Source organism: Phalacrocorax carbo, chromosome 20 (assembly GCF_963921805.1).
Source record: "Phalacrocorax carbo chromosome 20, bPhaCar2.1, whole genome shotgun sequence".
NCBI classification, from domain to species: Eukaryota; Metazoa; Chordata; class Aves; order Suliformes; family Phalacrocoracidae; genus Phalacrocorax; species Phalacrocorax carbo.
In genome coordinates, this window is record NC_087532.1 from 6,294,669 (window position 1) to 7,389,229 (window position 1,094,561).

At 46.4% G+C, this 1,094,561-nt stretch overlaps 44 protein-coding genes and 3 long non-coding RNA genes across 90 annotated transcripts; 29 read left to right on the forward strand and 18 right to left on the reverse strand.

Annotated features, from left to right (window-relative positions):
• Nucleotides 1-12,875: 12,875 nt before the first annotated feature.
• FBXO2 (F-box protein 2) lies at nucleotides 12,876-18,787 on the reverse strand. Of its 2 annotated transcripts, XM_064470548.1 has the most exons (7): nucleotides 18,653-18,787; nucleotides 17,860-17,986; nucleotides 16,840-17,115; nucleotides 15,595-15,721; nucleotides 15,402-15,497; nucleotides 14,893-15,028; nucleotides 12,876-14,492 (listed from the first exon to the last, which is right to left on the reverse strand). In XM_064470548.1, the coding sequence occupies exons 3-7, from the start codon at nucleotides 17,087-17,089 to the stop codon at nucleotides 14,358-14,360; spliced, it is 744 nt and encodes a 247-aa protein (XP_064326618.1). In that variant the 5' UTR covers nucleotides 17,090-17,115; nucleotides 17,860-17,986; nucleotides 18,653-18,787; the 3' UTR covers nucleotides 12,876-14,357. The 2 variants fall into 2 exon arrangements, with proteins under 2 accessions (XP_064326618.1, XP_064326617.1); XM_064470547.1 differs by lacking the exon at nucleotides 17,860-17,986.
• Nucleotides 16,911-23,192, forward strand: LOC104039680 (F-box only protein 6). Of its 3 annotated transcripts, none has more exons than XM_064470544.1 (6): nucleotides 16,911-17,040; nucleotides 19,449-19,778; nucleotides 20,403-20,529; nucleotides 21,246-21,341; nucleotides 21,679-21,814; nucleotides 22,492-23,192. In XM_064470544.1, exons 2-6 carry the CDS (start codon nucleotides 19,520-19,522, stop codon nucleotides 22,636-22,638), a joined length of 765 nt encoding a protein of 254 aa, XP_064326614.1. In that variant the 5' UTR covers nucleotides 16,911-17,040; nucleotides 19,449-19,519; the 3' UTR covers nucleotides 22,639-23,192. The 3 variants fall into 3 exon arrangements, with proteins under 3 accessions (XP_064326614.1, XP_064326615.1, XP_064326616.1); XM_064470545.1 differs by lacking the exon at nucleotides 16,911-17,040 and adding an exon at nucleotides 18,769-18,847; XM_064470546.1 differs by lacking the exon at nucleotides 16,911-17,040 and adding an exon at nucleotides 18,856-18,919.
• Nucleotides 22,126-30,630, reverse strand: MAD2L2 (mitotic arrest deficient 2 like 2). Its single transcript, XM_064470550.1, has 9 exons — nucleotides 30,523-30,630; nucleotides 28,179-28,230; nucleotides 27,825-27,943; nucleotides 27,205-27,276; nucleotides 26,172-26,272; nucleotides 25,957-26,051; nucleotides 25,768-25,841; nucleotides 24,608-24,700; nucleotides 22,126-24,317 (listed from the first exon to the last, which is right to left on the reverse strand). Exons 2-9 carry the CDS (start codon nucleotides 28,216-28,218, stop codon nucleotides 24,276-24,278), a joined length of 636 nt encoding a protein of 211 aa, XP_064326620.1. The 5' UTR covers nucleotides 28,219-28,230; nucleotides 30,523-30,630; the 3' UTR covers nucleotides 22,126-24,275.
• A 31-nt stretch (nucleotides 30,631-30,661) lies between these two features.
• On the forward strand, nucleotides 30,662-44,617 carry DRAXIN (dorsal inhibitory axon guidance protein). 2 transcript variants are annotated; one of them, XM_064470542.1, is made up of 7 exons: nucleotides 31,265-31,376; nucleotides 38,115-38,596; nucleotides 39,920-40,107; nucleotides 40,675-40,786; nucleotides 41,145-41,234; nucleotides 41,476-41,565; nucleotides 43,596-44,617. In XM_064470542.1, exons 2-7 carry the CDS (start codon nucleotides 38,137-38,139, stop codon nucleotides 43,706-43,708), a joined length of 1,053 nt encoding a protein of 350 aa, XP_064326612.1. In that variant the 5' UTR covers nucleotides 31,265-31,376; nucleotides 38,115-38,136; the 3' UTR covers nucleotides 43,709-44,617. The 2 variants fall into 2 exon arrangements, with proteins under 2 accessions (XP_064326613.1, XP_064326612.1); XM_064470543.1 differs by lacking the exon at nucleotides 38,115-38,596 and having other exon boundaries at nucleotides 30,662-31,376.
• A 5,512-nt stretch (nucleotides 44,618-50,129) lies between these two features.
• Nucleotides 50,130-60,097, forward strand: AGTRAP (angiotensin II receptor associated protein). 5 transcript variants are annotated; one of them, XM_064470129.1, is made up of 6 exons: nucleotides 50,130-50,274; nucleotides 55,865-55,956; nucleotides 56,125-56,236; nucleotides 56,824-57,022; nucleotides 57,250-57,288; nucleotides 59,202-60,097. In XM_064470129.1, exons 3-6 carry the CDS (start codon nucleotides 56,132-56,134, stop codon nucleotides 59,306-59,308), a joined length of 450 nt encoding a protein of 149 aa, XP_064326199.1. In that variant the 5' UTR covers nucleotides 50,130-50,274; nucleotides 55,865-55,956; nucleotides 56,125-56,131; the 3' UTR covers nucleotides 59,309-60,097. The 5 variants fall into 5 exon arrangements, with proteins under 5 accessions (XP_064326199.1, XP_064326200.1, XP_064326198.1 ...); XM_064470130.1 differs by having other exon boundaries at nucleotides 55,865-55,928; XM_064470128.1 differs by having other exon boundaries at nucleotides 50,131-50,274; nucleotides 55,865-55,899.
• A 5,764-nt stretch (nucleotides 60,098-65,861) lies between these two features.
• On the forward strand, nucleotides 65,862-70,404 carry LOC135316547 (uncharacterized). Its single transcript, XM_064470125.1, has 7 exons — nucleotides 65,862-66,660; nucleotides 67,220-67,263; nucleotides 67,836-68,055; nucleotides 68,238-68,413; nucleotides 68,896-68,993; nucleotides 69,353-69,539; nucleotides 69,980-70,404. The coding sequence occupies exons 1-7, from the start codon at nucleotides 65,881-65,883 to the stop codon at nucleotides 70,257-70,259; spliced, it is 1,785 nt and encodes a 594-aa protein (XP_064326195.1). The 5' UTR covers nucleotides 65,862-65,880; the 3' UTR covers nucleotides 70,260-70,404.
• Nucleotides 70,405-70,447: 43 nt separating this feature from the next.
• LOC135316615 (uncharacterized) lies at nucleotides 70,448-79,817 on the forward strand. Its single transcript, XM_064470526.1, has 13 exons — nucleotides 70,448-70,687; nucleotides 70,851-71,073; nucleotides 71,644-71,825; nucleotides 71,991-72,087; nucleotides 72,495-72,637; nucleotides 73,136-73,344; nucleotides 74,108-74,252; nucleotides 76,174-76,438; nucleotides 77,013-77,121; nucleotides 77,371-77,602; nucleotides 77,711-77,846; nucleotides 78,611-78,721; nucleotides 79,435-79,817. The coding sequence occupies exons 2-13, from the start codon at nucleotides 70,921-70,923 to the stop codon at nucleotides 79,492-79,494; spliced, it is 1,842 nt and encodes a 613-aa protein (XP_064326596.1). The 5' UTR covers nucleotides 70,448-70,687; nucleotides 70,851-70,920; the 3' UTR covers nucleotides 79,495-79,817.
• Nucleotides 79,818-80,835: 1,018 nt separating this feature from the next.
• MTHFR (methylenetetrahydrofolate reductase) lies at nucleotides 80,836-92,004 on the reverse strand. Of its 3 annotated transcripts, none has more exons than XM_064470523.1 (12): nucleotides 91,851-92,004; nucleotides 88,985-89,236; nucleotides 87,617-87,855; nucleotides 87,194-87,304; nucleotides 86,819-87,012; nucleotides 86,082-86,332; nucleotides 85,197-85,331; nucleotides 84,705-84,885; nucleotides 84,138-84,320; nucleotides 82,616-82,717; nucleotides 82,249-82,368; nucleotides 80,836-81,693 (listed from the first exon to the last, which is right to left on the reverse strand). In XM_064470523.1, the coding sequence occupies exons 2-12, from the start codon at nucleotides 89,224-89,226 to the stop codon at nucleotides 81,496-81,498; spliced, it is 1,956 nt and encodes a 651-aa protein (XP_064326593.1). In that variant the 5' UTR covers nucleotides 89,227-89,236; nucleotides 91,851-92,004; the 3' UTR covers nucleotides 80,836-81,495. The 3 variants fall into 3 exon arrangements, with proteins under 3 accessions (XP_064326593.1, XP_064326594.1, XP_064326595.1); XM_064470524.1 differs by lacking the exon at nucleotides 91,851-92,004 and adding an exon at nucleotides 88,824-88,880 and having other exon boundaries at nucleotides 88,985-89,114; XM_064470525.1 differs by lacking the exon at nucleotides 88,985-89,236 and having other exon boundaries at nucleotides 91,851-91,994.
• Nucleotides 92,005-92,055: 51 nt separating this feature from the next.
• CLCN6 (chloride voltage-gated channel 6) lies at nucleotides 92,056-113,101 on the forward strand. 2 transcript variants are annotated; one of them, XM_064470520.1, is made up of 23 exons: nucleotides 92,056-92,161; nucleotides 93,126-93,185; nucleotides 94,230-94,295; nucleotides 94,793-94,858; nucleotides 95,539-95,605; nucleotides 96,017-96,123; nucleotides 96,319-96,445; nucleotides 97,033-97,100; nucleotides 97,205-97,263; nucleotides 97,919-98,051; nucleotides 98,948-99,061; nucleotides 99,328-99,494; nucleotides 100,388-100,514; nucleotides 100,889-101,015; nucleotides 101,359-101,512; nucleotides 101,609-101,768; nucleotides 101,911-102,017; nucleotides 102,616-102,802; nucleotides 103,452-103,609; nucleotides 104,446-104,602; nucleotides 105,315-105,422; nucleotides 106,077-106,202; nucleotides 107,584-113,101. In XM_064470520.1, the coding sequence occupies exons 1-23, from the start codon at nucleotides 92,078-92,080 to the stop codon at nucleotides 107,662-107,664; spliced, it is 2,610 nt and encodes an 869-aa protein (XP_064326590.1). In that variant the 5' UTR covers nucleotides 92,056-92,077; the 3' UTR covers nucleotides 107,665-113,101. The 2 variants fall into 2 exon arrangements, with proteins under 2 accessions (XP_064326590.1, XP_064326591.1); XM_064470521.1 differs by lacking the exons at nucleotides 95,539-95,605; nucleotides 96,017-96,123.
• A 6,246-nt stretch (nucleotides 113,102-119,347) lies between these two features.
• On the reverse strand, nucleotides 119,348-121,937 carry LOC104048195 (natriuretic peptides A). Its single transcript, XM_009508625.2, has 3 exons — nucleotides 121,722-121,937; nucleotides 119,839-120,124; nucleotides 119,348-119,573 (listed from the first exon to the last, which is right to left on the reverse strand). The coding sequence occupies exons 1-3, from the start codon at nucleotides 121,839-121,841 to the stop codon at nucleotides 119,557-119,559; spliced, it is 423 nt and encodes a 140-aa protein (XP_009506920.1). The 5' UTR covers nucleotides 121,842-121,937; the 3' UTR covers nucleotides 119,348-119,556.
• A 4,027-nt stretch (nucleotides 121,938-125,964) lies between these two features.
• LOC135316559 (natriuretic peptides A-like) lies at nucleotides 125,965-126,841 on the reverse strand. The gene is made up of 3 exons (XM_064470160.1): nucleotides 126,629-126,841; nucleotides 126,245-126,539; nucleotides 125,965-126,115 (listed from the first exon to the last, which is right to left on the reverse strand). Exons 1-3 carry the CDS (start codon nucleotides 126,737-126,739, stop codon nucleotides 126,090-126,092), a joined length of 432 nt encoding a protein of 143 aa, XP_064326230.1. The 5' UTR covers nucleotides 126,740-126,841; the 3' UTR covers nucleotides 125,965-126,089.
• Nucleotides 126,842-132,344: 5,503 nt separating this feature from the next.
• On the reverse strand, nucleotides 132,345-134,289 carry LOC104048778 (C-type natriuretic peptide 1). Its single transcript, XM_009509338.2, has 2 exons — nucleotides 134,005-134,289; nucleotides 132,345-132,890 (listed from the first exon to the last, which is right to left on the reverse strand). Exons 1-2 carry the CDS (start codon nucleotides 134,101-134,103, stop codon nucleotides 132,585-132,587), a joined length of 405 nt encoding a protein of 134 aa, XP_009507633.2. The 5' UTR covers nucleotides 134,104-134,289; the 3' UTR covers nucleotides 132,345-132,584.
• Nucleotides 134,290-137,273: 2,984 nt separating this feature from the next.
• LOC104048780 (atrial natriuretic peptide receptor 2) lies at nucleotides 137,274-155,553 on the reverse strand. The gene is made up of 8 exons (XM_064470575.1): nucleotides 155,128-155,553; nucleotides 153,482-153,616; nucleotides 153,063-153,237; nucleotides 152,522-152,620; nucleotides 151,638-151,729; nucleotides 150,970-151,107; nucleotides 137,467-137,560; nucleotides 137,274-137,377 (listed from the first exon to the last, which is right to left on the reverse strand). Exons 1-8 carry the CDS (start codon nucleotides 155,551-155,553, stop codon nucleotides 137,274-137,276), a joined length of 1,263 nt encoding a protein of 420 aa, XP_064326645.1.
• Nucleotides 155,554-158,178: 2,625 nt separating this feature from the next.
• LOC104048777 (chymotrypsin-like elastase family member 2A) lies at nucleotides 158,179-165,702 on the reverse strand. Its single transcript, XM_009509337.2, has 8 exons — nucleotides 163,462-165,702; nucleotides 162,803-162,891; nucleotides 162,131-162,228; nucleotides 161,048-161,176; nucleotides 160,276-160,412; nucleotides 159,416-159,561; nucleotides 159,110-159,262; nucleotides 158,179-158,486 (listed from the first exon to the last, which is right to left on the reverse strand). Exons 1-8 carry the CDS (start codon nucleotides 163,502-163,504, stop codon nucleotides 158,469-158,471), a joined length of 813 nt encoding a protein of 270 aa, XP_009507632.1. The 5' UTR covers nucleotides 163,505-165,702; the 3' UTR covers nucleotides 158,179-158,468.
• Nucleotides 165,703-166,558: 856 nt separating this feature from the next.
• KIAA2013 (KIAA2013 ortholog) lies at nucleotides 166,559-171,819 on the reverse strand. Its single transcript, XM_009509339.2, has 2 exons — nucleotides 170,687-171,819; nucleotides 166,559-169,916 (listed from the first exon to the last, which is right to left on the reverse strand). The coding sequence occupies exons 1-2, from the start codon at nucleotides 171,666-171,668 to the stop codon at nucleotides 169,057-169,059; spliced, it is 1,842 nt and encodes a 613-aa protein (XP_009507634.2). The 5' UTR covers nucleotides 171,669-171,819; the 3' UTR covers nucleotides 166,559-169,056.
• A 2,706-nt stretch (nucleotides 171,820-174,525) lies between these two features.
• On the forward strand, nucleotides 174,526-193,015 carry PLOD1 (procollagen-lysine,2-oxoglutarate 5-dioxygenase 1). 2 transcript variants are annotated; one of them, XM_064470051.1, is made up of 19 exons: nucleotides 174,526-174,623; nucleotides 179,475-179,566; nucleotides 180,080-180,216; nucleotides 181,446-181,609; nucleotides 182,095-182,207; nucleotides 183,926-183,989; nucleotides 184,987-185,084; nucleotides 185,417-185,518; nucleotides 185,629-185,760; nucleotides 186,012-186,133; nucleotides 186,830-186,934; nucleotides 187,376-187,501; nucleotides 188,344-188,485; nucleotides 189,020-189,133; nucleotides 189,410-189,475; nucleotides 189,811-189,915; nucleotides 190,324-190,470; nucleotides 190,769-190,894; nucleotides 191,171-193,015. In XM_064470051.1, the coding sequence occupies exons 1-19, from the start codon at nucleotides 174,545-174,547 to the stop codon at nucleotides 191,324-191,326; spliced, it is 2,190 nt and encodes a 729-aa protein (XP_064326121.1). In that variant the 5' UTR covers nucleotides 174,526-174,544; the 3' UTR covers nucleotides 191,327-193,015. The 2 variants fall into 2 exon arrangements, with proteins under 2 accessions (XP_064326121.1, XP_064326120.1); XM_064470050.1 differs by lacking the exon at nucleotides 174,526-174,623 and adding an exon at nucleotides 174,798-175,044.
• A 126-nt stretch (nucleotides 193,016-193,141) lies between these two features.
• MFN2 (mitofusin 2) lies at nucleotides 193,142-206,109 on the forward strand. The gene is made up of 19 exons (XM_064470403.1): nucleotides 193,142-193,232; nucleotides 193,584-193,723; nucleotides 193,967-194,145; nucleotides 194,847-194,982; nucleotides 195,333-195,495; nucleotides 196,037-196,161; nucleotides 196,492-196,600; nucleotides 196,693-196,800; nucleotides 197,197-197,350; nucleotides 197,590-197,657; nucleotides 197,828-197,949; nucleotides 198,266-198,392; nucleotides 199,078-199,182; nucleotides 199,624-199,726; nucleotides 200,421-200,641; nucleotides 200,791-200,940; nucleotides 201,844-202,040; nucleotides 202,424-202,558; nucleotides 203,216-206,109. The coding sequence occupies exons 3-19, from the start codon at nucleotides 193,971-193,973 to the stop codon at nucleotides 203,283-203,285; spliced, it is 2,268 nt and encodes a 755-aa protein (XP_064326473.1). The 5' UTR covers nucleotides 193,142-193,232; nucleotides 193,584-193,723; nucleotides 193,967-193,970; the 3' UTR covers nucleotides 203,286-206,109.
• Nucleotides 206,110-206,590: 481 nt separating this feature from the next.
• Nucleotides 206,591-214,466, forward strand: MIIP (migration and invasion inhibitory protein). Of its 3 annotated transcripts, none has more exons than XM_064470404.1 (10): nucleotides 206,591-206,774; nucleotides 208,433-208,620; nucleotides 209,162-209,653; nucleotides 210,278-210,380; nucleotides 210,847-210,958; nucleotides 211,177-211,241; nucleotides 211,680-211,809; nucleotides 212,191-212,287; nucleotides 213,156-213,263; nucleotides 213,562-214,466. In XM_064470404.1, exons 1-10 carry the CDS (start codon nucleotides 206,606-206,608, stop codon nucleotides 213,724-213,726), a joined length of 1,629 nt encoding a protein of 542 aa, XP_064326474.1. In that variant the 5' UTR covers nucleotides 206,591-206,605; the 3' UTR covers nucleotides 213,727-214,466. The 3 variants fall into 3 exon arrangements, with proteins under 3 accessions (XP_064326474.1, XP_064326475.1, XP_064326476.1); XM_064470405.1 differs by having other exon boundaries at nucleotides 213,921-214,466; XM_064470406.1 differs by having other exon boundaries at nucleotides 206,662-206,774; nucleotides 208,449-208,620.
• A 1,803-nt stretch (nucleotides 214,467-216,269) lies between these two features.
• Nucleotides 216,270-256,996, forward strand: TNFRSF8 (TNF receptor superfamily member 8). The gene is made up of 15 exons (XM_064470407.1): nucleotides 216,270-216,719; nucleotides 219,670-219,848; nucleotides 224,740-224,809; nucleotides 226,129-226,356; nucleotides 230,237-230,446; nucleotides 240,134-240,224; nucleotides 245,549-245,674; nucleotides 246,092-246,247; nucleotides 246,350-246,443; nucleotides 246,886-247,142; nucleotides 247,338-247,448; nucleotides 248,011-248,058; nucleotides 249,974-249,999; nucleotides 251,848-252,055; nucleotides 253,429-256,996. Exons 5-15 carry the CDS (start codon nucleotides 230,375-230,377, stop codon nucleotides 253,671-253,673), a joined length of 1,434 nt encoding a protein of 477 aa, XP_064326477.1. The 5' UTR covers nucleotides 216,270-216,719; nucleotides 219,670-219,848; nucleotides 224,740-224,809; nucleotides 226,129-226,356; nucleotides 230,237-230,374; the 3' UTR covers nucleotides 253,674-256,996.
• Nucleotides 256,997-257,434: 438 nt separating this feature from the next.
• Nucleotides 257,435-275,714, forward strand: TNFRSF1B (TNF receptor superfamily member 1B). The gene is made up of 10 exons (XM_064470069.1): nucleotides 257,435-257,572; nucleotides 264,930-265,032; nucleotides 267,159-267,287; nucleotides 268,601-268,750; nucleotides 269,625-269,718; nucleotides 269,803-269,996; nucleotides 271,072-271,146; nucleotides 272,110-272,153; nucleotides 272,626-272,896; nucleotides 273,469-275,714. The coding sequence occupies exons 1-10, from the start codon at nucleotides 257,519-257,521 to the stop codon at nucleotides 273,786-273,788; spliced, it is 1,434 nt and encodes a 477-aa protein (XP_064326139.1). The 5' UTR covers nucleotides 257,435-257,518; the 3' UTR covers nucleotides 273,789-275,714.
• LOC135316533 (uncharacterized) lies at nucleotides 266,078-276,879 on the reverse strand. Its single transcript, XR_010375798.1, has 3 exons — nucleotides 276,627-276,879; nucleotides 267,080-267,276; nucleotides 266,078-266,799 (listed from the first exon to the last, which is right to left on the reverse strand). It is a non-coding gene; the product is annotated as an uncharacterized LOC135316533 (long non-coding RNA).
• Nucleotides 276,137-386,094, forward strand: VPS13D (vacuolar protein sorting 13 homolog D). 8 transcript variants are annotated; one of them, XM_064470061.1, is made up of 70 exons: nucleotides 276,141-276,222; nucleotides 278,801-278,971; nucleotides 279,863-279,940; nucleotides 280,179-280,369; nucleotides 280,655-280,735; nucleotides 282,050-282,166; nucleotides 282,391-282,495; nucleotides 282,827-282,997; nucleotides 283,951-284,051; nucleotides 284,671-284,839; nucleotides 286,624-286,716; nucleotides 287,442-287,652; nucleotides 288,251-288,430; nucleotides 288,867-288,997; nucleotides 289,769-289,841; nucleotides 290,361-290,531; nucleotides 291,736-291,866; nucleotides 292,774-292,906; nucleotides 294,461-296,683; nucleotides 297,029-297,180; nucleotides 297,963-298,997; nucleotides 299,918-300,008; nucleotides 300,556-300,682; nucleotides 301,580-301,760; nucleotides 302,756-302,938; nucleotides 305,419-305,638; nucleotides 305,981-306,191; nucleotides 306,328-306,499; nucleotides 308,329-308,441; nucleotides 308,985-309,194; nucleotides 311,048-311,313; nucleotides 311,497-311,630; nucleotides 312,567-312,722; nucleotides 313,304-313,523; nucleotides 314,371-314,445; nucleotides 315,185-315,391; nucleotides 315,862-315,951; nucleotides 316,964-317,104; nucleotides 318,328-318,450; nucleotides 319,081-319,155; nucleotides 321,586-321,691; nucleotides 322,038-322,190; nucleotides 322,829-322,964; nucleotides 323,971-324,018; nucleotides 324,771-324,921; nucleotides 325,566-325,776; nucleotides 327,826-328,073; nucleotides 328,748-328,939; nucleotides 329,541-329,667; nucleotides 330,568-330,710; nucleotides 331,564-331,694; nucleotides 331,944-332,119; nucleotides 332,247-332,370; nucleotides 333,461-333,696; nucleotides 334,461-334,569; nucleotides 335,214-335,374; nucleotides 335,737-335,845; nucleotides 337,799-337,978; nucleotides 338,244-338,360; nucleotides 338,685-338,834; nucleotides 339,774-339,923; nucleotides 340,763-340,859; nucleotides 342,564-342,712; nucleotides 345,265-345,399; nucleotides 345,737-345,904; nucleotides 360,421-360,553; nucleotides 362,409-362,604; nucleotides 380,248-380,379; nucleotides 384,549-384,789; nucleotides 385,612-386,094. In XM_064470061.1, the coding sequence occupies exons 2-70, from the start codon at nucleotides 278,875-278,877 to the stop codon at nucleotides 385,741-385,743; spliced, it is 13,179 nt and encodes a 4,392-aa protein (XP_064326131.1). In that variant the 5' UTR covers nucleotides 276,141-276,222; nucleotides 278,801-278,874; the 3' UTR covers nucleotides 385,744-386,094. The 8 variants fall into 8 exon arrangements, 6 of the variants coding, with proteins under 6 accessions (XP_064326131.1, XP_064326132.1, XP_064326135.1 ...); XM_064470062.1 differs by having other exon boundaries at nucleotides 305,422-305,638; XM_064470065.1 differs by having other exon boundaries at nucleotides 294,464-296,683.
• LOC135316532 (uncharacterized) lies at nucleotides 354,591-401,695 on the reverse strand. 7 transcript variants are annotated; one of them, XR_010375795.1, is made up of 13 exons: nucleotides 393,169-393,428; nucleotides 390,504-390,681; nucleotides 389,821-389,886; nucleotides 386,837-388,367; nucleotides 382,442-382,666; nucleotides 381,324-381,616; nucleotides 380,396-380,688; nucleotides 378,864-379,884; nucleotides 371,947-374,857; nucleotides 371,349-371,517; nucleotides 370,636-370,754; nucleotides 359,856-360,287; nucleotides 354,591-359,326 (listed from the first exon to the last, which is right to left on the reverse strand). It is a non-coding gene; the product is annotated as an uncharacterized LOC135316532 (long non-coding RNA). The 7 variants fall into 7 exon arrangements; XR_010375793.1 differs by lacking the exons at nucleotides 354,591-359,326; nucleotides 359,856-360,287 and having other exon boundaries at nucleotides 362,599-370,754; nucleotides 378,864-379,091; nucleotides 379,792-379,884; nucleotides 393,169-393,427; XR_010375796.1 differs by lacking the exons at nucleotides 354,591-359,326; nucleotides 359,856-360,287 and adding an exon at nucleotides 362,599-370,428 and having other exon boundaries at nucleotides 393,169-393,427.
• A 7,708-nt stretch (nucleotides 401,696-409,403) lies between these two features.
• DHRS3 (dehydrogenase/reductase 3) lies at nucleotides 409,404-441,978 on the reverse strand. Of its 3 annotated transcripts, none has more exons than XM_064470568.1 (6): nucleotides 440,973-441,978; nucleotides 417,400-417,543; nucleotides 416,985-417,104; nucleotides 416,008-416,246; nucleotides 414,850-414,975; nucleotides 409,404-413,626 (listed from the first exon to the last, which is right to left on the reverse strand). In XM_064470568.1, exons 1-6 carry the CDS (start codon nucleotides 441,165-441,167, stop codon nucleotides 413,542-413,544), a joined length of 909 nt encoding a protein of 302 aa, XP_064326638.1. In that variant the 5' UTR covers nucleotides 441,168-441,978; the 3' UTR covers nucleotides 409,404-413,541. The 3 variants fall into 3 exon arrangements, with proteins under 3 accessions (XP_064326638.1, XP_064326640.1, XP_064326639.1); XM_064470570.1 differs by lacking the exon at nucleotides 440,973-441,978 and adding an exon at nucleotides 440,391-440,480; XM_064470569.1 differs by lacking the exon at nucleotides 440,973-441,978 and adding an exon at nucleotides 439,386-439,459.
• Nucleotides 440,601-456,290, forward strand: LOC135316621 (uncharacterized). Its single transcript, XR_010375882.1, has 3 exons — nucleotides 440,601-440,779; nucleotides 450,513-450,601; nucleotides 455,429-456,290. It is a non-coding gene; the product is annotated as an uncharacterized LOC135316621 (long non-coding RNA).
• LRRC38 (leucine rich repeat containing 38) lies at nucleotides 442,459-597,555 on the reverse strand. Of its 7 annotated transcripts, XR_010375876.1 has the most exons (8): nucleotides 597,321-597,555; nucleotides 595,504-595,623; nucleotides 594,999-595,059; nucleotides 590,514-590,608; nucleotides 463,138-463,255; nucleotides 462,563-462,622; nucleotides 452,698-452,768; nucleotides 442,459-444,827 (listed from the first exon to the last, which is right to left on the reverse strand). XR_010375876.1 is itself a non-coding variant. In XM_064470567.1 (3 exons), the coding sequence occupies exons 1-3, from the start codon at nucleotides 544,958-544,960 to the stop codon at nucleotides 526,817-526,819; spliced, it is 897 nt and encodes a 298-aa protein (XP_064326637.1). In that variant the 5' UTR covers nucleotides 544,961-545,003; the 3' UTR covers nucleotides 526,466-526,816. The 7 variants fall into 7 exon arrangements, 2 of the variants coding, with proteins under 2 accessions (XP_064326637.1, XP_009501237.2); XR_010375880.1 differs by lacking the exons at nucleotides 590,514-590,608; nucleotides 594,999-595,059; nucleotides 595,504-595,623; nucleotides 597,321-597,555 and adding an exon at nucleotides 492,470-493,142; XR_010375877.1 differs by lacking the exons at nucleotides 442,459-444,827; nucleotides 452,698-452,768; nucleotides 462,563-462,622; nucleotides 463,138-463,255 and adding an exon at nucleotides 529,536-529,622.
• On the forward strand, nucleotides 461,255-468,520 carry LOC104040725 (arylacetamide deacetylase-like 4). The gene is made up of 4 exons (XM_064470566.1): nucleotides 461,255-461,410; nucleotides 465,943-466,159; nucleotides 466,941-467,004; nucleotides 467,743-468,520. Exons 1-4 carry the CDS (start codon nucleotides 461,255-461,257, stop codon nucleotides 468,518-468,520), a joined length of 1,215 nt encoding a protein of 404 aa, XP_064326636.1.
• On the forward strand, nucleotides 476,743-483,386 carry LOC104040595 (arylacetamide deacetylase-like 4). The gene is made up of 4 exons (XM_009504308.2): nucleotides 476,743-476,925; nucleotides 478,702-478,918; nucleotides 482,210-482,273; nucleotides 482,612-483,386. Exons 1-4 carry the CDS (start codon nucleotides 476,743-476,745, stop codon nucleotides 483,384-483,386), a joined length of 1,239 nt encoding a protein of 412 aa, XP_009502603.1.
• On the forward strand, nucleotides 485,667-490,325 carry LOC104040596 (arylacetamide deacetylase-like 4). The gene is made up of 4 exons (XM_009504309.2): nucleotides 485,667-485,843; nucleotides 487,990-488,206; nucleotides 488,625-488,688; nucleotides 489,326-490,325. The coding sequence occupies exons 1-4, from the start codon at nucleotides 485,667-485,669 to the stop codon at nucleotides 490,098-490,100; spliced, it is 1,233 nt and encodes a 410-aa protein (XP_009502604.2). The 3' UTR covers nucleotides 490,101-490,325.
• Nucleotides 495,769-500,423, forward strand: LOC104043341 (arylacetamide deacetylase-like 4). The gene is made up of 4 exons (XM_064470265.1): nucleotides 495,769-496,158; nucleotides 498,201-498,417; nucleotides 498,622-498,685; nucleotides 499,341-500,423. The coding sequence occupies exons 1-4, from the start codon at nucleotides 495,844-495,846 to the stop codon at nucleotides 500,113-500,115; spliced, it is 1,371 nt and encodes a 456-aa protein (XP_064326335.1). The 5' UTR covers nucleotides 495,769-495,843; the 3' UTR covers nucleotides 500,116-500,423.
• On the forward strand, nucleotides 500,330-504,083 carry CFAP107 (cilia and flagella associated protein 107). Its single transcript, XM_009502944.2, is given in 5 exon segments — nucleotides 500,330-500,369; nucleotides 500,779-500,924; nucleotides 501,940-502,053; nucleotides 502,935-503,112; nucleotides 503,719-504,083. Coding segments are annotated over 5 exon segments (765 nt in total). The 3' UTR covers nucleotides 504,006-504,083.
• Nucleotides 566,340-583,313, forward strand: PDPN (podoplanin). Of its 5 annotated transcripts, none has more exons than XM_064470056.1 (6): nucleotides 566,340-566,632; nucleotides 579,199-579,284; nucleotides 579,878-580,010; nucleotides 580,983-581,018; nucleotides 581,370-581,481; nucleotides 582,110-583,313. In XM_064470056.1, the coding sequence occupies exons 1-6, from the start codon at nucleotides 566,563-566,565 to the stop codon at nucleotides 582,114-582,116; spliced, it is 444 nt and encodes a 147-aa protein (XP_064326126.1). In that variant the 5' UTR covers nucleotides 566,340-566,562; the 3' UTR covers nucleotides 582,117-583,313. The 5 variants fall into 5 exon arrangements, with proteins under 5 accessions (XP_064326126.1, XP_064326129.1, XP_064326128.1 ...); XM_064470059.1 differs by having other exon boundaries at nucleotides 579,917-580,010; XM_064470058.1 differs by having other exon boundaries at nucleotides 581,370-581,475; nucleotides 582,110-583,312.
• Nucleotides 597,542-673,272, forward strand: PRDM2 (PR/SET domain 2). Of its 3 annotated transcripts, XM_064470563.1 has the most exons (10): nucleotides 597,542-597,632; nucleotides 605,434-605,507; nucleotides 614,218-614,335; nucleotides 615,626-615,729; nucleotides 619,279-619,431; nucleotides 625,663-625,789; nucleotides 649,303-649,413; nucleotides 650,802-655,170; nucleotides 668,563-668,698; nucleotides 669,873-673,272. In XM_064470563.1, exons 2-9 carry the CDS (start codon nucleotides 605,499-605,501, stop codon nucleotides 668,669-668,671), a joined length of 5,100 nt encoding a protein of 1,699 aa, XP_064326633.1. In that variant the 5' UTR covers nucleotides 597,542-597,632; nucleotides 605,434-605,498; the 3' UTR covers nucleotides 668,672-668,698; nucleotides 669,873-673,272. The 3 variants fall into 3 exon arrangements, with proteins under 3 accessions (XP_064326633.1, XP_064326635.1, XP_064326634.1); XM_064470565.1 differs by lacking the exon at nucleotides 649,303-649,413; XM_064470564.1 differs by lacking the exons at nucleotides 668,563-668,698; nucleotides 669,873-673,272 and adding an exon at nucleotides 657,098-658,477.
• A 7,366-nt stretch (nucleotides 673,273-680,638) lies between these two features.
• KAZN (kazrin, periplakin interacting protein) lies at nucleotides 680,639-920,386 on the forward strand. 2 transcript variants are annotated; one of them, XM_064470052.1, is made up of 10 exons: nucleotides 680,639-681,320; nucleotides 740,448-740,605; nucleotides 823,167-823,344; nucleotides 903,114-903,305; nucleotides 915,948-916,084; nucleotides 916,516-916,686; nucleotides 917,068-917,257; nucleotides 917,453-917,583; nucleotides 917,852-917,902; nucleotides 918,387-920,386. In XM_064470052.1, exons 1-10 carry the CDS (start codon nucleotides 681,200-681,202, stop codon nucleotides 918,552-918,554), a joined length of 1,497 nt encoding a protein of 498 aa, XP_064326122.1. In that variant the 5' UTR covers nucleotides 680,639-681,199; the 3' UTR covers nucleotides 918,555-920,386. The 2 variants fall into 2 exon arrangements, with proteins under 2 accessions (XP_064326122.1, XP_064326123.1); XM_064470053.1 differs by lacking the exons at nucleotides 680,639-681,320; nucleotides 740,448-740,605; nucleotides 823,167-823,344 and adding an exon at nucleotides 896,384-896,668.
• An 8,899-nt stretch (nucleotides 920,387-929,285) lies between these two features.
• TMEM51 (transmembrane protein 51) lies at nucleotides 929,286-942,002 on the forward strand. 2 transcript variants are annotated; one of them, XM_064470554.1, is made up of 4 exons: nucleotides 936,322-936,933; nucleotides 937,422-937,554; nucleotides 938,963-939,416; nucleotides 940,773-942,002. In XM_064470554.1, the coding sequence occupies exons 3-4, from the start codon at nucleotides 939,076-939,078 to the stop codon at nucleotides 941,182-941,184; spliced, it is 753 nt and encodes a 250-aa protein (XP_064326624.1). In that variant the 5' UTR covers nucleotides 936,322-936,933; nucleotides 937,422-937,554; nucleotides 938,963-939,075; the 3' UTR covers nucleotides 941,185-942,002. The 2 variants fall into 2 exon arrangements, with proteins under 2 accessions (XP_064326623.1, XP_064326624.1); XM_064470553.1 differs by lacking the exons at nucleotides 936,322-936,933; nucleotides 937,422-937,554 and adding an exon at nucleotides 929,286-929,379.
• Nucleotides 942,003-945,208: 3,206 nt separating this feature from the next.
• Nucleotides 945,209-970,820, forward strand: FHAD1 (forkhead associated phosphopeptide binding domain 1). The gene is made up of 29 exons (XM_064470556.1): nucleotides 945,209-945,304; nucleotides 945,516-945,722; nucleotides 946,324-946,422; nucleotides 947,713-947,983; nucleotides 949,113-949,204; nucleotides 949,491-949,721; nucleotides 951,165-951,288; nucleotides 952,106-952,236; nucleotides 953,613-953,678; nucleotides 954,075-954,179; nucleotides 954,617-954,724; nucleotides 955,984-956,067; nucleotides 956,439-956,591; nucleotides 957,039-957,234; nucleotides 958,639-958,709; nucleotides 959,037-959,174; nucleotides 960,218-960,325; nucleotides 960,541-960,630; nucleotides 960,854-961,079; nucleotides 961,598-961,679; nucleotides 962,093-962,208; nucleotides 963,051-963,210; nucleotides 963,547-963,655; nucleotides 965,564-965,699; nucleotides 966,574-966,701; nucleotides 967,044-967,139; nucleotides 967,962-968,182; nucleotides 969,148-969,331; nucleotides 970,428-970,820. The coding sequence occupies exons 1-29, from the start codon at nucleotides 945,209-945,211 to the stop codon at nucleotides 970,509-970,511; spliced, it is 3,912 nt and encodes a 1,303-aa protein (XP_064326626.1). The 3' UTR covers nucleotides 970,512-970,820.
• Nucleotides 970,821-972,198: 1,378 nt separating this feature from the next.
• Nucleotides 972,199-977,285, forward strand: EFHD2 (EF-hand domain family member D2). Its single transcript, XM_064470555.1, has 4 exons — nucleotides 972,199-972,401; nucleotides 975,618-975,765; nucleotides 975,898-976,032; nucleotides 976,181-977,285. Exons 1-4 carry the CDS (start codon nucleotides 972,202-972,204, stop codon nucleotides 976,313-976,315), a joined length of 618 nt encoding a protein of 205 aa, XP_064326625.1. The 5' UTR covers nucleotides 972,199-972,201; the 3' UTR covers nucleotides 976,316-977,285.
• A 792-nt stretch (nucleotides 977,286-978,077) lies between these two features.
• On the forward strand, nucleotides 978,078-979,623 carry LOC135316548 (chymotrypsin-C-like). The gene is made up of 8 exons (XM_064470143.1): nucleotides 978,078-978,133; nucleotides 978,255-978,346; nucleotides 978,429-978,526; nucleotides 978,617-978,742; nucleotides 978,829-978,965; nucleotides 979,038-979,183; nucleotides 979,291-979,440; nucleotides 979,547-979,623. The coding sequence occupies exons 1-8, from the start codon at nucleotides 978,094-978,096 to the stop codon at nucleotides 979,562-979,564; spliced, it is 807 nt and encodes a 268-aa protein (XP_064326213.1). The 5' UTR covers nucleotides 978,078-978,093; the 3' UTR covers nucleotides 979,565-979,623.
• Nucleotides 979,624-993,447: 13,824 nt separating this feature from the next.
• On the reverse strand, nucleotides 993,448-1,001,245 carry CASP9 (caspase 9). Its single transcript, XM_064470480.1, has 10 exons — nucleotides 1,001,069-1,001,245; nucleotides 999,843-1,000,062; nucleotides 999,240-999,320; nucleotides 999,001-999,032; nucleotides 997,937-998,113; nucleotides 997,102-997,191; nucleotides 996,228-996,375; nucleotides 995,505-995,684; nucleotides 995,221-995,330; nucleotides 993,448-994,021 (listed from the first exon to the last, which is right to left on the reverse strand). Exons 1-10 carry the CDS (start codon nucleotides 1,001,198-1,001,200, stop codon nucleotides 993,929-993,931), a joined length of 1,263 nt encoding a protein of 420 aa, XP_064326550.1. The 5' UTR covers nucleotides 1,001,201-1,001,245; the 3' UTR covers nucleotides 993,448-993,928.
• Nucleotides 1,001,246-1,001,270: 25 nt separating this feature from the next.
• DNAJC16 (DnaJ heat shock protein family (Hsp40) member C16) lies at nucleotides 1,001,271-1,014,091 on the forward strand. The gene is made up of 14 exons (XM_064470478.1): nucleotides 1,001,271-1,001,542; nucleotides 1,002,699-1,002,765; nucleotides 1,003,733-1,004,063; nucleotides 1,004,932-1,005,116; nucleotides 1,006,179-1,006,283; nucleotides 1,006,833-1,006,991; nucleotides 1,007,373-1,007,503; nucleotides 1,007,745-1,007,928; nucleotides 1,008,116-1,008,298; nucleotides 1,008,549-1,008,625; nucleotides 1,009,111-1,009,191; nucleotides 1,009,295-1,009,393; nucleotides 1,009,846-1,010,016; nucleotides 1,010,431-1,014,091. Exons 1-14 carry the CDS (start codon nucleotides 1,001,376-1,001,378, stop codon nucleotides 1,010,825-1,010,827), a joined length of 2,337 nt encoding a protein of 778 aa, XP_064326548.1. The 5' UTR covers nucleotides 1,001,271-1,001,375; the 3' UTR covers nucleotides 1,010,828-1,014,091.
• Nucleotides 1,014,092-1,014,447: 356 nt separating this feature from the next.
• Nucleotides 1,014,448-1,018,209, reverse strand: AGMAT (agmatinase (putative)). Its single transcript, XM_064470481.1, has 7 exons — nucleotides 1,017,703-1,018,209; nucleotides 1,017,351-1,017,553; nucleotides 1,016,566-1,016,614; nucleotides 1,016,253-1,016,448; nucleotides 1,015,734-1,015,913; nucleotides 1,015,390-1,015,474; nucleotides 1,014,448-1,014,689 (listed from the first exon to the last, which is right to left on the reverse strand). The coding sequence occupies exons 1-7, from the start codon at nucleotides 1,018,071-1,018,073 to the stop codon at nucleotides 1,014,616-1,014,618; spliced, it is 1,158 nt and encodes a 385-aa protein (XP_064326551.1). The 5' UTR covers nucleotides 1,018,074-1,018,209; the 3' UTR covers nucleotides 1,014,448-1,014,615.
• Nucleotides 1,018,210-1,019,733: 1,524 nt separating this feature from the next.
• PINK1 (PTEN induced kinase 1) lies at nucleotides 1,019,734-1,030,517 on the reverse strand. Its single transcript, XM_064470048.1, has 8 exons — nucleotides 1,030,174-1,030,517; nucleotides 1,028,408-1,028,722; nucleotides 1,027,338-1,027,441; nucleotides 1,025,160-1,025,342; nucleotides 1,024,105-1,024,268; nucleotides 1,022,732-1,022,859; nucleotides 1,021,376-1,021,612; nucleotides 1,019,734-1,020,965 (listed from the first exon to the last, which is right to left on the reverse strand). The coding sequence occupies exons 1-8, from the start codon at nucleotides 1,030,480-1,030,482 to the stop codon at nucleotides 1,020,705-1,020,707; spliced, it is 1,701 nt and encodes a 566-aa protein (XP_064326118.1). The 5' UTR covers nucleotides 1,030,483-1,030,517; the 3' UTR covers nucleotides 1,019,734-1,020,704.
• Nucleotides 1,030,518-1,032,385: 1,868 nt separating this feature from the next.
• Nucleotides 1,032,386-1,034,896, reverse strand: CDA (cytidine deaminase). The gene is made up of 4 exons (XM_064470185.1): nucleotides 1,034,679-1,034,896; nucleotides 1,034,225-1,034,336; nucleotides 1,033,906-1,033,963; nucleotides 1,032,386-1,033,226 (listed from the first exon to the last, which is right to left on the reverse strand). The coding sequence occupies exons 1-4, from the start codon at nucleotides 1,034,851-1,034,853 to the stop codon at nucleotides 1,033,113-1,033,115; spliced, it is 459 nt and encodes a 152-aa protein (XP_064326255.1). The 5' UTR covers nucleotides 1,034,854-1,034,896; the 3' UTR covers nucleotides 1,032,386-1,033,112.
• Nucleotides 1,034,897-1,037,290: 2,394 nt separating this feature from the next.
• FAM43B (family with sequence similarity 43 member B) lies at nucleotides 1,037,291-1,038,818 on the forward strand. Its single transcript, XM_064470184.1, has one exon. It carries the CDS (start codon nucleotides 1,037,691-1,037,693, stop codon nucleotides 1,038,579-1,038,581), a length of 891 nt encoding a protein of 296 aa, XP_064326254.1. The 5' UTR covers nucleotides 1,037,291-1,037,690; the 3' UTR covers nucleotides 1,038,582-1,038,818.
• A 1,208-nt stretch (nucleotides 1,038,819-1,040,026) lies between these two features.
• MUL1 (mitochondrial E3 ubiquitin protein ligase 1) lies at nucleotides 1,040,027-1,044,440 on the forward strand. The gene is made up of 4 exons (XM_064470187.1): nucleotides 1,040,027-1,040,198; nucleotides 1,040,296-1,040,383; nucleotides 1,042,158-1,042,278; nucleotides 1,043,100-1,044,440. The coding sequence occupies exons 1-4, from the start codon at nucleotides 1,040,079-1,040,081 to the stop codon at nucleotides 1,043,827-1,043,829; spliced, it is 1,059 nt and encodes a 352-aa protein (XP_064326257.1). The 5' UTR covers nucleotides 1,040,027-1,040,078; the 3' UTR covers nucleotides 1,043,830-1,044,440.
• Nucleotides 1,044,441-1,047,618: 3,178 nt separating this feature from the next.
• CAMK2N1 (calcium/calmodulin dependent protein kinase II inhibitor 1) lies at nucleotides 1,047,619-1,048,984 on the forward strand. Its single transcript, XM_064470178.1, has 2 exons — nucleotides 1,047,619-1,047,960; nucleotides 1,048,818-1,048,984. Exons 1-2 carry the CDS (start codon nucleotides 1,047,801-1,047,803, stop codon nucleotides 1,048,886-1,048,888), a joined length of 231 nt encoding a protein of 76 aa, XP_064326248.1. The 5' UTR covers nucleotides 1,047,619-1,047,800; the 3' UTR covers nucleotides 1,048,889-1,048,984.
• A 13,638-nt stretch (nucleotides 1,048,985-1,062,622) lies between these two features.
• VWA5B1 (von Willebrand factor A domain containing 5B1) lies at nucleotides 1,062,623-1,085,829 on the reverse strand. The gene is made up of 20 exons (XM_064470141.1): nucleotides 1,085,752-1,085,829; nucleotides 1,085,143-1,085,365; nucleotides 1,084,813-1,084,955; nucleotides 1,084,401-1,084,532; nucleotides 1,084,010-1,084,134; nucleotides 1,080,760-1,080,936; nucleotides 1,077,156-1,077,266; nucleotides 1,076,870-1,077,072; nucleotides 1,075,272-1,075,386; nucleotides 1,073,569-1,073,754; nucleotides 1,073,102-1,073,297; nucleotides 1,071,915-1,072,102; nucleotides 1,069,615-1,069,837; nucleotides 1,069,114-1,069,431; nucleotides 1,068,400-1,068,537; nucleotides 1,067,960-1,068,085; nucleotides 1,067,379-1,067,453; nucleotides 1,066,919-1,066,988; nucleotides 1,066,572-1,066,695; nucleotides 1,062,623-1,066,349 (listed from the first exon to the last, which is right to left on the reverse strand). The coding sequence occupies exons 2-20, from the start codon at nucleotides 1,085,355-1,085,357 to the stop codon at nucleotides 1,065,585-1,065,587; spliced, it is 3,630 nt and encodes a 1,209-aa protein (XP_064326211.1). The 5' UTR covers nucleotides 1,085,358-1,085,365; nucleotides 1,085,752-1,085,829; the 3' UTR covers nucleotides 1,062,623-1,065,584.
• Nucleotides 1,085,830-1,094,561: the final 8,732 nt, after the last annotated feature.

Genomic DNA, 1,094,561 nt, shown 5'->3' on the forward strand with positions numbered 1-1,094,561 from the left:
TTATGCTTGCTGGGAAGCTTAAAGTGTTCTGAGTTGTGGGAATGAAAGGGGCTATAGAGGATAGTGTGGTGTTATTTGTTAGGAATAAACCACAGAGTGATGTAGCTCAGCTAAACGGAGCTTTCAGACTTATCTGTCAGGGTGGGAGCTCTTGCTCCTAGGACCTTGCTGGCTGAGCTGGAGAGGGGAGATGCCTGCCACGTGGTGGGAGAAAGGTGTCAGCAGCCAGCCATCTGCCCTCGTCCCCTCACTGTACTCTGACCATCCCTTCGGATCGGGCAGTAGAGTTGTCTCAGGGTCTGTAAGTGGGCATCTGAGACCTTGCGAATGAAGTGACATGTTCAACAGCCATGCAGGGAGACTGTGCAGAGCAGCATATTGAACCCAGCCGCACAGAGGTGTTCAGGAATGCGCTGGAGTCTGCCTTTACTTGTAGGAGAGAAATCTCCAACCTTGGCTGTTAGTCCTGGAGAGAGGGCCCAGGAGGCAGGAAAGCATTTCTATTCATTTTTCCCCTTAGTAGCTGTGAATTATTCATGGAACTCCACTGACTTAGTGCTGGGGAAAGGATTTACTGTTCTCTTCAGACGCATTACACTTTTTTCTTTTTTTCTTTTTCTTTTAGGAGCAGGAGAAGTTTGTCCCCCTGGACTTTGAAGGAGTCCTTTGCCATGTGCCTCTGTTATTTATTCTTTATAATGAAGCTGCTAGAATTAATTCCTAAGAAAGACAGTGTAAAGGAACATCCCTGTCATTAAACAGTCTTCAGAACTGTGGTTAAAAGATTTCCAAGTGGCAAATGAATGCCTCTGTGGACTCTGTGTCAATTGACTCCTGATGTGATTGACTGGTGGTGTCTAGTCTCATACTGAGGCTGTCCTTGGTGTCTATCACCTGTTTCCTTCCCTGGCTGTAAGCATGGGTTGAAAGACTGCAGTGGGATGCACAAAAGCCCTGGTGACCATGCTGGGAAGGCGTCCAGCAGTTTGGCCGGCGACTAGGTCTCTCTTGAGGTTACTGATCCCCAAAGCAGTGAGGGTATTGGGGTAATACCTTTAGATTTTTTTTTTTGGTCAAGGCTGTGGTATGTGGGATCCATGCCCTGTAGCAGGGTCGCTCTTTGTTCATCAGACAAAATCTGGGTCACGTTCCTATGGGGTCTCTGAGAATCGGGGGCTGGTCTGTGCCAACATGTCCTGTCTGTTCTGGGGTTGGGTGCCTGGTTGAGGCAGTGACGTGTCTCCTACCTCAGTCCCACACACGGCATTCACACGCATTCCTGCACATCCCAGGAGGCACACTGAGTTTGCTTCTCACTGGAGTTTTGCTCTTTTTTCTCTCTTTTTTTTTTCTTCCCCTCCAGCCCTAGCACTTTGTACAAATGCAGGTGTTGCAAACTTTACCTATTGTTGGGTTTGTGTTTTATGGGGCATTTGCTGTTTTCTAAAGGTGCTTTTCATCCTTCTCTTGTGATTTGCAGATAGGGTAATTTCTCCAGGTCTGTTTCCAGGTGGGACTGTGATAGTGTCAAGTAGTTAATTGGGCTATGTGGCCTCTGAGTCCAGCTTCAGATGCCTGATTACCTGTGTGGATGAGCTGGGGAATTACTGCTGTGCGTATTGATGAAGACAAACTTTCTGTGGGAGCCTGCCAGGCTGGGGTGGGTGGATGATGAGCAAAGCTGAAGGTAAGACCCAGAGAGGGGAGTGGGAATAATCACTGCTGTCAGGGGGAGAATGGCTCAGAGGGTCTGAATTGCCCAGCAGGCATCGGTGCAGGCATGGCTGCGAAACAGACCCTGCAGCGTTGCTCTTGCAAGCAGAGCAGTCCCTCTGGGACACTACGGACAGAGAGGGGACACTGTGGCCCTTCATATGGGTCTCTGTTGGCATGCTCGGACTGTTGTATGCTACATCTCCCGTATTGTGCTCCGTCTGCTTTTGTTTGTGCTTGCTGTGCAAGGTCTGCCTGCCTCTCTGTAGGGTGTACAGCTCAGCAGAGCTCTGGTTCCCAGGGAAGCCTCCTCAAGACTCTTGAAACACCACGGGAGCAAAGTGAGTTGAGGCCTGAAACTTAGTCGCAGTCCAAAAGAAGGTAGTGGTTCATCTAGACAGGTATCGCTCCCGCCTGGGCTATTCCCACTTTCTCCTCTCCGATATCATTAGACTTATGAAGGAGCAAATGCAAAGGAAGGGTTTGAATGCAGCCTGGGAAAGCTTGGCTGGCATTTCTGGGTCGCAGAATACTAAGTCATTAGGAAAACAGCAGCACCTCTGCCTCTCAGGTAGCTCTAACATTCTCTGGAGACACAGGTTAGCTGTCCGGCCAGGCTGCAGTCTGGGGAGATAGGGAAATGGGCATGATTAAATTATTCAGGCAGTTCAAAGGTCTGTGCAGGCAGCTGCCTGTTGTGTATGTGTAGGGGAAGGTTGTAGCAATGCTAGTGAGCGTAACCTGTATGGGAGGAGATCCGGAGCTTTGGGTGCAGCCTGGCAGTTCTTGGCTCGGGGTGTTTACTGGTTGGCACTGACGCCCAGGGGCTCGGCAGGACAGGCTTCCAGTGTCTCGCTAGACAGATGTCACTATCCAGCACTGCGCCACGCTCTGACAAGAGGCAGCGTGGTCCCTCCTGTCTCCTCGGGGTAGACGTTCTCCAGGCACCCCGGGGCCTTGGGACCTTTCCAGGCTGTTTCGCTACCTGCTGGATGTACCAACCCTTTCAGCTACTTTCTACCACACAGATGTGCTCAGGGAGGGAGAGCTTGTGTGGATTCCCCTCTGACACCAACTGGGTACTGTTGTTGAGGGAGGTGGGCCTGGACACTGATGGGGCTTGGAAATGAGGTGAAATGTCATCCATTTTGCATGCAGGCAGAAAGCACAGTAAATGAGAGGATTAGATGGAGTATGTATGAAGGGGAGAGCTCTTGCCCTGACCAATAACTTAAAAATTCCCAGGCAAGTCAGGGTTAGGGCTGCAAGTACAAACCAGTTATTTGAGGCTTAAAAAAAAAAAAAAAAAACAAACCAGAAAGCAAAGCAAACAAAACAAAGCAAAAAAACCCTTCTAAGCAGCTATTAAAAAGACTAGTTTGGATTTACTGGTTGTACTTGAGCTGAAGGTTGCAGTTAAATGTAACTGGAACTTACGCATGTATAGGAATTCATAGTTATTTGCATTCAAACTGCCTTAAACCCTGACCCCTATGATGATAGCATAAGGGAGAATAAAAATCCAAGGTAGCCCCGTCCACTTAGAGGATTGGTTTTGTCTTACTGAAATCATAACAATTCAAATGTTTTTTATCAGTGTGTACTGAGCGTGTCCAAACCCTTATTCTGCATGGCCAAGTGCTGTGTGGGAGGCTGTACAAAGCGGTGAACAAGGCTTGGCTGGGGAGGCGATGGGGCTCGGAAAACAGGGATGTGGCCTTGGAATTCTTGGCTGTACTCACAGGCTTCCTGTGTGACTCACAGGCTAAGGCAGGCTTATGCCTCTGCCATCCCTGTGCTAAAATAGGGATAATAGCTCATCGAAAGAAATAAAATCTGCTGATAGTTCAGGTGTATCATGGCTCTCATTCCTGGAGCAAGCACTGTCTTAGATACATTAATTCCTGACCTGTATCCCATGCTTTTTTTTTTTAAAGACCTTGCCTTTTAGGCTTGCTGGCCTGTATCAAAGCCCCTTCCCCCCCTCTTCCATCCATACAGAATCCCAAACTCTCTGCTAAGAATGGAAGCACTGACCTGCATAATTGTCCATCAGCAGCATCTCAGGAGTGCGTCAAACCATAAGTACAGCAGCTCCTCATTTCTTTGAGCCAAAACATCCAAAAGCAACGGATCAGTATAACTTTCTTTGTTTTATCTGGTTTTCCTCATAATCTCTGCTACTACTGAAATTTTTTTGGGGGGGGGAGGTCCTCTGCTTCTTCAGATACACGATGATACCTTTTCAGCACCCCACATGCCCTGAGTGTAGCCCACCCTGTGAGAAATAGTGGCATCAGCAAGTGTTAGTGTTCCTTGCTCTCTGTGAAAGCTGATTTGAGGGGTCTCAGCCCAGCTATTCCAGTGAAGAGTCCCCAGTGTTGTTGTGTTGCCTCTGGGGATTCCCAGAGCCAGGTGCGCCAGTTCATCGCCCCAAGTGAAGTGTCAGAGCCTTGCAGGTGAGAAGGGTCAGTCTGTGTGTGCTGGTCCGAACCCCTTCCAGACAGGGCGGCAAGCTGCGCCTGGCATAACTGCGGGCTTGCCCAAGCCTGGGTACGAGGAGGAGTGTGTTCATGTTTGTTGTGGTGGTTTTGGATCGGTGAGTTATCCCCCCGCCTCTGTCCACTTGTACCTAGCCCGCTCTCACTTGAGTGCTGCGTTTCTCAGCTTCGTGCCCGTGGCTTTGCTTGCTTACAACAAGAGCTGCCTTGTACGGGTTATTAGGCATCCTGTCGCTGCGGGGTGCACTTGAACCTGACGCGCACCCCGAGGGTGCAGGGGGAAGCGCGGGCTGGAGCTGCGTGCTCTTCTCTCCCGAGCCCTGGTTTCCACTGACGGGGGTGGCTGCGAGTTTGCGCTGTGCAGGACGGGGGACGCCAGCATCTGAAAAGGGCGACTGGGGCTGCTGCCAGATGTTTTTGAATGTTGCTTAGAAACCAAACTCAATATTACCTAACTCCACCAGATCTGCAGTGCAGAACTCATGGCACAAGGGGAAAGGAGGTTTTTTATTTTTATTATTATTTTCTACTTTTTTCCTTTTACAAGAAATAACTCACTTTTCAGCTGTTGGAGAAGGTAGTAATTGATCTAGAGCTTTGCAGCTTGCCTTCCGGAATGGTTTTATTCTTAATGTAGGAATAAAACTCTGTTAGGTCAAATACACAGCAATAAATACAAGAAGCACATTAGCTTTAATATATTGGATTATTCCACTTGATGGTGACGGGGGAAAAAAACAAGATTTAATTCCCCTGGCAATGCAGGCAAAGAAAATCACTTTTCCTGCCTCTTTTTTTAAATGTTAAGTCACTTTTGTCTTTCAATGTCAGTGCTGCAGGCTTTGACAGGGTTTAATTTTAATAATTTTTTTTAACCTGGTGTGAAAGTAAGAAGTATTTTCTGCAAGTAAATTGTCCACAAATTCACTCAGTGCCTTTTATTTCTAGCTGTTACTGCAGATTCCTTCCCCGGTGGGATGTGGGGAGCTCTCAGTACTGTCAGAAACGTGGGGTGGTTGTGAACTGGCAGGGCAGGGGGTAGCTTTTAGCTTCACTGCTGTTGGAGTGGGGCAGCGAGTTCAACACAGCTGCTCCCCTTTTTCCAGGCATGCTGCTGTTGGCTCCTCTTCCTACCATGAAGCTTCCCAGCTAAAACTAGGATTTGCTTCTCCATGCCAACTGTTTTTGTGGTGTACCACCACTCTTCAGTGCCATAACATCTGTGGCATCTTTCCGTGTGCCCCACAGGCTAGTGGTGGCTTAGGGCTCCCATATGGGGGTGAATGTACCCAGCAGTGCACGAATGTCTCCCAAGTGATATGCCTCGCACTGCTGAAGTCCATCGGCTCCCATAGTCAGTCCTTGTGCCAAACCTTCTCTCATTTTCCTGGAAGAGCAACAACATTGGATCCTTTTCCTACAATCCCTGCTTTTTCCCAAATTTCAGTTGTATGTCAGGAATAGGATGGATGAGAAGAGGCAGGAACGATCAGGGCCTATCGATTTGTGCAGGAGCTTGACCCGTACAAATCAATGGGCTCTGACACCGTCCACCCAAGGCTGTTGAGGAAGCTGGCTGACATCATTGCGAGGCCGCTCTCCATAATCTTTGAGAAGTTGTGGAGAACGGGGGATGTCCCGGAGGACTGGAGGAAGGCAAATGTTACCCCTATCTACAAGAAGGGCTCAAGAGAGGATCCGGGTAACTATAGGCCCATCAGCCTTACTTCAGTTCCTGGGAAAGTTATGGAACGAATCCTCCTGGGGGCCATCACAAGTCAATTGCAGCACGTGATTGGGAAAAGCCAACATGGCCTTGCTAAGGGCAGATTGTACTTGACAAACCTGGTGGCCTTCTATGACAAAGTGACTTGCCTGGTTGACACAGGGCAAGCGGTGGACACTGTCTACCTGGACTTCTCCAAGGCTTTTGATACAGTTCCCCACAGCCTCCTGCTGGAGAAATTGATGCATCATGGCCTAGCCAAGTGGTCTGTGCAGTGGGTGGGGAACTGGCTGACAGGCCTCACCCAAAGGGTGGTGGTAAATAGCTCCTTTTCCAAGTGGCAACCTGTCACAAGTGGAGTCCTCCAGGGATCTATACTGGGCCCAATGTTGTTCAACATCTTTATAAATGATCTGGATAATGGGATCAAGTGTAGCCTGATGAAGTTTGCTGATGACACCAAACTGAGTGGGGAAGTAGACACTCCAGAAGGGAGAGCTGCTCTGCAGGAAGGTCTGCATAGGCTGGGGGAGTGGGCCAGCAGGAACCTTATGAAGTTCAACAAGGACAAGTGTAAGGTCCTGCACCTGGGAAAACATAATCCAAGCACAGCACAGACTGGGATCCACCTGGCTGGAGAGCAGCTCTGTGGGACCTGGGGGTCCTGGTGGGGGAAGCTCAACATGAGCAAACAGTGGCTGCTGCGGCCAAGAAGGCCAACAGGATGCTGGGCTGCATCAAAAAGGGCATCACCAGCAGTTATTAAGAAGTCATTATCCCGCTCTACTCAGCGCTTGCCAGGCCACACCTGGAGCTCTGTGTGCAGTTCTGGTCCCCACTATACAAAAAGGATGTGGATGGGCTGGAAGGGGTCCAGAGAAGGGTGACCAAGATGATCACAGGAATGGGAAGCTGCTGTATGAGGATGGGCTGGGGAGAGCTGGGTTTGTTCAGCCTTGAGAAAAGGAGGCTCAGAGGGGATCTCATCCCCACGTACCAGTACTTAAGGGGCAGCTACAAAGAAGACAGACTTCCTTTTTACAAGGAGTCCCACGGAGAGGACAAGGGGGATGGACACAAGTTGCTCTTGGGGAGATTCTGATTGGACACGAGGGAAATTTTTCACAGTGAGGACAGTCACCATTGGAATAATCTCCCCAGGGAAGGGGTTGGCTCGGCCACGTTGGACACTTTCAAGAGTCATCTGGACAGGGTGCTGGGCCATCTTGTCTAGGCTGGGCTCTTCCTAGAAAGGTTGGACTAGATGATCCCTGAGGTCCCTGCCCACCTGGGATTCTGTGTGATGTTGCTTGTCATCATAGCAGACAGATAGGTAGAAGGTGGTTCTGCTGTGGACCAGGCAAGTAGCAGAGAGGCTACAGCAGAGATTTAGCTTGGGTAACAGAGGAAACATCTCAGCATGGTGAAGGACTCTAAGAAAGGATTTGCAGGGGGTGAAGCCTTCGTAGCCAGAAAGGTTTGAAAAGAAACCCTAGATGAATCTGTGTCAGGAATGGTGTACAGGTGGAGAGGTGCCTGCCATAGGCAGGAGAAGGGGACTTAGAGTAGGCAAGCCTGGGTTGTGTGGTTAGGGGGTGTGTGTGTTGGCTTTCAAAAAAAAAATATATCTCTGTGCAAATTGGCAGGAGAAACTGGGTAAAATAGCAAGGCAGGAGTCTCCATGTGGTTAACTGAGTCTTTGCACTGAATTCATCTGTCCAGGCAGAGTTATCGCTCCAATAAGCAAGGCTCCTCCACCAGCACCTAGGCTGTATCTGATTTTATTTGTCTAAGATGAGAAAGACTTCACAATAACCCTGCTGGCAATTAATTGGCTTTTGTTCAGCACAAGTGAACAAGATCTCATCTTAATCTGTTTCATTATTTCTCCTTGTATAGCACAGCCAACACAAGATTAGGTTTAATTTATAAAAAAAAGCAAAGTCATTACTTATATCTCGATCAGGATTTTATCTGCTTTTGTTTTGCAGTGCTTCACATGTCAATATTAACAAGAGGAGCTGCATGGCATGTGGTGAGGTAGAAATGGCACTGCTTGATTTCAAGACCTTTGGTAGGATTGCAAGTAGAAGAGCTCTAATCCGTCCTCTACCCCATCTCCTGCCCTTCCCCAGAGAAGCAGCTTTGTGCTCAGGAAAACTAGTCTCTTCCTGCAGGGCAGTGGGCCGTGGTGCTCTTGGCTCTCATCCCCTAGCTCCTTATGCAACAGCAGCCCTGGGCGTACGTGTGGGAAGGAGCTAAGGGAAGCCAAAAGGAAATGTTCTGGGGTCTATGGCAGTACCAGCCAGAGGTGGGCTCGTTTGACCCCAGGTGAAAGGCTGTACCAGTTCCCTACAGTGGTTGGTGTCTGAGGACATCCTGGCCCTGGCAGAGCAGAACGGCCAAATTGGTGGCTTCTGAAATGCTCTGTATGGCTGTGGATATGCAGATACGCCTTTGGGCTTACCTACCCCTGTGCATTTCAATGCACTTACCTGTGAGTGCTCATCCCACTAACCAGGCTCCCCTTCTACCGTGGCCCCACCAGGCAGCTGGCTCACAGAGCAGTTCACAGCGTGTTCCCTTTCCCCTGGTTCTTCTGAATGTGGTACCTACATCTGCCACATGCTCAGTGGGAGGCATCTCACTGCCGAAGCTTGCTCCCCTCCCTGGTTAGTGCTGAGCTCCTGTTCCTGCAGCAGTTCGATGTGTCCCCCCATGATCCATCGGTCCTGCGAGCACTCATGACTTTATTGTGGCCTTTCTGGGAACACCGATTGCGCTGTGGTTAATGAGTCTGCACAGATAGCCGCTCCAGATGAGTTGCTTTAAGTGCCTGCAGGGGAGGTTAGCCAAGGGCATGTGTAACGTAGCTGGGACTCTTGCCTTGCTGGGGAGGGCTGTTGAACTTTGCATGCGAGGAAGGTAGGGGGGTGGCTGCGTGCCCTTGGGCACAGCATAGATGGGGATGCAGACAGCCCTTCTGCTCTGGGTGTGCTGCTTCTGATTCTCGTGCGCTGGATTAAGGTAAGAAGATACTCTGCAAGGAAAGAAATGGTACCGATCGGAGTGATGCTGCTAATAAATCAATGCCCTAGGATAGTGTTGGGCGAGTTGTGCCGATTCCAGTCAAATCCGAAGAACAGAGATCAATGTCTGCCTAAGAAAGCTTTTACTGCTCTCTGGTTAGTGTGTAACAATTTAAAAGGCTGCCTGCATCCAAGACAAGTGTGCTGTGAGTGTCTGTTGCCCAAGAGGCAACTGGGCTTCAACAATGCGCGGGGTGTCCCAGATGGCGGGGGTAAGCATTAGGGCCTGTATAGCAAAAGCTGCTCTGCAAACCACGACAGCGGGCATTTAAACAGGACAAAAGAGAAAACAAGCTTGAGCCGAAGCCGCAGCTGGAAGAAACAAGGTGCAGCGATCGGAAGTAGGCCCACAGGTGCAATACTCGGGTACCTTTGCCTGCCCTCTGCCTGGGAGCACCCGCGGGCCGCGGCTCTCCGGGCTCGCTGCCTGCAGCCCGAGTGCCCTCTGCTGTCCCGGCGGCTCCGCGGAGAGCGCCGGGGGTCCCGGCAGCGCAGGGGGCGAGGGCGCCCTTCCCTGGAGGCGGCTGGGGGCTGATGGTCGCGGGAGGCTTTTGACATTGCTCCTGCACGGGTGCAAACGGGGCTGCATGCACGGCGCTGCCGTCGGACGCCGCGGGCTAGCGGGAGCCCAGAGCTGCTGGGAGGATAGGCAGTCGGCACCTCTGCTGCAGTCTTTTTTTGCATGGGGCAAAACTCTCGCCCTCAAAAAATGAGGGAGGCTGACACTCTGCCCAGGGTATGCTTGTGTGCTTGCCTGGCTGTATCTGCCTTTTCGGTTCCTGTGGCATCTCTCCGTCCCATGCCAACCTTGACCATGTACCTTGTCTATCCGTTTCTCGTTTGTCTGGGTACCTTTGCTTTACGTGCAGGCTGCCGTGTAAGGAGCTCAGCTCTCTTGTGCAGCTGTCTTAACAGCAGTTATGCTTTCCAGCTTCCATGAGACTGCCCTGCTGAACTCATGATAGCTTTTCCCTCTAACTTCAAAGTACCTCCCCAGTAGGAAGGCATCTTTAGGCCATTTTTTAACTAATAGGTAAGGAGACTGCGAAGGACAGGGCAGTCGCTGCCCCAGGGACATCAGGAGGAGCTAGCTCGGTGGAAGGAGAAGCAGGAATCGGGTTAGCTCAGTGCCAACACGGCTCACGTGCGGACTTTGTTTCTCCCTGAGGTGTCTGTGGTGTGGGACGGCAACGAAGGGTATGGGAATGGCTGTGTCTGAGCCGCAAAAGGCACAGTGTGTGCCTGGGGGATGTATCTTCACTAGCCCACTATTTTCCAGTTCTTTGGAAGTTTTCTGCTCCTGACAGGCTTGTGGGCCCAAATGCAAGGGTAAGTCACTGGTGTTCTGTCCCATGTGTGACCATACTCATCTTGGCTGCAGCTTGAGGCTGGAAGCCTCTGCCGCAAGTGTGGCTGATGCCCTGCTATCCTGGCTTTCAGGAGGTGCCATTCCCAGCCTCTACCACCTGTTTGGTTTAGGGGCAATCAACCTCCTACACTATCCTCCCTCTTACAGCTGGCTGGAACAGCTGGGCTGCAATCAACAGGGAACTGTCAGATAGAAATTTTTTTCCCCCTCCCTCTTATCCACAGTCTTGAACACCTGGTGAGGGAGCAAACTCCTCCATCTGTCCACAGACCCCCCCAGGTAGTTAATAATAGATGCTTCATATAGAAAAATTCAATTGGACTTGACACAGAGATGTATGCTACTGCTTCCTTGCCAGGTCCCCATCTTGCTCTGTTCTGTTCCTGTACAAGAGATTTGCTGTAGAAGCTATTATGAAAAGAAAAATCCTTTTAAGTTTAACGTCACTTATAGCCAGGACTGGCTGTGGTGGGCTTTGTAGAAAAGAAAATTACAGTGGGATCTTGTACAACTGCGGCCACTGAGATGCAATTGGCTACTCAGGACATCAGATGCCAGCTGCTCAGAGCTGGGCTGTGCTGTATCTAGGGCTTCTCTTAGTGCCTCTGAGTATTAAAGCTGCTAGGGTAAGAGGTGAGTTCATGCCGGTGTCTTGGCCAAAAGTGAGTAGTTCACGTCTTTAAACTCTCTCTCCCCAGTTCTCATCATCCAGCTGTCTTGTTCCAATGTGGGGTGTTTCAGAGGACGTGTTCGGTGTAGCTCACTACTAAGCTCACCAGTGGTCTGCCCCAGACGTGGCTCTGGTGCACTGCGGGTTTGATGTGCAAAGGAAATAGGAGCCCTTTCTACAGCTCCAGTTGCCCTGTTCAGGACTGGGAGCAGACCCTTTTGTGTGGTTTTCAGTTTTGTGTTTTGCTCCAGCAACACTCAGTTTTTGTCTTTTAATGCTTGGGTTTCTAAAGACTCTGAGTCTGGGTGATGAGAGTATCTGTTATAATGTACTCAAGGACAGATGTGTCTCTGTACAGCACACTTGTCTGCATTGGTCATCAGTGTTCCCAACAGCTACTGTGTAGTATCACACAGCTGCTTGCTGCTGTTGGCACAACAGAAAGCAGGAGGAACCCCCATTTGAAGCTGTGTGTTAGAGCCCTTCAGCAGCTGGGAGCTTTAATACATCCAAATCCTTTTGTCGCAGTTGCACTGACTTTCTGTAATCCTGTAAAATTGCATTGTCTCAATATCTGTGAAATAACACGTGAGAACCCATTAACCTCATGCGCTCTGCTCATCTCTGACAGATGACTTGACATAGTCTTGGAATTGGATGTATTATATGTATTGTGCAGGTTTCGGTGTGTTCAGACTTCTGGTATTTGATCACAATTCAAAAGGCATTTGGAACAGAATAGTTATGCAAGCAAGATTTCCTCCCCCCAGCGCCCAGGCACTCGCTTGCGCTGGGGCTCTAGCACTGACACGGCTGAACACAAGGAGTAGTCGCTCCCCTGAGGTCAGCAGCAGCTTTTGCAAGAAGCTCTGTGGAGCACAAGTAGCTCTTCCTCTGCGGTGGAGCTCCAAGGCATTGAGGTTTTGGAAAGCACCTCTCGGAGGCGAGGGGGAAGGTCAGGACGGCTTTGCAGGGTGCCCTGACAGCCAATGTGAACGTCAGGCCTGCTGGCGTGGGGGGAAGTGTGGAGCAGGAAAGCCCCCAGGCAGCTGCATTCATTGCAGCAGAGCTGCTGGGGAGGCTGTGTGCATTTAGTAGTTCAGCCTAGATAAGCCTAAAGTGGGGACTACGGCCCTACCCTGTATTTACAAGGGACACAATATCTGAAGGCTTAACACTGGGGTTTATCCTGACTGAGACAGGGGTTTAGGAAAGGTTCAGTTTAACAATTGCATCATGATGTGGAATGTTGATCTCCTTGCTGTACTGATTCCTTAGGGACAGATGGAGGCCTTATTTCTTCTGAGGGGTAGAGAGTTGAATATTAACTAACAATTTTTACATCTGCCTTAGATAGAGGCTGTGGTGAATAAAGCTGCATTGTGTGACGGTGTGTCCAGAGGTAATGGAGGGGAAAGAGTCACATTCTGAACTGGTTCTGGTCTCTCCTGGGTCAGAACCAAGGCTCAGCTCACAGTAGAGCTACAGTTAGAGATGACCTGGGGGGCATCTGTTGGGGCTGGGCTGTGTAGGAGCCTTCCTGGACCTCCTCTGTGCCTTGCATGAATTCCCACTGTGTTTTAAGTGCACCTCTGCCTGCTGCTGCTCTGCAAACCTGTTGCCCATCAAGTGCTTCCAACAGGTTCAGGCTGCTGCATTAGGGGACAGAGCATGTACCTCTTTCTGGGAGACCCATATACTACACAAGATACTATGACTCCTGTGCCTTGGATAGGACTGTTTGCCGCTGCTCCATATAACTAACAGAAAAAGCACAGGACACAAATACCCAGCACACGAGGGTAGATCCACACACGATTGTGTCACTTTATTAAGCTTGCCTGGACTCTGGCTTGGCACGGCTGTGGTTTGGAAGGCCAGTGTGCCCTCGGCGTCCAGGCGCAGCAGTGCAGAAAGCCCAATGAAGCAGAGCGTGCACGAAGCGACCAGCTCGGAAGCTCTCCCCTTCGGTGACACGTAATAGTACACTGCCTTTCTAATGGTGCACTTTGATGCAAAGTGACATTCAAGTACGTATGCGCCAGCAGCCCCAGAAGGGAAGACAGACAAATGGACACAAAAATGTAAGTGCCTATCTCTCTAGGCAGCCCCAGCTCTGTTAAGCAGGTGCACTTCCGAGAGGACTGCCTAGCAGGGACAGGCTTGGCTCAGGGAAGCTTGCGTGTCTCTCTGTTCAGGGTGGTGGCTTACAGCCCTGAGTGATATCAAGAGGCACTAGTGGGAGTACGTACGAAGTGCTGTCTCACCAGTGAGCGTATTGAGTGGAGGCAGACCTGTACTTTTTGCAGACACCATTAATAGCAGGAAGAACTGAGGTCAAGTGGGGCTAACAGCAACTTTCTGTGAAGAATAGCTCCTGCCTGCACAGTCATACTGTGTGACCAGGGTGCTTGTTGCATGAAGCACGCAGAGGCCAGGAAGGGGTAAATGAGTTTGTAGTTTGTTCCTGAACCCCCTCCCTAATTTGCTTCAAACCCATTTCCCAAAGTCCTTGTCTCTCTCGCAGCTATTATTCTCAGCTGCTGAGGGAGCCCAGTGAAGCCCCAGAGTTCGTCACCAGAGAGGTTTCAGCTCCCAGCACTTCCCTTGATAAATGAATGCTGGGAACAGTGTAAGAGAAAAGGATCCAATCCCTATTGCTTTGCATTATCATCACCAAAAATTAAGCACTTGGCAGCCAAGCTAGAGCTCCCGTGAGGCAAGCAATGACATCTATTGTTTATAAATGGGAGAAGCCAAGGTTCTTACTGCAGGTCATGAGAGCAGTTGATGACGGAGATGTGACAGGGCTCTGCGTTTCCCTGGTATGCTCTCAGACACAAGGCCTATGCTTTTCTTTCCTCCCTTTTTTTTTTTCCTGTTCTTTAACCTCCAGAAAATAATGCCTGCAGTACTGCTTAAAGGTAAGAGGTGCCCACGTCTGGGAAGCAGGTGGGAGGGGTGCCTAGCTTGGGCTGGGTGCTAGGGATTAGTGACTTAGGAGAGAAGTAAAGTCTGCAGAATTTCTAGGTGGTCTCATGTCCAACGGAGAACATCAGTGAAAGCGGCGAGGCCGAGTCTAATGTGGTGCATTTGCAAATCTATTCACATTCTTTGCGTAGTCCCCTTGAGGAAAGACGGGTGGTGGCTCCTGGCATCTCGCCCCATTCATACACAGAAAGGTTGTATGCTCTACAGCCCAGAAGCAGCACCATGCAGAAACCATCCAAAGGCCATGGGATGCCCTGAGGGAAGTCAGCTCCAGCATGCAGGCCCCAGTTCAGCACGGCTATGGCTCCACTGTCACGCTGCTGTTGGTAACACGTACGCCATACCATCCCTTCCAGAATAGTGTGTCCTGGCCACCGTGTTCGAAGCGGACAAAGCGGACCCCAGGCCCATAGTTGGAAAAGGTGTGGGAGATCTTTGGGATGAGACAAAATGGTTGTTGGTAAGCGACAAACCACCTGTGAACCTTACCCTTCTTTAGTGCCCAGAGCCTTCAAACGCCCCTGCCTGAGTCATACCTACCAGCCTGGGTAATAATGAGGACACTTCCACTGGGAGTTACTGGGAAGAGCTTTGATCCCATTATTGTTCAGAGGCCATTGAACCTCTCCCAGCTGGGCATCTCCATCTTACGCATGCAGTGGTGGCTCAGCAAGTTTTATGTAAGGCAGCCTTCCAGCATCATGGTGCCACAGAACACGACAGAGTCGCTGCCGCCACCTCCTCCAGGGGAATCTTCTGCTTCCCTCTACTTGAAAATATTCCCCATTCATGCAAGTTGGGTGTCACTTGCTGAGCCTGCAGCTGTAACTCACCTCAGTCCAGTTGGCATCGTTGCCCTCTGGGATGTCAATAGTCTCACTTTTGTACTCAGCCAGAACATCCTCATTCTCTGAGAGCAGCTTCACACAGAGCTCATAGAGGCAGCCGGCGTCACTGCGTCCTGCATACCTGCAAGGAGATCCGAGCTGCTAGCCTTACCTGTGTGAACTCGGCAAAGAGCCGGAGCAGCAGCTGCATCTGGCTGAATGCAGGCTCTACCAGTCTCACCAAGCTACTGGGGCCTTGGTTTGAGGTGGAAATCTGTAATGGCTCTTACCCCTACCCACCACCTCCCCTCATTCACAGCAGGAACCTAGTCTTTAGAGGCAATACACACCAACAGTTTGAAGCTTGTGGGAGCTGCTGATGGCTCTGTAAGCCAAGACCCAGCCCTGTGTCACACCTAGGTGATCGGGCTGCTGGGGTTTTAAGGTCCACTGCAGGTATAAGCCCTCCCTTTCTTGACTCTCTACCTGCCTTCTGAGGCATCCTTGCTACTTACCAGTCTTTTACCACAACTTTAGGCTGGGTTGTATCCATCAGCTCTTCCCAGTAGCCCTCAGCCCTAAGGTCAATGACCTGAGCCTTTTGACACCACCTGAAATGTAAGATGTTAATTGGCATCACAGTCTCTCCTGGGAGCGGGGGAATCAAAAATGTCCCCTTCCCTGAATAAGAGAGGAAAGCAGCCTTACTCATAAGATGTAACAAAGTATTTATGGACCTCTTCACTAGGGAATTCTTTTCCAAAGTCTCCAGGGAGCTCTTCAATTTTCCAGCCATCACCTCCATTCTCTACCTCTCCCCAGTGCTGCAAGTCCTCTGCAAATGGCAGAAAAGAGGTTCGGATGAGTCTTAGTTTCTGTGGGCCTGGGTGAGCTGATCTTCTTCCACTGGAACCTTTCTCTGGCTTGTAAAAAGTTTGCTGTTGGTGCAGCACTAATTTTGTATGTAACCTACGGAGATGTTTAAGTAGAAGTCAGGCAAATACCTTCAGTCTGGTTGAACTCTAATATTAACAAACTTTAGCATTCCCCACCAAAACAGCTATGTATGTGTGGGTTTACTTAAAGTACTCCAGTGAAATTATTTGGGTATTCTGAACTGTGTGTCAGCACTTTCAGCTTTGTAACATAGGAATAGCCTGGGGAGAGATGCTGACTGCTTTATTTCTAAATTTTCTGAGTTGCTAAGTGTATTTTTAGAAGCAGTATGGCCCTAAACATTGGGATTTTCTGGTCTTAGCCAGAGGGAACATGCATGTTGGAAAAGCTTGCAGAAAAATAATCTGTAAACAAAATGGAGAAGCTGTGTTGATATTGCTTTGGTCTATGATGTGTGAAATATATTTGTTGCTGCTTGGGTTATGAGGCTTGGTTACTGCTGCTTATTGCTAAGCATCTTGTAGACCTGGCAAGCGAAGCTCATGGATTATCAGAATAATGGCAAATGGGGTATGTGCACAGCTCTAACATGGGCAGTAGTAAGGAGGGCACAAACAAGACTTGCCTGAGCTGCTTCAAGGAAGGAGGCCTGAACTGCCTGCTGAGCTAAGGGCAGACTAGCCCCTGAGTGGGGAAAGGCTTGATCTTCCCTGTCGTGGTTTGGCAAGAAGCAGTCTGGAAACCCAGATGCCACTACCATGGCTGCACTGGACAGGGGTTCTGCAAAGGATGTTTTTGTGTCTCAGATGTGATTCTGATCCCTGCAGGGGCTTATATATAAAATTGATGTCAAACACAGCCTTTTGCAAAGGCTGATTATCAAAGGCCTTCATGCCTATTAAATGATTTAACTGCATGCATTAAGTGATTTGACTCGGGCAAGAATAAAATGCTGCAACCTGATAGCAACAAATTTTTTTTTTTTTCAGAGACTGGAGATGCCCAGTGACTGGTCATCTCTATGAAACCTTGGGGCTTGTTACGCTTGTCTCTCACCTTCGCCACAGGGGTTCTTGATGAGATTCTTCTTTTTTTTACTCAGGAAGTAGAAGTTCTGCCAGTTCTCTGCATTCTCCTGTGACTCTGCTCCAGTGAGGCCTTCCTGCTGACACTTCAGGATCCAAAGCGCAGCTCCATCGACCAGGTTCTTCCACTGGCAGCAGACCAGGCGGCACGCCAGCACCAAATCCGCTGCAGGTATGGAGGCCAGGATTCTGATCAGGACCGCCTCAGGGAGGGACTCCATCCTCAGGCCAGGCTGGATGGAGCTTTCTGAGGGAAGAAGGGGGAAAGGAGTGGTGACACAGTAGTCCTTCAGATATGGGGTTCCCCACCCTCAGTGATGTCAAATCTGATAATTTAGAAAAAAGGGGAAAACAAGCATGTTATCTGAAAGCATGATTTTGGGGGTATAGATTGCTTCCTAACCTCAAGGCTTCCTGGCCTCTATTAAGTTAATACCCTGAAGCATGTGAGCAGATTAATATTTTATGTTCTAAGAGAAGCCCTCAGTAAAATCCGTCCACAAAATGCAAGTACTTGACATCTGCAATTGGGAACAGTGTCAGTTTCCCAGACTGGAGTTAGTCCTTCCAGAAATCTCTACTGCTGCAAAAATCAGCTGCTTAGTAATGACTTCTTCCGCAGAGGGAGGCATCTGGGTGTTTGTTATGCCTTTAAGAACATCACTGATACCAAACGCTGCAGAGCAGTGCCTAAATACCAGTGGTGAGCATCTTGCCAACCACATCTGCAGTGGTTCGTTCTATATCTGAAAGCCCTTCAAGGGGCTGGCACTTAATCTCCTTAGCCATGAGCCCCTATAAAGTACAGGCCCGAGGACAACTGAAAATAACTCAGTTGATATTCTCTAATATTCCTTTTTCTATGGCCTTAAAACCTGAGCAATTTAAAGTCAGAAGCGTGTGCTTTAACTCCCAATGGCACTCTGCTGCCCTGAGCTGAAGGGCCAGGTGCTGCAGGAATAAGGGAGGAGGTGCGGATTCAGAGCCCCACGTCATCAGTGTGGGGTGCGCTGTGACACCGCTTTTATCTCAGCTGAGTTCTGGTGCTGGAGGAGCTGCTGCGACTGCGGGGAGCTGCACAGATGCAGCCAGACTCCTGAGGAGTTGAGTCATTAAGCCTAGGAGAGGGATAGAAACAAAGCAGGTGAAATATCCTGACAGGCTGCTTGACGAAATATGGCAGTGCCAAATCTGGCGAGGGAGGGAAGAGATAGGGAGTCGCTACTGTAACAGCATCCTAAATCTACTTGTTCCAGATGCAGAGCTATCGTGTGTCCTCTGCCTGCACTGCAGACAGCAAGAGGAAACTGTCACTTAAAATTCCCTGGCTTTTATGGGGGTAGCATTGGCGATTTCCCTTTTTTTTTTTTCCAACCTTCAACCAGACTCCTGAAGAGTAAAATGTGATTTTAAGAAAAAAGAGGGGTCGTGGAGGTTCCGTGTGCCGCAGGATGCTGCGTCCTCCGCCGGCGCTCTGCCCGCTGACGGCTCTCCCCGCGCAGCGAGCTTCCCCACGCCCTCGGGGAAGGGGTGAAGGTCCCCGGCTGGCCTTCCCCTCCCGCTCCCACCCGCAGCATCCCAAAGCCGGTCCCACCGGCAGAGACCTCCCGCCCCAAGCCCTGCTGGGGCGCACACCGGCTCCCTGTCTGCGCCCCCCACCCCGCGGTGCTGCCCCGCCGAGACAGGCTGGGAGGAACCCGCAGGGTAACGGGGGGGGGGCTCGGGGTGACCCCGCACCCCCACCCCCCCCCCCCCACGGCACGGCTGGCGCCGAGCGCTCCTACCTCAGGCGCTGCTCGGCGGGCGGGCGCGGGGCCGGGGCGGGCGGGCCGGGGCCGGGCCTGGGCCGGGCCGCCCTGATAAAGGCCTCCCCCGCCGGGCGCCGCCTCCATCCCTGCCCGCCCGCCCCGCGCCCCGCCCGCTGCGGAAGGGCCGCCGCCGCCTCACATCCGTGTCCGGAGGGCGCAGGCGGAGCCCAGGTGGGGCCGGGGCCGGGGCCGGGCGTGGGGGGCCGGGCGGGGCGCGACGGCCCGGCCCACTCGAGCCCCCGGGTGCGGGCGCTTTGTCGTGTCGTGAATTGAGGGGCTGGAGCGCGTCCAGAGAAGGGCAGCGGGGCTGGGGCAGGGTCTGGAGCACAAGTGTGCTGGGGGGCGGCTGGGGGAGCTGGGGGGGTTTAGCCTGGAGAAGGGGGGGCTGAGGGGAGCCCTTCTCGCTCTCTGCAGCTGCCTGAGAGGGGCTGGAGTGAGGGGGGGTCGGTCTCTGCTCCCAAGTCACCAGTGACAGGACGAGAGGGAACGGCCTCAGGCTGCGCCAGGGGAGGTTTAGGTTGGATATTGGGAAAATGCCTTCCCTGCCAGAGCGGTCAGGCCCTGGCACAGGCTGCCCAGAGAGGGGGGGGAGTCACCATCCCTGGGGGCGCTCAGAAATGTGCAGACATGTCACTTGGGGACATGGTTTAGGAGGCCTGGGGGTGCTGGGTTGGGGGTTGGACTTGGTCCTAGAGGTCTTTTCCAACCTTCATGATTCTATGATTCTGTAGTTCTGTTAGTAACTAGTCAAAACTCTGCTTGCTTCCTAAAGTGCTGTAGCTGTTGGTGCCCTAGGGATTTTTCCATCGCCCTACTACCCGTCACAGAAGCTGGCAGTCTGTGATGACAACCATTTGCCACCTCCCGGAAGATGTCCTGGTGGAGCTGCTTTCCCTGCTCCCAGCCCAGGATCTGATCTGCACCTGCAGGCTGGTCTGCAGGCAATGGCGCTACGTGGTGGATCTGACCACCCTATGGAAGCGCAAGTGCCAGCGCGAGGGGTTTTATATCCAGAATTTGGACAGAAGTATCTCTGACTGGAAGACCTTCTATATGCTCTGTAGCTTGAAGAGAAACCTCATCAAAAACCCCTGTGCTGAAGGTTTGTTTAATTACTTATAGTAGGGAGCTAAGGGAGTTTCGTCGTAGTCAGGATGAGTCAGTGTCCTGTGTTGCTCAAGTACTGCTGGCATTGTGGGACTGTCCAGCTACTGATGGATTGCTGCTGGGTCAGATCCACAAGTAAACATCTGCAATAAAACCACTGTGGGTAGATAAAGTATTGGTAAATATGTATCTGTGGTTGCTGCCACAAAAAATTTCTGGAGTTACTAAGGCCCCAGCACTGCAGACAGCAATGGTTAATTTGCACAGCACGTACAATAAGGTCATGAAACTATCGGGTTTCAGGATTAAACATTCAGGTAGCTGGGGAGTTTTTGTTGTCAAAGACTTGACTAGTACAACTACAGGAGTTCTGCTTTATGACTGATTGAGTTTCTGATGTGGTCAGAAGGTTGCTACCTGTTGTCCTAGCTGCTGACAGCCACGTGAAAAGTAATGGCAACATAAAGGCAGGAGTCACTTTCAGCTGTAGGAAGAATACAGCCTATCTGAAAACTCATCAGAGTAGGTTCCTAGTACTCTTCTGTAGCCGATTCTTTAACAAAGCAGAGATACTGCTGGAAACTGAAGTTCCACTCGTCTTCGATATCTATGTTTTTAGAGAATTTTCGGCACTGGAAACTGGATAATAATGAGGGAGATAAATGGAAGATTGAGGATCTGCCTGGAGCTCATGGAACAAACATACCAGACCCCAAAGTACAAAAATACTTTGTCACTTCATATGGGTAAGAACTGGATTCCAGTAATCTGGAGCTGGGAGACCTGCTTCCTCCTGTCTGCCTGCAAGGCACTATGGTTAGGTGGCTTCAGGCAGGTCACTGAGCCTTAGCCCATGTGTGGCAAAAAGGAGGACTTTAATTAGTTAACCTTTTATACAAGTTAGTCTAAAGAGACAGGTGTACGGCTGAATTAATTGCAGCAAGTGCTAAATTTCTGTCCCTACTAGGAAATTCCTGTAACTTCTTTATAGTCATGATAATCCACAAGATATCAGCTTCTCCTGTATCAAAAGTGGTGAGCAAACGTTAATTTTGGCAAGCTAATCAGAGGCACCTACCTGACCAGGCCAAAGCTCTGTAACCTCTAGGAGTGGTAGGTGTGTTTGTCATGGTAACAGCTTGCAAGAAAAGCTGTCAACAGGAGGATTAGCTGCTTTTTTACATCCCTTAAGCAGTAGTTTCCTGTTACCAATATATACTCTACAAGCATAGGGACTCCTCTTAATCTAGCTTGTAGGTAACTATTCTTTTTATCTGGGGGTGAAGCTAATTCACTTCCTTATCTAGTTCTGGCTACAGAAAAAGGCATGGCTTAGCCATGTCAGCCTTGTGGGCCTTCAAGGTCTGTGTGGGCTTTTGGTGAGAGTAAAGCTGTTGGGGAAAGTGTGGACACTGAGAAGGAAGAGATGTGTTTTGTGAAGTTCTGAATATTTCTATTGCAGACCATGCCTCAAGTCTCAACTCATTACTCTGCGTAAAGAAGGATACTGGAATCAGCTGATGGATGAGAAACGGCCCGAAATTGTAGTCAAGGACTGGTAGGTGTATGCACTGAACACTAGAATTTCTGGCATTGGCTTAGAGATAAGTTGGGCCTCTGAAGCTTTTTGTGCTATAAAATTACTTCTTTTTCCTTTTGGACTGGTAGTTCTTCAGTAAAGCATAAGCTAAATCTAAGTTTATTCAGTGGGCTGTAAGGAGGTGACAATCCTGTGAAGAACAGGATAGCTACAAGTTTTAGAACTTCTTCATAGCTATGGGGATGACGTTCCTTTTTCTCTACAGACAGGGATCCCCTTGGAGACTGTTCTTGAATGCTAAAAACTGGACTCTGTATAGACAACCCTGCTCCTTGATTCCTCCCTGCCTCTCTAGGTATGCTGCCAGGTTTGACTGTGGATGTCGCTATGAACTTACAGTGAGGCTGCTTTCTGAAGACTACATTGTCCTTGAGGAGTTCCACCCCGAGCCAGTGGTTATAGAGCAGTGGAGTGATGCAATGTGGAGAGAGGTAAGCAGCAGCCCTGGGGGCAGTAGCTTTACATCAGTATTGTGACACTTGAATCCTGCAAGTCTTTACCTGGCCAAAAGTTCCAAGTGGACCTGCTTTCTGTGCTCTTCAGCCTCCTCTACTCAATACAAAAGGTTATGTCTTTGCTGTTGACAACGCTGAAGAAGCAATAGTGCCATGAGGAGCTAGGTGCGGTTTGTATGTGCCCAGGGTTTTCTAGAGTATCCCCCAGGCTTCTGTGTTGTTTTAGCTCAGTCTCTTTAACTGTTTCTGTTTTTCACTTAAGGTTTGGTCTAAATAAGTTACAAGAGCACAGTTCTTGTTTTTATTGATCAAAAAAACTTTGTTTAAAACTACTGCATGGATGTAATTTAAAGGATTGCAGACATTACTTAAACTCGTTTAACTGGTTTGACTGTAGATTACCTGTTACACTGTTGCCTACATGACTCTAAGCTTAACCTTAAGTTTGACTGGGAGAGGATTTCAGGGCAGAAGGCTGAATGACAGGGTTTTTTCCCATCCCTCAAAAAGGGGCATGATGCACTTTTATTAAAAAGGCATCTTAGAATGAGATTTTCCTGAGTCCAAGACTTGCATACTCTAGTTCTCCTAGCTTCTAGGTCAGTGCTGATTTATTTAAGCAAATTAAGACACACTTTCTTCTTTCTCTCCAGATTTCTCACACCTTCCAGAATTACCCAGCTGGAGTTCGTTACATCTGGTTTCAGCACGGAGGCCAAGACACCCAGTTCTGGGCAGGATGGTATGGGATCCGAGTGACAAACAGCAGCATCACCATTGGGCCCCTGACACAGTTATGAAGGCACAATATATATAGTTGCTTTTTTACCTCAGGACTGTAACCAGGTGGTCTCAGGTGCATTTATTTGTCTGTACTCTCTGGGCGAGTGTCCTGGCTTTGTACTTGCACAGTTGATCTCTGATACAAGCAGCTAGTTCTCCTTGTTCACAGCAGAACTTGTGCAGGCCCAGCCCTTTGGAAGGACTTCTGTCTTCATCCTTCATCCTCCTGTGCTATCGACGTCACTGCAATTACTAGTGACCTTGCGCAGGAGGACTAGGACAATGAAATGTCGTCTCCTCTAGTTTACGTCCTTGTGCTACAGCCAAACGCTAGGTCTTAAATAGAAACTATTTCTTGTGTTTATGGAACTTATGAAAAATAAGGTTAAAATTTTTCATTTCAGATTAGCAATGCTGTCCTCAAGGGCTCTGCTATGGAGAGACATGTTTTGTATGGTATTTCTGTGGTTTAGTTTAATTATGTATCTTTCATGTATCTTTCACATCAGACCTTTCATAGCATAAGGAAACTATTAACCAACCCTTTTTCATAAATGCTGTGTCACTGGTACTTAACTGCTTACTGTTTTCTGTAAGTGTATATGATCGAAGTGGCAAATACCCTCACTGACTGAATACGGCCCATGGTTGTTAGAATAAACAGCCAGAGAGGCAGGAGATCAGGAGTCCCGTAAGGTGGCTAGCTTACAAGAAGTGCCTTTTGATTGTGCTGGGCTTTTTCCATATTATCTTTGTACTACCAAAGTGCTTGGTTTGTACTGAATGGTCTAACCCTATATAAAATGTTAAAGCAATGCACAACCTGGATCTGTAGTATTCTTGCACTTTTTACTTGGAGGAAGCAGGGAGGCACTATACTGGCTGTCTTATCAAATTGTCTGACCTACAAGCTCAGCTCAATACCGCAAACCATGTCTTCTACCCCTGTATGCAAAGAGCCAATACTGAGGCCTTCCATCTCCTTTGTCAGGTGTAGGATTAACCTTGCTCATGGGTGAAAGCTCTCCTGTGGAAAGGGCGGGACACCAAGGCTGTATAGGAATTGATAGATCCCACATATGTACCAGAAAAGGTGTGGAAAGGTGGTGGAAGCTCCACACAAATACTTCCTCACTTGGTGGGGGGAGGCTGGTTTGGACAGAACTCAGCCTAGTTCAACTGGGGTAAAACTTAGTATTTATTGAAGACTACTTGGGACAGTCACAGTGGACAGACACTACATAAGGCCTCACTCACCCTTATTACGAGTCCATTGCTCTCGTGGAGCCTATAGCGTATCACTGCGTATCACTACCACTGTGCAATGGCGATGCCCTGTTAAGGCGAGAACTGGATTTGTACAAAGCGCTGACTGCACTCTGCAGCTGGCTATATCCTGCCCCTGCCCCCAGGGATTCACTGTAACAAAGCCCATACTCACTCTCACACGTGAGCGTACATGGGAACAGGCTCTGGCTCCACATTCCAAGTCAGTTCTATATACAGTGGTAAGAGCACTTGAAATAAAGAGGCAGCAGCTGCTCTACATTCACCCAGAAGGCCAGCTGAAGAGACGGTTATCAAGGTACAGCTTGTGAGATATCTTATTCCACTGGAAGATCAGATGAGGCTTGAAGGCAAGGAAGATTTGAAATCAGGTGCCTTTGTGGGCTCGCTCTTCTACATATAGCTGCATCTGGAAGAGAGAAACGAGCATCAGTTCTGTTAATACGCAGGTAGGTGAATGGAAGTCGCCTGCAACAAGCTAAATAGGAAGAGTTTGTACCTTCCCCCATAGCCAGGTTTCGTATTTTGAGTCTTGCCCTGTTTTGATTACTGGCACAGGCATCTGCAAGACTAGGCAATGCTGCTTGGCAATATTACAACCGTTAGCCTACGGAAAATGGCAGAGCTGGCGTCAGAGGAGACAAAGCTTAGAACCCCATGCAGTTTCAGCCACCTCTTGGGCCAGAACGCTCTGCTCACCTTTAAGATATCTGATGTCATAGTTTTCAGGGGAATAAGCCGGGGGTCATGCATGTGCACATCTTGCTCATCGGCGAGGATCCACGGGAAATCCTAGGGGCAGGAACACAAGGCGCTTTATTTGCAGCGAGGCTGGCAGACTCTGGAGGTCAGCTCTCTTTCTCAGCACTAGGTCAGCATTAAGTGAATGACAGATCTAGTAGCTGAGGGAAGAACCGGGTACTCAAACCTTTCATAACAGCAAAACTTAACACTTGCAGACTGGCCCTGAGACTCGGCATAATTATCTTCAATTACATTGAACCATAGTGTTAACCCACTTTCCTTATTCCAAAGGTGATACCTCTCTTCCTTAAAAGATAAACTCTTAGCTGTTCTGAGCTAGTATTTTATATTCATTATACCAGGTCTTAACTGCAACTCCAAAATGCTCAGGGCATGGATTTCTGTCCTCCCTTGCAAGTGTAAAGGTTGGCCCTCTATACTACCAGTTACCATTGCTAAGCAGTACAGAGCAGACTTCCACTTTGAAACAATTTTATACTTTACTAGCTTTATTTATTATGCCTTAGGACACCCAAAATAACTTGGCTCAGGTAAGAAGGTTTCCCTGTACCTAAGCAAGGATTCTGGGGAAAAAAAAAAATACTGCTTTAAGAAGTGATCTGCACACACTTTTCCTGCAAGATGAAGTGTAGCCGTGCACCCAAAACCCACTAGTTTCTTTATAAATAGCAGAGATGACTAAGATTCAAGTATCAGTCATCCACACATAGTGGATGGGGATGAGAGGGGTTTGGTGGGTTGTTTTGGTTTCAGGGGTTTGTTTTTTTCACTTAAATTCAAGTACCTATTCTCTATGTCAGAGTACTTTTCAGTGACTGGGCAGGCATCGTGGAGTAAGTATTGTCACAGCCTCATTCAGGCTTTGAAGCATCTCTTGCCTGCAGTTGTGGCTGGTGTGTGGCGAATGTGCTCAGTCACCTCACCAGTGTAAACCATTTTAACACATTCAAAGGAAAAGTGTGAAGTGCATCATGTAAAGCTAACACGTGTTCAAAACATCTAGCAGCCTCAACCTTAGAGATGCCAAAACTCTTCTAATTTCTAGTCTTTGCAGGTTGCTCACCTGCAATCAGATAGCCAAAGATATCACTCACCTTTATCACCTGGATCTTTTCCATGTTCCGTGTGGCAGCCTCCCGTGTGTGAACCAGAACTGTGAAGGTGCAACCTGCAAGAGAAACGGTAGCTGCAGATCGGGGGCCAGTGAACAGGGGATCGGACGCTACCTAGTGTTGTCTCATGTCAAGCACTGCCATGCTGTTAGCCTGTATGGACTTGTTTACCTGGGGGATTGTTGTCAAGCACAGCATCGCACACACTGATCTTCAGGATGAAGGCACGCAGTAACTGCTCCACGTGGGACAGCAGGGACTCCGAACTGTTGAGAGATACCAGTTGTTATGGCCACGCAGCAGAGTACTGGGGCCTGGAGCTGCTTCCGAAACACCTGCAGAGGCAGGTGTGGGATGCCACGGGCAAGCAGGAATGGAAACTTTACCTAATGGAGAGAAGAGGTGGCTGGGTGATCTCAAAGACAAATCGCTCCACAGGGTGGTGCTCTTTATCCAGGATTACAACTACAACTTTCTCCACATCATTCTGCAAGAACAAAGATAGAAAAAATAAAATCGCTTCCTTAAAACAAGCTTTCTTCTGCCTGTGGTGTGCTTTACATACTTCTGATAAGCACACTCCCACTTTATTTGTTGTGGCTCTCAGCACTAGCAGTTATCCAACACTTGAGCACTATCAGATTATTCTTACTGATAAGAAAAAAATGCTTTTGCAAAGCCATTTCTTGCTAGATGTTAAACTGATAGCTTATTGCTAAGGCCTAGGGAGATGAAGTGCACTAAATAGTACATTTCTCTAGATACCATTTTGGAACAAAGGAGGAAATGTACGGCCATCTCATTGCATCACTCGGGAACGGACAATGCTGGGGAAGTTAAGACGTGCTTAGATCATTGGCCAAATATAGCAGCTTTGTACTACTGTGATGAAAACTGACATTTTCATTCTCTAAATGTGCATTAAGGTTAGCAGATTTTGCAGTCTCTGCTCTTTACAGACAGCATCCTACATCCTGAAATGTTTCTTATGGTCATGCCTTTCTCACAAAACCTAGCGTTCAAACCTACCTGTGCTTGCTGGCTTACAGCAAAGCAGCCCCACTATTCTGGCAAGTAGGTGCTTAAACTTAAATGTATTCCAAAGCAGAATGTTAACTGAATATGTATGATGATGTTCACACAGATGAACACCATATGCGATTAAAACATATAGATGTATATCCTCATGTGTATGTATTAGATGCAACTAAACGCCAGTAACCAGCAGCAAGGCAGGGCCTTACCTGCAAGGAAAGGTTAGGGGTGTTATTTTTATTGTTGCTAGTAACGCTGTCAGCTAGTATATTCTGTATGGCAAATCTGTAAATAAATTTTGCAATGAAGACAGCACTTATGTTCTCTTAATTACTATCAAAACCACTTGCAGTACTTTTGCTAAGGCTCCTAATATGATTTTACCTTCTCGAGCAGCGGCTTTACGCAGTGTAGCGTGTCCTGGATGTACTGATTCAGCTCCGGGTGGCAGGACATCTGTAGCAAATACAGGGAACAGTCAGCTGTGTTCTGACGTCAACCAGGACAACAGTAAAGGGGAAGATTTAAACAGCAGCACCAATGTGTTACAGGGCACTTGAGTCATGCTTCAATTAGAATTTTTCAACACTAAGTTGCCAGTTCAGACCAGTAATTCTTTCATGGAAGGGTTAATGGGCGGAGGCAGATCACTGTACCCACGCTGTTGTAGTTTATGGGGACTATATATCCAATAATAGCAGATTGGGAATAGTATAGTCCAACCATCTCTACTTCCTAGGAAGCATGCTTTCATGTTACCTTACTGCACATAGCTGGGGAAGCCTTGTACTACTGTTGTCCGTGATCTGCTTGTTCCATGAGTACTGCTGTATCCTCAGCTACAGGCCTGTTTTCCCTTCTGACAGGAACTAAGTTCTCTTCAAAAATGAGTTTGCACATTAAAACAAACTCTGGAAGCGATTTAGTTTGTTCTGGTGAGCGTTGACTGATCCCTGCTATTTTGCTTGTCCATGTGGCTGTCAGCTTCCAGGAAAATCTCCTACCTGGACAGGTACATTGTATTTTTTCCTCTTCTGAAAGATCCCAATAGGGTAAACTTCTCTGACATATAATATAAGGTGAACAGCCACTTCCAGAAATTCTGAAAGAACATCTGCAACAACTGAAAAACAAAAGTAAAGGATGCTGAAGTAGGGAGTGGGGGAAGCATGCAGGGCAATACCATATACTCAGAGGAATTTTTTCAAGGTATTTTCCCCTGCATAAATTTCATCTGCTTCCCCTTAGCTGCAGGAAGTTTAGGGATAGAGCAACTCTCCAACAACAGTTCCACAAGCTCACATGCCAACACGATGCCTTGCAAGCATACCAGTTTGCAGCGTAGCACAACACATTACCTTGCCCAAAGTTAAGGTCCTGCCGTGTGAGCGTGGTCATCTTTCACAGAACCTGGAAGTAATCACAAACAATGTATATCCTCTAGCTCCTATATTAATGTAGTCAGCTCACAGAGCCGCCCACCTCCCTAGTGCCGCTGAGCTCAGACCCAAACTGTCCTGTGCGCTCAGTCACAAGCAAACGAGCACTGCCACGACACATCGGCAGGGCCCACCATGAACAGCTGAAGCACCTTCCATAACCAACAACACCCGTCAGAAGTCACCAGGAGTGCAAAAACAAAAGTCAGCATCATTGCTGTGTTCTGGCTCATGCTCAGATTGATAGATTGCTCATAATGTAAGTCCTGCTTTTTTTAATTGGGTTTTATTTAAGAAAACGGTGAAAAATCTGTCCAGTTCATAGTTCTTCACTGCCTCCCTTTTTGATGCACTTTGCTAGGACTGGAGAATTCATGATTCCTAAGACACAGGACAGTTTAGACAATCACCTTTTAGTAGCACAAGGAACACTTTTTTTCTCAGTGTTACGGGTTTATTCTCACCATGCCACCATGAAAGGCTAGGCTGTGCACTACACAACACAGGTACTCATCTCTGCCCACTACCAACAGCTTGAGTGTCTCTCTCTAGTCCCAAGGAAGCCAAACCCTGCACAGCTGCATAAGTTATAGAGTTTGTCACACAGGATCATAGAATCATGGAGTATTTCAAGCTGGAAGGGACCCATAAGGATCATGGTGCCCAACTCCCTGCTCCTCGCAGGACTACCTAAAACTAAACCGGACACTCCTTGAACTCTGACAGCCTTGGGGCTGTGACCACTTCCCTGGGGAGCCTGAAATTTGTGACAGTTATAAAGGGCAGCACATTAGATAGCCGCACTGCCTACCGCGTGCCAACAATCAAAACAGCAGACACCGGGGCTCAACTTCCCAACAGCTTTCCTTATATAGTGCAGAACATGCCTTACACATTTTAACCTACAGTGTACATACTTTTCTATTACATTTTAATTTGTTTCATTATTTTGCCCTCGCTCTTGCATGCATGCAAACTCTAGCCACTAACAGCAGCACCATTTTTCATAAACTGTAGCTGTCTTTAAATGCCTCCAGGAGCACTGTGGCTCCATCACTAACACAGGTGTCTTACACAGACCTCTGACAAGCCACAGGCATGCCAATCAGTTGCTTAGCCACTGATTTTCAAGCTGCTTCAGCTGCAACAAACCATGGTTTTCAGCCCTACAAAGACCTTCATAAAATAGGAAGCCGCCCTCCCCGCCCTTTTTAAAGCAGAATCTTACCATCGTATACAAAGGCTCCCTGGAATATTAGAGATCTGCTACAATAAACACAATTAAGATACTTCAGCATCTCTCTAGCACCCCAGCTGCCGTGACCCTCAAATTTGTACAAAAGATCTGTATCAGAATAGCATAAAGTAGCTGTGTTTTTAGAGGTTTAGGTTCACATCCTCACCTAAACATCCCCCTTGATTAAACTGAGGCCCCAGTGAGGCAACAGCATCCCAAGAGACCCGCCCTTAGACACGGTCACAAGGTTAGACCTAAAACCCAGACGTTTAATACTCCCTCAGCTTAAGGTTTTGGAGTAATTGATTAGAGCAACGCTGCAGCTAATAGCCTTTCATCTCTTCAGCTGAATTTGCTGTCCTCTGCGTGTGAGGTCAGTTTCCCGCAAATATCGTCCCACCTTCCCAGCATGCAGACAGCACTGGGGGTCGGCTGGGGGGAGGGAGGAAAAAGAAAGCCTGCACTTCCTTCGAGGTGCTTTCAAGAAGCTAGCAACCCCTCACTGAAGAAGAGGAGGCAGGGATTAGCGTGTCGTTTGCAGTCCATCACCTTCCAAGCGCCCGTGCCTGCTACCCGGGCTCCCGCGCTAGCCCAGGGTATCGAGCGCGGGCCTCCCGCACCGGCGGCGCTGCGCCCTGCCCGCTTCCTGGCTTCAGAGAGGCAGCAGAGCCACCCAGCGCTCCCGCACCGCTTCACACCCGGGTTTCTCTAACGGCTGGGCACACGGCAGGGCAGGGGCGGGCACCCCAGGGCGCCCCGGTCCCGCCGCTCCCCAGCACACGAGCGCTGCCCGTGCCGCGGTACCCCTGCCTGCGCTCAGAGCCCCTGCTGCCGGGCGTTCAGCGCCGCTCCCCGCCGAAGCAGGGCTCCCGCCCTCGCGGAGCCCCCTCAGCACAGCCCTCCGTCCCACCGAGGCTCCCGCCCGTCCACGGGACCCTCGGTGCCCGGCACCGCCTCGCCCCGGCCCGCGGGGACCCCCCGGTGCCCCTTGCCGCCCCGCGCCGAGGCCCGCCCGGTGCCCCTTACCGCCAGCCCGGTGCGGTACCGCCCCGCACCGACCCCCCGGTGACCGACACCGCCGCACCCGCGCAGCGCGGGTGGCCGGGCGGCGGCGCGGGCGTGTGACGTCAGGGCGGCGGGCGGCCCGAGCGCCCCCTGGCGGCGGGAGGAGCGGGTGCGGGGCGCGGGGGGGTGCGCGGTCCCCGCCGCCCGGTCCCAGCCGCCCCCCGGCCCGCACCCCCCGCGCCGCAGCTCCCGCCCTTGCAGCGGGGCCGGGTGCTCGGTGCGGGCAGCGGGGGACGCTGGTCACCCGGCCCGGCTCCCCACCCCGTTACCGTTAGGCGGGGGCGCCCCTGCGGGGAGCCCGCCCCGCCGAGCCGTACCGGTGAGCGGGGGTCCCGCCGTGACCCCACCCTACCCGGGCCGGGCCGCCCTGCCTTTGTCTCCGTCCTTTGTCTGCCCCCGTCCCCGGCCGGGGCAGGGACTGCTCCTGCCACCAGCCCTGCGGGAGCGCGGGGTGTGCGCTCCCGCACACCCCCCCCTCCGCACCGGGCACCCCCGCATCATGACGCCCTACAGCACCCCCCTACAGCACCCTCCGCACCCCCGCGGCCAGCACACCCTGAGCCCCTCCCAGCCCCACCTCCCCCCGCACCATGCGCCCCAGTCCCCCGGGATTCCCGGCGTCCCCAGTTCCTCCCCACATTCCCCCACTGCCTTCCCCCTGTCTCCTCCTCCTCCTTCTCCTCCTCCTCCTCCTCTCGGGTTTGAACACCCCCCTGCCCCCCCGGCAGACCTGCCTCCCCTCCCGCTGCACGCACAGCCGCTGCCCTGCCCTGCCTGCCGGGCTCAGCCCTGCCAGACCGAGGAGCTGCGGACAGGTAGGCAGCGCCGGCGGCACCGCGCTCCCCCTGCCCCCAGCCCGGGGGTGCATGTTCCGCCGAGCCCATTTCCCTTTGCTTTCCCAGAGGTTGGGGGGGCGGGGGGAACGACACTTTCCCACTTTCCGTGCGCCCCGGAGGAGACAAAGGCCGGGGGTGGCGGGGACCCCCCCAGTGCCGCCGCCTCCAGGCTGCCGCCGCCGGGGCGCCCCCGGTGCGCGGTGCCTCGGGTCGCGGCGGCATCGCTCGGTGGTGGGAGCCGAGCTCCGAGCCTGGACAGCGCCCGGTGCCGGTGCGCGGTGCCTTCAGCCAGCCCTATTGTCACCCGTGCCGGGGAGCAGGCTCCTGGCTCCCCCGCTCCCGCCGCGGCTCTGCCCCCCGGCTCGGCCTCAGCGCTGTGTGCAGCGCCGTGCACCTTGCAGGGATGAGCAGCGTGGGCTTTGGGGCTTGTGCCCCACCACCCGGCTGCAAGTCCCCGCTACTTGAGGGGCTACTGCAACTGCAAGCTCCCTCCCGAGATGGCTCTCCCCTCGCGTGGAAGGAAAGTCTCTTCGGACAGAGGCATCGGCCCTCTCGCAGGTAGCTGCTGAGCCCCTCGCGCACCCCAGGGGTACGTCCCGGCTCTGAGCCAGAGCTGCTGCGGGAAAGTGGCCGAGGGGTGAAAGAAGCTTTTCCCACAGAGTCATTGTGTTTGCCGAGCAGTGCGCTGCCACACATGCACACGCCCCGAGCCCCTGAGTACCCGCGGGTTATTCTCTGCTCTTCCTCTGTTGATAAAAGTGAGACCTTGTTTCTGAATTAAATCAATTTGGCATCAGTTAATGGCTTATTACAGCCAGTAATTCATCATGTAGGATTTAAGTGACATTTATCCAATTCACACCTGAAGTCTTCCGTCAACCAGATGTTTTAATGGAAATGGTTTTGTGTTCCCATCTCCTCTCCCTTGCAGAAGGAGGCATTAATCCTACACATTTAGGTTCAAAGTTAGAATGACATGCAAGGAAAAATGTTGAAAGCACAGCCTAACTGCTCTGCCAGTCGGGACACATCCAGTGAAGATTGGGCCAAATCTGCCCCCCTTCCTCCCTGTCACACTGGCGGGTGCTTTCCAGCTGGGTGAGCAATGACCTTTGCTATTGATTGTGTCTCATTTGTCACTAGGCATTGTGCATTAAACTGGAGAGTCTTCTCTGCTGTGGTGACAGCAAGCGACTATATCTTGGATGCTAATCTCGGACTCATTGCTATTTTAATCTCATTATTGGGTAGCGTAGACTCTGTTTGATAGCAGGTTGCCTATGATGGCTGTGTCAGCCACTCGTGAAGTCCCGGGGGAAGCAGAGCAGAGGGTACTGCATATTCATTCACGTGCCCCTCTTCCACTTCAATACAGTGACTTGCTGGGCTGCTCTGTCCCTGGAGGGTGTTGGTGCTGCACCCTCCCTGCTCGCACACTGACACTGAGCAGTGAAGCCCTCTGTGCGGGTCAGGCTTGGCACAGGAGAAAGGATGCCATGGCTGTGGCTGAAGGAGAGAGGCACGTAGTGACTTGAAGGATTTGCAAGGTGTCCAGTGTTCGTCAAAGCCAGGGTGCTGGAGCTTAGCAGTGACTCAGTGATGAGTACAAAACTGCTGGCTTGCTCACAAGCTGGGCTGCAGGAGAGGGTATCTCCTGGGTCGTGCTGTGTGAACAAGCCGCTCCTGTCCTCAGTGGTTAGGCAGGCAGAGCGCAGTCTGTCAGCCAGAGCTACCGGCAAAGGGAGGAGATTGCCTCGGGCCAGTGGGTCAGCAAAAGGGAGTCCCAGTTCCAGCCCTTCAACTAATGTTGAGTGTGTCTATGAATGTGTATTCTGTGATTCTATGTGAATTCTATGATTCTGAGAGTCACATTTCAAGTGGCCGCTGGGTGTGAGTTGCCCCCAGTAAGATGCTTTGTGGAGGCACAGGGGCAACTACAGCTACTAGTCAAACCCCTGCAAACCTGAATCTCTATGTCCTGTCTCTTGTGCCACTGTGCAATTAGTGTATTAGTGAATTTGGCCCTTTCTACAGTGGAGCGCTGTTTAGTGGTGGCTGAAAGTGAGAGAAAACAACACAAGCGAAAGGCAGGTAGATGTTTCAAAGGGTGGTGGCGGGATTCAAGTAACCTAGCCTAAATAGCTAAATAGGGAGGGAAAATCTCTCACACCAAACAGTCATGAGGGACAAGGAAACTGTGGAGTCAGATAAATATGAAAGGCAAGGTACGGAGGAAAGGTGATGGATAAAGGAAACTTAAGGAAGGAGGAGGGTAGCTTTGAAGGGGGACTCAAAAGGGCTGGAGATCTGTGAGCAGGGCACTCTGCTGCTCTGTCGTCCCAAGGTTGTCTGGGCCAGCAGCAAAAAATAAAATATTCTTTACAAAGTGAGTGTGCAAGAAATGTTGGAGAGAAGAACAGTGTTATTACTTTTGCCCCAGGGAGGAAAAGAGAAGGGTGCATATAAGATTACCTGTCTGCTTTTGGGGACTCTAGAAAGCTTGGAGAGATCCCTTTGAAATGGGAAGGTCTCTTGGCAGGTTGTATATGAAGCTTCCCAGCATTTGCCTCCAGAAACAGAAAAACAGATGGAAAGAGACCCAGCAGGGAAGTGAAATCTCATTTATCTGCACAATGCCATCCTCCTGGCTCCAGCCAGCTCTCTGCATGTCAGCTACCATAGAGCCTACCCTGTCCATTCTGCTCCAGGCCTTCCCAAGCCCATCCATCACCCTGTGGCTTCTTATTTACAGGGAGCCTGGCACGCGAAGCTGGGTTTATTGTCTATCATCCCTGCCACACATGCACACGCACACATCACCCATGTAGATGCATATACACTTTGTCTATTGCTGCAGCTTGGGATTGTCTGGAGTCCAGGAATTCTTTACGCACTCCTGCCAAAGTCTGAGCTTATCAGAGCCAAAGAGAAATCTGGCCCAGAGTATGTACTTGGGCCTAGCTTAGTTCAGCCCTTAAGCATACAAACTGCATCACTGTGGTCTGGGATGATAAAGGATCTTGATATTCTCTATTTCTTGGTTCAAGTGTGTTGCTTCTCTTGGCTGTGACATGAAGTCAAAAGTTAAGGCTAGGACTGTCATGTATCATGTTTTAAGGCAGATACATGAATGAACGTAGATGATCTGATGGTCCTGCTTTGTCAAATACAAAACAAATACAGCAGTGGCAGTTTCAGAGCCTAATTCCCCACCAAGGTGACATAACTGTATTTATAGGGGAAAAAACAGGCCTGAGTTTCTGTGTACCTGCTCGGTCCATGGCTGCCTGGCAGGATTGCAAGCAGAGAGCAGAGTAATAGCAATTGTATCAGTGAGTACAGAGAAAGAGACTGCCCACAGGGAAAGTTACTCAAGATGCAAAACAACCCCTGATTTCCCTTACAGGGTTGTGACCATGCACTAGCAACCCAAAATGGATCAGAAATAGTGGCTGAGAGAGAGCACCGCAACTTATTCATCAGCCCTGAGCCTGCACCCTGGGTAGTGCTAAGGCCTTATCTTTGCTTTACACATTTTCTTGTTACTAGGCAAATTTGCTACCTCAAGAGGCAGGTGGTTCGTAATCCTGAGGAGATATATATTTTTATATATATACAAAACTGAAGTGCAAGGCACTGGGTGGAGTAAGGAGGATGTGGGTCTCGTGTTGTGAAGAACTACAGGGGCAGCTTAACTTGGCAAGTTCTTTAGATATTTCCTTTATTACTATATGAACCCTAAGAAAAGGATGAATTCTGGACTTCTGACGTGTATTTGTTTTAGAGCAGTTTAGGAAAATCATCTCCTTACAAAACCAGACTTCTTTCTGCCTGGCCTATGTGTCTGGGCAGAACGTCACCCTTTGCAGAAAAGGTGCATCAGCAGTGTGAGACCATTGCTGTCACCTACATCAACAAGCCCGGGGCTAGCACGGGCTTCTTTTGTGGACTGTGGTTGTAACAGAGGAGAGAGTGGAGTTTGGTGCTCAGATATTGATGAACTTGAGCACTGAGGAGAACCAGGGATGCCATTGTGTCTTCTAGCTGTCTTTTGGAAGTGTGAATTTTACAGCTTCTATAGGGTAAGAAAAATGCAGAATGTAGGAAGAGGTTTCTGACGTTAAAGATAGATCACGACATGCAAATAATTGGTTAAGAGAGAAGGCTGGGACTTCTGTGCCTCTGGCAGAGCAGTGTTGCGTTAAGCCAAGGCACCAAAACTTGTGCATGCACTGTTTTCGTTTGGCGAACGGCTCAGACCTCCCCTGACAACAGTGCAGGGCAGGTATTTATCTGCATTATTGATGCAAGATTGCCATTGACACAGTAACACAGCATGTTAGCCTGCCCTCTCAGCCAGTGCAGGGATGAGGCAACCCACGTGCTCTAGCTGCACTTTCATCCTGTGTCATGCCAACAAGACAGCTGGGCAGCTTAAAAAAATGCCCCCTACACGTTGAAGCAGACCTTCTGTATAACTGCCCTGCAGCATTTAGCTGCTTTCTAGCTCCTGCTGAAAACCAGAATCCACAGCTAATGTGTCTGTCGGGTTCACCATCAAAGAGCCCATGTCTGTGTGAGTGAGATAGGAGACACCTGCCTTGCATTCTCTTTGCACTTGTTCTCTCCTCTTGGCATTTTGCCTACAGATGAAAAGGTAAGATGCTGTTTCCAGCTCTTTGAGTTGTTCTGAATGCCGCCTTGATGCAGCTGGTTTGCTCTGGCTCTTAAAGAGAAAATCCTAGGAAAAAACAAAGACTGTAGATGCAGAGCTTGGGTTTTGCTTGGTTGCTATTTGTTCCATTGAGTTTGAAGCAGGATTTCAAGCACTTTGTTAATAGATTTAGCTGTTGGCCTGGTTTTCCTTTGTTCCAGGTAGCTGCCAATAAAGTACTATTTCAGTGTTATGCCTTTGGCAAATGAACCACCCAGCACCTCCTAATTCAGTACTCAGGTAGCGGTTTGTTGTCCTCTGTGGCCAGTAGAAAGACCTGCTTTTCGGACATTGCATTAAAGAGAAGCCCCTGTGCTGCCTACCTCTTTCCAGGGGAGGTCTGAGCTGAAAATCTGCACCCAGGCTCTAAGCAACAAGAGAGATGAATCTTGGAAAGGCAGAATCTGCTGGTAAATGAGTAAGCAGGCTTTTCAATTAAGAGGATGAAGACATCTCCCTGCAAACTTCCCAGGTGCTCCATGAGGCTGGGGCTACTGTGATGGCAGAGGTTTCACTGACTCAAAACATTTCACACCTGTCTCACAGGTTAAGAGAAAAGAGGAGAGGAAGAACCAAGGCCATTCTTAGGGTGTCTCCTGTCAGCTTCACAAAAAGGCACTGAGATTGGCCTAAAGGGATGTTACCTGCTGCCCTTCACAGGTGACAATGGCTGGTCAGGCAGAAAAACACCTGGAGGAGGGAGTACAAGCCATTGTAATTATGCAGCAAAGTGGTTTGCCTGGTGAACAGACAGATGGAAATCAGGTGCAGCTGGGGGCTGGGGTGCAAGAAAGATGGGGAGGAGGTCGAGTGAAGAGCTGTGGCTGTAACTTTGTGAACAGTATTTCTCAAATGTAAGCATAGGCCTGGTTTTGTGACAGTGTCACCAGGAACTCTGGCTTTAAGAATGCCTTCATCCGACCAGCTTGAGAGGGACAGTCTGAGAAAGCTACCCCAAAGTGAAAAGCTGCACTGGAAATGCTGAAAATCCCTTTCCCCCTTTTGTGGGAAAGGACAGGGGAGAATGACCTAACTGGAGAAGCGTCTGACTTCTGCAATGTCCCAAAGCCATGTCTCATAACACAAACCCAGGGATGAAGGAAGACCCTCAAAAATATTACCGTGAAGCAGAATGAATGAGAATACTGTGCAGCCACTGTGCTGAGGGACCTGGTCTCGGTGTTCTTTGGACTTAAATTACCCTCCCAGTGACAGCCTCACCTGGTGGGGTAAGGTGAAGTGACCTGTGTAGGGTCAAGGAGGGAAAGTGGGACAAGCTAGGGAAAACTCAGTCTGCCTCCCTGCCCTTGCCCCTTGGTCTTTAGACCAACATCCCCTGCTCTGCTGACAGCAGAAAGTTTGTTTCTCTGCTATATTGTGAGGTATTAGCACAAAATTTCCAGTGTTTTTTCTTCCCTTGACCAGTTTCAGCCACCCTGAAGCAGTATGTGTGTGCATGTGCGTGTCTCTCCGTCTTGAGCTGCTCAGAGCTGTTGCTGGTCCTGCAAGGCCACCATCTGCCTCCAGTTCTGTTCATCCTAACGTCTTCATTGCAAGGAAACCAGCAGTGAGGAGAGGCCAGTGCCAGCCAGGCCCAGGATGCCAACCTGGCAGCAAACAGCCCTAGCCAGACAGCTGGTGCTGTGCAGGCGGCTCTGGAGCTGTGGCCTGCAGGAGCCAGCCTCCCCAGCCCCTCAGATGGTAGGCTGTGAATGGGAGGGTAGGGGGGCTAGTCAGGAATCAAAGGGAAGTGTCCTACTGATTGATGGCCCTCATTTGCACATGAAACTGGGACCTCTCAGCCCTGCAGGCCCTGCACGTGTGTCTCAGCTGCTGTAACCAGGGCTGGGACAGGAGGAGGTAACCAAGGAGGGGGAAAAAAAGAATCACTTCCAGCTCTGGACACCATAATTGGTTTCATCCAAGTGTCCTAGGTCTGAATCGTGCTTGCCTTTACAGTTCCTAGAATTTGGTTGCTTTTTTTTTTTTAATTTTAATTGCAGGTGAGGCAAAGCACCCAGGATTATGGCAACTTCTTCCACCTTCTCCTCTCCTTTCCTTTTCCTGTGTGTGCTGGTTCTTTCTGACATCAGTCTTGCAGTCTCCCTGGACCCTGGCACAAAGCTCAAAAATGTCCCAGAGAACAACAACCATCTTCAAAATCAAGAGATGTGGCTGCAGCAGCCCAGAAGTGGGCACCACCACAAGCATGGCTTGGCCAAGAAGGAGAGGGTCCATGCCATGCCTTCTAGAGGGCAGTCAGCAGGGGAAGAGGCCCTCAGAATGGGTAGCGGAGCTCCAGCTGCGGAAGAGCTGGCAGCAGAGGGACAGCCAGCAGCCCTGAAACAGAATAAGGATGTGTTCCTGGGTTTTGAGCTCCCATATCCTGAGAGGGAGAACCAGTCCCCTGGGTCTGAGAGAGGAAAGAAGCAGAACCGAGAACATCGGCGACACAGCCGCAAAGACAGGCTGAAGCACCACAGAGGTATTTGAGCTCCAAGGGAAGCTGAGGCTGTTGGGTCAGTGGAAATGAGTGTCACTTGTGTGAGGGCAAGAAGATGCAGCTGTGGTTGAGCCACATGGGTATGTGGAGGGTGTGGGATGCGTGCTTGCTCTGGGGAGAAATCTGCCAAACAAAAGAGGCACAAGAAAAAAAGGGAACTCCAGAACCAGAGGTTTTTAACTGCTGGCTGCAATTTGGGGAAAAATGACCTGGTTTGCCTTACAGGGGGAGCTCTGAAAGTTTCTAGGACCTGAGGCATTGTTTTGGGGTGGCCTCCTCTTTTTTTGCTTTTTTAGTAAATGGTTCAATATATGAACAAACATGAGCCAAGCCAAGCTCAGTCTCTCCTTTGACTTTGAAAGATTACTAGAACTAGAAATAATACAAAACTTCTACTTAGCTTGAAAATCAATTTCTTCTCGTCAGAGCTTGTATTCTTCTATATTTATGCTGAACCACAAAGAAATATAAATTTTGCATGTGTGAAATTGCACTAATTTAAAACGTTGCTTGTTTTTGACTGGGACTGCTTTCCTTTGCAGGTCAAGTTGTGGGTGTGTGTCTCTGTGGTATGGTGTGCTCAGTGTGGTAAATCTTTAGTTCTGTTAAAGCCAGGCAATTTGTGGCAATCTACACTATTTGACAAGCTGGGTGTCGCTATCCCCAAGTTCCAGCTGTCACTCCTCCCTGCATCAGTAAGAACTCTATTGTCTTCTTAGGGAACTGACTAAACAACTCATGTTAAGCAATATAGAAGAGTATGCAACAAAACTGGTTTGAAGCAATGTTTGCAGACTACAAAACAGGCCTTGTTTCTTTGGTTTAACTTAAGGTCTATTTTTAAATTAATACTTAGGAAAAGCAGGGCCTGGGCTGAGAAGCTATTCTTATTTCAAGTTAGGTAGGTCCTGACTTAAGCTAAATTGAAATAACCCACTACTAAAATCAGATAAGAATGTGTTCACAGGTATTTGCAAGCAGCTTAATCCATCAGTTTTAAAATGTATGCTTGAGACCAGAAGAAATCCTTTGCTTCTTAAGCAAGACATAGACATATCTTCAAGAAGATGTGATTATGTATGACTTAAACGTGTAAAAATCAAGATGCATATACTCTGGACCTGATCTATCACTTTAATTTAATAGCACATGACTCTGTTTTGCGCTGGTCTAAACAGCAGATCAGGGTGGTAGAACACTGCCCAGTGGCTGGATGAAATCTGAATTCATCTGAGTCAAATCTATGGCACATGGAGAGAAAAGGGGTGAGAAAGCTAATGCTATTGTACCTGTTGCCCTCTGCAGGGAAGACTCCTGATAATGGGCCAAGTTCCCTGTATAAGAAGCCTGAAAGCTTTGCAGAACAGTTTCAAAACCTCCAGGCAGAGGAAGCTACAGGTCTGACTCCCACCATGCTTCTCATCACTGCACTGGAACTAGCTGTTTCCACAGAAGAGCCTCCTGTTCTTCCAGCCACATCACCACGGTCACAGGTAAAGAGGAAGCTGGTAACTGCACCGTACCTCTGATGCAGACAGAAATCTCCTGCAGCTAAGGTCCAGTTTTTGGTTGGTTTATTTCTTTTCAGTTAGAGGTAAGTGCTTGCTTAACACCAAAGCCAGCAAAAGCAAAAAAAAAAAAGCAGCTCTCTGTCTTGGAGACATCTAAACTCCTTTTCTTCATAAGCAGTTCCTTTAGTCGCTTCTCTTCCCTGCCCTACCTCTCCCTTAGCTAGCCATCTTCATTCAGCTTGGAAGATCAGAGAGGCAGTATGAGCACATGGCTGGAGAGGCAGCATGTCCTAATGCTCCTTGCTCACCTTTTGTCCACACATAGAAGCAGTGGAAACTTCCCTCTTGGCTTCCGCTGCAACAAGGGAAAGCTCTTTCCTTCTGAAAATGAGATGCCAAGAAACCCCAGTGGACAAGACGGGGTGTGGGGAGGGGACAGAAATCATAAAGCCTTTTTAAGGTCTAAAAGCACCAGGAAAATTTGCAAAAGACTTCAGTGTCACTACAGAGGTGTAATCCATTGTCTCTTTGGTTTCTTGTGATTTGCAGGCCCGCCTCAGGCAAGATGGGGATGTGATGCCCACCCTAGATATGGCACTCTTTGACTGGACAGATTATGAGGATCTCAAACCAGAAATGTGGCCATCTGCTAAAAAGAAAGGTGCTAAACTTCCCTGTCCTCTTTCCCAGAAGTCATTCTGAAAGGCTTGTCCCGTGGTTAGTGTTCACAGATGTGCTGAATCATGTGAGATCACAGTGGTGGGGAAAGAAAGGAAAAGCATAATGCTGATTGTGTTTTGTGCTCAGTTTCAGAATGTTTCTCATTTGGATGCATAGTTTGAGGGCAGAGGAAAAAATGACAGACGGAGGGTTGAGAAATAGGGAGGAGATTAGACCATGAAGGTTTACAGTTCAAACTCTTGAAGTTTGAGGCTGTTTTTACCCTGGAACAATATAGGCTCCAAAATAAAAACACTAGCATGAAATTTTCTATCAGCATCTTTTTTTTTTTTCCATAGAGAAACGCCGCAGTAAGAGCCCCAACAGCGGAAATGAAACAGTGACAGCTGAAGGAGAGCCATGTGATCACCACCTTGACTGCCTCCCAGGTCAGGATCAGCTCGGTAGAGTCTTCAGATATAAGATTATTTGAAATCTAGCCCAGGTTCTAAGACAAGTATCCTGATTTTTAATACTGATGGAAAGTGGCATGCAGAGGGGAGGGCAGAGGCTCTCTAGGTGTGTTGTGGGAACCGATGATATCTGTACCATGCAGCTGTCATGGGTGTCAATAGCCCCACAAGGGAAGAGGATAAATAAGCTGTGCTGACCCTTGTTCCTGTGTTGCAGGCTCTTGTTGCGACTTGCGTGAGCACCTCTGCAAACCACACAATCGAGGCCTTAACAACAAATGTTATGATGACTGTATGTGCACTGAAGGTGAGTTCAGCTCTTTGCTCTCCCCCTTCCAGCTGGCTTCATAGTTGGCTGCGTTGACTCGGAATAGTGGTTTGCATGTGAAAACAGGAGCCATACTCTGCTGCTCTTAGCCTTTCCCTGCAACTGACTCAGTGTGACCATTGAGTTGTCTAGGATATCTTGTTCTCCATCTTGAAAACAAAAATCCTGATATCTACAAACCTAACAGAAGCAGCCACAATATATTAACACTTCAATGGTGCTTTCAAGTATCACAAGTTATAAAAACAGACTACTGTCCTTGTTTTACATGACCATATGCCTAATATGACTTTCCTGAGTTAATTTCAACCGAAACTGTTGCAATTTAGTACGTGCGGAAAGGACATAGACCTTTGTTTCTTAAAACTATTTCTGAAGAATCCACAGCAGCCCTTAATGGACAGTTGTGTTATGAAGATGTTGAAAGGCACTCTTCTAGTCTGAACATGTTCAAGATCAGCTCCAGGCACTGCATCTTGTCTGCCAGAACAAAACTCTGGTGGCCAAATTTTGTGACCTGTGTTGGGTACCTAGAGACCTGAACCAGGTCATTCACCCAATTAAACAGACTGCTTTCTGGAGTTGCAATGTTACGTGATAGTCTTCACCTTGGGTGTGTCGTGTAACACTTGAAGTTCCTCCTCAAAGTTGATATTCTGATAGATTAGCCTAGAAAAGTGTTTCTGCAAGCCTAATGAGGGCTGCTCCCCACCCCCCCACCCCCTGGCCCTGCTTTATACTTAAGCTAGTTATAAACTGATGCCAAATGTTCATCCTCTGTAGCATTAAAAAGATCCCCAGAGATGTAGGGTTCAGATAAGATAGACAAGATGCCTAGATAAGAGCAGAGCTCTGATCTTGTGTGCTCTCCTGGGAGACCAGACTGCCCTGGGGGGATTGGTAATGAGAGGCAAAACCCCAGCTTCAAGGTAGCTGGTCTCAACATAGCCCAGGGACATGCACTCCAAAAGGCTGCTCAGTGACCTTTGGCATCGGCTGGATCTCCCGTGTATAAGTACTCAAGGACAGTTTATGGGCTGTCTCATCATAAAAGCTATAAATCCTCAGCCTCCCCCACTCTGGGGATGCTGGCACTGTTGCTATCTGCTGCCTGCTCTGGAAGTAAAAAGAGTTGCAGTTTCTAGGATGATCAAATCAGCTTCTGCCAAACCCAATGACCAGATCCTGGGCTACTGAGAATCAGGGCTTTCATGAGAATTATTTAAACATAGGCTGTACTCTGTCTGGCCCAACTAGCTATGCCTTCTGGTGTAACAAAGTCAGACAATAGACACCAAAAGATAAAACTATCAGTGCCAGAAACTGATGAGTTACCTTCACCAGAGGTTCCCATTGCCTTCCACTGCCATGGGTGAATAGGTACTGATGTTTTTTACACATAAAATGCCTTCTTTCCCTTTAGTATTCATCAACACTTTATCAGATAGCTTCCTTCAGACCCTGCACTTCCAGCATCCAAAACAGAGAAACTGAAGATCAGCAGTGAGCTTTGGATCAGACCTCCCAGTAATATACTTCAAAGTCTCTTCCTTCCTATCCTGAAGCTTCAGGGAAATAAATAGCAAGGGGAGCTCCCTAGCCATTGCTGCTGTACATTAAGTCTATAGTAATTTCCCAATGGAGAGATCACTTAGACAGTAATGGGAAGTAATAGGGGGAAACCAAGCAGGGCTTCCATAAAATCACTGGAAACCATCTGGATAATTCATCGGTATTTCAAGAAGCCAGTGAAACCTTCTGCCTGAGCCAGTGAATCCCAAACCAGAACAGTGAGCCAAACAGAATAGCGGGACCCAGAAAGCAACATGCCTTGCCCATGTGAGGCATTTCTCTGCCACCTCATTTGACACAGCTCAGGTCTCCCAGCTCTGGGACTGTCCCACTGCAGCAGGTGCTGTCAGGAACTGAGGCCGAGAACTAATTGTTTGGCATTATTGTTGTAGTGAGCCCTGGTCCCTCCTGCTCACTTATGTGTGTCTTTTCCATAGGGCTACGTTGTTATGCCAAATTCCACCGGAACCGAAGAGTGACCCGGAGGAAAGGGCGCTGTGTGGAGCCCGAATCAGCCAACGGAGAGCAGGGATCATTCATTAATGTTTAGGAGGGAGGGACTCCTGCCTGGATGGTCATGAGGTGGTGTCAAACTATTTATACCTAGCAATGGGAATTAGAGGAAAAAGACAAGAAAATGGCTGAAGCTGCAGGCTCTGAACATGCCAGGTTCCAACCAAACTGAAGCTCGTGTTAATTACAAATAGGGTGGCCTCAGCCTTTTCCATACCAGGGCTGCATTCACCCTCCCTTCCCCCGGCACATTCCTGCCATCAGGATGAGGCCCCTCTGCCAGGTAGTAAGAGATGATCATGACTACCGTTCTGATGGTCCTGGCAGGAAAAGGCTCTGTAGTTTCTTCTCCTCTCAACAGAGGCAAGATATGAAAGTTCCTTCAAGTCAAAGGGGATTTGAGCTTAAACTTTACCCCTTAACTATTGCTTGAGAAGAAAGGTAGATCCTCCTTAAGGACCAGAGGTTCCTAGGAGACAGGAAGCTTGTAGCCTCTAGGTGGAATCAAACATGGGAAATGGATCAGCAGGAAGCTGGCTGCTCAGGTGAGAGGGGACCCTCTGACAGACCTCTTGCTCTCTCCCTTGTTCACTGCTACAGACAGATATTCCCTAGCTGTTACACACTACCGCTTCCTACCTGTCTTCTTTGGGACCATCCAGTCCCACTCCTTCCTTCCTTTCTTGCTTCCAGAGAACTACCTGGTTTCTGCAAGGATGTGGCAAGACATCCCAGCCTGCAGCTCTCACTCATGTAGTTATCCTGCCAAGTCTGTTATTTTTAATGCTTATTTTTAGGAGCTTTCTGGGGAAGTGATAGTTTTCCTAGTGAGCCAAAAATAAAATTTTTGGTAACAGGAGATAGGGACAGGCTGTTCCGTTGTAGTAAATCCTGTGACATGTTGCATGTGTGTTTCCATGATATGTAAATAAAGATACGATAGATATCCTTTGTGCAATTCTTCTGTTTCTTTGACAGCACCTAAGGATGTGTCAAGAGCCAGAGAGGCCTATATGGTAGCACTGATGATTTCAGGTAATCACACAGAGCAATTGTGCCACTTGATAGAAAAATTTCTCTACCCAAATTGGGGATCCAAGCTTCCCTGTATCCTCACTCAAATTACAGCTAATAGTCAGTTTCTGCCTGGCGTAGCCATCCAGATATTTAAAACTTCTTTATATTACTACTTAGTTACTGGCATCAGTGATACATCGGAGGAACACAGGCTACCTGTGTTAAACAAGAGTAGTGTTAGTTGGTAAATATGTTCTTTTCTACTGCTAACACCCCAGTACCCTGGCCTCTGGTGGGAGAGAGAGCTCTGAAGCCTTTTAAACGTTCAGTTCAAGAATCTGGAGATGTAGAGACTTTTTGTAGGAACAGAAATATTAATCCTGGGGCTGTGGTCAGAATCCTCTTCACTAAACTGCTTCCCTAAACCCTGCTGTGTTCCACTCAGCTAGGCAAATCTCCATTCTGCACTCCTGTTTCTGTTGAAGTGTCACTCTGCATTGTGTATTCACTCAAATGCTGCTAGCATAATAGTTTATGCCCCCAATATGATGAGTGGCCAGTCATGACTACAAAGATATGCTGTGAATACAGTATTAGTTCTGACCCACATACACCTGCACTGCGAGGAGGTATGCTAAAGGAGGAATTTGTAAAGGAGCATTTAGGCAAAAACCTACCACTCTGTTGAATGTAGCTATTTAGATTTCTGCTTACAGCATTGCAGTCCTAGCCCAAAAGGCAGGAGTAAAGAAAGGTGTTTTGCCTCCAGCTGTATGCCATGGCAGCAAGGATGCAATTTGTTAACCCAGACGGAGAAATGCAGCCCCTCCCTCAGCCTAGATGCAGAATAGTGGGTGGTGCTGCCAGGGCTATTGTCAGTGGAAGCATAAAGGGAAAAAGGCCTTAATTGATGTCAGCCAATTGCAGAGCTCTCAAACCCTGGGTTGTGTGACACCGATGAGAACCACATGCATAGCTATTATCAAAGCCAGGTTTTGCTGCGTTCCAATATAGGAGCAGAGGTCAGTGTTGGAACAGTACAACTGAAAGCAAGCAGGGAGTTCTGCAGGGGTCTTTATCCTTGGTGATGCAGGTATTCATTGCCCCATACACTAATTACATACGGAATCTGTGTAGGATCCTGGGCAGTGTTTTGGACAAGACTGTTTTGCAAGTGATGTGAAATACTAGTAGGATTAAACGGCAAGTCTGAATTTGAAGCCAGAGCTTTTAGACTCCAAAGGGAGACTTGCTTCTTCAGCTTGTTTTTTCAGCTTTCAGTCTGCTACTAACTCTGAATATAAAGAACAGATTATTCTTAATTGTTGGGATTAGTTAAATGTCTAAGGTCAGTGAAAATTGATTAATTATTATAAATCAAGTCACAGGATTACTGGATTGATTGCTCACACTGGAATTTCAGAAAGAGAGCTCATGACCAAGACCTTTCTGAATTGAACGGTGATGATGCAGAGGTGAAGCAGAAAGGGTGAGCAGTGGCACAGGCACATGCTGCACAGCCACAGCAGTGTGAAATGCATCAGACGACCTGATTTATGTATCAGCCAGATCAACTACTGACTTTGCAATTGCAGTGCAAAGGAAAGCTGTTGAGTAAATAACATGCTAAGGTGTGGAATGCAAGACCAGCCTGTGATATAAAACCCCAGGGGAACATTTGAACAACAAGTCCAGCCCCCTTCTGAGTGTAGCAAAGCTTTTTAGTGCTGCTCTATGCTGTCTCTAGGGCTTGGCAGCAGCTGCAGAACAACAGTATCACTGGGTTACATTTAGCAACTTTCCCCTTCCTTCCCAGTATCTCCCAGTCGCAGCGCAGTGACAGTTCTGCCTTTGGGGGCATTAGTTCTGACTGAGAGAGAGGGAGGCAAATGTCAAGCAAGCCTTGATTTATATGTTCTTCTCAACCGATTGTTTGAGAAACTCAAATTAAGAATTCACACAAGCTCAGCTTTTCTGCTGCCCCCAGAGAGCTTAAGCCAGAGCATTTGCAAGATTTTCTATTGTCTTGAAAGGACTTTGGATCAGGCCCAAACCAGCCATAGCAGGGCTCTGTGGAATAATTTTTAAAGTTAATTGCAGGGCATGCATTTAAGAAAGGTGAGTGACAGTCCCACCCAAACTCCTGCTCTACAGCTACTGCTGTTAGCAGCCTCACAGTCCAAGGGGTATGCATCATTTTAAACCACTTCTCTGAGGGTGAGAATCATTAGACATGGAAAAGAGAGGAAAGCGTGCTGATTTGACATAATCATCTCAGCAGCTGCCTGCTCGGCAAATGCTGTTGAATCTCGGGGATGTTGCTGGCAGTTGCCAAAATGATGACTGCAAGGGAGACAAGGAGTAGAAGCACAAATTAAAACACTTGGGAATCATTCTGTCTCAGGTCTGTAATAGTATGCATTCATTTTAGCTTGGGGGTGTTTTACTGAAACCCTCTCTGCTCTCTCCTCCCACCCCCAACCCCCCCACTAATTGCCCTGTTGTCAATCCACAGTGTGTGAAAGTGCTTCAATTTCAAACCCATGCTATACTACGTTGTTCAAGTCCATGCCAGTCACTCTCTGGTACATAAAGCCTGGAAAAAGCATCCCTTTCATATTTTTTTTAATCAGTAAAAATGAGGGCTGTTGTTTTCTTGGAATGTTCTGAGTGATCATATGTACCCCATAATGCCATTTTTGGTATGTCTCTTCATTTTCTAGAGCGCCAGTGAACCTTGAAGAGTAGTCCCTCAATTATATCTCAAAGCTCTAGTTAGATTTTAGAAAAACAGAGGAGCAGCTCTTCCTTGCCAAGATTGGAAAGGACTTTCAAGTGCACTTGTCAAGATACCACATTAGTGTAACCCTCTGAACTCCCCAAATCATCTTGCCATAGACTGTTTTGCAGTAAAGTTGCAGGAGGAGGCTCCCCCACCCCCGTTACAAAATGCCTTCAGTTTCCCCTGCAACCCAAATAATGTTTTTGCTTGCTGATTTCCCATTGGGATTTAAAAGGGAATTTGTAAAGCCAGGACAACTTCTATATGCCCTTCCTCACTGCTTATTCAGAAAGGCTCTGCGCATTTCTGCTGAGCTGATACTTTCATTGCCCTCAGCTCCCCACCCAGGGGCACAACGCAAAGACACCGGTGTCAGCTGCAGCCTTTAGTTACCCTCAGGCTAGACCCCAAGTGAGGGACAAGAAGGACAGAACTATGAAGGGTGAGCTTGTCTCCATCCCCACAGGCCGGATAAGGACAGGAGGAACAATTGTAATAGCTCCTCTACTTCCCCACAGTGTTTCTATCACCTTACCCACCAAGGGTACAGTGTCCTGAAAACTCAAAGGAAAGCATTTCTGCCTTACTAATATGACTTTCATGCTGTCAAGAAGGGAGCCAGATGCATATTAGGTGTTCACTCAATCTGCACAAAACATACCATCAATATATTTGACATAAACCAGCTAATTGCTGGATATTAGTTGCAGTGAGCTGAACTCACCTGGACTGGTCGGTCTTCTAGTCAGGAAAATCTCCATATCCTGTTTCTAGTTGCCTGGGTCATCTTTTTCTCCCTGCAGGTCTTCTTTAACTTGCTGCTTATCTTTCACACCATGTTTATGTTACTTTGAGTTATCAAGCCTAGGGAAGGGAAAAGAGACAGCAGGTTACACAGAGAGGCAATTTACAAGGTACGAGCAAAGCAAAGCAGAGATAAAAAACAACCAAACCCCCCAGATCAGATAGGTGTGAGAGGCGTGCAAACGCATAATGTCTATCGTAGCTCTCATTGTTTTCATATCCATGAGACCATTAAGACATTTCTAAGTCCCTTGAGTCCATGACATGTAAGCCCAGGATATAATAAAGAGGTCTGAATTAATTGCACAATACGTTGATGAACAAAATGAAGTAAAGCACTTTTATTGTACAAGGGGAAACGAATGCTCTGCATTAAACAGCAGTCACATCAATCCAAATTATGGCTCATGCTGCATAAATGATAATGAGAATCTGTCTCACTCAGACTGAGTGAGAATGCTGAAAGGAGCAAAGACGCCCACGGACAGCTGCATCTAAACAGCGCTTATACTTAAACTGGGACACTGGGATTTGTCTTTATAACAAACAGTTCTCCTTCTATAGATACCTATCCTGGCAGAAGGGTATCCCTATCGCTCTTTGCACCCAAACACTGAGCCAGCAACATGGCTATTTACAGTCTCTCTTTGTTTTCCCCCCCCACTCCAGGTGTCACATCTTTTTGTCATTTAGGGTAAAACCAGTCCTTGCCATTACTGGGACCACTAGCATTGATTCCATTTGATGCCACTACTTCTGTGAACAGAGACAGGGCTTCCCTGCAAGGCACACCAATGGAAATGAAGTCACATGTGGCAATAGATGAGTTATATTTCAATCTTTCACTTGGTAAAGTAGCACATTCAGAGAACCAGGGGCGGGGGGGGGGAGCTTTCACAGCCTCTTTTTTTTTACTGCTGTTCGGAGCTATGCAGCCAGTCCGTTTCGTTCTGCTGCTTTCTCTGGATAGCATTTTCTAGGTTGTTTCATTTTGACATTTAATACTTTGCCTTGGGACATAGTCAAGTGTGCTGCATATTAGCATTGAATAGCACTCGGGGTGCAGTGAAGAACAGGCTACATAGGGCTACATTTGTGGCTTGTTTGAAAATGTCAGGGTGTAGGTTCAGTACTGCATGATTCTCATGCATAACCTTGCACTGCACTGCTTGAACTGGAAATGAGATTGAAGGATGACTCGTACATTTCCACATTCAGCTTCTGCAATGAACTTCTGACTCCTTGCTCATTCCTTAGAGGCCCCGTCTTTTCTGTAAGCATACATGATGACAAGAAAGCAACTGACCCAGTAAAACATTGTAGTCTTACACTGCAGACGGGTAAAGCATACATTGGGCAAGGGTTTGAGAGGGGTTGTACTGACTTCTTGGCTCTGTTAGTTCATTTACCATATGTGGGGAGAAGACTGCTATTATGAACTGGACAGGAAATGATAAGTTATAACTGTACTGTGTGGGGTTGGGTTGGTCCCTTATCAACTTCCCTAGCTCTAAAATGGGAGAAGTTTCTTTCAGAATGAGAGATTAAGAACGTGTGATATGTACCAGGCTTTTAGGCAAAGAGTTCAGTCACCTAGTTCTAGGGAAAAATCTAGAGCCGAAGGAGACAACTAAGTATCTGCCAGCCATTCTAGCAACATGGCTAGAGACTCAGTGCTCAACCGCAAGGATTGACCTGAACTTGACTTGCTCGTCGTGTGATACAGCTGAGCACAGCTAGCGCCTCGCAGTTGCTTTTTCATTGGTGTTTATCAAGAGTCCCTTTGTCACCCCTCACCTTTTTGCCACAGTACGGATGTGTGCACAAAAGCTTCCTCTTCCTCCAGAAAGCTGCTAAGTCCTATACACGCTTTAGCCGTCCCGGACTCTGACTGCAGCCCGCGTATGCTGGCAAAGCTTCCCTCAGCTGCATTGTAGCAGCAGTGTAGGCAGCAGCACGACCCGCCTGGCCGGGTGTTTGGAGTCAACAAGCCCATCCAGGTACACTTGTAACCCGGTGGTGGCTTTCTGTTTCGGAAGCAGGTGCTGGGCAATGCGCACCAGGTAGCCACAGCACCCGGGCTGTTTCCTCGGCTGGAGTTCGGCCGTCTGGCAAGAAACCACCACTCGCCACCCAGGCCACGAAGGCACGCTCCGGAGCCACAGCGCATCGGCCGCGGCGGCCGGGGCCACGGCTGAGGGCAGGGGCCGCCCCATCGCCCCGCACCGAGGGCCCGCCGTGGGGCCGGGACCCGCCGTAGGGCCGGGACCCGCCGTAGGGCCGGGCGGGGCGGCTCCGTGGGGCGCGGCGGGGCGGTGTCCCGCCTCCTCCCGCCCCGCCGCCCTCCCCTGGGCCAGGCCGTGGCGGCGGGGCCGGGCCCGGCCCCGCGTGAGGCGGCCCCGCCGCCGGGAGCCGCTGCCATGGAGCTGCCCGCCGTTAACCTCAAGGTAGGGGCCGCGGGGCCGAGCCGCTCCCGGTCTTCCCTGGCGGGGAGGGCCCTTTCCGGCGGCCCGCTCGGTCTCCGCGGGCTCGGAGAGAGCCGGCGGCGGGGCCGCCGTGAGGAGCGGGAGCGATGCGAGGGGGAGTGTGTCGGGGCGGCGGCAGCGCTCTTCTTCTTCTTCTTCTTCTTCTTCTTCTTCCTTTCCTCGGCCGCGGCTCCGGGAGCGGGTGGGCGCGGGGCGGCGGGGCGGCGGCCCCGGGAGCGGGCGCTGGGCCCGGCCTCCCCTCTCCCCTCTCCCGCCTGGTCCAGGACCTGCCTGAGGGCCTGGGCAGGGCATGCGGAGGCCCCCGAGGAGGAAGGACTGGTGTTCCTAAACTTTTTCATCACGTCGGCAAACTTTGCAAAAAGCTCTTGGCCCTGTAGGACGGCCGGCAGTGATTCCAGGGTTCTCTCTTACTTCAGGGCAGTTGCTGAAGTGGCCAAGGACTGGCTTGGGACAGCAGCTGATTATTAACTTGTGTCCGTGGAGGCTTCCAGCTCAGCTGACCAGAGCTAATCCAGGATCAGCACTGCACAGGATCCTGAGGAGGCAAAGTTTTTGCTTGTCAGGCGAAATATCTTAGAAAGACCTTCCCACTTTGGGGTTATCATCTGGTAGATAACTGAAGTTGCTTCTCTGTTGGGGGGGGTGGGGCTTCAACTGGGGCAGTCTGAAGATTTCAGTGAATATCTGGTAACTAGAGAAATGGGAAATAAGGGACTTATCACAGTTACGTTACACTTTTCACTTTGGGAAGAAGCACATCCTTGCGGAGAACCTGGAGGATGCTAAAATCTCTTTTTTGCGCCTTCCCTCATACCAGACAGGTGACTCTTTTTTTGTCTTTCATATTTTCAGAGCCCTGAGATTTCTAGGTGTATATGCCTTTTTCCAGCTTAACAACTTTGTGTATCTTGTTTGGTACAGCGAGTTTCAGATGCTTTCTTTAAAACTTTGCCCAGAGAATGAAAGCATCACTGATCACATCAGGATTTTTCCTGCTATTGATTCGTAAATCTGTGAGCAGTGGCCTGGGAGCAGCTTGCCTACAGGCTGGGTGGGAGGATAGTGTTACCTCAGCTACCGTTATGAATTAAGCTTTGTACAGGCAGGCTTTCATGTGGCTGTGCTAAATCAAAGCTCCCCCTCTTACTGGTTCACCAAGAAAAGCAGCTTCCCTTCTTCGAGGCAAGTAAGCAAATGGACTTCTCAGCTTCCAGACTGTAACAGCAGTCCCTATCTGATACTTTGCTCTGACAGTTTTGGACTATTGTGTGATTCCCAGGACACTAGGAAGATTAAAAGATCTTGCCTTCTGCTTTGTTTTTTAATTTAGTTTTATTTTTTTACCCCCAATGCTAAAACAACAATGGAAAATAAGGACATTTAATTAAAAAGTTTGCCAACCTGAAATACATGTTTTACCATGGGAGGTGGAGCTAGGGGAGCTGAAAAACAGACTTTCTGAATGAATGAGTCACCATGACAACACAACTAAAACGTTGCCTTTCTTCTCTGGTTTCAGACAACCATTCCCAAATCTCTTCCTAGGTAAGAGTGAGCTCGTCCTGGGCAAACTGTTTTTAGCATTAAGAAATTCCTTGTTGTCAAGTCTGCTGGTACTGAGGCTGAAAAGCTGCGGAATATCAAATTTATAAGTGCACCTGTATTTTTGTAGCATTCCTGAGTTAGGGCCTGCTTCCCCAAAACATATTGCAAAGGTGGGAAAGATCCTTATTCAGAAAGGGACTGGAAATAACACACCCTGCTGCTCTTCACTGGCATGATCTACTTACAGTTTCTGTGAGATTACAAAAGATGAGCCTCGTGATAGAAATAGCTCCAAGAAAACTGCATGACTGAGCTGTGTTTGTGCCAGAACGTAGCCAGGTCTTAGCCTTGAGGGCTCTCTTTAAGTTACTTCCAGAGCTATGAAATTAATGTAGCAGGCTTTGCCCTAGAGTGGATGAGGATCATGCTCATGAAACAGCATCTGCTGGCTCAGCTCTGATAGTAATGCTCAGCAAAGCATGTGAGAAGCAGCATAGCCGTATTTTGCAGTGAATGCTTGACACCTAGGATTATTGCAATAACTATGCCCAGCCTTGAAATACAGAGTTTGAGTTTGATCAAGCCTGGACTGTGCCCTACAATCCATGTGCCTAGAAACATGTTTTATACTTTGGTATTTTTAAATGGTAGGTCACAGAATAAGTTAGATTAAAAGAGGCTCTCTATGCCATCTAGTCTAATCTCCTGCTCAAAGCAAAGCTAACTTCAAAGTTAGACCAAATAGCTCAACTCAAAATTCAGCTGACTTATAAGAATTTCTAAGGATAGAGCCATGACAACCCTGCTGGATAGCCTGTTCCACTGCCTAACCGCTCTCATTATCACTCTTCTATAATAATGAGGAGCATCCTCACAGGTGGCTCACTCACAGGTGGCCTCTCGGGTCTAGATTTTTGGTTAGTATATCCTCAGGTGAATATCTCACAGGGTAGATGAGCTCACCCCACCCCACACCCCCTGCCCCAAGTAAGTTAAATTTTAAAAGTTAGATATTACAAGAAAATAACTGTAATTTGGAGCCATGTAATTTTCAACTTAGTCAAAATTCAGCCTTGTGCTAGGTTCTGTGCTGAAACGTGTTTAAAGGAGTGAGTTTCTGTTCCGAAGAGTTTCCCATGTAATGAGACCCAGGCTTTTTTTGTGCTTGGCAATTAGTTCCATCACATGCTGGGATTTGCAGAGGAGCTAGGAATTCCCCTTAGCTGTCCCCAGTTTCCAGTAGGATGCTTTTAATCACGTGGTCATCCTTCTGCCCAGAAGGGATGGGGGCAAAGGTCCCACCTTTCTTATTTTCTGCTCTCAGCACTAGTTCCAGTCTTAGGAGTTATCTTCTCAAAAGAACAAATTTATCCCTTTCTTAGGTACAGACTTAAGTCCTTGAACAGATGGAAAAAATTTGAATTCTGCTGCTGTCTCATCAGGAGACTGCCTGCAAATTATCTGATCTCACATAGTGACTGTAGCTTTAAGGAATGTTTGTCATTAACACTAGGTTTTGTATGTTCAAGAGTACCAAGACCACCAGCTAATTCCATAGTGCCCTGAAGAACTGCCGGGTAAATTGAACTAATAACCAGGAGGTGAATGTCTTGGTTTTATTTCAGCAGCCTTTCATACTATCAGCCCTAGTTTACCTGACTTTATGCTGATGAATTAAGCTTGCTTCATAATTTAATAACTGCAATATTGATCTAGACAGCTTTAAAAAAAAAAAAGCCACCCTGCCTAATTATGTTAACTGGTGAGCCTTGAGGGGTCTTGCGGGTATGTAACATGCAATTAAATACTACCTAATTAAGAATTTCCCTGATGTTATGATAGTCTCCTGAGTAAATGCTATTTGCATGTCTACATTCTTATCCAAGAATGTCTTGTATTTTCCTGATTAGCAGTTTCTGCCTGGTCTCCATGGCACAACTGGGGAGAAGGGAAAGGGGGTTGGGGGGGGCGAAGGATTTTGTAGGCCTTCACGAACAATTAAAAAATAATAAAAAAATCTGTTTAAGCAGTGTTTGAAGTTACGGCAAAACCTAGACTGCCCAGGGTGGATGCTCAGTAGATGTGCTAGGGAACTGCAGTGAAGCAAGAGCTCTGTCTTGTCGCAAGGCATCTAAATTGTGGTATCTTGGCAGAGCAGGGTGAGCCACAGCAGATGCGTCACTCCTGTTGGTTTCCTGGCTGCCCTTAACTCATGTCACCTGTTCATTGGTTACTAACTCTCTTCTCGAGCAACTAGTTTTGGATTAAGTTAGAGCACAGGTAGGTGTTTTAAGTCTGTGAACATAGATCTTAATATTTTTTTTTTAGTCTCTTAATGCTCCTGTCCACATACAGCTTTCCTGTGTTCACTGAGGAATTTAGCCTTTTGCTACTTACTCATTTCCAGATTATTTTTTTTTTTTTTTTTGTGGAGGAGTGTGCTTCAGAGGGATTTTAGTGGTGGGTTGTTTTTTTTTAATACCGAGGTCAGTATAAATGCCAGTTGGAGCCTTTCTCACACCTAGAAAAAATGGAAGAGTGCCTGTTTCCTGTGGATCCTCTGATAAGTCCAGGCTTCAACCTTTCTTTTGAGAGGCTGCTAATAGACCCTGTCGTCTTGTTTTCACAAACGTTTAGAGCGTGAATATGACTGATCTCCCTTTGTTGCAATTGGCCAGCAGGCTCAGAAGCAAGTGAGCACATGGATATATGTATAGAAAAAGACTGAAAATGGTATATTCTTGTTCCTATCTGCTGTCTTAATAAACATGTAGAGTATGTCTCCTTGGTTACAGAAATGTCAAGTGCTGGTGAAGAGAATCCTTGTGTCACTTGTTACAGTAAGATGAGTTCTGCTTGGATTTGTCCCTTTGGGCACAAGGATCAGGATCATTAGGGACACTTGCAAAGTACAGAATCTGTGCCAGCATTGTCTTATTGCTACTTAGGGCACTGCTGGCATTTGGGTTCTGGTGGCTTCACTGGGAAAGAAAAGAGCTGTGTACTATGTCAGGATCAGGTTCTCGGGTTCCGAGAAGATGCATTTGGGTCTGTTAATACTGCAGTGACATTGAGCCACTCTGAACAGACTGGAAGGAGGTAAAAGGAGGATTTACAGGGACTGGAGTGAAATTGCTGGGAGCTGCAGGCATGACTTTGCATGGACTTCTTGGTGGTGGAGTGCCAGATTGGTCGTGTATAAACTGTGCTAACATAGAGTGAATCGGATTGCTGGGCTTTCTGTACAAACTCTTCTGGAACTCCAAAATCAATAACCCATTTACAAAAGCCTAAGTGGGCCCTGAATCAACTGTTGACGGAGATGACAACAATAATGAATGACTACAGTGTAGCACCACAGGAAATACTCAGCAACAGAAGCAGAGAAAAATGTTTTTGTCTTCACTGTCCCAGTTGCTACGCCAGCTTTCTGCACTGGTTCATGGGTCCAGGGCACTCTTCCACCCGTCCCTCAGAAACAAGATGGTGTCATTTCATGTCAGTCCTCCTACAGTTCTCCCAATTTGCTGAACTGTCTTACTCTCTTTTTTTTTCATAGGCCATCATCGTGGTACACTGGCTGCTCACAGTGTGGTGAGTGATTGGTAACTGGCCTGGCCTGGGTAAGAAGAGGGTATTCCTTCAAAATAGGTATGGGACATGCTTGGGCAGTCAGCGCTCCCTGCTTGTGCCTGTCTGTGTGCAAGGAGAACCTAAATCTAAGGGTGAGGTGTTTGTATGGGAACAGGGCTGGATGCAAACAAACTGTTGGAGGCTTATTGTGAATGTGGGCTGGGTTTTTTTTGTCTTGTTTGGTAGGGGATGCATGAATGACATGTTTCAAGCCTCCTATGCCTGGGGAAATTTCAGTGTCCTTGCAGTGGGGATCTGGGCCATTGTGCAGCGAGATTCCCTCGATGCCATCATTATGGTGAGTGTGAGGGTATTTGCTTCCATGAGGCTGCTCAGGGAGAGGGTGGAGGGCAGAGACAGCTTCTCTGAGTCAGTGATGGCTGTCAGCTGTTCCCAGTACAGCAGTGAACAAGTCAAATTCCATGTTTGGGTTGTTTTGGTTTTTCTTAAGAGAGCCTATAAATCTATGAGCACTGTAAAACATGGTGAAAAGCATTCACTGTCACTTATTTTGCTTCTCAGAGGTGAAGCATACTTGATTCTTACTTTTTTTGCCTGCTTGTAACTGTGACTTGTAATGCCAGGTGAGAACTCAAAGCATTTAATATGCTTGAGTTGGAGGGGCTTTATAAAACCCTTCTCTGAACATTAAAGAGATATCGTGAGAAGGTGCCTGACAGATGTGAAGCAAATGCACGAAATACAAGATCATTCCTTTAGGAACCTCTGTCTACCTGGGGCAGTGTCAAGGGTTAGCAATGTTTGATACTGGGGCAAAGGCATGATTGTGTGAACACAGATCTCACAAGAAATAGATGCTGTAACTGTTACTCCTAGTGGTTAATCCCCTATTCAGTTCATGTCCCATTCTCTCTTTTTTTCCAGTTCCTGACTGGCCTGCTGCTCACAGTCCTCACAGACATCATTCACATCTCTGTTGTCTATCCTCCAAACAACTATCTCACTGATGTGAATCGTTTCAGTATGGGCATGGCCATCTTCAGCCTCCTCCTCAAACCTGTGTCCTGCTATTTGGTATACCGAATGTATCAGGAGCGTGGAGGAGAGTACACTTTTAACATAGGTAGGACGCTTCCTCTGCCTCCACATCAGTGTGGGCCACCTCCTCTGGTGTTAGGGAGACCACCCTGCACTTTGGACCCTTCAGCCTGAGCTCTGTGCAGCTGGATTCTGCCCCCCTTTCCAGGGAGAGGGGGTGCTTGCCCTCTCTTGCTCATGTCTGTTCTCCCCTTTTGTGGTTCTGGTGTGTCTTAGGCCTTAAACTTACATTCTTCCTCTCTTCCCTTGCAGACCCGGAGTCCTCGTCTGACAGCCATTTTGCCCACAATGGTATTGATACCACTGCTGTCTCTCTTTTTCAATATAACTGAGAGGCTTTTCCTCTCTTCCTCCTCCTGCATTTGTGTGTGCTTGTTGGAAGCCTTTGGGTGTCCTTCTCTCTTTGTCAATCCTTTCTTTTCCTTCTGGGGAAAAGTAGAGGCAGCATCCCCTCTAGCTGGATTATGCATGAAAGGGAAAGAAGCTGGATTTCTAACCCCATGTTTTCTCTGGGCATCACATGCCCTAGCTACCTTGATTGCTTTGGACTTCCATTTCGTCACCTGAAAAATGGGATTGATGTTTACTTCGAGGGACTTTGCCTGGAGGCACTCATTTTTCTCCTGGTTGTACTTGCTAATGATAATGTGGCAGCCTTTCCAGAGAGAAGGGGCTGTGGCTGGATGTCCTGGGTCTCAGTCAGCTTTGCCAAGCATGCCTGGTGCTAGTTGAGCCGCCAAGGATTGTTTGCTGTGTGGGAGTTCACACTGGCAAAACCAGTGGCCTGGCACAGTTATCTTTTTGCCTTCCTAAGAAGGCTGTGCAGGACAGAGGATGGTATAACTGCATTACAGTGTTTGAAAGCTGTCACTTGTGCTGCTTTGGTGCTAGCAAAGCAGCTGCCAGTGAAGAGGTGGATACCTGCAGAGGAGGAGAGGCCGTGGAAGGAAACCGTGGCTTGGGGTGCTACGTGCTGTTTGCATCTCTCTACTGGTGGAATGTGGATGTCTTCTCCATCAGCTGCTTTTGCAAGTGCCAGACAGATCTGTCTTACCTGGGTCAGAAGGACTGTGAGTCAACTGCAGTGCCTTGCTGTGGGCCATGTTTGTGCCAACTTTTTTTAGCTGCTCACTGTGCTTGTAACTGGGACTTGACATTTGAATCCCATGGAAAGCGTAGGTATCATTGGAGTTTGGGAGTACTCCTTTTCAAGCACACTATCCCAACACAGGCGTGATACTGTCTGAGAGCCTCCTCTCAGGCATGGTTTGGAATTCAGACACTTTGTGGTTTCATATCCTCTTCTGAACTCTTTTCCTCACAAGATTTTCAGTACAAACTGTGCTGTTGTTTTGTCAAATGCAGTTGACAAATTTCCTCTCTCATCTTTCTGCTGTCTGGCATTTTCATTTTGAACCTAACAGCATTGCGTTTTTCCTGGCCTTCTCTGTCTCGTTTTCTTTCCACACAAAATCCCTTTTTGTTGCTTGGCAGCATCCTTGCTGCATAGAACAAGCCTCTGTTATGGTTTGGTGCCCACCTGTGATTCAGATTGCTTTCTTGCAATTGCAGATGCCTGGCCTCTAGATAAAGAGCTTTCCATGCACATTCTCTGTCTCTCTTCTTTCCCTGCTTATCCCCTGGACAGTAAACGTGATTTTGTACCATTCTTGTACCACAGTCAAATTGTTCATAGTGCAGTTGGGAGCACTGGTGGGTTCAAATTGAGCGCCATGGTGTGGCAGACTTGGGGTATAGCTGTGTTGTTGGGAAGAGTGGTTCATGGGTGAATCATGCTCTTAAATCTGTGCTACCAGCTACCCATGGTTCCTGCTGCTTCTGTTTTTGTCTGCTCATTTTCCCACTAGATCTCATAAACTTGATCTTGCTGAAATATGCTTTTACAGGAGCCTGTTATGCTGCTATGTAGTATTGCAGGTCTTGCTTTCCACACAGCCATGTGGCTACTAAAAGGGCAATTCCTAGGGAATGAAGAGGCATGTTCAAATGTATCTCAGTCATTTTGCAGTTGTTGGAAGGATGAGTTTTCTTACGTCCTGCCTGTGTAGATCAGAGAATCCATCACTTGGGAGCTGATAGAGCAGCTAATGTGGTGTGCTCCTGAGCTGTTGGTTTCTTCTAGGGGATTCAGTTCTTGTGCTTTTGGTTTTTTCCCAAGCTTGTTCTCTTTCTTCTCTGTCCAGGTGTGACCTGTGCAGGCCGGGACCGCAACACCTATGAGCCAATTGATCAGCAGGATGCCTCTCCACAGTGGCCTGACTCAAGCAAGGCAGCCCAGCAGCCGTACTGAGGCCCTCTCTGCAACCAAGGACGGATGCTTCCCTCACCCAGTCTAGCCTTCCGCTTTTCCCATGTCTGTTCTGATGGAGCAAGACCTGCTACTAAGCAAACAGGAGAGGATCTGATTTTTCATTTCTTTTGCCTCCCTGAAGGTTAGGCAGATGGGTTCCTGCAGTAAGGCCAGAAGATCTCAGAGATGTCATGTTAAGCACTGTGACTCTTTGTAATCCCAGTGCTTTCCTTTCCTCCTTCCCTCTCAATCCCTCCTCTGTATGTGTGAGTGGATGCACCTTCTGCAGCCTTACAAGTCCTATATTGTGCATCCTCTCTATTGTAAGTAAGGGTACCACTCAAAATATTCCTGGACAAGCTGTCTTTAAAAGGCTTCTGGACTGCCCTTAAACAATACAGTTTGTCTGTTTTTATGCAGATACATTTCCAGGAAATATCTGGAAGTTCCTGAAGGCTGTTATTGGTGGTGTTACTTAACTAAAGCTTATAATCGTGACTCCCTATGCTAGCTGTGGTGGTTTGCACAAAGCTGGGGTTGGTATAAAATGCCCTTACTGGGCCACGGAGCTGCTTGTGCTCCCAGTCTTGGGTATTAATCACTGATGTTTTTATGCAAGTTGAAAGTCCTTCAGGATCCTTAAAATGGCTGTTGAATGTAGGTTATAGATACTCTGTGCCTTGAAATGTACTTTTACCTTCAGCTGCCTATCTTAATGGAACTTGAAATGTTACATTTTTCTAAGAAAACTATAAAATGAGCACAGTTTTTCTGTGTTAGAAAAAGTTACACTGGTCACCTGTGTCTCATTTGAAAATGTCGGTATTCCTGAGGGGTTGGGACCGCAGCCATGCAGTTAGGGAGAGTCATTATGGGGGAAAGGGCTTTGGTGGCTTTTAGTCTAAACTCTACTCAGACAAGTACAGGGTACTGCTTGTAAATGTATGGGTGGGAAGGTGGGCTGGTAAAATGAGGACTGGGGAAGAGAAAAGATAGGGTTTTTACACTGCAGTGGTGAGCTCTGTGCAGTGTGACAAACTAAACTATAATCTTATGCACAATAAATCTGCGCTGCTGTGGCTTTCAGGTAAGATACTGAAAAAAAAAGTTCAGCGGGGTTCTTTTTTTCAGAAGAAAAAGAGTATGTCAGCTTTGGCAGAAAGAAAATACTAGTAAGATCTGTGTTTTTCTGAAGTAGTTTCATTTTCAAAGTTTACATCTGTTACTCTACAAATACATTTCTCTTGACAAGACCTGCTGCTGCATTGATTCTTCAGGACCAAGAGCCCTGTTACCTTTGCTCTAACCTCTAGAACCATGTCATTTATATTTTTAAAACCAAGCAATATTCTCCCAAGTTTGATCACTTTATACATACCCAGATGCTTCCTCCACTACACTGCACAAGCACTGCAGTGACCTGCTGCTGTACCTGGACCATCACCATTTATGCTTGGACCAAGCACATGGTAAATGCCATAGAAGTGCAATAGTCTGGTTTACTCTCCCAATGTGAGTGTTGTGCGTTCGTTTTGCAGGCATAGGAATAGGAATCAGTCTGCTCTTGTGATCAGATGGGGAGGAAAGAGGAATAGGTAGGCAGAAATTCCTGGGGCTTGTGGAATTGCAGAGTGGGCCTTCATTCAGTTAATGTATTTTTTCAGCTCTTCAGAACTGTACAGTGACCCACGGATCCCTGAATAATGCATTTAAATACTCAGGCTTTTTTTTTCCTTAGACCTGTGAAGCACAGACTGAAAACAACTGTTTTGAATGTAATGCTTTTTGTATATTTGAACAAAGAGTTACATCTAGCAAGGCCTTCCCAGCCATTCTCCACAAAATCTATTAATACCCATCTAGCTAACCCGCTGGGCACTTTTCTGTGGAGAATTCAGCACGTCTGGGAGCTCAGGGGAGCAGAGTAAGGCAGGAGGCTTACTGTGCCTCAAGGATAGCTATTTTAGGCAGTGATTCAGAGAGGTGATGATAAAAACAAGGCCCCTCTCCTGGCTTCTGAGGAGGAGGGTGTTTGTTTCGGCAGTGCTTACGGTAAGCACCAACATGCTCTTGGATCGATACCTGGTTTATTAGGGCGTGTGGGGATTCATCGAGCCTGTTGTGCTTCAGCACAGCCTTGCTGATCCCGGCAGCCTGGCCTCACCGCGGGGCTCCTTGTGGCTTGTCAGCGGGGTCCCCTCAGCCTCGACATGCAGTGGGTGTGATGCTGCTCAGGTTTTGGTTTTCTTTTTTTTTTTATTTTAAATCCTCGGGTCCTTGATGTGCCAGGTTGTGGTTTTGGTTGGGGTTTTTTGGGTTTGGTTTTGTTTTGTTTTTCTTTTGGTGATGAGCTAGCAGCTCTCTAGGATTAACCACCACCCGCCCGCTGCAGGTGTCTCCCTCAGCAGCAGCACCCCTCAGGCAGGAGGCCGCAGCATGGCTGCCAGCCCAGGCTGGGCTCGCCCGCCATCTCTCAGGGGTGGCCACGGGGCCCCGCCACGCTGCCCAGAGCCGCTGATGGGAGTGGGGAGATGGCGGCTTTGGGGTGCCTCGCAGGGCGAGGAGGAGAGCGCACCCCCTCTCCTGAGGCGCTGCCTTCAGGCCGCAGCTTTAATTACCCGTGGGTGAGAGCGGCTTTCCCGTGGCCATCTGCAGCCCTGGTGACAGGCGGCGTTGCTAATCGCGGGGGATAAGCTGCTTACAGTGACCCAGCTGGAGCACCATCGCTGCTGAGGTTTGGCCGTTAAGCGGGGGACAAAGCGGCGGGTTTGCCCCTGCGCTCGGAGGCGCGGGCATGCAGAGGCGTGCGTCCCGTCCCTGAGGTTCTGGCGAGGCCCAGCGGTGTGTCCGCCGGCGGCTGTCGCAGTGAGTAAGTGGCTACGAGGAGAGGTGACGGGGAGCTGTCGGGGATGCTGAGCGGGGGCCTGAGGTGTGTGCCACGGCTGTGCCAGCTAGAGCAGGCCTGAAATGGCTCCCCTGGGCTGGGGCCATGGGTGACAGCCCTCCCGCTCCCACCACCCCGTCCCGGGACACCGGCTGGGTCTGGGATGGCAGCATGCCACGGGTGCTGCTGTGCGGCCGTTCCTCAGCTGCTGGAGCAGTAACTGACCTCTGTCTGGTTAAGGGAAGAGCACTTGGCACGTGCCTGTTGCTCCCAAAGTGGCAACGAGAGGCTCGCGCGGTGGCAGCGATGGTTTGGTCTGTAAGGCTGAGCAGTGGGGGAAAAGCCTTGTTTCAGAGGCAGGTGAAGTGTGATCTTGGACTGATCGCCAGTCCCAACTTGCAATGTGAAATGGATCAGCCTTGGTCTGCAAGGATCGGAAAATTATCATTGTGCGGTGCTTATGTTTATTATGGGTCTGTCATTGTCATCATAGTGCTGAAATGGCATTCACTTGAAAGGGCTTGATTTACTTCTCATGAACTGTTCTATTCCTTTTGCTTCTAACAACAGAAGTACATTGATCAGCTTCATTTTTGTTTGCTTAATTGGATTTGTTTCAGGTTTTAATGTGTTAGTGTGTTGCTTGCAATGTGTATAGAGTAAGCGTGCGTTAAATGTTTTAGTTGGAAACATCAAAGCTAATATGAAACCCATTGTTCTTGGATTTTTGCAGTTTGCAAAATCTGTCGCTTGCCTTGAGTACCTCTTTTAGCCTTTAAAAGCACTTCATAAAATCTTGTTGCCTTTTGAGTAAGAGTAACCACTGCCTAGAAGTGGTTACATTGAAGGTGTGAATGGCAATTTTGGGAAGGCAGACAAACATGATTTTTAAAGGACTCTATCCCTTCCTGATGTCAATGAGACTGAAATTAGGAATGAGTGAGGTGAAGAACACTGCCATGATCTTTTTTAGGTAATGTGTTGAGAACCTGGTGTACCTGGCAGAAAGAACTGAAATGGAGAACTAAAAAAACCCTCATGAGTCATCAAGAAAATAGATTATGTCTACATTTTTGAGCATAAAAGTAGTCCAGTGCCGGGTTCCAGGTGTTCATGGAGCAGAACAGCAGAAATAAACATGATGGTTTCATGTCCTTTCACAATTCAATTCCTTTATATCACCCTTTTGTGATACATTACCAGTTGGCTGGATATTCCTGGGATGCAAGGAGTGCTTCTTCAGAACACCAGTCACTGTGTTTTGTGGTTACACTTCATGCAGTGATAGGCACCCTAAAGAAGGCAGCCATGCTTTGTTCACTCTTAGTTGCCAACTTCTACTTGTCCAGAAAAAATAATGGGATCTTTCTGTTCACGGTACACTTGGTGAAGTGTGAAAGGCAGTTCCCAAGGATAATTGCAACACTGCATTACTATCTCCTGTGGCTTTAGTAACTGAGTTTACTCCCCAGTTTGTGGTGATCACTGAAGCAGTTGGCATGTGAGAAGGACGAGCGGGCTGTTTGCAAACAGGGATGACTGAGGCTCAGATGCTTTCATAGAAGAGAATGAGATAAGCATAGTTTGGAAACAGAGTGCAGTTTGACAGGAGGCTTTCTGGCATTCAAATATGTTTTAAAAAAACAGTGGGCATTGATTTCACAGGCCTGCTGTCACTTTCTTTTCAGATTACATAGCTATGTGTGTCTTTTCACGATACCCTTTTCATTCTTTAAAAGGGGGGTGGGAAAGAATAGTGGTTAGAATGACAGAGTGATTGAGAACTTCCTTTTCAAATTTGAGGGAATGAAAGCATAGTCCCATCGAATTGCACTTACCTGTTAGCGGCAACTTACAAATCTGCTCTGCACGAGAGATATATATAACCATCTGACTCAGCGGCTAGAGTGCATATTAGGTCTCCCACCTATGCTGTAACTCTTCAAGGTTAGGAGACAATGTAGGGTCTCTGGATGTGTAAGCATGGTTTTATCCTTTAGTGTGGACAAGAAGAAATGGGCCTGCATAACCTTGAACCTTTGCAGGGCCGTAGCATGGTATGTGAACAGATTTTCACTTGTTAAGCAGTACCTTAAGTTGAGACACTGCCTTTCCTACCAGCCCTGGAGAAAATACAAGTGTGGAGGAGAGCTGAGCTGGATTTCCAATCAATGACGAGGGGTAAGCATTGTACTCCAGCTGGAACCATGTTGCTCTGACTTCTGTAAAACCATTTTCCTTTAGACCTGTTCTTGTTTGGTGTCACGTAGATCTGGTTAGATGTAAAGCATTCTGGAAAAGCATGTCATGGCAGGAGGATAATTCATCCTTGCTAGCAACAAGTTCTTTTTGAGGCCGCAGGTGCATGCATAATGCTGGAAGTCTTTGTTTTCCAGGTTTTCTGTTGAGAACTGAGTCTGTTCCCTTCAGTCATTCCTGCTCTGCCAGACATGATTGTCTGCTGAGAAACAGGAAGACAGCACTGTCTGTAATACTTTCAGGACTGAAGCTGGTGGATCGGAGGCAAGAAATTTGTAACAAAAGTACCCAAAGCCTTTGGCAAACTAGGGAAGATGTGGTGAGAAATATGCATGCTCCTTTGTTTATATTTCTTCTTATTTTCTTCCAGAGCAAAGAAACATTCAGAACATGAATGTTGATCTGTGTTTGGGCACTAGAAGTCGAGTAGACATTTCTCATCACTGGCTTGGGGCTGCGGCATTCAGTATAACTCCCAGCGAGAGAGCAGAACGAGGCCGGCTGTGTACCACACCTCTGTCAGCTGGGAAGAGATCCCAGTCTGAGACAGACTAATCTCTCCTGCCCTTCTCAGCCATTCCGGGACACCACCAGGCAGTTCTCCAGTTCCTGCGTCCCACAGCAGAATAATCTCTGCTCTAGGCTGCAGCAGCACAGCTCTAAGTGTGGCTCACAGGATTCCCCATCTTGCTTCGTCAGCGGTCCCTGCTGTGAAACTCCCTCAGAGATGCTCACTCCTTGAGGCTTATAGTTTAGAAGGGAGAAGGAGTGAGAATATTGACTTTCCTCAACACCACCATCAGAAAGCTGCTCTATACACACTGCTCGCCATAGCCTTTTAGAAAGTAGGAACAAGAATAGTGCCTATCCAGTGGAAAAGCAACAGCATCAGCCTACTGCTGCTTCTTGTATGGATCCTGTGAACCCTTCACGGGTCAATGAACGTTTGTCATCTCATAGTGTAGATTCCTCTCTTAGGCATGAATTAGTGGTGTGTCCCTCTTCAAGGAGCTCAAGTGAAAGAGTGAATGCTTGTCGTAGTTCAGCCCTGACCTTGGGGGATCTTGATCCATCTAGTTTGGAGTCCCTTCAGTCTCTTTTGCAATCCTCACAGATTTCTGCTCGCTTATACTGTTCAATCCAGAGGCTTAAGCAAGAAACTGCTTTGATGGGGATATGGGGCTCCCTCCCTCTGGAGCCCAAGTCTTCTCCAGTCAGTGGCAGTTTGTGCTTTGCTCCTGATGATTCAGCTCCTGGTATCCTGAGCGCAGGAGAACAGCTAGCTGGAGTAAAGACCAGTGCTGCTCAGGCAAGATTGAAATGGGGTGTCCCATTTGCTAAAGACTGGAGCCTTAGTGCAGTGGCAAGGGACTTCAGTTGTGCAGAACCTCTCTCTGTCTCTCACAGATATGGATACATTGGCTCGACCATGTGGAGAACCAAAATTTCAGGTGACATCCAGCCAGAAACCCTTGCTTCTGGGGGGAGCTCTGGTGGGTTAGTGGAAACAGAAGCAGATCCCTCCTACAATTTCTCCCCTTATTTCAGATGCCAGTCCCAGACAAAGCCAACTCTGGAAACTGGTAGTCTTTATGTTCACACAAAAAGAAATTCCCCTGAAAAGGTCCTTAAAGGAGAGGAGATGTCTACTGGGGGATCCCCATGTGCTGCATCTTGGAGGAAAGACCTTCCAGCCAGTCTGTATTCAGAGGGTCTGCAGGTGTCACTGGAGACAGATTTGGGGGGGGCTCAGATGAACGTTGGTGTAGCTGTGTATGGGACTCCAAGAGAGGTGTGCATTAGAGTCACTTCTACTCCTGGAGATTACGAGTTTAGATCAGTCCAGCAGCTTAGTACTAAATCTGTAGAAGTCAACAACTCTGAACCTCGTGTTAAGTCCAGCAAAGAGTCAGAAGGGGTGCGTGACTCTAGATCACGAGCAGCCAGAAGAATGCCAGTGGTGCGCAGCAGCAAGTCCAGCCCTTTCGGTATTCAGGTTGAAGAAGGCTTTGGTAAATATTCTGGCATAGATCGTATGAACGTGAGCAGAGAAGGAAGAAGGAACAAATACTCCCACCAAAGCAGCTGGAGAAATTGGGAAGCCGATGCCAATCTCGGCCAGTCTGAAGAACCATCGGTGGAGAGGAGTGCTAAAGAGCCATGGTGCTGTGAAGAAGGGAGCCAGACACAGGAAACTGTCTCCAGAGAGGTGAGGGTGTGCTCACTGTGTAGCATCCCTGTTCACAGCTATTACTTGTGCTTGCTTCTGCTTCTTGCTAGAGGTGCAGAGTTGAGGCCCAACAGTGATGGGCATGCTTGTCCTATAGCTTTTTCTGGCACTGAATGGTCAGAATCGCCTCTCTTCAATCTCCTGCTCCATCCCAATGTACGCATCTTTCTGTCTCACATGCTTCTTCCTGAAGACCAGTTTGTTAACTTGGTTGTTCTTGGCAATGTAAACACCTGTTTATATATTCTCTAGCTCTACATGCAGAGGGAAAGCATTAAACTGGGTTTTACTCCGTGCATAGTTGCAGGGCCCTGAGATACCAGTTTTGCTGTGCTTTTCCACGTCTGAAGTATGTAAGAGTATTCACAGGGCAATGGTGGGGCAGTGTCAAAGGCATCTGACATAATACACTACCCAGAGGCAGCACTGTCCTGGTCTCCATCCAAAATGACTTGCCATGCTGGACGCAGACAAATTCTTCAACAGAGTAGAGTAGTGTGAATAATCATGTGAGTTACTGTCTTATGTCTGTTCGCAGGGGTCAGAGAAGAGCTTCTGGTCGTGTAAAGTGAATGAGCAAAGGTAAAAAGACTGTGTTTACGTATGAGTGTGCTGGTAGTTAATGGGAGGAAAACTGCTGGAAAGTAGCTAAGGAGCCACGTTCCTGGGAGCATTTGGTTTTAGGATTTAACCTACGTTATTCTGCCATGGTTGGCTCAGGCCTGCATCCACTTCTTTTCAAATGGTTGCCATCTAGAATGGATCATGCTCTAAAAAATGTCTGTATCTTCTAAATTCTAGCTCCTAAATTTCACCTTGGTTGTTGCAATGAAAAGCACTGGTACCATGTACTCTATTTTTCAGTGCAGCAAATTCTGGCATGCTCACTGCATAGTTAGTGAAGATCAAGAACTGGGCTTATCCATGAGATGGGATTCAAATTTGTGACCTGCGGATAAGGTCTGTGTGAGATTGCTGCCAATATAGCAACGGTGATACCTTAATTTGGTGTGAGGCGTCAGGATTTTCACTCTTTAGAGAGAACGATTTGAAATACCTCTTCACCTTGATGGCTGAACTCTGATTGCCACCTCCTGGCTATGTTTAACTTTCCTTTCTGTTAACTGGAGCTCACTTTTGTTTTTTTCTCTAAGTTTCCAGGACTTGTGTAACAGACAAATGCTAACTAGGTGTTTCCAAGCATGGAGGGGACACATCCTCTGGAAAAGGGCTGCAGCCAGGCAGCTTTACAGGCAGCAACTGCTTCGGAAGGGCCTTGGGGCTTTGCAGTGGGCTGTGCACCAGAGGAAGATGCAGCTGGAGGAAGCCCAGCAGAGACATGCCTCGGCTCTGCTAGCTGTCAGCTTCTGCAGGGTGAGAATGGGCTAGGGACAGTGGAAGGGGTGCCATGAGTTTTCTGTTGTGCAGTCAGAGAAGGCAGAAATCCTGTTTGGATAGGGAGGAGGAAGGGGTACCCTATGTGAAATTCAGTGATGTGGACCCTGATACTGATACTCTGCCTGCAGTTTGTTCTAATCATGTGGTTTCTCTTTCAGTGGAAGCAAGCTGTGGCAAAACGGAACAAGAAGCAATCTCTGCAGCCTGAGCCATATTCTTATACCCAAAGTTCATCAGTGGGGCTTTTGGGAGTAGGAAGATTAGCAACTATGACAACCTCAGCTCAGCACCAGCTTACAGTAGGATACTCAAAGGAAGCTGAGCAGGCCTGTAGGTAAGCTGAGAGCATTCTCTTATCATGGAAAAGTGGAGTTTTACAAGCACAGGGAGAAATTTTTCTCACATGGTGGGAAACTTGTTTCCAGGTCCTTGGATGTATTGGTGCAGATAAGCACTGCAAGAATTAGTAACTTAGTTTTAAGAACTAAACAATCCTATTCCAGAGCTTCCATGCACTAGTGATTTCAGCCTGATTTGAGTGTCTGACAGAAATACTCCTGTATTATTTCTTGAGTTCAGATATCACCTGCATATATGATACAGGTGTAAATGAGGCTGGAGTGAGGCAATACTACAGCCTCCAGCAGGACACCAGAGGTGTCAAAAGAAAAACCTTTTGTTGTGACTTCTGATTCTGTGAAGGTGGAAGAACAAGTCCAGACAAAAAGAGAGAACTACCTAGGGAGAAGGAAGACTCTGTTCTCTGAGTGCCTCTTGGGACTGATGGGTGTTAAAGCATGCTTGTGACTCTTTCAGGGTGGAGGGAGGACTGTGGACACAGCTTCATCGTAGGCAGAGAGGAGATGAGTTCTGCTGGAGAGCTGAAGCAATCAGAGATATGAGACGGCTAGCTGGTAAGCACGCATTCCGTAGCCTTGGAACAGCTTGGAGGTAATTACAGTTTTACCACATTTCTTAGTTTGTGTCGCTTTTACTGGACTTTTTCAGAACCTGATGCTGCAAATAGCTGGGCCAGTATCTGTGATGGTGGAGGGTGGCCCACTCACCGTGTCATGCACCTTTTGCCTTGTTCCTTGTACTAATTCAGGTGCAGCAGATGCTGTTGCTCCAGCAATGTGAGCGCTCTCCCCTAAGTGCCCTTTCTCAGACAACTGGAGTTCAGCCAGGGGGTGTTTGCTGTGTTTGCTAAGTTGTTTGAAGTTGTTCTAAGTTATTTTTCTTCCTGTCACTCTCTTCCTGCCCTGCAACACAGCAGCTTTCAGACTGTGGCGCCTGCAGAAGGAGCTGCTGAGCAAAGAGGAAGCCAGGCTTTTGGAAGCCCGTGCTTTGCTGGAAAAGAAGCAGCTACGAAACGCCTTCTGGGTTTGGCGTTCCCGATGCTTGGAAAGGGAACAGATTTTAGCACTGACAAATCGGATACAAAGAAACTTGGTCTCTCGGTAAGTTGATGAGGTCTATTTTTCATGTGAAAAGTCTGTTCACTGTGAAAGTCCAAGGAATGACAGAGCCAACCCAGTGATATGTTGTTCCATCTTAAAGGCATCTATTCTTTTGGTTTAGGACTTAATAAAGTAGAGATAGAAACACGAAAAGGAGCAACTGTGGCCAGAGGTGTTATGACTTGCCTCCTTTGCACTGCCAAAGCTTTTTGGTCCTGACCTTTGATGTCCTGAAAGACCAAACCCTGAGAGCATCCACCGTGCTGCTGTGCTCCAAGCAGGACAGTGGCTTTTAAATGAAATAAATTAATAGAAGCTCAGAAGACAATAGCTTCTATCTGTCTGTCTTTCCTGAACTAAACTGAGTCTTAGGACGAGACACAAGCTTGTACGTCTTCACATGGTTTTCTATGTTGTTTTATTTTCCTTTGGTTTCTCAGGTGCTTCAGTGCATGGAAGGAGATTGTAGAGCAGAAAGCGCTTTACAGGTGCAACCTGTCCTGTCTCAGAGCAGTATCACGGAGGAAATACTTCCAGAAATGGGTTCAGATGCTACAGGTCAGAGACAGTGATAAGCAGGCAATGGTGAACTTCCTCCTCCTACGATGGAGGCAGCATTATGGTGAGCAGCTTGGGGCCTGTGCAGAATGTAAGATTTGGAGGTGCTTAGGCTCCTTCCTCCTCTTCTTGTATGATGAAAACCAGCTGAAAACAGCCTGATAACAGAGGCTCAGATGATACGTGGTATTAACAAACTGGAGTGGGTAGAAGACTAGTTGTTCTGAACATGTCAGTGAAGCTACAGGGAGATTTGTTGCTCTGCTTCATAAACCTAGCAGAAAGTCTTAGACCTTGCTGAAAAGAAGCAGTGTCAGGGCTGGGCTGGGCTGGGCTGGACTGAGCTTCTTAAGAAAGCCTTCTGACAAATGTTATCTGTTGTCATTCTCCATAACTGGTTAAGGACCAGTTATAAACTGCGTAGCTGACAAGCCTGCGACAAAGAGGCATGAAGATCAGCCATTGTGGAGTGTAGAGAGATGGTTTCCTGAGAAAACAGGCTACTCTTTTGATGACTTCTGCCAAAAGGTGAAGCTCCAGAGAGTATATCTGCTGTGGAAAGCAAGGCTGTGCGAGCATCACAGAGCTGAGTGAGTGAAGAAGGGCCAGTTCCTGGAGCCCTGCCCTCAGTAGTAGTGTCCACTTGACTTCCTGGTCTTTCTGGAAGAACCCTTTTTACCATCTGTCATCCATCGTGTCTGTACTAGTGTCCCCTTTTCAGTCACCTCACTGTCTCAATATATTCTGTCTCAGTTCTTTCTCTCAGGCTTTGGAGCAGCGTAGACTCAGAAAAGCTGTGCAATTATGGCGCCAAAAGTGTCTCATGATGAAGACAACTGAACAAAGTCCTAAGCACTCGCACAGGACTGTCTATGAAGAACCTCTTGCCGTGCTGTTTTCTGAGGACCTGTCAACATCATCTGGCTTTGGCAGCAGTGCTCCAGCTACTCTGGCCTCTCAAAGCTCTTTGGAAAAGGTGAGGAATTCTTGGTTCACCCAGACTGCCCAGAGGTATTAAATTGCTGGAATTTTTCGGGGGAAAATTTCTGCTTCAATAGGATACTGTCATCAGCGAACTGTGCTTAGTACTTAGGCCTGAAGAGCACAGAGCCCGTAGGGTCCTGGAGTTTAAATGTAATCAGAAATCATAAAGTCACTTCTCTCTGTGCCCTTCCTGGTTCATCATTTAGTGAGGGAGGTGCTGAGCTAGTGACGTCTCTTGTGCCCTTGCTCCTGTTTGTGGCTGCAAAGTGGAAGGGATGAGGTACAAAGAGCCTCATCACTGAGAAAGTACATATGCCCATTTCCCCTTTTCTTGGTCGAGAAATAGCTGTATAACTATTCAGTATAGAAATAACTTTCCCATCACTTATATGTTTGTACTCCAGAGCTGTACTTGCTAGCCTGCAGTTCCTTTGGATGCATCCTGGATTTCCCCAAATCCTTGCCAAAAAGAGGAGAAAATGGCATGGTCAGAACTGTTTGCTCAGTGACGCCATTGCGAGGACACTTACCTCACAGCATGTCCTTCCCTCCATACCTGCAGGAATACAGTTTTAGTGACAGCAGCCAGCAGAGCTTCTCCTCCATTCTCACTGCTGAGGAAGTCACACGCATGCCGTGTTACAGTTCCTTCCTGCAACTACACCAATGCGCAGAGCTGCCAGCTGAGCGGGGTGGGGAGCTCTACTTGCAGGCCTCCTTTCCTCCACGGAGCGTTGGATCTGGGTGAGTTGCAGGCTGCTTCCTTGGGGTGCTGGTAGCAGTGGCCCCTAGTTTGGTCTGGCTGAATTCCTTCCGTCTGGCTAGTTCCTCGTGTCACCTCACAGTATCTTTCCAGATACTTTATCCTCTTCTTTCTTTCCCTATTCCCCTGACACTTTTGTCTTGCAGAAGTAATTGGTTTGTGGGAGGTCAGTTCCAGTCTTTGGCAGTGCAGGGTCCAGACAATAATGTCCAGCCTTTCACCAGTTACTCTACATGGGAAGAGGTAAGCCTGAAAAGCAGTGCAATGCCTGTAAATGTACAAGTGTGTTCTGCACAGCCCAGTGTAGCAGACAGCCTTTGGGTTTCAGTATCAGCATATGGAAGGCCTCACTGCTGTTCTCTCTTTGTTCTTTCTCCTCTCTTAGACAGAAGGTTTAGGGGATTGAGGCATTTCTCAGGGTAACTCTTCCCTACCATTTGCCAGCTGAGCTGGAAATTGGCTATGTGTCAAGGATTTAAAAGGGATGTGTTAGACCCTCATGCCTGGGTGTTCACGTGGTGTGTGTGGGTTAGCAACAGGGAGGTAGGCAATCATAGAATTCACAGCGGCAAGGAGAAAGGGCTGAGCTGCATGGAGTGGCTGTGTTACAGCAGCAGTTCAAGGCCCTTTTTTGCTTTTCTGGATTATAGGACTGCAGTTCTGACAAGGAGGTGAAGAGTTGCTGGCACCAAGCAGAGAAGTGCTGCCTGCGGAGGTACTTCATTGTCTGGTCAGCTCAGACTCAGCAACTTGTAAAGGCCCAGCAGTACTGCAGGCTCGTTCAGCTGTCTCGGTAGGTATTGCGCTTTCCAGAAGTTTCCTAAAGCTGTCTGTTTTGAAGACTGTTTTGACGCTTGCTTTAAAAAAAAATTATTCTTTAGCTACCTTTTTCTGTCTTCAGCGAGATTTTTGCAGCCCATTATTCTGGTTTTCTCCTGCTTCAAAATTATTATATCTGAACACAAACATTTCTGGTTTGATGGGATGCCTCAATAATTAGGACAAGAACTGCTGATAACAAGCCCTATCCACTGAGCTGGTCTTGCTCGCTACTTATTCGGAAGCTGAAGAGAGGAACAGGCTTGGCACAGCCAGGACAGAACACCTTACTCCCTACAACTTGCCCTGTCCATCATTTCCCCTGACATCTGTTGGGGAGTGGATGTTAACAGATCAGATATATTTCCTAAACTCCCTCACGTGTATGTTTGTTGTTAAAGTTTCCGTTACAAGGGTGTGAGTCTCTGTGAGTTGTTCCTACAGTTGGTCCAACGACCTTTGTCTTTCTCAGAGCCTTTCTCAGCTGGCACCACTGGGTTGTGGAAAATAAGAACCAAAAAGCAGCAGCAGCCCTAAAATATCGAATTCATTGCTGCCAGATGGCTTTCAGCCTGTGGAAGAAGAGGCTGGCCCAGAAAGTGGAAGCTGACCAGAGATTCAGGCGTCACATTCACCAGATGACTGCTGATGCTCTGTGGCATTGGCATTCCTCCTGGCAAAGTGAGTTATCCCACAGCAGCACTAGCGGCTGTAGGAGAGGGATGCTGTGGGAACGGCTGGGTTGGAAAAAGTCCCGCTTCTGGTTGTAACTCTGTGCATTGCTCCTCTGGAACATCGCATACTAGACCAGGGGACAGTAAGTGTCTCTGTCACTGCCTTCTTGTGGTTGCAAGCAGGACGCATGCCCTGCTGTTTTGTAGTGCTTTATGCTAGGGGAGATGCTCCTTTGGAAAATGGGTGGATTTCACTTTACCTGCACTACCAAAGGAGTGATCAAGGAGTGCATTTTAGCAGCTGGGGAGTTAAATGGAGTTCAGATGCAGCATTCCGAGCTTGAAGATATCTCCTCAGACCCAAGTCAGGCTTTGCTTCAGTGGGAGCACGGTGTATCTTTTGGGGCTGCTTAACAGTCCTGATCCAGTCCTCCAAGAGATTCCAAGTGCTTTAAGTGCTAAGTACTTACACTGTGCCAGGGAAGGAACACTCCCAATTTTCGATGGAAAACTGCCTTGCAGATGAGAGTTGAAGTGATCTGTGATCCCTTGCTTGGGGAAGGGTCGGGGGGGGGAAAGGTCTGACTGCCTTGCAAACAAAAAACTAGAAGGTGAATTGAACAATCTCTTCAGCTGCTAAAGAGAGGAAGGAAATCTTGGGAAGTCTGGTCCCATTTGGTATTTGCAGCAGATATATTCTCTGCTTTTGTCTGGACTCTGCTATGGAAAAAAAATCATTGGGCTCAGCAAGCTCGTGTGTTCTCTCACAGGGAATCGTGCTGAGAGAGAGCTGCAGCAGCAATGGGCTCAGCACAGCTGCCAGGAGAAGAAGAGGCTGGTCCTGCAGACATGGTATTGCCAAACAAGGAAGCAGAAATATGCTGCTTTATTCTGGGAACATCTTCTCCTGCGCAGGTTTGTTTCCTTCCCTCAAAGCATTTCCAAGGGAAGCTTTGAGTGGAGAGCAATATATGTAGCAGAGAATCCAGTGTATTCAGACCAGAGCTTGGGTTTGAAAGTACAGCTGACTCATGTGTAAATGGAGCTTCTGTAGGAGAGTGGGGAGAACAATGATATTCAATTCATCTGGGTGTTGGTTACAACATCGGTGAAGCTGTAGTATGTTTTGAAGTCTTACATTATGGTGCAGGTCCTGAAAACACAAGAATCTGAAGAGCAAGGTGTCTGCTGCCAATTATTAACAACATCTTTTCTCTCTTAGCTGTTGTTCAGTAGCTTTCCCATTGAAATCTGTTTTGTTGGTTGTGCGAGGCTACCGTCTGCCTGAAATGCATGGAAGTGTCCAGCTGCAATGAACCAGGAATTGTTCAGGTCGTTCTCTTTGAGATAATTCAGGAGGATAAGAATTAATAGATGATTTATGCCAAGGATTCATGTATGGCATGAGAAGTGCAGGTTTGGCCCTAGCAAATTTCCCTTTAAATTGCAGGTTCAGGCTGAGAGGAGGCAAAGGTCTGCAGAGGAAAGATCAACTAAAAACCCAGTGGCTGTGATGCCTAGGCTCTGCACTCACCCCACCCAATTGAATTTTCTTCTGCAAATCAATCTGTGTGGTGGCACCCTAGAGGGAAGTGTGTTTGAGAGAAGTCCTTAATGTTCCTTCTTCCTGTGGAGTGTGTCTCCACCATTAATCTTCCTTCTGAGTCCTCCTTTGATGAGAGCGCGCTTCTAATTTCTCACCTGGATATGGTACAGGCTGAGCCCTGTCTCTTCTGAGGGGGGCATTTTTCATGCTAGGGTAACCTACAATAGATTCTCTTGATCTTCAGAGAAGCCTGCCAGGCAGAGGATATTTACACCTCTGCCCTATGGTGCAGTGGGGTGATTTGCGTAATGAAAGTCCAAGTGGAACAAGGAACCAAAAGGACAAGGCAGGAGTTAAAAGTAGATTGGCTTCTGGTGTAGCAGAGGAAGACTGGCTTCCTGTGCATCAGCCTGCAAGATATAAAGAGATTATTGTGGGTCCAGATTTACAGTGCTGTTAATAGTAACTTCTGTAAACACTGAATTTTTTTTTTAATAAAATTGCCTCCATAAAGATGCTGTGTTATTCTAGTTGTACATCCCATGTGCACAAGCCCTAAATTTGTGACAGCTAACAAAAAATGAAAAACTGAGCCTTGACAACAAGGTGCTGTCTTAAGTCCAGCCTGGTTCTGCAGCAAGCAGACTTAAGGAGTCTGCTGGGTTCCATGCTGAAGGAGATTTTAGCAGGTTTATTCTCATCCCATAAGGAAAAAGCCTTGCTCAAGCATCATCCTAAAGGTCAGGTGCTGGCACAGAGAAAAGACTGAAGATTAATTTAATGGCTTTCTTTTTTTGGGGGGATCCACTATGTGTACTGGCAGGGCAGCCTAGGAAAAGCATTTGTTTTGTAGGCAAAGGAAAACCATAGTGTAATGTTACATTCAATTTGCAGAGGTCTTTGAAGAAGGAGAAATGCTAAAATGGCCAGAAGGAAGCAGACATACTCCTGGGCTCTGAGGAGTAGAGAGGTAACAGTGCTGGGAATCTGAAGCAAAATCAGGGCAAGATTTTAGCAGAAGGAAACTGTAGGGAGGAGTCTGAACTTACAACTCCCAAGGACAAGGCACTGGAAAAATAAGTAACACGGAGAAAGATATAAGTTAATTGCAGAAGGAATAACAGGAACAGCTTTTTTCTTGCTGAATGCTCTTGTGCTTGTTTTGACCACTTAGGAGTGACACTGCAGGGTGAGGTGAGAAGGTGGAACTTGTTCTTAGCCTGTTCAGTGCTGACATGGAAATATGACTTTAGGCATCCGCTGCTTTTCTGTGCTTGTATTGTTTTCCAGGTGCCTGGTTACCTGGGCCCAGGTCACTGCCTATAGACTGAGGCAGCATGAAGCCCTCTCTTGTTTTAAAAGGGTCAGAGAGCACCGTCTCCTAGTTGTGAGCTTTTCTGAGTGGAGGGTGAAATTCTTGAGAGCTGAACAGCAGGTGCTGGGAGAGAGAAACAAGTGGCAGGGACCCTCTCGGGGTAAAGCCTGTCACCGCTGGCGATTGGCTTCAAGAGGACAGCAAGCCTTGCGCCTAGGATCTGTGGCTACTGTAAAACAGGTAAGAAAAGGCAAAGATCCCTATAAGACAGTTATTTTTTAACTGCCTTCTCTCATTAAGACCTCACTTGGGTCACTAGGCACAGACATACAGGGTCAAGGCTTGTATAAAAACCTGGTTTGACCTGTGGTGACTGCTTAGGCCCTGCCTTGAAATTCTTTACAGATTGTGCACGCAACTTCATCACCGTAATCTGGCACTGATTGCAGCAACCATCTGGAGCACAGCAATAAGGAATGGGGACATTTTGACCAGAATGATGAGAGCGCTCCTTCCTCTCTGCTCAAAGATGATATGGGATAATCACTGTCCCTGCAGAGCAGAGTGAGCTGTCAGAGTTGCAGCTTTTTTCAAAAGACTCACAGCTAGCAAACCACAAAAAGGTCGATTGATTTGGAAGGACTGAGTCAGTCCTGCTGGGATCTCATCTGTGCAGTTTCCAGCCTGGGGTCTAGTACATTAAACTACCTGCAGGGATATGAACATAAATGTATCTCTAAGGCTAGTCGGTGTGTCTGTTGCCTGTGCACATTGTGTTTAGTCTTGGCTGCGGCTGTGTTATCTCTCTTTGCAGGCCTGCAACTACTGGACAAAAGCAGCTGCCTTTTCCCAGTGCTCACGGCAGCGCAGTACCCTGATAGGTGCTAGGAAGAGCAGGAAGATGTCTCTGTCTTGGTCCATGAGTAAGAAGATGCCCCTTCCTCTCTTCCTTTCATGGGGCTGTGTCGGAAGTGTGAGTGGGGTGGAAAGGGGAGTAGTGTTTGCCGGCCACGTGACTGGGATTCCTCTGTGGAGTAGGTGCTCATGGCAGTCGAACTCCATGGGTTGTTTCTGTGTTCAGGAACCAAAGAACTAAAGACTCATGGCAGCTCTGATCTCCCCCTCTCTAGCTCCGAGGTTAACTCCTGTGTGATTACTCTTTTCTTTCCTAGAAAGCAGAAAAGGCAGAGGAAAGGGTTCGGCACCAGCTGCCCCTCTTGGGCTTCTTCCCAGTGCCATTCACCGCTGGCTGGTCATCTACAGAAACCAAAACAGGGCTGAAAGGCTGCTACTCCCTCACCTGGTAGAGAGATCTGGTGTGGTAGGACTGTCTCCTGCACACACAAGGATTCAGGAGAATGAAGCAGAGGTGGACTCAGAGGAGCGAGATGAAAAGTGGCTTGGGTAACTGGAGTGGAGGGCTTTGGGCTTCCGCTTGTTGCTGCCATCAGGAAAGGACTCCCTTGTAGGGCTGTTGGGCTGATAAAGTTTATTTTCCCCCCTTGCCTATAGGAGGAAGTATCTGAGGTGGTGGCATCACACGGTGATACTTTGCCGGTGCCAGCGTGACAGGAGACTGCGCTGTCTGGCAAGGGGGTGGCATCAGTGGAAAGAAGCCAGCAGGGTGATGATACTGGCTCAGGTGTTGGTGAGTGTCTGGTACTGCCACCAGGGTGGCCATGATGGGTGTTACTGGGCAAGCCTGCTCTGCTTTCAGCCTCTCTTACGTCCTGGGAGATGAGATCTGGGGACTTAACAAGTACCAGAGTGCACCACAAATCCTGGTTTCCTGCTGTGGCTACTTTTTCCATCTTTCTCTTTGAAATGCCAGCACGGCAGGCTGGCATATCCACATATTTAGTTGTGCTTTGCCCCATCTTACAGATGAGAATCTGAGGCAGGGTGATTTGTATAGATTGTCTGTAGCCTGTGCAAAAAGTTCACAGCAAGTATTACCATATGTGTCCTTGTATGGGTTCCTGATACATCTCTCTGGTGTCTACAGCCTCTCTCTTGGCCCCCTTTTCTGCTCAGGCCCTAGCCACCTATGGAACAGACCTGTGTTCTCTCTGGCTTCCTGGGCATTAGCTGCGTGAGATGTGCTCTGACCTGCCTGTGGGACAAGAGGATGCGTGTGTAGCGAGTGCCTCCATGGTTGCTGAGGAGCTGTGCTGCCGCACTGACGGGGCACTGTCCTTTCCCCAGGGTACTGTGACTTAATTAGCCACAATACTTGCAGGAGACGGTGGTTAAACAAGAGTTTTGTTAGTAGTCAGCTTTTTCTGTTACCAATGCAAAGCCATTCAAGAGGGATCCAAGAAAACAACTGGAAGCAAGGTGGGACTAGAGGGAAGTGAGATAGTTTGCCTGCCAGAGCCCAACTAATCCGTGCACTGCCTCTTTTCCTGGCAGGACCAGCAGCAGCTGATAGAAAAGGCCTGGAGGGCGTGGAGACGACGACATTTGCAAAGCTGTGTGGTGCAGAATTTTTTGGAGGAGGAAGCCAGGAGCCTACTATCTCAGGTAAGCATTTATGACTGCTTTAATTCCTTGGACCTCAGTGGACCAAAGAGCACCCCAAAGGGACAACTGGTGTTCCCTACATCTCTCTCCCTGCACAATGCACTTGCTTCAGGGAAAGGGAATGGGACTTGCCCATAACAAAGGGAAACAGTGTCCGGCTTTATATGGGTTCATCTTTGGGTGTTTTTCAAAGCTTTGTGTCAGCAGTCAACCTCCCTGACTCGTGCCCCCTTCCCCACTGTTACCAGACATGTTAATCCACTAAGCCCCTGCCTCTCAAGAGCCCACTCAGAGAAGAAACAGGCTCCACATTGGTGCAGGGGGACTGTGCTGACTTGCACCCAGGGGCAGGCAAATTGCTATAAATTTGAGTGAGCAGGCAAAGCATTGGAGCTCAAATAGCCAGCTCGCTCTTCTGCCTGCCTCCCAAAGATCCATGCAGGACTAGGTCCTCCTTTAACAAGATGTGAGCAAGTACTGAAATTAGAGGGCAGAGGGGATGTTGGTCTTCCTTGTCTCACATTGATTTGCACTCTGCATTTCACTTATTGGCCACAGGAACGTAGGGGAGACAAGGAAGGGCTCTGAGTGAATGGTGAGCCAGTTGGCATAGCCATTGCTAGAGGAAAAGCTTTGTTTACCAGTACTGGGAGGGTGGCTGCAACTCCTCCAGGGTAATCGGAATGTTTGATTTGTCCACTTTACTATTTAAGGCCTTTGGAAGGTGGCGCCAGCTAACAGCATTCCAGCTCAAGGACAAAGGATGCTGCTGAATGGTGGGGGCCTGCCTGCAGCTGCTCATTTCAGGACACGTGGAGGATACAGCTGGCTGTCACAACAAAGAGCTGGTCCTGCTGCAATCAAGAAAGGGAATGCTCTGCTCACATGAGAAAAGCAGTGCTGCAGGCCAGAAGCATGATCGCCACAGAACAACCAGGAAGAGGTGGTACCTAGTGAAAGGTCCTCTTTAAAGGATTGATATCCTGTCTCCCTAGAGGCACAAACTGAGAAGTTATTCCCTTTTGTTGTGAGGTTGCGTTCCCTTCTCCTCTGGACCCTGATTTTGCTGGAGTTCTGATTAAAGGTCAAAAAACCACCCAATAGGCTCTCCCTTTACTCAGCGTTTTTTCCTGGACAGGAGTTTAGTGTCATGCAGGGGAGTAGCAACTACATCAGTCTTAAAGAGATGAGCAAGAGTCTGCCTGTGCAAATGCTACATCCTGTTGATTCCAAAGTCTGGATTGTCCTTGGTAGGTGCTAACACAGGTCTTTATTTTCAGATTTGGCTTTTCCCCTGTGGGGCGGACTCCCACATGGCTCCTACCTCCTCCCCGTCCAGGTCCATCAGCTCTTCATTAAGCCTTTCAGTGGGTGGCCAACCTCTTGACTGCTTCCTGCTGGTTCCTTTCTGTGCTGAATGAGCTAGGGATGAAGAAACCTGCTGGGAACAGCTGAGCACCAAAAGCTTTGCTGAGGCAAGACAGGCGTGTCTGACCCCCAACCTTCCCATTACTCGCTTCTGTGATTGATGCCCTGTAATTACCCTGGATATATGAGCCCAGTCTCAGACAGCTGTAATGAGAGGGTCTGAAGAATCTGGAAAAGGCTTTTCTTCCTTGCTTGTTTGAAAGAGATGCTCACAGCATGGCAGGGATCTCAAAATCCCACTGGGAACTGCCCCAAGGTCTTGTTTTCCTAGCCTGTGGTAGCCCTGCAGGATTGTTAAGTACACAAAGCAGCCTCCATGGCTCCCCCAACCCCTTATTTCAATGCTTTGCGGCCTAAGGCTGTTAAAAGTCATTAGGTCAGGAAAGAGAGCCTATCTTTTCCTACAGGCACTGGAAAAGGACCACCACAGCTCCTGTGACCTTGCAGAACTGAGCCAAAGATTGTAGCTGGTTGGTTTTGTTAAATTCTAGGATTTAAGTTTTTTTTTGCTCTGCCACGGAGCTTTGTCTATACTTTACTTAGGGCATGTGTTGAAAGTGAAGGCAGAGCTGGCCCATAAACAATTGGTTTTTTTAAAGCTTTTCCTTGTGCCAGGCTGATCAGTTTACCAACATGAGTCTTTGCTACTTACAAAAATACAGCCTAGTACAAGAGACAAATACAAGTGTCTATTTTATTGTATTTAATCTAAGTAGTGTGATTCCTACTCAGCTTCATCCAGAAGTAAAATTCACATATTCCTATTAAAAAGAACACAGGAAATATAATAAAAGAAGTGTTAGGGAGAAAATTTGAACCTTCTGGAGTGAGTGCAAAAGTGAACCTGATATGATCAGTTATGAAGAAATACATCTCAGGAGTGCAATGTAAAAGCAACTTGAGCTTCTTTTCAGGGTTGGTAACTGCTGAAAGAGTCTCATTGCATAGGCACTGCTGACAGGAGTGTTTCTGCTCCCAAGGCAGCGTTTCTCGCATGAGAAAGCTATCAGAATCCCACTGAGCTTTATCACATTGGTGCCCAAGAGTTTCTCCTGTTACTGTAATCAACATAGCTGTGATCAGCATCTCCTGATCCTTTAGAGCCGGCCTTTCAAGCTCAGCCTAGAGCCTCAGCTCAGAGGTTCAGGTAGTTCTGGCTGTTTGTCACTGAGAAGAGATCAGGGAGCCTTTGTGTTGGGGAGAGAATAACAGGTAGTGTAGGTAGATTGAAGAGCTAGCCTGATCAGTGGGTTGAGGAGTGTGTGATCCACCATCAGCACAGGAGCTGCTTTTTCTCTCCCCGCAGTCAGTGGATGGAAGGAAGAGCTAAGGGATTAGAAGAGGTTTCACTGCTGAGTTGGAGAGTTCAACAGCTCAAAAGTATCATCCACAACCTGCCAGAGGCAGTTTTCAAGTGGGAAGTCATTGTCCACCAGGTTGACCAAGTAGTAGTTGTCATGGATGTACTGGATGATCATGCGAGAGGGTGACTCCTCTTCATAGAGCTTGGCCCATTGCTCGATCCACAGTGCAAAGGCTTCATCCTGCCAAGGGGGTGTGTGGAAAAAAGCTTTTAGTGGTGTAATGCAGTGTTAGCTGCAATTTTATACTACCTCATTTTGGACAACCAGTGTCACTTGTGCCTAGGGCCTGTGGCCTGTTTCGTCTCAGTAAAAATTGCAAGAGCTGAGCAAGGAGCTCCGGGCTGAGCAAGTGTTCAGGGTGCTTCCCACGGACTGGGAAGCACAACCGTTTGGAGCTGCAAGGAGACATGTTTGCAGTAAAACGGCTCAATACTGCCCCTGTGTGTGTACCAGGGGAGGGACAGCTACTGCCCAGAGCTCTGGGGACCAGTAGAGTGACAGCAGTAGCTCCCAAGCCTCTTGTTACTGGGCTCTTGGCATCTGTGAAGAGCTCTTGCTGGAGCAAAGTTCTCCTTTGCTGAGAACACTGAGGGAGCGGAGGAGCAATACCTGGACCGTTGCAAGCTAATATCACAACAGTACTCAAATACAAGAAGTGTCACAACTAAAACCAAACCAGACACTCTGAACTTCCAGGGCATCACAGCAATGTATCCAGCAGGAGCGAGGACTCACCTTCCAGGAGAGGAAGCTTACAGGATCCACTACAGTGGGCTGGATGATCTCCCTGCCGGGGAAGATGCCCCAGGTGACAGCATTGGGTTGCAGATCTGGAGCATTAGTGATATTCTGGCCCTGCCAAAGGAAGGAAAACCTTTCTGAATCCCTCCTCCAGCAGTTGATTAAGTGAGTTGGAACAAGTGCGTTTACCGTCTCCTTGTTAAGAGATGAGACAGCTGCGGCACATCACAGCTCCTGCTTCACTTTCCCTTCCCTTCATCAGCCTTCATGTCCCACTTTGTTCATTGTGATATCTGAATCTTTGGTATTTGCCTCTCTCCCAGGGTGGTGAAACAAAAATGTCCTGTAAACAACAGCTTACCTTGACATTGACAATGTGGTAGTTCACTCGCAAGTCATACTTCTTCAGCACTTTGAGCAGTGCCGTGACGATCTCACTGGAGGTGAAGAACTCTAGGTAAGCCTACAGAGAGGGATTGGGGAAGGGGAAAGAAAGTAAGAGACTTAGCTCATGGCAGGGCTGGGACAAATACAGGCAACCAAGAGGACAGTTATAGAGTCTGGGCTGCCTGGAACCCAGGCAGCCTAAGAGTTATGTCTATTCCCAGAAACGTGTATTACAGAGGAGGCTTGAGCAAATTAGCAAGAGAGCTGGGGGAGGCAATAAAATTGGTGAGAGCAGAAGTAACAGCCTGGGAGCAGCCAGCTCAGGAAAGCTACAAGCTTCTTGTTTTGCACCCACATAAGCAGACAGGCTCGAATAAGCTCCACTCAGCGTAACCACAACTGCTGTGCCTGGGAAGCAGTCTGTGCCAGACCGAGTAGAGTGCTTGGAAGGGGCCTGAGCTTGACCTCTGTTCTACACGGTACCTTATGAACAGCAGTGTCCTGCCAAGGCTGCCCGGTCTGGGGGAAGCAGAAGTCAGGGGCCTCAGCTGGGCTCTCCCAAGCACCCTACCATTCCCTGTCCTCATCTTTTGTTCACAGTTCTCCCTATGTGCTTATATAACCTAATTCTATACTTCCTCTATCTACTGCTGCTCTGTGCTTGGCTGCTCCCAACAACCGCTTCCCCTCTTCCCATTTCCTGGCTATTGTGCGAGATGATAGATTTCCCCTCACCTCTGGGGAATTTTTTCCTTTGAACACGTAACTGCATTTGCCATCTGCTGGTCTCATGGCTTTAGCGGTTTGGATCCCTTTTGAACAAGGCTGCTTTGTCTCCTAGTATGAGCCACTTGCTTGGCATTTACCTTGATGGGAGATTCCTATCACAGCCATTAGTGGCGAGGCTCTAGGGCCTGAAAATGCATGACAGTAGGAGGCAGGCATGGCAGACAAGCCTGCTTGCAGGCAGAGAAGGAACCTGGCAGCTGTCTGAACAGCACACCAGTAATGCTGTGGGGTGGGGGCAATTGGTGGAAAGCTCTGCCTTAGGGAAGGACAAATAAAGGAATTTTTAAATGCCCAGTTATTAACACAAGACACTGGGTAGTAGAGATACTACATCATTGATTCCCATTTTATGATAAACTTAAGTGTTTCCTGCACCACTGAATGGGATCAGATGTAGCAGGCAGGCACGTTTGTGTCTAAAACTTCATAGCCCTGTCCTAGAAAGAAGTTACCAATAATTACTTGCTGAGGGTAAAACCAAGAAACTCTAGACATGTTCAATAGATGTTTTGATGTGGGGGAAAACAGCTACAAAGTACAGAGATGACATAGTCTGTCTCTTAAGACACCAAAGGAACTTCGCCTCATCTCAGCAAGAAAGCATTAAGATAAGGAGCTGGCAGAAGGATTATCTGGGTGGAAGCCTAGGACCTCCCTACCTAACAGAGACATAACTCTTTGCTGCCTAGCCCAGAGTAGTGCAGTACCTTTTGGAAAACATAACCCCCGCTGGGCCCCCAGCCTACAATGGGGTCTGTGGAGGGTTTGCCATTGATGTTTGGCTGGGAGTTGATGGTCAGGATTCCTCGTCTGTTGACCTTCTCCAGCTGCTCCTTCAGAAGGTTGGTTTCAGTAGCAAGAGGGTCATCGTTCCAAGGCATACACGTAACCTACCATGAGGAGAAAGGATGGCTCACAATAATGTAACAACCCTTTGGTTACCGTCTGGATGCTGAAGGAACTCAGAAGTGCCCTAATGGTTTCAAACACACCTGGTTCCAGACAGTATTCCCAGGTTTGGGTCAAGGGGCAGGATATCCTCAACTCTAAGGATTACTGCTGAAGTGTATCAGTACTGGTCCTGTCATAGTGTAGCAGCTTTCCTTTTATGTTGAGCCCTGGATTCTGACTGCTGGATTCCCTTCAGCCACTATCTCAGCAAGTCTTTTTGGATAAGGAAGTGCCAATTCTTGTTTAGAACACCAATGCGGTAGCAGGAGCAAGAGGAGATATGTGCTGTTGTCTGTGCCATCCCTTCCTAGGTCGTCACTCACCTTGTGCCCATTTTTGTTGGGTTCTCCGGTGATGTAACATGTGAACACCTCAAAGACGCTTTCCTCACCAGTCAGCTCTTCCCCCCACATCTTCAGGAGCTCCTCCCGGGGAGACTTGCTCTTCAGGTAGAAGAGGTAATAGTCCTTCAGTTCCCCAAAGGCTGGAGAGGAAGAGTTACCCCTGTAAGGGGAGCAGACTCAGGATTAACAGCCCACTGAGGAAGATGAGCTGATTTGGAGATGCAGGAAGACAGCCACCCAGGAGGAGGAGTATCCAACACAACCCACCTAGAGACGAGAAGCCTCAACATCTTGGTGCCATTCTCCTCACCTCATTTAAATCCAAGCAACTGGGGACCACATTGTTAAGAAGCCACCTGTTCTGTCAAGCCCAAAGTGTGCCCAGGATACCCACTAACGACAGAGACCTACTGCGGAGCAGGCTTTCATACCGCACCTCTACCTCACTGCCATTGCAGGCTGACAGCTTACCATCGGCCATTGGGGAAATCGTCCCATTCTTGAGTTCGATAGATGTAACTCTTTGGCCTAGAGGCCCAGAAGATTGGCCGAACATCTTCAACTCTTCTCTTGGGGTGAGCACTGACTGCCCAGGGCAGGGGCCGCCTGCATGGGAGGAGCAGACATTAACACAGTTCATCTGCGGACTTTCCACTAGAGGCTGGAAGCCCTTCCCCTGGACAACTTTGTCTCTGGTGAGAGCAAGTGACAGGGGCTGAGAAGAGTTCTATTTGTCAAGAAGTAGGACAGAACACTCTTCTTCCTTTATGAAAAATCTTTTCTCACTCAGTTCCCTCACAGGATGTGCAGTAGGTGTCTATTAAATGGTTAAGTACAGGACTGACACCTGAAATTGGATGAGGTAGGGGAAAAGCACTGTGTGAAGCTATTTTTAACAAGAAAAAACAGCCCAGCTGTCCCTTTTCCTTTGCTTCCTCTTGTCTATGCTGAAGCCATGGCCTCAGAGAGAAGCCTACATTCCCTTTATCAGCTGCAGAGAACCCCAGAAATACCCAGCGGGAGCTTACAGAGCACCTAGCCTGTAAGAGGGGTTGTGACAGACCTCAAACATGTTTCTTCCAAGTGGCAGCTCTAAGAGTTTAGGTTTTTAAAGTTGCAGAACAGGCTACCTTAAAGCCACTTGACTAAAACAAATTCCTCCTTCAGCTGTCCCCTCTATTCCTCCCAGCTTTTGTCAGAGACCTGCAGGAGGGGTGAACTTCTAAATGCAGAAAGATGCTAACAGAAAAAAAGCAGGAGAGGAGAGGTGCCAACCCATCCATTGCTTGAGCCTTGAGTAGATGGAATAGGTGTATGTGAAAGAGGAACTAACAGAAGCCAGCATATTCGGCTCACCTGGGGTCCTCATTCCATATGCCCAGGCGCTTTAGGACTTCGGTAGTAGCCACTTCCCGATTGAGGGTGTAAAAGTGGAGCCCATGCACCATGCCACTATCCAACAGCTCCCGGCACATGGACACTGCCAGCTCCACCCCATAGTTCCGGATAGCTGCATCGTTGTCCTTGATGGGTTCAATCACATCTTTGATTTCTTGAGGCACTTCCAGCTTGGAGAGCTTCACCAGCTGGCGCAGGGAGTGGTAACCCTGGATGAGGATGCAGGGGATTTTCGTTTTTCCAAGACCCTTTTCTGACATCCCAGTAACACAGGCACTTGATCTCCATTTTGTGGCAGGAGATTTAGAATTGGGCCTCCTGGATTCCACTCCTAGGCCCCATCTCTAGGATGGTAACACAGTCCTGGTCGTGTCACTTTAGATGATTTCTTCCCATTTCTTTACTTGTTGCCCGAGCCCAGCATTCTTACAGTGATGATTAACATCTTAGGACTGGTAGGTCATTGTCCTTTATATCCCTTTTTGCCATATGGGCACAGAAAACCTTTTAAGCTTATTATTACATGCCCAGAGTTTAATTTGGCAAACCACCTACAGACTTATTGCATGTTTAACACCCTCACTTCCCAGAAATTTTGTGGAGGATATTTAGAGACCTCCATCAGGCCCTGACCCACAAACACCTAATATCCTGGATCCTTATTCCCTCCCTGAACCAGAATTACTGGATTTCACCTGTATGGGGAAGATGCCAGGAATAATGGGGCAGGTGATGCCAATGGCTTGACAGTCCTTCATGAACTTGAGAAAGGTTTCTGATCGGAAGAAAAGCTGTGTAATGACGAAGTCTGCCCCAGCAAAGACTTTCTCCTTCAGGTGCCTCAGGTCTGCCTCATAGCTCTCTGCTTCAGGATGACCTTTGGGGTAGCCTTTGGGGAAGAGGGGAAAAAAAAAAAAAAAGTGAAATCCTGGTGGTCAGGACAACACCCTAGAAATTAGAAAGCAGCCAATCTGATTGTACTGTCACTCACAGCCCAGGTCCAGAGAGGGACTGCTGAGCTGATTTCCCTATCTCAGACCCTACCCCACACTCTACAGTAAGACATTTACCTGCCACACAGATGTCAAAATATTCATCAAATTCATTGCGAATGTGCTTAACCAGGTCAACAGCATAGTTGAAACCATCTACTTCTTCCTCCCATTCCTCACCAACAGGATCTGAAAAGAGAACACATCCACAAGCTCTCTGCAGCTGCTTGCTGGACTTGGATCTGCTAGTTCCATAAAACTCTCCTGCTGTCAAAAGGAAAAGATGAAACCCCCAAGTTTACAGTTTTACCCATGGACTGCTTTTGTCTACCCTTGAGCTGGAGGGACTGCTAACAAAGGGGTCAGGTGAAATGCAGTCTCAACATTTAATTCCCACAGCGGAAGGAGCCTCTAAATCTTATTTCTCCATTTTTACCCTGGAATTGAATGCAATAGCAATACAGCCTCAGCCCTATGCAATCATAGAACCAAAGGATTCACCTCCACGCAGTGCCATAATGTTCTTCAACCCGAGCCTCTTGGCCTTCTGCAGATGCCCTGTGATGTCATCCTTGGTCTGATTGCAGCATGTCATGTGCAGGATGGTCTCCAGGCCACAGTAGTTGACCGCAGTGTTGGCAATAATCATGGAAGAGGTTTCCTTGTCAGATCCTGGGTCACCTGCAGGGTGCCATGTCACATCAATGAAGAGTGGACCACCTGCTCCCATGCGGTCAAACCTGTGGATTTGAGAGCTCTGTTAGCCTACCAGGTAGCCAACTCCCCTCTCTGTGCCTGGGATATTTTGCTCACTGCTGGAATGCCAGCAACAGGCAGAGAGAGCTTGGACGACAGCAGCAGGAGAAACCAAGAAAAGTGCTGAATTAAGAGTTTAGCAAGTGGCCAATGTAAACAAGAAAAGTCATCCTTTAAGGCTGTATGAAGAAGAGCTTACAATCTCTTTGAATAGGCAACTTAAGTGTTCTCTGTAGAATAAACTCCCTCCCAGCATGCTCTATTAGACTGATGTGTCTTCTAATAGAAAAGTCCTGTTCCTTTTGAGATGAGAAACTATGCTGCAACCCCCTGTTCCCAGCTTTACCTGTAGAGGCCACAAATATGAAAAGATGGACCAGATCTCTATTGTGTTCCGAAGCGTACCTAACAGAAGATGCAAAGGCTCGCCTAACTTGTTTGTCTCTTGCTCTGGGTTGGAACAGGCCCCTCTGTTTAAAGTAAACCTGGCACTGGCATACAGCAGTTACAAAAAGAGTTATGAAACTCCCTCTTCTCCTTCAGGTAAGTACACGGTGGCTCCTGGGGCTCCCCACTGGGCTCCAAGATACCCTTTAGCTCTGCTGAGAATTGTCACCTTTCATTTAGCAGGTAGATGGGGACACCCATCTCAGAGGCTAAAACTGTAGTCCTCAGTAATACGGTGGCACAAGCCAGAGTGGCCGGATGATTCTGAAAGCAAGTGGTGGTCTCTGTTCCAGAGGCTTTGCCATGATGCCCATCATGTAATATTTTCTGCTTTTAATAGGTACTTTTCTGCTCTATTGTCCCCCAGTACTCTGCTTCAGCCCCAGAGCATGACAGTGGGGTTGCTCCATCTTCACAGAGCATGGGAGAGAGGAAACAGTCTGGCCCCCTCAGTAACCCCACCATGACACTTAACTCTTCAGGACCTCCAAGGAAGACAAGTTACCTGGTGTCCATTACCCTCCTCAGCAGGAAAGCACATCCCCATTACCTGCTTCGTCACCTGGAAGGGGAGACAGAGCATGGGGCAGAGCCTGCCTCATTAGCTATTTCCCAGCCCTCCACCAGACGCTTCGTCTCTCCCCTCTCCTACCCTGCAGCCCTCACCTGGAGATGAGATTGACAGCAGCATTGGCTGTGCGGGGAGGGAAGAACTCCAAGGAGAACCACTTGTCTCCAGAGTCCTGCCGTCGGCGCATCTTGTCCCGCAGTCGCTCATGACGGTCAGTATCGAGGACAGGGGTGGAGCAGCGTGAGCTGTCCTTGGAGCTCTCGCTCCCGCTACTGCTGCCACCATCAGACTTAGAGCTGGAACTGGCACTGCAGGTCTGCTGGGTCTCATTGACCATGGTGAGCTCTCTGGAGGGGAACAGAAGGAGCACAGTGGGTACAAGAGAGGACACAGATCTCAGCAAGAAGCAGTTATGGCTGGGGGGGCAGCAGATGATGAAATAGAAGCCTGTGCCAAGACCCAACGTTAATCATCATCAAGCAGTCCCTTTTGCCAGCCCTTGCTATAAGCTGTACTGGGGATCTGATGAAAACACAATAAAAAGCATGTGTTTAGATAGTACTGGAGAAATAACACAGCAGATGGCTTCATGCCACTTTCATGCAGCTGTTCTGTGCCTACAAACAGAGAGTCCACAAACATTTGGGAGTCAAATTTGGCTCTGAGAAGAGTCAGGGCAAAAGTGATGTTGACCTAACTACAGCATAGCAAGCCACGATACCCACGTGCATGAGGTAAGGGCCTCTTTGATCTTGTGGCCTTGGGCTGGACATGCCAGCATTTTTTTTTTTCCTACAGCAGCTGCTTCTTGGACTGTATCCACCTTCAGAGTTCCCGTTCTGTTCATTCCCAAAAGGCAGTGCTTCTTTACAGTGTAGGTAGGAGAGAAAGTGCTAATAGGGCAGGTACATAAGAATGCACAACCTATTCCTATGTCAGAAAAAAAGTGAAGAATCCCCTCTGATCAGGCCATCCCCACAAATCCCATCCTTTGTTTTTTCTTTGCTGGCATCAGAGAACTGCATTTCTAACCATTAGCCTTCTTCCACAAGACACACCACCTCCACAGACAACTGCCCCCCGCACCAATACCACTGCATACACTCAGCTATTTCCTTTACCAGGCACGCTGTTCATGTTCCTTTTCTCACCAATTGTGGCTGCTTGGAAACAAGGTCAGAGACCGTCCCCTTCTCCCTGCCTTGCAGCACAATCAGCTGTGCTTGCTTGGCTTCACAGAAAGGAGAACAGCACTGCAAGTCAGTGGTACAAGTGGGTCTAGGATGGCCAACTCCTCTTAGCTCCCAAATGTCTCTCACCCTATGCCTTTAAAATTAGGTAGTGGTTATGGATAATTACAGAAGAGCTACTACAAAATTTGGATCTACATTATTTGCTTAGGTACCTGCCAAAACTTAAAATTGTCCCTGGGAAGCAGCATGTGTCTGAGCGTTACATAACACTGGAGCCTTTTGGAGGAAGCGGTTGCGTGAGCTAGCGCATACTTTGTCTTTATCGTAAGCTCTGTGGGTTTAGGTCATCCAAGGAGACTTTGAACTCATCTTCTAATGTTTACACCGAGTTGCCAATCAAGCAAAACCCTTTGGGAGAAAGTCTTTTACCACCTAGGGATCTCTCCAGCTGGCAGGAGATATGAGAAAGGAGCGCAAGCCTTCTGCTGCCAAGAGGAACTGGGAGTCTTAAATCTTTTGTGTACCAACACAGCAGGCCACGGTGAAAATCAGCAGCAACGACCTATTGACAAGTGAAGCAAAAGCAACCGGGTGCACAGTGACAGCCCTGACCACGCGCTCTCAGAGGACTTTGCCTGGCATCCATGTGGCACTAATCTGGGAGAATTATCCCAAAGCGTGTGTTGGTGATCAAGCCAGTGGCGCAAAGTCACGTGCAGTCAACTCCCAATATCTCGCTTCTAGCAAGCATGCTACAGCACTGTAGGCAAATCAAAGGGCCTCTGTTTTCCCCTTTGAGATTTAACACCCATCACAAGGGAAGGGTTTGCATATTAATGTTTCTATAGGATGAGACTTGCTGTTGGGGAAGTAAGGTAAGGACTTACCTTACTATCAGTCTAGAGCCACAAAGACAGGAGAAAGGCCCCACTTAAATTTTGCCTACAAGCAGCATTTGGAACAATTTCCTTACCATCAGATGCATCACAGGTCTGCTGGCAGTTATTGCAAAGCAAAAAAAGATTCTCTAAACAACAAAACCACTTGCAAAATACGACAGTCTTAAACACTCATCAGCTCCATGGGGTCAGCACTCCTGCTCCTCTGTCTCTACCACACCACAGAGCTCAGAGCAAAGATCTCTGGCCCAGCACAGCGATGCTGATCGGCGTGGATGTGCCTGGTGGGTTTATGTGATGCTAGCAGTGCCTATTTCCTTCACTGTAGGGTATTTTGATTGCTTCCAGGCCCGAGCTGGCACTGAGCGTGGAGGTCTGCATCCTCCCAAGCTTAGTTCTACCACTCAAGCTACACTGGGCTGCGCAGACACAGGGCACACATGCCTGCAAGGGACTTGTCCAGGGCCTTGCTGCCCTCGGGCACGACACCGGGCTGACAGCGCTGCGGGGCTGACACGGGGCCCGCGGCTGGATCTGCTGCCTGGCCACGGAGAGGCCGGGGGGAAAGGGGAGCCCGGCACCCCGCGGGCTGCCGGGGGAGAAGGGGTGCCAGCAGCCCCGGGCGGGGGGACCCTGCGCCGCAGCCGGGCTCGGGGCTCAGCAGGGATCAGGTCGCAGCCCCATCGCTCCTTCACCTCAGCTGAACCCCTGGGTGCGCGGCTCGGCCCCAGGCAGCCGGCGGGCAGAGCGGGCCGCTGAGCAGCGGCAGCCCGGCCCGGCACTGCGGCTCGGCTCGCCCTGGGGTGGGGGGGAGCTCCCCAGGCGGATGGGTCCCGTCCCGTCCCCCCCCTTCCCGGGGCCCCGCTCACCTGCCAGCGGTGCTAGGCGCGGCGCGGCGCGGGCGGCCCCATCCCGCCGCGCTTTAAGGCCGGGCGGGGCGGGGCGGCTCAGCCGGTGCCCTGCCCGTTCCCTTCTCCGACATGGCGCCGCGGCCTCAGCTACGCCGCGCCGCGCCGGCGGGGGCGGGGCCAGGGCCAGGCGGCGGGGTCACGCGCGCGCGGCGGGTGGGGCCGGGAAGGGGCGGCGGCGGCGGAAGATGGCGGGGTGCGGGTCCGGGCTGTGCTGCTGCTGCTGCCCGCGCTGCTGCGGCGAGCGGGAGAGCCGCACCCCCGAGGAGCTGGTACGGCCGCGGCCCCGCGTCTGCTGGCGGTGTCCCGACACCGCGCCTCGGCCCGGGCCCGCTGCCGCGCCGGCCCCGGGGAGCGCCTGAGGGCGGGCGGCCCTTGGGGGCGTTGGGTGTTGCTATGGCGCTGGGCCCGGTGCCTCCGCCCCGGGTGCCGGAGCCTCAGCCCGCCCTCGGCCCGGCGCCGCGGGGCCCGGTACCTCGGGTGACTCTGGGCCCGGTACCTCAGCTGGTGCTGGGCCCGGCACTTCGGGGCCCGGTACCTCAGCTCGTTCCCGCTCTTTTTTACCTGGTGTTGGGCCCGGCACCTCAGCCGACGCTCAGCCTGGTGCCTCAGGGCCCAGTACCTCAGCCAATGCTCGGCCCAGTGCCTCAGCCTGTTCCTGCTCTTTTTTGCCCAGAGTTGGGCCCCGGTACTTCAGCCACTATTGCCAGTGTCTCGGCCCGCGCTGTCCCGGTACCTTAGACAATGTTTGCTTTGACTGGGCCTGGTATCCCAGCCCCTGTGGCTGGTGCCTCAGCCTGCACGGCCGCTCGTCTCTGGGTACAGCACCCCTTGCAGCCGTGAGAGGGGAGCAGCTCTGGCAGGGGTTCTCTCCAGCTGCCCAGCATAGGGGAATGCTGCCTGTGCAATTTCTTGTCATGTGCTTCCCTGTAACCTGTTGCTGCAAAGGAAGCTGGGATGTAGGTTTAGTACTTTGCTTTACTCTTTAGTCTTTAGTCCTCTGAGGCGAGCTCCCATATAGAAGTAACATAGCGTGTTCTTGCTGAGGGCAAGCTTTAAGGTAAGACCCTATACAGTTACCCCAAAGTAAGTGGTGGTCTGGTAATCCATACTCTGACTTTATAAGCAGTAGTGGCGTAGGCCTTCCCTAAGTTTGGCTTTGCTACCAATGTTCACGAACACCTGTACATGCATTCACTCCCCTGATAACTTTCGTTTCCCACGTTTGTTTTGCAGACAATCCTAGGAGAAACCCATGAAGAGGAAGATGAGATCCTTCCACGCAAAGACTATGAGGTGGGACGTTCACTGATGGCAGCTTGTGAATTAATGTGAAAAGACCTGAAGACAGGTTTCAATCTGTTTGAGTTTGTAATGGGGCAGGTACTCAAAGCGCATCACTAGTTAGATTGCTTTGGCACCAGCAGAAATACCAAGAGTTGCTGCACTTGCAAAGAGCTGCTTCTCATCATTATACGCTTATTTCTAAGTTAAAGCCACGTGAGTAGAGCTTGGACATCCACTGCTTAACTTGGACTCTGGTTGAGAAAATTAATTTTCAGAGTCTGCTGCATTGTTCCACTTTTGTAATGGGAAATTTATGGGCTGTAATGGTCTTGTTGCCTCATGACTGTAGAAAGCACCTGTAGCTACTTGGTCACTGTTGCCTTACTGCAGTTTCTGTTGTCATGCTGGCTCATAGCCGATCTTCCCATCTTATCTCCTGCTTCTTACGGGAGATTTTTGCTTTTTGCATGTCTGTATGGTAGCCCTGAGCTATTTAGAGCAGTTGGCATCAGCATGGGAGTCACCAGCTCAGCCTGTTACTGCTTGGCTTGGAGAGGTGAAGCTGATGTAGGTAGAAGCTAGTAGTACTTTGTGAGTACCATTGGCCAACCCTATATTGCTTTTAACTCCCTGCTGTCATAAGCTTAAGAATCGATGCTGCTCGTCTGGAGAGGAATTCCTATCTAGTGTTCCTTGTAGTGAGAGGTTAAATACGAAGATCTAATGTTATCCCCTGTACTGTCAAATTGGAGGCACTTAAAGAAGTAAAGTCTAAATCTGTACAATGCAACTTCTTTAATTTAAAGTTGTATTAATATCCTTATCTCTCTCAGCTCGGGCAGTGAAATTGGTCTGTCTGTCACTTCCTTGTCAGGGTCTGGTGGTTCTTATTTAAATGAAGTTGTTTCCAGGAGCTTTTTCTCCTACTGTTGTTTGCAGAACCTACTGTGGGGGTAGTAATGACTTCCATAATCTTTAACAAGGTCTTCTATTTTTTTATGCACAATCTGTTGCAGTTGATTCTCTTAAACTGACCTTTTGGCATTTTTTCAGAGCTTGGATTACGATCGTTGCATCAATGACCCATACTTGGAAGTTTTGGAGAGCATGGACAACAAGGTAGGACCTTGTTCTTTCTTATTCATTGGCTTGAGAGCTAGAACTGTGGAAATTGCCCAGAGAAATTTGCCCAGAGAAGTCATGGATGTCCCATCATTAGAAGTGTTCAAGATCAGGTTGAATGGGGCTTTGAACAACCTGATCTAGTAGAAGATGTTGCTGCCCATGGCAGGGGGTTGGACTAGACGATCTTTAAAGGTCCCTTCCAACGCAAACCATTCTAAATGCGCTCCACTGCGGGAAGTTTTGTGGATTTTTATTTATGAAAGAAATTCTGTGTGCTCTCTTGGTTTCTCTACAGCACCAGAACAGCATCTGTTCTGATTCTCAGGCTTAAACTGACTGAGAAGTTCAGCACTTTCAGTTCCCTATTTCCAGTTTGCTGTTGTAAGCAATCTTGTAATTGAGACATAGAGCCCAAAACTGCCTTTTTCTGATCCCCATTTCTATGTTGCTTTGACTTGGCTTTTTTTTTTTTTAATACTCTTCCTAAACAGAAAGCCCAGAGATATGAAGCAGTGAAGTGGGTGATGGTTTTTGCTATTGGAGTCTGCACAGGACTGGTAAGGGTCATGCTGTTTGGGGAATGAAGAAAATTCAGTAGACTAAGCAGGAATAATTTAGAAGTCAGTGGCCAAGGAGTAAAAAGGAGGAAACATGAAGTGGAGAGCTTAGTAGCTGGAGTTGTCTTCTGGGAATTGTAGCATGTTGTTCCTAGATTATTTTCCAAGAAGCCTTTTTTTCTTTCAGATCTTGCTGGGCTTTCTTTGCAAAGTATTCTGGTAAATTCTTTAATTCTGCATACAGGAAAATTTGTCCAAAGCGAGCACTTAAAAAAAGATGGCACTTTACAGTTGAACTGTATGTTTTTAATGTTTGGCAGTACTAGCTTCACTGCATGTACTTTCTAGAGTGTCTGAAAATTAGCTTTGCTGACTGTGTGCCTCAGTTAAACACCAGCTTTCTTCTGTACCCTGATGTTGTGGGTGTTAAAAATGCTACCAGATTAGTACCCTGAAGTGCATCTCTTCGGGAATAATTCTAGGATAGATCTGTCCCAGTGAGGATGAGGGGGGCAGCAGATCTGAGCTTCTGAGGTTACTTTACTCTGAACAGCGCTGCTTTTGCCTTCTCTGCCTCTGTGCTCCCTTGTGTGCATACTTCTGGTAGGACTTACTAGAGAGTGATCTTTGTTACTTGTATGTAGTGATTTCTCATGGCAGATCTGTCTTCTTTTTCATAGGTTGGCCTTTTTGTGGATTTCTTTGTACGGCTCTTTACCCAGCTCAAGTTCCGGGTGGTACAAAGCTGTATCTTTTACCTGGTTTATGGGCTCCTGTTAGACTCAAGTGACCTTTTCCTTTCTGTTCCCATGTTTTGCTCAAAACAGCTGACTCTCAGACTTCTGCCACCGGTCATGTTATTGATGATCAATTAAGTTTTCAACTTCCCTATGTAATTCAGCCCTTGAAAGCAAGAAATGGTTGCGGTATTGTGTATGTGGGCAAAGGTTAATCTCTGAAAGAATGAGCGGTTTCCCTTCCTTGTGGCTCAGTCTTGAGTTCTGAAAAGGAAGCCTGGCTTCCTGATGGGTTGTGTTGGCTGCCCTGGCTGGATTAGGAAGCGCAGGCTTGGCTCCTGTTGCCAGTGGGACCCCCAGACAGTACCAAATGTTTGTGTGTTGGTGGGGGGAATGTTGTTTTCCTTGACCGTCCCTGCAGCGGTGGAAGAATGCACTGAGAAAGGATGTCTTGCCTTGTCCTTGCTGGAGCTGCTGGGGTTCAACCTGACCTTTGTTTTTCTTGCCAGTCTTCTGGTCCTGATCCAAGTAAGACTTAGGTCCACTGCTGCTCCTTACACAGCCTCCCTTTGCACTTTCTGCCCCAAGACATCAAACTAGCTTCACAGTGCTAATCAGTTTAGCTAAACAGGATCTCTTGTTCCCTTGCTGTGCTCTCTAATAAGATATTGTTGGTCAGCTATGAAATCGGTGCAGCACAGCATCACTGTTTCTTCTTTGCAGCCTGTAGCAGCTGGATCGGGAATTCCTGAAATTAAGTGCTACCTCAATGGGGTAAAGGTTCCGGGGGTTGTGCGTCTGCGGACTGTGGTGTGCAAAGCTATGGGAGTGCTCTTCAGTGTGGCAGGAGGTAAGAAGGGCTGTGGTGTCTTGATCTTGTTGGGGTAAGGAATCACTGAAGGGGGAAGAACGCTGTCCGTGCAGCACATAGGGCACTTCTGTGCAGGCTTCTCCTGCCTTTCCAGTAAAATTATTTTGATGAGCCCTGAATGCAGATGTAGAGTAGAAAAGAGACGGAAGGATCAGGACTATTGGGGGAACAGGTACTTTTCTGGGTGGGCTAGTCAGAAGTGGCTCTGTGGCTCAGTCCAAGAAGGAGACCTGAAGATTCTCCAGAACACATTGCCTAGAGCAGCCTGAGGGAGGCTGTGTTCTAGGCAGCAGGGCAGAGTAACTTGGAGAGTTCAGAGTCCTTGTAGCAGCTGTCTTTGAATGGTTCCACCCACTTGGAGCGCCAAGTCTGTGCAAGTCTTTGCAAACATCTGGGGGGTTCAGGGGGCGGGGTCAGCACCTTCCTTCACCTTGAGGGGAGAGGGAGGAGCTGCAGGTTTGGCACATGTGCCATGGCATGGGAGTGGTGGGCTGATCTCTCCTGGCATTGTCAGCAAGCGAGAGGGGTGGGAGAAGTGTGTTGCCTCATTACTCCTGTTTTTACAGGTCTTTTTGTCGGGAAGGAGGGTCCAATGATTCACAGTGGTGCTGTCGTGGGTGCTGGTTTGCCACAGGTTAGTGCTGGCCTGGGTTGCTGGTCCGGTCGCAACACTGCTTTGTACAAGTACTGTGAGGAGTAAGTTTCCACCTCCTGTATTTCTAAATCTTTACTTTGTAGTTCCAGAGCATCTCTTTGAGGAAGATCCAATTTAACTTTCCCTATTTCCGCAGCGACAGGTACTGTACCTGGGATATGGAGGAGGGGAGAGGGGGATGAGTGAGCAGACTTCCTTGGGAGAAGGGTGGTGGGCTGGGATGGAGCAGTCAGTTGGTTTTTCCGTTTCTCTGGTGTCCTGCAGTTTCATTCTGCAGCAAGACAATGGCTCTTGGCTCTTCCATGTTGCTCTGCTCTGGTCTCCATGATCACTGATGTTCCTTTTTACTACTCAGCAAATCTCTACCCATTTAAAACCTTTAATCTGAATTGTTAAATGACATCATTTTGGGAACAAGCTCAGTTACTCATGCCTTAATGACCAAGATATAGTCCAGAGACAGCTGGTCTACCTGAATGTGAACAAAATCTGGCCCTTCCATCTCTGTAGTTCTTTCAAGAGAGGCTGGAGCCGCACAGTTTGGGATGGTTCCTGATATACTGGGCAGTTGTATAATGCCAGAGTTTTGCTCTGTACTGGTGCTCTAGAGAAAGTATGATGCTGCAACGCCTTGCTGAGTAAATGGTGTTGCCTGCCATGGCCAGCACTTTTCCCAGCTTTCACTCCTGTATCCCTGGGATATATCCATAAATGGGAATGGTCTCTTGATTTGCAGAACCTAAACACCTCCAGAGCTCTACTTTGTTAAACTGAGATTGTTTTCCCCTTCGTTTCAGGGATAAAAGGGATTTTGTGTCTGCTGGAGCTGCTGCAGGGGTTGCTGCTGCCTTTGGAGCCCCAATAGGGGGCACTCTTTTCAGCTTGGAAGAAGGTTCCTCTTTCTGGAACCAGGGACTTACATGGAAAGTGGTGAGTAATGACTCTGGCTCTATGTGTCTCTTCTTTGAGCTGGACCTTTGGGAGGGCTTGTCTGTGAGGGCATTCAGATTATCCTGTGTCTCCTCCTGAGCTCTCCTGGCAGGAGAGAGATTGCCTGCTCTGAGTGAGTTACTACAGATCGAGAGCAGCGATGAGTCTGGTACTATCTGGAACTATGGGGCAACTCTGTAGGCAGCAGATTAGTGTACCTGGGAGAAAAGGCTTTTGTGCCTGAGCTCTTTGCAGTCTGATCCTTTGGGCGCAGACAGAGCAGGCAGGTGCTGGATTTCTTTCTGCTTTTTTTTTCTGCCATGGGGAGCTGTATTGCAGCAATGCCGTGTGCCTTCAGGTTGCTGATTTCTCTGCCTCTAGTGCCTACTTTCATGAAGTTGACAGTATTTTAAAAATGTATTGGATTTCATGATTTTTTTTGCATTTGCCAAATGTCCTGTTGATGGGATTCAGTTAGTCTGCTCTTTCTCAGTGGGGATAAAAGGAGCCAGGGGATTTGCCAAGATAGCAACTCTCTCAGAGCAAATGAAGACCTCAATTCCAACTTAAACAAGCTGTGTTAGTGCCTTGTAATTGATTTGCAACTGCAAATTAGTATCTTTGAAGGGAAAAAAAAGCTTTTGATGCAAAATTTACTAGGTGAAATTTTGAACTTCTTGTGTGGGAAACCAAATCCGATGATTACAGTAGTCCATTCTAGCCTTGCTCTCTTTTGCAGTCGGGAATGGGTGGTAAACCTCAGTAGGACTATTTTCTTAAAGCTTGAGAAGGCTCTGAGATTCCCTTCCCCAGGCATAAGTCTCAAGGAAGAGCTGGCTGTACCAATCTTAATTATGGGAGTGTTTAGTTCTTCCTTTTTTTTTTTACCTCCTCAGCTTTTCTGTTCCATGGCTGCCACCTTCACCCTGAATTTTTTCCGCTCTGGGATTCAGTTTGGAAGTTGGGGGTCTTTCCAGCTCCCTGGGCTGCTGAACTTTGGGGAGTTTAAGGTAAGATGTAGTTCTGTTATTTCACACTCCCCCCCCACTCCAGTCTCTTGTCAATTCAGTGTTTCTTTCTGTTTTTTCAATACCTGTTTGTATTTCAATGAAGGGTGATTGATAATTTAGCTGCAGTACATTGATAGCCTAAGACAGAATTGTTTCCCTTTGGTCATAGCTGCTGAAAGTCTCCTTCTGTGGAGGCACAAGCATTGGTAGGAAGCTGCAGCAACTGTTCTAGTGCCTTTTCCTTTTTAATACTTCTCTGCACGTAGTGCTCAGAGTCTGATAAGAAATGCCACCTCTGGACGGCTGTGGATTTGGGCTTCTTCATTCTGATGGGAATCGTAGGAGGCCTTCTCGGAGCCACCTTCAACTGCCTGAACAAGAGACTAGCAAAGTACCGCATGCGGAATGTGCATCCCAAGCCAAAACTGGTCAGGTATTTGTGATCTCTTGAGTTTAGGCGGGGATCTCTGATCTGTGTTCTGTGTCCCAAAGCAAAAACATCAATCTAGAAGACCCAGTGAGAGGGATTGGAGGAAATACCAAATGTATTATTTTTGAAATCACAAAATGAAGCCTCCATAAAACTTAAAAGTGAACACCAGAAACCAGACGTTACAGTCCCTCTGAATTTTTGTAATTACTCTGGTGGTACAGAGAGAGCTGCAAACCTTCTTACAAGGGCTATCAAGGGAGCTCTTTATAATAAATGCTATAGCTGAACAAACCAGAGCTTTGTATCTATGCAGTATTTTTTGTCTTGTCCAAACAGATGTGGAAGGAATAGCTGATTCCAATCTCTTTTTTTTTAATTATCTTGGATAATTAAATCCACAACTGAGCTAATATCTGTGCTATTTAGAGAGGGAATTGCCATGTAATTCTGGAAAATAGCTGTTTGTTTGCTCTAGACAATTCCTAAGTAAGAAGCCCAAATTTAAAAAAAAAAGTGTACTTCAGCAGTTAGAAAAGATATTATGAGAGACTGTGCATCAAACCTATCCAGTCCTGTCTAGAATTTTACCTTGTAAGGGCCTACAGAACACCGTTCCCATGTGAACAACCTCATCACTGAACCCTTCCCTGTGGCTTTTGATATGTGACTGCTATGTGTTCTCTGGGGAGAAATAGCTCCTTTTTGGGGCAGGCAATTAATGCAATCCCTGCAACCAAGTCAGAATTCAGCTTGACTTGCAGAGTCCCTGCTTCTGACGTTAATCTGTGGTGACTGCGTCTTCTTGCAACCTTATCAAAGTTGTGTGCAGAGCTGGGACTGGATTACAGGGCTGAGTGTGGCTTCAGCACATGGTTTCTATTGTGTACTTGCAGGGTCTTGGAGAGCCTGCTGGTGTCGTTGACTACCACAGTCGTGGTCTTTGTAGCCTCCATGGTGCTGGGGGAGTGCCGGCAGATGTCTTCCACTGGTCGTAGTGGCAATGATACTCTGAGCCTGCAGGTGAGGGATCTTCTGTGAAGATTCTATGTCCCCATCATACTGTTCACCCTCCAGAGATGCACAAGCACATAATGAGCTTTTGACAGCATGCAGTACATAACAGAACTTCAGTGAAGGCCAACGGACAGTTGCAGGAGCTTAGGGTAATAACGAAAGCTGCCCTTCATGCTTTCGTACTTTGGCGAAGCAGCTCAAGCTGTGAATCAGGGAGCCCATTGATGTTGCAGACCCCACATCTGCTATTGATGTTTGGTCTGAGCTTCCCAAAGTGTGGGCTGGCAGCCCAGTACAGAAGGGTTATTCCCATTCTGCACAAAGGCTAATGTAGGAGGGAGTGGATTTTAACTGTTCATGTCTTTTGTGTCCTGCATTAGGGTATGTCAGAAGATGTGAATTCAAGCATCAAAACTTTTTTCTGCCCAAATGAAACCTACAATGACATGGCCACACTCTTCTTCAACCCTCAGGAGTCAGCTATCTTGCAGCTCTTCCACCAGGACGGTGAGTAGCTAAGAGACAGTGCCCCATCCCATGCTTAGGCTTCAGAGCTTCATCTTGCTTGAAACAGCCTTGTCATAAGAACCACAAGGCTAAGAGCATCTTCAGGCCATCATGGCTGTGGAGGACTGCTAGTACAACAGGTGAAAGCCTCCTCCATGGAAAGAAAGGCCTGCTTTTCCTCTCTTTTTTCACTTATTCATTGTCTTCGTGTGTGTTTGGACTGGGAGACTAAATAGCTATTGTGCGATGAGCCTGCTGTGAGCTGAGGGGTGGATGGTACAAGACTACTGTCTTTGTCTGACAGACCTGTGCCCCTTTAGTCATGATTCTTCTTGTGTTGCAGGTACTTTCAGCCCAGTCACACTGTCCTTGTTCTTCCTTCTCTATTTCTTACTCTCCTGCTGGACATACGGGATCTCTGTGCCCAGTGGTCTTTTTGTGCCATCACTGCTTTGTGGGGCTGCCTTCGGACGCCTGGTCGCCAACCTCCTCAAAAGGTGCACTGAGTGTGCGTATGTGTGCGAGATGTGCTGCAGGCGCACGCTGAGCTCTCAGTCAGGTTATTCTAACCTCCGGGCTCTGTTTTGCCCTAGCTACATTGGCCTGGATCACATCTACTCAGGAACCTTTGCACTGATTGGGGCAGCAGCATTCCTGGGAGGAGTGGTCCGCATGACAATTAGCCTGACCGTCATCCTGATTGAATCCACCAACGAGATCACCTATGGGCTCCCAATAATGATCACCCTCATGGTGAGTGCAGGGTCTTAGCTCTGGCTTCTTGCAGGCTGCTTGAACATGTGCTGGCCCTGAATCTTACTTCCAGGGCTTTATCATAGCCAAGGAGCCTTGTACTTGGAGCAGCAACTCAGTAGACCTTCTATTTGCTCTGCAGGTAGCCAAATGGACAGGAGACTTTTTCAACAAAGGCATCTATGACATCCATGTGAACTTGCGAGGAGTGCCTCTTCTGGAGTGGGAAACAGAGGTGGAAATGGATAAGTAAGGCTGCTCCTCTTGGCAGGGCTGTGGGTTAGAGTTTGTGGTAGGGTTCTTGCTCAGAAAGGAATGCTGTAATGTGGGGTGATGGTGCTTCATCTCTGGCAAATCTGGCTGCTGTAAGAGGAGTGGCGGTGAGAGGATTTGGGAGTTGTGCATCAGGCCTGCAGCAGGAAAGAGGTGCTGGAGCCCTTTCTGAGGAGGGGTGGGCAGGTGGAGATCTGATGAGCAGATTTGTGAGGTTCAGCAGGAACTCTGTGAATATGTTCCACTGGACTTTGCTTCCTGTAGAATTTCGTCATCTTCCCACCTGTTGTCTTTTCCCAGTAGTGTTTAAACACTAAGTGATAAGTCGGAACCTTTTTCCTTGCCTATAGTGCATCGTTGATGCCATGTTATGTTAAAAAAAAAAAAAAAATTCAGTTGTGCCGGCAAGGCTAATAATGCAGCGAAGGTGAGCACAGAGGAGCTGGCAGAACTAAACTGCAGCAGAGTCCTCCAGGATCTCATTCTGGGACTGGTTTGTTTCCTTGTTTGTCCATCACCAGCCTTTTGCTGCTGATGTGATGCATACAGCAATCGTGGATTTCTGTCTCCTCAGGCTACGAGCCAGCGACATCATGGAACCCAACTTGACATACGTCTACCCCCACACACGGATCCAGTCTCTTGTTAGCATCCTGCGCACAACTGTCCATCATGCCTTCCCGGTAGTGACTGAGAACCGGGGCAATGAGAGGGAGTTCATGAAGGGAAATCAACTCATAAGTAACAACATCAAATTCAAGGTAAGAAGTTGCTTGTTTGGTAAGTTGAAGGGTAAAAGGCTTTGTTTTGCAGGTGGAAGGCCCTTTCTTTTGTTATCTAAGCTTTTGTCAGTGCAGAATTCGGGTCAGTGATAAGCACCTGCTGCAATATAAAATTTTCAAGGACTCAACTTCATTCTGTTCTCCGGGTCACGGTAAAGGCAGAAGAGTGGGCTGCATTCCTAGAGCCAAAAGCTAAGAGGACTAAGTAACCTGTTTAGGATAGATGTGGAAGAAGTTTGGATTTGGCACTGAAGTACTGAACCCACCATTGAGATCGGTAGTAGGTGCCTAAATGCTTATTTCCTTCCCTAAATGTTCCCTAAGAGCGGTAGTGGGCCAGATGCTTTAGTCTCTTGGAGAACATAAAATATGAGGTCAGAATGAATAATGAATATGCCTGTGGGGTACGCATGCTCCAGCAAAAAAGGGTGCCCGAGTTCGTAAACTCCAGGTTCTCTGTCCAAGAAGAGTACAGTCCTGTTGGCTATTCTTACAAGTACTGCAGCAGCACTTGACTAAGGAACACCTTATCTGTGGTCATGAGGCTGCGATCAAATAGTTCATAGTCACTCTTGGATAACTGTTGAGCAGCTTAGGGGGGTATCTGAAAATTGTTTGTTGTATCCAGAAATCTAGCATCCTCACCCGAGCTGGAGAGCAGCGCAAGCGTAGTCAGTCCATGAAATCCTACCCTTCAAGTGAATTACGTAATATGTGTGATGAGCACATAGCAACGGAGGAGCCACCAGAAAAGGAGGATCTGCTGCAACAGATGCTAGAGAGAAGGTGAGATCCTGGTAGGCACAAACATATGGAAACAGGCTGTTTCCATATGTTGAGAAGTGTTGTGATGCTTCATACAGTCCCTGTCATTCCACGTGTCAGAGGGAACAGTGCTATCATCCACGTTTTAGAAGTGACTTGTCAGGTCTCATCAGCCAGTGCTGGGGCTCACACCTGTGACTGAGTCCCAGGCTAATGGCTTGATGGTGTCCAACCTGTTAACTTAAATTTCATTCAAACACCTATCCAGAAATATTTCCTGGAGAGGATGGAATACCTCGGGAAATATCTTGTCTGTAGAAGTTGATGCCCTCTTGTCTGCAAAAACCTGAGGGCTCTGCAAAGCTCACTTCTCCCAAGAGAGGAGCTATGACTTGGTGCCATAATACTGATACCACCTTTCTCGTAACTGGGCTGAGTCACTGGGCGTGTACTGCAGTTGCTTCCAAGCAGAAGCCTAGTCTAGTGAATCAGCTTTTAAGCTAGTGATTGTGCCTCTTATCAGTGGAGTTCTGACCCTGACATTTTGCCAGATGCTTCAGCTTTTATTAGAATCTGAATAATTTGGCACTGGAAATTGTTTTAGAGGCAAGTGATTTGAAATGGAGGATTAGGAGACTGTCTCCATTCTGCTGTTGTCGTTATACTCTGCCCATGGTAACGGCTCTTGGCCATGCTCTGCTATATTGTTTGGTAGAGGAAAGGCTTGCTTGTCTCTAGTGAGAGTCCCTGAAATGTTCAGGAGAAGGTTGTCAAAGAGCTGAAATAGCTGCTGTTTTTTTGGAGGTGGAAGTATGTGTCTCCTTATGTTCATGCAACTTATGTTATATCTGTCACAGATATACTCCCTACCCCAACCTGTACCCTGACCAGTCTCCCAGTGAAGAGTGGACCATGGAGGAACGCTTCAGACCTTTGACCTTCCATGGCTTGATCCTGCGCTCACAGCTCGTCACCCTCCTTGTCAGGGGTGTTTGTTACTCCGAGAGCCAGTCGGTGAGTCTTCCTAATCAGGAACTGTAGCAGAGACGTCCCTGTCCTCTTGGCTGAGGAGTCGGGAACAGTATTTATGGACTGCCAAAAAGATTTACCTATTTTTGCACTTTAAGGAATGCATCTGTGTTTTAAAAGCTGCAGACGGATAATGTGAATTCTCCTTTACAGTTCTAGAAGAAAGATCATTTAATTTCTATTTAAGCATCCCCAGGGAAAGAGGAGAGCTACTGTTTAAAAATAAACCAACAGACCCATTTGTTGCCTAAAGGCGCAATCCCGTCAGAACTGGGGAATGGAGGGCAGACAGTAAATACGGATAGAGCAACCGGCAGTGTATACTGTGTGTTTTTACCGCTGCGTGCCGGGTTCTTACCAGGAGAGCTGTCACCGCTGAGATCAGTATGAGCATTGGTGCTTGAGGCCCGTATTCTGCAAGGCTAATTTGTTGCTGCCCTCCAGTGTTGAGCGTAGATGTGCCAGAGGTGGGAGAGCGGATCACCCTCAGCTAAATGCCTCTATAGATTTAGGCTTGCACTGCTGTGTTCTGAGAGGAGCTGCAAGGAGCTCCTCAGCAGAGGTTGTATGTGTGGGCATGGGAGGAGAAGGAGATCTGGGTGAGCAACTGGGAGGCGTTGTTCACTGTGCTGCTTGCAGCCCGTGTACTATCTGTGGTGGTGACACTTCCGTTCAGTGGGATTTGTTCTAATTGCAGAGTGCGAGTCAGCCTCGTCTGTCCCATGCAGAGATGTCAGAGGATTACCCCCGCTATCCAGATATCCATGACCTGGACCTCACATTGCTGAACCCTCGCATGATAGTGGTGAGAGATGCATTGCAGTGTGACGGTGTTTCCTGATGCATATATATTAGGACTGTCCCAAGCCTTTTAAAAAAGCTGAAAGCATATTTTAAGTCCGCTTTTGGGTGCAGTGACCAACAATCTGTACTTCTTATGTGTTCAGTCAGCCTTGTTTGCACATGGAAATCAATCCTGATACATGCCAGGAGGTAACATTGCACACAGGTCCTTTACTTTCAGAATAAGATGTTGCCTGTCTAGTTTTAACTTCCTTCTAAATTAGACTCCTGCCTGAGTGAGACTGGGCGGGCAAATTGCTGATGTCTGTCTGGGACTCTGTGCTTCTAGCTCAGTCAGTGGCAGGCCTGTCATTGTCTTTGTGACAGGAAGGTTGCTGTGTAGGCCAAAGTGCTTTTTCAATATAAATTCTTATTGTCATGGACATACATTTATCCTGCTTAGAGGCTTTCTGCAGCATTGGGTTCTTAAGATCATGGGTTACAGTGCTCAAACAAACTGTGACAAATTCAGGTTCCTGAAATAATTTCATATTTGCGGAGAAATAGAAGATGCCCACTGTCCAGAGATAAGTGCGTTGTAGGAGTTGTTTGTCAGTGATTCCTAGAGATAGTGAAAATGCCCCTTGCAAATTATATACTTGTTTTTCTTTCTTAGGATGTCACCCCATACATGAACCCATCACCCTTTGCTGTCTCTCCAAACACTCATGTGTCACAAGTCTTCAACCTGTTTAGGACAATGGGACTCAGACATTTACCGGTTGTGAACGCAGTTGGAGAGGTGAGTCCTTATCTGCATTTTTTTCTTGGCTGAGCAAGGGAGTCACTGGGGTTTTTCGCAATGCTTTCCACCTTTGGGAGAATGAAGATGTCTTTTAACATCAAACAGAAATGCTTTAAAGAGATTGGAATGCGGTCTTCTTTAAGGCCCTGAAGCATTGTTGATTACTGTGAGTTTGCCACCATCTTTTGTGTCCTGTGTCCAAGCCTGCTTCCCGCTTTCCCTGCAAAGGGCAGGACATGCAGTCTCTCCCCTGCCTCAGGCTGGCAGCATGTAGAAGCTGTTACTGTCTTGTATCTGTTGAGAGACCTTGAACTCATCAGAGGCCACTAATTTGGCTTCCTCTTTGACAGCTTTGTTTAAGGCTGAGAGCAGATTTTCCTGTGTGTTGGGGCAGGAGGTTTTTCTGCTGGAAGGGAACTTGCATTCTGTTCCTACTCAAAGGAGCGGCAAAATAAATGAGTCTTTGAATGGCTTGTGCTTGATTCATTGTACTTGTCTCTCTGCCATCTACAATGCTCAGGAATAGTCAGTAGGTGTCAGTAACTTCCTATAAACATAATGAGAAACTGTTTCCCTTAAGCCTGAACTGGTCTGTCCCTATGAGGCAGCAGTGCTTTTTCTGCCTCATGGGATTCCTAATAGCTACTGCACAGAGCCTGTTGGTTGAAAACGAGAGAGGCCGATTCATTCCATGTTTAGTACAAGATGCTTTTGCAGAACTAGAGAGCAGCCTAGTTCTAAACTCTTTCAATGTGTAAAATTATTGAGGTGTTTGTTTCATCAGCTGAAATGTGTGGTTTGACTGTTCCCCCAGCAGGCTGGGAGAGGGTCCCTTTTGTAACCTGCCAGCTAGCGATGGCCAGTGTGCAGTCACCACTTAGCTAGTCTTTACCATTTCTCTGTTTTGGTCTTCAGAGCTTCCTAGAACATATCTGACATGAGCTACCTGCAGTCATGTTGTGGCATACCAGAAATGTCTCTAATGAAGCTATAAGGGACAGCTTTGTTATTTCCAATTACAGTTTTCACTTTCCAAAGGATTTAGTTACATCCATGTGCTGTCTCACATGGGCAGGATTTCCCCCCCCTAGGGAGGGGTAACTCCTGCTGTGTCCAGACGTGATAATAGCAGTTAAGCTGTCTGTTTGGGTGCAGTTAAAGCAGTGTCTTGTCTGTAGTTAAGTGCTGGGAGAGGAAGGGGCGTTGTTTTGGCAAGATTTGGACTTGAATCCACTCTAATTCAGCATTGGTCAAGAACTGCTTGCAGGTTCCCTCTTTTTGGGGGTTGGAAAGAACAACAGCTCTACAATGCACATCTCTTAATGGCACATCTGTGATACTGACTTATATCTTTTTTCCTCTTTTCTTCCTCTTTAAGATTGTTGGGATAATCACTCGGCACAACCTGACCCACGAATTTCTGCAGGCAAGACTGAGACAACACTATCAGACCATTTGATGCCCCTGCCCACCCTGCCCCACTGTCGGTGTGGCTACCTCCCTCTTCCAAGCCTGCACATGCGCTCGCATTCTGCTTGGACCCCACAAGGCCCAAGACTTGCCGTTTGGCTTCTCACATGCATATCAAGCCTGGGGAGCTGGAAAACATCTTGCTGGCCAGAGAATTAGAGGAGCTGCCTGAGCCCAGAGCTGTTGATTGGTCTCAGGCACTTGGTTTGACCACTCTTGATCCAGGTTTTTTCTTTTCCTGTGCCCCAGTTTATCTCCTTTCATCAGATGTTGTCCTGACACTGTATGTTCTGCTATTTTGGTTTGGTATGGGTTTTATTAAGGGTTGGAAAAAAGAATCATCTAGCCCCACTGTGTCCTGTGCAGAGAACTGCAGCATCTTTTCCCTGTCCTGTATGTCTCCCTTTTCCTCTTGTTCCTGCAACTGTTGCCTTATTTGTGCGAGAAGGGGGTCGCTGTCAAGGCTGAGAGGAGATACTGAAGCTTGCAGTTATCAGATAGCTGCTCTGGAAGATGGCATTTCTCAAAAGCCAGCTCTTTGGAAATACACCTCTCTTTGTGGGTGCTCCCAGTTGCCCATGTTTTTCCACTCTGCCTTCATTTTTCCCTAATTTATCCCCTTTCACGGGGAAGCATCAGTGCTGTGATGTTTTTGAGAGCAGCTCAGTAAATCAGGAGTTCAGAACAGTTGAATTCCAGTTACTATTTGGGATTATAAATATTTAATACATTTGCAGAGCAACTCGGAGAAGGGAGGTTTCTTCTCCCTGTTAGCTGTTGCTGTTATCTCCCTGTAAGAGACTCTTCTAAGGCACTTTGTGGCACTCCATCACTACCCTGACGCTCCTGCATTTCTTGGCATTTGTAGGCACTTTGTCCTTGTGCTGATCCAACAGTGAGTGCCTGGGCCACCTTTCCAGCTATGGTTAGAGACCAGCTGTTCCCTCTGGGGTCCTCAGAGCATGGTGAAGTGTTGCTTTCTGGAGGCAAATAGAGCTGATGCCCTGTCCCTCGGCTTGCTTGAATTATCTGTGTATCATGAGAGGAGCTGGTGTAACTTCAGGCTGCCATATAGGAGGGGTACTTGGTGCTGGTGGCTAACAGACAGGATGTGCTGCAGGGTGATAAGTGGGGCTGTCCGTGCTCTAAAAATGCTTGGCATAATGTTCGCAACTGCAACAGCTGAATATATCTGTAAGGGTAAAACCAGCACTTAGGAGCCGGCTGCAGCCAGTTCAGTGCTTTAGCAGGTACCATCCTGGCCAGCACCTGTATTGTTCCAGCAGGCACCTGCCCTCCTGAGTTCTGCATCCAGATAACCCTCAGTGGGAAGCCAGCGTTGTGCCTCCAGGGGCTGCAGGGCTGATTGGCTTGATAAAGCACAGAGCATTCTCTCAGCCAAGAGACTGGGCCAAGTAACATGGAGAATGTATCACAGAAAAGCTTCTACACAGCCTCTGAGCACTCCGATTAACCTGTTGTCTGCCATAAGGAGCTAGCTAGATGAGAGTTGTGGCAGAAGGAAATCAAAACATTGTATTTTCTGAATTCAGGAACTCATCTATGATGAAGATTTTTCCTGACAAAGCCTGAAGAAGTTGTGCTCTTTCCTTACATGTGTCAAAACACTAAATCAAAACACTAAACAGCCTCTTTGACTTTGTGGAAGCTGATTGTTCCAGGGTGCTGCTCTGCAAACTGCTGGCTGCTGAACCCTACTACACTTAGGGTTAGGAGGAGGTTTTGTACCCAGGTCACCAGCCACAGCCTTGATGTAGAGCTCTTTAAGTCACTGGAATTCTTAGATATTTGTGGAGTCTTTTCAGTCCGGATAGTTGGTAGGCAGATGTATTCTCTGGCTGTGTTTGCAATAGAGGCAGCTGAGTCATGGGAAGCTCTTGAAAATTGTCCAGCAGATGAGAGAAAACTTGGTCTTACAGGTGGTTCCTGTGGCCAAGTTTTAGGGTAGAATTTGTCCTTGTCATGCAGCGCATGGCACGGCTCAGCCAGAAAGTTTGGTTTTAGCAAAGCTGTTTGTAAGCACTTAGATTTTAATTTTTATTCCTCTCCATTGACATCTGGAGGCCTTTTTTTCACTTAGTGTTCCTTCCCACCTGCTGCCTTATTAAAAGACAAAGGGCAGATCTTTCTTTGTTTTCAGGAATGGACTTATACCATTTCCACAAAGGAGAGAGTGGGCTGTGGTACGTGCGGTGGCGGCTGTTACAGAGGAAGCGTGTGTCCCAGGACCCTTTAACTCTGGCCACTCTCCCAGGCTGCCTGGGAAGTGACTTATCTGAAGAACAGGGAATACGTTCATTCTTTTCCCTTTCTTACTGTGGAACTTGCAGCAACAGCTCTCCGTCACTAAAATAGTTTTGCTGCCTTCTTTCTAGCTGCATTTCAAATAAGGCATGCAAGCTCTTAAGCTTCCAAGAGTAAAGGAAAGGTGTTTTCCTACAGCCGGTATCCATCTTGTGCCTTCAGCCTGGACTCCTTGGCTGGGACAGATGTGGCATGTTCCTCAGAGCATGTGAGTTGGCATCAGCTACTGCTCTTGACTTGCAAGTTCTCTCCCTGTAAGTAGAGTAAGGATGTTTGTTCTGTCTGGATAGTCTCTGCAGATGATTTCTAAAATGCCTGTGTTCCCTGAGCTCTGGTCTTGTACTGAGCTATCCCAAGAAACTTCCAGCACCCTTTTGCACTCCCTAAAGCTGGACTGTAGGTTTGAAATATGCTTCTGTTAACCTACCTTTCATTCAAAGGATTTGTGCTCATGGGCAGTTACAAATCACAGGAATCCTGTTTTGATGGAATTTTGGATCCCTCTAATGTGGAATTAGCAATCCCATACTGTCAGAGCCCCTGTCAAGAATGCCCTATGTCCCTCCATGACAAATCTTTTTCCTCTTGCTCATGTTTAGTGAGTGTGTGTGGAAGGTTCCTTCTCTTCCTGCACATGAATAGGGCTCCTTAGATTGTTTGCCTTGAGCTGGTCATGTCCTGTTTTATTTCTGTACACAGACTGCAGCAGTATATTTTGCTGCAGGATGTCTTGTCATTGCTACTGAGGCCTGGAGTTAGGCAATCCAGACAAGACAAGCTGAAAAAATCTTGTCAAGGTTTGTCTGAGCACCAGCTGCGCTTCCCCATGAGAAGGCCACTTGCCTTCAGCCTGCTGTCAGCACTGTCAGCGCTGCCTATGCATCTATCTTACTCAAAGGTTTCAGCTGGAAAACACACCCTTCTCATTCCCTCAGTAAAAAAGTTTTACATGAGGATGGTGGGTGACCCGGTCAACTGCGTTAAAGGGAAATCTCAGTGCAATCACTGTTATGTAGCCTGCAGAAAGGGAATTGCAAGTTTGACATTTGGAGATGCAGCATTTCCCTTCTGCGAAGGACTGATGCAAAGGGGCCTTGCTGAATCAGTCTTGTTCTCACACGTCGGTCACTCAGCTCCTTTCTTACAACACACTAACTGCTTCTACTCTGGCTCTGGTTGCTTAGTGATTTACCAAGGAACTTACTTATAACATAGGTGCCTGTAACCTTTTACTCAGAGCAACACTAAAGGAATAGTAACCAAGAACTGGATTAGTATTTGTGGCAAAAGCTAGGGGGTAGTATGGGGCATTCTCCCCTGCCTCATGGTTTCCTGTGCAGTGTTAATTATGCCGTTTTGAATTGTTAACTTACTGTGAGCCATTCCAATGGTAGCAACTTACCTTTCCATTTGGTTTTTTTTGCACTGTTTTTTGTTATGAAATGATGTAAGCTAATTCCACAGTGTATATAAATTGTATTTTTTTTAAATTTATATGAGTATATTTTTATTTGAACTATGGCACTTGGGAAGTACTCATGTAACCGTACCATGTCTGAGAGTAAAATGTTTGTGTGTCTCCTTCAGCACTTTCAAGGCCTTTTGATGTTTCTAGTGTTGTCTCATTTTTGCCCTTTATTATAATAAAACTAGTAGAACATGGCAATATCCAAGAACATGACTTGAGGTAGATGAGTAGCTGCTATTTATGAGCTGTCTGGATCTAACCATTTGTGAAGAAGGTGCTCTGAGGCTGGGCAAACATAGGAATTAGTGTCTTCCTTTAGGCTGTGACCACTCTAGTCCTGTGTTCTCTCACAACAGCTCTTTAAAAGGAGGGAATTACCAAATGTTTGATAAGGAGCTGAGTTGTGCACATTGTGCTAGAGGCGACAGCTGCTTTTCTTACCTTAGAAGTCTTGCTTTCTGCCTTCCTCCCAGTAAGTTACTGAAAGTCATTCAGAGTGCAGTGTTGCATCTCTTGTTTTATGGTGGCTTCTCCAGTATGTGAAAAATCTTAATTCTATCTTTAGGTTTTATTTAGCTTTGTGGTTATCTTTCCTCCTTTATATCTTGCTGTCTACTTTACAGAAAAGAACAATTTTTGATCTTTCATCACATGCTTACAGAGCAAAAATGTGAGTAAGTACAGTCTCTGAGCACTGTAGAAATATCTGACCCAAAAGCTCACTGCCTTTCCGTGTTTGTGCTGTTTTTCTGTACCCGGTAGCGGTGTTGTACAGGATGCACGTAGTAGCTCTCTGATGCACTCTAATACAACGTTGGCCAGGAGCTTGTGTGGCTCCTGCTCTGTCTCTCGCTTGGCGTGGACAGGCTATTCAGGCTGAATAGCCTAAAAAAGATAAAAGCATCTGTTAGGAAGGGATGGCAGAAAATCTCTGTTTGGGAGCTAAATACGAAGTGACATGGTGGTCTTAATTAAGCTGTGCTCCTGGGAAGAAATCAGGGTAGAAGAGAGTCATCGGGAGAAAAGAGCAGAGGGAATCAGCTCTGCTGCTGCCTTCAGTTGTAAATGCAGTAATGTAGGTGGGAATGAGAGAAGCATTTCCTTCCTAAAATCGAGGTACATCAACGACCACTTTAGTATAACAATAAAGGAGGAAATAGACTATCTGTCTTTTGTCTACTTTCTCACCTCCTGCCTGCAAAAAGAAGGGGTGGGAGAGGTGTGTCTGTCCGTGCTTACAGGTGCAGCTTGACAGTTTGGTGTAATGACAAGTTTCTTGCAGCCAGACCTACTAAAGCAGCCGGCTGGAGTGACGCAGATACGAGACACTTGGTTAGAGCCTTTGTCAGCTTTAGGGCTGCTTTGGGTGTCAAGATTATATGCACGGTGATTCCTACTGCAGAGCAGGAGTGGTCAGGCACTGGCACAGGCTGCCTAGAGAGGTGGGGGAGTCACCATCTCTGGGGGTGTTCAAACAATGTGCAGATGTGGCACTTGGGGACATGGTTTAGGAGGCCTGGGGGTGTTGGGTTGGCGGTTGGACTTGATGATCCCTGACGTCTTTTCCAACCTTTATGATTCTATGAATAAAAGCAGCAAAATTTCTTGCCTGAAGAAGGGGGCATGAAAAACAGTTGTAAGTGGTGGTTTGTCGTGCATTTTATCATGGGTGGTAGAGGTGATTACTAGAAAAGCTGTAGAGTACATTTATGCTTAAAGCAACCATGTTTAGATGAAAATCCCTTTCTACTGTCGTTTATAGGCTCATTAAATCCAACCCTGTGTCATGATCCCCGTACCTGTAAACCGTGCATCTAACAGAAGAATATTTTGTTGTTCAGTAAGATTTTTTTTTTTGCTTTGCTGGCAGGGTCCAAGCTGCCTACTTTAGCATGTGTGCATACACATACAGGTGTGTATCATGCAGCATACACACGAAGAAACAGAGGATGGCCGCCCCCAGCTTTGGCTGCCCTTGTGTGTAAGATGAGAGGATGAAGCTGCTCTTCTTGTCCAGGGTGCTGAAGCGCTTTCCAGCGGCAGTGGGATACACGTGGCCTCTCCAGCGTGAACTGGAGCTTTCCAAATGCAGCGTGTGAAAAAGTCTTGTTCATAGCTGGAATGAGATGGCAGTGAGTTCCACCACCGTCTGGGAAGTGAGGGGTAGCAGCTTGTGAGGTTTAGACATTGAGATCACTGTTTAAAAGTAAACAGGATGTCCCTTTCTCCAGGCTGTTTTGAAACTCCAGAAATAAAAGCACAAACCACTGTATGGGCGATGTATGGTTTAACACACATTTTAGTGAGTCTTAAGCATTTAGGAGCAGGAGACTGGAACCTGTATATGCCAGTTTGAATAGATTAACATAGAAAACAATACTGTGTTGAAGAACTCATGACTCTAACAGAAAAGACAAGACAACCCTGAGACCCTTGCTGGCTCCCCCAGCAGCTCCGTGATGCTTATGCTTGAGAATATTTCTGTGGGATGGCCGGCTTTACACATTGATTTTATCTTTCTTTTGCTTCATCCCAATTCCCAGCATAGCAGGCCTGACCCTAGCTGGCTTCTCACTACCTTCTGTTTTCTTAAAACTTCCCCACCTCCCGTCTCTGCTTCTTTTTCAGTACAGGAATCTGCTGGTTTTCCAAGAGAGCATTCAGGAGATGGGAAGGTCTTCCTTCCTTCCCACATAAAACACCCCAAAACATGCTTACAACTGTAAGCCTTATTTCTGTCTTTTTTTTTTTTTTTTTTTTTTGGTGGAAGACTCAGGGATAGAATCTGCTGCTAGGAAAACAAAATATATGGTATAACCTTCTATTTACAAAGGACAAGTTGTACTGTTGAGAGGGGAACTGATGTGCTCAGGATTCTTTGAACGAGGAGCCCCGGTCATACTAATTCCTTTCGTTTTGTTCGGATGGGATGATGGGAAGGCTGGCCTCAGAAACGATTACAAGCGATCAATGAAAAGGACCAAAGGCAGCAGCTGCTTCTGGTTGCCAGCAGTGAGGTACAAGAGCCCATCCTGTGGTCTTAGAGTTTCTTCCTTTTTTGTTTCACTCTGGTGTTTTCCTTCTCACTATTTGCAATGATGGCAGAAATAAGACTCAAAGAACAAAGCCCAGTGCATTCTGTCACTTGCTCTGGTAAAGGATTGGGGATTGGAGCCAGCAGAACATTCTCTTTCAAAGTTACTTGTCCATAGCAGCTGTCACTGGAGTGGCAATGGTTCAGCTCCAGCAGGGAGTGACAGTGACATCTGCTGCAAGAAACGTTCTTGATTTGTTTCAAGATGTTTCACACCTCAAAGGTGTAAGAAAAGCACCAGGAAAGATCCCTCTTCCTTTATCTCTCAGCAATGAATCCCGACTCTTCTTTCTTTGGTGTGAAAATTGAGACAAGTGTTGGACAACTGGGTGCCAACCATCTGACGGGAGCCGCACCTCTGGGTAAGCATGCAAGAGGCTCGGGGAAAGGCTGTTCTCAACACAACAGAGTTGTCAACAGGTTTTCTGCTAAATTCTGAACTGTATGACCGTACTGCTGGAGGCCTCCGTCTTTAGGCACAGTGCCAGTGTACTATCGTCTGTAAAGAGTTGCTGCCCAGGATGACTGGGACACACTTATCAAGCAGATGTCAATCAGCAAAGGCCTTTGGGGGCCAAGCTTCAGTGAAAGTAAATCAAGCAAGCTGGATATGGCCAGATCGTTATGCAAATTGGCACAGCTCCACACTTCCCTGCAGCAGCGGAGGATGTGTGCCCTATACTTCACATCTGATTTCTTAGAGAAACAAAGCAGTGGTGGCAGCTCCTCTTGGCATTCTTGCCCGCAGACTGGGATTTCAGTGAAACATTTCATCTAGTGGGAAGCTGGAAGGGGATTGTGCAGTGTCTGAGGGGGAAAGAAACCCTCAAATCTAATTTGCAAAAAAAAAAAAACCCACGCCAACCAGTCCACTTTTCAAATGAGGCTCATGCCTTACAGTGTGCATGAGACATGCTGGTGTAATTACTGTATTTCAAAGTTCAAAGGAAAGCAAGCTGCTGAATTATGCACTGCCAGTCAGGGTTACTGCCAGAAGCTATTAGGAAGTGAGCATGAAGCCTGGCAGAGCGGGAGGTGGCAAATGTCATTGGAGCTGGGTGGAGGCTCTTAGCCTGGTCCTTCTCTGATCCCGCTGGGATGTTTCTTCCTTTGCACAAGGAGCATGATAGCACTTGGATGTGTCCTAGGTGCTGTCTCATGGTGGGGTTGATTAAAGTTTGTAAAGCACTCTGGTGCCTGGCAGGGTGGAAGAGGGCAGGATTTCAGGACCCTGCCCCATGCTCAGTGCTGTGCAGTTACTTGGAACCTAACCTGCATTAGCTGCTTTTGACATCAGCTCTTGCTTTGCAGCGATAGCTTTGTCCCAGAGGCATCCTGTGGTTAGACTGTTTCTGAATTGTTTACAGTTACAAGCTGCACTGATTCCCTGTCTTGGGGCTGACTCACAGCACAGCTCCTGAAGCAAAACTCTCAAGTACTTGTTTGGTTGCACGGGCTCTAGCCTTTATTGACATGTCACCACCCTTACCTTCCCCTAGGGGAAGTTCCTCTAGAAGACTTGAGATGTATCTTGGATAGGTGTGAAGACTTAGTAGGAATTAACATAGAACTGAGGATTAATGTATCTTGAGTTCATGCCCTCACAAGAGCCTGGTACTGCTTGTTTCTCCTCCAGTCCAATCCCATATTTTCCTCCAAAAAGTTCTACCAGGATTAGTGTCCAAAGTTCACAGGTACTAAAGGCAGATCCACTACAAACCTGAAGGAAGCCACCTCACGTTTAGACGTGTGTCTGTGCAGAACTGGCTACTGCTGGAAGAGAGCAGGCCCTAGTTAAAAGGAATACCTGCATCCTATCATGGATACCACGTGCAGCTGTGCACATCCACTGCTGTGACAGCAGCAGCAGAAGAAATAAAAGGCTGTCAGGTTAGTGCCTGATGTGGATATGGGACGACAGGACTGTCCTTTGAATCTCTGAGCCATGAACACCAGTCCAAGCTGCTGCAAAGTAAGTTGGAGCATGAACGTGTAGTGCACCCAGTGCTGTGGTAAATGCTTGTGCCTCTTTTCTTGCCCTGCTGTAAAGGACTTTGGTGAAGAACAGAGCTGTGACACTTGCCATTGATGCTGCTGGGTCACAGCGTATGTGGCTGTTCTGTGAAACAGATGATAAATTAATTCCCTTGCTAGCTCACTCCAGGATCCTTCATTTCTGCACCCACAGGCTGAAATCCCTGGCCTCGCTGAAAGCAAGTTCCTAGTGGAGCCTTTTACATTTTCTAGATGCACCTTCTTGGCCACGGTCTTTCTGTACCTCTTTAGAAAGCAATCAATACAGCTCTAGAAGAGACCTTTAGCTTGCAGATGTCCCTCCTTTCTCCATAAGCAGTGAGCTGCTTTTGTCTGCGTGTTTGTTTGGGACTGGCTGTTCCCAAGACTGTCCCCTGCTCTCTCTGATCCAGTTCCACAGCAACAGTGGTAGCTTTGCTTGTCCTTGGGGGTGATGCTCTTTGCCTGTAGGGCCGATCAGTGCTAAGTTTCTCTCATTCAGCTTTTCCCAGTGCTTGTTTCTGTGTGCAGTCCCATTCTGACCTGACTGTGAGATTTCCCTGGGGGAGCTTTACAGCTCAGTGTGTTTATGGGAGTAGCAGTAAAAATCCAGCCACAGAGATGCTTTTTTCCTAGATTGCCAACTCTCAATTAGGTTCTGCCAGACCGCAGGGTCTATTAACATACTGTCTGCAAGCCAATACAGACTTGTTCCACCAGGAACTGGCTTGCTGTTAATACTGGACCCACCTGGCTTTGGGTCAGGCAGCGCCAACTCTTCTTGCCATTTTTAGCACATTCCACTGAACTCATTAGTGCTTTGTGCCTTGAGGGGCTGACAGGGAGGGACAATTTACAGTGTCTATGCAAGTTTTGCTTGGCTGGGTAAAATACAGCTCCAGCAAGAGCTGTTATTGTTAGAGTACGAGGATTGTTTTTACTTTCCTTTATAGCAGCACATGGGAATTCAGGCTGTTGCCCGATGCTAGTGTGGAGGAATTGACCTGCGCATTCCCATCTTGCTGCAGTGGGAAACAAGGGCCTGCGGGGATGCGTTTGGAAAGCCTGTTTGAGAAGACAAAGCCCCATTGGCCTCACAAAGGCTCCCCAAAAGGTGACTTCACACCACCTTGGTTTGTGAATCCACCTCTGAGTAAATGCAAAGTCACTGTAGCTTTTCGCTGCAGAGCTGTCGCATGGTAGCTGCGGGGAGTCTTGACCTGGGAATCTGTTCTCCTGCCAGGGAAACCTAATTGCGCACTATTGCACAGAGTATTTTATCTTTGGCTGGCACTACTGGAAGGAGAGGCTCTGACATGTGATTTGTATCACACTAGGTGTTGCTTCCCATTGGAGTGGAGCAAAATGGTTCCCTCGGAGTGGGCTTCTGCTCTTCTTCCCTAGGGAAGAGTCACAAGGCCCAGCACGGAAGGGAGCACGCAGGTGCCTCTCAGAGGTCGTGTCAGCAGTACAAGGAGCGACTGGGAGGGTGGCCTGTCAGAAACATGGTGCATGACATAAGCTGTATTTAAGTGGTGCAGCAGCCCTAGCTGTAAACTGGCATGTGCAGGAGTGGTGTGCCGCTCAGCACTCAGACTTACGGTGTCGCTCTAGCCGTGGCTCCTGAGAGCTGTTGTCAGCAACTGTCACGGATCTGGCACATGTGCCTCCCCGTAGCCTGTCTTGACCAAGTAGGTTCCTCTCCCTATGCACGTACGTGTAAGCGAAGTCAGAATTAGACTTCTGCAGTTGGGTCTACCCTGGTACTGCTGTGTTCTTAGGCCCTGAACGAGCTTTCTAGGGTGCCTGAGTAATGGATGCTGGGAACGAGACCCAAAATCTGATGCTAAAAATAATGTGGTTTCTAGCAGTATGTACAATCAGAGGACAGTTGCGCTGAGCATGGGCTCAGTGGTATTGCTGTGGCTGACTTGGGAATCCATGCTATTTGGTCCTTGGGGTGCTAACTGAACGTGATCTTGGCAATATAACCCTGGGGGCGGTTGGGGAGACTCTGATTTGGGCCAAAATCAGATCCTAAGTGTGAAATCTAGCTACAAAAGCTTAAATGAAACCTTTATCAGACGTTATCCCATTAGCCATGTTCAGAACAACCTTATGAGGGCCCATTTCCAGACAGTGATAGATGTTATGTACAAACTGCTCTGTAATTGGAGTGATCCCACCTGCCCTCACATGAGAAATACCATGATAGAATTCAAGCCCAGTGAGGATCTGTCAAGAAACACTGGGGATCATCACCTCAGCCACATGCAGAGTGAGACAAGACACAGTTAATGATGTATCTTTCTGTTGATGCTCGTGACCTTTATTTGGTTGGTGCTAGAAAGCATACACAATGAATTCCCTTTCCTCCCTCTGGTTATCTTGAAACTTGTGGAGTGTTATGATTTTTCTTATTTCTTTTAATGTAAATTTTGCTTACATGAGGGTTTTGTGGCAGTTCCCTTGACTGAATAATCTATACCAGCAAAAAGACTCTCTTGTTACTGAAACCCTGTCTGTAGGAGGACTCATGTTGGTTTTTCGATGTTGAGCAGGCTTTTTTTCTTCTGCTAATGTGTTATAATTTCTTAGTGCAGAGGGAAAAACTCTAGTGAATAACTCATTTTTGTTTCTACCAAGTTCATACTTTCTCCATCTTGTGTAAGAGCCAGCCGTGTGGGTACCAGAGTTCCAATAAAACATAGGCTTTTGACTTCAGGAAAATACAAGAAATTTCAATGCAACAGACAGGAGAGAGGTCCAGCATAGATGTCTAATGTGTTAGTTTTATTTAAAGATGGTCTCTTGGTGCTAGAGTAAGAAATGGTCTTTAAAAAACATCAAATAAATAAATAAATAAATAAATAAAAATAGGAATCACTTTCTGTTGAAGAGCTTTGAAAGCATCTGGCTTTCATCTTGGGAGGAACGGGTACTGTAAAGCATTCTTCAGAGTAGGGTATAGGGAAGTTGTCCTAATTCTTCCTGGAACCTGCAAGCCAAACATGGAATAAACATTACTAGAATCTGTTTCTCTCTCAGTATATGCCACCATTGTTAGCAGTGCTTTTACCTACCAAATCAATAGACACAGGGTATCTTTTGAAAAACCAATACTAGCTTAAATATTAGGCTAAAATGAATTCCCTTCTCAAATTTTGTCTTCTTAAAGACTTAAATGAGAACCCGCTACCCCCTTGTCGCGTGGCACAGATGCAGCCTGTTCTATTCAGCGAAATGGCTTAGGTGGGACTCACCGTTGCAACCCATTCCACTCAGGGAGCCGATTCTATCAATTCTCCTCCCAAAGCAGCCAGAATCTCTCATCATCCTGGGCATCTGCAGCCCCCTCAGTCTCTTGAGGAAGGGGTCCTTGTAAGACAGAGGGGTGCTGGGTGCTAGCCTGGGCTCAGCCTTCTGGTCATCACTGTCATCTATGAGTTCTGGTGGGATCTCCTCCTGGGTTTTGGGTTCTTGCAGGTCAGGATTGGACTCCAGGGCTTCAATCATTGCAAACTTATCTTCCAGTTTCTCCAGCAGTGCCTAAAACAGAAGGATTAATTTAATGAAACTCCTAGTTTTGTGGTCATTTGCTAGCTCTTTCAGCCATCCAATTCTGTATTCATCAATGGTCCCACAGCCAGCCCTAGGGAGACTGTCAGGCTGGATCACAAGGTTGCTGGTGGTACCTGAGCTCTGACCTCTGCAGTAAATAGCTGCTCACATTAATTCCGCCTATGGGTGGCTCTAGCTGAGAGCCGATTGAAGCTGCTTGCCACAAAACTGTATCTCACTGGCAAGGTTAGAAGTTCTTGGCAAAGAAAAAAAGCAAGGTCTGAGTTGCACAGGGAGATACTACTCAACCCACAAATGGCACACAATCTCGAAGTACCTCTGCGCCTGTAGTGCCCCCTCCATGTTCTCAGAAGCTGCCTGCAATGCTGCTTGCCAGCTGTTGGCTTTCTCTTTCTTTCCTTTTTCGTTGGCTAAGACCATCTGCTTGCTTGTCACCCCAGCTATTTCAGTGGATGTCACTTGGAGAAGCTCTTGGTGTTTTCACTAATATCTGTCCCAGGAGTTACAGGGTTGCTGCTCCTTGAAGTAACTCGCACCTCCCAGAAAATACCTGTATGCTAAATTTACGTCTGCTATGTGACTTCTTCCTGGGTGGGTACCATTCTCTATAATTTTTAAAGCTTAGTGTAACATGGATCAGATAACCTCCTCAAGGGCAGCTCAACCAATTAGAGGAATCTAATTGTCCATCTCCAGAAGCAGAGTGGAGAAGAATGAGCCTTATGGCTTGCTTGACAGTGAATGCATTTGGAAGCCACTCTTCTCGGCTAGCTGCTGGAAACAGCCTAGAGGCATGGGACAGTTTTAGCTTTGGCTGACGCTGTCCTAGTCATCCTAGGGAGTTTGTTCTCAGGGTCTGATGCTGTGAGAAGCTGGTCACTGGTACCAGTCCAAGGAAAGGTTTGAGCTTTCAGACTTGATCTTGCAAGACTGAGTCTTAAGCTTGTATCATGCTGCAACAACGGATGTTCTCTGTCATTCGTTAAAATACGCACCCGGTCATTTCATAGCTCTAGAAGCTTTTCTGTGGAGTCGCACTAAATGATCGTACTGTTCCTCTAGCAACTTTTCTAAAAGTTTGACTTTGGGTGCTCCAATTTACCTCCTCATCTCCCATCCACAGCCACAGTTCTAAATCCACAACGCTAGAGCCATATGGCTGTCCTGCCTCACTGTTCCTGACATTTAGTGGGATAAAGAGGAGCCCACCTGAAAGTTTTCTATTTGTTCTTATAGAGCTACTGTGATGATTTTTTCCTTCTCTGGGACTTCGCTCCCAGGAAGGTGGGTCTTTAAGAGAAAAAGTAGCACAAACTCAAAGCAGACGTCCCACAATATCAGAATTTTGTTTCCCGCTGCAACCCAGGAGCTCATGTAAACCCAGCACTGGAGGATATTGCTCTATACAGCTTCATTTGAACCCCTGTGAAGAACTGAGACTTTGTCCCCCAGCACGTGATCGCTGATGTGGCTATCCGATCATGCAAAAGAAAGGCAAAACCACCACCTCACACTCTACTAAGCACCCCAAAAGTTTAACCTTGCAAAATGAGAGAGTCCTCACCTCCATGCTGGCCAGTTCTTTGGCAGGGCTGAGGCTGTAGATTGGGTTGGCTCTGCTGGACTGGAGTTGGATGAGCAGCAGCAAGAGGAAGCCACAGGAAAATGAGCCTTTAGTGTCCATGGCGCTGGGTTCGTTGGGAATAGGGAAGGTCAAGCTCTTTCTTCTGAGATGTCTCTTCAGGTCTCTCTCTTCCTTGTCCTATCCTCTCTCTTCCAAAGCTTGTCTTTTATACTCTTTGGGTGTGATCTCTGCTTCCTAGGTTATCGGTGGATTTATCTGGGGCACATTCCAGTCCCACTGCAGGCATGCAGCTCTGTCAAGGGAAGATTCCCTTTATTAGCTGTCATTAGGCAGCAGCTGCTGTTGCTGAGGAATGTATGTCACAAGTCAGTGATTTCATGTCACTCCCCCTCCTCTTGATACCAGGCGCTGTGATTACATAGTCCAGTTGGAAATTCTTAGCAATTTTCTTTCAAGAGACCCCTATGGTCAGATTTACGGAGATCGGAAACAACCCTGAAACTGCTCTAAACTCCGCTCAGACGCTTTCCACAGGGAAATTACCTTTTACAGGGAAAACAATAGGCTTTTGAGATGAGTGTTTGGTGGAGAGTAAAGGCTGAAGATAAATCTACTTTTAGGACACCTAAAGTATCGGGCACGCTTTCCTTCTATATATGGAATACGCACAGCCACCGCATACCGTGGAGCGTGCTGAAAATCCCAGGTTTGGGCCACTTCTCTTTTCCCATTGCTGTTGAGGTGATATCACCGTTGAGACTTTGTATTTGTGTGTTGCCAACAACAGAGACACCCCGATCTGCACCTCAAAACAGATGGTAACTTCTAGGCTGACTCTGCAGGGACACCGAGTACCTCCAGCCCCCCACGACAACTGACTTCGGCACCACTGAAAAACACTAGTCTTTATTAACAGCCAAATGTTTAAATCAATGGGATTTCTTTAAACATCGATGGTATGGCTTGACCCTACCTCAAGGGTCAAGAAGGGATGGTCAGATTCAGGAATAATCTTCCTGTACCGTCATACAAGAAAGCAACTTGCTGGACAAGAACTTTAGATAAATGGCTGTCGGTGTAATTCAGCAAAGGTATCAGAATCTGGCCCCAAGGAAGAACTGAATGAATTTGTGTATATGTGTGTTTTGGGAGGGGTTGAAGTGGAATGTTTAGTTTAATATATTAAAAACAAAAAGTATTTATTTGTTTCTTTGAGAGCTGAAGTTTTTGAGATTAGCTAAAAACTGCCTGTGCTTAAATGAGAAATTACAAAAATGCAGATTTGTGGCAAATTCCTCTTCCAGCGTTGCCTCTGTGTGTAGAGTGCAGCTAAAACTTAATCTTTTTTACAGAGCTGCAGGAGAGTTCTAAATTGTGAAGTGTACTGCTTATCCTGCGTTTTCCTAACGTTTCTTACTATTCTAAGTTAAACCAGGAATGACTATATGAGCAAGGTGAATATGTCAGTCTAGTAATAATTTGTTGACTTTTAATATGAATATAGGTCTTGAAAGAATCTCCCAAGTACAGTTTCTAAATAATAATAGAACGATAAAATATTTCTCATGTCTTAAATGGCTTAACATGGTGTTTGTGTACAAACATGTGCACACACTGTTCACATGATCAGCTACCAAAATTATACTAGAAAGGACATTCTCAAGGTTGTGAAGTCAAGCTCAAATGCTACTTTTTCCTAATATAGCCCGAAGTCAGCCCAACTCGGCGTGTGTTCTGGTGAAGCCCTTTATTGCAAGTACACTCCCTATTTTTCCCCAATGCTTTCTTTTTTCAGTACACGGAGGCAGTACTCGGGTTTTGTATTATTGTATGTCCAATCACATTCTTATTTTGTGCTGTTAAGAAAGAATTAAGGTCCTGATAGCTTTTTTTTTTTTTTTTTTAACACTCCATACTGCAGTGTCCGTATAATTCACTGCTTAGTTACAAGGATTCTCTTACTGCTGCTCTTGGGGGTGTGTGTGTGTGTTTTTGTACCAGGACGTAACTTTGTTTTGTAAACTGAGAAGTATGAGAAGGTAAACCAGAATTATTCTTAATATCGAGTGTCCTATTTAAGATAACTAGGATCTGTTATTGTTTTATTTTTAATTTCTTTCGTTTCACACACCCCCCACCCGCTAAGTATTCTCTAGTGCCATCGCTTTGCAAAAACGTTGTCACTCGTTCGGAGTTTTGCCCAAGAGCTCAGCACATCGGTAAAGCAACCTCTGGGGCACAAACCTGGCAGCAAGAAACTGAGGAACACAGTATCAGTCATAGGTGTGAAATATTTAGCTTTGTGACCTGTCCCTGTGAAACAATCTAATATTCCAGGATCGTATTCAATAGCCTGGACCCAGAGATACTCCTTCCTTTTACTGGTTTATTCTTTTTCCATCTTCTGTATTCTACAGCAGATAAATGAGATGTAGGGGCCTGACTTCAGGCTTGACAATGCTTTTCTAAGACAGGGAGACTTCTCTGCAATATTTCATGTACTCTGTATGGAAGTACATCGATGGGATAAAACAGCTGGCCGTCGCAGTAGCTATTGTATTTTCAAAGCCAAATTCTGTCCTCTATTATCCATCTTGCGGTCCTGCCAAAGTAAATGGAGTGTAAAATGTCAGGACTCAGCTCATCGTCGGTGATGCTGTAAAGCTCACTTGTTTATCTGCTGGTGGATCTGTCCTAACTGGTGCCCCTACCTGCTGCACGTCCTTCCGTGATGGCCGTTCTCTTACCGCCGTTTTGCTGAAGAGTGCTGGAGCATGAGCTGGTTGTAAAGAGCCTTCGTAGTCCTCTTCTGAGGAAGAGGCTGGATTTGGATTCCTTTCATCTCCCAGTGACTAAACGCTTTGGCAAGACCACGCCGTACCCACCCAAGCTCTCCTTCCCGCCTTGCAATTCGTTTAGATGAAGAAAGAAAAAACGACAAGACTGTCAGTGGGGGGAAACAAAAGGGAAATGTAATAATGTCCAGTGCAAGCCATGCTGCACGGGGATAGAAACTTACTTTCATTCCAACTGTGGATTGCTTCTCTGCTGATCGGGAGATATTATCTCTGCCCCTACGTGGCTGCCCCTTCCTTTGCTGGACCCCCAAGCTCAGTGCAGGCAGCATGGGCCCTGCCTCTCTCAGTTCCTTTAGAGCAGGGTGTTTGGCAATGCCAGGAGCCTTTTTGTCTGTTTGGGGCTCCCTTGGCTCGAGAGGCCAGAGAGGGCTCTGCACAAAACCTGGGCGGGAGAGCAAGGGGGCTTTGCTGAAGCCAAGTGGCATGAGCTTGGGGCGAAGCAACCATGCAAGCTGGCTGGGCCAGGTGAGCCGGGCCTGGGCAGGTGGGGAGAGCCCCAGGCAGGGGGAACAGTCCGGGGCAGGAGGGGGCAGGGGGAGCAGCCCCGGGAACAGTCCGGGGCAGGGGGAGCCGTCCATGGCAGGGGGAGCAGCCCCGGGCAGGCGGGGAGAGCCCCGGGCAGGGGTGAACAGTCTGGGGCAGGGTAAACAGTCTGGGGCAGGGGGAGCAGCCCCGGGCAGGCGGGGAGAGCCCCGGGCAGGGGTGAACAGTCCGGGGCAGGAGGGGGCAGGGGGAGCAGCCCCGGGCAGCGGCGGGAACAGTCCGGGGTGGGGGGGAGCAGCCCCGGGCAGGCGGGGAGAGCCCCGGACAAGGGTGAACAGTCCGGGGTAGGGGGGAGCAGCCCCGGGCAGGGGGAACAGTCCGGGGCAGGAGGGGCAGGGGGAGCAGCCCCGGGCCGGCGGGGCCCGCGCTCGGCGTGCGGGGCGACTGGCGTCTGTCCCGGGTCCTGAAGGCCCCGCAGCCGCTGCCAAGTGTTATTTCCCAGCGCTGCGGCGCTCCTCGTCCGTACCGGCCCCCCGCGCCGGCGGCTTAGCGCGGGACAGGACCTGGAGTTAACCCCGAGCCCAGCGCCCACCTCCTGGCAGGACTCACAGCCAGCCGTGGGGAAGGGCACCCGCCTCACCGCCACGGTCCCAGAGCTGGCACGGGTGCCTGCCAGGGCCTCTCCGGTGCAGCGTGAGCGTTGGCCCCGGGAGGAGGCGACCGCCGTCCTGCCGCTGCTCCGGCGAAGGCTTGGCCGGGCGGGATGCTCGAGGGAACCGAGCCCTCGGGGCAGAGGGAGAGGAGCGCTCGGGAGCGCATTTCTGCATCTTCTGACCGTGTGCTACACCGTGACCGATAAAACACTCACAGAAGGCAACGCAGGCTTTGTACAAAAGTTTATTGCTCCATACCCGACCCCCGCGGAGGCTCCGGGGGGGAGCCTGGCCGTCCGGCTGCAGGACACCGGCCTGGAGGCTCAGGAAGCGCTTGGGAGCCGGCCCCGGCTTCAGCTTCTCCCTCTCCTCCAGAAACCTGGGAGAGAAGGGCAGAGAGCTGCCGGGGGAGCCGCTCCGGGCTTTCAGCCGGGGACAGCGGCCGCTCCCAGCGGCTGCCCCGGCCGCCCCCGCTTCCCGCAGCCGCGGGCTCCGACCCGGCACCTACGGGCTTTGTACTGGTTGCATCCCAGCCCCGTCTGCGCGCCGATCCTCTCCATCCTCGTCCCAAAGCAGCCGGAGAAGTGCCTCCGTCTGTAGGAGGAGAGGAGGCTCCTCCACTGGCTCTGCCCCTCCGCCGGCTGCGGAGGGCTGGGCGCCGGGAGCGGGGCAGCCCCCGGGCCGCTCGCCGCCCCCGGGAGCTCCCACTCGGGGCCGCCGGCCTCAGCCCCGGCCACCGGCTCCTCTTCCAGGCCCGCTTCCTCTTCCTCCTCCCGGAGCCGCCCCAGAGCTTCCAGGAGGTCCTGCAGAGGGACGGAGAGGGAAGGAGCGGCGGCCGCGGCGGGGGGCACGGGGAGTCCCGCTCCTGCCCGCTTCGCCCCGGCCCCGGTACCTGCAGGGACCGCAGCTCCGCACCGTGCTCGCCGCCGGCCGGCTGCGCTCCTGCCCATGGCAGGACGAGCAGCAGCAGCGAGGCCCCGCAGCACAGAGCCGAGAGCTGCATCCTGTCCTGTCCTGTCCTGTCCTGTCCTTATCCTATCCTTATCCTATCCTATCCCATCCCAGCTCGACACCCTGTTGGTGCTTTGCCCACGGATACCTCTCCTTATATCCCCACTCTCTGCCCGGAGGGAGCTCAGCTGCCTCCTTCCAGATCCCCGCAGGAGCCGGAGTGCCACACTCTGCCCCCCGGTTTCGATAAGGGAACTGGTTACAACTGGCCCCACAGGTGACCCTCCAGGAGAGGGGGGTCCCCTGAGTGCAGCAAATCCTCCAGAGGGAGAGAACTGCCCTGAGTCATCTCCTCCCCTCCTGGCAGCACGCATTTCCCAGTGATTTCCCCTCCCTCTGCTCTCCATCATTGTTAGGTAGGAGTTGATGCAGTGAAAGGACCTTGTGCTTCCTGCCCGTTTGCTCTGCCTCACATCTGCAGGCACGCAGGAGCTGTGAGCTGGCCCAAGCAGGGGGTTCATTTCCCCTCCAAGGGCATGAGGGACGGATCATTTCTTCTCCATGGGGGAGAGAAGTGGGAAGAATCAGAAATTTTCCATTGTCTGCAGCAGGTCCCAACAGCTTTTCCTTCTCTGTGTACATATTTTTGCGCTGTGTGAATAGACCACATCCTGAAATTCGGGTTTAGGAGATTTCCCTTCCTTGCAAATTCGTTTGATGACGGTTCTTGCCTTCCTCTGGCACTGTCAGCAAACCCTTCACTCTATAGCTAAGAGGCACTAACCTTTTAGTGGCCTAAGTCTGCCCTGAGTGACGGTACAGCCAACCACTTTGCAATAAACATTACTTGCTCTCCATCCATGCCTGGCTACAGCAGTGAATCAGTCACCACCTTCTCCACATATCCCACCATCTTTCCCATAAATGATGGTGTGTTCTGTCCCCCACAGCTTGGGTTGGAGGGAGGAATTGCTGTGGAACAAATGTTCTTTCCAGAAAGCCCAAAGAAAGATATTTTGTAGATCTTTGGATTTAGGCTCCCCAGATAAAAGCGCCTGAATTACCAATGTGGCAGCTGTAACAGGCAGCCTGTTTGTGTGAAAGTTTCTCTTATTTTACCTCAGAGCTTTAGAGCAGTTTCTTACTAACTTTCAGTAAAACTTTTGACATCTCTCCGGTGTGAGTGGCAAATTTCAGCTATAGATGAGTACAATTTCCACTGGTCCTGGGGTGCAAATCAAGATGACCCTGTTAGATCCTTGCAGAATGAAAGGCAGAACCCATGATATCCAGTGGGTAGAACAGTAGACAGGGTCCTTTCAATCACTGTCTGGGTAATATTAAAGCAATTGCATTAAGTCTCTGCATTCTGCCCTCCTCATTTGCTTAGCCAGTACACTCATAAATCTCCCTGATTTCCCTTGATATGCAGTGATTCCTGCTGGAGCCTTTATTTCAGAGGCTGTCCTAAAGCTCAGCAAAGCCAAAGAAATTATGTTTTACATCCCCTCCCCTCATTTTCTTGCCCTTCTGTTCCACAAGCCTACCTACAGCTGACATAATTTATCTTAGATTGGAAGCTAATTAGCAGTGTCAGCTGGTGTGGGACAATGATCTCTGCATCCGGCAGTCTTAACAGTTGGCAAGTGGTTTTGTTTAAAGCATCACAGCAATGAGGAATCTGGCAGGGAAAGGAGGTGTGTGTTTTGAAAGTATGGCACATGAAGAAGCAAGCAAGCAAGCAAGCTCACATCAGGTGGGAGTGCTCTGCTGATACAGAATAAAGGCTAAGGTGAGGATGCTGGATTTTGTGTGTAGTACAGACAGGCAGGGGTGGGAAGGGGTAAAGCAGTGAGAGCATATAGGATCTGTGTGCTGACCAAGGGAAACAAATACAATTTAGCCTGCTAATAATAAACCAGGTGGACTTGAGTCTTAGATTAGACCAAATCTTGATTGCTGCCTAGTGTCACTTATAAACAGGTATCCCAAAAGCAGACACATTTGAGAAAGATATCTGTATGTTTCTTTCTGTGTAGGAGTAATTTTGTTGCAGGCTTTTCTCCTCAGCAACTTCTGTAATCCTAGTCTGTAAATTCATGTGCTGCTGCTGCTGCTTAGTGGGGATGGAAATGACGCAGCTAGAGATGAGCATCTCCCGGCTGAGTGGCATGCTAACTTCAAAGGTTAGCTTTGATTATTTAAATGCTAATAGAACTCAGCAAATTACCTAAAGTGCAAACACACCTGGCCTCAGTCCTAGGGATCTAATTATGGAGCCTTTTATGTGAAATAAATTGTTCTTGCTTTCTGAAAAGTGGCTTTTTAAAATATTCACACAAAATGCCAGGTGATGGGATGACACATTACCAGCTCAACCTCTGTGGAATTGGAGCTGTTATCTGTTTCTTATTCATCTTCTGTAGGGTTCTGTTCACAAGTGCTCACAGCTCAGTCTTCAACCTCCTCTGACCTCTGTTACTTTATCTGCAAATAATTTCAATGATCTGCAGTTTATATTAGTGTAGCTGAGTTTGGAAACAGGCTGAGGAAATTCAAGGAAACAAACTCCAGTACCACTTATCCTTCATTGGATGAAACAGTGTGTTCAGTGTCAAAATTTCAACATAAGGAAGCTTTTATGCCTGTGAGAATACACCTGCTCCTTGGGTTACTGAGAGCTAGGAGCAAGCTATCAGACCCAGGATTATTAGGAAGGAAGGTGTAACCTTCCTGTTAGCACCAACCATCAGGAGATACTAGCTCTTCATTGTTTGACACCATAATGTCCATGGGCTGTGTGGATTAACCTTTCCACCATATAGGTTGTACCTGGGCCTGGCCCGGGGCTAGCAAAACCAAAGAGGGATGCTATTTAAGAAAGCTGGATGCTTCCTGTCAGGTTGCCATACATAAGTGTGTCTGCTGCTTCTTAGAGTATGTTGTTGTGTATTTGGGGAAAAGAAGTGAAAAATCTCTTCCTGACTGTATGAAGGTGTGTTAAGTTAGAATAATGAATCAGAAATCTTTTTGTTCATGTTTGTGCAGGGCAGAGCTCTTTGTATGATGGAAGCTAATGCAAAGGAGAGTTTTGTCTGTGTGGCCCAACAAGGGTCTGGACCTCCAGGAGAATTTGTCCATGAATTACTATGCCGTCTATGGGGCTCCATCTAGAAAAGCTGTTCACACTCATCAAACCGCAGCGTTAGTTTTAAGACATGTGTAGCCTGTCTGTTGATATGTGAATTATGCTAAAAGATTATTTATTTTTTCATTTTCCATTCCCCACTTTAATTCTTAATCTGACTGGTGAAATACTTCATTTTCCTGTTGTTTTACTTAGGAAAGGCAATGCAGAGTATAATAAATTAATTATATGGACTATTCTATTGTTCAAGAGCTTGTGCTCAGGGGTGCCTATGGTGAGGCCATTCCTTGCTAACAGGTGTCTGTTTAGGGCATTTTCACTGTTGCTTTGTTATCAAAGTTAACTTAAGCAGAGTAAGTAGCAAACAGCGTAAGACTTAAAAAAACCAGTTAACTAGAGAAGCCTTCAGGATATGTTGTTGAATTTTCTGCTTGGGATTTGTGTCGATAGTCTCGTAACTACTGGTCTGAGGAGAGGAGGATTCTGGAGGATGGAATAGCCACAGGCTGGTAGAATTAATGGTAGCTTCTATATGTCCAAGAGATATTGAAAGGGTAAAAGATTGCAAAAAGTTAGTGAGAGAAGCTGTTGGTAGCTAGTGCAAGGGGACAGTACCTCCATTAACAAATCATTCTGTGCTTTCTGGTAGTCAGCTCTTAAGTGTTGAAACATACAATTATAAGCTTGTTGTACTGATATCCTTCCTAGAGCAAGTCTGTGGTTTCAGGATGGGAGCTATATATTGAAAACAGCACAAGAGAGAAGAGCTTTGGCTCTGAATAGCTCTCCAACAGGTTCTGGATTGCCTTAATTCTGTGGGAATTGTGGTTAGAAGGAGCAGAACCTAATCACAAAATTTAAGTGATAAAGGCAGGCCTAGATACTAGACCTCTAGCTCCTCTGTGCAAACAGGCTTTCTTAAGAGAGCCGAACTGCCAGAGATTCAGAGCACACACAGCTAGAGGGTTGCTGACGAACTTGTTTTGCATAAGTGTTTGTGCTCCATGTTGCAGTTTATATCCAGGGGTCCTGTTAGGATCAGGCTTATTACCAGAATACTTTCTTTTAGGAGCATTTGTCTTGTGGGCAAGACAATGGGAGGAGTACAATTGTGTGGCCCATCTGTCCACTCCAAGCAAAAGGCTGGAAGTGAACAGCCGTGCCATCATTTGTGACCATCAGTGTAGACGTTTGTGTGAGCAGCCTTACTGATTTTCATGGGACTGCTTGCAGAGTTCGGCTCTCATCAGCATCGGGATGGCACAGTCATGATCTTGGCAAACCAGCCTTCACACAGAATTCCTTTGGCTCAGGGTGTTTGCCAAGTAGCTGTTCTCCAATTTGTTCATAGTTAGATTCAGTGAATAGTTGGTTTGCTTGAAAAATAGAACTGGTCAGATATGTTTTTTGTATATCCTTGACTTTTTTTTGTTAGAAAAATGCTTTGCAATATCTGGATCTGCCTATGGAGGAGTAGGGTGCCTTTGAACTTTCCTCGAAGAAGGGTAGCTTTTTTTTTTTATTGGATGAGATATACTAGTAAGAAATAATTGGGTTTTGTTTTTTTTTTTTTGTAAAATGTAGCTCTCATTCCTCTGTTGGTGGCAGATCCAAATGTAGAGTAACAGCTGTTTACTGATGTCAGCTAAGGCAGCTACCCTTTTAGTTCAAATTGTGGTGGTCAAAGACCTGGGGGTTTGTGTCCTGGCTTCTGATGACTCTCTTGTGAAGATGGCTGTGTTGGTCTTGTTCCCATAATGTTTAGATAGTAATATTTTAACTTCAGAAAGGTTCTTTTGGTAAAAAGAAGGGCTTGTTTGATTGTGTGTCGTCTTTTTTTTTTTTTTTTTTTTGAGTAGCTGAAAAGTCCTTTTTACCAGAAAACAATCCTCTGAGCTTCTGAATTCTAGTGGATTGTGTCTAACTGCAAACTGGGGCACTGCTTCAGTTTCAAGAATGATACATGAAAGAATCACAGCAAAGGCTTGAAGAAAATTCACCAAATTATGGAAAACAATTTATTTTCTGTGACATAATGAGACTTGTTTATTTATACATTTAGAACACAAACAGTACAAATACTTTTTTCAGTTAAATTCCAGATAGATGTTCACAAATTGTTACTCTGATACAAACAGGCAGTACAGCAACAGTGAATTCTATTGGCCAAGTAATTCAGGGGAGAAGTGGGGTGCAGTGTGCTCAGTACATCATGTAGTAGGTGGATTGGTGGAGCCAATGTGAATAAGGGCTGAATATCTCACTGAAAGGCAACAGGTCCTTTGAAACCTCAAAGTCAGTCCTGTCAAGAAAGCAGAGGAATAAGTAAAAGGAAGAGAAGTGGACAGGATTCTGCACATGGAAATTAACTGATTCCTTACTGTTCTAGGGCCAGGTTCACGTCCACTGTTCTGCTCAGAGTTTCTTTGGATTCACACAAGCATCCCTGGGGAGCTGGTGAAAACCTCTCTGATCTGGCTTCTGCGACAAGATGAAATGCATACAGCTGACTTGGAGAAAGGAGTGAAGCAGGTAAGGCAGAGATGTGGCATTCACAGGTTTTAAGTATACATCTGATAACTGAATTCTGAGGAGGGTAAAATTAGTAAACTATGTTTGCGATAGGAGGGTAAAAGTTACTTTAAAGGACCATTTCCATGAATTAAATCTGCTCACCTGCATATTTATGCAAGTTATACATGAACACACAGACCACCTGCCTCTGGCTTTCTCTTACCATAGGAAGCCGTTAGCATCCCAGTCCACTCAGTGACCCAATTCTGTCCAGCTTGACACCAAAGCAGCTCCTGGAGAGGCCCTTCTTGCTTCTGCCTTGGTATCTACGGGGTAAACTTAAGAGGTTGCTGAGGAACCTCTGGACACCACTGTCACCCATGGACATGCTCTCAGGCTGGTCCCTGGTGCTTTGGGTCCACTGGAATTCAGCATCTTGCTGATTGAAGGCACCTGTTGGGATCCTGTCGTCTTGCTCACGGTCTCTCTCTTCTGAGACCAGGGCATGCTCCAGGTCCTCATCTAACAGTTTGGACAGACTCTGAAAGAAGGGAAAGGTAGAGGTGGTGGAGAGGGAGAAGAGGAGAAAAAGGAGGGGTTCTGGGAACTCTGTCATTATTTTTATATAAGCCATGCTCAATGCTAAGTTTGGAGAAATTTATTTTGAACATTTATCAAAAGATGAAAGTACTGAACTGATTTCTGAAGTTGATGATGGTTATCTTTAGTTTCTTCTGGCTCATCAAGCTGCTCTGAGCTAACACTGTACACTCTCTCAAAATGCTCTAAGGCTCTCTGCTGTTACTGTATTCTATAGTTCTGAGCCGACAAACTGCCAGTTAAGTCTTTCCTGGAGCTAGGGGTCTGGGGTATGGGATAAATTGTTAAAGGTGATGAAAGAGGCTTGGCCAAGAGTGAATAAGGAACAAGGAAAAAAAATGGTTGGTGCCTTAGAATAGTAAGAGAAGCAACGCAGTGACAGGAGACATGCTGAAACTGGTGCTAGAAGGATTATATTTCTTTACAGATAGGGAGGTTACTTCATATTTGGCAATACCAGATCCCTGGTCAGGTAGCTGAAATGTGTTTTCCTAATGACTTGGAATTCCTGCACATAGACACACACACAGACACACACACACACTTTCTCTTTCTCATGTTCTACATCTGGGACTTGCAAGCAGGGACTGCATTACTGCACTACTGAGCTGAGGAGGAGATCATGCAGGTACAACCCATTAATTCCTTTTTCAGTTTAAACCAGGGGCTTCAGGGAGCAGCATGCAGGTGACTGCTCTGGGGCTCTGGATCGGAGTCCTTCCAGAAAAATTTCTTTTACTCCAAAAATGCATTGCTTCAGTCAGTCGCAGGATGACCCCAAATCTGCAATCCCTAAATTGACCCCCCAGGAAAAAAGACATTTCCCTTTCAATTGCCTCATGTGATCAGAAATTTAAATCCAGTAATCCATTACTTTAGTTTCCCTCCATTTAGTAACTCCATGTCTGCCCACCTCAGGGTTCCTGCGGTCGTGATCTCTTTGAGTGACTCCTACTGCTTTAGCTGGGGTTGGAAGAAACGGAGTTCATCTGAAGTGTCTAAGGCTTAGAGAAGCATCAGCTCCCCTCAGTTCTGTTGAGCAGCCGGTCACTTACCTGTAAGCTGGAAATGGGCCTGGCCCTTGCCTGGTTTTGACTGACAATAAGCAGCAGAAGGAATCCAGGGCAAAAAAGAAGTTTCAGGTTCATCTTCATGTTTTGGTGTCTCTAATTCCTCCTCCCCTTGAGTGTCTCCAGTGTTGCTCTGTGTCTCCAGCTACCAGCCTTTATATCTTCCTCCAACCCCTCCCAAGTCTACCTTTTGAGTTCCTGCCAGTGCAAGGATTGGTTTGAGGTTCTGATCTGTTTTCATTCTCCCAGGAGGAGGAGGGAGGAAACGGTTCTCTTTTCTGATGGAGAATAAAAGGAGCACTACACTTAGGCAATGCAGCATCGCTCTGCTGCTGTGAATCTGCAGGTCTCTGCAGCCCGCTGTCTTGGTGCCGCCTGTCAGTTCGCTTAGCTCAGTGTTCCTTGGGTTGACTGCTAAACCTTTTATTTCCATCCAGAGAAAAATAATTGTGAGAGAAGTATAAAGTGAGACAGGAACCAAATTGTAGCCACTATGTGTTCACCGGGCTACTTTGTCACCGTGAAGTACCAAATCAGAGGGACGAGGGTCTCATAGAACACACTGTGTAAGAACTAAGTGTTATTACCTGACATCATAACGTGGCACTAATAACCTATGAGACAAAAGAGTGTGAGTTGGAGAAGGGAAATCCAAGTCCTAAGGAAAATGACAAGTAAATTGAAATAGTATTGGCCTGAGTGACAGAAGTGTGGCTGAAACCAGGCTGACATGCACAGAAAGCTTCTACATGGCTTAAGTTGAGGAAGAAATTGCTCTTTTTCCCTGGATCCAGCCTAAAACATTCCTCTGTGGTTTTTTTTCCTCAGTTTATCATACATAATCTTTATTAAATCTGAAATTAGTTTGAAAGGAAGGACAGCTCCAACATCTTTCTTACCACAGGTACAGTTACAAGGACATTAAAAAGCTGCAGGATCAGAATGTGTCTTCGGTGGCTTTTTAGGTTGTGAGATTTTTTTGTGTTTTGGGTGTTCTTTTGTTTGTGGTTTTTTTTTGTTGTTTGGGTTTTTTTGTTTTAGTTTGAGGTTTTTGGGTTTGGGGGTTTGTTTGTTTTTGTTTCTTTTTTTTTTTATGAAGCACTAGCTTCAAACAAAATTAATTCTGTGAAATGTTAGGGGGGAGCAGAAGAAACTGAATCTGTTCTTAGCCAGGGTCTTGAGGGTATTTAAATCACTGCTCTTGGCCAGACCTCCCTCTACCGTGAAAGCACCTGGGAGATGTGTGGGTGCCCTGATGAAGATGGCTCTAGATAACTGATTCTCCAAACCACCCATCTGTTCTAATGAGGTTTTTACTAGGTTCCATATCAAGAAATGACCCTTCTTCTGTTTTGGGGGCAGTAGGGAAAAACAACAATAAAATCTGTTGGGTGTTTTGTAGGGGCTTAAAATTTGGCCCCACTGAGAAATGGAAATGTTCATGAGTATGCAATAGTACAACTTGATCTTTCACTGCATTTTTGCACATGTGATGGAGAAATTTAAAGGCTGTTAAGCTGGAACTGTATGGAGGAAATGGAAATGAAGGACCATCTAGCACATTTCATCTGATCTTCAAGGCTGAGAGACTTGTTGGTGCTGAAAGCTTGGAAAAAATAATTCTGTGATGTGCCCGTGCATTGCAGATCAGTTTAAGACATAATTGTTGTGTGTCTCTAGAAATGGGTGTTCTGAGGAGTCAGCTTATAAACACCCCTCTGTGACAGAAAGGGAGGTCTGATGTTATTACATTTTGGGGATTTTTTTGTTGTAGATGGCACATTTGATCTGAATCTTATTAGAAAATGAAATCATCATTTTGGAGGTTTGAGGTGTGTACTTTGCAGCGTAACAAGACAGTAGGAGAAAGTCAGGGCAGTTTCAGGCTTGTTACTTCTCTGAAAAAGCCTAGGGTTGTTTTGTTGGTTTGATTGGCTTGTCACAAGTCTGTGTATATGTGGATAATAAATTTTCTTGACCTCAAGATCTCTGAACTTGACTTGTGAATTGTCTCTCTGGTGACTGTTGGAAATATATACACTAGCGCAGTCCTCATCTATGACTATGTTGGTAAAATCAGAAAAATTAAGGTTGGAAAGGACTTCTGGAGGTCTGTAGTACAATCTCATGCTAAAAGCAGAGCCAGATTAGATCAAATTGCTCAGTGCCTTGTCAAACTGAGTCTTGAAAATCTTCAAGAAACAATGATTTCCTAATGTCTAGTTGGAATTTTCCTTGTTGCAACTCATGTCATTGCCTCTCATCCTTATGCTTTGCAGCTGGATGCTGTCCATAAGCAGAGCAAAAGGATGTTCCGTCTCCCAAAACAGTGGCCCTCAATGTGAGTACGTTTCACAGAGTGCTGCATAACCTGGGCAATGAGGACAGCTTCAGTCCATCTCGACAGCAGCTGGGTTCAAATCAGATTCAGTACAGTGGAAAGTAGTTAGAAACGGAAGGCTACCCAGCAAAAGTCTCTGCTTTACATTCTGGATCTTCTCAGGGCTCAGAGCAGCATCAGAACTCAGTGTCTGAATATTCACAGCAATTTCAAAAATAGCCATTGGGGTGGTACAGTTAAGATAGAGGCTTCAACAACAAACTTCAGCCTATAAGAAGGGAGGAACCCCTGGGGACAGTAGAAAGTATTTGGGAGAGAGGAAATGGCTTCGTGCCCATTTCTGCAGTGATTTGAATGTTCCTTTGTATGGCAAATCCTCCATATAGGGCAGAAGGAAGTATCAAGAAGGCGGCAGGTTGGTGTGTGTTGCTCATCTCCAACATAAAATTGTTTCCTAGCTTACTGAGATATTTCTCATGTTCCAGCAGAGATCTTGTCTCTTATTAAAAGAATAGGGTTAGGGCATACTCTTCCTCTGGGGATATATCTGCCTCATCCCTACAGGCTGCTGTGAGGAGGCCAAGCTCTGAAGTTGATAGCATGTGGCATGCTGCAGTAACTCATTATCCTCCTTCCTCCTAACTCAGTGACCCCTTTCAGCCTCCTTCTCCTTCCCAATTGCTCAGGCCAGCATTTGCTGGCTCACTGCAGCTGGCTGAAAGGGCAGTGACGTGTTTGTAGTGCTTTCGTCAGAGTAGGATCGCCAAGTTCTTGACGGAAGCTGGCACCAGGGCCCCTCATTATGAGACATTAACATTTAGCTGTGGTATCCTTTGCCTGGTTGTCTGCCTCCATTGCCCTCTGCTGAGTGGTCTAGCGGCTGAGCTGAGGCAGGGTTCAGTGCACAGCATCGTCATGAGCCCAGGCTTGGCTGGTAATTACTGAGCTGCAGGTGCTCTGCTTGCTCTTCTGGCACTTTATTGCCTTCACCTTGAGTTATGAGCTGACAGCAAGGCCCTGTTGCAGGAGGGGGCACAGAGGGATCTGCAGCAGCGGTTCCCTCTGCAGAAAAGGGACTTGGCACAGAGACTGTTGAGCTCACTTACCGGGTGTGGAGCTGGCGTCCAGTATCCACTGGATCTGCACCAGCACAATCGCGATGACAATTTGGTCCTTACCCCAGTGTCTGTGATAGTCCGTCTGTAGGGAATAAACCAAACCTTTGCTATCAGGCGACTCGGAGCATCCCTCGTGGGCTGCTCATCCCACAGTGGCCCATCGCACACATTTCCTCCCTCTTCTTCCCGTCCAACAGCAACTTCTGTGGGACTGTAAAGCCCAGGAAGAGGATAGATTCAGGGCTGTCACCTTTCTTGTCTGGGGTCCCAGGAATGCACCTTACCTTTCCCTGACCTGTTCTGCTCTCACTAATGCTCACTGATCTCTTCAACAGGGGTGAAGAGGGCATATTTTCCTCTGTAGCCTTTCAGGACAAGAAGGGGCCTAGGCCACCTGAGGACAATGCAGGCTGGCGTTTAGTAGCAGGTCGTAGGTGGTTCTGGAGTGTTGGGTTTTGATGGCAAAATTTTAATATTAGGTTTGTCAGGCACATTTATCACATTCTGCTGATGTTAATGAAGCCCAGCAGGGAAGCTGCAGTGAGGGAGGGGATGAAATAGCTACAGCTTGTGCTCAGTGCTAGTCAAATGGCTGTCTCGGTGTGTTCGGTGCTCACTGTGCGTTGCTGGGAGAGGAGTTGAGCCCAGTTCTGATCTCTGCTGCAGGAGGGCTGGAAACAAAGAAGTCCCATGAGACTTCTGTATCTGGGCTGTAGCAGCCAAGATGAGTCTGACTTTTCTCATTATCCCCCAGTGCTGGTACTTGGATGGCATTAGAGAGAGAAGTGCAACATCCACTGATTCATTGGCGGATGTTCCTGGCCCCCTTTCAATGATTCGTTTCCCAAAGGAGCTTTTTCCTCATGCATGAGGGCACTTTTAGGTTCAGCCACGCTGTGTGGTTTGATGCTAAACATCCCTGACTTTGCTCTGTGCTAGTCTTGCTGATGTTTATAACGCTTTTGCTGTAAATTCTTTTGACATCTAGAGGCAAGCTGCTTTTCCAAAGGTACTTTAAGCACACCGAATCCCACTGCCTGTGGTTCAGCACTCTTCAGCAAATGATATCCTCAGCTCTCAAAGGAAAAAATGGAGAGGGAATGGATCAAGTTATAGATATATATATAATAGCTGGAGAGCTGGTATGAAAAACACAGATGGCTCTTACAGGCTGTAGTACTGGAGGAGATTCTCAAATTAATCATGGCAGGATGATGGGAAGAAAGGAGGGGTTTTGTATTAGGTAAATGTGAGAAGCAAGCGGGGAGTGAAGGCTAGGCAAATGCTGTAGGGTCAGCTGAAAGAAGACTGAGGATTTTTGGAGACCCTAGTAAAATGGATCCTGAAACAAATAGGAAACAAGCTGAGGTGTTCAGAGCAGTGGCGCAAGACTTCTGGTCAGTGGCTGGTGAGAGGTAGAGGCTTAAGGAAGTACTCATGTTCCACAAATCCTCACCTGAAACTATATTTTTGGCTAAGCTTCATTTCTAGCAAGATGAAGAGCATCTTGCTCCTCAGTTGTTTTGGAAAGGTGGGAAAGTCTGCACAGGCAAGTTGCAGGTATTCATGCTGCAACTGAAAACATGGATTAGCTGTGCATGGTTTTAAACCATGTAGGTCTTTAGTCCTGTGGCAGCCAGTCTTGCTTCCTCCCGATCTTTAAGTTGGGTCTCAGAAATTCTTAGGCTGATCTTGTACTAAACTGTTCAGAATCTGAGGTTTTCATTCTCTGTGTTGTATGAGATACCTTTGGTATTCGAACTGAGGTCTAATTGGTCTAACTATTATTGTCTTACTATAGAAAGACTGGGCTTTCAGTGGGAGCTATGTCAGGGCTCAGTCCGTAAAATTGTTTGTACGGTGAAGCATACAGCTAAGTAGCATCTGACAGCAGAAAGGCTGCTACGTTAGCCTGCAGTTCCTAACCTCTAACAGGAGGAGGAAAAAGAACGGTTCCTGGGCAGCGTGGAGATTACATATTCCCGGTTATTTAGAGCTGAGAGAGATTTCCCCAGCAAAACTAGAAGATCCTTCCTGTGAGACCCCACCTGGCCTCTTTACTTCTAGTTGGCTGCCTTTGTCGTTAATGAGGTGTGTGGTGACCTCTTCTGGCGAACAGAGAATATGCCTCCAAGTTCGGTTAGAGCAAGTTCTGGTTTTAAAAAAAGAAAACCGATCAGACACTGTGAGAGGTTTCGGTAAAATGAGCACTTCAGCCTTTGATTCAAGAACACGGTACGTACCTTTCGAGAAGGGGCTGAGTGTCTTTTGCAGGTGTTAGACTCCAGTGGCCGTGTACGAGCGTGTCGGTGGTTATGTCCCGGGAAGGCACACGGTATGTGTGCGATATATGAATGCGTGTGCGTGATATTTAAAAGTTTGTGTGTACAGCAGAGTGTCAGATGTTCTGGTGGGTGGCTAAGTTTAGATCCACCACTAGGTGTGTTGATGTGGAGTCCTATAATGGATCTTGCAGAATGTAAGTTTCTGTAAGAAGAGACGGGAGTGGTGAGGACATTTCTTAAGCGTTTTGTCTGGGGTAACATTTGCCAGGTTTTTCTTTGCAACCTAGTGCCTCCTGGAATAGGTGGGAGCGGTGTCAGCAGTGCCCATTGATCTAGAAGGTTTGCTAGCCAAGAAGCCAAATAAAGGAGCAAGAGGTCACGCGGTTCCATTGTCCTATTTATTGCTGCATGCCATTTGTCAACAGAGAGGGCAAAAGGAGAAGCCATTTCTAGAAATGGCCAAGCAGCTACAGGAATGAAATGGCACCCGTCCTAGAAGTTGCTGTGGTTGTTTACTTCCCCTCTCCCTCCCCTAATGGACTGGTGATGAACCTAAGAATAACTTGACTAACTAAAAATGTAGCCATTACATAAAGCCTGTCCTCCACTAAACACTGTAGATTTTTTTTCAGCCTGTGAGAGAGTGGCGCTGTGCATAACCTCAGTTTTGTATTCCCAGAGCAGGTTCCCAATTAGTTTTGACACGTCTCAGACCCGTGGACTTTCCTGACTAGAGAGTTGTGTAGGCAGGGCACTGCTTTTTGAGAACAGGGAGGTAAACTGCCTCGATTTTTGTTTGGCAGAGAATTCATGTGTGTACCATTCTTCTTCCTGCTTACGTTTACAGTCCTCTTCATCGATGCTTCTCATCACTTCAGGTACAATTGGGTACTTGCATGTGCCCACGTTTGCTCGTTAGGATTAGAAGGCAAATCCTTCATGTCACAGTGTGGCAAGCAGTTGGTTGCGCCAGGAAGGCCATCCTGGAAGTCTGCAGTGGATGCACGTTAGGCTACGTGTGAACAGGAAGAGAGCTCCTTCCTACCTTGGCTGGGTGAGCTGCAGTGGGAGGAATGCAGCCTCGTCCAGAGCTTAGCTAGGCTGCTCTTTCTTAGTAACTCAGTGTAGCTATGGTGACTCTTATCACCCACTGTTCTTGATTTGACAACCCTTGTTTGTTTTCCCAGAAAATACTCTCAGTATTCGCCAAACTTCTGGAAATAGCTACATCCTTTTGTGGTGGAGGACAGCATGGCCATGGGCCAGCGGGGCAGGATATTTTAGCTGTTGCTTGTCAGCACAGCGAGATGGGCAAGTAGCTTTTCAAAAACTAACACTTCTAAAGCTACGATAAGGTGCTCAGGCTACAGGGCTGGAGCCTGTGTTCATGCTTGAGATAAACTCCACTGTCAGCACCACATTCACACCTCCCCTGTCACATTAGGCACCCCATGGTCCTGCCTTTCCCACTAGTCACTTGCTACAAAGCCTCAGCACAGGGGTATCAGACTGTATGCCTTGGTCTACAGAGTCCCCAGGGGCTGCGTTGCTCCATGTGCCCTTGTGGTGACATTGTGGTGGCTAGAGGAAATATTGGTGGTTGGAACAGATTTGTCACTGAGGATTGGCACCCTGAGTTTGGATGCAGCCGCTTCCCCTTGGGATGCACTGTCTGGCCGTTGCTGTCTGGACAAAAGAGAAATGGGTGATCTAGCTGTATGTCAGGGCTTGCGGTGTGAGTTAGGGGATGTACTGTAGCAGGGTTGCTTCCTCGTGTGAATGCAAACACCAAATGCACTGTCTGAAATGACAGAGGTTGGGGAAGGCAGTTAAATCTGCATGTGGGTTCTGAGGAAAGCAATGATTTCACTCCAAGTTACTTAGAGTCCCTCCCCCTGTAAAAGTTAATTTTGAGTCAAATGTTTAGTGGCTATGGGCTGGACAGAGTTATTCTGGAATTACAAGATTTCATTTAATTAATTTATAGGAACAAAAGACAGCTGTGTTAAGCAACTCAATGCTGATGGAAAGCTGCAACCCCTGGGGCTATGCCAAGGGGTAAAAGAATCATTCCTCTAACCAAAATAGTTTAATCACTGCAAAACCAGACTTTAAACCTAGCTTCAGGATGAGGACAATATGGAGTTCAAAGGTTTCCTCCTACATTTATGGTGTCAGCTTCAGCTTACAGAAGAGTGCTCCTTATAAAGGCAAGTTGTATCATACCCACACTTCCAATGGGCTTATATGGACAGGGGAATGAACGTGATTTTTCACCAAGCTGGAGGTCCTCTCTTCACTAAGTGATTGGAGAGGTAAGGTTACTACTTCGGTTAATATAACTGTTAACCAGATTGAGAATCCATGAGACGGGTCACTGTTGATCAGCTGAACACACAGAGCTTCAGTTCTCTCTCCCTCTAGGTGTTTCAGTCCAGATCTTGAAGGATTTTCAACCTATATAGGGCTAGATTCTTTACTGTCATAAAATGCTACAGCTCTATTGATGTAGGGAAGGTTTTGGCCATTTGCACGAATAAAAAAAGAATTTGGCGTACAGCTCTGTGTGCACAGACAGCTTCACGTGGGCGAGTCAGCAAATAGCATTTTTACACACAGTTTGCTTGCACTCAGCGGAGCAGTCAGGCTTGAGTAGCAGCTGCACATGGAGGGGTTGTGCAGTATGTCTCTGCATGCCCAGTAGTCTACAGGGAATGTTGGACTTGCTTTCCTGTTAGTGATTTAGCTTCATGGCCTGTTAAAAGGGGACCCTAGATGCCACCTTTAAGCCTGAATTTTAACACCCTGCTTACAGTGCTGTGCCCTACTGTGGTGAGTAGGATGTCCAAGAGTAAGTTTGATCTGTGTCTATCTCAACTTCCTGATCTGGGAGCAATTTCTTCTCTGTATCCACATACTTTCTCCCCCAAGTCTGGTCTCCTCCTGATCTGCTTTGAAAGCTGGATGGGAAAGCTATGCAATAGTAAGCAGTAATGGACAGGTAGGGTAAGAACACAGCCGCATGATCCATCTGAGTTGGACATATTACTAGTCCTTTTTACAGGAAATAGGTTTTTCTGAAACATGGGAGAACCCTCCAAAGGGTCTTCGTCTGAGCACTCAGAACCCATCATTTTAAAAAAACCTATCTTGTGCCCAGGTGACTATGCTGTAAACGCTTAACTGTTTAATTAAAACCGACACGCTAGTATGGTTCCTCTTTGCACAGCTGATAGATGCCACACAACCTTGGAGGCAGAGAATGCTCTTAGCGTCCCTTGCCCACTGGAGATTCTTCACATAACTTCTGCATTGTTTGACCAAGAGGATTTGTTTTACCATGTCACCTCCCTGAGGATAACAGCACATTTTTTGCCTAGTGTTGAAGTGTGAAGACCATTGTGAGCCATGACATCATATCTCGGGCCAGAGCAGATCAGGAAATGACCGAGAAGGCCTAAAATATTGGCCATGGGAAGAATGGATGGAAGAGAGGAGGGATATGATACAGCAACATTCTTTAGCCCAGATAGGTCAGATGCACCTGACAACTGTAATAGGACGAGGAGATCTTTGACACTTTAGCACATGATGATATTTTAGTGCAGAGAGATGGCTTGTGAGAGGCAGAGGTGAACTAGGGTGCAAATCCACTAGATGACATGCTAATAAGTTAGAGCTGCCCTTAGACAATAAGGACTAAAGGGGATATGGGCCTGAACAACTAGGCTGCTCTGAATCTGACCTTTCTTTAACTCTAGGAGGCTTAAAATTAATTCTGGGTCCCAATCTCTAACCACAGCTAGAACAATAATTCCCTCTAGACACATCAAAACTACCAGTGAGGAAAGACACATGTGTGTATAAATGGCTACAGCTGTTTGGGGGTGGAAGGGAAGGAAGGTGGTAATAGGAGAAAACCAGAAATCTACATTTTCTAGAAAATTTAATGGGTTTTTTTGCAAAAAGAAATCATTGTAAGTATTGGTTCATAGACCAAATAATTTCTATTTTTGAACTGATGTAAACTAGAAGGGGATTAGTCAGTTAAAAAAAAAAAAGGTGTGGGGGTTTGTAAGATAAATTATCTCTGAGGTCTTGCTTAGTGGATTACAACGCTGAGGGCTTGTTTTGGTCCAAGGTTCCAACAGCCATGGGGCTTATCACCAAAGTCAGAGCCAAGACAAACCTTCGGGCTGGGTCATGTCAGTCTCATCTTGCCCACAGGCTTTCATTAAAGTTCAAACAGACCTGACTCGCAGACAGATCTCATGCTGCTTTCCTGCCGGTTTTGTAAATAATCTGCTCTCCAAACTGCTAGAGCACATTTCTCTCTCTCCGTAGTTCTCTCCTTGTTTCTGTGTGTCGAGCATTGAGAGCAGGATGATTTGGACTATGACTTAGCTGCTTTTGGATCTTTTCTCCTGTAATTTTATGGGACACAGGATTGGCCAGTGATTAAAGTGTTGCTCTGAGAAGTGGAAATGCACATCACTTTCATGGTCTTGCCTGCAGTCTAAGCAACTGTTGTCTCTGTATTTCCCCCCTGCACAAAGTGGGTATGATGCTCCCCTCTTTCACATGGGTGTTATTAAACTAGGTTGTTGTCTGTACAGCTTTGCAATCGCAGAGGCAAGAATGAACGAGAGCTTTTGCAGATACTTAGTATTTGCCTGATGACCAGAGAGGCTGCATTTAAAACTTCTATACCTCCTAACTGTAACACGGCATGGCTCTACAGAGCTATTTTTTGCACATCTCTAATCGTTCTACTACTGTACTTTAAACCTCAAAACAGATCCCTACTTACACAGGTCTGAGAGCTTGATTTGGTACCCCTTAACTTAGCTTCAAAGCAAGTACCTTCATTGAGACAACAAAATGTCCTGTGCCTCCAGGCTGAGCTTCTAGGACCAGTGCCCACTGATTTGTTCCCTAATGATCCTGACAGCTTGAGGCTGCGAAGCACAAGTGTTGGTGAGCCATGTGTGGAAGGCAGAAAGCCCAGAAGGCAGGAATTCCTGGAGCAGCAAGAGGAGTGGGGCATGACAGGAAGAGGGGACTGATACTTCGCTGAAGAGCCCATCACAAATAGTGCAAGAATAACAGTTCTCTGTCATGGCTACAGATTCCCTTATCGGGGAGCGTTAAGCGGTGGAGCCTGTCGACACTTCTGCCTGGCACCCTGCTCTGCACTCAGCCGCCTGCAGATACAGAGTGGCTTGAACAAGTTCCAGTGCTTGCTCTCGGAGCTTCCCAGGACCCCACAGCACGGCGCAGCGCTGCGCCGTTGGGCAGCCAGGTGACATCACTGCCAACAGCCGTGTAGGCGCTTCCTGTGTCACATTCCCAACTGAAGAGCCTCTTGCCAAATCTTTGTCGTCCTGCACGGTCTTTTTAGGAACAAATGGTCTAATTTTAGCCTGACTGCCACAAACACCTTCCTGAAATAGACTCTGACTCTCTCCTGCCTTGTGCATGTTCTCGAGAGTTTAAAAACAAAATCCCTCGTCCGTAAGGTCCACAGCTAAGGCCTCTGTCAGCCTAAATTTGGGCAGTAAGAAATCCTGAGCAATGCAGTGGGAAACTGCTGTCTCTGCTAGACCCACACTGAGCTGAGCCAGGAATGTTCCAGAGAGGCAGAAACTCAGGTGATGGCACATCACAAAGTTGTATGGATCTGGTCCAATCTGGATGAGCTGTTCTGTATTTCAAGGACTCCGCAATGGAAAGAACTTGTTGTTTTCTGGACTGGCTGCAGCCAGATGTGACATTTAAAAGTATAGTGAATGGACTTACTCGGTGTCCTCTGTGGTTTGCCTAGGACAATTGCTCTAATCGCCATCCTTTCTTTTTGGGGCCTAACTAGATGAGCGCTGGCCTAGGAGTCAATAAACTGGTTCTGATCCCGCAGCAAAGTCAGTTTGTATCTCTATGCTGCCCTTGAAAGGCATGTGCAGCAGTGACCTGCTCTCAGAACAAGTAAAAAGCACTTATAGAAGAATTAGGAATTATTGTGAGATAAGGACAAAGAGCACAAACTTCACAAAATCACTGGGCTTTTATGCTCCTGCCTTTTGCTGTTTCCGTGAGCTTGAATATACGAGCTCTTGTACTGAAAGATCAATGCAAGCCTGAACTGCTGTTTTTAATTAGCAGAGAGTAAAAAGCCACGTCTTTAAAGAACTCTCTAAATAGGAAAGGAAAAAGTGTTTTCAGGCAGCTGTTGTCTTTATGTTGCTCTCTTGGGAGTGACACACACGCGCCTTACATGCCTTAGACCTGCTAATTAAGCAGCTCCTTGTATCTGCAGGTCAGTTGATCAGCTAATGGACTCCCTGCAGTCTCCAGTGCAGCATGTCTGAAGGATAAATAGGAAAAGGCAAAAAGGCCTTGGGGATACAACTGGATCCCAGGCTGACTTGTCCATGGGGCCTTTTCTGAGCAGTACTGAAAGCAGGAACATGAGACAAAGAACAACAGCCCCTGAGTTGTCACCCTGGGGTTTGCCAGGGTCATGGGGTATGTGGCCTAGCCTCTGCGGGTGAGAGACTATTAGCCAGGGGAGCTTCCCAGCTTGCCATCATTCAGCTGAGGCCTAAAAATACTGTTGGCTCACATAAGGTGAGTGCAAAGCGGCTGATGTTACTGACTACTCTAAAGGCCAAACACCTGGCACCTGGCTCCAGCTGGGCTTTAATGGATGAGAACAAAAGTGGCAGCAGGGCTTCATGTGCTGAGGCTCCCAGCAGGAGCTGGGAGTACGCCAGCACATTGGTGGAAGCACAGAAGGGACCTGGGGGACAGGACTTCTCTATTCTGGGTGAGCACCTGAATCACCCCAACTACTGCGCGGTATGGGATAGCTTTTGCTCTCTTTCTCTAGCAGTATCACCAAGGATCTTTGAAGTGTCACTGGCAAGAACTTTGTCAACCTGATTAATTTCAATGAACTATTCTTGTTTCCAGCTTCCCACCACCCTCTCATTTTGACACGTCTTTAATAACAAATTTCTTAACAATCTGAAAAACAGTGCAGAGTAACAGTATAACTTACTGGAGGTCATCGAGCAAGTTGTTAGCAGAGTCAAGTGCTCAGCCTTTGGTTTTGGCTTTTTTTTAGATGTTTCCATTTCTGCATCTGGGCCATGGAGATCATCCCAACTGTCCTGGAATATGTGACAGTAGGGAACAGCCATTGCCAGGGTGGGTTTGGGAATTGGGACCAGCTAGAAGCCGACAAATACTCCAGGATATGTGCTCTTTTCTATTTAATCTTATTAATCTGCCTCCCTTTTTATGTGCTCTCTGGTTTCATGGGCATGTTGCCATTTAATGCCTCGTCTTAAAAGCCTTGTTTTGCCCTTCTAGCTTCTCTGTCCTTCTCCATGTCAAGAGGAAAATGCTGTGGCAACTCAATGACATTCTCCTCTTCTCCTTTCACTGCTTGTGACAAAGTGTGTGTGGAATGAGACGCCAGTCTTCTCTTGGCAGCCCAAAAGGATGCTTAAAGGACTGTGAATGCACCATTTGTCAGGCAGGCCTGTAATGACACCTGGCGTTCGGTCTAGGAAAATGCTGATTATTGTACTGCCCTGCTCTGGCCTGGTGAGAATTCAAATGTGATCAGGCTGGCTGAAGGGGGAGGCAGGGATTCTTGTTTCTAGGTCTGCTGAGGGGACCGGGACAGCTTATTTTCCAGACTGCATCCCATGTAACTCAGCCGTATGACTGGTGCAAGGTGGCTAAAATAATCCATATGAACTTTATGGAAATGAAGTGTTACCTTTGAGTGATACTCAGGGAAGGCTGTGGAGGAACTGGCTTTGTATATCAAACTCAAAAATAGCAACTGTTTTTATCCCTACAGGATTTGCCTGTGCCTTTGACTATGTTGAAATCCATTACCCCATCATAGAGTAAACTTGAGACTTTGTGTTACTCTGATCCAGATCCAAGTTTTCAGTCTGGAAAATGTTTCATCTTACCAAAAGTCCATCTTAGTTAGGCCAGCCAACCTAGTACAGCCTTAGCCTTCACCCACTCCAAGCCTTGTGGCATGCTAGACACAAACAACCCAAAAATCTTTGGAAACCAAGCCACCATATCAAAGCATCAGCCATATGCATAGAAAGCAGCTCATCCCTTCCTCCTTCCTCTCTGGAGAGGGATTGTTCAGAGTTGAACCAAAGCACGTTTCGTTAATAAACACTAATTGCCTTCTATCATCAAGCACACAGGGCCATTTTCTACTATTTTCTAAATTAAAAATCCACACTGAAGCCTCTGAAGAGATGAAGATCAGAACAGGCTCAATTTTCCATGCAAATAATTTGCCTCTGATCTTGACCCAGGATTTTCATAACAATTAGAGACAGCGTGGGGCTCCCGTGGCTCTGAACTGCCCTGCGGTACCCAGCTGTCCCTCTCCCTCTCCCCGGTGGTGTTCCTTTCATGCCTGCTTGTGAAGGGATATGTGCACCTGAGACATTTTTCCTTCACTGACTTGAAAGTCTTGGCGCTTCAACACAGTTTATCTCTGTCCTTCTTTCCTGGTTTTGTTTGTTTGTTTTTCCACATTTGATCCCATTTGCTGAGTACTGGCAGGAACCAGATGAAACTATTCCAGCCTTTCAGTATCTGTACTGGGCATCAGCCTTGATTTATATATGTGGTTTTGAGTACACGTGATTGTGTGTTTAACACTGTATGAGCATGCCTGTGCAGCTCCCACACATCTCCAGTAATACCATCAAAAAACCCAACACACCACCATCCCCTTGGATTCAAGAGGCTGACTTTAAAAAGAATCATATTTTTGAAGTGTTTGATTTGTATTCCTCGTGGCTTTGTGATGCAGCTTGCTGTTATATGATTTACATTGTTTTCTTTGGTGTGAAAGTATCAGAGCAACTTACCAGCTACCTTAATGGTAAAATCTTAACCACATGCTTGCAGATATCTTTTAACAGAAATGAAATTGTATTTGCACCCATGTAAATATTCTATGTAGAAAAGTTCTGAGATCTGGGAAAGTCGGAAGGGAAGTTGTGTCTGAGATGGGCAAAATACCTTGTTAGGTTTTTATAAGTTGTGAGACTGGAGTGACCGTTGTGATGATTGAAGCAAAACCCTGCATGAGTTGAACTGGTGAATATATTTTTAGAATAACACCTGATCTTGAGTCATAAGACACCAGTGATAGATTTAGTTCTGTGGTTCATTCTTTTTCCTGTAGAACCATGCGTATTTTCTTTATCATCAATATTTCAGCTTCCAATTTTGGCTTACTTGTCTGCAAGACTGAGTAGTTCTTTAGCTGACCTTCAGAGATCCCCAGCCCTCGAGAGCAAGTTGACCTCATCACCTCAGGCTAAGCTTGCTTTACAAACAGCCACACAGACACTCCTACTGTGGCTTTCTCTGAGCTGACTGAAAGGACCAGCTCTTGGCTTTCATTCTGCAAGGAGACAACTTATATGAGGTTTTTCAGTTGTTCTTATTAGCCAGGTGAATGACAGAGATACCCTGACCAGCATCCTTTGACGTTCATAAAGCTACTTTTATTTTAGGAAAAAAAAAAACCCCAAACCCAAAGATCATTGCAGCTTTCCAAGCTTGACTTCCGCTTAAATACATACCTTTATTTTTGTTGCCTTTTTAACCATTAAGCACTGCCTTGCCTCCCTTAAGAAGAACTTTGATCTGCTGAGATCTCTCTCTTATGCAGTAGTAATGCTCTACATGAACTTGTTGACTGGGAGAGGAGGCAGGCCAAACCCCTCTCCCCAACGCTAGTGCTTCTGTTCCCATCAGGATGGTTCCTTCACTCTGGAGTTGCTCAAAGAAGGCGGCTAGCAGGATAGGGTTGATGTGTGCAGCCCACTGACAAATGAATTGAACTCTGTGTGGAGTTACTTATTGCCAACATCAGGAAGTAATTCAGTTTGCTTTGATTTCTCTGAGTCATACATAGAAGAGGAATTTACTATGCTCTGCTCATCGCTGCAGAGGCGTCTTTTCCTTCAACAAGGAAAGAAAAGCAAATTACAATTTGATGGGAGAAATAGCTTGTCCTTCTAATGCCTTCTGTACAGCTGGACTGCATCTTTGTCTCACCATTTACTCCCTTAGCAATTGGATAAGGGGAAAAATACACGCATGGAGAGGAGATTCCTCTGTAGGAGAAGAGCAGGAAAGACAAAGTGCTGCAGAGACTTAATAGAAGTAATTTCATATTGTTCCTGCTTCGTTTGTATCTCTGAAACAATGATCAAAAAAAGTTATTTCCCTGTCCTCTTCTCCATCAGGGTCTCACTGCTCCCTCTCCTACTATCTACAGTTATACATGCCTTGCAAGCAATAGTTTACTGGAGAGATGTACAGGTTAGCTTGAAATTAGCTGGCTCAGGTTCTGAAAGTGTCCTCGCTATGTCTGGGCTTTGATGGTTAGATTCTGCGTGACCTACAAATTTAAATCTAGAATAGCTTTACGGGAGTGAAAGGACTCTCATTGTTGTACATCTTTTAACCTACCATTCCTGCTCCTGATGGAACCTCACCTGTACTTTTGTAGCTTCTCCTTGTTTAGAGATACCTTTCTAAGCTTCTGTTGGTTTGTTAGGTTCCAAAGTAAGCATACTAGTGAAAAATGTGAATTATGACTAAGAACAAAAAGAGAATGTTATTTAAAAGAAATGTGTGTGCCTGGAGCTGTGCAGTCGTTTCTCATCCTGTCATATCTCATAGACAAAACCTGGGAGAAACTCAGTTTTCTGCACTGCTTTAATAACATGGTCTCCAAGCTGTGCCCTGTGTTCTAAACTGGCACCTTTGTCACCTTCCCCCAAAGCAGGCGAGCCCAGTGAAGTGAGGTTCTCCTGGAGGCTCTGGTGGGAGCTTTGATGAAAGCTGTTCCTCGGCTTCTGGCTTGTGCCGTGGGTGGCACTCTCGGGGGTCCAGGCTGGTCTGGAACTCCCTGGAGCATGACTGTCAGGGCTCAGCTCATCCCAGGGCATTGCAGGGCTCTGCTCAGCCAGTGCTGCTCCCGCAGCGCCTGCACTATGCTATTGACAGAGAGGAACACACATCAGAGCTTGAATTTGTACACAGCAGAGCCCAAAGATGCAAGTTCTGCATGTCCTGGCCCTTAGTGAGCGGCTCATTATCTAGCAAGTCTCACCCTGCTGAATATTCACTTCCTTACTTGTCGGACAGATCCCTGGCTACTTTCCATCTTCTTTTTCTTGGAGATTGCTGGATTCCAGTGACACACCAGGCTGTCATTTTGGACACTGTAGTTCTTGTTACCAAGAAGCCAGTAGGTTTTCATTTTCCCTTTGCCCTGGGACAAGAAAAAGGAGAGAGCAGAAAGCAGCTATTTCCATGGGATATGAAGCAGAGCAGAGAGTCACTATGGCCAGGGCTCCTGCCTGTACTGCACCTGTTATCTCCCCTTCTCTCGTAAGGGGCTGCCGTTTTGGGAAAGAATTGTATTCTATATGCAGTTTGGGTGCCAATAGTTCTTTCAGTTCAGAAAAAGGCCTTGCTGGTCACTGGTGCTATTGCCAAGGGTTTGAAATCAGCCTCACACCTGTGTGTCCGTGTCACTGAGTCCTAACACTTCCACCCATATTCATGTGGTTCCATGCCGGTGCAGACTTAGCAGCTGTATTTCAAAGCACAGAGTAACACTTCTGCGTCAGTTAGGAGGAGTAATGTATAGCCACTTCGAACTGAATTAACAAAAGAACCTTGGGGCTGCAGTTACAAATTTACTTGCATTTTACAGAAGAGCAATGGCCAAATCTATCATATCTCCTTCCCATCTCATTAAACTCCTTTACTGTTGCAAAGTTACAGAAAAGCTGTTACCTTGACTTCAATGTCTCCTCTCAGTTCAATTTCATATGCATCATCTGTGAGAAGGGCATCATATGTAGCAGAACTGATATGGATCTTCTGCGCTAGGATTCAGAACAGAGCATTAGAAATTAATGATTCTCTTATTCCCAGAGACCGCATACCAGCCCTCCTGCATTTATTAGCCCAGTGTTTCCACACCCTTTTTGGAAAATATCAGGCTGAGGAAGAAGCACAAAGAAGGGGAAGCTGCCTTAAACATCAGGTGAAGGCTCTGGCACTGTACACAGCTGTCGGCTAAAACGTAGCAGCGGTTCAGCAGGGTAACTGACCCACCGACGTGACTGGTGCTGCACTGGGTGTCTGCACAGCAGCCCCGTACAGCCGTAAAAATAGGTGGTATTGGTAGCAAAGGCAGTGTAAAAGGCTGGACCAAGAAAACATGCTCTGTCCTCTAAGTATTCATGGTGTTTCTACCTAATGCCTTTGTGCTGAAGTCCTTAAAATCAAACTCAGCTTACCTTGGGCTATTTGGCTTTTGTCACCCTCTCTCTCCTCTTATTTCCTATTGCTTTCCAGAAATGACATAAGGGATGTGTCTGTACTTGCCCACGTGAACACACGAGAGTTTCTCGTGCTTATTTGCTAACAAGTGTAAGTACAGGGGTAGTTGGGGGCTGCAGGTCATGCGCGTGCTGGTTCTTTAGATCTATGGGAATTAGTTCTCTAGCCTGAGATACGGATATGCTGCAGAGAATGCTCCTTCTCCTGTGCCATGCGCAATGTGAGGGGCTGTTAGGGGTTTTCCTTTCACTGCGGTACCTAAAAGACACAGAGTGCAGGCGTGAGCCTGACTGGCACATAAGGAACGCACAGATTGTACCCGGCTCACTTACGCAAGCTGGTAGACTCCATGCGAGAGGCTGTGTTTACCGTGTCCCCAAAAAGGCAATACCGAGGCATTTTGTACCCCACAACTCCAGCTACACAGGGTCCTGAGGAAATACAAGGTAGTGAGACGCCCCAGTAAGAAACAAGTGGAAAAAGTGCAGGGACATGCCAAATGCAGACACTTTTGCTAGTTGCTCTGGATCTTCAGAGAGCAATGGGAATTGGGAATATTCAGTGCATCTAGGGCCTGGCTGCACGGTATTTGCTGAAGGAGAGAAGTCACAGTTTGATTAGTTGTAGTTTATTGGTGCTGATATCAGGGGAAGCTGCACTTTGCTGATACTAAATTGTTTCACAGCCCTTTCCACACTGATACAAGCAGAAGTCATTTCACCCCACTGTTACTGGTGGAACCAGCAGAAATATTCATCCTGGGGTCCTGCAGAGAGTCAATGGATTGTACAGAAATGCCAAATGCTTTTCTCCTCACGCAGCTAGACTGTGTCCTATTCTCTTTTTCTCGTGCTTCCACCTCAGCCCACATACCTGTGTGTATCCCAGCCCGCAGCTGCAGTTTGCCCATTGGCATATGAGGGATTACAACCTGACGAACTGCTGCCACCAGATCCAGAGACATTTTGGCAATCTCGTCAGCGTGTTTGGTGCCATTCCTCTCTGGCAGGCCGCTCACTACCATGTAGGCATCACCAATGGTTTCCACCTGATGGGAAGGGGTATGTGTCACTAACTGGCAGGCACCAAGCTTTTCTTTCAAAAGCAGACCAGAATAAAATATATCTCAGCTGTCCACCACTTGCCAAGCTGCGGTGTAGTCCCTGTGTGACGGCAGGTCTTGGATTTCATGGCTTTTGCCCAGCTGGCCTGGTTATTTGGTATTCACTAGGGAACACAGTAAGTAAGATTCCAGCAACTTCCAGGTTCCTTGCCTGCAGGATTGTACTCACCTTGTAAACGTCGTAAGACTCAATCCTGGTGTCAAAGCAGACATACAGATTGTTGAGCATCTCAACAACTTGCAAGGGAGTACAGGAGGCAGCAATGCTTGTGAACCCCACGATGTCTGAGAAGAAGATAGTCACCTGTCACAGGGAGAAGGAGAGAGTGAAGCCAAGGTCTCCAGGCAACAGTGGCTTTGAAGAGTTTGGGGATTTGTGAAATTCTGAGCAGAAGAGCCTGAGGCACAGGCTGCACGCAGAACCCGTGTTGGAGAACGGAATAGACACGATCCTGAATTAAAAAGCTCTGGCTCTGAATTGCTCTTATTACTTTGACGGACAAAATTACATTTATCTCCAAAGTTTATCATCTGTGCTTCTCTTGAATACCTCGTGCTAGATGGGAGACTGGAATTCAAATGCTTGGAATCTTGCAAGCAGTGATCACAGGCTTCTTATAGAAATAGGGCCTGATTTTTCTTTTAAAGCGATTTAACCTGTGGTAGAGATCAAAACTAGGTTATCTGAACAAAGTGTGAAATAAAAACCCAACTGCTCTCTCTGCTTCTGTTGAATTAGGAAATATTAATTGGATTTTGTTTCTCTTCAAATTATGTTCATCTTTGTTATGATCAAGTAATTTACAGAGAAATTAATTTTTTTAAAAATCAAATTTATAAAAGAAAGACCACAGAAACCGTAATAACTGAATTGAGGAAGGGAAAAGTGTAATATAGCTGTTAGCAAAGAATTAAGTGTTTCTTCTCTGTGCTGCCTGAACTTTGTCAGTGTTTAAACTGAAATTGTTCTTTTATTCATCCTTGGTAATACCAATTAATCCAGAAGAGCCACCTTTTCACTCCCTGCCTTGGTTCAGCTACTTTTGATGTCATGACTATAGTTAATTATAATTAATTGTGCAATTACAGGTTGCTGTTCTGATAATGACACCTAAGAATTAAATGCAAAGATTTATTATTGTGTTTCACAGCTGAAAGTAACGGAGCGTCCAGGGGGAAAAAAAAGTGAATAGGATTGCAATTACTTTAGCATGGGGATTTGGGCTGTGGGCTGTGCAGCACAGCTGCTAAATTCAGCATTGACAGCAGCATGCACGCTGCGAGGCAGAGCTGCACATAAATGGGTGCTTGGCCAAACTCTGCCCTTGTTTTTACGTCGACAGCCTTCATTACAGTTACACACTTCAGGCTACGAGATCATCCGTCCTTCTCTAAGTCCCATGCCATCCTTTGAGTTTTCTTTAAGGAATCATACTGGCAAGTACAGACAGGATTTGTCCTACATTGTTTTTTTGTGATTCTTCCCATTTTACAAGGAGGAAACTCTGTTCTTGCTCTTATGTGCTTGTGATGCTGGCTGGCTCTTAAAGCCAAAGACGACAATTTGCCCATATAGGATCTCTGACATCTAAAGCTACCCTTCTGGCAATTTCAGCTCTTCTTCCTTCCCCATCAGCCTAAGTGCTTTGTGGCACATCGCACAGCTCTTTGCAAAACCCATCGTGAATATTTGGATTTCCATCCGCGCTCATCTACAGGCGCAAAGCCAGGTTCCCCAAAATGGTGGCAAGGTAGGTGCTTTTTTAGGTAAATACTTGTCTATCCCTGGTGACAGCATCCTCTCTGTTTGCTAACCTGATCATAGTTTTCTGCCTCGACTTTTTGGCATTTCCTTAGCTGCTTGGCCACAGATTTTGGCAACATCTGGTGTAAGAGGTCCTCAGCTAGCTGCCTCTCCCTTTTCAAGTCCTCTGTCTTTTCCTTGAGGTTCCTGGCATAATTGTGTATCCAATCTGTCATTTGCTTGAAGGACATCAGGACTATGGGGTAAAGGAGGCAGGCTATCACTAACAGACCAATCTTAAGGCTCATTGTGGACAGAATTTCTTTAGACTTCTTGATGAGCTTTTCCCGTCCCGTCTGCAGCAGGCAGCTCTGTACGTAATGCAGTCTCTTTGCCAAGGCGTCGGTGGACACAAATTCATCCGAGCCCAGGAACGGGATGAAAAAAGAGACTCCTTCGTAGTGGGTGAAATGAAGCGATAGATTGCCGTTATCCATCCAGCACTTACGTACACTCTCTGATGAGAAGATAGCATAGTTCAGAATGGCAAAAAAATGATGCAATGTTGTTTGAAAGCTTGTAGATGCTGGCATTAAATGAGCTTTAAGCATGGCTTCCCTTATTTGAAGGATGAGTTTAAAAGCTACTACGTCTGCCCAGTCAGGGTTGTATCTCATAGCTTTGAGGTCTTCACGGGGACTACTGAAATGCTCCAGCAGTTCAGAAATCACTCTGGATAGCACCTGGCTGGCTTCAGCATCCCCTGTGCTGTTTAATTTTTGTCTCATGTCGGTGATGTAAAATCTACAAATGGAGGTTTTCTCCTTCTTGCACTGGCAATTCTCACAATACAGTTCTGCTTCACTTGCCTTACAGAGGGAGTTTAAATTCCCCAATAGATGAGCACAAAATGATCTCTTCTTGTCTGCTGCTGGGAGCAGCCAGCTGTGCCTTTCTTCTTGCAGGAGATAGATGAAGCGAACAGCCCAAAGGTTTTCACAGGAGACAAGTTCCTGAAGGGCTTTCCCTGTGTTTCTCCATATTTCCAAGCTGTTGCTCAAATCAAAAGAAATGGCTCCAAGGAGGCTGCAGAGGGACACCATGCATGCTGTCAAAATTCTGCGAACTGTTGTTCTACCACCAGCATTGGAGGAGGGAAAACACCTAAAAAAAAAAAGAAAGGAAAAAAAAAAAGTGGCGGTGTCCGATCCCTGGGGTGTTTCTTGCAGCTCCTGAAAATATAACTGGAGCTAGAAGTGACATTAAACAATTGGCACGCTTCCTGAAGCAAAGTACAGGGATCATGCATTAGCTGAATGTTACTGAAAGATGTATTTTATTATGTTTTGTTCCACCTGACGTTTTATTTTAAAAGAAAAGGTGTAGTAAAGACACTGTTTCCATGACACACTCAGAGCTGCAAAACCATGAATTAAATCATACATTTTTTCTGTAGGTATTAAGACTAATAAAATAATTTGCTGTAGGTTTTATTCTCCATGGTGCTTCTATCCAAATCTTAAGCCCGTGAAAAGATGGGTTACTTATTAGAGTGGTCGCAAACTGGAACTGTAGAATTTTTCTTAATCAAACTTTCAGAATTTGTTCTTAATAAGAATTTCCAGATGATTCATAATTTGTGTTGATATGTTCAAATGAACTCATATATTTCCACAATATTGTCTGAATATTTCAAAAGGAAAATGAATGACATTTCAGTTTTGTTTCTGTTTTTGCAGAAGCATATACATACCCATTTTTTACTGGATGAACTTTGATTACCGTTTCTGTCCTCTCTCATGCTGCCCATAATTGGCATCCATGCCCTGTACAGCAAAGTAACCTCTAACAGTTTTCATTTTCAGAACTATTAATCACAATTTTATGGTAATGATACTCAGACCGTTATGCTGAAGCTGGTGACTCCTGAATAACTGGGCAACTCTTATTTCCCCTGAGAGAGCAAACCAGGGGACTGGGTTGCTGACCAGTACATTCAGCTCAGCCCTTCTTTTTTTTAATTTTTTTTTTTTTTTCCCCCCTTTTCCTGAACATAGTGGAGGTGATTGAAAAAAGCCCTCCTCAGATCCCCTCAGGTTTCAGAGAGGTGAAATTACATTTTTAATAAGATAAATAAAAACCCACTAAAGCCTCAGCAGAGGCTGATATTAGGCAAAACAAGTCCCTGTTGGGATCTTCGCTGCAGAATGGTGGTCAATGGTAGGAAAGTAGGAGAAAAGTAATAAAAATGCAATCCCCAAAGATTATAAACAGCCATGTTTTCTTTTATTTAATACAAATTATGTTTAATAATATATTTATTTATTAATTTTCAATCCAAAGGTAGCAACTGCAAAATGTCTGACTGAAAGGAACCACAAACCTAGAAAAACTTATCCCTGAACCCAGATACGTTTCTGTTCTCACAACAAACTTCCAGTCTTCTCCTTACTCTATCTACTGCTTACCTTTGAGTCACTTGTCCTCATTTTTTAATCAATCATTTTACTTTTGGATCTACCAAAATATGTGCCAGGAAGGAGAGGAAAAACACAACAAAAATCCACCTTGATTTTTGTACTGCTTACCTTTTATTACCATGAAAGAGAAATAAATAGGGGCTTTAATGTAGTACCAGGCTAAAAAGTGGTGATTCTGCTTGCGCTTTGCAAAAAACCCCCGCTTTGTGTCCGTGTGTCAGCCAGCAGTGACAGTTCAGAGGTCTTCACCTGCCATCTGAATGGCTTAAAAACGAGCAACAGGAACGTGAAGGAGACAGGTCTGCAGGGACGCTGCCGGCACTCGCTGCAGGATTTTACCCTTCCCCTTGCTAAGTCCCAAGATCGCAGGGTGTTAAAAACCTCTCTGTCAAAGCGTTTTGCAGCTCTCCAACACTCACCTGCGTGGACCTGCTTGCACCTCTGCCGCTGCCTTCCCGCTGGGCATCGCCGCTGCTCGCTCTGGTGAGCGCCGCGCGTGGGCTCAGGGGTCCCGACAGCTGCCTGCCTGTTGCCTTCAGCCCTGCCAGCGCCCCGCTTCCTCACCCCCTGCCCCCGGGAGTTGCTCCTGTGGCTCTCTAACTCTTCCTGCTGCCCAGCCCCTTCACAGCAGCCTCGCGTCTTCCCCAAGGTGAGGGTAGCAAGCTCCAGCCCAAAGCAGGGGGAAGGCTTTAAAAGGTCTCCAGCATTATCACTAAATACAGGCTCTGGTCCTGACAGTATGCAGGAAGAAGTGACAGGGACACGTTTTAATTTCATCTTGCGAAAAACAGTGTTTATTGCAGTATGGTTAGGTATAATACTTCTGTTGATAAAAGCATAATTTCCCAGGTCTTGGTGATCAAAAGTGTCACGATTATGACTTTATTCAAACTGTTTTCCTTCTTGGCATCTATCATCCAGCTCTCTTTGGATTAGTTGGTTGCCATAACCTAAAAAAAAAAGTAAAACAAGTGAAAAATCAGATTGTGAGACCCAGGAATTTGTGAATAGTATATTCTGCATCCAAGATGCAGGATTTAAATAACTGAAATGGGTTGACGGTTGGACTTGATGATCCTGCAGGTCTTTTCCAACCTTAATGATTCTATGAAATAATGTTTTTGCTGCACAGTCGCTTCTTAAAGTTTATATTAAATTAAAAAATAATTGATGTTCCAGACCTGAGCAGCATGTGCTGCTTCCTAGGGTACAATTGCAACAATTGGTGTTATTGATGAATGCAAATTTGAGTAACCACTTTTGAAGTCATACCAGTAAAATCTTTATAAATATAGCTGTGATATAAAGGGAGAAAGCATTCCTAAACATTGGGACTTATTTAGAAGTGAAAAAATAATTTGGATAACTATTTAAGAAGAGGATACTTTATTTTTGCTGCGGAGACTGCTGTTGCACTGGTAAAGGCTTGTCTACAGAGGTTACTTGTATGTAAAGTAGGACTTGAATCGAAAGTGATACAGCTTCCTGAGTAGGTGGCAGAAATGTCTATCAGAGAGACTCCCAGAAACAGCTCAGCGTCTGTATTCTCCAGCAGCAATACCTAGACCCTTACCTGGTGGATCCAGCTATTGTAAGCAGAGACCCGAGTGAAGACAGAAGGCTTGTGATAATAGTTGCAGCCAAGAGAAGAGCCAAAGCTGACGATACCATGCACTTCCCACCTGCCATCAGCACCTTGGCAGTTCAGTGGGCCACCAGAGTCCCCCTGGGACGAAGGAAGAACATAGTTAATGGCAGTCATAGTGTGAATAGCTCCTCCTTGGGTTTGGTTTGGGTTTGGTTTTTTTTAAGCTTTCCTTCCCATTAGGCCTGTTTGTGTCTGAAACCAAGCCCTATGAGCGGTGTTCTCTGGACTCACATTACAACTGGAGGTGATTCCATCCCCACCAGCGCAAACCATGGTGGTTTTCACTGTGCGTCCCCACCAGCTAGGCTTGGAACAAGTTGCATAATCCACCACCAGCAAAAGGCCTTGCTGCAGGTCATCTGGAAGGGCTCCGTTTGCTGGGAGGGAATAGAAACAAAGGAGTCATGGTACCAGCTGGCACTGAAGAAAGGACAAAACTGCATTGTTAAGTTTCTCCCAGGATGTGTGTACTATCCCTCCAGGTAAGAAACTCCACAGGGTCTGTATTAAAGGAGAAGCTGTATAATCCATTTCTTAGCTCCATTCTTGTATATATATTTTATATATATATAAAAAGGCCTTTACTAATAATTTGCGTTCCATTGAAAAATGTCTCTTTGTTAGAGAAATAAAGGGCTGCTCTTTGTTCAGGAGTTCGCAATTTACTTATCACTCTAGGAATTGGCTCTTCAGCCGAGCTGACACTTCTGCTGAAGTCTCTGAGATTTTCTTCACTTTACATCTACTCCCTTATATGTCTTTTCAGTTATTCAGCAGGGTATGTCAGGATTAGCAAATTCACCGGTCTGCACCACTAACACCGGTTCTAAATAGCTAATAAATAGCTAATAGCTTCTAAACTCTTAGTACAGGGCCCTCTAGTGCATCACTACCCCCATTACAAGCAAAAGAAAGAAAAGGCAGGGAAAAATCATGCAGCGTGAGCAAAGTGGGGCCTGATAAACTACCCCGCTACGTTGAGGTTGAGGGGATCCTGAGCACCACCAACAGCCTCTTTCCAATCAATCTCAAAGGAGAAGGCAGCACTGAAAGATATTGTTCCCCAATTTTGCAAATGCCCCAGTACTTACTCTGCAGTCTTCCCCATCCTGTCACGTAGCAGGCAGTGTTGGATGACAGGATGCTTTGTGCAGGGGGGAGGCAGGCCAGCTGAATCTGGTCACTTAAGGTGACGTGTTTCGTGAGTTTGATCAAAGCAATGTCGTACCTGTGGTCATATGGACGCGTTTGAGAGCGGGGAAGAGAAAGGGAAGGGGTGAAGAGGTTACAAACAGATCAAGACGCAGTAGCGTGAATACTTAGCAGTTATACAGCACTTGGCCTATTCAAAAGGGATGCAAGGGAGCAAAGAGGCCAGTACATGAGCAGTAAAGATTCCTCCACCCTCAAAGCAATGGGGAAATCCATGGACCAGAAGACTATTGCGTGCAGAACTGTCCACTTTCCTGCTGGCAGCTTTCTGGAAATTGCCTTTTACAGGATCTTTTCACTAAAACCAAGCATGTGTTAGGACTAACTCCAAGGACCTAGAAACTGAGGGGATTTCTTTGCTAATGCTCTTAGCCTGCAGCAGGACATAAGAATCCTTCAGTGACAAAGATATTGACCATTGATCAATAGTACTCTGTGTTTATGCCATTCGTAGGAGGGCTTCAAAGTGTGTTGTATAAATTAATTCGTTCCCCTCCACCATACGAAAGAAATCATTGCGTAGAGCAGCTTCCCACCCAAGCGTGAACATACAAAGCAGCATTTAGCCACTACAACTCAGCATGGGTCAGATTCAGGCGGTTTGATTTTTGCTGTGCATCTAATAACTGAAAAAATACTTGCCCAACTTACCCATTTGCAACGTTCTGTGGGTCCCAGTTCTCATTGACAATGATTTTTTCTGGAGGAAGTGCAATTGATCCTTCTTCCTCAGCTGCTAGGTTGTATTTTCCAAGAAATACTCGATATTTCCTAGAAGAACTGGGCAAGAAAAGGACTAACACTCAGTTATGCAGCTGCTTAGGCACCTGCGTCTTTGCCACCTGAGATATTCAGTAAGAATATCCTGAAGACCGTAGTCTCACATCACATGCATGATCTGTCTGGAGATGAACCAACATCTGACTGATTTGCTGATGACAAAGCAGTGTGTGCTAGGCATAATAATCATTTCATCCCCCAGCCATCCTGTCAGCTCCTGCTTAGGCCTCTGTAAACTCAAGATGCCTCCAATCTTTGCAGGATTCAGCTCCTATTCTTCAGTGAAGTAAACAATTTGGGCTGCTTTTTTGACAGTGATAAACAGCTTCACTGATAAACAGCTGTGTGATAGATATAATATGTAGGATTTAGAATAATAACATGCAGCCAATCCTTCTTATTTCATATGATGACATTTTTTACAACTTACTGTTACAGTAACCAAGGACATATAGCTACCAAACCGAAATAGGGTCGTCTCTGTGGAAGCGGTTTTGATGATGAAAGGGCTTAGCTGCACCTGAACATGTGTTTGTTATATTGCCCCATTATAAGAAGAGCTTACTGAAAATGACTGGTATATTCAAAGTGTTTGTGATTGTTTCTTCAGGGAGTGGACTGATTAGTTAATCTGTGGATCTCACTGCCACATATATTATAGAAACAGGCAACACAGCTGAATTTTAATAGCAACCTGAAAATATAATGAAGTTGGTAGTTATTTACCGAAAATGAAGAGTGTATAATTCAGGTTATTGTATGGGGTTTTTTCCTCCTCTACTTTTATTTCAAGAAAATGAAAAGGTGTCATTCTTCTTCTGACCTATTAGTTATAATCCAAAGATATGATGTGAAACTTGGAGCTTTTAACTGGGGAAGGGGAGAACTGTTTTGCTTCATCTATCTCTGGTCACTCACTGCTTCCTGGGTACAGACTTTAACTCCGTTCTTTACCTGATGCAGTGTGCAGCTGTCATCACCCAGTTGGTTGCAATGAGGGTTCCTCCGCAGGTGTGATGCCATTTATCTTTTGAATGGTATTGAAGGGAGGCCTGGAATCAAAGTATCAAGTAAGGCTCAGATTTTTGCATATTGATTTTTCACTTCCTTCCTGCACCCAGAACACAGCTTGTTGCTGGAAGATGGTGGGAGCCTTTTAAGCAACAAGTTTCCAACTCCTGGCCACAGAAAACATTTCCCTCCTTCCCTATCATCTAAAAGCTTGATTTTTTCTTTTAAATGTTGTTTCTTCCAAAGCTTTTGTAAGCCTGGGCCACATAGAGCATTTTATTCACTTTAGAAATGTATTTTTTTAACTCCATGTACAACTATGCTCCAGTAGGCATTGTATGCTCCACTGAATTCACAGTCGTCTTGCTTAAATATGGGATGGTGCCCAAGACCACCAACAGAACACGCAAGCCGGCATAACCAGCAAGAGGTGGCACGTTCAGAGCTTTCTTATAAAGATTGGAAACTTCGGGATTGATCAGAATGTAATATTCAAAACCAAAGACATGACAGGCAAGGTGCATCAAATGAAATGTAAGACCTGGTTTTGTTCAGCCATGTTGGGTGAGGGTAGCACAAGCCCAGTTGTTCCAGGGAAAGCACAAAATGACCAACCTGCCAGGGCCAGCTGTAAGGTCTCGCATTTTCCCCTCCAACGACTCTAGACACAGCGGGCGGGTAGGCAGGAACCCCGCAGCCAAAGGCTAGAAGACATACAAAATAGGATTTGTGTTTTAAAAGTAGGAGGTTTAAGAAAATGTCTGTAAGAGAGGGGTTTTTCTAAATATAGGCTGTGTTTGTACAGAACATTGCAAGGTGCAAATTCAGGCTGTGATTTAATGTGATACAAGTGAAGATACAGCCATCGGTCTAAGCTGACCAAAGTTATATAAAGCCTGTTTGAATGGTTTCATTTTTCTGACAGATAATCAAATCACGTTGGCTTAACCCAATTCTCATGCGTCAGCTGAGATGCAGCTCTTAGCCAATGCAACAATTTGACATGGATTAACTGTATTTCAGTGTATTCAAGCTAAGTAAAATAACTTTGAATTTGCTAAAGGCTCACAGCAGTAATGCTAATCCAGCCCCTGTAATAAGAACAGAATAGCACAGCACCTAGTTCCTGTTTGGAGAGTGCTTTTTCATTATCTGCCTATGCTGTATCTCTTTCTGCTTCACTGCAGAATGTCTAATTTCCCTAAAAAAGGAAAGTTGCTGTTAGATTTTAATTCATTTTTCCTTTAAAACTAATGCAGAAATTGGGTACGTACCTGCAGCTGCCAGGGTCAACACAGCAAAGAGGACTCCAAGCATGATGCCGGCCAGCTGTATGCTGCAGGCTCTGCTTTGCAAGCCATTTTATATATTAGCGTTTATCTCGGGGACACGTGACTCAAAACGCAGTTCTATGCTGATACCAATGGAAAACTTGTGTAATTATGGGATAATTTTTTATATGTACAAGTGCCTAAAAAACCAATTTAGATGGACCTTGGATCCAGGCTATATAAACAACTTGGTTAAAAAAAGTTCTGCAAGTTGCATATTATCTGTATCAGCTGTTTGCTTTCTCATTGCCTTGAAAGTTCATCACAAAGGTGTTTTCAAAGGCAAATGTTAAATGAATTATTCTAACACGTAATGGTATGTCAGCAGTAAGTGTCTGATATATCCAGCCAGTAACAGATTCAGGCATGTCAGCGGGGTTGGATTAGACGATCTCTGGAGGCCCTCTTCCAACCTTAATTATTGTATGAGTCTATGACTGCTTGAAATCTCATTTTGTTCTAGTTTTTGTGACTGATGGCAACTACCACTTTGTACTGACTGAAAACCTGCATCTTCTTTTCTAGATCAAGTTGCATGTGTTTTAGCAGGCCGTACTTCTTCAGTAAAACGAACTGTAATCCCTTTGGAGTGGAAGATGTTTCAAGCAATACAAAGAACGAGCTGTCCATGATGACGGAGAAACACTGGTGTAGCATGGTGAGCCAGGCTTCGCTCCTTTCCTGTTTAACTTGGTTAGAGCAGTAGCACGTCCCGGGAAGAGATTAGGATTCCTGCAGCATTGCAAACGAGCATTTTTACACCCCAAATCAGCACAGCATGAGCTTGTTAATGAAAAGGGTAAAACATTTTCACCAGTCCCAGAGCAGGCATTTAGACTGCTACAGAGCTGTAGTCTAAAGACACAGTCCACAAAAGGAAGTGTTGTAATTCATTACTGGCCATTTGAGATCAATGGCTTGATATCAACGCTTGCCCTTGTGTCTCTTTCTTCCTTTTTTTCTTCTACTACAGGAATTTTCCATCCTCTCTCACGTTTCTATCTGCCTACCCTTCACCTGAAAAACTGTCACGGGTTATTTAAAGAAAACATCCATCTCAAGCTGCACCAGGGGAGGTTTAGATTGGGTATAAGGGAAAATTTCCTTACTGCCAGAGCGGTCAGGCCCTGGCACAGGCTGCCCAGGGGTGGGGTGTCACCATCCCTGGGGCTGTTCAAAACGTGCAGACGTGGCACTTGGGGACGTGGTTTAGGAGTCCTGGGGGTGCTGGGTTGGGGGTTGGACTTGATGATCCCAGAGGTCTTTTCCAGACTTAATGATTCTGTGATTCTACCCCATAGGCCAGCTCACCCATAGGGAGCAAACGTATTAGAATGGAAACAAATATCATAACGCCAGTTTTGTAACTAGCGTTGCAATGTGCATACAGACCAAACCAGAGGTTTCACAAAAGCTGAAATAAATCTATTGTTTAACGTCAGTATTAACAAGCAGCAAAATCCCTGATTTTCATAGCTTCCATTCAGCAGCAGGTACTGATTTGTGTGAAAGCAGCCTGGAGCACACATGTGGAAGGCAGAAATATATAATGCTTTGCTGTTTTGTCTGCTTCTCAAGAATGTATTATCCTACCCGAACAATAACACTTGAGAAAGCTGCATTCTGCATTTCAAATGGAATCAACCAAACTCTGTTCTGGCATCTTGCATTTATTATCTGACAAAAGCAGAAATCAGGATTAACTGAGTGCAGAATTGAGATTCTAAATATTTTTTTCATTAGTTATTTGGCTTTCTTCCTAGTGTCTGAATTTACAAGCTAAACAACATACTATGCTTTTCAGTTGAACTTCCATGCCACTATTATTTTCATTGAATACCAACAAAAAATTAAGTAGAAATTTTGGATGTTCATGTACTGTTTCAACTCTCCTGTTTTATGGGTGCACTTGTAAACATGGAATTTTGTTGTGGGGTTTTTTTAAGCATTTCTGCAATCATTTCACAAATAACCTTCTGCTATCTTGCACACTGTAAATAGAAAAACCCTATTATTTCTTTTTCCCTCTCTTCTTTAGAATTCCATTACAAAACAGTTCTTTTATTATATGGGGGAAGGCTCATAAAAATCATGTTTTTAATGTAAAACACTCTCAAAGCGCTTTTGGTTTTTTCCCACCCCTGCTTTATGTAACGACAGCTATACATCTTTTCCAGGTCTAGTGTAAATAAGCTGAAGTATCTTTCTTGGATTCAGTGGGCATCATTCTGTTGGCAGTTCTGCAAGTGAACATCAAAAAGCTCAGCCTCCAGCTGATACCGTGGTGGCTTGGAAACAGCTCCCTAGAAGCTAAACTCTTCATGCCAGATGTTCCACAGAAACTAAGCAGCTCATCGAACTTCAGTAAGAAAGAGCAGGAACTCAGGTATGTCCTGTTAAAGCGTAATAGCTAATCTGTCTTTCAATGCACAATGTACTTAGTGTACAATTTATAATGTACTCCCTTGCTTCACTATCTTCAGTCTATGCCCTTATAGAGTAGTAACTATGCTAGACCAATTAGTAAGTGGAATGATCTGCAGGTACGTAACAGACACTGAAATCTACTTTTCTGAGGGAGGTTCTTCATCTGAAACTAGACAGTAACCTGTTTAAAAATTCAAAGTTAAATCTTGCCCTAGCTTTTCATTGGGAGCACAGCTGTGCCAAATTCATTACTTGCTGGATGGCCATTAAGTCTGCTACTTCATTGTTCCCTGGGATCCTTTCTGTGCATTCTTAAAACTAAAGCTTGGCCTGCATGCCTCAAGATAGAACAAGGTTACACAGAGCCAGGGCAAGGGAGATTAGCACCACCCTGGGTGTTTGTCTCTTATTGCAACTTCCAAATTATTCCCAGTTTAGACCCATTTATGTGTTATTTTCCACACTGTGTTTCCTTTTAATCGAAGCACTTTTGTAGTCAGTACTGACCACAGATGTAACATAAGGCTCTGCTTGTTTTAACTGGATGGGGAGCAAGGGAAAGAGAAAACACAGACCAAAAAAACCCAAACAAAAACCAACCATGCTTTGGTGATCAGATTAGACTGAAAGGTATTTATTTAGAAACAACAGCTTTGGTATTTTAAAACCAAACCACCTTTAAATCATTAGAAAGTGGGATGTCTCCCCCCCATAGCCAAAACAGATCAATGCACAAAATCTCAGTATGTTTAGAATAGGAAACCTGCAGATCAGCATTTCCAAGTGTAAATCCAGGAAAAAAACAATCATTAAATTGTTTTTGCACTCTACAATCATAAAGGCTGAAAAACCTGTTACCAGCACTTACATATCTACAGTTCAACTGACTGACTTGTTACTGAAGCGGAGGCAAAACTATTATCATCCTCCCCCTCCCCCCAAGCAATAAATTAGGAAATGTATACCAGAAAAGAGGTTACACTAAAGCTTTCTAGTTAAGTTAACTCTCTGAAGGGAACCATGATTCTTTTTTTTTTCCTGAAAAATTAAAAAACAAATCAATGTCAAAGGACTTCATATATCTTCAAGTATTTTCACCAAATGGATTACTCTCAGGGAACTGAAGAGCTTACAAGGAAAAAGAAACACCTGTTACAGAAGCTTCTGGGATAAACTCTTGAATAACCACACCTTCCAAGTCTCAGATTCCTCTCTTCACAAGGCACAAAAGGATTGTTGCTTTCAAAAGGTCCTTGTTGTCAGCTGCAAAATTGTCAGATGTCTTGTGCAAACGGAGGCTGAAAGCAGGACTAAGTTCACTTGGACGCTGGGATGTTCCCATCCGATTAATGAAACAGGGTGCTATTTCAACACAATCAATCTTGCCTACTGCTACAGAGATTTCGAGCTTCAGGTGGCTTCCACTTCATCCCTGTTTCTGGAATCAAGTTCTGCATCATCTTCAGTTTAAGTAGGTCCAATTAAGACGAGGCAACAGACTTGTTTGCTGTACACTGCAAAGCTCTTTGCAGTGTCAAAAAGGAAGAGGTGTTACATCAGCCTTGGTGTGTAGCTGTGAAGCTTCTCGGCATTTCAGAGAACAGTGTCAGGGACAGTTACCTGTAGTAATGGTTAACAAGTCATTCTGTGAAAGGCAGAAGGTGAGTCTTGTAGATGACAAAGGCAACCAGATAGACAGCAGAGAAAAAAGGACATAATTTCATCATTTCAAGGACACAGTTCAGGACGCATGTCAGGGTGCAGCTGTATACACAGTAATTGAAATTACTTCCTGACTGCTTCCTCCTTTTGCACTAAGGTTCTGATCACGATCACAGGCTTATAACCGCAATTGTCTCTGATGTACATATCTATCCTACCTCTTCCTAGGTTAATTTGTCTAGCCACAAGTACCTTCCACTCATTCTTTCAATGGATGACAGGTATTTAGGCCTGCTTGGGATCAGGCTTGATCTCCAGTGCTCAACATTACAAAGCCGGTGAGCTGAGAGGGGAATTGCCAACTGGCTTTACACCCCTTAGGTACTGACTGGCAAGTTTAGTCCAGCACCTTCTGTCCAGCCTCAGCTATCCGAAACTGAATTTGCTTTCAGAATTTGGAAAAACAGGGCAATCTAAAGCTAGAACGTTTCCTCTGACAGCTCTATTTAACTGTGTCCTTTTTTATTATTTTTTTTTTTAAACACAAGCTACATTTAACTCTGTTCAGCCCTAAGGAGGGATGCCTCTGAACCACATGGCTAGCTCACACAGCAAATCCAGTCTCATCTTACATTTCCACTCCGTATCAACACACAACCAGAAAGTACCAGTACTAAGGACAGAAATCACTGTCTGTCGTCTATTCTGTGCTGGATTTACTAGCAACTAAGTTTTCTAAGGCAACTCAAAACGAGAATTTCAAATCCTTTGCACCAAGGTGAGATGCAGTAGAGCTTGAAGTCAGAACCTCCAATTCACAGCAAAAAGCACTCAGTACTTTTCTTAACATAGCTATGTAAGACTAGCTCAGTACTTTCCCAAAATGATGGTGGTAAACGTGGTTTGATGGAGGACTGCACAGTGTCTATAAAACTATGAACATTCCTCAGTAGTCCCAACAAGTCAGCACCTTGACCCAAGAACACTAGCTTGCATTTGTGTGGTTTTATATGACACATCACACATTCAAACCAGGCAGACAAGCGTGCACGTCTCCCACAGAGCAGTAAAGTACAGCTGTGCTCTCACAAGCATTCCGGTACTGCATAACAGGAAACATCATCTTGTGACACAGCTGCAACTGTTGGCTTAAAAATACGCCATGTCCTACACCAATGTGTGGAAAAAGGACAGAAAAGCTGTGTCTGCCTTGATCTGCAGCCTTACAAATGTTTAAGAAGGACAGACGATGATTTATCTTTCTAACATTTGTGAGCCCTACCGCTCCCATCCCTGCCCTAATCCTACTTCTTGCAAGAACAGGTCACGGATCACTTGTTGCAAGAGAGACTGAAAATCCTCACAGTCCAAGACAGAGCCTCCCTAGGCACAGCTGACACAAAAATCAGGTTGACGACACTCAGCAGACAGCAGCCAAAAGCACCAGCCTTATACCTTACTCCTGAAGAGCGGCTTGGCTCCTGGCCCGCAATATTCGTTGTAGATGAGTTTGAACAGAAACAAGTGAAACAATGTGATTAAGGAGGCCACGCTGAACCAGAACAAGAAGGGTAAGCCTGGGTATTGCTTGGCCATGTGTTCCTCATGAGCCAGAATAGCTTTTAGATGGAGTGTGTGTCTCAGGTCCTGCAAGTGGACCAAATCTGTGGATATATAAAGCAGTGGCGTGATGGGTTGAGTCACCATGACGGGGAACGTATGGCCTCGTGCCTCTGAGGTCAGCTCCACAGGCTCATTCATACAGCCTGCCTCACACGCATATAGTCTAACTGGCTTGTCCTGGAATTTCACAGACACATGCAAGAAGGGCTTTCCTTCAGCATCCAGCAGAACAGCTAGATTAATCAAGTCCTTATTGTAATGGATCCCACGTAAGGAATAGCTGTTATGAAGTACATCAGGATCTGCCTGAAACTGAAGATGGTTTTCCGTGAACTGCAGACCCCCAAAACTAAGCACCATTCCCTGCATAAGTCCATGGACTCCAGCTGCCACAAGGCCCTTGCATCCCCGTTTCTGGAGAGTTAACTTCCACAGGTCTGAGAGTTGCAAGATCTGGGCGACACTGGTCAGCTTTGCTGGCCACAGGTTCTCTGCATGCATGGTCGCGTGGCCACTGAAGCAGTGGTCGGCATAGTTCAAGCTGGCTTCCATTTTTTCTCTGTCCTCACTGCTGATGAGTGGATCTAGCAGAGGAGCTGGCATGCTTGACAGCATATAGTAGAGGGTCATGTTAACAGTCTCACTGGATGGTGTATGTGAATCTGTGATCTTTCTCATTTCAACCCCTGTAATAAAAGAAAACAGCCAAGAGTCAGAGGATCACACACGGATATGACATTAGCTAGGACAAAAGATCAAACGTGCGTGTCGTCGTTCAATACACAGGCGTTCTTTACAACATCTGAGAAACCTTTGTCTATGAAGCACTGAAGTGAAATGCTTCCTTGTATTTTCTTAGGTGCTCTCCCTGCTACTTGGAGGTTGAATGCCAAGGTCCCACTAAAGGTGAAGCTAGTTTGATATACAGATGCCTTATGGAGCTGTCACCATGACTCCGCAAGAACAATCTGTCAAAGGAAATTCATCTTTTTACTGGCTATAAAATAGCAAGTTCTACAGTACTTGGGCAGCTACTCTTCTATGCAAGGCCGTTAAAATCTTAAGAAAAAGCATCCTTGTAGCACAGTCCTTAACTTCCATGAAGAAATCTGTCCTTTATGTTGTCACTAGAGGTCAACTCTATTTCCAGCTTACAGCTGACATACTGGGTGAATCTGTAAAGTTCCTGAAGACAGGAAAGCCAGCACCCCCAGAGTTTTTGTTAGACATGTTCTTCTATCACTTCCTTTATGCAGTAAGGAATACACCACTTTTGTAAAGTATGCTGGGTTCCAAACCAGGAACACTGTTTTATTGCCCCACAGCCACGCCTTCTGGCCCCTGAGCGAACCCATCAGGAAGAGCAGAGCCCTGGAGACCTTACAGCAACCAGGTCACCGAGCTTTCAGCTGCCCTCTAAAGCAACCCTTCGGAAGTTGAGCATCGCTTTCCTTACCTGAAATGAAGAGGTCTGACCAGGTCTGTTGGTGCTCCTGGAAAAGATCTTCCACCCCCATCTGCATCACCTCCAGCATCTCTTTCTTGGCCGACTCCCTCAGCTTGCTGAAGGTCTCCTCCAGCCGGGAGACCTCGATGGGCTCCGAGGTGTACACGACGGAGAGCACGGTTTCATCAAAGTGGGATTTGGGCGCGACCTGCACCCGGCTCACGAGTTTCTTGGCAGCCACTACCATAAGCACCACCTTGGGGCTCCCGGCCAGCAGCAGGCGGCCAGAGGAGAGCAGAAACTGCCGTTCCTCCACCTTCTCCAGGCTGGTGGCGAAGCGGCCGCCCAGCGAGGCGGCGGAAGCTGAGGCCGATGCCTCGAAGGCGGCCACCCGCTCAGTGGGGTTGGCGATGCGGATGCGCTGCAGGTAGAGATGCGGCCGGCTCCGGTGGGCCACCACCTCCTCCCGCACCGTCACGCAGTCCCCGGCTCCCGCCCCGGGCCCCGTCTGGACGCACCGCACCCTCCTCACGGCTCCGTCCCGCAACGCCGCCACGGTCGCCCGCGCCTCGCCGCGCCCCCCCAGCGCCCTCAGCCGCACCAGCGCCGGGTACTCGGTGGCGAGCGCCGGGCCTCCCCCGGATCCCGCCGCCGCCACCCAGAGCCGCCCGGCGGCCACGTCCAGCAGCAGGAACCCGTTACCGGCCAGTGCCAGGCCCGGCCCCGGCCCGCCGCCGCCCCCGCCCGCCTCCTCCGGCAGCGGCAGCGCATCGCCGCGCTCGGCCTGCGTCCGCCAGGCGCCCGTGGCCGCCTGCAAGCAGAGGGCGGCGGCGCCGCGGGGCTCGGCCCCCCGCCCCGGGCCCCGCCGCGCCCGCACCGCCCCCAGGTACCAGTAAGCGACGAGCAGGAGCGCCAGCGGCAGCAGCAGCCGCCGCGCCCAGCTGCTGGAGAGCAGCCCCGGCAGCCCCTTCAGCCGCTGCTGCAGCCACATGGGCGGCGCGGGGGTCCCGTCCCGTCCCGTCCCGCGGCCGCTCCCCCGGCCCCGATCGCGCCCGCGACCCAGCGACCCCTCACGCCGCCATCGCCGCCGTCCGGAACCGCCGCGCCGTGCGGCAGCTCCGCCGCGCTTTGCGGCGTTTTGCGACGGCCCCCGTTGCACCGCCCTGGGAGGAGGCGCTTGGCGGGGAGCCCGGCCCGCCCCGCCGCCGCGGAGCCGTAGCCCCCACGCAAACCCCGCCGCTGCCGGCAGAGCGAGGGGGAGTCGCGGCACGCCCCGCCGCCGCCCCCTACCCAGACCCCTCTGCTGCCGGCAGAGCGAGGCGGCACCGGCGGGACCCCCCGCCGCGGGAGTCAGCCCCGGCTCCAGCCCTATTTCACCGGCCGGGTGAGGTTTTGCCGCTCCCGCCCGGGTGGCTGCACCCATGGAAAAAAGTTTGGAGCGGGCCTAGAGGAGTTTTCCATGATTCCGGTGGCGATTCGCTCCCGTTATCACAGCAGAGCCTGTTGGAGAAAGCACGTTAGGTTCGATCAAACTTTAGCCCACCGTGTAGTACATAGTGGAACAAACTCTACGATGTGATTAGATGTGCACATCAAGCCACGGAAAGCTTTGCACTCTGGTGCAGCTCTCAAAAGACGCTGGGAAGCCGTGCAGAAGCACTGCGAGTTAGAATGAAGTGTGAAATTCCTGACCAGAGAGAGCCAGTGAAGCAGCTTCGGGAAGGGGAACAGGCCAGGCACGTCCTTAACTTCTTCTTGCACATGAGCTCTTTCATTTGGGGATGGAGGGAGGCACTGGAATCTGCAAAAACGGTGGGTGAGGCCCTGTCCCTTGCACATTCCAGCGGTGATAGTGTTTTCTCAGAAGGTCTGGTGCGTTTTGAGGCTGCTTTAAAAATGCAGCTCTGACCCTTGCAGTTTTTAGGAAGTGGCTGCCGCTTTGCTCGGAGCACGTGTTGCACGTACTCATTGGAACATCTGCATTGGCAGCTGCCTCTGTTTAAAAAGACAGGCAGCCGACTCCAGCCAGAGCGCACAAAGCCGTACAAACATAGAAACAGGAAAAAAAAATATGCTTGCTGGGTTGGCATAGCTGCAGAATGCAAACAGAGCTGTCAAACAGGGACAGTCTGAGTACAGCAGTATAAACAATGATGCATTCATGACTTCTAGTGTGCAAACCCCCTTCATTTTAGAATGGAGAGAACTGACTTCATTAAAATGAGAAACTTGCAGTATTGAAAATTCTAGATTGAATCACGGATCTCAGTCTGAGGTCTGAAGGTGACCTCTGCTGTGGCTCCTGGCTTAAAGTGGTGATGCTGCTAAAGAGTTATCAGGAGCTTTGTCTGGGCTGCAACATTCTGAAGAAATCTAAAGTGGAAGTCTTTTTTGGTTGGGTTTTTATTATTATTATTTAGTGAAACTGGCAGCTTTGCAAAAGGAAGTTTCCTGAAATCACCATCTTAGGGAGAACTCGTATTTCCTTGGATTGTAGCCTGTAGTACATTGTCTGAGCATGAGGAATATTCTGTTTGCCTGGTAATTATTAGGGAATTCCTGCTTCGGGGAGAGGGAATGGAAACAAAATTGCTCTGAACACATTCAAGGATATTCTCAGTGAACAAACAAGCAGTAACAGTAGGTCTTTGGGAGGATGCTGTTATGAAGCATGGAGGATATTAGTTAGCTACGGTGTGGCCCTTCTAATGTGCTTAATTTTTTCTCCTCTAAGATCATACCTTCTTGTTTTTATTTTGAAAATCTGAATCCTATGACATTGTGCTTTCTGTTCATTTAAAGAGGTGTGTACTGACAGAAAACAGCAGACTTGGCCCTTAGAATTTTTTTTGTTAAAACAGGACTCTGCGACCGGGGAGGCTTCTGTATTATCCCGATGCTTTCATGATGCCCTGTACATTTCCAGCTGTGTACTCCACAGCCCCAGCCCAGCTACGCAATACATATTGCACTGAGGCGTTGTGTTTGTTATCTCAGTGCCATGCTATTGCTCAGCACACATCCTTTGCTTTTTATGCCTCCGCTAAACTACCCAGTGCCGCTCCTTTCTCCCTAACACCGTACCTTCCTACGGCAACATGTGCCTCATCCACTTCATGCCTTCCCAAACAGCAACTAACTTTATACAGCCTCTGTCGTTCTGGGAATTCTTTGCAGACAAGTAAATATTATCGTTCACACCTTACGAGAGAGAAAATAAGTAATCTTTTAACGTTGCTTTCAGTAACGGAAGCAAAGTTGGGTTTAATGGTACACAGCGCCTCAGAAAATGGCCCTGTCGCTTCTAGGTATTTGCTTCAGTAGAAATAAGGCGTTGCTCAAGGCCTCGCCTAAGGTATGTGTCAGTGGTAGCTCCTCGTCTGGTGTTCTGCAGGCTCAACAGTGTTCCCCTGCATCTAAGTCTTACATTCACTGTGGTATAAAAATGATCCTAAACCCAATTTTTTTTTTAAGTGCAATTTTGTAAGAGAGGTTTATTTTGCCTGTTCTCAAAGTTAGGCAGAATAAACTAGAAAAAGATGCGTGGATAAGTCGGCAGGGCTAGAGCAAGAAAACCCAGCACGAGGACAAAGAGATAAAGACTTAAAGATGTATGTACGGCCAGAGAAAAACAGTTAGTGTAGGAAACAGGACCGCAGCAGATTTTGTGTTCGCCGAGGAAATACATGAGGTGACAGGTGGAAAGAAGGTATTTGATACGGGCTTCCCACTTCCAGAGCTGTGCATAACCCACTTCTGTTTTGCTTTTTTCACGCTTAGGAACCGTGTCAGGCAGATGCAGCCCAGCAGTAACTGCAGCTGGCCGGGAAGCGACCCCCTCCTCCCGCACAGCCTCGCGTTTCCTCGATGCTCGCTTCTTCCCCCGCACCGCGCTGCCCAGCGCCGCACGGAGCCCCGCCAAGGACGGCCGGACCCCGCACGCCAGGTACCGCTACCGCAGCTCCGGGATCCGACCGCCGAGCTTCGCCCCCCTGCCCGAGGCAGCCGTGCCCCCGCTTCCCTCGAGCCTCGGCCCCAGGGCTTCCTGCTCCCTCTCCCGGCCCGGCCCCAGCTGCCTCCCCGCCTCTTGCGGGGGCCGGGGCGGCCCGGGAGGAGGAGCCGCCGCCGCCCCGCTTCCTCCGCCCGTCCCCGCCGGGCGGGTCTGGTGCGTGGCACAGGCTCCGGCAGCCCCGGAGCTTTCTAGAGCCGCCGGGTCCGTCCCGCAGGCAGCGCCCCCGGTCGGTGCCGGCTCCCGTGGCGGGATCGCGGCGGGGAAGCCGCCTCCATGGTGCCTCCGGCGGTGCTGCTGCCCTGGGCGCTGCTGGCGCTGCTCGGGGCGGGGGGCGGCGGTGCCTCCGAGCAGGAAGGTAAGGGGGGTCCGCCCGGGGCGGAGGCGGGGAGCGGCGGCCGGGCGGAGGGACGGGCACATCGGCTGTTCTCAGCGCCCTGGGCCGCCTCGGAGGCATTGCCCGAGCCGGGACTGGTGCCCGCGGCGGTGTGAGCCCCCGGGCGGCGTCCGGAGCCTGCTGCCGAGCTCGGAGGCAGCCTAGGGGCTGGCGTGGGTGTCCTCCGCACATGCTTCTTGAGCGCCTCGGTTGCCAAACAGGCGCTCGCAGCTCTGTGAGCCGAGCCTTGGACACCATTTCGCCCCAGTAGAGTACTCACAGTCCCTTGGGTCGCTCCCCACCGGGGTCAGCCCTTCCAGCTTTTGAACTTACACGGTTCAAGAATTAGGTGGCAGAGAGCATTTCACCCCAGACTGGCCACGCTGTGACCCGGGGTCCGGGATGCTCCAAAAATAACACCATCTATCCCCACATAAACAGTTGGTACACGCTCTGAGGAGTAGTTGGTAGGACAGTAGAGGATGAGGGCAGCTACAGAATGTCAGCCAGGCTGACAAAGAGGTTCACACACTGTCCCTCTGCCAAGAAGTTTGGATAATTATCTCTGTCCTCATTAGAGAAGTGGCAATTAAGAGGAGATTTCATCTTGTTACCTAGAATATTTCCCTTCACAATATGTGATTCTGGTATAATTAACCTTTACTATATATATTACTTAATACAGTTAGTGTGTATCCGTGGGAGTGTTGGGAGTTCTTTAGCTGTAGTGGCATAACTAAAGCAAAATCATTTCAGCATTTAGAACAGTGGTTAGACAAATGTAACTATGAAGTTAATCTCTCTGTGCTATCCTGCCTTCCTTACACACCCCAAATCTTCCATGTTTTCAGTAAGGTTTGAGAACAATCTGGAGATACAAAATTGGGTGCTGGGGAAAGAGAACGAGGTATGTTGGTTAGGAAGAGGGATTTGGAATTAACTGCTTTCTGAACCCGTCACTTCTGGCATGGCTCAAAGAAAAAATGCCTTACCTTTTCTGTGCCTCTGCTTCCCCAGAGTAATGTGAGAATAATGACACCTATCTTCTTTCTTGCACATTCTTTTAGATCTCTGCAAAAGCGCTAAGCATAGTCACTTGTAGTTAATTCAATCTTTAAAAATAAACTTTCATAAATGTAAATTTAATAGAGAGATTATATTATCCACTACTAAATTGTGCACCAAATTTTTTCTATTTGATCCCTGTATTAATGGTATTTTCTTGAACACTATCTTAACAGGAAGTGGCACAGTAAGATTTCCCAAAGCACAGCCTAGGGATAAATTCATTCCTTGTTCTAAAAAGCAGCTGCAGCTGTGCTTTCCCTGTAGAGTCAAGGCAGAAGTAAATAACTCTAAAATTTTTTGTTACTCAACTCGTCACTGATTTTTACGGTTTGTAAAAACTCAGAAACATACCCAAACATTTCACTGTGATGTTGATGCCAGAGTCCCTGTTCCAGTGCTTGGTTCCTACAGGATCCTTTTCATCTAGTGCTCAGAAACCCTCACAAAAGCGGGAAATGTCCTCTATTATCATTCTGCAGATGGAGAACCTGCGGGATGGCAAGGTGGCTCCCTGTTGCATGGCAGAGCTAGCAGGACAGTCCAGCTCCCCTGGTTCCTAGTCCAGTGCTTGCTTCGTTAACCAAACTGTGCTCGTACTTTGCAGCCATACCATTATTAAATGTATTTACACGATTGGTAATTGTCAGCATGGCCCATGGAGTCTCTGGGCCCGGGAGGCCCAGCTTAAAGGAATAGGCTACCATTTCTACATATGAAAAGTAACTGTGACATGGAAAATAGGGAAGCATAAATCTGCTTTTTGGGGTTTTAAAATGCCCACATGTGATACTGAAATTAAAAGGATTTACTGCTCTGTCTCTGGAAATACCTGTCAGCTGCACCAGTGTTCAGCAAAATCTTTGAGGAAGAGAAAAAAGGGTTAAAGGAGAAGGAGTGGAGGCAGCGTAGCTCAGCACGAGCTTCTAGTACTGGACTGAAGGAATGTCTCTTGGGGTGGAAAGCTCTCACTTCTGCAGAGATTTCTCGGAACAGAAACTGAGCTTGATGTCTCTCGGAGTCCTACCCCCACAGACCAATGAGAAGGGAATCTGTAACTTGGAATTCTGCTGGGGAGGATAATTGTCTCTGTGCTGGCTTTTCCAAGCTCCAGAGAGTTCACACGCTGCGCGGTGAAACCTTTTCTGTCTTAGAAGTGGCACACTGCTTCCTCTTCATCCCTGTGAGCCTTCAGCTCCCGCATCTTATCCAGCAAACTTCTGGCAGTCATATCGTAAACAGTTTGTTGGTTTCTTGAGGTGGTGGCATGAAAATGAATTAGTGATTTACTTAACGTGAGGTGCCTGAGAATTCAGGCTTAAATAATTGCATAGCAGTTCGGCTCTTTACTTTCTTTCCTTCTTTTATCATATCGTATGCTTTCTCCTCTCCTTTCAGGTACTAGAATTTGATGTTTGTCTTTGCACTCCTCTCTGGTAAGCCTGCATTTGCCCGCCTCTTCGCTGGCAGTATGATCTTCACCTTCTCAGAAACCATGAGCTCAGAGCTATCTAACAAAGCTGCCGTGGTTTTCTGCATGCCATTGTATGCCTAGAAACTCTAACGGCTTTAACATATTCCCTGAGGAGATATATATTTTACTCATTTGTTTGCACCCTCTGACTGGACAGGACACAAGGAACTGAGTGTGCCGGAGGAGCTGGATTAGGAATGCCCTTCAGACGTCTAAAAGTCTGCCTTTAAAAACTGCACATCTGCAGGATTCATATTCTTTTATTTATCCTTCCCTTTGTCTGTGTGTGAGCGTCTGACACAGTACAATTAGAGCTGACCTTCTATTGACTGTTTTCAGTCTCTCCTCTTTTTTCATTCTGATGCAGGTAAAGCATTTTAGGAATTTCCTTGGGAAACATCTTCTTTATCCCTCCACTTGGACACTTGTTTTTTTTACTTTTGCTGCCTTTGTCAGGTCTGTCTAGGACTCCAGCTCCTAGATTCTTCTTCTCTAAGATCAGACAGAGTATCAGTTTGGGTACACTAGGACGATGCATCTGGTACATTCATTGAAAAAATCATTGTTCCAAAAGAAGCCTGCTCAAGCCAAGAAAATGTGCTTTCAGTTTTTCCTGGTATTTTCTGATGTTAAAATCGGATGGCCAGGATTCACATTTTAGCACTGTTGCCAGAGCCTATACAAATTCCTACTTAAGCAAAAATGTTAAGATAAAGTATAGCATTTACTCATTACAATGAGGAAACCAGAGCTTCCACATAAAAATCATATTCCAGTGCTACTATAGAGAAAGTTCTGAAAGACAACTTCAGGATTTAGCTTTGTCATTTTTAAGGGACTGGAAATGAAAAGCAAGTTTGGGAGGAAAATGTAAATGAAAGTTATGACAGAATTAAATTCACATTGTGTATGTTTGAAAAAGTCTGGAAAACACCTCAGGAATGCAGCAGAAAATTGGAGCAGCCGTGGAAAGGGGATAATAACATTCAGCCTAATTTTGGCCTTCCCTACACCCAGTCAATGCTGAGTGACAAAAAAGCAACTCTTTGGGGAACAGGAAGCCAATTGCACTAAATGGATGGCTTCCAAATGGGCATTTTGTAGTCGTTCGTTTTTATCTTCAAGTTTAATTTCCTTCATACTGTATGTGAGAGAAGAGAATTTTAGCTTTCATTAGCTGGGCAAAAAACCCCATGTAATACATTGTTTTTTCTTTTCTAGCTCATAACTCAGGCAATTAAATCGTGTCTTTACATATTCTCTCATTTTATACCCAGGACCAAGTTCTAATCTCCGCCACAAAGGAGCAGTCTTGCTTGTGCTGCAGCTAGGTTGGGGTTCTTCAATCAAACGCTGAAGTTTGCGGGCACCTTTGCCGTGTTCTGCCCCCTGTGATAGGTAGTTCCTCCAGTAAAACACTGGCTACGTCCACACCTTTTTCCCCTCTATGAATCGTTGATGAGTTGATGCCAAGAAAATCCAGGCAGCAAATAAGTAGGGTTTGAAGCTGGTTTTCTTCCTGAGGATGAAGCTTTGTGGGCAGTGAGAACACCTGTAGTACATAACGTTGTACAGTGTAGAGCTAATTGAGGGAGGTGTAAACAAGCTGTTTTCTTCTCAGCAGGATATGGTAGCTCGGCAGCTAGACTGTCTCCCTTGACTGATTTAAAATGAGCCTGGACATCTGTCAGTGTCACATAGAACAGACAACCTGCGTCCATGAGCAGCAGCGACTGTGCAGAAGTGCCTTTAAGACTATTGATCCCTGCCTTGGCGTGGTATCTGATAATAAAGCCTCTTTGTTAGGTATGGAACAGCTGGTTGTGAAAACCACGCAAGTTAATGTGTCTCTTGTGCTTTGTCCTGTATGCAGAAAACCTTCTGGTACTTACTGTTGCCACCAAGCAGACAGAGGGATTCCAACGCTTCAGAAGATCAGCCCGATTCTTCAACTACAAAGTCCAGGTGATGGCTAGCAGCCTCAGTGGTGGCTGGTCAAAGGGAACTCTGAAGTGTGGAATGGATAAGGCTTGGCCCCAAAGTGATTAAATAAAAGCTCAAGAGAAGACACAGCTACTCAGCTGGTTGAAAAATACTGTGCCTGGGGCATGTCTGTAGCAGTCTCTTATTCCATCCTGAGTGTTGGCTTGAGTTGAGATCTGTAGCTCCTGCTCAAGGGAGCCCCACGGCACTTTTCCATTGCTATGCCAAAACACAAAATACCGAGTGCGCACCTGTCGCTATTGCTGAGAGCGCTTTGCTGCTGTGCTGTGTGTTACTCGGACTCTCCATGCCAGAGAATGGTTCAAAGGCTGGTGTATGTACCTTGTCCATCTGTCCTGATACTGGCTTTTTTTGTTGTTGTGATTTACACTGGGAGTTATCAAGACTAGTAAGGTTGTGGGTTCTCGTCCTCTCCTGTGAGTCTTGCTGGGGAAGGTGCCCTGTTCAGTGGACCCTGTTCCTGTCATTCTTTAGGTGCTGGGGCTGGATGAGGAATGGCAGGGTGGAGATGACAAGAAGCCAGCAGGAGGTGGGCAGAAGGTCCGTCTCTTGAAATCAGCTTTGAAGCAGTATGCAGATAAGGAAGACTTGATCATCCTTTTCATAGAAAGGTAATGGGTTGGAAAGTATTTGCTGTCAACTGAATCATAAGGCTGTTTGGACAGGTTCTTACTAAGAAGAAATTAACGGTGAAGTAGATTGCTTTTGGAAGGTGTGTTCAGACCTCCTCCCCCCCTGAATTCCCTGCAGTTGCCTGCAAGCTGCTCAGAGCTGCATCCGTGGCAGCTGGGAAGGTCTGATCAGAAGGGGCTGATTCCAACTCTTGCATAAAGTTGATAGCATTATACCTGTTTCTGCCAGGGTGGAATTTGGCTGCCTGATCTGCAAAGAATGAGCAGACAATTTCTGTGAATCTAGGCAGGCCTTTCTTACCAGAATTATTTGTTTTATAAGGTGAGGCAGGCTGAACACAATCCTGAGAGCCAAGAATTAATCTGCCAGAGAAATGTGAAGAGGGAGAAGGATGGTTTGGAATCTCAGTGTCTTTGCATATGCCCAGTAACGGGGTGGGCTGGGATCCCTGTATCTGTCTCTAGCTCCTGTGGCAGGGAGATCATCTTTTGCTGCTCTGAGTGTCTACGTGTGTTTAGAGAAGTTGGGAATGATTAATCTCTGGAATGAGCAACTTCTTCACTCACCAAAATGAGTTTGAAGTATGCAAATCCTCTTGCAGAAAATGCAAGTCTCATTCTGGGAGTGTCGCCTGGGAATGAGTCAGTTCTACCCAGTACTGAAGAGACAGCGGCTGGAGTGCAGCATGCAGTGACTACTGTCCTGTATAGGTTCCTCCTGATGATTTGCAGGGAGCTCAGTGAAGAATGGCAGGATGCCGAAGGATGTAAAAAGCATGACCTATGTATTTGTTTAATTTAGAAAGGAATGGCAGAGTAACGCTTCCTCCAATAAGTAAAAAGTTGTTACAAACAATGAAGGCACAAGGGTTTCACAGTTCCAAATGGGGAAAAAGCAAGAAGAGATCAGCGTGTTTTGCAGCTTGGAAGATATGTTTTGATCATCAGTGAAAACTTTGTAAAAATAAGGATGGTCATAGGTTGCCCCAAGCCAGTGTGGAAACTTCTGCAGTGGGAAGTAACATCTTCCACTCTGGATAAGATTGCGCTTTAATTAGCTATAATTATGACAAACAATGTAATACTGCGAAGCAGAACTAAAAGAAAGGGATTCCTAAAGAATTAGCTGTTTCGAGAAACTTTCCACGCTGACATGTTTTTCTGACTCTGTTCCTTTCTGTCCCTCTCTTGGCTGTCTTCTACTCCAGCTATGATGTACTTTTTGCTTCGGGCCCCGCAGAACTGCTGAAGAAGTTCAGACAAGCCAAGAGCAAGGTGGTCTTCTCAGCAGAGAATTACATCTATCCTGACAGAAAGTTGGAAGCCAAGTACCCTCAGGTGCGAGACGGAAAGCGCTTCCTGGGTTCTGGAGGTAAGATGCAGAACCTTCTTTCAGCTGAGAAACTCTCTCAGCTTTTTCCTCCCATTAGAAGGCCTTTGGGAGAAGTAGCAAGGGACCAGGTGTGGAAAGCATCTTTACAGAAGGTGGTGCAAACTGAAGCCCTGTGTGTAACTGGCCCTAATGGAAAGACTGACAATGCTCCTGTCTTTAAGCTGCAGGAGAGGACATAGCCATGAATTGCTTGTAGAGCATAGGAACCTACTCCCTGTCCCTTCTCCCTTTCCAGTGAGACTTGTCGTTCAGGGTGTGGGTATCTGAGCTTTTCCGATGCTGAAGATGACAGGTTTGATCCTGGGAAGTGCGGTCTGTACATGCCTTTGAAAGCTGGTGTATCTCTGCAGCAACACAGGGTGGAATGGGTCTGTGTGTGAAAGAAGTGAGGGTATGTGTATACAGGAGTACTTCCCTTTTTTGGTTGTATGGGTTGAAACATCTCTTCATACTTATTCCCACAGGCTTCATAGGTTATGCTCCAAACCTGAAGAAGCTTGTGGAGGAGTGGAAAGGACAGGATGATGACAGTGACCAGCTCTTCTATACGAATGTCTTCTTGGATCCAGAAAAAAGAGTAGGTGTAGCTAGATTTTGGGATTAGGAGGAGTTGTCTGAGAAGCATTGCTGTCAATCCTCTGTGCAGTATCCCTGTTGTCAGTAAAGGAAGTTATCATGTAAATATTAACTCTTAATGACTGCTCTGGCATCCTTATGTGAAAAAGGCCAGCAGTATGTCTAGTTACCCATTTTCCTTCTGGAAAATTTTAATTCTAGCCACTACCCACCTTGTTCTGCTATTGGCAGTTTTTTTTCTTTAAGCTTAAAATGTGAATGGGAAGATAGATGTCTTAAAACAAGTCTTACTGGAAACTCATACCAGTATCTGAATGTGCTGATGTTTAAAGCTATTGAGTGTGGCAGAACCAGCCAGCCTCCTCCCAGGGGATGTGAAACCCAGACTTTAGGCGTGTATCCTCCCTGCAGAGTGTATTGCTGACTTGGAGATATTTAGCATAGCCCTAAAGTACCTTGTGGGTAAAGGGGCAGACGAGGCCCCTTTGGAGGCGATAAAAGGACAGAGGTTCACAGCCCTGTAGCCACTGTTGTGCCACAGGACGGGGACTGTAGGCATCGCAGTGGGTAGCCCTGCTGGAACAAAGAGGCTGCTGCTGCCTTCAGCAAACACTTCCAGATCCAGGCTGACAAAATCTGTGTCAGCCTATGTAGTGTGCCACGTAACATCATAGAGAAGCCTGGAATGGATCCTGGAAGCATCATTGCCATTCTAGGACCATGTGGTGCACTGGCCTAATCATCCAGCCCACAGGGTGATTCTGCTGCTGTTGTCCCTGCCCCGTTCTGTGTTACGCAGTGCAGTCTGTCCCTGAGGGACACCACAACTGCATGGGAACTAAGAAGTCATGCTGCAACAGTAAAGTCAAGAGGACGCATTAGCAATAGGAAACTGCTTTCAGACTGATTAGAGGAGGAGTTGCGCTTTTCTACCAGCACGGCTGGTAAAAAATGCAGAACAGCTACACTTTTTTCCTTCCCCAAATCTGAATATGGCCCGTGATATTTTAATACGAACAGTTCCTTTAATGTTCTCATCTGCAGTTCTGGCTCTATGCCACGCAAAGGCTGAGTAATTCCACTGACTTGGCATTCAGACAGCGGATGTTAGCACCCTGCTGTCCTTCCCAGTAATCAATCTTAATAGATGCCTGGAGGGACACTGAACTCCATTAAGTCAGAGCTGGATTTTAGTCTGACAAAAATCCAGCCAGAGCGTGACTTGCAGCAGGGTATGAAAGCAAATACTGTATGAGCTGGCCTTGCACTCTTACTCAGTTCTGGTTTGACTCCGGTACCTGGGGCAGCGCTTGGGGTAATGCTCCCCCTGTGGACAGATGGCAAGAAACTGTCTTCACAGCAGATGTTTTGCTGTCTTGGCATTCCTGCATATTATACGTGGGTTTTATATGACTGTGCTGCAAGTGTACTTCATTAATATGCTCTATATTATTGACACAACCACAGCAGCTTTAAAATGGTTATTTGCATGGTTTTGCCTAATATAATATGTTTAAATTGTTTCAGAAAATGGCAAATTGTCTCAGATTCAAGTAAAAATGAGGATTAGCTGGGAGTGTTTTAGGCTTCACACTGTGGGGAGTATGGAAATGATTATAGGAATGTGATATATCTTCGCTCACCATAGGGTCTCTCACATGTAAAGAATGGATGCCCACTTGTGTTCTAATTAAGGTTAATTATCTCATTCTTTTAAAGGAAAGTATCAACATCAGTCTAGACCAAAGAAGCCGGATCTTCCAAAACCTAAATGGAGCATTAGGTGAGATGGAAGAAGGAAGCTCATTTCTCCTTGGAATGCAACTGCATGATGACACCAGAAATAAACTTGTGTTGTGGCTGAAGGGCTTAAATTTCAGAAATTCCTGTCCCTGCAGAATAAGCCTCAGTAAAAAGCCTCTGCCAGAGTTCTGGGATGTATTTGCAATTCCACTGCGACCAGCTAGGTTTTCACTGCAATTCCCTCTTCACTTGGGGTAATGCAGGTCAGGTTTTCCGTCTTACACCTCCTTGCCACTTTGATCTTCAAGCATGTCGGATTGCATTAGCCTTGGGGATTGAAACTGGGAGGGACTTCAGTGCAAGTAATAACACACAACACTGCCTAGGGCTTGCCTTTCTTTCCACTTCAGAACTGTGTGTGGAATGCTGCAGAAGGTGAGATGCCGCCAGACACTGCCTGCGAGCACTCACTGACTGTACCAGGCTTCTGACATGACCTGCTGATTGATTGATTTTGCTAGTCCTGGCAAAAGTGATTCACTTACTCTCCTGACACTACTGCCTGATGTTTTCGGTTTATAGTCTTGCACTACTCCATCTTTATTCCAGTCAGGTAAAAAATTATAACGCCAGTGTGGTTTTTGGCTCCTGTGCTCATTATAACAATGATAGACTGGAGCTTGGATCTGTACTAGTCTGTTTTCTAAAGGATTTTGTGTGATTGTGTTGAGGAGACATCTCGGATGACCTCTGCCAGGAGGGTGGACTTCTGTCTGGGGTGAAAAGAGAGAGAGCAGGTGCACAGAATGCTTAGGTGAGAAGGGCCTGAGTCCTCCCTGGCCACCAATAGCATGTGTCAACACCAGCGTTGGAAGACTGTTTCAGTGTGGTTTCTGCCAATTCCCAGTAGAAGGTGTATTTGTCAGACCAGAAGCTGCATACTCTGTCCAGCAGTTGTTCAGTAGAAAAGAGGCATTGTGCTGCTAATTATTAATAAAAGCCTTCCTCTGATAACATGATGGCAATGTCATTTCCAGATGAGGTAGTTCTGAAGTTTGAAAACTCACGAGTGAGAGCAAGAAACTTGTTATATGACACTCTGCCTGTGGTGATTCATGGAAATGGACCCACCAAGGTAAGTGGGCATCCTGAGGGAGAGATTTGATGTGTGTTGCAAAGTGACCCTTTAGGCTTGAGTGTGTCAGGTTATTGTCTTCCCATATACTGTGACTTTCCCTGTATACATTGACATTTGAGAAACAATAAGTGGTCCAGGTCCAGAGCAGCAAGATGTGTCTGCTTCAAAGATCAGTGTGTATTTAGCCCCTCAGGCTGTCATGCTTTTAGATTCTTTAGTCCAAGAAGAAGGTAAACGAGGTTCTGATGAAGTGTGATCTTACACTGGGGGTGGATGCAAAGAAACTCCCCTGCCCTGTAATGTGTAACATGGCAAATTGCCTTTTGCAGCTGCAGCTGAACTACCTGGGAAACTACATTCCTCAGATATGGACGTTTGAGACTGGCTGCACTGTGTGTGATGAAGGTCTGCGAAGCCTCACAGGGTTTAAGGTAATGCTGATGTCTATTCAAAGCTCTCAAGACAAGTCTTACAATTACAATGGGATCTTACGTGTGTGATGTGGTACCTGAGCCACCACTTCTCTCCTCACTGAATGTAGGACGAGGCATTGCCAATGATCCTGATTGGCATTTTCATCGAGCAGCCCACCCCGTTCCTCTCCCAGTTCTTCTTGCGGCTTCGTAACCTTCATTACCCAAAGCAACGAATCCAGCTCTTCATTCACAACCATGTAAGTAAAGTTGGCCTATGAAGGTCTTAGTGAATGTGGGGAAAATGCTTACCTCCTCCTGTACTGTAGGCACCTTTGCAGCCTTTGACTAGGCTTCCAGGCTCTGTAATCCCAGTACTTATCTGCAATAGCATCTATAAGACAGCTCCATCCAGCTGTAAAGATGTGGAAGTGGGAAGAACTGTTGCTCATCTGGTTTGGCATTTTCAAGAACATCTAATCTGTTTTTCCTTATTTTTCCTTTGGCATAGGAGCAACATCACGTGATGGAGGTGGAGTCTTTTGTTAAAGGGCATGGCAAAGAGTATCTCGCCATCAAAGTGTTTGGGCCAGATGATGAGGTGGAGAATGCAGAGGCACGTAACTTGGGCATGTAAGTGCCAAAGCCATACACGATGGCTAGCTGAGTCAGCCTCGGTCCAAACTAAGGCAGTCCAGTTTTTCTGAGTATCATTACTATCAAGTGGATGCTTCTTTTCTTTCAGCCACCCTCTTCTTTCAATTTTCCTAGCATTAACTCCCCATGCCCATTATATATTGACAAAACATCAGCCCTGATACCAGCTCCCTTTCTCCAGTTTCAGAAATCAAGTTCTCACTGGTCCTTTGCCCTACTTGAAGGATAGCCCTGTACCTCCCACCCTCATCAAGCAGTCTATATGTCCAGTCATAGATCACAAAGAATATGCACCTATATCTCTGAAGAGGAGGAGTGTAGCAGTAGAAATAAGAGCTAGTGGCAGAGTATCTTCCTGTCTGTGATCAGGTGTGAGTTTGAGCTCAGGCCTGGTTTTGGGCCAACCGTAAATGGGAACCTCTTCAGTTTGTGCTGGGGAAACAGTTTGCAAAGTGTTGGTTTTGGCTGTGTCTCAGTGTGTGCTGTTGGATACTGAATCTGACGTGCTTGTCCTATGCTCGCCTTCTGGGTTGTTACTTTAAACTGAACTTTACTGAGAGCCCAGAAGATGACCTTTAGTCTACAGGGTGAGGGAATTCCTGGTGTTATGCCCCTTGTCTTGGTCTGTCCTAGGAGGATTTTGATGTGACTTTTCCTGTTCTCTTTCTATAGGGATCTGTGCAGAAAGGATCCTGACTGTGACTATTACTTTAGCCTGGATGCTGAGATAGTTCTGAAGAACCCAGAGACTCTAAGGATCCTGATCGAACAGAACAAGTGAGTTCTTTGGACTGAGCGGTCCTTCCTGGTCATCTTTCACACGAGGAATAGTGAGCTCTTTTATCACTGAGATGCGAAAGGCACTAGAACTGTGTCAGAGGTGGAATGTTAGACAAACATGTTATTTGGTCTGGTTTTACTGTAGTTGTAATGCCTGAATTTTAGGCAGAGATGTAAATCATCCCTAATTTTGTCTTTATGTAGTTGCTAGAACAAATCGGATTCTAAGCGACCTGCTGCAGGGTGCAGTTAGATCAGAGATTGTGACCACATTTGCCCTTTCTTATGAGGAATTTTATTCCAATGAAGTTAACAGAAGCAGCAACTCCCTAAGTGAGGAAGAATCTAACTCTTATGCTCCTGTGGTTTGTAAATCTTCCCCTTTCCTTCCTGTGGGAACATCCTGTCCTGCAATTCCTTTTTCTTTTGTGCTGACAGGCTGGTGATCGCCCCACTGGTAAGCCGCCATGAGAAGCTGTGGTCAAATTTCTGGGGAGCGCTGAGCCCTGATGGATACTATGCCCGCTCAGAAGATTACGTGGATATTGTTCAAAGGCGGAGGGTGTGAGTATGCAAAGAGAGTTTCTTACTGATGTAATCCCTCAAATGTAAAGCTTGCTGCAGCACGTTATCATCAAACCAGCTAATGCCAAAGAACCAAAGAGCACAATTGTCTTTGTGCATAGGAAAGGAAAAGAAGTCTGTACTGCTGTTTGGAAGCTGCTCTAAGTTCTCCCCTGAGCAGAGACCATAACATACTTCGGGCAGATTTTCTTATGATCAGAGTATGGGTTTGAGAGTCCTGACTCTGCTGAAATCACTTCATCTAACTCACGTCATGGTTTCGCACCTGTGGATTATAGTTAGTGTGATACTTAAAATCCTGTAAAGTACTGTTTAATCTTTATCAGATAGTCTTCATAAAGTAACAGGTGATTTTTGAATGGAAGATTCACAAAATAGAATTGTCAGTTTGTTCATATTCTTGAGGGGCCCTCTTTTTTGGGGGGTTTGGGTTTTTTTTTTAGGCCATTATATGTGCAATAAATGCTGGAAATCAGCTTATGCACTTTTGGCTAGCTCAGTTTTTTGAGATCACTGAAAAAAATTGTTGATCCCTCTGGGAAGAGATTCAAGCCATGAATTATGTCCCCAGCAAAAACACACAGTAGCCATTAATTGCTTTCACAGTGGACTTGCATTTGTGCAGCTTAAAAGCTCTGGGCAGTATAAGTGATTTTTCCTGGAATGACAATTCCTGTGGGTATGGTTTCTCCCTGCTGTTCTGAGTCGGCTCTTTTAGGCAAACCTGGCTGATACTGCAGTGCTGTGTGCCATCCCGTCAAGTCCAGCGGTTGCTGTCTTAGTGCTATTTCAAGTCTTACTCTCCTTCCCCTGTGTTTCAGCGGGCTTTGGAACGTTCCCTACATCAGCAGTGTTTACATGGTTAAAGCCAAGGCTCTGCGGTCAGAGCTTGACCAGGAAGATCTCTTCCACAGTGGCAAGCTGGACGCTGACATGGCTTTCTGCCACAACGTTCGGAGTCAGGTCAGTGAAGGAAGGAGAAGCTGGCAGGGGAGAGCTGCATGCCAGAGTGGAGGTGACAAGATTAAGTAGTTTCAAGGCATTCAGCTTTGCCACAGCATGGGACAGGATGAACTGGCATTACTCAACACTGGTAGGCATGGAACAGCATGGGATTTCTATCTTGCTGTGAAACCACACAGAGCCAGGGACTGCTGAATGTGGATAACATTTTTGTTCTTGGGCCTATTCAGGGCTGTTCTAAATGGGGTTGGCAGGGTAAGAAGGAAGAACCTAATCTCACAGGGGCTGCTCTGCTCTGCTTCTGACCCTGGCTGACAAGAGGCAGAGCATTACTGGCACTGGCTGTAACCTTTCAGAGTTCCTCGTAGCCAAGGTGGAAATTAAACTGAAGGCCCACAGGAAAAAGAATGAATAAATTTACAGCTTGGGCAGAGCCATCGTCACCGGGAAACTGTTCAGTGCTTATATTTCACAGTGGCTCACAGACATGTGGGGCCTGTAAACAAAGCCTGATTATTTCCCTTTGTCCTGCAGGGAGTCTTTATGTACCTGACAAATCGGCATCAGTTTGGACACATACTGTCGCTGGAGAATTATCAGACAACTCACCTCCACAACGACCTCTGGCAAATATTCAGCAATCCTGAGGTGAGATAACCTGCATGCTCAGCAGGCTTAGCGATGTGGCCTGTGAAGATCTATGACTAGCTTTACCAGTAAGGAAGGTCCAGGCTTTGTAATAACAATGTGTCTCAGGTGGGATGAGAAGTGTAGTCACAGAATTTAGAGAGAGGGTGTTTATGTGATTCATAACATCTGGATCTTCAAAGCCTGTGAAATGCTGCTGCGAGAGTGCCTGGCCTTTCACTGCCTCTTTAACAAGGCTTCACAGAAATGACTGATTTGCTTATCTCTTAACTGCAGGACTGGAGAGAAAAGTACATCCATGAAAACTACACAGCAGCTCTGAAAGGGAAATTGGTAGAAATGGTAAGAAGACATCACTCTTATCCATCAGAATGGGAGATTAGCATCAGGCCAATGCTTGTATCATCACTATTCTCATTCTTGGGAATAAGCAGTTCAGCCTGACCTTGTAGTCTTTCAAATCCAGAGGAAACATGACCTTGAAAGTATTTTTAGAGCCCAATCATTATTCTTGAACTACATCTCCAGCTCTCTTAGAGTGGAAGTGGGGCACATAAATTGGAAGACAAATTTCTATCCCCAATATTTTAGTTACTTTCCCCTTAAACTGACTCAATCTACAGTCAGTTTAGTCTTACTCCTTGTTTCTGCTATTCTCACCTGTCTACTTTCTGCAGCCCTGCCCAGATGTTTACTGGTTCCCCATATTCACTGACACTGCCTGTGACGAGCTGGTGGAAGAAATGGAACATTATGGGCAGTGGTCCACAGGTGACAACAAGGTAAGAAAAAACAGGAGCTTTTTGGTTTCTGGGTCACACCATTATCCATGCATATTTGGTGGCAGCAGTGCCTCCTGTAGGAAGGCATTAGATCCCACAGTTAAACCAGGAAACTGGAGGCAATACTATAATTTTGTTCCTGATTAACACTCAATTTTTGCCCCTGTTCTTAAATGTGAATTAATATTTCTGAGTCCTCTTTAGTATCCTCTGAAGCTACAGTGTTCAGCCCTTGCGATGGCGATATTGTCTACCTTAGGTTTTAACTACTGTTTGAAATGAGTTTTCCATCCTGGAAATTCTGATAAATAAACGTTGTATTTATTTGTAGTTACCAGAAACAAGTGCTTTTCATTCCTGAAGTCCAAGGTTCCCATCCTGATGGGTATTTTCATGATTCTGTTTCAGGACAGCAGAATACAAGGAGGATATGAGAACGTCCCAACTATTGACATACACATGAACCAAATTGGCTTTGAAAGAGAATGGTATAAGTTTCTTCTGGAGTATATTGCACCCATCACAGAGAAACTGTACCCAGGATACTATACCAAGGTACGTATACCTTAGCATCAAAACTCATGGTCAGCTCAGCACCTCCTCCGGTTGCAACTTTGTGAAAGACTGCTAGATTCCTCTAGCAATACACATACTGTTTCCCAGAATGGAGGACCTGACCCTGGAGTATGACAGAAGTATGTGTGTCAGGAAATACGCGATTTCCCAATGACATTCTCCTGCCTTACTGCTGCTTTTCTCTCGGAGCAGTGGGATGCACCCTGCTCTGCAGCTCAGTAGCCGTGGAATACTATAGCCCTGTAACAGGTGTGCACTTTGTTCTTCTCTCCTGCAGACTCAGTTTGAGCTTGCCTTTGTAGTTCGCTACAAACCTGACGAGCAGCCCTCTTTAATGCCCCATCATGACGCTTCCACCTTTACCATTAACATTGCTTTGAACCGAGTTGGAATAGACTATGAGGTAAGTGTTTGCCAGTGTGTCAAGAATTGCAGTACAGCCTCTTGAGCTGTCCAGGCAGCTGAAAACCCTTTCCTTATCCATATCTGACTTCTCCACACCAAGGATGGCAGTTAATGACTGGGCTAGGGTAGAAAGATGATTTTTGAACGCATCAGAACAGAGGTGATTCCCCAAGCACCTTCTCACATTTTCAGAAGGGCTGCCAGGAGAAGGCAGGGACCCTTTCCCTGAGGTGCTTTGACCAAGCCGATGCGTCTCTTGTCTTGTTTCCGTCAGGGAGGAGGCTGCCGGTTCCTGCGCTACAATTGCTCCATTCGAGCTCCGCGGAAAGGGTGGACCCTTATGCATCCAGGACGCCTGACCCACTATCATGAAGGCCTTCCAACTACCAAAGGAACCCGCTATATCGCAGTGTCCTTTCTTGACCCCTAGAGCCATGCTTCACAGGAAGGACCTTTCCCTGGCCCTGCTCACTGCTGACTTTGAGTGGAAAAAGGGAATGCTGCTGAGAGTTCCTAAGTCATTGATCAAAGCTATTTGGATATTGATTTTGAATGATATTTTAAGACTCCACTACTGGAAGATCTCCCTGTCTGATACTGCAGGTAATATCTAGGAATATTGCTGTAGAATTTGGAAGGAGATTTTGTGCCTTCATATCTGATTCTGCACCTCATCCACTGTTTCTTGGAAATGCGATTTACTTGAACCTTCACTGATTGGTTGACTTTACAAAAATCCTTTCTTGGACTGGAAATCCAGCTTTTTGGAGGCAAGTCACAAGCTCTATCTCCAAGTAGCTGGAAGCCCATTTTCATCCACAGCATGTATGGGACTGGACATTAGATGATAATTCCTGGATACTATTCCAAATACGAACCAATCAGGGAGCTGACTCCAGGAGTCGTTACAGTTAAATGTCATACCAGATGAAACTCAGCAATAACAGCCTGAAGATCATCTGATTCCTTACCTCTTTGCAGTCCTTGGAAGCATGTCACAAAGTGCAAAGCAGCAGCAGCGGCAATATAGGTGCTTCTGGTTAGCTAAAGGAAGGTCCGCTAATGATACTTCACCTCTGGGATTGGACTGAAGAGATAAAACATAGCCTCCCTATCTGTTATTACTGCAGCTAAGAGGGACATGCATACCCAGACAAATTCAGGCCATGTTGGTATGTGTAGGTAAAGTCTAATAAAGGGAAGGCTAGATCAGGCAGGAGGGCTTCACTGCTGAATTGTCTCTGTTCTAGCCCATGTTAAGACTGCCAAAAGCTCTAATCAATCTTTGGATAACAACCCAGAGGTCCCAGTGGTCTTTGGTGGCCTCACTCCCTTTCTCAGAGATGGTTTTGATAATTTTCCTTGCATCTAATTTGAATGGCCCATCAAAGAGGTATTCTCTGGTACTTAGAGGAAATCATTATTTAGTGTTTCTGTTATTTGAGATGCCAAACCAAAACATGCCACTGTTAAGAGAGGTTAGAAAGGGAAAGGGGAGAAACCTTTTCTGCCCTTGCTTATCAGACACCGTTATGCTCTGGGTCTGCCAGACCAGTATGTTTCACAAGCAATAAATTCACATCATGATTGTCCTTTGGGGAAAAAAAGGTCTTCCTTAGTTCTTTGTGGCTCCAGCTTCTACTTCTGATTGTCAGGTGTAGAGCCCCCACGTCTAGGACAGGTCGCATTAATGGAGGCAGAATAGCTTTAGATGTGTGAAGCCTAGCAGGGAATTTTATACAATTGGAATGGACCTGGAGAAGGTGACATAGACCATTTTCTGCCGCTTTCCACATGCTTTTTAGGTCTCTTTCAAGGCTACGCACCCACATGTGCCCAGGGGAGAAAAATCCAGGCAGGGACAATCGGTTTGAAAATAAATTTGAATAATAAATCTTGTTAGGTGGAATCTAGAGCTGTCTATTACCAACTGAAGGGACTTGATGGGCCAATCGTTAAGAAGATGTCGAAAAGGTGTATGTATTTATTCAGCAGCGGGTTTTTTTTTTTCACTTATTTTGTTGCGTCTTTCCTCTGCCCAGTGCGGTGGTTGGAATTAACTCGGAGTCGGTCACACGAGATGTACGGTTTCTCGCATTAAACCCGTTCCCCCCCCTTCCCGAGGCGCCGTGAGTGGGTTTGATTCCCGCGGTGGGAGCCGGGGGCTGCGGGGCCGTGCGGGGCGGCGCGGGGCCGTGCCCGCAGACTACCGCTCCCATGCTGCCGCGGGAGCGGGCCCGCCCGTCGCTCGGCGATGACAGCCGCCGCCGCCCGGCGCCTGCCGCCTGACGGCGCCGCGGGGGTAACATGGCGGCCTTACGGGAGCGGTGGTGAAGGTGAGAGGTGGGGCGGTGCCTGACGGTAGGGGAGGCGGGAGCCGCTCTGGGGGTCGCCTGCCGGGCGGCGGGGGCCGGGGGCCGGGGCGGACGCGCCGGGGGAGGACCCGGAGGACCCGCCGGGGCAGGGTCCTGCCGCCCCTCCGAGGTGCGCGCCGCCCTGCGGGGGCGGGAGAGGGGCGCTTCCCGCCCTTTGCCTCTCCCCCCGAGGTCTGAGGAGAAGGCGATGGCGGCCGGCCGGAGCGTCTGCCGGGCGCATTCCCGCGGCCCGGGGCTGGCGGGGGAGCCGAGCCTGGCCGGTCAGGGAGCTCGGCAACCTGTGCCCCTCATCCCCTGGTCCCTTTGCCGCAGGGACGGGGGCAGGCTGGATTCGGCGTCGCTGAAAGCGCTGGCCAGGGCGGGGGAGAAGGCAGGAGGACTGCAGTCGTTCATGTTCCAGAGGGACGCGAGCTGACCATGCCTGACTTGTGAAATCGTAACTCATCCTGAAAGTAAGCGGAGGAAGAGGAGGAGTGATCGCTGGGGGCCTGTGTGTGGGAAGGGAGAAGGAAAGATTAATTTATTTATTCCTGATCTATGAGTAATTTCGAATTGTAGGAAGTGGAACAATTTCTTTGTGAAAGAAAAAGGGTTGTTTTTAAAACGTGTATTTGTCTAGTTCTTGGTAGGATGCTTAGCTGGATAGCTGTTGGCACTTGGTGAGCCACCTTTATGTATTGGATTTTTCCCTGTAGCGCGATGTCCCTGTTGTTTACTCGTTCCAAGTCAATAGTTGCAGTGAAGAAGGATAAAAGACACATGGCTGAAGTAAATGCTTCTCCGCTTAAACATTTTGTCACTGCAAAGAAGAAAATCAATGGTATCTTTGAACAGTTGGCTGCATACATCAATGAGAGCTCCTCGTTCCTGGAAGGTGAGCTAAATTCTTGAACTACAAGTGCGTTACAGTGCTTCACACACACACAATTCCCCCAAACGCACACCAAAGCCCCCTCATTCAGTTAAATGGTGCTGCTAGACCTGTGCTTATCTATACATGCATGCCTGCATATATCAGTATTTATAAGAAGAACAGAAAGTTGTTTTATTGAATTTGGGTGGAGTTCAGGGTTCGTATTTTAAAGCTGACAAGTTCACACATGTTAGGAAACTGAGGTGGTGAGCTGTGCTTGGTTTTTATGTTGTTTGGGAGTTTTCTAATAAACTATACAAAGCTCTTTAGGTTTTTTGCCTGTAATTCTTTAAACATTCTTGCCTAGACACGTCATTCCTAGTGGCATGTAGCATATGCCAATAATTGGCTTTAACAGCTTAAGACACAGACAAACGTGTTCGTTTTTTTTAAAAAAAATTGGAGTGTTGGGAGTGTTTTAAGTGTTGGCTGTGTTCTGTTTGAGACAGTCCTAAGGTTACTGGGTACACAGAAGAGACCAGCTGATAAATGCTGGTGCAAAATTGCCTCAGGGTGCAATTGCATGCGCCAAGATTACCCACATGGTCTTTGGGCCACAGATAAATATTGAGTTATGTGTATTATATCATGAAGAGGTGTTTCACCCAGTACTAAGGCAGATGACCGCTGGAATTCAGAGGCATCATATATTTTGATTTTAGAAACACACAAGAATATAGAGCTTGATCCGGTCACCACAGAAGAGCAGGTACTGGAAGTCAAAGGCTACCTGTCAAAAGTCAGCGGCATTAGTGAAGTGTTGGCAAGGCGACACATGAAAGTTGCTTTCTTTGGAAGGTGAGTCACGTGCTTATGTTGCCCACGCTCCCCAGTCAGTAAAGCAGTTGGCATCTTTAGGACTGCAGCCAGTAAAATTATTTATAGAAACACTGGTGCTCCAGCTTTTGCCTCTAATGTGCATGTCCCTGGTACTAGTCCTCTTATATATTAAAAACAAATATTGTAGCATGTAATTCGTCAATATGGAAGAATTCTTAAAATAAAAAAATCCAAAAGTCTTTTCGTAAGTTGCCTGTGGCACCTAAATCGTTAATGCTTGCGTTTAGAGAACTTGCTTTCAGTAATATGAGAATGAGTGTGCCTGAACCTCAGAAGTCTTGCTGTATTGTTCTGTAATCTGACTTCAGGACAAGCAATGGGAAAAGCACTGTGATAAATGCCATGCTGTGGGACAAAGTCCTTCCTTCAGGAATTGGACACACCACTAATTGCTTCCTGCGTGTAGAAGGGACAGATGGACATGAAGCTTTCCTGCTTACTGAAGGCTCAGAGGAAAAGAAGAGTGTTAAGGTACAATTACCTTAAGCAGAAGATAAAGAAGAGCTCTTCAGAAGTGCCAGAGAAGGGAAGGGACAAGAAAATTAAAGCATTATGAATAAATTTCACAGTTAAGGATTTTAATCATTAAATGAGTAGAGAGGAAGAATAGGTTTTTGTTACATGTAGGATGGGAGGAACGGAGCAAGTCACAGGATAGAACTTGTTCAATTTATGAAAAAGTTGGTATGTTGTATTTGTTAGTGATAGCAAGGAACCAAAATGGTGACTCGGGAAGTTCTGAGCTCTGTATGACTGACAGAAGGCACGGGCTTCCTGATAATTCCTCAGTAGCCTTTTCCTTGACAGGAAAATTTCTCATAAACTCTCACTAGGCGGTTGCCTTTTGACTAGGAGATTTAAGCAAGTTTTATGTGGAAGACCCCTCAGGGAGAAAGTGATTTGGAGTTGGATTTAATCTGAAATTGTCTGTGAAAGGTCCTGAAGGGGAGATAATAGTGTTAACAGATCTTAGCATACAGGAAATATTCTAAATTATCCATCTTTTTGATAGACAGTAAACCAGCTGGCTCATGCCCTTCATCAGGATGAACTTCTGAATGCTGGCAGCCTAGTCAGCGTAATGTGGCCCAATTCCAAATGTCCTCTCTTAAAGGATGACCTGGTGCTGATGGACAGGTGAGAAATATCTTTCCTTTCCTACATATCACAGATTAATTACAGAAATGTCTTCAAACACAAATTTAACAAACATCAAGGAAATTGACCCTGTTGTAATCTATGACAGTGACTAAAGTCCTTTGCTGTAGTTAGCAGAGTGTCTCTTGATCGGTACCTCCTTTTAGCCTGTATTCTGAGTCACCTCAGGGCAGCATAGCTCAGACATGGGAATTTAATGCCCTGAGAAGCTGAAACACACTTCTTAATAACTTTTAAAATTATACTTTTTCTGTTTCCACAGCATAGTAATATTTCTTCTTTTCTTTTTTTTTTTTTTTCCATTGCTAGCCCTGGCATTGATGTAACCACAGAGCTGGACAGCTGGATTGACAAATTCTGTCTAGATGCTGACGTATTTGTCCTGGTGGCAAATTCGGAATCAACATTGATGCAAACTGTATGTTCAAGTCCACTTGTTCAGTGAATTTGGCTAAAAGTTAAAAAATTGTTATTTATTAATCTTAAGAGGTTTTGTTCTGTTTTGCTTAGGAGAAACAGTTCTTTCACAAGGTGAACGAACGTCTGTCTCGACCCAATATATTTATTTTAAATAACCGCTGGGATGCATCTGCCTCTGAACCAGAATACATGGAAGAGGTTTGTGATCTGTTAAAATTCCTTTTCTTTGAATGGATATTATAGAGCCATTTTGACTCTGGTCCTTGCAGGTAGAATCATAAAGTGTCATATGTGATGGTTTTGCAGTTGGGTTTTTGTTACCATAGTGTGGAGACTAGAGGGAGTATAGTCTGGTGATCAGGACATGATTCTTGAAATTTCTGAGCTGGAAATGAAGAGTTTAACTGGGGCCTTTTGAAGTTAGATCCCTTAGATAACTGCTGGAAGATTCCATAAAACAGCAGTTATTTTCTAACTCTTTTGCATTGGTAGCTTAGACCAGCAGAGGGCATGTGGGTGCCTGGTCTGACCTTTTACGGATGGAGCATAGAGTGGATTTAACCACATGTGGGGTTTATCCTGTTTATCCCTCAGGTGCGTCGACAGCACATGGAGCGCTGTACCAGTTTCCTGGTAGATGAGCTGGGTGTGGTGGATCGAGCCCAGGCAGGGGATCGAATTTTCTTTGTGTCGGCAAAAGAAGTGCTGAATGCCAGGATTCAGAGAGCTCAAGGGATGCCAGAAGGAGGTGAGGAAAGCTAACAGAAACATTCCATTTTCTGATAGAGAAGAAAATAGAGAATATCTGGTTCCAAAAACTGAATAAAATTGGGGTGGGTCAGGTTATTAATAGAGCAGTCAAAAGCAAAGAGGTGACTTAGCAGCACTTTTACATTGGCTTCAAGGTAAAGCAGGAGCATTTCCTGATGTCCGACATCTGATTGCTGTCTCAAAACTGAAGTGGTTTTTGTACTTTCCTTCCCTCAGGTGGAGCGTTGGCAGATGGATTTCAAGTAAGAATGTTTGAGTTTCAGAACTTCGAGAGAAGGTTTGAGGTGAGCGTTATGTTTGGTAATCTTCCGTTTAGATTCTGCTCCTGAAAAGCTGGGGACTAGAGTTTATAAACATGGAGTGGGACCACATTTTGGAAATAAATCCAACAGGAAGGAGAGGTTGGGTACTATGCTTCTGCCTGCTGCTAACCTTGGCTGCCTTTTGTATACAGGAATGTATCTCGCAGTCAGCAGTAAAAACAAAATTTGAGCAGCATACGGTGAGAGCAAAGCAGATTGCAGAAGATGTTCGTCTCATCATGGATTCTGTGCATATAGCTGCCCAGGAACAGCGGTGAGGAGAGCTGGTGCTTGGTGCCTGCTTAACTGAAGCTTGTATTCTGGGAGAAATTTGAGGGAATATGAGCACTTAAAATGCAAAGCAGAATACAGCATGTTTGGGTGCGGAAAGGACACGTACTGGTAGTGCTTCTAGTGAATTGTGAAAATACTGGGAGAAGAACCTCTATTTTGTTCTGTGCCATGTGTACATAAGGTATTGTAGATGTTCTTGGGCAGGAGAATCTCTGGTTTCTGGAATTCAAATGATACTTGTAGATCAAAAATCCATTTACCTGGCTTTTTGATGAGCACTGGTTTTTTTCCACCAGAGTTTACTGTCTGGAAATGCGAGAGGAACGTCAGGAACGTTTAGGTTTTATTGACAAACAGCTGGAGCTCCTTACGCAAGACTACAAGCGGAAAATAAAACAGATCACAGAAGAAGTGGAAAGGCAGGTAAGGAGGAGCAGCTGCAGAAAAAGAGATTGTCTGAAACAGCTGCCAGCATGGTGGGAAGAATGCAAAGTGCTGACAAAGTTTTGAAGTACTAGAATGTGGGAGTTACAGATGGGAAGAGAAGAAATGCTTTAAAAGGTTGTGTTTGTTTTGGGTTTTTTGTTCTCCTTGAGGTAATAAAATGAAAAGCAGAATATTTGGAGGAAACACTCAGGGAGCCTCATATAAGATGCTTCAAATAAACAATGAGACTTTGATTAATGTGTGAATTATTCTTGCTACTATATTTCAGTCTTAAATGCATCCTAAAATACTAAAATGTTTCAGATAAGTTTCCTTATTATTTCAATCTACAATAATGTCAGTGTCAATAATAACATGCCATTTTAACTATTATGAATATACAGAAAAGGCCTATTAATTTTTCACAGGTCTTCTATTGCCTCAGTCTTTTTCTCTCTGCAATGTTATACAGAGCATAGACCCACATACTTCTCAGCCATCTTTTTTTGCAAGTCACCAATATTGCATTTTGCAGTTGGCACACAGTGGCCGCGTGGTGCTGCACAGTCACAGTGCCTAGTGTTCCGTAGTGCTTACGAAGAAATGCATGTCCTCAGGGGTGGTTTTCCGTCTCTGCCTAGGACAGAATATATACAAACTCTGTCCTGTGCTGTTCCTCTAGGTGTCAAATGCAATGGCAGAAGAAATCAGACGGCTTTCAGTGTTGGTAGATGAATACCAAGCAGACTTCCATCCGTCTCAAGTAGTTCTTAAAGTTTACAAGAGTGTAAGTGATTGTTTATTACAGATTGCTTAAGCAATTTAAAGAGGCCTTTTTTTGCTCTCCATCAGTAATTATGCTAGCTTTTTGACATGCTTAACATTATTCAAAAGAGGATATGAGCTAAGCTTTTCATATTATGAAAAACCTGTTGTTAGAATGTCTCTTGCATTCAGATAGCTTCTGTAAAAACAATCTCAGTCCTAAATTGATACACATATGATCAAACAGAACTGTTCCTAGACTACAGAGTACACATGAGATTTCTTGATTTGCTTTTTCCTCTCCTTTACTGAAGAATGGGGGGGAAAAAATGAAACTAATGTTGGAACAGTGGGCAGACAGAATGTGTGCTCCTGTTCTGGAAGGGTTTTTTTAACTGGCACCTGCAGCCTGCACCTTACCTACATTTATTTTAAGCTTAATAACCCTTTCTTTGTTTGTCAGGAGCTGCATAAACACATTGAGGAAGGTCTGGGCCGTAACATGTCAGATCGTTGCTCCAATGCAATCACAGCTTCCCTGCAGACAATGCAGCAAGAAATGATAGGTCAGTTCAGCAGCCGATGTTTCCTTTTTTTTTTTTTTTTTCCCTTTTAACTGTAATGCAAAATAACTGGGTCGGTGTTCTGGGTTTTTCCTTAATCTGATGGCTGATGTGCAGCTGGCGTCATCTTAGTTTCTATCTTGATTAGCGATACCATTGTGCAGAGGACTAGTTACTCCTGCTTTTTCCACTCTGTGTCTGAACTTGTGCAGTGATTTGCTAATGAATATGTACAATCAGCTTAATCCTTCATGACAGAGAGGAGCTGTGGCTTTGGAAACGTGAGAGGTTATCAGACCAAGATCCTAATGAAATCTGAATGACTTTTAACTAGGTGCCTGTCTGAATATAGGTGTTAATAGGAGTATGGTGCCTAAATGCTTTTAGAACTGGCCTTGGGTTGTTTTCCAAGCTATAAAAAAAGTTTCCAAACTTTAAACTTCACCAGCTACCTCTAAGGATTTGAGAAGGTTCATGGAAAGATTTCCTTCTGAGTTGATCTGAAGAGTCGAACAGTGACTCATGATGTATCTTGCGCTTTGCAACACGCTTGGCTTTAGGAAATTTAAGGCACTAAGAAAAGTGATGGTGGAGGATGGAACAACCCATAGCCACCCTGATTACAGAATACAAGTCTGGTTAATTCTTGTGAACTCAATAGCCAATTTTTGAATGTTTCTGTTTCCTGTCTGTGCAGATGGTTTAAAACCCCTTCTTCCAGTCTCTTTGCGGGGCCAGATAGACATGTTAATTCCCCGACAGTGCTTCACGCTCAGCTATGATCTGAACTGTGACAAGCTTTGTGCCGACTTCCAAGAAGACATAGAATTCCATTTTTCTCTTGGATGGACGATGCTGGTGAACAGGTTTTTGGGACCAAAGAATGGTCGTCGAGCCTTGATGGGCTATAATGACCAGGTAGGATACCTCGTTGAGTGGTCAGGCGTAGATGTGATATTCATTATTTCAGTGTCTGCTGAAGTTTTTCAGTGGGAAGGGCAGTGGTTTGCCTTTTCTTATTCTGTACTTTGTTTTTGTTTTTGTTGTGTCACTGCTCTTCTAATTAGGTTCAACGCCCTTTAACACCAGCGAATCCCAGCCTGCCTCCTTTGCCTCAAGGCTCTATGACCCAGGAAGAGCTCATGGTGTCGATGGTGACTGGACTGGCCTCATTAACTTCCCGAACTTCCATGGGGATCATCGTGGTTGGTGGCGTGGTGCGTTGGCAACCTGAGCAGCATTTATATATATAATGTTGGAGCACTGACTTGAGAAGTGCTTGCACTGCTGAGTCCTGTAGATATTTGCTATTCACAGATAGTGAAATGCTTTCTCCTTTGATCTGCTATTTGAGTATAATTATTGAGCCTATTTTGCTTAATAGTTAGGCTTGGAGCCAGGGTTGTTGTGAAGATAACCCTTCAAAGTGTGTTATAAAAGCACTAAATAGTCTCTGATTCTTTTGTGATAATAAAAGAAAATTCAGTGTTTTCAGAGGAATCGGGACAGAAATACCTACCGAGACCCTCTGATAATGTGTATCTTCCTTCCTGGAAAGGGAAGAGCATGCTTAATTTTAGATCCTATGCCTAATTTATTTCAGAAAGTCAACACTTCCTGCTTTTCTGTCTTTTTTGAAAATAATGAATGTTTTGAATCCTAAATCTCCCCAAACTGCAGAGGTGTAAGAGATCTGACTCCAGTTGCATGGTAACTCTAGTTCCTGTTGCAGGAAGAATCCTAAGTTTCTGTAGGGACAGTTCCATACCTAAATGCTATTCTAGTGTCACAGTGTCTAGGGGTGGATGGTTTCTCAAAGGGAGATGGTTGCTTAAAAACATCTTTTACTTCAGAAACAGGGATTCCGTGAACCAGACAAAGTTCGTTTGCACTTGCAGATGTAATTTAAATGTGCTGGAATGGTTAACCGGCACAGAACCCCAATAGTTTAGGTATTTTTATTTTGTAGACTGGACATCAGTATCAAGTTGTCTGAGCAATGAAACCACTTGCAAGTTAGGATTATCTGTCTGGCTCGTTTTCATGTGTCTGGAATGTGAGTGCAATGCTCTCTGCACCTTTGTCAGGAGCTAGCATCGTGTCATTTGTGCTTTTTTTAGGTCTGGAAGGCTGTGGGTTGGAGACTGATTGCTCTCTCTTTTGGCCTTTATGGGCTCCTTTATGTATATGAGCGCCTCACCTGGACCACAAAAGCAAAAGAGAGAGCTTTCAAACGGCAGTTTGTGGAGTATGCTGGAGAGAAATTGCAGCTCATCGTCAGCTATACGGGTTCTAACTGCAGCCACCAAGTCCAACAGTGAGTTGCCTATATTCAGCTGAAACCTTATCCAAATTCTGTTGTTTGGGTTTTTTTTTTTAATTATATTCCTTGTTAAAACAAAATAACTCCACATATTGAATTCCAGGTTTAAAAATGTGTAATGATAGATGGGTTTTAAAAGAATATTGTGGTTTTTTGAATCACCGATGTAGTATTTGGGTGCTGTTAAGAGTTAGTCTTAATGTACTTCTGCCTGTCAAATCAAGTTGCTCTGATGCTCTAAGATACTCTTGTGGGGAAGTGGGAAGATGAACATCTGAGGCAGTAGCATCATCACCATACATCAAAGGGATTATGGCCTTGAATTTGCTGCTTGGTCTTACTTTTCATCATAACCAGCTGCTCTCCTTGTCTCACAGAGAGCTTGCTGGAACGTTTGCTCATTTGTGTCAGCAAGTGGATGTCACACGGGAGAATCTTGAGCAGGAAATCTCGGCCATGAATAAAAAAATCGAAGTTCTGGATTCACTGCAGAGCAAAGCAAAGCTGCTCAGGTGAGATTTTATTATGCCACATGCACAGACATCTTGTATACGATTGTTTTTCATGTGATTGCCCCAAGATGTTCAGATTAGGGTGTATCTTGGGGTGCAGTCCGTCATAGGTTTCATGTGCAGACATCAGCATCTTTTCCTACCAAGTCGTGTTCCCTTTTGCTCTGTACTTTCCCATGTACTGTCGACAGTCATATAAATCTGTCTCACAAAACCCCTTTTTTTTCCTGTTTTTGGTTGGTTTGGAATTACAGTTCCTTTCCATTTATCAAAGCATACAGTCGTCTACTCCTACAAACTCCTTCAGGCTGTTATAATATTACGCAAAGTCTCACCCTCACCTTTGTACGCAGTTGTCTGACGTTTTTCCTCACCCTGCAAAGGCTGTCGGGAATAATTTTTTAGACATTCCTTATCTATACAATAAGATCAATGTGACATTGTGACCGAGATCTCGGTTTGAACCTTAAAGCCTAGGGACTGTTGGCAGGCGTGTTCCTGACCCAGGGAGGGGCAAGGAATGGTAGCAGCGTTTTGGAATGGGCCTCTGGCACTCCTCTCCATGCCTTGCCGTTTACTCGTTTTAGCCATGCTGCTTTCAGATTGGCTTGAGAGGAGCTGGTTTACTCACCTAACGGAGACTTTCTGTCCTTGCAGGAATAAAGCGGGATGGCTTGACAGTGAACTCAACATGTTCACGCATCAGTACCTGCAGCAAAGCAGGTAGTGTGGGAAGAAGAGAAAAACAACACTATTCCCCTTCAGTGCTCTCCTAAATACTACAGAGAATGTGGTGGGTCTTGGAATTCCCTAAAGGGAACGAGCGAAAGCCTATTGCTAGGTTTCCAGTTGCTGTGTGAACAATAGGATCCTGCTTCCCTGTTTTGTGTCCCACCTCTAAACACTAGCAACACAAGTTTGTAACTCCTCTGTTTCCTTCTTGTGAGACCAAGCTACTTCAGAAGGAATGTGTTTCATACATTTACAGGGGGCTTTTTAAAGTCAAATCAAGTACAGTAACAAATAACAAACAAATGTTTATCAGGTTAAAAGTTACTCTGACATGTCTTTATGTAGTCTTTAGTTTTACTACGTGAAGATGGAACTTTGGACTTCCAAGCCCCAGGTTTATGTATGTGTGACACGCAGCTGTTGGTTGAAACGCAGGTCCCGCGCACGCAGGATGGTTCACAATGCATTTGTAGCACGGGCAGGTCTGTCTCCGAGGTTGATACTCCTTTCTTACAGAACGTGACAGAGGATCACCGTGCCCCTTCACAGAAAGGTTTATTACTGTCAGTAGGTTTAAACCTATGAACAAAACCCAGTTCTCTTCCAGAGCAAGAGGGACTAAGATTTTCCTTTGGTAAGCTTATTGGCTTTGGAGAGTCAGTTTTTTTCCTCTTAAGAGCAGTTTAATAATGTGGTCTGGCCCGTTTCACAACACGGACAAATAATTTGCAGAGATGTATGTAGCTCCTGTGGAAGGAGGTAGTGCTGGTAATTTGGCAGCTTGTTGAGAAAGAAAAATAGGAAGGAAAAGCCAGTTGATAGAATGTAACAAACTGCCTTATGAGGTAAGTTGGTGAATGTAGGATTTCTTTTGTTTTGGAAATGCACAGCTGTGTTTCTGGAAGCAGGCCTTTGGAATTCCATTACCTATTTGGCCACAAGAACAGCACATGGATTATGAGCTGTAAGAGATTTCGCTTCATGCAGAGCTCCCATGCAGTAACGTGATGTAATGTCGTTTCTCCCATGAGAAGTATGAGAATGAGCTGGCAAGTGCAGCTTCTCCAGTGCCGGTGGGAGACGTCTCCCTTGTGTTTCATGTCAGGGCAAGACTGGGTTAAGGCGACTTTTTTTTTTTAGAAAAAATGTTCTTTATTTGCAAATAGATCAAGTAATCTTTTGGGGTTTTTTTGCCCTGAAGCAATTTTGAATTTGGAGTATAAGATTTGGGAATCTTAGGGGCTGGAGTCTGGTCCGGTTGGAATTGATAGCGGGGAGATTCTCACTGATTTCTGTAGTACCAGGGTTAGGTTCCTGTGTTTCAAAGTTTCTTTTCCCCTTGGTGGGTCAGTATTTTGCCATGTGTTGGGTATAACCTTTCGATTCCCCACAAAATGTCTGAGGAATCCAGAATCAGATCCTGTAGTTCTGAGGTTAGTGACAACCTACATCTGTTCGGCATCAAACTTTAGAGAATATGGGCTCTCTTTGAGCAGGTCCAGCTGAATTCAGAACTACTAAGAGTGTTTCTTTTTTTCTTACTGACAATGAGACTTTTCCCTTGAAAAGGGCATCAGCTTAGGATTGCTTGTTCATGCCCGTGCCCGTGACAAGTCCTGTCTCGTCTGTCACGGAAGTTCCAGGAAGAAGCTGCCTAATACTTGAGGGAGTAAAAATAGTGAAATGTCACTAAATATTTTATGCTGTTCTAAGATTGGCAGTACGACTTGTAAGTAAGAAGTATCTTGATCATGTAGGAGCTGGCAGTGAGACTCCTGTTACAACCCTGGAATGCAGGAAGCAAACCAACCTTTTACTTCCAGTAGGCAGCCTTGAATCCAGCCCAAACCGGAAAGCGATTTTCATCAAGGGGCTTCGCTGGCCTGGGTCAGTTTCCTCAGGCAACCAGCAGGACATAAATATGGCTTGGGTCAGATCTGAGAATGAGTAAGAAAGAAATTTGAGGCTGCCTCTGGAGATGTGGCCCCTGGGCTTGTGGTGAAGTATACCTGAGTAAGTGGAATCGTCCGCTGTATTCCAGGAGCGGGAGATGATGATGCCGTACCGCTCAGCAACTCTAGGCTACCCGAAGTGCTGACCTTGCTGCTGAAGATGCGTGCTGTTAGCATCTCTTCAGCAGGCCTTTAGGGGAAATCTGATAAATGATCTGATCTTTAAGCCAGTGTCTAATCTGTAAAGGGAAAAGAGGCTGATGGGTTCTTAGAATCTGGTGTCTTGCCAACGTGTGTTTCTGCCACTGCTCAGATTTTGGTGATGTAGGCATTCTCGCTGTAGTGCTGAAACCTAACCTACAGAACGGGGGAAAGAACCACCTGAGTTTTTTAAAGAAGCAAAACTGCTAACATGGGAGAGAAGAATTTTTAAGTATGCTTGTAACCCTTGTCTCTTGAAGCCCGAGTGACCGAGAATCAAGCTTTTAACGGAAGGGCCTACGAGCTGGATTCCTCTTAATCAAAACACAGCTGCGCTTCTTTAATTTTGAGTGGTGGAGGAATGAACACTAGCAGCAAGGAGGCTGTTCTCTCATGCTCTTCGTAAAGAATGATAAACTAATCCTTAGAACAGGCAACTCCAAAACCAATCTTCCCCAAACTCTTATTAAAGAAGGTCAGCTAAATGCACTTTATCTTATTGCTGCTACTTGTTTTTCTCATGGTGTGTTGTTGATGGAGCTCTTCGAAATACTCTTACCAGTGAGTTTTCTCTCTGCTGTATTTAAGGTGATAAATTTGCATGAATTATTCCTGTATCAATGCTGTAAACAATGGAAACCAAAATAAAAATGAATTGGAAAAGTATTTCTCCCGATGCGTTCTGCGTGGCGCGATACGAAGCCTTCAAGTGGAAGTACGGTACGTCCAGGCGATGGCACGCTGCCGCCGCGCGGTGAATTGCACGTTTGCGAATCGCGACCCTTTATCCGCGCTCTCACTATGAAAATTAACTTAATGAAAATTAACAATACCGAACTGTCTGATAGAATGGTTGAGAGATTCCTCCTGCAGTTGCACGAAGAACATTGGTATGGAATCAATGATTTATTGAGAATATTGTAGGAAGTAACGGTAAGCAAACGCCGCGCGCAGCCTGCCGGTGCGGTGCAGCAGTGTTCTCGTTCGGTAGCTGACACGGGGCGTGATAGAAGAGAAAGAGGTGGATTTCTAGTGACAAATTTTTTACGCGGGCTTCTTTTCAGCCTCGGAGGGGGAGCGGGGCTGCGCCCAGCTGCGGCCGTTCCGCGCCCCCGATGGGAGGGCGCTTGGGCCCGGCCCCGCGGCCCCCCGGGCGGGCGGCATGCCGGGAGCGGCGGGGCGGGCCCGGCCGGGGCTGGCGGCCGCTGGCCTGCGGGAACGGCCGGGCCGGGGCCGGCCTGGGGAGTCCCGGCGGCCCCCGGAGCGGAGGCGGGGATTCCCCCGGCCGCGGGCGGGACGGCCGGGCGAGCCGGCGGCTCGGAGCGGCGCAGGTGGGCCTCAAGCCGCGGGGTGGGGGGGAGCCGCTTGGCCTGGCCAGGCTCGCCGTGCTCGGGAGGGAGGCCTCACCGGGGCTCCGCCGGCTGCCAGGCTCCCCGCTTGGAAAGGGAAGGGGCGGCTTGCGGCGCCCGGCGCCGGCCCCCCTTTCCTCGTGGGCTCGGCAGCGGCGGAACGCGGCGGCTGCGCGGAAGCAGCCCGGGGAGCTGCGTGGGTGGGGGGCAGCTCTCTTGCTGGGATGAGCGCTCTTAATCCCCGAGGTAGTCGTTATTTTATGTTATTTTATTTTTTTACTGCGGGAAGCTAAGCTCTTTTTTGCAAGGAATTCGGCTAAATCAGTTTCATAAGCTTGAGCCCATGGTCTCGAGCACGAAGGATTAACGGCTTTACGTAGGTTATGCTGAGAGTGGCTCTCATCTGGTAAAACCCTTCCAGAAAGTCCCTTGACTAATGTTGTTTTCAGAGTATTTGATTTCCGATGAGCAATGATGAGAGGATGCTGTTAGCTTTGTCCTGTGAATGCTGTAAGAACTTCTGTATTGTTCAAATGATCTCCAGTTTATTGCCTCCGGGCTGGTATTTCCATTTTATGTCCAGTAGCGCACCTCTCGCTTATTTCTTGTAACAAGAAGATACGTTCTAGTTTTTGGTGGCTAGCACTGGGTTGCCTGTCCCCCGGTGCTGTTGTACAGCATACGCATTCGATTCCTCGCGCCCAGTTGCCGAGTAGCGGACACAAAAACGAATCAGAAGAGCTTTGGAGAAGGGTCAAGGACCCTTGAGAACAAAAGGTCCTGACGAAGCATATAGTTTTACTTGAGAGCATAACTGATGACTCTAGCTGTAAGTGAGGTGGGAGTTTGGGTTTGGGCTTTTGAGTTTTGTTTTATTTAAAAAAAAAAAAAACCACTTTCTGCAAATTTAGAGGAGCTCGTGATGTTGTAAACAGTTGAACAGCATGACGGCCTTCCAGTCAAGCTACGCTTTATTTATTTATGTTTATTTATTTAGTAACTCCTTTTTTTTTTTTCTTTCTCCCCTTTTCTAATAAAAGGGCGGTAACCCTTAGTGGTTAACGTGTGGGATCGGAATTTCTGGGTCCCAGTCCTGAGTCATAATTGAGCCTGATGGAGTCTTGCTGCCCAGGGAATGTGGAGGACAGTTTTGACTCAGTATTTCCTTTGGATATAGTAAATACATTCAGATTCATTAGTCATATTTTGAACTTGTGAGAATCCTGGTATTATCACAATATAAATTTTGATGTTTAAAAAGAACGTTAAAGCAGAATTACATGAGGTTGTCCTAAATATCAGCCCCTGGATCAAATGTCTCTTATTTGGCTTTTTGACATGACTTTTTTCAGGTTTACGGTTTCCTCTGTGAGAGTGACTTTATTCAGTCAGCCAGCAGTTTCTGGGTGCAAAATGTTTGACAGTACATCTGAGGGGAGCGAGATGGGCAGTGGTGCTAGTTCTTAGGGTAAGAGAGTTTTGAGACTGGCTGATTTCTCAGGAGCAATAATCAACACTCCCAATGTTCCAACAGATGTAAGTGATTTTTATTAAAAGTCCCCTGAAAGTGGCTTCTCCTGAGTCTGCTTCTTTGCTTAATGCTTCAATTTATGTAGTTCACCCTTCCTCTGGCTTTACAGGAAAATGTTTTCATAGGATGGAGTTAGAGCACCTGAAGAGGCTGCGGCAGGCCAACCAGGACCTTCTGCAAAGGCTCAGAATGCAGCAGGAGGAGATCCGAAAAAGGCTTCCCAGCAAGCCACTCTTTCCAGAATCTCTTCCTAATAGAACAGCTACTGGAAGACCTGTCCCCTTGCCCAAGAGAGGGGTATGTGTTGTGTCTGTGCTAGAAGGGCTGAGGAGCAAACGGGCCTTGGATGGTAGGCAGCAGCTCCGCGTATGGAGTGGTAAAGGAGACACATGGACATGGAGGAGCTGGTAGAAAGTGGAATATGGAGTCTGTTAGAAAAGTAGCTAGACTTCTGCTTATTGTGTATCCTGTGACCTCAAATATGTTCTCCTTGCAAAGGGTTCAGAGATCAGTTCTTGCCTAAGAAATGTAGGTTTCTTAATCTAAGACAGGAATGAACATTGTGGAACATAATCCTTTTATTTCTTCGAAGCAGAAAGGTTGAAAGTTTAGCAGTTCCTCAAATTGGGAAAAGCTGCACTCAGCTTTTCCCAGTCTTCTCCAAATACTTAATAAATGTCTCGTAATATAAGGATTTAGCTTTTTTCCCTACAGGAATTTAAAGGGGTGAGCAGACTAGAACGAGAGGTTGATTTTCTCTTAATGAGTGAAATATCCTAAAGAAAGCTATTTGTAATCTGAATGATGCTGTGTGGTCTGAGAGTCTCTGTCCTTACAGAAGGAAAACCAGGTCAATGCTGCGAAGTCTACAGCTGACCCTGCGACGTTGGTGTCTGTGGAACCCGGAGCTTACGCAGCCAGAGCAGCCTTTTCTTCGTCTCTTAAACACAACAACAATGACAGAGGGGTACAGCAACCACAGGCGAAGATTCAGGAAGCAGTAGGTTTGGATTCCAGCTTTCCTGGGAAAGAGAAGAATGTTATGCCAGTGTCTGCAATCATTACGTGTGGCAGAGAAGCTTCCGGAGTGGATAGAGATGGCTGCGCTCGAGGAAGTCCAGAGGAAGAATCCTTCCTTCTGGGCCATGGAGACTACAGAAAACAGTCTGCTCTGCTACATGGTTTCCATGAGAAAAAGCAGCTTAAGGGTCATCTGGACCCATCACTGAGCAGCGTACCAAGTGAAGAGACCGGCAAGGGGCGTGTGATCATTAGAGAGCCCATAATCCCTGAATCACTCTTGCTGACATCTCAGTCCAAAGAGTTGAAAGTAAATGGTGAAACCAATGCTTTGCTTATTTTCATAAGTCAATAGACGGATGGGGAGAAAGGGCCAGGAAAACATTATTTGACCCATTCCCACTGTGTAAATTGGAAGTTGGGATCAGAACCTGTTCCCAGCCTTAGCGGCCAGGGGCTGTTGGCAGTTTGTTCAGCCCCTGCTTTCCTTAGCCTGTGAACCAAAGGCCAGAAATCTGTAGCCCTTCACTGTAAGACTCCTTGTCATTTGCATATGTGGTGCATGTGCTCAGGGAGAACAGCCCGGTGCAGTGCTGCTGTCACGTAGCTTGTTTCTGTCAGCGTGAAGGGCAGACTGTTGCCCTGATCATCCTCCAAGGCAGCACAGGTGGCCTGATGTTGAGGATGTGTGATGCAGGGAAGTCAGCATTTTGTTTAAAGCCCTGAAGAACACTGCCGTAGCCTGGGCAAGTCCCCTGCCGCCTCCTTCTGTTTTATCAGTTGAGAAGACAGAGGGCTGGTGAGCAAATTCCTGGTAGAGGCATAGATAGAATCCAGCCTCAAACCAAGCCACAGCCGCCAGTTATCTCCTAAGCTGTACCTTTGAATGTCCTGCTAGAGTATAGGAGGTCTTTATGAATTGTTTTCTTCCCAGAAGGAAGCTGGGCATGTGGCTTTTCAGTCTGACCCCGAAGAATATACCATACCTGTGAGCAGCTGGTCCGTACGTCCTTTCCTGGGCTATGACTGGATTGCAGGTGAATCCTAAAGCTGAAGCAAAGCTCTCAGCATGATGTGGTAATATGAAGAGTTAAAACACAGTTTATGACCCCTTTGGCTGAGGTGTGACAGAACTGCAGACCGAGAGCCCATGTGGCAGGTCTCAGCAGGGGAGCTGCAGTTTTGTCAGAAGCCATTCCTTGTCCAGACCAGAGGTGACCTGTGCTTCCCTGGCACGGTGAGGTGGCAGTGGTACGGGAATGCAGGCAGCAAACGGCTAAGCTGAGTGGGCTCAGAGGGGGTACCGAGTAACCGAAATGAGTGAATACAAGTGACCCAAACCATGCAGTAAAGCTCTGGCTTGACACGATGGCATGCTCTTTTCATCATCCATTTTGGTGCTTCAGAACTTTGGTTGCTTTGACATTTTTGCATGAGGCTTGCTTTGGTGCTTTCCCAGATTTGGTAAATCCTTGAACTTCTCTCTTTCCTTGGCGTTCTTAGGGCTCCTGGATACAAACTCTTCAGTAGCAGAAAAATCTGACCAATACTTTGCTGAGCTGCACGAGTTCCGACAGGCCAACAAAGCAGCGTGTATTCCTGAGCAGCACCTGGAGTAAGTGGGTATGGGGGAAGGGCTGAAGCAGCAATGTATCCCTTTAGAGTAATGAAAAGTATAGTTTCATACTTCATATAGAAGTGTAGATCGGAGTGCAAAATTGTAAGGGCTGCTTTTTAGCCCTTTACCTCCCAGTCAGAAATGTATGCTTGGAAAAAGTGGGGCTGTTCAGAGGGCCTGCCCCCCGTGACTGATTTGTTTGCGTGTTTCTTTAGGTGGAAGGCCCTGGATTACATGGTTCCTGAGCAAGATCCAGATTTGATAAGCAGTTCCCATAAGTGTAAGATCAGATTTCTTCCTAATCCAATTTCTGTGAACGAACAACTGAGCCGTCTTTCCCCTTTGTTCTGAGAGAGCCCCACGTCATGCCAGACAAGGAAGAATGTGGGGTTTTTTAGCTGCAGCTTCTAAACCAGATTCAGCTTCCTACTCCCAAGACACTTGAGTCTTCTAGGGATCCTCTCTCAATCAGTGTCATCTTATTTTGTCAGAGTTTCTTGTAATTGGCTAAAGTTCTCTTTCTAAGTTGAGGAGGTTGAAGTTTTGGTTTTGCTTTTTAGGAACCTATTTGTGGACAGGAAATGTAAAAGATATTTCAGGAAAAGCACCTCTTTCTATAGAATGCGTGTGTGGCACTGTGGTAGAACACAGCTTTGACTGGGTTGAGAAACTGTCTGCCAAACGAGAAATGCCATGATGTTTCGTTACTCTGTGGCAGGTGTTTACTGTTACCGATTAAACCGGCGCCTCTTCACTGTCCCTGTGGATTCAGAATCTGCCTGCCCTGTGTGCAAAATCCCACGTACTCGCCAGCCCCTAGAGGTACTGGAAGAGCCAGCCTATGTCAGGTAGATAAGAATTATTGCTTTGTAATATGCAGAACTCAAGGAAACAATGGGGAAGAAAAAGCTGTTCATGTGATGGAGAAGACAGCATCAAAATAGCTCTGTAGAAGGTTGTTGTTCTCAAGGCAGACGTATCTCTTGCTTAAAAACTCCTACTGATCTTTTCCATAAGCAGAAACAGTTTTGAAGTCAGTGAGAAATCCATGTTTTATCTGAATTTGGTCCAGAATGTCAATGTGCACATTAAGTGTCTAATGCCCTAATCCAAAACTGTTTCGCTTGGTTCACTTTGGGATCAGACCCTCGGAATCTGAGTGGGGAAGGCGTGCAGGTTTCTCTGCCTTGTGGAGGGTCTAGGCAATTACTTGCCTTGTGTGGTTGCAGGGTCAGCATTCCCCGGTCTACCCTTATGCCTGCCTACAAATACAAAGCCCATCGCAGGAAGAGCCTTGAACCAACAGACAATCTAGCACTGCCTTCGGTAAGTTGCTGTCGTCTTGTTGATATTGATGGCACAGCCCAGGCTGGGCATTGTTATGGCACAAGAAAGAAAAAGAATCTGGGACTCATCCCCCTGGCAGGGTTTCCACTAAAATTTCTGATCTGTGTCACTGAGATAGCACAAAAAGCCATTGGTGTGTGCTTCTGAGTTCATGCCTTTGTGTAACTGGCGTAAAACGTAGGACTTCATATATGCTTTTTACATATGACTTTGCAGATGCTTTATGCTGAGAAAAAGAAAGTGCCATACGAAGCTGTTTACTTCTGGGGCATGTTTAAGCTGACTTATTTGAGGCATTGACCTTTCAACATGATGAACCATAACCAAGACTGCCCGTGTTTCTTTCCAGAGATGTTAGAGAGTCTAAAAGACAAGCTTCTGTGGAGTATTCACAGTGTATAGGGGCCAGGCAAAATCCATAGTGGCAAAGTTGGATTCAAAACTAGTTTTGTAGAGTCACTAGGCAATGCTGGGGGCAGTATTACTACCCAGACCTAGCTCTGGCCTAGAGATGTCAAGCGCAGAGATAAAAAGAAGCCTGGTTTGAGGTTTAGGGAACTGGGTGAGTCAGCTGAGACAGGTTCAGAGCGTTCAGGTGCTTGAGTTCACAAAGCAGGAGATGGTTTTAGCAATAATTAGCCAGTGAAAGGTGGAAGAGGAGACAGCTGTGCAGTTTTGCTTCATTAGAGATTTCTTCTCTTTTGTGTTAGTCATCTGAAATGCCCCCCAAAATTAATTAATTATGTGCTAAAACCTCCCTGTGCAGAAGTTATTTGGAACTAACAGGCCACAATAGATGAAAAAAGGGCAAAGCACTCTAATGCAGCATTCCCGTCTCTTTTCACAGCACTGCCTGGCTGGCTGGGAAAATATCATCCCTTCCTGCAACCCCACGCTCAGCAGTTTGGATCTGCGAGCTTCACTGGAAGATAAGCCTTCTCACCATCCTCACCTGGTAAGAATAGCCCGTTAAGATGCTGTGAATTGCACAGATGGTAATTGCAATCCCGTCTCTCTAAAGGGTATGATAATCACCAAAGGCTGAGCAAACGAAAATGCCTGGAAGATTATCTCCTTATCTCCACATGGAGACATTTTCCTTCTGCTGCTGCGTAAACTAGTGACATGAGACCCAAAAAAGCAAATGGAGCGGGGTAACAGGCAAAGAGCCTGTTCAGCTCACCAGTCTTCATCAAAATGGGAAAAGTCACTTTGGCATTCTTTGATTAATGTCCTCTTCATTTGGATTCTAGAACTCCGTGTCCAGAGTGTCAGGAGGAACCAGAACTGACCAGCTTCTGAACCTGACCCACTCAACACACTTTGGATTTAGCAGTGCTTCTCAGCAGAGCGAGCAAGGCAAACCTGGATGCTACAGAGCAGCTCCAAATTTAAATCCGACTGCCTCAACTCTGTGAACCACTGACCTGATTGTCCCAGGGAAGGGATGGGCACGGGGCGTAGAAACTACTCTATTTGGATAAAAATAAATCTTTGAACACATTTTTCCTAGTTTTCATAGTCATGCACATACATGAGCAACCAATACACACAGCTGAGTGTATGAACTCTCATCTATGCTTTTTAACTTTTCTTTTTTGCTTTTTTGCAGCTACTTGTAAGCAGATGCATGGGCTTTCCCACCTGGGGCTGGATAAAGTGATGTGTACAGGATGAGTAACTAGTACTGTTGCCACGAGGACAGCTGTAGCAACAGGGTTCATCTGCCACCTCACTTAAGTAAAGCAGAAGTGTAATGTTAACTCTGAATGCCAGGGTGAGGAACTGGCTATGAATGGCCTGATTCAGTGGAAAGCATACAAATACGTTCATTTCCAGATGTTTGAAACATGATGCATAATTTGCTAATGCCTTAAACTTGAGTTACTCGATAATTTAGTTTAAAAAAATCCAGCTTATTTTCAGTGCAATGCCTGTAGCTACAGGGTGCGTTATATCGGAGTAATTATGAATGTGAAAAAGCGTGTTAAAGTCAAATGAGGTTTTATTAATAAAAAAATCTAGGTAATGCCTTAAAATGTTTGCAAATTATGCTTGCCTCTGTTTTTCCAAGTTTTTTGGAGATAAACCAAAAAACATTTTGGGGTTTTTAAGTTGTACCAAAACAAAAGATATTACATAGTGTGATTTGCTTGAATTTTATAGACTGGTCTTACTTTCCTTGTCTAAAAAACAACACCACTGATGTTTTATTTTGCCTTGAATAAGCCTGAGGCAGAAATTCCTGCTTTAAGAATTCTGTAAGTTATTGTGAAACCTTTAGTAGCAATTGCATTCAGAAACTTTGAATCAAATTTCTTTCTGGGAGCTAACTTGACAGAAGGAATCGGGTTTACACCAATGATATTTTCAGCTTCTTGGCATTCACTGTTGTTTGTATATAAAATGCGTTATTTATAAATCAAATGTATGAATAGACTTTTTTAAGCAGGGAAAGAAGTATTGCAAGTTTATGAAATCTTAATGTGAGTCTTAGAATGGAAAATGAAAAGCGTGACTGATCAGTTTAGCTTTGGGTTTATTTCCATTATTGAAAATACTAATTTTAAAAGAAATTAATCCAGTGAATATAAAGTGCTAGCTGCCAAATGTTATACTAAATAGGGCGAGTTCAAGATTTTTACTACCTTGCCTTCACCCCAAAACATTAGAAGTCATAAACCTGTTCTTAATTTATCCCGAAACAAATTACAGCAGGCCTGCTCCGCTTTATAAACAGAGAGGATGAAGCACTCTGAGATTAAGTAATTTATGTGAGATCTGTCTGGTGAGTGCAGGACAGAACCAACGGTGAACTGAAAATATTTCGTGATAGCTAGGTATACATTCAGTGTTTACACTTGTGAAAGCATTGAAAGTGTGATTATGACTCTCTTCCTCCTCTAGAAACAGGTGAAAGAAATCAGTGACACTGCACCTGCTTACCCAAGTTAACCTCAATTTGTCTCTTTGTATGTTGGTTCTGGCCTGTTTGATCCTGCCCTCATTTGCAAGCTGAAAGACTGAAGATGCTACCTGTTCATGGAACCTCTGGGCGTTTTTGTTTATTACTCTTTCAGAGCAGAAAATAGCTTGTCTCCCGTTCCTGGAGGCAGTCATGCTGCTGCATGGCCTGTGGCCAAGATGTAGGGAGGTATGTCCCCCTAACGCCAGCGATGCTTGGTAATCCCCAGGGAGAAAGAATTCTCTGCTGCAGTTGGTGAGGAAGGATCTGCTTAAGCCTGGCTTCATTTGTGTTGCCATTACATTAGGGGCTAGGTGTTTGTTGTAATCGTTTTAAGATGAAATTGTTTTATCTTGATCAGTTAGGGGTGGGAAGAAAAATCTCAGATGTGCCTGTAGAGAGGTGGCAGTCTACTCCCACTGTCGTCAGCAGTAGGGCTGGGTGGCGCAGGCCCCCAGGGCACTCTGACCTCTCAGGAAAAGCCATGCATGTTTTGGGAAGAAAAATCCTGTTGTGCTGTTATCTCAGTTACAAGTGCAGTGACCGGAGTGTCAGGTGCTCCCTGGCTGCACCTGGGCCATCTGCTGCCTGAATCATATCTCAGAATCATGGAATCGTAGGGGTTGGAAGGGACCTCTGGAGCTCATCCCATCCCAGAGCAGGGGCACAGGGCCGCGTCCAGGCGGGGGGTGAATGTCTCCAGGGAAGGGACCCCACAGCCTCTCTGGGCAGCCTGTGCTCCTGCTCTGGCACCCGCACAGGGAAGGGGTTTGTCCTCATGTTCAGGTGGAACTTCCCGTGTTCCAGCTTGTGCCCGTGGCCCCTTGGCCTGGCGTTGGGCACCACTGAAAAGAGTCCAGTCCCATCTTCTTGACACCGACCCTTCAGATATTTATAAGCATTGATGAAATCCCCCCTCAGCCTTCTCTTCTCCAGCCTGAACAAACCCAGGTGTCTCAGCCTTTCCTCATAAGGGAGATGCTCCAGCCCCCTGGTCATCTCTGTAGCTCTTGCTGGACTTGCTCGTAGCTCCCTGTCTTTCTTGTACTGGGGAGCCCAGACCTGGACGCAGCACTCCAAATGTGGCCTCACTGGGGCAGAGCAGAGGGGAGGGTGGCCTCCCTCGCCCTGCTGGCCACGCTCCTTTGAATGCACCCCAGGATACCATGGTGAACAGTGACACAGTACCAGTTGTGGCTGGAATGGGAAATACTGGATAAAGCCACTCATCTTGATCCTATGAACAGCGATCCAAAAGTGAGACCTTTTGAGCTCTGTGGGACTGCCGCAGGCTGTGTGACCCAGTAGCTCCCCCTGAGCCGGGACACCTCGCAGGGGAGAGTTTGCAAGGATTGAAGAATCGTCCATCAGCGATTTCGCAAGGACTCGGAGGCCTGACTTTGCGAGGTTCACTGACCGTCCATTGATGAATGCTGGCACATAATAGTGAGTAATTCATGAAACTCACAAAAAGGGAAATTTTAATCACAGGTTAACCTCTGTGTGTGTGTGCACACGCAGTTTGAGCTTCCTGTCTGAGTGTGTGTGCAATTTGATTTAGAGCTGTCTGTGAATTGATTTAAAAGCCCTCTGTGTGTATAACCCTGCTGTAAGTTTTGAGTGACCTTTGCCATTCTTGAATCTTTAACTAAGTCGCTATTTCGATTGTAACAAATTTCATTGAATCGCTCTGTTAAATTGGCTGATGCTTAAGAATTATACAACCTAATTTTATGATCTATCTCAAAGCTATTACAACTCCTAAATTGCTGCTAGGCCAAAATCGTGTAAAAAATCTTATTCCGCGAAAATTTGGTGTAGTCTGCAGGATGGCAAGTAGTGTTGCCGATTATTTACGAAAGCACAGTATTAATCTGAACCCTGGCTTCTCAAGAGAATGGGCCTGTGATAGTTGGTGTAACTGGGAAGCAGCAGGGAAGCAGTTAAGTGCTGTGAGGGGTTCGACTGAAGATGGGAAAGATGAAGATATAATCCGTAAAATGTTGGGAACATGCTTAGGTGCTGCATGTAGAGAAAGAGGGGAAACAACCTGTAAAATGCAAGATCTGCAGGATGAAATAGAGCAACATAAAACTAACAAACTGCCACTATCAGTAAAAATAGAACAACTACCTGAAAGGAGGTTGTAGCGAGGCAGGGGTCGGACTCTTCTCCCTAGTAACAAGCGATAGCATGAGAGAAACGGCCTCAAGCTGCGCCAGGGAAGTTTAGGTTGGACATTAGGAAACACTTCTGCACCGAAAGGGCTGTCAAACATTGGCACAGGCTGCCCAGGGAGGTGGTGGAGTCTCCATCCCTGGAGGTATTTAAAAGAAGGGTAGACGTGGTGCTTGAGGATATGGTTTAGTGGTGGGCTTGGCAGTGATAGGTTAGTGGTTGGACTCGATGATCTTAAGGGTCTTTTCCAACCTTTATGATTCTATAACATGAGAAAAAACTTCTCTATTGTGCGGGTACCAGAGCAGGGGCACAGGCTGCCCAGAGAGGCTGTGGGGTCCCTTCCCTGGAGACATTCACCCCCCGCCTGGACGCGGCCCTGTGCCCCTGCTCTGGGGGTGCCTGCTCAGGCAGGGGTGGGACGGGATGATCTCCAGAGGTCCCTTCCAACCCACATCAGTCTGGGATTCTGTGTGTGATTCTGTGAATTGAAAGAACAAAAATTAGGAGAATATGTTGAAATAATGTTAATGCAAGGCCCGGAAACCCCCTGAGTTTATTGGAAAAATCCTAATAACAGCTCAGACAAGGATGACCCCCTATATCCTCCTGAACCTCCTCGGTTTATGGCCAGATGCATTATAAAAGCTGAACTGCAAACAGGTCTGCAGGGAGGGCGAGGTCCAAGTACTTGCAAAACAATCCCATTTGACCCGATTTAGATGGCTAATTTGCAAGAATGTTATGGCAGTAAGCCAGGAGAAACTGCAGCTGAATACCTATAGAGAGTGTGTCTTACTGCAGGAGATAGAATTTTACTGAACGCCGATGAGGCTCATGGCTACCGGGGCCCTGGTGTCTTTCTGAATGCTGGCCCTGATGCCCTGAACGATCCCCTCTGAAGAACAAGTAGGGTGGCATACTGGGCTGGGGGAATAGGTACGTTGGAGAGAGGAGAGCCTTTGTTAATACCTGTTAGATCTTGGGATGAGCTCTCCACAGCTATTACAAAAGCTGCCTGTATTCAGGCCATGCATGAGCGTAGTTCCCTTGATGTTCCCATGGTGGCAACTGTAGACTGTGTTAAAGCCATTAATAAAGGGAGCCCCTGCCATTCTCAAACCTTATCCTGTTGCAAAAAGAGACAAGATCAAGAGAGACAGATTTTAGTACTCAGCCACAAGGGATGTTGTCAGTGATGAAAATGACCAAGAAGCTACTTTACTTCAAAGAAACCTCCCCACTTGGGCAGGATTAATGTATGGCCTCATAAATCATGGACAAGAAATGGCGTGGGATGATGTGTCCAGTGGAACAAAAAATATAGGTCAAAATGTTAGGTTAAGTAAACACTGCGGAGTGACTCTAGAGAACTGGGATCCATTAATCAACGATCGAGGGCCCAGGAAGAGAGAAATAAATTGTGGAAACAAGCCCTGGCAATGGGTATTCCCAGAGCTGCTATTCATAGACAGCCAGTTGGAGTTATTCTAAGCTTGATAGAAGCTTTTTGAAGGCGAGATGCAGCACTGTCAGCTGCTACTGCCCCTGCCCAAACAGCTTCTGTGGGACCTCCTAATCCTTTCTCCCCTCTGGGAAGGGAGTTGAAGGAATCGCAATAACCGGAACCAAAAAAGGGGTAAACTCTGGACAGTTATTGGGCCTGCCGGTCTGGAAAATCAGTGTTCGTCAATGGATAAGCCATGATGGCCCTTACATTATGCTTCCTGTAGGTCCTCACCAAATCCTAACTAAATTCCTAATAGATAGAGGAGCACACATATCTATTCTTACCCAAACTGATGCAGGCGCCTTAGGATTACAACCAGGCCAACCTAAAGTTAAATTAGCTGGTTAAATGGATGGTGGCAGCAAACTACGCCTCACTGTTAAAGTAAAAATTTGGCTTCCCAGTGAAAAATGAATAACCTCAGTTTGCTTTGCAGTAAAAGATTACTATGGAAACATATTGGGGTTCGGTGTTTTAATGGGAGGAACCTTGCAGCTGACAAATGGCCGTATGTGGTCATTTGGATGTGGAAGTCTCGGGGTGGAATCTGCTGACATCCGCCTTTTGCACGCAGCGCCTGCACTCCCCAACTGCAGTCTCACTAATGTTCCCTAGTATTCGGTTAGTTTTTAGGGTGGATTTATCCTGTATCATAAAAAGGGTAACCCATTCGGCCTTCCCCACTGAGACTCTTCCTTTCTTTTACAGGAAAGAATGAATCCCACCAATGACACCGTGGGAGCAGCTATTATACTCGACATCAGCATCTTCGTGTATACTCCTTTGCCCCCTCTTTGCATTAATCTGCTGGGATCAATATCGAGGGCAATGACAGCCACGGTTATATGCCCCTACCCCAACTTCTCTTTTCTGGTTCATCGGAGTAGGTATAATCACCACCATTCAGAAACAAAGCCCGTGGGATCATGCATTAGTAAAATATACGGGAAATATGGGAACATCAAGGGAAAGGGCAGGCTTAGACCTTTCTACTTTGGTTATGCACAGAAATGAGATATACTTAAGAAATCAATGGAGGTGGGACAGGGAAAATTTTGTTCCCCTACTCCAAGGCACACCAGGAGAAGAAATTAAAGTAGGATGCTGAGTAATCAATGAATGTACCCATTGGGAACCGACAGGAATGACTGCTTATAATTCTGCTTGGGCTGGGAAAGACACAGAATTTTGCAGTTACGGCAACCTAGACTGTTGGTATAAATTCACCTGTTTTTGTGATTTGCAGATGGACCCACCATAGAGTGAGACTAATGACTGAGACTGACATGTGCAAAATATGGAGTTTGTGTACGATGGGGTGGCCACGGGCAAATGCTTTTACAGGTTCTAGTGAGTTTGCATCTGACACCCCACTAAGTCTCTAAATTTATTTGCAGTAGTACTACATAACAACATTAACTTTCATCGATGAGAGTGGATTATAAAAAAAATGGAGATGAGGATCAACAGATCCCATCTCTAAAGGGAACAGTAGGAGGCAACAGTTCAATAGGATGCCAAATTGAAAACCACACTGAGTGTACAACAGTTTTACGCATTATCGTGGACTGTGCTGGAGGCAAACATGGACATGGTCTTGATAACACATATCTGTCCCTTTGGACATGAATGTTGGTATCATTTTACTATATTCTGCTCAAAGCTCATAATGTGTCTTTGGGCAGACTCTAAATTTCACTCCAGCTTAGGCCTCCAATTCAATATTAACATCAAGAAACTATCCTCACCAACTCGGCCTCCAAGTTATCTCCTGACATTTATAACACTGGCCCTTATATAATGAAGAACATAGGACAACAGCGAGTTTTCTTTAACCCTAGCTGGTCCCTAAAAGGGTGGAACTTACACTGCACGTTAATGTATCAGCAATTAGATCAGACTGTCTGCCTTTTTGGAAAAGCTGACACTGGCTGGCTAGTGTGGTACACGGATGAACCCTCATATCTCTCCAAAACGGTCAAAAAGAGATATGATTGCTATCTTAGGGGCAGGACTGGGAGTATTCAATAGCGTAGACGCTGGAGTCCTAATGAACAAATTAACTGCGGCTACCGACGACCACAACAGGGACATAAAATGCCTCAGGGAGAAGGCAGGGACCCGTCACTCTGATGTGCGACTGATGTGTGTGATTACGGTGGAAGAATTTACTGGGAGAATATTTAGCAAAATTGGAAACTACTACATAGCTCATACCTCAATGCCACTAGAAGTTGGAATAGCCAAAGCGAAGCCCAGTGTTCTTGATTTAACCTGGATTTTTTTCCCCGCTGTTCGTAGCACTTGGAGCATGGGCTTAGTCTGTGCAGCTGTGTCTTCTGCTGACAGCTGGCTCCAGTCCGTGTGCCCGTTGGTGTTAGTTCTCTTTTGTCATGAGTGATGACTGCCTGATGCTTTGTGGTAAAGCTAGTGGTTTATTTCCTCTTTCTGACCGTACTGCATGTATGTAGCACTGATTCATAAGCTGGGAAATCCAGCTTTGCTTAATTGAACAAATTAAACACAGTAAATAATGCGTTTGTGATTGGTTTTAACAGAGAAGTGTAGTTCAGCCTTTAAAATGCAGCTGCATTTGCTTCTCAGTAGCAGCGTTAGGCTGCCATCAGTGTTTTGTCTGTTTGTTCCCATTAGGATTATTATAAGACAGTTTTGGTGGTGTCTCAGGATCAGCTGTTCTTGCTGTCAGTACATTGTAAGAATTAATATCAAGAGTCTTGAACGAATGTAGGGCTGATGGATTCATTCTGTTTAGTTATCAGCATGTCAAGGAATGACTGTCTCCAGAACCCCCAGGTGAAACATCTGCACGTGCTTTTTGAATGATTTGCAAACTTTGATTTTTGGGGCTTTCATCTCTTTGGAACTTGTGTTTTCAAAGCCCAGAAGAATTTGTTTTCAGAGTGTGTCAAATCTGAAAACACAAGAGAAATTCTCCTCCTTCTCTTTGGAGTTAAAAGCCTTAATTTCACCAGTTTGGCAGACCAAACATAAGGACCTAATTTTCTGCTTCAGCTGGTGTATGCCACTGGTTTCTGCAGAGCAAAAACCTGCTGCTAGACAGAGGAGAATAAGACCCTAAGCTGTCAGAGTTGAGACGCTCAGTATAGTCAGAGAAACCAGTTTTGCACTCTCTGAGAAAAACCTATGCATCCTGAAAATCTTCCCATTCATTTCTTTCACAAAAATAATTTAATATTTCCCATATTTCCTCTGTTTGTGTCAGCAAAGGAAAGCTCATCTTGTTTCTGTTAATAGATGAGCTTTATAGCTCTGAGCTTTTAGGTGAGGAGAACCAGAGTACCAGGAAAGGGTACAAGTTACCCAGAAAGTCTGTGACAGTACTGGGAACTAATGACTCCCACTCCTGTGTTTTAACCACATGCCCAGTCTTCCCCAAACATTTTTTTTTTTCAATTTTGGATTAAAATGTATAGAATTGGAACTCTTGGTGCTTTCTCAGTTTCCTTGTTTTACTTCCCACACGTATACGCTGAGCACATTTCAGTTGCAACAATACAATGTTGTTAATGTTAATGTTAATGTTAATGCAAACATTAACAATTGCGTATCAGTGAAAAAATGTAAAATATTTGCACAAAGGGTAGTTAACAAGGAAAACTCAGGTATATCTCTTTATTATTTTGAACTTGGTCAGATTCTCTGCCTTTCCAGTAATAGACATCCAGGGTTATTCGGTTGAATTCACTAGAGTTTGTTTGGATTTATATTTGTGTAAATATGAGCAGAATTTCTTGTTATTAGAAGGAAGTGAAATGCTTATAATTCCAGTAATCTTCTAAAAGGGTGTATTTATTCCCAAAGTAAAAAAAAAAAACCAAAACCCAAAAAACCAAAAACCCACCAAAAAACAAGTTGATATAGGGAGTGCAGTAAGATCATAAATAATTTCCAGTAAATGACGGAGTAGTGTTTCATCCTGAAACAGCTGGCTTATTTGGGAACTGTTTATTAACTTACAGATGAACTTCACAGGTTAGATGCTTTGCTGAAGTAGCTGAGTCTGGCTACAAAAAAGCTGTCTGTCAGTTCATGCATACAAAGTGTCTGAAAGTAGATCTTTCCTGTAATGACAAGGCTCTGCAAAAGCTTCTTTTACCTCTCACTTTGGTTCTGTCCTACGCTTGAGTCTCTTGTGCATAGTACATTTCACTGAAGTTTTCTTTAGCATCTTCTGCCAAGAGTTTAGAGACTGGAATTCTTGAGTACCTGAGTATACCTTCTGGTTTGATTCTGTTCACAGTTGAACAGCATCTTCCAAAAACTGTAGGTGAAAACTGGATCCGACGGGTTGGGTTATAGTTTTAACCAATCTCAAGTAATTAACACCTAGACGGGAGTACAAGAACACCATTAAAAATGCTAAGCCTGATACTCAAAATTTAAGAAATGACAGCATTACAATGTGTTTGCACATGCCCACTCCCTCTAACACTGTTTTTATTTACAGTATCCAATCAGTCCAGGCTTCCATCGCCTAGTCGCCTTCCTCCCTAGGGAGCTGGTCTCCTTCCTCTCCAGTCCTAGTCGTGAATTTCTTCTAGCCTAAGCTTTTTCATCCCTTCAGTTGATTCTGTCTTTGGCCTCTATATGAATTATAGGGCGCTTTCTTTCCAGAACTTCACTTTGAAGGTCTCCTTGAAACCAATGGAGATAGTCTTTCTCTTCTCAGTTCCATTCTGGTCGTATGCTGATGAGGAGAAATTGCTAGAGAGAAAGTCTGATTTTGCTTCTGAAACTCCATGTGGGAATTCAATGATGTGAAGGTATTGCACAACAGGCAACCTTGGGAGCTGTGAGCGGTTTGTGAATGCTGAGGGAGAATGAATTTATTAGAGAGCTCCCCACTGAAAATCAAATGCATTCTCCATCAAGTTTGTGCAAGTTTTGGGTTTTTATGAGGCTTTACGTTGGTCAGTTTTTGGCAGACTTCCATGGCTTCTCAAAAGGCGCATTCCTGATACAAGAGTTCTCTTGTAGTTGGGGAATTCAGGAGTTCAGACCGAGGCAAATGTCTGCCTTGGCAATATTCTGCTCTGTCACTCCAGAGTTTGACTGGCTTGTATGTGGCTGAAAACCAAGATTTTTAAGTGCCAGACAAAGCTCAACACCAGACTCATGAAGAGTAACAATGCAGTCAAAATCAAATAACGTAAACCTTGAACATGCTTCTTTGACTGTAACTTAACTATTTCAAGTAGAGTTTCTACATGGGGGGAATAACTATAAAATAGTAGTAGAAATAAGAAAGGTGTGAATTTACTGCAAACTGGCTGCTGCTGCTTATTAGCTCTCTGCGTGCATATACTGTACATTTAGAAACTTGCTAGCTAAAGGCAGGTATGTACTTAGTTTCTTGCCTTTTACCAGTCCTTTCATGTAACTGATGGCTTTATAGAAGCCTTCATGCACTTTCTGGTCGGGTAGGGGATGAGTTTTATAGAACTTCAGCCAAAGACTTTGGCATGAGGTAAGACCAAGCTAAAGTCAAAGCTGGTGCTCGTGGATTAATTTGTATCGGTGCAAAGGCTGGGGTTGGGGAGCGCGGCCCAAAACAAATAATGCTGTCGTGGGTCATTTAGATTTGCAGTATGATTATTCCAGCAGTGGAGCAGCTGAGAAGGCTTTTGCTTTAAATTCACACCAGGAGGTAAGAAAGGGCATGGAGGATCTTATAAAGGCATCAGCCTTCACGTGATATTACTTGTCCAACCTTTATTACCCACCACCTTCTTACAGCCGGAACGGTCGAGCGGCTCTTGTCTGGACCATGGAATATTCACCCTTGAGCCTCTCCATTTCTAGCAAGGTATGGGAGAAAGGGCATAATGCAAATGACATTCAAATAACAACATCTTTGTCGAGAGCTTTCTCTATGGAGAACGGTGACGTGTAAATTTACCACTCTTCCAGAAGCTTTAGTCAGAATTACTGAAAGTACAGACATGATGTGATCTTTCTTCTAAGGTCGTGTCTCTCTCTCAGCCAGCCTATGGGCATAGTAATTCTGCGATATGGTTTTGGTTTCTTTCATGGAAGCCAAATCTTTCCTGAGAGCACTGAGTTCTCTGTCAGCTCTTCTCATTTTTCAGTCTGACTCAAAATGTGCTTTAGTTTTGAAGCTGCTATGCACCAGAAAAAAAAGACATTTTATACAGATTCTTTTTTTTTGTTACATGAGTTATTTTATTACTGTATATAAGGTAATAGTATTAGTTGAGATAACAAAAACAGTTATAAGATTTTGTTATCCACATCAACTTCATATAAATGACATCTGTAAAAGAAATCTAATTGAAAATTAAGCCATGTTATTGTTATTATCACAATCAGTCTGACACACTTTTAGCTGCTTAAATTTTTGTTTCAATCAAAGTTCTGAATGAATTAACCCAATCAAAAAGTGCGTAAACTGTCAGATATATCATCATATCTCATTTTGCATATAAACACTGAATCCAAATCCCTGGTAGCAGAAATGCATCGTTACGCTTCCAGAAAATTTTACTTTTTAAGCATAACAATACCAAGAGTGTCCTGGCTGCTTCTGGAAAGGCAGAGTGTAGCACTGCCATATATGGTACTATTTAAATTGAGGATATCTTTGGGTTTAAGTAATTGGAATGAAAACTAGGAGGTTGAATGGAGTCAGTGGGGATTTAAAGACCTTGGCTGAAGCAAGACTTCTTGCAGTAAGACTATTATCAGCCGAGAAGATTCTTTCTTCCCAGTACATCTAGGTTCTCTGCTGTCCGGAGGACTCCTCCAATAGCTCAGAGTCAGCAGGAACTATTACTGTTCACTGCATTTCCGAGTTTCCCATAGTCGGGAATTGGCTGTTGTTTCACATAAGTACTTTTTGACATTATATTCTGTAATTTTTTGGAGAAAACAATGATCTTATCGTTGCTTGGGAACAGACCAGGATGCATCGTCTTCCGTTGGTTGTTCATTAATTGCCAAGAAATCAGCTGTGCTCGGCAGGAGCACAGCTGATTGAGGCAAAAGTCCCGAGTTGCCAACAAACAATAACTAGTCTGTTCTTTTATTTTAGGTTGCTGGTTTGCATGTGTATGAAACTTTATATAAAGCAAGGAAGCCAATTTCTTTTTCTATTATTTTTGCTAGAGAACAGAAACACCCTGTGAGAACGTCCATCTACTGAAACTACAGTTACTGAAATGACTTGGGATTTCCCCTCTGTATTGGGACTTTATTATGACCCCAGCTCATTATAACCAGGGTTTTTTTTCCTGCTGGGAACTCTTGCGTTAAGCCATTGCTATGTTTCAACAAGTATGCCACAAGAGTTTCATACCATCTTCCTTGTTGATCACAGTGGACAAATAGACCGAGGTAAATTGCTAAATAGCTCTGCAGCTCATCTTACCAAGAGCACCTGCAGTTTATTAACATATTGCAGAGTGGTTTGACTGACAGGACATAACTAAATGGATTGTCTAATACAGGGTAGGAGAAGCGTACGTGCCAGAAAATAAGTATCAGTACCAGAGTGGCAGAGAGGGGCAGAATTTTGCCATTGTGTGGCATACTTGGCATAAATGAGATGTTATTCCTTTTTGCGTGTTCAGACAAGTCCAAATACTTTGTCAGCTGCAGCTATTTCAGGCTCCGATTGCTTGCTTGCTAAGCGATGTTTCTGAATGAGATCTCATTGCACCACCGCCACGCTCCCTCCCATCTGTCCTCCCTGGGCCACTGAAAGATTTCCAGGGTGTAGTGTGTTGGCTCCACTTACAGTGCCTAAAATCATTGGAGTCCTGAATGCTCTCCCTGTGTGTTGTTACCACAGTGTCACTCTCCAAGCTGCCCAGGAAGAGAGGTCTCCATGCATAAATGTATAAAATGCATGAATAGATCAAGAGAGGTGTCAAGAACGTCCTTCTCAGTGACTCCTTGCTGTCCTTCCTTTAACCAGGAGGTTCTTTAGTTTTTTATTACAGTAAATGCTTTCATTTTTCTTAATTTGTGAAGAATTCCTTTTATTTGTACCCCCTGCAGTATGTAGCATGTATCCCAGTGAGCACTGCTTTGGTACTACTGAGACTCCTCGTGAAGTTTTAGGGTCTGGTGGTGTTTCATCTAGTTAAGTAGCAAGAGTTTAGTAATTCTTCATCAGCGTACTGCAGTGCTCTAAATAGCAACACTGACAGACACTGAAATACAGATTTTAGACAAATTTATTTTAATATGTATCTTTTTAAAGTCAGTGGTCTCATTTATCTGTTTGACAGCTGTTTAGAGATGACACTTCTCTCAGTGTTTTTTTTTTCCACCGATACAGCTAGATATATAGTAACTCAACATACATATTAAAAAACACAAGGAACCATGCTAAAAGTACAATATGAGACTAAAATCAGCCACTTCAAAACTGGAAAATGTCATGAGTACATTTCTGAGCGTGTGTGTAACAATGCTACCTCTACAGTATTCTGTCACTACTTTTTTTACTAGGCTGCCACTGGTGGCAGCGCAATGAATAGACAATGCTGAAGGAATGTCTTGGGCACGTGTTAGAGAGACTTTCCCTCATGGCTTAGCTGTGTCTCTGCGTTCTTTTGCTCCAGGTATGAAGCGACATTTGAATAGCCGCTGACTTACAGGACCTTCTCTGTTCCCCTCCACCTGAAATCTGTGCAACGCATACAGATGATCAGCACGGATCAGATACCTGGTGTAAAAATTACCTAAGCGTTAGCTAAGCTCGGCATTAACTAAGTTAAAATAGAAAATGCCAAGCAACCTTGTCTTTGGGCATTGCTACCTTTAACACCTAGACCAAAAGGAGATTCAGATGTTAGGCACAGATGCGTGTATCAAATAAACATTCTAAATAACAATGGCCTGCTCATAGGGGCTTTCCCCTCTTTTTCTGATAGACATTGTCCTCTGATGGAAGAACAGAGAAATAGGCGTTGTTTGTTTGCTTCTATTTGTTCTCCTTTTTTTTTTTTTTTAAATATAAATTAACATAGAAGATTATTTTCTAGGAAATATGGGCAAGATTTAGAGAACAGTAGCGTGGGTTTGTTATAAAACGGAGGCGCTTCTTCCAGTTACTGATAGGGCTTCTTTTGGAAAGCCCCTTTCATTGTATTTGAAATCAAAACACACAAAGTCTGAAATTAATACATTCAGTTAAATATGCAGGTTGGAACATTCCTATTGAACACAACCTCCTCTCCCTTTTCATTGCTGTTGCTTTTATTACAGACTTGTGATAGCATTGTGCAATCTAACAGCCTTTCCCAAAAGCCGGCAGCAACAACAAGCACTTTCCACTTCCCATCCTTCTAAATATCTAGTTCAATCACGAATGGATTTAAGGATAAGAAGTTCAAAGAAGGATGGCACCTGGGAAGCCCGGTTTTGCTTTGGATGTGTGAGAGAGAGTCTCTCTTCTGAGGGGCACTGGTCTCCCCCCACAGCCTTTCCCTCAGTGAAAATGTTACTCGTGTCTTTCCTCTTTATCCAAGTCGGCTCCTTCCATGAAACTGTGTAAAAGCTAACGGCATTGCATCCTCAGCCAAATTTGGTTGAAGGTATCCAAGGGGTTAAGAATTATTGGCACTACCGATTAAAAAGGAACTGACATACGTATGTATACAAAATGCTTCAGTCTTGTTTCCTCTGGAAAACAGGTCAGAAACGTCTCCCTGTGCCAGTCCTGGGAAAGACTTCCACACGCGACTTTTTGTACTTGGATACTTAGTTTTTGTATCAGAAACATTGACCTCAGCAGTATAACTTACAGAGGCTAGAACTTTCCAGGCTGTGTCTTAGTTGGTTCCTGTCCTTTTCCTAGAAAAGCTTAGATGGGAGCTGATCAGAGGAAAAAAAGGGGGGGGGGGGGGGGGAGAGGAAGAGGCAGAGCTCACCAATTGCCCTGACTACTATGTCGTTTGAAACCACACTCATAAATTGGAAGAATTGCCTAATGGCATATTATTACACAAGATTAAGATATTTTCTAGCCCATTATTTAATTAGGAAAAACAAGAATGTAAAATTTGGACATTCAAATACTTAGTTGCCTCTACACCTTAAACACATACCTACAACAGTCAGCTTTTATAGCTAAGAGAGCTCAGAAACTGAGAAGTAACCTGACAGAGTGAAGAAAGGAGGTTAGATTTGAGTGTCAGATGCGCAGTATGCAATATCCTGAAAATGCCTGGGTTTTAATAGATGGTGTTCTGGAGAAAGGAATAGAGGCAGTTAGTTGAAAAGAGTTACAGCTGTGAGTTGAAGAAGATATTTGCATCACCCCAGGCTCGCTGTGGAATGCTCTCAGCTTTGGTGCTGTGTCGTGATGGCAGAGAGGTAGCTGTGGGTCTTTAATAAAATTATCAATTATCTGACTTTCAATCTTTTCTCATTTGTTTTGTTTTTATTTTTCTTTTTGCTGATAAGGGTGAGAAGCAAAAAACCATGGGTGTGAGAATTCAAATTCTCATTATTCTCCTGAGCACCTTGGAGAGGTTTTCAAGGCAGTCTGCCCTTTTTTGAAGTGGCTAACTTTTACTTTTGACAAAACTTTTTGGGCAGATAAGGAAGCTTCATGACACCTTAAACCAACCGAAATCTCTTCAGCAGAGCCAAAAAATGTTATCTGAGTAACAAATGAGAGTGAAATGATGAGTAGCAGGTCCAAGGGATGATTGTCAGCAACAGCGCTTGATTTCAGGTGGGACTGGGGGAGAGAGAAGGATTCTCAAAGGTCTGCGGTATGTTGGTGTTTAGATGGTAACGTGTAAAGGCTAAACCTTTTTGGAGACACCCTGGTTGGTTGTGAGTTTTCACACACTCATCCAAACAGGAGTAAAATGACTGTACTGAAAAAAATGAGTGTTTCTTACTGGGAACTCTCTTGAGGCTTGGTTGCAGCTCTTGAGATTGTGGCAGATGGATGAGGCAGGGCTTGGACTCATGCCTGGCCAAGGCTTTGGGGTGGTGAAGTGTGCTCTCAGGGCAGTCTAGATGACTCAGGAGCCTGCATTTCTGCACAGCCAGCCTTGTACCTCGGGTGACAACCTTGATGCATGCAACCGACTCGCAGAAACCCGACAGCTCTGGGACTAATGATTGACGCGGTTTTGTTTTGTTCTTTTTGTACTTTTCTTTTTTGGGCAGCCCCCCCTCCCCCTTCCTTCTAAATTGTTTTCTCAGCTTGCTTGAGTCTCAAAGCCTGTCTCCTGCTTGTCTTGAACAGCTGGAATGGCTCTGGGCTGAATGAACAGACACGGAGCAAGACTGGGCTGGAACCTGGGAGGATCTCTCCCTCCAGGAGGAGCAACCTGGCTGTCTAACCTGCGATGCTGGGACCTAGGGAGATTTAACACCACTGCAGATGGCTGTCTGCAGCCTGACACTAGGATTGTGGCTCCTGCTGCTTCTCCAGGATATCCAGACAGCCCCACAGGTAAGGCAAGGTGGCACCAGGATCCTGCAGCTCCTCAGGACGAAGAGCCTGGAGAGGTCTGGGGGTACCTGAGGCTGCAGGGCTATCCTGCCCATAGGCAGGGTGCTGGCTAGTGGGTGTCCACAGAAAGGCTTTGTGCAACACAGGGTGATAAAGGTATAAAGCAGTGCAGCCAGGAGAGTTTGCCCTTTCTGGGAACTTTGCAGGCAGGATCAGGGGATACAAGCTGTGATCTGCATCTTTTTGGTGGCATTGCTAGTGTTACGGCCCCTCCAGGCACATCACAGCTAGGGAAGGAGGAAAGATTTGATGGGGGTGGGGGACTGTTCTTGTTTGTTGTGGTGAGTGGCTTTTATTTTTGCCAGGATGCCAGGTGCTCTGTGACACACATTCCTCGCAGAGCTTGGTTCAGAGGGCTTCTGCTCGCTCTGCTGATGTGAGTCAGGGCTGGCAAATTGAAAGGCGTAAAATCAAAAAAAAAAAACCCAATAAACTACCTTTTTACAACCGCCCATCCCTCTGACACTGACTTCCTCATGAATGAGCTATTATTTCTGCATAAAATTGACTTAAAGTAGACATGCCCTACTAGTTGCACTCAGCTGATGCTGTAGATGCAAGCTAGCTCCCTGCTCAGGTCGTATCATCTCCTGTGGGTTTGATCCCCTCCCCACTCCACCCCCCCCAGCTGCTTTCCACCTCCTCCCTAGTGGATCACATGGCAATGAGCCCTCAGCTCCTGGCATAAATCCAGGTAATTTCCCTGGCTGACACACACACACACACACAAAGGTCAGTCGCACAGTCGCAGAGGCACTTTGCACAGGTAAAGTCAAGTAGGTGAGCAATTGCACACTGTTGGATCCTGAAATTGGCCCTTTTCCCTTGCAGTGAAATATGAGCATATATTAGGCTAAGACACCTGTCTGTGCATTGTAACTGGATGATACGGCACATCGCTGGGGCTGTCAGATTTTGTACAAGAAACTGATTCTGATTAGATCTTTGAAAATAACCAAGTCCTGCATCCTTTTGATAGACATTTGAAAAAGATCCTCCTGGCTCTTTTGGTAAGAGTAGGAGTTTGTCCTTGTGTCTTTAGTTGTAAATTCCCCTCCCACATTGCAAGTTTGCTCTACTTCGCCCTGCTTATCTGTCCTGCCACTGTCTGCTTCCTGAAATGTAGAAGGATCGCTATTCTTCTATCGGACTGAAGTCTGTAGCCCTTATTCACTTGAAGATACTTAGGAGGTCATTCAGATAAGCTTGTCTGGTCTGCTGAATGCAAACTGCTTTAGGAGATGAAGAAAGATATGGTATTTTTGCTATTTGACATCGCTTTTGGTGTTTCGTTCACAAAATGAAAGGGACAGAGAGAAAATTTGTTTTTTGATACTCATTGTCAACATTCAGACTCTCTGCAAAATCATCAGCTACCTGGAATAAATGTGTAGATCTTGCTGGGATAAGCAACTGGCTTTTCACCATCTTTCTGTATTGCGTCTATCACAGCACCACTTGCTTTTACTGCTACTGCAGTACAAGTGATACTGTTCCATGTGAGCAAGTCAGAGCTTATTGGTCACATTTTAAACTATATTCCACCTCACTTGAGCCCACAGTTTGGGTTTTGTTTGCTTTAATAGTCAGTTAACTCTCAGTTGTTAATAATGTCATTACTGTCAAGCAGATGAAGCGTGACTACTTGAAGTCTTAGGTTATCAGCCTCTTTTGAACAGTCAGAATTTGGATAGAAACTTGAAAGGGAGTCAACTGTTTTGCTACACTATTAGTCAGTTCTAGAATAGCGCATGCTGGTAGAAGATTTTTTTTTTACTGTAATATGCTTTCTTCCTGACTTACAGCTCATTTGTAGCAAGCCCATTTCTTACTCTGCCTCACCATCACTTTTTCTTTATGACCTCAAAAGACCATAAATAGATGAGTCAAACCTCGGCCTGACTGAATTGCAGAGTATCCCACTGAATTCAGCACCAGCTTTACAATTGCCATTATTTAAATTGGAATAGCAAACGTCCCTGTAGATACAAGGAAAGTGAGAAGAGTTGCAAAAAGCCTGTTTTCTAGAACTAATTCGCAAAAGCAAGCAGTGAAAAACCCAAATGCTTTGTAACAAATGTTTATTTAATTGGGCCTTGATCTGCAGCACTTTAAAACAGAAAAAAATAGTTGGCCCGGTAGGTCAATGGAAGCAGTAAGCCGAGGGATCCCTGGCCATCCTGTCACAGAGCAGTCTGAACAGGATATAAACTGCGGTCGTTACTTTCACAAGATGTATTCCAGCTCCTGCTAAATCAAAAACCTTCATTTGAAGTGCATGCAGGAAAAGGTTAATGCAATTCAGTCCGTGTCTCTCTCCAGCTGAACAGTACGCTGAATCCGATTTAAGAACTCCTTGTATCAGAGAGAAAACAGATAAAGATTACTAGTCTGATAGAGGTTTAGGGCTCGTTCAAATTTGTTCAAAAAATGTGGACAGATCAACTTTGTAGTGGCAGGCTTTCTGCTACGCTGGCGGTCGCTTACTACACCGGCTTACCTTTTGTTAGTTTAAATAGTTATCTGTTCCTCTACAGCTGGCATAAAGCAGCATTTACTCTGCATTGTGTCCTCAGGTCCAATCCAGCTGAAATCAATTCTGACATAGTATACAGATGAGAACCAGTGTCTGTGAGCTTTCCTGTCACAGCTGTGCGCGTCAGCAGAGACCTGCTGCGCAGAGGGGAGGCCCTGCTCCTGGCTACACAGTGCCACCAGCTTTCCCACGCTGAATCCGCTGCAGGGGACTGTGCAGCCACGGGTGAATTGTTTCAGCGCAGTAACCCTCTGAAAACCAGCTTCACAAATTCAGAAAGCAGAGCTTTCAGTCAGATGAACTCCTAGAACTGATTCGCCCTCTGGAAACAAAATTGGTCTGTCTTGAACAGTCAAGGAGTTGGAGGGGAAGGAAAATGTGACTACAGGCAAGAGAGGGGAAGTGGGATTGCACCCTTGGGTGGCAAAGTGCCACAGGATTAGCACAGCTGTAATAGACACATATTCCCACCCTGCTACTCCACTCTTAGTACAGTCCCATCCATTCAGAGTTTCCTCACATGGGAAGGGCAAAGACCTACTGTCTACCACGGCTGGATTCCTGCTCCTACCCAGCAATAGTTCTGTGATCTTCCTTGAATTTTAATATTTGTTTAATAATACGTATAAACGAACAGAACTGCAAGTACTAATGGCCAATACTCATTGGGACAAAATTGGTATTTCTTCACTGAGACTGGATTATCTTTTGGAGAGGGGACAGGGAAAAGTACAACGTCTCCTTTCTTTTCTTCAGGAAACACTAGAAAATGGTGCCTTAAAAAGTGAAATTGTGCTGGGATTTTGAATTTTCCTGGCATAACCTGCCTTCTGTTTCTGTCTGTCCTGAGATTCAGAGAAGAGTGGATAAGAAGGAGGGACAGTCAAAAGATGAAAGAGAAAAATACTTTGAATGTTAATTAAACAGGATTTTGAGGTTACTGCATTTCATTCTGTTCCTTGCAGAGATGAGGAGAGTTTGTTCCATAAACCTTATTGGAGATTTCCTTGGCAATGCAAAGCCACGTGCTAGTTGCTGCTGAGTATGGATTATGCCACACTCTTCAGTGTTTCTAGGCATACCAGGAAGATGAGGAGGGAATGGGGCAGAAGTGAAAGTTCTTACACGCAAATCCTTCCATACAAAATAAGTAGTAAGGGGCAAAAATGGTGAAGAGAATCTTCTCTCACTGGCTAATTGACAGTTTCTGTAAGCTTACTGGAGCCAGGAGAAATGGCCAGGACTGTACATGGAGAATTTCTTAGTGCTTTCTTTTTTGTGGGCCTCTACACACATGCACCATGGAATCAAGGTGAACCTCTCACCCCACCCAACACTCACAGCTGATGCTTTTTGGTAAGAAGGTGACAGCATTGAGGTTTTGTAATGCAAAGCTGAAACTTTGTTCTGTCTTCTTTGCTTTGTCCCTTCCTTTCATTTCAAGAGTTATTTATGAGCAACTAGGACTTGCTAAGTCAAACCTTAACCTTCAGCCTCTGCCTAACAGAGACTTAATTTAAATAAACGAGCTTTGCTCTGGAAAAATGAGTTTTGTTAGTGATATTCACACAATCCTGAGTCAAAGTAATTAAGTTCATATTTTTTTCTGAGATGGGTTAAGTTTCCACTGTCATCCTAGAACGTATTAAAAAAGGATTCTTTGACTTAAGTTCATACTAGCGAATGGGGTAATGGTCCGAGGCAAACACTTTCAGTACTTTGTAGTTAAACCTTATGTGCCTCATCAATATTTTATAATGCTTGGTTTTGCCCAAACACTCACAACCAGAAATATATTAGAAATGTCTTAATGCTGAGATTTTTGTTGGCAATGAGAGCAGTAAGAGCACATATTCCTCTTATTCCTGCTGTGTTCTTCTTGAGCGCTCACATGCTGAAGTACCACTTTTTACACGAATTTTCCCTTTTCTCCTCACTGCCTTTGTCATTCTCTCCCTTCTCTTAGGTGATCTCTGTTCTGATTAAGGCTTGACGAGCGGGATATTTTCTTTAAAACCTTCCACTGTTGGCTACCGTCATCTCAGTCACAGTACCAGAAACCCAGTACATAGCAGGCTCCCACAGTTGCAGCCATTGGCAATACAGCTCAAAACAGGTTCGCAGCTCAGAACAGTATGTATCTGTGCTGGGGAGATAAATGCAGCTACTGTTGGTGGGAATTTTTCTCAGAATTTCCCTCATCTAAAAAGGATCATTCTGTGCTGTCACCAGATTCCTTTGTAGCCACAGTTTTAGAAGATAACTAGCTTTTCCCCTGCCTGTTTTGATTGTAAACGGCATGTGATGGCCTCCCGAGCAAACTGCTTGCCCAAGTTCTTGAGTGGAAAGATGCTTTCGTGTTTCACTGGAAAAGCCAGAGAGAATGTAAACTGTAAGTTCTGGTGTAGCACTGACCTAAGCTGATAGCAGTTGTCCTCCCCTTCGCAAGTGAGCTGCGAGTGTTGGCAGGAGGAGTAGTGTTTACAGCACCATTGGTGACAGTTTGGACAAGATTTGGTAAAAGCAAGCAAATGGAAAGTTGAGGACCCAGTGGGACTGGAGGGACACTGTGACCTGCGTGCCCTCACAGAGCCTATTAGGGGTTCCCTGGTGCTACCACCACAAAAATACCCATCATTGTAAGTGGACCCAATACAGCAAGGACTTTAAAGTAACACATCTAGGGCTAAGCAACGACAGAGCCGGGAATGGAACCACCAACCTTGAACATTAAGCTACAGGCCCTTTTCCTGCCCTCAGCCTTGTGGTGGCCTCATTGTCACGTTGCTTTGGGTTTAGACAGAGTTGAGCCTGGAGGTACAAGCTCAGTACTGGACTACTCAGCCAACAGTTCACCCAAGTCATTTTGATATTTACCAGGTGAGGATTAGAAATCCACTTTGTGTTCCAGCTGCAGTCTGTGGTAGGCTTACCACTATATAGGAATTATAAGCTGCTATTGAAAATAACCATCTTGGTTTAATAACCTTAATTTCTGAGAAGTTATGCACATATGTTGCTTCCATAATTCTGTGGAAATCTAATGGTTTTTTTGGCCAAGCCACTGAAATATTTGTAGTTTTTTAACAGTAGTGGTTAATCAGCATTAAAATATTTCGTAACTCCAGCACTCAGTTGTCATTCTGTCCAGGAACAGCAAGAAAAATATGCATTACGTGTTTTGCAGCCCCTCCAAATTTGGATGTATTTGATGGTTAATGTCTAGATTTCTGCTGTTAAAAAGGAGTAGCCAACAGCTGAGGAACAAAAAAAAACAACCAAACACATCAATCATATAACTTGGAGTCTTCTTGCACACAAAGATCTAAGATGATAGTAAAATCAAGAAAATGCATAAGGTGTCTTTCCAGAGGCACTGAGTCATGAAAGGAGTGCGACTGGAAAACTGAAATCTAGAGTTCCCTGTGTTTCTTGGTGAATTGTTTACAGCAATCTCTTCCTAATTAGAAATACTGAGTTCATCAAAATGAAAGCTCAAACAAGCTAATATTTTATTATAAACTTGTACCCTAATTTCTCTAATTGTAAATGAGATGTCAGAGGTGGTGTTTTACGCGTTGGAAGAGTAGTTACAGGGGGTGAAACTGAGGTAATTTACACGTTCGGTCGCTGAGTGGATAAATTACCTCAGTTCAGGCCTATTGCTGCCCACTAATAATGCACATTTTTGTTCCCTTTGCACTTCGTATCTTTGGCTTGTTATCTTTTGGTTTAGTTAACTCATTACCCTGATATTCATTACACACAGATAGAAAAAATGAAAATTATGTTATCCTTGTATGGCTGTCTTTCCTTCACCCTTTCCCTGAAAGTAGTGTAATCAAACCTCTGCAGAAAATGAGTTGACACCATCATTTCATGGAAGACTTAAAACATTTTGAGACCTTGGCCCGTCACCTCTGGCATTTCTTCAAGGCATGTCTTTGCTTTTAGGCACCAATTTGCTTCATTTCCCCAAAAACTCACGGAACTTTTGGTGCGCTCTTAGTGCAAGACTTTTTGATTCCAGATGCATGAAAACTTGAAATCTAGCTTACAAAACGCCTTGCATAAGTTAAGAAGCAGAGCCCATATAATTTTTAGTGACACCTGCCTTTCCACACTGCCAGTTTTGCTTATGTAATTTCTTTTGAGCTTTTAAGCCTGAAGCGCTAGAGGAATGGGGGCTTCGTTTATACTCAGGTCTTCACCTTGAAGTATGCTGTCTACAAAGGGCCAGCCTTGCTGCTTAGTGTACGGGCAGAACGTTGCATCATTGCATTGCTGTTAACGGTCACACTGGGGATCAAATGGCTTTAGGATTTGGAGGCAAAAAAATGACAGGAATGGGGAGATGATGACTGATGCTGAGCATTGATATGAACGCTATTTATCACTGAAAGGACCTATAGTAAGTCTCATACTCATGAAACGCCTCTACTGAACAGACGGCAAGTCTTAAAGACATTTTGCAGGTAGGTATGGATTAGAAGTGGTGGGCTCTTCAGAAGGTGGTTTCTCAGCCATAGGAATCATCTCATGATTTGATAAAATGACGTCTTTTTACAGCAGAGCACCTTGGGCTTGGCTCAGTAAACAGTAAAGGTGGCTTGTAAGTGGTTACCTGAAAGCAGCATTTGTTGTGAAGCTGCGGATGTCATGCATTATGTAGCTGGCTGTAGTATATAGCTGCCCTCTTGTGGAAAGGAAAAAAAAAAGGTTGAGTATTTTGTATGTATATTTTCATAATTTGTGTAGTATGTATGTATAGTGCATGCAGTAATTTCTCACAGCGCGAGCATCAGGTCAAATTCATAATCAGAATTTGGAGTGCTGTAATTAAGAGCAGAATCTAATCCTAAACTCCTGTTTTCAATATTTTAGACAAGGTAACTTTTTAAAAAGCAGCCCTTTCCTCACACTTCTACACAGACGCTATTCCTTTGTTCGAACCCCAAAAGAGATAATTAAATAAGCTCTAAGCTTATGTGCTGCATAAATCATTCAAGAGTTTTGTTCCCATCCCAGTTTAGAATGTAACATCATTTGCAGCCAGCGTCGGCTGCGTAGGAGAACCTGGAGGAGAAGGTCAGGTTTTTGTGGTGACTTCCCGTAGCTCTTACAGAGAGCTCTTACACTAATCCAGGATGGCTTAGCTACAGCCAGGATGCTCTCGTGTCTTAAACTTTCCTTATAAAACGAGTCAATTCACTTCACCTCACTGCAGCGGCTCCTGAATGACCCTTTAGTGACAGGTCTCATGCCGCTTCCTGTTGCTCGGTTTAGTCCCCAGCGGCTGGCTAACCGGGGTGCTTCTCCACGCAGACGCAAGGAGATTCCACTTCCTTTTCCTACAGCCTAGGGCTTCCTCTTCAGAAAAGAAAAATACAGGGTGCATATTTGTAAACCTGATTTGAGTCAGGCTGAGCAAGCAGACCTCTGCTATTTCCTCCGTAGCATAAGCTAGCAAAATGCTTTGTAGGGAGGCTGTGTGGCCCAGTGGTTAGTGCAGAAATGTGTCAGGCGGGATTTCTCAGTTCTATTACTGGAGCTCGATGAAATTTAATGGTTTCAGTATGTTTCTTTTTCTTGCCCTTTTGTTAATTTCCTCCTTGACTGAAAGTTTCTGTTTTCCAATGTAACCTGGGGCAAGTTAAATAACTTCTGTGTTTTATGGTCCTGCCGTGAGAAGAACAGCGTATTAAACAGGAGAATACAGCTGTGAAATTGGTTAGGTGGTAAGATTCTGTGCTGCATACAAAGGCAGTAGGAGACTGTAGGTATTATTTCAAAGGCCAATGGGAAATTCATCTGCAGAGAGATGTTGTTTTTCTGAAATATTTAACTCCTCTACCAGTATCATGTGGGAAAATCTCTGGGGAAGCTGCTGAATGAGTCTTTAATAAGAAATGCCACTTATATCTTCTAGCAAATACTGAAAATGAAATTCAGATAACAACATTTTTAGGGGATTATTAAGGGAGATGCCAAATTCAAAAATCAGATTTGCTCATCAGAAAACTTGTAGCGCTGTAATTTCCCAGAACATATAGTGGCCCTGCCATACAAAAATGAAGTCTTATTATATGCTTCTTGATACAATTCATAGCTAAGTCTCATTTTCTAAGCTAATACTAGAACTATTGTGTGGGGTTTTTTTAATCAAACAAGTATCAGTTATGTAGTCAAACCAAATGTCGACCTGAAAACCTTCACTCGCAATAGAAACGGGATTCGTTATTTGAATAAGGGCTTCATCGCTTGGGTATTTGCAGCATTCTTTTCAAGGCAAAAACCTCTTGTTCTCAATTAGGATTTGTCCCTAAATGATAAGTAAAACAATTTATTCGTTCATAACAAACACATCTTTACCTCACTAAATTCAAGCATTATGGCTGCATAAGCAACTGAACAGAAACACTTGTTTGCTGCAAACGAGAATTATCTGTGTGGATTACAGCCAGTCTTGCTAGATTTAGAGATTGCTGAAAATAGCTGGAAATCATTATGGATGTTAGGGATTCTTTTTTTATTATTATTTTCTAAAAAATCCTTATCTCAAATTAATATGGGATCATTTCAGGACAGCAATTTTTAGCCTTTTTTTAATTATTATTTGCTAACTGTTAAAAAATTTGTAAAGGAGGTGCAGACCAATAGATAAGCTTTTCTTCGTGGTCCTGCAGCTAAGTCTCAAAGGGCGTTTGGAGCATTGGCTGAAAAACATTTTTGTAGGGCAAGGCCGCTACCATTTTTATTGTATGAAACAAGGAGTTAGTTTCTGAGCACTGAACTGCTTGATACACAGGTTGAGCTACAGTATTCCATCCCTGTGTTTAAATGACTTTCAGATAAAAGAGCCTGATGGGTGAAGATACATGTTGAATTATTGCTAAATACACCGAATGTTGCAATCTTTGCTTAAGCGTATGGGCAGCAGTAATTTAGTTGCTTTGGGGATACTTGAACTTTCAAAAAGCTGTAGGATTTTCCTTACTGTCTGCAGCTACCATCACTTTAGACAGATACTGGGTTCTGCTCTAATACCGAGCTGTTTTCTAATTCTGCCTTTTGTCTGTTTCAATTTCTAGACACCATTAGCCCCATCTCATTCCTGTGATTCTCATGAGAATTGGTTCTATGATGAAACTTCACGAAGGTGCTGTTACCAGTGTCCCTCAGGTCAGTATGTTTATAGTTCAGTCAAATTAACATAGAGCCTTTCTCAAAGAGATAGTAAGGAACCGTGTACCTCTGCAGGATTGCATTTTGTCCCTGAAGAAAAGTGCAATTTCATGAATCGCTATCTAGTGATAGCTTGGGGCAGAGGGGCTGGGAAGTGCCCGGCGGAGAAGGCCCTGGGGGTGCTGGCTGACAGCCGGCTGGGCATGAGCCAGCAGTGCCCGGGTGGCCAAGGAGGCCACCAGCCCCCGGGCTTGTGTCAGCACTGCTGTGGCCAGCAGGAGCCGGGCAGGGATGGGGCCCCTGTGCTCGGCACTGGGGAGGCCCCACCTCGAGTGCTGGGCTCAGGTTTGGGCCCCTCGGGACAAGAAGGGCCTTGAGGGGCTGGAGCGTGTCCAGAGAAGGGCAGCGGGGCTGGGGCAGGGTCTGGAGCACAAGTGTGCTGGGGGGCGGCTGAGGGGGCTGGGGGGGTTTAGCCTGGAGAAGGGGAGGCTGAGGGGAGCCCTTCTCGCTCTCTGCAGCTGCCTGAGAGGGGCTGGAGTGAGGGGGGGTCGGTCTCTGCTCCCAAGTCACCAGTGACAGGACGAGAGGAAACAGCCCCAAGCTGCGCCAGGGGAGGTTTAGGTTGGATATTGGAAAAATGCCTTCCCTGCCAGAGCGGTCAGGCCCTGGCACAGGCTGCCCAGAGAGGTGGGGGAGTCACCGTCCCTGGGGGTGCTCAGAAACTGTGCAGACGTGGCACTTGGGGCCATGGTTTAGGAGGCCTGGGGGTGTTGGGCTGGGGGTCGGACTTGATCCTAGAGGTCTTTTCCAACCTTCATGATTCCATGATTCTATGATTCTAGTGTGGATTGAGAAGTGAACTTGTTCTCCACTGCCCTGCTCCTGTTCAGTCTGCATTTAAATTGCAAACAAGATAACCTGCTAAAATTTTAATGTGTTCTTTATCAATTGACTTGACACTCTGAAGTAGCTAGAAGTAGGCAGGTCTAAGAATTCATTTCAGCTTGCCTCAGGGTGTGAAATAGCACTGTGAAATTAGGCTAAATAAGTTTCTCATCAGAGACTAAAAATATAAAATGAAGGTGTGGAAAATCTGTCATTAGCCTCATGGTCAAAACAGTTTAGAAAGTGCCTCACACGAGACAGGGAACAGCCCCTTGTCAGGGGACACAGTGAGCTTTGCCGGAAGCTAGCTGTGACTCAGAGGCACATGAGGTCAGAAGCAGGAAACACCAGGGTGAGACAAGAGTTCTGGAAATGTCTGAAACTCCCCCTATTGGCCAAAAAACCCCTCGGTGGGTGGGACATTTTATGGTACTTCACCACCATCAATCTCTTGTTACTGAAATGTTTTCTTTTTTCTCCATTCTTTTTTTTTTTTTTTTTGAAAGGAAATTTTTGACATTTATTTGTGCTCTAATAATAACGAGGGGTTGAGCGCCTGGTTGCTAGCATTTGCATGCAGTTACATCAGGGTTCCCACTGAGACATCTTGTGGTGCTGGCCACACCACTAGAATCATTGAGAAGCTGTATAAGTAAACAAGACCAAGAGATGGAGAAACTGGTCCCATAAAAGAAGAAAAGGGGTGGGGATCTGACCTGAGCCGGTCCCAAGAAAAGCTGTTTTCTCCTTCAAAACCTCACTTTGCAAAAGCTCCCATAATGACAGGTCTTATGAAAAGCAGAGATCTGATTTACACCTGTAATGAGCCACTAGTCTCAGTCATTTCACCTCTCCTTATTCTGGAAACTCATTTTGTTGTCACATCCTCATGTCAGTCTTGGGCACCTCTTCACATCCCCCAGGGCCGCCTTCACAACAGAAACTCTTAAGAATCCTTTTTCATTTTAATCTTCCACTACTCCTTCAAGCAATAACCTGTTCAAATCCGCTGCCTAACTTAACTGCTCACTGCAAAGAAAGAGAAGCTTTTCTAAAATTCTGTTTAATCAAAGTGGGGCATCTCGAGCTCTTGATACAGCCTGGCTTTGCTTTCCTTGGTGCTCCAGCCCACAGACGTAGAGCTTTCAGTCTTAGCACACTGGCCCACATGCAAGCCGTCTTCTGTTTCAAAGTTAATTTCAAGTTCAATTTCAAGATCAACTTCAAACCAAACCTCAAAAGATCATTCTCATCAATTGCGCCAGTTGCCACATCTCTTCTCCCGTACTTAATTCTTGTGCAGGTAAAATGAGGCTTGATACCTGGAATACCAGAATAATATTTTCTTTCTGTCATCACAGAACAAAATAGTTCCCTCCCGTCAAGGGGAGGAACAGAGACTTTCATGGGAAATAATGGTATATGCTAGAAGAGCTCACGTTATGCAGAAGTTGGTATTCCACTTCACTTCTGTTTATTCTGTTTATGGTTTTTTACCTTTGTTGTTCGGTTGTTTTGTTGCTTTTTTGGTTTGTTTTGGGTTTTTGTTTGTTTGTTTTAGTCTCTAAATCAGATATCCAGCTCTACAAGATAGCGCTGCAGTCAACACTCAAGATAATTTCCCACCCACAGTTAACAACAAATCCACAGGAGTGAATGAATGCACATACTCACAAAAGAAAAACACTTAAACCGCTTATTTAATCCACTTACTTTCAGTACATTTTTTTGTACAGGTGATTGCAGCTGGTGTTCCTACTGCTCAGTCTTTTATCTGGTTGTTGAGCTATGAGCACAGTCAGTGGAGAACAGCACCAGAAGACGCTGTTAGGCAAGCTTCAAAGCTGCTGTACCTGGGGCACACATCCCCCAAGGGAGGGACCCACGTGTACAGGAAATCTCAAATAACTGAAGTTAAATCTTTTGGGTCGTTGTGGGAGGAAGGGGAAAATGACACACGTGTGCAGGTACACGTGTGCAGCCTGAGTTCTGAGATTCAGCCATCAGCTCCCACCTTGAAAAGAACAATCTCAGACAAGTAGTTTTGAGGAGGTGGGAGTGATGCGGTTCAGGCTCGTCTGGTGGCATTTAGTGGGCCAAATATAGCACAGCTGTTTTTACCTGCACTCCTGCATCATCCTTGCCAAAATGTATAGTAGTGGGTTGTTTCCCTGCCAGCTTCCCCTTCCCTGTGGTTAACTCTTTCTAATTGGGTGATGCAGGCTGGATGCTGCAACTGGGATTCATTTCTCTCCTTCTGTTTTCCATCTGTGAAACACTCATCTCTTCCTATATTTATGCTGCTTCTTTAGCTTTTCCTTTTGCATCTGCAACTGCCGCTGTTGCTTACCCTCTGGTAGTTATTTTCACCTCCTGGTAAGGTCACAAGGTCACAGCTGACCACTGCACCTTCTAATTTCTTTGGCACTATGGCCAGTGGTAGCATACCTCATCTTTTGCTCCAGAAGCTGAAACATTAGGAATGCTTCACAGAATCCCAGAATCCCAGCCTGGTGGGGGCTGGAAGGGCCCTCTGGAGCTCACCCCGTCCCACCCCTGCTGGAGCAGGCACCCCCAGAGCAGGGGCACAGGGCCGCGTCCAGGCGGGGGGTGAATGTCTCCAGGGAAGGGACCCCACAGCCTCTCTGGGCAGCCTGTGCCCCTGCTCTGGCACCCGCACAGGGAAGGGGTTTGTCCTCATGTTCAGGGGGAACTTCCCGTGTTCCAGCTTGTGCCCGTGGCCCCTTGGCCTGGCGTTGGGCACCACTGAAAAGAGCCCGGCTCCATCCTCCTGACACCCACCCTTCAGATATTTATAAGCATTGATGAGATCCCCTCTCAGTTTTCTCTTGTCCAGCCTGAACAACCCCAGGTCTCTCAGCCTTTCCTCACAAGGGAGATGCTCCTGTCCCCTGGTCATCTCTGTAGCTCTTGCTGGACTTGCTCGTGCAGTTCCCTCTCCTTAAACTGGGGAGCCCAGAACTGGACGCAGCCCCCCCAGATGTGGCCTCACTGGGGCAGAGCAGAGGGGGAGGAGAAGCTCCCTCGCCCTGCTGGCCACACTCCTTTTCATGCACCCCAGGGCACCGCTGGCCCCCTCGGCCCCAAGGGCCCGGTGCTGGCTCAGGGTCACCTCGCTGCCCCCCAGCACCCCCAGGGCCTCTCAGCAGAGCCGCTCTCCAGCAGGTCCCCCCCAGCCTGTGCTGGTGCGGGGGGTTGTTCCTCCCCAGGGGCAGGACCCTGCACTGGCTCTTGCTGAATCCCATGAGGCTCCCCCGGGCCCAGCTCTCCAGCCTGGCCAGCTCTCGCTGGATGCCAGCACGGCCTCTGGTGCGTCAGCCGCTCCTCCCAGCTCGGTATCGTCAGCGAACTTGCTGAGGGGACGCTCTGTCCCTTCGTCCAGGTCACTGATGAATATGTTGAACAGGACTGGACCCAGCACAGACCCCTGGGGAACAACACCGCTAGTGACAGGTGTCCCAGCCTTTCCCATACTCCTGGCCAGTTATTGTCCTTAGCTTGACAGGTGGATTATTTAAAAGCTATTAACTGGAAGATGGTTGCCAGACATAAACATTGAGTCATAGAATAGCTTAAGTTTGGCAAAGACCTCCAGAGGTCATCAAATTCAGCCAGCTGCTCAACTTCATGGCTGCTGCATATACACAGATGTCTGTGAGATCCAGGGCAGTGTGCCTGCAAACCGTGAGCAATGAGTGCAGGTGAGTTGGAAGTGTTGAGCAGAGAAAGTGTGTAGCATATACATCTAGCATCAGAAAGACATACATATGTGATTTGGTTTGTTTAAAGGAAAACCACTGGAAAATCAAACCTCCTCACAACTGTCAAGGCAACTGTAAAACTAGCAGGACTGCTGAGAAAGCAAGCTACTGCCAGCCTGCTGGGGCGTGTAGGGCACAGCTCAGGAAGTCCCATCTCATAACATCCCATTCTGAACGTGGGAGATGGGGTTGTTCCTGCTTGAATCCATGTGCGCCTTGGTGATTCTGGCAGCTTTTGAAAGGAAAAGCCATGCCTTAGGTAGCAAAATATCAGAGCTCGGTTGCTACAGTCAAGAAGAAAACGTTAAAAACAATTGCCTGGGAACTTAGTGATGGCAGGACAATATTGCCCTCACTGCAGACATGGTGGTCTTTTCTAACTGTCAGCAGATGACTTGCCGAGTGCCCGTTCGGCAGCAGTCCATGCTGACAGTGGTAATACCATGCCTAGTGTTGCTGTAGCAGGACAGCTGCGATCCCTTCACACTTGAATGGGAAAGGCAAAAATGTGCTAGAGACCCCAAGCGACAGCTACAAAGGGAAGACTGTTGGTAGCGTGTCTAATGGGTAAATGAGCATACAAGAACACTTCAGGATGGTTGTCTCCTGTGATTCTGAACAGGTATTCTGCATGTTTTGCTCCTCTTTCTCCAGGCTATGTTAAAAAGAAAGCATGTCCTAGGGACCCAGATGAAGACTGCATGAGATGTGGACCTGAACAGTATGTGAATGAAGAATTCCAAAAGCCACGATGTGACGCTTGCGTGTCATGCGCCAAAGGTTTGCTTTCCCCCACGCATACCTCAGTTACATTCTTGCTATGTATTTTATTTACACTTTATTTATATTTTATTCATTTAGAATTTCCAGTAGCAAAATTATCCATCGTTGGTTACTGATTTGAGAGCAGAATGCTACCTTGCCCATAATCAGTATCACTTCCCGTGTGATCTGGGACTAACTAAAAATTCTTGCATCCAAAGCTATCCAAGTCTGATTTCTCCTTTCTGTCTTATATTACAAGCCATTGTCTATAGGCTTCTCCAGTTATTCATGACTTAAGTTGCCATCGCGAAGAGCGGCGGCAGCCCGTTCTGCTTCCTGAGCCTTTGAACTGATGTTGCTCATCTTTGGCCCCTGCTTTGTGTTTTCCCTCCAGGGTGACCCTTTGTTACCACATCTGTTTCTTCCCCACAGAATCTGACCTCGTGGAGAAAAAGCCCTGCTCCTTCAATTCTAGCCGCGTGTGCGAGTGCCGGCCAGGCCTGTTCTGTCAAACCCCTGTTCTGAACACCTGCATACGATGCCAGCAGCACACCGTCTGCAAGCCTGGCTTTGGAGTCAAAGTCAGAGGTAGGATTTCTTACCTGTCTAGCTTGCCTTTCCTGATCTTGGCTATAGGCCTGGACCCGATGCATTTTGGTTGGTCGGTCCTCAGTCATTATTTTTATTCAGGCACTTCAACAAATGATGTTACTTGCGAAAAGTGCCCTTCTGGGACCTTCTCTGATCAAAACTCCAGCACCGACATCTGCAAGCCCCACACAAAGTAAGTCCATCGTTCTTTAAAGTGACTAACTAATTAAAGTTAATAAAAGACAAAAAGGGACACCTGTCAATTCTGGTGCAAAGTATGCAAATTTATTTTAGAGGCAGTGGCCTGGCTTTGGGCCTACGTGCAGAGCTAGGCAGGGCTCTCTTTGTAGCTGTTGCACAGCTCTGTACTGGAGGAAGGACGGAATCCCTCTTGCCTCATTTCCAGTTTACTAAGTACAGTGGGATTACACACGTGTGTGAGTATCAGGTTTGCATCCAGGTCAAGAATTAATGTCACAGGGGTGAGAAGAAGGTTAATGACTTTTTGACTGAAAGGAATAAATGCAGGGGGTACAAATACGGCGAAAGGGATGTTTGTCACCGGGAACATTCTCCGATCTTACACCTGGGCAGTTTCCCCTAGCGCTGACACACTGTTCTCTTCCACTCCCTAGCTGTGCCAAGTTAAACAAAGTAGCGCAAAGCGAAGGAAATGCCACACACGATCGGGTTTGCCTGGACCAATTGCCCACCTACCTCACCCCAAGCACTTTGTCCATGAGATTCAGCAATGAATCAAATAACTCTGACCTAAGGAGGTTTGAGGAGAAACCGGTGACCACTCCTAGTACCGTTTTACGTTCCACTCCTGAGAAGGAAGCTCCGGTTGGCACTTCTCCCACCTCAGCCAAGGGAGAGACGACAGCAGGAGGTAACAAAGATAAAGCATTTACTCCGTCTAGCATGTTTGATTTGGTAAATGCAATTTTTTATGTGGGAGTTTCCTGCAAATCCCCTACAACTTGTGAAATATTGTTCCTGGATCCATGTCCAAACATATAGGTCTGCTGATAGTTCCTCCTCTGCCTTTTCTTAGCCTTTCCTGTACTCCCCTTCTCTGCTGTAGGTCTAGTTCTTTGGGGAGTGGTTCTCTCTGTGACAGTACTACTTGTGGGCACGCTGTTGTTTTGGAAATGGAAGGTTTGCAAGAAGCGGATCCTCATCCTCAAGGGAAAGCGTGAGTTTTTAAAGCTGTAAGGCGTAGCATGCTCTTTGATCTCCAAGTATACGCCAACTGGGAACTCAAATATCCCAAAATTTTGTGGAGGTCACTGAGGAAGGGAATGCTTACTACTGCCTGGTGGAGGCGGGCCAGATAAGAGTTCTAGGCAAAGTGTTCCTGCTGTGTGTTGGAGAACATGAGAGAAAGATGGAAGCAGCTGTGAATTCATGGAGGAAGATGCTACAAGCTGGGTGGGGAAAGGGTGACCAGTGGTTTCTTCTCTCAATCCAGACACTAATATTAAGTAAGACCTGAAGTATTTTGTGAGTATTTGTTGCTTCCAGGGATAGGGTTGGACTTTGAGCATGAGAGGAAGAGTGATTTTTAACGGATGCTGACTCTCGGGAGCTTTGTCTAGGGTTACGTGTGGGGTGTGCCTGCAGAACCACATTCCCTCGTTTATAGACAGCAGGATGTGCACCTTGTAGGTTAGTTGCGGACTTGTGGGTGTGGTGAGGCTGTTGGAGCCCATGTGCTCCGCGATGAGTTGTGCTAAATGAATGGTTTCTTTTATCAGCACATCTGCATTCCGTCACTGCTCACAAACCCGGGCTCAGATCTCAAGGTGAGTGGCTGATGGACCAGGAATTGTAAGCCATGTGTCTGAGGAATAAGTGGATAGCCTGAGCATGAAATTTTTATTTTATGGAATGTTAATTTAAAACGTGGAACTTTTCCATGGCAAATGTACGGTACCTGCTGGCAAGCAAAAGGCCCGTCCTGTTGTCTGTCCGGCGCGGGCAGGTCGCGCTCCGGGTGGGAGAAGCCACTAGGCGGCACTTTTTTCCCGCGGCACCGGAGCGGGCGGGCGGTGTGTCCGCGGGGGGGGGGGCGTTAGTGCCCGCGCGGGGCGGGGGGCGTTAGTGCCCGCGCGGGGGGGGGGCGTTAGTGCCCGCGCGGGGGGGGCGGGGGGCGTTAGTGCCCGCGCGGGGGGTGGGGGGGCGTTAGTGCCCGCGCGGGGGGGGGGGCGTTAGTGCCCGCGCAGGGGAGGGGGCGTTAGTGCCCGCGCAGGGGGGGGGGGCGTTAGTGCCCGCGCGGGGGGGGCGGGGGGCGTTAGTGCCCGCGCGGGGGGTGGGGGGGCGTTAGTGCCCGCGCGGGGGGTGGGGGGGCGTTAGTGCCCGCGCAGGGCGGGGGGGGGGCGTTAGTGCCCGCGCGGGGGGGGCGGGGGGCGTTAGTGCCCGCGCGGGGGGGGGGGCGTTAGTGCCCGCGCGGGGGGGGGGGGGGCGTTAGTGCCCGCGCGGGGAGGGGGCGTTAGTGCCCGCGCGGGGGGGGGGGGGGCGTTAGTGCCCGCGCGGGGAGGGGGCGTTAGTGCCCGCGCAGGGGGGGGGGCGTTAGTGCCCGCGCAGGGGGGGGGGGCGTTAGTGCCCGCGCAGGGGGCGGGGGGGCGTTAGTGCCCGCGCGGGGGGGGGGGGGCGTTAGTGCCCGCGCGGGGGGGGGGGCGTTAGTGCCCGCGCGGGGGGGGGCGGGGGGCGTTAGTGCCCGCGCGGGGGGTGGGGGGGCGTTAGTGCCCGCGCGGGGGGGGGGGGGCGTTAGTGCCCGCGCGGGGAGGGGGCGTTAGTGCCCGCGCGGGGGCGGGGGGTCGTTAGTGCCCCCTTCGTCTCGGGGCGCTCAGCCCGGGGGGCACGTTCCGGCGAAAGCCCGCGTCAGCCGTCGCGGCCCGCACGGAGCCCCTCGGGGACGCGCGTTTTGCCCGATAACTAATCCCCTCTCAACGCCTCCACGGACCGATCTATTCTCTTCTCTTCTGTTAGAGTCTCCTAACTGGCACACAGCAGAGGTTTTTCTACTCGTTTACTCAGGAATATGATTTAACACCTCTTGTGCGCAGCTTAATTTTCTCAAAATGGAATTTTTGCTCCCTCACTTGCCTTACACTAGAGAAACTGTTACTGTGCAGCATTGTAGAGCTGATGCATTGAAAATATAGGTGGCTGCGTGTCAGGGTGAGATTAGGCGGCCTGAGCCTGTCTAGCCTCGCGGTGCTGCGGGAGGATGCCGTACACCCCCTCCTTCCCACGTCTCTTCTTTCCCCAGCGTTCCGTTCCTCCATCCTTGCATAAAATGCCATCCCCTAAACAGTCATCCGACCACACAATGAACTGATCCCATTTGTTAATCCAGTAGAAAGTTATTAACATTTTTTTACTTTTTTAAAAAATAAGCCTGTCTTCTATTTATCCAGAAAGTTTAATCAGTTCATCATTTCATTTGATAAATACCAGTTGTGGTGTGGGGAGGGCGACAAGGTTGGCCACAGAGGGCTTTGGGGAGAGCAGGACTTCACAGTCCTGGCAGCCACATGTTGCGAATTCACCTCAGCCATGTCATGCAAGCGTGCCCTCGGTGGTAAGGAAAGTGTAGCGCAGGTGGGTTGGGCAGTAAGTAGTTTAGGACATGGCTAGGTGATATTTCAGAGAAAACTGACATTCTTGTGATTGCTGTGAATTTTCTTCTGATAAATTTTCCTCTCTCTCTTGCAGGTTGTGATCTAGTGAACAAATACGCAGTAAGTGTGAACAATATTCCAAAACAGATCACTTTCCCTTCTAATGTAAAGAATTATATTTTTAAACATCCTGTGAAAGAGTGCAGCCTTTTTGTTTGGACTTTCTTCTACAACACATGATCCTCTGGGTGCAGCGATGAGATGCACTGGGACTTGCAACTTTCGTGTCTTGTTTTAGGTTTAATGTGGTGTTAAATAACGTGGTGCTGCCAATCTTGCTTGTGAAGGGAGTATTTGGTTTGGTCTTATGCCGTTCATGTTATATTCTGTGGGACAAGATCCAAAGCAGAGGATGAACATACCTTTTCTACCTTCTGGAAGAGCCTTGTCTGGCAGTCCCATTTTATCTTACTGCTCCAGTCACTCAAGTGGGGTTTATACTCTTCTGCCTCCACTGCTTTGGCATGACTGTAATATGGGTGCACAGTGGGTTTTGTTTGTCTGGAACACTTTCCATCAGGACCAGCTTCTGGTTTAACAGTAGAGTTTGCAGATGAACAGGACAAATATCAGTCAGTCTGGTAACAACAGAGAGGAGTTCCTCAGCTGCTGAAATCATCACAGCTCTGTTCGATCCCCCCACTTCCAGAGAAATTATAGCAACTTTCATCCTCTTGAGTCTTCTCAGTTTTGTCATCTCAGGCTTGTTATCTTTAAATGTCTGTATCTGCTAAAACACTCTTTAGGCTGTTACTTTTTTTTTTCCTTTTAATCAGTTTGCTATTAAATGTTGTATATCTGTGCACATACAAGATACTACTTATTCCAATAAATCTGGTTGCAATCAGCTGTCATAACTTCAGTCTGTCATTGCTAATTTCTGAGTTGTGGGGAGCTTCCACTCTTGCTTTTATAGTGAGTCAGACACGAGCAAGGGTTTTAAACTGCACATTCCAAAATCTTACTATGTGGGTTTTTTTTTCCCCATTCCAACCTTGTGCGAACAGAAACAGAGCTCGGAACCATCAAAAATTAATGATGCAGGACCTTTAGCCTCGCTCAGATTCTGGTTCTTCTTTGAAAAGACTCTTTGTAATTAATTCTTCACATAATAGCTAGCCTGAGCTTATTTCTCCTACCTGAGGTTTTGCTGAGGCAATTCCATTTTGAAGTTCAACCAGTTCAACCTCTGGCTTGTTTTGTTCTTCCATAGGAGCGTGGTAGGTCTTTGCAAAATCTAAGAGGAAGTTAAACCATATATTTTCAGTTTTGACTGTTTGACTCTCTCACCATATGACTACACATCTGTACAGGTTTGTCCTCTGATACTTATCTCACAACTAAATATGAAAAATATCTTGCTAAAGTTCTTTCTGACCAAATCCCTTAAAGTTTTTACCTCCAGCATCTCTCTTTCTTACTGATGTTACACTCTTTGCTGAAAAGTGCTGCTGAGCCTCAGCCCCCCGGACCGCAGCTGCTGCTGTGTTACGGGACAGCAGGCTTTGCAACAGAGCATGCAATACCAGGCTTGTGGCAAAAAGTCAAAATGACAGATAGGTGGATTCACAAATGTTCATCGGCATCTAAATTGCAGACAAGGCAGTGTAACTTGACAAAGCATCAAGCAAGTCCAGGAAACTGGATTTCAGTGGAAGTGAGGTTCACTCTTGCGAACGTCATTGAAAAATTGCTGAATTCAGCTTAGAAATGCTATTTTAAAACATGACCTTAAGTGACGCAGGAACCTAGCTCAAAGCAGCACTTTGGAATTTTTTACTCCCTGTGACTGGTGCTATGAAGTACATTGTGTTATTCTGGCTATTGTTATTTCTGCAGACCTATCGCAATCTTCACGGTGTCATTTTTACATTCACCCCACTTCTACTCTCCTCTTTGTGTTGGCAGAAGATCATACTGACTACTGAGAGTGGGCCAGAAGAGAAGGAGTTAATTGAGAGAACCCTCCCTTTGGAAACCAACAATAACTTGGTCTCCAGCACAGAAAAAGCATATAGTCCTGATCTCAGTCTGACTGATGTGACCCAGAGCAATGGAAATGCCCCAGACTGCTCTATCGATTCCCGAGTGAGAGACCACACAAATAATCGAATTGGTGAGTCATCTTTTTTTTTTTTCCCCCATCTTGCCTTTTCATTTTTTTTTCAACCATGGGCACATAATGTCATTCTAAGATAATTAGTAAGCTGCAAAGTGTCCAAAGCTTCTAACAAAGACTGGGGCTGAATCTCCAGAACCTTTGACACACGAATTCTGGTATACCTTTTCATTCGAGTGTAATGCTTTCTTATCTTCACATTTGCCTTAGTCACTTACGAACCTGACAAAAACATGCTTTGCTCTTCTTCCTCTTTTTCATTCCAGAAAATGTAAATTTGCAGAAAAAATTTGAAATCCAAAATACATCAGCTGGAAAAAGATACTGTAATATATATGAGAGTTGCACTTCATGTGTCTCAAGCTATCATTTTCTTCTCTCGTTTTCACAGTAGCGGCTTGAAATGTGTCTCCCATATGTTCCCAAAAAGTCTTTGACCATGGCACAGTGTAGGAGATAAGGTCAGGCAAGGAAGCTTATGCACAGGGGGAGAATTGTTACCTGAGACAATCTGGCAACGTTTCCAACCCCAATTTTGGGGTCACTTGAAGGGATTTCTTTTTTTTTTGGTATTACTAGAGCTGACCGTCCCTTACTAGATGACCTTTCTGTTTTTTCTGTGGGTGATGGTCTTGGGATGAATGTGAATTTGGCTTATTTGGGATTTGGATTGGATTTACTGTACCCAAATATCTCCAAGCAATTGTGAACGATAGCCTACAGTGTCTGATCTGCAGCAGCCTTCTGAATGAAATGTAGGGGTCCAAGCCATAGCAAAGGCCTTACTTACCTTTTGTAAAGAGGTAGGGTCAACGAGTTGGACACAATGTTCAAGTCTATCACAGAAAATTTGGTAGTTGACTCACCGCTGGAAAGAAACTAATACCCAGATCCCAGTTAATTTCTTCTTCTAACAGACTCTTGTGAACCTCTTGCTGCCTTTTCTACTTTGTCTCTCTCCTGTAGTCCTAGCTATAGCGCAGTGGCTTCGTCGCGTGGGAGCTAGATCTGCTTGAACTAAAATGCTCTTGACAGAGGTCTGAAACCAGACAGTGTAGTATAAAATGTGCAGGCCTTCTTTGTCACTTAATATGTTCAGTGCTTTGATTTCAAAATTAAAAGGACCTTATAAATAAAAAATGAGATAGACAACTCATACTGTGTGAATTCCAAAAGCTTTAGTGGGTTAGTGAATTCTGTGGTTTCACAGTGATGGGTTTGATCTGCACGCCTCTGATTAAAAAAAAGAAGCGGGGGCCCGCAGGAAAGAAAAACTGAGTACCAAATAAAAATTTTGCATGAAAAGGAGCCATCTCTAGGGTCAGCAGTGGTTGTTAACTATGCTCAGCACTACTTTTTTCCTTCCTCAGAAAAAATATACATCATGAAGGCCGACACTGTTATTGTGGGGTCCATTTCAGAAGTGCCTAGCGGCAAGAACTGTGCTGCTAGAGGATGTGAAGGTAATGTTGATGCCCAGGAAAACATGGAGGAGGAACTCGCAATGCACTATCCAGAGCAGGAAACAGAGTCTTTTCCAGGGAATGAAGTAATGGTTCCTGTGGAAGAGGAGGGAAAGGAATTTCATCACCCCACTACTGCCACTGAAAAGTGATAACCCACTGAGAAGGTGTGTGAAGCTGCAGGAACATCCAGTGTGACACTAATCCTGACAACTATGACAAGGGAGGTAAACACATAGTGCTGTAGATTATCTGAAAACTCTTGAAAAACACTGAAACACGTTCAAACACGGAGTGCTAGAACCTATTCATCTAACAGACGAGAGGATCGTCCAAACCGTTGGCCTTTGTAGCTGACATCAACTATTTCCCTTTCCCTCGCTCTCCCAGTATCGTGCTGGAAACAAGTTTGAGTCGAAGCTACAAAATTCAGAGGACATCTGGCTGCCCACTCAAGTTTCACAGCTTGCTTTGTCTGCATGAATGGATGGATTGAAAACTATGTCTGATTACTTCTATTAGCTATGAAAATTCTGGCCAGAATTCAGAGTCAAGCTTGAGACCCAGCCACGTTTCACTTGTTTCTATCCCATTATTACCAGTACTTCCAATTATGTCATATCTTTTTTCAACATTTGGTATTTTTCTTAAGGCCGCAACTCTTGAATAAAAAGTAATGACAATTTCGGTTTTCCCTAACACAAACAGAACTCTTCAGTTTGGGGACTTCATGTTTCTTGAGGAAATAGGATCAAAAGGAACCACACAGGCTCAGAAAACAGAAGGCAAAAGAACTAATTGAAGCCCACTGTACTTTAGGCCATTCTTTCTCATTTTTGAAGTACGATTCGTGTTTTTTGACTACTTCAAATCATCAGTAAGTGTATGAAATGGCCTCTTCTGATGGAAGCCAAACTGGCTGAACATTTGAATGTTGCATGAACTTTGGGATTAGCCCAGTGTGGAGTCTGTAAAAAGGGAAAAGAAGAAAATAAAGTTGATTTCTACAAGAAGGATAGACTGAAAAAACAGGCACGGCAGTTATTTCGTATAACATTGTTAATATCTGCTTGTTTTAGAATTGCTCATAATCATCAGGGTGACACTGATTTGCATCTCTATTCTTTAAAAAAAACCCTGTTTTGTGGTCAACTGGCTTGTCTTACGCTATTTCTCAGTCTTTCATGCCGCATGTTTGATAACTGTAAATAATAGTGCTGACTATGTTTTTGCACAGGACAATGGAAAATGAGCAAGATGACAAAGTGTGCCTTAATAGTCAAAAAAAGGAACCACAAAAACAATTACTTGCTTTGCAGTTTTACCCTGGCCAGAGTACTGTAATAACAGCTGTGCGAAAGGAACATAAGGGCATAAAAACCACCTTCTTGGGTCAGGCAGTCGTTCGAGCCCAGCATTTTATCTCTGACAGTCACAGTAAAGAGCTGTTGTTTCGGAAGAGCGCATAAGCTTGGTTGCTATCTGCTGTTTGCATTCCTCGTACTTCTGCAGTTGGATTAAGGATGTTAAAGAGTTTGTCCCAGCCTTTAGTATTCATTCACGTTGCCATTAATTTTTCTTCTCTCTTTTGAATTTCCTGGTACAGTCGGGCTCCATAAGCACCTGTGGCAACAGAGTGCAGAGTTTTACCATTCCCTGTATAAAGAAGTACTTTTACCGCTTTTAAACTGACCTCTCGTTTTAGTGGGTGCCACTGGTTCTTGTATTACAGAATTTAGTGCAATACTGAGTTGCTTTTACGAGTCTTGGCTGTATCCTCCTCACCCTCCAAGCTGAGTTCCCGTATTTTTATATTTCTCATGTAAGTTAGATACTCCACTGCCTTCGTCATTTTAGTTGACCTCTTCTGCAACTTTTGTAACTTCACTACATTCTTCTGGACATCTGGAAGCCAGAACCATGCACTGCACTGAAGAAGAGGCGTGGGCCAAGGGTTTAAGTAGTGGCAAAACGATGCTGGTTTGTTCTCAGTACCGCTCCGGCTGATGCCCACCATTTTGTTTGCTTTTTTTGGCTGCCCCTGCGCACTAAGCAGATGATTTCAGAGAACCATTGAGGATGACTCCAAGATAGCTGCTAGATGCCAATTCAGCACCACGTTCGCCTAGTTAAGACTATTTTTCTCTAGACGTACCATCTTGTGTTTATCTGTAGAAGCTCATTTGCTACCCTTTTATGAGCTCCTTCTGGCTTTATTTGCCTTCTGTACGTCATGTAACTACCTGGAGCAGTTTAGTGTTACCTTCATTGCACGGGCGCCCTTTTCTCCAGCTCGTTGATGAAGATACTGACTAGAACTGGCCCCACCAAGCCCCACTGCTGACTGTTCTCTCTCCTGAAAAATTACCATTATGGTGTGCTTTCCTTCCTGCCTTTTAAACAGCCATAACTTTTGTATCTTGTAACCTTTTAGCAAATCCATAAAATAACCTCTTCCCCAGTCCTGTGACAACTTTGTTTTTCCACCACTGTAGGCGTGGAACCTCATCAAAGGCTTTTTTAAAATCTCCATGTAGTAGGTCTACTGGGTCTTGTTTATCCATTCAGCCTCACAGTATAAGGGAAGGTATGTTATCAAGATCTTGTGACTGAAGAAACAAATCCAGCGAAATTCATACTTTTCTGGAACCACAGCCCCAGAGATGGCATGGGAGAATCTCAGCATTACGCTAGTGACAGACTTGCAGCAGCGGATAGTGTGCCTGTGGTACATTTGAAAACTGGTTGCAATTTCAAGTGCTATTAGTTCCAGTATTTACTTCTGAATGCCACTCTTCTCAGCAAGTCCAGAACATAAAATGGTTTCTAAAGACAACTGCTGCCACTATATGTTTTAGTTCACATGCTGAGCCTTGCAAGAGAGGCGATTAGTGAATCCTTTCTGTGTACTTGTGTTTGCACTTGTTTCGTTTCATTCGGAAGATAAGCTGCTCCTAATGCCCAGACCAGAATTTCTTTGGCTCTCAGCGTTGCCATGTCAGCGGCAGCGACGTGAGGTGAAGAAGGAAACAAAATTAACATTTTTTGGTTTAAGTGCTTGTTGTGCAACAGAGGGTCAAGTCACCAAGTACTGACATAAAACAGCAATGCAAAGAAGAAGGAAAAGCTGCGTAGGACAAATACTGGTCAGCCTTTCCTCATTTCCAGTGCGGGTAGTTCATCGCTTTCCAGTGCGGATATTTCATTCTGGAGAGACAGAGGAATTTCTATTTCATTTTAGAGAACAACCATTTGTGTGTCCCCAGACTGTGGATAACCGTGTTCACCTGGCTGTGATTGTTAAAGGATGTTCTGTAGTGACAGCTAACTGTATATTTCAGCTCTGTATATAAATCAATCTTTTTTTTACTGGAACAGCTTTTTAGATGAATCATACGGATCGCAGCCTGCTACATGTGTTAGCCTTGGTTAGCTTGATAACGCCGGTAATCTTTGAATTAAAAACTACATGGATTTTAAGTCATAGCCACACTTTCTCTTGTCTGACATGTAAATGTTTGGTTGTTGATGATTTCGGTACATGCATCAGTTGCAGAAAAAAATGCTTTTGCAAGAGGGCTGCTCAGCTGAGGAGGCTGTGGGTCGGCCGGAGGGGTTCTCAAGAGCAGAGCAGGTCGGAATTTACAGCCCGGTCTCTCTGTGCCAGCGCGTGCGGGACGGGAGCGAGCGCGGCGCGGGGCTGCGGGAGCGCTGCGGGGGGTAAGCTCGCGGCCTGGGGCCGCAGGAGGGTGCAGGGGACGGACGGGACCCCCTACACGTGCCGAGCGTCTCCTCAAAGCCACCCGAGGCAAGCAGCCTGCCCGCGGGGGCGGGGGCGGGACGGGACGGGGGGCGGGCAGCCTCGCACCTCCCGCAGCTCGGCGCTGCCCTCCCCGGGCGGGGCCGCCCCCCGCGGGGCCGGGGCCGGGGCCGGGGCCGGGGCCGGGCGGTACCGGGCAGCCGCCCGCTCCGCCCCGCGCCCTCACTCGGCGGCGGGATGGGGCCGCGCTGGGCGCTGCTGGCCGCGCTCCTGCACGCCGCGGGCGGCCGGGTGAGTCGCGGGGGGGCCGGGGGTGAGGGGGGGGTGATGGGGGGCTGCCCGCGGCACCCCGAGGAGCCCCGAGGGCTCTGCCTCTGCTCGGGCCGAGCTCGGCCCGAGCTCCCCGGAGCCGCGAGCCCCGCTCCCGGCTGCCCCGGGGCTCATCCTGCTGCTTTTGGCCGTGTCGTTGTTTCCTGGCTTCCCGGAGCGATAACTGGTGGTTTTTCCTCTGGATTTTCCGTGGAAACGGGTTGGTTTTTCAGGCTTCTTTGAATATTTGCAAAAACCGTGAGTGTCCTGGCAAGCGCAGAGCGTAAATCAGCGCGTGCTTTACACCGTTGTTTAAACAGGAAGAGCTTGTTGTGCTCTGCTGGATCCCTAGAGCTATTCCCTATTTACATAGAAAAGCCCTTTGATTTACATCTAAGACCTGATGCGGTGCAGCTGCGCCCGTTCTCTGCCGCAGCCCGCTGTACCCCGACCGGCAGCCGGCCCTCGGGGTCTGCCCGGCTCCGTGCGCGCCGCGCCGCGCCGCTGCAGGGCGGCGTTCTTCTGGCCGCTTTTGAAGTGTCCTGGATGGTGAAGATAAATATGGAAATGCTGCTGAGCTGCCCGGGTCCTTGCTTTTTCGAGGGGTGTGCGTGTTATTTACATGCTTATTTAATCATATTAATTTAGGCTTGGTAAGACAAAGGTTCAGTGAAGCCAGGTGAGGATGTCGTAATGTATATGGAACCTGGAATTACACAGTGGTCTTTTAAGGAGTGCTCGGGTGCTACAGTGGCTTGATAATATAGTAAATGGATTTTTTTTAAAAAAAAAAACCTGCTTCCCACTGATTTTGACTTCATCCCAGGTTTGTAAGGTGATAGCGTTTTGAACCTGGTTCACTGAACACCTTGGAGTGGATAGGGCATAGCAGGTAACGGAGGGAGAGTCTCAGAACTGTGGGAGACCTCAGTGTCGGAATTCACGTTTAAAGTTTTATCAAGCTGCTTGCTGAACAAAGGGCTTTGGTTCAAAAGGGATGAACTCTCCTGTCAGCCTAAACATAATAATCGAAATAATGAAGGAAATTTTCAGCATCGCTTTTTGCATTGTGACAACCGAAAGAAAAGTCCATATATAAATTAGAAAAGCAAAACTAGTAGTTTCAGAAATACCGCATCATCTGCCACAGAGGTGGAAAAAACCTGCCTGTTTTATCAATTCTAAAAAGTGATCAGTCAAAGACGACTTATTTTGGTTCTGAGGGAGAGAAACTGGCAAAGCAATAGTTCTTGAGTGACACTTTCTTGTTTTCTCTCCTTTAGCTGAAATTATCTGAACAATTTTAGCCCAGAGTCCCCGTGTTACTCACAGGAACTTAACATCATTTTTGCCATTCTGAACGACCCAGTCACCAGGTATTTTTAACAGAAACTCTCTCAATAGCCTCACGCTGAAGTAAGCAGCGTGGCTGCTGATGTGTGCAGGGAAGGTCATCCTCTGGATGCTGTGACTGGTTGTAGGGGAATGCTGCTGGTTCATGGAAGGTGTGGTGATAACCACGCCCACGCTCTGAACTGCAAAGGGATGAGCATGAAGGAGATCTTGCGGAAAAATCCTGAAATAAAATTGAGCAGGCTGCTCGGATGTCCCTGCTTTGTTATGGTCAGAGCTAGGAGGGCTGTGGGTGACCTGCAGCTCTGCTGTTGTCCGTATCCACACCCGTGGTTGTTGCATCAAAGTTCAAGATGACTGAAAGTCTTAACAGAGCATTGCAAAAGCCATCTGTGATACAGGCAACACCATCCCAAGAAAATTATTTGTTTCAAAATAATAGAAAAATGCCAGTTGGCCTAGATAGAAAGCAGTTATCCCCTCCGGCAGTGTTTTGGGCTGGTACACCTGCGGCATCTCGGGAAGGTTCTTCATTGCCGTCTTCACACTTAGGGCTCACATAGCTTCTCCTTTCCCGCTCTGCTCTCAGGGTTGGGTATGACCCTGTCTCCCTTTGGTGCATCTTCCAGGATTAAGATCAGGTCAAACCTAGTGTGGCCAATCCGGACTTGCCGATCCTTTCTTGGGAACTTGCTCATCACCTGCCCTTCTCTGACAAGTGATGAGGATGCAACCTCTCTTCCTGCCTCTCAGGCCTGCAATCTGCTGTTCCTCTTGCTTTCACTCCTTATTTGCCTGAGTATCTCGGCTTTCCACAGGGCAACTGCAGATTTCAAGGCCCATCAGCTTTGACAGTGCCTGGTACTCTAAGTGTCAGATCTTGATTTAATGGATAATATCTTTTATTAGGGCAACCTTAGGGAAAACAAACCAACTTTCAGATACATAAGCCTGAAGTTTTGAAACTGAAGAGCTGGTATTCCTGAAAATGTGTATGTTTTCCCAAATAATTGTGTAATAGAATATACTGTGTCTTCCTACAAACTATGACTTGCTTCCATAGTTTCTGCGTGTTGTGAACAGCGTCCGTACTCTGTGCAGCCTCTTGCCATCTCATTCTGGGAAAACGTTTGCATGTTATGGTGGCGAGTGGCAATGAAGTAGAATCCCTAACAGTGAGCAAAAAGATACTGTTTTCTCAGTGGGGGGGAATGTGGGGTTGTAAATCTGTTTGTGGCTATGCAAGGACTCCCGCTTTACAGAAGTAAAGTACAATATAGGATGGGAGAAAAGTTCACATACTGGACCCGTAATCTTAGAGAGGTGTTTGCAGGAAAGCAGGTTTAAAAGAAGCTTTATGGTTTGCACATAGATGGTACAGCCTGATACAACTCCAGCTGATTTTGGTGAGACTTGCTGTTAGCTGACAACTAATCTGCAACAGCATTTTTGTAAATGGCCAGTTTAAATATTTTAAACAGAATTCTGTTTTTTCCTGTCTTCAGCAGGTTTGGTAGCTCAGCAAACATTATCTCTTTACCTCAAGTCCTTTCCATAGCAACAGATTTTTACATCAGAGTCCTTGGTGACTTCACTGTGGTTTCATGTGCGTAAAGAACACTATACGCCAGAGGTAGTTCCTGTTCAGGCTCCTCTGTTTGACAGCTTGAGATTGAGGAAGGCAGCTGTATGAAAAGGAGACCAATGAAAACGTAGATGTGTGAGTTAGGATTAAAATATATGGTTAAATCTCTTTGTTTAACTGGATTCCTTGAGTGAAAATGAGTATTATGTGAATGGATTAATATATATATATTAATCCATTTAGCATGTTTTATTTCTGTTACTTAAACTTAATTGCGCATAAAGTCCAAGAACACAGGAACAAGCTGTAAGGCAAGAATTAAAGGAAATTATGTTCATTATAATTAACATTCAGCACACAGGACATGTGTTACATTGTGACGTGCTGTGCGTAGTTGAGACCTGGACTTCCTCACCGACAGGTAGAGCCAGGCTGGTGGATGGGATCAAGCCCTTCTAATTGTGAAGAAGTCTGAATCCAAATCTTGTTTTGTAGTTCACGACTCGGGCTCAGCTCTGGTACAGACATTAGGGTCTCAGTTGTGGTTGGCCTCTGTACGACTCTCGGAGGGGACAGCCCGCAGGCCCTTTCCCTTCACTAGTGCTGCTCCATCCAGCACAGATACAGCTGCAGGCCTGGGAAACCATGAGATAAAGGCATGTTCTCCACTAGTTTTTTCTTCCAGTGGGTAGGATGTAGGGAATCTTGGGAACAATTGTGCTTGTGCATACGTATTTAGAAGAGTCTGTTGGTGTGGAGGCTGCTGTTAGCCCACTCCTCTCCAGTGACAAATTAGGTCACCTATCTACTGGATGTCTGTGGTGCAGATGGGAAAATGATTCAAATCATGCAGGGACTCTGGAGGGAGAGTCTTGAGCCATTGCCTTTTTGTACGTAACTTCTTAGTCATTGCTTAATACAAAGGCATTGCAAAAATCTCCCTAGTGAGTTGTATAGTCAAAGGCAAGCATAGTTTATCCCTTTCTATGCCAAAATCTATTGCTTAATTTGACTGATGTGTACAGAGCTAGACGAAATTTCATATTTGTGCCTCCGCTGCTAGATAGATGAGGTATTTGACTTCTACTTGTACCTGTCAAATTAAATCAAGTCTTCCAAAGTCTTCGTATTGTCTGTATAAATATGTTAAAAGTCTGCTGCCATTAGACACTACTACCTAACGTGAGAAGTTCTAAGGCTATAACGCGAAAGATGCAGCATAGGTTAGTTTTCCTTCACACCACCTGCTTGCAGAACATTGAATCACAGTAAAAGCAGGAGACAAGGACTTATGAGAGACACAAACAGTAACAAAATGTAAAGATTGTGGAACAGAATCTGGCCCCTACTCATCAGCCTTTCACCCCAAAGCAGCCAATGGATCTGGATGCCAGAGGGTTTTGTTTCAGGCAGCAAATATTGTACTGCCCATCTCAGACCTTAAAGTGGGGTCACCTTGTAGCCAAGAAATCCAGGATAGTTTTATACCTATCAAGAGGCCTACACTGGCCTTGACAGCTTTGGTTAAACAAGTTTACACTGGGAGTAGCTACTTAAATTGATGCCATCCTCCCAGTGCAGACAAAGCTGAGCTCACGTGTGTGTACAAATTGTATCTAAGTGAGTTACAAGTCCCTTTTAGTTTCCCATAGTGTTCTTTGAGGACAATTGGCAAAAAATTGTCAATTGTCTATCATTGAGAGCCACAGCTCATCAGATAAAATTTCAAGGAGATTGTATCAGACAATAGTATCCTTTCAAGCACAACTTAAGAGAAACAGATGTGAACACATCAACCAACAGGTTTTCCTGTGTCTTTAACTTGCAGGGCAGTATTTACAACAGACGATGCACAGGATGAGATAAGAACATTTTTTGCCGGGAAGCCTCACCAGCAGGATAATTTGTGATGCGGTTTATTGTACTTCTCCCCCTCCCCCCTTCCCCCCCCCCCACTTCTGTGTCTGCTCTTGCAGTGAAGATTTACTTTTTTAAAAAGGCTCTCAAGTGCTTGTTTTAATGATGTTGATCATAGTGAGTACAAAGATGTGACGACAACACTTGAGCTTTCTTCTTTTAATAAACAAGAAAGTAATTTAAACAAAAAATACTTTGTAGAGTATCTTTTGAGATTCTTCATCGGATCTTAGTGTCAGCTCACATCTGCAAATAGTATGGTTTAGTGTTGACCGTCCTATGAGGGTATAATACCGAGTCCAGCATTAACAGTTATTACTGAACCTAGAAGGTATTGAAAAGCCTTGGGTTTCTTTTTGAATTATGATGGTTATTCTCATTAATGATGAAATGGATAATGCTGAAGCCAGCCTTCTAGTTCTGCTTCAAAGTCTTCAATCCTTGTGCAAGCCCCCTTTAAATAAGCCTTCTTAACTGGAAAGCAAAACTGGAGGCCAAAGTAGATTTTGGAGATATTTGAGGCTGCAGTGTGGTTCCTGCAAAACTGGCTTTCTTCTCAAAAGACAACGAGCAGAATTTGAAAAATGCAGCTTGTGCTCAGCAGCTGTGTCTTTCTTCACCTGCTCTAGTGTTTAAGGAGAATGATTTTTTTTTTTGTCATCCTTCCCCACCCTATCACAGTTTCTAGCACGTTAGAAGCGTCTTTACAAGTTTGTTCTTCACTTTGCAACTTGACTCTTTCTCACTGATCTGGCTGTGAGCGAATGGGGTGAAACCCGTCGCCAGTCTCTCTGGGTCTGAGTCCTGAACTCAACTGACTGATCAGAAGAGATCAGACTTGTCCTGATGTCTGGTCAGTGTTACCCACTTTCACAGGATTTTAACAGGAGCAGTGAAACTTCTGCTTAAATAGTTTGCTTTCCTTTTTTCTTTTCTGGAATGAATATTGAAACACAGGAAGGCCTTTGTCTGCCTTCACATTCTCAGGAAAGCTTCTTTTTGACACTGCTCATTGAGCAGATGAGGAAAATCCTGTTTCTGAGGTACAGCTAGATAAGAGGTAAAAATATTTCAACATGCTGCATAAGAAAGTGTTGGGTTCCCTTTAAGTAATTGTTGAGAGCGGGAAGTGTTAGCCTACTTTGTCAGTAATGTGAAGGCACAATAGATAATCAACATGCTTTTTCAGTAAGGAGGAAGGATATTTTCATTACTGGTCTCCAGAGAGATTGTTCCTGTTTTGATTTCTCTTTTTAATAATACTTTTAAAGTACTTCTCTAAATGTGTGTAGATTACACATGGAGCAATCTCTTCAGCCTGCAGAAAGTTGAGCAGTGTCAAATAGTTTTTGAACAGCATCTTTCTGATGTAGCAGGAAACTCCTACGCTTGCACTACCTAACGTTAGCCTTTTTCTTCTGAGTGAGTATATTTTTCCCTTTGAAAACAGATGGAAGGTCCTCAAATATTTTGACACTTGCTCATTGAAGTCACTGAGCTGTGTTGATTGGTATGAGCTGAAAATCAGGTACACCGTATTTCATTACTTTGTTATGCGTTTGACATGCTATATGATATAGGGTTTTTATTTAAGTCTTGTAGCCAGTTGCTCCTTTTCAGAAGCAGCAGTGCAGTTTTTGCAGTTTCCAAAACATTGAGGCCTTTCTCATTCAGAAAGGAGTCACGAAGTATCTGGAATGATAAAAGCCCCTTTTCCTTTCCTTCGGTGAAACAGTTCTAACAGTACAGGTTCTTTGACTGAAGGGAAGGGTTATCTTGCCTGCATATTGCATGGCCGTAAGTGAGGGCATAATGAACATGAGCACGATAGAGAATTGAACTCGATGCCCTGTGTCCTTTGCACCCACTGATGAAAACAGAAAGAATCCTTCAAGCATTGCGCTAGACCCACAGCTCCCGCTTCCACTGGCTCAGGAGGCCTGAGGGAATTAACAAGTAGCAGAGTCTAGTTTTCAGATAGGGCTCTACATGTGTATCGGGAGTAGACCTACTGAGTAAGTAGGTATCAGTTTTAACACAGCCACCTTGCAGAAAATGCTTCTCCCCACAAGCCCACAGGTAAGAATTTGTTTCACTGGCGTTTTGTCAAAGCTTGTTTGAATCGCGGCAACTGCGAATAGGTACTTAGCCCTTTGGTTTGGGGGATGCAGTAGTGACCAGGTGTGATGCTAATCCCATAGTTCCGTTGCATTCTTTTGAACATAAAACCCGGAGAAATCACTTTGTTCATTGTAACAGATCTTTGAAAACAGAGGATCCTCTAAATGGTCTCAGCTAGCTCATAAGCTGTGCGTTCTCCTCCAACTTTTTGGCATCTGCTGCTGTTTCATCAGGCCTACATCAGTGTCTTGGAAAGGAAGGTGAAGATAATTGCATCAATATTTAAGTGTTTGCCTCTTTTGAATCTCTACCCTAGGGTCAGAATGGACTTGTGACTCATGATTTTGCTTAAATTTCTCCTAGGAATATTCATTGCCTTACACACCACAGTTTGCACAATGCAAAGATCCCAGCACTGAATTCTATGAAGAAGGACTTAATAAATGTTGCAGCCAGTGCCCCCCAGGTAGGTTATAATTCAAACTATTACTATACACAGCCAAATTCGGTCAGTTTTCAGATGAGCATTGTACGTTTTGACTATTTACACATCTTAAGAGCATCAAGTTTTTGCTGTTGTCTGGCTGGAAGACAATAAAATGCCGTGCCTGTAAAAATATCTGCAAGAGAGACTCACTGTTCACCAGAATGGGAATTCTGTTACAAGTTCAACCGGCTGGGGCTTATCAGGATGTAGGCTGCTGAGCTCTTGTAAGCACAGCTTTGCATGGTGTTTTGATGAAAGTAACTTTAAGTCAACATTTGGAGAGCGAGCAACAGCTCACTAAGGGAATTACAAAAATTAGACAACACATGTCAGATGCAAGCCCACTAATAACAAACATATTGTAAAAGAGGGCATGAGGTAGACCTTAGTTTCTGTGCTTTGATAATATCACTTATGTAAGGGGCTTTCCATTGGACAGGTTAATCCATAATTGCTCATTAAGGGAGTTTGTTGTCTTTTACTGTAAATCAGACACTGCAGACCACCCTCAGAGACCGGGTACAAGACTGTGGAAACTGTCTGCTTTGAGGTGTGATGTCTTACACTCCAGTGATAATTATTAGTGATCTGTTGTTAGCAAAAGCTGATGACTGCAGAAAGGTGGGTGTGTGGGTTTGGGATTTTTTTGGGGGGTATTAATGCCATTTGGGTATTTTAATAGGAGAGTTTTTGCAATAAGTTGTCATTATATTATTACATTAGACACAGCAAAAAAACTGCCTATTTGTCTCATTACATGCTGAGCCAACAAAATTTGTCTCTATAAATGCTGAGTTCCTGTCAGAGAGATCCGGAAGTTGAAGCAGGAAACCAGTATATGCTAAAGCAGCCACACTTGCTTGACCTAACAAAAAATGTCTAGATAGATCTGTCAAGTTTCCTTTGTTAAAAACACAACGGATGAAAGACAATAATTCATAGGTAAAGCATTTTTCTGTTGTGGTATGTACGGTTCAGTCTATTTCTCCTTAATTTTTCAGAAAAACAAACTCTGGGTAACAAGTTGTAGGAAGTCTAAAATCTTTATTTTTGTTATTTATGAGCTTCACTTTCTTTTACCATTATTTATCAAAAAATGAAGCCTAAATCATTAGCAGGATGTGGGAGGCAGAATTTTAAGGTTCAAATAAGTACATGGAAAAACAAAGTCTGGAAATTATTTCTATGGCTCACTTCCAGGGCCCTTTCTTTTGGAGAGCAGAGATTCTCCAAGCAGCTCCAAGGCTTTCTCAGTGTTACTCCTGCTTTCCAAGTACATTTTCCAGGATATTTCTGTACCAGATATGAGACATTGACTTTATATTCTTCCTCCTTTCAAGCAAGGGGGAAATGCAACTGAGCTGTTTTCCTTTCTCCAAAATGGATATGTTGGAGCTCAGATTTACTTATTCCCACCACTGCGCTGAACTCTGCTGTTGGTGAGAAGCATTGGATAAACTACCTTTGATAGCTTTTGATTTTGTCTGGAATGCCAGTAGCTTCAGAAACTCATTGCTTTGATCTGTTAGGGCTGGCTGAAGAGTGAAGGCAAAAGCATGAGCTGATATCCCTTCAGTAGTGACGAGTGAAGTTCTGATTCAGGTCTGTTTGCAGTAATACTTTACTATGCGTTCTTCACTTGCCGCTTGTAAAGGTAGCAAGGGCCCCACCCAGACACTTCTTTCCAGCACGTGCCTGACTTTCAGCATGAAGCACCATCCTGTGTTTCACCATAACACACAGTTTCTATGAGGATGAAAAGTTCATTTTATGTACTGTGGTAGCGGCATCTCATTACATGCTGAGGGGTTTTGTTTAGGATTGAGGCCGTCTTGTTTTGAACATGGCTGGCATTCACTCATGTGGATGTAGGAAAACGGGTCAAACACAAATGACATAAAAGAAATCAGAGCTTCCCTGTATATACATGCAGTCCTCCTTTAAATCAATACTTGCTTGGTATATGTTACCAATCTGGTAGTGGCAGTGATGGGAAAGGGTTTCTACAGCTAAGAATGAAACTTACCTTGAACAATTCCTAGTGATCTTTTCCAATGAGATGTTTCTTCTCTTTTGGTTTGTTTGGTGTTTTTTTTTTTTAATAGGTCAATATAAGACAGAGAGCTGCAGTCACAATGTGGACACGAAGTGCAGTCCCTGTAGACCTAACACGTATACAGCAATCTGGAATCGGTCTCCTCAGTGCTTTGCCTGCTCACCACCCTGCAGAAGAGGTAGGCTTGGATTATTAAAGAGGCATTTGTGACTTTAACAGCCTGCTCAAAGAGTGGGCTTGGTTTAGTTAGCCTTTTCTCCTAAGAAAACTAGGAGGTTTTGTCTATCACTTGTATAGTCCCATCCCCAGTGGCACTGGAACAGGCTGCCCGGAGAGGTGGGGGAGTCACCATCCCTGGGGAGGTTCAAACCTCGTGTAGACGTGGCACTTGGGGCCATGGTTTAGGAGGCCTGGGGGTGTTGGACTGGGGGTTGGACTTTATGATCCCAGAGGTCTTTTCCAACCTTCATGATTCTGTGATTCTGTGCTTTTGGTGCTGTTATGATTTGGGGGGAAGAATCAGGGAAAAGTCTTGCAGGGGCCCCTGCCCCTTTTCCTTTCTAAGTCCTGAAAATGGGACACCAGTCTTACATTCTTGAAAGCATCACTAAAATAGGTACAAATGTCATCAGTAGAATAACTTCCTGTTTATACTCTCCAGCCAAGGGAGCTTAAGACATGACTTACACTGGCGTAAATGGATAATTACATTTCCAGCATCTAGTCATCCCTCAGTTTGTCTGTTGGACTGACAGCAGCAAAAAACGGCTGTGATATTGCTGTGTTGTTTTCACTTCTTTTGCAAAGCAGCTTGGTCGGTGAGCGCACGTAGGTTCGGTTCGTTAAAGCAGCCTAACAGTGTATAAAGTAGTACACTAGCAGCATCCAGACACAGGTCTAATAGGTCACGTGCGTTAACAAATTCAGTCGTGCTGTTGCCCGTCATTTCTAATGGAAACTGGTGTAGAAAATTATCTGCTTGACTCACTGACAATTAAGTTTTAAAGATACAGTCTAAGTTGTTCAAAGGACCTTTGGTCTCATCTAAATAGATAATCCTACAAAGCTGGTTAATTACAGTACGGAAATGTCTCTAGTAAGGTCTCCAATCGCTTTAAATACAGTTGCATGATCTGCAGAGACTGCAGATCTTCGTATGGCCCCCGATACTGCAGTGGCGAGCACAGGTAACGTAAATGTGCATATTTCTGGTGATGATACAATGCAATGCAACTGCGGGTACAGAGTTTCAAGTGTGAATTCTACAGACACAGATTTCTCCTTTCCTGGAGAGAGAGAGGAAACTCCTCTAAAAATGTAGATGTTGGGGCGTATAACATGTTTGTTTTATGACAGCTTGCTAGCCAGGAGCTGCAAAATTGTCTTCAGTTTGTGGTATGTGAACATCACCTCATATTCACTTGAAACATTGCAGGCTATGATTTTAAATGTTGCTAATGACATCTTGCTTTATTCTTGTTTTAAAAACAGGATTTGTGCAGAATCAAACATGCACTGAGTCACAGGACAGAATCTGTGTCTGCCCACCCAATGAGTACTGCATTTCGAAAATATATGAGTCCTGCAAAATATGTAAAGTGCATAAAAAATGTGGAAAAGGTTACCGAGTTTCCAGAAGAGGTAATTTTATTCTGAACACTCTACACACAAAATAGTTTTACTGTATGAAGAGGGTTATTTTTTTGCATTAATAATCCATAAATATTTCTGAATCTGCCTCCAACTCAGTAAATTAGAGGAATATTGTCTTTTAATTCCGTACAGCTATGCATTCTTTTTAGTGCAAGCAGGCAGTAACTAGGGCACCAGTATTCTCAACAGGCATATCCAAAGGGACAACATGTGCCAGTCTGTTACTACTATATACCATAAAGCTCCCCAACCCAGCTTAATCTTCCTTTGTTTTGCTCTACCTTGTGGTTTCTTCCATACAAGTGACTCAGATTCAAGACCACTTAACTCCTGCTTAAATCCTTGAAACAGGGCTTCTGGCTGAATTTTGGTTAGGGTAAGTAATGACGACTCTATCCTGTCCTGCAGAACTAATCTGTCTTTATTAGATTATGAAAGTCACCGTTCTGGTAATGTAGCTTCTCAAGATGAGAAATAATATTCAAAGAGGTTGGAACACTGGATATTTTTAAGAAATTAAGACTAATTTGAAAAGATACAGAACTCCAGCAGAATAGACTAGGTGGTCAGCCTGTCAGGGATGAGTGAAAAAGCTCAGCTCTGTCTGCAGTACCACATTTCAACCCTTTGGTGGGTTTTTACAGTCTTTGAAAAAGACTAACAAGGGCACCAAACTAACAGCCGATTAATCTTCTGATCCGTGTTTGGCTTGGGTGTTTCAAATTCATCTCTTCTGTGACAGTTAAAGACTCTATTTTGTGTACTGCCTCTGTATCACTTCCAGGATCTGTACCGCAGACCTTGATTATTCATTCTTCTTTCTCACTAGATGACTAACTGGAGTTTTTCTATTTGTTTAAAGGGACAGATAGCACAGATACAGAATGTAAACCTTGTCCTCCTGGCACTTTTTCACGTGAGGAATCTTACGACACCAGCTGTATACCACATACAGTGTAAGCCAGTGTTTCTGTCTAATAGCAACCTCAACTGTGCAGAGGGTTGCTTTCTTTCCTAACTTCTCTTTTTGTTTCTTGCAGTTGCAAATCAGTGGCTGTTCCTGGAAACAGCATGAATGACACTGTTTGCAGTGACTCAGGAACAGCAGCTGTCACAGTCCCACCTCGCACTACTTTGAAACTGCTCCTGACCCAAAGCTCGGCTTCCAACGAACCTGAAATACTAACTCGGCCTGTCATTTTAAACTCTGTACCTGACATGTCTCACATCATCGGTGAGCTATTAACTCATTTGAAGTCATTTTTGTCTGGCTAGGAAGCAAGTTTATATTTAGTTCTCAGTTTCTTTCCAAGTCCAATCACCTGTACCCAAGCAGAACCTCAGAACAGCTGAATTAATTCAAAATGACACTGCTTGTAGTGAGTTGCATAATATTTCCCTATGCATCTGTGCTACCCCAGTGCATCCTACAGTCCTTGTAATTCTGGAAGTATTTCTAAAAATCCCCAAGCTAGATTAGAGAAGGTTGTAGTGAGGTGGGTGTCAGTCTCTTCTCCCAAGTAGCAAGCAATAGGATGAGAGGAAACAGCCTCAGGTTGCACCAGGGGAGGTTTATGTTGGATACTGGGAAAAAATTCTTCACCGAAAGGGTTGTCAGGCACTGGCACAGGCTGCCCAAGGAAGTGGTTGAGTCACCGTCCCTGGAGGTATTTAAAAGACGTGCAGATGTGGTGCCTGGGGACATGGTATAGTGGTGGACTTGTCAGTGCCGGGTTAACAGTTGGATTTGATCTTAATGGTCTTTCCCAACCTAAATAATTCTATGACTATATGATTTCCTGAGAATTGCTCCTATGAAGGAGCTGGTAGAAAAGGTTGTGTCTTAGATTCTGGACTGAGGCAAGCTTGACTTTATAAACCTCCTGGTCAGAGGTCTTTGGAGACTTCTGGCAGCCTTTCCCAAGACAGGAAGCCCTTAAGCATTCCCAAGCGTGGATGCGTTCTCTCCTGTTCACAACCTATCCAGAAGGCATATATGTTTAGCAGCATTCTGGACTGCCTGGCCTTGTATTTAACAAACTGTTGCTAGCCTGGAGAGGTGTCTTTTGTGGCTGAGGCCAAAAGTCTCACTTTCCTGAGAGGAAAATGCAATTTTATGAAGTGGTGGAGGCTGAAATGAGACCTTCCTATCTGACAGTGGAGGCATCAAATGTGGGTGTCAGACACACCTGCTACTTGTAAATTTAGCTTTTGTAGCCACGGACAGAAACTACAAAACTATTTCTTTCTAATTAGATCCTTTGTCAGATCAACCTGCCAAATAATTTATCTTTTTAATTTATTTTCAGGATCTGTAGCAGGACCATTGTTATTGGTCGTGATAATCGCTATTTTGGGGTATTGCTTAGTCGCCAAAAAAAAAGGTAAGATTCACGCGGTGAAAACAAGCAGATCTGTAAATATTGGAAAGAACGTCACCTTATGTTCCTACTAATTTGAGCCTAGTGGTTGACTGACGTTAGTGCCTTAGAAGATCCTAGCTCTCTCTGAAGCTTTGCTCATGGCTGGATATGGATGAAATATCACTAACGTGTAGATTCTTTGGTGTCTAATAATGTATGAGCTCGTTTTTTTTTCAAAGGGATGAGGCAGTGATTTACAGGTTTGTGCCTCACTAGCTGGCAGCCCATAGCTTCACAGAACCCTGAGGAGCTTTTGACGCCATTCCTCTGTTCCCTTGGGGTGAAAGTGGCCAAAGACAACAGATTGGACAAGAGAAGACAGACTAAGATAAAACTCATGCAAATCAGCTTGATCACATAAGCTTTGTGGCTACAGAAGAATAGAATTTAAAAAAAGCCTCCAGGAATTCCATATGTATTTACAGTAATAATCACATGGGGTGAAATTACTCTCAGTACAGGGATACAGTGAGGCAAAGTCCCATTCAAATCTCTCTTGTTCCTCAGGTTTTACATAATTGTCTAAACACACAACATCCCAGTGGAGTTGGACAACTGTGTAACAGTTGTGCTCCTGCTGGAGCTTGTGAAATATTTAGTACTTCATCATTTAAATATTAGACCTTATCAAATGTTCTCATTAAACTGTCACAACTGTAGTTTATTGTCATCAGTACCTTTTCTCGCTGACACTATAGAAAAACTATTAATTCATGCAGAGGGTCCTCTTTGCTTGCTGGCTAAATTTAAGTCACTTTACAAAATGAATACAATATAGCTTTTGACATTTTTGAACAGTGTGCAATAAATGTACGTTTGGAGTTTATTCCAGGAGCAGAGGATATCATTCAGACTAGTTAAGAGAGCAGCTTTTGCAGCTGAAACCAATTTAGGTGCTAATGAACTGTCTTTGTTCATTTGCAGCCCTCCGACTCACTTGCACTCCACCGACTACAGAAGCAGATTCGGTCAGTGTCACGCCTTCCTTTTCTATCTTTACCATTTCTCTAAAAGCTATGTAGAAATCATGCAGTGTTACCTAGTTACAAGTAAAAGAAAACTGCACAGCAGAAAGACAACTGGAGTGAGAATGGGGTGGTTTGGTCCCCAAGCTAGAGGGTAAGACGTACCTTACATAGCCTTACACAATGTACCATCCTCGCTTTATGTTAGGCTGTATTAGCAATAAAACACGGCGCGGTTCAGAAGACCAGGTTTTAGAGCCTCGTTCCCTAGGTAATCAGTGAAGGACTGTAGGTGCCTTCAGGAGACAGGTTCACTTTGTGGAACGATTAATGAGCTGGTATGAATTTTACTTACAGTCAGCCCTATGCAAGTCGCAATTATCAGTGGTTTCTTTAGCTGCGTAAGTACTGACCAGTTCTTTGTTAGTGTTTTTTCAGAAGATTAATGTTTTGCATTTCTCTGCAAATGTTCCAGCCTCTTTCCCCTAATGAAAAGCAATGTGAGAAAAAAGTAAAAAATACAGGATCGCAAAACTCCAGCAGTTCTGAACAGGAGGAACAGCGTCTCTTGGAAACTTCTGGGTCCAGCAGTAGCTCCCTGAATAATCTAACTGGGTCTGCAAGGATCAGTGTTACTAGTAACAAGAACAACGAAAAGAAAGAAACGGAAGGATTTCAGCAGCAACATTCAGCTGCAGAAGGTTGTAAGCTTCACAGTGGAGACAGGCACAACTCTGCAAGTTCAGGTAAGAATGTATCAGAATGATCCAGAACCTCTTGAAATCTGATTATCAGTTATGTGTCTTTTTAGCAGAAGTTTAAATGGCAGGATAAAACATTAGAGCCACGTTCAGCAGGGAGAGTAATCTTTGAAAACAAAAAGCGATTGTTTTAAGTTGTCAGCCTGAGACGGTAAAGAGAGTGCGCTCAATGGAGGAAAAGTTATTTGCAGGCTAGGGGATCGGTGTGATGGGAGGCTCTTGCCTGTGAGTGGGAGTAAGAGCCGAAGGGAGTGGTAAGAAAGGAACATTGTCAAAAGCATCTGGAATGGCAACAGATGGGTAGGGAGTTGGCTGTGATCCAGGGCTCTGTATTAATTTTTATGGCTTTTTTAATGTCTGGGATGACATGTGAATTTATGGTACCGCAAAACCCCTTAAACCGTTACCACACCAACTCCACCAGCTTACCCAAATTAAGTGAAACAAGAAGGTATTTAGTGTCTATTTTAACTTTAAGGCAAAGAACTGGATAAAGAATGCAACCGCCCTGTTCTGGGTTTCGTTTTTCCATGTTTAATATATTTTCTGTTTGACAGACCATTCTGGTAATGGAGGAACGCAGGTGAATGTGACTTGTATTGTTAAAGTGTGTAGTCCAGACTGCAGTTCCCAGTTCCCAGAACAGACTAGTTCGACGAGCACGGATTATGGAAACGCTCCCTATTATTCCCCAACAGGGGAAGAAATTCCCCTTTCAAAAGAAGAAAACCCCTTGAAAAAAGAAACTGAAATTCAGATCTCGGTGGAAAATGAGGACAATTTACTTCAAGACTTACTTCCAGAAGAAAAGAAGTTTCCTCTGGGTATTCAAGAAAACCAGCTGAAGGAAGTTACAGATCGTATACTGCTGGACTGATAAAATTAATCAAACAATCCCTTGACTTCTACAGTAAACATTATGTTAAATGTACCATTCCTACAGGGACTTGACATTTCAGACAAATATGGATGCTGATGCTTTTGAGGTTTTTAATCTTTTTTGTCAGCTTTGAGAGTTGAAGGATGATCTTTGCAGTTTAAAAAAATATGAATGCTTTTCCTTTTAAACTGAATGGCCAGCTCCTCCCTTTCTTCTCTGATACTTTAGAGAGACCTTTACCAGAATTGAAAAAAGAACACTTTTCTAACTTAATGCCATTGATTTTTCTGCCGAGACTTCCTGTGATGATACTTCAGGTTCAGGTGTGCCACCCGTCAAGAACATGGGCATGACCAGCACTTCTAAGAGACCAGAGTTAAACTGCCATTCATTCAATGCTAAGGAATTATCCATTTGATCTGAGTTTTAAAACTATTGCATTCGATTTCTTATCCCATAACTTTAGGGACATACTTTCCCTCATCCTCCTGGGTATTTCTTTTATTATTACAGTTTGCTTTTGCTCATTATTGGACCAAACTTTTCAACTCAACGTTAAGTATATCAAGGAGTGAAATCTTTTACAGGAGCTTTTTTTACTAGATTACAACTATTATGTCTAAACAATAGCATTTCATTAGCTGTACATAGTTCATTTTATATTGGAAAAGAAAATATAGGCTAAATCGTTTTTATCTTGGAGTAGGAAGTTCCTTTTATTGACAGCTCTAAAGTCTGTCATCTTTGTGTCCTGGCTGATTTAATATGGTTCCCTGATTGATCCTGACCTCATTTTTGAGGTTAACCATAAACCCACAATATTTTTCCCTACGTTTCAGTAACTACTTGAGAAGATCCATGTGAATATGTATGCCAGATAGCTCACGCCCACTGACCTCAGGAGAAGGCCTGTCTCTTGATGATTGCATAGCATAAGCTGTAAAAAGTGGAATTGACTGAAACCTCAGAACTGGAAAATCCCGTTCTCCTCCAATTCTTGCTTGACCCTAAAGGTCCAACCACCTCTTACAGAAAGTTAGTAGAGGTTCTCCTTCAATCAAGTGGGAGTCTCTTGGTTTTGGAAGTAGGTTTTTAGGATCCCATTTCCCATAATTATATTTTATGTATGTGACTTAACCGGCAATTGCGGCGTCTGTATTCAACCAGAATTTGCAATGCGGTGTCTGAATTACATTTGAGTGAAGTCATACACAGGTATAACTTTTTTCTTTTATGCCATAAAAACATACTGTTGGACTAGGTGGTCATTGTGCTTCCCTTCCAACTGAACTATTCTACCTCAAGTGGAACTAAATGCAGGAGCTATTTCTGAGGCCTTAGACTGAAATAGGGTATTTTGCAAGTTTTATTCTACAGCTACTGAAGAGATACAGGTTTTTTAAATATAAATTTTAAACTTCCAGAAAAGCTCATTATTTCTGGAACTGAGAACTGCCAAATACGTCTTTACTTTCTACTATGAAGAAACCTTTTACAAATGTCTATTATTTTCAGAAAAGACTTTGAAAATGGGTGCACTGAAACTGCTACAAAACTGAAGGATTTAGGCAAGAAAAGAACTTAGTTTTATACAGTGCTTTGCACCTTTTGCACCGTACGGAGCCTTTTCCTGCCTCGTCCCTCAGCTCCCGCTATTGGGACGGCGTTGAAGAAGCAGTGGAAGATCTTTTTGAAGACGTTTTTAAAATGTTAAAAAGGAGGATCCTGTTATTGCGGTTGATTTTCCGGGTTTTCAAGTTACAGAGCTATGTGACAGAGGAAAATCCAAGTTTATGTTGACGTAGGAAAAATGTGCTTATGTTTGCATGTAAAAAGTAGAAAAAAAACCCCAACTGTATTTTTATAATTACGTGTATCTTCAAGTTTCTTGAACTCTCCATTAAACAACATCCTGCTTTTTTAGAGCGGGTTCTTTCATTCCATAGGTTAGGCCGCCGCTCTCCCCTTCCCCTCCCCGCAGCCGCCGGCGGTGGCGAGGCCTGCTCGGCTCCGGCCACGCTCCGGCGCGGGGCGCGGGGGAAGGGCCGTAACGCCGGCCTCCAGCCGGGGCGCGCGCCCCTGAGAGCCAACGGACGCCGCTGACCGCGATGCACGGGGCGCGGCAGCGGCCCCGAGGGGCCCCTCCTCAGGCCCCCGGCGTGAGGGGCCGAGGCCTGAGCCCCCTCCTCGGGGGCTGCCGGGGCGGGCTGCGGGCCCCCGAGAGGCGGCGCGGCGCCGGCAGCCCCGGCCTTAGTCCCGGCGTCAGACCCGCCGCCGGCTCCGCCTCAAAGGGGCGGGGGGAGGCGCCCATCGATAGCTCGGCGCTCACCTACCCAGGCGTCCCGCCGCCGATTGGCTCGGGCTCGATTGGCCTGCGGCCCGCCGGCCCCGCGCACCACCGAGGAGGCGGCCGCCGCCGCCGGGAGCCCAGGTGGGTACCGGCGGGTGCCACAGACGCCCCGAGGGGCGGCCCCGCGTCCCGACTGTCGTTTGCTTTCCTCCCGCCTCACCCTCCGCTCCCATCGCGCCGGCGGCTGCCCGGCGCGGGCCTGGCCCTGAGGAGACCCTCCCTGCCTCACGCCCCTCGCAGGGCTCCGCCCCGCCGTCCCGGCCCCGGGGCGCGGGGGGGGGGGCGAGGGGCAGCCGCCGAGTCGCGACGCTTCGGGGCCGAGGAGCCGAGCGGGGTCTCCCGCCGGGCGTCGCCGCCCTCAGCCCCGCGACCGGGCCCCGAGGGGGCCCCTGAGGCGCCCCACTCCCCGCCTGGCGCCGTTTGCTCGCCCCCGGCCCCGCCGTGCCTCCCTCAGGGCTCTCCCCGCCGCCCCTGGGCAAGGTGACCTTTCGCTTCGCCTCCGACAGGCGTTTGTGCCAACAGGTCTCTCTTGCGTATGTCCTCCTCCCGCGGTGTGTTCGCTTGCGTGGAGGGGGACGGAAGGGAGAGTGGCCCGAAGGTTCCTCCCCGCCCTTCTTCGGTGTAACCGGGCGCGGGGTAGAGTGTCCCCCGCCTGCCGTGCCCCGCTCGCTTCCCTCCTGCCCGCAGCCCCTCCGCTGCCCCGGCCAGCGACCCCCGGCCCCGCTGCTTCAGGGCCTGGCTCCGCCTCCCTCTTGGGAAAATCACACCTTTTTCCTGAAACAGTGAGCCAGCTTTGAGTAAGGTCCTGGTTTGGACTTCGCTTCTCATCCTGATAAGCTCTTACAGTCCCTTTTCTACTACGTATGTTAAGAAAATAAAACCACTGAGCTAGAAAACCAGCGTTTCGTTTTCTTCCCCATGGCACAGCAGTGGACTACAAAGTTAAAAATGAATGTAAAAGCCTTAAAACATCTGGAAGTTTCCTGAATACTTATTTGTGTTCCACAAGTTTAGCTGAAGGAGGTGATTTACTTTATTTACAGTTTTTATGATGACTTCAGGCATGGATTTTTCACACACCGGAGGTTTTCAGTCACTGGGATTCTAACCTGTTCTGTGCTTCTGAATGTTTCTTCAGCATCTTTCCCCTGATTCGGCTCCTAACACCTGTAGATTTATTTTTTTTATTTGCCTTTTTCTAAGGGTGACATGACAAGTATTACTGTATTTGCTTTTATTCAAACTTCAGCTGTCTTGTAAATTTTATTAGAACAAAATCCTGTAATATAAGTGGTGGCCCTGTGTGTACAAATGCTTGGTCTTTATTATGTGGGTTAATGCCATTGTGCTTTAAAACTGTTGAGAAATTTTACAAAGGTAAAAATGTTAAACATGATCAGCGTAAAGATACGCCTTATTCGAATGTAACTCCCCTGGGTTATTTATCATGTTTGTTTTTCATGCTGCATGACAGCGTAGTTTCGCTTTTCAGCCTTTAGAAAAAGCCTTTCATTATTTGCTTAATTCTGGTTATTTTCTTAAACTGTATTAGTTAAATATTTTTCACAGGCTTTTTTTTTAAGAAATAAAGCTTACAAGGTGGTGCCTGAAATCAAGCAAACCTCATTATAGGAAAACCCTGAATCTTAATATCAAATTCCAAATGTAACTCTTGAAGTTGTCATTTTCTTCTCTTGTGAAATGTAAATAAATCTGACATATCTTGCTTTTCTGCTCCGTAGCACTCAATCTTGCATATGCTGGTTTAGAGAGGTACGTGGGCTTGGGAGGCTTTTCTAAACACAGAACTGATACATTGACTGCATTCTAACCACAAGATATGGCCTGCATGCTTTTTTTCCTTACTGTGTACCATGCTTAAATCTGCCCTTGCAAAAGCGAATAGCTTTGCAATTCACTGGTTAAAAACTTGAACGGGGACTTAGGGGTATTAATGGTCTGATTACTGCCTAAGGTGGAACAGAAATGGTTGGAGAAGAGTATGAAGGGAAATGTATGCGTGCATGACCAGCGTTGCTTTTCTAATGTAGCTTTTTTTCCCTCCTTGATGCAGTATTACTTTGAAAACCTGTTAGAGTAACTGTTGATGAGCTATTTATGGGACTTGTATCTGATTACTTCACCCATATACACTCTTCCAAAAACAGGGTTTGGGTAGGGTGGGTTGTTTCACAGATGTCACACAGGAATTCTACAAAAATACAGTTGAGGGCTCTGGGCTGTTACTTTAGACCAGGCTTCCAAAACCAGAATGCTGGCAGTTAGAAGAAAATGCTGGCAGCAGAAGTCAAGGAAGCCAGTGCAAAACTGCTTCAGATCAATGTGGAATTTTAGTCTTCTCTTTTCTGGAAGGGGATTGTAGGTTGGCCTTCTTGATTATTGCAACAAAATGTGGTGTTTTGTTTAGGAAAAGGATGGAGAGATGAACTTAATTTGCAAATGGGAGTGATCTCAAAGCTCAATATGAAACTCTGAATTGAGGCTTAAAGGGGATAGCATAAAGCATTTTTAAAGGTAGAAATCAAGCTTAGTGTTTTTACTGCTTTTTAGATTGAGTACCTAAGAATTACAGTATGTCACCTCTGTTGAGAGTGTATATTTCAGACTATAATGTTCTTCATGTTTTTTTTTTTTGCAGAGGAAGACTGTAATTATGGAACAGAAATCCAGAAAATGACAGAAAAACATTAGGTGCCCTCTTCTAGGACAGTCATGTTGGAAGGATTAGTAGCCTGGGTCCTCAACACCTATCTGGGCAAATATGTCAATAACCTGAACACAGACCAACTCTCAGTCGCTCTTCTGAAGGGTGAGGCTTTGTGGCATTTTCTGTAGTGTTTTCATACTGTGATCTAAAAAAAAAAAGTGTTATGTTTTTGTAATAACTGGAAGGTGGAACAGGAACAATTGCTTAATACTGTGTTTAACATTTATATAAACCCTCTTAATACAGAATTTCGTGCTAGCACTTTACAATGAATAGTAAATTCTCTGGTGTTCCTGTCTTCTTTGCTTTTTATCAACACTGTTAAGCCAATTTATATGAAACTTTCAAAAGTATGCATAGCGTATCTTCTCAGCGTATTTAGTTATGTAATACTTGAGTGTAATTTTTCTTAATACTGTTCAGGAACTTTTGTGTTGAGGGACTGTATTCTTTCTTCTGTTGTTTTGATGCCAGTAGTTGCTCCCCTGTAATTAAAACTTCTGGTTTATGTCATGTCACATTCATGAGTCTTGTACTTTTACAGAGTCCTCAAATCAGTGCTTTCTATTTTACCTTTTGCTGCTATTTTTGGAGAGAATATTTTATAACACTTCAAAGCTTTTCTGCGCATGCTTTTTGTAATAATGAGAAAATATTTGAAGTATCTCTTTTGAAAAGACAAAGAGTAGAAGCTTTATCTGTGGTTACAATACAGTTCAGATGTAAAACCTTGCAAAAGATTGCTTCTAGATGACCTCATCAAATAGTTTGAGCTCATAGTATTGGAAAATTAACAAGTATATTAAATAACCATTGCAACTGTTACACAACTTAAAATGGTAGGTTGGCTGTTCTCATTAGAACCCATTTCTTTTTCTTTTTTTTTTTTTTCTTTAAAACATGATGCTAGTTATTTTAGGCTTATACTGTTCAAGCTGGCATTCTTCAACATAATTTTCTTTAACAGACTTGTCTTTTTTCTGCTTTGTATAGGTGCTGTTGAATTGGAAAACTTGCCACTAAAGAAAGATGCCTTGAAGGAACTGGAATTACCATTTGAAGTAAAGGCAGGTTTGTATTTTGCTTGTGTGTGCAGGACAGATATTTATAAACAGGTAGTACTGCATATTTTAGAAGAACCTTTACCTGTGAGTCAGAAGCCTGAACAAACGAGGTAACCTGATTTTCAGGAAATCCAGTTCTATTTTACCTTGTTTGTGTCTTACACCACTTTTTCTTTCAGGTTTTCCGAGGACAATAAAATGTGTTGACACAGGGATCTGATAGCATCTCTGTTTTGTATATCTAGGTTTTATTGGCAAAATAACACTACAGATACCTTTTTATCGCCCACATGTGGATCCGTGGGTGATATCTGTCTCAAAACTGCACTTAATTGGTGCACCGGAAAAAAAAGAAGATTTTGATGAGGAAAGGGAGAAGTTGCAAGAAAGAGAACACAAGAAAGCCCTTCTTCTGGCACTTGAAGAAAAATGGAAAGTGAGTCACGCTTGTCTTTCATGGTGAAGAAACCGCTATGGTAGATGGATTGCATTTGAGTCTGCTAACAAGTAGGAGAACAAATGAGTAGGATACTAAGTTAGAATGAGTCATACATGCTAATGTAGTGCAATTGCGGCCCCACCCCATGCCCTGTTTCCCACATGTGTTGGAGGTGCTGAAATCATTGGAGTTTTTGTCTTTCCGCCTATTCATGGTCATTTCAGTATAACAAGGTGTGTTGTTTCCTGACCAGTTAATATTTATCCCTATTTTCTCTTTTAGAAAGAACGACAACAAAAAGGGGAGTCTTACTGGTACTCAGTTACTGCATCTGTAGTCACAAGAATTGTAGAAAACATTGAAGTAAGTGTTTGCATTGTAGAACTTTTCCCACTTGTTAAGAGTTACCTGTGCCTGCTGTGCATTGTGTAGTCCTCAGAAAAGAAATATGTAAATCAAAGGTAGACGCTTGGCAGAGGACAGTCCCTTTTCAGACTGAACCTTCATAATTTCACTCTTAAACTAGTCCTGATGGGGACTTCTGGGGCGCAAAAACCCTCCATCCTGCTTTTACCAAGGGGAAAACATCAACTTTTTTGGTTTGTAAGGTGGATAATGAACTTGCATGAAATCTGATGGGTTTTGCTCACATTTTAATTCTTTTAGTTATAAACCCACTGAAATATTGAATTGTTTGTGAAGCAGAAGAGCATGATTTGTTTTGGTAAAAAGATAATTTGTAAAGAAGCAAACCTCAGAGTTTCTGCTCATCTACAGTTTTGATTATTTGACTGCATGTTGCCTCTCAAGTTCTTCAACTATTATTTTCCTACTACTAATAAAAATCTGCCATATGTCTCCTTAGTATCAGAATTACTCAAAAGTATGGCTGTTACACTCTGTTGCTTTTTCTCTTTGGAAGTCCTAAGGCAGTTAATGACATTTGAGCAACATTTACGTCATTACTCATTTGCATTTAAGAACCAGAAGCTTTCTACATACTACTTGCTACAGTTTGTCTTTCACCTCCATGAAAGGACTGTCCTTTATGTGCAGATAGACTGACTATATTATTTGGTTGCATTTCAACTCACTAGAGGCAAGGTAGATGCAAATACCTTAGACTGCTTGCTTTTCCTGATATGTTTGAGAAGAATGTATTTGGTGCAGGAGCTCAAGGCGAGATATCTATGCTTTTCTCAGTCCTGGACTCTACATTCTCTGAGAAACCACAGCAACTGGGTGCTCTCAAAGGTTTTACCAATATTAAGTTAGTTGGATCACCTTGTATTGTTACTAGTTTGTAATTTTGGCCTGTGCTGATGATTCTCATACATAAAACAAATTTAAGTCTTTGGTTGACAATTACACATTTGCCTTAAAAGTAGAGAATAATAGCAGGATAGCAAAATAAGGTACACTATCTTGTGAAAGTGGCTGGTTGTTCTGGGGGAGAAGGGCAGGGACTAGTGGTATCTGAGGAGAAGACAGAACCAGAAAGTACAAAACCGGAAGTGAGGAATAAGATTTTTATGAGGTCTAAATAACTACCGGAAATTTGTTGGAGAACTGCAAAAATTAAATATTAAATTGCTTCATTATTAACGAATAGTACTGCTGTCCACTCTAATTATGTAAGTAGTTGCCTCTAGCAATGTTTTTTTTTTTTCTGTCTAGTTAAAAATTCAGGATGTCCATTTGAGGTTTGAAGATGGTGTCACAAATCCTTTGCGGCCTTTTGCGTTTGGTGTCTGCATCAAAAATGTATCAATGCAAAATGCAGTATTTGAACCAGTAAGTATATCTTATTGCACAAGAACTTATGGCAGCAGAGATGTGATGCTATAATTTATGGGTGCTAGTAAATATTTAGTAGTGTGTGTGGCATTTTGGTAATCTTCTGGTTATCATAATGAATAGATTCTGGGCATTTCATATTGGTTGTTGAGTACGTACAACTAAAAAATGTATGGCATGTGGTGGGTGATCTTGACTTTATTCCACTTTTTCTACTGCAGGTAGAGAAGCTGATGCGGAAAAAACAGTTGGATGTTGCCGACTTCAGTGTTTATTGGGATACCAACTGCACTTTATTGGGTGACCTGCCTCCTGGTCAGCTACAGGTACGAGAGACACTGCATATGAAAGAGCGGTTGTTGTTGTCAGTCTCCTTTCTGTGTTGCAGACATAATTGACTTAGAATTTATTGGATCTGGTGCTTTTAAAAGCAACGGAAGTTTATGGTTTCATGCTGTAAAGATAGGATACATGTGCAACCCGCAAAGGCTGTGCTGTGTGAAATACCTTGTTTTACCTTTGAAAAGAGAACAAGTTTAAGAATGTTTTTAATGGACTGGCATGCTAATGAAGTCTGTTCTAGTATATGAAACCAGTGCATCCCAGTAAGTATTGTACACTCATTTCTTATAGAATAAATTTGCTTGTAACCCACAGGAGGCGATGGATAAAAGTATGGAAAGTCGTGATCATAATTACATTATGGAACCTGTATGCACTTCTGCTCTTCTTAAGCGAAATTGTTCTAAGGAGCCCTTAAGATCACGCCAGACTCCGCGGCTTGAGTGTGACATTCAGCTTGAGACTATACCCTTGAAGCTTTCACAGGTAGATACCAACCATCTTCATTTAACTCTCAATATCTGAAACAGAGGCTGTTGAGAAGCAGGGTGAATGAGGCCATCGTGAACTCTGTGCTGTTAACTATTTTAGCCTCTGTTGGGTGTCCAGGCTAGTTAGTCCTCAAAATTGCTTGGGTATCTCTATGCTGTATTGCACACTAATTTCTGGTCGGTTCCTGTATGTTTTGGTTATTACAATGGCTACAAATTCAAATTGGTAGTTTGACATAGAATGTATTTTTTCCTTCCCACGTGCTGCAACTGTTTTTCGTATGTCAGTGCTTCTGAAGGTTCTGCTGGTAAAATGCCATCCTGAGTTATCTGTCTCTAAGAAAACAGTTGGTGATTCAAACAGCAGAATACCTGTAAGGGTCATAAAACGGCAGTAGTGTTTGTAACAGCTCAAATACCAATTATTGTAGCAAAGGAGGAGTACTTTCTTAAATATTTAGTTTTAGAGGCAACTGAAAGGGATATACTAAAGTAGTTGTTTATTTTAAAACAAAGCATTCAAAATTATTTAATTCATTTACTGCAACTGATTGTCCCCCCAAAAAATACGTTCTTGTTTGTTTGTTGTGGTATAGGAGGGATGCATGCAGGGTTTTTTAGTCCAGAGAATGTGCAGTAGTGGCTGATGTTAGGTTGATGATCTGACATGGAAGGAGATTTCATTCTCTGTGTTTGTAAATAAGGAAGCCTGTATAAACTGAACATCACACCTTAACTGCCAGCTACTGGGAGAAGATATGTGACACTAGAGGACCAAATTATGAATTATGGTTAACATTAATCTTAATTCTGAAGCCATATGCAAGCCATGGATGCAGATAAACTAAGCCTGTGGTTGGTTTTTTGTTTGTTTTGTTTTTCCCTCCCCTTTGCTTTGGAAAGCACTCTAATATTGCCTGATTGATCCGTGTGTTGTTTTACTAAAAGGTGCAGTATCAACAGATCATGGGATTTTTAAAGGAACTGGCTAGAAAGGAACGACAGCTTAAATTCAGGAAGTGGAGACCAAAGGTTACAGTAACAGAGAAGTAAGTATATCTACATATGCGGTGCTGTTAATGTGATATTAGAAAATATACCAGGGAGAATAGAATGAAGGCAAATATAAAAAGGTAGATAATCATATATTGGAGTTTCAGTTTTCATGTTTTGTTCCCCTACCTCATAAATCAGTTTTAAATATTCAGATGTAATTCAAACTTAAAATTATTATTACCTGGGGCTTTAAATCCTTCTTTCACAGCTTTCACAGAATGGAAATGAAGTTGGAGGATCTACCCCCGTGTGCACACCCTGTGGTGTTCTGAAGTTTGCTTTGTGGAGAGAGCTCCTATTGAGTTTCTTTTATTGATAAATAAGAAAGATGGTATCAGTTCAGACCAGAGGTCAATATAACTCAGCATTTTGTCGTCTCTGCCTGATATATAAGAGCTATACTAAATCCCACTTAAATGGTGGGGACTTTGCAGAGCACTGTTTTACACAATTTGTGGAACTAGCCCATGTGTGCTGTCTCTAATGCTGATGCTTTTTCTGACCAGTTGCCCTCTGTTTTTTCACTGAACCTCTCCTGGACCTTTCACCAGTTTGACATGCCTTTGGGTTTTTTTGAAATTTTGGTAATACAGTAATTTTAAAATGTTTCAGCTGCCGAGAATGGTGGATCTTTGCTTTGAATGCTAATCTTTCGGAGATCAGGGAGCAGAGACAACGTTCTACTTGGGAGTTTGCATTACATCGGGCCCAGGATGCAATATCTTACACTGACATGTATTATAGCAAGTTGAAGGGGGAACCACTATCTACTGCAGAGCAGGTATTTAGATTTGAGTTTTCTACAGTGTTGATTAATCACCTTATATTTGATTTGTTTCCTCTTCTCAAATTTAAAATCTGTTCTAGTTTAGAAACATCTTCAGTTTTACTGCAGGCCGTTTTCACTGAACAGACTGTCTTTTGACCACAACTGAGTTTTTAATGCTTGAAACCTGGGTTTGTGGGAGGTGTGTGTGCAGCAGGGTTCTTGTGTTTTTGTTGTGCTGTGCAAAAAGCTGTCTTTGTTTTTGAGCTGTGTAACTGGTTTTCACCGAAAATAGCATTAACTCTCATAGAACGCTCGTGGCAGTCTGTGACATCCTTTCTTAACTCATGTTCTCTATAGACTCAAAAAGTATTTAAACATCAAAAGTGTGTCAGGTCACCTACATGGTTGGGTAATGTGGGACAAATTGTGGGTAGCTGGCAGTGTGTTTGGAGGTGCTTTGTTGTTTTTCCACAGTTGGCTTTAGGATGAAGAATTTAGAGGGAAAGTGTCCCTAAGAACCTGTGTCCTGTTTCAGAAAAAAACAAAACACCTGTGAACTAGAATTAGCTGCTTTTTATTTTTGGGTGTATTGGAACTTTTCCATCAAATTAGTTCAGGGCACCATGTACTCCACCTGTCTTAATTACAGCTGCGATTCTATTGATACTTTAAGTTGTATGATGAAAAGCTGAGAGAGTTGGTGGTGTTCAGCCTGGAGAAGAGAAGGCTTGGGGGAGACCTAATTGCAGCCTTTCAGTACTTAAAGGGGACTTACAAGAAAGATGAGGACAAACTTTTTAGTGGGGCCTGTTGCAATAGGACAAGGGATGATGGTTTTAAACTAAAGGAGGGTAGATTCAGACTAACTGTAAGGAAGAAATTTTTTATAATGAAGGTGTTGAAACCCTGGCCCTGGTTGCCCAGAGAGGTGGTTGATGCCCCATCCCTGGAAACACTCAAGGTCAGGTTGGGCAGGTCTCTGAGCAACCTGGTCTAGCTGAAGATGTCCCTGGTCACTGCAGGGGGGTTGGACTCTATGGCCTCTAAAGGTCCCTCCCAACCCAAAGCATTCTATGATTCTATGTAATCCTTACTTGTATTATTTAGGTATGAACTGTAGGAGTAGGTCAATGTACTAGAAATTTTACAGTACCTGGCAAACTGGGTGACTTCTACTTTTCATAGAGCTTGTATTGTCTTCAGCAGAGCTGTGAAATGTAACAAGGGCAATGCTGTTGGACTAGAAACATATCTTTTGCTTTCTTGTTCCATGATAAATTCACTTGGGTGAATTATTAACTTCCACAAACAACTTCTTGATCAGAACAAAGAAGACAACATGTCTAAGTAACTGAATATGAATATTAAATTGGCCTAATTTATGGAGTTCATTTCCTCTACCTTCTTTTCTCAAGGCAGAAGCTATTTTTGCTCCTGGCTAAGCCAGACATTCTGTTAAATCAGGGTCTTTTCCGTGGCTTAAATTTTGTGCTGCAAACCTTGCTTCTGGTGCGTGATAGGATACAGCTGGGCAAGGAATTTTTACCATGAAAAGTGTTAAAATAATGTATTTACAATGCAAATAAATTTTATTTGTAGTATGGGAGAATGTCAGTATTACACTTGCCCGCGTGATTTCTCCTTATTTTCATGTGCTTAGGCACTTGGATGCTGTCGTTAATGCCGCGTTAGTTTTTTCTAAGAATCACTAACTTAGCGCAGAGATGTTTGACATGTTTGTGAACAAGACGCCGTAGTCTCTTAGTGCAGTTACTCTACCTTTTTTTGTCTTTCAGGCAGAAATGCATCGTATTGAGGATGAACAAACTTATGAAGAGTTGAAGATCCTGTGTGAGATAGTTCATGATAAATTTCACGACCTAGCTGAGGTGAGGCTGCATACAGGGTAATACTTGGAATCTTTAAGTGAACTGTTCTGAGGTCCTGTGTCCTGTTCTGCTGGAGAGTGTTAGCATGCATTTGCTTTGATTTAGAAGTGTGGTGCTAATGCTAAAGTTGCCCACAGTGCTTGGTTCCTGCAGTTTTTACTGTTGTGTCACTTGTATGGTGAAATCTTTTGTCTAGTCATGTGGTGATCTTCCTCAATAGTATCCTTGCCAGAATTCATAGGGCAGGTACCCTTGATCTTAAAAACAGAGAGTGGAAATAGGGGCCTACAATGAGTATTTTCCCAGATGAAATATATGCAGAAGTGAGCCTTGTGTAAATGGCTTTTTGAGCACACTTCATAAAATATGGACTACTCTCTGTGTGAGTACAACGTCATCTCTCTTTCAAATACAGTTGCTAAATTTAGAGCTGTGTTTTACGGTGTCAAATGACTTCTTTTTTGGCTTAGTGTCTCTAGGCTAAGATTTAAATAATGCCATATGGCTTCATATATGAATATGTAGCAGTTAACTGATGATACGTGTTACTTCTTTGCTGCAGCTCTCCTAATAGGCTAAGTACTGATTGAAAATATCACTGCTGGTACACTGAGGAGTGCTGAGTAAACAGTAGATGGAATTGTATTCTCATTGCGATGTTTCTGTACGCTTGTGGTATTCTTTCACTTATCAGCAATGTGTATGCCTTCAATGTTCAACCATAGAGTGTTAAAGAGCCGTTGCCTGATTCCCCTGGAGGTTCCCCCACAGCAGAATCTGCACATGGTGGTAGCACTGGAATGCTGCAGTATCTTCAGTCTTGGTTTCCTGGTTGGGGAGGTTGGTATGGATATGCTCAGCAGACATACGAAGGTGAACCTTTCGAAGGGCTGCTGCCAGACCCAAAGGAACAGTGGAATCCAGAAGACATCCTAGGTATGGAAATAGAGGGGTTTCTGTTCCTTTTTAAGGCTGTTAATGCCACTGTATTTAGATACCTGGGAAGGGTGAACAGAAACAGCTCTTTGGTTCTGTAGTGTTAAAAGATTATGTGTGTCAACTGATGCACCTAGGCAGCAGAGCCTGTCTAAAGCTTAATAGCCTGTTAGAAAATCTCAGTACCTGGTGTACTTGATTATTTCTAAAGTGATATGTGGAATACATTTGCTTCCACTTTGTAGATATTTATGGCAAAGAGCTTCGGGACTTTTTCAGTTCAGGTGGGTGGGGGTCATGTAGCGTGCTGTGACTGGGTTACATCATCAACAGCGCTGGGGTGTTGGGGTCTTCATTAGTTTAGGTTTACATTTCCTTAATTGAAATGGAAGAGGTGAATCAGTTTTGTTGAGGAAGAAGGAACATCTGCTTTATTTTTTGTTTCTATTTTTCTTCCCTAGAGCTGGGGAAATCTTTACTTTCAAATTCAGAAAAACTTTTTTGTTGTTCAGTAGCCTGCCAGAAACTTGACTTATTTAATGCATTGCTTTGTTTTGGCTTTGTGTTTGTTTTTGTTGTTTTTTTTTTTTCAAATTAGGTGCAGATGAATTTTTTGATCCTGCTGCAGATGCTTCTAGCATGAATACCTTTACAAAGAGAGATCATGTTTTTGCTAAATTAAATCTACAGTTGCAGGGTGGCTCTTTCACTCTGTTGCATAAGGAGAAGAAGGCGGTGCACGCTGGGGAGACTGCTTTTATGCAGCTGGAGTTTTCAGGTATAAGCCAATTTCTGTTCTTTCTCAAAAAAGGCCAGAGCTTTGTCTGCCATCCGACCTTCCTTTGGGCTTTGTTTTTAATTCTTTAAATTATGATACCGAAACAAAGTTCAAAATGAAAATATGAAAACAGCTTGCAGAAATTGATGTCAAGTGAAAATAAGTTTCTCTCTTTAAATGTGTGAGTGATTTCAACACAGAAATCTGATTTGAGACATTGTTATGTGTGAAAGGAAGACAACTATAGAAATACATGCTTCATAATCATTGTAATGGATTCCAAATTTTTGTGTTTAATTTTTTTAGTAGAAATAAATTTATATATTAAGCACTTCCAAAAGACTTGTTTGGACGATACTTGTTATCTGTAAAATTTAAATAAAACCTATGCTGTGTACTAAAAGAACTAAAAGCGTTTTATATATTTATATTCCAGGTGTAAAGATCTTAGCAGAATCCCTTCCTCGCAGAAATTCCTCCCTTCTCAAAGTTCAGCTTGGTGGTCTTTTTCTGAGGGATTTGGCAACAGAGGGGACCATATTTCCTGTTCTTGTTTTCCCAAATCCTGTAGGTGAAAAAACCTCTTTAAGTCACTCTGTAGGGTGCATAAGTGTGTATGAAAATAGTTATATTCCAAAACTCAACACGTGTCTGTCTTGGTCAGTGTCTCAAGCCAGAAAGAGAATACAAAATTCTGGAAGAAAGATTTCCATGTCGAACTAACTTTTCCCTTCCCTTTCAAAGATCATTTGTAGAACTCTGCATGGTTTACTCTGTGTGCTTGTAACTTTAATGCTAAGGTTACACGTGTTGGGAGGAAGATAATTTGTTGAACAAGATTTGGTTTTTGAACAATCAGCAATGCTGCTTAAGCGGCAATTGTTCTTTTTCACAAAGCTCTTTGGTCCAAGTAAGGTTTTATTCCACCTGTATACCTGTCTACTGTTACACTAAAAGCAGAAATACAGAACTTTTTTTGTTTTTCTTCTGAATGAATTGCTGAAAAGATTCCAAATCTCTCTTCTGAGCAAACAAAATCTGAATCTAATTCCATTAGAATTTCCCATGTGTTTTGTACTTTTTAGAGAACTGACTGAAACTTGTACTTCAGACTTCAGTCTCTCTGCTACGTGAGTAGATAGTGTTAGCTTCTTAATCATACTTCCTTCTCTTGTTTGACTGCATCGGGGGAAAAAATGCATATAATAATCTCAGACTATACATATAATTCACTTACAAAATGTCCATATGACAAATACAGAAAAAGACTTTTATGCTTATATCAGGTGGCTTGGTTGATTTTATCTAAACAATCTTTTTCTTTTAAATTCTTATCAGCAAAAAGAGGTTGGCTGCATGTCTTCCTTTGGACTCCAAAGTTTGTCCTCAGAAATGACTAATCAGAACACTGGTAAAGATTTCATTTTATGTTTGATGATAACAAGCATATGAGATAATTCCTACAAACCAGAAATTTCAAACCTGAGTGCCTAGAGTTTTAATTCATGCAAATGCTTTTTGCAAGTAGTAAAGATAATATCATAGAAGCTTTGTTCAGACCTAAGGGTGTGTGCAAGTTAACTTTAAAGAGAGCGAGTGAGAAGAATTTGTATTTCAAGGCAATGGGAGTTGCACTTGCTCTTTGTCTTGGTTTAAAAAAAAAGAAAAAAAATTGTTGGGGGTTCAACGTTAGGATCCCAGTTCTGAGAATGTTTTTGTGCATACAGACATATTGAATTCTGTTGATTGTAGAAGTTGATCAAATATTTGCTTTTCTGTTACTGGAGAATTTTCAGACAGACACTGCTTTCCTAGTAGCACCGATTACAAATCAGTTATTAAATTCTTTGGGGTTTGTTTTTTGCTTTTGTCCATTTGTTTGTTTTAGTTTTTTTAACAGCTGCTTTTTGTAACTCATTTTTTAATTCAGTTGCAGATCCTGATGCCCCAGTGTTTGAGATGCTTTATGAAAGAAATCCAATCCACAGCAATTTTGAGAGGCGCCTGGAAGTCAGTACCAGACCTCTAAATATTATTTACAATCCACAAGCCATTAAGAAAGTAGCTGACTTCTTCTACAAGGGAAGGGTTCATACCTCAGGTTAACCTTTAATGTGTTTTTTTTGGTGGGCTTGGGGTTTTTTGTGTGGTATTAAGATCTTTTCTTATCTTTGATTTTTATTTATTTTCATTCTTAGAAATATAAAGCTCTAATCAAAGTATCTCCACTTTAAATTCAAATTAAGCAATACTCTGAGTCTTCTCTGGATGATTTTTTTTTTCTTTCTTTTTTTAACTGAATTGGGGGTTTTGCTTAGGCAGACTCCTGAAACTTCGACTTCAAAATTGCTGGTTGCTGCTATACCGCACATTGGACGTTCATGCTGCCTAATTTAAAATGCACAAATAAGGAGGCCTGTTTCTATCATGTCTCCTGGAAATTGATGGACAGCAACAGTTCTTTTGAGAGAACAGTTAAAAGCAGAATATTTTCTATAGTAACGATACAGGGGGAATTGTGTTCTAATTCCTGTTGTGTCTCTTTCGTTAGTTAACTTGTCTGACGTTTGTTACAGCTGCTTTGAGGTACCTTGTTTTTTAGATGTTGAACATACTGCTTCCCTAAGCTTCTAAGGACAGCAAGATTTAGGGCTCTAGTACCTGAGCCTGTAACATTATAAAGTGACTGCCTTTGCATTTTGCGTTGTTGAAGTTCAGTTTCTGCGGAAATGAGAGGTGATAATAAGGAAAAAGAAAATGTTCTTAAAGTATCAGTTCTTTTTCTGTTGATTCTGGTAAATATCAAAAAATGTAAGTTATCTAGCATAAAGGTGTGAATGATACTTACCTTTCACACAAGATGAGAATATTCCGCAAATGTTAGAGGTTAAGTTTAAAACAAACAAGCAAAAGAAGCAAACAAGACTTGCCTTACACATTCTACAAAGTTCTTAATGTTTAGACAGAATTTCCTCTGTTGCCTTACTTATCACCCTTTCTGTCTCCCCCAAATACAATAACTCAGGTTGAAGATCTGTCAAATAAAGATCAGAAAAAGGTTTGGGAAGTGGTTTGTTTGGGGTTTTTTTGGTGGCATTTTTGTGCTTGGATGCTTCCTGGTTTCTGTGAAGCAGCCTGATGTGTCGGTACAGCCAACGGCCTGCAACTGCAATGTTCTCCTGCCCTGTATTTTACTGCTAAAATTTAAAATAGTTCTTTTCCTTTTATCTTTTTTTTTTTTTGTCTCCTGATTCAATAACAGATGAACGAAATTATACCTAGTCAGTTTTGTATCTGTCTTGTAGGTTTTGGATATCAATCTGAGTTAGAGGCAAGAGTGGCTGAAGCTGCTAGAAGACAGTACAACAAGCTGAAAATGCAGACAAAAGCTGAGATCCGGCAAACTATTGATCGTTTACTAGTAGGAGACTTCATTGTAAGTTTTCGCCCCCAAAATATTCATGTGGGCTTTATGCCATATGCTTTAGGACTCGAAGCTCTAAAGAGTGGGTTTTTTGTTGTTCATTTGTGTGGTGTTCTTTTTAAGAAGGCGGGAAGCTTTACGTGGGGTGTTGTAGTATTGCTTTTGGTGTGAAGCAACCCATTTTTGTGGTGCAGACCTGTTGTAACTAATGGCAGAGTAGTATTTTTCTGTTCTTGGCCCTGTTACTGAGGTGACTTCATGCCAACTTGTTGGCTCCAGTGTGCGTTGGAGCTTTGTTACGTCAAACTTCTTAAATTTGTGTGTAACTGATTTAAAGGTACTTCTCAAAATTAAAAGGTTGTTCCACCTTTATTCGTTTTTTGCTCATTCTTCAGTTTTCAAGTAATATTAGTGTATGTATCAGTATCATCAATCCGTAGCTTTGCAGCTAGCTGTATTGATGCAAAATAGTTGTTTTCAGTGAACTGAAAAAATATTTCTTCTGAAAAAGTGGTAGTTTGATGTTTGATACAGCAGTCTAGCGTGTGTTGCATTTATGGATAGCCTTGACAAGGATTTCTCTGATCCGGTGTCATGTAAAAGGTAGATGCCTTCTCTTAGCTATGCAGGTAGGTTCACTCTCCTCAGCGTAGAGATAGGGAGTCCCTCTGGAGAGGGTTTCGTTGCATCTGTCTTAGCATGGGCTGTTTCTCCTACTGAAAATGTCTCTTCATTGAGTGTAATGGGAGTCTGTGGTTTAACAAGCTACCAAACTGTAGTATAGCTGAAGCTTGCCAAGGTTAGCACTGCAGGTGAAGAAGTGCCTAACTGGGTTGATTTGTTTGACATGGGTTGTTTTTTCATATGTGAGGGGAAGCTATTTCATGTGGGCTATTATTTCTTTCTTCTTAACTTTCAGGAAAACAGCAAAAGCTGGACTGTGTGCCTTGATATTTCTGCCCCTCAGGTGATCTTTCCTGATGATTTCAAATTTGTGGATCCAGTGTTAGTTGTTGTAGATCTGGGAAGAATATTACTTACCAATTCTCAAGGTATGATCTAGAATTATTGTAGCTTTCCTTTTCTTTCTGCCTTCTCCCAGAAACTCTTTTGTCTGTGTAGAAAGCAGAGATGTCTTAAGATTATCTCCCCTATCTATGCATAGGGTTTTATATAACAATTCCGCTATTATCAATACATTTTTAATTAAGATTGATACAAAGTTTTAAAAATAATGGGAGGGTCTGTGTGCAGGGTTTTGGGTTTTTGTGTGTGTGTGTTTCATTGCAGGTTTGGGGTTGTTTTGGGATTAACTTTTAAATTAAAGGCTCCCCTGTGATATCTTGCACCTCTGGAAGGCTGTGAACAGGTGTGAAGGTGGTGCGCTGGGCACTTCACATCAATATGATTTTGGTTTAGACTGGTATAAGATGTAGCTGTCAAATCCTGTTCTGGGACAGTGCTCCCAGTGAAAGCATGCTTTGAATGAGCCCTCCAGTTTTGGAGTTGCATGGTTCTCTGTTCTCAGCACGTGTGTCTATAGCTAGCTGAATAAAAGCGAAAGGAAAATGGATGTCCTTGTTTGTATCAAACGTTAAGATCATTGCTTCTTTCTTGTTCCACTAAGAAAACAGTGCAGGAACATTGAAGTGCATGGAGCTTGTGAATAAAATTAGACCTACTTAAAATCTAGCTGTACTGTATAGTGTATGAGGATATGCTTAAAAAAATTAGAAGAGATATCTATGTGGTATTAATTTCCTTTTCGAAAAAGTACAGCTGTAGGATGAGCTGTTTTGTAGTGCAGTGAAAAGTTGGTGTCGAGCCCAAAATTGTCTGCAGTGGAATGATTTTACTCTGGATGTCTTGAAATTGTTCAGTCTTTTCTAGCACCAACTAATCTGTGCTGTGCAAGGTTTTAGTAGATTTTTTAGTAAATTCTGTCTTCAGGCACACTAGAAAAAGAACACAAATCACAAATTTTTAATGCAAGATTTATTTGTATTTCCCTGTGAAATTAAGGCATTGGGCTGTTTAGAGTAACTTGAGCTTAAAAAAAAAAAGAAGAAAAGGTAGAAAGGTACAGGAAAGTTTTGGAGGGTGTTCCTGCTTTGCAGAGTAGAAAAAATCCTTTTCTTATGGTAATGAAATTAATATTGCTAATAATAATAAGTTAATATTGGGCAATCAAGTTAATTGGACAAAAACTTCCGATCATAAATGTATTGTAGTTCAGTAGCTCGTACCTTTCACTTGGTTTTGAGGCTCAAAAGAATTGCATAGGCATTTTTTTTTAACAACTTGTTTAAAAGTAAATCTTGTAATAATAGTAAGTGGGTTGAGAAAGGAGACCATAGTGTCTTTTAATAGATTCTGTAATACATTGTGACTGACATCTGCATGCATGTGAAAGAAGTGTAGTAGATTTCCTGCTGAGGAAAACAAGAAGTGAAAGTGGAAGGAGGGAAGGACAGTACCAGATATGGTTTGGTTTAAAAAAAATACAGCTTCAGACAGGATGATCAGGCAATGATGGGGAATATCCAAGGAGAGGGCAGAATACTTTTGGGTTTTTTTTTGTTTACTATTATTTTTTTGATCTACAGAAGACTCTAAAAGGAGTGCAGATACTTTTTCTTCAGAAGCCAATGAATTGAGTGATGAGGAATATAAAACACCTCTTGCAACTCCTCCCAACACTCCACCACCAGAATCTAACACTAATAGTGGCATCAAAATGTCTGGATTTACTGGAGTAGAAATAAGTGAAGAGCAGCTACAAGCACACTTAATGAGTAAAAAAATGTATGAGAGATACACACTTTCATTTATGGACCTTCAGATCATGGTGGGCCGAGTGAAAGACAACTGGAAACACGTTCAAGATAGTGACGTTGGTCCAACTCACGTGGTAGAAAAATTCAATGTTCATCTGCAGTTGGAGCGCAGGCTGATATACACGTCTGACCCAAAATACCCGGGAGCTGTCTTGTCTGGCACTCTGCCAGACTTGAAAATTCATATCAATGAAGACAAAATATCAGCTCTGAAGAACTGTTGTACGCAGCTGAGTACGTCTGAAACGAAGCCTTCTGATGCCCTACATTTAGGGAAAGACAAGATTTTTGCAGAGGTAGAGCAGCTTGGCAGCTTGCATGATTCTGTAATGAATCTAACACAGAGTGTTGTAATGCTAGAGCAACATACCAGGGAAGTTCTTGTTGAATCTCAGCTGCTTTTGGCTGAATTCAAAGTAAACTGTATGCAGCTGGGTGTTGAAAGTAATGGACGATATATCTCTGTACTCAAGGTTTTTGGCACCAATGCCCATTTCGTGAAAAGGCCATATGATGCAGAAGTGTCCCTGACTGTTCATGGCCTGTTACTGGTTGATACTATGCAAACATATGGAACAGATTTTGATCTTTTGATGGCTTCTCATAAGAATCTGAGTTTTGATGTGCCAACAGGAAGTCTTCGAGACAGCCGGGCTCAGTCCCCAGTTTATGGACCATATGATGCACGTCCCATTGATGTAGCTAGTTTGGCAGAGAGATGCACTACAGCCTCAAAAACTTCACCTGGTAACAATGGAAAAGATCAAGAGTCCCTGATAAAATTCGAGTATCAGTTTGTGAGTGCAGAATGCCCATCGATGAATTTGGACAGCAGTCTGCAGGTGATCTCTGTACAGGTGAACAACCTGGATATCATCCTTAATCCAGAGACTATTGTTGAACTGATTGGGTTTCTCCAGAAATCTTTCCCAAAGGAGAAAGAAGATTCTAGTCCTCAGCCTTTAACAACTGACTTGGAAAGAGATTGGAGGGAACTGGAAACCTTCCAGTCTACTTATGTGCAGAATACAGAGGTAGCAGTTGATATTCACTGGTTAAATATACTCCTCCTCAGGACAGTTGGCATGACAAATGGAGAAAAATACGGCAGAAAAATTGCAACAGCCAGTATTGGTGGCACCAAAGTCAATGTCTCCATGTGTAGTAAATTTGATGTAAATGGCTCTCTTGGATGCCTTCACCTTATGGACCTAACACAAGATAGTGTTAAGAACCAGTATGTTGTCAGCATAGGGAACACAGTAAGGTATGAAAATCTCATTGGTGATGTAGATTATTTTGAGTCTTTATTCTTTAGGCTTGATGATGGAAATAGCCTTCCAGATGCTTTAAGTTTCACTTTCACAGAAAAGTCAAAAGAGGAATGTTCTCTCAACCTCAAAATGGCCTCCTTGCACTACAACCACTCGGCGAAATTTTTGAAAGAACTAACTTTGTCAATGGATGAATTGGAGGAGAATTTCCGCAGCATGCTGAAAAGTGCAGCTTCAAAAGTTACTACAGTTTTGGCAACTAAAACTGCTGAGTACAGTGAAATGGTTTCTTTGTTTGATACGACACCACGATCGAGAGATGTTGCCAACTTAGAAGATAATGAAGGCTACGCATTTGGATCACAACCTCCCAAAACTGACACTATTAAGCTTATATTAAATATAAACATTGAATCACCAATTGTCTCAATACCTCGAAAGCCTGGTAGCTCGGAACTGCTTGTAGGTCACCTGGGACAAATATCTATTCAGAATTTTGTACCGGGAGAAGACGAATCTACAAGTGATCGACTGCAAGTTGAAATTAAAGATATTAAAATGTATTCTTTAAATAGCAGTCAATTTACAAGCAAGAAGGAGCCTGCAAGTGAAATTCCTCATGGGCTGCATTCTTCTTCAGGTCCTGCCAGTATTAATAGCCAGGAAGAATCCCACTTTACTCGTCATGACTTCTTTGAGTCATTACATAAAGGCCATGGTATGTTAATCAGAGGACTCTTAATTATTTTAATACGAATAGTAGATGGTACTAAATACATGTATTGACTGTAGATCTGATTGTATATTCTGTCTCACCCATCCTCCTGAAATATACTGCTCAATTTTAATTACAATGGACAGGTTGTTTGATTTCTATCCATTTTTAGTCTCCTAAGCAAAAATGCAGAAATTTAACAGAACATAGCCATATATACTTGTTTTAGCATTGCTAAGAGATTCTGAGCAAGTTAAATAGCTACTATCTTATCTCTGCTGTACAGTCTGTATAGGATAATTAGTTCACTTACCATAATGCTGTTTTAATCTCACTTTTCCTTAACAGCTTTCCACATTCTGAATAACACCACCATCCAGTTTAAATTAGAAAAGATACCACTAGAGAAAGATTTGGATTTAACTTTTCCTCTGAGTAATGAAGACGTTGGAATATCAAGCATTATGAAGATTGAAGGGAAATTTGTGAACCCTCTTCAGGTAGAGTAATGTAGTATTTCCACTATCAATATAAAAGTAACTCCGTGTATAGAAGAATAGTGTTTTTCAGGCAAATATCTGCAGGTTTAACATGTTGGTAGTTTAGAAATCAGGTCCTTATTCATGTGGTTAGAAGAGACAGTCTTAAGTCATAACAGTGCTAAAAATTTAATCCTGTTTTGGGCCATTTTAAACATCTTTATGAATTAGCTGAACTTTTACTTACCTGGAAGCCTGTCATAGAAGGAGAAATGAAAGTGTCACTGTCCAAATAGGTTTATTTGCCGTTCTAGTAAGAAACTAAGAATTAGAACACTATTATCTTGAAAAAAACCTCTTCGGTAGCAGAGATTTTAAATACAGGAAAGTGAAACTTGTAAAGCTAAGGAGCCAAGCAATGATGGCTAAGTAGAATGTTTTTTCCATGTGTTACTGTATAATCTCAGCATGGTACGTTAAGGCTAGTTTGTGTGGTGAATTATTTTTAACTAACTCCGTGTGGATGCTTTTTGCCTAGGAATACCAGGCATCCTATACTAGGATCCCATCCTATTATGTTTCCAGATTGTGCCTTCTCACAGAGCTAATACAGAAGAATCGTTTTGCTTCAACTTTGCATTGTACCATGTTCTGGATTATTTTTTACTTGTGGGCAAACCTAAAATTTGTCTGGTTTGAAATTCCACAGTCTTTCCACTTGTGAGTTTTAAAATACATGTGTCTTGATTTTATTAATAGGGAGAGCTCTAACATGTTGACTGTTTGTTTTTTCTACATTGTAGGTGGTGTTAGCAAAACATGTGTATGAACAAGTCCTTCAGACTCTGGATAATTTAATTTACAGTGAAGACTTGAACAAATTTCCAGCCACTTCTGTATCTTCAACTTGCCAAAGTTCTCCTTCAGCATCACTTCATAGTACAGGCACAGAATTCTCAAGTGAACGAAAGGAAAATGGCTTATTTAGCCATTCTACTTTTAATTCTGTTCCAAACAAGTCGTTAGCTATCAGGGAAACAAAATCTTTTACTCAGATTCAAGCAAACTTTCATATTTCAGAGCTCCAGGTTCAGTTAAGTGGTGATCTTACACTGGGTGCCCAAGGCCTTGTCAGCCTTAAGTTTCAGGATTTTGATGTTGAGTTTGCTAAAGATCATCCTCAGACTTTGTCTATTCAGATTGCCTTGCGTTCTCTGCTAATGGAAGATCTTTTGGAAAAAAACCCAGACTCCATGTATAAGAATCTCATGGTGTCCCGTGGAGCACCCAAGCCATCCAGTTTAGCACATAAGGAGTATCTTTCACAGTCTTGTCCCTCGGTATCCAATGTAGAATACCCAGATATGCCACGTTCATTACCTTCCCATATGGAAGAAGCACCTAATGTCTTTCAGCTATACCAAAGACCAGTTTGTGCCTCCCGTAAGAAGCAAAAAGAAGATGCTGATTCTGAGTATCCTCTGACTCCACCTCCTTCTCCCACAGCAGGCAGATCCAAGTTGCCCTGTGGAAAAAGTAACTTCGATGATTCATTAGTTCATATCAATATATTTCTAGTGGATAGGAAACATCCTGAATTTTCTTCTCACTATAACAAAATCAACCGCAGTGTAGATGTTGATTTTAATTGCCTAGATGTCTTAATAACTCTGCAAACTTGGGTGGTGATACTGGATTTCTTTGGGATTGGATCCACTGCTGATAACCATGCTATGAAGCTGCAACCTGAAGATACTCAGCAGACAATCAAATCAGAAATAAGTACCTTGTCAGCTTCTCAAGCCCAAGAGCCTGTGAACACTAAGATGGATCTGAAGGTATACTTGAGATGCAAAATAGTAATTGGATTGTCTGTCATGAAACATATGGTTTATAGAAACTTAAGGTGACTTGAAATCAAATGTTTTATATACTAGTGGAGAATGTACATAAATTCAGAAACAGTAGATTTAAAGCGTGTGTAGATGTAGCTAAAAAAAAAAAGTGCAGAAGTTACAGAAAAGCAAAACATTTGCAAAACGATGGGCTGCCTTGCTCTGTGACCCTCCTTAGACATGTGTATGCTTGACTTGAGGGGCCTCGGAGGGAGGCTGAACTAGAATGCTCCGTGTTCATCCAGCAGGGCTCCCATGGGTAGAGTGTGACAGCCTCCCCCCAGCCCCATCCAGTCTGCTGTATGCCTGAGAATCTAAGCACAGTGTAAGCGTAAGGAAGGCAGTGACTCTTACCTCCCTGGGATAACACAGGGCACAGGCTAACTGTGATCTCCTAAATGGGTTGCGTCAATATTAAAGACCTGACATACTGAAATAGGCACCGTGCTGTTCTAGGTACCATGGAGTTTATTTAACAAGTATATACTTTATAAATCTGTATACATATATATCTATACAGATCTATGTATAAACATGTATTAAAAAAAAACCCTATGTATGTATATATATGTAGTCTTTGTCCAGAGGTTCTGCAGTCTAACTTAAAAATTACAAATCTTGAAAGAGAAAAGGACAAAGATAACAGTGCTGGGATTTGTTGATGACCTGATCATTCTGTTTTCCTTGGGAGACCCGTTAATGTGCAAACGAAGTAAAAAATTTGCTTTCCTCCACTGTCTCCCAATCAGATAATTCTTGTTTGCCATTTATGAGTTACAGTGCAGTTGTATTGAAAAAAACTAACATGACCAGCTATGAAGTCATATTGTTTAATACCAACCTGTTCCTTTGTGTTTGACCAGGTCCATTCTTTATCATTAGTACTGAATAAGACAACTAGTGAGCTTGCTAAAGCCAGCGTGTCAAAACTTGCAGCTCACTTGGAAGTGATTGGTGAGTAGTTTGGAGGGGTAAGGTTGTACGCAGTTTGAAATAAAAGGGGATGGATGCTGGATTTGTAATCTGAAATGCTTTTATTTTGGTGCTCATTGGGGTTTGTGTGTGTGTGTTTCCTGTGGAGATGCACATTCTCTTCCCACTCCTCCTTCCTCTGCTTTTCCAGGCTTCATTTTAAATCCTTACATCCCTCCCAGTTGTCAAACCCTTGATCATTTTTGCTGAGCCTGGCTAGGATTTTAATATTTTGCTTTCACAGAGCGGAACAATAGTGTATATTACTGTTTTAGAGAAAAAAAAAAAAGTTCTAAGTTTTCACAAATCGAAGTGGTGTGATTACATTATGTGTGTAAAGCATAGAGTTATGTTTGGGTTAAGATAGTCCATGTAGCAGAAAGATGTGATTTTCTTTGAACATGAGGTTTAATGTTTAATTGATTGTGTTTTAATTACTTCAATGAGTTTATCTTGCTCATAGAAACTTTCAGGTTTAAGTAATTTATCTGTGTTTGAGGATCCTAATTGTCTGTTTTGTGTTTTGCAGAGGGAGATTTAGCCCTGCAAGGAAGTATTGGAAGCCTGTCCTTAAGTGATCTTACAGCACATGGAGAATTTTACAGAGAACGTTTCACCACAAGTGGTGAAGAAGCACTCATTTTCCAAGTCTATAAGTATGAATGTAAACTTCTTGTTACTCAATATTAACACTATTAACACCCCACCCCTAAAAAACGCACAAACCAAACCCCAAAAAACCAAACCCGTGTCTGTCAGGTCTGTGTGATTCTGTTTTGCACGTGCCTGACTTAAATGAGGTGTGGAACATTTTCGGTCATAAACTTAGGATTTTTAGCTCTTCTTTGCCCTGCAATGTATATGGCTTATCAGGAATAATATTTTTGTTTCCCCCTAAAGCTGTTCTTGAAACTATTTAGGTGATAGTTTGTTCTTAGATAAAGTAGTCATTGTTTTTCAGAAGTTGGAAGAGGTTTTCAGCTGATTAAATTGATTTTCCATTGCTGCTTAATTTTGGAATTACGAGTTTGCTTTTGCCACGGTGTAGTCTTGAAGTTCTGCTTTGTGGAAAGCAATAGATCTTATCTGGTGATGTTTCATGGTTTTCCACCCTTCCTCTGCCCACTGGAATTAATCAGATTAGAAATTATCCACGTAATGTTATAGAATTAATTTCAAATGTAACAGCACACTGATTCAGAGTTGAATCTGCATATTATCATGCAGTAGAGTACGTGCCTTACAAGCCGCTGTTCAGATGTATAAAATCACCAAAGTTCTATCTGTCAGATGTTGAGATGAGAGGTACAGTCCACATGTAGGATTTTCCTGTTTGCTTAATTAAAACTCAGTAGCACTTAAATAGACATAATTTAGAAATACTTAATATAAAACCAGTTTTTCTTATCTATAATTGCAATAGTTTTCATCTATAGCCTGTGTACATCAGTTAAATCCTCTATATTATTATTTTAAAGGCAAAAAAAAAAGAACAGCACTATTTATAAAACGTAGCTAAGAGAGCTAAATTTTACTTTCAACCTTTCTCATAGATATGGGAGGCCAGATCTGTTGCTACAGAGGGAGTGTGATATTCGTGTCACTCTGCGAATGGCATCTGTTCAGTATGTGCATACCCAGCGCTTCCAGGCAGAGGTTGTGTCTTTCATCCAACATTTTACCCAGCTTCAGGATGTCTTGGGGCGACAAAGAGCAGCAATTGAAGGACAAACAGTATGTCGGGTTTTTTCCGTTCTTTCCTAGCCTACTTTTGGAAGTTGAACAGCAGTATAAAATTTATGTTAATGCATCAGCTCGGTGAGTTGAAATCATGAGAGGTTTTAGAGTTCTGGTGTTAGTGGAGATTGCTTATACTCATCTTGTAATTAAAAGACCTTATTTAGGACCATCCCGCTGCTATTTGAGAGTGTAGGATATCAAATTTGCACATGACTTAAAACTTTGGCACCTGGACCCTGTGCTCTTGCACTGCTATAGGTGTTTTCCTATCTTCGTGGTGCTGGACAAAAAAGGCTCAAGATTTTATCTTGCCTTTTTCTCCACTGTTCACCAGCTAGTTGTAATACCTGAGTAAGGAGAACCAAGTGAGGAGTCCTTCTGTTGTACTCAGTGTATGTCTTTGGTTAAGGATGGTGGCTGGTAGACCGGGAAAATCAGATGCTGAACTTCTGCACAGCAGAGTGTATAAATAATCATGATGGTCGTAGCCTGTTTTGTACAAAACCTAATGTGGGAGTGATTAATATAGCTAACAGTAATAGACTTGTTTAAAATGTTGCTTCTCAAAATTGAAAGACAGACGGTTAATACTTGCATCTATTAAAATGCTTCATTGTGCATCAGTTTGGAAGTTTGAATCTGATTTTGAAACATCTGCTCTAAATAATTTTTTTCCTTTTGTAAATAATTTTTCTTAAGTAATGTTTAAGTAGTGAGCTGAGTAGTGTCTGTTGTGCCTCCTTTAGCTCAGTGGTGACACAGGTGTGTGCTGTTGGTTTCAAGGTGCTTTTTGTAACTAGCATTTATTTTCTGCCTAAAATAAGAGTTCTTATTCTTTTTTCTTTTTTTTTTGCATAAAAATTTATCACACCTTAATTTATAAATCAAGGAACAGTGTTCCTGAATTCAGTACTAATCAGTGTGAAAGAAGCACCTGCTTCCTGTATTTTTTAACATATTTTTTTTAAATTATTTTTTCCTCTTCCCAGGTAAGAGATAAGGCACAGCGAGCTTCCCGAGTTCTTCTTGATATTGAGGCTGGTGCTCCTGTTCTGCTCATACCAGAAAGCTCAAAGTCCAATAGTCTTATTGTAGCTAATCTTGGAAAACTGAAAGTCAAGAACAGGTTTCTGTTTGCGGGTATGCCGGGTACTTTCTCACTAAAGAACAAGGTAAGAACATTACTTCTTAATTTAGCAGCTTGTGGTTTTACTAGTTCTTGTGCATTTTATTTCTATATCAAAATGGTAAATGATTCTTACATTTTACTTTTTATATATATCTACACACTTTGTACATATAGTAGCGAAACAGTCCATGGCAGCGTGCTGGGTAATCTGGATCTGGCCTGCTGCTGATTGTACCCAGCTGCTCCCTTCTGCGCCTGCACCTGGGCTCGCTTCCTGAGACCTTCAGGGCAGGGGGGAAACTGTTCTGCAGAATTCACTAGAACCGGCCTTGCTAGGAAGCAGGACGCAGCTGGGTGCACACCTGAATGTGGGAGCATAACAGGCTTTCAGCTAACCCTCTTCCGTAGCTTCTGCAGCTCCTCACCAAACAAAATTCCTACAGCTTGAGTAGCAGAAAGCAGAGGTCTGTATTGGCTGAGACTTGCTGGAACACACTGGAGAACAGAGTTTGTTTTAACTTTTTTTTTCTGCTCATAATGAAACAATTTGTATAGTTGCTTTGATTAGGTGAAACCTGACGAAAGGTTTCCAGCGAATGCTTGAACCTAAGGCCAGGCGCAGGACAGGGAGTAGTTGGTGTTGCTGTTGAGAGATGCAGCCACAAAATGTGGGGTGAGGAAGATCCATCTTGGGTGGCTTTGTATATCTAACCTATGCAACAAAACGGGTAGTTGTTGTGGGAGCCCCCTAATCCCATTTAAAGGGGGCCAGAAATTAGCTGGACTAAATTGCTGCAGCAGTTGTGTGGTGTGTCTGTTACCTCCATCTGATTTCTATCTACCAGTGTCTTTACTGTAAGGAAGTATGGACTCTAATATCGAGTTGTCTTGTGTACTGTAGTGTGCTGATGTATTTAAAGGTTTGTAAGGGGTAGATTCCTATATTAATGTTAGATGTTAAGAGACAGGATGTGTGCATAGTAATTATATTTCAACTTAAAAATACTGTGTTACGTAACACTGTAGAAATGTGAGGCTTGAAATGGGATAAGGTGGGGTTTTGGTTATTTTTTTTGGTTGGTTGGTCTTTTTTCATTTTTTTCTCTGTCCTATGTTTATTTTTGAGGATCTGATTTTACAAGGCAATGCATACAAGGATCCAGTTTTATTTGAGGTATTTCACATCTTTACAGGTTCAGGTGCTCCTCATTAATTTAAAACAAGGAAATTTTCTTCTGGAATTTAGCACTTTTAGAAGTTCCTTTATACCTTAAAAATGATGGTTTTGTTTTAAAAACCTTGCTGAATTGTGTCCGCATTGGATTTAAATTTGTTGTGTGGTGTTTTTTATGCATGCCTGAGGTGCTATTAATTTGGTTTTATTGCATAAATTCATAGATTTACAGATGATGTGATGATTTTTCTTTGCATGTACACCTCAGTCTTGTCTTTACAATATAAAGTTAATGTCTCCAAATTTTTAATCTTAAAATCCTTGATCATGGCTGCAATGAATTTTTCCAATAAATAATATTTTAAAATCACATAAGGCATGTAAGATTAATAATTAAAGCCAGAAAGGGAAGGTTATGGGTAAGGATTGTACGGTGACATCAGAAGCTGATACAGGAAGACGGTGGAAATGATAGTAACAATACGGCAGTTGCAAGTGTAGTGAGCAATCCCAGAGTAAGGCAAGTGGATCCCTAAAGAGTGATGGTGGTTATCTGCCAGGGCATGAGAAGCTGAATAAAACTGAAACATGAGGTTAATAAATTTAAATCAGGCCAGATGAAATGAACCCTGAAATTGGCTTCGGAGTATAAAGGTAGTGTGTAAACCTGTTCCACCAGACATGTTTTTGGGAGAACTAAATTCATAATGTTGATGTGACTATTTTAATAGCCAACTATACCCTTTGCAGGGTTTTGATGCTAGGCAGCATCAGGAAGGTGGAAAGGCTTGTAAGATCTCTACTGGATACGTGGTGGTGGGCAAATGTCTAAAATGTCATACAATAATGTATGTCATTGTATGTCTAAATGTATGTCTAAAATGTCAATACAAACGAGCTTTTATTTTTTCACTTGTTGGGAATTTAACAGTAAGGGTAGGGATTTATTCTGTGTTAAACTTAGCTGCCGCAGAAAAATTTTGGGACACATTTCGTTATAATGATGGAAGTATTTAGTGCATAAAATAACTTCATGTATGGAGGTGTTTGTTCACTTATTCTAATCAAATATTAAGTTGCTGACATGATCTTGCAGAAATTGTGTCATATGTTGTTTTCACCATCTGAAGATGTGCTGAAAAACAGCTTTAAATATTTAACAATCTTTATTGTGCAGAAATGCTTGATACCTTGACAGTCTTACCCCCTCTATTGTGTATTAATTTTATTGACATGGGGGTTTTTTTGGTTTTGTGCAAAATCCACTGGTTTTGCTTGAACCTTGGTGTATTGGTTCCTTAGAATTTCAATTAAAAATCTATCATTAATTACAAAATCACTTTCATTAGCAGGATTCCGCTCAATTTTCATCTCCTTTGGGAACCCCAAAACATAGCGTGAAGAAAACAAGTGCTGATGAATCAAAAGTAGTGATGGAAGGATTGTTCATGAAAAAATCATCAGGAACAAACATTTCGAGGCTGAAGAGTGAGCCTATCCTGAACACATTGAGCAAGCAACAAGGGCAACAGTCAAAGCTACCTATTGTGCCAAACCCTGACAGCCCAGGTACGTGATAAATAGTAGAAACCCCACGTAGCTCTTCTTCCTTGTAAAATAATGCAGTGCAATTTCGGTTGTATCTTATGTGACACCAAAAAAGTAAGGTTCTGGGTCTAAAGACTGTAGATTTAAAAAGAAATGACGACTTAGTTTCAGAGTTGGTTTTTGCAGCTTAAAGGATTAGGGAACTGTAGTTCAGTTTCCAGGAGAACAGTCCAGCAATTTGGGGCATGTTTCTAGATGCATATTGCAGATGTATAAGGAGTGTAGTTGGACTCTTTAGGTTGCATTATTTTTGTACAGATTCTTTTTTTCTTTCTTAATATGTCGTCTCCTGTGCACTTCCAGAGGATCACATCTGCCTCTTAGACTGCATTGTGGTTGATCTGCAGGACATGGACATATTTGCTGCGGAAAGATATCAGAGAGAGTACTCACAGGCTGGGGAAGATACAAGTGCGGACTTGAGCTTTCCATCCTACTTCGTGAGGCAGACGGGAGGAAGCCTATTAACAGAACCTTTCAGACTGAAGTTACAAGTAGAGAGAAACTTAGACAAGTGAGTTTATCTGAACAGGATCACTGTATGCTCTCAGCCTAAAGCTAGTGTTTTAAATGCCTTTTATTGTATCTTAAAAGTATTGCCTGCCGTGTTACAGCACCTTGAAATACTGAGATCTTTTCCTTTCTTACAGAGAGCTAAGTCACGCAGTCGCAGACATATCAATACATGGCAATCTGTCATCAGTCCATTGCTCTCTGGATTTGAATAAGTATAAACTGATACGTGGACTGCTGGAGAACAACCTTGGGGAGCCTATAGAAGAGTTCATGCGGCCTTATGATTTGCAAGATCCAAGAATTCATGTAAGAGGAAGTACAGGCAGTTGAAATTCTGTCTTGAAATGTCTGGGGTCTTTGCTGATGAGGCGAAGTATCTGTTGTTTTCTTGTAGTTTACCAGGTGGAGTGGTAGATTTTAAAAAAAAAAAAAAAAAAAAAGAAAAAGAAAAAAGAAAAAGTAGACAAACAGTGAAGGGACGTTTTTGTCTCTAGATACTCCTGTGAATTCAGATTTTTCTCAGCAACACCACTGTGCTTTCAGGTGTGACTTGTTCTTATGATTGCTTCACGTTTCTGAGATACTAATCTTCACAAGAGGCGAGTGAGAAACAGCCATCATTGCCTGTATTTATGTTGTGGTTTATCCCCAGCTGGCAGCGCAGCCCCACACAGGTGTGCGCTTGCTCCCCCCACAGTGGGATGGGGGAGAGGATCAGAAGGGTAAAAGTGAGAAAACTCCTGGGTTGAGATAAAGCCAGTTGAACAGGGAAAGCAAAGGCCACGTGCACCAGCACAGCAAGCCAAGGAGTCCCTTCACCCCTCCCCGTGGGCAGGCGGGTGCTCAGCCACCCCCAGCACAGCAGGGCTCCATGGCGTGTAGCGGCGACTGGGGAAGGCAAACGCCATCGCTGGCAACGTCCCCCCTTCCCCGTCCTTCCCCCAGCTCCGCGTGCTGGGCATGGCGCCGTGCGGTGTGGGACAGCCCTGGGGTCGGTTGGGGTCACTGTCCCGGCCGTGTCCCCTCCCAGCCCCTTGTGCCCCCCAGCCCCTCGCTGCTGGGGTGGGGTGAGGGGCAGGAAAGGCCTTGGCTCTGCGCAAGCCCTGCTCAGCGGGAACAGAACCATCCCTGGGCTGTCGCCGCTGTTGCCAGCACAAATCCAAACCACAGCCCCATACCAGCTTCTGTGGAGGAAATGAGCTCTGGCCCAGCCAAAACCAGCACAATTTGTTAGTTCACTTTAGGTTTGCTGAAATATCAGTGGGGAAAAAAAGTAAACAAATCTACGAAAACTGTAGCTTTTTTTTTCCTCCTGAAGTATTTAAGCTCTGCTGCTATTGCAGTATATTATTAGTACACTAACAAGCTTAAGATTTTTCCATTTGAATGGAGCTTTTTGGAGGGACTTGATGGTTCAGCTGAGCTTTTTTTTTTTTTTTTTGAGCAGGTTCTCAAGTATTGCCTATTTGGCTGTTGTGAAATACTGTCCTTTCAGGAAGAGTGTGGGCAGCACCTGGAACTAATCAATATTCATCTTTATGAGTGGGAAGGGAATTGTTTGAATACCATGTTTTATCTCGATCTTTTGGGGCGTCGAAGCATTATCTGTGTTGCACAACCATAATCTTTGCTTAAGAAGCAAATACGTGACCCCAGCAGGGGGGAAAATTACTAGGAAGCATCTAGGACTCTTTTTATGATCTGAGAAAAAGGATAGATAAAGTTATCCTAATACAAGAATGCTCTACATGCCAGGCTTTTAACCTAAAACTCGGGAGGGTGGGGGGTGGGGGGAAGTTTCAGAACCTACAAATCTGATTTAACGATAGAAGGTACCTGGAACAGTTTGAAAGAATTGTTGGCTGTTTGGTTTTTTTGGGGGTGACAATGGCAACACTTTGTTTAAGAGCAAAGAAGCTATAGAACAATAGTGTGAAAATGGTTAATAGACATCTTTCATGTTGAAGGCTACACTGTTGTGAAATGTCACTTTTTTCCCAGCAGCGGTTAATGAAACTCTTGAAGAAGAAAGACGCTACAGCTGTTTGCATTTGTCTGAAATAACAAAATTTAAATCAGGAATGAAAGTTTAAACAGGTGCTCTTAAAAAGAATGTTGGTGTTTTCCACTTTCAGACAGTTTTGAGTGGAGAAGTGTATACTTCCATGTCGTTCCTCGTTGACATGGTTAATGTGAGTCTGGAGCTGATGGATCCAAAAGGAAAAGATGGATGCAGCTCTTTAGCCAGGTATGAATTTTCTTTTCTTACTGAATACCTTATTCAAATCCTGGGCACATCTGAGAGACTATAGGGCAGGAATTAACATAATACATGAAATTACAGCTTAATAATGCAGTGAAATGGAATTTCTTAATTAGAGTTCAAACTGCAAGTTTCAGCTGATCTGAAAGATGAAAGGGAATGACACTGTTCAAAAGATACCATCTGTGTCTTTCAAGTTGTCCTTGAAATCACAGTTCAGTAATCGGTTGACTTGCCCGAGACAAATGGTATTCTAATTCAGAAAAAACAGATTTCTGCTATGTTGCTTTGTTTTTTGTTTTGTTTTTTGTTTTTATCCAGAAGGTTCTGTATCAGCAGAAAATACTATTGCATAGAGTATAGATCTTCTTTCTATCTCTGTGACGAGATGTGATTATAGTTGTTTTAGAAAATATGTAAATGAAAGATATCAACAGTATACCATGCATACTTTTAAAAGAAGTGGCTTCTAGAAATAAATGAGCTACAAGACTCTTAAATGTATTGCTTTGCTTTTTATTCTCCTAGGTTTGATTTTAAGAAATCCAAGTTGCTTTTTGAAAGCTCTTCAAATGGAACAAAGTCTGTAAATCTGGTTTCTCATTCCATGATGGCGTTTGACACACGTTATGCTGGACAGAAGTCTACTGCAGGCACACCAAATGTATTCAATTGCATCTTTCAGTCATCGAAGAATACTAGTAGTCCAGGAGCAATCCAGATTGAATTGCACTTCAGGTTAGCGATGCTGGGATTTGGTTGGTTGGTTGTAATAACGACGTACTTGATCAGGATTGCCTTGGTTTCAGTACAGCTGTTATTAATGTAGATAAACTTGCTGCCATTGTATTTAATCTGAAGACATTTTTGGGGTGGTCAGTGGTACTTGGTAGATTGAAACCTACAGTTATTGATTAACCGAAGGTTGTTGGATTCCCCCCCTCCCACATCAGTGCAGGAAAATATTTAGATTTGGATGTGTAATGCATCGGATGAGATTCTGGCCTATTAAACTCAGTAGCGCTTAAAGCTTGATAAGTCTGGCCTATCACTTGTACGTTTGCATAAAATCGTATCATAGAATTTTTAGTACATGTTGCACAAAAGCTGTTTTCCAGTAGGTGTCACACTTGCCTTTCTGAGAGAATTAAATACAGAAATGGCACCTCTTTCAAAAAACAATCTCTACATTCTCTTCTGTATTCTATTCTACCCTGTTTGTCCGTATCCAAATCCGTCAGAAGGCATCACAGTGGATATCTGGTTTGTTCCAATTTAATATTGAAAACGGTAGTACAATGTCAGCACGGTGTTTTGTTGAGGGATGCTAACTAACAAAAAAGAGGGTGAAGTGAGATGACTAGAGATGTTACTTTCACTTTTGATCAGGCTCACTGACCAAACTCAGCTTTCAACTTTTGTATGATACCTTCTGAAGCAGTTGCAGGAGTAGCGTAGGAAAAAACCTGTGGACTATTTTAGTTCAATAGAAAATCCAGAAGGTATTTCTTCATAAACAAACTCCAGGCAACTGAGAGAAATAATGTTTTATAGATTAGGATACTGCATGATGGTTTTAAGTACTTAATACATTTGTGTTCAGACAGACAGCAAGATTTTTATTTGAATAAAACTAAAATGCCATTTACACATATAGCCTAGTCTGGTTTATGAGTGATAGTTTCAGGAATTTTCTTCCCAACTGTTGTGCTTTTAAATTTTAGCCACATAAGCATGTGTTGCGTTTTTACTGGTGAGAGCATCCTTGGCACTAGATATAAGCTTTTGCAGAGCTCAGTGATAGTGTTATACTGGCTCGTGCCTTTTGGAAATATCCTGGAGAGCCAGGGAGGGTTAAAGGCTTTTACTGTTGGAAGCATGCAGGCAGGCTGCTTCTCACAAAGGAATTACAGTTCTTTAGAGATTTTATAGTTCAGAATGTGCTGGATATAGAATTGTTTCATGGTATTTAAGCACTTAGATTATTTTCCAGTTAGCATGACCAAATATAATTGGTATTCCAGATCATGAAGCCAAACACTTTTATCCCTCCTAGCCAGATACTCAAAATGTGATGCTAAAAGTTCAGTAAGGCTAGCATTTTTTCTGAATGACAAAGAAGCTTCCTGTGCTGCAAAATGCTGTCAGAGTGTGAGAGGAAACACATTGTATATCTAATCTGAGGGGTATGGAGTCAGGTCTAAACTTCACATGCAGTACATTAGGTTTGGTACCGAACAGACGTAAAATAATAATAAAAATATCAGTTTTAAAATTTGAGACTTTGCAAATTACTATTGATAATGTAAATGAGTTAATTTCTTGTTACGCAGAATTTTTCACTTAACCTTTTCTATCACTACAGCTTAGAATTCATGCAGTTAAGATCTGTTGGGTTTCTGTGGGTACAGCAACTTCATGAATTTCGATCTGTTTAAGTATATTATGTATGTATTTTAAAGGCCAGACACTCTATAAACTAAGTGTATCCCCATAAAGTTCCATACTTGCTAGACACTGGTAGTTTTCTGCATCATTTTAAATACATGCAAGATGTAAAGTTCGTACGTATGCTTCTCTCTTCTTAAAAGGTCTACTAAGGATTCCTCCAGTTTCACAGTTGTTCTGAACAATCTTCGTGTATTTCTAATATTTGACTGGTTGTTACTTGTTCATGACTTTTTATATACTCCTGGAGATACCAAAAAGCGGGAAAATCACCCTCCTTCCCGGCAGCGTACCTCTAGCAGTGAAACAACTGTAGTTCCAAAGACAGTGAAAAGTGGAGTAGTTACAAAACGTTCATCGCTACACGTGACTGCAGAAAAACAACTGGAAGTTAAGGTTAATGTGACAGGTAAATGTGGTGTTCTTTGGTGTTTTTTTTTAGGAGCTTTTCTGTTAAAAGCCATGTTGTGCTAGTGGAAAAAAAAAGGTCCTTTAAAGGATGGAAAGTCAAGAAACTGGCTACAAATGCTTAAAATATCTTAATGTTATTTCCAATTGCCTTGTTTATTCTTTGTCATTTTGTTTTGTTAAGGAACTGAATTTGTGGTTGTTGAAGACATGTCTTGTTTCGATACCAATGCAATTATTTTGAAGGGGACTACTGTTCTCACTTACAAGCCCAAGCTGTTAGATCGTCCTTTCTCTGGAAGTTTGTTTGGCATTGAGGTAAGAAGAAATAAATATGCTTTTGGTAAAACATCTAAAATTGGAGGAGCTTGTGAAGATACTTTGCTCTGAATATATATAGAACAGGAGCAGTCAGCAGATGAGTTTTGAAGTTTGTTAGTTCCTCATCAAATGCTTTTATTCTACAGCATTTTTAAGAATGGGTTTCTATTGTTCTATTAAAACATTGACATGCTTGACTGTCATCTCACAATATTGCTAGTTACTAATCCAGCTTCCAGCCGTAAACCGGCAAATTCATTGAACGCTGAGGAGTGATGGGGTAGACGGAAGCCCGTGTGGTCAGCAAAGGCCTGCAAGCTGTAATCACAACTAACTTGGGGTGAACAAGCAGTGTCGTGCCTTTGGAATACACAAGCAGGGATCTTTTGCAAGTAGGAATTTTGAGTATGCAAAGTGATCCTTGCATGCTGTTCAGCAGAGAAGGACTGCAGCTGGAGCGCTGTGGCCAGTGTTGGGGAAACAGAGCTGAGGAAGCTCTGCACAGCTGAGAAGAGAGCAACAAGAACACTCAGAATTGAGGGGTACATAACCTATTGGGAAGGCTTCAAAGAACTTGCTCAGAAGAGGAGGCTGGGGAGAGATGTGGCAGATCCTAAATGGTTATTGTAGACCAAAGAACAAAGCATTTCCCATATCTGTGAGGGGAGGAGTAGTGGAGTTCAGCTTAGCAGTAAAGGGAATATTTGATGGCATATCAGAATCTCTTTTCTTGAACTGACAGCGTAGCTGGGCACTGGAATAAATTGTCTGGAAGGATTTTGGAATCTCTTCTGTGTTGAAGTTTACAAAGGAATTTTCTGGACAGAACAGTTTGGCTATAGTTAATGTTTTGTGATAGACTTTGATTTTGAGGTTCTTGCCAGGCCGGTTCTCTCAGTTCCTAATTTTTTAAAAACCATTCTGAATCTATAGGTTTTTTCATGCCGGTTAGGAAATGAGCAAGAGACCGCACTGTCAATTATTGATCCAGTACAAATTCAGATGGAACTTATTGGGAATGCTTCCTACCCAAGCGGTTCAGGACTGTTGGATGCTTTCAATAGTGAGGATTTTCCTCCCATTCTAGAGGTAATGTTAAAGGCTGGTATAAAACTATATGCGATAGAGAATACTAGGTCATGATCTTGCGTGGATTTTTTTTATGCCCAAGGATTCAATGGAATACTTTCAAATGTATAAGAAAAGAATAAGGTAGAAATTTCCTGAAGTGGAAAAGGCAAAGGAACAAGCATGCAGAAGGTGCTCCTAGTGGTAACAAAGGGGTGATTTCTGGGGTGTATTATAAAGATTAATAGTGGGGAAAAAAGTGGGCTGATAATGTAGACATGTTAGATAGTTCCTAAGAACTGAAAAAAGGATAATTTTCTGTAATTCATTGATAATGCTTATTAGAGGGGGAATCTGTTTAGAGACTTGTTTTTACCATTATACCAAGGGAAAACTTTTTTCCTCCTGATACATGCTTTTAATGCTTTTGGTTGTTAGTAAATAATAAGAAATTTGGTAATTTTATTACTGGAGCTTTAAAACAGTTAATTTTAATATTAAATTTTGTATTCCTTTGGGAAAAGCTTTGTTCATATTCAAAGTATACAAGAAAAATATGTAGAAAAAGTGTACCTGAATCTAATATTTTCTTTTTCATTTAGATTCAGTTGCAAGCACTGGATATCAGACTGTCATACAATGATGTTCAACTGTTCTTGGCAATTGCAAAGTCAATTCCTCAGCAGACTAGTGCAGCTATGCCTGACTCAGCTGCATCGATCGCTGGAAATACTGCTAATCCTTCTAGTGCAGCACTGGTGAACGAGACCTTGACACATGAAAACAGGGAGGTATCCAAACGTGTGTTGGATCCTGTTCTTGGTACGTTTTTAACTGTTGGAGTGAAGCCATTTTTTATATCTAAAGGAGGTTTCTGCGGTGCGAAGCTAGACTTTATGCTGAACACGATGATATTTTCATCGTGTAAAACCCTTCACTGATTTGAATTATCTGATGATAACATTATACAGATGATACTATTAAAAATAGATTGTTTTTTCTGCTTGTAGTAATGGGTTGTTTTGTAGTAAGTTTTATTTAACATTGCTTGTCACTGCGTATCATCATGATGGAGTACTTCTTAGGTAGCAAACTTTTGAAGGGGGAGAGGGGCCACCTCTTCAAACTCATTAAAGTGATAGTGAAATGGAAAGCATCCTAATTACTAGTCACCTCTTCATGGCTAGCAATCTTCTGTTGTGGTGACATTGCTTTTTCACAAACGAAAAATTGTGTGTGGCTGGAACCGCTGCCTGGCAATAATGAGGAAATACACACTAGTGAAAAAGGCTTTCTTCTCTGCTGCTGCACTTGAGTCATGTGGGGAGTTCAAAGTAAATAAGTAATTGTGTTCTGAATGAAGGGTTGGCTTACAAAAAAAACCTTAGTCACAACTGAAATCCATGGAATATGTTGGCTTCCCATAGGAGAATAAACATAGCCCATATATTCCAGAAGGTAAACATTATGGGTTGGGGTTTCTTTTTCAGTTTGTTTTTTTTTTTGGTTTCTTTTTTTGTAAAAGCAGTGTGGAATCCTATGCTTTTTCTACAGTTGCAGCGTTAAATAGACAAAACCCCATTTTCCATACAGATGCATCTTCATTTTAGAAATTAAAACACATGGCTAACTGTCAAGGATTTATGATTGATTAATTGTTCAATTACAGAGGTACAGCTGGCTCGCCTACAGGAGTTGGGATTTGGTATGGAAGATTGTCGTAGAGGTCTTCTCATCTGCCAGGGTAACCTCAACTATTCTTAGCTGGCCTTGCAGATTGTTCATATTACCTCACTTGCAATTAAGTAAAAACTTTCAGACTGTACGGTAGCTGCTGGACAGGCAGCACCTGCTTGTCTTCTCTACTTTGGCTGTGTTGGCATATAATCTTAAGCATTCTTATTTTTCTGTTCTACTAATGTGTAGAACCCACCCACCAAAGGTTCTTCTTGCCTTTTAGGATGTTGTGCGGGGGGCGTTTGAATGTGGTTTTGTTTTGGGGGTTAGAGTTGGTTTGGTGGTGGGTTTTTTTTTTTGTTTAATGGTATACCTATTTCTTGCTGTTATCCATCTCTTGCTCTTTAGAGCACGTGTTTTCATCTCTCCATGTTTGAATAATATATTTTACCTACTTCTACGTGTAATACATGAAAAGAAAAGGAAGCTTTAATACAAGTGATTCTTTTTCTTTAGCACTGTCATGTTTCCCACCTTATTTATAGGCATTCATAATATTAATACAGACTTACATTATGTTACCACGTGGTTTGCAAACTTCAGAACATATTTGTTATTCTTAGAAAATGCCAATATACTTATAATCTTCTCATATTTATGTTATTAAATGGAACACATTCAAAGTACTGTTGGTGTCTTGCTATACTTCTTGGGAGAGGGAATTAGTTTGCTTCCATATGTTTTAAATAAGTACATTTCATTGAGAAAGTAGATGTCAATTGATTGGCTGTTTGGTTCTATCTAAGGTGACTTGAAAAAAGCAGCGAGTTGGTTATTTAAGAATGCTGAACCTTTGAAATCAGTTTCCCTGACCTCTTCTGGTCGAGATAGCCAGGGGATTGTGCCTTTTCAGTTCATCTCTGGAGTGGAAGTAAAAGCTGAAAGTATATGCATTTGCTTTATCGATGACTGCATGGACTGTGACGTTCCCCTTGCTGAGTTAACCTTTTCACGTGAGTATCTCGTTTTCTGAGTGTATTGCATAAAATTAGTGTCAGTTACTGTGTGTGTTCAGCACCGTGCTCCAGTTTCTTAGGACTTGGGAAATTTCAGCTGACAGTGTTTTGGTGGTGGTGGTGGTTGTGTGAGGTCTTGGGGTTTCAGGGGTTCTTTTTCTTGTGTTTTGGTTTTTGTTTGTTTTAAGTTTTGTTTGTAAGAAGATTACAGCCTTTTTAGGGTTAAGATTCTGGTTTCCCCTTTACACATCACATAACAAATGGAATCCATCCTGAGCAGAACCTTACAGAAGCTCTGCATTGTAAAGCACGACTGTCTATAGACATTATTCGAAGAGTATTACGATACGCTTTTTGTACTATTTCAATTTAAAAGACAAGACAAACCCTTCCATTACTACTTAACAGTTCACAAAATCAGGAAATGGGATTGTTTTGCATTAGTATAATGCATACTTTTTTTGCAGGTTTGAATTTTCTCCAGCATTTGAGAGCCAACCCTGAAGGCTACGCTCATTTTACTCTCTCTGGAGATTATTACAATCGTGAGCTTTCAGGTGAAATACTGGGGGGTGGGGGCGTTGTTTTCTTTATTTAAGTTCAGGAAAACAGCCTTGCCTACTACAGTAGCCTGAAATTCACCCAACAGGAAATGCATAGAAGGGAATGTGAAAGGTTGACTTGTGATCGTGTGTGTGTGAGAATATGTGATGCTAGACAAGATATCCTAACTTGATATCGGATGGAGGGATGTGGAAAGTAGAGAGATTGCTGATACAAAAGGTGCACTGAAGTTTTCAAATGTAATTGCATAAAAAGGTTATCCAAGAACATGACAGTTACGTAACTTGCTGTCTCTGTATTAGCTTCCCTTTTTTAGTATTTACTTGTTTTGATACATTCAGTGTGACATTTCAGGGAGGAAAAGCACATGAGGGTAGGCAGTTAGGCTGAAACAATGGATTAACATAAGACGACCATTATAATTTATATTTTAGATATAAAAAAGGCAAGTTATACCCCAATCCAGGTCAGCCACTGACAAAAGAAATAGTCTAGTTATATGTTTCTCTGAATTGGGAAATTAAGTTTTCTGTTATAAAATTGGTGGCCATAGCGTCAGGAATTATCCATGAATAACAAAGTAATTTTTTGGTTTTTAAAAACATATAGGGTGTTTTTTTTAAAGTAGTGTTTAGACCTTTGTCTTTTGTGATACTGAATAGTAGGCCAACTTACAGTGTGAAAACAATTTTCAAAACTATTTCAGAGGACTTAGTTCCATCTAATTTCAATATGAAGCTGTAATTGCCTTCTAATGCTTTCTTTGGAATTAAGATATATCTGCGAGACCCTACATATACTACACTGGTTCACATGGACGAGCTGGAGCAACTTGGTATTAGCTAGTAAATTAAATCCGTAGGCTTACAAGTTTATCTTGAATGCAGATTGAAAGTAAAGGATCTTGCTATTAAAGTTGCATTATTAAACACCTAGGTGTGTAAACAGCTTTTTAATGTGACCTTCAAACGTGTAATACGAGTGACGTTTTCTGTTCGTTCTCAGGCTGGGAGCCATTTATTGAGCCATGGCCATGTTCAGTTTCTTGGCAACAGCAAGCTTCGAGCCGCCTCCACCCTTCCCGACTGAAGCTGGAAGTAAAGGCCAAACACCGTTTGGATATAAACATTACCTCCGTCTTCATAGGTATGGAGGAGCACTCCCTGAGAGCATCGCTATACAGTCTAATTTTCACTGTGCTGACAATGACAGACATTTCTAATTGAGTCCTGCTGGTGCCCCATAGATGGAGAGAGAGGGAGGTTTGGCACAAGGCCCTAAATGCTTCACATGATATTGTACACAGGTGTGCATTTAGGCAGCCTGTATTTTATCAGATACTGTGAAAGTGTAAAGACATGAGCTACATACTTTAGAGGTTAGTAGGAATTCTTTCTCTGGTCATATGAATTCTATCAAATTCATATGTTACTTGAAATTTATTTTTAATCAGAAACAGGCTTTCATCAAAAGCTTTCCATACTTTACAGTACTTAAAAATATTTTGATAAGCTCATCATTTTTAAGTACATTGACAGGCGTAGCAGGGAGCTACTCCTTTCAGTCTTGCGGTTTCTGAAAACCTGAGCTGTGAATTCTCACCTCAGGAGATCAAAATATTTTCTTCATCATTAACTCAAACTTCATGTAAGCTTCTGTATTGTGAGACTATAACGTGGGCATTTCCCAGAAATATTGTTGCTTATTCTATACACAAATCTGAATAATTTGGTGGTCATAATAAAAAAAAGTAAACGGCTGAGCTTGCAGGTGTAACAGCAGAGCCTTCCTTGTTCCTTGAATATTCATTCCTTTCTCCTGCAAGGCCTCTGGGGTTGGCAGAAAGGAGCCAAGGTGGGAGGCAAAGACACAAATCAATAATTCCTAAGAGTTCCCATGATGTTTTTTAATACTAGTGATAACAAGTAGTAAGTCTAGTTTATGATTAATACTGTGCCAGAGGGCTCTGTTAGTGTCTTGATATTTATGCAGGAATGTGCACGTACCTCTTAAAAGAAAAAAAGAGTCAGAAACTGCGTCTAACGTGAAAATATTTAAGGTTAATTGCCTCCTCAGGGAGAGCTCTTACATTGCCACAGGAGTATCTTAAGCACATGGAATTCCGCTAGAAGTTTTAAAAAAAAAAATCTTGAGAGTACAGAAGAAATAATTTTTGAAAACACTGCTGTGATTTCATGAGCTGTTTTCTGTCTTTAACTTATGTAAGAGGCTCATAGAAAAAGCAGTGGAGTAAACCTTTGCCTGTTAAAGTGGAGCACCTTTAGTGTGGTGAATTCCACATAGTTTTCAATTACTTTGCTTGCCTGCCACCTTGGAGACGTTTACTGTCTATGCTTATATTCCTCTAGAACAATACACATGTACCAAACAGTCATGGATGGAAGATTACTGTAAACAGGACCAAGAAGTGAACGTAATCAGTTCAGAAGATTGGATGGGTTCTTCGGTGGATCCACCATGTTTTGGGCAGAGTATGATACTCATTAATCACACTTTATTTGAAACAGCCTGACATACAGAGTCATCTGTCTAATGTATTGCAAATACAAGTATTTGGTCTTTGTAGCATACAACGACTTGTTAGAGATATTTGGCAGAAAAGGGAAAAATGCTATTTTCAGTTCAGTTTTTTCAAAGCAAAAACCTTTCAGGCTATTTAGCCTTGAGTGAGAGCTTTGTAGTGCTAGTTGTTTTTTTTTGTCACGCTTTCTCATTAACAAGAGACTGTCCTGTCAAAGGTTAAGTAATGGTGTTGAGTTTAGGGTCTGTGCAGTTCAGAGGTGATCTTTCTCTTTCTGTACCCCCAAAGACCTAAATGACTGAGTTTCAGGAAAATATGCTGTTATATTTGTGAAACAATCCTCTTAAGTAATAGCTCTTGGTACGTGGCAGGTCTTTTCAGCTTCTTTCCTCCCAGTATTACTTCTAGAAGAAATTTTAGCAAGTCAAATGCCAAGTAGTGTAAGCAAATGGGTGGAGACTCAGGACGCTGATTGCATGATGCCGACTGCCTGTACCTTTCCTGCTGCATGATGGGAAAGAGTCTACCTGTATTTGTGTGTGTTTTCTTACCTGCTAACTTTGTCTTTCCTGTCTGCCAGGCCTTCCTCTTGTCTACCTTAGAACTAGGAGTACAGCCAGTTTGACTAACCTAGAGCATCAAATCTATGCTAGAGGTACTGTATAGCAGAGAGAGACAACATTTTCTTCTTTGGAAGGCTCTTATACAATAAATACTGTGCGGTATGTGTGACTTGCTGATAGATTGGCCTCTGTATTTAAAACAAACAAACAAAAAACCCAAAACCAAACAACATAAGAGCTCCTTTACTTTTAAGGTGCTTAACGTAGTATTTCATCTTGTCTTTCTCTTACGTTCCTCCCTGGGCCCCTTGGGAAAGAAGGGAGAAGTATAACTAAATCTATGCAGGAAGACTGTCTTTTTGAGGATGGTTGTATGGATTGTTGGCTATTCAGTGTCTCTTACCTAGAGAGACAGTATACTGTGATTAAAAATAACATAAAATGACAAGATTTTTTTGTTCTAAAAATATCCAACAGTGTGTTCAATATACATGTCTATGCTTGATTCAGCATGTAAGTTTAGCTGCTTGATGGTGCTTCAGATGGCACAATCTGTTCTCAACAAGCCTGAAGTAGTAAGGCATTCCTAATAAATACCTTGTTAATTTGTTTGGTTTATATTTGACAGTCCAGTCCAGTCTTTGGGCAAAACCACCCAGTTTAAACTAAGATTTTTAAAATTTTTATTTTTTAAGATTTGTGACATTATGGAAAAGGAAATGGCACGCTTGATAAAGAAGTTGCCCCTCTAGAAAAGCTGCTGAACAGGAGGAGAGAAAGCTTTCTCTAAATCTACACCTGTGGCCTGGTCAGACTGCCCTTAGACATATTTTCTCTGAGCAGTTGCAGACAGTTCATAGATGTCTTTAAAAAAACTGCCCAGAAAACAGAAAATGATAGAACGATTTAGTTTTCTGAAGTATTGTTCAGGAAGGTTTTTTGGGGGAGAAAAAAACAAACCAAAACAAAAAACAAAACCTCTTAATATTTATTGCTTGGCTTTTAGTGGTTGTTGCAACTAAATGAATGAAAAAACCTCCTCGTAATGGTAGTCTTTATTTTTAGGCAGTAGTCTCAAAATGCAACTTTCACATTATGTTTTATTTCAAAAATCAGGCCATAGTCCCAAAAATGCTTTTTTAAAAGTCTCAAAAAATAAATTGGCAATCGATTAAGTGCCAGAGTAGAAGTTCTTTTGGCTTCTGGTCTGTAATTTTGTAGAACCCGAGCTAGCCAAAAAATTGTATAAAGTCAAGCTCACCACTAAAAGGATTGCTTTATTTGCAGTTGGCAAAAATCAGAGTTTTCATTTTCAAGAATTTAATCTTCTTGCCATGTATTTGGAAAGAACTTTCTCTGTAAGCTTTAGACAGATCAGATTTAAGTCTCCAGTGACAATGTAAGGCATACAGGAATTTGTTGTCATGGATTTTGAAGAAAGTTGTATGCAATCTTCAATAACTCCTTCGAAAACTTACCTACCCACCCTGCGTTATCCCTTCTTGCCTCTGTAAACCTGGGCTTAAGTTATTCTTAGTTAGACCCATGTTGTAGTGGGGTGAATAGGTCTCAGAACATGAAGTACTTCAGCTTATGTCAGTCAGCTTTTGGAGTGACTGCAGATAAATTCTGTGGAATAGATTCCATTTCTGTCGTGCTTTTTCTTTAAGCAGCTGATTTATTGTGTGTGCCTTCTTTCTACTTCCCTCGTACAAAAAGATGTATGTGTTTAGGGAGCAGCCATTTATCTTCCTTTTTAAGTACTTACCGGAACTTGACAGGTTTTTTTTCTGCCCAGACATGGTAAGTATTTTCACAGATACGATGTACTGCAGCATGGAAGACGAGAGTAACGCTTGTGTGCTTGTTAGTAACGCATACTTGAAAAAAGTCAAATGTGGTAGGTGAAATTTCTTGTTCGGGGCTTTTGCTGTCCCAGCATTTTAACAAAACCAGCTTACCTTTGGTTGCTTTCAAAGTAGTTTTCATACTTTTATTTTTTTTTGCTAGGCCTTATTCCGTATAGGAAAAGATTTCTACTTGTTCAGTCTTTGAGGATAAAAGTCCCATTTAAAGAGGGTACCGGATAATCCTGTATTTGTCATGTTAGAGCATTAATCTTATAAGTGAATATGTGGTTAATACTTCATGAGCATTTGGATGTACATGAAAAGTTACTGATTATGATTAGGTTTTTAGTTAGGTTTTCTATACGTTAGTTATAACTGGAGGCATGGTATTTTATAAGATTTGATATGAAGAAACAAAAAAACATGTAGATCAAGCTCACTTCCTGGGGGTTTGATGTAGGGAAAGACTTCGTTTGCTTTGTCCTGTTTCTATAACAGTTGCTAAATTTTTAAATGCTTTTAGTACATTATCCTGTTATCCTGTCTCTTTGATCTATTTTTCTTTAGTTAGTGCAAGTTGTGGTTCTTCAGCCATTGTGTCTCATCCTACATTGGCATCAGGTGAATGCTTCTCTCATAAGCATTTAGACAAATCTTTATTCTGTTTTATAGCTGAAATGAAGACTCCAAAACGTAGGCAGCCGTTTGTCCCATTTGCTCTAAGAAATCATACTGGATGCACTCTGTGGTTTGCTACCCTAACGACAACACCTACCCGGTAAGAAGCTGTTGTGGGATCGCTTTGACGCTATTTGTCTGGCTTCTCTAGCACGTCGGCCAAACCCTATTGTTTTCAATGCTTTCCTTTTCTTGCAGAGGAATATAGGCAACTCCCAGTCTTTCTTAGTTAAGAGCCTTTTCTTTGGCAGTAAGATAGTTTTACTACTTAAAAAAAAGATTATTTTTTTTTTCCCCCCCCTAAGAGAATTTGAAAATTGGTCAGATACATTCATGATGTGTATGTGTTTGCTGCAGGACTTCTGTAGGCTGAACCAGACTAAAAAGCACTTGTTACTGGAAGTACTCATTTTGCCATTTGTAAAAAGATGTGATTCTCTTCACAGGGCTGCGCTGTCTCACAGTGGGAGTCCAGGTGTTGTTCCTGAGGAAAACGGCACATTGCTGGATGATGCCCATAATGTCAGTGAATGGCAAGAAGTTATCACTGGGGAAGAGGTTCCGTTTGAGTTTGAAGCCAGGGGGAAACTCAGACACAGGTGAAGGGACCAGGGTCTGAGATGTGTTTTGACACACTCATATATGGAACACATAGGATCATAGTTGTGAGATCACTAGCAGATATTAGATAAAAAGTGGATATATTTTTTTAATCTGCTGTTAATATTTGGTTTTTAAATATTTAAAACTCGTGTAAAGAGTGGAATTATCAGTTGCCTTCTAAGGAGCACATATTGCTATTGGTGGGAGCCATTCCTAGGTGTGAGCTGGATCATTGTGAGCTTTTAGAAGGACTTAGGGGGGCCTCAATTACAAGTCATGTCCTTTATTCTAAAGGATTGGGGCAGCGCTGGTTGTTGAGCATAAGCATTATCAGTGTTAAGAACTAGAGGAATTTGTTAATAAATATATTTCATGCTTTTATTTTTGCTTATATGACATAGTTGTACTGCTGTACATTCATTAGGGAAGGCGGAACAACTGAACAGATGTAAAATCACGTGTCTTTATCCATGAAATGGAAAAACTGTTGAGACTACTGTTTTGTTTGTTTGTTTTTTAAATGCTTCAGTGAGATTCCTTATTCTGAATCCAGAGGATGTTCTTGGTTTGAACTGTTTGGCATTTACACTGTATAATAATGCTTAACAGTAATTTACTTGATCTAACCTGGTAGGCATACACATGATCTAAGAATTCATCAGCTGCAAGTGAGAGTCAATGGCTGGGAAGAAGTCAGCCCAGTGTCTGTAGACAAAGTTGGAACGTTTTTCCGATACGCTGCACCAGATAAGAACTCGTCCTCTTCTACTGTAAGTTTGGATTTGGAGTGTTAGTTTTAATAGAATATGTAATTTGAGGCTAATGATGTGTCCAGGGTTTTGATCTTAAAGCAGCTGCTGTTGTCTGATTGTCTTCTGTCCAGTTAGCTTGGGTTGGGAGAGTTTGGAGATGCTGGGTTCCTAACTGGCAGCTTTATGCGTAATGAAAACCCAGAGTAGTCAGCAGCTAGCGTGTGCTTAGCAGTCAGAGGTTCTAATGGCAGAACTAACGTGTCACAGACTCATGGAGATGGAGCTTTAAACTGGCACAGCATTTCAGCAGCTACTTTTATTTCTTCTATTGCAGGAATGCTTTTCATGTGTTTAATTTACTTAAAATAAACAACACTGGCAATTTCCTGTAAGCCTAGAGATTGTTGGAATATGTGGCTGCTTAGACAAAATATACTTGTCATGAAGGAAGAATGCAGTTCTAATAATCAGCAGGCTGGCAGTTGGTGGTTGAGGGCTCAGTGATGAAAATGAACTTGTGGATTTCAAAATGAGTTAAGTTTTGAGACTAGGTACTGAAAATTGTTGGGCACTGGAGAAATTGGAAGTTGAAATGGTTTTGGTTTAAAACTGGATTAGAATTTGATTTCATGGTACCACTGACAATAGACAGTAGCCTCTTATTTGAATCGTTTCTGATGTTTTCATATTGAAACATAAAAAGCATCATCTGTCTCCCTGTAACTTGATTCTTGAAGGAAGAGGGTGCAAATTAATGAGAATTGCTGTTCAGGAACATCTCCTGTAGTTTTTTTCCTTTTTTTCAACAACCCTTCTTCCTTCAGCTTCGTCTCTTTTTAAAGCAGTATTACAAACAGGGTTTGCTAGTACAGTTCGACACGTTTTCCAAGCTGTATTGAAGATCAGAAACACAAAGTGATGAAAGTATTTAGTTTATTTTTCTGTAGTAATGTCCTGTTCTGCAACTGAGGGTAATATCTTAAAAGTTGAACAATTTTAACTTTCTTGTTTACTTTTCTCCCAGCTTGGAAGCCCAATAAGTAGAACAAATATAATACATCCACAAGTCTACGTGAGTATATATTTTCATTTTTTTGAGAGCTACTTAAATAAGACTAGCATAAGTCTACAAGTGAACTGGCTTTTCCATCTTTCTAGAACCTTTTCAATAGACAGGAAACAAAAGTCAAGCAAACAAACTTTCAGATCAGAACAAGTATTTAACGTGACTTACCATTCCTCACCCATGTAAATGGTTGTTTGAAGAATGGGTCTGAAACTCCAGTATGTGAATTCCAGCCCATATGAAATGTGGTTTTCAGGATCGAAGTGGCAATGACTTCGTGCAATGCAGGAGGTAAAACATCACAGTAGAAGGGCGGCTAAGAGTGAAGAAAGTATGAATATTTTAAGAAAGCTCCACCTTAATTTTTGGTTTTGACAGATAGGAATGATGAGCGACTCTTAATTATATGAGGCTTGGAATTCAAACTCAATGAATTTATAAAATAATGTAATGGTGAGATAGTGTATAAAGTGTTGGTTTAGGATCTGTGTTGCTCTTACTTGAACTTGCGTCATTTTAAAAAAGGTAATGGAATTAGTATTTAGAGTTGCTTTTTCATAGTTAATATTATTGTGTTTTGAGGAGGAGGTACAGGATTATAAATCATTATTATAAAACTATATATACTTCAGGTGTTGCATGTGGTTGGACTCGGTTGGCAAGTTTTTACTCCAGCAGTTACTGCTTCATAATTGAGGCGTCCCTCTTCTAGGTATAATCATTACCTGAGCTTTTTAATGCTTTTAAATATCTTCCAGTTTTCTTCATTGCCTCCAGTTCGTGTGGTATTTGAAGTTACCATGGAAGGTAGCGCTCGGAAAGTGATAACAGTGCGCTCAGCCTTGATTGTGAAGAACAAGCTGGAAACGCCAATGGAACTAAGACTAGATAGTCCTTCTGCTCCTGACAGTAAGCGTTGTATATTCTTTCCATACTATGGGGAATCTTTACCTTCCTCCCCAAGAAGATTCACCACTGCCTCTAGTGGTTAACAACAAAGTAGACCTCCCTGGAGGGGAAAAGGCTAATCTTAAGCAAAAAGTGGTCAGCAGGGTAAGCTGGAGAACCCAGTAGGATTTTTCCTTACTGTTCAGGTAAACGAGGAAGGCTGAGACTCTGTGAAGACTGAATCTTATTTCTGTATGTAGCATGTTATATCTTTTAGCAGCAGTCTAGAAGGTTTCAGGTGTTTAGCATGCAAAGGTGCGATCTAGAAATGTAGTGATATGCTGATAATGTACTCAAAATGTAATGAATGAGGTCTTTTTGAAAGAAGCATTTTCACTAAAGCATCCAAGGAAATAGAATTTGAATTCCAGGAAGTTTTTAGTCTGTTTCCAGTTTCAGATTTACACACCTAAATTTACCAGCTGCCAGGCTGTTAATGGGGCTTAAAACAATGGGTTGATTTTTGAAACATACACAAAGTAGCTAGTGTGTTCTGTTAAAATGAAATGTATTGCTTCAAAAATTTGAGGCTTCCTATTTGAAAACTTTATGACTTTCAGTAAAAAGGCCTGATTTGATACGTGCAATTTGTTCTCTGATTGCAGAACCTGTAGTTCTTCCAGCAGTTATGCCAGGAGATTCCTTTGCTATTCCATTACATCTTACATCTTGGCGTTTGCAAGCCAGGCCAAAAGGAATGGGAGTCTTTTTCTGTAAGGCTCCAATTCATTGGACTAATGTCCAGAAGACAGCAGAAGTATGCAGCAGCAAGCGAGAGTGTCATTCAATGGAGTCTGAAAATAGCCGCTTTTTCAGGTAATTAAGACTTAATTATTATTCTGTAAGCTGTGTTATCTTTTTCTGATAAATGAAATACTGTGAAAGTGAATAACGAATGTTGTGGTTTATCCCCAGCTGGCAGTGCAGCCCCACACAGGTGTGCGCTCGCTCCCCCCACAGTGGGATGGGGGAGAGAATCAGAAGGGTAAAAGTGAGAAAACTCCTGGGTTGAGATAAAGCCAGTTGAACAGGGAAAGCAAAGGCCACGTGCACCAGCACAGCAAGCCAAGGAGTCCCTTCACCCCTCCCCGTGGGCAGGCGGGTGCTCAGCCACCCCCAGCACAGCAGGGCTCTATGGCGTGTAGCGGCGACTGGGGAAGGCAAACGCCATCGCTGGCAACGTCCCCCCTTCCCCGTCCTTCCCCCAGCTCCGCGTGCTGGGCATGGCGCCGTGCGGTGTGGGACAGCCCTGGGGTCGGTTGGGGTCACTGTCCCGGCTGTGTCCCCTCCCAGCCCCTTGTGCCCCCCAGCCCCTCGCTGGAGGGGTGGGGTGAGGGGCAGGAAAGGCCTTGGCTCTGCACAAGCCCTGCTCAGCGGGAACGGAACCATCCCTGGGCTGTCGGCGCTGTTGCCAGCACAAATCCAAACCACAGCCCCATACCAGCTTCTGTGGAGGAAACGAGCTCTGGCCCAGCCAAAACCAGCACAACAGGAAAGAAAATACTTGAACTGCAGAAGCTTTCAGCTCTAATGGGATGTGTTGTTTGGTCTGTTGAATAATGAGAAAGCATTGAAGCGTAACTGCTATATTTCTGCAGGGCTCCTTGAAGCCCCTTGACAGGACAATGACAGCACATTTAACAGCCTGTTAGCAAATGTCTGAGAATACAAAGCAAGCACACTATTAATATTTGTTGTAAAAAAGAATAGGTGAGAAAATAGAATGTGGACTTATTTTAAATTATCTGGTCTGTCTCACTGAGAGAAATGAGTCATTTGCCATAGTGCGTTCGCAAGTACTCATTCTTTGTCCTGTCTCTTCTAAGCCCAAAAATGTCACTGCATAGTGAGGAGTTAGTGGAATTTTGTAGTTATATGATATGATGGATTTAGGGGTGCTGTCAATTTAGGAGTAGACGTTATGGAAGTTGCTTCAGGAAATTACCTTTGTATACTATATATTTACTGCTGTGTGTCAGTTCCATAGTTCATTTCCTGTTATGCTGTTTTTGAAGGTGTCACAAGGAGGAATATTAACAAATTATTTAAAATGAAGGTTTACTTACTTGATTTTTACCTTAACTAATGAAAAACTGAAGTGTCAGGTGGCCAAAGCAACAATATATCTACTGGGAAGGACATTTTTCAGTTGTACCAGTACTTAAGGGGTAGTTACAAGGAAGACGGAGACTCCCTTTTTACACGGAGTCCCATGGAGAGGACATGGGGGGATGGACACAAGTTGCTCTTGGGGAGATTCCGAATGGACATGAGAGGGAAGTTTTTCACAGTGAGGACAGTCACCATTGGAATAATCTCCCCAGGGAAGGGGTTGACTCGGCCACGTTGGACACTTTCAAGAGTCGTCTGGACAGGGTGCTGGGCCGTCTTGTCTAGACTGGGCTCTTCCTAGAAAGGTTGGACTAGATGATCTCTGAGGTCCCTCCCAACCTGGCATTCTGTGATTTATGTTTAAGTACATGATTATAGTTTGCTTTAATAGTTAAAATCGTTTAGGAATAGTTGATAACATGTTTCCGTGAGCTTATGAAAGTTGGTTTTCAAGGTGGTAATCTGTAAAAGCAATTTTCTGTTAGGTCTTTGAACAGATGAAGGTTTTGGAGTGAGTAAATTACTTCTCTGCTTAAAATAAGGAAACTCCTATTGCCTTTATGTTAGGCATAAATATACAATATCTTATAATCAAACTCTAAAGTGCTTACGTGGAGAACAACTCTAAACACTGTTTTTGCTCTCAGTCCTGAAGTTACAGCACATTGTGGGATTTAGTGCAATACACAAAGATATGGTTCAATTACTCCATCAAGCTCATTGATGGCTTCTCATATACATCTCCTTTCACAGGTTTTGTGTGGCTATAAAGAAAGAAAATTACCCGGATTACGTGCCTTCCAACATATTTTCTGACAGTGCTAAACAGATTTTCAGACAGCCTGGGCATACTATTTATCTTTTGCCAACGGTGGTGATCTGTAACTTGCTACCCTGTGAACTTGAGTTCTATGTTAAAGGCATGCCAATCAATGGGACGTTAAAACCTGGCAAAGAGGCAGCATTGCACACAGCAGATACGTCTCAGAACATTGAGCTTGGTAAGGTTCTTTTTCAGATACTGCTTTCTGATCCTCCAAGAGGAGTACCTCAGTATAACTGTTTCTTGTACAAGGAACTATGGTGCAAGAATGGAAAAATTAAAAAATTGAAACCATTTATATGATTATTTCGTTGGGTTGCAGGGTTTCTTGTAGTTAACAACCAAGTGGACACATCCAAAATAGCGCTAATATTGCCTTCATTCCCCTCAGTCTGTCAGCTGTCTTGGTCTGTTCCTTGTTCGGCTCTTTTCTCATATTTCTGGGAGTGGAAACAGTGGAAAGTGGGGAGGATAGTGATAAAGAAGGGAATAAATCAAATAAGTTCCCAGTGTTTTGGATGGTTTTGCTGTTTTCTTTCTGAACAGAAAAAGTTGGTGTAGAGGGTATGTGTGGAATTATTCAGCACTGGCTGGACTTCTGATGCCTAAGGCAGTAATTGGCCCTAAGCAGGGTTCTTTACAGGACTTTTTTTTGCTGCTTGTGACTTAAGTTGAGGCATTTCTTCTTGAGATCAGAGGTTATTAGACTGGGCAGATTTAAATGTTAATCTGGGTAAGCCTTACGAAAAACTCAGAACGATCAAGCCATATGAAACACCAACCTGTATGCTTATCAGAAATGGATGTTTCTGTGTGGGTGATGTTTGGGTTTGGTTCCGTTTGGTTTTGTAGGGGTATTGCTAGAAAACTTCCCGACCTGCAAGGAGCTCTTGATTCCTCCTGGGACACAAAATTATATGGTGCGGATGCGCTTGTATGATGTCAACAAACGACTGCTGAATTTGACCATAAGGATCGTGTGTCGTGCTGAAGGGTCTCTAAAAATACTAATTTCAGCACCATATTGGCTGATCAACAAAACAGGTATGTTTACAGTATTTTCTAGCTGTAATCATGAACTGGGAAGTAAAGATTTCATGCAGTGTTTTGATTTGCTCTCTAGCCAAATAGTGCTTTTAAACACTGCTTAAAAGAAGTTAAAGCTGCAGGATTTTTTTTTTACGGTGCCAGCAGCTATTGTTTCATGAATGTTACAGCAACGACTTACACATTTTAGTTGCTATATTGCAGATTTTCAAACATGAGCTATTGTACCTCTAAATAAATGAACATAAATTAGGTTACTCTTAAAATTGTGATTTTCAAAGACTGAAATGCCTCGAGAAAGCAGCAGGTCTAAATTGCAGTTATTCTATGTTAACATCCATTGGCACTTCCAGAGCTGCAGGAGCTCCTTTTCTGCGTGGACCAGACTGCGTGGCTCGCAGCGGTTAGTAGGCCTAGCTGTTAAACAGGTTAGAGGGAAAATGACGGGGAGAATGCATGCAGGTTAATGGCTGATATTGCAGCTGACATGCTGTGGGTTGTTCCTTAATCTGACATAGTTTTTACTGTTCTCGTTTTAATTTGTGCAAAGGTGAAGGGTACTTTGACATGGTTGGTTTTTTTTGGTGTTTGCTTAAAGGATTACCACTTATCTTCAGGCAAGATAATGCAAAAACGGATGCTGCAGGTCAGTTTGAAGAGCACGAGCTTGCTAGAAGCCTCAGCCCGCTTCTGTTCTGTTACGCTGATAAAGAACAGCCAAACTTGTAAGTAATACCAAAAGAACAGCAGACTAGGAGGAACCTTACAAAGTATGAAAGTAATTAGCAGAGGATCGGGTGCTGATATATTAGTGCGATTATCACATAGGAAAAGTCTTTCCCAGTTAAGATGACCTGTTAAGTTATTAAGTTTCTAAATACTAAAATAAGCATATTGGATCTTTAGACATTTCCTGCTGAAAACTCCTCGGTTGGCTAATTCTGTTGTGTCTGCAGGCTGCTCTGGTTTTGTTTCGCGTGTTTTGAGCTCACGCTGCTTTTGTAAGAAAATCAAAAACCTTTTTGAAGAGACTTACTGAGTTGTATAAATTACTTTGTTACCACTACAAAAACCCACTCCAAACCGGGAATCCTAAACTCTGAATGTTAATAGCGGAGCAGTAGCGGTCACTTAGGAAGCCCACATGCAGCACAGCTATTGTGATTCTGATGTAAAAGGAAAGGAAACTTTTCAGCTACTTTAACTGCATCAGAGAGGGAACTTGCTTTTTCATGAAAATAAGAAAGAGCACAATTTAAAGTAAATTTATCTGAAACATTCTGGGATTTTTGCTCAAATGAACAACAGTTAAATTTATCACAAAAAATTATTCCAATTTTTTTCTTTTTTCTTTCAAAATAAAGACACACAAATGTCGTGGTTAATCAGTCTGAAAAATACCTAGCCTTTTACAAGAAATGCTCACTTGACCAATATGTTAAGAGCTTATGGCAGAAATGCAGTGTGAATTGCACAAGAAAAGATTTATCGTGGCTTCTAACGCTTTTTTATGAAAACACAGTTGTTCTTTTTGTATCTGGGTATGTGTTTGATCATCAGTATTGTGTTGATATCCGATTCTTCATTTAAATGAGTAAATCTTTGTGTTTTCTTTTTACCCACAGTTGTACAATGCGGGTTGGGAAAGGAATCCATCCTGAAGGCATGCCTGGCTGGTGCCAGGGTTTCTCCCTGGACGGTGGTAGTGGTGTCAGAGCCCTTAAAGTCATCCAACATGGAAACCGGCCAGGCCTCATTTATAACATCGGTATGTGTTGATAGGAACATTGGAGAGATATCGTAGAGCCTCATAAGGTGTTATGTCACTGACACCAAAACCAGAACAATTACAGCACAGAAGCATGTTGTTAAAGGCTTTTGAGGGTCCAGATAAAATTATTAAACAGAAAATAGTGTTCTAAGTATTTCTATGTCTTCCTTTTGAGTTTCATTCGCTTAAAAATCAGTTTTCAGTTATTTTTACATGTCATCATTGAGTGTTAATAACTGCATTTACAAACTGTTCTTTCTGTTTCTGTGTCTTTATTCCCCCTCTGTGTTACTTCTAAGTACCTTTGAAATCCCACCGCATTCCTGTCTCTGATTATTTTGAGTCTCTCTACTGCAACCATTCAGCCACGTGCTACTTCTGTCGTTTTTGCTTTGTGGTGCCTCTCTCGGTTGGTGTGCAGGAGTGCAGCTTCTGTCTTCCTTGTGCTCCCGCTGTACCTAAAGTACAATTTCCTCAGAAACTTTTAGTTTTTAATTAAATGACGGTTTGGAAGTTACTCCACAGTGATTTCTGAGGAATTTTTTATATGTTTAAAAGTGGAATAACTACTTGCATTGATTTTCTTGTGATTGGAAATAGGTTGTTTAATTCTTTTTATCTTCAGTGCTTATGATCTCTAAATTGTACTTGAGAAACAGAGGGTAACTTGGCATAAAATTACTTTTACTGTTTAAAATAACGTTTCAAAATATGGCAGTGGTTTGGCAGAAACAGCGCGTCTCGGGAACCCAAGAAAAAGAACTCTTGTTCTATGAAATATGTTGCGCCAGATGTGGGGTTTTTTCTCTTGTAAATAATAGCTGTATCTTTTACTTGTTTTTATAACTAGGTATCAATGTTAAAAAAGGCAGAGGCCGTTATATCGATACATGCATGGTAACGTTTGCCCCCCGTTACCTGTTGGATAATAAGTCCAGCTACAAGCTTGCCTTTGTTCAGCGGGAATTTGCCAGAGGCCGGGTAAGGTGCTTCCTTTTTGTTACTTGTTTTTGCAATGCCTGTAGTTCGTCACAGCATCTTCTAACCAAAAAGAACAGAAACGTTATACTTGAAAGTATTGTTGGCTGGTTATGAGGATCTTTCTCATTTTTCTAATACCAGCATCCACCTAACAGAATAATTGCTGTGTTCGTATTTGAGAGGTGTATAGACTAATACTGTATTTTTCCTAATACCCGTAGGATGTGTATTTACCAGTTTCTATTACAGGGAACATCCAACCCTGATGGCTACATCTCCACGCTTCCTGGTTCCAGCGTCGTGTTCCACTGGCCACGTAACGATTATGACCAACTCTTATGTGTGAGGCTAATGGATGTCCCAAACTGCATTTGGTCTGGGGGCTTTGAGGTCAACAAAAATAACTCGTTCCATATTAATATGAGGTAGTTGTTATATGTAATCTTCTGTAGCATACCTCCATTTTTTTAGTAGAAGCAACTGTTTATCACCTAAGACTGTAGGTAACGCAGATCAGAAGACTACCTCTCTTCCACTTTTTGTCTTGTTCAGGGACACCCTGGGAAAATGTTACTTCTTAAGAGTAGAAATTACTCTTCAAGGAGCCACGTACCGCATTGCGTTCAGTGACACAGATCAGTTACCACCGCCTTTCCGTGTAGACAATTTTTCCAAGGTAAAAGAGCAAAAAGATAATTTTTTTCTTTTATTTTTCAGTAAAAGAAGTAGGAGTTCTTTTATATTTGTTAGAAGCAGAGGGAGATGACTAGCTTGTGTAGTCAAATACAATGGCAGTGCTTGTGGCAAGAGGTATTTGTATATAATAATTGTAATTTTCTGAAGCTGTAGTAAAAATTGGTAGTACTCAACGACTTGATCTTGTTGAAGTAATAGTGCTAACGTTGTGGCTTTCATGAGCGCGTTAAAAGTCTTACAAGGAAGAGCATTATTACTCATGAGAAAATTGTGTGAGGGTGATAGTTTGTGATCTGTTCTGTGTTATTTTCAGCATTTGAATAACCTGTAAAAAGCCTTTACTGCTTTACTGCTGCCACTTCCTTTCTCTCTGTCTTTGGGCTTCCAAGCCTGTAGCTGTACGCTTCTACGGGAGAACTTATCTTGGGCCGCATACCTCCGGGACACAGGGCTCTACCCACCCTGGGGACAGTGATGCACAGACATCAATATGATGGATGCAAAATGTCCGTCTATTTGGCTGCGTCACACGCTTATATAGCTCTTGCGGTTCCTGTTCCTGCCACTCCTATGGGGAGGAGTCTATCTTTCCGTCACATCCCGTGATCTTCCGGTCGCCGATCCCTGTCTATTCCCCTACACAAGCCAGTGGTTATAAAAATCAGAGAATTTACTGTGTGTATTTTACAGTAACTTACTGACTGTCATGTGATGAGAGCAGGAGACAGAGCTCTTACTATTTATTGGTTCTTATTCTGGATTTTGGTACTGAACTGTTAAATAAGATGGAGCAAGTCTCCTAATTTTGATTAGGAAGGTGTGAGATGCTACCAGGGCACTAAAGACATTTTGAACCGCAGGTGACAGCTAAAAGCAAAGATGACATTTCTCGTCCCTTTGAGACTATCTTTTATTGAGACTCGAATGGAAGAAAATGCCTATGAAACTACTGGGGGGTGGGGAAGTGACCTGAACACGTCTCCGTGATCAATTCCTGAAAAATGATAGCAAAAATCTGTCTGATTAACAATTTCTGTGTGAAACTGAATCCTCTTTCATAACTGTTACAGGTCCCAATTGTTTTTAATCAGCACGGTGTTGTCGAGCCAAGACTATACACTGAAGTGAAGCCCATGACCTCTCTGGATTATGCGTGGGATGAACCTATTCTACCACCTTTTGTAATGCTGACAGTTAAAGGGGCAGGCTCCTCGGAAATCGTCTGTAGCATGAATGACTTCCAAGATAGCAAGCAGCTTTACTATGAAAACTTCATTTATATTGCTGCTACGTACACTTTCTCAGGGTAATTCTTTATATATTAGATGAGAATATTTTGAACATTCATGGTGTTCTTTAGGCTTTATGTTAATATTCTCTTAATGGCTGCCATTTGGAAGTTTTTCAAGTGGAGCTAAACTTTTGTCAGCCTTGTAGCTAGCCGAAGAAGTGCCAAACTTCAGCTGAGTCTGGCAGTCGATAAGCTGGGATTCCTACCTTGTGTGGTCGTGGTAACTTAGCTTTATAGGTGCAGCTTGCCATTGCTTATTTTGTGACATAGTGAGAGAGATTTAGCATACGGCACCTGCTGTGACCCCCCTGTCTGACCTTAGAAGAGCAGGGATGTTCAAGTCGTGTCTGGGGGCTTAATTTCATTTGGTGCGTTAAGGATGACACCTGACTACAGGACATACCTATTTATGACGTGCCTGTGAGTTTTAAATTTGCACTAGTTTATATGCTGTTGAAAACAGCTATGGGAGATTGATATATGCTTCGTTGCTTTCCTCAATATAAGGTAGGAGATTTTCTTTGGAATTCATCATATTTGCCTGTGCAGTTCCCAGTCACAGTGAGAAATCAAAGCCCCTTTTAAAAACGTACTCAAATTGACAGCTTACGCTGCTAATTCCAAAAATAACGAGGGGAGAAACCTAATATAAATGTTTGTCTGATTGGCTATATTGGAAGCGCAAGCTTCCTCGCCTGGATTTTGGTACGGATCTAATTCAATCTACAGAGGAAGCAGCTACTCTGAATAAACGTACTGATGTTTTGTTGGTGTTCTAGTTTACAGGAGCCAGGTGTAAGACCAGTTGCATCGAATAAGGATGCTGCATATGCAGAGCTTGTCCTCGATGTTTCTCCAAAGACTCAACGAGTTGTGCTGAAAAAGAAGGTACCAAGACACGTCTGATTTTATTAAAATGCTGTTGCTATGTGCTGAAGTACAATCACGTGCTGCAAGAAGGGAAAAATAGAACGTTTTCATGGCAACTTTTAAAGGGTGGAGACTGGCTTTGCTGAAAGTGACATGTTCTTGCAGTTCAGGTTGCTTGAATTACAGTGGTGCTTCCATGTAAGAGTTTTACATGGGTAAGGGGAACAGAAAAGGGAATTAGAATAAAAGTAGTAAGGAACATTGTAAATGCCTCTAAGACAACCAGACGTGGTAATTGTGTGTTGGAGTTTCTGATGAAGTTACAAGGTGGGGCATGCTCCCTTTCTGGTTGCATTGTAAGCTAACTCTTCTGTTTGTGGAGCTCTTAAGAAATAGAAACTGTACTTAAACATTGCGGAGATTAAAAATAGCTTGTAAATACAGCTCTGCATCTAAGGATGCTAGCTAACGCAGGATGCATGTTCATTGAATTATCAGAGTTGACTTAGAAGTTTTTATACAAAGTAGTTTCTAATTCAGGGCTCTGAAGTTATACAAGCCATTCCAAGAATTATAATTCAAAACATCTGATAGCAAAACAGAACAGAGATACTTGCTCTGTACTGCTGTGTTCATTTAAATGTTGAATTTTTATGCAACAGGAGCCAGGAAAACGATCCCAGCTTTGGAGAATGACGGGCACAGGAATGCTTTGCCATGAAGGTTCTTCAGTTCCTCATAACCCCCAAAAACCTTCTCCTCGGTCTGTGGACTCTTGCATGATTTTAGATATTGCAGGTCTGGCAGCTGTCACAGATAACAGGTATTGCAAACACATTTCTCGGGAAACTGATGTAGGTTCTAACCACGTCTTTGAAAGCGTGCTTAAGCGGGTTTCTCTGGGTAAGGAAAGAAATTATTCTGAAGGCATGTGGAACGGCTAGATTTTATCTGTTTTCATGAACGGACCTCATGATCACTTTTGTGACTTGGAAATATTTTTAAAAGCACGACTAATGTATTTTTAGCAGCAGCTTGTTAAAAGAGCACTTCAGAAGTGAGATTGGGAAAATGAGCTTGAACAAAATTAGAATAAATGTTCACCATTAACACATCTGAAGAGTAAAACTGAGGAGTTGGAGTCCTCTAAGTACCGAGTGGCACGCTCTCGTTCTTCCGTTGCAGGTATGAGCCCCTGATGTTGAGAAAGCCTGATCGACGGCGCAGTACTACCCAGACGTGGAGTTTTCGTGATGGAAAGTTGACCTGTGGTATTCATGGACTTGTTGTCCAGGTCAGTACTGATTAATGTTGGGCTTGTTTTGACTGTTGATGACACAGGTGACAGAGCCGTTTGGGCTTAGTAGTGAAGTGAACTAAAAACTCTGAGGCCAAAGTTGAGAATGCAGAGGAAACCAGACTTGTGCAAACAGCTTGTGTGGTTTTAAATTCATGTTTGAATGTTCATATCAATTTCAAATAATTAAACTCTTAATTTGAAAGTAAATAATTAGAAAACTAATAGTACATCATTGTTGAAAATGAACAATATTGTTCATTTTGTGATAAACAGGGCCTTGGTATTTTCAGACATATCAAATGTGAAAATGCTGCAGATTGTGTTAATTAGTATCACTGACAAAACTCGAGATCTGTGTATAACCAACGCTTCCCAGAATCATGGGTCTAACATTTTAGTAATAAGAACTTTAAAAGCAGTTTGAACTGCTTGCTCTTTCCTTGTGTTCCAGGAAACTCTGACTTGCAGACAGCTAACACTTGCAAAATATTTGATAATTCTGCCTGCTGATGTTAGAATCTGCAGGCACAGAAACCTGGATTGCTTTTGCAAATCCTAGAACTAAATGTCAAAAGAATTTTGATGCTCTTTAAGTGTTTCAACCATATTTATCCACGGCTTATAATCAAATTTGAATAAGTCGTCCTGCATATTGTTGAAATAGCAAAGTATGTTGTAATACATAATAATATTGTTTCTAATGTTTTATTTTGAAAAATAAATTGTTCCAGCTATGACAGTAGAAATCAACATCAATTCAGTGGAAAAAGTACCTCCGTAGTTAGTATGTGAGCTCTGTGATGAAAGTGAGTCTTTTATGTGCACAATGAATCTGGAATGGATCTGTAAGGTACAGAATGATAATATCACTTTGAAAATCCTGCAGATAGGACACCATCATGTTCTCTTACAGATTCTGCCCGTGCACCCCCTCGCTCCTTTCTTATCTTGTTTCTAAATTCCTTTTAAGTTATTGGGGTTTGTCCCAAAGCATGTGCTTTGGATATTTCTTCATTTTAAAACAGAACAGCGCTGACAGAAGACCAGCATCTTGGCCGTTTTGCTCACTCTGTAATGGCAGGACAGAGCGTGTCCTCTGTGAAACTAGAAATATCCTGCAGAAACCCATTTTGGGGTTTCAGATACTTGTTCTGATGTAAGCAAAGTAAAGTATGGAAATACTCTAAGGTATCACAATAACCTTTTAAGACTGAATTTGTAGTTCTGTTCTGATAAATTTTAAAGGAATGTAGTAGCTATAAAAGAAGGTTTTGGCCTCCAGAATAGATATAATAAGGGTAGCAGCAACGCAGTGTTCCTTTGCCACATTTAAAGCTATGTTTCAGTTCTAAATTCAAAAAAACAGATCTAGAGAAAAATATTTTACTTAGTCTCATGATGTTGCAGTGATCATTTTGTGATCAAATTACTGTAGCTCACTAAGTTACTACTTGTCAGTTTGAAGCAGGCAAAACGCGCTGCGTTGCTGATTTAAGATGTTGACTTAGTAAGGATCGACCTTCTCTGCTGCAGATCCAGAGGTCGTCTTTTTAAAACCTTTCCATCATTTTGGAAATATTTTCAGGAAGGACTTCCCATGTTCGATCATGATGTGATAGTTTCAGTTTCTGAACACGCAGTGGGAGGACTTCATTATTCATCTTAGCTGTTTCTTCTAGCTGCCAGGCTGACCAAACATGAGTTACCAGCAGCTTTAGTAATATCAAGTAAAATGCTGCTGGACTGCTTTTCTTTTAGTTCTGAAGAGTAAGAAATGTGTTAAATTTCCCTCACACACAGACTACTCAGTCTGGGATGGGGTTTCAGACTTTCTTCTTCAGCTTTATGGAGAGGAAAATAAAATTCACTTTTAAATTAATGTATGGAAATAAGTTATCTGAAGCCTTTACCTATCAGGTTTTTTTCCTTACTAATTTTTTTCTCCAGGCAAAGGGAGGAATACGAGGTCTTCATGATGGGGCCGAAGTTGTTCTTGGTCCCGATACTTCACTTGAACTTCTGGGGCCAGTTCCACCTGAACAGCAGTTCATAAACCAGAAGATGAGGCCTGGGTCAGGAGTACTAGCTGTTAGAGTCATCCCAGATGGGCCAACCAGAGTTCTACAGGTGAAGGTCCTTCATTAACTAGAATCTAGTTTCATTATTTGCTTGTACTTGAAATACCTTTTTCTGTATTGCATTTCTGAAGTCTTACAAACAGTTAACTTTCTAATGATATGAAGGCGGAGGGGAATATCATAAACCAGAAATAATTACAACAAAAGTTTTCACTCTGCTTCTTTTTTAGAAAAATAATTTTATAAGGTAGGGCAATATAGCTGTGATTTGTAAATAGGAAATTGATCATGGTGGTAATTTATTTGTTTATCAGATAACGGATTTTAACCAACGTAGAAATGATCGTTTATCCAGTGAAGGAGATGAACTTCCAGTTACGGAACAAGATCTACGCAAGTTAAAAAATCCAGATACAGAGCAGGAATTAGAAGTAAGATACTACAACTAGCGTCTGTCTCTTCTACGTATCACTTTCCTTTCTAGATTTTAGAGGGGGGTTGGAGGGGTTGTTCGTTAGCTTTTCCCCATGATGATATCTTGTTTAAACTTGCAGATTTTCCTGCTGAAACTCCTCATTCCTAGAAGTTGAGTTTATGTCTCAATGGCTCTTTATTTCATGGCTAAATTTTCAACCTCTCTAGAGATGAGCGTAAAAAATAACCTCTTTGCAGAAGCATGTATTCAGTGTCACAGGTTTTTTCAGTGTTGGTTTGTTTTGTGGGGTTTCTTGTTCCTCTTCAAATATTCTTCTCAGGTGCTTGTGAAACTGGAAGGTGGAATAGGATTGTCTTTGGTCAACAAAGTTCCTGAAGAGCTAGTATTTGCAAGTCTCACAAGAATTAACGTCCACTACACGCAACTGTCGACAAGTCAGGTGCTGGAGCTCAGTGTGCAAGACATACAGGTATTTGCATTTTGGAACAAATTTATTTGTTTATGGGTCTTTTACGGTTTCTGGTTCAAACTATAATAGGTTTGAAAACATTTAGAGCTGTTACTGAGATTTCAATTTCTAAATAGAGAAGTTTCGATTAGCATCGATGTTTCCTTTTTTCATTGTTCTCTACTTAGCTGAGACAATAATATATTGTATTTCGTGCCATTGATTTCTATAAGGCAAGTTAGAATCTTTTTTTATGTTGTTTCTCCCTTCCTGGTTTTTTGGTTCTTTGTCATTAGATAATGAAAAAGCAGCTGTTGAAAGCAGGAGTCCAGATGCTGGTAGTACGCAGTATTAATCATAGAATCCTAGACAAATAAGATAAATAAACCTCTTTTCTTTTCTCAACTAGTTTTTTTTTCTGACTTTGCAGAGTTTTGCCTTTGTTTTCATTTCAGTCTTTGAAAGTCAGAATTCACAAGTTAAAAAGAAGACTGTAAAGACTGGTTTTATTCTACTAAAAAACTCCTCTAAATTATTAGAATTCTGTTCCCAATATGTAAGATTTCCTTGGAAGGGGAATTGTGCGTACTGATGTAGATTACAAGAGATAAATGGTTACTTACATGCATCAGTCAAACTTAAATGCAGGGAGTAGCTTAACTCTGCTGTTGTTTAGTATTTTTGGCTGTGTTTTTTTGGAAAAGAAAAAAATCAAAGAGAACATAGCAATTTTGTTACAGGTTTTATTTGTTGGTAGCCATAACCATTTTTTTAATGGAGGACATTCTGACTATTTTCTTGGTATGGTCTCAGTGGTGATCAATAACCAAGTATATTCAGTATCTCCCTGGCTCAGGGACTGTGTATTTCTGAAAGCTTCTAAGTCCTCAGTTAGAGGATAAATCTTGCTGTTTATTGTCACCTATTCAGGTTTTGTTGTCTGTCTTGTCCACTCTGCAGGTGGACAACCAGCTCATTGGCACCACACAGCCTTTTATGCTCTTTCTGACGCCTAAGATGAGTGAAAATGAACCTGTGGAGACTGGTCCTGCAGTGCAAGTCAATGCCATGAAATTTCCCAGTAAAAATGCACTGACTGATATATACAAGGTAAACCACAATCTTTTGATTGTGCCATGCAGGTGTTATTCTGTTTAAATGACCTTTCCTCTTCCTAATTTTTACTAATAATGTGAATGAAATAATTTGTGAAATATACTTTGTTGAATTAATATTGAGTCTTAAAGTATACCATATCCACCTTCTCATGTTCATAGCGTTTAAAGCTATGGTACAGTGATGAACAGGATAATAAATATGTTTAAAGGTATAACAAGTTAGGCCAGATCCCTGTTTGTTCATGTCTGAGGCCTTACTTTTCAAGCCAATTATTCCCACCTCAGAATTGATAGGTACTGTTGTGACATAGTGAACCAGAATGTCTATGTTGTGCTTTTCGTGAGCTGGTGCGAGGTTATTACATCCCTCTGATAAGCTGTTACCTTCCAGCATAAACCCTGTTCTGTGTATTGCAGCGACTGGTGGTGTTTGGAGCTGTATCCACCAATTGTGGTATGCATTGTGAGGGCAAAACTGAGACTGTTATCAAGACTTGTTTTCTCACTTGGAATCTTCATCCATGTGTTTTGATGCTAATTTGAAAAAGAGCTGGTTTCAGCGTTGGAAAACAGCTAAGCATGAGATTCTGAAGCATTATGGTTAGATAATGAAGCACAATGCCTTCCAAAAAATGGAAACAATCATCACTAGTTGTAGGTAACTTTAAGTGAAGAAAACTACCAAAGACATTTTGGAGGTTGGAATGTTGCTACAAATGCATTCCAGTGAAAATATTCCATGGAAGTAGAACACATTGTCCTATTTAATGGCTTATACAGATCATATTTCTAGCGTTAATACTGTAAACTGAGAAATGTTTATCTTCGTAGCATCTGATGATCACGGCTCGAAAGTTCACTGTTCAAATTGAGGAGAAACTACTTCTGAAGTTACTGAGTTTCTTTGGCTATGATCAGTCTGAATCAGGTACAGTATAAAATTATAAAGACCAGTTTTACAGTATACAGAGGTATGATGATCTTTGCATATAAAGTCAGTTCAAAACACCTAGCAAACTCTTAGCTGCTTGGAAACTTCCACTGTTGAACAGAAAACTGGAAAGCTAATGTCTCAATGGCCCCCATAAGGTTGGTCGTGTATACTGTGCTTGTTACAGTATTCAGGTAGTGACCGGTGTAACATGCTGTTGTCCCATGCACGGTGGCTGAGCTGAGCCTCTATGGGAAGGAGTTTAGTATTCATCTTAAGATCCTGCATCTGGATTCATCTAAATTGGGATAAAAGAAATTGTGTTATTAATTTAGCAAACCACTTTGTTTAGTAATGTTTGTTTATTTAAAGCCAAGGCTAGAAATGGGATCTCTGTTCATTTGTTCTTTGGGCAGTTCCTCTTGCTTAACTGAAGGAAAATTTTGGCTGTCTGACCTTTTAGTTGTGGCATCCATACCCCTGGCTTTAATTGTAATACAAGTTTTCTTCCATTCAGTGAGGAAAGACAGAGCTCTTGAATCTTCTAATCTCATAGATGTAGTTCTAATCCTTCTATCGTGGGGTTTGTCTGTAATTTGGAGACTTTTTGAGATGTCTGCTTTGGAGTGGCAGTTGGAAAAGTTACTTCCATTATGCAGTGGGGTGTGTAGGGTTTTATAATAAGGTAACTGTGGCAGGGAAAAACTATTTTTGGTGTGACTCCAAGTGTGGCAAGCCTACAAATGATGCTGAAGAGTGCTGTGTCTTTCTAATCCAAAGCATCTTCTGAGCTGTCTCTAAAAAATATGAGTATTGCATTTCCCAGTTTCTCAGAGGACTTAATGACTTAGATTTGTAGCAGTGAAGAAGAAATAAAGATGTTGAGTTTTGCTCTTATGCTGTTTACTAATCTGTACTTTGTTTTGGTTTACCCTCATGTTTTAGTTGTTTCTTTTGTTTCCTTACTCACTGTATTCTCTTTGTAGTTTATCCACTGATGCTGATGATGTCATCCAAGGTTCAGACAAAATTTATTTTGTCATTTACATGCAACATGTTCACCCTGAGTTCATAAGACTTTGTCATCTTTCATCTTTCCCTTGCCTTCTCACACCACCAAGATGCTCTTACAAATAACTTACGAACCTGTTAGTGTCAGTGAAATTTGGCTCACTCTGTACATGAATTGATTTATTGAATGTCGTCCATACAGGCATTTTGTCCATTCTGCAGTGGTAATTGAAATGTTTGTCAGCTTTGCTTGCCTTACGTGTTATACTGATAGCTCAGTGTGTGAGGAAGTGTAGGGAAAGTAGAGAGAGGAAAACATACTGTAAGACCGTGACTACACAGTAGGAAATATTGTGTAGTTGTGTTTCTATCGGCTTGCTTCTGTATGCTGACAAAGATAAATTAGAAGCGAGATTAAAAGCTCAAATAACTTAAACTCGGATGACTTCTTTTATCCAGCTACGAGTACATTCAGGTTTCAGAGATGCAGGCAGATCTGAAAAAAAACTCAAAGGTCAACTTCGTGTCACAAGGCATGAGTAATTTTGCTGGCTACACGAGCAGTCACACATACTTTTTATTTGTACAGAGAAACTATTAACTCTTTACAGAGTATGCATTCATAACCCGGTATTTATTTATTTATGTATTTATAATCTATTCTGATTCCTGTGTTTTGTCTGGATGCAGAGGTTGAAAAGTATGATGAAAACCTTCATGAAAAGGTTGTTGAACAAGGTGGAGGACAAAAGCGATACTACTTTGAAAATCTGAAAATTAGTGTGCCTCAGATAAAGTTGAGTGTCTTCACTTCCAACAAGCTGCCTTTGGATCTCAAGGTATGCCAATGCATTCACAGAGTGTGCTTCCAAGTAAAGAGGTTCTGTCGTAGGAGGGGAAGGGAACAGAAGCTTTAACTTACCACTATTCATTTCCATTTACTTTTCCATTATTTAAGTTACAAATAATAGAAGTTCCAGTAACTTTTATTATTTAAACTGCACAATTTCCAGTCTCTTCTGTAATATTCTTTCACTTTTGTAATTTCAGTTGAAGCACAGCCAACTTCACCTACTAACTCACTACTTTGCAAAGGATCTTAGTTACATTAACAGTAGTGTACAGAGGCTTAAAGGGAATGACTATCATATGGGAGAACTGAGGTGAGGTGAAGAAAAATAAGTTACTCAACTTAGGAAGCAGAAATACAGGGCAACTCTGAGTGTTTCCAACCAAAAAACATGTCTCATTGGAATTGGAAAGTTTGCATGAGCACTGTGCAATTTGGTTCAATGTTAAAGTGCGTTCAGATTGAGTACGGACTTAGGTAGAAAATCTGGTCCTTTTCATGTGGTAATAAATGTTCTGGCACAGTCTTTCAAGTGAACCAGAGATTCCAAATTACAGCAAGAAGATAATCTTGTCCAGTGTTCCCAGCTTGTGTGTTGGGACCTTCCTGCACATAGTGAGGTGGCAACAGTCAGCAATATTTCTGTTCCCTGAGCTAATACGACTAATTTCCTCCAAGGTGGGGGAGTTGAAACAAAGCCAACCAAACAAACCATGAAAAACCCTCCCCACTGTGGAGGAACTGAGCTGCTGCCTATTTAACTCGTATGTTCAAAAACCAAAACTGAGACACTGACCAGGCTTTTAGTGCCCTTGATATTGTGGACATCAAGATGTGCAAGCTTTTAAAGAATGTAGAATAAATGTACATCATGGAGTCCTGCCAGGATAACCCAGCATATCATCCATCCTGCATTTGTGTGTTGCTTTTAACAAATCCTGTGCAAAGGAGGACAATTCAGCAGGTAGCTGTAATATACCTTACTATTCAACAACATCAGCAGTGTCTTGAAGGTGTTTGCACTTCAGCTTCAACGTGAAGTGCTTGACGGTTGGATCCTAGGTGTCTTTTCCAACCTTAACGATTCTGTGATTCTATGAAAAGGCTTATCGTCCGATTATCTCAAATTCAGAGAGAGAGAGAACAGTGTTAGAGGCGAGTACCTTTAAGAAACTAGCAATGTGCACTGTTCTGTTTGGATTTCCTACCACCTTTGGTGTATGATTGCATATGGATATGCCTTGGCAGCTGCCAGCATTGTTCCCAAGAGAAAACTTGCCGTATACATTTTTTTCCCCACCTAATGATAACAGTCACTGACTGTATTCTGTATATTAGCTTTCATAGAAAGAGATCCATTCAGTTTTGTAGCACAGGAGAGTTCAGGGTAGGAGGGAGAGAATAATCACAGTAGAGCCTTTGTAGAAATTTTTCTACCTACCTCTAATGTTTCTGGCTTGGACACTGCTGTCTGGTAATTTGGTGTAGACAGATTATTTTTATTAGGTACCAGTATTAACAAAGTTGCCTTATATAATATCTTATCGTTAAACAGGAAATTACTTCCTACCCAAGTGAGTAATGAGGACTACTCTAGTTAGTCATCCATTTACCGAAAAAATAAATAGGTCCTTTCTTACTTGCAAACTTAAATCAAACCTGTAATTTACCTTAATTGCCTGCAGATGGCAGAAAAACTCATATTACCTAATACCAAGCATGCTTCAGTGATCAAGGTAGAAAGAAATGACACAAGTATCAGGCTTTTTGCCTTCTTCAGATTTTCTGATGCTGATGACTGTGCAGATGCTGTTATCAAGACCTGGAATAGAAGAAATCTCTTTCTTTCTTAGAAGATTAGTTTTCTTCTTAATTTTTCCAAAATTATTTTATGTGGGCATATATATATGGCTGTATCGCTTGTCCACCTTAAATATTGTTTTTTGTGTATAGATTATAGAGGTTACGGATGACCCACGGGCTAATTACTGTCTTAGTTTTCTTCCTTGAAAATAATAGAAAAAGCTGGTTTGAAGAATTTCAGTACACCACATAATGTTAAGAAATGAGCCTCAGGCTTGCAGGAAATTATGTATGTTATTCCAGCTCATCCTGACACTTAATCCATTCACAGAACTTCACCAGGGAGGAAAATACCCGGTTTTGTCTTCACAACGTACCAAGGAAGTTCATTTAGGGTTTGGTTTAACTGAACGTTAGGGCAGTTACGGCAAAGTGCAAAGCATGAAATCTTAATCACATTGTGTTTTGAAATGTTGCTATCAAATGTAGGAGACATTGCATCAGAAAGGGTGTTTAATGACTATCCAGTTATTGAAGAAATGCAGTTCTAGCAACTGATCATTGCTTACATGTGAAAGGTTTATGGAGTGGCTGTCCTCTGTCTGCATGGCAGTGGTAGGCTACTCCAGCAGCTTCAGATAATTCTGGTTTGTTACCCTTTAAAGATTAATTCATTTGGGTGCTGTGAATGAGAAGTAGAGAGAAAAATGGAAGTAGCAATATCTTTTCTTTAATTAGGCTTTGAAAAGCACGCTGGGATTTCCTCTAATCCGATTCGAAGATGCTGTGATTAATCTGGATCCTTTCACTAGGGTCCATCCATATGAAACTCGGGAGTTTATCATTAATGACATTCTGAAACACTTTCAAGAGGTAAGTGTCATACAGATTTTACTGTGCCAAGGGTGAGCCTCTCTTGATGAGTTCTCTCCTGAGGACGGGGGACCTTTCTTGACTGTTGACTTAAGCGTTAGCGCTGTATTGCTGCTTTGGTATCCAGAGAAAGAGCGTCACGTGCTTCTAAGAATACACTGTGTTTTAAGGTGAAACTATTGTTGATATTACTGGTATTCGTGCGTTCATTTCTTCAGTAAAACTATCTGGTTTTGTGTGTGCTTTTGTTGCGGGTGGGACTTTTTTCTTTTAATCAGCCTTGCCAGTGTTAACATGATCCGTTCATGATATTCCATTCTTCCTCTTGATTTCACAGGAGCTGCTTAGTCAGGCAGCAAGGATTCTGGGTTCTGTGGATTTCCTTGGCAACCCTATGGGTCTATTGAATGATGTTTCAGAAGGTGTTACTGGACTTATAAAATACGGCAATGTTGGTGGTCTCATAAGAAATGTCACACACGGAGTATCAAACTCTGCTGCGAAGGTAATTATTATGATATTAAAGTTTGCTAAAACAATAAGCAAAAAACAGTCGGGAAACAAGTCAAATAGAATTATTGACCATCTTTAAATTGCTTTGTGTCCTGTTTGCTTTGTAAAAATTTTGTTTGAAGTATAGTTGTTTGGTTGGTTTTTTAAACAGTTTATATATACGCTTCAGGGATGCCAGAAATCCTGCAAGGGTCAGTGAAACAACTCAAGGCCTTATTATTGATATATATAGCATTTGCAGCTTGAATGCAGTAGTTAACCAGAGTGAGAATTAAATCACTGCACAAGTGTGGTGTCATAGCCTATGTGCAAGTGAACAATGTTATATTACATATATAATATATATAGGAGAGAGCATTATAGAAACTTGGAGTATTTAAGGGGTTATTTAGTATGATGGGAGTTGTTAACTTTTATTTTTGGAAAGTGATTAAGCTTAATGATTCTATGCTGCGACTATCAATTATTATGTTAACACTTGAGTTATTTTTTTTCTATGCCACATAGTAACAAACTAGGGAATTCCTAGATTGCTACACATTTATCTTTAGTTTAATTCCAAAGTGTCTGCATGGTGAGCATTCTTTAGTCCTTCCTGACAATGACTGAGAGAATTCAATTGTATCATTGTTATCAGTCAAAATAACTATCTTCAGTGCCTGAGAGTGGTATGATCTGAGACAGCGGCCAAAAATAGGATGTGGTTTTGATTGTGGTAGATACCGTGCTTGATACCGAACAAACATATGTTCTTGAAATATTTTTCATTGCATGCACGGTGTGTCAACATGTACTGTAAATGAACTTTGTGATCATGGGTAGAACCAGAATAATGCTTTCTTCACATAAGGACCTGTTGTTAAAATTCGGGGTTTTTGTGAAAATTCTTTACTTTGTAATATTTTAATTTTCCAAACTGGTAGGTTTGTACATTTATATTATCGTGGTTCATCCTTTCCCAACCTATTCCACTTATTTTTTCACAAGTACGACTTTTTCCCCACATTGGTGGGAAAAGGTGATTCAGAAGATGAGAAAGGTAAAATTGCAGAGTTTGAGTAATTATAGATAGCTCAAGACTAACTTTATCAAACCTAATTAAACTGCTGTAGAGGTCCCTAGTCCATCAACAAGTGCATAGCTGTGAGGAGATCTGACCCAGAGAGTTGAACCGTGAGGAAGGATGACGTATACCTTCTCTATCATAATTACCTTGTTGCCAGCATTAGCCCATTTTGGACAGTTTCAAGAAATTCAAACAAAACGCCACGATGTTGACATTCCTGCCTTAATCCCGTACTAGGTTATTCTGTGATTACCAGCACTGCAAATACAAGCCTATCCAGGCAGTCTGGTGGAAGACTTACTGAGGCTCTGCAAGGCGGTATCCATCTGTGCGAATGAGTATTTTTGTCCATACTTTCTACTCGTGGTTCCAGTCTCTTGTGACCCATCCACTCCACCCAATAGAGTATGTTTCTTCAGAGTTTCCTTTCTATAAAGTGTTGTTTCCTCATTGCAGTCACATCTGCAGCAACAGCCTCATAAATCTTTCTTTAAAAGGCACGAGCCTTCCTACGTTTCCCACAAGGGCAAGGTCATTCTTTGAACTTTGGAGTCATTTGTAACCAAGGGTTTTGTGAAGGAAGATTTTCAAAGGCAGAAGGGCAGTTGGATCCTGAACTCCTTTCAAAATTCAGTAGGAGCTGAGTGCCTGCTTCCCGTTTGTACCTTTGAACATCACCCCATGTACTATTTATCTGTCTTCCCAGGTATTTTTTTTTCTTTCTCCTTGATATATCCAAAATGCCCGTGATGCAAGTCTCGCACAGTTCCCTTTTAAAAACTTTTTCTATGGATTATATATTTGTCCTTTCAGAACAAGGAGAGAATTATATCCTTCAGAAAGGCTTAATAGTACATTATGGAACTCCTTGGCTGATCCTCCTTTCAAAGGATGGATCTTAATTCTGCTACATAGAAGATAATGGTAAAAAAGGCTCAGATAATGAGGATGAGTTCTTCCCTATACGTTGCGCTGCCTTTAGGCATCCAAGTCTGCTAGAAAACGAAGCCAGGAAAGTCCATATGATAAAAAATTGACATTTCAGGTACAACTTGTGATGTGTTATGTACCACGGTACAGTGTAGATCTTTGTCTTTTACTCCTTTCTACCCTCTCATGTATGTGCCTTATGATTATGTCTAGGATATGTGAAATTTTGGTAAAGAAAAAAATGTGGGGGGAAAAAAAATTCCAATTACTCAAGAAAAACATGATTGTGGTTCAGCCTCAGCTGGCAACTGAACACCACGCAGCCGCTCGCTCACCCCCCTCCACCCCTGTTGGTGCTCTCTGTAGGGGAAGTATTTTAAAGTATATTTTCACCTGATTCAGGTGTGCCACAGAGGTCCTCATCTTTGCAGCTTCTTCTGTGGAGCTGGTAACAAATGCAGCCCAAACTAGATGATGTTCTGCATAGAAACTGGTGGCTGGGAAAAATACCCCTCTTGGTTGCTCTGGATACCTGACTGTTAGTGTCTTAAATAAAAACCTATCCTAGATTTTAAGATGAGTTAGCTTTTAAGTGTGAGTAGACAGATAAACGGACTTTAATGCTACAGTCATCACTTGAAAAGTAACACTGCTTGACTGAATTGAAAAGCAAGCTATTTGAGTTGTATCTGGTTTTGTCATTTTATTGCTTTTCTATTTTATAGTTCTGTTGATTATCCCTGTAATGGCTTTTCCATGCATTTCAGAACACGCAGTGGGTAATGCCTTCTTTCAAGTGGAGAGCTGCAGTGTATTTAAGTTGGCACAAAACCTTAGGTTAAATAAAGTTCACTACAGACAGTTTTGTAGTTTTTATCCCTTGGAGACTCCAAGTTCTGTATTTTAAAAAGTTCTTTGATCCTAAATATAGACACCTGAGGGAATTTCATTCCCTCTGAATGGAGACTTCTATAGTTGCCATATGCGTAGAAACGTCTTGCATTCTTGGCATCCGCCTTTTGGTGTTGTTTTTTTTTATTTCCCCCATTAGGCATGATAGTCCTAAATCCTAAATTATTCCTGTTTCAGAGGTGTTTCAATTAGAAATGAGTATTGAGCATTGAACACTGAAATTAGTGTCTGAACAGAAACGTTCTGTAGCTTGCGTTCTCCAAGTGCAGAATTAAGCATGGTTGTATCTATTACTGGCAAATAGATGCTGTGCTGCCGTAATGACATTCCTGGTGGTAAAGGATTGAAAAGTTTAGTCAGCTGGTCAATACTGTATGTAATTTGTCTGGGTCTTTCAACCCCCACAAGGAATTCTGTTATCTTTTATGAATTACGAGCAGACAGTAATGTAGTTGTGACTCTGCAGCTAGGCGTAGGTTCTGGGGATATATATCTATATATATATATATATATAGATATATATATAGGATGGAAATAATTGCTGTGTCCCTCCCTTCCTCCCGAAAAAAAAAATATAATGAACTTCTTGAAAGAGCTTAATTTTCATATTGAACTTTGAAGTTTCCAGTGAGAAATGTAATTGGGCACAGCTGCATTTCCTTGTTAGGTTTTTGTGGAAGTTTGCAGAGTTCTGAGAGGCAGAACCTCTGCCTCAGGCCTGGGAGCAGGCACCTGAGATGCCAGAGCTTACCGGCAGAGGAGTCGCAACAAGTTGCATGGTGGGTGCTTGGTTTCTTTGATGGCTGAGGAAGAGGCACAAATGAACTTCTGCCCTGGACTTTCATTCCGCATCTATATTTTAATTCAGTTCAGAGTGATGGCAGAGGTGTTTGAGTGCTTAACAGAGATAGGAAAAGAGGTCGGGTGTTGGAGCCAGGTAAGAAAATTGTAAGACTAGTAAGGATACGAATATTGCTCCAGGTGAGTGTTTGACATGGAGGAGTTTGTAGGAGCATGAAAACAACACAAAGGGAAATGGGAGTTTTAACCCTCGTTGTAAGATAAATCAAAGCAGAATCTCAAGTGGTTGGCAGTGACAGAAAAATAAAGATAACTGAATGGAAAATGAAGAGGAAGTAATAAAGGGATTATTTAAAAACAAATCATGACCAAGTGTTTGACTTATATGAATGTTAACTTTAACAAAACCGGCAATAAATAAGATGAGAAGTGGATATAGCAGAGCACAGAAGGTAGGTACAGTTTAAGCAGGTTCTACCCAGGAACAGACAGAAATGTTTCTGAAGCAAAGCTGATGGTTCCCTTTTGTTTAAAGTTTCTTAGTTTACGCAACCGACCTCTCTTATTTGATACAATTCAGAAGCAAGAACAACTGGCATTCTCGCGTCTTCAGAGGCACTGTGATTCAGCAGTTCTAGGAATATTAGCTCAAAACGCAACTCAAGTTGCTGAAAAAAAAAAAAATCTTAGTGACAAGGGGCTTCTGACAGAAGCCTTTGTATATGAAGCCTGAGAAAGAAATACATGGTGGTGTTTTCCTCAGGAGAGCATTAAACAAAATAGTTAACTGGTAATGAAGAAAGGTCATGGTGGCATTCAGGTTCTGAGTTTCCTACCCTTCTATATTTTCACAATTTTCTTTTGACTCCCTACTCTTCTGTTTAACTGTTATCAGCAGAATGCGCAGGATTGCTGGCAGTCTCATACTGGACTGAAATGAGGAAGCCTGGAACACGTGTCATCTTTGTGGGTGACTTGACAGTGTTAAATTTGGGTTTTACTTTGGGAAAGCTGACAGTCGTCCTTTACACGAGTAGTCTAGTATTGAAGTTGTGGGATTTAGCAGCAATTGCCATAAATAGTTTTTTCTATTCCTAGAAGTGATTTATACAGTTCAGGCCAAATGTAGCTTTCCCCTCTGTTTTCTTCAGTGTAATCTTAAGATTTTTCTCCTCGTGCCTTCCCCCGCATTGTGTAGATGCTCCTGCAGCTTGTTCAGGTGATGCATCCAGGTGGCACTGCAGATCATTTCAGTTTAACTTGCATTTCATCCAGAGATGTGCAGGTTCAAGTGCTGAGCAGTGACAATCTGTATGAAAATCTGCAGATCATGCGATGGAAAGTAACTGAAATTACCAGGCAGAAATTTTCAGTGCTGGGAGGAGCGTTATGAATGAGGCCATTTGCCCATTTCCTAGCAGTTCCAAAAGACAGCAAGCTTTATGGTCAATTAGTGACAATCAAAAACTATGGAAAGTGTTGCTTTTTATGTGCAGAACATCTGGTATCTCTGGTCAGTATCTTTGATGGAGATTTTGGGATAAAGAATCATCTTTGAGAAGTTTGAAGTATTGTTTTGTTCTTCCAGCGTTTCATTTGTACCATGGGATAAAACGTGTGTGGCCAGCATCCTGGCTGAAAGTTTTCTCTGCAATTCAGGTTAAATTCAGCCTTTCTTTTACAAAGCTTCTTACACAAAGTGTTCGTGAACCTGCTTTGACGGCAGCATATTTTTTACGTGGAGAAATTGGCCTGGGTAAGGTCAAACAAAAATGGTGATATATTCTATGGGAAGAACTGTTTTGATCTGGACTCGGTGTCTTAAATGTGCGCAATCAGAATCAAACTGACACCTTGGTGGTAGCTTTGAATGAGCCTTTTCCAGGAGAAATCATTCAGTTGCCAATGAGAATCCTGCAACTGCAAACAGTGAGATGCTTTGCTGTATATAGGAATCTACATGTGGCTTTCTTGTCAATTAAAAAAAAGGGGGGGGAATAGAAAGCTTTAAGTTTTATACCTGCACTAGAGCTTTATTCTGAAGGGTTTTACCAGCTGCTTTTCTTGCAAAATAAAATACCATGTTCCTGTTTTGCAGACTCATTGGGGAATTAAGTGAAAAAAGGCAAATTTAAAATGTGGTATGCAAAATGTTGCCAAAAGCACAAACTGTGAAATTAGGAATAAACACAGAGATTAAATGAAATTTGATCTTAACCTGCAGTTTTTGAATGGTTAGCATGTCATGATAACAGGCATATGTGTCCCATATACGACAGTGAGCATTTGAAGGAGGAAAAAATGGGGTGTGGGTTTGAAATTAATGACTTCAGTGTTGACAAAAGGCTAACTACACCTCCCTACTGTATATTTAAAGCTGTATAGTTGTGTAGAGTATAGATTTAAACTTGAAATTCCTTGGCTATGTATCCCTGAGAAGAGCAGTGGTTTTATGTCCACAGTAGATGGCCGAGGTATCCTCTGAAGCGGTAACGATAGATGATTGGCATCAGTTCAACGGATCCAAACGCCTCGTCCCTCAAAGGCTTGTTCGCTGTTGGCACCGCACACATGGTGGCTGGCCGGATTACCGTGTTTGCATTAGGTTTCCTTCAAAAATCTAATGGGACGTGGAAAACCTGTAGGTTCTAAATAGGAGGTTCTTTTGGATCCCGAGCGTGGTCACAGGTGACCGTGGCAGAAAATGAAAGTGGCTGGAAAGAGAGTGGCTGCTGGGGTGAGTTGCAGGAAGGAAATGCCCTAGGAAAATAAAAATCAACAGAAATGGTAAAGATGGTGTTAAAAAGCAAGCGTGAGCTGCCACCCTCTGGATAGTGTTGTGAGGTATTAACTCAAGGAATGGGCCTAGGTCTCTTCAGGCTTTTCCTCAGGCTGTCGGTATACAGAGGGTTTTTCAGGAGGGGGGGTGTAAGAGGGCAAACGATCCCATTCCCCCAAAATAAACAAACAGGAAGACCTGGAGGCTTTGTAAGAGTTAAAGTTGGGGGGAGGGGAATTATCTGTTAAGAGTATTAGTTGTTTAATAAAGCGCAGTTGTCCTCCGGATGAACCCGCCAGTGACTCTGCAATTGGGGTCATTCCAAGTTCATGCTGTGGACTTTTGACTGCCTTCTGTGTCTGTGAAAACAGCCGGCAGTTCCTGCAGGGATCACTCATTCAGCCCTGTAACACAAAACTATTGCCAGCGGGCACCTGCTGGTGCAGCTTCCCAGGAGGTCCTTGAGGGAAGCTACCCAACTCATCAGGCATCTGTGGAGATGAAAACAGGGGGGGCTCCCCTGGGAGACCCGGCTAATCAGGCATCCATGCAGGCAGCGCGTCAGGGGGCTTCGCAGATCACCCCGCCAACAGGCCCTTGTCAGGATGCATTAGGAAGCTTAGTTAACGATGGGATGTGAGCTAATTAAAGCTCCTTTCCTTTGGTTATATGACATCAATAGGGGTGGAGAGCGCTGCAGAAAATCTCAACATACATATGTTTGTTCAGTGGGAAAAGCTGTTGCCTCCTCTTGGTTGTCAGTAATTTAGAGAGGGTCAAAGTTTATGTGTCTCTTAAAATGAGAAGCTGATTATAGCGTTTTGCTGATTTTGTATTTTCTGTGTCAGTTCTATTCATAGTTCCATTACACATTTCTCTCTCTGCAATTTGACTCGGTTACAAATGCGTTTTGGGCTCGGCCTGAACCGCCCTTTCCGTTCAGGGCTGTGTTTAACGGTTGACCTGAGTATGTATTAGTGCGTAAAGGAAAGTGGAAAAGTATATAGCATATAAATTTAACTGAATTCACAAACCTTCTTGCTTAAATACCTGAGTAATTCTTAACAGGCTGTGAGGAGCCATGCAAAAGTGTTTTGTGGAACAGCTTCAGAGAGCTGGGACTTTTGAATCTGACAAACACACACCTGCTATTTTTTTTCAAATACCAAAAGCATTTCGTTTCTCAGTCCCAGCGTAACGCACAGGTGACCACAGTGATGTGGAAGGAGGAAGCTGTGTTGGCTGCCCCCTTACTGATGTCCCATTTGTAAAATTAAATGTGTAGTGCTTCCATTCCATTATATTCCATGTGTGGATTTGTAAAGAAGCTGCTCTTAAAGTTGTTCTTATGCTAAATTGCAGAAATATATTAAATGTCAATCTTGAGACATTGCAATAAAAGCAAGGAAACTTAGGCTGAAGAATTTACTAGGCATCTTTATCTGTCCCATTGCACCTAGTCATTATGTATATGCACGAATGCTGCGTGTCTCTTATTTTTACACTTTCAGAAGAATAACCCCAAGATGTGAGGATGGCTGATGGCACTAAAACTTTTTTTAACCGTAACAAATCCCAGCAGCACTTATGTATGTCTGCTTAGCCTATGACATGGACGCTGTGAAGGTTTTTGCCTCCGTATAGCAAAATACATGCTTAATTTTGAACTGTTGTATTTTACTGTCAGCAGTTGGTGTCGAAATTGTCTTCCTCTAAAATACCTGTAACAGGTTGGAGAGATGTAGGAAATAAAGGTGATTTTTAATGATACTGCTAGAAGGCAAGTAACCACGAGGGATTAAGCTCACAGGTGTGTATTAAATGTTTAATCATAGTCCATAGTATCTGATCACTTGGCCGAACAGTGCTTCCCAAAGTTCTGTTGAGCAGGGAGGGGGGTTGGTGTGGGTTTTTTCAAAAAACAAAACCACAGTTCAAAAGAAAGTAGCCTCTAGCTTCTAACGCTTTCCATCTACTTGAGTTTATTATATAATTTATAGCTATGTTTTAAGATAACTGTTTTAGATATCTACAAAATATGTGTTGACATTTTATTTTAAATATGTTTAGATAATACCTAAAGAAGCAGATAATTGTTTCATGCTACAAAGACAGCTTATTTTTTTAAAAAAACTTGTTAAAATAATGTTCTGTGTAAAACTGCATATGAACGCATATTTCGGGGCGGGGGGTGTCAGTATTTTCCAGCTAATATTTGCTCTGTGTGCATATATGTATGTAGTAGGGGTTTACTGGTGTGTTCACCGAATGCAATGATTTGCAATGTTTACTCCTTCCAAGCCGTCTGTGCTGTGATGCCTCCTGCTCCTGCTGCCAGTACCTCAGAAAGGAGGAGAAAGTTGAGGTAGCAGAGGGGAGGAAAGTGAAGTTCCAAACCCAGTGTTCCTGCTTAGGGCTGTAAGGAAGGATGTATTTAAGAGAACTCACATTCAGAAATCTGGTATTCACTGTTCTTTCTTTACCTGTACAGCCTTTGTTTCCGGTGATAAGCAGCTCTTCTCGTTCACATGGACAGTTAATGATATTTAGGGCAGTTACTGTTGAAACTGTGGAATGACTTTTAATCATCATGAGTAAGGATTTTCCTCTTTTGGAAGATGCAAGTGTGTGTGAGAGAACTGATGATGACATAATTCACAGTTTACATTAGACTTTCTAACTTAAATAAATTTTAAATACTCTTTTCCACCTTGCTGAAATAACACACTTAAATTTGTGCTTTGGTCTCTGAGAACTAGCTTTTATTACTGGAGATAAAAATACGAACATCATTAATGGGTGGTGTTCAAGGGGGTTTTTTTTTGAAAGGTTAGGTTAGGGCTAGAGTTGAGTGGAGTTCAACAAAGAGCTCTTTTTAAATGAGTTCTGCAAAGCAAAGATGAGAACTGAGTAAACCCTGCCATTTCTAATTTGAATGCCATTCACTGTGAGGTTTGCACAGGAGTTAGAACTGACCTATATTTAATTTCATCACTTTCTCCCTTAAAATTCCATCTTGCAATGTTCTACTTCGCTCAGTCAATAATACTTGTAAATGTCCCGTTCTCTGATGCTAGAATTACCACAGAATGTTTGTGCTAAAGTCATAATTGTGTATTTATCCTTTTGGGGTGTCCTTAGAGAACTGGGCAGTGCCAAGAGCTTAAAAAGCCTTTAAAAGATCACTTAAAACTTATTTCCATGCTGTGTGCTTCATGCATCTGGCTTAGAGGGAACATGCAGTACAAAGTCTAGAATTAGTTCTCATTTGCTTTGAATTCTTCTTGTGCCCCGTAAGCCTTATTATTTGGCACCAGCTTTGATTCACAAACACTGTGTATGGCTGTTCTTCGTTTTCTTCTATTGCTTGAAACGGCAAAGGATCCATAGTCTGTGGTAAACGTTTTTGTGGCAAAACTTCCTGAATTATTGGGCCTTTAAAAAGAAGGAGAAAAACAAACACACACACCAAAAAGACGCAAAACATGAATAGATCAGTTTCTTGTACAGATACTATTTCAACTGTTGTTGCAGATAGATCCCGGTAGATCGCTAATATTGATTGGTCACACTGTAAACATAAAACAAGAAGTGATGAATCATCTGTTTACTGGTATCTGCAGAGGCGGCGGCTGAGGCCAGTGTGCCCCGGGCTTATGGAAGTGTAACAACATTCTCAGTAATCGTGAAGCGCTGAGTGGTTCACGTGTTGGTCCAAAGGCAGTGTTCACGGTAGCATAATGCGCTGGAATTTGGAGGGAAATGTGAAAATCGTCGTATTTCACCCTCCTCGGGAGGATCGGTTTATGTTAGACCACAGAGGCTTAAGTCAATGTAGTGTAGTGCGTCATATTTTCTGCTTGTAGCATATTACCAGTTGGGAGCATCGCATCATATATGAATGGGCGTGGGATGAAAAGCAGGGATCAAGTGTCTTTTAGAATGTAGACCTGGAAGGAAAGTGTCCCTCCACAGGGGGAACCGCAGGAAGTACCAGCCCCTTCGGTGACAAGAAGAGTCAGAGAAAGAGGGTGTCGGTGAGCGAAGGGGGATGAACACCGAGATGACTGGAGCTTGTTGGAGAGCTGCTCCTTTTTCTGCCCAGGCAGAATGGATGAGGCAGAGGATTAAACAATCCATATTAATGATAGGTTGAAATATTTTTGGTACCTGAAATGACAGAACTTTTAAATAGTAGTGTGAAGATCCATATTTGGCTTCGTTTGGACAAGTAAAATACCCGACATGTGCCTAACGTGTAGGCTGGCTTCATTCAGTGACATTCTGGTGCCTTTTGGTTAGGAAGCGGGTAACGGAGCTGATCCTGACGCGTTGAGTTGCAGTTCTGTTTCAAGGAAAAGGATGTCTGCAATGGGGGAAAATGCAGAGGGAAAACCCCAAGTTATTAATTTCTTTTTCTCATCGGCAAGTAGACAAAGGACTCAGGATGACAATTAGGATAGAGAAGCGGGGGGGGGGGCTGGTTTTTAGAAGTCCCTTGATTGGTTTCATGTTTGTTCCACAGACTGTTGTGTTTAGTTATGTTGGCATTTACATGGTCTTAAGCAGGCTTTGAAGTTATCAGGTCACACCTTATTAACAGAAGCCAAGGAAGACAAGGGGGGATCGGGCTTTTGTTGTCACCTTTGTTTATCTGGAGACTGTTTTCTGCATGACCGGGGTAACAGCTCAATAAGCTGCCATCGCTGCTCTTCCACAAGTCTTACTATCCAAATCTCAATATCTAATATTGCACTTCTCAAAGGAGGCATCTAAAAGCAAGACTTTTTGAGGGAAGAAAGGCAAGTCTGCTTTTCTGCTTTAACTTGTCCAAATCTCCCTTCCAAGTTTAAGCTGGACTTAAACTGCTTAAATTTGCGATCCTTACTCAAGTTTCTGATTCTGAAATAACTTGCTACTGCTGAGTAACTTCTTAACACAAGGGTTATAATCTGCACAGCCTGGGCATAAGGTGGTATGCGGGTTTGTGTCTGGTTGGGGTTTTTTACGTTCAAAATCTTTATTTTTCCTTTTTATACAGGTAGGTGCAATCCTGTGTGCTGAAATAGGCTTCATAAAACATTTCAGGGAAAGTTATTTCTGAGGTGCTCAGAAAAGTATGGCCCATTTCTGATACCGAGCAGTTACTTCACTCACGTGGTATTACCTGTGTTGGGTAATACGAGAGATGACGTGTAGGTCTTGTTCAGATCACGAATGAGGACGGTGCTGACACTACAGTCCAAACCTTTGTTGCAAGTAAGAGTCTAAATTTTGCAGCAGAAAATGGTGAGTGGCTCACTTGCCTAGCAGCCCTAAACGCGACTTGCTGTGAAACGGCTCAGTTGTTTTATCTTCACTGGCGTTTTACCTCGAACGGGCACACTTGATCACGTTACGTTCGGTACCTCAGAGCAGGACGAGTGCTGCGGTGCGTCCCAGCTGGAGGCTGTTCGGAGGGGACCTGCGCACAGTGTGCTCACTGGGGTAACCCCTTGGTTTAGGTACAGACGGTACAGGTGACTACAGGCGTTTGGCCTCAGTCGTCGTTACATGAGGCCAGAAAACAAGCAGTACCTGGGGAGGGGGGGAGGAGGCCTGTCAGAAAGTAATTCAACGCAAAGTTCGTGTTCTGTAATTAATGTGTGTTGAGTTTAGATTTTGTCACCTGAGTGAGGGCAAAATGGAAACATTTTGTGGTACATTAGAGTCCTTAAATTGTTCTATTTACAGGTGTAATTCAGTGTTATTTTCTAAATAACACAAAAATGTCCCCATTTAACCTTGGTTTTACAGTTAACGGAGACTTTGACCTTTAAACTGTGTGCATGTGTTCTTTTTCTTTTTTCTCCTTACTAAGAGAATAATTTACTATTACATTTAGATTCTTTCTATACACTAGAACAGATTTGTTATTGACTATTAGGTGTCAGATCCTGCTTCACAGAGGAAGGAAGATCTGAGGAAAGACTGGATTGTATTTACCAGGAAAGCTGGTGTAGTGGAGCTGGGCGGGGGGAAGCCAAAGCTGTAAGGAGAGCTTTACCAGTTTTGATCACCATTAGTAAGCTGGTTTGTTCCTGCTGGCTGGTTGTCCGATCATGTGCTAAGGTAACTTTCAAAATCTGTTCTTGAAAAATCATTTTCAGGCCTTGACAGATTGCTTAATGAGATTTGAATTTTGAAGGCCTATTGAGTCTTTTAATTTTTATAGCAACTGCTCTAATCCCCTTAAAGCAAAGTATTTGTCCAGAAAAAGTCCCAACCTTAAACACAGATAATAGATAGCTTCAGGTTGATTTGTATTTCTAGGCTAATTTTAAGAAAAAATCTACATTAAGTTCACAGAGAGGTCAGGAGTAATTCAGTCACTGCTCACTATGCTCTGTTTAGTGTCCATGTGATCAAGTCACAAGAAGGGTCATGGGATTTGATTTTCATTCATGTTGTTAAAGTCTCCTTGTTTAGATAATTGGAGCCGCTGAACTAGTTTGTCTTTGAGCTGGAAAGAAGTATCTAAAACTGGGAAATCACGCCACTAGTAAGAAAGAAAAGTAGCCTTGGAAGGAATGGCAGAAGAAGGAAGGGGACTTTGTCATTGCGTTAAGCACATAAATTAACCGTTTGTCTTTTTCAACCTTTAGTGTATTCGAATCAGAATTTCACACCAGGTTTTAGTTGTCTTCAGGTGCACACCTTAATCACGTAGCGGTTTTTGGCATACCTAACACGGATGCGGAGGAGATGCACGCAACAAAGCTACGCTGAGCAATGGGCAGGGCAGCGTCCACAAACAGTTCTGAAACGACGAAGTTCTTGTCGCAGAGGAGCTATGATCGTGCGGGACAGCAATGACTTCACCATTGCTGCAGCCATGGAGTATCTTCGATGTTTCTGGGGCACCTGGTGCATTCCCCAGCCCTAGTCTAAGACACAACAAAGCATTGAATTATCTTTCCTTTCAGCGGTGAAGTTCATTTATCGAAAGGATATTGTAAGAATGCTGATTCTAGTTGAGGGAGTTACAGAAGATGAACAACTGCACATAACCAAAAACCAGCTAGTTTTTGGAGGTTATTCCAGGAAAACGCCTGCTAGGAGTACTTTTCTCTAATAATTCTGTAGTATTTATCCTGACTATGAGATAAGGTTTCAGGTTTTTGGTCTCCTTTTCTTGCCTCCCTCCCTCCGCCAAGCCTGCTTTGTATCTGATTTTGTCAAACTAAAGGCCAACAGATCACAATAGATCATTTTTATTTGGTGCGTTTTCATAGGCTGGTACTCAGTAACGGTCAGAGTTCTCAGAACAAATCCTGTTTGGACTTAGACGTCCTCTTTTATCAGTAAATATGGCTCAAGTCTTCCCCCATACTGATAAAGGTAAGCATAAGGAGTAAAAACGCTCCACACACGTTCAGGGCTCCCCTCAGGCTCTTGTTTTGCGGTGTAGAGTACCTGCGGACGCTTACCAACGTAGCCATCTTTCAGCAGACCGCCCCGTGTGCTGCGGCGAGGGTGGCGCGGCTCCCCCGCCAGCTGATCTCACACGGAGCCACTTCGACAGTGTGTTACTAAAAAAGAATTTAATTAACTCTTGCAAATGTTTTGGTTTCATGACAGGCATATTTGCCTTGAAGCTTTTCACATATCTTTGCAGGAGAAAAGCTTTGTGTCTGAATAACATTCTTGTGATACCCGAAAGGTTGCGGTTGGGTCACTGGCGCTTCTCTTGGTACGTCTTGCACAGACGTCGTTCGGCTTGGCTCGGCCGCTGCAGCTGGGCACCTACTTGCCTCTTGACTGTCACCTCAGGATTTAAGCCGCACCAATGGAAAGCGCAGGTTAATGTCCTTCAGAGCTTTCTTCGTGGCAAAAAAGCTGGGCCGACTGCAGACGTGGAAGAAAATGAGTTGTATAAATCTGTATTTCACAACTAGAATCTAGGAATTTTCTTCAGTAAATCTACGTAAGAGAAACACTGTGCGCTCTTTTATTAACAGAAAAGGTTGCTCTCTTACAGTTCGCTGGGACCTTGTCAGATGGTTTGGGAAAGACAATGGATAACAGACATCAAACCGAACGAGAATACATTCGGTATCATGCCGCAACTAGCGGGGAACATCTTGTAGCTGGAATCCATGGACTTGCACATGGTAACCCTCAGCTGTAATTTTAACTCATTTCTCTCTCAGGAGTAATGATCAGATGGGAAGGAACAGTTTGAATTCCTCTTGGGTGATTATTTGAGGCCAGGGAAGTGGGGCTATCATAGGCTTTATGTTTGAATTTGACTGCTTGCGGGTCGGGCTGGGGGATCGTTTGGTGACAGAAACTGCATTTAAGAATAAGCTCTTTTTACGTGTAACTGTAAGTAAAAGCTGTTTTGCAAAGTAAAACGAAATTTCAAAGCAAGTTCATCCAAAACATCAGTTTCCTTATAGAGTCATAGAATACCCAGGCAACCAGGCCTTTTGAAGGCCAGACATTAAAATAAATATTAGTATGGTTGGATTGTAGCTTTCTTACGTTTGCTTTCAGCTCCAGAAACCCGAGTTTCCTCAGAATCAGTGCATCAGTTTAAAGAACATTTCACCAGTTCAGTTATTTTGTGGGTTTGTGTTGTTTTTTTTAAGTCTGCTAAGAACTAGAGAAATAAATCCGTGTGAAAGGCGGTGGACTAGTCTTAATTTGGCCAGAATCTCACTCAATTTAGTTCATGATTTATCTGTTGAAGAAAGTTAAATCAATATAAGCCAAGTTTAAATCAAATATTTATATTTTGCATGATCTTGACTCAGTTTGTTTAAATGTCAGACTTCTAGCACAACTGTTGCAGCCTGCGTAAGATGATCTGGCTCTCACTAAAACAGCGTTCTCGCCTATGCTGAGCAAAAGCCTTTACGCTAGACTTTAGTCATAAAGAGACGCTGTAGGTGTTCGAATGGATCACGAGAGGTTTCTCTCACACCAGTGTGCTGGAAAGTCTGATACAAATTATATTGGCGGAAACTCAGGAAATCTGAAACCTGTCAGTCTTTGCTGAAAAGTCAATTCTAAAAGCACTTCATTTGTGTTGTGTTACCCAGCAATTAGTGGGCCTGTTTTAGTTTAATTCTGTGGAGTTTTTAAAAGCTTCCCAATTTCTTTCAAAAAAGCAAATAACTGTTAAATCCTATCTGTTGCAATGTAGGAATAAACTATAACCGATAATTACTCAGGAGAAGTGATTTAAATACTCTCTGCTTCTCGAGTTTGGAAGTTAAGATGCTGCCTGGTCTGTACTTCACTTACAGACCTTAAAAGAGTGTCTGGCTGCCGAAAGCTGAAGAGCCGAAAGGTGTAAGCATTTTTAAATGAGTGCTTAAGCCAGTTCACTAAAAGCTGTGCTATTCTAGTGGAGGAGGTGTGAAATCTGTAAAAGTGAAAAATCTGTTCCCAGATAATATGAACCGTTCCAAGTCCCCTGAAGCCTCAGTAGGCTCTTGATTTCTTCAGAGCATTTGGAGTCGCAGCAACAGAAATGTGCCCAGAAACATCTGCGGGCAGCACCACAGTTAGAATTGTGCAGTGCCAGTTTAAAATAATTAACTACTTCTGGTGGAGAAACGCACTTTTCTATTTTCTGTCTCAAATTGCGTAAGTTTTTGTGGTAGTAGAATTTTGTCACGTGGTAAGTAAGAGCTTCACCTTAGGAACAGACGAGGGCTGTTTGTGTAAATACAGCTGGGAAATAAAATAGTAGAGAAGTATTTAAAAATATACATATTTAATAATTAAATCTTTTTCTGTGGGATATTATTGTCGGTGCGTACGCATGCGTATACTGCATATACAAAGTATTATTAGCTAATGTAATTGGGTGCGAAACAGGTTTTGGATTACATGAAATGCACATTTCTATTAAGCTTGACAGTAAGTCATGTAGGCAGGCGGCGTCAGCTGTGGCAAGGCTCTGTCGTTTTGAGAGGCGATACCCCTGGCCTACTTTGCTGTTCTTGTCTCTGCTAGGTATCATTGGAGGACTGACAAGTGTAATAACTTCAACAGTCGAAGGTGTGAAAACTGAAGGAGGTGTCAGTGGTTTCATATCGGGCCTCGGGAAGGGGCTGGTTGGCACAGTAACCAAGCCTGTGGCTGGGGCTCTGGATTTCGCCTCGGAAACCGCGCAGGCGGTGAGGGACACCGCAACTCTCAGTGGCCCCAGGTCAGTACGCGGTTTATGTTTCCAATCAATAAAACTGTAAAAGTGCGTGTAAATACCTGCTGCAGTTTCTGATCTGATTATCTTTCCTTACCCAAAGCAGCAATCATTTAATCAACAATTACTGTGAGCTGTTATTAGTGATGTAGCCCATTTCACTCAATTTGCTTTTTCTTTAATAGACGGCATTTGTTGACACTGTAACAGGAGTGCAGTTTGCATGGGAACGCTGCAGCATCAAATAGGGATTACTAAGCTTCGGCATTAGATTAAAGCAGAATTTTTAAAAGGCTGTATGTGATGAGATGGAATCCTTATGCAGAGCTTAAATGGAAGAGTTCTCCCTGCTCGACCTCCAGCTTCCATTTAGTTGTGTAGAAAAACAATTCTGCAAAGGTTTGAAGAGTTGTGGCATCAGTAGAGTGGCATTATCTTCCAGCTGTCGTTTGGTACAACAGTTCTCGCTTACACGAAGCGGGGATATGTGCCCTTATGGCCACATGCTTACCCGTTTACCCGCACATACGTGGGCGATAAGTGTCGGCACGTCAGGACAGATGCTCTGGCTTGCTTCCCGTGTCCGGGTGCTAGTGCGATGTGGTCTCTACAAAATAACAATAATTATATTTAAAGTAAATGAATGTTCGTTAGCACTGACTATGAACGTGGAAGAGGGAGAGGGCTAAGTTCTAAAAAGGCCACTCTGAGAGAAGATTCTTTTTACTCTCTGTGGCCAAGAGCTCACTGTATATGATGGCGCTGTGCCAAGAAGCCCTGTTCTACGTATGTGAGATCCTGCGTGCTGAAGAAGTGAAAGAAAATCCTAAGTAAATTTATTGGCAGAAAACTTAGAGGAAAATGCTTGCCAAAAGTTGGGTTTTCTGGTTGTTTTGTCTTCCCATTTGGCTTTTCCATTTCCTGTGTTTTATTGTACCATGCCTGGGGTCCTGAAGCGTCTACCATCAGCGTTCCAGTAAAGAACAACGAGCTCGATGGAGTGTGGGTGAGGTGCAGGAAACTTTGAAGGGTGAACCTAGGTGTGCAGTGCTGCGAAAATGGAGGTGTTCACGTGTGTCTTATGTATTTGGTGCGTAGCTTGATTTGTAAACCCAAGAGGTCAAGGGTTACTCTTTGATAAGTATGTGCACACATAAAATTACACGGGAGCTCTGAGCGCATCCCTGAGAAAACACGACTGCTCTTTTGCTTGTATGTGTCTTAATTTTGTGATGGTACAGATTGGTTGATTTATTTAAAGGTGGGGAGAAACACACCTGGCTGTACTGTTAGTTGTCTTACCAGTTCAGCTGTGTTTGTGTTAGTTTGTTTCAAGACACATATATACTTTAAATTCCTGTTTTGACATACCTCTGTGAGATACAGCCTGTGCACAGGAGCCGTGATGTTACCAACAGTTGACAAACCAGACAGCGACTGGGAGAGTTGCCTTCAGCCAACCTTATCTCTAGCTTGTGTTTGCCTACGGGACGTATTTCCTTTCAACGTGTTAACTGTCAGTTAAGGGATGAGGTTAAGACAGATGAGCTGAACCACGTTTTTGCTTCCGCTAGATTCTGGCACACTAACGTCCTAGACGAGCACACTGTGAAATTACTTTAGTGTTTACACACACTCTGCAAAAAGTTTCTGATACAGCAACCTTATACAAGGAGAAAAAAACCAAACAACAAACCAAACCTTTCCCACTTGCTACACCTCTCCAGTCTAAAAAAATCTGATCAAAACTTATTTTAGATAAACAAATATACTTGAGAACATGTAGATAATGTAGGAGGGGAAAAAACCCCAAATAACATCATCACCACATAAAAGCAACGTTGCACTCATCTTTTGTTTGGTAAGGGGTTTTTTTTGATGTGCTTATATAACGAAGCAACCAGATTGTTCTTTCGGGTGTATTTAAAAAAAAAAAAAAAAAGTCCAACAAAGGATTTGTACATTTTTTAGACTGCTGTGTACCAATATCCCCCTGCTGCATTTGTTAACTGTTCAAATATGTGTGGTTTGGAATCAAAATAGGACAGTGTTCCAAACCCGAGCTGCTGGCTCCAGTTGAATATTCTGTTTAAGCATGCTGGGCCATGTGGACTCTTCCAAGCAAAGTGCACAAAAACAGCTAACCCTGCCGAATCGCAGTTTATGGCAGTAACTGACCTCGAGTGTAGTTTTGAGCAGTTGAAGAATGGGAGTTAATCAGCTTGGTAAGAGCCATCTTGACCTTTTCTTGAGACCGACAGCGTGTGTGCGAGTTTCTGGTATTGGTGCAAAGTTGAGTCAACCAGTTAATTACAGTTGCATTTAAATAGCATGATACATGAGCGTGAAGTATAGGCCCCTCACAATTCTCTAATTACATGGTTGAATTTTTAAAAAGCCCTGAATTTAAGCTGCTTGACTTTAACCATTGGATCAGTTCTGAGTGAGGTGAATTTTAACTGAGGTTGTAGGCTTTCCTAAAAGGCATGTCCTAATGCCAGCAGAGTCACTGGGCGGGCAGAACGCTGAGGGAGACTCTGTGGCTTGTGTTACTGTGGTCACGCTGCGCGGGCGTAGGTCTCGTGGCTTCAGAATGTATTGATTTGTATCGGGACGCCGGCAGCCAGCGTAACCCTGTGTTTGGAACATGGAGCCAGACTAATGCGGCTGAGAGGCAGACGATGGCTTTGTAGCTTCAGTGGTCGTTTAAAAGGTGATGTGTTTAAAGGATGAGAAAATATTTTTAAAATCTGACTTTAGGCAGGATTTTTTCAAGCCTAATCTTATAACTTATTATGTAATCATATAATTTATTATGCTTGTTTTTTATTAATAAAGCTGCCTTAATACTTTTAAATTTTAATGCAGGGGAGAGCATAAAATAGTTGTTGACAATGCAGCATACATCTAATTTATAAGCAGTTAATGCCTGTGACTTGATACCTTTTTTGAGTGGGTTTTATGTGTTCCAAGTACTCTAGTGTCACATACAAGAGTTCTGATTATTTCCATATTTGTCATATACTGCCAAAAGTCTTAAAGACCAGTTCAAAACAGGAAAGCTGTTATGCCTCTAGATCTGCTTGGAAAGCTCTCTCCTAGAAACGTGTTTTAAGTCCTGGTGCAGCACAAGTAAAGAACATTTATATTTAGATGTGTGTCTAACTTCACAAGCAGCGGAGGAAACTGCCCTTGTGGCTTTCTCTCAGGCTTCTGCCAGGTCAGTGCAAGTTTAAGATTATTCTTGAACTGTTGTTGCAAGGGTTTGTATTCTTTTCTGACAGTCACAATGTGAAACTTAGAAGTAAGGAGAGAAGTCTGTGACCTACCCAATTCTAATGAATTCGTTCAGGGAACTAGACCGCGTTAGTTAGGAATAGTTTGAGATTGGCAAGCCAGTATGGTCACAGAAACTTCTTATGTAAATATTTGATTCTTTTAAATGTGCTTTGCCTGCAAAGGAGCAGCCTGTACTAGTTGTTCTTTTCCTCACCGCTTCCATGCTTTCACCCAGAAAAGTGCAGTGAGGTTGCAAAGTTTGAGACAACATCAACAGCAGGTGATTTTAATTCTGTTTTTCCTTCGTGTGTCCATCTCTCTGATAGCTGTGGTTTGGATTGTAAGGTCTAAAGCAGAAAACCTGGGAGCGTGGGTGTCAATGACACTGAGAAGTAGTAGAAAATAGGTACCCGACTGTATGGAACACCAACTCAGCTAATGTACTGCAAACAGTATATTCCCAAGGTTCTCAAGTTTTAAGGTTAAATATTACTTGAACCTTAACACCTCTGTATGTGTTCCAAATTCCATCCCGACCTTGGACTTGATCTGGACCTTACTTCAAGGGTCTTTACAGTAATGTCAGTCATGTATGGGCCGTGACTCTGGTGAGCGAGACATTATTCTTCTGGTAAGCCCCCCCTAAGATTTTCCTAGAAACAAGAATTTGTCGGCGAGTGTTCATTGTGTTGTGTAAATCTGGCAATGTTGCGTACAGGACAGTTCAGCTGATTTATTAATCTAATCTGTAAATGACTTGGGCAGCATGATTTCCTTCATATCCTCTTTCCTCTTTTTTCCCAGCGGGATAACGGGTCTTTATAACGAACTGTTTTCTCAAACGGTCGGTTTTATTTTGAGCGAGTTTGTCCATTTTACTCCGGTGGCACCCTGTTAAATGGCTGTAGACACTGGCTTTGCCTCAGTGTTAGCCCCACCTCCCATCTTCAGTCACTGCTGAACTCGATTTTACGGGTTTACATTCCTCTGTCATTAGCCTATCCAGATTCCTCCATTGCTGCTGCTGAGTTACTTTGAAATCCCCCCGGCCTGTAAGTTCCCATCAGTATTGTGTGAAAAGGGACCGTCATATCCCGGGTCTGTGACAAGCTGTGCTCTGCAAGTCATCCAGAACTGTGCTGGCTGGTTTTACTGCCATATCACGTTGCAAATTGATATCCAGTTTTCTGCTCGCTATTTTCCCCCAAGAGGTGGGGTGGTTTTTTAAAGTTTTGTTTTATTTTACTGCTTTGCAAATATCTCCTTGTCATTTAATATTTGTGTTCTGGATTATTTTTCCCCAGATGAACCAGGTTGCAATTTTGTAGGTTGAATCCCATTTCATTTCCTGCCATATTTCTGACCTCTTCAGGTCCTTTAGTACTTCATTGTCCTCAATGGAGTTTTAAACGCCTCTTACTTTGTCCTCTCCAAATGTAATTTTACATGCTGCTTTTACTAGATCCTTGAAGTTAAGCAAGCCTGGTTTTGTGCCCACACATTTTGCAGTGCCTCAGTAGACACTTCTCCCTGCTTTAATCCTTTCCCCTTACCAGTCTCACCTGCTCGGTGTTCTTCGGTTAGGTTTTCATTTACCGCTGGTAACTTTGGGTAGTTCTGGCGGAGACCCCGCGCTGTTCTTCAGCTGTCTGCTCGTGCTTGCTGCGTCAGTGAATGGAGATTCGCCGGGGGGGGCGGCTCTTCAGACTGCAGCCCTGTTACCTTTCCACTATGGATACCTTCATCTTGAAACCTTAATTTTCTGATAATGCACCTCAGCTAGTTTAGTTTCTTAACTAGAAAGAGACAATAATCCACTGCCTAAGACCAAAAATGATTTCTAAGTAAATGAAGCTACCCTCAAGAATGAACAGAAAACAGGTTTCTCTTCCTTTTCCCTGTTCAGAGAATGGCGCTGACTGCCATGAGACACTTCGGGCATGTAGTTGTGACTATGCTTTTCTTTTCTGCAGCTTTCTGTAAGATTGATTTATTTTTTCCTTGCCCTAACTCAGAATTATTTTCCGAAGAAATTACTCAGATTATAAGGAAGTGCAGTCTTCCCTAGACTACACAGAAATAAGTCTCACATGCGGTACTTGAAGAAACTAATAGGGCTTTTTGTCACAAAAGTGTCAAGTAATGATTGTGTTTGACTGTGAGGGGAACCCTGCCAGGATTGCTTTGCATGTTCACTCCACCAGTCTAGTTCCCCTTAAATCTCTGTGGAAGGAATTCAAGCAGTTGGGGCATGTGGTTACTCTTGTGGAGTGCCTAAAATCGTGAGAATTGAGGATGGAGTGCGGTGCCATCCCCCATTCCACTGCACTTCTGAATCTCTGCCTATTCATACACTGACTAATCCTAAAGAAGTCAGTCTTTAGATAATACAACTTATTATTTCACAAAACAAAAATATCATTTTCACAGTGATCTTACTTTAGAAATACAGGATAGTGGAGTTAAGCCCAAGAACAACTCTGTGAGAGAAAGAAATATGGGGGGGGCAGCTTTTTCTTCGTGCCCTCCTCCGGGACTGACAGGCTGGGCATCTCACAGGTTTTTGCCTTTGCCTTCCCCCTCTAGGGCAAAGAGCTGTGGGAGCGCAGCCTCCGTCCTTCACAATAAAGCAGAACTTGCATTGCATGGTTGAAGAAAATATCTCTGCTGCCTGTAGTTTTAATTATTTTTTTAATCCACAGGATATAGTAAAAGAAAGATGAACCTTTAAAACATTCAGTTTGCTTAATCATATTTTATTGCAGAGTCTCTAATTCTAGAGCCGCACGTATGAAAATGCCTCAGCTCCCTGTGTTCCTATGTTGTTCGTTGCAGGAAAGCACTGTTAGCTGCTCAGCTCCCAGCAGAAGTCAGGGTGATTTGGAAAACCCAGACTCTGCGCTAACATATCCCTCTTCCTTTCCTTTTTAGACGGTTGAATGGACATAAAGTGGTAAAACCTGCTATAAAACCAAACTATAACACCCTTTTATGTGTTACTGCAAATACCTTGCTTTACGTCTGAATAGTGTTTCCAGGTGGTTATGGCTAGGTGTCTGCATTACTGGACACCATTTATATTTGGAATATTTGTGAAATCAGTTGTCTCTACAGTTGGCTGTGTCTGTCCCCTTTTTTGAACTTGACTCAATTTAACTATATGGAAAGAATGGAAGAAAAAAGCAGTGTTTGAACCTACAGCAGCAATGTAATACTTCATTAATATTATATAGATGTGGTTACTTTCACATCTGCTGTATATAACAGTTTTGAGTAATAGGAGGTTTTAGAAAAAAAAAGAGGCAATTACTGGCTTGCATTAGGCCATATTGAATCATAGAACCATAGAATCGTTAAGGCTGGAAGAGACCTCTAAGACCATCAAGTCCAACCCCCAACCCAACACCCCCAGGCCTCCTAAACCATGGCCCCAAGTGACATGTCTGCACATTTCTGAGCGCCCCCAGGGATGGTGACTCCCCCCCCTCTCTGGGCAGCCTGTGCCAGGGCCTGACCGCTCTGGCAGGGAAGGCATTTTCCCTAATACCCAACCTAAACCTCCCCTGACGCAGCTTGAGGCTGTTTCCTCTCGTCCTAACATGTCTGTTAACATTAGAAAGGGAGAATTTATGAGGGACTGAACTGTCATTCTAAATACCAGCACCTATTTTGTGAATAAGAAGGATTTTCCACTAAAACATCAGTGTTTAACTTTGAGGGCAGAAAGATACCCTGGATGCATTCAGACTGCTGGTTTAAGGGACAGAAAGCGAAAGGGCTTGGGAGGGAGTGTTGCGAGGGGAGGACAGATGAGTAAAAATGGAAGGCATTGAAGTGAATAATGCTGAGTAGTTAGCCGAGCACAAAATGTGAAATCACATTTTTCTTTGCAAGTCCGTTCATTATTAGCAACAAATAATTTCAAAAGATGAATGAATACAGAGTTCTTACTGTGAAAGCCTCTGCCAAACGAGAATAGCGCCTTGGTAAGTTACGGCTAGAGGCAAGAACGCTTCCATCGCTGGGTGCGGGGCGCTGCATCCATGACGCTTGGTAGCGTTCGCATTGAACAGAAGGCTGCTGCTGTGGCTGGGTTCAGAACAGGAACCAGACTAAGCTTGACTTCATTGTGCACAGTAACTGGTTTGGGAAAGGCACGAGTTTGTGAGGAAAGGCATGACGTTGTTTTAGGACAGACCGGTGCGGAAGGAGGGGAGGCTGAAAAGGGACGTCATGGGTACAACACTTGCTTCCAAATGCGGCGCTTCTGAAGGCGTGGGGTTGCTGCTTCTTTTGGGACAGGCAGACGTTTGCAAGAGGTAACTAATGTTTTCCAGTTGGGTTAAATCCGAGGCACTGTCATGTAGGCCTGGCGTAGTCCATCAAAAATTTAAGCAATTATGTGCTTCCTTCTGAAAAGTGCTGATAAATCCTTTGTTGGATTTACCACAGGTTCATTCTACTACTTACACTTGCAGTGACAATTAAGAGGGCTGCATTTGCTCCACAAACTGGAATTCTTACGCTGTGCATGCACTTCACAGTATTTGGCTATTAACAAAAAGAAAAGCATCTAGACAGGGAGGAGTTGGTATTTCCTTAGGAGATACTTGTATTTCTAGAGCCTGTGTAGTTTGTCTAATTATCTTATACTTCAGCAAGAGCTTTTGGACACCAAGGCCAGAAAGTAAAAGGAGCACCGTTCACTGTGTGATGTGTTTCCTGTTGTCTGGCATTCTTGCGTGTTCTAGATCCCACCTTATTCAGAAAGCGCTCTGCTGCGCGGTGCTGCCGGTGCAGTGTGCTCTGGAACAATTACAGAGGGCTGCAGCTTTAACCAGTCTGCGATGGTACCTCCCAGAACGGAATCAGAGAGACTTGGGAAAAGAAGAAATTACATTCATGCGTTAGCATCAGCAGGACAAACTAAAAAGCCATCAAAGAGCAGGCAATAAAGTATCCACAGTTTCCATTCACAAATCTACTTGCTTAGAATTAGGTGGGATAAGCTGAAAGCGTGTGCGCACCAGAAACGAACAAAAGCTTTATTCAAAACAGACGTGTCTGTTGGAATGTACCAGGACAGATCATCAGACTGCATTAAACCAGTCGGACTCAATCCCCAGAACTGAAAAAAATTTAATACACATTCTGTGGGTTTTTACAGTATCTTTTGGCCCTCTTACTAGTATTTTCAGTTCATAAAAATAGTAGGAAAGATGAAACTGGTGTAATGCGATGGGAATACAGCATTTGTTTATTTACTTGCTTCTAAAGCACAAATGGCACAAACTGCTCGCCGGCGCAGGGGCTGTACGACCTCACGTGCTGAAATACCTGCTTGCTGTGCCACGGGGTGAGGTCTGGTACAGCAGGGCTAGGGCAGCTTTCCGGGAATAAGTTTTACTAGCCTGAAGAGCAATGGAGGTAGCGTAGATATTTTCTGTACTGAAGAATAATTACACAGGTACCTTATGTTACGTGCATAATCAGTAAGAGTCCCTGTGGTTTCCCGTGTCTGTATGTCTCTTGCATGTATTTGGAATACTGTCTTTCAAGTAGTCGTTCCATTTGCTTTCACTCCAGATGATTTTGCCTTGACATCACATTAAAGGTTTCTTACATCCATAATTTTGTGACCTGTGTCAAGAAGTGACCTTTAATTACTGCAGTAATAAAGCTGGGAGTAGAGAGTATCTGAGCATACCCAACGGTGGACCTTTTCCATTCTGAGACCAAATACAAAGACGTAGGAAATGCCCGTTATATACGAAATGAAGTCTTCTCTGCATACTGCGTTTCCAGTGGTTTTGTGTCTTACTAGAGTTACTTCCTGTATCTTCCTCCCAAGCATAAATATCACAGTATTGGGCGCTCTGAGGTTACTCCACGTGTTTAAAGTGGTAGAAATATTAAGCCATGGGGCTGGACAAGTAGCACTGTTTGTGACCACAGGTTTTCTTTTCAAACTAAAAGATACAGCATTGCTTTAAAACTACCACCACTTCTAAACAGTGTTTTAAGCCGGATTAGTTGAGGTGCATATTTATGTAGTAATTACAGGCTTACCTGAAAGCAAGGGACCTTGGGGCAAGGTGTGTGCTAACGCTGCTGGGCTGTTTACCTGTTACTAGAGAGATTTTTTTTCCTTTGTCGTTAACGGAGAGGTTTTCTGTTCGGTCCTAGTCCAGAGTCTGTCGATGGGAGCCCAGGGCCTGCTGGGATGGGGTTTTACACTTGTGCTGTCCTTTTGCCCTTCCACTGAACTCTTTTCATTTCAGTCATGAGCAAACAGTCAGTGCCTGAACTAACAACCCTGCAATCCTCCAAAGCACGCCTCGCTTACAGTACCAAACAAAGGGAGGCCCGCGTGGGCCGGCCCAAGCCAAGGAATGCAGCTTCGGGGTTCTGCTCCATAAATTTAACCAGCACGACAAAAAGGAGATAATATGAGCCTTCGTGATGATCTGAAAGGGGGAGGTTTGTGTCCCATTGATTGCGGTCTGGCCTATTGCCAGGCCCCGAGCCTGACCGACAGTTGAACCATATCGTGAAGGCGTGTAATACAGCTCAAGTCTTGTACAGCAGCCAATGAGTACATATCCAGAGGGCAAAAGTTTATAAAGAGTTGAGGCTGTCCTGTTTAACCCTCTCACACTGCATGTAATATATACTGCTGCCATTCAGAAATAGTCACATTGCTATTAAAAATGTAAACCTTCAACTTGCTTTGCTTCGAAAAAATACATGTGTGTCTGATTTCTAATGTGCAGCAGATTTATAAAGTGATCTGAGAAAAATATGTAAAACTGATCTTTTTTCTCTTTTTTTTTTTAACCAAAAACAATCCAACCCACTTTTTTTCAGTACTACTTTATCCATAGCTAGTTAGTTTTTTGTTCAGAGATGTCTTCTGGGTTGTTCTACAAACTCTTTCATACAGATGGAGCTATTTATTGCCTTGATGTCACCTCATTTAGCATGTGGCTGGTATTTTTATAGATAATTTTTTCACCTAATGTTGCTGTTAACATGTGGACCGCTTTTTATCAGTTTTGTAAGTACAGCCAGTAGATTTGAGTTGTTCTTGCAACTGCTGACTTTAAAAATCAAAACAAACTTTGCGAGTAGCTTTTTTTTTAGGTGAAGTTTGTGCTGGAAAACTTTGCTGTGCCTGCTGCAGCCCTAGTTGTGCTAATGGAAAAGTATATAAAGGAGGGTCTGAAGAGGAAACTCGCAGCCATCATAGTTCACTTTGCAGAGCTCTTCATGCACACCTAGCAGTTAATGTCCTGGCGCTGGGCAGGGCCCCTGGTTCGCTTTCCTCCCCAAAGAGGAATTGCTTTCCCAGAAAGATAGGAGTACAACATGGAAACGTTGCTGTTATGCTCAAAGTAAGGTGACCGTGTTTGCATTTACAACAACTGGGCATTGCTCGGCCAGCATCGATGGTTTTTGATGGGACCGTTGTAGACCTGAGCACAGAAATAAGGCTCCATCTGCCTCACTGCCCTGCCTGTCGGCAGGCTGTGTGCAGAAGTTTTTAGACCTCGCACTATGCCCTGAGGCGTAGTAATTTACGGCCATGGGTGCTTTAGTCTTCGCTAAGGCACGTTCAGCTCATGTTTTTCAGATAGGTGTTTGCAAGAAATCCCTGCTAAGAACCATATCCTTTACGTTGAATCAGAAGGCGAATGGGAGTATTTTTCAACACATTTGTGAGACAGGAAACTTTAAGCTGACAACTCTAGTCATCACTCTGTGATCAGCAGAGTCTGGGAGAAATCAGAAACTGAGATGGCAGTGTTACATTTTGTTAACTTCTTAAGCTGGATGATACCAAAGTGCTTGAAAAAGTGTTTGTTGGCTGCAGAGCTGTTGCAGTCAGAGGTGGAGCGAGTGCCAGTGGTTGAACGCAGGTTAATGCACGGAGTAGGACTGGTCTAAGTGCCATGTAGGTATCTAGTATATGCAACCCCATACAGCTTACCCGATCTTGGATTTCTCGTATGGACGTCTAAGAACGTGCCATTTGGGCGAGTACATCTGCCGCTCTGCTGTTTTTAAAAAAATGACTCTTGGTGTCTTCATTAAGGTTTTCTCACTTCCTTTTGAACTTGGAGCCTGAAGAAGCTGTATACAATCATAAAACCAATGGGTAGTGTCCAGTTTTGGTTTGGTCTTTTACACAAAAGAAAGGGGATGGGGGGAGAAGGGCTACATCTCTAAGAAGTAGGCGGGAACGGCCTACATGATAAACAGTTGCTTCTTCAGCATGCTGTAGTTCTCCTAAAAGTATATTGGGTCAGATAAAGGTCTGCAGCATCTGAGCTGGTAGATCCTTCAAAAGAGGAGGGATTTGACTGTAAGTGGGAGGTTTTAACCCTAGGCACCATTTATTTGCATGTTTCTGCCTGAAACTAGCATTTTGGGAACACATTTAACAAGCACTATATATTCCATGCATTTGCTGGAATAAACGGTGCATATAAGCTTCCTCAGATATGCAGTCAGCAGGGAGCTGTCTGGCTCGTGATTTTACACATTCTTGCATCTAACTGAGACATTCTGATGCCAAATCCAACACTCAGACTGACTGCACTGCGTGTGCATTTTTAACACACCTTAAAAGCATCTGTGTCTGAATCGGTGAATGAATTCCATCGCAGAGTTGTGCCAAATCTCTGGGTTCAGGCATCAAGTCTTGAAGAAATTATCTGCCTACTGGGAACTGCACCCCCACAGCTTATTTCATAAGGGTAAGTACTGGGAAAGAGGCAACTGTACTTACCCTTTGAAATACAGCATTACCATCTGCCAGTAGGGTCACAACGCAACACGAAACCCAGCTTGCCATAGGTTTTTCTGAAATTGGGCCCAAGCCTTAATGTTCTCAGACGCAGCAAACTAGCACGTAAAAAATAATGCTGTCTGTCCCTTCATGCTCAGGAGAGCCCTGCTTCTCGCAAGGGTTCAACGTCTGAAACAAAGTACAAAGTGAGTACAGCAACGAGGAAAGAATCGTGGAAATCGTGGATTTTCAGCATTTGGCAAAGGTGTGATGTGAAATACAGACCGTGTCAGAAATGGCACACGTTTGTTTTCGTTTTTTATCCTTGTGATGCTGTGGTATGGCTGCATCACGTGTAGTTTGTTGCTGTGATGGGTGGGCTTTTAGGATCATTTTTAAGGTATACAATGTTTAGCATTTAATTGATTATGGCACTTGTGAGCGTGCTCTACACTGCGCCCTCCCGTTACACGTCTATGGGACAAGCGCTGTCTTCGTTTTGTGGCAGTGACGTGCCTGGGACGGTAACACTCAGAGAAGGCTGCGGGTGCAGTTCAGTCTGGAACTCAAGCAACTGTAGCGGGTATTTTTGTTATTGCACATTCTGTGATAGAAGAGGTAAGGGTACTCCTCCTCTAACTTATCAGATTAAGTCACTTCTTAACGTCTGAAATGCACTAAAGCCTCCTCAGACAAAGCGCTCCCTGTATTTATGAAGCAGACTTTTCCCGGAGCCAAGTAACAGGTTTGATATTATTTCTTCAAAATACTAGCAGCAATTGAATTGTTTCATAGGCTTATATTACCTGCCAATTTTCCTTTGTTTGAACTAAGGTTGTTTTATAATTATTTCAAGGGGATAAAAATTGTTCCCAGGCTGAAAGTCGGTACGCCAAGTTACAGCCCAGAGCAGGCTTTTATCAATAAATTTTATGCAAGCCTGAAAAAACAAGTTTACAATGGAAACACTGACAGAATTTGAGCTGTACCAGAACCAGTAAGTTACTGCTTTGAACGGGTTGGAATGATGACGTTGTTCAAGTGGAACACCTTCATGAATGCAACACATTGATGACAGTTGCTGGAAGTTTTGGTGGCAGGAACTGGGCCTGGCTGAAGGAAATTATTGCTAGAGGGTGTGGGGGAGAGCCCTGTGGCCAGAGAGGTCTCAGCTAGGTGGGCTCGCGGCTTTGGTGACAGGCAGGCACTACAGCAGGCGAAGGCTCTGTGAAGAGCCTCTCCCGCGAAGTACTGGTTTCAGGTGCCAGAATTGCATCCCCTTGCACTTGGAGCTGTTGTTTGTGCAGGATTTGGGGTGTCCTTGCACTCTTCCAATTATGGTTCAAAACCTGCATGCTTGCTCAAGCTGGGCTTTCTGAGCAGGTCTGCAGTTGTCAGTGCTGCTCTTCCCAAGAGGGCAGATGAGCAATTCCAGAGTCAGCCGTTTTACGTGAAGAGTTGTAGTGATTGCTGTGTCCGTCGTGGGGTTTTTCCTTGTTGCTTTCTTCCTCTCAGGAGAAGTTGCTACATTTCCTGAAGTTGTTCTGTTCTGAATAAGAATTCTGGGTGCGATACTGAGGAAACCGGAAGATGCAACAGCAAAACCAGACACACTTTTATTTGCATATAGTTTTGGAAGTGCAATGTTTTGGTTTTCAGAGGTTATCATCTGTTGATACACAAAGTTTGATACCCTCTGAGTTTTGTTGTTTTAATGCTTTTGTCAAAGCAATCTAGGTGCACTTCAAGGACATTTCTTAGGTCCAAAGGCACTTAAAGATGAGTAACAGCTACTGTTCTCAAAACCGCTCTGTATTTATGCACCTCAGCAAGAATGATGTCTACATACCTGATAGTGTAAACGTGGTAGGGTGCCTGCTAGGGGTGATCATGTAGCGAAGGAACACAGATAAAAGCCATTCTGTAAAACATGTGATGTCTCTTGTAGAGTTTTTTTTCAATCTAAGTGGTAAACAATTATCACCAGCACTGCCTGCACAACTTCCTTACGTCGGCATGTCGGCGATCCATTTGATTACAAGACTTCTGGCTTAAAACTGGTCAACTGAATCACAAGAATGCTGTGAGCTGTCAGGCAAAAGCCAACCAGCTGACACTGTTAGCTGGCTTTAGCGTGCATAAAGTCATCCCAAACGAGATTCGCCAGAGCTCAGCTCTGGCTGACCAGTGAAGAACTGGAGTGTGTGCCCCCACCTTCTGACACCATTTCCAATCTCTTTGTGCCTTCATTCAGCAGCACTCTTCCCTGCTGTGACTAGTAGACGTGAGGGCATTTCTGTCTTGTATTGCCTTTGTGTGCTTATTAAAAAAGAATAGGCAAATCTGTTGAGTGCCTGTTTAATGTAACACAGATGTGGGCACACCACCGTTCGTTCTGCTTTACAAATCTTCAGCTTTTTGTATTTCATCAGCATTGCTTATTATTTACAGAACGTAACTTGAGACAGTGGAACAAATTTTTAGATTAAAAAAATCCAGTCGTGTGGAATGTTTTTAGCTGTCCAGACCAAACAGGCCAGTTTGCCAAGGGGTTGATGGACTAAATCAATGCGATTTATGCTAGCTCTAGTGGCACTTAGTTGAAAAGCAGCTGACCTTCTTATCACCAAGACGAGAATTGTCTTTTATCACCAGGATGAACATCTGAGCATGGAGGGAGGAGCAGTGGGGACAGTAAGCGCTGTACTCTTACGTACTTCTCCCGTTTAAAAACAAAACTGAAACCTACCCACAACCAAACCCGCAGCTAAGAAATTGCCACGCCTACCAGAGGTTCACTGTGGTGCCCAGTACTTCCGTGGTACTAGTATTTTCTCTCTGACCTGCTTCTAAGCCAGGCATTAGAAACCAGTGTTTGCAGGTGTTCTGGTTTCTACAGAACCGGCCTGATTAAAAGGCCCTGTTCTCTCCACGTTTTCACAGCTGTCTTGCTTGCGATGCTTCAGGTACCTCTTCTCACGGTACTGCAGAATTTTGGGGAAAATAGCACAGTTGAATGTTCATCCGAAAGGTGGTTAATGTAAAAACCATTATGCAGTGCTGTTGCTGGCGCCGGAACGGATGGTTATCCGACTTCCCTGAATGCGTAACAGCAAAGTGTCTAAGTAAAAGTTCTTGGTCAGCCAGTAGCTAAAAACTACACATTATGCTTTAGACTCTTTAAACTTGGCAATAGACGCTACAGGTGCTGTAGGGAGGTTTAACAGCCAATGGGGCTTCTTGGGTAAGCAAAATTTTGCCGTTTCACTGCTTTTGGAAGTTAGGAAGTAGGATAAACAGCAAGATGTGAATTATACTGCTTGGAACCCTTTGATTTCTTCAGAACTTTGCCCCAACATTTTGCATTTCATGAAGGCAAATGCATACTTCTGATTACTATTTTCTAAGAATCTAATAGGTAAAACCAGACACTTATTTCTTCACCTTCAGAAGGATAACAACACTGTCGGGTAACCGTACCTGGGATAAATGAATCCGGCTTACATCTGAAACATCTAAGGGCAGGAGAGGTGACTTGCTCTGGAGTCGTAGTACTTAATAGTGAAGTTCTAACCCCTGCATACAGCTGTTATTCAGTGGAATAATTTTAAGTCGTACATAGGTTGTGGAAGTCATCTATTTACCTAGTGTTTAGGTTATTCTGATTCAGCGAAATGCTACTAATGGCAGAATACAGTTTTAAGACATTGCACTTTTTGCAAATGAGGAAAACTAAGCACCTTTATGCGACAAATGGCAGTTTTCATACCAGCATTTTTTGGCTTGGATGCGTGCCACTGCAGTTAACTAATGAACACCTAACCAAGCCCGAAAGCAGTGCAGCAGGACAGGTGAAGCAGTGAGAGCATCTGTCAGCAGAGGTAAAACTGAAAACTTGACTGATAACATTCTACTGCCACTATTAATTACAACATTTGTTATGGTTCCTTAAGCCCCTGCTCTGTTTCACATTCTTCTGGTTGGAGAAGTCACACTCTTCATTTCATCCTCCCTGCTGACAAACTGACTTTCCATCTTAGTGCAGCCATAGTTCAGCTGAAGCGAAGGCAAGAGCTTTTTGTCTCTCCTGAAGTTTCTCTCAAAGAGGATCAGCGATAAGCGCTACTTCTGAGCCACGGTGACTGGTTACGCAGGTCAGGGATGTAAGCATCTCACTAACAAAATGAGAACTTACCAGACAGTCGCACTGTATTACAAATAGAAATTGGCTGATGCTTTGCTCTGCTGGGCCGGAAAGCCAGTGTCTTTGGCTTCTAGACCTTGTTTGCAAAATATGTTGTTGATACCAGAAAGAGCAATGGAAGCCGAAACACGCCGAGGCGCCAGTCGTGCAACGGGAGGGCAGCAAAGGTGACGCTCGGTCGTGAGTGACATGTAGGAGGTTCCGTTCCAGTAACATCTACTGCAGCCAAGAAGGGAAGGGGCAAAAAAACACGTCACCATTAAAAGGCAGGGGTGTCACAGACTCGAAGGAAAACAGATTTTTAAAAGGGTGCATGGGTTTTGGGCCTGGGACAGGACTGCTGAAAGGGAAAGGTACCAAAGAAACAAGGCTCCAGAGAAAACATCTGCAGAAGCAGAGCTTCGATTTGTAGAGCACACATCTTGTGTGCTATTGCCAGGCAGCTTAAAAAGAGAACGTGTTGTTACGTGGGATGTTTTTCCTGTCCTTTCATCAAAAGGATAGAAGCAGGATCTTCACAAAGCATCAAGATGGGAAGTAGAGAGCGCTAATGAAAAATGGTGCATTCGTCTTGGAAAATTTCTAACAGCGGTAGCCTGAGAGAGATACAAAAAAGCATGAAGCAGACCTGGAGTGATGCTGTTGGGAAAGGACACAGAATAAAGCAGGGCTAGGCAGCCTTAACACAATTCTTCAGGGGTAGGGTGTTCCAAAAGCTTAAAGGAATTCAGAATATTATTTTTTAACAAAACACTGCTAAGGGAGGAACGTAGCCTCCAGTTCTTTAGCACTATGGCCAGTATCAACCTCTGATGTCTGTTAGGCCACACGCGTGTGTCTTTTGTCGTTTTTTTAATAGACGCTCAAGAAACCCTACTACGGAAATGCTAATTAACCATGGCTTTTTCTTTTCTTTTACGTGCATGTTCCTGTTTTGGTAACCCTTCAGTTTTCAAACGACTGACACCATCCACCAACGTGAGCTTTATCTAGGTTGATGCACTTTTATTTTCTGTAGAGAAGTGAGAAGAAATGGTCAAATCAGTAAAACTCTGCTGATAAATAGATCCCAAAATCTGCAGACAGCATACTCAGTTTAGGTTGCTTCTTCCTATTAATTTAGCACACTGCCCCTAATCCTAGGGGAAAGCTGGGAGACGTTTCTTTGAAATGTGAAAGTATATGAATAGACACCGTGTCTTCCAGATCGAGTATTACAGAATCTATGTGCTCTATTTGTGAATTTGTATTTTTAAAGGCTCTGTCACACCTCATATTTCAAAAGAAATAAAACTTCATGTGTTGACAGGTTTAAGTGGAGGGAAGAGCACTGCTGTTGCACTAAGTCATTTTTCTGCATCTATTTTGCACGTAGGAGACAAGCAGAGAGAGTCAGAAAGCCGCGCTGCTGTAGAGGACCTCAAGGGCTCTTGCCCCGCTATTTAGAAAGTCAAGCAGAAGGACAAGAACAGCTGTTCAAACTGACTGACAACATCCAGGATGAGTTGTAAGTACTGACTTACACAGTTGCTTTAAGTAGTTCTGTTTGCTGCCATTGTATCTTCGCGTCCTTGGGGAAGACGGGCTAACACTGCGTTACGCGCCCACACACGCATTTTGCTTGTTTTCTGTTGGTACGGACTGGCAGCACAGCATGAGCACCTGATGGCTGCCGCAGGGGCCTGCCCAGCTCTATCAGACGTCGGTGCAGGTGCCACGTGGCTCCCCTGGTTCACTCGTGGCTACCTGCCATTGAGCACACATCTCGTACAGGTTGGGGAAGAATCGCAGCCTTGCGTTGTTGGTCCCTGGTCCCCTTCTGTCATTACAAAAGATGAAATCTCAGTAAGTTTCTAGGTAATCATTACTCCATTTAACATGCATAACACATGCCCGACCCTCCGCATGCACTGATAAAACAAGTGCGTGTTTTAACCCTGCACTACGCTTCCTCTGTAACATGCATACAGGCAGGCTAGTACCTCTCCCCTTATCATCTGCTCCCGCAGCCCAAAGCCTAGGGGAGGGGCTAGTGCTTCTGTGACAGCAACACGTGAACCACCACCGGCCTGCGCGGAGCGCGCTCTGGCTGGCTCTGGTGTAGATGTGACAGAAGCTAACATCTAAGCTGTGGCTGTTAACAGTTAATGACCAAAATAACCTGCAAAATTTAGTAATTTTTTTTCCCAGAAAAGTCAATACTGACTCGTTTGCATGGGTAATACACTAAAGGCGCAGCTATGGTTGAGTGCCCTGGATACAGGTTCATGAAAGCAAGTGAAAAGAGTGTAGAAATGTGGTTACCTGTCAGGTTTGAGAGTGAGGAAAAACCCGCATAGAGAGCGAGCACGCGGAAAGCTATCTGTATGCATTGCTACAGGAGCTGTCGGTTTGTTGGATGGGGGTCTTAAGGCATAATTCATTACTTAACCCAATCTCTACCACGCTTACCTGAAGAACAGCTGTTTTCAGCGGAGAGTGTAAGATACTGTGTTGTGCATCTATTGTCCATCAGCGCATCTGCCAAGGCAAAGTAGTTAAAACTGTTGATGGTGAAGCTTGTGGAGGGAGGTACCAATTCAGCAGGATCTCTTCATTTCACCGGTGTCAAGGATGAGGCTCTGAAAGCTGTGTGTCACTCTAGATTCTACCTTCTGCCCCGTGGTCTTACACTCTCGTTACCCTGTTCTCATCTCATTTAAGGCTCTTTATGCATATAGAATCTGGCTCTTAGGTGGGGAGACCTGAAAGAGAGCAATTTGTGACCAAAAAAGAGCTGTCAGCTTTTTGCAAGTGTACCCCATAAGCAGACCAGTGGGCTTTTGTCATCGAGTCACACTGTCCTTTCACTGTGACTTTCACCATTAGGAACATCATTCAACAAGAAAACAGTGTTTCTTGTCATGGAAAATAAGTACAAAATAATGCCTCTGACTTTTATCCTAGTATTATAATCAGAAACACATTTAAAGACCTGATTATTTGCATATTTTCCTTCAGAGTTAAATCCATAAAAGGGGGTTTAATACCTTGCTCTACTGTTCTAACTAAATGTTTCCACATTTTTTTCCAGTTAGGCTCACTGTTTCACTTCTGGAAAATATTGTGTAATTACTTCCTGATGTTGTTAAAAAACCCACAAATTCTCCAGAGATCTGGTTGCTTCTACTTTGTTCTACTGGATCATGTTTCATTTAATTTTTCATTTTATTAATTTGAGATCTTTTTAACAGTGTAGAAGTATGGGTTGTTGGTTGTTTTTTTTTTAAATAGTAGTGTCTTGAAGTAGTATCTTAAAAGGTTAAATACCCATTTTTGAGAACTAAACACTGAGAAGAAAGTAACAGTTGGCAAGAGAAAACGGGTAATGATGCATGACTCAAACTTAGAACAAAATGTAGAGCTTGAACTACGAATTAGCTAATGTTTCTGTGCTTCACCATTGAATTACTGACCTCTGTTTCCATTCCTCAAAATATATACATGTCACCAGTGAAAATCTTGTGTGGAAAATTAGGTATATGATCTGTTGTTCTTATGGAGCAAACACAAGCCCATAGCCTGCTTACCCAGTTGCTTCCACTGAACGTTGCAGGAGCTTTCAGTGCTGCGGTTCTCTCCGTGGATGTCCCCCGTGTAGCGGGCTGTAACACCCTACATCAGGAAAACAGCTGCTCTGCTTTTGCAGGTGTACAAAACCTTCTCAAGCTTCTCAGCTTTGCTGTGACAATTGCTAAGGACAGTGATCCAGTGTTGGGGCTTTCCGAGAGTCACCTTCTAATCTTCTTTCCCCGCTGCAAAAGAAGCAAAGAAAGCCAATGTGCCAGCAAGTTTCCGCTGGTCCTGCGCCTAGTGGAAGTCTGACCCGAGTCAGAGCTAGGGGCTCTGTAAAACACTGTGCTTGCCGTTATGTGCCTGTCCTAGGGAACAAGGCTGTTATTCTGCAGGCTATTATGCTGCTTTATTTTAAAATTAAGTTTTCTATGACACTTCATAAAAAATACCACACTCCATCCTACCTAACTTATTTCAGAGACAAAACCTTACCCAAAGCATTTGAACTCCAGTGGAAAACTGAGGGGCAGTTGCTCGTTTCAGTAACAGTGTTAACATTGTCTTTCACCTAGGGTTTTTTTTAAGCTAAATACACATTTTTTGTCCTTTTTTAATTTTACTTAAAGGAACACTATTCACTTATCCTATCCCATAGTTTTATCCAAGGTTAGAGCTGGGCAAACGACATTACAGGCCTTTTTTATTATTCTTATTAGAATGGCTGCGCTCTTCTCAGCGCGTAAACGAAAACGTAAGTTGTTAACTTGAAAACATGCGTATGCCTTTCTCAGGCTGCTGGAAGCAAGGAGGGCACTTGTCATCCGACGCGGCTAGGAGGCGTAGGGCGCGGAGAAGACAAGTTCAGTGCAGAATACCATCTTTCAGAGGACTATTAATAGAAAAATTACTGGAATTATTCTTTTATACCACAAAAAGAAACTGTGATCTGACCTCATGGGATATTTTTGGCTATTAAAATTCTATTTATAGCCATGGGTTTATTTGGATGTAGCTCAGAGTAATTTGTGCAAACTGTTAGTGAAATGGTAGAGCCAACAGTAGTTTTGGAGACGGAACACTTTTCTGGTCTACCAAAAACTCTTGGTACCGGCAGGCTTCTCTGACTTCAGAGACGGGAGAATTCTGCAGGGCGTGTTAGGACAACAGCAGGCGGATTTGTATGAGCAACCGCTCAGGAAATAGTAATTTTGAACCTACATGACAGCATGAGAATCTCAGTTCTCCAGATATGCTTCTGCTGCTGTGGGTTTTTGAGAGAGCATTACGACTCTGTCTAGCCCTCTTTCTTAGTCATGATTTCATATTTCATTTTCTGAACTCTTCAGCATTTTAAAAAACCCACTAATGGGGTTCGTTTCAGTACTAACTCAGAAGCGGGGGAGAAGCGTTTGTGTGCGAGCTATCTATTTCACTTTTGCGTTCCTTACTGTTATTTTTTTACACAATAACCTTTTCAGCCATCATAATTCTCACTATTAACTCACTCTTTTCTACCTCTCCTATTCATCACTCAGCCTAATCTCTCTGGGGAAACCTGCTTGCTGCTTAACCTTTCACCCCAGTGTTAAACAGCTAATTTCTCTTTTCTAGCTACCGATCCAGGCAGCAGGTTAAACTTGTTTTTTGTTTTCAAAGGCAAGGGAGGTGTGTGGTGAAAGGAAGCACAGTAGGTTCACAGTGTGTAGAAGGATAATGCTCTTGTCATAACCGTCTGCAAACCTTTCACGTCTCAGCAATGAAACTGAAGTTAGCTACAATTAAACTTCAGTGCGAGGACTTGCAGCGTTCCAGTGCAACTCTTCTTAAGCCGTGTTAAAGGATATTTTTATGTGCCCTTTTAATGTCCAAAGCTAGAAGCCAGGCATTTAGCGCTGATATTTGATTTACAGCATGATCTTTTTTAACTGGGTGAGAGGGTACTTCATCAGCTTCATTTTTAGAACAGTTTAAATTAAATACAGATGAATTGTACATGTTACGCTATTAATTTTTCTGAAAGACTTCTAAAGGTCACTCAAAACATAACAGGTGAAGACATTTGTTAGTTTACTATTTTTAGCTTCAAGTGAGTAATTTTTCTTCTTTTTTCCTTCTTTGCAGCTTCATAGCAGTGGAGAACATAGACAGCTATTGTGTTCTCATTTCATCTAAAGCTGTTTATTTCCTGAAGAGCAGTGACTACACGGACCGCGAGGCCATCTTCCTGGAAGTCAAGTATGATGATCTCTACCACTGCCTTGTTTCAAAAGACCATGGGAACGTGTATATACAGTTGACGAAGAAAGCAGTTAATACAAGTAGTGGTGTAGCGATGCCAGGCCCATCACAACAAAAACCAATGGTAAGGATCTAGTGCCTACCGTTTCATTCAGGAGGTGTTTCTTTTCCCCTTTATGCCTGTACTGGTGCTGAAAGTGTTTGTAGTCTTAGCGTTAGTTTTCCTGTGCTGCATAACAATGAAAACTTTGTTCTGTCGGCAGTGAAAGTAGCTGCTGCCGAAAAGGTTTAGGTGACAGCAGAACTTGCTCCCTAAACCGAAGGCAAAATCTATAATATTCCTGCAGGCAGAAAAGTTACAGTAGGAAATGTGTATTTACCTGAGAAGGGCTTTTAACTTTACAATACCTACATGAAACTCAAGTACTTTGCTGTCTATTTACTCTAGTCTTCTCCTCCTATACATAGGGGTTTTTTACTGCAAAGCATCTAAGATTGGAAAGAGTGTTTATGTCGTGCATGTAAAAGTTAATCAGAACTCTCCCTTCCAAAACCCGACACAGGGTTTTTTTGCTTCATTACAGTAGTTGCTCAGGGGTCTGTTTTACAGGCAAGGTTACAAGCTCACCCCTGACCCGAGTCAGTTTACATTCCAAACAGACAAGCCAGATAAAAGGTAGGAGGGGAAGCAAAGGAAATAACTTCACATATCACAAGATGTTTCTGCTCTCATCCTAAAATACCCATCTCTACCTCTCTCTCCCTCTCTCACTTCTTCCTTACTTCAGCCTCAGCACTGAGAAGGAATCTCCACTGAAACATTTCTGTTCCTTACAGGTGACTTCAAACCTAAACCCTTCAGTTAGTTAAGTAATAAAAAAATAAATGTATTCGGCTTTAGACAATAGCAGTACCATATTAAGACAAATCACGTTTCTTTTTGCAGGTGAAAGTGAAATCTGAAGTTCTTGCAGTAAAGCTGTCTCAAGAAATAAACTATGCAAAGAGCCTTTATTATGAACAACAGCTTATGTTAAGACTGAGTGAAAATCAAGAACAATTAGAGCTGGACTCTTGAAACCTGTTCCTTACTGCCAGAGTGGACTGCAAGTACCCGTCTGGAGCCGGTGGTACTCTGTAACCAGAGAAAGTACTACATGGGACGGAAATAAATCCGATTTTAGTATTTAGCTAAATGGAATCATTGTGCATAGGAAAACAAGTGAGGTGGGCTTTTTTTTTAACTAGTTGTATAACAAAGGTGCAGCTGAAATGCATTTGGTTCTGGGAGAAGTGCTGTATTTTGCTAACATGTATATATGTAAAACTGTTTCATGTAAATAAGAAAGTACAAACCAGGGTGTTGGTATAAATAGAAGTCTGTTTACTGTGTAAAGAAATTAAAGGAGCTATGCTGAGACTTACTGCACTACCTGAAACTAGCCATTCTCTCTCTCTTTTTCGTTTTTTCCCTTGAGAAAGCTGATTTTCACAGTGCAGGAATGTAGATAAACGTTTTTTAAAAATAAAATTAGGAGTTAATTGCAGCTGTTGGAGCAGAGACTGCCTCTTTCCAGAGCTTTACGCTGTGATTAGAGTGCATTGGTTGGGATTGGTAGTCGGGTTTGGGGTTATTTTTCTTAAATCACTGGTACAGCTAAATGCCTGCATACCTAGTGTTCCACTGAAATGTCATCCTCGGTTTTGACAAAAAAGAAAAAAGCATTTTGTTAAATCTGGCAGTGAGGGCTCACTAATTCAATTACATTTTCAAAATATTAGACAAGAAGCAGCTGATTCTGTTCTGAATACAGTGCGTACACCTAACAAAGTCTGCACCTCTGAAGGCCCCTGCTTCTAAGCTGGTTTTAAAGCAGTTCAAGTGAGCAGCCTTGGAAACTGAAATCTTTAACTTCAGTTTTCCCCCTCACTCGGAGTGAGTACGTGCGTAGCTGGCTGGTTAGTGTGGAATTCTGCTAGCGTTAGAAATGCCGGGGGCGTGGGGGGAGAGGAAATCACTGCATCATTTGTCTTCATGACAACCTCTTCAAAATGAAACACTTTTGAAATAATAAAAAGAACGTGCATTTTCAGATGTTGTACATCAAATCAGTATTTGTCTCCTCGTCTTTACCCAAGCTGAAGGCTGAGGCATGAGGGTACGTACATACCTTTATTCACAGCAGCTAGGAAATCTCATTTTCATGTTTGCTCCCTGGAGTAGTTCAGCCACCGGGCTGAAGGTCTGCCCGCGCTACGGCCTTTTGCTGTGCAAGGTTCAAGTGTGAACACAAAACTGGCCTAAAACTGCGGAGTAACCTACACTCTGAAAGCGTTACTTTGTAAACCTTTGACTCAAAGCAAGGGGCCCCCTACAGCTTTACTTTCAACTTAGTTTACCTTTTAATATCCTTTCATGAAGGCATACAGGAATGAAGGTTATAATTAAACCAGTTCTCAACTCTAAGGTGAAAGGCAGAGGATTATTGTCTAAGGAGAAAGCGTGGTATCAGTTGATGTGTGGATGGTCTGTGACTGGAAATCAAAATCCATAAAGGTCCGTTATGCAAATGAAACTGATTTAGTGCATCGCTTTTGTATATTTCTATGTATAATTTTCAAGTAAAATAAGGAATTCAACAAGTGCAAGTGCATTGGCTCAACAGTGCTTTAAAGTGTGCGTCCTGTTGGACTCTGCTACCAAGGCTCCCTGCTTCTCTCCCCTGGAAAATTCTTTTCTAATGCAGCAAGTATTTAGCTGCTAAAGGTGGTAAGTAGATGGGGAAGGAAAACAAGAAGTAGTTCACAGCTCTGTGTTGAGAAGTTACAGGAGGATGGCCCGAATACTGAACTTTTGTAACAATCACATTGCTGACGTGCAAGCACCTGAAAAGTTACCCTTTGAGTTACCCGCACCCAGGGAGCCACAGTAGATAATGGCTCCAGTTTGTGTATTTGGTTATTTCTTTTGGACTGTGCTTAACCTGTTCTTTTGACTGTTGATAAGGATTAAACAGAACATTGTTTAAGCCTTTGAAAAGTGTACCCGCTAGCCTAGAAGTGTGTGAGTACCACGGACCCTAACTGGCGTAGGCTATTCCCCTGTGTTACGGTGCTGTTCCTGATGCTGTGCTCCTCCCGAGTACGGCGGCTGAGGCTGCTCACTCGTCTGTAGACGAGGCAGTTTTCTCTGAAGGGCACGCTCACAGTGCTGGTTACAGGGAGGGATGTACAGACGTAGCTGAAGGAAGCCTATTGCCTCATTCAGCATTCCAAACCAAACTGCATCAGAACTTTGGTGTTTTCAAAAGCGCAAATGATGCTATTTATTGCTGTAACTCAACTATTTTTATATAATTTCAGAACTCTTACTGTGGACTTCCCATTGCTATTGGCACTACTAACATTATTACTCAGTGAATAAATATAACTTTCAGATTCCAGGAGCCATACTCAAAAATAGTTTACAGTGGTTGTGGAGAGTAAGTGCGAGGCTCCAGCTTTCCCTCAAATCCTTAAGAACTCAAACACAAGCTGTAAGCAGACAGGACAAGGTAATAGTTCCATTTACCAAATTCTGCAAAGTTCTTCGGATTCTGAGCCTTATGAAGACAGTGTGCTTACCCCGCTGAGCCTGCTTGCATTGGAGGAGGTAGGACTGCTGCAGCAATGAAAGCAGATTCAGTCCTCACATTTCAGAAGCTGGAGAGGAAAAAATTCACTGAGGAGAGACAGTAACACAGCTTCCTCCCCCTGCCCACTGTCCTTCGCACACAGCTAATACAATTCAGGGAGGACAATACTTTTTCATGCCTCTTTGCTCAAGTCTTTGTAAAAAGCTGTTCACCTTCACACTCTAATAAAGATTAAATAACCCATCAACAATGCAGGTACTATGTCAAAAACCCTGTAACCCATACTGTGATATGCTGAGGTAGAAATACTTCGCTTCAGCCAGTTCGCTTTGATTTTACCTGTATTCTGCTGAGAGCTGTACAACTTGTTCTCTGCCTACCCTGATAACTGTTCTCTTGCTGGTGTTGCTACTGAAGAAATGTAAAATAAAGATTATTGCCATAAGAGGTATTTTACCATAATTCTGGAGAAGTGCTATAAATTGATTCCACCCACGCTATTCATGCTCCCTTGCTTGCAAAACTATTAATTATGTGCAGGGACAGAAAGCAACTGTGGAGGACAGGAACTAGTAATTCTCCAAGCCTTTTGTGGCAGAACAGCCCTCAAGACTGTTCCTGCATTGTGTAAGTCTGCTGTTTGAGGTAAAACCTGGACAACAACCCCCTGGAGTGTTGGTTGTCACTGCGGGTCAAACCCAGACTTACCCTGCGTTCCTCTGACCTGGACACTCGGATAAGCTGTGTTTGAGACAGTCTGATTTTCCACAAGTCATTTAAGAGTGGGAAATCTAGATGCTAAGCTACTGAAACATCAGAGAAAAAAGCATATCTTGAAAATAAAGTCTGGACATCTTTCTTACACATCTGGGTGATCAGCACGGCTGATAAATGCTTTTGTGCTATAGTAATGCCTCACGCTACACATCACCTGCCCAAGCTGTACAATGCAGACTTAAAGTCAAACAGTACACTTCCAAAAAAAAGGGAACTTGAGATATTAATAATATTTTAGGTGGGAAAAAAGGATCCTAATATTTCTAACACTTATCCAGACTCATGCATTCTGCTGTTGCGAAAGACAGACTTGTGACTGCGTTAGGTTATCAAGTTTTTGATGTGCAAGATACAGAGAAGAACACAGATGGTGATGTTGTATTATTCTAGGAGCAATTCCGGACAGCAGAACTACAAAAGTCCTTTCTGTTCTGACCTAAATCCACAGCTGTGGCCGCAAACTTCCGTTTTGCTGCCCTGTATCTGACAGAGCAATCAAAACATGGAGAACTGCTATTTTGGATCCTATTGTTCTAAGCTCTGATACGCTGATGGCTAACAGGAAGGTGACAAGGCCACTAAGAGACTTTTTTTTTTGCTGAGGAAACCTTATTACTGGTACTGCAAAAGTACAGAGATAAAGGGAACATGTTCATAATGTGCCTGCTAAAAGAGGCCAGCCCCGCACGGCTCAGCAATACATGGTTTTGCAACCAAATGAAACTCCTGGCGACAGGCCTCACCTGGTAGCAGGATCTAGCACGGCACAGGTGGGAGGAGCAGATAAGGTGGCTGCCCGCTTGCTGCCTCTGGAAGAAGAGAAATTAATCACTTTCTGAAGTCACAGAAAAAAGTGTTCGGTAACTTTTAGGGGTGAGGGTCTACCTGCACTTACGCATCTTACTGTGGTACGGTCAGGCTGAAACAGACTTTTTGTTAGAGTCATTAGTGCATCATAAACAAGTCTATTACCTACTTAAACCTGGCCATGTATAAATCAAGTCTAGGCAGTAAAACAGGAAATACAGGGAGAGGTAAAAAATGAGGTAAACAGTGTGCAAGATGTGACCAACAGCCTTCCCATCCTGCTGCTGCTGAACAGCTTGCTAATAAATCAGCCAGCTGATGCTATCTGCGCAGCTCCAGTTGTGAATGCTGTTTACCGAAATAGTGCAGTGCTTACATTTTTGTGGCGAGAATGTAAGTGGCTAAATGGTCCACATCTCAAACCAGAAAAATAATCATAACAATTCCCTGTGACGAGGAGGATTTGATCTATTTGCTTTCCTGTTTCCTAGACTGCATGATGGTTTTCAGCATTTATCTATTTTTCTCATCAATAGAATACTTTCTAGGATCCCAGGCCAACTCTCTGGGGTTTTTTAACTTTTTTCTCTTTTTCTCTGTAACACAGCTTAGCACTGACCTGTTTCCTACAGTGCACGAACCGCTAGCTGATGACTCCTCTAGGGATAACCTTCCTTGCTCTGCTTCTCTTCTTAGAAGAACAGACCTCTATCTGCTAATCAGGATGATTTCACCTCTGGTACCTGGGGCTGAAAAAGCAGGTTTCAAGGAGTATACACTCTTCACGTTACAGACTGCTGCAAAGATATTTAAAAGAAAAAAACCCAAAACTAAACAACTGCATTTTAATTAAGACAACGGTTGCTCAAAATCCACTTATACAATTTGGTTTCTTACAAAGAATAACAAACACTCTGTGTGTGTATATGCTTATATACTTTTTAGTATACCTCCTCTATGTATATACAGCCATACTGATACTTTTTCCTCTATCTTGAAACATTATGGCCATACACCAAACTCTCTAGTCTTAAAAGCGCCCTTGTTACAAAGAAGGAACAGATAGCCTTATTTTCCTGGGGAAAAAAAAATATCAAACTGCCCAGCGCTTTGGATTCCAGTCCAGACTTCTGTAAAACTCAAGCTTGATAGTAGATGCTTATTCAGTAGAGGTTATGCTGCTTAGTTTTATCAAGCGTAGGGCTAGGACCAACCCACTGCCAATCCCCCACCTGTATCACGGGGTCACCTTTATTACAGCCCCCTGTGCCGAGTACAACAGGTACTGCGCGCTCTACCTTCTGGTAGCTGCCCCAGTGCTCTGACGGCCTTAAGAACGGCATCAGGACAGGGTAAAGCCACCTGCCTCAGGTACCTGGCTGAGAAAATGTTTCGTTAACAGGGGCCGCGGATCAGTTTGGCTGAGCCTTATGCTTTTCATAGCTGTCCATCAGCACCTTTCCTGAAGTGGGAGTCCATAAGGAAAGATTAAAACAACCCAGCACCAGCTGTGTACCCAAGGCTGCGGCCTTGCACTGTGCCTGGCTTTGCACGGGTCTCATCGATGTGAGGGAGCACAGTGTTAATCGTATGAAAGGCGGCTTGCCAAAAAGGGGGAAGAAAAATAAAATGTTACTCATTAACCACTGACAAAACACTTGGGGGGGGGGGAGGGATTTCTTTTTTTTGTTTTCCTCGGTAGAACTACAGCGCATTCTAGTATAGAAATAAAAATAATCTTGGAGCGAACCGCAGTTACATAAGCGATGCATGCCTATGGCGTTATATCAGTTCTATTACCGGCCTGTTGTACAGTTTTGGTGCCTCGATGCGGTCGGCCTCCACTAGCACAAGGGGGTTTTGTTCTGGGGGTTTTTCTCCGTGGCGGACACACTCTTGCCCAAGCAACGCGCCCAGCACGCAGCGTTCTCCCAGTGGGTAAGAATAACCCTGCACCTCAGGCCTACGCTGGGCTGACTCAAAAGCACTAAAAGGCCGTGAGAGAAGTAAACAGCTTTCATGTGCATTTACATTTGAGATAAATGCCTGGGTCACCCAAAGGACAAGGACTGTGTATGGCAGCTACAGAACAATTGTTTCTGCATGCTGAAAATGCCAGCAAAAAAAGTCCCTGGATGCCACAGAAAATTTACCAAACAGAACTCTATCCTACCAACTGTCCCTCAGCCCTCTAGCCAGAGCCACAGCAAACATTTGCTTTGCCCGAGGAGGGTGACTCACCGTCGCTAATGACTGTTGCTTCAAGGCCCTTGGCAAACAGTTGCCAATCAGCAGTACAACCCACCAGGTACCAGGATAATGGTGCAGCAAAATAATTGTGCCTGCATGTTGGGGGGTGGGGAGGGGAGACGGGGAACACGGCACAAACCACCATTTGCAGGACCAAACTCTCCCCCCCCAACCCTTATTTTGGTAAGGTGACACAGCAGCTCTAATAGCAGTGAGAACACCACCAGGGATGCTTGCCAGGGGGCCGGTGTGCAGTTCTGGGCCCTTTGCATAATCCCTTGTGTGCCAATACATTTTTCAGGATTTCTTTTTATCTCAAAGTACAGAGGGAACAGTATTTGAGGTAAACAGCCCAGAATTGTGAGCATTATATTTAGCACTACCTTCTGTGCCAGAACATGTCTTTAGCTGTGGTATAACAGCAGCTGCACTGTGAATCTTCAGAGGATTATGCAGAATCAACATCCTTACACCCTGAGGTCAGACAGGTTTGTTTAGAAGACAAGACCACAATACTGTATATAAATGGATAGAAGTATCCTTTCTGACCTAGCTCAGTATAAAGGTCATCTCCAGTCATGCTATTTACTTGCTACCTGTATTAGTTTCCTCGGATGCTTCTTAAAGGGGTCTCTAGTCTGTATGGCCTCAGTATGCAATAGTATGTTGGCCTGAAATTTGTCCACCTTGTTAGTTTTGTGGCAGGAGAATCTGTTACTCACAGTGCCCACTCTTCGGTCTTGTAGCATGAAACTAGTTACTACTTCTACATTTTGCCTCACTGACACTAATTCTAACTGCTGCTCCTACCCATTAAAAAAAAACCCACCATTTTAAACCAAACCAATGTCCACCTGGAGAAACTATCTGCTGATAAAACATTGTGAGCAAAAATAAACAGCTGCCAAGTTCATAATCACACCGAGATCACACCAAGCGCTGACATTTATAAGCAGGTTTAAGAGCTAACTCCCCAGCTTTGGGCTTCTTGATATCAAATGCTAAATCCTCATAGCACAAAGACCTTCACCCACCTTTCTTCCTTTTCAGGAGCTACCTTTTTGCCCTCTCCTCCGAGCACACACCAGCAGGAAGCTAATGTGCAGAGGAACGTGTGTTTATACCGCAGAAACCCAGAATGCATCGCAAGACGTACAGAAATTCCCACAGCATCAGCAGTGTTGGATGCACTCAGACTCTGAAAGACGAGCAGCCGCTGTCAGAGCAGAGGTTACATGCCTATGTGAAATGTTAACCATCAAAGATAGGCAGCTTAGCACTGCTTGTGTGCCTGACCCTTGGCTGTACAGTCACCTAAAGATTATGGTATTACTGCAGGCTCTATTTGCTGTGGGCTCCTGTGGGACTTTGAAATAACCCCACACAGCGCAAGAATCCACTCTGGCACCTCGCACACACAAACGAGCCTTCTAGATGCGTTGGTAACTGGGCTGCTATGGGGAGAAAGCGGGGTTCTCTGCATCTTTCACACACAAATGCTGAAATTTGAGCAATTTGCAACAGAAAGCATGCCACTGACCGACTCATGATCAACGGAGCACAGCACAGCGCCTGCATACGCCACAGAGCAAGCACCTACAGCCTTTCTGGGTTACATTCAGCAACACTGAGCACTGCAGCAACCTGCACTGAACAGGCAGTAGTAAGCAACAGGTCTCCACTGCAAGCAAGACACCCAGAAGAGCCTCAGCACTTGCTCTCACAGAGACAAGCAGAGAGGAGTTATTTCTGGAGGTCTGGCTCTTATTCAGAAGAGAAATGTTTCCCTTGGCTTGTGAAAGTTGCTCAGACTGAGAGCAGTAACAGGCTGAAGAAGCCAGCTTTCCATTCCCTGTTCCATTACTCTTTTTGATTGGCACTTTAATGAGGGCGCTAGGGGTCGACCCCCTGCCAGGGGGCCGGTTCATGCCCCGTTTATCTCACAGTCCATGTAAGACTAAAATAACACGCCAGGCTGAGTTTCACTGGCTTGTGATCCAACAGCCCACCATGATGGATTGAGTGACTGCAGCAAGCTGGCAGCTAAAGTGTGTTGTAACAGTATCTTTCTGTCAGCACAACACAATGGATTTGCTGATTCCCGGGTTTTCCCAGTGTTCACCGTTACCATCGGCTCAGAATTTTCTAAAGTTCATTTTCCAGGGGGCTGCAAAGTGATAATAAATAACATACCAAAGGTTACGCCAAGCTTTTCTTCCCCTCAACTACCCTACTGCTGACAAAGTAGGGCTTGTGGTGCCAGCTTTACTACACGCACAAGAACGGCCATAAATTCACTTGCTTTTCCAGAAAGGAAGAAAGGGGGCAGCTATATTGCTCTTTTCGTGTGAGCTCGTTCTGCTAGGACAACACATGCTGCACAGGACTTTTCACCCCGGCGCAGAGCAGCGAATGCAATCCAGCACAAGAGGAGGTTGCTATGTAAAGCGCTCTCGCCAGAAGAGCTGTCACTTTAGCTGGGGGCTAAGCTCACAGGCTGCAGAACCAGGGCTAACAAGCCACAGTCCTTGTGATCAACGCACTGGTTTGCATGGCTTGGAACCCATAACAAGCTAGAAAATCCAGGAATTCTGTGTGAGGGACTGATTATGCTTTAGATCCCTTTCTTTAATATTATAACAAATCCTTATAGCTCCTCTATAGGAAAACCCCAAACAAGGGGGTTTTTTCCCATTTAAAACACTGGGGTATTAGGGAGTTGACTGAATTTTTATTAGTCATCTGAAGAGCTTCTCTATGTCCTCTTATTAACTAAGACCGTCTCTCTGTGCCCTGTTTCCTCAATATCCTTTTCATTCTCCTCACCACTGTCTGGGAAATTAACAACTCACCTCAGATACTGGGGAGAACATTCCTATTTTCAGTTGTTGCCATCCCAACCCCTCCCAGCAAGAGCCACCAAATGAGCTCCATGGCAGATGTGGCTTTTCACTTCTGGCATAGGATTTTTGACAGTACAAATTTCAGTGAGCTAACAACTCTCCCACCCCTCAAAGTCAGATTAACACCCTGCCCCCAGGGCTAATAAGGGGAAAGACTGGTTTCCTTGCTTAGGGGAGAACAACTCCGTAGATCCATGCAACTGTAAGGCTATGCTTTTGTTTCTTTTAGGCCTTGCACAAGAGAGTCTCACACAGCCACAGATACCTCTAAAACCAACTTCAGCTGCCCTAATGTCGATGTGTTCTGAAATACCCCATTGTGGGCATCCAGAACTGATCCAGCTTCACCCTTTTCCATCTCTGGGCCTCTAGATCCATCCCGCTCTGGCCAAGATCAAGTGTGTTCCTGCCAATGGAAAAATTACTAAAGAGAGAACAAGTGAGGAAGGTAAAAGAAATGAGAATACAGATGTGGAAGGGACTCAGACAGCCAAGATCAAGGAAGAATGCACAGGGATATGAAAAGAGAAGAACATGATGGCAAAAAGGGGCCAGACTGAGGAGCTGCTTGAAAAAAACAGGGCTGCTCTCAACAGCCGCTTACTGTTGACATTGACAACCTGAGTCACTGCACAATACACATTTCAATTCACCGTGCTGGAGGAACAAGCCTCATGAGTTGAAGATCTTATTTATGAAAGAGAAGAAACAATCAGAGCTACAAACCGGCACAGCAGCAGCATGTGGGGTCGCTACTGGTGCAAGTCTCTGCTAGTGCCGAGTGTGTAATTAGCGTAACTCTTTGCAGAACTCCCCTAGAGAATCCCGTTTGTAGCTCTGTGCACCCCAATACTGTAGCCTGCAGATACATTACTCATCTAGCTTTGAACTAGCTACCTCTGCGATTGCCAACAGCACTGCTGCAGCAGAGTGAAGCAGAAGATGTGTTGTGAACGCGGTTTGAAGCTTTAATGAAGCTGCCAGTAGTCAATCTACCTTGCCAGTTCAATTCCAGCTCCTATCAGCCTACGCAAGTTGCTGCAGCCAAGCCCTAAATGTTCCTCTGGGGAGAGCTAGATACTTACACCTTAGCACAGTAACACAGACAAGGGCATACTGAGCCTACAGCCAGAAAGCCTGGGAATTATTAGGAAAAACGAGTGGGTGGGGGAGCTCAAGGGACCAGTGGGAGGATGCGGGAAATCAGTAACACTGATTTGAATAACTGGTAACAATTATTAGATCTTTTTTGGTATGAATCATCTCTCAGAGACTCATCATTTAAATGATGTCACTCAAAGGGCAGTAAAAAATACAGTAGAAGAAACAAGCCTGCCATGCCACAAGGGTTTTGAGCCACAAGGTGAATGGCCAAACAGGTCTGTGAAACTTCACCAGCATGTCTGAAAGGGAGCAACTTTTATGGAGAATATACGCTCTAACTAACAGATCAGACAAGTAAATTTGTCTTTAGGAAGGTTATAATGTTACTTAGAGCTCTGCTGAACCTACTTAAACTGATGGAAAAGGAGTGATCTGGTTTAGCCAATGGCCACTGAACTTGTCCTTGACCCATCCCCTCCCCAGTGGTGAGATCTGCATTTGAAACTACAGGTTGTAAAATTAGCCAGCCAGAACCATCCCAAGGGAACAAAACCAAACCAGAACAACAAAAGCAAGGCCCAAAACAAGCAAACAAAGAAACTGAGTTTGAACAGAATCCATTCTCTGATGGGGCTCACCAAACCTACAAAAATGCTCCTGGAGTTGCAGGGGAAGGGGCAGCAGAGAGCAGTGCTGCCTTCTGCAGATTTCAGCTACTTCTTTTATCTTTTTAAACAACTTGAGGAGAAGAAGAGCTATTTGATAAACAACTAGTAGCATCAGCAATAGGCAGGCTCAGGAGCTCAACGGCAACCACACTGCAGGTCATATTCCCTTTCTCCAAACCTTCTTCTAACACACCCCACCTTTCCAAATCCACAGAACCGTGGCCATTTTCTGTCATTAGAAATACCAAATTTCTGCATCCAGTCTGCATTTGTTTCTCACCTGTTGGGCAAATACTGTCATGTTATGGAAACAAAATGACATTCTTGTCCTCTGGCTTGGGAGGCACGAGCAAACCAAACAGCACCAGTAAGTTCTGCATGGCCTTTCTTCCCCATGCTTTCCCCCCAGTTTTCCTGTAACCAAGAGTGGCAGCACTGGGATCGCTGCCACCGGCTGTTCTGCTGCAACGCAAGGCTGACCCGGACGCAGCCTGGCCCATGTGGCTGTGTCGGTCTGAGCTCCTGTCCTTCTTCCCCGGCACCCAGGAATTTGGGGTACCGAGGGAGGTGCTGTCAGTACTACTTTGCAGCCAATCACCTAGTGTAAACCTGGCAGTGGCTGAGGAGCTGTACGTGAACTCACATTTACATCTAGGCTGAGAAGAACTTTACCTCCTTCCCAGATCCAAAACGAGGGGTGGAAATCATCATTCTGCACTGAACAGAGCAGGGGGCAAAACTGAAAATATTCACTGCTCCAGGAAGGCCCAAAGCTTCCTGAAGTCAGAGATTATCTCTAGGTTTACACAATGCTCTTCCCATTTCAGACACAGAGCTCCTGGCATTTACCATCTCAAAGTGCACTACCAGTTAAAATTTCTAAAGGAGGGGGTCTGCAAGGACCCCAGTTTTATGGAATTTAGGCACGCACACAAAAAAATACAGGCCTGGAAATACTGTGTGTGAGACAGCTTCTATCGGTTTCAGCCCTTCCTTACCTACGATGAGTGAAAAGGAAAAAGGAAGCTCAGAAGAGAACGCAAGAGTCCCAGTTTCAAAACAGTGATTTTGGCCTAAAAGCTAGGTTGAAGTGCTCTACCAGATATTGCTCTCCAACAAACCTGCCACACCACAAAACAGAAAAGCTGTCTAAGAAAGCATATCAAAAACTTCAGCCTCACCACTGTGCACTGATTGTGGTGGAACAGCTACTTAAAGAACAGTAACTTTGATTTGCTTGGGGCTTTCGGGGGAGAGGAGAGAGGGACAGGAAGCGGTAGGGTTTTAGAAAAGGGTCAGTAGATCAAATTCAGCACTTGGTTCCATACCGCACCTCTGGAGCAAAGCCCATTACACAGAGCTGATGTAAAAGCCCAACTATGCCATGTCAGTTATCAATATACATTATTAAATAAGAAAAAAAATAAGCTTAACGGTTAGCATAATGCTATGTTTTTACAACATCTGTCAGCAATTATTTGTATTTACTTGTTCTGCAAATGCAGAAGAAAAGTCAGAGAAATATAAACACCAGAATTCACTGAATTCCCACCAGTCTTGCATTTTCCCACAAAGAATCTCTAATCATCCCTGTTTAGACACAGTCATTTGTTCCTTGCCCTCTCCACTACGGAATTTCTTCCCGATCCTCTATGACCCAAAATTATTGGTCCTCATTCTACACTGGAGCAAATAACAACTAACCCCTCTGCAATTAGTGGTGTTAACTTCAGTGCTCTTAAGACAGCAATTAGAACTATAGTGTTTCTTGGATGAAGAACAGCAAATCCTGCTCTCCCCTTGGCCATGCTTTATGCTACAGCAAAAAAAGGAGGCAGGGAGAGCAAGGGTTGCGCTACACTTTGGTTGTGCTCCACCTGTGCAATGCAGGGTGAGGAACAGGTTAGCTGGGTGAAAAGTTCACTGCAAGCTGAGCTGTCTGTTTCTCTTGCTTAATTTATCCGATATTTGGCTAACCTTGCTCTGAACCCAGCCCCCAAGACCCCCTTCCTCTCATCCCTCCCCAGCGGGTTCATGTCAGCCAAAGACGCCGCCCCTTATTCCCTTCTCCCTGACCCTGCTGAATGGAGCGGGGGCTGGGACAGAGGGCCAAGCGCAGCGCGAGAGACCTTGCACTGGAGAGATAATAATTAATTATGCTCTAAACTTCAACAGGCCTCATCCTCAGGCGCAAACAGAAAAGTTCTACAGTCAGCAACACTGTCTGATCTTGAGTTCAAGCTTATCAGTTCTCCCAAGGCTGGACGGCACCCGTCCTGCACCCTGTCGCTCTTCCAAGGATGCAGTGCTTCCTGAGGCAGCTTATAATGGACCCCATCCATTTTGGCAGCCCCTGCAAGGGGACCGTCATGCAGTTCTATGTTCGTGACCTCCAAGATACCAGTTTGCCCAGTACCTGCATTACTTCACTTCCGCAGCTCAAGAGCCTCAAAAGGACTACAACATACTTAAAATACTGTGAAGAACAGAGAAGTAACACACAACATAAGTAACATAAGCAAGAAGACCCTAGAAGGTTTTTCTCCCCTCAAATCCCATGAAGTCAGTGAAGGGAAGGCTGGAGTACTAAGGTGTGCTACTGCTGCTCTTTGGAGAAAACGATTCCCTGACCCATGGACCTTCACACATCCATAACGTACTGCGCAATACAGAAAAGGTTCTGCTCAGAAACTGCTGAGCACTTTCCCTTTAGTGGTAGGCTACGATGTTCCCACACACCCTCCCCTGTACCCAAACAAAGGGTGCCAAGAACACCCTGAGGTTGCCCCACTGTGCAGGCAGTAGCAGGGCACCGGTTTGACCTAGAAAACGCGGTCAGTGCCACCTCAATTCAGCGCGTCAGAGCTCCACATCAGGTGATGCAAACCACTGGAAAAGCTGCCCAAGAACACGCGTTTCTGGCTGGCTTTCATTATTTTCCTGCTGTGCTCAGGTCGGCTCCCAGTACTCAATGGGGCAACTCAAAGTGCATTTGATGGCCTTCTCAATGCCCGGATACCTCGTCAGAAAACAGCGCACAAACCAAACCTGCCATGCTTTCACTGCTCGACTGAGCATCTAGTACTCTCTTTCATGTCTAATCTTGCACTCCCACAAATCAATACGCTTTTATACCTGCCTGCTGGCACTCTCTGCCTCTATGAGATGGTGAGTTAGGATGTGACTAGACTCTGCTAATTGACAATAATAAATATTTTTCATAAACCTTAACTTCATGATACTCTTTGACCTGACAAAGGACTTTATAGCTGTTCCACGGCTTTGATACACCTAAACTGCTTTAGGTCCAGCAGAAACTCTCACAAACAGCTTATTATTAATAATCTGCATCATAACAGTGCCCCAAAACTCCATTATAGTATTGTTGTACACACAGAGGGCAAAGTTGCTGTCCCACTGATTTGGGAGTGACACACACAGACACACAGCCTGACAGCTTTACAGTAAGTGGAAATTCCTTGTGGTCTAAGAATAATATTAAACTGGCTTCTCAGAATCACCAGATGACCTCGCCTTGACACATGGCTTAATTTGCCTGGAAGCAGTGCAGGCCGGAGTAGTTCTGATGTGGTCGCTAATTTAGCGACACCATCCATTTCAAACTTCACCACTCCCACACCAAGGTAGCAAAAGACCAGTTTGCAACAAAGAGGCCTTGTTATTAAAGGAATCCCGGGCCCTTATCAAAGAACATGATCCAGCATCCCCCACCTAACCCCTGCATATTTTCAAGGCATGAAAATTGCTAAAAAGGGCCAAGTAAGGTTGTCAGGAAGACATCAAACTTCAAACTGCTACCTAAGAAACCAGAGGCTGCACACCAAACCCTCAGCCCACATTGCGTAACTCACCCAGTATCTGTATTTCTCAACAGCAGGACCAGCACAGATACTCACTTACCATTGCATCAGGATAATTGGACTATTAAAATAACAGACACCAGTAATTTCAATACAAGGAGTTCTTTGTGCAAACTTTCAAAGCCTTTGCTAGAGATTTTAACACCTCGTCAAGACTGCTAAAACTATTCACAGACAGCTAAAAAGGCAAAGGATTGATACAGCAGATGTCAAAGATGACGCATAAAATCAGTCGCAGAAGTCAGGTGCCATGCACCCCAGTTCTTTGCCCCTTCCATCCACCCCAGAGAAGAGCAAAAATATTTCAAAAGATACCATACCAGCATGGAAAAATTAAAGGCAAGCTGAACTGAAATGAAGCTCAAATTGTAAAAAAAACCTTGACTTGGTGATTTTAACCATTCTGGCCTCTCCCAAAAACCCCAGTGTTTGTTAACAACAGAAAAGAGCTTGTGAAAACCCAGCAGTTCGGAGAGATAAACAGCTTTCACTTTAGAAATGACAACATACAGGAGGAAAATTAATAGGTCCTTCATTAAAGGAAACCAATGTCGTCTTTTCAATGTATCCAAATTAAAGGCTTCTGCTCTTTGGGGGAAAAAAAAACCCAAACAAAAAACCCCAATGCCACTGCCCCCTCCTCCCCAAAAGCCCCCACATTATGCAAACATAAGAGGGCAGCAGTTGGAAACTCAGCATTTCGGTCTACCTGGTAGGTTCTTTTGTTCTTGCCGATTCCATAAAGCGGAGGAAATCTCTTTCCCCTGCGATCGCAGACAGACCTCCACAGACATAAATCCTCCACTTCCAGATACTTAGGGCTCAGCACACTTCCACTGCTGCTCCTGTCATGAACGCGTACCTGGATTAGCTCTGACAGCAGACCCTCATACTTAAGGGACTGGCTAATTAGCAAGAACTTTAGATACTATTACACTTAAAGTGGAAACAAAATTAAATTAAAGACAACGACATGAAAATCAGCCCACCTGTGGACAACGGGCTCCCACCAGAAAACCCCTCCACAAGAGAGGCGCAGGCCTCTGGGCCTGCCTCCGTCCGCGTCCGGGGGCCCGTTGGGCTCGGGTGGGCCGCCAGCCTCAGCGGCAGCTATCGGGGACAGTCATGGTGTATCGTGGCACGGCGGTATCACCGCAGTATCCCGTGTTACTCCCTCGCCAGCCGGTAACAGGCACTTCGCATTCACCCCTGGCAGCGCGCCCCGCTCCCTCCCGGCAGCAAGGGCTGCTCTCCACCTTCCAGCCGGGCCTGGGGCCCGCCGCTGCCCCACAGCGTGGGCCTGGGGGCGGCGAGGGCAAACAAACGCCCTCGCTTTTTAGGTCTGAGGTGGGTTGGGTGGGGGTGTTTTCCACTGCTTCCCCCCAAAAAAACCCCTCCTTTTGGCTCACCTAGGGTGCCCGCCTCACCACCCGCCTCCTCAGCTTGCCTCTCCGGAAGGTTCCGCAGCGTGCGAGCAGGTGCAGCCGGAGCACAGCTCCTGCCTGAGAACGATAGAATAGAATCACGGAATCATTAAGGTTGGAAAGGACCTTGAGGATCATCAAGCCCAAGGTGATCCTCTAGGCTCATCAAGCCGCCATCCCCCCCTCCCCGCTCCCAACGGCCGCGCCGCCGGCGACGCGCGTGACTCGCAGCGGGCCCCGCTGGAGCGCGAGGGCTTTGCTGGCGGGACAGCGCGGTGCCGAGGCGTGTTTTGAGAGTGATCTCAGGCGCCGGCGGGAGACGGAGGGACGGGCAGCGGCTGCTCGGCGGGAGCGGGAGTTTGTCCCCCGGCAAGGCAACGTCCGAGGCCTGCGGCCAAGACCAACCGTCCCGCAGGCGGGTTTGCTACCTACTGAGCAACCAAAATATTAAAAATTGCTAACATGTGGAATCTATTAGGACATTTGAAGGAATTCACGTTCATTGTTTCACTTGAAATATAAAGGTTATAAAACTTAATGGCCACATGACAAGGAAACTATATGAAACACTCGGAGATTTACAGAGCAACTGTTACGCTCTTTAAGCATGTGGGCTGAAAACTGCTTTACAATAGGCAACGCAACCTGTGGTTTGAGCGCTGAGGTTTTCTGGCAGTTTTCTTTTTTTTTCTTTTATATTTTTTTTTCTTTGTTGACCTTGCAGACTGGTATTTAGTTACCACAGCAGCTCCGAAGTAAAACAGAAACACAGCTTGTATCTTCTTCCAAGTATTTATTTCTTTTGTCCTGTTAACATCAAATAATGAAAGGAATTGTAAGGATTTTGAAGGGGAGGGTAAGAAGAATGAAAGCAAGAGAAAGGAAAAAAAACCCCAATGTAATGGCTTATTTCTCACAGCATGTGCGGCGCAAACGAACAGTAAATACATACCACAGAAAAATGCAAACAAAGGCTACTTTTGCTCAAATTTCCAAGAAATAAAATCCATCATGAGTGCCCCCAAGCAAACATTTCTGCGCTTAAACCCTCAGAGCCTTAGCATTTCTAGGCCAACTGAGCACAGCAGATTCCTCCCCCCTTCCCCCAAAGCAAGCTAGCAGGGAGGAGCTAAAGGGCCAGGTTTTCCACCCTTGTTTTGTTTTAAGGCATGGAAATGTTGCAATTATGGCAATAAGAGGAAGCTGTAATCTAACCTAAAGGGTCAAGTACAAGTGTGAAAACCCCATTAGAAATTTGCCATTAGGGTTTGTCTATACGGAGCGACATAATTAAGGAAGCAACAGTTCACGAGCAAATACTGTCTTTTTGCTGTGCTTGTCAAACCTGGATCTTGGCAGTGCAGCGCTTGCCTCTGAACCGTAGGCCAGGAACTGATGCTCTGGGCTGCCATCACACGAAGGCGTTAGGGTGGCCCTCAGGGTTCTACCATCAGTGCGATCACGCAACGCCTCATTCTGTGACACCAGGCAAGTTTTCTGCTTCACCCTTGCCCTCTGTATATAACAGAAACTGATCCGCTCTGGCAGGGCAAGGTTTGCAACGGTATACGTCAAAATACTGTGCTTGCAGTTTTGATATAGGAGGTTCAACTCTATGCTCCTAAGGCAGAGGGAAGAGGGAGAATATGAACATCAGGTGAATGTAATTATGCTCAGCTGCAAGTGCAACCTTTCTGTTGGTGCACCTGTGCTCTCAGTGCGTTCAGAGTTTCTGTTCTTTTTCTACATTTGCTCACTTCCCAAATTTAAGTGGCAGTACAACTTTGTTGCACTTGTAATTTTATTTTCTTAAATGAACCACGTGTGAGTATGCAGCAAAACAACACCCCCAAAATCATAACGCCATTCCCCTCGTATAGAAATATGCCGTGCCCTGATGGCAGGAGGTCACTTATATATTAATTAACTAGTTCCAGGATGAGCACAGCGTGAATTTTTTCCCCCTGGCAATCTGAGGCTAAGAGAGAGGTGAATCCAGTGGAAGAAACAAACTGTGAAAATTTGCTGCTATAAGTAAAGGCAAATGTTCTTTTGACAGAATCCCAAGTGAGTTTTTTTTCCCCTTGAAACCGTCTATAAGCACGTTTTTGATCACAAGATTGGAATATGTCATGAGAACACATTCAAGCATGCATTTGCGTTAATATTGTTGCCAGAAGCCATCTCACAGTCATCATCAGACACACTGGAGCCCCTAGAAAGCTTTCTGTGGGATTGGACGGCATCCAGCTGGGGGGAAGCAAAGCCACCATGTGATTTGGATGGCCAGTTCCACAGGAAAACTATACATTAATGAATGGCAAGCACTCCAAGTGGTAGTTAACAGTGAATAGCAAGGAAATCATGGGCCGAGAACCATTAAGTATATAAAGTATTTGATAAATGAAGATTTGAAAAAGTCTATTTAAAATTATCCATTGAAAGAAAACAGGTTAATTCTTGCTGTAAGCAAGAATTGCCCGTGTCCAACAGTACTGCTAGCTGCAACGACGATCACTAGAATATGAGTTGCCCATCCAGCCTTAAAGCAGATCTGATATCATATATACTTTATACTGCAAAAGGACACTTTTTAGGTGTTCCTGAATGGTAAACTATGAGAAGAACTCACCCAGCAGTGCTGCGTACCCTGCAATTTAGGGCTTGCACCGTATTTCCATTATTCAGACAGATGGGAAGGGTTCATGTGCTTCACTGTGTGTTTATTTTCTACTTCAATAGCAATCTATAAATGCCAGTAGATCTACCGTTCAGTTTTCTGTCCCAGAAAGTGGGGGTGTTGCACCTAAACTTACCATTTGCCGTCTCTGGACTTTCCACAAATATACTGCCCGTATCAGCAAACCTTCCCTCCTTCATTGCTTGATTTTTAGCTTATGATTCCCCCTTTAACCGTAAAGTGAGGTTCTGGGCCAACCACTCCCTAACAGTCAGGTCAAATTGAATTCAGGTGACCTGAATTCATTTGACACCAGGTCTAATTCAAATCCTGTAGGTGTTAGAATATGCAGTTATCAACTCGTTAGGCCGAAGAAATGCTTGCTCCCTGGGCTCTCAGTACACTTAATGCTTTAAAGGAAGCACTAATCTCGAAGACATTTGGGGCAGTTTGGAGTGTTAATGTGTGAGGAGGTGTGGACACAGGTGAGAGACCGCCTGAAGGGAAGGCAAAGAGATGAATAATCTGCCTGCATACCATTCTGGCTCAGAAACTCTCAAAACACAGCCCTCCCCAACAGGAACAGTTGGAAGAGACGGGCAGAATGACGAAAAATGAAGGGATCAGCAGAAATCAGACCGAATATAAACACAACTAAAATAAACTCAGCATGTCTCCTGTGGCTCATTCAAAAGAAGGTCTTCTCTGCAAGCTCATCTGCAAGCGCTCCGGTCGCTGACGAAGAAAGGTGGAATATAACTTCCTCCAGTGTGTGCAGTTAGGAGCCCTCGGCACATCTGACTGACAATGTGGAGAGGGTTTTAAAGGGAAGCACTGAAGGTTGCAATGCTGCCTGCCAGGTTGCGTCACATGAAACATGCCGTCTCCCGCCAGAAAGTGTCAGAGCTCCTAAATGCTGGGCTAAAGAGTTCGAAAGGATTATTTTCTTAATTGATGTAGGGAATGAGAGCTGTGAGGAGTACTCGTCTGTATTAAAAGGCAAACGATAGTTTTTACATGAGAAAACTTAAAAATCTGTGATTTGTTTGAACAGAGGGGACATGTAGTGGGAAACCTATTTTTAAAACTGGAATGAAGATGCATTGACTCCATGTTTAAACAATCAAAATGAGGTCAGAAGGCTCACTGCTCTAACCCTGTATGATGGAAGCAGAGCATTCTATTGAATGATTAAAAGTAGCTGTTTGTACATGACTTCTTTGGTTTTTAACGTATGGAGCAACTTTTGCTGCAGGACATCAACACTTTCTTTTTTTTTTTTAGTTATTTTCCTGTGTCAGCGTCAGATCCCTCCTAAAGAAATGCAAGGCTGTATTTCATTTCATTCACACGCTTGTTAAACCTCAGCTATGCCAACAGAACAACAGAGAAGCTGAATGTGTTTGAGGGTTCAAAGTGTTATAATAGTTGATGTGGGTGAAGGAGGTTTTTTTGCAATAGCAGAGCGTTGAGAAACATGTCAGATCGCTAATACTGAATATTTAAGAATATTAGAATGTTGAAAGTGACAGACACTTCAGCCACCAAAGCACTGACAATATTGCTTGCTGGTGTCTCTCTCCTGTCTTTTGCATAGCCCTTAGAAAAGTAACAAAATATTGCCCAGCTCTGCAAGTCTTCTCCATGAATTTGCAGCCCTGATGGGAGTCCAGAAGACACCACAAGGTATTTTATTGCTGGGAAGAGAAAGCCAAGCAATAGCTCACACTCACAAACTGATTTGTGATTCTGTGTAATCCTACTGCTGATTTGAGTCAATCATATTCTTCCCGACTTATTTATTATTAAAAAGGGGAAATGTGGCCTGAGACCTCAAGGAATCAGCTAGGAGGTGCTGTGGCTTCTCTTCCTGGTACCTGAGAGTCTCTCAGGTTTGTTCTCTGATGGATTTAAAAAAAAAGAAAAAACAAACCCAAAAGCTCTTATTTTGCTATATTCAGCAGTTGAGAGAGCAGTTGAGAGACAATGAGCTTGTCACCACGAAGTTGCAGGGGGTATAATGGCCGTGCGAGTGAACTGACTTCCCTGTGGCATGGCTGCATGAAATCAGCATTCCCAGCAGGCTCCAGGAAGAGGAACCGCGTGTTCGGATATCACTTGTTTTCCATTATGACCATTTCCACCTTCTGTTAGCGTTTTTCTGAGATGAGCCCTTATTGTTATAAAACCTTATTCCATATGACAGCATTTTGCATGCAGCCAAAACATTCCAGAAAGCGTATCACCCCTGCATTTATTTCAGTCCTCTCTCTGCATAAAGGCACTAATAGTTGACTCTCCTGGGAAAGACGGCACTGAATCGCCTCCTCTTCTTACAGCTAATGTTAGTACTGCAATGTGCCAGAACAGTATCTGGGAACACTCATCAGATGAATATCAATGCCCAAAGCAGAAGCAGCAGCTGGTGGCTGTGCTCCAAAGTGCCTGAGGCTAAAAAAGGAAGACGAAGCAGCGTTTCAGCGGATGTATTCACAGTGCCCAGTGCTTGCACATGGTGGTTCGCGGGAAGGAACCAGTCAGGGGTCAAATCTAAGGCAGAACTTCTGGGAGTCATGCAGGCTGCTCTCAGGTAACTACAGACCCCCACTGCAGTACCTGCTTCTGTACTATCATGTGTCACCTCGTTCTTCAGTATTTCTTTTTTTTCCAAAGTGTCTTGTGGGACCAGAAATTTAAATCGATTTGTTCAGTGATTATGTGTACCTCAGCTTACCAACCGGCCTCCCCCGGACTAGTGCACCGTAACAGCGATTTGCTCAGGTAACCAGGCTCGGTGGCAAACTGCCTCGGCAGACACGCAGGAAGTCCATTTTGGAAGCCAGCATCGTTTTCATACAGAAGTTGGCAGGCTTCCGAGCTGTCTAGATATAAGGCATTGATATTCCATTAATTACATTAATTCCACATTGCTTGGGGAAGAAGATGCTTGGGGAAGATGTCAAACAGTAACTTTTCACTTCTGTATTCTTTCCATTAACATAGGCAGGGAACTTCATGCCTAGGATGCCTGTCTGTGAAAAGCCTGTACAATATGGAGGCAACTCCTTCAGATAAACAAAATTCAAATTTTAAAAATGCTTTTGCATAATTAAACCCCAGGAAACAAAACCACATACACCTAGGAGCACTAGGTCAGCATGATTACTAACACAAGCCAGACAACTACATGTCCTTGTAATACCTACGCATGATAGATGACCTTAGCAGCTGGCAAGGAAAAAGAGAGTGGTGAGTCAAACTGACCCGTCCTTGGTTTTACATATATGGGTTGCTTTCCCTTCCTCAGCAAAACAAGAGACAGCAAACAGCAACTGGTGTATTGGGGTGTTCCGAGCCAGCAAGCTACAAAGTTAATGGACTGCTTTTTAGGGCACGGTGACCCATAGGAATGAGCAGGAATAACAACACGCTGCTTTTATAGGCTTTGTATTTGGATGGAAATCACATGCCTCTATTATTATAGAACTTCAGGAATATAAGGTGGCGTCTTGCCTCTGTCCGTTGAGAGCCACCACGCTCCCCCTAAGACTGCATCTATCCGCTATCTTGTGTTCTCATGTACTTTTCAGTCACTCTCAAGCTCAAATTGGAGTGCTTTCTTCCCTCATTAAAGAGGAACTGTTCTTTTCCAGATTTATGCAGAAAAATCAGCATATACATTTGTCTTGATTTTTTTCCCCTGTGTTGATATGTCATGATGCCCATAGCAAAGGTGAGCAGAAGGAACAAATAAGTTTGGACTCTTTGGGAAGGTGTGAAGAGATCAATTTTCTCCTCAGCGGTTTATTCTTTTCAGCTATATCCAGGCCCCACAGGCTGGATCAGTATGTGTTTCTGCTAAAGCATCAGCTTGAGGGATCCGTTACAGAAACAAAAGCCTGTTATATTTCAAGAAAAGATGACAGGAGCAGGGGGAACTCACTACCTTCCATGGTACCGGCAACATTCAAGTTGCATCCTGCGTCTTCCGTCTGTAGTGTACAGGCTGGGGTCCCTCAGCCTCACCAAAACGGAGTCTGCCTTCTCTCTAACACATTACCTTGCTGACCTGACTCTCCTCACGAATACAGCAAGGGTTGTTGCTGTTGAAGCTGTCAACTCCCTGAAAGCACTGAAGAAAGGTACGGCGGTGGGAAGAGGAGCAGTTTGTGAGTCAGAAAAGTGACTGAATTGCCAGCTTCCTGTGGGAAACACTGGACAAAAGAGAATGAGTAGCAGGGAGAAGGTGAAGTCCTGGTTTTCTTCATGTCTTTCTCTAAGATAGTTGCTGAAATCTGAAAGAGGTGCCTGCCACTATTCACCTCTCAACATCTCCTTCGGAAAAGCACTCTAACAAAGAGGATTCTGCTCCCTAGAGAATGTAACTGCTGCTTGTGACTGACAGGGTTCGCTCAGCCTCCAAACGCCAGCAAGCTGAGAAGCAATGCCAGGCTGAAGGTTCTGAGCACCAGGGAGGTGAGAGCTACAAAGACTGTGCAGAATATTTGGATCCCCTGGGCTGTTGGTGGTTTGGTGAAGAACGCGAAAGATTACGTTTGACATAATCTTGCTTTACCCCCAGACTTACAAACAAGTGCTGTCAAAAAAGTGGCTGTCACCCCAATTAAGTTTATTAAAGCCACATGAACAAATAAAGACAAAATAGAAGATCCAAGGTCACCCTGCACTCTTGTCTCAACAGTTGCATTTTGGCTAGAGGAAAACACTAGGCCAAATTAATGTCTGCTACAAAGAACGTGTTCTCTTTGAAATAAACGCACCCACTTATGCTCTGCCTGCATTAAGTCTGTTACTGGGCTTTTATGAGATTTGGCAAGTGCAGTGGTGTCTGTTAATATCTGAAGGTGGGAGTGTTCAGGGAGTTGTCTGAAAGGCTTGCAGGACTAGATCTGATCATATCCACCCACACTAATTAACACATTACATAAAAGTACAACAAGTTTCTCTTCGCAAACATCAGAATCACTTGCCCAGGCACCTTCTGTGAAGTTCTAGAACTACAGGGATGGAACCTGTCACTTCTTAACCTCAGCAGAACAATGGATGAGTAGGTAGAGTAGAGTTCCCGCTTTCAGGGCTCACTCCTTTGCTTCATCCTCCCTAAAAACATGCCATCAGCAGGGATACAGCTGGAAGGACCTCTTTAACGTTCATCATGGGTGCATGAGGGAGCAAGTTTTTTTTTTTCTCATAAAAAAATAAAATACAAGATCAAATATTAAACATGAGGAATCAGATCTACTTACAAAGGACTCCTCCTCTCCCTGCCCTGCCTCGCTAATTCTGAAAATTACTTTGTACAAACACCAGCCTCTGAAAACACCTGGAACTTAAATCCCTTCCATTTAAACAGGGTATTCTTATGTCAGGAGAACAGATGTCCCAAAATGGCTAACATTTCTCTGTCATTCCAATTTTAAAACAGCAGCAATCTCCTGTATAAACTATAGTAAGGGGTCATCTTCATAGATTGGAGCAAGTAAAACTGGAAGGGCTTAGCTGATTTCGTACAAAACTTCTGTGACCTGCTCCTACAGCTTCACCTAGATTCCTCCAGCAGGATAATAAATATATACCCTGATTTAGATTTAGTCCAGACTCTTTGTATGACATCTGGCTTCAAGATGGTGGCATTGAAAAGTGCAGTAATGACATAGGAAAAGAGAAGGGGGGTGGAAATTGTGTAGTGGAAAGCAGGAGGCAGTGGAGAGAGCAGGGAAAACCAAAATTAAAATAAGTCACAGGGCGGAAATTCCTTTGAGAAGGCCTTAGGCTTCAACAAAGCTTGTCCACATTTGCAGCACTTCAAAATTACCCAATACCAACCTTATGTGAAAAGGGACAGTAGACCTCAGCAGGCATTCCAGAGGAGCCTTCTATTAAAAAAAAATAAAGCCTTCAAATGTATCCATCCGAATTTGCAAGTAGCTCACGGGATGCAGAGCATTCTATCTTGCAACACTCACAGGAGAAGAAACTCTCTTACCCAATTCTTCCTCACTATCTGCAAAGCAAAGTCAATGTTTTCCTCATTATTTTCTGTTTGCTGCATACCTCTCCCCCACTGTGACTGCTATTTGACCTGCTGTCCGCTCAGAGACCCTGAGGGAAAGAGAGGGGGAAGTTTGTGTGTATGTGTATGAAAGGAGGGAGATGACAAGAATCTCAGCTAAGTTCTGAGTTGTTTATATTAATTAGAAAGAAATCAACAGCACTTGGTATGTAAGACAACCTCTGAAGATAGGGAATGTCTTTCATACAGTGCAGGAAAAGAGCAGATTCATCTAAGGGACAGGATTCGGGGATGAGCAGGGTGTTAATCTCAATGTGTTTACTAGTTTTTACCTCCCTTTTGCATTAGGAGGTCATCCATGACTAGAATCTCAGCAGAAACATTTAATTTAAGGAGGACAGGACAGGGGAGGGTGCCGTCTTTCACCAATTCTGTTTGCTCTTGCATCTACAAGCCTGGCATGCCTGACTGTGATGAACAGGAGACTAGAAAGGATTACAGTGCATCAGAGGAGGTACATATAATCAGCCTTTGCCTTCCCAAGTGCCTCAATAAATTGGTACCTTCAGTATTCCTGGCAGATCCTGGAAGGGTTCTCCCCTCACTGAACTTGTGTTTTCAATGGACTGTGTTTCTTCTCAAAAAATTCCACAAAAAATAAAGCTGAAAGCATCTATTAAAATCACAGAGATCAAAGTTTCTTTTCATCCTCTCCAGAGAACCTCAGACATCTAGGGATTCAAAACAAAACTCCATTGTAAGGAACCTTTGCAAAGCTGGCACAGTGTTACAGCTTATATGTTCTGCACTCAGAAGGGAAGCACTGACCCAGATAGGAAAGCGCCTCAAAATACCCATGCGGGCAGGGGCTTGCACCCATAGCACTGCTGGCAGGACCTTCCCCTTGAACTGCTCAGGCGAGGCGTATCTACTGATGTGCAGTAAGGTTCAGACCTTCAGATTTTAACATTCACACCATTGCACCTAAGAAGTTGGTCTCCATTCTACATGGCAGAACCAAACCAGTATCTTAATTGCAGCTCACAGCTTTTCTGCTGTAACTCAGGTCTCTTCTAGGAAATGCTGTATTTTGGCATGTTTTTTTTTCTGCTTCTACATTTTTTGTATAGAACCTATTGGTTTACAAACAAATACTGTGTTTCCTTTCTATAGCACGTTCCATCTGAATTTGCTGAGCTTTTGACAAACGTTTAGGCAGTCAGACTTACAACTTTTGAGGTAGAGAAACACTAGAAATATCTGCTTTGCAGGTCAGGGTGCACCTGAAATTATGCAGCTTGCCCCAGGTCACACAAGACATCTATGGAAAAGCTCGAAATTCAAGTCAGAAGCCCTAAATCCACCCCTTTCTTTTAACCACGTGGCCTTCCTCGAGGCGTTTCTCCAGTTAGGCTTGCAACTTTCCTGTACTGCAATTACATTAATTCCTCTTTTAGTGGTGTTCCAGTATGTTTCAGCTACGTTACTGTGCCTAGCGCTGCACACTGCATCTGGCATAGGAATGTGGTGTTGCTCCTACTAGGCTGTCAAAGGGAATATATCATTACAAAAATAAATAATGTCTAGCTGCTTCTGGCATTTCAGTCCAAGCAGTATTTATCACTTTTGGCCGATCAGTGCCTGATTCAATGCCCCTAAAACACAATGGGTATATTCCCAGTTGAATTCAACGTGCATTTAATCAGGTCTTTGCTAACTGTGCTTCCAAGCTTCACTTTTCATGAGCACTACAGTACTCTCTTCTATTTTTAGAGCACTATTCCACTTACTTCACTGTGTAGATTGATACAACGGATTTTCCTCTGCATGGATTATGTCAGTGAATGTCTGTTTGTACAAGCAGGCTCTAGTTTTAGTTCTAGATTTAGTTCATCCTCAATGTGATGCTGCCTACATGCGTGGCAATCTGGGATTAATGCTAAAAATAGATATATATTTTATCATAAAGGAAAAAAAATATTCAGAGAGACAATTAAATTTCATATATGAGTTTAGTGAGAGAAAGAATCTTCCACTATTGAAACTGTCTGCTCTTCTGACTGAGCATTCCCCTCCAGCCTTCCCAGGTGAAGTAGGACAGCTTCCCTGGGCCCAGCACAGTCCTCCCAGACACAAGTCCTGGGCGGCCTTTAACACTGAAAACATTGCACCAGTAAGCTCCTTCCCTGATGTGAGCCGGGAAGAGCTTCATCAACAGAGGTGAAGTGAGGGAAGGAAAGCAAGCTTCCACTAAACGTCCATAACTTTTAGTTCTTTAAAGTATTTTTTTAAGTTCCCCATTCAAAAAGCTGAAATGAAACCAGTAGCAGTTTGTAATTGCAGTTCCTCTGAAGAGAGGGGATGAAGTACGGGGTGTGATGTGCTGCCTCTCAGCTGAGAGAGCCTACAGACACTTTAGAAACAAAAATTACATCTTAAAACTATGAGTAGATTTAACAATTGAACTCTAAAGAATTAAACATCATATAAACATTTCACACTTTTTGTTTTTCTTTCCAAGGGTCCATAGTCTAGTCATTCAATCCTGTGCAAAGGTCATGTTACTATGGTTATGACCTGCAAGAAATGTGTTGCCTCAGAGCAGTGCAAGTCACATGAACAGGCTAAAAGCCAAGACTGCTGATTCACAGTCTTGTCAGGATTTTCATGCTTGTGTTGGTTTCACTGAAGAACAGTCCTTGTACCATCGAGCCTATGTTCGTCCTTTAAAAGTGTTCATGCAGGTGTAGCTCCCAGAAAACTTGTGGATTTCTTCAAGTGCTGCCTGAGGGAGAATGCTGCAGGAGAAGCAGAAAGAAAATAAGCAGACCAGACAAATCTCTTAGTCTATACTAACAAGAGGATGTTTTCATATGCGTTTACGTACACACATATATAAGTACACACATTCTCAGAAATCAGCTAGAGAGAGCGCAGAGACAAAACATGTCAGTATCGTGCTGCAAACAGACATAAAAGGGAAGAGTTATACCAAGTCACTCTTTCTTTACAGAAATATTTATCCAAAAAGGTCTGTAAAAACCGTAACTTGGAAGATACTCCCATGCTTTATTCCTCCCAAATATTGTGCACAATCTTGCACTCTGATATACACAGATTGAAACGGAGTTCTCTGGCTAACTTGCCATCTATTTGTGCTAGGCATGTGGCTTCCTTGGCATAAGGTATGGATACAGATCTAATTTCCTGACAGCTACTGTTATGGAGAATAAATGATGAATTCTTAAAATAAAGCAGAAAGAGAACTGCTCTTTTTCTGTGTGTGGAATTTCTGGGAACTTTTGAGAGTATCCCAAATTTTACATTCAGAGAAAAGCATTTACTGTTAATTATTTTTTCTTGTTTGAAGTGCCATATTTTAATTATTTTCCACAGAAATCTCATGGCCTTGTTTCAGTTCCTGACTGAAGCAGGTTTTCCAAAGGCTTTAGTGCAAATTCTCATGGAAACATAATTTTAAGTGTCCTTTCTCTTTAATTGTTTCAGGATATGAAGATAGGACTTTCTTTCCTTAGGGACTTTAAAATTCCTGTCCTAATCATACACAAAAATATTCTTTTTAATAGCTTTATTGCTTTAACACAAGTAATGGTCTCTAAATTGAGCTGCAATGTACATACCTTATTGTACAGAAAGCCTTTACAATACAGAGCCTGGAGTCCAAAGAGTGGCTTACTCAATCAAATCAACTACATGCATATGTTAATTGTTAATGAACTTCCTAGATACAAATACCCGTTCAGACCTCAGGAATCCAAATTTTGGGAGTGAAACTCGTTTCATAAAGGGCTTATACCCAGGGAAAACATCTACAAAAGGAATCTCAAAGTTTTTTCCCTTCTGCTTCTATGACTGCCTTTCATGGGAAGGGATGAACCCACCCGATCCTGGATACTGGGTTACAATCAAACTGGGGTTTGCCTTGGTGGACGGACAGAGAGGACTGTAAGCCAGTCTTGCCTAACCGACTAGGCTAGTGCTGGGCAAAGGAGATATTTACCTTTTAAGTATGACAAGAACATGCATTGTCCAAGGAAGGAGCAGGAAGGCTTGATTCATCTGAACGGCTTCTACTGTCCTCCTAGCCACTGTCTCTGGCTTGAGAGGAGGAAAAAGATTAGGGAACCTGAATAAATAAAGTAAAAAAATAAAATAATTATTTCTTAACCAAACGCCTTCTTTAAGATGTCACTGTCCAAGTTACTCACTAAGCTGTCACTGGTTACTGGCATTCAAACATGCCCCAAAGCAGGCTGGAAGGAGCAGAAAGTTCCAGTTCCAGCCAGAGAGCTGGAAAGCAGAAAGCCTAGTTCCAACCAGTACTACTGGGTTAGCTAAACTGTTAAGAATGTACATGTTGGTGCCTTTAGGGAGAAGTAGCAGAGTGTATTCAGATCCTTGATTCAGGGATTTTCTTAAACTACGCAAACCAATACCAAAATGCTGTCCTTTCAGTGCTGGTGTTTTTCATCTTTCTCTCTGTTGCTTTTTGCTCGATTCAAATTCTTGACATGTGAAAGACAAATATTTTCCCCCATTGCTTTTGACACCAATCGTAAGGCTTTTCCCTGCTCCAGCAATAGCTTGACACTGCATATTTTCTTGACTAAAAGAGCACAAACTATATGAATAGGTTATTTTGTCCATTGTAAAAGATTAATTTGGTCAGCGATTTGTCTTTGAATTTAGCTTGTTCTCTTAAACAGAGATAAAAGGGTGGCACTGATATCCTTACTTCAGTAAGTGGTTGTCATTCCTTTCAGTGGGAAGGAATTAAGTATTTCAACAAATAAAGGAGGAATTTGTACTGTTCATTCTCAAGTAATTTGTAGACTGCTCCTTTTGAATGACCTCAATTTTCAGACTGCCTCCCCTCCCTCTCTGGTGGCTGCCTATGGCCCAAATACACTCAGGGAAAAATAGCTTTCAGTCTTCTCTGCAGAAGCAAATGTCTCACTCAGCACCAGCAGGCTGTAGGAATATGCCAGCAAACTGAGGGAACCAGTCTGATGAGTCCCAGGTGGCCTAGAGTGACCCTCTGTTCCCAGGCAGCCAAATGAGACATCAAATTCTCTTAACTAAATGAAGCATTAATTAGGAGTGTATTCTGGTGATTCATTTAAAATGAGATGCTTTATTCTAGTTCCCCTGGACTGACCTGATTCTCATGCCCTGAAACATCTCTGTGCTCGTGTGGAAGGGCAGGACAGTTGTGGCATTCACTCCAGGACAGTCCAGCAGCCCCAGGGTCAGGCTCTCCATAAAGGCAAAGGACGAGGCTTTGGAGGTGCAGTAGTCAATGGCACCGGGGATGGCTGACAAGGCCAGGACAGAGTTCAGGCAAACAATGTGTCCATTCTGCAACTCCAGCATCCTTGGCAGGAAAGCTTTGGTGGTCTGAAGAACAGAGTTTAAAAAAAAAAAAGGTTTGCTCAGCAGAGATACAACAAAAACAATAGTTGCTGAAAAAGCCAAGGTGACGCAGAGACAAGCCAAACTGCGCTGTCCGTTATGCTAGGAAAGGAGTGGGAGGGTGCCTTGTTGCTTTCTCATTTTCTGAAAGATTCTAAACAGGCAAAGTTTGTGTAGAAATAAAACAAAATCTTGCCCAGCACGTAAGTAAGCAGTACCCTCAGATAAAGGCCATGAACAGAATGCTTTGTATGTTTAGGAACTTCTTGTACAGGATAGAGTCATCAACAACATGATGAAATCGTAAGAAGCTCTTTTTTCATTACTATTATCTAATTCAAAATGGAATGAGCTTCACGCTGGCTCCCTTCCTGGAGCAATGCAGTCTCATGCTCCTCTGATGTTCCATACACATCACTGTACAGAAAACTATCCTCTGTGGGCTCAAGCTTTCTCAAAAGAAATCAAATGTTTTACTGGAAATCACAGAATGGGGATACAAGAGCATCAAATACTGTGTTACTCCTGCAAAAATTAATTTTTTTTAGATTTCTTTCCTCTGGCCTTTGCTCCTCACATTGTTTTTTCTGTCTCCTTTTCATGTCAGACTGATTTTACCAAGCATCATTTAGAAAGACATAGTAGCAGCCAAGTGTCTACTGGCTGTAATCCGTCACGCTTGTTCCCAATTCTGAATGCACGTGATACAAGAGCTGATCTTACCCAGAACTGTCCCAGGGTGTTTATATGTTGTGACTTGAGCAGTGCATCATCATCGCTGTCCATCAGGCTCTTACCATGGACCACAGCAGCATTGTTCACCAGGATAGTGATGTCACCCACCTGCAAAAAAAAGCAGAGGACTTGTTACAACTAGTATCTCTCCTCACGAATCAGTAGTCACCAATACACCTGAGTATCTGCTATTGCCTAAATACATTATTATTTTCATAGCTCTTGACATTCTTGCCTATAGGCCTTGTAATCCTTCTGACCACTTAGAACAGGCAGCTAGACTTCGTACAACATAATCTGGAAGGTCACCCTTCTTTTTTCCCCAATTTGCCAATCTTTTTCTTCATCAAATATGAGCCGTTACTAAATGCTGCCCACAAACAGTGTTTCCACAGACACTAACCTTTTCCCGCACAGCTTTGGCTTGCCGATAGACCTCCTCTCGATTTCCTACATCACAAATGAAATAATGGCATTCTGTCCCCATCATCCTGATTTCCTCTGTGGTCTCCTTCAGGCATCTCTCAGTTCGACCCCACAGGATGATCTGCAGCAAGAAACTTTTGTTAGAGACAAACTGCTTCTGCTTTAAATCTAAAATAATTAAAACATGCTTCTAACTTCAACAATCTGATGAACATCTTTGATGTGTTTTCACTGCATTTCACTGTGCTTTCATTTAAGTCTAACAATGAATTTCTATTACATGGGGATGGGACTTGAGTATCATGGTGGCAGCTGTACCCCACTGCTGATCCTCTATATACAGGTGCTTTACAAGCAGCACAACAGCTAACACAAAAAATTAGATTTTTAGCCTAACATGACAAATATATGAAACAGTTTGCAAATCTTCTGTATTGTTAAGTTTCAAATCTATCCCTGCTTTTGCTATACACACACAGAGAAATTATTCTAAGATCACAGACCTTCCTACTACTGTTATCTGCTTCTTGTTCTACATCTGGAGATAGTATCTGCTCTGCAGTAAAACGTATTTTTTCAGCATATCATATGTAACTATTTGCAATGCTGTTTGCAGGCTGGTGTCGTAGGTGCATTTCAAACAAGAGGTTCATCCTAATACAGACATTTCAAGTGAGAAATTTTAAGTATGAATGTATTTTGGAACTAATATATGCAAGATTTCACTTGCCATTCCCATTAACCCAGTAAAAATGATACAATACTTCTTGAACAAAGAACAATTCTGACTATCAGATAGCATGGATTTGATACATAATGAAGGCATAACCAATGCGACCCTAACTGTATTTCTACATCATCATGGAGGTCAGAAAAAAACTTGAAGAGTTGCCAGGTTCATTAACTTTCATTGTGGGGCTTTATTAGTATCATTTTTCCTAGTGAGACAACAATATTAGTCTCAAGTATGAGATGGTGCTTCCACCACTGTCTTTCAAGCATTAATCTACAGCTAAACAGATTTTCTTCTTAGTATATAACCTTATTTTATCTTTCTTTTAAGGCTCCTGGAAGGGATATAACTTCATCTCTCTGTTACCTAAGACATCTATATATGAATCAACCTGTCCTTTTTGCTCTTCAAACTAAGTCTTCTCAGCATTCATCATGTTATGAATGTTGAGTCACTTGTTATTCTGAAAAAAATAAATTACTGAATGGAGGATGTTACTGAAATCAGCTGACTGCTCTGTGAGTCAAACAGCAAGATCCAAAAGGGACAGAAGAAAAGGTACTATGGCTCACAATTGCAATTGTGAGCACTGATAATGCAGAATTACTATTTAGTACTATAAAATAAACGCTTTGCTGCCCTCGGAACAGTGCTATTTCCACGCAGTGGCCTTATCACCTGTGATCCAGGGTTACAGTTGCTTCCCATACCACTGTGTGATTGAGCATGAATCTGACTGGTGTATTCATCTTTTTAACGGTTAAAAATGAGCATGCTTAAAACTTCAAAGATTTAATAATCTTTGAGTTTTCCAGAAGTTGAAAGTACAAGAAAAAAAGTCTAAATTATATCACTCAATTAACTTAGTAAAAGCAAGATAAACATAAATTTAGGACCTGCAGTATTCCCTCCCCACAACAAATCTCTTGCAGAGAGCTTTAATGTGCTTATTTTTGAGGACTAGTTAAGCTTATTTCACAAGCAGTACTAAAACTAATCTCTGGCAGGGTCGAAGAGCTCTTCCAGTATGACTAGGCAAGGCTAAAATGCAGAAGGACCATTTCCTAAATGAGTTAAACTTCCAATTAATCCCATTTATAGATCATTGGCACATCTGTGAACACAAACACGCACAGACTGGTAGACTTATATTCTCAAAATCACCAGAGGACTAACAAGTTGGTTAACCAGAAACTTCAAAGCATGTATAAATATGCCAGAGCCATTTAATGGGAAATCTTATCTCAGGGGAAGTAATTTTCAAGGAAAAAGCTGTGACTGGACTTAAAAACTATAAGAAAGCATACGGCTAAAAATGTGCCTTCTGCATTGTCCTGTCTTCCAAAGTCTCAGCATATCACCCTTGGCCATCAGGCTTTGGCATCTACACAAAGCTTGAAAAACTGATGGCTATTTACTCGCTTCTGAACTCAGAGCTAGACTGGGTGATATTTCTTATGCCTACTCTGCAGACTTGAAGGGAAATCGAGAACATGTGAGAAATTTCACAAGCTTTCAGGAAATATTTACAAAATACTGTTCAACCAGAAGCATACACACTTCCTTGCTCTCTCTTTCACAACCTACATCTCTGTGGAAAGGGGAGAAAAAAACTACCAAATGCCAACCGTAAGCATCAAGTTTGATGCCTACCGAGTTTGCATCTGTGCGAACTTCAACCTCTTAGCAGGATTGGATCCGTCAAATGCAGACAGTAAAAAATTAACTGACGAGTTGAGGACTGATGGAAGGAAGGAGAGGAAGAGGAGAGAAAGAGAAATAAGGTGTCACACAAGGGGAGTAGGGCAAGAACCGGACCTCACATACCTAGCACTCTAGGGTTTCACACTGCTATTGCACAATAAAAAGTAGATCACTGACTCTTCACTTTAATCTGTTTCAAACATCCACACAGCCTCCTAGTCCCCAGAGTTGCCACTGCTGCATTGAACGGCAAGAAATATACATGGAAGAATAGTTAAGCAAAGGACGACCTGTCAAAGGAACATCTGTCTGTGATGCAACTCTTGGACATAACATTTTTTATGCCCCAACAGTTACTTTGGGACCCTTAATATCCTACAGGCAAGTCTTGCAAGGTGACCCCATAAAATGTGGGCCATCTGGGGAAGACAGAATTTGCTGGTTATCCTGCTGACAGCATTAACTTCAGTACTGATTTTTTTTCCATGGGAAGTTTTTGTGTCCTTGAGACTGTTCACACTCAGGTGAAGCCTTCAGCCTGCGTAAGAGAAAAGCAGTAAATAAAAGACCATTCTTTCGTGAGGGGTGAAAGTTCCCTAACAACACAGTTGGAAGTAAGGTTTCCTGCCATGATTTCTGCTACTTTTTACAGATGGATAAAACTCAAAACTCAGTACAGCATGCTTTTGGTCCAAATTCAAGCTTGACTGCTCCTACAAGATCATACAAGACTTTCAATTCCTCTCTTACATCTGGCCAAATTAAATTGGCATGGGCTTCCCTCTGGCCTCCTAGGATATCAGATCTTACAGAGAAACAAGGCAGTTGCTGCATTAGCCTCAGAGTTGAGCCTTCTGTTGCTCCTGCAGTCGGCTTTACAGAGGGCTTTGGCTTAGTGTTTCTGTGTAGGCAATACTTCTCTCCTTTTCTTGCTTGCAGCTGTTTCATTAAGGTTTTTCTAGGTCCTTACTCTACTATTGCCTCCTGAGATTTCTACAAGCCCACTCATCAGTCTTCTGCCCTCCTGAACTCACCTCCTTCTGCAGAATCTGCAACTTGACAGTTTGCTGTTTGGCACTCATAGAGTGGTGTTATTTGTAACATTCTCACTTAACCATTCAACTAGGCAGTTCAAGAGTCAGGGATAATTGTGCGTGTTTTCAATGCTCCTGAAGAAAACTTGTGCTCACTGTTAAACTGATGAGTGATGGTAGGCCTGGGCCTGTGCTTTGCTGAGCTCCACTTAGCCTACAGTGGCGCAGTTTGCACTTCACTTCCCTTTACATGCAAGCAAGCCGGTAAGGAACTCTATATTTGCTCAGTCAACATCAAGAAAGGCATCATTTAGCTTTATCCTGCCCTAGTTAGGATTTGAGGGCTCTGCATTTGTACAGAGCCTAGACCTGCAATTTGGGAAACGGTCCATTTTACTAGGAAGCACAATTTTCAGAATGTAGACATGGGTCTCTGAGTCTGGTCTGTGTCCCCTTTCCTTTTTAAGTTTAATTCTAAATTGGCAATAAGTGTGTCCCAACTGGAGGCTAAGTCCTGGAGAGAATGACTCTTACAGACACAGAAGTTCCTGTCTGGGACAGAGGAAAATGCAGAGGAATAAAGGAGAAAAGAGACACGGCGTTCCTTATTACACAGCTTGTCAGGATGTTGCACAGCCACCCATTCACGCTAATTTAATGGTGGATAGAGGAATATTTAATTTGTGTTTTGGAAGAGTTCTTGGACAGACAGTTTTCCGTCCTGGAAGGAATCCAGCCACTATTCCTTCTCCCTCTTCATCTCTCTTCATCCTCTCCTGCCAGCCCCTCCCTACCGCACTAGACACGCTCTCCTTTCAAAAAGTTACTGACCAGAAAATTGGCGAGGGCAAGAGCCCAGCGAGGCGGTTAATCCCCGCTGTGGCAGGCCCGCTCCTGGAGGCTTCCTGCCCTGTGCTTACCTCTGGGTGACCCCAGTGGTTGGCAGTCAGGGAGGCAGGTGGAATGTTAAAGCAATCGCTTATGCTCCAGGCTGCTAGCGAGAGGCGATGAGAGCCCAGGCCGCAGCAGGGTAGGAGCCTTCCTACCATTGGACAGAGGAAAGAATAGATTTATGATGACAGAGGAACTTAACACGCCCTCCTCTTAATTAACTTGAAAGTAGGTAAGGGCTGTGACATCACAGCTTAGTGCAGATTTTCCCAGGATTTAGTCACTGGCAGGTTTTGCAAAACAAACCTTATCTCTACATCTTTGCTCTGGCAAATCACAGAACTCCTTATCTGGCCTTAGGAAAATCATTTCAGCTAGAGTGGCAGGCTCAGTAGACGCTGCATCCTCTGCTCCCAGAGGACTCGTTTAACTCTGGACTTAATCTGCTAATGAGACATGCCCTGAGGTCGGAGGGGAGTCAGAAGGAAGGTTTTAGCTGCTGTCATACTAAGGCAAGACTTTCTAATAGAGGCCTGCGCTGGCTACTTGCCAAAAGCCCCAAACCTGACTGCAAGTTTAAATCCCGATTTTCACTGTAACACAAGCATGTAAGAGTTAGGCTTTTGACCGCCACACAATCAGATAAAGCCACTAATTTATATAAACTGGTCTAGATTGAAGTTGCTGTCAACCACAATATGCACGCATGATCTATGCTTGCAGTGTCTTAAGTATATTATTGGTGCAGGTGATGAGGTTAGAGCTAATTTTACATCGTTTACAAGGCTATTTAACTTGCTTGGTCCGATTTTATTGCTAGCACAATTCAAGAACAGCAGCAAAGGTATGTTGCCCTTTTACACCGTCAATTAATTTGACACTGTATCTTCAGCAAACCTGCTGTGCTAGACTTTATCCCTCCAGTGAACTAGACCAGCCTTTGAAAGGTGTCCCACAAGAGCATTTCTGAGACTGAACATGTGCCATTTCTTGACATTCCTTGTCAAGGATTGTTGAGATGTAAACCCTTGGATTATCTGGGTAGTATTTTAGTACAGAATTGCTCATGTTTAGTCTTTTCCAACACAACAATGTGCATGGTGATTAGCAGATATAACTTCCGTTCAAAAATATTCTGCATTTTACAATTCATGAAGCAATTCTAGATATCAGTTTGAAGACACTGAAAGATTGAAGGGTTGCGCAGAGGCAGGGATGTGCCCTTCCTGCCTGATGTCATTATCGCACAACTCCTCGCCACAGACCAGCAAAGATAGGAAGTAGTTGGTAGGTCAACACATTTCATTCCCCCTTTCAACCTCCTTCTGAGTCCAGTGAAACAACAGTTGCTCAGTTTGAGCCGGTATCTGCAATTGCGCAGACTGCTACCTTTGTTCAAACAGGGAAAGCCTTTCTGCACCCAACACTGAGAGTTCCTGCATACTTTTAGGAAGTACAAAGTGTAGATAATCCACTGAAGTATGTCAGTCTTATCCCCGTATATTTACAAAGCCTAGCAGTACTAACTCACAGTTGGTCCTCCGAAGAAATGCATTCCAGTGTATCCCATAATCCTGGCAGAGTTTTGCATATCATGAGAACAGGAGGCTAAATCCCACAGCCTCCAAAGTTCTCATGTATTTTGCTTTGTCAATGGCATAAGGGTTTTCTCCTCCACCCCTTCCCCTCTCTTGCCCCCAGGGCAAAGTCAGACAAGTTCTTTCAGGAGTTCTTCATGGGGGAGGCATGCTAAAGACAGATTACTGGAGGAGTGAAAGGTGTGGCCGTTCAGTGTGAAAAGCCAATCTTTGCTTTAGAAGGGAAAAAAGAACCTTTTGATGCCTGAAGTAGGTCAAAATACTTAACCCAGCCCCTTAGCGACACTTGTATAAAAGTAAGCAAACAAAGCAGGCCAGTGGCAAAATTTCTTCAGTTCCCACAGTGGAAAGTGAATATCAAAGCTGCGAGGGATGGGTATAAGAAAGATTATAGGTAAGCATGGGGAAATCAGGAGAGTAAACCCATTTACCTATTTTACACACAAGCTTTTCTAGACTAGCATTTAGACGTTGTAAAGACATTAGACTATAAAACCTAATTTAAATTTAATCCTGCCAGCATGGTAAACACAAAACACAGACTTTATTATAAACTGGGTAAGGCCAGGAGTAACATACAGCAATGAGATTAAAAGTTAGGTCTAAAGAGACTTCAGAAGGAGACTAAGAGAGTGAATTCCAATTCCTTTAGACTAGAGTCAGAACTTTTATTACTTTATGTGTTGATTTAGCACTCAATGGGATTAACATTATTCATCTAAACCACCGTCAGTTCCAATTGTACCCCAGTCACCCTTTTCTTCTTCTCTGAAGAAAACAAAACAGCACTTAAAAAGCTATAGAGAAGTATGTAAACACCCATCTCCTTTCAATAGAGGCCCTCCTTGGAAAGAAAATCTGTAATTTTCTGTCTGCATACAGACATTTAAGACCAGCTCCCTCTAAAGACGTGAACAAATGCCTACTGTTCTCACAGTCAGGACTATTTAAGGACAGGTGGCCCCATGCTGACTTTTTTCCAGTGGTTTTTCCAATTGCTTTCGTCTGCAACATGAACTGCGACTCCAGACTGCCTTGGGAGCAACACTTTGCAGCTCTGTTGTACAGAACAGTTGAGGAAGGGGAAGGGTTAGGGTTGTTTGCAAGAAGAGGTCATGCAGGAGTCAGCCTTTACAATCCTATTAACGCTGGGACAGGGTCAAATGGAGTGCACGTTCCAACAAAAGCACCAAGTGGCCACAAGCTGTCACCCTGCAAAGGTTCATGGAAGCGTTTGTGGGGTAAAAAACGACAGATTTTTAATCGTGAATGTCTGCCACACCATGTGTTAGAACCGGCCTCTGCTCCAGGGAACCAAAGCACACAAAGAAATATCCAGCAATAAAATGCTCTGGCTGCAAAGCAGAAAGAAGTGGCATATCTGGGGGGTGGGGAGAGGGATAAGTTTTTTAAAGTTGTGTATTTGAGGTAGAGGTAAGGCTTTGAAGATATCTACCAACAGAAATATAATACTCCATCCTGTAAAAATAACTAGAGTGCTGCCGCCTCCATTTGCTTGGCATGCCATCCCTGTAATCCAGGTTCATATAAAAATGTCCACAGAGATCTCAGGAAATTGTGGGGAGGGTAAATATGCAGGTGCGGAAAGCCCTTTTGCACTGCAAGCACAGCAGACAGGATGAAGGCATAGAAAGCCAGTAAATAACATTTCAAAGGAAAAAAAAAATTACTGGATCTGCTTGACAAATATGCCCTGGCCCAACAGGGCATTTCAACATAGTTGCAGGTTTGCTGTTTGCACATTTTCCTTCCAAAATGCTGCATTTGTGTTTTTACTTATTGCATATACCTCTCAGGGTAAAAGGTTCTTAACGTGTGGCAGGTTTAATGTACTATAGTTAAACATTTACTGTGACAAAGCGTTATGTTGACACTGAATGGTAAGAGAATTTTTGTAAAGCTAAAAACAAACAAAAGTTTAGATTACAGGGAAATCTTAGGAGTAGAATCACAGAATCATGAACGTTGGAAGAGACCTCTAAGACCATCAAGTCCAACCCCCAACCCAACACCCCCAGGCCTCCTAAACCACGTCCCCAGGTGACACCTCTGCACGCTTCTGAGCACCCCCAGGGACGGTGACTCCCCCCCCTCTCTGGGCAGCCTGTGCCAGGGCCTGACCGCTCTGGCAGGGAAGGCATTTTCCCAATATCCAACCTAAACCTCCCCTGACGCAGCCTGAGGCCGTTCCCTCTCGTCCTGTCGCTGGTGACTTGGGAGAAGAGACCGACCCCCCCCTCACTCCAGCCCCTCTCAGGCAGCTGCAGAGAGCGAGGAGGGCTCCCCTCAGCCCCCCCTTCTCCAGGCTAAACCCCCCCAGCCCCCTCAGCCGCCCCCCAGCACACTTGTGCTCCAGACCCTGCCCCAGCCCCGCTGCCCTTCTCTGGACACGCTCCAGCCCCTCCAGGCCCTTCTTGTCCCGAGGGGCCCAAACCTGAGCCCAGCACTCGAGGTGGGGCCTCCCCAGGGCCCAGCACAGGGTCCCCATCCCTGCCCGGCTCCTGCTGGCCACAGCAGTGCTGACACAAGCCCGGGGGCTGGTGGCCTCCTTGGCCACCCGGGCACTGCTGGCTCATGCCCAGCCGGCTGTCAGCCAGCACCCCCAGGGCCTTCTCCGCCGGGCACTTCCCAGCCCCTCTGCCCCAGGCCTGGGGCGCTGCCTGGGGTTGGGGTGACCCAAGGGCAGGACCCAGCACTGGGCCTTGTTAAACCTCACACAATTGACCTCGACCCATCGATCAGTAGTAAGGAACACGTGAAATTAATAACCTGGATCCAACACTATTATTTCCATCACCTGACTGAGGGAAAGTAACTCATAAAATTGCCTGGTTCAACCAACAGTGAACTGAAAAGTCAGCAACTTCTTAACTAAAAAACTTTTGAAAAATCAGACCTAACATAAATTTATGGAACAGAAGAATTGAAGAGCTACAAACTGTGTGACCATAGAACTGGATTATTTTTTAGAGTTTGCCTTTATGTTTATGAGATGATTTCTGTAACTGATTTCCTAATCTTGAAATGCTGCGCAGTTTTAACGCCTAGTGGAGAAGGCTGGCCACTGCACCACCACCTTTGAGACTCCTCAAAGTCTTGCACTCCAGGACTCCTAGGGCTAGTCCCCTGCAGAGCTGACAAAAGGATCAGTTATGCTGGATTTCCAGTTTAGAGTAAAATATTGTCAGCTTTAATTCCAAAGACCTTCAGTTTTGCTTTAAACTAAATAATTTTATGTATTTCGTCAGCACTTCACTTGTTTGGGGGATATATACAATTCCACTACAAGCTATATAAAAAATAATATATACAATTTTATCAATCAGACGCTGTACTCAACAGTTAACAATTAGCCTTCTGATGCTGGACCGGTTGTGAACTTTGGCAGCAATGTATGCCCACTGCTGTGTCAACCGGAGCCAAGCTTATTCCACATTTTTACATAGATCTGTGATACATCGCTGTAGTCCTGCTACCAGTCAAGGGGACTTTGCATTTTGCTCTACTGTCACATCCGCAGCGGACAAAATGGTAAATTTAGCAGCAGCTCTGATGAATGAGGAAAGCCACAAGGAACGGTTACAAGCCAGAAGACGACACAGGCAAGCAGACAACCCCAGCTCTTGTAGGAACAACACAGAAAAGGAAGACTAGGGGACATGTTTAAATTTGTTAAAGTGGAAGAAGGCTTGTAACAAAAACAGACGTGGAAACCTAAGGATGAATAATGTTTCTAATGCTGTCATTATAAACTACCCTCCAGAAAGACCTAAAATGTGCTCCAGATCATCCATGTGCATAATATTATGCAGATCTTCACTGAAAAAATAATTTCTCCCATGAGGCTACTGGAGAAGTACTGGGAGTTAAAATAGCCTGCATGAAACTCATATATAAACTGAATGCTTGCAACAGCTCCAGACAAGCTCCCCTACAAGTCCCCTTTCTTTGCCTCCAGAAAAAGAGAATTGCTACCACTTTAAATTCATGTAAAAGCCATCAAAAGGAGCTTTTCTTGTAACTATTCTAGTCAAAGAAATGATACTGCTTAGAAGAAAGCTTCAATATTTAAATGCTTAACATATTTCCTATCTTTTTATGTAGATGTCAAAATGTAATTTTTTAATGGTGGCTGTTGCTATGCGACAGGGCAGAATTTCTAAAATCTATTCATCTGTTGTACAAATGACAGTTTTTAGGACACATTTAACTCTCTCAGCCTATGAGAGGACTGTAAGCTCTCAGAGCATGCATCCCCCAAGGGGTACAGCGTGGCTAAAAAGGATTTTTCACTGATTATACCAATTTTTTCACTGTTAAGATGAAGTAGCTACCCTGCTTCTAAAAATGGGAAAACCACCACAGCTCTACTTAAATAAAATTATATCTAAAAGTAGAAACAAAACTTATGATCATTGCTTTTATCCAGGAACAATGAAAGCAGTTCTAATCAGATCCTGCTAAGATTATACTTATTTAAACTAGAGGGGCTGGTCAGGCAGTCACAAATCAAGCTCCAGCATATTAAGAAGTCACACCTCCCTGGAAGTTACCACCCTTTGGGTGTGACTGCCTATCACAGGCGTGCTTTTTAGGCTACTGCAACGCAAAATGAAGTCAATTCACTTCAACATGAACAGAAAAAAATCAATGAAGCTATCACAGAACGAGATAAGTTTTACTTTCCAGTAAATTAAACTATATAAAGTAACCTGGTCAGTCACTAAGACTTAGCTGAGGCACAATAATTCCGTAATGCGTATGAGTTGGTAACAAGCACAGCTCTACGCCATAAGGATTTTCTACCTACGAGTAGAGTGCAGAGCGTTGGGGATCTGTAAATGACTTCATAGAAGCGTGTGAAATTCAGCCCTAAAAACCAGGCCTATTTTTCATTGACTCACATTCACTGTAGAACAATCTTTACTTCCACGGCGAAATATTTATAGGCACACAAACAGACTAAAATAATTGTACTAACTGAAATGACTTGCAGGCGTGCTGGCCGACAGCAATCTCCATGCGCATCAGTGGGGAACCTCTCATGTTTTGTCATCATTGAAATTGCACTCAGAAGGCCAAATCCTGATACAAATAATGTAACTTGGCCTAAATCTGTGGCTCAACAGCAAACCAAAAGTATTTTAACTTTTCACTGATTTCAGTGGCTAAAGAAGCCATTCTGACTTCAGGTACTGTAGAATAGTTCATCCCAATTATAGTGACTCCCTTTGAGATGGATCTTTTTTCAATCTATAACTAGCGTTCTGATTACTGAACTAACAATTTCAACAACAACGTGAAATACTGTTTCAGTGGTTAGGAATTTTCAATCTTTTATTTTCTCTTTTAACTCAGAGAAACTCAAATCACTTCATAGAAGTAAGATGCTTTTCTAAATTTCTGATTTTGCAAAAATGCTGGGTGAAATAAGATAATGACAGTGGTCAAACCCATCAGCGTAGCACTTCCTCTGTGGGAGCAGTAAACAAGTGTAATGATGTCATTAGGAGCTGGCTGACCCACTGATGAACTCGGGGCTGTAAAGGAGATGCAAGGTGCCAGATCACTAGCACACACGCTTACCCCCACACGTACACACACGTGTGCATACGTACACACATGTCCTTACAGTGCAGAAGGTGTCGTTGAGCAACCTGCAACAGTTGCACATCATTAGCTAGGGAAATGAAACCCGAAAAACCCCTTTGATGGCTAAACGTTTTGCTTTTAAGGAGGCAAACCTCTTGCTTCCATAAAGCACACATTCAAACATAAACACAACATAGACAATAGTCTCTAAGGGGCCTGGGTTAAAATCAAACAACAAGCAACACAAAGAACACTCCACAACATTGCACAATCAGCGTATCCCAAAACCCAAAATCAAACAGCTCGGTTTGGTGCGACAGGGCTGCCGTGTTTCCCAAGAGTCTTGGAAATGTTCTTACATCATTTCTGACAGCTCGCTGTGGTCAGAGCCAGCCCTGTTCTATTACCACTTTGGGAAAGAAGTATTTGTACCAGCTGGATGTCTTTAATATTCTACTTGGAAGCATGACCTCTCCTCTTTAAGGCAGTAACTGAGTTTTGTCCTTACTGCTCTGGTTTTTTTTAGGAGGTAGGGCACAGGGAATTTGAATTTGTAGTCAACATAAAACTAAGCGGCTGAAAGTGGATGTCAGGATTTCCCATTCCCTCTCCAAACTACCACAGCCAAGTCTCGCCCAGCAAATGCACTGATTCTACAGACGAGGTGTCTCTGTTTACAAGCAAGGAGATTAAAATGACAGATCTAAGACAAACGCTAATTTAATCTTCATGTAGAAAATACCTGATTGTTTGCTGTTTTTGCTGATCCACTCTCTTCAAGGGCACGGAAAGGTGAATTGCGCAGTGCCTTTACAACAACATCTTCCACTCCCATTAATTTATTTTAAGTCTAGTATATCTGAGGTTTTTCTTAAGGTCCAGCACCCAGAGTTAAAAGATTATCTAACAATGTCTGCTTTCAGTTACAGTGGCGCAAGTTTGTCCAACTCCTCAGATATGAAGAAAACCTTCAAAATGTAACTTGGGTGGACCCAGTGATTCAAAGTGCAAACAGAACAGAAAGAATGGAAAAACACTTATAATTACTTAAAATAGCATGCTTTTCTTGAGTGGTAGCTCCTGATTTCTTAACGTAGGCCCAGCTACAGGACACATCTGCTGCACAGTGAAGCTTTTAAGAAACACTGAAATAAGATTTTGTTCAGTGTCTGAAGTTTTCGCTTTCTGATACAAGTCAGCACTCACAGAAACTTAGCCGGCACTTTCAGTCCAGGGCTTACTGGGAAAGAGGACATACCTAAAACACAAACGCTATCTATCGATACAACCGGTGCAAGCTGATAATCTGTGCTGACCAAGGGAAGGAACACTGACTGAATGAGAAGTCAAGCTTGAACTCCATGTGCACCTATTTTAAATGGTTGTTTCATTTAGATAAGGGGTGAAATACATTAGGCAGGTCATACCAACTGCCACCCCACCTTTATAGAGACTTTTTCTAACCTGTGGCTAAAAATATGTCATACTACAGGATAAACACAGCCCAGACTCTTTCCAGGCATCACTTCTATACCACTTCAAAATAAGTATAATCCTAAATTGTTTAAGTGGACTTAAGTTACTCAGAGGTACAGCTGCCACTGATTACGTGCTGAAAGCCCGTTTATCTCACAGTCCCACAGGTAAAGCGTAACTGATCTCAGCAGAGCTGCATTTGTTCTTTCAAACACTATTTGTTCGCTACAAGTGGGGCACTGACACGTTTGCTCAGGCAGCATTAGACAAGAAATCCCTATGTTAATCAAAACAAGTAAGCTCTGTAGCACTGTATTCACTGAATTGTAATGAAGAAGGTGGCAACGTAAGGGTGGCTGTCCACAAAATCCTTTTGTAATTATGCATAGTTTATGGCTAAGCTAATAGGACGAACAATTTAAATTAGCTACAAACTGTGCCAAGGTATCCATCTATTCCCAAGTCTATTAATTAGCACCTATTTAATCCCCACTGGGATAAAGGTCAAACAACATGTATTTGACCCTTTTCTACTGGCGTCAGTGTTATCAGCCAATGGATCTGGCAGTGCCTGGGTCTGACTTGTTCGGCTCTCCAGCATGTTGATATGACGCTTTGAACAGCAGCATCTGGGCCCAGCTAAAAAGATCTCTCTAATAATTTCTGCTCTATATTCCTGATAAGCACACAGGTTTAAAAATTCCAGAGTTTGTTCTCTCTTGGTGGTCAGCTCTGAGGCTGTTGTTCTCTGTCGTAAGGATTCTTCTTCTTCAGTCTTCCTTTCCTACACAATACCTTAAAGCAGCAATGGTATTAGATTTGTATTTCAATTCAGTCCAGAAATCAAATTGAAAAACCAACGTTAAAAACTAACCTAATGGATTTTGAAACAAACACTCAAAATCAATAATCATTAGCTGACCTTTCCAAACTGCCCAGAATGAAAGTTTCTACACACTTGTCCAACGTTATGGGAAGGAAATAAAAAGAACCGTTGCCTTTTTTTCTTCTGCTCACAGTTGCTGTAGAATTAACTGGCTGCTTCTGTGGAGTCATCTGTTTGTCCTAGTTCTTTCCTTGGAAAAACTGTCATAATGCTTTCACACGTCTCAGGTTACTGTAAGGCTAAGTTCCTGGTCTTGGCTGTGGTACTATGATGTAAACTCAGATGGTTCTTGATGTACTAACTTTGTGTATGTTCCCTTTTGAATGTTGCAGATCTGTCTGAGAAATGCAATTCAGAGTCTATTCAGAGCCTAAGTTCCTCCTTCACATTTTTACTATCCACTGCATAGTATCACCCTATTGAGACGGGTTTCTACAGCAGGGTAAAAAAAAAAACAAAAACCACCAAACAAAACCAAAACCCAACCAAACAAAAAAATCTTTCATTCCTTCCAAACTCTTTAGTTAGAAAGCTTAGAAACTTATGCAGGGCTTATGGTCACTCTTAAGGCAAATTGCTGTGCCAGACCAATTAGACATTAGCTCAACAGCATGTTTAATTCATTTTATAATGCAGTAAAAACTACCTATATAAGTCAATGCTTCAGATGGAAATAGTTCTACAAATCCGAGACATTTTCCTAGCCTGTGCCAGACTCATGACATAAATGCCACAGAAATACGCAGCGGCACATTTACAAGTCACTGTAGGTGATGAAACCACACAAATGAAACAGGGATGAATCACTTCAGATAAGTAAGGTGAAACATCATAGACCAAAACCATTTTGAGAGCCACGAAGTTCAGAAAAGCAGCTTTTCTCCTTTCTTTGGTACAAATAAAACTAAGATCACAGAATCACAGAATGGTCAAGGCTGGATGGGACCTCTGGAGGTCATCGAGTCCAACCCCCCTGCTCAAGGTCAACTACCTAATCTACCGCTTTGACCAGGTCAACTCTCCTTTTGAATTTCACTGCCTCCCCTTCAAGCTTTCCAGGTCTAAGCCCCATGTTACTGATCACCTTTCATTTAGCATCAGAGCTCCTATTGCAGCCTTTACCTCCCAGCATTAATTTTCAAACAACTTGTGTTTTCTACCACACTGCCTGTGCCTCCGTAAACATTCCCCAAAAGTCCTTATTGTTGCTATTCAAATCCCACCTTAAACCCTCCATTGCTGTGATGCCTTTCCAAAACCTTAAAAAAGGCTAGATGAGCGGTGCTGAAATCGCTTGCTTTACAATCTCCATCAGTTCTCTGTTTGGTTTTGGCTGTTGCCTTTTGTTTGATATCTACATCGTAACCCCCGAGGTAGGCATCACCTCTTTCTGTTGGCCTTATACAGCACATGTAGCATCTTTATGCTAAATGATTTCTGGTGCATGAGCGGGCTTCGGAGGCACTACAACATTAATGTATAACTTTGTCTTTAAAACTTACCTCAAGATTTCTTACAGCATTGATGCAGTCCTTATATTTTGTGGGAAGCCTCATTTTACGGTCTTGATGCCATTCCTTAAGCATTTTAAAAAGTGCTGGATTTTGGTGTGCCAAGACAGCACGGTCTCGCTGGGACAATATTTTCACATGACATCACTGTAGCCTGATGTGAGATGACAAGTCTGTTACTCTGCGAGTTCCACTTGTTAACTTTATTTATTCTCTTTACAACATACTCAGTAACAAAAGACAGGTATGTTCTAAATTATAAGCTAAAACAGCTCCAGCCAGAATGCTGCTGCAGGCATCAAGAGGTCCAATATCTGATAAATTCTGGCTGTGCTTGCCAACCAGAGACACTTATTCAGCATGTTATTCAAACTGCTGGCCTTGGCACTAGCACACGTAACAGGCTTAATGCCATCTAAGCCTGGGACTTGAGACAAGGGTTCTTCTGCCCATCCTTAAATTCAATCAACAAGGAAGGGAGCTGCCAACAGGAAGCCATGAAATAAAGTTGCTGTCAGTATGTAATCTTTATAGAAAGAAAGCCTTTCTACAGACCATAAAGCGATGCAATAAAGTCTATTCTCTCATAGTTTACCAAAAGTTCCAAATGAATACGTTATTTTGTATGAAATGGAAAAACATTCACTCCCCAATTCTTGTCACGTACTTCTGGTTACTGATAAGTTATGACACGCTCTACTGCTTTGCTGTAAGATTAAGTGCTTAAATTTCAATAAGATTAAAGTAACCATCATTAAAAGTATGCCTGAAACTGTTCAGTTCCTATGGTGGGTTTTTTTTTCAACCACACACACAACGGGAGAGGTTAATTACCTAGAACCTGATACTTGCACTATGGGTAAATATTCTCATTACTCTAAAATATCTGCAACATAGAAAATGCAAACTTTCCTTTTAGATTACATTATCTTCTTCATTTTGAGACATGTCCGACTGCCTTTTCAAAAGTGGCTAGTTGCTTATTTGCGTTGCTAAATTACTACAGAGAAACCCATTTGATACATGGACTATATGCCATTCTGCTACCTCCACAGGGCATAGAAAGCATTCCGTATGTAGGCAGATGCTCTCTTGACAACATTGTCTTAGTACTGGAATCTAAGAATATGTAAATTTTACACTGAGCCTTTTAAAAACCATTATACACCAGGCCAGCTCAACATCTGTTTGTGCAGTACATTTGCATACTGCATTTGCATTGGGTAAAGTACTTCAGAACTGTGTCCATTTCTTTTATAAACATCATTTTAAAGGCTTTATGGTTTCATTATGTTAGATCATGGCGCCTCTTAAAAACAAGTACATGGCGATTAATCATAGTCTATGGAAAACCAGTTCCTCTCAGCTCTGAAATTATGTAATTTTAAATCAGCTCTTTTCCTTATATCAGAACTAATCTCCTCTGGGGTGGCCAGATCACGTCTATTCATGTTCTGAAGTCAGAGTGGGTTGCAAGACATGTCAGGAATTGGTTACTACCTGCGGAATACAAGTGTTTTCTTGATGACTGGCCACAGTGGATTTAAAAACTGACAGACAGCAAGCAGAAGGACTTACTGAGTTTACTTCAGGTATGCTATCTCATCGCTTCCCCACTCCTCCAGCAAATTATCAGAAATTATACACCTTTGTACTTGACAAAACAAACGTTTTCCGGTTTGGAACACTACGACCCGTCTGGATGGAACTCCATGGCAGATTAAAATTCCCATGCGGTAAGAATTTGATGTCAGGTTCTTCTCTAGGCAAGAGCTAACTCTCAGATACAGTTTAGTAAGAGTATTCTACAGGTTCTGAAAATGGAATTAGAGATGGATGTTTGAGAATGAGCAATATTTTAAAAGGCATTTTAGATTAAGCGCTCGTACCGAAATCCATGTGAGGTACTAATAGCTTTTGTCCTACACCTTAAAAAAGGTCACAGCTCAGAATGACTTCAGCGTCAGTCTCAGTCTTTTGCCCTCCTTTCAGGAGATTAGTAGTATTTTCATTTCCAGCTCTAGTCCCGGTGCAGTTAATCTTTTATCATATAGCACTGGTATACGTTACAAAGAAGTTTTTAAAAGATATATACTAATTCATACAAACCAGGACGATAGTATGTCAATACGATGTGTAAAGACCAAAGTGAATTATTCTTGGAACTACAGATGCAGTTGGTGTAGATAATGTGGGAGGAGCATGCCACTGTAGAAACTCATTTCAAAACTTGCCAAATTTCCCATTACTGGGAATACAAGGCTAAATTCTAAGACCTGACACCATTTTTTACATAACCTCTCTGCAATACCCTCATCCTAAACAGAATTTATAGCCCAAAAATCGCACTCAGCTAAAACTCTCCAGTTATACAAGTCTCTCAAGCACCTGCCATTCCTCTGAGGTTTTCCGTTCTGTTGAATTCAGTGGAACACTGAGGGAAACCGGCTCCAGGTCTCAGCAGCAGTGCAGGCTTGCACAGCTCTCATCCCTTCCTCAGTGTTCCTTCCTCCACTGACTTCTTATTACCATCCCAATTGTAACCGAACTGGAAGAGGATAGCACACTGACACGACAAGGCATCTTCCTAAATGACGACGTTAAGGCCTGACTTTGAAAATGTTGTGAAGTTAACGACAGAAAGAACAGTTGAGATTTCAGGGTTGGTTGTTTTTGTTTGTTTGTTGTGGGTTTTTTTTGTACACTGAACAAGATCAAGATTGATATAAGCAAAATACAAACCAAAACAACCAAAAAATCTCTGATCAGTTTTCAAAGCAAAAGTTTTCAAGCAGTGCCTCCAGGATCTTTGTTCTCTACCCCAAAATAATCACCATATTATGGAATTTGGCATTCTACAGCTGCCCGTCATGTTGCCACCCTGTTAGAAGTACCTTGCAGACATAATTGTCTAGACTCCAGTGCTGACAGAGCGAGGTCATGGCTATCAAGCAGTACATTCCATGCAAGAGCAAAGTTTCCGCTTCTTGTTTTTGTTGGTGATACTAGCTCCTTGCCATCTAGTAAGGGCTCTTGTCTGTCCTGATATTCCAGACCGCTTACCTCATCCACTGCGCAATCGTGCAAACCCTTTGAGTCGCACCGTCTCCTGCAATACAGGAAGTGAAGGTCCAGAGGACAAGACAGTGAAAGGAGAGATCTTTCCGTGTATTTACGAGGTCATTTCTTGCACAGCAATGAATGTGAAGAACTCTCAACAAGGTTAATAGGAATTGCTCAACTCCCCTCTGCAGTGCTGTCACACTGACACGGGGCAGGGCTACCCCTACCCCACATGGGATTTTGGAGACATGTCTCATGCCGAAACACCCCTGATTCCCTAGAAGCCCTGTTGTTCATTCACTGGTAGCTGCAGTTACCAAAACAGCAAACATATTGCGGGGCGGTGGGGGGTGGGGAGGGAGTGAAATAGGAGGACAAAATACACATACTTTGAAAGAAACAGAGATCACAGAAATGATCACAAAGGAACAATATAAAAGCACTGCTGTATAAGATCCCTTGAGAGATGCTACTGAAGATCCATACTGCTGAGTCCAGAGTCTTCAGCGTAAGTAAAAAACCTAATGAAAATCAATGGCTTTTGACCAGTCTCCCAAGAGGAAAGGCCTAAGAAGCTCTTTCAAAGTCACTGTCAGGTAACCTTGGACACTGAAATACATACTGGAGTTGGGGAATCTGTTTCTATTCTATAATTATATATTTTTCAGTTACTTTTACTAGGCATTCTGGATTATTAAACGTCACCAAAACCTAAGAACCAGGCATCTCTATCCTGTTCAGTCAGACCTCAGATTAAATAATCTGTGAACAAAGTAAGTTAAATTACATGGAAAATTTTTAGACATCAAGGCAATGCCCTAAAAGAAAACCTAGCAAAGCGCAAGACATACAAATGACATACAAAAGACATATAAATCAAAACTTGATCACTGGAGATCATCAAAACCAGAGCTGACAACTCTCTGGCAAGGGCAATGTAATAGAAAATGCTGCAGGAAAAGCAAATGGCTTAGAGGAAACCAGAAGCTTTTTCCAGCTCTAACCACCAGTGAATGAACCCATTCAGCCCCTACACCCCTCTGACTACTCACATATGTAGAGGACTGTTCTTCCACACAAGAAATATTGTTCAAAGGGGCCAGTCTTCCCAATATTAACTCAATTATCAGTATATTCTTTGCAAAACACCATTAGGCTTTGGAAGTGGATTTTTATGTCATAGGTGTTAAATCATAAACTCATAAAAATATCTCCTTCTCCCTTTTCATTAACACAGACATACTCTGCCGTTTTGGTTAACCACAGAATATCAAAAGCTAAGGGCCTTAACAAAGCTACCAATGTGTCAGACTGAGGCAGAGGTGATGCTCTATTGGTCAAATACTTCTAAGGCGCAGTCAAAATTCTCAAGAGTTAAAGCCAACAATAGTGAAAATTCTGAATTCTGTAAGCAACCAAAAAGGAACTGAAAGCAAAAAAGTACATTTCGCCAGCAATTCAGCAGTAGCAAAGTAACTCCTCAGCTGGCACTTCTGAATCTGGACACATCTCTGGGGAACAGCGTGGAAGTTGAATTACAATACTTGAGTACTTCTGGAGAAAATTCAACGCTATTCATCCCTCTTACTAACACTAACATGTCCCGTATTATCTGTAAACCACTCTTTCTCTGCATACAGCAGATTTACAAGCTTTCATTTTTTTTTCCAGAAGTGCTATAGGAAGCATTTATATACACAATGCCTCGCACAACCAAGTAGTTTTTGAAAACTTCTACCCAGAAGTAAAACCAGAGTATGGATCCTTTGACCTCTTAGTATACATCTGAACAGGGATGATCTAATGCTTAAAGTCTCTCTCTGCCTAAAAATCACTGGTTTTTAACTGAAAAAACTAGAAGATACACACTCCTGTAACTGAAAATACAACTGACTTGCGTTGTCCCCTCATTGGCCATTTCACCAAAGGCCAATGAGCAACCATGAGAAGAAACATCACCTTAGAAGGAAGCGTCTCCTCTACAGACACTTATCTGTCCAAGTCATATTAGAGGCACAACGGACTTAAAAGAATGGGGTAGAAAGCAGGAATCGGGATGGATTTACACGATCATGCCCAAGAGACTTCCATTCTGCTGGACTGAGAATTTCAGTCTCCGTGCTCATCTATCAAGCAGAAGACATTGTATTTCCATTTCCATATAAGCCCTTTTTCGATTTATTTCTCGCCATCTTCATAGCTTTAGATACAAGATCAAATTTTACAGTAAAAAAGTGGCAATTCGTACTGTCAGTGAGACACACCACTTGTCACCTTCGGTGAAAACTGCTCAGATACATCTCATTTGTGATTAACAAAATCAGCCTCCAAAAATAGATAAGACTGTAAGATTAAATCCAATCCAGTCTCATTATCGGACGAAAATTCATACGCTAACAGTGTCAACTAACCTACCTTTCAGAAGATTCTAATCTCAAAAATATGGTTATATATCGCCGCCTACCTCCAAAACTCCGCCACTATGTCTGCGTGCGCAAGCGCTGTGATGGCTTTTTCAAGATACGCTGCACACCCACTATCAGAATCTGAATCTGTATGTTACTGTTTCTGTTCACCTCTAAGTAACGGCCTCAGAATTTCACACCTTTGGTGGAAGTGTTTTTCTAAACTTGGAATATTGTGGCTACACCATCTGATAATCAGAATCTGCTATAAATTATTAATTATGATCAATAATTCAAGCTTTGCTTATAATTGTAAAACAGTTAACTGCATAAGATGACAATGGAAAAAGAGAACAGTTCCATTTTCACAAGCCTTATTGAAAGACGACTTGCTAGCCACTTCAAGTCCTTTTTGTTTCTTTTTGATTGTCTAAGGCAAAGCATAAAATCAAAGAGTAGTGCCAAACAGAGGTCTTGCATTCTGCATGGAAACTGCATTAAGTTCACAAAGTTAGGGTTCAGCACAGAAGGCAGGAAAGAAATGAAATCTCAGAGCAAAGGGAACGGAAACTACCACACCTAGGTAAAATTGTCATTAAAAATGTTAAGGAAGAAAAGGATAAGCCTACTTTAGTGTTGCATAGGAAATGTGCCACTACCAAGGGCAGAAAGGCACTGCCACTGCCAGAGAGGATCAAAACTTGCTGAGTGCCGTATTTGACTTCCTAGATGGCCATGATGGAAGTGAAAGGAGAATCTAAATCAAATTCAGTAAAAGCAAAACCTGACACATCTTGATGACAGACATGAAAAAAACCCATAAGGCAAAACCCCACAAAGTTCGAAACAACTAGCAACACACAGCATTCCACATCGTGAGACAAGTACAAAGGTTCCCAACAGTTATTCTCATCTCTTCTTTCCTGCTAAGATACATAGAGATGTTATAGGTAAGACATACAAATGAACTACAGTCTGTATCTGTTTACAGTCATTTCACCCTCAGCTCTGTATCTGAAATAGCTCCCTCTCCTTCTGGCCCATGTCACCTGGTTCGTTAGGACTGGCTGCCATTGTTCAGCTCCTATAGCTGAACGGCAGCTAAGCAGCTCTTGAATTAGCTGCAGAAATGGTGGTACTCTAATACCAGAGCTTAGCATAGCAACCAGCCGGACTAAATAAATAAATAATGAGGCATGGTGTTCTAACAGACAATATAAATACACTTTCAGCAAATTGCTTGGGTCCAAAGGTCAGTCAACTTGTTTGCTCTGTTTCCAAGAACTTGTGTAAATCTCCACATGATGTTTAAACACAAGCATATACAAACATCAAAGTTCAATGCTGACATATTTTACACCTCAAACTTGTATGCCAGAATAGCTCTATGCCACACATAGAAAACTGTAGTGCATGTGTAAGGAAGTGACAAAACACTATTCCAAACTAATGCAAATTTTTCTTTAAATATCCTCTCAGTCTGTATTTTTCATCTTCTTTATTCTCTGTTTACTCCCATTCATCCTCTCTCACATGGAGAAGTATTGATGCAGCTAATTTCACTACTCCCCCCTTTCATTACCCATAAAGGAGGAGGTGGAACTTTAAATCTCAAGCCTCGTTTCAGGTGTGTGCGGTTTTTGTATTCCTGATTGATTCACACATAAGGAGGCACCTGTACATATGAAAACACAAAGTTTCAAGGTAAACTACCAGTTCCTGAGCTAGAGAACGGCTGCACCAGCTACACTGGTATTTCTAGGCTGCTGTGCAGACAGACCAGTCTCTCAGCCTCTTTCCCTCTTCCCTAAAGGAAACGTGCAGTCTCACTGCCTCTACTCGTATTGTGCTTTACTTCCTTGCTAGGGTCTCATTCATCTTACCTTTGAACACGTCTGGGCTGGCAGAAAGCAAAATACAAGGGACTTCAGAAAGCACAAGAAACTGATTTCACAAATGGGAAACCATCAGGGTGAGACGGACCCCTCCTCCCCACTCTCCCGAGAGGATGCATTCGTTATTAGGACCGAGCGCCAGAGCCCTCCCGCACACACCATTTGCCCCTTTCGGGGCGAAGCCGCTCCGCGCCGCGGTGACACGTGCGGCAGCGGCCGCCTGGCCGTGCCCAGGGAGCGCTGAAGGTGTGCGCAGCCTGCGGGGCCGCCGGCCGCCCCCGCCCCCGCCCGGCCCGCCCGCGGTGCCCCCAAGCGGCGCTGCCGGGGCGCAGCCCCGCCAACAGCAGCGCAAGTGCGCGCCAGCCTCCCGCCCGGCCGCCGCCGAGCTCTCCTCTCCCCGCCGCAGGAAAGCCGGGCTGGAGCGAAAACCTCTCCTTTGTCAGCGGGGCAGAGTTCACGAGGGGGGCCCCCTGCCCACCTTCGCGTTTCCTTAGATGAGGCGGGGAGAGACAGGATGCGGGGAAGGAGGAGCGGGCAACTTCTGAATTGTAAGTCATCGCAACGGCTCAGCACGCCAGGGTTTTGCAGAGTCAGCGCCCCTTCTCCCCTCTCCCCCTTAAAAAGCGATCCCGTCAAGCCCACCTAGAGGTGAGGGAAAGGGCTTGTAAGTCTCCGAGTCGGAGGCTCAGTCGGGCAGCAGGTGGGAGCTTCCCCCCCCCCCCCCCCCCCGCCGATGCTCACCTTTCTGGCTCCTCGCTTAGCGAACTCCCTGGCCAGATGGCGGCCGATGCCCCTGCCCCCTCCGGTGATGAGCACGCTCTCCCCGGACAGGTCTCGCAGCTTGGGCGGCAGCACCATGCACACGGCAGCTTTCACCACCAAATAAACCATCTGCACGGGGAAAAGCAGCAAAGCGCCCAGCCACTTCCAAATCATCCTCTTGTTCCAGACAGGTCAGGAAGGCAAAATTCTCTTCCAAGCCTTCACGAAACCAAGTTAGCAGAGAAAGAAAACCACTTCCCTTCATGCACCCCCAGATGGGTGACAAGTCTTCAACCCCCTTCCAAAACTTGGGGGCAAAAAGATTCTTGGACTGGAAAAATCCTTCTCTCCCCCTAAAAAAAGTGGGGTGGGAGTAAAGTAGTGCAGAAGACCAAGTCACTCCCCTGTTTCTTGATCGGTGTCCTCTGGGATTGTCACATGCAGGTAAAACGCTTTCCTTGCCTTTTAACTGGAAGACAGTTTTTTTTAAATTAAAAGAGAGACAGAAAAAAAAGTAAAATTAAAAGTAGCCATCCATCCCTCCGCTTCAAAGACAGAAATAAAAATCCAGTATCCAAACGGAAGGTTTTTATACTTGGAGAAATAAAATAAAGCAGCCTATGTCTCCAAATTTCAGCCTGCAGTGCCTTCCAGGCAGCTCATTTCTATTCTTAGACTCAGGAAATTGCTTAAATAAGACAGAATTGCCAGGACCTTCTTTTTAAGAAAGGCTCTATTCACGGTAAGGTTGTTGTTTTTGTTTTAATATCTATAAATATCTATAGACGTTCTGTCCTGAGCCGGTTGCAAAGGTGGAGCTGATAAACGCCTCCCTGCCCCCTCTCCTGGGTTGTTTGGTTTTGGTTTTTTTTTGTTTTGTTTTTTTTCACTTGGAGTATCTGTGATCACAGAGCCCGAATTACGCCGTGCACTATTTCAGCTCTCACTCATTTCTCCCTATTGCTCTCTCTGCCTGTCACAGCCGCGGCGCTGGGGAGTTTTTATACCCCATTAAGCCTGATTGACAGTTAAAGTGTTGGGGAGATTTCACTACTGTTTCTGTGAGTGGCTGGCTTTGCTCTCCCCTCCCCCAGAGCTATCTTGGAGCCACTGCACATAAACTCACACATGCACGCAGGCTGAGGCGTGCGCTCGTTGGGAGCTGCAGCCTGCAAGCCGGGGCTTGCTGCGGGCCGCGCTGGGCTCGCTGCGGGCCGCATGCCGCATGCCGCGCTGGGCTCGCTGCGGGCTCGCTGCGGGCCGCATGCCGCGCTGGGCTTGCTGCGGGCTTGCTGCGGGCCGCATGCCGCGCTGGGCTCGCTGCGGGCTCGCTGCGGGCCGCATGCCGCGCTGGGCTTGCTGCGGGCTTGCTGCGGGCCGCATGCCGCGCTGGGCTTGCTGCGGGCTGCATGCCGCATGCCGCGCTGGGCTCGCTGCGGGCTCGCTGCGGGCTCGCTGCGGGCTTGCTGCGGGCTCGCTGCGGGCCGCGCTGCGCTGGCAGCTGGAACTGACGGGCGCTGTAAGCCAGCCAGGCAGCCCCTGCCTCCTCCCGGACGTACCCGCACCCGGAGGGAGCTGGTGTGATCTGACTTCAGCCCAGGAGAAAGCAGTTCCAGGAACAGACAGGGTTAAGGCTGAGTTCAAGGGAGCCATCTCTGCCTTGCAGAGCTCTGGCAGAGAACTGCTTGCCCAAGATAAGCTGGTGTGGACGGGAAAACTTCTTTCAGCCCTAGCTTGCCAGGCTGAATCCAGCCTAGGCTGGCAATCATCGGAATCTTTTACTATTGGACTAATGTTTTCATGGACAATGTGACAGCTTGTGGATTTTCCAAGCTGTAAGATGCTTGCATTTGAAAACCGGTGATTTAGTAGCGGGGCAATAAAGAAGCAGGCTCTGAATGAAGGAGGGAGACTCACTTTCTCATAACAAAGGGTGGCTTGTTTTTTTCTCCCCTTTTCCAAGACTTTTTTGCCCAGTTATGAGGGCACAGTTGCAACACAAGGTCTCCACAGCACTTTAAACTATGTTGTAACAGGAGAAAGGGCAAAGTATGTTGCGACTAGGTCCCCCAACTCGGTTGTCTGCGCTGTTAAGCATTAGGCAGGTAAGTTAGGTTTTCAGCTGTTCTGATTAAGCATTTCTGAGGAGGTTCTAAGTGCCTATGGGAACTGAGAGCTGTTCATGCACCGTCAGTAGTCGGGGCAGCCATCAGAAATAACCTAATGGGCAGCCTTTGAGGATGTCAGAAGATGCTCGAGGATGTCAGACCTCACAGTGCTGTCTTCACAGCTGAGCTGGAAAGAACGTCGCGTTTACGACTGTATATGTCATGAAGAACGTGCCAAAATGAGTCCAATCCCGCGTGTTCATTCAGGAGGCCTGGGTCTAGATCCGCTATCCTGGGAAGCCATCTAGTGGTTAACACTAGAATTACTGAAAAATGACAACTTTCAAAGACTCTCAAACTTCGTTACAACTGTACTTACTAAAGCACCACTACAGTGGAAGCGTATGAGCCTGAGCATCTACACAGAGGTAGCCGAGTTATACTGCACAACCAACAGCAGTGAGTTAGTATTCTGAATCCCTTTGAAAATAAATTTCATGCTTTGGAATCAAACAGAATTTTTTGAAAACAGGCATTGTTCGAAGTGGCCATCTGGTAACAGAGTGTGCAGGGTTATTTGTTTGCAAAAGGAAGAGCCACCGAGTTTCTGGTCCCACCCACACTTAAAACCTATATCACACACATTTTTTTCACACCAAATGTGAACGATATCTAAGTCCCTGAATTTCAACCTCTTAAAAGTTCCACAAAAGTTCAGAAAAAAAGAAAATAAAATGTAAAGAGAAACTTGCAGAGTTCTTACCTTTAAATGCCAGGTTACCTCATATGGAATCAGCCATATGACTATCACTGCATCACCATGAAGTGCCACGGAGGGTTTTGGAGAGAAGGAGGTGAAGCACTCTAACCAGAACCGTTAAGTCTGTACATACTGTCAGAACCAGGTGGTGTTCCCTAACTTGCCTGCATCTGAAATAACCAGAGCTCAGAGAATTTCCATGGCCGCTTGGCAGCATTTAGCACCTCTGTGTTTTTACAGTAATACCTTTAGAAATGGAGCTCGGGGAGGCACCTGGCATTACAATTTTCCTCTCAGTCCAAAAACTCTGAAGGGGAGAGAGAAATTACACAGAGAGCCTAGTGTCTGGTTTAAACAAGAATGACTCAGTGTCTGGACTGGTAACAAATATAACAACCTTCTGGTACGGAAATAAGGAGCACTGTTAAAAATGCACGGATATGAAGTTCATCAAAGTAAATTTGATTTTTTGATTTCTGAGTTCAGTCTCTTTATACATAAATCACCCCGGACACATTTAAAACAGAAAAGTCAGCAATATTACACAGCTAACCGGTTCAGATTGAAACCAAAATGAATTATTAATTTAAAACATTTGCAGGTCTTTTGAAGCCAGTGGGAATGGAATAATCTTGTGAATATTGATTTCATGTATCTGTTTCCAGCTTGAATAATATTCTAAAATGTATTGAAAGTGGTTTCTTCTCATTCATTATAATTTCCGTTCATTGATTTATGTGCAAAGTTGCTACCAAATTCGGAGTGGGAGTAAGGGGACAGTTCTAGATATTTAAAATTTTCCTAATTTACTCTTCAAATTTTATGAAAGTATGAACTATTTTTCTTTACTACTCTACTTTAGATTTACCTTGAACCAGTGAAAAACATAGTTACGACCTTGTACAAATGTACAAAAGCAAGAAACAAAAGCAGACTTACGGTAAAACTGAAGTTACTGCATCTTGCCTGTAATAAATATGGTGAAAAATATATGCAAGTTATTTTAACATTCACCTAATTCAACCAAAAGGTCAAATAGCTGTAAATTCTACATGTACTATATAGAACACTGAGAACAGCTGAGGTTTGTCCTGTTTAATTGCAGTTCCGCTCCAAAAAGAGACAAAAACGTAGCATTCTGAGTAGTAACCTTCACTCAGACGCCCTTAAGCAGTGTGCCGGAGCATTCAATGAGCAGGCCTGTTAATTCTGTAAAATTGCATCAGTTGCTAATGCTATCACTCAGTTGCAGAAGTGATTTTGCGTTTTGGATAGCTGCGCAGTACTGAACTATTTGTTTCCTATACAGACGCTCGCAACAAAGTACAAATTGCAGAAAAACCCCCAAACTTGGTTTGAGCCATTTGCATGGCACCTGCGACTACGTTTTATTCCGGTCTGCCACAAGAGTAAGGCAGTCATGTAATACGTCTCAGCAGTAACTCATTCAGTTTTGGCTTCAGCTCTCTGTTTAAATTTCTGGATTTGTACTTAACAGAAGTGTAAAGGAAGATGGCTTTAATACAGTTTTACGAATCTATTCTGAATTAATGGGTTTAAATTCGGATCATCCCTGAATGACCCATTCCTGGGACCACTGCTCAAAAGGTGCGTTTATGCGTTCTGCATATTCAACCACAACAGTGCCTAACTGTAAGAGTCCAGCTTAACACTAAACCTGGTGTTCATATTTAGGCTAGCTAATGTAAAGGCCTGTAGTAACTGAAGCCCAGCTCTTGGATTGTAGTTAGGGCATACTCTCAATGGGAGTCACAGAAACCTATTTTTTCTTACTTGCGCTGTCTTGAAGAAGTAAGTTGCAGTGAAAAAGCAACTTTTACCTCCAAAACAAGTTGATACACTCTCTATACACGTCACTTGCATAACAAAGGTCCATTTTTGCAGAACAATGTTACATGGAGCTATGAAGAGGCTGACTGCCTGGATCTTGATGTTGCACCTATACACATTGGCAGAACTCTAAATTTGTTCATGGAGCCTTTGCAGCCAAGTGCCTAGCAAACTTGGAAGTCTGTTTGTGCAAATGATGTTGCTAAAGTGCAAGAACTTTTGAAAGGAAAAGGAGCTGGAAATGAAAAAGCATGCTCAAGGCATGTCTGAAAGCCATTTGGGCTAACAATCCTGTGTTTTCAACTTAAAAAAACCCACCCAAACACATACAGTATATTGGTAAGCAGATGTGAAAAAACTGGGCACACAGAAGAGCACTGTTACACAATGGAAAGTCTGTGTTACTAGGGTGTCAAGTAATACCCGTTTTTTACATCAGTGCGGGGCTCCTGACCGTGGACAATCCATCACGATCACAGATTAAAACTAAACCTCCTTTAAAAAAGGGAAACCTTTTGCCAAGCTGATCTGGTTTTTGTTACATGAAGCACTGCTGTCAGATTTGGATATATCAAGAGCTAAATTTTTGTGCTTCTTGATTTCATTCTTCCCCTGAGTTCACATTTTCTTTTTGAAGCGTGTCCCAGTGGTTCTACGATTTCACACCGTCCTTCTACATGCTATTAAGTATCAAGAGTCTGATACTGTTGCCTTGTGAGTGAGTTTTGCCATCGACCAAGCTCAAAGGGACCAGGTTTCTGTCTAACTTCCAGCCTTGACAGAAAACTGTCTGTGTCCCCCCTTGGGCAAAAAGCTACATTTGGATGTCTCACTGCTTTCCCAGGGTCTCCCAACAAATCAGTATCATGAATAAAGATATAAAAAAGGTCTTACTGAGTATTTCTAAATTCTAGATGACATCCCCTTCTAGATTCAGTATGTCCAGAAAAATTGTCTTCATAAGCAGAAGTACAGTGTTCTCAAAGTGCAGGTAGAATTCAGACACAGGGCTGCAACATCAAGAATGTGGTATTTCTTTCAACTGCTCAAATCATTTTAGTACATGTTAGATTCTGTCATTTGTACTATTTGCCCTTCTTTTTTCTCACCTATCTTCAATTAGAAGTCAACTCTGTCTCACTCTGTTAGCCTGCTTCTTCATATTGGAAGAGGGAACAGTGAAAAAATACCACATGTAAAAGGAATGGAGTGGCTACATTTTGTTAAACTGACTGTCTCACCTTATGTTCTCTTTAGTACACGTGCCCCACTTTTATGCCAGTCAGTATTTACCATTCCTCCTGACTAATTCCTCAGTCCTGACAAAACTTCTAAGACACACGAGGAATGAGGGAGGCAGGAGAATTAGATCCATAAGGCCCTTGAAATAAGAGTAGCTTATTGTTTCAAGAGTCTGAACTGAAATCCTACTAAACCAACAGGATACGGATTTTGACAAAACCAGAACAGTAGGCTAATGCCTGGAGTAAGTTTGTACTGGAAGCTTGTAAACTAGCTTAGGAAAAAAATCTCTAGATGAAATGTTCCCGGAATCCTTCCTACCAATGTCTTTTTAAAAGAATTCATTACATGCAGGTATAATTTCTTTTCAGAGCTAGCAGTTCACTAATACATACAGAGGTGAAATAGTCCAATTCCTCTAACTGTCATAAGCTTCTTCAAACCTGACAATTCTAGAAAAGACACCAAAAAGAGGAAGAATGTTAGGCGGAGAAAGCTGTTGTCAAACACACACTTTTTTTGGTGGAAGGCTAGGATGGATCAGCTTTAGGTGTATGAATTGATGTGGGGGAATAAGATCACATTATAAACTGACGATGGGAAAATAAGATCTCTGGAGAGATTCAGCTGAGCTAAGAGACGGCACAGAGGGATGCTGGGTTCTTCATTCAAACAGAACCCACAGCATTTCTGATGATGGTCTGAGCCAAGATTGGATTTTTAATAACTTATCTGGATATTTCTAGAGCTTTACCCACTGTTAGCAGAAAGCCATTTGCTCGTTCTTGCCGAACCACTGCCATTACCCCTCCGAATTGGTACCACTAATCTTTTTAAGCGAAGAGCAGTTCTGGAGGAGGACATTGGAGCAAATGATACATGGGGTGAACACAGGGCTTCCAAAGGCCAGCTGATCCTTTAACTCATTTACGGGGACTGCTGCCTTTTTAAAAGTTATTTTATCTTTCCTGATATACACAATGGCACAGGGTAGTGAGGTCAGCTGATTCTCTGGGGGAAAAAAGATCCATTATAACACTAGCATGCATAAATCCAGATGTTTCCTAGAAGATGACCTGTAAAATAATTAACAGAGAGGCTTTTTCAGAACACTCATCCCTGCCCTCAAACTATGTCCAACACTATTTGATTAAAAAACAAAATCCCCTAAACCAACCAACCAACCCCAAAGTCCAAGAAACCCTCTTTATAGGACTCCTACCTTCCCTCCAATCTCTTGTTAGATGCTTCATTGGTGGTCTGAAAGTCTTGATATCATGGGAAAAAAACCATGTATATTGGCAGTTCCTAAGTGATTTGGCAGAAAGTAATTGGTATTTTGACATCCAGCTTTTATGAGGGGAAATCTGGATATTCCATGATCTCCTCAGATGATATCAGTGTGGTGTTTAAATCCACCACAAAAAGAATGAAAAATTAATAAAGAAGAAATGTCTGTGAATTTTCATTGGTCATATTTAGAAGTATGTTTATATGGGGACATTTGGAACTTGAAACCTGTTAATCTGAGGATGGATTAGTAAAACTCATTAAACCCCAACCTAGATATTCCTTCTCAGAATATAAAAGAAGCCTTAATTTTTGTCTTAATATATGGTTGTGTTTTTTTTAAAATAACATTGAGGTTAGTGTACCCCCACAGGTCTGGATGGCGTAAGAAGTTGGGAGGGGTTCGGCTAAGCATCCTGCACCTCACAGTGATGGAAGAGATCAATTTTTCCCCAGCTTAGTCAAATAATTTGAGTCAGTATTGGAGAGATGCCTACTATGATCACAAGTTCCAGGCCTGCTAAGTTAAGATGAGAGTTCCATGTTATAATGTACACTTACAAGAGGTTTCTTACCCTTAACACCTATTTATTTAAATTTTAAACAACATAATTCAATCAGTTGTACTTGCTGACTTCCACTGAGGTTAAGGATTAGACCTATTCTCTTAAGAACCCAGTCTGGTCACTCTTATCATCTGATACTTTAGCTCTTACGACTCATGTTTAGTCTCATTTCACACAGCTAAATATTTGTTTACCCCATTGACTAATTCACCTTAAAGTTTCTTGCTCTTTTTGTAATGCATATTTTGCATAAATGGGATTTTTCTAAGCAGATATATTTCACCTGCTTCTTCTGTGGGTATAAGAAAAGATAGAAAGGACTCACCTTTTCTTAGTCAAGATCCCACTTTCTGAGGGAATACCACTACAGGTTTGTTAGCCAGATGCAGAATCCTATCGCTCATAAAAAGGAGTATTTCTCTTCTACAACCACGATAACAAGCTTTTCTAAGGGTTTTAAAACTGAATATCTGGGAGATTAGTGGGGATAAAGAAATATTTCAGAGTGTTCAGGGGATAAGCATAGGTTGTACTGATTTTGCCAAGCTGAGCTGATGTTTGTTCACTTTTTACTTTTACCCAAACAAGTTTTGTCCAGTCACACAGTGGAGAGAAATAAACGGAGCTGCACCTGTTCACTCACTCCTTCACTGTCATCACCTCTGTTGGTACAAGCATTTGGCTAGCCATAGGGGCTAATCACAGCCGCAACTGCAACAAAGGATAATGTACAGTTGTCTCAGCAAAAAATAGCAAACTATGAAGCTGTGAAGACATCAAAATCCTTTCTTTAGAATGAATCAGAATAGAGGGTTAAGACCAAAGTTCTCCAAGTCAAGGGGAAATTTCCCTCTGATATCACTGGACCACTGGTGAGCCCAGAGACCCTTGCTGCACGCTCATGTAGGGAACTTCCAAATAACTGATAGCTCTATTTGAATCTCCAAAAGCAAAATTCCTTTAGCTGTACTTCAGAACGTCTGTTCTAACTGTTCTGGCCAGCTGTCTGCCTCAGCAATACAGCAGGGAAAAAGCAATCAGCACTAAGCAAACAGCCTTAGAATCACACTTCAGACCTACTCCAAGAGCAGAACCATTACAGTTCCTGACCACAGAGACTGGAGTTCACAGTGCCTGTCTTCCAGGGGTTCTTAGGTAGAGGTAGTATCTTTTATTACACTAACTAGTACCCTTGAAAAAGGGCCCATAAAGCAGAATACAATTAAACCAGATAAAAAATAAAGTTCCTTTGCAATTTTGGAAGACACAAAATGACAATTCCTGGGTGTGAGTATTCCACATATTAACTTTGACCCTGCTAAATAAAGAGCTGGATGTTTGTATGCTTCTAGCATCTGGCAGCCTTAACTGGAGGAGGAGGGTGGAAGAATTTTGGTATGCAAATGAATTCTCTGTGGAGTCAGTCTGGAGGATATAAATACTGACAGCATCATATCAAACAGTTCTCTAATAAATTATTCCCACCAAAGGAAAACGGAATTCTTTTATGGTCTGGCTGTAATAGCAGGAATTCTAGCTGCTCTTCTATTCCTGGTTTTAAGTTCAACTTATCATAATTCCTTCAAAGCAGAGATTCCTCCTGATGTTGACCAGCCATCAAAGCTCTCCTTATACCATTGCATATATATTCTGATGGAAATTCTTGTGAGTTTATCATCCTCTGTGATATTGTGATTTTCAGGAAAGGAAAAACTTGAGTAGAACTATGAAGATATGCATCTAAATGTTGCAGCTGTGTAATGGGAACCACACAGTAACACAGATGTGAAGGTAAAGGCCAAAGTTTGATTTGGTATTCTATTACTGTGTATAAAAGCATCCAGTACGAGGCGAGTTCTTATAAATACACATTCTTAGGCAGCAATTGTAACTTGATTGCCTTCTATGATGAAATGATTGATCCTCTTGATGCCAGGAGGGCTGTGGATATCATTTACATGAATAATAATAACCAAACCTTCTGTATCTCAATGCACTTTGATATATTTAATGTAATTTCCCAAATTTTGAACTATCTGCAGTAATTTTCTTATCCGTGATTCTGTTCTTATTTCTGCAGTGACTGAATTACTGTGTCTTAGTTAAGTATCATAGAATCATGCAGGTTGGAAGGCACCTCCAGAGGTCATCTAATCTAACCTCCTGGCCAGAGCAGGTTCTGCTAGACCTGTTTTCACTTTTTGTTTAAGTACCTGTAAGCCAGACTCACTGTGCTGTGTGCTTTGCCATCAGAGAAACAGTTTTTGTCCAAAAAGCTTTCAAAAAAGGACAGGAGTACATAAGGGCAGCCTATGCCCTGTCATGTCTGGCACACAACACGTCAAAAGAATGCCTGCAGGAAAATCTCCGAGTGGTTTCATTAATGTTTGTACAGAGTTCATCTCGAGTAAAGGTATTCCCTAATCCCCTGGTTATACATAGTGGACGTAACAACTAAGGCCCACGTCCTGAAAGGTGATTTGGGGCACTATAATCTACTGAAGACTTACGTGGTTTGCTTGAACTTACATAGCAGCATTCACCAACCCCAGTAACTGTCCCTGGTTCTCCAAGGACCTAGGCCCCAGTACCTTTCTGCAAGGTCTGGCATGAAGGAAGAGTCTGCTGTCCTTACGTATCTCACACTGCTTTTCATCTTAAGCTGTATACGAACTTAATATAAAAATAAGACTGAAATATAATAATATGACTGTATGTTATTAAGTTCTCTATGTTTCTGTGCTTGGTTGGATGAAAAAATTCTTTCAGAAGATTCTTTTTACCTGCTTTTCCAGCTTCTAAGTGGCTGTTATGCAATAGTACATATTCTATCTTCATCAATAATGCATTGCAGAAATTTCAGCTTCCTTCTTCTGGACAGTTTTAAAGATGCATTTCTCCACTTGCTATGCACTGAATCCATTCAATACTTCATTTTCTTTTGAAAACCTTTAGCCATCTGCTGATACTTTTGGTGAATTTCTAGGTTTATGTTTATACTCACAGAAGCAGCCCTCAGAGTGAGGACTTCACAGGTTTCTTATAGAGTGCTTGATGCTTTGTGCATTGCGCATGTGCAGTGCACATACCCTGCTCATTCTGATGAATGCTACGCTTCTTGTGCCAGCGATGTGTCTGTACTGTATGTTGCAGTAAAGACCTCTTTTATTCTGCAGTACAGGACAGTCTTTTCCTCTTTTCTTCCAGCTTCCTTGCGATACGCCTTAGACAAGCTGCATCAACAGTTAAATGTGTACCTTCCACAGCACAAGTGTCATACATATGATGCTCCTGCTACATCTATCCAACTACTCTGTCATAAAGGATCAATGACAGTCCCACATGCAAGAGATGAGAGAGAGCCTCCTAGCTCCCATCCTAGCTTTTGTTTTAATCTATTCGTACAGATCTGCATTTAGACTAACTGTGCATATTGCACTGTGATATAAAGCTTTGGTGATAATTATTTTGGCTGGCAAGGCATAACGCTTCAAAGTGGCGGACAGGAAGACTGTCTAATGTAGTCTTAAAGTCCATCAAGCTCAAATGGAGTGTTTTTTGCTAGTTGGTACATGATTTCATAGTTATTTTTAAAGTAAAAATCTGGTCCCCTTATGATCTTCCACATAAAAAGCCACAATTCAGGTATTCCAGCAAACGGTTTTTCAAAGACCCTCTTTGTACGCTGACATCCTGATCTGGGTCCTCTTTTTCTTGCAAATATACACATTTTAGAACCTGGCTTATATATGATACCTTTCACCTACGAACACTGATCACATCTGCCTAGGAATAGTCATACCATTTAATTTTTGAATATATTGTTGCTATTGGTTCTGAAGTATTTTGTAATTATTGATCAAGAAGTTTTTCAACAGAATACATACCAAATTCCCCATTCTCCTTCATGACAGTGTCTTCCCTGAATCTGAAGATGCCTCTGTGTTGTCAGAAGCTCCTAAGATAAGGAAAAGAAAGAGGATACTTAGATAGTATGCTCTGATACCAAGTTTGTCATATATATTACTATCTGTCATCTGAAAGCTCTTTACAAACTCAGGGATGTTAGAAAGTACAGATGAGATTAAATAAACATGGTATGGCAATTCTGCCAACTTCAGCCATTCCAAGATCATAACTCTGACAAAAAGACCGACTTAAGAGTCATAACGGGTTTTGAAAATTGCTGTTTGGGGAAGGTTATATTGACACTGGGGTTTCTGCCACGATCGACTTATTTATATTCATGTCCCCCTTTGCCATGATACCTAAAAATGTGCGTTTTAACATGTAAGGCAAGAACTGTATCTAGCATTTCCCCTGCCTGTTCCTTCCTGCTGGCAGCATTTCCGCTGCCTGCCCTGCCTGCCGGAGGTATTTCCCCTGCAGACCCCTGCCAGCCAGCTGCATTTCCCTGCCTGCCCCTGCCTGCCGACAGCATTTCACCTGCCGGACATCTTTCACTAGGTCAGGTTGCTGAAATCCCCATCCAACCTGACTTTGAACGCTCCCAATGATGGGCCATCCTGTTCTGGGCAACCTGTTCTATTGTCTCACCATCCTCATCATAAAATATGTCTTCCTTATATCCAATCTAATTCTGCCCTCTCCGTTTAAAGCCATTGCCCCATGTCTAATAGTAATAATCATAATCATAATTCCTTATTTCCCTTACAGATCAACACTCTCCCTAAATGGATGAACTTTACAGTGTGTCCTGATGATCAAAAGCCTAGCTTATTTTTAACCTAGAGAAAATGTGGGTAGGTCACTGAATAGGCAAGGGGCCCACACTTAATCATGGCAATATGCCATAAAAAAATAAGGGACGATATTGCTTCAAGTATTCTAAGATATGAATTATATTAACAACATTTGTTCTTCAGGAAGTCATGAAGCAATATGCTGGTACGTCAGAAAATCTGATTCAGTGGTTGTGTCTGTTGGGTGAGTGAGCTCCACCCAGTGTTACTCCCAGAATTAGATAGTTCCGCTGCCTTCCTCCCTCCGTCTCCCACCGCCCTGAGCAAGGCCCATCCTGAACCTACCTTCCTTTGAACGTAAGGAAAGAAGCTGAGCTCTAGTGCTGTCTACCCCTATGTTGTTGATATGTGTGAGCAAGCATGTGCCATCAAATGACAATGAGAAATACCTGATACAGGTTTATAAAGTTACAAAAGTAATATATATGCCAGCTGTTTTCAGGAGAACAAAGAGATTTGTTTGGTTTACATCGTTATCACCACAAAAATCACTGCCTCAGTTTGACAATAAAGAATTATAAGCTGTTTTCCCAATTTCAGGTTTTAATATTTAGGGGGCTTTGGGGATGATTTTAAAGAGGAAATAAGAAGTCTAAAGTTTAATATTTATTTTAAAAACTGCATGGACCACTGCTTCCTTTTAAAGATGTTTTGCTTATGGAAAATAGCTGATGGTATGACGAAGCTTTAGTTTCCAAGAAATTATTCCATGAAAAAATTCATTACTAAAGAATTCTATTAAGATGGGAGGAATTGCTTTTGACAATGAATTGCATATTCCATAGCTCATCTGGGTAAGTCATATACTGAAATAAGATACTGATATCCATTTATTCCCTGGTTATTAGGATGTTTACTTTATGAATCCATTGAATTAATTTCACAGAGTAGTGGAAAACAAGAAAAGCAGACGCAGTGTTCCTCAGCAAATGGTGGAGGGTTAAGAGAGAATGCCTGCTCTGTTACCTTTGTAGGATTTCTCTTTTCCTTATTAAACTTAATCTTCTCCAGAAAGCCCTAAGATCATGAATACAGAGAATAAAGAACCATGGCTGTTAAAAATGTAGTCTCAAAGTAGTCTTGTATGTCATCGGAATGAAATTACACCACCTGAACTTGACTGGGTATCTGACTGTTATGCTGCCTCGCTTTTCATCACATGAAAGTAAGGTGTTAGTTAAGAAATAAACAAAGAGATTGTTACTTTAACATCACTCCTCTGTAATTCACTTGTTCCAATTAATAAAATAAATGAAAGAATCGTCTACAGGAAGCTATTTTGTCACCACAGTGCATTTACTGTATGGTGGTTTATAAAATAATACATTATTAAATTATTCTTTAAATTTGAATGTAATAATAATATACAATACTGTTAATATATAATAATACAATAATCACCGTCCCCAGTGTAAAAAGCTCAGGAGCCAGAACTGGGCTGGATCTTGTGGGTAAGCAGGACTGACTCACAGCTACACACGCACACAAGGTCAGTCCAAATGAGAGAACTGCAGACTGCCCTGCCGGCATGAGCTGTGACTGCCAGGCAGGAGCACTCAGGCCGGGAACTGAGCAAGTGTGTGGCTTTGGGCCGTGTGGTTGATGGGCCTGCACTACCTCATGCTCTTAAATGATGTTAGAACAAACCTCAAAGATTAATGGCCTCCGCATTTTGACAGCAATGGGAGGGGAAGCTTCTGGTTTGCTTCAGCGTGCAAAACTTCAAACTAAATAATTAATCCCGGGTTTGGTGGGTTTTGCAAATATATAATCCATGGGTGCATCTCAGATGACACATTCAAGCAATTTACAAATAGAGGTATTTGTAGTAATTGTTGTCTTTTGTACGTTTCAGGTATCATTTCTCTCTGGAGCGTTAGCGCCCAGCCCAGACTTTGGGCTGCCTCACTGCTGCTGTACGCCTTCTGAAGCCTGCGGAAAGCTACGGGAATGCACGGTCCGTTTCGTTCCAAAGTACTTGAAAGAGGATTGCTCTATGAAGGAGGCTATCCTGGTGGTCCTCATGTTCCCCAGAGTGTGAATTTGAAATACAGGAAATGGATAAATCCAGATCTTATCCCAGAGATACATAAAATGGACTACAAACCGCCATTGGCCACTTCACTTTTACCTCTCGTCCATGAAGAAACGAAAGAACTGCTTGAGACAAGGCTTCCCCCACTGTTGGCAGAAGATCTGTCGTTTGCCGCCTACCTGATACTTGTATAATTACCCGTGAGCATGATGTGCTCCGAGATGACAGGCTGTGGTACAAGAAGCGGTTAGAGGACGACAACGTAAAAGTGACCTGGTACCACGTGGAAGGCGGCTTCCACCGTCCACTGGGATTTTTTGGTTATGCTATTTTCTCTTTTCCATCATCAAGTAGAACAGCAAACCATACTGTAAACTTTATAAAAGGCTATTAAAATGTTTTCTTGAATACAGTGAACTGGTATGCAGACAGTGTGTATTTCAATTAACTATTTACTAGCTAGTTGTACATTAGAATCGATGGAAAAAATAAGAAGTGAATATTAGCATGGCCTGCTGAATTCTGGTTTTCAATTGCTATTACTTGGGAACATGATGTATTTTTAACCTTTTTCTTTAACCCCATTAATTGGTATGCTTGTTTTGCTGTGCTCTTCTTACATTGTAAAAATTTTTGTTATCTTCTTATGCCAAAGAATAAAAACTCACCATAGCAAAAACCATTTCAAAGCATGCACTATATGAGTAGTCAGCAATGTGCGCACACATCGCCACATACTACCCACAGAATCAGCCCGACAGCACAGACAAAATAACCCCCCAGTGCCTCTGGAGATTGACGGTACTTTCAGTAATTCCGAGATTAGCAGCGACCATCGTCAGACTATCTGTTATACACAACCAGTAGCTTTGGCCTTGGTTGTAAAAAGGAGGGAGTGTACTGACAAATCTGATTTTAAAGGGAAACAGCTGACACAGATGGGAGGTACAGAAATGTCAGCTGTATGAGACACCTGTAAGTGTCCAAGACTGGCAACACAGATGCAGTGAGGGGGAAGCGCGCAACATAACTGAACGTCCTCTAAACTACCTCCTCTAATGCCCCTTTCTGAGAAGCATTTGGTTGTACTCAGGGAAGAGAGGGACATAGCGTTTTTTGCCTTTTTGTAATCAGATAAACAACTTGTTTACTCGGAATCTTGGCAGAAAGTATGTAACCATCATGGAAGCTGCCAAAATAATTTCTGTGAATATCCAAAACACAAAGGGAAAAAAAATCTCAGCTCAGTTGTTACATTGCTTATTAGGACAGACCCACCTTTGCTAATCACAGATGCCAGGTAATTGCCATTGCGTGTCAAAACAGCTGGCCACGCAATGCCCAGGAATTGTAAAATATTTCATCATTGTTATGAAACCACCTTGCACTTGTAATATCTATGCACAAGTGTGGAAAGAGGTTAGTACATCTCCGCCAGCCAAACTGTGAGTAGGAAGAAAATGTTGGGTTAAATTCTTCACATTGTCACCACATTAATTAATTACGGTGACAAGTTAGCAGTTACAAATCTCTGGAGCAACAAGTTGTTACTTGTGAATTCTTGTTCTCCAGTCCCTCTCAGCAAAATGGAATTATGTTTCTTCATGCTTTTTTGGCACAATAGATATTTGACTTCATTTTTCCTGTTGTGGGTATATAGCACTTTACTCTTCAAGCAAAGAAATTCTTCCAGGAGTAAATAATACAGGAAAGTACCTGTGTTCCGCTGTTTGAGGATTACAGGATTTGCCTTGGTTATACAGCCTGATGTGAAACAGGGGATTCGTTCTGGTTTCCGATCTCAAGATGAAGGTTGGCTTACCAGCTTACATGTTGGTAGCTGAAGATAGACCAGCAGAGTCAGTATCTGCTGTAAAAGCTCTGCAAAAAGCTGGATAATATTTGAGCAATTAATCCATGGCTGTTTCGCCATGGCTGTGCCGTTACCTGTACATGAGCAAGCTGGCTTAAAGTTAGTTTGGGTATGACTTCATGAACTTCACAGCCAAGCCTGTGAGAGTCATTAGGCTGATCTGTATTTAGGATCACTGTTATTCACGTATCGCTATTCTTTGCATCTTCTATACCAGGTTTTTCTCGATGATTCTTTGCAAGTGCAGAGACGGTTGGAAGTGCCAGAACTAAGGATGTCCACACGATTCCACTTTGTATGTTTTAAGCTGGGAGATGATCACATACAAACACACGTTATTTTACACACACCTCATTCAGTGCAGCGTGTATTATACTCCTTGACAGTTCAGCTGTCCAGTACTTATTTTCCTTGCATTATTCAGTCTCTGGAGTCATGTCTCATTTACAGGCCAATGTCCAAACTCTACACTGATCTACTCCTGAGACTCTTCCATGGTCCTTTATCAGCAGGTCTCTATTTACTACGAATATTAATAAATCTATCTTTAGAATATGTCAGCAAAATTATTAGCTCTCTTGAACACATGCATTTTAATCTGTTGAGGGTTATAACCACAGTAGTGCAGATGGAGAAGTATAGAACAGCAAGTGCTGACACAATGTATTCCTTTTCTAGTCGTGACTGCCATATTTTCTGAAATTTAGAAAGTCGCAAGATCTAATTGCCTCCATGGAACTCCCTGTCCTTTAATTTATTTTAATTAATTACAGTTAATTGCTCTGTGTCTTGCATTGCTAAGATAGAATGTTTGTTCAGTTCAAGACATTTTATAGTTTCCAAAGTGTGTAATTAGTTTTCAAAATCATCATTCATTTCAAATACTTATTTTTTCTAGGGAGAGGTGCAACGTAATTTTTATTAGCCTCTTTACACAGACACTTCCTGCCAGCGTGCTCATTTCACTGTCAGCACGTTCAACAAGCTACAGTCAAGTACTTAAAACACAATCAAGCACAAACTTGCAGTCTCAGAATTATGCACACCAGTGTCTTTCCACACAGAATTATGCATAAAGAGATCACAGAGCACATTTTGTGATCACAGATACACATTTTGTGTATACACACGTATGCGTAATCGGGCACACACAAGTTACTGCACAGAATAAGCCACGAACAGATCTTGTCAGTGCTTTGCACACAAGCTTGCAGCGAACGGCCAAGTATGTTGGTGAGGATTTGACTGGGCTAGTTCAGTTTTCAAGTTCAGACCTCAAGCACCAGGTGGCTCTCACGCTCTGCAGAGCTCCAAAGGAGCTTCCCGGGTCAAGGAGCCACCTCTTCTCTGCATCGTTTCCCAACATCCGAGCCTACGCAAGGGAGCACCTAGTTGCCACCTAATCAGCACTGTGATTTAGAGACAGGCAGAGAGTTCTTGGGAGTGCCTGAAGGCTACATTGCAACTGGCTCAGTCTCTGTCTCCCCTAGCATGTGCACCTACACAACAGAGGAAAAGCTTAAGGATGCCAGCACAGTATTGGCAAGAGTTCAGGCACATTTAGCCCTTCACTAGAAATTAATATGAAAAGGAGTTCCTGGGGTAGGACAAAATGAGATTTTGGCCTCAGGGACCAATTCCTCTGGTCTATCCTACAGGAGCAAGAGGCAAGGTTTAAAAATCAGAAACTGGAGAGAGTATACATTTGAAAGATTATTTAGGGAGTGGTTCTCCATCCTGGGACTCAAGCAAGCTTGCAAACCTGGGGTGACTGTAGAACCGTCAAAACTTCCAACTGACTGGAAAACTGTAAAGCTGAGTCTACGCTTATAAAACATGAAGTATTACTCTGTGTATCTGCAATGCCTAAAGGGAAAAACAGTTCATTACTTCAAGAACCAACTAGTTTGTTTCTTCTACAGCTGATTCCAGCACATCCAGTCTTTGTGTGGAGCCTTGGGGATCTGTGGGGGTGATGTCTGGGCAGATTAACAATAGGTGGTAAGAACCTTGGTACAAAGGATCTGTCACCAATGTCAGAAGCTTTCTTAGATCCCCAGAGGGGCCAAATCTGATAAGAATACTTAGACCACACCTAACTCATTGGGACAACACAGTTTAGCACAAAGCTGAATTACTTTCACTGTTCAATGCTAAAGAAGGGAGCTGCAACCATGTTTTGTCTAACAGTAATTCCTAATGATCTTGTCTGAGCTATAAGAAAGCTGAACCCTGTACACCACCAAGCAATGTGCCTTTCACCAACACTCCTTATCAAGCTGGGTGACTGCATCAATTGCCCCAAGGAAGAACAAAGAAAAACCTGTAAGCAACTGTCTGGCAAGGGAGGGAGAGGGAATGGGGACACCAAGAAATGGAAGTCCGCAAAGAGCTGTTGGATAAAATGAAGAAAAGGTTTGGGCAGAGGGAGCAGAACATGAAATCAGCTTCTTCTCAGAGAATGTATCACCAGATTCGGAAATGAGGTTCCTTCCTGTTTGAACAAGTAATAAATAGTTTCTAAAGTCAGGAATCAAGTCTGAGGTCTTCTTTCCTATGCAGGTCATGGATTCTGCATTCTAAAGCTCTGAGGTTCTCTGCATTTAGTTTCATTTTAATATACCTCTCAAGGTCAGTTCATCCCTGGTACTCTTTTTTTTTCCTTATGGAAAAATTTTACACACTCATTTTACCCATACTGCTATTTTTCAGAGAGAGAATCTTTTGCCTTCACCGTTTGAGCAGACTGGCGAAGACACTGTTCCCAAAGGTGACATCATATGAGCTGAAAAAGCTTTACTTTACAGATTTTTTTTGTTTCAGGTTAAATCTTATCACTAATGATTTGTACTGAAATATATGTTAGTTCCAGAGGAAGGCACAGATCCTACAGCTCACCGCAGACTATACAGAAACGAGCGGGCTGCTGCTGTCTAGTCATTGCTACTAGCACTGAAACCATGAAGTCCAAGCCTAGTTTTCATCAGCTAGAATTACATTTCCACCTGGAATGACACCTGTAAGTAATATATTCATGAGAAGGCAGAGACTGCAGTACTGTAAGGCTCAACCAAGAGGCTGTTAAAAAAACAAACACAATACAAACAAACATAACAGTTGGTACAGGCTTTCAGCAGCTGAAGAAAAGCTATCAAGGAGGATGAAGCAAGATGCAAAGCACCGACACTTCAGGCTGCAGCTGCTTCTGGTTCCATTAGACTCAAAGATGCAACAGCATAGCAGTGTACAGTATCAGTCATCAAACATGATGAAATGTGTTTGCGACACTAAGACCTTGATTTCACTGAAAGTCTGAAGAAGATGTGGAGGCACAATAAATCAAGAAACTGAGCAACTCCAAAGATGATTACTAAGACATCCTGTTCCACAGGAATTCACACAACTCAGAAATAATACAGACTTGATTGTATTCAAGGAACAGGGAGAGACATAACAAGTTTTTGTCTTCTCTTGGCAGTGACGCTACAAGCTATATCAAGCACTGGTGATGGGCACAGACTCAAAAAGGTTAGCTACAAATATGAAAAACTGCTTATGCAAGGCCCTCCCTTGGCTAATTGTTATTGTCTGTTTAATTGTATGGTTTGATTGCCACATGTTTTCATCTTCCTATCGGCATTTTTAAAAGCTGGATGATGGCATATAAAAACAAGTGCTAATTCTGCACCTTTACCTTCAGAAATACTTCAATAGTCAGAGGGGGAAGGAAGTCACAGCTGTTTCTTCCATTTGTCTCCTAACAGTCCAGTGAAATGGAACTCCTCCTAGCGATTTTTCTTGCGGTTTTGACTGTTGTGGTGGCAATGGCATTCTATTATGAACACCCCAAGGCAGAAATCCCTCATGGAATTAGTCAGCGCCAGAAGCTTTACATTATGCATTACCTCCTGAACTTTGGGTTTGGTCTGGTAAGTAAAACTTGATTAAAGCTGGAATTTTTAATGTAATTTCTGAGAGAGGAATAATGGATTGGTGAGGTGTTTTAGAATCAATGTCTAAATATACTGCAAACATACAACTGGATTAATTTGGTGATGTGAGCACCACTGCAGATACCTTCAGCTCAGCTGAGTATAATAGACTCTACTGCTTGCTACACAGCACCAAAGGTAACAGCACTGAAAAAGTAAAATTCTGCAGACTCTGTAATACCCATTTTTTATGTTGGCCTGTGTTCTAGCTTTTTAATCCTGTTGCCTCAGTGCAGTGCTGGAAGGCTTAAGAAGCTCGCTGCACTGTATGTGTGGAACTCCTGCTCTGTATAACACAGTGCTTATTTGGAAAATGAGCAACTAAATGTCCATGATCTTGGTTCTCTTCTACAACTGCATCACTCTACTTCTGAGCCATCTCAAAGACAGCTGCCACATTTATCATCTTTTGGGTTTCAATATGTCTGTATCACTTTCTTTTTTGAGATAGTACACAATGTTAAAGCTGTCATTCTGTGTCATTGTTTTTGGCACATTTTTGATCCTCCCTTGTTTTCCATCCTTGTTTCTCTTCAAAACTAAAATGTGACTTCCACTTGTCTTTCTGGTTCATCAGTTATCATTTCCTGAATTAACTGCTGCCTCTGTCACTTTAAAACCACTTCTTCTGTGATATCTAAATCAAGCTTCTTTTCTTTTAGTTGTTTAACTTGTGAAAAAAACCCCTTCAGTTTCTTTGGCTTGTGCATTAATTTCACCTCAGTTCCATGTTCTAATGTTATTATTTCTTCCTCCCTTTTCCTGCTACATTGCTTATTATGTTCGGTTTGAAGGCAGCCAGTAAGCTCCTAAGAACGTGACTCATCAGGTCTCTTGAGGCGTGTCCCACCCAGGCCTGAACATTGCCATGATAGTACAGCAATGCAATAAAATAGGATAGTATAAGAAGTCAAATTAAATTTTCTTATACCTAATATACAATGTTTGGACTTCCACGTTTTCAAAACACTGTATGAATAGTCTTTATCCACCAAAGTTTTATCTTTGTGTAATTCATATGTAAAAAACGCAACTGCAGAATTCAGAAACTTGCTGGTGATTAATGTAGTTTTGAACTTCTGATCTTACCTTTTTGTATCCTTTCTCCTGGCCAGTGAGAGGCGAAGCAAAAGCACTGTACCACATCACCTCAAAGGAGCAGAAAGATAACAATATTAATGTATGCTTATACAAAAGTTTAAATGCAAGTAAAGTCCAAGTCACACGGCAACTCTTGGGTATTGCTGTTAGGCCAATTACTTATGCCAAAGTAGCCAAACCCTTTCAAGGGATGACAACCCATGATGTCAAAACTGCAGGGAAAATTGAAGTTTACTAGCATATCCAGTCTTCAGCTGGGACAAAAGATACATGTGAAGTCACTGGAGGCAAATCATTTTGAAGTAATGTGCCCAATCTAATAGATTTTTATGAAGAAATGTGTGCATTCACCTATGAAGACATACTTAAATAAAACCAGCTACATCTTAACGTTAATAAAACTTATTCACTGAAAAATCTATTAACTCATCCTTTATTTTTTCATCTAATATTCAGTCTATAAGAAGAAAAATTGGCATATCCATAAAGCAAAACAACAGCCAGAGGACTTATGACTGATCCTGTCTGGGTAACAGAGGGACTGATGAAATTATGCTACTTACTGTGTTAATAGTTTGCAAGCGTCTTGTACCCAGTTTGTTCTAGTAATGATTCAGGTAGCAGGGTTAGCTCAAAATGCCTTCACGTGAGTTCTGGGGTGTGCCCGGCAGGCCTTTGTACCTGTGTAAAGAGAACAAAGGACCGTAACACCACGGATAGCACGGCTCTGTCATATCCCTCCCACAGACGTTACTATACGCATGTTGCTGCAGGCCCTAGCCCTTTGCTGGAACACATGTCTGGACTCGCACTTCTAAGCTAACTCAGCCCTTACACTGCTTTTCTCCTGGTGCACAGAAATCTCCATGCCAGTTGTTGCCGGTGGGGTCAGTTTTTCTGTATTTCACCATGAATGCCAGACACTGTTGCACTTCAGCGTCACTGCAGAGGCTGAGCTAGACAACGCTCTCCCATACTTCCACTGTCTTACAGTACCTGCAAGCCTTTATTAATTTTCAAGCTGTCATGTCAGCTATAGTGTTAGAAGACCCTTAACGAATATATAACCGAACTGTCCAAGCACTGGTTTACAAATTATACTACTAAGCAGTCGCACTTATTTACAAAGTTCAAAATGTAGGTCATTTTTGACTGACTTGGTTAATCACCTGCAAAAGACCAAGTTTATGAACATGAAGATCCTGAAAGTGGGATTTCTGGTAATACAGAAATCAGTGATACATAGTCTAGCTATATTCTATGTACACATAGCCCAGTCTTGCAGTTGTCATGCAGCTGATCACTTTTTTCCAGAAACTGCAGGCCAAAACCCAGTACTTCACTTTGAGGGAGCATATATACTAAAAAAAATGGACTTGAATCAGAAAACAAAGCAAAAATGCAAATTCTGCTGGGCCTTGTAGAACTTCTATTCACAGGAACTGTACAACTTAAAACAATACACAAGACAACACAACACACAAGATTAAATTTCACTTGCATATTAACAGAAATAACTATGAAGATTATGCGTGATGATACTAATTACGGATGTCTGCCATAACTGGGCGTTGCTGCAGACATTCACAGCTAACAGTGAAATAACTAAGCAATATCAATAAATGCCAATGTCTATGAAAGTTGACCCGCAAAACTACTGAAGGTTGTTGTCAGACTGCCAACACTAAGGACTTCCATATCTTTTAGTATTTCCAGGACAAAGATGTACAAACAATATAGTTACTGTAGCTGTGCGCTTCTACGGGAGAACTTATCTTGGGCCGCATACCTCCGGGACACAGGGCTCTACCCGCCCTGGGGACAGTGATGCACAGACATCAATATGATGGATGCAAAATGTCCGTCTATTTGGCTGCGTCACACGCTTATATAGCTCTTGCGGTTCCTGTTCCTGCCACTCCTATGGGGAGGAGTCTATCTTTCCGTCACATCCCGTAATCTTCCGGTCGCCGATCCCTGTCTATTCCCCTACAAGTTACTTACAGATTTAAGCTTTACTGTTACAAAAGTAGTAGTGTGGGGAAGGAAAATACCAGAGGGAATAGGGGGATTAAAGAAACAAAATTATTTTCCCATGGACACCATACAGGAGTTCTGCAAAAGGAACGAGTACAAGACTGAAACTTGGCCACAAAGATGATCCTTCCTGCACACAGGATCAGCTTCTCAAATGGGCTAGAATAGGAAACCTACATAAAATTTAACAGGACCGCATTACTACTACATGAGGTCTATGAAATATGAAGTGAAAGCCGCTAGACTTACTGTGGGTTTTTAAGCTACGTGCAGCATATACTTTTGTATATACAATTATTTTTGAAATACATATGCATGGATAACGGCAACACAACAAATTAAATTACTCATTATAGGAGCGTACTACCGAAGAAGAAAAGTACAAAATTTAATCCAATATAGTGGAAATATAGTGCTACTGCCTCATATTTTGAATCTTGAGCAGGAATAGACTAGAGCAGACAACGGAAACCGCTTAAAGCCATCCAGATGCAATGAAGTAGACTAGCTCAGAGTGACAGGAGAATCATCAGCCTGAGTGTTTAAGCAAGAATCACTGAGCTGTGAGAGGATCAAGCTAAGGTTCAAAGCTATTCTTGTTCAGGAGGCCAGCTGTGGTAGATGCTACAGAATTTTTTGTCTGCCAGTTGAAAAGTAGTGTGAGTTTGGGAAACTGAAGTATTGGCCACGTTTCCTCACCCGAAGCTGAAGTCTAAAATGCTGTCACTACTCTCTCCTTACTTTGTTCAGGCACATGGCTACTTAAACACCTGACAAGGTGAAGTATTTGACACACTCTTTTATCTACTATTAATAGTTTGATTTTTTTCCTACTGATAAGAACTAAGCCAGGATTTCACCACTGAAGAATGAAATAATTTGAAAACCACCATGCTCTCACCTAACATTTCTCATGTAATCTAGAAATTACCACCAAAGCTAACCCTGTGTTCCACTAGATAGTACCGGTAACATTTTTGCTGGAGACATAAAATGGGATTAATAAGCCTAGTTACTGCACTTCTGTGAAAGCAACTCTCAGGCCAGCTTTCCCCCAGGCTGAAAGGCCTTGCTTTTGGAGGAGCATGGACACAGGCAGCTACAGAACGTAAGTTCATCCATTCCTGTCAAATCTACTGCTCCTTGAATTTCAAATTTTGGCAGATGTTACATTACAATGAAGATGTATCCAAATCATCATCATAACTTCACAGTTAGAACCCTCAGGAGACAAAGTTTGAACTGTCCATGGAATTCTAAATTTTGCATGATCAACCTCCAGGTAAGATGGAAATTTGCACTAAGTTGTGGTTTCTTTCCCTTTATAACAGGCAAAATTTTTGGAAAAATTAGGTATCACCTCAGAGGTCCATGTCATGAGGATTGCAATGGATGGAATACCACCATTAAAAGATAAGCATCTTTTTATCAAGGATTTAAGGTTTGAAAAGGTTAAAGTAAGAATTTACCAGCCAAAAATATCAACCACTGGCCAAAGAAGAGGAATCATTTATTTTCATGGAGGAATTGGACAGTTTGGAAGCATTCGTAAGTAATATATATAGTATGAGCTATAACTACAAATTCTGTGTAGCTTCCAATCTGACATGGCATTTTCCAAATGACAAGAAGAGTTAGTAGGTTATGCATTATAAATAATAAAATTAATTTTAGGACAGCAGAATCATGTTAAATTATCTTTATACAGGTTGCACATCTAAAACTTTTATTCTCTGATCATTTGTAACAAGAAGGAAGTTTTCTTCCTTCTTCCCCCTCATGCTTACAAGGAAAGTTGAAAATCTCATTAGAATTTTATTTCTTATTTTAAAGAACTCAGTTTGTGTTCACATCCGTGTTCAAGCTTGTGTGTATGTGTGTATACTGCTGTGTGTATTTATTGTGGCAAAACAAGTCAAAAATACATTTTGGCATTTGAAATGGAAAGGAATAAGAGATTAGATGGTGGCCTATGCACAAGAAAAATCCCTGTGCTAGGTTTAGGAGGGGCTTTTGTGTTTGGGGTTTTTTTTAATAACTTCTCATCTTCAATACCACTTTAGAAGTGGCAGCAGTGGTGCTTTCTGTTAACTAACTTCTCAAAGGGGAGACTGAAACAATGCATTGGTGTAAATTCCAGGTTTCTTACTGGCAAGAAGACTCCCACAGACGTAATGAAATTGTGAGGATTGCCCAGATTAGACCATGCCACAGTAAGAGAATTACAGGGTAGCACTAATCACAGAATAGAGATAAGAATTTCAAAATATTTTCATTCAACTTATTTTTAAAGCAAGTTACAACTCCATTGAAATATTTTGTTTTGCAGGGGCCTATGAAAGAACATGCCGCTATTTCGCTAGAAAAAGCAATTCAGTGGTTGTGTCTGTTGGGTAAGTGGAGTCACTCCATCCACACAACATGGTAGCCATTTGTGCCTCCTTCTAGGTTCACAAGTCTTTAATGCATCGTCACCGCAAGCCAAGTTCCTTGTGAAGTGCATACAGTACTTCTATTTAATGATCCTGTGTGTTTCACCAGCACTTATTACTCTTAGGAAGAGTTAGTCAACTAATCCACACTTGCTTATTTCCAGACAAAATCCATTCTAGTAATTTTATAATTTGTAGCCACCACTGAGAGGTGAGGATGTTTTTGTTTCCTAAAATAACTGAAGGACCATTAACTCTTGTTGATTCTGTTTATAGAGAATTCAACTTACAGAAAACCACTGAAAACCTTTCAGATTTTCACTATCAATTTTCTACGCTCATATTCTCTAAAAATTTGTTGGGAAATGTTCACTTCAATTTCTAACTAGAATTGCTGATAACTGATTCATACACACCTGCCTTGCCACCTAATTCTTCAATAACTCAGCATGTGCCTTCAGTCACCTGAACGATAGGTAAGGAAGTATTTTGCAAAGATAGAATAGCATACTGACTCCCCCAGACATTAACAATAAAAACAAGTAATTAAGCAAAAGCAATAATTACGATCAATTCTATTGCTGTAATTATAACCTCAGAATATTTTCCTATCGTCAGAATGAAATGCATGAATGAAAAGATGACAATGGGATCACTCACTAGATATGACTGTGTTAAAACACTTTCACTCCTATTTAGGTATCGCTTAGCTCCTGAGCATCCATATCCAACCCAGTTTGAGGACTGTCTCACTGCCACCATACACTTTATGAGGACCGTACAAGATTATGGAGTAGACCCTTCTCGCATTATCATCTGTGGAGATAGCAGTGGAGGTACACTCACTGCGGCTGTTGCCCAAGCACTGGTGAACAGAAAAGATCTCCCAAAGCTGAGAGCACAAATTCTAATATATCCTTTTCTCCAGTGTGTGGACTTTAATTTGCCTTCTTACCAGCAGAATGAGCAAGTCCCCATTTTGTTTAAGGAACGAGTGCTTGCTCTTGGTTTGAAATATATTAATAAAGACTTGTCGTTTGCGGAAGCATCACTTAAAGGCTGTCATGTTCCAGAAGATTTGCAACTGAAGTATCAGAAATGGGTAAGTCCTGACCACATCCCTCACGAGTTTAAAACAAGAGGCTACAAACCAACTACAACACATCCATTCTCAGAAGAACTCTATACACAGGTCAAGGCTGTGTTTGACCCTGTTTTTTCACCACTGCTAGCTGAAGACAGTGTTATTGCTCAGCTTCCTGAGGCTTTCATTTTGACCTGTGAATTTGATGTGCTTAGAGATGATGGACTGCTGTACAAGAAACGATTAGAGGATCATGGTATAAAAGTGACCTGGTGCCATCTGCAAGAGGGATTCCATGGAACTTTATTCTTAGCCGTTATTGGGACGATGACAGCATTCCGATCTGGAAATAAAGGCCTGGAAAAGATAGTAAACTTTCTGAGATTGATGTAAAATTTCATTTCTCACTTTCCTTTCCTGATACCTTTCTCTTATTGTTTGCAATGATTTTTAAAAAACTTCCTCAATTTTCCTTTTCTTAAATCATCATCTTAAATTTCTGCATTGCATCTGTCTTCTTTTTGCCCAATAAATTGATTCGGTGATGGCTTTTGCTTCATTTTCTCTTATAAGAGGCAAAATCTGGGGAACTTACCTTTCTTTCCTCTATCACCTCTTCAGAGTTTTCTCCTGTACCCATAAAAGATCTGGTCCCCATGGCAAGTGTTTTGCAATGCAGTTTGGCTCAATAAAGTTCTGGTGATATTAAAACACAAACCGCAATTTGAGGACAACTTAGGGCAGGTAACAGGGCATGAATCTACAGGTTAAGTATATAATGAGCACAGCCAATGATTTATCAAAGCCTAGATCTGGTGAAAGGTGAATTTGAGGCAAGCTTACAGAGAACTGAATATAGCAGAAAAGATGTGAACATAGACATAAAAGAAAGAAGTGGAAGGAAAGGAGACGAGGTCAGGAAAAGAGTTAACCCCGGAACTACAGATGTTATAAAAAAGTATTGGTTAGGGAACACAACACCTATTAAAAAAATCACTCATATACCTTTTATATATATGATAAAGACATATGGAAATACACAGTAATATCAGTTACTTTACAAAGAGCTTGTATTTCCTGTAGGCCTGCACTGTCTGAAGCAGGAAGCACTTTCTCATAGAGGGACACTGTAAAGTGTGTGCTGGTTTTGGCTGGGCCAGAGCTCATTTCCCCCACAGAAGCTGGTATGGGGCTGTGGTTTGGATTTGTGCTGGCAACAGCGCCGATAGCCCAGGGATGGTTCCGTTCCCGCTGAGCAGGGCTTGCGCAGAGCCAAGGCCTTTCCTGCCCCTCACCCCACCCCAGCAGCGAGGGGCTGGGGGGCACAAGGGGCTGGGAGGGGACACGGCCGGGACAGTGACCCCAACCGACCCCAGGGCTGTCCCACACCGCACGGCGCCATGCCCAGCACGCGGAGCTGGGGGAAGGACGGGGAAGGGGGGACGTTGCCAGCGATGGCGTTTGCCTTCCCCAGTCGCCGCTACACGCCATGGAGCCCTGCTGTGCTGGGGGTGGCTGAGCACCCGCCTGCCCACGGGGAGGGGTGAAGGGACTCCTTGGCTTGCTGTGCTGGTGCACGTGGCCTTTGCTTTCCCTGTTCAACTGGCTTTATCTCAACCCAGGAGTTTTCTCACTTTTACCCTTCTGATCCTCTCCCCCATCCCACTGTGGGGGGAGCGAGCGCGCGCCTATGTGGGGCTTACGCCTGCTGGGTTAAACCACAACAAGAGCCATGGCAGAGAAAAAAAAAAGGGGGGGGGGGGCAGGGATCAAAGTTCACATTGATCTTAAACTGTTCACAAGATGAGATGAATGATCAAGTAAAACAATAAAAAAAGGCATAATAAATATGTAAGGATATTCTCTTAGAAATGTAAGCAAGTATTGCCAAGAAATGCCAGTAAACATTTTAATGACACTGTTCTCTTGAGGTGAATGTCTCACAGTGTAACTGTTTCCTCTTTGTTTTTATTATAATCTTATAACCTGCATTATAATAATTTATCATGTAATTAGACTCTAGTATCTTAAATTCTTCAGTAAGTTATACCTGAAGGCATGGTGTGTTTCCATGCAGAAATGGAAGCAGGGCTGGGATGCAACCTTACTTAGTCAAAACTTCTGATCATCTTTGCTTGAATTAATACCTGGGATACTACCCACGCTATGAATTATTTACTTTCTTCTCAGGGAACTTTCTAGCTCTATCATTTAAAAATAATAATGTTTTTATCTGATATTATTGTACATATTTTCTGCCCACCACTGGCATATTTAAAATATAATCAAAAGCAAAGCATGCTGCAGACAGTTATGTATGGGTAAGTGTTCAGACAGAAGAAGACACCCTACAAACAACAGGACATTCTGCAATGCTCTGCATGGCTGTGCTATTTATATTCAGCATATGAGCAAATAAAGCCTGCCAGAACAACATGAATGACATTTACTTACACCCACATAGTATAGTCAGGAAAAAGAGGAAATTTTACAGGGCTCTTCCATATGGCTTTTCTGAATGAATACAACTTGAATAAGTAAGAAGCCCAAAAAAATCTTCTGCAAGATTTTCCTGATTTCTAGGCATGCATATCAGTTAACACCGTTTTTTGAATGCTGCCTGTATTTCATACGGGCAACCTATCCCACTAATAGGTTGAGTTTTACTTGCTCCATTGACATTGGTGGCAGTTTGTACATAAAGTGCTAGAAGACTACATTCCTCACACTAAAATACAGAAGTCAGACTAAGACAAAGAAAAAGGCTGTCAAATCTCTCATGGGTATCAAAACCCAAAGAAGACATGTTGAAGATACTACAGCTCTTTGGGGTTTTTTACCCAGATAACTGATAGGTTATCAAGGAGTCTTTGCCTATGAAGAACTTAGAAAATATAAACTTCAGAAAGAAGTTTGATTAGATGGGACAGTTTATTCCCATCTGACAGAAACACCTAGTTCCTGCCAAAAGGGAAGGTGAGTATGCCTGAGGTGATCACTTACTCTAGAGTTTGCATCCTGAGTAAAGAGACAGACCGTGCCATGGTGCCCTCCAGGCGGTAACAGGGTGTGGACAAGGCTGGTCCGCTCCAGAGGTATTAACCTTAAATAACGTGGACATGAGCCACATTTCTTTAGCTGGTGTCTAGGCCTTGGCACAAAGGCAGTATATCACAAATAAAAGGATTCAGGAACAGATCAGAACACTGTCAAGACTTGAAAACTAGTGAAATGCTAGAAAGTTCAGTACAGCTGTGAGGTCAACACTCTTTGAAGAGCTCTGTGTCACAGGAAGATGTTAAAAGAAATTAAGAAAGGGAAAGCAAATTGTTGTGCATCACTCCCATCAACAGATGCGCGTGCACAACTGAGTTTTTAATGCTAGGAGAATAACTTGGCAAACTTCCTTGTGCTCTGGGCACAGAATGTGAGTACTGGAAAGACATTACAAAAGGTCAATCTGTGTCTTAGGCTTAAATATTTTTACTGAACCTGTTGTTATGCCTTCATAGACTTGAGCTCTATGTTTAATAACAGAATGCATTTTAAGCCATGACAATTTTAAAGTTGGATTACCTGTTCCAAACCAATCAAGTTACATGGCTTTATTACAGAAGTCTACAACTTCAATTATCTTCCGCTTTGCTATCTTTACATCACCTCTTTGTACCACTCTGCTTAAAAGTCAATATACAATAGCAAGTATTTTTAAAAATAAGCGGGCAATTAGAAAACATTCCGAATTTATTATCTCTCTTATTTACAAGTATTATTTACTTAAAAGCAAGTAACATTATTCTCTGCCTATGATGCACATTCTCTGTACTGCTGCTGAAATAGATGGAAATAATCCTGCAAACTATGTCTGCTTTTATTCCTGTCCATCTTCTTCCTCTGATTGCCCATTACCTCAATGATTCACTGTGTTTGCTGACTCTCTTGAGATAGTGAAGAAACTGCTAACCTAAATATTTGGAGTAATGAGTCTCAGACAAATCTGGCTGCAGCAAATTAAGGCCAGTTGCAGTTTTTGTAATTACATTCAAACTACTTATGACTTATTAAGAACACATTTTGGTGTAGTCCTGAAATCCCAGGTGGATGTTCCAGAGCAGCTTATTTGGACCCCATTTGTGTGGAGCAGAGTTCATCCATTCTCGGGAACAGAACGGCACAGCTACCGAGACACATATGTCCAAGAACTCATCCACATTTCAAAATGCTACATAACAAAAACCTTCTGTCAAGTCCCCATTTGAAAAATGTACCTGCTCTGAATTGTACAGCGTAAGATCTGAATTTCCATCACTGAATGTTAATATATAATATTTGTCATTATTTGATTTTTTTTCCCCATAGAGTATAGCTTTTTAGTGCAGAATTTGTTAGCAGATGTTTAACCTAGGAGTAATTTGGAAGGGATAGACTTCAAAGAATAACCTAGAGGAAGAAAGGAAAGGTTAAACATTTATGGCAGACTAAATGGAAGATGTCTTTCAGTCATGAGTAAGAGCAAAACGCGTAGGGAGTAGCTACTAATTTGGGTGGGGAGATGGAGATAATAAAAAGGGAGGACACTGAAAGCTAAGTAGGAGGCGGACTAAATGAAGGAGACAGATCAAGCAAATACACAGCACCTTTAAAAAACAGTATCATAGAGCACATACTAAGCTGCAATTTCTTAAAGCTTCTTATTGTCACTGTAACAGGCATACTGAATCCATCTCACAGACCAGAAGACTAAGGCATGCAGTTATGGAGAGGTCTGAGATGCTTTCAGTCATTTGTTTACATAAATACAAGAAAAAGAAATGTGAACTGAGGACAGTAAGTTTCTTACATGCTCTACTTGCTAAACCTGAAGTTAGTTAAATTGCATTAGAGTCTAATTGTCCCACTAAATTACCTGGAGGAAATAAATAATAATAATAGTAAAAAAAAGCCAGGCAAATTATATTTACCAGTGTGTTTAATTTTAGAATGTACATTAAAAAAAAAAAAAAAAGGAACATATCAGAAGTTATTATTTCTGCTTTTAATTTTTCTTTGGAATACATTATTTTTTCCTGTTTTCTTAGCTTTATGCCTTCAAGTTAGTTATTAAGCCTGGCTATACTTAACAGAATTGATACCTAAGTCATTATAGCTGGCTACTTTACCACGCTTTAGTTAATGCTTGTAGTACTTCCTGTATTACACACAGTAGCTCCGCAATAGTCAACTAACTACAGGCTAGCTGTAGGCTGCGTTTCCTAACAAGGCCTACAATCAGAAGTGAAATGTTTTGCAATATTTTAGAGAAAAACATTGCAAGAAAAACAGTAACACATGACATTCACGTAACTCATTAGCACCAACTACCCTGACACATTTGCCCTTATTAGCATTTGGTTTGAAAGCTGCCTGCCTCTTATGCTGATAAACAATTGATGTGAAGTTGATGAGTTTTACACATTCTCAATCTACAGAGGTCTGTGATTCCACAGCTACCTAAGCCTTACAAAACCTGACAGGCTAAGCCTGGGGAAAAAACGGCAAAGATCATAGTTCTTTGAATAGGTATTGTTATAACACTTTGCCTTCCCATCATTACTAAGACAATTAGAAATATGCAGGAAAATTAAGAAAAGAATTCATTTTAGAGGGGACTAACCTCTTGTGTAAATGGAGGCTCACTGACGAGCAAACAGGAAGAATTTACTCAATTATTGTCAATTCTGTACTCACCAACTGATATATTAACCTTGTGAGTCTGCAGCAACACTAAATTCAGTGAATAAAGTAGCAATTTTGTGAGCTCTGAGTAGCTGACTGTTTTATAAGAATAAAGCACTGTATGCATATCCATAATGCACATTACAATGCCAAACTCCAGGCTGTGTTAGTTTTCTCCAGTTTAGTGGAATATCTTCAATCTTCTTTAGCTCATGCAGGGCTTTTCTCACCTATGGATAGGCAAAGACTTTGTGGAAGCTGGGGTTTTGCAATGAGCTTGCTAAAAGAATAAACGAATGGATGTAGCAAAACACATCAGCAAACACAGTTTGAAGAGTTACTGCTAGTAGCTTTTTATCCAATATGGAAACGTCTCTACTGCCAGAAAGAGAAAAAGCCTTTTGGTTTGCAAAAATGTAATGTACTCACTTCATGGAGTAAATTGAAAGGGAATAAACCATTTTTTTTTTTTCACATTTTAACACCTCAAAAACAATTGGGAACCAAAACCAAAAAACCTTTTGACTTAGAAATGTGAGGGACTGACAGAGACCACAGACCCACACATCTGCAAGTACAGGAATGGCTGACCAGAATGGAAATATGTGAAGCACCTCTGAACAAGCATCAGTAGAAAAGTGGCATGCAGCAACAGGTTTATTTGAGTCACATGAGCATTTTGGAGTACAAGGCACCAAGTATCATGAAACAGTTGTGAACAGGAGCATCCCGAGAAGGACTTTAAAAACATGGGATTTGCCTGACTTCAGAAAAACGTGGCCACTGTGGTAACAGAACAGGGAGGAAGGACTGAGGTGCTGACATAGTATACAGGTAGAATATGCTCTAACTGAGCATACTCCGAGGATGCTCTAAGAGTAAAATATTAAGATATTAAGAGATTAAGAGTAAAATATTAATATGCTATTCTGAAACATTACTTAACCAACATTTCTTTAGCAACAGAAGGGCTATAATGCATACCTGAAACGACTATACAACAGATTCTTACTAAAGACAACCGCCAGGGCATAGTATCAAAAAGCAAACAAACAAAAACCCCAAACTGTCCCTTTTTAAATTTATTTTTTAAGTAAAAAAGACAGTAAACAAATCTTCCTTCCAGTCTATCAGATCCATCCAAGTTTCAAAATAGAGATGGCATCTGTGAGGTGTTTTGGTTCTGATTAAAGGTGTTTAATTATTGACTCACCAAATACTGTGAAGAAAAGGCTCCTGCCAATACGGTGTCAGCAACAGCTTATACAGCTACAGCAGACGTACACGTCCTCTTTGGTATGAAGCTTTCATAATCTGAACTGATCCATTCCAAACATCAGGTAATTAATTAAATTGTCATTGGCTGGTCTTAAAAGTTTCGTTTACTGCCACTGCACTAATAAGTGCCTTTACGAGTTTACTGTTCTTGCTTACAGGTTCTTTTGAAAGCACAGAATTTTCCTCCTCTCAGGCTTCAAACATACGAAATCGACAAGAATGCTGAAATACAATATTCAAAGCTGACCCCTATGTGGTAATTTATTTCAGGATATTTTGACTGATGGCATGAACATCAGAAATAAGCACTTAGTAGGAACATGTTCTGCTGTTTTGCCAGGAATATATGGCAAAATAAATAATAAAAACCCCGCAGGCTGTGCTATAATATCACACTACATAGAAACTATTTACAGAACTAATAACCCAAAACATCGATAGGATGACCCTGCGGTGTTGCAGAAAGAGGCCTTTGGATGAACGTTAATAAGCTTAGGACAGAATGAGCCAGACACCATGGGTATCTGGGTTTGGCTTCAGCGCTCTACAGTCTGACATGTGTAACTACTGTCGCTGAATTTGTGCTCCATGGAAGGGAAAGGCGGCCCCAAATCAGCCAACTTCAGCAAAGGAAAAGCCCTTACTGTGAACAGCTGAGGGTTTGCCTAGTTCACAAACCTTGGTGTAAATCTACATTGCTTTATCCCACACCTTCTTATCTCTGCAAGATAACATTGTGCAAACCAGCTGTCATGATTGCTTTGCTTGAAATACTATGCTAATGAAGCTAAGGACTAATTCAGTCTTAGGACTGGAATTTCTTTTTAAAAGCCAGGACAGGAAAACAGCTTGGGAGCTGTAACTTTAAAATTGTGTGAAAAATGAAATTCCAATATGAAGACTACAAAACAGGGAAATTATTTCACCAGACAACTGCCACTAACTTTAATTGCTAGCTTTAATCGCTAGCTTTAATAACATGCATGTATTCACAATGTCTCTACATTAAACTACAAACAAGAATTACAATGAATATAAAATTCTGTGAGTTTAATTAGTGAAAAGGTTTTACCACAAACAATAGTGGCTTGAATCTACCAACACACCACCATGTAGCTGGAAAGACCTTAATGTACCTTAAGACTTGTATTGTGTAATCCACTATGAAAAAAAGGTTAGCAAAAAAATGTGGATTTGAAGATTTTTCTTCTCAGAGAAGTATAGACCTTGATAACAACTGCGAGGAGCCCCACATGACTAAAATTTAGCACTATGACAGGAACATCCATCCGTAATGAATCCACAACAAACCAAACACAGACGATCTTCAAATAAGGGCCCTCTGAATAATCATTTCTCACAGTTAGTGAAGGACACATGATATAAATCAATTCCACATACTTCAAATTCCCCCTCTTCTTTTTTCAGTATAAGGAAGTGTTGCCATTAATATCATTAGCAAGGAAAGGGTGGAGAAGATTAGGGTATTGCAACATTAATAAACTCTTCATTTCTGCTTATAAACGGAGTACTTAGTCTCCTGTAAAGGCACCTCACAAACACTTGAAAACAAGGCTTAAGACAGCACAGGGTTTTTTAGCGTTCACTTCTACTGGAGAGAAATGACATCTGTTTATACAACTTTAGCAATAATAGGAATGGTTTTAATTTCTCCTGTTATAATACCAGCACTGGTTTTGGGGGCGGTATTTTATGATTTTTTCAACTCAGAACTGCCACCTGGAATTGACCAACCTCTAAAGCTTCGGTTTTTCCATTCATTGTTGATTACAGTCATGATATTGGTAAGTTAACTTTCTTAAAACTGGGGATTTCACTTTTATTTTGGTAGGATATTTGGGAGATGGAAGATAATGGTGTAAGAAAAAAAAGAGAAGAAGAAGCAATTCACCCCCCTGGAGTCTGTAACCATTGTTATATGAACCAAGCCATGTTAAATTAACGCATAAAACTGATATGACTGACCTTAAGAGCTTATTTAGATTTTTCAGTGTATCTGTCAAACTGCAGCCACTTCGCATTGGAAAACAGTTTCACACGAAAATTTAAAAAATACATAACTGTATGGATACTGTACCTATTGAGCTGCATATACATATAATAATGCTATCTATTCAGAAGCAAGCCTACATTTCTCCTCTTCACATTTGCTTCATTCTATATTTATTATCCACAATCATTTCTATATATTCATAGATTTATACAGAGTGTACTGTGAACAACAAAATAAATAAAAAATAAAAAAGGATAGAAAAGGTGAGGTCTTTCTTCTTGTGTGGCTAGTTCAGAAAGTAAGATTTAAGAGCAACGTGTTTAGGTTTCACTTATTCTTCAAAAATGCCTCTGTGTTTGTGTATTTACTCACGACAGTGAATTTAACATAATCCCAATATATCCATTTCCATCAACATAACGACAAAATTAAAAATCTTTCAAATGGGAAGTGGAAATGAATTATTATGGAAAAAGAACCATAACAATGGGATATTTTCAGTCTCAAAAGTTTTGTCTGGTTTTTTCCGGTTCAAGATTATAACAAAGCTGCTCCTTTTCACAAACAGCTCTGGGGACGACAAGTCTTTTTTTGAATGCCAGTGTTACAGAATTAAAATATTATCAAGTTGGAATTTGCTCCTTCCATCTCCAAAGTTGTATGATACTGTCAGCATCACAGAAACTTAGTACAGATTTTTAGAGAGGAAAAAAAATCACGAGAAAGCAAATTCTTAGTGAGTCAGTTAAATTGCATTCTAGATCTATGTACGTTAGTCTTAAAACATTAATTTCTTTGGGCTAAAAGTGACCACTGAATCTGCTCCTTTAAAAATAGCAAACTATTTTGATATTGGACTTCAAAAGAGCTAATTTTAAAGTGAAGACATTATGGCACAGCTTGAATACAGTAAGTCTCTTCTTTCCCACCAAACCTCAACATTTTCTTCTTCAGGCAACACCATTTTCTTTGTACATTTTCATGCAAAATATATGGTATCTTTAATATAAGAAATACTAAAATATCTTCTAAAATGATACCCTCTTTTCATTATAGCTGTAAGAAATAGAAACAAATGCTATTTGCCTTCCTGACCATGCTGTATGCCACGGCCTATGATAATCCCCTAGATTTTAGCAGGGCCTACTTTTATAAACTACGGTTCTAATCTGCTTTCATCACCCGCACACCCATAGTCACTTCTAACACTTACTTCAAAATCAAAGATTTGTCATCTTCTTTCCCCTATATTTTCAGCCTAAATGCATTTCTGATTATTTTTAGATTCACAAAAATAAACATGCAAAAATAAACAACGAACAAGAGGACAGCTTGGCTATGCAGAATGGGGTTGACATGTTACTTTCTGGCAATCTTCAGCAACATTTAATTCAATCAAAACTGCTCAATGACTTCTCAATAGTCATCATAACTCCACTGAATGCTGTCTCCAGTATCTCCTGAAATACAACAAAGTAAAATAAACCCAGGATTTATTTTTTTTTAAAGTTAAAGAGAGTTGGAACATTTCACACTAATCATTTGCCAAATTCTTTCTTTTCAACAGGGAAAGATTTTGGACAAGCTAGGGATCTGCAGTGATTTAAGCGTATTGCGAGTTGTGCTAGATGGAATACCACCATGGAGAGATTCAAAACTTCTTATCAAAGATCTCAAAGTAGATGAGGTACCACTGAGGATTTATCAGCCTAAATGGCCACCTACTGGCAAAAGAAGAGGAATACTATATTTTCATGGAGGCGCTGGCACGTTTGGGAGCATTAGTAAGAAATCAAGTTTTATTTTTAAAATCAAACCCAAAACTTTTTATTTTTACCTTTGGACTTGTGTCAGTCAATATCTTACCTGTCTTTCCTAATGACAATAGTCTTTGCAATCTCAGTACTAACCGCAAAGCACCCTGTGGAATGAATAATCTGGTGCACAGTTAAGGGTAATCATGTTTCTACTTCCTTTGGGCTACAGGCAGGGTTGATGACAGCAGCTCTTAGCAGACCTGATGCTCCTAAATCCAGAGCTGTGATCCAGAAAACGCTCAGTCAGCTGTCAGCTAAAAGCAGAGGGACTCTGCTCCTCCTCCTGTTAAAGCTGGTCTGAGAAAGATTCAGTTTGCTGGGGCAGAGAAAGACCATTGAAACAAACCACATATGCTTAGGTCACTGTGAGGGAAGTTCAGCTCACAGGGAATTCTTGTACCTTAACTAATGGCTAGCTGAAAATAAGACATAGCAATGGTCCTGGAGTAAGGGTTGGAATCTGTGTCTCTTCCCTCCTTCTCCTCCGTACTGCACCTTTTCTGGAAATGTATCTTAGAATCCTTTCAGGCTGATACAGAACTCAGCCTAGATCTACCTTCCGCAATAATTACCGTATCATGAAAATGGCATTGCTGTTGCTAAAAAGAATTAATTCTTGCTTCATTCTTTGGGACAATGCTTTGGTTACTTCTCAAAGAGAAATCTTTAGTTTTGGATCTCAGCTGGACAGAAGTGTTTCCTGTAAGCTTGGATAAGGCCTCAAAGTACAGAATTTAAGATACACTTCTGTGCTCAGCACTCAATTTTTGTGCAGAAACACTATAAAAGTCAGTGTTTCTCAACGTGCAGTCCCTGCATCAATGAAGTCTAAAAGATGTAACATGGTCCATGAAAGAATTTTAAAACTACATTAAAAAATTGGTAAATATATTCCCATTTGTGCAAACAAGGACTCAAAATTAATGAAAATGTAAATAATAAATGGGCATTAAAAATAGAACCAATTTGGGGGAGTTTGATTCTTCTGGTAACACTGCACAGAATACTTTATTTCTTTTTCAGAAAGGGACACAACCCTTTGATTGTCTCAGTAGTTGCTGGCTCAGCCTCCTAACTGCTCTGAATCTCTTTCTGAGCAACCAGGTCTATGAGTGCTTTGTCTGGAAGCCCAGGCACCTAACATGAAACCTAGATTTCATTCCAGGGGTCAGACAGGGAAGTTTGTGCATTTTGAATCCTTTACTGTTTCAAAGGGTAAGTCTCCACTAGGACTGTGTTAGGTAGACTTCAGTTATCTGCAAATGAGCTTGAGAGTCTACGTGGCTTCATTTAGCATCATGCAGAAACATTAATGTCGGCACTGTGGCAGAAATACAGTACCCTGGTCGTACTGCAGAGCACCTCAGTCTGGGCGGAGCATCAGGCTGACACCAGCTGTGATGCTTCCAGCTCTAGAGCTAGTTTGGGTGGCAGCGAGGACTTAAGAGATAAGCCCCTTTGATCTAAGTGAAAGGTGAGTTCCTTTTGCTGGAAGAAAAAAAACCACGCCACAAAGTTGCACAGTTGTAGCTGTTGTTCACAAGACAATTGCTGTTGCACAATCAGCACACCAAGGGAGCTGTGTCACATACCAAGGCTTAGTAGAACACCCATAGCTTTACACTGACTGTAGTACGTGACCTGTCACTTGACTTCCCCTGGGTACTTGGTTACAGGAAAGCAAATAAGATAATGACAAATTTTTAAAAGGACTTGGGTAATCCCCATACTCGTAAGCCTGAAGTCTGCAACTAGCAAATAAGCAAAAGCTACAAAGAACAGAATCAGTGAATGGATAAATATGACTTACTCCTTAAAATCTATACAAATAGAAGTCATGCTTCACAAGTCAATGTAAACGTTTTAAATGAGTCAGCAAACACATGAATAAAGGAGACTGAGTTGATAAAACCTACTTTGATTTCCAAAAGAGTCTCTTAAAGAGGCTACACACCCATGATGCAAGAGGGGAAGGCCTTTCATTTGGATAAAAACTGATTAAAAGACAGAAAACAGATGGGTTGTGGGAGGTTCTTGTGAGATTCCCGTAAGGAGATCTGTGCTGGGACCTGTGCTAATCAATATATTCCCAAACAGAAAAGATGGTGAAAGCTGATATGATACTAAGTCCTTCAAGGGAGTAAATGGACAGCTGAAAAGCTGCTGAATGTCTTTGTGATAGCAAAGGATTAGACAATAAAATGACAGGTGAAATGGTGTGTAGAGAAGTCAGACAGATGAACAGAGCCTCCTAGCTATATAAATAAAACAATGGACTCTAAGCAGAGTACTCCCTTGCAGGAAGAAGATCTTGGGATTATGGTAGAAAACTGCCTAAAAATGTTGACTTAGTGCACAGCAGCAAAGAGCAAATGAAATGCTAGGCATTAGTATTAGGAAAGGACAAAACGGGAAACTTCTTTATGCCACTGTAATAAATCCACGGTGCTTCTAAATATAATACACTGCTTATAGTTCTGGTTCCCCTATATCAAAAAGGATATAGCAGTACCAGAAAGACTCAGAGAAAGGCTGTGTAGGTGAGAGAAGTGCTTCTGTACAGAGAGTAAGTGAATAGACTATGACTCTTCAGGAAAAGACAGGTAAGGACAGATACATTAAACATCTCCAAAATCATGAGAAGCAAGAGAAGTTAGGGAATGATTCTCCACCGCTTCTTACAGTACAAGAGCTAATGGCACCGACTGGAAGTAGCAAATGCCAGGTACAAGACATGCAAATAGAATTGGTTCTTTATGCCTTTGCAAGCAGGCTACGGAATTCTTCCCTGCACAGAGTTGTTAATGTCAAAATCATGGGCTCAAGAAGTGGTTCGAATAATTCAAGGAAGAAACATTAATCAAGGGCATTAAATATAAAGACGCAGTTTCTGTCTCAAAGGAGCACCGTGAGCCTCAACTTCTTGCGTGCTTATTACTATATGCTTGCCCTCAGCTTCTGCTTAGACAGCTTTTGCTGATCACCAGCTGAGATGCGATACCAGCCTAGACAGACTTCTCTTCTTCCTGGTATTACCATTCTCACGTGCTTATATTATGCCCTAACAGCCACTGACCAATACACAGAATATACGTTAACATGTAAAAGACTGTACTGCATAGCAGAAGTTACTCATGGGTCTCATGTTGCAGTGCATATGTTCATACATACACAGAGCGTATGTTCACGGATCTATATTTTCATTTCAAAAGGATATTTGATTTTTAAAACACCATTTCTGATAAACTTTCTCTTTAGGAGCCTTTGAAAGAATATGCCGCTATATTGCCAAAAAATGCAACTCAGTGGTTGTGTCTGTTGGGTAAGTGTTACTCTTACGCAGAAGTATTTATGGTAATAGAGGTCACAGCTGAAACATTTCTGAAAAATATGCTGAAAATATTTACTCTTTTAGATTGTGCTCACTATTTTTTGCTGTAGCCTTTCATTTAATTTAGAAATGTTCTTTAGGCAAAGTATTCTCGAGTAGCTGTAATACCCTTAGTTTGTCTTTCCAATCTAAACTAGTTAAAACCAAATATAATCTTTAAAATTTAGGAAAAAAGGCTTACATAACTACTACACCAGTCAATCATGAACACGGCAAATTAAATTTTTATAATTACTTCGACAATAACCACAATATCTTTGACATTTCAGTTATCGTTTGGCTCCTGAACACCCATACCCAGGGCAGTATTTTGATTGTCTCACTGCCACCTTATACTTTATGAGGAATTTAGAAGAGTATCATGTGGATCCTGATCTCATCATCATTAGTGGTGACAGCTGTGGAGCTAATTTTGCTACGGTTATTTGCCAAATACTGCTGAATAAAAGAGATCTCCCGAAAGTACGTGCTCAGGTCTTACTTTATCCAGGACTACAGGGCCTAGATTTTCATTTGCCTTCCTATCAGCAGAATGCTTCAGTCCCTATATTGTTTCGGAAGCTAGTAGTCTACTTCTGCTTTCGTTATCTTAACAAAGAACCAACAGTTTTGGAAGATGTCCTACAAAATTGCCATGTTCCTGAGAGTGTGAAACAGAAATACAAAAAATGGGTAAGTGCTGACATTATTCCTGATGAATTTAAGGTTAGAGGCTACGTACCACAGAAATCCACTTCATATAAACCTGAAGTCCATGAAGCGACCAAAGAACTTTTAATGACAACATTTTCTCCACTTTTAGCTGAAGACTCCATTATTTGCCAGCTCCCTGAATCCTACATTGTGACCTGTGAGTTTGATGTGCTTAGGGATGACGGACTGTTATACAAGAAGCGATTAGAGGACAATGGTGTTCGAGTGACCTGGTATCATTCTGAGAGTGGTTTCCATGGAATTTTAGCCTTTTTTGGCTATGGGATTTTTTCCTTTTTATCTGGAAAAAAGATAATGGATAGTACGGTGAATTATATAAACAGTTTATAGAAGTATTTTTCAGAACAAAGATGCAAATCTTACATTATTCTTGGCAAATTGATACTTGGCAAAGAATGTAAACACTTCTGATTTATGCGTTGGATTTTGACTGCATTTTATATTTGCTAACTTCTGCTTCTGCAGTGACTCTTAAACAAATGTTGATATTATTTAAAGCACCACCATTTTAGAAAAATTATTATAAAAACTCACTACTAAGATCAAGGTGCAAAAGTGAGGCACCTGGCACCTACTGTTTCACTGCGACTCTAGCAATTCTAGTATCTTTGCATGGCTGGCACACATTCAGGGCAAGCAGCAAGAACATCTCTTCCTGAAGATTCTTCGACTGCCCAGAAATGCTGAAGAAAACAACTGGGGTCTACTTTGGCTCTTGTGAGAGACAGGACATGTTTAGGGTATCAGATGACTCAGGTTCTGTGAAGTCTTATGTCAGATAGTGAAACAGCAGCTATGCTTTTTAATTTCTAGAGGAACTCTGTACAAAGACTACACCTTTCCTGAAAAAGTGTAGTCAAAAGAAAGAACAACTGCTTCAGACAGAAGCCTAAATTAGAACTAGTATGAGTTTGATTTTGTTTGGAATCTGAGGAATTACGTTTCGTTTTGGAACTCAATTCTTAAACTGGAGTCCCTTAACTGTAGTGAGTGTGTACATGTTAGGGAAGTGCAGCAGTGAGGCTTCTTTTCCTTTTTGTACTCTTTGTTCTTCTTTCAGGATTATCTTATGCACAAGACTACCTGTTATGCTACCTGTTATGCTATGTTTGTTGAAAAAGTTCTGAAGATCACAGATGTAAGAAGGTAGAGAAGCACAACATTATATTATCTTCTCACTATAATGCTGTAGCAATTCTGTGACGCTTTCAATGGCAACAAAAAAATTAAAACCAGCACTTCAAATATTTCTGTTAAAGAGCAAGTTACATTCGCTAAACACACACTCACTGGTAAACCGAAATGAGCACCTCACGGTGAAAGGAACAATGCAACACTGGCACGCAGAGACCACAGTCTTGCTAATCCTACCTCGTCAGACCCGTGCTCTACACAATCATTTACCCATTCACCAGCCAACTGGACTATCCAAGACTATTGGATATGATCACATAACTGGGATCATAATACAAACGCGAAGTCCAGAAACACCATTGCATAGGCTTCTTTTTTTTTTAATCTGGAATTTTGCTGTTTTTAAACAAAATATTTCCTTCTACTTTGGGATATTTTACAATGACCATGTGACCTATTGAAGATACTCAACTTCTCACTGGAACAAATTAAGAAATTTCATTTTTTTATAAAGTTTTCTAACTAAAATGGCATAGTACTTTTGCCCCATTACAATTTAACTGAAACAAAACAAAACGTGGTTTCTTAATGAAGTTAGATTTTTATGTTTTTCATTTCCCTGGGAATTTGCAGTTTCAACAACATTCTGACATCTTAGTTTTTTTAAGAGTTGCAGACTCAGATTCACAATTAATATGTCAAACATCATCTAAACTACAGCATCTCTACATTAGCACAATCCCACTCTATAGCAAGAACAAGATAAAGCGGTTTGGTTGGAAGCTCTTTAATTGCTGGTTACCTTAAGTCACTTTATGCTGTACCTATTGCACACTGAGAGTTACTTAAGTTTACTTGACACGAGGTAACGTGATCATAAATCTAAACTCAGCTTCCTGTGGTTTTTTAAAACCATGTTCTTTTAGAAGAAAACACAAATACTAAAAAAACCTGCAAAAAATAACGACATAATTTTATAGCTGCACCTTTCAAAAAATCCCCCATTGCTGACAATTCATTTGGCCGTTGAGACTGATAATCATCACCTGCAGGTTCCTATCTCTGTATAACTCTAGCGAAACTCTTCTTCTGAATAGTGTTTTATAGTGTCACAAACTCAAAGCACACAAATGCCCCATGTCCATTTTCCACCTCTAATTAATTTAATATTAATGCAGTTTATTCATAACACTCTTCTCCCAGCTAAGGACTGGTTTCCTGCAAAATTTCTGAAATTATGCTGGTGTAGATCTTTTAAGGAATTCAGGACTTTGACCAACATACCTTCTGTGAAATAAAGGGAGTGGGGGGAGAGAGTGGGACAGGGAAAGATATCTGCTATGTATTTGTAAAAGGGAGGAGAAAGATTTGTACTAGAACAACCTTATGACGAACAAAGAATCAGGAAGTAACAAGCCAAAGATATCTGGGAAAGTCAGAGCAAAGACATTTCAGATCACTTTGCTGCTCAGCAAAATGGCAGTTGTTTACACGCTGCTGGTGTTATTCTTAGCAGCTTTTGTTGCTGGATTTATATTGCTGGTCATGGGGGCAATGAATTTTGATTTCTCCAACTCAGAAATTCCTCCTGGAGTGAGTGAACCTGTAAAGCTCCGAATCATTCATATAATTTTAATATGCAGAGCTGTGGTGGTAAGTTAACCTGGTGTGATTTCTGGGGGAAGAACGGTGAACCTGTAGATTTGAAACTTAATGCAATGCTAGAACTCTGCTTGGAATTAATATTCAGAGAGGAGAGCAGGGCACAGCTATTGTGTTGCATGTTGTATTTAGAAGCTCAGTTTTTCTAGAGAAGCCTTTACCAGATGTTTTACACTACCCTGCATTATCACAGTCCTGCCTAGCCCTTGCATTAGGCAGTATGCAAATGCTGCCTAGCACAAGCATTTGAAAGTCTGACTGTGCTTCTACAATGAATGGTGCTGACCTAGCAATAATTTGATTAAGAACACTTATACATGTTGGATCATTTATGTTTCCATTAGAGGTTCAGAATATATCAGATGTCTTTGGGCCATGCTTTCAAGCTGTCCTTGGACTTGGGGATGAGGAGTTATGTATTTATTTTGAAGATAAAATTAGGAACTGAACATTTCAGAATTGGTTTCGGGAAGGAGTTGTTTTTGTCACACAAGTGACAAAGTTTGTTAACATTTTTCAAGAGGAGCTGAAGGAATTCCACCTCCCCTGAACACATACTTGTAACTCCTGCAGCAACTAAGCAGGCTTGTCTGATGGGGCTGAAGGGGTCTGGCCAGCTCAGCTTCTTCAGGTGAACTGGCCTGTAAGAGTGGGAAGCTAACCAGTCCACAAGAGCTGAAGCTCTTACCAGCACTCAACTTCTGGTCATCTCTGCTGACAAAGGAGCTCACTGAATCAGGAGTGTTTCTGTGTATGACAGCTGCATAGATGCTGTGATGACGGAAGGTGTTAGAAATATATGAGATAGCAGAAGTTGTGCATATATTTTGTAAATTACTTAAACACCTCCAAGAGGAACAAACTATTTACAATGAAAAAAATATTATCTGTCAGAAATGTTCTAGATTATAGTGGACCATATTAAAGAATTCTAGATATATATTCTCATGCTTTGGCTGCCCACAAGTTGTAATTACAAAGTGATTACTTCACTTAAGCAGCTGGAAAAGCCAGTTCTCTCTTTATCATCTACACACTGCCCATTAGTCCCATAAACCAGAATTGTATGCTGCAATGGAAACAACATGGGATGAAAGAAAACAAACAAGTTGAATGTAAAGCTAAGAATATTCTTTGTAGTTGTTCCCTTTCTGCTTGGAAAATAGCAAATACAAAAGAATAAATAATTTTGTCATGTTTGTATACAATCAGAGACACTAAGACTAGTTTCTATAAGGAATTAAAATCAATACGCTGCAAAATGCATTAGTTTTTTCAGCCTCATAATCGGGCATGGAGAACATTATAAATAGCTGGAGTCACTGAAGAGAAGGTCTTTCATGGGTAAATATATTGAGTCATAACACTGACAAATGTGGCAGCCTAATAAGAAATATTTGTAACAAAATATTGAATATTAAGAGCTTGATCTAAATCTTCATAAGGACTGAAGTACTGGTTTGGCATGACTAAGTAATGTGTTTCAAAACAGAGGTTATGCCTTTTTTTATTTTTGCAAAGTTATGTTGGACCAGTAGCTCTCATTTGTACTCTTTTCATCTTCTGGTGCCTGCTATGAACATCACTGCAGCATAAAGAAAGAACAGAAGTTTAAGCCTACTAAATATCTCAGGATCTTCTTGCCAGTGCATTGCCCACACCAATGAAGTCTTCTGAGATTAATCAAATAGCAATTATCAAACATATTCTCAACTTAGTCAACTCTACTTTGGGCAGGTGTCCATATATCAAAAATCAGCACCAGAACTATCGTCTTTTGCTGTGTTTTCATATTTTCTCAGGGGCAAGGACAGAACGACCAGTGAAAACCAAACTTGCTTTCAATGTTAGGTAAAGGACCTGCTGAGAAAGCAAAGGGTTATATTTCACCAGTCTTTGTTAATGTTGCATCGTTTCGGGATTTTGTTCTTTGGTGAGCACTGCTGTTTGTGTGACCTCTCATGATACTACTGTTATTTTTTCAGTTGTACTATACCTGTACAACTACTCTAATATTTTATGATTGCCCCAAAAGATACGACTGAGTCATCCTGAGTATACTGGCCATACAGTTCCTTTACTTGGGAAAATACAGAATCTCTTGAGTGAACTCCCTGTCCTCTTTGCCTTTGAACAGGGAAAGATTTTGGAAAACATTGGCATCTGCAGTCAGGTTAGCTTTGTCCGGTACATGCAAGGTAGAAAGACTCTAGGAGTGGACCCGAAGCTCTTCATCAAGGACCTGTGGTTTGAGAAAGTGCCTGTAAGGATTTATCAGCCCAAAGTTCCATCTGCCAGCCAAAGGAGAGGAGTTATGTTTTTCCATGGAGGAGGATGGGTCTTTGGAAGTCTTGGTAAGATATCTAACAGGAAAAATATCACAATTTAGTTAAAGAAGTATCTAACTGATAAATGGTAAAGTTGATTGTCGCTTGATCTGTGGCAGTTATGAAGTTCAAGTGTAATCACAGATGCACTCCCCTAAGTCTGGCTGTCAGAAGAAAGCATCTGCTGTGCATTATGTGCATTCTTCTTAAACATAAGGACAATGAGCTATGAGGGGAAAAAATACAGTAAGCAAATACTGAAATAGGAAGATGAGGCGGTACACAAGATTTGAGAAGCTACATAGACAGGGGCAGAGAAAAGTAGTGAGTATTTTCTTCTTGCATTTCTTTGACTTATGCAATAGACAACATCAGTATTCTAGCAAAAAAAACCCAAACCAACAAACCAAAACAAACCCAACCCCGCCAAATATGTTTCTTTCAGAGACCCATGAAAAGCTGTGCCGCTCTATTGCCAGAGAAAGTGAATCAGTAGTTGTATCTGTTGGGTGAGTCTTTCCTCATGCTGTTTTTTAGAGATTATTTGCTGTAGTGTAAATATCACCTGAGAGCTTCCCTCATCATAGCAACAACCACTCTCAGAGAAATGTTTCTGTGGGACTTGTCAATCACTGTTTTCAAATTCTAAACTCAAAATTGATAGTAAACAGTGACCCATATATTCTGCTTAATCCTTATTTAAGGAAACTTAGCTGGATGTTTACAAATGCACTATGTGAATGACAAGCTAGTATCACCATCACTATACTGATATAACGATTTGGATTATGAGGCTATAGCTGCACTCCAAGAAAGACACAGACCAAGAGTATTATCATTTGTATCCGACATATGGAAAGCTAAAGCACAAACTGACTATATGACTGTCAATAAAACCTAGACACAGTTGGCAGCTGACTGCTCCTGTGTTGTTAAAGACCCGAGAAACATCCTAAACAGATGATGTCCTCACAAATTAATCTGCACCACCTGGTCCAACTAGCCACAGTTTATTTATGACAACCTGTGCAGAAAGGGAAAATCCTGAGGTGATCAGGGTATTGCTGGTTGCAGGAATCAGTATTTTCAGCAGTACATTTAAAACTAATATTTACCTCTCGTACTTTTGTTGTCTCTGTGTACTAGGTACCGTTTAGCTCCTGAACACAAATACCCTGCTGCGTATGAAGACTGTCTTAACGCTACCATACACTTTATGAAGAATATCGAGCACTACGGCGTGAATCCTGCCAACGTAATTGTCTGCGGGGACAGTGCTGGGGGCAATCTGGCAGCTGCTGTTAGCCAGACCCTTGCAGGTAGATCAGACCTCCCCAGGCTACGTGCTCAGATCTTGATCTACCCAGGCCTTCAGGCGCTGGACTTCAATCTACCATCCTATCAGCAGAATCGGGGAGTCCCTCTCTTATTCCGAGAACGTGCTGCTTTCTATGTGTTGCAGTACCTAAATGGGGATGCATCAAATCTGGAAGAGGTCTTGGAGGGTTCCCATATTCCTATAGACATTAAATTAAATTATAGGAAGTGGGTGAGTCCAGATAACATCCCTGAAAAATTTAAGGTCAGAGGCTACAAACCACATGTGCTACTTGACTGTACAACCGAAGTTTTTGAGACAGTGAAAAGATTCTGTGAGCCCAACCTGTGCCCACTGTTAGCTGAGGATGCTCTTATTCAGCAGCTGCCTGAATCTTTCATCCTGACTTGTGAGTATGATGTGCTGAGGGACGACGGCTTGCTTTACAAGAAGAGATTGGAGGACAACGGTGTTCGAGTGACCTGGTACCACCTCGAGGATGGATTCCATGGAATCATAAATTCATTTAATAGTGACTGGTTGTCATTTTCATCTGGAAAAAGGGGTCTTGACAATATTCTGAATTTTCTAAAAAGCTTATAGAAACAATTTTCTCTCCTTCTATAAGAACTGCCGATTTTCTGCCAACTTTTATGCTTCTAAATTCCATGCAAGAGGTTTAGACAGGACAATTTGTTAATGAGCAATTATTGCAGTGTGACCATTGAAAAAGATATTTCAAGAATGCTATGAAAGTTTCTTTTAGTGCTGTTTGAAGCGTTCCATGTGCGGTCTGCCTAGTTTAATGATCTATTTGGACTAGGCACTTGCTACTCTCTCAGTAAATATTAAAGATGCAGTAAAATTTTAAATCAATATCTGGTCTGACCCATTTTATTCAATTATCATCTATGGTTTCATTCTTTCTAGAAGGCTAAGTGTGTTTTGGCAAAGGAGAAAGATACTGATATTACAATGCTGTAACGCAGTGCCTGTGCTGTATGTTACATGTAGCATCTGAGTGTAAGATTCCCAGCCACCAACTTGCAGAAAATTTCTATGGGCTAGGTAACTGGTATTCTAGCCTTGAAAAAATGAAGTCAAAACTGAAGTTGTCCCCACTAGAGATACTCTATAACAGCTTTGCATAAACTGCAATGGAGGGAATGCTCTAAGTGTTCTCCTGTGTTTATCAAACATACGAGTATGCTAAAAAACTTGTAACCATGCTTTAAGACTCTACACAGCAAAATAAGATGGATGCATTTACTTTTGTAGAGCACACCTTAGCTTTTTTTCCCCCCTCCCTCACGTTAGTTCCTGTTTTCTTTTCTAAATGTCCTTGCTAAAACTAGATATTCCAAGCTACTTAAGGAATACCCACAACACAGGAAGCAATATGTTGTGGCTGCAGATCGGATGCAAGAGACAATCTCCACAGTAGTTGGCTCTCCTTGTAAATAGCAGCCCACCAATAAACTGGAACTTCATTCAGTACTTAGCCGCTATCTCTGAGCAGTCAGTCACATCATCTGCAGTGCAAGAATACCATGCAGAACACCAGGCCCGTATCAGTCCCACAATTAATGTGAAGCTAAACAGGAAATTAAACACATTCTCCTCTGCCTCTTCTCCAATGTGATGCATGCTGGCTCCTTGCACAGCGTTTCCAAGGACTTTAAGTGTGTGGTACCTCAGAGATCTGTTACAACTTGGACTGCTCTAAGGTTTACTGTTATCTGAGAAAGCTGAATCAAAGGTAGGTGTAAAGACACCTCACCTCTGGTTAAGTGAAATGGTCGTTTTTTATATACTGCCACTGATACCACTGGTGGTTTTTACTGCTTCATTCATAGAATCATAGAATTGTTAAGGTTGGAAAAGACCCTTAAGATCATCGAGTCCAACCACTAACCTATCACTGCCAAGCCCACCACTAAACCATATCCTCAAGCACCACGTCTACCCTTCTTTTAAATACCTCCAGGGATGGAGACTCCACCACCTCCCTGGGCAGCCTGTGCCAATGTTTGACAGCCCTTTCGGTGCAGAATTTTTTTCTAATGTCCAACCTAAACCTCCCCTGACGCAGCTTGAGGCCATTTACTCTCATCCTATCACTTGTTACCTCCTTTCAGGCAGTTGCAGAGGGCGAGAAGGTCTCCCCTCAGTCTCCTCCAGGCTAAACCCCCCCAGCTCCTCATAAGACTTGTTCTCCAGACCCTTCATCAACTTCGTTGTCCTTCTCTGGACATGCTCCAGCAATATTATTGTTATTATTTTCATACTAGCAGTTAGGGGAACAATTCAATCGAGGTACTCCAATTTCAGTATCCCTCCTGGAGTGGATCATCCTGGAAAGTTTCGAATTGTCCTTGCTGCTATGATTAGTACATCTGCTATGGGGAGTTACTCTGCCATGATTTCTGCCAGAAATGTGGCTTAGGTGTTATATTTGTAAGGTTGTATGTGTAAACACCAGAATCCTGCTGGCTGCATCAAGACTTAAATGAAGACTTTCCTTTTTTGGGGGGCTGACTTTAGAGTACAACTTTTGTAAAATCATTCTGTTAGACCTCACATAGTTTCAGTCAGGTTTTCCCTATTAAGTAGGGATGAAGCCAACCATAAGAGTCCAAGCTTTATCAGCTGAACTTCCCCAATTCAGTTTAAACTAATTATTTATAAAAAGTGAGATCGTTTTGATTTCTATTTTAGCTAAGCCCAGATGATGTTTCTAGGCCATTCGTGGGGCTTTCCAGTAACACTGATGGAAGGCTGGGTGCTTTTTAAGCAGATAAAAACAGAGACTCACAGGAAACCTGAGGGGACCAACACCTGGGTTGTGAGCCGGTAAGTGGTGGGAAGCTGGTATGAAACTAAAGGACTCGGTGATGCTGAGAAGGAAACACCTTTTATTCTCCCCTAAGCCATTTTGCCTGACAGAGCGTGAGTCGGACGCGTGGGCCTACCTGCTCAGGCGCACGGTGCCAAAGCGACCCCGCTCGCCCAGGCGCGCAGCCTCACAGGGGACCGCCACAGCTCCATCTTCTCCTGTGCCGGCTTTCTGGTGAGGACCAAACCGGAGCGGCCGCCAAAGGAGAGGGTAGAGGCGAGCGGCGCTGGAGCAGGCTCACCCCGCCAACACGTCGCCTACGCGCCCCCTCAGCCCTCGCAGCGGCCGGGGGAAGGCAGGCGCAGGGTCTCCCTCACGGCAACCTGCCCGGCGCGGTGTGTGGCAGCCTCCCCCGGGGAGGCCGCCCTCCGCTCAGCCGGGCTCTCCTCCCTTTCCTCGATCAGGGGAAGATTTTGGAGGAGACGGGGGTGTGCAGCCAGGTCGCCTTCACTCGCTACGTCCACTCCGGGACGAAGCCGGGGCCGGCCCCGCAGCTCTCGCTGAGGGACGCGCGGTCCGGCCGGGTGCCGGTGAGGGTCTACCGGCCCCGGGCGCCATCTTCTTCCACGGCGGCGGCTGCCTGTACTGCAGCATCGGTAGGGCGGGCCGGGTCGGTCCCTCAACCGCCCCCCCACCCCGCTGTTATCTTCTGGAGGCGGGGGGAATAATTCTGCCTGAAACCTGCCGGAAGGTGTGAAATCTGACTGAGCTTAGTGCTCCCGGCGAACCGCCGCTGCCCGCCGTGAGGGGAGGCGGCAGGGCTGAGGGCGGGAGGGAGCAGGAGGTGAGCTGGCGTGTGAGGATGGGAAGGGGAAAGGAGCCTTCCACCTTCCTTGGCTATTGCGTCTGGAAACGGAGCGGGCAGCTAGCAACCCCCCGGCGTTTTTGCAGATTGCCGCGAAAAGATCTGCCGTTACATTGCCAGAGAAAGCGCGTCGTGGTTGTGTCTGTTGGGCGAGTTAGGTCAGTACCACCCTATGGAAGTCTTTTTGCCTCTTTTTACTTCTCAGCACCAGTGCTGCGTGTCTCGCAGGAGCACTCCTCAGTAAACCACCTCCGCAGGATCCCAGATGCTCAGAATTTCAAGGGGACTACTTTCATTTCTTCCCCCCCGCCCCAGTCTGGTAATGCAGGGAGAGTGCAAACACACCCCAAAGTAAGGGCCACGTATCTCCCGACGGAGAGCCACGCTGGCCCCACACAAAGAGAAGGAATGCTTTCCAGAAGAGTTTTCTTACGTGTTGGGAACCGACTAATAAACAGACTTGGAAGGTGATGATTTAGTGATGTGTAATTAGATGTAATCGTCCTGTAAATTTCAAGGAGTGTTCTAACTCTAGAATCAAATGCTAATATATTTTAATACTATTAATACAGAATAATATAACTCTGACCCAGATACTTAAATAAACAAAGAAAAATACAGTCATTCTTAAGGGGAGATATCCTAAGTAAAGGTGAGGGCAGACTGACTAAATTACTTCATCCACAAGCCAGAGGCAGTCTACACCTGAAGAGTAAAATGAACTTGTATCACTTAAGTTCTGATCAGTGCCGTTCCCAGAAGATCCCAGCTGTGCTACGTCCTTGCAACTTCATCCTATCCTACTGGCAATCATTTCTCTGTGATAACTCACTGCACAAATACCTCTTTAGCAGATAATGACACTGGGGTTTTTTTTGCTGAAGGAAAAATACCCCCAAAAAAACCACAGGAAAAGCCAAGGTGCAATAGGAAATTTGTGTTCAGTTATGACATTTCCTTCTCTTACTTTTGTTGTCTCTGTGTACTAGGTACTGTTTAGCTCCTGAACACAAATACCCTGCTGCGTATGAAGACTGTCTTAACGCTACCATACACTTTATGAAGAATATCGAGCACTACGGCGTGGATCCTGCCAACGTAATTGTCTGCGGGGACAGTGCTGGGGGCAATCTGGCAGCCGCTGTTAGCGGTACCACCTCGAGGATGGATTCCATGGAATCATAAGCCTCTATGATTATTGTGGTTTCCCATTTCCAGCTGGGAAAAGGGGATTGGACAGTGTTGTTAAATTCATAAAGGGCCTGTAAAAACAACTTTTCCTCTTTATGCTTCTCCCACTAATGCCTCCGTTTAGTCTCCCAAACCTCAGGTAGTACTTCTCAGCAAAAATGTGATACCCTTTGATGTGTAAAATACCAATTTTGATATTCATGAACTTCCAATACTGTCTGAATTCTGTTTTTTTCCTCATGAGACTATTGACATGTCAGTCTTTACAGTTTTAATATTTTCCACCTGCTGTATTTCAGTCCCTTTTCTTTCAAATCAGCATCTGATTGATCCCTTGTATTTAATTACATAGAAATAAATAATCTGATAAATATATCTGTGGAATTATTTGGATTAAATAACCCCTGTGAATTCAGGCAGGATCTTTGTGATGTCCATCTGATAAGCTCCAAACATGACTTTATTTTATTTAGGTAAAATTACAAGTTAGGTACAGCTGGAGGGAAGAGTTAGAGGAAGGCTCTGGAAAAACAGGCCCAGATTACGGTCTCAGGAGGTTCAACAGATCCCCAGCCGGCACAGCGGAACCACATCTGCAAGAGCAGCCGTACGAGGCCTGAGCGAATTGGGGACACCTTGCTGGAGGCAAGGAAGGGCTGCCCTGATTTTAAAATAGCTGGTAGCTCTACAAACTCCTTTGGGATGTCTCCGTTACGCCAACTGAAGCTTAGGGCAAGAGATGCTGGTTGAGAGGGAACAGTTATGACAGGTTTTAGAAAGACAGTAAGGATTGGTGAACTGGGCTCTTGATCTGTGTGTGGTGGGAGGTTTGACTTAGAAAATATGAATGAAAATGTTTTCATGTTCTTTCAGAGAGCGGTTCCCCAGTATTATTTTTTCAGAATCTGTGCTGGGATGTTTCTCCATGTTTTGAGTTTTCTTTTCAGGACAAGGCAGCGTATTCCTTGAGATGATATACTTCATCTGATGATCCTAGAGGTCTTTTCCAACCTTAATGATTGTATAATTATACCCTCCTGATGAAAGAAAGGGAAAAGAGTAGTGGGCGAACTCAGAACACTAAAACTGAGGAAATGAAAATCCTAAGGGGGAAAATAATCTCCCAGGACCGAGGAAATCAGAAATTTTACTGAAACAAATGCTGTTTTCCGTTTGGATTGCACAGGGCAACGGCAGCCCTTCTTGAGCTCCCCGCGGGCTGTCTGTACACAACGACCGCCTAAATGTGAGGGCCAGCCGCGTACTCCCGTCCGCCGGGAACGCGGGTGCCCCGCTCGCCGCCGGCGCCGCAGACCCTCCGGCTCGCCGGAGCCGGCAGGCCGGCCGGGGCCCGCCCGCACCTCGGCGCCGCTCGGGTCACGCACCGGCCTCCCCGCGCCGAGATTACGGCGCGCCCCGGGCCGGCGGCGCGGCCTCCCCCCGGCGCTCGCACCATGACCCCTGCGGCGGCTTTGCAGAGCTGTCACAAACGGCCGCTGACGCCGGCGGCCGGGGCCGCGGTGGCGGGGCGGGGGGGTGTCGGTTGGCCGCTGCCGGGCCCCGCCGCCGGCCGGGGAGCCCCGCGGGGCCGCCGGCGGGCCATGGCGCTGCTGCCGGCGCTGCTGCTGCTGCTCCTGCCGCTGGCGGGGCTGGCGGTGGCGCTGGCCGCGGTGCTCCTCGGCCTGCCCAGCTACGACATCCCGCCCGGGGTGAACCAGCCCGCCAAGCTGCGCCTGGTCCTGGCCGTGCTCCTCGGCACGGCGGCCCTGGTGAGTCGCGCCCGCCGCCGCGCTGGGCGTTTCGGGGGGCGGGGGGCGCGCGTGTGTGGTTCCACCCGCGCCGGGCTCGGGGCTACAGGGTTTTGCGGGTGTGTCGTGTTTCCCCCCGCAGCCGCCCGGGCCGGGGTCCCCCGCGGCGGGGGTGGGCGGCCGGCGCCCGCCGGCGGGTTGCAGGGGGGCCGGGGCGGCCCGGGCAGGCCTCGGCCCACGGGGCTGCGCTAGGAAACAATAGAAAATAAATTAAAGGAGCCTGGATGACGCTCCGCATGCCCCGGCCGCCCTCGTGTGATGCCTGCGGCTCTGCATCGTGCGGGGAGCGGTGCGGTGGGGCACCCGCGGTCCGGCCGCTGCTGCTGCCACGGGCAAGAGGCGTGCCGCGGGCCGCAGTCGCCCGCCGGGGCTCGGTAGCAGAGATTGCCGCCACGGCGGCGTTGATCCAAGTCTCGAATTCAGCGCCGAGCTGGCGTTTTGTCTCATAACTGCCCTCAGCTTTAGGCGAAGTCACCTTGCAGAAGGAAAGCCCCAGCCCTTCAACTGCTCCTGCCACGGCTGACATTTATGGTACAAAATCCGTTTAGGGCTGCTTTACTTAATCCCTGGACTCCCTTTTACAGCATTGCATAAAAGGCATTAGAGCCCTCCTAAACTCTTCCTCTGTCACTTGCTGTACCTTTTAATTTTTTTAAAATCTTCAATCTTCTCCTTCACCCCTTTAGCCGCAGCATCGCCTTTGCTATCGCTCAGACCTCGTTTTCCTCCACGCTGTTTCTTACACCATTTACATCCCCTTGAAATTTGCTGACAAAGCTGCCCAGCTCTCCTGAATCCCACTGGCGGGTGATGACAAGGGAATGGATTAAGAAAGACTCCCATTGGGCACCTGAATTAAAAGAGTCTCACTGGGCATTTAAAATTGGGATCTTGTTAGTAACTGCGCCGTAATGGTTTATTTGCTTGATTCCGGTAATGAAGTTGGTTCCCAACTTCTTGTTTGCTCACTTATTACATCAGGTTTATATTCTAGCTTGCAAGATCATTCCAAGAGCATTGGGCTCAGTAAATCTGTTGTGCAAATGAAAAGCAGTAACTAACTCGTACAACGCAGCTCGGCACTTAGTGTTTGAAAACTCACTGAGTTTTATGGTCTTATTCAGGACTATTAGTTTATGCAACGAAGACCTATTACAGCTTTTATTGCTGTTTCCATATACGCCATTTCATTGTTCTCCAGAATAAATGAAACGAACGAGCACAAAGGTGTGCAGAACAGTACTGACGATCAAGATGTTTACTCCGAGAGAGCCAAGCTCGATGGCCTACATTAAATTTCCAGTGTGATATAAGAAGGACACTGGATTTGAGTAATGGAAGTAAATTTTTTACAGTCTGTATGATGTGAGAGCTTGGGAAACTTGTTTATCTCGAATCAGAGAGCTTTATTTTTATCAGAAACAGGTCAAATTGCTGTATGTGAAGCCTACATTTTAAAGTCTGATTCTTCAGATTCCTGCCGGTGCAGTAAGCGGTAGAACTTCTCCTTTTGGGTAGAACTTCAGGCAAACTTAAATACTGTTTTCTGACTCTATCCTGGGATCTCCCACTTTCTTAGGACTGGGCATTCCTACCAAGAAAACCAACTGTGGTGTTACTTTTCCTCACTGTTTTCCACAGGTTTATTAAGGCAAAGCCCAAGGACTAAACAACCTCTTAGAACGGGCTCTCCCGTCAGGGCCGGGTGCGCATGAAGCCAGTTAGAGAGCGTCTGGGAGATGCGTGCATCGCCATTATCCTCCTCTATGAACAGTCCTCGTGGCAGTTATTCTAACTTCTTGTGCTGTTATTATTATATCTTCTTATAGTGTATTCATATTTTACAGCAATACCGTTTTTTTTGGAGGTGTGGGGGGGTGTAAACTCTGTGTTTCTTTAGAATTTCCCGCCAATACAGTTCAATGTAAGTGTGATGCAGAGTTTGCGTACCTTGGCTAACCCAAGACTTTTAAAGAAGCCTTAATTTGTTTTACCTTTAACAGGGAAAGATTTTGGAGAAGACTGGACTTTGCAGTCAAATCACTTTTGGCCGATACGTGCGACAGGGACGGAAACTAGGGGTGGATCCAAAGCTCTTTATCCAGGATCTGCAGTTTAACAAAGTACCTGTGAGGGTTTATCAGCCTAAAGCTACCTCTGCTGGGCGAAGGCGAGGTATCATCTTCTTTCATGGAGGAGGCTGGGTATTTGGAAGTCTCGGTAAGATATTTGCTGGAGGAATTGTAGTAATGTGGAAATAACATTCTCATATTTGTATAAAAATGAGATAAGAGGATTACGTTTCACCACATAATCTGGGAGGAAGTCAGAAGACAAATACATGTCTTTCTGGAATGAACATTGCCTAGCTGTCTCAGAGACGAGGGCAGTTGCAAAGCACTAATGAAAGTATTTCTTTTCCAGATACCTATGAAAAAGTATGCCGCTACATATCCCGCGAAAGTGAATCGGTAGTTGTTTCCGTTCAGTAAGTAAGCCCTACCCAGTTCTGTTGTTTGGAGATTATTGTTGCTGTGGGGCCACAGCAGAGCTGTGCTGGTTTTGGAGATGCTCTTTTTCGCAGAGAAATTTCTATAGAATTCAGTGAAGTCCATAAGGAGACAAGTAGTGATAAAGGAGATTTCACAGCCCTTAGCTGTTCATGCCCTGACATACTCCGAAAATCAATACACTAAGAAAATCTATAAAAACCAATCAAAAACTTAGGTGAAAACAGTCTGCTGAACACACGAACGTGTAGTAAGGTGCTCCAAACAATTGTGATTTATAGAAAAAGAGACAATAATCACAGTGTTACTCCCATTTTATACATAGTGAGCAGAGACAAAAGATTATTAATTATCTTGTCAAGAATACACAGGTTGTTTTCAGTGTTACTAAGGAATGTAAAAAAGTCTTGGTCAGACTCTTAATCAGTCCAACTTTACCGAGTCCGTGTGACTGACTACACAATTTACACCTTAGCCGCAATCTGAGGAATGCCTGCTTAGGAGGTGATCAATACCCTGACCTGGAGGAAAACCACCCCAAATGACAGGGCTGAAAGACAGCATAGGATACCATGTCTCGATTAATACTAATGACATTTCCTTCTCTTACGCTTGTCGCTTTCTGTGTGCTAGGTACCGTTTAGCTCCTGAACACAAATACCCTGCTGCGTATGAAGACTGTCTTAACGCTACCATACACTTTATGAAGAATATCGAGCACTACGGTGTGGATCCTGCCAACGTAATTGTCTGCGGGGACAGTGCTGGGGGCAATCTGGCAGCTGCTGTTAGCCAGACCCTTGCAGGTAGATCAGACCTCCCCAGGCTACGTGCTCAGATCTTGATCTACCCAGGCCTTCAGGCGCTGGACTTCAATCTACCATCCTATCAGCAGAATCGAGGAGTCCCTCTCTTATTGCGAGAACGTGCTGCTTTCTTTGCGTTGCAGTACCTAAATGGGCACGCATTGCATATGCGAGAGGTCTTGGAGGGCTCTCATATTCCTCCAGATATGAGGCTGAAGTACAGGAAGTGGGTGAGTCCAGATAATATCCCTGAAAAATTTAAGGTCAGAGGTGTGAAGCCACTTATGCCCACTGATTTTATAGCTGAAGTTTATGAGACAGTGAAAAGATTCTGTGAGCCCAACCTGTGCCCGCTGTTAGCTGAGGATGCTATTGTTCATCAGCTGCCCGAATCTTTCATCCTGACTTGTGAGTATGATGTGCTGAGGGACGACGGCTTGCTTTACAAGAAGAGATTGGAGGACAACGGTGTTCGAGTGACCTGGTACCACCTCGAGGATGGATTCCATGGAATCATAAGCCTCTATGATTATTGTGGTTTCTCATTTCCAGCTGGGAAAAGGGGATTGGACAGCGTTGTTAACTTCCTAAAAAGCTTATAGTAAACATCTTAGATTCCATGAGTCTGTTTATGCCTCAACCTAGGAAAATATCTTTTTAGGATATTTAATATCAGGTGATGGGTAGTCAGTCAAGGGCAGCCAGTAACAACGATAAACAAGGCTCATCAGAACCTCATTCCAGCTATTAGTTGGAACATGGAGTATGCAAACCTTACACAAACTTGTACCGTGCTGCAAGCCCTCATCTTTCCCTATGTCAATAAAGTACAATGTCATTTTGAACGGACGCCCTGGTTTGTCCCACTGGTTTAAAATAAAATCCGTCTTTCGTGATCGTGTCCGTCTATGAAGAGAGAGTGTGTGTCGTGCAGGTATGTGTGGTGTGGGGGTATGGAGGAGTACCTCACTTCCATCGCAATGTTTTGAGACATACCCTGTGCTCTGATTCCGAACTCCATTCGAGAAACAGTCCCAGCTGACTTCAGTGGGTTAGGCGCCACTGTTTTGCTCAGCAGTAAATATGGTGCCGCCTAGAATGCGGTTACTGGAACAGTCACCGTGGGGACAGCAAGCAAACAGTTCTAGGGCCAAGCAGTTCCACGCAGCCAGGCAGCAGCACGCAGCCAGGCAGAAGTGGAGCCCCTTTCTGCCCTAGTTTTATCCCTGGACTATTGAGTAATCTCTCACCCATTTAACTTGAAGGACAGTTCCAACAACCAGGGAGGGTAGTGCTGGTGAGACACAGAAATATGACTGCGTCGCAAAAAGATGGACAGGATTGGTGGAAAATTGAACCCAAATACTCTAGTAAAGTTCTCATTGGAAACTGGCTGTATGAGAGGAAAAGGGTAAGATCGGGAAGGAAGCGTGAGAGCAGGAGTGGAGCGGGTCAGAACCAGCGCTGCAGAGGTAGTTACTGCTGCAGGTGTAAGCTAGAGTCCAGGCTCATCTAGGAGGAGTAGTAAAAGGGAAAATGATAAACATCTTGCTTGGCCTACGTTACATTAATTGTTAATGATCTGCCATTCTTCTCTCTAAGGCAGGACAGAAGCAGTGCCTGAGCACGGGTGATGTTGTGTGGTTCACACTGGACATAACATTAGCAATTAAAAATGCTATAGCACCTCTTATGGAATCACTCCAGAGTGCTATAAACTTACATGCAACTACACAACGACAATATACACAACTTAATAACATACACCAACATTATACAAGAGAGGCTTCATTAACCCTTCCATAAGTTAATACTTATTATTACTTGTATCAGAGGATCTTTAATAATTTGGATATTAGTTTCATTTGCTTGTATAAATAAGGAGATCTTTGTGAGCAGAGCTGCTCTATAGATTGCACGCCCTGCTTAAGAGCTGAGCAAAATTCTACCATTAGACATTTAACTTTGTTAAAACATGCCAGTTGTGTTCCATATTGGACCTGTTAGGGCAAATCCTCCCGACACTGCTAAAATTAATTTCTTTAGATTTTTTTTTCCCCTGGAGCAAAATGCTAGGCGACACTGCAGAGACTGGCCCGCTGCGGCAGAAGTAGGAACAAAGGGACAAGATAAAGGGTTCGTTCATCCTTCTCAGATGCTAGTTCACATGGCAGGTGGAAGTATTTAACACTGAACCATGAATAATTTTACAAGGGCTGTACAGTATCTTATATTTACACCAAGGAATCAATCCAGAATTTGACAATGGCTGATTATACCAGCTGACTTTACCTTCTGAGAAAAAGTACGGGCTTCTTTCCAAATAAGTGCTTTTTAAATGCGTGGAGGAAGAAAGCAGCACTGGAAGAGAGCTGCTGGAATTATCAGATTGCCTTAGCAGTACTGAGTGTTGTATATCTCTCCAGTTTACAAAAGACACCGGGGAACTCGGCAGCAGCACGTACAGAACAGACTTCACGTGCTTCCCAGATCACAGACCAGACCAAACACTAAGGAGAGCCATGATGGAGAAATGCGAGGTAAGTAAAAGCAATTTCACGTGTAGGGCTGTGTGTGCCAACATTCGAACAGCGATGATCTTTGACTAATACTTAAATCATGTTTTATGCCCTTAAACGACCAAGTGTGTAAAAGAGGGCACCGCAGCTCTGAGGCCAGTTTACAGGATCAGGAGCTGCCTCCTATGTTTGCCTGAAGCAGGACGCCTTTCCGAGGCAGACAAACGGCACATACTTCTCGGTGTTCTCTGTTTTTCCCCCGTCTCTGCCTCGGAGGGTGACCGGGGCACATGCAGAAAACCAGTGTGTTACCACCTGCTAGGACTGAGTATTGTGCCTTCAGGACATTCTGATGGCTATAATATTAGCTTGCTGGTAAAAGAGGATTATTTTCATCAGCACACCTCTGATTCATAGGAACACACTGCACTTAAATGAGTCCCAGATCTTTCACAACAATAATTTCCCACAAGGCACACCTGCTAGAACGTCCCTTTCTCCGGGGTGCCTCCACTCCCCAATATTCTTATCATTCTCTCCTCCTGACACAGAGCTGGAAGGTAGTGTATGTGATGCTGGTGCACAATGAAACACCTCAACTGCACAAGACAATCAGCTTTTCATTTGCAGGCTTCTTAAATGTATCTGCAAATCTGTGATGCATGTGTTGAAATCAAACTAATCAGATCTCATGAGATACAGATGTAGTTGCTTAATTTAACTGGAAATTTACTTGAAATGCTAATGCCCTTATTTTCAGGGATTAGATGAAAGGTAAAAGTAATAAAAGTAATAAAAGTACTGCTATCACTGGTAGCACAGTCTGACTGAAGTTCACTCTAAGCCACCTGAATGCTGTGTACAAAGACAAATGGCATGGTTTCATGTGTATCTCATTTCAGGGCCTGCCAATGCAGCACTTCTTCACCCACCATGACGAACCAAGAAGCCGAAATTTAGTATCGGAGTATGACGATAAATATAATAGACACGGTTACAACCCTGTGCTGCCTCCCCTCCGCAGCTGGAATGGACGCAAGCTTGCCTGGATTCCTCAGAAATCAGATTTCCCCATTCTTGGTAGTTTTTGGCATTATTAATTCAATCAGATGGAACACGGTGCAGTGGTCAATATATGGACTTAGAGCCAGGAATCTCCTTCTGTTTTAATTCTGAAAATGGATCTTGTGGTGACTTTTGGTTACTTTCTTACCCAGTCAGTAGCTTATTCTTCTGATTGATAAAGTGGAATGTTATCCATACAACAGTACTTTATCACCACAGAAGCAGGGAAGGACAGTGTCAATGAGCAGATTTCTCTCCCCTATGCAATAATGCAAGACACCCAGCTGAGAACAAGGAGAGCTGTAAGATACAACTAGCAGGAGAATTCACGGACTATTGTTATCTTTCTGAATTTAAGTAACGTGTACAGCTCTGCTAACTTTTTAAATATCTACCAGAGAGACTATGAAGAATCAGGACTCCTTACATTTATATGCTGTTCTATCGCTATTTAACAGTGATTTTTCCTTCCCAGCCAGACCTGGGAACAAGAAGATCTGTTTTGTTCTTTATCTGCTGTCAGAATAGTACAAATATTCCCTATGACAGCTGTGGAGTAAAAACACCAGGACCAAAAATTTAATTCTATCGTTTCTAACATTTAATCATTTCCTGTCTCAGAACCACCCACCAACTATGGCCTTCTTCATCACCTGATGAAAAACTGGCACAAGAAAGAAGCTGGACTGATGAAGAGTGTCTACACCATTTCCTACGAAAACCCACAGATTTCTGCTTTTGCTACTTGCCAACTGAGACAACCAGCTAAAATTCATGACCTCCCTTCCAACCAGGGACATCTTCTCCAAAATGTTAGTAGAATCCTGGACTAGGAAGGGGGTCAGAAATATATGCAAGCCATCGGCCAACTGGTGAGAGACAGAAACGCAGCGGATGCCTCTGTGTAAACTGCTTAGGGTGATCTTAAGTACTACTTAATATAGCTTGTTGCTCACGGATGTAAGAGTGATCCGTTCCATGCGGAAGGAGTGAGAATTAGGTTATATAGGCAGAGGGCTGTCTACTAGTTAGAACAAGTTGCTGGGTCACATTCTGTCCCGCAGATGGCTGGGAATATTTCAGAAGATATTAAATCACTGAAAACAAAATTTTCATCTGTTGGTTTCTGGTCAATTAATAGTTTCAGTAAGAAAAAAAACCAAACAGGGTAGGAGTGAACCGGAAAGGATACAACTCTCTTAATTGCTTTGTCCTTAGTTGTTTTTTCATTTTCACACAGCTTGCTATACATTTCTTTAAAGAAAGAGGAGAAAAGAAACTTGTGTTATTCCATAATGTGTCTGGAACATCCAAGGATAAAGCAAACATATGAAATGTCTTCATACCCCAGGACAAGGTGAACCAAGGTCTCTCCCAGCGCAGTAGGGAGCAGACCTTGATTGCCCTTGGCTTTACAGACTGAATGGCACTTACCGGTAGATAAGCTGCAAAGTGAACTACATTAGCTGACCTTACATTACCAAACAGTAAACCTAGAAGAAATAGCTGTAGATGGCCTTTATACTGCAGGATAGGCCACCCTGATACTTCACTCAGTTGAGAAAATATGTGAATGACCTACATAAAAAGTGCTACCTGAAGTAGAATTCTTATTGCACTGGTGTGCAACTTCTGCATTTAGATCGCATTTAGAGCAGAGGAGGTATTTGCAAGGTTCCGCTGCTATTGGTCTGAGGCTCAGCGATAAACTTGCAGCAAGTTAAAGGTTTAGATTAAACATATCTGGAATTAATTCAATGCATATTTATATCTTCATCAATTCTCCTCAAGATTAACAATAATATAATTATTTTTAGGAACAAGATAAAGCATATACCGTGCTCTTGGCATGGACAAGCCCCTGGCTGTAGTCTGTTTAGGATTTTACCTCTGCAACATTTTAGTCGCTGTGATCCAGGTTTGCTTTCTCAAGGTTGGATTTTCAACTGAAGGGCATTGATCATTCAGACGTGTGTGTGGAGCAACAGTGGCACCTATTGGCAAAGTGATTCTTCACTAATCTGTGAGACATCCAAAAAGGTCTGTGGGTGGGTACGCAGACCCCCAGCTGGCTGCATGAATCAGAAAGCAGCATTGTTAATGAAATCTTTTAGAGATGCAAGGGCGCTGATAATTAGATAAGCTTTATATGGGTTTTTTTTGGCTTCAAAGCCCCAGTGAGATCAAAGACAATTAGAAAAAATTGAAAGCAAAACAGGTGAAAGCAGTCACTGAAACACAGCCAGCTATTAGTGCTGTGTTATAAAAACCACATTCTCTTGAAAAAAAAAATCCTTAAAATGATCCATACAGAAGGCATGCCTTACAATGCAATGAAAATTGGCGGATACAGAAATTCTTGTCTCCACAAGGAAGTCCATCCAGATTAATTTTATTGCCAATATGGCTATAAAAAGTGTATTTTTCTGTTTGTTACCCATGTGCTAATATTTTTAATGAAAACACCAGTCAGGCATGCATCTTAATAGCACAACAAAGCCCATATACTATTTAGAATACAGCTTAGACAACTGCACAACGGTAGTCTTCATTTCGTGCAACTCTATCAGTTTGTTTAAAAATTTGGTCTTCAGTCATTCATAATTATTAAATAGTTATAGGAGATGAAACATTTATGGTTATTACCTACCGTCTTCTAAAACCAAAAATCATATATGGAAAGAAATGACCGGCTTGATGTACAGGCAATGACCGAGATGCACAAGTCCCTCCTATGACATTTGTATGAAAACATTAATTCCAAATCTGTAAGCTGGCTGGGCAGGGCTGCCCAAGCACAGGTCTAATCCGTTCAACTGTCGAGCCATTTACAAGTAAAATACACGACTACAACACGCACAGGAACCAAACAAAGGATGCTAGCTGACCAGATGAAATGCATTTTGATAAAGAGCTTCTTAAATAGAAAAATGCACAACTCTACAAGACGTGTCAGCTGCGATCAGTAACAGCCGGTAGCAAAATACCTGCTTTGAACTGTTTAACTGTTTAGCTCTTTCCGCCTCGGCCACACTCAATATGCACCACAGATATCTAGCTAGCTTTTTGGTGGCTCAAGCCTCAAGCTGAACTCATGACAGAACGAGTCAAGGCGGCTTCTCCATCTCTTGGTCTGAGTTCAGTGAAGGTGGAATCAAACACCAACTACGAAAACTGAATAAACGTATCTTTATCTCAAACACATTGCTCAAGTATTCTACAAGATGACATTTCAGACAGATTCAGACTGATAATCAAGCTTTCCCCCCTTTTTTTACCTACAAAATGTAGTTGACCTAAATTATTCCAGACAGAACCCCCCAAAACTGTAAGGTTGAGCCACTGCTGAAAGCAACGCTGCAAACACATGGCTACCCCGAGAATACCTCATTTATATTTTCTTGCTGACCATTTTGATTAGGTCAGAATCCTAGGTTCTGATCCTGTACCTCTGTTTTATTGCCCGTAGGTAGAGGTAAGCATACACAGAATTTCTGCAAGTACAGCAGTGCACAAGGCAGAAGTGCGTACAAGTAGGAATGGCAGATAAAAATGAAGGAGACCTACACCCAGAGTTCAGAGACAGTAATTCTTGCTGAGACAAACAATGCTGTTTAATCAGTTACAGTATTGCTGTGCTAGAGACTCCTGTGATAATAAATACCCTCGTTGTGTCTAACACAAGCACATTTCCCAACTCCCTCGAATCTTCAGAAATTGCAAGGACTTCTACTCACAGTAAAACCACTAGAACAGAGGTCATTTTGCCTGTGTTTCAAGAACAGGTGAAAACCGAAACAATTAAGATGTTCACAGCTGCCATGGAAAAGAGGTGAGAAAACCTGAAATTTCATCATTAAAAATTTGCAATAGCTCAGAAATCCATTCACTAGTAAGCAGAAAATTCAGCCAACTAATGTAAATGTACAACAGAAATGGTGGGTCACACTATGAAGATTACACTTTCCTGGAAAAGGGGATATTAATTATAAAAATAGCATAACCTTATAAAGAAAGGAGATCAGCTTGAAATCCAGACCTGGTGATAAAAACTCTTGAACTCGGAGACCTCTGAAATACAGATGGAGTTCAGAACTCAAGCACGTTTCAATCAGACAAGTAAATAGGTAACGTTTACTCTGGAACACTCTGATGTTGTAAGGCATTAATTCATTAACGTACAACGAGCACTTTGGGACTCCAGGGATTCATTACAATATGCGAAGGATCACATTTTGCCACTCTGTCAGATTTATCCAAGCTTTTTTTGAGAAACTTTTTTTTTTCCAGTCTCAGGGCCTGGTGGTCACTTGTGACGGGAAAGCAAGAGTGCACCGGTCTCTTCGATTTTTCATGGAGCAAATAGATGTTTAGGTACAACTCTCTGTTATGAAAACGTTCTAGACAGTCTTGATTGCATGAGATCAGCCTCACATTTGAACTTCTGTGACATTAAAGAGACAAAGCGGTATTTAGAATTGATGCGCATCTCTCAAAGCAAGCATATTTCTTGCCTTGAAGGAGACCGATGTCAGCCTAGATGAGCTGCATAAACAAGAAGACAGATTCTTTGGACTGAGAATCTCAGTCAGGGCTGGGGCTCAGACAAGGAACACTGATTCTGGCTGGCAAGTTCTGCAGTAACTGGGGGCTGTGGGTGCGAGCTGTGAAGTGAGGGTGGTCACGGAGACTGAACAGGAGGGTTTCAGGGAGAGGAGAAACAGGCAGTTGACAAGAGGTTGTTCGCATGGTCAGGAGGCCTCCCTCAGAAAGTTACAAATATTCCTTGGAAGGTGCTTAAAAAGAGCTATCCAAGTCAGTTAACTGGTAAAACAGCTTCCCTGGTCTGAATTTGAACACAAGCTAATGGGGACACGCAGGCTGCCGAGCCCTGTCCTCCAAACCCGCACGTTCCATTGCACTGGCGTCTTTGAACGGTACCTTAAGCTCCTGGGACTGGGACTCAGACCTACCCGGCTCTCATAAGAATATAAAAAAGCTTTCTTTGGTAGCATTACAACAAAGCACCCATATCTGGCAAAGCTTGTGTATTTAAACACGTATTTTTCATATTGGTGATGAAAACGTCAAATTGCCATTAGTAACTAGCCTTTTCCTTTTTTACATTTTTTACTGTTTGTTGAACTGAGCTGAACTGATCAGCTTTTAAAAGGTATCTTCTTAAAACCATGCCATCGATACTCTCTTTCTTCCTGTCTAAGCAGTCTAAACAGATTTCATTTGCAATACACCTACGATGATAATCTTACTGCCATATGGGATTGAAACACTTCAGGAAAAAAATTAATTTACCAGCTTTCAAAAAATAATTCCTATTTGGTCCTTCTTTTCTCGGCAGCGCAGCTTTCCCCATAGAAACACTTTTGCACATCAACACGAACTACGGCTCCCGTCAAGATTTTCACCAAAAAAGCACATACCTGAAACAAAGCGCTGTACCCCGCAGTCTTACAGCAGCATAGAGGACCACGCAGGGGCATAGTCCCACTGATTTCAATAAGACTAAGTTAACCACTAAGCAGGGTTAGGCCCTGCTCACTCACCCGAATGAGAAGTGCATAAACTTCCCAAATTGTGACACGCTCTTTGCCGAAGCCTCTTCCTTAATCTATATCCGCATTCACATTTCAAAGGAGCCACTTGTCTTCAAGAGTAGCTACAAGCAACCAAGATGCAGCAGCGTGTCATGAACCTGATTTGTGCTCTGAGCTGTCTCTAATGAAGACACTCCCTTCGTTCTTTTTCTGGTCTTGTTAAGATTTAAAATCCATACAGGTTCAAAAGGCTATTTGTGGGAATTACTTTACGAAGGACTAAGTTTGGGATATTGAAGAACTGCTGAGAGTACAATTCTGGTTTTCTAGACGTAACTGTGCGGTAGCTCCTGAACTAGTTGTTGAAGAGAAGAACTCCAGCAGCATATAAAGGACATAATTTCATAGTTGTGATGAGGGCGTTTGCTCTGGGTATGGAAGGACCCGAGTTCTATTCAACAATGACCCATAAGGAAATTGTTATATAAGTAATATACTGGTTGTTTTGGGGCGATAACGTTCGCTAAGAAGGAAAAAATCTCTAGGCACAGTCATTTTATTGCCACATACTTCTATTCTTTCAATTGCCAGCAACCCCTGAGGATGCCAGGCACATTGTGCAGAGCTCAGTGGTAAGCAGACAATCTCAAGACAGCCTCTGGCCCAGAGAGCTCCCAGACCTAGGACTGTTTAAATACTCTGTCAGGATTGTAAAAAATACATTGAACAAGTCGGTCCATTTGTTTAAAATAAGAATTCAGGACTGGCTGCCTAAGTATGTACTTACCTGCTCCAGTGCTGTAAATATGTAATTTAGGCTGCTGCCTCGTGACATATTTTGTGTCTAATTTAAGGAACTGTGTATTTGGACAAGAGGGTCTGGACGTCTGTCAGGTAAATATTATAAGCTGTAAATTTTCACAGCAGATTTAACACTAAATTTAGTTAGCACTACATATAAAGAGAACATTGACCTGATGGTAGCCCATGTCCTTGACAGTGGTTGGCCTGAGAGGTAGTTAAGGATCCCTAGAGGAACGCTGCCAAAGTCTCCCTTAAGTTCCAAACAACTGCGTTCTGCCATGGCAACCCTGACATCCTTTATATCAGCGCTTCAGCAGCTTCCCCGGGCATGGAAGCCTAGAGCCTTGTCCCCCCTACTTCACCTCAGGGTGGGGAACACTCATACCAGACAGAAAAGTGCGCCTGGAAAAGAGACTCAGAGGCTAGGCATTGCCCAGGCTTCTTGCGTGTTCTAGCCTGGCAGCCAATGAAGAGAAAACTTTGGATTTTTAAAATTTAAAATGAAGAAATTTTGAATTCCTCCAGTGATACAGAAGCTACGGCTTTGCACATGCTGGTTGCTGATAACTGCCCACAGAGTCAGCTTTCTAATTTAAACTCTTCGCTTTGAGATATCTAGAGGAATGCTATAAAAATCCACTGGTTTGTACAGGCAAGCCTGCATTTTTCTTCTGTTCCCTCAAACTCTTGAGCCTTGAAAGGACCTCTGGTTCTGTCAATGCTCTCCCTGGACAGCCCACTCTCCCTCAATATTCCTGACATTTTGTGTTATCAGTAATTTTACTTTTATATATATACTGAGCACATTCCAATCATTTGCTTTTGTAGAACAGGCGAGGACATTCTTCCCCATGCCTATCACTACGTACTGCACGGACACTCTCAATTACTGCTGGTACTCAAATATTGAAAGCAAATCACTTAATCTAGCTTCTCGAGTGTTTTAGGCTTCAATGCGGCAATCCCACTGGTAAACACAACGTCAGTAAAATCTCAGCCAGGTCGGAGCAGACAAGGCTTGGTCGATGCTGAAAATAAGGGCACTGTAGACATGTAGGGGAGCAGCAGGTGGCAGAATTGGCTCTGTTTTAGTGCTCCCTGAAGACTGCACCATGGTGCCTTGGCTTCTCTGGCATCTGACAGTTGCTTATGAGGAGCTGTCTCCTGGCCTCTGATCCGTGACGCGGGGCCATCTGTGGACACCGAGGCTCGCTGCACGGTGTGCTGGCCAACGGACTGCTGGCGGCTGAGGTCTGCTATAGACCCCAGCGGCCCAGAGCCCCTCTTCGATGTAAGGGAAATGAGTACCCTCACTTTCTTACGGGGAAGGAACTTCTACGTGTTCCTTAAAACAGTGCCATATCTCTGTTCAGAGGATGCAGCTTTTCCAAATGTTTTGAAATCCCCAGAGCTGAAAGGCGCCATTGTTACTCTCTATTTCTACTGCAGTAGAAACAAGGTCAAAGCAGGGTTGAAGGTAAACTCTGCTTGATTTTATGCAATCAACACAAAAAGCAGACCCTGGCACAGGTAGCTGTTAAATAGTACGTGGCTGACAGACAACTAGCAAAAGGTCTTGCTCTTCTTCATGAATAATGTTTTTTTTCCTGGAAATAGCCAATGCACTTGCTACAGGGTACGTGGAAGACAGAAAACGTTGACGCAAGCCAGCCCAAATTAACCTGCAGTGTTTTAACATGAACAACTTGCCTTATCCCACAAATCCATGTGATTTACACACCGGCCACTTTCACCTTTCACTCTCCCTGATGTAATTTCTGAAGACATCGCTATATCCAAGAAATGTTACTCCCACAGTCTGCGGGCAGAAGCCGGCCCTTTGTCAGTGACTAAATGACAAGGAGGCAAGGTGATTTGCCTGCAGCTAGTCAGCAGGAGAGCTGGAGAAACAACAGAGGCATTTTGATCCTTATTTCCATATTCTAAACACTCGACTAAATTCCTCCCTACCAAACCTTGGCTAGACCAAACTGTTCTGCTTGACGGTTCCGACAGCACTGGCAGCCGGCGCTTACATGGGCAGCGTTAGGCAGGGTTGTTGGTCTGTATCTGTTTCCCTGATCAAGTCTCTTTTCTAGATGGGCATTTCACAGAGACAGCTTCTTATTTTCTATTTATAGGGGCTATTTGCAAAGCCATCTCAGTCAGTGGCATTGAAATCTCATAATCAGCAAACCGCTACAGGGAAAAATATGCTCCAATTAATATTAAACGAGAAATGTGCTAATATTTTTTTTTCCTTTTTTCAGAGCTGCTAACGAGAAAAATCCAAATAGCACCTTCCAGTGAACTGGTGACAGACCTAAGGTGTTAAAAGTTTAAATCTGAACACAAAACAAAGCACTCTCAAGCAACCCCTTTAATGGGAAAATGTCAAAAATGCCTGTGAGGTTTCAGATGGCCTTTTGCAAAACTGAACACTGGCACCAAACCCCTGAAATAATGGACCAGCTTGTTACCAAGCTGCAATACATTTAATGTTTTTTAAGGTGAATGTAGCTTTGGCTTCTGGTGCTAGTTCCACAGTCTTAGAGATTGTAGTCATCTGCTTCTGCCTCAAGCTAAGACAGCAGGCGCAGAGGCAGGGTGAATTTTATTCAGAGCACTCTAATTTTATTCAGATTTGTTAGAATAAAAAAGCATATTTAGCTTCAGACAGTGAGAAATAGCAGCTTTTAAATCATGTCTTTTACAGAGACTACTGCTGTGGAACCAAAATAGTAGAATTTGCTGGCTTCATAGTTAAAATAACATTTTTCTTTCCTTAACACATATTGAGCCACAGCAAACTTCCAGACGTTTTAAGACCTATTTTAAGGAGACCCACTATTGCTAATTATTGCCTTCCCTTTAGAATTCTGCAGCAGTAATTATTTCCATATTTTCACATATCTGATGGAATTCCTATGTCAAGAACACAACAGATTGCCTGTGCAAAATAAATACTGACATGCAGATTTACTGTAATATCAGGCACTGTATGACTAAGTCAAAATACCTAAGCAAAAATTTGCTGTGAAACTAGCATTTATCATCACAGGTCCTTAAACTCTGCTGGAAATGGCATCGTAATACATATAACACAGCAGGGACTCAGACTATATTTCCAGGGGGAAATTAGGAATTCTACAGCATGAGATGCATTACATGCAATATGGTCCAAAGTAAATTGAAAACAGCGGAAAGATTTCCAACTGTCTGCAAAAGACTTATGGTCAGGCTCTTAATACTTAGTTCTTAGAACTGTGACTCTTGGGATTACAAATAATTCTATTTCTAGATGGTGATGATTCACCAGAAATCCCCCTTTTCTTGTATCCACTTGTCCACTTGCATTTCAAAGCTCTGGGGGACATTCTCTCCCCCGCTTCTTTATAGATGAAGTCACACACTGTCCAATAAGCCAGTCTCAACCTTGAAACCAAGAACTGTCATTATTAGGTCATGGAGGCAGATAGCTGTGTAGCACCACCAAATGTTTTTCCTTTAGTTTCGGAGTCCCATTGTGAAAGCCGGATACCCCCGTGCCCTCGTCTCCTCCCCACATGTTGGGACTTTCTGTAAATGATCACAAGACATTTTAGCAAAAGATACCGACTGCAATTCTTCTGTGTTTAATTATCCACGAAAGCATGTGCTGGCATTGACGTAGACATGAGCGGGTCTTCAAACAAGTCCCTGACGTGAGTTCAGCTTTAGGAACACGGCAACCGTGAGGCAGCAAACCTGCGTGCTTGCGGCAGCCTAGCTGTAGCGCATAGAGCTTGGCCGTTCGGTGGCTTCACAGCTTGTGCCGCGTGCTGTGCAGCTGCCATTAGCCAATTTCTTTGCACCCAAGCTAGTTAACGCTGCAGTCACGGTAGTGGTACGTCTTTGATCACTGCAAATAGTAACAGCACTCATCCTCCCAGCTTGTATACAGCAATATGGCACCGCCAACTTCAGCATCAGCATTTCTCTTCTCCAATAAACTTCAGGTTGCATTCTGGCCCTGCTGAAGTCAGAGGTGAACGTCTCATTTATCCAAATCTGTTAAACATGCAAAAAGATCCCCAATTTGCCATTTCTTCCCCTTTCACAGGTAGGGAAAGGCAATAACTATCCATTCACTTGCACCAAAGCATTTGCCATCGTGAGTTTGATTTCCGAGACAATTGCCTTCAGGCCTTACAGCAAAGTGCATGTTTGAAGAGGTTATTTAAACACTTGGCCCCTCCACGGTCCCACATACCACCCAGGAAACAAATTCCATAAACACGTGCCTTTGAAAAATAACTTCTAAAAAAGACAGCTGTTGATGCTACACATCTAACATCAGACATTTGGTCGGTCAGCTTAAACCTATGACAGGCTGTGGCCACATACATATGGAAGCCATATTCCGTCGTCAGCTAAATATATTCATAATGCAATAGAGGGAGAATACCAAAACACCTTCAAGTCTCCGCTTGCTAAACTAAGGGATCAATGCCCTAATTCAGCTAGGAAAAGTAATCAAAGCAGACCGGAATAGTCACATTCCAGCAGGCAGACCAACAAGACTGGATTGTGTGTGCATCCCGAACTAAACATCGTGTGAACGTTCAACTTGGCCAAGAAAATTGAATTAATTAGGAAAGGGAATCATCGTCTTTTGTATACTGATCTATTGATTCAGGTGTTTTGCCCTAGCTTAAAAATGTGCTAAGAATGGAAATTACAGGTGTTTGGGGGCTTCTGGAGACAAATTTTACTCCTTTGCTGTTCAAAAACCTCATACAAACCTAGTGGGTCCTACCTAAACTTCAGGGGCTTTTATATTTTATATCCATCGTTAGAGCGATCAGGTATATTTCAGCCAACATTTAAGTAGTTCCTCAATTAGGGGGAGAGAGAGGAACAGAAAGAGAGAAATCGATCTGGATTTGCCACATGTCTAATTTTACCCACCAGGGCAAATATGTTTGTCGGAGCAGAAGCAGACAAGGCCAGTAGCTGCTTCACTGAATGAAGTGTAGAGAAATTGTTAAAATTCCTAAATCTAGAGCACATATTACAGACTCGCTTAAAACAAAACTTATTTGCCTCAATATCTCAGAGCTATAACAAGTCCAAACCAGGGGTACTTTAAAAAAAGTTTTTTACTGGGGGGTTTGTTGGGTATTGTTTGGGGTTTGGGTTTGCTTTTGTTTTTTTTCCCCCCAATTCGTCATCCTAATCAGATTCGTATCCATGCTGAGCTCTTTACTGTATCACCTTGGGTTTAATACAGGATAAAGAAGTGCTCCAAAACACTGCTAAAAGGTAGCAGCAGCCAATATTTCTGTATTTAGGGGGGCAGAATGTGCTTGAGCTGATATTTAACAGGAATGCTACGGCTTCCCAGTACTCTTACTTCCATGTGAAAGAGAATACCCAGGCTCTAATTAAGATAAGCAGTCAGAACATTGCTTATGGATACAGTAATCACAACTTGCTGGTATTATGATTAATAAAAGCAAGAAAACCCATTACAGATTTGCCTGGGTTATCATAACTAAACACTTTATCAACAAAGGCTAGAAAAAACAAAGTAATAATTATAGTTATTAGATAATTGAATAAAAACTTATTTCACCATGAAAATACCTTGCAGCCCACTGGTGTGATAAAAATCCTGCTGTAAAACTGAGCCATTTAATGCCTGCTCTTTTTTATTTTGCTGGTTGTGTTGCCCCACGACTAAGTTTAAAAGGAAGGTGTTTGGGGCAGGGACAGTTTATCTCCATGTTTAACGCACCCTTGGGTGCTGACACTAATTCAGCAGGTGGGTTACTGCAGGAGGGTCTTAGCCCATACATTGCCAAATTCGACTCCCACTTCTGCTTTTGTCATGATTTTTTATTTGAATCTTGTTCTCCTTTTAACCTGGGCACGGCACAGACACGGGAGACCCTGGCCTTTGACTGGAATGGGGAGGCAGTTCTGCAGAGGCAGAGCACCCACAACCTCCTCAAGTGGCCAACGTCAGAGGGGAAGGACAGCCTCAAGTCGGCGGTCCCTTCTGAGTGAATCTCTAGCAAACACATTTCACTGAGTCACCAAAGGGGGGGAAAAAAATCCTAAGAGTTTTTGCTGATAATTTTTTCTCCTTTCATTTTAGACAAACATAAAGCTGGGCTGGAAATACTCAGCCAAATGTTTTATGAATTGGGAATTTCCCAAGCTTTTTTATTTAAAGTGCTCTCGATATTCTTTTCCAGTAAGTCAGCATTACTGCAGTAAACACTGAGCCTTTCATAACCTTGCTATGTGTGATCCCTTCTGAAAGTCACTCTGCAATCAAACGTACTGGGATTTCATAATAGTAATTTGCCACACTGTCAGAAATAGGCTTATCATGCCGCTGTCATTGGTATCATGTGAACATCGCTCAGTATGCTGCGCCCTTCAAACGAAAGCCAGTGCTCTGAGCCCGCAGTAGAGAGAGAAAGAGGAAAAAAAGAAAAAGAAAGAGTACGAGAACATCAACAATTTCAAGTCAAGTACAGCCTCAGTCTGAAGGAGGAAGCTGCAGAGCTACTGTCTATGGTGTGGGCACCTGTTTAAACATCAGTAACACTGACCGGGTAATCAAGTTGCATTTTTTTTCCAGTCCACCTGAAACCTCTGATAAATCCGCTCCTGTTGTCTCTCATTCTGTGGAGTGCGGCTTCAAGCCGCTAGGAGACCTTGACTAGTTGTTCTGGTTTTAAAAATAAATTTCTATCCTTTTCCACTTTTTTGCAAATGTTTTTGTGAGTAGTTTCCTAGGCTTTTCCTGTAAAAGTCTTAGAAGTTTGGAATCCACAAGCAGAACTCTATTTACTCTATTTAAAGAAGCTCTATTTAAAGGTCTGTTTAAAGACGGAATAGGTAATACCCTTTAAAAGGGGCTCTCACCTGTATTCACACAGCTGAAACAGGGCTCTTCTCAAAACTCTCTCCTATGAAGTCACACCCCCAGCAAACTCTTTAGTCATTTCCACAGTTGTGTCAGTGAATCAGGGGGAAAAAAGACGATCGTGTATCTTAGATTGACCAAACCAACTGGAATGACAGAAACCTGAGTGGATTTTTACAGTGACAAGTGTCACTGACTGATGTGACTGCTCTTAAAGATTATCCAGAAGCCTATTTTTATTGAGTAAATGGAGAAAAAAAAAACATTAGTCTGTTCAGTTCCATAAATTCTAGCAACAAGAATAAACTACAGGCTTAATACTGCAGGATCGTTTGGGCTATAGATTAGATACATTGTGCCTGAAGAGGATATATCTTGGTGGATAAAGCTTTAACCTTCATAGCTGTTTAGAATATTCCTGAGCAGCATGGGAAGGAAAAGGAAGAGGAAAAAGAGCTCACTAAACCAACAAAATCCAAAGCCATAATATTGGTAATGGCCATAGTGCCTCAGCTTACATTTTCAAACTTTTTTCTCCACTAAAACTTCAGATTTAGGATTTTCAAATATAGTGAAGTTATTTGGATCCCTCCAATTTTTACCATTTTCCAGATGGCAGGTGCTCAGCATCTTAAGGTCAAGTTCCTCGGGGTGTCTCAAGTTGCACACTCAGAATCAGTAGTTACTTTAGAAAGTATTTGCTTACGTCACTTGGTTGTTTTAAGAATCCATTTTATAAATTGCCTGGAACAACCACAGTGATATTTAGATGCTTTCAGGGGACTTCCCTGTGAATGAATCAGCAATGTAAAATAATCAAACTAATGTATTTCTAATGTCATAGTTTTGACACTCAGCATGGATGTGTCTTCCAGTAACACTTTTTGTTTAATTTAGACCAGTCCTGTTTTTTAACTGGAAGGTCTAATTTTCTAAGTGACTCTGGAAAAGAGACAATAAAAAACTTCTGAGCTAATGATTGCATCTCCTGTAATAGTTTCCTGTCACACTGAGGTGTGTGTTCTTTATGACCTTATTTACCTGCAGACTCCAGAAACTGCCACGATTTGGTCCATGGAAGTTTCAGGCTGTACTGTTCTCCATTCTTTCGTAAAGAACGCACGTATGGTTTGAGGTTCTGAGGTGGCACAGGGAGGAAACCTCACAAAACTACGTATGCAGTCACTTCGCATAGCGGAATTGCTCTTCAAACATTGCACTGTAGTCATGAACAGCAATTACAGTAATTTTGTGTGAGTTTTTTGTGCCTGCAAAGCACACAGAGTGTCAAATTTGCTTAAAAATATTAGGTAAGGTTTGAATACTGTAGCAGGCAATCTGTTCAAACATAATTCGTAGTTGGTTTTCACCATAAGCGTAACTCCTGAATGACTCAAGTACTTTATTAGTAAAATTAAGTGTCTTTATAATTGTTTTTGAAACTGTTGGAAGGCATAGGGGGTAGAGAAATAACTTCGAGAATGATACCTGGTCATATTCCATGGACAATCAGCCTGAAATGTAATGCCAGGGCCTTCTACAGAAATTATTCATAATGAGCTCCCCATGAAGGTGTACCATTACTTCCCGTTCTCTCTCACAAACCCAGGAAATCTGTTTTGTGGATAGTAGCCTGCTTTGGTTGTTATAGAAATGCCTTCAACTACGCTGCCCAGTTCCTTCTGATCCAGGGGTTAAATTAATTCAAAAGACTGCTGGCCAGGATAGAGGTCTGAGCTTGTGTCAACATGCCTTTAGAAATGCATTAACAGGTTGCTCCACATGTATAATTAATAGGGATGAAGGAACCCTAGACTGTCAGGAAGTCTGTACTCCATCCCAGTGCCTCTCTTATGCATCTTGCTACTCTCTTTCCTTTTCGACATTATTTCTAGAACATAGGTAGAGTTTGCCATATATTACTTTTGAAAATGTAAATCTTATAAAAGCAATAATATCGCATTAAAAATATTTTGCTTCTCCGTGCATCTTTTATACAGTTGGCTCAAGGTGTTTTAACAGAGCTTGATTAAAAATTAAGCCTCTGTACAGCTGTGTCAGGCAGGTAAGTAGTATCATATCCATTTTACAGATGGTTAAACACACAATAGAAAGGTTAACTGCCTTGTCCATGGCTGCTCACTAAGTTAGCTGTGCGCTGCTGGGAGTGAGAACCCAGACCTGAATACATTATCAGTTTCTTGGTTTGGCAGCTGATGCGCAAATCACAGAAATGGTGTGTTCAGTTTCACTAAAAATAATTTTCTTCTAATGGCTCTTTTAACCAAGTGAGATATAACTAAAAATTTAATTTTTGTCAACCAAAAAATTCAGTTTCGTCTCAAAGGAAGTCATATTGAACTCTTTCTATAAACTTTATATAAAGCTTAGGTCAAAGCTGAAGAGAAATCTGACATTTTGAAACCACAGGTTGTTTTCTGAGATGACTCAGCTGGAAATAATTTGTTTCACCAGTGAGTTTTGACAGGTGAACTGGCTGGTACCTGGAACCGCTCTGAATGATAGCGCTAGTCTAAAAGTCAGCAGTGACAAGTTCCTTTTTTTCAGAGCCTCAGTATTCATGAAATATATTTGACATAGTTAATATTCAATCCCACACTGAAAACAGAAGTTTCTTCTTTCTGAAAAGCAGCACTACAAGCAGCAGGCTCAGAAGACAGGACTTCTGCCTTCAGAGATACTTTTCCAACATCTATAAAAACAGATTCCAAAGTGCCCTGCTCTGCAGCTGTAAAGTATACAGCAATGCACTGAACAGCACATTCCTACCTGGATCTCACATGTAGGGAAACAAAAGCATGAACATAGGTTTAAGCCTGAGCTCTCTTGTTCCTTCCTGATTTGGGGACTTTAGAAAGCATGTTCCAGGGAAGGCAAACTCAGCTGCGCAGAGCATGCTGTGCTGACAGTTCAGAGGGAGAGATTTCTCCCTCCGTGGCTCCAACGGAGCCAGCTACGGACCACAGGAAAGCATCCCTCTGTTGGGTTTATGCTGTGGTTTCAGTGAAAGGGCAGAAGGTAGAGAAAACAAGTGCAGCACTGTCGAAAGTGGGATTTGACTGAGCGATTAAGTCTACCGTCCAGCTGGCGGACACAACAGCTGTTATTATTATAGTCCTGATAGCATTTAATTTATTTTAAAACCCTATCTTAAAGTTTTAATATCCCATCCATTTTAAATCACTTCATCCGAAGGTGGCAGCAGGGGGATCACCTAGTAAAGAACATGGAAAAAGAGACAAGTCTTACATGCCACTTTATGAGACACAGCTTCATATACTGTTGCACTGAAGGTTGGACGTCCCTAATTTTCTAGCGCTGCAACAGAAGACAGACCAAAATCCTGCAGACTTGACAAAGGTTCATTTTTGCTAACAGTAGGCAGGCTTTATAACCCCAAAATTATTTCCATTAATAAAGTGAGCGCCCTCACCGGCACTTTCCCTTTCTGAGCCATCCTGTTAAATAGAAAAATGGACAGTTGCCACAAAAGTTTAAGAATAAAGTCTCAGGAATCTATGGTGATATAGATATGAAACAGGCAAGGAGAGAAGTTCATCAGGAACCACAAAGGAAGGCTTGGAGAGGTAGAACAAGCACTGGGTTTCCCCTGTTGCAGGCCAGGGGCTTCACCTTGCTGCAAAAGGGGCACGTGATGGAGGCTTGCAGGAACAGAGATTTCACTCTCAGCAAGATACACAATTCTTGCACCTAAGAAAAGAACAGATGGACTTCAGGATGGGCAAATGGGCAACTAACTGAATGGCAAGCTTTCCTTAAATAAATACATAGACCATATGTCCTTGGAAGAATCCAAAGGCATCTGGAGTGATAAAAGCCTATCTAGCAGGGGGTCAGTGGGGAGCCTTCTCTTCAGTAGCCGTGTGATTTAAATCAGGTTCTCAAAGATTCAAAGTGGTAAATTACTACCTAAATTTGAAATCTATTCTTTTCTGTTGAAACCCAGCTTTGGAGCCAATTCTTTGTATGACCATGGGTTTTACAGAGAAACTATGCTAAGCCTCAGTTTCTGTGCATGTAATAAAGTGAAAGGGGTATGTAAAGTACTGTATGCAACACTGTGCCCAAGTGTGCGACCTTACGTGTGTACTGCATATGAACTGCACCCAGTGATGCTGCAGGGAGAAAAATGAGGTAGCAGTAATGACCCCATATCTTAAAATCTTTTCCACATAAATCTATTAAATCAAAGATCATCTAAAACCAAGACAAAACCAAGCAATCAGTCTAAAATTCCTATCATTTGATATAATATTTGGAGAAGTAATAAGTTAAACCAGCATGGCAGAGATACTTCTCCAACAGCTTGGTCCAGACAAACCAATTATCTCTGATTTTGTTTTAATCAGATCATCAATCCTATGTGCAAAAAAATTCCCTCCCTTCGTACACCATAGAAGTTAATCATCCCATACCTAACACATCCCTCAGGAGATTAGTGTCATCTCTCTACGATTCAGCTGAGAAGCAATAATGCTGAAGTTTGGTGCCTACGTTCAGTAACACATAGCCCTGAGGTCTGTAGTAAGGGGAATGCAACAAAATAGGAAACATCTATGTGATTTCTCAGCCCTCTGCATTTTAAGAAGGCTCACTGAAAAAGTCTGCCTGGCTCTCCATAGCCGTACCACCAAGGAGATTCTACAAAGCAGCCCTCACAAGCCTGGCTAATGTAATCACGACTCCAGCCCCCGTCACAGCCCCTGCTGAGGACATAAGTATGTCTATACTACTTGCTCTGACAAGCCTTTACTTCCCTCAGTGCAGAAGTTATTACTGTACTTGACGGTGGTGCTCTCCGCAACCTGTCTTTCCTACTGGGCATTCACACTGAGCTCGGTTACAGTCTTGCTTTATTCTGGTGGGAGGAGATGACTCACTATTTGTTCTGTGAGACTACAAGGAGACACCTTGAAGCAAAATGCGGCTTTGAAGTGCCAGCTTGCTTCACAGAGCAGATGGCTGGGCTAGGCTGAGGTTTAAGACATTCATTATAAATCCATCATCAAACTAGGACATAGATGTACAGTGATTATCAGATTGACGGAATGTGCTTAGAATGTCAACTTCTATGTTGCTGCCTGAGCTACACGAGACTGCAGCCAAGTTTTGGTAAGTAGGGTCAGATCCTCCTTTCACGGAGTGAGAGCAATACTGCTGAATCCAGAAAGAACATGGAAAAGCTGTATGGCCTCTCTTTGCACAGAACATCCGCAATCTCCAAATAAAGTCACCTATAATCCTAAATAAAACCAGCATTCGCCCTCCAGTGCAGAAACCGCAAGCTCTGTTTACTGACATACACACAGGCCACCACTACAAAAGGCTCACATAAAGTTATTTTCCTTCTTTCTGTATGAAAACATAGAGAATAAACACCCCCACCCCCACCCGCAGCGTTTCCATTGGCCAGGCAGTACCTTCATCAGGTAAATCTGCACATCGCAGTAGTAGAATTAACGGAACCCTGCCAATCTTCACCAGAGAAGGAGTGGATCCCAAATACTTTGGTAGTGAAATCAGAATCAAGGCCAACACAGAACTACAATTATTTTTGTCAAAACACACTTGAGGTTAAACAGAAAGCGATTACTTTCTCTGATGCACTCACAGTGTCTCACAAAACCCACACTCCTCAGTGGAGGATAATCTGCATCGCATATGCCAATATCAAAGAAATCAGTCTGCATGAAACGCTTTCCTCTGAAACAATACAAACTTCTCAGCCTAATGACTTCTGTTCCCTCAAGGAACAATACGGATTAGACTATGTTAAATCTGTAGTCATTTTCCTGCCACATAGTATAATGTTCATGGGTTTATGGTTAGAAGACTTTCTGCTTTCATTCAAAATCCTACATTGCAGGGTTTATTTTAATTTGGTTGTTTAAAGAAGCCATTCCCGGCTGAATCCTCTCTGAACAGCTTTTTCTTCCAATTTTTGTTTTAAAGATTTTTTCTGAAGCTGTGGACAATGTATCTAACTTTGCACTCAGAGCACGATACCACTCTTGGAAACATAATTTACAGTTGGATTTTAAGAATTTCCAACATCAAGTTACTCTACACTAAAGTATTTCTAGAATATATTTATATATCACTTTCTATGAAACTCTTATCTGAGGTCAGGAAATACAATGACATTTAGGACTCGCCATAGGAAGAAAGCGGTGAATCCACTTACAGAACGTTTCCTTGTTGGGTCTGTTGAAGAGGGAAACTGGGGGTTTTGGGCATTGGCTTTCTGTGGTTTTTTGTTTTTTGTTTTTTAATTAATACAATCACAAGGCCACTGAATGACTCTAAACAAAGCAAGGGCCTGCATAGTGTAGCAGCATCGAAAGGCAGACGTTTCGGATTATTAGGACACTGGCAGCTCTAAACCCAAAACTAGCGCAATTTATAGCTGATTTTCCACATTTCCCTGATAGCGTATAGGCTTTAATATCACCATATTAAAATTAAGGTAAGTACTCAACAAAGTAACTAACTCAAAAATAATGGTCACCTATGAAAATACTAGTAAATCTAATTACGCCTGTTTCCTTCTTAGTGATATTTAGAATACATCTCTGTCTCATCTCTCTGTTTTTAAAACCATCAAACGCCATATTTAAATGGAACCTTCTGGAGTTCAGAGAAGAGTTTTCCCATCTTCAAGTATATAGTTCATATTGTTAATAGGGGCATCTCCATGCATTTGCCCAACTGACCAAAATGACCTTAAGGGATTTATTCTGGTCATTTCCTCCTGTGACCCAAATTCACATTTGAAGCCAGATCTTCAAGGATAAAGAGTAATACTTTAACCCACTGCAGATTGCAAACCTAATCTACTCTTAAGAGAGCGAGTGTCTTAATTTGAGAAAAATTAGCGGGCAAAAATAGACTAGAATTGTTTGTCAAGTATGTTCACAGTCATTCCATTCCCTGTTAAACACTGTGAAGACAAAAAATTATTTCTACCTTAGTCTTTCGACACTTGCCCTAATTAAAAAGCATAATTAAAAAGCAAACACCCCACCCCCCCCCAGGAGCAGCAGCTATGCCTTGGCATGCCAGTGAGCTGGACTGTAGCACATTTAGATTTTAAGCAAAGGTCACAAAGCTGGCTTTCCTGCTCAATTCTCAACTCTTTTTTACTCATTCGTCCAGCTAAGGGGGGTTTCTAGGGTGGCACACAACGCCTGTATCTTGTACTTTGCTTCGCTACTGGGGAGTAGCATGGCCAGAAGTGGGGGGGGGGGGGAAATAAAGGAAGAGTCAAAATCCAATCGCTCCTATTCCAGGGGTGTCAGTTTGGAAGAATGGCCTCACACACTGAAACAATTGAAGCATAACTTGCCAGCACCATTGTCTGGATGGGTGTTTTTGCCTTTCTCAGTTCCGAGTTGATAAGAGATTTTTGTACCACCTACTAAGCGACTTACCATGTTTCAGATTCAAATTAAAGCGTTTAAATAGGCAAATGGTGCTTTGGCAGGGAGCAGTAAACTTCAGAAATTCAACTGACATCCATTTCTGCTTGAACTAGACTATGCAACCTCATACCCGGGCGTGAATGGGCTGACATTTAGACCTCACCACTGCTAACAGAAATTGGTGAAAAAGCTGCTCTGAGACCAAAACAATGCTGTTTGAAGCAAACTTGACTCTACCGAACAACTCTAGCCCAAGCTGTTTCACTCCTTATTTGCCGCTCACCTCCCTGCAAACTTTTCACTTCCCACAAAACTGACAGTAGAAGCCTGCTCTGAAGTGTTTACTCATATGCTTTTTGACAAGCCCCCAAAAAAAGCACATTATGCGCTGCTAAGCCAGTGTTACACAATTTCACATGGCTTCACAGAGCTCTGGGTGGGGTGTGAGAGCTGATGGGAACTGGAGAGACACATCATAATTCAGGGATTCTGCTTTGCAACAGAAGGTCTCCTGTTGCTCTCCGTCAGCTTAAAACTCAGTAGTTTTTTTCCTGCTAACTCTTTACAATCAGAGGCGGATGGTTGGTCGGCATCAACAGAACTGTTTTTCCTAGTCTGCTGGTTGGTTATTGCTATCGGCGATTTCTATTGCAGAACCATGCAGAGATAGTACCAAACTGGGATTCTGCTGTTCCAGATATAGTCAAGATAAGAAGATACAGACACCAAGACACAATGGGGAAGATGAAGGCAAGATGAGAGCAGGAATCTGATTAGAAAACCAAATATTTTTATTACAAAGCCTCAGTTAACACTAGATCAGGTATTTGAGGCTCCTCCATAGCTATTTTCTACAATTCTCTAACAAGGTTGTATTGCACTGGTGTTAACAGATAGGGCAGGAGATAAATGTTTCTGGCGGCTCATGCATACCAGCGGCTGCTTGACACTCAGAGTCCATGGCAGATCTCACTCTCCGAGAAATTTCGTCTCCTAATGTATATTTCTGGTTTCTTTTTGGAAAGAATCAGATTCAGAGCCCTGAAAAAGGCCTTTTCCCCTTTGGAAAGAGTACGCAGGGATTCGACATTTCAGCATCACCTTTACCACAACGAATCAGGATGACTTACCTCCACAGCAAAGATCTCAGTTGCCGCTAGAGGTCAGCAGGACAGGTTACACCACAAACTAGAACATCGTTTTCTGAGAGGAATGGTGGGATTCGGAAGCTATCAAAACCCTGCTCCTTTATGCTGGGGGACATGGGCTGAACTTAGAAATGTGCCAGCCCTGGAAACTAAAGTAATTTACTCACGTAGCAGGTAGGCAGCACATGCTGAATCAGTAAGAGGTCCTGCACAGAGTTGCTCCTGTGGGTTTGAAACCTCCGCTAGGGATGAAGGGCTGTCTCAGGCTCAGCATCCCCGTCAGGCTTCAGCTGTTCCACTGAGGCTGTCTACAGGGGTGAGTGATAGTTACAGCAAGCTCTAGTATTGCTATACACACACCTTCTCCCTACCGCTCACGTGTGCACACCTTATCCACGTATGTAGGTGACTTCACACAGTTTTTCCCACAGCCAAAAGACGAGACCATGTTTGGTCACCTTGAAGTATGCCAGGCTAAATTTTAGCTGTCAGCGCAGAATGGTTCACCCTCTACTATATCCCTGAGGCAGGCAAGCAGTATGCCCCTCTTTATGAGCTTCCAGAACTATCCCTGCAAGGTACTTTCCCAATGCATTTTTATGCTGCTCTAAAAAATGATCCATTAATATTCATATCTGAGTAAGAGTCACAGCAGGACTGAAGCTGCCTCAAAAAGTTGCTTGCTGAGGATGAAATGCTAGGTTTGGACAGTCGCTTCAGCTGATCTTTACTTTAATATTCTGTAGATTACAGTTTTTTAAACCAACGCGCACACTTCCAAAAGGTCAAACTCTATCTCAATTAAATTATGCAGATTTGCGTTCTTGCACATTTTTTGGATCCTCGCACATACCAAGATCCAGCATTTCATCAAGGAGACACATCCGCAGGCAACGTGACAGCTGCTTCCTGGCCCTTTGAGCCTGCAACATTTTATTTGGGTCACGCATGGTACCTTCCCTTCCCCTTGAAGCAGGTAAAATGTCTGCTCATTTCTGACAGTGAGAGGTACCACCACTAAAGTAAAGCTGGTTTAGAAGGAAATTGGTAAATGAGGACAAACTTGCTACTGCACATTTATAATCGCTTCTTGAGCTAGAGATGTATTGCACAGGGAGCTGAATTCAGTTCTTACACTTGGCACCACTGTAACTTCACTAATCTTGATGGGGGTTACCGCAGTCTGAGAAGGGAGTGCGGACTCACTGGATGCCACCTACAGAAGCATCCTCGCATGGGAACACTTCCGACGTCCACAAAGCCGGAGATGGGATTACCTCCATGTTACTACCTTTGTCGGGGTACAACTGCCATAATAATGCAGCCTTCAGGCCACTTTCTATTCATGATGAAATTTCCTTTCAAAAGTTTTGCAGGGGATCATTATGGTGATCACTAGTTCTGGCAATATTCCAACAGGAGGATGTTTTGCTCCGAAGATTACATAAAATAAGAAAAACCCCAGTAAGAACTAAATCCAAGTTCTGTCTCGTTTACTAGCAATTAGAATTACGCAAAATCAATATTAATAGTAGGTAACTGCTGATGCTTACAATGAACAAATATTATTAACTGGATGAGGTCAGTACTTATGCGATATGCATTACTCAGTAGGGGAAAATATCATTAAAGTTTTTTATCTGGAAAAAAACATACTTTGCAAAATCACTTTGATGTGGTGGAGTATCCAGAATGGCAGCTTCATAAATAAAGCTTTACTAAGCCTTGCTCTTCGGCTTGCACTGGATTATGTGGGTGTCAGCTTGGTCTGTTCCTTGCTGTTCTGAGGGGTGCTAAGCTCCAAATTTAATCAGTGATTTCAGGGCTTTATGTTGGGTTGAACAAAAAGCTACAAGCTATTAACAAATCTAGATCTTCATTTTGAGGCACCACGGTAGGATGAACCTGCAAGTAAGAGCAGAACCCAGTCAAAATAGTTGAGTTTGAGATGTGACCTCTGCAAAACTACTCAGCCTTACAGGACAATGAAACAAAAGCATGAATTCATTTCCAAAGGGAGGGCAGACATTTGCTGAAACATCCACTGCTGTCTCTCTGAAAAGTTTGGTAGGACAAATCATGTTGCCAACCGGCTGCAAGTTTTGAGTCCATAATAAAACTCGCAGACAAAAAAGCGTGACCCAGTTTCTTGTTCCAGGACTGTACAATTTGCACAGCTCTAAATATAAAACTGTTGATAACGTACCCGTATTGGTTGCAAAGGCAGCGTAGCTCATGAACGGCACTGGGCAACAAGTTGCATATTTCTAACCATACTGCAAAATCCCGCTTAGAAATGACGAGAGAATCAGGCACGGTTTTTCTCTTTTTTTCATACCCACATACAAATAAACATGAAAGCCCATGTTGAAATTATAAATATATTTGTGTTATTTATAATCATGGCACTACACAGTGAAAATCATGTCATTTCATTTTCCTTGAAAGAATCAGAATAGAATAAGACAGTATTGATACAGAATATCCTCTTACTGTCCTACTTAATTCTGTTCCAATGTGTTTTCAGAAATAATAATCTTAACAGTGGTAGCATTAAGTCGTATTGAATAAGCCGTAGAGCTAACAGAAATAAATGCTCTTGTCCTGGTTTTGACCTCAGCATGGTGCAAACTCCACTGCAAACTCTGTTAGCCAATGGAGTAACTCCCCTGATGTCAGTGAAGTCATACTGATATGAGATCCGGTTAGACCTCCTGCATAACTTCTGCTTCAGCCTAACATATATAGTCATTATACACAGACCCAATATAGTGCCCCGCCCCCCGCATATCTCAAAGCACTTGAAAAAGATAAATAGTTCTTATGATCTTCATGTTATAGGTAGTGAAACTGAGGCACAGACAGACAGTGATTTGCTGAAGGTCTTCTATAGCTCATCACTGTGCGATGGGGACAACACCCAGGAGTGCCGAGTCCTAACCCTGGACCCTCCCTGCCGGACCGTGTTTCCCCTTAGCACACACTCCTGGCCGCCTGAACAATTAGCACAACAGATACAAGAGATTTGGAACTAACTGTCCATAAAAGACCAATCGTATTAACCGAGCAAGGCAATACTTCAACCAAAGAGTGTTTTTAAAGAAATAATAGCATATACAGTAGTTAAATAGATGCTACTTTTTATCAGATCTAATTCTTTTATAATAGCATACAGTCCTTAGATTGTTTATTACTGCGTTATTCATCACGTTAAGCCCTCACAGCTACTCTAGGTAACACTTTAAATACACAGAGCTTTAAAAAAATATTTCCATTACAAATATTTTAAAAATATACTTATCCTAAAAAGCTGTCCAGCACTATTCCAAAAATCTCTTGTAATAAATGTCTTTTTTAATTTTAACAAAAATATCTACCATTATATAGAAGAGCTCAAGTTCTGACACATCTATAACACAGTCAGAAACTTCTTGGGCCAGATTCCACTCTTGTTTATACAGTTGCCGGCTTGGATCACGGTGTTCACTTCAGTGTTACTCTAGTATAATCAGGAGCAGAATATAGCCCTTAGTGTTTTAAAATAACTAAATGGACTGGATACTGCAACAGCTACTTGTGTCTAGCATTACAGGGGAGGGAAATCCTTTACCTCATTGCATCTAAAAATGCAAAAGAATGTTATATTTAGTATCTGTGCCACGACCAAAGAGGTGCCAGGCAGCTGCAGTGGATGACTCACACCTAGAACCGTATTCGCTTATAGAAAAAAATTTTTTTGGCTGAATGATGCCTGCAACTGCTGTCATTAAATGGAGGATGAATGTTTATAGAGAACATTTGTAGAGAGAAAATGCCAGCCTTCCTGTAACGCTTTCTATAATTCTAGAAATCATTTTAATTGCATTATGTTACTTCTAAAGTTGTTCGAACTTAATAGACTCTGCCACTACTTAGATCTAGGAAGGACACTATTTTAAATTGCTTCCACATTTTCCAGCTGAAATGCCTCCATCTAGCCAGTCCGTTTCGAAGTGCATCGAGAGCAAGCTTAGAGGAATCTGCATCTCATCAGGACAATCTGGAAGCTGTGAGTTAGTCTTTTAAAACACTGGAACTTTTTTTTTTTTGCCTTTCCCCCTTTTTCCTCCAATCTCCAAATTTCAATGCAGTGTTTGATTAAGGATCATAGAACTTAACCCAGTCTCACTGCATCAGGTTACATACGTGAGCAAAGCTAACAGTCCCAGATGCAAAGTGCAACTCCTACCTGTGACCACCATGGATTACAAGGGATCCTTACACACTGTGATTTCACTTAATTCATGTTTAAAGCTTTTACTCTACTTGTTTTCTTCCTAGACTTTGGCTGATAATCTAGTAACTTATAAAACAAAGAAACTTAAGTATATAGACTAAGTTCAGTCCTCACTGTCGTCTTCATCATCATCGTCATCTTTACTGGGAGCACATCTTTGGAAGCAGTGTACTAGAGTTGCTAAGAAGAAGCTTGATAGAATAGCAGCAATGGAGACTGCAACTCCAGAGAAGATGATGATAAAAAGGTCCGTCAATGACAAACTAAATTTGCATTCACTAAAGCTGACCTCAGATAATTCATTCAGAAATATTCTTCTATTTTCTACAGGCAGGGAACACTGGATTTCATGGAGACCTGCAAAGAAGAGGAAAGGGAAACAAATCAGCGGAATATTGATGAATCCTTCTGTTGCTCCTGTCAGAGACTGAATGGCTGAAGGGAAGTTTTAGGGTTAATTCTAGGTTTACGAATTTGTAGAAAATTCAGGAAAAAGTGGAACAAAATCTATTACTAATCAAAAACCATTATATAACCCCCCTTGAGCGGCTCCTAGAAATTAAGTTATTTCACCTTCAGTCCTCCAGGAGGTCAGGTATGACCTAGGACCATGATTTGGAGGGTTTAAAAAGTGAATGTTGAACCCTGGATGCATCTAAATCTGTAGACATGGAAGCACTTTCCAGCTACTCCATCTGAACACGAATTCTGACTCCAAAACAGTGTAACAGGGATACTGAAGTTCCTTCCACACCTTGGGGCCTTCTACACAACTGTTCTCCATGTGGTTCCAATACTACAGTTGTCTTTCTTCTAGTCAAAACAACATCTTAGGTTTAATGGATGCTTGTTTGTCTATGACCTGCTTTCACCCTTTCTCCCTGACTGCCATAAGGACATGCAGGCTAGCAGATATTATTCCTCCATGCATTACTGAAGAATGCCTAGAGCTGGGTTCTTCATAGTGAAAGCAAAAAAATCCAGATTTAAAAACTGGTGAGAATATAGCTTGATACTGGACAGTAAAAGCATACAGTTGACTGCATATGCCCAGCTCCCTCTTCATTTACCACAGGGGAAAGTCAGGAGAGTATATGAACAGGGCTAGAATAGAACAAATAAGTGAATTAAGTCTGTACAGCTGTTGGCAAGATAGCTTTTATCTTGCTATTAAGGATATGAATGTAAAGGGGAAATACAAGAATTGCGTATTAATGACACGAGCACTGCTGCTGGTTTACCTGATACACTTTTACTCTGGCTCTGCTGATGATCACAGAACGGACTCCCAGTTTTTGACTCTGCATTGCTGTGTGCACAGTGTATGGGGCATCTCCATCACACAGCTCCACCATATAACCATTATGTCACTTTAAGTAAGGAATGTGTGACAATAAGATTTCCTCTGCTTTTGTGAATCCCATGTCTTGTGGCTGAATAGCTACGGCATATGACATTGAACTGTTAAACCCAGGCTCCTAAGGTGAGTGGTGCAAACCTGACTGGTTATCTGGATCCAGCCCAGCTGTATGTTGATTTGAGAGGGAGTTTTAGCCAAGTCTGCTATGGATCTAATTATCACCCTGACTTATTTGACCTTGTAATGATGATTGTACTAAATTTTGATCCCTTAAAAGCCATCCTTATCTTTTGAATTTGCCTCAAGTTCTGTTGCCTTCCCTCTTTCTCATGCTCCTCTCACTGACAACGTAATAAAAGCTGCCAGCAGAACAGGACAACAGTCCGTGTGCCCAAGGCTGAATGGTTTCCACTAGCCAAACTGGCACCTGAATACATGCTGCATTTTTTGCCTGAGCCCGGAGTGCACTGGAGATGTATTCCAGATGGTGAAGCAACTTGCTTTGCAGACCTTTGAAACCTCCTGTCTATGGAACTGGTCCGGAAGACAGAGGAGCCACATGGTGTCAAACATACTCAGACTTTTGGAAGTCTGGAACCTGCAGTACTCACATTTATTGTGACTTGTATCCAAGCACTTGGGTGCGCCTGTGACTGCATGGATGGCTAGAGGAAATACATACTATTGCACGCCACAGCTTGTGATAGAGCGCTTTGTACAAACCCTTCTGCTGAAAGAAGTAAGAGTTGTTCACCGAGTCCATATTTTCTCTTCATCAAGCCTTGGGAATAGCAGCTCTAGGGGTTAATAGGAGTAACAAGCGAAAGGGCACACAGATGGATATTCTGCCCTATTCAAAGCCATGAGAAATAAGGGAGGAATGAAAAGCCATAGCCTAGAATTCCAAGACCTGTGTCTTTTTAATCAGATTTTAAAAAGGGAACCATTTTCAATAAATCAACATGATGTTAACAGTAACCAAAGCCGTTTCTGCTGTTGTGTAGAAACAGCAAGAGAATGAATGTAACATATCGCAAATTCATTTGAAGAGGAAGTTCCTTGCTAAGAGGAGGAGAACATTGCGGTATTTTGGCAGAAAAGCCTGGTCCAAGTGAATATGGCACGTAAACAAATTCCATTTGACTTGTAGCAAGAACAAGAAAAAAGCAAGTCTCTGCAACTGTGTTTCTGTAAAACAAACCACTATAATAGCTGTTGAGGCCTCATGAGAACTGCTGTTTGCATAGCAGCTGAGCCATGCTTGCAGCATGTCCAAAGAAAGAGTGCACAGGTGACCATAAACAACCCTACTTTTTCTATTTTTGACCAACTGCAAAAGAAATTCTCTAGTGCCCTTGCCAGCCAGCTCTTAAAATGACCTCTGTGCTGGAGCAGCCTTGATGAGCTGGACTATCAGATCTAAGCTTCCATAGGAAGCTTCCTTCCATAAGGAGGGAAGTAGAAAAAGAATATAATAAAAAGAGACAGAGCAAAACAGACTCCAAAAGAAAAGTATTATTCTAAGCAGCTCTACATACTGCAGCCCTTGCTTCTAGAAATAACTTAGTATGGTAGTTATGGCAGTATTTGCCCAGGATCCTAGAGGTGAAAAAGTAAGGGCCCACTTAGTCATTACCATTACCAACAGCAGCTTTGCCACAGATCAAAACTGAGCCTGTAGACTGTGGGCTCTATTCCTACTCCCCAGATGCTTTCACATAACATCACAACACACAGAATACAAATAGAAAAGAATCTGCAACATACCAAGTCACTTAGAGGGTATTTCTTGTTATGAGAATCAGTGTACTGTAATCATTTTGAGTCGGATTACATAATATGAGAAATAAAAAGCTCCTCTCCATGTAGCCATGCGTACTGGAATCTAGGTCACGTTCTCAAACCAGATAGATTAGATGGGAATTTTCTACTTGCTTTATTCTGTGACACTCCAATGTGCTAGCTCAGCCTCAAGTTTTTACAGAATTCTTAGTCATTGAGAATAACAGATGCCAATAGGCAAAACACAGCATCATAAACCGGGGACCAGTACAAAGGCCTTGCTAGCTCCCAGCTATAGATTCAGCCACCCTGTGTGTGCCCTGTCTTTTCAACAAGACGGGAATGAACTGATCTCTCCTATCCACACACAAAGCAGTCTGCTAAAACTGCGCTGGAAGCAACCTGGAAGGCCTGCGGAGCTCCGTGGAAGCACATACCAGTGACTGAGGAACATTTATTAGCCCATCCTGTTCAGTAAATGTTTTTCTTTGCTGTGTCGTGACACTATCGCAAAACCCAATACAGTTAACGGAAGGTTTTCTCTTGACTCCAAAGAGAATTTGGGACAGACGGTTCGTTTGTAACAGTAGTAAGACTAGCAGCTATAGCTCCGGTGGCACAAGGGCTTTCTCCTCCCAGAGATAATGCAGTCGTCATTGCACCAGAGCTTCTGACTGCTTACCTGAAACCATCATAATCTGAAGGTCACATTCATGTCTGCTTAAGATGGCACAGAAACAATACTATTTCCTCTGTTTCCTTCCATAGCAATGTGTTACTTTCTTTACATTATTTAAAAGTAGGTTGTCCCTATGACAGTGTATGTGAAGAAGTGGTGTTCTGGACTCCACCTGTCCTATTACATTCATGCCTAGCAATAGATCCAGTTTTGGTCTTTGCTCAGGCAGGAAGTAATCCCAGGACGTCATATACCCTCTGCATGAACAGTGAACAACAGAATGGCTTCTGTAAAGTGATCAGTATTAATTATAAGGTGTGTGTTTTTCCTCTGGGCAATTCCGCTGCATGCAGACTGGCTCAGTCAAATTACCTGTCCCCACACACGAGACTTCCAGAGGACAGCAGAGTGCCATTTAACCTTAGCGCTCTACTTTCACACACTTTAACCACCTGAATGGTATTATTATTTTATAGTTTGCTTGGATTCTTTCTTTTTAATTGTGTAGAACCTGTTTGATTTATTCTCTTTAAAAAAAAATCAGCCAGGCTTCTTGCAGAGGCTATCTCAAAGAAGTTTAGTATTTAGTGCTTGGCTGCAGCAAGAAAACCTTTGATGATAGTTATATATATCTCATTGCTCCCACAGCATGCTCAAAGAGTTGCTTCTTCATACCAAACAAATCTGTAAATGAAATAGCAAGTGTGAGTGTGTTATAAATATATAGCTTACGTTATTTTGGTCAGGGCCATCACATTATGTGTAATAACTCCAGCTGTCCCAAGGACAATGTCACCCACTCTGTATCTTTCTGCTACGTCATCTGAAGAAGCAGATGTACTATGCTGGCAAGCTGTAATGTTTGCTTTTAAAAAGGGAATGCTTTGAAGTCCCAGTCAAGGGACAGGTGCTGGATTCTATACAGGCTTGACTCTTAACACTGAAAAAATAAAATAAGATGAAAATACAGGTCTGCACCATGAGGAATAGATCATCTAATTAACATGGAAGTGTGAAAATGCTGGAATTCTAGAAAAACAGTGTTAAAAAAGGGTTACAAAAATTGTCAGCCTCACCTCTGTGACTGGGACGATCATGGAGCAGATCCTCCTAGAATCATTAAGGTTGGAAAAGACCTCTAGGATCAAGTCCAACCATCAACCCAGCACTACCAGGTCTCCTAAACCATGCCCTGAGGTGCCACATCTACACGTCTTTTAAATACCCCCAGGGATGGCGGCTCTACCACCTCTCTGGGCAGCCTGTTCCAATGCCTGACCAGAAGCTATGCTAAGGCACAGAGGACAGGGAGGTGATCTGAGGCAGCCAGCATGGCTTCACCAAGGGCAAGTCCTGCCTGACCAACCTGGCCTTCTATGATGGAGTGACTGCATCAGCGGACAAGGGAAGAGCTATGGATGTCATCTGTCTGGGCTTCTGTAAGGCCTTTGATACGGTCCGCCAGAGCATCCTTCTCTCTAAACCGGGGAGATAGGGATTTGATGGGTGGACTGTTCAGAGGATAAGGAATTGGTTGGATGGTCGCATCCAGAGGGTAGCAGTCAATGGCTCAATGTCCAGATGAAGACTGGTGACAAGTGGTGTCCCTCAGAGGTCCGTACTGGGACCAGTACTGTTTAATATTTTCATCAATGACATAGTGGGATCAAGCGCACCCTTAGCAAGTCTGCAGATGACACTAAGCTAAGCAGGGCAGCTGACACACCAGAAGGACAGGATGTCATCCAAAGAGACCTAGACAAGCTAGAGAGGTGGGCCTGGGAGAACCTCATGAGGTTCAACAAGGCCAAGTTTAAAGTCCTGCACTTGGGTTGGGGCAACTCCCAATACGAATACAGGCTGGGGGATGGAGAGCAGCCCTGGGGAGGACTTGGGGGTACTGGGGGACAAAAAGCTGGACATGAGCCAACAAGGTGCACTCGCAGCCCAGAAACCCAACCGTGCCCTGGGCTGCATCCCCAGCAGCGTGGGCAGCAGGGCGAGTGAGGGGATTCTGCCCCTCTGCTCCGCTCTGGGGAGACCCCCCTGCAGCGCTGCCTCCAGCTCTGGGCTCCTCAGCACAGGAAAGATGTGGACCTGTTGGAGCAGGTCCAGAGGAGGCCACAGTCTTGCTCCAAGGGCTGGTGCACCTCTCTTACAAGGACAGGCTGGGAGAGTTGGGGTTGTTCAGCCTCAGGAAGAGAAGGCTGCAGGGAGACCTTATTGCAGCCTTCCAGTTACTTGAAGGGGACTATAAGAAGGATGAGGCAACCTTTTTAGCAAGGCCTGTTGTGACAGGACAAGGGGTGATGGTTTTAAACTAAAGGAGGGGAGATTTAGACTGTAAAACAAATTTTTTTTCTTATATTCAATGAGGGTGGTAAAACCCTGGCCCAGGTGGCCCAGAGAGGTGGTCGATGCCCCATCCCTAGAAACACTCAAGGTCAGGCTGGACGGGGCTCTGAGCAACCTGGTCTAGGTAAAGATGTCCCTGGTCACTGCAGGGGGGTTGGACTGGATGGGCTCTAAAGGTCCCTCCCAACCCAAACCATTCTATGATTCTATGAAAAGGGAAGGCACGTTTTTAAAAAGAAAAAAGATACATGTGTTTATAAAGTAGTGAGGCAGGAGGGTTCCAGGTAGAGTTTGTTTCAATGAAATTCCCTAATAGGTTTTAGAACAATATGACTCTAAGATGCCTTACCGTTAGAGGATCATAATTCTGCTGAAGTCTAGCACTTAAACCTTGACGATAAATTGTAGGTAATCAAGCTGCAGCTCCATCCTAATAAACACTTTGTATTTGTTTCTGTAAAGGACTATGCACAGGCATACTTCTCTTGCTGAGTCAGAGGCTGAAATAATTCCCCTGTAAAAATGAAGCTCTCAAAAATGGATGCAGCCTGAAACCTGTCTTTATACAAATAATTAATAATTTTGCTTAAATTAATGAAAACATACCAACAATACTGTAATGCCCCAGATTATAACTGTACTGATCTTCCCATCTCAAGAAACCCACGAAAACCCAGATACCAAGTATCACTAGCATTCTGCTGGTACTTTGTAGCCATAATTCCACCATGTTACTCAAAAACTGTTTGATCAGGAATTTCCAAACAGCACACTGCCTGGGCCACCGAGTGCCTGCTCTTGGATCTGACATGGGTTTTCCCTAGCTATGTTGATGGATGACGAATAGTATTGTGAGTTTTATTTTATATTCCTCCAGCTAAAGACAAGCAGCAAGGGGCGTCGCTTATTCTGGGTCTACTTGACTCTGTTTTGAAGGACTCCTTGTGTATTTCTGTCTTTGCTTATTTCTAATATCTATGCTAACTATATCTTTTATTGGAGAACTTCTGAAATTCATTATTACCTCAATATTATGGTCTGTCTGTTAACCCTCAGAGTGAGATTTCCCAGCTATAATTTTAGATGCTGAGTTTAAAAAAAAATAAAATATGTATTTCTGTTGGGTCTTTGTAGAGTTCACAAAAAAAAGGTATCAAGAGAAATAGTTCCCTAACATTCAGCAATGCACAATAGTATGAGATAATGAAACTTCCTGCTCGCACATACACTGGTATGTATAGGAAATATATCCAGAAAAATATCTGAAGCCATAAACATTTAAGTGAGCTTCATGCACACATGTTCATTACTGTCTATACAATAAATGTAAGAGCACTATAATATGCTATTTCAAATTTTTTTTTTTGTTAACTGAGATTGGTATTTGCTCTTTGGGGTGGAATTTAGCTGTTCTCTCATGTTGCTGAATGTAGTTGACACAGGCTTGAAATGTTTAAATGTGGCATTTTATTTCTTGTATGGTATGTTGCCTCCAGCCATAGTTCTCTTTAGTCTACTTAAACACTCTCACTAATGCATTAGATGTATTAACAAGCAGTGAGAGAGGCATTGCCTCTGAAGAGATATGAAATTGCTTTGGAAATAGCCTCAAGCTATCAGAACAGTAAGGCTTAAAAACCCCAAAGTCTAGATGTAGGTCCCTAAATAAAGCTTTTTATGGCTAAGTGCCCTAGAGACTCACAGATCAACATTAGAGGGTACTTAACAGTTTGTCTCCATGCCTAAATATAAAGTCTAACATCAGGTGTTCACATCTGCAAATGCTTTCCCCACATCTTCAAATCCGCAAAAGATGGAAGCACTCCAAAAAACTTTAAGATGGAAGAAACAGAGTGAAAAGCCAGTGGCAGTCAGATCATTTTACTGAAAATGACTAGGATATCAAATTATGTATTTATACATGTATACATATATATAGAAACAGATTTGATGCGCTTGTTAGGGAATCTAATTTCTGTTACAAGTTTCTGCTTGAACAGAATAAAAGCTGCTGAATATGTGAAATGTCCTAAGGCTTTTAATTCCTTTCCAAAAAACCCAGATATTATGTTCTGTACTAGTGATGTGCTAGCATGTGCATGATACTCAGGGAGGAACTGAATGGCTGTAACGGACAGAACAGCCTGTCCTTGTTAGCTGAAGCTTCCTTTGGTTCTATATTAGCAGATGAATAAATAGGTACTGATAAAGAATGATAAGTGAAGAGGACCTATAAAATGCGCAGTTCTTTCACTGGCTTTTAGTTAGGTTAGAAGGTCAAATGAAACCTGTACTCTCATGTAATTACGATGCTTTGTTTTGAAGACACTGTTTAACATTTTCAGTGAGCCCAGAGCTGCCATAAAGGCCTGGACTAGTGAAGTAAGACATTGTTTTATTTACAAAAACGGTTAGTAATAGATCTTAGATTGGAATGAGATTATAGAAAGAGCCAGAGAAGCAAAAGATAATCATGGCACAATCTTTCCAAACAGGCTTACAAAAAATCATTCCAGTCTTCTCACTATACTGACTCACTTCTGAATCCCGTGATTGCTTTCTTCTAGCACTGAACTGAGCCTGAGTTTCCTGTTCCAGAAGGCTGCTTACAGTCTCATTGTCACCTGCTCTTGCTTCTTCCTACCTCCTCTCACTGCCATCCTTCTCCCCTATTCTTTTGCATCAACAGTCTTTACCTGGAAATATGCCACTTCAGCAGGATTTACCTATCCAGCCGTAGAAGGAGGTACTAGCTACAGACGTCTTGAAAGTAGCTGAACAGCAGCTGTGTCAGTATTGGCACTAAAAGCCCCTTTGAGTATCTTAAAAATGTGTAGCCTTGTGCACGCAACTTTCCAACGGGGAGCAGCATTTAACCAAGTGAAGAGGAAAACATGGTCCTAACTACAGCCTGTGTGTTGCGACGTGGGGTTTGCTGCCACTAATGAACTTTTTTTCCAGTGGAGTTCAGCAATTACCTTTGGCTACAGCTCTGCAGGCGGACCCATTTCTGTCTTCTTCAGGCTTCTCTTACCAGTTCTGCTTCTAGTGGTGTGAGCGTACGCGTTAGCATGCAGGAGGACGGTGCACTGACACTGTGCCAGCTAATCCCATCTGTATCAGGGAGGTCTAATACTGAGCACTGATCCTCAGTTAAACTTGTGCTGCTTTAATTCCAAACATGCAGAACATTTGTTCCCTTTATTTATCACACAGGCAGCACAAGTCTATCTGGAATTCTCTTGCTGACCAACTCTGAATGGATTTTTCAAGTCTTTCTGGAAATATCAGCATACGCAGGATACTCAAAAATGCTCAGCCTAAACCTTCTCATCAAATTGCTAAAAGTCTTTCTAATACCGTTTTAATAGAGGGCAGCAAATTTTTTTCATTCTTGCAATGGATAGTGGGGAACTTAGAGCATGTATTAAACACAAGAGGTTGAGAAAACACCACTGCATCTAGCACAAAAAGCAGAGACACCGACTACTTCTTACAATCCCAGAAACTCTACACAACTTCCTGAAAAGTTTTTTCCAAAGACACTGAGAAGAAAAAAAGAAAAGCAGAATAAGGGCAAGATGACAGAAAGGAGACACTACAGTCACACTCTAAGGAATACTTAAACTCTAATTAAAAGTAATGTTAAAAATGCATTAGTCATTAGCAAACAAGGTCACAGGCACAGCTGCCCAAAGCATGTTCACAGAAAGTAAAAATCAGCCACAGAGACCTCTACAAAGCGCTTCAAGGCAGCCAGCGCAGACTACTTGCATTTCATTGTTACATGCTTTTTATCTGAATCCAATCCCTTCATCGAGATGCCTCAGAGGGGTTCAAGAAATGCCTTTGGCAGTGCTACGCACTACTTTTGAACAACACCTTTCACTGAAAACTTATTGCATCAAAGCCATTTGTATTTAAACACTGAAACGGAAACGTTCGTAAACCTTAGTTCTGTAGGCCAGGTGCACCAACGACCACCTTTTGCTGGATGACCCAAGTTTCAAACAGTATTACTAAAAAAAGTAAGTGAAGAGATGAGGTAAGAAAGGAAAAGTGTATTTTCAGCCAAGATAAAATGTGTTACAGAACAAGCTCTGAAAGCAGAAGAAAGCCCTTGCAAATATGAGAAATTACTGAGGATTTCCAGCTCCCGTTGAAGCAGAAGATGCTCAAAAGTGACCCTTGATCTCAAAAAAAGAATGCCAAATTTCCTTAGACTTTACTGAATTCAAAAGTTTGAAACATTATGCCCCAAAATTATTTAACTGAACGCATACCCATCCTCCCCTTTATTCAGTACTTCCCTTGCTTTTATTAATATTTTTCTTAATTTCTTCAGCCAGAGTCCAAACAAACTGTCATCTTCCTCCTCTGCTTTCTTCAGTTCTCACTTGAGAGAACTTCATCCTTCTCAATCGCTTTTTGTAAAATTCAAGATGGGTCAAATACAGACAAGCAGAGGATAGAACATAATAGCATACACCTCAGATATCTGATTTCCTTGAATTCTTTGAATAAAACATTTAAGACAAACTTAGACCTTAGTTCTGTCGAGTTATATTTTGTTCTAAGAGTCTGCAGGCCCCCCCATGGAGTAAAACCTTCCATGAAAGTTTTTACACCTATCTTTGAAGGGACAAAGATCTTACACAACTTTTCTATTTCCAAAAAATTATCCAGTGTCCTTAATCTCAATGCTCATCCTAACGGGAAGCCTTTAATATGAATCATTGGCCACCACGCTCCCATCCAGGCATAACAAACACCTATAAAATTCAAACATCCTTCTACAGAAAATCCTTGTACGTTTTATAATGGAACCATTTTGACCCATGGTGAACACTTGGGTCTTCTCTAGGGAAAACAACAACTGCTACATATTCTCCACGTATCACCATTTCACTGACCTTCACAGTTCCTTTGTCTACTCTGCACTACACACAGTAACTTGCTTTTAATCAATTAATAACCAAATCAGAGGAGGGAAAATTGTGGTTTGGCTTTGGAGTAGGATTAAATTGCTGCTTTTAATATCTCTTTACAAGTATAAAAATATGTTTGCTCTTTCAAAGTGCTGAGTTTGATTGTAGGTAAAATGCTGAGTTTAACTGCAAAACTTTTAGTCCAGTTTCTTTAATAAGTCTGCCCACAAATCTGGCATGCGAGAGTATTCACTCACTGCCAATTAAGCCTTTACTTAGAAATTTAGGTTAGATGAATAAATGCTGGGATCTGTAAAATGATTCAAATCCCAGCTGTTTTTGAAAAGCGACAAGTTAGATGTGCAAAGGCAGCTCAGCTGGGAGGAGGCTTTACAGTCAGCTAGTCAGACAGGTCAACATAAGTTACAACTTTACAAGCTATTTCTGGTAGCGTGCCAGAAAGAAAATGACCTGGCTTTTGCAAAACTAATGAGTTGAATCATGGCTTTTGTTCAGATCACTGAGTTCTCCAGAGGCCTTAATTACTTCAGGATCCACTATTGAGATGTCAGTTCACATCGACAAAATTCCACTTTTTAAATAAACTTGGTATATCTTTTGCAAAAAACAAGGGTAGCTTTGACTAACGTGCTGTTTTACTGCAGTGCTAAAATTAAAAGGTGGAGCAGTGGCTGGGCTTAGTAAATAGTTAACAGCTTGAGTGATTTCTCTCAGACATGCAGACAGGACACATTAAACTATTTTAAGTATCACTCAAAGCGAGGAATCAAAATGGATGCCCAGAACCTAAATCTGTCAGTGTATTTCTCCCAGCTGTTTACCTCTGATTTCTTGCTACCAGTTCTGAATCTTGCGGGGCTGCTGTGCTACAGTGACACTTGCAAACAGCAGCCCTGGATCCCAGTTCATCCGGACTGGTTGGAGCGTGCTTCCGTTCTGCTTTGGCGTACCCTTTCTTGCCTAACCCATTCTGAAGCACCCCAAGCCAGCGTAAGACGCATGACAGTGTACTGAGCCTTTGTTTCTTTGCACTGCTTTGCACTTTTCATGAAAGGACTGGGGATCGCCAGTGTCATTCATTACCATTACTGTCATTCACCCTTCCACACTGTTTCCCCTCTCAGTAAATCCAGGTTACAAAGTCTGCCGTTTAAAGGCTGGGGAACCACAGTCTGTCATGGAACTGTTCTGTACTGCTAATCACAGCGTATTCTTAAAGAAAACCAAGAGAAGAAAAACACCAGCCAACTCCTTTTCCCTTCCTGCTGTTCCCCGTTTGTATAGGCCATGCAATGCAAATGCTTAAGCTGCTGCAGAATTAAAGGAAACACACGCAAGCATGCAGCCAAGATAACTAAGCGCTTTTCTTGGGCCCTGAAAATGTATCCCTATTTTTTTCTTTTGCTGTATTTCCAGACATAATGCCTGCTGCCCTACTTATCTTGATGTGTTTGCTGCAAGAATACTTCTGTCTCCAGCCTTACAGCAGTATCAAGCTGAAGCCAGGGAGCCCAAATGCTGACTCTTCCAGCGAGTTGCTCTTCCCACCCCTCCCAGGAAAGGCCAGGTGAACGTGGCTTTGCACAAGTATAACCAGACAAGTAATGCTAATGCGATTAGTGGTATGCTAGTGGGTATAGTGTTGCGGCATCATTAAAAACTGAAAACTGGATATAAAGTGCAATCAAATCATAATTCTAAGAATTAGCTTTACGCTGACTTTCCAAAAGTTGTTTTGAAAGGCACTCAAATTGTGGCCATACGGGTTTAAAATGTCACTGAGACAGCCTCTCCTTTTTGGGTTTAGTTTTGCCCTCACCTTTGCGAATAATGTTTTCCTAGTTTATTAAGGGAGACAGCCAGTATTTCTGTGGCAGCAGCTCACAAGCAGCAATGAAAACGCTGACTCCACATGCTTTCCTGGATCCACGCACTAGACCTCGGTGATACGACTGGCTGCAACGATACCAGGGGACTTGCTCCTGGGAACAAATGCAAATCATTTGCTTAGGCCATGTTGGGGGGACAGCTCTGATAAAACCAACCATTTGAATACTTGCTCCTTTCCTCCTTGTCTTCCCAAATCAAGTCAAACTCAAATTTTGGAAGATCCGGATGAGCTGGTAATTTTTTAGCTGTTTGGCTGAAACACAACTGTGGATGAGAAAAAATGCTGTGAGGAAGCCTGCACGACACTGGGGAACAGCAGCAATACTACGGGAGAGATCAGTCCATTGAAATTTCCAGTCATAAGTTCAGATACGCTTTAAAACACTGACAGAGTGGAAGAGAAGAGAGAGATGGGCTGGGCCGGACTCACAAGCTGAACAGACTCAGTCCGGATGAAGGGGAAGGAGCCAGAAGTTCATTAAAAGAGATGGAAAGCACGGGGAAAGTAAACTGATGTTTAGCACGAGAGATGGGCAAATACTTGGTTCAAACAGAGCAAACTTCAGCTGAAGCATCAGGGAAGGTGGGAGAACAGGCCCAGGTTTGGTTCAGAAAGAATCCAGATGAAAGTTTCACTGAGGTGGACAGGAAAAAACCTAACACTCTTTCCTCAAATGACTTTGTCCTTAAAACAGCTGTTTTACAGCTAAGAATATTTAGGGCAACCTAGATGAGTATATTAAAAAAATGCTACTCAAGGTCATGAGCGTAGGAAGAACTTGAATAACTGACTGCAGACCCTGATGACCAAGAAAGCAGAGAAAAGACCTCGGAAATTTGTAGGCTTACTGTGTTTCCCCCCCTTTTTGTCTGAATTCAAAGAAACAGTTATTTGACCTCAACCCATTCCCCTGAGCTCTTCTCCCCCAGCCTTTTAGCTCTCCCCATCTTCTGTACAGACTTCCCCCCTCAGACACAGCCCAGACTCCGTGGTCTCATGCTAGGGAATACCTGCATACCCTCCGTAGCCCTTACAAAGTTTTTATGCGCCAAGCAGTTCGCCTTCTGCGAGCAGCTGGGCGGCTCAATGGCATGAGTTTATGCCCTAGTGCTTGTTGGGAGGCATGAACTGTGAGATGATCTCCTGCTAAAGCTGGATTAAGAGAGGCTTTGGGTCGGGTGGGAAATGTGGAGCAAGAGTTTGGATTCCCTATACGTGGCAGTCTTAGTACTCCCTCCTCCTCCCTCCCCCCTACTTTTCTGAAAATTACTGGCCCAAATACCAGAATTATATATTCTGCATTTTGGGGTGTTCCAGAGCCATTTCAATTTATTCCTAATATTGGAAGCGGCTCTATTTTAATGAAAAGAGCCAAAAAAAAGCTACCGAAGAGAGTTTCAAACACAGGGTATCACAACAAAATACTTCCAGGAAGGGGCTGACAACCACAGTTGCATAAAATGGGGATTTAACTCTTCTGTAGCAGCTTTATAACTGATCAGTACAATGAGAGAAAAATCAGTTTCCCCAAGGAGCTGGCACAGAATGTTGAGCTGCTCAAAGGGCTTATTGTAGAAAATGTATTTACCAAAGAGAAAATGACGTCTGGAAGAGAACCAGCTCTGGGCTGAATGAATTTGAAAAGGCTCTTTCACTGCCTAGGCAAGTTTAGTGTATAAATCAAAATTATTAGGGCTTAATTTTTCAATTTTATTTCTTAACTGGGAGGAGGACCTGCTGCTGAAAAGAAGCCAACATAATTTTAATGGACTCATTTGTTGAAAGCATGCAATTACTGTTTGACCAAAATGCAGTTTGGGTCACTGCAGGCAGCACACAGACAATTTGACCAAGAACCCTCCTTCCCTCCAAGACACACACACAGAGAAACGAATGTACATACTGCACTGTAAGCCACCGAGCTTTACCTTTCTGGAGCTTAGACGCATTGTCCTGTATCCAGCTGAAAAGATTGGCAAAGTCACAGTCACAGACCCAAGGGTTGCCCTCTAAGCGTATAGTCCGCAGGGAGGGAAGTGCTTCTAGGGCTGCCACATTTAGGCTTTGTAAGTTATTGTCATTCAATTCTAACACTTGGAGCTGTTCCAGGTTCTCAAAAGCAGCCTCATCCACATCCACCAGGTTATTGTTTCCAAGGCTCAATTTTATCAGTTTTGCCGCTGATTTGAATATCCCAGCATCAAGCTGTGTTAAATTATTGTAGCTTAAGTCTAAATACACCAGTTTGGTAGAACTGCTAAAAGTGCCCTCTTCTAAAGAGGTGAGGGAGTTATTCCTGAAGTCCAAATAGACTAGATCTCCATAAAATATAAAGAAATCAGCTGGTATCGCCTGAATGTTGTTATCAGCTATAAGAAGTTTCCGTACATCCAATGGAAATGGATTAGGAACACTTGGGAGTCCTTGATCCCGGCAATCTATGGTGTGGTAGTCCATACAGCTACAGACAGCAGGGCAAAAATGACCCACGGGTAAGAAAAGCAGGCAGGCAAAGACAGAAAAAGGCAGGAGGCAGAAAGGAAAGCATGGCAACATCGTCAAGGATTTGAAAGCTGTGATGAGCACCACTTCTAAGAGAAGGACATTTTGCTCAGCTGAGCAGCAGTGCCGGGTACTTGTGTGTGTGTGTGTGATTGTATCCAGGAGATCACATATCATCACAGATCCGATAGCAGCAGTCTTGGGAGGGGGAGGGAGAGTGACTGAAGGAAAGAGGGAGGGAGGCAAATGTGAGGATTTACACTGTCAGAATGTTATAATGCTGTACAGTGCAAGGGAAGGCGGTGATTGGGCAAACGGAGGATCTTTCAAAGGACTCCCCTGCTTTTGTGAGCTAAAAAAAGCTGAGAGCCTCTTTGCATATTTGCTGTATATTCCAGCAAAGGGGAAATCGCACCTGATCCTGTGACTCTGACAGCAACTGCTTATGCTTAAAAAGCCCTTCAGGTTATAAACCCTGAGGAAATCACTTATTTTGTTTCTTTGCACCAGCCTACATAAAGGTGGCCAACACCCATAGAAATGCAAGGGTGAGGGAAGTATCCTGGCTGACTGCTAAGGACTGTTTCCCCTTTCATTTGTAAAGTGGGGCAGAAAAGCAGCAAGAGGAGGACAGGCTAACTTGTGCTGTTTCTGGATGCCTTCTCAGCTTTTAGAGCAAGCACGTTAACATTATTTAAATATGACTCATTAACTTTTACCCAAGAACAATCTACTGCAGCAACAAGGAATACGGTCTCAAAAGCAAGGGTTTTTTTCCTTCCTGTTTTAATGACCAAAACAGCTACTTTCTAGTGCGGCACCGGTAATGTCTGTTGGGCAACATAAAAGTGCAGATTGCGGATCAAATCTTCAGCTAGTTAAAACTGAAGAGATTGTCTTCATTTTCAGGGGTTTGAAATATTTGACAATCAATCTACTTGTCTCCCATGGGACAGCAGAGGTGATTTTGCAACAAGGCACCTGTGTTTTTCTGACATCCCAATCCACATCCAGAAAGGCAAGTCCTCTGCAAGCTGCCAGGTTAAGTTTTAACTCCATCCCTCCCTCTTTATGCACACGCGTAAGCAGGCAGATGGGCCTCACCTATGCACTATGAGAGAACATTTTTCTAGAGAGACGGATTGTATTTGGGTGCACATGTCCTGAAGATTACAGCACAAACTCAAAACACCTTTGGAAAGCTCATTCCCAGGTGAAAGAGAGGCCACTAGTCTCAATTTAAAGTCATATTTCATAACTGAATTCAGAGCATTTTTCATCCACGACAGGGTAAAATTTTCCTTCTAAGGCAGCCTGTCCTCCCAAGACACCCGCACTTAAACCCAAACCATGAAAGCAGTATTATCAACCTCTCCTTCAGTACGTACGTAGAAACACTGAACTGCCAGGAGGGAACGGAGCCAGACTGTTCTCAACAGTGCCCACTGACAGAAAGAGAGGCTATGGGCACAGATTAAAAACCATCTGAAAAAAACCCCACTTCTTTTTTAGTGTGAGGGCGTCCAGACATGAGAACAGGTTGCACAGAAAGATTGTGGAGTCTCCATCTTTGGAGATATTCACAACCCAACTGGAGACAGCATTGGGCAACCTGCTCTGACACCGCCTGAGCAGGGGGATTGCACCAGATCATTTCCAGAGGGCCCTTCCAACCTCAGCAATTCTGTGAACTGCTGTTCGGAAATGAACATGCCAGGAAGGGTTATACCTTTGAACATCCCTCTCTCACATTTTGCAACACACCTTGTTTCTAATTCATAGGTTTTTTAGCTAAACCGCCTTGAGCCAGCCTCTAGATCCCTCCCATAAACACACATCCTGCTCCAGGTGTCTTCCATGTCTTGAATTACTTTTAAAACACCACCCAGAAAGAAATGGGCACAGCTGCCTCTATAAACCACCAGGGCAAAGCCCAATTAAATTCCTGAGGTGATTATTTAAAATATTTACCTTTAAATTACAGAGGAAGTGGAAGTTTGATAGGCTACCTCTGAATAAAAAAACCAAAACAAACATGCAAAATGCCTCTTGTGGTCATGATTCAATGAATCAGCATCAACAAATAACTGCAACTGGTATTTCTCATGCAGAATTGATGCTTTTTAAACTTTTAAGGCTGTACCTTGCAAATACTTGCTCCTGCTGTAATTTACTGGTTTTCTGCCCCTAATTCAATCAAGGCTTTAGGTCAGAGATAGAGCTGTTCCTAACACAGGAAAGCAGGACTGGCTTGTGGTAACGATCATGATCTAGCTCTCTACAGAGCGAGGTTATCAATACACAGGACTTCAGGGTCCCTGCAGCTCCTCCTATGCAGACTCACCCTTCTTTATCAAACGTGCAGAATCAGACTCTGACATTTTCTTTTCAAAGATGCCTCAGCGTTATTATGCCTATTTCACAGATGGGAGACTACAGACAGTAAGGCACAATTTGTGAAAGATCCAAGAACATGCTAGTGGAAGGGGTAGGAACAGGACTCGGCTTCCCTAAAAATTCCACCAGCCCTTGCTAAAACTACCACTCCTTTCTGTAAGAAACAGACCTTCCTTTTGCTCCGCTGCTCCCACGTATTCTTTACCTAGTACCTCCTGAAGGGTAAGCAACGCTATTTTCACAGCTTATTCTGCACGGTAATACGCAGTAGGCAATTTCTCCCCAGAATCCGCAGAGCTTTCCCATCTGAGGTGCTTGTGAAGGGGCTGGCAGGAGGCTAGGGATTACTATCAGGATGTGGATATTTTGGGATAGGTAGCCTGTAGGTTTGTCAAACACCGGCCCCGCTCCCACAGCATCCAGGCACACAGAGCTTTGCTGCCAACACGTAACAGCACTGATCTTCAGCTCCGCAAGGCCAGCTGCAGTGCCTGCCGTCACAGGCCACCTGCCAGGGTCTGACACCTTTCTCTGGCTGTCTTTGATTTCAGAGAGTTTCCTCCTGACCTTTCTCTGTGTAACATTTCCTGTTTCATTTTGTCTGTTCAGGTTTATTCATTCCTCGGCTGCTGCTTATTTCTGCACCTCATTTGTTTCCCTCACAGCGTACAAATTCTCCTGAATCTTTTTGAAGCTTCATTCACTTGCCAGACATTTCAGGCAATTTTGGATCGCAGGAAGGAGATTCTGCAAAGCTTTCTATCTAGTAAGATATTAAAGCTTTACTACTTTAATCTTTTATTTGCATCAGTCAGTCAGCGTAACCTGTAGTACTAAATAAGGGGTTTAGCCTGCTATCTGCTAAGTGCGCAGCACCCTCTTGTGCCCTGCAGGACAGCAGTCATTCCACAACCACTCTGGTCTCTTCTGATAAGCTATAAGCAAGTTTTACCAAACTCCTAGAGTTTACCTATACTTCTTCCTCTTCCACTGGCCTATTAAAGAAACCCCAATCACTCCACGCAAGAAAACAAAAGATACAATCCAGGCGGTGTTCTTATGTGCTATTTTTAGAGAGGCATACAGTAAGAGCAGAGGTGTCACAGAGCAAGCCTGACTAAGCAGACGCAGCACTTCAGGGCATGGTTTAGGAGACATGGTAGGGTTGGTGGTTGGACTTGATGATCCTAGAGGTCTTTTCCAACATTAATGATTCTATGATTCTATAATGCATAGACCCGAGAAGGGAAGCAAATGCAAGGAGCGAAGCAAGCTTCTAATTCCCTGATTGCACAAGGCAGAGGAGCCAGATTACAAACTTCTTGTATGCTGCCGCTCCTGCCATTTCAATTGCATTCTGCCTGCACAGCCTGTCATACCTTCCGGCTATTTGTTACAGTAAGAGGGACACTAGATCACAGACTGCCAATCACCTACTGGATCTGGATTCTTTTTTTTTGTTTAAAGGTTAAAGTTTATCAAAATAGATAATGCATGTCAGGGCTTTGTTTGCTTCAACTGACGCTATGGTAAAATACATCATTGGTCCAGTGAGCAGTCTCAGAAATAAAGATCTGTTTATAATCTATGCTCCCTCAGTACTCCCAAGCAAAGCCCTCATAGCTTCTCACCTGTTATCCAAAAATACTTCCGGTACTGAATTTTAGTTTAAATAGTTTTGAAAAAGCACAAGCTTCCCAATTAGAAACTGATGCCAAACAAACCCCAAATAGTCTTCTCTCCACACAGACGGGATCTCACATTGACCAAATCTCAGCTATCAGCTCATTTTATCCGTGATCCTGACTTCCAGGCCTCCCTATAGCAAGAGGGACAGGATGGGTTTGAAAAACACGCCTGTAAAACAAACAGGGTAGCAATTTCATAATCAAGGAACTACGGAGGAATGTGTGTCAAATCCTTTTGTGGAGAATGAGGAAGCAAGACCAATTTCTCTCCATACCTCCCAGTTGTAGGAATTGAGTAAGCACAACAGTAGGCAGGCTTTGGACTAAACCAACATAGATCTGGCCTTCCATTCCTTCACTTTTCTGTTCAGAATACTACTAACAGAAACCTCTAAAATAAAACAGGGTGACAAGCCACCTGGTCCTGGATCTTTAGTGTGCTTGCAGTATAATGGCACACTATCATGTCATATCTTTTATCATGGCAAGCAGTAGGAAACTATCAGAAAAGCCATTCACCTCCTTGCCTAGTAAAGTAAGAACTGGCTTCATGGAAGAATGACAGAGGTTTCATCTTTCCCTTAGAAACTTCCAGCCCTTTTCCTAAAAGTTCTCAAAACTTCCCAAAATAATCTGACTAATGGAAGTAAAAAGAAAGAGTAGTCATGGTACAGACACACACAGAAGATTCAGATCTCAGCCAATAAATCCTTAAAGAGACTGAAACTGAAAACTGCCCATCCTCATTCACACTTTTGAAGAGCTAATTGAGCATATTTTTCCATGAAGGAAGTTATTATTCCAGGCTTATGCTTCATTGAGTTAAGGTACATGTCATGTCTGAGGCTGCTGTACCAGGTGCACATAATGATTTGCAAAGGGTTTTCCTCCTCATTATCGTCCATTAGCAATGTGTCATGGGAACCAACGTTCAAACATGAATAACTACCAGTATGTTAATCAATTGAACACTGAAATCAAGTGCTAAACAACATCTCTGAGCAGAAGTCCCATTTTTATTCAGATATTTACCACTTTGGCTTTAGTGCTTTTTTCTTCTGAGGAAAATCTTCCCCTGCTATGACCAGGCATGTTTTCATGAAGGCAGCCAAGGGGCACCTTTGGAGAGTTTTACCTCTGATCTTACATCTAAGAAGGACTGAAAAAGCAAAAGAGAAAAATGGTATGTTCCTTGCCTTACAATTTGTGAGATGATAGAAACTGTGAACTGAAGCTTCTATTACACCCGCCCAGTCCTCCCCTGCTGCTGTCGCTGCCGCGCCACTGGGAGCAAAATGACATCAAAATTAATCAGTGTGACAGCAGCAATGATTGAATTTGAAAACTTTAGACATTGCAGTTCAGCAGCCAAATGAGACCAGTCTAAACCCATCAAAAGACTTCCATCATCTGCTCCAGACAACGTGCCTTACGCGGACACGTGGTCGCTATCTTATTGTAAGCCATTTACAACCACTAAAAGCATTCACGAGAGATGGAAATGTGTAAATCATATTTCCTTTCTCCCTCAGGAAGGAGCCCGTATCCAGCCACGCCAGTGTAGTCAACTGCTTGCCCTCTACATAGTTTATATATTGGTCCAGTATTACCAGAGCTTTAAAGCAAATTAAAGGCAACTAAAAGCAAAAGTTCTCCTAAGGTATTGAACAGATACGCTCGTGTATAACCACTGCTACTCTGGTATGTAATACAGTCACAAGTAAAGCTGGTCGCAGGTTTCTCCTCAAATGCCATTTACCTGGTCAGATTCACCAACAGGTCTATTAAGATCAGAAAAACCTTGGGGAGATCTGAGGTTCTTTAGAAGCTCAGAGTTTCTAAATAAATATATAAATATATATATATATATGAAATCCAGCATAGGATTTGTAGAGGAAAATTTATGAAAGTCAGTGACTTTAAAGTAGCACTTGGAGTCGAACATAGCTTTCATATCTGAAACCTGTTTCAACCTGCAGCTAAGTTTCAAGCAGTGAAGCTAAACAGAGAAGGAACTTTGAGCACATTCTCAAAGCCCCAAGATACCACAAAATTTAATCCAGCTCTGATGTAAAGCTAAGTAGACTGTCATTTTTAAGCCACGATTACCATTGTAAACATGGCGTATTTGCTTCAAAAGATGGGAACGAATAACTCTCGGGAACTGACTTCCTCCAAATCACGCACTGCACACTCATGCTCTCTAGCCCTTCTCCAGACAGCAACTGCTACCTACTTCATCAAAGCATTCAGAGGCTGAATGTGCCACTGTGCAATCTGGCTGAGCAGAGGGTAAATGATGTATGTTCTGGTGAAAAGGAAGCAGAAATTATTCTGAAATATCTGGAAGGCAAATTTGTTTTCTCTCAGTAGGAATTACATAGCTTTAATTTGTACTCAGTGCCACCTAGAAAACCCTTTGGCGAGTTCTCTTTGTTCTAATGCACAGCAAATAGATTTACAGCAATTAAACAGTTGACAGCTAATGTTTATAAAAACACCACATACATATTCTTTGAGTATAAAACCCCTCCAGATCATTAGGTCTGCATGGTACAGCACAGAGTAAAACACCAAACTGAAACAAAAAACGCCAACAACCAAAAAAAAAACCCAAAACAAAGAAGGGACTTGAATTCATTTTGCTATTAACATTGGAACATTAATGGGCTGAACGTTTTTTCCAGACCAAAGAAGATGGTGCATTTTTGAGGACTTTATGCAAGCTCATACCAAATATACACCCAGCAAGAAAACAGTTCAGTTTACAAAGGCACAGATAATTTAATGGGAGATCAAGGGCTTTCCATGACTTCTCAGTTTGCTTTGACAAGGGGATTTCACAAAGACATTACAAGCTACCTTCCTTGGCTGTGTTAATTTAAGCTATTTGATGTGGTATCAGCTAGTCACAACAGGGGAAACCAAGCCAGATCTTCTAGATTGTTTTTCTATGCAGAGGAAAAAAACTCAAGAGAGTCATTTGTGCTGACATCCCTTCTGCCACGTACCACACCGGCCACTGCTGCATACATTTCGTGCATTTAAATATGCAGAAAGCATACGTCAGCGGGAGTTCCAAGCAGCAGATAAGTGGTAGAAATAATGGAAATAATTATTACCCCCCTCTCTGTTGCCCTTTAATGTTAAAATACTTGATGAAAAATATAACAAAGTGCTTAAAAGATTAGACTGTAATTTCAAAATAGGGCTTGAAAACCACCCTTTGAAGTGCATGGCACACTCATTAAATTACGTGCACCGTTCCTGCAAGTGTGCGAGTCCATATTTTACAGGTTAATTCTGAACAACTGGCTTTCTGCAAAATAATGACTCCACAGAAATGCATCCTGATCTGCACTGGAACCATACGGCATTGAAAAGTACAAAGGGACAACAAACAATAGATTAGGACTTGAGGAAAGCAAGGAACACTAGAATCTTGCACGGACAGAATAAGGGTGTGCAAATGTCTGGTTTGTGTGCATGTGTCCATATCTGAATGAATGCACGTGCAGTCCCTTTTGAAACAAACAAGTAAAAACACCCAAAAAAACCCAAACCCCAAAAAACCACAAGACACCAACCAAAAAACCCCCACCAAATACGGAAAATGCACAGAGCGATCTAGTGGAAACAACTGAAAGTTTGGCCCTTGCACTTTACCTGTAGAGCTTTTTCTGTGGACATCTGTCGTCCTTTTTAATCCTACATTAAATGAGTGAAATTCCCTTTCTAAATTCAAGAAATACCTGGTTCTTTTATACCCACATGAAGAACAAAACCAAACAAAATGGTGACAGAGATCCTTGAATCAGCAGGATGATTCAAGGGATGCAAAGGGACTTGTTTTTACCTTTAAAGTAAATGTTGAAAAGGCCTGTACACTTTACTGTATGCAAAAAAACTGTTTGCAAGATGATACAACTTCGTCGGAGTTACCCATCTCTTGGTATAACTGAAGTATCTACAGTCCTGTTCATGGTCGATGATCCTGGTCATTCGCTTGTCTTCACTCTAAAGTGGTATTTCTATCCTCTTAGAAGTTTTTCTGGCTATGCAGAAGTATAGTGTCCCTTGGGGAACGCAGCATGTTTTGACTTAATGCCTTCTGACATTTCACTTGCCTTGTTAATAAGACGAGTGAAACGTCAGGTGAAATTATATCAGCGACTGCAGCAATCCCCAAAAGGGAGATCTTTGGAGCCTCGTAATACTGCCTCTGGATTTGCTTTTCAAAAACATGTTGATAACCAATGCTAAATATTACAATGACTAGCTTTCATAATTGCTTCAGGAATTACCTCACTGACCACAAATTGGGGGTACCTCTCCAGTACGCAGTGGTATCAGGCACGACCTTCAGAATTTTATCACAGTCACATTGGCATGGTGCATTAGTGACCACTAGCCCAGCTGCTCTCTCCAGTACAACTTCTTTCAGCCTACACGCTGATACTGCGGCGCTACGTAGTAGCTTTGAATACTAGAACTGCGGGAGGACCCTTAGCACGGGGAGGCGAGGCGTCCTAGTGCTCGCTTGCACAGTCCCAGCACCCAGGAGGTGTCCCACGCTGCTACATGGCGCTACTGTGCACGGGGGACGCGCTGCCCTTTGTCAGGAGTCAGACCTGTTCGGTGTGTCTAACGTTTGGACGAACTCCTTCACGCATCTGCTTGTAGAGTCTTCTGCAGTTCCGGGAGCTGCCTCATTTCAGAGATATTAAAGCCGAGAAACGTCACCAAAAAAAGTAAAATGCAGAATTTCCTCCCTGGAGAATGTTAGTGAGGTTAACAGGCATTAGAGCTGGAAGCGTGCAGAGTGCAGTTCGCAGTCATCACAGTCTCTGCGATGGTTCTATGTCATTTTTTCATTTAGTAATATCAAAAATAAATCAATCTCTCATAAAAGGAGTAAGCGAAGTCTTTTAAATCTCAAATTTGAAAGAACCCAGAAGAAAAAGTATATTTGCTTCAGGGTCTTGTAAATTTTTTCAGGAAGTTAATGGCACAGAAGACAAATATGGTAAAAATATAGTTCACGTGGTAACACGTGGAATGCACTATACTCTCCATTTTCTCAGGCTGTGCTGTAAGCAAAAAGATATTTTTAGGGATCATGGAATGGCTGCAGACTAAAAATAAAGAGCCAAAAAATGCCCAACAACACACTTTCAACAAAAAACTAAAATTGAAAAATTAATTTTAACTCTTGTTTTCTTTTTAGAAAGTGTTTTCAGTTTTTAACCAGATATTTAATTTGTTAATTCTTAAATTTTCTGTAAGATATTCCTCAGTAGGATATAATCTTCTGAGTTTTCCAAAAAGTCATCTATAACTTACGGTCAGAAACATCTTATCTAAGCATATAATGGAAAGCTTCCATTTATTTCTTGACATAGACACTTACAAAAATTACTTAGTTCCTTCTGCTGAAGCTAGGCAAACACTTGCTAAAATTATGTGTGCTGCCTTCTGATGCAGATTTTACTGTATAAACCTTTTATTTGCTTTTCCTGCAAATACAAGTCTAGCTTCCTACTTTCCCTTTATCAAGAAGATTTGTATTTGTTTTAAGGAAGATGGTTTGAAATTAACTTCTTAGGAGGTGCATAAACAGTCCAGTTATTCCAAGCTACCACCGACCGCACTGTATCAGTGTCAAAGCACATGGCTATTGTGGACGCAGGCGTGGAACAGCTGGCACGGCACTGATACGGCATCTGTGCAATCCTTGTTAAAAGTTACCCACCAATAAACAAGTTTCAAGTTACTAAGAACGAAAGATTTTGACAGTGGTGGGAGAGTCATTAGCTTAAAATGACTTTTTGTTATATTGCTATTATTGGGTCCCTAAAAGTGGGACCTTTCTTTTCACCAAAATGACGTAAGAAGCTACATGTTGCCCAGAAGAGCATCTCCTCTGGCCGCTATTCCAACCAGGTACTACATGCTAACCTGTGGGATGGCCAAAGGAGTATAGTTACATGTTGTACCACTGAGAAGTGTTCTAATGACCAGTCTGGGAGTAAGATGAATCATTCCAGGTGCACTTTTGATGGGGAAAAAGAAAATCATCCGATAAAGGATTAGTTAATGCAAGTGTTCAAGGAAGCCCCCATGATTTTTAGTTTGTTTTTAGACTTTTCACTTTTCAGAAAACACAGTATATTGAAATATGTTACTAATAACATGGCTACTGGGCATCACTCCGTAGAGCAGACATGCTATTGTTACTTTTTAGAAGTACTGCCTGGTACTGCCTGCTGCCTTGTGGGACATCATTGTTACCTCAAGTGACAGAGGGCAAAAGCAGAAGGATGCAGGGTCACAACTGCTGAGCCAAGAATAGAGCTCCATAATTCCTGATGAGCTTTCTGCAAGTTTTATGTGCACGCGGTTTTATGCAACATAAATATCGTACACATTAATAAAGTACAGGTCAGACTCCCTGGATACATGTTCTAAGGTAAAAAATCCATCTAAAAAGCAGCGTTTTACCTTTACTCACCCTTACAATGTAATGCCTCAGAGCCTCAGTTTCTTTTTTTTTAATCAGGAGAAGGGATAAAACTGCTGGAAGACTTACGGGCTACACAGGGTATCAGCTGTGTGGATCTAAATCCTGTATTTTAGGAGTAATCTTCTTTGCTAGGAAAGATGCCGCATTATCAGTAGTGCTTGCAGGCAGTTAAAAGTGTTAATATTCTTTGTACTGTACTTGGTGTACAGCTGCCTAAGCCTACAAGTACATGAATCACGGCCCTCTAATTCAGTTTCCTGCAGTGAAACCAAGAAGATATTCCAATAATTAAAAAAACCCTCTTAATTCACTGCTTGTACTTAATGAAATAATTTACAGACCAGAGAGAGTGCTGGCACTGGAGGGAGACTCTGCAATACTTGTTTTCACTCCTGATCTACTGTGTAACCTTGACAAAGTCACTGCAGCGCTCAGTGCCTCCGTTTCCCCACTGTTTCATATGGAAATAACCAGAAGCAGCAACAGGATGGAGCTTTAAGGTTAGATGATATTCACCTCAAAAGCTTTCAGCATTTCCATTTTAAAAGGCATGGGCTTTTAAATATTTATATTTTAACAATACAATAGTGCCTTGATCCAAAGACACATGTAGATGGCTTGGGGCTATTAAAGTGGTGAGCAGGCTTCCAAGAGAGCAACTATCTCATTCTCCTTTGTGTCCTAGAATTAGCTTATGCAACACAGGTCTTGCAAATACAGAGCAAAGCATAAAACATTTATTCCCTAATCTAAGCATGAATTAACCTACCCCTTAGATAGGAAAATCCTGTATTTGAAATGCCTTCCCTTCTCTCCCTTGAGTTATTGCTGACAGGCTAATATCACAAGTAGCGATCTCATGCAATGGTTTGAGTAATGCAAAGATAAGGTCTATCTTTGCGAATTCCAGTTTGATTGCATTCCTTCTACACTCAGACTGGGACTCCACCCCTCTCCACATTCACAAGTCATCATTTCATTTTATCCAGACATAAATGATTTATAGTGTAGTTCAGAGACTAATCAAGCCCTGAGTCTAATCATTGTTTTAACTATGCTGAACTTTCATCAGATTTTTTTTGGTGCCCTCTGTTGTTCTTGTTTCCCTTGCTATGATACTTATTCACTTCATTTTTCAGGAAAACAATCCAATATTATAAACATTTGGCAAAAAATATTTGTAAAGACATGCTATTAGTCTAGTATTTCTCCTACACAAAGCAGCAGCAGTTGCAGCTGAGACCCTTTATTAAATTCCGTGGTATAGTATTTCAAGATATCACAGTACATGATTCAGCTACATGTCAGTGGAATGCTGTGTGAATGAGCCCAGATTTTGCAAAATAGCTGAAACATCCCATGATGCCTGCCCTGATTTCAGTGCTTGCTTTCATTTCCATTTGAGGTATGCTTTGCCCCTTAATAAAATTCTTCAAATCGCTGCTCTCTGTTGAATTTGGTTGCCAGTCAGGAGGTGAGCTGGGGCCACCACAACGGCTGTCATTTCAAGAAAGCCCACGGTTGCTGCTGTTGAAAGATCACCATGCCTGACTTCTCCCACCAAACCCTCCACTATAGCAAGTATTTTCAATCCCATTTGGACGTGTAGCCAGGGTGAAAAAAAAACATGCTGCTGATGGAAGATGTGGCAAAAAAATTGCAGCCCAAAACCTGACTTGTCTGGAGCCTATTTCTCTGCATTATTTCCTCACTGGGACCAGGGAAGCGGTGGAACCCAGCCCTGCAGCGCGTGTGTTTTAAACAGAACAGTACCTGCGAACCTACCACTCCCTCTGGTGGCTGCAGAGTACTGTGTAGATGGTCTCTTTCTGTTTATCCACTTACACTTTTTGCAGATGAATCCCAGTTGTATGAAATGTGTTGCAAAGTCCGGAAAGGCCACTGGAGAACATAATCCTACACCCAGCTTTCCGCACATTCATAAGTCTCCATCTCCACAATCAGCCTGCTTTTCTGTCCCCGCCTGCCCTCCCTCCATTTGAAACACTATGCTTTCCACCAGCTTTTGTTCATCTTTGCACTTCCTTCATGAAGCTGCTTATTGTTGGGATCATGCTTTGTATAGAGAAAGGAAAAGAAACCATATTCTTTTGTATGTGATTCCTCCCTAAAAATCAGAGCTGAAATGGGAATTTCATCATAGAACTTAACACGGGTAGTATTCCTCATTTATTCATCCATGTGTGTTTCATTTCTTCTAAAAGACACACAAGCTTATTCGAAGAGACAGTTACTCATTTACAGAAGAACTGGCTGCACCCATACGCTGTGTGTGCCATAGTCCGTCCAGCCATCTCCTTGTAAACCCAGGCAAATCCTGCCCCACGCTGAAGATGCCCAGACAGCTGATGGCCTGGCTGCTAGGGCCGCAGTATGGCTTCAAATAGTACAGGGACTGGGCTGGGTTCTGCCCAAATTCCAAGCAGGTGTGATCTCAGCCACGCTGTCAGGATTGGAATGTGTCTTGGTGCATTTTCAGCACACTGACACAAAGTGTATTTAAAAAAAATTAGGACATGTAAATTCCTAATGACAGGCTTTATTTGTATAAACTTACTATAAAAGCAGGGAAAGCCTTTGAAAGTATTAAGAAGCAAACTCATAGAACCATTCTGTAATAAATGAGAGCCTGAGTACACAGTACGTGTGTGTTTTTCCCCCCTTTTGGCTCCGTTGCTGTGTTGCTTTCCTTATATAACTGTTCTACTTAACACTCCTGACCGAAGAAAACCTATGTCAACCTTATAATTTTTTGTTAAGTACATGGTGGTCATCCACAGGTTTAAAAGTAGTAAAGAGTGGGCATTCCATATTTAACTCTGAGTCACTCCATTGTATGTCACGTAGAGACAACTGCTGGCAGACTTTGGAAACACTTTTTCTGGATAAAGTAGCGAGAGACAGAAACCCCAGCTCCAGCGTGCCCCCAGGAGCATGCCCGCCCCCTACAACCAGCTCCTGCACCTAACGTAACCTGTTGCATTCAGGGAAATCTATGTTTTCAGGACTGCAGCCCCAGAAAACTTCACTCTCACAGCAGAAAGCTTTATCGAGAAAGCAGCTTAGAAGCTCCGCTCCAGCGATCTTTATAAACAACCAACATGCATATCCTCTTGAGAAAGGCAGTGTAGTCTGTCTACCAAATGTGTCGTACTCCCTTCAAACCAGTATTTGGCCTCAGGTAGACAACGGTGTTACTCTTAATTAAAAAAAAGATTAAAATTAATGCTTTTGTGTTAAACAGCCTAAATTCATCTGCATCTAATGAAGGGCCTCGCAGTATGAGCACCAAAACCAATTTTACTTTTGAAATTATAAAAGCAGAAAATAGTCACTTCAATGTCAAACCACAGACTTTGAAACATAACAGAGAAGTCTTCACATTTTACATAGACCAACTCGCTCTTACATGAAACTACAGGGTTTCTCTACCCTTTCCTTCTCGAGCACATCTTAATCAAGTCTTTTCACAACTGGCTGAAACAGCATCATGGAGAGAAGCAGCCTGCACAAAGAACAATTCCCCATAAATCTAAAGGGAAACAGTTGCAAGTGTAGATGCTTACTTCTTTTCCCTTAAATACTAGTTTATTTTGAGAGCCAATTCAATACATCTGGATTCCCTGGCTAGGATGGGACCTGGCTGCTTCAGAATTGTTCGCTCTCCATCAGCCTGCTGTATTAGCCCAGAGGCACTGGCTCAGTGTGTGCCCATTTACCAGATCATAAAATATTTTAGGTCGCCTCTATGCCTCATAGCTTGGAGCGCTGGTTTGTAAAAACTAGTATATATTGATTTTGGTGAAGCTCTGAGTTATATCAGCGGAAAACGTAGCCCCATCTCTAAAACTGACTGATAAATATCATTACTATTCTAGCTTAAGATCTCCATCTTCAAGCATTGTTGCAATCTTCTGATTCTATAATCTCTCCTCACTACATCTGACAGCTAGGGTTGCTCACACATCTGTGCACATAATATTTTACAGTCAGGAGCACAGATGGTCAAGGAACAGGATTTGATTTATAGTTGCTTATCTTAAAAATAGTTGCATAATATGGACATTTGAGTTTGTCAATACTATTGCCAATCTCTCCCTATAGGACACATTTTACTTTTCAAACAGTGAATTCTTCTTCTGCCTTAAATCAGCTGCAATTCTGACTTCACATCAGAAGCGGTGCCCCTATCAGTCAGGAAAGGCTGCCTGAAAGACAAATAGGGTAAAAGCAGTATCTTCTGGTTCTCCCATTCCCTAGCACCTGCCCGATGAAGGACTGCTGCTGGATTGCCATTTTAAAAGCTAGAGGCAAGTATGTATTCTCATATTGTGCATACCAAGCACATTTCCAGAAATTAGAAACTAAAAGCACAGTGACTCAAAAATCAAAAGCTACCACAAAGCCACCGCTGTTTACAGCCCGTGCAAATCAACGAAGAGGTATGATGGACTTCAGCTTTAACAGTTTGTGAATAAGGGAAGGTAAAAGCCATTTCTGAGGGCAACGATCTGTATTTCTGCAAAAGCCTTCTAGGAATCTTTGAATTCCATGTAAATAACCCCGTAAGATTGGAACATAATCATCCTTTCTCTCAGTTTAAAGTCCACTATGTAGACCTGAGTATGCATGCACATATACAGATGACTCCTCTCTACAGACACACATATAAAAGGCCACACAAATGTGTCATCTCTTGAAAGAGGAAAATCCAAATTACCCCTCTATTGTTCCACAGGTTGTCAGAGATTGCAGCATGGTGACAGATTTGAATATCCTGGCTCCTGCCTGACTTATTACAGAATTTTCCATGAATGTGCAGCTCCATGTGCTTCTAGAAGTTCTTTCCACAGAACCATCTCAAGTACAAGAGAGACCGTAGCTTATATCTCCAGTACATAGAAAGTAAAGCCGTATTTTCCCTTCCTACTCTTTCACTAAAAATACTCAAAAAGTGTAAATTAAGCATTCAATTTGATGATATCCTTTGCAAATCTGCTCTGTAACTAAAGAGATACTGTCTCTTTCTATTGCCAATTTTCCTGTTTCTTTACCCTGGGGGCAGCTGTGGGCCCGGCAATATTTGGTCAGAAGCATAAAAACTGTTTTCTACAAGCTTTATTAATTTTCAAGCCATTTCCTGTTTTCCCTTTGCAGCCAAACCCACCCCTTTTGGCAAGTACTGAAATACAAAAACACACAATTCAGTTTGAGGAAATGTTCTATTACTTGGAAGATGAGGAAACCCAGAATGATAGCTACGATTTTTCATTACCTGCTTTCAGCACAGCAACTTTGCTTTATTTTGAGGTAATCTTTCAGCAAATCATGCTGTTCAGAACTGCCCATCTCAGTTTTTGAATCCTTTATATAATAGATTTAGTCTTAGAAAACATTGCGTAAATCACAAGCAGAAAGTGTCCCCAAAAATATTCTTCGGGAAGTGGAAATAGAAAGCAAATTCTATTCATAGGTTGCATTTTTCATAACTGATGTTTAGGCAGCTCCTTTTGATGTATATAACCCAAAACCAGAGAAACCCTCTGTCCAGTTTGAGACACCGGAGCCTCAGTTTGCAGCAGGGACAAGCATGCACAGGCTCAGACAATTTGCAGCAGCTCTGAACGCCTGGCACTCCTGAACGTCAGTCCTAGAAGACGCAGGTGTCCTCAAAGAGTTTCTAAATAAAAAAATCCAACACAAAAAGAATCAAATATCAATCCTGGTAATACAGCCATAAAAAGTTTAGACCGTAATATATATATAATTCCTTGTGTTTTATAGAAAGCTGTAGTAAGAAGGGGAATCATACCTGAGATATTTCAGCAAAATTATGATGATTTTATTGTAATCTGAGATTAAGTACAATTAACAGATTCAAGCTACACCTGGAGCTCTGTACCAACAGTCCCTTCTCTCCAGCCCATTTACCCCAGAAGCTGAATCAGCATTGCCCCCAGAGTTCACTGTCACGCTTTGCCCTACGTAGTATTCCTTACTTTCTGGATCATAGTAACTTTCACTTGTAGGGAACGGAAATCTGGAACTAGGTTTTTGAAGTGTACATGAATTCAGTGTACACATACAGATTATTTCATTCAGCAGAGAAGTGCAATCAATTCCAGGATAAATGGCCAAATTGCCAGTTGTAAGGCCAAGCCAGCACCAGAAGAGATCACCATAAAGCGCTACGCTTTCAGAAGAGGGTACTTCAGCAGACTGACCAACCCTAATACTGCAAGCAACCCTACGTAGTCACGCACAGCCACAGAAATCAAGCTGCCTGCATCTACCCGCTGCATGACATCCTTCTTAGCAGCAGAGTTACAGAGTCAGTGGCAAGGCTGCCCTTGCTGATACTGGAGTTGCTGTTTGAAGGCCTGGTTCAAAGCCCATTTAGGACAGCGGGGAGTCTTCCACTCGCTTCAGTGCTCCTGGGTTCATACTGCAACATTGACCAGTTCAGGGGAAAACACACCATCCCACACGACTTCTGCCACTGAGGCATATCGCTCTGCAGGATACAGTCACTATTTTTCTGCTCCCCCAGATAGGTTCCATTCTTTGCTCTTACTGAACTAGAGGCAGCCTAAACCTCTCACAAGGCTGTGCAAATGACTGATACGGTCAGATGGAAAGAACAGATTATGAAATAAAAACATAAGGGCTGCTTGTAATCTAGGCCCTTTCCACCGCCTCCCTTAAACCACTGTGATTAAAGTCACACAGAGCTGCCCAACAGAGGAAAAAAAAAAGAAAAAAGGGTGAGCCATGCACTCATATCCTGGCAATTTGTGGGAATTGTCATAACACGCCCAGAACAAAAAAAGGCCAAATTACACCATCGTCTCTGCATGCACCTAAGCCTCACTTCATTACAGCGTTTGAGCACATGCACAAGCCCACTGCCAATCTGCAAAAACATACACTTACATACAGGTATGCACCTACCTTCTATTTTGAAAACAATAGACCACATAATTAAGTGCTGCTTTAAATGTGGATGGATCGTTAAATCAGAACACAACTCCTTTATTTTCACAAAATCTATTAGTTTAACAGATTTATAACCCAGTGAACTATAGCTTCATTAAAAACTCTTGATTTGGTAGAGTTCAGACAAAAACTGCCCCTTCCTCTCTCTCTGGCTCCATATCTTCTCCCAAGGGTATATTGGCTCTTCTGAAAGAATTTTGTTGATGTTTTAAATCCGAGGGCTCTGCAATGGCTCCCAGCCTCGATCCCCTTACTCAGCAACACGCTGTCCTCACAAGGCGGCAAGTTCCCATCATGGTTGTCTTTTAGGAACAATTTCGTCCCACAATGACAATTAGTAAGACATTCCTAGCTTTCTCACTAACTTGTTTTGCATCTGTAGGCAAATTTCTTTCCCTTTATTGCACTTTGATACTGAGAAGCTGATTTTGTTAATTTCTTCATAGTTCAATAGATTTATCTAAAGAGTTTTCTCTGAGGAACCAGCTGGAGCAGGAGAAATAGGCTGGTATAGCAGAAACTATTCCTTATTGGGAAGAATAATAAAAATGTTAGAAAGTGTTGAAGCAGCCACTGGAACTTGGACATCTCCAATTCCTGAAAGCTCAAGAGCTCCAGTACCCACAGTACAGTACAATTTAAAGGAAGATGTTATTTAATTCAGCAAATAGCTTATCCTTCTTCAGAAAGGCTTATTCTTAAACCTGAGGCAAATCAGTTTAAATGAATAATCATAAAAATGAAAGGCGTGTTCAGAGTACCTTTGACAAAAATTAAATTAAATCCTAAAAATACCTTTTGTTGCTGATGAGAATTTGTTGACATTAAAGACCCCGTTTGTTTTCCATAGTGTACTACATTCATTTTTTGTTCTGAAGATACATACAGAATTCCAAGTGTTCCATTCTGATTAGACAGAAAAGTTATTTGTTTTGTTTTGATTTTTCAAAGCAGCAGTCATGGTCAGCCGGGGAGGTCCCAGATGACTGGAAACTAGCGAATGTGACGCCCCTCTACCAGAAGGGTTGGAAAGAGGATCTGGGGAACTACAGGCCTGTCAGCCTGACCTTGGTGCTGGGAAATGTCATGCAGCAGATCATCCGGAATGCCATTACGCAGCACAGGCGGGACACCCAGGGGATCGGGCTCAGCCAGCGTGGGTTTATGAAAGGGAGGTCCTGCCTCACTAACCTGGTCTCCTTCTATAAGGTGACCTGCTTAATGGATGAGGGGAAGGCTGTGGACTTTGGTAAGGCCTTTGGCACTGTCTCCCACAGCATTCTCCTGGAGAAGCTGGCTGCTCACAGCTTGGACAAGTGCACTCTGCGCTGGGTTAAAAACTGGCTGGACGGGCGAGCCCAGAGAGTGATGGTGAATGGAGTCAAACCCAGCTGGCAGCCGGTCATGAGTGGTGTTCCCCAGGGCTCAGTGTTGGGGCCGGTCCTGTTCAATATCTTCATTGATGATCTGGACGAGGGGATCAAGGGCACCCTCAGTAAGTTTGCAGATGACACCAAGCTGGGCAGGAGTGTTGATCTGCTCGAGGGCAGGAAGGCTCTGCAGAGGGACCTGCACAGGCTGCATCGATGGGCCGAGGCCAGTTGTGTGAGGTTTAACAAGGCCAAGTGCCGGGTCCTGCCCTTGGGTCACACCAACCCCAGGCAACACTACAGGCTTGGGGAGGAGTGACTGGAGATCTGCCTGGAGGAAAAGGATCTAGGGGTGTTGGTTGACAGCTGGCTGAACATGAGCCGGCAGTGTGCTCAGGTGGCCAAGAAGGCCAACGGCATCCTGGCTTGTCTCAGCACTGGTGTGGCCAGCAGGAGCCGGGCAGGGATGGGGCCCCTGTGCTCGGCACTGGGGAGGCCCCACCTCGAGTGCTGGGCTCAGGTTTGGGCCCCTCGGGACAAGAAGGGCCTTGAGGGGCTGGAGCGTGTCCAGAGAAGGGCAGCGGGGCTGGGGCAGGGTCTGGAGCACAAGTGTGCTGGGGGGCGGCTGGGGGAGCTGGGGGGGTTTAGCCTGGAGAAGAGGGGGCTGAGGGGAGCCCTTCTCGCCCTCTGCAGCTGCCTGAGAGGGGCTGGAGTGAGGGGGGGGCTGGTCTCTGCTCCCAAGTCACCAGCGACAGGATGAGAGGAAACGGCCTCAAGCTGCATCAGGGGAGGTTTAGGTTGGACATTAGGAAACACTTCTGCACCGAAAGGGCTGTCAAGCACTGGCACAGGCTGCCCAGGGAGGTGGTGGAGTCTCCGTCCCTGGAGGTATTTAAAAGAAGGGTAGACGTGGTGCTTGAGGATATGGTTTAGTGGTGGACTTGGCAGTGATAGGTTAGCGGTTGGACTTGATGAGCTTAAGGGTCTTTTGCAACCTTCATGATTCTATGAAAATAAGCTTCATTAAAATCGACATACTTCCCTAACAAATTCCAGTTTCATAGGAGTGGCATTTCCCAGTAAGCAAACATTCTTTTAAACAAATTTGAAGCAGCATTATCAAGGAGTAATTAAACCCAGATTTTAAGATCCAAGATGTGCTGAAAGTTAATATGTTTTCCCAAAGACAATAAGACAATATTGCCTGTTGTTTCTCTGCATTAGCATTGACTGTTTCATCCTACTCACCTAGTCATCTTCAATACAAAGAACACAATTATAGCACCATAATTTATATCTATAGGTGCCAAAGGAATTTGTTAGCTATCACTTCAAAAGCAAAGCCCTATGGAAGGTATTGCATTTCCCATCTGCAGCCCTCTTTACATCACTGTATCACTGCTTACGTTTAGGTTTGCTTTGCTCCTTTAAAGCTCAAAGCGTTGTAGGGTCTTAATGACAGCTCTGACTCACATTCAATGAGCAAAACCACCTAGCCATGTTTGGGTTTGGTTTTCAAACGTCTCCCACAGATCCACCCCACCCTTCTGCAGAGGTTACCTCCTCCACAACTCTCAGCAGAAAGGAAACAAATCTATGTTTCTGCTGCTGTGCTTCAGAGCACTACAGGACTTCACGGTACAGAAACTGAGGGAGAAGGGCCAATACTTCCCCCACTCAGCTATGTGGCGCACTGGTACAGTTAATTCACATGTGAGCACTGATTAAAACTCACCACATTCCTAAACACATGTAAATCAGTAGATTATTACTTGCCCAAGACAAGGGAAGATTCAGAAAAGGATTTATATAAATTATTGCTCCCCAAGTCCTGCTTCAGCCCCAGCTCCTGTCTATCAACCCTTATTTGTGACAAAAAGTACCCGTTCCAGATGTTGGTATAGCGTTAACCTGGTCTTGCACACATGCCATGCAATGCTGATGTGCAGAAACATACACAAGAAAAAAAGTCTCATACAGCCCATCGTACAGCTGTACTAATAGTTACACAAGAAAAGGAAAAATCCTCTCTCTCTGTAGAGCGATATTAGCACACTAAGGCCAGCAAGCCTGTGGGCAGAGATAAATGTTAGAGTACAGCTAGGATGTCACTTGAGGACACAAGCTGAGAGAGACTTAGACGTGCAGAAAAATTCAGACAGTATTTACTGCAGAATTAAATAACCTGTCCTGAAACTATTTCAGTATCCCTAAATGCACATTCACTACCACACTTGCTCAGATAAACATGGGGGCTCACTGAAATAAAAAACCATCAGTCCACTGCTGGAAATAACAGGAAAAATGTCCTTAGTGTTGTTCCTTAAATATTTTTAAGGGCAGTTTGCAGAAGGGAGGGAACTCCCTGAACACCTCGCTCTGCCTAAATACCCTTTCCCCCTTTGCTAAATAAAAGTCTTCTGAAAGCCACAACAGCTCCTGTAACTTTAAACCTGGGCTGAGATCATAATTTTAGTACTGACCAAACAGAGTGCAGAGGGCGGGCCTGGCTCTTCTTTGAGGACCACCTTAGGCATGCTCCCACCCCTTGGCTAAAGAAAATTATGCCGACTCCACTCAGTTTTCTTTAGCTGTCTAGTTATCATCTGGGAAAACCTTCCCCCCTTAGGCTACAGCAGTTCAAGGAGTATTTGGAATACCAAAGTATTTTTTGCAGTGATTTCTTTTTGTGATCTCAATTCTCTCCTGCCTCTAAAAAAATTAATCAGAATTTGAATCCATCTGGTCTCAGGATTGGAAAGCTATTCTCTGAGCAGATCAAAGATGTTCATTAAAGTTCCATTCTTCATCTTCGTTCTAGGGAGCGTGACTTTCATAGCCCTTGCTGAAGAAGGTAAGAAGAAACTTTGGTTCAAATTATTTCCAGTCATTTCCTGTAATTTAACAGTTTGTGTGCTTACTCACAGGCAATATAGTAGCTCTGTCCTGTTTATAGAACTTGCTTTTGAACTCTTAAGCTACTGCTGGGCATCTGCTATGGATGTAATCAGGAAAAAAACACATCAAAAGTTTTCAGATGGGCTGAGTTATGCTCTTATGAGAATTTTCCTTGTGTGTCTGTGTAAGGGAAGGAACACAGTACGAGCAGTCAGGGAAGGCATTACATCAACAGCCCTTGGAAACGTCTTCAGTTTCACTGTAATCTCCAAAGGAGGCTGCAAGCAATAATTTAGTTGTAACTGACATTTAGGTGGTAAAACTCTCTCCGAAAGTAACTTATAAATCTTCCCATTCAAGAGTTTAGCTTCTATACTTACAGGCATTACAACAGCTTCAAATTTGAGCCTTAAGCAGGGTTTCGCTAATTCTAACTTAACCATAAGCAATATACACAAGCTATATATAAACTAAACCAGGAAGAATTAATACCTACGACAGATTTGAAGAGTGTTATGTATCTACTCAGCAAAAAGTTTATTTGGCAAACTGTCTTTTGAATTTTGTAAGAAAAATACAATATACGCTTTTAAGTAAAACAGATGTTTAAATCTTTTTATAGCTAAAGGAGAAGGGTCTGATTTATTAACAGTAAATGAGAGTTACCCTGAGCAGTACTTGATTCTAGGAACATCACATTCAAATTCAGCCTTTCTGCATATACTTGACTCATTATAAATGAATTGGCCATCAGGCAATGTGCCTAATGGATGATGTATGTGCTAAAAAAGTATGCCCGTAGCGGTAAAATACAGCTACTGTTGCTATGGAACATGTTCTGAGTACTAGTGCTCCGAGAACGATAACCTGAAACTCAACCCACTAGCCTTCCAAAGGATAAACCTACTTGTCCGACTTGGATTTGGGGACCCTAACCGAAATATACAACCTGATTTTGGCCTTGTGACAGTCATTATCATTCTGCTGGAAATAATGGAGCTATATCAATATACTGTATGCCTGGATGTTGGCTTGAAACTTCTAACGGGAATTCCTGGTGTTCTGTATGTCAGAATATGAGGCTGAAAGCCTGGAGTTATGCTTCAAAATTCCACAGAAAACCTAAAATTAACAGACATTAAGCAGGTCCCAAATATTGCTTTCTAGGCTTTCCCTGAGATAAGCGCTTACAGCTCACCCAGCTAGCTTACCCTTAAAAAGCATTAATATTAAATATACCAAAGTTTAAAGCCATTAAAAAGGAGGTAAAACCTGTCACCATTTTATAGAATTACCTTAAGCAGTTTCTAGGACACCAGAATGACAGGAAAAAAGTTCTTTCACCTCGAGGCTTTTGAGGAGTTTTTAAGCATATTTTGTCTCAACTCCGTGGAGTCCAGCAGTGATCAGGGTGAAACACTACAAGCCAGAAAAATGCCAAAATATTTCCTGCTTGCAAGATTCTACTTCTGTTTTATTACCACTATAGTTTGCGTTGAACTCCACAGCTGGAACTAGAACATGGTTTACAGTATTTAAGGCTTTCCGTGTCTGTTTAGGTTTTGTGACCTTCTTCACGTGGGACCAATCATTTAGGATACACCAGGAAAATAGACTCCAGCTATAAACCAAGCAAGCCTCAAATACTTAGCCTGTGTATCACCACTGTTTACTGATAATCATCAGCAATTACAAGTTAGAACAGACTTAACGTCAATGCCACCTTTGGCAATCTGTGACTGCACTGGCAATGAACGGGAAGAATATTTTTGGCTTGTATAGTATAGGTGGAGTCCGTATATTCAGATAGCTGAACCCCTGGGGTAGTCAATTTGGCCCCTATGTTTTAGAGAAAAGTCTCCTTATCAGCTTCTGATACTTCTTAACCCTGATCAGGCCATAAATAAATCTCCAGCTACCCTTTTGTTACATTTGGGCACTCCATTTTCTGGACTGAATCAAGAAAAGCAAGTTTGTTTCGATCAGGAAGCATATTTCCAAAATTATTATTATTAGTTCCAAATTCCTCCTTGAATTGCCAAATAAACTGAGTCCAGCTGTTGATCCTAGCTGTAAGCATAGCATTTTTCCCCTTCCAGGTAGCGATCCACAATTTAGGTAGCTTCATTAGTATCTGTTGTTTTTGAGTTTCTGCAACTTTACGAAAAAGCCAGAGGCGCAGAAACCATCTCAGGACAAGTGGGAACCAGAAATGTGATTGCAAAACAGCGATAACCGCTGACCCAGTAACGGGACGGTCAGCCAGCCTATGAACAACGTTTCAGTGAAAACCTATGAATCTTAAGGGAGAAGGCAGAAATGCGTTAACATTCTTTGCTCATTGAGAACATGCAAATTACATCTAACACCAACAAATTAAAGATGAATGAAGATTTCCATTAAGATTTTTTTTGATTTGTGCTACTCAACACAAATTTTTGATCTCGGACAACAGTGTGGTTTCCAAAAGAAACCATAAAAGGTCCTTTAATTGGGCAACATAAAGCAAGACATAACATAGCTGTAAAAGCATAAAACACCATACTGATGTGGAAGAAGAGAATATAATTAACTTATAAATTTCACTCTTCATATGTGAGCTTTGGGCCCCTCACTACAAGAAGGACCTTGAGGGGCTGGAGCGTGTCCAGAGAAGGGCAGCGGGGCTGGGGCAGGGTCTGGAGCACGAGTGTGCTGGGGGGCGGCTGGGGGAGCTGGGGGGGTTTAGCCTGGAGAAGAGGGGGCTGAGGGGAGCCCTTCTCGCCCTCTGCAGCTGCCTGAGAGGGGCTGGAGTGAGGGGGGGGTCGGTCTCTGCTCCCAAGTCACCAGTGACAGGACGAGAGGGAACGGCCTCAAGCTGTGTCTGGGGAGGTTTAGGTTGCAGATGAGGGAAAATGTCTTCACTGCAAGAGCAGTCAGGCCCTGGCACAGGCTGCCCAGAGAGGTGGGGGTATTTAAAAGAACCTGTGGATGTGGCACTTGGGGACGTGGTTTAGGAGGCCTGGGGGTGTTGGGTTGGGGGTTGGACTTGATGGTCTAGAGGCCTTTTCCAACCTTAACGATTCTATGATTCCAAATAAAATTAATGGCAGAAATTAGCAGAAATACAGAAAGAAAACCTAGTAACAAATCTTACATCACTGTCTACTTACAATACATTCACACCTACTCTATTTATGTATTCATGGTTTAAATCCTGACTGAAACGGCCAGCTATGTTGTCTTTCTTACAACCAAGGACAGCCCTGAGCACTATACAAGCTGATGAGTTTTTGGACTTAAGCATTTCCTACTGAATGATTAGCAGTTATAGAGTTGTCCTTCTGTGATCTTGTTCAGCGTATAAACACTCAGGCAAATCTTAGCGCACAGGATCAGACCAAAGGAGTTGAAATGGAAGTCAGCCTAAAATTTTTCTGGGCACAACAGCATTAATCAAACAATTAAAAGCATGAGCATTCAAATGAGCGCAGAGGCAACAGGTTTCCTAAGTTGAAACCTTTCCCCACGGTGCAAGTATCATTTCAGAGAAGGAGGTTACTCTATTAGCTGTCACATAACATGAACAAAATTAACATGACTGTTAAACAAGTTGCCACATGTCACTTGAGCTATGTCAACTATCCACATGCCTAACCTTACCTAGAGTCAAATACTAGATTATAACTCCTTACACAAGTCTCAAAATTAAACATGTTTATACTAGGTCATGTTACATTTGTTTTGGACTAGAAAGTAAGCAGAAGGACAGGCTAATTCAGATGAAAAGTGTTTATATTGTAAGAAAGGAAATGGAAGTTTACAGTCAACCATGAAAGACTAAACACTTTTCCATGTTTTTCAAAGTCATAAAAACCAGAATTGACAAAATCACAAGAAAGGATTTTTGTAAAAGTATCTTGATTTACCCAAACTCTGCCAGTTCAGTGGCAAAACTAAGCAATAAAGTCATGCAACTCTAAACTCTCCTGAAAATCAAATTCTATAACTGCTGGTAGTAAATAAAATGAATAGACACACGTGACTCCAGAAGGGAGCCAGTTTTCTACTAAATAAGCGTGACAAAACCTTTCACCCTGCGTCTGGCTGCATCATGGATGAGTGTACTTGCATGCATGGCCCCATATATGCCTCTTGTAAACTACGTTAGCATCATACGATTCTAGCTCTACCAAGATTACAAAAAACTTAACCAAAACTTAATTATCACAAAAAAAAAAAAAGGAGGAAAATGTCTTATTAGATGTCAGTTAGTGGGTCTGCAAATTAGCGAGTCTCTATTTTGCAGTGTCTTGGTAAGAGATCAGCAGAGAACAGGTAAAATATGCTTTCTCCTCTTCAATGGGAAAGCAGAGAGGCTTGCCCACCTATATCTCAAGAGTTAGTTTATGAATCATTGTACCTTTACAAGCAAAGGAAACAGTCATGTTTAAAAGCTCACAAGTGGACCTTTCATTAAGTCACGCTGCACAGAGAAAACTGGAAACAGGGGGGCTGGGTTCACAGCTCCTGTAGTGCAACAGTTTCTGCTGAACCAATGCATTTACTCCAGATCCAGTACTTGTAAATCAACTGCAAAAATAAGCACCTGAGAACCTAGAGAGATATAAAGGCATTTTAATAGATAATAAAAACCAGTAAAGAAAGGACAGCCCACAGCATGCAGGCTGTTGGGCTCTGACAGAAGCATGCAGTGTTTCCTCTTGTGTCATTTGAGGCAAGCCATACATACATGCATACCACAGAAATTACTACTGTTTGCCCAGCTCTAACATACAGTCCATCTGAGTTGCACATTTGTTTTGTTGGTTTGTTTGCTTTTTGTCTAGATGCGGTCAGGGACTACAGGATGGAACCCAAATGCTGCCAGATCCTACTATTCATTGCATCCCAGACCCATGCTGCAGAGGCACAGCCTCTAAAAGGGCCTCCCCTGATTTGTGCATGCACATACCACACCCTCCATTTGAAATAATGCTGCAGCAAAGCTCACATAGGTGTGTGGTGCACAGCTTGCTACACAGCATTTCACATAGGATTGGGAGTATAGGTATGCTGGGAAGTTCAAGAAAAACAAACGAGAAAAGTGCGACACAAATTTACTCTTCATTTCCAACCCAGTGTCTCAGAAGCCTGGCCAAAGACTCTCAAAGGAAACAAACTGCGATGCTGGGCACATTCTCATGTTGCTTTATGACTTCCTCATGTTTTTCCATCTTTTTATTTGTTGATTACAAACACTACAACATCCGGCATAAATTGCATCAGAATAAGCCTTTGCGAGGACACCATTCTGCTGTGTACACCACTTCAGGCGACCATGTACTCTTAGGAGGGCTGGAGTAGTATATGAACTGCTGCTAAATCTGGAAAGGGGACACACTTAATTCCAAATGCATATTAAGATGGTTTTATGACTATGAAACCCATCCAAATATTAGCTAGTATGTTATTAGTTAGTATGAAAGTCAGACGAAACATATTTGAATGGGTTTTGCTTGCTGTGTGGCAATATAAAGCAGCTAGCCAAAAATCAGTGTGTGAACAAAATTGAAGCCTAACCAGTTTCAAGTTGTAGCGTTCAGCATGCCTATTTCGATGAAATGGGTTAAGAAATGATCACGCAAACATTTCTGCTGGCAGATATAAGGGGTTAGTAAACTTCATCAAGGCAGCTGTGAAAGGGCATATGGCTACAGCCTCAGAGTTTTGGGAAGGAAGTGATTCAGGGAAGAGATTAGTTTATTACTGTATTAGAGGTCATTTCTTAATTCCTTTTGTCTGCATTTACATAGCCCGATATTCGTAATACAGATTGCCTGCTCTCTCCTACACACACCCTAAAATTTGCTGATCCATTACATAAAATGTTGTACTTTTCTCCTCTTGTCTTAGCTACAACACTCACTCCTCATCAGCCATGCAGTGATAAGCTCAGTACTGTAATGCTGCAGTTTTAGGTGCCACCTAGAATGATGCAGAAGAGGCTTACACCTCAGCTTCAGTCTCGTTGCCCCAATCAAACCAGTACTGCTCAGAGAAGACAGAAATTGCTAGTAAGACAGCAAACACTTGCCACAGGGTCATGGGGCAGCAAATATGAGTAAGAAAGTGATTTAATCCAACTTTCATGGGATAACAAGTCTGAGGTCAGTATACTTACCAGACAAGGTCAGCAACTTTATCAAAAGCATAAACCTTGGAAGACTCATCTCTAGTTCTGCAAGGAATATTTTAAAGCAATATCCCATAACGAAGCTAGTATCTTCCTTTCTTAATGCTCACAGCTCTGTGGCCGATTTTATCATGCTTAAGAGAAAGCTTAGTAAGTTACCACCTTTTCCTCCTGTGGTTTTGTTTCATAACTTTGGTTGTGGGTCATATGCACATAGCAAGCACTTGAAGAGCAGTTATTTTTCTCTGTGTCTGCCCAGTTAAAATATATTTTGTTTTGGTTTTCTCTGGGTATCCTATATATGGCCAATGTAGAATATTGTAATATTCAGAAGACGTGATTTACTTCAGAAGCAGCCAAGTGGTTTTTTTGCCAGTTGGCACCGTGGGTTTAAACTCTGGCTTTGTTCCTCTTGCTAAGCCAGCCACAGCAATAGAAACCATCTGTAGTAGGGTGTGGTGACCAACGGAAATGTTTCTGACAATTCAGCAAAACATTGTCATCATGAGCTACATGGGATACCTGACAAAGTCAGGCATACTCTAAGTAAGGCTGAGCTAAATCCTTCCTTTGCATCACGACCATTTCTCTACCGGCAGATACTTTCCAAAGTTCATGGTATTTTGTCATCCAGTATCCTTCATTACATAAAGCAAAGCTGTCAGTTTTTGTATAAGGAAACTGTATTAAGCACTTCAGGCTTTAGGCAGACAGTACATTTTAATCCAGAACAACAAGAAGTCTAGACACTTAAATGTATGCCAGGGCATTTCTTTCTCGTGGCATGATGTATTACTCCAACTTCTAGAAAGCATTAAGAAAAGAAGAGAAAATGCCAATGCTGTGGGCCCAAACAGGCTGAGGATACTGCAGATGTCATGAATTTTGCAGAAGGCACAGGTACAAATGAGAATTTCAGTACTCATTAAGAAACCTTGCCTTTCTGAAGTCTGAAAATTTTAACTGTCCAAAGGCTCAAAATCCAGAATCCACTATATTATGTTCTTCAAAACCTCAATTTTTCAAAGTCAAAAAAATTTCATAGCCTGGATTTGGCAGTGTTGAACCATTTCAAAAGGAAAAAAAAAAAAGAGGACACCTATATTTTTTTAAATACCCGAAAATGTTTAAGCGATTATAGAAAAATAATGGAAAACTACTTTCAGAGAAAAATAAGCTGATGAGGTAGGTTTTGGACCTGACTGTGGAATATGTTTAAATTGAGGATGAATCCAAAGAACAGACAAAACTGTATGTCAAAACTACAGAGCTGCTGCTGAGACATTATGTATTCAGAAGGCAGATACCTTATCAAATCATGCATTTGTTAAACTTCCACCACCATGAATAAAAGCTTCCACTGAACTGCAACTGAACGAGATTCCAATAATGAGATAGTGACTTTAAGACTAACTTTGCTTACAATCAAATTAAGGTCTGTGAACAGAGAATGCGTCCTCAGAAAGGGAATTCCTGTATCAGGACATAAATGCTGAGTGAAATATGGCCAAAACAGGATGGCTAACGCAAACAAACATACAGAGGCCTTCAAACAACACCACTTGGTCTGGAACAGTTCAGGAAGCAGATACTGAAAAACATCAGTCAGCTCCAGATAGTCAGCTCAGTAATATCTTAAACAGAAGAGTGATTATCTCCCAAGTGACTAAATTCTTTCCCTTGCTTTTCTAGAGAAGCATTTCACACAGCTCTTGCCCAGCAAAGCTGGATAGGATAAAATATATCTGTAAGATACAGATAAAATTAAACTTGAGTTTGAAGATCAAAGCTTTTGTTTGACAATTTCTTTTTAGCTGCTATAAATATCTGAAACTGCTTTTTTTTAAAAAAAAAAAATAGGAGCAGAGGGGCAATGAGCAATAAAGATTATTTTGGTTCTTGCTGGAGGGACTCCTTTAAAGTTTGCCATTTTTACCCACTGGTCTCTTACTGCAGAGACGGAAATTCATCCTGTTTTGCGGGCTTCCTATTTCAAGGCCTAAGCTAAAATACAGGCTTACAACTGCCTTTGCCCACTAGCGTCTGGGTTTATTCAGACCACTGGGAAAGAAAGAAGATCCTACAACATTTTTCATCTTCAAAAGTATCTTTGTTGGTTTTGGAGATACCTGAAAGAAATGCTAATGAACAACAGCTTTACAACACACTCCTTCCCAACCCAACCACTGTGCTTTGAAAGCAACCTTAAGAGGTTTTTCTAGTAAACTGTCACTCTGTGCATAACAAGGAACAGTGAGCTCATCTTCCCCTAAGTGGGTCATGGGATGCTTAACCATGGGATGTTTTCAAAGCAGCATTAAACTTTTAAAGACATCAAATTTTCTCCTGGTGTGAGAAGTTGCAGCCTGATAGCAGCTGGGGACTTTGAACTGAAACGCACCCAGCTGGAACTCTGGCAGAAAGAGATGCAATGATTAATTCACATCTGCAGCAATGTATAGCTGCAAACAGAAGAGGCCATAGTGCTAGTTGGAGACAATCACAGCACTGTGAGGCACTGTTTTTATTTACAGCCTCCTCTAAGATGATATTAAGAACATATGCTGAAGCGCTGCTTAACTCTACAGCTCTTGCTACATTCGGCCCACATCAGAGGAACAACAAATGACTAAAGCGCGCATACCCTTGCATCCCATTTACATTCTCTTTGATGTCGGCAGCGCACACACCTGGTACTGGGTAGAGGGAAAGGCGGCTCATGTCTCAATTTCATTTAAATATTTTGACTCTAGTACTGCTTTCTGATAGAGTAATCTACTACCAAACGTTCCTTCCTACAAATGCAGTACACTCAAATTACCTCCCAGTTTTTCTTTTGGTAGCAGTTCAGTAGTGCCTGCTTACCTACCACTCCGGCCGCCTCCACTTTCTGTCCAGAAAAACAAACCTGGGAATATAGTCCAGGGACTATTCTCCGGCAAACACAGGACCTGAGCTAGAACACAGTATTACGCAGACTGGACAGGGCTGGGACAAGACCTTCACATTGAGGGAAATCAGTTCCACCTGTGAGCTTTAGGAAGTTAATAGGGGAGCCATATTATTCTAGCTTCCCTTCACAGTTAAGGGAAGGCAGCGCTTCCAAGGACAACCTAAATCTCAGGTGCGCTGAATTACCTTCTGGAAGTATTTATCTTTCCCTACAGGCTATAAAAGAAGATAAGGGCAAGCAGACACCTTATTTAGGCACCTTTATTAAGAACCTAAAATTAGTCAAGATTAATCTGGGCCACCTCCTTTTGTCAATCACAGTACACTGAGGGCAAATGCACCAAAATAGATTTTCTACATGTCACTCATTGCCAAAAAATCTGTGATAACGATCACACATTAATTATTTCAGGTTTCATTGTGACATTCACTAATTCTCTACTTCTTTGTTCTGTGACACTGTTTCCTTTCCTGCCTTCACTATCAGGTAATTCTTCAGGGCTGAAAGCTACTGCCATGCCAAGTGTAAGAAGCTTCTCAGAATAAGCTGCTTGTTGTTAACATACAGAACTTATTTCACTTTCCACTTGGGGTTTTTCTCTGGTAATTGGTTTTCTCCATCTGTGCTTATTTTGCAACTAGTGAATAAATGATGTTTTTTCAGTTCTGACTGGGGTTACAAGGTAAACTGTGTGTTGTTGAGCTCTGTGCCATTTCTTTCTTTACGCTTACCATTTACATAGCATAATCCCAATATTGTACTTTAGAGACACAAATTTATACGCAAAAAGTATTATAAGTAGGGCCACATCTTAAAACGCTCTGCTATTTAGAAAGTGGCTGGACCAGCACACCTAAAAGTCAAGCCCCCTTTATTCTATCTCAACAGAACATTTTTAAGGCTGCTTATCTGGGGTTCTTCAATCAAAAGTGACCAATACACTATTTTTATCATTTACCTTCGAAATACTATTTACCCATGTCTGTTCTAGTATTTCCATGGATTAGAAGGTGATTTTGGGGGAGACTGGCTGGCTTAATTAGCCACTACATTTGCCTCATGTTGGCATAACATGAATATATTTTCTTCATCTGTTAGTGCCTGAAGTACTACTTGCACACCCTTTTGGCTCTTAAATAGAAAGTGTATCTGTATTCAGGCTTATAAAGGTATAAAAATATAAAATTCTGTTTACTTGAGTAAACATGGAATTAGAAATCTAAGTTTAGATCAGTGTTTAGTCTCTTGGCAATGGGACAAAGCTCTCAGTCTTGCATTGCTAGATGTGAAAAAAATGTTTAGTTTTAATCAAAAATAAGTTTTGGGGGCAATGAAAAATATTTGCAAGTTTCCAGTAGAATTCAGAGAGTTTCAAGCAAAACCAGAGATTATTTTTTTCCCCAATGTCAAATCATTAATCCTCTGTATGAAAAATGACCTTTAAAGTGCCAGTGCATTTTTTTAAACTAATTTCAAAATTAAGGATTGGGTTTTTCTTTTGAAATACCATTTTTATTTTAATATGGGCAGTTAAAAAAAATGAAAAGTTAAATGAACTCACAATTAAAGAGTAATTTCCAAGTGATATATGCACAGCTGATTCAAAGTGATTCTATCCTTCTTTCAATTTTGACTGGTAGAGCAAAACGCCCAATTTCATTCACAGAACAAAAACTCTCTTTACTTGCCTCTATATCATAGAACACAAGTAAGGTGCATTTAGGACTGTAAAAGTCTATCATAAGAAATAGTCTAATTATTTGGAACTAGTCTAATAATTCAGAAATGGTCTAACTTGAAAAGCAGAAGGGATAAGATTGGTTTTAGGTCACTAAAAAGAGGTGAAATTAGTAGAAACAATATTAAGATTTAATGAATCAGACAGGCCATGATTATTTCTCCTACATAAAATATTCAAACAGTACAGTAAAACCCTGCTTTTAAATAACGCATGTGACTAGCTGTCCTCCTGCCTGCAGGGATCACGGCACAGCACTACCAATCCACCAGATTACAGAGGTATCAAACTATCTTGCAAAGGAAGAAAGGATTATGTATTCTTTGTTCATTATTATCTATTGGCAGCTGACAATTGTTACCTTACATACATCAGAGGCAAATGATGTGTGAGCATCCAGGGTTTTACCCGACCTCCCGAAAAACTCTGCTTTCTGAAGAGAACAAACATGGCTCTCATTCACATAACCTTCAGCTATCATTGCAATATTTCCTTGCAGTAACTCAGTATTATGCTGAAAAAGTAAAAACTTGATTTGAAAATGTTTGGACAAACCTTTGCTCCGATTGCTAAAACGAATAGAAGTTACGTGCAAAATCTGAATCCAGGAAAGAATTTTTAGATGTTTTAGGGTTTTTTTTTGCCTGAAGTTTTTGCTCAGGACAATGTCTATTATTAGCTTTTTGCTTAAATTTAAGCACTGGTATCTGGAATTAGCAGAACTCGTATGCCCCAGGCAACAGCACAACAAGTGCCTCGCCTCGCTTTGTAGTCATGGCGAATTAGAAACTCCCCAGAGGTATCACACTACACTCACAGCATACTGGGTATGGCCATAGGTTTATGAATCGGCATGAAACGTAATCAAATGATACCCATGTTTAACATTTTCTTGATACTGCCAGTTATCTTCACATATCCATATCTTTTGTGTTCTACCTTGTTCCATCTCATTTTCCCTACTGATGAAGTTTGATTGTATTTGTAAAGAAAAAGCATTGGGTGGGCCAAAATTTAAATGTCTGTTATACCAAAGAGCATAGATGACATTATTAGGCCTAGAATAAAGAGGGAGATGTTTCATTGTCATATGAAAAATTCAAATTATGGCAAGTAATGTTCACAACTTTAGAAAAATCTCTGAAGATATTTGTGTAGGAATATTTTCTAAACTATAGCTACACCCAGAAACATTAATGATTGTGCTAAAAATAAAAGTTGCAGATGGGACTGAGCTGAAAGATGGAAGAAAGCTCTTACTATTTTAGAAAACGGAAGATGCTTGAAGTAATTTATCCAAATACATCAGCTAATGCTTAACTTGAAATCTGGAGTTGTCGTATCCACGTGGGGAGGAAGGAGGGAATCTTCTCTTAAAAAAAAAGTCTTTTCTTGGACAAAGTGTTTGGTAACCCATATGTTTCAAGGTTGTGCCAGGGTTGAGTGATGTCTACTTAAGCTCTTTGTCCTACAGCTTTGTACAAGAGTAGAACAGAATTCAAAGTTAATCCAGAGACTTTTGCAAACCTTAGTGTGCAGGGGCGGGGAGGTGGAGCACTACATAGATCTCGCATTTAACAAAATTTAGATGTCAAAGTAGCCAGAACATGTGACTACCAAGTGAAATGCTAACTCATTTTCTCAAATTTTATTCAGCAAGCTCAGTTCTAGAAGGAGAGGAAAGTGCAACAATTGATTTCAGAGACAGAAATAATACAGAATTTGAAGAATTACCAACCCTGGTGAGTATAATTTTAAATAAAGGTTCCTTTAAGTTACCCTGATTTCATATTCCTGGTATTGTCTTGTGGCTTAGATTTTGAATAATCATTATAAAGAATAACCCTGAGTTCTCACATAAAAAGAAATCTAACACCAATGCTTTTGCTTTGCAAGCAACCGGGTTAAGGTGGCGAAGTTGAAAACGTGTTTGGCAGTTCTGTACTGCAAAAAGTGTTCAGAACCTGCTTATTCACTGCCATTTGCCTCTTCTAATTCAGTACCTCTCCATCAGCTTCAGTGAGGCCCAACTGACAAAGTAGCATTGAAAAAAAACAAAACAAAAAAAGGCAGGTCTGCATTATTCTACAGTCCTCTCCTACACCTTCTGTAGTCCTGCTGAGGGGTCATCTGATTTAGAAAGCCTCTAGCAGGGAGGACAAGGCAGCTTACTTTTTTTTTGGCCACTCTACACAAGTCAAAGATGACAGATAATAGCCAAAAAAAGCATCCACAGGGCACCTGACAGACCAAGAAATTCAAATGCTTATTTCATACACACAGACTGAATGTACTGAGGTTCTCTTTTCCCTCTTTTCCCCCTCAATTCTTGTAGTTGCCCACAAGACTACACAGTGTAACCAATCTCTTGCAGTTTGGACAACTGATGACCACAGAAAGTGCATTTGCCCCACCTGAAGACAATGATAATTCTACTGGTTACGAAGCTAACACAGAAAATGTGGACGGTAAAAGCAACTTTCATTTCTATTTTATTACATCAATGTTCTCCTGCCATCTACTAAACCACATCTAGAAAATTCAAATACCAAGTATAAGGTGCTCTCAAAGGCAGCATTGCTGATTTTTGAAGGGGAAAAGTAAGATTTCTTAAAATCACTCCTTAATAATCACTCAGCATCCTAGCTTTGTAACAGATGTGTGCTGACAAAAGGAACGACTAGCTATACCATTTTGTCACCAGTGCATTGCCAGTTCTACCCCAAGGCAGGCAATAACTCTGAAGCCTTTACTTTCTTCCCAGATGATTAGTATAAAAATCAAAGAGCTCTCCAGATTTTTTTTCTTAACCAACACAAAGATCCTCAACTGCAGAAATCATAACTATTGCAACCCAGCTGCCCTCTCGATTTTGGCCGAGTTGTCTGCCTTAGCTTCCCTGGGGAGACACAAATTACGGTCATGCACACACAAAGCAAATTCAATGCCAGAATTAGAGAATTGTACTAAACAGATTTTGTACAACCTTCCATACACAAAAAAACTATTTAAGGAACTTGAACTTTTAAACTGACAAAAAGCCTTTATAAAAATTGACAAGGAATAGTTCAGCAAATACACTGAGAGGAAGGCAAAATTTTATCAGCATAGATCAGTCTCAGACAACTAAAATCTGATTTCTGTCTTAATTATATTTTTTTTATACTAGGTCGATCCTCATTGATCTTAATGTGCTCACACTTAACTTTCACCAGTATATATTACTTATTTCTATTGCTTCAGAGAGCTCATTGCACTCGTTCTCTCAAGCTTTTCATTTGCTCACTTCCTATCAAAAGAACAACCTATTACACAGCCCCAAACCATTGTGATATAGTCAATAAAAGTTTTCCTTGGATATAGCATTATAAGTTGGGATGCAAAACTCTGTGCAAAGCAGCATGAGTAATTAAGTAATTATTCTCCTTCTGGCTTTACAGGTGGACTGAGTGGGGAACAAGAGAAAACCGAGAAAGGTATTAGAAGAATTGCTTATAAAGACAAGGGAGAACCTAACTGCCAGGCAACGCCCTTCTAGAAGTCAGTAGCTATGCCCATGCTGTTCTTAAATAAAAGTTACAGCAGGAGCCATAACCTGCCCCCGATCTACCTCCTCTGGCTCATCTTGTTACTGCCTCCATAGCCACACCTACAGGGAGCCCTCCGGCCCAAGGGCACATTCGCAGGCCTGCAGGCTACGAATGAGCCTGCTGAACTCACCAACCTACTTCAGCATTCACAAGACAGAAGGACTTTTTCCCCCCAAGGAGTGGGATGCAGCAGAACAACATCAGACACATCCTAACATTCCCAATTTCCTCTTTCAGGTGGTCTGGAAACAATTGCTCTGGTTGGAATAATTATCGGAATCATAGTTGCAGTTGGAATCCTTGCAGGAATAATAATCGCTGTTGTAAGGAAGATGTCAGGCAGGTACTCGTAAGTAAATTGCTAATCAGGCTTTTCGAACAAGCGTCATCCTCTGAGCAAGGTCACAGAAATAGCTTTGGACATTTCTAACGCTTCTATTGTGACAAAATAACGTCATTTCATGTTATACAGCGCCCATTGATTCAGCAAAAGCTGCCAATGTCATGTGGGTGATCTAAACCCCCTCATGTGCTTCAGAAAAATTTGCCAGATACTGTATGCATGGTGTTACAATATTCCTCAGATGCATGGGTTCTGGATTACTCCACTGCACAGAGATAAATTCCCTATAAAGTATTACAGGAGCAACTTCTAGAAGTGCTGGATAGCGTGTCAACACTGACAAGTGATCTTTATCTTATTACTCCAGATATTTGTGGAAGCTGTTTTGGTACCAGCAAGATTCGTTGGTGCCATGCAAATCCGAAGGGCATTACAAACTCCAAAGTAGTAAGAAAACCACACTACATTTAACAAGTACTATTCACTCAGCATTAGGAAAAGGCAAAACATGTACTGGGAAGAGAAATAAAGTAGTGGCAGGAAGAACAAGGAGAGGAAGGAAAAAAGATCATGTAACTAACACATTTGGCTGACTATGAACAACAATAAGATGTCTGTGTTTTTTGTTTTACAGGCCCTGAAAATAGTTGAAACAAGCAACATGCCATACTACACCAGAAGATACAAGTGCTTCTTATTTTACAAGAACTAAAGACTATTCCTGTATTGGTGTGGGAAGATGATCTATGGGGATCCCACGCAACTCTAAGGACTCTTCCCCCTGCCCTGCCCCAGACTACACAGTATGGAACATTTCATGGGACTTTTACTAACCAGGAGTTTACTAGAAAAAAAAAGTATGTAGTAAAAAACCCAGCAGCAGTGAGATTTACATCTGAAATGTGATTTCCAGATAATATATGCTAGCTTGATTTTTAAACACTGCCAAAGATTATTTCATATTATACTTCTTTAAAAAACATATCCAGAATCTTTTAAGTGTTTTTGGCTGGTTAAGTGCTTCTGGCATGTTTATTTACCAAATGATGTATCAAAAAAGGAAGAATTAGCTTCAGAGACAACCAGTGGTTTACAAATTTAGAAAATACTAGATATTGGAAGCTAAAATCTTTCCACTATTGATACAAATTTTCTGCTCTTGATATTTATGTTATTATGTGGCAAAATATGGTAGGCCCAGCTGGAACTGACCTACCAGCCCAAAGCTTGCTCATCTGACTGTTGCGCCAGGAATTTCCTGCCTTCTCTTGTTAGAGACATGCAGGGATTGAAATACACATCCTGAATTAAAGGGTGCCTGGAAAATACCCAATTTTGATGGGTCACTTTAACCAGTTACTCAGCACGCTTTAGAGCTGACATATAGAAGCTTTTGAACTAGTGTATACAATTCTTTTTTATGACTGCCTCATTTTCTAACTGTATAGTTGGCTGCTTTGATAATGTGTGCAACACTAGATCAGAACATGCTCATGAGGTATAAGGCAGCTTTGGACTCTACAGCTTTTCTATTTAGTGCATCAGTACCTGAATGCACAGAGTTCAGAGCAAAGGCTTTGTATGTCAAGTGGCTGCAATGCATCATGTTTTATAAACTTAAGTGCCTTAAAGTATTTGGTGTAAAAATCCTGATAATCCATATGATCAATAAGTTGACTTGTTTAGTAATTATCTCAATTTACTTTTCTGTCTCTTTTACATGCCATGAACTATCATATCAATCCAGGCTTTGGAAATAAAAACTATAATTTAAATTGTCTTATTTTACAATAATTGTTCTTTATCCTCTTTTTAAAAAAAGATGTTTTAAACTTCCCTCTGTTTTCCTAAATTATTTTGCTACCTGTCTTGTCAGTGCAGTGTCTACAGCCAACTCATTTGACACTGATAAGTGAAACTATCATCAAAACTAAACATGTGAGAAAACCCATTTAGAAGTCTCTTTAGTGCAGTTCTTAAGCTCCTGTAATGGGGCGCTCAGTCTGTGATGACCAGCGAGTAGTACGCTTTATCTTCAGACTGGCCGATGCTAAGAAGAGCTGCAGACTAGATCCAAAGGCTGATCTCCAGATATGGGTGCTTTTTTGGTCCCATTGATAAAATCAACTAGTTTTCTGAATTTAGACTTTTTGTCAGTCTCAGAATTAAAGCGTATTTGGATACAAGGTTTTGGTCTGTAGCTCACTGACAGTAAATATTGCGCAGCTTATACTTCTAGTTAATACTTTACCTGGAACAGTCATTCTCTTCCTTACCAAAGGAAGATTCTAAGCTAAAGTTTTCCCACAGGAATGACTTTCCTCTTGAATAACTATTCCCATCACATTACAAACTGAGCAATTTATTATGAAATTGAAATATACCTCTACTTGTGTACCTTGTCTTGAGAGTCTGCTCTGATAAAACACTATCAAGGTTGTTATGTGTCAAGTGAAACTATGGAGTATGCATGCACCCATCCGAGGGCACAACTAGCCTTAAGGGATTTGCCATGTGTTTGCGTTTAAGTACTGATCCCATGCAGCAAAACTTCAGATTTCAGAGCATATGCATCCCAGAGTTTGTTCACAGTAGTGCAATACCATGGAATAATACACTCATGTGTCGCATCCAGCAGATCTCATTTGGTTTGTGTCTGCTTACACTCACAAACTGCATAAAACTCAAGGGAAAAACTAATGATACAGATCATGTATGCCCTATATAAAAAAAAAAATCTATAACAAGTTTAAACCTAGTGTGTATCTTAAGTCAGTTCTTTACTAATGTAAAGTTAGTATGGGGTATTTTTAAAGTACAATATCCAGGGGCCAAAGTGGGCTTGAGGTAGGCTATAAAGTTTAGCCTACAAAAGTAGGCTACCTTTATTGAAGCCATAGGACCTCAGCTTAAACTGGTTTTTAAAGGCATCTTTAACTAAGTGGCAGTATATTTTCTACCTACGACTCATTGCATTCTGCAGCATTGCTCATGTAACAAAGTCATGCAGTTTGCCCGATCAGTTCTGAAATTCCTGGTATATTAAGTCAGTTACCTTTCCTGAAAGCAAGTCTGCAGTCTCTCACAGATGAGCACAGGGTCCCATCCCTGAAATACAATTCACACACACCTTAATGAATTTTCCAGTTCCTGTGACTCAGTTCAGTTGAAGACATTTCTCTTGGCTAGAAAAAGAGTTTAACTTTTCACACTAGCATCCTTCGCCCCTGTACTTTTAGATTACAGTATTTAAAGGGGGCCAGATTACTTCAGGTATTTTGTTGCCAATTATCCATACCTCCCAGTGGTTTTTGAAAGAGAATTAGGACAAAGTTCCATGAATGACTGTTCTGTTTGCCTGTGTGACTTACATGAATTAGCTAAAAATGCATTAAACTCATATGAAAACAGGAAGATTACAGCTTTTTCTTTTTGTGGCAACATAAAAGAATAGTAATATTTGTTACTCTGAATTTAACCATTCCTTGTCTGTACTGGAAACTACCTGTAAGATGCACTTGATGCCTGACCAAATGCATGCCATATGGAATTATGAATTATTCCACCATTGTAGGGAATAGCACAGATGTCACCAGTTTCTTTGGCACCAGCTCAGGTGCTGCTAACTTGCAAATACCGCAAAATGAGAAAACTGTTCTTATGCCTGTTCTGAACATTGGTTAAGCCAGAAGTGACAAGATCCCATTTGAAAAATGCACAGAATTAGAGTAGACAACTTTTTGGGAAGTTCAGAGTTTTCCTGGATCATGTACATAGCACCAGTTGAACAGCCTGCATTCTGCTCAGGTAAATTCTGCTTTGCTCCTCCTACTTCAGAATCTCTAAGAGCCATTTTAACTTCATATACCAGCTAAATTTTCTGGTCTTAACTGTGCCTTTATATTTTGCCCTCCAGTTTAAAGAAGGTTCTATTAATCTTGGGTGAAATCAACCCATAACCAAATGGCCCATGCTCCACTGAAACATGATTTGGGGGACTTCCAGCACTGGACACTCAGTGTTAAATATTGTGCCATACTGAATCTGAACCTATAAAAATGTGAAGACATTAATTTCCTTCTGATTATCAGCTGGAGTCCAGGATACTCACCATATGGCTAAAGAAAGCAAGGGCTCTGAATAATCACAAGACCCCCATTATTCTGTCAATGTGAAGAAACAGCAACTGCTGCTACACCAATACATTTAATATTTGATGATTCATGCCACCTTGCTGCCTAGAAGTCTCAAGGGTAGAACATTCCATTTGCTTATAGCAAACCTCAAGAAACAATGGCTTCTTCATGAAAATCTTTGTCATATGTTATGTATATGCTACAGAAGAATTCTTAAATTCCCTCTTGTAACTTCACGATACAAATGATCTAGAAATATAGACTAAAAATCCATTCAGAGGTCCATATTCCATGTGCAAACTACTGCAGCGTTCTGTGACTGAGCTTTCATTGACCTGTATTGTCTAGCTTCCCATTATTAGTTCAGAACTCCAAAGGTAGGTTGAACACAAGCTATGTGTTTTTTCATTTATGTGAATTTATGTGGAAGATGACATCTTTTCTGCTTTGCAAGAAGTCAAACAGCACATTGTCCTAGGGCAAATACTTCTGTAAGCTGAAATGAATGATCAGTATAGATGCTTTCAGAATCAAGGCCCAAGGTCAGGAGACTTCCTATGCATGAGAACACATCAGGAAACAAGAGCTCCGTATTCTCACCAGCTGGCCAGGTTTGATTTTTATTCACATAGAACAACACTCTATACATCAACACTTGCTTTTAGCTTAAAGTCCTTACTCCTGATCACATTCATTCCTTTATAGTTAGTAACAGTAACATTCCCTTTTGCAGCTTGGCTTTGAGTCATGAACATGACTCTCCCTAACAGACAAGCAGGCACCAGGCTTCCTGTGAGAATGCCAGATGTCACTAAAAGGTATCATAAACATAGTTGTCCTTGTATTTTGTCTGTCAGGAAGATATACAGCAGTAGTATACCATGAAAGTAATGACTTGATGCATCAATATTTATAATACTTCTGGGCATCAGTACAACAATTCTTACAAGAGTTCATCTAAGGCATGTTTTCACTATAAGAACAGCAAATGTCAGAAGAATGAATTCAATAAAACCAGCAATAATTAAGTATGAGCCAGAAGAATTAGAGATCTCAAGTTACCCCTATAAGTTTAAGGGTTCATTTACAGTTAAATACCAATTAAAACATGCAGCAATTGCTTTTAAATGTAATTATTCACTATTTCAAGAACACCTGCAGTATGTTATTGCAAGTATCTTAACCATGTATTATTTCATTAAAAAGTAAGTACAACCCACATGTTAATACTTCCTGTGAAGTTCTCGAACTCGAAAGCATTGAAGTATCATTCCTGTGAGGATGGCAAGTACTACCTCTAGTTCAGGAAAGCATGACTTGCCAAGGGTCGTAACACAGGTAAGGAAAAAGCCACCAACCCAGGGATCTTTAAACACTAGTCCTGTCACAGCTTCATATTAGTTCAAATGAAGTGATGTCCCATTATGTTTTATGATAACATGATCCTTACTACTCTTGTAAGACAGCAACAAAGGACATGGGGGGTTAAAAATAACATCGAATCCACCAAGAACCCTCAGGTCAGAAGTATGCTCTTATTGTTTTTGGTAAAAAAACCAAAACCAAACATTCCATCTAAAAATAATTTCTCCTTCACCATCTGAAGTTCTGTATTATAGATACTGCTGAACCACTACGATTTAAAGCTTAAGTTGTAACTGGCCTACACCATGCCTGAAGACATTGTTATAGTTATTTATACTCATCTACTTAACAAGAAGCATCAGATTAAGCATATCCATCCTTTTCCAGGCACCTTTTTTAACCTAAAACATTAACAAAAGTAGATACCGAGACCTTCAGTACGATTAGTTAACTACTGATGGATACAGAAGGTAGTAGTGGATGTGTAACTTGACACTAGGTGCCATAATGAGAAGTCTGAATTAGTGCTTTGTACTCTCACAGCTGCAGCATGGAGGCATTTACGTATAAATAAACCCAACATCACACTAGCCATGTGTCTTTGTCCAGGGCTTGTGGATTTAGGCATCGGACCAAACCCACAGCTCCCCCTGCTCTGCAACAAACAGTTGGACTGCAACACAAAGATCCCCATTCAATCATGTAGCTTGTTCGGCTCTTCCAGGCTGAAGAACTCAGATTTTCAGACTGGTAAATACTAAATTGGCAAGTGTCTTAGCAGGCAAGGAGTGCTGCACATTCCATGCATTTTCAAGGTTGTGTTCTGTTTCCAGAAAGCAGTTGGGCAAGGATGATTGATTTTGAGGGTTCAAAACCAAAACCAGTGTCATCCACAAAAAAAGTGGAAAATGAAAGGAGTAGGGAAAGTAGAGAGCTGCAAGACATTGTATTCACTAAAATGTAGTTGTCATTCACATTTCGAGATTGAGCTAAAGTGACACAATGGACTTGCCCACCTGTTGGGGCTGTTTCAGATGTTAAGCCACATCAGTATTCAGATAAACTTGCATCAGAGGAACAAAGTCTTAAAAATGTTTTGTTCTGACAAATTAGAAGTTTGTATCGAAAAAAAAAGTTTGTCCAAGGTCAGGCATACAGGGGCTCTGGGTCTGATCTTTTCCTGGTCTACACTTCAGGTTATCACAGAATTGTAGTTCTAAAGTGGGATCTGGGATCTCACAGCACAAACACAAGGATAAGGAACCACTTAATTCACCCTGGGCTGCTCTTGCAGTATTAGGGAGAGAAGGAAGAAGTGTTTTAATAAGGATTTAGGTTCATCCACTTCTAGTCAATGATTTAACTCAGTTGCTGGCCAGTATTGCCCTTAAGCTGCTACCAGATGGCAGTCCTATTGTAGGAAAAATTAAAGGGCTCATGTAGTACAGAGATATCCATTTTCTTAAACCATCAGTAGCTTCCTGATCTGCATAGGAGAAAGAGGACAGAGGGGTTCTTTGAAGAATAAGACATAGTCTTTCTACCATTTTTCTCCTCAAAAACCAGATGGAGCTTCTATTTTTCCCAGGTATTATCGGGATAGTTGCTGCATTGCGTCAGTATCACTCTTACTTTGCTCCCTTTCCTATTGGAAGATAAGGCTGCAATTACTTTCTGTTACTCTGGAATGACTAAACATTTTCTAATAAGACAATTTTAAATGCACTGATGTTTGTCTTAGGAAATTAGTACTGTATGTCTCATTTGAGCTGGGAAGCAACTCCCCATTTCCTGATTTTATCAACCATGTTACCCTCAGATAACACATTCCTTCAGAGTCCTGTGGATATTTTGCCTCACGACATTTTTGATTCATCCTATGCAGGAAACAGGGATGGAATTAGCAGATTCAGCAGGTGTACTTAAGGGAAAGAGAGATGGGAATGTCAGCTCTTCCTCATTTCCTATCTACCATTTTGCAAAAAAAAAAAACCAAAACACTCCAGGAGTTGAATTAGCAGTAATAACCAAGAATAGCATATACATGCCAGCTTCCTTCTTGAAGCAATGTCCTCTCTTGTGCACTTAGCACTGATGCAGTTTGCTGAGAAACAAGGGACAGCCACTTGTAGAACTGTCAGGGTTTTCCTGCCTACACTCAATACAAAATGTTTATACAAAGAAAATTAAGAAAAGGTCACTTCTCACCTTCAACACAGCTTTAAAAATTGGTGGTACAAGAGATTTTGACCAAAAAAACAGCCCTTAAAGGTAAGTTGTAAAATAAAATACAGCTTATGTTTTTAACAGGCAGCCTTTGCTTTATTAATTGTGAGAGAATTTACATAGTACAAGTTGCTACATAAAGTTACCTCTGTGATCCAGAGCTAAACTTAGCCTGAGGAAACCACTCACTGAGATCTGTCTCTTTGCAAGAGACAAAATATTAATGAAATTATTAAAACATACATTACTATTAACCACCACTCAGGGAGGCAAACCCTGCCATCTGTTCATTTAAACCTAGAAGTGCTGAACTTAAGAAAGGTTTAGTTCATAATTATGAAGTTAGTCCTTGAAAACAGTTTTCCTGATGGATTTTTCTAGCTCATTTTGTCATGATTAATAATTAGCTTACTTCTACAATAAACACGCTTGATTGACTGAGTGGAAAGTAATAGAAGTATCTGGGAGGGTAAAACATGCTTGCACTTCATGCAGAAAACTGAACAAGAACCACAAGAATGACTTAAGACTTGACAAGAAGCAATGTATAAAGAAATACACAAGCAGAATACTAAAATGAAGGCCTCCTCACTGCAGGCTAATAATGCAGATGTACCATGAGTGCACACTCAGTAAACTGTACCCTAGCACCAGCTAGTGGTGAGAATTACTGAAGGGATTTTTACAAGAAAAATGAACATGTTTGTAATGGAAAAGCTTCATATTATTATGCCTTGCCTCCTAGCCACCAAGCCTGATTTTATTTTTAAAATGCTTCCAAAAAAACCCAAGTTACATATCTGTTTGACAGAGTATGGTCATACCACTTACATAGCACACCTCAAGTGTTTTTGATCCAGCTGCTAGAAGTTGGAAGAAGCAGTAGTACAGACAACCACCAGATGCTTTTCCCATACTCAGTATTATTTCACCCTCAGAGCCAGCTTGTCACTACACAGTAGCAGGTAGCCAAAACAAGAGTTAAACACTATTCTTGCCATGCTTTTCCTTCTCCAGAGTATTGCCAGCATCTTCTCTCAAACTTAAACACAAGAAATATTTATAACTCATGGTCATCCATTTTCTGGACCCAATCCTGTAGCATTCAAGTTTGTTTACGGAGATGGTCCTAAAACATCTGCTCTAGGTTGCAATGTATACAATCCAATGTCAGTTGATAAGTTTAAATCTACCTAAATTTAAACAGACCTTATCTTTATCCCTGTGTCACTGTGGGTGTAATTGAGATGAATTTTAACCAGTTACTAGCCATCACCTGAGTATACCCCTACTAAGTCCTACATAACTTACCTGATGAACTAAAGACCTCAGCAGCTTTCAAATTCCAGAGAGGGCAATGTTCAAGCGAGGCATGTCTATTCGTTCTTGGACAGAAGTCATCTGTCCTGTAAAACAGGGAAAACAAAGTCTTAGGCTCCACAGCCTGTGATCAAGAGATGTTGAAGTCATATCACTTTGACACCATTACCCTGCCCAATCAGATATCCGCTTTACCTTTTTGCTAAGGTCAGCCATATGGGAATTGTGGGAAGGCTACCTGGAGCATCCATATGGGAATGTGGGAAGGCTACCTGGAACATCCATATGGAATCCAAATATTTAAGACTAGCTAGGTGTGACCATATCATCAATTCCATTAAGTGGTCCTGAAAAGGAACCTCTCCATAGCTACAGGAAAAGAAGCACTTGTTGGCCAGCAGAGGAGGGACATATCTACAGTATAACAGGCAAGCAACAAACTCAGACCTTGAGGCTAAGTTAGAAAGGATTACCTAAACCAGAAGGAAGTGAAAGAAGCAGGAATACTTAAGTGCTTGAGTTTTAAGAGTCTCATATCCCCAGGTCATTTCAAGCACAAGTTCCCTAAGCATCTTAGTAGTTCAGCCAATTCTTTGCCTGTCAGAAAAGGTGTTTTAGAAAAAAAAATTGTAATATTACTTAAATTCAGAGCTATTAAGTAACAAGTAACCCTAGCACCAGTAACTCTGTCTTTACCAGCAAAATTATTAGTTTAAGCCATAACATGCAGCACAGTGTGTCCTACATTTAAGGACAAACTAGAATAGGCCAGGAAGTTTTGATAACAGAGACCTTGTTAACTGGAACAAGAGAGGAACTGGCCATATTGGTATCACGTGGGTCTAGCTGGTTTCAAGGCTATTTCAGACCCTCTGATAAGAAAAACCTTTTATAGAAATATTTTCTCCTGCCATGGCTCATGCCAAGACTTCTACACACAAGAAGCTCCCTGTCTCTAGCCACACAGGAGTAATCACCCAGATTTACAAGAAAAGTTTTTGCTGGTATTTGTCTCCCCTACATGCTGATATTAGGTGCCTGAATGCTTAAGCATAAAATAACCTGAAAGGCTGACTCATGATTTTGGAGAGCACAATAGCAGCAATACTGATATTTGCAGAATACTGAAAAAATTTAAGTGTTCAGAACTTTAGTCAGCTAAAGATTTGTAGGCTTCTCTGACCACCAGAAATAGTGTAAATTGAAGTGCAAGTCCACGGGACCACCACCAGGTGGTATATATTCTCAGTGTAAATGCAGGGGAAAAAAAAGATGACTTCTACACACATAGCCAGACCTTCCTAAGCTTCAAGCACAAAGAGATGACTACACAACATAAGAAAAGCAAAAGCTTCCACACAAAGAAAATTGAGGATTCTATCCAGCAATAAAGAGGGGCAAGAGAGGAGCAAAGACTAACACAAGCTATGCCAAAACTAGACAGCTTGATCTCTCGTTCAGTGTGATTGAGTGATGGGTTCTGGACAAACAGTATCAACAGTCACAGATGTGCCCTGATACCAGTGAAGAATACTACAAGGAAGCCATAGAAGAGTGTTTGAGACACGGTTGATATTGGAAGCTGTATTTTTATTGTAACAATGGATGTTTCCTTCCTGTTCCCCTCACAATTAGCCAAAATCTGTCACCTGCCTTTTTAATGCTGCCAGTCTGTTAGCCTCACTGGTTTTGGATACCTCTGAAAACAAGGGGTGAGGGGCTTGCTACAGCATTTCTCACTGAGAAGGTAGCACATTGCAGTAAGCTTCACAGAGACATTTATAATTTAAATGAGCAGCTTGAGAGCCCTAGGATTCATACATAGAACATTTCTACATCAAGAGTGACATCCTAAAATATTGATAAATAATGTGAGTTTCTACTATTTAATGACTCCAAACTAGCAATATTATCCCAGGCTAGAGATAAAACAGCATTTTGCTCCTCTACATTCTTTTTCACCTTTTGCAGATAAGCATACAATGCCACTCCTGAACAAAAACCCCTTTGTCCACATAAGAAACTCCATTTTTGTCAGTACTCTAGCTATTGCAGTTGAGATAAACACTAGCTCCTGAGAGAAACGTGGCTTTGAACTATGACAAAGATCCTGCCCATTGGAGCCTGCCATATCTTTAAAAACATACTGTCCATACTACAGAGATCCTCAGCCTCCTTTCAAATGTTAGGAAGGCCTTACGGCGTAACAGGAGTGAGTCTCATCCAAATTTTCCCTTTGGTAGTGTGTTGTTTCAGGCAAAGTATTGAAATAACACCTAACGTTCTATCTGTGAAAAGCAGCAGTTATTAAAGAAATTATTACATTGTTAATGTATAAAAGAAGGACATACACCAGATTCAGCCACCTCACATGGCTCTTATATTTCTTTAAAAGAAAGGGTGTTAAATACCAGCATCTTTCTGGTCCACCTTTCACTTTTAAAAGCTAAATATTAACTGAATCACAGCAGCACAGAAAAGCTTAAGTGATTTGGAACTTGGACAATTAACAAGAAAACAGGGAAAGCCAGGCTTGATTACAGGATTATGGGTCTCACTATGTTAGAAACATATGGAAAAAACTGTACTAAAGGTACAGAGGTATTTTACCCACACTCAAGGCATACAGACTAAATATATAACTGGTTAAGTGACAGCTAGTTGGAAAACAATAGTGTCTATTAACACTTGAGCAAAGCACAGCTGCTTAGACTAAGAGTGATGGGATAAGCCAAAAATACACAGGCTGGGAAACTACCAGTGAGGCCCCTAAGGCAGAATAATTGGAATCCCTGTAGTTCAATATATGTAATACTGAGCTGACAAATCATGCCTTGTGCCTCAGGTTTCTCCAAATCTTCAAGTCTACTTTCACAGATAAAGTGGAATTGTGTGTTTATGGATATCACACGACTCCCTTTTCTTGTGTCTCAAAAAGCAGCAGAAATCTGTGAAGATGATTATAGAGTTTAGTCCACAAGTCACTGCATGAACAATGCAAGGATTCTACAAAGCAATTTTAATGCCTCCCATCTACCTTCTTTTGGTTTGAGTCCCACCAACACCTAAAGAGATCAGTATTACTATTAGACAGCTCAACAACCACCCCCAAGTTATTTGAAGCAATTCCAAAAGCAAAGTGTGTATTTCCCAAGTGATTTATTATCACGCACAACTAACATTATCCAATGATACCCTTATAAAAGATTCACCAAGCATTTCACATAGATGCTGTTGTATTTGCAGTGTGGCTTATTTGCATCCCTTGTGTGTTCATTTTTTCTACTGTGTACAGTAGAAGTTCCTATACTTTGTCAGGTAAGTACTTCCACTATGACATCCACAAGCTACTATTCATCACAGGAATCCTCATCTTTACCCTGAGATCTAGAGCATTGATAATTGGCTTGTTGTCACATCTGTTTTTATTACTAATTCATTATTATGATGTAAGGGCTGGGCTATGGGCAGACAGACTCAATACAGTATTTTCAAAGCTTTTGATGAGACTTCTAGCAGACAGAATTACCCTACCTCTTTCCACTCACTTCTCTTTCATGCTTTATCTTTTCTCCATATTACTTCTATTGTCCTGAATTTTGACAAGAAAAAGAATCTGCTGCAAGACACAGAGAGAAATGCTATACTATGTGGTACTAAATGAGAACCTTCTACTATGTATATAGTAGTGATGCTTGCTTCTGACCAAAAAATTTCCTATTAATCTGCAATTTCTTTAGTGCACTGAATAGCCTTTTCATTCTTTGAAAGGTCTTGGGGATAATGAAAATTGCAAATATCAAGCCTAGAAGAAACTGCACCCCTGTGTACAGGAATGGAAACAAGGATACTGGTACAACAGCATATTTACTACTGAAGAGCTGACACAGTTGAGCAAAGGGCTTTGGAAAACCTATGGGAAGACCAGCACTACACACAACTTATTCTGATAATAGTCTTCCAACTGTTCATTACCAAGATTACTGATAAACTGACAGCACCAGACAAGTTTCTCCCACTTTTTGCAGTCACATACATAATATGCTGATGACAGCTACATTTCATACAGATATTGAATGAATATTATCTTCTATGCTAAGACTTCTGACTGGAAAAAACCCAGTTCTTTAAAACACCTGCAAGGCTGAGTTCCTTACAAATAAAGTAAATGCAAATCAATCTACAAGACTATCCTGTCTTAAGGAGTGATTAGCAAGCTCTTTAACACATAGATTCTTTGTTTTTACTTACTCTTTCATAACAGTTAAAGACTATTAACTAACAGACTAAAAAAAAATTTTTTGAGTAATAGTTTGTCTTAGCATTCAAAACTCTAACACTTAAAACATAAACCTCCCAAGAAACTATGAACTTTAATGAGAATGTTTTGAAAGCATTAACTTCTATTATCATAAAACTATAACCTTGTATTAGTAGCAATTACATACATAAAAGCAAACAGTTGGCACAAGCTACCTGAGAAAAGGCTGTCTCTAGTTAGCCCAGAGCTCCAGCTTTCCAGGAGTCCTTTCTTTACCTACAATATAAAAAAAAACAAACAGCAAAAGCTCAGCAAAAAACCCTAGTTAATAAAGTAAGTCATAAGTGTTAAAAGCAAGAGTTAGATAGTCTTCATAAGCAATTATACAGCTAGAAACAATTTCATATTAGTTTAGCATTGTACATTAAACCAATGCTTTATCACACAATAAGAAATAAAGCTACATTCTTAAACAACCAGAAACAAAGTTTAAAAGCCATCCATTAAAAAAGCTGTTCAAGAATAAACACTTAATACTAAGATACAACAAAAAAAATCTTCTTAAAATCCTTAATTAAGCCAAGTACAAACAAAAAAAGTAATCTCAGCTATACAACATTCCCACTTTATCACTATACAAAAATAAGCAAAATCTATAAGGAAATTAAAAAAAAAACACAGGAAAAGAAAGACAAGCAGCTTTACTGAAAAGAAACTCACCTTCACACTCCAGCTTTCAGCCTAAAACTACTGGGCTCTTGCACAGTGCCTTTTAAAGTGACACCTCCAATCAGCAGCAGGGTGAGTCTTCAAATGAAGCCTCTGAGGAGTCAATACAGCCTTGACCAGGAAGGAGTAGAGAAGTAGTATCAGTATGTGATGAAAAGGCTTTACTCTTTTCAGTCTTAAATGAGTGAGTAAACATTACTACTGTAGTAATGAAGTTATAAAAATGAAATACAATGAATAAACTGAAAGGGAATGTTAAAAATATCAATGTTTTGTATTTTGTACTCTAAGTTTGTTGGTTAATTTGTTGATACCTACCCTGCGTAGGTTTACAGTCTCAATAACAATACCTCTAGAATACAGGGAAAAAAGTTAAATAAGAATGCAATAGGTAACTCATTTTTTAAAAGGGGTGTGTTTTGAGCTTTTTATGAAACTTCTAGAGCTATAAGTATGTTGAGGAAACTCATAATTTGTATTATTTGTGATACTTTTGGGAAACTTTGTACTTAATAACCTTGAAGGTCGAAACATTCGTACTCTAGCTGATATGGTATGTATTTTGTTCTACATTTTTGTTTTCTCTGTTGTAGGCATAAGGCTCTAACAGGACAAATTGGGAGCCTTGGTTTTTTTTAAAATAACCCCAAAACTTACACAGGTGTAGTTAGTCTAGCTTTTTTATAGAATGAAATGTTAAAATAGCTAAATTAGAATTAATTTAGCCTAATAAGATAAATGTATTTATATGAGGATTTGTTACTACTAAAATTAGAGGTTCCAAAACAGATTTTGGTATACTTAAGCAACATTTTGAAATATAAACCCATCCTGAGCGCTCCAGGTGGGAAGATCACCGTGCCCTGTTATTGTTCAGCTTGCTGTTGCTTGGCAAAGTTAAGAACTACCACAGAGGCATTCAAATTCTCTGGCTTCAGAGTGTGCGCTTTCCTTACGCTTGAAAGGTTATCTTTGTAGCTCTGTTTGGAAATACGGTGGATTGTTTTAAAAAGCTTCACTTTGACAACAGTGGGTAGGCAGGTGATTTGCTTGGCTACTTGCTAAGGAAACCTTCCAGCTTTGTGGAATAGGACTCATCTGCCTGGTACTATATGAACACTTCGTGTGCCAGCTTATTGACAGTTTTAATGTTAGTCTTTCGTGTACATGCACAATGAATGTGAAATCAAAATAATAAAAAGAAATGTAAGACATTTCTGAACTTTAGACCTCTAATCTGTAACTGTATTAACGACTCCCATCTCCTATGGGTTTCATTCAGAAGGTTTTCCTCTGGAAGATGACAAATTCTTAATCTTTCCGTGTAAAATAAACCAGTCCTAGCCCAGAAGATTACATATCTTTGACAGTACTATGAATACAACATTTAAGTGAGAGAGAAAACCATTTTGCTATTCAAATAGAAGAAAGGGAGACACTGTTATGCCCTGACATACAGATACGAACATGGCTCAGGCGGCGACTATGGGCTTTTTTTTGTCCCCCTCTCAGGTACTTGCTCAGAAACGACAGTGATCGAAGCTTGATTTACTCGGGACAGCACAGTCTATGTGCAGCAAAACGGGTCTCAGCCCGAGACCGCCAGCCCAGAGACACGGCCCGCGCCTCCTCGGGGGGTCCGATCGTTCCGTACATCGCCTCCAGCTATTCAAGTGATTTCCCCTCAGCCGCTTTTTTGTCTTCAGTCAGAGGCGAAGAAACCACCTCCCTGCGGAGCTGCGTTACTACGAAAAGAAGAAAAACAGGGCGCAAAAAAAAAAAAAAAAAGGGAAATAGGGAAAGAGAACCTGCTCTCCTCCACAGCTCATTGTCTGGGATGAGGGTGGTGGCCGGAGGCCGCGGTGCGAAGGCCAGCTCCGGATGAGCTGAGGCGGCCTCGGGGAAATACTGGGGGTGCAGGGGGTGCGTGCGGGCGGCAGGGAGCCGAGGCGGGGCGGCGGCCCCGCTCCGGAGGGGGTCCCGCGGCGGGGGGACCTGCCCGCTGGCCTCCCCCCAACGTCACTTCCGAGGCTGGAGACAAAATGGCGCCCGGATGGTGCCGGAGCTGAGGCCGCTCCGCGCCGCTCCCAGGCGGGCCGCAGGCGGCGGCAGCGGCGCAGGTGAGAGGGAGGCGGCGGGGGGGCCCCGGCGCCCTGCCCGCGGGCGCCGCCGCGCCGGAGGGCGGGACGGGGCGTGGGGGCGGTGGGCAGAGCCAGCGGCGCGGCGCCGGGGGCGCGGCTGGGAGGGGGCCCGCCGCGGGAGGAGGGGACGGCGGCGGCGGCCCGGCCCGGCGCGCCGAGGAGCCTCCTTCGGGGGGGTGGAGCCGCCCCGGGGGGGGCCCGCGGGAAGGTGGCGGCAGCAGGTGCGAGAGGAGTGAATGCGGGACTTGCGCCCCGCGGGAGCCGGCGGCGGGGGAGCCTTGTGGAGAGCGGGGGGCCGGGGAGTGGAAGCCGGGGCGCGGGAGGAGGGTGGCGGCAGAGCCCGGCTGGAAGAAGGTGCTCCATCCCCTGGGCTGCCCTTTCAGGTTTTGGTTTTTTTTCCTTGAAAGTGCTGCCCCGGAGGTGTCAGCTGGCAAAGCAGGGCTCTATAACCGCTGCCAGCCTGACGTTGCGAGATAACTGTTGTCTTCCAAATCGTTCGTCAGACATGGTCTTCAAAAGTTTAGGTGATTCGCGGGCCATAAAGCCCGCTGCGGATCAATTGTCTGCCCAGCTGGGCGCACGGGGGCTTGGAGAAAGGAGTTTTAGGATTGGTTTCCTCACTGGAAATGCCTTTCATAGGACATGTTCCATAAATCGGAGGTTTCTTTGTGATGATGCAGTGGTACCATGGGGGAGAATGTTTGGGGTGAGAGGGAAAATGTGTGTGCGAGGCATCTAGGAGAGATCAAGATGAGTATCTTCAAGTATTTGAAGCCAGAGCAGCGTGTGGAGCGCCGCTGGTAACTGTCATGAGCAGGTAGCTGAAGGCTGCAGTAAAGTTTCTAGTGGTTCCAAATTCATGTGATACTGTAAAATTTCAATTTTGAAATAGTAAAGAAAACATTAAATTGTTTTCAACTGTTGAAAAAGGAAGGGAAGGTGTCGTGGTTGCACCTGCTCTCTGATGGTTCAGTGGCAAGAGAAATATTTTTCTTATTTTACATTTGAGTAATCAACAATGGGCAGCTCTTGAAAACAATAGGACTGTTTGCATGTCCGATGCCACTCCAGTTTGCTCTTCCCTGTCTAGGCTCTTGACTTTGGGCATGTTATTTGGATGCAAAGTCTTTCAGTTTATACACATACTAACTAGATTAGGAGAGTTGGAGACGCACAACACTCTGGTATGTGACTATTATGTTGTTGTCTTTTGCCACTTGTCACATTTTAATAAAAATGATGTGCATGTTAAGGATTCATGTACGCTTTCCTTGGTATAGACAGAGAGGTCTCCAGCTCTTCCAACTGTTGAAATACGTGATGGTGTATCAGAGATGGCATCGGCACTCTTCAGATAGAGAACTGCATCACTGATAGATGGGGGGACTGATGTTTAAGAAACAAAAGAACTACTAGACTTGTAGAGACAGCAACGAGAGCCATGGAGTGGTACCTATTGGTTTTCAAGCATATAGCTGCCAGGATTTGCTAGAGCAGAAGGGTCTCAGCAGCCTGTCTGCCCATGGCATATAGATAATGTCTATGGTCTCAAAAATGAAGCCAACTTTCCCTTAGTGAAACCCTAGTTATGTTAAATAAAAGACAAATCACTGCTTTGGATAAAATATGTTAGGTAGAAATGCCATGATGAGTATGGTGTTTAGAGATTCCTGAATTGATGCTTGTTTAGTGTAGGTATGGGGATCCGAAGAACACCACCTTCCAGATTAGCGTGGAAGACCGGGGAAGGATGGTGAAGTGCTTATGTACATTTGTATAACCCATCCATATTGTTCTATGTGAATATTTGCTTGAACATGGAAGGGTAGTAAAGCAGAAAGTTAACTACTATTTTTCTGTAAAAACTAAAACGGCTCTTGAAGTCCATCCTCTAGTGCAGTCATGTCCCTGTTTCACTGCTTCATATAAATGCCTTGATCCTTAGGGGTGTAAACAAGTAATAGTATATAAAAAGGAGATTTGAATATTGTTGCATACTATGTGGCTGCCTGTTGAAACCAGAAGTTCAGAGAGATTTAGAGATGATCATTCTGGTAATGTATTTCTGTACCGTTAGTATCCTGCTGATAGTTTATTTGCAGTGTGCCTGCAAGACTGAGGATGTCAGACAAGACAAGAATGAGGATCTCAAACCAGGAAAAGATAAAGATAATCTATGGCTTATAGGAACAGCATGGTACCTTTGGTCATTATGAGTCATTTGCTTCCTGGTGGAGATTGGAGACTGCTACTTGTATGGTTTTTATCAGGGATTTATAAACAGCTGGAGTTCATAAACTCGTACGTGTTGAATATCTGCACTGGCATAGCTTTTTAAAGTACTGCAGTATATTTGCTGTTGAACTTGTGAAAGGGCAGGTATGATCCTGATACTTAATGACTCCCCCCCAGTGAAATAACTTCTCTTGCCAATGTGATTTTCTCTGATCGTATTCCTAGCTGGAAAAATGTTTCTTATCTGCCTCTGTATAAAGCATGCCCATAGACAAAAGAGGGAGGCTGAGTCCTGTATTGTAAAAACAAATGACTGAAATGGGGTTCTACACGTAGTGGTAGTAAATCAGCAACGTACTTGTCTGAGAAAATTTTAATTTCTATTTACTCTCTTTGCAAGTAGCGTTAAAAGTTGTACGTATGTGTGAAGACTGGAATGGCATTTCTGGATATTTGCAGCTGTTAAGAGACTTCTTATTTTCTGTTGCTTCTCTTGACCAGTTGCTGTTTAATTAATAAACTCAGGTTTTATTTTTCTGTTGGTGATTTCTTGGCATGGTTATCTGAAGAAACCTTTCTGAGGTATAACAGTTTGGTTACATGGCAGTAAGCAAAGCTTTTTTTTCCTAATGGACAATAGGTCATAGATTTTAGTGTTCAGAAAATCATTGTTTGCCTATTTTGTTTTCCTCCATTCTTCTTCTAGAAGTCTTGAGTAACTGAAAATGTTGTCTTTGCAATTAAGTGTCCACAGATAGTGCTTCTTGTTTCTATCAAAGACATATTTTAATCTCTCAGAGTTAACATGAATTTAAAATTCTTTTTTGGCAAGATTTATTTCACCAAATACATTGAAAATTTATGGATTAGAGTATTTCGGTATTGAATTGAAAAAATGATAAATGTCCAGATGTAAAAAAAAAAAAAAAAAATAAGTGCTGCAACTGAAAACTATGAAAACTAAAACAAAGGAAAAGGCAATTTCCAAAGCCCTGCAGTATCCCAGCCCGACCCCCTGGTCATTAGGAAAGCAGACTGTTGAGACTTTCAAGTTTTGTTCCTGGTTCTGCAAGGAACATGTTTTTACCAGAGCAGTGATGTAATTTGTGTCCCATTTTCAGCTTCCAGACCAGGATTGATATTCTTATGCCTGTTTTTTCCTTTCTCTGAATTGGAAACAAGATTATCTTTGAAAATGCTTTTTGATTCTTTGATTTTCTAAAAAAAAAAAAAGCCCCACATACAGAAACGATAAATATGGCTTATAAAAATCAGATAATAGACTATTTAGTACAACCTCAGAATGCCTACTAGAAGTACCATCTGATTTAGTTTGAAAAAGATGATCTGTAATGTTGGCTTTGTAAACAATCGCTTGCTCTTGTTTGCAAACTTTTTTCTCAGTAAGTTTGGTTTCTTTTTGTTTTTGTAAGGGAATATTTAAAGTTCTTAAGTGTAGAGTTCAGAAACAAGGTCAAAATGGTTTTTTTGTTACACGCATTTTGTTTGCGTGACCACACTGTTTCCTCAGGTACATATGCCTTTTATGTTCTTATCTAAAGAAATATAATTTGTTGCCTAACAATGAGCCTTTCTAAATACACTTTTCTGAGGATTACATGATGCAATAGATCTTTTCTCTTGTGTTTGTTTCCCAGATGCTGTAATGCCTTGAGAAAGGGCATAGTATTTTTGTACTTGTGAGATACAGTAGTAGGTAGTGGTTTGAAGTAAATATGATTTGGCAATGTTTTCTGGAAATTAATTTTTAAAATGCAGGTTACTGGTGAGCAGGCTTCATTTTTGGTGTAGAGCCTTTATCTTAAGGACTTTGGTGAATCTTCAGGGTTTACTGTGGTAGATGTTATTAACATCTACCTGATGTTATTCAGGTTTTGACAGGTAGGTGCAGGTGTATGTTGCTGTTGAGTATGGAGGAAAGGTTGAATGGAAATAGCTGTTACCTCTATTTGATGGAGCTGCTAATGGGACTTTTTCAAAGTACTAACACAGCTGTAGATTATTGCTAACTTTAAGACTGATTTAATGTGGTCATCATCACTTCTTTAAACTTAACATATCACAGTTCCCCTGATGACAAATCAGAGCAGTATCATTTTATTTGGGGCTTTCCTGGAAAATCTTGCATTGGGCTTGACTGTGTAACTAAAAAGTCATTAGTGGATGAAATGAAAGCCTGTTTCTGCTTGCAGTGGCAAGGGTAAATACGTTGTTGGTAGCCGTTGATCATATGGGGAACTAATATTTGTGCAGCAGTTCTAGAATTTGTTCATGTTTTCTTGTTTTTGTTGACCTTTGTGCGCTAGAAGTTAAACCCCAAATTTAGTGTTACAGATACTTGGTCTTCTGTTCTTAAGTCACGTTTCATTTAGGTGGAAAGAAAACCAGTGACTGTACATAAATCTGCATATACTCTTAATTTTTTTTCCACAGTGCAATTAATCTTGCTTTCCACATAGTTGAGTTCATTGCTAACAAAATAGGTAACATGGAGGAAGGGAGGAAAGGTGGGAAAATATTTTCAGGCATTTTTTCAGCTCATATGTGTAACTTGTCAGAACTGCAGGTGTAAAATTTTAAGGTGAAGTGTGTGTTTTAAATAAATAGCTTCATAAATAGTTGTTGAAGCTTTTGGTTTACTGTAGCTTAATTTCTCATCTGATCATATTTTATGGTCAACTGGTTCCTCTGGTAACTTGTAGCTGGAAGAGTATAGAGTAGCACAGTCTGTTAGGAATCTACCTAAACTGTGTTACGTGGACTTTTAAATACATCAGTATGTTCAGATTTGTCATATTCTCCTAAGAAATATCATTGGGAGGTTTGGGTATAACCAGTTCTATAAAAAAGCTGAATAAAGCATTTAAATTTTTTTTTTTAAATACCAGGCTTATTTTTTGTTTTGAAAAGTCATTGAAAACAGTATTAATTCTAAACAAAATAATTTTGAATGAGTATATAAAATGCAAGAAAAGTGTATTTTTACTGCTCAAATGAAACAAACTAAAAAAAATATTTTACTTCTTTACAAATTTTTGACTAATTTAACAACTTGGGTAGGAAAGCTCAGCTTAGGAAATTTTCAGCTTGACAGGACTTTCCTTGAGCATTGACCCCTTCAACCCATCACTTAATTGATATTTACTTGTGTAAATTCTTTGCATGCAGTGGCTGAGTAGTGATGGTATTGAATGTTTGCTTCTGTAAGACAGCACTTTAAATCCTTATTGCCTTTACATATCTGGAGTTCTGGGTTAAATGCCTTCCTCATTTATTCAGTGTTGAAAATCATGTATGTATGTCAGATGACTGTCATTTACCGCAGGGTAACATATGTGCATTTCTTACAGTAGGTTTTTTTAAATTGCTTTGCAGAACCATGGTAGAAAATGGTTATGTGAACAGTTAAGCCCTTGTCATTGAGGGACTGATAATTTTCAGTGAGAGGAAGAAGAAAAGGTAGAAATAGGCGGCTGGAGACAATAACCACTTAAACGCGTATGCTACAGCCATAGTAGCGCATGAAGCTGTGCTCTAAAATCATGTCAGTAAAAGGTTCTTGCTTTTGTTGTCTTTACATAAGTAATTGTTTTTTTGTTTTCTAGCCAAGTATAGAAAAGCAAGACATTTGTCACTAAAAATAAGTTGTTTTTCACACTAGGAAATGTTTTGATGCCTCTCTTGCTATCCAAAATATTTCATTTATAAATTGACATTGTGTGGGTATTGTCCCAATGAACAATGAATAAAAGAGCTCTGGATTTTTTGCTGTTACTCAGGCCTCATCCCAAGTACAGAGGTTTATACTGACTCCAACTTTTGCTTTTTCTTTAATCAGCATTTCCATGTGCTAAGGCGACTTTCAGCAGATGACAGGCAGTCTGTGGATCAAATTTCAGAAACCATTTGCCTAAAGCATTTGCGTAAAAATGTCTGAAGTAGGAATTGTGTTTGTCAGGAGGGGAAATGAGTTAAGATATTGAAGTTGAGGGAAGTAAAGGGTATGTGGAAGACAAGTGAGAAACAACTGTGTGCTAATGCAGGAGAAACTTAGAGCCAAGGGGACGCTATTGTCATGGCAAGATATAACAATCTCAGGAGTGACTGTAACGAGCGATGAAACCTGGGGAGCGTTCCCTACTTGTTCGGTAGTTTCTAGGTGCTGACTATGCGCTCCATCAGTGGCGGAGAAAATTTTAGAAAATCAAATGCTTGGGATGTATCATTCCTAGGAATTGATTTGTATTTGGCAGATGTACTGAAATAAGTTAGAAAGTTGTAATCGTACGTTCCAAAAGGAATATTTTCCTTCAGATGTTTAAAAGCTGCTCAGATGGAGCTCCTCATCCTGTAACGGGTCTTTGCTGGCAAAATGTAAATCCCACAGCACCAGTTGCAAAACTGGAACTGAAATACAGATATGTCATCTGTTTGTCTAAATGCTAAAGTAGTATGGAAATGTCAGGACAAAAGGAGTTAATCCTGGAAGAGCTGTATACAATAGAAATATCCTTTTCAAGAAAGTTTTTCCTTTTCTTCTGAATTTCTTAAGCATTGCAACTTCTGTGTGAAGCGTGGCAGTATTTTCACTGTTGTTATGCAGCATTAAGAATTCTTGCAGTGCAAAGATGTGAAGGATTATATGAAATTCATTTGGAGTATATTTTGCTTGAATGTATTTTAAATTAAATTATAGTGTTTGTAGAAAGTAGTAAAAATTAGTTAATTGCTGTTATAATAAGAAAACTAAAAGGGGGAAGAAATAGCAGTACTTTACGTGTTTAGGTACCAGTTAACCTTCAAAAAGGGTACTGTTCATTTACTGAAAATTGTATACGACACCAGGAAGGATAGTGTTTCCAGCAATAATGCTTTTTTGTATGTATTAAAAAAAAAAAAAACAAACCAGAGGGAAGTGAGTTGATGTACTGGACTCTTAGATACGGCATCGTTCTGATTAGTTTTGTCATAAGTCATGAGTTTCCAAATTTGATGCCTACTTGAACTAAGAAATCTTTCAAAATCTCAGGCCAAATGTGTTAGTGTAATAAAATACCTTAATAAAAGGCCCAGCTTTAAGGAAGAATTTCCTGTTTCTAATACGGGAGAGTGGAGACTCAAGCACATGCATTTTGTTAATTTGGAACCCACTTAAGGTCTTTCATAATGCTTTGATATTAAATTCTGAAGAGATCTGACTCCTGAAGTTCTTAAAAGTACTCAATCTTGAGCAAACTAACTTTTTTTTAAGAACAAATGGAACAATCATACTTGAACACATTTCTGTTGCATCATCAGTTAAAACTGGGAGAAAGATTAATGACACATATCTGCCTTGAGAGTATTCATAGGCATTTGAGCTATAATAACAAAACTATAGGTTGGAGCAGATTTTTTTAATAAAGCAATATGCTGCTTTGTGACAAAAGCTTTAGGAAGAGAAACTATAGGTCTGTGTGTACTTTCAATTCAGTTTTTATTTTGTAGGTAGGTACGTGTTACAATTGTCTGTTTTTCTTTTTAGGGCTCATGTAATCAAGGGAGTTTCTTTGTTGTGTGTATCTTTTCAGAACACAAAAGGAATTCAAAATGAATCAGGTGAGTATAAATGTAAGACTTTATCAAAATATTCTAGATGTTAGAACAGTTAATTATTAATAAGAAAAGTAAATAATCCTCTAAAAAAGAATTGTTCTTTAAAATCTTCAGTGCCATTAAATTTCATAATCCTCCTTTCCACAGCGTGTATGCTTGTGAGATTTATTTTATTTCATGGATTTAAGTTTTTTGTGTGTGTGAATTCCCTTCAGCAGCCTGTAAGTTATTACTGCTGGCACCTCCTATAAGGACACCTCTCTAGAAAAATCTGTTTTGTCCTGAGGTTTTTGGTAATAATTCAGCTCCTTATAAAAGTGGCTTGAAAATTGAAGGCTTCCATTTTGTTTTTAATGTTTTTTTTTTCACCACTTTACTGTTTCAAATGTGCGGTGACCCATCTGTCACAGAAATTGATTGATCGGGAAGTTTTACACTTTCCCAGAACCCTAAGCGTTTCCCCTAGAATCAGGTGAAAAGACTGGGAGAGTGTATTTCTTTTGTGATGCAGTGCTCTACTATATGGATGCAAGAATATCTGGACCGGAGGGTGTTGTTTTAATCAATGCCAAGTGTACATGATTTCATTTTGCATTTGTCTGTCCAAGTAGGAGTTATACATGTTTGTCTGTCATGCACAATTGTATTCCTTAAAGAATTACTTACAGAAAAAGTACATATTGCCTTAAATTTTTCTCTGAGTACTTCTCTTTGGATGATCTTACAAAGTCCCTGTGGCGTGGGAATGTGAACACGGGATATTACACTGAAGGAGTGCCATTTTAAATTTGCTAAAAAAGTTGGCTACGAACAGAAGCTTTTGTAGCCAGAAACAGCCACAGTACACAGTTATGTAAAATGCTTTGTATACTTTTTTATTGATGCCTGAACCTAATAGGTGCTTTTATTACCCCTTATGCCCGTATTTGATCAGCAGCAGCATTGAATACAATTAGCGCTTTGCTGAAGTATGTTCTCACTAAAGTTATAGAAGTATATACAAAATATATGTAATTACAGTGTGAAATGGCTTGGTTGGATGTTTCCAGTTGCTCTTTTCCTCTGATTTAAAGTGAAAAATCATCAATATATATGTGTGGATTTAAAAGTAAAAAGCAAAATATAATCTCTATCAGAGCCTTGGAATAGGTGTTGTATTTGTATTATATCTATACAAAATTATAAATCATATATATAGTACAAATAACATTTGCTTTAGCACACTTCGAAGCATTAGTAGTCTAGTTTAGGGTAGCTGGGTTAACTGTTGCTTCACAATTTATTTCTAATGAGACTTGAAATTTTTTCACCTGAAAGGTTTGTTTCGAATGCACTCGGTGGCATGACGCAAACAGCCTATTGCTCTGTCTGCTTGAATAATAATCCTGCTTTATTAGCAGTTCTGATAAGCTTTGGATTCTACTAAAGTTCTGAAAGCTGTAGATCTTAACTGCTATCATTGGCTGTTTCCTTCCCATTTGTGTGTCCATGTCCCCTCGTGTTCTGTCTGTTGTGTCCCTCTGTCCCCCCCAATCCGTTTCTAGAACTAAGATTTCTGTGCTGTGTGAAAACAAAGTCTTCATCTTTCTTGTTGTGACTGCTAATATTGCTTATGCAGCGCTGATGTATGTCCTCTTACAACTAAATAATGAGCTGGCCCTGCTTCTGGGAGTAGTTACAGTAGCTTAGAGTCCTTCTTGGTGTTTCTGGCTCTCGCATTTGGTTTCCAAAGTGTACAGAGCTCTCACGGCATTTTATTGTTCAATTACCATTCGTATTAAGTGTGTATTTAGCATCAACCCTGTGGTGTTTTTTTCTTGCAGTGCCCTTGTCATTTCATTCACTGTTGACAAGTTGTAGTGCCAGGTCTGTATAAGAAATGTTTTTGCCTGATGCCAAACGTCTTTCAAGTGCTCTGTTCTCATATTTCTTTCATTCTGCTTATCTCTGCTTTTTGTGTGACTTCAGTGACCCTGAAACTAATTGGGCTGTTGTTAATTTGGCTTATATGGAAAGACTGCTAGTTTTGTTGTGTATCCCATAGAAATCTTGAAGTAGTGAAGGAAAACCTTTTCATAAGTACTTTGATATGGCTTTCTTGTAAGGAGGAGAAGGATTAAAAAAAAAGCAGCTGTCACTGGAATTAATATTTTTGGGTTTCTTGGAAAATTGCTGTCTCAGGATAGACAGTGTGTATTCTCTATCTGTTTTAAAAATACATCTGCCTTTAATATGTAAACTACTTCATTCTGATGAATGTAATTGAGATGCTGAATAATTGATTTTAAAAGAACCCAAGCAAACATGGGGGTTTGATTGGTAGCATTTACCACATCTGAGACTGCATTAAGGTAGAGTAGGAAGAAGGTTGTTACCTGGAAAACAGCATGGGTTGTTATTTTAAAAATGGTGAAGCCATATGTTAACTAATTATACCTGCACTTGTACTAGAACTCCTTCCCCCCCATTCCCTCTGAATTTTTCAATGATTATTTCAAATATTTCTGATACATCTCTAATTTTCAAGCACACACAGTGAGATTGCTGCAAAGAGGGGTAGCCAGGTAAGGACAAGCAGAGACCTTTCTGCCTCTGACTTACCTGCCTTGTGCCAGCTGGCTGTTTGTGTCAGCAGTCTTCCTTAGTGGCGTCATCTCCTTTTCACCTCTTCTGACGTCTCTGCCATGTCTCTCTTCAATGGCATCCTTTCCTTTATCTTTTCCTTTATCTTATCCTATTTCCACCAAAACATGACACTAACTGAAGATTTGTCATTCGTTACAAATTTCAGGATATTTTTTTTCCTTTTCCATTCTAATCTCTGATCATCCGTGAACATCTTGTTGCAGGTGCTGGTTCTACTCTGCTTAAATACTGCTTGTAACGGTATAGTCTAATTTGTGGTTGCTCCATAGGTACAGTTGTATTGATAGTGGTGTGAAAAATTGTTTAATCAGTGTGTTGAAAGGTACTGCCAAAGCAGCTGGACTCTGAATTCGATGCAAGCAGGAAAAGATAGTTTTGGTTAAGGCAGCCCTTTAGCCCTCAAATGATTTTTTGGCATTGTTCTTAAGTCACTTCACCCCAGCTAATCTGAATGCTGGCAAAGTAGTATTTCTGATGAACTTCAGAGTAAGAAGCTTAAAAGTGAAATAAGCTTCAAGCGCTTTTGTATTCAAAATTGCAGTCTTGGAGTGAGTGAAAAATACTGTATTAGGACTTCAGTTAAATGCAAAAGTTGGCTGTAGTACGTGCACCAGTGCGCTATCCTTATCAAGAGGTGAATTTTTTAAACAGAAGAATAAATTTAAATGTGATTGTTAAATGTTGGTGGAAAAGTGATTGAAATATAGTGTTTCTTCTTTTGATAGACAGACATTCCTTGGGGACAAGTTGATCTGGAACATATTTTAAGTAGCTACATTTAAATTGCAAATAAAATGAGATTGCACTGATTTGACTGAACTGAATTGTTATTTATTTTACTGTTTAGTATTTGGTTACATATTACCAGTCTTTTGAGGTGTGAAATGTATTGTTATGTGTTAGGCCATATCCAATTTTCTCATACTTGTGAAATCCATTAATATGACAGGTGTCGAATGAGCCTGAGCATTGTGTTCTCTGAATGTAGCTGCTAGTCTTTGATTCATGTAGGTAGGTGCAAAATAAAGTTCTGAATCTGTATTATTCCATACAAATAAACTTCTTAACTGATTTTAACAGGTATCTTAACTGATAGAACAGTTTGGGGATATTTATGGCTAAAAGGAGGTGTGACTATTCAGGAATATGTCAGAGGATATGACACAGCGCTGTATGCTTCTGTCTAAATCACTTGAGTCTGATTGTTAAAGTTCTGGTAGGTTAAAATTTATTTGTAGACTTGAGATTTTTGACCATCTAGCTATGGTTGTGAAAAAAACCTGGAAAAAAAAAACCAAAACTCCCCAAAGAAACCAAAGGCCAAAATGAAACCCAACCAAAACACCACCCCACTCTTGTTAGCTTGAAACTTGAAGTGTGTCATTCTTATAGCTTGCTTTTTCACTCTCTGTAGTCCCCTCATCTATGCCTATATCTAATTTTTTAGAAACCACTGTGAAAAATAGCCTTGGTTCTCCCCTAATGAAATAACGGGGTAATGTACTGGAAAGATATGTAGGTTTCTTTGATATGCTGAGAAGAGCGTGGTGTTTCTTTTTTGTCTCATGAGACGTGGCTTCTTGCATATCAGCTCAAGGCTAACAGATGTCTGAAAGTCAGACTGCTTTCATCACTAGTTTTCCCTTTGGAAGAGCAAAACAAAACTTTGCTCTGCTTTGGATAGACTTCAGCTACTATAACTAAAGAATAAGGATTTCCCTCCCCCCGCCCTGGTCTCTTCACAGTCTTGGATGAGAAGGGATTTCTGGCATTCTGTTCCTTCCATGGTTTCCAATTTGGGGGTCTTTCTCCCTTACAAATAGCTCTCTAGGATGTGTCTGTGCAGCTGTTAGGGCTTATCAAGGCAGCAATAGAATAACCTTGTTATGACTCCAGTTTTATCATTTTTCTCGTTGTTGCTGTTAAAGCTGGCAGAAGATGTTCTTGTAACTTAACTCAGCAGGTCACATCCATAAATGTAGAGAATAATTGCAATACACAGCACCCTCACAAAGAGGGGTGCTAAGTAGAAAGGGTGGAGAAGCTCTATCTGCTTTGTCTTAGAGCTAAAAAACTTAAATTTGATAGCATATAGAGATGCATTTTAAAATCTGTTTCCAGTAAACTTTCAGCATAACATATTTCATAAGTGGTCAGTGGAAAATGCTTTGGGTATTACTCAGTTTATGAAAACTACTATTGTATCTCTGCTTCATGGCTATCAAGAATCAAATCTGCTTTATGGTGAGCGAGAATCATTTCCAGAAAGTCAGGGTTTACTGGGACAACTGTAGTGGTGCCCAAGTTGTTATTTCTCAGTTTAACACCTCCTGAAGCTTGTTCAGAGCTTAAGTAAGACGTCCTTCATATTAGAGTAGTTACTGCCATCACCACCAGTATTTGTTTCAGACCAGAATGATCAAAGTTTGATGTCAGGTACTTTTTTTAGGGCTGTTGCACGTGGTTCAACATGTGGCTAGTTCTCACCAAGCGCAATTATTTCCTAATGTGAACAGATTTTATGGGAAAGTGTGCATGCTTGTAACTTGGAAATCCTGGTCATTTTTATCAGGAATCGTGTTTTGTTAATTATAGTTAGGCAATAAAGAGCTAGTTGCTTAATGACAAGCATGAGTAGTGTTTGCTGTTGTGCTATACAAATAATAGTATGAATAATATTGTAAGCAGCCTATTGAACCTTTTAGGCTCCTTAAAATGGAACTAATCACTTACTAGACATTAATAAATCATTTATTAGCTTTCTATTGCCTTTCAAATATTAATATAAAAATACTTTAAAACTTTTTGTATTATTACCTGCTGGCTAAGGATTCTGAGCTGTTGATTTATTTAGGAATTATGGTTAACATTTAGAATACCGAACTAATAACTTTTATGACATTATTATAACCCTTTATTCTCAATAAAAGCTGCTTTTACCTTATCATATTTGTTGCAAAGCAGTAAACTTGACACGTAGATATTTTAATGTCAGTCTTTGGAGTGAAACGGCATTTTTTAGCTTGTAAATAGAGCAGTAGAAAGACAAGAGACCCACTAGTAGCTCTGTGAAGTACATTAAAGTACAAGCTTCATGATGTCAGCTGCTCTACCGTAAGGGTATTATGCACATTACTGGTCTCCAGTACGTGCAGGGTAGCTTGTCTGCCCACCCAACATTCAGAACTGGGTAGTGCAGGATGGTGTTTATGGCAGTGTAGATGGTGTATCCCACGCGCAAGTTCTAGTATGTACATTGGAGCCATTAGTTTACTGCAAGGTTCTCAATTCAATAGGCAAAACAAGTAAATTTCACTTTTGTGAACTCTATGCACTTCTCAGAACTTTGAGTATGGTTTTCTCCTTAAGTTACTGTTCAGGCTTTCTCACAAGTGATAGGTTTTGACGTAAGGCAATACCAGAAACTACTTTAGATTGTTTCTTGGGGACAGATTAGGTTGAGCATGCCTGGAAGTCATCATATGAAAAGGGGAAATGAAGAATTGCTAATATATGTGAAGTTATCGTCAGTGTGATGGGCAACTGATGTTCTTGCTTTGCACTGTATTTCCAAAGTCATCGCTTGTGTGTTTCTAGGCAAGTTGTTCCTGTTACTGAAGCTTTACATCATTGTTTCCTTTATGCATAGGGGCGTACAGAGTTGTTTCATTTGAAACTTTTAAGTGCATGTGTAGGAAATGATTGACAAAATCAAAAATGGGAGGTTGCATGAGCAGGTCTGGACCCTCAGACCATAAGAGGCTGGAATTGCCCTTTTTTATTTTTTTTTCTTTTTTTAAACTTTGCGATGTCCTTATACTGTAAGCTAGAGTACCGGTTAGCTTTCATTATGGGCACAAATAGTGCAGGAAAATTGCAGTATTTCTCAGTTTTCACATAGAAGAATTGAAGGATTCTTTAAAGAATCTATAGAAAATGGGAAATGCTTAGAATTGTATGCTGGGTAAAAATAAATATTTTTAGAACGTAACCACTTTTAGCATTTAATTTCCTCCTTCTCTATTAATAGACATGTCTTTAAGAGTTAAATATGGTTTTTTGCCTTACTATTGGTCACCATTACTTTTGTGGACAGATATGAGTCAAACAGAAAATGAAACGGATGGTTGATAAAACATAAATGTTTTTCCAGTCATCCTTTTCGTGAATGCTGTCAGTTATAATAAAGATGAGCTCCGTGCCATGCCTCTGAAGCAGATCCAATCAAGCAGACGTGATTTTACTAAGCTTTACCGAAATTTACTTGCTGACGGTCATAATGGAGAAACTGCTTTGATGGCTCAGGCAGGTTTATTTGATCCACATTTGTTCTACATTTTGAAACAGAATTTCCAGAAGATGAGTATGTAGGTGTTAAGAAAAGATAATGGCACGCAGCTGCTGATGCTTTAGTGCAGAATCAATGTGCATTTTACTTCTATTTTAGGGGCTTTTACTGTTTTATTCTTTGTAGGAAACCCAAGATTTAAAAAAACTGTCAATAGGATGGTTATGAAATAAAATGAAAAAACCTCCTATTCTTCCTGTGTTCTGGCTGTTTTGCTACATACTGTTTTAATCAAATAAGTGTATTTTAGCAAGGCAGTTCACTTGCCTCTCATTACTTCAACTGCCAGTAACGTGTTTCAGCAGTATCATTTGGACAAATGGTGTGTGTGTCCTGAAACACTTCTAACAGCTTCTCTCATCTTCTGACTGCTCAGTATTCACAAAGTACACAGCTAACAAAGTTTTCTACTAAAAGTGTCATGATTTGCTCTTAAATATCCTAGTCTTTCAGAAGCAGTCAGAAACATTTTCTAGCAGAAGAGATCCTATTTAAGATCTAGTATACAGCTGAAACTTTAATGAAAACTTTTTGTGGCTTATTTTCAGAAAAGATTAGGTCTGAATATTAGATTAGGTTGTAGCTGTCTGTAATTTAAAGGGAAAATTAATCTACCTCTTTTCTAATTGAGTGAGACTTTCCAGACAGGTTATGTAAGAGCTAGTATGTTTTCCTGCTACGTACTTTTTTCAAAAAATTTGAGTTGTATATTGTGTAAGCAGACTAATTCTAATGCTTCAATAGAATGTTTAAGGAACTAGACAATTTTATAGTGATAACTCATAGATACTAAAACCCTAGGGCTGTTCCTGTGAACACTTATGTGATTTTTTTTTAAGAAGTCTCAGCATAATAGACTAGGCAGGTAGATCAACTTTATAATGTATTTTATTTGAAATTTGGAAGAATTTTAATCAGAAATGGCACAAAGGAATGTGATCTCAACATAACCTAGCATGTAACATGCTATTACTGGCCTAATTACTTGTTAAATCTAGCTTCTCGTGGCACAACTGATTAGAAAAATAATGCAACTGGAAAGTGTTCCATAGGTGAGTTTTAGATCACCATATTAATGAGCGGTTTCAAAGACTTAACGCTAAGTCTGAACCCATATGAAAACTGTAGTCTGAAAAATACAGGTGCTCTCTGAGGTATAGAACCACAGTACATTTCTGTTGATTCATCTTTAGGTATAATATAGTAGTGCTGTCAGGTAAGTCATATTCAGACAGGAGGAATAAAATACCTTTAGCTCTATTCTCCAGGTAACTCAAGGAAGAATTTTTAATTTGTGTCTAAGGAGAGGCCGAGGAAAATGAATGGAACAGCAAATAACTTGAGATACATGAAAATCCTTTCCGTTAGATTTTTTTACTCCCTGTATCCTGCTTGTAATCAAAACACATCCATTAACTAAAGCAAAAGAATATTTACAGCAACTTTGTTCTCGGTCTTTTACGTGTATCTCTAATGTGGTCTTTGAACTCTGCATTAAAGCATAAACAAGTTTAATGAAAATAGTAGTGAAGAATTGAACGTTCTGATGAAAAGGTGCTTCTACATTAGCATGTTGATGGAGGGGACCCGAGCTGAAACAGCAGTTTGGAAATTTTACTTTAATTTCAAGTCAGGAGTTTTTATAGCGGTTGATCATCCGTTGTGCTCTTGCTTTTTATCTGTTAATGGTCGTGGCCCTTCTGGCTTTTTGACTTGTAGAACACAACTGAATCTACTGTCGCTGTGGAGACCTTAGATGATGTACCTGAGCATGTGCTTAGGGGGCTTCCTGAGGACGTGAGGCTCTTCCCATCTGCTGTTGACAAGACACGGCTTGGTGAGTGCTACAACTGTGATAAAAAACAGAATGAAGATTTTTACACTAGCTCACGTAAATCACAGTTGCTCTGGTGCCCTCCTGTGCTGGGTAGAGATGATGTTTGGTGCATTTATCTGGAATAATTTCTCCTGGAAAGAGCGGGCAGCTGCTAAGTTTCTCCAGCATCCCGAGATGATGTTCCTAGAACATCAGAATTGGGGTCAAACATGGACCAAGATGCAAGCAGATTAGGTTATGATAATACTGATGTGTTACTTCACTGTTTTTTGTTTTTTTTTCACTTATAGCACTTTACCAGTCTTGTGTTTTGCAACTATCTTACCGTTGCCTCTTCAGAATGCTGCATCTCACTGTCCAATCCATATAAACAGTTTAATTTATAGGAACAGATTCAGTGCCGACTTTAAAGCTGCTCTGTGGAGCAAAGGTTTTATTCTGTAATATTTCCAAAATGCTTGGCTTCTTTTTTAACTAAGTTTAACATGGGAGAACTTTTGATGGAAGTCAGAATTGCAGATGGGATACTTGATGTTGAAAGCTGGTAGTTTGAGGAATAAGCCTGACAATAGATGCATTACTGTTAATAACAGGTTATAAGCTCCTTGGAGTAAGATTAATCTTTTCTAGTACGAACCTGATCTAGCATGGTCTGGATGAGAATGTTATGTTTAATTAGCAATTATTTGTCAATCTGTTCTTAGTTGTCGTGCTATAAAACGTGAAATACAGCAGTCCGTTTTCAGTTCCGTTAGATCTTGGCAATAAATTTGGGGGCAGATGCATGTATTTTAACCAATCGTAAATGTTATTCCTTCAAAATATACTATTAATTAGTTTCACAACTTTTGTGAGGTCTTCATTTGCCTGGCGTTGTTTCAGAGAAAGCAAATACGGTTTTTGCTTTAATAACGTGTTTACTCAGCAAAACAGCTGAAATCTGGGATTGTACAACATAAAACCTGCAATGCACTTAAGGTATTTTGAATATCACCTGAAGGGCAGGAAAAATTGAGGTAATTTTTTGTCTTCAGAGCTACAGTAGCTCATGAGTAAAGAATGAAACCAGGTAAATGCTTAAAACTTTAATGATTGAAGTGAGTTTTGGGGAGAGGATTGTTTGAATTCATTTTAGTAAACTCCCATTTCCTTATTGTGATCTTAATATTGTAGAATGCTCCCCAGTCTGAGACAGACACATGTAATGATCGTAAGAAATATGAATTGTAAGTAGAAGATTTGCTTGAGATAAGTTAGATGAGTTTTAACTACCGGTATGTGTCTCTTCAGGTGTCTGGGCAACAAAATCAATTTTAAAAGGCAAGAAGTTTGGACCATTTGTTGGTGACAAGAAAAAAAGATCTCAAGTTAAGAGCAATGTATACATGTGGGAGGTAAGAAACAGCTTGTAAATGGAAAGAGGTATCTGTCACTAGGTCAATGTATTGTATTTAGCCATTAATTTTTTCCAGAGATTTTAGAAATAGACGTGATGTGAAATAATTACCATCTATCTGTATCTACCATTACAGTTATAGACAATTGGGTTGAGCTTCCATTCTGTATTACAAAGCTTTAAACTATTGGTATTGTTTGAAATTGCTGTTTTAATTTTCTGATATGCTGTCTCTGGATCAGACCTCTCCTTAGGAGTCTGTTGCTGATAAAGCTTTGCGTTCTTGGCTTGAACCCTCAGCGATATTCCTTCTGCAACTGAGTACTGTCAGCTGCTTGTGAAATTAGGGAAATTAGGAGGATATGGAATCTCTTAAGGAAACCACAGCACTCCTCCTCATCTAGCTCTTTGAAAACCAGATTTGTTATGGGAATTCGTTTTGCTTTTGGAGTTTTTACAAAAGTTCTCAACTGTTGCGGTATTTCTTGTGCTGCTTGTGTTTGGGCTTGCCTTAAAGCAAATACTGTCTGGACAGCTGAATGGCTCTTTAAGCTCCACTGATAGTCATAAGACTTTGGATATTATGTAAATTTCAAAATGAAGGTGCCTTAATCTGGAGCTGAATTTGTTCTACAGAGTCTTTAAGGCAGTTCATAACTACTTCCAAAGACTTCTTCAGTCTTTCGGAAGACGCTTACAGCATATGGCTTTAGCAAAGAGAATGGCCAAGGCGGGGAGGGATGGAGGAACTGTGCCATGGTGTGTTCTGGAACAGAACTTGCTAGTTTACAGATTTTTAGGCTAAAGATACTGATAGTAGTCATCGTTCTGGCCCCTGGCCTGCAAAAATTGAACTGCATAAAACAGTGGATGCACGTACAGAACCTATTGTTAACCCCTATCAGAGGAATTGATCTAGAACAACTTCCCGTGAATGCAAATTCACATCCAGGAAGGTAATAGTGTGTTCAAGTATAATGTTTGTTGCATCGAGCTAATTTTATCACAAACTCCGCTGCAGAAGGTATCTCTGATTTTGATCGGGTACAAGAATCCTTAGTGAGATTGAATCAGTCAAGTAAATTATTGACCTTGCAGTTGTTTTTCTCAGCGCTGGATTTTGAAAGTTCTCAGTGGTTACGTTTTAATATTTTTAAATATGTGTTGCAAAATGAGAGTTGCAAACAAGCTGTTAGAAAGTTTCCTAGTTTGCAATGCAGGTGATAATGGGAACCCTTGCTAGGTTTCAAAATAGTCATGTGTTGGTTTAATACTGATTTTAGAATTAAAAAAAAAAAAAGCAGCTAAAATGAGACCACAGCAGTTGGCCCCATATGCTGATATCTGAAACCACTCCAGAAACTTCACTGTTAGAAAAATGGTTTGTAAAAGGATGGTGGTGTGTGGGAGTAGTTAGGTAGCTGGACCTTCAGTGAGGAGAACAACCTTTTCCACAAGAATCCCATTTGTTTCTTTAGTGAAATTACCCTGAAGGCTTCTAAAAGCTGGCATCCCCAGACACTTCAAAATTATTAAAATTGACATGCTAGAGGATCATTCTGAAAAGGAGGGGGGGTTTGTGTGTTGGTGTATGCCTGCTGCGTCTGAGGAGAGAGAGAGAGACCTGAATGTGCTTTCGTTTTCTGTCTGAGAAAAGCCACAGGTAGGAAGATAACGGCAAGTGACTGAAAACTGAGGGAAATGCTGTCTGCCGATTCAGAATGAGTGGCTCAGCTGTGCTGAGCGCTCTTGGTCACGGTTTACAGGAATCACCTCCAGTCGCAACACTATCTAGAGGAGTTGGAGCTGTTTCCTTTCTCACAGCGCACAAGGCCTTTAAACAAAATTACGTAAACTGGAAGCTTTGACTGAAAAGTAATAAAGTTTTGTTTTGTGCAAAAAACCATAATAAAGTAGTACAATAACCTAATAAAGTAATATATAAAAAAATAATAAAGTGTTATGTTTTGCCACGTATTCCATATCTGCTAACTCTTCCACAGCATTGTTTGGCTTTTCTTCCATTTTACCCAGAAGGATTTCTTTTACAGTCTTGGTCTGTGAAGCTGTTTACGTTTTCACATTGCAAGGACTGGGTGTGCTGGTCAGCATTCTTTCAAAAGTCAGCTGATGAAATCAAGATGAATAGTTTAAGGGAGATGTTTTCTCTTTGCTTGGAAAGAAGCTAAGATAATTTTGGTATATTTATTGAAACTTTACCTTTATTGATAAAATTATCTTATTAAACGAACAGTGTATCAAGACAAATCAATTTTATTAAATGGATCTTGTTTTAAGCTGTTGTAGAAGCGTACTTGAAATTGAAAATGTAAAACAGTTGGAAAGACAGAATTACTTCTAAGTATCAGGAACAACAAAAAGCTACAACATTGCGTAGCAAAATGGGAAAGTTACAGCGAAATTGGCATTTTAGTTTATTGCTTATCTGCAGAGGTGCTAAGTGAAGGTTCTGGGAAGGGATGAGCTGGGGAGGCGGGGTTTTGAAAAGAGCTCTTCCAGGCAGAGGCTGATATTAATAGACTTGACCAAAAGGGAGAAAGCAAATAATAAGATTGCACATATTTTTCCTTTTTTGGCTTTTCTTAAAATCTGTGAGCTGCTCAATGCTTCTCATATACTGTGTACCTGTTAGTGTCCCAGTGTTCCGAGACAAAGTAATGGAAGGATGGTAGTTCCAGTTGCCAAACAGTGGTGTGTTCTTTGGTTTGGAAAAAAAATGTATAGCATCTACTGATAGCTCTCCTTACAGGCATCTGACTTGGATTGTAATAGGAAAGGTGGGAGCTGCATAACATGTCTTGAAAGAGAAGCAGAGTTGCCTGTTGTCAGAAAACACTGCAGATGTCAGTAACCTTGCTTTATTGCAAGCTGTCTTGAAATGCAGAACAGGAGTAGGTGTTAAAAATTTTTCTCCAAGAACAGAAACCAAAGAATTAATACAGGATCTTGGAACATGTAGAAATTTATTGACATGGTCAATTTTTTAAGATAATCTCAAGATTTCCGAAAGGTTAAGATTTTCTTTAATACCCTGAAGAAAGATTAAATATAAATGATGCTTTCCCTTATTGTTCCAAATGAAGCAAATGCTTCCAATTTTTATATACTTTTCCCAATTCATCAAATAGTAAAAATAAAGCTTCATTGGCTTTATATCTTAAATCCATAATTTTACTAAGTGTAGAATCTAGAGAATGATTTTAGGCTTGCCAAACTGAAAAGAAAACACAAAATGTTTTACATGTTTTGGCTTTTCTCTGAAGGTTTTGGGCTCAAAAGCTTGCAGGCCAAAAGTTGTCTGTTATTTTGTTCCGGCCCCCCCCGTTTGGACCAATTCCACTAAAAAGGCTGCAGGAGGCCAGCAGCACTCCCCTCCAGTACAGCCCTGCCTCTGCTCATATCCTTTATCTCTGTCCTTACGTGATAATTGCTACTTTGTGTAGCTTTGAAATGTGTCACGTTTTAGCGCACACACACTTCAATCTTAGGAGTTGTCCATTTGCTTAATGCCATTTTTGTCTCACAGGTGTATTACCCGAACTTGGGATGGATGTGTGTTGACGCAACTGATCCAAAGAAAGGGAACTGGCTCCGATATGTAAACTGGGCACGTTCAGGGAAGGAGCAAAATCTGTTTCCTCTAGAGATCAACAGGACCATATACTACAAAAGTTTAAAGGTATCAATGTCTGAAGAATCAGTTACTGCTCTATTACCTTTTATTATTAATACCTTTTATTCCCCTTTTTTCAAATACTATATTTTTACTATTTGTATTAAACAGATTTTGAAACATTTTATGAAATATAATTAAAATATTGCAAATGCAACATTTCATTGGTCTAGATTCTTCTGTGCCAGTACAGTTGACCTTAAGATCCACTGTTAAAATACAAGATGTGTGTGAGCACTATGTCTGTCTTGTTGGTTAATTATTTGCTGCGGTACCAAATTTGATACGGACTAGAACGAAAAACTATAGCAGATTACATGAAATAGATGTTTTTATGTTTCTGTACATACTGAGATATTTTCTACTGAGGATGTTTTGCAGAAATCAGTTACTTTTAAGGCCTTTTTTGTATGTTTTTTGTATAACAAAGATTGGTGTCAAGATACTTTTATAGAAAGCGTCATGAAACAAATTTTCTTGATTTATTATAACCTTCCAGTTTTATTCAGGGAGTGGGGGGCAGGAAAAGGGGAGTAATTTCTGGGGCATTGTATCTCCCAAACCAAGAAAAAAATGGTTTAACTATAAGTAATGGTAGTGTTAGAATATTGTGGCTATGTTATTTGGATCTCTGATCAAGAGCCTACTACCAGTGAGTATATATAGCTCAACTTTGGTTTTATTTAAAATGCTTTTGTAGTTTTTGAGTATACGCACCCTTGCTGTTATGCTGTAAGTAACCGATCTTCACTTAAAAGAATGAGTTGATATGCAGTTTTGAGGCTTATAGGGCAGTGTAGCAATATGTAAAACTGTTATCTTTTAGGTCACTCAAACTAGATTGAAACAAACAAAAAAACCAACCAAACTTCAAAACACTTTCTGTACGTTACAGTAGCTTTAGGCAGCATTCAGTTAGAGGTTTGCTATTGCCAACCAGACTATTGACTTCAGTGTGTGTTTGCTGAGGGCAGGCATTAAGACGGAAAACTGTAGCCAGCTTAGTTTTCTTTAGACCCTTTATCTTGGGTTGCTTCTGCCTGTGCCCACAGTCACGCTAGTTCATTAACGTAAGTGTGCTTTTGGAGTCACTCTGACATTTTAAATTTCTCTCTCATTGAATCTTTTCTGCAGCGATTTTTAGTCCTGGTATTTGAAATATGTGACTGCCTGTCTTTTTGTTTTCTGATGGATAATATTGCACTTTGGAAAATGATTGTACCACTAAAACAGGCTGAGCACTACTGACAGAATAACAAACACCTTGCCTCAGCATCTGAAATATCCTTTTGTTCCCTTGACTGTCTTCTCTTGCGAACTGATGAATTTTATCCTGGTAGGTCTTGCCAACAAGATCATGCTGCCAAGCAGCTCTTTCTGAAGACTATTAGATCAGCCTATAAGGATCGGTTTTATTGGTTTCAAAATCCGTCTGGGATTTGTTGCAGTGAGATTTTCAGTTTGGAATGCGAGGCTCTTCAAAGTGCCATCTTCAGCAGGGTTTATTTGCCCCTGCAGTAGTCACTTAGATATGCCTGTGCTGTGCCTTTCCGCGTGTGCTGTGGCATTATTAGCTTCAGTTCAGTGTTAGCAGCAACAGTCCCAGGCAAGCTTCTGGAAATTCATGTTGGTGTCAGTGCTGTATGCTGGTTGGAGGGAGCGTTACATCAGAAATGGGGTTACCTCTAGGCTGCCTCTCCACAAAGGTTTGCTGCTGTACCTCTTAGAGACCAGCCTAGAAGCAGCAGCTCTGAGCAGTTCTGCGTTTGGTGCCACACACCGGGACCTGAGCTGGTATAGAACCACTGAGTTGTTTCTGCCATGTAGACTTAGTTCCAGGAACGCAGCGTGGACATGCTTGAACTAGTTCTGCACAAGCTAGGTTGGGATGGCTCGTATTAGTAATGCCAGCTTCATGCTGCTCAAGAGTAACCAAGCTGTTTCCAGGACCAGGTTAATCCAAGAAGCCTTGCACCCACGGTTCAGCGGTGTGCTCCTGCTCTTCCTTGATTGTCACTACCTCTGTGGCACAGGTCACTTGGCAGGTAATTTAAGAGGTGGCTGTAGAAATGCCTGACTTGCTTCGCTATGCAAAACTAGGTAATGCTGTAAAGTTTAACTTTGCTCCATATTGGGAGAAAAAAGCTCACAAATCTGTAACAATGAATGTTTATTAAAAGCATGTACTGATGCTCCAATTATTTTTGAACCATATATTTCAATATACTTTATTTTCTTCTCCCACCTACTAGAGAAGTGATATGCAAGGAAAGTTCTGATCTTGCTAATCTGTGATGATTTTTGAAGTGAAAGCTTGACATGGAACTGGACAGTTTTTGCTACCATTAAATATTCAGCATCCAGTCAGCATACAGATAAAACAGGTCAAGATTTAGAAAGTTACACTCTGTTGTGTTTTTTTAATTGCACAAGTGGACTATTCTTGTAGTTTAATAGGAATACTTTAAATCCAGTATTCTGCTTAGTATCTTGTCTATTCCAAGAATTTGAAAACCAAAGGAAGGCATTAAGAAAGCTTGTTCTGTCTAGTGTTCTGTAAACTTTTTTTTTCTTAAAGTGACAAATTTCACAGAATCCTCAAGGTTGGAAAAGACCTCTAGGACCATCAAATCCAACCATCGAATTTATAGCAACCAGGCTTTTAAAATAAAGTTAGTGTGAAGAAACGGGAGGTTAAGCTGCAAGTGACTGACAGCATGGGTAGGAGAAGTATAGTGTAGAGGAGGAGATTTCGAATGTGGTCTCAAGGGCAAGTTACTACAGTAAAGTGTTTAAAGGTTGTCTGTTGTATCAGTTTTTACTATCCTATGCCTTAGAAACTGCAGGGAAAATTAATACCTTGGAAAAAAATTGTGCTGTTTTCTGCTTTCTTTAGAAAATATGGTTGCTTGTATGTCTGCTTCTTTCTTAAAGGTTTGGGTTTGTCTTGCCTCTGTATCAGAGGTGGTGGTGTTCTTAGAGGGTCTATATCAGTCTTGGATTCCCATCACACCTTACTGACCACCGAGACAAAAGAAAGCATGTCATAAATAACATCTTAAACATCCTTCTCTTCCTGCGTATAATGTGTTCTGGTGAATACAGTGCCATTTCAAAACTGTTGTAGATTTACCTGTATGTAGACATACCAGGTATGTGCGCATGGTTCCCTCCCGATCTTTATCGTAATTCATAAATTTAGGGGGATTCCATTTGGTGATAAATGAACAGCACAGTTTTTATTTAGCCCCCAAAGAGAATTAGAGTGGCTTGTATGTCATTTTGTTCTGCTTTACTTTGAAGCATTTAAAGTGTTGTCATCATTATTTGGGTTTTTTTCCCAAAGTTCTCTTCAGCTTTTTGAGGGTTTCTGATTTGTGAGTTAAACAGGCTGTTTTCCAAGCTTCATTGCTAAAATAAGCGTAGTCCAAATTTGCTTGGTGTAAAAGAACCTCAAAAGTGCACAGAGCTTTAACTTCCCTGTTCTCTGCTGCAAATGAATTGTAATAGGATAGAACTTTTAAGTGAGCACAAGCAAATTATTTTTCTCTTCCATCTTCTCGTCATCTTTACTGAAGGACTGAGGATATTTGTAGGCTGCTTTGCATATGCCTTCCCCAGGATGCATATATGAGAGTTGTGATATTTCGATGAAACAGCTTAATCTCATTACGGGGTTTCAGCAGTTTTCCTGCCTCTCCTCATGAAATGAGCCAGTTGAATAATGTTACTCTGCACATAGTACAGGACTTTGTAATTCTTGAAGTAAAATTGCAGTGAAAGCTCAGTTTCAAAGTTTGAGTTTCAATAAGCTTGGCTGTGAAACTGTCCTTGACTGAGGTGAAATTAATTTGGTTGTGGAAGAAGGTTTTGTCAAACAGGTTTATAATAACTGAAGAACCTCCCTGTTACACGGGAACGCAGTGTAAAGTAGGGTTATATGGAGTGAAAAACGCACACAAGTGTTAATGCCACAGACTGTCTGTGTGGGTACATTTGGGGGGATAAGGCCACACCCAGGTGCAAAAGCACAGGCTCACAGCAAAATGCAGTGTCTGCGGTGACAAATACGTACTCCAGTAAGGTCAGGCAGGCAAATGCCTATCTCAGTCTGTGCAAGGCACATTGCGGTGCTTGTGTGTGTGCAATGAATCGAATTTTGGACAATCTGTGCTAGAACCTCTTCGGATGTAACTTGCTAGGACGTTACTCTTGAAAATAACACATTTTGAAATCACTTCAAACTTTTTGAACAGAAAACATTTGGATTAAGGAGTGCTAAACGTTGTATAAAGCACCGAGAGGCATGTGGGAGTTATTAACCTAATGAGCCTTTCCAAAATTCATACCTTTTTTTAACTAGGTTATCCCAACCTGACACTACTACGCAGCAATCTGTAGGTGATTGTTTAGAGGAGGTTGATTTTCAGGGTTGTTATTAGAGGGTGTCGTCAGTAAGAGATGGCCATTCTAGTGTCAGAGCGTAGCGGTGGAAGTGGCACTTGGTCAGCGTAGTCCTGTTCTCGCCCCTATTGCTAGTGCGGGAGCCATTTTAATTGTCTGCTTTTGAGACTGCTGCTGCATCTCATTTCAGAGGTACGAGGTTGGAGGGCTTGATTTAGATTCTAGAGTAGTTACACCAAAATAAATTCATCAAGTCAAGTGTTAGTTCCAGCCATGCAGTTAACAAATTACATGCCTGTTATCATCCTGCATTTGCATTGCCTAAAATTTTTGCCAGCTCTCTTCTCCGAGCTTGTATATTGTTTAGATGATAAGTTGTTTGCATCAGACAGCTCTTCTGCATTCCTGGCTGATTGACAGCTGCAAAATGGGACCATGCAAATAGGTTTACCACTATTTATCCTATCAGGCCCCCAGAACTGTTAAGGAAGCCAAACCGTAGGCTTTGCTTATAACTTAACATAGTTGTTGGGATCTTGCATCTCTTGTTGTTCCAGTGTCTGGGGGTATAAAGATAACTATCACCTTTATCAAGTGCTTTGAGACCTTCTTAAAAAAAAAAAAAAAGTGCTTTAGAAGACGCAAATATTACTATTGTTCTGATACAAAATTTCCCTTTGGCTTCAGACTTGAAATAATAGTCTAAGGATGCCCTTTGCTCTAACGTAATGGCTCTAAAAATAGTATCTTACCTCCACAAGCCCAATGTTCATTAAGCCCTGGAAAAAGGGGGCTTATAGTTAAGGTAAAGGCAGGCATTTAAGTTGATTTTTCTTGATTTTGGGTAGAAAGCTTTAGGAAACGGAGAGATAATGAGGAAGGCTTAAAAAATAGGTAGGAATACACCTCTAGTCTGCAAACTTGGGGACTTAGTAGTTTGAGTCTGCTAATATTGTAAGGAGCAAGTGAGATAGTCGGAGGGACTAGCACTGACCGGTTCGGTGAGGGTGCTGGGAACACGCGCAGCAGTCGCAGCCGTGCCCGCTGACTGATCCGGCCTTGCCCGCGCCGTTTTCCTGATTGGATCAAACACTGCAGAAATAGTCGGTTTGGAATGGCGACCGACTCTTTCATCGTTGCGGTTAAGGGGATCTGTTAAAGATGTAGCGACTACCTGTTTTCCTCTGTATTCCCTTTAACTCACCGCAACAGTCTTTCCCGGTATCTTTAGATTTTGTTCCAAGTTGCAGCTTTAGCGGGTGACTGAACGGTTTTACTCGTTATTTAATGCTTTGTGCAAGGTAGGTGCAGTTAGCTGGGTTACATCGCTCCCTGGAAGGAGTTAAACCATAAATAGGAATAAACACGGGGGATTCGTTGCCGTGAGTCCAGCCTGCGCGGGGTCCGGTCAATGCCACCAGTTGAGGCGACGCAAAATTGAAGTTTCAAATCTGTTATCATTGGGTATAATGGTGTAATGAATTAACACCGCTGGCGGAAGCGGCCGGTGTCTGGGCGGCGGGGCACGCTCGCTGCGGTCGGAAGGCGGCGGGGGGTGTGTGTGGGGGGGTGCTGGGGCGCTGCCTGCCCGCGGGCACCGGCCCCCCGGTCCTGCGGGGCTCCGCTGCGGGCCCGGGCCGCGGGGCGGGGGGGCGGCGCGCCCTCCGGCCGGCAGGGGGCGCTGCAGGCGCCGCCCTTGGCGCGCGCGCGGGGCAGCCGCGGGCTGCGCGGGGCACCGCCGTCGGCGCCGCCGCGGCCGCTCCCCGCCCCGCGGCCCTCCGCCAACAAACCGCCGCCTGATTGGCGCCTCGCTTCTCTCTTCTCTCCCGGCAGCCAATCGCGCCCGGCGAGGAGCTGTTGGTGTGGTACAATGGGGAGGACGACCCGGAGATAGCCGCCGCTATTGAGGAAGAGCGAGCCAGCGCCCGGAGCCGGCGGCACTCCCCGAAAGCCAGGAAAGGTAGGGCCCTCCCCGCCCCGCCGCCCCCGGCCCTCCCCGCCGCGCCGCCCCCGCGCCCCGCGCGGCCGGCCATGGCGGCGGGGACAGGGGGGCGACCCGAAAACTTTTGCCGGGTGGGCGGCGGCGGCCGCCGTGACCTTCCCCCCCCGCCGCCGCCGCCGGCGGGAGGGCGGGAGGGAGGGGACGGCCTGGGGCGGGGGGGGGGGTGGGGGGGTGCGTGAGGCGGAACATGGAAGTTGCGGTGTCTCCCGGGCCGCCTGGAAAAGTTGGCCGGGGCGGCGTTGAGAGGCGCCGGTCTGTTTTCCACAACCGGGAGGGGGGTGGGGGGGTGAAAAACACGTCTCCGTGCGAGCGGCCGGCGGCCGGGGGCGGCTTCCCGGGGCTCGCCGTGGGCCGGGGAGCGGCGCCGGCTCCGCGCAAGCGGGGGGGGCCGGCCGTGTCAGCCCGCCCGAGCCGCCCGCGGGCGCGGGGGCCGCCGGCGTTCGCAGGCTGCGTTTAACGAGCGCCGCGTCGCCGAGGAGCGGGGCCGTGGTGCCGCGGGGAGCGCGGGCTGCTCCAGCCCGGCGCCGGCGCCGAGGGCAGAGGAAGGCTTTGTTGATTTCTATGGTTTTTAATTTCTTGCTATTTTTAGGGCACTTGTGATCGTGTTGGTTATGAAATTTTGCAGGCAGCCCGAGTGAGTACTTTGGGCTGACTTTGGCGGAGGAGAAAGGATGGGAAAAGAATTTCGGGGGGGTGTGGTGGTGGTGGTATATACACGTTAGTCTAAATATGCACGTCAAACCAGGCATCCATTATTTTTTTCCGTGATTAATTCGGCAGCAATATTTCTTAGAGTGCGTGTGCCTCCACGAGTGGCCTTATATAACTGACATTTTGACTACTGTTTTCGGCCAAAATCGCAACAGAAGCTAGCACTTACAGGGAGTGAATATAAAAAAAGGAAGTATTTACAGTTGTAGCACAAGGGTGTCGACTCCTCTTGTAGGTGAATATGTGTATTTTGGAATTCTCTGAAGGTTGCCACCGAACCAAAGAAAGAAAGGAGATAATATTTTAAATGGCATCGTTGTAAATTTTTTTAACTTAAAACTTGGGGCCTGATCTTACTTGTATCGTGGTTGACTGTGGAACCCGCATCGGGAACAAGCTCAAATATTTAAGGGAACAGTTATTATGTACAGTTTTTGTATTTTAGAGCTTGAGGAGGGGGGCTGGGAGAAAGAAGTGGTGCAACACAATTGGTTGTTCTTTTGAGCAGTAATTTGTAGGTTCAGCTAATACAAACTGAAATTCAAGCACTGATTTCTATTTTGCTGCCTGTAATGAAAAGCACATTTAGCACGTACATAAGCAACGCTCGGTAAATTAGAGGCTGTATTATGCTTTTTCCTAAATGTGCATTATCTTAGCAAATAGAATTTGTGTGCCTGTGATTTACCTGAAAGGCTAGAAAAACAACTTAAAAGAATTTGATTATATTAGAAATCAGAGAAGCCAGACAGAATAATTTCTAAGGTAATTTTTCATGGCAGAGAAGTTTTATTTGCATTTGTGAAGTTATAGATAAAAATATCAGTAAACTAATTTGGTGGTTCCTGGGTTTTGGTTTTGTGCTATTTTGTAGGTTTAAAGTTTTAACTGTTATGGGTTTTACAGATTTCAGACTGTCATAATTAGGAACCACAGGTCTTTCCCATTTTACAAAAATAAGTGCCTTACCATGGCTCACAAATATTAGAAAACCCAAACAAACAAACACCATCCCTGCCCCCCAACCCCCAACAAACCCAAAACAAGCAAACAAAACCACAAAAACCCCCAACAAAAAAACCCAACCCTAAAACAATATAGATGAAGCATTTGAGAATAACCAAGAATACTTTACCTATGGAATTATACTCTTGTATCATGAAGCAGAAAGACAAAATTCTTAGTATTTAGTTGCTTTGAATTGTCATGATTGAAGCTTCAGCATCCATGCTGCAAAAGATGAGGCAATTCGTAGTACGTGCTTTATTCTTTCCTAGTACATGCAGATTTTGAAATTGTGTAGTTCTACTTTTAGTTGGTTCCATTGGAATTATTTTTACTCCTCTACACTTACTCTCAGTTATTTTAGTATTTGTAGTAACATCTGCTAATATTTGCAACTCACAGCAATTTTCTTACAAGAAACATGATATTTTACTGCTGATCTGATGGCAGTAGCTGCAGTTAAGATTCCAAAATGGTTTCTAGTGATATCCCCTCTTTTACAGATTCAGCGATGTCTCTTGGATAGGGAAGTTTCTTAGCCCTGGAGTTGAGGTTTTAGGGGAAGATAAAGGAAATTGAGCAGGGTTAAAAAGCAATTTCTTCTTACAAAAAAAAAAAAATAAATTCTAACTATAAGATAAAAGGAGGGTGGGAGAAGAAAGTCTGAACTTTATGCCTGTGGAAAATTGGGGGTCAATACCAGGTAATCTTTTAGATTAAATACCAATTCAAGACTTGCTAGAGAAGTTCCTCTGGAGGGTTGTGATATTTTAATTTATCAGCTTCCTAGACAGAACAAATCTTTTTCTTTTTTTTTTCTATTAACAAACTTTGTTTTGGCCTGTGTTACAGGTTGTCTTACACCTTGAGGTGAAAATAGAACTAAGTAAGAACTGCCAAGTTTAAACAACTGTGAATGAGTGTGTCCTTTAGAAACACATTTTCCAGAAAAGTAAACTGACAGTGTAATACCTTAGAAATGACTAGAGAAGACATTGAGAAGTGTATTATAATTTAGTTATTCAAAACATGCAGTTATTGAATAGCTCATAAGTATTCTGTATTCAGTAAAACAAATATCCTTTTGAGTTTTTAATGCATCTTAGACCTTGTCCTTGGGCAGTTAAGATCTGTATCATTTGACAAATAGTCTTGTTTCTGCAATTTGTTTAATGAACTCGGATTATGTCAGAAAAGGTGACCATTTCACAGGTATTAAAAATGTGTTGTGCTTTGCCCAATCAATCAAGGCTTTCATTTTTGTGGAACTTCATATTGCAGTAGGAATTCTCTATTTCTGGATAAACCCTCGCACGCTGTCAGTTCAGACTGGCTTACCATAAGGGGTAGGTCTTACTAAATTTGTAAAGTTGAGATGGCATTTAAGAATCAGCAGCTGACCAGGTCTAGGGTGGCTGCAAAGTACAGATTGGACTGTTTTCCTTGACCTTGATCTGACCTCTGGCAAGTGATTACTGACACAAGGTTCATAATCTCCTTTAGAGATGTTTAGGATGGCACCTGGCATTCTCCTCTATGCACCAGTTTTCACTGTCCTGTTTGCTGAAGGTGGGATCTTGATTCTGTTTCTCAAAACTCGCCTGCTCTTTACTTGCGCAACTTCTTCAGCAGTTCAGTGTCTTGCATATTTTTGTTCTTGTAAAGTATTTTTGGCTGTAGACTGCATCTCCCAGGTGTTAATGTTCAAGAGTTGCTGCCTGGCTTGGTCATAGGTTTTCATGGCTGGAGTGAGTCTGTTACATCTTTCTACCGCCATGCACAACAGCTTAGGAGTCCTTGAGGAAAGGAGGCAGGTCTTACTAGTTTATTTTTATGCCTTGAAACAGTGCATGTTGTTGCTAAGGTGATGAGTGCATTTGAGATTTAGAAAGAAATTTAGTAGGGTAAAAGGGATTTGGGGGTTGGGGAATACAACCCACCCCCCCAAAAAGAGAAAACAAGTTGGTGAACTTGGGTAGCATCAAAGACTCTTATCAGGGCCAGCCCCAGTTGACTTTGACACGATTACTACATGGTTAAGAGCCAGCAGCTGCCGGTGCATGGTCAACAGCTACCAGAAAAATGATCAAATACTTTTTTTTGTTGTTGCTTTTGCATTTTCTGAAATTTCATTTCTTTATTAAGCATTTATCATCTGCTTCTCCCAAGTTGTAGTTAATAGGCTTCTGTCCTGCCTGCCAAGCTTGTAGGAAAATTTGTTCAAATCAAATGCATTAGCACAAGATTTCTCGCTAATTCCCTTTCTAAGGAGAACAGCCTGGCTCTCCCTTTGCAGTTGAACTCATGTGCCCATTAGAGGAGTAGCCTGGACATTTTTTTCTTATCAGGGCATTTCTTCCTTTATATGTGACAGTAATAATACATACTAGTAGTGAGTAGTAATATCAAAGATGAAGGTTTCCTTCAAGAAGAACACTTTGGAGTCTCTGGCTTCAGACTCAGTCTTCCTTCCAAAAATAACATTTCACTAACTAGATAGAAGTATTAAAAAAAATAATGATGGTCATACATAAAAATATCCAGTGGTTTTATCAGGCTATAATCTGCTTTAAGGTGCTAAGTAGGCTCCAAAGCATGATGAAACAATGCTAAAATAATGTAGGCAGTTTCTGTCATGGATTATGTGGCAGATCAAAAGCCTCTTCTCAGAGGAAGAAAGGTGCTGATGTTACACAGGATAAAAGTTTGCTCTGCTATGTGCCTGGGAACAATACCTTTTAAAAAGCCACCTTTTTTGAAGGGGGAGAAAAAGGCAATGTTTTACTTCTCCTGTGCTTATTTATATCTCTATGGTCGTGGCTCCATGCAGTGCTGTTCGGTTGTATTTGTCTTAGCTGTGTTCCACTTAGCACTTTATCTAGGCAACAAACCCCAGTGGCATTATTCATACAGTTGCCTGGAATGAATGCTCTGTGTGCCTCTCTCATATCTTCTGTCTGTACAAAGCCAGGCTGTCAAGATGGGGGGAGAAAAAGTCTAATTTCATTTTACCAAAAGCACGTGCTGTGTAAGGCAGCTTGAGTGGGAGTCTGTTATGAAACCAAATGACCTCTTAAAAAACCCAGTTGTGTCACCTCTTAAAACAGAGTTCTCTTAGTGCAGGCAAAACACCTGAATTGGGTTCACCTCTATCTTGGACAGCACCTGGCGATTATTTATTGCAGTACAGTTTCAAACCATTGCTAAGAGACCTTTTAAAACCTTACTACCTTAAATGGCTCTACTGCTGTCATAATGTTGCTATTTCCCATAGTTCTTATCAGATTTCAGAGAGAGCATGAACTATAGGGTAACTCTTAGTAAATAATACTGTCCCAGAGATAGCGTGAGATTAAGGTGGGTGAATTATGAATCAATTTTCATCTGTAATAAATAACGATTATGCCTTGGTTTTTATCAGTCTCAATGCAAAGTGCAACTTAGGCTTTTGCTTCACAGTCCTAAGTAAATGCTGTCATAATAAAAGTTTTACTGGATTTGCTTTTGTCCATAAGCATGGCTATTGCTGAAACAGTGTCAAGACTGCTGCTGCAGAAAAGGGAGATGTATAGATAAAATAAGCAGGTCAAATTCTGGGATAGCAGAAATCTTTGCAGTTCTTTGGTTAATGCTGTCATAGGTGTTGTCACTTAGTTCCAAAAATTAGCTGTACTTGAGAGTCACATACATGCATCCTACAAAAGGTAGGCCTTGGATTGCCATCTGGATGTCATCACAAATGGAAATCATGGTGAAAGGATGCCCTGATCGTCTGGTTTTTAAGTTACATTAATTTATTAGTTGAACTTGTACTTTGAATAAGTTTAAAAGTTTATTTCCTAACAGAAAAGAGCTTGTGAGAAAAATGATTGTGTGTTAATTGGAACGTAGCTTACAGAAGGATGTTTAAGTTCTGTAAGTTGTGTATTTTTAGCAAGGATAAGATGAAATAATATTCTTATCTAAGCTCTATTTCCAATAGATTTAATGAAGAACTTAGATAGGAACTCAAGGCTTCAAAATTTCTTAGACAATGACTGGAAAAAGACCAAGGAGGAAGGAGAAGGTCATCAAGATCATCTGGAACAAAACCTTAAAACGAAATGTACTTTGATTTCCCTAAATCACACTGATTTCCAAGAAGAATTCTATAACTCCAGTTAAAAAGCTGCATTTGGGATGTCAAGGGAACTGTATCTCTCATGGCAGCTTCTATCTGGTGAATGTCTAATATATTTGAGGTCTTCTAACCAGCGGAAATTTCCTTTTATCCCTCATAAATGGGGCCCTTTGAATAGGAGACTCATATTACTTTAAATTCCCGTCTTCGCTTCTACAGCAACGCCCCCAGTTCCTATGATAGCTGCTGCTCTGAGCTTTCCCAAACAGCAGAGTGAAATTGGTATGATTCATTCCAGCCTTGCTCCTGCCTGCAGGTTTAAGAATAGAAGATAAGCCTTCCTTTCAGAGCTAAGAAAAATTAATTATCTGTATTTAAAAAATTAAAATTTTAAGATTTCAGCACTAAATTGCATGTATTGACTTCTTAAACTCCATATTTCTAAGTATAAACTTGTGGAGATAGGAGGCCTTAGTATGTTCAGGTATTTCCTAAGTTATTAAAAAAACATCAGTGTTCTTGCTTTAGTCAGGTTGTATCATATTTATGTGAACATTGGGAAACCTGTTTACTTCTGTGCTGTAATTACAAGGTTAGGGAAGGCTGTAAGGTTTGTTTCTCCTTTGGAAGCCTCAGATGTACTATTGTGAATACACTCCCTTTAAAAGTTCCCACGTGTGCAGCGGGTGACGGCAATCCACAGGTGCTGCCAGGGTGCTCCCTGGGCGCCCTGCTGTTGGCAGTCCGGGGGCCTGGCTTTGGCTGCGCCTCTGCCTGGTGATGCTGCTCAGAAGGCAGAGCTTCCTGTAAGAAGACTTCAGCAAAGGGCTTGAAGGTGGTCAGGAATGCGGTGTAAGGACTCGGTGCTGTTTATCAGATCTTTGTTAAAACAAGTGCAACAAGCACCTCGCATACTCTCTCTTACTTTATCTCTGTGGCTTTTTGTCCTTAACTTAAAAAAAATGGCCTTCCTGATTGTAACAACTTGGCATGTCTCTAGCTACTAACTTATTTCTAGTTAGGGCAAATGTATGTGTTTATCTAATGTAATACAAATATTTTTCTCGGGTTATTTGGTTCTTCAAATTCCAAAAGGTTCCATATTTTCCTTTATATTTTTGCTTTTTCAGGCACACTTCCTTTATACTATTTTTTTTCCAAGTTAAAAAAATGCAATACATCTAGGCCGCAGTTGCAGCATTTCCTAGCGAATTTGCTAACGCTGTCGTCAGTTATATAACCCACAGTGGGAAGCGGAATAAGGCACCAGACAGCTTTCCAGCATTAATCAATTTTTTCCTATTGATCTGGGTTAGCTTTGAAACAATGAGTGACCTGGAAGAAAACAAGCTTGGTATTCCCCTGCTAGGGTGTTTTATTTTCAAGCCAGTCTGTTTTGAAATTATTCTTCTCCTTTCTTAGGAACACACTTCTTTAGTTTTCCGTAAAATAAGTTAGAAGTTACTAAGTTTCTGTTGAAATGTTACTTTCCTTGCAGAAATATTTTACTGCATCAGGAGTTTCCAGAACTTTCTTAGAATGTTTTCTGAATCGCAGAACCATTTAAATGCTTCTGCATAGAGGATTCGGAGGACACTTGGAGAGTGCTGTTTTAGGGAAGAGCTTTGAGATAAATACATTTGGAGGTTATGTTCCAAAATAGGAAGGGGACGAATTCCTGCAGAACAGGAGAATAGACGCTGTTTTCCGGAGTGAAACAAGTACTTTTTATTCCCTTAAGTGACCTATTTTGTGATTTGGAATTGTCCTGTTGCCTGTAGCGTACAAGAGAGCAAACTCAGTGAGTTACTGCCTTGCCTATATTAAAGTGTTTGGGTTTGCTGGTTCACTTAAATCTGGACAACTTCTATTCATGTGAATAATCCTTTCTTTAATTCCTTTGCATTACTTCACTTACTTCACGTTAAGTTGAGGGTTTACCAGACACTGTTGCTCTTTCTATGGGTTCCTTACCCTCCTGTGCAACCTTCTGCTTCGTTTTTTTGTTTTATAATTGGAGACTCTGGCTTTTATGGTGGATATGAGGTTAAAGTCAGTGATTGACTTTCAGTGTATTCTTGTTTTATTTACCTTACCTTGAATCACATCTTAATTTAGTGAAGGCTCCACATTCTCCTTGTAATGAGAATCCTCCATGCCTCTTAATCATTTTTACTGCCTTTCTCTAGATGCTTTCTTTTTATGCTTAGTCTTTTCAAAACCATTTGAACAATATTGTTTGTATTGATTCGGTATCATTAACAGTACTAAACTTTTTTAGTGCTTGTTTTTATTACAGTTTACCATAATTTTGCATCAACCATTTATTTTACTTGAATTGTTTACCGGGAACGTCTTACGGAGGGCCTATCTGCAGATGCCTTGTGTAATTTTTTATGCAGTGATAAACAAGCACGTTTAACTTAACTTCAAGTGTGCACATAGGAAGTTCTGATAGCTGATTTATTTATGGGAAGAGATGCAGACTCCATTCGTGTGTGTGGCTGAGAGCTGTTTTCTTTAATTGTGAGACCTCCTTTATAAGGTAATTCATGTTTGTAAAGGCTCGCTGAAGATTTTCATGTCACTGGATTATGAAACTGCAAAATATCAAGTAATTTTATATTCCATTTATTAACTATTTAGTGCATTTCCCAAATGAACAACAAGGGAAAACAGTTGTCAGACCAGACTCTTTTGGGTTTTTTTTTTGAATATGTCAGACCTTCAAATTTATTTTGTTGTTCCTGCCAAGGGCCTTACATTGACAGCAATGACTTTGTTCTGAAGAGTTCTCACTGGCCTACACTCGCTGCGTCAGGATCCTCAAGGAAATGTTATAGCAGTCTAAGTTTTTACTTGTGTTTAACAGTTACTGAATCACACAGAACCACAGGTTGGAAGACTCTCTGGTATTTCAACATTTGTAGCTAAGAAATCAGATAATGTCTGACCATCAGATATTCACTAGCAAATATTTACTTACCTTTTATACACCTTTTCCCCTGGACTAAGCAAGCACAGTATTTATTGGGATCATCAGTGCATGTAAGTTATTTAGGATGAAACTTTCACAAGCACATACGAGCTTAGCAGGGTTGCTGTTAAGAGTTAATTCTGTTGTCATACTTCCTGTTGAGTTCTGCACGAGCATTTGATAGGCTCTGATTAATGCTTTAGAACTTCAAAGAGGCAGTATTATTAATGTGAAGATTGACATAAAGTTACTCTAGTGAGAGTATTATAATAGCTGAAAATCTATCATCTTGATTGTTATTACTGCAAAATGGCATGGAAATGGGCTGTCAGCTACAGATCTATTCTAACTTGCATTGAGAGCCAGGTGCCTCGCTTGAGTCTAGTCAAATATGAATCTTGTTTTATTTGGCAGTCCATAAGGAACAATTTGATTGTTGAATGTGAAAGGCCTACTGTTCCTAAAAGTGATTTGATTCATATAAACTTTGGTAAATTTTCTCGTGTATCACCCGTATTCGGAGCCAAGTCCAATGCCAGCTTCCCGCTGTTGCTGCCAGTAAAACTGGAAACTAAGTGTCTGATAGTAAAGGGTGGAAAGCCCCGCAACTGCAGTGATAGCTGCCCTCTCCTTAGCAGTAAGTTTGTATCAGAATGTTGAAATACACATCTTTGCCATGGAGACATACTCTTAAAAGGGAAGGTGTGTGATATTGCTGCCAAATATTAGAGTTGTCTTGGTCTTTTACCAAGGAGTAGGTATTGAGTTTCAGTGAGTTGAGTAAAAAATTGACTTTCCTACAAAGTGTACTATTTCAAGGTGCCGGTAAAGAGCAGAGAGTCCAGTGTTTCAGATCTTACGGACCCTTGTCAGGGATTGCAAAAGCCAAGTGGACTTTGTGCTGAAGCTTTGCTCATAGCTACCGAATCCTTAACTGCTAAGTGCCAGCCCCCAGGCTCTCCACTCTCACGTTTTCTGCTTCCTTGCCTGCAAAGGAAAATGTCTGAGTTACTTTTCAGTGATGTTTTATTTTTGTATTCTGTTAACATTTTACGCTATGAAAAGATGAGTGCAAAAAACTGCTGCAATTTTCAAGTCTAACTTGATCTAAACAAGTTAGTCTTGAATGTAGCAGTTAACTGAGTGGAAGACACACATCGGTGCTCTGACTGGGATTTGTTTTCACTTTATGTGAAAAACGGAGGAAGTTGCCATTCGCTGTTGTGACTTTATGAGCGTATTGACCTTTCTTGATTTCATAAATTAAGCAGATACTAGTTTGCTGTCATCTGGTTTGGGGCAAACTGTAAATTTAGTAACTTGTGGGTTCTGTTAACGTGAGTGCCAGCTGTTGCTGTTCCCCTGTAGTACTCTTCTGCGTCCTGAGAAATGCACTGATCGGGCAGCTGGAGAATTGCACTTCGAGTTGCTTTGGAGATATAATTCAGTATATCTTCTGTTATCAGAGAGACTGAAAAGCATTTCTCTTAAGAAAATATCAAGGAGCTGCAGCTGAAATGAATGAAGCACTTGATTTCACAGAGAAAGCTAAGCAAATCTTTCACAGTTTCTCAGCAGATAAAAATGATTCGGGGGCTACGTTATACATTAAAATAATGAATTTACATAATGTTTACCCTTGTCCTTTATCTACTGTTATATATTAGAAAGGACCTGCAGTGATATTCTGCCCTGTGACCTTGGATTGTCACTCTGCAGTTGGAAGATGAGTCTTTTCAAATTTAACAGATGCAGAGAAGCAAAGTTTTTTTGTGCCTGTAAATGTGTCGTGACGGTAGCTGCTTATTAACAATTAAAGATGTTCCTTGTCAGGTTGGAGACCCAGTTCATAAAATGCTAGAGTGTTTTTAATGGGGACTACTGGAAACGCACTGTGTATTTACTGTAGTAGGTAGTTGGTAATTCCATTTTTGTCATCTCTAAGTTGTTAATCATGTTACGTTTGTACCTTGTACGAATATGAGCGTGTGTCATTTGTCATATATTGTTTTTACATCTCTGTTCTCAGTGTCTGAGCAAAAAGCTCAGTGAGATGAATAATGCTATGCTTGCAGTAAATAATAGCCTTTAAACCTGAACAGAAAGAAGAAATACTGTTTCAGGCAAGCCTGCGTTGCATGCCAGAACTGATACCTTGGCACTTTGGAGTGTGCTGGTAAAAGGAGGGCAACCAAGGGAGTGTGCGCTATGGGAAATACTGCTGAATAATTTTCCAGAGTAGTTTTCCCTTTTCGAAATGCAAGATATGAATCTGTTGCAAATCTATTGGTTTGCTGCTAACAACATTAAGAAAAGATTGTCATTGGCAAAAATGTGTGCCCAATGAGATTTTTCCTGTTGAATCCCTCAAAGTAAAGATTGCCTCTGCAAGTCGTACCGGAGAAAAATAAGAGAATAAGGAGGTTAAAGGAAAGAAAACTGGAAATGTGTGCCAAGGAGGGGCATGAAATACACTGTAAAACAGAAAGGGGGATATTTCTGAGAATACTTTGCTGTTTTGTTGGAGAAAAATTTCTGACAAATGACACATTGTAGGTATGGTAAAGAAAAGGATTCAGTTGGGTAAAAACGCATAACGGGACAAATTTGATTGAATGCAAATAAAAAATGTTGAGTGTGACCTTGTAGCAATTCTGAGGGGTTTAATTTTATCCATGGGAGATTTAATCTGGTGGTAGCAGCACTGTCCGGATCCTACATCTGTGCGAGGCTTTGCTCTTGCTTCCTCAGCGTTGGAGACTCCTGTCGCAGTAATCCCGGCGCTCTGGTTAGACACAAAGGCAGTCCTGTTTCCTGGGAATTGTAGCCCTTGTACAGCTGCGTTCTCCAAGTGAAGCCATAGCCCATGCCTGGACAAATGTTTGGATAAACTGTGCATTTTTGGTCTTCCGTGCAACTGCGCTTTTTTTTTTCCTGTCTTTTTAAATGCCGCTTACTGCTGTGACCACTACTGAACCTGAACACATCCAGTTTGACAAACAGCAGAATAAAATGGCAGGCAAAGTCCTGAGTAGTTACCTTCAAAGATAACTTAGCGAAAAACCCCAGATATTTTTTATCTAACCTTCTCGAATGTTTAGTGATCGAGATAGGGCCATGACAGATATCTGGGTTATTTATTACAGATAAAGGCAGACTGATATAGTAGTCATCATTTTAAACTTTGTGGTACAGATAGTCGTGTGAGGTATTTCATTTGCATTATCTTGCAAATGATGCTGTCAAAATGTGTTATTTCTTAATTACCTGAGTGTAGCTTCATTTCAGGGTCAGAAAAACATTTCAGGGAGAGCTATAGTGAATGTAGAAGCAACACTTTCTGGATTCAAGTAAAAGTTCATATTCATTAAACTGGAGGTTTAAATTTTGACTAATTCTCTGTATTTAAATACAAATTTGGATGCTCTATTTTTAACTGAATTGTACATAAAAACTGGCTAAATGTAGCGAACAGTTATTTCTGGAAAATGTGTATGCCCGCTGTCACTTTTTTTTTGTTTCCTTTTGTTTTGATGCTTAGCAAAATAAAAGCTAATGGAATATAACTATAGAGAAGGCTGTTTATCCTGGTTTCTGTAACGGGCTGGCTGGGTCAATGGTAGCTGTGGTTAGCTATCAAGTAACTTCCTAGGAATTCGTAGTGAATGGTGGGAGGTTGCGTTATTAGGGAGGGTAGGAGGTAGAAATACAGAACTATGTTGAGTGATTGACAAATTCTAGAGCAAGCCTGCGTATTTGTGTACTGTGTCTGCTGTTTTAGTTTTAGAAATATTGGCATGGGTCACAAGTAACATCCTTAAATCTTGCTATGATAAAAGCTCTATGTTTAATTATTTACATTTAATTGGTTCATCACAGCTCTTGTGCGGGTTGGAATTGCGTAGAATTAAACCCTGTGGATGTTTGTTTGCCAGACTTTGTAATAGGTGACGTTCTGTACTACTTAAGTCGTTATGGATGAGTAAGTCTAGCCTGTGAACTTAAGACTTCCTATGACTTATGCCTTCTGACTAACCTGAGTATAACGTTAAGGGTTTGAATGAGCTGCGTGCCATCCACATTTGCAGCTGTTGCAAACAGATAATATAAACTACTTTTTGCCCCCCTTTCTGTTACAGAAGGTGATGGTACATCATTTAATTTACAAAACATAAAATGTGTGAAGAAGACTGGAGACAATTCCTATTTCAATTTTTGTGGACTGGTAATGCCACACATTTAAGACAGGCTACCTGCTCGTAGGATTTTTCAGCCTAAATTTTTTTTTTTAAATCTGTTTATCTGGATTTTGTTAATAGCTTCAACTAAGCTTTTCTGGGCTCACGAAGAACTCCATATAATGGCAATATATTCCTTATTGCTTCTTGCAAACTGTTGCATCATTTCTTTATGTTGGCATGGGATGCCCTATGATACCGTGCTAATGTTTCTTGTACTGATTATTATGTAATTTAAGACTTCTATGGTGAGATACAGTAACATGAACTTCAGTGCTATCGTTAAAGTGGAAACTTTGCCAAACATTTGCAGAAATTGGTGTTCTAAATAGCCCCGCTCAGAATTTTCTTATACTTTCCATGGCAACAAGTTCATCTGTTATGCAAATGTCACGTTAACAGTCTCTGTAAAAGCCTTGCTCTATTTCTTCTCTGTAAAATGGATATTTATTGCTTGGTACAAACATATTTTAATGCACACTTCCAGTTAGGTAAATGTGCATCTGTCTTCAGGTGTATTGAGATATCTTCCCAAGGTGAGACTTTATTGCAACATTTATAATCTGGTTGGAAAATGCAGTGATTAAAATGCTACTATCTGTACGTGAAGTGATGGTTAATGTGCAGCAATATGTTTATACAACAGGCAGTTTGATATTAATAGAATCACTGTGAAGCTTGTCTTCCGTGCTTATTCTGTTCCTCTTTCTCCTGATTCTACCACGTAAGCTTGGAAGTGTCTTTTTAAGGAGGAGGAGGTGGTGCAAGTTGTGCTGGAAAAACTTACAGAAGAACCTTTGCTCACTGTATTTGCTTTTATTCTTGATGTCAAGCAGCCATTTATTTCTGCTGCTGCTGTTTGTGGTCATTGAGTTTTGAGTTATAGTGAGGGAAAACAGATTATCTGAAACAATGGGGCTTGCGGTTCCTCTACAGAGGCCTTGCTTCTGTAACTTTTGCTTTTGAAAGAACCCTCCTGGAGACCTTCAGCATCTCTTGACACACGTGAGCCTGTTGCAGGACAGACTGCGTGCATGCGCTGCTCTTGCCTCTCCTACCAGCCCGCGGTGAAAGGATGTGGAGAGCTGAACGACGGCAAGGGTGGTCAGCCCCTGGCATTTCGATTACATGGGGATCACAAGCAGTTCAAGTGCAGTGTCCTGCCGCGCTTTTGTCGTGAGAACAGTGGCGGGGTTGTGCAAAGCACAAGGCCTGACAGATAATACGAGCCTCCAGCTGTGGAAGGAAGCAATCCAGCAGAGAATGGTGAGGCCAACATAGACTGAATGTCCAGTTTTATAGTACAGGGATGGGACTGCAGCTATAGATAATGTCCAAGATTTTTCCAATTGTTTCCAAAGTATATAGCTATATGTATTATGCCTCTCCACCTTTAAAATTATTTGATATATTAGATTTGGACACATTGACAATACAGAACTAAGGTCTTCTATAGCTTGAAATGATTCTCGTGGTTCTCAGGAGTCAGAAGTTAAAATCGTGTTGTGGTAATTTTTGTACATTGTGAAACAGCTCATGTCAATTTTAGTCTTCTGTTTTCTTAACAGTACCTAAAATTATGCCTCCAAAACCTAGTTTTATCTGATAACTTCATAATGGTATTGCAAGAAAAATGCTCCACTAATTATTTCTAATAATGATGGATTGAGGAAAACAGCGTAATAAAGGCATTTAAATGTTGTCTTTTTCTGCACATTTTTATACGTATTTGACAGTATCGTTGAAATAGGCCTCTTCATCATACTGTGTATGTAGCTGTTCAGATTTAATTGACACCCCCTTTAATTAAACATTTGTTTCAGAAATTGAGCTGTGCCTTATATGACTTGAATTTCACACTTAGAGTTGCTGGAATGTGAATAAAATGCTGCTTTTCCATCCTTTTTTTAACATTCAGTTTTAGAAAGACTTAGTCTTGAAAACGGAGAAGTTGGTCAACGTTGTCATACTTACTCTGTATTTTTGAATCGGAGAGAGGGAGGTACCATCCTACTCAGGGGAAGAATTTTGTCAAAGGGTGTTAGAAAGGGTTTTATGTGTGTGTCCCAGCAAGTGAGATGCATCTCTACGGCCAAAGGAAAATGCTCCTAGTATAGCATATCTTACATGAACAGTAAAACAAAAATACAAACTTTTTCTCCCTTGACTCGTACCAATTCAGTCTGTGGAAAAAAAAAAAGCTACCACCAAAGCTGTTCTGTGGCAGCACTTGAATATCTGGGCTTTGGTGTCTTGGGCGGCAGCCTGTTGGGTTCTGCAGCAATTTTTCATGCCAGTACAAGAGCATTTTTCCCCAAAGCGCTTGGTAGGCAGTGGCTTCATGTTTTGTTTCGTTTCAAGTTGGGAGCTTTTGAGTTCAAAAGATGTTCCCTCCCCAGGTAACAATGTGCGCGCGTGTTCAGAAGTACGCTTCGGAGTTCTTCACCTAAGCTTGCTCTAACCAAATTTCAAAGCAGTATTTAAATACCAGTAGTTAAAAGGAACTTTGGTTTATTGTTGTGTTAACAGAATGTTATGTAAGAAATACTGGCAGCTGATGTCATAACATATAAGTAACTTTGTTTCAATGAAGCAGAATTGTTGAGGTGCTTTCTTTCAAGGTTGCCATCTTCTCTATTCCTGGCCTAGTATTTACTGGCTTTGTGACTTAGCCCTACTATTTTTATTCTCTCTTCCTCTTTCTCCAAGAATTTGCAGTGTGACATTTTGAACAATGTAGCAGAATAACCTCACCTGTCCTAGATCATATAAGACTTTGGACAACAATTTACAGCTGGCTTAATTACCATAGGCCATGAGATGGTGGGTGCTGCAAGTCAAAGATTCTTTGATGCAGTAATATGATGGAGGTGTAAGTCTGCAGTGCTTAACATGCAGCCCCTCTTCAAAAATTAGTAACTCTGCAATGAACCTGCAGTATGTGCTTTGAAATGTGGCTGTTGGCTTAGATCTTCACATAAAATATTTGCAGACACTTGTGGGTTCGAGGTCGTGTTTTCAGCAAATTTCTGTAACCCCCATGATTACATGAATAATCCCCATATACATATATTCATATATATGAGGCACATCATACCTACCAGCTTTCCCTACATGTTAAGAGTTCTTAGCTGTTCTCAGTGACCATAAGCGGCTCTTACCACACACGTATGTTGGTGTTTGTTTAGCCAAGTGGTTTGTGATTTAGCTTTGCTGTCTGAGCAGGTGCTGGTAGATAATAGTAACATCATTTCACTAGGTAATGAGTGGTGGCTAATGGTGGAATAAAAAAAAAAAAAAAAGGCAAAATGAACTCAAATGCTAGCCAAGGGAGATGAGTTAAAAGAACAGCCTTAGTATTCACATCTGCATAATGGGCATTTTGAACTCAATACCTTTTTTTGGTGCTTAGTTACTTTAATGTTTAATCAATTCCATTCATTAAATATGTACGGTCTTTAACATTTGTATGCAATGACATTCACAGTTGGACAATATTCTAAGAAGTCACTGCAACATGTTTCTACATTTTTTTTTTATGCTTCTCCAGCTAACACAACTTGGATTTACATTTTTTGAGCAATTTATGCTGTTATTTTGGATATGGACTTTTTTGTGTGTAAAAGGCATTCATTTTTTCTAGCCTGTCTTCCAGAACAAACAACTAGTCAGATTTTTACAGATGCCTGAAGGTTTGAAGAATTTACTTTGAAGAGCATAACATCTACCACTATTCTAGATACAGGAACAGAGGAATTCTGGTGCACAGCAAACGGCTCCTTGAATTAAAAATCAAGTTGCATCAGTATTTTAAAATTCATTAATCAGAATAGTGTGGAAATGGTCATGCAGTCATCTTCTGCTGAATTTTCTGTAAGGATTTTTTCTTAGCTTGTATATGCACTTAGTCTTTATTTCATTCTCTCCAATGCCAAAATACTGATTTTTTTTTTTTTTTAAATAGGAGGAAAAAAGATTCAAAAGTTGATTTACAGAATAGTAGCAACTATTGTGTGGGATTGATGCAAACTTCTGCTAATCTAAACCAGTCCCAAAAGGGATTTGACTAGTGGGTTTATAGTATTACACTGTAATTTATGTCGTGAAACTGTGTGGTGATCGCTGTCTGTCAGTGTAACATGCCAGTTTGTCCTTTTCCCTCGAGCCATACCCTTTCAAGGTGGCTACATTCGCCTGTGCTCTTAAGAATAATTTTCAAGAGGTCTCTGGAGTAGCTTCTCCGCTGTCTTCCAGGAGACTTGAGACTTGGCCAGGTACCGGTGGTACTTTTAAGCGACGGCACGGATGGGCTGTGGGGTGGATGTGTTACTGGGCTGCAGTTAGTTGTTGACTATAAATTTCAAAGGAATACCGGAAGCTCATACCAGTAATTCTTTTCCCTTATTAACCCAAGACTTCTGGCAAGGCAAATGTCTATCTTTCATATTTCTTGTAAGTGATCAAAACAGTGTTGGAGGTCAGATGTGTGTGTCCTTTACGATCTTAACTGTGAATGAGTTTGGTGCAGCACTTAAAGGTTATTAAAGATACTAATATCTTCCACAATTTAGCAATATTTAATTATGGAATTCAGCTCCAATGTATGGATAGACTGTGTTTAACTTCTTCCCTCCCGGCATCTGAGTATGTTTATCCCATCCCACCAGAAATAACTCAGTGGTTTTACAGTTCCATTAGTATTTTGGTTAACAGCAAAAATACGAGCACAGATAACTGTAGGTTAATTTGAGATGTCTTGGTTTGACCAATAAAATGAAGTATGGGCAAATAAAGATTATTCTCCTCTTTTAAAACCTTACTCTGTTGTCATGTGAACTCCAGAATAAGTGGGACTACAGCATAAGCGTCAGCCGATTATCTGGACATGGGCAGTAGTGTGCGATCTCCTGTGCCTATTGCAACGTTTGTGCTAAGTGTTACGCAGGTATTGTAAAGGTGTAAAGGCAGATAACATTCGTTCTACAAAAGTGAAGGAAAGGGGAGAAAAAGGAGCCATATTTAAAATTTAAGTTACAAGACAATTGATGCGTTCCTCTTTAGATCTTTTGTTGCGGTAGACAAGTAGCTACTTTCCATCTGTTTCTTTCATTCATTTTCCTTTGCATCTTTCTTTTGCAATTCTTTTAATGCACATACACATATATTAAGTTCTGCCCTTCATTTATTCTTTTGTCATTGTTTCCATTTCACTTTCCCTGTGTTTCATTCCTGTATCTTTCTTGTTTAGACCAAGTGGAGGATCCAGCTGGCAGTAGCAGCCATGTAGGACCCTTCAGGAACCTGATGGTAAGTGCACGTGTGTACTTATACTCAGGCTTCCACCAGGTTCTGTGTTCTGAGGCGTTTTCCCCCTCCTGCAGGCTTCTGTTAGTTCTTGACTTCTTAAACTGTAAGAAAATTAAGGGACAGACCATGGGCTACTCATTGATATCCTTTGTATCAGAACAGTAGGTTGCATTTTCATTGAAAGCCTGCAGGAAGAAAATTATGCAAATCTTTCAGGTTTACATGGATTTAAAAAGCACTTTGAGAACTCATGGAGGAAGGTCGTATCAAAAGCTATTAAATATTTTCAAAAGTTCCTGAACTCTAGACATGTGAAAGCTGGGAGAGCATATCAATGATGTATCACCACTTTTCTGTTATCCTTAAATTCTCTTCCTGGGCATCTGCTATTGAGCATTCAGGGCCACAAAGTGGATGCGTCTGGGACAGTCCTTGCCATGCTTGAGTAGAGTGGATTCTTTTAACCTTTATGAAGAAAGCTGCAACCTAGAAAATGAACAAACTAAAGTGGTAAAAGGAAAACATCAAAAATCGGTTGGTATCTCCAGTTGATATGTGTCAGAAATTGATCTGATGCATCTAAAATTACGTATGTACGCAAGCAGTTTTGCTCACTATTCTGAATAAGGGCATGTAGGTGCTAGATGAATCTTCAAGTGTGTTTATGCTTAAAGGCAAAGAACTTGAAACATTTCCAGCTCTATCAGTGAGCAGGTTGCATCGTGAGCAGGTTCCATCTTCTTTTTTTTTTTTTCACGGAGTGTGGCAAGAGAACTTGCAGATGATCCTCTTTCCGTCAATAGCATAAGAAAGTATGTGACTGAAAAAACTCCATTTTGGGTACAAATCCTGCTATTCTAGTGATTCCCAGATTATAATTGAGGTGCTATAAATTTTGTATTCTGTAAATGGATGACACTTTGGAAAACGTATGCACGCTTTAGCACTTATGAGTGATTTTTACTGTTGGTTTTATGTATTTTGTCTCACACTTTAAAGAGCACAATATATTTCTAATCTTAATTTAAGAAAGAATTAGTTGGGTCTTAGTTTGAAGGCTTTTACAGTAACCTGTCGTTACGCTGTGAAATTCAGTGCTGCTGAAGTACCGGGGCAATTCTACATCTAATTCTACATCTGCGATACTATCATATGCTGCACTATCTAGTAAATTATCATCTCTGATTGTGGCCAAGTTTGGTGTAGATGAAGGGGGCCTGTGGAGCAATCTTTCCCGTGTGGTTTCCAGTCTCGCCTGTTAGAGGTGAGAGGTGACTCTAGAATTTTGTCATTTAAGTCAAGATACTGATGTTGGTCTTCAAACAATAAGCAGTCTGCAAAAAAGTTGATAGCTCTTCAAGGGTTCCAGTAACTAAATACATTTCATTACGTCGCTCCTAAGGTGTATTGTGGTGCTTGTTTGATTCCCTAAGAATGTATTGAAATTTCACGTTTAGACATTTTAACTAGAATTGGAACAGTTTGTTGATTGTGCTACTGTACAGGAGTGATTCCAGGTGACTTGACAGATATTTCTGGAAACATACTTGAAATCCTTCATACTCAGATCTCGGTACTACTGGTTGTAGTTACAAACATTAGAGGTGCTGATAATAAAAAATTATGTTCAAATTTGGACATTCAGTAGCTCGTCAGGTCAAGATGCACTTAAACTCCTTATGCCTGCATGAACACTAAAGTATACGCTAAGTCTTCTGACAACTTGCAGGTGTTTGGTATAAAATACAATTGAATATTGCATTGTCAGATAAAGCAGTGTCGGTTCTTTATGGCAGGTTTAGACACAGGGATTATTACAATATTTGAAGATATTATGAGATAATTGGTAGTTCACTTTATGAAGGGTGCATGCGTATTTTCCAAGGCTGACAAAAATTCATTCTGAGTGACTATTGTCAGTTTCTCAGACTAAAAACTGTTAAATTGGAATAAGAAAACTAAAAAAAAAAGAAAAAAAAAGGTAATTATATACATGAAACTGAAATACACCAGAAATCTGGGGAGAGCCTGTGAAATCTGAGCTCCTTGAGAGGAAATACAGCCGATTATTTAGATAGAATAGAATGTTCAAATAAAAACAAACATTTCCTTTTAAAGCTGACCCGTCTGTGATCTCTTCTATTGGAAGGGGGTGCATACTTGGAAATTTTCAGTTTGAATAGAGGAACATTTTTTAAAAGCATTTTAGTTTCTTGGCTCAAGATGTGAAAAATATTTTTGAGGAAGAAAAGGAAGAACTTGTCGATGGGATTGTGAGTTGGAAGAATGTGCTTCTAAATAAGAAATGGATTTAGGGCTATGATGCATACTTCTGGTTAGAAGGCAGGGTCATGCGTTAAAAAGTAGTGTTTTGTGTGTGAGAGGGAGCAAAGGACTAATTTGGATTGCTGCTTCTGGACAATTCTTGCTCCTGCAGAGGTGGTGTGTAGAAGTGTGAAGTTTCAGAGGAGACTGGTGTCTCAGCCACAGTGTTGTATGTAAAATAACTATTCTGTATGGAGAATATGGTCTTTGCAGTGAATTGGATTTGGAAGACCTTAATGTTTCATTTGTATTACACAGTCCTTATCATAATTTCTATATATTATAGGACTGAATCTTTGAGTAATGGAAAAAATAAGCAGTATAACTTTGTAGAGTATTGGTAAATGAAGTTTTCATTGTCTTTATATCTTGCGTCACTGATTGGGTCTTTGCATAATGCTATTTTGCCTTCATCTTTGCTGTGTTTATCATCCTGTGCAACTAATACACGCTTCTTAATTTTTCTAACAGAAATGTTAGCAAGCTTGTTTGTGTCAGTGGACATGATGAAATGCCTTCATATTTCACTGTTACCCAGTTCCATCTAATTTGGTTTTGCTGTCTTTGCCTGTTGGTCAAGATCATGCTGCTTTTAGTCTTCTCAATGTTACTCATAGAATCATAGACTCGTAGAATTATTTAGGTTGGAAGAGACCTTTAAGATCATCAAATCCAACTGTTAACTTTGCGCTGCTGAGTCCACTGCTAAACCGTGTTCCCAGGCACCACATCTACATGTCTTTTACACACCTATAGGGATGGTGACTCCCCCCCCTCTCTGGGCAGCCTGTGCCAGGGCTTGACAACCCTTTTGGTAAAGACATGTTCCCTAATACCCAACCTAAACCTCCCCTGGCGCAGCTTGAGGCCGTTCCCTCTCGTCCCATCACTGGTGACTTGGGAGCAGAGACCGACCCCCCCCTCACTCCAGCCCCTCTCAGGCAGCTGCAGAGAGCGAGAAGGGCTCCCCTCAGCCCCCTCTTCTCCAGGCTAAACCCCCCCAGCTCCCCCAGCCGCCCCCCAGCACACTTGTGCTCCAGACCCTGCCCCAGCCCCGCTGCCCTTCTCTGGACACGCTCCAGCCCCTCCAGGCCCTTCTTGTCCCGAGGGGCCCAAACCTGAGCCCAGCATTCGAGGTGGGGCCTCCCCAGGGCCGAGCACAGGGGCCCCATCCCTGCCCGGCTCCTGCTGGCCACACCAGCGCTGACACAAGCCCGGGGGCTGGTGGCCTCCTTGGCCACCCGGGCACTGCTGGCTCATGCCCAGCCGGCTGTCAGCCAGCACCCCCAGGGCCTTCTCCGCCGGGCACTTCCCAGCCCCTCTGCCCCAGGCCTGGGGCGCTGCCTGGGGTTGGTGTGACCCAAGGGCAGGACCCGGCACTGGGCCTTGTTAAACCTCACACAACTGGCCTCGGCCCATCGATGCAGCCTGTGCAGGTCCCTCTGCAGAGCCTTCCTGCCCTCGAGCAGATCAACACTCCCGCCCAGCTTGGTGTCATCTGCAAACTTACTGAGGGTGCCCTCGATCCCCTCGTCCAGATCATCAATGAAGAGATTAAACAAGACTGGCCCCAACACTGAGCCCTGGGGAACCCCACTTGTGACCGGCCCCCAGCTAGATTTAACTCCCTTCACCACAACCCTCTGGGCTCGGCCAGCCAGCCAGATTTTTACCCAGTGAAGAGCACACCCATCCAAGCCATGAGCCGCCAGCTTCTCTAGGAGGGTGCTGTGGGAGACAGTGTCAAAGGCTTTACCAAAATCTAGGCAGACACAACATCCACAGCCTTTCCCTCACCCACTAGGCAGGTCACCTTGTCATAGAAGGAGATCAGGTTAGTCAAGCAGGACCTGCCTTTCATGAAGCCATGCTGGCTGGGCCTGATCCCCTGGTTATCCTGCAAGTGCTGCGTCATGGCACGCAAGATGATCTGCCCCGTAACCTTCCCTGGCCCTGACGTCAGGCTGACTGGCCTGTAGTTCCCCACATCCTCCTTCCCAGGCCTTCTTGTAGATGGGCGTCCAGTCCATCTACGTTTGCTCACCTCCAGTCAACTGGGACCTCTCCAGTTAGTCAGGACTGCTGGAAAATGATGGGAAGTGGCTTGGTGAGCACTCCCGCCAGCTTCCTCGGTACCCTTGGGTTGATCCCATCCGGCCCCACAGACTTGTGTGTGTCTAAGTGCTGTAGCAGGTCGCTCACCATTTCCCCTTGGATTATGGGGGCTCCGTTCTGCTCCCTGTCTTCCAGCTGAGGGGGCTGAATTATTACTTCATTGCTTTTATTATAACTCTGTTCAAGTTGTTATTGAGAGTGTTCATACAAGTAGAGAAGCCTCTATGGGTTTCTACTTCCTAAAGCCTTCAGATTAACATTAAGGATTAACAGTATATGAAGAAATTTAATATTTTCCATATACTTGTATGAAATACAGTAATTTAATAGCTATCTGAAGGTGTTGGGTAACTGTATGATGTGAGCTGGTTAGCTCCGGACAATATATTTCTGTTAGTCTAGTCTGCTTTGAAAGTGAGTAAGGTATTTCAGAGCCATAGGTTTTTAGAAGCCCATTGTTGTCTTTACTTTTAGTTTCTTCTCAGCTCTAGAGCCTTACTGCTTTATCTGAACGATGATCTTTTTACTGATCTGGATTCATATTCCTCAGGAAAATAGGGTTTCTGCAGAAGTGTGTAATATTCCAAAGCTGGGTGTTTTAATTCTGCCATTCAAATATGAAAAATAAAAAGTGTTCAACAGGAATAATAAATGTTGGGTTTTTTCCCCTCAGGAAAGAAAAAGACTCAGGAAGGTAAAAACAAGGGAAAGAAGGCAGCGGATACAAAACAGAAAAAGGCTGATTTGGATTCTACCTCTGCAGATATGAGGGATTCTAAAGAGGGTGAGTTATCAACTGTCTTTTTTTCCTTCTATCTTTTTCAATCAAAGGACACTTTTTGTCACATTTAGTATGTCAGCATATTATGTTAGTGTAGCAAAGTGAACGTTTGCCCAAACTTTTTTTAGTAAGGAACTTGAATATCAGACGTATGTCATTAAACATGCAACTCTGACAGAGGGAAAACTAATGTACTGTAAAATATAGACATAAATCCAGACTCCTTAGAACAAAGAGCAAAGACCTTATTCTAAAATAATGTCTTTGGAGCTTAGTTGTACAGTCATTATTTATTGCTATTTAACAGAAGTCAGTGTCAAGGGGAGAGAAAAATAGTGTTAATGTACCGACTCGCTAAGCATGCTATTTGTCCTAAAAATGATTCGCAAAGGTTGTTTATAAATTGGCTTGCCTTTCACATCGTGTGTATGTGAAAATGCCTGAAAGATATTTTAAATATATAGCTCTTTGTCTGTTTTACAAGGATGTAAAACTTGCCGCTGCTGTTTAAAGCCCTGTATAGGTACTGATTTCTTTCAGTTGTCTTTTGTTGAACTTCTCTTGACCCATAACTCTTCCATTCCTTCATTCTTTTGTCCCTTCTGCTTGCACACCACGTGCACCACTGTTCCAGGCGTCTTACGCCCTAGCTAGGGAATGGCGAGGAACTTCTTGCTCTATACATGTAACCACTTCTGCAGCATTGTGTATATTGGCAGCAAAGTCATTTTCTTCAGCAATGGATCTACCTGACAGCAGATAGGCAAGACTAGCATGCAGAGGCGTGAATAAAGAGTCTGTCCACACCAGTAAATGAGATGCGTGCAGGCTCTGATTCAGAAGTGTAGGAAATAGCCATTCAGGCAATGACTAATAGAAAATCTGATATAAAGGATGGAAAGATACAAGGTACACCTTGCTATGCAGTACAGTCCAAATCCAGATTGTTTTATTGTTGTTAATTTGGGGGAAATGGTCACAATCCAAAACTTGCTTGGCAGGTTTCCTATGTACTTTATTTGTATGTATTCCCGTACTTTCCTGACATTTATTTGCCGGAAAAAAAAGTCCGGGAAAGTTTTTTGGGAGGTTTCTTGAAATGTTCTGGTGCTCTTCAGGCTGGTTTGGGTTTCTTGGCCACAATGCTCAGTCCAAAGACCCTCTGTTAAGTATAGGCAGTTGCCTACATTTTGCTGAAGTTCCAGAAAGGAAATTTTTCAATACAGTTCCAGTCGCAGAAATGAATCACAATGGTGAGAAATAGTGTTGGTGTGTTGGGTCATAAATGTTGGATATGTTGTGTTAGAGGAAGAGGTAGAAGATAGATGTAGCATACTTAAGTGTTTGTTTAAAAAAGACTCATGTTTTTCTCTTCATACTTTGTGTATCAGGTCATAAAGAGGAAGATGAAACGCCTTCTGTTTCTGCTGTGCTGTCCCTGGAACAAACAGCCGTGATTCAGGAAATGGTAAATCAAGATGTACTTCCAAAGCTGATGATCCCCAGCCCTACCAGTGAACCACAAATGGTAACTGAAGACAAACAAGGAGAAGCAATAAGCTGCGCATCAGATGATTTAGATGATGATGAAGAGGAGGATGATGAAGATGAGGAAGATGAAGAGGAGCTAGAAGACACCAGTATGCCTAAAGAAAATGCTGAAATGCCTTTGATATGTGAAGAAAAGCTAGACTCTATGGAAGAGCAAAAGAGTACATCGGAAGACTCTCCAGAAAGCTCTCCGAAGAAAAAGCTCGTTGTGAAAATTCCCAAAGCGAGAGGTGAATCAAATGGTGACGTTCAGGAAACGTTCATGTTTCCCTGTCAGCATTGTGAGAGGAAGTTTACAACAAAGCAAGGACTTGAGCGCCACATGCACATCCATATATCTACTGTTAACCACGCTTTCAAGTGTCGATATTGTGGGAAAGCCTTTGGTACTCAGATTAACAGGCGGAGACATGAGCGACGCCATGAGGCAGGGCCAAAAAGGAAACCGTTCTTAACACTAACGTCATCACAGCACTTGGATAACGTTGCTGATAACCAAGTAATTGTGGATGATGGTCTTAAAGATGACCTGAATGTTTCCAGTCTTGCGCAAGACACTGTTGTCTTGGATTCTGAGAAAGTTTCCCAAGAAATGTCAAACTCTGCTTTTGCTGAGGAAAATAAGGAGCCCAAAGAATTGCATCCATGCAAATACTGCAAAAAGGTTTTTGGAACTCACACCAACATGCGGAGGCATCAGCGCAGGGTTCACGAGCGTCACCTTATTCCCAAAGGTGTCAGAAGAAAAGGATTCTTTACTGAAGAGCCACCACTTCAGACAGAGCAGGCCCCACCAGTCCAGAGTGTATATATAGCAAGTACGGAAATAGAAGAGGAAGGTGAAGTAGATGATGTCTATATTATGGATATTTCCAGCAATATCTCTGAAAACTTAAATTATTACATTGATGGTAAAATTCAGTCCAACAGCAGCACTAGCAATTGTGACGTGATTCAGATGGAGTCCAACTCTGCAGACTTATATGGACTAAATTGTATAATCAGTCCAGTCACGGTGGAAATTTCCTCAAATTTAAAGGTTACACAGGCACATGTGAATGAACCTCCTAAGGAACCCTCTAGCAGTGGGAGCAATGAATCCAAAAAGAGGAGAACTGCCAGCCCTCCTCTAGTACCAAAAATAAAAACTGAAATAGACCCAGAACCTATAACTCCTACTAGCTCTTTAAACCTTCCTCTTAGCATTTCAACAGAAAGCTTGCCTTTTCATAAAGAAAAAGGTGTTTATTTGTCATCAAAATTAAAACAGCTCCTTCAGACACAGGACAGTAAGAAGATAACTCCATCAAGTGAAATCTCTAAACTAGGACCTTCTGTTACGTCATCACCTATTTTGCCTCCGGTATCCAGTAGATTTAAAAGAAGGACCAGCTCTCCTCCCAGTTCTCCACAGCACAGTCCAGTACTTCGAGACTTCGTCAAATCAGGTGAGGGAAAAACTGTGTGGAATGATAATATTCGGAGTTCAAAAATGCCAAAGTTAGAAAGCCACAGCAACTCACCTGCTTGGAGCTTGTCTGGAAGGGAGGAAAAAGAGACTTTGAGCCCTCTTTGCTTTGAAGACTATAAGGTATCAAAAGACTGGACAGCAGCTCCGACTTTTGGCAATGTGTGCAACCAGCAGCCGCTGGATTTATCTAGTGGTGTGAAACAAAGGTCTGATGTCAAAAGTAAGAATCAGGTTCCCTGGGAGTCTGTTTTAGATTTAAGTGTGCACAAGAAGCCTTGCAGCGATGCTGAAATTAGGGAATATAGAGAAAATTCCATACAGCCAACCTGTAGTGGTGTTAAAAAGAAGAAACCAACTACTTGCATGTTACAGAAGGTTCTGCTGAACGAGTATAATGGAACGGATGCAGCCACAGAAAGCACCCTCAGTGTAAACAGGAGCACAAGCCCAGGCAAATCCGTGGAGCCTCAGGCAGAACCTGACATGGATCCTGGAATATCTGCATCATCTGTTGACGCTCAGCCCCTTAGTTCCTCTGTTTCCCCTCTGCCACAGACATCTGCTGTACCTTCCATGTGCCAGCTGCCTCCTTTGCTAACACCAACCAATCCTCCTTCCCCACCACCCTGCCCGCCTGTGTTAACAGTTGCTACATCACCTCCTCCCCTTCTTCCGACAATGCCCTTATCAATTCCAGATGTCTCTGCCAGTGCTACTAACACTTCTTCTTGTCCATCGCCACTTTCTAACACTACTGCCCAGTCTCCGCTACCTGTCCTTTCACCTACGGTTTCTCCTTCTCCATCTCCTGTTCCTTCTGTTGAACCTCTTATTTCTGCTGCTTCACCTGGTCCTCCAACGCTCTCTTCCTCCTCTTCCTCCTCCTCTTCCTCCTCTTTCTCCTCCTCTTCATCTTCGTCATCTCCATCTCCACCTCCTCTTTCTGTAGTTTCTTCTGTTGTCTCCTCTGCTGATAATCTTGAAAATACTCTCCCAATAATAAAACAGGAAGAAGCTGAAAACGAACAACAGAAAGCAAGAGAAGATCCTCATAGTTCAAGTGAAACAGTAGTGGTGCAGGAAACGTTCAACAAAAGCTTTGTGTGCAATGTCTGTGAATCACCTTTTCTTTCCATTAAAGACCTAACGAAGCATCTATCCATTCATGCTGAAGAATGGCCCTTCAAATGTGAATTCTGTGTACAGCTTTTTAGGGATAAAACAGACTTGTCGGAACATCGCTTTCTGCTTCATGGAGTAGGAAATATCTTTGTTTGCTCGGTCTGTAAAAAGGAATTTGCTTTTTTGTGCAATTTGCAACAGCATCAGCGGGATCTCCATCCAGACAAAGAGTGCACACATCATGAGTTTGAAAGTGGGACTTTGAGACCCCAGAATTTTACTGATCCCAGTAAGGCAAACGTGGAGCACATGCAGAGCCTGCCAGAAGATTCTTTGGAACCGTCTAAAGAGGAGGAAGATGAAGATCTAAATGATTCCTCCGAAGAGCTTTATACTACTATAAAAATAATGGCTTCTGGAGTCAAATCTAAAGATCCAGATGTTCGTATGGGCCTCAATCAACACTACCCAAGCTTTAAACCACCTCCATTTCAGTATCACCATCGGAATCCTATGGGTATCGGAGTTACTGCAACAAACTTCACTACCCACAATATTCCACAGACTTTTACTACTGCCATTCGGTGCACAAAATGTGGGAAAAGTGTTGATAACATGCCTGAGTTACACAAACATATATTGGCCTGCGCGTCTGCCAGTGACAAAAAGAGATACACACCTAAAAAAAATCCAGTACCACTGAAACAGACAGTGCAGCCTAAGAATGGCATGGTGGTTATAGCTGGCCCTGGAAAGAATGCCTTCAGACGAATGGGTCAGCCTAAAAGACTTAATTTCAATGTTGAGATTAGCAAAATGTCCTCAAATAAACTAAAAATAAGTGCATTAAAAAAGAAAAACCAGCTTGTCCAGAGAGCTATCTTGCAGAAAAAGAGATCTGCCCAGCAGAAGGCAGAATTGAAAAATAATCCATCCGAGTCAGACCCGCACATCTGCCCCTACTGTAATAGAGAGTTTACTTATATTGGAAGTTTGAACAAACATGCGTCATATAGCTGTCCCAAAAAACCCATCTCTCCCTCATCTAAAAAGAATTTTTCCAAAAAAAGTGCAAGTTCTTCACCTGCAAGCGGTGAAAAAGGCACCAACCAGCGGAGGCGAACAGCAGATGCAGAGATCAAAATGCAGAGCATGCAGCCTCACTTGGGCAAGACGAGAGCACGAACCTCAGGACCCGCACAAACCCAGCTTCCCTCTGCGTCCTTCAAATCGAAACAAAACGTTAAATTTGTACCTCCTATCCGATCTAAGAAGCCAAATTCATCTTCATCACTGAGGAACTCTAGTCCTGTAAGAGTGTCCAAAATGTCCCACGTCGATGGGAAAAAAACTAAGGTGGTCGCTAAGAACAGTTCCTCTGGAATCTCGAGCAAAGCATCCCGGAAGTTGCACGTCAGAATACAAAGGAATAACAAAGCTGTTTTGCCAAGTAAGTCTGCTGTGGCAAGTAAGAAAAAGGCAGACAGATTCACTGTAAAATCTAGAGAGAGGATTGGAGGACCTATTACCCGAAGCCTACAGCAGGCGGCAAATGCAGAGGCAGCAGAAAACAAAAGAGATGAAAGCAGTACAAAGCAAGAACTAAAAGATTTCAGGTAAGCATTTAATTTGAAGTTGAAACAACACAGGAGCACGTTGGTTGCAGTTCTGCCAATTTTTTTGGTCTTTTTTGAGTTTCTCATACTTAAATAAAAAAAAAAAAAGGTTGCATTTCCTAAAACGTGGTTAAGTAGCTCAGTCATGCTGAGGCATGATGTACATACTTGATGCATTTTGTCATGTCATGAAATAATACATAGTTTGTATAGAGAATGTCTTTAATTATAAACTGAATTGAAAACTCTGGAAAAAAAAAATGTCAGTGCCTGAGTGCAAATAAACTGAACGTCGTTAATGTTATTGGAGACAACAACCTTGTATTTGATATCTAACATGTATGGTGGCCCAGAATCGTTCTGGGCTTAGTTTATGGCGGTTCGCTAAGCTAAAAATCATGGCTGCATTTTCTACTCACTCAACTTGCATTGTTAGTTTTTAATAAAAAGCGTTCTCTGCATATGGTATATACAGAAAAAAACCACACTGAACCATGACCAAATACTTCAAAAAATGTATGTGCATACTAATTGAGTCAGATCATTAAATACTTAATATAAGGGAAATAGATGTGTAAGAAAAGTTACATGAACATGTAAATTTGTTAGAAGTATCATGCTCTTATGTTTCAGTATAAACAAATTTTATAATTAAAGTTCTATTTCTTTTTGAGAAGAAGCATTTTAATCACAAGAAAGGGTAATACTTCAATAAATAAATAAAATCTTAATCTACGTGCCTGAGTCCCGATTTACGTCTTCATCTAGTCTCTCAAACCAATCGGGTATTTTGCAAAGTGTTTATGCCTGTTATTAGCAGGCTCCTGCCCTGTCATTCTTGGAAAGAGGTATCTGGTTTGCCGAGTAACTTTCACAAAGCTCGCTGGTAATTCAGAGTCCTTTTGGTTTTGGTCTTTACAGTGCATGGCTGGGATTAACCCCAGATTTATGGCTGAAGGTAGTATTTTTTAATCAAAGTAAGTGATGGCGAAGGAGGGGGAGGAACTGGCAGCTTCCTTCAGAACAAGTGGCCCCTAGTGGAATTTGTCAAGAAATGTCAAAATCCAAACCGTTTGCAGCTTGTGTGTCTTAGGGTGAAGACCTCCTAGGTGAAAATTTTGAGGAAGTACTTCATAAAGTAAAGGTGCAATGTAGGAGAATTACTCCAAAGTGCTAGAGGGGAATTTGACTTAATATAGTCAATGGCTAAATTAGGACATGTTGAAGGAGAAAAATGTTATTGGAATTTGGAGACTAATGGTGTAAAAAATGCCTTTAAGGAACAAGAACTGTCTACCAGGCCTGTTCTCTTGGGACGTAAACATCTTCATTTACTTAATTCTCATCAGCTGCTCCCTTAGTGTTATGTGTGAAACTTCGTATTTTACATGGTGCCAGAATGACACATCTTTCCAGCTAAATTAATCATTTGACCTTAAGCAAACTAACAAGTACTTGGAAATCTGTGCATATGGAAATTGTTTAATAGCATTTGGGCTAAATAACAATTTACCTAGGGGTAAGGTTTCCTTGACTGTCTCAAATACTCTGGCAGCTTGCAGTCTTTACTGGTTCAATGCATACTTAATGCTTAGAAGATTTCTTGCTTTTTGATTATGAAGTAATGTTCATAAATCTAGATTGTCTAGTCAACTTTGTTTTATATGTCCAGTGTAAAGTATGAAGAATTTTTTTGCCTTCCTGCACTAACATCAGCACACGCTAACTTCAGTTCCGCTCTGTAGGCACTAGTGGGTTTTTTCCTCCCCCCACCCCCAAAATCTTAATTTTTTTTTTCAAGACTTGCTTCGTGTAGTATTTGTCTCCAAGTTTCTTTTTCACCTTTTAGTTTTTCTGTGTAAACATACACCGTTCACAAATAGTTTGTTTTGTCATTTATATTCAGTTTTTGTTCTTTATTTTCTAGGAATCTCCTGTAAAAACAAACCAAACAAAAAAAATCCCTTAATGACATGGTAGAGCTGTTGCATGCTCAACTTAGGATAAGCACTACGACAATGGATGTGAAATCCACCAAGCTTGCGAAACCAGCTGAAGCTGACTCTCAATCATAAAATTGCCTGCAGGCTTCTTGCTAATACTCAGTGTCAGGCATAGATTTTCTTATTTTGTGCTTGACACACGTGCTGGGCTACAGGATGATTCAGATAAGAGAAGGGTACTGTTACAAACAAAACCCACACAAAGCCATCAAACGAAATAGTGGGATTAATTAAACCAAATCTTTTGCTCTCGTGTTTGCTTAGATCCTGGTTTTGTCCGTATCTTCCTGAATGGCGTACCGGCAGTTCAGTCGTGTACTTGGCAAAGCAGGTTCCTTAGTATTGTCAGTAACTCAGTGTAGATTCAGGGACAACAAATGTTGCTGCACTCAAAGTATTTTTGTCATGTATTAAGTCTCTTAAAGCCTTTTGTCTAAATGAAGTGGTAGAGGCCAACCCAGCACGCAGCGTTTCCTTTTCTTCCCGCCTTCTCCTCACTTCCTGAGTCTTTTAGATGTCCAGCATACAATGGGAAAGAGCCTGATTTGGATGTTTTATGCATTTTCCAGATTCCTATTTATACACGCAAATGAAACTTTATATAGCAATGAAATACCGATATCAATTTCTAAATACCGTATATATAATGAATTAAGTGTATCTTTTTATTGATAAGAAGGCTAGACCAGGACTGCATACCTGTATATTTTGAAAGTTAAAGATATAATTACTCTAGAAGGTCGTACACCTCTAATAACTTAAGACAGCAAATCGGTCTGTTGTTCATAACAGCTTCTTATGGAAATACAGTTTGCCATGTGTTCATAGAGCTTTCAAGATTAATGACAGAATGGATGGAAAGTGACTAGCTTCTTTATTCAGCCACCCCTCTTTTTTTTTTTTTTTTTTTTTTGTTCTTGACTTAAAAAGTAATCTACCTCTTAAAATTTGTAGTTTATTACTTGTTTGGTGAATTCGTGCCACTTTAACTTTCACTTTCACTATCATTCCCATTTTGTTACATTTCTGTTATGGGGACTTTATGTTGAAATATTGTACAAAGCATTTGTAGCAAGTTTAAAAAAATAAAATATTTAAAATAATTTAAACTGTTTTGGACACTTCAATTGTACTATATGTGATCTACATTTTACATTAATTTCATTTTGTTTTCATTTTGGGTTGTTAATCTTGGAGCCTGTTCCTGTATTAAAGTTTGCTGTTAGTTATATTGTTTCTTCTATTGGAGAGTGATATAAAGACTATTCTAATGAAAACATTAAAAAATACAACTTGCCATAAAAGTGGGGTTGTGGTTGCTTTTGAACATTGTAGCCTTGCTGAAGATACTGTAAATGCAGGTAAGCCGCTGAAGAGGGATTGCTCTGCTCCAGCACGCAATTCATCGTGGAGGTTGCAGGTGTATTAAAGGGTCTCTGTGGTGTTGCAAGCACTTAATGACCAACTAGATGGAACGACCGTGACACGTTTTATATAACTGTAACCAATAAAGCAAAATTTTAAAAAACTTGTGGGAAACTTGCCTTTTGTATGGAAACCAGATGTGCCAGGAAAAATGGAACAATGTACATCTAGAAGGAATTAAGTGTGCTTGCATCCTTTGGTTGTCTGCCCCCGGTTCACTGAAACAGATTTATGCCCGTTTGACGCTTCTCAGTTAGTCTTAGATTTTGGTTTCTAATTGTGGACACGGCTAATAAATTTAAACTATTTCAATTAAAATTTCACACACCATTTCAACTTCTTGTGATGTTAAAATGTTCTATTTTTATGTGCTTCAAGCTTGTGAAATAGTTTAGTTTTAAGAATGGTGTGTAAGGCGTTTTAGCTCTGAGAATTCTGGAACGTTGTATTCCTCCAAGATGTGCGTTCTGCCTCCTGCAGTGCAGCTGGAAACGTCTGTGTCCACGTTAGTGTGGCGGTCGGATGGAGCAGCATAACATCATTAAGACTAACAGTATTACAGTAGCCAATTTCTTAGCATACTCACTGCTAATCCGGTAGTAAGCTAATATTTTATGGAGTTGTCTATTCCAATTAATACTTCTGTTTGAGTAAGATTCCTTGGCAAGAACCCCCTGTTTATTTTCTCATGTGATACGTCATTCCTTGAACACGTTATCCTCTCCGTACCAAAGGATTCTAACTGACAGGGAAAACCCGGTAGAGTGATGGAGAAGTTCTAGCGTTGGGCGCTGGGCGTTTCTGCGGGCACGTCTGCGTGGTGCTAGTAGGTGCTGCAGCTTGATGGCTGCGCCGCGGTTAAAGAGGCGAATTCTTGGCCTAGCGATTGCATCGGTTAGGTGGTTGGACAGCCACGGTGAAGGTTTTTAGTGCTGATTAGGTTTTACTGTATTTACCTTGGTGAAAACACTTCAGTTTGCAAACCCATAGTTGCATTTGGGTATTTTATAAGAATTAGGAAACATGAAAAAAGGTAAAAACTCTCCTGTAGTTCTGAAGTTCCTGAGGGTGGGACATAAACTTACCTAGTCATTTCACATCTTTTTTCTGTCAAATTAAATACCTGCTGGTGGTTGGTCTTACTGCGGTCTCAGTAGTTTGATCACCTTGTAAGGATTAATTAGAGATGCCTAGCAGTGACCTGATCATAAATAATCCAGCTTCCTTCCTGCATTCCTTAATATTATGGCAGAAATCCCACTGCTGTTGTCTTTACTGTTTCTCTGCTGTGATATTAAATCCTGTTGTGTCCCAAGGATGTTCTCACACGTTCATACACACCGGTTCTCAAGCGAAGTGCTGCGTGATGGAGATCTGTATTCCGAAATGAGAGCTAATCATCAAGGAAGGCGTTTCATTCCTATCATCGCAGATAGGAAACGTACAGCTTTTGTAATTACTCTTACTATTGCATCTCTTCTGCGTAATTAAATTTCTATGGCTATTATAACTGCCTCCTTACGATCTGAATGCAACAATAAAGCTGTAATGATGCCCACAAAGTGCTGACATTTCTTGGAATGCATCCAAGCAGGCAATGAAAACAATGAAGCTTGTCCTGTTTGCAGAGGCTAGCTGACGTGCTGGTCAAGATCAAGTGCGGTGTCAGTTTAATCAAAAGATTAATGCTGAAGCGCGCATGGAGGCGGGAGATCTAACACATTCTGTTTACCTTTTTCCCCCATTACCCAGTTTGCTAGAAGGAGTAAAAACCAGCTTCTATCAGAGAATGTCGTAAACGTGTTTGATGGAGGCATCGCAAGACAGTCCAGGTGAAGCAGCCGGGCCCCCTGCATACACTGTTCTGTGTAGGCGAGGGTATATCTGGTACTACGTTTTGTCGGCATTTTGTATTGTGAGCCTTTTATTTCAAGTTCTAGTTTAGTTCCTGATGATATTCTTTAGGGAGATGCCATAGAAAACGAGATCCTGGCAATCTGATGTGTAAATTTTCAGTTTCAAATGAGGAAACCGATAGGGCTCCCTTCACTTACGGAGGTTTGCGACTTCATCTCCAGAACTCTGGGGCCAGTTCCAGCTTTTACTGGAGTCAAGTTCAGCTGCGAAGCTGAGTTGCAGGTGGTAACCTGTGACAGGCAAATAGCCTGCGAATGACCTTGAAAAGAGAACTTAGAAGACCTTACATGCTAATTCTAGGTTTTTCATTACTGAGTGTGTGATCTGCACCAGTCACATGATATTCTACTTCCATTCATGATCTAAAGGATAGATTCTGAACAAGTGCATGCTGGTTTGGATCTGAGCTTTTGGGGTAAGTGAATTATGAAAAAGAGGTAAACTTCTATGATTTCTGTTTAATTAAGCTGGTAAATTAGAATTACGAAGAAACTTGGGACTAGCATGAAATTTCATAGTAGTTTGAAGGTGCTTTGCTACCAATATAGAGCAAAGCTGATTTTGGGTCACCCACCCCTATACAATATTTAAAAACAAATTATTATTACTTGTGGTAGAATTAACCACCATGTCGTGTTTGGTGTTTTTAAGGCGTAGCTGGAGTTTTGAAAAGCGCTCAGCAGTTGGATGCACGAATCTTACAGAAGTTTAATGGGAGCTGTGTAAAGCTTCACCTACACAGCCACAATAATCTGAATTATCTTCTGAAGTGGGTGGCTTCGTCTGAGCTTTGGGGACGGACAGTTATCCAGTATCTAGTGAACGGAGAGCTAAAGGCTACTCAAAATAGATGTCTTGGAAAACACTTGGGAATAAAGTACAAATTCAAATGCTATGGGGATTTCAAAAGAGCTTGTATTCAGATTGCAGTAAAAATCCGTCGTTTCCTGTTTAGGCATGCCATGTGATGCATTTTAATTAGAGTTGCATACTGTATTTTTTTTGGTAGAAACCAGGTCAATTCTTGGGGCGGAGCTGCTCTAGAAGTGAGCAGCAGCTCTCTAATGGAGGAGGGCATGTGTGGGACCTTCCAGTATTTTTTAGGAGAGTGGGAAGGTGAGGAAGGTAATTCTATTTCACAGCAAGAAGCAGGCGGAACACTAAGAAAGGCATGGTATATTAAGTTGATGGTCCATTTTACACAGCAAATGAGACAATGAAAAATGTTAGTTGTTAAAGATGGGCCTTTGCTCCATGTGTATGAATGACTCAGCGTCATTTCCTAAGCTTTCTCTGGGACCTTGGCTTTGCAATTTAAGTCATGTCTTGCGGGTATTTTTTTGAGAGAAGTTAGCACCAGGGTAGCACTCAGGCTGTAGCTGAAGTCAGTGGTACTTTGTGCTCACCGCTTACGGTCAGGCAGGGGTCCCCGCCCTAACGCTTAAAATGCAAATAGGTTATTAGACCAGGAGTGGGAAAAGAAGCTGTTGGTGTAACACATCCAGCGTCTCACACGAGGGCCCTGGCAGAACTCGGAAAGGAGCAGGAGGTATTAGAGCCCTCTTCTGTCTCGACCACAGCCTCCTCAGCCACTGACTACTTTTAAACCTCTTCCTGAGTTAAGAGGAAGCCTCAGTGCTATCGAGGCACCTCTGGCTCCTGCTTCCCGTGCATACTTCATCACTTTTCATTCTCATTTTGCTGATAGTGCACGTTTACTCTCTTAGTCTTTAGAAATGCTTTTGGTAGAGTGTACTTTTGAAAGCGTGCATTTGAAAAAGAGCATTGAAATACTGCTTTTTTTTTTTTTTTTTTTTTCCAGACACAAGGCAGTAAAACACTGAAACTCAAAGGGAAACTTGAGCAGGCATCAAGCTGGAGGGAGGCTTTTTCTTAAGAGATAGGTAGCTGCTTCATTTTCCTAATTTATTCAAAGCTCGAGTGGTTTGTGGAACTTAGTAATCAGCAACATGCACTTTGTTTGTGTATATATATCTCGGCCTATTTTTTTCTAAGACCTTTATATTTCCCAAGCCAAGCAGGGTCTCTGAGTCATGCTTTGGACAACAGTACTGCCAGAAACTGCCAAAGGGTTGTGAGAAACAGCTTTGATTATTCAGTGGGTGATGTTTTGTTTTTCAGAAAGACAGGCTCAGCATTCGGTCAGTGCGGTGCAAGGGTGGCGGCACACGCGGGAGGTGTGCTGCCTCGCAGCCGAACAGCAAGACCGAGCCGTGCGCTGCTCACGGTGCCCCGCGCCAGTCAGGAGAGAGTAATGGTCTCTTCTCTGGGCCTGTCTCAGCAGAGCCCGCCTCAGTTCCTTCTGCACTTCAGGCGATGCTATTCCGCAAAGTTAAATGCCTACGGTAAAGCAAATGAGGATTTTTTTTCAGGGAAGCGATTCTGTCGAGAACGCAGAGGACGTGCTACCTGCTGAGGGCGTTTGAAGGCCTGGCAGCAAGTGGAAGCAGAAGGGAGCTCAGCCTGTTACGCGTGCTGCCGTTCGGGGTTGAGCTGTGAGCGCAGACGCTGCTCTGGGAGGGGGTTTGCTTTGGAAGCGCTCAGGCGGGCTGAGCAAACCCCCGTGTGCAGACTTAGTCATGTTCCAGCTGGGACTCGGTGGTAGGATGTATGTAGCATTTCGTTTAGGTACTGTGATTTCTGCTAAACGTTGCGGTGTGGAAGGAGGTAGGAAGATGAGAAATAATGGATTCTTCCATCGTCGAGCTGCGTTGAAGAGTTGCATGCTCAGACGTCACTAGACTTTGACTGAAGCTGCATTCCCCGTTCATTATGGCAAACGCGTTCACTCATCTGTCGTTTTGGATCAAAAGCACATTTCGTTCTGTGCTTCCTTTTCCGTGTAATGAGATGTGCGGGACTGAGGGGTCGTACTGGTTCTGCCGGCCTTCAGTAGTCGTTTCGAACTCGTTGGGAGTAACCATTTCTGTATAAAGCTAAACAAAAATCAGCTGCAGTCTTCCCGTGTGTGATAAAGTTTTCTCACGCTTTTCCTCTGTCATGAATGTGGTTCAGTAGATACAAACTTTTTATCAAATTATCAGACTAGATTACTTGACAGTGTAGAAGATGTATTTGAGTACTGCTATTTTTAATCCAACATTCTTCACCTTTTGGCTCTCACAATGCTCTGTGCTTCTTTAAAAGGGCAAGAAGATAAATTGCCGACGTGATACTGTTCATCTAAATTTATAGACTTAGACCAAGATTTCTTAAAGTGACTAATAAATTTCTTTGAGCTCAATTTAGAGTGCCATCCAGGAGACTGATTTTCCAAAAGAGCTCAGTAGCCATCCGCAGGGCTGAATAAAGTGGCTACTCTAGATCACTGGTTGCTTTTGAAAAACTAATTATGTTTAAGTGCAACGGTGTTGATACATTAATTTTAGGTAGGCTCCCAGGTAGTTGTAGGCATGGTGTGAGATTATTTCCAGCAGTTCTCAGTGCTGGCTTGATGTTCATCACCGAAGTCAATAGTGGTCTGAAGCAGGATTTCACTGGGAGTGGAACTAAGTCAACAATGAAGAAACTTGAACTCTAGAGCACATGCGTGAAACAAAACTATTTGTGCGTTCTTGTGGGGGAGCAATGCTGCTTTAAAGGTACTAAGGTCTTTGAACCGCTGTGGTGAGACAGTGCTGCTGTGTGTCTTCTTGAAGGTTGAGAATGCAAAGGATCTCAGTAACAGGTTTTTCCAGTTTAGATTCATGAAAGGCCTGACCATAAAATCATAATATTCACGTTGTGTCCTTTAGCGTCACGTGATTGCAAGATAAAACTCTGACATGTTCCAGCTTTTTCACTGCTTTCGTAAATAAACGCACGTAAGTCTCCAAATAGCTGCAGTAGAGCACATTGAGATCCTTTCTGCTGCTCCCCCAGCGTTTTGTACACGGAGGCGGGACTCTTCCGCAGAAGAGAGACATCCTCCTCAACAAAATTCTACCCAGAAACCTTTTTTCTCCCATTAAATATTTTGTTGCCCTTAAAAAAAGTTCACTTAATTGGTGGTTGATGCTTTTCCAAGTCCTTGTTTTGAGTTTTTACTGTCCCATTAAGCAATATGCTAGTGCAAGAGAGTACATGCCAGTTAGGTTAGCAACACGATGTTTTAGCTCTTACTGAGAGCAGAAAGCCCCAAAATCTCTTTTATCCATGCCCCGAGCCCTCCTCGCTTGCCTCCTGCCCTGTAAAATTACCTCCTAATTCTGCAAAGCCAGGAATTGAGGCTTCATCATCCACACCTCTCTATCTTTTTTTTTTTCCCAGGCAGTCAATTATTGCAGAAGTCAGTCTGTCAGCTTAGGCATGGTTTTATTTAAGAGGAGTAAACTGTTTTGGTCGAGTATGTCCCTGACGTGTCTGTTGTTAGGAGGTATGTTGGAGTGTGTGTGTTTCTGAAATTTTGGACCACATTTTTTTAGAGTAGGAGCGTAGAATTATTTGCCCTGCAAGAAAAACGCACTTTAACTGAGGTAAAAATGTGAACCTAAATCACCCGAATGTTTCATCACATACTGCGATGACTTTGTTCGCTGAATTTCACTGGTGTGACCAGCAACCATCCCAGATCCCGGCACGCCTTCATTCCCACAAGTAAACTGGCTTATTTTTTTCTGGGATGTTTCTAGTGAACTAAACTAGCAACTTGGAAGAATGTTAATTGCACAAGTGTGGTAGAAGACAAGGTAATTTGCATTAAAAATACCAAATTTATTTTGAGAATGTCTGAGGGAAGGGTGTGTGCCGGGATCTGGCACCTTTACCAGCCGCCTGGTTTGCGTGTGCAGCTCCTTCCAAGGCTCGGTGGCCCAGGAAGGTATATGGAAGTAGGAATTTGATTCAGACAAATAAGGTGAAACTTCTTCAGCGTTCCGGGGCCAGTTTAACGTGGGGAGCAGTAATGCAGTGCGATAGGGGAGCCTTTGCCTTTGTTCCTGCCTCTGCTTTCAGGCTGCGGGTTTTCTGGGTGACCTTGGCAAATCGCTTTCCTTCTGACTCAGTTCTGCATCTGAAAACGGGGGATTATGGTGCTGACTCATACCACGAAACACTTTCGGATCCAAGGATGGAAGACTGTAAGACCTGGGATTTAGCGGATTTTTATTGTAGTGAGGCTCACCAAATTCAGTGATTTGTCTCTCTCTTTGGTTAGGGTGTGCTTTCAGCGGAGACCGAGAGATTTAGGCCCTGTCTACATGTTAAAAGAGGCAGAATTTAACTTTTGGTTTAGCTTTAATTTATGGTATAGCTAGTACATTTACCAAAACTGTTTCTCCTGATACAGAAGTCTTGGCTCACAGAGAAAACTTAGTGTAGACGACGAGTCCTTCCTGCTAACTAACATTTGGTTTCTGTGCCCTTTTTCTTGCAAGGATAGTCTGATGCTATTCCTTTTTCTTTTTTTTTTTTTTACTTTTTCTAACTTTTTTTTAGTCTTTAAACTTTTTTACCTTCTTTTACTTTTTTTCCAACCTTCTTTTACTTTTGTTTAACCTTTTTTTTTTTACCAATTTTACTTTTTTCTTTTTTACCCTTTACCTTTTTAACTTCTGTTCTTTACTTTCCATGTTTCTGGCTGGGACTGCACAGCGGACTTGACAGAGCTGGATGTGGCATGGGCTGTGCTGTCTGTCCTCTGCTGTTCGGCCCAGGGCGGGGATGCACCGGGGTGTGATGGGGCTGGAGTACAGCCCCTCGCCCCTTCCCGATGAAGTCCTCATTGCTCGGCTGCATCGGCACAGGGCGTCTAAGAATTCCTTTCCTTTTGCCTGTCTCCGGTTACCCCGGCGAGGGTGATGGTGAGAGCAGGTGCAAAGTGACAGCGCCGAAAATAGCCATCGCAATAACTGTTCCTACATGCGACGGGGGTACGTCAGCTCCCCTCCCCCCGAGATTAGCTTGTCTTGCAGACCCAGGGAGCTACTGAAACACCCGGGCGTCCCTCCGTTGCTTTAAACGGGCTCTTTAAAAATAGTTCCCAATGCACTTCAGTTTAATATCGGAACGGAGGAGGGCCCCGCTTCCCTGACTGCCTTCGCCGAGGGGACATCGCTGCTCTGCCGAGCTGCGCGGGGAGCGGTCGGCGCTTTGCCGTGCGGTTTCGGCTACTTGAGAGCAGGACGGAACGGCAGCGGGAAGAACTCCGCTGAGCACGCGATTTCAGTTGCTGTCTAGAAAAACAATCCCTTTTCATCTTGCTCTCTAATCCTCAACTTCCTAACAATAAGCTAAAGATCTGTTAGCTTTAAAGCTGGTTGAAATTAGGGGGTGAAAGATCCCTTCAGCATCTTGGATTTGGGGGCACGAGGGGTGGGCATTTGCACGCGCAGGTCGGATTTTCTCAGCAACTTTGTCTCTTTGGATCTGAAGCTTTTTTTTCATTTTAAAGTTTCCCACAGGATCTAGGCATTGGCTCACCGCATGCAATAACGCACAGATGTTATTGATCACAAGAAGAACTTTTACAAGACATAATTAATTTTTTTTACATTAAGCATTACTTAAATGGGAACAGTCTAAATAAAAAGAAACTAAAATTTCTGTCTTCTAGTTATAGTAAAGAACCGAAGCCAAACAAACTAAACTTATTTTGGATATTCTGCTGTTTCCCTCGGTAACAGTCCTTATATGGGACAACAAAATCTGGCTTTTGTTGACTTCATTACCACTTTCTGATTCTTACCCACTAGATGAATGCTTCAGCATTAAATTCACAAAGGCTGGGGAGTATGATTTACATATAACAACAACAAAACTTTGGCAGACTATTTTAACCACAGATTTTGATTTGGAAATAATTTAATTGCTTACTTTTCAGAATTTCTGTGGCTTTGTTTTTGTGTTGTAATGGAAAATTTTGCAGTTCTTTATGTCTAACTTGCAGTTACCCTGCACTACATAATCCGTATGGAAGGACAAACAATAGCTGAAATCTCCTTTAAAGGGTGTATATGGGACTCTAAAAATAACCCGGAGAAAAACCTAACTTTTAACTTTTCTAAGACATGTTGTTATGTAATAGAATTATATTTCAAAAGATGTTTTCTTGGCAGAACGTAAGTAGTTGGTTTTGGTTAGGCTTTTGAAGAATTTGCATATACGAGGTAGGTGTGTAGATACTGCAAGTGGTGGGGGGGGTGCGCAGGTGTGAGGGGGAGCAGACGTGATCTGCAGGCACCGAGGCAATACAGGGGTGTGCAAGGGAGCAAAAGATGCTGAATTTAAAAACAAATAGGGGATTTTTGTTTTTTTTTATCTTTTAGTGTAAGGAAGTTCAGCTTGGGTATACATGAGAACTGAGATTGTATGTTTTAAACTGGGCATAAGCCTTTCGGCTTCCCTTGCTGTGCCTCATGTTTTCAGGCTTTCTTCTTGAGATCACAATCAGCAGAGATGTAACACCGTCCGTTAAAATCTCCGATATTCACGTTGGCTTTGGGATTTGTGGAGTTAGTCTAAAATTTGAAGTGAAATAACGTGTCATCCGCCATAAAGGCACGGTGGCAGCGCTCGCTGTAGTGGCCTGTGTGCGTCCCTGTCAAGTCTGCAGCGCTGCCGTGGGAAAGCGCGCTGCAGACTTCGACCTCGGGAAAGATGGCCAGATGTGGTGTTATGCTTATATAAAGTAAAATTCCGTTGCCAAAAATATGTGTTTTAAAACCTGCTATGGACTGTCCTGAGAAAATAGACCGTGGCTCTTTCAGTTGTTCTTTGCATAGCGGTGGATTTGTCTGTCTGTCCCAGCTGGAAGGTATCTAACTGGGACATGGGGTGGGAGGCTGGATGCTAGTTCCAGTTGATGTTGTTTTTCCTACTTAAATAATCTAACAGGGCAAGTTCAGAGCAAGGCAAAACACCCCTCTTGCCTTCAGAAGTGGCTCTCAGTACTTGCAGTGTGGGTGGAGCGTCGGGTTTCTTCCTCACCGCTTACTAAAGCCCCTACAGGGCCCTAAAGCATGTCTCTGCTTTTTTTCCCCTGGTACCCTAATGCATGTGTTTGGGTTTCTTCTGCCTCTTTGTACAGTTACAGACTCCGCGTGGCCTCTAGATGTCCCTCCTCCTCTTCACATAACACCAGCACCAGGCAATGCAAGAAATCCAACTGCACTGCATCCCACTTCTTCAAGGAATAGACTCTTCTGCATGTCCAGCCAAACCAGGTACAGCAATGCAGTCAGGCGCTGCCACGGGAGGATGCGCAGAGCTTACCTCTCCTGTTTCTGTGGGCAAGGAGTGCAAAGCACTTTACAGATATTATCCGAGCCTCAGAAAACCCAGTGTCGTTGCTCTTGTAACTGCTCGCTGATAAGAAAGCAGGCACGAAGGGGGAGAGCAAGGTGCCCTATGTCAGATATAGTTAAGCACAAGGGACAAGGTCTTCTCTAGCAATGTGTACTTACATCCTCTGGATCAAAAGGATCTGTTAGGGCAGAGTCAGCTCTTTAGCCTTGTGGAAGATGTAAGGAGTTTTCTTTCCTTTATGAGCTTTTCAGGCCTGAGGTGTTGCTCCTCTGGATCCTGTGGGGAGCTTGAAAAAGGTGGTAACTTCTGTAAGGATGGGGTTTGTCCCCATCTTGGAAGCAGTGCTGTCTGTATCGGATCACGGTGGTGGGCAAAGTGTTTTCTGATCTTTTAGGCTCAGTGGGTAAACTCTGAACAATTATTAACTCTGACCAGAAAATATGCCTGGGAGTGTGTCTTATGGCTGGCTGCTTTGGTTGAATACCAAAAGCTCAAAGACCAGTATTACAATGCAACTCGCAGGGCCAGGATAACGTACAAAAACATTAGCTGGGGTTGTGGCGAGACAAACTGGTGTAACGAAGCTATATGGGCTTGGGCAGATTACTGATCTGGTCCAGGGTTATTGGTGAAGCTGAACTGATTTCCTGTTGGTTGACTTTAAACAGGACTGTCTTCTGCTCCTGTAATCTGCAAATAATCACATCCTTTATATTGATGTAATAGCTGAGGAACACTATACTTACCTGTATAAAGGTAAAGGTGAGAATGAGTGCCAGCAGAATCTAGATGCTGCAGCCTGAGATTGATTCTTTGTTAAATATGTTCAGAAAATAACATCTGGGGGAAAAATTCTGAAGTTTGCTCTCTCCCGAGTAAGGGGAGTTGTTGCTAATGAAACGTTAACGTCCCTAACTGCGGCATAGACCATTTAGTTGTGGGAAACCCAAGCAAAAGCTGAATGGCGGGCATCTCTCTCCTGCGCAGCGCTCACTGAGTGACTTGTCCTGCGTCCAGGTAACGGGGCGGTTACTCTGACTGCTTAACCTTAAAGCTGACTCTGATTAAATGCAACTCTCTGTGTATTTGCAGGTACTAGGAACTTTTGACTGGAAAAGGTGAGGTGAATTAATCCTCAAGCATTATCCTCTCCTGCTTTTTCTCAGATGAGGTGAGACCGGTTCCTCCGTAGGTAACAGGGACAGCGGTTTCTTCTGCTGGCAGCAATGGCGCGCTTCTGTCACGTTGCCCTTCCTTCCGGAGGGAGAGGGCGAGGGCGCAGAGCAGGGCTCCTGCTCTCTCCAGAGAGCGATGGACTGTGGATGCTGGTGAGGGGGTGATCTCAGGGTCCCCTGCCGTGTGGAGTCCACGCACCAACAGCCAGTGGAATAGCATGGAGAAATGTTCAGATGTTTGCGGGCAGATTAACCGTGTTTGGAGGGTTGATGGGTCTGGATGAGTCTCCTCTTTCTGGTAGAACACAGAGGGGTTTAACATACTATGCAATTAAATTCTGAAAAGACTGTTACATCATTTTAGTTTCTATTCTACATCCTAACGGGTAAAGAACTGGGCATCCCACAAAAATCCACTGAAGGGAGTGGTAGGTTTTGCTGAGGTTTCCGCATCTGAAGTCTGTGGGTACCCCAGTCTCTTGACTTTGTACCATTAGCTTTAACGGGCACGATGCCGTTGCTTTCCAAGTGCATCAGGACCCACGTTTTTTTGGAAGACCACCTGTTAAGTGATCTCTGTGAAATGCACTGATAGCCCTGCTTCATAAAGGGACAAGCATCCAGTTCTCAAAAGCTGCCGTTACGTTTGTTGCCAGTCTGGCACTCTTGTTACAGTCAGGATTTACTTCTTTAGTGAGACTATCAAGCACGCGTGTTGCTGCGCACTATCAAGCAACACTGTTCCTTAAACGCGGAGCTTCTGCTTGTGACTCTCAGTACACGCATGTTTAGTTTCAGTGGTCCTGTAGAGAGAGCATCCGTGAAGGTAGCTGGCGGCCAGCGAGACAAATTGCAGAAACGCACAGGTCAGTTGGTAAAATGCAGTGCAAAAAGGTCTCTTACCTCCTGCTCCACGACGGTGACAATCACACACAGATACGTCATCTGGCAGGGGTGCTTCTCCGCGCCCCTGCAGATCTCACCTCCGAGGTGGAAGGTTCCTTCTGTCAAGGCAAGTTTTTGCAGGATCCCTGCTAAGGTAGCGCCCAGGTTTGGGATTTTTCAAGGATGCCAAGGGGGTCGATTGCCCTATTTCCCCCTTCTTTTAGTCAGTTTATTCTTCTCCTTGTCTTTGCACTCCACACAGATAAGCACACATCTGTGTATGCACACGTTAGTTGAGAAAAAACAAGTGCCCGGTTGATACTCCTTCTCACCACCCTGAAAAAGTCAAAGGATCAATTTTATATATATATCTACATATATATATATATATATGACATATGTATTTATATATGTATGAAATTGCTGAAAACAGTTAATTTTTTATTGTTTTGATGAAAATCAAATTGTTCAAAATTAATACAAAAGCTTTAAACTGAAAACATCTGGTTCTGTCCAATGTAAAGATGTTTTAGCTACGTGTTGTTTGAGTTGGAAAGAAAAGGTCTTCAGGATCTTGTATTATCACGCCACAGGTTTTTCGGATAAACCCCTGTTGGAGGCTTTGTAAGTGCAATTGTGCTTTGGGGGAAGGCTGCGATGCTGAGAACTAGATGAGCCATAAAAAGCTACATCCCCTCCCATGTTGGAAGTGATGCTTCCAGTTCAAGCCTGTGAGACCGTTGAGAGGCAGGCTTTGTGGGGAGGGCTCTGCCTTTGCTGGCTGCTCTGTCTCTTTCCTAGAGTGGGGAGTCTCTAGGATTTGTCCCCTCTTGAGCTTTTTGCTAGCAATAATTTCCCCTTGAAATATGTGATGTACTAATTCCAAACGAAGGCTGAAATTTTTCATAGCAGCCTTGGAAGACTGAGATTCTCATTGTTCTTTAAAACTACTTGGAAGCGAGTACCCAAATCTGCTAGGCAGCTTGGTAAATCTTGGTCAAATAGCACAGAAGTTAAGTTTCCTGGCCTTATGTATATCTCAAAGAAGCTGGTGTGCACATACAGCTCTCTAATCAGTTCGCCTCACTTTAGTTTTGCGTGATATCTTTCTTTTTATTTTCTCTCCACATTTTCTCCTTCCTCTCATCATCTAGTATTAGTATGGTAAACCCTGTTCTTTCAAGCAGGAATTATTTTCCTGTGTGTCTAGCCAGCATCTAGATAATTTGAAAAAACGAATATACAGTGCTAATAAAACCCAGCTCCAACATACTCTGTCTTAAGCACCCGTATGATATGCCCTTGATTTTCCCAGCGGGGCTTTGTTAGGCATTTTGTCAAAGATCACACTTACTATATAAATTTTCACTGATCACTTGAGGTTTGTTGCTGAGGAAGAGCTTTCTTGCCATGCAGCCCAGATCCTGCTTTAAACAATCAGTTCTTCTGAGACCCGCTCAGCTTCCAGCAACAGTAAGTTAAATTAAGTACAGAGTTTCTGGCATGGATGCTGCTGAGTTTAGTGCCTTTAAGGCATACCAATGAGGTTATTAGAGGTCACTTTTGTGCAATTTATTTTTGCTGCTTTTTTTAGAGTGGAGTTAACTATAATAACTGACCGACTCAAGGAGAGAAGCGTGTAAATTGTTGTGATATATGGACGTTTTTCCCAGAGAAATTCTGGTTTATCACACAATCCTGTAAATATGTATTTACAATTTTAAAAGCACGTCTTTATGTCCCTGGTTGTAAATGCTCCGTTTTTAAAGTTTTATAACATGTGTTACTCAACCAAGAGACCACAGCACACGGCTTTGTATTGTACTGGTCTGTTCGGAGGATCCATTACGGTCTATGCTGTGGCAGAAGAATACCCACGCCACCGACAAGGAATAACCCGTGGTTGCGCCAGACTTTTCATCATTTTCCCTCAGATAACAAATGCAAGTTTTTTGGAAGGTGGGGGAGTTCATTTTTCTTGCAGAAAAAAAAGAATCGGTTCAAAATGGTGTCATTTCTCTGGAACGATGACGGTATTTTATTCACAGTGAATTCAGGAAAGTATGCCATTTTTTTTCCCAAGGCAGAATTTCACAGTTTTGCAGCAAATTTTTAACCTCCCCCGTGCCTGCTGATGAAACGTGAAATTTTGCCCTTGACTAATGTCACAAGTTCTTGTGAAAATTCAAGGAGAGGGTGGGGAAAAAGCTCAGGTTTTGCATGTAGGGATTTGCGAGGCTGACACCAGTAGCTCTGCAGTGCTCTCTTTACAATGCTGATACTGAGAACTGTGTGATACTGATACTGATACTGTGTGGAGATGTGGTGTTACCTGGTTGGTGCTTGGGTTCTGAACATTGCTCTGGAAGGCTGAAAGCTCTGTTGTCTGTCCGCCATGTAACGAAAAAGAACAACAATAAATTAATGTGACAAATGGCATCATGGAAATATTTATTATTATTTCAGCAAACAAAATCTTCAAAATGGAGATCCAGCGTCTTAATCTGGCTCTGAAACGGGTGAGTGGTTGGGGGATTTTCTGGTGGGTGGCAGGAGAGGAGGAGGGAGATAAAAATGTCACTTTGGTCTATCAAGCTCCGCGCACGCTTACAGGAATTACCGCAGACCGAGCTCTGCTGACAGCTTCAGACTCTGGGACTACACGCTCGGCTGAGCAGCCCGCGAGCCCTTTGTAGTTTGGACTCTCCATTCAAAGCCAAACCTCTTGTTGAAGCATTACAGCAACACAATACAACGAACTTCGGGGGTTGCTGGCCTCTATGGGAAGGTGAGAGTTTGAGCAGGGCATGAAGTGGGAGGGATTTTTTGCTTCCTACAAGCGATTTCATTCTTCTCTGTTAAAGGATATGGTCCATCAAAACACCTTGAGAGGTAATTTTGCACCTCGTCCAGGGCTGTGGGACTTGCCACTTCTGTAAGGGAGTCGCTGTGGGTCGGTGGGCAGCCGTTCATCACTGGGGCCTTAATTCAGCCATCTTCGTGAAAAAAAAAATACCGGCTGCAACAAACAGGATTGGGAACTGCTGAAGTATAGGTGTTAGAATTGATTTCACATGAGCTAAAAATGGCTCCTTTGCCCCAGAAAATCTGAAGATTCCTTATGCATTATAAATCTGACCTGTTAGTAAAAAAAATCACTGCTGACCGTCGCAGGCTGTTGCCTGCCGCAGCCGAAGAGTCAGGCAGCCCCCTCTTGCAGCGTTGCAGCCTACCTCATTCTTGTTGAATGGCATTCAGCTTCACTTCAGATTTGAGCGATGGGATTTTGCTGACCTGTAGTTCCCTCCCTGCATGAGAATCTTCTGAAATATTATTTAACTACATAGCCACCTTCTTTTATCTCTCTGTGCTGTCACATGAAGCAGCACTAATTACTCCTTTTTATAAGAGCTGTGGCTTTTTTTTTGGAAGAAGACTGCCTTCAAAAGCAGGTAAGGAGAAAAAAGCGTTGTCATAACGAAGCTACTGCCTTAATCCTGTTTATTACACCACTGGATGCATCACGCTGCTCGCAGCGGCCGGGAGGCAGAAGGGCACAGGCAATGACGACGCTGCCAGTGGCAGAATCCCCTCACAAAATCCCAGTTACGAAAACCAGTTAGGGCGTTTCCGTCTTTGGTGCCGCTGCCAATTGTAACTCGTCCTTCAAAGCAATAGGACGTACACAGTATTGGGTGTACTCGAGGGAAAAAAAACACTTAGTGGACATGGAGGACACAAGTCCATCACACCTGAGGTCCCCAACAGCTTGTCATCTCGGGTGCGAGATGGGTCAGCTGTGGAAGAACAGTAGGAATGGAAATGCACGTCAAGCACTGCTGAGTAACATTTTCCTGGGTTAGGAGCAATGGGGCCTTTCACCTCCGGGGCGCTGCTTTGTATCAAGCCAAGGTCACTGCTCGGAAGCCGTGGCGGCTGATGATGAGCAGCCTGGGTGAAATGAAGAGCGGATGCGGCCAGCCCGGTCCCGCAAGGGCACCGGAGGGCGTACAGAAATAGCGCTGTGCCGCGCGATGCAAGAGACGTGGCTCGCAGGTTAGGGATGAGCTAGCCCGGGAAGTTGACAGCGAAGCACGTTCTGGCCTACTGATCGTGAACAATCCTCATTTATTCTCAAATGAAGAGGAGGAGGGGGCAGACAGGTGCTTGGAGGGGTAGGAGAGAATGTCAAGCTGCGCTGCATTTGCTTTATGACTTGCTTTGCAGCTGCCTTGGGAGAAGAGGCAGTTGTTAAAGATTAGACTGCTCTGGAAATATTATCTTAGCTATGAGATGCTAATGCAAATAGCCCCCCCCCCCCATTCTGCTGAGTTTTGGGTCACCTTGACTTTGCAGGGCTTCACAGGGTTGGCTTTCTTTTTATCCTCCCCCACCCCCCCCTTGCTTTGCCAGTGTCGATGGCTGTGCAGAGCGCTAGGCGAGAGGGCGTTATGTCCAGGCGCATCTCCTCCTCACCCTCCAGCTGAAGCTGAGTGGAATAGACTGTTTGGGGACCAGCATTACATCAGAAAATTTGTACTGTAAAACGTATTGCTTGTAATGCTCGCACCCCACCATCTACACAACATATTTACTCTCTTATACAGCGACTCTTCCTACAGGCAGCATGCTTAACTGAGAGACTCCCTGAACTTCATCCTTTGGTTTCTCTATTAAGTGCAGTGCTTAGGGTTTACCTAGGGGGTATTGATTTCGGAACGCACCTTACTTTAACCTTGACAAGTGAAATATCCAGACTATCTCCTTTAGTACTCTGTCCTAGCAGATAATGTCTGTATCTGAATTCAGCTTCTCTTTGTGCCTGGCACTGACTGATTAGAGTCCTTTCATAGTGGGTATTTCTTTTCTACAAGGGTATTTATACATTAATGAAGCCGTTCTTTGGTCTTACTTTTGATAAACCACCCACAGAATTCTCTAACTCTTTTAGAGTAGGACCTCTCTCTGCACCACTTACATCATTTTCTTCTGTAGCATTCAAACTTCTATTTTTTGGAAAAAATAAAACCCAACCAAACAAAATTCTCTTTCAGCCAAGAGTTGATGGAGATGTAATCTGAAGGAAGGGAGAAATATGTTCAATTGCTGTCTGTGATGCCAAACCTTGAGTGCATTGCTTCAAATTCACTGGGAGTTCTACAAAATACTTAATTTTCTTTGCGTGACACAGGCATCAGGATTGTGTGAAGGTTCCAGAGCTGATCTCAGTAGTGTTGTCTGCAGAGGAATAATTGAATCTATCCTTCCCTGTGATTTTGCCAACCTCCTTGTGACAATGCTGTGCTGGAAGCAAATACGAAAATCCTTATCTGTTTGTTTGGGTTTATTTTCCAGAGTTTCTGCCTTGTGACAGTGAAACACTGGCTTCTGCCACACAAGAAATGAGTTCCCACTTGTCATCGTTTGTTGCTGATGACATCTCATTAAGGAAAATGTCTGTTTTATACTATGCTCTTTCTTGAGTCCTCTTCCATTACAGAATCCTTTGCTATTAAGGGCTTTGTTGTGAATAACCCCCATTTCTTGCACAGGGCATTTCTGGAGATGTTAAATATCACTCACTGTAATGAAACACCTATCGATTTAATGAGTTTAACCGAGTTTCTTCCCCTTTCGTACATGTTCATGTGGCACATTGTTGTCTGTTCAGTGGGATAATTAGATGCGGAGGAGAAGCAGGGATCCACTAAGCTGGCATTTACCAAGACCCTTCTGTCCTGGTGGGAACGGCCTCTGCGCTGCTGTCGCTGCGGTCTGGGCGCTGGAGGTGCGCGGAACCACTGCCTTTGCCTTCCAGGGCTTCTGAACTCCCTGCCAGATCAACCGGTCATCCGTGTGGAGAAAATGAGCTGCCACATCCTCCTAAAACGACACGGGGAGGCTTGTCAGCAAAGGCGTTAGTTGTTCCAGACCGAGCGCTAATAAAGGTGCGTTAGATGGGCTTTTCATTGCACGTGGTGATGTGACGGTAACTCAGCTACGGTGTTACCAAGTTGTTACCGCATCAGAGGAAATTTCCTGATGAACAAATCTGGTTGCCTCCATCAAGAAACTCCTTCGCTAAGCAGAAATACTATAATCATATTGTCTGACCGGGAAGCTGACATCAACCCGGGGTAGAACAAAGCTCTCCAAGGCAGGGATGCCACGCGGCAATCTGGTAGGTCTGAGATGAAGGGAATAGACCACTTGAAGTCTACTGCAGTGTTACTCGCATGAGTTTTTCCTTTGAAAAGGAAGCAAGTGAGATCACATCTTTCTCCTTCTTGGTAATTGAAGGGCACACAAGGCCAAGTCTGCCCCGTAGCTGGCTAAGGCTTTGTCTGTGACAAAGCTCGCGGGAGCAAATGTGGATAAAGAGAGTGAATTTTCATTTCCAGCAGTGGCTCTCAGAAACACAGGCTTTCAGAGCCAGTGATCATCTGAAAGCTTTAATGACTGCACAGAACTCTCATGGAGAAAGCGAAGGTCCATCAGAGCAAAACTGCCCGTGAGAGCTCAGCCTGAGGCAGTCACAGTCACTGGACATCTTTTGTGATCCCTTCTGGTGGCCTCGGGGCAGCTATGGGAGTGCTGTACCGGTATGTGGCGAAGAGCATCTACAGGATTCCCCTTCTCTGGCTGCCAGACAGATGACCCGGGTCTGGCAAGCCCTGCAGGCCCTGGCAGAGTGCGACCTAAGGAAACGCTTGGTGTTTTGAGAAGGGCCGGCAGAGATAATCAAGTTACCTCGTTGGGTTTTTTTGCCGATTGAAGTTTGTCCATATGTATTTGAGAATGCAGCCATTAGTTTTATGTCTCATTAAGCTTAAAGGAAGCTGAAACCCCCTGCTTTAGCACACAGCTTTGTTAGGAAACAGAAGAGCAGAATAAGCTCCCGCTTACTAATGGGTAGGGATCGACCCTCTCCCTTTCACCGTCCTCCTGCGCTGCCAGTGCAGCACATGCACAGGTTTCATTCACTGCATGCAAGCACAGCACCTTTTAAATTGAGCTCCAGTGTCTTAACAAAGGTCACATTATTCCTAACCTAATATTTTTCCTTTCACCTAAAAAGACAAGCTTTGAGTCCAGTTATCTATCTGGTGTGTTAGCAGCTATTTTCTATGTGGAGTCAGTCTCTGTAGCTGATGGAGTTAGCGGTGACACCTGCAGAATGGGGGGGACCTTAAGGAACCTCATACATGTTAAATAAAGCTCAGGTTGTTGTGGTAAGTGCAGAAGCCCAGAGGAGGAAATCTGGCATTGGGATCCCGCGTGGGCCTGGGCACAGCACCGCAGTTGTCAGCTGGGTGAGTAAAATTCAGGTGAGCTGCAGTGAAATAAGTGGAAAATGTCATAGGAAAATTTCTGTATCTCGTAGAGGTTCATTTCTTAGGACCAAAATGTACTGAGCCAAAATGGAGCATCCCTTGGCCTGCTGTTCAGAGGAAGGATGAGGTGCCTGTGCGCTCCTGCACTGTTGATCTGCTCCCAGCGTCTTGCTGGGTGAGAAGGTAACCGATGCCGAGCAGGTGCGCAGCACCCAAACCAGCCCAAACAAGAGGGCTTGTTTTGCTGCTTGCTGGTTTTTAGGGACACGCGCTGACTTGATCTAATGGCTGCAAGCTGTGAACAATGGTGTTAAATGAAGCGTGGCCGCGCAGCGTGTTGTGTAAGCACTGCGGCGTGCTGTGCTGTGCGCAGCGCCCCATACAGAGCCACCGAACCCTGCTCCTGAGAGCAGGAGGTGGTGGCGAGCCTGCCGTCTCCCCAGCACTGTAGCTACAACGCAAGGAAATCAAATAGCAAATAGGCTTTAACACTTTTGCACTTTCTCTGTTCCCTCTCTGGGAAGGTTTTTTATACCCCAGGTACCCATCCTACCAATGTCAGGGTCCTTAGCACCTGCAGGATATAGATTTTCTAAGACCTTTGGGTGGTTTTTTTTGCTTTTCAAGAACCTTCAATGCACTTTCCTGCTGCAAAATGGAATTGGGGAAGAGGAAAAATATATCTGTGAATTGCTCTGCAATGCTAAAAACCCTGAAATCTTGAAGAGCTGGGAAAGTTTTGTTAAGGAAATAGGGGAATGGGACTCTCAGGTCACCTCTTGCATAATGATTTTTAAAAAATTATGCTTTAATATTGCAGAGCTGGATGCAGCTGTGCAGTGGATTTTGCAGAGAAGTGGCCAGGCAGCTCTGGGAACGTTTCCTGCTCCACGATCGGAGCATGTGTTGCACAAGGGGATGCTGGAGGTAGAACTTGACTGTAGTCCCTTTGCTCTTCACTTACCCCTTCCTGCCCACCTGAGCGCCACTTTTTTTATATCAGCTTTTTCTGACATTTTGCATAGTTTTAGATCGTGCTCTCGTAGGCTTCAAATATAGGCAGGCTTTGCCCGAATGACAGTTTGCTCGGGGCATCTGGGCACGGTCAGGGAGAGCAAACAGGCAACAGTCAGGAAGGAACCAACAGCCACAGGAATAAACGCCTGAATATTGAAGACATCTGGACTAAATGAGCCAATTTTTGCTTTCATCCATGTAATAGACAAGAAGGTCAAGTTAAATCTCTGTCTTCTTGTGAGGACAGAAATGTGTCTTTAGCAAAATGAACATGCAAAGATGTCTGCTTTGTTTGTTCTGTGCTCTGTCATAGCTGATCTGAGCCTAAAACCACTTACATCGTTATGGGAAGGAATCTCATGGGAGGCGATAGCTTTCACAGTAGAGAACCAGTGCTAAATCTACCGGTTTCTTTGGACTAGCAGGGAGAGGGAGTAGATACTATCAAATGACAAAGCTGGGATTTTCTGGGCAACGCCGGCTCCCGGCTGAGCACCCACTCTGTGCAGCAGTATTGCTGGAGGGGCTGCAGGTGTGCCTTCCGTTCCCTGCTGCTCAAATCTCTCCAGGTGTCCCTGGGCATGTCACTTTGCCTCTCTCTGCCTCAGCTGGCTGCAGAAAGGTGCTAAAAACACCACCCTGCCTCACCTGGGTTTTGAGCTGCCTGCAGCTGACTCGCATGCTCTACCCTGGGCTTTCTGTTGCTACAATCTGGCAGTTCTGTGTTTCCACCCTAGGTCACGGTGTGTGTTTTTCTAGCCGTGCATAACCTTTCTTCCCATCAGGTTTCCCAAAGAAAGCACTGATGACTCACTGAGGACAAAATTATACAGAGCTCCTGGAGTCAGCATCCCTTGCATTGGCAGAGGGAGTTTTTAAAGTGAAGATGAATCAGCTGTGTCAGACTTTCCTGGGAGTTAACTCTTGGCCCCTCTTCCTCGCAAACAGCCCTGGCTGGTGCTTACGCTGAAGGAGTTAGAGCAGCGCAGCGCGGTGGGAGGCGGCGGCGCGGGCATCCCCGGGCAGGTGTGGGTACCAGCCCGCCCCGCTGCCCCCCAGCACCCCAGCAAGCAGGCGTGAGGGGGTTAAGGCCAGCGGCTCTCCGCTGCCTGGCTGAGTTAGCACTTCCATGTGCCTCCAGAAGAGCTCCCGGGAGCCGCCGCTGCATCAGGGCAGGGGGAGAGGGAGGGACACTGCAGCAGGGCAGAGGAAATGTTATTTAACGGCGGCTCCAATCTCCTCCCCCTCGCCCGCTTTGCCGGCGGAAGGGGAGAGGGGGCTGTAAGGAAGGACTAACCCCCGGGGGGCCGATGCCGGGAGCTGGCGGGGCCCCCGGGAGCAGGGGCTGCCCGCTGCGGGCTGCTGCCGGCGTCTGCCAGGGGCGGCGGGTACCATCTTGGGCGCGGGGTGGCGGGGCCGGGGGCTCCCCCGCCGTCGCCTGCAGCGCCTGGAAGCCTCTTCTAACTCCCTAACGTGAGGCTTGGGCTCCAAACCCCGGGGAGAGGCGGAGATCTTTCTGGTACTCCAGCATCTTCGAGCGTCCTCGGCGGCGCGGCGGAGGGACGGGGGCTCAGCGCCCCGGTGGTGCCTTGCGCGGGGGAAAGCTCCCCGTGCTCCGCGGCAGGAGATGTGCCCAGGCTGATGGACGGGGTAGCTGCTGGCTTTTAGGCGTCTCGGCTCCACCAGGAGAAGGAGAGACTCGTACGTTTGCGGTAGCTACGGCGGGTAGCCCAGAAGGGGTCCACCCTCATCGCCTAGTGCTCGCTTGAGGCCGCCAGACCTGCCTAGGACAGACCGCAGGACTCCTGGAAGAGCCGGAGACAGGTCTTGGTGAAAACACTGATGACACCCAACTGAAAGCACGCAAGCTGTTACTCTCCCTTGAAAAGAGAGAAAGGAGCATCCTCTGGTCTCGGGAAGAGGCTCCGTTGCTCTGTGGGGGTCTCCTCCTGCCCGCTGGGGACCTGGGGGGGACAGGAGGCTTCTCGCAGCTGCCGGGCTCTGCCCCATGACTAACACAAAGGATCCGAAGAGAGCCATGGACTCCTCTCCGGTGACCTCCAGCTCTGCGGCGGGCCCCGTTACCTTCTCGCAAGTTTTCGGGCAGCAGTGCCAGCTGATGGAAGCAGGTAAGAGGGGAGCACGCGCATGTACAGCCTCGACACCCTACATCTCACCTCCTGGTCTTAATCTTTTCCCTCCCCTGTCCTCTTTCCCAGGTTCTTCCCAAAATCTGGTGTATTCAGAAGGAAAATTTGGGGTGACCCCTGGTGCATTTGCACACCTGCCTCAACTTCTCCCCAAACTGCTTGAAAGCTTTGTGCCCGATTAGCTACAGGTTTGGGGTGAGGGTTGGGATGACTGTGTGTTTTGGGATAAAATGGACTGGCACAAGCCGCTCTTGGCCCGATGGCAGAAGTTACCATTCCGTTTAGAGGTGTACGCAACATGTAGGTTATTTTTTTCCAATTTCAGAATAATGACATTCAAACTGGAGTCTGGCCTGCCGTTCTGGAGGGTGACTGTTGCAGTGCAGGGCATCTCTAGGTGTGTGGATCTCTGCGTTGGCGTTCAGTTCTACAAGGGACAAAGCATTTGGGCTTTTTTCCTTTGCTTTTTCTGGCTGTTTGTGTTACTGTAGCACCTGGAAGCTCTTTCCTTTTCCCAGTTGTTTTCATGCATTTGTAATATCTCTGCAGATGGGCCTGGTTATCTGTTTTCTCTGCCTTTTGGATGTTAAGGAGGGAGTATGTAACATGACTAATCCCAGATTTTCCTTTTTTGCTTCTCTTTTATCTTACTTGCTCCACACAGGTGCTCTGAAGCACCGCTCCGTGAAGTGCCCTAGAGCTTTGCACTAGCATCCTCCTTCATACCTGACTTCCCAAGACTAATACATTGACATAATGGATTTTACAAGACTTGCTCTCTTTTTCCTATCCCTGTTTACAGGTAGCTCTGAGAAAGGATGTCTCTGTTTACTTACAGCTGGGGAGAAAGCCTGGCGTTTTGCAATATCATAACACTAGCTCTGAATTTCTAGGGCTCCTTTTACTTGGACCTACTGGTACTTTCTCACTACTGTTTGTGATGGTGAATATATCTTGGCAAATATGTTCTCCAAAGTGTCCCATCCCCTCTTTCTCTCTCCTCCCCAGCCAGATTGTAGTGCTTCTGTTTATGTGGTGAGATCCACAATATTACGCATCGGGGTTTTGCTGCAGATCTCTGTGCGACTTCTGTTGTGCCTCTTGTACTACTTTCACAGGTTGAGCTGGGAGAATGACTCATTAACTGACAAATACTCAGTTAATCAAGCCTGCGATCATGCTGCTGCCTCCAAGGAAATGTCAGGCAGCTTTTCAAGAGGGTTTGGTATTAATCTTTCATATTATAAGGCTTGGGACCAGACCAAAGGCCGTGGATCCATTATGTCAGATGTTACATGACGAAGGGATGTGTGAGAAAGCCCTGGTCCTGGGCGAGGCTTTTCTTTTCCAAATTAGTAAGACCAATCAGGTGGGATTGTGCAGGTAGTAATTTTAGTTTTCCTTGCTTTTCCTTTTCCTTTCTTACAGAGGAATGCCAGAGAGGAAACCTGTGAATCTAGGGCTTTTGAGTCTCATCTCAGTAACTCAATCATAAGATTTTCTTCCTTCTGGTGGATCATTTTGGTAGGATTTTCTAGATGTCTTCTCAGGCACATGCAGCCCCCAGGTACAAGGCGCAATGCGATGTAAGGACGGCTGCCACAAACGTCACTGACGTTCAGTGCAAAGGAGTAGGTTATACGCGTGTGTGATTTACCTGTGTGAGAGCTTTCTATTCTGATGGCAATACCTGAGAGCAGAACTTCAGCTGATGTGTTTGTGGATAAGTCTGTGTTCGTAGGGCCTTGCAAAACCTGGCTGCCCAAACTGTCGCCGCTCTCTGGGGTTTTAACGTGGGCAGGAAAGATGCCCTAAGGGAACAGGAGTGGATGCAGGTTTGGGACGCCAGGCTCCAGTTACTCGGCTGTGTCCCATGCCACTGAGCAAACGCCGTTTGGGATAGAGCCATAGGAAGGCCCTACATCATGTAGGGCTGTGCAAGTGCTTAAAACCAGACCGTGCCCCCTGCGATTCTCTTGCAACAACAGTCTCTGAGGAGCTACGTGGAGCCAAGTTCTGACCTGTGCAGCCCAAATTTCATGAGCAAGACTCGTAGACACCCAGTACCACATCGCTGCTGTTGGTGACGTTTGGGCTTTTTTAATAACACTGCGATGTGCTTGAATGATAAAGGTCCTGGCCTTAATTAAATATCAGACTCTGTGCCTGGAGAAATGCTGAACTCTAAATACATCACAGGCTTGACAGCACAACTTTCATGTACCACCTGGAAAGTTGTTGTGTTTTCTAATAGCTTCTGCCTTTGTTAGAAAGACTCTTTTCCTCCAAAGCACCTGCAGGAAGAGCTGGGTCTGCTTGCAGAGCGTGCCTTAGGCTTTGTGTAGCAGTATCTGTCCTTGGGGGAGAGAGTGCGGCACCCTGCTGCAAATGTGTGTCCCCTCTCGCCCAACCCTGTGCTTCAGCATCTTGTTCTGAAAAACAGAGACTGAATGTCTTGAAAGTTACCTTCTCTCCTGGCAGCTGCACATTTTCCTGTTTGATGGGAGACTTGAACAGGTTTGGTATTTTTGTGCAGCTGATTCTGCATAATTGGCTGATTATTCATGCATAGTTTTTGTAGATTTGCATAAACCCCTAAGTTGTACTATGGTAATCACAATATTAGTCTAAAGAGTGTGTTGTCATATGGGGCCCCTGCTCCAAAGCTGTTTTGCCCTTTGCACAAGTACTTAATCTTTATTTAACTTCTGAAGCACTGTTTGCTTGTACAGTGCATCAGATGTCCTTTTGAAAATTAGTTTTCTACCTTCCTATTCTACCCTGCTGTGCTGTTGCCGCTTACCTTACCGAGCTCGCTGTGCCTCGGTAAGTTTGTTTGCTGGGATGCGTTGCCTGCAGTTACCTGGGGTTTTTTATTTACACTGAGCGCAGGGAATAGAGCAGATCGGGAGACTGCAGCTGGCTTAACTCCATGGTTTGGGAGCTCACTGACAGAGCTCCAGTTCCCCAAGGCCGTAAATCCTTGCTGTTGCAGGCATGAAATTTGCCTGATGCCCAAAAGATATGTCAGTGCTGGCTGGGGACACGGTCACCTTTTGAGAGAGAGTAATTTCAAAAGAGAGGCCGTAATTCCTACCTGGAACACTGCTTTCATCTCACGGGCAAGCCATGCAAGTTGCTTGGTTTTTCGTCTGGTCCAACCTAACTACAAGGCTGATGATTTCCAAAAGGAGTAACTGAGAAAGAGGCTGGCTTTATAACCCAGTCCTAAATCTTCCCCATCTCAGATGGAAGTCCTGTCCAAGAGGCAATGCTGGAGGATCTTTCTTGTTTGAAGCAAGAGTTGGAATCTGGCACAGATTCTTGCTATAAATTTTTCTAAAACCAAAATTAAACTCTATTTTTTCCCATTTGATAGTTTCTGAATTTAAAAAAATTGCCCGAAAGATTTACGATTGGCACTACCAAACTTAAAAGCGAGACTGAGAATTGGGGGGGTATTTCCCCCCTGCCTTCCCATGAAGTACTGAGTATGTGGAGTGCGACCTGATCTCAAGGGGAGTTGAGGGCTCCCTTGAAGGATTAGGCTTAGCAGAGCAACCACTTTCTCTATATGCGGGCAAATTCCAAGCAGCTTGTTTGCCATAATGCAGTTTTCTGGACTTATCGCTGGGCATCGTTCTCTGACTCACTGCTCCATTAGTTTGCCATTTTCCATTAATTCTTTGCCTCGCAGATGCTGCTGCTGTGTTAGGCCCCCGAATTTTTTCACATCTTGCCGGTTAACGTTCCTTTGGTTATGAAATAAGGAATTCAAGATGTGACCAGAATGAACAAGAAGGCTCAAGTAATTTGAAAATCGCACAGACTTTAAGTTGTTGCCCTGAAACTTTTACATATTATCTTTCAGTTACATATATATTATCCAGTATGCGTATTTTGTATCCCACTCTGATGGTTCCTCCACAAATGGATGTGAGTTTGATCTGGCTACCAAGTAGAAAATAAAGGACACTATGGAAAGTTCTCAGGAGCAGGTCTATGGAAATTAATGTAAAGCGGCTCAAAGCTTTCGCCTTTCTGCCCTAGGTTTGTAGTTTAGCTCTGGATCCTCTTTCTCTCAAGAGGAATGTGCAGAAAGGGAGATACAGCATTACCTGTGCAATGGATTTTGCAGCACAAAATCCCTGGAATCTCATCTGGTTTTGCCTCTTATTGCAAACAAAACATTGTATATTCAACAGCAGATTCCTTCTTTTGGTGCCTGAATATGGTTTTTTAAACAAACAAAATAACATTTTTTTAAGAAATCTGCTATGTACCCTCTGATTTGGATGAAGTTTTCCCTGGAGCTGGGCTCCTTGGAGCAAAGAGTGAAAATCTGATGTGTGTTGAATCCGAACAAAAATGTGCCGTGAACCACACCTAGAGCTCTGATGGGTTATAGATTGCATTTGTGTGTCTGGTCGGATGGAGATATCCTGTCGCTCTAAGGTTTCCTTCTTTTCCTGTGAAGCACAATTTGAGCAAAACTGTACCTTAAGACTTCAAAACACAGCGACGTTTCCTTTAGCATCTCCTCTGCGACAGCAAGGTGCTTCTCTGAGTACGTGAGTGGGAGGGGGAAGAGCGCGCGTGACACCGAACACTACTCGGACACAACTTACGGCTGGGTACGAAGCGGCGGCGCGCTCGTGGCAGAACACGCTGGGCACCGCGTCTCCCACCTCGAGCTGCCACGACGCAGGGAGCAAACGGCCTCTTGGGGGCTCGACCCATGCTCCTCTCCCAAGCCGTTTCCAAGCTTTCCTTTCCTTGCAGATGCAAGGTTTCCACCTCCCCTTAGGGAAACCGCTCCCACCCCCTTGCTGCTTTGCACGGGAAAAATGCCGGTAGCAAAAGGAGTTTCCAGCAGTGCCAGCAATGAGTGGGGAAACTGCAACCAGGGTTCAGGGTCGAAAGGGAAACACCTCAGAGGGTAGCAAAGGTACTGTTGTTTGTGTTGATACTGGAGCCAAGGAGTAATTTGGCCCTTGATGCTGTCCGTGGTTTTTTTTTTAACTGGAGTAGGGAGCAAATTTCCTTTAAATAAATTCAAACACTGAAGATTTCCTTGAACATTTCCTCAAGGAAATGCCTGTATGTGTTGCATCGGACACGATAGGTGCAGTGACTTGTTTGAAGTGATTACGGGGTGTTGAGTGGACAGCGATGTGCTGCCTGGGGAGAAAGGGAGCAGCCAGATTTTCTAGTGCACAAGTCGGGTCTGAGAGGAACCCGGCACTGGCAGCGTAGCAGAGGAGCAGAGTCCCAGCAGAGCGGGAAGGGTTGTTTTTTTTTTTTTAAATAAAACCACAGGTCAATGCTTGTGTGTAACTCGGTGCATTTCCACATGGGACGTTTCTCTGCCTAAAACTCCTTCATAGTCAAGTCCTTTGTTAAGGAAACTTTACTAATATCATTGCTGATCTAAAGCTTGCAGTAGGCAATCGGGGAAGAATTTATGGGAAAATCTCAACCCCTTGCAAGATGTTGAAGGATATCTCTGACCTTTCAAAATGAGGCTGAGGAGATGAACATTTACCATCTGTCCTCTTACACACTTTTTGTTTTTGTCCTTTAGTCCCTTGTGTATTTTTCTGTGGTTAAATTAAACACCAGCCAAACAGGATTTGGTTTCAGACCTTTTACCTGGAGCTGAAACAGAGCACGGGTGATACGGTTCCGCCTTCTTCCCAAAAGCTGAGGTTAACAGCGCTGATCAGGCACACAGGGAGCCGCGTCCCCTCTTACGTTCTGCCACACAAGTACGGTGAAAGATGATTTAATGGGTTCACATCGAAGCTGCGATCCTTCCTGGTCCTGGGTCTCCTTAAGTACCACACTTCAGCGAGCTCAGGCTCCAGCTCCAAGAGCATTTGAGCAAACCTTTTGTGGCGGCTCTTTCCTCCCATGACCAACAAAAGAAAACAGTCGGCATAAAACCTGCTTGGGTCGCTGGTTTGAGACCACACAGAACCAGGGCTGGAAACGCGTTCCTTGGTTGGTACTTAGCGCGTTAGGTTTCCTAAGTGCATTAGTCAGTAATGAATTGTTCATGGTAACAAGTTGGTTCATTTGCTCTCCCACGAGAAGAGGATGAGTAGCAGAGGCTTCGCTTCCAGAGACGGTTGCAACAGCCTTGGCTAACGAGCGTGCCGCAGGTTAGGTCTGTGCACGAGCCCATTTCCTAGTTTTGGGGAAATAAGAAGCAGGAGCAAGTATCAGGTGAGTGATGCGAGATGAATTCAGTGATCCCCAAGGGTCTGGTCCTTCTGGGCGACAGACTTGTGATGCTCAAGGCAGCTACCAGAAGCTGTTAGGCTGCTGGCCAGCCCTGCAGGAACCTGGAACAGAAAATGGTTTACTGCGGCGTTACAAAGTTAAAGCCTGGCTGTTCTTTCATAGAAATTCAATAGTGAGGGTGGGAATGTTGCTTTTTTCCTTTAACAGAATCTGCCTGCCCTGGAAGATTTCTGCTCCCTCGGGGTGGAGCTATCATCCGGGTTTACGTCCTGGTATTATGGCAGGCTTCAGCAGCTTGAAAGCAACCGGCATAAATCGCTGTGGTGCTCGAGAACGTGCAGACAAGATCCCTGCCCACTTTCCCTGCGTGACATTGTCGTGCTAAATAATCTTGTGTGCGTCCGTGTAGAAAAAGGTGTCATTTTTATGAAAACTACACCTCTGTTTTTCTGACATGCCAAGAAATGCATCAGGAACAAACCACTTCAAAAGCCCTTTGAGTTTTGTGTTTTAGGGGAGAACAGGATAATCTGATTCTCTCCAGGGCCGGCTCCAGCACTAGGAGGAGAAGTCATTTACTCTCCCCGCAAAAGCAATAAGTAAAAATCCTTCTTGACAGATGACGTGTTCCTGCCTGAGCTGAATAGATTAAGGGGCCACAGAAATGAAATGGGAAGATCACTAATATTTTTCTTTTATACTGAGTGGAATGAGCTGTTACTGGGATTGATGGTTGGACTTGATGATCCTACAGGTCTCTTCCAACCTTAATGATTCTGTGATTCTATTAAAAAAAAAGTTAATTTCTCTCTTCACTTTGTTAGGTAGCGCTGTGCTCCCCAGGAGATAAACAGCCTTGTGGATGGATTTCACTCGCTGTTTATACCTTTTACTGCTTTACAATAGTCTCCTTTTAATCACACAAATGTTGTGTCGTTGCTACCGGCTCGGGAAGCCGCAGGTGACCCAGGGGTGCTGCGCAGGGCTCCGAGGGGCAGGGGCACAACAGCCGATGAGTAGCTAATACTCTAGAAATGTTAATGCAAAGTGCGTGAGAAATCAACGGAGGCTGCGTTTCAGCGGGCAAAAGGGGCTGTAACAGACTGGAGGGTTGGTTATCTGTGTGCTTTTCTGGTTTGGGGTTTTTTTTTTTCAGGCTTGAAAGGCTCACGGGAGTTGCGGAGTGTGGCTGAGATGAGGGGTCAGGGGCCTCTTACAGCAGAGCGTAGCTGTTTCTGATGGCCAAATACTAGATCGTGTCCTGAGGGTAATGGATTGTACCTGCTTGGGAGAGGGGAGAAAGCCAGTATTTTCCAAAAATGGGGATGTAGGGTGTCTGGGTATTAAAGAAGTGGGGAAAGCTGGACTTAGACTGCAGCTAAATCCACGTTTCCCATGAGGGATCTGGTGCTGTAGTCCCCAGAGCAGTACTCTGGACTGCTGGCATCCGATTAACCAGGCACCAGCAGCCGGGAGCTGAGCAAGGCGCCCGGCGCTGCGGGTCGGCTTCCCACCCTCGCCACGGCCAGGGAACCCCTCTGCCCCGCGGGAGAGGCCCTTGTGCTGGGTGAGTTCATGTAGATGTGATTAATCCACTTAAAACCAGACCAGCACAGAGTAGCCGTTGGAGGGAGGAGGGGGCACTGACTGTGGACATACTAATAAGTATGGAATTACGCATATGTACCTATATCTATAATACACAGCAGGAGGGGTTTATTAAACTGAGAGGAAAAGCTTTTCCAAAATGTTAGGACTGCCATATGCTATTAAGTATCTGACAAAAAACCCCAACAATCCAACAGCAGAAAAGAGAAATAAAATATTGAAGATAATTCTCTTTGCGTAAATTAAGTATAAATTGTTCACTGTGATCTCAATAAAGAGACTCAATTATTACAGTGTCTGTGTAGTAACCACTTGCCAGCTGATTTACTCCCGATTAAATTATGGGTAGTGTCCGTCTGCGCTCCTGATGGACAAACGTGGTTTTGTCACTTAATGCTCATGAATAGCAAAGTATAAGGATGTAATAATTCCTTGAACTTGAAAGCAACCATCCTAGTTTTATGACACCCAAATAATGACCTGAAAACATGCCTATGATTAGATTTGCAGCTACAAACAAGGATTAGTTATCCTTCCTTTCTTTGGAGGTCTTTGAGCAATTTTAATGGCTGCGCATTGTTAAAAGGAAAGTGGAATGAAAGGCATTAAGCAAGGTCTTGCCTTCCCTATGGCTTTATCCTGTTTTATGAAAGGTGGGGATTTTTGATGTAGCTAGCTGAGAATTGTTAAGTGGATATTTTTAAGTTCCCCAAAGTATGATATAAAATAATGAAAGTATTTTACTGGAACATATTCAGGCCATCAACATTTTAATTGGGAAATCAGCTGAACGAGGCTGGGGTATTGCCTCTGTACTTCATAATTCTGACTAATGCAATGGCTGCGATGATGAAATTAAAAACGTTTGAGCCTTTCCAAAAGAAAACACTCCTACAGAGCCAAAATAAAATACTCTTGAAATATTTATATGTTATCTTGGCTATGAATGAAGTAAAATATATGAAGTTTTATGAGATGGGGAAGTGATGCTTGAGTTCCATTAGTTCTAGGAATGAAAGTGTAGTGTCATCAAACCTCTGTGCAGAGAGAAAACAGGTCAGATGGAGAAACCGAGGGCTTTTCTGCAGAAGAGAAAGAAAATACCGCTGTGTCCCGAGGGCTGCAGGTTGTAAATGGGGACTATGTTATCAGCTGATACATCGGGGCGTTTTTGCAATATCATTCTGTAAGACTTGATCCAAAAAGCACTTTCTGACAGATCCCAGCGAAAGAGCTGGAGACGGTGACCTTGGAGCAAACTGCCGCCAGCCTGGGTAATTCTGCCAGCCATTCGTCCCGGCACAAGCTCTCGTTAGTGCAGCGCTGCCAAGTGGGCTTCGCTGCTGCTTGTGGTCAGGGTAAGTTCCACGTAATTAATTTATTTGTATTTCTACTATTCCTTTTTTTCCTGATCACCCAATTACTTGAGCAATGCTGTAACACTACACGATCTCCAGTACTCGTGCTTAACCTTCACCAGCAGCTTTCGGTGCCGTGATCCGCTGCTGGATCTGGGTTGCAGGGACCGAGCGCCCTCGTTCCCGCTGTCTGCGGCACGAGATGTCACGTCCTGCGTGCGCAGCACCAGCCATCGCTCGCTGAGGAGGCCGGACCTGCTGCCCTCAACTAAAGAGTTAAAGTGAATGAGTTGAATTTCGGGAAATTTGGAGTGTGTCTGTAAAGGCTTGGCAAAACAAAAGGCATCTGATGCTCTGAGCATACACAGAGCTTGCAGCAAAAGGAAACTTCATTCTCCCGCAGCATCTTTCTGCATGGATAAAAATAGCTTCTGCCCCTCAGCCGAGCCGTTCAGGTTGTCTTGTAGAGGTGCTTATTATTAGCTTGGTTTTGCAGCCACTGAAACAAAGGTACAGGGTGCTTCAGCGGCTGCAAAATTAAATGGCTCGGCCTCAGATTTGCCCAAAATAGCCCTGAGGATTGCTGAGTGACGGCACGGTGACGGTGACGCCTCCGGGAAAGGGGGAGCGGCGAGAGCGGGCAAGGCGAAGGCTTGCGAAGCATCCGGCCATGGCAGCGCTTCCCCGAGCGATGGGATGCTCTGCCCTGCGCAGCCAGGGAGGGGGGGCGGAAAAAGGGTCAGCTCTGCCCTTCCTCCGAGCGTGAGGCTGGCCTGAGCTGCGCACGGCGAGGCAAGGGAGCCTGCAGCGTGCCGAGGAGGTGCGCTCTGTCCCCATACCATCCTCCATCTGTTCCACGCCTCCAGCGGATGTAATTTATTTTTGCATACTGGTACTCCAGGACCCAGTTACGTGGTATTTTCCTTAATGCTTGATTAGATTCTGAAATTCTTGGCTTAGATTGGATGTTAGGGAAAATGCCTTCCCTGCCAGAGCAGTCAGGCCCTGGCACAGGCTGCCCAGAGAGGTGGGGGAGTCACCGTCCCTGGGGGTGCTCAAACAATGTGAACACATGGCACTTGGGGACATGGTTGAGGAGGCCACGGGGTTTGGTGGTTGGAGGTCTTTTCCAACCTTAATAATTCTATGATCCAAACACAGCTGTGTCTGGAGGGGCTGGGAGTTACAGGTAACGGTGCTCTGTTCCGGCTGCGGTTTGCCTGAGCAGCGGAAGGCAGGACAAATCCCTACATACCCCTCCGACCCTGCTTAACCCTTCCAAAGCCGTGGTTGCCAGGGTTGCTCTAATACGTGGAGGATGCCTTGGTTTTATTGGTCTATGTTCAATATTCAAGGCTGGTTCAGCGAACGTCTAACACAAAGGCCTTTGTGTTTCCATGATAAACAGTATTTGTGTGCTTAACTGGGAGCGTACGTGTAACTTCTGTAGGCTTTAAACAAGGGCTTAATGCTTTCACCAATGGACTGTAAGCTTTGCAGGGCAGGTGCAAGGTGGTGCAAAGATTCTTCAGTTCCCTTAAATGAACTGGAAATATTAAGAGACCCGGCTGTGGCATCACCAAGCTCTGCGTAGGTTCATTTACTCTTTTTATCCTTATTTCCCAGCTGGTGCAGGTAGAGCTCTGAGCACCCGTACTGGCTCAGGTGTTTACCCTGCCCCTGATGTGCAGATTCGCACTCCAGGCGAATCGCAGTCTGCCAAGTTACCTGCTCATCTGGAGGTAGCAAAGTCTTTCTGGGCATTTCCTGGGGATATGCCTTCCAGTAACTGTTAAAAACGTTTTCAGCTTCACTGGGCATTGCATTAGCATGTTGCCAGGAGAGTTGTCTTATTTGTCCTCCTGCGTTAAAGATCTCCAGCACAGTGTGTTTGAAGGGCTCTGTTTAATCTGGGAAGATTCCAGTTACGTGTCAAATGGGTTAAATCCATGTCATTTTTATGATCGCAAAGGAATTGGGGTTCCCCCTCTTTCCCCTGCAGGCATGTCATGAAGGCAAAAGGACTCTTTTAAAAGTAGCTTTATCCGTGGCTTTAAAAGATCTCATTAAATCACATAGCCCCGCTCTGTCAGACGTGGCTCCCCATCAATCTGTGTGTGGCTGCGGCCGGTACCCACAACTTGAATAATCCTGTTTTTCTAGAGAAGCTGGTGTTTTAAAAATAAATGTCCTTTCTGCTGTGGTGCTGACCCCCGGTGGCTGCTGTGCTGGCGTCTCCTGCAGCGCAGGGGGAAAAGAGCTCTGGATCCTCATTTCCTACCAAGCGCCTCTTCTGTAGTAAAAGAAGGTTGGTTTTATTTTTTTTGGGAGGGGCAGGGGGGATGGATGTCTATTTCTCAGAATGTATTCGGAGAGGGAGCACAAAAATTCTCAAAGAAACATAATCCTTGCCTTTTTTTTTAGTATATTCAATTTGGGAAATGTATTTCCAGTGGCCTATTGCAGAACTGAGAGCAGTTTTTTTCACGAGCTTATCTCGCCGTTTGCTGTGTGTTTGCTAATACGCTGATAACATGCTGACTTGAAAAGCAATGAGCCATCATCACACATTCCTATGGATTTGAGGCAGGCTACGGGCAGCCCCAGCTGAGTTGGATGCTTAAAAAAAGAAGTAGGAAAAAGGCATTTTTGGGCTTGGATTTATGTTTCTAAATGTTCTCAGTAAATAGATGCAATTTCTTAATTGAAAGCTGAGATTTTCTTGCTCTGTCCCTGCCAAGAACCAGGGCTTTAGTAAATAAGAACAGCAAATTCATTAAGAGTTATAAATGCAGCTACCTGAACTGATAAGCTAGGATTTGGTTTTTTGTAAACAGTGAAATGCTGCTTTTGCAGATGCAAAAAAGCTCTTATTTTCAAGGCAAACTATAAATGAACTAGAAGGGTAATTTAACATTCACAGTTGGTTAAACTGGATTAACTCCTGCAAAGATTTATACACGTGTAGAAACCCTGACGTTTCAGGCATGAGATTTTTCCATGAGGTTCTACATTTTGGTTTAAAATTTGATATTCCTTAGAATCAGAGGTGGCCAAAACGAATGCCATCACTTCATGAGGGTCATTCTACCATTTAATATCTACTGTTCACCATGTGGAAAAAGCAAAGGCAACATAATCTCCAGCTTTGATGGCAAAGTACACACAGGAAAGTTAGGTTTGTGCAGTTAGATTCTTAAGAATCTCACATGCATTTTAAACTGCACCTACTGCTCGTTATCCTATTGATCCAGAGCGTTTTACCGTATTGCAGATACAGCTACAAGTCTGATACTTCGAACGTTGCCAACAATTAAGCATATATTTACATTTATCCACATAAAAATGCAAATGCAGGTGGGAGCTGTTGCTTTGCCTTGTCAGTCGAACAGGGTTTTTTAGTTGGTTTTAGTTGTTTTTTTCCCCCTTCCCTTCCAGCTTTTCTAACTGAGCCGGCCCCAGTTACTGGGAATGCCCCAATGCTGTTGGGCTGCACGCCAGGAAAGTTACGGTTTCCCTGTGGAGAGAGGGATTTTGTCATGTTTAACTTCCATTGAGCTTGAAAATGTTTCACTTGAGGTTTGCTGCTTTCGTTCCTGTTGGATGAATTAAGGAATGGCTCAAGACTGATGCTTCTCCCCCACCCTTTCCCTTGGGGCGTGCATTTTGTTATAAGCTCAAAATGATTAATGAGAGAGTGTGATTGTAATAGTTTCTTTTAAGAGAGGTTGAGTAGAAAATGTTAGGCTTTGATACCCGTGGTTGTGGTCTTAAACAGGGATAGTTGTGTTTCGGCTTGCCTGGTATCTCTCCTTTTCTTGGGCATTTGTTACAGCTGCCAGTCCATGGCCAAATCCGTTTTTGCAAGTCTCGGAGCAGGGTCGGTAGGTTAATGATGGAAAGGATTTCCTCAGGGCTCCACTGTTTTCATCTATAGGGGCTGGGCACCTTAAACAGACAAATAGCCTAATCTGGCTAATGCTGCCTTCGTTTAACGTTGCACCAAAGTGTTTGATTTATACAGTGCCTGGGAACCAGCCAGGAGAGGGAGGCAGAGTACGCCGCAAAGCAGAGCTCGCTTCGAGTCTGATTCAAATTTGGCTGAGTTTATGGAGGCAAAAATGTTCGGACTGCATCAAAACCACAAGCCCATAAGAGGGAGCGGGGCTGGGGCTTCCCTGTGCTCCTCGCAGCCACCGCCGGTCTCTTGCTGGCGGCAGCACACCTGCAGTACGGGCTGCTGGCTGTGGTTCTCCCTGGTTTATGGTATCAGGTGAAGCTGTTCTGTGCTCCAGGTAGCCTCTCCTTCACTCAGCCTGCAGTAACAGCAACCGCCCGGCTCCTGCCGGCAAACGCGCCTTTGCTGGTAGCTCGTGGCTACCCCAAGGCGGGTGGGGGCTCCTCGCGCTGTGCAGGTGCGTCTGGCAGATCCCGGGCTGAAATCTAACTCCACGAGATGATAGTTGCTTCAGGTTAGCTAATCTGTACAGATTTGCGTTACTTTCAGGGTAGTTAGGCTAATTTCAGGTAATTTGGTGTTTACAAGCAGCAGCATTTGGTTTACCAAATAGGCCGCCTTTGGTACCAATCAAATGTATCCTGAGAATTTAAGCCCAAGAAATGCTCAGCTGTACAAATGGTGTGGTGGCGATCTCACCCGCGGGGGGATTGAAGTCTGGAAATCAGAGCTTTTGGGTCTACGGCTTTTTCTATTGTGAGAATTTATGCCAATTTACTGAAACAAAGTTTCAAGGCTTCCCAAACTGAACAGCAAAATCCAAACAGAAGAACTGGTCTTCTCTTAGCAACAGGCCTGCTATCTGCCATCTTGTTGTGCTTAAAAAAACCCCAAGTTTTAAGAAAATAAAGAATATTTTGGGAAACCGTAACTCTTACAAGAGTCACATCAAGGGCCCCTCATGCTTCTGGGGATCAATCCAAATTCATCAGTGAGTTTTTACCTAATTGTGCCCTGTGTAAAAGTTTTATCTGAGGTCCCGGGCAACCTTGCAAATTCTTCTGGACTGTATCATTTGATTTAACTCAGCTTCATATTGGAGTAGATGGTCTCAAACTGGCCTGGAGCATATGCATGGTGCTGATTACAGGATCTTGCCTGCTGCATATTTAGGATCAATGCTAGGACAGCGTGACCAAGGAAATGACAAAAGTCTCTGCGTCGTGGGTGCGTGCAAGGAAAATGAAATTGCTGCTTGGTGTCGCTTGCAGTACCCCAAGGAAGCATGGAGCTAGCCAGGTCAGAAATAACTCGCCATAAAACAATTATGTGATTGAAGCTTAGGGCAAGCTGCACATAGAATTTCTTGCCAGAGAAGAGGTTTTAGCTAAATAAAGTTCTGGTGAACAATTACTCTCGTAATTCAGTGGTAATCCTGTTGGGGAATTGCTCTCGGTAACTCTTGTATTACTAATTAGCTCAACTAACATGAGGGATTAATAAATATTGCAACAGTCTCAAGGAAACATTATTTGTTTTCTCCCATTTTACACAGGGCATACCTGAGGAATGGAGGTTTTTCCCCATTTTCAGGGGGTGCAGAGGTACTGTTTCACGTTTCAGACGCAGCCGCCAGCTCTCAGCGTGAGGGTTTTTCACACTGATAGCTCATCCCCCGTTTGCCAGCACAGAGCATGGCATCTCTTGCCGTTTCTCACTCGGCGTTGTGCTCTGCCCACCCGTGCAGGCGATACGCGGGCACTTAGCTCGCCATGACAGGGCCTTGATTTTTTTATTTAAAAGAACTACGGAAAACACGACCCTTGTGTGACTCTTGGTGTCTCCTGGGTCTGGACTGGCGAGGAGTGGTATTGAACACCTGGAAAGAAAGGACTCTTCCAACTCGTTGGAGTATTCCTTAAAATCTCAGCAAGCTGCCTCCAGACCTGAGCGGCGCAGGCGCCCGCCACGGCGGCGGAGGTGCGGGTGCTCGTGCCCCGGGGCTGTTAGACCTCCTGGGTGGCAGCAGGAGGGGTTGTGGGGGATCAGGCTGAGGGCGCAGCGCGCTGATCAGCTGGCGCTCCTTCAACCTGCTGATTATTGTTTTTTGTCAGCAAATGCACCTGAGGCTGGGCTAACCTTTCTCCATAAGCAGCCTGAGAATTAGTTATGACATTTCTTGTTAGGAAACAAACTCCACGTGCCATTTTCTGTCTACATTACCAGGTTTCCCCCCACTTTACAAGTCTAAGCCATTAGCACTCTAATGAATTATCTAGACGATGACTCTTTGTGGCTTGATGGTATGCTCAGCCCAACTGTAGTCTTGTCACTGAGACGTGACAGCATTTTTATGTCTCTCTTGCTAAGAACAGCTAATCAAAGTGCCAAGCAATTGAAAGGTCGATGCGATAAGGAGCAGCGCGCCGCCCGCTTTCCCCTTAGGTACCTGTGTTCCCCTATCAAAGCCTGCTGCGAGGAGGGAACACGGCACAGTATGAACCTGACCTAGTGACAGACTGCAGCAGAAATGAGGAACGATAGGCATTTATTGGAAATCGCTCCTGTTATCAACCTCAAACCCATAATCTCCTGGACTTTCTTGGGTGCTGGAGGGAGTCATTAGGCTGATGAATGGCTCCTTTCATTTGTTTTACTACAAGGAAAGAAGTGTTCACTGTAAGATGCTTCCCTTCAGGGTGTATTTTTGCATGCACTGTGAAATGTTTTTCAAGTATCTGCTGCGGTGCCGTTATTTCCTTTAATAAACAGAAACAGGCATACATGAGAAAGGAGTTTCTAGGGTTGTTGCATTATAGTAGAGAGTAACGTGTAAAGAAAAGAGCTTGCTGTATTTTCTAGGGTTGGGGTGGGTAATAATATTTCATCCATTTAAGTAAATTCACACACAATTAACTCTTCAGTCTGTGGGCACATGACCAAGTTGGGCAGACCTTTTGCTAAGACCCTTGGAGGAAATCCCGATTCTGTGTGGAAGAGCAAGGTTCTTTGAGCAAGCATGAGCTGTTTTCCTTGCTGAATTTCCAGTTCACTTTACTAGGTGGTCTTTTGTTTGTATTTATCTTACAAATACCCTTTATTGTTTTACCACTTATGCCTTACCCCTACAGCTCATCATGTATGGTGTGATTTCTGTTTTCCTGTGCAACGCTTTAGGCTTTGCCTGTTACTGTACACTGTATAATTCCACTTCGAAAATGATGTAGAGAGTTGTAAAACTACTTGATGGAATTCACAGAATCCCAGACTGGTGGGGGTTGGAAGGGCCCTCTGGAGCTCACCCCGTCCCACCCCCTGCGTGAGCAGGCACCCCCAGAGCAGGGGCACAGGGCCGCGTCCAGGCGGGGGGTGAATGTCTCCAGGGAAGGGACCCCACAGCCTCTCTGGGCAGCCTGTGCCCCTGCTCTGGCACCCGCACAGGGAAGGGGTTTGTCCTCATGTTCAGGGGGAACTTCCCGTGTTCCAGCTTGTGCCCGTGGCCCCTTGGCCTGGCGTTGGGCACCACTGAAAAGAGCCTGGCCTCATCCTCTCAACATCTGTCCTTTAGATATTTATAGGTATTGATGAGATCCCCCCTCAGCCTTCTCTTCTCCAGGCTGAACAAACCCAGGTCTCTCAGCCTTTCCTCATAAGGGAGATGTTCCGGGCCCCTGACCATCTCCATAGCTCTCCACTGGACTCTCTCCAGCAGTTCCCTGTCTTTCTTGAACTGGGGGGCCCAGAACTGGATGCAGCCCCCCAGATGTGGCCTCACTGGGGCAGAGCAGAGGGGGAGGAGAAGCTCCCTCGCCCTGCTGGCCACGCTCCTTTTCATGCACCCCAGGGCACCGCTGGCCCCCTTGGCCCCAAGGGCCCGGTGCTGGCTCAGGGTCACCTCGCTGCCCCCCAGCACCCCCAGGGCCTTCTCAGCAGAGCCGCTCTCCAGCAGGTCCCCCCCAGCCTGTGCTGGTGCGGGGGGTTGTTCCTCCCCAGGGGCAGGACCCTGCACTGGCTCTTGCTGAATCCCATGAGGCTCCCCTGGGCCCAGCTCTCCAGCCTGGCCAGCCCTCGCTGGATGCCAGCACGGCCTCTGGTGCGTCAGCCGCTCCTCCTGGTTTTGTGCCATCAGTGAACTTGTGGAGGGGACGCTGTCCCTTCGTCCAGGTCATTGATGAACATGTTGAACAGGACAGGACCCAGCACAGACCCCATGGGAATTAAATATATAAAGCTCACTGTGATTCAGGGGAATTAAGAGCTACAAAACTTGAGGTTCTCTTAGATTATTAATTTTTTAAGCCTAAATGATTTTCCCCTCCAGCTTTGCACCTGAATTTATTTGGTTTTTACAGGCTTATGTTTTCATTCATATAAAGCCCCCGTTAAATGGATATTGGATGAATATCAGAACTAACGCAGAGGTATTTCACTCTCTGCAAGACTGAGTTATTGGGTAAGGATCTGGTCCTTGAAGATCCTGAAAGTGTTTTAGCAGATCTGGTTCCCCTTTGCTGCTTGGGTTGTAAATGAGCAGCGAGCAGAGCGAGTGTCAGTGGAGCCATCTCCGCTGTTGTTATGGGAACACCAATAGTGGGGGGCCAGGGAAGGCAGCAGAGATCTTATTTGTTGAATGACATGTAAAATCAGAGCTCTGGAAGGAACATCTCTATCCTCCTTAGAGAAATTTACGCTCTTGCTTTTGCAGCGACGCTCTGAAAACAAGCTGCCTGGAAATAAAGTGGGTTTTGGAGATGCAATCCCTGCTGGTAAAAAATATGCTTTACATCCCAGCCGTATTGCTATGCGGCCATCTGCATACGGCTGCCTGCGGACGTGCATCTCCATCCCTTTTTATACTATCACCATGACTGACTTGTAGCCGCTCGAGACGTGGGAAACCCACGTTCACAGCTCTCCTGAACGCCTTTTTGCAGTTTATGGAAATACTGTGTGCTTCAGGTCCTGAGGCTCGGAACAGGGTCTGCAGTGCGAAGCTACGTCTATTTCAAACTGTAATAACGGAGCCTGTACAAGTGTTAAATATAAACCAACTTGCATTTTGAGTAGCGTGTCCTCTTTGAAGCGTGAATAAAAACGACGACGTGAAGTCTTGAGGGATGTTTCAGCGTGAGACGGTGCAGACAAGCCGGCTCCAGCGCAGCTGTGCTTTGCAGCCATGAATATTCAGAGACCAGTGGGTAAAAGTCCTCACCCATGGGAGGAGAGCCACTCTCTTCTCGATCTGCATAAGCCACAGCACTTCCTCCTTTACCCAACAAATCTGGCCCAGCAGACGCTTGCCCTCTGCCGCGGCCGTGCACCCCGTCCGCAGGATGCTCAGGAAATATGTATGGGGAAGAATATACGTGGTTGTAAAGCTTCCTGGCAGGGACCACGCAGCTCTGAGGCTTGTAGCTCTTGGAGGCTACTTTGGGTGGAGGGTATGAAGCTGGGTAGTTCAAGAGCTTATTTAAAATGCCTTTTTCCTACTTTAAGACATTTTGGAGCCCGTTCAAGCATGAAGTTCTGAGCTGCGGAGAAGTATTTAATTTCATTGCTTTTCTTTCCATCTTTCTTCCGAAATATGTCTAAAACACACATAACATTAGAAATGCTTGACTGCGTAACAGTAAAACTGCAGAAACTTCGGTGTTATAACTGATTGGAAATTCAAATGGAGTTTGCTAGTGTGAATCTAAATCTGTCTTTCAATGTACGACACACGAAAAAGAAGGTGGGGATGATGTTACTCGAAGTCACCATTTATGTAGTAATTTGCATACGCGATTTGCAGCATGGAGGTTTCTGAACAGCATTAAACCTCATGTTTTAAAGAATAGAATCAAGGAAATTGAACATTATTTCTTTCTCTTCTGAAAAAAAAGTGAGTTACGTCTAGTTACTGTGTTTTATTTTCAGAAGCTCTGAGAATCCTAAACTCTCTCTAATGCTTCTGGAAATTACTTGCTATGTCTGTAGGGACTCCAGTTGTAGTGTCAGGATCTCACCGGTCCGTTAAGTCAGTGGAGGAGTTTCCAGCAGTGCCGCGGCTGGAAACGGGGCGTGCGCTTCCCGGGGCCCGCGGAGCGGCTGCGTTCCCCATCCCCCAGGTCAACGGGCGATTCCGCTATTGCCTGCTTCCCCCCAAGACACGTATTTCCCCTTCCAGGGTTGTCTTTGCTTAATTCACTAGATCATGTCACATAACTAAAAATGAGTAAAGCAACTAACCCTCTCATTTTTTCCTAAATATAGTTGTTTCATGGTTGCTGTTTTTCACTTTATTCATGCTCCTCTTCCATGCTCTTACCTCGCCAGGGATGAGCAACTGCTGCTCATCTTACATTTGGTAATACCGCAGGGTCACCAGCACGTTCGGGAAAGACCCATGGATGAAAGAGAAAATCCGACCCCACGTTTTCAGTGTTCCTAGTTGTTTCAGGAAGAAAAAAGAAATTGAAATGTTGCAAGAAAGAAACGCAGATGTACATTTTGCCAGCTGAAGAACTATAGATAATTTTGGCAATTTTGATTTTTTCATCATGGTTTTTTTTCCTACCTGACTCAAATATGGAGTTGGTTGGTTTTTTAATTCATGTAGTGCCAGTAGAAACACATTGGACATGTTGACTGTAGTAGCCTTGTAACAGGCATTAGTTATTAAAGGGGATAAGAAATATTTAGAATAATTATCTGTGACCTATTTTCCAATAAAAAATAAACACTCTTCAATCTAACCTTCTAGTTCTCCTGGAGAGACTTTACAAACGTGCTCATGCCTTTGTTTTAGAAGGAAACAAATGAGATGCCAATTAACAAAAACCAATAAAGTAGTATTTTAAAAAGTGTCCTTTGGTGTCAAAGACACAAATGCTTGTTGCTCTCCTCAAAAGCTTATCAGGAGAAATCCCCTTTGTGTCAAGGAAAAATTACTCTGTATGATAATGTAATCACAAAAGAGAAATCTGCTTCTGTTGATTATCCCCGCCTGATATCCCAGTAAAAGAATCATTATGTAAAGAAACAAGAGTTTTTCAATTCCCGGTTGCAAATCGGCTTGACTTTTGTTTCTTTGGGAAGATGCAATAGCCTCTTTTTTTTCCCCTCTCTGTAAAAACACTTAATTTTCAGGGGCTGTTTAGTATTTCTGAATTGCAGAGAAGCAGGTGTAAGAAGTCTGAATAACATCTGCGTGACTACGGATGAAAACGTTATGACCATTATGGTATAATAGGTGATAATATCTTTTGGTTGATGCGCTAGAACAGCGGGCACGGATCTCCCCGCGCGTGTGGCTGCGCATACGTTCCCCGTTTCATTGCGACCGCCGGCCTGGGAATTGCAGCGTTGGGTTGGGCTTCTTGAAGCGGAGCTGTAAATCACAAAACTACGTAAAAAGGCAGCTCCTTATTCAAAAGCACTTTTAACTGTGAGCTTAGCTAGAGATCTGCTCTGTTCGGTTTAGGAACAAAAGCTGCTTTTTGCCCTGTTGGCGCAACACAGGCGGAACGGCTGCGGATAAGCGAGCGGGGACTCTCCTGTTTTATCCATCACATGAGTTAAATAAAAAATCCCGCCCTTGTCTGAGGAATTTTGAGCATGAGACCTTTCATTGTGATTCCTGGAAGTCAGAGAAAGGTATTATTTATGGGATCAATTATTTTAGCTTGGAAACTTCGCAGGTTTTATCTGAAGGCTGGGGAGAACGTACGTGGAAATGGCCATCGTAATTCTGGTTCTCTTTCCAAATTTATCTGTGCTTCTGCTGAGGTGGAAGTATCTGTACTGCTCGAGGTAATTCTGTTATCAAGTCCTTCTACATCCAAGCTAATAGGGTAGCTGCAAAAGGAAAATATTTCAGGAGGAGATAGAGTTTTTCTAATATTAATCCTTGAAAAATAACCAAACATTTCTTTCTGTATTTACCAGGTAATCATTTAGATCAGACGCTCGTGTGTAGGAGGCATTTATGTGTGTTACACAATAATTTGAGATCAGTGGAAATGAAAAGCAGTATAATTATCCTCTGGCCTTTTATCTTTCTGTGGTCTCGTCTCTGGAGAATGCAGTGATGGGGTAGAGAAGCCTTCGCGCAGCGGGTAATCGTAGCCATTAGAGGAAACAACACTAAGTCAAAACCAACTGCGTTTTTCTCAGTAAAGCGCTGATACTGGAGCCTGCGTTGATCCGTAACGGAAACCCTGCAGCCAAGAAACAGCCGCGCTCATGGAAGGACCCACGTGTAAAACCAATTGCTGAATATTCTAGTAAATTCTTAAAATATTAAAAGGATCGGTATTATAAAACAGGGGGGCGATGACACAGAAAGAATACGCACGTCTGCTTTAAGTGCAAAATACAAGTCGGCCTTAATTACAAATTTGCGATCAATGCTGCTGTATTTTGAATGTGTTGCTAAATAATTAATGAGCAAATGCGGCACAAGGATGAAAATTCCCCTTTTAAAACTATTTTGAGCGAATTCTAGTGCTGGTGCTTTTTAAAGGAGGGGAAGGAAAGGACCAGGTTTATGATACAAGTGCAATTTAAAAAGCCGAGCAGCAGCGTTATTCGGTAGTTAAATGCACGCGAAGTGTTTCGCCCGCTCCGGTTTGTCGTTATCCCTGATGCAGGAGCAGCAGCTGAGTGAGCGGGGTCTGTAATTGCGTGGGGAATATTTGCGTGTCAGTAAGATCTTGACAGAACGTCACATCCACTTAATGGCGTTTAAAGGGGAAGGGAAATCACGCTGTCTTGCACCCCTGAGAAAGGTCAGAACATCAATTTATCTCTGTTTGTCTGAAACCGACTGGAAGTACAGTGCAAGTTTGTCACTTAAGGATCTTTTCATTTTATTTTAAAATGGACTCGTTAGGGGGCAAAACGCCGGTAGCTCTGAATTCTTGTGCCATCGCTTCATCTTCCAAAAGCCTGCGGGATTAAAATCCAGGCGTGGCTGCGTTCGGTGAGAGTTTTAGTGGAGAGTCAGTAGAGGGGCTTTTTGCGTTATCGCTGGGCTATAATTTTGTGGGTAAAACGGGGAATTCTTCTCTCTAGAAAACTTATACTTCCTTGCAATGAGTCAAATTTAATCAAGCCTACAACACCATCCAAGAGCCACAGTCAGCTTCTTCAGTGCAAGTTATTTGCAGGAGCGCTGAGAAATTTGCAGCGACACTTGGGGTTACTTGGGGTTGTGCCCTGGAAACCAGTTAACATTCAGTATAAGGCAAATCCTTTGAAGATGCTGGTCCTGGTAGTCTCAGACAAGTGAGATGTTTTCCAAATATTTCAGAAAATAATGATTATTTTTTTGTTTTACCTCTGCCTTGGCGTACCTCGCTGTCTGTAGGCAAAAGAGCGATGGTTATATCATCCCACCTTAGAGATTGGTGACAAAGTTGAAGTTTTTGTATTTATTTAATCTTCTTGTATATAACTTTGAGATGTATAAAGGGAAAGAACAATGTCACAGCAGCACTATATATTTTACCTGTGATACATATGGGATCTTTTTGTTGCATAAACACTTTACTATTGCATCCCTCTCCCCAGCGTGAGAATCTTGAAAATCTGCATCTGCTGCTTTGGGGCCGGCGTGCCTGGAAGGCAGCAGCTATGTGCTGCCGTGGTCTGCCCGGAGCCGGCTGATCCGGGCTCAGGGCTGCTCTGGGGGATTCTTGTTTGGCAGGATTTTGAGCCTAAACCCGCCGTGAGCTTTGCTGGGTTTGCGGAGGGATTATGGCGTGGCCTCCCGAGGTTTGCCTTTGGAGGAGCAGCGGGTGATGCAGCAGCTCCGCTCGCTAATAAAACCACAGTGTTTGCACCGACTCAATTTGTTTTGCTCTCCTGTTAATTAACACCATGCAACTGTTGCTTGAGAAAGGAGAAAATGCAACAAGTTGTTCCTTAAAAAAACCCCCCAAACCCTGCCTTTCGCTTGCCCTCCGCGGGAAGGCACTCATTGCACGTGTCTCGGCAGCAGCGCAGGGCTCTTCCGCCAGCAAACTGCCCGTCCGCGTGAACGCTGCGAAGCAGCTCCTCTGGCTGGTCACTAAGCTCCGGGTATTTTATTTCTTTTTTTCAGGGGTAAAAAATAATTCAGTCTCTCTCATCTTGTGGTCAATCCCTTTTTGTCTACTTATTGTGGATAAGTGAAAAGAAATCTTTCCCGACAAGATGTCCTGCTGTGCCGTCCGCTGGCCGTAGGGTCGACAGCTGAAAGCCAGCAACTGCCTGAGAGGTTTTGGGAGACGGTGGTGCGATCCCATGGGCTCCTTGCACACCCCCGGGGCGCGACGTTTTGCTGTTTCACTGGCAACAACAGCCCTTTTATTGTCTTGACGTCAAGGCAAAATTATTGCCATTTTCTTTCAGGATTGAGTGCTACGCAGCCGACCCATCGGTATTTGGAAATAGTTGTCGCTAGTCAGCAAAGGCGGTGGAAGGAGCACTTTAAGGGTCAACAATTTTGGAAGTTCTTAAACCTGGGAGGGCTGCAAAGGTGCTGTATTTACCAAGAGAGAAGAGGTAGCTGCGCAAGAAGAGGCTTGTCCCCGGGTGGCAGTAGCACGTCCCCCTCGAGCTCAGCTCATTGCTGTCGCTCCAGCTCACTCTCCAATGTGGCTGATGAAATTTTGTCCAGAATGCATAAAATGCGTACTATTAAATTCCTGTTTAATCTGAGGCAGAAAGCAGCTACCGGTGCATCTACAAATGCTGCTGTGATGAGTGTAAGAGGAGAACAAGAACGTAAACTGTTGCAATGGGAGGGGAGGAAGGTTTGGGCATAAATACGTGGGCAATGCTCTCTGGGTTGCTTTGGTGCAGCAGAGCACGGTGCTGGTATCAGCATCGCACGAAACGCCATCCTTAAACCTTGGTAGTATGATCTCTGGCCTTAATTTTCATCATTCCTAAAATGCACCCTGATAAACCGTCGATAAATCAAGCTGGTGCCATCAGGCTGACCTGTAACCGAGCAAAAGGGAAGCAGTTACAAAAGAAAACAGGCCCACAATACTTCTCTAGGTTTGCTTTTGAACTGGCGTATGGAAGTGCCAGACAGCAGGATTTTGCAGGTTCTGAGATGAACTGGCCTGAAGATCTAGGAGGAAGCAGGTGAGTGGCTAAACAATAAAAGATACCAGGAGCAACATCATAGGAGAGGTTTTAAAACATATGTTAACATTGTAGAACAAGTTACGCGTGAGATGCATCCTCAGGAAGTGCAGATATTATCAGATTCGTACAACAAAGTGGCGAAGCGCTCCTTCGGAGAGAGCAACGCTGCTACAGCGACGCCGGTATTGTGGCAATTTACCACGTGATAAAATGAAAGTAATTTGTTATAATTTTACAGTATTTTTTTCTTGTGGAATGAAAGCTTGATTGCCTCCAGTTTAGTCCATTTCAGTCTTAATAATATTGATTTTACCGTATATTTTTCTTACGTTTTTAGAGCCATTTTCTGAACTTGGCACAAGATTTAAATTTTAATGCAGTTGCCAACATAAAAGCCAAGTTTTAAGAAATCTTATTATGGTAATTACATTTCCCTGCTGGAAGCTAATGTGTATATTACATGGCAAAATACTTTCTGTAGCCGGGGAGCCAGTATAAGGGGACAGCGGGGGAAAAAAAGGTTATAAGCACATTTCAGGTCTTTGGTGTGAGGTAATTTCAGTATATTTGAAGGACTTGGGACTGGTACATACCTTCTAGTGCTTTTTTTATATTTCCCCCCACTTCTAGTGATGAGAAATTTCTCCTAGAGATGCTTAATTCAGGCCTAACTTTTCTCAGAAAAGCAGTTGAGCTGTTGTAATTCCTAATCCTGGTGAATACTTCATGTAAAAAATCGCACCAGGCAGAACAAGTGCCATGTTTGAAAAGCTCTGTAGCCTACGAAGTTTGCATGTGGTAGCAGGAATTGCCCAAATTAATATGTTTGGAAACCCTTTCCTAAGCAGCTCCCTAGGGGTGGCAGAGTTCAGGAGAAATAAATTCATCAAACAACTTTCACTGCTTTATCTGCGCAAAGCGTTTAAAATAAGATGACCTGGGGGAAGTTGTGGAGAGGCCCCAGAATATAGAGTGACCTACAGAGGATGAAAGGTGCCTTGGGGTGGTCTCTCTAGAAAGGGTGAAAGTGGGTTATGAAAAGGCAGAGAGTGAGGGAGGTGGGAGGGAGGGGGGGCTTGACCGGTAACGCCGGGGGAGAAACGGGAATGGTTGAAACAGCACTGCGGGCTCAGATGTAGACAGGAGGAAACAGAAAAATAGATTAGGGTTAATGATTGTCCATCGCCCTTGCACGTGAGAGGCAAGGGCAGAGCGAGAGGATGATGATGCGTGAATAATGACAGTGCCAAAACACCTGCCTGTCAGTGGGGAGGAGCGAATGAATTCCTTATTCGTAGTTTTAAAGCCCACGTAACTAATTAAAACATAGCTGAGTTTGGGGAATAGAAGTCAAGAAGATGAATGGTTGGACCTTACTCAAGAAGGAAGAGGAATAAAAAATGCACGTTGCGTATAAACACAGAACCAAATAAATACGTCCTCTTTCACGGATTAGGTGAATGCTCGGGAGAGCAGGACAGCACGCTGCCCGTTCGTTACCCTCAGCGGCAGAGCGCAGACGTGAGGGTATCCTTTAGGGAAGAAAAAACTGCTGTAATTGGAGAAAAACCTATGTTCAAATCGTGGCTGTACTAAATACTCAATTATTTGTGCAAAGGGGAGGAATGGCTGAGAAGAGCACACCCAGACTGGCTGGTAGCCCGGTGGCTGAGGGGCATGAGGGGAAAAGAGAGAAAATTCTACACTTTGTCTGGTTCAAATCAGCATATTTCCCTATACTCAGGACTTTCTTTAGAAAGGCAAAATGTTTCTGTTACTACCTGCATAAAATTAATGCATCAGCAGCAACCCAGGAAGGCAAGAGAGTTTCAATTGCATCCAAACCGCGGCAAACTAGAAGTCCCTTAGGGAAGCGATTTGGCCACATCCGGGCTCGTGTCTTACCATTTATATTAATGCAAAGGGAAAATCTGAGGAGGGGACTGAGTTTAGTTGCTTGCCAGCATCCCAGTTTGCTTCTTATTGAGAACAAGAGCTTTGCCTGTTTATGTTCACCTCCCAATAAACAGAAATTTACTGCCAGCAGCTCAGGGTATCCTCTCAGCAGAAAAGCATCAGCCCAGAGGGATGGAGATTTCTGCCCTGCATGGAAATAAAATATCCAAAGGTTGCATTGTAACTCTGCTCAGGAAAAGGTAAACAGATAAACTGCAACTAAACGTTAAGTTTAGATAAATGCTTCTTGGATCCACAGGTCAGCTCCTGCCCGTTGGCCTCAGCCTGCTATTTTTCTATGGAGATAAACAGACACCATTCAGGGGAGACCTTTAAAAGACAGCTTGCCACATGCAGCCCAGGCATTGAAAGATTCAAGGGTGCTTCCCACCACTCTGGTGTCAAAATTTCTTTTCCTTTCTTGACCATTGTTGCAAGTAGCTTGTTTGTTTTTCTGACCTTCATTCCTCAGTGCTGTTTCAGAAGCCCAAATTCATATAATTGGTTCAAAAAACCCCAACACCTAAATCTCTAAGTTGCCAGAAGTGGAAGGTCTACCTGGCCTTGTATATTGCTGTATTTTAGGTTTCCTCTTTGTCCCAGATCTGGCTTAGAATCATAGAATCACTAAGGATGCAAAAGACCCTTAAGCTCATCAAGTCCAACCACTAACCTATCACTGCCAAGCCCACCACTAAACCATATCCTCAAGCACCACGTCTACCCTTCTTTTAAATACCTCCAGGGACGGAGACTCCACCACCTCCCTGGGCAGCCTGTGCCAATGTTTGACAGCCCTTTCGGTGCAGAAGTTTTTCCTAATGTCCAACCTAAACCTCCCCTGACGCAGCCTGAGGCCGTTCCCTCTCGTCCTGTCACTGGTGACTTGGGAGCAGAGACCGACCCCCCCCTCACTCCAGCCCCTCTCAGGCAGCTGCAGAGAGCGAGAAGGGCTCCCCGCAGCCTCCCCTTCTCCAGGCTAAACCCCCCCAGCCCCCCCAGCCGCCCCCCAGCACACTTGTGCTCCAGACCCTGCCCCAGCCCCGCTGCCCTTCTCTGGACACGCTCCAGCCCCTCAAGGCCCTTCTTGTCCCTTGAGGGGCCCAAACCTGAGCCCAGCATTCGAGGTGGGGCCTCCCCAGGGCTGAGCACAGGGGCCCCATCCCTGCCCGGCCCCTGCTGGCCACACCAGTGCTGACACGAGCCCGGGGGCTGGTGGCCTCCTTGGCCCCCTGGGCACTGCTGGCTCATGACTTGAACTGCTTTGAAAGCTCGTGTCAGAATGAAGAACAAGCTGTGCTAGGTAGGCAGTGGCTCAGGGACATCGTGGGTCTCCTGGATCTATGTTAGCATCTCCCCTTGATTTGGCACCTCCTGTTTCATTTGGGCAAACCTTTAAAGCCATCCTGTGGCTCAGTGCCCAACCTCTAAAATGACATAAAAGAAGATAGTATCTGCCGAAGGCTTTAGGAAACAAAATCTACGTGCAGCCTTATTTGAAAAATAATAATGAGCTCCTATGTACCAGCATTCCTCATCTTTTTGCAACAGCATGAGACACGGCTCACTGAAATCCATAAATAATTATAGCAGTAACTGACAGGTTTTTGGGTTTTGGTGCCTTTTTTCTCATTAATGAAGTCATTTTAAGGAGGATCTTTGAACCTCGACACAAGACATCAGCCGGTCTTGGAGCATCCGTGAACGCAGTCACCTCTGTCTGCAGGGGTGGGATGTTAAAATCTGCTAAAATCTGCTAGGGCTGAGCTGTACAAAGCCCACGTACTGATGCAGTGCAGCGCTGAGTTGGTTTCGCAATTACCCACATTAGCACTTGCGTTTCCAGATTTAGTTTTGATTTCGCTGCAATGCCCTCCCGGCTCAGAGGAAGAAAATAAGTCTTCATATCTGTTCTTAATTTCTTCAATTTTATCTCAATATTTTGAATCCTGTTGGTACAGTAGTCATCACTCTCGTGGATTAAAAACAAAACTGCATCATCCTAAGTATGTTTGCCTTGTTTCTAACAAATATGTTGCTATGGGAACTTGATGTTGCTCTAGCTGCTGCGCCAGATGCACCAGCTATCTGTCCCTAGACTGGTTTTTTTTTTTCTAATGAATTAATTGCATTTAAATTAAACATATGAAGCTATTTCATGTCAATTAATTTGAATGTTAAGCTGGGTATTTGCAGAGTTTCTCTCTTCCTCACCCCACAACATTAATTAACTCCTCCAGATACTGTAGTCCATCACACAGAGCCGCGGCCTTTCCCAGCTATCTGCAGTTACAATACTCACTGTCTGCGCGGGAAGTAATCAGTGTCCAAAATAATTGCTTTTCACAAGCCCGTAGTCATCTGTCTTGTCAGATATTTAAACTTTAATGAAACTGTTTCCATTTCCAGGAAAAAAATATTCAGCTGAAACGTACTGTAATTGCAGGTGGAAAGCAATGCTGATAAAGGAACTGGTTTTGTTTAGCACATCATGTTTTCATTCGTTGGCCGTCTTTGGAGGCGTTTCCTCCGGCGCTGGCACCGTCACGCTCTCCTCTTCGCACTTCTGCTGCGGGAGGAGGGGGTTCGGGTTCCTCCCAGTACCGCTGGTTTGCATTAGGGCAGCAAAAGGCGGAGAAGAATTCATGCGTAGTGCGGAGCGGATGAAGCGCACCTGTTGGCGCAGGGGCAGCCAAATGACAGGGGATTGCTCCGCGCTTCGCTCGCGTACATTCAGCCGGCAGGGGGGACTTGAGAAAATGCTTCGATTCAAGCTGGTCACTGAAAAAGTCTATAATAAGTTTATCCAAGAGTTGTTTCTAAACCTAAACTTTCTGAGAGCTCAGTAGCAGATAAATCCATTCTTTAGATTTGCCCATACAGTAGAAGGCTTCCTCCTAAAAATCAGAATTCTTGGAGCAGAACAGTTGCTGTGGGTACACGTGCCCCGCGTTAGCCTGAAGAAAGACAAAGAGGAAAAGATGGTGGATGTATGTAGCACACTTAAACGTTTTATACGCAGCTTTCTGATCTGGGGTCATAAGCTGTAGAGAAACTGGCTGATAAATTAGTAGCTCACAGGGAAATCTTATTTACAAGGAAGGCAACAGAAACATTAATGCATCTTTATTAGCCTTATTTAGCCCATATGCTTCCGACATGGTGGGAAACTGCACGGTCCCCGCAGTAAAACAGCAGTGGGTATCTGCTGAGTTACAAACTCTTCTAATTTGCATGTTTTCGTAGACCTCTTCAGCTGCTGTAACTTTTTGCTGCAGTGAAAAGTAGGCCGATACTCAGCAGCTGGGGAAAGCGGAATTTCCTTTGTCTCCTCCAGGATTTCACTGGGCAAGGAAATTACGGCGAGTATAGCAGGAGGGAATGCTGATTTTATAGAGGAGCGGGGCGCACAAACCGGACTTTGTAAGCTTTTGTGAGAAAGAACGGAGGGAGGCATTTCTGTCTTCTCTCACTCAGAGATGACTTCTAGCCCCCTCGTCCCCTCAGATCTCCCCTCCCACCCCCCCAGCGAATAACAAGAGCTATGGGGCAACCTGGGACATGCCATATTTATGTTTTTATTTTTCTTGCATGTTGCAAGATAACCCCTGTGAGAGTTAGAAAATGCTGTCCTGCACCTGCAAAATGACATCGCTGTGCCTCACACATCACCGGGAGACAGTAATTGCTTTGCTGGAGGATATAATCTACAACCACATATTACACGTAAACTTGCTTTGTTCTTGTCTGATTGAAACAGATGCGTTTTCTTTCTTGCTGCTTATCTTTGACCTGGCTTTTGATAGGCTCTCGGGGTCAAGTTGCCATCGAAATTGCTACAGCCCAAAATCTAATAGCAAATTCTACACTTGCAAAACCATTCATTAGGAAGGTTACTGGTGTTTTTGGATTAAGCTATAGTTACTTGTTTTTAAACGCGTGCACACGTTTTTTCTGCATACGTTCAGATGAATCGAGTGTAGCCCAATGAGAAGGAATTAAAAAGTTGATTACCACAATTCTGAATTTTATTTGCTATCTGGCTTTTCCTGTTCCAAGAGCGTCTCACGTTGCAAATTGTTTTGCTTGGTTCAGGTTAGTGCAACCCTTGCAATTTTTCACTGAATACAGTGAAGCTAAGATATCTTGCCGCTCTTAGCAGCGACAGTTTCATTGCCAAACTTCCCTTGGCACCTTTGAAGCATTATTTGTTTATTTACTTTTTTCAAGGAATGAAAGTCCATGCACCATGGTGATTTCTTGCTCTCCTGTTGAGTCTGAATTTTCAACTGAAACGTAAGCCGAAGCAAGCAGTCTGTTAATTCCTAGCTAACCTTTTTGCCGGCTGATTGTAGCTGGAGAATGACAACGTTCCCATTTTGTTCCTCACCACCCATGAAATAAATAAATCGGGAGAAATGTGTGGAGTGAATCTTTGGGGCTATATTAATGCCAAACACAAAGACGCTCCTGCTTAGATTGTACTTCTTTGATTACTCAACTGAGTTATTAGATACATGAAGAACACCCATTTAAATGTAAATCCGTTCTCCTTCTGTAATAGATAAATGTGCTTTGCCTTGAATTTGTAAGCAGAATACATCACTTTGATATACTAACTGGAACTGAATAAAGCTAGTCAGTAGACCAAGGGAAGGATGTGGATGGCTTTAAAGCAAATGGAACCGAGGAGTCCCTCACTTAGTTAATTAACTTCAATTTCTATTTTAATGAACTTTCTCTGGTGCTTGTTTAAGCATCCAGATGCTTGAGGGTTTTTTCCCCCCAACAACAGGCTTTTGTTGGCATGTAATAAATTATAAACGAGGGGTACCTATCTTCTGTATCCCAGAAATACTCTTGCAGCACTTGCGCTGCGGCAGCATCAATGTGCTGGCGGCCCAGAGCTGCGCCGTGCCAGGCGCCATGCACGTGCGCTGTCAGCCTCGGGGCCAGCGGCAGCACCGGTTCGAAGTCTGAAAGAGGGGAGAAAAACCAGTGATTCAGTGTCTTGGCATGTTCCTCGTGATTCTTCTAGAAGGCGGGTGATCAGAGCTGGATGTTCGCTAAAGGACACTGCTCTGGTGATGCTCTTCGCAGGCTCCTCCTGAATAAGGGGCATTTGGGCTAAATCAAGTTTCTGCTCTGGATGTCTCTCTGGATGACTCTGTCTGCTGTTGAGAATAGAGGGCTTGAGAGACCCGAGTCCTACCAGACCCAAGTTGTCCAAGGTGCAAGAAGGTAACCCTTCCTGCGGAGGTTATCCTTCCTAAAGCCTCCAACGTTCTTCAGGAATTGGCTGTACTTACTAGTGCCGGGGAAATCCCCCTGGCTATTTGTTACAGGAAACTCTGCAAGAAACTTTAATTTCAAAACGACAGCGTGGCAATTTTTCAAATCGCCCTTTGCTCCGAGAGAGGGGTTGAGCAAACCCCTGGGTAATGGCACCGCCTGGCGACGGCTGCCAGAGCAATATAACAAATGACAGTCCCGGCGTCGCATCTCTCGCCTCGGGCGGTGTTTCGGAAGCGGGCTGTGCTGGCTGAGCTCTTCAGCAGGACCAGAGCTAAGCAGATTGGCAGTGCCTTGGAAAATCTCGCCCAGCAGCAAAGCCGGAATAAGCCCATCTGAAGTTAAATAGGCGGCACGGTTGGATTTCTCTCTGAGAGCAGTAAAAAGAGGAATTGTTTTGTGGGTGAAGACCTGGGCTGAGATGTGGGAGAGCTGCCTGCAGGGACAGCCTTCCACCCCTCCCACCCACCCCAAACCAAAGGCAGATGTTTTCCCTTTGCTGACTTTCCATAACTCACGCTGCCAAGGACTCCTTGGGTGCTGTTGAGCAAATCGCTTGCGCTCTCTCCCATCCAAATTCCTTTCTGCAGTTCAGCTCCCGCACTCTTGGCTTTTGTTTCCTTGTAACAGAAGCACTGTGGAAGAGGAAACATCTTCTGTATTTTACCCAGCAAAACAGGGCCATGTTCTCACAAACAACTGCAGAAGAACAGTCAGGAACCGGGGAAACAAATGACAGTTTCACCTTGGTAGTCTGTAAGGAGTTTTCTATTTTCTTTATCCTGGACTACTTGTGTTGTAGATGCAACCGGAGGAATTTCAGTATTCCTTGTATTATTGGATGTTATTAATTGGATGCTTAATTCCTTCAAGCATCACAGTTATCTGTGGAATGAGGCAGATTTAAAAATCTAATAGTAATAGCTGAATAAATGCATCTGCCAACTGTAGAGCTTCTCAGCTATTGCTCACTGTAACTGTAATTAGCCAGTTAAAGCCATCAGCCATCTGTGTGTGAAGAGATTAGGTCCGTCCTGCTGCTTTCATTAGCTCTGTGAGAAGTGGGAGGGTTACTGAGAGCATCCTGGGAGCGTTTTTTCAGGAGTCGGGGGTGACCAGATTTGGTAGTGAGGGCTGCGTTACAAACGCACTGGGAGGGGAAAAAAAAACATTACAGCTGGATCTATTGCTGTTGGTTCAGGTGGTGGGAATGGTTTCTGCTTGCGCTCTGTGTGAGGAGCCCTGAACGGACTCGGATTAAAAGTTTTCTTGCAATGGACTGCTTTTGCCATGAGGCTTATAAATACTTGTAGTCGTTTGGTTTTGGTTTTATTTATTTATTTATTTATTTTTCCGCGCTAGCCCCAGGACCTGAGACAGGTTATGGAAACCACAGGCTGGGAGCTAGAGAGCACAGCCCTGCTTACAAATAAATTATAAAACGGGGGTGCCTGTCTTGTATATCCCAGAAATATCCTTGCAAAGCCTAACAGTTGGTTCTGGAAGCTGCCCGGTGCTGCTTTTATTACTTATAAATGCCAAGGAAGACATTAAATTGCTTTTCATACTGTATCCCGCCAACCTGGGGAAGCTTCTGTTGAAGCCTCTGCAGGAGAGAGCCTTGCTTAATCCTCTTAAAATTGATGCGAGTGCTCCAGGTTGTTCTGTTGTTACAGCCTGGTTTGTCCTTGAGTTTTCTCTTGCTGCTCTGCAGATGGGGGAGGTGGGTGATTTTCCTGCCAGTTTATTGCATTATTCTGAGTCGCTGTGGTGTTGGTTATAAACTGTCTCTGGAATCACAGGGTGCCCCGTGTAAGCACCAGCGCTCGCCCAGTGTGCTTCTTGCCCGCAAGGGTAGGGGGCAGCTCTCATGCTTCTTGGGTTACTGGGGAAGCAAAGGCTTACAGTCAAATTTCTACTGCAAAAGTCAAAATTCTAATGCCCAGGCCAGAAAATCACCTTTTTTCAGGTATAATACAATAGAACCCCCACTGCTACACCTGGGACGGAGCTGTGTTGGGTTTTGTTGATTTTAAGCTTTTTTTTTGAGTAGTTGTACTAGAGGTTGAATTTGGCTCTGTGAACACCCTGCTCTTGAACCTGTTTCCATACATTTCTGATTACTTGCTTGACAGAAGGGATAATTAAAAATTACGAGTCTGGAGGTATAGTGGGGACAGTGGGATGGAGGAAGCTATTTTCTTTGCCGAGGTTGTGCTATAAACAAAGCCTTCTATGCTTTGGGCAAAACTGTGTCTGGCAGAAAGAATATAGGACAGTTAACTTGATGAGGATTTATGTCTGTTGGGTTTCTCTGTCTTTATATACTGTCTGCCATGGAATCTGAGTTATTAAACCTAGATGACTGATGTACCTATACAGACCAAGGAGTGACCCTGAACCTTGACTAAGCTTTGAAAACCTTAGGTTCATTTATTTACATTTTCTTTCTCTCTAAAACTAGAATGGAAAAAAGGAGTTTAGGACTCACCCGAGAAGGTCAGTGAAGAGCAGGAGCCCTCAGAGGTGATAAAGCTCTTGTGAACATTAATATTTCTACGAGTGAGACTTAACTAGCAGGCTACATTTGTCTGGAAACCTGCTAGAATTAGAGACTGAGCTTTGTACATTCATCTGCCATTTTAGGTGCTTATCTGACTGCTCCACACCTTCCTTTTGGTAATCGCTACTCAATATTCCATCTTAAACTGATGATGTGTGGGGTAAATACCTTCTGAATATGAGCTGTTGCCATAAGAGACCCTTTGAATATACGAGGTAGTGTGCTAATGAGCTGTGCACGCCCTGCACCGTTGCTGTTTTTCACAATGCTGAGAGCCTGGGGGAGATAAGATTTGAAGAGTGTTGGACTTGCTTCCTGAGGTATTGAAAGCTCTCAAATTTGCCCAAGGTTTTGGGTTTTAAGGATATGAGAGAAAACAGACCTTCTACAGCCACTTGGTTTAGTCTTCAGCCAGTAAAAAACCTGACTTAATTGGCTTTGTTCAGGGACGGCAGGTGCTAGGTCTGCAGTGTCCCAGGCCTTGGAGCAGAATTTGCTTCCTATGTTAGTTGTTGCTCCGTGATATCTCGGGACACAGGCCCCCCAGACTTCTTTATGTACTTTTGAACTTGCAACATTCAAGTGGGCACAAAGTAATGGAAGAAATGAGTTAATTTATCCATTTTTTCCAATTAGGTTTGCATAAGAAGTAGCACGTGCATTGCCTTAGCTCCGCACTGAAGAGCGATACCCTACTGGGTCAATGATCGCCGGCTAAGGAGCCCCGAGGCACCCTCTAAGGCTAACAACAGCCTCTAAGTAATAGCGAGGATCAGTGTGCCAGGTCAAAAGCTATTTATTTTCAGAAACTGTGGCATTGCCACATGCTTTCAGATGTGTCGCCTCTCCAGTCTGTCTTCTAGCCACAGTGAAGCGTGAGCATACTTAAACTAATATTAGCATTTAATTTTTAATGGGCTAATTAAACTGGCCAGCACAAACCCTCAGGGGTCAAGTGTAGTTTTGGCTTGTATCAATTTTATTTTTCAGTAGGACTCGACAAAATGCTGAGAAAGCGCTGCCGTCGTGTCAGAATCACGCTGTTCACTTTAGTGTCTTGTATATTTAAATTTCTGCTCGGTACAAATGCACCACTATTATAAGAAACACCTTGTTTCCCAAAATTTTCCAAGGGATAGAAACCTTGTGTAAGTTTTTAAACAGATATAATAATATGGAAACATGTAATTAAGATCCTAATCAACTGTATAAAATTATATTATTTTGCAAGGTTGGAGGTTTAATAGAATTAAAAATGTAATTGAATTCAAGTCCAAGTTAACGTAATCCCCCTCTGTGGTTCTGCTGATCGAATTTTAAAATCCACACAAGAATATATGAATTAAGTCTCTTTTAGGAAAACGCTGTGATGCTAAAACACGCCAACTGTAACGAGCTGCTCATCAGATTTGGTGGTATAACTTGTACCCTTAATTTATTGGGCAATGAGACTCTTGATATGTATGTCATACATCTCCAAAGGTTTTGTTTGGCTGTCAGCCTGAAAAATACCAATATTGTAAGGATTAAACAAACAAAATATCGAATAATCTAACAGAGAGACTAAATCACTGCAAAAGAAATGGTTGGGTTGCGTAGGCTCACTGGACAAGGCAGAGAACCGCAGCTCTGGAGAAATCAATGTGCCAAAGGCGGGCCGACAGGGTGGGCATTTGGAGGCACCTTCTTCATCTCAGCCGTGACCCTGCAAGACTTGAAAAACGGAGTGGCCGCTCTGCGGCGGTGAGGTGGGCAGTGCCAGCGGTGGGCGGCTGTCCGACACGCCATGGCAAACCCTCTTGTCCGGTGTTTTGCAAACTTTTAATGTTCTCCTGCCCTGAGAACGGGCCGTCTCAGCCAAGGGAGGCTCGCTGGTATGAGATTGCTTTCGCTCCGGGTGAATTAATGATGTATGGTTGTAATTATGTGGATGTAGAAAAAGCCTGAAGACAATAAAATGTCTTGAGAAGGAGGGGGTTGAAAAGGTCATGGAAAACACAATCTACGTAATTTATCACAGACAACCACAGGGTGGTCCAGAAGAAGGGGTTTGGGTGCAAATCGGTAAATAACAGCCTTGTAATTGACTCGTGGAACCATCCTCTATACAATTAACTCCTTTCCCCTGATGTTAGATGTGCATTTCTTTGATCTGTACAGTGTTTGCAATTTCAAGTCTATAGTTTTTAACTGAAAATCTATGTGGCTGAAGAAGATTAAAGTTTCTTCAAGTAGGACACCGCCAGCGCACGCTGTTTCTGTCTCATTTAAAAGTTAAATGATCTTATAACCTGAAAGTGGCACGTTGCGTGTCAGACATGAGCCGTACCAAAAGTTGAGGTGTTTTGGTTTTCAGTGGGTCTGTGTGGATTCTTGTAAGTAGTTAATGACCTCTGTGAACACGAGGATTTTGGAGATCTGCTGACCGTGAGCTCCCTGGGGCTGGCTGCAAAGGTGTGGGTTTTGTTTCTATGGACTAATAGAGCCGATCCCGTTGGGGAAATCCCTGAAACTTGTAAATCGGGCAAAGAAAAATGCATAATTATTTCCTATGATATGTTTTCATGCATTGCACAGAGAGACTGTCAGGTATGCAGCTCTGACTGTTTTATTTTTGCGTCTTTAACTCCTGTACCTTTCAAAGATCTGTATTTCCGTGAAAATTCATGGTGGATGAAAAATTTCTCATCTCCCAACCAAACCGAGAAGCTGGAAAGGAGCAGACAATTAAGATGCACGATGCTTTGCTCTAAGTGACAGACCATAAATCACAGCCTGTGGAATATTGCATTTTAATGCACTGCCTGGCCCTCGTGCTCTGTGTATCGCACTGCAGCGGAGCCCCCATCATAGCTTAGAAATGAAGTCACTCTTTGAGGGAAGCGAGGGAGGTCATGCTGAAGCTATAAAAAGGTGTCAGGTCTTTGGTATGTTGCTTGCAAAAATAAAAGAAACAAGTTTCTGGGTCTCTGCTTTCTCCCACTTTTAGAGGAGGTATTTAGGAACTTAAAGTGGGCTTCTTTCTCACTGATCTTTAATAAATATAATTTATGGCAGGAGACTGAGAAATGCCGTTAGCAGAAACCTTTGTGAGAAAAATTACCAGAAAGCATGACTTGGAGAAAAGCTCAAAGCAAACTCTCTAAATTTTGCAAGGAAAATATGAGCTCAACAACATGCTCGGGCACAAAAAGATCCCTATAGGCAAGCAACATGGTTAAGAAAAACACCCTTCTGAATAGAAATGGACATTATAGACAGGCAAAAGGCCACATTCACAATTTCCACAAAAAAAAATAATGTAAGAATGTTGCAAAGTAACAGCACAAAATTTCCCTAAACTTTAGTTTTTTCTGTGTTTGCTCTTTTGTCTTTAACGTGCGCTGCCCAACTCACCGTTAGGACGCAGTGCACGGGGCTGGGGCTGTCTGGAGCAGCGCGCGTTGAACTGTCTGGAAAGTCAGAGGCATCACAGCTGAGTTTCGCTGCTCCCCTCCCTGGGGGTGATCACCAGCTGAGCCTGTCCTGAGCGCGCGGGACGCTCTCTGGAGGAGCTGCGGGGCAATTCGGGTTGGGGGGCACCTGCCCTTCCCTTTTCCTTTGACTCCATCCATAAGTTGTTATGAAGTCTTTGAGAAAGTGCTCATCTCTGTGTGAATTCCTGCTGTTTCCCCATCCCCTCTGAGCCCCGGTGTTTTCTCCGTGCCTGACACATTCTCCAGAATTTGTCAGCTTTATTTCTTTTATTTCTGAGGGGTCAAGTGCGTACAAGGGGACAAGTCAATGAGAAGGCGGGGGGGGGAAACCCAACCCCCAAACCCTAACAATGTAGAAAAAAGAAGTAACGTTGCCTGTGACCGCCAGTGCTTCTTACCTTCTGGTAAACAAATTCTCTGCGAGTGGCAGGGAGGCGGAGGAGGCTGCTCCTGATCTGTCACTCCAAAGGCCAGAGCACCCTCTGCAGAAAGGGACTCCAACAGGCGCTGGCCTCAGGAGCAGCTTCAATCTGCCGCAGGTTCGGACATAAGTATCTCCTCGAGCACCAAGCGCTGCACAAATAATGTAAAGGAGAAACACGGGCCTTTGAGCTACTTTCCCTTTGCTGGGGACAGCTTACGTACTTCGACGTGGGAGTGATTTAGTCCTGTTGACTCCAGAATGATGATTAGTGAACTGATCCCCAGACACCAAAGATTGTGCTTGTGATTCAAGAGAACAGCCGTGTGGATGGTTTGCACGCACTAATTTAATATTTGCCGTGGATATACTAATGACCTCTAAACGTTATATACAGGGTGATGTCCTTTTGCTAGTGAATCAGGTGTGTGGGCAGGTCTCAACACCTGTGCTATCAAGAGTCCCAAGTTCAGCTGGAGCCAGGGACCGCCTGATAAACCCCTCCCCAGCACCCTCTGCTCCCCCCAAATGTCCCGCAGAAACCTTGCCCTCGTGTTTAGAAAACAGCAGCAGAGGCTGGTGTGCTGCCGCTGCAGGTTTGCTCACCTCCAGCATGAACAGGTCCTCTCCACCGCTCTTCGTTCAGGATGTGAAATTGTGTCCTGCCTTTCAGTTTCGACCCCGAACTGGTGCCCAGTTCCACCTGCACTCATTTATTTGCTTTTGTTGAAACTTAATGGTCAAAGTGTAAAGTTACAAAATGGTCCCTCCCCGCTCCAGGCTCTTGCACGAAGGAGTCGTGTGTGTGTGTGTGTGTGTGTGTGCATTGCTCATTGTCATCTACAGCATCCTACGTGTGGGACTTGCCAGATGACGAGGTCGGTCCTTGGCTTACCCAAATGTTAATCCAGAGCTGAATTTATCGTTTGGTTTTTTTTTTACCCCCCTCAAGTTTAGCCCCCCTTTATTTAAAATTAAAATGCCTCTAATTCTCTTTAATTTGTTATGCATAAAAATACATTAATGAGACGGCAATTTTATGCTACTTGAGGTTGTTTGACCTTGAAAGGTGTAGGAGTTAGTTTGAGCTTTGTTTGCCTGAAATTATAATATAATTTCCCACATCTTGCAACCTGCTGTGCATCCTGGGAAATCATAACCCACCGACTGAAAAATACTCAATCTCTGGGTTCACACCAGTTTTCACCCATTGTGTTGTCCCATCTCAATGCCACTTGGAAGTAGCATAATTAAGTCATATGAGAATTGATGTATCTACAATGCAACCAATTTACTGAAAATAGCAGATATCAGTTATACTGAGTATAAAAGGAACCTGATTTTGGCTAAGTCCATTGTAGTGCTTTTTATGAATTCATGACTCCTCCAGCTTTTTTTTTTTTTCTTCCCCTCATTTAAGACAACTTCAGAAGATGTGGCTGGAAGCAGAAGGAAGCCATGTTCTCAGATTTCCAGCCAAAAGGGTGCCCTTCTCCTTTTTTCATCTTGTGTTTATTATTTCACCCAATCAAAGAAAAAAATGTCAGATATTTCTGTTACAGGAAAAGCAACGCGTAGGAGTAACCAAAGGAAAACAGGCTGGAGGCTTTCTCAGGAAAGGAGAAATCTCATTGTTCGCTCCTTATCAACAGAAAGCGTTGGCCACATTAAATGGGGCTGGGTTAACCGAATAATTAATTCCTCTGTCTGAAACTCTGCGTCATCTCTGCATGCGATTAGGGGAGGGCAGGGATGAAAGGGTTGTCTCTCAAGCTGCTTCTCTGTTATATTTCTTAAGGTATTGTGACAACATCCTCCTCCCATGTGTGCTCGGGGCTGATGTAAAGCTCTTCCAAACCTTGCTTTCCATCCGTGACAGTCAGACGTGGGGTTTGGCACATCTGTGCTTCGCGCGAAGCCAAAAAAGCCGCTCGCCCATCAGGCAGATGACAAACCCAGGGCTCTGAACTAAGTTGTGTGGATGGGATGATGTTTTTCCTTTTTGTTCCCCTTTCAAAGTGAAGAAGGATTACCTTGGCCCAGAAGCTGAGCGGAGCGGGAGGGGATGCTCGTGTGCTTTTGCAGTCTTCCTTTGCTGAGCAATGGCCAAAAGCAGGGTTTGCCAAGGGGCAGGGAGGTTTCTGTGCAGGAGCAGAGCTTTGTCTTGGTCAGTATACGCGTCTATGGATGGCCAAGACCATGTGTGTTAAAGGAAGAAGCAGTACTGTCTATACCTCACGTTGTATAAAAAAACGTCTTTTTTTTGGTGAACAACCTCATTTGAATGTCCTCCTCTTTTTCTTATGATAATTTAGACTATGAAAATAACCAGCATGAGAAGCATCTACATTTACGTTTTGTATTCTTACCTTTTGTTTCCAAAGGGTTGGGTGCCTTAAAGACGTACAGGACAGGGCATGCCCCCCAGGAGCTCACGTGCTAAGCAAGGAGGATTTGTTTTTATTATCATCAGCATTACTCCTACAAATACCCCTGTTCCAACCTGCCGGCACCTTCCTCCCCCGAATAAAAAAGGACCATGCCATGGTTTGTGGTACGTTCCCCAGCTGAAGTGCTGTGTCTAAACCGCACTGTCCGTTACGTGCTAAGCACACACGGACTTTGCAAAATGGGGATCACTAATCCTTGCTTTTCCTAGTTTTCCTCAAACTATTTCAAGACCTCATACGAGGCCGGTGAGAGCTGTGAACTCTTCAGATTACGTTCTGAATAACTTCACGTTTGCCCTCCGTATTCATTTGCGCTAATCAGTCTCTTTCCTGTTATCGCTGGATGAGTCACTCGCTGCTTCCCCACTTCACGGTCGGAGTTTGCATAGCATGGTCGATTATGACCCAGTTTGGGTAATTTGTTCTCATAATGATTCATTTATCACAATCCAGAACCCACTTCAGCAAAACACTTAAATGTGCTTTAAAATGCTGTACTTATGAAGAATTAAAATAAGCACTTGTTTGAATGGTCTGGAGGTGGGGAAAGTTGTGCGCTAATCGCACTTTTCCCTCACTGATGTTACTGACAGATGTTCCCACCTTACAGAGTTTTGCAAAAAGCAACAATTGGAGATAAATAAATTCGATAAGGAGAATCAAATAGCAGCAGGGTGTCATTCCTGATTAGATTTGACATCGTGCTAACATCTATCTTCTGGAAAGCGTTGCATTGACGCAAGTTTTTCTTGCTGGAATCTGGCTCTAAATTATAAAACTGTCCAAACCATACAAAAAGATGTATTTCGATTCAAAGGTCGTTGGTTCGCCAGAGAACCACAGAGGGAACCACAGCATCGGCGGATACTGTTGAAGCAGTCTTCATTTAATCATTTGCTTTCTGCAAACAAATGAAGAAGATATATTAAGTAGTATTGCTTCAATCTGGATGCTGCTCCACGTGGGGAATAGCGCTGCAGGCAGTACTGTTGGTTTTTTATATATAGATATTAAAATGCATTATTTAATATTATTTTATTTTTTAATATATATATTCAAGCCTTTACCAGCTGAGTTGTGACAGCGAAAAATTCTACCCGAGCCCAAGCTTCCTATGTTATTACTAAAAATCTCCTATACATTTTTATTTAAACCACACTGGAAATTGAATCTTGACTAAATAGGTTGTGGAAAGTTTTAATGTGTTAACAAGTTGACTCTGTGTCCCAGTAAATACTTTGTTTAATTTGCATTTGTGAGAAAATTTTCCTATTGAAACTGCAGCAGAGTGTGAGCTGCGGTATGGTGTATAGTTTCAGGACAAGAACACTTTATTAGCACTGCAGTAAGGGAAAAGTACTTTAAAGAGCATTAAGGGAAAAAAAGAAGTCATTAAAAACATATTTGTCAGCTTTCAGAAATGCTAATGAACAGAAACATAATGACATATTAACAGCTTGAGATCCTCTCCTTTTCCAGGGAAAACTTTAGCCTCACACACTTCTTTCATCTTGGTATGGAAACGCACGCTAATGAAGGCTCTTTTCAGGACAGGAGCTATTTGAGGGTTTAAGATGTGGCAAAAAAATCTGTGTGTGTGTGTAGCTGCTCCTTTACTTTGTTCAACATATAAATAAAAGCCATTAGAAAAAGCAAGAGGAGCACACTGTGGGAAAGCGAGAAAATGGCCGTCCTGTATCTAAAGGTTATTTTTTGGCGGTGGTGGGAGCGTGGGGACGTGTCACACGGAGCAAAACCGGCGAGGACGTGTGTGATACTCTCCTCGCTGTGAACATTTCTAAGGCTGAGGAGCAACTCTGAGGGGGAGGGAGGTTGTTTTCGCTTTTCATTAGCCTAATCTCATCTGAGTTTAATAGCAAAAACATGATAAACCTCATGTTCTTTTCATTAAAGAAACCTGTATCTATTCTCCTCTAGTTCAGCGCGTGCTATCTGTTGGCATTATTAAAGGATTTATCCTTTTGACTCCTCATGCAAATCACAAAGGGGTTGGAGGGATTTGATCCACAGCTGAGGAACTGATCAAGTGAATTTAGCGGACCCGTGCGCTGTAATTGGCACCTAAATATGCTTTAGGCAGATGGTGCCGTAGATTATGAGAGCAAATTACTTCTTGACCACGGCTACTTCTCTTCTGTGTATTATTTCATAGATTTAAATCTATCTTTATTCTTGTCAGAATACAAATGGAAGTATTTTAAAGTGTAATTTTAAGCTATTTACTCCTAAAGGTATTAATAGAGTAAAATGAATCAAAATTACAGTAGACATGAATTTATAAGGTGTTTGTGTTTGTCGCAGTATAAAAGCAGTATCTTTGGGTAACTTGGTCTGAGAACAATATCTGATACAGGTTTCCCATACCTATGAGAGGAAGAGCAAGGGCTGACAGCTGCAAATTTATGCAAATAGACAATCTAAAGTGGGCTGACCTTTTCAAGCGAGGGAACTTTCCGGTGCACCGATATAGCCTGTAAATGTACTTATCTTGCCTTTTTCTCTTGTTAACTTCATAACTTCTGATGATAACTTAATGATCATCAGCAAAAGGGCCCTTTTAATGAGAAACACGCAGAATACGTGTAGTCTGAATAGACTGTGAAAATGTGGATGTTTAAAATACCGCATACAGACAACCTGTGTGGTTTTGTGCTGTACGTGTAAGGGCAGTATTGCCACCTCCACGCATTCAGACGCTGACGGTTCAAACAGCAGCCGTCTCCCACCCCTCTGCGAGTGTCTTAAAATCGTCTTTGAAATGTGGTTAAAATACACGCTTTGATTCTCACCCTGGCGTTTTCTGTCTGTGCTCAGCTGCGTTTAAGCTGCAGCTTTCCAAAACCGAAGCAGAGCTGTTCAAACCGTTGCATGTTTCCGAGAGATGGGCTCTGAGAAAATAAAGAGCTACTTAGAGGTGAAGTAAAGTCACAGTGGCTGTCAGCTACAATCAGAATAGAAATATTGCAAATGGTGGTTAAAAGGGAAGAGGAGGAGCCTCAGGCCACCTCGTCTGGACTCGCTGTTGTTCGGTCTGCTGCTCCATCCAGTAAATCAGGAGTAATGCCAATGAAACGAGTCAATGGAGTCCCACAAATACAAAGCACTTTGCAAGGGGAAAAATCAAACTGCTATAATACTTGAATCACTTCTTGCCCTCTGAGTCTCTCTGTGTGTTTCTTTGTTGTGTTTTATGAGCTGCTTTTCTGTTGCCGCCTTGGCCAAAGCGATCCTCTCGCAGGATTGCAAGAGCAATTTCTACAGCTGAGGCTTTTGCAGAGACCCACCGCGGCAGCTCACCATAACCTAATGAGGAGCCACCTGCAAGTCCAACACCTGTAAGAGTCCTCCCCAAAATGCAAGCCATTTCTGCTCTTTGCTTTTCAATGGCTACCTTTTCTTTTCCCCTTTATCGGACTGAACGAAACGAACGCTTCAGCTCGCGCTATCAATAAGCATCTGAAGGTTTTCCTAGCTCAGGATTTACTCGCAAAGGAATTTGGAGTTAATGGACCTGTATGCGATGCTGTTGCTAAGAAACCCTGGCTTGCCTCCGTAATGTCCTTCTGCAGTTTGGCGAGTGCCTCCCTGATGGAAACGCTTGTGTTTCAGCCTCTCCGCTTTGTCCAGAGGAGGGTGTGCTTCGCTCGCAGCTTGCCCAGCTCAGCCCCGCAGTGCCCACGACAAAATTAAACAGGAAGCCAATGTCCCCTATTTTTTTAACCGTGCTTCCTCTTGGTCTCCAAAGTCCCCAAACTCCTGCAGCTGATTATGTATTTACCGTCTGGGATTTACTGTGCTCTGGGTTTTCCTGGCAGTGAGTGTATTGCCGGTCTTGCACGTCTTGTAGCTAGGAGATGTCGTAACCCGGCTAGAGACAGAAGGACAATTTAAAAGCATAACCCATCCGTTTTACACTGGTAATGTGCAGTTTTCTTGTTGCCATGGCAAACCTGGAAAGAAGAGCAGAGCGTGCAGTTCAGGTGAGGGAATGCTGCCTTGGCAGGGAGGCAGAAAATAGGCTTGGGGTCGTTTTCTTTTTAATGGGGTGCAGAAATCCATGGGAATGAAGCCAGAGGGCTGTTCTGCGGGACTTTCCTTGAGCCACCACCGTCTGTTGGTCTGAGATTTGTATGGGAGAGCCCCAGAAACCTGCCCTGAGTCCTTGTAGGCTTCGTGAGACTTCATTTGAAGGGAAGGGGTTTGTGCCAGTCTCTGCTCTGGGTGTGCTGTTTGATACCGGGCAAGCAACACAGTTCCTCTGGCTCTCCCCTTCCATCCTTGATTTCTGATAAGCAGGTGGAAGCGAAACACTGGAAGCTGGAGACGAGGAGGGGGTTTCAAAAGACATGGGGTCCTTTTTATGCTAGGGTCTCCCAGTGCTTTTCCCTTCCCCAAGCTGGCAAAGCAGCCCCTCGGGTGTCTGGAGCCCAGCGCTTTGCTCAGCCGTTGCTGACTCGGCCCTGGCCACGTCGGCCTTCTGTGAGCCTGAAATCATTGGAGACACTGAAAAAAAGCAACGCAGAGGGGAGACACATCATTCTGCGTTACGCTGGCGTAGATAAGGATGAAGTCCACCAAAGACCTTGAAATTCCTGTGGTGAACGTAGATGTGGCTTCAATGAGGCTGCAGGTATTGGGGAGGTTGTTTCTTATTTGCACAAGTCTGTGCATATATTTTTTTATATTGCTGTTGCACTCCAGCAAGTTTAACACCGATCTCACCCTGAATTTGTAAGAAATAGAGTAAATAAACCGCTTGCACAGTGCAGTCTTCGCTCACCCTACGCATTTTCTAAGAACCCCCTAAATATGACACCAAAGTTAGTTTATGGAGCTGTATTATAATTTTCCTCTCTTTCTGTCTTTTTGGTTGTAATTAACAGGGACACTTTCTGTCAATCAAGTGTCAAAATGAGATGCTTTCTCTTCATTTTGATAAATGCTTGTGCCAGAGAGAATGGTTGTTCCCTCAGGCAGCTTCCAGGGGAGAACAGAGTGATGGGCTGGGTTATTATCAGGGTGAATTAACTTTTAATGTTAGTGGTGTTATGTTTGGGGGCCTCAGGAACACAAAAGGCTCTCAGAAACTCCAAGTCTTGGAGCTAGAGCTGCTCAGCATCCAAAAAGTGAGATTGTAGGATGTGTTGATGGGCTCCAGGGGTTTTGCAGGGCAGATGGGCTGTCAGGGCAGAGTGGTCGTGGCCACAAGTAAATGTGCTTTCATTTGAGGCATCTCCCACCCGTCGAGGGCTGGGGGCACCCAGGATCGCTGCCCTCCTTGAGCTGCACCATCAGAAGGATTTAAGCTCTGTCCTCAAAAGCCAGTTAGATGCCAAAATGCCAGAGTTACTCCAAGGCTCAGGAGCCGAAGAACCGTGGGCGTGCTTGAAAATGAAATGAGTCTCTGAGTCACTTCAGGGGTTTTGAACATTTTAATGAAAACCTTTTCTATTTACCTAATATATTGTGCTGTGGAGGAGAGGAAGGCATTTTTACTGCTGCGGTTCTGGTTTTACCTGCTTCACACGCTGCTGGGGTATTGCAATGATCTCATCTCTCTGAGTGCCTGGCTGCAGTCCGAGCTCCTCGCTCGGACTTGGCACAGCAACACGGCTGATGGAAAATCCCAGTCCTTCCAAGCATTGCTTGCAAAATGCTGCATCCCCGGTTTCATACTGGTGACAGTTACTCCTCTTGTCCTTTATTAAAGTTTAATTTCATTGCCTTGCCAAACAATCTTGCTGCAAAGGCTACAGATGAAAGTGAGGAAAGGAGGTTAATGCAATATATGTTATCCCTGTCTGCAGGGATATTTGGTTTTTTCCTGCTTTCGATCGCTGAAATAAATGCCACCAGCGAATGTTTACAAATGCAGTGTGAGTAATTTAGATATAAAATGTGAGGTCGGCCATGAAGTCGAGGTTCAAAGCTAAATCACAAAGCCGAGGAAAGTCAAAACAAAGCAGGCATTGTCTTCTGCAGCCAGGGAAGTTTAGAAACAAATTATTTTCCCACTGGTCATCAACAAGAAGAATGCACTTGAGCTCTTCCATGAGGCTTTACCACATGAAGAACATTACACGAGGTGCTCCCTTCCTACTGAAAATCCCATTGATTGCAACGGAGGTGAAAGTACCTTGGCGGGAGCATCTAGAAAACCTAATAAATAAAAAATAATGATTCCAACTGAGACAAATATTTAAATACTATGTAATTAGTATTGATGCTCTACTTGTTCTGTTTTGCTGGGAACATCATAACTTTGACAAATGATTGTGCTCAGGTAGAATGAAAACATTGCTGAAGAGAAATGGGAAGTGCTCATGAAAATCTGTTAGAATGCCACCCCGGACACACGAGGAGGGTGCGCTGAAACATCATCAAGACTTGTGTGTTTTCCAAATGACTCCTCACAACTGACATGTCTTTCAAAATTAGGGGTTTTTCAGTGAAGGAAGCATTTCTGTAGGAAGAAAAAAAAAATCCCTAAACCAAACCCAAGAAGAGTTTGACATCTTTTCTGCCATTCGTTTTTACCGCTGTCCGTGTCAGGAGCTACTCCAAAATTTCTTGTTAGGTAAGATGAGGAAGGCACAGCAATTTCCCATGGTCGGGGCAGCTGCTCCAGAGTCACCCCTCGTCCACCCTGAAGCACACGGGAGCTTTGGGTATCTTTATTTTGGCTGTGAAGCATGAGCCTCTCGTGAACCTAGAGCAAGACTTGTGTTATTGTTCTTGTTGCAAAGGAGCGTAGAAGGAGTAGTTTCCTTCCCTGCGGTTTGTATTTCCCATTTATTATTTTAAAAACATAAATTATTTTTAAAGATTACAAAATTTATTATTTTTAAAGATTATGAAATCCCATTTTCTGGAGGGTTAGGCCTGTCAGTTTTTCTGACTGCTTGGGAAAAAGGCCAGTGCACTGTTATGCTGAAGAAATAGAACCACGAAAGGTTTTCTAAAACTGCTGCTTGAGCTCCTTGTTCTGTCTTACAGGGAAAGTTTTGTTTGAAGCTGCAGATACAGGCATAGCTGATCACGGGATAAAATAAATAATACTCTCTTGCTGCATTTTATAGATGCAGTTAACAGAAATAACAAGCTTAAATACTGGTCTGAAAAATCTGCTGTATTTTAGGACAAGATTGTTCAGTTCTGTGCCCATAAAAATAAATGACATACTGAAGAAGCGCCTTGAAAGTGATGCTTTTGCTCCAAAGATATAATTGTGTCACAGTTCTAAAATGCTAAATATAGTCTCATTTTAACTTCAATTGCATGGATATATTTCTAGATGCTTATTTTTATTCCACATGAATAGGGTTGGTGATGTTGAACGTAGCAGGTACAAGTCAGAATTGGGCAGTAACTGATGCAATAATATCAAAATTGCATAAATTAAAAATAAGCCAAAATGCCCATGGCATTGCACATCCACAGCTGCCATTCTGCCGTGAACTGAATAGTTTAAATGAATAAAAAAAGGTCTGGATTTCCCAGTCTACAAAACAAGGTAATACCACTTCTGAACGTCGTGGATTAAGGGTCTTGGATGAGAAGGAAACGCAGGAGTAAAACAATTAGCAGGCAGGAACTGACAGCGTGTGGCTCTGCTGGCAGTATCAATGCAGGTGTAGCATCTGGTGTGGTCCTCGGCGTCACCTTTATCTGCTGCGGGAACCAAATCCCCCTGCCAGGCTCTCTGAGACAGCTGGTTTTGTGCGAGTGCTTGATAAAACTTGACCCTCTGATCCGCTGTACTCAGCCGAGGTTTATCAACCTGTATGTTTCCAGGGTTTGAATTTTAGCTTTTTATAATGCTTTGCCGATACAGGGGTTTTTTTTAAGACAGAATTGCTAAGCCCGGCGTTTTGTTAGTGTCACATCTTACAGTTTTAAGCAGTAGAACTGCTCAGGAAGGCAGCTCCCAAGGAAATGTAAATACTTGCTTTAACTAGGTTAAAGCATGTTGCCAGTTTTCATATTTTATTGCAAGTCTCATAATGGTTGACATTTTTCTTATGTGACAAATCTGTTGGTTTTAGTTGGGTTTTTTAATGTTATTTTTTAATGTTTCTAACATTTCTGGCTAAGAGAAGGGCAATTTTAAGGGTGAAACAAAGATCTCAAGAGCTGATGTGAACAAACCCAGTTTGTTTCATTTTTACATCTTATTTTTTAAGCCAGTTTCAGGATTTGTGGTCGCCCTCTCTGATTATTGCGTCCCCAGCAGATTGGCAAGACAATATTCATTAGTCTCTCAACACTCAGAACAACACGTAACTCTGTTTCACGCTCTTTCAGATGTTTGGTGGGAAATAAATCAAGCTCAGTTGCCTTCTAACAATCTCAGTTCATCCAAAAGCCAGATAAACCTGTGATTTGTTACATTCCCTTCAGGAAGTGTTCTCTTCCACCTTTGACACCAAGGAGATGGAGCATCCTCTTTGCACCAGGGGCTGCTTGTTAAACCAGAACAATTCCTGATCTGCAGCTGAATAGCAGGGAAAAGCCAACGGAGTCCCTCTCCGGTGGTGGCATCTTGCGTTTGTGGTTTATGATGTTTCTGTGGGCTCTAGAGCTTGCATTTACAGATGGGAAGCTGAAACACTAAGGGTTTAGGTGACCCATCCAAGATCCTGGATCCAGTTTTGGGCAGAGTAGGAACCAGTCCTCCTGTACCCTATCCAAAGCCCAGCCATGCCATGGCGCTGCCCATACGCAAGGACAGGACAGATGGACATCACTCCTCTGAAGTCCCCTTGTAGCAGCTGGATATCTGGCCCGTGCTGTTTTTGTGTTGGCATACATAATTTCTGTTGTTCACTTCCTTTTTGTCTAAATAAAGTAGCTATTGCTTATGAAATACGATAGTTGCACAATTAGCTGAAGAAGTGACAAATAAATGATTACCCAATAGAAACAAGAAAGGAGCAGCTGTAAAGCTGGCTGCCACCGTGCCTTGTCCATCTTTTCAAAGGGTTTTTTGGGTTTTTGGCAAATTTAAATTGAGTTTCTCTTGCACAAGTTAGATTTACTGCTTTGGCATCGTGCCTTTTGTATTTCTCAAAGCTTGACATTGTTCCTGGCCTGGCTGTTTGTAGCTCTCTGGGGAATGAAACATCTCAGATATTTCTGTAAACAACAATAGTCCAGCTGACAAAGTTTGGAGTCCGGTTTGCTGGAGGCGTCGTGGGCTCTTTCGGCTCAGAGCGCTATCGGAAGCAGCAGGACCCCATCGCTGGCAGCTTCATGCCCTGACTCAGTCTCCCCATTGTACACATAAACATAGCAGAGAAATTTACTTTAATTTTGGTTTTTTCTTTTAGGGTGAGTGGTAATATTATTTATTAGTCTAACTAATATAGCTGGTGTGGGGGATAGGAAAGTAGGCATGGGAGCACTTCTTCAGCTCGCTGATATTCTCGTAGGTCTAGTGGGACTATCACCCAAAGAGAAACATAGCGTTTATTTTCTAAATGACCCCTGGCAGTATGTTAGCTAGGGTAAGCACAGAGCCTTTTAATTCTTAACGTTTTGGCCAAACTCTAGCTCGCTACTGAGCGGCTTTAGTTACAATTTACAGATGAAGTAACTGAGGCAAAGAAGAAAAGTTCTTTCCAAAGGCCTGATAGAAACCTGATAGAAAAGACACAGCAAAATACAACAGCTTTTCTTTCCCTGCTCCATGCAGGACTACCTTGGGGGACATAATCTCTGGAGACTTTGAGCAACAGGTGGTTTCTCCAAGGAGAATATGGACATCTGTCCTTGCAGCGTGATCCTGAAGCGCCCATCCCTGTTCTCCTGCCCACTAACGTATCTGCTTTTTGATGGAGGGGGAGCGTAATGAGAAATGACCAAATTTCTTCCTGTGTTGCTGGATGCAAAACATGTCCATGTTTTTAAGGACAGTTTAAAACTGGCGTTTTAATTGAAATAATTAAAATTTCAACTTTGAAAGAAGCTTCTGCACCATTAAATAAAAGGTGTCAGTGAAAAACTTTGGTTATTAAAGAGCTGCCACGACTCCACAGCGCTCCACTTCTTGATGTCATTTTTCATCTCCAGAAAGGTCAGGTTTGTAAGGAGAGACTAATAAGCTGAAAAAATTGCCAGCTTCATTTCTGAGCATGTTTTCCTCAGGAACTATAGGGCCATTTATTGGTCTGATGGCTTGCTTTTGCATCTGGGAAGCTCTGAATGCAGCTCTTTGCCAGTTACACACAAAACATTTACAGCCCAAAGAGGCCAGCTCGTTAGTAATTACTGTAATGAGTTCTTCACAGTGTTTTTCTGAAAGGTGATTGAGCCCCTAATGCAGACACCAGATACTTTTTCTTCAGTTAATGGTGTGGTAAATTATTCCTGCGAGGGGGCTCATTGAATACCTCCTTTGAAACAAGTTAAAGACCACAAAGGAAGGAAAAAGCTGTAGGTCTCTTCTTACCAGTAACAGGAGAAAATATTTATGGAGTGTTTCAGATCTAGTTCTTCCCAACGTTTCTCCAGGCAGGTAAGAATCCAAGCTTGTGTCATGTAAACGGCGGCTGGCACAAGAGAGTGGATGGGGCAGGTGCTGCAAGGTGGGACAGTTTGGGTAAAGGAAAATGTGCTCACTCGCTCAGACAGAGCCACCGCCTTGTGATGCCAATGGCCGTGGGCTTTGCAGCTTTGTAGATCAGCTTCTCATCCTGTTGAAAGTGAGAGCCGTTAAACCGGTCCAGTACTGGTACGAGAGAAGGGGGAGTAATTTTCATAAGTTTGGCTTTTACAAAGGGAGATTTCTTCAACCACTAAGTGAATAAATGAACTGATGTGTCCAAATCCAATTAGCAAATGCTACAGTGGGAAAGGTTTCCTCATCAGAATGATTAATCGGGCAAAAATGAACTGTTACATGTCTTGCATGTCCTTTCGTTTTGGACCCAGCAAAAGACCCATCGGCCAACCTCAGTAATATAAATAAGGATGGACATTATTTATAATTTAGCCCTATAAAGATCATCTTTTTATACGTTGCATGTATCTACATGCAATAACACTGAACTGCCTTGAATTTCCAAGCTTACACCCGCAGCGCTGGCTGTTTATTGGTCCCAAAGTCAGGACTTGGAGCTTTCACAAGAACACTTAATTTCTCCCCAAATCTGTGTGGAGAGAAGCAGTCATTGCCAGGATGATGAGGGAGTATTTGGGAAGCAGCTCTGATTTAGAGGAAGGAGAAAACACGCTGTTGATCTGCGTGATCTGGTCTGCTGGTCTCTCCATGCCCTTAATGCCCCGGATCTGCAGGTTGCCCAAGCATCAGCAGGGGAAGCCTCGTGCTCAGTGGTCCCCGCTGTGTCTGTTGGTATCAGCTGGTTCCCTCATAAGGGTTGTGGCCAAACGCTGGGAAATGAAACCTCAGAGCAGCAACAGACTGGATTTTCCTTGGTGAAAAGTGAGCGCGTTTGGAGAGCATCCTCGGTGCGAGTGGGGTCATTGTTCCTGGGGCTGAAGTTGCACAGAAGGTTGTTATTTGATCATTAGAAAAAACCTAAGAAATTTAGTCGATGGGCTGAGCAAATCAGTTTTAACTGCTCTTCACAAAGAGGTATCAGCTGGGACTCATAATGTGGGAAATGCTGAAGTCCTCTGCTGAAAGGCAGCGGGTGCTTCGGGGGCCCCGCGTGTTACAGACACCCGTGGCTGACTCTGGCGTGGCAGTGCAGGTCAAATGGGGAGAGCTCGTAAAGGAAAGGCCTGAAGCACTGCGAATATTTTTTTTTTTCCCCTCTCTGCAAAAACAACACCCGTAGATGTTATTCGAGAAGCTGTTTGGTAATATTAAGCGATAATGAATTGCACAATTTGCCCACACACATCATTGCCTTTCGCTGGATAGTCAGAAACAGTCATTAGCAGGCGAAGTTTCTCTGGCAGCCGGGAGCTCTAAAGACCCCTCCGCGCTCGGCTGGGACGGATTTTCAAAGGATCTGTGCATGCAGCGTGGCTTTTTTGGCTTTTCTCTCTGTGAGAGCAAATCTCTAGTTGCGGTGGCAAGTGCTGACTGCTTACAGAGAAGTCTGACTTAAATGTCTTCTCTAATTTTTTGCAGCAGACTCAGCCGATGAGCCCAGGAATCCTCATACTGCTTCCCTTGTTAAAATTATGAGAGCATCCGTCCTCTTTCATTTAGTCACTCCTACCAGCGAGAATTAATTTTAGACTCTGCTGGCTTTTATCAGTAGATCTCAGGATATATTCTCTACAGTTTATTTTATTTTGTACTCATCTGGGCAGTAGCTGGAGTGTATAAAATGGGGTCTCCTGGAACAACTTTATTGCTTCAGCCTCTTCCTTGAAGTAGTCTTTGGTGCACGTGTATTTTTTCCTTCGTCTCTGACAGAAAGCAATTTCCTTTTGGCCTTGTCCGTCCTTCAGTCTCCGGTGATTCACACCCTGAAGCACCCTGCAAAAAACCAACTTTGTTGGCCTGTTCTTGCTTCTGGGGGAGGCAAACGGTCCTCACCCGAAAAAACCCCTCAGCACAGCACATCATCTCTGATAGCAGCAGTGAAAAACACCGCTCCCGAAATGTATAATTTTCTCCCTTCTCGTAGGTGATGTCAAAGCACTAATGGAGGATTGTTATGGTTTCTTCGCCTCTTGAAATTGTTCCTCGCAGTGAGGAAATGGTGAAATTAGAACGGGAAAAGCTGGGAAGCCAACGGGGCTTTGATAGCTGTAACTTTTACTTAGCTGGTTGTCTCGCCTGAAGCGTTACTGATGTGTTATCAGTCTGAAGCCCAGAGGACTGATATGGCAAGGGAAAATTGTCATCTTTATTTTTTCCTTTTTTTCTCTCTTTTCTTTTTTCTTTTTTTTCTTGTCTTTTTTCTTTTTTCTTCTTTTTTTCTTTCCTTTTTATTAGGGGATCAAGAAGTATCTTCTAATCTGAGCTGAACATACCTGTGCTTATAGCTGAAGTATTGCTCTGCAGAAATCTCTAAGGCTTAATGTTGAGAGGGGTGGAGGGTTTGCCTCATTATCCTTCCCGCTTAGATTTTTAGTGCACACAAGCAGGAAGTTCCTCTTGATTTAAGTGATAAATATCAAATATGTTCTGATTATGAGAAGGGCCCTTAGGAAGCTGCATTGCAGACTGACTCAGGGCATCCAGAAAGCTAGTGTCAGAAATTGTTTGGTTTTTCAGGCTTCCTTTGTTTTTACTTTGTCTGTAGGCCGGGTGTTCGGAAATACATGCTTTCCTTTCATGAGGAAGACTCAGACGATTTTATTTTCAAATACAGTTTCCGTTGGCTGCATGGAAAGAGATTTGTTTTGCTAAGCCAAGTTTAAACATAGTGCTATGGCAGTTGTTTATAAAAATCAGCGCAAGTCAAATACTGATCTGCTTTTTCTGCATTCTTACTGGTAAATATTTCTTCTGATTTCTCTGACATCCCTCTAAACCTAGAAAATTACAAATAGGAGAAGCATCTGCCCCCCAGAGCTTAATGTGCCACATTTTGCTCAAACAACACTAAACTTCCCAAAGGGTAAGAGAAGAAATATCAGAGAATATAGAGCTATTGCTTCAGATAAGGAAGTTAGAATAACTTAGGATAATAAAATTTTGTTTGTTCTGAATTACTTCAAAATCATAAAGCCTGGGAGAATTGCTCCCAGAAACGTACCAGTTTCTGGTCACAGTCCGTGCAGATCTGGAAGGAAGCCATTAGCTTGGGGAGGATAACTCTGGTATACATTCATATTACTTAAAGCAGATGTGGGCTTATGGCTTAAGCCAAAATTTCAGAGTATAAAATACTGATCAGTCCTCAATTCTTCATTGGTCAGAAAAGATGGGATGAATCAATACTTGTGCATTAGCGCTGGGAAGATGGCTTTCAGGACTGACGTGTCTGGTAGAGATGCTAGTACGGCCTAGGAGTGATGAGAAAATGAAACCTGCTGCTGCCTGCGGGCAGTCATGTACCTGCTGCTATTCTGTATGAAAAACCCACAGCTTCCTGGGGCTTTGGAGTGTTGCTTGGTGTGAGGACATATGATTATAAAATGATTGCTTCATGGTGACTTGGAGAAACCAAGCTACACGTGGTTTCCGTCACACCGATGTGCCGTGCTGCTCCCCCAGACCCCAGTGTCTACAGCACAGCATCACTCTGAGAAACCTCCAGCGTCATGTGGATTGACCCACGAGAAGGAGATGCTGGTTTACAAACATGATGCTGGCCTGGGTTGTGATGTACAATAGTGTGTGACATATATAAGTCCCACCTATAAGTAAAATTATATTGTAGTCAAGATAGGCATAAGCTTTTGCTTGCAGGCCATCAAATTTTTGGTAAAACTGTGGAAAGTGATATGGTGCTGGAGAAATCCCCTGTGAATGGAGGAATGCTAAGCCCTGATCTTCTTCCTCTCCTTTCCTGCCTGACCAACCTGATCTCCTTCTATGACCAGGTGACCTGCCTAGTGGGTGAGGGAAAGGCTGTGGACATTGTCTACCTGGACTTCAGCAAAGCCTTTGACACTGTCTCCCACAGCACCCTCCTAGAGAAGCTGGCGGCTCATGGCTTGGATGGGTGTGCTCTTCGCTGGGTAAAAATCTGGCTGGATGGCCGAGCCCAGAGGGTTGTGGTGAAGGGAGTTAAATCTAGCTGGGGGCCGGTCACAAGTGGGGTTCCCCAGGGCTCAGTGTTGGGGCCAGTCTTGTTTAATCTCTTCATTGATGATCTGGACGAGGGGATCGAGGGCACCCTCAGTAAGTTTGCAGATGACACCAAGTTGGGCGGGAGTGTTGATCTGCTGGAGGGCAGGAAGGCTCTGCAGAGGGACCTGCACAGGCTGCATCGATGGGCCGAGGCCAGTTGTGTGAGGTTTAACAAGGCCCAGGGCCGGGTCCTGCCCTTGGGTCACACCAACCCCAGGCAGCGCCCCAGGCCTGGGGCAGAGGGGCTGGGAAGTGCCCGGCGGAGAAGGCCCTGGGGGTGCTGGCTGACAGCCGGCTGGGCATGAGCCAGCAGTGCCCGGGTGGCCAAGGAGGCCACCAGCCCCCGGGCTTGTGTCAGCACTGGTGTGGCCGGCAGGAGCCGGGCAGGGATGGGGCCCCTGTGCTTGGCCCTGAGGAGGCCCCACCTCGAATGCTGGGCTCAGGTTTGGGCCCCTCGGGACAAGAAGGGCCTGGAGGGGCTGGAGCGTGTCCAGAGAAGGGCAGCGGGGCTGGGGCAGGGTCTGGAGCACAAGTGTGCTGGGGGGCGGCTGGGGGAGCTGGGGGGGTTTAGCCTGGAGAAGGGGGGGCTGAGGGGAGCCCTCCTCGCTCTCTGCAGCTGCCTGAGAGGGGCTGGAGTGAGGGGGGGGTCGGTCTCTGGTCCCAAGTCACCAGTGACAGGACGAGAGGGAACGGCCTCAAGCTGCGCCAGGGCAGGTTTAGGTTGGATATTGGGAAAATGCCTTCCCTGCCAGAGCGGTCAGGCCCTGGCACAGGCTGCCCAGAGAGGGGGGGGAGTCACCGTCCCTGGGGGGGCTCAGACACCGTGCAGACGTGGCACTTGGGGCCATGGTTTAGGAGGCCTGGGGGTGTTGGGTTGGGGGTTGGACTTGATGGTCTTAGAGGTTTTTTCCAATCTTAATGATTGTATGATTCTATGAGAAATAAATTGTACTTCTTTAAGAAGCAAAAGGTCTCTGTGGCTTTTAGATCCTCACTTTGATTTTCATTAGAAGGGGAAAAAAAAATCCCATGAGCACCACACTCTTTGCTAGAATGAATCCTTCCGCCTGACTTGCACAGATTTACGATAGAAATGCTGACAGAACCTAATTTATAATGGTGTGAACAAAGCTATGGTAATGGGGCTCAGAAAACAGAAAGTGCTTATACTTTTAGATGGCTGAGTATGGGAAATAGATACAGAGATTTTCCAGAGGACCGTGGGCAGAACACTAAAAAATGTCGTCCCAGGCATCGGTGCAGGACATGCGCGTTGTCAAAATGCAGGTAGGAGGAGACCAGAAATGACCGGGCAAGGCACGGACCTCTCCGAACACCTTGCACACCCACGCTGCACTTTTATGCCTTTGTTAGCAATAAATGAACCCCCCCCAAATCCACTTCTGCCTCCCTCTCTGAGGACGGTTCACGCCTCCACAGGCAAAGCGGGGTTTGATGGTGGGTCTGCTGCAAGGGACACTCAGTCCCCTGTCGCTGGGTCCTGCTGGCTGAAAGGTGAGGGAGGATTTGTGGTGCAGGGGACTTCTGTCTGCGTGTTATCAGTAAGTTTTGCTCTGGAGAGAAGCACTGAAATGTTTTGGCTGCAGGCAGTCTTTCTTGAGGCTCCTTCATCTTCTAATTCCATTCAGCTGAAAATGAGGTATTGACATTCTGAACTAAACAAAAGCAGACCTTACAGAATAGTCGGTAACAGCTCTTGATCTTGTCCAGTTTAACCTTAGAGTAGCAAAGCAAGAAAGAAATATATCTTTAAATTGTGGGGGGAGAGTGTGGGAGGAAAATGCGGCTTTTAGGCACCCGGACTGTAATTGCTGCGGTGCAGAGGGAGGGCGGCATGAGATGCATCAAAGCCTTCACATCTCTTTCTGGCAATGACCAGAGCAGAGTGCCGTGGAAGAAGGCCCAGATTTCACATCATAAATATGATAAACTGTGCTCTGCAGAGGGAAGAGAAGCTGTGATGTGGGGGACAGTTCCCAAGTGTGTTGATGGTCATGTATTACTAAAAGCTTAATCTCAAGAGGAGCTGCTGCTCTATTGCATGACCAGCTTAATATACTCTCCACCCCAGTGAAATCCTTGTCATTATGCTGACTTGCTGTACCTTGAAGGCGCCAAGGATGCAGGACTCAGTTGCTTTGATGTGGAGGGAGCCAGCCTCTGTTTTGCTCAGTGGAGCAATTTGCAAAGCTGAAATCCCAGGGTTTGCGTGGCTCGGGCAAAGGAGCCGAGCGGCTGCCCTGCTGTCCAGGCTGCCGGGCTGCAGCCTCGGTGTTTTTGCAGCGAGCGCAGTGCACGTGCGTGACCCACTGATGCCCCAAGCCCGCGCTGTTGCATGCTTGTGAAAGCTGGAATGACTTCAATTAGTTATTCCAAAGCCCTTATCTTGAATATTATTTATGGTATGGTTTAAATGGACCCTTCCATCATGGTGGGCCTCAAATACCTTTTCTATTAGCAGTGAGGTACTTGAATACTCTGAGTCTGGGAAACCTCCCAACCCCCTCAGGCTCTTCCCAAGGCTTTGTAAGGCGCAGATTTAATTTTATTTTTATTAATCAAAATTAAACACACTCAGTGAGGAGGATTCTGTTCTTTCACTCCTGCATTTTGGAGTTATACCTGTTATTTGTTCTGGACCTTTTGTCTAGGGAAGATTTGCTCCTTAATGAGTATGGTTTCTGGCTAATCTTTGCTGCTTCAAATTTTGTGGTGAGATCTTTTTTGGACAGAACTGGGTCGAGTATATTTCAATTGCCTTGTGTTCTTAAAATCAGTTTGTCAGGGGAGTCCTAAATAACACATTGCCTTATTCATAAACAGCCTGAGCAAATCAGGATTTGCAGTGTGTGCCGCAGAAGCACAGTTCAGCGTGTGACAGTGATGTGTTACTCTGAGCCGCAAGCTTTTCAAAGGGTTTCGCTGCGTGAACCACCAGCAGAAAGAAAATATGCCAAAGAATTATTTGAGCCTCATTTATTTAATGAGCCTACTGTAAAAATCAAAACTCAAAACTTCACATGGTTTAAAAGCAAATTGCATCGCAGACTTTCCAAATCCGTAGAAATGCAAAGCTTTCCATTGGGCAGAAAGAAATTTTGCCATTAGTTCGTATCATTATGGGCTGTATAAATTGCAGCATCGTAAAGTGTGTGAAATTGCTGGGGGACTCCTGTGAGCCACAGAGGGGGAGATTTCTGAGGTGCATGACTGGGAGCAGGATCCCACTTATACCTGGGTTTTGACCATATAAAGGGGAATTCAGAAGATAACAGTTTTTCAAATACAGATAATCGTGAAAAAATAAAATGAGTAATATTTTAGTTGGTCCTGCTCTCTCCTACCCCAGCTAAAAAAAAAAAAAAAGCCAATTTTTACCTATAGATGCATGTATAGCTATAGGTTATTTACACTTATTGATCCTTATAGCAATAGCTTAGTACTTTCATAACCCTCATGTCCACTGCAGCACGCATTTACTATTAAAACCACAACTTTGGTGCTGCAAAACCTTATCACGTAGGGAAAACCGGCTGCAGGTGGATTGATTGGGGGGAGCAGTGAGACTGCGGTGTTTAGATTCTGACTGAATCTGGCCGATATCTGGAAGCAGCCAAAACCTAACACCGTAGCATTAATTTAGACCGCAGCATCCTGTTGTTGCTGTTGCAGTTCGCCATCGATATTTGGATTTATGGTAGTCACCATTCTTTACTGTGCCTTTGCTGGCCCTCTCAGCAGAGAGGACAGGGGTGGTAATGGGGAACAATTCCATCTACACTTTTCAGAAGGAGAGTGCATTTTGTAGCTCATCTCAAACAGAGAAAATGGTGTCAGCTCCCTCCAGCACGGTTTCATTCCCGTTTTGCTTTCCTTCTCTGTCTCCGCAGCCGTGGAGTCGCTGCATTCCTTGAACGACCAGATCTCCCACTTTATCATCAACAAGTCAAAAACGCTGGACGAAGACGAAGATGCCTTTTTGCCCAGCGAGAAGGAATCTCTGAAAAATGCCATGATGTTGATGAGGCACCTCCTAATGGATGCACAGGTAGGAAATCAATAAACTCCAATCTGTTAGGACACGAGGAAGGCCCGTTGCACGGATCTGGAGGCATTTTTATGGGAGGTTTTAGCAGTGGAAATTGTTAGTCCCTGACGCTTGTTTAAAACCGACTTTGGCTTCTGAAAACCGCAGCTCAGCAAGGACATCCCAGTGCCCGGAGCGTGTAGCTTGTCATGGGCCTGGATCTCAGATTTAGGGTTGAAAATCGCTCTGAAGTTTCAGGAGAAAAGGCAGCAATATACCCGCTGGTGGGAATCCACTGTCAGCCCTAGCAAAAGAAAATCATTTTGCCGCTAAGCGTCTGTGCTGAATGCCAGTTTTAGAAGTGCCAGACACAAACCCGAGCTGTTGGTTTAGCCATGATCTAAAATGCCAGCTAAGTCATGAAACGATGTGCAGATGTTCCTTTGTGCCTTTGCTGCTTCGACATAAAATCTCTCACTCCACAGGTTTACTGTGTTAGAGGGTGCTTCCTTCCTCCTATTAAAAAAAACCCCTTCGAAATATTCAGTATATATATTTTTTATATTCTCTTTTAGTCTTTATTTATAAAAACTGGATGGAAAATGGCAGCTTGTACTGGAGGGTTGTTTTGAAAACAGGGTGCTTTCCTCTCCCTTCTCCTCCGATAAGCTCTAAAAGCTGGCAAAGCCGGTCTGAGACTGCCTCGAGCACTTCAAAGCTCTCCAGGGGTGGGGATCCCACAGCCCCTGTTCCACGCTTTGACCGCTCTCGTGGGGGATTTTTTGTTTTTCTGAACATCTTATTGGTACTTCCCATATTGCAGCCTGTGCCTGTCGCCTCTCATTAGAAGCCTAATAAGAAAATAAAAGAGGAGGAAATTATTCCTGTAAGGATTAGCAAAATTATCTTATTCAGGGCTTTTCCTGATTGCTATCCCATGCTAAGCCCGGCTTGCCTTTGCAAGTACCAACGTGGGTTGGTGCCTACAGTGTTACTGCAATTACGCAGCGCTCCGTTAACCAACTGGTCCCCGGGGCCCCGGTTCCTGTGACTCGCTGCCAGCGTTTTACAAGTGCTTAAATGGAGAACGTAAACAGAGAAAGCTACACATCTTCATGTTTTATTCCCATATTCTCCTATGTGGAGTCTGGTTATCGTATCTGCTCCTCTCACTTTCAAAGCCTGTGGTCTGAACTACTTTGGCCAGTAGGGACCTTGCTGCATGCGAGAAGTGGCCTGGGAATCCCCGGTGTTAGTGACGTGTAGTTTAGTGTTGGATATTTTTGCACGCGGAGTCAGGCTTTGGAGGCCGCGGAGTGCACAGTGAGCACACCATTGCAGCTGTGCTCAGGATTTCCTTGCTGTGGGTATGGTGTTCATGTCACTTCTGTACGTCTTTAGCCAAGTCACCTCCATTTACCCCAAACCAACGGATGGGACGCTGCTGCAATGTCATGGGAAACACGAAGGGTTAGACGCTGCATTCGGATTTGCTCCCATAGCCTGTGCTGCAGGTGGGAATACCTTTGGCAAATCGGGCATGAGAGTAGGCAGACGCTTACAAGCGTCTGTGCGTCACAGATTAAAATAAATGTGGGGAGAAAAAGGTACCTATTGATAATCCCCTTGTGCAGGAATTCTTTTTTTAGCACCTGAGAATTGCTTTACTACTTATCAGCTGTCCTGAATGCATATTAAGCGCTGCCTGTGATAGAGTGTCTGATTAAGGAAATGCTAATAACAATAGGGAAATGCCAAGTGCTCCTGCATCCTCCTGATGTGCCTGGATCTCTTCCCAGAAAGGGCAGGACAGCTTTTTGCTTGGGATTTTCAGTTTAGAAGGATCACAAGGTGAGAAATGGTAGTGATGAGGAAAAAGATGGAACTAAACAGGTGACAACATCAAGTACAAAAAAACCCAATAAAATAAATCCTCAGAGGAATGAAAGAAACATGAGGCTGGCAACAAGCTACCTAAAGAGGAATATCACCGCCAGCGTGTGCATATAAAGTTCGCACTAACCCTGACTGCAGAGCGCCCGATGGCTCTAATTACACAGGAGGAAAAAATATCACCAGTGCAATTATTTCCCTTTCCTTACCTGATCTCATTTCTTCCCAGCTAGTGTTTTTTATGGGGAGATGGAGCCCTGCAGCTCTAAACAAGATTGATTGTGCAAGGCTCTGTACAAAGATAAGCTGAAATCCGGTGTCTGGCCCTTTTACTCCCTTTCGTCCCCCCTTGGTGGGGACCTGATTTTGGCCGGCAGATAATTTGAGGAGAGAACACCCAGCTTGAATTTTGGGGTAGGAATTAGCTGGACTGCTGACCCGCCAGAAGTGACTGATCAGAGGGGAAGGTTAATGGGCATTTCTCGCTTCTCTGACACTATTAATCTGTTTTTAAAACACATCCTGTGGGGATGATGTCTCATGTCTACTGCCTTTCTGGTGTGGAGAGAAGTTGTACAAATTTCAGTAACTCTGCCTGGACACCAGCAGGCCAGGAGGTATGGCCAAAGCAAAGGCTTTGGATCCACCGTGGATCTAACTTTGATCTTGAGTCTTATTTTTTTTCTTGGCTGAAGATGAATCATGAAACCCATCAAATGTCATTTTCCACTTTGGAAAATGCTGTGAGCATGTTTTAGGCCAGGCCGCACCGGGGACCGTGTGCATCTGCCTGTGAAGGTGCAGGTCCCCCCTCTCAGCAATATACCACCGAGAAGACAAACTAGCAAGGATGCTTACCGGTGCGGAGGAGAGGAACCACAGCACGCAGGCGTTGGGGAGTTTGTGCAGGGACTCAGAGCTGTATTTTTTCATCGCCAGAACGTGGACTCCTGAGTGCCAGCCCAGTCCCTTCATTAAACCATATTTATTTCTCCCTTGACTTCTTGGAAGAACCTCTTTCCCCCATCTGTTTTGTCAATTTACTCTACCTTTCACTGCTTGTCATGTCTCAGTTTTGGCAATACTGGTGTATAAGCAGCTGTGACAGTAGTGACCATGGCTTTATAGGAGAAATTTGCCATGCTGGAGGTCTCTTATTGGTAAACAGAATAGAGAAACAGCTGTTGCATGGGGGGGAAAAATCACCTCCTCTCCCATATGTGACAGGGCTTTCTCCCATGGAGAATGGGGCATTACCTTGCGTGTTTTGCAGTTCTCCTGCCTACAGAGATGTCACTGATGTCAACTGAAGTAGCATTGGCAAAGACGAGTGTGAGCACGGTGCCTGGAGCTGCAGCGCGGGCTGGCCGAGAGGTGGCTGCCGGTACGGCGGCCCCGTCAGCGGTATTAAACTGCATGTGGGGGTAGGTAATAAGCTGTGTGGACTCACTCAGCAATAGGCTGTCAGCTCAAATTCTGCCCAGGGAAGACAGTAATTTAATGAAAGTCATTACAATGTGCTGGGATCTCTTGACCCCAGTGGTCTCCATCCATTACGCACCCCAGATAGGATTTCCTCATAATGAAAATACCCCGTCGGAGGGATTGCTTGCTGACCCACATGCTTGCTGCTGGGCTGGCAGGGCTCTGGAAAGGGAGCATCACCCTCCCTCCGAGTGAGGGCTGAAGCTTTGCATCCAGATTGCTCATTTCTCATATTTGTTTCAGGTTTGCAGCAGCTTCCTGACGACAGTCTGGAAGTATAAAGGCATCACGTTCCCCTAAACAGCACTTAGCAAGTCATCATCTGCATAGCCGACCTGAAAGGGGGGAGAAACCCGAGAGGAAATTGAAATAGTGTTATATGAACTAAAAGGTGTACTTAGATAATGCGGGTGCATAAAAGCAGATGGAAAGAAAAGGTGCATTAATTCTATATGACATGTTCCATCCTCCGCATAGCACAGGAATGAATAAACAATTTCATTTCTGCCAGACAGCCCCGTGCGAGATGCTATCGCAAGGATACGGCACCCTATGATAGATTGTCATTGTTGTCAATCATTTCTGACAGTCCTATTATGCTTGGAAAGGATGTTTGTTCTGTGCATGTTGTTTTATAATCCTCAGAGGTGGAATTTTATAGCCTAGCAGTGTTTTTTCCTCAGACGTTTCCCTAAGCAGGATTTATTGCTTCTGAGACACACGTGACGTGAATCCATTATACCTTCAAACTTTAAATCTCCCCCCAGCTTTGCCTAAATTACTTTTTGTTTTGTTTTGCTTTGCTTTACTAGAATTTCTGTTTCTAATTGCTAGTGTGAGAGACTTAACTGGTGTGGAGCAGAAGGTGCGTAACATCTAAGGGCTGAGTCATCTCTAACCTAGCAGTTTGCCGAAGCAATTTGTCTAATGAATTGCAAAGGTGCATCCAGGCACCAGCATCTGCCTTAGATGCAGGTTAATATTCTCTCTTATATGAAAGAACACATGTAAAATAAAAGACTTTTTTTCCAGATGGCTGACCTTAAAAGCCAAGCTTTCAGCAGTCCAGTACATTTAGTTACTTCCATAAAGCGTTTAATTGACTTCAAGTGGATTTTAAGTTCTTTGGGAGAAATAGCATCTTTTCATTCAGTTCTTTCCCCAGCGGTGTTGTGATTATCATCGGGGCCCTCTCTGGAGTTGTTATAGAAAGAATAAATAGACGTAGGGACTATCTTTTAGTTTGGACTGGACTTCTCGGATGCAGTCATAGCACAAATGATGACTTAGGAACAAGATTAGCTCAGTGACCTTGTGGGGCACCTGGCTTAAATTTAATTGGATTTCAGTTGTTGACTAGGCATGAAAGCACGAGGACGTAGGGATATTCAGTTGCTTCTCGCTGAGGGGTTCATTCCATTCTTAGGCAAAGAAAGAAAATAAGCCTCAGCTGTTAAAAAAACAGCATGGTTGTGGCCCAAAAATCATCGGGGAAAGAACCTTTTCATTTATATTTTTTTTTCTTTAAAATCTGGTGTTCTAGAACATTACCTGAATAAAATGGCTCCAGCCCTCATTAACTAGCGGGACAAACCTTTAGCAAGTGTTTACCAAGACAGGTCTGTAGGTATTGCTGAAAGTCGATAGTGGTTTGGGTAGAGGTTTTAACTTTGTTTTTCTTTGGAAAATATTTGAGTATTTGAGTTGTCGTCACCACAAGCCTTTTAAGTTTGAGACTGGGATCCTGTGAATAAATCATTTAAGGTGAGAGACAGTCTGTCAGTTTTGGAAAAAAAGAAAAACCTACTTAGTATATCTTACTTTTAGCCCTTCAACATCCCACCAGCTGGTTATTTTTGGTTTTGGTTGCCCCCCCCCCCCCCCCCTTTTTTTTTTACATTAACCTCCATTCCCTTTCTCATCTGAACAAAAAAATAATTTCTTGACCTCTTTTATGTTGCAATCTTTTCTTTTCAGTAGTCTCTGTTGTCTTTCCAAGGCAGGCTGTTACTGAGACAGCTGTGATAATAGCGGCAGAACGAGCAGCAGAGCAGTGCTATTTCATGAACTGACCTTTAAAAATAATTCTTATTTTCTACAGAGGTCTGTTGTACAGAACCGACCATGTTGTTGCAATATTTTGCTTGCTAGTTAAACACTTTCCACCATCTGCTCTTCAGACTTTTAGCAGACCGAGTTCAGGGAACAAAACCCCAAGACCTTTATTTTCACACAAGTGGGTCGTATTAGTATCAACAGGAAGAAAAGGGAAGGGAGGATTTGCTCTTTGTTTCAATAAACTTACACTATTTGAGTTCTGAAAGCATCCTCACCATACTGATGTGTTTTGGAGGACGCAGAAATAGATATGATGCTAATTCTCTGTTAAGGACTATTATCAAAATGCAGCTGTAAATTGGCTTTCATGTACTTCAGCGTTCACAGTTTGTGAGTTGGTTCGGCTTGGAAGACAGCTTCAGCTAAAATCAGGATGTATTTAGGGGAAAGCCTGAGAAACAAACTTGCTGCACCACACCTTGTATTTTTTATGTTAATCTGGCCATCCCATTTCCATAAGAAGAAATCTTCTCAGCCACTTCCGAGCCAGCAGCCCATCTTCTAATGATCCCTCTGGTCTGAAAGGGAGCACAAGAGGCTCTCAACTTCTGCTGAAAGAGGAGAAGATAAAACGCAGAAACTACCAAGCTTTGTGGAGGACCATGTTGTGTCTAATGGCATCATTAGCATACGTTACACAAGCCCAGTCTGTGGTGCCTGTCCCTAAAGGCGTACCTGACAACCCGCTGCCTCTCGCCATGGTCGGGGAGAAGAAAAATTGATTTGCGGACTGCCTCCGTTAGCTTCATTTATTTGGAGAATGATGTGCCGTGTAATGAGGGGAGATCAAAGATAGCCTTAAAATAGTAAGTGCGCCGTAACGTGCGGGTTGCTGTCTTCACCAGCACACTCTGCACATCATTAGTAACCCACAAATGGTGGGGCTTGGTAGGAGCTGTGATCCTCTTCAATGTTATACCTTGGGCTCACTGATAATTCACCACCTGGATTTAGCCACCTGCTATTTATTGATTCATATGGGAGGGTTTAGGCTGATGTTCTCCTTCATTTTTAGTGTAATGCGTGATGTCATTTAGTTAGTACTGAGCTGAGTGACAGGGAAACTTTCCTGACTGCGTATAAATGGAGGAAAAGGTGGGGTTTGTGCAGCTCCTGGTGCATGAGTGAAGAGGCCAAAAGCCCCGTATGGTTCAAACCAATCTATCTTAGGTGTCTTCTGCCAGTGAAGGAAAAGCTAATCCAGATTTGAAGGTAGTGTTTCTCCAAGTATTTAGATTTAGTTGATTTCCAGTTATTTAAATCTGGAAAATTTGCCTTGCGACAAATCTATGCTGACCTCATATTTCAGGCAAGTTGGCCATGGCCAATTCAGGGTCTGGTTTAGCCTATTCTTGCTGTAATTCCAACTCTTTTGATCTGTCCATCCTTCACCCCACGTCTCACACGGGAGTGGCCCCGTGGCACCAACGAGGCGCTCGGCATTTAGCTGGTGCAAAAGAAGCAGTGTGTCCAGCGTTTTACTCTGACACTGATCCGTGGGGCCAGCCGGGTGCTTGGATGCCGAGTAAAAATAGTTGTCGCTGTTCAGTGTTACTGTGTGGCAGGGTTGTCATCTGAGGGTCACCATGGTCGTTTAGCTACAGCTGTACCCTGCCCAGCCTCCCCTCCCGTCCTCCCCTGGGACTGGAAAGAAACAGGCATCTCAAATGTGCTAAACCCTTATCCGTACAGGACATGACTGTCTGTGTCACGCAGGGAGTCTAAATTCAGCTGGTGCCTCCTGGTCCTTGTTGCTGCGGCTCCTGCCACCCTTCCATCGCGGTGCCGGCTCTCAGTTTGCTCCTTGCCCGCGCGGTGCGGTGTGCGTGGCAGCTCTCAGCCTGCCGGCTCTGTTGCTGCACAGCTGTGCTGGGGCAGCGGAGAAAAAGCAATTTCCAAGGCTGGGAGGAGACCGTCGCTGTGTTGCGGGGCTGAGCGCTGGGATGGCAGGGGGGTCAGCTTAAATCATCTGACTCTGGAAATGAAGCAGGACTTACTTAGGAGGGGATAGAAAACTCTGTCACGGTGTGGGACAAACCTGAGCTGGGATCATGCAAAGGATGGATTTTCTTGCCTACCATGACTGCAGCAAAATATTTTTATCACTAAGTAACAGTACTGAAAAACAACATTACGTTTGTCACCGCCCAAGTCCCGTAAGACCTGAGCTGATGGTAATGTATTGGGTGCAAGATGGTTCGACACAGCATCATCGGGTTGGTTCTGATTTTATTCTCCCTCTTTCTCGTTTTGCTCTCCTTTGATACTGGAAAATGCTCGTTATTCTGAGTTAGGTTTGATATTGTGGCTGAAAGCTCAGAAAAGCTTTCAATATTTGCAACCCTGCAAGAATGGAAGACTCAAAAATGAAAAAAATCACTTTTACGAACAGGAGAGCACAGCCTCCTGTTTAAAGGGTGCAGGAGTGAGATTCTCAACAGGTCTGTTGTTCATTTAATTGCTTATAAATTAGTATTGACTTTTATGTTTCATTACAGTGTGGAGGTCAGCAAGAGAGAATGGTTATGCCAGTGGAGATGTCGAAGCTGGATGTTGTATAGCACCAGCTCAGCACCGTGCTTCAGAGAGAGAGAAATATGTGTGTGTGTATATATAAAAGGGCATAGTACTTGAGATAACAAGATAGACACCTTTCTTTAAGTCAGAGGGGAGCCAAGGCTGGCCAAAAGAGAAAAGGCATAAAGAAGCCGAGATCTCTCAGGCAGATGTCTGCAGATAGTAGATACTGCAAATCGAGTTTGTCCCTGATAATTCCAAAATCCCAATTTCTCTGGCTCCTTCGCTTACCACGTGCCCTCGCACCTCTGAGCAGCTGCTCCAGGACAGAGCGCTTCGAACGCAGAGTCCTGCTGAACGCCAGAGAAAAAGAAGATGGCGATTCGGTGTCTCCTAAAATGGGATGTGTATTCAAGAGCAGGGGGGTGTGTGCGTCTGTAAAGGCTCTGCAAGCTTTGGAGTTCAGGAGAGATAAATGAAAAGTACCTTCATACGTGTAGAAGAAGCAATTAGGGGAGACCAGAGTGTATCTGCTATCGCAGCAGTTTATCAGCAACGCGGATTTTCAGTTAATAAGAAGAGAAAACCCCAGTTGTGCAGCCAACAAATGAAACAGAAAATCCCAGTCAGCTTTACTCTGCGCTCAGGAAGTGTTTTCTGCACGAGTCGAGGACACGAAGGCTCAGGAAAACATGTTTTATTCCCTCCAAATGCTCAATATGTTTTCTTCTGCCTGGTGAGTCTCTTGCTCCGTTTCTAGTTAACAAACAAGCAAAAAAGAGCCACTAAGCCCCGAAAGCAAGCGGCATCAGTACTGCGCTACTGCAATAAGCCACCGGGAAGCCCAGGAGCTCCATCACGAAGCAATTACTTCTCCTGAGCCAGCTGCAAACTTTCTCTCCAACCTGTAAGATCAGGGGTCGTCAAGTTGAGCCCATCTGGGAGGTGCGAGCCAGCCAAGCTTCACATTTGTATTTTTGTCTCAGAAAGGCTAATAAATATTTAATGGCTCTGCGAGATAGAGTGAGCGTTTGCGTTCTTTCCCCGTCATCAACAGTTGCTTTAAGCGCTTGCTTGATAAAAATGAAGCTATTTCTCTGAATTCATGCCTTGGATGCTGGATAGGGAGCTAATTTTGCAAGCAAAAGCTGTCTTGTTTTTGAAAGCAAATTCAAATGGAAGAGCTGGTTTTTGAAAGAGAACGCTGGTCTGCTCTTCCCACTGAAAAGAGGCAAAAATATTCAAGACAGCCATGCGAGTTAACCCTGGCAGCAGATCTTGTCCAGATGTTGTAATCCTTTATACTTTAACTCCTTCTAGGCCATCGGCTAAGCTGCTTTCCAGTGAAAGCACCCATGTTAAATATGCTCTGATTCCATTTGCACAGAGCTTTGGCAAACTGGATTTTTCTCTGGACTCAAATTTTCCGAGCAAGGAGATGGATTCACTGGTTGCAAGACCCCGTCGCCGCTTAAGATCTGCTCTCCCTTTTGGGAAAAGGTGTCTTTTATCTGTTGTGTAAATTTAAGGATGTAATTTAATTCCCATTTTCCTCATTTATCTGTGAGCTGGGAATAATATTTGCCTACTTCACAGTGATCGTGTGAGGCTCTTCATTAATTAATGTGTAAAAGCTTTGAGATCCTTAGGATGAAAATTGCTTTAAAAGATGCTGTTAATAATAAATATCAAGTAATGCACCTTGGTACCTCTTAGCAATAATTGGTGTTATCATTTCTGCCCAACTCTTCCATGAATTAAAAGGCTCTGAGTGGGACTGGAACCACGAATGGGATTGGGACCAATTAACATGTAATCATATGTCAGTTTTCATATCCTTGACTCTCCTCTCATGGGACTCTTGGGAAAATCTCCATGGATTTTGATGGTACAGTGACAGAATTCAGCCCCAGACGTGTTTGTGTGATAATTGCCGGATAGCCTGCGATCTTCTGGTAACTTGGTTGCCTAGTGATTAAGCTAAAAGCAAAACTATGCTAGTTTAATATTAACGGAAATGGAATTAGCCACTCTTTCTGCGAGTTAAACGTTACATGAAAATTTCCATTATAAGGAAACGATCATTTTTTTTCTTTTGATAGTTGAATTTAATTAACTATTTTGTTGAAATGCTGGTAGTCTTTGACCTGCTCTTTGCGCTTAATCTCCACTCTGGAGCATGGAGGCTGGCTCTTACAGAAAATCCAATAATTTGCTGCTCGATCACCCAACTCAAATTTTTATTAGATTTCAGGCATGCAGCATTTACTCTCCTAAATGCGGAGGCTCTGAATATGCATCCCCTGTAAATAAAGAGCTCACATTAAAAAATTACCTGATCTTTCAAAGATGTCCACATTATTTATATGGAAGGGGAAAGCACCGGACCCTGGAATGACACATGGGATGGAGCCAGGAGAAAGGAACATGTGAATGCAAACCAGATCAATGCATAAGAAAGTGTAAGGTGCAAATTTACAGGAAAGCATTTCCCCCTTACCAGCAACCCTGGCAGCCCCTCTCATTTGTGGCCGAGTACGAATTGCGCCGCAGGAAGCACACTGTGAACATTACTGGTGCCACATGGGGGAGATGTTGAAGAAGAGCTGGATCGCTCCACTCCGGCAGGCCGTCTTCCCAGGACGGAGCAGCCCTAGGTGTTTAGAAGCCTAAATCCTTTGAATTTCCCCCCATACCATAAGCATTTAAATATCCCATATAAAAGGGTCTGCGGCAAGCAAACTGAAAAACTATCCCTCTTGGCATGAGAATACACGCAACGTCTTCCAGTTGCTGAAGGTCCTTTTGTAAGCAAGACCACGAGGTGATCAAGGAAGGTAAATAACGAGCGATGCAGTCAGTCATGCTGAGGTAGTGCCTTGTTTTAGTGTCACTGCGTCTCTTGCACTCCTGTCTGGCGAGCTGTGGTTTGGGAGGGAGGGTTTGGAGGAGCGAAGGGAGGCTGGCTGGCGTGGGGAGCAGATAGCAGAATTTCTTGCTGCTATTTCCTAATATGCAAAAAGTAACGACAGCCCCACACCAGTAGCTTGTGATTTACTCAGGCCCAGTGGCCACCTTTCTTGTTTCTTCTTAAAAGAACACTTTTCACACCGCCTGCGAATTAGTGGTCAATGCTTATTTACGCAGGAGAAACCTCCATAAAATTGGCTTTAGGGATAGAGAATATATGTATTATATGAAAGGCAAAAAAGTAAAGTTTTCTTTTTGAAATACCTTTCCAAACTCCATTCTTTTCTGCAACAGTTTAAAAAGACATTTGCTCTGGGACCCTGATATATTTTATAATATTTTAGTGGCTAGGTTAACAGGTGGAAGCAAGTACATCTGTAAAAGAGGCAAGCTGTGAACACAGGGCTAGGGAGCCTGGGGGAAGTCAAGATATCCTGATTTAAAAAAAAAAAGAAAAATCTACAAATGCACCGTGCATCCCCCCAAAGCAAGGGAGGGCTGCCCCCTTTGACAATGTGCTTCAGGGGAGCTTGGGCTCCTCTTTCAAGCCTGACCTTCCCTTTCTGGCCACAGACTGCCAGAGGCTGAGAGAATATAGCAACTTTTTTGCTCTCTGTCTTTCTATGTAGAGGAATTCAAAACCACTGCATGATCTGTGCCCCAATTAATATTCCCCAATTGTTTCCTTTTCCCTTCCAAATGATGTCAGTCTCCATTATTTTTGGCAGGATGGCAGTCAGCGGAATGTCTTTTTTTCTGAAATTCTTAATCTCTCGTTTTTGTGTTCATAATCTTTACTCATCTCAGGATTTTTGTTTTCTTTTTATCCATCTGGTTTTGTCTTACATTGCAAAAGACCTAAAATAAAATAATGAAAACTGTCTTAATCTATTTACTACTCCATTTATACATTATTAATAATGAAGGCAGTGTAATTAGGCTGCAGAATGCACAGTGAACACAACATTAAGATGTCCTTAACTAACATCTGTGGCTGATGCTTGTCTTATATTGGCAAAAGCCACAAAGATTTTACATGAAAACAGTATCTGTGTCGAGCATTGCTTTTACAGAATACAGTGGCTTCATTTTTCACTAGCCTCCCAATAAAAGAAAGCGTGAAATTCATAGCCTCCACTGCAGTGAATGCTCAGCTCTATTTCAGTCATATTTAAGGTGCAGATCCTGGTCTCAGGGTCGTCGTTGCTTTGCTGAAAACTTTTTTCTCTTGCGCCCTTGGCTGTTGAGCTGATGGGATGCGCTTCTGCCGCTTGCCGTCCTCTTTCCCACGGCAAACCCCTGTGAGCCCCATCCCGGGCTCAATTACAGGTGCCCGCAGGGAGGCCGGGAAGCAACAAGGTGCTGTTCCACTCTTTCATCAGCGTAAGCCGGTGGTTTGATCCTCAGCCTGTGCAGTCCTGAGGGGTGACCTGTGACACATCAGATCTCTTGAACCAGGGGCATCAAAGGTGACTCCGTTCCATTTGTTCCCGAGACGGTGGCAGGAGATCTTACCGTGAATGCCCACGCGGTGCTGCAAGGACATCGCTGCCGCAGAGCTGGCCACGTCCGACGTGGCCCATCCCTCCCTCTTCGACAGCTTCGAGCTGCTGGCAGGGGACCGAAAAGGGACCTCCTGAAGAACAGGGATGTTTCCCAGCCTCGGCATCTTTGGCGAGGGTTGCTGTTCCAAAGCAAACTGCTTCAGAGTCATTCTGAACTAATTCAGATGAAATTCGTCCAAGGTAGGCCAAACGTGGGCCAGACTTCCAAAGCTTGCCTTCTTTGAATTCTCACAACGTAATTCTTTCAGCACACAAAGTTGCATTTACACAAATGGCATCCAGCCTGAGACGGGAGCTGGAGTGGTACTCCGAGATCCTTCCTGTGTGGTTAAAAATATAAAGGAAGCAGTTCCCATGATTAGAGACTTCTTAAAAAAAAACTGTGAATAATGCACTTGAATTTCTGTTAAAAAGCTGCGGCAGCGACGCTGTAACTCTCGTGAATGCACGGAACTGAAAGCTTAATTACAATTTTTCCACGTGGCCGGTTGCCGCTTCCACAGCTGGGACACTGCTGGGGGTGATGGAGACCAGAGGCTCTTCCAGCTCTGGCCGCTCTGCTGCCTGCGCAGGGTTCATCAGAGCCCTTCCTTGGCTAATCCTAGAAGGGAAAAGCTATCTGGAAACTGCTGCTCGTATCTTCCTCCCTTAATTCTCTGACTTGGCGAAGGGGTACTCGATCAAAATAGGTGTTGGTCTGTAGGCATTTACTTCCACTGGGTTTTTTGGGTTCCTTCTCTACCACACCGACATCCTGCTAAACCTGGTGCAGCAAAAGAAGCCAAATTCTTCACGATAGCTTGGTGTAAGCTTGGAAATAAAGGGGAAGCTTCAGAGCTGCTCATTGCAATTAGTCGACATTGTCCTTGCAGCCAAAGCGTGGCCCTGCTCTGCTGTCGGTCCCCCATGGACAGGTCCTCAGCAAACCACCCAAATGCTTCGTTATCTTCTGTATGGACTTGAGAGGAGGATTAAACTCTTACTACCCAAAACATAGGTGGAAAAACGTCACAGGTTACTGTCTAGCGCAGTACAAACCAGCACACTTCGGTAGCAAGTACTGTAGGGGGGCTTCATGTGTGTGTGTCTGAAACGAAAACTGAGTAAGGGCTTTTTTAAAAGGGTTTAAGGGGTTTTAAGGACAGTGTTTACAGCGAAAAGTTGCATAGAATAACTGTGCTCTCCCCACTTCTGTTGTTAACATAACCCTCCCTGTCAAACGCGAAATTATTAGCGGACCCAAATCTTCCTGCTGCGCTTACATTACTCATATGGTCAGTGATGACTCTGCACAAACAAGAAAATAAACCACTCCTAAGGCTGTATTAATGTATCGGCTCCACCGAAAACAGAAAAATGCAATGTCTGCAAAAGGGGGAAGGGGAATTGATAGTGCAAGGGGTTTTATTGTGGCACATCTGAGAGTAGTGCACACAATGGGGAGTGAATAAAGACCTTATGAAAATACTTGGCAGCAACTCCTCTAAATCTTTCAAGGTATGAGTTTCTTATTTTAGTTGATTTACTGGTCTGACAAAGAAGCAATCATCGTTAATCAAAATAACTCACTCCTACTCTGTGTACGAAAGCTGAAGTTAGATGAAGGTCATGGAAAAGAGATGATTAACTAGCCTGGGGTGTTTAGTGCTTGGAGTTTATTAGGAAGCCCATTCTAGAGGGGGAAGAGCTTTCTGCAAATGCTGAATATTTTTAAAATGGATTTTTTTTTTTAAAGTAAGGTTTGTGTCTACAGCAGATTCGCAGATGTGATGTTCTTAGGTATGCAGGAAGGGATGATTTCCTGACTGCTTTTAGTAGCGAGAGGTACTGTATTGAAAAGCATTTGGTATCCTCCTGGAGGCAGGGAGGGAAGTAAAGATTTGGATCAGATATGAAGGAGTTGAGAAGTGATATGGGTCTGTAGGTGCCAAACCGCATTTTCTGAGTAAGCTTCAGGAGACTAAGCTACTGACACTTCTGAGAAATTTCTCTCTTGTGCATAATTGCGATCTCTATCTTGTGCCTAAGTCCATTTCTATTTAGCGTCTTTCCTTGCCTTTTGGTGGTGCGACGTTCCTCACCCTGCTCAGGTCACCCTAGCCCATGCCGCAGCCCGCCGAGGAGGACGTCGGTAGACACCTTATTCAGCAATTTGCTGATGGCTGAGTCCCAAATAAGGCAAAGCTGAACAGGCAGAAGCCCAAGAAACCTTCAGAATGCTTATGCTGATGGCTCTTAACAAGTTCTGTGTTTTGCCATGAAGCTCACTTCTGTAGCTAAAATGTTATCTCTGTTCTGTCTAGAAGAGAGTAATATCTAAATTCAACCAAAAGCAACTGCCCGAAACAGTGAGGACTCCCGGTGCCTGCAGACAGTATCAATTAGCATTTTGGTACCAGAATTTTGCCACTAGCAGTAAGCTGAGAACTGTGTGTTTCACTTGGATAATGTAATGTATGACCTTAGAGATGATGAAGGGACACCAAGTCCTTTAGAAATTTTATTTAAAACTGAACATTTTGTGGTTGAGATTTATTTTCTATTCCCTGATCTACTTGTCCCATGGATGTATCTGATGATATACCTTTTCATTTAAAAGCTTCCGCGAGGTATTTGAAATTTCTAAAAATATGCTTATGCATTTTTTACTTGCGTAATCGGTAACACAAACACTCCTGGGGACCGCAAACATCCACGGAACACAAACAGAAGGTCAGCTCCCAAATACTGGGGACCAGTCCAATATTACGAAAGCTGTATGTTATAATATAAATAGCATACACCTATGTCAGCTCATGAATTAAATTATATTTCCAAGAGATCTCTTGTGGCAGGCTACTAAGATAATCTGTTACGTGCTCAGAGGCAGCGTTCGGCTGATACAATGGAAAGGGGAATAATTAAAGGCTTCTCAAATCCCAAAGGTGCCAGCAGCTGCGGGTCCAGTTGGGAAGCGGTTCTGGGACCCTCCTGTGTCCCTCCCACAAGGATGGAAGCCCATTACATGACACTTGTGGAGAATAAGCCTGGAGGGGGAACAGCTTCTCTGCCCAGGATAAATATGTAGAAGTAATCCACTGGGAATCATGCAAAAAAAAAAAGTGGTAGCAGGTGGCAGCACTTCTTTTCACCCTACAGAATACATATTTAGAGGCAAAATGGAGAGGAGGAGCCAATTAGTGGGATTACTGAGCTTCAAGAGGCAGGTGCTTGCATTCCAGCTAGGAAACTGCTGCTTCCTATTAGATGAAAAGCAGGTGCTTTGTATACAACAGGGGCTTTGGCCACAAAGTTTGGTTAATTACCAAAGCAGAGGATAAAAAGAGGTAAGACTCGATGGTAGCTTGCTTCTCAATGAACAAAGGACCAATAAGGCAGCACTGAAACTCAATCAAAACTGAATTTTCTGAGCTGAGCAATTATACACGCCCATTCTGGAAGTCATAATGAGAAGGTGGTACGTCCTACGTGGTCTTTCAAATGGTGGGGAATAGGGAGACGATGATAGCTTGCATCTGTAGGATATTGCGTGGGGATGTAAGGAATAAAATGGCATAAAGGTTTTGGCTTTGAACAGGGTAACAGAACTGTGGCCATAACATTCCTACGTAAAACATAGGAAAATGAACAGCTGAGAACAAGCCTATGGGTTAGCACCAGAGAAGAGGCTAAAATAGAAATCCTTTTGCTCGTCTGGATGTAGCTCTCGCTCAATCCGAGTCGTGTGTGTCTTTCCCTGGCTGTGAAACAGATGGGCCTTATCAGCAGAACACCGGGAGTCAGAGACCCAGCCAGCGCCGGGAGGGCACGGTGCCCACCTCCTGCGGGAAGCCCAGATTTTGCAGTATTCACCAGCAACCTGTCCTGGGTAGTAAAGGAGGGACCTTCGTGGAGCTACAAAGCGATGATTAGTTCGTCTGAGTCACAGTTTAGAGCCTTGAAGCCTTTGCCGCAGGGAAGAGGCGGAAAGGCAAGCAGGGGTTGGCAGCGCTGGCGCAGTCGGGGGAAATGGGGGAAAATAAGGATCCTGCGCACTTGGCTTAGCTCCGGCTGGGCAACGCTCTGCAAAGCACGGCAAAGCCGGTCGGGGCTGATCGGGATCCGAGCCTCGGTTTCCAATTACTTCGGGATCAATAAAAAGCGAAAGAAGGAAATAACTTCGAGGTGTATTTTGGGGTGTTCAGGCCGTGTTTCTGGTTAGTGAGGTGGCAGTGCTAAATATTTTCGAGTGTCTCTGCTGCCTGGACCGTTTGCTGTCAGCTGCGTGCTGCGTTCACCCGTCGGGTTTGCTGCATCCTGCTTTCTGGTGTGCGAAAGAAAATCCCCTGGTTCTACAAAGGGCGCTCTTCAACAGGCAGCCTTCTTCCAAGACAGCAAAGCTCTTGATACTTCATCAATTGCTGCAAATGCGCTGTTAGTATTTTTTTCTTGCCATTTTTAAAACACGGTCACTTGTAACTAAGAAAAAGTAGGGTTAGTGGTCAAATACAGTTACGATACAGAAATAGCAGTTTCCTGGCATGTCACGGAATGAAAGGTGAAGTCAATAGCTCCGAAACGGTTACAGTATTTATAAAAGATGTGAGATCGAATGGTTACCATATGTAGATATCACTATTTTTATAGAAACATTTTTGGTAGTAGTATTTACGTACAGACACGCAGATGTTAAAGACCCAGGTCCCACTTGCTATTCCAGACGTTACAGGCTGACACAGGCAGCTCACGGTGAGGGCATTGTTACTTACAAGCTGTACGCGAGCTTGCGAGGAAGAGAGCAGGGCTTGTGAAGTAAAGGCAACCCCCTGAAGCCTTGGGTGACCCTCTAAAATGGCTGGACTCTTGGGCTTATTGTCATCATGTAACCACTCCAGTTATTAAAGGTGAACAGAGTGTGGGCACCAAAAAAAAAAAAAGCTACATTTGTCCAGCTCGTTGACTTTCTGTGATTGCTGAACAGTGTTTGTAACCGGGAGTAAATAGCAAAGTCCCTGAGCAGAAGAATAGATCGGTAAAGAGCTGCATTAGAAAGAAACCTCCTGCATACATCAAGGACAATAACGGGGGTTTTCAGCAACGCTTTGCTCCGTAGGTGTCACAAGAAAGAGGGCAGCCAGAAGGCAGCCTGATTTCTGGCACAGGCTGGTTGTGAAGCACTTGGTATTACAGCGTTCAGCTGCCTCGGGCAAAGGAGGTGAACTGAGAATGCTAGGCTAGAAACCTCCGCGCTGTGCTCCTCGTGAAAACGAGAGATCTGAGTAACGCATTTTTAAACAAACCCCCTAAACAAGGGAACAGCTGGAGGTATTTGTGAGTGATCCCAGGCTGAGGAACTGGCTGGCGATTTTTGTGAGGGTTTCTGAGCCTCTTGTAAGAAACTGAACCGAGCGCAGGATCTGGGGTGGAATAGCCCAGAGAGCAGGCAGAGTTGTGAAAGAGCTGTAATTATCTTCTGACAAAGCAATTAAAATTTGACAAGCAGAGGCCGTCTCGGGCAGCAGGATGAAGCTTATGGAAGTAGACAGGGCTCCAAATGAGAGTTTCATAGTGAATCCGAAATACCATGGGGGCAGAAAGTGCCCGAGGCAGAAACCTGGGTGACATTCAGTGTGAGAGTTACACCCCATGGAGCCGCGCTCTAGCTCCCCAAACACCCAGACGAACAGGGAATTGCCTCCTGCCTGTGTCTTTCACTAGGGTCTTCATGATTTTCCCTTCTAGGGTCTCCAGTGCTCCAAAATGATTTAGCTGAAGACGGATCTTTATGGTTTTTTCCTTCCTGGTTCCCTGGTCTTGCTTGCACTTTGGGGCAGGAGAAGAGTTAGAGAACCCAAGGTCCTTGAACTCGGTCTCTGCCTAGGGCTGATGGCTTTTGAGCAATTGAAGGTCTGCAGACAAATGCTGTGTGTGTAGTTTCTCAGCCAGGTGTGCTGCACTGAAAGAAATGGCTTTATATAATTTTCATTCCTATGTGAAGGTGGATATTTGGTCTCTTCTACCTGAACGTTGCCATTTGATACTATTTTAAGTAAGCTTTGTTAAAAAAAAAAAAAAAAAAAAAGGCTCTATTTTGCTCTTGTCCCTCCGATGTGATGAGAACAACATACACGTATGTGCCTGGGTACTTCTTCTCTGTGGCTGAGACCCACCATTCAGATAAGTCATGAAATTAAAAAAAAAAAAAGAAACCCACTTAAGGACTGTCACCAAGCCTGACGTGGCATTGTGTGTGAGCTCCACGTTTTCTCACATTTGAGAAAACCGGTGCAATAACTTGCAAATCTGGAGGAAACGTACGTGCAGGGTGACTGCACAAATGAATTTAATCGTTTGCACAAGATCTGTTTTGCTTCTTCACACTGCAACGACACTGATCTGATTATTTTTCTTTGCTTTAACTGACAAAATGTATCTCATTGGTGTTTGAATAATTAATGCTATAGAATTCGGCTTTGATCCAGCACCATGCCAGGAAATGCTGTGCTATCCAATCTGCTGCAAACCAGCATTTTCTAGTGCATTATTTTTACTCTAATGCTGTAATATGGAAAGCCCTGCAGTGCATTGGCTAATGTGGTTTCTTCTGCCTCTTCATCGCAGCAGTTGGCTCTTCCCTAAACTGTGAGATCTACGAATCTCATTAGTTTAAAAAAACCATCAGCCTGAATATCCTGCTTGCAAACTCCAAACTGTGTTTGTCTATTAGATATATCTACAGAGTCTGGTTGTAATTGGGGTGTTTTAAAACCCGCTGGAGCAGCAAAGCCCCGTGAGGTGGGAAGTCAGAAGGAACTTATACAAGCTTTGCGCAGTGGGGTTCGCGGTGCAGCTTCCCATTTAGGTTGGAGAGTACTTGCATCTCTGTGGGAAAGCTCGTGGCAGCCACCGCTGTCCTGGTGCTCAGAGGCTATGTCTGCTAGGGGGTGGACTGGTTTACCTGCGAAAAACTTCGGAGGTCACTTTATTACTTCTCTTAATGATCCATGGACCTGCTGACCAGAAGGGAAACCCTTCTTTCATTTTCCAGAGGAGGGAATATCAATAATGACGCCGTGCCTCTCTCATTATTGTGTGGCGATCTAGCGAACGGGGAATATAATGGGTAAGATCAAATAATACAATCACAACAATCAAACAATATAATCAATAATATACTCAAACAGATGATTATACCCTAACAGGGAGCGTGTCCCCTCCTGCCCCGCGCAGTCTGCAGGAAGGCTACCTGCGGTTCTCACTGAGCACGCAGCCCTGGAGCCTTTCTGCCAGCAAAGTGGGGCAGGGACTTTTTGGACCCAGTATCTGACTTTTTCTGTAAATGTAGTGAGAAGGGCTTTTTCCCCACCCCCTTTTTTTATTTTCATTTTTTTCTTCCCCAGCTCCCCCTTGCACGCCGCAACCCCCAATGCCCTCCCCTCGGCACGATGCTTGACCAAACGTGGTAGGGTGGAGCGACAAAGCAAGAGCTGGGAACACTTTTGACTCTTCATCCCTGCTTTGCTACCTTCTTGCAGAGAGGTCTTGGACCACATTCTTAACCCTTACCGTCTGTTTTTTCCATCTGTAAAGCACAGAAAGATTACTGTCCTCGGTCATGCTGGTGTTTGCTTTGGGATGAGCAGGGTGATTATTTTATACAGCACTTTCATGATTTGAAGGGCTGCTCTAATCTATTGTTCATTGCTTTAAAACAGTAATGGCAGAAGGTAATGGCTTAAATAACTTGACACATCCAGCCAAATATCAGTGAGCATTGAATTGTGCCAGACCTCTCAAAATGCATGGAGGAGAGTAATTCTGTGCTGGTTGAAAATCTATCACGTTTTTTAGTTCCAAAAAATGCTTGTGGGGTGGAGGGAAGGCAGGTGGGTGAAGTTGTACTAAACAAATCTTGGTACATTTGGAAAGTCTCCTTTTCATCTGGCAGGTATATTGCTTTGCCTGATAAGCACCGCAGACAGCTCGATTTGACAGGATAAAATGCAGCAAGTGGCTACATTAATCTCTTTTAGCCAAATGAAAATGAAGTCTTCCCTGCAGGTGTCTCTATCTTCGCAGATCCAAGACGCTGCTGCCAGGAGTGGAGACGTTTATTTCTAGGGGCTGCCCCTTGCAGTCCCAAAGGGTTCAGCCTGCAGATAGAGTTGGTGTATGCCTTGGTATCCCAAATTCCCACAAACTACTTTAATTGCTTGTCACCAAGTGCTTGTGAAACCCGCTGCCTCCTTTGTAGCTCTGTTCTTTGGGGATATGGGTAAAGAAATAATTGAGTCTGAAGTTCATGGACCTGGTGTCCGTTCCTCTGCCGCAGGCAGGAGGGGCTGCGTGGAGGGCAGTAGCATAGCACCAGCGCGGGAGGAAGATGAAGGCTTTTGCATGGCAAAAAGGTAGATATGCTCCTGCAAATCTAAGCCTGGCAGCGTGGGCGGTGGATTTGTTGGTGCTGGGACAGTCAAAAATCAAAGGGCTAATTTGATGCATTCATCATCCCCACCTCCACTCCCTGTTATTCATTACACTGTGATCAAATGAGGTGTGCTGTACTGAGCAGAGTTAAACTTCTCTTTCAAATGTTGAAAAAGCCATAGGACTTCTAGTTAGGAAAATAGAGTTTAAGCCTGATAATTAGTCAAAGACTTGCTTGTATTTCAATTTTACTTTTTTCTCTTAAATGGCTAAGAGTAACAAACAACTCATTGTTGAATAAATGGACATACTTATTTATACTTACTGCATTGTGCTAACAAGATGCTTTCCCTCCTGCTGTGTGTTGGGGGTTTCTTGGTTGGTTTTCCCTAGCGAGTTTATAGCCAGGGTCTTTGGGGGGGTCGGCTGTGCTTATTGGCAATACATCATAGAGTGTCCTGAGCTGGGAGGGACCCCCAAGGGCCATCGAGCCCAGCTCCTGTCCCTGCTCAGGGCACCCCAAATTCACACCGTGTCTCTGAGGGCCATGTCCAAGTGCTTCTGGAACATCGCCAGGCTGGTGCCGTGATGGGGAGCCTGTGCCAGGGCTCCACCACCCTCTGCGGGAAGGACCTTCCCCTAATGCCCAGCCTAACCCTCCCCTGGCACATCTCCCTGCCGTTCCCTCGGGGCCTGGCGTTGGTCACCAGAGAGCAGAGACCAGCCCTGCCCCTCCTCCTGCCCTCGGGAGGGGGCTGCAGAGGCCATGAGGCTGCCCTCGGCCTCCTCTGCTCCAGCTGAACAAACCCAGGGACTCCAGCCGCTCCTCGTACGGTTTCCCCTCTAAACCCTTCCCCAACTCCGTGGCCCCCTCGGGACACTCTCCAGTAGCTTTATACCCCCAATGTCCTGCGGCGCCCAACGCTGCCCGCAGCGCTCGGGGTGAGGCCGCCCCAGCGCGGGGCAGAGCGGGACAATCCCCCCCCTCGCCCGGCTGCGATGCAGGGCTCGGTGCCCCCCAGGGCATGGCTGGCCCCCTTGGTGCCAGGGCATGCTGGGGGCTCGGGTTCAACTTGCCGTCGGCCAGAGCCCCCCAGTCCCTGCAGAGCTGCTCCCCAGCCCCTCGCGCCCCAGGCTGGCGGAGCATCCAGGGCTGCTGCGCCCCAGGGGCAACACCCGGCACCAGCTCCATGCGGCTGGTGACTGCCCAGATCCCTCTGCAGGGCAAATGCAACACCGACTAGCAAGATTTCCCTAAGATTACTTATATGAGCGGGATGTATCGGTAGATATAGCAAACAGGGAATATAATGGGCCTTGTATAATGGATATTATGTATAATGGGTATTATATATATTATACAACGGGTAAATCTCCTTTCAAGATTTATTTTCGGAGCCTGATCATTAGTGTGCTAAGACAACTAATGGGCAATGAGAAAAGAGAGTGTTTACTGTGTTAAATGACCGTCCAAACAGCATTTCTGAAATAAAAAAAAGGAGAGGGCAGCCAGTGGGCTTTTATTACTGAAAATCTGATGGTTTTTGTAATTCCAGGATAAAAGGAGGAAGACATTAAGCAAGAAAACTAGAGGGACCTTTGGGAAAAAAAACAAAACCAAACCAAATAACCCCCAAACCAAAGTGACTGTGTTTGTTTTAAGACCATAAAGCGGAGTGAAGCTGGTGACAGCACTCCCAGCCCATGCACCTTCATGTGGAAGAACAGTGGGGAGCATTAGTGCTAAAAGCAGATATGGGTGGTCCAGTAACCCTCAGAGCAAGGGACATAATAGCAAAGTGCACTTCTGGGTAATTTTCTGAGCTAAAAATATGGATAAAATAGAGGTAAACTTCCGAACATCATTATTAATCGCCTAAGGAATTGGACAAGTGTGCAACCTGGAGGTGCACATCTGAGGCAGGGTAAGTTGTGAACGCCGATGTCTGGCAAGAGATGGGGAATTCCTACTTGAACCTTTGATACTGGTTATAGCAGGGGATAATTTCTGAGTGGAAAACACATTAAATGTGTAATATGTTTCTACAGTCCCCTGACGAATGTTGTTCAGCTAGTTTCTTGGTCGTCTTCTTGCCAGTACTAAAGGGGTCGCTGTTACCACGCAGCCTCCACCGATGGCTTTGGCTCCCATCAGAGCTGGGTGAAGGTTCCTGCTCTTGGCTTCCAGTGATTTCAGCAGGCATCTCCCATTTCCTTCTCTTCCATCGTTTCATTACTCAAGTAACTCCTAACTTTGTCTCCTGTAGAGCAGTTAGGCGGTGAAGGTTTTCTAAGTTTTCCCCACTTGGCACAGGGAAAACAAGTTTTGTTTAGCACAGCAGCAGTTAATTTTGAAAAGCATAATTCGGTACAGCAACTTAAAGAAAATCTAAATCAAACGAACTAAATAAGAATGGGATCTCTTCTGTGGATTTATAGGTGGCAAACTAAAATGTCAGGGGGTCATGTATTCATCTGTCAATGTGTAATGCAATTAGACAAGATAATTGGGCAAACTGAGTTTTTACTGAGGGCTGAAAAATGTATTAACTTTCCTTCATTAGCTTTGATAGCAGCGCACTGTCATTGGGGGTGGGTGTAAGCTGCAAAACAGTCTGAATTGAGGATCAAGGCAAGAAATTTTCCAATGGGGAACAAACATCCAACATGCGTTCTGAATGTCGCAGGCCCGGTTTGCAGGAGAAGCGGTACCCTGTGTTTGCTTTGCCTCCCGTGTCGACTGAGGAGGGTTCAATAACTGAAATGGCGGGAGCAGCTGTAAATATGAGCCCAGTAATAGCTCTTAATGTAATCAGTGCTTTACAAAAATCCTCTCGGACTGTAAATAGCAAGAAAGAATTAGAATTAGAATTAGGAAACCTGAGCTCAGCTTCTATTTTTTCATTTCTTTTTCTAAGAATGGTTGTGAAAGACATCGAGCCACCTTAAACAGGGTCACAAGCAACAGGAAGCCATGGAGACTGGGGCACGGGTTTGGAGTGCCGCCTTCTGCACGTTTAGCTGTCCGTCCAATTGTTTGCATACCTTGCACATGTTCATGTCTTTATATATGCGATCATTTTTAATAGCTGCCATATTTCAGGTATTGAGTCTGAAATAGTCATAGTCTATACAAGAAAAAAAGCAAAAGTAAAGTCTGTAACAGGTAGGTTTAGAATTATTACCGCTGAATTAAAAAGTATGCCTCAGTACTCAAATTATTTAATGAGGTACTGGCAGTTTTGTTAAACTAAAGTAAGGCAGCACATTTGATTTAGGCTATCCAAGCTTCGGGTATCCTCGCACCATGGATATGAAGTCTTGTGGTAGTAATCAACTGGCTATGTTCAGAGGAAATTGTTTCTTTATCATTTAAAGTGGAAAGACTCTTCTAGATAACCATGTATTGCATCCAGCAGGACTCTCCTTTAGTAGATGCAGCTTCTGGAGAAGGGAGCAAATAGCAAAAAAAATTAAGGGAGAAGTTGAAGAGCGATGGCCTTGGACTGATGTAGGGCCCCAATTCAGCAAGTGCTCAAGTGCATGTTTAACTTCTAGTCTCTGTCAGCTTTGATGAAGGGGTTGTGAACCCAAAAGCTTTTCTACCTTTTTCCAGTTACACCAGCGGGTCTAATGAAAGGTATTAATTCAGACTAAAACTTTGTTTCTTGTGTCTCTAGACCATTACCTAGATGGGCATTGCTGCTGCCTTGCGCTATGCAACCTACAGGGACCTTGGTTATTGATGCTTATTGATTACTGATGCTGATTGACACCTTCGGCACAGGCTCTTCTCAAACCTCATTTGCAGTGTCAGGAATAAGATTGTCTGGGATCCCTGTTAATGAAGCAACATAAGCATATTATTTTTATGTTCTAGCTGAAGGTAGAAAAGAATTATTTCCCATAGCCATGGGCTCCCGAGTTAATCAAACAACAGCATATAGCATCGTAGGGGGTTTGTTACTGTAATATAAGCACCGCGTAGGAACAGCCACCAATAAGGGAAGGATGATCTACTGGTATGAGCCTGCATTCCCTCGAGATTTAGCATTTAAGGTAATTACTGCACTATTCCTTCATGTTTCATGTACGGGAAGCTCTTGGATAATTATCAAGTTCAGAGGGAAAAAGCACACGAATAGAAAATTTGTGGGTTTTTAAGATGTGCTTAAAGGTGGCTTTTTGCCTGGTGTGAACGATTCTGTTCAGTTAATGGATACAAAAGCAGTCTGTTGTTTCTTAAATACAGAGCCATTTACAGAAACTCGGCGAAGCCAATAAAACAGGCAGGAGGGTGGGATGCCATGCCTTCCCCACGCAGAGCTGGGGCTGCCTGGCTGCAGGGGATGCCCGTGCCGGCGAGGCACCCGAGGGACGGCACCCCTGTGGTGGGTTAGGATGGAGACATGGTCCCTGGTCCTACAGAAACCCCAGTGCCGTAGCTTGGGTGACAGAGGAGGAGGACCCCAACAGGGGTTTAGCTGTGATTTATCAGCAGCAAGAGAGTTATGCTTGTCCCCGTTGCTCAGCCACCATGTGCTTTCCCTCTCCTATGGGACTTTTATTCTCCTTCAGATAGGAAATCGGGCAGAGCCGATGAGGTCTTCACTTGGGTGTCAAGTGCAGGAGGGATGACGAGCCCAGCAGGTCCTGAGAGAGCTTTGGCTGATGCAGTGGCTCTATCCCGCCTCCACCAAGGGGGCTGCTGCCCTCGCCACCCCCTCGTCTCCTGCATGCCCCCTTACAAATGAAGGCGTCCCTGCTGCCAGGCGCCCTCCCAGTCATTTGGAGCAGAGCGCATTCGCCCACAAGCGCTTCTCTTTCTCTGCAACCTTGGCCAACGTCACGCTAGCGCAGGCAGCTCCAGTGAGCATAATGGGAAGTATAAATGCAAATATAAATGATGAAGCTGAAAACCAAGCATGTCCTTTGCACTTACTGTCTGTCCCAGGAGAGCCTATGGCTGGGGCAGAGCTTTCGGGGCACGAGGGCGTTGGGGGTGTTAATGAAGCTTTTGTACTCAATGTATTGGGACCCCCATCGTTACAGATTACGTGTCAGATAATCTTGAGCACTACTGACAAAATGCATTTTCAACAGGCAAGATGTGATTAGCTGTTTCTGATTTCTTCCTGAGGATTCCGGAATTTTTGGAAACCACTTCTTTGGTAAAGCTTGCCAGTAGGAATTGGATGATGATGTACAGCACGGCAAAACCTAGGATTTGAATGTGCTAGGTTAATAAATGCCAGCAAGTTACCATAACTCACAAATTAAAGGCCCTAATTTTCACAGTCAGGCTGCAAGATCTAATTAAAGCTGGTGGTGCAATTCAGTGTTTGGAGAGTAACTGCCGTGTTTGATTTATCAATGGATTTTTGCTGCCTTCATTTTTAAAAAGTGCTTCTTGTAATTTTTTATAGATAAGCATGATAAACTAGGTAATGTGAAGGGGACCGCGGGGCGTGAGCATTGCAGTCTCTGCGGGACTGGGAACCAAGGCTAGAGCTTGTCTGGGGCTGTTCAGCACCGGCAGCGTTTTTCCTTAGCAAAGCTCTGCTTAGGGTCAGCGAGTCACCCTACCCAACCCGTGCTGGAGCTGGAGTCAGCTGGAGCTGACTCTCGTCCTCATCTGCAGCAAAGTAGCTAGCACAGATTCATCCCTTGTGCTTGGAGAGCCTAAATAAAAGAGCACTGGGAACTTGAAGGTCTTTATTTTCAGCTGGGTGACGGGAGGGTGGCTGAGAGCAGGGCAGGGCATCCAACAAAGGAAGATACAGCATGACGGAGAGCTCTTCCCCAGTACCGAGTCCATCTGCACGAGGAAGCTCTGGTTCCTCAGTGGTTTGCATCTGATTATTACTTCTCACTGGTTATTTTCTGTGTAATAGAGGAAGCTGCTGGGTTTATGTTATATCCTTCATCTCTTTAAACAATGTCAAGGACATCTAATGCCCACGATGGTTGGTTCCCTTTTATGAATATGAACATTATTAAGTATAATTGGTACATGGCCGTTATCTTAGCGGCCTGCGCCTCAGGCTAGGTGCCTCTGATGTATGCATGGGCCATCGCGTTAAGTCTGGCAGAAGGATTAAACAATCCTCAAGTCACTCTTTCTTTCCAGGGAAATGAGCGGCTAATTGCAAAGCCCACACTGCGTGAGGCTTTTGGGTGTTTGTGTTCGGCCGGGTTATCGGGATATTCTTGTCACGCGACAGGCTTCTCCTGGTGATAGTAAAAAAGCTATGAAAGGGATTATTTATGGAAATTCATGTTGGATGCTTAGAGCAGCTTCCACCCTGGGAAACTAAATCTTTGCATCTCAGCACCTTCGGGTACCAGGACTCGTTAGATCGCAGCATGCTGAGAAACTGTTCTTTGCACTCTTTAAATAACCCAGCTCCTTCCCGGGCGAGCCGAGCCGGGCCTGCCCGTGCTCCCGCGGCACCGGCTGCCGGTGGTGCAGGCAGGGCGGCTGGTATCCAAACCCCCACGGAGATGGGAGAGACGTGGCTGTCGGAGAGAGAGAGGATGCCTTCAGTGACACTATTCTCCCATAAGATATATAAGATATAGAGGCTGTGTAAATGGACTCTGGCGCTCCTGCGTAGCACTCACAAACTATAAAGATTTCCAGAAGAGCTTTCATTTTACATTATCAGCTCTTCTAATCACCTGTCCTACTAGAAGATCTGCTGGGAGAAAGAAACAATGCCACTGCTACAGAAAAGTCACCTGAGTTGGCTGGTTAGATTAAAGAACCGCTTCAATTCAGGAGGTAGAGATCATCTCTCTTATGTTCGTCTGTGCACCTGTGTGTTTATTGTCCACAATAAACCATTTTTTTTAGCCTTCAGGTAATCAAATACCAGCTGTTATGTAAAAACCAAGTATTCTGCATGTGGCCTCTATGCATGTGTTAACTACTTGCTTTTAACTGGTAGGCAATTGCTTCTTCATAGCAGGGTTAGGATTGGGCAGCCCCTTTTCCTGGTATTTAATGCTGCGCATAACCTGTCCTTGGTGATTGTGCCGCACACACTAATCATCCTGGTATCTGCTACGCTGGAGCGAGCGAGAGCCCTGCAAAGGGACAAAAAAGCCCAGCTTCGCCAGAAAACAAAAAGTGTCGCATTGTTATTCATGTAAAGATCCATGTGGGCGATGAGTGTGATGAGAAGCATTAGCTGCGAGAGCCTGCTCCGACAGCGTCTGCTCGAGGGGCTCCTCTGCCTGGCCCGGTGGGACCTGGCTCATCGTGGCGGGCGAGATTCCTCTCCCGCAGCCCTCGGCCAATTTTGCTCATAAACCCCATTTCAAGTGGTTTCCTGCTTTGCTGCTTTTCTCCATTTGGCTGTGCATATGCTGCGAGAGCTGGGGGATTCGTTGCACAGGGTTTCTGATTGATGGGAGACCCTCGGGCCCTCATTTTTACTGAAGGAGCTAAATATCTTGCATCAGATTTTTGAGCACCCACTGCTCCAGATGAAATCAGTGGGGAGCTGCACGCACTTCAAGTTTCAGAGCCCGTTTAGCTTTGATTTGCATCTGGTATCTAGGGCAAACTCTGGGAAGTGTCTTATTTCATCCAGTCTCGCCAATGTCTGTGATTTTATCAGGAAGTCTCATGATATTTGGTGTGTTTTTTTCTTAACGTCCCAGCTTTGACTGTCAATTGATCACGCCAGAAGTGAATCATCCAGTTAAAAATAAAAGCCCATGTCCCTTGAAACGTTGAGTAGCACTTGGGAAAACACAGAAGATGCAAGAAAAAGGAAAGACAAATCATGGGAAACCAGAACTTTCTATTGCGGATGTCTTGCAAGAGTTCCCCTGGCCAGAACGCGGAGGCTTTCGGGAGGTCTGGGTTTGCTACCGTGGGGTAGTGGAGGGGTTTCTGGATGTTTCCATGTAATTTGGAAAGGCAGGCTGTCCAGCTCTATTATCATGGTTTTATCACGGGTAGATGATGAAAACATTGTCTTTATAGAAGGTAAATGATGTTTTACCAAGGCAGGGAGAAGGAGTGACTCCAGCCACGCAGTCCATAGCACATGTGGGGAGAGCTCTCTTGGGCCAGCCCTAGCAATGCTGCTTCTCCGTGTGCTGTGTTCGAGTGCATTGCTCCTTTGGCAAGCCTCTGAAGCAAAAGCCTTAAAACGAGGTAATATGGAACATCTGAATGAGCTTAAGTATTTTTCACTTCAGGCACGGAGCGGCCACCCCGGGGCGGGACCCGCTGTGAGACACGGCGAAGGCGACAGGACAGGTCGGGTCTCGGTTCGAGCGGGCCGGTTCCCACCGTGGGAGGGGATGGCTGAACGGGGAGCTCTGAGCCGCTCGGTGCGGGGAGCGGGAGCCGGGACTGCGGCCAGGCTCAGCGTGGCACCCGGCGCGCGTCCGGATCGGCCGCCGCCGCCGCCGCCTCCCGAGCAGAGCATCGTTCATCTTGCATATTTGCCAGCCCGACGCGCCGAATCGAAATGCACGCTTTGGCCGAGGGGTCCCTGTAGGCATTAATCTTGCATGAAGGTCTCGAGGCTGCTGTATCCGCAGCTCCCCCAGCTCTCTTTGTGAGAACCAGACGGCTGATAAATGTTTGACCAAAGCTGCCTTTCCCATTTCTTATTTATTTTCTTTCTCTCTCTGCACAGCCAGCATCATTCCTCACATCCCCAGAGGGAGGGAAGGGAAAAGGCGGCTCTTGGACTGCCCATGGCTCTCCGGGCCCCCTGCTCCCGGCCGCAGCAGGCGCTGGGTCCCCGCGCGTTGATGCCGTGCATTCGGCGGCGTGCAAGGAGGAAAATTTCCTTTGAACAGGCAGTCAGGGCCGTTTCCCACATGGACGGCTGCCCTTTTGTCCACAGCCATGACTGCTTCTTCGGGCAGCCGGTTCTAATTACAGACATGTAATTGCGCTGCTGCGCTCGGCCATCCCAGCGAGGGACCGCTGCAGGCAGGGCTGCTCCTCGGAGAAGCGCCAGCTTTGGGCTTTTCAGCACCAGAGTGAATAGCTTGGAATATTTCTTCTTCCCTCTCTCTCCACCCCGGCATTCCCCAGGCTCCCCAGATCCTAACTTTCACACACTCAGGGAGGAACAGTCATTGTTATCTCAGGCCTGTAAGCCAAGGAAAGAAATATGAGGACAAAAGAGCAGTTTGTGGGGGTTTTTTGTTCCCCCTCTGCCCCCGACTTAATAATTCTTACATTACTAAACCATTCTGTAATTCCAGCCTGCTTTAGGATGACTTTTGCCAGCTGTGGATGCCCTGTGGAATTGCCCTTTCTCCTCCATTGTATTCGCCTGCTTTCTCGCAGATAATAGTGAATATAACATCTTGTATCACAACACTTCTTGGAAAATGTACTGTACGTGGTAGCCATGCTGTCCGACACGGGGACACCCAGATGGCAGGAGGGAAAACGTCCTGTACAAGCCTGGAAGGGATAGAATGGGTGAAAAAAACCCCTCTTTATTGCTATTGCAGTTGCACAGGTCACTGGTGTGCAGCTGCTCCTCAGCATAACATTGCAGACACCACAGTAGTAGAAATAAAGGGGAAATTTTAATTTCCCATTAAAGCAGGTATAGCTAGGCAAGCTTCAGCTGCCTGAGGCTGGACCCCACAAACTGCATGAATGAACAGAGGTGGTGCAAGGTTTCCATTAGGACAGGCTGAGCTCTGCCTTTGAATTGCTGCCTGCATTATGTGCGGCTCTGAAAGTGCATTTTGCTGCAATGGGAGAATTTGTCCCTGTGGCACCTCCTAACCCAGCGCGCCCGGCCACTGGGGTGATGCACTGTGATTTAATCAAAGCAGAGGCCAGTATCCAGGAGCTGTAGTAGAAATGGAGGTATGTGTGAGTGTGTGGTGGGGTATTCTCATCCCCTTTTTAATTACAAACTTCTCAACCTCAGTATTTTTCTAGTGCAGCTTTCCATGTAGACTGGATTTTATCACCTCGTATTTAATTACTAAGTTCTGTTTCATTTACAAACAAAAATTTAGTAAGGGAATATAACACAGCAGAAGGGCACGTGCTTAGAAATAATCTAAACTATTTGGGAGGCAAATGAGAATTTTCTGGTGTAACGAGAATAAGAAGTATGTGCTTAGTGCCCCTCAGAGATACCAGTCATGTAGTTCACCTGCAGATCTTGAAGCCTTTGAGAAGATAAACTGACATGTTTTAAAAGGCAGGAGGTTGGCCACAGGACTCCGTGCTAGCTCATCACCAGCGAACCCCGGCAAGGTTAGCCCCGGAGATCACAGCTCGTCTAGAAAATTTCTCAGCCTGCTCAGAGGGCGGTGAGGGAAAGTTTATGTTCAAAGAGATGTCAGTGTTGGAGAAATGTGTCAGGATGAGACCTGGATGCCACAGCATCCTGCAGCAACGCAGGCACCTACCCCCGGGTTCCTCTGTGCTTCTGCGCGGTGGATGAGGCCTCCCCCGGGCTTCGCGGGATGCTTCGCGTGATGCTTTGCGGCAGAAAAATCCTTCTAAGTTGAAGACTGTAGCTTCAAGGCTGTAGGGACTGGAAGCTCATTATGCAAATGCAAAAACATAATGCAGAAAATTAACTGGCTTCATTGCTTGGGCAGTTCTCCAAAGCTGCTTTTGAAAACCAAAGTTTCTGCTGGACTCTTTGCACTTTTAAAATAGTAGGTGAAGAAATGTTTTGAGAAGAATTATGCATTTGTCTCCTCCTTCCTCCCCTTCATCCCCTTAGACTGAGAAACTGTTTTCCAAACCTCATCGGGGCACAAATCTAAGGGGCCGTGGTAGAGAAGAGGGTATGCTGGCCCAGCTTTAACTAGCGAGCTGCCAAGCGCCGGTTGCCCCTAACTCGCGCGGCGTGCGCTGGGGGGGTGGCAGGACGCTCACTGACTTCAGGGCTTTGCACCGCCTCTGCACGCCGTGTCCATGCGTGTCCGTGCGGTGATGGACACACGTGCGGACAAGCAGGGCTGGGTATCTCCTGTTAGCTCGTGCATGGTGGTCCAGCTCCACTGATTCGATTCCGGGTTGCAGATCTGCGGCCATAGCAAATCAGAGCCGTGCTACTTAACCCCAGGGTGGATTTCAGCAGCAGGGAGGTTACATCTCATAAGACACTCTGATATGTTTGGTGTCGCACCAGCTGTCTTCATCTGCAGCCTCGCTCAGCTGTGCGGCGATAGGCGTTTCACTTACCCGGTCAGAAGATGATCGTGGTGAGCTACAAACGCTGCATGTGCTTGATTGCCTTGGTCCCTGGGCAGGTTTTATGTGGTCCTCAGTAGATGCCAGGAATGGTAAACGGCAGGTGCCAGGGATCTGTTTTGATCCTTTTGTAATTGTGTGTTCAAAAAGCAGTGATTATAAGTCATTAAAAGCAACAGACCTCTTACTACTGAAGGCTTTGTGCGGGGGTCCATGGCTGCGCTTGCAGCGCTGCCGTGGCTTTGATCCCCGCCAGAAGAAAGCCATCTCCGTGCCCGTTTCTGCCGTTTGCCGCTCGCCCGCTGCTGTGAGGTCTAACTTGTGGCACAGCGAGAACTCCGGAAAGTGTTTAATTCAGAAACAGTTATCTCTAACTTTACATAGCTATCTATTTCTTGTCCTTTATTTATTTTCATCACTAATGGTGCTGGCACGGAAGGTTTGGGGTTTTTTTTTTTTCCCCCTGAAGCTTTTAATCTACTTTTGATGCCTCTGGTGTAGCTGGGCTCATGCTCCGCCTGCGAGATTCAGATGTGTTTGTGTGAGGAACGGCTTCCCTCGACAATTTTCTCTGAGGAAAGCGCTGGTCTGGTCGGGAAGTGCAAATAAGTACGGGTCAGAGGCAGGACGACTGGGACATATGAAGGGGTCGCAGGAATAATTTGCTTAATAGGAAGTGTCTTCCTACCTACAAGCAGTTAATGTCATGCTTAGTCCCTGAACCATGAAAGGTTATAAATTACTTGTTTATCTACTTCATTCCTGGATGTTTTCATTCTCTGCGTGACATTCAGATCCCTTTTTCTTAATCCTGCTGCCTTTGTGCACTTAAAATCTTGTGGCAATGGTTCTAATGAATACTTTTTAGAAGTAAATTCGGGGTCCCAGGGGCTTATTTTTCCCCAGCAGCACCTCTTTTGGAGCCTCTTTTCTCTATTTCAGATACTGTGCTTAGTAAATTATATTTTCATTTTTCTCATAAATTACTGTTTAAATTTTGGGGTCATTTAAAGGGCCACAGAGAGAAGACTCCTGCTGGGGTGCATCCCCGCTGTGAGGGGCTCGGATAAAAGCCGAGGGCTGGGTAATCCCAATGTACAAATCCAACCGGCTTTGGAGGGGTCCGTGTGTCCCCATTTTCTTTTTTCCAGCAAGGACTTTTCCACAGTGTCTTAGTATCAAAGCGGGCAAAGAGAAGCAATAAGAAGGAGGAGGCTGGAGGGCTATGGAAAATTCAGAGAGAGAAGAGCAGAGGAGGAGCATGTGCCCCAAGGCAACGCAGCAGGCTCCAGGGAGGGGAGAGGATACAGGGGTGTTTCAGCACTTCTTTCCTCTTCAAAATTTATTTCCTAAAACCCACCTGACAAGTTCAGTCCTTCCACTCGGGAGCAAATACTCTGGTTGAAGGAAAAAAAAAAATAAATCATAAAACCACGCAAGGCAAGCGGCAAGGTTGGCACCAGGGGTGGAAAGTCTCGCGGTCAGGTCGCGTCCTGTGAAATCAAGGTTAGAAAAAACATGTTTTTGAAGTCCGTCACGGACTGATTAACTACTGCAAAACCACCTCTAGAAATATTTTAAATGTTTAAAGCTCATCTAAACACCGTTATGAATGTTGGCACCAGGACCTGTTTAACCCTCACGACCAGAAGCTAACGTGGGCACAACGGTATGAAATGGGCGGTTTAATGAAATCAGGTGAGTTTTTCAGTGCTCAGCTGTAACAAAAAGGTCATGCGAAAAGAGCCCCCGGATTTCCTAACTCTAAAACTAATATGAGACGTACCAAAGTAACCTATTCACCATCCAACTGAAAACACAAAAGTAGGCAAAATTTAATATAGAATATTCCATTTTTCCCCAGGTCAGGCTGCGTTGTCCTTGCCTACACCACCAGATTTCAAGCCGCCTATATTTGCTTGGTTGCTTAAGGGGATGCGTTAAAATTTACTAAATACATTTTATTGCCAAAACATTTCTAAGCCAAGTTTGTTTATGCGCATTCTGTTGCTGCTTCCTCTGGTAAATGTTATGTGAAGTGTTTTGTTTCTTAAAAAGTGAGCAGCTGTTGTGGTCTGGGAGACAGCTCTAAAGAGCAGATGTGTACGTCAGAAAAAATCTATTATCTTGCTTTTGTACACCAAAAATTGTTAATTTTTGGCGATTTGCATTTTTAGCTGAAATTTTGTTATACACCAAAGGTGGAACAGTGGCCTTGAGTCCAGGAGATTTTTTGGCTTTTTTTTGCCTTTATCTTCCCCTCTCCCTTATTTACTCATCTGTAAAATGGAAGCCCATGAAATATCTACTCTGACCGAGTTTCCTGACATTTCCTTATGATCTGCAAGAAACTCATATAAAATAGACTGGAAAAAGTTGGCTGTAATTCAGTGGAAAATGAGGTGTAGCTAGTACACACAGAGTTTCCAGAGCTCTAAACAGTTTACATTAGCATAGCGTATATAAGGAAACATAATAAAGAAAGAATTTGGCATCTCTGAACTTCCCTCTTCATGTCTTTATTTGACCGTGGTCTAATTCTAGTTTTACCTAAATAATAAAAACTCTTCTAGCGCTTTAGTAGAGGCAGGCTTAGGTCTGATTTTGGTCGTCGGAGTCATTGCTGTTCTCCAGAAGATGCTTCGAGGCTCAGGGAGTGCAGAGGCAGCTATGGGATTCCTCTGTTCTCCCTGAGATGGGTTCCTTCCCTGGTACACTCCCCCTATTTAAAATAAACCCAGCACATTGTTCAGTGTCTCCTACATCACTGTTTTTTGATGCTGAGGTTTTCCTGCGAGAAGAAAAGGGTAAGATCTAAATCAGTTTGTCATTGGGTGATATTTTCCCTCTAAGCCACCAGCAAAAGCTGGAAATCTACTAAAAAGCAGCGTACACGGGTGTTCGTCATCTCAGGTCCTAATCTCTGTTCCTGCTGAGGAACTTTGTTTTTGAGGTGTTAATGTCATGGGGTGGAGGTCCAGGGGCTCAGCCTGGGGATGCCCCTATGACACATTCGTAGCAAGAGATAACGAAAAAGAAAATCAAAGCATCTCCCTGACAATCCAGAAAGGATCCCTTTGTACCACCCCTCTGTGGAAGTCATAGTGAGCACCAGGCATCTGCAGAAGTCAAACCCAGGGGATTTTCACTCCTTTCCTTAGATTGTTCTCCTTCAACCTAAAATATACATACATATATTTATGGTTATAAGTATAGAAGTATATACACATATATATAATAGGCGTGTGTGTCACTTTGGGGGTGTATTTCCCTGTCCCCAGCCTGAATTTTGCTTTATTTTCTTTCATCCCTTTGTTTCTACCTCTGTCCTTCTCAAACTCTTCATTTCCTCCACGTCTTTGGCACTGGCCTGTTTTCAGCACGTTCTGCACCGTACGTCATCTCGCTATGCTGCGCGTATTAGGAATCCTTTTTAACCTTTGTTGTAATTGAGTGTTCCAGTAACAGGTCGTTTGGGCTGTTTTTCTCCACCGCGAGGTGAAGGTGAGATTATTCCAGGGTCATTTAAGAACAGGGCGATATCCTCCCTGATTTGCAATGGGAACCTGTTATTATGCAGCTTGAAAACCTACTGGCGGTTTACGCACACACCTCATGCTGCAAACTCATATCTTATTTATTGTCCACCATTTAAATTAAGTCACATTTACTGTGGCTCCAAGGCATCTTTTCCCCCTTGAATCTCTGTTTCCAATTATTTTCCCCCAGATGTCATTAGTTTGTATTTGCCAGGTTGCATCTCATTTTGTTTTCTGTCTTTTTGGTTAATAACAAAAACCATAAGGGGTCACTTTGAGGCAGTGGAACTAATGGGCAATCATGAATATTAGGGAAGCTTGAAAAATTATTAGGGTGATGAAATCTTTCTCATGCTACATGCTAATGAAAACTCAGCATGTGGCTGTTTCTGAGATAATCCTATTGCTAGACTGATTGAAATATCATTGTGAGTGCTTTCTTCTAAATATACATACTCTAAATATATATACATTTAGCTTTTGTGAAATTGGAGTTCCTTATTGTGCTTTTGATGAACTCTCATATGAAATATATTAGATGGATGTTTGCAAAATCTTATAAGGCTGCTGTTGCTTGAGATTTTATGCATCTTATGGAGCGATAATCTTGAGCAGCCAGCTGAGCACGCGGACGCTCAGTATGTTGTACCTCCTGCCTACAGCCAGTTAATGCTTCCCTCGTAGGTCAGTGGCTGTAATGCAAGATGGGGCCTTAGTAGCCTGCTGGTCTACAAGAAGCTTAAGTGCAAAGGATTTTTAAGCAGATTTTGGAAAATGGCCGTATTAAAAAGCAAAATATTTCCTTACTTTTCATCTTGCCCAGACGCACCGGTAATGCAAGCACAGCTTTGCTGGGATGGCCTAGGGAGGTAACGTTTGCTGCGGGAGCCTGAGTTGCCGCTTTGTACAGTTTCCAGCAATCACGGTGTGTTGCAGATGCCAAAGCAATTGGGGTTGTTTTGTGGCAACTAGGTGGTTAACAGGTTGTCGCTGCTGTGGTCCTCACCAAAGGGTCACGAGGCGGCAAGCGGTCCAGCTCTTCAGATGTAGCAAAGCTTGACTCATGGGACTGCCACGGGTTCCTCGTGTGCAGGGAGTATGAAATAAAAAACAAGGGAAGAGCTTTTCCCTGCATGACCCCTTCACGGTGCTTTTGGTGGCTTTTATTCACTCCATGAGCTGAGTAAAGTCCCAGTCTAGGCTTGGGCCGAAAAAAGCCTCTGTAGCTGAATAACTGCACTAATGCAGCAAACACATAATAAAAAGTGCAGATCGTGTGCTGGGATTTTTTTTATTCAGTACAAGCAAAATTCTCTCCCCAGAATGAATGGCAGCTATTCATGTCAATGAGAGGAGAGAGAAGGAGTCAGGACAATTTTACTGACCTTTAATAAGGCTCTCAATCTATTTATAAATTGGCATCGATGTGTGGCTACGCATTCAACTAAAGACAGATGGCAATAGTTTAGCTTAAACAATTTCTTTCTTCAATGCAGTAAAACCATTATGGACTTTGTCACTGGTTTTACTTCAGTTAGATGCCGACGCTTACCTTTGCGGCAGCTCGGTCCCTCATTACCCCAGGGATGACTGCAGGACTCTTCCTTTGGAATGCCTTCCTCACCAGCCCAGGACTCACAGATCTCTCCTCCTCCTCCTCCTCCTCCTCCTGAAAAGCCCCTGTTGTCACGTTTGTTCCGAGATCCCGCTTTGCTCCTCACTAGCCCTTTCACCTGTAACATAGTCCTTCAGCTTCACCTTGTCAGGTGCGGGTCATCCTCCCTCATCTACTGACTTTCGGTTGCATTTGAGGGACATTGACACCCGTAAGGATGAAGCCCGTGGCATTAGCAGCAGCCCCTCCAAGAGCTGCGCCAGTGCAGGACGAGATGGTGGCCAGCCTCGGGTGTCGCTGTCTTTCCACCCTCAGGGAGTTGGTAGCTTGAAATAGTCTCTGTTAGTCCTAGCAGATAATTCCTGCTTATTCCCCCAAAAAAGAGGTCCTTTGATGCTGATCTGGCTCCCTGCCAGGCTAACAGACCCATCGGTACCTCTCTCCTCTCCCAGCCCTGAATTTGTGCCTGTGCACGGCCACACAGAAGCAAAACTTAACAAGTGCTTCTGAAATAAGCATCCATAGAACACGCAGAGCTGCTCGAAAGGTTTAAGGCGAGCTCCCTTGCCACCCCTGCAGTGGAGCATCTTGCTGGCGAGTGGCTGGCGTGAGCCATGCAAATGGCAGAGAGGCCGGCAGCGCGGGCGGCCGCGGCTGCTCGCTCCCCCTGCGCAGCCGGGCGCCGGGAGGCACCGTGGTCCCCCCTCTCCCACGCTAACACCTGAAACGGCCTTTAACCAGGGGGAGGTTTGTGCCGTGCAGGGACGGGGAGGAGGCCCTGGGGATGGCAGCCAAAGCACACGTCCGTGCGTCGTGGCCTCTTTCCACCTGGTGTGTGGGAACCCAGGAACCCACACAAAGGGCAAGGTGCTACAGCATCCAGGCCGGGCAGTGCTCACTTCCCAAAACCTGATGGTCCCTGCACTTCTGCTGGTGTTTCTGGAAACACAGGGATGATATCGCTGCCCCAAGCTGAGTCCAACGAGGTTCACCAGCAGCAACCTGGCTTTGGCCGATCCCTTTGGTACACAGTGTGAGGAGGTGCTCCTGGGAAAGGTCAGAGATGCTCCTGCCCCTCCAGCAAAGCAGGCTGTTGCAATAATCCTCTGTACAGCGGCACATGCAGTTGGTTTGGGTCTGGTTGTGGTTTGACAGCGTTTAATGGCAGGGCTGGCACATGGCTGGTGCACCTCAGACCTCCCTCTTGCTGAGTCACCTCTCCTGGAAGTCTGGGTGATCTGTCTTTCTTAATAAAATAATAATTTTAAAAAAAGCTTTGAAAAAAGGGACCAGAATGTAAGTGTTTGTATTTCTAGGCAAAGGGTTTGCCTTTATCCTTGTTTGTCTGCGGTGACTGTTGCATGGGTTGGAGGCAGACCAGTGCTCTGCATTTAAGAGGAATGTGATGAAAAATAATCGAGCTCGTCTCACCTCTGGGCGAGCCACTGCAGCAAGAGCAGGCGATGGAAACCTGCAGAGCCAGGCTGGCTCTGAACGGTTCAAAATATTTCCCATATTAGCTAGGAGGAGAAAGATGAGCAATTCCTTCCTTATTTATCTTCCTTAGTTGCAAAGACGCATTCATCCACAATTGTACCCTATCGCCGCGGCATTTCCCTGTGCAACCAGTCCCAGCTTCACCCGAGGGCGCTGGTCGGTCTCTGTGGGTCCATGCAGGGGCTGCGGCGTTTGCTTCCAGATACCGCTGGTGCCTCCATCCCCGTGATGCCCTTCTGCAAATCTCCACCAAGCAATGTATTTCGTGCCAGCCTCGTGGCCTTTTCACTTCTCCAGATCCTTAAAATCCTAGAAGACCAGATTAGTTTTCTAATCTCACCCAGGCAGGGAAGCTGAAGGTGTTTTCTACAAGGCATCTGCCTTTCAGACACTTTTTAGTGGCTTTTGATTAAAAGTGGTGCTTTCTAAAAAGAACTTTGATCCTTTCTTCTCTATCTTTAAGGGACACACATGTAATAACAGAGATTAAATATTTTGTTACTAAAAGGTAAGAAAAGGCGCCTTTAAAATTCATTCCCTGTAATAACATAAAGGGTGTCCCAAAAGTCTCTCTAAGTGTCTTAATTTGCCGTGTATCTGCTTTCACTTATGTGAGTATTTTAGGTTAATTATTAATCGCGGTAGGGACTGCTTCTCAGTCTCAACATTGTTGTAAAGTGCTTTAACATGAAATCGGCAGAGTAAGACATGATCGTCGCCCGTGCAGGACTCCGCTCTGAGCGTCATCCCTTCTACAAAACAGTGTTTGGGAGAGGCAGCCGCTGCCTCCTCCCACCGACCCGCCGTCAGCCTCGGACAGGCTCCTCGTCGTGGCTCTGTTTAACCTCCCTCCCCTCTCCCTGGGCGTCTCTGTGCGCACAGGGGTGACAGGAGATGTCGCCTTGTGCCTTCGCACACCCCCCAGCATGCGTGCACTCACGTAGGTGTGTAAAACTAGCGCCGTACGTAGGTTTCTGCCTTCTCGGTCCGTGGTCAGCATAGGGCTAAAACCTGTTTTCTGAATTCCATGTATCAGAAGTGGGTTTGCTATTTTGTTTTTATGAAATAAAAGCTGTGGCTACTTGGATGTGTGTATTTCCCCGTGGTTTTTCTGGCAGCAGGTTGCGAGGCTGTGCTGTTTGCTGCGTGCCAGGCAGGCAGCTTAGCACCGCGTTCACCTGCCGAAGGGCTGGAGTTAACGCCGGTAACTGGGATTTCTGAGCGGCTTTAACATTCTAAGTAACGTATAAAATTTTAAAAAATATTAATAACATGTCAAAATGTGTCTGTTCAAAATATCCCAATAATATCCCTGTTTTATCCAGGGGAAACTGTTGGCTGGAGGTAGCGTGGCAGTGCAGGACGGTTACGGTCGCCATGGCTGGGGTGGGAGATGGCGCTTTGAGAGAGAGCCATTAGTGTGTTTTATTGACACTGAGGAAAATCTTTAATTCTAGACTTTGTTTAAATAGTTGATGGGGTGTTTAGTAACAAATTGAGCTGGATTCTCAGAAATCATCAGGTGAAATCTCTGGCCTGTGCTCTGCACTCATAACGATCAATTTTGGCGCTAAAGGCTGCGAAGCTGCTGCTGACGTGCTTTCCTGTGTTGCAGTTTACTGGACCCAAAGGTCCCGGTTGTACACTTACTTTATTTTTTTCTTTTTTCATATATATCCACATTTTTATGGTGCAGAAGATGAGGCTCGTACACCTACTGAATAATCCCAAAGACCAAAACCTCCTCCGGTTGGAAGAAAGGCCACCGCTGCCTTTTGTATTTTCAATAAACCCTTCTTGGGTCGTTTTGTACCAGGGTGTAATTTGATGTATTATGGGGAAGTTTGCGAGGAGGAGAAGTTTCTGCTTAGCTGCTGAGATAATTTTCTCCGGAATTATATTCCAGGTGGCTTCTCCCTATATTTTACATCACATGACGCTAACCTCTTCGGCTTTGTGGCATGTGTGTCTTACAATTGTGCTCTCTTCATAAAAGCTTCGGGAATGCTCCGAAGCCCGAGACCGCGAGGACCAAATTCATGCTATGTTGTCATAACAACAAACAACGATTTGAAATGCAGATTTTTCATCTTTACTCTTTAGTTGTGATTGAAAGCTGTGGAAAATGGGGGATTTGCTGTATGGAGATCGTGCCTATTAGAATAAGAATGTGATAATGGAAGTTGGGAGGATGCCCAAGGGATAAAGAGTATGATTTATGAAGCATCTAAACCAATCTATATGTGTTTATGGGGTGTCCTATCCAGCTATTTCTATTCAGCCTGTGGGACTGGTGTCACCGCCGGGGAAGCTCTGGCGTCTCTGGAACAAACTGCTTTACTGGAGATAAAACGTGAACTTCTGACCCTCTGATAAAACCAGTGGAAATTATAGAGTCTTTGGCATGTGTTTCAAAACAGGTGTTTCATCCCTTTGAGCAGCTCAGTTGTGTTTGCCGTGTTATTTGCAAATAGCTTTTACTGCTAAAAAATGGTGCTTTCATTTTCCAAGGAAGGAGTTGTGTTATTCCCCCATGTCTGTCACTTCATTAGCCATGGTGCTGGTGTCACCCTGGTTTTGTGCTGTTGCCGGAGAGCCGGCTGCGCTCCCAGCTCAGCTCATTGCAGCTGAACCCGTGCAAAGACCCCTCACAGGTATTCTCCATGTCTCCTCCGTGTATGCCCGCCCAAAGCCATGCCTGTTGCCTCCTGCCATTGCAAGTCTGTGGGGTGCTCGTGAGCAAACCCTCCCTGGGGAAAAAGAGCATTTTTAATGCTCAACATGGGTGTGGCTCAAGCACCAGGTCCTCCAGGAGAAATTCTTACTTCTTTATATGGGGGGTCCGGGGAGTGATCCCCACCGCTCCTTCTTAGAATAGAATAGAATCATACAATCATTAAGGTTGGAAAAGACCTCTAAGACCATCAAGTTCAACCCCCAACCCAACACCCCCAGGCCTCCTAAACCATGGCCCCAAGTGCCATGTCTGCACGTTTCTGAGCACCCCCAGGGACGGTGACTCCCCCACCTCTCTGGGCAGCCTGTGCCAGGGCCTGACCGCTCTGGCAGGGAAGGCATTTTCCCAATATCCAACCTAAACCTCCCCTGACGCAGCCTGAGGCCGTTCCCTCTCGTCCTGTCCCTGGTGACTTGGGAGCAGAGACCGACCCCCCCCTCACTCCAGCCCCTCTCAGGCAGCTGCAGAGAGCGAGAAGGGCTCCCCTCAGCCCCCTCTTCTCCAGGCTAAACCCCCCCAGCCCCCTCAGCCGCCCCCCAGCACACTTGTGCTCCAGACCCTGCCCCAGCCCCGCTGCCCTTCTCTGGACACGCTCCAGCCCCTCAAGGCCCTTCTTGTCCCTTGAGGGGCCCAAACCTGAGCCCAGCATTCGAGGTGGGGCCTCCCCAGGGCCGAGCACAGGGGCCCCATCCCTGCCCGGCTCCTGCTGGCCACACCAGTGCTGACACAAGCCCGGGGGCTGGTGGCCTCCTTGGCCACCCGGGCACTGCTGGCTCATGCCCAGCCGGCTGTCAGCCAGCACCCCCAGGGCCTTCTCCGCCGGGCACTTCCCAGCCCCTCTGCCCCGGGCCTGGGGCGCTGCCTGGGGTTGGTCTGACCCAAGGGCAGGACCCGGCACTTGGCCTTGTTAAACCTCACACAACTGGCCTCGGCCCATCGATGCAGCCTGTGCAGGTCCCTCTGCAGAGCCTTCCTGCCCTCGAGCAGATCGACACTCCCGCCCAGCTTGGTGTCACCTGCAAACTTACTGAGGGTGCCCTCGATCCCCTCGTCCAGATCATCATTGAAGAGATTAAACAACACTGGCCCCAACACTGAGCCCTGGGGAACCCCACCTGTGACCGGCCGCCAACTGGATTGAGCTCCATGCTCAGGTATTTGGGCCATCATAGCAGAGCAAACACCACCTCAGGGAATGTGTTTTCTGGTGCTTTCTCTTGTAACCCTGTAAGTCTGTAACGAGCACCAGGAGTTGTGGAATTGCATTTGAACTCAACAGCCAATTTTCAGGAGCGATGTTTCTTTGCACCTCTCAGCTCGCTTCACGAGTGCCAAAGTGAGCAAAGTGCCAAGCTAAATGCAAAGGGAGAGAAGGATAAGTGGAGCAGGGGTATTTTGGTGAACATTTCTGCAGTGACAAAGTGCTGGCTTTGAGAATAACATCTAACGTGGAAAACCCGCTTTGTAGGACAGCATGATTTTGCACAAGGACGTTCAAACCTGCATCTCGGTTTGCTCCTCTGGCTCCCTTAACGAAGCGGTGACACCAGAACAGAGAACTGGGAGGAGCAGCTTTTACAGCATGGAAAATAACCCGTGCCAGCACCAAAAACGTTGGTGCTGGGCACTCAGGATTGAAAAAAACACCCAAAAATTTCACCCAATGAACTGGCAGATAAATCACAGGAGAGCATTTTTCTCCCTAGTTACCCAAGCTTACTGCACAGGTGCACGTGGTTATTTTGCTTTGCCGAGCAGCCCTTCTTCCAGAAGTGGGCGAATCCCTTTTTCCTAAATTATCGCAGTTTTTGTACCTTTCTTCCCACTTCGCGGTATCGGGATGCAGCACATCAACCACGGTGGCGCCGGGGGAGGGAGGGGTGAATGTGCAGCCTGGTGCTCAGCCACTGCTGCTGCTTTAATATTTTATATTCAGATAATAGAAAATCACATTCTCCATGTGAACTCCAGTCTGTTTTCTCTACCCTTTTGGCTTGATTCGTGTTCCCTTTGTTACTCTTCATGTTTCATGATGCCTCAGATGTCAGAAACCTTCTTATTTTCATCGATAGGTTTTGTGATTTCCTTCGTCATCCATATCTGTCCTAGCTCTTTTCTTGTACTAATATTTCTGAGAAGCCAGCTCATTTCCTGAGCTTTAGACAAGGGCTTTTTCTTTTCCATTTTATTTCTAATCTTCATTTCCTTTTTCTGTCCCCATCCATCCTTTTCCCACCCCCTCATTTATGCTTTTCCTGTGACACCAGCACTTTTCTCAGTTTGCCTGGGTAAAATCGAACGATTTTGATTTTTATAAAAGAATAATCATAAATAAAGCGAATATGCTCAGTATGTCAACACAGGCAAGATTTGTTCTGAGCAGTGTAAATATTCCCAAGATCTGAGAGCCCTTGAAATGAATCTTTCACCTTTGGAAAAAAAATGTGCTGATCACATTTGTTGCTGCTCTGCGGAGCGCTGGGCCAAGCAGGAAGAGCACATCAGTAGCCTGCAGGAATTTGCAGACGTATACTGCCAGCATCACCTACCGAAACAGCTGTTAGGCAAAAAAAAAAAAAAAAAAAAAAAAGAGAAAGAAAAAAATTGAAAAAGAAATGGAAGCACGTCTCAGCTCCAATTATTTCTAGTGACAGGTGCAATCTCCAAAGCTGCAGAGATTTCTGCTTGCTTCAGATAACTCTCTCTGCTTTGGATGTCTTTCTCTGAACCTCTTTCAATGGTACTTTGCTGGAGAACGGTGGGATGCTCCGGTGGCTCTGGCCAGCTGGCCGAGGCTTGGGGTCCAGGGCTGCCACGGGTGCTGGGGGAGCTGCAGCCGCCCCTCTGCTTCCCCTGCAATGCTCCGCACCTGATTTGCACCCTAAGAATGTGACTCCCTCATTGTGCCTCGTCTTACTTAATAACAACTCTGGAATAAACAATTCTTATTTAATAGTAATTTGCTGTTTAGTACAACTCACTGTTATGGCTGCTGCAGCCAGGGCAATGGCTTCATTAAGAGATTTTCTATGCTAAATTGTACTTTGCATTTTATTTCATGTGGTGGAATTTATTTCTCCCTCCCTCCCCTGCAGGGTCACAGTTGCAGCCTCCCTCTTGCCCATCTTTCTCAGCAAATACCAAGGCAACACATTCTTAATATTTCAGCAACATCTATTTCCTCTGTCAGCAATCTGATCCCTCCATATTTCCAGAGGCCTCTTGACTCACTTTCAACAATCCCTTTTTATACTCCACACTTGGAAAAAAAAAGAAAGAAAAAAAAAGATATTTGTATTTGCCTTCACCCTTAAGGTAACTTCCATTTCCTTTCCCATGCTGCTCACCTCCGCCCCACGCACGCACGTTCCCTTCGCCCTGCGCACTGGGTTAGGGACTTCTTCCCCCTCTCGATCATTTCTGCACCTCCCTGTTCATGCACCCTGCACCATTATGTATTTATTTATTGTTATTGATACATCTCTTTATTACTATAACTCCAGGACATGCAACTATTTCCCTTGCATGGTTTTCTACCTCCCATGGCCTCAGTTGTTCTCCCCCAGTAACTTCAGCTTAAAGCTCTTGCTGTACATCGCCCATCGGGAGCCAACTGCACACCCTGAGTAACGACAGCGGCGCTTGGTTCGCTTTACGCGAGCTAATGATCAGGACAGTGGCCCGTGGGTACGCACCGTTGCGCGTTAGCTAACATACATCAGTGACAAGTGGATATTTCAGACACAGGCACAGAAATGGATACGGATGGATGCGGTTGATCAGCCACAGAAAAAGAAAAACCTGGCAGGTTTAAGGTTATGAAATACCTGAAGTGCGCTTATTTAGCAGGCTGCATTTACAGGCGGGTCTCCATCCAGCCATAAATTTGTATTCATAAAGCAAAATGTCTCCTCCTACTAGTGAATAAGACATGCGAACTTCTGCAGTCCTTCTCCAAAGGCTGAGACAGCGCATGGCATAGATGGTGCCCTCTGCAATTTTACTCCATCTGTGTTAGGAAAATGGGCGTATTTTTCAATGGAATAAATCAACGTAAAATCCCAACACAGACAACACAGGTCGAGACATTTTTATTCCCGTTAGTAGATCAAAGTAAATACTAGACTTCCCATTAAGTCTTGCTTTAAACTGAACACGTGTGTTAAAAGCCTAACTGTTTTGTTTACAAGTAGGTGCTAACGCATCTTAAACCACATTCCTCTTAATTCAGTGAGGATTGGAGAGACAGGGCTTTTACGACTGGGTAAGTGCTCCTCTAGCATTTCACCCGCCAGGATCGGATCTGCCAGCAGCAGGAAAGCTGCCGGGTTGTCATCAGACCTGTTAGCAAGAGTTGGGGGAATCTGCCACATCAATGCAATGCTGGGATGAGTTATTTTTCTCTTCCTTTTCAATCATTTAATCGTTTCATGTCTGACTATGTGGATGGTAACAATAATTACAGCGTTTTTAAGGCTTCCTCGGATAGAAAAATCACTTTAGAAATACGAGAACTGGATTTATTATTTTTTATGAATGGGGAAAATGAGGAGTGGCTTGTCCAGCTTGGGTGACCCAGCCTCGGAGTGGGTGCAGGAGCAGGTCTGGCGAGGTCTGGCGAGGGGCTGAGCGCCTGCGAGCCAGCAGCTGGGCACGGCACCTCTCGTAAAACAGCAAATGTCTCCAAAGCCAGTAAAACTTTCTCAGAAGAAGAGCAGACAGGCCCCTGTGACTCACAGTGGTGACTCAAGGATGACCCAAAGCCCGGAAGGTCTTTGCAAAGGCCAGAGAATTAGGTTTATGTCTGGGATTTTTCATAAGAGCTTCAGTGCTTTCTTCCCACTGCAGCTCAACCAATTCTCATTTATAAGGAAGATGAACTCGTTACCTGCAGCTCCCTGAGCTCCTGTTTTCACATAGGTTGGGTGCTTGGTCACCTTGAGACACTGTTCTTGTTCTGGCGGGGACCGTCAAACCGCAGAAGAAGCTCAACCTCGCCAGAAGTTTCCTGACCAACTTAACAGGCATAAAAGTTCATCTACTCTAACAAAGATTCAAATTGTTTTGGTGTTTTGTCAGGGTGCATCTGCAGCTCTTGGGTTTCATCTGTTTCTACCCAAGGGACTTGGTATTTTGAAAAAACTAGAAAGGAGAGGGGTTGTAGGACAAAGAGCAAGGAGCTGTGGGGTAACTAGGTCATATAAAGGACCTTGTTGGGGAGATTGAAGTCTGGAAGACTTCAAAGTAGTTTGTTGTAAAGGACAAAACCATGCATTGTTATTTTACTTGAAGACATAGCCTTGTAGCTGCCAGCATGTAATTCCCTTCACATTAACTCCTGGGGGAGCAGGTCGGTGTTGTCTGGGAGCCGTGCATTAGGAGGACAGTCTGGAGGGACTCACGCCTCACCTGAATGTACCGTAAGGGGCAGCAGGAGTTCAAGAAATAGCGCTTAAAACCCCTGCCATTTCCTGATACATTCCAGGAATGTATCTGAATTTTGGTGCTTTGTCCTCAAAACAGAATTTGCACTTGATTTACTGCCCGGGATGTGTTTGATCACAGCTTGAAGTGCAACATGGCATGTGGCAGCCATTCCCAGCAGCAAGGGAGCCCAAAGCTGTTTTTCTTTATCTAGCTCTGTGTTAATAGTCTCTCTTTCAGCATTTTGCCCTTTTCCTTGTAATCAAGCAACCTCTCTAGAGCTTTCTTAAAATTTGCAGAAGAGTCCAGGTTAGTAGCTATTAAAACTGGTGGGTTTTTTTTTAACCTGAAGCAGCAGAATTGTGCATTTCCTCGTGCCAGCCGAGTGAGGTGTTGGGCTAGGCAACCCGCCACAGAGAGAGAAAGCAGCTGGCCCAGAACCCGTCGAGTCCTTCCTATTTTCCCTTGAAGTGGAGTGATGTGGAGAGCCATCCACTGGGATCACAGACTGGCTTTCCAGATCTGAAACAGCCACAGATAATCCCGGATGGATCAAAAACCATGGCCAGAGCCACAGTTCTTCCAGTTGCTGGGTGCTGCTGCAGCTAATCTGCTTTTGTGCAGTACCTGCCCTTTTAACCCCTTGCTGTGTGCTACATGCTAAACACGTGGCATTGCATTGGCCAAAGAGGCCACACAGTGTTTCCTAATCCATTTCCAGTAGCGTCAGAAATCGCTAAGAGCCATTTCACAGGGAGTCGTGATGAGAATTTTTAATTCCCCCTCTTTGCAGCACAATATGTTTTCGGCATGTATGGCTCTATTATGATGTTAAATAGTCTAAAAACAGCGCTTTTTTCCTGCTTTCGTCATTTTACATCAAATGCAGTGTGTCATCTCTTTGCTAGCAGATCGTGAATGGGGTATGAAAGTCCTGATGTCATGTGCAACAGCAGAATGCTCTGCAGTTATTTGGGATTCAAGGAGTTTCTCTGGCAGCGCTGATAGGTCTTGGCTTTATGCAATTCAAATAATTTGTTCATCTTCTTATTCTTCTGTGAATATTTCCATCCATCCAGGGAGAAAAAGCCCTATTTTTAGGCTCTCTTGCTGTCACAGGTGTAGCTGAGCTGCTAATAGAAAATTCTTTGCAAGGAACTTGGCCTACATGAAGTTGGGTGAGGTGCAGGCAGGAGGCGGGCAGCGCACGGTGCTCACGCCACTCGCTTGCACGTTTCTATCCGGCAGCCCGCGACACTGGGTTTGGAGGAAACGAGTGTCGGTTTGTCTGTCAGTAATTTTGGCAGCATCACAGTTACTTTTAATCAACTATTTAAAGACTTCACAGCTAGTGGCCAAACTCCTGCTGCAGATTCAATGGAGCAATTGACCCTTCTGCTTCTCATCACGCCTGGATCTATTGCCCGACGATACAATGTCGTCTGAGGCGTTACGGCAGAGCTGTGCTGCGTGGCTGCAGGTCCTGGGGCTGGCAGGCATGTCCCTGTACCCACTGACACTTCTGCACTGGCACAGGGTTATGCAAATCTTTGGTGAACGTCAGGTTTCTGCTGGAGATGAAGCTCATGCAGGCGGTAGGGAGACAGCAGAGGACGGAGTGCATCTTCTCCTTCGATTTTCAGTTGGCTCCTCGTGAAGATGGTCAGCCCACCACAAAGATAAAAGCCAGGAATAAGATGGGCTTATCTATCCCCATCACATGCACGCTCAGAGCAAGATGGCATTTGGGACTGAACCCTCCGGTGCACGTGGATTTTGGCGCTGAGGGGTCTGCTTGGCCTCGTAGAGCACCCACAGCCCGGCAGCCGTTCAGCTGCACCAGCCACCGAGGAGTCGTTGCAAAACAAGGTGCAGAAGCTGCCTCTGCTGCCCACATTGCTGCAGGCACTCTGCTTTCGCTGCAGGGTACAGCAAACAAGAGGCTGATCTATGTGCCCCTAAATCCCCACTGCCTGCGGAGCTGCTGCTGGCAAAATCACCGGGCCAGTGAATACGTTTTGTTTTAACTTGACGGGCTTTTTAATTATTATTGTTATAACAACCCTTAATCATCTGGCAGTCTTTAGCTCTCCTCAAGGGGGAGAGCAAAAGATGTGCACAAGGGCCTCCTAATGGGAAAATATAAGTCAGTTTGACACCGAATTCCCCTTGCTCCTGAAAGATCCTATAGCAAAACTGGTTGCCAGAGCTGAAGCGAGAAAATTGCTTCACTGTTGTTGCTGGAGTATTTTTTTCTCTGCCTTGCCATCAGAGCAATGATGCACAGCTCCATTAAAAAGCCAGGTCTGGACCTAAAACCGGTGTCCCCTTCTGATCCCCAACTTGGAAAATACTGGCATCTGTGTCGTGCCTGATGTTCTAGCTAATAATGCATCATCTTGAGATTGTAAAACCCAGACTCCACATCTATTACTTGTAGCCTTGTAGTCAGGCTACCTAAGCAATTTCCATCAAGCCCTTAATGGTAATTTTCCTGAGGTCTGCTCAGGCAGCAGGTGAGATCTCTTTTCAGCTGGAAACTATGGGAATGTGCTGCAGTACGCATTTGGGACTATGCTGTAATCCAGGCAACACCTACTGAAGGTCTAGACCCAACCCTGGTATTTAAACAACCCGTACTCCATCTCAAGCTATGTTGGAACCATCTTTACATTTTTTGACGACCAGCCCTAATTTTTCATTTTGGAGTTGCTACGTTAAGCAAAATGACTGCAGCTTTCCTGCAGCTGAGAAGCTTCATTTCTTTCAATAAAACAAAAAACGAAGTCCTGTTTCTCTGATCCCGGACTATTTGGCAGTGTGCTGGTTATCACTGTATTCACAGGAGACGTTATTACCAGAAATACAAGCAGGTTATTATTACTCATGCTCAGCCTGGGTTTTGATGGGTCTCTCCAGGATCCGCTTCTATTCACTGTTTATTTTTGTTAGTGGTTTGGACGATGTAACAGATGATAGAGTTACAAAGCTTGTGAATGATAGAGGGTGGAACAGGTTGCAAGCACTCTGGAAGGCAGGATTGTGACTCAGGTTGACCCTGGCTCATTGCATTGCTGCTCTGCACAAGATGAAATTCAGTATAAAGGGTAGCAAAATCTTTCTCTCAAAATCAACTCTGCAGAAGCGTGTGCTAAAAGCATTTGGGGTCCATTACGGATCACGATGAAAACACGGCTCAGCAATGCGATGCAGCTGCTAGGAGAAGAAGCAAATACCGTTCCCAGAGGGCAAGAGGGGTGTTGTATGGAAAGTCATTGCTGGGTTTGTTCATCGCGGGATACGCCAAAGCCAGGTTTGGGGGAAAATGCGGGGCCTGTCAGGGCAGTGGGACATGGGGATGTGCTACCTATGGATGCCTTAGGGTCTCTGAGTGGGTTCCCCAGGGCTGGTCTGGGGGGCGTCCCCCAGCTTTGGCGGAGGAGGTGGGACTGGGTAGACCCCTGAGACGTCCCTGCTCCGGCACCTGCAATTACCTGCTCCTTGTGTCACTGTGCCACTGAGACACGCGGCTCACAGCTCGGCAGTAAACACCCTTGTGCTCTTAGTATTTACAGCCTTGTGCCTAGATAAAGGCAGGTATTTATGTACTTGCAGTAAACCAAGATCTTTATCTGTGCAACTGCTTCTGGTTGCTGTTTAAGCAAGTGAGGAAAGAAGGTTTGGCATTTTCAAGCCTTTCAATGTCTTATTTAGAAACTAAACCTGCATGTCTTTGAATCTCTCTCTCTCTGAGGGAAACGAAATCTTAAATTGGTCCAGAGTGTTTGAGTTTTGCTGCCCTAAGAAAAAGCTTCTTTAAGGTAAACCAGCTGGAGCTTTGCTTTGGCAAAGCTAAGCCTTGACTTTTTCTCCCACTATCAAAATCAGAACCAGCATATATATTTTTAGTGACAGAACAAAATCAAAACTTCTTCCAAATTGCTGCAGAGGTGGATAGCCTGGTCAGATCACCCACATTTTTATTAAACTTAATCTCAGGTAATTGAGATTTTTCAAAAACAAATCTCCCTCAGTCCTTGTCCTAATGTTTGCACCTTCCTGGACACGCTGGCTGCATTGCACAGGTACGTGGCGTGAAGACTTGTCCTGCTGGTGCTAAGGCTGAGCACGCAGGCGGTGCTAAGCAGACATCACCTGGTGGTTTCAGGTTGTGGTTGCGGCCCCCTGGGAGCCTTGAACCTCCTCTGCGGGGTCGTCGGGGTTTGAATAAAGATGCTGTCGGAAAATTGTGGAGGTCCACAAGCTGGACTGTTTCGGAGTCTAAACTGTTTTAGACTCTAAGTATATATTCAGATTTTTTTTCTCAAATTTATTTAACTGCATTGCTGGCATATGAAAACAGTAATTTCATGAGGTGGGCAGCGGGCTAGGGCTTCTCCCAGAGTAAGAAGCTTTCAATGTGTTTCTTAGCTTTAGACTGTTAGAGGAGGTCTCATTTCATCATGCAGGACTGACCCTACTATTAGTGGCGCCCATCTTTGTCAGGTTTCCACTGGAATAAAATAGTATCTGACCCCATAACAGATTCCCTTTCAGTGAACTACTGGCAAAGATCCTTGTCAAGGCTTTCTTTTGAATAAATTCTTGGCAGAGCTCTGAGTAATGAGATTTCCATTGAATAAGCTGTTAGCAGAGCGCCTTTTAACTCAATTCTGATAGTTAGAGAGGAGCCCTGGGAGCCAGGGGTCTCCAGTTTGGTCTCCGGTGGTGTCACTGGGCGAGCAGCCGGAGGTCTGTCCTCGCCGTGTCTGCGGGGTGGGGATATCCTCACCTCCACGCTAAGCTCAGGCAGGGCTTGGAAATTCCCCAAAAGTCGTCAAAATGTTTTATTGGGTACGAAGACAAGACTATTGAGGACGAACGTTTGTGTCCCTCTGAGCTGAGCGGTGGCTCCAGCTTTACTATTCAATATGTGAAGTGGGGTGACCTCGAGTATAAACTTTCGGGGTAACTTTTCTCTGTAACTCCTTTAAAACTGCTTTTTGTTCTATTTTTGGAGATATTCAGTTTTATTCTCTTATTTGTGTCATTTCTGAAAAGGCCGCAGCAAGCGTCCAGGCATTGCAAGCAGAATGTACCTCTTCCTCCTCCCACGTGTCACTTCCCTGTTAGTCCAGCCTTCCATCTGAGCTTGGGATTATGAGTGGTCGGCTTTCATGCTACAAATCTTTATAATGGGATTAAGCGGATAAGGACACATAGAAAATGATTAGTGCTCTCCTGGGAGCCATTAATGGTTTTTAAAGGCCCTCACAGAGGTAACATCTACCGAGTTGTGTTGCGCAGGAAGAAACTTGCGCTTCCTTTAACACTAATTTTAGAGGAGCTGAGGCTCTTTGGGTAATAAGCATTGAATCCTCAGAGATCTGCTGAGAATTGCCAAGCATCTAGGTTTAATCAGGAGTGGGATTCTGGACGTAGTGAGGATAATACACAGAAAATCACACATTTCATTAGCATTTTTTTCTGGATGAAGATAGGCAGGCACGATGAAAAGTCTCTATTGCCCTTCCTTCTGGTCCTACGCTGCCCGCTGCTCTGCAGGACCAAAAGCAGCATCTTCCAGACAATAAATTTTTGTGAGAAAATGCCATCAAACTCCATTAGGTGAGGTCCTGAGCACCTCTCCGGCCATGCCGAGACAACCCATGGGGGCTGCGTCGGGGCATTTGCACTGCAGAGCATCGCCTGATGCCGAGGTTCGCAGCAGGCTCAGGGCTCACCAGTGCACACAGAAACATGTAGGAGTGCAGTGGGGAGAAATCGCTCCTCCACAAAGACTGTATTTGCCGTCTCAAACACCACAGCCACGAGATCGCTCTCTGAAGGCACCAGCCGTCCTGCTCTGCTGTAGATAAGAGCTGCAGGATTAGCTCCCACGAAGGGAAACCCTCCTCTTGCTCCGAGGTCTTGGTGCTTTGCGCCAGCTGCTCTGCGAGCAGCAAGATCTGCGTGCAATCCTGTTTGTGTCGCAGCCAACTGGCGTCCTACTCAGACTTAGTATATTCGTGGAGCACGTCAGAAAGCTGTGTCTTTTTGAGTTATTACCATGCTAGTTGGGAATTACTGCTGCAATCAGCCAGAGGGACAGGGACCCCCTCTCGCTCCTCATCCTGACGACTTCAGCAGGCTCAGCCTTGTGCGTGCTTTGAATAGAGTTATTGTGTGGAGCTACTGTTATCTTCTGAAGGGAAGTCTGATTATTCCAATTGCATTTGAATATCATCATGGTTTACACTTTTTAAACAAAGCAAACTCTCTGCTTTACAGTGAAGGATGGATGCACAGGCAAATAAACACACACATAATTTGAAGAATGAACTGGTTTAAAAGTCTGAAAAGCTTCCTTATTGGAAACATTAAACTCAAGTGCAAGGCTTGAGAAGAGCAAAGATGGCTAATGGTGAACAAATAACAATATATATCATGTCTCCAGGTTGGGTCCCTGATGCTGAAAGTAGCAGCTCCTTGGGGATATTCTGGGCTGCAGGATAACATGGCTAGCAGCCAAAGTAGTCCTTGCTTCTTCAAATGCTTCCTAATTAAGTTCTGGCTATTAATTTGTCTTCCTGGGTTAAAGTTCTTCTATGAAATAACAAATTAATGTGAATCATCTTGAGGTAGAGGCATGAGGTTGGTTTGATTTGAAACCAGGTATCATCCAGCCCATTTGAAGTGGCTGAGGCACACTGAAGGCTTTGGATCCTTTTTTAATTGATCCTAAAGCTGTACGGGCTGCCCTATTCTCCAATGCACTGATTAAGGGTGATTATAGAATTAGCTGAAAAAAAAAGATACAGCAGGATGCCATTGCCAGGCAGAGATATTCTTGTGTTCCTCAGTTCCAGGCTCTAATCCTCAGAATGACTCATCCCCTTTAATATTTTTCATAAAGCCACTGACACTGCATTGTTATTTACCCAGACAAATCTGTTCGTGGCAGCAGCGTTCAGCCGCTCACCTGCCCTGTGCTCTCTTTGAGAGCGGCAGAGGCATCCTCCTCCGTCCATCAGCTGTGCCCAGGCAGGAGAAGGTTTGCTCTGGTGAACTTTGGGCTGAGCTTTTTGGGAATCATCACGGCAAAGCCGGTGGATGAAACTCACGCTTGGAATTAAGGACATGCTGGAGCTGAGGACCTTGAGGGCTGGGGGAGATGGCAGCAAGTGTGCCCACCTGCCCGTCCGTGCAAAATAAAGTTCATCCACTTATTATCAAAGGATCTAAAAAGCTCACGGGAAAAAGGGGGGTTGAATGCAGGCCATAACCTGGTGGCCTTTGGGCACCCCTGCCCTAAACCCCTCCTCTGAAGGGCTCTGGAAATGAAAGGGATTTTAATAAATATCCTTAGCCTTGAGGGTTGGTGGGTGACCTTGCCAAGACGTGAACCTGCTGTTCTTGGGAGCTCACAGCTTGAACCCCAGCGTGGCGGTGGGTGCTTTTGTCTCTTGTGGATATATTGAGTCTTTGCCACTGAGACGCTGCTAATCCTTTCTTCTGCTGGGCTCTTCGTGACCCGTGAGGTTACGAAATGTTCAGGGCCGGGACTGTCGCCTCCTTTTGTATACAAAGTGCAGCAGGAACTGGATCTTGGCAGTGTGTCCTAGGCATGGCCATAATAAACGTGATTAATGTGTAAGGGTATAACATGTCTTCTGGTTAATTTGTGAGCGAACGAGGTGGTTTGGAAGGAGTGATTCAAACATCACATGGCTTCACGGCAAGCCTGAATGCCAGGGGTGCTCTCTGCTCCGTAGCAGCAACCCCTGCAGTGCTGGTGGCTGCAGTACAGCAGCACACAGCTCGTGTCAGCATTCCCATCCTCGGTTCCCCTGTATCCTGCTGCATAAAAAAAACCACCTCACCACAGGTTAGGAGAATTTGAGTGAGCGCAATTTTCCCTAAACACCTACTTTTCTATCAGGCCAATTGCACCTATTTTCTAATATGCAGCTGTGACACCGTAATGACTTGTAAAGCACCGTTCTGGGTGCCCTCCTATCTACATGAAAGCAGTCACAGCATCTAACTGCTCCGCTCTGCTTCATCCTTCCCTGACCTAAACTGCTCACAACATCCTGCTTTTAGCAGGCAAGAGAGCCTTGCAGCAGCTTGGTGCTCAAGCTGGACGGCTGTAGCCCATTAGCAACGGCCCGAAAGCTGAGCTCTGCCTTCCAGAGTAGCTGATCCTTCTGATCGGTCATTTTTATTAGTTTGAGATTTGACTCGGGAGACTCATGAGCACGAAGAAGGACTTTTTTCCTTGGGTTGAAAGTGTGGATGGAATTTAAAGCAGGTGAGGAAGGAAGCTATAAAAGATCTTGCAGTTATTCACCTTTATTGGGCAACATGCACGATGTAAAAGGGAGAGGAGGAAAATGCATCACTGGTAATTGAGACAAGCTGCATGGAGAGAGAAACCCACAGAGGCCAACAGAGATTCACATGCTCTCCTGGATTCAAAAAAGCACATAAAAACCCACCAGCAGAGGATCATAATTAAAAATAGTAAAATGGAGGAGAAGGATTTACACATTTCTGCTTAGAAAATTAGCATTAAAATAAGATATTCTGGACAATCAGGTATGATGTCTGGTACATTTAACAGTAGCTTTGCGGAGTAGTTCATGGACCTCATGGACCCCAGTGACTGTCCTGTCTGTGCTGCAGAAGATGGCCTCGGAGCTTCACCAGGCGGAGTTACGAAGGCAATCCCAACAGCCAATAACGGAAGAGTTGGCTCTCAAAATCCTACTTTTGCTTCCTCACCCCTCCAGTTCAGCCCCTAGAAGAAGAGGGATCAAGTCTGCTTCTCCATAGCCCCGGAGGCCAGCTCACATTGGGAAAATCTTGCCCTTCTGGGCTTGGGTGCCCGCTAGTGAAGCCCCTCATTTCTCCTTTTTCTTTTTCCCATGGGTAGGGGTGAACATGTGTGGCTCAAGCCAGACAAGAGTGAGGTGTTATTGCTGTGCCTGTGTGCAAAACATTTCTGTACAGGCTGGGTGTGCAACCGAGGAGGAAGCTGGAAAGCAGTTCTGTTTTCCCTTTATCTTCACCTCCTCCTGGTCTCCCCTTCTCCTCTTGAAATCTTCTGCTGAAGGAGGTGTGGAGGCAGTTTGGGGGAGGTTGGAAGAGATGCTTTTTAATAACACGCCTATTGAAGGCTTCCTATGTTCTGCCTAATCCTTCGTTTTCCCTTGCTCTGTATCAACTCGGCGAACACAAGCTATCAGTTTAATTAATAGCAAAGAGGTAGTGGAGACAAGGAGCAGCAATACAGAGCGCTGCCAGGGCTTCCCCTCTCTTGCCCTGATCAGATCACTCTCCATGTCACTCTGGGCTAGAGCTCAGTTTTGAACTTTGGAGAAGATATCAGGAGACAAGATAAAATGTAGGGCTGCTGATTGATGTTGATTTTAGTTTCCACTGCAAAGCTTTTTGCACTGGGAAGTTGTAACTTGGGCACGGTTGGGTATCTCAGTGGTGTGGCATGTGTGGACTTATGTGATCCTTCCCTTCTGCAGGAGTTTTATTTTGCAGGGTATAGCCCAGGACTATATTGCTGTAATAAAGACAATGGTATCTGGGAGCCAAGCGAGGTATGGGAGCAGTTCAGAACCTCTCTTTATGGACCCCTGATTTTGGAGTGGAGGGGAAAAGCAGGAGAAGGGGGAGATTAATCCGTGCAGAGTGCACTGCTCCTTATGCCAGCGTGATGGGTAAATAACAGATGGGATATTGGATTTGCACGATTTTCCTGAGAGAAGGAACATTCAAAGTCTAGTTAGTGGTGTTTGGTTTTGCTAATCACTCTTTAGCCTACATCCAGAGTGTCCACCACTATAATAGCTCACCAGCTTTAGCCCAAGGTACGATGCAGCTCATCAAAGTGCAGCCTTTACCTAGCCTTTGCAGCAAGTGGGTTGTTTCTCAGCATCGTTTCGATCTAAAATTGTCTTCTCTTGGTTCGGGTTTGTGGTTTAGTTTGTCCTCGCAGTGGGCAATAACCTAGGCCAAAACAAGTCATTGCCTTCTTCCCTACGATGAACAACCCTCTTTCTCATGAGAAAATGACTTGTCAATCTCTCTAAGCCAAGTTTTCTCCTTTTAATTGATCCTATAGTTTAAGATCACTTTGAAATGAAACTTTTTAGGACTTAGTTCATAATGATATTTTTTAATAAAACAAACTCCTATGACATGCAACTACTATGATTCAGTTGCCTTTTATCACTTATTGACTCTGTGGACCACAGGAGATTCAATCTAGCGGGGCAAAACAAAGGTCAAAAAATGTCCCTAAACGTTTGTGTGTTAGATCTCGCCTCCGAAGTTGTTACCGTTCTCCCAAGTAGATGATTTGGCCAATTACATGTTTCTAGATACACGCTGCGCTTGCACAAAAAAGCGCATGTGAAAATTGCTCATTACAGTAGGATCGCACAGTTGAAGAAGGGTTTGTGTCATAAAAATCCCACTCTCGTTCCGAAACTGTTAAAATGCCATTAAAGACAGGAGACAATTAGCACTCTGGGTTGTTTGGGTGTCGCAGGATAATTCCCAGTTGCCAACAGAAGTTGGCAGTTTCTTCTCGGTTTCGAGGCTAACTTTCAGCATCTCTTTGTTTCGTGCAGCATGACTTTCCTCTCTGAGTAATAAGAGATGATTTACGGGATGTCGTATCTAAGCCTTGACGAGATCTAAGGTGAAACTTCAATAAATGAAATATTTTTCCAGAGCACTGAGCTACAAGCAAAACTAAACAGCCAAAACAACCCCGCTCTTGCTGCCTGCAAGCTGTTGGCTCCCAGAATGTCAGTCCCCCAGCAAAATTGTTCCCACTGTGCAGAAATAAGCTTGCTGCTTAGATATACAGGAATGTTAATAAATTATATTAAAGACAACCAACCCTGGCATGGATGTCCCTCCTGGAGGCACCCAGGAGTGGCACATGTTCCTTGTAGCCTTATGGCTTCAGCATCCAGCCGTTGGGTTTTGGTATCTCCTTTTTCCTGTGAAAGTCTGTATATTCCAGCCACTTCTTGGTCCTCCTGGCATAAACCGAACGGGTTAAATTATTTACGTCTGGGTGACTCTTGAGTAAGAATTGCAGGATCAGGCCTCAAATACCTTAGCTCTTCCTTTCCAGCGTACCGGCGTCGGGGCAGTATGTGCACGTGGCATTCAGGGTGTGTTACCAGGGCGGCAAATTAAAATAAAGGACCCAACGTGCTCTAGATGCGTCGAAGGATCGACCTCTCCCTCTGTGCGCTCGTCCGTACAGATGAGGTGTGTTACAATAAAGCCATGTATTCAATTCCTACGGAGTTCCTGGCGGTATCTCGGGGCTCCAGTGATAAAGCAGAGGTTTTATCACTCTCTCATCAGTACATATTGCAAATGATCGATTAGACAGTGAAAAGTTCAGGACAGCTTTTGATTATCAGGTCTTCAGCTTCTTCAGCCTCTCTGATCTGAGCTGGGGCTGGCAGGGGCCCTCCAGAGCATCTCTTCCCTTTCCAGCACCGCAGGCAGGCGGCTTTTACTCCTCTTACGGAATGGCTCGTCCCTCCAGCTCCGGCTGCGCCAAGGGTGCGACGCTCCTCTCACTCCATCGAAGCTCAGGCACTCTGCAATTATTGGAATTAAACAACTTTAAAATATCTCAGCAAACATCACTGATTTGGAATTAATCACAATTTTAATTTGACAGAAAGCGCTCCTGCTCCGCTCGCTGTCATTTCTCCTGTCCCCACCCACGCACGGAGCCTGCTGCAGGGTGTCTGGGGGAAGTGAGATGTACAGCCTGCCCTGCCTGGTAAAAGCCTATTTAAGTGATCAGCCACAGTCTTGGTTGGAATATTAGGCAGTAAAACAGGTTTTCTAGAAAATGAGATTGCCCCTGGCACTGGTAAATCCATTCAAAGATTCAAGGAAGTCGGGTGGATGTGGGGACGTTTGGGAGGCAATAAGTATTTTTCTTTCTTAATAATTTGTATACCAAGAGCCTATAAATTAAATAGTTTTCAAACGCGGGAGCCGATCCTGCTCTTGTCCTCGTTTTGTACCTGTTTCAGTCTCACTTATTTCATTGGATTTAATCCTGAGAGAGAAAGGTTAGATGTAATTTCTGAAATAACATTAAAATCCAGGCATCTTCTGTGGTTTCTGGTAGGATCCATGTACATGGGAAGTGACCGGCTCTGCTCCAATAAAAACCTGATTTTTTAATGACAAGGGGAGCAAATGAAGCCCAGGCCAGCCTGTGATGAGGACGATGCTTTTGGCCTCGGATATCTCTCGGAAAGGATCCCCCATCCCGGCGGTGCATTTGAAACACCTGCAATAGATCTCTGTCCAGGCCGGCTGGTTTAACGAAACACTGATTTCTGTGAATGAAGCAAGACGGGAGATCTGTGCAATGTGTGGTTTTAGTAAATTAAGCGTTACAAATGCTGCCACCGCCCATCCCCCCTTGCATATGTTCCCACTTTCCCCAGTATTAAAAAGCAAATAGTCTGCAAAGCAAAACTGTCTTGGATCGCATTGCCTCATCTACCTCTTTCCAAACAAGGAGAAACCTTACAGGTTTTATGTACCAACTGTACATTGCCGGTGCTGGCTGTACAGAATAGGACTGTAATAAAGGAGATTATGCATGCTCACGCCTAGCCCTTGCTAGATTAGCTTTTAAATATTTCTGTTTTCCAAGAGGAAGAAACAAATAAATGAAGTGTTCTTCCCTGGGGCTGCAACTTCTCTTGGGAGGATTTTGATTACTGTTGGCTGTGTTGCTGGGGGAGATGGCTGTGATTCAATATTTGGCGTGGGGTTTGAAGAGCCGAGCCCCAGCAGTGGCAGGGGACACGGCGGTGCTGTCCTCACGGCCCTCGGGCGGTAGCGGGAGGTGAGTCTCTGGGAAATGCAGGACTTTTCCATTCCTTTCACCCAGTGCTTCCTCCAGAATCAGGAATAAGGGAAGACTTTCCAGCGGTGCTGAGCCAGGAGTCGTGCGGGGAGGAGAGCAATCGGCGCGTGGGTGGCAGGAGCAGAGCAAAGGAGCAGAGACTGACCTCTCCGGGTATGAGGCTGGAAGCAGGAGGAGGTGCGAAAGGCAGCCCAGGCTGCGCTGAAGCCTTGCAGGGGGAAATGTCGTTGCATTCAGACCTTACCCCGGTCTTGCCCCTTGTAACTCAGGAGGAGCTTTGCTGGCTTCGAGCGAAGAGCAGATTTGGCATCCCTAATGCTTCAAGGGAGGATTGATGCTGGAAAAAAACTGGCAGAGCACAAGGCCTGATTTTTTGGGAAGTGTTGAAGGTAACTCTGGCTTCAACCAGAATCCGTGGGAGCTGCAGGTGTTTGCATCCTCAGGTCTGACAGAGTAAGAAATACAGCCTCCTTGTGCCGCCTGGCTTCCAGGAATATTAAAAGGCTGCTGTTAAGCAAACTGTTACAGTGTCGTCTTCAGGGTGCGTGCCAAGTTTCAGTCTGGTGCAATCTGAAAAGCGAAGAAAGAGAACCTGGGAAATGGAGATGCATAATGGAAGCACTGACAGATGCTTAACCGATGTATTTTCAGGCTTTGATGGCAGGATAATTTTGTATATCTGACTTTATTTTTAGAGCGTGGTTGATAGTTGCAAAGAGGGAGGAGGAAAGCTTGAATCTTTGTTCGGAAGGAGCCTGCGAGACCAGGTTTCCTGTCGTGCCGTGTTACAATTGCTTTCAACAGGGTTCTCGTTTCTGATTAAAATAATTCGATGTGTTTTGCAGTCGGCAGGAGGTTGAAGTAGCTTGTGCAATGCAAAATGTAATAAATGTTTCCGAAGGCAGAGAAAAATATTTAGCAAATCTAAACTAGAGTCAAGTCCCATCTCTTTTAATTTGACTAAACAAGGCGGTAGATAAGCCTTTTGGTTTTGCAGAGCAGGAATTTCAATTACTCGCAGGAAGTTTTCAAATTAAGAAGGAGGAGGCTAACAATGAAAATAATTTCCTTAGGTTTCAAGTTCTTCAATGTGATGAGCCAGGATTTAGAAGTGATTAACATGATAAGGGACTCTGGAGTCCTTGCCAATGCCTGTGCACTCCAGCTATTTATGGCAACGCAGGACACTGTCCTCTCCCAGCAGCCAGCTGCTACTGGCTTGGTGCTTTGTCTTGTGTGAATGAATTGTTGGCCCCTGTTAGGATTTCAGTGAGGATCTATGCAAGCAGAGAGAAATTTTAAATACCCCCGCCCGACTGTAGGAGTAAGACATCAGCTTGTGAAAGCAGCTCTTACCTCCTGCAAACCCACTGCCGTACAGGGGCAAATGGATGGAGCGACCATGGGCTGCTTAGGCAGGTCTACGTTGGGGATGGGGCTATGGGAAGGCAAATGCAAGACGCCTAGAGGCAGGATAATACTGGTGTTATTTTTTATTTTTCCTATAGCAAACATGCTTTCGTTGTTTCAGACCTCTCACTGTTCCTGATGCTCTGCTCTGCGTTGTCCCAATTTCCTTAGGGCTTTCCCAATGCACAGTTGCAGAAGGGGATGGCGCAGTTTGAGCCAAGGTCTCCTGCGAGGGAAGCAGGGTGCTTAACCTAAGGGCCCACCTCTGCCTGTGGCATGACCCAGCCACAGGAGGGAGGCAGCCAACAGCCTAATGTCCTCTCGGTGCTGCGAGGAGGTGCCACCTCTAGATGTGCCGGCACCCAGAGCCTCCTGGCCTCACCCGGACGTCTTGGAAACCTTGACCTTTCCAGGGAAAAACCAAAGGCGTAAGATGTCAGAGGCAACTGCGGCACCAACCTCCTTTCCTTAGTACAGGCTCAGCCCAGGGAAAGCTGCTAATCCCACAGAACCTCTGTGGAGGCTTGAGCCAAGCCCAGATCCAACCAGGGAGCTCATATTGTCAGTTTTTGGTCTGCGACTACATTAATGAACAGGCTAAAATAAGCCTCAAATACTGTTCCAAGAAGCTAAACATGAGCCATCCTATTTGAGAAAAAAAAATTACATAAAACCCCTCAGTATTTAAGTTGAAATGGAAATGGGACTATTACATAAAAGCTGCAGTGACGGGACGTATGAGGAATGTGGATTATTAGACCCGAAAGCCCCCATCAGTCTGCGCTCGGTTCCTCTGGCCTCTCTCAGCAGCTTTTCGGAGGGATGAGATGGAGCGAAGGGATGGAAGCAGGGGGGAGGCCAGGGGAGCCAACAGCCCCCCTCGACCCTCCTTATTGATGGCTCCATCAAAATCGGCAGGAGGTCATTTTTAGGCATAACACTTGTGCATAAAGCCCAGGGATAGAAAGATCATGGCCAAATTTAATAAAGCTACTTGTGTTTTCAGAGTTGTTTTATTTATTTTCTATTATGTTTTTTGTCACCCTCTTATTAGGCAGCAGCTATTCTGTGGCCGCTTTCAATCTCTTTTCATCAGGCGGCCTCATTGATAATCAATTTTTTGCAGCACAGATCTTTTCCGGGTTTGAAATATTTGGATTTTATTAAATAAATGTGCATTTGTGTAGAATGGAAACTTTGCTCCTTATCAGGATCATCTGTCTCGGTGAAATGACTTGTAACAGCTGTTCCATGAAGCAAAATCTGATAGAAACACTGGGACTAGATATAAACACAAACATTAGTCACCATGGAAACAAAAGTTACTGCGAGATGGCTCCAAAAGCTGTGTTTCTATATGTTTCTTATCCTAACTAAATATTCCTATGGGATTTTGCCAGCCTCTTCATTTAAAGCTGTCTAGGAAACGTTCTGCTTGCATGCATACAAATCACTCCGGAGCGGCACCTCCAGATTTGGGTACCACAGAACTCCGCGTTTAAAGTCTACGGGGTTATTGATTTATCCTGGCTCCCGGAGGCTGCGGAGGGACAATACACCATTTTAAAACATCAAAAGGCAAAGTCGAATTTAGGTACTTGGGGAAGAGAGTGCTTGCGCTTTAACCCAGTTTAACCCAGTTCCAGTCTGGGATGCCAGCTCCGCATCCCACCCCAGCAGGTATTGCTGCGAGCGGGGTGCGAAGGGTCGGCGCTGCTCTGCCACGTGCCGGGCTGTAACCTGGATAATCGGGGGGCTTTGCTCCTCCATCGGCCAGTCCTGCAACTTCTCCATGCCTTTAAAAAAATACATCAACGAAGGAAGAAAGTTCATCCCCTGCAAGAGAGCTGCAATTAAAAACCAGTTTCTCTGCTGACGGAGGAGCTGTGTCTTTAGATAAACCTTGGGGGCCACTGAAATAAATATAACTGCTGGACAAAGACTGGCATCTTGCAGAGACAAGCCAGCAAAGACCTACTAGCGATGTTTGCCAAGGTACAGACATAACCACTGCGGGGCAAACGTGGTTCTGTCTGAAGGGAACAACTTGCTCAGCCGGAGGTGGGATCACGGCTCAGGGTGTCGTGCAGCATCCGTACGCAGCCCTAAAACCTCCCTGCTCTTCCTTTGCTTTCTTGGACCTTCGGTCTCGTTTTTGCAGGGGTTTTAAGAAAAGCCAGGGTCGCCATAGCAACCGCCGGCTCCGTGGCACTTGTGGTTTCCCGCAGCACATGCGGGGACCGGGTGCCTTCAAACAGGGGTGCGGGGCTCAGCACCTAATAACGGCGGAAGCACTGACTGCTCTCCCCCCCCGAAGCCTTGCAAACCGTCCGGCACGGCCGGAGGGGCGGCACTGAGCTGCTGCGTTTTCTGCCGCCGGTTATCGACGTGGTGAAGTTTTGGGTGCCCGCATGGAGTTGAGATGCGAGTTCTCGCTGTCAATGCACTTCACACACCAAACCCCCCGTCCTCGCGCTGTTGCTATCCTTCCCCGCTCGGCTGCCTTGGGCGGGGTGAGGAAATCATCCTTAATTGTTTAACATCTGCTTTGGTAGAGGTCTGTGCATCCTGATCTCGGTATGGAGGCCGTTAAAAGGCCACCTTCCGCCTTACCACGCCGCTTGTGCCGTCGGGCAGCCCCCAGCGCCGCTGCAAAGGGCTTCTTACGCAGCCTTCCCAGAGGCGTTGCGTAGCCCGGCTGGCCCGGCACCATCGCTTTTGCACGGTTTCCATTGACAGAGGGCCCAAGAGTTTTGCAAACTTTTGCTGGCTTCCTCCTGGTGATGCCCGGCAGAGCTGGGAACGCGCTGGCAATGCGCCGGAGCAGAGAAACAGGTCGGGCACGTATGAAGGTCTTATCTCTGCAGTGGCTGCTGGCAAAATGCATTTGGTTGGGGGCTTTTCTTTTGAAAAGTCCTATTGCCCTACTTCAGAAAAAAAAATATATAATTGAGTGAGCCACGGGCATATCAGTTTGTCAATCAAAAAGAAGGTAAAATCTAAAAATCTATTTTTTTTAATGACTCCTTTCCATAGAAATCTTGCTTCTCCTTATGGTAAAGATCTATTTCAGAGGAACAGAGAAGAAAAAGCAAAGAGCAGAAAGCTCGGTGGCAGGCTCCCTTTGAAGCCTGGCTGCTCCCATCTCTGCAGTAATTCAAGATCGTTTTGAAAATGGTGCTGGGCCGAGTTTTACCTGCCCAGGAAGCCCTGGGTACCAGAGGTCTCATCGACCCAACCAGCACAGGCGGACGCTGAAGCTCAGAAAAACTTGCTGCCCAAGTTCAGTGTCACAGGTACTGGGGGTTAGGAAAAGTAACTGTAATTAGGGAAAATCTGGGACAACATCAAGAAAAGCATACACCAAGGTTGGGTTTGGGTTTTTTTTGTGGTATGCAAAAATGCAATCTATTTTTTCATGGGAAACGTAAGCACTTTTTTCTCCCCCTGTATCTTTCTTCTCAATTCCTTTATCACTCATTAACTTTACTTGAAAACCCCTTTTTAACTTAGTCCCTCCTCCCCACACACTTGATGGAAATCCATTGCTCGCCGACTGGTTAGTGGCACTTGAGCTAGCAGGCAAACCCAAGAAGGAAGATAATCCTGGGCTGTCTGAATAGCTAGTTCCTGCTGAATCTGGCAAGATTTGGGTGTCTAATTCACTTAGACTCCTCCTCTTTGCAAATCCCAGCCTGGTTGCTCCCAGTAAGTCTATCCCACGCCAGACTGAGCCGCGTTGGCAGGCACCGGGCTCAGCAGAATAAATTATCCTGGCTCGTCAGCTCATTCCCCCCCGACTCTTTGCAGGGATTTCATTATTATTGGGGAGAGGGGGGTGTTGTGCTTGAGTAACCACGTCGGGTTTGGCCTCGGTGATTATGTCATTATACCCACGGCAAACATTTTGAATAAATATTAAATAATCCTACAAAGTCAGACCTTGTTAGCAGTGGCAGCAGAAGGCGAGTGTCTCCGACGCCGTGAATTGAGAGCGCGGGAGGGGGAGGCTTGTGCCATTCAGCCCTTCTAAGGAGTGATTCACGATGTGTGAGCCGAGGGAGATGCCTCCTGCATAACTAAATGGGTTCACTGGGCCATTAGGATTCCCAAGGCTGCGCGGAGTCGCCGGGACCCCGCGGCGGGGACACCCCGTCGATCTCCCCTCCAACTTGCAGCAGCAGCGGGGTGGGACGGGCTGAGAACAAGCCCCTGCTTTGCTTCTTTTTGCATTAACCAGCCCTCAGAACCCCCAAAGACCCTCCTTTTCAAAACAAATCATGAAAACCTGCAAGGAAAATAATAATTGGATTATTATTATTATCAACTATAATGATAGCTAGAAAAAATTGGGGTCTTGTTCATTTACCCCCCCTTTTCTTTTGCATTTATATTAAATCCCCAGAGGCCAGCTCAGCAAAGTGCCGGGTGCCTATTTCAGTGCATCCCTAAGGGCATGTGCCTGCGGGGAGCTTCGAGGTGCGATCACGGGTAATGATAAGGGGTGAGAAACATCCGCTGGTAGATCAGGATAGAAGAAAACACCACGAGATAAGGGAATTGCTTCCAAGAAGGTGGTTTCATGGTCGTGGCACGGCCACACGGGTGCCGGTGACCTGCATGATACGGTGGTCTTGCTGGGGGAGCGAGGTTGCAGGGGCTGTGAGCTACCGAGTGTTTAATTTGGGGTTTTATAGAGCATGATGCATTCAGGCTGGACGGTAGGCTGCTTCCCCAAATCCAGCATAATTGGCTCTTTAATCTGCTCAAGAGATTCCTGAGCTGGATACTGACGCTATCTCCTCCTTTTGATGAGGGTGGTACAAAAAGAAAGAGGGGGAAAAAAAAGGGCACATGATGTGAATTTATTTGCATCCCCCAACAATAATCCAGTCATTCTGCCCGGGAAATGCGTGTCCTGCTTAATGCCCCTTTATGCAGGTTTTTTATGACGCCCAAGATTTTATTTATTTATTTACAGATTTATTTTGCCGAGTTGGAAAACGAGAGGCAGAAAATGCCTTTCCATTTTTCTTTTTTTATTATTATTTTATTTCACGATGTTTTATTTTGTAAGCAGTGGGTTGGCCGGGGGTTGGCTGAGCCCCCTGGCAGGTGGGAAAACGCCAGCTCCCTGAGCCCCAGCTGTGCCGCTGCAGAGAGCCATTGGAGCAAGTCCCGAGGCCTGCAAAGCAATTGCATTTCCTACAGAAATAAATGGCAGTTGTCAGAGCTGAGCGCTTCCATCCTGCTTTTATCGCCCGGTTTTGCCCGTTCCGGCTCAGAACGGCACATGCAACAGCCCCTGACACTGCTCCTGGTCGGGGTCTGAGTCCCCGCTCTTCAACACCCGAAGGGTCAAAATTTGGGTACTTACTAATCAGAACTAAAGCCAGGTAATAGTCAAGACTCCGGCTCCACACTCAGATATCTTGGAGTCCCAGTCAGAAAACCACACCAAAATGTTTTTCCTCTTTTATATAAATTACATCTGGAAAACGCAGAATTGTTAGGATTTTGAAATAGGTGCCTTATTTCAACTTCACTCGCTAGAAACGATGCTGTTGCACAGAGTAATTACATAATAAATTTGTTAGAGGAATATAAAGCCATAAAAGCAGTGGTAATGGTTTGCAATTTAATAGCTGAATTGTAAATGAATTTTCCTATAGCAGCTTTAATGTAGCAGGCTGCTACAATTAAGAGAACATTCTTTGGGGTGCCTTTAACTTTTTGTTGTTGTTGTGAAGCTCAGTGTCATTAATTCTCTGGTTTAAAGAAGCCGTATAGTTAACCACTTCAAGCAGTAAAAGACAACTTTGACTTCCTCTACAACCAACAGGATATTGTCCTGGAGAGGGTGTTTTTCACCCATTTGGCGGTTATATTTTCTTATAGTAGCTACCGTGGAGTTGCACCACGTACTGAGCTTATGACCTTCATCTCCTTTCCCTGGTCATCCATCTCATAGAATCACAGAATCATGAAGGTTGGAAAAGGCCTCTGGGATCATCAAGTCCAACCCCCAACCCAACACCCCCAGGCCTCCTAAACCATGGCCCCAAGTGCCACGTCTGCACGTTTCTGAGCACCCCCAGGGACGGTGACTCCCCCCCCTCTCTGGGCAGCCTGTGCCAGGGCCTGACCGCTCTGGCAGGGAAGGCATTTTCCCAATATCCAACCTAAACCTCCCCTGGCGCAGCTTGGGGCTGTTTCCTCTCGTCCCATCACTGGTGACTTGGGAGCAGAGACCAGCCCCCCCCTCACTCCAGCCCCTCTCAGGCAGCTGCAGAGGGCGAGAAGGGCTCCCCTCAGCCCCCTCTTCTCCAGCTGAACACACCCAGGGACTCCAGCCGCCCCCCAGCACACTTGTGCTCCAGACCCTGCTCATAGCATTTAGGTTATCTTTTTATTTATGTATTGGTTTGATAAAAGAAGATACAAACGGAGGTATGTGGGTATTGCAGCGCTGTGTGTGCCCCCCCCAGCCTCAGAGGCCTCTGGGCAGAAGTGGTCCCCATTTTTGCTCCCCCTGTGAGGATGCTCCGCCCAGCGACGGAGCCCCGTTATCCCCCCTTGCATGAGATCATCCCCCTCCGCAGTGCTGATTTCTTGCTCTTCCCCTTTCCAACCCTCTAGATCTCAAATGCTCAAAAGCAGCTCGTGCTCCCTCAGAAACAATTTCGTCTGAGCAGGTGCCCCCGCGCCCCGGCACACCGACCCTTCACGCGGCGTTTTCAGCAACTGGGTCCCCAGCGCTGCTTTCTCTTGGTTTGTCTCATCAGGTTCCTCTTCTGCTTCTCACATTCACCTAATTACAGCTTTCCACTTCGATACCAGCATCACCTCGGTGGCCTGCGTTTGAAGGAAACGCCGTGAAATACCGTATCTGATTTGCTCTTTGGGGCATTTTAAATTTTTGGTAATTATTGATGGCACGTAATTATATTGTCAATAACACCTGCTATTTCTATAGAGGAGTGGGGAACTGTTGCACAGCGATACGTTGCAAATGCACATTGACACAGGCAACCCTAACCTGACTACGGTGGACGATAATTAAAAGACACAGTTGTATGTAAGGGCCGGGGAAGCTGACGGAGACCTGACACTGCTCCGAGGGGCGGCTCTGAATCCCCTCCTCCCGGTGGTGAGTCCAGTTTTAAGGGAATGCATAAGATAGTGCATGTCCTAATGCAATTTTCTCTCCTGTGCATCCTTACTACTGTAACCTGAGCTTCAATTTCAAGCGGTATTTTTTGTTCATCAGCCCTTAATAGTTGGCAATTTGCTTGTGCTCCAGCCCATGGGTGCAGTGTGTAGAGCCCTGCCCCACTTCCAGCAGGGATTTGGCCTTGCTGTTATTTCTCCATAACCATAGAAAATATGCTCCCTCGTTGCGTTGTAGACTGAGGCAGGCAATACAGAAAAATAATTCAGTGAAGATTGGTCTAAAAGCATGCTCTCGACATGCCCCCTCGCCTTCCTCCGAAGCCCAGGAGTGCAGCAGTGCTGTTCGCAGGCTTTTGCAGGGATCTGCTCCTGGATCGAGCAGACGGAGCACTGGGGTGGCCCGTTGTTAGGGCACCCCCTCGGTTTGTTCCCACGCGGCCGAGTGACCCAGGCAGCCAATTCCTGCCTCACTGCGCTCGCTCGGGAGGGTGGAAGGTAGCCGGGAGACGACTGCAGTCCTGCTGTGCGCGAGGGGTGGGAGAACAGGCTGGAAATCATCCTCTGCCTCCATCCACCCCCCCCAAAATACAGTTTATCTAGCGTTTTGCAACAAAATCCTGTCCAAAGTCCAGCGTGGAGCCAGTGCTAGCTCCAGCAGGGCCAGCCCGCGCTTTGCTATGAGGTCTGTGGGGTACAGAAGACTTGTAGGGTGCTTTGTGACTGAGTAAAAACAGGGTCCTCTATTGCAGAAAGTGCATCCTTTCCCCCCCCCAAAAAAGCCCCAGAGGCATCTTTGGAGCACAGGGATGAGCTGGGAGCAACGCTGCCCTGCCCAGCGAGCTCCTGCAGCCGCCTTTCCCGGGTGGGAAGGTATGAAGTGTTCCGGTGACCAGGGATGTGATTCCTGCTCTGGAGCTGCCGCTGTGCCACCAGGAATCTGCTGGGGGAGGCAGCAGCGCTGTGTGCAGCAGTGGGTGCCGCTTTCCAGGACATTTATAGATGCAAATGGGGAGCAGGGGAGGGGAATGGATTGGCAAATATAAGAATCCATTGTAAACCCTGAAGGCATTGAGAGCTCTGAAATCTGAGCTCCCGAGCGAAGGCTGGAGTCCGTGGCGATGGACTTCAGGCAGTAAAAAAGCTTGGACGAGGATGTTTCTGATGAACTTTAAATCCCCGGCTTTATTTCAAACACCCCATACGAACACACCCTGTGCGAGGTCCTGCCACTTGGCGGATACACTGCGACTTTCTCATTTGTTCTTGGAAAAGAGCAGGAACGTTTCGATCTGTCACCCCTCCGCCCCGGTGCTTGTTCTTGACCTTGAAATTTGCCGCCTGCCATCTCACCTCTCTTACGTGACCGAGCCTGGTCGAACTTGTCACACGTCCCCGTTTGTGTTTGCTGGGGACGGAGGTAATTTCTGTAAGCCTGAGACAGTGTTTGCACAGCACCCAGCGCAGGAGCATCTTGGCCCTTTTATCTAACGAGTGCTTCCACAATATAAATATTTAAGTATAATAAACAATTATGATCAAGTTTCGTGGGTGACTGCACACAGCAAGTGAATTTAGAATTCATTTCCCATGGGTATTCAGCCTTCAAATTCACTTTCTGTGAATGTTCATGCTAATAAAACTCTGTTGCACAGAAAGAGAACACAAGAGAGATGCAAATATGACAAGGGCAAATTTGCTTAGGAGTTCAAATGAATATTCACCGATTTTTTATTATTTTTAAGTATTCATCTGTATTTGCTATAAAAAGATTATTTTAGCTTTACTCTCCAAGCTCAATGAAGCGTGTATTTCTGAGGTATAGTATCCATTTACTTGTACTAATGGCAAGTTTTGTTACTAGCAAGTAAGGAGTACATTTTAAATGTACTTTATCTTCAGGAGAAGTCTCTGCTAAACCCACGTGAGTTATCACCATCCTGAGTAACAGCTGTATTTCAACACAACTTCCAGTTTGGGGCCGAGATTTTTCAAACAAGCCTAAGGGGCGTAAGAGCCTCTGCTCCCGCTGCAGTGCAGGGCGGTCAGAAGCAAATTCCCCTGCTCTTCTTTATAACCCCCCTTTATAATTCGCTCTGGCTCAGCGTCCTCACGAGACTAAACCCATCGGAGGAGGGTTTCTGTGCTGTGCTGAGCTCCCCGATTTTTTCCTCAGATCCAGATTCTTACACCACTATTTTCCCCCGGTTTTCTTTGCTCATTTTTCGTCTAGCACTGCCTTCAATTACGAAGATGCTGGAGATCCTTTCTCTTCATACAAGTTAAGCTCATGTTTGGAAGGACGTGGGGGTCACCCTATCTCCTTTCTGCCTGAGGCAGAGGTGGCACTGTTTTTACATCTTCATTTGATTTCCGTCCTAGAATTGAAAGAGATGCAAATGAGCAATAATGAATATTTTCATTAAAAGTGTCTAGGTATTATATCTGTGAACAGGATAATGATGCTGCTGCTTTCTGTAGAATAGTTTCAAGTAGACCCAGGCCGCTTTATTTTTTTTCATCAGAAAAGATAACGTTTATTTTTTTTAAAAAAAAGTAATTTTAATGTAAGTGAAATTAGGGTAATTGCTAATTATGTAACTGCAAATGAGGCAGATCTTTATCTTGAGGCGAGCTGGTCCGGTGCAGATTATGAACTGTTAGTTTTAATGGAGTGTCATCAGAAGGCAAGAAAATCAGCCAAAAGGTCCTAACTCGTTTCTCGTGCTTGTCCAGACCTTTTGGACAGCGCGGGGCGCGAGGGACGGGGCGGCACTCCCTCACACTGCAGGTCTGGCCTAACCTTTAGTCTAGGAACTTAAATGTGGATGTTACAAAAGGTGCCATAGGGGTTCTTCCCCTTGTCCCTTTGTCTTGCGCCGCGCCAGAGTGAGCTCCCCACCTACCAGCCCCGTATTCCCCACGCCCCGGCTCACACGTTCTCCGTCAGGTTTGAGGTCCCGGATTTTTCCAAGCTCAGTGTCCAGCCCCGGGCCTCTGGCAGTGTGACAAACTGCGCTCAACGCCCGACAAAACTTCATCCCGGGGTTTTCGATGGGGAGAGGTTTTATTTTTCTATGTGCACTGGAAGGAAGTTAATAATACAAAAACTGCCCTAGAGCCAAGTACTGTGTTATGAAATCGCTAACTTCCTAGCATAAACACATTACCCTCACACACGCTGCAGTACGTGGGTATTGGAAAAATTAAATGCACTTGAATAGCTGTGTAGATATATATCTCTGTATACATAAAAGCTACTGACAGTGAGCAAACACAAGAGCTTGGCAGCTGTCCTGCTTTGTTTAATTGCCATCGATAGGTTTTATACGTATCACCTTCTTAAAATCCCTCTGCCAACAGTCCCGCCAGCTTAGTGATTTGATTCTTTTCCTGAAGACCTTCGGGGTGATGAACGTGCTGGCACCCACAGAACCTCCTGTACACACCGGAGCTTAACGACGTGTTTAGATTTTTCTAAGGAATCCATCCAGCTGGGCTTTTTCTAAATTGTTATTTATTTAGAATTTTGCATCCTTATTTATTCAGAAGGTCCTACCAATCTGCCCTGGCTTTCTGTGAGACCACTCATAGTGCTCCCTCCTTGGGAAGAGCATCAGCTTTCCCTTGGATCCCTCTGGCTCCACCAAGCCTTCATCTGAAGGCATCTCCCCCCACTCTGGTGCACCAGACTTGGGGAAAACTTCCCCGCTTTCCCAAAAAGCTGTTAATATCAATAATATTAACTCACCCGAGTTAGCTGAAGGGCTGGGTAATGCCTCTCTAACAGAGGACTGAGCTCCCCTTGGCGTGCCGGCTGATGACCAGGGCTGTCCATCTGGGACTGCAGGATGCTCCCAGCAGCAGCCGGGAATCGGACAGAGGGACCTTGGGCTGGCTGTGGCAGCTCACGCCTGGTCAAGCTTATCTCCAGTTTTCCCTAAAAGCAGGAACCGATAAGGACGCCTCGACAGCCTGGGGATTCCCCCGGACACGGGCCGTGCTGCGATGGGGAGCGCTCGGCGGGGGTGATGCTGCAGACTGGGAGGGGGGTGGGATGGGTGCCTGGCTGCGCGGTGCTGCCCTGGGGGGGAAGGGCAAAATGCAGGAATAATGGGAATCATTTTAGATGATTCTAACTCTCGTATATCAGAAGCAAAGTAAAATGACCAAGTGAGTTGACAGCACCTCCATTTGATTTCTGCCATGAACTGACTTAGAGCCAGAATTTTTCAAAGGCTGCTAATCGCCCCGGTATTGATTTTATACTGAGATACTTTATCACGCTTGTGCGTTTGGTGGGGGGGGTTGGTTTTTTTTGTTTGGGGTTTTTTAAAGTAATCTTTGTCAGAAGCTAAATGGACTTTATTAGAAGCAGCACACCCCCTGCCCTTCCATGGCTGAGTGTTACATTAGGGTCAATCAACCTCCAGCAGATTTCATTAAAAACTCCTGTTTAGACAAAACATGTGTGCTAGTGCAGTACCTAGAAAGTGTGTGTGGGGCTGTTACCATCTTTTGCTTTTGTACACTGCACTAAAGTACACTGCACTCACACTCCCTGGTTTTTAACCCTAATCTCTGCCTCATTAGTGTCAGAGCACTACCAAAACCGCCCAGCACACGAGGATCAGCACCCCTCCCGAGTGTGGGACTGCATGAGAGTACCAGTAACGCTACGGTTCCTTAGGCAAGAGGTGAAGGAATTTTCCTTATTTCACTGGAAAGGCTCGCTGTGTTTTATGGGTTGCAGTAGGTCCCCTTTCCCACTGGGTCACAGCACCCCTTCGCACCCAGCTTCAGCCCATCCGTGCCTCAGTTTCCCCATCCTGTGAAACAAGGTCTGCAGTATTTTCCTACCTAACCAAAGAAACAAAGTACTTGTGAATTATATGATGTAAAGGGATTTCTTTCAATCCTCAAAAAGCGTTATTTTTCAGAGCAGATGACTCCAGCCAATCTGCGTTATGACAGTTAAGGAGATGGGCACCAATACGCTCCAAACCCCAAATGCATGGAATCAATAAATACATACTGAAGCCTTAAAATATGACTATAAATCATATAATGTGTAAATGTATGAATATTGCTCCCATTTTTCAGCTGCCTTCCCAATGCTGCAATTTTACCTATGTATATTTTTAGAGTTTTCATAGTTTAGTGGGGAAGGTAATTACATGTTTGTAACCTTACGCAATACAGGATTAGTCCACCCTGCTGGCAGCCTCTTGAAAAAAATTTTTAAAAAGAAAAAAAAGCAGCTAGTTTTATTGTTCCGTGCTCCCCAGCCACACTCTTCTGTTGTAAAAGCAGCTGGTTTTTCAGTGGGGCAATCCTCAAACTAGGTGTGCCCCCTGTGCTGGTGCCGCCGACAAAACAAGGCAGGACGACGGCCAGAGCATGCTTTGCCTCACTTGAAATGAAAAGGAAGGATGCTTTGCCCTGGGGAGCCTGGTAAGAATAAATTAAGTTTCGCTCTTGTCTAGGTTGCTCTGTACGGTCCCCAGAACGCCTGCGGGAATTTTGTGGGTGCTGACGTGCACCTCGGGTGGCAGGTGGCGATGGGGAAGGCGCGCTGCGCATGCTAAATCCCCTCTCCTTTACTCTGTGGAGCTCCCTGTTTCTGTAGTAATTTTAGGATTATTTTAGAGGCCTGAACCACACTCCAGATCTTCTCTTTTACTTACTTCACAAATATTATAGTCAAAAATTACATTTTCTCCCTAACATCTTCCTTTCCCGGGATGCTCCAGCTGACTCTTCCCGTGCACTCTGTCCTACAGACCCTGTTTGTGGTTTTGTTTGCTGGGGAGGGAGGAGAGGGCTGCTCTTCCACTGTTTTTGCCGACGGTATTTATTGCCACAGTTGAAATGGATGGGCACGAATGTTTATTCCTGCCTCCTGCCCAATATAGGACAGTCGTCTTGCCTGTAATCTGCCAGGCTAAAGCATCTAGAGGGTCATGAAAATTCAAAGGCATCTGAATTTCACCGTGCCTCTCGCTAATGTCAAATCTTCGTAGGCATTGACTTCACGGGACAAAGAAACTGTCAGATGAATGCTGATGCTGTCTTAATGGTAGGGTACGTTGACCCACCCTGGTGTGTCATCATTGTTGACAAAGGAAACACAGAGGCAACCCATAATCACCTTTCCCGCATCTGTCCCACTAACACCTAATTTAAGTATATATTTGTCTGCTGATTGATCACGGGATTTTTTCATGGCACTTATTTTCCTGCTATCTAAGTGCTTCAGAAACTCCCTATTCATTTAAGTTTTTATACGATCCTTATAATAGTGTCTGAACAGCTGGTAAATCGGGTCTGCAAAGCAAATGTCTCTGCGGACTTCCCATTCTTCCCTTCCCAAGAGGACAGACGGTGTCTTCTAGTAAGTCAGTAGGACCTGATCTCCCAATCACCCCTGCAGTTTTGCAAAACCTAAGTACATTTTTCCCCTATAATTTGCGATAGCATTTCATACAGACTTTGCCTGAAGTTCTTTCTCTTTGCTCCCTATTTCTCTCTTCCTTTATGGACAGGTATTTGTGAAATCCAAGCAGTTTTACAGAACTAGCACGCAGACTTCACCACCGCTGCCAAGCGCGTAGGTACCATGTGTGCACGTTTGGGTCCGCACTTGCTCTCCTTGCTTCTCCAAGTGCGTTCCCACCACGTGCTACCCAGCTATTTTGTAATCCCAGCTGCACTTGAGGGGGTCTCCACGACCTGCTGGTGTCCCTTCCGCCCACCCACCGCTGCCAGAGGTCCCGTGCTTGGCTGAGCCACCACCAAGCACCCACGCGGCAAGCACAGCCCCTGCCAGGCAGCTCAGCTCTGCAACGGCCCAGAGGGGCCAGCGCCGGAGCGCAGGGCACCCTTCTGCGTCCTTTCCCTGGTGGGCGGCTGGCCGAGGGCAACGGCTGTGGACCCGTCCGGGTCAGGTGTGACCTTGCACTTGGTCAGTTCTAAAACCAGCTCCTTAGGGATATTTCAGCCCTAACTACAACGAAAACAGTTTTTGCAGCAACGTATAACCAGGCAGCTCTGCTCACGTGGATGCACTTTGGGACTCACCCCTTCTCTAAGTGAGACCTTCAGCATCCTACGCAGAAGCAAGGCAGCAAACCTGCTCCTGGGTGGGGAGAGCTGGGCTGGAGACCACCACAAAGCAGAGGTATCAACCCAAGAAAGCTAAATACTATCACAGCACCATCATCACTGTTGCTTCTACATGCCATGAAAGGGAGCACTTCAGGCATAGTGTGCAGCAGGGGAGACGCTGAAACAGGAGGGCGGGCCAGAGTTAGACTTTTGTCAAGATTTAAATATTGACCCATGAGGTGAACTTGAGGTGATCTTGGAAACAGCTGCAGCATGTCAACTGTGTTTGACTATGTGACTTTTAGTGTCTTAACTCACCTTTCAGTCACGTGGATGAAACCCCAGGCGGGTGGGAGATGTGCCACAGTTTATATCTGAACCTGGCGGCTCTGGCCCCGGACAGGCTGAACCCGAGCCCCCGGCGTGCCCTGGCACCAAGGGGCCCAGCCGTGCCCTGGGGGGCACCGAGCCCTGCATCGCAGCCGGGCGAGGGGGGGGATTGTCCCGCTCTGCCCCGCGCTGGGGCGGCCTCACCCCGAGCGCTGTGGGCAGCGTTGGGCGCCGCAGGACATGGAGGGTATAAAGGTACTGGAGAGTGTCCCGAGGAGGCCGCGGAGCTGGGGAAGGGTTTAGAGGGGAAACCGTACGAGGAGCGGCTGGAGTCCCTGGGTGTGTTCAGCTGGAGCAGAGGGGGCCGAGGGCAGCCTCATGGCCTCTGCAGCCCCCTCCCAAGGGCAGGAGGAGGGGCAGGGCTGGTCTCTGCTCTCTGGTGACCAACGCCAGGCCCCGAGGGAACGGCAGGGAGATGTGCCAGGGGAGGGTTAGGCTGGGCATGAGGGAAAGGTCCTTCCCCCAGAGGGTGGTGGAGCCCTGGCACAGGCTCCCCAGGGAGGCATCCACGGCACCAGCCTGGCGATGTTCCAGAAGCACTTGGACATGGCCCTCAGAGACACGGTGTGAATTTGGGGTGTCCTGAGCAGGGACAGGAGCTGGGCTCGATGGCCCTTGGGGGTCCCTCCCAGCTCAGGGCATTCTGTGATTCTATGACTCTATCAGGTGACACACATGGTTCATCAATGGGGAGAAACCCCCCTCAATTTGCACAGAATCTGAGCAGTTTCATGTTAAGCAGAGACCCCGAAACTCCTGCGTAATTACACTTACAGTTTTATAAAAGTAAACAATTGACTGCCCACAATAGTCAAAAAAGTGGCCACTAAAAAACATTAAAAGCCTCGGGTACCTTGCAGCTGGAGCTCATCACTGACGCTGATACCTGCTCGTGAAAAGCTGGCTGCTGACGTCTTCCCCATAAACATTTAAATATAGGCTGAACATACACAGATTCATTGGATCGCTGTAATTCATTAAACAAATGTTGGGTTTAATAGACCCGTGTATAAAGGCTGGTGCCATAGATGCGCTCAGCTGTGAAATATGCTGTGGAAGTCATTTGTTTGCAAGGGGTCTAGAAATCTGCTTCCTATTAACGTAAAATGGGTTTACTGGAGAAAAATCTCTGGGATCACATTTTTCTCTCAATTATCCCTTCTCAGTGGGATTCCTCGAGGTTTGCGCCGGGTAACTGAGATGTGTCTAAGCTGGGGGGGTTTGGATCTGGGGTTTGTTTTGATCCATTAAGCTTGTATCTCGCCACGGTGATGTAATTCCCCTAGTCCGAGACACTTTATAAACATTAATGGGTTTGTTTTCGTGGTCCCGAGGGATGCGCAGCGCAGGAAGGTCACCAGGACCTTTTCACCCGCACAGAAACGGAGATGGGGAAACGTGTCACTGCAGCAACACAGGGGAAAAGGAGAATATTCACCCAAATTTTTAACCTGCCTATCCTTAGCTCTGTTTAATCCTGGTTTAATAACTTATTAATTAAAGCACTAGCATTTCAGCTTCAGCAGAGCAGTAACACATCGGCAAGGTTTGCATTAAGATGCTGCTATGCACTCCGGCTGAGGAAGAAGAGAGCTGGTGCTCAGTATTTTAAGAGCGAGAAGAGGGGTCAAACGCAGTTATAAATACACAAATAAAAATGTGACCTTTGTGGGGGGAAAAAAAAAGCCCTTGTAGACATTAGCAACTATTTTAACTTGGATGGAAATTACTCAGCGGAGATGTGCTACGACAGACTATTGAACTCGGGGCACGCTGTGCTTTTCCTGGTGGTTGCTGCTAAAGTTTGCTGGTCTCTTCGACCGGATTTTCTTGGTGTGCTTTTCTTTGCTGATGAATGGCCATACAGATGCCTCTGGTGGCATTTGGAAAGGGCCAGATTGCCGCTGTTTGCGCTGCAGCGTGCCAGGGGGTAACAAAATAGAGGCACAGATCAGAAATCCCGTCTTGGGCGATCTTTTTTTCCAGTCGCGGAAGGTCAGTTGTGGAGGATGTGCTGAAAGAAGCTGGTGATACTCGCAGCCCTTTCAGCTGGGGATTGTTACTGCAGACAGAGATACATGGAGCAGATGAGAAAATAATGTAAATATACAGACAGAAGGCAATTTTTTTGGTGGAAGTGAGGCACAAGCAGATAAAATGTGATCAGCAGCATTTACATAAGCCTTCACCATCTCAGAGGTCATCATTCTGCAGGATGACACATTGAAATTCATTTTTATTAACTTCTGGCTGATTATTTAATTGGAAAAGAAAGGATTTAATTGAATCAAGTCAAAGGGCCGTATTAGATTACGTTCAACCTTAACACAAAAGGCTTTTCCCATTTAGTTAAACTGGTTCCTTTGCATATTGTACATATTAAACTATAAAAAGTGGTAATGTGCGTAGCAAATGAAAGTGTTTGGAAGGCCTGAACGGTGCCCGTGTGCTACTCAGCTCTTTCTTATCTCCTAAACCTTCTCATATTCCCTCTACTGCATTCCCTAGGCTGAAAAGAGAGCAAACAGGCTGGGTAGTAGTCTCAAATCTTCCTCCATCCACATTTATGCCATCTATATGTTCTTGAGAAATGGCCTGCCTGGGCGTGATGCTACTATTAGAATGTGTTGCCCAAAATTGAGGGCTTTTTTCACGTTTTCAAGGCTACCCTTGCACCGCCTGAAAAGATGCTGAGTGTAGCTAAGGCGGAATGGAGACTTGAGATTTGTTGGTGTTGACTCAGGTTTCCCGTGTGTCTGTAGCAGATTCTTCTGACCCCTCCGTGCCAAATCCGCGTGGCCAGGGACTCCCATCCCTGGGGACACGGACCTGGTGCAGAGCTGTCAAGCTCTTGGTTAAAGCTGGAATTAAAAACAAAGGCAAAGCAATTTGGGGAAATAATACGTTTCTAATTTTGGTGATTTAATTTTTTGTTAATTCAAAACTAACACGAGAAAGGGAACAAGGCCCAATTCCTTTCCTAACGCTTCATTTCACCGCAATTTTGAGGATTTCAGCAAAGGCTCGGCCTTCTGAATGGGAATCAGCACAACCCAAAATACTCCTCAGGGTCCGCGCTGGGAATGCACACCCTGGCGATATTTTTAATCCTTCCCCCTTGAAGACAGCTTTGCCGGCGGAGCAATGATGGGGACCTTCGTGCGGCTGGGTGGGTTCCCCTCATCTCAGAACCGGGGTCGCAGCGCAGGGAGATTTTGGGTTGGGAACGCATAGGGGTGCGCAGACGCGGCACAGCGCGAGGGAGGGATGGAGAGTCAGCACCGCGGCAGAGCCGGGGCAGCGACGCCGCGGGGTACGTCGCAGCGCTTTAGTCGCGGGTGGCCAGCGAACGTCAGCCACCCTCGCGCCGCAAATCCCTTTGCTGCCCCGTGCTCGCGCCCGCGCCGCTCGCTTTGTGCCGGGCTCCAGCTCTGCCGGCTGACAGCTCGGGAGTGCTGCGACATGGCGTGCTCTTTCCAGGCAGAAGCTCGGAGAAATCAAACCCTGCTTTCAGAGATCGAAATCGATTTTAAATGGACTCAGCTGTTCCCTAGTTAGGACGGGGGGAGGTACGGGGGAAAATCTTTCAAGATATCTTCAGGGGAATCTCAAAAGAACTTAAAGTAACAAGGAAGATTTTTTTTAAAGTGAGGTTATTAATTTACGGTTGAGTCCACAGCCAAGTTTAAGGAACATATTTTTAAATACACGTGCTAAGGTAGAAATTTTCTTGCACCGGTAAATTAAAAAGATTCCAGCACTGCCAGTAGAGCAACTCAACTAGTCTATTATTAAGGTTAGATTGAGTACGAAGCATAATTTGGACTTTGCTTCAGGAGCTGAATGTGTTCTTGGAAGGCTCAAATCAGTTTTAACCTGATTTTTTTATGATAAAAATAATGTGTCTGCATTTTAAAGCCAAGCTCCTTTCTGCTGAAGCGTACGTTTTATTCAAGCGCAATGACTAAGTTTTGCATACACGGTACCGCGATTGCACATTCAGGTTATCTGGTTACATACATAATTCTCTCATTTGCAAGCACAGTTTGCAGCAAATACTCATGCAAATAAGGCACGAAACCGGGCATTTATCTTGATTAGAATTCAGTTTCCACATATACTTAAAGAATTTTATCTTCTTCAGGGATGGCTGCATAGATGATGAAGAAACAATGTCAAGAATTGCATTTATTCTCCTTGCGGGGTGTTTGTCCACCCTTCGGGAATTCATTAAGGAGAAGAACCCTTTCCATCCGTATCCCGAGTGCCCTGGCCCAGCGCTAGTGGGTGGGTTGCAAACACTGCTGGAAAACTCTCAGTCAAAAATCATTTTCCCTTGAAAAAGCCACTGTACCATTTATCTGAATACTGGATTTTCTTTGTTTTACAAAATCCTGATACCCATGACCAGGTCTAGGTGCCACTCGACAAGGACTCGGTCCTTTTCCCTCTTAGGGAGCTGGCTGTAGGCACGATCCAGATCAGAGTGGAGGCTTTTGGGGGACCCAGGCCGATCTTAGTGTTGTTTTTCGGCAGACTGACATGACAGATCTGCCCGATTTCTGTTCCTAAAAGCTGCCTGGGGACACGGCATGCCGAACCCCGCTGCTTCTGCAGGGCCACGTCCCAGCGCTCCCCGGGGACCGTCGCTGCGCGGGACAGCGGCAGGCTTCTGCTTCAGCTCACGCCAAGCCTCTCCCAGAGTCATCTTTGCAGCTCTCTGAGAAAGGAAGCACTTTTCTATCGTTTTTACTGCGTTTTGGCTAAGGTCTGTGCATGCCAGCGGCGCCGCGCAAGGAGCATCCTGATGTTCAAGGAAATGCCCCAAATTCTCAGGCTGCGCAGCCAAAAGTCTGAGTTTAGGCAGACAGCAGAGGATTTAGCAAATCGTACCGACACAGGCAGGACTGTTTCTCCCTTTTTCCTTAAGGGTTGTGATTTTCCCCGGCTTTTCCCTCGGCGAGAGCCCTTCCTCGCCGGCCCTGGCTCCCTGCTGCGCTCCCCGCACCCACTCGCGTTTCCGCAGACCCCCACCCTGCGCCGTGGGGGCTCCTGCCCAATTCCTAAACCCATTCGTGAACTTTTAAAGCTGGACGTGGCTCAGGTGAAAACAAGCAGCGCCGCTGGCCGCCGCTTTCAGAGGCGGGGATGGTTCGGGGAGGCGCAGCCGTGCAGGCCGCAGTTTCCAGAGCGGCACCGTCTGATTTGGGAGGGGACGAAGCCTGCCCGCACGGCTGCCTTGGGGACGATCGCAGCTCTGCAGGCTTGCTGCAGCCCAGGCCCTGGCGAACACGCAAGTGGATCCCTCCGAGGCATCGATAAGGCACAGGGAAACATCAGCGCTCCCTCTAGCAGTCGCCGGCGATGATACCAAATAATTCTCGATTTTTCACCCTGGGTTCATGCCACATGAACCGCCAGCATAAGGACTCTCGCATGAACCGCCGCTACAGCAGTGAGAGCGTGCGGCTTGCTCTTCGCCCCCCCCCAAAATCCTTCCAGGGGGAATTTTGGAGCCCGTTTTCCCTCCACCTGCTGCACGCAGCCTTTGGGTATGCCCATGCGGCAGGGTGAACCAGAGCCCGATTAGCAGAAAGGTGCTTAATTAGGGGGATTTTCAGCAGACGGTGGCTAGTTGCGGGCACTGCAGCACCCACACCAAACTTCCCAGGAGGGGGGGGTGTGTAAGGTGGGGGGGGGGGTGTCGCTGCGGCGCTGCCACAGCTTTGCAGGGCTGCCCACCCCTCCTTGTTCACCCCTCACCCCTGAGCTCCCCTGGGTGCCCTGCCGGGGGGGGAAGGACAACAGGCAGGGGGCAAGGCCCCCCCCGCCCCCGCACAACCTGTTCCCCCTTGCACAGCTCCCCCTCCCCTTTGCAACCCTCTCCCACAGCCCCCCCTTTGCTCCCCACTTGCACAGCACCTCTCACCTCTGCACCCCCCTCGCACGGCTCCCCCCTTGTTGCACAGACCCTCCTTCCCTTTGCACGCCCGGTTGCAGAGCCCCCCCTCCACTTTGCACGAAGCCTGTAGAGCCCCCTTCCCCTTTACGCCCCACCTTGCAGACCCCCTCGCACAGACCCTCTTCCATTTTTCACCCCTCTCATACAGCCCCCTGCCCTCTTGCGCCCCCCATACGCTCCCCCCTTCGCACGCTGCTTGCAGACCCCCCCCCCGCAGCCTCCGTCCCCTTCTGCTCCCCCGTCGCACAGCCCCCCTCCTCTTTGCACCTCACTCGCACACCCCCTCCCCTTTTGCGGCCCCCCTCCCCCTTTTGCGGCCCCCCCATACACTCCCCCTTCGCACGCCGCTTGCAGCCCCCCCCCCGCAACCCCTCTTCCCTTTTGCACCCCCCTCGCACAGCCCCCCTCCCCTTTTGCACCCCCCCCTTGCCCAGCCCCGCTCCCCTCCGCACCCCCCTCGGGCCCCCCCCTCGCCCAGCCCCCTCCCCTCGCCCCGCCCCTCGCCCCGCCCCCTCCCACTCGCGCGGCTCCCCCTCAGGCAGCCCCCCGCCCCCCCCCCGCGGCGGCGCACGCCGCTCCCCCTCTCTCACCTCTCTCCTCCTCTTCCTCCCTCCCCCAGGCCAAAATCCTGCACATGATGGACGACAACAAGCAGCTGGCGCTGCGCATCGACGGGGCGCTGCAGGCGGCGGGCCAGGAGGTGACGGCGCTGCGCGCCGAGCTGGCCGCCACCGGCCGCCGCCTGGCCGAGCTGGGCAGCGAGCCGGCCATGGAGCACGGCCCGCACAGCGCGCAAGGTGGGTGCCGCCGCGGGGGCGGGGGCGGGGGCGGGGGTGGGGGGGGGACACCTGCAGACCGGCCCCATTCATTGCTGTTTGTCGTTATTTATTTGCATTCTCCGGTGGGGGGGGGGGGGGCAACACCGGCGCGTCCCGTCGGGACCCGGCTCCACCCGCCGGTTGCGGATTCCCCGTTTTGATTCCAATTCCTTGCTACTCCTTCCATCTCTTTCGGCTCCAGCACCCCCGGCCCAAGGGGGGACACCTCCCCCCCCCCCCCCATACCCTCCCCATACCCCCTCCCCGGTCCCCAGCACGCTGCTTAACTCGCCCGGCCGCTGCCCCCGGCCCTGCCCGCCGGCTCTCCCCGGTACCCCGGCTCCCATAACCGGTTTCGTAATTCGGTAGGAAAGCAGCCATGTTACAGCCGCGATCCGGCCGCTCCGGCCCCGCCGCTGCCGGCGGCCCCGGGGCTCGGCCCGGCCCGGGGCGGGGGGCGGGCCCCGGGGGTGGGGGGGTGGGGGGGCGCACCGGCAGCGGGAGAGCTCGGGGTCCTGCACGGCTGCAGCGCGCCCACCCCAAAAGGGCCCATACCCAAGGCGTGCCTTCTGCTAAGTCGGAGGCAAAGGGCTTGCACAGCCCCTGTGCAATGCATACATCCCCCTCCCTCTGCCCCTGAACCCCCAAAAAGTTGTCGGCAGGCCTGGGGGCTGGAGCAGCGGAGGCCGAGCGCGGGGGACGGGGTGCAGGGGGAGCGGGAAGGGATTTGTGCTCTTGGCTTTGCGTGAAGGTTAACAAACGGGGTCCAAATTGTTTCTGCAGCGCTCTTGGTGGGGTCTGGCTCTCGCCCGGCTGAAATTCCCTGTTTCCTGCTAACCAAAGTAGTGCTGCCACCACTGTTACTTTATAAACACTTAGGAAATATATATATATATATAATTGTATTCAAGTAATTGCAGGCTTGCATGACAGCTCACCCTGGAGCAGCCTTGGTGTCCGAGCAAAAACAGTGCAAGCCCTCCCCTTTCCCGATAACTGAATTTACACCTGCGTGATAAAAATGTCACTGGCTGTTATTTACTTGTTACTTATTTACTGTGAGTGTCTCTTGGTATGGTCGTCAGGCATTATTGAACGGTTGCATTTTGGTTTTGCGCAAGCTGTAGATTTTCAAAGGTAACTCTTGGTGGGCATCGCGGCTCCCGGCAGGCTGCAGTTGCACCGCCGGGTGTTTTGTTGTTTGTGGCATTAATGCAAATTGATTTAGAGGGATTAATTTGTGGATTTGTTCCATCCAGCTTGTTTTATCTGGCTGTTTCGGTAGCCGGGGGTGTGGAGTGTTAAACACTGTTAAACAAAGTTAATCTCTCGTCAGGTGGGTTTGCTGGGCGGCAGGAGCTGGACCCAGCAGAGCTTCCCAGTAGCCACAGGTATGTGGGGGGTGAAGTTACGTGCATGCTTAGGTGTTTTAAGAACTGATGTGCGTAAGTGCCTGTGAGTATAATCAGAACTGGACCCTGCTGTACACCACATCCAGGCTACCGAGGCGCTTTCTTTTACAAAAATCTGCTGAAAGGGCAGAAGGAGGATGCCTTCGTCTTCCCCCGCCGGAGCCGGGGGATCAGGAATGCAGCTGGTGATGTGCTGCAGAGGGCATCAGCGCGAGCGTGGAAATGCAGCCTTCTAGCTAGAAAAGCAGGTAAAAATCCTTCGGCTGCTCACGCACACACCTATTTCTGTGGGTGTACTCTGCGTTTTGTTTCGTTTCCTCTCCAGGAGGCTTTTGGAGAGCCGCGTGTGTGTTTGCAGAGGGGCAGTGCCTTTGTTCCCGCAGCGTGCCCTGGCAAGGAGGGATGTGTGTGTGGTTCTCCAAGGGTCAGGGTTTCTGCGTTTTCTAATCTGCTGAGTGGTGGAAAAACTTCCCTTTGGGTTCCTTTACTGTTGGCATGCTGGAGAACAGTAGGTACGCTGTAATGGTGCTGAAGAAATGTGTTCTGTTCCCCCGAGCGTGCATGTTTCTGCTTAATAACTATAATTACGTGTGCTTTGGAGTTGCAGGGTCCCTGCAGCCGGTGGGGAAGAGCGGCCCCATGTGCGGCTGGGTGCGAGAGCGGTACCTTCGGCAGATGCGAAGTTGCTGGAGGGTTCGCTCCATCTTCCCACCCTTAAAGCTGGCAAATTTGGCTCAGCGTGCTGATGTCTAGTAACTAGGAGAGAGGACGCTGCCCTAACAAGGTGTGACTCCATGGCCTTGTGGCTGTAGATGCTTTTTTTTTTTTTTTTTTCTTTCCCCATGAGTTTGAGGCTATTATTTAAAATGTGATATACCCAGCCCTGTATCACTGGTGGTGTTACAGAAACCGATCAGTTAGGTGTAAAATTGCATCTGAAGTGTATGGCGTTCGTCGTGCTCATTGAGGAGAAGGGGGAGAGTCCTTGGTCTCCGCAAAACCCACCGATGAGATTCACTCTCTGTGCTGGGTTTCCTCCCAAAGTTCTGTACTATTGTTTATACACTGCCATAAATGCTCTCCTACATCACTCTGTGTTTGTTTAGGCAGGCCCAAGATATCTGTAGCGAGCCTTATGCTTTTCCTCGAGGTTTTTGAGACGACATCGGGTATCTCTGAATAGCTCTGCTGTCGTGTGTCTCCTAAGTAGGAGGGTTGCCAAGCTGTTTGATTTACGCAGATACGTTAAGGAGGGCAGGGGGCTGGTGGATTGGGTGGGCAGCCGCTTACCTGCAAGTGCAGATGTAGGATGTGCTGGAGGTGCTCGGGCAGCTGACGGCTTTGCGGCGGCGACCTGCTTTGGTCCTGGCCGAGAAGCACGTGGCAGAATCATCAGGTTCCTCTGCTTGTCGTGGGAAGGAGCTCAGTGATCTCACTGCTGCAGGCAGGTGCTCCAGGTCAGTCCCAAGTCACGTGAAAGGAGGCAAACGTGTGCCTCCGTGCTGTGCTCAGTCAGTAATTAATACTGAGTTTGTGAAATGTGTTATTTGTATAATTATGGTGCAGCTTGAGACAGCTCGAGGTAATAACTCTGGCCCTTTTGTGCACACCGAGACTTTGCTCTGCTATAATGCTCTATTTTTGCAGCGGCGAGGTATGCTTTGACGGCCTGTTTTACGTAATTTAAAACAAAACTGGAAGGATTCGGCAAAGGGGGAGAGCAGGGCTGGGGGGTGGGTGTGCGTAGGTAGGTAGGAATGAAACTTGTGTATTGTTACAGTCCTTAAGCGTGAGTGTTAATCATTCGAACCTTTCAAGCCTGACAGTCTTTTTTAAACGATGAGTTTGCTGGAAGAAGTATTTTGGCTGCAGCCTCCGTGTAAATCTAGATGCTGATCAGGGTGGAAATCAATACTTCATGTCCCTGGTTCTTAGCGCAGCAATTACAGGCAGCTCTCGGGAGCATCACTGGAGCCGTGTGTCAGCACCCTCGTGTTTGAATTCTTATTTGAATTAGTATTGGTTGAATTAATTGCGAGCAAAAGGCATGCCTGTGCCCTGTGGCCCGGGTGAGGCAGCAGCGGCAGGGTGGGGTGCTGGTGACGATGAGGGGGATGCCGGTGGGCAGGCAGGGCATTACAGCAAGCACTGTTGTAGCTTAGTGGCCCCTGCTCATGCCGGGTGCACCTCTGGGCTTTTGGCTCAGGGTCTTTGCTGAATCTACACCTCTATTTTCAGTAGTTTGTAGAAAGCGTTATCTGTGGGGAAATCCAAAGTTTGGGTGGAAGGACTTGCCGTGCTGAATCAGGCGGTCGGCCTGTTTAGCCTCATGTTTTTGCTTTAGTCTCCTCCCAGCATTAAATGGAAAACACCTTAATTAATTAATGTTGGTAAAGTGCTTGAAGTTGTAAAGCGCAATCAATAGCTAGGTGTTATTAATAACACCTCGCTGAGCATTTGGCTTCTCGCTTCCTGTTACAGAGCGTCCGTGGCACGGAGCGGTCACGGTGCCCCAGCTCGCGATGCGTGGAGCTGGGGGGTGATGGTGGGCATGGTGGTGTTTGCACGGACGCTGGGAAGGGAGCAGGAGCTGCACCCTGCTCCTGGAACACGGGGTTTCTCCTCCTTGCTGCCCAGTGATCTCTGGCATATGCAGCATAAGAAAGATTTCAGTTGTGTCTTGGTAGTTGGTGATGCCAAAGGGCCAGGAGGACCTTTATGCTCGCAACAGCCTAAAATAGAGTTTTCTCTTTTTCTCTTTGATCTCTGTACACTTTCATAGCTACCATGCGAGGACTTTGACTTTTGCCCAGGAGGCAATCAGTTACCTCTGTGCTCTGTGCTGTTGCTACTTTGCGAGTAATCATCTCAGGCTGTTGAAAATGTACCATTTTCATCTTTTCAGAAATCTTCCCTGCTATTTGTTCTTCCAGAGCTTGAGAGCTGATACTGAAAAGGAACCTGAGGAATTTGAATACTGCTGTCCAGTTGGCTGTCAGTAGCATTTTTACACCAAGCTTATAGCAAGATCAAGGTCTTGCTGTACTATTACTCTTTCTAATGATTTTCTACATTTTTTACCTCTATTCTGCATAGTTCATGGAGTGAGGGAGCAATTAGTTTCATGCTCTGAAACGGTTGCAGGCAGTGGGAAATAAATTTGTGCATAGTAATATTCACATGGTTGTTTTAGATGCAAGGAACTGGCTGCAGATAGCACTTCAGGTGCCCCTTACATCTTAGTCTTTGAAGATGTTAATTTAAAATATCCTTTCTGGAGTTTTCCTATTCAAAAGCCTCATCTGGCATGGTTAGCATAATATTTAGATTATCATTCCTTTAGGGCCTGCCCAGGGGAGTTTTCATGAAGCTCCTGAGGATGAGGAGCCTCAAGTATACTCTGAAGTTGAAGGAGGACTTAATCCAGGGTTTCTGACTACCCAGTTTGTAGCGTAATCATGAGGATGTTTTGGTGTTAGACTTGCAGATGGGAAGAGGGAGCTATAAACAGGTTCTGGTCCAAGACCTGGGGAAGACTGAGGGCAGTTTTGTCTGTGGGATTTAGATACTCTCAGATAATCACTGGTGGGGCTGGGTATCCTCCAGAAGGACAGCCTTTCCTCCTGTTGCTTATTCTTCATTACTCCAGATAAATTAATAAACTCGGTGTTCTCTGGCAGCGGGGCCAGGTGATGCAGACAAATCTGCATCCTTGGTATGAAACTCTGAGCTGCCCGAAGAGGCTTTGCAGCTGGGGAGGCTCATTGCCCAGCCTTTGAGGGCAAACGTCTTTCCTCGAGTGGTCCCTGCTCCGGCCCTGTTTGGTGCGAGGAGAGGAGTACGTTGCTATAAATCAGGCAATGAACTTCAGCGCTAGCATGTTATATAGCAAAGCTTCGGTCTCCAGCTTATTAAAATTCAATTCTCATAATTTCTTGTTGACAGCGAAGCGTGAGATAAGAGCCTTTGGTACTGACGCAGCAGCTTGCAGAACCGGTGTGCTCGTAATGCGGCGCGGCGTGCGGAGCCAGGCTGCGGTTACGTCTGCACGCGAAACCCCGGGGAGTCGGTCGTCCAGAGGCCTTGTTTTTCAGGATACGTCCTCACCTGTGGGAGGCCGAAGGCTCCTCGCCGCTGGCAGATTTGCAGTCTGTTCCTGCTTTCTTTTGTTGTATAATTCTGCACGAGTCTTCATGGCTGATGCTTTCAGGTATTGAGATGGATTTCGTGGAAGCAACAGGTCTGGAGACCTCAGGCTAGACAAATATGTATTTTGATGTTTGGAGATGTGTACCGTGTGATGGAAGAGGTGGAATGGATTTATCTTTTTAAAAAAAAAAAATAGGTCTGAGCAGTCCCGCCAAATCAGACATTGAATAACCACTTTTGGAAACGTTGGCTGAAATCGTTTTTGTAGTCAGTTTGTTTGCAGGAGTTGCAGAGAGGAGGAAAAGCTCTCTCCAAAGTTTTGCTCACCCACCCCTGGCCAAGGTGGGTAACTGGAGGCTTGGGGGTGCCTGCCCCAGGGTGAGAGGCTGAGGCTGAGTGATGGTGACAGGCTGTGAACTAAGGGGACCTAAGATAACAGAGGCTTTATAGGAGGACAATGTGTCGCTGGGTAAGAACAACTTTGCAGACGTATTGATTATGATTGAGTGTGACACTGGCCAGAGACAGCCGCTCCCAGGGACATCCTGACACCCCGGTGCCCCTCAGCCGGGCTCCGGCTGCGTGGCTTCAGTAATCCGATAAATTGCTTAGTTCTCTAATCTTGTTAGTCCTCTCCTTCCCCAGATCCCTGCAAGGAGCTGCCGGGATGGGGACATAGCTGGCCGTGTGGGATGCCGGCTGGCTGCTCCCAGCTGCCAGCTAGACGCGGTGTGAGTGGTTTGGGGGCAGGTTTCTGGTTTTCAGCTGTGCCTGATGAGGTGGCATGTCTGTATCCAAAACACACTAAATTGCAAAGATCTCTGCTTATGAGGGCAGGAGATGCGCTGCAGCAGAGCCCTGTGTTTATACGTAGAGCACCTGATGAGAAATGGGCTTCTGTCGTTAGGATTTCTGACGCCTGTGGGGGCTGCAGCAGGCAGGGCTCTGTTTGCCATGAGAAATGCAAAAAGCTCTTGAGCTTTGCTTTTCAGATGTGTGGTCAGCTGCAAACTTTAAGTACACGCAGCACCATGGCTGGAGTTAGCTTTTGGATCGCTCGGATGATGGGAAAGGAACAAAGATGCCCACGAAAAGAAGGGGAGTGTGGCACTATGGTAAAGGTATCACGGGTCTCCTGCGGGAGCTCAGGAGACCCAGTGATTGGGACAGGATCAGCCTCATCACTGAAGAAGGAAAAGGGACTGAGTGATGCTCTGCTGCGGTGTGGTCTGGCGCTGGGCTGCGTCCCACTCTTGGAGAATTGTCCATGTCTCTTGCTTCTTCTGCAAACTTCTTTTCTGCAAGGAGCACCTCTTCTGAGGGCATCCGTAAATCCATTTCTTGCCCTTCTCAGTCCTTACAGAGCCATTCTGCATTGTATCTTTGCATGCCACTTCTCCCTCTAAATTAAAATTTCACAGGTTTTACAGGCTGCGTCTGGGAGCTGAACCTTCAGGGTTACCCGATGAGGAGCTGGCACGTTGCAGCCTTTGCTGCTGCCGTCCCCAGGGACGCGCTCCTCTCCCAAGCAATCGCTGCTTTATTGTCCCACTGCGCTGGGTGGCGTCCAGAGGAGAATCCCAAACCTCTCCATCACCTCCTCTCTCGTGAGAGTGTGCGTCCTCCCTCAGTGGGGAGTTAACTCTCCTTTCTGTGGGAAACAGCATGCGTGGCAGGGGCAGCAAATAGCATTTGGTGTGAATACGTATGATATGTGGGATGTAAAGAAAGCGGGCGAGCACAATGCCGTGCTGATGCCTATCTTCAGGTTTTTCGGTGACTGCTTTTTGCAACAGCAATCAAACCCAGAGAGCTGACATTGCTGTGGGGAAGTAGTTTCTTGCAGAGATGAAGAAACAGGGCTTGTGCCTCTGCTCCAGCAGATTGAGGCTACTGGCAATGTTTGGGGTTTGTAGCCGAGAGCCCCTCTGAGACTTGGAGTCTCTATTTTCATTTGCCTTTTCATTTTTATGAAAACGGGGGATTTGCAGAAGTAGATATGCCCTTCTGATAGTAACAACCTGCGCTACCCAGTACATTAATTTGCCAACCGAATCCCTTGGCCACCTTACAACGGGAGGTTTTTCCAATTGTGAATGCATGCGAGCATGCACGCCGTTTAAGCACAGAGCTGATGATAGATGAGGGCTGGCAGCACACCTGCACGCTTCTGCTCCAGCACGTTATTTTTAAGCAAACTGTCCGTCATTGTCCCTGGAAATTAACTGGGAAAAATAGCGTGGGGTTATTGATGGGCTGAACGGGAAGCCCAGGTCTGGGTCTGTGCAGTATTCATGCAGCAGGCTAATTGCCCGAAGTAACAGCTTCCCTTGCTCCATTTTAACAGCAGAATATCCTAAAATGCTTAGTTTGGTGTTTTGTTCTTTTTTAGGTAAACATGAGAGTGTTGCATACCCTTCAGGGATGTGCTAAAAGGTCTTTGTAGGATTCCGTGTGTGGTACTTGGGCTGGTTTTGGCAGTCTCTGCCCTCCCATCACGAAGCAGTGTTTTTTCCAGGGTATTTCTGATTGCTGTAAGATATTCTTGTGGGATTAAATTTGCTGCAGGTGCACAAGCATGGGAAGTGTTTGCCTGTTTCAGGGAGGTGTGCTGTATAAGGGGTGGAAAGCCAAGTGAATTGATTTGAGGAACTTACCTTTCTGTCTGCATTTAGATGATCTAGATACTCTTTTAAGTTGCAGGAGGGGAAAAAGAACATCTTAGAAGAACCTTAAGGGACTGCTGTAAAGGTTTTGCTGGACTATATTGAGATTTTTGGTCGGAAATCTCCAAATGCCGCTGCATTTTGAGTTTTGCGTAGCAGCTGCCCTCACACGTGAAAGCCGGGAGGGCACCGCGTGTTTTGGCACAGCCATCACAGCCTGCTGCACGGGGTCTGAGCACGGCGGTGCTGCTGGAGAAGACCCTGGCGGATGGGTTTTCAGGTTGGAGCCATGCACATCTGCAGTGCTCCTCTGGAGTGACTCCTCACTGAGGGTGCAAGGAAGAGCAGAGCCCAGCTCCGATTTACTCGTTGGGCATCGGATGCTCCCTCGGAGCTGAACGACATCGTTTTATGATTTTTTTTGTGACAGCAGCATGTTCAGAAAACAGATTCCTCCTCCTGTGATGGCAAAATATTCTCTCCCTGTGTGTGTCCAGTATTGTTTTTTCTAACCTTAAGCACAACCAATTATTTACTTTTATGTTTGACAATTATTGTATTATCTGCTTGGGCAAAACCTGTCGTTTAATCCACCTGCAGATTCTTAACGTTAATTCCTTGAACCTTTACGTCCCCCCGTAAAACGTATCTGGAGCTGTTAAATGGCTTTGCCCAAATCTGTCATTATTTCTTCCCTGCCAAAGTGATGGCTCAGGCAGGAGAGGGGGAACCATTTCAGGTGGAGACGTGGCATGCTCCCCGCCACATTTGCATCATATAATTGAATCTGCAAAGATCGTCGTTGTCATTCTTGGGAGCGGAGCTTGTTTTAAAGCCACACAGGGTTTTGTTCAAATGAGCTTTTGTTTCCTGCACGATCTCCGCTCGTGGTGGAGAGAGGTCCAACACTGACAGTTTGGGGCATGGGGCCTGATTAAAGGAGTTACTAAATTTGCATGAAAAGTAGGAGGAGTTGGTGGGGCTAAAGCTGTGCAGCTCCTGTGGGAAAAGCCATCAAAATAAAAAGCTCATAGTGGTGTGGGCCTGAGAAACTGTAGAAGTGCCACCTATTTAGCAGAAAGGCTGTATTTAATGCCGTGAAGGCATATTTTGGAGTAGCATAAGCAAAAATGCTGCAGGCTTTATTAATTTTGCGGTACCCGGGCAGTTGGTGAGTGTCAGCTTCAGGGTAGATTCCTTGCAAAGCCCTGGAGTCCTGATGCTTTTGTAGATGGATGCTTTTGGTCGGTGGTTGGAGCTGCTGGGAGAGGCGGTGGTGGGGATGGGCCTGGGAATGGAGGTGGAAGGGACCAGTCGGTCCCGAGCATCTCCTGGGGATGTGCCCTGCCCAGCGCTGCCTGCCGCAGTTCAGGAGCTGCTGGATGAGCAGTCTTCAGAGGGAGAGAGAGGGGTTACTGGGGCATGCTGGAGCAGGGGTTATGAGCTGCCACCTTGCCCTACTTCCCTACGTTCTCCTGCCCATGTCACTGTGTGGCTTTGGTCCCGCTCTGGGACTTGAGCTCCCAGAAGCTGCTTGCAAGCTGCTGAAGTCTTGCTGGAGTTGCGTAAAGGTCTGCAGTGGCTGCTGTTCCCTGGGGCAAGGTGCGCGGCCTCTGCGGGTCGTCGGCAGCTGCCAAGGTCGCTCCAAGTGCGGCATTGAGTACGATTTATTCTTGCTTTCAGGCAGAGCAAAGCTTCAAAAAGTATTTTGCATTTTTGCCACCTTTTGCAGAGAACCTTTTTATGTGCTGTTCCTCCTTCGATGTGCATCATTTCCAGGGTATTTTGGTAAATGATTTAATTTAACACATCTTCTACATCGCTGCGGTTTCAGAGTGCATTCGTTAGGGACCAGCTTCATTTTGGGTGTAATTCCTCTGATGGGCACATTTGCTCCGCAGTGGCAGAACATCTTTGATTCAGCATTACACATACAGCAAGATTAATGGAAAACACCTTACTAAATAGCTTTAAATACCTTGTAGGTTCCTTACAGATTCTTTTCTTTTTCATTTAAATGGAACCATATTATCCTGGGCTGAGGTTTGTTTGATGCTGTTGTGGTTTGTGAACTGTAGTGCTCCCTGCGTGGCCGGGGTTGGGCTGCTGTGCACCAGAGAGCGTCTGTAGCTCCTGGAAATAGCCCGATACTAAATCTGGATATATGGTTGTCATCGTTTTATATTTGTTTTGCTTTGTGGTGGTGGGAAGCATGCATAAAAAAGCCATGAGAGCCCTGCCTATTAATTAGTCCAACAATAACATGGTAATGACCACCCTGCAGGATTAAAACCCCATATGCAGATAACACGTTAACTCCGCTTGTTGACAGCGTTAAATAATCCAGATAGTATCAAATGAGCAGAGCTGGCTGGTGTGCAGGTGACAGCCTGTCGATGCCATGATGTCAGCACGAACACCTTTGACCTCATCACAAAGTTTAGTCAAACCTGGCTTTGCATGGTCTTGTTTTCCAGTGGAGGCGAATATTGTGCAGGGAGAAATCAAGTCCTCACCGGTGAGAGACCCTTCATGAATGGCTTTGGGAGCAGTATTTGGTTAGATTTTTGCAGGACTGCAGCCTATTTCAGGGCCTTTATTAACAAGCCAATATACCTGGTTCTTGGACACATGGGATTTGGTGCCAAGTCTCCATCCCTGCAGGTAATTAAAAGACGTGTAGACATGGCGCTTCGGGGTATGCTTTAGGAGACATGGTAGTGTTTTGTTGACAGTTGGACTTGATGATCCTAGAGGTCTTTTCCAACCTTAATGATTTTATGATTCTAAGGTTCATTTCCCTTAATTTTGAAGGGTTGCTTCCGCTCCTTGGTGCCATCCTTACACCTGGAGATGGGTGCCAGCTCTGTGAGAACAAGGGTGACCTGATCCAGTTCTTTGCCCCAGTGTCAGCCAATACCATGGGGCTGAAAGGTCTGGCGAGGTATTTTGGCACCCTGTGGTTGCAGGGACCTGCCCCTTGTTCAGGACATGCGTAAGGGGGTTTGGCTGTTGGGTTGGTAAATACCTGCTGCAGGAACCAGTGTCATCTCGGGCTGGGTGCTTGAAGTCACCCAGATGTCTTCAAAAATGCTGATGTTAGATATCCTGACCCAACATTCCAAGCTGGAAGCAGCTGAGCTTTTGGGTTCTCTTGGAGAAGGAAAATTATCCGAGCGTTGAAGACTTGCTGTGATTTATGCTGGTTCCTTTTAGTTGCAGCTGTACATAAAGACTCCAAATTGGGGGATATTTTGCTTAACTGCGTTTTTTGTGAGGTAGCTCTAACTTGCTAATTTATTTTTGGTCGTTATTGCCGATCCAAGTACAAGCTTATTTTGCAGCAATGTTTTGCATTTTTCCTGGACCTGAATCGGCAATTGAGCGTCGATATCTTTGTGACAATCTGGTGAGGAGAGGGGAAGTGGAAAAATTGGAGTGATGCTCTGAAGATAAATTTGATCATGCTTTTTTTTTTTTAATCTCAACAGCCAAAGACACTTATCAAACCAAGTATCTTGATTAAGAAGGGTGTGCTGGGTATCGCTGGCTACAAGTGAATGGCATGAATGGACACAGCGCCAGAGATAACATGTAGGAAGTTATTAAATGTACTCTGGTTCCTCTGGGGCATGTTTTCAGCATATCTTGAATTTCTTTAAATGTGTATACACAGTTCAGAGGGTAATACCATTAATTAGACCAACAAGAAAGACTAATAAAAAAGTATAACCCTCCATAGTATACTAGGTTTATCCCTGATTAGCAGAACTGCTCTGATCTCATCGTAAATCTGTGTATATGCCATTAGGAGAGCAGTATTAAGTTGGTAATTAACATGGCCAAAAAGTTTTCATCTTTAGCTTGTTGAAAACGAGTAAAAAATTGTAAGGAAAATAAACCAGCACAGAGCTTTGAATATAGGATAAAAGCACAAAGACTTCCCTTTATTCCAGTCTAGTAGGGAACAAGGGCGGAGAGTGGAGGCGTAGGGTACCGCAGGTGCTGCGGCTGAGACTTGAACTAAATCAAGGAGGGTGTCAGCTGCCTGCCTGTAACTCATCCCCTCGCCCGTGGTGTTTGCAGGCACCCCGCCGGACCGGGCCAGAGCCTCTTTAATATGTATGCAGTGCCGAAAAGTCCACTGCTGCCTCGGCACGCATGAGCGTGGCTCCCACCGATGTTGGGGAGTTACGGGAGCCTGTCCGGAGCAGAACGGAGCCCGTAGATCCTAGTACAACCATATTTTATCAGCGTGTTCGTGCTCGAGCTGGGTGAATATTGGCCTGGGCAATATACAGCCAATTCTTTCTGAATTTTAGCCAAAACTTTACCAGGTCAAGCAGCAGACAGCATGCGTGCTCGCGTGCTGCTGCAGGCATCTCCATTTCCTAGCGACAGAGGAGGGGTGTGCAAGAGTCTTATTCGCAGGCGAGTTGTTCTGGGTGTTATTAAAAGTATTATCATGATGAGGTGCTGGTCAGGCGCTGAACTCCATAAACACGAGTATGGTGTCTGCCTATGACAAGTGCTATCGCCAACAAAGAATCCTAAGGAGGAGCCGTTGCCGGTGCGTTATCCTGCTGGGCTGGGATCTGCACACAGCAGAGCTTCCTTCCTGCCTGTTTATTCAGGCAAGCACGAACTTGCTTTGTTAGTTATTTCACCTCTTATAAATGATGGCTAGCAGGGAAGATGAGCTACTTTCTGATGAACTCATGAATGTATATATTTTTTCATATTTTTGTTCTTAAATTTGTTTTTATGATGGAGAACAGCAGCACAACCAGGAGTTTTCTGTTGCGGATGGTAAACTGTGCTGGAATTTTTTATCTTTGCTCTTCAGCATTTCCTGTAAGCTTATTTGCATGAGGTTGAACTGCTAAGCAAATGTTCCCCATGTTTTAACCTGTTGCACAGCTACACCGTGCCTTTCTTCGTTAGCCTGCTATGGAAATGAAGGCAGATAAGTGGAGCTCCCATTGTGGGGATGTGCTCGCAAACAGACAAAAAGCAACGAGGTCCTTATCAGCACCTCCTCGATAAACGAGGGCACAAAAGCCCTGGCGTAGACCCACATCTCCTGCTTATTTGGAGATTAAAAGCTCTTGAGGCTTTGGTTTGTTGTGAAAGTTAATTGCGAAGCACTTGAACCTTGGCAGGGCTCCTGTGCCGAGACTCGTCACGCCCGAGTTGAGCCCTCCGACAGGTACGGGTCTTGTCCAGGCTGGTTGCTGGGGCTCTCTGCGCAGTCGCAGGGGAGGGACCCGTACCTCCAGAGGGCATTTCTTCCCAGATATTTTAGACATCCCAGGAGAAGATGAATGGTCCTCAGGAGCTGCAGGTCTCTCCCCACCGACTCTAGCGCGAGCCAGGGCAGCAGGCAAGATGATCCCACCCATAACGTTAATCTCTCCCGCTGGCTGCATCACTGCTGAGGCACCGCTTCAGCTTAATTAAGGGCTGTGTTTGGTGAAGACAGTCGTGCTTGCGTCAAACTACGTCTGGAGGTGCCTGCAAGCAGAGTTGGCTCCTCGAGGGTGTTCCCAGCACTGCTCGTTGCCCAACGTGTCTCCATGACCCACTTGGGGAGGCATTTCTTCTATCAAGTCCTGGTGTCCCGGAGCATCCACTGAGATCTTCGTGGGTCTTCTGGGGTTGTGACCCACATCCAGGACCCTTCCGTTCTTTGGATCGATCCTCCAGGTCCTTCAGGTGAAGGTGGCAAGGAGTGCCAGTGCTGTCAGGTGAAGGAACCCAAAAGGCCCTGCCCCTTTTCTTCATGCTTTGCCTTGCCCCTCTCTCGCCATAGGAGCTTTCTGCACTGCTGGTGCTCTGAGAGATGGGAAGTTCTCCTCGGCCAGGCTGCTCAGCACAAATCTGAAAGAAAAGCAGAGATAACAGCTGAGCCACATGATTGCACAGGGATGAGGGTTTGGGGTTTCTTGGTTTTATTTTGGGGTTTTGAATTTTTTTTTTTTTGTCTTTAAAAGGTGCTTTCTCGTAGCTCCTTCCTGGCCAGTGGCTGTGCAAAACCTTATGTACCAAGTAACTGTGGGATCTGGTGAACTATGGGGTGGGTAGTCAGGTTGGAGATGCTGCCGTGCTGGACATCTGCAATGGAGACTGAGCCTCTACGGCTTGCTTTTGTGGGCTGGTTTAGGCACATTGGTCCGAAGTTGATGCTAGCTATGTATGTTGCTTTGCTTTGGTCTTCAGTTTCCAGCACAACCTCCTGATGGTCTTACCAGCGCCAGGGGTTGTGGTGCACGCCGGGGGGTGCGATGGGAAAGCACCGCTGTGCGTGATGGGTCAGCTTGATTGTCGTAAGGGGGAGCAAAAACCCCCTAGTAGTCTCAAGTAAGACAAATGGAGCATTCTCCATTTTGAGACTCCATCCTCCATTTAAAATAACAATATTGCCCCGTCAGTATTGTTTTCTACCTGAGCTTTTATGAAACAGAAGTAAACGTTACCGATGTGGCAGTATAAATAAATGGACAATGAGAAGCAGTGTATGAAGTGAACTGCCAGTGAGTGTGTTTTTTGTTTTTCTGTATTGGTCTTGTGGCATTTCTGTCGAGCAGGCAAGAGCACAACGTTCCCTTACATAATGCTCACATCACTGGAGTATGATTATATGCGACTGTCACAGATGAGGATGCTGTATTTATGTCTCGATGGATTTCGTCCCTCGGTTTACGTGTCCCGGTCCTCTGGGGAATATCACAAATCCAGTGTAACCAAGTACAATGGCACGTTTGATTTATCAATTCTATTAATGATGTGGCTGAAGGGAGAGACAACACATTAATTAAATTCACAACTGATGATTAACCTGGTATTGCGAGCACCAGGCAGGACAGAGATTTAGCACAGAGAGACCAGAGTGAGGGGAGGGACATAGGCGAGGGGTGGCAACCCGGCACGCAAACACTGCTGTGCTCGCAGTAGCAGACAGAAATGTGAAGAGTTGGGATTTGGTGAGATGATGGTGCTTAGGATAAATGACGGTGCTGGGCTGTCTGCAGTCTCCACCGATTGTGGCCAAAATCAGGGTTGCTGTAGGTGTTGTGGGCGTATACTGGTGTATAAGGGAGAAATGCAGTGGGAGAGGGGAGGTGCTGGCTATTTATGTTCAGGAAGACAAGTAGATTTTTTATTTAAAACCCTAAAAACCTACAGGTCGTCAAGTGTGAGTATTTTGTGCTGCTCTGTTGATGGTGTTAACATAAATTCAAGCTGACCTAAGTGCACTGGGATAAAAACAAACATTTACCCTTGGAAAATGTGATTTTCACCGTTGGCTTTGGGCTGTTTCATGTTTTGCATTTCTTTTCTGTGGGTTTTAGTAATGAAAACAAACAACTTGGCTTCACCTTGGGTTGTACTTAACTTCATTTCCAGTCATTTTCTCTTGTTGCTGTGCATTAACACACTTTGTATATGCTCTGAGCTGCAAGTGGGTAAGAGGATGTACTTTTTTAGTTCGGCTTTAAAATGAGCATGAGGCAAAATCTCTGAAGTCAAGGCTGACTGGTTTCTCTTGAAGGATCTACACTACAGCTATTCCTACATGAGATACTAAGTGCCCAGCCGGTTCTACAGGCTGCCGTGTGTATAGGCACCCACTCCAAGCTAAATGCACGTGTAGTGGGCTATCGGTCCCTGCCAGTGCATAACCTCCTCCCCTCCACTTCTTGGTTTGTATTCCGGACCTTCCTAATTGTCTCCAGCTGAAACTCTCCCTTAAAAGTGACCTCAGATGGAAAATATTTGTGCAAAATGTTAATACGTTTTTTGGGGGGAAGCCCCTTTTTTTTAAAGGTGGGGTAGGCTAGAGGGGGTGTATTCATTAATGAAATCAGAGATGCCTTATTTTACTAAAGGTGCCCATGAATTACCTGTAGGGAGCGAAACACAGCAAAGCCAACTGTGAGTTACGTACGGTGTATTGAGCACTGCAAGGGGAAGTTTAACCAAAAGCCTCTTATTCTTCATCCAACATCTAACGTGGTGCAGGTTATCGGGGGAGGATTTTGGGGACCTGTTTGCAAGGAATGACGTTAATTATTTGGGGTTGGGCTAAATAAAATTAATTTTGGATGCTAAGTGAATTAATTTGTCATTGGCATAACCCTCAATCCACATGAACAGCGTTCTGGTTATTAAGTCTGGTTTAAAATGAGGAATTTTTCTAGCTCACCATCTTTTTGGAAGAAGGATGTTATTTTAAAGATCAGTTACCACTGTTCAGGTCCTGTAATGCCTCTCAAAGACACCTAGTGTTTTGGTTTTCTTTTTATTTTTAAAATGTTTTGCAATCAATAGGGTTTTTTGTTGTTGTTTTTTTTTTCTCTATAGTTTTTTCTTTCTGTATTACATTTTATTCTTGTGCTATACCCTGGGGTACAATTAGGAGCGTGCGCTGCCATTCTGCATCTGAGTAGTGCCAGGACGGTAGCCAGCATTAAAGCCCTCAGAAGGTAAATATTGCAAAGGATGTAACAGAAGGAGTCCTGGAAAAAACCCAAGCTAATGGTGTCTAGGGGATTTATCCACCCCTTGATGTTTGAAGACCGCAGAGGGGAGGATTGAGGGCTTGCAGGATCTTGCAGACCATGGATGGGAAAGACAAGGTCTGACTTGGGTCAGAGAAGCAGCGTCTGAGCGGTCACCCGCGGAGGCTGGGCGCTCGCAGGCGCTCAGGGATGTGGGCGCAGGAGCCCGTCGGGTTTCCCCCAGCACCGGGCACTGCTGCAGTGGTGCAAGGGTGGCCCTTACTCAGCACTCCTGAAATGCTCATGAGATGCTCTCGGCATTTCCAGCAGGGCTAGAGTCCTCCCTTCCTGGAGGAGAAACTCAAAAACCTCAATTTTTCTTGCTCTGCTTCTGCTGAGGGTCCTCTGGGCATTGGTTATGCACTAAATTGTTCCTGGTTCTGCATCAGGATGGGAAGAAATGATGACATGGTTAAAAGCCCTGGTTACAGGATCCCTGCAAAGACACAGAGGTTGTACCGTAATGATGGTTGAGCAGATAAGCCAAGGGCTAAGCTTTGCTGTAAAATGCAGGTACCCGGGTGCGTTTCAGCCAAGAGTGCAGGCTTGAGTAGTCGTGCAAAGGGGAAACGTCACGTTGCCCGTCGGGGTATGCGTGGGAGAACGTGGGGATGGAGAGCTGGACCGAGAGCCGCGAGAGGCAGGTTTGGAGTTGTGCGTTCCCCACCCTTCCTCCACCTCGCGCCGTTATGTAGGGCGGGGGCTGAGTCTGGTTAATGTGCAGCGCGGAGGGACCGCGTGATATTAAAGGAAAACTGTGTGAACGCTTCCTGCGCTGAGCGCTTGAAGGCATCCCTCGTTCCCCTGGCTGTTATCTGCTGGAGCATCCCTGCCCCCCGCCCCGGCTCCGCTAGCGAAGCAATTACACACACAGGAGTGTGCTTGCTCCCAGTAACGCTGGGGAAAGTCGCCGCTTCACGCAGCGCCTTTGCAGGTTTAACTGGAGTTGTCGTCCCGCAAAAGGCTCCCACCCAACGGCTGGGTTTGCCCTGCGCGTGGGGCGAGGAGCTCCCGGCTGGACCAACATTTTGTGTATCCCAGAAACTTTTGTGTGTCGAAGGGGTGTGCGGGCAGGAGAGACAGGAGGGGGAGGCTGGGGAGAGCAATCTCTGAGCAGCCCAGGCAAGGTCTTAAAAGGAGCTTTCAGTAATTTTAAGGTGAATTGTATTCATTGAATTGCAATAGGCTTCAAACGTTCCTGCCAGTTGATGTGTCTGAAGAGATCAGCTGCTATTTTGGATGATTAATTTTACAATTCAGATCACACTTGTAGGGGTTTTTGTTTCCTAGCGTTTCTTGTTTTACTAATTGCAATTGTTTCACGTCCTCTAATCTATTATACTTTTTAATAAGGCATATAATTCATTATTTAAGTGGTAGTGTTCTGATAATTAGATGAGTTATTTTTGTCAGTGCTGATTAGTTGGTAAGTACAGATTAATATTTGAAGACGTGATGTGGTCCCTTGATATTCTCGTTTCAGAGGTGATGTGGCGCTTGTTTCACGGCATTCCCGACAACTTCATCCCTTACAGTGGGAGGAAGGTGCCGACAAGTTGTAAAGAGGGTTTGAAAGGCTTTGGATCACGCTTCCCCTGTAAAACTCATTATGTTAGCAAAATGCCAGAGAGCGTAAGGCTGGGATATTGAAACTGCAGCTCCCTGGGCAGGCAGCGCCTCTGTCCGCAAGTGCAGCAGCGGGTGCCACGGGGGTCCTTACCCCAAATGGAGCTTCGGGGTGTGCAAGCGATATCTGGCACGTTGCAGGGCACGACCCCGCTGTTCGCTGGATGCGTCCTAGAAAAGCTTTGCCCCTTCACAAATAGCCTCGGCCTTTCCCCCCCCCTCCCCGCCGTTAATTGCGGCACGGGACAATGTGGGCTTTGTGCACCACTCCCTGCGCGGGGGGACGCTTTCTCCCCTCCCCTTCGTGCTACGCTGGCGGCGGAGCTGTTCTCCATCGTGATGCAGAAGCTCTTCGCAGGATTAAGGCTTTTTTAGTTCATCTGCAGACTGCTTAATGAAGGGTGTGGTGGCCGAGGGGAGGGAGTGGGCACCCACAGACTGTTATGACTCAAGTGCAGATATCTGTGGGGTGAGACATCCCGGCATTCCCTGTCCCCTGCAAACTAGACCAAGGGAAACGCTTGATACGCTGCAGCGTAATTAAGCATGTGTTTTTTGGAGTTGCAGCCTTCTGCCTTCTCCAAGGTGAAGGCATGAACCACGCTGCTAGAAGAGATTATGTAGCTGCAGCTGAGCCATCGCATTATTCAGGACCAGAGCGCTGGGAAGAGGGAGGAAAAATTTGTTTTATTTTATTTATTTATTCTTTGTCACTTGGTCACCCCTACCAAGGTAACCAGCACTCTTCAGTGGCTCGTTTTTATTGTAGACTGTTTCAACCCTCCCTGACTTAGCAGATGGCTCCAAACACAAATAAGCCTCTGGGATGCCTGTCACTGCCTGTGACCCCGGGGAAAGTAGAAGCTACATCGGAAATGAGCAGGGGGGAGGAGATGCCTAACATTTTTTCTTGAGCAAATATGTGTGGCACAGGGAAAGCTGGGGTAAGCTCTGTGTGTTTATCAGTGCTGTGAGGGCACCTTGGGCAGACCCCTCGCACCACCCCATGATGCAGAGGGGGTTCCTGATCCTTGGTCCTTCAAGGGCGCCTGTGTTAATCGATGGTCTCTGATGTATCCGCAAAGGTGTTGTGGGGTCTGCGTGTGTTTCCAGAGTCCCTCTGCCTGAGGACGAGCGTTGAAGTGATGGGGATGCTCTCCCTTGAGTTACTGGGGGGTGAATTTGTCACTCGCCGTGTGTTTCACGTGGAGATCCAGCTGTGAGCAGTGGTCGGGTGGCTGCGCGGGCCTTGGAGATGAATTTGCAGACTTGTGTAAAAGCAGCGCAAGGAAAGGATTTACCAAAGTAGAAACAGGAGTGATACTGCGGGTTTCCATACTTCCCCTGGTTTGGAGTCTGTTGGGCTGTGGAAATAAATTAGGGGCTCAGCAACTGGGAATGGGGGGGCAGGAGGGTCTGCCGGGGGGCAGAGGTGGAGCACAGAAGTCCAATGTCGTCTCCACCACCCCACTGCGGTCCTGTAACGCAGCCCAGGATTTCCAGTCCCCTCTTCGCTTTGGCTGCGGCGTTGGCATTGGCGCGTCGTACGAGAAATGGCTTACGCTTTATGCATGATCCCGCCGCTGCTGAAGAGGGGTTCGGAGTGTAAGTCGGCTAAGCAGCTGGATTGCCCTGGTATGTTTGCCACAGGATAATGGAAAATTCCTGTGAGGAATCTTGCTTGATCTGGGGCCAGAGGAAACAGGATGAAGTCTATTCCACCAGTGAAACGATAGAAGAGTACACTGTGCATCTTCCGGCGCCTGCTGCCAATGTTTTTATAGGCTTGAGATTTTATTTTGAAGAAGAAAATTAACCGCGCGCCAGGCCAACCTGTGGCCATGCCAGGCTTCTTGCCTTGTGTCCTCTCGTCCTGCCTGCGTGCCATTCCTTTGTATGATTTTGGAGGACCGCATGCACAAAGCCCATGATAGCCTCATTTTCTGCTTCCCAAGGTGACGGGAGGAATTCAGGGCCGCATGGGTCCCCTGCGGTCAGTGTCCTGGCACAGCATACCAAGCATGTCAAGTCTGCTGACACTGATGAGAGCCCTTCAGGGGCTGCAATAGGCTTTACATCCTCTTGCTTTTCCCTAAGTGGGTTTGGATCCATGCTGCTGCATGGAAACTTAAAAACTACGGTCAGAATTTGTGGAGTTAAAGGGAATTTGAGAAGACTAGTGTCTAGTGGGAGTCTTTGAAAGGGAGTTTTAATATCTCTTAGGACTTCATGGCATCTTCATGTTACAAAACCATTTGTGCCGTAAGGCTTTAGGCTGAAGGATTCAACTTGCAGTTCTTAGACGGTTATCATTAATAAAATGACTTTGCAGTTTGATAACCCTTTCATTTGAGGATCTCAAAGTACTTAAAAAATGCTAATGAATTAAGCTTCTTGATAGCTCTTGAGTGCAGCTCTTTGTACAGGAATTTGGTCCAAAGCCTAGTGAAGTCAGTGGAAAGACGTCCGTGTCATTAGCTCAGGCAAATCCCTTAATCTGTCTGTCCCTGCTTGTCCCATCTGCAGCCAGAGCTATGGCGTGGACAGTTTCCCATGCCAGGAGCCCTCATCCTTTCCCCACTGGGATTTTTTTTCTTGAGTTTTCTGCCTGGCTCCACTGCTGAGGAGCACATGGGGGTAGGGGTACATTCAAGGCAACGGAGCAGGGACATAAAAATTTATCATCACTTGTCTTGTATGCTGTTGAGCTCTGGCTTCAAGTCAGATACTTATGAGGAGTCTGGGTTGGAAATAATATGGAATAATCCTGCACAAGAAAGAAAGCCCCATTAGCCCGACAGCGAAGCAATGTAGAGGAATAGCTCTGTGCTGTTTGCGTGCTGTCATGGTCCAGCTCAAGGAGCGGTGGTTTCCTCAAGGAAATCAGCAGTGGGGAGAGCGTAACCATCTCTTATGGCTTCCAGCCTAAGACCGTCCCATGAGCTTTACTCCTTCACTCAGTTTGTTGGTGGTTTGCCATCGATTTAAATGTTCAGGATCGCACTTTGGAGAAGGCGGCTCCTTCTGCTGTGGGACAAAGCTACGGCCATGAGCGGCAGGGCTGGGCGGTAACGAAGAGTGCACTGCTGCTGGTGGAGACTCTCTTTTGATCCAGTTCATGGCTGTTGACTGAACCTAACAGGGGAATTCTTGCCGTGTTAAAGATAGAAGCAGTTATGCCCCTGGCAAAGCCGTAGACACAAGGCGCTGTGAGCATCTTGACACCCCTTTCCTCTTCCATCCATGCAATGGGTCATGTAATGTCCTTGCGTCTGATCAGCCGTGATAATCTGTATTTTATGGATTCTCTCTCTTTGTCACCCTACATTGTCACCCATTAATTGTCTCTCAAAACTATCTCGTCGCTGCTCTCGATGATTTTTTCCAGTGGATAAGCCTGTTAGAGATAATCTGGTTTGCTGAATTTCCTTTCCGCTGGGCAATCTCCTTAACAGCCGCCTCAGAGGATTTCATCATGTTTGGTATCAGGATGTGGCTTTATATAAATATTCTGTTTCTCCATGGTGGTTCTGATGATTAAGGTCTGTTCTTTCTCCTAAATAAATTGTCTCAAACTACTTGTGAGAGAGCAGGCCTTCCTGGAGACTTAGTGTACACTTGGTACTTCTGAGCAAACTGCATTGGCCAAGATGATAAAAATTAACTGTTGGTTTTGGATACGTCAACTTTGACAGTTCAGTGGCCAAAGCAAACGGAGGAAGAGAGGTGAGGGAGAGGAAAGAGTTATAATCCTTAAATGTGACATCCGTCATACTACAGGGTAGAGTCCTGCGTGATAGTGAGGGTATCCCCCCTTTGGGGCACCCCAGGGAGGAAATAAAGTGGCCAAAAGGTGCATCCCTTCTCCTTTTATCCATTTCCCCGCTACGTAGCAATCAATAGCATCACTTAATCTCGTTCAGAATTTTATCAGACTTCATGTAGCCTGATAAGGACGTTTTCCACCACTGCTCCTTTTGAAAAAGCTCATTTTCAGCACTTCTAAAAACAAACCTCTCCTTTTTCATACGTGCTTCAAGGATGCTTTTTCTTGTCCAAATCGGTGTTGGATGGAGGGTCAGGAGATTACAGTTCTGTTCCTGGCGTTGCCAGCGAGTTGCTGAATGATCTTCAGCAATTCATCTGATCTTTCTGTACCTCGTTCTCACAAATAGGATGCTGGTAATAACTTTCTATTGTTAAAGCTCTGGTAATAACTTTCCATTGTTAAACCTTTTAAAGCGCTTGTATAGAAAGTGCTGTATGGGAGTCAGAATAATTATTGTAATCATTTGCAAGTGAAGGCACTGGAAATAAGTTTCTGCAATATAGGACCTTAGTTCTTGTTGAAAGGAATTATTAGAATAATTTTGGCTGGAATGACCAGTAAAATGTGAGTAAGGCAACTGCTTCTATTGAATTTATAGCTGATGGGGAGCTAGATGACTGAAAGAACTGAGAAATGGGTGGAAGGTGTAGGTTTTCGTTTGAGCCATCCTGGGAAAACAAGAAAGCCTCTACTTGTTCCAGCTGATTTTAGTCTTGTCTAGCATCTGTATACCATGTGGGTTCCTTCTGCACATCAGCAATGAGCCACTTTGGCCATTATTAAAGAAGGAGCACATGAAACAAATGAAAAATGAACCACTAAACCCTGACAAACCAACCCACACCCAGTGACATTTCTCCCATCACTGCTCCATCTTGGGCTGTGGCTGCACAGGCTCATCTCATGCAAGAAGGCAACTTTAAGCAGTAAAGGCAATATAACGCTGACCACGATTGTCCATATGGTACCTAGATAGGGCAGTTATAGGTGCATTAGGATAGTGGAGAAAAAAATAAGTTTGCTCTGTACATTTCTCAACTCCTGGCTCCCACCTTGTTCCTTATTGCCTCTAATTTACAGCTTGCTAAAAATAAGCCTTGGAGAAGACTTGGAGCTGTTGAGACGGAGACAGAGCAAGACCGTAAATCACTTGGCAGCTCATTTCCTTATAGCAAATATCTTACTCTTATGACTGTATGTTTAGATTAAGAAGGAATAAAATGTAGGAAGAACTCGGTTCGGTTACTGTGTGTTTCAGTCGTATTTCTTTTTCCTTTAATAAATACTAACATAACTAGGTAGGAATGGGACAAATCCTGTAGGAAAGGCCCAAACCAGACAGCAGCTTCTCTTCTAAACGTCTCAGATTTAGGGTTGTTGGGTGCTGGGGTGGAAAGGAGAGTTGTAGTTAGTGCAGGAGCTGGGACCTGAGTTGCAGCATCGTGCATGGCTTTGCGGGAGGAGCAGCAATGCCAGCACCCAGTGCTGTGACACTAACACGGCTGGGCTGGGTTATTTCACCTGAGTCTCCATGAGATGATGGAGAATGTGCCTCATCTTCATGTCTGCTAAGCCCTTTTAGCCTTCATTGTCAATGACCCTGTGCTCTTGCAACCCTTCGAGCCCCATTCCTGCAGCCAGTGGGAACTGTGCCAGCAATTCCAGCCGGGATGGGATCAAGACCTTGGTGGTTGTTTCCTTTCCTTATGCACGCAAGGGTCTCCAGAGCTCTTTGCAAACACCACTTAATCTGAGGCAGTCTTGTTAGGCAGGTCGGAGATGTTATTCAGTTGCTGATAGTTTTATTCTCTTGGGATATTTGCCTTACACTCTGGCTGGGGATGGGAAGCCAGCAGCCACAGCCGGGGCTGGTTTTTTGAAAGATACGGGCAGCTTTTTCAGAACACATCTATGTTCACCTCTGTCCTCTGCAAAAAACACGTTTCAGAGGGATCTGGTGGAGGTTGTCCATATTTTGATGCATGTTTAATTTCTGTAGCGCTACATTAACCTAAGCTGCTGTTCCCATTCTCCATCGCCGCTGCGAAGGGACCAGCCAGACGAAAGCAGACTGTGCCAAAGCTCTACGGTGCAAATAAGAGTCACGGGATCGAGCCTGAACAACAGACTTCATCTTCTGGTGTGGCAACATGTGTTTTAGATGAGGGAAGTTAGAGGCTTGTCTTGCTGGATGCCGCTTCTGATAATGAGCTCAACACCTTATCTGAACATCGTGCTCTTTTTTCGCAGCAAATATTTTGGTGGTGTTATGCACAGCTCGGTATTTGCGTTGTTTAATGGCAGCTCAGAGAGATGAGTCCTGCTTCCAGATCCAGCAATAACCCGTGATAAGATCGCAGGCAAAGCTCTTCTTTCACCTGAGCTGCTGTTGCCTGACCTTAACGTCTTTGCAAGAAAAATGCTACATGACAGCCGGGGGTTATAGCATCGCCTTAGACTTGCGCTATCTATCTACATTGCACAACAACAAGGAAAAGGAGTTATCGGTGTCCCAGGAGGCAGAGAACAAATTTAGGTCCTGATCTTGCATATGCTTATACAGCTAATTAGCTTTACTCAATGGAGCCCATTCAGCCCGTAGCACTTGTCCTTCATCTGTTCAGGACCGCGCGTGTGAATGCTTATTGAAATGCGAAGTCAATTGGGGTATTGTTGCACGTACGTTATTTCTTATGTTCTTGTCTGAAGCAAGAAACAGTCTCTCCATTATAGGAACTTTTTTTTTTTAAAAAAAAAAAAATGTAATACAGCTCTTGCTGTGAAATCACAGGCCCAGGTAAATTTATGCTTTTCAATTCCCAGGTCTGAAATTGCTGAGCTTGGCTGTTTTGGGGCAGGAAACATTTAGCAATATTCGTCATCGCGTGGGTTGATGTGGCTCCAGACGTGGGTGTCGTGCCAGCTCCAGGACTTTGAGTAATAGACACATATGACTGATTACCCGATTATTGTCGGGTGGCTGTGTATCAGGACCTTTCTGTCTTAGCAATTAATCTGCTTGTTGATGAATGCTTGACCAGATCCTGCAGCCCTGCTGGGATCTCGCTTGTCATTTTGGTCATTTGGCGGCAAAAATGGCAATGAGACTTTTATGGTGTTTTGAACTAGAACTTCACTGATGCTGTTTAAGGATATAGGAGGACGTAAACATAAGCAAATCCTGTAGGCAGCAGGAGAACATGAACGCGAAGTGTGCTGTCCAGGTGGGCTCTGTGCATGGAGCCAGCCGGGGACCTCCGGGTTTCGCTGCGTCCTCCCAGGCACTAAGCCCAGGCCTAAGCCCAGGTCAGTGCAAGAGCTGCTTTTACTTTGCTTCTACATTAAAACTACCTTGTGATAGTTACGGCTGAGCTTAAAAATCAGAATTTACATAATGATTCTGTGTTAATGATATTAACATAATGGTACTAACAATAGCTTGTTAAAGGCAAATCTGCAGGGATTTCTTTTTCCATCTGACCTTGAGTTGCTGACTTTGGACTGGCTCGGCATCGCATTTTTTCCCCCCACATTTGAACTTGAAAGGTTCTTTAATACTCAGCTCAATGTTTCTGTTTTGCTTTTTCAGTTCCTTATTATTTCCCATGGCAGTAATGCACAGTGATACTCTGTGCCAGGTCACTTCCAGGACTTGGACCCGAATTAGATTCGGTAGCTGGAAGGCGCCAAGCCTCAGAAATGTTTGTACATGATTCAGTTCCTGGAGGACAAAGGCTCATCCTTGGCCGTGGAGCATCGTACACGCGACTCCCCTTGTGCTTCCAGGGACTGTAAGAAGAGAAATGTGGAGGCAGGCTGTTCCCAGGATCGTCCTGCCTAAAATTTCCCGCCTGCATGGCTAATTTGGAGTTTTGTCTCCTTTCCCAGCCAGATTCTCTCTCTGAATCTTTATCACATGCTAATTAGCATTCGTTCCCACCCAGCACCGGGGTATTTATTAAGGTTTTCGAGAAAGCTTTGCGGTTTTGGCGCTGTTACAACCCTGCCAGTAATATCTCCTGTAACTGCTTCACGCCTCGGCTCTCCCCCTTGTGTTGGTCTGCAAGTGCCCGGTGACCCCGAATTACTGAATTTCAGCCCAGGCATCTTGTGACGAGTAAGGTTTTGCGATAAATAAGGTTACAGCAGGATCTGCTGCACTGGTGTGACTTCCAGCTCGCTGCTTGCTAGAGGTGCTCTGGTTGCGTGGTCCTGCAGAGCCCGGGGAGCCACTGGTGTCGGCTGGAGACCGATTTCAACCTGTAGTTTGAAACTCCAATGTAAGCTGCTGCCTGCCGGGTCTGTGCTCTGTGTTACCCAAGTCAGCAGATGCCATCACGCACTTGCTCGCTATTGCTCCCTGCTTATTTTTATTTGCATGCCTGGGATTCTTGCTTTCAGCTCAGCAGCAGTAAATGAGCCATTTGCATAATGAATGGTTTTAAGATCTGCATCCCTGCAGTGTCTTGAGCCCTGCCCTTCAGAAGGGCCTGTTTTCCAGGAGAAGGTGGCATAATTCAAAAAGCTTAAATTCCTCTGGGAAATGGAAGTTTGGGTGTGCAATACTTGGGTTATTTTTCAGCTAACTTCAGTGGTGACACGGTGCTCTTGCACAGCTCTGTGAGCACAGCATCACGGCGGCTTTTGAAGCAAGCGGAGAAAATGCAGCATATTGCTCTGCGTTGCAGCTGGCTGGGAGGGGTGCAATGGGCAAGAAACGGGGCGGGTGGGAAAAGTGCTGGAAAAGGCTGCTTTGCTCCAATTCGTGGCGGTCATTTGCTGAGAAAGTAACTTCATTGCTTCGTGCCTTGTTTTTTCATGCAAAGTTGCTGGCGGTGGGGCTTGTCTTTGCTCCTGGGTGGGGAAGGTAGCCTGGTTTTTGGGTGCTGCTGTCCTTCACTCTGTAATAAAAAAAAAAGCATGCAAGTGGGTTTAATTTCGTAGCTGTATTTCCTTGAGACCCTTGGAGGGGGGAAGGCAAAAAGATATTCAGCCTACTCCACGCTCTCCCTTCTGCTTTTCCCTGTGCCTGTTACCACCCTGGCAACAGTGTTGGCTCCTTTGGGATGAGCGTGTATTTACTGCGCCGGTGTCACCCTCCTGCAGCGATGCTCCCTCCAAGGACAACCCTATCAATAGGATGCGCGGGCTTGGGCGGAAAGGCTTAATGGAGAAGCGTTTGTGCTCGGAGGAGCAGCAATGCAGAAGTGTCAGCTCGGAAGGGGATTTTGGCTGAAAAGATGCAAGATAGGGAGGGAAAGGCAGCTGCAAGAGCTGCGTGTCGGCCCCGGCTCGGCGGCGCATGTGCCGCATGTGGGGCTTCCTTGGCAACTCCTTCATCTGGTTTGCTGGGCGTCCCAGAGCAAAACGCTGCGTTGGTACTCGGTGCTTGGGAGGCGTCAGTACCCCGATCCGAAGAGGAGAAACACGGCTTGCCTTAATAATCCAGGCAAGGCACGAGCTCTCCTGTGTCCCCATGGACCCTTTAGGGGTGACCCCATCTGTGGCCACAGGGCTACCAAGTGCCCAAGGCCCCCATGTCTTCTACCTGAAACTGGGGCGTTCATCAAATATAGTGGGGTACTTACACACACATTGAGACGATGGAGCAGAAAATGGGGTGAATGACCCCCAAACAAACCCTGCAGTCCCCAAAGGGGCAGGCGCCCCTTGGTCCTTGTGCGCTGGAAGTTTCCTGCCGTGTTCATGCTACCGAGAAGCCCTGCAGCTCGCCGGGCGATGGGTTTCCTAATCGTGTCTAGTAAAAAAAAGGAGGATGAATAATGAGCAGCGATAACTCTCCTGCAAACGTTAGCATCCAGCTTGCTCTGATAAGACGTCGCTCCCTTTCAAGTCCCTTAAAACGCTATCTGTGTTTCCAGGACTCCTATTGCAAAAATTCTGCAAAGCACCAATTTCTGTTTGTGTTCCTTTAAACTGCTTTCACGTTTCTGTTCGTCGAGTTTGTTGAACTCGTAGCGAGCTTCATTTGAGGAAGAGGCGAGGAGTGTAGTTGAGTCATTAATGGAAAACGAATGTGAATCAAAATCCAGTCCGAACCCCGTAATCTCTGCCCCACACAAGAAAGCTCCACTTCAAGGAATAAAAGTAGGAAAAAATAGGTTGGACTTAATTGCTTTGGATGCCCTGTTACAGCAGAAGTGCGAAAAGACGATAAAAGATGCAATTTAAAGCTCAGCAGCGGTGGGTTGGAAGCGCTGGTGCTGGTGCGCCTGGGAGATGGATACTTTATCCCCAGCACATCTCTGCTGAGTTAAGATAAATGTGGAGCTATTAAGTTCCTGAGAGCAATAAGAGGCTGGGAGAAGGTCACTTACTGCTTCCCCTGTTTTGAATTTGCCTCTGCGCTGCATCACTCGCTCTCTGGTGCTATAAGGAGCATCCCCTTTCTCCTCCGAGATTCCCCCAAATAAGCCCACCAAAAATGCCAGGGAGGGCTCAGGGCAGCCTGGCTCAAGGCACAGGGGGTTGCTTCACCCTATCACCGTGGGACAAAATGCTCAGCAACTGAAATAATAGTGCTGGGGATGGCAGGCACCATCATGGGGTGGCCAGGACCCCATCTCACCGCCTGAGGGGGTGAATAAAGCTCAGGAAGCTGGGCTGGAAGCTTGTCATGCCGTGCGGGCAGAGGTTGGGTAGCCACCGGCGTCTGGTGTAGGCATTTGTCTGCGGTAAAATGCTTTTGAAGGGCTTTAAAACTCATGGTCACCTTCTGCTGAGCAACTCCTGGCAGAGTCCTGATGCTAAATATCGTCTGGCCAAGGGGGGAGATGGAGCATGGAGTGCCAACAGCACCCGCAGACCCTGCGGGTACCCCAGTTTGGTTGCCGTCCTGCCCCCCGAGGTGGAAAACACCAAAGCAGCGGGAAGATGCTGGGGGAAATGTGACCAGGCCAGCAGCTCTGCCTCTTCTTCCTCCAGTTTTCCTCCGGGCTCAGGAGGTTGTCTGTGGCTCTGCCAGATAAAAGGCTCGAGTGAGGGAGGACAGAGGAGGGGAAGAAGATGAATCTCCCGCATTCATTATTCTGTATGCAAAGAACATCAAAAGCACTAATGGAAAAGCCTTTTTATATTTTTCATCAAAGCGGTTGTTCAGATTTGGCAGGCTGATTTCTTATCAGTAAAATATTTATGAATGAAGCAGCTGTGGAGTACTGCTTTAGGAGGACAGCAAGTAAATTTCTCCCTGCCAGTGCTTCCACGTTTAACCTGAAAACCTCTTGACTTATTTCTGTAGCTAATAATTCATCAAGAGGGTTTTTTTTCCTGCTAAGAAGGGGGATTGCACTGACCTAAATGACGTTTCTTTTTTTTTTTTTTCCTTCTAGCAATTAGACCCACCCAGACGTAGGGAGTGTGAGATGATTTATGAAGGTGTTTTGATCCCAGTTTATTAATTCCTAATCCTGGTCTATTATTATTCTTTCTAATTTTGCATCATCACTTGGTGAGTAAGGGAATTCAGAAAGCAGGGATGAAGAGCTAATATTGAATTTCCAGTGAAATATCAGGTGCTTTAGAAATAAAGGGCTCACAGAGGGAATCCGGCAGCAGTCCTGTTCGTCCGAGGGGATGGAAAGAGCAGCAGTTGGTATCAGTGTAAAACCACTGTGTCCAATCTCATGGATGGTGATGCTCTTAATTAATTTTAATAAAAATAAACTGCTTTTCCGTCTGGCTTCATCCAGAAGACTGTAAATCCGATGCCGTTACAAATCAGTGTTTTGCACAGCGATGCCTCAGCCTCCCTTCCCTCCCTGGGGATGGTGGGCAGATATCGTGTCGCTTATAGACGCATGGGTTGGCAGATGCCAAGGTTGGGGTACGGGGTGCTGAACTGGGGCAGCGGGGGGACCGGGAGGAGCTGCTGCGGCTTTGTAGAGAATATGGGCAGCTCTGGCTCGGCGTGTGTCTGTGCAGTGTGTAAGGAGGAACACAGCTATTTAAAATTTAGAGCTGCGTTGCCATCAGGGTATTGTGTACTTTAGATATAGATCCTTTGAAATGCGATAACTTCCCTCGTTGAAGGATAGTAACAGTAATTGTATAAATATTTATGTCATGTAAATGAGCACAAAGCAGCGGCGCAGCACTGGGCTAGTTCTTCGTGCTTTCAAGAAGTTGTCTTGAAATCGCAAGTTTTGACCAGATGCATAGGTGGGCCAGCACATACAAATAGGAACAGTTGTCTGAGCTTGCTTCTGTTTTTAAAAACGTGCATTAATGCCCTTGAAGAGTGTAAAGTTCCAAACCTGCAGTTTATGAAGCGCTTGCAGAGCGCTCGCTGCTGAGGCTTGCAGGTCTCCCGGCTGGCGCTCACCAGGATTCGAAGTGGGCACGCGTGTGGTTATGTGCGTAAGTGAAGGGAGCTGGTGAGTCTCCTGAGGTGCCGTGAAGCCTTCCCTTCTGTGTGGCAAATAGAGAGGAAACATAATGACACTTTGTGTTTGTTTGCTCTTTTAATGTTTCTTTTATTTTCTGTTTATTTTAATATTACAGTGCCTCACAGCAGACTTTCTTATTAGATCCTCATGTTGACTTAGCATCTGGTCAAACACCATGTAATTGCTCCCCTCTGTCCAAATACCTCCCGGAAAGAGGAGTTCCCTGTTAAGTAGCCGTCGCTGTCCGTAGTGACCATCGTACCTGTTTGTTTCCGTCGGTCCTGGTTCAAAATGCCCACGGTGATGCTTTTCCAGGGACGGTGTGCCAAAGGCAGAGCGCAGTGGCCGTCCCGTTCCCAGCCGCCCAGCGCGCCGCAAGGCCCGTCACTGCCGCCTCCGCTCGGTGGCACGTCACCTTTCCTGGTGTCACCGACGTCGAGTGGGAGCTGTAACGCGTGTCCCCACCGTGGCAGGGGAGAGGAGAGAGCCTCCTTCCCCCGAGAGCTCGTGCTTAATGGCGAAGATGTAAAACTTTGCACGCTCAGCGCGGCATTAACTCTCTAGTCCTAGCACGGCTTCAGCAGTGAGCTGGAAGGAGACGGGCTATTAATCCTTCTGACATCCCCTTTGAATACCATCATATTTCAGTCCTGTTAAGCTGTTGGGCCATTGTTTATGGGGTTTATGCTGAAAGAGCTGTGCTGAGCCTGCAAAATGCTGCTTTACTTTTGTAACGCCCCCACGAGAGCAGGCGGCTTGTCCTTGCCATCGCCACCAGCAGTCCTCCTCCGAGCCCAAATCCTGCCCCCCGCCCAGCCAGATGCTGGCCCCTCGCAAAGCTCTGCGTGGTGGAGCATTGCCGGCTGCTTGGAAATTATCACAACTTTGTGCAGATCCGCTTGCTTGAGGGAAATGCCTGGTTATCAGTGGGTAACCCAGTTCCCCCTTCCTTTCTGGGCTGTGAAGTGGGTAACACGGCCAGTGGGTTCCTCTCTGCTTCCTTCATCCCGGCCATTGTCTTCTGCTCATCCTTTTGCAGAGAGATTGATTGAATTTGATTTTTGCAGGTCGTGGGTTAGTGTGTTCATGAACCTGCGTGCTGCTTTCCTCCCCACGCTTGCATCGCTTGCAGCTGGTTAAAAACACAGGACGTAATGGCGTTGGCAAACATGGGGAGAAATATTTAATGCAGCCAAATGTAGTCCCTGAATTGATGTTGTCTTCTGAGCTAAATCCTTTGTTTTCATCTAACGTAGCTCGTTAACCATGGCTAATTGGAACGCCTGTCCACCAGGCGGGGGAAGGCAGCGTGAGCACGGCTCGTGCCTGCAGGAGCTCTGAGCTGGCCTCCTAATGCTGTGGGCTGAAACACGGGCATGACAGCCGGGCAAATTTTAGGATGCACCGGCCACGAGCCGATCAAACCGGCCCCGCCTGGGCTGTGCGATGTGCTGGCGGTAACCCCGCTCAGTCCCCGCTCGCGCTGCGGCAAGAGAGACGTGGCCGATGGAGCTGCTCCACGAAACCGCCCGGCTCTCGAGGACGGCTTCAGCGTGGGAGCGTGAAAGCGGGACCTCTGGGGCGCTCTGCGGAGGGAGGGGAGCAGGATGGATCCTCGCCGGCAGCACTGGCCTCAGTAGCAGCTTCCCCAGCCTGTGCTTTATTAGTCAGGGGTTTCATTTCTTCCAGTTGGCGTTCCCAAACCCCAGGGCTTTCTTGCATCCATCTTGCTTGCACATGTTTTCCTTAGTCCACAGGGAGGAAAAACACCTTTCTGCTTGTCTCTGCCACATCCCAGTGCCAGCTTGGACATCTCTGCGGGGAAACCAGGGCACGGCGGTGCTGGGACTGGAGGTGGGTGGAGGGTGCTGCGCGGTCGGTCGTGTCACCAGCCACAAACATGGCATTCAGCTGGAAAAGCAGTTTTCAGCCAGGAGCCAGCGATCTCCACTTGCCTGGTCTGAGGGTGCCGAGCAGCAGCAATATTCAAGTCGTGCTTCTGTGTGGTGTCTTGCAGTGGGCTTGCTGGATGGAGATGGGCGATACTACGCTCGTAAAAGGAGGAGAGGTGAATCCCACCCATGGCACGGTCCCACCCGGTGAATTTGTGGGTGCTTCCCTGCGTGGCTGGTGGCTGTTCCTCAGCTGCTGCCCGCGCTCTGTGCAGGAGAGGGCTGCGCTGATTTTGGGGGCAGGGAGCTTTCTTCCTTCCCCCTCTGCAGGCTGTAATTCCCTGGCATTATAACATGTTATTTTGCTAGCATACCTGAGGAGCTGGGAAATAATGTCTCAGCCTAGAGGAACAGCAAGCATGGGACCTCTCAAGGGAGGAGAGATTATGGCAAGGGATTCAAGTTGTCATTTATTTCTATTTTCCATCCCTCCTAGCCTGAAAAGATGGCTGCATTCCTGGGGACCCCTTTATTCCACAGCTTTGAGCTTGTATTTTTTTTAAAAGCCAGCGGATGCTGCCAGTTCCCATCACCTAATCAAAGCTCCTCTGTCGAAGGGCCGGCGTCAAACGAGCCGGCGGTCTCATTATTACATCCCATTATACCCTCTGGCAGCGGCTGTACTTCATAACCGCCCAGGAAGGCTGACAGGTAACCAATGAGATGCATATTCTAGTGACAACCTCCTGCCCCCCAGGGAGCCGGGACCCTCTTCGGTGCCGGAGCCGGGTCTCATTGTGGCTGGGTGCTTCCCGGGGAACAGCTGGGGCCATTGTCTGCCCGGCTGCCCCTCAGCCGCTGAGCGCAGGGCCATGGCGCAGCGAGGTTTGCTCTTTTGTTCCCTTCTAATGCCGTTGTCCGTTCGGTATGGATTGCCATTAAATGCGTGCGCGTTTGTTGGCTTGATGTAAAAGGGAAGAAGAGTCGCCCAGAAACAGAGATGGCTGAGAAGCGGGGGTGAGCTGGGAGTTTGGGGAGGGACGGGGTGGGGGGAAGTCTGGATTAATAACCTTGCCGTTGCAGCTAGGTTTTGCACCTCAGCACTGCCCGATGGTGTATTAATTCATACCTCATTTGGCTGGATGGGATCCAGCCTGCAGCCTTACGACCACCACCCTTGAATCGGTGTAACACAGCGCACGTACTGCTGTGTCTTGGGCACCGAAGGAAAAGGAGCTGTTCTGGTTTTAGAGCAACTCCGTCCCTCCCCGCTGCTCATTTGCTGTGTTTTATTGTTTGTCATGACGAAGTGTGGAGAGACTGAAATATTTTGATATTTTAATATGTTCAGGGCTCATGCCTGGGACAGGGTGGGGTTGGGCTGGACATGGAGAGATGATGGATAAACTGGGATTGGGAGGGATTTTGGAGTTGGCTGGGGAGGAGCATGGCACCTGAGAACTTGCTGGTTTATTACTGAGTTATTTGTTGGCTGTTTCTCTAATTTTTTTTTTCTACTTTTATTGCAAAAATCTAAGCAATGCCAAACTTGGCTAGTTCTGGTCTGGAGGCAGGTGCTAGTAAATCCAAGGCTGCTGAGGCATCAGTGAGCTGCAAGCAGCGTGTCCATCCAGGCAGGCCAGCCAGGGGGGCCATACTGGCAGCAGCATCTCACTTCTGCAAGGAATTGAGGCGATAGCCTGAATAATCAGCTGTTAGGGAGCACTGGGCAGCCTCGGGTGCGACCTGTGTGTCAGGCTGCACCGTGTGCTCAGGTGGTCTTAAGCATCGTTTGGGCTGAGCCTCCTGTTGCGGAGGGCTGGGAGTGCAAGTTCAAGGCTGCAGCACGACAGTGCAAGCTGAGTCTGTGGGCAAGTGGAGTCGTCGTGCCATTAAAGTGAATTTTGCACTCCTCTGTCATCTTCTGGCGCTGGTGGATGTGGCAGGCAGACTCCAGGAGCACATTTTATTCAAGAGAGGTTGCTTTCAAATCCTCCAGCCCCTGAACACGACAGCTGCTAAATCACCTGTTATCATGCTGAGAACAAAGCTGTCCTCCATGAACAAAGGAAAGATAAGGGTCTGAAACTGGGGGGGAGGAAGAACATAGCAGTGGGAAGGAGATGGCATTCCCCAGGGCAAGTCAAGAGCCACCAGCAAAGCTGCCAGGACTCGACGGGTGGAGAAATGTCCCAGTGTGGTAAATAAAACCTCGAGTGATGGCTGGATCCGACTGGTGATGCTCCAAACAGCACCTGGCCACGTGCTGCAGCCTTTAAAGACCAAGGCAGAGCCGCATCCAGCCTTGTCTGCAATTTGGATTGAATGTTGTTCGATTCTTGCAAGACTGTCCTGCATGGTCGTAAGGAGAGAAACGGGGTGTAGACCCAGATTTCCTCTTGGTGTCCCCACGTTCGCTGGGCTAATCACGGTGCCTGATGCCAGGCCGTCCGGCGTGGCTTTGCTCACCTTTGCAGCTCTTAGTCCTGCAGCTCAGCTCACAGTGAAACGATGCAGTCAAAACCCCAACGCCGATTTTCCCCAGCGGCATTGTGCGTGCCACCCGAGGTTTTCCTGCAAGCTGTCTGACCTCCTGCAAGCTAAATCAGCAAAGCAAGAGATGCTTCTAATAGCCTTTTGATGCTAAGAAGTTAATCCCTCGGTCCCAGCCGGGCGTAGCTGTTGGACACGAACACCGTGCAGACAGCGGGAAGCATGTTACAGTGCGGGAGCTGCTTGAAACCTGGTGTGGACATGGCACGCAGCGGTGGGCAAAGCCTTTCTCTTGTGCTTCGACAAAGCACTTTGCTCCCCAACAGCACTATCTAAATAATATTAATAATTAAGAGGTCAAGCTGGGTGCAGATAAGCTTCCCGGGGGCTGCTGGTGTGCACTTAAGCAACTGCGCCCAAGCCAGCAGATGCCACCTCCTCTGTCTGATGGCCTTGGCCGTCCCTGGCAGCAGCGCATGGGTCAAGAGGAGCAGCAGCGATCGCAGCAGGAGTCCTTCTCAAAGTTTAAAGACTATTAATGGGTGAGTCAGGCTGGGATGTTACAAAAAAATGTCTAGCGTAGCAGAAAGCAGAGAGGCTGCTTCCCCTCTGTGCGTGAGGTCCGGCAGGAGAAAACAAGCTGCTTTATTAATTTTTCCTTTCTTTTTCAATGAAAAAGTTGGGGGCTTGCCCCATTCTGCAGCCCACCTGACGATGGTGGGGGAAGCACATCGTGTTGCAGGAAAAACTGGCCGGTGGCTCTAGATGCCTCCAAATCTCTGTCCTCGCCCACCCTGGCAGCAGTGGGACGTCTTCCCCGGCATCTCAGAAGTGAGAGGAGTGCTTCAAGTTTTGCTGTGTTGTCAGCAATAATTAACGGAGAAGTAGGAGGAAGACTTGCGAAATAGTTCTGGAAACAGGACTCTTCGAGGAAGAAAAATGCATTGATGGGAAGAGAACCATTAGTCTGGAATTAAAATCAATGGCTGTTCCTGTAAATCTACATTTCAGGTGTAAAAGCAGACTTTAATTTCTCCTGTGACTGTTGCAGTAGCCGGTGTTTCAAAATAAAGCTCTCGCAATGGCAATATCATTTGCAGTCGCTGTGATTTAGATTACACGTGTTGGGGAAGAGAGAGGGGTGGGTGCTGAAAGCCAGGTGTAAAAGGCACTGCGGCGCGTCATCTGGAGAGGAGGCTTTTTAAAGTTGCTGTAAAACATAAGTGTAAAAGAAATCAAGCTCCAAGGACTGTAACATCCTTTAAGGCTTAATTCTGCTTAATATGTTGTCTGTCGTCTCTGGGCCACGCTGTTATGGTTCAATCTGTTATGGTAGTTTGTGTATGTAAAGACACGTTTGAGGTCCAGGCGCGCTCGCTCTCTGCCCTTCCCCTTGCCTTGCTGCTGTTTTTGGTGGGGGGGCAAGAGGCAGGATTTCAGTGTGTATATTAAATAACAAGAGGTGTCCTGCCTGCCCCGAGTGACCCTTTACTACGGTTACCTGTTCCAATATCCTGCTTTTTTCATTTCTCCCTGTTCAGAAGGTCTGTGTCTCTCCGTGCTATCAGGGCAGGGAGCCGAATTAATTTTATGTGTCTGTGTCTCCTGTCAATATTTGTGTCGGGAAAGCACTTGTGCAATTTCTTAGAGGAGAAACCATCTCCCTTCGCTGACCTTTTATTTCTTCTGTGGATGAAGTGTTTCTTCTTTAATATCCTCTGCATTCTTTTGTTTCAGCCACCGCTTATTCTCTTATTGCTTTTTATACACTCACCTACAATCTCCCCAGTTTGCATCTACATGTTTCCTCAAGTGCTTCCCTGCTCTTCAACCCTTGAGGGGCTGTTTGTGGTTCCTCCCATGCATGGGAATGGCCCATGCTGCGGATTTCTGCTGAAGGCCACCATTAACAGTTGAGCGTATTAATTTATTTTAAAACAGTTTTACTGCATAATTGCACTTGTCTTGAAGCAGAATGCGGGTGGTGCAAGAGCATCTCGCCGCCTGAAGAGGCCAGATGGCGTCACACCCCCTCTTCTCATACCACTTTCCATTGATGTAGCGTCTTGCTTTTACCCATCTCCAAGTCCCTTGGAGCTACTGAAGTGACATGAAATCAGCCGTTGCCTTTCAACCCGTTTCCAAATCAGAATGACTGTGGCGGGGCTGCGTTGCATGTGCGGGTGGTTTATGCTAGGTGTCTCGACAGTGCTGCAAACCCGGTGACACCGCTGCCCTGAAAGCTGGTAGGCCATGCAGAGCCGCGTCTTTAACTTCCAGACCTCAAGTTTCCTAGTAAACACATTCTGTTTTCTTTCTTGTCTTTCCTCTCTATTATTTTATTCCATTTCTCCCAGTACTTCAGTGCCAAGTTGATAAGGTTTCTTATAAACACCAAAGAAAGAAGGCGTAATGGATCATACCAATATTTTTTGTAGAGAGATGGTTGACGGCTTTTTTTAAATTTTTTTTTAGGAAGAGAGAGAAATTATTGCCTCTTCATTAAAATTTCAAAGCAGTAAGGTTTTGTTGCTCCAGTGGCCATCCACAGGACCTAAACCCTCCTGGAGCCGTGTTGGCCCTTTTTGCCCTCTGCATGCCGCGCATTCCTCGTGTCCGGATGAGCTGGGGTCTGGGAAATCTCATTAGTTACTCGTGACACCCCATCCCCCCCCACACCACCCCCCCGGCTTTTTGCCATTTTCCCAGTGCGTCCGTCTTTAGAGGAATTCCCCTTTTCTTTCCGATTCCTGTGTTCAGCTTTCAGTTTAGGAGAAGATGTCCTGGCAGAGGGCAATGGAAATAATAGCGATGACTAATGGAATTAGAGGAGCTGATGGGGAGTTTCCCGTGTTGCTGATGGGAACTGACTGCCGTCTTCTCGCTCAGCACGTTGATTAAACCCCCACCCAGTAATCGCCACACGTTACCTTGCTTTTGTAGGGACCCTGGCGTGGTTCTCCAACAGCAGATTTACAGCCCTGCAAGAGCACAGGGTGGGAGACTGAGCCTAGAAATGCCCACACTGGGTTTCTTACGAATAGTACTTGAGGTTAAGATGACATAGCGGAGACCACTAAGCAGATGAACACCAAAAGCAATGATGATTTGTCCTTGAAAAGCTCCGTGGGCGGTTTGTGAGTGAAAGGGGAGATGCATTGACTTGGACAGCTACTTACAGAAAACAGATGTGCAAGTTAGGAAACACAAGTGATAAATCTGAACCCATATGGCAGCCCTCTCACAAGCATTTAGAGTCACAGCCGGCCATGAATGGCTTTCAGTTTCTCTTCGGAAAGAAGAACTCGCTGTCGCTTGTAAAACACTAAGACTGTTTTATTTGTACCCCTCCCCAACCTCCCCTCTTCTTGGAGTAACCTACATCCTCCAGATGTTCCCCATGCACCAGGTAGGGAAGGAAGGGCAGGGGTGTATGTCATTGGGACAGGTTTATGGTTTTTCCTTTGCAAATGCCAGGACTGAAGGCATGAACAAGTAGGGAAAGGTCTGTCCTGGTTTACGTAGCTGCTGGGAGCTGGCACTGATGTGGGTGGCTTTCAGCAGCACAGTTGGGTTGGGATTTTAAGCAGTGGCGAATTAGTTTCTTGCAAAAAAGGGAACTCCTTGAGTTGGTGTCTCGGGGCCCTCCATGGCTTCTCTGCAAGGCTGGGGGATTTCTGCCCCCATCCCTGCCAAAACAGGCAGGATGATCCAAGCGATGGATGTCTTGGAGGGTACCTCCAGGAGGGCCCATGTTCTGCTGTTTTAGATCTCAGCCCTTTTCCCTTCTCCCCTTTCTCAAGCTTATAAAGAGAGGCAATTTCCAAGCTAACTATGGACATGTTATTTTTCTGATACCCGTCTGAAAACTGCTTTTTGAGCAAGTTGGAGCTTAGTGGGCTGTGTAATCTCTGCGTTGAAAAGCCCGTTGTGCAGTCCTCTGCCTCCTCTCAGCCTGTGGCATCTCCTCCTCATCAGCTCTTCTAAAGTCCCTTGTACAGGAGTCTAATGGGTTTTATTGGTTATTGTCTTAAGTGCGCGGTCTATGAAATTAGAGTCCTTTCCACACAATATCATAAGGAGATTAAAAAGAAAGCCCAGATTTATGGGAAAGGGAGAATGAATACATTTATAACCTGAAGAAGACTGTAGAAGCAAGCGTTTTAAACTTCGGATCGCAGTTTAATGCAGCGATTACCATTCAAGAGTGGGGTTTCTTTCTGTTATGGAACTTGGCTTGTAGAGATGACTGTGGTGCAGGTCCCCTGTTTTTTGTCGTTACCTTGGTCTTGCTGCTCATGCCCCGGCAGGCCGATGTCCCCGTTAGAGTGGGGCTAGGCTCTTGTTTTCTTTCCATCTCCTTTTTGATGTATTGCCATGCCCTAAATTAATTTCTTACCAATCCCATTTGCAGCCCTGTTGAGTAAATGGGTCTCTGGAGGAGGACTGCTTTGTTAACACTGATGAACTTCATGATACAGCCATGTACAAATGAACATAACTAAGGAAAAAAAGAGCCATGAAGTAATTAAGGAGTCTGGTGCTCTCTGCAGCCTGGCTAAAGTCCACGTCCTCTTCCAGCGCTTGCTGAGAGTCCTGGTGGGGAAGGAAAACCTCAACGCCCTTACAGAGGCCACAGGTAGGAGGAGTGGTGGGGAATGAGGTCCTGGGCAGAGTTCTGGCTTGCCAAGGTTCATGGTTATCCTACGGCAGCACCGCCCAGAGCCAAATACTTGCAGGGAAGCACATGTGGGGTCATCCAGGGACTCGTTCGCTCGTGGTGCAGCCAGTCCCTGCTCTCCTTAACTGCTGGTGCGCTGCTCCCTCCCCCGGGCCCTCCGAGGCTTACGGTTCGTTTTGTGGCTTTTGCTGGTGGGCAGGTTTTGGCATGGAGTGAGCAGGATCGTGAAGGTTGGCCTCCCACCCTATATATGGTTTTTTAAAGATATATAGATGCATTGGTCTGTTGCAAGTCTAATACGTTGCCACTGCTGTGCTGGCCAGAATTGCCTTGTCTATTCCTGCTCCTCTCCCGTCTCTCCATGTTAAGTCGGCATCTTGCCTCTCACCCCAAAGGCTGCAAGTCGCTTGGAGATAAGCCACCCGTTCGTCCTGCTAGTGCCCTGCTCGGGTGTGTAACGCTGACACCACGCTCGTGGTCCTGCAATGCTTCGGAAAATCCTGCCTGGGCTCCTCTGGGCTGCTCTTGGGACTAGATGAGAAATGCACGTGTGTGGCACTTGTGAATGAAGGCATATTAAGCTCGGAAGCGATGACAGCTATGTCAAATTACCTGTTAAAATGACCTCAGTGATTACAACAGTACAATGAGGATAACAGGCTATCTAATAGAATAGGCGAGGCTGTAATTTACTGAATGGAAGACCTTTAGAAACTTGCAGGGCTAAGGACTTGTCTATAGAAGAGACTGGGACAGCTGTTTAATAAACTTGGTGAAACCCTGTTAATTAACACATTTTTAAAGACAATTTAGCTCTCACTTCAGCTAAAAAGTGGTACATCTTCAAGAACTGGTTAACCCTGGCCTTTTCAGATACATTTCTGGTATTGCTGTGTTTTCTCAGGGTTTGAAGTAGGATTTTGTAACATGAGGGAAGACTCTTGTACTTTGTTTGCGTTAAGCAGGCTTAAGTCCGCTGCTGAAATATCCCAAGACCCCAGAAGATCTGGGAGCTCAAATTCCCCCGGCATCTTTGGAAATCCCAGCTGCCGTGCCTCCCGCCAAGTATAAGTTTAGATACTTTGCAGACGGCATTAAATCAAAATACTTGCGGTCGGCCCTTTCGGGTTTCGTTTGTTTAGTGGCAGGGGTTCATTTAAGGGCAGGGCTGACTTGCGTCCTCTGCATCCCGCTTGGCAGCGGAGCTCGGAGGGCTCTCTTAGTTTGAAGGCAGCTAAGGAGGAGAGCTGGGCATGTACAGAGGGAGGTGTCAGCTCTCTCTAGCCTTTAGAAGAGCAGCTGCTGGTGGCTGATGTCCTGGCTGGTGTGAACCTTTGCTCAGGGTTGGAGCCAAGTCGTCGGCAGGGTTTGGTGGACTTCTGGAAGCAATAACTCCGGTACCTCCTGCCTCTGCCTGCACAGAGCCCGCTTTCTCTTAGCTTTCTTGTGCAGTGAAAATGGTAGAAAAACATGGAAATCCTGCCATTGGGGAGTCAGAGTTTGCTGTGGCAGTTGGCTTTGCCAAGCACTGTTTGTATTGATTGGAGCGGAGGCAATTAAGAGACTCCCACTGCTTTCACTGGAGGTTATTCTGCATAAGGAGGCTTGAAGCAGAGGGGAGGACCATTACAGTGTATAAACACCGTGCAGGCGGGCGGATGGGGTCTAGAGGCATCTTGCAGCCTCGTTGAAGCCTGAAATATTTCTTGCTGACTGGCAAAGGGGCCAACAGGAAGCACATGTGCCTCAGCAATGTGTCCCGTTGGCTTCGCAGCGCATGTCTGGGGAAGGTGCCCTCTCCTCTTGCAAGGGGTGGTGAGATGTGGAAGTGGGACTAGACCCCTCCTCACTGGGCTTCATCGTAGGGGTTCTCCTGCAATGCAGATTTCTTAGAAGTTCTTTACTCCTGGGCTCGTTCTTTACTCCTGGGCTCGTTCTTTTTAAATCTGCCCATATCCTATGCAAATCTGGTTTTGTGGTGGCAAATTATTTCTGTCAGTGAGGAAGCTGAAGCTGTGGAAGGAGAATTCGCACAGAAGAGAGGAGTCCCGTAGCATATAAATTGTCTGCGTGGAGATCTGTATGGCGTTGCTTCCTTCTCCGTTTGGGTTAGATGTTGGCGTTGGCCACAAGCTCAGTCCTTGGCCGCCGGGACTTCGCTTCGTTCCCAGCTAGGAAATAGTTTCCTGTGTTTCCTGGCAAGAGTTCAGGAGTGTGAAATGTAAGAATTTGGGATGGGTTTGTAGGAAGTTAATTTGATCACTTGGCAAGCGAAGTGGGGTAATTCAGTTCTCATGTGTCTTTTAAATCTGTGTAATTTTGTCTCGAAAGAAGAGAGTGGCAGCAAAGGAGCTTGGTTCTCAGTGCATTAACACATCCCTTACTGTCCTGATGTCTTTAACATCGCTCTTTAAACATGATATTCTGCAGCAGCCCTTAGAGACCCCAAATCCTGTTTAGACAAAGTAAGCCTTGATGAAGCTGGACATTCCTAATTCAATAACATGGCTGGGAGAAGGCTAATGTGAAAATGCTGGAGAAAAGGGTAAAATGCGACCTACTCTCACTCATGCTGCAACGTCCTCTTTTCTCTTAAGCAGAATTACTTGCTGGAGTTTCAAAATTTATGTTTTATTTAGTAGCAAAGTGGGTAGTCCACTCCTGTGATGCAGACAAACTCTTGGAAAAGGCGGCAAAGTCACAGGTGTTTCCCAGCAGTGCTGTGCTATGGGAGGTGGGCTGTAGCCTTGGGGGCTCGTGCACGATTCCGGTCCCATGAAATCAGTGAGAGCTGGTGGCAGTGGGGTGGGAAGAGCTGGAGGAGGGTGTTAATGAGGCAGCAATCACCCCTTCTGGCTTTGGAAGAGGAAACACAGCCCTGGTGCTGGGCTGGGTTCGGCAGGTTAGGATGTGTCCCTCCGCTTCTCCGGAGAAAGGAAATTCTGAAATTGGAGAGGAATTTGAAAAATGCACCTACTTACTTGAAGCAAAACAAAACAAACGACCCAAACTGCATCTCATTTTCACATTAAAACAATGCCTTCCCTCTCAGTTCTAATTCTGTTGGCATGAAAACTTCATTGCTGCTATAATTGAGAAAAGGTGGAGGAAAAAATGTTTTCTTTTATTTTGCCTGCTTGCGCATTCAACAGCTTTGGGTCAATACTCTGATTTTTCGGGTGAGGATTTAGTTTCCTTTTGATAAGGGACCAAGAGACAGGGGTAACACCTGGGCATGCTTAAAACTCATCTTAGAAACTGAGGGTGGCTCTGTAGCATATCATAGAGCATAGGAGCATCCCAATTTATTCGCTGAAGCTTTCCCCTTTCTGCTTTGATCCGTGCCAGAGAAACCCTGCCCAAGACCGTAGAGCTGGCAGAGCAGCACCGCAGCAAAAGAAAGCAAAACGCGGTCTGCACTCGGTGCTGGTTGATCCAAAGGACTAAATCCAGGGCAGGTCTCTGGGCTGTGCAGAAGGAGCAGGAGGGGGCCGCAGGGAAGGGCTCGGTGGCCTCGGAGATGGTCAGCCCCAGCCAGAGAATATAAAGTACTGGCACGCTAAGCCTCTTGTTTGCTCTAAGCTGTTTATTTTGCTGCCGAAGGATTTTATAATCTATTTGGCAGCCAGAGAACATCATGGTCTGAAATTCCCTCCTATCTGTGTTAGATTATATATATATATTTTTATATTTAATATATATATAAAAAATTAACTAAGCATACATTTTAGTAAATGCATGTGTGTGTACTGATCTGGAGCGAGGGGTATTTGTCTTCGATAGCGCACTGGGACACAAAGCCCAGGTCTGAGGCCAGGTCAGTACAAAGCAGGAGTACAAAAAGCTTTGGAAGGCTGGCTTACATCCATTATAATATTACTAAACACCATAATCCTGTGAGCCTTCACTTCATAATACGATAATGAGTTATTAAAGACTAAGGCGGGGTACTTTGTGGAGGGAGAGAGAGGTTTTGGGTCTTTTTTTTTTTTTTTTTTAATTCCTTGCCGCTGGCTCTCCCTCCTGCCGTGGCTGAGGCGTTTCTCTCGGTTATTCTCCGTTCATAAGTTGCTGTTTCAGAAGTGAACACTTTTAAAGGCTATAAAAAATGGCAGTTTTGGAATATTGCGTGCCTTTTTCCAGACAAGACGAGCTGTTGGACGCTGCTCCCTGAGATCCCAGCTTGCCCCGCAAGCCTCTCCAGGTATGAGCTAAGAAACAGCCGTGCACTAGTGGAGTTCGGGGCTGCGCTGAAAGCTCGGCGTGGGCGACGGGAAGGGTGTTCCCTCGGCCGTGTCTGCGCCCCGCTCCGCGTTAGCACCCAGCAAAACGATGTTTGAATAAAAATGTTGGAAGCGTCTTGCAGCCATCTCTGTGTCTCAGGTCAAGGGCTGTTCATCTTTCTTGGAAATCCTAGCGTGAGGAAAGTGTTGTGCGATTCCTCACGGACTCCTCCTCCGGGACTGCTGAGAGGGAGGGAGGTGGTTCTTGCTTGGAAAATAAAGCAAGAATTAAAAAAAAAATAATATATATAATTAAAAATAGAAGAATGTGCCAGCCATTATATGCAAACTCATTAACTTTGGTTTTGGGACCACTTGGCAGCTCTGGGCTATATTAAAGGCAGATACTCACATAATCCTTCCACCCCAGAGTGGAGGAAAAGCCTGGATGCTTTTTTTATTTTTATTGCAAAATACCTTTTCTTAACCTTCCTCTTCTCTGATCAAAACCAAACACCTTGCAAAGTCAGGTTTGTGGCTGGTTTTTGTTTTGTTTGGTCTTTTGAAGCCCTTTGGATGGGCATGTGGCTGCATCCCTTGGCCCACCATACTGCCTCCTCCAGCCCTACGCCGCAGAGCATCGCTGCAGTGCGAGGCACCGCTCCCCAGATGCTGTTGTCCAGCAGCTCTGGGACATGTATTATCAACTATCGGTGGCAACTTGGAAGCTGATAAAGATCTTTGTGTTATTTACAAGCACAATAATTGTCACCTAGAGGTGTTTTCCTATAGCTTAAGTACTCTGCGCCTCCTTTGGATATACAGGATATACATGTTTGTCCTCAGATGCTTGAATAGCATCTGCAGAAACCAGGATTTCTCCCAGCACACTGAATATCAAAGCATCACCTTTGATGCTTTTCTTCTCCCTCTAATTGTCAATGCAAAAGCCGAAGAAGGGGCAGAAGAAGAGATTTGGATTGTTTTGCTCCAGCACTTGTTAATTAATGATGCCCTGGAGGATCCCTCTGCTTTGCTCTCCGGGAGAAGGCAGCCCGTCGTGGCGCTCCGATGGCTCGGGGCAGAGGTCTGCGGTGGGGGACTGCGCTGTCGGGGTCGCAGAAGGGACCCCTACCCACCTGCCTTGTCAGGAGGTGCTGTCAGTCGTGGGGAGACACGAGGGGTTTGCCTTCGCTCTGCTGGGTTTAGGCTGTTGTGTGCAGGCGCGTTGTGGCACTGGAAAGCTCTTCCCATGCGTTTTGTGCGCTCCTCTTGGGGCGGGGGGAAATTTCTGATGGAAAATGATGGACAAATGATAAAGTCATCGAGCCAGGTCTGGCTGCAAAATGATAAGTGGCAGCTGGCAAAAAGCAAGCGGTTGTTTTCTATACTAAAAATAGTAACGTCCATGTAAATATGAACAGGAGTTGTTTTCCCTATCAACAACAATAATTTCCTGGGAAATCTGCACAGGTGTAGCGCTGGCGTAGGAGCGTGCTGGTGTGTGGATGTAGGAATGGCAGATGCTTGTGGATGTGGGAGTGCCAGTACGGATAGGAGCGTGGGAGGGAGCAGGAGAAATAAATCCCGTGCTTTGTCTGCGGTAGGACTGTGGAGAGGGCACTCCCGGACATCATTTTTGAAATGCATGTGCTTTGGCCAACCACTCCTGACACGGGGAGCAAAAAGAAGAGTGTTACCCAGATGTGCAGCTGCCGTCAGCCCTGGCACCACGTCTGGGGGCAGGGGTTAATGCAGAGCACAGGGGTCATCTCTGGCCCCCCTGTGCTGGGTGGCCACGAGGTGCCCTTTGTGGTGGCGTGGGCTCTGCCATCGTCGTCCTCCCGAGGCTGTCGCACTGGCACGTGTGTCCCGGCACTTTGGACAGCCACTGAAAGGCTGCCTGGGGCACAGCGGAGCTGGGAGAGAGGTGGGAGAGCCCAGGCCGACGCAGTGGCTGAAGGGGACGGGTTTGCAGGTGGCACGGAGTGGAGAATACAATGCCCAGGTTGGAACAGGGCAGCACTTCCCCACCACGCCAATTTTTCTTTCTTTTTTTGTTCTCTCCGTTGGAATACGGGGGGGGGAGGGTGTTTAACCCCCTTTTCTTCCTCGGGGCACAGCAGGTGATATGTAAAGGACTCCCTGCTGGGGTTGGCTGACAGAAATCTTGACAGCACTGACAAGTCTCTGCGACGGGGTGCACCACGGCTGCTGCCGAGGCCCCGAGACACGGTGGAAACCGACGGGTGGGTGAAAAAGGTGATAAGCCCCATGGTTTGGGGTAGCTGAGCTCTTCCTTCCAGCTTTCCCAGGCGCTGCTCTCCATGGCAGCATGTGCTGTAGGTCTGTAAATGCAAAGCCGCTTGCTGGGTGTCACCTTTGGGTGGTGCCTGCATTGATCCCATCACCAGCACCTTGCCCAATGTTGCGCCGTCCCGTTGCAGGGGACTGTCACCATCCGGGTGGCACTTTAAGTGCCAGTTCCAGCTGAATAGACACGAATACACCGTGAATGCATATCTGGATTTCAAAAATGTGGTCTTTGACGCTATAGCTCGCAAATGAGTACATCATGGTTCCTCCATGGTAATGTATCTCTTATCAATTTATTTCTCATTAAAAATTTTATGTGCTGCAATAAAAGTCAATAGTGAGAAAACAGTGGAGCTTTTCTAACCTGTTAAATCAGGCCTCTGATTATACATAGAGTAGCCTTAGGCTGTCGTTGGGGTTTAGAGTGAAACCAAATCAATCCAGCGTTCCCCACATCCTGCAACTGCGTGATGCTTAATACAAAAGAAGGGGAAAAAATCATTGCATTTCAGTGACTCTTACTAAAGATTTTGGCGAGTGGGAGAGGGATCGATCTCTGGATGATCTGTGTTACAGACAGCTTTTTTTTTTTCTCTCTTTCTGCGAACATGAAAAGCAAAAGAGGTTTGGGTTTGAGGGAGCCTGTGGTGAAAATCTTTTTAATTAACAGTGGATTAGTGCTGGAGCCATGCTTTAGCTGGAACAACAGAAGACTGCACCTTGTTTTGCTGGGCAGCCAGGCAGGCTGTAATTACTGTTTGTGAGGGCAAGAGGGTGCAGCGGGGTTCGTCGCCCACCCCGTCCCTCTCTGACACCCGGCTCACCCCTTACGGATGGCGTTAGCTCCACTTGTGCTAATGGGAATTTATCCCCCGTATTTTTGTTCCGATCAAACCTCATTCATTGCCAACTCCCAAGTTCACTTGTGCCCTCTGCTTTCGGCAGGGCTAGGCTGGGGCTCGCTGGGCGGGAGCCGGGCGTGCCCCGAGCGATGCGACGGGGGGAAGGTGGTGCCTCGTGCCGGTGCCGAACGTCCCCACCGCATCCCCTCCCCAGCATTGATTCAGCTCTGTCGCATCTGGAGGCTCTCGCTGCGGTCCCGCTTTGCTCTAAGTGCAAAGGAAGGGAGAAAAATCAATTCCCATCAGCTGAACAGTGCCCTTTGATTTATTGCCGGCGGAGGAAGAAATTCTTTATCTCCTCTCTTGGAAGAGATTGCTTTGCTATTTGTTATTAGGGAACGATGCTGTAACAGCCCCCTTCCTCCGAACCCTGGTATTTTGATAACCTTTACTATCCCGAGGACAATCGTTCTCCTGTTTTTACTGAGAGAGCTCTCTTTTGACTAAGTAATTACAGGTATTTAATTATTTCTTTAATTTTGAGCTGCAAGGCTGCACAGCCGCTATTCCTGCAGAAGCAGAGCATGTAAAGGGACTTTATTTTTCTTTCAGACACAAAGGGACACTAAGATGACGACAATGCGCAGGATGGAGCCGGCTCACGGCCCTCCCCAAAGGTCCTCCGCTGATGGGCGCGCGTGTGGTATTTGGCGGTTTTGCAATTAGTACCTCGCATGAGGTCGTCTCGCAGCAGCAAAGCCGCTCAGCGCCCGCGCGTAGGTGAGTCGCTGCTCTGCGTGCTACTGCTGTGACAACGGCCTGGTCGGGACAGACAGACAGACAGCAGTCTGGGGGCAGCTGGACTGCAAGCGGGTGTTTTCCTCCTGTCGTTCAAGGGATGCTCTGTCCAGGGAAGAGCATGCCGGTTCGGAGGCGAGGAGGCCTCATTTATGAGTGGTGTCCAGGGAACGTGATTGAAATAAATGGGAGGAATGTGCCTGAACTTTCTGAGAAAGCCTCAAAAATTTCTCTCTGTATTTTTTCTGTGCATCGCACGTGTAATTTCTGTGTAATTTCTGTCACTTATCAAACACAAGTTAGTTATTTACGTTTAACTTGTTGCCTGTGCAGTTCCCTCTGTGCATGTATTCATCAAATTATTCCCCCTCTTTTAACACCGAAACGGGAGGGTGGTGCGCCTGGGCTGGTTGCAGTGGCTCTGCCTCTGTTCTGCTCGTCGGAAAGAACAGCAAGAGCTTTGGGTGGTGTGGTCAGATCTGCAGGTAAACCCCCAAGGGCACATCCCCAGAATGCACCTAGGGGCAAAAGCTTCACAGTTTTTTATTTTTATCTTGTTTTCCTCAGTAAAGCTTCCTGTGGCAGCATCTGGCACTGGATGTTGGCATGCACAGTTCACTTGCATGGAATCCTCGGTATGAATTTGGGTTGGGGGAGAATAAATACCCTCCTCAAATATACTTGGTATTCAGTAGTACTTGATAAACATGTGTGTCCCCCTGCACATCTTTTCTGCTGCCGGCAGTGGCACCGCCTCAGCTGGGGGCTCAGCAAAGCCCCTGCATGTAAGGGGCTATTGAGACCTTCCCCAGAGCCGTATTTACTAGGTTGAAGAGGAGTTGGAGGCTCTGGTGTCTTCTCAGAAGATGCTCAGTGCAGACATAGCTCCCTTGGCATCACCAGCTGCCCTCCCCTCGCCTTTGGCTGGCTCCCCCCTCTCCTTTGGGGCTGTTTAGTGTAAAATCACGGAGTGGCATGCTCTGCAGTCAGCCCTTCTGAAGCCACCATGAACTACAGAGTCAACAGGGGTGTTGAGCCTGTAAATCACAGGGACGGAAGAAATGCCCCTTGAAACAGAAAAATTAGCGGGCCTCGGTGCACTTGTGTGAGTGGAACAGAGCTCTGACAGCTCTTTGCAGGCATCTGGGCACAGAAATGGTCTCCCCAGCATGCAGTGAAACGGGGCAGTTGTTAATCTGGTCTGCTGTGGTGGTTAGCAAAGGCCCAGCTCTTCACAGCTCCTGGTGCGCGGTGGCTTTGGCACAGTGTGTCCCCCGGCAGCTTAAGTTACTCGTATTCCTTAGACTTAGGAGTCCATTCTTGCATCTGACTGGGGTTATCTAGCATGATATTTTTGGTCTGCGCATCAAAAATAGCACCGCTGCACAGAGCAGAGGGGGTTGTCTCAGCCCTTCCTGCTCCAACTCTGGGGCAGTTGGACTAGATGATCATTGTAGGTCCTTTCCGACTGAAATAGTCTATCCTTGTCTTTCATATTTTTGCCTTCCAACACCTCTCCTGTTGGTGTAAATTGTTGCACCGCTGCAGAGAGGAGATGAAAATGCATTGATTTACAGCCACTGAAGATTTCTCCCCTTCCTTCATCTCCCAGCTGAGGTCCAGAGCAGCAGAGAGAGATGGGCACGCCAGAAATCAGACCTGACAACACTCTTCTTGATGGGACTGATTTGAATTGTAATGACTGCAGGGCAATGTTTTAATTATCTGTAATTGCTAAAGCAGGTTAGTGGCCAAATGAGCAACTGCAGATGCACAACTGGCCTAATTTGTTGGCAGCAAGTGTGAGCTGATACCCTGACAATGTGATTAGTGCTAATTTTGCATTTCTGCAAAAAAATCCCCTCCCTCTCGGGGTCTGAGGTTGCTTCTGGACTCAGTCATCCCTGTCGGAGGCTGACAGCGATAGCAGGAGGTGGGTCACCACTGCTTTGTCTGCTAAAGCTCTCCTTGATGGAAGCACAAGGCGAATTCTTCATGCCGAAGTCCCTCTGATCGATGCCTTTCCTGCAGGGTGACTGATTTGCAGATGGTTTTGTATCTGGGAGATACCAGGACTGCGCAGCAGCAATATCTGTGATTTAGGGAAGGTGGAGAAAATTCAGACCGTCTTAATACTGCTTAGTGTCAAAATTAGCTCATCTCCCCTTTTAGTTACTCTGATAGCATTTATTTGTGCAGTTTTCTAGGACATCAAGGTTTTGTATCATCCACAGTCCATCACTTTTTAATTCTATCTTTAAAGCAGTGATCAGGAGTCTTAAAATAGAAAAAAGAAATCAGCCTGATAGGCAGCAGGGAGCTTGTTCCTAGCCTTAGGCAATGCAGCTGCAGGCATGAAGTTCTCCTGGAGGAGAACCACCTGGGGTGGTTGTGCCCCACCAACAGCCCTAGGTCTCTGGGGGAAATCCCAATGTTTCTGAGCAGCAGTTTTGCACAGATGAACTTTGGGGCTTTGTGAGAAGAGAATTTCTTTATAAACCAACTGTGGGCTGGTTTTGTGTAGCTGGTGGTGATATCTAGTCTGCTTGGGCTTGGACGAAGCTCCTGACTTCTAGCACCTGCCTTGAATGCTTTCCCTTGGGTCTTTCCTCTTTGTTGGTTATCAGGTAATGGGGAAAGTGGGAACTTCTGAGGGGAAGGGTGGGTCTTGGAAGACCTGTTGTATCGCAGCCGGGCGAGGAGGGGATTGTCCCGCTCTGCCCCGCACTGGGGCGGCCTCACCCCGAGCGCTGTGGGCAGCGTTGGGCGCCGCAGGACATTGGGGGTATAAAGCTACTGGAGAGTGTCCAGAGGAGGGCATGGAGCTGGGGAAGGGTTTAGAGGGGAAACCGTACGAGGAGCGGCTGGAGTCCCTGGGTGTGTTCAGCTGGAGCAGAGGGGGCCGAGGGCAGCCTCATGGCCTCTGCAGCCCCCTCCCGAGGGCAGGAGGAGGGACAGGGCTGGTCTCTGCTCTCTGGTGCCCAACGCCAGGCCCCGAGGGAACGGCAGGGAGATGTGCCAGGGGAGGGTGAGGCTGGGCATTAGGGAAAGGCCCTTCCCCCAGAGGGTGGGGGGGCCCTGGCACAGGCTCCCCAGGGAGGCATCACGGCACCAGCCCGGCGATGTTCCAGAAGCACTTGGACACGGCCCTCAGAGACACGGTGTGAATGTGGGGTGTCCTGAGCAGGGACAGGAGCTGGGCTCGATGGTCCTTGGGGGTCCCTCCCAGCTCAGGGCATTCTGTGGTCTGTGTGGCAGAGGATGCTGCCCACTGCTATCGAGGCAGCAGGGCGAGCAGAGCCAGCTGCATCCTCCTTATCTCCCTGGGCTGGCTGCGGTGCAGAAGCGCTCTGTTATTGATGGTGAGGGGTCAGCTCAAAGTAGGTTTGTGACAAAATCTGGTCATTTTATGAGTGAGGCATATGAGATTTTTAATAGAGTTGCCAGTGAAGGTAAATGAAATGCAGGGGTGGTGACCCTGTGGAGCATAACCATCAGTCTGGTTACAGGGGTGAGGTATGTGGTGTCGAGCAAACCTCAGAAATCTGAGGCTGGGGTTAGTTTGGGCTGGATTCTGGTTTTAGGGTCGAGGTAGCTCAATTTAAACTATTGCAGTTGATTTAATCCAGATTTCTTTTGTGAGATTTCATGTGAAATGTGGTCTAGAGGGCTTCTGAACTGCAGTTTCCTGTTTCACTGGTGCTTTCGGTCCCTGCTTGTGGAATGTGCTGTGATAACTGTGTAGAAAAACCCCCAAAAAGTAAAATTTTGAAGGGGATCCTTAGCCAAGAGAGTCTGTTGGACTTGTGCAGAGCTCAGCCAAGGACCAGAACGTATCGAATGTGCTGCAGAGTGAGTTTCTGCAGGATTTTACAATGTAAGGCAATTACAGAGCTAAACAGTGTTCTTTAAGAAGATTATGATTCTGCCTGCAGCATGGACAGCCTTTCTGCAAGGCCATCCCCATCCAGGCTGTGGCAGTTCTCTGGTGTATTGGGGTTGAACCAGGTCATTAGCATTGTTGCAGCATTAATTACTCCGAAAGCAAAAGGTTAATTTGAAGTTTTGTGGGTTGCAGAAGGTACCAGGGAGAGCGAAGCCTTTAATTTGGTGCTGTCATGTAGATGCAACAGAAAAATGTATTTTTGCAGGAATGGTTGGTGAAAATGGTTGGGTATGCGCTGGATCCAAGGAGACGCAGGGTCTGTGAGCTCCACTGCTTTCTGGAAGCCAAAATAAAGCAAACCTCTGTATTTCTTGTATTGATTACTGCTAGCGTATCCTGGATTTAAGAGGAAAAAAAAGGGCAGGAAGGGTGGAGATTTGTCAAATTATTTTAAAAAGTCATGCTTCACATTTCCTTCTAGTCTGAGAAAGCAAAGCATGTCCTCCTTCGGCATGATACAGCCACTTTTTAATCTCTTTTTTTTTTTTTTTTTTGTTCCAAGGAATCATTTCCAACCAGTGGGCACACGGTTATCACTCTGCAATAACTCAGCGAACATGAGATTTCTGCCACAAATCTTCTGAGAACAGCCGGAATCAATAGATGGTGTTTGTTTATTTTGATACAGCAAAGCAAGGGGGAAAGAAACAATCAGGCAGGTGAGGGAAAACAAGAGCCTCAGCAGATGTTGTTTATATAGAGTTGTTGGGCTTGCTTTTTAAAAAACTGAAATGAAAGCGCCGATCAGATTGGATTCAGATTTCCAGCCCAGATTCAAAACGCACACGGTACTTCTGAGCACAAAGACCGCCTTTCACATGCGGCTCAAAGCAAAGATTTGTGCTTTTCTTGCTGGCGCTCCCCGAGGAATATTCAAATTATTACGCCCTGGCTGCTGTTCCCACCCGCGCGCTCCATTACGGCTGCGAGATGGGGTCCCGCAAAGGTGGCCCCAGCGCTGAGTGTGCCAGAGAAAAAATGGGGGGCTGAAAACCTTGGGGACCTGCAACATCTGATTTTCCCCCGGATGGTGACTCCCTGTGCAAAATGCTGCTTAAAATTTGCCTCCGCTTGCGTGGTGCGGGAGGAGCTGCCGTGGCTTCGTGGCTTCACTGCGTGCTTTTTGTTTTCTGAATGGTTCTGTAGCTTGTCCTGCTGGAGAGCCCCCCAAACCAGAAACCCCCTAATACTGCCCCTTGCAGAAGCTGGTGGGAGCCAGCTTGGGGGGAGAAGGCAGAGACCTCAGAAAGACGTGGAGCATCAATCTGTTTTACGGTGCAGTTAGAGCTGGCCAAATTAATTACGGGAAGTAAAATTATCCCATGAATTTAGCTCCTTTTTGGTGTGTGCGAACTAATCGCGACCCCATTCAGGTTTGTGTGCTGGCTGCTCATCCTTTTACAGCCCAGGTCGATAATTCACAAACCGGCCGTGTTGGTGTTTATTTGCTGTGAGGGCTCTGTCCCTCCTGGGTTTACCGTGTCTCTGTCCCCGGGTGGAAGGGATGGAGAAGCAAGCAGGTGCTGTCATCTGCCCGTGGATGTGAATAAGGCTATCGATCAAAATATTATGGCCAAGCAGTGGTGACGGGGAGCTGGTGCATCTTCCCCTGAACATCAGGTGTCGGGGGGGCTGCTCTGGAAGGGGAACGTGCCCCCCAGGTGCTGCGTTAATGCCATACATCCCTCCTCTGTTCTGCGGAGGAAGGGGAGAATCTCTCCAAATCCCTCACAGTTATTAAAATTGGAGTTTGTTGCCTGTTCCTTGGTCGTAGCTAACTTTAAACATCTCCTGATGCTTTGGGAAGAGCTGCCCTTTAAAAGTTGATCTTTTTGTTCCTGTTGCTGCAGCCCCTTGTTTCTAATACCAACTTGCTGAGGAGCGTTAAGCTGCAGAGCAGAGAGGAGCAGATAGGTTTCATTTTCACTCGGATAGAGCAGGCATGCAGAAATTATCACCAATTAAAGTGCATTTGACATGATACAAGCCAAACACGCTGGGGCATGTTCTTTCCCTGTGTTATCGGAGAGGTTCACAGGAGAATTAAGTTGACTGAGGGGTTGGGGAAAGAGCTGGGAGGGTCCACGCCTCTGAAAGCACCCCTTGCAGCTGCCTGCCCTGTCCTTGCAACCTCAGAAAGGTAAAAATCGCCCTGATTTGGAGCGATGGTGCATTTGCCAGGAGGGATATGCAGTACCCCAGGTTGGATCTGCAGCACCTGCAGCTGGAGCACCGCATGCCTCCAAATGCTGCAGCTGCATCCGAGGGTCCGGAGCGCTGCTGGTACGCTGAGCAGCCAGCTTTAATGCGTCTCCCTCTCGCGTTGTCCCTTGCTTTAAAGGTTTATCCCACGCTGGGGGCCTGTGCAAAGTAAAGTAGGAGGAAATAAGAGGTTTTGTTGTAAGCCCGTTTCAAAGAGACTTTGTAGATAGCAATCTTCCCTTCATCACTATGCTCACAGTGATAGAGCAGGAAGGTGCGGGGCGGGGGGAAAAGAGAACTCAGAAACAGCCTTGGCCACACTGGGTTCCTGGGTCTGCAGGGGAGGGGTGGGAAGCAGCACGAGCGGGTGCCTGCCTGGTCTGCCCCAAAATGGGGGTCCCCTGCCCCCATATTGCAGAGCTGGCAGCTGCAGCTCCTGGTGGTCAGCAGCTTCCCAGCCATGGCATTAGGATGTGTGGATGGAGGTATTTAAGTGCCTAATGACCATTAATAAGCACCAGCTGGGATTTAGGAAGGTAGCAGTGTTCAAAGGACTTTCAGTGGGATTTAGGCACCTAACCAGCTTAGGTGCTTCTGAAAATCCCCCTAAGCTCTTAAATAGTTGCTGAAAAATGTATGCTGAAGTGAGGGATCCCAGTACTCCAGGCATCCCCCAGTGCCAGACACATGGCTTGCACGGGTGCAAACGGGGGAAACCCTCCTTGCTCCCAGATTAGCACCAGGCTGCCAGTAAGGAGCCAAACTGAGCGGTCTGCTCAATGCCTGTGAGCCTTCTTCCCAAATCACCCCTTCCTTAGCTCAAACAGCATCCAGGGGGGCAGACATACTCTTAATTTAAAATGATGGGTTATTTTCCCTCTTACCACCCTTGGCATTTTTCCATATTTTTTTTTTCATTTTTTCTCATTTATTCCATTTTTTCCATTTTTTTTTTCCCATTTATTCTCAGTCCCCTACAGCATCTCCCTTTCTCATGCCTTGTGGCTGCAGTGGGGCTCTTTTAAAAAAAAAAAAAAAAAAAAAAAAAAAAGAAAGACCAAAAAAAGCCCAAACCCCAAGTGAGCAGGAGCTCTTGGGACGAGTTGCAACAGCAGAACTACCTGGACGCGAGGGGAGCGAGCGGGAGAGCTGAGCAAAGTGCTCCAGGTCGTCAGAGTGGTGCCAGAGATATTTGTAATTAGGGTAATGCCTTCAACTGAACTTGGAAGCTTGGTAAAGAGGGTAAAGGCTGAGCTGGAAATGAAAGGTGGGACCGGATGGCTGTGGGAATTGCCGGTGGGATTGGGGAGCTTCCCAGCTGCCAGTCAGCGGTTCCTGCCTGGCCCCCCAGCCTGCATATGGGGCTGCTGGGGGTTTCTCTGAAGAAAAACGGGGTTGGAGAGCTCATTTTGGTTGTGTGCATCGCCTGGGGGTGGTTTTTCCCTTGCTGGGACTCCAGGCAGCCACTGGAGCTGCAGTTTCTCATAGCAATAGGCCCTGGTGTGGGTTTGGAGGGGTTTTGCATGGGAGTGTGTGCTGTCCTGGCTGTCAGAGCAGAGCACAGCCAGAAAGCAGGAAAAAAATTTAAATAACACATCTAGGGGGGGAAAAAAAAAGGCTTTTAAAGCATGCTGGGGCTAGGTGATAGTGCTTTGCATGTTGGCTGCTCCTTTCCTGGCAGATCTCTTCCATGCGTATCCAGAGCAAGCCCTGCTTGTGGGTCAGGGATACATCTTGATTTTTGGCTCCTGTAGACCCAGCTCAGAGGAGATTATAAGCTGGGTTCTTATGCAGATGCTGAGGTGATTTGGTGATTCCCAGGTGGGCTGCAGTGGGGAGCTGCTCTGCCCAAGGGATGGGAGCATCGCTCCTGCTGCGCTGGCGATGCTGGAAAGGCTTGGCTGGCCTGCAGGAGCTTGCTCGGTCAGAGGAAAAAGTAAGTCAAACAAGCCCTTTCCTCTATCTCCTTTTTCATAAATGAAGTGTATTTCATAGGCAGATCACCAAGGGGGAGGGGGAAAAGTACTTTGGAACCATAAATGTCCATTTTCGGTGTTTTAAGGGCATGTTGTTATTTAATGATATCCTAGGAAAATTAACTGGGCCATGACCTGAAAATGGCTTAGTTTAAACCCAGTATTATTGCTTCCCGGGAGCAGAGCTGAACTTAGGCCAAACCTGTAGAAAGGCAGAAATTAGGGAAGTTTTGGGAGCCCCCGGTGCTTGCTGAAGCAGTGTTGCAGGTGGCAGTCCTGGCTTTGGGGCTGGAGGCTTTTTATCTTTTCTGTCCGTGATCCAACGCATGCTTTTTAACCATGCTCTGGTGCAGCCCAATTTCCCCCTTCTTATTCCCACGGCGCTTTATTCTGGGTTGGAAGAGGGGCTGGGATGCTGTCGGCAGAGGTGGTGGCTGGGGCAACACCTCCTCAGCCCCCTGTCCTGGTGTTAAGCTGTTTAGACGCCCTTTGCAGATGGGATTTGTTCAGGTGGGGCTTCTCAAGGTGGCCTTCTGCGGGAACAAGCCTCACCTGCAGCAAACCTTTGTGCACGGTCGCTTACGTCAGGAGGTGAAGCCTCCGGGGTTTGTCTCGCGGTGGATAAAATATTCCTTTCAAATGCACTTGGCAAACAAATGAGCGAGGCAGAAATACAGATTGTGTTTGCTAGTGGTAATGCAGTTGCCAAAGAATGTATAAACCACTATTCACTGGGAGGGAAATTCCTCTCCTTCACATGAGATTTTTGAGCTGAAAAGCCCAGGATTGCTGCTTTTCTGGAAAGGGCACTTCTTAGTCTGAATTTTGGTGCAGTTCTTTCTGGGGGGAGTTAGCGCTGCCCTGCTGAAGGAGGGCCTGAGTCAGCCAAGCCCTTGCTGACGTTGAGTTGTGGTGAGATCCTCTGGCCTTCAGCAGGTCTTTAGGCAGCAGAGATAAATGCCGGGGGTCTGTGCTTGTGTTGTTAGTGCCCCGGCTGCTCTGGGGAGAGCTGCTGCTTTGCTGCGTCGGGAAAGATGATTTTGGAGCTTTATCTGATTAGACAGTATGTTCCCCAGGTCCCCGCGTCCTCCTTGGGCTTGTTATTTCCAGGATGTTGAATGTCTTGTTATACCGAGGATCACAAAGTTTCCTGTCCTTGCGTGGTTCCTGCCGAGCAGGAGCGATGCTGCCGTGCAAAGGGCAGGTTTTGGTCCATTTATACATGCAGTAAGGCATAGTGGTCATTTTGGGGTTGGTGATCCCTGAGCGGAGAGGGGACTCGCCCAGCCCCGGGGATGTGTGGGCTGGCGCTGAGCATCCCGGCTGCCCTGCAGCTGAACCACCTCCTGCAGCTCCCCAAGGACCAGTCCACGGGTTTCCAGTTAGAAACGGGGTTTGGCTTTGAAGTTACTGTTTGCAGCTTTGGGGATAGATTAGAGGAGAACTGGGGAACGGGGAGATGATTGAGAATATTCATGTGTTGAATTATCTCTTGCAAATATTATATTTTTGGAGTATGCTTGCTTCCCCCCCCCCCCCCCCCCCCCCGTTTTGGGTGTTAATTTAAAACACGCCTTTGATTTCAAATTAAACAGTTTAAATTCAAAAGGCCTCCATATATAAAAGACTACATTAGACTACAGCAAATTATTCTTGGGAACCCCTCCAGAAGGCGGAGAGGGCCCGGGAAGCACAGCCTCCATGGTGCATCACTTGCATCGCAGGACCCGCAGGGGCTGGTGGAAGGACGCACGTGCGGGCTGGGGGTAATGACGTGCATCCTGAAGCAGGCTGCAAAATCCTACACAACTGAGTCACTATTGCATATCTCCATCCTGCCAGTGGTCTGCATTTCTCTCTGAATGGAGCGAAGCTCTGCTCAAGGAGCTATTAAAGGAGGAAGATGTAGTTCTGCAGAAGATAGGGCGGCGGGGGGGATTTTCAGCCCTTGGAGGGCCTGAGCATCCCCTTTGTCAGCGTGGCAGCCTCCCCTGTCCCTCCCTTGCTGTGTATTGATGAATATAAAAGGGCTGTAATTATTAAAATGGTGTGTGTAGGAGAATTTAGCCTCTCATTTGAGTTGTCTTAGTGACACTCCAACAGCCGGCATGGAAGATAATAGGCTTTGTGGCAGTTACGTAGCCGGGGAAATGCCGTACGTGAATGGTTGGGATTCAGGCTGGAAGCCGGGGTGATTCTCCATGTTTTTGTTAACACGCAGCTGCTTCGTAGCATATTTTGGCAGGAACTGCCAAAAACCGTCCATCTTGGCCAGTCTGCCTCTCCTCGCCGGGTTTGCTGCTGGCTTCGTCCGTCACCCCTCACCCGGCGTTGCGTGCTCGCTGTGCATGATACCTGCGCTGGGGGGACGCTGCCGGGCGCCGAGGGCCCAGCCTTGGCGATATCTTTGTGCCCCACTGTTGCTTCTTCAGAGCAAGCAGTTATTTGTTTCCCAAAACAACCTTGGATATCTAAAAATTAGGCTTTTAATTCACCTTTGCATGCCAATATAGCCTGCGATTCACTGGGGCTGTTGGGAATATTCAGGGCTATGGCATCGTTACCTAGTTACCTTATTTGCCAGGAAAGCAGAAGGGTTGTGTTTGTGTTGGGATGATATTCTTGAAAACCGTGGTTGCACCCCCTGCTGAAAAGCTGTTTTCTCTCTGTGCCCCGGGAATGTGGTGCTTCAGTGTTTGCAACAGGTTTGCCAGTTCCTTGGTGTTTTCCCTATACCTTAGCTCAAAAATCAGGCATACTCAAAAGTCCCGTAGGAGGTAAAAGAAACTCAGATTGTGCATTTTTATTCTTGTGATTTTTTAAGTTGGTTTCATGGTTTTGCAGAGCAGGGGCCGAATGAGGGTTGTTTGCTGCTGACCATATATTTAGTGCTTGTACAGCGGAGTGCTATTCTGCGGTGGCAGCCCCAAAACGCGATCCTGCGGCAAGCGAGCAGGGATGGAGGGTAAACAGGAGGTGACGAGCCCAGAGCTGGTGACTCGGTAGGGTTGCAGCTGGGGCTGTGGTGCTTTTCTTCTAGGGGGGTGTAGCAGGATCTCCTCTGAGTGCTTCGTTAGTGGGTGCCCCTTTAATTTGCATGGGCATAAACCGGCGAGCGCCTTGCCCACAGGAGCTGAGCAGAGGCAAAGCTGGTGTAAATGCAAGGAAAACCCCTCCCTTGGCGAGAGGGGGGCTGAGCTGGGGCTGGGGTGATGCTGTGGGGCAGGGGGTGCAGTTCGGGGTCCGGCTGGCCAAGGGGCGATGCCCCTGACCTGCCCCTCGGAGTGTTGCAGGGGTAAACGTGGGGCTGCAGGGCATGGTCCGTGCACAGCATCGCCTCGGGTACCTGTGCAATTGCACAGCATGCATTATATCCCTCTTCTGTTGCCTATGGATTCCTCTGGCTCTCCTTCGCTCTGTGCTTGTACCTTGTGCTGCTGGCACAATCAAAACTCATTATTTTCCCTGCATGGCTCTCTTGATCTGTTTTTCCTCCCTTCCAATGCTGTGATGGTGGAGCAGAGACATGAGAAGTGGCTGAAGCAGATGCTGGTTGACTGGTCTCAAGTTGTGGCAGTCCTTAAAACATGGGTGTCCCCTCCAAGGCTCCCCTTTTCCTCCCCGAAACACAATTCCTCCAGTCATTTGGAGAGAGACTCCTGCGTGTAAATCTGCTCCTGTTACTGTTATGGGGTATTTAAGGCTTACAAATCCCCTCGAAGGTGTAACTGGGGCCTGATGGTATCGATTGAGCTCAAATAGCAACGGCCGCTAAGGAGGGCAGAAAGGAACCTGCTCCCAGACAGATGTGATTTCCAGGGAAAAGCCGGCTTTGAGACAAGCCCTGTTCTCCTGCGCCCGGTCGTAGTCCCTTTTAAAGTCGAGTGCTTTGTGTGCTGCTGGCCCTTCTTCAACCAGGCTTAAGGAAACGAATGGCTCAAGGTAGCTTTATTTGTGACCCTAGATCTATAAAGAAAAATGTATTTTAAAAAAAAATCTTGTATTAATTGCAGATAATTTTCTAGCAGCAGAATAGTCATGGTTGCAATTCCCAAGGGCGGCTTAACTACGTTAAGCATCGCAGATAACATCCAGTCCTACCCTATTTATAGCTGTGAAGGCTGGGGAGAGTTTCTCTTGGACTCGTTATCTTTGGAGATGCTGCTTCTGATGCTGTAAAGCTGAACTCGGCTTTCCGGGGATCTCTCGGGAGGGCAGCCTGTGTTTCCAGCCCTCGCCGGCCCCGAGCCCAAGGCGGGTGGCTGGGACCACAGCCTCCACCCCGGGGAGCTGCCAGCGGTGACCGGCTGCTTTCTGGCGAGCTGGCTCAGTTATTTCCCATAAGGAAGGGATTTCATAACATTTTAGCTTTGCAGGCGGGCTGATCTGGTACAGCTTATAGGTGCTTTTCCCCATATAGTGAACTGTGGTCACAGGACACCCAATTTCTAGGTGTCTGTGCCTAAAACTCCCAGCGCGCAGGTCCCGCCGTGCATTTGTGGGGCTGCATTTTGACTCTCTCTGCAGTGCTTAGGGCTGCCAATGCCTGCAAAAGCTGCCTTTGCTGAATTCCCCTTGGAGCCCTGATTTCCTTCCCCGGCCAGAGCTGGATCAAATAGCGTGGCAGAGAGATACTTTGGAGATAGTTTTTATTTGCAAATAGCGTTGAGCCAATGCCTCTCTGCCCGGATCGGCTCCTCTTATCGGAGGGATTATAACTGGCTCACTAAGCAATATAATCCCTGTATAACCCCCAGCAATCTTTCAGGAGGATTTTGCAAGTGGCTGAAGAACAGAGTAAAATCTTGGACTGTAGGATTAATTGGTATAAAGTCAAGCTTGTATTTGACCACGTGTTTAAGGAAAAAAACCAACTGTATAAATACAAGTGACTGTATTTCTGCTTGTTTCCTCTTAAATGATCCCTTGGTAACTCCTGCACAAGCAGAGCTTGCTTTAGGGGTGCAGCAGCTTGGAGGTACATAACAGTGTGCAAGTCTGGGACTTCAGGTGTCAAAAGCGCTTGCTCTTGAGGCAGTGCTGCAGGTTCAAGATTTTTGGATGGAAAAAATGTTGCATTTATAGGCTGTGTCTTGCCTTGGAGGCTCTGGGGCTGTTCTTCATCTGCCCTGCTGCTCCCTGGCCCATGGGACGAGCCTGGTTCGCGCTTTGCTCCAGGACGTGCCGTGCTCCTGCTCTGCAGCTCTCCCAGGCAGATACATTCACGCCTGGGCAGATTCAGCAGCCCAGGGGAATGGTTTTGTTCCCAAATCTTTTGTTTGTTTGTTTTTTAACTTTGGAAATTCAGTTTGCCAGTGGTTTTCTTCTCGCTTGCTGAGCTGCTGGTATTGAGTGCAAGTGGGCAGGCTGGGTTACAGAAGAGGTTTTGGTTTCCTTGTTGACCATTCTTTTTTTTTCCCCCTGCGATAAAAGGAAATCGATAGCAGCAAGCAGCACCGAACAGCTTTGTGTCGCACGAGTTGATTCTTGTCCCAGGAACTGGCTGGGATTATCGGTTGTCTTTGCACTTTGAATTTTAATAGCATTAACTATAGTGTAGTCATGTCATTTTAAAATCCCATCTAAACTTGCCTTTGTAGCGCAGAAGCCGGTGCCGCTTGGGTTGTGTTTTTTCCTCCCTCGCCTGCAGAAATCACAACCAGAATTAAGAGACAGATTTTGAAGGTTAAAACTTCCCAGATTGTTTCCCTCTCAGTTGTCATTTCGGGACGGTTTTGTTTTCTTTCCGATAGTATCAAATATTTCTAATCCTGTGGGGACTGTGGTGCGAGGGTGAATCTTGCTCAAAAAAATAAAGGGATATCTTTTTTATCATTTCTGCAACATAGCCGAGGGGAAATCGGTGAAAAGAGCAGTTACCGAACATGGCAAAACTTGGCGAAGGCTGGGGCCGTGCTCCGCGGTGCCTCTCCTCCTGCCTCTTCATTGGGTATTTGAAGCGTCGCCTGAGACTTTTATATTTAGAAATATTGAGCTCTCAGATGGAGACCCTTTCACCCAGCTGGATTTTTAGATTTTTTTATTATTATTATTTCTGGTCTCACAGGCCGCCCCTGGGACAGAGGCCTTGGCCAGCATCCTGTCCCACCACACATAAGGCACAAAACAGCTGAAATATTAAAAAAAACTCCCTGTCTTACAAAGGAAATAAATAGCTTGGAAGAACTTCGAGGGTTTGGAATCTTCTGGGTGCGCTCTGCCTTGTGCATGTGGGGTGGTGGCTGTCCAGTGTATAAATGACCAGTTATTTCTTTAGTTTTTCCAGTTTTAAACCTAATCCCGGAGTCATCGTTGGGCAGCAGCAAGCACATCTCTGGCTCCGGGGAACTGCTCTGGGCTCCGAGTCATCCTCAGAAACTCCCGTTCGCTGTGCTGAGGGTTTAGGGCACAGCGACCTAATCCATGGATCTAACCCCGCGGAATCCTCACTCGATGGTGTCGTGCGGGTCCCTCTGGGCTGCGGTGCCCGTCCCTGCGCACAGCCTGGCTTCCCCTGAGACGCCTCTTTATTTCCCGACCCCGTTGCAGACACCGCGTGCCTGACGCGTCTTGCAGACGGAGCTGGGCATCCTTTTCCCACACGCTGCTGCTGGCACCGCGTTAGATGCGTTGCATTTGCTCCTTGGTGGCTTGTTTTTCTCCTCCGAATCCCCACGTTGCTCTGGCTAGGTTTTTGTTATTATTGGCCTGGTCTTTTCAGTACAACAATATTTTTTCTGGGGCAGTGCCCAGTGCCGGGCATAGCTCGGGAGAGGTCCTGCGAGGGCAGCGTAGAAAAGGTGCACAGCATTGAAGCCTTTGTGTGAGTAAATAGCAGGAAACAACATCTTTTTTGTCTTGCTCAAGCAATGCATTGAAAAACCAGTACTTGAATTACTATTCTTGATCACATTTAGTTTTGAGTTAATACAATTGGTTCTCGGGTAACTGTCTTGTAGGATCATTTATTATTATTTTCATTTTCTGACTCTAGCTATTTGAAAATCATGGTTCAGGTTATAAAGTATATTTGGAAGAGATACGGGTTCCTTTTATTTGCTTTGCTTTCTGAGCCTGTGCAGTACGTGGGCGAGGGGCGGGGGGGGAGAGGAGTGCAGAAGTCTTTTTCTAGAAAAAGGGGGGTTGTGAACTTTTATTTATAAGCTAAAAGCTGAGCTTTTCATGAGTCCCTTTGAGTTAAGCAACTGAAGTCGGGGGGGGGGAACAAAAGAAAAAAACCCCAAAACAACCCAAACCCAATAATTGCTGTGAGACTTGTGATGAAGTAATGAAAATTGGCAGCTCCCGTTGTTGCACATCTTCCTCCAGTAATCTCTCTCCTCTTTTCCTCATTACTCCCCGCATAAACTCCTGCTCCACCTCTCTTCCCCGATGTCCCTCGCCCTTCCCGGGCGCCCGCTGCGCCGCAGCACTGATGGTGGGAGTATCAAGGATGTCACGTCGGAGCCAGGGTCCCTCCCCGTGGTCACCGTCCCCTGGCCGCCACCCCGTGCAACAGCAGCAGCATCCACGAAAATAGAAAGGGTGGCAAGGGTTTTTGCACATCCACCTCTAACCTTAACTAAGCACTGCATGCCTCCTGGGGATCTCTGAAAGGCATTTAATGCAACTTAGAAATCAAACCAATCCCTCAGTTGCCTTTTTCCAGCCACGACGCAGTGTTTGTGTCCATCAGGAGTGGGTGCAAACGCCGCGTTTTCCTCGCGCTTGACGTGCTCGGCCGCTCTGTGCTCAGCCGGTGCTTCGTTGCCAGAGGAATTGCAATGCTCGATCTCCGCAGGCTTCCTGCGTGTCCAGACAAAGCATTTCAGAGTGTGGCTTCCTCCAGAAAGCATTGCTATTTTGCTTCATCTGGTTGGAAATAAAAAGGTGATGTTTTTTTCTTTTCCCCCTCTGCTTAGCTGGGTTGCTGTGCTTCCTCGCACGCCCACCTTCCGCGGGATGCGATTTTCCACCCTAGCAAGAGCGGTCTCCCCAGCAGAATTGATGTTGAGCTCATTCCATGGGGATCCGGTCCCAGACTCCAGCCCGATGCTGCCAGAGCCTGGCCTTTGGCTACTGGCTTTGGCATGCATCTTCTGCGGCTTCTGCTGCTCCTTTTGGGGGTTTCTCTTGTTTTAAAGTTCTCTTTGTATTTTATATTCCCGGCCCTGGGTTTGCCTGGTGCAAAGCACTGATAACTTTGTGAGAGCGGCTGCCTGCCGGCTCCGAGCGCTGCAGCACAAGCTAAGATTAATAAAAGGCTGTCACTTTTATTAACTTTGCAACCTAGTGCATTATTTAATTCCAGGCAGGCGCCAAGTGCGGCCCTCCAAGCTTTAAATGGCTTTTTTCTGCCTTTGTGCATGCGCATAAAATAGATGTGCAGCAGGCAGCGTTACACCGCCCGTCACGACACTCCCTTCGCGTAATACTGCGGGTATTTTGGGGAAAAAAGCACATTTTTGGTAGCGGTCGGGGTTTGGCTCCCCGTTTTCAGCCTGCTGGCACCAGTTTGGGGTCTGTTTGGTCTTTTTATGGTGCTGGGGTATATTATTCATTTCACTGTGGTCAGGTATGCTGTGATGCTTAGTGCGGTGGTAAAGTCTTGGTGAAAAAATGGTTGGACACCTTCAGGCATTTTAATTTTGTCCTACACCTCCTGGCAGGGAGAGACGGACTTTGCTGCAAAGGAAGTTTTAATAAACATAGTTTGGAATTTCAATAAGTGGCAGATAAATAAAATATATTTCCCTCGCTGCTGAAGCACTTGGAAAGACCTCCAGGTTTTGGGGTTTTTTTTATTTAAAACAGAAAAAAAGCTTTTGGAAATGGGGCTCTGAGTCACTTAATAGTGATGGGCTGCAGACGCGGGAGCAGAGCTGCGGTGGGGCTGCTGGGGAGCGCCCCGGTTATGCGTGACGTGGGCTCAGCCTGCAAATTCACAGCCGCCAAGACAAGCGCAAGGCTTTTATACCAACATTAGCCCCTTAAACATCAGAACTGGGGGCAGTTTTCCTGTTGTTGGCCCGTAACTTGCCATTAAATTGATGGGCTGCTTTAGCCAGGGAGAAAGCTCCTCGGTACTGCCCTGCACCATGCTATCCATCTCCTTGCTGCAGTGCAGTTATTTTTATCTATTATATATTGTTCTTGGTAGAATTATTCTGCCCCCAGCCTGTAGATAAGGGCTGTTACTAAATGAATTTGAGCTCTTCCTTGAAGGTTAAATTGCTGCCTTGCAAGTTGGCAAGTAAGGCGGGGAGATGCTTTCTCTCCCTCCCCTCCGCAAAACACCTGGGCTTCAGCCCTGACCTGGCAGTTTTGTCGAGTGTTACTTGAAAAAGGCAAGTATTGTACTGAAACGCTGCATTTAGTCTTCTGGACTGGCAGCTCTTTCTGAGCCCTTTCTTATTAAGATGCCCGCTGGGTGTCAGCTCTCCGGTGGGATCCGGCAGCATGGATTTGGGAAGGTTTCTTGTAGGCACGCCCGGGAGCGTTCCCGTAGGACACAGGTCACAGCTGGGGGATGTGGCATTTTTGGGTCATCCTCAAAAAATGGAGTGGCAGCTTGTAACCCCCCCCTTGGAGCAGCACAGGGGTGTAATTTTGGTGAAAAGCACCCCGTTCTTGGTAGCACCATTGTGGTGATGCTGGACCTGCAGACTGGATTAAGCCCAGCCTCTGTATTGGCATCTTTTGGGGGTGTGAAATACGTAACTAGTGGCAGCAATACGGCCAAGGAAAGTGCTGCTGATCTAGTCCTGGCACTCTCCTTCCCAAAGTTTGGAGTGGAAGGATTAGGATGGAAAAATCAGGAGGAAAACATACAGAAAATGTGACTGTTGGCTGCTCTGCCCAGAGATTAATTTTTCAGTTGGCAAACAAAGTGACAGTATATTTAGTACTGGCTTTGCTGACAAGGAGCGGGTTGGCGATTGGAAGGGTACCATGGGATACGTCGGATGGGTAATATTAGGCTGAATATCCCTGGAGGCTTCCCCTCAAGTCCTGGAGTCGTTTCTCCATTATTATTTATAACTCAGCTAGGAGGGGTTGGTCGCTTCAGTGAACCCAGCAGGACGGTACCGTCGGCCCCGTGCAGCTCACAGCGTCTGCACGAGCCTCCCTGGCTCCAGCCGCAGCTCCAGCGCCTTCGGTCCATCGCGCCGGGCGGCTGTGGGGGATGCGGGGGTCCGGCCCCGGCCAAGCATCCCTCCACGGCGCGGGCGATGGTTTTTCTGCAGGTCCTTGTGTCGGTGGGCTGTGTTGGTTAACAAACAGGGCTGCCAGGGGTATTTTAGAAGCCGTTAGTATGAACCATTAACTCTTGCTTTTAATTATTCAGGTTACCTCTTTTAAATTTGCTTTTTAAGTGGAGCTAATAGGCTTTGCAGAGGAGGCTTCCAACCACAGCAGTTCCTCCCCGGAGGAGCTCTGTTTGTGCATCACCAGCTAATCTCTTTTCTTCATTATCCCTTATCTTCCTCGAGCTGATTAATTGCTTTCAATTGATTTATAAATATTCTGTTGATACGCACAGCGAACGGGAGGGGAACGGGGTACGTCCGGGCACATGGGGTCACTGATGCATGCAGCCCCCCCCGGGCTTTCCTAACCTGCCTCGCAAAGCTGAGCGATTTCAGCCAGGCTTAATTGGGTTTTTTCCCCTTCTTCATTTCCCACAAGCAACCAAAAGTTGTCCTGTAGCGTCATTTTGAGTCTTTACTGATGCGCGTGTACAAAGCTTGTTGCTCTTTGTGGTCCCAGCTGACTAGCCGCTGGGACGATGGGGACAATCAGGGGCGCACAAAGGTGGGGTTTGCGCTTTGCCAGCTTCACCAGCGGCAAAGAACATGCCGGCGTGATGCCCGGTTCCAACTCCGCTGGTGCGTCCCATCGGCTCCCAGGTCTGTACCTGACCGCTGCGCGGGGCCCCAGAAATGTTGGTGAGTGCAATGTTTGGTCCTTGCGGCTTTGGGGCTGCTGGAGGTGCAGATGGGGACGTGAGCGGGGCGTAGGTCGTCTCTGCCCAACCTCCCCTCCGTGCGAAAGCTGGGCCCGTGCCTCCGTGCCCAGTGAGCGGCAGGTTTGGGGTGAAAGGAAATGGGTTTGGGTAAATGCATTTCACATCAATAAAAGCGGCAGGTTGCACGGGCAGCAGCTTGGCTGGCAGCAGGTGTCGCAGAAAGATACTTTCTGTACTAGATTCCCCAATATGCATATATATATATTGCTAGAGTGGTTAATGAAGAGGGATCATTAGAATTGCTTGTTTGAAACTCTCTGGAAGCTGAAGTGCAGCTTCAAAAAATAATTTAAAAAGGCAGTAACATTTTGTTAGTAAAGATAGTGTCCAAATCTGGAGTTGAGTTGCCTCCCTCCAACCCCATTAAAATCACGCATGTCACTGAGGATGCAAAGTCATTTTTAGGAAGGGGAGCACAGTTTTACATACAGGTAAATTATTAACCTTTTCTGGCAGGCTTCCTTCCCCCCGGTTATTTCTGAGCGTGCAGCCTGTTGCTGCCGGTGCCCCCCTGCTCAGGCGGGCTGTGCTGGGTGGTTCTGGGGACACTGGGGACATGACGGCCCTTGGTGGCCTTGCGGTGACGTTCCTGGCTGTGCTGCGGGTGAGATAACGCTTCACAAACCTTGACAAGAAAACATTTCTGGAAGTTTGAGACCTGCTGTGCAGCTCCAGGATTTGTTGCTGCTTGATTTATTATTATTTTGATTTATTATTCCTCTCTTTCACCATGAAGTGGCTGGTGGCACTGGCACAACCTCGATGTGCAGCAGCTTAATTACATGTTGGTAATGAGAGATTGCCAATCGAGCGGGCTGTTGTAGCAGCCCAGGCCGCTTTATCGTATATTTGCAGGACTTGTGTAATTTCTTTGTCATCATACATGGTAATATATTCGCTGCAGCATGACATAGGATGAGGTTCAATGAATAATGTAAAACCCAGAATAACACTGAATCTATATTAGATGTGCTTTTCCCCCCAGCGTTATTTTAAAAAGGGAAATATTGATTCTGGGGGGGGTTCAGCGGTTCAAAGCGCTCGGAGAGCCCACGTTTCGCTGATCGATACCCAAGCCGGGTGGCCAGCCGCGTCCTGTCCCCTCCACGGCTGCACACGACAGGCTGTCGGTGCCGTTCCTCGCCTCCCCGCGTGCTCGTTAGCGCTGATGAAGCTGGGGAGGGCAGGAAGGGCTCGGTGGCGTTCGCCTCTGGATCCAGGCGTTGCAGGTGGACGGAGCTGGTGCCACCCCGGGAAGCGAGCAGCAAAGGGCGCCGCCGGGGTTTTGGGTGCGTGGCCCGTAAGCGATGCAAATATAAACTGTCAACGAGCTCAGAAATGAGGATTTTGGGGTTTTCCCCCCTTCTAACCACTCTCCGATGCAGAGGTGCTCGTCAACCGGGATGGAGCAAGGCAGGCTGTGTTGGGGTTTAGGTGCCAGGTGAAACAACCAGAGTAAATCTTCCCCACCCCACCCCCCCCATTTACGGTCTTTAAATGCCAATTAGGATGGATAATTTCTGTTTGTTTTCTTCTCACGAAATCCCCCCTATTCTGATCTGTATCGTTTATTTTTGCAGGCCGTTATCTTATTCCAGCCTTTTAGCATTTGAATGACAGTATCGTAAGGACGCCAGAAGTTGTTAGGCATAAAACGCCTGTGATAACAACCATAATTCTCCTGATAAAATAAAAAACACAACAGAAATAACTGTGATGGGTTCAGGAAACTGTACCAAATGAGATTGCAACCGGGAGCACGGGGACCGGCTCGATGATGTTTGCCCTTGTTACTTTTTTTGCCTTTTTACATTGCAAACAGCTTTTGCGGTGCTGTTTTTAAGAAGGGGAGAGTCACTGTGTATGGTCTGGGTAGGGACATAAAGATAAAAAAACCTTGGGATATTTCCCTCTGTTGAGGCTTTAATTAATCAGTGCACGTGCAATTTTCGGGAGCTTAAAATACTCCGGCAGTGCAGGAGGAGGAGGAGGTGCTAAGCGGTGCCAAGTTCCTGAATGAAAATTACTCTTACCGCCTCTGCTTCTGGAGCCAGATCTATGTTAATTAATCCTTCGCCTCACACGTTACGTTTTGCAACCTTGCCGCCGTCGATTTTTAACTCGGTAAAAGCAGACGGAGGCTTCCCGAAGCGCCTCCGAAATTCCCCAGCCGAGCGCGCTCCTCGCTGACAACGCCAATTTGTCACGAGTGAAATGTTTGACAAAAATGTGTCATTTTTGAGAAGAGTTTTCCTTGAAAGAAAAACCGAGGGGGGGAAGAAATCAGCTCTGTTTCGAAACATCTCACTTCATTGGGTTTTTTTTTTTTTGTGAGAGACGGGGATGCAGAAGGGGGTTTCCGCAGAGGCGGGGGAAATGTTTTAGCAATTTTTCCTGGAAGTAGATGGCATTTTGATGCAGGAGGCCTACGAGGTCTCCTGATTTTTCTATTCCAGTCAGTGGGTGTGTGCTTTTTATGGACAGCTCTGTTCTCCAGGTCAAACGTAGCTCTGCAAGGACCAGCTCCTGTCCGGAGGTACGTGAACGCGTCGCTGACCGTCTGCGTCATTCAGCAATGACTGCAGGTGCCTGAGCCTTCAGGGCAGTAACATACATCGACATCCATATGGTCAAGCTGTATTTAATCAACCACCAACTGTTTAGTGAGAACGGTAACTTTTTGGGTGGCGACGCTGAAGTTGAAGTATTTCTTGACCCCAACGTGACTCTCTACTGCAAGTCTCTGCTGGTCCCTGCCCTTGTAGGTGATGGTTGGGATTTTCAGCCCAACCTTGCAGGAGATGGGAGATTTTGGTGGTGATGACCCATAGCCGGCTTGCTCCAGAGCCGTAACCCTGCTGGGACCTCCAAGCCTGGGAAGCAGAGATGCAGGTTTGTCCTCCAGCGGAGGTTGTCCAGTTTGGATCAGCCTCCACTTGCCTTGCCTGCAGACCCCTCCTGAGTTAGGCTTGGGTGAGAGCGGTCCCTTCTGCCCCATCCCTGCAGAAGGGTCTTGGCTAGGGGGGGCTGAAGGAGGCTGGCAGGTCCTTGCTGGGATTTGGGATGGAGGGCCAGACCCATATGCTCTGAGACCCAGCGCCCATCCCCTTCCTTGCGCAGGCTGCAGCCGGGATCCACGGGAAGTGACTCAACGGACAAAAATATGCCCCCGTGCCTCGCTTCCTCTGGCACGGGGCTGGCATCCCCTCCCCGCCCCGCTCCCACCCTTACGCAGCCCCGGCCAAGGCATCCTGCGTGCAGCGAGCAGCAGCACCCCGCGCCCACATGCGCGGACGACGAGAAATCTTTTGCAGAAGCCACTTATTTGCTAATGAGCAAAACTGCCTCATGCAGAAATATGGGTGTCTGGGGTCGCATGGAAATCCCAGTCTCGGATACTGGCTCCGTTATCAAGCTCTCTTCCCTCCCAGTTAGGTGTGCTGTGACCCCAGGAAAGATGGCTCCATTTAGGGCTGACGCCTTCTCCATGTGTTGTCTCTGGAGGGGACACTGTGCTAGCAAAGCTCCCTGTCGTGTCACCCGCCTCCCAGCAGCCGCCACCACCAGCGTGCAGAGATGAGTTGCCCCAAACCAAGGAGAAGAAACCCAGACCCCAGCCACGTTTTAACTGCGGCCAAAAGTGCAACCACTGCCAGACATGTGCACACTCGGCACCTGGAGCCCGGCTGCACTGCACAAACCCGGCCAAGGCATCAGCCACCTTTTAATTAACCAGCACCCTTTTTCTGTGCACCTTCCACAGGGGTCTTTCATTGAGTAGGAAGGGGCAGGGGGATCCCTGCAGGCAGCACGGCTGGATTAAAGAGCAGCAGTACTGCGCTGTCGGTACTTCCCACCGCATGCGCGCGCTGGGGATGAGGATGGGTGCTGCTGGCGCTGCGGGTGTGAGTAACGCTGCTTGGTCCACCATGAGTCAGCAGGAGCGAGGACGTGAGCCCAGCCAGGGAGGAGTGTGATGGGTCAGAGGAGGCTCCAAGGAGCTGCTCTTGGGGAGCCTGGGGCTTGTGCAATGCCCGTGACGTGGAAAACCTCCTCCCTTTGCTTTGGTTGGGGGGCATCACCGCTCTGCACCTTCCCGTGCCGTGGCAGCTCACACCAAGAGGTGCACAGTTACCTTTGCACCGTGCTTGTTTGTAACGCCGGTCTGAATCAGCAGGTTCTCCCCAGCCCAGCAGCGCTTCCTTGCTCGCGTGGGGTTGCTCTGGCTGCCGCGGCGTCCCCGCCACATCGGGAGCTGAGTCGGCACGGGCGGGCGCGCTCCGACTTGATCCCTGAGGAGGGCAGTTGTGCAAACGGGGAGCGATGGGAGGTGACGCAGCAGCCAAGAGCGCAGGTTTCATGGGCTTCGAGGAGCTGAGGCCGGTGGTGGCAGCAGCTGGGGCAATGGGTGCATTGCACGCCCTGGCAGCGATGCCGCAGGCGGTGCCGCGGCGTGCACCGGGCTGCCAGCAATGTCAGCGGTGTCAGTGTCCGCCCGTTGCTTGTTGCAGTAAGAACCATGTCTTGTTGCAAAACAAAACCAACTCCCTTCTCATTCCCAAGCTGCTGGCGAGGAAGGAGCAGAGGGGGGGTAGGGCAATGCCCGGCAGCGGGGCGTGGGGTTGGTAGGGACCTGGTTTATTGACCCAAGCTCATTTGGTGTATGCGATGGCTGTGGCTGCGTCTCTTCTAGCCGGGGGCAGCTCACTCCTCCTGCGGTTACGCTCTGTCACCTGCTTCCCAGAAATGTAAAAGCACGCAGGGTGTGCCTCAGTTTCCCCTTGCCTAAGATGCTGCTGCTGAAAGGCGAGGGAGCTGGGTTTGCAGTGGCTGCCAGAGGCTCCGTGTGCCGGGCGCTGCTGGAAAGCAGAATATGGTGATTATTGCTCTTGGTTTTCCATTTCAGTCTGTGTTTTCTGAACTTGGTGTGAGTCTCGCCCTCCTGGGCAGAGTGAGAGGTGTGTGCAGGCAGCGTGCTGGGAGCTGCTTGCAAAGTGTCCCGGCTCTGGGGCAACGGCCCAGCCCTGAGCCGCACGTGGCTGGGCAGTGCTCATCCTCGCTAGCCCAGGTAGCGGCAGAGACTGGCACAAATTCCTAAGCCCAAAGTGCCTCTGCCTGATTCTTCATCTCTTTGGTGGGAAGAATAGATTTTAAAAGTGGGTCTGGCGTGGAGGGCTTGGAAACACGTGGCCCAGGCAGCGGGATGAACACAGGGTGACGGTGCAGCTTGTACCATAGGGAGCAAAAAAGCAACACCCAAACAACCGAAGGAACCCCAAAAAGCTGGGTTTCACAGAGTTTGTTTTTTATCTGGTGTACATTTATGCAGCTTTTGTTATAAAGAAAAGCAAGTGCCTCTACTTTCTCGCTGGTTTTGGCTGGTCATCCCATCCTCCAGCTCCCCCTCTGCGCTCTTCCTCGCTGCAGGGGCCAGTCGTGATGGTTTGCAGGGGGAGGCCAGTCTCCAGTGGTGCTCCCGCAGCCGTGGGTGTCGTGCAATTGCAACCTGCCTGGACAAAATAAAGAGTAATTGCATTGCCAAAAAAAAAAAAAAAAAAAAAGGCACAAACCGAAAACAACCATTGCATCAGTTTCCCTTGCAAGGAGCAGCTTACACGAGCTGTAGGCTGGAGAGGGGGCTGCGTGGCGGTGTGTTACCTTCCTCGTGCCTCAGTTTCCTGCCGGTGATGGCTGGGCATTGCAGAGAGCGGTGGCCACGCTGGCGCAGCCGGGGCGTCGCGGGCGTTAGCCGCTGCCGCCTGCTCGGTGGGTGGCGGCAGGCGATGGCCGGCGAGCCGGGGATCATTTCCGCCGCCGGCCGGGCTCCGGGTTCCTGCGCAGCTCCTTGCTCCGGGGCGGCGGGGAGAGGCGCTCGCCTGCTCCGGGCCCCCGTCCCGCACACCTTGGCTCGCCAGCGGCGGGCAAAGCCACTCCTCTGCCGCCGTGACATCAGGCCGGGAAGACCGGGCGACCTGCGAGGGGTCAAGTTCCCGGCACAGGTAGCGCCCGCGGTACTGCCGTGCCGTGCCGGGGAGGAGCCTGCCCGCCCGGGGACCCCCAACCCCGGGGACCCCCCCCAGCCCTGCCGTCCCCCGCCATGAAGTCGGAGCAGGAGGAGAGCAAGCCGGGGACGTGCCGCTGCGAGCACGGCTTTGCTCCGCACCCGGCCTATTGTTCGGGTCCTTGGGGGCGGCGAGGAGCGGCTGTGGACAACGCTCGGGGCAGGGTGCTGTGCCCCTGCTTATCTCACGCAGGTAAGGAGGGGTCCCCGGGGGTCCTGCTGTCTTGCACGGCGGCGCAGGGGGGATGCAGCCCGGCATGCATTTCTTTTCCTTGCTTGCTTTGTGCCGTAGTAGCTCGCTTCCTCCAGGGAGAAACAAAACAACGCCGGGTGGCTGGCGAGCGTGGCTCGAAGCTCGCCGGGGTCGTGCAGGAGGGTGCCTGCGGGTTGCTGTGCCGTCCCCCCGCACCGAGGGCCAAGCGCGGGGCAGGGGCGAGGGGCTTCGGCTCCCCCGCAGCAGCAGGGAGGGCGGGCAGGCGGGCGGCTTCCCATGCCCCGTAGTCCATTTTGTCTCACGGAGAAGCTGGAGCGCGCCAGGAGCTCGCAGAGGGCTCGGCGGCCGGCTCCGGGGGCCGCTGCGGCGGTCGCAGCCCACCGGCCGGCTGCTTTTAAACTCTGTGTGCTTTTGAAAGCCTCTGCAACCTCCAGCCTGCCTCCTGAACCCTGTGCCCCCCCCGCACTCCCGCCAGCGTGCACGGCAGGCTCATATCAGGTTTTATTTCTTTACATCTCCTGGGAGACACCCGCCAGCGTGCGGACGGGGCAGCTGAGCGAGCAGGCTTCGGCTGGCTGGGAATAATCCTTTTTTTGGGGTGTTGGGGGGTGCCAGGAATGGGGTAACTGCAGGCAGGGGTCTCTGCGGGTCCTGCCTGATGGCTGTGAGACGGTTGCAAGCAGTGGTTGATGGTGTGCGGTCGGGGCGTGCAGCTGGGGGTCCCATCCTGCGGCTGTGACCACAGGGAAGTGCCGAGGCTGAGCTGGCACCTAACTCAGGAAATGCTCAAAAATGGTGTTTTCAGGGATTTATGCCCCTTGGGCAAAAACTTTAACCCGAACTTGCTAATGAGCATCCGTACTCGTGTCCAGAGGTGACAGCGCTCTTGCAGCATATCACGACAGTGGCAAGGGCTGGAATCTGAAGCTTCCTCCTTTGAAAGTAAAAGCTGAATCCAAAAATCGCTTATCAGCCCGAGAGGCTCTGCAGCGCGTGGCTGAGCGCCCCGGTGCCCACCCAGGGGGAGCGGCGGTGGCCAACAGCGCCTGGGAGGTCGTGGAGCGCCGCGGTGCTGCGGGAGGTGCCGTACCCAGGGATGTAGCTGGGCTGTGCGGCAGCGGGACTCGGCTGAAGGTGCTAACGGACAAATTACAGACCCTCGTGTTTATCCTCACGGGAAGATGATGCTGCTTGGGCTTTTTCTGAGCTGCTGCAAGTCCATCATTGTGTCCAGGTGTGAAGGGGAGAGGTTGGATGTGTTGGCTTTGCACCAGCAGGTCTCGGGCAGCAGCAGTAACTGGGTCTTTTTGCAAATCTGAGTGTATTTTGCACTAACCAAATACCTTCTTGAGCGTGAGCCATGCTTCGCCGAGAGGCTGGCTGTTTGCGCGCGGGGGGCAGCAGTGGCTGGTCTCCCTGCACTGCCCTGGCTGTCACCCAGCCCGGTGCCTGGCAGTTTGTGCTCTTCCTCCAAATTACTCCTCGCAGAGGCGGCCTGAGAGGGGGAAACCGTACAACGTGCAGGTTACTCAGGAGCAGTGTTTGGCTGAACCTTTCGGCAAGAGACTCGGGTCCCAAGCTGGGGAGCTGCTTAGTGATCCAGGGTGATGAGATGCTCTTTAAAATACTTGCTCGACTCATCCCTAGGGCTTGAATCACTGTTTTCTTCTCATAACATTCTTTATGCTATGACCCTTCTGTTTCCCATCCCAGGATGGAGGTGTATGGAGGTGTGTATTTGTGTTTATATAGAGATATAGATATTTTCTGGGCCAAAGCTCTGGAGGAGGGAGGAGGGACGAAGGGTTGCGCTGTGCTCTCAACAGGTGACGGTCTGTTGGGTGATGCTGTTAGCACAGAGAGTTTGCATTTTTCCGTTTTGCCCCTTTTTTCCCCCATTTGCATCTCCCTGCAGGGCCTGTGAAATCGCCCTTCGGGGTCATCCGTTGCTGATTTTAAGGTCTTGGTCCACAAGCGGGGCTGTTCTCTCTGCCCGCTGTTGGCCACCGTTGTTGATACGCCGCTGCTGCAACCCAGGGCACGATTGAGCCTTCTGGCCCTTTTCCTGCTGATGTCCTGGATAAAGAACCCCTTGACTCGACTTGCAAAGCAAAAACCATCTTGCTGGTAAACTTGCAGAAGCAGCACAAAATGCAGCTTTCACCTGAGATACTAATTTCACCAGCATAAACCTTTTCGTTTATACTGTATTATTCCAAAGACAGAAATGCGTGAACAGCGATCAAGTCAGCTGAGTTACATGGAAAAAAAGAAAAAAAAAAATGCTTTTAAATGGATGTTTTTAAAATGATGCCTGCTCCAAGGCCAGTAAAAGGCTTTCCTGCTGCATGGCCGGTGGCTCCGCTGCTGAGAGGAGTCTGAGATGGGATTTGCAGGCGCCAGAGTGGAAACTTCAGCCCCAAATGCTGTCTGGAGGTGTTCACCGCAATTAAAAAAAAAACCAAAAAATCTTATTTACATTGTCTGTTAACACTAATCAGTGCTGAAAGTACAAAGGATGCAGAATCTGACAGCGTATGGAAGTTCAGTGCTATCAACCGAAATATAATTAACAGCCAATTATTTCGGCGTGAATGGTAGTTTTAGTCAATTAGTCCGGGAAATGTTTAAATTGCATTAATTTCATCACTGCCTGCTTGCGGCAGGTTTGGAAGGGGCTGGAACAAGCCAGCGTGCGACAGGGTTTGCCTCTGTGTGTGCGATGCCTCCTTCCCCCCAGGGTGGTCAGGAATTACCGTGTGCAGACAACACCCCCCTCAAAAAAAATTGGTAACAAGAGGTGTAAAAAATAAAAAAGGGCAAAAATTCTGGAAAAAGTGTGCTGTGGAAGCTTTTTGCATCAGGGTTGTTGCACCTGGGAGGCCATTCCTATTAGGAAAATTAACCTTGTACCCCAATAGCCAACGCTTGCAAGGTTGAACGGCAAAAAGAAAAAAATTTAAAATTATTCTATTCTGCAGGTCGTGTTTTTTGCATCGTGTTATCATTGCGTGTGGACCCCCTCGTGCGGGGTGCTGACCCTCGGTCCCCACTCGAGAGGGCCGCCGCTTGCTTCAAGCCACGCACAGCTCCTTCGTGCCTTCAGACAGAGGCACAGACCCAGCCGGCTCGCAGGAAGGTGTATGGAAATCCCTGCCGAGCGTCTGTGTGGGGAAGAAATAGAGGCTGAAATGAGGTTTCTGAATAATTGGCGCTATTTTCCTGGTTATTGGAACTTTTCTGTAACGATCGCAAAGAGCTGCCTGCAAATGGTGCTTTTTGGATCGTTTATTTAGGTGCTTAAAGTTGGCATAGCAGCGGGGGATTTTTTTCCCCCGCCTGTTTTAAAATGGAGTTAAAGTTTCCCTTTCAAACCGAGTCATTCTCTTAATGCAATTTATGCAAATAAAACGGGCTTTCTCCGTAGGACCCTCTCGAGCTGGAGATGCTGGTGAGGATGGGATGGAAACTTGCAGGGGAGGGATTGCAGCAGATGCTTGGTGCCGGAGGCCGGGAACCGCTTTGCGGGGATAATTGTGTTGGTGTGATTTTGGTGGATGAGCGCTGCCAGGCTTGGGGGGACGGGGAGCCCAGGGAAACGTCGGAGCGGGGAGGAAATCCTGTGTGGAAATGAGGGTAGTTGCAGGTGAAAGGCAGCATCTGGGGTGGCTGTGTGGGTCCAGCCCCAGTCCTGGCAGCAGGTGCTAATAAAAAGCTTGACATAATGCAAGAAATTGCCCATTAAGTGGTTTCCGAAGGAAACTGAGGAGAGAGGGAGATGCTGGCATCCCCATCGCTTCCCTGAAACACCAGCTTCTTTCCCAGAAAACCCTTTAAAAACTTGCTGGGAAGAGTGCAGAGGGCTTGTCTTGCCTCGAAGCCCATTCCTGGTTTCTGCAGCGAAGACACCGGTGGGAGCCCCAGGAGGGACTGGGGAAGAGAGCGAGGGCCCCATATGGCCCTTCGATGCATTAGAAGAGCTGACGGCGCATCTTTTGCTGTTTGAGCCTAGCAAGAGGGTTTGTCCCCTCAAATATTGGCTGCATGGATTGGGCTTTGCAATTCTTATATACAAAAAAAGGGTTGTGCTTTGCAATATCTATTGCAAAATAGATATTGCAAATATAAACCTAGATTACAAAGCGCAATCCATTTTGTGTGCGGGTATATCTTAAATTATATATATACATATATAAAAGCCAGAACCTGGGGTATCTGGCTGATCCTGAGTTCAATAATTCAAGTTTCTCCGTAGGCTTTTGAGATTGCACCTATAGCTGCTTATAGATTTTGGATTTTAATCTTTAAGTAGTTTCTGCCAGCCCTGGGAGCCGAGTGCTAAGGTGGGGATTCAGTTGCCTTGCTGCATGCTTTGGAGGAGGAATGCTTTTGAGTTTCTTCACCATTTTCTAACCGGGACCGGAGGGGAATGGCGCGATTTCAGGGAAGCTGCGTTGTGCAGCGCTTTCTAGAAAGGAGCTTTGTAAGAAACAGCTGCAAATCTGCTTTTGGGCCATGCCAAAGGACTCTTCCAGGATGTTCTGCTGCAGAATTCTGCCCCCGGCTGCCCTTCCTTGGCCTTGGTTCCCCTCTCCCATCCCTCAAGGGATCCCTGCGGCGGGGAGATTTTTCTTGGGTTCCTACCAAAATGCTGCGATTTGCAGAAATCGCGTTGGGTCGGTGGCCCTTGCACAGGCTGTCCTGGTTAATCATTTGCCAGGGAATAGCCTGCCGTATCTCCTGAGCGAAGCAGCTTGCAATCAAAGGTGCAGATGAATTATCAGTGGGGAAAAATGGGTAATTAGCGGCAGCCACGGGTGTTTTCTGGGGTCGCACGGGCCTTTCCATGGCCAGGGAAGGCGCTGGGTGGGTTTTGCACAGTAAATATTACACGATGTACGCGTCCCTTGCATCCCCCTCCCTGGTTTTCCAAAGGCTGGAGGGGAAGAGCTGCATTTCTGCAGCCCCCAGGGAAAGGGGAGATGCCTTTGGCCTTGGCAGCATCTTGGTTCTTGCTTTTTGCCTGGATTTCAAGAAAGCACTTTGGACCGCACCGAAATCCCCAGCCCGGAGCTCGGCTGTTCCTCGTTAGTGACTTTATTGCTAAATAATTTACAGAATGGGGCCTTGCCAGTTTTCATACGGGAAGCATTTCAAGTATGCAAACCAGATTTTATGCTTCCCTGGCACAGCTGCTGGCCGGGCCGGGGGGAGCCGCCTCTCCCCGTCCTGCCGCCGGCGTCCCCTCCCCGCCTCGCTTCGCAAACGGTGGCGGAAAGGAAACGGCCCGGTGCACGTGCGGAGGGAGCTCGGCAAAAATAAGGGGAAACCCCACTATGTTTCACGCCCAGCTGGTGCCCCCCAGGCTGGCTGATACGTGGTGGTGGTGGGGAAAGGACCCAACTGCAGTAGCTTGGAGAGGGGCATCTATTTTTTATTTCTATTTTACTTTTCCGGTAACTGTAATGTGTGTGCTGAGGGATTTATTTCCTTTTTTATCCCACGTCCGGGGGCGTGGTGCAAACCCGAGAAAGCAATAAACCCCTTTGGATGAGCAATGGGTTTTCCCCGCATGTTCTCAAAGGAGGGGGAAAAGCAAAATCAAACGGCTTGCGCGCTTGCACAAGTCATTATGGATCACGATGTCTGGCTCGTGCAGGGAATTGCAGTGGCAGTGCACGACCAGAAAGTGTTTTGCAGGAAGGGGATTGTGAGGGGAGACGAGGGCCATGGGTGCAACGTGGAAATAGCAGAAAAGCACTTTATTATGCTGAGCAGAGGTAGGAAACAAGGTCGCTGGAGCTTCCCCTGATGGCATTGCAGAGGGGACCCAAGCTGGGGTGAGCCGGCATGCTCCTGCAGTGCAGCTGCTTTGAGGGGCACGGCAGTCACCAGGCATAAGTCTGAAAAAATCAAGATCAGGTCTGCAGGTCAAAGCGCCATCTTCCCCTTTCCAGTCTCAGAGCGGTTTTGCTAAATTTTGTTGAGTACGCCCTGACCGTGCGGGCGGCTGGAGGCAGAGCTGAAGCGTATCGTATGGGGCATAGTGGAGCCCGGCAGCCTCTGTTGGACACTGGCCATATGAGCACCCCGTCAGTGAGGGGTTTGGATGGGGAGCTGGTCCTTGGTTGCTTATTATTATTATTATACATTTATTTTTAATATTTTAATGCAAAAACTAAAACCGGTACCCAGCGGAGGCTCCCCCTCCCCGCCCAGTGCCTCCCCATCGCGTCCCTCCTCCTCTGGTCGTGGGGCACTGAGGGCGCCGCTGCAGGTTTTGGGCTGTGCAGAGCGGTTTTGTAAGCGGGGGGGTGGCGTCACCCCGGTAACATTTCCCCGGGGTTAGAGGTTGCAGCGGGGACGCGGGGCCGTGCCGGGAGCCATCAGTCACTTCCTCGCATTGTGTCTCCTCTTCCTCCAGCGCTGCTGCGGGAGGAGGTGGCCCAGCTGCAGGAGGAGGTTCACCTGCTCCGGCAAATGAAGGAAATGCTGACGAAAGACCTGGAGGAGACGCACGGCAGCAAGTCGCCGGAGGTGCTCTCGGCCACCGAGCTGAAGGTGCAGCTGGCGCAGAAGGAGCAGGAGCTGGCGCGCGCCAAGGAGGCTCTGCAGGGTAAGGGCTGCGCCTCCCTCTTCTCATGCACCTCTCCCCAGGCCTCTAAAGTGTCAAGAAGTTAATTAATGAGGAAAGGAAAAGCTGCCCCTTTTATTTGGACTATGCGGTACGCATTCGCCCTGTGCACGTGGGAGGGGGTTGATCGCAGGGCAGCGCTCCCCAAGACCCCTGCATTGCCCTGCCCCAGCAGCGCAGAGCCGGGGCAGGCCAGGGTGCAGAATCGGGCTGGGAAATGGGGTGTGGGGGACATTTGCTGCATTGCAAAGTAATTCCTCCATGGCTAGCTACAGAGCAGAGCCAGGAGAGCAGCTGAAATGCAGCTGGAAACGCTTGTGAGGTGGGGGCAGGTTGGATTTGAGCCTCTCGGACTCTTTTAGGAGGGAAGTAGCAAGTTTCCTGGTGAGTGCAATTTTCCTTATCCCATGTGGAGTTATCGGGAGCGCTGCAGAAAGCAGAGGCTGGGGCTCCAAGTGATGGGCAGGTTCTGCTCTTCTCTGCTCTTCTCTTCATGCATTGATTTGGGTGTTTTCCCACGGTGGGTGGGACCAGGCTCTCCCTCCCTCACCAGCGGCTGCACAGTGAGCTCGCTGCAAGCCCCGGGAGCGGGGTATGCAGGGCAAAATGCAATATTGCAGCTTTTCCTACCCAAAACCAAGCTGGCCATAAGTCCAGGCAGGATGGTTTGTTAGCCAGAGCCAGGGGATGGTCCTGAGCAGGGGAAAGCTCCCGTGCGTCAAACCCTGGCAGCACCGCAGCTCTAAATATCATCTCAAATCCCCAGCATATCGCGTGTAACTTCCACTTGTCAGCTCGTGTTTGCGGATTATAAAGAGAGGCTGTCAAAAGTTCTCAGGCTCAGAGGCTGAGCAGCGGCGGGGGAGAGCACCAGCCCACCACATCTCCCCCTGCCCAGGATGATGGGATGCGCTGGGCGGGCAGGGAATTGGGCCGAGTCTGTATTTGGGTGGAGGATTTTGGCAAAAAGAAATAAGTCTACATGCTTTTTGTTTTATCTCTCGCTGATTTGCAAAAGCATGTCTATAAATTAGCAACAGCCAAGATATCTTCAAAGTCTCGCCCCCCCCACATGCTACCGGTGCAGGCTCCGGCAGCAGGAAATGCTCTGGGTTTATAAAACCGTAATTGGAGAAGAAAAACCTTAATTAGAGAATATTTGCTCTGGGCGGACAGAGAGGGGGAAGTGCTGATAAATGCAAAATACAGAAAAGCAGAACTATTTTAAGACTGTTTGAAAAAAATCAAGAATAATAAGTCATTAAGTGAGGTCATGCTTCAGTGGAGGATAATACAGAGAAAAAGTGAGTTTGGTTTGAGAATTTTGAGTATTTAAGGAACATAATATTGTGGTTTTTTATTGGGCTTTTATTGGCTGCCATACGAGCCAGTGGGATTGGTTTTCCAGGACTTCTCTGCAGGTGTGATGGCGAGGAAGAGGGAATCTCAGCTTGCACTTGGAAAGGGACGTAACAAGAAGCCTTTTAAAATCAATGCTCCTTCCCTCCCTGGCAATATTGGAAAACTTTTGCGTAATTTGGAAAAGCTCGCCGTGCTGGATCCGGCCCCGCGAGCTGGGCTGGAGGCGCTGGGCAGCAGAGCAGGCTTAGCACGGCGGCGGATACAGGGACGAGTAACGTGGAAACGGAATCAGCAGCTGGAGGGGGGAAAAATATCCTTTTTCCTTTCCATGAAAAATTGTCCGTGGAGAAACGTAGCCAAAAGGGGAGGAAAAATGGCAATAGCTGTGCCTGGTGAATGGTTCTGCCAGGAGAAACGTATCAGCTCGTAGAGGCATTTGGGGAAATAATGGCTCTATATTAAGGAGCTGCACGATAAGGCAGCACAAGGAGCTCAGGGAGGCCTGGCTGGGCCGTCCTGTAGGTCTGGGGTTTGTGTTGGTCGCGTCCCGCAGCCAGAGAGCGTCTCCCAAGATCACCTCCCACCTCACAGCATGCATCGCTGCAAAGCCCCACGGTCCTCGCTAACGGGTGCCCCGCGCCCCGCAGCATCGCCGTCCCTGCCCCTGCCGCGGCGCGTGACCCGCGTTGGGTCACGCGTAATGTCATTAGCGGATAAATTATATGGAAATCTGTCAGCGCTGCTGGCTCTGAGCCTGGAAGTGCGACACAGGCGGTTCAGATAGATATTGGCTCACCAGGCCTTAACGCAGGGGGAAGCGGAGGGGGTTTGCTGGCGGGGTTTACTTTCGGGGGTTCCAGCAGTTTTAACAGCCTTCGTTTTGCACGGCTGCGCAGGGTTTGGTTTGTGACAAGCTGGATGGAGGAGGGTGGGTCCGTCATCCCTCCTCGGCAATGCATTTCCAGCCCTTTCCAACAGCACGTAGTACAGGGGTAAAGCTGGCGGTAAGCCTGTGCAGCGCCTTCCCTGTGCCGTGCCAACAAGCCCCTGCTGCGGAGGGGGGGGAGCAGGGATCTGGAGTGGCAAAAGATGCTCTGCGGGAGTAACTCGAGCAGTTTCTGCATCCCTGGCAGCATGTGCTTTCTGCATCCTTCTTGCTCCTTTTTGTGGGCTAATTCCATCTCTTGCACTTTTTTTTTTAATCAATTAACATCCAAATAAAATCCTGTAGCACTACATCCTACCGCCCTCTCCTCCTTTGCTGGGGCTGGGACTCGGGATCATGCGTACAGTGTTAGCACAATTATATTTTCCACAGCCCCAGCTGGAAAGGGATGGATGTGGTCTGGATTTCCAAAGTGGAAATCTCCCACAGGAGAAGTTGCAGACAGCTTTATTACTGCTGGGTCCTGCTGCGGGAAGGGACCGTGCCCGAGCGCCTGGAGGGCTCGAGGAGCCTCTTGGCCAGGTGACACCTATGAGCGTGTGGGCTAATGGCAGAAGCACCGTTTCTGGGAAGGCTTATCCAATATGCTGGAGCTCGCCTGCGGGATTATCACGCAGAGAGCAAACCTGGTTTCTCTTTCCTTTTTGAGTGCCAAGGTGGAGACCTTGGGCTGGCTTTCCCCGCTGCTCAGGGAAGCGTGAACCGACTTTGCGTCTGCTCCACAAATGGGTTGTAGCCTCGTCTTCTCCCTCCCAGACCAGCGGCTCAGACCTGTGACCCCGCCGGGGACGGCAGTTGGGCTGGGACAAGCCTCCCGCAGAAACCCTCAGCACCCCGGCTGGCTGCAGGGAGCGGGTGGGTACAAAGGAACGGGCAGGTGGGTGTCCCGGCAGGTGGGTGTCCCAGCCATGGACCCAGCCAAAGAAGCCCTCTCTGCCAAAAGGACATGGGGCTCTGTGCAGAAACCCCACTGCGCTGCTTCGAAGACCCACCTTAAACTCACAGCAGGAGTGATTGATCACCTTGTCATGACCATGGGTGGGTCTGCTTTGGAAAGCCCTTGGCCTCGTAGCAGGGTGTTTCCAGGTAAATTCCCCCGAGGCAAATGCTTCGCCTAATTTTTTTCCTGAAATTTGACATTGCACTTGCATTTCCTGCCTGCACCGTACCTCCGCACGCCCAGGAGCGAGTGCTGGTGCTGTCCGATGCCGCGTGACGTTGACATCTTCAATGGCAAGATCTTCTCTGCAGACGGTGACGGCTGCGCCCGGGGAGTGCGCGCGCCTATTTAATTACAAAGCAAGGAGCGGCGCTGCAGTTCCTGCACAGGGCTGACCGATTTTATGGGTTAGTCATGGCGACAATATTGAATTTCACGGTTGGGATGGAGAAACAGGAGAAATTAAGTGAATATTAACAGGGCAGGATGGGGGTACTCATTCTTCTTGCATGGGGCATCACCAAGGCTTGAGCTGTGCCCCCCGAGAACACCTTTCCCCACGTTAGAAAATAAATATATGATTCAGTCAGTGACAAAATCAGCTCTGATTCTGTTCCTGGCGTGAAAATCTGTATTGCATAGGGCAAAAGAAGTACTTACAAGAGGATGGGAGCCAGAAGGAGCTGCTCTTCAGGAGGGGTAGAGGTGGGCTGTGTCTGCTGCCAGTGCCCTGGCTTGTGGTTGGGCTCCGCCGCATCATCCTGACAGCGGGAGGCCAGGCAGAGATGCTATTTCTATGGTCTGAACAGAATCATTTTTCATCTAATATCATGTTAGCAAGGTGATCAAACTAATCAGCGGGATGCCCTCCAAGGAAACCTGGGCTAGATGGCGTCACCACCACCACCTCATTTTCCCTTAATTTTATATTATTAATTTCAAAGGGAGGGGGACACACTAACAGCAGCCCCCATTTTAAGGGGGGAAAATGCCTGGGTTTAGCATTTTGTAGCTAATTCCCATCCAGAAGTTGTTAGATACTGAGGCCAGACAGGGGCCACGGGGTGGTGCACCCTTTGGTGGTGGCATCACTGGGAGGTTTCAGCTGTGCTGCTGCCCTGGGCAAGGCTGTGCCCCTAAGGTTGGTGCATCAGAGTGATTAGATGTCAGCTCATTAGGTAATGCTGGAAATAGAAGGTGCTGGGGAGGGATTTTTAATAATTTTGGCTGTGAGATGAACCCAGCGCAGAGTGGGTCTCATTACTGCTCTGCATCCATCATCCTTCTCCCGAGGGAGTGATGCTCGGGGGACGGATCGTGTGGCAGCTCAAGTAACGGGAGCACAGGCTGACCTCGTGCAGGATTAATGGTGCAGGCGGGGATGTGGGGGGTGATAGCGAGAGGATGCGTGATACAGAGGATTCCCTGTCGTCTCTCCGCCTGGCTGAACACAGTGACTTAAGGGACGGGGGAATGGCAGCAAGTTGGTGGAGCGTGTCCAGAGAAGGGCAGCGGGGCTGGGGCAGGGTCTGGGGCACAAGTGTGCTGGGGGGCGGCTGGGGGAGCTGGGGGGGTTTAGCCTGGAGAAGAGGGGGCTGAGGGGAGCCCTTCTCGCCCTCTGCAGCTGCCTGAGAGGGGCTGGAGTGAGGGGGGGGTCGGTCTCTGCTCCCAAGTCACCAGTGACAGGACGAGAGGGAACGGCCTCAAGCTGCGTCAGGGGAGGTTTAGGTTGGATATTGGGAAAATGCCTTCCCTGCCAGAGTGGTCAGGCCCTGGCACAGGCTGCCCAGGGAGGGGGGGGAGTCACCGTCCCTGGGGGTGCTCAGAAACTGTGCAGACGTGGCACTTGGGGCCATGGTTTAGGAGGCCTGGGGGTGTTGGGTTGGGGGTTGGACTTGATCCTAGAGGTCTTTTCCAACCTTAATGATTCTGTGATTCTAAGTTCCTGCCCAGCATGGCAGGCGCGTCTCCTCCGTGACTACCCCACCTGCCCTGGTCCCCTTGCGTAATAGGCATGAGGCTCTGCAAGTGGGACCGAACAATGACGAGGATGACGGTTCATCTAGGTTGGCGGTGTCGCCGAGGTTAAGTCGGCCTACACCCTGTGTCAAAAATGCTTCCATAAAGAAAAAAAGACAGGTCATTGTCATAGGAGACTCCCTTCTGAAGGGAGCAGAAAGCCCGATATGCAGACTGGACCCACTTCTTAGGGAAGTCTGCTGCCTTCCTGGTAAAAGACGCAAAGAGGAATCTTCCTACCCTGGTACAGCCCTCAGATTACTATCCATTATTAATTTTTCAGATAGAGAGCAATGAAGTTGCAACAAGAAGTCAGAGGGCAATCAAGAGAGACTTCAGGGCCTTGGGACGACTGGTTAAGGGATGAGGAGCACAGGCAGTGTTCTCCTCTATCCTCCCAGCGGGGAATGATGAGGGAAGAAACAGGATGACCCAGAAGATCAACACGTGGCTCCAAGCCTGCTGTCATCAGCAGAATTTGGGGCTTATTTTGATCATAGGTGGGCCTACATGATGCCAGGCCTGCTGGCAACAGAAGGGGTACTCCTGTCTCAAAGAGGGAAAAGGGTCTTTGCACAGGAGTTAGCAGGGCTCATAGAAAGAGCTTTAAACTAGATTGGAAGGGGGAAGGGGATAAAAAAATGCTCGCTAGAGATAAGCCTGAGGAAGGCATGCCAATGTTTGAGGGCCAGTGTGCTAGCGAGGTCCTTCAGACTGTCATCTCAGTGGAGGCAGGGGATGGAGATCCATGCAGCAGCAAAGACGCAAGGGTTATGGATGTATTAGAAACCATGGAAGTGCCTGAGCATGGTCACGCAGGAATTAGGGCTTCTTGCCCCAAAAAGGTGGCAGTATCAACAGCCCAACTGAAGTGCATCTACACCAGTGCACGCAGTGCAGGCAACAAACAGGAGGAGCTGGAATTCATCGTGCAGCAGGAAAATTGTGGTATAGTTGCGATAATGAAAATACAGTGGGATGACTCGCACAACCAGAGTGCTGCAATGGATGGCTGTAAACTCTCCAGAAGGGATAGGCAAGGAAGGAGAGGCGGTGGGGTAGCCCTGTACGTCAGGGAGTGTTTTGATTGTCTAGAGCTTAATGATGGTGATGATAGGGTTGCGTGTTGATGGGTAAGAAGCAGGAGGAAGTGCCAACAAGGCAGATATTGTGGTGGGAGGCTGTTATAGGCCACCCTACCAGGATGAAGAGGCAGACAAAATATTCTGTACGCAGCTGGGAGAACTCTCGTAACCGCTAGCCCTTGTTCTCATGGGGGACTTCAGCTTATAAGATGTCTGCTGGAAATAAAATACAGCAGAGGGGAAACAGTCTAGGAGGCTCCTGGAGCGGGTGGGAGAGACCTTCCTGACGCAGCTGGTGAGGGAGCCGGCTAGGGAAGGTGCCCGCTGGGCCTGTGTTTGCGAACAGAGAAGGACGTGTGGGTGATGTGACGGCTGGAGGCTGTCTTGGGCTCAGCGGTCGTGAAATGATAGAGTTTTCAGTTCTTGGAGAAGTAAGGAGCGGGGCAGCAGAACTGCCACGCTGGAATTCCGGAGGGCAGCCGTTGGCCTGTTTAGGGCAGTGATCGACAGCCCCCTGGGAGGCAGCCCTGATCGGCAAAGGAGTCCGGGAAAGCTGGACATTCTTCAAGAAGGGCATCTTAAAGGTGCAGGAGGAGGCCATCCCCGTGAGCCGAAAGACGAGCCGGCGGGAAGGTGACTGGCGTGGCTGAACAGAGAGAGCTTTGGCTGGAACTCAGGGAAAAAAGGAGAGTTTATGACCTTTGGAAGAAGGGGCAGGCAACATGGGAGGACTACAGGGATGTTGTGAGGTTATACAGGGAGAAAATTAGAAGGGCCAAAGCCCAACTAGATCTAAATCTGGCTACTGCCATAAAAGACAATAAAAATGTTTCTATAAATACATTAGCAGCAAAAGGAGAGCTGAGGAGAATCTCCGTCCTTTATTGGATGCAGGGGGAAACATAGTGACAAAGGATGAGGAGAAAGCTGAGATAATTAACACCTTCTTTGCCTCAGTCTTTGATAGTAAGACCAGTTGTTCTCTGGGTACCCAGCCCCCTGAGCTGGGAGACAGGGACGGGGAGCAGAATGGAGCCCCCATAATCCAAGGGGAAATGGTGAGCGACCTGCTACAGCACTTAGACACACACAAGTCTGTGGGGCTGGGTGGGATCAACCCAAGGGTACCGAGGAAGCTGGCGGGAGTGCTCACCAAGCCACTTCCCATCATTTTTCAGCAGTTCTGGCTAACTGGAGAGGTCCCAGTTGACTGGAGGTGAGCAAACTGGACGCCCATCTACAAGAAGGGCTGGGAAGGAGGATGTGGGGAACTACAGGCCAGTCAGCCTGACCTTGGTGCCAGGGAAGGTTACGGGGCAGATCATCTTGCGTGCCATGACGCAGCACTTGCAGGATAACCAGGGGATCAGGCCCAGCCAGCATGGCTTCATGAAAGGCAGGTCCTGCTTGACTAACCTGATCTCCTTCTATGACAAGGTGACCTGCCTAGTGGGTGAGGGAAAGGCTGTGGATGTTGTGTCTGCCTAGATTTTGGTAAAGCCTTTGACACTGTCTCCCACAGCACCCTCCTAGAGAAGCTGGCGGCTCATGGCTTGGATGGGTGTGCTCTTCGCTGGGTAAAAATCTGGCTGGCTGGCCGAGCCCAGAGGGTTGTGGTGAAGGGAGTTAAATCTAGCTGGGGGCCGGTCACAAGTGGGGTTCCCCAGGGCTCAGTGTTGGGGCCAGTCTTGTTTAATCTCTTCATTGATGATCTGGACGAGGGGATCGAGTGCACCCTCAGTAAGTTTGCAGATGACACCAAGTTGGGCGGGAGTGTTGATCTGCTGGAGGGCAGGAAGGCTCTGCAGGGGGACCTGCACAGGCTGCATCGATGGGCCGAGGGCAGTTGTGTGAGGTTTAACAAGGCCCAGTGCCGGGTCCTGCCCTTGGGTCACACCAACCCCAGGCAGCGCCCCAGGCCTGGGGCAGAGGGGCTGGGAAGTGCCCAGCGGAGAAGGCCCTGGGGGTGCTGGCTGACAGCCGGCTGGGCATGAGCCAGCAGTGCCCGGGTGGCCAAGGAGGCCACCAGCCCCCGGGCTTGTGTCAGCCCTGGTGTGGCCAGCAGGAGCCGGGCAGGGATGGGGCCCCTGTGCTCGGCACTGGGGAGGCCCCACCTCGAATGCTGGGCTCAGGTTTGGGCCCCTCGGGACAAGAAGGGCCTGGAGGGGCTGGAGCGTGTCCAGGGAAGGGCAGCGGGGCTGGGGCAGGGTCTGGAGCACAAGTGTGCTGGGGGGCGGCTGGGGGAGCTGGGGGGGTTTAGCCTGGAGAAGGGGGGGCTGAGGGGAGCCCTTCTCGCTCTCTGCAGCTGCCTGAGAGGGGCTGGAGTGAGGGGGGGTCGGTCTCTGCTCCCAAGTCACCAGTGACAGGACGAGAGGGAACGGCCTCAGGCTGCGCCAGGGGAGGTTTAGGTTGGAGATGAGGGGAAATGTCTTCACCAAAAGGGTTGTCAAGCACTGGCACAGGCTGCCCAGAGAGGTGGTGGACTCACCCTCTCTAGAGGTATTTAAAAGATGCGTAGATGTGGTGCTTAGGGACACGGTTCAGTGGTGGACTTGGCAGTGCTGCGTTAACAATTGGCCTTGATAATCTAAAGGTCTTTTCCAACCTAAACAATTCTATGAGAGCTGGGGGGATTCACGCAGCCGTTCCCAACCCATCCTTCCCATCCCCGCTGCTGGGGCTGGTGCTGAGCTGCCGAGTCCGAGGCGAGGCTGGTGGGTTCCCCTTCTCTTTCTCTATGCTCTTTGGGTGGGAGGGAAAAATAAACAATGCAAATAAGATAAATACTTTCCGCTCATGGTAAGGGTTTAGAATTTCTTGCTTCTCTTATTGGTTTGGGTTTATGAACAGGTTGGAGGTTTTGCCAGAGCCCATCACAGAGATGGGCTGTAGGAGAGTTTATTTAGATATTCCTGGGGGTTGGGATACAGAAACCTGGCCCTGGATCATCCAATTAAAGAAAAAAGCCATTTCACCTCCTCAGATGACCCCGATGGCCATTGAAAACCTGCTTTATTCCTCCTTGTCTGCCCCTGCCGTCATGCCATGGATCACAATGGTTCATTTTCCCTGACCAAGTAATTAGCCGGGCTTGTTTGCTAAGGATGTATTTAAGCCGCCAGAGCGAGCGGTGCATGGTCCAGGAATTGCTGGCAGCCCTAACTGCTCACTTTTGCATAACTTTTTTTTTCCTGCCTCTTTCAATTAATTTCCTATTAATTGGGTTTGGAAGGAAGTTCTCAAATGACAGATAAATCTTCTTTAAGCTTAGGAGCTAATCGGTTTTGGAGGAGGGAGAGCGGTGGTAATAGAGGAGGGAAAAAACCGCATTAATTATAGCAAATCTCTCAAATATGAACTGAAACAAACGGTAAATTGTCCTATTGGGTTAATAGGAAAAAACCTGCTCTTGCAACGCCCCAGGCCCATCATCAGATTGCAGTACTGGTTGGTGTGAATATTGGTAAATATTCAGCCTTGGGAGTTGGTATGTACTCTTCTCCTAGTAGTACTTATGAGCATGGGTTTTGGTTGGTTGGGGGTTTTTTGGGGGCTTGTTTTTGGCAAGCAATGAAGTGTTTTCCCTAAATCTTTAAGGACCCTGAACACTGCCACTAATTAAAGCAGGTTGTATGCTATAGGGGACCCGCTATTTAATTAAATTCATTAGGAGTCTTTTGTTGCCTCCAGCTTCAGAGAGTGCAAATGTGACTTAAACTTTTATAAGAGCCTCTCAGTATCCTTGAGGAAATTAAAAATATATATGTGTGTGTCCCAGAGTGCTCAAGAACTTGAAAATAGAGGGGTTCTCAGTACTGCCTTACCTACGGGGGTCGGGGCTGAGACCGACCCTGCCCGGGAAGGGTTACGAGGGGTAGATATTCCCCTCTAGAGCCCAAATCACTTCACGTGTCCTCGAGCTGTGGCCAGTGTGGTCGATAACTCTGGGTACCCGCTTCTGTGGGGTCCAGATCACTCCCCAGTACAGCTCAGTCAACTTATTAATTTTTCTTTTTCAACAAGTTTTTAGTTCATGTGAAATAACTGGGCGGGGGGAGGTTCTTGTTAAATACCCACAGGTGACGGAAGTGCTTTTTTAAAAACTTAAATGTGGTCTGGTTGTGATTATTTTTAGAGGATTCCTGTAGTGATTTCCCAAGCTGGTAAAAGAGTAAGGAAAGTCCTGGTGTTGGAAGGGGCTGAGTTGTCCCAAGAGGAGCCACGTTCATGGAAGTGAGCAAGTAAGACTCAGAAGAGCTCCCTATCACAAGACAGTGTGAATCGTTGTGGCATTTCTTAGCTGGTTTGTTGCTTTTCTGGGCTTTGATTTACCTCCAGTGCTTAATGGCAGAGGAGTTGGTCTGAAGAGTTTAATCTCCTGGTTTTTAACAGATAAAAATCTCTGTTGTCTCAAACACCTCCCTCTTGTTCCACAATTTGGTCTGATTTTTTCCCCCCACCTTTTTCTCCGCTAACCTGCAAGCCCTCTCCCTTCCTTACTGGCTCCATCCCAAGCACGTGTTTTATTACGCGTCTTCCCAGCACACACTTCCAGTAATACCTGTGCACAGAAATAAGTTCAGACCCGAGTAAATCCCTCCTTGAGCTGGTGGTTGTAATGAGCTCAGGTGGGGTGCAGGAGGTAGTTGAAATGTGTTACACAGAGCTGGCTGAGCAGAGGTGCCTCTCCTCTTCAGGGGGCTATTTCAGGGCGTTACGTTGTATACGGTGCTGGGTGATACCCCCATATTAGATTATTCTCCCTGAGGTCTGCAGTGCATATCTAATAATAATGCTGTCCCTGCTTACACACAGGTGGAAATGCTTTTATAAAGCATTTAACAGAAAGCAGCTGAGGGGAACGAGGGTCCCCAGCTGTAGGAGGGTGGGAGCAGAGCACCCCAGCATGAAGCTTTGTGTGCTGGGAGAAGGTAGAGGCATGAAGCCAACGATGCCAAAGGTGCTAATTGTAAGAAGGAAATTAATTTCCCTTTAAGTGTGCCACGGTAATGGTTTTCTTGTATTCCTCAGTCAGGTCTTGCACGCGTCTCACCAGGAGGAGCTCCGAGGCATGTTACGGTGCCGTTTAAGCACCCAGAAGTGGCTCATTACGGGGTGGGTGGGTAGGAAACGCAGTGTGGGCTGAAATGCTCATCGTGGGTTTCTTTAATCTAACAGAAATAGGTTGGACCTGTGCGCGTGCATGGAGATGGGTCCCGCTTGCGATGGTGTTATCGACTTCCAGTGGCTTTTGTAATAAATACAGACAGCTCTTGGTGGCTTTGGGGTTGGTTTTCTTGGTGGGTTTTAGGATTTTTTTTTAATATAGAGGAAAGACTTGCAAGACTTAGCTGCTTGTAATGCCATGAGTGCAGGGAACACTGGGGGGGCAGAGGGTGTTTCATACCATCCCACTCCCTTGAGAGCAGCACTTCCTCAGGGTGGAAAAACATGCAAAGTCTTTCCTATAATGAAAAACAATATTTGTGTTCTGATTCCTAAATTGGGTATTATTTGGGTGGGGTGGGATGTATCTGGAGGGGGAGCCGCAGGGCATTTCTGCAGCAATGCCAAGGGCCAGGTTCAAGGCTGGGAAAAGCACTTAAACCGCAGAAATTACTGAAGTCCCTTGTCCTATGTGGTATTTCTGTAATTCTCCCTGATTTTACCAGACTTGCAGCAAGCTGTCCCTGTGTCAGTGGTCAGCCAGCATCCTTTGCTGGTGCATGGGAGAGGGAAGGCACAAAGATCTGGGATTCATCTTGGGCCTGGCGAAGCATCCCTGTCGCATCCCGTGGTGCCCCTGCTCCCCCAGCCTCCCGCTCCGTCCCCTCGTCCCCACACGGCATCGTTGAGCTGGAAGGGGACACTGAGGGAGCCATGCCCTGGGCTCGTGGGAGCACTGGAGGAATCTGCCAAGCTGCTAAAAATAAACCGGTTGTGGTTTATTTATCCTGGAAAGGGAGCAGCAGGTTTTCCTGCGCCAGGCCCTGAGTCTGCGGCAGCGGTTTTGCTCCCAAATCTCCTTGTCCAGGGGCCGAGCTGCCCCATGGAGGGTGGGCGATGATCAGGAGCTGCGGCGGAGATGTGCTGGGCATTTGGGGGGGCTGCTGGCTGCATGATCGCAGCGCAGCAATGGGGGTGAATTCAGCATCTGCTCCCAGCCCAGCCCCTGGGGTCATAATTTTGCTGCTTTTTCCTTGAAAAATAAAAGCGGTGGAGGCAAGGGGGCTGCCGTGCCCCCGGTGCTTGAGTCGTCTTCTCTCCCGCAGCCATGAAAGCTGACCGCAAGCGATTGAAGGTGGAGAAGACGGACCTGGTGAGCCAGATGCAGCAGCTGTACGCCACGCTGGAGAGCCGCGAGGAGCAGCTCCGCGACTTCATCAGGAACTACGAGCAGCATAGGAAAGTGAGTGCGGGAGCCCAGCACCGTGGTGTGGGGGGCTGGCAACGGTGTGAGCGTGAAACCCAGTTTGCATTTGGGCAGCAACTCACTGAAGCCGCAGCTGGCCTCTTGCAGTCGGGCAGGCGCTCCCCTGCTGCGAGGGCTGTGCGGCAGCAGGTTAAGGATAAATAAATACTGGGGAAATCAGGCCAGGAAGCCAGACCTGGGAAATTTGATGTAATTTTAACCAGATGCATGGTGGGCATCTGTTATTGGGGGACTGGCTGCATCCTGCGGCTCCCCGTTCCTGCCGGCACAGGGTTCTCATGGTGCCCAAAGGTACTGCTTGCCCTTTGGCACCACAGCAGTCGGTGGCCCCCGAGGGGGTTGTGGAACAGGAGTTTGGAGTAGCATGTGGGTTTCCCCTTCCTGATGGCCGCCCTGTGTCCCGACAGGAGAGCGAGGACGCGGTGAAAGCCCTGGCAAAGGAGAAGGACCTCCTGGAGCGGGAGAAGTGGGAGCTGAGGCGGCAAGCCAAGGAGGCGACGGACCATGCCAGCGCTCTCCGCTCCCAGCTCGACCTGAAAGACAACCGCATGAAGGAGCTGGAGGCCGAGCTGGCCATGGTGAGCTCGATAACACAGCAGGCACGACTCAAGGGTCAGCCCTGCGCTGCTGCTGCAGGCACTCGGCTCAGCAGCTCAAGTGCTTGAAACACCCCGGCGAGTTTTGCTGAAGATAACTAGTTGTTGCAATATTGCATTTAAGTGTTTGCTGCGGTGATTGCATGCATGCATTTGCTGCGGTGGTTGCATTATTGCTGTACAGGCAGAAAAAAAGATCCATTGCTAAAAAGGAGCTGGGTATCCTTGGTGCAGGGAGCAACACAGTTTGGGTATTTACTTGCAAAGGGGAGGGCGGGTTTGGTGCGGTGCGTTGCCACTGGTGCTGCTGCTCCAGGAGATGTTCGTATAGTTTCCCACCACGACCTTGGTGTCCTTCCCCAGGCCAAGCAGTCCCTCGCCACGCTGACCAAGGACGTCCCCAAACGCCATTCCTTGGCCATGCCGGGCGAGACGGTGCTGAACGGCAACCAGGAGTGGGTGATGCAGGCCGACCTCCCACTGACAGCCGCCATCCGGCAGAGCCAGCAGACCCTCTACCACTCGCACCCCCAGCACTCAGCGGACCGGCAAGGTGAGCCCCCCATCACGGATCAGGGCGCGGGGCCAAACCCATTTTGGGGAGCTGCCTTATTCCCCTATAAAGGAGGAAAAAAGAAAAGGGCAAAACACCCCAAAAATAGGTGTTTTGGGAGTGCATCAAAGGCTTTGCGTGGGGCCAGGTTTGCTGGCGTGATGTTAACTCCCCGGTGCCCTCCCTGCCTTCCAGCGGTCAGAGTGAGTCCCTGTCATTCCCGGCAGCCGTCCATCATCTCCGACGCCTCTGCGGCTGAGGGCGACCGGTCGTCAACGCCGAGCGACATCAACTCGCCGCGGCATCGAACGCACTCGCTCTGCAACGTAAGGCGCAGTGTGATGGGGGGCTTGCTTCCATGGGGGGCTTGCTTCCCCGCTGTGTGCGGCTGGGCATGCTGCGGGTCCTCTGCTTCCAAAAATGATGCTGGTTTTGGGCTGGGAGGTTTGCTGACCTGGAAAGCTGCTTTCCTGGGGTTTATTGCAGCCCCACGGTGTTGCAGCCACCTGGATGAGCTGCTTTTTGCTGGGCTGTTGGGGGGGTCCCAGGCTGTGTTGGGGCTGATGCCATTGAATCCATCTGCTTCTACCACAGGGGGACAGTCCTGGACCGGTACAGAAGAACTTGCACAACCCAATCGTACAGGTAGGGCACAAAGCCCTGTTTAAATCCTGCTGGGCTAGGGAACGATTTGAGCGGGGTCAGAGGTGTACTGATTTGGGTTTTTAAAAAAGAACAGAAGCCATCCTGAATTCTAAGTCTGGGACATCTCAGATTGCCATGAGTTGCCCCAAAATCCAGGTAATGCTGTACGTGGTTGCTGTGCTTCAGGCCCATTGCAGTGTTGATTTTTATAAGGCACAGCCTAGATCAGATTATTCTTCTGTATTTGACCCTAAAGTGGCAGGGTGTTCAAGCAAGCCATGGACAGACGTTTGCTCTGACCATCCTAATGTACCTGGAGCTGAAATCCTTGAGCTGGTTGAATTCAGAAGCCAAAATCCCTCAACATCGCTTTGGACCCGGACCCAAATATGTTTCGGGACCTGGGCCCATCGTCCCCGGTGTGGGGCTGGGGGTGTGTGAATGAAAAGCTCGGTGGCCAAGCTCGTGTCCTCTCCCCCTGCAGTCTCTAGAGGACCTGGAAGACCAAAAACGGAAAAAGAAGAAAGAGAAGATGGGCTTCGGCTCCATCTCCAGGGTGTTCGCCCGGGGGAAGCAGCGCAAGTCCCTCGACCCCGGCCTCTTCGACGGTACGGCCCCCGACTACTACATCGAGGAGGATGCGGACTGGTGACCCCCCGGCGCCGGGCGAGCGCGGGAGCCTCTCCCCGGCCTCGCCGTCGCCGATGTACATACTCCCACCCCAGCCCCGCCTGTGGACGTGTTACCTGTTGTCTTGGGAGCGATGCAGCTGTGTCGTAACTTCAGTTTTTTCCCTTTTTTTTTTTTGGTGTTTTTTTTCGTACCGGTAACTCCTTTGTTGTCGCTTCAGTTTGTTGGTTTGGGTTGTTTTTTTTTTTGTTGGCTGTTTCTTATGTTTTATTTCCTCCTTCTTTTGACAAAACTTGAAACTTGAAGGACTGCTGTGTCTCTGTAAATACCAGAAATATTGTGCACTTTGTGCTTGTGACGTCTCTTGTCCGAAACCCGCTGTTTTCTGGAGCCCAGCCCGCGGGATGTCCTCGCTCGGGGACGAAGGACCTGCCCAGCTGAGGGACCTTAGAGAGAAAACACACACACACACACACACACACACACACACACACACACAAAATATCTCATTCGCTGTGATGTCTTCCTGGCCGAACCCTGCGGAGGCGACACGGGCTGGACGTAACGCCTGCCGGTCTGGAAATAAGTGTTTTAACGTTCCTTTTTAGTTGTTTTAATTTATTTGCACAAACCCAGAGGAGCTATTCTAACTAAATTATTGCAGAAGTTTTGGGATTTTTATATTTTTCCACGTCAGTTGGGATGGGGCGGGGAGGAGGAAGGGTGTGTTTGTACTGTACTGTCCTGGGAAGCTGCTGCCTGGGGGGCCGGAGACACAGACCCCTGCCCCAGGTTCCCTCGGCCCCGCGGCTGCAGATGCCCCAGGAGCACTTAACGCCTTGGAAAACACAAACCTAAATACATGCCGGGAAATCAGAAGGCGGGGGGGAGCCGGTGGGAGCTTTGCCCACCTTTTTTCCCCACATTTGGGGAGCTCATCCTTCGCTTTGAGTAAAATTTGGGGGATCCGGCATGAGCTGGGAGGGGGGGAAAGGCGATATCCCGAGACGTCGCCCGGCCGGGGCCAGCCACCCCGCTCCCATTTAGGGTGTTATCGCTGTAGGGGGGGGCCGGGGAAATCGGTACGAGTCCCTGCCGGGGAGGTTTTTCTGGCACCGGGGTGATTTTTAAGTGCAGGTGGAGCTTGTGCTTCCAAATGCCCTGGAAATGCCCCAAAACCACCCCTCCGGCACAGCGGCCGCTTCCCCTCCACTAACACGCACCGCGCTCTGCTTATGCCAAGATAAGTACCTTATGCTTTAATGCTTACGATATAATTTTAAGCTCTTAAAAAAAATGTATTAAGATTTATTTAATGATGCTATCATAGTGTATTATTTTTCTTAATTCCGATATGTGCGCCCTGGTTGAAAAAAGGGGTATTTTGTCTTAAATCACCGAACTAAACCGCCGATGCCCTCGCGCTGTGTATTCCTGCTAACGGGATGATGCGGAGAGGCCGCGGGGGGTGGCAGGGCAGGCTTTGCCCCGTGGCATCTTTCTCTGCAGAGAAGCATTTTTATACGTTTTGTTGTTTGGGGGGTTTGTTTATTTTTTTTCTTTTTTTTGTTCTCCTTGCGTTTTTATAATTTAAACTGTAAACCACCGGAACAGATGAGCAATCTCCTTGTTATCAAGTAGTTTCCTTTGCATTTCAGCTTTTTTGTAAATTAGGAAATAATTCTAAAAATTACTAAGAGGATGATTTATTTAAAAGAGAACTTCGATAAATAGCATATGAATTATGGGTAACATTAGATTTAACTTTTCCCCACGTGAGTGGGGGAGAATCCTTGAAGGCATGGATGCAAATATAAAATTATAAAAGATCTAAATAAAGCTTATTTTAAAGTACGGATGAACTCCACGTGATTTAATTGCTTGCCTGATGGAGATCCTGGGGTGACGCTGCCGGCGGCACACGGGCATCGCTGTCGTGGCACTGGGCACAAGCCCCGTGGGTGCCGGGGGCGGGGTGAGCATCACTGCTGCCGTGCGAGTCGGGGGTCCCTGGAGTGATGGGGGGTGCGGGAGAAGGCTGCGTCCCTGGGCCGGCTCTTTCCCTTGACCGGCTGCTGGCCAAGGGCTTGCACCCGGGCCCGGCACCGCTGGCAGGAGGCTGGGGCCGTCAGTGCACCCGTATAAAGTGGGGATTTAAGGTAAGTGAAGATTTGGGAACGTGGGGGAACAGCCAGGAGATGTCCCCCCTCGGACATGGAAGGTGTAATGCCAAGAAAATCAGGTGGGACAGAGAAAGCTTTTGAGTTCTAACGCTTGCTAGTGGGTGAATTATTGTTAATAATTGACAGATGGCTAGATTATTATTGGTTTATATAATTTATAATATATATTCATTATAATAATTAATTTATAAGTTGTTATTAATTATTTACAGATGGCGTTTGTCACTTGTAGGGTTGTGCCAGCACTTCCAGCGGGGCCTGACGCCGTTTGGGGCTGTGGCTGCGCTCGCAGGCTGGAGCGAAGCGGCGGGTCGGGCTGCCCTGCGCGGGAAGCATCCCCCGGATCTGCCCTCGCAGCTGGAGCCGCTTGAGGTACTCGAGCTACAACCGACAGTGGGAGGGGGGGGAAGGTCATTTCAGACAAGACCTGCAATGATTTTCTGTTTTTCAAAGCCGTAGTGAGGGTAGAGATGAAGAGATGTACCTTTTTTTCTTTAATGGAAACATCCTTCTGGGTCTGTGAGCAGCTGCAGAGCAGGTAAGAGCCACCGGAGTCTGAAATGGGGAGAGTTTGAGGAAAAAAAAAAAAAGAATAGAAGAAAATACCTAGAAGCCAGCTGGCTATATAGCGCTGTCACCTGAAGCTGTAATACAGTATGGGAATTAAACGTTGCATTAAAGTGTAACTGTTGTGAGCAGCAGAGATAAGCTGGGCGCAGACCGTGGCGGGGTTTGCTGCACTCAGGGCGGTTCCCTGCAAATATTTGTTTCTGGCCTTCGCTTGCAGCGTGCAAGGGACAGAGTGTGGGTGCTCGCCCACCCCACCCATGGTTTTAATAGTTCCGGGTGCCCTGCGGCAGCTGGGAGCATGGCAGAGGTGCGGGTGCGGCGCGGGTCCTGGCGCGGCTTCTGCTGCTCGCTGGTTGTAGCAGATGCCTGTCCCTGTGCTGTGGGGGCTGCCCGGGTGTCCTGGGGAGGGGGAAACGGGTGCTGTATTTTGCACTGGAGCCAGCTGCAGCTGGGGCGAGCGGAGGGGCTTGTTCCCGGCGGTCCATGGGGGATGCCCTGGGCTGAGGGGTGTCTCCTTGGCGGCTTCTTCCCCCCACAAGCTGCATTTCCCAGCGGTGGGGGCAGACATGCCAGGGCTGCAGGAGCCCATCCCCGCTGCGTGGCTGCTGCAGCCCCCCTTGCATGTCGGCCGAGTCCCTGCTGCGTCCCCGCTGCAGCGTGCTGCAATGCTGCCATCGTGTGAGCAGTCCCCGAGCGCATCCAGGCCTCCCACCCGCTGCCGGGAGCGCTAGCAAACGTCCCATGAAACGCAGCGGAGGCCCCGGTGACCCTTGCGCCCAACCCACGGTGAATCCCCGCTGCCACGTGGCCGAAGGCTTGCAGGGCCAGTTGTCTTTCGATGCCTGAAGTCAACACACCACAGCACTCCTGGCTAAAAATAAGACTCATCCATGCCTCAGAGATGCAGAAAGCAGCCCTGCAAATGCAAGGCGAGGTAGTTTTTAGGCCCAGCCTGGTGTGTGTTTATTTTAGGTCTGGCTCAAAATGTTTGTGCACTTTGCACCGATAACATTGTTGTGCAGCCGGAGTCACAAGCACGTTTCCCCAGTGAGGACTTTAGACTGAGAAAGCAAAACATCCCTGCTCCGTGCCAGGGCACGAGGTGTTGTGCTGGGGCGGCCAGGGTGCACCCGGGAACCGGTGCGCTCCTTTACCGGCGTGTAAACAAACCGTGCTTGTCCCGGCTTTGGTTTTGGGTTATAACCGGAGCCACGTTTACCCGTCACGCTGCAGCTGTGCGCTAATAACCTGTAGGTCAGGGGTGGGTTTGAGAGGTTGCAGCAGGGAAGCAGGGGTGAGTCCTGGGGAGGTTTCCTGCCTTGGCACTGACTCACCTCATCACCTTAGGCAGGTGATCTCACCTCCCTGGGCTGTATTTTTTGCATTAAACAGCTAAACCTGTATACACTAAATAGCTGAATAAATCATTAGGATGTTTGGTGGGTTTTGAGATGTGGTCGGTTGCAGACTGTGGGTGACGGGGGCCACGAATGGTGGCATCTCCCCAAATGTCGGTCAAGGGCTGCTGCTGAGGCTGCTGATTTATTGCTTGGGATCGCTGAAAATTTGGAAATGTCCCTGCCATTTATTCACCCATTTTCAGTGTTTCCCTTGAAGGTGTCTTCTACTCCTGCTGCTTCATGTGTACGAAGCCAGTGTTGGAAATGCCTCCCTGAGTCCTCGCCGGTGCAGCCCAGAGGATGCGGCCGTGCCCAAAGCATCCCTTGCCGCAGGCGTCCCGCGTGTCCTTCGGGACATCCCGTGCTGCCGAGCGAGCGTTGTCCGTGCGGCCGTTCCCCGCTTCAGCCCTGTCCTCGGCCTCCCGCTCCCCTGACCTGATGCAGCCGCGAGCGCCGCCACAGACCGGGTTGCTCCGTCCGACCAGGACACTGGAGCTGCCGTCAGGCCCCGTACCCAGGTGATAAGGTATCCTTGGTATCATCACTGGTGAGTGATTTCCCAACATTTTCCCATTCTGGCACAAGCCATTGCTCTCCATGTGCTCCTAATTCTGCAAAACTACGTTAAACCTTTGCTCGGCTCTTTTAAATACCTAACCACATGATGCCACCACACTCTTTCTCCCAGCCCTGTTATCCTCAAGCCCTGGATCTCATACTCCCAAGCCCTCTCTTGCCCTGATCAAGCCACCCGCCTCCCGACAGCACAACCCAGTCCACAGAAGCCCTGAGGAAAACGAAGAAGTTCCTCAACCCCCTCCCACGCGTTGCCCTGGCAGTGAGGGGGTGGTTCTGCCCAGCCAAGCTGCACTCTGGCAAGGCAGGGCTAAGCCAGAGCGTCACAGGTGAGATGCAGCAGCCCCCAGACCGGCGCCGGGAGGAAACCGTGGGTTACTTGTTGTTGTTCTTATTAATACAGCAGCTTTACTTATGCTGCTTTGCAGGTTGCAGACGTGCGTGTACTTGAAATGGCAGACGGTGACCTGGCGCGGCGGTTAGACTGGTTGTACTGGAACCGTCGTCCTCTACGCCGCGTCCCGGCAGCCCCCAGGGACGCCCGCTGCCTGCACCGCCTCGGAAGCACAGTCCCCGCGTGAAGGGCAGAGCTGGCTCCTCGCCTCGCCGGGGAGATGCCGGCAGGTCACGGCCTCCCTCTGGGTGAGCGCAGGATTGTGCCAAGCAGGAGCGTGCAGAAATGCCTCCGGGGCTGCTCCTTTTCCTCTTTTTTCCCCCTTGCACAGCAGGTTCGCAGCCTCTAAACCAGGGTATAGATGCCAAGGCGTGGGGAAGAGAGATTCCAGTGGGCTGGGAACTGGGACCTGAGGGTGAAGCCCTCAGCTGGGCACAGAGCACAGAAGGGCGCTGCTCCCTGCTCGTAGGTCCGCAGCCCAGGAAAGTGCTCTAGGTCTCTGCCAAAATGGTAGGCGCTCACCTCAGCTAAAACCAGGGTTCCCACAGAGAAAGCCCCAGAGGTGCCTGGTGCATCCACCCAGACGGCACCAGTAAGGAAGGAGGCCTTGGTACAGGCGGTACGTTGCAGCGAGTGCCCAGACCCTTCTCCTGGTGTAAAGGTAAGTACCTGCACAAGGTGTGCACAGGTTGGTGATGCGTTGTATCAGGTGGCCAAGCTGCAAGAAACAGTTAAAAGGCTGTGCAGTGTTAGTGGAGCCGAGGTGGAGATATAGAGGTGGTTTCAGAACTGCGTTCCTGTAGCAGACACCACTGAGAATGAGGCACCTGGGACCCTGGTGACCCACAAAAGCAGGGCTCTGCTTCAGTCTCCACCTTCCAGCATTGCTACCAACAGCTTATCAGAAGCAGTCAACATGGCTTCACCAAGGGGAGATCATGCTTGAGCAACCTGACAGCCTTCTATGATGGTGTGACTGGCTGGGGAGATGAAGGGAGAGCAGTGGATGCTGTTTACCTCAATTTCAGCAAGGCTTTTGACACTGTCTCCCATAACACCCTCACAGGTGAGCTTAGGGAGTGTGGGTTGGATGAGAGGACAGTGAGGTGGATTGGGAACTGGCTGAACGGCAGAGCTCAGAGGGTCATGATCAACAGCGCAGAGTCTGGTTAGAGGCCCGTAACTAGCGGTGTTCCCCAGGGGTCTGTGCTAGGTCCAACCCTGTTCAACGTGTTCATCAATGACCTGGACGAAGGGACAGAGCGTCCCCTCAGCAAGTTTGCTGACGATACCGAGCTGGGAGGAGCGGCTGACGCACCAGAGGCTGTGCTGGCATCCAGCGAGAGCTGGCCAGGCTGGAGAGCTGGGCCCAGGGGAACCTCATGGGATTCAGCAAGAGCCAGTGCCAGGTCCTGCCCCTGGGGAGGAACAGCCCCCCGCACCAGCACAGGCTGGGGGGGCCCTGCTGGAGAGCGGCTCTGCTGAGAAGGCCCTGGGGGTGCTGGGGGGCAGCGAGGTGACCCTGAGCCAGCACCGGGCCCTTGGGGCCAAGGGGGCCAACGGTGTCCTGGGGTGCATTCAGGATGCAGTACAGAGCACTGCGTCCAGTTCTGGGCTCCCCAGTTCAAGAAAGACAGGGAAATGCTGGAGAGAGTCCAGTGAGAGCTACCGAGATGCTCAGGGAGCTGGAACATCTCCCTTATGAGGAAAGGCTGAGAGACCTGGGCTTGTTCAGCCTGGAGAAGGGAAGGCTGAGGGGGGATCTCATCAGTGCTTATCAATACCTGAAGGGTGGGTGTCAGGAGGACGGGGCCGGGCTCTTTCCAGCGGTGCCCAACGCCAGGCCAAGGGGCCACGGGCACAAGCTGGAACACGGGAAGCTCCCCCTGAACATGAGGACAAACCCCTTCCCTGTGCGGGGCTTTTCTGCCGCAGGGGCTTTTGCTCCCAGGTCTGTGCAACGGAGCTGCACTGGCCCTCGCTTTGCACAAGTGTTATGATGCTTAGCACAAATAGGGAAGGATCGTTTAATCGGTACTCAGGCTGCCCTGGGCCCCCCTATTTTCTTTTCCTGTGTTTGCTTCTGGTGCAGCTTTGCAGGCCTTGGTGCAGAAATTCACCCTCCCCGCTGCCAGCAGCTGGAAACCGCTTTTCATGGAGGGGTGCAAGTGCCTGGGACAAAACTGTCCCCCAGCCCGGGGCAGGGGAATTCATACCTCCCCCCTCGTGAAAGGCTGTGTTGTCAAGGGAGGGGATGGCTCAGGGGTTGTGGGACTGGGGAGACAGAATAGAAACCTGAGCATCTTCCCCAGCCCCAGATGTGTTATATTTATGGTGCTAATTAACTGCAGAAAGTAACTCTCTGTATTAATGCACGCATGCAATGTGGTGGCTGTGCTGACCTGACTCAAGTGCATGGGCTTTTCCTCTTTCAGGACAAGCCATCTGGCTGCAGGTGTCCGGGAGCGGGGTGTCACCCGGCGCAGCGGTGTTGGCTCGCTGTTGGAAAGGTTTGGAGGAATCCCGGGGCACGGCTGCGCTCTGGGCTGGGCTTTGCGGTGCTGGTTTTAACATACATTTTGAGCAGCAAAAAGCAGGGGAAAACTGCTGGTGATGGATTTGTGCCACTAACACAGGGTAACATGAGTCCCTGCCATCTCCAGCAAGCACCAGAGCATCAAATGCCCCTCTGAAAGGCCCTTTTGTTGCTTGTGATGGCTCTCAGTGGGGGCTCCTGTTTCCACCTTGGTGTTCTAGTGCAAACAAAGTCTTTGTCCCACATATTTGGCTGGTTAAACACCCCGGAGAGGTACCAGCCTGCCCTGGACGGGGCAGAGTGTGTTAAGAAGGCGAGGATCTGAGCTGCCCTCAGATGAATACCCGCGCCAGGATGGCTACTGTAGCTAGAAAAGCAAATGAGCCTAAGAAGTGCGTGTAAATGCATTAGCCCCCAGCAAAGTGCATGGCAGAGAAGGCAGGTGCATTAGCAGCCATCCAGGCTCTGCCCTCAGAGGGGTGCAAGCGAGCCCCCTTAATTTAAGGATGAGCAAACCAGCCGGGGTCGGCAGCACCAGGGGAGAGGAGAAAGACATTGCTCCAAAGGGAGCAAGTGAGCCAAGGGAGAGCTGAAATGGCTCGAGCATGCCGACACAGAAACGTGCAGCCGCCTCTGGCTCGCCCGGTCCTGCTGCTGCGGGAAAGGCCGTTTCTGGCCAATATTCAGCTTTGCAGGGCAGGAACGCGAGGAGTCGCTTTATGAATGTCCCCTCTGTGCTCACGGCCTCGGCTGGGTGATGACCTTGCTCCGGCTGGGCTATCTCCATGCAGGATCGGTGACAGTCACTGTGTCAAGTGCATTTCCCCACCCCCCACCCCTGCTTTCTTGCAGCTAACCTGCAGAGAAGACGAATTTCCTGCTGTGGCTCCTGATGGAGCTGCTCGAGACAACAGGTTTGTGTTTGATATGGAGAGGTGCTGCAGGGAGGGGAAGGAGCGGGGGGGAATTGGCCTGAGCGGGCAGCCAGTTTCCATACAAGGAAAAATAACCACAGACGTATTTAATAAATTATTATTTTTTAATAGCATGGCCCTTGAAATTAGCCTTTGATTAGAGAAGGAAGGTATTGTGAGTGGGGAAGGGCAGCGCTGCCGTGCGCCGGGAAGAGGAGTCGGGCCAGGTGAGTCAGTGGAAAATACCACCTGCCCGATGCAGGATTGTGCTGGTAAGGAGAGATGCAGGGAAACGGGGATTTCCAACCAGCATCCCGAGCACTGGTGCCCCCGAGGCAGGGCCGCGGCACACTGACTCACGTGAGGGGATGTCACAGGTTGCGTTGGGTTCGTGATGGCTTTAGCCTTTGCAAGGACTTGCAGGGCTTAAGGGACAGGAAAAACCGCAGTGGCTGGTGCAGCAAGTGTAGCAATGCTGTTTTTTACTTGGGGTTGGGAAAAACCCACTCTGCGCGTCATCTCCAGCAGAATTTGAGTCCTTGGTGGCATTTAGGGTCAAGGCTGAGTGTGAGAAGGGCCTGCAAAAACACAAGTCCCAGTTGCAGCCAGGATGGCAGCCAGGGAGAGGTGACACTGGACGTGGCATTAGTGACAGCGGGGTTTGCCAAAACCCAGCTACATCCTGTGCCCAGCCTCCAGTTGCACCCGCTGCGCCGCCGCTTAGGGAGCGTGCTCCCAATTTCGTAATTACTGGATGTCTATTGCGTGGAAGGATTGTTTAGTCACATCATAGATACACATGGAAATACGCAGGGGTTCCCCGCTTCCGCACCCCGGATCGGCCCTCGACCCCATGCGTAACTGCAGCTGTTTAATTGTTCGTTAGTAACGACCTACCAAAGAGGGGGCCGGAGCCGGCGGGTCGGTCGCTGCGGTTCAGCCTGAAACCACGAGACTGGCTACGAGGCCAAGGCACGCGGCCAGCAGCCCGGGTGAGGGCCATGCCTGGAACGGCTCTTCCTGGTGAGCGGGTGGTTAACTGGTGGTTAACTGGGGGTGTTTATAGAGGGCAGCAACCCGATAAAAACGCTTTCCAAGCTCCTTGGGAACACAAGCTCCTGGCTTTGTGGGGATGTTGCCTTTGCCCTGTTGAATGAAGCAACGAGCCCGAGCGGTTGCGGTTCCTCAAAACCGGGCTTCTGCAATCAGTGCTCGCAACTGCTCGTTTGAGGAAAGGCTCTGCTCGTCGGTATGAGCTGGTTTAATAACAGAGATCCCTCGTGAGCTGGTTTTTAAACTAGAAATGGGGGTTGTGATGCTCAGAGCGCTGTGCGGACCCTGCTTGGAGCAGGTGACAACCTGCAGCCCCAGCCATGACCCACGCCTTGGACGAGGTGCGGAGAAACATTTTTATATATTGCATGATGGATTGTAGGAACTGCAGGAAGTAACTGGTGCAGGGACCCAGGGGGAGCAGGCAGGCTTGAGCCCGTCCCCTTCATGCCTGGGTGCACAACTAGCATGGGAAAAGGAGCAAATTCTACTTGGTTGCCACCATAGCAGATCCCTTTCCGGCCTGAGCTCGTTGTTGCTGGAAGTGCCGATCTTCTGGAGGAGTGGGATCCCCATCAGCCTGTGCAGTTCACCCCTGGCTTTCTGAGAACTTTTAGAAAACACCGAAAGAAACCACAGCTCCGGCGAGGGGACGGAGGAGAGCGTGTCAGCAACGGTCAGGGTGAGCCCAGGCAGGCTAATGCGATGTTAAAGGACTTGAGGAAAGCGAGTTCCCCTCTGCCTCCTCCCGGGTCGGGTCTGCACGGGGCCGGGCGGTCTGTAATTGCTCACAGCCGGGTAAGAGCCGGGGAGATGGGGGGCTGGAAACACTTGTGAAGGTGGGGAGGAGGGGAAGAGAGAGCCTGCCTGCCCCCCAGAGCCCCCCGGGGGTCTCCCTGCCCCCCAGAGCCCCCCGGGGGTCTCCCTGCCCCCCAGAGCCCCCCGGGGGTCTCCCTGCCCCCCAGAGCCCCCCGGGGGTCTCCCTGCCCCCCAGAGCCCCCCGGGGGTCTCCCTGCCCCCCAGAGCCCCCCGGGGGTCTCCCTGCCCCTTGCCCTTCCCAGCCTCCCGGTTTCCAGCGCCGGTCGCGCCGCGGGCGGGGGCCGGGAAGCGCTGCCCCGGGCCGCCCCGCCGCCGGGGCCGGGCCCCGCAAGCGCCGCCCCGGGAGGGCAGGGCAGGGCGGGCCGGCCGGGAGGGACCCGCCGCCGCCGCCGCCGCCGGGAGGTACGTGGGGCCGGGCCGGGGGCGGCGGGACCCCCAGCCGCGGGACGGGACCCGGGTGGGTCGCCCCCGGGCCAGGGCGGAGGGGAGCAGGGGCGAGCTGGGCTCGGTCCCGCCGTGCTGGGGACTGGGAGGGGTCAGAGCCGGGACTGGGTCGGGCTGGGCTCGGTCCCACCGTGCTGGGGACTGGGAGGGGTCAGAGCCGGGACTGGGTCGGGCTGGGCTCGGTCCCACCGTGCTGGGGACTGGGAGGGGTCAGAGCCGGGACTGGGTCGGGCTGGGCTCGGTCCCACCGTGCTGGGGACTGGGAGGGGTCAGAGCCGGGACTGGGTCGGGCTGGGCTCAGTCCCACCGTGCTGGGGACTGGGAGGGGTCAGAGCCGGGACTGGGTCGGGCTGGGCTCGGTCCCGTCGTGCTGGGGACTGGGAGGGGTCAGAGCCGGGACTGGGTCGGGCTGGGCTCGGTCCCGTCGTGCCTGGGGCCTGGGGGTGGAACCGGGTCAGGGCAAGGGTCTAAGCTCGGTCCTGGGAATAGACCCAGGCTGGACTCAGCCCCAGGGCAGGGGACAGGACCCGGTTAGTTTCTGTTCTGCAGTGCTCAGTCCCGGCGGGACCCCCAGCACCTTGCTGGGACTGGGACCTTCCTAGCGTGGGGGGCCGTGGGGTCTCAGAGGAGCAAGGGGTCGCTGGCTGGAGCTCAGCCTGAGCTCGGGAAGGTAAAACCAGCCGTGGGAAGGCTGCGGGGGAAACATCCCAGGCCAGAGAGCGGGTGAGCAGGCGCTAGAGGGTTGGGGTGTCAGAGTGGGGATCTGTCCCTGCTGTCACCCGTTCGTGACACATGGGCTTGGGGCACCTCATCAGCCCCTGCGGGTATCAGGGTGGCCTTCCTAAGAACGGGGAAAAGAGTAGCTGTCCTTTTGGGAAGGGTCAGCTCAGTGTCAAAGAAGGGGAGGGTGTGAGACAAGCCCCACACCAAACCCCGCAGTGTCTTTGCGGCCGGCTCCCACGGAGGGCAGCGTGGCAGGGCAGTCACGTATCACGAGCCCGTTGCTCAAAGACGTCAGTCCCCGGGAAGGTGCAAGGGACGGTGTGTGCGTGAGTCTGTTTGGAAAGCAAACAAAGACAGAAGGAAACCTGTGCAGGGCAGGTCCATGCCGGGCGGCCTGGGAACTGAACGCCAGTCAGCAGGGTTTCAGTTCTTCCTATCGTGTTGTAACTGCAAAAGAAAAAGACGCTTGGAGCTTCAGAGGGCTCCGGCAAATCTGTGAATGTTTCCTAAGTGTTGCTTTAGAAGGAAATCTTGCCGTGAAAGCGAGTCAGCAGCTGCAGCGGGTGTTTTGCAGCCGGTGAAGCCGTGGCCCCCAGCGTGTGTGGTTAGTCACCCCAGGTGCGTGCCGGGTTGGCACACCCTCCCCCACCGTGGTGTTGGGATACGGGCCGTGACGGTCACGATTATTTTAGGAAGCTCCAATCTCTGCCTGCTGCAATGATTAATTCCCGTATTGTCTCGATGGGCATGGGAAGAACCGCCGTATCCTTGGGTTTGGAAGGCAAGATTGGGTCGGAAACCCCGCCAGGTGGGTGTTTCTCGTGGGCTGCGAGTTTCGGTAGCCCGGTGCTGGTGGCTGGGAGGGGAGGAAGCCCGCCGGCCCCGCTCTGCCTGCACTAAGCATGGCCTCTGTCACAGCACCTCACCAGCCTTCGAGCACTGGGAGTTGTAACTGCTGGGAGTGGGTTTACTGGCCTCTGCTGAAAGCTTTGCCTGGGTGATTTTTTCCTTCTAAGCCAGCTCTGCATGTTTGTGTGTGTCAGGTATGATCCTAGTGCGTGTCTTCCCCATATTGACTTAAAAACAGGCTGTCTCGGGAATCGTGGTACACCCAGCGCCGATGCAACAGAAGTAGGTTGAGGTGTCTTGCTGCTGCAGAGGTTGCGTGCGAGGAAAAGCTGTGTTGAGGGTCGCCTGCTCCCTGCTGAAGCTCCCGGGCCTGGGGGAGCAGCGCCGGCCCTTGGCGGTGTCCCCTGAAGCAGTTGTCTGCAAAGACACTGGTATTTGCTCTGTGGGGGTGACGTGGTGGGGGTGAGCGTCTCTGAGCCCGGCGTAGCTGGGTTTGTTGGGAAGCACGGCCGCGTGAGCAGAGATCAGCAGTTCTGCGAGCCCGTTGCCTGTGAGATGGGCTGCCCTTCGCTTTGCGTGGTGGAGCCTGGGTGAGGTGAGGTCCTGGCTTTCAGCTAACAGGCTCCAGCTGCTGGTGGGCTTGCAGGGTCCTTAAAGCTCCTCCGGCACAGACCTCGGCCGCTGCTCGGTGGGGTGCAGCAGCATTGCATCGCTCTATGACATAGCTGAGCGACCCGCAGCTGCCCTGGACCTCTCAGTGTGACGGCCAGAAAGGGACACCTCCCAGGTGGCAATGAGGAACGCATGGGTGTGGGGATGTTGAACCCAGCCATCAACCCGAATGACTCGGAAGTATGTGAGATGCCTTTGATTTTATCTGTGGGTAATTACACGGGTTGGAAAATCCTGGGGAAGGGAAGTGCCTGGGGAAGGAGGAATGTCGGTACCCTGAAGAGAGCCGAGTGTCAGTGACGCTTAACGTAGCTCGGCGCCACAGCAATGCTGTAAGGTGCTGCCAGCAGCCACGCTCCCGCGGAGATCCCAGGAGGCCAGGGCTGTCTGCCGGCACTCCCAGCCGGAGCCCTGACCGCGGGGTCCCTCTGGCAGCCCGGGTACGTGTCTCCCGAACACTGCTGAACGCGTTTCTTGTTCCCCGTGTACGTCTTAGGCAGAAACTGGTGTGGAGGCTCTACCAAAGCAGCTGACTATTCTGTGTGAGCTGCGCAGGTAGCGTGCAGTGGCATAATCACCCAGCAAACCTCCATCCCTATCAAAATACCTGCGCCGAGAGGCTAAACAGTGCTGCTTTGTGCCTGGCTGCTGCGCGCCGCTTGGCTGCCCGGCCGGCTCCATCCCTCCCCCTGCGTCGCCCGTCTCTCCCTTTCTGCCCCGTTGGCTCCTCTCTGCCGTCTGCAGCAGGTTTTGTGTGTGGGTCTCGCAGTGAGATGAAGGATGTTGCTGAAAATCCAGGCTGAGGGTGAGGAAGGCAGCGCTGGTGAGGCCGATGGCAGCGCGGCATCCTGGGTTAGTGGCTTGCAGCTCTGCGGAGGGGAGATAAGGCTCCAGAGGTTCCCGTGGCATGACAGGAGCTGCTTAAAGCACTCCAGGAGGGCTGGGAAGTGCTCTGAGGCAGCGGGAATGCTAGATTTGACTTTGGAAGTCATCAGAAGGGCAGATGGATAATGTCTACAAGCACTGAAAGGCTCCAGAGGAGAACGTGTTATCTGGCACGGAGGCGGGGTGAGGCCACAGACCAAAAACCATGGGAAGGCTGCTGGGAGGGGAATGGCTTTATCTCTGGCAGGAAACAGCAGATTAGGAAAACTAAAAAAAAACTACAAAAACCTAAACACAAAGGTGCAAATTGGAGTCAAAAGGAAAGCAGGAAGGAGGCAAAGCACTGGGGTTTTTCCAGGCTGTCACGCTTTCCCAGGCCAGGGTGCGCTGGGTAGGCTGGTCAGTCAACTCCATTTTCTAGCCAGAGGAGAGTCAAACACCCCAAAGCCCCTGTTGCTGGTTTAGCAGAGCCTGGCCAGGAGGTGTTTGGCTGGCACCAGCTACATGTGTGAGCCGGGCTCGGGAAAAGCCGTGGGATGCTGCTCACACAGCGGGCTGGGGCACGGCGAGGGTCTCAGTGCCGGCGCGGTCTCGGTGGCTGCGGCAGCATTATCCCCAGGACTAAACAGCAGTGTCCTTAAATATAGATTTAAAAGGACTCTTGGTCTGAGTCCATTACTGGTCTCTGGCAAGCACTGCTCTGATGGCCATAATGAAATTACAGGGAGAAAAAGATCCTGGAAAGTAGTTTCCTATACCTTGATGGCAAAGTTCAAGCTAGTGGCTGGCTGCCGCGGAGCCATGATTAAGGCTCGGGGGATACGGTTACTGTGGCTCGTGTGATCTGTGCCAGTTCCTAAACTGGCAGTGACCTGCTCGCCCGCCTGTGTGCGGAGTTACGAAGGATGCGGTGGTGGCGGCAGATGCCTTCAGCTGGAGAAGGGTTGGGCGCTGGGTTCTGCAAATGGGGCGTTTTGTGAGCCCCGTCGCTGCTGTTCCGCAGTCGTCAGCGAGGCTGCGGTGGCTGCGGTGGCCGGCCAGGCAGATTGCAGCATCCTAAGCCTGGGAGGGGGCCGGGCAGCCTTTGCTTTCCCGTGACACCCTTGTTTTGCAGGAAGCCACAGCGCCGGGGACTCTGGGCTCCCCTCTGGGGTGGGCTGGCACCGGACCAGGACGGGGGGAGCGCCTCATGCAGAGTTTTAAGAAAACACTGCTTCTTGCCTGGTGCTGTCTGCAAGAGTGCAACTGAGGAGGAGTCGTTAAAAATAAAATTAAAAATGTCTGTAGGAAATGTAAAGAACGACGAATGTGAGTGCATTCCTGTGCGCTCTTGGCAGGAAGGGTAAGCAGCAAAATGTGGAAAAGCCCTGATAGTCTGCACGGGGCTGTCCCTCCATGTCTCCATATTCCCTGGTGAGATGCACTAAAATGGGCCGGGTATTTGTCCAAGAGAACAGGAATTGGCCAAACCAGCAGCAATGCTGCCTTTCCCAGCTCGGCCGGATATCTCTGGGTATTTCTCTCGCCGCTTTCTCTGCTGGGGCAGGGGAATTCCCCGCATCCCCTGAGCTGCATCTGGCCAGAAGCATCCCCGCTGCTGGGGCAGGTGTAACGTGGGCAGTGAGAAGGGCCAAAAAAACAAAGACAAAATATTGCTTGAGTCCTGACCTGTTGGTTTTCTGACTCCGCGTGGAATTTTGTGTTGCTGGTGGTTTGAAGCCTTGTGTAACGAGAGCTCCGTGCAAGGTTACTGCCACCGCAGGGGCGGCTGCGGAGCACGAGCTCACGAGGACGTGCTGCGGTCACTAATGAGTAGGGAAGGCGGTTAATGAGAAGGCTGTCTGGGTCTAAGCATGAAGATGAAGGTAGCGCCTTGCGCACTGGCGCTGCTGCGGAGGAGCTAATGTGGGGCTGTCTGTCCCCTGGAGCTGGGGCTGGGCAGAGGTGAAGCCCAGCCTGGCTCAGTGTTACCCTCACCTCTGATCATCTCACCTGGCCCAGGGCTGGGGCCAAACCCCCTGGGACTTCCAGCCCCACCTCCAGGAGGTGTAAAGCTCTCTGGAAATGCCTGCGCACGAGCGACTGATCTCCAGCGGCAAGGATTGCTGTTGAAAGGAGCTGGAGGACCTCGTGGCTGTGACTTGGGAAGGGGAGGGTGCTGAACCACCGCCAGCCCTGGAAGCAGCTTGGGAAGAGGGTGAGCTGTGGCTCTGGCCATCTGATATAAGCCAACATGCAGTGGGCTCCAGGCTCTTCGGAGGTTTGGAGAATAGATTTATTTTCCCCCCAAATTTTCCAGAAAATCAGTCTGGTGTTTTACAGCTGGTGCTGGAGTTGCACACTGGTTTTTGGAGGCAGGCTTCAAGGGGACGCGTGGCTCCGTGGCAGCATGCTGCGAGCCGTGCATCATGCTCCAACTCCTCCGAGGGAGCGAGGAAGCCCTGGAGCTTAGCGGGAGCAAGTTCGATCCGTGCCCTGTAACCGCATTGGGGTTTGACCTGTTCCCCAAAGTGCAGACTCATCTCTCGTGATCCCATGACAAAGGTGTTGCCGCTGGAGCGTGAGCGGGAAGGTGATGTCACGGCAGGGGAAAAATCCAAAGGTTGTGGAGGACAGAGGCGCGTGGGTGCCGCTGCGGGCAGCGATGGGTATCGTGCTTCCTCGTGAGTCACCCCGACGGGGTTCGCGTTCCACCGGGAGCACCGAGATGTGGAGCCCCGTCGGGACTGGCTCTGTTGGGGGGTCTCTGTCCCTGCGGTGGGACCGTTGCTGCGGAGGGCTGGTGTCTCCCGCAGAGGGGGGGATGCTGTCTGCTGCCGCTCCACCCGCATACCTGTGCCAAAAGCCTTCGGGGTGCATCCAGGCGTGCTGCTGTGCGGTGCTCAAGAAAGGGCTTATCCTGAGTCCTCCCGTGCCGAATTAAGTAGGAAACGTCCCAAGAGAAGTCGCAAACATCCCTTGGCTGTGGCAGCCTGCAGGGAGCTGGTGAGAAGTGTGGGAAGCCCCGCCAAGTGCGGAGGAGGTACGGGTGCCCCTGGCTTTGCAACCGCACCGGTGGAGTTTAATGAGTCGGAGATCCTGGTGTAAATCATTACCAGCGCAGCACAGGGCCGCAGGTGTGCGTGGGATGGGGACGAAGGTGGGTCTGGCTGCAGGGGAGACCCCATGCTGCAGGTGGAGGGAAGAGGACGCGGGGCAGACGGGGTGGAGCGCTCGGCCACCACTCGCCCACCTGATGGAGGGGTGACATTGGCAACGGGAGCCCCGGCTCTGCGGGCTCGCCTGACGTGGTGTGAGGATGGTGAGTAGAGGTTGGGTGCTGGGGGCTTTGCACAGTAGAGGAGTGCTCTGGAGCGGTTTTGGTAAAGAAATTGGGGGAAATCATGGAGGAAAAATCCTTCAAGGATTATTAAACTGGTGCAGCCACAGAGCAGGGAATTCCTCTGACGCTGGATCGGGGAGGATGGTACGTGTGCTGCTCCACCTGGTCTGCTTGGGATGGCCGCAGTAGATGCCACCTTGGAGATGCAGTACTGGCCCCAGTAAGATTTTTGGGGTGAGTCAGTGGTTGGTTTGGGGCTTCCCTGGCCCCTCAAGTTGCAGCGCCCTTTCGCCGTGCTGACCGGTGTCCGTCTCAGCGGGGCTGCCCCTGCTGCTCCAGGCAGCGCCGGGGACGCTGGACCAGACAGAGATAGCAGCAGCTCCCTTCTCTGGCCGCTGACGTCAGGGCACCAGGGTTATTGCTAAAGCAGCGATAGGAGTGTGCTCTGGAAAGCCAAAAGAAGAGCTAATTCAATGGAGAGACAGACTTGTATATCAAGTCTCCTGCTTTAATCTGTTTTGCTTGGGCTTCAAGGCAGCACAGCGAGGGATCTGCGTAAAACTTTCAACTGCAGAGATGATGTAGAAGCTTAAATCCTGTCGGCTTCCAGGGGTGAGGTGCCCAAGGGAGGCCAGAGAGATCGGGAACAGGCACGGAGTTTTACGCAGCACGGGTAAATGTTACCAGCCCTGCGTGTTTTCTGTGCCCACCACGTGCAGTGCAATTTCCGCGCCCCAAAGCCATCACAGCAGTTTGCAAGTGAAATCTCGGCTGGCCCATGTCTCTTTGTGAAATGCCTTGCCAAATAGCACAGAGATGGGAGCTCATTTGGATAAATAAGTAAAGAAAAAAACCCAGCAGCCTCCCATATGGCCAAGTTTGGAAGACCCAAAATGAGAAGCAGGGGTGCTCATTAATCAGAGCCATGGTGGTCCTCGCCACAGCCTCGGGCATCACCAGCGTGGCCGGGAGTGGGGACTGAAGCAGCAGAGGGTGGACGAAGGAAAAGGACGTGTGATGCAGTTTGCCTTGTGCAGGATTTCATGAGCCCGCAGAGTGCGGTGAGTTTGCGTCGCAGGACCGGAGCAGAGCGGGCTGTCTGGGAGGCGTGGGACGTAGGCAGCGCTCTCCCTGGGCAGGCTCAGTGCCCCGCTGGCAGGGGCAGGCAGGGCGCAGGCAGGCAGAGGGCAAAGACTCCCTGTAGGAGGACGGAGGCCGCTCCTGGGACCGGCAGTCGCAGGTTCGGAAGCGCTCGGGTGGGATGGGCCGCCGAGCTGCGATTGCTCTGGGGATGTTGGTGAGGACCTTTCGGCTGTAGCGTTTGCCACATCCTCAGCAGCTGCTTGCTAGGGCCGAGTTAAAGCCGGGGGCCGGTTAAGGGGGCAGGGGGTGCCTTCCCCAAGGGGCAGGCGGTGCTGCACGGCAGCAGCCCAGCGCTGACTCCGGCAGCGGGGCTGGGCACAGCAGGCTTGCCCCTGCCTGCCTGCCTGCCAGCAGCTCCCATCGGGCAGGGCTTGGCAGCTCATGTACACCCAATAACCCCGGACAGGCCACGGGAGCGAAGACTTTGCCCTGCCCTGATCTGTGTGAATGGCAACAACCCCCACGCAGGGCCAAGGCTGCATCTGATGGGGCTGGGACATCCCTCAGAGAGCCTCCAAAGCGGTGCTGGGGCAGAGATGGTGAGTGGGCTGCGATGGGGAAGTTGCTCTGCTGCTTTCTCTTCTCCTCTCTGGGCTTGTGTGCGTTGTTTCTTCCTTCAAGTGGCTGGAGCTGGTCTGTTTTCTGGGAATGATGGTTTATTCTGGCCCTTGACCCTGTGAATGAGTCTCGCACTCGAGGTAAACAAGCAAATGTGAAGTTTGGGACCGTCGAACTGGACGGCCGTGCTCAAGGGTGAGATCATGAAGGGAGACAGGACGCAGCAGCAGCACATCTGAGGGCGGCTTCTAGCACAAATGAGCGTCGAGAAGCTGGGGCTGGGGAGGAGAGGAGAATACCCTGGCGTGTTCACGTAGCTGCGCGTGGGTTTTGGCACACGTGTAAAACTAGGAGGCTGCAAAGGAGGCTGCTGCAAGGCTCGCGCGGGTGGAGATGGGGGAGCTTTGCTGCGGGGATCCGAGTCGCTCGCCCATGGTTTGCAGGAAGGGGTTGCGCTCGCAGCTGCCGTCTTTGCAAGCCGAGGTCAGGGAGGCCGGGCGGCCAGGAGATGCGGTTCCGTGTGTTTGTTTTTGGAAAGGGAGCACATCTGGTCCTGGCGACTCTGAAAAAACGCAGCTGTTCGGTCGGGGCAGTGGAAGAGGAGCTCCCGCCCGCGGCCCGGCTGGTCGGGAACGGCAGTGCTCGGAGCGCCCCGAGCCCGCTGCAGTCAGCGGGATGTAGCCAGGGGACTCGCCGCCAGCGTGTGTTACTCCGGGGTGGGCGAGCACTGGCCAGAAGCAAGGCAGCGGCCGTGCCGAGGGCTCGCTGTTGGAGCAGCCCTTGCCGGCAGCAGCCGGGGGAAGCCACGGGGTTGGCTTGGCTGGGAGAGCGGCAGTTTTGCTTTCTCTTCTCCAGGCAGGGAGGCATTGCAGGGCAGGCAGCCAGCACCGCGAGCAGCCCTGCTCCAGCTCAAACGGGGGGAAAAGAGAAGTTGTACAACTAGAGATTTGTTTCTGAGTGGTTTCAGGTTAGTTTGCATTGACCAGCTGTTTGTCTAAGGCAGCACAGCTCCCTAAAGCAGGGAGCGTTTCTATAAGCAATGAATTTTTTTGGTTGCTTTTTTTTTTTTTTGGTGCTGTAAAGAGGTCAGTTATCGTGCCTCTAAGGATGGTTAATCTAAGTCCTTAGCAAATGTTAGTGATTCTTTTCTTTCCTAAGGTTGGCAGATATTACAGCCAAGAAAGTAGCAAAGGGTGGTGATGAGAATGGCCAGCAACGATCCCGCCGCCAACTGCCGTGTTTATGTCCTGACGTGCTCTCGCAGCTATGGTGGAATTAGATTTTGCAGCATTAGTGGGATAAAACAATGTTATCGTGGCCACCGAAATGGTTGATGCGAGGCTTTTGCCTCCCGCCGTGCACTAATCATCGCTTTCCATCTCTTCCCAGAGCTCAGCGCCTGCCCGGGGAGGGGACCGCACGCATGCTAGCAGGCCCGCGCCCCCCCCGACCCGAGCCATGCTGTAAGGAGGGGGCAGCCCGGCCGGCCAGCAGCAGGAGCGATGGCCCAGTCGCGGGCCAACGGCTCGCACTACGCCCTGACGGCGATAGGGCTGGGGATGCTCGTCCTCGGCATCATCATGGCCGTCTGGAACCTCGTCCCCGGCTTCGGCCCCGCCGACAAACCCGCCACCCACGCCGGGAACAGCAGCAAGCCCGACCACAGCACCGGAGGCATTTTGAAGAGCAAGACCTTCTCGGTGGCCTACGTGCTGGTGGGGGCAGGCGTGCTGCTGCTGCTGCTCTCCATCTGCCTGAATATCCGGGACAAGAAGAGGCAAAGCGAAGATATTGCTCGCGTGCAGCACCAAGTATCTGCAGAGCCCTCGCACCAGGAGGACAGGTGGGCCTTCTGGGGGAGAAAGGGAGTGGGGCTGAGCACAGGAAAGAAACTAAGAGCTGTTATCCTTCCTCACGGAGGTCAGGAGCAAGGAGAGTAAGGCTGCTAGCAGCGTGTGCTGAAATAAAGGCAGACGTGCCTCGTGGTTTAGGGTTCAGATATCCTTTAGAGATCAGGAAGGAATGACTCCAGCTGTATTTGTGGTGCTGTAGGTGAGAGGAGGTGGTGTTTGTGTGTAAGCTGGGGTCGAGGTGGAGCCGCGGCCAAGCCAGCGCCGCCGAGACGTGCCGCTCCTGGCTTTGTCAGTACACGAGCCGCGTGCTGGGGGGTAACGCTGGGAGCAGAGGTTAATGGTTAACACAGAACGTTAACATTGAGAGCGTAACGTGGCCGGCCAGGCGAGGGGCTGCGGGGGCAGAGGAGCGGCAGGCGTAGGGCGAGCTGTCTCACTGGGCGCAGCCGGAGGTGCCAGGCAGCCTCTTGGCTGCGGCAGCGGCTGGAAACGGAGTTTGGACCCGGTGAAAGTCTGCAGGGCTCTCCTGTTCGCTCGGGGAACTCCAACGAGCAGAGCAAAGGCTGCTGCTGCAGCAGGCACGGCCTGAGCAAGCACAGGGTGCAGGAGAAGCCCCCGGCCGTCTCAGCGGTGAGGGGTATCGGCGCAGCCCCCGGCGCGGGCTGTGGCTGTGCCCAGAGGCGGGGGCCGCTGGGACAACGTGGGGTGTGAGGCGGCGGGAGACGACGATAGCTCTGCTGGCTGCTGCCTAGGGAATGCTGCAGGGGAGAGCTGCCATCGGTGACGGCAGAGAGTTACTCTGTGTGCAGACCCACCCAGAAAACTGTATTTCCCTATTCGATTGTAACGGTAACTTCATAATGCAGAAGCGATGCCAGGTATATGTGTGCAGGTACCTGTGGCATAGATGGTAATGTACTGCAGAGCTGAATCTCTTTGCAGAAAAAACTCAAGGCAGAAACCCAACCCAAAAGGCATCCAAATGGCAAAGACAGAGGGGTGATGCCCCTTTCAAATGTATTTTGACTGATTGTTGAGAGGGGAGGAGAGAAACTAGTGTTCTGCTGGGGGGAGAAATCACTGCTGTGTAATAGAAAAAGAGGTTTCGTGGGCAAAGACGGTGATGATCAAAGATAGACGTACGTCACATGGAACTAAAAACGTGTCTGAATATAGGTGGGATCGTGATCTGTCAAACAAAAAGGAACTGGTATATAATGTAGAAGGCCATTAATTTGTTAAGCTTTTGAGGAGGGTGGTGGTTTGATTCTCTCTGCTCCATCCTCTACCCACAGTGAAGCTGAAATGATGCACTACCACTAGCCTTAATTTTTTCCCCCCTCTAGTCAAGAAGAGGACGAAGATGTGTCTTCCCAGTACTACGTCCCCAGCTATGAGGAGGTGATGAACGTGGGCTATTCTGAGCCCAGAGACTTGGACAGGAGCAACAGGGTCAGCATCTCCCTGCCCTCCTATGAATCGCTGACGGGGCTCGACGAAAGCGCCCAGCCGCCGGCAGCCGCCGGCGCAGAGCCCGGCGTGGAGCGGCAGCCCAGCCGGCACAGCTCGCGCCTGAGCAAGCGCCTGAAGCCGCTGAAGGTCCGGAGGATCAAGTCGGAGAAGCTGCACCTGAAGGACATCAGGCTAAACCTCCCGCAGGGGAACAGCACCACCCCTATCACCATAGAGCCGCTGACCCCTCCGCCCAAGTACGAGGACATCCAGGAGAAAGTGCCAGAGAGCCAGCAAATGCCTTAAAAAAGAGGAATCTGTGATGCTGCTGGGGTTTTTTTTTGTTTTTCAAAACAGCCACACTAAGAGGGGCTCGGTCTGCGGGTGCAGAAGCAGTCAGGGCTTCCTGGGAACTGTGATGTGGAGGACACGATGGGTGCATGGTGCTGCAGCATGGGGAGGGGACGAGCTTTCCCTGGGATGGGGTTTTACAAAAGACCGAGGGGAAAGAAACCTGATTGCCGATAGGTCTGCTGCTCTGAAGTAAATGGAGGCTGGAAGTACCGAAAATGTAATTTGTGGTGTTTTACATAAGGACCACCCAATGTACCTCCTCATCTCCTCTCCCCTTGCCCCCAGCAAGACTTTTCCAAGCCAACAAACTGATATTGAACAAGGATTTTTCCATGTGGAAAAGGGAACCGTTCCTGGTTTGGGTTTTAGTTTTTTGTTTTGGGTTTTGGTGGTTTTTTTTTCCTTTTCTTTCCGAGTATGGGAAACCAGGTTGCCAGGGTAGCACTGCAGCTTTCCTTTGCTTCCTTCTGGGCTTGGGATGGTAGCCCAGGGTGGCCCAGAACCCAGCTCCCACCATGGTCTGTGCTTGCTGGTGGGGAGCGGGATGAAACAGGCCCTGTGCTCCTTGGGGAGAGGATGGATTCCTTGCCTTGGTGGCTTCCTCTGGTGTGTTTTGCGCTCTGATGCGAGGGGGCGGTCTGTTTGGGGCAAGCGGATAAATCCAGGGGGTTGGGAGCTGAGCGCACCGCCGCCAAGAGGCGTGCAGGGTGAGATGACTGCCGAGCATGCTGTGCGAGCAGACCTGTTCTAAATAAATGTTTTGTACATTGTGTGTGTGTGTGTGTGTGCTCGTGCACGGCTGGCCCTTCCCAAGGTGTGCGAGCCGCAGCGGTATAAAAGCAGCGGGCTGCTTTAGGGTGGGTGCTGCTCCAGGGGCGTCCCGGCCACGCGCTGCCTCCCCGGTTCCAGCAAAGCTATCGACAACAGTCATCAGCCTGTTCAGCCACGGGCTCCCTCGAATGCTCTGAATTTTGGTGGTGTGGCTAGAAAGCGGAATCCTCCGTGAATTCGTAGCAGGCGTCAGCGTGGCCCACCCGGCTCTGGGCTGCCGATACAGGTGTGGCTTTGTTGGAACGATGCCGGTATCGACGTAGGTAAGGACCGTTCAACAGAGGTTGACTTAGCAATATGGTTGATATAAGGTACGAGAGGAGTGCAGGTGACCAGAACGAAGACAAAAGAGGAGATGCTGATCTAAATCCGTATAACAGTTTATCTTGGGTAGTTATTATTTCATATTGTACCTTGTAATATCTATTGTATCACAGGAATTTCACTTTGCAGTGCCCCAAGGCATGATCTCAGATGGGTGAAATAACATCATTAAATAAGGGACTCCCTCACTGAAGAGGGGGGAAAAATAGAAGAATATACCCCAGACTTGAGGGATTTGGGGCAGGGGATCCCCTGTGGTTCTTGTTGATGTATTGGAAATGTGGTGCAGCTCCTTAGAAGTCATTTCCCAGGCATGGGTGCCCCTAAGAGCCTGCGCGCAGTGGGAGGCAAGGCACGAAGTCCTCTCTCCCTGGTGAAGAAACACAACCCTAAGAGTTGTCTTAGAAAATCCAAGTAAATAACTGGGTTAATAAAGTGAAGCCTCTTGTCTGAGCAGCGGGAAGTTGAAGTTTCATGGATCTTCTTTACCAGAAACTCCTGTTTAATGAACCAGACTGGCGAAAGCCGAATCTTTCCCAACATCTCATGTAGGAAGAGAGCTGAAAAAATGACATAAAGTGCAGTGACTGCAGCGAAACGGGCTGTGACTAATGTAGTAATTATGTGAAAAATGCCCGAGTGGCTAATGAGCATCTCTGGCTACTTGCATACTTGCCCTCCGACGGTACGTGGCAAGCACAGGGAGAAGTGGGACGCCGAGAAGTGCGAGTCCTCCCAGACCTGTGACATCGCTCTCCTAGGATGGCTCACCCCTGTGTGAAGTTGAGGTGGCACTGTAATATATCGTAAGAGAACAGTTAGTCTTGAAGACAAATGCGATGGAGATGTTTTTGCCAGGTAAGACGTGCTGGCAGATGAGCAATCGGGATGTGTTTCCCCACGCAGGTTTTCAGACTGCGCGTATATCCCGGTGTCTTTGGAAGGTCGCTCACACTCAATGGCAACTCACAAGACGTGCAGACATGTTATGAATACAACCGAGGAAGCCTGGTGGTTGTTAATTTTAAAAACCATCGCTACAGTGCTGGGTTTGGGCTGCAAAACCTCGGCTGCTGAGCTTAGTGCAGAGCCCTTGCAAAGAAAGGAAGGGATGAAAATGCTGGCAGCGGGGGCCAGCACTGGGGGACGAGCTGCAGTGCTGCTCTCGGGTCCCCAGACGGGTGCTCCTCTGCAAAATCTGCTGCTTCTGCCCCGGAATTAAGCATGATAAAATCTGGCAGGACTTGCTAGCTGTTCTCCTGCAGGAGCTTTTTTTTGTTTGCAGGTTTGTTTGCAGGTGCCGGTGGTGTCCGGCGAGCCGGCGGTGCCGAACGGCCACGGCGCAGCTGACCGTGCCCCTGGTCAGCAGAGCAGCCCCTTTGTCCGGGGTTGGCATTCAGGTCCTGCCAAGCATCAGAGCAGCCCTGGGAACAGCAGGAAACCTTTGTTTGCAGTTTATTTGTAGATGAGTGATTTATTTTGGGGCTGGGGGGGAACGTGGTTTTGTGTTCGTGAATCTGAACTGATTTGCTGTTGACTTGCAGCCCAGTGGGGCGATAGCCGCTCTCGCAGCACGATGCCCGCTCCTGCTGTCCGTGTGCCTGCAGGTTTGGCCAAAGGGTGGATTTGTGCTCCGCTTCCTGAGTGCTTGGGTCGGGTGATGTGAGAATTTCTCACCCGTGGGAACAGGACTGGACCAAAAAATCAATCTTAGATTTTGCCGTTAACAAAAACACAAGGTTTAGGCTAATTTCCAGCAAGCCTGGGTCGCTTTTCAACAGATATATACTTGTGTTGTGTACAGCATGACTCTGGGGTTGAGGAAAATGCTGTGGTTTGGGGCAACATAGGGCTGCCGTGCTTCCCTCCTTCCCAAAACCCACGGGGCAGACACGGGTGCTCGGGCTGCACCCAGCACAGCAGCGCACCCGCCGCCAACCAGTGAAGCGCCCCGCAGCCGCGCTTGGAAGATGCGCGAGCAGAATTCGGGAAGCAATGCAGGGGAGGCATGGGAATGAGCAGAGAGCGATGGCGGGAGCCTGCGCTCATTAGGGGCTGTCAGTTGGGGTGCCGTTTGCCGGCAGCGAAGGGGAGATGGGTTTGGATGGCAGCAGGGCAGGAGATCGGGGTCGGGTGCTTGGGTGGGGGGGGAAAGAGGCTCAAGTGTCGCCGAGGCCAAACTGGAGGCTGGCGGGGGGGTGTGGTGGTGGAGGGTGTGTTATTTTTCCCTTTTCCTGCTAAAAAAGGGTGTGTGGCAGCTTGGGCCAAAGGCATGTTGACGGAGAAGTGTGCTGATGGGTGACAGCATCCCCATCACCAGGCAGCAACGCTTATCCACTTGCCTGAGGTTGCAAGACCAGTTTGTGCATGCATGCACGGTATTAACTAAAAAATAAGTAATAAAAAAAATATATGTTCGCCAGCAGCTTGCACGCCCCACTGTGAGTCTTTTGATACGTGGGGAAATGTTCCTGTGTGTCACCCACTGGTAAGGAAAGCTGCGGCCGGCACGGGGCTGTGTTGTGCTGCCGGGCCAGTTGCCTGGAAAAATGAGAAGGAAAAAAAAAACAAAACAAAGAGAAAAACGCACCCAGGAGGGCAGCAGCAGGCTCCGGCGCGGCCAGGGTTTCCAAGGCTACTGCGAGGCTGCAGCCACGCTGCCGGCCAGGGCTGAGTCGCTTTTGGGTTGATTTTGTACAATTTCTACTGGACGAGTTTGTCGAGACCTTCTTGGCTCGGTTGCGGGTGTTGGACAGGGGATTATTAAATGAATAGGTGTCGGGTTTTTTAACGCAAGCCTTGCAGGTGAAGGGGCCGGATGATGCGAGCCTTTCTGAAGAGTTCAGAGGGATGTTTTCAGCTGAAACCGCACACAACGACGATAGGCAGGCACGAAGGGTCCGACATCGTCCTGCAGGTAGGGGCAGAGAAGCTGACCGTCGTAAAATGGATGGTGGTTTGGATGGACTAGGCTGCCCTGGGGTCCGCCGTGCAAAGCGTAGGGGCTACCAGCTTGCTTATGCGGAGACGTACATCAAGGGGAGGGGGGGGGGCTTGGCAAATCAGTAACAAAACCCGAGCTGCTTTCTGGTAGGTTTCCCTGCTTGCCTGTTGATTGCCCGTGCCAGTCCGCAGGTGTAGCAGATCATCACGCAGCCCTCGAATTCACCGCCTCGGACAACGGCTTTGTCCTTCAGGACTTCAACTCCCCCCACGGCACCTTCGTCAATGGCTGCCAGGTCCAAAACGCGGCCGTTGGAGTGAGTCCGGGGGATATCCTGCGCTTTGGTGCAGGGGGAGCATCCTTCGAGCTGGTGGTGGATGGGGCTACCCAGGTAAGGGAGGAGGAGGGTGCCCAGGGGAGGGTGGGTGCTGCTGCCCAGGGAAGGCCCCGGGAGCAGGAGTGGGCTCCCAGGCTCATCTGGGCGATCCTTGGGAATGGCAGGGTGAGGGGAATGAAAAGCTTGAGCTCCCTCTGCTGAAGAAAACTTGGGCAGTTCATTAGGGAGAAGGAAAAGCACAGGGCAGGTTTCCCAACAGCAAGTTGGACATGAACAAAGGTAAGCCTGGAAAATGTCCTTTTCCTCTATTTGCATTTTACGTTTCCTCAAACACTACTTACTAACAGCCAAGTTGGGTTTTGGATCACACCTAGAGCAAAGCGAAAGGTGCTTTGCTGGGCAGCAGCGTGCGCAGCTGGCGATGCCGCGGTGCTCTGCGCAGCCCGGCCAGGGCATCGCAGCCGAGTTTGGGGTGCAAGAGAAAGCTAAAGCAACTGTAAACTTGGAACAAATGTGGTTGAACGTAGTGGCATTCTCCTGTCTCCGGGAAGAGAGCTGTTTAGGGATGTCTGTGGGAGGCCATTGAGCTTTTGGGTTATTACACAATTAAGGATTGGTAAGTTCTAGTATTATTTCTATTATTTTGGCTGTTTAGGAATCCAAGAAAATCAATACTGAGACAGAGTCCCAAAAAACTGTGTGTAGCATGCCCAGCAGTGGGAGTCACAGAGCCTGGTCTCCTAGAAGTGTCCAGGTGTGAATAAAACTTAATTGGGGTCAACCAGCTTGTGCCTCCAGATGCCAGAGTTGGAGGTCTCGGCAAGAGCTCCTGGTGTAGCAAGCTGACCTGCTGAATCCAAAGTTGTCCAGAAAATCTTGGAGAAATTAAAACAAATGCCCAGATGCATGACGAGGCCAGAGCAGCTGGGGTGCTGGTGCTGGTTAGGTAAACGTGGTGTTGTAGGAACCGGCAGCATTTTAATGGCCAGAAGTATCTGTGTGGGATGAGCCCAGAAAGCAGGTTTGCACCGCGACGCAGAGGAAGCCCTGTGGGTGCCCCTTCGTCGCTGCGGGCTCGGTGATCCTCCTTTGGTGGAACAGCTTTGAAGTCTGGCCCTGCTGACTGCAGAGAGTACATCACCTCCGCGTTGCACCCTGTGAAGCGCTCGTGGTGTCTAAGACAGGGAGATCTCTCTCATTTATAGTAATATTAGAGGAACACGTAAAGAAGAGCAACACCCAGCCAGGAGCCGCATCCCTGCAGTGCCTCAGAGCAGAGGACAAGCGCCCAGAAAGGGCCGGCGTAATGCCACGGTGGTCTCCAGCCGTGAGCAAGCGCCCAGGGTAGCACCATGAGCAAAAGCGAGGGGGCTTAGATGTGCTCTGGGAGAAGGCCGGGTGCTGGAGTAGCGGGGAACGTGCGCGGGGGTCTTTGGCCAGGACAACAGCCGGGTGTTGGAGGTCTGCATCCAGGCTGGGTCCGTGGCCATGCTGGCAGATGCTTAGTTCAGTTTAGTTCAGCCCTTGTAACTGAGGGCTACGTAAGCCGACGTGCAGGACCTTAATGCTGGCTTGTCCCTCCTGTACTGGAACTCGTAAGGAGAACAGTGTCCTAACTACATGCCTGGCAGGCCCAGCGTAAGCTCTGACAAATGTGATGGCAAGCCAGGGGTGCCGTGATGCTTTGGTTCAGCATGGTGAATGGGAGAAATGTCTGGGTAGGACAGCTTGCGTGTGAGCCGGGAGAGGTGAGAAACGAGGGCTTCCAGATTTTGCAAATGATATGCAGAATGAGGGTAGTTAAATCTAGAGAGAGAGGGAAGAGCTCAAAAAAAGCAGCAAACCCCAATAATATCCTTTGGTTTCAGCAAACTATTTTGAATTCCTAATTTAAGTCTGGTACTTGGGCAATGGAAATAGGAAAGGACTAAAATTCTGCTTCCACTCAGGTCTGTGCCTGGGTTTTGTACGACATAACACACGCGCATCGAGGGCTAAATACCTTCCTAAAATCTTGCTGATACCGTGGTCTTTTCCACCACAGATGTCCTATCCCCCTGTGAAACGTCGCACAGCATGGACCGGGCAGCTCCAGTTGGTTGCAGAGCCCAAACCTTCAACTCCTGCATCTCCTCCCCACCTGCCGTTGCTGCAGTGGCAGCATCCCCCCGGCTCTCCCGGCAGCTGGGCTCGCGGAGCAGCCGGCCACGTGCCCCATCCGCCGCTGCGGAAGCGACCCATGAGCGCCTGGGCTAGGAGCGTGGCCACCACCGTCCCGCCAGGTGCTTTCAGTAGGACCTCTGCGGTGAGGCCAGGTACTCCCCGATGCCAAACCTGGTGGTTTGTAGCCTGGGGTTCTCTCTGAGGAACTTAGCGTTGAGCGGAGTTGATCCAAGCAGAGGCGGTTTTGAGAAGTGACGAGCGTCGGCAGCAATTGGCTGTGGGTCCTTGTCCAGTGGAGTTAATCGGAGACCATATGTGGTCCTTGGTGGCGTGTGGTCAGTTAAGAAATGAGCGGTGACGTCCGAAGGGGAATGCCATTGCCCTCATAGCCGAGAGTGACATTTCCTCTTCTTTTTTCCTTGTGTGTGATCGGGAAGGGTGATGACTAAGTTTATCTGCACTGGTGACTCATGCACTTATTCCCATCTCCTGTTTGAAGCGATGTTTCTTCCTCCTTTGAAGTGCAGTTACTGGCTGCCTCGAGTGCAGCAACTTTAAACAAGGTTCGTAGCAGATACACTTCTGAAAAAAAAGTATGCCGTAGCGGTGGAGCAGAGGCAAGGCTTTGGGGGAATAGTACAGCTGGAGCACAAGGCTTTTGCCATGAGCATAGCTTGTATGGCCCGTTGGGTTGTCTGCGCAGTCATAAGCAATGCAAAGTCAATAGTGCAGTGCCAAAATACAGCTGGTGCTCCAGAGCAGAGGCAGTACCGTGCAGCCCCAGCAGCATCGCTGAAAGACGCGTGCACAGGCAAAAATTGGAATTGCAGTGAAGGTACAGGGAGGGAAGCATGTGGTCCAAGTTAGCACATACTCATCTGATTTTGGGGAAGCAGAGCCGAGAGGATCTGCATGTGCTAATTGCAGTGAGCATAGCTATTCGCACACATGCTTAAAAGCATAGCTTCTTTCTGTGGGGCTCGGCAATGCTGAAAAATCAGAGGAGCCTTTGCCTGCTGTGTCTCTGCTGCCCTTGAGGCTTTTATGGTTCCCAGAGGTGTATTGTTTATCGCTGTTGTGCGGACTTTTTGCACTGGTGGGTTTTTTTTTAATGCCAAATAGTTGGTTTCTCTTCTGGTTGTGAAGCGAGCTCGTGGACTGTAAAGTAGCCGCTGCCTTAGCGTAGTTGTGAGACAAGAGGGACGCTGCAAGAAGCGTTACTGCTGCCTGCAACCAGGTCTCACGCTGACGTTTGCTGCTGTGGTGTTTGCTTTCCTCCAGTCTCGACGAGCGTCTCGGGTGATGGTGCAAGCGGTGTTGGAGAAGCCCCTTCCCTGGGGACTCACGACGCAGATTTCCTCCCGCAGGAGAAGGTGATGCTGGGGAAGGTGTGAGGGATGCCATCCCTGTCCTGGTCTTTGGCGGAGCAGGCAAACCCTGCGGAATGGTGGTGTGTCTGACCGCGAGCCCCAGCAGGGTGCAGGGACTGTCACCAATGGGGAGCGCTGGGCGGACGGAGGACGCGGGCATGGTGGACGTGGGAAGCCAGGGCGAGCAGGTCCATGCAGTCACCGGCCGTGGGTCGGTACCCCCCGGAGCAGGCAGCCCGGCGCCTCCGTAGCCAGAGTGTGACAGATGGCACCTACAATCTGCCCACAGGGTGAAAAGCTTCTGCAACTGGAGAAGGAAATCGGTCGCCTTTCTGGTTTGGAAAGAGAATCGAAGCAGAAAGACGCAGTGATAAGAGGTCTGCAGGATGAGATTGCTGCGATGGCAAAGGCCCTGGCTCAGGCGGCGGCGAGGAACGAGGTAGAGCTGACCCAGAAGCTGCTCACCTTCGACCAAGAGCTGGGAGCCAAAACGGAGGAGATCAAAGCCTTGAGGGAACAGGTACTGAATGCTTCAGTGGGCACCGAGCAGGGAAAATACCTCTCCGATAGAGGTGTACTTTTAGGTCAACACCCAGCTGTTAGGAGAAGCAGGTTGCGTGTCTGAAACCAAGGGAAAGGAGGGAGGTTGGGGTTTTTTTCCTTCCAGTTGTGTTGTTTTGTGTATTTGCTTGTTTTCTGTGCAAGCTTCCCTTAAGGAAGACAGTAAATAAATATTCCTTGTATGTGGTGGGAGCTATAATGCAGCAGTGGGGAGGGAAACAGAAGCCTAAGCAGCCTTTGGTGGGGGAAAGCACACACAACCACTTCAGGCCAGGCAGCTGGACCCTTTGCTTCCCCCTCACCCCTCTTGCCCCAGGAAGGGACCGGGCAGTTGCGTTTGCAGGGGGAACACACGTCCCGAGGGCAGCACAGCCCTTGGCGTCCTGGTGAAACAGGCAGCTGGGTAGGGGAGGGAGGGCTTATAGCTCTTGTGTCCAGCGATATGTTAAAGCACGCACCCACATTTTATGAGACCTCAGAGAATGTCCTGGAGAAACAGTGGCGAAGTTCTCCTGAGTATCTCCAGCGTGGGAGAAGGGTCGATCCAAGGTGCCGGTCCGATGTGAGGCACGCAGCTCAGCAGCCGGGCATCTTCGCCAGCCCATCCGGCTGCATCCTGCCCCCCCATATCATACTGGGTCTGAAGGAGGCTGTGAAATGCTTCGTGCTCATCCTGATGGTCTGTCTTGAAAAGGAGCTTTTGATAAGCGGGTTCCTGGTGGAGAAAAGGCGACGTAATTTCGGGGTGCTGTCAGCATCACTGCTGTTACTGTTACTGAGAGGACACGATGCGCGGTGCCTGTCTCCCCAGCGACTCTCCTTCCTCTGACAAAAGCCTCTTCCACCTATGGATTCGCTATTCTGTACCGTCCAGTAATTGCTTCATGAAAGCAGTCATCTGAGCGGTGGGAAGCGTATTTGTGCTCTCTGTGCAGCGACGATACCCCGAAGTGGATAGCACAGACTCTTCCCTGCTCCCGATTTGCAGCAGGGACTGTAAAAACTGTCTTTGCAGCAGAAATGCAACAGTGAGGTATTAGCGGCTCCGGAGCTGCGTTTGTGGTACTCAATGTGTATGCCCTGAGAAGGCGATAAATCTGCAGGCATTTCTGCCCGCTGCCGTGTTGGCAGTGTCACCCAGGCCCAGCCACGGATTCCTGGCATGGCAGGCAGCGGGAGACAGTGCTTCTCTCTGCTTTTTGTAATAGAATTTGAATGTGAATGGCTAAAATGTTTTTAAGGTCATTCTATCCAAAGCAATGACTGCTGAGAGGTAGTCAAAGATGCTGAAGAGTAACCCCTCAGAGTGTGACCTGGAAGCACCAGATTTCCCTCTCTGAAGGCGGCTATAATGGAGTTAATAAGTGATCCATCGAGGAACATGGGTGAATCTGTTTTGCAGATCAGCAACCTGCAGAAAGGCTCGAGCCAGATTTTCAGCCATTCCCTCTATGAAAGGGACCTGGAGATTGGAAGGCTGCAAAAAGAAAGCGAGAAGTTGAAGAGGGACCACGCTTTGGCTGCAGGTATCGTAACCCTGGAGCTCTGTGTAGGGGCATGAAGCGGTTTGGGACTGGCTCTTGATGCTGAGTGAGCATTGGCAAAGCTGTCCGGGCAACAAAGGTATTGTAGCAGCTCCTAGAAGTTGTCCGAGCTCTGATTCACTGTCCTGAAGCTCTCCAGGAGTTGCAGGTAGTGTCTGACGTGACAAGTGTCTCTGGAGCAAGGGACAACGTGGGGACCGAAGGCAGGGAGCGATGGGACCAAGAACTTTGTTAGGGAAAAAAAAAAAACCTCAAGCACTGATGGCAGAGCAGGCTCTGAGCTGCTCGAAAGCGGTGCTGTTTAATGGGCTGCCGTGCACCCCGTGGGGGAGACCTGCCCACCCGCACGGCTGCGGGGCTGCACCTGGCTGCAAAGGCCACCTCGGACCGCAAGCCTTGTCCCCAATGGCCTTTATCAGGCACACGGAATGTAGTGTGGGCACAAAATATTGGCTTTCGTAATGCATTCAGATTAGCAAAACCGTTCTGCTTGATTTCGTTGCCCGAGATAAGGGAGCAGTAGCAGCGTTTGGCAGGGAGGAGGCATCAGAGCTGCGGATCTGACATAGCAAGGCAGCAAAACAGATGGGTCGGAGCTGCTCATCCTCCGGGGAGCATGTGCTGCGAGGCCCCGAGGAGCTCGTTAGTGGTGTTGGCACGGAGCAATGTCCAGCACAGCGTGTCAAAAGCCGAACCCCCTGTCCGATGGGTGTCAAAGAGGGACGATGGCCGCTCAGCGGCTAGAGGGCTTTTGCAGGGACACGCTTGGGCAGCCTCTCAGCGGAGGTGTTTCTCTCAGGTCTAGTGATCAGCCTGCAAAGAGAGATTGCCGGGAAGGAGCAGAAAATCCAACAACTCAAGCAAGAGGTTGAAAAAATGAAGAAGGAAAACAGAGAGAAGGACAATCAGCTAGCAGTCGTTTCTGCCAAGGTTAACATCCCTAATGAGGGGCTCGGTAATTTACAGTCTCACATACGGGTTAACATGGGAAACTAGCAGGAGGAGGGCCATGCTTCTCTCTGGTAAGAAGCGTAGCAGCTGTATTTGTGCGGCTGTTTATCGGGGCAGTGGTACGCTGAGGGTCCTGGCTGCGTGCCGATAGACGTCGCGGCGCTGTACCGCTGGGACGTAGCGGCGATGGGGCTGCGGTTTTGTCCAGGTGCTGCGCAATGCCCACGGAGCGGCAGCCCCTTCCCCGGCTGAATCCCCCTCCTTGCTCTGCATGCGGGTGCTGTGTGCCCTGGATTGCAGTGAGCACAGTAGCTGTTTGTACGCACCAAGCGCTCGTGCCAAGATCCTCCCGAGGAGCCATGGAAACCCTGTCTTCATGTGGCTCCCTGCAGCCAGGCCTGGGTTTTCCCTTAAAGAAAGTGGCCTGTGCAGCAGGTTGTTTCTCTGTATTTGCAGCTCCCTCCCCAACTGGCAGAGCTGCATCGGCTGCACAATAAGCGCAGCAAAGGCGCTGTGTTTTGGCTGGCTAACTAGGCACTGTACCGGGAGATTCGAGTGATTTGCTGTGAATTTTAAGTAATGGAAAAGATACATGAGGCCCCTGGGGTGCAGGCGGGGGTCACCGTACCTGCCAGCCCGTACCTGGCTGAGCATCCTCCCCCAGCAGCTCTCTGGGGATGAAGGATGAGGATCAGCCCTTTAACGGTTGGAAAGGGGATAGGACGGGGTCCCTCCTGTGTGGGAGGGGGACCAGGCGTCCCGTGGAAGCATACTGCTGCATGCCTGGTGCCACTTGGTGGCCCACAGTGCTCGCCTCAAGGCAGACAGCATGTCCCAGAGCATCCCTCCGTGGTTTTCCTTGCTCCGTGGGTGCGGGAAGACCAGGAGGAGGGCGGGAGCTGGTGCACTTGGGCCAGGCACAACAGGGTCAGTCTCTGAAGTACCTGAAAGGCACAGTCTGATACAGTGATGAATAGTCTGAAAACGTCTGTTGCCATCCTGGCTGCGTTACCACGGATGGTTTTAAGCATTTGTTTTCTTTGGCCCTTGCCCCCCGTCCCTATTACACTATTTCTAAGGCCAGAGGAATTTCTCTCTGTCGGGTACTCCCTGCAGATGTTTGTCCTTCTCTCAGCCAGGCAATGCTTTAACCCAGGCATTCCCAGGTGCGGCTTCGCTGGTGCTTTCTGTGCCTGAGGGCCCCATCCTGGGCACTCCGCCACCCATTAGGTACCTGAGCGCTGAGCTGGGCTGTAGCACTGAGGCACGTGTTGACATTTGCTGCAGAAGGGACGGTATCTGCCTGCCCCGATGATTTCTTTTTTTTTCTCTTCCTCGGTTGCCATTCATTCCAGTGCTCCAGAATTAAAGAGGAAATGAAGCGTGAACTTGGAGACCGAGAAGTGATTGCGTGCCGAAACGTGAGTCGCGAGTCATTTGGGGTGAGGGTGCACGCGGGAGGGCAGCGACTGCAGGAATGCATCCTTGAGAGAATAATTAACCGGGCATTCTAAGGGAGTTGTTTTGGATCCAGTTCTTGTAATAGGAGGCACCTAATGCGCATAGTGAACCGGAGAATGTAAACTCCTGTAAAAATTGTAAGACCGCATTATAATGCAGGAGAATGGTGTCAGTAATAAGATTGACATTCCACTCAAATGCCGATCTAAGTGCAGTAAATACAGGTCAGAAGAGAATTCCAGAGTAAATGAAATGGGATAGATGGGGAAAATGTATTGCTTATTGGTTAAAATCCTCCCGAGAGGCAATGCCCAGCTCCTCTGGTGAGAGCCTGCGCTGCCCCGGGACTCTTGCAGCGCATCGGGGAGCTGGAACGCGACCTGGAGGGGCTGCAGGGAGAAGTCCAGAAGTATTGTGCCGAGCAGGAGAGCATCCAAAACCAGCTGGCTGAGAAAGCCAAGGTAACCGTCCGGCTCTGGGGTATGTGGTGGAGGGCGGGGAGGGATGGGCACGGCAGGTACCTCAGCTGCCTGGCATGGGTGGCAGCCGCGTGGGATGAGGGCCAGCAAGCCCCAGGCATGCAGGCTGTACAGGCAGAGGGTCCAAATGTGCTGAGCTCCTCCAAGGACCCTGAGGGAAGAAGGTAACTGGTGCAGCAGAGGCTCCCCTGTGCGAAAGTCGAGGATGGGTGATGGCCCAGGGACCAAACCCTGGCCAAAAGCAGCATTAAGTGTCCGATGCTGCAAACTCACCCCCCCACAAAAGGATTGCTGCCCGCCTGCTAGTTCAAAGCTATATTTGGAGTCATCTGATGTGAATGGTGGATAGTTGGGGTAAAAGTGCTTATGGCATGAGTTTCTGGTATTGCTTTGATATGCAAATGCTCTCGTGGTTGCAGGCTGAGGAGGAGCTGAAGGAAGCCTGTGCCAGGCAAGGGCTGCAGCTGCAGGAGATGGGGCGCAGGGAGCGCCTGCTGAGGGCCGACGCGGGGAGGGCCAAGGAGCAGGTAGGGAGGAGGCAGGGATGGGAGCATCCTGCGGTCCGGGCCGTAGGCAGCAAAAGTACGGGTTTTCCCACGGGGAAGGACATTGTGCTTGAGCACAGGAAAGGCAATGCAGAGTCCTGAGCACCAAACCCTGGCGCGGGGCTTAACTTGTCATCAGGTGCAGTATAATAGGCTTAGCCACAGGATTTGTGTAGGCATCATAGAAGGTGCAGCAACTTTAATAGGATACAGAAATGCACTGTGCTCTCTGTAATTGTAGTTATGCTGTCCAGGACCCATGCAAACCCTCCTCTGGGCCTAGGTAAAGCTGCTCCGGGCAGACAGAGCCCTGTGCAGAATAACATCACGCTAGATCACCAGGATAAAGCCGTGCTTCACGTGAGAAGGCTGTGCCCGTGCCCCCCCCCCCCCCCCCCCCCCCCCAATAAACTGCAATGCAGAGTTTTGCTAGTGTGAATTTTTTAGGAACCCCAGCCAATGAGGCAGAAAAAGCTGTGAGAAGTTTGATTGTGTGTTTGGAAAATAACCCCGGGTTTTGTGCAGAGCGGAGCTCCAAAGGGCAACTCCCAGCTTTTAAGGGCAGTTGGAGACACTTGGGTCCGCCACGTAGGTTAGCACTGGGACAGGCGTTCGTGGAAGCCCCAGGCACCAGCTGCGATACAGAGGCATAAAGCTCTAACCTGGGTGGCAATGGTTGTCATCTCCTGCACAGAGGCTGGGGGCAGCATCCCCAGCTGTCCCCAGCCTGCTCCGACTGTTCTGCAGGAGGAAATAGGAGTCAGCCATCAGAAATCCCCGCTGGAGCGTGGGATGGAGTGACTGCCTGGCTCGGGTAGTCTGTCCTTTGCAATGCATGCCAGCCCCCCCCGCCACCGTCACGCTCCCGCAGCAGTAGCAGGGCAGCAGGAGATGTTCAGAAGTCACGTTGTCCTTGGTGGCAGGGAGCTCACAGCCTCCCCTGCACCTCATCGGCAAACGAACGACTAATCGCAGTGCCTCGCTGCCGGCGGGGCGCAACCCGGCAGGGTCAAAGGAAGGGGTGTCAGGGAATCCTTGCAAAGTTGCACGGTGAAAAAGGTGCGTGAGGTAAAGTGGTGCCCTTAGAGGAGGGCAGGAGCATGCACGGGGCCTCGGTGTCGGAGATGGGAGGCGCCTGGATGCCCTTCGCACTGATGTGTGCAGGGCTGGGTGGAGCAGACCAGCAGAGCTGATACTGATTCTCTGTGATTTTTGTTTTCCTGTGTCCATCTCTGCTGTAGCTGGAGTCATTCAAAACCCAAGTGATGGGAGTCTGTTCTCCGGCAGCAGCAGGTGTTGCAGGGAAAGCTCTAACGGAGCAGCAGGTGAGTTTGGATACCGGTGCAGGGAGGTGCTCGGTGCCGCCAAAGCCCAGCATGGCTCGAGATGGCCGCGGTACCTGCTCCGTATCAGTAGTGCTGGTAGCCTCCAAGCTTCTCCAGATCATAGGTCATGCTGCAGCTATCCCAGGGTGAGGAGGCTGCTCTGTGATGTGAAGGAGATGTGATCCTTTTTGTTCCCAAAAGCTTGGATGGAGTCAGTGGGCTGCAACAGGGAGAAGCCCAGGAGTCCGACAGGGCTACCAGTTTGCAGCAAGTGTCAGTCTTTGCTTGCCGAGACAACTGATGGTCCCTTAGCTGAAAAAGGGTCTTAATATAACGCTTTATTCTCCTCTTCCTTCGCGTGCTTTTGCCAGGTGATAGAGAAGGTCAGGGAGATTGCCAACGAGAACCAACAAAGTCTCTCTCGAGAGAAGTGTCTGCAGGAGGAATTAAGCTCCAAGCTCTCGAAGGAAAAGGAGGCATCTGCAAAAGTTGAGGTGTTCATGAAATCCCTGTGGGAGCTCCAGGTCAGTCCTTTAAATACTGATGACCAACTGTCAGCCAGGAGATGAAGTGCACCAGGGCATTTGTTTGGCCATAGGAGAGGTCAGAGGAAAAAAGATGCTTGTGCATCAGCGCTAGCCAGCACCCAGCTCTCCAGCTCGGCGAGGGGTGAGCATAGCCCCCAGAAGGGTTGGTTGGAAAGAAATAGGAGGTGTCACAGGTCTCCCAGGGGTGGGAATGTGCCATGTGCCAAAAAGTGGGAAGGGGAGACCCTTGGCTGCCCCCTAGGAGCCTTTCTGGGCCTGCCAGGAGCTGTTCCCACCAAAGATGTCGTCCCATGAAGCAGAGTCGTACCAAAGCATTCACGTGGTTGTACAGAGGACTCTTTCAGAGATTATGTGTTGTTTGCCAAGTCCCAGAAGCCCACTAACTGTGGAGGCTAGCTTGGTCACTGGCTGTGTTTTTTCCAGACTTGCCTGAGGAGCTCCTGCAGCAGCGACAGCCTGCGAGGGGAGCTGGGGAGGCTGGAGGCGGCGTGCCTGGACCCCTCCATCTCGGCCATCGGGGCGGCGGTGGTGGAGATGGCACGTGTCCCCCTGTCCTGGCTGGAGGGCACGGAGCGGCTACTGGCCAGCACGGGGATGGACGTGGGCACCTCCGGCAAAGGTCCGTGTCCCGCTGGGTGTCCCTGGGGACAAACCTGCTCCGGGTGGGTTGTCCTAGCTAGGCAGCCGTAGAGGAGAAAGTCCAGCGTGAGCCACCACTTGTGGATGCCAGTCCCTCACATTGGTGCCAATTTCAGGCGGTTTGGCCAACTAACAAACCTGCTCAGGCAGCCTGCCTGCTCTTATTCCCTGCCTCTGCGGCAGCAGTCGGCCCGTGCAGCCAGTGCCACCGCGGGACTCTGGCGGGTTTGTCTGTGGGATGCGCTGTCCGCGCATCCTGGCCCCGATCTACTGACGTCGTGGTCAATCAGTCCAAGTGGGTTTTGCCTCGGCGGCATATAGGAAACACTCCTTGGCTGCGATCGTGGCCGTGGCGCGGGCTGAGAGCTGAGCCCCTTGTCCTGAGGTTGCAAATTACTTTGTCTTCCCTCTGTTGTGGAGCGGCAGAGCAATTGCTGCGTGGAGTCTGCCGAAAACAAGTCTAGGCGAAGAGTGCGTGGAAAGCAAAGCGTAGGTCTGTGTCAAAGCATCATGTGTTGCGGAGTGTCACTGCAGAGGAGTAATGGCTCTGACAGCAGCGTGGGAGGGGAAGCATCGCTCTCACGGCGGCGGCGAGCACTGCACAGCGGTGCAGGACGTGCCGTGTGCTGGGCGGCAGCGGGGTGGAGCGGCGCGGTGTCGGTGAGGGCGCAGGAGGAGCTGTGGTTAGCAGAGTGGTAATTATAGCACCAGGAGCATCATGCAGCAACGAACCATCCCTGGCTCTTGCAGAAGTGCCAGGCTTAGAGAAGACTGTGTGATGGAAAATATGGGTGACAGTGTGTGACAAGGAAAACATAGTCTCCTGGTTGGGAACAGGCAGCTGGGCTGTGTGCACGGTCAAGCTCCCTTCCAGCCATGTCTCGGCAATGGCAGCTGTCTCCCAGCGGTGGGAATGTGCCAAAAAGTGGGAAGGGGACACCCTTGGCTGCTCCCTAGGAGCCTTTCTGAGGAGATCTCTGAGCATGAACCCCATAGCCAGAGGCTAGTGAGGGTCCCCAGGCTAGTGAGGGTCTCTGGGTGCAAAGCAGCACCGTTGCCCACGGGTCCCTCCTTCCCCCATAGCCACCAGTGCATCCATCACCCCAGCCTGGGAGGGAAGCCCAAGTCGAGTGCGTTTTCTGGGTATCCCAACGAGCAGCGGGGTGGCTGTGTGGGAAGTTAGTGGCGGTCTCTTCTCCTCCCTGCTGCCTCTGGAGGAATGTGGACCCCAACCATCAGGCGAGGGGCCGAGGGCCAGGGCTGAAGGTCAGCAGTAGCCAAAGCGGGTTTTGCAAGGAGGCAAGCGGCGTTCCAGGGGTGCTCCAGGTGCTATACATGGGCCATGCGAGCACCCCGTACAGCGAGACTCCGTTGGCTTTTGCAGGGCTGATGGCTGCTTTTGGGAGGTTGTTGGAAATCAGTCAGGAAACTGCGCAGAGGAACCAGATGTTACAGGTACAGAATTCCATATGTAAGAAAACCGAGGTGGCTGGGGGTCTTTCTCTGTTGGTAAACACAACGGTAGTCCTAAGCGAGCCAGTGTGGGACCCAAATTGGGAATGAACAGTAGCAGAGGTGCCTGGGTCAGCAGTAAATGCAGGGGAGGGGCGAAGACGAAGCCTACTGTGAGCGTGTTGGTCTCTGTATCCCTAATGCAGCAGGGATGGCAGGTGTATCTCTTTTTTTGAAATGTTTGTTAGTGACTGTACACAGGATGCTTATTCTTGCCCTGCTGCTAACGCGATTCCTTTGACACCTCAGTATCTGCTGTTTTTCCCGTAGGCCCAATTAGGGAGGGTCCAGGAGTCGCAGGCAGCTTTGCTGCAGGAGCACGTGAAGGAGCTGGAAGCGAAACACGAGCAAGACCTACAGATAAAAATCAAGCAAATGATATTGGAAAAGGACAAGGAGAACAAAGAGGTATGAGGTTTGAGCACCTCCCTGGCGGTGTTCAGAAAAACGTGCAGATGTGGCACTTCAGGGCATGGCTTAGGAGGCCTGGGGGTGTTGGGTTGACTGTTGGACTTGATGAGCCTGGAGGTCTTTCCCAACCTTAATGATTCTATGATTCTATTCTATGATGGCATGGTTGTTTTTTAAGAAAATTACTGTTATGCAGGAAAAAAAGGTGTCTGTCATAGTGTTGCCTAGTGAGAAGTCTCTAGCCCCAAACTGTCTAGGTGCAGTCCCAAGAGCCTGGATATATTGGATATCCTCCTGTATCGATGTGGGTGATTTTAACTCCCCAAAGTATCCACGGTGGAAGTGGAAAGCATCTGGGTACTGGCAGGATTCACTGCTGGGAGAAAGTGGAAAGCAAGGAGCATCCTCCCAATACATGAGCTTTGTAAGATGTGGCATTGCCTGTAGGAAATGGAATGCAAGTGCAGGTACGCTTCCTTGTAAGCCTTTTACTCCCGCCCTTCCCCGTGCTGAACTCCTTTTAGGTCTGTTTTGGCTGGAAAGGTATATCGCCTGTGGAGTGGGGGGGGCAGCTGCCTGGCAGGTTTTCACTAGGTCACCCTCAGTCCTGGGGAAGCCCAGGTCATCGAGCCAGTGGTGCTGGTGCAGGACACAGTGTTAGTAAAGGTGTGAATTGGTGTTTTGCTGTGCCTGTGTGTCGTGATGGGGACAGCATATCGTGGTGGTCTTGTAAGACAGGTTCTAATGTGCTTCTGTGTCTGTTGCTTCGGGAATGGTTGTTTTCCGGCATCAAGTTCTCTCAGGATGCAGGTGAGGAACAGCTACGTGGCTCCTCCTCGGTCTCTCTGCTGCACCTTTCGCCAGGTGTTCTCATCCCCTCCCTTACCAAGCCACCTCGTGTCCTGCCAAGGTGTTGTCCCATAATGTGCCCCTGCTCCAGAGAAGGGACCCTCCTAGTTGCTTTCCTCATTGGAGTCGAGGTCTTCTGCCTAACGGGATGATTTTATTCTGTACTGAACCTCTGGGCTGTCAATTGTCAGATTTTGGAGAGCGCCGTCGCCAAGGAGAAGGACAAGTGCAAGCAATCCATGGAGGAAGAAAAGAAGATGATCCAAGACCTGGAGAGCCACCTGAGGAGCATGACTGAGGTCAGTGGCATGCACAGGAGGGGAAGCAGAACTGCTCACACTGGGAATAAAGAAATCTGAAAGTGCTCCGCAGCATGGTGGGCCATTTGGCCAGGGGCCATCAGTGGACCGTGGGATATTTTCCCCCCCCAAACACACGTAGATGCATATCTGCAGAGAGAAAGGTGGGTTCTTGCAAGCTTGTTAACCTAATTACTGCTGATTTCCTCTCGTAGGCAATAGCAAGGAAGTCAGAGGAGCAGGAGGTTACAGACTGCAAACTGAGGGAAGCTGTGCACAAGCTGGAGGAAGCCGCAACGCGAGAGGTAGTTCCCACAACCCTCGCGCGCTGGCAGAGGACGTGGCGTAGATGCAGTTGCGGTGAAGGCTTCCCTGGTGCCTGCCGATGAGGGGGCAGGGCACTGTGGCCTCCCCGCTCCCTGAAATCCTTCCCTTCCCTCTGTCCTTCTGACTGCTGGCCAGGAGAGATGATGCCAATCGGGATCCCAAAGGAAAATAGGGCGCAACTCTTCCAACGTTGTTTCCTAGGCGGCGTTGCAGCAGTGGGTACTCACGCGAGACGAGCAGCTCAAGACCATTCAGGAGGAGAATGAGTTACAGAGGCAGAAGCTGCAGGAAGAATTAGTGGAATACAAGGAGCAAAGCAAGCAGCATTCTCTGACAATCGTGGCTTTAGAGGACAGGTTGCTGGAGGCCAACCGGCAGCAGAAGACACTGGAGGAGGAAAATGCGGCACTCATGGAAAAAATGGAAGGTAGCTAAGGGTTGCGTGGGTTGAGTTTGTACTGGGAGCCTTCTCAGTTAACGTGGAATTGGTCTAGAGGTGGAATTGTGTGTTTTCTGCTAGGGAAAGCATTGTGTAAGATGGCAGTTGGAGGTTTGCGTGGATGCCAGATGAGCTCCATGACTTCCTGAAGAAGCCACTTCACAGGGAGTTGCAGTAGATGGTTCGGTGGCTTTGGGGACCATTGGTAGTGCACCATGGTCATAGACAGGGCTTTCCTACTGGAGAACAGCTCTTTGCCCTCTAAAGCGATAAGACTGGAGCACTTTGGGCTGCACCCAGGTGTAAGGGAGCCCAAGCAAGGAAGGCTGTAAGGAACTATCTATACTCTGTTGGAACTGGGCCCTGAGAGACACGGCTTTCCAAAAAAAAGATGGTCCTCAGTCTTCAAAGATGTCGTGAGGGATAGGAGATGTTTGGCCTGCTTGCTTCTGCTATATGCGTCTGCATTAAAAGAAGTAATTGGCCTTTGCAATTGTGTCCCGTAGGGTTTCAGGCTGATGGCCACAAGTCGACAGCGGGACTTTGGCCGGAGGTTTCTCCTGCCGTGGAGTCACACGGTTGTCTGAGGTAAGCAGCACTTGCTGCTGGTGGTCTCGGTCAGAGGGGCTTGGAGAGGAGCACTTGTCGCTAGGAGAGCATAAGGAAGACTGAGGGGCCAACTACTACTTGTCCTGAGAGCTTTTTTTGTCTGTGATGGTGAAGAGAGTCCTTTTATTGGGCTGAGATGGTCTTAAGTGCGTATAGTGTCAAAGTGACGCAAACAGCATGTGAATGATCTGCTGTCCTGTCCAATGGGCTCCAGGTAAGAGAGAGCGAGCTGGCAAGTCCCAGCGCCACAGGCATGAACCCAGGCGACTGAAAGGCAGTTAAGAAAGTAATGTGTGTATTAATCATGAGATGCGGCTCAGGAAGGCGTGCACGGGCTCCGTGAAATGAGTCTTTCAAAAATGCACTGTGAGGTTTGTAATTATTTTTCTCAGGAAATTCAGGGAGGAGCTGGCAGCGGCGCAGAGCATGCTCCTGTCCAAGGAGGCCGTCATTGCCGGACTCACCAAAGAGCTCATGGAAACCAGAGCCAGGATGTCGGACATGAGAGGTGGGTGAAGCGTACTGCGTGCTTTCCGTCTCCCCGTGCCTCTTCCGAGCAGTAGCAAGGGTAGGTCCTAGTGGGCACACGCAGGTAATGGGAAAGAGATGTCACCGTCCTAAAGCCATGTTGTTGCCCTGCTCGGGGCAGCGCAGGCGCTCCACTCCCTTGGGGTAGGTGTGTGCCTCCCTGTCCTCGGCTAAGCGATAGCAGTGACGGTGAGCGAGGGTAACCAGATGGAGACCGGGGGGACAAAACTGAGGCCGTCTTTCTCAAAATCCTGCTGGTGGGCTCCTTTGAGCCTACGGTATCCTAAGCCAGTAGCCTGGGCAAGCCTTGCCTGGGCCTCCTCAGAGGGCAGGGCTGTGCTTTGGGCAGGCTTTACGGGAGTACCCAGCAGAGCAGGCAGAAACGAGCCTGAGCCTGGAAACGAAGGGATGCTTGGTCTCGCTCCCTCTAATGGTGCAACATAAAAGTAGGGACAGTGCCTATGAGGAAGGTAAGAAGGTAGAAGTCTGCAAGCCGGGTCACGTCAGTGAGCCCCGTTCTTCTCCAATCTGAAGGAAAATTGCTGTAGCAAGTGCTTACTCAGGCGTAAGCCGGCACAAAGAGACTGACCTTGCACTGTGATTTAAAAAGCAAGGTCTGTTGGCACGGCTCAGGATCTGGGGGCTGCTATCGAGGGCAGGACAAGGGTCTGTGGGGATGAGCTCCATTGCTGCTGGCAGCCCTTGTGAGGGCGCGCTGGGAAAAGGGGATGGATCCGTGGTTGTTGTTTCGCTGAGACCTGCGGATCCCTCAGGGCTGGGTGGTGAGACAGCCGGAAAGCCATGACACTGTTGTGTGCCTAGGGGAGCTGAGCGAGGAGCAGAAGGTGGAACTAGAGTGGAACCAGAGCCGGGTGAAAGAGCAAGAGCGGGAACTGAACCTGCTCCAGGAGAAGCTATCCCAGATGTCCAGCCTCGTGGAGAAGAAGGATCGAGCCCTGAAAGCAGCAGCTGAAGAGTTAAGGTACACACCACTGTGTCCAGAGGCATTGCAAAAGCTGCTCTGTAGACTCCCAGCAGCCGATGGCATTTAGGTACCTCCCTGGGAGCAGGAGGCAAGTTTGAGAGGGTCAGAATGGGGCTTGGCAACGTTGCCTCGATGGAAGTGCCCCGTGCACTGAAACGGGTTTGGTGGAGCTCATGCCAGTAGACGCGTAACTAAGTCACTTGTAACTAAGTGAATGTTCCCACCCACACTGTGGTAGTCATCAGCGGGTGCCTGGGGTGCTGCTCTCCCCAAGCTGTTTGGGCAACCTTCATCTGTCACGGTGTCCCACAGCAGTCTTGTCTCTCGGCACAGGCAAGCCCAAGCCCGCTGCCAGCCGCTGAAGGATGCCTCCCAAGAAACTGCAGCAAAGCCGGAGGATGCTCCGGGGATGCCGGTGCAGGCGGATGAAGCCTCTGAGAGGGTATGTTCCCACGGAGGCTGCCAAGGCCTGGGTTTGCTGAGAGTCGCGATCACACGCATGGTGTTTCTCTGCGTCGTGGTGAGACCTGGCAACGGCCGGCCAAGCCTCACGCCTGCCTAAACCTGGCTGAAGGTGGGAGCGCAGGATCGCCGGCCACCCTTTCGCTAGCCAAGGGCTGCCTGTGCTGCCTGCGGGCCGGGGTAGCCGTGCCGGCAGCGGGCATTGCCGCTGGCTAATGAGCTGGTGTTTGCACAGCACTGGGGAACTGTGAGGTGTTGTGTGTGCTAATGGCTGTGATAATTGCCAACTAGAGGGGATAGCAGCGTACTGGAAGATCTGCAAGCATTCCCTCCGTTTCCCAACCTTGCTCAGCTGTAGATGCTGCCTATAGTGGTGGCACAGAAGCACTTATAGGGCTGAGTCTGCCAGAGTAGGGGTAGCTTGTTGCACAGGACAGGAATAAATGTTCCTTGTCCTCCTGTGCTGAATTCCCTGTTGATTTCCCTGGTGCTAGAAATGGGAAGAACTGAAAGGTGGTTACAGCAGCAGATGGAGGGACTGTAGAAACCGTACACCCTGTACCACAACAGTGGCAGACAGCGTGCCAGCGAGGAAGGCTGGATGTGGGGGTGCCAAGCGGTGACTCTCAGCCAGATGATGAGCGGGAGGTATCGCCCATCCTGTTCTGCACGCAGCCACGGGGAGGGGAAGCGCAGAGCGCGGGAAGCGCAGCCCACCCCAAGTCGCGGTTCGGGAGCAAACTGTGTCTTGCCGAGCAGTGCTGTGAGGTGACGGCGGCCAGAGCCGAGTGGGGCAGAGTCACACAGATTCAGACTGGTGGGGGTTGGAAGGGCCCTCTGGAGCTCACCCCATCCCACCCCCTGCTGGAGCAGGCACCCCCAGAGCAGGGGCACAGGGCCGCGTCCAGGCGGGGGGTGAATGTCTCCAGGGAAGGGACCCCACAGCCTCTCTGGGCAGCCTGTGCCCCTGCTCTGGCACCCGCACAGGGAAGGGGTTTGTCCTCATGTTCAGGTGGAGCTTCCCGTGTTCCAGCTTGTGCCCGTGGCCCCTTGGCCTGGCGTTGGGCACCGCTGAAAAGAGCCCGGCCCCATCCCCCTGACACCCGCCCTTCAGATATTTATAAGCACTGATGAGATCCCCCTCAGCCTTCTCTTGTCCAGGCTGAACAAGCCCCGGTGTCTCAGCCTTTCCTCACAAGGCAGATGTTCCAGCCCCCTGAGCATCACTGTAACTCTCCACTGGACTTGCTCATGAAGTTCCCTGTCCTTCTTAAACTGGAGGGCCCGAAACTGGGCACAGTACTCCAGACGTGATCTCACCAGGGCAGAGTAGAGGGGGAGTTTGCAGCCAACATTAGCTGTGTGCAAGGGGGTGATGGTGGGCCTGCCCAGATTCTTGGATGTTCATCATAACTCAGCAAGCTGGATGGGCCTAGGGTAGAGAAATGCATGTGTCTGTGCATGGCTGTGGTTTAAAAGAGAATAAGGCATGAGAGCATGTATAAATGCAGGCCACAAAGTGTATCAGTGTTTGTGCATAGGAAATGGTAAATGCCCTGTGGTAGCACAAAGTGCAAGAGAAAAATGCTGACGTGGCCGTTCAGACCCGCACGCCATCCCTCTCCCAGCCCGCTGGAGCATTTGCAGGGCTTATGTCCTCACCGGAGGGTGGCTGGCAGAGCAGAGCATGGAAGGGGTCTGTGACGTTGCCTCCTACCCCTCAAATCCATGGAGGGGGTGTAGGGTGAGACGCTCCACGGGCTTCGCTCTTGGCACATGCCAAGAGGCCAGCGTCGTTAAGCAAGGCTGTGTGTAAGCCAGGTGTAAGCTGAGCTCATGTGGAGCCAGACGCAGCCTGGGCGAGAATCGGCTGGGCTGCTTCTTCCAGAAGCCGGCGCTGGACTTGGCCGAGCTTGGTGCGAAATGCCGAGGCCTCCGGCACGAGGAGACGATCCAGCGCCAAAAAGAAGGCTTGGCCGAGCTCCGGGAGAGAATAAAGATGCTGGAGAAGAGACAGCTCTCAGGTAAGCGTGGCTGTCGCTAGAAAGGGAAGATGTGCCCGTTTGCCTTTGGCAGACCCCAGGGTCTGCACCAGTGGAGCATGTAACGCTAGGGAAGGTGCAAGGGGCTGTGCCGGGGGCTCAGGCTCTTCACTCGCAACGGGCTGAGGCTTTTGTTTTGCAACGTCAGCTCGTGTGCACACACGTTAATCCGTGCGGGCGCTAGGAGAACATCACCATAGAACCCAGAACTCGGCTACGGGCTTTAGAGGGGCGCTTGGTGTCTTGTGCAGGCGTCAAGTGTGGGTAAGTGTATGCGTGTGAGGAGGTGGCATTTGCAGGAGCCAGCAAAGGGAGGCAGCTGGCGAAGGGCTTTGCAGCGGTAGCTGCCACGCAGTCAGAGCCAGAAGCGAGCGGGCGCCCGGCTCTGTGCACGATCACTCCCGCGCTCGGGTGCTGCTCTCCTCAAGGCAAGAGAGAGCAGCTGTCACCTAAAGAAACGGAGCTTTGGGTGCTGTGGTCTTGCAAAGCCTTGCAAGTACTGTACACTGCGAGAATCTTCTGCTTGCCCGAACTCGTTCTCTTTCGCTCCCTTTCCATCACGTATATCCCTGTATCGAGAGCAGTACGGGAAAGCGGTGCCATCTCTGTTAGAAGCTACAAGTAGAGCAGCAGTTTGTGGTGCAGTCTCTGAATTGGCACCTGAAAGATAGGTGTGCATCCTACGTACGTAGAAAAAGCGGTGCCCAAACACTCAGACAGCAATGTCTGCAGGGAAGGCTCGTACAGGCCTGTGCATCTCTCCGGCACAGTCTCCTTGAAGGGAAACGTGGTGAGCCTCGAAGCGGCACATCCTACGGCAAGTAGAACAACTCAGTACATGTTTGTTTGCCTCCAGCTGTCGTGAACGAGGGTTCGGAGCCACTGGTTGTCCTGACGAGAGACTTACCGGAGAAAATAGTCCAGAAAATGGGTCTCGGGCAGGAGCCTGCACCCCTGTCAGGAGCAAAACTGAAGGCTGGCAAGGTAAGAAGGCAGGTTGTGGTTCACAGGGCTTGTGGCTCCATTGGAAAAGTACTCCAGGGAATAGGGAGAATTAGGCTGTCGGATAAAATAGCTGCAATGCAGAGAGAGGTAGGTGTGAAACCTGGCAGCGTGCACGATGCAGCCTAACGGAAGGCATTGCTTGCAGAGGGCACCACCGCCTCTCTCAGGAGCTGTATTGCTGCCCAGCACCCTTGGCGCAGCGCTGCTCAGGGATGCCGCAGGCCAGGGCGGTTTTCCCGTGCAGCGGAAGGGAGGCTCGAGGCAGCTCCATCCAAAGCCAGGCGATCTGTGGGCTCCTTTGGTCTTTCCCTGTCCCCGCAGGTTCCTGGCCGTGTTTGTAACGGGGGCTCGCCCGGGGCCACTGAAGAGGCAGCGAGCTCGGAGATGGCTGGTGCGACGGACCTCAGTGAGAAGATGGTACGTCAGCAATAGCCCTGTTAAAATGGTACCCCATGCTTGTAGAGGGTAAATCGTTTTCAAACGCGTTGCAGAAGGGAGCAATTGGTGTCGGGGCAGGAGCGTGGTTGAGGATGAACCGGTTATTGTGGGACCCAGAGCGCATCAGGCACCTGCTGGGACGTCTTGGGACCCCAGACTGTGCAATGGCACGTCATTCTCCTCTTCCCATCCAGCGTCTTTGGGGGTGTTCCCTTGGGCAGCCAGGGCTGTTCCTCAAGGAGAGGTGGGGCTGGTGAGGACAGGGACCTTTGCCAGCTTAGACACCTGCTGATGATGCAAGAGGGACTGCGGAGCGATGGAGGTGGCTGCCAGAGGGAGGTGTCCGTTGGTCGCGCAGTGGGTGGGTTGTGAAAGCGGATCTCTTCTCTCCAAAAAGGTTGGAAAAATGTCCAGCAGGGAAAACAGGTTATCTTGAAAAAGGGAAAATCCAACCCCAAAGAGTCGTGCGGCTGGGAATTGAACACCAGGTGTGGAGAGGGCTGGCCTGGAGCTGGGATGCTCTCCGGTGCAGTGTGTCACTTCTCCAAGTGCCTCCAAACGTGCAGCCCAAAGGCACGGATGAACCGTAGCCGGCCGTGGTTTAAGGAATACTCAGAAAAAGGTTGCCCATGGAAAGCACAAGTGGAAACAAAACGAAGGGGAAGGCACGCAGCAGTTTTCTTGTGACATTTTCATCTCCTTAGTAGAGCAGAATGAAAGCAGATGGCCAAGCGGTGTGCTGTTATGTGGCAGAGGAATTGGCAGACCTAGTAAATAATGTATTCTCTGTTCTTCTTACAGTACCTTGACGTAATTGGGGCTCTGGGAAGCCTGATGAAGGTGCAGGAACTGTCAGGAATGCAGTCACTGAAGCACCTTCCCCAGGAGGAGAGGGAAAAAGTGGGACTGCAGAGACAGAAGGACCTGGAGATGCTGTACAATAAGGTCAGGAACCTCAAGAGTCGCCTAGAAAGAAAAGAAGAAATGCTGAAAGAGTACGAGGGCAGCATGGAGCAGCTCAGGTACCAAAAGGCAAGGTGGCTCTTACTGGCCGCAGGGCCAAGTGAGACCAAGTCCTGGGATGCAAAAGTGGTGGGGAACTCGGGGAAAGGCAGCCCCTTGCTGGGTTGTGCATCTGCCTGGGACTGATAATGTTGTGGCCACAGCGTGAAAATTAAGTGTTAGAAGAAACAGAGAATTGTCCTCAGTTCTCTGCAATGGTGCCTTGCAGGGCCTTACAGTTAAGCAATGTCAGAGTTGGGAAACCTTGGCGAACTCCCCAGTCCGGGGCAGCCGGACCCTGTGCCAGCAGCGGCATCGGCTGGGGTGGCGGGACAGCAGCAGCAGGACCACGGCAGGCGCGGGAGCTGATGGGAAGGGCTGTCCAGACCGAAGGTGACGCTCCCGCTCCACGAGCTGCCGCACAAGGCAAAGTGTTAGTGAGCAGGGAGGAACCCGCGGGTGCGCTTGTGCAAGCCCCGCTGCTGCTCGCTGCACGAATGCAGAAGTCTTTTTGCCCACAGCACTGGAAAAAGCAGTGTTGAAATATATTTCTCGGCTGGTGTAAATATGCCACCATGCGCAAAGCAGGCAATCTCCAAGCCAGCAGTGCTGACACAGCCGCCCAGAGTCCCTCTCTGGGCTTGTACGCTGAGCAGGAGGGATCAGAGCCATCGCCACATGCACAGTGGGGTGGGGAAAGCCTGGAAGAGATGGCATCTTGGCCTCAGCAAAGGCAGGAGGAGAGGGGTTTGTCCAGGGTGTAAGGAATCAGAGCAGGGAAAACACTTGCTAAAATATGTGCGGGTCCTCGCAAGGTGGCAGCCGCTCTGACGTCCTTTAGCCTCACCCCGCGGTGTGCGGGGTCCTAGGAGGGACACAAGCATGATAGTGTGCTGCTCGACAGCCGTCTCTCCCAAGCAGAGCCTTGCTGGCGGTCCGAGGGGTCGATGCGGGTGACAGACCCCCACCCACCTGTTTCTCACAGGCTGAACCAAGCATCCCTGCGAAGGTGTCAGGCGGAGATGTCCAAACTAGAAGAGGAAGCCTACAGGGAGGCAGAAGAGAAGGCTCTGCTGAAGGAGGCTCTGGAGAGGACGCAGCTCCAGCTGAGCCAGGAGAAGAGGCTGCTGCGAGCGGCAAAACTGCGGAAGGGGAGACCAGGGGAGCAGGTAAGCAAGGCCCACGAGGACACTGGCATCCCCAGGAGCCAAATGTCCCTGTGCCTGAGTGTCCAAAGGCAGGTCACAGTGGTCAGCACGTGCCTCCGAGTTCAGTGGGGTGCTGCAAGCTGTGCCTGCCCCGACGCTGTAGGAAGGCACGAGGGATGCACGGCACAGCCAGCAGGCTCAGCTGTTGGTAAGATGCTGGAGGCAAGGCCGACAAGTAGAAGGGAGGTCACTCGTGGTGTAACCCAGAGCCTTGCAGAGGACAAGGCGAAGGAGCTGCCAGGCTCTGGCCGTTCTCTGGAAGGCAGACTTGGGAAGGCACAACGCCTGCCGGTCCCTCGGTTTCACGCAACCAGGTGAGGCGAGGAGTGGCGAGCGAGCAAGCTGTCTGCTGCCGCAGGAAACATCCCCCCTCGCAGGTGCAGACACATGCTGTTGCTCTCTCCGAGGTGACTGCTTGGGAGGTGTTTGGTAAATGAAGAACAGGGGTTGCGGTGAGAGGCCCCCAGGGTGTCAGAGGGCTGAAGGTTGCAAGAGTGTTGCTGGCTCTGGGGACACATCTCTTGCACGGGGCACCTCCGTGGTGTGATTGCTGCAGCCAGCAAGGCGGAGGAGCCCAGCATGGAGCCTTGGCAGAAGCCAAGAGTACTGTGTAACATGCTTACATAGCTTTTGCGATCAGCTAGGAACATGTGGTGGGTCTGGCGCAGTTTTCTGGCTGTCAAGTACCGTGGGCTGTGCCCTTCTACAGCAGCGGTGGGGCAGGCGCCAGGCAAAGAGCTCGGAGCTCTGTGCAATACCCAACTCCTGCACTTTGTGCAACAGCCAGCTCCATCCGTTAGGGAGCTGGGATTTTGCAGCCTGTCTGACCGTCCCAAGAGGCTGGGTGTCCCAGGGCCCTGCTGGTCAGCCGGGCTCGGCTGCACGGCTGCATCCCCGCTGCCCAAGCTGGAGGGCGATGAGTCTAGGTGGCTGTATCGATGGGTTTGGGCCACGCAGGCTGAGGGAGAAGGGAAGGTCACGCGCGTCCCATGGGCAGTGCAAAGGCCATGCTGAGCTCTCACAAGCGAACATGGCATTTGATGTCTCTGTTCTGCAGCCTGGAGCCAAGAAGCCTTTCTGCTCGGGAAAGCTGAAGGCCAAAGAGCACGTGGCAGAAGCCATCAAGACGGGAAACTCATAAGAGAGGCACCACGTGGGTCTTTGGTAGGCAACGGTCCGCAGTAGGAATGGGTCGTCGCGCTGTGGACTCTGCAACATTGGACAGGGTACGAGGTGTGGGTGCGTCTGGAGGAGCCCCCGCTGGTATCCCATAGCTGCTGGGCATGCTGGTGTGACTGGACTGTGTGTAGAACTTTATTCTCCCGCAGTACGTGTTCCGTACTGCATGGTGGGGTTTATGGCAAGAGAAGTGTGGATACAGCCCAGTGTATACGTGTGTGCGTGTGTGTGTGTATATATATATATAAATACGTGTGGATACAGCCCAGCATATACAGTATACGTGTGAAGTCAATGGCATGGAGTCTGTCCTGTCCCTGCTGAAGTGGCCCCAAGCATGGGAAGCCTGCATGGCCTGGTCCCTTGCAACTCCCGTGTCCTCCGGTCCCTGTGGTGTCATGGGGGAGTTGGAGCATAAGGCACGATGCAGCACGGAAACGTAGCACCCCAGGAATGCCGGAGCGCAGCATCAACGGGAGCCACGGTGAGCTGCCACACAGTAACGGGAAGGGAAGAAGAGGAGCCGTGTCGTGTACGTTACAGCAGTATGTGAACGAGCCCAGGGAGACGAGAGCAAAGTCCTGGTCAGTTGGGATGGGGCAATGACACGCACTCGCCTCCCTGCCTACTGGTGACATCAAATGCAGCCCCGCTGCCACTGCTTCTGTTAGCAAGGGCGAGAGAAGACCCTGGTTTCTGGGCGCAGCAGCATTTTGGGGGGCGGGCAGTTCCAGCGCCTGTCACCCCTGCAGCTGCTCTGCCTTTGCACCGCTCGCAGCAGCCTGTGCCAAGTCCTCTGCAGATCTCTTCAGCCGAGGATAATTTAGATGAGAGCAAAACCTCGGGGAGGTTGGTTGGGTTATTTTTTAATAAACAAAAAAGGTCTAAAAGCAGCACAGAGGGGCCGCAGCTTGCTGACACAGAAACCCCATCGTCCACAGGCAGAGGCTCCCTGGGGCTGCTGGGCACCCAGGGGCACACGACGGCCGGTGCCTAATTTCTGGTGCGGCTGTGTGCGAGTGGCCCTGCCGCAGGGCTCCGGTTAGCGACGTGGCCTGTTTTTCCCCCGGGAGCGCCGTGGGCTTCCACCCACGTGCTGGCCTGGGCTCGTGTTGGGGCAAGGCGTGACCTTGTGTGCCGGCGTAAGGTGAAGGTTACGCTGTGAGCCTGTCTGTCCATCCGTCCATCCTGCGGGCATCTTCTGCGGGTTCACGGGATGGTTTGGGGCTAGGCTGTGTAATGTTCGTCGTCTCGATCCCACCGTCGCCAACCCGCCCCCCCCCAACCCCGATAGCTAATGGGACGGAGCTGGAAGGAGCGCAGGTGACCGCAGGTGCACCTGGGCTGCAGCAGCAGCCGCTGCCGTTCCCTCGAGCCTAAGGACTCGCACCTGCATCCCTGGGAGGTCCCACGGGTGGATGGGGACCACCGCAGAGAAGGGGTACGGGCCGGTGCCGGGGGTGATGGGGGGCCGGCAGCCGAGGCCCCCCTCCCGTGCCCGGTAGCCCCCGCCGGCGTTGGGCGCCGGGGGGGCCGCCGCCGGGGGCCGGGGCAGGGGCAGCCCGGCGCGGGGGGCTGCGGCCCGGCCCCCCCCGGGGCCGCCCCCGGCGGCGGGGCGGAGCGGGGCGGAGCGGCGCGGCCATCCGGGCACCATGGCGGCGGCGGCGGCGGCGGAGGAGCTGGCGGGGCGGCGGGGCCGGGGGCCGGAGCCCGGGCCGGGGCCGGGGAGCCCGGCGGGGCGGGTGGGGGGCGAGGGTTCGCCCGGGGGCGGCCGCCGTGTCTTCAGCCCCGCCGGGGAGTTCCGGGAGTTCTCCCGGCGACAGCTCCGCGACATGGAGCGGCTCTTCCGACAGTGAGTGCCGGCGGGCTGGGGGGGACGGCGACCGGGACCCGCGGGTGGCATCGGCGGCTCCCGGCCGGGGGACCCCCGGCATCCCGGAGAGATGCCCCTGCGCCCCCCGCCCCGTTCTTGCAGGAGGGACCCCTGGCTCCTTGTAGGAGGGACCCCCCATTCCTTGCAGGAAGGGAACCCCAGGACCCCCAGCTCTCCTTGCAGGAGGGACCCCCCCACCCCAGCTCTTTGCAGGAGGGAGGCCCGGGCCCCCTCCCGCTCCTTGCAGGAGGGACCCCTATTCCTTGCAGGAAGGGACCCCCACCACCCCAGCTCTTTGCAGGAGGGAGGGCTGCCCCCCCATCCCACTCCTAGCAGGAGGGGTCCCAGGGACTTCTCCCCTCTCTCCAGCACCTTGCAGGAGGGATGCCAGGGATCCCTTCCCCCCTTAATTCTTGCGGGAGAGATCCCTGCACTCCCCCCTCCCCACATCCTTGCAGAAGGGACCTCTGTCCCCCATCTCTTGGAAGAAGGGACCATGTCACCTTGTGCTGAGGCTGGGGAAGGGGGGGGCTGGAGGATACTGAAAGGGACCCTTGCGTACCCTCTGCCGCAGCGCCAAGGGGGCCCCCGCTTCTCTGCCAGCAGTGCAGCCCCCCGGGGCTGCAGCGGCAAGGCCAGCGTGGGCGGGTGGCATGTCCCCAGCATCCCTGGCCGTGCTGCGTGCCACCGTGCAGGGTGGAGCGTGACTCCGAGAGTTGGGCTCCCAGGCCCGGGGCAATGCTGGCACCGAGCCTTGAGCCCTGGAAATTTCCAGGGGAGGCAGAAATTGGGGTGGCTCCGACCACAGTCATGCCAGGATGCGCGTGAGTAGCCGGGGGTGAGTGGGAAGGCCCGGAGCATCCCCGCAGAGCCCGCAGCACGTTGGGCGCTTTGTGCAGGCAGCGTGGAGGCAGCGCAGCTCCGGGGAGCGTGGAGGCAGCAAAGGCATGGCTGCAGCGTGCTGCTGCCCCTCACCCGGCCAGCACCGGGCGGGCAAGGGGGGGATCTGCATCAGCATGCTGTGTGGTCTTGCTTGGGTATGGCCAAGTGCTGGAGGAAGCAAAGGGGATGGAGGCAGCGAGCCCTGAAGCACAAGGCTGGGGGGGCTGTTTGGGGTACAGGCATGGCACCCCCAGCAGTGCCGGGAGTCCCCCCCCGTTACCCACTTCTTCCCCAAAGGCTGTTGCCCCATCACATGGACGCGGCAGGGAGACATGCAGGTTGCTGCTGGTAGTCTCTTGGACTACAGCGAAGGCAGCCTGTGGTGGGGGGACCGTGCTTGGGGTCACAGGGGGAGGAACCACAGCCTGAGCGGCTGCTCCTGGCAGGGGTGGGTGGCCGTGGGTGCTCTGGTTGCGGCGCAGCTGGTGGTGCGGGGGGGAAGCGGCGCGTGGTGGGAGTCTGGCCGGCGCTGCGCAGGCGGGGGAGCCAGGCGTGCGAAGCAGACGGGTTTGCTCTGACACCTGCAGCGTCTCGCTGCAGCGAAAGGAGCAGCGCCGGGGCTGCGCGCCCTCCGGCAAGGCAGCCCCTGTGGGCTTGGGAGCTGGAGGGTCTCCCAAGGAAAGGATGCTGTCAAGCCAAGTCCTGCCATGCTGCCCTAGCTGTCCTCATGCTGTGATGATTCAACTGTACACAGGGTAAAGCAACACAGGGAAGGGTTTTTGCTCTCTACAGGGGAGATGATGCCCTTTGGGAGCTTTCCTGGGAGAAGCAGAGGGATGCCTGCATCCCTGAAAATCAGAGAGGAGGGAAATGAGAGTGAGGAAGCACCTTGCAGTTGGGGGATGGCTTGCACAGGACGAGGTGGCAGGGCTATGCTAGCAAATGTGCTCCTTGGCGAGAAACTCTTGGTGTGATCCTCCAAGAGGGGTCTCGGACGCAGAAAGCACGTGGGGTCTGCTCCCCCAGCCTGGTTCCTGGGGTGACAGCGGCAGCAGGCGGAGGCGAGCAGGGCTGGTGTGGGTCCAGCCCTGTTTCAGGGCCCCCGGCAGCGTGGGGGAGCAGGAAGGCACGCCGCTTGCGACACGGACAGAACAGACCACAGCAGGGAAGGTACAAATGAGTCATGGAGCTGCAGCGTGGCAAGCGTGGTGCTCTGCGTGGCTGCTGCAGCGCCTGCAGGCGCAGAAAAGAGAAGCCACCAAAAAAAAAAAACCAACCCGGTCTTTAGGGTTGCAGCGAGCTAGCTGCTCACCTACTTCTGCGTTGCCCCGGGATGTGCCGCAGGGCCTTCCTTTTGCAGCCGCAGTCGTGCCCAAGATGGGCGGTGGGGCGAGGTGACAGCAGCGAGCCTTGCACGGAGCCATACGAAGCCTGGCGGTGTGCTGGCTCCCCAGCGAGAGCCCGCTGTGCCGTGCCGAGCCGAAAGGCTGCAAGGCAGAGGGCAACATGCCACCGGCATGGCCCACGGCGCAGCAGGCAGAGCGAGGCGCCGGCTCCGTGCGGGCAGGGCTGTTGGTGGGCGGCCAGATGGGACGGCGGCGTGATTGTAGGCGGGGGGTCCAAGTTGGGCTGTCCCTGCTGGGGTCCCTAAGCAGTCTCGGAAATGCAGGTGCACCCGAATCTTTTGGCCAAGCCCTGGAGCGTGGGTGCCGAGGGGCTCTGGGCAGAGGGGGACGGTCACCTGGAGGTGTCATAGGGAGGAGGAGGAGGTGGCTGCACCAGCTGGGCTCATGGTCCCTACAGCCAAATGGGCAGGGGCTGCCGGGAGCACCCGCACGGTGCCAAACCCGTGGCAGCCGGGAAGCTGCTGCCTCCGCCAAGTAGAAGGTGGGTCATGACCAAGGGGTGACGGGGTGAGTGGTGCCTGGTGGCCTTAGCGCCGTGGCCTGTTATCCCTTGGAGCAGCCACGGGGAGCGTGCACTCAGGAAGCCAGCAGCAGGTTTGGCAGCATCCCTGGGGGTTCTCCTGCCAAGTGCCGTGCAGAAGCAGAAATGATCCCAGATGATGCTCCAGGGGGCTATTAGCGGTTCCCCGGCAGCTTCCCGTGGTCTGGCATGCTGCCCAGGACTGTTGGTGCACAGGTCCTTGCTGGTCCCGCCTCGCTCTCCTGCCTGTGCTGCCGCCTCACTCCCTGGCCAGCGTGGGTACTGTGGGCACCGGGCGTTGGGCACCCACAGAGGGGCCGGGGCCAGGGGTCTGCCTGCGCTCTGTGCCCCACGGTGGTTTGACAAGACCATGTCTCCGTCCCACAGGTACGACGCGGGGAAAGACGGCTTCATTGACCTGATGGAGCTGAAGCTGATGATGGAGAAGCTGGGGGCACCGCAGACGCACCTGGGCCTGAAGAACATGATCAAGGAAGTGGACGAAGACCTGGACAGCAAGCTTAGCTTTCGGGAGGTGAGGGGCTAGGGGCCCTCTGCACTGGCAGGGAGGCTCAGTGCTGGGCTGGGGTGGTGGTGAGAAGGTGGGGAGGGAGTTGTGCTGGCTTTGAGGTCTCGGTGGAGCTGATGCCAGCATCTTCCCTCGCAGTTCCTGCTGATTTTCCGCAAGGCGGCTGCGGGTGAGCTGCAGGAGGACAGCGGGCTGCACGCTCTGGCTCGGCTCTCCGAGATTGATGTCTCCACGGAGGGGGTGAAAGGAGCCAAGAGCTTCTTCGAGGCCAAGGTGAGTCAAGTGCCGGGGCATGAGGGGTCCTGACGCAGGACGGTGATGCACGAGGTGGGTTTGGTGCTGGCTTGCTGGGGGACGATGGGTGGGCAGGAGGGCTTGGTGGGGGTCTCAGGGACCCAGCTAGATGTGCCACTGTCCGCAGGTGCAAGCCATCCATGATGCCAGCCGCTTCGAGGAGGAGATCAAGGCGGAGCAGGAGGAGAAGAAGAAGCAGGCGGAGGAGCTGAAGCAGAGGAAAGCGGCGTTCAAGGAGCTGCAGTCCACCTTCAAGCAGTGACGGGGCGCCGGCGCGGGGCCGGGCAGGACTGGTCTGCGGTGCCCGGGCCAGCAATGCTGTGTGTGCCAACTGTGCCGGGAGCGACGCCCAAGCCACGTGCTGCCCTTGACTCCCTGAAGGCTGGGCTGCCGGCGGGCTCCTGGCCTGCCCTCGGCACGGCTCCTGCCTTGCTGGCAGCCCGGTTGGCCCCGGCTCCCCCTCCCCTTGCTGTGGTGTCTGTAGGTGTTGTTCATGCCCCCCTCCACGTCCCCAGCGTGCCCCCTCCACTCTGCTGAGCCTCTCCTTCCCTGAGGGGCATCGCCGTGGGCAGCAGCACCCTGCCCACAGCCCCCAGCCATGCCAGGGGTTGCTGCTGCCGGATCCCACGGGAGCCGTGGCCGGGACGCCTGTCCCCGGGCTGTTGTGTGTTGTGCATGCACTGTGAGGTTTGCAGGACTGGGGCGGGGATGCCCGGGTGTCGTGGCGGCCGCGCCAGCTCGGTGCCCGTCGGCATTGCCGCGCGTGGCTGCCTCACCGTTGCGCACCGCGACGCCTGTGCCGAAAGCCGGGCGTGCTGCGGGCGAGCGTGGCGAGGGCCGGGTGGTGGCGGAGGGGCTGTGTGTCTGTGTGTGCGTGTGCACGCCCGGGGTCGTGCTGAGGGGTGGGAGCCCACCCCGCTGCTGCGCTGCACCCAAGGGGCTGAGCGGTGCTGCACCCGCCTGCCTGTGTCTCTCTTTTGGTAAAAGACGTCCAGAAAGGCAGCTGCTGGCTCGCAAAGCCGTATTATGGTTTTTTCCATGTTGTGTTCAGTCCAAGAGGGCGGTGAGTGTTGTAGTCACAAGCAGTTCCCGTCAGTCGATTGAGGCTCCCGTGCTCGTGGGTGGCTGTAAAGAGGCATGTCTGTCCCTCAGTGTCCCCCGTGCGGTAGTACCGGGGGGGGTGTGTTTTGGTTTTTTTTATTTTAATCCCAAATAAATATTATATTTCTTAAGTGTGCTGGGGGGTCTGTGCAGGGGGCCGCGCAGCAGCGGTGCGGTCGTGTCTGCGGCAGGGGGGAAGGAGCCTGCTGGGGCGTGGGGTCTGGCTGTGGGCACCCAGTCACTGCAGCTGGAGCCAGACCCCCTGGGCGGGCGGTGGAGAACAGGGGTGAGCCGTGGCGGTGCTGGGACAGCGGTGTGGGAAGCAGCAGGGGCCTGATCCAGGCGTGTGGATGTGATGTTATCAAAGGTCTTCAGCATCCCTGCTGGCATCTGCCCATGTACCCAGCGGCTGCCCTGGCCCCCCCCCCACCCCACACCGTAGCCCCATAGGCACCCGCAGGGTTTTGGCTGGCCTTGCCCATATGGAGCATATAGCCTTGGGTGTGAAATAAGGAGACCTTGGCCCTGCACTGGTGTGGGGGTGGCAGGCTAGGGGGGGGACACGTCCTGGGGCAGCAGGTGCTCGAGGTTGGGGTGCAGTGGGGTTGCCCAGCTCCCCACAGGGAGCGGTATGGCCAGGGAGCTGCCTGCCAGCCGTCCCCCAGAAGGGACCCTGTGTATCCCCAGGTTGGGGCCAGGTCTCCCTGCCACGGTGCAGCGGCACGGTGCCAGCGCCCGATGGGCAGATGCGGCCATTCCCACGTGGAACGGGCAAGGGCGATAAGACGGAGCGATGGGGCCAGTGACCCCCCGGGCCCCCCGGCGTGGGACAACCGCCACATGTTGGTGGCAGGAGGGGCGATGCCAAGGCCCCTGGTGGCAGCGAGTGCTATAAGAGGGGTCAGTGGCCCCACCACGACACCTTGGGACTGCACGACCATGCTGGGGGCTGTGTGTCTCGCCGTGCTGCTGGGCTACGGTGCGTGCAGGTGGCAGGGAGGGGATGGGGTGGGGGGGGGACGGGAACCTCAGTGCCCACCATGGCCCCGGGCACAGGGGCACTGGCAGACACTGAGGTCCCTTTGGTGTGTGTCGCACAGCCTACGGATGCGGTCAGCCGGCCGTGCCGCCAATACTGGGCACCCGGGTGGTGGGCGGCGAAGACGCCCGGCCCCACAGCTGGCCATGGCAGGTAAGGGGGCTGCGGGGACGGGGAGGGGGGTGGACAGGGAGGGGGACATCCCTGCACTGATGCTATGCCCTTGCTGTTGCAGATCTCGCTGCAGTACACACGCAACGGGGCTTGGTACCACACATGCGGTGGGACCCTCATTGCCTCCAACTGGGTGCTGACGGCTGCCCACTGCATCAGGTGGGTGCTGGGGTGCCGGGGGGGCACTCGTTCCACACCAGAGAGTAAGACATTTGTGGAGACTGACACCCCCCTCTCTCCCCCCGGCAGCTCTAGCCTGACGTACCGCGTGGTGCTGGGCAAGCAGGTCCTGTCAGAGGAGAACGAGCCGGGCTCGGTGGCCGTGGGCGTGGAGAAGATGATCGTGCACGAGAAGTGGAACTCATTCTTAATCATGTAGGGGACGGGATGTGTCGGGGGTGGGTGGGGGGGCACATCACAGCTTGGGCTCCCCCGTGCCCATGGATCGGTTTTCCTCGCAGCAACGACATCGCGCTGATCAAGCTGGCGCAGGAGGTGGCGGAGAGCGAGACCATCCAGGCCGCCTGCCTGCCGCCCGCCGGCCAGATACTGGCGAACAACTACCCCTGCTATGTCACCGGCTGGGGACGCATCGCCAGTAAGTGGGGGGTCCCCGGGGAAGTCTGGGAGGGGGGCGGAGTGCAGGTGCGAGGTGCGGCTGTCGTTGCAGCGAACGGGCCCCTGGCCGACAACCTGCAGCAGGCGCTGCTGCCCGTGGTGGACTACGAGATCTGCTCCCAGAGAGACTGGTGGGGAAGCACCGTGCGCACCACCATGGTGTGCGCCGGCGGCGACGGCGTCGTCTCTGGCTGCAACGTGAGTGCTGGGATGGAGGCGCGGTGGTGGGTGGCAGGAGAGAGGCGGGGGTTTGTCGGTGGTGGGGTGCCTGGGAGCAGGCATGGAGCATCCGTCTGTCTGGGCAGGGGGATTCGGGTGGCCCCCTGAACTGCCAGCGCGAGGGGCTCTGGGAGGTGGAAGGCATCGTCAGCTTCGGCTCCGGGCTGAGCTGCAACATGGCCAAGAAGCCGACAGTCTTCACACGGGTGTCCGCCTACATCGACTGGATCAACAAGGTGGGTGCGCCTGCCTCTCCCCCCACGGAAGGGCCAACTGCCCTGTCCCTGTGCCCACCCGGCCGAGGGTCTCACCACGACCCCCACCGTGTCTTGTTTTTGGCAGAAAATGAGCACGAACTGAGGACGCAGCGCGTGGTGCGACAAGTCTCAAGTGTGATAAAGGAAAAAGTGCTGTGCTGGCCTCGTGTGTCCTGCTGGTTATTTGAGGGGGGGACGTGGTGGGGTGGGGGGTGGACACCCAGGGCTGTCTGCAGCGAGGGGGTCTGCACCAGGGTCCGGCCCCTGTACTTGTGAGGGTCCCCTGAGTCGTGCAGCAGGGCTGGCCAGGGTCCCAGGGAAGGTGGAGGAGGCAGCTGTGCACCTGGCTGCCCCTGCTCATGGGGAGGGGGGGAGTGGGAGCCATGACCGTGGTGTCGAGGGGCTTTAGGCTTGGCTGGGGTCTGGCTGGGTGGTCCTGGGGGGCTCTACATCCCTGGATGCTTGCAAGGATGTGGCTGGACCCAGGATGTCTCAGGGGACCTTGCTGGCCCTGGGCTACTTGAGGACAGCTGATTGTTAATGGGGGTCTCAAGGAAACTGAGTTGGTCCTGGGGGGCTGGAGGGGGGTTGTTTGGTCCTGGGGGGACTCAAGGGAGCCCAGGTGGAGCCAGGGTCTCTGGGAGCTGCGTGGCGTTGCCAGCTCCAGCTGCAGGCCCTGCGACATGGTCCAGAAGCTGAGCATCTTACCGTGGGTCTCCTTCCACGGTGGCAGGAGAAACAACGTGGGGGCAGCAGCGCCGTGCATGTGCCCTGGATGTGGGGTCCCCAGGAGGAGCCAGGGCTGCCATGGGGCAGATGTGGGGTTTGCTGGGGAAAGAGGTGGCCGTGTTGATGGGAACGGGTGTGATGAGGCTGCCTGCGAGGGGCAGATGGGTGCTGTGCCGGGAGCCCCCGCGCAGAGCCACCCACCGTACCAGAGCCTCGGGGAGGTGGTGGTGATGCTGGACTGTCATCGTCTCATCACGACAAGCCAACGTGGCTGCCGGAGCCCAGCAGGAGGAGGAGGGGGATGACAACAATGAGCAGGGACAGACAGCAGCACCCTGAGTTCGTTGGGGACACAATGAAGGGTACCCAGCTTAGGAGTCATGTGGTCCGGTGAGCGACACCAACACCCGCGCCAGACCCGTGGTGGGCATTGAGTGTGCGGGGCCGCAGGAGCTGCTTACCTGGGCTGTGGCTCGGCCGGGGCAGGGTAGCGGGTCCCTCCAGGGACCAGGCAGCGCTTCCCAGCCTGGCCAGCAGCGTGGTGGGGGAGGCGGGGGCGTGGGGTGGGAGTTCTTGGAAGGGCTAAACGTCCTGCTGAGTTCTACAGCAAAGGGAGCGTACGCATGGGCTGTACAAGGATCCAGCGAACTTGAGGGGTGAGTGGGATGTGCTGGGGCTGTGCCACAGCGGGGGACATGTCGAGGGGGGATGCAAAGCACCGCAGTGGTCCATCTCTGGGCGATGCTGGGGCTGCTGGTGCCAGGGAGGGATGGCGGGGGTGAGCCACAGTGCCGTCCTGCAGGGCGATGTGTGTGCACGGGGGGGCTTGGCTGGGAGCCGTTGTGGGCTGGACAGCAGTGTTGAATAAAGCAGCCCTGCACTTCTGGCAACACGGCCTCAATGTCTTTTCTTGTCGCCTCTGCGAGGAGAAGGCCAGACAGCAGGAGTTGGCAGGGGGGTCCTGAGCCTGGGGGGTGCTGGCAGGCGTGGGATGGGCGGCGTAGCAAGGGTGGGCAGTGGGTAAGGAGGCTCGCAAAGACCCTGGTAACCTCTGGTAGCCAAAGATCTGTTGCTTGCTTTCTGGGCAAGCAGGGAGTCTGTAGAATGTTGGTGCGAAATCCCTGAAAGCCAGGATCCAGTTCTGCCCCCCCACACGCTTCAGCAAGGACAGGGAACTACTGGAGAGTCCAGTGAGAGCTACGGAGATGATCAGGGGCTGGAGCATCTCCCTTGTGAGGAAAGGCTGAGAGACCTGGGCTTGTTCAGCCTGGACAAGAGAAGGCTGAGGGGGGATCTCATCAATGCTTATAAATATCTGAAGGGCGGGTGTCAGGGGGATGAGGCCAGGCTCTTTTCAGCGGTGCCCAACGCCAGGCCAAGGGGCCACGGGCACAAGCTGGAACACGGGAAGCTCCACCTGAACATGAGGACAAACCCCTTCCCTGTGCGGGTGCCAGAGCAGGGGCACAGGCTGCCCAGAGAGGCTGTGGGGTCCCTTCCCTGGAGACATTCACCCCCCGCCTGGACGCGGCCCTGTGCCCCTGCTCTGGGGGTGCCTGCTCCAGCAGGGGTGGGACGGGGTGAGCTCCAGAGGGCCCTGCCAACCCCCGCCAGTCTGGGATTCCCTGATTAGGATCTGAGCAGCTCTGAGACCTGTGTCTCAACGCTGCCCTTGGCGGTGACACCCCCACCCCGAGAGGCCAGCAGTCGTAGACAGGCTGCAAGGGGTCGGGGCAGATGCCAATGGGGATGGTGAAACCAGTGCTGTGGGAAGGACACATTTCCTGAAGGAAGGTGCCCCAGGTAAAAAGTGTTGGGTAGTGGTGCGAGGGCTTCCACGTAGGTGATAGAGGCGCACCCAACGGCAGTTTTTTGGTTTGGGTTTTTTTCCTAATTTCCTCTCGGAGCAAAAGTGGGAGAATCCCCAGGCGATCCTGTCCAGGCTAAGGTGGAGGTTGAAGACGTAGCAAATGCCCATCCACTTGCACTTCTAGAAATGTAACGGGGATGGGTGACCCTGGGCGGTCTATCGTTCCCAGGCAGCAGCGGGATGTGGGGCTGGGCCCCACAGGATCAGAGCTGTGCAGGCTGGGCACTGTCAGGGGCCTGGAACCTCGGGCAACAACACACCTTTGGTCCCAAGATAGGCCTCGCTTAATTTTCCACGAGAAAGCACATAGCCTTGCAAAGGTGAAAGAGTCTAAGGTGGCTGTTGTGATCTGAGAGAGCAGGAATTGTGTCCCTTGTTGGACCTGTGTCCCCCCATGATCCCAAACAAGAAAGTCAAGGTGCATAAATTGAACCAATGAGGAACACAACCATACCAAATGCTACAAGAGGAGGACCTAGGTAGGAAAGAAATCTGCCTTTTCCAGGCAAAACATTTTGGAGCGTTCATCTGCCTAGTCGCTCTCTAGAAAAAGTTTTAAATGGTGATGTGTTAAAACACAACAGCCTGGAAGGCTTTGGGTTTTGCAGGGCTCGCAGCCTGCTGTGAGGGTTAGGCCTTTTGGGTTTGGCTTTTTAAAAAAAAAAATCCGTAAATGTGAAACCTGTACAGCCATCTGCCTCTCTAGAGGCCTGCAGGTAAACGGACCTCTGCGAGAGAGTCAGCCAAGGAGATGGGGCAAACCTGAGGGCCCAAAGTTTGTAAAGGTGAGAGCCCATCGGTACCGAGGCAGGTATTGCTTTCCCCTCGCCCTCTCTGCTAGAGGAACACGAACCTCGGTGGCAGACAGCGGTTAGCCTCGCAGAGTGAACCTCCGTGGGCCAGGTAGGTTTTAACTTTACCTACCTGCCCGCCCTTCAAAATAGTTTTCGTGTTACCTCTCAAATGCTGGCCATGTGGAAACATTCACGTGGTCACAGGTGAGTTTGAAAACCAGGGTCCTACACAGGTCAAACCGACAGGTTTCCAAAGGTGGTAGGTAAGGGTGGGCGAGTAAACCGTAAAATCAGCTCTTTGTAAGAAAAATAGGGAAAAAGGAATAAGGTTGTTTTTATTACAGCGGTCCCTTTCAGCGTGAGATGGGTAACACACAGCTGACACCAAAAGGGATTAAAAAAAATAAACACCACTTAAAAAAAGACAGGGTAACACTGCCTGGTAAGGTTGGATGGAGCACATAGTTGAGCAGGCCAACCTGACAGGTTAGCCTAGTAACCCAATGTAAAATCAGGAGGGTTAACAGGCAATGTTTAAAGCACTTAAACTGCCAGGCTATCGCTGTTCAAGCCCTTGACCCTTAGACTTATATTACCCTTGGCCTAACAGGTCACTGTTTCAGTCTTTTGCCAGTAAAGGAAGCTGTACTGGTATGTGTTAAGGGAAGGTCTAAGTTCTGGACATGTAACACATTTTACTGACACATTTTACTGTTTGGGGGTTTATTTTTAATTAAAAAAAATTTTTCAGCAGCCTGGAAGCTTAATTGGAGCACGTAGGCAGGACAGCAAACCTACAAAAATAGTGCACAGGCACTAAAGGTAGCTCAACCCGAGGCGTTGCACTCTAGCCAAACCCCGTGATGACAGACGAAAAGCTGCACGGCCACACTTGGGTCTTGAGGCCAAGCGGTAAAGCCTAATGCTTCTAGCTGGAGACAGCACAGATCCGACTTGACTGAGCTAGCACCGCGCTCTAACGCTGCGGAAGAGGCGTTAGGCTAAAACAGTGAACCCTCTCACCTTGGTGTTGGACGTATCATGAGAAGGTGAAGGCTGCGGATGAAAGATGGGTCAACCACGAGGCAGTTTTCATTGCCCAAATGTTCCCGCAGCTCCCTGGGCTCTGGCAACTGGGCGGGCGGCGCTGAGACCAGGAGCTTGGGGGGAAAAAAGGGAAAGACAGGCACCGCCACAGTGGCGGGCGTGTAAAATCTCATCCCGAGGGCGGCTTTATGTGGGGGTGTCCGTGAGACCAGAGGGGGCCAAGGCCAAGTCAGCCGTGGCTGTGTCGCACCGTAGCGAGCAGGACGGGGCTGCAGCGGCGAACGAGCCGTAGCTTGGAGTATGGGGCAGGTGGCTCCCGACATCTGGAGAGCGGTTCCTGGTGGAGAACGGCTACCTGGAAATGTAATCGTTTCATGGGACTGGTTGGTTCCAGGCAAAGGGAACCGTCCCAAGTCCTGGGGTCTGGGAGAGGGCAGAATGTCACCAGCCACTAAAAGAAGATGGGTTCTTTTTTGTTTATCATGTACATACAAAGGTAAAGACGTCTTTTTTTAAACTCTTTTTTACTTTTTTTTAATTGGTTTACAGTCCTAAAACCAATCCCATAAAGAATTGAGCTTTTTACCTCGCAACAGAGTAGGAAATAAGGTTCAGTAGGCTTCTTGAAAGGTTTGTCTTTTGAACCCCTGAGGACTGTAGCCTCTTAAAGGGGTTTCAACCCCCACCCACAACACAGGACACAGGGTTTTTTTCCCCCTCCTCTGTTACAAGGTCGCTACCAACAGTGTAGGTGCTGTGACTTGGTTTTTCAAGGAGGGACTCTCACCTTGCCATGGTCATGGGGCAAAAAAAAACCCAAACCCAAACCAGATGTGCTGATAGGAAAAAGTGAAACACTATAGATGCTCAAAAGGTACCAAACCCAAAGGTTCTGTTTTGTTTTTTAAGGCTTTGGTTTTCTGAGGAGCTGGGGTGGTTTGGTTTGGTTTTTTTTCCCCTTAGGTTAGGTTACGTTTCATGTCGTTTGGTTCGGTTTGGTTCAAGAAGGTGCTTGTTGTCGGCACCGGAGACACCCACTGTCAGGCAGGCCCAGGCCCAGACGCTCGGTCACCCACCCCATTTTTGGGCAGGTGACCCTTTGGTCGCTCTCCACAGAGACCGCAACGCTGTCAGCACCAAAAGGCACCCCAGCTTTTCACCTCATGGTGTTTTTCCAAAATCGGGCACGACATTGCTAGCGTCTTTTCTTCTAAGAACTGTGAAGCTGTAACCAAGTTATTGCCTAAAGTTTTTTAGCATGATATCAGCTTTTTATAAAAACTGGAAGGTTTAGAGGGTGCTGGAACTTTCTGATATTGCCGAGCTTCCTCACTGTGTCAGGGCACCGTGCTGGGGAGCGGAGTCTCAGAGCCCTCCCGTAAAAGGACCGCTGCATAAGAAGTGATAAACGTTTCACGGCAAAACACTAACATGGGGCAAAACTGGGAGGCAGCTTGTGAAACGTCCCTTATGCACGGTTTGAAAAGAAAATGTAACGCCAAGAAGGGTAGGGTTTCCCTGTGTGTGCCCAGCTGCTCTTCCCATTAGAGGTAAGACCTGGAGTTTGACCATCACAAAGAGGATGTCTTGGTCATAGACTCACCATAGGTTTCCCGTTCTACCTCTGAAACCCTACCTAAAGAAGACACGGTAATTCGTTTCACCTTGAGACACTTTTATAATGGCAACTATGTAGGAGTTTAGCGACAGGTTTTGGTAGGTATAAGGGCAAAGTGACTGAAAGAGGGGGTTTAGTAGACTAAACTAAGGAAAAACCCTAATCTCGGTTTTACAACTGGGAATCCAAAACTTGCAGTAATCCTTAAGTGTGACTTAGCGTCCCCGAGGTTTGTTAGCGTCAGTCCCAATAGTTCAGTCTCTGACTAGAGTCACGCTTGCTCTAGGTTCATTAAGGCCTTTACTGCTGCCTTGTCTGCCCTGCCGTAAGCCTTTGGAGGTCTAGCTATGGTGAAGGCAGGGGCTTACGGCAGGGCACGGTTTTGCCCTTTACCTATAAACCTGTGGGCGTAGCTTAAAGAGGCGAGGCTGTAAGAATTCTGAAGAGCAAGGTCTGTGTAGGCCAATGAAAGAACGTTGACTGAAGTCTTATGTCTTGTGTCTTAAGGAAGATCAAGACACCTTTTGTCTCTCCATCGGGTAAAAGGTAAGTTGTTTCAGTGAGTAAAAAGCATAACATTTTTTTAAACAGGCTTTTGTCAGGTGTTTAAAACTTGACCCCCAAAAAATTAAATGCAAGCCGATCATAATATAAGTGGTGTATTTTCATTAATGCATGTAGTCTGACAACTCATAATGACAAACCGTGCATAAAAAAATTGTAGGTGGACGCCAAACAGTTCCCCAGAAAGCCAGTTCAAGCGCCACCCAAAGGTTTCAGTTTGAGTCTGTTAGTTCAAGTATTGGGTGTTAGTGCAAAAGCCTACGGTGAGTACTATGAAATTTAAACTTATAGTGAACACAGTTACAATTGTTACAGAGTGTAGGAAAACCTTTTACTGCCTAGAGGTTTTGAGGCCTAAGTTTGGATAATTGTATTTATTATTTATTTATTTAACTTTGTTCAAACATCCAACCTGGAAGATTACCAAATCTACTTTAATCAAACTTTTTTTTAAACTAATTTAAAGACAGAGGTTATAAAGTAAAGCTTAAAATAATTAAAGTGGAATCAAGCTTCTAACTTTAAGTAAAGCCTAGGCAGCTACAAATCTACAGAATAACCACTATAGGTTTGTAGGTGGGAAACAAGTTTAAGTGAAACCTAAAAAAATCTTTAGGACGCATTTAGATGCTGGGTAGAATGTTTAGGTTTAAACCTTCTAGTAGAAAAACCAAATGGTAAAACTTGACACCCAAAGCCTTTTTTAAAGCATTCTTCCTGAGTAGTTCTGGCTAGGAAGCTTGATTCAGCAAGATATTTGCATCTAGTGCTTGTTAAGCTAGTCTTTTAATGTGGTTTTTAACTGAGGGTGAAAGATCACCCCCAAGAAAGCTTTGTCATGGTTTGTAATTTAAAACAGCCAAAACCCTACAGACTTATGGAGAAAGCATAAGCAAAGGTTTACCGAGCTGTCGTGGTTTAGCCGGCAGCTCAGCCCCACACAGCCGCTCGCTCACTCCCCCACCGGTAGATGGGGGAGAGAATCAGAAGGGTCACGCTCGTGGGTTGGGATAAGAACAGTTTAATAATTAAAATAAAATTTTAAAAAACCAATAAAAATGCATTGGAAAGGAAAAGAACGAGAGGCGTGAAACGCGGGGGGGGGGGATTTGAACCGCCGAAACAACCCGCCCCCACCACAGCCGCTCGCCGCCCGCTGACCCGACGCCACGCCGACCCGCAACTGCCCCCCCTCAACATACTGGTCATGGTGTCACGTGATACGGAATGAACACGCCATTGGCCAGTTGGGGTCAGCTGCCCTGGCCGTGGCCCTGCCCCTCCCAGCCCCCCGCCCCATGGCAGAGCGTGGGAAGCTGGAAAGGGCCCCAGCCACCACAGGCACCACGGTGAAGGGAATTAACCCCTTCCCAGCCAAAACCAGCACACAAGCTAAAGGAATTCTTCAAAGCTAGCCGTAAATGGGAAAAATAGGTCTCTAGAAACTGCTTCGTCTAGAACTGGTGGACCCTTTCCCAGGCATTTCTTGTAGGTACGTTGTAACGCTGTTTGCTTCCATCCACGTAATCCCCTGGAGTTACCCGTGTTATCACAGAACCCCAGGATGGTAGGGTTGGAAGGGACCTCTGGCGATCATCTCGTCCAACCAGAAATCACAAACGTCAATCACAGTTTCAGAGTAGCTAGGCTACTTTCTGCTAAGGTGTTGATGGAGTGGCGAGAGCACTCTGTCTGGCCAAAAGTAGGTGTCCACGTCAGGACAAGCTCCAGATACCACTGACTCCGGTCACATCGCTCTAAGCTTAGACACCAGTTCATGTATGCCTACATTTAATGGACAGCTAAATTTTTGCGTCTGAATATGAAGCTGAATCCCACTTCTTCTCGCCATCTTTTCTCTTACATGAAAGATACCATGGAAGATTACACTGAATTACTCCAACATTAGAAGATCTTTTAGTCATCAAATATTAACCCAACCACAAATCTTAGAACCATAGAATCATTAAGGTTGGAAAAGACCTCTAGGATCATCAAGTCCAACCGTTACCCCAACATGACCATGTCTCCTCAACCATGCCCTGAAGTAAGTGCCACATCTACAGGTCTTTGAAATACCTCCAGGGACGGTGACTCCCCCACCTCTCTGGGCAGCCTGTGCCAAGGCCTGATCAATCTTTCAGTAAATAATTTTTTCCTCATACCCAACATAAACCTCCCCCGATGCAGTTTGAAGCCATTTCCTCGCGTTCTGTCGCTAGTGACCTGGGAGAAGAGCCCAACCCCCACCTCACTACAACCAAGGGAAGTCCTCCTTTCGGCAGCTTTTCTCGCTCCTCTGGGGCCCGGGATGCCTGAACAGTAAAGACCGGAGCGAAGAAGGCAGTCAGTAACTCCGCCTTCGCTGCGTCCTGCGTCACCAGGGCCCCCACCTCCTTCAGCAGTGGGCACTGTATCCCCAGTCTTCCTTTTCCTAGCCTTGGAGACGTCCAGGCGATGGCCACCCCTCGCCCCATACCGACCAGGCGAGTCACAAGAGTAGCTTTCAGGGGTTTTTTGGAAGTAGATTTTTTTTGAGTTATAACACTGCGAAGGTTTTTAGAACTCTTACGGACAGATTTTTACTCAACTCTTTTAGCATTTCAACTCTGCATTTAAGAGTTTAAAGACAGTTAGAAAAAAAGCCTCTAACTCCCACAGCTCTAAAAAATAAGTTTAAAGGGTTTTCACATGGTGTTTTTTTAATAAAAACAAGATATTTTTTTTAGGTAAAATGCCATTACAAGCCTTCTGCCTTGTGCATGTGAACCCTTTTGGAGGGGGCAAAAGCCTGAAAAAAAACCCCCTCACATTGCTTGAAAAGGTTTAAAATGGGCTTTTTGTTTTTAAGTTCCAAGCTAGATAGTTGGTAGGTTCCATGTAACTCTTTACACTGTATTTTATAAAATGGTTTTAGAGTCAAAAGAGGTTAAAAAAAAATTTTTATTTTTTTTTTAACAAAAACTAAATCGCAAAAATCTTCTTGAAGCTCCCTACTGTGAGGTTTTAAAAACCTTTCTTTCTTAGAGCTGGGAGTGGTTTAAAACTGCAGGATTTTAGAGCATTTTTACCTCTAAATGTTACTTCTTAAGACTCCTAGTTTAAACATTCCAAACTGGCTAAGCCCAAGAGCCTCCAAAAATTGTTTAGGCTCCTGAAAAATCTCAGCGAGTTTAGAGTTTTGTTTGAATTTTGCACTCAACTCTTGTGGGTAAAGGTTTAACTCTCTTTAGCGCATGATCAAAAACTCTTAACATCTATGTTAAAAAGACATTCTGACCTATTTTTAGTAATAGCAAGACAAGACAAAGCTGGTTTTTAAAGTTCGGGTTTTTTGTGGTCTCTGATGTCTAACCTAAGATCTTAAAGGAACAGTTTTTAAGATTTTTTTTTTTAACACATTAACAAAGGGCTTTTGTTTCAGAAATCCTGTTTAGGTTTATGCTCATAATTACTAGAGTCTAAGATACAGTCAAGTAAATAGTCTGGAATAAACATTTTCTTTTCAAAAAGGATATTAAGTATTTTTAATGTTCAATTAAACAAAAAGACATTTTAGAAAGTATATTAAGACAAAGATTTTAGTGCGACATTTAAGGACACTAGCATTTAAAGTTCTAATAGTTGTTTCTTTTATTTAAAAAATAATTCTTTTTTAAAGAACATTAGGAACTTGTTTTATCATAAGAACGCCTTGTTTTCTCATAAGGGGTTCTTATGACAAAGAAGAGACTTGTTTTCTCGTAAGAACTCCTAGTTTTGTCATAAGGACTCCTTGTTTTCACATAGGACCCCTTGTTTTGTCATAAAAACTCCTTATTACAGAAAAAAGAACCCTTGTTTTGTCACTGTCCTGGTTTCAGCTGGGACAGAGTTAATTTTCTTCGCAGTAGCTGGTGTGGGGCTGTGGTTTGGATTTGTGCTGGCAACAGTGGTGATAACGCGGCGATGTTTTAGTTGTTGCTGAGCAGGGCTTACACTGGTTAAGGACTTTTTCAGCTCCCCACGCTCTGCTGGGCGCACAAGGGGCTGGGAGGGGACACGGCCGGGACAGTGACCCCAACCGACCCCAGGGCTGTCCCACACCGCACGGCGCCATGCCCAGCACGCGGAGCTGGGGGAAGGACGGGGAAGGGGGGACGTTGCCAGCGATGGCGTTTGCCTTCCCCAGTCGCCGCTACATGCCATGGAGCCCTGCTGTGCTGGGGGTGGCTGAGCACCCGCCTGCCCACGGGGAGGGGTGAAGGGACTCCTTGGCTTGCTGTGCTGGTGCACGTGGCCTTTGCTTTCCCTGTTCAACTGGCTTTATCTCAACCCAGGAGTTTTCTCACTTTTACCCTTCTGATTCTCTCCCCCATCCCACTGTGGGGGGAGTGAGTGCGTGGCTGTGTGGGGCTTGGCTGCTGACTGGGGCTAAACCACAACAGTCCTTTGTGGTGCCCAACGTGGGGCTCGGTGGGTTTGATTGGAATGCGCTAGATGGAATTTGTAGCTGTTATTGCTGTTTAGCTATTGTCAGGTTTCTGTCCTTGCTATGGGGCTTGCCTGCCTCCCTGTATGTACATACACTGTATGCCTTAAAGTCTAGTGCTCATTAGTGGCTGGTTTTTGCCTCCTCTGCCTGCCGTACTGCTGATCGCCTTACTCTGCCCTGCCTGGGAACGTTCTGAGAACAGCAATGGTGCCTGGGCTGGCCGATGGCCAGGGCATCGCTGCTGTTCTGTGCTGCTGCACTGGACAGGCTGGAGCTCCAGTGTGAACTCGAGGCGAAGGGACTGTGACCCGGGGACGAGTCCACGTGGGAGAAGGACACCCTGGCGAGTCTGTAGCCATGGCTAAGACCATACTAGAGCAGGTATATCTCAAAGCATCTGTGGCTGTGGTTATGTCTGTGCCACAGCATGTATACCTGTGAGGGAATTGTGGCCCAGGGATAAATCCATGTTAGAGAATTTGTGGCAGTGGATAAGTCCGTGCTGCAGCAGGTACACCTTGAAGCATCAGTGGCTGTGCCTGAGGTCATGCCAGAGCACCTCGAAGTGTGTGGCCATGGATAAGCTCACAACAGAGCAGGTACACGCCTGGGAGGACTGCAGCCATGCTGCAGCTCCGAACCATAAACACAACAAGCTAAAACAACAGGAGAAGGCAAAGCAAAACCCCCCCCCGAAATTCACACACATGCTCACAGCCTCACAACCTACAGCCACGCACACCCCCAGGCTTTCCCAGGTACAGCAGGCACCACCAGCATCCGAGCCGGTGCCATGGCTGGGAACCTGCACCCGATCATGCTGAGAATGGGCACCCACAGTGGGCCCCGACCAGTAGGGACCCACGGCCACCCCATGCTGATCCCCCCAGCAAAGGCGGTGCCGGTTCCATGCCAGCCCCGACCCGGACTGCTCCTGTCAGCCTGCCGCAGCTATGGCCGGCACCAAGAGCCCCCCAGTGCCACAGCGGGGGGACAGGGACAAAATCCACATCACATCCCACTCTCACCCATAGCGAAAGGCACTGCAGGACATCAGGATCGCTCCTCCGCTGGCTGAGCACCAGTCTGGGGAGAAGGAGACGATGGAGACCAATGGTACTCCGGATCTGTTTCCACATTCCTCTGTTCCTCTTTGCTGCATTTCTACCGTGTCATCTTAAAAATCAGTTTCTATATACCTTGCCTTTTTTTCCTTTTAAATAAAACCCATGATTCACATCTTCTCTACCCAGTTTTTCCCTCCTTCCATCACAGGATCTCGCATCCAGGCAGGTCTCGAACAGGATGCTGCAACTGAACGGTACCAAGAAACAGAGCTTCACTTACCCCAGCAGCAGACGACGGGCAGCGGTGGCTCCCAGCCAAGTCACCCAGCTTCACCACGATGGATGCGCAGCTCCAGCTCTGTCGGGGACTCAGGCAGCTGCTGCCCAGCTCCAGCTCTGTCGGGGACTCGGGCAGCTGCTGCCCAGCTCCAGCTCTGTCGGGGACTCGGGCAGCTGCTGCCCAGCTCCTGCCCTGCTCGCCCTGGCCCTGGCCCTGCCCTTTTAGCCCCCAGCACCACTCTAATTGGGTCAATCTGAGCCCCCTTCCCGACTCCCCCGACCTGGGCCTGGGCAGTTCCTTCCCTGCTCTCCTCCCCAGAGATGTCCCACTCCCTGCTGACTGCTCCTCACCTCCAGCCCCATCCCAGGGTCCCATGTCGTGCAGGCCGCACATCCTGGACCCCGACACCAGCCAGGGAAGGTCCCGCTCATTTCCTCTTGCTGATTTCTAGGACAAAGCACAGCCTGCCTCAAGGCTGCATGGTTTTAGGGTCTCCCAGTGATGTCCCCCCAGCTGGCTTCGCTCCACCGAGCCCCTGCCACTCACAGCAGCCCCAGAGGATCCTTTGGTAAAGCAGAGAGTGCAATTTGGGGACATCCCCTGCTGCAAGAGCCATGGCAGCCCAAAACAGGCTCCCTCTGCACATGTGGGGCTCACCTTTTGGAGCCAATGAGGCGACCACAGGGACCTTGTGCTCGTCAAGTAACTGAGGAGCTTTTCTTTCCAACACAGATGCTTCAGGTCCACATGGGGGATGGCCAGGCGTGCACCCCTGCGGGACACTGTTCCCTGAGCTGCAGGGAATGGACGCAACTGAAGGGGAGAGCTAACACTCTCTGGGGGAACGAGTCCCCCCCTAGTCTCTCTCACCCTACTTTTAACTACTTCTTTCAAGATTTCAGCTCCTTTTGCCATTGCTCAAGCCCCAGCACCCTTTGAAAAATAGTTAAACCCAAACCCTGAGCTGAGTATTGCTCTGCCAGTGGCACTGAACTGCCTCAAAGCACCTGAAATGCTCCCCAAAAAAAGAGCGAGGAAATACCCAGCGACTGCAGAGGCAGAGTGGAAACCCACAGGTTCCCTTGCGAAACCACAAGGATTCCAGCAGCGCAGAGGCGAAGGGGCACAGCACGCTCTGCCTTTGCAGCACTGAAACCCTTGCACGGTTTGCCAAGAGAACAAAACACCCTGTGCAACGAAGACAGGCCATGTGGGTCCACCACCCTGTCCTGGCTCTGGCAGCCAGTGTTTCTGACCCAAACTGCCACCACAGCCACCCCAGCAGCTCATCAGGGTGAGTGCTGTCACTCAGCTCTGATATTCGAAGGAATCCTTGCTGGTTTTCTGCTCTAACTCCAGTTGAGTTACATCGACTCCTCGAAAGGACGCGAGCTGCCTTCTCTGTACGCTGGCACAGCCGCATTGGAAATGCTACCGGTAACAGAAGGAGGCTAAAAAATTACTCAAGTAAGGTTTTCCCCGTTTCAGAGAAGCCTTGGGGAGACGCTGAAACAGCATTCACGAGATGGAACAGACGAGGGAATATGCCACAGAAGATTTTTTCCTCTCTTGTTGTGTTTTATCGAAAACAAGAAATATCGATTACAAAAACCATTTGATTCCACTTAAGCACCAGACCTTGATTACATCAATCAGTTTTCCAGACAGCAAAGAACACGAACATCGCAATCACCGAGAAACGATCCTGGGAGGCTGAGCACGGCCACGGCGTGGCGAGCTAGAGGCGCTCTCCTCCGCCAGCGCGGAGGCTCCGGGCCGGCACGTGCCCCAGTAAAGGGGCTTCCTTCACCCAGCCCTGCTCTGTCCCTAGCGTTTCCCATCAGCGCAGCACCTGTCGCCATGTTCTATTTCACAGCGAGGACAGCATTCACAGATTGCATTTCTCAAGTCAGACAGACAGACAGACACCACCAGGAGCATCAACGCCGAGTCACAGCAGGCGCAGATTTCATCCGGCCGCAGGGAGGTAACTCACGCTTGGCGGGGACCTCGGAGCCCGCCCGTCATTCGCATGCAAAGAAGAATTTTTTACGGAGAAAGTTGAAGCAGCCCGGGATCTGCTTGTACTTCCCCTTGGCAGAGACGGCGTTCGCCACCTGAGAACAGAAGGAGAGCTGTTGAGGAGCGGGACGCTTTTCTGTCTGGTGCATCAGGGCGCGACCTCTCGCGGGAAGCACGGTGGCAAGGACGGGGAATGGGGCCGTGGGACGGGAGAGCATGAAGGTCTCCTAAAATTAGACTTTTTCACCAGCAAAAACAAAGGGGAGTCGAGGAACATGACCTTTCAAGAAACCCCGGCCGAGCCAGCAGCTGCTGCCTCCTGCAGGTGCTTCTCAGTGTAAGCCACAACCCTCTCTTTGCCTTTGGGTGTTCACTTAAAAGCAAATTCCCTTTCTGGCCATTTTCTGCCAGACATGCCCGTCATTCCCCGAAGGTTGCTTTCCTTGCGCTTGAATGCCAACCGGCAGAGAGAGGACTCACGCTACTCCCTTGAAATCAATAGCTGCTGTGCCACTGCATGCCGAAAGAAGTGCCGTGATGTCAGGAAAAGGACAAAAAAAAAAAAAGAGTAGGTCCTATCTCTCCTGCTGCCTCCACAAGACTTTTCTGCTACTCGTGGAGAACAGTAAAAGTGTCTGGAAGTATCTACGCTTGTCCCACGCTTTGGCAGTCTTCTCTAATCAACAGGGATGCAAAGGAAACTGTTTATTAGCCACACTGGTTCCGCACTCCCGGCACTTTGCACTCCTCACTTGCCCGGACACATGAACGCAAACATCTGGCACCATCTCCCTGAGGGCGAGATGTTCCTCAAGACTTACCACGGTGTCACAGGAGCTCCAGAAGATGCAAAACCCAGAGAGAGCGAGCGCCCGTGGTGATCTCTGGGCACGGCAGACCCAGTGGGTCTCCCTCAAGAGGGCAATCTGCCCGGACACATGGCGGCAGCCTTACGGCGGTGCCCCGCGTCTCGGACTTTGAGGACAGGACAAGCTACGCTTTGGTCTAAGGCAATGTTTTAGCAGCTTCCTCGATGTAGATTAAAGCCTGTGTTTTCAGAACTATTTCTCATTAGCGAAACCTCAAAGCCATTTTTGGCAGATTAACGCCAGACGCTTTCTTCCTAATTAGACCTCTCCACAGTACCTCCAGTTAGCCAATCTGTAAACTGAACGCTCAGTATCGTCATTCCTTTTTTAAGCGTAGGCCTCCGTGCCCTGACTGATGGCAGCTCTATTTCCTTCATAATGACTACACAAACCAGGAAACAAAACAACAAAAAAAAGACATTTACCCGCAGCAACATGTTCAGCAGGTCTTCCGAACGGGCGTATTGCTGCAGCACGCTGTCCAGCGTCTCCACGTACCACGAGCCGCTCGACACCTCCCTCCAGGAGACAAAACCTTCGGAGGAAGAATGAGAATGTTACTGCTAAAGCCAGCCTTCTATTCTCGTCTCACTGAGTTACTGCTGCTCCCTGGGTGCCATCTCCAAGGGAGCCTGTTGCCCCTGACGTTGGCTCTGAAGCTCTGACTCTTTTTGCTACTTCCCCTGTACCCCAGGAAGGATTTGCACACCTGGAAATGTCGAGTAGGAGACCAAGATGTCGCTGGGCGTGGGCAAACTTGCCACAGCGTCCGGCTCGTCCGTATTACCCTCCAGAGCCCGATAAGGAGTCGCATCTGACTGCAAAGAACCTCCAGGAGCTTCATCGCCAGATGAGTCACAATCCACTAGAAAGCCTTGATCTCTTTGTTCTGCAAAAAGCGGCAAGAACACAATCCTGGAAATTCATCTTACCCAAGCGTTCAACAATCGTACGTTCTCCGTTATGAAAAGATGAGGAGAAAAAAAAAAATAAAGGCCCTCCAGCGAAACAAAGTTTTTTGGCTCTTCAGCTGCGCCGTTTGAGTCGGAGCTGTCGCGCGATTCACACGAACGCCCTCAGTCTGTGTCTCCCCACCAACCTTGCAGCTGAAGACCTGGAGCAGCCAGTGAGCGTGTGCTGCCGGGCCCTGTGCTGCGATTACTCCCCTCCTTCCGTCCCGCGTCTCCCTACCGAGCAGCAAAACCGTTCCAGCGCACACACGTCGGTACTGCCCTCCTCCGAGACGCTCGTGTCTGAGCCCATAGACTCAACCCGTGCTAGTAGTAAGAACACGTGGCTGGGAGTAAGAGAAGACAGCTGGAGAATGAGGCGACGAACAAAAAGGGAACAAGAAGCCAAAGCCTAACCCCATCTCCGAAGCCTGCTTACGCCCACCAGCTGATTCGCTTTGGGAGCTAAAACAAAGATTCACCTCCACCACAGGCCTGGATGAAGAAGAGTTTGGGTTTTCCTCTCAAACTCGGACAATTGGACCCATTGAAATAGTTCACAATCTTTTCTATTGGAATGTGATTTCCATCCGTTCCGTAAATGCCTCCAGGAAACTGAATATGGCTCGTCTGCAAGAGGAAAATCCAGGAGCTAGTAACGCGGAAGGTGAGGCCGGTTCTGAGGGAGCCCGTTTCTGATCGGGTGCTTTGTAGCCTGAAGTTCCCTGAACAGATCTCGCTTCCTCACATTCGCGCAAACACACGCACCACGCCAGGCTGAGGGGATGCCCAGGAGTCATCTGAAGCATGCTAAAACCCAGAAATCCAACTCCTCTTATTATCCAACTCCTATCCCACCTTCTCCAGCAACAGGGATCTTTATCCTCTGGGACAATGGGCACACAATATACACCGTTTTCCTAACAATTGCTCTCCTCTCCTTGTCCTCTGAGGCCTCTGACTTGTGATAAATTGGCTTTACTACTAACCACATCTCCCCGGACAGAGCCAAAGAAACAGGAAGGACTGAATGACCACAGTATGAGGGTTAGCACTACCTCCCTTGGCTCTCTGCCCGTCGTTCGGTTCTGAATTACACGCCCCAGCTTCTGAAATGGAGACCGCTTGTCCGCAGGCAACGCTGGATCAGGCTACGTTGGAGAAGCTCCCCTTTCCTTTCGCCCAGGTACGAGAGCATAACGCTTTGTAACGTCCTGCGACAGCAGGATGGCCACCGGATCACTAGTGACGGACCGTTTCCCCCCCACCCTGCGTGAGACCACAGCGCAGGGAATTAACCCCTTCTCGCGTGGGCAACCTGGCTAATGAGGAAAGGGAGAGGCGTGACGAACCCACCTGACAACCATGGGAAAGGATCACCACGACGCAGCAGTCCAAGGCGCCGTGGTCCCGCCGTGCCAGCTTCTGCAGCTCTGAAACCATTTCCTACACAGAAAACGTCATGGTAAGAGTTTTTCAAACCACACCTCAGCCACAGATTGCTGCCAGGCCCTGCTCTTATCAGTATGTCACGGCTGCACTGCTCAGAAGGATGTGGTCCATCCCTGCCTCAGGATCACACGCACCCCACCTACAGGCGGCAAAACCCATCAGCAGACAGTGAGCGTTTCTGCAGTTCTGCCTTTATTTAACATTGGCTGCTTGAATTGCAGAAATTTCTCTCCTCGCTGCGTTCTTTACAACACAGCAACGTAAACCAAAACACACTTCCACAGAATTTATCCAGGGAAACGCACTGCTGCTGATTAGGGGCTGGCGGGTGAGCAGAGAACCTCGGTTTACTTCCAGCGGCCGCTCTGGATGGCTGAACTCCTGACGCCGCTTCAAGTAACAGCTGAGGCCTGTACCGATGGGCAGATCACAGCCCCGGCTGCACACAACAGGGAGGCTGCCAGAGCTATCGCAGAAGAATACAGCCTCACCGATTTCCCTACAAATCACAAGCAGGAATCAAAGTTCAGGCAGAAGGGTGAAAGCATGCAAGGTCCCTTCTGCTTCTGCAATGGCAGCACAACAATAAGAGGGTGTCAGCGGCTGCTTGTTGCTTTGTGCAGCACAGGCTGGGGCTTTCAGTGTGCCACTGACACGGGGGTGTGTCCTGTAACGCGCTCCTACCCTTCCGGGAGCTCGCCTCTCGTCCCTCGCCTTAGCTGGGTGCAGCTGGCCTCACCTCAGCTTTGAGATTCCGCCGAGTCAGGACATTGAAGCGCAAGGCCTTGAAGCGTTTCTCCAGCTTCTTGCAGTCCACGTCGGAGCCATCTCGAGTCGACAGATCTGAGCCTCTACTGAAGTTCACGTTGTTGAGGATCAGGCAGTACCCGCATGGGTCCGCTTTCAGCTGGTAAACCTGGCAGGCACACATTGCAATTAAACACCCTCGTATTCGTAGTGCTCGATGGCTAATCTGGTGGGACGCAACACCAACGAGAGCGGGAGTCCTTAAAGTAGCTTGTTTCACAGCTTTTGCATTTCTCCAGGCCTAGGGATGCCAGAGCATCTGCTCTGAACATGCGCATTGTAATCAGCAGCTGGGGAACACAAAACAACCAGCCAAATCGGAGACCGCCTTTGAGGAAAACCAGCTTTACCTGCAGCATCTCCGATGGCAAGCTGAAGTTTCTGGGAGTTCTTCTAGGCATCATCATCAAACCTCATGACAGCCCACACAAGGAGCCAAGAGAATGGGCAGATAAATCTCCCAGAGATGCAGCTTTACCATCGGTGACAGCACTGCAGGGGTTTTATGAGGACTACCCAAATACCTGCATCAATACAGCTATGAGCCTCACGTGTACACAGCCAAACCATTCACTCCGCGTCAGACACTCGCTTCCCTGCGCGTCTCCCAGCACGCCAAAGCGCGCTGCATGCATTCCTATTTGTCTTCCCAGCTTCTGTTTCCCAACGCTGTGATTACAAAGTCTAACCACCCCTTCGCAGACAACGCACAAGTTGGCGCCTCAGCAGATTACCAGTTGCCTTGCTGGAAACTGTTTAAGCACAGCCTTTAGCTCTGTGATATGTTATTGGTGCGATAGCTGTGGTAATCCTAAGGAGGAGCTGGCTAACGATGGAGCTCCTCCGAGCTTACCAGCCCCGTTAGATCGGCATCAGCCTCAGAGCGACTGCTCTGATAACAAGAAGCAAAACCCGGCTGTCCCAAGGCTATTTCCTGGTAGCCATCCACAAGCCTTTATTTAATAGGGAATGCTTTTGGCCTAACCAAATACTAACCAGATCGTAGTTCCTCTTGTCAACAGACGAACCTACAACACACAACAGAGACACGGAGTTAGCTCTCCGCACTCCACAATGACATATCACACCCCTTCCTCCCAGAACTAACGCCAGTCCTGCCCTGTCGCCAACAGCACATCGGCGACATGTGCAAATTCCCTCTTCCCACCCTGCCACAGGCTGGAGATGAGGGTTTGGCACCCCATCTCTCTGGAGCGGCCTGGGACATGGCTTACCCCAGGCAGGCACAGGAGGCATTCGAGGTCTTTCACTCTCAGCTTGGATCGGGATAGACAAACGTTCAGGGAAGTTCACATCTGCAATGACACAGGACAGTCGGGTCTTGCCTGCTCCTCTTTCTGATTTCATGCTACAAGTAACCGATCCAGGGGTCCCTGGGACCTGAAACAACAGCCACCCGCCGCTGCGAGGCTGCAATATAACATTGCATCTGTTTTCCCCTTTTCATGGTTCAACAGACTAAAGTTTCTCCTTACAACCGCACAAGCCGGATCTGCGCACAGATTCAGCAGAGCACAAGATGGCAAGGACATGGCAAACTCACTTTCCACCAAGGGACCACAGAGGCTGCGTGTAAAAATAGAGAGAACGAAGCTCTTAACACCACAGGCACACAGCTGGAGCTTAAAAGCTTCCTCTGCTGGAAGGCATGACGTTTTCCCAACAGCTCTACATAGTCACCTCTACGAGCCACGCTCCAGGATAACAAAAACCAAGACTTCGCAGACTATGACCCATGACACACACCAAGACGGATCCCAGCTGCCACCTGCCATGCCGCCCTTTGCCCAGAAAACAACCATACCTTCAACACTTACTTTTATTTTGTTTATCTCTATGGAAGTCCAGCTCAACGGGCCTCAGGTCTACTGGCTGCGGTGGCGCTGGCAGCATTTCGCACTCTTCGACCAGCATGTCTGCGAGGTCGCCCTGCCCGGTGTCCCGCAGGATCGAGAGGAATATAGGAAAAGCCTGTTTCCCTCGAGTCTCCAGGTCAATGACCAGCTGCCGGGCTTGCTCTCCTCGGCTGCCAGCACTCTGTGGAGGGGGGAAAGCCCAGGACAAGGTATGTTCACTCCAAGCCAAGGTGCTCTGCCCAGCCAGCCCTTCTGACCGGCGCTCAATGAGGGGAAACATGGGATGCGTGTTGAGCACCTCTGGGTGGGGTGAACGAGACCAAGACGCAGCAGATGCAGTCACAGAGACCCCTGGCAGCCACCCAAACCCCAGCCCCGACCCCCCTCCAACCACCAAGCCCTGCTGCCTCTGCTGAGACAGGCAGCTGCAGCCCACCATAGGGCTTGGAGGGAGCGGGGAGCACCCCCAGCCTGTCCCCAGGAGAAACAGGCATTCCCCAGACTGTCACCGGTGCGTGGGACAGAGTAGGGCACCTCCAGGCCTGTCAGCAGTAACAGAGAGAGGAAACAGGGGTCCCTTAAGCCTGTCACCAGGTTGGGATGGGGATCCAAGGGAAAACCCCTGCGCCTGGCTCCAGATGGGGCAGGGGTCAAGAAGGGACAAGGAGGTGGGAGGGTCTTACGCCTCTTACCCACAGGGCATGGGGTGGGAAGGGACAAGGGCTGCCCCCCAAGCCTGTCACCAGGGTGAGGGACACAGCGCCCACCCTTGGGCCTGTCACCAGGGCTAAGGGGAATCACGGCCCTCCCTTGGGCCCATCCCTGGGGCTGAGGGGGACACGGTGGCCACGCCCCAGGCCTGTCCCCGGGGTGAGGGGACACAGGGGCCTCCCTTGGGCCTATCGCCAGGGCTGAGGGGGACATGGGGGACCTCGGGCCCGAGAGACATCGGAGCCACCCCCCAGCCCTGGGGTGAAGGGACACAGGAGCCTCCCTCGGATGCGAGAGGACAGGGGGGCTGACCCTCCCAGCCTGTTCCCCGGGCTGAGTGGGGACAGGGCCCCTCCTAGGCCTGTCACGGGGCCTGAGGGGGACACGGGGTCCACCGCCCGGGCCCGTCTTCGGGACTGAGGGGATACAGGGCCCCCCGCAGGCCCGAGGGGACCCGGGTACCGCCCCCAGCCCACCTGCAGCTCCTCGACCATGGGCCGGGTGAAGAGGCCGCGCTCCTCCAGCGGGTCCCAGAGCGGCGCCACCCGCAACTCCGCCACCAGCCGCGTCCGCGCCCGCCGCAGGGCTCGCCGCTGAGCCTCCTCCATACCCGCCGCCCGCCGCCGCTCTAGCCGCCCGCCTCGGTGACCGGAAGCGGCCCCGTCTCTATGGTGACGGCGGGGCGGGCGCGCCGGAAGCGGCGGCGCAGGGTGGCGGAGGGCGGCCCGGTCGCCGGTCCCCTCCGCGTGTCCCCCCGGGACCACTCCGGCCCCCGCCGGGGCCATGGAGCTGGGGCGGGCCGGCCTGGCCTGGGCCGCCGCCCTGCTGCTGGCGGCCCTGGGAGCGCAGGCCGCGGCGGGGGATTTCGACCCGTACCGAGTGCTGGGGGTGGGCCGGAGCTCCAGCCAGGCCGACATCAAGAAGGCCTACAAACGGCTCGCCCGGGAATGGTACGTGCCTGCCCCCTGCCCCGGGCGCTGACACCCCACCCCGACCCGAGGGAATGGCAGGGAGATGTGCCAGGGGAGGGTTAGGCTGGGCATTAGGAGAAGGTTCCTCACCCAGGGGGTGGTGGAGCCCTGGCACAGGCTCCCCAGGGAGGCATCACGGCACCAGCCTGGCGATATTCAAGAAGCACTTGGCCAAGGCCCTCAGAGACATGGCATGAATTTAGGGTTGTCATGTGTGGGGACAGGAGTTGGACTCGATGATCTTTGTGGGTCCCTCCCAGCTCAGGGCATTCTAGGACCCTAGCACCAGGGTGGGACGGACACACAGATGTGGTGTCGTTTCACATCCCCTCAGATGACAGAGCTAGGCCACTGTGCCCTGAGGAGTGGGTGACACCACTGGGCAGAGGCATTGCCTCCCTGCCCCAGACGAGGCTCCACAGATGGTCTGAGACAAGCACCAGGTCTTCCTCCTGGGCCAAGAGTCATCCTGAAACGAAGCAGACACCTCCCCGCTAGGAATCCTTGCTGTGAAACCCGCCCCAAGTGTGGCTACAAGGGCAAAAGCTCTCCCTGACTCAGTTGGGAACCTTTGATATACCAGCATCCAGGTTTCAGTTTGATGCATCAGTGTCCAAGGGCGACTCAGCCCCCATGCCCAAGGGAAATGCATTGGATCCACAAACATCCTGCCCCTCGCTTTGGCAGTGCAGGCTGAGGAGCAGGCTCGAGGCGTTGCCTCGGAAAATAGCCTCACCCGTAGCGTTTAGAGCCTGCATAGTTTTGCCCGAGACATCCCCGAGGGCCATGATGGGAGGTGTTTTACAGACAGAACGTGGTAGATATGTAGGGCAGCAGCTGAGGGACGCATCACCACAGCAGGTAGGAAAGATACCTTGTCCTGGGCTCAGGCCGCTGGCGATGGACGGAATGGAGGGCCGGGTCTGCAGGCAGACAGCACATATTCCCCTGCTGCATTTTGGGATGGGGTTTGGGTAGGGAGAGCACGTGCCGGGCATAAAATCTGATCTCAGCCTTGGGATGCTGCCATGCTCCCCAGCCGTCCACATCCTAGTCGTCTCTGAACAGAGGCTGGAAGCTTGCTGTGCCCCCCAGGGAACTGCTGACCCCCTTTTCCTCCGGTTCTGCCCCATAGGCACCCTGACAAAAACAAGGACCCAGGAGCAGAAGACAAATTCATCCAGATTAGCAAGGCCTATGAGGTAACACACCCTTCTTGCTGAACTCGCACAGCTGTTACAAGTTAAGTGCCCATATTTTTCCGTACCCGGCTTTGTGCTTTTTCTGCGTACACCTACACGGGAAAGGTGCTTGACCCTGCAGAGGCAGATGCTACTGACAGGAAAGCTTTCCTCTGCTTTCTTGGCAGAGAGCTGCTGAACAACACCAGCCTGGCCTCCGTGGCAAAGATTTTGCTATGGGTCTGCCCTGTTCTCGCTAAAAAGCCTCAAACGAGGGAGGAGCGGGTATTTGCCGAGCCCCATGCAGCTGGGTGGCCACCTTGTCCATGTCACATACCTACAAGCATTTTGGGGGTGATGTAAGCAACATTAATCACCACATGGCTTTAGCCACCTCCAGTTGTTCTTTGCATAAGTAGTTATTTGCACGTCACTCCTGCACAGCTCTCGAAATCGGCTGCCCCGGTTTGCGGCGGCTGAGCCGATACTTCCGCAGCAAATGAGCTGAGCCCGTGGAAATAACACAGATTCTCACCTTCCAGCCAAAAAAGGCCGTTTCTCTGTGGGGCTTCTGACTGCTGGCTACAACTTTTGGTGCTTTCCGATGTGTCCAGAAAACCCTCAGTGTTCAAGCAGATGCCAGCAAAAGCCACTCCGGAAAAGAGCGTTAATGCTCAGATGGTGTGACGTTCAGGCTCAGGGAGCGACTGGTGTCAGAAATGGGTACGGCAGTGGTGATTTACTGGTGATTTACAGGTTCCTTTTTTTGGGGCTTTGTCTTTTTCTTACCCTTATTTACCACAGGGAGCCTGGAGGCGATGCAATAGTTCCCTTTTCCAGAATATCTATCCCTCTGACACGCAGCAAAGGCTACACGTTCCCTCGTAGCCCGACTTTATGCAGCTGCAGTTGTTTACTAAGGGATTCTTGTCAGGGCAGTTCCCCCTCACAGGTTCAGGCGACCGTTCTTCTATCATCTTCTCTCCAGATTCTCTCCAACGAGGAAAAGAGGGCAAACTTTGATCGCTACGGAGATGCTGGGGAAAGCCAGGGCTACTCTCAGCACCAGCATCGCCAGTTCCACCACTTCCATGAAGGCTTCTATTTTGATGAGTCTTTCTTCCATTTCCCCTTTAATTCGGAGAGGCGCGACACCTCCGACGAGAAGTATTTGCTCCATTTTTCCCACTACATCAATGAAATCGTGCCAGATAGTTTCAAGAAGCCTTACCTCATTAAAATAACCTCGGACTGGTGCTTCAGCTGCATCCACATCGAGCCCGTGTGGAAGGAAGTCGCTCAGGAATTGGAGGCGCTGGGTAAGGAGGAGGCCATTTAGGCCAGGCATGTGTCCCTCGCCCAGCAAGGCTGCAGAGATTGCCTTCAGCTTTGGAGGAACGAGCTGAACCTGTAGATTTCCTATGGGGTTTATCCTAATGCTTTCCCAAATGTTACTAATATCATAATCGATGAAGCTATGTGTTAGGAATGAGGAAAGAACCAGTCCCGTAGATCGCAAGAGCAAGATGCCTTTTCTCCTGCCCGTAGAGCTAGCGGCTTAGTCCAACGCTGATGATTACAAACGATGGCGTGGCCGAGGGCCGATGGCACCACCACGAGTTTAGGCCACCGGCATAAGTGCCGTGTCGCATTTTGTCCTGTGCTCAGATGGCTTTGGTAAGCAAATGACCCTGCAGAATACGTCCTTGTCTCTAGGGCCGCTGCTGTACGGTGAAGTTTTGAGACTTAGTGAACAGGTTTGGATGTGAGGGAGGTATTTTGTCCCTCCAGCCCCAGCTTCCTTGTTTTCCCCGCAGATGTCGTCTGCATGCGCTTCCAGAAAAACACAAACTCAATGGACGGCAGGAGACAAAGGCATCATAGTTCCTGCTTACTAAGATTTTTCTCCTTGAGGTTTTACTGTGAAAAATGAAATGAAATATGAGCGGACAGAACAAAAGAGGACAGTGTGTTCTCTCTGTTCCCCCCTAGACAAATCTAGGAGTTTTAAATACAATTTTCAGGGGATTGGAAGAGGAGGAAAGTACAGAGTTAGGAAAGACTATTGCATGAATAACTCCTGAGCAGGGTGCTGGGCAAGGGAACAGGTCTTCCACCTCAGTTTTCTGCTATATGCATTTGGGGTCATCAATGATCTCTCATGTGAACCCGCTTCTCCTTTGTCAGGAGCGGGAATCGGAGTCGTTCACGCTGGGTACGAAAGGCGCCTCGCCCATCACCTGGGTGCACACAGCACACCGTCCCTGCTAGGGCTCATTAACGGGAAAATCACCTTCTTCCACAACGCTGTCATTCGGGAAAACCTGCGCCAGTTCGTGGAGAACCTTCTGCCAGGGAATCTTGTAGAAAAGGTACGCTTGAGTAAGTGTGTCATGTGCTGTTTCTCGTGTCTGTCTGGATACTCATCTCTCCTTAGCTGTTTCAGCAGCTAATGTGTTTAATTTGGCCCCTGAGCTGATCTGCCTCACGAATGTGAGAAGATCTGACTGAGGCTGGTGAAGCGAGGCGGTTTGAGAGCTGTAATCACAGCTACAAACCCCGGAGCTGTCGGAAGCCATCGCGCAAGGCTGCTCCGTAACGCTTCTCGCGAAAGGGCTAGTCCCGCTACGACGTGGTTATGCCAGCAGCTTTGTGTGCCTGCCGCCCTCCCGGCTTCGTACCCCGTGGCTGCCAGAGCTGTACAAAAGCTACCCCTGGGTTAGGAATCAGTGCTTGTGCCCTACCTGCCTGCTGGATTTCACTTCCCTTCTACTTTCTCGGGGTTTCATCCAGCAAATTAAGGACCATTCGCTAACTGGTAGGCTGAAACTCACCCGCATGGAGACCCGAGGTTTGCTTCATCTGGTTTTGATTCAGACCTTTGAAACCAGAGCCAGCAGTGTGAGCCCTTTCAAAGTAAGAGCTACAAACCTCCCAGTAAATAGAAAATTCCTGCATTTCGGCCTTGCTCAGTTATTTTTGGCGGGGTTCTCAAGCACCCACCTCCCCTTTTGGTGCCATGTGGCCGGGTGAGCCCCCACTGCGCTCTCACCTGCCTGTCCTCTGCCTGCAGCCTCCTTTTCCCTTGGGGTCTTCAGCAAGGGCTGCCCTTCCCAATGCGCTCTTGACCTGCTGACCTCCAGGTATTGGAGTTTGTGACCCAAAAGCAGGGTCTGCTGTCCCTTTCCACAGCTACAGCAGCTGTTTCACCTCCCACAGCCAGGCATTCCTCAAAAAAGGAGCTAGCAGTCAGCTCTCCTCTCCCTGCAGGCCCCTGATTGAGCTGTGATCTCCCTTTTATCTCCTTCCTCTAGGTCAAAGAGGTACCACAGCAGCTTTTTGCAGCCTCAGTTCTCATTCGGACACCTGGCTGTACAGCATTGCATGTGTCTAACCGCTCTGAGGTTAAACTAATGTTCTGATTCTATTTAAAGATTACAGATAAAAACTACATCCGCTTTCTTTCCAACTGGAAGAAAGAAAACAAGCCCCATGTCCTCCTATTTGATCATATGCCAGTTGTGCCGCTGTTATACAAGGTAATAAGATTTCTATCGCTGTGTTGTCGACTTGCTAATAAATCCAGCTGTTCCAAAAGAAAATGCGATGTTGCTGTGAGCAGAGGCAGTTCGACACTTCTAAATTCTATTGACCGGGTCTAGGGGAGAGCAGAGAGTTTCTCTGTCCTGCCACGGCTGTACCCTTAGCGAGCGCGAAAGTGCGGGTGGGTTTCGGAAGTAGCGGCGACAGAGGCGCACACTAACCTTTACAGGTAAGGAGGGGATTTTGTGGCACATCTAATTTGGGTTACCAGAAAGCCCGTTGCCTAAGAAACCCCTGCTCCCCTGCAAAATGTCAGGTTGTAAAATAAATCTGCGGATCTGTTGAGGCTCCCGGTACGGTGACTAAGAGAATGCAAACTGCAGTTCAGTGAGGGAGAGGAAGGGCTTTTACCTCCTGCAGCACGTACCCAGTGACATTTAAACAGCAGGAGGTGTTCTCGAAGCAAAGTCACCACAGGCGCTCGGGGGAGAAAATGCTGTTTGCTCTGTAATGTAAACACGCGCGGGCGCTTTCTTCCCGTCCAGCTGACTGCCTTTGCCTACCGAGACTACTTGTCCTTTGGTTATGTGTACGTCGGACTCCAAGGCACTGAAGAGTTGTCCAGTCAGTACAACATCAATGTCTACACTCCCACCATGATGATCTTCAAGGAGCACATCGACAGGCCCGCTGATGTGGTGCAGGTATTGCCCAGAGCCCTCGCCGGGAGCTTAATGTGAAACGGACGCTGAGATTTTGTGACTGGGCTTGCAACGAGGGGTTAGTCAGTGGCGTGTTTCAGAGTAGGGAGCATTTGTCCTCAGCAGAAACTCAGGCTCCAGCAGAGGCAGGGAGCAACCGTGAGGAGGGAGCAAGCTCAGCAGGCCTCAGCTACAGCGTCTGACCTTTTGAGGAGGGTGGCCGCAGGTAGCTTCTTGGTCTCAGGGCCTCAAAACAACAGGGGTGGTTTCAGTGAGGCCCGTGATGGCTGGCAGCCTTCCCCAGGCTTCAGATGAGAACATCGCAAAGGCTTTATTCTCCTTAGCCTGCTCGGTTCTGACCTCTGCTTTCCTTGTCCTCGCCAGGCACGAGACATGAAGAAGCAGCTCATTGATGACTTCCTTTCCCAGAATAAGTTCCTCATGGTGGCCAGACTCACCAACCAGAGGCTGTTCCAGGAGCTGTGTCCCGTGAAGAAGTCTCACCGTCAGCGAAAGTAAGGCTCTGTGGGTGGCGCATCCCCCTTTTTGTTCCCCAAGGCTTTGGGGCCGCTCCTAAAGGCACCTTGTGTTTGATTCGGAGGGAAAAGGGAAACAACTGCATTGGATCGTGCTGGGTATCCGCATTGTTTGATAGGTTTCTGGCACTTCAGGATCGTTCTGGCTAGCAGGAAGGGGATGGTCATTTCCTCTCACGTCCAGAATAGCTCTTAATCCTCCCTCTGGTTGTGTTTCTAGGCACTGTGTGGTCTTACTTACCGGAGAAGGCGATAAGTTTGCTGAGGCTTACGAGGCATTTTTGACTTTTGCTGTGGCCAACACGAAAGACACGCTGAAGTTTGTGCACATCTATAACGATCGGCAGCCGGAATTTGTGGACGCCTTGCTGATGGATGATGAGAAGTATCGAGGAAAATCAGCTGTGAGGGTTTCCTTTTTCTTCCCCCCCCCGCTTCTTTTTTTCATCTGTCATTTTCCTTCAGATCACTTTATGTAGGACGCTATACCTTGATCTGACACCTAATTCTGGGCAGTAATTAGAAGCATAACTTCTGCCTAGTAAAAAGTACCTTCCACTCTGACATGTGCAATGTTCTTGGCTCATCCAGGTGGTCATTCTGGAGAGACGCAATAACGCAGGGAAGGTCGGCTATAAAACCTTGGAGGAGGCCTGGCAAGGCAGTAAAGAGGACAACTTCATCCTCCTGGATCTCCTGGACCAGTTGAGGACAGACCCCAGCCTTCTCTCTTCAGAGACTGTCCTGGCAGACTTGAATGATGAACTCGCTCCCGTGAGTGCTCGGCCTTTCCAGCTGCCTAACAGCCACGTTACCTTTTTGGACGGTCCCGTTACGGTCATTCACAGGCACTGATTTTATTTTAAAATACCAAGGCAAGAGTCTTAAAAGTTTTCTCGCGCATGGAAGGAAGCTCGTGGCGTGCTCCAAAGCTGATTCAGCCCAGGGTTCTGTTTAAGGGGCGGGAGTCCCATCAGGGGCCTGGACAGTGCATTTGTCATTTGCTTTTCTTCTTTTTAAACAGATGTTCCTTATCCGATGGCTCTACTCCATGATGGATTATATCTCGGACTGCTGGGACAGCTTGTTTCATAGTAACTGGTAGGGATTGGGTGTTAACAAGTCTCTAAAGGGCGTGGGATTGCTGTTATCTTGTTCAGATATGTAGTAGAACCAGGTTCTTATTACCAGGAATTGGGAACATACCAAAACACAGAGGCACCATACCCTCTGGAGGTTTAGGTGAAGAGCGCTGACACCACAGCAGTGCTAGCTTCTGCCTCAAGTACTGGGTACTTTGGCCCTGGGGCTGAGCATGGACATTACACTCCAGAAAAACACCCAACTGTTGTTGTTTTTCACCGCTTCCCTGTCACCTTATTTTTAAAATGGATGCATTTTTTTTCTCTTCCTTTTGGGTGGGAGCAGGACAGCACTCAAAATCTTGATCATCTTTAGGACCCCAGGAAATGAGCCGAGTTTCTGGGGAAACTGCTTGGTATTACTTGAGGTAGACAGGAACTGAAATTCGAGCAGACACCGTGCAACTCGCTGACCTGATTGCTGTTTGCAAATCTTCCCCTCAGGCGAGAAATGATGCCGCTGCTGTCCCTGCTCTTCTCTGCGCTCTTCATTCTCTTTGGCACCGTTATTGTTCAGGCTTTCAGGTGAGCGCATGCCAAAACGTCCTCAGGGATCTTACGGTCCAGCCAGTAGCACCTCAGCCCAGTCTGGTGCCTGAAACACACGTGAGATAATCTTCCTTTGCAGTGATTCGAGCGACACAAGGGACTCTCCTCCCTCTGAGAAAGAAGAAACCGCCGCAAAGACTGAGAAGAACGACACGAGCTTCAGCAAAGAGAGTAACAGGTTCCTTCCCTACTTTATTCTCCAAAAATGTTTTCTGCTGACGTATTGCTTGGGGAGTGCTGTGCAGAGAGAGCACGCAGAGGGCGTTAGGTGGACAGCAGAGAAGTGCCAGGGTTGCGCGGGCACAGCGCAGTCATTGAGCGGGGTAGTGCGGGCACAGCAAGGCGAGGAGGAGCGGTGGTTAGCCAGGACCCAGGCCAGCAAGGAGCAGGGTGCACTAACTTGATGATTAAGCAATTCCCACTGAGTTTTGCCCAGACAACAGCCTTGGGAGAAAGGTAAAGGTCTGACTGACTTGTTGGGAGAGATCCAAGTCTGGCCATTGCACCGATTAATCTGGCTTTCACTACAGGGCACACTGTAAGGACGCAGGGAACAAGTTCATGGTTTCTCCGCCCTTGGTCGCTCTCGGCCCCTTGTTTCCCTTTCACTCAGTCACTGTTTTGTTGCAGCAGGATTCCCAAAAAGGGCTTCGTCGAGGTGACTGAGCTAACAGACATCAACTACAACAGCAACTTGGTACGCCTGAGGCCGGGTCACATGAACGTGGTCTTGATCCTGTCCAACTCGACCAAGACCGTCCTTCTCCAGAAGTTTGCCCTGGAAGTCTACACGTTCACAGGGTAGGCTGGGGCCCTCCCCGGGTTTCTGTTACTATTTTAACAACTTGTGTAATGCCTCTCTGACGACAAGTTAGGAGCAGTGTTGGCTCAACCACCAGGAGAGAACGCTTTTGGCGAGCAAAGCGGCCTCTGCGCTCATTAGCCACCAAAAACTGAGCGGCCTTTCCCGGCCGTACTCAGTGAAGGTGGCCAGACAGGTCTGGCGCTGCTGCCGCTTTGGCTGTGCCCACACTTCAATAAAGTGCGCCAGTGCCACACACTAGGTAGTTGTCACCTGTGCTGGACTGGGTTAAAAAAGGAGCTGTGGCGACACAGCTCTGCACCTGCCCTTGTTTACAAACGCTTACCTGTCTGGTAGGAATCCAGTCTGACTCGGGAGACATGCTAATCCTGCTTCTCTGCTTTTCGCCCCAGGAGCAGCTCTCTTCATTTCTCCTTCCTCAGCCTGGACAAGCACCGGGAATGGCTGGAGTACCTGTTAGAGTTTGCTCAGGATGCGGCCCCCATCCCAAACCAGTACGACAAACATTTCCTCGAGCGCGACTACACGGGCTATGTCCTGGCTCTTAATGGCCACAAGAAATACTTCTGCCTCTTTAAGCCTCACAGATCGGGGGATGATGGGGGAACCCTGGGATCATGCGAGGATTACGATTCCTCGCTACACACAGAAGCCAGAGGGAAATCCTCCTGCAGCCCAGAATCTAGATCCATTAAAAACAAATTACACAAATTATCCTTTTGGATGGAACGCCTCCTAGAGGGTTCCTTACAGAGGTTCTATATCCCCTCGTGGCCCGCGCTAGACTGAGGGATTTTAAAGAGATTCTAACGGACAAACTTTTTATGAAGACAACAAGGGACAGCGCTTTCCAGGAACACACAAACAAGCGTGACGAATGGACCTTAGGTTTTAGATGAACTCTCCTAGGGCCGCCAACTAGAAAATGTCTCCCCGTGTCCGGAGCCCGGGAGTCCGGCCGAGTGCACCGAAATTCCCTCCACCAACTCCTTCATGCGTTTGGATGCTGTACAACCGAAGAGCCAAGTCCCCTTTTCCCTTCTCGTCCTGCCGCATCTGCTTCCTGAGTCGCCCCCTCCCCCCCCGTTCCACCTCTCGTTTTACCTCGATTGAAGAAAAACCCCATGACTTCTCTGCAGCGGTGACTCAGACAGGACGCGGCCGGTGACACAGGTCGGGTTGTGGTTCTCTTTCTCCCCTTCCCCGTGTGCTTAGCCCATGGTGCATGATGTAACACTGGCAAGACCCTGCAGACCCTCCCAGGCCGTGCCCTTCCAAAAGGCCTCCTCCCACCAGGCAGTCGTACTTATCGGCTTTCCCCTGTGGTAAGTGATCTAAAGTATGGTCGGGAGCATCTTCCTCGTAGCAAACCCGTAGCTGGGACTCGCCTGTGGTGCGGGATTGTAGGTGATCTGCATGTTTCATGCTCCTCGTGTCATAGTTCCACGCGCGGCTTCACCAGCTAAACCATAACCAGGGAGGGAAGGGGTTTTGCACGGCCGTAAATACTGTAAAGGTGTTGAGCCATTTAAATGTCACGCTGATTTTTTCGGATGCCTTTCTGCTTCTGTCGATTTTAGACGATGTATCCTAGAGCCATAACTTTAACTGTGTCCTCAGATTGTAGGCGTGAGCTGCTATGAGCCAGTAGATGTGTAAAAGAAACTCTACCTAGCTGCTAGAGAGTTGGTCCGGGCTCCTTTCCAACACCCTTACATCTGTAGTACAAACCAACCTTTCTTTGTATCAAGGAACCTAATTCTTCGATGATTGTATTCTTGAAATGTTGCCCTAGAAGTGCTGTACCATCAGACCGTCGCTTAGGCGTGAGACTCCTTTTGGTTTAGGCATGGGTTTCAGCCTCTTGCCCGTTTCCTTCCTGACACAAACCCTTGTTTCATAACATGCAAGCTGCTGCCTTGGTTTTTTGTTTCTTTGTGTTAGGTTTGTTGGGTTTTTTTTTTAACTCGTAGGTCTGTGTGAAGCTAGAACAGTCGTAAAGTGCAGGATTTGGTTTATGCTTTGCTCTAGCAGTGCTCCAACAGCCACTTTCAATGCCGCTGGGGGGGACGGGTGGCCCTTGGTTAGGCGGAAGGAAGCAGACTCGCAGCCACTTTCCTCTCCTCAAGTGATAAAGCAAAGCAGCAGGGTTTCTCTTTGCAGCCCGGACCAAAATCCTGCTGGGCTTGTGCTTCCTTTTCACTGCTTCGGGGCAGGCACTGTCGCCTGGGCTGGTACTTGCTGTGCCTCCTCCCACTGCCCCACACGGTACTGAGTCGCTGTTAGGCTACAGCACTGCCGCAGCACGGGGCTCTGAGTGGGGCAGCCTGTGCCGCGGGGCTCTGAACCTGACGGTAGGGCGCTCATTTGAGTACATGGTGTTAATTAAAAGCTCACTCAGCCCTTGCAACCATCTTAGCGGAGCAGCCGGTTAGTAGGAATAACTGCTGCTCTCTGAGCTAGCTGCCAATCCCATACGAAATCCGGGAATGCTCAAGTCATTTTACTGCCTACATGACGTAGTTGCTCACAGACCCTTGGCTTGCTGCATTCCTCCCTGCCCTGGGAGCAGACCAGCGTGCTTCCACCACCGTAGGTATCTCAGACACCGTGTATAATGTACTTCCAAATAAAGGCTATGATGCTACCAACTGACCCTACGTGAGGTTACTTAATTTTAGCTCAGCGGACTCCAAGCTTGTGCTGCTGCATGAATGACGCACTAGAGTAGAGGGAAGGAAGGAAGGTGACGTCTTCTCCCTGCCAAAGAGCTCTAAGGCGCACCCATACTGCCAAAATAGAGCAGGACGGGGAGCAAAACACTGGCCTGATGCTGCTAGACTTCATTTTCATCTGGCTAGTGTGATCGCTGTAGCACTCATGTTTTTCCCCGCAGCTTGCCATGCAGGACGTGGCTCGAGTAAGGTTGCAGCCCAGTGGAAGGTTCCGCATAACTTTTTAAATATTTGCAAAAGCAAAACAGAATGCTGTCTGGGTCTCTGCTGTCTCTTCAGCTAGTCAGAAAACCCTCAGAGCATTCAAAAAAGTGCCTAGCTGTGCTACTGCAAGGGAATTCAGCCCTGCCCCAAGTAAGAAGGTAAGGCCTTACAGCCTTTGAAATGCAGCTCGTGTGCCTCACCCCTCCTGGAATCCTGTTTTTAATTTTCTTTTTAGCACAGATAACCTCCCCTGTTAGACTGCATTTCGTTTAAGGCGCGCTTGCAGCAGTCCACCCTCGCCGGCTGTGGCTAGATGGGAGCATGGCTCCTGTTGAGCTGTAACTCTGCCCTTTGCTGCGCTTAACCAGGTCAGACTTAACTCAGCTCATGTCGCTGTTTTATGGAAAAACTTTCAGGGGCTGAAGCAAACGCCAAACTGTTCTAAACCCTCGTTTAGTTAGCTTTACTGTCCACCGTGGAGCACTGGCTGCGTGCTTTCTCACAGAAGAGCGTGGTCAGAGGCTGCTTATGCCTGATGTCTGTCTGCCCTCTCCCAGCAGCCGTGAGCCGTCACCCCCCAGTAGTTTTCTAACGTGCCGCCTCCAGCAGTGCTTGACCCATCACAATGTATCAGCAGCGAAAGGCGCTTGCGATTCAGTTATGCACACGGTGGTTGGTAATCCAAAGATTGAAGAAATCCGGTCCTAGTGCTCTGTCCTAGTGAACTCCGAGCAAGCGCACACCGCTCAGAAGCTGAAGCAAAGGGATACAGGCCCCCGGGTCTATAAAGGCTGTACCAAAACTCCTCCCCGAGCTGAGCGTGGTGGGCAGCAGCCATCGCGGCTGCCTGCTTCCGCTCCGCTGTTCACCGAAAGCCTGCCAGGAACTAGTAAGCTAACGCAGCCTGAGAAGTAGGACTGAAAACTAGGTACATATTTTGCACTTTTGATACTGGGAGGGGGGAATTAACTTATTTGGCAAACTTGTCTTTTTTATTTTTGGTTTTGTTGGTTTGTTTTTTTGGTTTTTTTTGTATTTGTGAACAGGCACTGATGTCATTTTGTTTTAAGACTATTACAGATTCGCAACCAAAATAAACTATTTTAATGTGTGATGAGGCGGCTCTGTGTTTCCTTGTACAAACCGACCACACCTCCATATCAGCTCCGATATTCCAGGGGAAATTAAACGCTCCCGCCATCGGAGACGCCTGGTTATCCCCAGCAGGAAAATATGCCCCTGCTCAATGAACAAGCCCTGGGCCACCTTCGGCTGCCCGCCCTTCTGTTGTCCTGCTTTGTGTCTTAATGGAAGAAACCTTTTACCAGTGATAGTTTTGCCGTGAGCCCCTATGAGCCAGGTGAGGCGTTCCAGCTGTGAAAGCAGAGGCGAAACGCCATTAAGCCTCATCTTTTCCTTTCCTGGGCCAACTCAGAAGGTACAGACACCAGTAAATGGGCTACTCAACCCCATTTGCTACCACAGTTTATCAGCCTGAAATTACCTTTTCTAGTGGTAAATGGCACTTATTCCTTACTGCAAAGCCCGCCTTTGCTGCGACGGGTTGAGGGGAACAGGACACAGAAAGCCTCAGCAGACATCGGAGTTGCATCACCCCGGGGCAGGCGGGAGCTGCCCTCACGTTGTCTTCACGCGGGGGAGAACGCACAGCATCTCAAACAGCAGGTTCGCCCCCAGGAGGGCTGTGTTACCTGGGAAAGGACAAAATGGGGGGGGGAGCAAGCTGTTAATGCCCGACCACTTTCACCCTCAGCGGTCAGCCGCCTCTGCCAGGCACACGTCTTTCTCTCATAGAATCATAAAGGTTGGAAAAGACCCTTAAGCTCATCACATCCAACCACTAACCTATCACTGCCAAGCCCACCACTAAACCATATCCTCAAGCACCACGTCTACCCTTCTTTTAAATACCTCCAGGGATGGAGACTCCACCACCTCCCTGGGCAGCCTGTGCCAGTGCTTGACAGCCCTTTCGGTGCAGAAGTTTTTCCTAATATCCAACCTGACGCAGCTTGAGGCTGTTTCCTCTCATCTTACCGCTTGTTACTAGGGAGCAGAGACCGACCCCTGCCTCACTACAACCTCCTTTCAGGCAGTTGCAGAGAGTGAGGTCTCCCCTCAGCCCCCTCTTCTCCAGGCTAAACAGCCCCAGCTCCCTCAGCCGCTCCTCATAAGACTTGTTCTCTAGACCCTGCCCCAGCCCCGCTGCCCTTCTCTGGACACGCTCCAGCCCCTCAAGGCCCTTCTTGTCCCGAGGGGCCCAAACCTGAGCCCAGCATTCGAGGTGGGGCCTCCCCAGGGCCGAGCACAGGGGCCCCATCCCTGCCCGGCTCCTGCTGCCCACACCAGGGCTGACACAAGCCAGGAACTCTCAACCATCTTTAGACTGACCAGAGACATCGTACATTGGTGCAACTTCCACAAGGTCACATCCCACTATGTTCAGTCCTTTGCAGCCACGAATAATCTCCAAAGCCTAGGAAAAAAAAACCAGACTTGGGGTCTAGACATACATCTCACCTAGCGGACTGGTCTCAGGGCTCTGCTTTCCCCTTGTGCAACTAAGGAAACCCAGCCTATGCAGACCAGATCGCATCAGTTCAATGTTTACTTTCCTCGTTACCACTGTGAAATGTTCCCTGGTCTCCATAACCCTCTACTTTACTGCGCTGGCGGTAAGCAGGGAGCAAAACCATCCCCTTCTCACCAAGAAACAGCGCTGCACCCCCCCTTACCTGCGCAGGTGTGAGCCCGGCTATCTCCGGCGTTCCGGTGCCTGGGGCATAGGCGGGGTCTAGTCCATCAATATCGAAACTGATGTACACCGGCTTGTCCCCCATCTGCTTCCTCACCTCGCCCATCAGCGGCACCAGCGACCTCCCCCAGCACTCTTCAGCCAGGACCACCCGGAAACCCTGTGGGTGCACAGACACACAGGCGCCCACTCAGGGAAAGGCGGGCAAAGCGGAGCATCCCCTGCCCCACCGGGGCTTTCTGCTGGGATAAAGCCTCATCCCTGGGACCAAGCTGCACCTCGAAGCACCCTCCGCTCACCCCTACTTTCTTATTCTCCGCTCAGCTAACACCTCCATGTGCTGGGAGTGCTTGTCCTGCGGGCCAAGCCACTGGCATGGGACAAAGATGCAGAAGAGATGTTTCTTCTCCCACTGAAGCTAAGGGAACATGACTGACATTGGAATATTAATGGCAGGGGAAGAAAGCAGCGCTCGGTGCGTGCCTGCGGCTCAGCTCACCTGGTCCTGGCAGTACTTGTAAGGATGGGGGTCATAGGAGGAGCCCCGGATGCCGATCTGGACCACACGGCTGCAGTCCAGCAGCCCCTCCTCCACACAGCGCCGGAACGGGGTCCCGTGATATATCTTCTCCCCCAGGGCTCTGTCTCCAGTGTCGGTGTGAGCATCCACATGCACCAGTCCCACAGGACCATGCCTAGTCAAGACAAGGTGGCCGCATTAGTCCCCTGCCTACTCCATGGACAGCAAACCAGCAGCCTCCCTAAGGCTCCTGCCCAGGTCCTTATTCTACATCTCCAGGTTAGAAACTTACTTTTCTGCCACAGCCTGCAGGATGGGGTATGTTATGGTGTGATCTCCACCTGCAACAGGATAGGGAAGAGGGGGTAGCACACTGCAAGAGGTGCTCAGCACTCATTACAGTTGTTCCCAGGTGATATATTTCCCCCCTTGCATTTTTCCTGCACTTATACACCCCAGGGCTTCATTCCTAAAGGAAAACCTGAGGCTCCCAGGTGCAGGTCACTTTCTCTCTCCTCTTCCCTCCTTGGGGCAGCCCATGGAGCGGGACCCTTGACCAAGCTTATAAATAGGTGCTTGATTCACTTCAGAGGACGCTGTGACTGATAATCTGCCCCTCGTTATTCTATACACTTGCTTCACTTAGCGATGCCAAGCTGCGACGGCTGGGAACTTGAACACGCGCCCAAATCACGCCTTGTGCAAAGCGGCACGCTGCCCCCGGCGCTCGCTCAAGCTTGAAGCTTTCCAGAGGGACACAAACCGCTCTTGCTTTGGGTCCCGCTCATAAGGACACAAAAAGCACATCATTGACTGTATTTACGTTGGGCTTCAGGCTGTGCTTGCTAGGGAGCACTGAAACAGTCTCTTGGCTGACCCATCCTCCTCATTTTTGACACAGCGCAAGAGGCATTATTATTGGCAGTGATTTCAGCAGAGAGCCTGTAAATCTATCCACGATACAGCACAATGCCCAGCGAGGGGGACAGGCTCATCGCTCACTTTCTACCGCGTTCAGACTGAATCAGGGCAGGAGGAGAGGGAGTTTGGATGAGCAGGGAGATGTGGGGTCCTTACCCAAGGTGAGGGGCACACAGCCCGAGGCCACTATCCTCTGGTAGGACTCTCGGATGAGGCGGCAGCTGTCAGGCAGGTTGTAGAGGTTCACGTTCACATCCCCAATGTCAGCCACCTGCAAGGAGTCGAAAGGCGCTGCCCCGGTGCTGGCGTTGTACCTCCTCACCATCACGGACTCGGCCCGGATCTGGCGCGGACCGAACCTGGGGAGAGAGAGCGCACGGCCTGGGAAAGGTGCTGGGCAGATCCCGATGCCAGCACCACGCATGCAGCACGCCTCTCGCGGGAGGAGAGCCGTGCTGGCCGGCCAGAGCAAAGCACCAGCTGCCCTGGCACCACGGCTAGCCCTTACCTGGCTCCCGGCCGGTTGGATGTGCCCGTGTCTAGAGGGACACCAACAAAAGCTGCGTCCAGTCCCTCTGCTGACACCTGAACAGGCAGTTTCATCATGGAGCAGACCCCCACGGGCCGGGCCACGAGCTGGGCACAGGGGGGCAGGTTGAACTGCGAGCCCCAGCGGCATGGGGCCCCATGCCCTGGGGCCGGGTGCAGGAGGAGCCCCACGGACACACTGGGCGAGGAGCCGGAGGCGGCCAGAAGAGCCGGGGGCCACAGACTGTGGCGTAGGGCGGCTGCTGCAGCAGCCCCTGACATCTTAGAAGCGCAGAGCCTGGCTTCCCGGGGCAGCAGCTGGCTGCAGCCAGCCCAGAGCAGGCGCCTCATCCTGTCCCAAGGGCTCCGACCCTCTGCCCCACACAGAGCAGAGCGAAGGGTGCCACAGAGCCTGTCCCGCCTTGGCTGGAGTGCTGCAGCTGGGCAGAGAGCCAGCCACCTCCACTATCCCTCCCTCCACCCTCCCGGGGGTTCAAAGTGCAGCCGGACACCCAGGGCTGCTCGGGAAAGGGCAGACATTCGGCTGGGGTTCCCAGGAAACACCAGGAACAAACGCAACAAGTGGCTTCAGCTCAAGCATTGGGATTAGCACGACAGGGAAAGAGGGATGTGGTGGGACATGTTGCAGTTTTGCTCCCTTTGGGCATTTGCAGAAAGTAAGGCAGCATTTGTTGCATTAACAGCATATGCTTTTAAACTGCACTTTACAAAAGCACCCAGGATGCTAAAAAATCATAAAAATGTCTTGTTAATGGAAGGCGGGCAGTGAAAGAAAACAAAAAAAGGTCTAACCTCAGCAGAACCGCAGACAGACAAAATGCAAGCAAAGGAGAAGCAATAATAGGGATTTAAGAACCAGAGGCAGTGCTGCGGGACAAGCGCTTTAAGCCATTTTTGGGGACAGAGAGATGAAATAAGACGACTTCCAGGGGAAGCAAGTTTCCAATGTCTGGAGTTACCCAGCACAGATCAAACCCTGGTTAGCCTAATAACGACACACTTCAAATCCAATGGCTCCAGCTCCTAATTCTGGTCCCTACTCATGTAGCCATCAGACCTGGGAGGAAGATCAAGGGGAAAAAAGCCAGAGTATGTTCACAGCAGAAAGCCTGCTCTCCACACAGCTGGTTTGGATATGGAATATGTGTGTATTCCACGCCGGGTACTGCAGGCACAAGGAAAGACTCAGCTTGTCAACACACGGAGCTGCGCCTTGCTGAGCTAACCAGCTCTTGCTGGCTCAGAGGAACAGCAGAACAACAGAAAGAGAGGTCAGAGCAGAGATCTACCAAAAAAGGAACAGTATTTGCTCTTCAAAAAGCTCCAGAGACAGTGTATGGGGATCTGGCCTCACTGCTAAAGGGCACAGAGCTCGCAGGAGAGCGCACACACAAATTCAAGGCAGCCATCCCCGTTAAAAAAAAGCACTGCAAGAACTCAGTATCTAAGAAAAAGCAGCAGCAGCTTCAGTTAGGGTCAGACCAAGATTAAAAAGTTCATTTTCTGCAACTTTTTGCCCAAAGAGCTCATTTTCTGTGATTTCCCCAGCTCTGTGCTCTTTGCCGAACCTTCTTTGCAACCCCGGCAGCGTGCTGTGTCCGCAGGCAAAACGAGCAGGCGGTTTTGCACCGTTGCTGAACCAGACGCCGTTTCAGCGCGTGAGCCCTCAATGGCACGTTACTGCGTGATGATTTGCTCAGGGGTATCAGCCACTTGACACATGATGTCACTGACCCAGAAACTGCAGGAGCAGCCAGTGATTTACCCGTCAGGAGAGTACGGAATGGGCACATTCACAAGGCAAGGTCCACTTCTTTTCGGGGAAACTCCACTTGGTGGAATAAAGTAACATGTTCCAGAGATGGCACTGGAAAGAGCCGAATGATCTTTTAAGAAACCCCTGAACCAGGGCTCCATTGCTCTTGAGGCTTCCACAGCCTAAAGCCTGGATCCCGAGGATGGAGACAAACTAGATGTAGAGAACCAACTCTGCAGCAGAGCTTAATCTTCAATTTATTGTGCAACAAACATAAATAACTTCCTCCCCAATTCCTCTAAACAAAATTACAGACATGAAATCGAATAATGTTTTCATAAACACAACTGTTGCTGTTCAAACATCGATGTCTCCTATCCTCCCCGACCAAAGGACATTACTTCATTGTTGAACAGAAAAAACAGGTAGGTAAAAGAGAAGAGCATCACACGAAACCCTAAGCAGGCACTGCTGCTCAGCCCCATGTCGTTTGCAGTATTACCTCTAACGGGGCACCGTTTGACTCGGCCTTGGACCCTGCAGCAGCAGTCGCTGCGCAACTCTGACAGCCAGGAAACAAATGTAAGTGGGTTTTGGGTTCATTGTACTTGCGCTATTTTGCCTTCAACTAGCTAGATATGTAACGGTTCATTGTCGTAAGAAGCGAGCGGCTCACTAGGAGGCTTTTAGGCTGCCATTTTATACAAGATACATCTGTGGCTGCAGAAGAATATAATCTTAAAACCACTGGTGGTTTCCCTAAGAAAAGAGAGGCTGCACGTCCCTCTGTCAGCTCAGCTTCCTCGGTATATTGTTTAAATCCGTGATCCTTCCATGTAAAAAGTGGCTAGATGGTGCCTCCTCCCACACACCCCCTTCGGAAACTCGCTACATTCAACACACAACTTAGAAGTCAGTTATGAATTCCCAAATGCGAGCAAAACCAACCACGTACCTCAGGACACCTGCAAGGTCTGCAAACCCTCACCAAAGAGTAACAAAGCAAGGGCATGTCCTCTAGCAGGGAGAGAAAAGCAGCATGCACTAACACTGGCTTAGAGATAAACCCAACCTCTTAAACACAGGCCTGCAGTTTTGTTCCCTAAAGCACTACAGGTTTCCAGGCAGATAGAAAAGACAGATTCCTATGCGCCTTTAGAAAGTGCTATTTATCTATCACACGGTTGAGTCCCAGATGCTATTCTTCACCCAGACCGGCTTCTCCAGGCCAGCAACAGCAATATTGCTGCCCAGAGGTCTTCATACTCAAGGTTTGCCAAAAAGGACATCTTCATTTTGGTTTCTACCCGGCTTTTGTCTACCAGTCCATTCATGAGCAAAGCGGCCGCAGACTGGCAGAGAAGCCAGGCGACCATCTGGTCGGGTTTCAGGGTCTTGGACGCTAGAACGCTTTCACCCCAGAGGCTTAGGTGAAGCACGTTAGCAGCAACTCTAGCAGACAATCTCTGCAAAAGGAAGGAGAGGGAAGATTAGCTGATCCTGCTGCACTCGCGTCACATCGCTAGCACATAGCGTCTACACTGCCAAAAATCCCCCAGGCCCCCTCTAAGGCACCGCAAAGTTGCTGTGAATTAAAATGCTCTTAGTGAGTATTTGTTATCAGGCACCTGCACGTAACCCCCCGATTCAAGGTCCAGTCTCTGACACAAATGTCCACTGAAATCCCTGAAACTATTCAGCGCCATGTGGGAGAGGCTGCGCTGTACTTCAAAGACCTTTTGTTTGTCTTTGATCATTATCTGGACTGCAGTGATATCTGGGTTAGGGTCCTGCACCCCAAGCCCTCCAGGGAGAAATGATCTACGATGCTCCCAAAGGCTGGTTAGGTGACTTCTTCAAGACAAGTGTTTCTTACCTTGTTGAGATCCCTCTGAAGTAGCATCTTTATCACCTGCTTCACCTCGAGGGGCACGTGATCGGGCAGGCTTGGCAGCTGGTCTTCACGGTAACTTCTGCTTTCCAGAGCCGAGTCCCCATGGCCATAGAAAGGATTGGCCAGGCCAACGATTTCATAGGCGATCGCTCCAACAGCCCAAGCATCGGCTTTACTGTAGTTGATCACCGTGCCCGGACCAGGTGACGCTGTGATCACCTGCCATGGAGATGGAGATGTTCAAATAGACAGCTCTAGTGGGGGCTCTGTCCTAAAATTCATTTTCAAGTGTCAAGTCAGCATTTCCGCTGTGATAAACAGAGACTGAAACCAAAGCTAGGCTTCCTCTAAATCTCTGGTATATATATTCCCTACTGGCAGGCTCTAGTCGCTGCTCAGCCCACCAGGACACTGGGAGGAGTTTGGTCATCGTGCCTAGGCTTTAGTCGTTGCCCCTGACCAGCATTCACAGCATCCTGAGGGCTATTCCACTCTGGGATTTTAGGGAGACAGGAGACGTGCAGATGACCAACCAACACTGCACCAGCACTTAAGCAATGCAAGGCAAGGTGCTCCAGCTCAAGCGGACAGTAAAGGGTGTCTTTGCTTTTATTACTGTTATGATCAGAGAAATACAAAGGAACTGTAAATAACTCCACAACCACTTGAACTTCATCCAAAACCTACTGTCGCAACACAAGGACTGCTGCACAAACTTCTTTAATAGCTACATAGAAAGGGGCCCAAGAAAAGACTGAAGAGCAAATTTTTAATGGGAAAGGTCAGTTCTGCCTCATAACACTGACTGGTTGCGTTTCACCTTTTTGTGCCCAAGGTCCCTATTTGACGACTGCTCAGCACAGGTCCGAAGAGGACTTCTGTCACTAATGCAGAGATGCTTAGCAAGCATAACTCAAGCTAGGACACAGACCTCCTACACCGCTTTACGGGACACAGCTCCCCATGATGGAGCGTAGGGTGAGATTAGTTACGCAGTAACCAGCTACAGCTACTGTCCTGCATGACCAGGTTATGTCAATAAGCAGAAATGGGTAGCAAATGATCGATCTGATGGCAGACTTTCAGCAGGTATTACTGTGAACACACAATAGCAGAGACCACACAAGCAAGTATCGGTGTGTGCACGTGAGGGCAGGCTCAGGGACAAATCAAAGCAAAGCGACATGCACACACGCCCTCCACTGCTTCTAGACCTAATCCCACCCTCTTCCAAGTTCCTATCACAGCCTGCACCACAGCTGGGGCTGAAACTTTTAGTCCCAACAGCAGGACAAGCAGACAACCAGCAACACCAACCATTACTACAGGGGGATTTACCTCAGGTGCCATAAGACAGCCGTTGCCACCCCGATCCACGTAAGAGCTGGTGAAAGGCAGTCTCAAGCCAATGTTTTCATCTGCCAAACAGCAACCGAAGTCCGTGATCACCAGCCAGGGGCAGCCAGCTGCGAATGACACGGGGCTAGCAGGGTTAGCGTTTGGTTCAGGAGTACCTGGCTGTATTAGACACCACATCACATGGACACCAGAGACAGCTTTCAGGAACAACCTCAAAAACCCCAGGAACTGGTACAACCATGCACTGCTTTCTTGCTTCTCCTCCCTATTATTAGGTGAAATATCAGTTTTATTAAAACAAAACTCATTATTCTATTTCCTCTTTAGAAGATATTACTGCTCCCCGTGGAACATGTGCGTCTCAAAATGTTGTGGATACCATAAAATCAAAGACACATAAGGTCCATCCATGATGGAGGACTATCTTAATTTTTCCCCCTTTGTTTTCATCTATAGCAAAAGCTATCGACATACAGATATATACAGATATATACAGGTATATATACTTAGCTATAGGAAAAGGCTGGAGAAACCTTGCATTAGTTAACAGATCTTGTCCTGATGACAAAGTCAAACACTGCAAAAAAGAACCATTACTTCTCCAGACTCCAATACAGAAAAATTGATGCTTTAGGTCATTCCTAACCTCATTCAGCATAGTTCCAGAGCAGCTTTTCCTTCAAGATAATACAAATGGCATCAGTATCACTGAAAACCCTCCACTGCTGCTGTACCAAGACCTTTAATTACACAGATCTGGCTGCCTGCTATTGTTTCCTGCCCGTTCGAATCTCAATCACACTGAAAAAGAGCTCAGGTAATTAAAGTCTCAGATAGAGAGGCTGACAGGAGAACAAGACGGCAGAAACACTGCCTTGGGCTTTAACGCTGTCTGTTCCCTTGCCTTCCAACTGATGTGCCATCATCCCAGGGTGCAGCACCATTAACCCGACTGTGAGGTGGGATTTTAAGAACTGCCCTGTGCTATTCGGCTACTGAGAGATGACAGAGCTGAGAGCCTGAAGTAAAGGCACCTGCAGCATCATCCATGTGGCATTATTATGTGCCCATCTGCTCCAGCCAACATTTGCTGTGCTGGTGCAACGCATCACCTTAGTGATACTCCACATCTCTCCATCTGATCACGGTGCAACACTCCTTTCAAGTCCATTTTGATGACCCAAAACTCGAGGCACAGACAGTGCTGCAGTGACAGCAAGCAGTAAGCTAAAAACTAAACCTGAGGTTCTTCAAAGGGATTGTTTTTCCCCCAAACGCACACCTGGGTAGGAATTCCGAGTATCGCTTCCGTGCATGACCTAATTGGCATTTACACTCAGCGATCTACATACCAGAATCAAATTCAACCAGGATGTTGTCAGACTTCAGGTCTCTGTGAGCTATTCCATGTCGAACAAGATGGTCAACACCTTCCAAAAGCTGTAAAATCATCATCGTGGAGAGACGAACATCTGGACTGCTCTCCCTCAGATACTGGCGCAGGGTGCACGGATAACTGGTCAGAACAAGGGAAAAAACCTCAGAATTAGCATCCTGGAAGCTTATCACTTGCAGTTCAACCTCAGTGCCGTCTGGCTGGGGATACTGCACACTTGTACGCGCCAAATTTCACCTGACCTCTGCAACGCTGCCCCACCTGACACCGCTCCCCTGTTCGCTGTTCTAAAATCCTCTGTGTTGCAACACTACCCACCACCAAATTCTTGGCGCTTTCACCTGAGTTGGACAACTATGAATAAAAGAAGCCTCTTAAGCCAGCAGAGCGAGGGCCTCCAGGCATACAGTGGTCATTTTACAGGTTTTTAGGTACTGGTATTTTTGCATGAAAGAGGCGGCAAATTAATAATGCGGATTGTAGAAGCAAAATGGGGAGATGTGGAACTCAGGAGAAAGGACATATTCTTGAAATACAGAGAGGACACAGCACTTCTCCAGAGGCAGGCAGAACAAAGGAGTGGGAAAGAGGAGGTGCTTTTATGTCAGTGTCACAGCAATGCCTATTCAAAGGCAAAACCCAACCCAGAAAGCCAGAGATGCTGAGGACTAATAAATCTCATTACTGATTCCACTCCACCTCTAGCGGCGTGTTCAGACTAGGGGTGAAGTTCAGACTTTGAAGGGCAGACAAATGGGGACAAGCTCCCCATTTCCTACTTTAATTTGGGGTAATTATGAAAAAGAACAGCTTGTCTTCATTGTCAAACCAGAGTTAAAATCTCAAGGACTTGGAACAGGTCTTAGGAGGCGTTTCCAAGAGCATACTCTGCTTTTTGGCAGCAGTCCAGGCCAAATCTTTGCAAAGACCCTTGTCGTGGCAGAACACCCAGCTCCGCTGGGCAGTCTCACAAAAAGCCCAAGTCACAATAACAAGCTTCTCTCTACCTACTTCTTCATCACCAGGAAGAGCGTGCGGCTGTGACCGATCCCTCTGGGATTCAGGCTTAAAGGAAGAACGTCCGGATAATCTGTGAAGGCTCCAGGCAGCAAAGGGACCGAGGATGTGAAGGCTCGGATCACCTGGATTATATTCGGATGAGGCTGCAACTTCTTTATCCCAAGGACAGGCTTTCTGTGCAAAAGGAGAGATACCCCAGATTACATCAACCTACTAGTCACTTCTGATTGATCACAGACACATCTCTCTTACTTCTGGAATTACTTGTCATTAATATGGCCTGTCCTCCCCACCAAAGGGTTCTCCAAAGCAGTGTGCAAACACACTGATTCTGCAGCAAAAATATCATTAGAGGGAGCATTAAGGCTGCCCAGTACAGATTCCAGGGTGGCATGTTAAGCAAATATTCAAACATTCACATCCTGGAAACCACTCGGTTAGAAAGAACAGCGACAGCAGCCTCCCTGCCCTCACGGCCCGTTTCCTAACCAGCACCTCAGCCCAGTGTTTCCCACACCGCTGCAGAGCGCCCACAGCCTGAGCAGATCCACCGCAGCAGCGGGCAGGCCCCAGCACTTTCACCGGAGTTCACTGGCGCTTCCCACAGCAAAGTGAACTATCAACAAAGCAGTGCCGTCTGCTGATACACCAGTGGAGGGCACGCAGACCAAGACTTCGCCGGTGGCTGTTAGGAGGACTGTTGTAACTGGATTTCCCTATATACAATGGCTGAACAGGAAATAACAGTGCGTTACCAGTGCAGCAAAAGCAGCTTTGCTGGAAACCCTTACGCTTAACATGCAGCCTTTCATTTTATTCAAACCCTACTAGCCCTTCCACGCTGCTGACAAAGGCAAAGCTAGTCACAGGCTGCTTCTCAGTTCAAAAAGAGCTACGATGACAGCTTTAGAGAAAAAAAGCAAACACAATTACTTTGTTAGACATAAAATAAAGGTCAACTTCACACTAGGCTATTCAATTTAGACCCTCTATTTTATGGCACAAGCAGGAAGCAGTTGCTACAATGAAAGGCAGGTTACCTATCTGTATCTGCAAAACACATCTCTCTCCCCTCTCATCCCCTGAATGTCAAATATCCCTCTGGCTGCTCTGTTGCATTCCCAGCTAGTGACACACTACACAGCATTCATTATTCATTTGTATGGGCAGCTGAGATGTATTTGAAATTTAAATCAGACAATCTGGACTGCGGACTCCATTGTCCAAAAAAAATGTGTCTTTCTGTTCAATTTGAAACAAAGAGCTCAACTCAAGATAATTTAAAAGTTTCTGTGCAATTTTCCACCTTCATGCTGTTCGCTCACTTCTCAGTTGGGTGATAGAGTGGGAACCGAGTCATTCTCCATTTTCTTTCTCACCAGTTTCCCTGCAATAGAACAGTTCCCACCTCCCTGCCTAGCACCCATTTTACAACCAAACCAGTTCTAAAATAATACAGTCCAATTGCATGACAGTCAAATTGTTTGATGTTTAATACCATCAAATTGTTACCGACTGTAGGTGTACATGTCTGTAATTAAAAAGCACCAGGACACACATTTAAATGATTTGTAATTAGCTCCTCCTAGCCTTTAACAGTATCTGCAGATACCAAAGCATTTTAGATACAGGGCGACGCAGACATGGGGCACAGAAGTGCCTGGCCACAGCCAGCCATCAGACCTCTGGCAGGATGGAAGGGCCCCTAATTATTGGCGTACCCTTCCAACACCCTTCCGGACTGCGCCATCCAAGCCGGCGCAGTTTAGCTGTAGGTATTCCCTGCACGCCAACAAGCCATGCCACAGTCTGCTCCTGAGTAAACATGACTGTGTTAAATTACTATTAGAACATCAGGACTGCTATGCTGTTTCCTAACTGTGCTGGAGAAAAGCACAGTGGAGAAAAATCCCCACAGCAGCCAGCAGCCCGTCCCTGCGCGATGTTTGAGGTGTGCAGCACTTCTGAAGGCACCATCATTTAGACAAAACATAGGTACACACCTCCTGAGTCATTAATAATCCCAAGGCTTCATTTTTATCTACTTTCAGGAACTATTATAGAAACCTCTGGCCATCTTAACTGTACAGATGTGCTGCAAAATTAATCGATGGGTAAAATTAGCATGTCACCATTTGAGAACCACCGCCATTTCCATCGTGACCGTACCTGCGGCCAGAGACAGCTCCGTATTCTCCGGCTAAGGCAACCCCTGTTGCTGGAACAAGCTCTCGGCCCATAGCATCGAGGATGGCTTCACTTGACGAACCAGCCTGCAACAGCAATGTCACACCAAATCATCCAGCCTCAGAGAGATAAAGCAGACAATCCTAACGCTGGCGCTCTATTTGGAGTTAGATCAACTAAGACAGGATCAAAGGGACTCCCTTCTCTACTTTGAAAATCAGGGAAGGCAAGTAACTACTTAAAGAATTTACCAAGGGACATGGCAAGGCGTGTACTTGCAGAAAGAAATCCATTTGTCTCGCCAAACACATCTGCGACTATTAGCACTCCGAGCTATAAGTTGACACTCATTTTCAACTTCAAAACCTGACTGGAAAAGCCCACAGCCAAATGCCAGGGTACTTCTGGAGCCCAAGGGGTTGCAGACATTGGCATTTTGGAAGGCTTTCTTAGAATATCCACCCTCTTCAATGGGAAAAGCCATGTGGAATTTTTTAAAATGTGGAATAGCCATATTGAGGGGGTGGATCCCCTTGGGATGGGGAACTCAGAGTCACCAGGGCTGGGAAATGCTAGCGCAGATCTTGCCCGTTCACTCCACGGCAAGGGGACCCAGCACGCAGGTTAGTGCCCCAACCCTGCGACCTCTGACTCGCACCTCGGCCACACTTTGCAGAAGAAAATCTATTTCTATCCTGACACCGACAAGGACACCGATCCCTGAAGCACTGGCAGCAGTGGCTTTCCATTTCTTACACCTTGCCATGATGGCCAGCTTCAGAAAAGCTTTTCTTCCCGAAATATCACCTCCACAACCAAAAACTCCACCACCAGCAGCTCTCAGTGGTGACTCCAGAGGAAGGATGAGTGCTAATTACCTTGCTCCAGGACTGCTCGCTGACAATAGACATCTCCAATGTCACATTATCAACAACTCTGTTTTGACACGCTCATCGTGCACTGCATAATTAGCGCTTTCAACACCTAAACCTTAAATGTTTCAGCCAGACTTTCCCAGTGACAGACAAGGAGATTGAGAACCGACTCCTTACCGAAATGTTCCACATCATTTTGATAGCTAATGGAAAAGCCTCTTTTGGTTGGTGTTTCTCTGTGGTGGGCTCCTCTTCAGCCCCCTGCGAAGCCGAGCGACGATCTGGCTGCACAGTCGGCCCCTGCCCTGCAAGACGGCTGCTCTCTGCACACCCCTGATGATCACGAGAGAAAGGAATAGCTGCTTCGTACACAGCGGCGCTGCAACCCTTCCCGATGGGTTGGCCAATGAGATATTCTTCCAGCTTGAAGCCCTGCCAGCGGAAGGAGCTCAGGGGATCTTTCTGCGGCTTGTTCTTTCCAACAAACACTGTCTGAAAGAAATAAGAAAATACGATGATAAAAAACCTGCTCAGTTATTCCCAACATCCCAACAAAGAACTCCCTTACTCTTTAAGCGGTATTACATGTCCCGTTGGGTTGGTCCAACCTGAAAACCACAGTCAGGCTCTAGTACGGCTCAAATCACTGTAACCATAGGGAAAATAATTTACAGACCGTATATTTTTGTCTGAAACAGATTACCCCGCAAACAGTCTTTGCGAAAGGTGCCCTTTCCAAGGGTGCTGTAGAGGAATGGGGAGGGGGAGTCACTTGCTCATCCAGAACAGAAATATGTTTTGTAAAGACAAGTCTAACTAAATACTTCCAAAAAGAGATGCACTATTACACTTTTCTCCCTCTCCACAAATAAACCAGGCAAATAGCATTTAAAAGGAAATCCAATTAAGAGCAACAACAGATGGAAAAACAAAGCCCTGAGCCTTTGCAGCAGCCAAGTATGAGAGTTGGTTAGTTTGAGGAGAAGTGAATCAGCGACAGGTGAAAACTGGGGGAGGAAATCGAAAGAGATGTTAGAAGAAGCACAAGAGAGCTGTTCTGGAGTTTAACCACGGTATTTGGGATCCTACAGGTCTGGTGGTGCCACAGCTGTCACCTGGACCAATACAGACCAGTGCACTTCTCTGTGAGCTACAGCCCAACGTGCAGGTGGCTGCTCCAGGGACATGCCCCATGGCAAAGGGACACAGATTCAGGGACGGCAGAAGGCGGAAGACAGCAAATTTAATGACCCAGAGAGAGCAGGGGAGAGAAAGCACCCCAAGATACTTCAGGGAAAGGCAGAACCTCTGTGCCAGTGTGTTTGCCAGTTAGCAGGGCATGAGGCAGCTGGCTCTGAACGCCAAAAGGTCTATTTTTACCCATGAAATATGTTCAGCACCGTCCGTCCCCGGTGCCCTGCCAGCATGGCCTGGCCCAGCCTTGCAGGGACCTGTCTGTCTCAGGGAGAGGCGACAGACCTGGGGGGTCAACACCAGCCTCCTGGGACAAAAGACCCCCATCACAGGGCCCCGGCCCCCTCCCTTAGTGGGGGGACAGGGACTGAGGGGCACCCCACAGCAAGGACACCCCCCAGTACCTGCTTTAGAGTGATATGGGGCTGTTGACCAAGATGCTTCCACAGTACCCCATTTTTGGGGAGGAAGAGGTGTCTGCGGGGCTGCCCACAGCAGTCCCCACTTCGGGCAGGTGCCTGAGGGCTGCTCATAGCGGTCCCCCCCACCTCCCTTGGGGGGAGATGGGGAGGTGTACTTGAAGGGCTCCCCACAGCAACGACCCCCCTATGCCCTTCATGAGGGGTACCTACGGGGCTCCCCTCAGTAAGGGCCCCCCTCCCCTTCACGGCGGGTGCCCGAGGGGTCCCCCAGAGGGAGGCCCGGGCCCGGGGGTCCCGCAGCACCCCCGCCCCGACGGGACGCCGCACCTGGATGTGGCGACACGCCGCCTCGGCCCGTCGCTGCTCCTCCAGCCGCGGCTCCACCATCCCCAGCGCCACGGCCAGCGCCAGGCAGGCCCCGCCGGGGCCCCGCCGCCACACGGCCGCCAGCCCGCCCGCCGGCCCGCGCAGGAGGCGGCGGGCGGCCGGCAGCCAGGAGAGCCAAGGCCGCCACGGCGAGGGCGGCGGGACGGGGTGGGCCGGGGGCCGGGGGTCGGGGCGGGCCGGGGGCCGGGGCGGGGGGCGGCAGCGCGGCAGCAGGCGCAGGGCCCGGGACAGCAGCAGCCGCACCGCCATGGCGCCGCCTCAGCGCCGGGACGCGGGGCGGGGCATGGGGCGGGGCCGCCTGCAGCGGGAGGCCACGCCCGCCGCTCCGTCACTGCCGGGGCGCGCGGCGGGCAGGAGGTGGGCGGGGCGGGGCACGGCTCGGTGCACGGCACGGCACGGCACGCCCGGTGCACGGCGGGACACGGGCAGGGCACAGGCAGGGCACAGCATGCCTGGTGCACGGCAGGGCATGAGCAGGACACGGGCAGGGCACAGCCCGGTGCATGGCAGAGCATGCCTGGTGCACGGTGAGGGCACGGCCCGGTGCATGGCCCGGTACACAGCGACAGCACAGCCTGGTGCCCGACGGGCCTGCCTTGTGCACGGCCAGGGCATGGCTGGGTGCACGGCAGGGCATGGAGCAGGGCATCAGAAGGGTACTGCCCTGGGCATCGCAAGGGCACAGCCCGGTGCACAGCAGGGCTCCAGCAGCACATTGCCCTGGGTATGGCATGGGCACAGCCCGGTGCACAGCCCAACGCACAGCAGGGCTCCAGCAGCGCATTGCCCTGGGCATGGCCAGGGCACAGCCCGGTGCACAGCAGGGCACCAGCCGCACATTGCCATGGATATGGCCAGGGCACAGCCCGGTGCACAGCAGGGCACCAGCCGCACATTGCCATGGATATGGCCAGGGCACAGCCCGGTGCACAGCAGGGCACCAGCCGCACATTGCCATGGATATGGCCAGGGCACAGCCCGGTGCACAGCAGGGCACCAGCCGCACATTGCCATGGGTATGGCCAGGGCACAGCCCGGTGCACAGCAGGGCACCAGCCGCACATTGCCATGGGTATGGCCAGGGCACAGCCTGGTGCACAGCAGGGCACCAGCAGCACATTGCCCTGGGTATGGCCAGGGCACAGCCCGGTGCACAGCAGGGCACCAGCCGCACATTGCCATGGATATGGCCAGGGCACAGCCCGGTGCACAGCAGGGCACCAGCCGCACATTGCCATGGATATGGCCAGGGCACAGCCCGGTGCACAGCAGGGCACCAGCCGCACATTGCCATGGGTATGGCCAGGGCACAGCCTGGTGCACAGCAGGGCACCAGCAGCACATTGCCATGGATATGGCCAGGGCACAGCCCGGTGCACAGCAGGGCACCAGCAGCACATTGCCATGGATATGGCCAGGGCACAGCCCGGTGCACAGCAGGGCACCAGCCGCACATTGCCATGGGTATGGCCAGGGCACAGCCCGGTGCACAGCAGGGCACCAGCCGCACATTGCCATGCGTATGGCATGGGCACAGCCCAGTGCACAGCCCAGTGCACAGCAGGGCACCAGCCGCACATTGCCATGGGTATGGCCAGGGCACAGCCCGGTGCACAGCCCAGTGCACAGCAGGGCACCAGCCGCACATTGCCATGGGTATGGCCAGGGCACAGCCCGGTGCACAGCAGGGCATAGTGCAGAGTGTGGCAAAGGTACGGCCCTGGGCAATGCAGGGCACAGAGCAGGCTACAGCTGGGTGTGCCTGTGTGTAGCAGGGCTCAGGCAAGTGCACAGGAGGCATCGAGCAGGGCACCAGCAGAGCACTACCGTGGGCATGGCAAGGCCAGGGCACAGCCCGATGCACAGCAGGGCAGAAACCAGTGCACGGTGGGGCACGGCTGGGGCATAGCCGAGTGCACAGCCCAGCATGGAGCAGAGCACAGCCCTGGGCATGGCTTGTGCACAGAGCAGGGCACAGCCTGGTGCAATGCAGGGCACGGCTTGTGCACGGCCAGGGAGGGCAGGAGGGTGCTGGCTGCATGGGCAGCACTGCCCGGGCCATGCTCGGGGCCATGCAGTGTCCTGGTCGTGCCCTGCCTACACAGCCCTGGGGCCCCACTTCCCATTCCCTGTGATTCATCATTTGTCGCAATTACAGGAGATAAACCAGGACTGCTTTTATTTCACTTGGGCACAGGCAGAATTGTCCAGCCCAGCGCTGGGTGGGAAATGGAACACATTTGGTTTTTATTGTGCATAATTAAATTAGTATTACAATCAGCAAATGGCATTACTCTGGAGACAGAAAACCCTCCAGAACCCCTCAAAAATTCCTCTCCCTCTTCATCCCCACAAATGGAATAAAAGCAAAGAAAACAAGCCAGAGAGAAACGAGCAAAGGACACGCTCGATGTGATAACTGTCCGGTTCCAGCAAATCGCCTAATCTGAATTGGCTTATTAGTAACTGCTGGGGTTGATGGATCCTTTCCTTTTTGCTTCTCATTTAGAGCTGAAGAATTCAGCATTTTCCCCAGTAATGATTTTGCATTAGTCAGGAGTGGTTTCTGTACCAAGAAGCCCAAGCCTGAGCCGTACATCAAACCCTTCCCTGCCCGTGAACTTCCCCCTCGACCACAGCAATATCTAGACACTTTTTTCTAATAACAGGGAATTTCTACGATTTCATTTCACCATTTCCCCGGGGCAAGGTAGGGCCAGCATCCGTGAATCAGCGCTGAATCAGAAGATGAGCAAGAGGAACAGGTAACTTAACACTATAAATGCATTTCCCATTGCATTGTCTCCAAAAAGTTGCTTACACGCCAGGGAAAATGGGGAAAATCATACTCCCCTGCTGCCGAAGGGCAGCCACACCGCTCACACCTTCTTCAGGTCCTCAGGGCCGAAGGAGAGTGGCAGCAGCTCCTCCAGCCTCTTGACGATATAGGTGCCATCTGCTTTGGTCAGGTAGACATCCCAGTCTGTGCCAAACTGAAGGAGAAGAGGGGAGAGAAGTGCCCGGTGCAAAACCTGCGCTTCTTCCTCAAATTACTCAAATAATCCTTTTTTTGGCCAGGTTCACAGGTAGCATCCCCCTCTATTGCAGGTATTTTGGAGCGGCTCTTCAGCATCACCTGCCCCGGTGGGTATTTTGGGCTCAGATCCTGTGTTTTTGCCCCACCCTGGGGTGAGCCCCGGTGTCTCCAAACCTGCCAAATCTGGCCTTTGAGCTGAGCCCCGCGACCCATTAAATATTAACCACCCAAAAACAGGCTGTGGGTGCCGGGGTGCCTGCAGGAGAAAGGAGGCGAGAGCGGGACAGGCTCTGCGGGGAGCTGGGCTTTTGCAGGAAAACCTCTGTTTTCAGGCTTGGCAGAGCCGGGGCGACAGGTCCGGGCCAGACTCTGCACCCAGCAGCTCCTGGGAGGAATAAAACCCACTGGGGAGGGCAAGTTAATGAATTACCACTGGGCTCCCATGGGACAGGGAGGAATACCCCTTTCCCAGTGGATAGTGCGATTGAAGGAGCCCAGAGCCAGCCCTGGGGCTGGGGACAGGGGGTTGTAATCCCCCACTTTTTGCACCTCTGGGTGTTTTGGGGGGAGATGCCTGGGGTCAGGAGATGATGCCTAGGGTCAGGACACATGGGGGCCCCCACGCGAACCATCACCTCTCTCATCACTTGTCTGCAGGCGCCGCAGGGCGTGATGAAGTGGTCCCTCATGTCACTGTCAAAGGAGAAGGGCACAGAGCTCAGTTGTGCGGTTTGAGTAGGGGGGAACACCTGCAGAAGACTTTCATGCACCAATAAGTACGGAGCCAAAGCAGATTTTCCCCCAAATTCCTCAAAAAAACCATGCAGAAAGCTGCCTCCCCCCGCAAAACACTAAGGCTGCTGCAGCACAAGCTGCCCCTTGGGCACACTGGGGGTTTTCCCGCTGGCCCCCCCGTCCAGTCCCTCACTGTGCCAGCTCTCGACGCACCCTTACCTGGTGATGGCCATGGCCCTGAAGCTGGTGTGCCCCTCAGAGATGGCTTTCTGGATGGCAGCGCGCTCAGCACACATCCCCAGGCTGTAGCAGGCGTTCTCCACATTGCACCCTGTGGGGAAGCCCCCAACAGCCACTCAGCCACCCCAAACCCCACTGGATTCCCTCTGAGTGTTTTTTTGGGGGGAAGTTTGCAAAGAAAAGCCATTTTCCGTGAGCACCACCCAATCCTGGCCTCTCGCCCACACATTCCCCGCTTCCCCTACTTATTTCCCATATTTTCTCATCCGCTGCAATCTTTGGCTCGCTCTGGGACAGCGGCTGCCAAGAGGCAGCCAGGACAGGGGAACACAACCAGCACCCTCTTCTGACCCCGCTGCACCCTCAATCATGGCCAAAGGGTTGCAGGGAGGACTCCAAAACCCAAGGAGGGCGTCACACAGCCCCGGCTTACCGGAGAAGATCTCCCCACCAGCGGTGAGCAGCGCGGCGCCCACCGGGAAGCGGCTGTAGGGGCAATAGGCGCAGTTTTTGGCTTCCTGGCTGCGGCGCAGCAGGAGCTGCAGGTGCTCACCCTGGGGCTGGCCCGGGGGGGCAACGGGGGCCAGGCGCTGCCCGCCACCCTCCATGCCTGCGGCTGCGTGCCCTGCCTGCTGACGCTGCAGTTAAATATTTCCTTGCCTGGAAAATAGGCTGGCCAGCCCCGCCAGGATAACGCCCTGCTGTGCTGCCGAACCCCGGGAAGCATCCCTGGGGGCAGACCTGACCCACAAAGTCTCGGGCTCGGGGGGTCTCGCGTTCCCTCCCTGCCTGCTGTCTCATTTTGACCAATTTCTCCTTGGGTTTTTTTACCTCCTCCTTTCTCTGTCCTGGAAGAGCATTTTTCCACCACCGCCTTGGTGGTTTTTTTCTTCCCCAGTTGAAAACTGGTTAGGCGGCTCCATGGGAAAATGTCATTAAATCATTCCTGGGGGGGAAGAACAACAGCTCCTGCTCAGTGAGATGAAAATAAATAAATTAATTTTAAAACAGAAAAAAATGTTTTTATATATATATATATATATATATATATATATATATAAACCTTTTCCCAGGTCTTTTAACCACTGGCTGCCAGGCAGCAGGGAAAGCTGGCTGAAGACAGAGCTGATAAAATCCCATTTTGGGATGCTTCCGTGTCGCTCAAGCCCAAATTCAGTTTGGCTGGTGCTTCTGTGGGAATCGGCCCACGTGGGGTAAAGGCCTCCCGGGATGCCGGGCTGATCAGCAAATTGCTCTTTAATTAAAGATACCCTTTTTTTCCCCTTGCTGGAGGAGCTTAATGCCCTGGTTTCTGGCTGCAAGGATGGGTGTCTCAGCCCCCATTGATTTATCATTGGGATTTTTGTCCAGTTTGCTGGATTTGGGGAGCATTTTGTCCTCACCCACCGGTTTTGCCAGCAAATCTTGGCACTGGGTTGCGGCTGACAAGCCACGACAGGCTGGGACATGGCACCCAAATTGGCAGCAGCCTCCGATGTGGTGTCAACGCTGGGAGCTGAGCACTGAGTGCAGGGTAGCAAGAGGACTACAGGCACCCCAAGAAATCAAAGCCAGGACCCTGACATCAGTATTGTCCCAGGGGATAACCAGGTGACCCACCTTCCTCACACTGTGCGGGTTCTTGTTCACCCTGGAACCTAATGATGACAGTTAGCTACTTGCAAGAGCAGTCAGTCAAGACAACAGGCAGCTGGAGGAGGGATTGGCATCCCTGAACCAGCTCAAAGACCTTTTTTTCAGCTTTCAAAGCACAAATCCTAGTTGTTTTCCCATTTAAAATGATTCGCAGATACTCCTGTGCCCCCACACTGTTACACAGCGCAATCTCCCCACAACCTGGGAGAGGAGAGGAAAACCAGCCCCAGGGCAGCTGGTGGGAGGCACCGCAGGAGCAGACTGGAGCAGGCAGACCCCCCTCATAAATAATGTGGGATCTATAAATAAAGCTTTTTGGGAGGTTTTAAACCTGTCCTGTCGATATGAATGCTAAGCAATTAAATAAAGGGTCCTCATCTCTGTCCATGAGGGCGAGAGCAGAAATGATGAGAGAGAGAGAGTCTGGCCACCTCCCCGAAACCATCCTCGTGCCGGGACCAAACCATATAGCCTAAGCTGCAGCAGAAAGGCCAAAACCCACACAAACTCACGCATTTTTTATTATTTTGGCTGCAAAAACCTACGAGGCCGCAGCAGCGAGAGGAGCTGGGCCAGTGCTGCCTGCCTGCGGAGCAGCTATTTTAAGGTTGCAGTTGCTTTGCTCAAACCATAGAAAAGCTGGGAAGCTGTTGGGAAATGGCTTCCTGCTCCCTGCAACACCCCACTCAGGTTGTCCTCCCCAAATGGACTAAAACTGGGGGCACACGCTGTTATTTGACCCCTTCTTCCTCCCTGTTTTTTCATCCCAAGGTAGCTGGAGCATCTTTATGGGTCTCTGAGCCTGAGGGGTCTCCTCAAAAGAAGCCCCACAAGAATTGGAAATTACGGTTTGAGCCAAAGGAGCTGAATCTTGAAAAGCCTCAGACTCCACTGTGGGGCTGAAATCATGCCGGCACCCCACTGCACTCCCCAAAAATCTCCCCCAGGGTGTGCTGCTCAGAAATGGCATTTCATTTTTCCTGGAGAGAAGCCATCCCAGGGCCTCGGCCAGAGTTAAAAGCAACAGGTTAAAACCCAAAAGCTCAGCCTAAGAGGGAGGATGTGGCTGGCTTGGAAATCATGGGGGGAAATGGGGTTTCTGGAGCAAAAAATGGCAGCAGACCTGCAGGATCTGCAAACCCCAGTGTACCCCCTCATGCAACAGTCAGGTTTGGGGAAAAAACCCTCTTTTCTTGTGGCAGGGTCAGGAGCCAACATCCAACCCTCCCCAAAATCATCCCCCTGGACCCTGCCCTAGTTTCCCCCGCTACGGGTGGGGTTTGGCGGTGGGGGTCTGGCCACTGCATGGGAGGGGGCGTGGGGGGTGTTGTGTGGGTTGTCTGTATTTTACCAGCATCTCTATTTCCACGCCCGAGCACGAAGGGAGCGCGCGGCCGGCGGCGTGCACGGCGGCGGGGGGTGTCCGCCGGCGGCTCCCCGCGTGCTCGGGGCTGGGGCGACGCGGCGTCGCGGGGAGGTGGAGCAGCCCACGGAGAGCTGCATCCCCGCAGCAGGCGCAGGCGGCAGCCGGAGCGCGGCAGCTCCTTGGCCAAGTGGCTCCGCATCCTCTGTGGGCAGACGGCATCGGATACGGCAGCTGCATCCCACCACGCCGGGGTAGGGGCATCCCCCCTGGGTGGGGGGGTGAGGGGGCACCCCCCAGCCAGCGTTGGGGTCCGGGGCGGGGGGGTCCCTCTGCTCGCAAAGGGGTCGGCGGGGGCCGTTGCGGCAGGGCCGGGATTAGAGGAGGCGTGCGGGGCGGCCGGGGGGGCCCCTCGGCGGAGCGGAGATGCTGCCCTGGCGCCGGAGCAAGTTCGTGCTGGTGGAAAATGAACGTAAGTGCAAAGGCAAAAGCCTGGGGCCAGGGCTGAGCTACGCTGCGTTGCTGGCCGGCTTCCTGCGCTCCTGCCCGGACCTCCTGCCCGACTGCCCGCTCGAGCGGCTGGGCAGCGTCTTCCGCGGCAAACGGCAGAAAGTGGAGCTGAACAAGGAGGACCCGACGTACACGGTGCGGTACCTGGGCAACGCTGTCACCCTGCACGCCAAAGGCGAGGGCTGCACGGAGGAGGCGGTGGGAAAGATCTGGGCTAAGAGCGATGCGGGGGCTGGCGGGGCCAAGATGAAGCTGACATTGGGACCCCAAGGCATCCGTATGACCCCCTGTGAGAAGGGAGCCCGCCGGCCGGGCCACGCGTACCTCCTGCACCGCATCACCTACTGCGCCGCCGACCGCCGGCACCCCAAGGTCTTCGCCTGGGTTTACCGGCACCAGGTGAAGAACAAGGCGGTGGTGCTGCGCTGCCACGCCGTCCTGGTCTCCAAAGCCGACAAGGCACGCGCCATGGCCCTGCTCCTCTACCAGACCTCCGCCTCCGCCTTCAACGAGTTCAAGCGCCTTAAGAGGCAGAACGATTTCCGCCACGTCCAGCAGCAGCTCCTGGGCGATGCCATCGTCCCCTTGATCCCCCTCCGAAGGCTGCTCAACACCAAGTGTCCCTACCGCCCACCCGCCGAGAGGGCCCGCTGCGCCCCCCGCCTCAGCTCCATCCTGGAGGAGGAGGAGGAGGAGGCCTTCGGCACCGGGGCACCCAGGGGGGACAGCGGTCCTGCCGCCGTGCTGCGGCTGGCCAGGGAGATGCGGGGGTGCAGCCTGCGTGGCCCCCGGCCCCTGGCATGCTGAGCGGCAGTGGCGGGTCACCCCATTTCAGGGATGAGGTGCCCTCCCTGTGTCCCAAGCTGAAGTCGGACCCTCCTCGGGGACAAATCTGGACAAGACAGCAGCTTAATTTGCAAGGAAGACCCCTGGGGAGGTGGGTTTGCACCCCGGGGACCCCCCCCGGCCCCCACACGCGAACCCGCTCTCGTGCCTCCTCTGCAGCAGCCATAATAAAGTTAATGTGTGTTTTCTGCAGTGTAACAGCACCTGTGTCTCGCCTGGACTGAGCCCTGGCAAGCGGGAAAGGAAGAGTTAAACTCGGCACCGAGGCAGTTTGGGGGGGTTTATACTGAATTTACCCCAAGCCAAGCCGGTGGGGGGAGGAAGGTTGGTACTGCGGGGTCCCCAGCGCTTTCTGCACCCTCCCTGCGGCACCAAGGGCTGGCGAGAGCTGCTCCGCGTAGCCATGGCAACTCGGTTTTTTAAATATAGAGCTGGGGGGGCGGCAAAAGGCCGGCAGTGCCAGGGAGGCTGCGAGGGGGTTTGATCCCTCCAACGCCCCCCAGGGAGCAGGGCTTGCCTGCGTCCCCCGCTGCCCACCCCAAAAGCAGCGCCAAGGTCCTGAATATCAATAATTTACCAAAATTTACTCTTTTTTTCCCTTCCCCTTTTGCTGTTTTCCCAAGCAATGGCAAGGGGATAGGCGGGGGGAGCAGAGCCTTGTCATTCCGCCCCCAGCACAGGGACCTGCCAGCCTGGCTGTGGCCCTGCATGGAGTGTGGGAGAAGGACCCTAAAAAATGGGGCTGGGGGCTGCATTTCCCGCTGGCCCCATGCTAAGCCATGTCCTGGCAGTGGGGGGGGGGGCCCTTCAGGGCTGTGGGGTGCTGCTGCCCCACACCCCGGTGAGGGGAGGTAAACACACCCCCATGAAGTGCTATAGGGCTGCGGTTTGGGCAGACCCCCCCTTCCAGCCCAGGGAAGGGGGGGATAGGCTTAGGCTTAGGCCTGACACCCCCCCAGGCTTTGCAGGGGGCTAGGATTTGGGCCATCCCCCACCACAGGGCCAGGGCGGAGGGCACTGGGTACACTCCCCCCAGGGCTCTGGGATGATTAGATTTTAGGCCCCGCTGCTCAGACCCTGAGGGGTGGCTGGGATTTGGGCTAATCCCCCCAAAAGGCCTGCTGGGACCGGGGTTCAGCCCCCCCGCAAGACCCCCGGGGGTGGGGGCTGGGACCTGTCCCGGCTCCCTCGGCGTGATTTACCCCCCCAAGGCCCTGCGGGGCCGGGATCTGGCCCGCCTCCCCACTCTCAGGCCCTGTAGGCTGACGCTCGGGGTCCCCCGTCCCCCTAACGGGGCTTTGGGGGAGTTCAGGGGTTGAACACCCCCCACCGGAGCGGCCGTGGCGGACCGCGACTCTATGGTCTCAATGTAGCCCACCAGAGCGCCGCGGGTGGCGTCATCACTGAGCGCCAGCGGCGGCGGGAGGTTGCCAGGGTAACGGCGGGGCGGCGGCGGCCATGGAGGGCGGCGGGCGGCCCTCGGCCGCGCAGGCCGTGCTGCTGGCCGCCAGCACCGCTATCACCGCCCTGGTCTACTCCCTCTACCGGCAGAAGGCTCGCGTCGCCCGCGGCCTGGAGGTGGGTGCGAGGGGGCTCCGGGCGGCCGCGGGGGCCCCGGCCCGGCCCGCGGCCTGGTCCCGTCGGCTGAACCGCGGCCTCCGTTTCCTCCCCGCAGGGCGCCAGGAGGGTCCGGCTGGACGGAGACCTGCGGGCCGTGCTGCTGGAGGCGCCGGGGCGCTGTGTCCCCTACGCTGTCATTGAAGGTAGGGCAGGGCCCATAGCGGGGGCGATGGGGGCGTGTCCTTCCGGGAGCACCCAGGGGTACTGAAGGAGCTGGCGGGAGTGCTCACCGAGCCATGCTCTATCATTTATCAGCAGCCCCGGCTAACCAGGGGAGCCCCGGTTGACTGGAGGTTAGCAAATGTGGCACCCATCTACAAGAGGGGCCAGAAAGAGGATCTGAGGATCTACAGGCCAGTCAGCCTGACCACGGTACCGGGGAAGATCACAGAGTGATACATCTTGAGGGAGCTCACCAGGCATGTACAGGACAACCAGGGGATCAGGCCCAACCAGCATGGCTTCATGAAAGGCAGGTCCTGCCTGGCCAACCTGATCTCCTTCTATGACCAGGTGACCTGCCTGGTAGATGAGGGGAAGGCTGTGGATGTTGTCTGCCTAGATTTTGGTAAAACCTTTGACACCATTTCCCACAGCATCCTCCTAGAGAAAACAGCTGCTCATGGCTTAGATAGGCAGGCCCTTCACTGGGTAAAAAACTGGCTGGATGGCTGAGCCCAGAGAGTTGTGGTGAAGGGACCTCAATCCAGTTGGCAGCCGGTCACAAGTGGGGTTCCCCAGGGCTCAGTGTTGGGGCCAGTCTTGTTTAATATCCTTAATAATGATCTGGACAAGGGGATCGTCGAGTGGACCCTCAGTAAGTTTGCAGATGACACCAAGTTGGGCAGGAGTGTTGATCTGCTCGAGGGCAGGAAGGCTCTGCAGAGGGACCTGCACAGGCTGCATCGATGGGCCGAGGCCAAGTGTGTGAGGTTTAACAAGGCCCAGTGCTGGGCCCTGCCCTTGGGTCACCCCAACCCCAGGCAGCGCCCCAGGCCCGGGGCAGAGGGGCTGGGAAGTGCCCGGCGGAGAAGGCCCTGGGGGTGCTGGCTGACAGCTGGCTGGGCATGAGCCAGCAGTGCCCGGGTGGCCAAGGAGGCCACCAGCCCCCGGGCTTGTGTCAGCACTGGTGTGGCCAGCAGGAGCCGGGCAGGGATGGGGCCCCTGTGCTCGGCCCTGGGGAGGCCCCACCTCGAATGCTGGGCTCAGGTTTGGGCCCCTCGGGACAAGAAGGGCCTTGTGAGGCTGGAGCGTGTCCAGAGAAGGGCAGCGGGGCTGGGGCAGGGTCTGGAGCACAAGTGTGCTGGGGAGCGGCTGGGGGAGCTGGGGGAGGTTTAGCCTGGAAAAGAAGAGGCTGAGGGGAGAAGGAGGCTGTAGTAAGGTGGGGGTTAGCCTCTTCTCCCAAGTAACAAGCAATAGGATGAGAGGAAGCGGCCTCAAGCTGCGTCAGGGGATGTTTAGATTGGGTATTAGGGAAAATACCTTTACTGTAAGAGCAGTCAGGCACTGGTACAGGCTGCCCAGAGAGGTGGGGGAGTCACCATCCCTGGGGGTGTTCAAAAACTGTGTAGATGAGGTGCTGAGGGACATAGTCTAGGAGGCCTGGGGGTGTTGGGCTGGGGGTTGGACTTGATGATCCCAGAGGTCTTTTCCAACCTTAATGATTCTGTGATTCTGTGATCCTCACCCCAGCTGCCCCCTCAGACGGTGAGGTTTGTCCCCAGCCTCGCAGTTTTGCTCCCTTCAGCACATCTCCCCACCTCAGGCCGTCACTGTGTGTCCTGATGGCTCAAAACATGAGCCCTCGGCTCTTCAGCCCCCTCGTTGTGTTCAGATACCGCCCACGATCACTGTATGCAATAAGAAATGGAGCAGAAAATTAAGAAGCACCTCACATGCTTTGGATTTGTCTTTCAGGCGTGGTGCGGTCCGTTAAGGAGACCCTGAGCAGCCAGTTTGTGGAGAACTGCAAGGGCGTCGTTCAGAGGCTGACGCTGCAGGAGCATAAGATGGTGTGGAACCGAACAACCCACCTCTGGTACGTGCCCAGTGCCCACAAACATCTGGCTTTCAGACAGGCCAAGGTGCCCTTGGAGAGCCTGACGTGCTAAAGTGACTTCAGGCGTGGCCAAAGTGACCCAAGGTGCCCCAGACCAGGACCCCACAGTTCCAGCTGCCAAAAAGGGGCATGTTCGGCTGTTTTCAGGCTTCATATGGGGGCTGTAGAAGATGAGAAGATGAGTTGGGTAGGGTAACCCAATGCGGGCAGAGTGTTTATCAGCAGCCCCGTGATATTGTTGTGGAGGTGGCCACAGGACAGTATTTCCTGAGAAAAATGACACCTTTGAAACAAAAAATTCGGTTGGATTTGGGCAATACCCGCACCCAGGGGACCTGAGGATGGTCCCGAGAGCAGCCTGGCCCACGAGAGCTGCTGAAACGAGAGCACGGTGACGCACCTCAAGCCTCGGCTAATTGCATAACGCTTATCAAATTTGTGTGTGTGACAGACAACGCTTCTCCTCACAGGGCGGTTTCTGGCAGCCAGGAACGCCGTGGGGAGATGAGGGGGAATTAGGTGGGCCGAAGCGCTCTCCCAGTGATGGTAGAAGCCCACGCTGGTTCTGCAGGGACTGCGGAAGGGCTGAGGTGAAGGCAGAGGGCCTCATGTGCGCCTGTGTGGTGCCACGAGGGGAGAAGCGCTGCTCTCCAGTGAGTCCCACCCAGACAAACTTTGCTCAGGGCAGGCGACAGCTGGCAGCACCCAAAAAGGGCAGGTCAGCCCAGGTGGTGTTTCCCTGCCGGCCTCGGGGGAAGTGCTAACGCTGGCGTTTGCTTTATCCCCTTCTCCTTCCCCAGGAACGACTACGAGAAGATCATCCACCAGAGAACCAACACCACCCCCTTCGACCTGGTCTCTCAGGAGGAAGGCGCCGGCGTCGCCGTCCGGGTGATGAAGCCGCTGGACGCCGCCGAGCTCAGCCTGGAGACGGTGTATGAGAAATTCCATCCCTCCGTCCAGTCCTTCACCGACGTCATCGGCCACTACATCAGCGGAGAGCGCCCAAAGGGCATTCAGGAGACGGAGCAGATGCTGAGGGTGGGCACGGCGCTGACGGGGGTGGGAGAGCTCGTCCTGGATAACACCACGATCAAGCTGCAGCCCCCGAAGCAGGGCATGCCCTACTACCTGAGCGCTATGGATTTCGACTCCTTGCTGCAGAAACAAGAATCAAACGTCCGGTTCTGGAAAATCCTGACCGTCGTTTTTGGTTTTGCCACCTGTGCCATCCTCTTCTTCGTCCTACGGAAGCAATACCGGCATCACCGAGAGAGGCAGCATCTCAAACAAATGCAGGATGAATTGCGGCAGGCCCAGGAGCGCCTGATGCATGAAATGAACGTCAAGGGTGGCGAAACACTCAAAAACGCCTGCGTCATCTGCTTGGGCAACACCAAATCCTGCGTTTTCCTGGAGTGCGGGCACGTTTGCTCTTGCACTGAGTGCTACCGGGCTCTCCCCGAACCCAAAAGGTGCCCAATCTGCAGGCAGCCCATCTCCAGGGTGGTTCCTTTATACAACAGTTAAACTTCTGTGGCTGAGGGGGGGGGAGCTTTTGGCGTTAAAACCGCCTCTCGCAAAGGCGTTTTCTCGCCTCGCTGCTTGGGTGGTTGATTTCGGGGAAGGGGAGGGAGCTTGAGTGAGCGGGTGCTTCGACTGGGGCGCAGAGCCAGGGCTTAAAAGGCGACGATCCAGCTCATTGGGGCTCACATCACGCACCGGAGGTTTTCGGGGCGGGAGACGAGGAGCCCTCGCAAAGGGCGCAGCGCTTAGCCGGGAGATGCAGCTTCAAACCCTTCTGTTAAGAGTCGGACTCTTGGGGTTTGCATCGTGGTTTGCTGAGCCTGCGGTCCTTTACGATAACCCTGGGGGGAGGGTGGGGGGAAAGCTGTGTTACAGCTTCTTTGGGGCTGCAGAATTCCGGTGACGCTGCCCCCTGGCTCCGGGGACCGACGGAGCGGGGTGGGCTTTCGGAGAGCTCGTGCGGGGGTTTGGGCGAACACACGTAATTTTGTGATCATCCGCAAAATCAGTTTGTGACTGTGTCACGCCAGGATGCGAGATCGGGGAGGAGAAAAGGCTGTGGCTTGAGCTGGGGTAGGAAATGGGGTGTCAAGGAATAAATAGGATGAAAAGCGTGTTTGTCTTGGATCCTTATATGACCCTGAGGGGGGGTGGCGGGATCTGCTGCCCCTCTGCACTCCCTGGGGTGTCTGAAACACCGGAGGAATGTATATTGCCCGGAGCAGGGATGGAGGGTGGGGTAAGGGGGGTAGGATCTAGTCCCTCTGCACCCAGTCTGACGCCGGTCACCACTGTCCCCTTGTACGTAACGCAGGCGGTACCAAGCCCCTAAACTTGCACGCAGGAAAAGAACATTCCCTTCCCTGACTCCACCATTTTCCTATAAATCACGTACAGTTGCTGCACCCGAGAGGGTTAATGTACCCGAAGTGGTGCTTCAATTAACATTTGCTGGGGAGTTTTTAATTAAAGAAACATAGGGGCGGAGTGGGGGAGCCCCCGTTTTGGGAGCTGGGAGTAGGAACAGTCAAAAACGCCGGGACCGAAGCAGCCCCCAGGATCTGGGGAAAGACCCCGCGCCCTGTCCGACACTTGCAGGCAGGCAGAGCCGCCGGCCTCCCCCTCCCTCGGGGGGTCCCCCTGCCCTGATGCGTTTAAAAGGAAAGAGTTTTCCATCGACTGCCAAGAAAAACAGTGAATTTAACAAGGAAACGGGTTATTTCCTCATTAAACATTAACTAGACCGGCCGGGCAGCGTCCGAAGGCCGCCGCAGTTGCATGGCATGAAACCACCGGTGTAATTTCCCCGCCGGGGCCGAGGCGCGGGGCCTTGGGCAGCCCCAGCGCTGGGAAGGGCCGCATCCAGGCCGCCCCGCCGGCTGTAGATGGCGGTGGCTGCCCGCCGCAGGGAGCTGCCTGCCTGCCTGTGCGCTGCCTGCCAGCGGGAGAAGCCAGAATCCCAGTGGGAAAAGCCAGAATCCAGCTCTCTGGTGGAGGCGTCCCTCCTCGTCCCACGGTTATCGTCGCCCTGCCTTGTCCTTCGTGCTTTTCTGGTGCTGCCAGAAAAATAAAACCTCCTTTTATCAGTGGCTCAAAGTGCAGCACGGAAAAAAACCCCAAGAAACCCCCCAAGACTTTCCCTGAGGGATCAGCTCTGTCAAATCACGCATCGACCGCTCCCGTCTTCCTGACAGCGTGGATTTTACACTCTGGACCAGCTGAGACCCCTGACTCCTTGTCTTAAAAGCCATTTTCTGCTGTAAAAGTAATATTTAGAGGCTTTTTATTTTTTGGCCGTTACCACCTGTACAGTATCAAGGCTTTGCCTTTCCCTCCCCAGCTGACTGACCACCCCAGAAAGCCTCGTCCCCTCATGGGGACAGTGGGGAGGTCACCGTGCCTCAGGCAGACGGGTGCAGGATGCGACCCCAAGCCTTGGCGTTTTCCCCGGGCAACGCAGCCATCACGCGAAACCTAAAAATACACTTTTGGGGGGGCTGTGCTTCCCCGGTACCTTTCGCCTCCTGTTTTCAAGCTTTTCCCCCGTGATAGCTCGGGCGTAGACGCAACCTTATGTAAGGCGCTGACAGCTCGGGGGCGTGCAGGAGAGGGGCTTGCACGGCTCCCGGAGCTGAGGATTTCAGCAAGCGAGGGGTTTGGAGATGGGAGCAGCGCGCCTGGGCCCCAGCATTGCGGGGCGCCCTGCCCTCCCTGTGTCCCCGTACTGCTCAGCCCTAAATCGAGCCAGGCTCCCACTTCTGCAGAAAGCCGCTGGCAGAGATGTCATCACCCAGCCTTGCGCAAACAGGTTGTTTTTTTTTTACTGCTGGCCCCACTGTTCCCCCAACTCCTGGGGATGCACCAGGGTTGCCTAAACCCCACCACATAGCCACAGTCTTCAAAACAGTAGCCCCAGCCCTCCCATCACTCCTTCCCCAGGCTGGCTTACTTTGCTGGGAAATAACCCCAATGGCCTGTGCTGCTGGGGTGAGGCCGTGGGGAACACTGCATGGAAAGCTCGCAGCGACCCAAAAGCCCTCCCACAGTCCCCCGGGAAAGGCTGGCGCAGGGACACGTCCTGGGGACCGACAGCCACGTGTGCCCAGACTGACCCCCCCCACCTTGCAGCCCCCCACAAAGCGCCAGAGGCCCCAGCATGGCTCATTTCTGCTGGGCTCTGCAGGGCAGATGTGGGGCTGAGCCCATGCTCCCCAGGGATGCTGTGGGGCAGCTCTGGGCTCCCCAGAGGTGGCGGTGGGGCTGGCTGGGCTCGCTGGGGGTTGCTCTAGGGCAGTTCCAGGCTCTCCATGGACACTGCAGGGCACCCTGGGGATGCTGTGGGGCAGCTCCAGGCTCCGTGGGGATGCTCTGGGTCAGTTCAGGGCTCCCTAGAAGCAGCTGCGGGGCAGCTCCAGGCACCCTAGAAGTGCTGTGAGGCAGTCTGGACTCACTGGAGGTTGCTATAGGGCAGCTCCAGGCTCCCCAGAGATGCTGTGGAGCATGTCTGAGCTCCCCAGGAGTGGCTGTGGGGCAGGCTGGGCTCGCTCAGGGTTGCTCTGGGGCAGCTCCAGGCTCTACAGGGATACTGTGGGGCAGCATAGGCTCCAGAGGGGTGCCATGGGGCAGCTCTGGGCTCCCCAGGGATACTGCAGGGCACCCCGGGGATGTAGCAGGGCAGCTCCATCTCCCCATAGGCAGATGAGGATTGATGTAGGGCAGCTTCGGCCCCCGCCGGGGGTGCTGTGGGGCACCATGGGGATGCTGTGGGGCAGTTTGGGGCTCCTTAGGGATGCTGTGGGGCAGTTCAGGCTCCCCAGAGGTGGCTGTGGGTCAGTTCAGGCTCCCCAGAGGCTGCTGTGGGGCAGTTTGGGGCTCCTTGGAGATGCTGCGGGGCAGTTCATGCTCCCCAGAGGCGGCTGCGGGGCAGCTCCGGGCCCCCCGGGGGTGCTGCGGGGCGCCCCGGGGACGTCGCGGGGTAGCTCCGGGCTCCCCGGGGATGTTGCGGAGCATCTCCGGGATCGCTGCGGGGCACCGTGGGGATGCTGCGGGGCAGCTCCGGGCTCCTTGGGGATGCTCTGGGGCAGTTCGGGGCTCCCCGGAGGCGGCTGCGGGGCAGCTCCGGGGCTCCCGGGGCTGTTGCGGGGCCCCGCGGGGACGCCGCGGGGCAGGCCGGAGGGGCAGCCCCGGGGATCCCCGGGGTGCGTGGGGCAGCCCGCCGGGGGCGGTGCCGCTGCCGGGGGCCGTGCCGCTCCCGCCCCGTCCCGCCCGGTCCCGCCCCCCGCTCCTCTATCGCCGCCGCCGGAGCCGCCGCCGGAGCCGCCGCCGCGGAGCCGCCAGCAGCGCCGGGCCGGGCCGGGATGTGACGGGGCGGCCGCCCCGGGCCCCGCTGCGCCGCTGCCCCGGGCCCGCGGGCCCCGCGCCCCGGGAGGCTGTCGGGGGGCGGCGGCGGCGGCGGGCCCCCCCCCGCCGCCCCCATGTCGGAGGGGCCGCCCTACGGCGAGGGGCAGCTGGCGGGGGACGCGGCCGTGGGGCAGCTGCCCTTCCCCGTTCGCCTCCGCGGCCCCGACGGCCTCCTCGCCGGCGGGCAGGGCAAGCGGCCGCCCAAGCTGGGGCAGATCGGCCGCAGCAAGAGAGGTGGGTGCCGGCGGGACCTTCCCCGGGGACGGGGCGGCGGGACCTTCCCGGGATGCGGGGAGAATCCCCGGGGACGGGGCGGGGTGCGGCGGGGACCCTGCGGAGTGGCGGCCATCGCGTCCCCGGGGACCTCCGCCGGGGTGCTGGGCTGCGGGGACACTCCTTAGGGACAGGGCGTTGCGCCCCGGGCGCTTTACTGGGGTCTAGGGCAGGAGGGACCTTCCTTGAGGACAGGGCACCGCGCCCTGGGGACCTTCCCCGGGCTGTAGGGCAGGAGGGAGCTTCCCCGGGGACAGGGCATTGTGCCCTGGGGACCATCCCCAGGCTGCAGAGGAGAAGGGACCTTCCGTGGGGCCAGGGCATCGCCCCTGCGGACCATCCCCAGGCTGTAGGGCAGGAGGGACCTTACCCGGGGGAAGGACATCGTCCCCTGGGGACCATCCCCAGGGCGTAGAGGAGAAGAGACCTTCCCCAGGGACAGGGCACTGTGCCCCAGGCGCTTTGCCGGGGCGTAGGTACCTTCCCTGGGGACAGGGCATCGTCCCCTGAGGACCATCCCCAGGGTGCAGGGGAGAAGGGACCATTCCTGGGGACAGGGCACCAGGCACCGTGCCAGGGTGTACGGTACCGGGTACCCCGCGGGATGTCGGGCATCGAGCCCACGGTATCGGTTTGCCTCTGGGGCACCGTGCCGGCTGCGAGGCTAGGGCACCGTGCTGACTTTGCCACCGGCTGCACCAGGGCTGTGGGAACCCCCCCCAAACCCACCCCAGGGTGTCCAGCACCCCGAGGTGACCTTGGGCGGGGGGAGCACAGCGGCATATTCATCACGGTTATGTTTTTTTTCTGCTTTCCAGTGGTTATTGAAGATGATAGAATTGATGATGTGCTGCAAAATCTCTCGGAAAAGGCCCCTCCCGGTGTTTAAAGCCTCCCCGGGGACGCTCAGCTGAAGCCGGGGGGGGACAGGGGGGGTCGGTTTACAACGGCACAGGTTATCGGCAAAAAAAAATAAAAAATAAAAGCCCCGCAACACCGCAGCGACCGCGCCGAGCGAGCACTTGGAGAGCCATCCTCGCCAGCCTGCAATCCCCACCGCACAGCAGCACGTCCTGCCCTCCAGGAGACGCGCGGAGGGGAGGGCGGCGAGCGAGACAGAGCCCAACGGCGAATAAAAAAATAATAATCATAAATAAATAAAGAATAATTGGGGGAAAAATATAGTCACCCGCCCTAAAAGCCCAACCTGCCGCCGCGAGGGATGAACGGAGGCATCTCGCCGCGGCTCTGAATTACTCCTGATTTCCTTTCTTGGTCCGATGAACCACGCTAGATCCGGGGGATGAGAGGAAAGGGGGCAGCGAAAGATGGGGGGCCAGCCCCTGGGGTCTCCCCCGGCCAGGGGCGTTCCCAGCGGGCACCTTGTTTACATTATTTAATCTTGCAAAAATGAATCCGTGCACTTGGATGTACCATGCTATCCCCTTCCTTATGATTTTTTTTTTTTTTAATGTTGATGTCTTTGGATGTTGGAAAATGATATAATATATATATTTAATTTTAGTCATGTTTTAAGGTTCTCGAGGGGAAAAACAAAACTTTTATAAAGGAAAGGCCTAGAGGAAGAATTGCTGGTTTATTTTTTAAAGCTTGTACTTCTTGGCTGCTGTGAGCAAAGGGACAGATTTTATATGTATGGGGGGGTAGGGGGGACGCTCGGCTTTTCTAACCACCATGCAGTCTGTAGTGTGGGTGATCTTGATTTGTTTTATTTTTCCCTTATATTGTGGCAGTTTCCTCTCTTTAATAGACTGTATTAAAAATATATATAAAAAAAATATCTAATGTAATCACAAGAGTGCCAAACACTTGGAGATGCCGGAGGGCAGCGATTCCCTCCCTGGGTCGAGCAGCACTCGGGGCTTTCTGCTCTTTCTAGGGCTCGGTCAATCTCTCGTGGGGTTTTCTTTGACTTCTCTTTTCTAATCTTTCTTTTTAACTATTTTGCATGATGTGCATAAAAAAAAAAGGGGAAAAAAAAAAGCGCCTCTTGTGTGAGGGCTTGGTTTCTTGTTTCTGTTTGCGACTCTGACAGACCTCAAGGCAGGTTTTCTTTCCTCCTTTTCTTAAATATTGTGTATGTTGCACTTTTATCCACTTACACAGGGCTATTTCTGCAATGTCCAAATAAAAAGGAAAAATGAAACAAAATGGAAAACAAAAATTAAATAAATGCGGATCTGCCGTGCTTTCCCGCGTGGTGCCGGGGCCCAGTGCCGAGCGCATCCCTCCCCATCCACCTAAATAACGCCAAAAATAGCCAAGGAAAACCTCGCCACTCTCCGGCACAGCCCCGCCATGACCAGGGTCATGCTGTGCCCTGAATAATTAATTATAATTAATATTTATTTATGGGATTTTTTTTTTAATGGGGAAATGCCTCTGGGGCACGAATTTCATGGAAAAATTCAACGTGAGGTCCCAAAAGCATCCGCTGGGGACGCGGATGGGGACCCAAAAAAGCGTCTGTCGCCCTCACTGCTGGGAAAACCTGTGGAAAACGGGGATTTTCATCCCAGCAGCACCTCCGTCCCCACCAAACCCAACTCCCGGCCGATTCCCCGCGACCGCTGCCGTTAATCATTGCCCGGGAGCGGGGCGGCGTTAATGAGAGCTGTTACCGCTCCCCGCCGGCGCGACCGAGGGCACGGGCAAACCTTTGTGCCGGGGGAAGAAAATCACGCCAGGGGAAACGGGTCCCCGGGACAGGGTTTTATTGCAAAGAAAATAATATATTGCAATAAAAGCAGCACGCTGCTGAGCAGGGCTGGCGCTGATCCGCACAGCGATGGCCTGGGGGGGGGGAGAGCACACACTGATTAATTTGGGGTGGGACAGGGGGTGCCGGCGCTGCCCACCCCTCCCCATTTTTGGGGTGCCAGGGCTGCTAGAGTCTGTGCAACGCTCCCCTCCCCAGCACCTCTGCTATTTCTCCATTTTAAACCACGCAGGCCCTCATGAGTCCAGGATGGAGTGGGGAGATTTGCTAATTTGCTTTCCTGAAAAATCCCCAATTCTTTTAATTTTTTCCCAGCAGGTTCAGCCCCGCGGTCGCAGCCCAGTGGGCTGGACTCAGAGGACACCACCAACCCTTCAGCCCCAGGATTTTCTCTTCTGGGTGACCCGATGCACCTGCAAAGCATGAGATGGGCCCACGCTAGGTTTTTTTTTCCCCCCAGTCTAATGGTTTTTGCCCCAGCTAGAATCTGCTGGCAAGCCAGCGGCTTTGGGGGAGCAGACACAGCCCACAGAGGAGCAGAGCATCCCGCATCGGCAGAGGTGGCAGCGCTGGGTGGCTCATAAAACACATAACCATGGGCTGGATGCGGCCACCAGCACCTGGTTAATTAGGTTTACCAAAAAGCCCTTATTTTTGCATGAAAAACCTCATTGACGGGTCTGCCAGACGCAACTGCCTGCTTTCTCCCGTGCATCAAAAAACCCCGGAGCACTCAAACCCCCCAGAGCAGGTGCTCCGGGGATGGGGTCCATGCACAGCCCCAGGAGCCCCCCCAAAACACCTTTGACACCTGGGAGAAGCCAGGGATGAACCGGAGAAAGCCCGAAGCACGAGGGGGAAGGGAGCTGAAAGAAGAGGAGATTCTGCTAAATTATAAACCGCTCTTTTATATGCATCTTTCATGCACAGCACATAAATAATGGAGCAGGAGAGCCCGGCGAGCCGGCGAGCTCGCTTACAGGGAGGATGCGGGATGGAGGGGCGAGAAGAGAGGGTTGCAGGGTGGATGGTGGGGAAAGATGTGGCCAAGAGACCGAGCCGGGGATCCCCCAGCCTTGCATTGCTGGAAGATGATATTCTGAAGGAGGATTTAAGGATTAAGCTGGCCGCAGGGCAGGAATTTATTGCATACATTATTTAACAGATGGCCCAACGCAGGCGGCCGGCTGCCTACGGTCTCCCCGGTGACCTTGGCCGGGAGATGCCGGGGCCGGGCAGGGAGCCTGGTGCCACTGCTGGGCTCCGGTTACGGGGACCGCAGGAAACCCCCCCACCCCAGGGAGCCGGCACCCAGCAGCTCCAGCGCCAAATCCCCATGGAAACTGCAAAAAAACCCACCCAACCCTGGCCCATATGGGCTGCTTGTTTTGGCAGTGGTGGGAAAAGGAGGAGGGAAAAAAAAAAAAACCAAAAAAAGCTGTTTGCAGGTTTATTTACTGAAGGAAACTTGGCACCTTTGGAAGAAGCAGGGTGCTGGAGGGATGAGCGAGGTGCAAAGGTCCAGTGGCACCCAGAGCGCTTGCAAAATCCCACTCCCGCGCCCAAACACGTGCTTTAATCCCATTTCCCTGGGGATTTCAGCATTGAGGGAAGGTGCTGAAACACTTGCTCCCCCCAGCAAAGCCAACCCCGGCCCCTTACGCCTAAGAGCTGGGGGGGGTATTTTTATCCATCTCTAAAGCCGCTCATTTTCTGCAGGCTTTAAATCCCTGCAGCAATCGCGGCATCAGCCCTTTGCATCGCGTTAGTCCCCTGGGGATGATACCAGCTCTGGGGGGCTCAGTGCGATGGACGCCCATTTTGGGGCTGCATCGCTGCCCCCGCCGCTCATTTCCCACATCTCCGGGGTGGTTTGCAATCAGCCAGGGAAAAAACACCCCAAAAATCGAGAGCAGTGGGTTACAGCCAGGACAAAGCAGAGCACAGGGGAGCAGACGACCCCCCAAAAGCGCTTCCCCAGAAGGATGCCCATCTAGCGACCGCCCAAAATATTCTTTTTCACCAAAACTAGGGCACGTTAAACTAGGCCAGCGCTCCCCTGCAAAGTGATTTATTTATCGTGGGGGGAGCAAGGAGGGACAAGAGCTCACAGAGCAGCATGTCCGGGGCAGGGACGCTCCATCCCACCCCCAAACACTGCAGTTTTGGTGGGGGGGGGGAAAAATTGGGTCAGTCTTTCCTCTTGTTGAAAAAAACAAATCACGATTATTCAGAAGGGGGCAGTTTTAGTGACCTTCAGTGGGGAAGATACCATTAAAACGACCAGTTTTGTATCAAACCCCTTTTGATCCATTCGCTTAAAGCCACTGCTGTTTTCAACTGCGTCCATAATGTTTTATATTGTGGAGGGACCAACATAAAATATGCTTTCACAAAATGGAAAATGGATGAAAACATGAAGGAAATTTTGTCCTGCAGAAAAACTCCTCTTTCCCCCCCCACCTTTTAACATAAGAATGAGGAAAAACCCAGAGAGCTGCGGGCAATGGGGCCGACCAGGGGGGATGCAGGGTGCAGCACCCTCCTGCCGGGTGCCCCCCCAACAAATGTGGGCTCAGGACTTTTTTTTGCTTAGTTTCCTCATGCTTTGGGTTCCGCCCCGGGAGAAGGTCTTCTCATGGCATCGACCCAAACTGTTGCTTGTTTGGGGGGATGCAGGTCCCCCAGCCCCGGGCTCTTTGTCCCACAGCCACTAGAGGCCACTGAGGCTCTGTGATCCCGCCTGATTTGTTCCCTTGGGACATTTGGACACAATGTTAGTACCCAAAAGGCTAAAATTGGGGGGAAATTATATAAAGCATAGAGGCAGCAAAACCAAGGGCAGAGGAGGGCTCATTGCCAAGCTCCATCAGTATCCCAAGCGCATCCCTGCTCCAGGGACCCTGTGGGCCATGGGGAAAGCACTTTTCTCACCCCAAATCTGGCCAAGCCACTCACCTGCCCAGCCCATGGTGAGCACTAGCAGGATTTTTGGACACCCCCCTGAGCTAAATGTCTCTAGAGGACAGGGAAACGCTGCCCCAGGTGAGGCTCCCCTCCTGGGCCAGCACTTAGAAGAGCTGGGCTCACCAGGAATTTTTTTGGAGGGGTCAGGCAGCCACTCTCAGGATGCAGCACTTGCCACCTTGGAAGCATCCTAAAAAAGAAAACCAACCCCCAAATTCCTCCTGCCGCCTGCCTCCCCAGGCTTCTTATTTTCTTTTTGCCTGGAGTTAAAATTTCTAGGATATTATAAACAGCTGTTCCTGCTAATGAGGACTAAGCGAACCATCAGACATCTTAATTTGTACATTGCTCAAGGTGTCAAACTGTTGCATTACAATAACAAGTGGGCGACACCACACCAAAAAATGAGAAGTTTCACTCAGAGATAAATGCAGAAGCAGGTGCTCAAACAAAAACCAAGCCCGAGCAGAGCACGGGGCTCTGCAACCCCACCAGTGGTTTTCCAGTTCAATATTCAAGGTTTGGGGGGAAGCGGGAAAGCCTGCGCAGCCTCACATTTGGGCAACCCAGAAGCATTTTTGTACCCTCAGCAGGCAGGCGAGGATCACCGCTGCCTTCTTGGGGCTGCCCCAGTTCCCAGCCTGTGCTGGTTTTGGCTGGGCCAGAGCTCATTTCCTCCACAGAAGCTGGTATGGGGCTGTGGTTTGGATTTGTGCTGGCAACAGCGCCGATAGCCCAGGGATGGTTCCGTTCCCGCTGAGCAGGGCTTGTGCAGAGCCAAGGCCTTTCCTGCCCCTCACCCCACCCCTCCAGCGAGGGGCTGGGGGGCACAAGGGGCTGGGAGGGGACACGGCCGGGACAGTGACCCCAACCGACCCCAGGGCTGTCCCACACCGCACGGCGCCATGCCCAGCACGCGGAGCTGGGGGAAGGACGGGGAAGGGGGGACGTTGCCAGCGATGGCGTTTGCCTTCCCCAGTCGCCGCTACACGCCATGGAGCCCTGCTGTGCTGGGGGTGGCTGAGCACCCGCCTGCCCACGGGGAGGGGTGAAGGGACTCCTTGGCTTGCTGTGCTGGTGCACGTGGCCTTTGCTTTCCCTGTTCAACTGGCTTTATCTCAACCCAGGAGTTTTCTCACTTTTACCCTTCTGATTCTCTCCCCCATCCCACTGTGGGGGGAGCGAGCAGCCGTGTGGGGCTTACACCTGCTGGGTTAAACCATAACAGCCATTTTTGGTGCCCAGTGTGGGGCTTGAAGGGTTTGAGATAACAGGCTTGACTGGAATGTGCTAGATCAAATCTATAGTGTTATTGCCCTTTAAGTTATTAATTGTCCGGTTCCTGTGCTTGCCGTGGGGCTTGCCTGCCTCACTGTATATCGTAGTGCTTGTTAGCGGCTGCTTTTTGCTTTCACCGCGTGCTGTGCTGCCGATCACCTCACTCCACTGTGCCTGGGAACATTACGATAGCATCAATGGCCAAGTGCCTGGGCTGGCCGATGGCCAGGGCATCGCTGCTGTTCTGTGCTGCTGCACTGGACGGGCTGGAGCTCCAGTGTGAACTCGAGGCGAAGGGACTGTGACCCGGGGACGAGTCCACGTGGGAGCAGGCATGTCTTGAAGTGTCAGTGGCTGTGGTTATGTCTGTGCTGCAGCAGGAATACCTCTGAAGGAGTTGTGGCCCGGGGAGAAGTCGCACCTCGAATTGTCTGTGGCAGTGGATAAGCCCGTGCTGCAGCAGGTACACCTTGAAGCATCAGTGGCTGTGCCCAAGGTCATGCTGGAGCACCTCAAAGCGTGTGGCCATGGATAAGCCCACGACAGAGCAGGTACACGCTTGGGGGGACTGCAGCCATGGTAAGGCCACGTTGGAGCAAGTTTGCTTCTGAAGGGACTGTGGCTTCAGCCTCATTGGCCTCAGCAGAAGATTTCCTGCTGGAGATTTTCCACAGCGGTTTCTTCCCTGGGTTTCAGCAGGATGTGCCTGCAATAGCGGTCACTTGGCCTCCTGCCAGTGACACGGGGAAGGGGGTGTGAAGTAGCCCAGAGGAACGAGTGCTCCCCTCCAAGCTACAGCATTGCAATTATTAATATACATTATTTTTGCAGAGGTGCACACATGACACCTATACAAGCCCTTTGCTTTGAAGGCCTCGGTCTTCCTGGTGGCTTTTAGGCATCATCCCACCTCAGTCACCCTTTCCCGTGGAGTTGATGAGCAAGAATGTCAAAAAGGGAGCAAAGCAGCTGCCGGGAGGATCTCTGGGATCCCCGGAGCTTTGTGTGCATGGCTTGGAGCATCAGCTCCTTCCCAGGGTGGGGAAAAAAAGAAAAATAAAGCAAAATAACAAACCTACAACAATAAGCCCCCAGGCAGGCCATGTGATTTAACACCCGAAAATACCCAGCGGTGAGTCACGGCGCTGGGTGCGGAGATGGGGCTGATCCAGCTCTGAGTCAGCCCAGCGGGCGCGGGCAGCCGGTGCAGGCTGTGTTTGGGCCCCCCCCCCCCCCCAACCCTGCAGCTCCCCATTTCCCATTTTTGCTCCAAACCCGGATAAATACAAACAAATACGCCGTGACTCAGAGGCACACAGCAGGGCTCAGCCTGCAGCACCCCCTCCTAAGCCCCCAGCATGCCCAAATCCCTGATGGGGCTGGACACACCAGCATCTTGCAAAAGCCAGGCCTGGAAAACTTTAAAGGGGCTTTAAAAAAAACGTGTATTTTTGGAGGGGGACACATGCACAGGAGGTTCTCACTGATGCCGCTGCAAGGAAGCACTTGGGATTTTCCAGCTAGCTCTAATTAATTGGCATTTCCTCAGCTTAGCATAATTTTAAACCTAAAGCACCAACTAATTTCCCCGGTCATGTCCAGAGGAGGCAAATACAAAGCAGAGACCCTGCCCAGGGCCAACTGAGATGATGGGATGAAGCCCCAAGCCTGGGACACTTGCATTGCAAGGGGTGGTGGGTGCTGGGAGAAGGCTCCGCTCCCAGCTGGGTGCAATCCAGTCCCAGCCCTTCCCAGGCCACAGCATCCTATAACATCCCCAGTGGGATGGAAACCAGCAAGAGCAGGGCTCATTTTGGAGGAGGTACCTTTGGAAAGCTGCCCTGGGGTTATTTTACCTGTCCTGAACAAATACATGAGGGAAAAACCCTTATAACAAGCAAATGCTGTGTTCTAGGTGGAGTAACTTGCAAGGTCTAGCATGGTGCAAAACCAAGCTCTGTGCTTGGTTTAACCTCCCAGGATTCTTCCAGCCAGGCTAATCCCCAGCCTCCTCGCTCAGGTTAACGCGCCGTCCCATGCCGCAGGTTAAGGCAAGGCAGAAGGTGAGTCACCCCGCACTGTGGGTGGGATGAGACCCTGGCAGCATCCTCAGCATCCTCCATTGGTTTCCATAGTAACAGGTTCGGCCCCAGATTAGCCGCAGGTGCCAGAGAAACAGGGGCAAGGAAAGGTCTCAAAAGGACACCCAGCACAGCAAAACAATGGCATTTAATAGAAAAATAACCACCTCGCACCTTGGTGCGCCAGGAGCAGGCACAAGGGGAGGCTGAGGCTGCAGCCTCAGGTGTATCAGCCTTCCCAGTTTAATTCCCAGGCTGGCTGGGAAGCCTGGAACACTGCTATAGCCTTTCCTGGCTCTAGCCAGAAGCAAACAGCCACAAGACCCTGCAAAGCATTCATCCTACAGCCCTGAATGCCAGAATAAAAAATTGCACCCAGGGAAGGTGTGGGCAGGAGGGAGAGCCCGGGCGGGTGCACAGATGCTCCCGGGTGCACATATGCTCTGGGTCCCTGCAGCCACCCGCCCCCGTGGCCGTGCTACACAAGGCTGCCAGCACTTGCATAAGCCACAGCCATGAGTGCAGTCCCAAGAAGAGAGGAAAAGCAAGCAGGGACCACAGCCCCAAAGCTGTGCTGTGGGCTGGATCCCATGGCTTGAGCCCATCTCCTGCAGGGGAGTCCCATGGGTCCTGCAGCAGGGACACACCACAGCTGGAAACATCCCTAAATGCAGTGGCGTGATCCCCTGCAGCATCCTTGCTGGGGAGACCCAAAAAAGGGAGGAATTTAACCTGCCACAGCTCAAGCCCAGGAGAAAGTCTGCTAAAGACCCCAAAATCAGGATGCACACCAGCCCTGTGACATTCAACACTCACGTGCCTCCACTTCCAGCCCTAGGACTTGGGGTATCCCCAAGGAAAGATAATTTTTTGAAGACTTTTAACCAAGTGGATATGGGAGTGCAACAGGGAAGCACTGTGCAGGGTTTGGGCAGGCCGGGAGCAGCACCACCTGCTCCGGGGGAGCCTCTGCAGAGCAGCACACACAGAGGCGAGCATCAGCCTTTGGCTCCCAGCCCTCACCCCGGGAGAACTCGACACTGTCCTTAAACCAGGGTCACATCAGCAACCCAGGGATGCATTTGGCCAAAACCCCCGGTGATTTTTGCACAGGGAGGGTCACCCTCTTTATGCACCAAAATACGTTGTTTCTACCCATCGTGGTGCTTTGGCATCGGCTCATACTGACGGCATTGCCAAGCACATGGCAAGAGAGGGTCACAAGGAGCTGCAGCCCCAACCAGACAACCTGTTCCAAGACATTTACACCCCACAGCCCGGGGGGTCACGCTTCCCAGGGGACACACCCCACTGCACTGGGGCTAATGAACATTTTTACCCCAACCTTCCCACCCCACAAACCTATGTGACCTCACCACACTACACACATCCCTTGCTTTCCTGCCTTGTAAGGGGCTAACAACAACAACAGAAGAGCAAAGAAAGCCTTTAATTTAATGAGCAGGGGGGAAGGGGAAGCTCACAGACCTCTAGCTTAGCTTTTTGAACATCTACAATAAAATATCTATGTGTCCAGGAGATGTAATGATTTTAACAATCAAAGGGATCCCCCTGAGAAGCCACACACAGAGGGGACAAGCATTCGCAGGACTCACGCTCATGCGCACACCCCAGCCCAGAGCACACTTTCCCTGGCAAAAATGGCTTTGCAGGTGGCACAAAACATGAGAAAACCAGGAAAGGTCATGGCACAGGGGGGCCAATTCTCCTGATTTAAATGCAACCCTCAAAAATCAACACTGCAAAGCCACAGGTATCCCCAGAGCCAAAACAAGCACTTACCAGTGACCCTTGGGTAATGATACCAGATGCTTGCAGTATAAAGGAACAAATTTCCATCCTCCTGCAGGCTGGGGAATAGAACCATCAGGGCTGCAGCCACCCCAAAACCAGAGGCCTGGGACAGCCATAGCACACTAACAGAGTCCAGCTCCCCAGAGCTCTAGGAATACACCCACCCTTCCTCTGACACCACCCCAAACTTCAGCTTCAGGCCTTATATTGCCTTCAGGATAAATAAATTACAGAAACTCAGTGCAGCTGTGCTGGGTGTGAGCACGGGAGGGGGAACCAACACAAAAGAGCCCAAACCCCAGGTGCTTAAAGAGCTCCCAGCCCCAAGGCGAGCACTGGACCAGCTGATTGCCACTAATGAACGTTATTAAGGTGATACTTAGCCAAGTGCATGTGTGGGGCCACTGAAACCCCACCAAATCCTCTGTTTTCCTGCAAAGAGGAGCAGGGCCGGGGCAAAGCAGAGCTGTGGGAGGCGGTGAAGGCGGTGTGCGAAAACGTGGGGCGGCCGGCAGCTATTTCTGCGCCGTGTCAGCACCCACTGACAGCAGCCGCAGTTTGCTTCTGCCACGCACCGGCATGAGCGCCCTTGAGAACACAGCAACGCTCTCGGGGTGTTTTTACATATGAAATCCACGTGTATATATATGTATTCCAATGTTATCCCAGCAGTGCGCTCGGCAGGATTGCAAGGCGCGGAGCTCGCTGATTTTTGGGTGCAAAGCTTGGGAGTTTGGGGTTAAAGCGAGCTGCTGGTGGGTGCTGGGCTGCAGCCATGGGGTCTGCATTTAAAGGTTCCCAGGACTCCTCGTTTCCCCCCATCCACTGGGCAGCACCTCTGGGAATCCCTTCTTCTCCCTTGCACGCGGCGTCACTCTTTTTCGCCTCAATTTCTGGGACTTGGAGATAGAGCCAGGCAAATGCAACCGACTGTGTAACGTTTTGCTCAAAAAGCTTCTTAAACAGCCACATATTTCTATTGGATTTCCCTTGCCCTTCGCTGCTGATTACTGGAGTATTTATATATAAATAGAAGCTGTCTTCCCTGTAATCTGCTTGTTTCTCCTAATTAACTCGGGGCTGCTCAGCCCCTGGGTTTTAGGGGTGCTGGGACCTAGCGGCGCTCGGTGAACCTGAATCTGCTGAATTGCAGCTGGAATGGCTTTTTAGCTGTTTTTGAGGGAGCAAAGCCCGCCCGGTGCCTGGAGGTTTGGAAAAAAAAAACCCCAACCTTTTCCAAACTTTAGGTGCTCAATATCTGCCCCGGCATCATCCCTGTCCACCCAGCCCCCTGCTCAGGGGAGCACTTGAACACGATTTCTTCACCACCCCTTCCTCTGTCCTCACAAAGCTTTCCCCTAATTTATGGAATGTCCCGATTTGATAATTATTTTAATCATTATTACTCATCTTTCCCCTTCTTCTTCCCCCCCCCCCAATACTTCGTCCTGGGCCTGTCAATCACTTTAATAGCTGTTTACAACCTATCATCAAGTCTTGCATAACATCCACATGACTTTGCTCAGATGCCTCCGACACCCAAAAGCTGCCCCTGAGCTCTATTTTGGGAGCGATGAAGCCCACGGCACCAACCGGCCGCATCCCCCGCCGACACGCCCGGGCTCTGGGATGGGGAAAATCGTGGGGAAAAGCATCCCCAAAGCGAAACGGTTTTGTAGTTAGTATAAGAGAACCCCACGCTGCTCCCTGGTCTGGGTTTTGGGGGTGAGGGTTGCTTTGGGTGGCTGCTGACCTTCTCCCAAGCATTGCAGATGTTGCTTTGCTGCATCTATTTGGAGAGATGAGGAGCAAGAAGCATCCAGAGCGGACCCCGGACCACTTTGCAGATGCTCTTGGGGGACTGCGGCTGCAGCATGGCCTCTACCCCTTGCTCTCCTCGGCAGTGGTGGGGCGGAACGGGCAGGACACAAACAAAACGAGGCAAACGCTATTAAAAAGCTCATTTTCCAGCAAAGTTCTCCGCCCCACGGCATCACCCGGCGGCGGGGGGATGGCGGGCGGACGGGGGCAGAGGCGCAATCTGTGCTTGAGTGGCTGCCGGCACATTGCCAGCCCTTTTCGGCAGGCGATGGCTGGGTTGCGGGGGGGGACACACACACGACGGCTCTTTTTTAAGCTCTCCTGTCCTCCCCCTCTCCTGCAGGTTTCATAACCCTTCAAAGCAAGGAAAGGTTCCTTCGGCTGCTGGCTAAAGAGCCCCTGCGGAGGAGGAGTGGTGGCACTGGCAGGCAGGGATGTTTGGCAGCAAAACCTCCCCGCCGCAGTGCGTGTTGGGGCAGGGGGGATGTGGAGGGGTCTTTGCGGGGTCCCACCATCCACCATATCCCCCCTGGGACCCGCGCCGGCAGCCCCAGGGGTGCAGTTTTGCACTGGGTTTGCCCCAGTTTGGCCAGTTCTCTCCCCAAAACGGCCCTCAGCACCGTTCACGGCACGATGCCACCCAGGGCTGGGAAACCTCTCCCTCCCCATGCAAACGCTGCATGCAAATATTTATTTACACAGCGTAAAGGGGCTTATTTATTAAGCTACGGCTGACAAGTGTATCCAAACTAATTTCTCTTAATAAGGCACTTGCAGTCACCCTGGCAACAGCATCGGAGCACCCTTGCTTAAGATGATGACTTAACCGGGTGAAAATCCCCTTGGACGCAAAGGGGGATGCTGAGGGGGACCCTCCAGAGATGCTCCAGCTGCAGAGACCCGTCCCCACTCCTGGGGAGACTCACTCCATCCCCGGAGAAGGTGGCAGTTCCCAGTCTCTCCCAGCAGCCGGCCCTGCTCTCATTAGCGGCCCGATTAGACAACCGAAGGCCAGCTAGTAAATCAGAGTTGCTGCAGCACAGCAGGCAGGCACAGCCAGGCACGTTTTTAGCACATGGTGGGTCCCAGCGGCTCGGTCCGGGGTGAGATGATGGGGAAAGCAGTGGTTTCCATCCATGTGGCTTTGCCAAGAGTGCAGCAAAACTGGGCAACGCTAGGGCAGGGCGGAGAATTTGGGAAGGGAAGGAGGATTAGCAAGCAATCACCAACCCTTGCCCCAGTGCCCTTCCCTGGCAGACATAGATAGCGGGCTGATGAGATGGAAACAGCCAGCCCCTCTTCTCTGGTGCCAGGGGAACAAATGGGGCCATAACTATCTATTTCTTTTAAATATATGTATATATACATAGGTCACCAAAGGCAGGAGGGCATGGGAGCTGGTCCTCGCTTGCCAAGAGGAAAATAAGGGGTGACATAACTCCCTCCTCCTGCTTTGGGTTGAAAAACATGACAGCTCCTTTATTAATACCTGTAATAATAACACTAATTAAGGAAGGTGTAGGATGAAGGCAGAAGGACTTTGGCATCCTTCCAATGGCCTGGGTGACTGGGTAAATGCTGAAAGCCCTGATACTAGAGATGGAGATGGCAACAGGATTTCTCTGCTCCTCTCCTCTGCCTCACAGAAGAATTGAAACCGACTCCCCCTGGATTTTAAACCCCCAGATCCATCAGCCTACAAAGCACCGTGCAATTTGGGGTTTGCAAAAACACAGCTCCCCAGAACCAGATGGAAGCTCCTTCCCCTCTGAAACCCAGATCTTAACTCATACACAAGAGTAGGATGGGATTTTTTTTGGCCAGCCCATGCAATGCTCCGGCCAGCTGGGGTGCCCCTGGGAAAGAGGGCAGGCACAGCCCCGGGAAACCCACCCCAAAATAAAGGACTCGCACCAGGCAGTCAAGCAGGCTGTGATTTACTGGGACAACAACACTTCTGCAACAGAGAACACAACTGCACCAAGGCACCCGGCCGGCAAACCCACAGCGCTGCCGGGCATCGCCACGCCGGGACCCCAGAGCCGTGACGCCCAGAGCAGAGAGCGGAGGGACGCTCGTGGTTCCCAGTGCCGGCTTCACCCCCCGCCATCTCCCCTCCAGACACACAGACACAAGACAGAAACCTGCTGCAACATGGCAAGGCTGCTACACACCAAGGGAGGGAGCAAAAGGCAACAGGTTTCGGACGGGATCCATGGGCATTGCAGCCACGCCGAAGGCGACAGCGTGCGATTCCCTCTGTAGGCACTTGATCCGCGGAGCTGCCGCCGGCCAGATCCTGCAGAAAAGCCCACCCTGGGGGCCATCAGGTAGGGCCCAACGCCGCGGGGGCCGGGCAGCGAGCTCAATGCCTCCCCATTCAGCAAAGAGAGAACTGGGAGGCCTGGAGGTGAGGGCAGCCAGGTCCTTGTGCAGGGTGTGGGGTGGTGACGGTGACCCCACGCCTGCCAGGGTCCCAGGTGGCAGGTTTAAGGAGACTCACCCCCTTCGTGTCCCAGCACGGACCATCCTGGAGCATCCTCCGACACCAAGCCAGCCACGGCCGCTGGGCAGAGGCGCCGGCAGCGTGCAGGGCGCAGGTCGGGGCTGGGGAAGCGAAGGCAGCGGTGAGAGCAGTGTCGGCCTCTGAAACAGGGTCACCTGCTTCATTCTCTTTCCTTCCCTGAAAGCCAACGGCATGTAGGAAGCGCTGCACCGATGCCGCGCACTCACCCCTGAATACAGAACAAGGGACCTGTTGGCTCCAGGAGCCCCCAAAGTAGGAGGGATGCTCATTTTGCCGGTGGGCAGCTCCTAGGAGTCAGCCTGGGTCTTTTGGGAGAACTGAGGGACAGAAACCAGCTCACTAGAAGGGCTGAGATGCACATGCCCTGGGAATAAACCCCGCTCTGGTAAAGTCACGGGGACCAGAGAGGGTCATGATGGGCAAGGGAGCTGAAGAAAGGCAGAAAACAAGAGGTAGGTTTTGCTCATGAGCTAAAATACTCCTGATCTCCACCAGCTCTGCTGAGAAAAAAAGCAAAAGATCTCGTGCAAAGCAGATTCCTGCTCACGATACTTTGCCAGGGAATGGAGGGGATGGTTTCCTCCGTGGGAAGGTTTCAGAGAAAAGATGCTTTGTCTAAGGAGGAAATACCCTTTCCCATATTTCCACATTTCCCCAGTGTCCCAGCTCTCTGCAGCTGGACAGTTTTCAGCTCTTACACTCACGTTCCCCTTCTTACCCATCTTTCCTCGTCGGAGGAGCCAAAACCCCTATGCCCATGAATCAACTTCATTTCCTTTAATTTTTGTAAGCCCCCAGACAAAACCAGTCTAAGTCCAACCAGAACTGGAGCCTTTGTCCAGCAGAAATTTAAAGGTAAAGAAATTACTTAAAAAAAAACCAAAACCTGGAACCTGTATTTCCCCTTGGGAAGGCCACTGACTTCTAGTAAAAAGTGAGCTTTTGGTTGAAAAATGTCCACTCCCAGGTTCTCCTCCTTGTCTCTTCCTCTTCTTGCCATCAGCTTCTGGAAGCCACAGTCCTCCCGGTGCCTCCAGTGCCCTCGGTCTGCTATGAATTACGGTGGATAACAAAGCTCCCGGCAATCGCCTGGGTATCGCCAGGCTGTGCTGGAGCCGGCGAAGGGACTTTGCTGCACCGTGGTGAAAGCTGCCCATCACGGAGAACAACTCGGCTGGGCTCCCTTGGTACCCACGACAGGTCTGGGGATGCACGTTGTGTCCGGCCACCTCTTGGCTTTAAGCAGCATGAATGCAAGAAGCCGAGATGGGGAGAGCGATGGGTTGGGGAGGGACCTTCCCCTCTTTTCCCTTCAAGGGAAGGGCTAGGGCAGGTCTGGCCACGGCTCTCAGGACAGATGCTGCAGGGGCCCCAGTGCAAGCCCACCACCTCAGAGGGATCTAGAGGGTCAGGCATCCTTAATAGAGCAAGCCTCCAAGCGGCTGGATTCAAAGGCAGGTCCCTGCTGTTCAGAACCAACTGATCAGCGCACAGGAGGCTCGTGTGGAGAAGGAAGGATTCAGCATTTTGGCAGGGAATAAAATTTCTCCATTATTTTAATGCAGGGGATCTCTGGTGTCAAGTGCTGGTTTCCTTAGCCCATCCCTTCTTTCAGTCCCAGGTGCCCTTGCTCTTCCTGCAAAACCCCGAAGGCACTCCAATGGCTGCAAGGGGTCTCGCAGACCCGCTCTGGGATTGCAGAGGGGCTGAGGGAGCCCAGCACTGCCTGGATGCGATGGGGTTTGGTCCCAACCTCTGGCTGGCCTGGCTTATCGGTGCATTGCTGAATCGAGGCAAGGCAGCATCGTCCCAGCCGTGGCAGCAGGGTTGCTCTTCATATGGCCAATCCCAGCCTCAATTTCCTTTGGTCCATGAGATGAGCATGTTGTCAGATGTTCACCTTTGCCACAAGACATCTGAGATGGCAGAAGCCAGGCAGGAGCCTCGGGAGAGGAGCGACTCAGGGCTGGGGGACAGCAGCGGGGGTTTGGCAGAGATTTGGGGCTGGGAAGAGGCAGCCAAGCAAGGATGGGGCAAGCCGAGCAGGCATCGGGGAGACCTGCTCTGGGAACCAGCAGAAACCAGGGTCAGAAGGAACTGCTGTAGCTGGAGGTGCTGCTCCAGTTAAAAATAAAAAGCATCCTACTGCGGGCAGCTGGTAGGTACCCTTCTGGGGCGAAATACCAACTGCTGAGCACAGGATTTTGCCCACGCTGCTTGCACTTGCAGGGCTTGCTCTAATAAACATGACTGTCCCTGCAGTAGAGGATTTGAGCTCCTTGGCGGTGTTTCCCTGAGGGTGGGTCCCCGCTCCTGCACCCTCAGTAAGCTGCCCAAGCCTCTCTCCTCATCCTCCTTACATGCTGCTTGGGTTGTAGCACAGCAGGTTGAACTCCAGGTTTTCATCCCAGTGCCGGAGCAGGACAAAGAGCTGCTGGGCTGCAGCTTTCACCATGGCCAGGCTGTATCCTGCTGGGAAGTCCTGTTTGCTCAGCCACAGGCTGGCCTTGGCGGCCACCAGCTCCCACTCGATGAAGTAGGAAGCCGAGCTGTGCTCCAGCCAGGCCAGAGCCACCGCCGTGGCCCACAGCATCCCCTCCGGCTCCGTCTGCTGCTGCAATTCAATGTCAAAAAGCAATGCCTGGACCTCGGAGCCGTCCGTCTCTGAGCCCTGGCTGCCGTCGGCCCGCCACTCGGCGGAGGCCGGCGTGCTCTCTGGGGAGGAGAAGCGGCGGATGGTGATGGCCGGCGGAGAGAGTTCCTTCTCAGCTTTCAGGGCTTTGGAGATGCTTTCCACTGCGCTGCCGGAGAAGTGGCGAAGGCGGCCGGTGTCTTCCACGCAGCTGCTGGCTCCCTCCAGCACCGCACCCAGGGCGATGTCTCTGGTGGTGGGACTCTTTCTGTGGGTGCCGTCAGGAACCAGGAGCTGCTGGCCCGAGCCGAGGCTTTTGTGCTCCCCAGAGGGTCTGGCCTTCTTGGTGCTGTAGGAGCTGGAGGGGCTGAGGGCCAGGCGGTGGCAGGCAAAGGGAGATGTCCACTTCAGCTTCTCCATAGGGATGTTGACGGCATCGCAGAAGGCCGAGTTCATGAGAAAGGCACCACAGGCCAGCTGCAGAGACACCTGCACGGAATGGTGGACACACAGAGAAGCTCTGAGATACCAACCACTTCTGGGAAGTTCAGGAAAAAGGCATGCATGGATGGAGCAGCCCTCCGTCTCTGATCAGACCATCGGACACAGCCATCAGAGACAGCAAGAGGCAGGATCTGGGGGGATCCTCCTGCCCTCTGCTCCCTGCAGTGATCATGCAACCCCAGCAAGACCCAGGAACAAGCTGCGCACCAGGGGAAGGTAGTCTATGTTTTCATTGTCGCCCTCGGAGCTGGTTTCACTCATTCTGCTTGGAGATTTACTCATGAACCCTTTGGTGGCTCGAGTCAGCAGCCTGGTTTTACTGAGGGTCAGCCTGCAGGAGGACAAAAAGGTGGCCATAACCTCCGTGCCCCTCCTGATGCCCACCCTCCCCTCTGAAAACCATCCCTCGTCCCCAGACACTGGCATTGTGCTCGGTCCCGGCTCCAGCCTCTAACTGTGGGGTGTCCCTCCTCTCCCCATGCTTGTGTCTGCGTCAGACCCATGGACGTGCAAGACGTCTGCTAAGGGCAGAGGAGGGTTGAGCTGGACCATACCTAGCAGAAAAGAGGCTCTCGATGGATTTTTGGGCTTGTGCAGAGGAAGCAGATGGGCTCTGTAACGGCCCTGGGAAGAAACACAAAGCTCGGGTTAAAATGAGGTGCTACAGGAGAGAGCAAGGGAGCAGAGTCCGTGTGCTGCGATGTGGGTGCCTTGTTCTGCTGCTGAGCCTTTGGCAAATCCATCCTCTCCCCTTTGCCTCATTTTACCTACGTGGATACTGGAATTCCCACACCTCTCAAAAATAAACCCGGGGAAAATCTATATACCAAAGGCCCCATAAGGCTCTGTCCTTTGCACCCTGGATGGAGTCAGATCTTGGGCTCACAGGCCTAATTTTAGGTCATAAGGTTTTATAAAAAACCCCAAAACTCAGCAGAAGTATTTGGTGAAGGGCCCACATCACAGACTCGCTGCACCTGCACCCTGGCAAGTACTGTCAGCTCTTTCCCCTACCTTCGGGGAGACCGCAGCGCTCCCAGCCAGAGGTGGAAGGGGTGCTGCAGGGCGACAGGCTGCCCTCCTCTGCATCTGCAACGGAGGAACCACGTCAGCAGCGCCGCCCCGCCGAGATGGCCACCGCGCCGAGCCGCGGCACGGCCGCTCTCCCTCTCCGCAGCGTTATCAGGTTAATGAGCCTGATCGGGGCGACTTTAATTCAGCTGCAGACCTGACAATGCCAGGCGAGGTCCAAGCCAACTCGTCTTCATTAGCGGTGGATTTGGTGACAAGTAAGTGTCTCACATCCCCTTGCCTCCAATTACACCCGGTTTCATCCCTCATGTTATCTGTGTTACAGCTGCCAATTAACTTCCAAGCATTGTCAGCAGCCACTGCCTGTGACTTGGGAGTTTCGGGATAAATTGCAGCTTCTTCCCCGTTTAAGGAGATGGACTCCAGCCAGACACATGTCTGGTGAGCACCATAGTCAAAGAGGACGGCAGAAGGAAAAAAAGACCAGAGAAGATGTCCCGTCATAGGCTAAACCACTGAGTTCTGTAACATGAGGAAGGGGACAAAACCCCAGGGAATCTTACTCATGCTGTAAAATCCATCATCTCCGTTCTGGCCACAACCTGGCTGGGGACGTCCAGGGGAAAAGCCACGATGCCTTCTGTTTCCCGAGCTCAGGCTCCTCTGGCTGCCTTGCTTGGACGCTGCCCCTTGGCATGAGAGAAGGGAATTGGCAGCGTTAGAGAGGGACTGGCACTGACACAATGGCAACAAAACCCACAGACTGATGAGCTTCATCATCTCTGGGCACCCAGGCCTAAGAGCAGACCTTTTGCCTGGCCGTGGGGAAGAGGTTCTTGCCGCCGAGGGTGGCAGGCGTGCCATTAGGCTGCGCCACAGCCTTGGCTGTATCAGTCTGGTGCTGAATTAAGCCACAGCCTCATAGGATTTCTCTGAGCAAGGTTTCTCAGGTGACACCCTCCCTCCCAGGACGATGCTCCCCCCTCGGCCCGCGCCTTGTTACCCGTGTGGGTGTACTCGACGACAGTGGGCAGGTAGGCGTTTGTGCTCAGGTCCACCGGCATGAACGCCGTGTACTTGCTGATGACGTTGCAGGCCTTGCTGGTGTGGACAGCGTTGACCTGGTACCGCCGCCCAGACCCTGCCACGTGAGAGACACCAGGGTTAGAGTGCTAGAGTCCACGTGGGCTCCATCCACCCCTGGGACCCAGCTCCCAGACCCCGCTCCATGCTTGGGCTCCATGCCCAGCAGGGACTGTATCCCTCTAAACCCCGCCTATTGCTTCTTCTGCTCTTATTTTACATGCACAGACACACTTCACGGAGGAGAAGTTTGACAAGACCCAGAGACGTGTGCAGCCCAGAGGAGTGATGTGTGGCTGCTGTTGGACCCTCTGAGTTTGATGCCACCTCCCAGCTCCAGGTGACTAACTCCTTAAAAATAATCACTGTCACCCAGTGTGTGAAGCCAGGGAGCACAAAGGAGCACGAGCTCGAGCATGTTGATGTGCAGCAAGGCTGCAGATGCAGGAGAAAAGCACAAGGCAGCTGGATTGGGCTGTCATTTGGGAACTATGTGAGACACTTCCTAATACTTCACCACTGCCTGCCCTTGTATTAACTCGAGAGGCTGCTGAAGCTGGTGGAAAGCCCACCCCGAGGCAGGGCAGGGTCTGCCCGCAGCCAGCTTGCAGGCTGGCCGGGAGCTGCACGTTACCGTGCTCGATTTCACACTCCTTCTCGGCAAGCTGCTCAAAGTCCCGGATGACCGACTTGGCTGCCAGGTGGTGGAAGGTCTCGCTCCACAGGTCTGCGTCGCCGTCCGCCTGGCTCTCCCGCTCTTGGAAGAGAGGGCGGATATCAAAGGCAACTTCCCACTGCACGGGCTCGCTGCTCCTTAGCCCCTTCACCACCGCCTTGCAGAGGGTCCTGGGGGAGCGCGGGGAGCCGCAGGCAGTGCTGCAGTCGAAGTCCTGGGGCTCCCAGTCGGAGGAGGTCTCTGTTTCAAACGTGAAGGAAGGATGCTGGGCAGACTCTGCAGAGAGGGGAGAGGCGGATAATTAATCACATCTGTGGGAGCTGAATTCCCCACTGCCACCAAGAAACCATAATTAATACTTCCTAATTTTCACACGGTGGCACAGAACGCGATGCAACGCCACCAAAACCCCGGCATGGACAGGTGAAGCTGGCCGTGCCACCCTCATTTCCCAGTTACCCAGATCCCCGGGGCTCCGGCTGCCCGACGAAGACCTCAGGCTCGCACTGGCATCCAGCGGTCCCAAACCCTTTCCCAGAGCCGCCTGCTGCAGCCCGTCCGGCACTGGCGGGGAGTCGGCGTCGTGGCAGAAGGACATGCAGCCCCGGTGGAGCAGGGAGGGCCGCCGGGCGCCCGCACCGCGGATCCTCGTGGCAGAGACATGCGGGCTGGCTGCAAAGGGCTGAGAGCAGAGCAAACGTTAGGGCTGGAGCCGGCTGCAGCCGATGGCACGGACCTGCTCTGATCCCGTCTGCTCCCTGCCTGATCCCAGCATGAGATACAGTCGTGCCAATGCACGGGTCCCTCTCTGCTCAGCCCCAGCTGGGATCCGTGCCCAGACAGAGCCCTCCATCAGACCTGAAGGGTGACCCCGAGGGACCCTGGCCCCCAGGGCTCCTTCCCCAGACAGGCAGGAGGTGAAATATGAGTTTCATCCCTCCAGACATTTTAATGACTTCACTTGGGAACCAAAGGAAAGAAGAGAGACAGAAAGATCAAGGACCAGTTGCTTAGTAACGAAAGGAGAGAGGCACAGGGGATGGGGAGAAGGGAAATTTTATCTTTTTTTTTTTCACGAGACTGTTTCTGCGCTTTCAGGAGACATGAATCCCCCCTCCAGCATCTCCAGTGCCACATCTCACATGGACGTCCCCCTCCATGGCTAGCAGAGACACTGAGCTCTGGCTCTTTCTATCCCCATCCTGGGGATGTGGGGATGTCCCCCTAAAAATGACAGCCTCTCTATCTTCCTAGCACACACCAGCAAGGGACAGAGGTGGTAAAAAGCAGTGGATCTCAGTGCTGGATGGAAAGATGCTTTCTCTGGGTGGCAGGCAAGAACATGGCCTCCAACACCACCTGATTTTTGATGCTCTATGACACCACCAGCAAAAATGGGAGGCAGGCAGCTCCAGGAGTTACTTACCAAGCTAGGATTGAGATATTTAAAAGCAAGCTGGCCACAGAAGCCCCTGCCAGACCCTTCCCATTCAAAACCTCCTCCTTCTCCTGCCCAAGCTCTCCTCCCAGCCAGAGGAAGCCAGCTGGGAATGGAACCGAGAGTTTAAGCTGCCCATCGCCAGCGCTGACCTTTCCTTCCCAGCACGGCACGCGTGGAGATGAGCTGAGGGCTCGCGTTCACACCCCCAAAAATGTCCAGCCCCAGCAGCCAGACTTGGAACTGGGAGAGCTGCTGGGAGCCCTTGCAGCACAAGGGATAGCAAAAGCAGGCTGCAGTTAAGGCCAGGATGCATGCTGTTAACCATTTACTGCCCTCCAGAAGGGAGTAATTTCTATCCCTGCCTTCACACTGAGCATCCCGTGGGCAGGAGGATGTTCTGTGGAGCTTTGCAATGCAGTCAGGGTCACAGGTACCCCTAAAACCTAGCACTGCTTGCCCTTCGTCAAGCGGTGCTGTTCACCACCCTCGCTGCTGCAGCCGGAGGGTAGAGGTCTCGTTCCTCCCTGTGGAGCACTGGCCCTTCTTCCCCTTCACGTCCTCATCTCACCTCCAGCCCCCCTTCACCCAGCTGATCTCTAACTCGCAGCAGAAGAGAAACAAAAGCCCCAGACATCCCGCTCTGAGTTTCCATGGGAACAAAAGTGATCCTCCCAGCCTTGCAGATGCTGATTTCAGAGCAGAGCATCCTGGCAATGCCGAGGATGGGAGAAAACCATCCCTGCCTTTCCACAGATCAGCCTAAAAAGGTTCCCAAATTTCACCTGCTATCTGCTGCAGGCAGGGGACATAACACTGCTCAGCAGACAGATCATCACACAGGTCCATGTCTCAGCCCGATGCTGCATATGGGCTGTGGTTCCAGCTAGAGCAGCAGGGGATCTGCCTTGAGACTGACTTTCTTTTCCCCCGCAGGGCACAGACATGCCACAGCCATACGGAGAGTTTGCATCGCATGGCCAAACTCGAGGGAAATACGAAGGAAGCAGCAGCCTTGGGTTCAGATGAGCAGCAAGGTGAAGCACAGGCCACTCAGAGGAAAGGGAAAGGCATTTAGCAAAGCAAGCTGGGCTCCCATGGGGAGGCACTGCTATAGGATATCAGGACGGCACTCTGCTCCCTGCTTGACTTGTTTCCTACATGCTTGTGATGTGCTGCAGCACAAAGCACAGGCACGTATATATTTTTATATGTATCAGGACTAGTGTGAGCTGGGCTCTTTCCCTTATGCATCTGAGATTTTTCTGCTGCTGCACGGCGGCCTCCGCCTGCAGAAAAAGCCTCTCGAGGGCTCACGTACCTGGAAATCCACCTGCCAGGGCTCGGGGCTGACCTGCTGCAGGTCTTGCAGGTGGGTTTTCCGAAGGGGGTTTTTCACTAGGGCAGTGCCAGGATCGCTGGCCGTGGGCACCTTCTTGCAAGGCTCGTGGTCGGCGATTTGGGTGGTGCTGTATGCCCGTCTCCTGGAGGAAGCCTTCACGTCCATTCCTGCATGGCGAGAGAGAGGATCGGCTCCGCTCCGGGGTGGGACCAGCCAGCACCATCCACCCGTGGCTCAGGGTGGGCAGCAGGGACCCCAGCCCTGTGCTCCTCCCAGCGCCGAGGGGGCCACGCTCGGCCCTGCCCTGTTTTAAGCGAAGCAACGAAACCACGAAAAGAAATAAGCCTACACTCAAAACTCCTGGGGATGTCAGGAGAGCAGGTTGGGGAGGTTTTGTCTGAGCAGTTTTCAGCCAGAAAAAGCCTGACTGCATTTCCCCAAACGTCCCTGGAGAAGACAAAGGCTTTAGTAATGAAATTTCATTAGCACAGACGTTCTCCTGTCAGAGCAAGAGTAAAATTTCATTTGGAAAGGCATGATTTCTTATTGCTTTTGACAAGGTTGAGGGGATGTGCAGCACAGTTCCTCTCTGAATATAAGGGAAGAACATCCCGTGAGTAACAGAAGCTTCCTTGTCGCATGGAAATGCAACCAGCTCTGGGGTGCAACCAGCCGCTTTGTGCCACACGGGGCTGACACGAGCGCCCAGCCGAACTGTGACGGTGAGGGGTGATGCCCTGGGGACAGGGCTTTGCATCCATTCCCCACCGTCTCCTGACCTCGAACTGCAACATCAGGGCTTGCAGGAACAGTCTAGCTGGGCTATCCATTTGCTCACTCCTCTCCTTCTCCACACACTGGAGGGCAGCTTGGGAAGCTTGTGAAAAATTATGTGGCCAAAACTAGAGCTGCTTTGAAAATCTCCAGGGAAGGCAGTTCTCCAGGGCTTCCCTTGATTTTCTGACAGGTTTGGATAAAACATCCAAACCAAATAGACTCACTCAAACCTCAGGAGATTCATCCCACCTGCAAACCCCTCCAGCTCTTTGCAGAGATACAGCTGAAGGGACTTATTTGTCAGACAAGCAAATTGGCAGAGCAGTGACAGAAGCTTGATTAGAAAGACAGGGGCATCACACCCACGCTGGTACAGAGGAAAATCTGACCGGTGTCCGTGTCTGATTCTCCCCCGGGATCTCTGCCCACCGCCAGGTGATCGGGGGCACGCTCGGCAGGGCAGCAGCCCTCCGAGTCTCTGGAGTGGTTCCAGCTCTCCACACCTCCTCCCTCCTCCTGGGAGTGAAAGAAAACAGAGCTGCCCGACTCCTGGGAGCGCATCATGCTGTAACGTCGCCTCTTGTCCTGGGGGAAAGCAGAGAGAGGGAATAGGTCCTACCACTGCATCCACCAGCCACCTCCCAGCGAGAGGAGCCACTGCGTGTGCACCAGCACCCTGATCCGCTGAGCTCCTATTTCTCCCAATGTCTCACTCACCATGTCCCTTGAGGACAGAGCAGGAAAGCAAGGGACACCTCCTGACCACGCACAGAGCTGAGATGCCCGCTTGTGCACGTGCACACCAACACCCCCTGCTCCCAGGAGAGCCCCACCGCCCCGCGCAGCACGGACTCACAGATCTGGGGTTGGAGATGTACGGGGAGGTGTCGCAGATGATGCCGTAGCCGACCAGGCGGTCACCAGGGAAGAGGCAACGGGTGCTGATGGGGGAAACCAAGACCTCGGTGCTCTCGGGAAAGACCCACTCCACGGACACATCACTCAGGACTGGTGCCATCGCCTTCTTCAGTGACTTGATCATCTGAGGCAGAAAGCAAAGAGGAGCGGTTATGCAGCAAGAGGACGTTGTGTGTGCCACAGTGCACACGCCTTGTGTCGCAGGGGAAGGGGAATATTTCCCCAAACAAATCCCTTTTGTACCCTCTCCTGACTTTAGGTGGGAGCCTGCTCCTTCTTAGACCGCTCTGATTCCCACCCCAGCACCCCCAGCCCCTTGGCACGGTTATACCAAGGGCAGCAGAGCTGGTATTGATAAAGCACAGGGCTGATCTCACACTGCACGTTGCCAGCTCAGAACAAGGTGGGAGCCTGTGGCCAGAGGTATCTTCCTCCGGTGCGTGGCAGCATCCCCTGCTCCCCCCCGGCACCTGGGAAAAGCTGTTGACCTTCACTTGTCCCAGCCCCGGCCCTGCCCCAAGCCCTGACACTCACGCACCGACTGACAGCACTGCTATTTTTGGTACAGGTCCTTGCTGGCACAAGGCACTGCCGGAGATCAGCAATGCTCTGCCAATTACACATGTGGAGAAGACCAATATCCGTGAATATCTCACGGACAAACCTACCAGGGAGCCATCTACAAGAGCTTCCCTGCACACCAGGGGAAGTGAACACCCGATTTAGAGGCAGAACAGCTCAAATGTTCCCTATTGTTCACTGCTTTTTCACAGGCTCAGGAAGACACACCAGGCTGTGTTTTATAAGGCCATTAATTGATGCCTCAGACTGCTGAAGGCACCAAGCTGCACAGCCTGCAAAGCTCTTTATTAATAGCTCTGTAAAAAAAAACCTTCTCCCTTCACTGTCTTTGCTTTTAATTTACATCAGAAATGCTGATGCTGTTCTGTCTTAGAGAGGTTTTTGTGTGCTCCAGGTTCCTGCAGAGGGGTGGACTGCTGAACTCCTTTTGAGATCAGGAACGTAGGAGCCGGCTTTTTAGAGATATTTAGGAGCTAAAGACCCAATTGTCTCTGGGTTTAGTCATCCGGCAGATGACGGGCTAGGCACCGTGTTTTCACCAGGGGACAGAGCCATTCTCACAGCGTATTTGAGGCGCATTGGTTTACGCAGTCTTCACGGGGAGAGTGGAAATGAAGAGGCTCCCTTCTCTGCTTTAAAGTTGGCTTAATAGACAAAGCTATCGTATTCCTCTCCCTCAAACCCTGGGTACTTCTCGCCTGAGCAACGCCAGGGCTGAGCCTGACTTCAAAACTAATTGGCTGCTTTGATGCCGGTTCCTCTGCCCTCGCCGGTGTCTGAGGCAGCGGCTACCTTTGAAGCCAAAGCTGCTGTATCGCGGCTATCGCTTCTCCCCATCCCTGCGCAGAGGGTAAACACACCCTCCCACTCCCTCTGACAGCCGGAGATGAAGATGCTCTTTCATACCCTCCCGCTCGCCCACCTGCTGCCGAGTGGGAGTTGGAAAGGCAGCACCAGGATGGGGAATAAGGCCTGCTAGTGAGCCGTGGCCTCCCCCTCGCTGAACCAGAGCATCGTCAGAGCCTTGCAGGGTGGTCCCCTGGGAGCGGGCAGCCGTACCTTGGGCTGCAGCCTCTCGCCCTCGGCCAGGAACTCGGCGATGCCTCTGGACACGGCAGCCAGCCCCCGAACCAGTCTCCTGCAGGCGTTTGGGCCGATGCCGAAGCTGTAGCACCTGCAAAGGGACAGGGAGCGTCAGGATCCAGGGGACAAGCCATCCCGGCCCCCGGCCCCACGCAGCTCACCCATTCCCTGCAGGCAGAAGACCCCCCTGCCCCCAGCTTTATCCCACTGCTATGCAGTTATCCAGCATGTCAGGAGGAAAATAAACCAGCTCCTCTTTTAGGTGGCTGGCAGGAGGGTCGGGAACTGGCAGCCCCCTCCTCTCAGCAGACCTCAGATCCCTTCCCCAAGGAGCAGCCTTCAGCTGCAACGCTCAGGGACTTCCCAGCAGGACCCGACAGGACCCCAAGCCCTTGCCTCCTCTGCAAACACAAACAAGCTGCTTTGCTGCCGGTGCAGCTCTTTTCCCTGCTGAGCGTCTGTGGTCAATAGCACTAAGGACCCAGTAATTATCTCTGCTCACAATTAAAATAAACGTTTTCTCAAGAAAAGAGGAACCAGCCAGGCGAGGCTGCTCCCCTGACTCCCAGCTCAATGAGTCAGGATTTGGTTTTGGCTGAAGGCTGCAAACCCTGAGCTGAGCTGGAGCCTGGGCAGGGCGGGCAGGAGCGAGCAGTGCCTGATGGGGATGGATGCGGTAGGAAGCCAGGAGGGATGGGGATGGGTGGGATATGGCAGAGAGCTGAGGCAAACTGCATCTGCACGAGGGGCTTTTCTCTTAGAGGTTTTTAATCCCCAGTTGGCTGCAAATCTTAGGTCATCCTCACACCCTCTTAAATAAGGCTCTGATCTTTTGAGACAGAGGCCACACACACGACTCGGCGCTGTGCTGGGCACTGCCTTCCAGGGTCGCCTGAGACCACGCTCTAACTCTGATTGCATTTAGCCCACGACCATGCCTCGATAAGAGTGAGGGAGGGGTTGCTCTCTACAGATGGGAAGCAGTTAGACCTCCATATAGTAAAAAAATGACAGAGCATCTTCCCTGATAAGCCCCGAAGGCTGAGGGGTGGAAGAGGAATAAGGTTTTCTTACATTTTGTTGTATGTTTCGTGCCCCTGAGAGAGGCAGAGGAGAAAGCAGACCAGCCTGCCATCAGGGCTGGGGAACCAGGCTGGGAGCTCAATGCACAAATTAGCTGCTTTTTACATTGCTCTCTTTCAGCATATTCAATTCTGAGCAGCCCCATCCTGGAAGCAGCTGGGGCCAGACCCAGATGTGCTTTAAAAAAATAAAAAAAAACCCGGCAAGGAAGATTATTCGTGTGTCAATCTCTCCTAGCAGGAAGCATCAGACGAGAGCCTGTGAAGTTGTCAGCCCAATTATCCTGCTTTTGATTGTTTAAAAAGCATCTGAACTTCTGGGATCTGTTCCAAACCCTTTGAGGTTCTCCCATGGCTCATACCAGCAATCTCTCCTGCCTCTCTCTCTGAAGCAGGGACGTTTGTGAGATGGAGCCATGTTCAAGGAGAAGCACGTCCTCCACCCTGCCGGGCTTTCGGCCCCACAGCGGCGAGCCCCGCTGCCCTCCGTACCTGGTGGAGCAGGAATGGTTTCGCAACAGCTCCAGGACCTTCCCCGTGTTGCTGATGGCCCCATCCGTCAGCAGGAAGAGCAGTCGGGGATGGCCCCTGTGGATGGGCTGCCGAATGACCCACTTCAAAGGTGATAAGATGTTGGTGCCACCCATATCGGCCCGGATCCGCTTGATGCTCTCGCAGGCGATGGCCAGGCTCTCCTGCCCAAAGGAGCAGCAGAATCATCAGCCGCTGCACCAGCACCCTCCGAGCACCAAGGAAACGCGACTCCCCCTTCACGCACCTCGCAGTAAGGCCGGCTGGCAGGAAAAAGGGTCTTGAAGGTGGATCCAAACCCAATGACGTTGAAGAGACATGCTGGCATCAGGCTCTTGAGAATGACCACCAGGGCATCCTGGGAGGGTGGAAAGCAAGCAGACATCAGGCACCCCGGGTCTCTTCCTGGCTGCCCCAGCTTCACCAGTAAAAGCCCTGCCCAGATCCTACCGTGCCATCACACCTTACTCCCACCTGCCTTTGTCTGCATGCATTTGATAATAAAAACGCCGTTTCTTTCACCTGCGTTGCATGTGAAACCACTGCATATTACTTTGCTCTTTCCAAAGTCCCTTAATGACATTTGGGTCCCAAAGCAGTGAGGAAAATGGGGAGCCTTCACAAGAAAAAAAAAAAAAAAAGAAAAAAAAGAAAAAAAAGGAGCTGAACAAATTTTTCTGTTTGTTTTTAACTGATTAAATTTGTGCTTGCAATACGGTACTGCAGCACGGAGCTAGTGGGTGAGAAGCAGAGTGTGAAATTGAGAAGTGCGACACGCAATGCATTTCAATGTCCAAACTTGCAGAAAATAAACAAACAGCTTAAAGTTACACAAAAGGAAAAGCCTCCCCCATCCCCAATTCTCTTGTATTCATCGCTGGCATCCATTAAAATAACTGGGAGAGACAGTTTTAAGCTATTTTCTTTACCAGAGGTGGTTATCTAACTTGTCTATTCCTGGTCTTTACATAAGGGAAGAGCAATTTAAATTGTCTCAGACATGTGATGGCCATGGACAACTCCAGGACGGAGCTTGTGTTAGCAGAAACTGGGCAAGAGCTGCCCAAGGAGCTCCTGAGCTTGCAGGGGCAGCAGGAGCAATTAGCGTGGCAGGAGAGGGAGCCCAATTTAAAGCAAAGTGCTGGCAGTGTTCAGGAGCAGCTTGGTTCTTTCTGTTTATATGCTGATAAAGGCAGACTCCTTCCAGTCTGCCTAGGGCAGCAGAAACCCTAGAGTCAGCCCCAAGAGAAGAGCTGCCAAGGTCAAAACGAGCAAGAACAGCCTTCTTGCTTTGTCATATGCAGCAGCAAAGACCGAGTAACCGCAGAGGGTGGGTGCTGGATCTGCAAGCAGAGAAACCCCCGCTGGGAAGAGCCACAGGGAGCTGGTGGCAGGTCAGCCTGGTTCCTGACCCCTGTAAGACTCAGCAGCAAGGCAGAATCAGCAAAATAATGTACAAGAACGGGGCTGCTCTTTAACAGGCTCCAGAGGACTTTTAAACCAAGCTGTTATCTCAAACCTACAAGAATATATTTATACCACTGCTTCCCAGATGGCTCCTGGGATGCTGGCTCTTCCAAATCTCAAACTGACATCCCATCTCAGAACTAATTACAAGAAAAAAAAAAACAGATTTCCAAATATTTTTTCCAAAGTGGGCAACCGATGCCTGCTTTCTGTTTCAGCAAGCAGAAAGATTTATTGCTTCTTGTGGTAAATATTGATCTTGATCCTGTTGCACTCAATATCTATATGGCAGCTCAATAAGAAGAGATGTTTGCCTCCAAAGAAGGCAATTCCCCAGTATTAGTCTAGTTTTGCCAGCGAGCCCGCCCGGTGCAGGCACTGTCATGGGCCTGGCTCTTCTCCCCGGCTGCATCAGGATGGGAAAGGAACCAGCTGCAGGAAATTTAAACCCCTGAACTTTCCACCCCAGCCACTTTGGCTGAGTGCCCTCCTGCTCGGCAGCGAACCGCATCCTCCCGGCTGCACGCGGCCAGCCCGCACCGGACCATCCCCTCCCCGCTTGCCTCCCTGCCAGCACCGCCGCTCTGCAGCTCAGCTTTCCCCGCTGCGCACGGCCAAGCCCTGCCACGCCGCTCACCCAGCAAGCTGGGGACGATGCAAATGTCTCCATCATGTGTAACCCACCCAAAGCCACTAAGAACAGCCCCTGCCACGAGGTCCCTGATATTTGCAAGTCATGAACAAGGAAGAGGGACTCAAAAGAGAGACAGTGGTTTTCTCCCATGAGGTATCACTCTGGAATCTCTGATATCTCCCCAAAATATTTTTCCAGAAGGGGGACAGCCTTTTCCCTGTTTTTACAGCCCTTCTGCGGATGGGAGTCCCAGTTCAGGACCTCTCGGAGAAGGGCTCTGTCCCTACAGGGTCCCCATCCCCATGGGACAAGCCAGCCTCCACGGAAGCTGCAGAGACCGCGACACCCACACCCGGCCATGCTGCAAGTCAGAAAGCAAAAATCTGGCCTGGGGCAGAGATGCCTCCTGATTCCCAGGCTCCGAAACGTGCTGAGGGAAGGGGGTACCACCTCTGAGGCATCCTGGCCCCTTTGGTGGATGCAGGGACAGGGGACAGGCTCCCTGTCCCAGGGGATGTGTTGCAGCCATCCTCTGGCTCCCCGGCATCCAGATCCGTGCTGCCGGAGGTGGCTGTCCTCTGACAGTTCCCATGGAAACCGGAGACAGATGGGGAAGGAGATGGGCTTAGAAGATGCTCCCTGCTGCTCGCCCTGGGTGGTGGGTCCTGCAGAAAGGGGTGCAGCCATGCCCAGGGCAGCGTTTGTGTCCAAATCTGGGTGTGAGCAGGACACCTGGGGACACATCAGCTCCGTGAATCTCTCTGACATCCAAATGCAATCGAACCCCTCAGATGAAGCCTGCCTCTGCTGTTCCCTCGCTGTCCTCAACAAAGATGCACAGGGCAGCACAGACCCGTGCCCCCTGCTCAGGAGGATGCGATATTCATCCTTACCTGGCCCCAAAAATCAAGACAGAAACTTTCTAAAAGAGCTTTTGCCAGAGACGGCAGCTTCTCACTGAGACCTGCCAGCTGGCAGGTGTCGGACACCAACCTGGCCTCAAAAGCACATTAGGTAGGGGTAGGGATAATTAAATAGTTACCGGAGTGATTTCCCCTTTGATGACAGAGTGGTCCCCAGCGGGCTCAGGGCAGGAACCTCTCCAGATCCTTCTGGCCGTAGCAAAAAGCCCAGCTCTCATGGGGCAACGTGCAGCTGGGTGGGAGTCATACCTGACAGGGGAACCTCAGACCTACACAATATCATGACATGGCCTTTCTACAGCTCCTTTTTTATCTGGGGGTCTCAGCACACCTCTCATAATCCTCCACCGGACTGCAGGCATTCATCTGTGTTTGAAAAAGGGATGCATCATGTTCAAACAACTTCTCTGGGTGCACCGAGGCGCCCGTCAGCAAAACGTCTCCTCATGCATGGTCAGCACGTCACCCTGAAGCATCCCTTGGAGCTCCCTGGAGGTTTCCCACCTAGGCAGCAATTGCCCCAAGCCCTCCTGGAGACAGGGAGAACTGGAGGAGGGATGGAGAAGATGAGCAAGCCAGCAAGGAGGGGGAAAGAAAAACCTTTGCATTTGATGCGCTGATAGGAAGAAGAGGAAGAGGAACGGAATGGGGAGACTCAGCTTTGCTGCAGGTACCTAACGAGCCACATGGTCGAGATGACTAAAGCTACAGCATATAATTACCCCCCATCCCCTCATAATGAACACTCATCAGCACTCAACAACCCCCACTGCTCTCTAATATTCATTCCTCGCTGGCACACAGGCACTTCCCCTCCTGCGTGGTACCTTGACGCGATTGATGTTCACGCCGCTCATGCTTCTGCTGCGGTCTATGAGGAAGATAAACTCTCCTTGGGCTTTCTGGAGGTCTGGCTGGATGGTCCTCAAGTCAGGGCAGAAGTTGAGCATGATGACGGGGTGGTGAGGGATGTCCTTGTTCAGCCGCTTCCTGATGATTTCCATCTGCAGGAAAGAAGGAGAGAGCTCGAGAGGTTGATTTTTCTGCCCCTTTGCACTTTGAAGGGGAATCAGAGGAGGGCTGTGAGCCCAAAGATGTAAGTGCGTGGCCTTCTGTGGGCAGGGAGCGGCTTGTCCTGGCCTCGGTGGTGACAACGCCTGAGCTCAGGCTGCGCCGCAGGTTTTTATGTCTGTACCCCTGCAGAGCCGCTCCGTGGGTGAGCAGGATTCCCGTCTCCTCCCGGCCACGGTCACGCTTTGCCCGGGAGACAAAGGCTGGCGGAAAGCCTAAACCAGGGACCCCCTGCACGTGTGGGTGAGCGCCTGGTGAAGAAATGAAAAGATCTGGCCCCTTGCAAAACTGATTCTCCAAACACTTCCTCAGATCCCTCCTGAAAACAGGGTTCATTAGCGCAGTTCAGCATCACACGGAGGCACTCTGGAGGTTTTGTTCATGGTCACTCAATAATGAAGTGTGAGATACAGCCCTCAGCAAGCTGTATTCACAGCTTTGATTCATTCCTGCAGCCCCTGGATTGCTGTTTCTTCTTCCCATTTCCTTTATCATTTTTCTTTGTATGGATTGAAACGCTTTGGAAAGCCGAACTGGTCGCTCAGGACACCGTTCGATAGGAACCCGCATGATCTATGTCTCTCTACTGCACATAGCTCTAATGGCTCTCTGCACTTTGCCTCATTTTATTTCAAGTATCAATCTTCATTAAAAACGTGATAAAATTAAACTGGAAAAACCCCCCTTGATGGGTTCATAATCTACTGTTGTGCGTATATAAAGCAGCCCTGGGTTCATGGTCACGGCCGCAGTGAATCAGCGCACATCGCTGCTTTCGAGGGAGCTCCGGGACCCCACATCAGCACGGCCCACGGTCTTTCATCCCTGGGTCCGCAGTGCGGAAACATCCACCGCAATAAGCAGCTCAGTCCTTGAGGGCTTTGTTTGCCTTTTTTTTTCCCCCCTCTTTCAAAGGCTGCTGTTTCTTGCTGGTTTCACCAGGAGAAAACCAGACCCCAAATAACCGGGCTTGTTTTCTCCAGCCGTGACTCATATTCCTAGATCTACGAGCTAACGACCAACCTAAACCCAAGACTCCCTGCGGATCGACACATACATGCGGGCTTCGCTTTCGGCTGCGCTGCCCGAGTGCTGCCCCTCTAACTCCTGGGAAAAGACGGTTCCCATTCACAGGGGCAAGTACCTCGCTGTCACCCCAGCTCTCGCTCATCCTCCTGCATTCCACTCGTGCGCTTTGGAGTATAAATTAATCAGTCACGGGAAACTGGAAGGGCTTTTTTTCACCCCCATTTTCCTCTAGCCATATGACATTATTTTGTTTAACACCCTTCCCGGCACGATGCGTGCCACATTTCAGACTAGAGGGACCCTTGCTGTCCCTCTGCCTGATGACCGAATCGTGGCCCCGGATCACGCAGGGATTTTTTGTCTTGGATCCCCAACAGCACTCCCTGGGATGCTCTTGGGGATCCAAGACATAAAATCCCTGCATGATCAGGATGAGCCCATAACCCGGATTTCCCACTGACTTCAGAGTGAATTTTCCAGGCAAGCCTTCAGCAAACAGCCTTGGAGCTGCTGCTACAGGTCAGCTGGAAAAGCAAGCGTCTCATCCGCACCGTCTCTCTCTTCTCCCCACCTCCCCTCCGTTCCCCTGCACCCGTTATCCAATTACAGTAAACTAATCAGACCTTGTCGACTGAGAGTTGATTCCAGCGTGCATTCATCCCCACCACCCTGCTAGCTGATGAGCATCCGAGGTTTTTGCATAACAAACCAAGGGGGTGAGAATTAGTTATCATTTACTGCTGAAATTTCTGGGCTAATTCATTTAAGCTGAGAGGTGCCCAGTGTCACGCTCTGAGCAGCAGCAATTCTAGCCCATAATCTACCCCAGATATTCAAGGCATTTTCTCTGCTTCTTGCCCTTCTCTGTGCAGTTGCTTCCCAGTCCTCCTAGGGCAAAGAGGTGGGTTTCCTGCAGAGAAATGGCTCTGGAATGATCCCCCTCCCAGATAATTTGACATGCTAAAGACACAGAAATAATTAGAGAGCCATCTGAGCCGTAGCGTGGGAGTTTCATTTCGTTCCACCTGCCGCACGCTGAACACAATTAAGGGAGACGCCTGCCACGTGAGCAAGCGCAGCCCTGATCCCAGCACCGCACCGCAAGAGAAAGCGAAGGGCGAAAGGAAAGACAAGAGGGTTGATGTGCCTCCGGTGAAAGGAGGAATCACGGCAGCACAGGGAGGCACCTTCGCAGCAGGTTCAGGATGTCTGCCAAGCGGGGGCTCAGGCTCAGACACGTGGAGAATGAGTTTTAGGGGAAATGAGCATCCCCGGTCGCAAACGAGAACATCTGTGCATGTAAAACAGGGAGCTGACACAGTAAGCTCGGGGCTGTGGTTACACAAGTGCACCGTGTGCCTTAGGGGAAGACGCCCACCCTGGAAATTCAGAGGGTTCTGACCAGTCCACCGTTCTTCACCGATCCCAGACACACTGATGTGGCAGCTCAGAAGTGCGAGGCTGTCACTCATTGCTTCAGAATTGCTGAAAGATGAGGCACAAATCCCAGAGCAGATATTTTTCTATTTGCTGATCAGCAGAACAAAGAGAAGTTTCTCCTACCTTGTCTTCAGTTCAGCTCATTATTCCAAGTAAAATCACTTATTTCTCTCTGACAGCTATCCAGAAACGGTAAACATTTACTGAGCAATTAAAAGAATATTTTATTCTATGTCATTGCAATAATTATAATACCCTTAATGCTATAACAATGTACCTATCCAATTATGCTATGCTAGACTAGTACTAATTATACACACAATAACCATCTTGGAGCTTCTTCCACACTCAGTTTATCAGAAGCACTGCAGAATTTTCCCCTCTTCCTCCGCGTGAGCCCCTCTCCGAGGGAGGATGCTGCAGAGCTTATTGGGCCAGTGTAATATCTGGTACCGCAGGCAAGCAAGCAATCATTTACTTGCACAGCTCCAGTCCCAAGGAAAGCCTCAGCTAACACCTGCAGCTTTTGCTTCTCACCTTTTTCTCAGCACTGGGGTCCTTCTTAGTGCCTTTAATGAAATCATTCTTCCCCTTCAGGTGTCGTTCATACTCTGCAGGTGTCATATCACCTTCTTCCATTAAGATGTGAGGCATGTGGGGCTCTGGAAATGCAGAGAATCGGGTGAAGAACAGCCTTAGCTAAACTTCAGCTTGGCAAGAGATGCAGACACTCTCCGCTGTGAAGACAGAGCAACATCTCAGAGCTTGGGCAGCATGAGCAACCTTCAGAAGGGCCGGGATTATCTCCTAGCAAGCCTAACCCCTGACAATACTTGCAGAACCAGAGCTAATCCAGCGCTCTCCAGCACTAGGGAGGAAGGCCCCAGGAAGGGACAAGATCAACAGAGAAGAAGCAGAGCCCACCTACCACTTGGATGGATCAAGATCTCCACGGGTCTGTCAAAGGTGTGTTTGTTGGCCAGCGTGATCACGATGCTCTTGGCGGAGTGAGCGGAGGGGTCGGCGTCTGCTCGGATCTCGTGCGTGGGGCTCTCAACGCCTACCCAGGGAAACCAAGGTGTGATTAGGGACCACAGGGAAGACCAGGGAGAAGAGACAGCAAGATGGCAGAGGATGGGAACCAAGCGGGCTATGAGATGCTTCGGCCCTATCAACACCCCATGTTAACACCAGCACTGTACTGGTAAATCCACACCAGCATAGTTAACTTGCCAAAACAGATGCCACACTGCAGGGGCAGAGAAGGATGAAGAGTGTGGACATTGCCCTAGGAGGTGATAAACCAGCCTGGTGCATCAGGATGGCCCCAGCACTCCTACCTGCCAGCAAGCACGGCCCCCGGATCTCCAGGTGGAAGCTGAACTCGTACTCGAAGGGGTTGGTGGCCTCACTCTCCAGCAGCTGAGCCAGGCAGAACCTGCTCCCTTGCTCCAGGCTCCCTGATCCACAGTAGCGCTTGTCCCTGCCGGTGAGATGAACCCCAGTCAACTGTGGATGTGTTATATCCCCCAGGAACTGCAGATCTGCTGGAGGGCAAGCCTGCAGCAGCTCTCCAGCCTCCGGCAGCAACAGCAGGCTTCTGCTCTGCCAGTCCTGCACCCCCCCCCCAGATCGGTCCCAGACAGATCCCATGCCCTGGTTTTTCGTACATTCGGAGCTGGTGGCTGGAAAAGCTGCCGGCATTCTCCAGGCTGGGCTGGGGGACCCTGGGGACACACACAGCTGGCAGAAGGACCCTCACGGCCCCACTGGGCAGCGTCTGCAGCTCAGAGGAAGTGCTGATGAAGATGGAGACACTTTCCAGAGGGGGAATCATGCCCAGGTTAGCCACAAAAACAATCCTCTCCAAGTCCTCATCCATCATAATCCTTCCTGCACAAAGAGGGGACCACACGAGGGAGACACGGTGTCACAACTGTGGAAAATGCCCCTCCCCAGGCTTCCCACGACCACCTCAGCTCTGGATCAAATGCCCATACCAGCCCTCACTGCACACATCAGTATTTCTCAAAACACCCCTCACCCCAGCCATCTACACCACTCCTTCAGCTGTCCAGAAGCACAGTGCTTTCCAAAACAGATAAGATTGCCACTTTTGGCAGACACTGAAAGGACACAAGCACAAACCCCAAGGCTCAGCCTTTCAAAAGGAGCCCTCTCCATGCCTTGGCATATGACAGCCACCCCCTGACACCTCCCCATTCCTCCTTCCCTGCTTTCCTTCCCCACGTGCAGTAAAACACCCCTGATGCCCTCACCGCGTCCATCGCGAGCTCTTCCATCAGGGAGGTTGCAGCCGTCAAAATACGTGTCATCTATTTTGGCTTTGTCTTTGATCTGCACCGTCACGGCACGCCGGGACACGGCCGCCTCAAACCCGACGACGGAGGTGCACTCATCCAAGGGGTAGACAAAGAGACCTGCCAGCCAGAAGGTTTTTTAGCAACACCAAGCACTTGCCCAGAGGCACCAGCGAGGATCGCAGGGGCCAGCTCCCTCTTGGCACTTCCACGCATGCTCCTGGGATTTTGCACACTTCAAAAATTGTAGCCCTGGACCACTGAGGGTACAATCGAGGACACAATACCCTTGGCTACTCTTCCTGCAAGGATCTAAAGGTTTAAGGCATGCACAGAAACCCAGCACCGCGATATCCCTGGCCCTAAAGCTCCTGTAGTGCACTGGGAGCTTCACCCCTTGACACTTGCCTTCAAAAGCCTGGGCTTCTGGGTTGCAGTAGGTGAGCAAGGCTGTCATCCCGAAGGCATAGCCACTGACACACGATGTCACCTCTGACGCGGAGAGGGGGAGCGGGGAGCGGGTCGTCCGGTTAATCAGCCCTGGCATCTTCCCGGCCGGCCGTTGGCGACAGTGGGGTCACCCACAGGGAGCTGGAGAGAGGGGGAAGGGCGAGAATGAATGAGGAACCCCGAGTGCCCAGAACACTTGCATGCCCCCAGCTCCTCATTTTGGCTGCTGCAGCCTTGAGGACAGAAAGGTGACTGACCTGGGACAGGACAAGCCCTGGGCTTGACGGCTGCACTGGTGGGGATGGAGACAAGACCCTGGTGGGAAGACGCAAGGCAAACGCTTGCCCCAGATCCGCGCCGGCGCAAGGGAGGAGGTTCGGGTTAAACCTGCCTGGCTGGGGACAGAGATCGACACTGCAGTGGTGGATCACCCATCTCACCAGCTCCCGCACCCACTTGAGTCTGGGCAGAATGGGTTAACGTCTTTTTTTTTGGCTCTCCTGCTTCTCATTTCTCCAGGATAAGACTATGTCCTTGAGAGTTTTCCTGTAGCCTGCAGGAAGGAAGAGCAGGCAGGCAGAGCCAGGCACCCTCCCTGCCCTCCCATGCCCTCGCCCACCCGGAGGCAGGCAGTCCTGGCTGCATTTCGGGGTGGTGGCATGGCTCTGCTGCCCCCCATCTCCAGATCCCTTCTGCAAAGGCTGACTCATCCCTCTGCTTTGCTTAGCGGAGGCATTCAGATGCAAAGTGGCTACTTCTGCCAATTACATTTCAACTCCTTTCCCCCAGCAGGTTTTCTTCTGTTCCAGTTCATCTCCTCCAAGACCAAGGGTTCCAAAGGAGACCTTTCAGGTAGCTCTCGGGCCACATCCATCTCCCCTGGGGCATCAGGAGAAGTTGCTAGGCAGCAGTTCTCCCTGGCTGGCTCTGCAATGCTTTATGCAATGATTTACAAGGCCCAGAAGGAGCCAGCAGCAGTGAAATACATCAGTTTCTCATATCCTAGCAGTCCTATGTTATTAAAACCACCTTTATATGCAAATGCCATGGAAGATGTGAATGACAGAAATCAAGGCCATGAGCTCGCTGAGCATTTGGGCAGGAAAATGGCACTAAGGGAGGAAAAAGGGAGAGCAAGGGAAAGCAAGCAGGGCTGGCCGGGATAGGAGAGAGCAGCCAGAGCACCCGAGCAAATAGAACAGCAGAGGAGAAGATGGAGGGCAGTAATGAAGGCAGCATCTCAAGGCATACTCTGATTCCCAGCCAACAACCTCAGCCATTTGTGATTTAATCCTCCTCTCCTTCCACCGCAAAGGCTGCTCACGCCAGGAGCTGCCCACGGGGATCGGGGGATGCAGCCAAGGGGATGCAGCCCCGCACAGTCAGGAGATGCAGGAGCGTGTCCAGCTCTGCTGCGCCGGCACAGGAGTCCTCTGTGAGCCCGGGGGAGGCTGTCACACACTGCGATGCTCCAAGCCACGCTAACAGGACTTGTAAAGTCAGACGCTGGCAAGAGTTCACCTGCTACAGGGTGAGATAATGAAGGTCGTTTCGCTGCTGAGATGTGGCAGAGGCCATCAAGATATTGGGAAGTGATTAAATGCCAGGTGGGGGAAGAAGGAGGGAGGATTATTTTGCCTTAGGGAAGAAAGCAAGCAAGAAATAACAAGTGGAAGATGCTCTCTACCAGGTAGGCGCAACGGGAATTCATTATGGGATTGCCAGAGAGGTGAACTGAGGCACCAGGAGCGTGACTTCAGCCTGGCAGCTCTCTCGGCTGTGCTGATTTATGGCAGAGCCATGGTTGAGATCCAAGCCCCCCACCTCCCCTGTGCAGAGGCTTGGGACATGCCTCCCGTGGGAGCTGCTCTGCCAGCAGGGATTTCTGCATCACCCAGAAACGTTAAGGGACCCTTGGCAGGACACAGACCCCCACGCCATGTCCTGTATAAAGCACGCCAGGAGTGTTGCGCCTCTCCTGCAGCTCCCACACGGCTCAGAGGAGCCCTGCACCAGCCCTGCCTGCTACACCAGCTGCAAAAAATGCCCCGCAAACACAGGGAAGGCTCAGAGGGCTCTTCCCAGCTGCCTTCCCCCGGGGAAAGGCCCTTGGGACAGGGCTGGGAGGCAGCAGGCTGCTGCCAGCCACAGCCCAGGGGCTGTTCTGCACAGATCGTGTCGCCACCGCCATCAAGTGACTGCAGCGTGGAAAGGGGAGAGAGCAGGGAAGCTGGCGTGGGGGAGAGCGTGGGAGGGCTGGAGCCTCTCTCCTGTGCTCCCCCAGAAGCTCACTGCCAAGCACCCTGCAGCTGCTCCGGGACCTGCACTCTGTCTCCAACCAGGTCACGGGGCTGGACCCTCAGGACAGGAGCTGGCAGGACCCCACATCCCCAAAATCACCACCAGCATCGCTGCTGCACAAGGTGTCCCTGCACCCACCCTGTCCTCAGCACGCCCGTTCACTGCCACCAAACGCGCCCTGCCTCCCGCACACCGCAGGCCTAGGGCCATCCCACGGACCCGGCCAGGAGCCTCCCGACCCACGGCCTCACGCTGCGTTTGGCATCCCAGGAGATGGGGAAACTGTTGGTGAATACCTTCAGCTTGCTGCATCACCAGAGATACCCCACACCCGTAATCCCATCGGCCGGGAAGCAGCTCAGGGCTGGGGACAGGAATCATCCCTTGGCCAGCCACGCTCAGGTCCTGGCACCCGGGGATGCTACCATGCTTTTCTTTATTTGTCCTTGCTTTGTAAACACTCTTTCCTTGACAACCTGCTCCTCTTCGTGGCCGCAGAGGAGGGAGTGATGCTGCTAACGTGTTCGCCCCACTCCAGGTTATTCCCCTGGACAATTTCTGTGCACAATTTATGGGGAAGGCACTGCTGCTGCCCCGACATCTGCGGACGCTCCCCGTGACGTGCAGGGCGCGCAGGGCTTTGCTTCGGAGCGCAGACGGCACTGCGACGCGCAGGCTCGCCCACGGCTTGCACCAGCCGCTCCGCCTGGCTGCAGGCGCCTGCCCCGACGCACGGGTGAGGCTTGGGGCTGGATTTTAAAGGACTGGGGTGGAAAGGGCGTTTATGTGCCTGAAAAGGAGGTGCAAATGCCTGGAGAGCTGCCTGGGCGCCCGTCTGCATCTCTAAGCACTGATGTGCCCTCAAAAAATCTGGCTTTTGAGCATGTGTAGTAAAGACAGAGGCAGAATAATGCTCTTCTAAGGTGTATTTTCATGCATTGGATAGAACAGAGCAAACCACGACTGCTGTAGACACAAGCATGGAGCATGGCTTCTGTGCAGCTCCCAAAACCAGGTTGGGGTCCCAGCAGTGCCACCACCACAGCCTCCCTGGCACCCACAGCTGACCACACGCCAGTAAGACCCAAACTAGCACTTGGCAGCTGGGATAAAACAACGTGCTGCCTGCGGCACATCCCCACCCGGCCCTGGTGTCGGAAGGCAGATGTCCAGAGGCAACTCCAGCTGCTTTTGGCCACCCCCCCCCGCCCAAGACACGAACGCAGCCATGTGAAGCCCAGCCCTGGTACCACACGTTGAGCCGGAGGCATTTTTGGGCTGCTGAATCGCTGCACCACTCTGCTGTAACCCCTCACCAGCCCCTAATGGGTTCCCTTGGAAATCTCACCTCCAGGTCCAAGCCAGACCTGGGTCACATCCACACTGCTTGGAGGGTGGCTGTTTTTCTGCAGCTGGGTAAAATATTCCTTCCGCTTCATCTGTATCAATCAACACTGACATCCAGTGGCTTGTCAGGATGATTACAGCCGGCGTGCCTTGTGCAGATGTACAGATGTAGAGCCCCGGACGGACCGCCCGGCTGGTGGCGGGGTGCCTGTTGCACCACAACCCTTCCTTAGCATCTCTGGAGGCTGCTGGGCCACTGCCACAGGGAAGCAAACTCCCACCTGTTTGCAAAACCAACACAGGAGAAGCCCCGCCCTTCCCAGACTTCTGGGGCTCTCGAGCAGAGCTACACTTTGGTATTTCCCGTGGCTTCCCAGGGGCAGCACGGCTTGGGGGGAGCTGTGACCATGCTGCTGGGGGACCCCTGACTTTGCCTACCTGACCCACATCAGCTGCACGGACCTGCATCAGACACGCAAGACCCCTCCAGCTGCTCTCCTCCAAAGCACGAGGCTCAAACCTTGCCATGGGACCGGGATCAACCCGCTGAAATATTTCTAGGAAGCAGCAGGAGCAAACAGCACCCTAAATGGCACACTCCTGTCCGAGCCCCTGCACAGGGGAGGGAGGCGAGGCTTTGCTGGTTGACAGCAGCACCTCCTGGAAGAGACGCGGATCCTCCATGGCAGACCTGTGGGAACCTCTCAAGAAAATCTCCAGTAGCCGTTCGCCTGTCTCCAGCCTCCCCTCACCTCCGAAGGGAAGCGCGGGGCATCCCACCTGCTGGGAAATCCAGCAAAACAGTGCTGCGTTTCACCCCAGAGCTGCTGCAGGTCCGCGGCGGGGTGACAACGTGGTACCCCACTGCCAAAGTGGTGACAGAGATTTCTGTCCAGAGGCATGCATCCCTTTGGGAACTGGACAGTGCAGCCCCAAGGGGCACCCTGAGGCCTCAGATATGGAGTCTGGGGGGACGTGGGGGTAACGCGCTGCTCCTGCCAGCTCCCTGCTGAGACGGGCACCCAGCAAACGCACCCAGGCTCCCCCTTCCCGGGGTGATGCAGTGCCATGCTGAGATGTGATTGACAGCTCCAGCACAGCCAGATTTTGGGGGCTGTCAATCACACCCCTGGCAGGTCTCCTGGGCTGTGGATGTTGCCCCAGAACTGGATCTTAAGGGCAGTGATTTATGTCCCAAGCCCCGTTTCTAGAGCCGTCAATCACGTCTCTGTGCAGACAGCATTTCTGATATGGGTATAGTGCCTTGCTGGGCTCACAGCTGTGCCGGTGTATAGAAGATCTCTGGGCTGAGCCAGAGAGGGAGGTTTTAGCTCAGACATCCTTTGGCTGGGCTAAAACTGCCAGCAGCCAGCCTCATGCATGGGATGCATCCGGAGCCAAGGAGACACACTGGGCCCCCAGGAACAGCACAGCCCTTCTCCATCCCCCCGTCCTGCCGCAGGCAAGCGTGGCACATGCAAGCCAGGTCCTTGGTGCTTTGACCCTTACCGGGGGGATGAGAGTCCCCCTCACCCTGCCAAGGTCAGTCCTCCCTCCTCCCAGACGAGTGTGTCCACAGCTGGGATATCCCACCTGGCTTCCCAAGAGAGCAAAAGCTCGTCACCCCCAGCATCATCCCCCCCATCCAGCCTCCTTTGCTTTCCCTGCAGGGAGATGAAGACAGTCACTATTAACGCCTGTATGATTTGGGGGGGGGATGCTCAGGGGCTCACCATCCAGCTGGGAAAAGGCAAGGCAGGGAAGCAGCAGCTTGCAAAGTGTGGGCTTGTGCCTGCAGAAATATTATGACAGGGATCTCTTCACAGAGCGGCTTTGTGCTGAGATTGTGCACAGCCTTGGAGAGTAACAGCCCGCACACGCACACACACACACACACCCCTGCAGAGCACACACAGCCCAGCCTGCTAAAAAGGTGCAGGAGCAACTGGAGAGTAGCCACTGCTTTTCTTACCTTTCCTGGAAGAAGAGAGAGGAGGAGGAAGAGGAGGAAGGGGATGGGGGGGTTGGAGCAACTTCACCCACTCCTGCCAGCCCCTGCAACTGCCCACAGCTGGGCTTGGGGGGCAGGAAGGGCAGAAGAAATCCCGAAGGCGGCAGGCACGGCTTCAGACTGCTTTTGTCTCTGAAAGACAGGGAGAGACGGAGATAAGGAGAGAGAGAAAAAGGGAGGGAGAGAGGGAGAGAGAGCAAGCGTCAGGGCTTGGGGTGGGGGGAGCGCCGCACAACAACCACCTCAGCAACCTGTGGCATTCGCCCCCCCTCGGACCCTCCCCAGGGCCCTCTCCATGGGGCAGCGATGCTGGGGCTGCCAGCGCTGCAGGGTGGTCCATGGGGGTCTGGGATGGGGAAGGGGGCTTACCTAACCGCCTGCAGCAACATGTGCCCCTGTGGCGAAGCTCTGCCCGGGAGCCAAGGAAGGTTTCTCGCTTCCCAGAGCAAGCGCCCGGCTTCCCACTGGCAGCCAGCTGATGAGCGCACACTTTCCGGAGCTGTTTGGGTGACCATCATTAAGTGGAGCCATTTGTTTTGTCAGGGAGGTAACCATGACAATCACCCTGTACACACAGAGTTGGCTTCTCCACGCCTCCTCCTCTCGCTCCCCTCCTGCTCCCGGGGGCTGCAGGGGAAGGGGCAAAGCCCACCCAGGCAGAGGAGATGCCCTTGAGATGGGCAAGTTGGCAGAGAAAGGGGGGGATGCAAGCCAGCATCTGAACTCCTCTTACCATCACCCCAACTTGCCTCCCCAGGGTGAGATTTTCAGCAGCAGCTCCTGGGAGGGGAAGAACCCCCCTTTCTCCCGTCGCCTCTCACTTCCGTCCTCCCAGTGGTCTTTTATAAAAAGGAAAGCATCCTAAAGGCCCCCAAATTGGGTTTTTCTCCAGCCCTAGGCCAGATCTCCCCTCTTCCCCCATCGCTGTTGTCTTTGCTCATTCATCCTTTCCCCCGGCACAGCCCAAAGCCCCTCACCAAGCAGCACATCGGTCTAAAGCAGACCCTCCCCACGGGCAAAGGGGAGCAATGCTGTAACTGAGGGATGTGCTTGTGCAGGATACAGTCCCTGCCCCGAGCAGCGTACACTTCAACGCAGCAAAAATGACTGGTAGATGAAAGGGGAAACTGAGGCAGCAGGAGAGGCGCCGACTTGGCCGCTGCCCCAGAGCAGAGCCAGACACCGAGCCTGGCCCAGAGCACGCAGATGGGCAAAGCTCCTCCTTACTGCTACCTAAACTTGGTGATGACGGTGCTGCTGCTGACAGGTAGCTCGCTAGCATCGAAAATATCACCGTCTCCCTCGAGAGGAAAAGCTCTCCAATGCAGCGGTGATCTGCAGCAGGACAGAGGTTTTACCCGCCCTCCGCCTCGTCCTACGCAGAGACGCAGATCCGCCTGCAAGTCTGTCTGGTTTGAGCATCCCACCACAGACCCATCCCCGGCAGTAAATCCACCGCTGTCGGCAGACCAAGCCCCTAAACTCCCCCACCGGGCTCTACACTAAACCATCTCTCCCCCATAACCCCCACGTCTCCCTTTCTGTCTGCATTCAGATGAACCCAGCGCATTTTGTTTCTCCCCCTCGTCTCTACGCACAAGTTCACACTGTAGGAGGACCAGGGTGGCCAGAGGTACGGCGTCCCTAACAAATCATCTTGTCTTCATCGAGAAGGACGCACTTTAGGGGAAATGGCAAGAAACTCGGCAAGCAAACACCTAGTCAACAGCTTTTTCCCTAAGCCCAGCTCCCAGAGGCTGACTTAAGCCCTGAAGCTTGAGAATTTATGGTTCTTGCTAGACAAATAAGTCAGCCACCAAGAAGCCCACGTCCCATGTTTCCAGCGCCTGTTAAAATGTTTGCTTACTATGGCTTTTGGCTCTTATGAAGAAAATAACATATGTCAGGAGAAATCCTGGGATTCCTACCAACAAATCTGGTAGCTGCGGCATATTTATTTGCAAAACAGAGCAGGATCTGACATGGAGGCTGAGGCAGATGTGAGACCTTGGGAGAACAGAGACAGAGCTGTTTTAGGGGGAACTGATATTTAGCACTGAAGGTGAGGCCACATTGCCGAGGGCATCAACACGATGTTCAAAAGCGCTGCCACCTGCCAAAGCAGCTCACGGGGGCCTTCGTTCCTCCGGCATTCATTCCTCCTCATCTTCCCCAGGTTGGCCATGCCTAGGAAACCCCACCATCGATAAGGGCCACCTCCTCCCAGGGACCACAGCTGAGAAATCAGATAGGCTGCAGCAGGGGCGTAAATGAGACCAAATTTGGGGGAGGACAAGCTAAAATTAGACTTTGAGCTCACCCATCCCTTAGCTCGTGGCTCACCCACCCGGGGTCAGGTAAGAACCGGTGGTAGGCAGCTTCTCTAACCATCAAGGCATTGCAGAGGAGTACTTCCAGTCCTGTCTCATGCCTGGGACCAGCCCAGGTGAGTTATGGGACCAGCTCAAGGGGATCCAGCAGCCAAGCACAGGGCAGGCTTTCCCAGCTTCTGGCCCGCTCGTTATTCAGCTCACTCATGCTTCAACGTTACAGGAGTATGCAAGCGCAGCGCCCTCACGTCTGCACGCTCCGAACACAGCCTGCGTCAATGGGCTGGGAGCTTTGGGCATGATTTAAAAAAAAAGACCAGAAAAAAACC

What these genes read in the sequence shown, in the direction of transcription:
- LOC104040596 (XM_009504309.2), top strand. Translation starts at nt 485,667, where the DNA reads ATGGCAGTTGTTTACACGCTGCTGGTGTTATTCTTAGCAGCTTTTGTT. An exon ending in TAATATGCAGAGCTGTGGTG is followed by an intron (nt 485,844 to 487,989) that starts GTAAGTTAACCT and finishes GCCTTTGAACAG; the next exon opens with GGAAAGATTTTGGAAAACAT. An exon ending in ATGGGTCTTTGGAAGTCTTG is followed by an intron (nt 488,207 to 488,624) that starts GTAAGATATCTA and finishes TGTTTCTTTCAG; the next exon opens with AGACCCATGAAAAGCTGTGC.
- PINK1 (XM_064470048.1), bottom strand. Translation starts at nt 1,030,482, where the DNA reads ATGGCGGTGCGGCTGCTGCTGTCCCGGGCCCTGCGCCTGCTGCCGCGC. An exon ending in AAATGATGTGGAACATTTCG is followed by an intron (nt 1,027,442 to 1,028,407) that starts GTAAGGAGTCGG and finishes TTGCTGTTGCAG; the next exon opens with GCTGGTTCGTCAAGTGAAGC. An exon ending in CTCTTCCTGGTGATGAAGAA is followed by an intron (nt 1,024,269 to 1,025,159) that starts GTAGGTAGAGAG and finishes TGTTCTGACCAG; the next exon opens with TTATCCGTGCACCCTGCGCC.
- FAM43B (XM_064470184.1), top strand. Translation starts at nt 1,037,691, where the DNA reads ATGCTGCCCTGGCGCCGGAGCAAGTTCGTGCTGGTGGAAAATGAACGT.
- LOC104048777 (XM_009509337.2), bottom strand. Translation starts at nt 163,504, where the DNA reads ATGCTTGGAGTCCTCTTTGCTGTGTTGACCCTGGCAGCTGCAG. An exon ending in CTTACAGCTGGCCCTGGCAG is followed by an intron (nt 162,229 to 162,802) that starts GTTGGTCATTTT and finishes CTTTGATTCCAG; the next exon opens with GCCTCCCTTCAATACCATTC. An exon ending in GAATCACCTCCAGTTGTAAT is followed by an intron (nt 159,263 to 159,415) that starts GTGAGTCCAGAG and finishes CCTTCGTCCCAG; the next exon opens with GGGGACTCTGGTGGCCCACT.
- TNFRSF1B (XM_064470069.1), top strand. Translation starts at nt 257,519, where the DNA reads ATGGGGCCGCGCTGGGCGCTGCTGGCCGCGCTCCTGCACGCCGCGGGC. An exon ending in CTCACCACCCTGCAGAAGAG is followed by an intron (nt 267,288 to 268,600) that starts GTAGGCTTGGAT and finishes TTTTAAAAACAG; the next exon opens with GATTTGTGCAGAATCAAACA. An exon ending in AGCTGTATACCACATACAGT is followed by an intron (nt 269,719 to 269,802) that starts GTAAGCCAGTGT and finishes TGTTTCTTGCAG; the next exon opens with TTGCAAATCAGTGGCTGTTC.
- LOC104048778 (XM_009509338.2), bottom strand. Translation starts at nt 134,103, where the DNA reads ATGAAGATGAACCTGAAACTTCTTTTTTGCCCTGGATTCCTTCTGCTG. An exon ending in GGCCCATTTCCAGCTTACAG is followed by an intron (nt 132,891 to 134,004) that starts GTAAGTGACCGG and finishes CCCTTCTTTCAG; the next exon opens with AGTCTGTCCAAACTGTTAGA.
- CASP9 (XM_064470480.1), bottom strand. Translation starts at nt 1,001,200, where the DNA reads ATGGAGGAGGCTCAGCGGCGAGCCCTGCGGCGGGCGCGGACGCGGCTG. An exon ending in TCCTTTCCCATGGTTGTCAG is followed by an intron (nt 996,376 to 997,101) that starts GTGGGTTCGTCA and finishes TTCCTCTTGCAG; the next exon opens with ACGAGCCATATTCAGTTTCC. An exon ending in TGCTGAACATGTTGCTGCGG is followed by an intron (nt 994,022 to 995,220) that starts GTAAATGTCTTT and finishes TTCTGTTCTCAG; the next exon opens with GTGGCGAACGCCGTCTCTGC.
- LOC104048195 (XM_009508625.2), bottom strand. Translation starts at nt 121,841, where the DNA reads ATGGACACTAAAGGCTCATTTTCCTGTGGCTTCCTCTTGCTGCTGCTC. An exon ending in AAGAACTGGCCAGCATGGAG is followed by an intron (nt 120,125 to 121,721) that starts GTGAGGACTCTC and finishes CTTCTGTTTTAG; the next exon opens with GCACTGCTGGAGAAACTGGA.
- KAZN (XM_064470052.1), top strand. Translation starts at nt 681,200, where the DNA reads ATGACTAACACAAAGGATCCGAAGAGAGCCATGGACTCCTCTCCGGTG. An exon ending in GCACTCAGCGGACCGGCAAG is followed by an intron (nt 917,258 to 917,452) that starts GTGAGCCCCCCA and finishes CCTGCCTTCCAG; the next exon opens with CGGTCAGAGTGAGTCCCTGT. An exon ending in TGCACAACCCAATCGTACAG is followed by an intron (nt 917,903 to 918,386) that starts GTAGGGCACAAA and finishes CTCCCCCTGCAG; the next exon opens with TCTCTAGAGGACCTGGAAGA.
- DNAJC16 (XM_064470478.1), top strand. Translation starts at nt 1,001,376, where the DNA reads ATGGAGCTGGGGCGGGCCGGCCTGGCCTGGGCCGCCGCCCTGCTGCTG. An exon ending in TCAGGAATTGGAGGCGCTGG is followed by an intron (nt 1,004,064 to 1,004,931) that starts GTAAGGAGGAGG and finishes CTCCTTTGTCAG; the next exon opens with GAGCGGGAATCGGAGTCGTT. An exon ending in CAGGGAATCTTGTAGAAAAG is followed by an intron (nt 1,005,117 to 1,006,178) that starts GTACGCTTGAGT and finishes TTCTATTTAAAG; the next exon opens with ATTACAGATAAAAACTACAT.
- MTHFR (XM_064470523.1), bottom strand. Translation starts at nt 89,226, where the DNA reads ATGGTCAATGAGACCCAGCAGACCTGCAGTGCCAGTTCCAGCTCTAAG. An exon ending in TTTTGACATCTGTGTGGCAG is followed by an intron (nt 87,013 to 87,193) that starts GTAAATGTCTTA and finishes TCTTCCCCAAAG; the next exon opens with GCTACCCCAAAGGTCATCCT. An exon ending in TAAGCTTCCTCTCCTGGAAG is followed by an intron (nt 81,694 to 82,248) that starts GTGAGTCCTCGC and finishes CCCCCTTGGCAG; the next exon opens with GATGAAGCCTTTGCACTGTG.
- MFN2 (XM_064470403.1), top strand. Translation starts at nt 193,971, where the DNA reads ATGTCCCTGTTGTTTACTCGTTCCAAGTCAATAGTTGCAGTGAAGAAG. An exon ending in GACCTGGTGCTGATGGACAG is followed by an intron (nt 196,162 to 196,491) that starts GTGAGAAATATC and finishes TTCCATTGCTAG; the next exon opens with CCCTGGCATTGATGTAACCA. An exon ending in ACTTCGAGAGAAGGTTTGAG is followed by an intron (nt 197,658 to 197,827) that starts GTGAGCGTTATG and finishes TTTTGTATACAG; the next exon opens with GAATGTATCTCGCAGTCAGC.
- LOC104043341 (XM_064470265.1), top strand. Translation starts at nt 495,844, where the DNA reads ATGACCCCTGCGGCGGCTTTGCAGAGCTGTCACAAACGGCCGCTGACG. An exon ending in TCCTCGGCACGGCGGCCCTG is followed by an intron (nt 496,159 to 498,200) that starts GTGAGTCGCGCC and finishes TACCTTTAACAG; the next exon opens with GGAAAGATTTTGGAGAAGAC. An exon ending in CTGGGTATTTGGAAGTCTCG is followed by an intron (nt 498,418 to 498,621) that starts GTAAGATATTTG and finishes TTTCTTTTCCAG; the next exon opens with ATACCTATGAAAAAGTATGC.
- LOC135316548 (XM_064470143.1), top strand. Translation starts at nt 978,094, where the DNA reads ATGCTGGGGGCTGTGTGTCTCGCCGTGCTGCTGGGCTACG. An exon ending in ACGGCTGCCCACTGCATCAG is followed by an intron (nt 978,527 to 978,616) that starts GTGGGTGCTGGG and finishes TCCCCCCGGCAG; the next exon opens with CTCTAGCCTGACGTACCGCG. An exon ending in TGGAACTCATTCTTAATCAT is followed by an intron (nt 978,743 to 978,828) that starts GTAGGGGACGGG and finishes TTTTCCTCGCAG; the next exon opens with CAACGACATCGCGCTGATCA.
- DRAXIN (XM_064470542.1), top strand. Translation starts at nt 38,137, where the DNA reads ATGGCAACTTCTTCCACCTTCTCCTCTCCTTTCCTTTTCCTGTGTGTG. An exon ending in CCACCTTGACTGCCTCCCAG is followed by an intron (nt 41,235 to 41,475) that starts GTCAGGATCAGC and finishes CCTGTGTTGCAG; the next exon opens with GCTCTTGTTGCGACTTGCGT. An exon ending in TGACTGTATGTGCACTGAAG is followed by an intron (nt 41,566 to 43,595) that starts GTGAGTTCAGCT and finishes TCTTTTCCATAG; the next exon opens with GGCTACGTTGTTATGCCAAA.
- PDPN (XM_064470056.1), top strand. Translation starts at nt 566,563, where the DNA reads ATGTTCATTAAAGTTCCATTCTTCATCTTCGTTCTAGGGAGCGTGACT. An exon ending in TAACACAGAAAATGTGGACG is followed by an intron (nt 580,011 to 580,982) that starts GTAAAAGCAACT and finishes CTGGCTTTACAG; the next exon opens with GTGGACTGAGTGGGGAACAA. An exon ending in ACAAGAGAAAACCGAGAAAG is followed by an intron (nt 581,019 to 581,369) that starts GTATTAGAAGAA and finishes TTCCTCTTTCAG; the next exon opens with GTGGTCTGGAAACAATTGCT.
- LOC104048780 (XM_064470575.1), bottom strand. Translation starts at nt 155,553, where the DNA reads ATGGATAACGGCAATCTATCGCTTCATTTCACCCACTACGAAGGAGTC. An exon ending in GAGGAGACATTGAAGTCAAG is followed by an intron (nt 151,108 to 151,637) that starts GTAACAGCTTTT and finishes TTCTTGTCCCAG; the next exon opens with GGCAAAGGGAAAATGAAAAC. An exon ending in GGACGCCAGCTCCACACCCG is followed by an intron (nt 137,378 to 137,466) that starts GTAAGTGAGCTC and finishes CTCCTGCAACAG; the next exon opens with GGCCTTGCTGTCAGCTCATA.
- LOC135316615 (XM_064470526.1), top strand. Translation starts at nt 70,921, where the DNA reads ATGATGAAGACAACTGAACAAAGTCCTAAGCACTCGCACAGGACTGTC. An exon ending in CTCAAAGCTCTTTGGAAAAG is followed by an intron (nt 71,074 to 71,643) that starts GTGAGGAATTCT and finishes CCATACCTGCAG; the next exon opens with GAATACAGTTTTAGTGACAG. An exon ending in TTGGCATTCCTCCTGGCAAA is followed by an intron (nt 73,345 to 74,107) that starts GTGAGTTATCCC and finishes GTTCTCTCACAG; the next exon opens with GGAATCGTGCTGAGAGAGAG.
- CAMK2N1 (XM_064470178.1), top strand. Translation starts at nt 1,047,801, where the DNA reads ATGTCGGAGGGGCCGCCCTACGGCGAGGGGCAGCTGGCGGGGGACGCG. An exon ending in GATCGGCCGCAGCAAGAGAG is followed by an intron (nt 1,047,961 to 1,048,817) that starts GTGGGTGCCGGC and finishes TCTGCTTTCCAG; the next exon opens with TGGTTATTGAAGATGATAGA.
- VPS13D (XM_064470061.1), top strand. Translation starts at nt 278,875, where the DNA reads ATGTTGGAAGGATTAGTAGCCTGGGTCCTCAACACCTATCTGGGCAAA. An exon ending in TGCAAGATCCAAGAATTCAT is followed by an intron (nt 306,500 to 308,328) that starts GTAAGAGGAAGT and finishes TTCCACTTTCAG; the next exon opens with ACAGTTTTGAGTGGAGAAGT. An exon ending in TATCAAACTCTGCTGCGAAG is followed by an intron (nt 345,905 to 360,420) that starts GTAATTATTATG and finishes GCTCTCTTACAG; the next exon opens with TTCGCTGGGACCTTGTCAGA.
- KIAA2013 (XM_009509339.2), bottom strand. Translation starts at nt 171,668, where the DNA reads ATGTGGCTGCAGCAGCGGCTGAAGGGGCTGCCGGGGCTGCTCTCCAGC. An exon ending in GTCAGACCTCTTCATTTCAG is followed by an intron (nt 169,917 to 170,686) that starts GTAAGGAAAGCG and finishes CTTTTATTACAG; the next exon opens with GGGTTGAAATGAGAAAGATC.
- LOC135316547 (XM_064470125.1), top strand. Translation starts at nt 65,881, where the DNA reads ATGTGGAGAACCAAAATTTCAGGTGACATCCAGCCAGAAACCCTTGCT. An exon ending in AGGAAACTGTCTCCAGAGAG is followed by an intron (nt 66,661 to 67,219) that starts GTGAGGGTGTGC and finishes GTCTGTTCGCAG; the next exon opens with GGGTCAGAGAAGAGCTTCTG. An exon ending in CAAAGAAACTTGGTCTCTCG is followed by an intron (nt 69,540 to 69,979) that starts GTAAGTTGATGA and finishes TTGGTTTCTCAG; the next exon opens with GTGCTTCAGTGCATGGAAGG.
- AGMAT (XM_064470481.1), bottom strand. Translation starts at nt 1,018,073, where the DNA reads ATGAGGCGCCTGCTCTGGGCTGGCTGCAGCCAGCTGCTGCCCCGGGAA. An exon ending in CTGCAGGCTGTGGCAGAAAA is followed by an intron (nt 1,016,449 to 1,016,565) that starts GTAAGTTTCTAA and finishes TGTCTTGACTAG; the next exon opens with GCATGGTCCTGTGGGACTGG. An exon ending in ACCAATGTACGATGTCTCTG is followed by an intron (nt 1,014,690 to 1,015,389) that starts GTCAGTCTAAAG and finishes GTCCTTTCCCAG; the next exon opens with GTAACACAGCCCTCCTGGGG.
- PLOD1 (XM_064470050.1), top strand. Translation starts at nt 174,963, where the DNA reads ATGGTGCCTCCGGCGGTGCTGCTGCCCTGGGCGCTGCTGGCGCTGCTC. An exon ending in AAATATTCAGCAATCCTGAG is followed by an intron (nt 189,134 to 189,409) that starts GTGAGATAACCT and finishes TCTTAACTGCAG; the next exon opens with GACTGGAGAGAAAAGTACAT. An exon ending in GAGTTGGAATAGACTATGAG is followed by an intron (nt 190,895 to 191,170) that starts GTAAGTGTTTGC and finishes TGTTTCCGTCAG; the next exon opens with GGAGGAGGCTGCCGGTTCCT.
- FBXO2 (XM_064470547.1), bottom strand. Translation starts at nt 17,089, where the DNA reads ATGGAGTCCCTCCCTGAGGCGGTCCTGATCAGAATCCTGGCCTCCATA. An exon ending in CAAGAACCCCTGTGGCGAAG is followed by an intron (nt 15,722 to 16,839) that starts GTGAGAGACAAG and finishes TGCCATTTGCAG; the next exon opens with AGGACTTGCAGCACTGGGGA. An exon ending in ACGATGCCAACTGGACTGAG is followed by an intron (nt 14,493 to 14,892) that starts GTGAGTTACAGC and finishes CTCATCCCAAAG; the next exon opens with ATCTCCCACACCTTTTCCAA.
- MUL1 (XM_064470187.1), top strand. Translation starts at nt 1,040,079, where the DNA reads ATGGAGGGCGGCGGGCGGCCCTCGGCCGCGCAGGCCGTGCTGCTGGCC. An exon ending in GCGTCGCCCGCGGCCTGGAG is followed by an intron (nt 1,040,199 to 1,040,295) that starts GTGGGTGCGAGG and finishes TCCTCCCCGCAG; the next exon opens with GGCGCCAGGAGGGTCCGGCT. An exon ending in CCCCTACGCTGTCATTGAAG is followed by an intron (nt 1,040,384 to 1,042,157) that starts GTAGGGCAGGGC and finishes TTTGTCTTTCAG; the next exon opens with GCGTGGTGCGGTCCGTTAAG.
- LOC104040595 (XM_009504308.2), top strand. Translation starts at nt 476,743, where the DNA reads ATGACATCTGTTTATACAACTTTAGCAATAATAGGAATGGTTTTAATT. An exon ending in TGATTACAGTCATGATATTG is followed by an intron (nt 476,926 to 478,701) that starts GTAAGTTAACTT and finishes TCTTTTCAACAG; the next exon opens with GGAAAGATTTTGGACAAGCT. An exon ending in TCAGTGGTTGTGTCTGTTGG is followed by an intron (nt 482,274 to 482,611) that starts GTAAGTGTTACT and finishes TTGACATTTCAG; the next exon opens with TTATCGTTTGGCTCCTGAAC.
- PRDM2 (XM_064470563.1), top strand. An exon ending in CTCCCCGAAAGCCAGGAAAG is followed by an intron (nt 625,790 to 649,302) that starts GTAGGGCCCTCC and finishes TTTTCCCCTCAG; the next exon opens with GAAAGAAAAAGACTCAGGAA. An exon ending in TATGAGGGATTCTAAAGAGG is followed by an intron (nt 649,414 to 650,801) that starts GTGAGTTATCAA and finishes TTTGTGTATCAG; the next exon opens with GTCATAAAGAGGAAGATGAA.
- AGTRAP (XM_064470126.1), top strand. Translation starts at nt 50,695, where the DNA reads ATGGAGCTGCCCGCCGTTAACCTCAAG. An exon ending in CACTGGCTGCTCACAGTGTG is followed by an intron (nt 55,900 to 56,124) that starts GTGAGTGATTGG and finishes CTTGTTTGGTAG; the next exon opens with GGGATGCATGAATGACATGT. An exon ending in CAGCCATTTTGCCCACAATG is followed by an intron (nt 57,289 to 59,201) that starts GTATTGATACCA and finishes TTCTCTGTCCAG; the next exon opens with GTGTGACCTGTGCAGGCCGG.
- CDA (XM_064470185.1), bottom strand. Translation starts at nt 1,034,853, where the DNA reads ATGGAGGGTGGCGGGCAGCGCCTGGCCCCCGTTGCCCCCCCGGGCCAG. An exon ending in TGGTGGGGAGATCTTCTCCG is followed by an intron (nt 1,034,337 to 1,034,678) that starts GTAAGCCGGGGC and finishes GCTTCCCCACAG; the next exon opens with GGTGCAATGTGGAGAACGCC. An exon ending in GCAGACAAGTGATGAGAGAG is followed by an intron (nt 1,033,227 to 1,033,905) that starts GTGATGGTTCGC and finishes CTTCTCCTTCAG; the next exon opens with TTTGGCACAGACTGGGATGT.
- TMEM51 (XM_064470553.1), top strand. Translation starts at nt 939,076, where the DNA reads ATGGCCCAGTCGCGGGCCAACGGCTCGCACTACGCCCTGACGGCGATA. An exon ending in CCCTCGCACCAGGAGGACAG is followed by an intron (nt 939,417 to 940,772) that starts GTGGGCCTTCTG and finishes TCCCCCCTCTAG; the next exon opens with TCAAGAAGAGGACGAAGATG.
- MIIP (XM_064470404.1), top strand. Translation starts at nt 206,606, where the DNA reads ATGCCGGGAGCGGCGGGGCGGGCCCGGCCGGGGCTGGCGGCCGCTGGC. An exon ending in GATAAGCAGTTCCCATAAGT is followed by an intron (nt 211,242 to 211,679) that starts GTAAGATCAGAT and finishes ACTCTGTGGCAG; the next exon opens with GTGTTTACTGTTACCGATTA. An exon ending in GAAGAGCCAGCCTATGTCAG is followed by an intron (nt 211,810 to 212,190) that starts GTAGATAAGAAT and finishes GTGTGGTTGCAG; the next exon opens with GGTCAGCATTCCCCGGTCTA.
- DHRS3 (XM_064470568.1), bottom strand. Translation starts at nt 441,167, where the DNA reads ATGATTTGGAAGTGGCTGGGCGCTTTGCTGCTTTTCCCCGTGCAGATG. An exon ending in CCAAAGCTGTGCGGGAAAAG is followed by an intron (nt 417,105 to 417,399) that starts GTTAGTGTCTGT and finishes TTTTTTTTGCAG; the next exon opens with GTGGGTGACATCACTATCCT. An exon ending in GTTCTTGTCATACTTAAAAG is followed by an intron (nt 413,627 to 414,849) that starts GTAAATATCTCC and finishes CTTCTCCTGCAG; the next exon opens with CATTCTCCCTCAGGCAGCAC.
- TNFRSF8 (XM_064470407.1), top strand. Translation starts at nt 230,375, where the DNA reads ATGGCTGTCTGCAGCCTGACACTAGGATTGTGGCTCCTGCTGCTTCTC. An exon ending in TTGCGTGTCATGCGCCAAAG is followed by an intron (nt 245,675 to 246,091) that starts GTTTGCTTTCCC and finishes TCTTCCCCACAG; the next exon opens with AATCTGACCTCGTGGAGAAA. An exon ending in CCACACAAATAATCGAATTG is followed by an intron (nt 252,056 to 253,428) that starts GTGAGTCATCTT and finishes TTCCTTCCTCAG; the next exon opens with AAAAAATATACATCATGAAG.
- CLCN6 (XM_064470520.1), top strand. Translation starts at nt 92,078, where the DNA reads ATGGCGGGGTGCGGGTCCGGGCTGTGCTGCTGCTGCTGCCCGCGCTGC. An exon ending in ATGATACTCTGAGCCTGCAG is followed by an intron (nt 100,515 to 100,888) that starts GTGAGGGATCTT and finishes GTCCTGCATTAG; the next exon opens with GGTATGTCAGAAGATGTGAA. An exon ending in GTAACAACATCAAATTCAAG is followed by an intron (nt 102,803 to 103,451) that starts GTAAGAAGTTGC and finishes TGTTGTATCCAG; the next exon opens with AAATCTAGCATCCTCACCCG.
- LOC135316559 (XM_064470160.1), bottom strand. Translation starts at nt 126,739, where the DNA reads ATGCAGCTCTCGGCTCTGTGCTGCGGGGCCTCGCTGCTGCTGCTCGTC. An exon ending in CGGAGCTGCGGTCCCTGCAG is followed by an intron (nt 126,540 to 126,628) that starts GTACCGGGGCCG and finishes GTCCCTCTGCAG; the next exon opens with GACCTCCTGGAAGCTCTGGG. An exon ending in ATGCAACCAGTACAAAGCCC is followed by an intron (nt 126,116 to 126,244) that starts GTAGGTGCCGGG and finishes CTTCTCTCCCAG; the next exon opens with GTTTCTGGAGGAGAGGGAGA.
- EFHD2 (XM_064470555.1), top strand. Translation starts at nt 972,202, where the DNA reads ATGGCGGCGGCGGCGGCGGCGGAGGAGCTGGCGGGGCGGCGGGGCCGG. An exon ending in ATGGAGCGGCTCTTCCGACA is followed by an intron (nt 972,402 to 975,617) that starts GTGAGTGCCGGC and finishes TCCGTCCCACAG; the next exon opens with GTACGACGCGGGGAAAGACG. An exon ending in GCAAGCTTAGCTTTCGGGAG is followed by an intron (nt 975,766 to 975,897) that starts GTGAGGGGCTAG and finishes CTTCCCTCGCAG; the next exon opens with TTCCTGCTGATTTTCCGCAA.
- LOC104040725 (XM_064470566.1), top strand. Translation starts at nt 461,255, where the DNA reads ATGGAACTCCTCCTAGCGATTTTTCTTGCGGTTTTGACTGTTGTGGTG. An exon ending in TGGACAGTTTGGAAGCATTC is followed by an intron (nt 466,160 to 466,940) that starts GTAAGTAATATA and finishes TTTGTTTTGCAG; the next exon opens with GGGCCTATGAAAGAACATGC. An exon ending in TCAGTGGTTGTGTCTGTTGG is followed by an intron (nt 467,005 to 467,742) that starts GTAAGTGGAGTC and finishes ACTCCTATTTAG; the next exon opens with GTATCGCTTAGCTCCTGAGC.
- LOC104039680 (XM_064470544.1), top strand. Translation starts at nt 19,520, where the DNA reads ATGACAACCATTTGCCACCTCCCGGAAGATGTCCTGGTGGAGCTGCTT. An exon ending in CAAAAACCCCTGTGCTGAAG is followed by an intron (nt 19,779 to 20,402) that starts GTTTGTTTAATT and finishes CTATGTTTTTAG; the next exon opens with AGAATTTTCGGCACTGGAAA. An exon ending in GTGATGCAATGTGGAGAGAG is followed by an intron (nt 21,815 to 22,491) that starts GTAAGCAGCAGC and finishes CTTTCTCTCCAG; the next exon opens with ATTTCTCACACCTTCCAGAA.
- FHAD1 (XM_064470556.1), top strand. Translation starts at nt 945,209, where the DNA reads ATGCGAGCCTTTCTGAAGAGTTCAGAGGGATGTTTTCAGCTGAAACCG. An exon ending in GGTCCGACATCGTCCTGCAG is followed by an intron (nt 945,305 to 945,515) that starts GTAGGGGCAGAG and finishes TGCCCGTGCCAG; the next exon opens with TCCGCAGGTGTAGCAGATCA. An exon ending in CGGATGAAGCCTCTGAGAGG is followed by an intron (nt 963,656 to 965,563) that starts GTATGTTCCCAC and finishes TGCTTCTTCCAG; the next exon opens with AAGCCGGCGCTGGACTTGGC.
- VWA5B1 (XM_064470141.1), bottom strand. Translation starts at nt 1,085,357, where the DNA reads ATGATGGATGAGGACTTGGAGAGGATTGTTTTTGTGGCTAACCTGGGC. An exon ending in ACCCCAGTGCTGAGAAAAAG is followed by an intron (nt 1,080,937 to 1,084,009) that starts GTGAGAAGCAAA and finishes TCTTTCCTGCAG; the next exon opens with ATGGAAATCATCAGGAAGCG. An exon ending in CCGGAGCCCCGGGGATCTGG is followed by an intron (nt 1,069,432 to 1,069,614) that starts GTAACTGGGAAA and finishes CCCTCTCTGCAG; the next exon opens with AGTCTGCCCAGCATCCTTCC.
- LRRC38 (XM_009502942.2), bottom strand. Translation starts at nt 544,960, where the DNA reads ATGATATGTGATCTCCTGGATACAATCACACACACACACACAAGTACC. An exon ending in TGCGTCTAAGCTCCAGAAAG is followed by an intron (nt 529,623 to 544,209) that starts GTAAAGCTCGGT and finishes TCTTCTTTGCAG; the next exon opens with GTCTCCATGAAATCCAGTGT.
- MAD2L2 (XM_064470550.1), bottom strand. Translation starts at nt 28,218, where the DNA reads ATGACCACGCTCACACGGCAGGACCTTAACTTTGGGCAAG. An exon ending in AATACAATGTACCTGTCCAG is followed by an intron (nt 27,277 to 27,824) that starts GTAGGAGATTTT and finishes TATTTGCTACAG; the next exon opens with ATGTCCTGCCACCCGGAGCT. An exon ending in GCTTGACAACAATCCCCCAG is followed by an intron (nt 25,842 to 25,956) that starts GTAAACAAGTCC and finishes TTTCTCTTGCAG; the next exon opens with GTTGCACCTTCACAGTTCTG.